The sequence below is a fragment of the Cinclus cinclus genome, chromosome 14 (genome assembly GCF_963662255.1).
Source record: "Cinclus cinclus chromosome 14, bCinCin1.1, whole genome shotgun sequence".
Classification (NCBI taxonomy): domain Eukaryota; kingdom Metazoa; phylum Chordata; class Aves; order Passeriformes; family Cinclidae; genus Cinclus; species Cinclus cinclus.
Genome location: NC_085059.1, coordinates 1720998 through 2852105, shown reverse-complemented (window position 1 = coordinate 2852105; position 1131108 = coordinate 1720998). Strand labels below are relative to the sequence as shown.

The following is a 1131108-nucleotide window of genomic DNA, read 5'->3' as shown; positions in this document are numbered from 1 at the left end:
ATAATATATAATGTAATGTAATGTAATATAATATTATATAGTATAGTATAATATATTATAACATATACTATATGGTTATATATAATATATAATATAGTATATATTATTCATTATTTATTATATATTATACATTTATTATATATTATATATGGTGTCGTGTATATATTGTATAATATATAATATATATAAAAACAAAATTTATATATAAATATATATAAAACAAAAATTTCCTTCTTTTTTACCTTCTTCTTCATAAATCTAAGTAAAATTTTGTAATGAAATAAAAAAATCCACTTTACAAACTACAAATAATTAGTTATTAAATTACAAATAAAAATCATGTATCATATCTTATTTAAACAATTAGACCTTAAAAACCTTATATAAAAAACTTGTTAACTAAAAATACTATAAAACTCAATATAATATCTATAAAAATTAATAAACATCTAAATCCAAACAAAATATACCATTTCATACAACTAATCCCAACAGAAACAACAAAACAGTAGTACCTATATTATTTATATTTTTAACCCTATAAGCAAATTTCCAATGACCCTTAGTGTAGCAATAAATGTCCAACCAGAAACTACTGCCTGAAACTACGAAGGAAGATGAGCACCAGAAGAGACACCACGCAAAATCCTCTGTCTTGTCCCATAGCTATTACTATATTATAAAAACCTCACATTTCAAACCCTTCACCATTTGAAATCACACACTTCTACTTAACTGCACACCCGTGATTTTAACTTCAGCACTCAAATTTGGAAGTCTTCTCAAAGGCCTTAGGTCAAAAGCAGTGTTCTCCAGGGGGTCAGTGCCAGAAAGCACAGAAAGCTCAAAAACCCCCAGGTTTGTGGGATCCAACACTTCCCTTCTCCAAGTGAACACCCCCAGGCTGTCTCCAGAGCAGAGGGGCTCCAGCCCTGGAGCATCCCCATGGCCTCTCTGGATTTGCTCCAAGAGCTCCACATTGTCCTTCCTGGGTACATCCAGCAGCACCCTGAGCTGGTGCTGGTGACACGGTGTCACCCAGACACCAAGGGGTGGCATGAGATGATCTTTAAGGTCCTTCTAGCCCAGGCCATTCCATTACTCCAGGAGGAACACAAGCTGGCTCTGTCACCCCTGAGTCACCTCCCCTGCCAGCAGCACGTCCTTGGCCGGGCCCAGCTCTGGTGTCTGAGCAGCACAGAGACAATGTCCTCCCCTAACTGGGTTAGAGGAGATTGGATTAGCAATTTCTGAGTTAGTAAAAGTCTAAGGATGGCAGATAAAACAAAGTGTGACAGCCTAAGCAGCCCCTGTCAGCGGGGATTGATCACAGCGCTAATGGCCAACGACAGGCACACATTAATAACACAATAACCCAGCTTGGGATATTGGCACTATCACAACCCTTTAACCTGGCAATAACTCATGGGGAAAGTGTTCCCCATGGCAGAGCCAACGTGGCCGTGCTGCTGCTGCTTCCCCCTCCCACCTAATGGGCAGCTGGAATTCCAGGGCGTCAGTGGTTCTCCAGACAGCTGGAATTCCAGGGGTCATGGGCTCTGCCAGGCAGCTGGAATTCCAGGGGTCACCAGTTCTTCCAGGCAGCTGGAATTCCAGGGGTCACCAGCTCTGCCAGGCAGGTGCCAGGTCCCATCCCAAGACCCCAGTGTCCAATGTCCAGGCAGGAATTTCCACCAGGATGCCCCTTTGGGGTGTGGGCACCGCTCAGGGAGGGGCCAGGAGATGTGCAGGGATGATTGCAAAGTGGTGGCAGGGAAGGACAGGGAATTGGGAATATCAGGAGTCGAGGAAAGTGGGAGTTCAAGCTCAGAGCACTCAGTGAAGGTGTCTAAGAGAACTGGATAGCAGGTGGTCATGGGGAAATTTTGGGATTCTTGTTCAAGATATTCTGAATTTCAGTAACACAAACCATTCCCAGTTTGCCTGGAAGCCTCCTGCTTCTACTCCAAGCAATGGTGGGAGAAGAGACACCAGGGAAATAACAATAAAAAATAAAATCAGGACTGTTTAGAAAATTAAAAACTGAATTAGAGACTAAATGTTTTGAAAAATGCAATTAAAATTTGGGGGAGGGGTGAAAAAAATTAAAGTCTGTCTTAAGGGAGAGAGCAGCCCCTGGTTTCCAAAGGCTTTTCCAGAGCCTGCTCAGTGTTACGGAGCACAGAGAGGAGGAGAGATGGAGCAATATCCCTGCTGTCTCTCCACCCCGAATGGGAGTAGGCTCTGCTCTGGCTTCCTCCCAGCACTTCCATCTCTTGGCTGAGCTCGTCAGAGCAACGCTGAGAGCAATCCCAGGGATTCAAAGGGCAGCAAATCCCAAGCGAGAGCAGGGCTGCAGCACCGGGATCTGCAGAGGAGCCCTTTCCCTTTCCCTTTCCCTTTCCCTTTCCCTTTCCCTTTCCCTTTCCCTTTCCCTTTCCCTTTCCTCCTTCCCCCTTTCCCCTTTTCTCTTCCACCCCTCCCCTTTTCCCTTCCATTCTTCCACCACTTCCCCAGGGCTTGATCTCCCAACACCTCCAAGCCCCAGGCAGGTGGAATTCCTGGAAGTGTTGCTGCCCCAGTTTGGCCGTGTCAGGGATTTGGGATGCCCATGGCAGGTCACACCCATGCACGGTGTTTTCTCCATGTCAGCCTTTCCAGTGGGCCCAGCTGTCCTGGGTTTGTCTCAGACAATCCTGGGATTGTCCATGTGTGCCAGCCATAGAGCAGGAGGTGCTGGGGAAGGAGTGGGACCTGTGCAGAGATCAGTGTCCTGCCCTCTTCCCAGTGCTCCCTGCAGCCCCTCATCCATCCCTTCCAGGGAAAAGGGGGATTAACCCACTCCTGCCATGCCTAAAAATTCAATTTAAGGGCACAGAACACCCCCAGGTGTTATAGAGTATATTAATTCCAGCATGGAATCCTCTGCCCTACCTCCCAGTCCACGGCTGAGGTGCTGGTCCCACCTTTTTTTGGAGTGGTGACCACTTGTTGCCCAAAACATTGAGCTAGGGACTATCAAGAGGAAAATTTGGGAGGCTGGGGATGTTATTTAGGGATGTAGGGACGTGGCAGTGTCCCAGAAAAATACAACCCCCTCCTCAGCAGGAGGAGAGAGGCAAACCCCTTCTTTCCCAAGGAGTTCCTGCCACCTGCCCCTCTCTCTTTGGGACAGAAGGAAAAGCCTAAAACAAATATTAAAAAAAAAAAGTGGAAATGCAATGTAGCTTTTAAGGATCCCCTGACTAATTTGCCTGCAAATCAGACCCCTGAAAGATTTGCTGCCAAACGGGCATTTCCCTGGGTAAGGAGAGAGACCATCCCGATTATCCAGCACTTTTGCCACCAAAGCTGCCCCAGCCAGGGCTTTACTGCAGCATTGCATGCGAGGGCCATGCATCACCAGCGCAAAAGGGAGGGCTCCGCTTGTTGGGCTTAATTAGAATAATGAAGCTGTGAGTTTAATAGGAGGAGGATGGGAATGCTGCGGCTGTAATTGGCAGGGCTCGGGAAGCGGGAGCTGGCGGCTGGCAGCCATATGGAAGCAGCAAAGTGAGGGGAGTGAGTGACAGCCCGGACCTGTGGCGCTCTCATTAATTCCAACAGCAGAGCCGTGATGGATGTGGCAGCTCCCTGCTGCTCCTGCCTCGTTCCAGCGAGCTGCTGCCGCTCCTGCTGCATCCAGGGCCGGGCACGGAGCGGGGAATGCAGGAAGAGAGGGAGAGGAGGAATAGGAAAAGGTTTTGGGGTGAGATAGGTGTGTTCTTATCCATCTAATCCTGGTTTGGTTGAGGCTTTCTTTCCAGAGTCACATTTTCCACCCAGGATTCACTTGCTGTTGGAGTCAGAAGTGGTTCAGAACCCCCAGGACCTGGCTCTGGTCCTGCTGGTGTCCCCACCCCAGGCTGGCACTGGTGTGTCCAAGCTGTGGGATCTACGGAACCACCAGGAGTGTGCTGCTGGAATCCCAAATCTGAGCAGGAGAGACTCTCCCCCTCTCCCACCTTCCAGGATTCACACTGGGATATGACCCACAGCTCCAATCCCTTTCTTGTGCTATCCCAAAGCTTCTGCCAGGATCCCATGGGAATTACAGCATTCCCAGTGCTCCAACTGAGCACATTTAGCTTGACCTTCCTGCAGGGCTTCCACCTTTCCTTGAGCTCCAGCCACATCCAAACAGGGCGTGTCCACGTGGGATTCCAACCAGAGGCAGCTCCCTCATGGATAAGAGGTGGATAATGGGCATTCCACATTCCAAGTGCTCCTTGGAGCAGGGGTGCCATTCTTGTGCTCAGGTAGAGGTGTCTGCAGGATCCAACCTGTGGCAGGGAGCTGTGGGAGCAGGGAGCACGGCTGGGAAGAGTTTGGGTCCCATTTCTGAGCTCCATTCCCAGGGAAGTGTTGGCTGGAGCAACCACCTCTGGATGGGCAGGGATGGACAAACCCTGTGTAATTTCTGCTCTGGCTGGCCCAGGAATTTGGAATATTTTCATTTGGAACAGCCAGTGATTGTGGTTTTCCAGGAGCCAGATTTAATGGTCTGAATTGTCCTTTACCCTCTCTTGAGGGAAGGGAAAAGATCTGGGCAGCTCCACCTCAGAGCTGGGCCTCAATGGGTGTCTGGGAAGAGCATCCAAGCAGTTTTCCTTCATGGAAATTTTGTGGCTCTGGGAAGTTGTGGGGCAGACTGGGAGAGCCCTGCCTGTGCCACTATGAACTGCTGCTTCGCCCAGCACTGACTTAATCCAGATTTTCTTCCCTCCCTCTGAGGCAAGCAGCTTCCCACCAAGGGGAGCGGGGAAAAAGTGCCAGGATGAGAACTGTCCTGGTTTGAAAGACAGGTATTGGCTAAGAAAGGCAGAAACCTCTCTTGAAATGGAAAATGTAAACCCCCTCCCTCCAAATTATTATCATTTTGTAATTATGGTGCTCTCAGGCAAAAATATGGGAAGAGGAATAACAGTTCAAAGTACAAAAAAATTAAAATAAAAATACAGTCATACAAAAGAAAAAAAAAAAGAAAAACAAACCCCAACCCCTGACAGAGTCAGAATCCAAGCTGACACCCCATCAGTCACTCAGGGTGTTGGAGCAGTCCCATTAAATGGTGGCTGCCTCCTCCTGCAGTGACACACGTGGTTCTGTTGGAGCAGTGCTCCTGGAAAAGGTGCAGTTTTCCTCTGAAGCTCCAGTGATGATGTAGAAGGGTCTGCTTTTCCTCTGGGATCCAGTGGGAAAAGGCTGCTCTGATGTTCCAAATCTCAGTTTTTATCCAGGTAGGAAATGCTTGTCTCCTCCCCCTGGGTGGAGCATCTCCCAATGGGATGATGGAATTTTATCCCCATGCAGTGGGACTCAGTGTCCCATGAACAGGAGACATCTCCTGGAGGAAGGATGGGTTGTGGGAAAGATCAAGAGCACTGCCCCAGCTGGTTTAACAGCTGGCCCATGAACAGGAGATGTCTCCCCTGGAGATAGGGATCACTGCCACACCTGGTTTAACAGCTGGTGATAGAATTCATACTTTTGGACACATCCTATATTGCAAATCAAGACAAGAACTCAGTGAGGTTATCAAGCCTCGATTGTTTTGCCCTGTTGCCAATGTGAAGGAGCATGCAAAATGAATGATTTGAGTGTGTGCAGAGAGCAGAACTCCAGTTTCCCCCTGTTCAGAACATTCCCAGTGGGGAGAAGCTGAGGTGATGCCTCACTCCAGGGCTGGCCCCACACACTGCAAAAATAAGGGGGAAAATAGGGAGTCTCTTTCTTTGGGTTGCCCAGAGAAAGCATGAGGCTGCTCCACTCATTGGAAGAAGCAGGAAAAGCAAAATGAAGAAAGAAAAATTGGGTTTTATTGCAGAATTCCAGGTGCAGAACAAGGAGCATATAGAGCAGGCGGGAGTTTTGTAGCCTGTACAGTCACTTTTCAGTAGGTTTTTTTTCTTACAGTCATCATTTTCAGTGGGTATTCATGCTGGAGACCATCAGGTAAAGGATCCCAGAATAACAAATCTCCTTTGCAGGCTCCATGGTGAGGAGGAGGTCTCTCAGCAACTGGTGCCTCCCACACTGCAGCTCTTCCCAGAGTGGGACGAGGCTTTTGCTCCTCGGGATGCTGAGGTGTGCCCCATGCTCCTTCCTCAGAGTCCCTGTCCCATCTGGGCATGCCAAAGGCCACCATAAACCTCAGGGAAGCACAGAGGAGGTGCCAGGCTGGCCTTGCTGTCCCAGTGTGTGGGGGGGACCCACAAAGCCACAGCAAGGGACTCCAATTCCCACTGAGCTTGGGTGCAGCATCAATCTTCTCCAGTTTGTTCCCCAATAAATTGGTGACCCAGCAGCTTCTGCCACCTGTGAGCTGGGGACAGCTCAGGCTACCCTTGGTGCAGCTGTGTCAGGGCAGCTCCAACCCTGCTCCTCTCAGACCTGGCACTGCAGCAAGGGATACTGAGCCAGCCAGTTTTCCCTGCCTACAAGCCTGGATCCCACAGGGATCCTGTGGGATTTCAGGGTCCCTTTGGAGCTCAGATCCAGCTCTGTGCCCCATGGAGCCCCACAGAGCCATCAGCATCAGGGATGGGTTGCAGGATGCAGAGCAGCTTTGCTCCTGCTGTTTCCAACATTCCTGGAATATCTGAGTTCCCTGAAGCTCCTCCAGGGCTGGCCTGGAGATCCCACCCCTCAAATTGTGTTGGTCAATATTTCTCCTGGAGTATCCATGTCACCATCCCTGGGGAGTGACTTGGGGTGGCTCCTCCACCCGAAAGTGCCATTCCCAAATCACCCTGGGCTGTCTGGGGAAGGTGATTCCTATTTCTCAGTGCTGCTGTGTGGATTTGCCTTTTCCCAAAGCATCCTGGTGACACCTTGGGTTTATCTTTTATATTTTTCAGAATCTCTGCTGCTTAGTGTGGAACTCTGAAACTTCATATCAGGTGTTGGTGAGTTCTCTTCACAGGGGAATCAGACAAAACAGTTCCTTCCCAGCTGGAGAATCAAGGACAACTGGTACCCAAAGAGCAGAAACAACAGCGAGGGAAAGGGGGCAAGGCAGGGGGCTGAGACTTCACAGCCTGGGGCTGTGCTTGGATAATGGACCCCAATATGGAGATGAACCAAAACTTATAAAAGTGTAAAACTCGTGACCAGGATCCACCTTGGATTTGATTTGGGTGTAGCCCCGGCCGGGCTCTTGCACTGCCCAAGGTGGATCCTTTCAATAAATACTGATTTTATTCCTTTTGCTCTGCCTGGTCTCTGTTCCAGCTCAGCTTTTCCAGGCAACAATGTGCCGTGTCCAGCCTGGCCTTGGTGACCCCTGCGGGGTCTGAGCAGGGCCATGAGCCCCAGCTGGCTCTGCTGTGACCTGTGGGAGGCCAGGCTGTCTCTTTGGTGGCCCCAGTTTGTCAGCACACAGGCCTGGTTCATCAGAGCCCTTTCAGATCCCTCTGGGAGCTCCAGGTTAGAGGTGCAGGAGGTGCTGGAGCCAAGGGAAAGCATGGCACAAATCCCAGGGCTGAGCAGCTCTAGCAGAAAGCAGCTCTGATCCTGGACAGGAGCTTTGCTTTGGAAGAACAGCAAAGAAATTAATTAGAAGGATGTGCCAGCAGTCAAACACAGCCACCCTGTCAGCTTTTCCCACACATTTCCCTTCCTAAAGGTGTTTCCAGGGGCTGAAATGCAGAATTAAGCTGGCTGAAGGCTGTGCTGCTGTTTCCAAGGCTCTGGCTCAGCAGCTCTGCCGAGCCAACCTGTCTGTGAGCTGCTGGAGCTGAGCAGATGAGAGGAGTGCTGCTGCCTCGCTCTCTGGAGCTTCACGGGTCCTGCATGGGTGGTAGACAGCAGAAGGCAGCATTTGTTGAGTAGTCAGGAGAGGAGAAGTGATGATGTGACTGCCCGTGATTTGTCCTCTGTGGCCATCCCAGCATTTCCAGCCCTCCCAAGCGAGCAGCAGAGTGATGGGGAGCAGGGATGTGCAAGGAAAGGCTGGCTGGTGATGGCTGGGATGCTCTGAGCTCCCTCTGAGCTGCAGGGGATCTGAGGACTCGTGGGCAGGGGGCAAAGAGTCCATCACTCATGGTGGCCACCAGAATTAAGAGACAGAGCACGGTGAGGGTGTCTCAGCATGGCAGGTGCTGGGCCAGTGACAAAACCCTGGGGTCTGGGGGTGTCTCCCAAGGGGCTGCAAGCTTGGAATGTGCCTAAGGGGGAGAGGGAATGGCTCAGGGGAGCTCAGGGTAGACAGCAGCAGGAATTTCTCCATGGAAAGGGTGCTCAGGGTTGGAACTGCCCAGGTAGGTTTGGAGTGCCCATCCCTGGAGGTGTCCAAGGAATTCCTGCAGGTGGCACTGAGTGCTCTGGGCTGGGGACAAGGTGGGGACCTGATGGTCCTGGAAGTGTTTTCCACCCTCAGTGACCCTGGGATTCTGTGACCCTCTAGGGGGGGTCAGATATGGTGGCCAAGCTCAGCCCACTCTGTTTGGGGGTGGGGATGGGCAGGGGGAGGCAGCAGCTCCTCCAAAGCCTCACTGGAGCTGCTGGGTTCCAGTGCTGAGCTGAGCTGGGGGTTTGACTCCTCCCTCACATTTTCCATCCTGCTTTGCCACCAGATGGATGAAGAAGCAGCTCCTGTGCTGCACAGCAAAAGAGAGCAGCTCATGAAGGGCTGCTGGAATTCCCAGATGAATTCTCTGCTCCCATCCCCGTGCATCCAGGCAGTGAAACCCTTCCCTGGAAATCCACGGCCCTGGATGGATCCTGCTCCAAAGTGTCTCATGGCAGAGGTGGCAGAGCACACACACCCTGCAGGCAGGGGACAGGCAGGGGACGCAGCACATGAGAATTCAACCTGCACAGGGTTGGGATACCAGGAGTAGGCTTGGCATGGCTGAAGCACCCAGGGATCCAGGAAGTCCTGGATTCGTGGGAATTCTTCACAAGGACACCTTCCTCTGCCAAAATGTTATCACCTGAGCAATGTGGCCAGGAGACAGCCTGCATCTCCTGTCACAGCGGGGTCATTTTCCATTTTCTGCTGTGCTGCTGAACATTGTCCTCTTTCTCCCCATCATTCCTGCCCAGAATTGTACCATTTTTCCTGCTCTGAGGGCTTCCACGCCCGGATGTTCAGAGCTGGTGCTGCCTCTGCTGCAGCATAGCTGAGAAAAGCTCCAAGAAGGGTCGTGCTGGGCTCCAGAGCTCATCAGGGAGCTTGGATCAGAGTTTTCAGGGTGGGCCAGGCCAAAAAAATCTTCATCCTACTAAATCCAAGCAGGGAAGCCATCACCACCTGCCTGAGCCTCTCCCAGCAATTCCCCCAGGCTCAGCATCCCACGGTGCTGTGATCATCTCTTCTGCAGGCAGTGAAGGGTTTTTTGGGTTTTTTTTTCACTTTAAAGCTTTTCTCTCCTCAGTCTGGGGCTTTATGAACCTCCCTCACTGTGCTGGATAACTCTGTGCTGCCAGCATCGTCCTGGTGGCCCTGCTGGGTGGGTGGATTAACGCCAGGGTGAATTTGGGAATGAGGACACTCCCCTCAGCCAGGAGCTGCTGGATGATCCCTCTGGGGCTTCATGATGTTCCTGATTCCAACCTGGGAATGTTTTGACTGCAAAGAAGCCAGGTGACGTGGATCTGCTTCTTAATCACATCAGACTCCTCAGGTTTCTGAGGTGAGCGCTCCTAAGTTCAAAATTCCTGTCTGAAACACACGCTGCTGCATCTTTGTGTGGAAAACATTCCTGTTGGCAGGCTCTGCAGGAGTGCTTGCAGAGAACAAATATCAAAGTGTGACAAGCAGGGCTGATTACAAATAGCAGGAACATTTGCAGAGCACTGCAGAGCCAGGCCCACGCAAGAGGCTCCTCGGGAGCAGAGCCCGGCTGCTCCCCAGGGATTGTCCAGATCCTGGAGCTGACTTCCATGAGCTGCCTCTCCAAAGGCAGGGAAAATCACCTCAGAGGGTGGCAGGAAGAGATGGGGTGGAAATATGCACCAGCAAACATTAGCGGGGAAGTGGGATTTGGGTTTTGCTGCAGCTTCACAGAGGGAGGGATGGATGTGCAGGAGTTGTTCTTGTGCTGCCTTTTTAAAGCTGGAACAGGTTCAGCAACCCTTTCCCATCAGGGCTGCAGAACCTGCTCCAGCACTGCAAATCCCACCTCAAAACACCACAACTTGTTCCTACAACAAAACAACCCCTCTTTTGGTCGTGTTTCTGGCCACGTTTGTGTGCTGAGGTTTGATATCTCTACTAAGGATTTTGCCTTGGGTGTTCTGTTTGCATCCATGACAGGATATTTGTTGGGATCTTGGTCTTCCCTGCATCATTTACAGGATGTTTTTTTGGGAATGGTGAGGTAGTCCAGAGAATTTCTCCCTGGAAGTCAGGGAGGGACTGGGTGGTGGTGCAGTCCCAGCACCCCAGCCTGCTGGCAGTCAGCATTCTCAGATATCAAATAAATGTTCACGGACAATTTTCAGGGTCTGCATTGTGCCATCTGTCAGAGCATCACTGGGAGCTTTTAATTATGGTTTACACTCTGTCTTCAAGCACCTGGATTCGTTTTCTCCTCCTGTCAATTATTGATAAGGATTTGCTAAAAAGTGCCTTAATTCCACTTTGTGCCCTTCCCCTGCAGCAGGAACAGAGATGGGAAGAGGTCAAAGTGTGCAGGAGGTGAGGACGCTTCTTGCTCAGCCAATTCTCAGCATGGGGGCCAATTCCATGACCATTCACAGGTTTATCTTCAGAATAATTTTCTGAGGGACTTATTTGGGTGAATGATTTGTGAGGGAAATGTGATCAGAGCAAGTTCCCAAGCAGGAGGGAGATCCAGATGGGGAATTCTGCCCTTGTGCCCCTGTGCTTAGGTGAGACCCCACCTGCAGAGCTGCCCCAGCCCTAGGCCAGCACAGGAAGGAGCAGGAGCTGATGGAGCCAGAGGAGGCTCCAGGATGAGCAGAGGATGGAGCAGCTCTACTGGGAGGAAAGGCTGGGAGAGCTGGGGTTGTTCACCTGGACAGGAGAAGCTTTGGGATGAGCTCAGTGTGGGCTGAAGGAGCTGCAGGAGAGCTGGAGAGGGAGTTGAGATGAAAGGATGGAGGGACAGGACACAGGGAATGGCACGATTGGATGGGATATGGGGCAGGAATTGTTCCCTGGCAGGGTGGGCAGGGCTGGCACAGGGTGCCCAGAGCAGCTGTGGCTGCCCCTGGATCCCTGGCAGTGCCCAAGGCCAGGTTGGACACTGGGGCTTGGAGCAGCCTGGGACAGTGGGAGGTGTCCCTGCCATGGCAGGGGGTGGAATGGGATGAGCTTTAAGATCCCTCCAACCGAAACCATTCTGGGATTCCATGAAATCCCCTGTGAGCTGGTGACTGGAGGAGTACGGAAATCTCAGAGTGGGGCTGGCAGGGCTCATACAGAACCTTCTGTCTGCACTTTCCTGTGACTTCTCCAACCCCAAAACACAGCTCTGGAATTCTGCACTCCATGCCCAGCACCCTGCAAGGCTCCCAGGGAGAAGGTGTGGCCTCCAACACTCCCAGAAAAAAAATCCAATCTATCATATTTTGCAAAGCAGCCACTCTCTCCAATCCAAACATGCCCATGGAACAATGAGGGCACAGCCCCAAAAAGGGTGGGAGCAGGGAGCTGCCAGCTCTTCCTGCATCCACGAGCCCGCAGTTTCCAGGAGGAAGCACTTGCCAATACATATGGTGTTGTGTGGATGAGAAATGTCACGGAACATAACGTCCTGATATGTTTAAAAATAAATCGCTGGGATGGCTGAAAAAATAAATGACTGAAGGGAGGGGATTTGTGGTGGCTTCTGCCGGGGATTAATTCTGTCATTGGGTTTGGGGAGAGCTCGTTCAGGTGTCAGAGTCGGTGTTGGTTTGATAAACTGGGGGGTTTGGCTCCTTCTCCGAGGAGTGCTGGGGAACGAGGTCAGTTTCTTAATTAATTTATGCAAATTGCTGCTTCCTTCTCCTCTGTCTGAGCTTTAGTGACACCTGTCTTATCTCCTCACAGCTAATTGCAGGGAACAAACAGGGAAGCACGGACAGGACTTTGGCAACGGCACCAGCAGCAGCGATGGAACTTCCAAAATCAACCTGGAAAGCTGCAAAATCATCCTAATGCTTATTGATTACTGATTATGATTTTTCATTGTTATTTACACATTCTGTAAAGTATTGATCAGGGGTTACTGGGCTCCCACTCCGTGCATGGTGCAGGAATATCCACACAGGAGCATCAGGATGAGCTCCTGGCTTGGAAAATCCACCCCAAATCCCCTTCCTGGGTTTCCTCCATGTCCCTCCTCCTCTCCCTACCTGCTTTGGATGATACTCCCAAATCCAGAATTTGCCTTCCAAAGGAGTTAAGTCCTTAAGGTCCCTTCCAAGCCAGAATTCCCTGGTTCTGTGATCCCAAGGGCACCTTCCCTGAGCCCACCCTGGTGTGGTGGGAGATGTCCCTACTCACTGGTATTGGACTGGAGGGCTTTCAAGGTTCCTCCCAACCAAATTATCCTGGGATTTTTTAGATCTGGGCTGTAAATCAATGGATTTCTAATAATAATAATTCAAAAATAGTGCAAATTCCTGCCTCAAAGGGATGGGAATAGGGAAAACGGGCTGGGAAAAACTGCAGTTACTGCAACGGGAAAGGTGCACCCCGAAGTTTCTCCCATCCTTCTCCCCTCCTCTGTTTATGTTTTATTTGGGGAAGAGAAAGTCTTCAAGATTTCCAGAAAATCCCCCTGAGTTCATTTTGTAGTTAACACTCCACGTAGCTTTATTTAGTTTTATTTTTTGAGGAATTTTACACTGGTTTTGATGAAGCACAAGAAAGAAACCAAAGTTGGGACATCAGGAGAAGATCCCAGCAGAGGGAAGGGAGCTGGGGAATGTTGGTGCATCAAGGCACCAGCTTGGTCTGAATGCCAGTTTTGGGGTTTTTGTGATAATTTCATCACCCAGACAGGACAAACTGGACTAGCTCAAGCTGGGCCCATGCAGATATCTCAGGAAAATTCTGATTTCCGGGTGGAAGATGCCCCAGAACCAGTCAGAACATGACAAATGCCTATCTCCATATTTCCAGGGATGCTTTGTTTCTTTTGTGAAACATTTAAAAAAAAACAAACAAACAAAAAAAAAAAAAAAAAAAAAAAAAAAAACAAAAAAAAACAGGCTTAATTTAATTTAAAAAAATAAACATAAAAACATTATTTGGATCCAACATTGCAGGGTTCTGCAGAAAAAAAAAAAAAGGTCCAGATTTTAAAACATTTCTAGGATAGTCATGTGGGTTTTTGTGGTGATTTTTCAGACGAAAACCTGATTTGTTTAAAACCCCAAAGCCTCCAGCATCATATCCAAGAGGTTCTTCATGTTTTATTCCCTTCTTCTTTCATATTATTTTAGGAGAAGTATTTGAAAATTTAGCAGGGGATGGGGATGGGGATGGGGATGGGGATGGGGATGGGGATGGGGATGGGGATGGGGATGGGGATGGGGATGGATGGGGATGAAGACGAGGATGAGGACGAGGACGAGGACGAGGATGAGGATGAGGATGGATGGGGATGGGGACAGGGACGAGGATGGTTATGAGGATGAAGATGAGGAGAGAGGACACAGGATGCAGCTTAGGGAGGCGTCCTTGGCACTTTGGGCTCCATGCTGGCTGCAGAACCCCCAGTGTCACGGTCCCCACTGCCAGTTTGGGGACAGGGCTGTCCTGAGTGCCAGCAGTGCCCAGGTGCTCCCGCAGGGGGTTAGAACTCCCGGAGGTGTCCCGGTGTCCAGCTGCAGCTCGGGGAGCCAGCATCCCGTTTGTCTCCTCCATCCAAACATCCCAGGGCTTTTGCTCAGGCTCTGCACCTCCAGCCAGGGGACAGCCACCTGAGCTGGCTGTACCATGCAGGTGCCTCATCCCTGAGCGATTCCAGCCGGGATGAGCCCGACTGGCGCTGCTCAAGCACCGGAGAGAAGCGGCTTCTCCCGAAATAACTCCCAGCGCCGAGCCGCTGGCGGATCCTCCCTCCTGGGATGTGTGTGGAGGGGCTCAGCACCTCAAACCCGGCGAGGAATCGGGTGCTCGAGCAAAGTGTGAGACTGTGGGAAGCGTCTGGAGCGGCAGCGGCTCCGCTGTGCCAGCCTGGCAGCAGCTGCCACCGCCCGTATGGCTCTGCCCACATGCACCCCCTCTGCAGAGCCTCCCGAATGTGCAATATCAACACTGCGGTAGCAGAGCATTTCTGCATGTCGTTATCCCGGGCTTTATTTGAATAAAAGGCTGGCGGGGGGAGGCAGAGCCGGAGTCTCGCAGCTCGGCTCGGAGATGCCGATAGACAGCGGGAGCACAGACGCAGCCAGGGCTGTGTTTGCTTTGCGGAGTGCTGCTAAAACATGTTGCCATCGAGATTCCCAAGCCCCACGTTTCTAAAATATTCATCGCCACAGCCCAGATTCCCTCCCAAGGAGCAGAAATCCGGGCGGAGATGAGAATCTATCTGGCATCCCCTTGTGGCTTTGCTTCCCCCTGCTGCCATGGGAGAGCGAAGAGCTCTACCAAAGGAGAGCCCAGACCTCGGTGATTGCTGCCAGGCCTCGTGGCAGGCACGAGAGCGTCCTCACAAAGTTATCCCCTCAATATCTGCACCACGGAGTCTGGGATGAGGAATCAGGAATGAGGGATTCATAAGAAGGGATAAGGAACCAGTGATGAGGGATCCATAACAAGGAGATGGAGAATCATTAATAAGGAATCCATAAAAAGGGGATGAAGAATCAGTGATAAGGGATCCATAACAAGGGGACTGTAAGGAATCAGTGATGAGGATCCACAAAAAGGAGAGGAGGAATCATTGATGAGGAAACCATAAAAGGGGGAGAAGGAATCAGTGATGAGGGGTCCATAACAAGGGGTCTGTAAGGAGCAGCCACACAAGCTGCAATGAAGAACAAGAGCCAGCAGCATGGGCAGAGGCCCTTAGTGACATCTCAGAGTCACCTGGGCACCTTCAGAGGGGTCTGAGCTGTGTCCAGGGGCAGGATGGATTCTCAGGAGAAGCTCTCCAGCATGGATCTGCTGTTCCTGAGGTCAGGAGTTCCATCCCCTGCATGCTCTGCTGCTCTTTGGGATCTCTTCCAGCACCCCACTGCTGTCCCATGGAGATGTCACCATCATGGTGGCTTTAAGTAAGGAAAATATACACTCTCTCTCCTGACCTAGTCAAGTTTTATTGTCCCTGCGATTCCTGAAAGTCCTGGTAACAAAGGCCATGTTTTGGAGTGACTCCACAAGCAGAGCATTGCCCCGAGGCAGCAGCAGCTGCTCCAAAATGACCTGCTTTGGGGCAGGGCTCCCGTTTCAAAGGGGGATGTTTGGGCACCAGCTCAGCTACTCCAAATTGCCAAGTGCAGATGTTCTGCTCACCCCGCAGCACCCCAAACCACCTCGTTTGTGGGTCAGATTTCATTAAGGAGGGCCGGATGCTTGGACGACATGGAGCAGTTTGTCTCTGGTTATTGTCCGGGTGATTTCCATAATGGATTAACACAGATTAGCCCGGCGCTGGGAGAGGGACCGGCTCGCTTTGCATGCTCCACAGGCGAAGGATTCCGGCTGGAAATGGGATGATCTAATAACAGGGATAATTGCTGCTTTATGGACTCTAAGTGCTGCCATGTCAGGAGCTCGTCTGCCTCGACAGTGAGGCCATTGTACAAATAGAAATCCCCCGGTCACCCCGCAGCTCACAGTGACAGCGAGTGGCCCCGCAGTGACTTCCACGGGGACACTGAACACCTGCACCACGAGATACCAGCAGCGAATTAATTGATCCAAGCCCTTAAAGCTGCTTTAAGGGCTTCCCCTGGTGCTAATATTGCCGCTTTCCCACCCCGCAGAGCAATGCTGGAGGAGGGGAAACTGAGGCAGGAGCAGGGTGGAGGGTGGGGTTCCCTCATCCCCCCCCCCCAGTCTCAGCGCTTTTATCTCTGATTCCCTCAGGGTAAATTCAGGGCTCGACAATTAATTTCTGCCGGGTGTTTTGAACCGCTCAGGAGCCAGCCAAGCCCATACTGTGAATATTACAAAGCTTTTTAGAACAGGAGAGCTTGGCAATTGCGACAGCACTTTTGAATCATTCATAATTTTGCACAGGGGCAACTTCTGTAGGTGTCTCGTTTCCTCTATGTTCATAATGTTTTAGGACTAAAAATAACAAGGAATTGCTGTTGGAAATGTGAACGAGGAATTAGAATTGCCAAGGAACTCGGGAGTCAAACTGTACTGGAGGACATCAGAGCCTTCCCACAGCCACAGCTCCAAACCCAATTAATCCCAGGTTAGGCAAAAGGAAAACGTGGCTGGAAAGATTGGGATGAAAAGCAATATTCAGATGAGCGAGGAGAAGGGGATTTTTGGGATAGTTGCAGCCCCTTTGTGTCCACAAACACCACAATGCTGAGCTGAGCACCTTTGTGGCATCCCTCTCAAATTCTGGGGAGGAAAGCAACGCTTTGGGACAGCAGAGCTGCACTCCTGCTCCTGATGGGAATTTCCTGCCTTGTGCTTCCTGTGCTTCCCCTGTGAGGCTGCTCCCATGGCTTGGGGCAAAATCCTGGAGAGGTTTAAATATCTCCTGTGGATATTGGATCCCTTCCTGCAGAGGGGCTTTGCTGGAGCTGCCCGGGACATTCAGTGGTGACAGTCCTGGAGCTGGGGTGGGGCTGTGTGATGAGCAGGGACACTGCAGGCATGGAGGCACCAAAGTTTTGGGACAGCACAGGCAGGGTAGGGAGAGCTGGGAGTGAGGAAAATCCTTGTGGTGGCACAGGAAAACCAACCCTGTTCTGGGCTGATCCCACAGCAGGGGAGGGGATTCTGCCCCTGTGCTGAGGTGAGACCCCACCTGCAGAGCTGTCCCAGCACAGGGAGGAGCTGGAGCTGATGGAGCCAGAGGAGGCTCCAGGATGAGCAGAGGATGGAGCAGCTCTGCTGGGAGGAAAGGCTGGGAGAGCTGGGATTGTTCACCTGGACAGGAGAAGCTTTGGGGTGACCTCACTGTGGCCTTGAAGGAGCTGCAGCAGAGCTGGAGAGGGAGTTGGGACAAAGGGATGGAGGGACAGGACACAGGGAATGGCTTCCCACTGCCAGAGGGCAGGGCTGGATGGAATATGGGGTAAGAATTGTTCCCTGGCAGGGTGGGCAGGGCTGGCACAGGGTGCCCAGAGCAGCTGTGGCTGCCCCTGGATCCCTGGCAGTGCCCAAGGCCAGGCTGGAGCAGCGTGGGACAGTGGGAGGTGTCCCTGCCGTGGGATTGGAATGGGATGAGGTTTAAGTTCCCTTCCAACCCAAACCATACTGGGATTCTCTCGGATTCAGAGCTGCCCTCAGACTCCTCACACTGTCCTAGCTGGCTCATATGGAGCAGATGACCCCCCAAACTTGTGGGGTTTTTGTCCTAAAGCAAAGGCTCCCCTCTGACCCCCTTGGGTTTGGGATCCCCTCAAATTCCTTTCCAAGAGATCACTGCTTGGATCCTTCCCTGCCTTGCCCAGCTCCCTGAGCTCTCCTCCATGGCAGGGCTCTGCTCCCAGCCCTTGCCTGATGATTTCTGTGCTGAGCTCTCCTCTGAGCCGAGGGAATGAGGAGAATTCACGTCCTGAAAGTTTCAGCCTCTTCTTTCCGAATTAATTTTGCAAGCTCCTCCTTGGCCCGAGCTCTCTGTGGGCTCAGGCAGAACAGGGCCAGCAAGAGGGGAAAGTCATGTTGCTGGTTAAATCTCCAAAGCAAAAATAATCCATTTTAATGAAGGTTCACAATCTGCAATGAATGTGAAACAATGTTGTCAGCTAAGCTGTTGCATTATTCACTTTTATTTGTACAAGGTCCTTCCATTAATATTTGACTACAAGAGAATGCAATTAAAAATTTTCTACTTGAATAAACCTCTCACCACGGTGTTGGTTAAAGGATAAAACCCTTTTACGGTGGTGGAGAGGGGAATTTAGCACGCTGGCACGTGGGTCACACACCGACTCATCCTCCTGCACCCCAGGTTTTGTTCCCTGCTCTCATTTTTTGTGTCTTCCCTTCAATCCTCGCCCCACATCGGCTCCTCTGGGCTCCCCTGCTCCCTTCCCTGGCATCCCAAGGATCCCAACACAATCATTTCCTTCAGAGCAGAGCCAAGACAGGCAGGGAAGGGAAGGGGGATTTGCAGGCAGGTGGGAAGCACCCCCAACCCCCAATTCCCAGAATTTTCAGGCTGAGGCAGAGCCCCATTTTCCCAGGAAGGATTTGGGGTTTTGCCTTCATGTTCAGGGGTGTTTGCTGGCAGGGAGAGATGATTTATTATTTAAATTTTGGCATGCATGGCTGGGCACTGAATTAGTTGTAATCTCCCAGGATGGGAGGAAAAAACCTTCTAGGATCAGGGAAGAGAGTTCAGACACGAGCTCAGCTCATCACAAAAGGGAAGATGTTGGGGACAAGGGACACGAGGATGATATGCAAAGCATGGAGTCACACATAGAAGGATTAGGCACTAATTCCCATTCCAGAGCATCCAGGAACAAAGAGCCTGTGGTGAAATTAAAGCCACAGAGTTTAGGTGGGAGCAGAAGGTTGAAATACCAGGCCAGGCTTGTATGGATCGGAGGCAGGGAAGAGGACAGTCCACGAGCTTGGAACTGTTTGGGAGATCCCTTGGTGCTCCCAGGTTCCTTCAGGGAGCTGGGAAGTGCCACCAGGAGATCGACATTCTATCCTGGACTGCTTCACCTCCTGGAGAATCCCACACTCCCTCCGGGGCTGCTGGGAAAAGCACAAGGGAGTTTTGGGAGCCTGGAGGGCTGAACTGGGTGGGAGAGAAGGAGAAAATCTGTGGGATATCATGGATATGTGGAAAAGGAACCTCTGGCCTCTAAAAATGAACTCTAGGAGGGGTTTGGAGCCTCTTTTGGAGGAGGAATTTGGGGTGGAGAAGGCCAACCTTGGGGGCAGGAGTGTCTCCAGGAGCAGGGGAATAAACTTGGAAAGTGATTTCTAGAGGAAAAGAACCCTCAGGAGAATTTCCACCTCCCCAGGGACCTCCACATAAGCAGAGGAGAAATCAGAGAGGATTTGGGGGAATAAATGCTCTGGCTCAGCTGATCCAGGTCCAGCATCCTGTAGATTTTTGGGTTTTTGTGAGAAGGTCTGCCAGGGCACACAGTGGGCCGAGATCCAACCCCAACCCTGGCAAAACCTGGCTGATCCCTGTGGGAATTCCACACCCTCACCATTAAACCCCACGGAGATGTGGAACATTTGCACATCTACATCTCTCTAGTGGTTGGATTTGATGACCCTAAAAGTCTTTTCCAACCTAAACCATCAGAATCTCTCTCCTTTCAGGACCAAGCAGGACCTGCTGCTGCATCATAAAATTCAGAAAACTACTAGCACTGTCCTCCTCTTCCTGGGATGAACATTTTCCCAGTTCGGGGACAACCACAGCTCTTCAGGAGATCTCCTACCCTGGGATCATGGCTGAGGATGGAGCAGCCCATCCACAGGATCCCAGGGAACACAGCAATCAACCAGCAGCAACTGCAAGGAGGATCCAGGGAATATTCTGGGGATTATTCTGCTCATCCCTTCTCTCCTGCTGGGCTCTTCCCTGGCTGTTTGTGGGGAAGTTGGGAGTGACATCCAGAGCCCCAGGGAAGATGCTGGCACCATCTCCAGGCTCTCCTGAGGGGCTCTGGCTTCACCCCTGGACATTTCACATCCCACAGCTGCCACTGCAAGGGGGGATCAGTTCATCCAAGTCCCTGGGATCTGCCCATGGAATGCTGAGCAGCATGTCAAGCAAGGCCTGGGAGTGCACAGAGAGGAATTTTCAGACCTTCACTTCACTACACTTCAACTCTTCCCAGATAAAATAAGGATTAAGAAGGCCATTGATCTTTGGGAGTGCTGTGGAAAATCAGTCTATTATTTGTGCCCCATTCATGTTATCTGGGCCAGGGAGATGAATAATTCCATCCCCAGCAGCAGATTTGTACAGTGAGGAGTACAGAAGACAAGGGCCCATCCCAAACAATCAGGATACAGAGGGATGGTTCTTGGAATGTGTGCCAGGATTCCAGGCCAGGTCAGGCTGGGGCTCCCATGAGCTCTCCCAGGAGGAGCGGAGTGCACCTGCATCCCAATCCCAAAGCATTCCCAGTGAACCATGGACTGGCTTGGGTTGGAATTGTCCTTAAAAATCACCCAGTGCCACCCCTGCCATGGCAGGGACACCTCCCACTGTCCCACGCTGCTCCAGCCTGGCCTTGGGCACTGCCAGGGATCCAGGGGCAGCCACAGCTGCTCTGGGCACCCTGTGCCAGCCCTGCCCATCCTGCCAGGGAACAATTCCTGCCCAATATCCCATTCATCCCTGCCCTCTGGCACTGGGAGCCATTCCCTGTATCCTGTCCCTCCATCCCTTGTCCCCAGTCCCTCTCCAGCTCTCCTGGAGCCCCTTTAGGCTCTGGAAGGGGCTCTGAGCTCTCCCTGGATCCTTCCCTCCTCCAGGTGAGCACCCTCAGCTCTCCCAGGTTGAATCCAGAGCAGAGGGGCTGGGAAGGGGCTGTAGCCCCAGGAGAGGCTGAGGGAGCTGGAAAGGGGCTCAGCCTGGAGAAAAGGAGGCTCAGGGGGGACCTTGTGGCTCTGCACAACTCTCTGACAGGAGAGGGGATTTGGGATCTGCTCCAGGGAACAGGGACAGGGGGAGAGGGAAGGGCCTCAGGCTGGGCCAGGGGAGCTCAGGGTGGACAGCAGCAGGAATTTCTCCATGGAAAGGGTGCTCAGGGATTGGAACTGCCCAGGGAGGTTTGGGGTGCCCATCCCTGGAGGTGTCCCAGGAACTCCTGGAGGTGGCTCTGAGTGCTCTGGGCTGGGGACAGGGTGGGGATCCGGCACAGTTTGGGCTCGATAATCCTGGAGGTCTTTTCCAGTCTCAACAATTCTGGAATTCTGTGAAATATTTTCCTTTCATCTAAACCTCTCTTCTCATCACAGACCCACCCTTTGAGCAGAGAAGACCTCAGAGGCAGAGCCTGGAAAATTCCAAGCAGCTGGAAAAGGCAGGGGCTGGACAGGAGCTCCTGTCCCACCCTCAGAGCTTCTGGGAAGGCCCAAAGATGCTAAAATCTGATTATTGAAGGATCTGGGAGTGCTGCACTGCTGCTCAGGGAGATTTATCCCCCATCTGTGCTTATTTTCACTCCACCGGCACACCTCATAAATATCCCCTTTTAAACCAAAGCACCTCCATTTACAAACCTGTTAGCAGAGCTCTGGCATTTCCCAAGGATTTTGCCTCCAACATCCCCGCCTGGAAGGCCACGTGTTAATCCCCAGAACTCGCTGGGATTTCTCAGGCTCGAGTTTTCTCCTCTGCTAAAAAACAGATAGTCCAAAATCTTCCAGATGCCCACGCAGGTGAGAGCCAATAATCCTGGGAATCTGAGAGAGCGATTACAAACTGAAATTCCCATTTGAGATGAGCACATCAAGGCTCAGAAACCTTTGCTGTGCATGTAGGGAAGGGGGAAAAAAAAAACTTAAAAAATTAAAATTCACCAAATCCCAAAGCCCTGCGAGGCAGTAAGTAAAGTTTGGCAAGTTCCAAACGCATTCCCTGTTGTTCCAAGCTGTTCCCTGTGGCTCCCCAGAGGGCTGGTCCATAAAGGATAACAACCTTTGCCTGCTGGGAGCTATTAGCTTAAATGGGAGCGGGTTGCTGCAGCATTTAAGACTGATTAGAATGGTGTCATTGGATTTGTATGCACTGGGATCCATGCAGATGGATTTCACAAAAATTCTGAGAAATTACATCCAGGAAAGGGAGTTAAAGGGATGTCTCAATGCGTGGCAAGCGCTCGCTTGCTAGGCTGACTGAAATTGCAACTAGAGGAGCTGGGAAAAAAAAAAAAAAAGAAAAAGAAAACTACAAGGAAGTTAAAATGAAGCTGGGGAATTTGGGAATAGAATTCCAGGCTCTGGAATCCACTGGAATGGGTTGATGGATTAGGGATGAAAACGGCCACGCATCTCTTCCTCATCTTTGCATTAAATTAAAATTATTTTCATTAGATATGTGGGCATGTGAAATCGTGGAATTGCACAAAATCCAGGATGTGTGGTTATCCTCCATGCAGGTTTCACCCCTGGATTAAAACTTCTCCCATCCCAGCATTTCCAGGCATTCCCAGGCCCACACTTCCAGCCTGGAAACTTCATCAGCTCTGGTAGCAACCCCCAGATTTCCACATCCTGGGTAAAAGCAGGGAATTTGTTGCTGGATAAAGCCCCTGACCCAGAAAAGCAGCATCAACCACTTACAACTCATTTGTCTCTCCTTGACTTGCAAATCTCAAGAATTTTCCACCCCAATCAACTCAGCTCTCACCTCCCCCTGAGAGGGCAAAGCAGCTCCTACAGCTTCTCCTCGAAGGTTTTTGGTTTCTCTCAAGGCTTTAGTGGCTCCTTTTGGGGGTTTTCTCAGCCATGCAGCTGCTGGAACATTCCCGGACACAGGGAATGGAGCTGGGCTTCCCCAGGCACCCCAGGGATGCCACCAAGTGTCACTCAGCCAGCCCCAGAGTGTCCAGCATGGTGCAGCCAAAGTTTTCCAGCAGCTTCTTGGTTTCCAGAGCCACTGATGAGCTTTCATTTCATTAAAATGATTGCTAATGAGCCTGGTATTCTTCAGGCAGGCTCAGTCTGCTCCCTGTGCCCAAAGCCGTGGCCTTGGCCTGGTGGGAATGGACCAGGGATGTTGGAATGAGGGAAAGGACAAGCAAGAGTCTTTAAACTGCCTGAAACAACCTGATGATCGTGGTCGTCTTCATCCCACCACCTTCATCTTCATCCCATAATGTTTGTCTTCATCCCATCATGTTCACCTTCATCCCATCATGTTCACCTTCATCCCATCATGTTCATCTTCATCCCATCACATTCACTTTCATCCCACCATGTTCATCTTCATCCCATTGTGTTCATCTTCATCTCATCACCTTCATCTTCATCCCACCACGTTCATCTTCATCCCACCATGTTCATCTTCATCCAACCACATTCATCTTCATTCCACCATGTTCATCTTTGTCCCCTCACCTTCATCTTCATCCCACCACGTTCATCTTCATCCCACCATGTTCACCTTCATCCAACCACATTCATCTTCATTCCATCATGTTCATCTTTGTCCCCTCACCTTCATCTTCATCCCGTCCTTGGGAAGAGCTGGGGTAAAAAGGGGCACTGAAAACATCCCACTATTTCCACTACCAGGGCAATATTCCTTGATTTTCCAGCCCCACCCAGGCTCACTTCCCCAGCTCCAAAAGGTTTAACCCTTCCTTCCCTCTCCAAACCCTCCCTGCTTGGATAAACAGTGCCTCAACCCCCAGTAATCCTTTTCCAACATTTAACAAAATCTTTCTCTCCTTCTTAAGGCTTAAGGAGAAAAAAAAAAGGAAAAGAAAAAAAAAGCACTTTCCCTATTTAGCAACATTCTTGTGATGTTTATTGGAACGGGCTGAAAGAGCTGAGGTTTGAAAATTAGGATCTGGCAAGGAAACAGTGTCCTCAGGGGCCAGAGAACAAACCTCTCTGGGAGGAAAGTGATGGGACCAGCCTTTAAAGGCTGGAAAATTGCAAACCAATGTGCTCAGCAGTATTTTCCTTTATGCAGTTCTTTTATTCTTAAGATGAAAATTGCTCGGGACAAAGGCATTGGTCTCATACCTGGGACAGTGTGCTCCTTCCTCTCCTTTTCCCTGTGAAAATGTGTGCTGCTTTGAAGAGCAATGATGTTCAGCACGAAGCAAATGCCAATGTGACCATTTTTAATGCAAATTCGCTGCCATCTCTCCTCTGATGCTGCCTGGGAATGTGTGAGAGTGCCTTGGCAGGGCTGTCACTCGGGGAGGAACTGGGGCCTGCGGTGCTTTGCCAGGATGAGAAGGTGCCTTGTTGGGTTTCCAGCCTCTGATCCCACCTGGACACCACAGCAAAAGCCTTTTCCAGCCCTCGCTGCTTCATCACCCCCAGGTTTTAATGAGTGGGAAATGCTGGCACTGGTGGCATAACTGTGAGGATGCTCCTGGGGGCAGGGCTGTCAAAATGCCCCTTGCACAGGGAGGGGTGGGCAGAGGTGTCCTCAGTGTTCCTTTCTTGGGTGGGGAAGGATGCCTCAGTGTCCCTTGTTTGGGTAGGGATGGACAGAGACATCCCCAATGCCCTTTGCACAGATAGGGGTGGGCAGAAGTGTCCCCAGTGTCCCTCGTGTGGGTGGGCAGGGATATGCCAGTGCCACTTTCCTGGCCAGGGATGGACAGAGGTGTCCTCAGTGCCCCTTGTTTGGGTGGGTAAGGGTGTCCCAGTGTCCCTTGTCTGGGTAGGGATGGACAGAGATGTCCCCAGCGTCCCTTTCTTGGCCAGGGGTGGACAGAGGCATCCCCAGTGCCCCTTGTGGGGGTGGGCAGGGAAATCCCAGTGCCACTTGCCTGGCCAGGGGTGGCCAGAGGTTCCCCCAGTACCCCCTTGCACAAGTAGGAGCAGGCAAAGGTGTCCCCCGTGCCCCCCGTTTGTGTCGGGGCAGGCACCGAGTCACATCCCGCACCCCCAACGCCATCCTGCCCGGCCCACGCAGGGTTAAACCCTCTCTGCTATTCCCGGGGCTGGGAATTGCGCTGGAGTCGCTGCCCTGGCGCGGGGCCGTGCCTTTCCCAGCCCTTCTTCCCACACTTTCCCCGAGCTCGGCTCCACCGGAGCATCCCCCGCCCAAGGAGCGGCCGGGCCGGAGGTTCCCACAGCCCCCAGGGCCAGCTCTGGGAGCCACAGCTAGCCACAGCCCCCTGCTGCCACCCCTGTCCCTGGCTGGGGATGCTGTGCCCGCTGCCCGAGCACACACAGAGTGTCCGTGGTGTCCGTGTGCCTTTTCCATGGAATTCCATCCTCCATCCTCCCCCTGGGACAGCGGCACTGCTCATGTGTGCGTACCCCGGGGGGAGCAGCGCCTCTCCTGATCACTGCTCTGGCACACAGATCGTGGAATCCTGGGATCCTAGAATCACGGAAGGCAATGGAAGGGGCAGCTAAATCCACCACATGCCATGGTAGGGACACCTTCTATCATTCCGGGTTGCTCCAAGACCTGGCCAACCCAGCCTTGGACGCTGCCAGGGATGGAGTGGCCACAGCTGCTGTGGGCACCCTGTGCCAGTGTCACAGCTGGTCCCTGTGCACATAAAGACACCTGGATGCCAGTCCTGTCCTGCACATCACCCCTCCCATGGGTGACACCATCCCTACAGGAGCTGGAGGAGCCCAGGAGCTCCTGCCCCCACCTTCGGGGCTCCAGACCACTCTCTGCCAGTCCTCATCCAGACCTGCACCCTCCTGCTAGCTGGGGGTGACTCCTGTGCCACAGGGATGCCCATCCTGGCTGCAGCTGCAGAGGGAACGCCGGGTATGAGGGATCAGCCAGTGATGGTTCACCATTCCCCAAGCTTGAGAGGATTAACTCATTCTTACTCGTTAATTAGCCCTGTCTGGGCAGCACGCTTGGAGGGAAGGCCATTTCCTCCAGGTGCCCTTCCACCTGGTCTTTGCTGCAGAAACAACATTCCCAAAGCAGGAGAGGAGAGATCCTGGGAACAGCATCCACTGGTGTCCCCATCCAGGAGAGAGCTCTGCCTGTGGCTTCCAGTGACCCCCGCCCCACCTCAGAGCAGGGCCACCCGAGCTGATTTCCCCACCAGAGGATGGGAGGAGAGCTGCAGGAACCATTCCTGATGCCCAGGAAGGCCACGGGAAGCGGCTGGGAGAGAGCAGCAGGGCGGGGAGCAGCCGAGCTGGAATCCCACACTCTTGCCTATTTAATGCTGCTTATTGCAGCCCTCAATTCTCCCTCTCCCTGCAAGACAAATGTGCTCAGCTCTCCGTGAGCTCACCCAGCCCTCCCCAGCCCCGCCGCAGCCAGCAGGGAGTTTTGCTGGGGGGCAGGATAAGATTGTGCAGATATAATAACTCCATTCATCACCGGCGAGCGGCGCCTTGTAAATGGCTGGGGAAGTTTGGCAGCTCAGATGCCACCAATCTCCCTGACAGGCAATACCAGGGTGCCCTGGAGCCCTGGGGCAGCACAGGCAGGGCAGGCAGAGCTAGGGGCACTGTGCCAGCAGGGACTCTGCTGCCCCATAGGGAGAGGATGGAGGGGAAGGCTCTCCCTGCCTGGAGAATCCTGGGAAAATGCTCAGAGAAACACCAGAACAAGTCTGGAGGGGCTCATTCCCCAGGAGTGAGTGATGGTCTGAGGCCAGAGTGCCCACAGCTCCCACCAGACCCATCCTCAGCCTCCCACAGATTCTGGGAGCTTTGCAATTAGGATCACAAAATCACATAAAACTTGGGTTGGGAGAGATCTTAAATATCCCATCCCACCCCTGCCATGGCATGTCCCAGGCTGCTCCAAACCCCAGTGTCCAACCTGGCCTTGGGCACTGCCAGGGATCCAGGGGCAGCCACAGCTGCTCTGGAAAATCCATTCCAGCCCCTCCCCACCCTGCCAGGGAACAATTCCTAATTCCCAATATCCCATCCAGCCCTGCCCTCTAGCAGTGGGAAGCCATTCCCTGTGTCCTGTCCCTCCATCCCTTGTAAATTCTCTTTCCATTTTCCTTTGTAGTCTTCCTCCAGATACTTGGACCCTGTGGATGTGTTGTCTATGGAAAACCTGGATATCCAAGGATTTGGTGCTTTCCCAGCTCACTCACACACACAAACACAGCTCGGTGCATCCCTCCTGTTCCCTCCATCAGCCAAACTCTGAAAGGAATGATGGATATTTTTAAAGGAAAAGGTTCTCCAGCTACATCCCACATTCCTCACCCTGGGAAGTGCAATCCTGCTGCTGACATGTGCCTTGGATTCAAGGACTTTATTAATCCAAATTCCCTGTCCTGATTCCCTCTGCTGACTCCCATTCTCACCCCACAACCTCCTCCGCATCCCACCCTGGAAATTCCAGGTTTGCTGAGACACCAGTGGGTGACAAAACACCCAGGGGCTGGGGTCATTGTCCATTCCCAACTCAATTTTTTCTTTTCTACGTCCATTTTTAGGGTTTTAGATTCTTTTTCCCAATTTTTAATTACCAAGTTGGTACAGAAGGAATATTGAACCCCACTAGTTTTGCTCCTATCTGCATTTTTCATTAGAAGCCTGGCATCTCTGGAAGAAAATCCAAGAAAGACTTTGAAAGACTTTGAAAGTCTTGACACAAAACAGCTTTCTCAGAGCTTAATAGAAATTTGAGTGAGGCTCTTGCCGCAAAGGATGCAAAAAAAAAAAAAATTGATTTTGTGTGTTTCAAATTCACGCCTTATTTTTTGCAAAAATATTTTCTGAGGGTGAAATTTCCCGTGCTTGCTTTCAGCAGAGTTTGCAGGAATGTGTTGAGCTGCTTCTCCGTAAAACAGTGATTACCAATGTTCATTTCCAGGATTAAAATAAAAACAACAAACAAATGATTCTTGTCATGCCACAAAGAATTAAGGAACTGTTGCAGCTTCCTACACACACACACACACACACACACACACACACACACACAGAGAGAGTGTGAGGATTTCTCCACAAAATCCTTGGCACACCTAGGCTGGGCTAAAGGGAAAATAAATAAATAAGTGTATGACACAAATAATTATCAAAATGCCTCGGAGCAGCCCATATTTCAGGAGAGTAATGAAGGCAGGTACTCATTGTGCTCTGTCAAACCAAACAACTCACTTTTAGTATTCCTGCAGTGCTTTCTTCCAGGTAAGCACTACATTTACTTCCAGAATGCTAGGGAGGCACTATATTTACTTCTATATTCCCCTTGCTTTTTATATTTTAGGGGAATGGCTTTCCAGCTGTATTAAATATGGGGATGGAGGAGCATTATTTGGAATATTCAAAGTTTTTTCTCATGCAGGGAGCACAAGGTGGAGGTCTCCTGCCCAAGGAGGGGCTTCAGTCAGGAAAATCTGACTGAAATCCAAGGGTTTGGATCAACTCCCCCACCTGAACATGTGGGAAGAGTCAGAGGGAGAAGGGAGGAGAGGTTTTCAGACCAAGGAGAAGGAATTGGGTGAGTTTTTACAAACACTGAGAGGTCACAGAATCCCAGAATGAATGAAGTTGGAGGGACCACAGGAGCTCACCTGGTGCCACCTCCCTGCTCCAGCAGGGCCATCCCAGAGCTCAGGGCACAGGAATATCTGGAATATCCCCATGGAGGGACACTCCACAGCCTCTCTGCACACTCTGCTCAGGGCTGGGCACTGCCCAGGGCACCAGTTCTGCCTCCTGTGCAGGGACAATTCCTGGGCTCAGCCCCTGCCCCTTCCTCTGGTGCCATTGCTGGGTCCTGGAGCAGAGCCTGGGACTGCTCTGCCCCTCCCTGAACACAGGGACACCCAGGGACAGACTGGGACAGACAGGGACACCCAGGAACAGACAGGGACACCCAGGGACACCCAGGGCTCAGGCCCCTCTCAGCTGGGGCTCCTCCCCAGGCTGAGCCCCCCCAGCTCCCTCAGCCTTTCCTGGGCATGGAGATGCTCCAGCCCTTGCTCAGCTCCAGGATCTCCTGTCCCTGCTGTGCTGAGGATCCAGAGCTGGGCACAGCACCCCAGAGGTGTCCCCAGGGCTGGGCACAGGGGCAGGATTCCTCCCTGACCTGCTGGAAAAGCACCCCAGGATCCCACTGGCCTCCTTGGCCAGAATTTATTATTCCTGTCCATTTTCCTTCCCTGGAATGGGAGGGAACAACTCATCCTATGCTCCTTCTGAGTAAAACCCTCCATGCCAGGAAGTGCTGGATATTCTTCTCAATCCCACATGGGTTGGAGTGCAAATGTCCTGGACAAAGGTTGAGGGAAGAAATCTCATGAGATAGAAGGTGACCAGCTGAAGGGGAGCAGGGTAAGGACACAGCACATGCAGATGAGGGTGGTTTGGACTGGGCAGACTGGGAGAAAGAGCTCCAGAGCAGGCAGGGAAGGAGCTGAGCTCTGGGAAACCCATATGGGAATGGCCACAGAGACAGCATATAATAGCAGCTCCAGAAATGATGGGCACTACCATAAAAACAGAACATGAGCCTAAACCCCCCATCCTGTGAGCATCTATGGAAATCCGCAATGCTCAGCAGGACATGGGGTCATCAAAGCAAAATCCAAGGACTTTTGGCAGAGAAACTTCATTTTTAAGAAAATTGTTATTGCTGCACAGTGTCCTGTGTGCATTTGTTGTTTGAAAAATGAGCCCTCTCCCAGGGGCTCTGATCCTGCTGGGAACAGCATTCTCATCCCTGTCCTGGAGCAAACCATGAGCATGGGGACAAAAGGAAGAGTCTGAGGGTGTGTGATCCCTAGGATCAGCCTGGCCTTGTCTCCATTCACAGAATCACAGAACCACCAGGTTGGAAGAGATCTCCAAAATCAAGTCCAACCCAGCCCAACACCTCAACTAAACCAAGTGCCACATCCAGCCTTTTTTAAAATACATCCAGGGATGGTGACTCCACCACCTCCCCAGGCAAAGTATTCAAATACTTTATTATTGTTTCCATAAAAAGCTTCTTCCATACATCCTTTGCAATTATTTTTCCTCTCTTCTCTTCCAGTGCAGCTCCACTTGAGGTGTGGATGAGGTAAACACCTCACATGGAGATCTGGGCATCCTCAGCAGCAGGGACAAGCCCTTTTCCTAAAAAACCCTAAAAAACCTCCTGAAACAAAACAGGCATGAGCTGGCAATCAGCCTCTGATGGGAAGGACGCAAACGTTCTGACGTTCTCTGCCAGTGACCTAATGAAGCAGGAGAAGCCTGAGCGAGGCTGTGGAGCAGACATTTACATAATGTTTGTCTGCAGCTCGGGCTGTTCCTCTGGCATGGCTCTGCAGGAAGGACAGGCTGTCCTACTGGAGGTGGCACTGAAAAATGGGCTTCCCTCCCAGGCTGAGGGACAGCATTTTGTATTCCTTGTTCCCAGGGAAATAGGCAGCCTGGGGAGATATCGGGCAGGTCACCGTGCCTGGGGTCAGCAGGAAGCACCCAGCACCTTCCCAGGCACATTCCAGCCTGGCATGAGTGGGATCACTGTGCCAGGGGACAAGTGGCAGCAGCCAGGGTGGCAATCAGGAGCCACCAGCACAGGCAGCTAAATGGGGACATGGAGAATGAATGGGTATTTCCAAACTAACCCAGTTTGGGAAGGTATTTTCCAGTGGAAGCAGGGAGACAGGCAGGAGGTGTCAGGGAATTTTTTCAAAGCTTCACAGCTCACCAAGGATGGCCAACCCTGGCACAATGCTAGTTTTGTAGCAAATGATCTTTTGATCCAGTTTTACTTAATAAAACTGGAGAGAAGAAGCCAGAATGTCTCAGTTTGATTGAGGAGTGTAACAGAGGGAGTTAATTACTTACTGCAACCTGAGGCTCAAAAACCAGCCAGAAATCAGGGTTTGAAATGCTGCTCTCACCAGCAAAGCATGGGAAAAGCCACGGGAACGGCACCAGCCCCATCCTTGGGAAAGGGGCACGTCCATCCCTGAGCTCCACGGAGCTGGAGCTGTGCCCAGACCCCACTCCCATCTGCTGGACCTGCAGGGGGCTCAGATTGACAAAACTTTAGCTTCCCCATGGATTGGAGCAACAGAAATCCAGGAGCTGAGAGAGGACACCAAAATGGACTCTGATTTTAATTTTTCAAAGGCTTCTATACTTAGAAGTCTCTTGTTGGCCCTCAAAGTGGACCTGTTACTCTCTGCTCTTCAGATGATTTATTAATTACAGGCAGAGTTATGGAAGAGCTGCAGCTCCCCCAGTCCTGGTGATTTGTGTGAGATTGGGGAAAAAAAAAAACAAACCAAAAAACCTCACCCTCTGCAGAAATGAACCCCACATGCCCAGGCAAAAAAATATATATAATCCTTAAAAACTACACCCAAACACACGAAAATATCTATTCATATATATATGTATTTATATATAGCTTTTGGTGACATGTCTCATGCTTCAGGATTGAAGTTATTTTTATGCTTTTCATAAATGACCATGGAAGTGCATTTCAAATGAAGCTCAAAGAATAACATCCTTTTGTTCCCAGGAACAGATACAGCCAGAATGGACTTGGCTGAGAAATAAAATCAGGCTTTGAAAGGAGGAGACAGAGCAAAGTTACCTGAATAGCTGCAGACTCAGAACTTCTCCTGTCACTGCGTGAGAGATCTGTAGAGTTTGGAGAGAGCTCTGGGCTCCCATCTTAGGAGGGACACAAAGAACAATATCAAGTCTCCTTTAAATTCCCAAAAGAGGCATTTGATGCTCTTTTGGAAGTGGTTAAATGCTGGGAAGTGGTTAAATGCCTCTGGAGATGTGTTAATTATGGACAACCCAATTCTGGCCCCATGGTTGTTCAGCCATGGAAGATATTTCAGTTACAACAAGGCAGACACATCAGAACTCCAATCAATAAGTGGATCCTTTATTAAACTTAGAGAGCCAGGATTGGAGGGAAAAGATCGTATTGGTTTGTCCTGGATACACCAAACTGCAGAGCTCAACTTTATTTCTGCAGGAGAGAAGGTTCAGAGAATCCCAGACAGGTTTGGGTTGGAAAGGAACCTCGAATCCCACCCAGTGCCACCCCTACCATGGCAGGGACACCTCCCACTGTCCCAGGCTGCTCCAAGCCCCAATGTCCAACCTGGCCTTGGGCACTGCCAGGGATCCAGGGACAGCCACAGCTGCTCTGGGAATTCCATCCCAGCCCTCCTGGGGAACAATTCCTGCCCAATATCCCATCCAGCCCTGACCTCTGGCAGTGGGAAGCCATTCCCTGTGTCCTGTCCCTTTGTCCCAACTCCCTCTCCAGCTCTCCTGCAGCTCCTTCAAGGCCACACTGATGTCACCCCAAAGCTTCTCCTGTCCAGGTGAACAATCCCAGCTCTCCCAGCCTTTCCTCCCAGCAGAGCTGCTCCATCCTCTGCTCATCCTGGAGCCTCCTCTGGCCCCAGCAGTGGGATGGACACAGGGATTGTGGTCAGGACAAGCATTTAGGATGCTCTTGGTGTGAACATGAGCATCGAACAGGCTGAAGAAAGGAAAAAGTTGGGATATGGAATTGTTTGGGGTGGCTGTTCCACATTGTTAACCCCCAGTGGGGTCTGTACCCCCGACACCTCTTCCCTGCTCCATGTGGGGCTCCTGCAGCCTCAGGGCCCCTCTGCACATTCCTGGGCTCAGGACCTGCTGCTTCAGCTTCATCTGAAGAAACCAGTGCAGATAATGCATCTTGATTTGTTTTGGAGGAATTAGATTTAAATTCCCCCAGAAATTCAATGAAACTCCTCTGTAATAGACAGCACAAAGCCCACGAGCCCACGCGCCTTCGGAGCAGAACATCCATCTTCGCAGCACTCAGGTAATTCCAAACTCAGAAGTTTTTGGGAGAGGGGGCCTGGATTAGAGCCAGGTCTTGAACCAACAAGGACACAGCCTGACCTGTGGCTCCTAAATCAGGCTTTAGAAAATGCAGGATTTAGAAAATCCTCACAGAGAAAGCTGTGGAATCCAAAAGGTTTCAACGTGAGAGCCGAAGTTAGGATGTGAAATTCCTTTTCAAGAACATCAGCAGGAGGAGGACCAAATAAAAGCTGTCACTGTTATTTTTCTTGTTGTCATGATATGGTTACAAGTGAAAGCAGAATGGGGTTTTTGCATCAGAGGATATAATACAGTCTGTAGGTGTTGGGGAAGAAAGGGAAAGGAATCAGCACCAGGGGAGGAGGGGAAGATGAAGGGAAAGTTACATAAAACTACAAAGATGAAGCCATTTTGGGCAAGAAGGTTCTCAGGAAACTGAAAAGCCACGAAGGGGGAAGGTTTGAGCTGCTGTGCTTGGGGATGTCCACGTGGGGCTGTCCTGGTGTGGGAATCCTCAGAGCTCCACAGGCATCGTGTCCAAATTTCTGACTTCCTGAAGGGGATGAGGAAGAATTTCTGTTTCCTATACAGAATGAGGAAAAGGATGTATTTATATTTCCTACAAGGATGAGGAAGAGGATGAATTTCTGCCTTCCTACAGGGATGAAGATAAATGATTTCTCTTTCCCACAGAGAATGAGGAAGAGGATGAATTTTTGACTCCCTTCTGGGGATGATGAAGAGGATGAGATCCCTCTCAGCTGCCTCCTGGAGCTCCACAGCCACTGGATCCAGCACAGGGTTTTCAATGCAGCCCCAAAGCCAAAGGGAAAGGGAAGGGCTCCCTTACCTCCAAGGGAAAATTTCTTGCTGATTCCATCCCCACTGCCAGCTACAGCATGGGACAAATCCTGCTGCCCCTGTGGTGTCCTTCAGCAAAAATTCCTGCCCTGGGGACACCAGGCCATGGGACAATTGTCCCTCTCAGGCAGGACAGGGATGTTCACCCTGGGTCCGGCGTTAAGGCAGAAGCAGAGATAAAAACCCAAGTAAAACCACAGAAGTGCAGAGCGAGGCTGAGCCGTGGGGCAGAAGGGAAAAGCACCACACAAGAAATTGATTCCATTAAAAAGTAATCTCAAATTTAATAAAAGTTATGATTTGATTATAGCCGTAGAACCGCAGGGCAGGGGAGGGAGAGCAGGGAGAGCTGGGGGGAGGCACCGGGGAGGGGAGAGCAGCTCTCAGGGCTCTGAAGGGCTCTCCCAGCCTGCCTGGGCACGCTGGCTACCTCCTGGCTACCTCCTGGCTACCTCCTGGCTACCTCCTGGCTACCTCCTGGCCTGTCCTGAGCACCTCTCCAACCCCCTCCACGCCCTGCACTCGTCTGTCCCCATTTTGGGGTCAGGCTCAGGGGGGCACAGCAGCAGGGAGGATGGAGAGCTTCACGAGGGAGCTCCTCCAAATAAAGCAGCGTTTATGAAATCGATGTCTCAATGTACCAGCACGGATGCAGGGAAGGCTTTCATCATGCCAGGAAATGCTGCTGCTGCTGCTTTTCTGGAGGCTGCTGGCATGGGCAAAGCCACTGCTCTGCTCCAGCCTGGCTCCTCCAGCAGCCCCACATCCCCCGAGGGTCAGCTCCACATCCCCCTGAGGGTCAGCCCCACATCCCCCTGAGGGTCAGCCCCACATCCCCCTAAGGGTCAGCCCCACATCCCCCTGAGGGTGAGCCCCACATCCCCCGAGGGTCAGCCCCACATCCCCCTGAGGGTGAGCCCCACATCCCCCGAGGGTCAGCTCCACATCCCCCTGAGGGTCAGCCCCACATCCCCCTGAGGGTCAGCCCCACATCCCCCTAAGGGTCAGCCCCACATCCCCCTGAGGGTGAGCCCCACATCCCCCGAGGGTCAGCTCCACATCCCCCTGAGGGTGAGCCCCACATCCCCCTAAGGGTCAGCCCCACATCCCCCTGAGGGTCAGCCCCACATCCCCCTGAGGGTGAGCCCCACATCCCCCTGAGGGTGAGCCCCACATCCCCCGAGGGTCAGCTCCACATCCCCCTAAGGGTCAGCCCCACATCCCCCTGAGGGTCAGCCCCACATCCCCTCTGAGTGCTGGGACTGCAGCAGGCTCAGGGCTTGGGGCAGGACAGACCCCAGGGGGATCTGCCCACCCCAGCAGCAGCAGATGTTGAGCTGAACCTTGGGACTGTTGATGGAGCCCAAATGTTGGAGGAGCTGCCAAGGATGAGACCTTCAGTGAGAGCTGTGACACCTCTGCAGCCTCTGAATTATCTCCTTGCTTGGTGCAGGAGCATTCCCTTCCTCCAGTGGGGACACAATTCCTGGTCCTCTTCATCATCCCCTGTAGGAAATCAGAAATTCATTCTCTTCCTCATTCCCTGTAGGAAATAGAAATTCATTCTCTTCATCATCCCCTGTAGGAAGTCAGAAATTCTTCCTCTTCCTCATTCTCTGTAGGAAATAGAAATTAATTCTCTTCATTCCTGTAGGAAGTCAGAAATTCATCCTCTTTATCATTCTCTGTAGGAGATAAAAAATCATCCTCTTCATCATTCCTGTAGGAAATATAAATTCATTTTCTTCATCCCTGTAGGAAGTCAGAAATTCTTCCTCATTCTCTGTAGGAAATAGAAGTTAATTATCATAATTCCTGTAGGAAATAGAAATCCATTCTCTTCATCACCCCTGCAGGTCAATGTGGCTGGAGCCTCCCTGGGGGCACCAATAAAAGGCTGATGGGGATGTGGGGAGGGCTTGGTCCCAGCCGGGTGCTGATCCAGACCCCACATTCTCCTGGGGAATGCAAGGGGTTCCACTCATTTTTTTCTGGGAGAGGGATGGAGATGACCTGGGAGGGACAGGGGAGGACCAGGATGGGGAGATGGCTTTGCCACTTGAACCCAACTTGAGAACTTGCTGGTTCCCGGGAGGGTTTTCCTTGCCTGGTCAATCAGAAACCAAAACTCCCAGTTCTGCTGTGCAAAACAGAGAAATAAACACAGATTATTGGCCTTGCTGGAGTAATGCAAACTCGACATTTTAAAAAAAGGAATGAACTGCTCTGTGAGTCGCCATCACACTGGAACTTGTCCCCTCTCCAGTTCCTCTGTTCTCATGGATAAATTTGGCAGCTGGATGGATGCCAGTGTCCTGGCAGTAAATGCCCATGACATCTCTGTGTTTCTACAGCATTGCTCAAAGTGAAGATATTCCTTTAAATGCAGGTGGCAGGCAGCGGCTGTGAGTGCAGACACCTCTGGAAAGGAAGGAAGAGAAATTAATTAATCCAGCCCCAATTATCTGGGCTTTACTTTTTAAGCTGAGCTATTACATTATTTGAAAGTCTAGTTAAGGAAATAAAGAACAAAAGAAGAAAACAGCCAAGTGTTAGGACTCAAAGAAATCTGATAATAGGAATTAAAAGGGACCTAATGCTGGTGTAAAGCCCGCTGCTAAATGGGAGTGATAAAATTGATGGGAGTGTTGCTGAAAAGTTAAATATGTTCTAAAAATATTTCTGCTTAGTAATTAAAAGAAGCCAAAAGGATGGAATATTGCAAGTTTAAGGAGCTAAGGAGTTCTTTTTCATTCTAAACTTTAACTTTGGTAGTTATTAAATTGTATTATTGAGGCAAATGCATTTAAATTAGAGATGCTGTGCACTGGGCTTTGGAGAAACTCCTGGGGAACTTGGGGTTTAATGACACATCCCGTGATAATGTAGAATACTGGGAAAGCTTCAGCAAGAGGGGAACACTGGGCTAAAAGAAAGACCAGAACGACAGTGCTGAAGTGATTTTGCTCCTCCATAAAATAGCAGGACAGCTGCTAAAAAGATAGAGCTGATAATTAATTGAGAACATTATTAGAGGAGTTTATTAGGGCCACTCAGCAGGATTTTCTGAGCATTTTTGTTGAATTATTGAGGATCAGGCAGGATAACCCTGGGAGGGACTTTTCCTGGGTGCCTCCCTGGATCACACACGGGGCTGGAGGGTGGACAACGGCAGCTCTGACACAGGAATTAAATCCAGGGGTTCAGAGGAACATCCTGGAGCTTCACAAGCCACAGATAATCCTTCAAGATGCTTTAAAGCTCTTAATTCCAAGTCTAAAATATCAAAGGCTTCAAAAACAAGGAGAGGGAGATTGTGAATCTGTCACTGCTGTGGGCTCCTGCAACAGGAGGGGCTTGGCCCAATAAAAACCGCCAGGAGGCCTTTGAGAGTGCAATTCCATGGCATAAAGAAGGTGGGAAATAGAAAGGCATCCCTATGATCCTCAGTTTAAGGAAAATCAACTTCTTGATCCCAAATCTGGTGATCGGGTCAAGATGCATCTTCCCAAACCAAATCTGTCTTTTCCTGCTGCTTGTGGGGATTGCAGAAAAAAAAAAAAAAGTGACCCCAACCCCCCAGTTATACATCCAGTGTCAGAAATAGGAATCCTTCCTGAGCCCTCAGAACTATACAGAGCCTACTATGGGATAATAAATCCATGTCCTTGTGTCCCCTTTAGATAGACCCAGATGTCCCCTCAAGCCCTCGTATTCAATCCAGAGGTTCAGAGGAACACCCAGGGGCTTCACAAGCCACAGATAATCCTCTGAGGTACTTTAAAGCTCTTAATTCCAACTCAAAAATGCCAAATTCTACAAACCCCAGTGAGTCAGAGGAAGGAAGGAGAGCCTGTGAATGTGTCACTGCAGCAGGAGGGTATCAGCCCAGTCACAGCACCAGGTGACAATTCCTCACTGTTTCCTGTCAGGAGGAGGAGAAGGGCTGGTGTGGGATGCCCTGAGGTGTCTGGAGCAAGGTGTCATGGATTTGGGGGCTGCCTGTCCTGGGGAAGGGCAGCTGAGAGGGAGCTGGGCTGACTCAGATGGAGCCAAGGCTGCTTTCAGCAGGAAACCAGAGACAGGGACTTGAAAAGCTTCGTGCTCTGTGCTGGGAGAGGAGCAGCTGCTTCTTCCTGCTGCTTTCCTTCCTTCCCTGATCTGCTGCTCTCAGGGTGCTCTGACTCAGCCTGGGAGGGGGAAAGTGGAGCACTTTAATCACAGAAGCCTGAGCTGGAAGGGATCCACAAGGTTCACCATCCTGCTCCTGATCATGCCTTGAGTTTTAGCTTTTATATTTTTCACACTCTCTATTGCTTGGTGGGACAATTAACCCCAATATGTTGATGAACCAAAAATTATAAAAGTGTAAAACTCGTGACCAGGATCTGTCTTGGATTTGACTTGGGTGTACCCTCAGCCAAGGGTGAATCCTTTCAATAAATACTGATTTTATTCCTTTTGCTCTGTCTAGTCTCTGTTCCAGGTCAGATTTTGGCATCATGGCAGCTGTTCTTGAGACAGCTCCCAATTCTCCCCCTCTTCTTTTTTTAAAAACGTGTTGTTTTTTTCTCGGATACATGAGGCACAGGAGTTCTCAGCTCTGTGCAGTGGGTCCTTACGAGGTTTTTAAGGAAATCCTCATCCGGATGGATTTGCACTTTTTCCTCCTGCTCAGAGCTGAGTCACTGGAGCTGCAAACTGTGGTCAACACAGACATTTGCGTCTGAGATTCTGTTTTTATCTGTGAAGCTGATGCCTGGTTTAGAGTTGGGGATAGCACTCTTAAGTAAAGACCGTAGTAACTGGGGATTCTGGCGTTACCTGAGCCCTGGCAGAACTCAGAGATGAGCAGGACAGAGAGGTCTCAGCTCATGGATGTGGCTGGTCCAGGAACTGAGCTCCATGTTCCTATTGGCCAGAATTAGGTTAGGCCTAAGATTGTCCTCAGAAAATCACAGGAATTTTCTAACGAAGGAACATCCCCTGCAGGATCACTCTGTGTTGATGGCTCCAGAGAGATCTGGAGCAGCTCTGCTGGGAGGAAAGGCTGGGAGAAAAGGCTGGGAGAGCTGGGATTGTTCTACTGGACAGGAGAAGCTTTGGGGTGAGCACTGGGTGGCCTTGCAGGACCTGAAGGATAAGAAAGATGGAGAGGGAATATTTCCAAGGGATGGAGGGACAGGACACAGGGAATGCTCCCCCAGAGGGCAGGGATGGATGGGATTTTGGGCAGGAATTGTTCCCTGGGAGGGTGGAGAGTGGCTGGGATGGAATTCCCAGAGCAGCTGTGGCTGCCCCTGGATCCCTGGCAGTGCCCAAGGCCAGGCTGGAGCAGCCTGGGACAGTGGGAGGTGTCCCTGCCACGACAGGGGTGGAATAAGATCAGCTTTAATCTCCCTTCCAACCCAAACGTTTCTGGGATTCCATGATCTTTTTCGATCCCCTGAAGATTTTTTTCACAGCTCATCCAGGTCTAAACTGGAGCAGCTCCTCCCCATGCCACAACCCTTTTATCCCATGTGTTCCACAGAAATTTCTGGACTCCCATTTCCCATCACACCTCTTCTCCTCACCTATTTCATAAATAAACATTATGGGTTGCTGGACAGAGACCTCTCAGGACGGGTGGAGGAGTTGAAATTCAGAAGTGCAGGAGTTGAAATTGCCTTTAGGAATGTCAATTAAACCTTGGAATGTCCCCAAAATGCAGAGAGAGGAGGAGGGGCTGAGATGGTGAGGGGTCAGGGTACCAGGACATCTCATCTCAGCCCCAAATTCTGCATGTTGTGAGCAGGAGTCCCACACTTCACGAACACTGAGCTGAGGCTGCTTCCAGAGGCTCTGGGATCAGGAAGGAACATTTTCCTGGCCTTGCATCCTCATCCCAGAAGCTTTTGTGCCCAGATGGAGCTGCCCTGGCCCTCAGGACACAGTTTACCCCACCCACCCCTATTTGTGCAGAGCTCTGTGCAGGAGAAGGCTTTTTATTCCAAATGTGTTGCCAGGCTCTTTGGAGGGGGTGGAACATGAGTTTCTCTCCCTGTTTTCCAGTATCTTTGGAGTCCTGGGGAAATGTGATGTTTTATCAGGCCCTGATTTTGCTGCTGAAGCAAAATCCTGGCTGCCACTCACTTCTGTGCGGGGCTGTCACAACACCGCTTTGGACCTGACTTTTTTTTTATTCATTATTGATCATGGGAAATTGTTTCGAGAAGAGGGATGTAATTTATTTATCACCGAGGCTTCCAGTGGAATGTGATTTGCGCTGGAGTCCTGTTCCCTGAATTGTGCTCTGGCAAATATGATAAGGCTGGGGAAGTAGGACAGCTTTGATGCTGAGGAGTCACTCTTAACATCCCAAACACTGCTGGGAAAGGGCTGCACTCTCCAGTCCTGCTGTGCCAGAGGCTCCTCTGGAAATCTCCGCTCCCCCTCCGCCTTTGGTAGCAATAGGGAGAGCCTAGAGCACCCCAAACCCTCTCTTATCACATCCCATCAACATTACCACCCTTGAGAAGTTCATGGGAAGTGTTTTAGGCAGAATAAACTTTTTCTTTATGGCAGGAAGTGAGCGAATGGAATGATCTCTGTCGTAAAGGTTATTTGCTAGCCAATAAATAGATATTTTTAGGGGCAGAGTCTGGTGTTATTCCATCTGTCAGACCTATCCTTGACTTTAGGATCCAGTATTTTTATATGGCAGTGCATTTATCCTCGCTGTGAAGTGAGGGTTGAGGGGAAATATGGGATTTGAGTACCCCCAGCTGAGCAATATTCACCGGCATCCACTGCTTTGAGGTATCCACAGGAGCCTATTCCATCCACAGCTGATGTGAGGAAGGGGGAAAATCCTAGAACTGCTCTTATCATCTGTAATAATCGCAGCCTGGCATTGATCCTGTACTTTTTTACCCAGGGCAATGCCATCCTTTCATTTCCTCTGTTCTCCCTTCACTCATGATTTACTTTTTTCCCCCAATAAAAGTCTGGAGTGTCCTTCTGCATTCCTGCTGCTGTTGTCCCCAGGATTTTAGTGGGAACATTTGAAAAATAAATACGAGCCAAGGAGCACATTCCCTTTTATTACAGCTGTTCTCTCTGCATATGCAATGCTGAATTAACTCCATTTCCACGAGTCTCTCCATTTTTATGTAGCAGTGGAGAGGAGCTCAGGCCATAAAACTTGTTTGGTCCTGTCCACATTCGTGTTCTTAAATATCTCAGGACACCCCAGTGGAGCCCATGCTGCTCCTCTCTTTTTGTGCAGCTCCCTTTCAGTGCATTTCCATCTCGTTTAATTTCCTTTAAAAGCCAGAAAATCTCCCCCAATCTGTTTCTTTGCCTCTTTCTGAGCCTGCCTGTTATTGTTGGGGAGTTCTAGCATGACACTGCCTCAATAAAGGCAATTTTCTCCTGCAAACACGTTATCATCACTGCTCCAATCCATTTACTGCTTGAGAACCTCTGGGGCAGTGCCTGCTCTGCTCCACTGAGCACCACAGATAGACCCTGGCTGCTCCTAAAGCTCTCAAATTGGTGCCCTGCTCCACTGGCTGGGGCATTTTGGCCAAACCTGTGGCTGCTAAAGAAACATTTTCCTCTTCCTGGAGCTTTTGTGACCTGATCCCGTTGTATCCCTGGGTTTATGCTCGTGGATGTGCAGGCTCGAGCTCGGCGCCTCGTTTATTGAGTTACTTTTATGGCAGCAGCCTCTATCCTTCTGTCTTAATCTCATTTTATGTCTTCCCCCCCCCCCCCAGCCTTCACGGCAGTAACTATCTCTGATATTTAAATGCCCACATACATGATCAGTAGATCTTTAGAACAATATTTTTATTTAGTTAATGCCGGGCCTGGCTTCCTTTCTGAGGAAATCTCACGCTCACATCGCACGAGTTCTTCTGCAGTGGCCACAATAGCAATAAATGGGTTTATTGCTCTTGTCAGAGACATATGTTTCAAGGCCAGCAGGGCCTTTATGATTATTTGGTTGGAGATTATGGATTGCTCAGAGCAGAACTCAAAGCACTGAGTCAAAATTAATAACGTGGAGGGGACTTGGCGTGATCCGAATGCTTCACGCGGGGACACACGGCCCTGACGGAGGTGCCGCTTGAGCCTGGCTTGGCTGCACTCCTGAGAGCCCGCAGAGCTTTCCCAAAGCTCCCCGAATGCTGGGGATGAGCAGCCACGTGCTCACAGTTTGCTTTGCACTGTGGAAATGTCAGGGATAATTTGCAGTTTGTGTTCCTGCAGCAGCAGGACCCGGGCAGGACGGGGGCTGCCAGCAAGCTGGCGAAAAGTCTCCCAAGCATTCCCTGAATCTCTGCGTCCTTCTGGTCCTGCAGACTTGATATTTTTGCTGGGAACTGCTGTTCCCAGAGATGCCATCACCAAATGACATGGCTCCCCCAAAAGCGCTTTGCTCAGGGGGTCTTTAAAGCCTTTCTGCTGCACTCAGGCCCCGCTGAGCTGTGCTGCTGATTATGATGCTCTGCAAAGAGTTGTTTCACAACTATGATTTTCCAATTACTTAAATCACCTGGAACTGAGGAATAAACCAGAGCTCCCTGTTATTTCTCTCTCTCTTTTTTTTTTTTTTTCCTGCTCACTTTGAGGGGAGCTTTCAGTCCTGTTTTTGGTCCCTGCAGAGAGCACTGGCTGATTCCTGGGTGCTACCTGGATGCAGGTGTGCATCCCACCCCCTCTCCCATTGCAGGTGGGTTCCAATCCAGATTCAGGACATTCCTGCAGGGTTCCATGTGTCTGGAGGGCTGCTGTAATGTTTCACAGGCCACAAGGACACATCAGGAAGCTGAATTTCAGTGCCCTCATCTCCAGCTCAAACAGAGCTGGCTTTGTCTTGTGGGGAGAGGGGGATGTACCAGCAGCTGTCAGACCAATTTCTGGGGGGAGGTCACAGCCAGAGGTTTACAAAAATAACCCAAAATGGTAAAAAAGTGGTAAAAACACAGATCCAGAGCTGTCCAGAGCTTTGGGATGGGTGTGCCCAGGCTCCCACCATATTGAAAAGATCCACCCTAAATATTAGATGGAAAACACACCAAGAGAGATGGAAATGGAGCAGATTGGACAAAAGGGAATATTCCAAAGGGTTATTTACAGCTCCTCCCATGCCCAGCGTGTCCCTGCAGGCAGATCCTTGATTCCAGACTTGGTTTAGGCAAGTGATTAAAGGATTTTGGGATTGCAGAAGCCACTTCTCATCCCAGATCTTCCCCCTTTCTCCCAGGCCTGGCTCCTCGATCCCTGTCCCTCGCTGTGGGATCTCTGACAGGTTTGCAGGTCCCCAGCCCCAGAATTCCAGCCCTGATCCCACCCATCCTGTCCCCTCCAGCTCCTTCTGCCTGCAGCAGTGATTTGCCCTTTTTCCAGGGTATCCCACTTGATCCAAACTCCTTTTAGGAAAAGGAGACACCTGGGAATGTGTCTTTTCCACATGAGGTGCTTCCCACAGGTCCTGGTGACACAGCAGAGCGTGGGTAGGTGTGCAGTGGGTAAATTCCCATGACAACTATAAATTGTCTTTAGTGGATGGGGAGAGAAAACTGGAACCAGATTTAACATAAAGCCACTTAAATGTGCTTGGAAAGGGGAGCCTGGTTATCCAGATTTCATCACTCCCAGCCCTTTTACAGGATACACTCACTAAAGGCAGCTGGAAGTTGGAATTACCTATGCAAAGCAGTTCACCAGATTGTTGCTTCTGTGAGAACAATATGTTATAAGCCACATACCAGGGAAGTTGTTTTAATTAACCAATTATCTATTCCAAGTTCCTCGTAGCTCTCTTTATCTCTGTTCTTTAGCTACAGTACAATATGGAAATGAAGGTAAATGAAAGCACTTTATTAGGCAAAATAGAATGAACCAAGAAAATAAGCAGTTACAATGAATAAAACACAGGCCACCCAAACATGCTTGGAACATGTGAAATTGGGAGGTTTAGCTGTGGTTGTTGAAACATGGATATGAGGAATTAAATCAGTTAATCCACATTATCCTACAGCTCCACGGGCAGGGTGAGCTGTACCTGCAGTGCTGGATGAGCCTCTGGGAGGGTTCAGATCCCTCACATCACCCCAGGAATTTATTTCTGGCAGCAGCACTCCAGCTGTACCTGCCCTGTCCCACATCCCCAGCCCTGGAGGTGGGAGCAGCACTGAGGGCTCAGGGCTGGCATCCCAGTGCCCTCCAAGCCTCATTCCCAGTGAGATCAACCTCATTCCAGTGGGATCAATCCAGTCCTGCAGAGCACAGCTCAGGGGAGACTCCATCCCAGACCCTTGGGATTGGAGAATGCCTCACATCTTCACACTTCCTGAAATAGCCCTGGGGGCACTTAGGGAGCAAATCCCACGAGCTCCAGGCAGTTCCTCATTCCCTGGATGAGCTTTTGACCAGCAAGCTCCCAGGCTGTGCCCAACAAAGCCCCCACACCCAGTACTGAAGACTTGCCTCTCTCCAGGGCTTTTTTTCCTGGAGTGGGATCCATGTGGGATAATCTTGTGCAGGCTGTGGTGGCTCAGCACAGTCACAGCACCACCTCTGTGTGTCCTGGGATGCAATACAGGATGTGATCAAAAGTATGAATTCTATCACCAGCTGTTAAACCAGGTGTGGCAGTGATCCCTATCTCCAGGGGAGACATCTCCTGTTCATGGGCCAGCTGTTAAACCAGCTGGGGCAGTGCTCTTGATCTTTCCCACAACCCATCCTTCCTCCAGGAGATGTCTCCTGTTCATGGGACACTGAGTCCCACTGCATGGCTGATAAAATTCCATCATCCCATTGGGAGATGCTCCACCCAGGGGGAGGAGACAAGCATTTCCTACCTGGATAAAAACTGAGATTTGGAACATCAGAGCAGCCTTTTCCCACTGGATCCCAGAGGAAAAGCCAGACCCTTCTACATCATCACTGGAGCTTCAGAGGAAAACTGCACCTTCTCCAGGAGCACTGCTCCAACAGAACCACGTGTGTCACTGCAGGAGGATGCAGCCACCATTTAATGGGACTGCTCCAACACCCTGAGTGACTGATGGGGTGTCAGCTTGGATTCTGACTCTGTCAGGGGTTGGGGTTTGCATTTCTTTTTTTTTATTACTATATTTTTATTTTAATTTTTCCTACTTTGAACCGTTATTCCTCTTCCCATATCTTTACCTGAGAGCTCCTTAGTTTCAAAATGATAATAATTCAGAGGAAGGGTGTCTACATTGTCTGTTTCAAGAGAGGCTCCTGCCTTTCTTTACAAACACCTGTCTTTCAAAACAAGACGCCGTGACCACAGGCTGGGGCTTTTATTCTTTATACCCTTTTAAATTTTAGACATGCCTTGGTTTTACTCCTAATTATATTTCACAACAAAAAATTAATATATTACAACTGGTAAACCTAAACTATGACATTGTGCCAGCAGGGTTCTGTCACTGAGAACAGATATTCTGAACAACCATTAACAGGGTAATTCAGGAGAACTGAGGACGGATTCCAGGCTGTTCTCCAGTTCAGAATTCCTCCCACCGCACAGCAACTCCTCTCCTTGTAAATTCAGGACAATGCTAAACCCCCAAGTCCCTCACAAGCCTCTCACTCAGGTGAAAATCACTCAGGTAGGAGCTTCCAGATGAGAATTTGGACTTCAAGAAGCGCCTTGTCACTTGGGAAAGGGAGACATCACGATGGGGCTCCGTGTGGGGCTTATCACCTGGAACCAGCAGGGGAAGGAGAGCTCCAGCTCCAGCTGCAGTACCAGGGACTGCTTTCCCAAGATAAACCAGGAGTGCATCCAAGTATTTTCTCTCCAAGTGATACGAAAGTCACGTTGCTGTTACTCCACATCTTAAGAGGCTGCTCCCTAAATAGGATTGCAGAGGAAGTTAATGGGATGCTGGTTGTGGATGTGATTTAAGGATGGATGGCTGCTCCTCCAGCTTGCGTTTGGATGTTTGGTGCTCCAGGGAGAGGAGAGCAGAACAAGGGGTGTGGGAACTGCCTGTGGCTCCTGGCACTCGCCGATCAGAGGGGTTAAAGTGAGGAGATTCCCTCCTGCTCCATCCCAGGCGGGAGCAAAGCCCGTGCTGCCTCTGGGAATGCAAAAGGAGGAGCATCCTCAGTTTGGGTGAGACAGCTCCAGCTCTCTCTGACCTCTAATTAATTGTGCAGCTGGAAATTCTGCTGGAATGGCTCTTAATTGAGGCCCTGGCCAGTAATGATTGCTGGGAGGGGCAGCCTCCATGCCCTGCTGACTGGAGGCCACCCCAGGCTGTCCTCAGCCATCCTTCCCTGCCATGGTCACACATTGTCCCGGCCTGGATTCTCCATTTCAAAGCCACAACAAGGTCCCTGAGTATTTTCTTTCTCCCTGTCTGCAGGGAGCCAGGAGCTGTGGCTGCCCCTTCCCCCTGCCTGTCAGACCCCAGTTGTTATTAGGGCTGGAATGAGAATGTTTCTGTGGAGCCAGGGATTTACTGTTGGTCTGATTAGAGCCTGAACAGTCTAATCAAATGTAACAAATTGTTATTATCCCAGTTCCAATAATACCAGGGCTGGGAATTAATATGGAAAAGGATCATCAATAAAAGAGCCATAAAATCTCCGGGATTCATTCCCTGGGATTCAGTCCCTGAGATCTGTCTCACCCTTGTGCTGTTCCCAATCTTGGAGCAGAAAACACCTCTGGGTGTCCCAAGGCACGATGGCAGCTCCAGAATTTCACCAGGATGTGCTCGAGGTGGCTGCAAGGGACCCATCCCTGGTGTCACCACCAACCCTCAGGGATAAACGACTGGGAAGGGTTGGTTAGGATGGAATTTGATTTGGCAAAGAGCTTGGAACAAGCTGGGATGGTGGAAGGTGTCCCTGCCCATGGAACTGGATGAGATTTAAGGTCCCTCCCAAGTCAAACCAGTCTGGGATTCCCCTTTCCTGAATATCCAGAACTGCTTTGAATGTTCTTTCTTATTCTAATAATAATAAGAATATAATGTTTTATTTCTCTTTAACATTTTATTGCTTCTATTTAATAGGTTATATATTAAAATTAATACCAGCACTTTATTTTCCTGTACTTTTATGGGTTCTCCAACATTCGAGCCAGCTGCTTTTTAGAAGATATTTTTCCCTATCAAAGTGCTATTTGGTCAAAAATTAAGCCTTAAACTGGAGTAGGGCTCCTGCAAGAATTTAATCAAGGAAACCCATAATGATAATTTTGCTTTCAAAATAACCTTTCCTCCCGTAACTTTTTATTCACGGCCAACAATGTCACAAGGATTTTTTTTAACACTGAAATTCCATCAGGATGATTTGTTGCAGGTGGTTTAATCCAGTCACAGTCACAGCTTTGAAATGTGGCAGGTTCTGATGCTTGAAAGGTGCGAGGACATGGAGGGAGCTGCCTTTATTTTCTGAAGTTCTTCTGCCTTTGGGCTTTGAGTTTGCTGATGCTCCACAGGGACAGAGCTCGAGCGATTTGAGATAATTGTGAAATCTGAAAGGGCTCCCTGATGCCTCTGCTCTTCCCCTCCTGCTCCAAATGGTTGCAAGAGGGATTAACTCTGCTCTGGAATTGTCCCCAGCTCCCTGATTTTAGTGCTGGAAAATTACAGAGTCTGGTGTTCCTCAGGCTCGGGGCTGGGATTACAAAACTTCCAGAAATTGGTGCAGACAGCCCCGTTTGCAGCTCCCTCAGAGCTCAGAGGAGAGAGCTTGTTTTAATGACATATTGCAAGTGTTCACATTACCCAAGCAGCTGCAAACTGCCCTCCATTTTAGGGAAAAATAATGGACTTTTTTTCCAGGGAGAAGTGCATGTTTATATCTGCAGGCAGTAATTAGAGCCTGGTGAGTCAAGGCACTGCAGAAGGAACAGGGAACAAACCAAACCTGTAGGGAAAAGGAGCTGAAAACTGCTCGAGTGCTTGTTCTGGGATAAATTTAACCTTCCTGAAACCGATCCAGCAGAGCTTTCCCCACTCTGGAGAGGGCACCACAGGGCTGGCTTTGGCCAGGGTCTGTTCTCCGTGACTTTGCCAGCCCCTGGATGCAGCTGGAGCTGCTGGATGAAGGATCCTGGTGGGCAGCAGTTCCCGTGGGATGGAATTGTCCTCGTCTCCTGAAAACAGGACCCCCAACCCCTCTCAGAGCTCTACGGAAGGGCTGGGTCACATCCAAGTGCCTTTGAAATGTGGGAGACTCCTGGGATGAAGACTCTGAGACCTTGTTGGGTGGATCCATCTCCCTGTTTTCTCTCCCACAGCAGTTCCAGTTCCTGAGGGTGCATTCAGGCTGTTCCAGGCATTCCCATCCTTCCCTCCTCTCCTTAATATCCCTAGGTTTCACACCAACTTTTAATAGCTGATCCAGAGGGGCTGGCAGGAGGCTCCAGAAGGAGCAGCCAGGCTTGACCAGCACTATTAAATAGTGATTTTATCCATGTTCACACAGGTGCAGGAGGAGGGAACGGGGAGTACATAACATAAATCGGATTTTTTCTCGAGTTTAACAGGAGTTTGAGATTAAGGAAGTTTGTGGAAGCTGGTAGGATAAATGAGATGGGAGCTGCTGAGAGATAACAGGGAGGATTAGTGGGAGCTCAGTAATAATGAAGAGCAGGTCTGGGGTGGGAATTGTCACCCTGGAAGTTGGGGGGACCTTGGCTCCAAGAGGCCAGACTTGACCCTGGCATTGGGGAAAGACCAGTCTAAAAATTCTCTCTTTTCTCCATGAGCACTGATGGCCACTGTGGTATGCATATCAAAGTGTGATGGTTACAACCACTGCTCCACTCTGCCACTGGAAATTCGCTTTAATTTCTCTCAGAGGTGTGGAGCAATCCAGCCAAAACTTGCATGATAAATTTGTGGAGAAATCCAGGCGAGAACATTAAATCTGCATTTCTCCTCTTCATCAGATCACTGCCCTTTAAGCACCCTCATAAACTCATCCTGCTCTTGCATTTCTCTGCAGTATCTACAGAGAGAGGCACTTACACTAAACTATTTCCTTTTCCTGAGCACTTCCCTTCTGCTCTGCGATCATCTGCACATTAAAAAAGGCTTTGTCCCCCTCTCTCCTTGTATTTCACCTTCCTGGATTTCTCCAGCCCTCTCTTTGCTCCGGAATATTCTTTTCTTGGGGGACAGAGTTCTCACTGATCCCACCGAAGTGCAGCCCCTTGGCTGTTCCCATCCTTCTCCTGCTGCCCCCAGACCACTCTGGGGTTGGCTACTAACAGCCCCAACCTCATCTGGGGCTGATTAAAGAGAGCTCTGAACAGCTCTTCCCCAGGAAATATGTGCCTTTCCCAAAGTGTTTCCCCCCTGATTGTAAGATCTGTGACAAGCAGAGCCATTTCCTGAGGAGCCCCCGATGCCTCCAGGCTTGCTCGTGGCCTTGAGCACAGGGACCTACTTATCTGCTGCTGTAGCTGCTTTTAAAAGCACTAAAACACACCAGGAAAATGCAGAGTGCTTGTGTGGACAATTAATTTGAGCTTTACAGTGCCTAAAAGTTCTTCTGGGTGCTGGCAGAATGACTCAGAGCTGGGCTGGATGGTGACAATTCTGTCACTGCTGTGATGGAGCATCTCACCAGGGTTAGGCCAGCCTTTGATCCTGCCCAGGTTTCTCTCCTTGGAAGTTCAGGGTTTTTTTTAAAGATTTGTTGTATCCAAAGAGCTCAGCACAAGCTCAGAGCAAGGCTGGGGCTGGAGCCAGGTCCTGCTGGTCAGTGGGTGACCCAAGGGCCTGTGGCCATCTGTGGTCATCAGCTGAGAGAAGGTGACAATGCTGCTCCACCCCAGCAACCTTCCCAGGCAGCTGCCTGCTCATGGTTCACCTGCCCTGTGTTCCCCAGGGCTCTCCACTCCGTAATTCCCAGAATTCGCAATCCTGCAAGGACCTGTCCCCATGATTCAGCTTTGGGAATTATCTGCACAAGGATGAAAGCAGCTTCACCTCTCTGTGTTCCTGTGGTGGAGCCTCTCACTCCCAGTCTGCCTGGGATGTGACCACAGAGCAGATGGGACACAGAGGAGACAGGACACAGAGGTGACAGGACACAGAGGTGACAAGACACACAGGTGATGGGACACAGAGGAGATGGGACACAGAGGAGACAGGACACACAGGTGATGGGACACACAGGTGATGGGACACAGAGGAGACAGGACACAGAGGAGACAGGACACACAGGTGACGGGACACAGAGGAGATGGGACACAGAGGAGATGGGACACAGAGGTGACAGGACACACAGGTGATGGGACACACAGGTGATGGGACGCAGAGGAGACAGGACACAGAGGAGACAGGACACACAGGTGATGGGACACAGAGGAGATGGGACACAGAGGAGACAGGACACAGAGGTGACAGGACAAGGTCCCCTGTCAGGGTCTGAACTCAGAGACTCTGCTGGGGCAATTTTCAGTGCAAGCTGGAAAATTGGATTTAGCCAAGGGCCTGGTTTGGGCATCCATTATGACCAGAGAGTGGTGACGTTCCTGTCCTGGATTCCCCCTTGCCTCTGGTAGAGGATTTCCCTTTGCTGAAGGGCTGGGAGGGCAAAAAGCCCCTGACAACAGAGCAGTGGGCTTTGTAGGAGCTCCACAGCCATGCCTGCATCTCAAACCTCGAGTTTTCCACCTCAGACCTGTCCATGTCTGGGAATTAAGTGGGATTCCCAAAATGTCACCTCCTGGGGCACCACAGGCACGGCACCACCTTTTCCTTAGCCTGGCACTGGCGTCTGCAGGCTGCCCTGAGGAGCTGCAGGACAGGAGCTATTTTGGGTGCCTTGACACATCCCTGCAGGGAGCATCCCCCAGCACCCCTGCAAGTCAGAGCCGTGGCAGAGGAGCTGTTAATTAGCCAAAATCCCGGGAGCAGCAAGGGTGGCTCAGTGCAGCTCTGCTGCCAGCAGTGACAGCTCCAGCTTTGCTCTTCTGTCCTGCCTTGTTTTCATTGAGACTTCCCGGAGCCATGGAAAACTGAACAATTAGAGGCTGTTAGGTGATGGATTCCTGGGCGAAGGGGCCTTTCCTCCTTGCCTGGAAGGTCTGGCAGGTATTATTTAAAGAGCTAATGAATCTTAATGGGCACATTATTTGCAAATCTTGAAGTGGAATATTAGATCAGGGCTCCTGTGTGTCATGGTAATCAGCTTTCCCTCACTCCGGGCTCGTGGGGGGAAACACCCTGCAGTTGCTTTGTTGTGTGCTTTTCAGATTAATATCCTTTTTCCAATCCAGCAGCTTTTCTCGGGGTGTTGGAGTCGAAGGAGCAGATGGTTCACATGCTGCTGTTTGATGCCTGACCAAGGGCTCGTCCTGCTCAAATCGCCCTGCTGCGAGCACAGAGCGAGCTCCCTGCTTTGCTCTCTGCTGAGGGGGGGGGGAAGTGTTTGGGAGGAGGCAGGGCTGGGCTGGAGCGCCCCAGCAGCGTCCCTGGGATGGAGAGAAGCGTCCGAGCTGCTCAGAGCCCACCTGGATCCTCCTTGGCTTTGGCACCGAGGGGCAGCTCACACCAAGAGCAGCTGCTCCAAGCTGCCCTTTCTCCAAATTTCACTTGGCTGCTTCCTCCTGCACTTCTATCCATGTCCTCCTCCAACCAGGCCAGTCCAGACCTCTGGTGGCTCCCCCAGCCCACATCCCCCTGGACACCTGGCTGATCCCGAGGTTTGAGTCGTGTTTTCCACAAGAATGCACTGAGAGGTTCCTCTCCCAACCTTCCTGGGCACATCTGGATCAGGGAGCACAGCCTCTGCCAGCTGTGACCCAAAATGCCTGGCACACCTCTGGATAGCCAGGTGGTGTCCCTCAGGAGGCCAAATGAAAGGAAAGAAGAGATAACAGAGGATTTTCCAAATGCTTTTGCTGGAGCCTCTCCTGAGCATCAGACAAAGAAGCGAAGCTGCTTCACAAGGAGCAGCACAGACCTGGCTCAGGAGGTGCCAGGGGTCCTCCTGGGAGCCCAAAATGAGGAGTTGGGAGGCTGGGAAACCTGTGGGTGACAGGAAATTGTGATTCAGGAGTTCCACCTGCTGAGTGCTGCTCCCAGGTAGAGGATCCCAGAGGGAAGAGCAGCACCAGGAACTGTGTGGGAAAATTCCCCCAGGTGCAGCACGGGTGAGGGATGGCTCAATTCTGCCAAAATAAACCAGCAAATTGATGATGAAAAAAGATCCATCATCTACTTTTGTATTTCCACTCTCCTCCTGGATGAATCCAGGGGATTTCTGCCTCGGGAGGGGAAGATTCCTGCTCTGCAGCACACGTGCTCTACTGCTCCAAACTCCTGAGCATCCACCCATCCTCCACAGCTCATTGGTGCCAACCTACTTTGTATTAACAGCAATTCAAATGTTAACAGCTGCTGTCCATGTTCGTCAAAAAGAAGCTTAATACAAATATATGATTATTGTATGAGCATTGTATAAAAGATACTTGGTTGTGTCTTAAGCTAAAACAACAATATACACTTTTATCCAATCCTGATACGTTTATAAATATATTTAAATGGGTATAAATATTTATAAATAGTTTCTGTAATCTTCTGTAATTAGGCTCTAAGCTCTGTGACAGACAGCATCTGTTTGATCTGCGGGTGCTCTCTGTGTGTGTGTGGCAGGTCTCTCCAATAAAAGTGTTGGAATCAGGAGATGCCTCTGAAGGGAGCCAGCTCCTTCCCTGGGGAGGAGGAAACCCAGACCTGGAGCAGGCTTCAGGTGCAGGAAAAGCTGAGCAGAGCAGGGGGATGGAAGGATGAGCAGCCCTGGGCTGATGCTGGAAATGCTCAGTGAGTTATCGGCAGCTGGAAGCTAGGCTGGGAGGACATGGTGGGTGGGAAAAGTGATCATAAACCCTTTTTTATTTCTCCTCATAACTCTCTTTATTTCCTCTCTGTTTGACTGTCGCTTTGAGCTATCTTTGTTCCAGAAGGAGAGGAAGTAACCTAACACAGAGTCAAACAAAACGGGCCCTTTTTGCTCTAAAAGCCTTTTGGGAACGCTCCTGCAACAGAGGAAATGGGGTGGATTTTCTCAGGGCTATGGGAGCAGCTGATGAGCTTGGTGGCAGCAGGACAGGACAATCCATAGTGATACAAAGCCACCAGGAGCTCCCACGAGTTGGGATCCAGGTCCCAGAGCAGCTGCTGGACCAGCAGGACTGCCCCACGCTTGTCCTTTTCCAGCTCAGCACAGACTGATGTGGCTCAGGTGGCTCCTGGATGTCCCTGAGCATCCCCGACAAAGGGGGATCCTCCAACCATCCCAGGGTGTGGCAGGACCCTTGTGCCGAGGGCTGGCTGGGTGTGTTTGGTGACAGAAACAGAAACCGGGCACTGCAGAAGATTTATGGTGATTTTGTGCTGGAAAATGTTTTTTGGGATTATGACCCAGGTCACACTCAGTGGGCACAGGTGAGATGGGGGGAGGAGGAGGCAGAGTTTGCCTGCTCCAGTGGTGGATCCTGATCCAGTTCAGCTGTGTGCAGGCTGTGTCCCTGGCACTGCAGAGATGTCCTGGCTCCCACAGGCACCGCTCTGTGCCTACCCTGGGGGTGGTGGATGTGTCCCCTGCCCTCTGTCCCACCAGCCCCGCTGTGCTCCTGGTTCAGGGGTATGAGAAGAGCCTGTTCTGCCCCTGGGACGGGGGTGAAATCCTGCTGGGTGAGATGGAGGCACCTCTGCTTCATCCAGGCTGAGGGAGAGGATGTGGGGAGTGATGGAGAGAGGTTTGTCTGAGTGGGATGGAGACGACTGCTGGCAGGGAAAGAAGTGGAGCAGCGCAGAACAAAGCCAGACTGAAGCAGGAGCCTGGGGCTGTGTAGGGAGTGGGAGAGAATCCAGCAGAGCTGGACTGGCTGTGCCAAAACCCTGGGAATTGTTCTGACTCCACTCTGGCTCTCCACATCGAGCCCTGCTCCTGAGCTGGGCACTGTGCTGCTCTGTGGCAGATGATTGCCATTCCCAAATTCTGTGTTTAAAAATGCAGGAGAACAGAGCGAAAGAAAAAGAATCAAACTGCCAAGTGCGAAGTTGCAGGGTGATCTTTGTTTTGCAGCTTTGACTTGGGCCCCGGCTGTGTATCTTTAATCTTACAGAAGTCTTTAATCAGAAGAAAATCTGGTTTATCCCTAAAGCCCAGGGTCTGAGCCTGTGCAGTGCAAACAGAATCCTCGGGAGCCTCCAGGAGGGGATGGAGCAGAGACAAGTGGAGATGTGGCTGTGGCTGCCCAGTGACCCCAGCAGCTCCAGAGATGGGGCAGGAGAGGAGAAGCTTGAGGCAAGAACTGGGGGGGGGAAATGAAGCTGTGACAGCTGTGAATGAATAAACAGGCTGGGGGTTTAACAGGGAAAAGGGAAATGGTGGGAAATGTTGTCTGCACTCACCTGGACTGAAACTTGCTGGGTTTTGTATCACGGAATCACAGGTGGATTAATGTTCATCCCATTCCACACCTTCCACTACCTCAGGGTGCTCCAGCCTGGCCTTGGACACTTCCAGGGATCCAGGGGCAGCCACAGCTGCTCTGGGCAAGCAGAGACCTCCCCTGATTTAGGAGTGATGATGAGGATTTGGGGTGTTTTAGAAATGGGGCAGTGACTTGCTACCAGTTTCCAACAGATTATAAAGAACAAAGTAGAAATGGGAGAATCCTGGGACAGAAGCAAAGCCAGCCCTGCCTTTCTTTCAGACCTCAAACCTCGGGACACTTTTTTTTTTTTTTTTCCCCATGGACAAGGCTTTTCCCACTGTCTTTAAGGAGAGCAGAATCACTTTCCAAAGGTTTTCAGGCAGAGCCAGCCAGGCAAGGTGGCTGCTCCTGGGTTTCCCTTTCCTCCTCTCCTGCCTTGTTAAGGTTTCCTGGCAGTTTTCAGCCATAATAAAAACCTGGAAAATGATGGGAGATGAGGAAATGATGGGAACAACCCTGCTCTCAGCCTAAAACATGGCAGAGGGGAAGGTGCTTGGGTTGTCACCACCTTCCTCTGTGTGGTCACACATTCCTGGCTCCCCCGGGGGAAAATGTGGAATAATCCTTGGAGGTGCAGTGAGGAAGGTTGGGAGCTCTCTTTACTCTTTGTAATTGTCAGTATAAACTTTTCATTGCTGAAATGAGTTGTTTGGTGTTGTTTTCTCATGTTGGTTTATTTGGGACCACATAAAAATCCAGGTAGAGCTCATTTTCAGGAGCAGAAATCCCAGCTGGAGTGGGAAGCTGTCCAGGGAAAGGGATATCCTGGATGACCCTTTTGAGGTTTTATCCCAGCTTTTGGGTTTTCTGTGGAAATCAGAGGGACAAGACCTCAACCCATGAGAACCAGGACAGAAAGCAGCAAAGGAGCAAATGCAGGAGAGAACTGGGTATTAATTAGAGCAATGAACAATTAAAGAATAATTTATATTAGAAAATAACCCACTCTGTGAGTTTAAATTCAAAACCAAAGCAAAAAGTTGAGGTTACATCAGCACCCACCTGACCAGGTAACACTTAGCCATAAAAATCATCAAGAATCTGGGGCCCAGGGGGTGCAAAACTGGGGAGAATTCCAAAAACTCCATGGAAAAAACCAGAGACAACACAGGAGAGAATTCCTCCTTGGGACAGCCAGGGGAAGCAGTGCCATATTTAATCCTGAGCATTTGAAATGCTGTTATTGAAGGGCTGCTCTGTAAAAGTGCCTCGATGTACTTAAACTCGTAACATTGTAGGAATTTAAAAATAAACCAGCAAAAGTTCATCACAACTTCATTTCAAAAAGGCTCTCTACATAAAAGGGGAGAGGCTTGTTAAAAAGAAATTAAAAGCAGCCACCGAAAGGGTGACATTTTTCCAGGGGACACAGACATTGTTTAAAGATCTTCTATTAGAGGATGAGAGCAAACCTATACAATTATCAAAAGAGACCTTAAAAGGGCAAAAAATTAGCAGTTCTCATTAAAGAGCAGACCAAAGGAGGCTGTCAGAGGTAAAACAGTATCCTTCAAAAAGTGGAAGTCATGTTCAAAGGAGAAAAATGACAAAAGGAGTGTGAGAAGACAAAGCTGTGACAGCAGAGACAAACCCTTTTTTTTTGAGGAGGTGTAAAAATCTAATAATAAACCTTAATAAATACAAAAATATATCTAATAATAAACCCTTTTTGCCAAACCCCTTAGCAGCTGTGGAGCCCCCACAGTGGAGGATCCATCCTAAAATCAGCTGTCTTTGAGGAGATGAGGGAGCAAAATGGGGAAATTAAAAATATTCCAAGCAGCAGCTGGAATTCACCCTAGAGCCCAAAGGATGTGGAACAGGAAAGAGCCATTTAGTGGTGGTGAACAAGGAATAAAATAAAACAAAAATAAGTAAAAATAAGGTGGTTCCAGGGAAATGCAGGGATGCTTCCAGCAGCAATCCAGGGATGGCCTAGCCCGTGGATTAAACACTCAGGAAAATATAACAGAGAGCTCAGGAAGCACAGGAATAAATATAGACTAGTGGGGAAGAGTTCTTGCAGCCCGTGAGCTTCCAGAGCATGTGGGAAAAGCTTTGGGAAAGTCCTCATCAGAGTTTCTGAAAGAAGTAAAGAGTGCAGTGTAAAACTGTAATGTTAGAGAGAAAATTCTAGTTTTAACATTCTAGAAAATTCCGTCTCATACCTGTGCAAGAAACACAATCCAGGAATAAATCAGAAGAACAAAAGTGCAAAGAGAGGCACCCAGGGACTTGTGGTGGAGCAGCACCTCCACACCAGGAGCAGGAAAGGGAAACACTCAAACCTTGAAGCTGCTGCTGATTATTATTCAATATTCCAAGTTCCTGGTGCAAAACCATGGCAGGAGGACCCAACAGGAGCAAAATGTGCAAAATCCCACGGGAGGGTGGAATAGTCCTGTAGGAAGAGCTGGGATTGTCCAGCCTGGAGAAGAGAAGGGAATGTGGAGACCTCAGAGCCCTTACAGGGTCCGCATGGGTTAAAGGGAAACTGGGGAAGGATTTGTGTCAGGAACTGGAGTGCCAGGAGAAGGGGTTAAAACTGAAAGAGGGGAAATTTAGATGGGATTTTGGGAAGGAATTGTTCCCTGGGAGGGTGGGCAGGCCCTGGAATGGATTTCCCAGAAGCTGTGGCTGCCCCTGGAGTCCAGGTTGGACAGGGCTTGGAGCAATCTGGGGTGGTGGAAGATGTCCCAGAATTGGTGGAATTAAATAATCTTTTAGGTCCTTTCCAACCCAAACCATCCTGGGATTCTGGGATTTGAGCTGAACCAGTCAGAAGCCTTAACCAAGCTCTAAATGCTCAGGAAATGTGACTTTTTCCTTCCATGCCCACATTGCAGGTACAGTTAAGGAAAGAAAAAAATCACATCAGTGATCTGTGATAACTTAAAAGTAAATTGAGTGTGGAAATTTTTCAGGGGAAAAAATGTTAAACAAAACAGAAGAGATCAATTTGTCATTGCACAGATCAATATTTCACCTGTTCCTTAACTACTGTTCGCAGATCTGTTCCCTCCACTGAGGAGGAGAAAAAAAAAAAAAGATAGGAAAAAAAGAAAAAAAACGCTAGGAAGGAGAAAAGATGGAGAGAGAAGTGGGAAAGATAAGGGTTGAGGAATGTCTCAGACTCCTGACTCTGAGCAAAGTGTGAGTGATGGGCAGGGGCAGCACAGGGGAGATAATTCACATTTCCTGCAGCCCAGAAACTGGGATATCACACAGATCAGGACAGGATGAACCTGCTTTGTTCGGATTTTGTGCCACCAAAATTCTTCCCCCAAGGATCAGGTCAGGACCACGTGGGCTGCAGGATAACCAAAATTTCCAAGGGGATGCAGAGAGGGGGTCTGGGACACCTTGGCCAGGTTTGCTTCCCTTAATTCTCCTTCTTGTTTGGAAGTTTCATCTGGGAATTCTTCAGGAATCTCCTGGAATGGGCTGGGCTGGGCCAAGCTGTCCCTTGAGGATGAGGACGGGTCTCGTGCACAGGTTTGTGTTTATTTAATCCTAACTGGAAACTGAGAGCCTGCCTCAATTCGAGGTGGAAAAATCAGGATTTTCCTCATGGAGCAGAAATTCAGCTGCTTTTCCAAGAGCATTCCCCACTGGACATCTCACCTTCCACCACTGTGAGGGGAGAATCAAGCTCATGGTTTAAATTCTGCAACAGCCTTGGAGGAAAATGATTTAAAATTCACCTCATGCTCCAGGAGAGCTGCAGGCCAAGAGCTGCACCCAAGGAGGCATCTCTGGGATCACACTTCCATGGGATCCTGAGTGGAGCAGGAGGCCATCAAAAACAGCCAGGGAAAGCAAACAACAGGCCACAGCTTCAAAGAAAAATTCTAAACCCCAGCAGGACTCAAAGCACATCTCCACTGCAGCACCGACGGGGAAAAAAAAATAAATAAACACATTTTGTATTTTGCTTTCAATTCTGCCACGTTGAGGTTTAAAGCACGGAGCAGCAGTGCAGAAAGGCAGAGGCAGAATTTGTCATTCTGCTGTCCTGAAAATGGTTAAAGCAGCATTTGTTCAAGGTTAAACAACCCAGCGAAAGTTCCTCCTGTGCTGAGTAGAAATAGGCAGATTTTCTGCATGAAAAGGGAAATACATGAAGTTGTGAATGCCTCGCATTGCAATGGAAATGCTGAGATGCCAATGAGGTGCTGGGAATGGGGAATCAGCACCCGGGAGCAGCCCAGACCCGAAAATAATTCCTTTTCTCCATTAAAATTTATTTCATGAGAAGTCATTATTTGAAAACCTGTGTAAGCAAAGCAAGGGGCAGGCAGGAGCAGCACTGAGCACTCAATTCCAAGGAAAAGCTCTGCCTGGGGTACACAAAATATCACAACTATTCCCAGATGCCACCCCTTGTTTTGTTTTGTTTGTTTTTGGATTTTTACTATTTAAACTTAGGGGATTATTGTTATTTTAATATTTGCTTATTTTAATACTAATGGTTTTGTTTATAGTTATTTATAGTTAGAACAGTAACATTTATTTTATAATATTTGTATGTGTTATAAGGAAACAGGAGTTTCTTTTTTATAGCTTAAAAAATGAGAAATTGTAGTTTACAACTTTTTTTGGGGGGGGGGAACGACTTGATTTTTTTGTTTGTTTGATTTTGGTGCTTTTATGTTGGTTTTGTGTGTATTATTATTTTGGGGTTTTTTTGGATATTGGGAGGAATTCCTTCCCAATATCCCATCTGAGTTTCTCTTTTTCCATCTTAAAGCCATTGAAGATGTGCAGTCCTGTCATGCATCCACCTCTGCAGGGCAATTTTAATTCAGATTTATGGATTTCTAACCACTGCAAATCATGATGGAGGAAATTGAGGGGATTTTGGGGGCTGAGACCCAGCCAGGTCACAGAGCAGCTCTTGCCATGTGCCACAGAGATCCCAAAAATTAAAAATCCTGTTTGGATTCAGGAATTAGGCAAAATCTGCAGGGCCACCCGCGCACACACAGCAATTTTTGAAGCTCTCTCCACTGCTTCACTGGAAAGCAGAAATTTCTCAGATTCTGCCTGAAATAAATGGCTTTTGTTTCCCTTCCTTCTTGACAGGATTATTTATGGTGATCACAAAGGAAAGATCACAACACATCCTGGTAAACAAAAAAAAAATAGATATACATATATATTAAAAAAGAAGCCAGAGGAACGAGCCGGCCTACAGATAATAAGTAACAAATCAGGAAAGGGAGGAAGATAATGGCTATGATTAAAAATTAGACACTGGGAAATAAAGAACAATGGATGTGAGAAGTAGAAGTATCAATTTAAAAAAATCCATATCCAAATGTGTTATGGACAACACGAAAATATTTTAGATTAGGCTGGTACAAAAGAAATTCCAGCAACATTGCCATGTTATAGATCCAGGTTTTGATAGGGGCAGGAATGCCATCAATAATGATGCAGATGATGCAGAAGAGCCCAGAAATCTGCTCTGGGAAACAATGGAGGGAACAGATTTCCAGCTCTCATCCCCCAGCATTTTCCACCCCAATGGCAGCAGCTCCCAAATTGTTCGCAGCTTAAAAAAAAAACTGTGAGGCTGCAAGCTTAATTAAGCGAAATAATTATTAATTTTTAAAAGCTTGCAATTAATTTTTAAACCAGTTTTCACCTGCAAGATCAGCCAAGTTTTTTGGAAATTTGTGGAGGGAAACCATTAAATATTTTACAAGAATAAAGTTGGTGTTGAGGTGGTGATAAGAGGGTGAAAAATGGGGTTGGGGTTTGTCACCCCAGCTGGAAGTGCCACTGTCCCCTAAAGCTTCTCCTCCCTCCTCCCCTCTTTAACTTAGGCTGGTCCTATCCTATAAACCCCCCTCCTTTTTCCCCTTGGCATCAAACATATTTTCTTATAAGCTGGGGAATAAAAATTGTCTCCAAAAGCATCTTGTGATTCCTGGGCTTTCTCTCTGCTGCTGAAGTTGATTGTCCTTGTTATTCCAGGAAAAGTTTGGAGCTGTTTAATTTGTTGGCTCTCAGCAGGTGGAAGGTTTCATGCAGGATTTGTGGGATTAAGGGTGATTTGGGACGTTCAGGGGTTTGCTCTGAGTGAAAAAAAAAAAACACAGCTCCAGCAGAATATCAGTAAAATAAAGTTGCAGGGTCCTTAATTAAGTGCCCTTAATTTTATTATAAATCTTGAGGCCTTACAAGTGATTTGATATTGAATCAGGGAAATGATGATTCTGCCTCTGCCTGTGAAACCAGAGGGAGTCCAAAGGGAAATCCACAGGATTTGGGTTCAAAACCACTGTTTTTAAGGAATAACTCCCTCGAGCCTTCATGGAACCCCAGAATGGTTTGGGTTGGAGGGGACCATAAAAATCATGGAATTCCAACCCCTGCCACGGCAGGGACACCTGCCACTGTCCCAGGCTGCTCCAACCTGGCCTTGGGCACTGCCAGGGATCCAGGGGCAGCCACAGCTGCTCTGGGCACCCTGTGCCAGGGCATCACCACCCTCACAGGGAGGAATTTCATCCCAATATCCCACCTAACCCTGCCCTCTGGCCGTGGAAGCCATTCCCTGTGTGCTGTCCCTCCATCCCTTGTCCCCAGTTACTCTCCAGCTCTCCTGGAGCCCCTTTAGGCACTGGAAGGGGCTCTGAGCTCTCTCTGGAGCCTTCTCCTCTCCAGGTGAGCACCCCCAGCTCTCCCAGCCTGGCTCCAGAGCAGAGGGGCTCCATCACTGGAGCATCTCGTGGCTTCTCTAGATTTGCTCCAGCAGCTCCAGGTCCCTCCTGTGCTGGGACCTTCAGAGCAAGAAGCAGGAATCCAGGTGGGATCTCTTTTCCAAGCATGCCCTTCTTCCATCAGTCCTTGACCAGACTGGGAATGTTTTGCTCCAAGTGAGGGATGAGAAATTGCTGTCAGGATTTGCTTTGTTAGGATCTTATTTGGGTGGGAAGGAACATTTTGCAGTCCTGGACCTTCCTGTGGCACCCTCCACTGTGATCAGCTGGAGTCCAGCTCCCAGAAATTATTTAGGCTTTGCTTAATCTCAGCCTAATTGTGCAGTGAGCTGGCCTGGAAGGTCCCTGCTCTGCTGGAGGAGGGATTGACCCTGCTGGCATCACAGCCTGGAGCTGGAGGGGTTTGGCATTGTTGTCCTGTGTTCACAGGGACTTGAACAACAGTGGCCTGACAGGAATGGGGTGGGATGGAATGGAATGGAATGGAATGGAATGGAATGGAATGGAATGGAATGGAATGGAATGGAATGGAATGGAATGGAATGGAACCGTGTGGGATGGTGGGAATGACCAGCGGGACATCAAACACCCCCAGGATAAAGCCAGGGCTGCAGGAAGGAGCTTTAATCTGGGAACTCTGTGCCCTCTGCTCCTGCTGCTCAGGAACCACATGAAATTCTGTGATTTTCCAGGTGTTTGGCAGTGGGGATTGTTGTGGGCTGCTTTCAGATTTTTGGGGAAAGTGCAGTGCCTGATCCAGCCCTGAAGCACCTCTGTCTGTGCTACCCCTTGCTGGATTTGAAGCACCCAAAGGAAGCAGATGTCAGGTTGTGGAATTGGGGTGGGAAAGTTCAGCTTCTGCCACCGGTCTGGATAAACCCCACGGCAACAGGAGCTCTGCTCCAGGCTCACATTTGGGCAGAAGAAATTTCAGTCCAGTGTAACCCACAGCACCTCACAGCCCGTGGGTTTGGGGTGCAGGTGGAGCCAGGGAGAATCTGGAATTGCTGACAGCACTCCTGGGTGGAGAAGTTTTATCCCCTCCATTCCCAGGTGCTGCAGCTGTATTTCCCACCCCAAGGCTCCAGGGCACTCAAGGACAGGACAAGGGATAAATCCCAAAAAAAAAATGTCAGTAACACCTTGCCGGGGAGAGGAAAAGCAAAAGGTAAATTTGCTGTAGAAGGGACTCAAGTTAGAGGCAGGTATAAAGAAATACAAGGAATCAATTTTTAAATGGATTTGCCTGTGCTTTAGACTGGCTCCAAAAAGCTTGGAGTAATCCAGGGAACAAGGTAATAAATTGTTGATATATTTGTAGTTAAATTGTTGATATATTTGTAGTGCTGAACAGGGTTGAGCTCTGGTGAAATCCTTTGCTTGGGAGGTGAGGAATTCTGCAGAGAAGCTTCCATTTCTTCCTTCGTGGTTATCATCAACCTCAGATTATTTTTTCCCCGAAGGTTTCCCATTATTTCTAACTCGGTGTTTATTCCCTGGGGTATCTGCCCTGCTCCAGTGGCAGGGAAGGGGGATTTTTCTGGAGGCTTTTCCTCAGGGAGTTCCAAGATTGAAAACCAACCTGATGGAAAGGATCATCCTGCTGGGAAAGATCATTTCTTTCTGTCTCACTCTGGATTTTCTGTACTTGACAAAGTTCAGGTGCTCTGACAACCCCAAATCCACAGTCTTGGGGTTTGCAGTTGGGAACAGGCACAGAAATCCTGGGAATGAAACATCTCCGGCACCTCCAGGCTTTGCTGCTCCTCCAGCCCTCCAAGGGGAACGATTGCAGTGCCAATATTGAGTAGGGGCTGTTTGAGAGCCTGCAGTTCATCAGAGGTCAGGTTTGATTGGGTTTTGAGCAGCTGGAAGTTTCCTGTGTTTGTATTTCCCTGTGGAAATCAACATTTTCCTTGTTTCTGTGCCAGTGCCAGCAGAAATTCCCAGTATTTTGGCTGTTTGAGGGGGATCTTTCCAACCCCCGCTCCAGGAGCTGGAAACAGGAGACTCTGAACCCTCACCCAAGCCTTTTCCAGGCTGGAGAAACCTGGATCCAAACCCCAGACAGAGTAAAACTCTTTAAAACAAGCAGGAAAACCCCACTTTATGGACAGACCCCTGGGGACAGCAGGAATTTCTCCCATCTCTCTTCCGTAGTCCCTGGCTGGTTGTGCAGGTGCAGCCAAAGCTCCCAGGCACCTGGAGAAGGGAATTTTCAGCATCCACCATGGTCTTGCATGTTCCCAGCATGTTTCCTGCCCTGGGAAATGCTGGATTTGTTCCTGAAAACAGCAGGTTTAGGTCCTGCCATGGAAGTCAGTGCTCTGGATGGCAGGAGAACACCACAAGGTAATTTTCCATGTCCTTGGGAACAAATAGCAGAGCTAAACCAAATGGATCAGGAATGTTCCCAGATGAAGAGTTTGGTTTCCATGCTTTGGATTTCAGATTTATTTTAAAAATCCCTGTCTGACAGGAGGCAGGAGTATTCCACAACCAGTTCAGTACTGTCCAAAACAGGAATTCTCCATTTAAAACCACCAATGACCCTCTGGAGCGGCCCTGCCGTGCTCCCTCCTCTCAGGAATTACCAGGACACCTGGGAATCCAAACACTGGGTTGGGAAACCACCTCTCCATCTCCACTGAGGCTCTTTTCCCAGCTCAGATTCTTGTCAGGCCCTGTTTGCATCCCTTCTTTTCTGCCCAGTGATTGTTGCTGTCAGCTTGCTCTTATCCCATTTCTTATATAGGTTGCTTTATTTGGTTTTATAGCTTCTTTCACCTCTTATCTCATCAAGGTGCATTTCTTCATTGCTTTTGTGATCAGCGTGGCTTTTTGGAACACACTTAGGACATCTTTTAAAAGTGTCTTTGACAACTCCAAATTAATCACCCCAATCATTCTGATCATTTTCCTGCCAGTCCCTAAATGTTTTCAGCAGGGCCTTTCCCCACAGGTATCCAAACCCAAGCAGGGATTGTGTTTGGGCAGAGCAACAAAATCAGGGCCTGGTAGATGAAAAAAGGTTTTGTTTGGTGATCAATGTGTTGGAAAAGGGGCTGAACCAGCAAGACTGGGATGGTAAGGAATATTTTGAGCTGGAAAATAATCAGGGCATGTTTATAAAGTTTTGAGGGTTGTGGTGGGGAGCCACCCACGATGTCCCAGGAGCTGCCACGGTGCTCCTGGGAGTGTCTGGAGCCTGGGACTGCTGGCTCTGGATTCCAGGGTGACCCTGCAGGGCTCTGTTGTTGTTCTCCTGCCAGTACATTGTGTTCCCAGAGCATCATCATGAACAGAATCAGGAAAGCAGGCAATTTTTAATGATAAAAATAAATAAAAGGCATAATAATGTAAATTATGCACATCATTAACCCCAACTGTTGCTCTGAAATAGACAGAAAATCTGCAGGAAAATCATATTGAGGTTGTGCTGTGACAATATTCCCTGAAGGACAGGAATTGATGGTGGCCATGGATCTGTGGTGGACACAGACCTGTGGTGGCCTTGGACCTGTAGTGGACAGGAACCCATGGTGGACACAGATCTGTGGTGGCCAGGAACCAGTGGTGGCCATGGATCTGGAGTGGCCATGGACCTGTGGTGGCCATGGACCTGTGGTGGCCATGGAGCTGTGGTGGCCATGGACCTGTGGTGGCCATGGAGCTGCGGTGGCCATGGACCTGTGGTGGCCATGGAGCTGTGGTGGCCATGGAGCTGCAGTGGCCATGGACCTGTGGTGGCCATGGAGCTGTGGTGGCCATGGAGCTGCGGTGGCCATGGAGCCACCACCCTCAGCTTATCAGTTCGAGGCAGGTGAACTCCTTGCCCACCTCATCTCCTGCAGCTGAGGGCAGGGGAGCTCCACAGCTCCCCAGAGTGCCCCTTGTCCCCTCTGGCCACAGAGGAACCCCACGAGCCCAGCTCAGGTCCCTCACTTTGCAGTCCAAAGGGGCACCCTTGGCGCCACATGGAATTTTTATTCTCAATTTCAGAGGAATAGAAAGGAGGGGATCGGGAGGGAACTGCTGTTGGATGTCTCCTCCCTTCCAATTCCTCCCCTTTCCTCCTGCTCACTCTTTTCCCTTTTCAAAGAAGAAAGAGGCACTTTAAACTCTTTCATCAGCTCACCCTCATCAAAGGCAAGTGGGCTCAGCCTGAGTGGGATTTCCCAGCCCCCTTCCATCTCCCAGATTCCTAAAGCTGCTTTAAAGCGCCTTAAACCCTTCCTGCATAGAATTTTTCCTTGCAAAAATTAGACCTCGTGAAAATAAATAATTCCCAGAGGAAATTTCAATTTGATTACAAATATTGACTTGCTTGAGGAAAGCTTTTTTTAAACAAAAATCCATTTGGAATCAACATTTTCAAATTAAACATGTATGTTCGCTCTGTCAGAGTACTTAACTTGGAAAAACACCAATTTTCTTTCCAGTGGTTGGGGATTTTAGGAGTTTCACCCACCCATAGCTTTTTGGGTTTTTTTCCTTTTTTTTTGGGTGAGAGCCGAACAAAAGTAAGGCCTTGAAAACAGGCAAAGTAGGGAAAAGATTTGTTTTCATTTTGCGGGATTAAAAAATACGCAATGTGAAATGTTGCAAATCATTTTCATGCTTCTAAAAAATAAAATAAAGGAAAAATACCTAAAACCCTACAAATGCAGAAATATGGGGATTAAAGCTGGAAATGCCTGAGCTGGAGGAGCACCAGGCTGAGCTGGCACAGCGGGTTCTGCATCTCTGATGGTCCCCATGACCCCACTGCTCCCAGTTCCAGCAGTTTGGGAAGGATTTTGCAGCCAAGTAATGTGGGAGAGGAGCAGACAGGTGAGAAAAACTCGGTGAGTGGTGACATCAAGCTGTGCATGGGCTCTCCATCATTTCTGGATGAATCCAGAGGGTCCCACAGAGGTTTGTGCAGAATCAGGGAATCTCAGAATGGTTTGGGTGGGAAGGGATCTTAAAAATCATCCCATCCCAGCCCTGCCACGGCAGGGACACCTCCCACTGTCCCAGGCTGCTCCAGCCTGGCCTTGGGCACTGCCAGGGATCCAGGGGCAGCCACAGCTGCTCTGGGCACCCTGTGCCAGCCCTGCCCACCCTGCCAGGGAACAAGTCTTGCCCAATATCCCACCTCATTTTCCCTTTCAATCTCAAATTCCCAGTTCAGTGACCAGTATGACCAGTATGAGTTACTGAAGCAAGCTTAGGCTCCACACCCCACCAAAGCTGCTCCTTCTGGTGTCCAGCCCCACTTAACAAAGCTAAACCCAGCTCCTCATAATGGGAATCTTTGTTGTGTTTTCCCCCAGACTCTTCCTGTGCTTTCTGTCATCCCTCTGCTCCTGGAAACAGTGGAGTTGAGCTGAAATAATTGGGAAACCTCCCCCGGTTCAGGTCAGGTGTGAATGTGCTGCTTTTGCCACTTTATGTATTTAAAAATGCAGGAATAAAACAACTTAGCTTCATGCAATGTAGGAGCTGTGTCAGGGGAGAGGGTAAATTGTTCCTTAGTGCAAAAAGAATTCAGTGTCCTGCTGATTTTGGGAAGGGAAGGAAGAAGAAGGAGCTGGAGGGGCAGCAACTTTCTGATGCAGACAAGATTTTCACACACTTGTCCTGGGAGAGGTACTGAGGGAACCCAGCTTTCAGCCATTGCCTCTGCCAAAATAAAACACATCCATTAATTAAAATCAATCCATTAATTAAAATAAATCAATGCTAGCATCATAAGTGGCCCTGGCAAGAGCTGGGAGGCTCTCCTGGAGCCTGAATCAGGAGGCAGAGAGGTTGAGGGGGTGCCCTGCAGCTGGGGTGAGGCAGACTCTGCTCACAGGGATCAGCCAGGAATGACTCCAGACACTGGAAGAGCTTTTAAGGAGCACTTTGTTAATGAATTCACACGAGAAAAGGCTGGTGACAAATGCAGCCAGCCCTGCCCAGGCAGTGTCCCCACAGCCATTAGTCCCAGCAGGAGAGCCACGCTCCTACATGAAAGCTGGAAAACAAATGCTGGATGTTTTTCTGAGCAATTCCAGCACCTTCCCAGCCAATTCCAGCAGTGCCTGAGCCTGGTTTAACCCACAGGGGCCCAGCAAAGCCTGAGGAGCTGCTGTGACCCCCATGGCTGATGCTGGCCCCTCTCCGTTTGCCCTGAGATTCCTCGATCCTTTTCCCAAATAATTGTGTTTCAACGGCCCATGTAGACATGATGAAGCTGTTCAGGACAAGGGATGTTGCCAACGAGGACACCTTCTCTTAAGGTTAATTAATCATTTGTAACCTGACCTTTGGGGGGATGAATTATTCATCAGCGCTCCTCAACCAGCACAACATGGAATTTTCATCCAGCGCTTTTTGGTCCAAGTTTTCCCTTTTTCCATAACTGAGGGACAGGGAGAGCCATGCCCCTGGCTGTCACCTCTGTGTGGGATGCTCCTGCATTCCCAGTGTTTAAACCACAGCCAGGCTTAGGCTGGACCAAAGCTCCTTCCACCTGTATTTCTCCCTTAAAGCCTGACTGACCTTAAACTCTCTCTCAGACTCCTCTCCAGGAGCTTGACATTTAAAAGTGCACTGACAGAAAATAACTTCTTCTAAAAATACGTGTAACTTATTTACCAGCAACCAGGAGAGGAGGAGAGGAATTCAAATGAAGACACTCATTGACATCACACTGCTGGTTGTGACTTCTCCTGGGGGCACAGCTGCTCCCTGTGCATTCCAGGCCTTTCTCCCACATCCCCGACCTGGGAATGGCTGAGGAGGGACCAGGAGGAAAGGGATGCATCCCCATTTGCTTTTTCCCTGCATCCAAACCTGGGAATGGCTGGGCAGGAGCCAGGGATATATTAAAAAAAAAAAAAAAAAAAAAAAAAAAAAGAGATCCAACCCCATATCCATCCTATATCCAAACCTGGGAATGTCTGGGCAGGAGCTGGGATAAAGAAAAAAGGGATCCATCCCCATTTGCTTTTCCCCTATATCCATATCTGGGAATGGCTGAGGAGAGACAAGGATAAAGAAAAAGGGGATGCATCCCCATATCCATCCCATATCCAAACCTGGGAATGGCTGGGCAGGAGCTGGGATAAAGAAGAAAGGGATCCAACCCCATATCCATCTCATATCCAAACCTGGAAGTGCTTGAGCAGGAACAGGGATAAGGAGAAAAGGGATCCATTCCCAGGTACTTTTCCCCCATATCACAACCTGGGCATGGCTGAGGAGGGACCAAGAGGAAAGGGATGCATCCCCATTTGCTTTTCCCTGCATTCAAACCTGGGAATGGCTGGGCAGGAGCCAGGGATAAAGAAAAAAAGAGATCCAACCCCATATCCATCCCATATCCAAACCTAGGAATGGCTGGGGAGGCTCCAGGAGGAAAGGGATCCATCCCTATTTGCCTGTTCCCCCATATCCAAACCTGAAAGTTTTGAGCAGGAACAAGGATAAAGAGAAAAGGGATTCCTCTGCACGTTCCCAGGCTGCAGGGAGGGGCAAGGCTCCAGTTCTGGGGGAGACAAGGAGCTGATTTGAGATCCCACAGACTCCAAAAGTGGGAGGCAGGAAAAGACAAGTCACTGTTTATTGGGAAAACATCCCATGCATCATTCTTTGTCAGGTTACAGAAATGAAGGAATAGAAAAGAAATCAAAGACAAAACACAGCACAAATCTGGGAGCTCAATACTTGGAAAACTGCTTGTTTCCATAGGGAAAAGCCTTCTCCACCCCATGTCCCCCAGGAGAGAGCAGCTCCTGCCCAAACAGGCTCCTCACTCCCTTCCCCACCCAAAAAACTCCAGCACAACCCTGGGGGATTCTCCTGAACGTGAGGCGTTCATGTATCTTTAATTATTGTTTCAGCCACATAAATCCATGCAGAATTAAAATTCATGATGGTTCTAGGGTACAAGTGCAAACAATTTGTTCGGTAAACTTTGCTCTAATTGGCATTCTGAAAATTTCCTGTTAATCAAGCCCCCTGGGCTCGGTTTACCAGTGTAGCTGTGCCTGGGAACGTCGGTGCTCGGAGGGTGCACGCGCCAGCGCCGCTTTCAAGGGTCTTTAGACGATATTAACTCACACACTTTGTCCTCCTGTTAATTTGCAAGTAATTTTTTAACAACCTTCCGTGGCCCTGTCTTTCATCTCGCTGCTTCGTTACCGGAGGCGAGCGAGCGAGAGGGAGAGGGTTTGTTAAAGCCGAGACTAAATCACAGCCAGCACGTCCCCGAGGGCACCTGGAATTCCTCCCTCTGGGATTTGTCTTTCCAGTGGCTCTTGACTCCAAGTGGCTGCAGGAGACACAAAAAAGATGTTCAGGCCAGTGTGGGAACCTCCCCAAAAATGGGGATATGGAGGTTTGGATGCCTTGAGCTGGGGATATGAAGATCCCAAAGAGCCAAGGAAGGGGCAGAGCTGCTTTTCCATCCCATCCCATCCCATCCCATCCCATCCCATCCCATCCCATCCCATCCCATCCCATCCCATCCCATCCCATCCCATCCCATCCCATCCCATGTGCATGGAGAACAGGAGATGCCAGGGTCTGGGCTTTCTACACACAACCCAACATGATAAAATTGGCCAGTTCTGGATCTCTTTCCCCCAAGGAGCTCCTCCCCCACTCAGGGTTGTAACAGGGTGGTGTTTGCACCACTTCATTAGTGGCTTGTCTGAAGTGTCTTCTGTCTTCACTCAGGGCCACGATTAAAAAACACATTAAGGAAATGGATTTTCTCTTGTTTGGGCTTGGTTGTTTAATAAATATTATCTAAAGTACAGAAAGTTCAGCAACACTTCTAGCCACCAGCTAAAAGTCAGCAAAATGGAGACAGATCCAGCTGCTACAAGGTCTCTTAAAGATAAACAGTCCAATAGAGTATTAACACCTGTATTATTTATACTTTTAACCCAATAACCAAATTTCCATGACCCTCAGTGCAGCATTGACTGTTCAACCAGAAACTACTGCCTGAAATCATGAAGAAGAAGGAAGAAAGACAGAAAGAAACAACACCCAAAATCCTCCATCTTGTCCCATACCTATTAGTACATTATAAAAACCCCAATTTCCAAACCCTTCACCATGTGAACTCACACACTTCTATTCCAACTACACACCAGTGATTTTATTTCCATCACTCAAATTTCTCCAAGGCCTAAAGTGAAAAGCAGTGTTCTCCAGGGGGTCAGTGCCAGAAAGCACAGAAAGCTCAAAAAAATTCCAGATTTCTGGGATCCAACACAGGGTCACCACCAGGAGGATTTCAGGAGCTCTCAGCCAACCCCTCCTTCAGTTCTGCAGTGTTATCAGGCCAGCCCTAAACTTGCATCCCAAGGGATTTGGGAACAAGAAAGCTTTGGATCACCTGAGCGTCTCTTCCCAGAGGCACAGCGAGGAGGGATGATAGAAATAACAAAATAATGAGCAGCTGACAGGGATCAGGGCTGTGCTGGAGGAGCCCTCCTGGATGGGAATGTGCAAGAAGGAAATGCAGGAGAGCTGGCAGCTCCCAGAAGACAGCAAAGATGGTGAACAGCAACAAATTACTTCTCAGGAAAGCTGGTAGGGAGCATAATTATATGGAATTACGGCATCAGCGAGGTCTGGGAACTGGAAAAAATCATGTGGAGAGTGGGAGCAGGCACATTCCTGGGGGGAAAAAAAGAGGGGTAACACAGGCTCACACACTGGGAGCTGCTCACGAGGTTTTGGAGGCAACCAGAAGTGCCCACAAATAAATCAGACATAAAACAAGAACAGGAAGATGTGGAGGGGCCTGAATGTCTGGGGAGGGAGAACAGACTGAGCATTGCAAGCAGGGATTTGTCCCATCTCCATTGCTTCAGTCTTTATCCAAAGGTTAATTGTGGATGAAAGGTAATGAAACTACTTTGAAGGGAACTGTGGGGAAGGCCAGAGGAAGAGAAGGAGTTTGGAGCCATTTGGATATGTCAGATGTATTCAAAAATGAGAGGATCTGATAAAAAAACACCCTGGAACATTGAACCGTTGGTGGTTATCTTAAAACTGATGAAGGTGCAGAGGTCCCTGGAGATGAGAGAGGCACCTCTCTTTGAAGAGGATACTTAAAATTAAAAAAAAAAAAGTCAGAAGAAAACCTGAATAATCATCTTAATCTAAATTCCCTGAAAGAGGCTGGAGGAAAGGCTTAAATAGCAACTTGTAAAAGGATGAATAAAATCAAAGAACATGGGTTTGTCAAGAGCCAGTCATGTCAACCCCATTTAATTTCCTTCTCTGAAAAGGGAGCAGGACCTGATGATGAGGAGCAGCAAACACATGAGTGAGGAGGACTTGGGCATTTTCCCACTAAAAAACCACCCCCTAAATCAAATCAGAGCTCAACTGGCAGAGAAACCACTCCTGAAGAGGAGAGGTCAGGGGACAAGGAGATTCTCCAGCCCCCATCTTGGCTCGAGAGCAGGGGCTGTCACCCTCCCTCTCCATCCTGCCTTTCTCCAGCCTGGCAATCCCCAGCTTTGCCCAGGAAAACTGAGACTAAACCTTTGTTGTGCTGATTTTTAGCTTCTGGTGTTGGTTTATCCTTCATTTCCCCCCTACATCGGCATCCCCAGGAGCGTTCCTGCAGAACCACCTCACTGTCCGTTGTCCCATAATAACCTGGGATGCTGGCATGGAGCTTTTGGTGCAGCTTCAGTGACTCCAACCCCTTTGGAAAAGGCACAAATCCCTACAAAACCAGCCTGGGGAAGCTGAGTGGGAGCTCCACTCCTGCAGGGACAGATGGACTGAGGGATGGGGACTCCAGCCAGGGACTTTGGGAGCTGCAGGAATGGCTGCTGCAGGATGGCAGGAGTGGAAGCTTTTGATATAGTTTCAAACAATGTGTAATTATCAGGTAGCTGAAAATTAGCCCATCTGTGCCTCGGGAGAAGACAATGGGAAGTTGTGTGTTACTAATAGCTGAAAAGAACTGGCAGCACAAGACAGAAAATTCTCAGGCAACTTTTTTCTGCAGGTAATGTAATTACACGGCATAATCCCCAAATCTCCTGACTTTTTGGTGGGGTTTGATAAAGCTTAGGAGGTCTTCATCTCCCTTTCTGCTTCATCTCCTCCTTTGCTGCAGCAGCACAGCTCGGGGGATTGCGGGCTCGCCTGGGCAGCAGCAGATGTGGGTGACATAAAACTGCCTTGAAACACCCAGCTAAAGACAATCTCAGGTTTTGCTAAAGCAGATTGTAAATTCCCACCTGCCTCTGTCACAGCCTCGTTGTCTGAATGCAAAGCACAGAGCTCGTAACATTATTTTGGATAAGATTTTCTTGCCTGATCCAGGTCAGTGCACACACAAGCAGTAGCTTAGGTCAGATTTAGGACCCCTTTTGTTTTCTCTGCTTTTGGGCCCTGCTTTTGCAAAAAAAAAAAAAAAAAAAAAAAAAAAAAAAAAAAAAAAAAAAAATTAAAAAAATTAAAAAAATAAAATAATCCCCCAAGCCCCCTGATTTCTTTAAATGTCTCGAGGATCCAGTGATGAGGTCTTTGAGGGTCGGTGAAGCAAAGCTGGAGTGGCACAAATCTGATGCAAAGAGTCCAGGCAGGGTAAAGGGTAAAGAGCCGATGATTTTTTATATTCATACTTTTGTCTGAGGAATAACTAGGAGCAAATGGCTTTTCCTTTGCCTAGTTGGAATTATTCAGGGTGAGTTTTTTCTGCTGATTTTTGCTATTCTCCCTTTCCAGAGGTTCTCTCCCAAAGATGGCTCAGCCCTGAATGGAAAGCAAAGGTTGTCTTCACCTTCAGTGAACTTTGAAGCGATTGATTTTCACCAGGAAGGAAAGAAAAGCAGGGAAATGACATCTCGTGGGGTTTTGGGAGGGTGAACGTGGTCATTCCACGCCTGCTGCTGCAGGAGGACTCGGGGCATCCCAGCACAAGTTTGACAGATGCTCCTTGTGCTCATCCTCTGCCACGCGGTGGGTCTTGGCCCGGCCCAGAACAGGGAGGAAAACGATTCTTGCTGGTTTTTGTCTGGTAATCCGAGGTCAGGAAAACAAAGTGCTTCCTCTCAGCTCTCCCCAGCGCCGTGGTGGGAAATGCAGCCAAGCTCCAGCACCGAGAACAAAGCCAGAGCTGGCACAAACACAGCAGCTCCTTAAATGAGTTTGCCATTAGCCGGAAGGGCTGCAAATTGAAGCGAAGATAAGCCCCTTAGCATTTCCCTTCTTTAATCCCAGCCTCATAAAAGCAGAGATGTGTTCCTATTCAGTGGGCTTTATACAGAGGCAGGTATTTCATTTACCCAAAAAACCCCTGGATCGGATAAATTATTAATGTTATTTATAAAGGCAATTCTGCCATTCAGCAACTTCTTTTGGATCCCTCCGCTTAATCTCGCTGCTTAGCATAAGATACACTCCAGTTAAAAGGCAAAATCACATTCCCTTACAAGGCCTGCAAAATAAGGGAGCGCTGAGGTTCCTGGAAAAGGGTTGTAGTTGAAATTCTGCTCTAAAGATTAATACATTTATCAGTGGCAAACATAAGCCCTGATTTCCACTTGCTCGTGCCCTCCCTGTGCGGGGATGGCGCTTCACTCACACAGCAAGAGCTGGTTAAGCTGCTCAGAGACACGCTGGTGCTTCCAGAGCCTCTGGGAAGCTTCCTGGGGGCTGGGTGGAGCCCTAGGGGGGAATTTTGGGATGTCTGAGGTTGGAAAAGCTCTCCCAGCCCATGGAACCCAAGTGTCCCCAGTCCAGAGCACTCAGTGCCACCTCCAGCAGTTCCTGGGACACCCCCAGGGATGGGCACCCCAAACCTCCCTGGGCAGTTCCAATCCCTGAGCACCCTTTCCATGGAGAAATTCCTGCTGCTGTCCACCCTGAGCTCCCCTGGCCCAGCCTGAGGCCGTTCCCTCTCCTCCTGTCCCTGTTCCCTGGAGCAGATCCTAAATCCCCCCCAGCTGTCCCCTCCTGTCAGGGAGTTGTGCAGAGCCACAAGGTCCCCCCTGAGCCTCCTTTTCTCCAGGCTGAGCCCCTTTCCAGCTCCCTCAGCCTCTCCTGGGGCTCCAGACCCTTCCCATGCTCCATTCCCTGCCCTGGACACGCTCCAGCCCCTCCAGGTCTTTCCTGAGGTGCTCAGAACTGGACACAGCCCTTGAGGGACCTCACATTTGCCCAGCAATATTTCCCTGGTCCTATCCCCAACCCCTTTGCCCCAGCCTGGAGCAGTCCTGGGGTTGTGTGACCCAAGAGTAGGAGCCAGGAAAACACCCCCACCCCCTCCTGTGACATATCCTGCAGCCCTGGCACACCCAGAGCCACAAACTCAGCTCTGCAGGCTCAGCCCTGCACCCACCCCATGGTCAGGAGGTGCCAAGGGCAGCCAGGCACCAGAAGAGCCATCCAGAAGGTGTGGGGGTGGAGCTGGGATGCTCAGAGTTCTAAAACAGGTCCTGGGATGCTCCAGGAGAGCTGCCACCACAGTGGCACTGGGGATCTCAGCCCCAACAGCAGCAGCCTGGCACAGACCCACGAGGAAAAATGGAATAAACACAGCAAAATGGGAAATTCTTCTCACCATTTCTTTTCCAGCTCCAACAGTGGCGCGTGATGGAGCAGCTCCCACATCCTCCTCCCACCAGCAGGCCAGCAGTGGCTGTTTTGGGGTTAAACACCCAGCAATGGCTGTTTTGGGGTTAAACTCCTGCAGTGGCTTTTTGGGGGTTAGATCTCCATCAATGGCTGTTTTGGGGTTAAACAACATCAATGGCTTTTTTGGGGTTAAACACCCAGCAATGGTTGTTTTGGGGTTAAACACCCAGCAGCGGCTGTTTTGGGGTTAAATCCCCACACTTGGGAAGAGCAGAGGCATCAGCTGCTGTGGGAGATGTGCTCCAGCCTCTGGCAGGGGAACAGCAGCTCCTTGCTCCCACGTGAGGACTTCACTGGGAATTACCTCCATGGCACCCCACAATCACAGGAACGTCCTGGGAGTTGCCATTAGTCACCCCTCAAATCTGAGGGCAGCACTCATGGGGATTGCAGAGAGCTTTGGAAAATTCCCCGTGGAATCCCCCTGAAATCCTTTTCCCAGCTTTTCCCTCTCCCAAGTCTGCACAAGGAGTGGAGCAGCCACCTCTGGCTGAGGTTTTGTTGCAGCGCAATTTGAACCCAGGCAGAACATTTCTGTTTGCTGAACTTGCCCAACCTTTCCACAGGAACAGCAGTGTGTGTTTTCCATGTGTTTTCCATGGATTTCCTCAGCCCTGGGGATGTTCAGGATGTGTTTTTCCTCCTGGGCTGGATGTAGGGACAAGCAGGGGCTCAGGGGTGGCACCTTTGATCATTCCCTGGCACCAAGGGCTCCTGCAGCTGCACTTGGAGCTGGAGATGTCTCAGCTCTGGGCACCACAGAGAAGCTCACTTTTATGTCAAAAATACCTCCTAATAAGATTTTAAGTTTGTTCAGGGAGCTGGAATGAAATATTTAATCACGGCATCACAGCAGCATTTTATTCTCATGAAAATGCTGAGATGCCATTTGCAAATCAGAAATGTTTTCAAATTTTGCTTTGAAATCGCAGTGTCTTTGTGCAACTATTTTGTGGGTGTTTTTTTATTTTATTTTATTTTTCTTTCCAGGAAGAAACAAATCATGGGGAAAAATAGCTGAGATCTTGGGCATTTCCTCACAAATCAGGTGTCTGCTCTTGAGTCTGTCCTGGTGAGGCTCTTTAGAGCCATCATTCTCACTTGGAGCAAGGAGAAGCAGCCCCTGTTGTTGCATCCAGCATTCAAATTCCATTATCTTTGTTTCTTGCACTGACAACGAGACATTTGAGTTGGAGAACTCCACTGGGCATTAGTGCTGCTCTGAAGGGTTTGCATGATTTGAGATAAATGTCATAAAAGGAATAGCAAGTTCTGCTAGAAAAGCACAGCTGTCCTACTTTTTTATTATTATTGGGGCAGTTTTCCCTTTTTTTTTGGTGTTTTTTTTTTTTTTCGGGTACAGATTATTCCCTTGCAGCTCTTCATCTGCATATATACAAATTATATCTTGTTAAACATAAGAATCCAGCTTGATTCAATCCCTCTTCAACACTTGGATACTTTCTTATCCCACTCCTTTCCCTGCTCCAGAGCCATCCAAAATCTCTGGGTCTGGGAGTGGCTGAATTTTGAGACATGAATTAAACTATTTCCAAAAGGAAAATCAGGAGGTTTTTTAGGCAGTTCTGGCCACATGCAGTATTTGAGATTCAAATTGTTCTTTAAAAAGGGTTATTCTATAATAGTGACCAAAATATTCTTGAATTCAGCATCTTAGGATCAAAAAGTCCCAAATCCCTTAAGATGTTGCCTGACTTAAAAAAAAATAAAATAAAATAAGAAAAAAGACCTTGTGATTTGTACACAGTTTATTCACGGGGGTTTTTAATACAAAATTCAAAGAACTGCAAGGAGAAAATGTTGGCAAGCAGCATAAAAAAACTGCTTAAAAATAACATATGAAAGTGTCAGAAGGAATGTGTATCATTTATCCAAAACACTGAGGATCCAAAATAGCTGAGAGAGAAGGGGAATCAGAAAAATCCTTCCCAACCCAAGGCAGGTCTGAACACAGAGAGGAGACAGGGCTTGTCCTGGCCAGTTAATGCTCAGTGAGGATGTCAGAATGCTACAAAGATTTTTAAGGCACAAAAGGCAGGGCAAGGACAGAGCTGGGAATTTTGTGGTGCTGGGAGAAGCTGCTGTGGGCCTGCAGGGTTCTCCTTGGATTGAGCTGCTCCTTGCAGAACCAACTTTTTAGGAAGGCAGCAAATCTGCAAACACTGCTCTTCTAAATTCTGCCTGAGATTTGGGCCAAACGAGGCACTGGGAAGGCTGTCTGGAGTTGGAAATGTGCTGGAAAATCAGGAAATCAGCTCCTTTCAGCAGTGCCATAACCAGGAGCTCATGCTGGCTCCAGCTGATCTAAATTTCCCCCTGTCCCCTGATGTTCCAGGTGCTGCTTTGCTGCTGCTCAAGCTCACACAGCCCCTTCCAGCACCCAAAGCTGCCCCAGATCATGGGGAAGGAGAAGGTGAAGGAGAAGGAGAAGGAGAAGGAGAAGGAGAAGGAGAAGGAGAAGGAGAAGGAGAAGGAGAAGGAGAAGGAGAAGGAGAAGGAGAAGGAGAAGGAGAAGGAGAAGGAGAAGGAGAAGGAGAAGGGAAGAAACTTTGGGGAGACCTTGTAGCAGCATTTCAGTCCCTATAGGGAGCTTCCCAAAAAGATGGAGGGCCTGGAGGGACAGGACAGAGGGAATGGCTTCCCACTGCCAGAGAGCAGGCCTGGATGGGATTTTGGGCAGGAATTGTTCCCTGGGAGGGGGTGAGGCCCTGGAATGGATTTCCCAGAGAAGATGTGGCTGGATCCCTGGCAGTGTCCCAGGCCAGGGCTGGAAAGGGCTTGGAGCAGCCTGGGATGGTGGAAGGTGTCCCTGCCAGTGGGACTAATCTTTAATGTCCCTTCCAACCCAGACCATTCCATGATTCCATGAAATCTGGCTGTGATTTCTTCCCCCCCTAAAAGCAGATCCTGCTCAGGGATGTTCCCACCATCCACTTCCAAGGCAGGCAATGCCTGGAAAGCTGCACCCAGCTGGTGCTTCCTCCCCTCACCTGAGTCCTGCTGCTCCAAACTGGGAGGCCAAATGTGATTTTTGATTTCGATTCCCACTGCAGAGGGAATTGCAGTGCTGATGCTGCAGCTCCTGCCTGGCTCCTGGGAAGCTGCCAGGGAGAGGGAAGCACAGGCAGAAAATGAATAGCAGAAGAGATTGCAGGTAATTATGTTTCTTAAGCTGTTAACAGGATTGGCCATTTGATAAATGAGAGGATTTGGGAATGTTTTGTCACTGACAAGGCATTGTAAGATCCGGGTGGAAATGGGAACGTTTCTCTTCCACAAGCAGGAAATTCTCCCGGGATGCTCACGCTCCGTGAAATACATCTGAAACCTGGACGCCAACACGTGGAGGAGACAGGACAGATTCAGGACTCGGGCTGAGAAAACCCCACCAGCTCTCTCACATGTGGAATTCACTTGGGTTTGGTGCCCCTTCCCTGTCCTCAGAGGTTTCTGCTCTTTCATGGCGAGCCCCCATGTGCATCCATGTGGATTTTGGTGCCACCAGGGCCCCTCAAATCCCTCCATCTGCTTTCCAGAGCTCTGAATCCCTCTGCTTCCCATAGCTCTTGGTTTGCTTTTGTGCTCCCTTGATAGAAAGGGAAGAGGAGAGGCAGGAGGGAAAGCCAAGAGGGACCCCAACCCTGCTCCATCTGTGCCCCTCTCAAGGATTTGGGTACCCCTGCAGCCCCTCTGTTTCTTTTGCAGCACCCTCAGAGGCCTTGATGTGATTTCCAGGGTGTCCCAGTGCTCTCAAGATGATTTTCCCTGGAAATCTGGGCTTTGGTGCCCTTGGGAGTCTCAGTCCCCGCCCACAGCAGAGGCTGGGGCAGCACTGAAAATTGCAAAGTTTGTGTGCAAAAGCAAAGGAAACAGGGAAAGCTCTCCCAAAGCTCCCCCACAGCTTTTCATTTATTTGCTTTGGATGTTTTTTAGCAGCCAGGCTGATGCAGGAGCTGTTGGACAGGCTAAGGACGAGGAGCAGGAGGGCAAAACCTGCTCCAGAGGTCTGTTACAAATGAGCAATGCATTAAATAAACCAAAAAAATCATCTTGTCTCCGCTTGTGGCTCGCTCCACTTTTAATTTCCAAGAGGAAAACCTATCCCAGCATGATGGTGGACTCCTGCTTGGACTTCCCTGAGTGTGACTCCCCAGCCAGGAGCAGTTCACAGCTCTCCTGGGGCAGCTCCTCAAGGGCTAAATGAAGGCAAAATCCAGTTCCTGCTCCTTTGAGCAAGGTCTCTGGAGAACAAGGTCACTCACTCTGTGCAGCTCCAGCTGAAGTTTAAAATTCTGGCCCCAAGCAGCTTGGAGGGTGGGCAGGAGGTGAAGGAGCAGTTTATTCTTAGCAGTAAACACCCAGGAAAAGGGAAATAACAGCAAAGACACTCCAGGCACTTTTCCTTTATGAACAGCAGGACTGCAAGCTCTGGTTTGACCCAGCCAGGGGCAGGTGTGAACACGGGATTTGTGCATTTGTGCCACAGCACCCCCAGCCCAGTTCAGACAGAGCTCCAGGCCCAGTTGGGCAAAGCAAAATCTCTGCCAAAGCTCAGCCCAAAGCCCAGGGCAGGCACAGGGGCACTGTGGCCACCTTCAATGCTTCAAATACAGAGGTTTGATCCTGCCAGCAGCACTGGAAAAGGAAGATGGATTTCCAGCCATCTTCCCAAAGCCCTGACCCACAGAGGCAGCTTTGGCCATTCATTAACACCTTGCTCCTAATTAATTGTCTGTCTTAGGAACTGGGCACCAGGTGCTGGGGCAGCTCTGAGTGATGGGCAAAATGAGACAGCAGAGAATTACAATTTCATGGAGCCACGGAATGGTTTGGGTTGGAAGGGACCTTAAAGCCCATCCATGGCAGGGACACCTCCTACTGTCCCACGCTGCTCCAGCCTGGCCTTGGGCACTGCCAGGGATCCAGGGACAGCCACAGCTGCTCTGGGCACCCTGTGCCAGCCCTGCCCATCCTGCCAGGGAACATTTCCTGACCCATATCCCATCCAACCGTGCCATTTCCTGTGTCCTGTCCCTCCATCCCTTGTCCCCAGTCCATCTCCAGCTCTCCTGGAGCCCCTTGAAACCCTGCAAGAGGCTCTGAGCTCTACATGAATCCTTCTTCTCTCCAGGTGAACATTCCCAGCTCTCCCGGCCTGGCTCCAAAGCAAAACTCTCCGAACAGCAGCCCCACTCTCCAGCCAAGGCTGGGAAGGACAGGACCATCCTTTGGCACCACAGCACTTGACAGAACAACTGAAAATTCCTCGTTAATTTACCGGAAAGAATTTTGGAACAAGAGGAAGGAAGGCACATGAATATGCAGCAAATCCAGTGGGAAGCTGCTGGCTGCTGCAATGGCTCATTAGAGCTGCACAGCCCCAGCCCAGCAGCGCTGCAGCTCCCTCTGAACGTGGCAGGATGTGTCACCCCAGATGGGCTTGCCTGGAGAGGCTGTTTCACAGGACGGTCCTCACGTTTCTGTGGAATTTCCATGGAATTTCCATATTCCCCAGCAGACAGCTTGTGTGAAGCAGCACAATGCAGGGGACTCACAATTAGAAGTGGATTACAGGGAAATAATTTTCATGTTACAATTGGAGAAGAAGGATGTTCTGAAATGTTCTCACTGGGGTCAGGTTAGAGCACCTTAACTTTTCACAGGAATTTTTAATGGTGAGTGTCACTCACAAAATAATTTTATGTACCTGAATAAAATTAATCAAAACCAGTGGAAGAAAAGCAGCATGAGATTAAATATCCAGAAAATAAACCCAGAGCCCTCTTGGCAGGAAGGATGGGAGGGAAGGACTGGGACTCACACTAATAATGAAAATGAAGAGACACAGTGGTGGGAGAACAAGGAGAGGTTCACTAAGGAAAAGTCCTGCAGATTGGAAGGCCTGCAAGGGGAGCTGGAAGAAAAGAAAGCCGAGAATTTTCAGGTGCAAAGAACACAAAAATCATCCTGGGCTCTCCCTGTTCACATCTTGTGGCCTGCAGTGAGTGCTGTGGGAAAGCCCGACGGAGAGGACAAATAAACACACTTCTCCTGGTTAATTGTCTGATGATCAGTTCCTGGCCTGTGGCCACCAACATTTCCAGTCCAAAGCAAACAGCAGTGAAGAGAGGGAGAGGACGCAGGGCTGGAGGAGCACACATGGATCTCTCCAGGCAGGAATTCTGCTCATCCACACCCAGGGATGAGCCAGGCCAGGGGGGACGGGGCTTGGAGCAGGCTGGGCTAGGGAAGGTGTCCTGCCCATGGCAGAGGGTGGGAATGGATGAGCTTTAAGGTCCCTCCAATCCAAACCAGTCTGGGATTCTGTGACTCCCTGAGGAGGCTGCTGAGAAGAGGAGATAACAGCTCTGATAAAGGAATGAGATTTGATAAAGGATCTCTGCCAGCTGGGGATGGAGCACGAGGCACAGGAGAACCTGGGAAGGGTTTGGAAAGGGATCACCTGAACTTCAGGGATGATCTCCTGTCCCTGCAGCCCTGCTGGGGATGGATCAGGATACCAGGGGCTGAGCACAGGTAGCCCTGAGCTCTTCCCCACACACTGCTGAGGAGGAAAACAGCACTGCAGTGTCTCTCAGCACCTTCTGTTCCCTGGGATCTACAAATAAAGGGGGCACTGAGATCAACAGGATGTTGTCACCCTTGATAAAGGCTTGAATTTGGCCAAATCCGGAGGCACCACAGGGTGGTGCTGGGCTCCATCCTACCCTCCCAGCAGGCATCACACATGGAAAAGCACCAACTTTCCACCTCTGCTCTGCAGATTTTCCCAGTCCCACCTGTGCCTCTCCAGCTATTTCTGTTTTTCTCTTCCTACCTTACATCTGTTTGTCATCTGAATCCTCCCTCCTGCCTTGGCTGTGGGCTCTGCTGGCACATCCCAGCTCCTCTGCTCTGCCCTGCAGGGCAATCCTGCTCCTGCCTCCAGCCAGGAACGGGGCTGGTGTTGCACAAAGGCTCTGTGGATCAAGAGCTCAACATCACAGACTGAATGGAGAGAGCCTCAGAACACGGCAGATTTCAGAGGAAAAGGGAAAAAACAAAACAAAACAAAAAAAAAAAAACCTCAGCTTTTTCACTGAAGTTATTCCTTTCCTAAATTTCAAGCCTTCAATTCAAATGTTAAGACTCTGACTTGGCCAATTTAGCATTGCTGTTGGGGGGGTTTATTTACATAATAAAGATAAATAAATGTATTAAAATGGAATCAGAGAATCTTAGAATGGAATCAGAGAATCCTAGAATGGTTTGGGGTGGAAGGGACCTTAAAGCCCTTCCAGTGCCACCCTGCCATAGGCAGGGACACCTCCCACTGCCCCAGGGTGCTCCAAGCCCTATCCAACCTGGCTTGGACACTTCCAGGGATGGGACAGCCACAGCTCCTCTGTGTCAGGGCCTGCCCACCCTCTCAGGGAACAATTTCTTCCCTATATCCAACCTAAACTTCCCCTCTTTTATGCTGAACCCTTCTCCTATCACTGCAGTTCCTGGTGGATAACACATAATAGCACATTATACAGAGATAGATATGTATCAAAAACCCTGAAAAAATTGTGTCTTTTCCCTAATCCTCTTGCCATTTCACCTGACACTTAAAAAAATATCACAGAGTCAAACACTCGGCGTGAAACCTTAAAAAAATTGACTGGCGTGGTCAAAGTTTGGTGGTGACATCAGCAAAGAAAAACAAAGCCCCAAAATGTCAACCGCTGCTATGACATGGAGCTGTTGGTAAATCAATCGCCAGGAAAAACTCCTGACCTACATGAACAGAAGCAGGAAACAAAGAAACCTCAGAAGAAAATCCATGGCTGACAGAGCTTAGCACAGGGAAGTAATGTTTGCAGAAGAAATCCTAGCAACAGTACGGGGTCACTGCTCGGTGCAGACAAGAGAATTGGGGAGGATTATGCAGAAAATGCAGAAGGGTTCAAACAGACTTTTAGTCAGTGTTCGGGAAGAAGGATGATTTGCTTTCATTGCTGGAAGATGATGAGATGCTTTCCAGTCTATTAGGAGCTGAGAGGGATGTTAGGATGTCTCAGCATTGAGGAGTCTGAAATCAGCTTTGGGAGGAGCTCTGGGCCCTGCTGATGCTGAATGTTCATAGCAGCAGATCTGGAAATGCCCAGCTTCTCAAAATCTGTTCAAGCAGAGGGGAATCAATGAACCACGGGAGGGAAGAGCAGCTCTGGGTCTCAGCAAGGGAGGGTTTTTTTTTTCCACCTATCTACATTTGCAAGTGGAACTTAGAGTCAGATTGAACCAGGGAGTCACAGAGTGGGGATGATTCCTGAGGAGGATGACCTGGAACAGAGGCTGGGCAGAGTTAAAGGAATAAAACAGGGATTTATTTAAAAACCCTTCAAAGGATTCACCCTGGGTAGAGCAAGAGCCTGGCCAATGCTACAGCTACACCCAAGATGGACCCAGAGTCAGGAGTTTTCACACTTTTATGAGTTTTGGTCCATTTCCATGTTGGGGTTAATTGTCCAACTCCAGCTCCAGGTTCTGCGGTCCCATCCTCCCAGATTCTCTCCTCAGTTCTCTGCTGTTTGCAGTTATTGGGGCTGAAGCTGCAGCAGTGTCCTTGGCTGTGGGGCTGGAAAAGGATTGTTTTGTGTGACTGTGCTGTGAGGAGAACTTGTGACACTTTGTATGAAGTTCAGGGTCCCACACCAAGTCAGCACAGACTGTGAGAAATAGAAAAGCTAAAAATGAAGGCATCAGGGAAGGCAGGGAGTGACCACAGGGCTGATCTCCCTGCTCCAGCAGGACCATCCTGGAGCACAGGCACAGGACTGAGCTCAGAAGGTTCTGCAAAGGTTCTCCAGTGAGGGTCCTGCTCTCCTGACAAACTGGAGCCACCCTCTTTCCCAGGCTGGTGGCTCTGAGGTACAAGGATGTCACCTGGCACTCACCCAGAACAAAGTTTTCTTCTCCATAACAAAGCTTTGACTTCTTGGTCAGCTCAAAGCATTCTGCTGAAGGTAAGGGTTGAACAGGAAAAGCTCTGGGCTGTAGCTGTGCTCTGCTCTCACCCACATGCAGGAGCAGGAGTTTCTAACCAGGATTTTTGTGAAGCTGTTCCTTGGCTGCCCACTGGTGCAAAGCTGGTTTGTGGCCATGAAATGTCCCAAAATGGGCACACAGAAAGCCAGGAGCCCTCCCTCTCCCAAACCCACACCTCTGCTGGCTCCACCTGCCAGCTCCAGAGCTGCTCTGAACAAGCTTCACTCCCTGTTTGCTCCAGCAAGAAGTGAATTAAATCACTGCTCACTTTACAACCCTGTGGAAGCTCCGAAGATCTGAGAGGGCTGGGAAACTTTAAGAGATACCAGAAACATTTTCTGCTTCAGGGTAACACCAAAGGCCACCCCAAACTCAAAAGTTTTGTGCACAAAATTTCCCCTTTGCAGCTCCCTGGTGTTCTCCACCCCCCCAAAAGCGTTGCCCTAAACAAGGCAGCGCAGAGTGGAAGTAGTAAAACACTGCTGGATCTCCCATTAACGCAATGAGGCTTCACCAGAAAACAGAGGAGCAGAAAGAAAAAGATTAATCAAAACCCTACGTGAATTTATTTATGGATCACAAAAAATGTTTCCAGAATATCCAAGACATGGTCGAGGGATAAAGTTAGATAAAGTTTGGATTTATCTCGATTACCTAACCTGGCATTAAAATCCTTTCCACTGATCAGCAAACAGAGGGATAAAAAGATTTTAGAGACATTATGTAGGTCTGGAATAATTCCCAGTACGAGTTCCTATAAGAAGAGGAATTGTGGGAGGAATACAAATATTAATCAGAAGAAAAGGTTCTAAATTGGGAAACTGCTCTGGCAATGAGACAAAAGTCTAAGTCATTAGTGTAACAACCTCTAATCCCTATCAGAGCAGCCAGTCTCATGACAGAGATGGACGTGAAATGGTTTTCGCCATAAATATTTCAGGTTTGATTAATTCTAATTTTCTATGTCTGGACGTAACAAATATGTTGTGAAACATATCATGAAAAAGCAGAGACATTTGGCTGAACAATCCAAAAGCGTGTAGAAACCTCATTTTCTAGGAAATAGAGAAACACATTTTAAAGCTGTTTTCCTCTTAACTCCATGCAGAAAATTCCCCAGTGTCCAACTCTTTAAAATAACTTCTTCCCAAAAGCAGCAGCCTATCTAATTAAGTCCAGAACCATGCTACCAGCTTGACCCCGATTTCAATTGGCAAGTCCCTGGCAGGCACCAAAATACCTTATTAATTTTTTTTCCTAGGGATAGCAGTTGTGATTTATAGGAAAATAAAATAAAATAAATTTTTAAAGGTAATATTTTCTAGGTGAGAAAAGGCGAGGAATGCCAGGAAGGGTCCTGAAGTGCCAGGATTCACAGGGAGCATCAGGCAGTGAGCTCAGAGTCCTGTTTTGGTGACAAGTCCTCATGTAAAGCAGATCATCCCTACCCAGAGACTGAAGCACATCCATATGCATAGCAAAGCTCTGAGATTACTCCCAGCACTCCCTTTTTTCCCCTGTAATTACAAATCTTCTCCTTTCAGAGGCTGTAGGAGAAATATTCTTCAGCCTAAGAAGCTCCACGACACCCCCAGGGTTGTGACAGTTCAGCTGTGTTGGGGCTACACCAGATCAGGGTGGATCCCACTCATTTTTTTGGGGGAAAAGGACTCTTTTGGGCAGCTCCATCTGTGCCAGGCTCCTGGGCAGCCTTGTTGTGGTCAAAGGGGATTGGACACAGAGTGAAAACTGCTTAATCTCATCCTGCAGTGGGAGAAAGGGTCCTGTAATGGTGATCTTTGGCTGATAAATAAAATAGAAATAAATAAATAAATATTCCTTAATAAAGCAGGAAATTCCTGTGGGACAGGGAAGCTGCAGTGTTTTCCTGCCAGGCTCGTGGCCTTGGGTTGTTCTGGGAGATGTTGGTATTTCCTCCATCAGCACCAGCACAATGTACAGGAACTTTAACTTGGAGCTGATGGATAGGATCCCAGAATCCCAGAATATCCTGAGCCAGAAAGGAACCAAAAGGATCATCAAAGCCCAGCTCCTGGCCCTGCACAGGACAACCCCAAGAATCCCACCATGAATAGTTTCTGACTTTAAAAAAAAAAATAAAAAGATCCTCAGAGTACTGAAGGATTTTGGAAAAGCGGAGGGGCAGCTCCGAGCTCTGCTCCCTGAGACAGGGACAGCAGCCAGGGAATGACTGGAGCTGGGTCAGGGCAGGCTCAGGCTGGATTTTGGGAGAAGTTTCTTCCCCCAGAGGGTGCTGGGTACTGCCCAGGCTCCCCAGGGAGTGCCAGAGCTCCAGGAGGGTTCGGACAGCGCTCCAGGGATGCCCGGGGGGATTGCTGGGCAGAGCCATGGCTTGGACTGGATGCTCCTTGGGGTCACTTCCAGCTGAGGATATTCCCTGATCCTGTGGTTTTAGCATGTTGCATGACCTACTTTACAATGAAGTTGCCATCCAATTTCCCCTCATTTAAAGGTTTCCACTTCTGATGTTATAATGGGCTCCTTATGTAACGCTGGAGTGCAGTTTAAAGGCAGCTGCATTCGATCCCAATTTTGCTTTTAAGTAGCGCTCCCAATCTAATTAAATCATCATTCCCTGAGTTTGCACCCAGCAGATGAGGAATCCTGCTTCCCAGAGCTCTCTGTGTCCTTCCCAGCTTCCTGAGCCAAACCCAAGCATGCAGCAAATACCTGCAACCATTTCAGAGCAGGTGGAAACACCCTGGGGACAGCTGGCACAGCTACTCCCCACAGGAACAAGTGTTCCTCTAAAGCATGAAATGAAGGATGAAAACACAGCTGAACAACACGGGAAATGGAAGCAGGATGGAAAGAGGGAAGTTTGGGATCACTAAACAGTTTTAGGCTGAACCAAGTGAGCTGCAGTAGCAGCCACATCCATAATTCAGTTCTCCCCCATGTGGACGAGCTGGAGATGTTCTCCAGCCTTACTCTCCACAGCCCTGCACGATTTGTCAGCTGCTCCTGTGAGCCAATCCATCTAAAATCTCCGTGTTTGGATCATTCTGGATTGTACTCGGGTTCCCTTCAGTTACAGGAACTTTGGGACAGGGATCAAAGAATGAGGAGATGTGGCACGTGGTGATGTGGGCATGGGGGAGTTCAACCAAAGGCTGGGCTTGATGACCCTGGACGTCTTTTCTGACCTTAATGATTTTGGGATTCTCTGCTGATGAAACACCTCTCACCAGAGAAATCAGGGAGTTTGGAGAGAGCCACACAAACTGGGCTGAACGGGGGTTTGAGCAATCTCAGACTTCAAAAAGCATCTGGCAAAGCCCAGAGTTAGCAGCTGAATTCCAGGGCCTGCATTTCCAGCTGCAGGCTGGCAGAATCCATCCCTGGGAGGAGCTGCACTGCTCACAGGTGATCTCAGCCCAGCCAGCCCCCAAGGGGCTGAGGGTCCTGGCTGCAAAATCTCCTGATTCCACATTCTGGACATTCCCTCTGCAGGAAATGTTGGATTATGGCTGTCGTTGTTCTTCCCTCTTTGTCTAAAACATCTCCACAGGATTCCTCTCTCTGCTTTTCCCTCTCCTTCCTCAAAGTCCATGCTGGAGCACCCCACACCTCCTGCTCCCGAGATCCCAGCTGAGCTTCTCTCATCCTGTGAGTTCCTCACTCCCAGTGTCCGTTCCATCCCAAAAATTGCTTTTATTGTTCTCCTCACCTGCTCCAGGTCCTTCCCGGGTCCCTCTCCCTGGCTTTTGACAGCTGAAGGAGCCTCCCTAATTCTATTTGGCAGGACAGTGAGTCCACATCAGCCTCCCAGGAATTCTTAATTCATTTCTACTTTTGACCTACCCACCAGCCTGAGGCAGTACAATTCAGTAATCAGTTATATGAGAACATCTGACTTTCTGATTTAGACCTGATGCCTCATAATTACATGTGGTAACCTGAACATTTCCTATTCTTTTCTTAACTTTTCCTATTTACTTTTATTTTTTCCCAGCTAGGAGATCTCAAGGTTTCTGTCCCATGCCTGAATAGTTCCGGTCCTCTTCCCAAACCCATTCTGTCCTCACCTATTTTCTGTGGGTGGAATTCAAATTAAAAAGCTTTCATTTCCTCTTGGAGTTGCTCTACCTCAGAGATTGACACCTCCAGGTAGAAACCTAAATTTAGGAGTCTCAATCCCTGAGCTAAAGAACTCCCACCTATCCTTTTTAGCTCTGTTTTATTCTTTATGAAGACAGGATGAACAGAACTGCAGATATTAATCAATAGGTGGGTTTGCCCAACATTTATACAGTGACATGATCACATAATCGTGTTTTCCCTTTTTTTCGCCTTTGCTAAAATTTTCTTTCTCATTCAGCTGGAATACTTTCGTGCTGGGACCACTGCTCCAATGTTTACATGGAGTTTTCCTACAGCAGCTCCATTTCTGAGTGATAATGATGCTCTTAAATTAAGCATAATATAGAATTGGATATGGATATTCCCAGACAAACCCACTCTGCATTTCTTAGCTCTGACTTCCACCTGCTGCTCCCGACAGCCAGAGGAACCACCAGCTTCTCTTCCCAGGGTCACACTGGACTATCCCAGCTGATTTTGTGTCACCCCAAAACCTTGCCTGCACCACCTTCACCCCTCCTCCCAAACCACTGATGAGCTCCCAGTCACGGCTGAGCTGCAGAGCTCCTTTCTCTGGGAAAACCCAGCTTTCCTCCCATTTTTTTGTCCCATTTTATCTCAATCTTATTTCCTTACTGAGGACATCTGATCACCTCAGCTTAACCACTTGAGGAGTCTTTAGAGGAAGACTTATTGGCATTTGTTTGGGAGCCCATGTGCACTTTATCAGCTGCATCAGCCTCACCTACGAGCTGGGTGACATCTCCAAAGAGCTCCAGGAGATTTATGAGACATGGCCTCCTTCAGCAAGAACTGTAATGACTTCTTCCAAATAAATCACATTTATGAAATTGCCTCCTGGTTCTCTTCTTTATTATTGTAGTTTTTACCCACTTATTCAGGCTGAAGGGAGATTTACTGATCCCTGCTTTTCCCCATTTGTCCTGGAGACCTTTTCCTCAAGGCTCAAGACACATTTGCCACTGTCCATCCTTCTTGCAGCATGGTCAACTCGAGTGACACTTTCCATGCTACATTTAGCTTTCTCTTAATCTACTGTTTGAGGTCTTTCAGAGCTCCTGATCAAGTATCATCTTATCTTGTTGCTTTCTGACTGCTCCTTTTATTGATTTGTTCCCAAATGTCCTCTGCTGGAACTTCATTTAGGGACAATTCCTCATGCCCTCCACTGCTTCACCACTAATGCACCCCTTCCCTGCCTTCCTCTGTAATTTCTTCCCTATTATTACAGTTTCCTGCCCTTCTGCCAAGTTTCTGAGGCATTTATTATGTCAATAATTTCCTTTAAAATCAGTCTAGTTCACCTCTTTGGGGCTCCAGAGTTGGATCATTTGTATAGATATATTTTTACATTTTTTTATTGATCTCATTGCCCATTTTTCACGAGACCTGCTTAGCTGGGACTTTAATTGCCGAGCCCATTCTTTGCCATTTCCTTCCTCGATGTTATTGATCTCAGCTCCTTCCATTTTTCTAAATCACATGAATTTTCTTCTTTCTCTTGAAAGAGATCCAGAGCCATGTGCAGTTGTTTATTTGGTGAGTTTCCACAACTGCCAGCTATAAAACTCCCTCCTTGCTTTGGAATGTTAAAACCTGGTTTGCAATGTTGATTTATATAGCTTATCTCCCCTGCAAAAACTACCTTGCCAACGACTCAGAATCTGCCTGTCTGCTGCTGTGACAATTTATAACTCAGTGATTTCACTTCCAAGTCTCTTTTCTGCTCACTGCTGACGTTGCTACCCACATCACTCACACCACCAGCTCCCTCTAGCACCAAGTGTGGACACAAAAGTCCAGCAGAGCTCAAAGCACTGCAAAAAATGAACCTTTTTCCTCTCCCCCCTTCTCCATGTTTCAGCAATACATTTCATTAACACCTCCTGGTTTGAGATTTCGGTGATTGCTCACTCTTGTTAAATTTTTTATTTTCTCTAATTCCCATGTCTCTTCCTGGCACGCTTCAGGCAGGCAGTTGGGTCCTTTTTTTATATATATATATATATTTTGGTATCTGTTTCCTCTTTCATAAATGTGGTATGAAGCACTTGTTTCTATTTATCTGTTGATTTTTGGGGTCGCTTTCTTCTCCAGCTTAGAAAATCAGGTCCTGACTTTCCCAGTGCATCCTGGTTTTAGCACAGACTTTGAGCGAGCCCTTTGTTAAATCACACCGATGATTAATGAAACAATTGAACAGAACACCGGGACACAGCAGCAGGATGCCAGCCCAAACTCCAGCCTGACAGGGCACCCACAGGACAATAAAAACCTCTGCATGAGGAACTGCCAGCTCTGAGCTGCCAGGACGAGGAATTTGACTGAATCCAGAGGGGCAAGCACAGCCCAGCCTTGCTGAGAGCCCACCCAGTGCCTCTGCTCATGGACCTGCCCTCCCAAAAACCAATACATTTCTGCCCCAGGCCATTTCTGTGCCTGCACAAGGCAGTGCCATCCGTCAGAGCAGGGGCTGCAGCAGATGGGCTCTGCCTCACACAGCAACAAGGTAAGTGCTGGGCCCAGCCAGAAATGCTGGGCACACTGATCCACACCATATTTCTTTAGTCTGCTTCTCAGAGAATCATGTGGAACAGTTTCAAAAGCTTTCCTAAAGCAAAATATGTCCCATCTGCTGCCTCCTCTTATTTTCTCGAGGAAAGAGAAAAAATTACGGTGAGCTCGCATGATTAGCTGTGCTAAATCTATGCCTTTGCCTTTTTGCCTTTCTACCTCCTATTTGTTTTCAGTTCATCATGTAATATATATATATATATATATATTTTTTTTTTTTACTCAGGGAAGAGTGGTCCCTCATTCCTTGCTTTGTCTTTTTCAAAGGAATGAACTGTGTTTGCCTTTGGACAGAGCTCAGTGGTCCCACCTGCCTTGCAGGAGCTTCCAGGGCAGCCACTAATGCTTCAGTAATTGCTTCAGCTCCTGCCTGCACTGCCCACATGGCTCTGCCAGCACAGCCCCAGAGCAGTTTGAGGCCAGAGCTGCTAATCTGGGAAGACAAAGAGAGAACAAATCTGAAGCACAAACCCAGAGTAGAAGGACGTGAGGGACGAGGCCTCGCTCGCCCTCTGCTCTCCTCTCACAATAAATAGTTTAGCCCAGTGCACAATCATGCAGTGGGTTGGGTTGGGAGGACCTGAAAGTTCATCTTGTTCCACTCCCTGCCACGGTTCCGACCCTTCCAGGCTGCTCCAAGCCTTGGACACTGCCAGGGATGGGGCAGCCACGGAACACTGAGTTAAATTAGCAGGGAGCTGCCAGCTCCAGGAAGGCTCTGGCTGGAAATCCATTCTGAATTGAGAATTTTTTGGTCGGCTGTGCTGCTGGGGATTCAAGCACCAGGAGCACGGAGCAGCTGCACGAGTGCTGACAGATTTGCTGACTTCCAGGGAGAGCACAAAGGGACCTCTCCTGAGACACCTGGGTGGGAAATGCAGGGGAGGAGCAGCAGGTCCCGCTGCATGTCACCCATCCTAAAGGGAAATGCAAGCGAAGGACCCTGGAAGGCAAAGTCAGGCTGCTGGTTGAAGATTTAGCCCCAGGGTGCTGTTGGCAGATTCTCTGAAACGCTCCCAGCTCCACACACTGCTCCAATTAGGCACAAGGGGAGGAGATGCTCTCCGGAGGTGATGGGCTCCATCAGAACTCCACAGAAATCAGACTCTGGGAAATCAGGCTCAGGAAAACATATAGGATGTGTTTAATTAAGTGGGAGCTGGGGGAAATCTGTCATGAGCTAAGGGTAAACAGATTGCTGAGGGTTGGTACCACACAAATACTCTGTGCATCGAGCCAGCACAGAGAAAGAGCTTAGTACAGAAAATAGGTGAAATTTTATATGTCACATTGGACTGAGAAGCTAAACAGAGCTGCCCTCCTAATTAAGAGCTAGAAATACGTGTATATAAAAATGGGGCAGTGTTAAATTAAAAAAAAAAAAGCTAGATGAAATAAAACCCATGTAATAAAATCAGCAGCAAACAGCAAATCCCGGTGACAAACCCAACAGAGTGCTAAAATAGATGGCCATAAACTACAGGAAAGTGAGTGTAAGTCATAAAAGTGAAAGATTCTTTTTTTATATCAAAGAGAATGTTTTAAGGAATCTAGTCAGACTGAAATTCTTACTGGAAAAGACCATACACTGAAAGTGTCTGGCAGTGAGAATGTAAATCTATGAGCAGAGTTACCCCATCAGTCACCAGAGAAAGGAGACTGAGTGCTTAATGCTGAGAGGTGAAATACCAAACGTGGGCCCCTCTATTATTCATAAAATAAATGGATATAATGGCACAAAGGGGAAAAGAAGGTGAGAGAAGCAATTTCCAGGAGCAGGGGCTGCCTTGCAGAGCTGAGAGACCCCGAGCAGGCACCCAGAGGCTGCTCCTGCTTCATCTCCTGCCAGCTACAGGAGGAGAGAGCTCCAGAAGAGGCAGGGGATGGAGCAGCAGAGAATTTGGGCTGCTCTTGGAGCACAAAACTCCTCTTGGAGTGCAGATCCCAGAGGTCTCAGAGTTCCCCACAATTCAAGGTGAGATGAAATGGGAGGAATGGTCAGAAATAAGGAATTCACTGAAATAGAATCTTACAGAATCAGAGAATTCACTGGGCTGGGAAAAAAAAATCTTAGAGATCATCGAGCCCAGCAATGAAAGCCCCAGTACATCCAGTTCTGGTGTTCCCACTGAACACTGCGGGAAGATTGGATTGGGGGCAGAAAAGAGTCATAAAAAAAGGATATGAGGAGAGGAGAATGTGTAGCTGGGAAGCTTAAACAGCTCAATTGTAGGGCAATTCCATAAGAACTTTCACAAGGGGGAAATATCAACCAAGGCTTTTTAATCTCGCCGAGACAGAAGAAAGACTGAGGACTGAAAAATGAAAGTCATTCAAAGCAGAAATGAAACCCACATTTTTTAACAGCAGTGATGATTAAATTTGGGAACAAACTACCACCTGAAGTGATGGATTTTTGCAACTCTTGACATCTGGAACATATGTTCCTGTGAAAAGTTCAAGTTTTGATAAATAAGGATTTTTTTTTCTTCCCTGAAAAATAATTTTGTCAGAAAATTGTTCGCCACTGTTCGGGTTTCTTGTCTACTTAAAAAAGATAAAAGATGAGACGGAGAAACAGCTTTGTATGTTGAAAGTTGGTCAAAATGATAATAAAAGCAGAATAATGGAATTCCTAGATAAGGAGTATGATACGGCAGGAGTTAATTATTGCAGTGACTGTAATGAAAATTCTGCATCACTAATATTCCAGAGCTATTTGAACATTTCTTTATAATAATGATCAAAAGTGAACTGCTTGACATAATCTACTTGAGCACTCGAGAGCCTTCTGATAGTGTTTTTCAGTCAGGGCTAATCCCGAGGAATCCTGAAATCGTGGATGCTCCCAAATGCAAAGCACAGCCAGGGCACCTGATGTCACAAAAATCAGGAATTTCCTCCCAGCTCGGGCTCCTCTGCGAAGGTGTTAAGTGGCATCGTTCCAAGGATCATTTTTAATTGCAATCAAGACACCAAGAACTCTTGCACAAGTGCTTTTAATACACCACAGGAATGAAAAATGACACACGAGGTGCTGACAAGTTGTGGAGCATCATTAACCACACCAAGGCCATTAACAAATGTGCCAAGAAAGGCTGGGTGGGATTCAGGGGCTGGGGCTCCACATCCTTGGTGGGTTTTTTTTGGTTTTTTTTTTGTTTGTTGTTGGGTTTTTTGAAGTCAAATAAAGTCAAATACTTGAGAAGAGTGAAGCTCATCCTGAATGAATAGGATGTGAAGCATCACTGAAAAAAAATAAAAATTAAAAAAAAAAAAAAAAAGAACAAAAAAAACCCACATCCTCTGGGGATTTTTTTTATTGTCCTGAGAATTGTGGCACTCCTCAGTAAATGTCAGGCTTATCAGTGCTGTGAGTAAGCATCAGTTAGCTCTCAAACAAGCTGACTCTGTTCATTTTTCTCAGAACTGTGTGTAATATTCTCCTGGCAAGGAACAGCTCTTTTAGTAGACTGCAGCACAAATTTGTAAAAGGAGCTTGTCTCAGCTCTGATCCAAAAACCAAAAGAGATCCAGATTAGATGCCTGTCGAAAAAGCTGCTTTTTGACTACAAAGCCCAGATCATTTGGAGTTAAAGCGATGCAAGAAGTACAAATTTCTCCTTTTCAGATCACAACAGATGCACCAATTGTAAGAAAACTTTCTTCCCTAGACTTGTTTACCTACTTCAAATTACATCAGTAGCTTCAAGTGTATTTTTGACCCGTGAGTGGTTAATGACATCAATCTCTTCAATACATATTCATCCCTTTCTAAAGACTCTCTCGTTATTTCTCCCATGTAGCATTCCTCTTTCTAGTGCTCGCTGAGCCCCAGCAGCCTCGTGGTGAGATCTTCATTAGCATTCAAATAAAAATTCATTGTTTGCCTGTGTAGTGGGGAGAGGAGCCATCACAAGTGTTTACATTGCGAGCCGCGTTTCATTTGCTCCTGACAGAACATAACAAAGCACAGCAAAGGCTGCACTGGGTCAGGTGAAGCTTCCCCTGCTCCAGCAGCAGCTTTCCAATCCAGATGCTCAGGGAAGGGGTTTAAGAACACACCAGGAATGCGGCAGAGCTTTCCTGGAATGTTATTCTGTTTCCCAACAATGTGTGCCTTGGGACCTGGCGAGTCACAATCCTTGGGTTTTACTGTTGAACAGGTTCTGCTTTAACTTCCCTCCATTAACTTCTCCCGCTACCCCCGGAGCACAGGTAAACCTGGAGCATCCGTAATATCCCGTGGCAAGGGATTTTACAGCTCAATCACAAGGTTTGTCAAGAACCATCAGCCACATTATGCTGATTTGCAGTTGTTGCTGTGGAAGAGACGCTAAAGGGGCTCCTCAGTTTGGAGAGAGCAGGGAGGATGTGAGTGAGACTCGTAAAAAAATTATGGTGAGACAACCACTCCTGTCCTGGGGCCAGGTCTGGGCACCAAACTGTGAGAGAAGGGCTGGGATGTGTCCAGGGAAGAGAACAGAGCTGGGAAGGGCTGGAGAAGGAGCTGGAAAGGGGCTCAGCCTGGAGAAAATGAGGCTCAGGGGGGACCCTGTGGCTCTGCACAACTCCCTGAGAGGAGGGGACAGCCAGGTGAGGCTCAGTCTCTTCTCCCAGGTAATGAGGAAGGGCCTCAGGCTGGGCCAGGGGAGCTCAGGGTGGACAGCAGCAGGAATTTCTCCATGGAAAGGGTGCTCAGGGATTGGAACTGCCCAGGGAGGTTTGGGGTGCCCATCCCTGGGGGTGTCCCAGGAACTCCTGGAGGTGGCTCTGAGTGCTCTGGGCTGGGGACAGGGTGGGGATGAGGCACAGTTGGGACTCCATGGGCTGGGATCTCTTCCAGCCTCAACAATTCTGGGATTCTCTGGTCATATCTAGGACAGGGGGACAGTGCAGGCAGAGGAACCATGGTCTCACCACCCATGAAATCATTTCTTGTAGTTCTTCAGTGCCTTTTCAGGACCCTTTCACAAGCTCCAAACGTGTGAATTGCGGCTTCTCACTAGGAAAAAAAAAAAAAACAAATACATTGGGGTTTATCCATTTATTCTGTTTTTTTTCCTTATCATTTCTCCTCCCTTGCTCAGCACAGTCTCCACCGTGCCCATCTGCAGTTCTGCACTTCACTCCTGGGGACCTTCTCCAGGAATGTTGTGACATCTCCCAACTTCCATCCCTCCTGCAGGGAAACTGATTTAAGTGACAGGTTACACACTATTGTAGCTCCATAATTGCATATTTGTTTTCCTCCAGAGCTCTTGAGTGATTACCAGATGGTCTTGGTAATTTCTGACTCTTCATCTTATCAATTAGTCCTAAAATGAATTTTATTGTCATTTAATTTGAGACGGTTCCTTACACTTGTCCCCATAAGTTTGGTTCTCATGGGAGAACAACCTCCCTCAACTACAGACAGCACCATCACGAAGCTCACTTTACTTTCCTCCCCTACAGGAAAATCCTATTAGAGCCTGGTTATCTGTTTACCAAACCTCTAGAAAAAATAGGATTCTGACCATTTTTACAATATTTTTATGATTCCTTTAGTGAGTTTGCACCTAAACATTTTCCCTTGCCTGCCCTACAGGTTTAGCTTCACAGTTAATGGGTTTTTGATTTTTTTTTTCCCATAGTTTCTTTATTTGTTCAGAAACCCCTGATTTTGAATACTCTCTTCCACTCTGCAGTTAGAATATTGCCTTTTTGGTCCCTTGTAGAATTATTTCACTTAGTGATATATTGCTCTGAGCTTCAGATAGGGTGGGTTTATCTCCCTTCTCATCTCCTGCATCCTTAGAGCAGCTCCTTTTAATTTCCTTTTAGGAAGCTCCTGCACTTTTTGAATAGGTCTCGTTTTTAAGTTAGGTGGTACTGGGAGAGAGCTGGCGGGGGGGAAATCAAATATTCCTTAGATAATGTCACAAATCCCTTAGAAAAAGAGAGGGGAATTCACCAAGATTTCCAAAGCAGGGAGGAAAGGATGGGCAGCACCTCCAGCTGGAAAGGGAAGCATGGGGAGGAGCAGGGACCTGGATGTTGGGAGAGGTGGGCAGAGGAACTTCCAGCACCAAGCATCCAAAAGGTCTTGGTAAAAGACAGGCAGGAAATTCAGAGAAGAGATTCCCAAAGGAAATATTCTGTTCAAAAGCAGGAATGCACCCGTGTCAGCAGAATGGTGGGAACGCCAGGTTCAGCTGGAAGGAGCTCCTGTAATCCCAGGCTCCCTGCACTCACACACAGAGGGTGTCTGGGGGTCACACGTGGCCTTTCCCCAGCATTCCAGGTCTGGCTTTAACAGCAGGATATGGAGGGGGGGGCTGTGGGAAGCTTGGGGTGAGATCCTGTGTGCACCCCCCCACCACAGCTCCCAGTGCCCAGGAATTCAGGATTACAGGAACTCATGGCTCAGGGGTGCTGCAAAAGCACCCCCGGCTCTTTTCTAGGTGATGTGCATCCATTTTTTTTCCTGGAAAAAAACAATCTTACAGCAACAAAAGAGGGGGTGCAGCGTGCTCTCCTAGTGCCTTGTCCCTGCCTGGATGTGACAGCAGCTGGCCACTCTCAGAGCACTTGGGCTACTGGCACTTCTGGAGTGTTTGCTACTGTGTGGATAGGAATCGTGTGTCTATTTAAATGAAAATACAATAAAAAGATGTGCCCAGTCCCTGGGGACAGGCTCCCTCCTCCTGCAGACGAAATTCCAAGCTGCAGTGACCATGGAATAGCAGCAGGCAGCTGGCAGATCCCACAAAGAAATCTGCCAGATGTTCAGCCCCACAAGGGAGCCACTCTCCTGTCCTGCTGCAGGGACTGTGCTGTGCCTCCTGGTGGGCTGGCTCCTTGCAAAGAGAGCTGGAAAACAGGGCTGGCTTGACAGCTCCTCAAAATTGGTGCTACCACAGGTTTGTGGAACGAGCAAACATCAACAAGGAATAAATCAGAGCTGGGAGAAAGGCTGCTCTCCACTCTCCCTCCAGCGTGGCTTGTTTACACTCCGCACTGCAATCTGAAAAATGCCATCTCTAATGAATACTAAATAGTGGGAGGCTTCTCCTCAGCAGCCTGGTACTGGGCCTGATTGCTGTGCAGGAGAAAGTGCTGCTGAGAGCAGGGGCTTGGCTGTGCCTCTGTTTTGTGCAGTCATAGAAACTGTCAAGCTCAGGTGCCTCTGTGATCTGCAGGCAGCCTCTCTGCCTGCACCCTTTCCTGGCTACCCATTTATTTTTAAAACGTTCCATTGTTGCTGTCGCTCAGGTCTTGCAGTCAATTTTCATGTCATTATTATTTCTGTTGCTTTAAAATTTATCTACTTATGCAATTTTAATATTTTTTTTTTTCCTTAAACCAATTCACAGTAAAATGTTAACAGCTGCCTTGTAGTGGAAGTCACTGGGAGTTAATACTCCCAAGCCCTCTCTGGTAAGAACTGACTCACCTCAGTGTTATAAATCTGCTCTACATTGCCTTGTACCCCTCTCCTCAGAACATTCACACGGATCTGCTTCGTCACCAGGAACATTCCCAACCCTGCCTGTGCAGGGGACATTACAAAACAAAAGGAATACCAGCAAGCAAGAACACTTCTCCACTCACAAATGACATCCAAAATCCTCCTACAGCTCCTTAAAATGTAAGGACGAGGAAGCAGAAGGGGATCTCTATTGCAAAAGATGGGGGATAAAAAAGGAAGAATCATAACAGAGCCCCTGCTCACATTTCATAGATCTGCCTCTGTTTTGGGACTTTGATGGATTTTTGGTTTTTCTTCTCCACCAGCAGTTTCATCTTCCCTATGACAGTGGGAGGCCCTGAGGATGCCCAGAGCAGCTGTGGCTGCCCCTGGATCACTGGAAGTGCCCAAGGCCAGGCTGGACACTGGGGCTTGGAGCACCTGGGACAATGGAAGGTGTCCCTGGCATGGCAGGGGTGGCACTGGATGAGGTCCCTTCCCCCCCAAACCAGTCTGGAATTCTGGGGTTTTTCCAAACAATTCAAGGCATTCCCATGGTGATAATTCTACATTAAAAAAAAAAAATAGCACAGCAGAAAAGGCACAAGACCCAAATGGGTTGTTAATGCACACATAGCTAAGAGTTTGTTGGGTGATTTTTTTTTTCTTTGTAAAATACCAAATTCAGGCAAAATCAGTGTTTCTGAACAAGAGCAAATCGTTCATCCCAACTGCAATGGTTACTCTTTCTTCCTCCACTCATTCTCTGGAGTGCTCACATAAATATGCATGCACTTCCCACCCACACAGTATCAAACACTCCACAAGTGCTACAGAGCCCAGGATAATCCCTTGTTTTGGAGGGATCAAACCTGCAGCCCCGTGTGTGCAGTGAGCAGGAGGTTCCAAAGCCCAGCACAGGGGCACTCCTCACTGAGCTGTGCAAAGGTCACCCTGTGCTGTGATTAAGCTCCTGTCAACACTGAGCCTGGAGGAGAGTTCAGAAAACATTCTGCAAACAAGAGCCAGGCTCTCTGGGTTAAAAGGTTATGAAATTTAGTCTAATCTCTAGTTCTGTTTTCTTAGACGTTCACTACCGATCTATTACAGCAACAAAAAAAGTCAGTGAGCCCCAAAATCGGGTTTCCCAACTTCTTCTTTCACAACTTCTTATTTTACATTATTCTGGCCGTATTTGTTGTAGAATCCCAGATTGGTTTGGGTTAAAAGGACCTTAAAAATCACCTCGTTCACCTCACCACCATCCACCATCCCAAGCTGCTCCAGGCCCCAGTGTCCAACCTGGTTTTGGACACTTCCAGGGATCCAGGAGCAGCCCCAGCTGCTCTGGGCATCCTGTGCCAGGGCCTGCCCACCCTCCCAGGGAACAATTTCTTCTCAATTTCTCTTCTACCAGACAATTTCTACAAGGCTGCTCAGACTTGCAGTTCAAACTGTTCAGAATTCTCTCAAGACTCCCTGAAATCTCTTTTTTTAAGTCGTGCTGATTTGCATCATCATTTCTCAGACTGAAATGAAATAATTTCTTTGTGTCAAAACATTCCTTCCACCACTCTCTTGAAAACCACTTGTGACTCTGTGAATTATCACAGGAATTTCACATTTGGCACAGCGTTTCTCCCAGTGAGAGCTTTGGATCTGTTGCCTACCCAACTGTCCACAAAGCTCTCACACTTTCAAACCCTGGGAGTTGTCCACAAATCAAAGTAAGATATCAAAAGATTTAACACCCAGGAAAAGTAAAAGAGCAGAATAATCAGAATATTTTCTAAGTGTATAGAAACTAACAGGGAGATGAGTCCTTGTCTACATGAATCCCTCAGGAACAAAACAAGCTGATGCAATCCAATTCTGCTCTCCAATGGATGAGACTCTGTGGATAAGGAAGAAGCAGCAGATCCCACACACCTGAGGCTCCTGACATTGTCCCAGGTGACATCCATAAGTGAAGAATGCCTTGGCTGAAGTCCTGGCACAAATCTGGCTGGAATCTGCAGTCTGAGAGCAGTTTCCAATGGCTCACTGTGAAATGCAGAGGACAAACAGGGTGGTTACTCAGCTGCTCAGAAGATCCATTCAATATTTTATTGATAGCCTGGATGAAGGAATGGGCTGCGTGTTTATTAAATCTGCCAAGATTAAATCTGTGAAGAGCGGCTGCAAATACATGGGGGAGAGCAGTATGAAAAACTTTTGACAACTTGGACAAGTCTATAAATGCAGAAGGCATCTCGCTGGTAAAAATCAGAGTGGTTTCACTCGGGCAGGAGTAAAGTGCACAAGTACAGCACAGACACCAGCTGGCAGAAAGCAGTCTGGAAAAACAAACAATCTGAAGATTCTGCTGGATCACAGGCTCTCCAGGGGTTATTATCCTGAGCACAGACAGAGGTTATTATCCTCAGCAGGTCTATTAGCAGAATTACCTTCCAGACATCTCACAGGTCCTCTGAAACACCTGAGTGCAGAGGCACGTCCAGGTTTGGGTGCTGCTCCTCAGAAAAGGCTGACAGGAAAAACAAGACAAGGAGAACATGAGCTGAATGAAGAGACTGAGAACAGGAGGTGCTCAACAGAGAGCAGAGCATGGAGAGGTACAGGAACAGCCCTGACAGTGCAGGCCTGGGGCAGGAACAGCCCAGTGCCAAGTCAAAGTCTGCTAAAAATGCAAGGGGAACAACTCTGCACACAGCAGGAGCATCACAAGCAGTTCTGATTCTGCTGTGGAAGGAGGAGATGGACTGAGTGGTTAGCTGAGAGTTAATCCAGCTTCATTTTTCAAGGGAGGCTGATTAGAGTTTGTCTGTGCCCAGTTTGCCCTGATGTACCCCAGCAGCTTCACACAGCATTTGTATCACTTCTGCATTAACATCATCATTAAGGTTAGTGCTTTATGTTCATGTTACCATCTTAGTAAGTCCTGTGAGACTTCCTGTCTCACAAAACACCTTATCAAAATGCTGTTTGCCAGACCAACATGACTCACAGCTCATCCATCAGAAGCCATTTTAATAATTAGTCCTCAAATACTAATTCAATAAAATCTCTGTACCTTGATTTTCCTTCCCAACCAGCAACGGGCAAAGGGTTTGTAATCCTTTGGCACTGCTTCTCTCAGATTCACAGGATCCAGATCAGAGCTGCTGGTGCCAGTCTACCATCCCACTGACAGAATTTTAGAAACAACTACAATTTTAGAATAACACTGTAGACATCTTGGGCCTCTCTCTTAGCTGCAGATTATCACAGAGACACCAGGTCACTGCTGCTGCCTCCAATCCCTGGCACAAAGGCAGGACCAGCTCTCCCTGTGTGAAAGACATCAGAAAAAAAAACCAAAAAAACAAAAAAACCACTTCAAATACTTTAATCTTCCCCAGATTACCCATTTCCGTGATTCTACATCCTACATCAACCACGTATTCCTGTTGTTAGTGCAGTTCAGCCTGTTTTTCTCCAGCCATTTTCCCATGGAAAGCAGTTTAAGCTGCAGTGGCCAGCATGGCTAACACAACACCTTCTGAGCCAGATGAATTCTCAGGGTGTCAGGGAAAGCAGTCCTGCTTTATCAAACAATTATAATCAATTACCAATATTGATCAGAAGCAGCTACAGCCCAGCTTCCTGCAGGATCCACTGAATTAAATGGCTGTGCTGGAAGAAGAGCAAAGATCCCCACAAAACTGTGCAGGTTCTGAGATTTATGGAAGCACAGCTCGATTTCATTGGCATTCCATCGGTTAAATCAACATTATATAAACACTTATATATAGGGGCTCTTATATAAAAGAAATCATGCAAGTCACAGACCTCGTTAGCTCTGTGTATCCTTCTACCACTGCTAAATTGAGTTGATATGTCAGAGAGTAGAAACCCAAAAGATTCCTGATTTATCATCTTAATTCTTTACATCTCCTCTCAAGATTTCACAGCGCTGTCGTTCTCTCCTCCATTCCCATTACCTTCTTTGTAACATATTGGCCTTCTTACTTTTACTGAATAATTCCTGGTCTATTATATCTATAATTATACTAATAATTAAGCATGCCTTTTCATCAGCTAGCAGCTAATTACTTCTGTTCCTACCCAGCTTGCTCAGAAAACAGTTAATTCATCTGTATCCCCATCACTCTCGCCGTTGCTAAGCGCTCAGTGCCACTCAGCAGTGCCACTGTCACGGTGTGGGGTGGCTCAAGGTGCTCTGCAGCCCCCAAAAGCTGCTGCTTTTCACCCTCAAAGGGGTTTCTCACCTGAGACAAGGCTTCACTCCTCCTCACTGAGCCCAAGCAGCTCTGGAGCTGTCCACCAGCAGCTCCTGCTTTCCTCAAGGAAAAGCAGAAACAAAATTGCAAAGACAAAAAGAATCGGATTCCAAATCATCCTGTGTCAGCTTGGGAGTCGGAGCACACCCAAGGTTGTGTTCGATGGGAACTGAAGTCATGAGGGCTAAAATCTTGATTATTTGGATTTCTGGGAAGCTTTGGGCACAGGCAGAGGAACGGAGCACATCTCTCATGAGGAAAGGATGGGAGAGCTGTGATTGTTCACCTGGACAGGAGAAGCTTTGGGGTGAGTTCAGAGTGGCCTTGAAGGAGCTGCAGGAAACGTGGAGAGAGATGATTTACAGGGGCTGGATAGACAGGACACAGGGAATGGCTTCCCACTGCCAGAGGGCAGGGCTGGATGGGATATGGGTCAGGAAGTGTTCCCTGGCAGGATGGGCAGGGCTGGCACAGGGTGCCCAGAGCAGCTGTGGCTGCCCCTGGATCCCTGGCAGTGCCCAAGGCCAGGCTGGAGCAGCGTGGGACAGTGGCAGGTGTCCCTGCCATGGCAGGGCTGGCACTGGATGGGATTGAAGGTCCTTTCAACCCAAAGCAGTCTGGGATTCCGTGGTTCTGTGATTCCCTGGTGTGAAGAATCTCTCACTCTCACACCTTGTGCCTCGCTCTGGATCATTCCTGATCTGCTGATGTGACAGCTGGACATTGTCCAATTGTCACTGTGCCTCTGCTCCCTACTCTGCTTCCCACCAACACCCTGCCCCAAATCGCTCCCACCAGGGAGTAGCAAACTTGAGTGACGTGGTGGTAAATCAGCTCAGACTGTTTTTATTTCCCCAGTTTTCATTGTAGGCTGCAGACAGAAGTGTATGGTCCAGGGCAGGAATTTCCACCATCGCCAGCTTTGGCAAAGCTGCTTCCTTGCCTGTTCCTCAGGTAATGAAATCAGGGAAATTACCATTAGTGAAATGTTAATGGCTGGTGCTTCCAGCCTTCCCAGAGACTGGGTTAGGCTAAACCCTTAATCCTTTTATCTGACTCATGACTGCATCCTCTGAAATGAAGCAATGCTGGCAAATGAAGTGGTTGTGCCCGATTCCAGCGAATGGAAAATTGGAAAATGAGGGAATTTGTTACAGAAAACACTTAGAGTGGCAGCTAGAAAGGTAAAATGTTTTCAGATGGCAGGTAGACTATTTTAGGATTTTATATTGGAGGCTCAAAGCAAATGCATATAACCTGTCAAAAAAAAAAAGACTTGAGAGGAAAACAAAAAGCTTGCATCATAAAACAGCAGGATCAGGGAGGCTCTTGGAAGTTAAAAGGTATCCTGCAAAAAGCTGAAGTTGTGTCTGAAAAAGGAAATCTAAAAAGAACATAAATTCTGGCAGACTAAATGTAAAAGCACAATAACATAGAAGGAAGAAAGAGTTTAGAAGCAGTTTGCTAAAGAAATAGAAAATAATGTTATAAATCCTTCTTGAACACATCAAGAGCAGGGAGCTTGCAAGAGCCACGCAGGTGTGGAAGGAGCACTCAGAAAACACGATGCTCTCACAAAAAATCCCAAATTCTTGGGGTTTTTTTCCAAACCTCTGTTCACCTGGAGAATCCTGGAAACTAGAACTTGTTTGTAAGGCCTTCATAGAAGGCTTGTCTTAATTTAAGGGTGTTAAGTGGAGATTACAAAGCAGATAAAAGGAATAATAACGTTTCGCTGGGCGCCGGATGGAATTCACACAAGGTTTTTAAAGAATGTTAAATATGAATCATCACTCAGCTAATACCCTGAGTACGTAACCTTTTGCTAAAAATTGCTGTGATTATCAAAGGACTGGAAGGTAACTAATAAGAAATCAGGTTTTTAAAATAAATCCAGTGGCGATTCAAGAAGTCTCAGACCACTAAGCCCAAGGTCCATATGGGTCATGTTGGCTGAAGCTCCAGTAAAGAACAGAATTAGTGAATACATGAATAAAAGTAACATGTTAAGGAAAAGTAAACATGACTTTTGTAAAAGGAATCCAAGCCTTCTAAATCTGCTGGAATTCTTTGAAAGAGTCAAAAGCATGTAAATAGCAGAGCTCCAGCTGAGAATTTTTCCCTGCATTTCCAACTCACCCCAAGCTTCCAGAAACCTCATGCATAGAAGGTCTCATCAAAGGCTTTTAAATAAACTAAAACAGCCAGGGACTACAGGTAAGGACCTCCCAGAGTTACAGTTTAGTATTGGAAAAAGAAGATTATCCTAAAGGATGAGTTTTCACAGTGGAAGATGATCAGCAGTGGAGTCCCATGGGGATTAAGGTCCACAGTGTTCAATGTGCTCAGAAATGATTTGAAAAGTTGGGGGGAAAGTGTAGAAGTTTTCTGGTAAAAATAAAATTAATTAGGATAATATTTACTGCAGAAAGTTCAAGATGCCATGACACTGAGCAAGCCTCATGATGAAGTGGAAGACAAATTTCAGCCCTGACAACTATAATCTGCTCATCCACAAAAAGCAACACTTTACACACAGAGTGGTGGGCTCCGAGCTAGTTTGCACAATTTAGGAAATGCACCTCAACATTATAACAGCTTGTTCTATGAATATATGACCCCGTTGCTCATGAGAAGGCAAAACAAAAATTTTAAAAAAAATCACAAAGTTTCAAATTCTTAGGAGAGAAAAGTACAGCCCAGCCCCTGTTTACATTCAAGGTGGCTCTGCTCCTCCAACAGCATCCCTGGTTACCCTCACCTGAGACAAAAAGAAACTGTTAACAGCAAGAAGAAAAGCGACATGGCAGGATGACAAACATGGGGAGTACAAAACTGCTTTCATGTGAGAAGCAGAGTTAGCATGAATGAGAGGAAGGGAAGGAAGGGATCACTTGGCATTTGTCGCTGCCAATTGTGCCGAGCAGGCCAGGTGCCAGCGAGGGGAGATGGACACCGAACACGAGCTCTGTCGTGTGCCTCTTTGTTCAGCTGCTGAAGCCTTCATCTCCTGTCACACAACAACTCCAAGGGCTCTGGGAGCACGGTGACAGCTCCGTTTCCTACATAATTCCAGCGTGCTTTCAGGAAGATGGAAAGGGGAAGGAGGAATGCAAGGCTTGCAGTGCTTTTTGTGCCCATCACCTCAAAATCGCCACTCATTAGAGGTCTCCACTTCCTTTACCAGCTGTCCTCCTCCACCACAATTTCAGAATTAAAATAAATAAAGTAATAACCCCCACACACGCACACTTAGGCTGTGTTTAATAACATCTGCCTATGGTGACCCAGCTGTTTCTTGCCAGCCCCTTCAGGGATGTGTTTTCACACAGCTTCTCTCACCTTTTCACACTTCTCTCATTTCCCAGCTCCTCTGAGCACTGTGGGTTCAGACTGTTAACTCTGCTCTGCCTTTCAGTCACTTGTGCACTGACTGGTACCAGTTGGTCCCAAACCTGGTAACAGCCTCAAACTCCTGGCGAGCTATTAATAATACACCAGCAATCATTTTAATTGCAATCGGGTATCTGGAATTTTTGGAGCTGCATGCAGACTTCCTTCTCCCCACAACATTATCGTCCCATTGTGCATTTTGGAGTTTAGCTCTCATTAAAAGTAATAGAGGGAAATAGTCTGTGGCAAAGTGAATGCGTTTGTTTTCACAGTTCACCTCCTGCTCCTCTGCACTCCAATACTCTCTCTCTCAGTGACAAGACCACAGCTGCTGCCATGGTTTACTTACCTGAGGAGTGCAATATTTAGCTGGAGGGACACTGGAGTTTTCTGTTTGTTAGTTATCAGGTCAACAGCTCTCACCTTATCACTTCAGTTTCCATTCTGTTGATAAAACCTGTCAGCCTTCCTTGAGTGGTTCCAGGCCCTCAGAAGAAATCACATTAAATTGGCACAACCAAGTAAATCTGTAAGGGATGTGCTCCTGCCTAACCAAAGGGAAGGGGGGAGGGTTTGGATTTCTTTCCCTCTTCCTCCTTGCACAGTTCCAATGTCCGAGTGCTTGGAGCTGTGTTGAAATCCTCCCTGAGGATTCAGCAGTTCAAGTCAGATCAGGTCTTTGACTGTGGCCCAGAGGAGATGTCTGCGGAGCCGAAACTGATATGTTTAAGTGCAAGAGACAATAATCATTTCTTCAAGTAGAAACTAAAAATACCCACAAGAAAGTGGAATTCATAATGGAGATTTTAAAGATCTGTGACACACCAGAGCCTGCACAGGGGTTTTAATGAGAGAGAGAGGCCAATTTAATTGGTCAGGGCCAGCAGCGCTTGGCCGGGTGAGGGGCTCTGAGGTCTCACACTCGCGGTGAACGCCCGGAGCATCCCTGGACCAGCCGGTGTCACAGCGTGGCCGTGTCACAGCCCTGACAACCTCCGTCACCAACATCACACGGCCCAGCACGAGGACAAGGCACTAAAAAGAGGAGGCAGAAGCTGTCGGAGGAACGTTCCTAAAGGTAATGGCAGGACTGGCCATCTCCACGTGCTGCTCGTTTCGTTATAGCTCTGGGCATGCAGTTAAGTTTTAAAGTCTGTTAGGGCTGACTTAACAAGGACTTGCTGAACACCTCGGTCTGAATTCACAACCTTCCCCTGTGAAAAGTCTCCTGGAGTGTTTGTGGAAGCCCAGAAATAACTTCCATGGACCATTCAATTACAGACAATCACCAGGCAGAGCTCCCTGGCCTCGTGGCACGGCTCATCAATCAGGTTTGCTGTCACCGTGTCTCTTCTCATAGCAGTCACCAGAAGGCTCTGAGCTCCCTCCCAGTCCATGTGACATTTACTGTCAGGGGCTGTCAACACCAAGAGATTCTCCCAGGGCCTCTGAGTTCATCACAAAGCAACGAGATCTATCCCCAAAGCTGCTCCCAGTTCCAGCTCTGCATTACAGAGACTGACTGAGGGGCTTTGCAGCTCTCAGGGAACAGGCAAGCATCAGCTTGTGCCCAAATATCTTTGTTCTCTTTTCTTATAGTACAATTGCTCCAAGAGAGGTCTCAGGCGTGTGATTAATTAGCCTTCCTCAAAAATATACCATATAAACTTATTAAGAGAAAGCTGAGATTGTTTACTTGGAAATTTCCCATTTTAGCATTGATCCTGCCTCCACTCTCTGTTTAACAACATAGTGACCTAGTGGAAAAAATTTATAAAACTTAATAAATTGCAGTTGGCAGTATTGACGGAGTGTGTATATGCACATTTGGGTTTGTATGAATGTATTATAAGAAATCTAATAAAGTAAAACAAACACATTTGCTTTGTCTGTGAGCTGTGAAACGAGATATCCCCTGTAATTACACTGTTTGAAGTATATCTGGTCAAAGGGGGATGGAGAGATTTTTGGCCGTAAATTTCTGGGTTTAGATTAAAAAAACAACTATCATCAATCAAAGTTTACGTGGTCCAGTAAGGAACTTTGCTCAAGATGCAGAAAAACAAAAATGCAGATGAAACTTTAAGTTAGCAGGAGACCACTACAAGACAAGAGGAACCAGCTCCAGAGAATAAAGTTCCAATGCCAAATGTGCCTCAAAAAATAATCAAAACCTTAGAAATACATTCATTTTTATCTGCACTTTGATGGGGGATGGGCATTAATTAGTGTCCAAACCAGTGACTGAAAAAGTGATTTCAGCTACAAAGGTTTTTCAAAGAACTCACAATGTGTATAACCTTCTAGAACTTCCGTGTCTATTTTTAGCTTGCTTTCCACAACCAGCCTGGTTCCCTCTTCCAACCAAAATAAATATATTTCTTAAGGAGCGCAGTATTTATTTCCCTTAGGAGCAAAGTATTTACTTTCCTACAATTATCATGATAACAAGCAGAGTTTTCTCAGCCCCTTCTGGTGCACTCTGTGTGCTGCAAACCTGCTGCTGACCAGCAGCTGAGCCCAGCAATCCAGGCTGGCTTCCATCCAATTTACAGGTCATTTACCCCATGGTAAATGCCCCAGTGTGGCAGAGCCCAGTAAACAACACCCACTGCTCTCCCCTTGTGCTCTGAGCCAGTCTCATCACAGAGGCAATCAGGTTCCTTTGGTGTAATTGTCCTTAAAATCCATCCTGGCTGTTCCAAATCACCATCTTGCTTAAAACAGTGTGCAGAGAAAGCTCCCCATCACCCTCCAGATAGTCAGGTTAAATCGAATGTTTTAGAATTGTCCAATCCTTCTTACACTTCTTATAAAATCCCAGAATGGTTTGGGTTGGAAGGGACTTCAAAGCTCATCCCGTGCCACCCCTAGCATGGCAGGGACACCTTCCACCATCCCAGGCTGCTCCAAGCCCTAGTGTCCAGCCTGGCCTTGGACACTGCCAGGGGTCTAGGGGCAGCCCCAGCTTCTCCAGAGCTTCACCCCCCTCCCAGGGAAGAATTCTTCACTGAGCAGATGCTGTTTGCCCTTCCTCAGTCAGCAGAATCCTCTCCTGATTGCTGTGACCCTGCAGTGACATTGGCCACTTCCCCCACCGCCCCTGGGTGCACAGAGCAAAATCCCAGCACCAGCAGGCAGGGAAGCTGCAGCAAGACACTGCACCTGCAGCAACCCCTCAGAGCTGGTCACCTCCTCCTCAGTGTCCTTTCCACTCTGCCTTCAAGCTGCAAGGACACAAACTGGCTGAGCTGGGCAAGCCCAGCAGCAGAACCTCAGGTGGAACACTCAACATTCTCCTGTCTCAGCCTGAGCCACTCTCTATTCAACATTCCCTCCTTCAGCCACGTTCCTGCACAGCAGCCCCCAGCTCAGAGCTTTGCCAGCTCAGCTTTGTCTTGCTCAGGACAGGCCCCTTCATGGAATGCCAGGATGGGTCAGGCTGGAAATGCCCCGCAGAGCTCACCTGGTGCCACCTCCCTGCTCCAGCAGGGCCATCCCAGAGCTCAGGGCACAGGAATATCTGGAATATCCCCAGGGAGGGACACTCCACAGCCTCTCTGCACACTCTGCTCAGGGCTGGGCACTGCCCAGGGCACCAGTTCTGCCTCCTGTGCAGGGACAATTCCTGGGCTCAGCCCCTGCCCCTTCCTCTGGTGCCATTGCTGGGTCCTGGAGCAGAGCCTGGGACTGCTCTGCCCCTCCCTGAACACAGGGACACCCAGGGACAGACTGGGACAGACAGGGACACCCAGGAACAGACAGGGACACCCAGGGACACCCAGGGCTCAGGCCCCTCTCAGCTGGGGCTCCTCCCCAGGCTGAGCCCCCCCAGCTCCCTCAGCCTTTCCTGGGCATGGAGATGCTCCAGCCCTTGCTCAGCTCCAGGATCTCCTGTCCCTGCTGTGCTGAGGATCCAGAGCTGGGCACAGCACCCCAGAGGTGTCCCCAGAGCTGGGCACAGCACCCCAGAGGTGTCCCCCGGGCTGGGCACAGGGGCAGGATCCCTCTCTGACCTGCTGGAAAAGCACCCAGGATCCCACTGGCCTCCTTGGCCACTTGATTCTGCCCTGCAGAGCTGCTTCCTCATCTCTCAGCATCCCCTCACCATCCATCCATCCTTGATTTTCCTTCTCCAGTGTCACAGACACAACCACACAACTGCACCATGAGCACTGCAGCTCCTGGGGAATCCTCTCAACAGGAATCCAAACAGAGCAGCTCTGCTCATGCCTTGCCAGGCACAGAAAAGACAGAGAGTATCCCTCACCACCTGGCTGGGGACTTGAAAGCAAACCAGGACCAAAACATTAAAAATTCAGTGATCAGCTGAGAAGATCGTGGATGAACCAATACCAACAAATGCAGGTTCCGTTTTTGGAGCATTAATTAGTGGTATCAACCTGATGAGCGAGAAAATTAAGGCAAGATTATAGAGTGGAGATACTGATATTTCTATTTTGCATGTAATTTTCATCCCCAAACAAACTGTAGTAGCTTAGCAAACACCAGTCTACTAACATGAGACAATTACAGACACATTTAGTGAAACAGGCAACTAAATGACTTTGTAATTACGCTATTAAACCAAATCTGGGGTGAAAAGGATAAAGGATTTGTGTCCCATATGACACTACAAAAACAAAACAAAACAAAAACAAAAACAAAAACAAAAACAAAATAAAAAGCTGTGGAACACCAAGAGAAATTTGGTAGTTTAATGCAGGTGGTTAGGCTGATGAAGGAGAGCTGGAATTAAACCTGCAGCCATTCAAGCATAAACCACAGCTAATACTGAACAAGAATTCTGAGCTCATAACAGGAATTACCAGCACAGAAAACACCACATTCCAGAAAGAGAGACAACTGCTGGAATTACCAAGAATTTCTGCGCCTATGGAACAAAGAAATAAATGAGAGTGTTCAGCTGGAATGAGCAGGGCAATATTCCTACTCCTGGTGGAAAACCAGGGTGAGGAGGACATGAAGCTGGTTTTTTCTCAGGCTGGCATGGCATGGTCTCTGTTGGGTGCAGCTCTGGGTAAGGAAAAGGTACTTTATTCAGTTTATAATGCAATAACAGGAATCCTTCAGCACTCCCCACTATTAAGGTGTGGATAATAGATAACACTCCTATATTTTGTCACCCCAGGGCTCAGGGAGCACTCACAGATTCCCCAAAGCTGCAGGAACAACCTGGGTATGACGCCTGGAGTGTGTCAGTGTGTCCCTATCCATGTTTTCTAAGGAGGAGTTATCCCCCACCCCAAACACCAGCAGATCCCCAGGGACCCTCCTTTTATCCCAAAACAGGTTCTTTCCCCCCACCCCGTGTGCAAGAGGCTGATACAGAGTCGAGGGATTTGATTTATTTACATTTCCCACTTTAGCAAACAAAGGCATCAGTGTTCACTGGCTACATGTCACTTAGTTCTCATATTAATTAGTATTCTATCTTCTGTTGGTTAATGAGTCTCTCGCTTCTGGTGCTAATTAGTCCCAGGCTCAGTCTTTCTCTTCTTTTGGGTCAGTGGTTTCTTGGGACATGGGTCAGTGGCTGTGACCTGCTCCTGCTGGAATTACCTTCTACCCACTCTGAGCTGATTTCAGCCCCATTGCTGAGTTGGCTTTATCAGTTTCATCCTTATCCTGTGGTCTGTAAATTCTGCCATGTGCCTACCATCAGTGGTACATCCCTCTTGCCAAGCTTTCTCAATCTCCCTGGGGTCTGAGATCACTGAAAATTGTCCAGCCCTTGACGCCTTGGGTTTTAGCTTTTATATTTTTCAGAATCTCTGCTGCTTAGCGTGGAACTCTGAAAATTCATGTTAGGTGTTGGTGAGTTCTCTTCACAGGGGAGTCAGAGAAAACAATTCCTTCCTAGCTGGAGAATCAAGGACAACTGGTACCCAAAGAGCAGAAACAACAGCGAGGGAAAGGGGGCAAGGCAGGGGGCTGAGACTTCACAGCCTGGGGCTGTGCTTGGATAATGGACCCCAATATGGAGATGAACCAAAACTTATAAAAGTGTAAAACTCGTGACCGGGATCCACCTTGGATTTGATTTGGGTGTAGCCCCGGCCGGGCTCTTGCACTGCCCAAGGTGGATCCTTTCAATAAATACTGATTTTATTCCTTTTGCTCTGCCTGGTCTCTGTTCCAGCTCAGCCTTTCCAGGCAACACCCTAAACCTCAGCAATTCCAAGTAATTTGTCTGTCTAACACTTGGACATCACTTAGAGCTTGTTAGGTGCTATTTGTTCCAGCAATTAAATCTCCTTTCTTGTTGATATGGCTTGAAAGCATACAAAGATCAAGCACCAAAGAACATCCTTCCTTAATTTTTATTTATTCCACATTCTGCAACAATAAGGCAGCACCCTGTTTCATTCTTACTCCCTATTACACTCTGGACACATTGCTAACTATGGAATGTCAGCATCATTAGCAAGGTGACTCCACCAACAAGTCCTTTGAACACCTGGACATCAGGTAGAGCTTGTGAGCCGCTGTTTCACAGATAAAATCACCCTTCCTGTCGATTAGGAAAATAAATACTTTGCTCCTGAGGGAAGTAAATACTGTGTTCCTTAAGAAATGTATTTATTTTGGTTGGAAGAGGGAACCAGGCTGGTTGTGGAAAGCAACTAAAAACAGACATGGAAATTCTAGGTGTGATAATTGATGGAAAAGATTTGTGTTAATCAAAAAAGTATTGGGGTTTGTATAAACCAGAGTACTAAGGTCTGAAGTGAAGCATGGACACTAGATAGAGGAAAATACATGACTAAATCATTCTGGTTTAAATCCCCCTGTTATGAAATGTTTTCTACATAAGTTGTACCTACTACCAGTTTGCAAAATCAGACTTCCTGCCTTTGTTTGATCAATGCTGCCTATCTACAAAGACCAGAATTTCCAATTTTTGCCAGTTTTTATCTACCAAGACCAGATGATTATCTATGGGACTGACTATCACCCAGAGACTTTACAGATGTTTTTTCGACCACCAGTGCTAAGCTGGCAAAGTTAAAAATGACGAGAGCCCATACTGTAAGTATAGGCGGCAAACCAAGGTTTGATCACGTTTCCCAGCACTGCTTGTTTGCTTATATCCAATAAATCAATCTAAATTTTGCTGAATATCAGACTTTCCGTCTCTCATTTATAACAAAGGTTACACACATTGTGAGTTCCTTTAAAACCCTTTGTAGTTGAAATCGCTTTTTCTTTGAGGGAGAGTGTTGCAGGCCCTCAGGCCCGGCCTTGCCCTCACGGGACCTCCCGCGCGGGCGGCGCTGTGCGCGCGCTCCATGGCGGCGGGGCCGCTCTACCCGCGCTCTGTGGTGCTGCTGCCGCTCTGTCCCCGCTCCATATCGCCCGTGCCGCTCTATCCCTGCTCCATACCGCCCGTGCCGCTCTTTCCCCGCTCCGCAGCGGTGCTGCCGCTCCGCCCGCCCTCCCTTTAGCCACCCTAATCCCCGCTGTCCCCTGTGTGCCCGCCCGTCTCTATGCCCCGCGCGTTGCCGGCGGGGCGGGCGGAATGTGGCGACTGCTGCTTCTGCTGGGCCGGGGCCGCTGCGCGCCCGCTCCCGCCCGCCCCGCCTGTGCCCCGGGGCTGGGCGGCGGCCGGGGGCACAGCCCCGAGCGGTGAGTGCGGCTCGGCTCGGGTGTTCATCCCTCGGGTGTTCATCCCTCGGGTGTTCCCCGGGCCGGCGGCGCGGCCTCACGGCTCCCGTGTGCGTGCGGTTGTTATTGCAGGGCGCCCGCGTGTCAGGATGGCCCGGAGCGAGGAGGAGGACGGCGGCAGGCGCTGCCCGGCCTGGTGCCCCGCTATTCCGTGCGGGACGCCGTCACCTGGGTGAGGAGCAGCGCCGGGGCGATCCCCGAGCGGGGCCGGGGGGAGCGGGGCATTCCCCTCACGGTGTCCGCTCTCCTCAGGGCGCTGTGGGCGCGCTGCTGCTGCAGCTGCTCAGGCAGATCGCGTGGCTCCGGTCGCTGCCGGACTCCCGGACAGAGCGAAGGCTTCCCTGGCGATCCTCGCTGCCCTCCCGGCCCGCAGGTCAGAGGCTGTGATCCGGGGAGGGCGGCGGGGACTGCCGAGTGGGATTTGTGCCTGGTGGTGTGTGGCGAGTGAGGCTGGGAGAGGCCGACAGCCGCTCTGGGGCCTGGGAGAGTGTCAGGAGAATCTCTGCATCTTAACGAGTTGGTGCAATGCCCGCTCTGTGTGCCCTTACCTTTGTTTTCCGTTCTGGATTCTGCCGCACGAACTTTCCCCCCTGCTTGTCGGTGTGCTCAGAGGGCGCTGAGAACACGCACCGACCGCTGTTGTCGCCTGGAGCGGACACACTCTTTGTGCTCTGTGTTACAGTGGCTGAAACCTCAACCAGCTCTCCTGGCGAGCAGCTGGGCTCCCAGATCCTGCAGAAAGCAAGTCCAGAGGCTGTAGCAGAGAATTCCTCCTCAGGCATACCCTCGGGGCGAGGAGAGAGCCAGCCCTGGGCAGAAGCAGGTACGTGCCATGTGCTGCGGGGCAGGATCCTTGTGGCACAAGGACCTGGCAGCTACTCCAAGGCAAGCTCGGAGCCAAGGAGTGTGTGTAGCCATTTATTGACACTTGGGGAGCCAGGTGAGAGTGGAAGGGCAGAATTTCAGAGAGATGAATCAGAGTCCAGACACAAGAGGAAAAAACCTCCTGGAGGCAGAGGCAAGGCTGTGCTCTAACTGCAGGTAACAATAGTTTTGCCAACACTGCTCTGCCTTAGCAGACTGATTGCAGCACCCAGTCCTGTTCTTTTATTGTGGACAGATGTTTGCAGCCAGAAGGATTCAGGAGGATGCTGCACCATTGATCTGGTGTACATGGTGTGAAACTGAAGGAATTATTCCCTTCCTGCAAGATGAGGATGCGTTTCTGAGCTCTTCTGCCATAGATAAGACAGTGGAAGGAGGTATCAAAGACATTATTAAAATGAGTTTTATAAAAATAGAAAGATAGACTCCAACAAAATTGAAGTCTTGCCCAGGAAAACTTGTCCTACATAGGGAATTTAAAGTCACACCAGGGAAGATCACATGAGGCCTACAGCTCAAGAGATACAGAAGCACTGATAATGGCCTCAGGGAAGTTGTTGGGAGCTGGAGGCCTGCTGAAACAGGTAGCAAGGGGACAGCATTCAGTAGTGGTAGAAGAGGCACATCAGGAAACCAGCCCCGGCTTTTGGCTAAATCACAGGATCACAGCCTGGTTTGGGTTGGAAGGGAACTTGAATCTCTTCTTGTTCCCTGCCATGGCAGGAATACCTTCTGCTGTCCCAGGCTGCTCCAGGCCCTGTCCAACCTGGCCTTGGACACTTCCAGGGGTTCAGAGGCAGCCACAGCTTCTCTGTGCCACAGCCTCAGCACCTTCACAGGGAGGAATTTACATAATGAAGGTGCTGCAAAAAAGGTCAGAGCTGCTGGCCATTTTTTGCTTTCTTCAGAATTTTGGCTTCCTTCTGTGCTGATTTCAGCTACTGCCTATCACTGTTTATCAAACCTTCTCCTGCCAGAGGTTACCATTCCCATCAGTTGGCAAATGGAGCATTTTGTTTCCATGTCTCCTAATTAACTCCAGGAAAACAGCCAGGTTAATTTACCTAAACTGCCAATTAGACTGTTTAACCCATCTGCTTTAGCCTGGAGCATATTAAGAAGCACTCGAGCACTGGCAGGTGACTGGACATGGACCTCTGGGAGGAGTGGTGGGAAGAAGGGGAGACAGTAATGCCTGCAGTTGGCACAGCTGAACATCCTGGAGTGAATGTGTGTCTGACAAACAACTCCTGCTGAGAGTCAACAGGAAGAGCTTTTGGGCAAACTGATAAATTGAACAGTGACAAGTCACTAAGGCCATGTGGTCTTTGTTCAGCTGTTCTTCAGAAGCTGGGAGATCACTGAGCCTCCAAGGATCATCTGTAATCCCATGCTCAAACCTGCTCTGTGGCCAGGGGGGTGAGCACTGACAGATTGCACAGCTTGGCTTTTAAAAAGGGGTGGGTGGGTGTTGGCTTGAGGCACAGAACTGCAAAAAAAGGTGATTCTACTTTGATAGAAACTGCTACAGGACAGAGGTGTCAGATGCTGGGATGAGTGGGCTGTATCAAAGGTCTTGGAAGGATTTAGGAAGCCATTTCTCAGGCCAGCTTGCTCCCTTGCAGAGACTTGAGAGAGTTGCAAATCTATTAAGACTTCTTTGGAGAAGCCAACGGGCATGTGGAGCAAGATAATCCAGCTTTTAGCTTTCCGAAAATCATCCAGACAGGACCCTGAGCCAAAGCTATCTAAAGAATTAAAGCTGATGTGAGGGTACATGGAGAGGGCTCCTCTTGGGCTGGTAACTTCTTAAAGCACAAGAAAGTTTTCACAGTGGAGAGCCATTACTGTAGGATTCCCCCATCCTTTGTTAAACCTGTCCTGTTCAGCACAGTCAGCAGTGATTTGGGGAAAACAAAAAAGATGATGGACAAGGCAGCAGAAGCAGCAAATGGTACAAAATTCCTCAGGACAGTTAAATCTGAAAGTCTCAGGCAAAGATTGCATAAGAACTAAAGCCAGGGTAATCCCCAGGTGGGTTAAAGGAGTGTGCACAGGGGAGTGTGGCTGTAAATACACAGGCAGAGTGAGGAGTGTCAAATTAATAATTGTCTTGCAGAGGGAACATTTAAAGTCACTGTGGATGTGCTTTTGATAAGGTTAAGTCAGTGCTCGGCAGCAGTGAGGCCAATTAAATGTTAATTATGGTGAAGGAAGGAGCTGAGGACAAGGCAGTGCTGTGGGTTCATGTGAGTCTGGGATGCAGCCACGTCTTGAACACTTAAGGAAAAGACAGTGCCTGAAAAACAGGGACAAAAATGCAGAGAAAATATGACAAGGAGACAGTTACATCCAAACACAGGCTGACTCTTCAGCTAAAAAAAAAAAAAAAAAAAAAAGAAGTGGCAGAGAATGTGCTGGTGCTCTGTGAAACTAAAAGTGTTGAGTGAAACAGAATAGGGACAGCTTTTTTCATAATCCTAATATCAGAAGGAAGCACAGAAGGGTCAGGTAGCAAGTTTGGAAAAAAGCAAAAGGCATTTTGTGTTTGGCCAGTGCCCAGGTAAATTGTGGAACTCGCTGCTATGGGCCAGAAGTACAAATGGGTTCCAAGAAGTGATTAGGTAAAATTACACTTTGAAATGAGACTTAATTGGTCCAGCCAAGCCTCCTGCTCAGATCACAGAACAGCTGATTGCTGGAAAGTTCTGCCAGGGAGAGCGTGACTTTATAATCCCTGCTCCTCACCCTTTCTTCCCAAGCATCTCCAACTGTCACTTGTCAGAGATAATATATGTCAGAAATAATTTGATTTTGCTCCAGTATGTAAGTCCTCGGGTTACATTCCACATTATGTTGTGCATCCATTTTGTGGGAATTTATGGAGGAAAGTCAGGGAAGAAGAGGTTTAGTAATCTGCACTGAAGAGCCTGAAAAAATGCAGGGTTTTGTCATGTGAGAAGTCCTGGGAATCTTCCCGTGGAAAGCAAAGCTTGATGATCCCTTTCTTTCACTACATTTTGCTTTCTACAGAAAAACCTGCCTGAGGTACAGGATTTTCTTTTTTCCCCTGGTGTTTAGCTACTGAAAGAGGGTGAGGCTGGCAAAATGAGGATGCAACAGGAAGCTGGGGAGAACAGATGGAAGGGAAGGACACACGCCTGGCAGATGATGGAGGGGAATCTGGTAGCAGAGCCTTGCCATGAGAGAGCAGAGCTCAGGGTGCAGCAGAATGTACATCCAGCAATGGCAAGGGATCTTCTGGAGAGAATTCCATGTCCTTCCCCTTTCTCTGGGTGCTTCAGTTCATTTCCACACTTGCTGGTGCTGGTCTCCCTGTGCAGTGACAATCTGCTGTTGTTGTGGCAAAGATCTGTGGGGTGGATCCAAACATCTCAGCTTTCCACAAGAGCCATTCCAGTTTTATTGGATCAAAATCCTTGTTTAAAAAGAAAACATCAGGAAATCAACTTAAAACTTGCTTTAAATAGCATTCTGGATATTGCTACAGCAGGTCCTCAGCTCTGTGTTCACATCTTGTTTTTTCCATGCAATTCCTGCCTCACTTAGAGGCTTTTTGCTGGAAGTTAAAGGCACAGAGTGAGCAAGCAGGTGATTACAGCCAGTCTCAGTGTTACAGCAGCTGAATGATGCCCTGGGGAGTTGTATTTTACCCCTGGCAGAACTGTAAAATTCGTTATTTCAATTCTGAGATTACAGACATTGCAAAAGTGTGTTTTCATTTCAAAGCACAATGAAACCAATTGGAAACAGTGAAATTTTCCACGAGGCAGAAATGCTGGATTTTGTCCAGCTCTTGTTGTGACTTCGTTCTCGTGGATGTTTTGGGATGAGCAATCTAGGCTGTCTAGGAGAAGATTATTAATTCCTCATTTGGAGCTAGCTGTGAGCAACACTTGATTAGTCCAGGATGAACAGTGAAGAGAGACAAAAAATATTTATTAACTGCTGGAGATGTGAGCATTGGGCACCCAGAGCACTGAAAGCTTCAAGACTGCCTGGAAAAAAAGGACGTGCAGTCATGTTTGCATTGTAGCTTGGGTTTGAAGAAGTAGAAATAAAGTTGTACAGAAAATTCCAGCTGTGATAGTTCCATCTTTTAAACATAAGCTGAAGAATAATTTAGCTTGCCCAGCCTCAAAGGTGATTCTGAGGGAATTCCCGGAGAAGCTGGGGCTGCCCCTGGATCCCTGGAAATGTCCAAAGCCAGGTTGGATGGGGCTTGGAGCAGCCTGGGATGGTGGAAGGTGTCCCTGCCATGGCAGGGGTTGCACTAGGTGAGTTCCCTTCCAACCCAAACCATGCTGGGGCTCTCTGATCCTTCAGGAGCTGGGACTGGATGTCAGGATCTGTTGGTCCCTGTGCTTTTTTCCAGCTCTTCTCTGGGATTGGGATCCCTGATCTGTGGAGATTTGAGTGAGGAGGGGTTTCCTATGGTAGAAGGGCACAAGGTGCTTTGCAGGTTGAGAGAATTCAGAATCAGTGGTTGTTTATTTTTCGTGGTTCAGTGGTTTGTCCAAATTACAACATTTTCACAGTAAACAAGGAGTCTCTGATTTAGGAGTAGACATCTATGCAAAATGTACAGTTTCTTGAAAGTGTGGATGTACTAATGCTGTTTAAACAAGTAGTGGGAAAATTCTTAATACAGACCATTTTTTCTTCCATGGGATTTGCAGTTGTTTGTGTGGCAAAATCCCAAATTACATCACAAGGGAGATACACGATAGAGCCTTACAGTGAGAAATACCAGATAATTTGATGCCTGCTCTGCAAAGAAACAGAAAACAGCTAATAAATTCACAGATTACACCACTTTTGGTGGAATGCTGCATAGGAATCATGTTTGCCACAGTGATCTTGCTTGTTGGGTGAGTGGGGCCTGTCCAGATAACACATTTGAATACAGCTGGGGGGGAGGGAGGGATTGTTTGTCTGGGCATGCTGTGGCACAGTGCAAGGAGCTGCACTCCTGCTTCTCATGGAGCCAAACAGTGCCAGGAGTTGAGGAATCAGGCCCTAAAATGATATTTTTTCACTTGTGTTGGCTCTCACACAGCTTGAGAAGGAACACAGGGAGGGCACAGCTCTGGCTCAAAGTGATCCAGGCTCCAGCACCTGGAGTAAAATGTTCACTGGGATCCAGCTGCTTGTGGTGATCCAGGTTAAAAAATCCTTGGCCTCAGGCTGTCATCTTTGTGGAGGTCATTGTCCTCTCACAGTAAATGCCACTGTAAGCACTGCCAGCACAATCCTGCTCTGAGCAAGGTGGCTGGAGATGCTCTGTCAGATAATTCTGAATGAAACTGGTCACAGAGTGGCTGTCCCAGTGGACCTGAGAGGGCTGATCATGCCCTGGCAGAAGCAGAGCTGTACCCTGCCAAGAAATGACCTGGAGAAGGAGCTGGAGAGGAGCAGCAGCTCAGCTGAGGGCTGGGTGGGATGCCCTGGGCAAGCTGGGAGCTGCAGCAGTTCTGATCCAGGCATGAGGGGGCAATGTCACCCCTCCTGTGACACTGCTGAGAGGGACTGCACCTCAGTAACCCTTGTTGGAAATTCAGGAATAGTAGCAAAATGTCATAAAACTAACCAAGGCTGGCAGAAAAGTGCTGCAGTTGAAAGACATGAATGGTGCAGTCTTTTTAGAATCACAGACAGGAATCAAGAGGGGCTGATTAGTGGTGTCAGGACTTTCAAAAGGAGGAATTGGCTTTTTAGTAAAGAAGAAAAAAACCTAGAAGAACCAGTGCCTGGGAGCAGGAACCCAGAGTAGAAGTACTTTAATTTGAAATGAAGCACAGGGGTTTAAAGCAGTGATTACAAGTTACTGGAACATTTAGGAGAAGCAGGAGATCCTCTACTTCTGGGGTCTTCAGAATAATGCCAGGGGCCTGTCTGGAGGAGCTGCAGCCACACAGGGCTGGATTCCAGAGCTTGCTTTTTTGCTCCAGAGGTCAGATTGATTGGGATTCCTCCTGTTCCTAATGTCCCTGACTGGATGAGAGATCAGAACTTTAGGAAAAAGCTATGCAGTAGAGAGGATGAGAAGAGGCAAAGATGCAGCACTGCTAAACATCACTTTTTTGTTGGATTTTTTTTCATGCAGGTGAATTCCAAATCCCTGTGAGCTCCAGGGTGGGGCCACTTCTTCACAATGCAAAGGTAAGGTTTCATTTTCCACCCCTCTGTCTGCAGCTTCCCTGCAGGAACACATCCCAGAGCTACCCCAAGCACAGCCTAAGTAACCCTCACACACAAGGAAAAAAAAAAAAAAAAAAAAGGAGATAGAATATACTGACCTCTGCTTTAGCCAGAAAATTCCAAAATTTATAAACTGCCTTCCACATCCTTTGAGGTATCTGTGTAACAGCACTTCTGGCAGGGAAGCACTGAATGAAAATGGTGAGAAACACCAAACCAAGCAACCAAACAAAAAAATAAATTCAGCAGCACCCATGTGTTGCTGTGGATTTGCATTTTGATGCAATCTTTCACTAGGTGATTACATGCTGTTGCTATTTTGGTGTTTACCAGACAACCCATGACTGGAGAAGGTGGTGTCACTCCAAATGCTGCAAATCAGGGCTGGCTCTTGTCTGGTAAAGAGGGAAGCACTTGGGGCTTGAAGAGAGTGCATCAGCTCAAGAGTCACAAGGCCATAAATTATATTATTGTTCTTGTTGTGATTAAACCTGCCTATTTTTTGCAATTCACATCTTAGATGCAGATAATTCCCTTTTTAAAAAAATTGCTTGGCTGAGCAATCGCTCAAGGACACTGTGAGCAGAGAGGAGGTAAATTCAGCTTTTAGCAGAGTGAAGTAAATTCAGTTTTTAGCAGAGTGAGTTCCTGCAAAAGGCACCAAGGAGGAATTTGCTTGATCTGCTGTGGGGGTGAGCGTGGATCTCCCCATCCTGGGAGGTGCAGGGCTGGAGGAAGAGCCTGGAGCTGGGTCATGGAGCAGCTTGGGGGTCTCTTGGGAGTAGCCCCAGCTCAGCAGTGGAGCTGTGGGTGCCAAGGAGCATTCTCCCCATTCCCTGTGTGCTGCCACTCATGGTGTGGAGCTGGGCAGGGCTTAGCCCCTTCCCATAACCTCCCACAACCCTGTGCCCTGCAGGGTTTCAGCAGCACTGGGCAGTGCTCAGTCCAGCTGGGAGGGAGCTCAGCTGGAATTGGGTCAAGCAGGTACAAAGGTTGTGAGGATGTTTTGGCAGGGACTCTGCTCTGGGCAATATGTGAGGGAGGGAACAAGGGGTAATGTTAATTTTGGAGAGGGGAGTTATCTTAGAATCATGGAATATCCTCGTTTGGAGGGGATCCACAAGGACCATGAGTCCAGCTCCATTGATACCCCAGCAATCCCTCCCTGTTCATCCCTGGCAGCAGTGTTGAAATGCTGCTCCTGGAACTCTGGCAGCTTTGGGGAGCCTGTTCAGTGCCCCAGCACCATCTAGAGGAAGAAACTTCTTCCAAAATCCAGTCTGAGCCTGCTGGCCCAGCTCTAGCCATTCCCTGGGTGCTGCCCCTGGGGAGGACCTGCAGACTGCTCTGAGTAGGATCAGGTTATTTGCTGAATTCTGAAAGGTCTGCTGATGCCTGTCCATGCAGCTTCCCCAGCGAGGTGGCTGTGGAGGACAGGGAGGTTTTTGTGTGGGCACATGACCTCACCCTCCTGATGACTGAACTACCGTACAAACTGGTCTCACTGCTTGGTTTCCAAGCAAGAATCTCTTCTAGGCTTGATACGATTTAGCTGTCTTTAATAGCTTTTTTTCTCTGACTCCTCAGGGTGACCCAGCTCAGCGAGGGCACTTAGAGGAAGCCGCTTTCCAATTGCAGCAGATTTTCCGAATTGATATTTCCATTGCCTTGAATATCCTTGGTAATGTGGAGTTGGTTTTGTTTTGCCCTTAAACCACAGGTTTCTCATTTTGGAGGACCTCCAAATGGTTGCAGGTCTTGTGAGAAGGCAGGGATGGCAAATACCCAAGCTGAAGCCTCCTTTCAGCAATTTTAACTGTGCTTGGATAGATTTATTGCCCTTTGTCCCATCGTGCCACCTGATTTATTCTCAGCATATTTCAATCCAGGCTTGCTTGAAGCCTTCACGGTTGTCCTGACATCTGTAGTTGGAAATTAAGCCATCTTTGTCTTTTTTGCAACACAAGATGTCATATCCTCGTATCCTTCTTTTGTTGTCTGAGCTCACAGTTTTCCTGGCAAGCTGAAAAAGCAATTGCAGGATTGCAACTCTAAGAAAAGCAGAAGGAAGATGCAATGAGCTAAGAAAAGTCCCTGCCCTATATACACCACTAGTTGCAGCACTGAAAAGCAAGTTGTTTCTGAGCCATACATTGTGTTAGCCTGTGATCCCTCTCTGCCATGAGCCCAGAAAAAATCCCTAAAATGCAGCGTTGCCATTTTTCTTTGGGAAACTGTGGAGTGAGGGTTGGTGAGCCAGCTGGAAGTGGCCCAGAGCACTTGGCATGAGCCAAGGAAGGCCCAGTGGCTGTGGGGGAGGTTGCTGCATTGGAGGCTGGGTTGTGGCCAGGTGCTTTTCCCTTTTTTCCGTGGTTTTAGGCTGTGTTTTCCTCAGGCATCGAGAGCATGAGGGCGGGGCACTGCCGGGTGGCCTTCACCTGCTTCAAACTGGCAGCAGATCGAGGCTACAGCAAAGCCCAGTTCAACGTGGGGCTGTGCTACGAGCATGGCAGGGGCACAGAAAAGGACTTGGAAAAGGTATCCAGGACCTGGGAGTTGGGTGTGGGCAGCACACATCAGCAGAGGGATCTGTGCTGGGTGCTTGGAGCTTCGTTCCTTTTGTGTGGGTGGGAAAGTCATGGGATATCCTGAGCTGGAGGGAAGCCACAGGGATCTTTGATCCAGCTCCTGGACCTGCACACCATCCCAACAATCCCACCCTGCATCCCTGGGGGTGTTGTCCAAACACTCCTGGCAGCCTTGGGGCCGTGCCTGTTCCCTGGGGAGCCTGTTCCCTGGCAGTGCCCAGGCTCTGAAGACTCAGAGAAAATCCTGGAAATAATAAAAATTGCAACTTTGCAGAGCTGCTTTCAGTGTCATCAGTCGCCTCAGAGAGGTGCTCTGAGATCCCTTTCCCTCAGCTTCTGAGGGTTCTCCGGGTGCTCAAGACTGTGCTACCAGCACCCAGCAGGGTTCCAAGGAGAAACCTGTCATGTTGCTGTATTTAAAACACCACTGCACATCTCAGAGCTTCTCAGATCTCCAGTTTGGCTCCTGCAACTGCAGCCTGCCACCTAGTGCAAGCTGGCCAGCAGCTGCTGGAGCTGGGAAGAGCTGCAAAGGCAGCTTGGTTTGAGTCATGGCTGGCCCAGTGCCACCCCCTTCAGCTTGGGGAGTTTGAGTGGAGCAAGGCAGGGTGGTTCCAGAGCTCTGGGCTGGTCACAGTCCACTGTCACCTAACCCAGTTCTGGTGTGGGAGGGCTCTGGGAAGGGATGCAGCTTCTGATGGGTCTAGACAGAGAGGTTAAGCTTGAAGGGAGCCATGTTACATTCAGGGCATGCATTACCTGAGTTTGTCTCTTTCTCTCAGGCAGGTTTTTATTATTCCCAGGCAGCCAGCAGCCATCACCCCATGGCCCAGTACCGCTACGCCAGGTTCCTGCTCCAGCACGGCCCTGGCAGCCCCTGGGACAGGCAGCACAAGGCTGTGACACTCCTGGAGCAAGCAGCAGGGGCTGGGATCACAGAGGTTGGTGTGCACAGGTCAGAGGAGAGAGCTCTGAAGGGTTGGAGCCACATCCCAGCAAACAGCGTCTGTGGCACTGGAAGGAAAAACCTTCCGATGTCTTTGTGTTTGCTCACAGCAGAGGGGTTGGAACTAGAGGAGCTTTAAGGTCCCTTCTGACCCAAACCATTCTCTGATTCTCTGTTGGTATTCCTGGCAGTGTTTGGGAGACAGTCCCGCCTGCAGACAGGGCCACTGTGCCACATGTTGGTTGTCTGTTGTTAATGGGGCTCCTACATTAAACCTTCGGCTTGGGAGAGCTGTGAAAACACAGTTTTCATCTCCTCTCAATTCCAAGAGTACAAGTCGCTTGCTGGAGGAACTTGCAGTGCTTGAAGCAAGAACAGATCCTCATTTTGTATCTGTGACTTTCTGAGATGACTCATCTGTGTCTCCTGCCCTCCTTTCCCACTGCAGGAGATGCATTTAGGCATGTGCCATCTCATCCTGGGAATGCCAGGCTGGCAGTGCCTCTGCCTCCTGGAGCTCAGGGGGTGCCTCTGCTGGATCTTGGGGACAGCACACAGGTGGGAGCCATTCCCTGGCTCTGACTCCCACAGCCAGTTTGAAATGATACTTTAGGTCTCAAATGCAATTTCTTTGTGGTTACCATGTCATGCTGATTTTTCTTAGGGCAGCCCTGCCTCTCTAGAGAGCCCCTGTCCAGGCAGGGTCCTCACCACACTGCCACAGTAACCCCAGCATTTGAGCAGCTTGAAAAACCAGTCAAAAAAAAAACAAATAATTCAAATCCTGGCTGATCTGGACCGTGTGGTTTTGTTGCAGGCACAGGCTTATCTTGGAGTGTTCTACATGAGGGGGCTGCAGCCCCAGGAGAAGAGAGGTCTGAAGTACCTGCTGCAGGCAGCAAACAGTGGGGTAAGTGATCCTGCCAGGATTGTCCTCAGCTTGGGATCTGCAGGTGCAGGATTTCAGGTTTTCCTGGAAATGGGAGTGTCAGGATTTTACTGCCTAGTGTGAGCCTTGGTGCCTCTTGGAGAGGACATGGGCCCTGGGCACAGAGCCTGCAGATACAGCCCTGTTGGGCTGGAGGAGTTCCTACAGCACCAGTGCCTGTATCCAGCTTCCAGGATTGTTCAGCTTTCCCATTATGGAGCACCTACACCCTCTTCAGTCAAAAGCTTTCACTACTGCATCACTGGGAGAACATTATGTTTATCTCAAATCTGTTCTTCAGAATTGGCCCATTGTTTCTCTCCTTTTATAGAGAGCATGAAAAGACTATTTCTGGATTTATTTTTTAATTCAGGCACCTGTAACATACTTAAATACTTGAATCTCTGTTCAGTCTTCCCCCATTGTTGCTGTTTCTCTTCTCAGACCATATTAGATCCCCAAGAATCTTCTTGCTTTCACTTTCCCTGAGTGGTCCAGGCTTCTCTTTCTTGAAGGGAAGTGCCACAGTGTACAGCATGAACCTGAACCCCCACCAACCTTTAGAGGAGCAGGACTGTGGATCCCATGTCTTGCAGCCAGGTTTCTTCATCCCACAGTTCTGTTTCTTTCCATTGTCCCCTTGTTTTCAGCTGCATTGTAATGGCCAGGGTTTGTTGTTTTTTTTTTTTTTTTTCTGAAGATCTTGTTCATTTTAACTTCAGTTCCCACAGCTTTTGTGCAATGGAAAATAATGAATAGCTATTGCCTGTTCTGCTGGCTAATAGTTGTGGTTGTGGTGCCCTTTAGTGTGTCCTTTCTGAGTCATTCCTTTTGCAGGCTGCAGAGTGCTGGTTTAGTTTGTGTCTCCATGTAGTTAAGCTGTTCCACTTTGCTTGTCAGTCTTCTGCCTATTTTTCTAATTCTCCTTTGACCATTTTAAGATGCTCAGACTAAAAGTGGGCTCAGGATGGAGGTATGCTATGGATCTCACATAATGAGCTCCTCTGCTTTGTTCGGCATTCCCTTCCAATAATTCTTAGCCCTGCTTGCCCTTTGCCTGGCACTGAGCAGTGATGAGATGGTCTCAGGGAGCTGTCTCAGTGTGATTCCCACATTTCTTGCTGTCAGCACTACGTTGCATTATTAACAATACTGTTTCCTTTTTGTGTTGCCCACTCCTTAGTTGTGTGAGATCTTCTTTAATTAACTCTTCATAGTAAGTTTGGCCATTTTGGATGGAATAACATCATTGTAAACTTTCCCACTTGGGTTTTCACCCTAATTGCAGCATGGAGACACTCTCAGTCTGGTGGGACAAGGCCTGGCTTGCCACAGTAGCCCAGACATCACAGTACACTGTATTTAGTTCTAACTCTGCTAAAGATCTCTCCTAAGCTTCATCCTTAGCTTGTTTTTTCCAGCCTGGAGTCAGAGGTTTATGCTGAACAGTATCACACTGAGTTATCCCATTAAATAGATGACTGGCATTTACTGGTTAATAACACCAAATCTGTCAGGTAACTGCAGGTCCTCAGGTGCACCCCTGGCATGTTTTGGTCAGAGTTCTCAGACCCCAAGCATCCTTCCCCATTTGTGCTGCTCAGTGGATGCCCCAGAGCCTCAGTCTTGAGGGCAGGCTGATCCTGGGCTCCCTGGCATGTCCCCATTCTCCTGGGAGAAGAGCTCCATGGGCAGGTTAACTTCCCATCACCCTGGAGCTGGAATTTATGTTTAGTTGGCTGAAGGAACTCTGGGTATGGATGAAGCAAGTACAGAAAAAGGAAAAGAACACAAAAAGTCATGGATTCAGCATTTCTGTGGTTGTTCTCTCTGCTAGAGCCAAGCTGGGAACTCTGACAAGTGTTTTTCCAACACCAGAACCGTGCTCTACTTTGTTTCCCACTTTTTATCCTCCTGATTTCCTACATGCAGCCACACAATATAAACCCCTATAAACCCCTAAAGAGTTCTGTTTCTCATTTCCAGAGGTGTCTCAGTCACTTCTGCCCTGTTAATTTGGGGATCTTCCCTGGCTGCAGGCTTGCTCTGAGATGTTCATCCTGGCAGAGATGGTGCTGCATCTCTCCTGATTGAACCCTATCTCTTGTCACAGTTGAAGTGCCAATCCTTCAACGTGTTTATCTCATCTCCAATGGAGTTTATTGCTGTCATAAACTGAGACTTGCAACATTTTGCAAAGCACCCACTCACTTGAGTTCTTCACTTGCCTCTACCAGCTACATCCCAGACAGCAATACTTGCAATATGTTCCTTTCTGGTGGCTTTATTAAAACTTGCTACTTACTTGGGGGTTTTTTTTGGTTTTTTTTTTTTCTTTATCTTCCTACTTTTTTTTTTCCTTTTTGCAAAGCCTCGTTTAGATCATGCTTCTGGCAGTCACAGTCTTCAGGTTGTGCTGCTGATTTTGTTTCTGGAAAGGTCTGTGTGACCATCCATGAATCTGTGCAGTCTTTTTCATGTCTTCAGGAGTGTCATCTTGCTTTCCTGATCCCTGAGACCCTTTGCCTCCCATTGGATCTCAAAGTGCGCAGCTGACACATAAACATGTCCTGGGTTTGGATTTGGCTTCACTGCAGTGCCAACCTTTGCTTTCCAGTTCATTCCCAGAAGTTACATAAGTCTGAGTGGTTCAGGTGCTTTTTCTCTAGTGCATATTTGCTTCATTTACTTCATTTCTGCTGCCTGACATTTCTTCTGGACTAGAATGAGGTGGGGCTGAGCAGGAGAGTGCTGCACTCCTGTGTTAAAGGGGAATTTCCCAACCCTTGGCAGCAAGTTCCTCTGTGCCACTTGTGATGTTTTTCCAAGACTTGGGCTTGACCTCTCTTAAGGCAGTCTCCGGGTGTGCTCAGAGTTTGGGTGGGATCAGGATGTGATGCTGCCCAGGACACCTCAGCTCTGACCTCTGAGACAACTGGGATGCTCTGCAGAGCCAGCTGCTCCTTTGTTGCCCTGCCATAGCCCTGGGTGTTGAAGGGAAATCAGTGAATTTAATTGGAAAGGGATTGGAAGGAGCAGAGCCAGAGATTCTGCTTCTCTCCAGGGGACTAAGAGCCAGACTGGGGGACGGAGCAGTAAACTTAACAAAGCAACCAAAGACAGAGCAGTAAACTCTGAAGAAGGTGCTAAAGACTCTGTGTTTGCTCTCCTGTGCTGGTGGCTGTGCCAGGATGCCCAGAGCAGGTTCCACGTGGGCGTTTGCTACGAGCAGGGCCTGGGAGTGCAGCAGAGCCTGGCAGAAGCACTGAGGCACTACCGGCAGTCGGCAGCCGCTGGGAACAGGCAGGCCCAGGAGAGACTGCAGGCTTGGGAGCAGGAGCTGCAAGGTACCAGGGCCAGCAGGGCACCAGGGGCTGGGGGACTGCATGGGGAGGTGACCCTGGCAAAGCGAGGCCTGTGGCAGAGGAGGCCACGGCACAAAGGAGTTCTTTGTGCTGGAGGGAAGGCACCACTTCTCCTCAGCTCTTTCCAGTCCAGCTGGAGAAGCTGTTGGCACAGTGTGATGTGTCACAGAATCATTTCTGTTAGAGAGACCAACTGTGTCCTGGGGATACCAGGTCCAGCATCCTCAGCTGGGCCAGGAGGGGATTGTCCTGCTCTGCTCTGCCTCATCTCTAGTCCTGCAGGCAGCTTTGGGCACCACAGTATAAAACAGACATTAAACCATTAGAGAGTGTCCAGAGGAGGTCACGAGGATGGGGAAGGGTCTGGAGGGGAAGCCGTGTGAGGAGGAGCAGCTGAGGGCACTTGGTTCAGCTGGAAAAGAGGAGACTGAGGGCAGAGCTCTCTTGGTTTTCAACATCCTCCTAAAGGGGCAGCACAGGGCCAGCTCCAGTACCTGCTCCGTGTGACCAGGGACAGGAGCTGAGGGAATGGCTGGAGCTGTGTCATGGGAAGTTCAGGTTGGACTCCAGGAAAAGGTTTTTCACCCGGAGCATGGTTGAACAGTGGAACAAGGTCCCAGGGGACAGTGGCTACAGGACCAAATGTGTCTGAGTTCAGGAAGCATTTACACAACAGTCCCAGGCACAGGGTGGGATTGTTGGGGTGTCTGTGCAGGGACAGGAGTTGTACTTGATGGTCCTTAGGGGTCCCTCCCAGCTCAGGGTATTCTGTGATTCTGTGGTTGTATGATTATGTCCAGCCTTTGCCAGTGTCACTAACACCTTGTTTTTACTTTCAGATGTGCACACAAAGCATCCATTCCCTTCAGGATTAAGAGCTTCCTCCTCCAGCCCCAGTTTCTGGACTATTGAGCCTGTATCTGCAGGTCTTCACAACAGGCAGCCAGGACAGTGTGGCCTCAGCCTGCCCCAGTCCTGGAGCACAGGCAGGCTGCACATGATGCTACTCAGCAGTGCAGGGTGGAGCCATGCCCTTGGAACCAGGACTGTGCCACTGGAGCTGCAGGGCTGGGAGCCCCAGCAGTGCTGGCAGTAGAGCAGGCAGCACGAGGGCAAGGAACCAGGCTGGCAGTGAATGGAAAGAGAAAGCTCTCTGTTCATGCAACAGGAGGTATTTTTAAATACCTGGGTTTTGAGAATAAACCTTGTGGTATCTCCTACACCACCAAGTCCTCTTACCTCCCACACAGGGATGTTGCTTCTGCACCTGCATTTCTGTGTTAGAGCCAAGCTGTGGCTGCCCCTGGATCCCTGGAAGTTTCCCAGGCCAGGTTGGACAGGGCTTGGGGAAATCTGGGATAGTGGAAGGTGTCCCTGCCATGGCAGGGGCTGGGACAAGATGAGCTCTAAGGTTCTTTCAGCCCAAACCATTCTGTGGTTCTGCACACAATTCCAATAACCCTACATGTCCTGCTCATGGTCCCCCAGGGAGGTTTACAAGCCACTATAGGGGGACATTGGCAACTAACCCTGGGATTGTCCTGGCCCACACTCTCTGAGGCAATTTTCTCTGTCTACAAGGCAAGTCCCCACAGTGGCCCTGCTACCAGCACGGTGTAGGCTGGCTCTGGGTTGCCATTATGGCAGTTTAATCTGCTTTCAATTCTGGGCAAGCAAGAGAGTGAAATCTCATCATTAGGGCCCAGGTTTTTTATGGGATGTGACAGATCCACCTGTTGTAGCAATGAGGTGACATCTGTCCAGGGCCATCCTGCACCATGTTGGTGTGCTCCTGTCCCTGCTCCTGCTCCTGCTGCTCAGGCAGGGAGCTGCTCCCATGGGCACTCTTCTCTGAGACACAAAGACCAAGGTTTGCTTCACAATCCATCCTGTCCCTATTTGCTGAGCACTTTGCCAGCTCATTTTCAGCAGAGTGGATAAGGGATGCTCCCAGTGGGGAGGCACCACTGGCAGCAGCAGCAGCGGGCAGCTGGTGTGATAATTTCTTCCACTGGGGCAGCTAAATCCGGAAAAAGGCATTTGTTCACACCAGTTTGAACTGGTTCAAGGGCATCTGTGCAAACTGCCCAGCTTCCTGTAGCCCTGGTGCTCTGTGTAGATCAGGCTCTGCAAAACAAAGGCAATGGCCCCATCCTGAACTTCTCCATGCAGTAAGGGAGGGGCGCAGCCAGCTCTCAACACATCTGATTGTTCTCCTGGTCTGCTCTCTCCTTCTGCTCAGACCAAACTTTCTTAGACCATTTCCTTTATCAAGCAGGATACAAGGAGCAGGAAATTCCTGGGGTGGATTTCCTATGCTGTGGTAATCCAGAGCGTGTTTACGCATCGCTCAGGATGGGAGAGGGGCTGGGGGGGCTGGAAGCAGTTTGTAGAATCAGGAAATTGAACCAAGAGGCAGGAATTTTGTCTCCTTTTAAACCTGCTTGTTATGAGGTACTTTTGTTGTAAGGATTGTCCTCTAACAGGGACATCAAAGCAACTTTGCAGAGGGAGATGGGAGGTTGTGCTGGTGTTTGTCCCTCTACCTGTGCTCCCAAGGTGCTGAGGAATCCCACAGGGCTCAGCCACAAATGCTTCCTTCATGGTTTGTACAGCTGCATCTCAGTTAGAATCTGGCTCCCTCACATTGTTTTGGTTTAAGAACCTGTTTTGTTTGTAAAACAAACCAGCTAGAGATTTGTGTTAGCAGAGCAGCAGCACGAACAGGCCAGGCCAAACCCATCCATGGATGGATGCCAGACATGGGCTCATCTGTACAAGCATTTTTGAGACTCGAAATAAAACACAACATTTTGGATATTAAAAAAGTCCACCTGGGGAAATCTCACTCTATTCCTCTTGTCATTTAGTCCCAAGAGCAACAAAAAAGGGGGAACTTTCTCATTTACTCTGCTTTAAATGATCTGTGTTTGTCAGGTGCTGTGACTCATGGGTACACACCTAAAGCTGGCAGCTGTCACCTCCCGCTCCATGGGGAAGAACAGGGGTAGGATCTGAGATGGTCCAGGAGGGCCCAGAAGCCCTTCGCTGCCATCCCCACACTGCTGCATGAGCCTGTGGGGTCACTGCCCTTCCCTTCTCCAGGAACGCAGAGGCACAAACACCTGTGTGCTTCTTCCTTTGTCACTAATATCTTGGTTTTCCCACCCATGCTATTATCCCAAGACTGTCTTACAGCTCCCAGACAGACAGATCAAAGTGAAAACCCATAAAAAGGGTGAAGCTTGTGACTGAATATTTCAAAACAGTGTTTTCACACTTCCCTTTTCCCAGGTTACCTTTGGCAGACTCCAGCCATCTGGTGTCTGCTTTTGGATAAGAACCGTGCTCCAAAATCCAATGGCCTCAAAGGAGGGAACAGACTAGAATGGAATCATTAAGGTTGGAAAAGACCTCTGAGATCATTAAGTCCAGCCTGTGATTGATCCCCACCTTGTCATCCAGCCCAGAGCACTGAGTGCCACATCCAGTCCTTACGGAGAAGGAAGTTGTGGGCACGTGGAGCAGCCATAGGAGAGATGCCAGTGCTGATTTTGGGGGCTTTTACAAAGTGCCAAGTTCCCAGTGGCAAAACCACAGAAGCTGGAAGAACCCATGGGAGACAACAGACACATCTTCCCTAACTGCCACTTCAAACTTTCTGCACATATATTATGTCAGCTACACTGCTGACAGAGAGAGTAGTGTTAGAAAAAAAAGGGTTTTATTTAAATAACCCCTGGAGCCCAGCTGCAGCCGTGTCCATGACAGGTATTTTCACAGTCTGTGATCACATGGATGTATCTCACTGGGCTGTGGTTGTTCTCACAACCCCCTTGCCTGGGCCTGTCCTGGCAGGAAAGGGTTCTCCTGCTGCTGGCTGGGGTGGGAGAGGAGGAAGGCAAGGCTAGGCAGGTGGAGAGCAGCTAAAAGTGAAATCACTTGTGGAGTAATTCCATAGGGCAAGGCGCAGGAAGAAACACACCTGTCTAGGCATGGGTCATGCAGTGACCCTGCTGGGGCTGGGGAGAGGGTTGGGCACCCCAAATCTCTGTCTGTTCTCTCCCTGCTACAGCCCTGGAGCAGCATCCCCCAGGTCCAGGCTGTGCCCACGGGCCGAGAGCTGCCGTAGCAGCCCCGTGCCCACCTCGCCGTGCACCTGCACCTTCTGGGACAGGATCATCTCAAACAGGCTGCTCATCTCTGACAGGAATGTGCTGGCCAGCCTCGTCCCACTGCCACCAGGGTCAGCCCCAGCACCTTTGCCAAAGGTCTCAAAGGTCCTCGGTTTCTCCTGCCTTGCAGCTTCCTCGTCCTCGGGGGAGCAGGGTGAGTCAGGGCAGAAGATGTTGTCCTTGTAGCTGCTGGTGAGGGGCAGGGACAGACGAGCCACCCACTCTGGGTCTGCAGATGTCAGCCTCTTGAGGGCCAGCTCTGGGGAGGGACAGCACACCAGGGAAAAAGGGGGGAGAGGGAAATAAATTAATAAAAAACATTGATAAATGAAAATATCTAAATTCAGCTGGTTGTAAACAGATCACCAGTGACCCAGCAGCTCAAAAAACCCAAATAAAATAGAACTGGTTTGAAACTATTGGGGGTTTAGTTTTGTTTTGTTTTTAATGTAATAACCATTAGAATCGCAGTGCGTTCTCATTTGTTGCAGTCTCAATTGGCACTTCACTAAATTGTTAGCAAAGCCTGAGAGAGAGAGGGTTTAGGACTGGCTGAAGGGGAGCAGACAATGAAAAGCTTTCCAGGAGGAAATGTTGGACACAAAGATAGTGGACTTCCCTTCAGGGTCACTCCAGGGTGGGAATTTGCTGCTAAGGAGGCAGATTGAGAACGAGAAGAAATGGGTTATTGTGAAAACAATAATACCAGAATGAAATTCTGGATTTTAAAACGCACAGCTGTATGATTGGAGACTGGGACCGAACAATTGAGCTCTAAAGTCATTGTTGCTTGATTGGAAACAGCTGAGGAGCAGGGGGAGCCTGGGCTGGGGGCTGGGGCAGGCTCCTTAGTGCACCAATAATTCGATTCTGGCCCAAAATGGGCAATTGGAATCACACAGAGGATTGGTCAGGGTATTCCCTGCTGGCAGGGAGGCACAGCCAGGGTGGATTGTTCCTGGGTCTGATTAGGGGAATTACACACAAATCTTATTATCCATCTGTGGGAGAGGGAGCTGAAATGACACCAGCAGGGAAAACTCTGAAGATGAAACCAGGAGTGATCCAGGCTGACAAAATGGAGACCCCAAGAGCTGGGGGTTGCTGCTCCTAAGGAAGCAAATGCTCTCCAGGGATCTGACTGCAACCTGTCATTATTTTGAGGAGATAAGCGCCAGCAGAGGAAATCTTTGTGCTTAAAATAGTGCTGGCAAGAGAAGAAGTGATTATAGCTGTCCATGAATAAACATCTCCTGGAAAATAAAGGAAGGACCCCATAGCAGGGAGAGCCTGGAATAGCTTCCTCGTCAGACAGCAGGAAGGGGAACAGGGATTCTTGTTGTTTGAGGCAGCTGGTAAACAAGAGTCCGTGCTGTGGTGCACAGAGGCTGCAGTCCAGCCCTTCATTGTTCCTTCCCAAAGCACATCCCAGAACCTCAGAGGGGTTCAGAGCAACCACCCCATTTAGGAAAGGTGTTGGGAGCAGCAGAACCTCACTGGGAACAAAACCCAGCAGTCCCAGGGTGGCAAGGGCTGGTGTCATTGTAATAATAATTGTGTGGGTGTGACTCAAAAGTGGCATTTGGAAGGAGGGCCCCCATTCCAATGGTCTTATCCTGCTGATTCCAGAGGGTGAACAGTACCCTGGGATGCAGTCAGTGACTTAGACAAGGCTCCTTCCTCAGCCAGCCAAGCAATTGCTCCTTTTTATCCACAAAACAGCTGCCCTAGGGTGGGCTGGGGATGAGAGCTGGGACTCCATCCTGGCAAGGAGAGAAGGGCAGGTACATCCCTTAGGTTTTTGTTTCAGCTGGAGCCCCGAAGTTCTTTTGTGTCACTTCACACCTCAGTATTTGAGTCTCAGTGACTGCTCCTGGAGATATCACCCGAGTGTGCTGCAGGTTTTGCTGTAAAATGTGAAGTTCTCTCCTCCCCAGACTGCAAGAAGCCACTTCATTCTGGGAATATTTGTCTACCTCATCTCTGGAGCAGGGCACAACTCATCTGCTCTCTGCAGGGAGAGCTGGGCCACAAAAACCTCATAATTAGGTATGTTTAATTTGACCAATAACTCTTTACTGCCTTGTTTTAATGGTGTTTGGGGAGCAGGGGTTGTTTTTATCATCCATAAAGTTCTATCTCTCATCTGCTGCTGGGGGATCAGAGCTAACAGACGGTACTGGGCGTTCATCCCGCAGCATCAACAATCCCAGAGCTGCCTGGGACTGCAGTCCCCCTGCTGGGAGCAGCACAAAGGCCCAGCCAGCCTCTGCCAGCTGTTAGGATGCTCCTGAGCACCAGCAGAGCTTCCTTCCTCCTTCTCAGGATGCAAGGCCACAGCTCTGTTTGTGTTTGGGAGAGGAGGAAGGAGCCTGGGAGCTCTGGCTCAGCCACCTTTGTGGGAAGGTCTGGGCTCCTGGGGAAGGTTTGGCAGGTCTGGGTTCCTGGAGAAGGTTTGAGGAAGGTTTGGCAGGTCTGGGTTCCTGGAGAAGGTTTGAGGAAGGTTTGGCAGGTCTGGGCTCCTGGGGGAAGTTTGGGGAAGGTTTGGGAAAGGTTTGGCAGGTCTGGGCTCCTGGGGAAGGTTTGGCACCCTTGGAACAGGGCAGCCCCTGGGCATGGCCAGCAGGAATCCACGCAGCCTCAGCATTCCCTGCTGGCATGGAGCAGGCTGCCCAGGGGAGCAGTGGAATCATCATGCCAGGAATGGGGATGTGGCACTGGGGACACGGGTCACTGGTGGACGTGGCAGTGCTAGGGTGCAATGATCTGGGAGGGCTTTTCCAGCCCTAAAGATCCTATGGAATTCCAGACTTTGGCCAAAAGGGTACTTTTTCCTGTCAGATCCAAGAATCCCGTTCATGGATCAGCCTCACCATAGCCCAGATTTTCTATCCTTTTGTGGGCAGGACTGGATCCAGAGCTGCTGGGTAGCACCAGCAGTCCCTTTTCTAGGATCAGGGTGTGTCAATGCACCTGGGATGAAGCTGGGCTCCCTGCTCCCTGCTCTTGGCTGCAGGACCTTGGAATCTGAAGAAACTTTTAGGTCTCAGCCTTTCCTTCATTTGCTCCTTACTGGAATAAAAGAGCAGGGAGACAAAGGGGGAGAAGCAGCAGGTTCTGTCCGTAAGGAAGAGCACCAAAAATGCCCAGCTCTGGAATTCAAACCACCCCAGCAGCAAAGCTCAATGAGTTTCTCTTCTGTGGAGGAGCACAGAGGCTCCACAATGAAATTTCTGCTACAGGACGTGAGTCAGCCCAACTCTTTCAAATTGAAATGCCAGGAGAGGAGATTTTTAGAACAAATCAATAAAAGGAACATGTAGAAAATGTCAGGCCCAGATGGTATTCACCCCGGAATGCCAGAGGAACTCAGATATGAAATTGCCTGGTTTATTAGCTGCTGTTCATTAACTACTGCTTCAAATGAATGCAGGATCAGAGGGAGGGGAGGTGGAAATGGTGACAGGAGTTTTTAAGTGCATGAAGGTGAATCCAGCCCAAGCAGATTCAGAGAAATCCTTCTGTGCAAGGCTCAGCAGAGAGAGCCGTGGAGCTGCTGCTGCCAGAGGAGGCACCTGACATTGTCACATGGGGAACTGTGGTCTGGAGATTTGGAAGGGCTGGATGGAGAGTCCTGGATGACTCTGGACAAGGGTCTGGAGTGCCAGGTCACAGGGAATGGCTTCCCACTACCTGAGACCAGGGCTGGATGGGATATTGGGCAGGACTTGTTCCCTGGCAGGGTGGCCAGGGCTGGCACAGGGTGCCCAGAGCAGCTGTGGCTGCCCCTGGATCCCTGGCAATGCCCAAGGCCAGGTTGGACATTGGGGCTTGGAGCAACCTGGGATGATGGAAAATGTCTCTGCCATGGCAGGGGTGGAATAGGATTATTTTTAAGGTCCCTTTCAACCCAAACCATTCCAGAATTCAATTCTGTGAAGGCAGAGGTCACCTGAGCTGGTGGAACAGCACCAGCCAGGCTTGCAGGAGACCTGAGCCGTGCCTGAATTTACAGCCAGGTTCTGTAGGTATTAATATGTGTTAAAAGCCGGGAAGTGAGGGTAGGAATAATTAATCTTCCTCACCAAGGGAGGTCATTAGCAGAGTCCCAGAGTATCTGCTCAACCAAGTGATAAATGACATGGAAAGGGGACAATGTTGGTGTTGACTCCACTAAAACACCCAAGAGCAGAGTGGTGTTGGAGGACCTGATAATGTTGAGTGCCATGAGCAAAACATGGCTGGTGAATTTCTGTCACCCACTCTCAGATAATTGTCCCAGGGAACAAGAAGTTGTCAGGTGTTGATGGCTCTCCCTCCATGCAGAGGGGGGATTTGGGACTCACAACAAACAGGGCTCAGCGTGGAGCTTGGGCAGGACAAGAATGAGGAAAAAATCGGAAAACCTCCTTGTACCCCCAGTGGATCCTAAACACTGTGCAAAATTCTGGTCACACCTCCCAAAGAAAAGATCAAATTAGCAGCAGGTTGGTCACAGGAGATGAAGAGGAAAGAGGAGCCAGGGGCTCTGAGGGTAGATAACATCTTGAGGGCTTTGACAAGGACAAGTGTCCACCTTTCTCACTCTGCATCGACCAGGACACCACGAAGGGAGGGCTCAGGCCAGCGTGGGAAGGTGAAACTGGACTTACAGACACCAAGCCCACACATCACTAAACCCTAAACCACAGCAGCCACATCCATGGAAGGGAAGAGCAGCCATAAACACATGGGAAAATCCAACGTGAAGCTCACCAAATCCCTTGCCCTGGTACCAAAAGCCTGGGATGTTCCAGACATGCTGCCCCAAGCACTGCCCCTGCCAGAGCCTCTCTGGGAGTGCCACGTATCCTGGCCAGCTGCACCCCCTGCATGGGGTTAGCCTGGGTTACCTGAGCCCCACCCCATCCCAGCAGCGAGGTCAGCTCACCTGCCTGTGGCTCCAGGAGGGTCTCCAGCTCCTCTCCCACCAGCTGCTGCACCGAGAGCTCAAAGGCGCTGTCACAGTCGTGGTCGCCGACCTCGCTCTCGCCGTGCCCGCTGTCCTTGGTGCTCAGGCAGTCTGTGTCCAGCCCCGTGTCCAGCCCTGTGTCCAGCCCTGCAGCCCTGCCAGGGGTCACAACACCCAGGTCACTGCAGCCCCCTGCCCCAGTGAGCCCTTGGAAGGGGCTCTATCTGCCAAAAATGCCCCAGGCACCCTCTCCGTGCATCACTCCCAGAACCGAGGGTGTTTTTAGTGGCCATCAGTTAACGAGTTTTGGGGGTTTGCTCCACATTTCTTGCCCAAAAAGGGTTTTTATCCTTCTGCAGCAAGATCATAGAAGCACAGGAGGGTTGGGAGAGACCTTAAAGCCCATCCAGTGTCACCCCCTGCCATGGGCAGGGACACCCTCCACAACCCCAGGTTGCTCCAAGCCCTGTCCAACCTGGTCTGGAATACTTCCAGGGATCCAGGGGCATATCCTGAGCAAACAGGGACCTGCTGGCTCCTCCCCATGAATTCAGAGGAGCTTCCCTCCTACAGGACCAGGTGAGTGACTCTGGAGCTGCTCTCCCTCCCTCTCCATCCTCTGCAGCTGCAGGTGACAAAGGTGGAGAAAGCTGTCTGCCCATGGCCTGGCCAGCTGGGGACAGGGGGATGTGGCAAGCCAGTGGTGGAGACTCAGCATCCTCAGGAGTGTGTACCCAGAGCACACAGCATGATTTATTGGGAACACCATGAAGTTTGGGGCTGTCTTTGGCACACAGCCGGGATATCTCAGTGTTTCCAGCTCTGCTGCAATTCTTCACTCATCTGCCCCCCGGCACAGGGTCAGGGGTCCCAAACTCATGTTGGCAGGCACTAAGAAAATGTCCAGAGCCATGAGAATACTCATCCTTGTGCTGCTGCCTCCAGAGCTGGGCCCCTCTGTGCTCCTGAGCACCCAGGAGGGTTCATGGCTCAGGTGAGGATGGAGGGACCTCCCAAAGGTGCCCCAGGAAGGAGGCAAAGAGCAGCTGGATACCACTGGGAGCCAGGACCAGAGGAGCACCACCAGCCCCTGTAGGGAGAACCTCCAGTCTCAGGGGATGAGGCTTTTCCTTGTGTGTCTCTGCCCCACTGTCTCCTGCGCTCGAAATTTTGGACTGGTTGGGCTGGAGCACGGAAGGGAAGGGAAGTGATGGGAGCCAGCCTTACCTGCTGCCGTTCTTGGCCGTGTACTTGTTTCCCCTGTAGTTTGTTTTGGGCTGGAACTGGCCCTGGTGCAGCAGGGAGAGCAGCTGGGAGATTTGCTGCAAGGCAGGAAAAGCCTGTTGAGTCCCGAGCTGGCCACTCAAGCTGCTTCCTGCCAGGACGTCCCTCCGATCCCCCCCGGCCTTTTAATAGCACTTCCTCCTCCTGCAGATGGCTCAGCATCCCCACACTGGGGGAAAAACAAGCCCTGGGCAGCCCACCTGGGCCTGAGCTTCCCCTGAACCCCTCCTGCTGTTCCCTGCTGCCCATGGGATTGTCCCCTCTCCCCGTGCCATCCCCAGTCCTGTGTGTCCTGGTGGAGCGACCCTGCCTGGATGGGGTGGGGAGGGTTGTTCATCCTACCCAGGTTATTGAGCCTGGGGGAAGAGACCAACCAGAGAGCATCAGGCTGCACATTCCCACCACAAGGAAGGGCTGGGGGTGCCACACTCCGGGAATGCCCGGAGCAGCTCCTACCTGCACTGGGGGTGACTCCATCGCAAACTCCCCGGTCGGGCTCTGCTCCGCCAGGGCCACCAGCGACAGCCGGACCAGGCTCCTGAGGATCTGCTGGTGGGGCTGGGGCTGCCCTGGTCCCCCCGCACCCACGGGTGGCTCAGGTGGCACTTGGGGCTCTCCCATGGGTGGCTTCACCAAGCTCTTGCCATGCAGCGGCGCCTCGGGGGGGGTCACAGCCTCCTTCACCAGGTGTTTGGGTCGGTGGGGCTGGCACGGCCGGCGCTGCAGGATGGGCAGCTCGAAGGTGCCCTGCTGCTCCTCGGAGCCTTTTTGTGTCCTCTGGTTTCTCAGGGTCCTGTAGAGAGTGGGCGTGAGGTGGAGAGGAGCCTGTGGTGATGTGGGGGTGGCCGTGCCAGGCTGCTCCTCCTGGCAAGGCTGGGGGGGCTCAGCCTCCCGGGGGCGTCCCCAGAGCAGAGGGACCAGGTGGATGTCAGCCTTCTGGATCTGCCTGTGGGGCTTCTTGAGCTGCTGCTGCCTGCGGGCGTCCTCTGCCTCCCGGCAGTTGTAGGCCATGCCATCCTTCTTGTCCTTCTTGCGCAGGGACAGGGTGAGTGCCAGCAGCAGTAGGCACCCGCCCAGGAGAGCAGCCAGGCAGATCAGCAGCACCACGGGGAGACTGGGCCAGCCAGGATCCTGTGCTGACATCTTGGAGAAGGCCCCGTGACGCCGGAAGAGCAAGCAGAGCCGGGCCAGGGTGTGCAGGGGGGTGTCCCCCTGGTCACTCACCTGGACCAGCAGCTCCCACTGGCTGCCGGCCAGGCTGCTGGCATTGCTGGTGTTGAGGGACACCTGGCCCAGGAGGGGGTCCAGGATGAAGAGCCCAGCATCACCCCCACCCACCAGATCATAGCGGAGAGCCCCATTGATGCCGGAGTCCACATCCCTGGCCACGATGCTGAAGAGGAGGGGGCTGCCAGGGCATGACATGAGAGTGGAATTGGTCGCAGCCCCCTGGGTGCTCCCATTCCCAGGGACCACCCAGCAGCACCCTGTGTCCACATTGACCAGCACAGAGAGCGTGGCCACCCCTCCCACCACCGCTGGCGTGGTGATTATGGGTGCGTTGTCGTTCTGGTCGAGCACAGCCAGCCTGATGGAAATGTTGGATGCCAGCTTGGGATGCCCTCCATCCTCCGCTGTCACCAGGAACTCCAGGCTCCTCACCTGCTCATAATCAAAAGCTTGGAGGGCAAAAACATCCCCGGTGACGGGGTCAACTGAGACCAGCCCCAAAACAGAGGGGTCTAGGATCCTGTAGGTGACCTTGCCATTGAAGCCCAGGTCGGGGTCAGTGGCACAGACGGTGAGCAGGAAGACAGGCGCTTCACTGTTCTCAGCCACGGCAGCCTCGTAGGCGACCTTCTCGAAGGTGGGGGCGTTGTCATTGACGTCGCTGATGCAGATGGTGAGGTGTTTCAGTACGGCCAGGGACAGGTCCCCCAAGTCCCTCACCACCAACGTCAGGTTGTACTCGGCGTGCTGCTCGCGGTCCAGCGAGGCGTTGGTCAGCAGCGCGAAGCTGTGGCTGTTGGTCCTCTTAAGCCTGAAGTGCTCGTAGCCCTGGCTGAGGGAGCAGAGCACCTGCCCGTTGCTTCCCGAGTCGGGGTCACTGGCTGTCACTAGGGCCACGAAGCTGTCCTTGGGGAGGGCCTCGGACAGCACAGGCACGCGCGCGGCCCAGGTGACGTGGACGTCGGGAGCGTTGTCGTTGACGTCCAGGACCTTGACCAGGACCTTGCAGTGCGCCGGGATGGGGTTGGCGCCCAGGTCCCGCGCCTGCACGTCCAGCTCGTAGGCGTGGGTCTCCTCGTAGTCCAGAGGGAGCCTCAGGAGGACGCTGCCCGTGCGGGCATCAATGCTGAAGGTGCTCAGCACCTCGGGGGGTGCGTGCCTGCTCAGGCTGTACTCGATCTCCCCATTGGGACCCTGGTCGGGGTCAGTGGCCGTGACTGTCACCAGGAGGGTCCCAGGCTGGGCGTCCTCCCGAACCTCCACTGTCAGGGAGCTCTCTGCAAACACGGGGCTGTTGTCGTTGGAGTCGAGGACGATGACTTTGATCAAAGCACTGCCTGATTTTGGCGGCTCCCCGTGATCAGTGGCCGTTAGCACGAGGTCGAAGGAGGAGTGCAGCTCCCTGTCCACCTCCTTCACCACCACGAGCTCCGCGTGCCTCATCCCGTCGGAGCCGGAGACGACCTCCAGAGCAAAGTGCTCGCTGGGGGAAAGGGTGTAGGAGCAGCGGGCGTTGGGGCCGGCGTCGGCATCCAGGGCTCGATCCAGCGGGATCCGCGTCCGCAGGGACGCGCTCTCCGAGATCTCCAGCTCCAGCTCGGCCGTGGGGAAGCGCGGTGCGTTGTCGTTGATGTCCATCACCTGAACCTCCACGTGGATCAGGGCCGGGTTCTGGGCGGCCAGCACGTCGAAGGACACCCAGCAGGGATCACTGTGGCGGCACAGCTGCTCCCTGTCCACCCGCCCGGCCGTGCTGAGCACCCCATCCCCGCTGCCCACATGCAGCGGGAACCTCCCGGGGGTCTCCATCAGCTGGAAGGTCTCGGCCACCTCGCCGCTCTCACCGCCCTCGAAGTGCTCGGCCAGGCTCCCTAGGACGGTCCCCGGGGGCACCTCCTCCAGCACCCGGTACTGCACCGTGAACGTGGCCACCTCCTGAGCATCGGCGCTCAGGAACAGGTACCACCACCAGAGCGCCGGCAGCTGCAGCGCCGAGCGGCTCAGCCCCAGCACGCTGCTGGCAGAGCCCCCGCGGCCCCGCCGCCCTGCCATGGGCTGTCCCGCCGGCCACCGCATCCCCACAGCGTCCTCAGGGCCACCGCAGCGCCTCGGCATCCTCTCCCATGTCCGGGTGAAGCGGACTCCAGATAGAGCGTGCGAAGGGGATGTCACAGGCAGGGCTGGTGGTTGTCCCCCGCGCTGCCATCACCGCAGCGGAGCGGAGGGACCGTCCCCGGAGCAGCCAGCGGCCGGCTGGCCGGGCTGGGGATGGACATCCTATGGAAACCCCACCTACAGGAAAAGGGAGGACCGGGCTGGTACAATGCCGGGGCGGGGTGGGGGATCGTGGTGGGGAGGGTGTGGAAGTGCCCCCCGGTGCCAGCCCGGTGGGGACCGTCACTGCTGTCACCTGCGGAGCACAAAAGCTGCGATTCCTGCAGTCCATGACCCACCACAAACCTGTTCTGCTTCAGGAAGAGGTGATGGATTCCTGCTCCAGCATTTACCCAAAGCCTTCTTCCCCACGCTTTTACATCTCTGACGGATTCTCATTTTGCCTAAATCCAAGGGCAATCCCTGCTCCTTCTGCTCCTTGCTCTACTTTATTGTGCCCATGTCACCTTTCCCAGCACAAAGGTGAAGATGTCACCAGCTCCCAGCTGGACACACCAAAAATGAGCTGATGAATCAGCAGGAGCGTGGCCACTCCAAACACAGCCGGGAGGGCACGAGGGAAGGAGGGAGGTGCTGGCAGACACGACCTGTGTCCGTCCAGGCCTCTCCCCGTCCCTGCTTCCGTCTGTCCTGGCTGCTCCCTGTCTTGGCACGTGCTCCATCCCAGCTTGGCTCAGCACCGATTTCCCTGGCGTCACTCCTGCACCATCCTGCTTGGCCTTATTTCAGCACCTCACCCCGGGCCCCCGCCTTCAGGCTGCCCAGCTGTTGCACCGCTATCACCACAGCTGGCCAGCTGTGCACACACAGCTAGCACAGCCTGAAGGTGTTCCCTGTGATCCTCCTGAGCTTGTGGAGCCCCCAGACCCCGGGCTGGGTTTGCTTTGGTCTCGAGGTGGCTGAAGCCATTCAGCACAGGGAATTTTCCTTATGGAGCATCCCCAAGGACGTCATCTTTGTGTCCCCACACCTCCCAGGCAACTTCCAGCAGCCTTTGGTGTCCTGAGCCCACCTCACCCTCTCCTCCTGCTTTTCCAGCCTTGACAGGCACCCCTTGTCTCTCCAACCTGTTCTCATCCCTCCCAGCTCCCCTCACCGCTCTGGTTTTCCCAGGTGAGGATCCTGCATCTCTGCTGCCATCACTTTTCTTTCTCACGCTGAATTTCGATGCCCCAAAGAGCACCAAATCCAAACCCACCGCAGTGCCAGGAGCTGGTGGGAGGAAGGGACGGTGCCGCGGGGGGTGGCCGGAGCCCCGGCGCTATTCCTTGGCTCGGCCCCAGCTCCAGGTGACCTTTGCCAAGTCATTTCCCTGCTTTGTGCTCGCTCTTCCTCCTGCGCAGCTCGAGGCTCTCCCGGAGCCGTGATGCCGCTCGCTCCCGCTGCCCGCGGAGCTCCCGGTGGAGAAGCTGGATATCTCCCAGCCGGTGCCCGAGTTTGGGAGGGGAGGTGGGAAGGTCACTTCCTTCTGCTGGGACTGTTATCCCTGCAGCTCGCGGTTTTTTTAATTCTTTTCCTTTTCAGGGATGGAGCGGAACAGAAGAACCTCGCTGGAACATCACAAAAGGGAAGGAAATAAATAAAAACCCCAGGATTGTGGGGGTTCCCTGAGGAGCCCTGCGTGGGGTTTCCTTTTCCCATCACCTCCCAGTCCAACTGCAGAACAAGCCAATCTCCCCCAGTGCCCCGTATTTAAACCATCACTGACCACAGGAGATAAATTCTTCCCGACCCCAGCACCCACCCCTCAGCTGGGAGGATTCCAAACCTCCAAACGACCCTTTTTTCTCCCCAAAGACATGGACCAGGTGGGGTTTTGAGCACCAGTTTACTCAGGGAAAGGCTGGGAGGAGAAGTCACTGTCACCAGGCTGTGACCCCCTGAGCATTGTCCCACAGCCAGGCTGTGCAGATCCCAGCACTGGTGACAGGTCTGGCCTGCCCAGGAGGAGCTGGAGGAGCTCCTGCATGAATTATTTATGATTCTTCAGGAATAAATCCCTCCAGACCCGGCCTGTGACCCCCAGCCATCAGAACACTCCCAGCTGGCAGGAGGATGTTGCAGAGGCATCACAGAGCTGCAAATCAGTGCCGTGGAGAGAGATGGACAAAATAACACTGCAGGAAAACAGGAAGGAAAAACGGTCTCGAGCTGAGACTTGCCAGAAGCACAGGCAGGGAAATGAGATCTGGTGCTAAAAACAAAACGTGTCTCCTCCTGTTTCCTGTTCACACCCCGGCAGGCTCCCGACGTGCTTCAGGACCTCCATGGTGGCTATGAGCACAAAATTCCCCCTCTGAGGTTTGGACTGCACCCGAACCCTTTCACTGAAAGCTCAGAAAGAGCCCCAGCTACATTGAATTCTTACAGCACTTCATGCATTCGCTGTGTGCAGTGTTTCCTCCAGCTCCTGCCCATGCTGGCAGTGCCCAGAGCAGGTGGAAATGCCATTTTCAGGAGGGCAAAGCTGGCTCCTCTGCAGCTCAGCTTCTGTCCAGGCTGCAGAGCAGGACACGGGCACACCCTGAGCTCCCAGGGGTGCAGAGGCACCACTCCCCCTGCCCATCACCTGGCAGACAGCAGCGCCACCAGGTTATTTCGAGCTCCACTGCACAGCTGGAGCTCTCCAAAGGTTGTCATTTTGGGCTGACACCGTGCTAGCCTGGGACCAGGAGCTGTGCCGTAACACAGCAGGGAGCAGAGGGCAGCTTGAAATAAGAGTGAAGAGGCTTTTGCAAATCCAATCATTTACTCTGATGGAGACAGGCTGAGAGCTGGGGGTGTTTGCCTGGGCAAGAGGAGGCTCCAGGCAGACCCTAAAGCCTCTTCCAGTGCCCAAAGCTGCCAGAGCTCCAGGAGGGTTTGGACATTGTTCCCAGGGATGCTCAGGGTGGGATTCTCGGGGATTATCCGTGCGGGGCCAGGAGCTGCATCGATGATCCTTCCAACTGTGGGTATTCAGTGATTCCAGGACTTTTCAGCCCTTCAAAGACAGCCTCTGCTCCTCTGGAAGCGTCACTCCCTTTTCAGCAGCACAGCAAACCCTCCCTGAGCATGAGGAGTGTGAGGTGCAGCTGCACGAGGGAGGTCCAGAGCTGAGCCTTCCTCATCCTCAGCTGCCTGCAGGGCCCTGGGGGGCTCCTTGGGTGCCGTTTCTCGGGAGGAAGGACGTGATTTCCCCTCCCACAGCAGGTACAGAGCTCTGCAAGTGGTGGAGGAACCTTCCCTCGGGGCTCTCCTGAGCTCCATAAAACCAGCAAGTGACCCCGGCTGAAGGAGACATCCCGGTGTCACCCTCCGCAGCCCGGGCTGGGCTGTTCATCCTCCACCACCATCACCGACCACCCGGGTGGGTCCTGGGTGTCCTCCAGCGGTGCCTTCCCGGAGCTCCCGACTCCTCCATCCCCGGCGGTGCCCGCGCTCTGCAGTTGGATCTCTCCACCACGAGAGCCCACTGCTGCTCCGCGCTGCGCTCCGCCGCTGTCCCCGCCGCAGCCCGAGGGGCTGGGGGGTGCTGAGTTCCCCAAAATCTCCCCACGGAGGGGCTCCCACCTCCCTTCCCCCCTCGCGCGGTGCCGGGGGCTCCGCCGCCCCCAGCCCTGCAGGTGATGCTGCGCTGCCTCCCCTCCATCCTCAGCGCCTGCTGGGGTGCCTCCCTCAGCCTGCCACGATTTCAGGGTGTTTCCCCCAATTTTGCATAATTTCAGGATGTTACCCTGGGGTTTACACGATTATAGGGTGTTTACCCCGTTTTGCACAGTTTCAGGGTGTTTCCCTGGGATTTACACGATTTTAGGGTGTTTCCCCCGGTTTTACACCCTTTTAGGGTGTTTACTCCCGTTTTACACACTTTTAGGGTATTTCCCTGGGTTTCAGGCACTTTTAGGGTGTTTCCCTGGGTTTTACACGATTTTAGAGTGTTTTCCCCACTTTTACACACATTCAGGGTGTTTCCCTGGGTTTCACACGGTTTTAAGCAGCTCTGCATCATCACGAGCAGACTCACCCCCAAACTCCACTGTAACCCCGTTAAACCCTCCTCCGGGGGGAACATAAATGTTCCTCCCCTCCTGCAGGGCAACACCTTAATCAGGAGGGAAATATAAGGGGGTGCAGGACATCCCTGATGAGGACAGAGTTAATTATTGATTAAAGCAGCAGCTCCTGAAAGCTTCCTCAGGAAAAAAAAAAAAAAAAAAAACTGGCTTTGAGCAAAGCAGCTCCTGCCCTGTGCCCAGGGGATGATAAGGAGAGTTATTGTTGCTCCATGCTCATGAAAAGATTATTATTAAGGAGGGGAAGAAAGTTATAAGTGAAGTAAATTGGGCCAGGCTGGGTGTTTGAATAGACAGGAATAATGTTATGGTAATTTCATGCACGGCTCTGCTGCTCCAGGACCCTGACGTGTTTTATAAAGCCCAGTGCTACAAAAAGCAATTCTGTGAGCAGACAGAAGGAGAGCTGGCCAAAGAGAAACGAGGAGAAGCTGTAAAAAATGATGTTTTATTGTGTGGGAGAAAGCAATGAGTTGAGATCTAACCCTTGATGTCCTTCTGGAGGAGAAAGCTGGCAGCACATTGTATGATTTAATTGGCTATTCTAAGTCTTACAGTAATTTCTTTCCTGTGCTCCAAAAGCCTGGATCGAAATTTCTGTTTGCAAATGGAAGAACTCCCCAAGGCTGGGGCTTCAGAGCTGGATCTTTCCAGAGTGCAGAAGGTGCTGCTGACAGGATGGGGCATGGGGCACCCAGCAGCAGCAGTTTTCACTGCCACTTTGATTTGATTTTGGTTTGACAGCCAAAAACACCTGAACAACAACCCCTGTGCTGCACAGGGTAAGTGATGGATCCAGGCCATGGCACACTGTGACATAAATCAGAGCTTTACGAGGACCCAGCGGCCACAAATCAATATGTGCCAGTAATAATTACCCATTTTGTCCTTCTCTTTATTAATATTTAGACATTTTTTTAATCTTTTCTCTCTAAGCACAGTGTTTCCCTGCTGTGGGTGTCCTTCAGAGGGAGCTTCCAGGAAAGTTCCCATTCCTCCAATTAAAGGTTTTGTGCTGGACAGAGCTGCTCCCTGGGCAGGAATGACACAGCCACCAAAGCTGGGGATGGCTCAGCCTGGCCAGGTGACACTGGCTGATGTCCCCTCTCTGGGTGCCACTGTGCACATCTTGCATGGTCACAAGGGGGTTTCTCCAGCTCAGATGTCATTTAAAGAGATCGTGGAATGGGTTGGGTTGGAAAGGACCTTAAATCCCATCCACTGCCTGCCCTGCCATGGCAGGGACACCTCCCACCCTCCCATGCTGCTCCAAACCCCAATGTCCAACCTGGCCTTGGGCACTGCCAGGGATCCCATCCTCACAAAGAGGATTTCTTAATTAGGAGAAGTCCCTAGTGGTGATTATCTCCTCAGGGATGCTATTAGGGATGTACACATTGCAGATGAAGCCCTCTTTTGACATGGAAAGGGGAGCATGACTCCACGATTTTCATTGGAAATGACAGCCCTTATCTCCTCTACCACGGGTGTAGGAGAGCTGATAATGCCCTATCAGCCCTGGGAAACAAATGGGAACAAATTCAAAACAGAAAACAACCCTTCCAAAAAAGTCATATAAATTATATTTGTTGTGGACACAAAAAGTTTCCAGCAAATCCAAGCACGATCCCCGCTTTAAAGTACGAAGAGGGCTGGAAATAAGTGAGAGGAGGGATCCTGGAGCATCTGCCATGTCGGGAACACCTCCAGCAGCTGGAGGAACAGGAAAAGCCCATCTCTCATCCAGCTGTGCCCACAGGGATCTGTGCCAGGGGTCTGAAGGCAGACACAGACCTGGCTTTTCCAGAGTGGGAGAGATGGGAGCTGGATCCTGATTTCTGGGGCTGTCCAGCAGAATAAATCCTCATGGGGGATCTCAGAAGCTGCTCCCTCCCCAGGGACTGCAGACACGGAGGTCCTGCATCCACCACGGGAGGAGAAACTGGAACTGAAGAGATCCCAGTGCCTCCAGCAACAGAGAGCCCAGGGAGGGACAGGGACCATGCTCTGACATCCGAATACTGAACTGGGACCATGTTCTGATATCCCCAGGGCTGAACTGGGACCATGCTCTGAAACCCCAGGGCTCAACTGGGACCATGTTCTGATATCCCCAGGGCTGAACTGGGACCATGCTCTGAAACCCCAGGGCTCAACTGGGACCATGTTCTGATATCCCCAGGGCTGAAATGGGACCATGCTCTGAAACCCCAGGGCTCAATTGGGACCATGCTCTGACACCCTAGGAGCCTGCAGGGCTCAGGTTTCACCTCCCCTGGTCCCTCTGTGCCACCCCACCCAACAAGGTTCTCCCCAAGGTGACAGAGCCACCTCAACACCACCCCAGTGAGGGTGCCAACCCCACCTTGGGACAGCAGCCAGGGACGGGGACAGAGAGATGACCACAGTGAGGGTGACCTCAGGTCCCCCCATCCCTTTGCACAGAGATGCTGCAGGCTCCACCCAGAGCTTCCCCTCTGGTGTCAACACCTCCAGATGTTCAGCCAGCTGTGACGTGCCATTATCACCCCTCTTGCCTCTGCTGTGTCACTGCTCCTGTCTCACCCACCTCTTCCAACCCACACGTTGTCCCCTGGCACTGCCCCCACCCAACACGGACTCAGGAGCTTCATCTTCTCCCCTCCTCTCCTCTGGCTGTTTGCCCGAGGGGCTGGGGAGGCTGGCAGGGGCAGGACGATGTTCCAGCCCCCCAGTGTGGGAATAGGGGCTGTGGCATGAGGTAAAGAGGGGCTGGAAGTTTGTCTGTGCCATATAAACAGTGCAACGAGGACACTGTGAGTGTGGAAATATCTTTCACTGGAAAGCAATTCCAGATGATGCAACTTCCAGCAACTGCCAAGGGCCAAGCACAGCCCCAAAGCTCCCCAGCTGGGTCAAGGACCAAGGCAGCTCTGCTGACTACTCCCAGGCAGCGTGGGACAGGTAAAACCAGGACAGGTAAAACCAGAAGAGAGGTTTAAGCTGTCCCACGTAGGCTGAGCTGGCTCCAGAGCCCAGGCTGGGACCCAGCTCCTGCCTGGGGAGAGTGGCACCCCTGGGCTGGACTTTTGGGGGCCAGTGATGGGTCACTGAACCTCCTGGCTGAGCATTCCTGGGGCCAGACACAGCTCTGGGGTGATGCAGCCTCCGTGTGTGGGCAACGGTGAGTCCCGGGACACACAAACATCCCATCCCAGCTTTTCCAGCGGGACGCATCCCTTGAGCCCCGCCCAGGTGGCCCAGGACCGTGTCACAGGTAGGTGATCTCGATGACATTGGGCTCAGCGCTGCCATGGGGAAGGTGATGACTGCAGGAGCAGTGGCAGGTGACTCCAGCCGAGGGCAGATCCCAACCCGGCAGCTTCCCACGGGAATCCAGCTGCCTCCAGTGCGTGAGGAGCACGCTGTCCATGTGCTGGGCCATGGGCTCGTGGTACAGCGTGATCTGCACCGTGCGCAGCTGGGGCCCGTAGTGCACGGCCAGGATGATGAGCACGGCCAGCAGCACGAACACCACCACGATCACCGAGATCACGGGCAGCGCGTCCGACCTCTTGCTCACGCTCCTGACGACGGACACGGGAGTGAAGGCGGCCACGTCCTGGGGCTCGGGGTGTCGCAGCTGGCTGCCGGCCACCGAGGCGTTCATGGCTCACAGGGGTGACCTGCTGCAGGGACACGGGGGTGACCACCGAGCAGAGCCCGTCCCTGTCCTCGCCTCCCGCCCTCTTCCAGCTGCCTGGGAACGGGATGATCCCTGAGCGTCCCCTCCCTCGGGCTCGCAGCACAGGGGAAATTTCGGTGCTGGAGTTTGGGGTTTGTAGGACGAGGCGATGCCCTGCATCCCCTCATCCTGAGCGCCTTTGGGGAGCCCCCTGCCCTTCCCTCTCCACCCCCCAGCCCCACGGTGCTGATCCAGGAGCAAACCCCAGGGGGACCCAACCCCCTCACTCGTCCCTGGCTACAGACAAGATGCCGCGGTAGCCAGCACGGGTGAGGGCAGGGGGCGATGGGAACGAGAGCAAGGAGAGCCCTCCCGGCCCCGAGGGGTACCTGGGCGTCCCTGCTGCTCGGGAATCATCGTCTCCGGCGGCGGGCTTGGGAAGCTGCCGGCGGGGCGAGCAGGACGAGCCGCGGGCTGGTTCTCCGATGGAGGTGTAGCCGGACTCACCTCGGAAGTTGCCACGTCACGGCCCGGCCCCGCCGGGACTCCCCGGGCACACGCACGGGCAGCGCCCGCTCATCCCGTCCCTGCCCGCTGCCACATCAGCGCTGCGACCCTCCCGTCCCCGCTGCGGGACAAGGGCTCCTTGTCTGGGGACGAGCAGTCTCCCTCCCTCCCCCTTCGGCTGCAGGAAACCTCCCGGCGAGGCGTGAAATTTGAATGTGGTGAAGGCACGGGTGTAAAAAATCGCCTTGTGCGTGCGAGCTGCTTGGACAGCCCGGCACGGTGTCCCCAGGCTCTGTCCCCGGGGATGGCACAGCCCCGGGGATGATGGTCCCTGCCGAGGGTCCCACCACTGCAGAAAGAGCATTTGCCAGCACGGCTGTGGGGTGAGTCCCTGGGGAGCTCTGATGCTCTGAGCCTCCGGTTCCGTGGTTGGACTCAAGGATTTTGGAGGTTTTTCCATTCTAAAGGATTGTGTGAGCTGCTGGGGGTCACAGGCAGGAGCCAGTGCCAGGTCAGGGCTGGCACATCCCTCCCCCTCACACAGGTACATCCCCCTGGCCCAGGGGTGCTGTGTAGCACACCCTCTGCCCCAGGAGTGACCTTGAGCACATCACAGAGCAGAAAACACGGATCCCTCAGAGTTCCAGCCATTACAAATCACATCTTCCCATCCTTCCACCCCAAAACACCACTGCCCTTACCTGCAGGCTCTCAGCAGACAGGCTGGGGTGAATATTTGGGCTCTGTCCTTCCTGCACGTGGGGAGGACAGGGTAGGAAATGTCTTTTCCACCATCCAGCCGAGCATCCAGAAGAGATTTAACTGCATGTGAGCTTCTGAGTATTTGCATTCATTTCAGGATTCAGTAAAACCTTAATCTACAGCATAATCTCTGAGCATCGCATCTGTGCAAGGGACAAAAGGATGGGGGAGCTGCTGGCAGGGGCTTTGTCCCAGAAAAGGCTGCTGTGGATGCTGCCAGCCTTGGGCCTGGTGGCTTTCCTGGGGGCTTGGAGGGGTTGGAAGAGACCCAGGAAATGTGAGGATCTGTTCCATGCACAGGGGATCATTCCCTCCAGTCCTGCTGCTGTCTGCCAGCTGTGGGAATGAGGATCCTGCTGGCAGCACATGCAGTGAAGGAGAATCTCCTTTGCCTTTGGCTGAGGCTCTGTGGCTTTTGGGGGGAACTCTGGGAGGGGGCTGGAGCAGCCCTTCAGACCAGGAGACAGAGTCCTCTGGCTTTGCATCCTGAGCACCCACACAGAGCCCCTGAGAAGGACACAGGAGCCTTTCCTAAGGGGGGACACTACAATGCTTCTGCGAACACCCACTGACGTCCAGCACAGTTAAATCAGAACCTCTGGAGTTCCCAGTGGCACAGGCAGGACCTACACAACACAAGGTCAGGGCCAAGAAACCAAATTCCTGAACCCCTCGGGATGGATGGGGGCAGAACCAGCCCCGTTTTCCAGTTCCTGCCCAGCATGTACTGTGTGTCCTGCAGGGAGGGAGGCTGTGCAGCCTGAAGAGGAGTATCCCAAAGCCACCATCCCAAAGCCACCGTCCCAAAGCCACCGCCCCAAAGCCACCACCCCAAAGCCACCACCCCAAAGCTGGAATGTCTCCAGAGTCACTGGAGCTGCCCAGGGAGGCACAGGGAACAGGGCAGGGCCAGCTGCTGGGCTCTCCTGGCCCCACAAGGAGCAGTTATTCCTAAATTCCTCAAGGATGTGTAAGAAACACCCTCTCAGGTGGCAGGGAGGCTCCTCCAGCAGCTCTCACCCTAGGGAGGCTGATAATGGAGGAATGGGACCTGAGGCACACCCTACCACACACTAAACACATCCCAAAAAAACCCCAGCACCGCAAGGAAGCCGCTGAGGCCCGGAGCAGGGCATCCCTCCGTGCCGGGAGCCGAATCCCCGGCAAAACCCGGCGAGGTTTCCTCTGCCGCCGGTGAGCGATGTCTCACATCCTCCCCGGCCATAATGGGCTGAAAAACACAGTTCCCTTGTGGATTCAGCCCGTTTCCTCCAATTCTTTCACAGGAAGCCGTGTGAGAGTCAGCCCAGGCAGGCGGATCGCTGCTCGCGGTCCCTCCCGGCATGGCCAGAGGCTCGGACCAGCGCGGAGATGCTGCTCCCATCCATCCATCCTCTGCTCGGGCTCCTCCTGCTGCTCCCAGGTGAGCTGCTCCGCACTCCCCGAGGGGGATTTGGGCAGTTCGGCTTCACGGGGGGCTCCAAAATTAATTTATCCAAAGGGAAGCTGGCAGAGGTTGGAAGGTGTGGGAGATGCCACTGGGAATTAATTCAGCCTTGCAGTTTAGCAGTGGTAGAAATCAGACTTGCTGGGGAAAATGTGGCTTTGTTAGGTTCGCAGTGCTTAAAGATTTGCTCCCTGGTTAACGAGAGGAGTGTTTCTGCTGAGACGTTTGGAGTAAGTGGCTTTTGTCAAATAAGAGTAAAGGTGGAATGTTTCAATGTACAGGGCATTTTTTCTCCTCAAAAATACTTTTTATTTGCACTTTTCCTCTCGTTAATATAAATACAAAGCCCACGTGCAAGAGTACAGCTTATCCTTGCTGTAATAATTCTGCTGCTTTGGGGTAATTCTGCTTTAACTTCTCTTTCCCATGTGAGTCAAGGTGTGGGATGAAGGAGCTGGTTTCCTGCTCCAAAGGATGACAGGTTGCTTTTCCCTGCATTGTCAGTCCCCTCTTGCCTTGCTGACAGCTGTAGTAGCTGGGAGCTGGAATACATTCAAAGGAATATAAAATAATGTGTCTCCAACTCCGAGGTTTTATCATTAAACCATAGAAGTTGCCTCGGGTTGCAACCACTGTGCTGGTAATAATGGGATTTTTAAAAGGCAGAGAATCATAGAATGGTTTGTGTTGGAAAGGAAAGATCATCTCATTCTGTAGAATATAGAAAGCAATTCGGTTTGTAGCTGTATAATTCCAAGAAATCAGAGCACGTGGATTGGAAATTTTCTCTCTTCATTAGAGGGCAACACTGCTGCCTTCAGCAGAGGGGGGATTTGTGCCTGGGATCAGAGCAAAGATCACATCAAGGAGCTTTGAGAACCTTGGCCACCCTGGGACACTCTTTAATGCCCATCCAGAATACTGCTTTCCCTCTTAAAACTGCTTGGAAGGGCTTTTATGGGCCAGGAACAGCACAGAGGAGGTCAGGACCCTTCCCACACCGAGATCCATGGAGTGGGAATCCCAGAGGCACTGGCCAGAATTCCAGTTCCCAGGAGCACTGGGTGGAAGGGATACCACTCTCCATCCTTCAGTCCCCACAACATCACTCTGTCCTGTCAAAGCCACCTTTGAGTCTGAAATCGGGGCAGGGATTGTCCCCTCCATGGTCACAGCACTGCCACCAAACCACATGCCCTGGAATGTGTCCTGCCACCCTCTTCTGAGCTGGCCAACAGCCCAAAAATGGCTTTTCAATTTCATTTGTAATTTTACAGCCAGTCCCTAAGGTGGTGCAGCCCCTGGGGGAAGCTTCTGCACAAGGCAAAGCAGCAGCTCAGTGAGAGGAGCAGTGGGGCTCTGTGATTTCCCAGCACACCAGCAGCTAAAAAAGGGGATTAGGGGCTCTGGAACAAGGCTCCCCACCCTGGGGGAGATGGAGGTGACCTGGAAGAGACCAAGAATCAGCACTAACACCTGCCTGGTCCCACACAGGCCTTCCTCGCTTTTTCTTGGTGCAAATTCAGTGTTTTATTAATTTATCATTTCCTAAATTAAACTTTTCCCTCCATTCTCATGGTTATTTCTGAAGGGACGTTCAGATAAAGGAGGTTCAGACTGCTATTTCAAAATTGCTGAAGTGAGAAGTTCTGGCACATTTCCAATTTGTTTTTCCTCCCCCCAGAAACACTTAGCAGAAAATTTTTCCAAACAAACCTCTTCCTATGGACCCTTTCCATTACAATGGGCAGGCATTTTCCAGACAAAAGATTTCGACTGCAAAAATTCCTCCTCAGTGCTGGTGAAAACCCAGCAGGATTTCCCACTGTTGTTGTTCCATCCACCGCTCTCCTTATCTCCTTATGCCACAGCCTGTGGATGGATAATGCCATGAGAAATGCGATATTTCAGAAGCAGACAGGTATTTTGAGATACATTTTTGATATAATCAAAAAGATAGGGTGCAGCTAAAGGACGGGCACCCGGATTCCAGACTTGCATCCTCAAACCAGGGCATCCTAAAGCAAATTTCTCAGCCAAGGGTGAGGCCAGCCCAGCCCTGACGTGGTGAACAAGGAAGAGAAAGCAGGAGGTGGTTTGGAGAAATGTTTGTTCACACAACAAACTGCTCCCTTCGGTAACCTGAAACCCCTCGGTGACTCTGCAGATCCGACTGCAGCAGCTTCCAGGAATTCTGTCCCTTTTACAATAGGTGAGTCAACAGCAGGTGTCCTTGCAGGAGGTGGTGCTGGTGTCCCAAAGCCAGGAACACTCCTGCTGGGAATCCAGGCTGGAGAGGGGAGTTGGGGCTCCTGCAGCACCAGCAAAGCCCCAGCTGGGAGCTCTTCTGGCTCCAGTTCCCAGAGGAGCCCACCCAGCACAACCCAACCACTTCAAAAAGGGAGAAGTTCCCACCTTGAGCCCAGAGCAGGCGCCAGGATGGTCAGAGGGATGGAGCAGCTCTGCTCTGGATCCAGGCTGGGAGGGCTGGGGGTGCTCACTGGAGAAGGGAAAGATCCAGGTAGAGCTCAGAGCCTCTTCTAGTTCCCAAAGGGGCTCCAGGAGAGCTGGAGAGGGACTGGGAACAAGGGATGGAGTGACAGGACACAGGGAATGGCCTTAAGCTGCAGGTGGGGTTCTCACCTGAGTGGGGCAGAACTCCCCCCTGCCCTGCTGCCCACACTGTGGGGATATGAGATATGGGGGGGGGGGGGGGGGTAGGGGTACATGAAGAGTTAGGAAATGTGGGAATAAAATTTGGGTCATTCACCCAAAATCTGCACTCAGTTGAATTGTCAGGCCAAAATGCTTTACCTGGCCTGTAGCTGTTGATTCTGTGAGACAGGAACCTGTTCCAAGCAGGGTTATCCTTCAACTGCTCCCCTGGCACTGGAGCCAGGACACTCGAGAAAAGCAGGTGGAAAGAACAGGAATTACGAGAAATTAGTCACCAGCCCCTTTCACACCTTAGCTCCTGAGTCAGTGCCAGCAGATCACATTCCTGCTTAGTGGTTCAAAAACACCACAGACAAGCACTCAAATAAACCTGGGGAATCTCAGAATTACTAGAAAGAGTAATGAGTTTGGGAAGAAACTTGGAAAGTCTTCTCTGTAAAGTGCTTTGAGCTCTGCTAATAAATAATATTATTTAAAAACTGTAGGTAGGATGGGCTCCGGGTCCCATCAAGCCTGGATTGGTAGTACCCCATTTTTTCATCTGCACTAGGCATGGAGTGATTTCCCCTCCAAAATCCCAGACCCAGCTCCAAACCTGAGAAGCAGCCCAGGAGAAGGACAGGACCCACATCACCAGGAGCAAACACAGAACTCTAAAATCAGCAGGTCAGGAGGAGAATGGAACCAGGGAGCAGCAGCTTGGTGGAGCAGTGCTGGTGCAGCCAGGAGAAAAGCCAGGCTGCTTCTCCTTCCAGGAACAAGCCCTTTACATGGAAATTCCAGCCCTGGGCAGCACAGGGATGCAGCAGAGCCGCTCTGTGCTCGCTCCTTCCCCACACTGTTTGTCTCCCAGGTTGTTTTCTACATCCAAGTGGGTTTTAATTGCCTCCCACTAAGATCTGCTCCCAGACTGGCTCAGCAGAGAGGAGCATGGAATGTGGTGCTTGGAGAGGATGCTCAGGCCCAGCCCTTGAGGATGGGCAGAGGAAGGCAACAATTAATTTTAATTGCTGATGAGATCCGGGATTAATTCCTGGCTCTCTAAACTTTCCGTAACACTTTGACTGAGTCATTACAATTCAGAACAGCTTGGCAGCCAGTTGCCAAACCACCTCTCCATGCCATTTGGGAATGAGGCACTTGAACACTTCTGTGGATCTGGCCCTGATTTGGGCTGTCAGTTTTCCACCCTGCAGAACAACACTTTTCTTCTCTCCCCACAACTCCTACCCCACCTGCTCTGCTGTGACACCCTCAAGGCAGAGACACTTTATTTAGGCATCTAATTAAGCAGGACCTAGGTTTTGGGAGAACTCTCTGCTTTCCAGGTTTCCCAAAAGAGGATTTTTTTTCCCCATGTGGAAGTCCTAAGAACTGGGTGTTGATCATTGCTGCTGTGTTTCACTCAGGAAACAGCTGCACTTGTGTTAAGTGGTTGGGGCTTTTGGTTGGGTTTTGGCTTTTTTTGTTCTTTTTTTGTGTTGGGTCATCTGACAGAAGTGCCAATATCTGAGTTGCAAAGCCTCTTTTTAGCTCGCTGGATCTCTTTTCTGAAAGCATTTTCAAGCACAGAGGTACAGCCCTGCCCCGTGGGCTCTCCCCAAAGCTGCCAGGGGAGGGACGACCCCAGGCTCCTTGTCACTGGGAAGAGATGCTCCCTCCCCATCAGTACTTCTGAGTGGACAGGAGCAGTCCCTGTAACCCCACACCAGTGCCAGAGGTCGTCCCCAGTGACTCCAGTTCCTCTGTGAACACAGGCTGGACACCTGGAGCCTGATCTAGAAACCTTTCCATTGTGTCTCTATAAGAGACCCTCACAAAGTTTAGGGGTTTAAAGTACTCCCTCTCTTTGGTCAGCAGCTCGAAAAAAAACATGCTTTAAATATCTACAATTGCTAAAAATAATACCAAAGCAGAAATACCTAAAATTCACCTGTCTTTTTGTTGGCATCACCCTCTTTGTGCTGAGGAGTGAGCGGGTTGAGCTGCTGGCTTTGGGAATATCTCAGCTGCCATGAGAGAAGGCTCCAGATCAGTCTGGACACACCTAAACCCACAGAAAAACAACTGCCAAAACCAGAAATCCAAAATTCTCCTGTTTACCCTTAGGAAAAAATTAACCGGGCAGCAGCGAGCACTGGCTGAGAAATGCAGCTGCAGTCCCCACAGGCTCCTCTGCAGCCCTGCAGCTCCCAGGCTAGCTGGGACTTTCCCATGACAGCACAAAGCCACATTTCCCATCATAAATCCCTCAGCCAGCTCCCAGCCTCCACCCAGGACTGCACAATCCAGCTGTAAATCCTTTGCACCCAAACACGCAACGAACTCCTTGGCAGTGCTTGCCCTCGTGGCAGGGCTTTGATGTTAATTGCAATTCCAGCTGCGCCAGTCCGATTATTGCTGGGAGCTGTTTATACAGCCAGGGCTCTTCATGCTGGCAGTAGCACTGGGAGGGGATGGTTTCCAGCTCCAGGATCCCCCGGGATATCTGCAGGGAGCAGCGACACGTGGCTTTGTTCATTCCCATCCTGCTGCCCGGCCTCACAATGGGAGTTTGGTCTCATCCTGCTTTGATCAGATCCATCCTGCTCCTGGTGATGCTGAGCACCCTCCCCAAAAGAAAACAGCCAGTGGAACAGGACTTTTGCTTATTTGAGTTGGCAGGGAATGCATAACAAGCAGCAGCGGCCAGAAGTCAGAGCCAGGACTGCTCTGCTTTGGAATGAAGTGTGGATGTGTTTAGAGAAGCCAGGGCCGTTTATTCCGGAGCAGAATGCCAGAAGGGGATTGTTGGAACCTTGATTGGAACTCTGGGATCTCCATCCCTCAGCCTCTCCACAGCAAGAACAGGGCAAGCATCAGCCCAGCCACAGGAACTCTGGGAACTGAGCACTGGAAAAAAAAAAACATTCTTTTTTATCTTTTTTTTTTACAATAACCACAAGGTTTAGGTTTGCAAACAGAGAATTTTAGTGTGAACCCCAGTGACAGGACAAGCTGCAGTGAAGAAAGCGTTGAGTACAATCATTTCCTCCTGTCCAAGGGATGCTGGAGCTGGCCCGTGGATGGTCCTATCAGGGATGGTAGAACGGAGCAATGTCACCTCCCTCGCCCTCAGCTCCCTCCCACCCCCATCAAAGCTCTCAGATTTCTCCTCATCTGCACCAAAAAAAGGTGGAATAAATGCCCAGCTCAGCACCTTCATTCCCCTTTTCCTTTGGCAAAGGCTAAGTGCAGACAGCAGCTCTTTCTCCAGTGCTTCTGGGTGCTTCCACCCATGACCATGAAGAAGTACCTAGGAGCATTTCCATAAATGTGCCACAGCTACTTCTCCCCACAGGAAAACAAGACAATTGGTCCTGCAAGGGAATTTTGGAGAAACAGGAGCTGTTTGAGTCTGGAAGCTGCTGGAGGATATTGATCCCCCCCCCCCCCCCCCCCCGCCCATGATGATCTCAGCATTTCATTTCTTATGCTGAATGTAGAGAGTATCTAAAGGCATTTGCAAACCCATGTCCAGAACCATCCCCCTTCCTCAAAAGAAGCATCTCCACCTCTTTAGGAAGGGCAAACACATGCCTAAACCTTTTTGTTTTTCCCATTTTATTAATTGATTTAGTAGGTGATGTTACAGCTGCCTATAACCCTGTCTCTTTTAAGTTGCTCTTCAAAACCTCCAGGGAAGGATATCACATAAATTCTCCAACACAATCACCCCTGGCACCTCACTAGCTCTGTGCTAAGGCAGGTTCCTATTTCCCAGCCTCCTTTTTCCTTGCAGCACATAAAGGTCCTTGTTTCCTGATCCTGCTGCAAACAGAGTTAGAAAATCAACCAGTCCCTTCCTCTCTGTGTGATTAAAGATCTGATCGTGTCTCCCCTTCCATGGATTTTTCATGAAAAGGACACTTTTCCCAGCCTGCTGCCCAGTAAATTAGAAGAGAAAAACATGGAAAAGGTCTGAAAAGTCCAGCCTGATTTTCACAGCCAAGCCGTGTCTGGGAATAAACCACATTTAGTTATGTATTCACCATGGTTTATATACTTCCTGTCTGGCTGGGATCGTTGTCATGAAGCCTCAGAAACAAAAACAATTATGGCTCTAAAGCAATTCCATGAGGAAAATGAGATCAGTCAGATCTCAGTGCACCCAGAGGGAGTTGGGGGTGAGCTCTGAGCCAGGACCACCCTCAGTGCTCAGGGTGCTCAGTGCTCCAGACACCCCTCCCTGCCAGGACCCTCAGCCTCCCCCAGCACCAGCAGCTCATGGACCTACCCCAAAGCTCGTCAGCATCACCCCTACAGCTCCTGGCATCAAATCCTGGAATCACAGAGTGCTTTGGACACAGAGGGAACCTTAAAGCTCATCCCATCCCACCCCTGCCATGGCAGAGACACCTCCCACTGTCCCAGGGTGCTCCCAGCCCCAATGTCCAACCTGGCCTTGGGCACTGCCAGGGATCCAGGGGCAGCCACAGCTGCTCTGGGCACCCTGTGCCAGCCCTGCCCATCCTGCCAGGGAGAATTTCTTCTCTATATCCAAACTAACCCTGCTCTCTTTTGCTTTGGAGCCATTGTGGGGTGTTGTGGGCTGGAGATTTGAGACAGGTCTGAACTACAGGGTTTTAAAAATTTCTGGCCCCCTCTTTGGAGAGAAAGGGGTCCTGGGAAGGAGCTCTGGCAGCTGATCTCAGCTCAGGAGAGATGAGAAGCAGCATCCTCAGGGGAGGGCAGGTTGTGGCTGAAAAGGAGCCCTGCTGTGCCCTGGCTGGATCCTCCCCTGCACCCCCTCCAAAGGCACTGCTCCTACCCAGAGCCCCGAGGCATGATGAGGGAACCGTGTGCTGGAAGGATTCCACCTTCCCTGCTGCCCCTTTCTGCCCAAATCCTTTTTCTCCCGTGGGACTCTGGGCAGATGGATCACCAGGGGAGTCAGATTCAGCTGCTCTCTGTACCTGTAGTGTCATTTCTTTCATTAAACTTAACCACAGAGAGCACCAGGGTCACCAGCAATAGCCATTTTAAAATCCCAATTAGGATGTGCATTCCAGCAATGACAGGCTCAAAGTCACCTTCCCAAAGTTAAACTAGCTGAGTTGGATTTGTGCATTTAAAGTGTATTTACGTTTTCGAGTGTGGGACATTCCTTTCTCCCATTTTCAAGGGCAGCATTTTTAATTGGCATCTCATCTAATCCTTGGTGTTGGACTAGATGCTTGAAAGTTCCCTTCGAAGCCAAAATACTCTTCCCTGTCACTCGGTGAGCACAGGACTCCAGAGCTGGGTCTTAAAGGAAAACATCATAGATGCTGAGAGTAGGAAATGTGATTGAGGCAGGGAATGAATCCAAAAGAATGGATGAATCCATTTGTCATGAATCCAAAAGAAAAGCAAATAGATAAACCAAACAAAACCACCTTTCAGATGAGGAACTGGGGACCCAGTGAAACTCCTACAACCTTGTATGGACCTCCAGGACTACCCAGCCCTGCAGGGAAGGCAGCTCCTGAGGGCTGCAGCTCCCTCCAGACTCACAACCCCAGGCTTCAGCTTCCCAGGATAGGAAGGAGAACAGTCCCACGGGCTCCTGGAAGCCTTTACAAACCTCACCTATCCATTCCTTAAGGTCTCACGGGAATAAAGTGCTCATATGTGTGTCTTACTTCTGAACATCTCCAGAACAAAGGTTACACACCCTTCTGTGCCAGGGCTGAGCTGAGGCAAACAGCTTACAGGGAGGGAATGACCCCATGGGCTACTGTGCCCTGCAAAGGGGAGGAGGACATTTAATCTGACTGGATAAACTCCACTACTAATTTACTCAGAGCCTGGTAGTTTTACACTCAGTAAAACTTCTTTGCTGCTACTTCTTTTGGGGGAAGCCTATATTTCAAAGTCATCCCGACAGAAGATGAGGAAAACCCAAACCACACAAGGAACAAGAACATCAGAGACCACCACAAATCAGCAGCACCCACACTCTGCTCTTTCCTTTCAGGTTCTACAGCTCCCACAATATCCTCCACCCCTGCTGGAACAGGTACCTCTGCCTTGTGATGTGCTTTATGTGTCTGTTTGGATGTGGATGCACATGGAAATGGGGGGATGCAAATGGAGAGAACCCAGATGGGATCCTGACCCCAAACTCCCATCCTTTGAGGGATCTTCTCCCAGGATCCTGCTTCTGCCTGCCCCATCTGTCACCATTCATCCCCAGATCACCAGGGCACATGGAGGGCACTGTGCCTCAGCCTGGAAAGGCTGAGCTGGAACAGAGACCAGGCAGAGCAAAAGGAATAAAATCAGTTTTTATTGAAAGGATCCACCTTGGGCAGTGCAAGAGCCCAGCCGGGGCTACACCCAAATCAAATCCAAGGTGGATCCTGGTCACGAGTTTTACACTTTTATAAGTTTTGGTTCATCTCCATATTGGGGTCCATTATCCAAGCACAGCCCCAGGCTGTGAAGTCTCAGCCCCCTGCCTTGCCCCCTTTCCCTCGCTGTTGTTTCTGCTCTTTGGGTACCAGCTGTCCTTGATTCTCCAGCTGGGAAGGAACTGTTTTCTCTGACTCCCCTGTGAAGAGAACTCACCAACACCTAACATGAATTTTCAGAGTTCCACACTAAATAGCAGAGATTTTGAAAAATATAAAAGCTAAAACCCAAGGCATTAAGAGGGTGACCTGGCTTGGCTCCCTTTTGTACAGAAGGAAAAAGGCTGTGTTCCAGGAAACGTGGGGAAAGCAGAGGGATCCTCTACTCCCTGATTTTCCCCAGCTGTTTCCTAGCAGCAATGCATCCATGGAGCTGGTCCCTACAGCCACACCAGTGACAAACCCCCTCCTTAGCATCTCTTGTTCCCCTCACCCTTTCTGCTCTGGTTGTCTCCAATGGCCCCTTTCTGGCCCAACCCTCCCTGTGGGATCCCAGCAGCCTGGAAATGTCACCTCTGTGCCTCTGCTTGTGTTCCAGGTCAATCCCAACCTGCAGCATCCAGCCCTGAAGCAAAGAACCACAGCTCAGGTAATGCTCAGCTGGAGACTCAGGAGAGCAGACTGGGGACCCCAGTGTTGAACTGGTCTGACCCCAGTCTACCCCGCTGTAACTGGGGCTGTGCAGAGGACAGTGGTGGGGAGGAAGGAAATCCCACAGGGATCAAGGTACAGGTGTGAGTAAAGCCGGGGGGGGCGGGGGGGGAAAATCTTCAGATTGAATAGGGAGAATGAGATGATCGTAGAGTGGAATCCCAGAATGGTTTGGGTTGGAAGAGACCTTAAAGCTCATCCCATTCCCCAAGGGCAGGGGCACCTCCCATTATCCCAGGTTTCTCCAAGCCCTGTCCAACCTGGCTGATCTTTAAGATCCCTTCCAACCCAAGCATTCCTATGATTTTGTGACATGTACAGAAAACAAATTACACAAGAAATTATCTCTCCAGCTCCAGATCCACATCTGTCCGGTTGGATCTTTGGGTCAGATCTCTTCCTGCAGTGTTTCAGGGAAAAAAAATAAAAATCTAAGCATAGCTATGCTTCCAACAGATCCCAAAAATATCAAGGAATAAGATCTCAAAAAGATTTCTGCTTCCAAGCCTTGCAGAAAAAAAAGGAAGTTAATCCTAAATTCTAATATTTCAGTGAAGCATTTGGATATAAGGGAAAAAAATCTATCACACTAACCTTGAAACCATTTCACCATTTTCTCAATTTATTAGAAAGCCAGGAGCAGTCTAGACAAGGAATTTACCTGTAAACTCCCAGCTGGTGATCCACTCCTCCTTGCACAGGGATTATTGAAAGCTTTTCCCCTCACATTTTGCTCTGGATCAGGTGCAGTTTGGAGCAGGTCAAGGCAGGGGATGGAGCCTCCAGACCACTTCAAGAGCTGAATTATTTGTGCTTGGAGACTCTCACTGCAATGAAAGGTGAAAGTTGGCATTTCAGAACACAAGGAAATGATCACGTGGGTGCCAGGCAGCTCCAGGAAGGTCAAGCATTCAGTGACAAAAACTTCAAGTTTTTCACCTTCGCTTTTCAAGGCAGGGAAAGAAGCAGTGGCAAATCCTGACTTTCTCCACGTGTTTGCTGAGCTCTGCTAGCTCAGCATCTCCTCACAGTGAAAAGAGCAAAAGGAAATTCCAAAGTACAAGAGCTCCTTGACTCTGATCAGGATGAAAGCTATTTCCATGCTTTCCCTAGTAGATTATTCCTAACTCTCGAGGAATTTGAGGGCTCTGCAGCAGCTGTGTCCTCTCCAAGCAGATTCTGAGCTGAATTTTCTGAAGTAACACCACAATTTCCCTACAGAGCCATCAGTAAAATCAACACCACCGACCAACCTCAGCCTCCCCTCTGTGGGTCAAATTACAACAGCCAAAACCTCCCCCACCACTACAACAACCCTGACAACAACCACTGAGAGAGGTAAGGATGGAAAACTCAAATATTTGCCAGGCAGAACCTGTTTGTGCCTCCCTCCTTATCCAAGTCAAACTGCAGGGATCAGAATATTGGGCTAGTCCACACTGTGCTGGTTATTCAGCAATTCTGCAAATATTGAAATTTTTGCTGAAAGAGCAGCTCATTCCAGTTCCCCAGATGGACACAGCCAGGCCAAGCCCATATCAGAAAATCCAGATCATGCTTTATCAAATATTGGAGTAGCTCCAAGCTCCCCAGGCTCCCTGTCCCAAGCTCACCTGTCAGGTACACTCTGAGCTGTCTGCACACCTGGCTAACTGGGAATCCTGATGTCTGTCTGGAGGGAAAAATTTTCATTTTATCATGAAAATAAAGATTTTTACTCCGTGGACACCCAACAGCCCTCCACAGTGGAATTTGTAGTGGCTTCCCAAGTTAATTGTCCTTTCTCATGTTTTCTTTATCTAGATGATAAGTCCAGTGGAAACAGAAGCACAGCAGCTCCTCCTCCAACACCCCAAGGTACTTTGTTCTTTTAGAGACTAGCAATAAGATCAGGTAATTTGATGGCAATCAGTGGCACAGGTTCACTAAACAGGAGTCTTTTGGGGAGGGGGGGGATTAAGCCATCCAAAATCACATCTGGTGTCTTTATAAGCAGTGATAAAACACGAGATAAATGCTCTTAACATCTGTTGGGATGAACTTGAGCAGCTGAACAATGGATCTATGTTTAGGAGAGGGGAGCCCTTTTAAAATCTTTTCAAATAAACAGAATTTTGCTTTTGACAGTTTGTTTAACTCAACCTGTAAGCACAAATTGGAGGATTCAGTAAAAGTTTTCTCAGAATAAGGGCAGAATGCAAGTGACTGGAAGACTGAAATCTGACAACTGAACTGATTCTCCATTAAAAATTCAGCCTCAAAAAACTGCAATGGTCAAGAAACTGCTCTGCCTCTCCAAGTACCTCTCAGATATTTAACACAAGCAAGGTGAGGAAGTTGTGGTCAGCTGTGCCCACACAGATGCCCACCCAGCCAGGAGCCAGCCAAGCCAGGAGCCCTTTGCTCAGAGCAGATTGCTGTTCATTCCAAGCTTGATTTACCACTGAGAAGCTCCACACATATTTGACTAAAGATGCTGATGCCTCCAAAAGTCAGGTCTCCCATTGTGTGAGACCCAACATTTCCCAGGGATGAGGTATCCATGCCAGGCTTGGCAAACCACAGCTTCTGCCTGTGGCTAGAGGAACAATTTCAGAATGAAACAAAGAATTTGATGAGTAGGGGAAAATTGTACAGCAGCAGATCCTACTTCTCCAGACTGTTCTGCTCCTTGTGGCTTATGAATCAGCTAGATTTATTTTTTCATGCCTTTTTCTTCTGGCTTTTGGCAAAATCTCATCCCAAATCGGGGATGTTTGTTGTGGGACAGGACCTGGGTTCAGTGACAGGAGCAGTGCACACCTCTCCAGGCACCACATCCCCTCGGCCAGTGCTGCCGCTGGGAACGTGGGGATGGAAAAGCAGGCAAGAAGATCCTACCTGACCTCCAGATGATCTTCTGAAGCTCTGAAATATCACTTTGAGTCTCCCGGCAGGGGCTGTAGCTGCTCATTAAGGTCGATGCAGACACTCTGAATGTTCAAACACAGCCTGGAGGCAGCAAAGGATGTTTTTTCTCTGTACAAGTGAAACACTCAGGCTGGTTTACATTTCCTTGCACATGCACTGAAAGCACCTGTCACAAACCAAGCAGCTTCACACAAGCCAGTTTATCCCACTGAGGACTGGAGTCCTTGCTTGGACAAACCTCTGTGCTGCCACAGCTAGACTACCTATGGTGTACAAGTTAGTTTATTGGTTGGTTTAATTACTTCTAGATTATCCAGCACAGCAAATCCACTCATTTCAAGCCAAGCACTCAATCCACATCCACATTCTGCAATATTTTTCCCCCTAATCAGACTTATCTTAAAGCCTCCATTTTTATGACCTACAGCACATCTTCCCAGCTCAGTCTTTCAGCCTTGTTTTGCTTGTTTCTGCCTCAAACCTGGGACTGCAGACCCTAAAGAGTTTACAGAAGGGTATTTGAATTTTGGTTCTCTAGGTTTCCATGGAAAACAGTACAAAGAATGTTTGGTGGGAGTATTAATTCCATGTTTGCCCAGATATTGCCAGCACTACTGTGAATCCATTCTCCTGTCCACTAATTCCTTTGGTTGCTGGATGTCACTGGAGGTCAAGACTCATATTCTGTGTCTCTCTGTGCAGGTCAGGATCCCACGAGGAATGAGAGCACCACAACAGCAGCAACTCAAGGTGCTCACAGAGAGGCGATTCCTGCTCCACATTTTACATTCCTCTGCAAGGCCATCACACAGCTGTCTTCAAGGCAGCAGTGGACACCAAAGATTTCCTGAGGGGTGATGAACATCCCATCCAGCCCTTGAAAGGCCTGTAAAGCTCTGCAGAAACAGCACTTCAGGGCAACCTCTTGAGCCTGGGAACAGCAGGAAAGGTGCCATTATGGCAAAAGGTTGTAAAAGGAGGGAGGCTGGACAAATTCCCTCTTCAGATGCAGTGCCAGTGCTGACTTTGACCTTTCCTCTCTAGGGTCCCAGAAGGAAACCCTATGGGTGCTCTCAGCTTGTCCATAAAAGGGCCCCTACCAAGGCAATTATTCTACACAGCTCTCGCTCATTTTGCTGTTAAGATTGATGAGCCTGGCCAGGATCCAAACTTGGATCTTCAGTGAAGTGCAAGTGCAAGTTAGGGCCCCTAGCATTGCTAGGAATGCTCTTCCCAGCCGTGGAAGAATGACTTTTATGCCAAAATCTACCTTTCTCCCCTCTGTAGGCACCTCAGAACCCATCACCCCAACACCCAGCTCCTCCAGCCACTTGCCTGAGCCCACCCCGACAGATGAGAAATCACCACTGACTGTGGCAGCTTTTGGTAAGCTCTTGTGGCAGCTTTTGGTAAGCTCTTGTCCAGCTGGGGAGAGGAGGGGGCTCTCTTTCACCATGCCATGCTGCTTTGGACACCCCAATTCATGACACCCTGGCACAGGGTGCCCAGAGAAGCTGTGGCTGCCTCTGGATCCCTGGGAGTGCCCAAGGCTAGGTTTTATGGGGCTTGGAACAGCCTGGGACAGTGGGAGGTGTCCCTGCCATGGCAGGGGTGGGATGGGATGATCATTAAGGTCCCTCCCAACCCAAATCATTCCATGATTCCAGGATTCTAAGTCTGAGGGATTCTTAGCAGGACAAATTTCCTGTGCAAAGAATTGCTTGATTGATTGAGGCCTGATGTCAGTATCAAATCCACACTTGATTTAAAGTGTCTAAAAGTGGTTTATGGGACAGATAACATCACCCACAGCTCCAGCTTACATTACTTATTTATCTGGCTTTACACTCTTTTGGGATAAGATTTACCAACTGTAGCAGGAACATACGGACTCTTATCAATCCCCAGTGTAATCAGCTGACTTCTGCCTTCCTGGAACTGCCTTACCAATTAATTATTTATTGATTAGGTATTCATAGAAGCCCTTTGAGGTTAAAACACAGGAGGATAAAGCTATTTGTTCTAACAACTATTTGCTTCTCCACCTATTACGAGCCCTGCTCACATTAATGAAAATATTGACTTCCTAGCCAAGTTTTGATGTCTCTCTGTTACTCAGACAGTTCTTCCCTGCATCCCCAGGTGTCATCAGCTTTGTTGTTATCCTGATTGTGGTGGTCATCATCCTGGTCAGCGTGGTCAGCCTGAGGTTCAAGTGCAACCACCCCAAGGACTCAGAAGGTATTTGTCTGGGGGAATCTCTGCTTCCCTAATCAACAAGTCACCAGTTTCCATGTGGATCTGGCAGTTCTTAAAAGATGCATTTGAAAAGCTTACACGGTGGTGGGGAGGTTTGGAAGCCAGACTGGAACATGGATTGAGCAGTCAGGAATGCAGCATGACCTGAGCCCCAGCCCAGCCTCATCTGGATGTGCTCTCAAATTTCCTGCAGCTCAAATTCCAGAAGGTGGGCAGCTCTTCCAGAAAAAATCGTGGAGTTTGAGAGTCCTTTTCCTTAGGAATCCCATTTCCCATGAAGCAGTGCCCAGCACAGGGCAAGGCTGCTCTGCAGCAAGGCAGAATCCTTCCTAAAGCCCAGCAGGTCCTGCCTGTACGTCCCCTTAGCTGAAGGGTTTTCTCTAATCAGCTCCCAAGTTTCCCCCACAGCATCTCCAATCTCATTCAGATTTCATTTATACCCTTGCATGAAGTAATTCAGAATAGAGCTGACTGATTTTATGACTTCTCACCTTTACATCACCACCTGCTTTTCTCCCCCCAGACAAACAGAAACCAGGAAGCTCCATGGTATCAGAGAGGTAAGGCTGCTCACACCACCCACATCTGATTGAGAGTGCCTGTTTTATCTCAGAGCTAATTTTAGCAAGGAAAAGAGGCTGCTTTGGTTATTTCAGGTGGAAGGAAGCTTGTCAAGACATCTTTGAGAGAGTTAGGAAAGCAAAGTCAGCATTGATAACACCTCATCCTCTGATAGAGACATAGATAGAAGATCAATATTTAGGGGGCTCATTTCAAAGCTGCACTGAGAGAAGACTCATCACCTTCCCAAAGCAGCTTGGTTGTCTTCCTTGCCTAGAAAGACCCTTGAGATCCAAACTCAGGTTTATGGATCTCAGAGCAGTCTTAGATCTCTCCCAAGATGCCCATTACTGTTTCCAGTGAGAGCAGGCCAAAGGAGCCCCAGTTCAGAGACTTTTGGAAGAGGAGCATGAAGCAGAGAATGGTCCATTAGAACCCCATGGTCCATCACTGCTATTCCAGAGGAGAGGCTGAATGTGGGAAAACAGCAGGAAACAAGAGCTGGAAAGGACCAAAACATATTGCTTCTCTTTTCCCATCTCATAGTTTCCTAAATACTGCTTTGGAAAGGGACAAGGGACACAGGGAGCAAAGTCTGTACGTATCTGTGCCAGATTTGTATCAGCATCAGTGGTCATTAAATGCCCTTAACCTGAAGCCACTGAGGCAGAAAGCGCCAAAAAATGGGACAGTCCTTAAGGTTCCCCCAAAGTCATCCAGCATCCACTGGCAAGGAATGCACATCCCATCCCTCAGGGTAGGAAAAAAGGGGAATTCCACCTTCCAAAGCCTTCTAACTCAGTGTAGATGGCCCCAAATCAGGACAGCAGCTCAGCAGGCAGTGGAAACCAAATTTGGTCCCCCATACCAGCCCCGACCTTGCCTGTTTGCCTCCAGCTCTGTGCAAAGAAATTTTGTCCCTGGAGGTGTCCAAGGAGCACCTGGACATGACACTCAGTGCTCTGGTCTGCTTGACCAGGTGGTGATTGCTCAAAGGTTGGACTCAATCTTGGAGGTTTTTTCCAACCTCAGTGATTCTGTGATTCTGTCATTCCCTCTCCTGCTCCCCAGAGTAATTAATTATCTCCTTCTCTCCTTGGCAGCTGCTCTGCAGACACGAGCCAGAAGGGGAACAGCATCACTCTGATCTCCATGAAGAACATCAACACCAACAACAGCATGAGCTACCCCCCATCAGAAAAGGTTTCCCTTTTCAGCCTTGCTTTTTAGGGAATCAGCTGGGGATCATTTCTCTGGCTGGATAAGAGCGTGCCTTGAGGTATTTCTTTGCTCTTTGATTCCTTCAGAAATACAACAAAAAACAGCTGCCACCAAACTTCTAAAGGTCCAAACTGCTTCCAGTGACCCTGGTGAAAAGTTTGAGTGCCCATCTCAGGTTTACCTGGGCTGGCTGAACTTGAGGGGCCAAGTTTACCTCATGTATCCAGGTGACATCACCTGTGGCCAGCTGCAAAGCTGGAGGGGTTTGCCATTAAATGAAGAGGTCTCTGAGAAATTAAGGTCTCATCCTCCAGCCCAGCTTATCCACTCCAGCCCCACAGGTGGTTGAAGCACATCCCATCAGTGCTCTCAGGTTCATCCCACATGAGGAATTGATGTAATTTTCGCTTGTTTTGGAGCTGGGACTGAGTTTGGGAGAACACATTACTCTACTCCCTTTGTCAGCCCAACCAGGCTGCTGATGAACCATGTTTTGTTCTTTTGACAGGTGCTATGAAGCCAAGAGCCCGGGGCTTGAAGCTGACACGTGACAACCAGCAGTGGCTTTCTAGGTTCTTTCTTTTATTTTGTCCTTCAGGGAAAGAGCAAGAGTGGACTTTATATATAAATTATTATGTCCTTTCTGATCAGTACATTTACAGTAGTGTCCTACATAGCTTCCCCACCTGGGGCCTAAGGGCTTTGTCCAGTTACAGCCTGCCACGCTCGGTGCTTGATACCTAACTCTATTTCTGATATGCCTTCAAACACTCCGATAATTCCAGCAGCAAGAAGCACCAAGGCACCATCATCCACTCTGCTAATAAACCTCTACCTTAGATAAATGGCCTTTATAGTCTGTGCCAGGCACTCATGGGCTCGTTAATCAGCATAGCCCCATGTGGAGCCAGACCCGTGTGCTGGGAAAGCCTGATCCAAAGCTGAAGGCCTTAAACGCCCAAGTTCTAGGTCAAACCCCAGCATGACTGCTCCAAACCCCTTACCCCTGGTGCCCTCATTGTCCTCACAGCAGTGGGATGCTCACATCCACCTACCTCACAGGGTTGTTGTGAGGCTTTGTTAATCCCTGTGTGTAAAGCATTTGGAGAGCCGTGTATTAAAGGTGCTGCTGAAATGCAAATTGCCATCTTAAACACTTTTTTTATTATTAATAACAACGGAGCTTCAGGAAGGCAGATTGTTATCTCCCCACATGCTCAGAGACTCAGCTGAAGTGTAAGGAACAAAGTCCCAGCTTAGATCAGGGGTTTATCTCTGTGTAAAATGAATGGTCACAAGCAAAATGCTGTGCTTCTTCAGCTCCTGGAGTGTAGCAGCCCAAGTTTGCCAGGAGAGCTTCCATCATCTTCCACCACTGCTTTCCCAAAGCTTCCTGGCACAAGGAAGAGCAGCATCCCTTTGTGCAATGCAAGAGGAAGCTGTACTTTGCAGCTGGCAAGGAAAAAATTTCAGCAGAGAAAAAAAAAAAAAATGCAACATTTTCAAAGCTCCTGGTAAGAGCCAACACACTTTTAACCTCTGACATCCGCACCGGGTAGTTCGATAGGTCGTTTCTTAATAAATGAAGTTTTTCTGGTAGTATGCATGAAGAGTAAAATGTTGTCATTCACCCAGGCTCTGTCTGACTGGTGAATTTGCTTAACACAGAATTCCAGATAATTCCCAGTTGGATGGAGCCAGACAGCTCCAGTTCCCAGAGACCTGTGACTCCACACATGGAGCACAACAAGTAGATTTTGAGTGAAAGTAAAGCTTTAACAAATCTCCCCGGACCTCTGAGATTCCATAGGATCTCACCACTGCTTTAGTTTTCCTTCCTTTGACCTCCTTCTTCCCACAGACCTTTTTGAGGCTCTATAAATAAGGGTGGGAAGCCCTGGCACAGAGGGGATCCCTGGCAGTGTCCAAGGCCAGGCTGGACACTAGGGCTTGGAGCAGCCTGGGATGGTGGAAGGTGTCCCTGCCATGCTAGGGGTGGCACGGGATGAGCTTTGAAGTCCCTTCCAACCCATACCATTCTGGGATTTTATAAGAAGTGTAAGAAGAAGGATTGGACAATTCTAAAACATTCGATTTAACCTGACTCTCTGGAGGGTGATGGGGAGCTTTCTCTGCACACTGTTTTAAGCAAGATGGTGATTTGGAACAGCCAGGATGGATTTTAAGGACAATTACACCAAAGGAACCTGATTGCCTCTGTGATGAGACTGGCTCAGAGCACAAGGGGAGAGCAGTGGGTGTTGTTTACTGGGCTCTGCCACACTGGGGCATTTACCATGGGGTAAATGAGCTGTAAATTGGATGGAAGGTGTCCCTGCCTCTGGCAGGGGTGGGATGAGGGGAAACCACCAGCAGTAGCAGTGATGAAGAAAACAGGGAAATGTTTTGTAGTGTGGGGCCAGAACAGGACACAGCCCTCTAGGTCCGCCGGCAGTGGGGACAGGCCCTGCCCTGCTCCTGCTGCCAGCCCAGGGCTAGCCCAGCCATTGGGCCCCTTGCCCACCTTGGGCTCGTGTTCAGCCGCAGTCACCAGCGCTCCCAAGGCCCTTCTAAAGCTGCTCCAGAGTGTCCAGAGGAGGAGCTGGGGCTGGGGAAGGCTCTGCAGAGGCCACCCGAGAAGCGGCTGAGGGCACTGGGCTGGTTCAGCTGCAGCACAGGAGCTGAGGGCACAGCTCAGGGAAGGAGGGAACGGCTCCAGGGAAGCTTTGGGATGGAGAGCAGGGAAAGGTTCTTCCCTCACCCAGAGGGTGCTGGGCATTGCCCAGGCTCTCCAGGGAATGGGCACGGCCCGAGGCTGCCAGAGCTCCAGGAGTGTTTGGACAGCGCTCCAGGGATGCACAGCGGGGATTGTTGGGGAGTCTGGGCAGGGCCAGGAGCTGAATCCATGATCCTGGTGGGTCCTTTCCTGCTCGGGACATTCCATAATTCCATGACACTCCACAGTTCCACAACTCCACAGTTCCACGATTCCTTCACTTCCCTCTCCCCTCAGAACCCCTCATGACGTCACAGCCCTTCGCCGTGACGTCACGGGCCCGCTCCCAGCAGCCCCCGCGCACAAGATGGCGGCGCGGGGCGGCGGGCGGTGAGCGAGGGGCGGCAGCGGCCGCGGGCCGCCATGACCTACACGGCCGAGCAGCTGGACGGGGTGCAGCGGTGAGCGGCAATGGGGAGCCAGCGGGGACACGGGGGGCGGCGGGTGGAGCCCGGGGAGAGGCGGGGACAGGGCCCGGGCTGACCCCCCGTGTGCGCCCTCAGGATCAAGCGGTGCCGGGATTACTACGAGATCCTGGGGGTGAGCCGGGACGCCGGCGAGGAGGAGCTGAAGCGGGCGTACCGCAGGCTGGCCCTCAAGTTCCACCCCGATAAGAACCGTGCGCCCGGAGCCACCGAGGCCTTCAAAGGTGAGGGGGCCCTGGGGAAGCGTGAGGGGCAGCGCCGGTGAGGAGGTGCCTAAGGAGCCGGGCGGGGTTCCGGACACAGCAGCGTCCTCACAGAACCCTGCTGCGGATCGTGCTGCAAAATACACGTTTCCCTTAGAAACGATGGGAAATGCATCCCAGGTCTCATGCCCAGATACTTCTGAGGAGCTGTACAAGGGGCTGGAGGGACTGGAGAAGGGGAGTGGCCTCTACACTGTTAGAAAGGATAGATGGGATATTAGGAAGAAATTTTTCCCTGTGAGGGTGCTGACGTCCTGGCAGAGGGTGCCCAGAGAAACTGTGGCTGCCCCTGGATCCCTGAAGTGTCCAAGGCCAGGCTGGATGGGGCTTGGAACAACCTCGTCAAGTGGGAGCTGTCCCTGTTGATGGCAGGGGATTGGAATGAGGTGATGATCTTCGTGGTTCCTTCCAACCCAAACCATTCTGGGATTCCATGATATTGAAGAAGGTTCGGAACTTGGAACTGACACTGCCCATGCAGGAGAATTAGGTGTTTGTCGTCAGCTACTGCTCCTTATCATGAATAAATTGTTATTTTTATATATATGTATGGGAGTATGAAATTGAATGCCATGTGCTGTATCTGGAGTTCTCAGTTATGCTGCAGTGTTACTGTCTGAACTCATCCATATTTCCCCTTCCCATGCAGCCCAGCAGGAGGAAAGCAAGTGATTCATTCACAGTCTGTTAAAACAAGGAGCTTCTGGAGGGATGTTCTTTATTTGTTTGGGTTTGGGTTTGTATTTCTGTATGAACTTGTTCTGTCAAAGATCAAAGAAGAAGATGAACCAAACAAGCACTTCTGAGTGGTTGGATGTCAGGTGTGAAATAGAAGTGCCACAGGGCTTCAGGAACATCTCTGCCAGCAGGAAAAACTTGGGAGAGCCCTGGGCATTTTAATTGGTCCCTGCAGTTATTAACTTTGTGTTAATTGTATGTGGGACATGGAGGTTCACTCGGACCAAACTTGCATTTGGCTTGAGCTGATAAAATGTTCTATTCTCACCCAATTTCTTGGCCTAAGTGAACTCCCATGTCAGTTTTACAAATACTTCAAGTCTCTCCATATTCTTGAACTCTTTCTCCTGACATCAGTGACAGCAGGAAGTGGTCTCCATCACAGGTAATGCCAGAGCTGTTACACATCTTTTGCAAAAGTAGCTCAATCTTTGATCAAACACAAGTTCCCTAGGCTTGTTTTTTGCTTCTCCACCTAGAAAAGCATGAGCTCTGGGGATGTAACACTGATTTTAATTCCCTCTCCAGCAATAGGCAACGCTTTTGCAGTTCTGAGCAACCCTGAGAAACGGCTCCGCTACGATGAACTGGGGAGTGACCACGAGCACGTCAGCACTGGCCAGGCCAGGCACTACAATTACTACACAGAATTCGAGGCAGACATCACACCAGAAGAAATATTCAATGTGTTTTTTGGTGGGCACTTCCCTACAGGTCAGTACCTGTCTGCAGTGGTTTCGAAGGGCACTGGACTGACTAACCCTGAGGGAACAGCTGGAGCTGGGAGAAGGCAGGGCCAGGCTGGATTTTGGGAGAAGTTTCTTCCCCCAGAGGGTGCTGGGCACTGCCCAGGCTCCCCAGGGAATGGGCATGGCCCCGAGGCTGCCAGAGCTCCAGGGGTGTTTGGACAACACCCCCAGGGATGCTCAGGGGGGAATCGTTGGGGTGTCTGATCCTCTTCCAACTCAGCATATTCTGTGATTCCATAAACCATGGTGATGCATCTTTTCACATTTGATTTCTGCCTTTCTTTTATTCCCTCCATCATCTGAAGCCAGTAATAGTATGGGAGGTAAAATAGAGTGTGAATGAAAAGGGATGAGAGTTGATGATGGTTGGACTCAGTGACCTCAGAGGTCTTTTCCAACATGAACAATTCCATGACTGGGTTGTAGTTGAGGCACCTGACAGCATTCCAGGCCAGCAGGAAACAGGAGAAACAGGAGCTTCTGTGCCTCACAGCAGCCTGTGCTGTAATGAATTTACAGCCTGCCAGGATGCAGAGGATGTGCAGGATGCAGGGGATGTGCAGTGGGAGCTGCACATGGAGTAGCTCCATGCATGTCTCAGCCCAGCCTTGGTGTTTGGATTTGTAGGAAAAATAGATCCTGCAAGATCAGTGGATTAAAAGGAAATCTGAAAGGTGTGAAGACTTCAAGGACCTTCCTGGCAGCATCTAAGGAGTTGCTCTAGCACTCCTGGGAACTTTACACCTCCAAGGTGTTGTCACAAAATGTGAGGTACACCCCAGTTACTACAGCCTGCAGACACAAAGACGAGTAGTTATTCACTAAACCTTGCTGTGAATGGTGCATTTGCAGCTAAGGGGACCTCAGATCCCAGACTGGTACCAGTGGATATGCAAAGCCAAGCCCAGCATAGTGTAATTCCAGCTGTACTCTGCAAGTTTTCCATCTCTGACAGTGCAAGGAATTGCACCTGGATGTGCCTTTTGTGGGATATCACCCTCATGGAATGGGCCTGTGGGGAACAGGGATGCTTGGAGTTGAGGGTTTAGGTTAGGGTTAGGACTACGGCTAGGTTAGGGCTAGGGCTAAAGTTGGGGTTAGGGTTTGGGTTAGATTTAGAGCTAGGGCTAGGGTTAGCATTAGTTTTGGGTTTGACCTAGGGTTAGGGCTAGGGCTAAGGTTAGGTTTATTGTTGACGTTTTGACAGGGTTAGTGTTAGGTTTATTGGTTAGGGGTTTTGTTAGGGTTGTTGTCTGGCCTGTAGATTCTCATGGAACCACCTAAGAGGTCTTTGCAGTAATTCATCCCTATGTTTGTGTGTGAAGCCAGGGGCAAGGAAGACTGTAAGTGTTAGGGTTAGGGTTAGGGTTAGGGTTAGGATTAGGTTTTTGTTTAAGGGTTAGGGTTTTGATTAGGGTAATGTCAGGTTTATGGTTTATGTTGGGTTTAAGCTAGGGTTATGATCTGAGCTATTTTAAAGGTTGCTGTTAGGTTTAGTGTTAGGGCTAAGGCTAAGGTTAGGGTTAGGGCTAAGGCTAGGGTTAGTGTTAGTTTTGAGTTAGGGTTTTGGCTAGGGTTATTGTGTTAGGGTTTATGTTTGTTTTATTGTCTGGCCGGTAGATTCTGGTAGAACCACCTCTTTCTAAGAGGACTTTTCAGTAATTTATCCCCACGTTTGTGTGTGCAGCCAAGGGGGAGACAGAAGGTTAGGTTAGGGTTAGGGCTAGGGTTAGCCCTTAGGGTTAGGGTTGGGGTAGGGGTAGTGTTAGGGTTAAGGTTGGGGTTGGGGTTTGGTTGGGGTTATTTTCAGGCCAGTAGAATATGGAGGAACCTTCTCTATCTCCAACGGCTTTGTAGTTATTTATCCCCAGGTTTGGTTCTGGAGCCAGGGGGGAGGTAGAGGGTTTAGGGTTAGGGTAGGGATAGGGCTAGGTCTGGGGTTAGGGTTTGGGTTTGAGTTAGGAAATTGAGCTATGGTTTAGGGTTTGTTTAAAGGCTAGGCTTAGGAAATTGAGCTGTGGGTTAGGCTAAGGGTTAGGGTTAGTGTTGCATTTGGGTTAGGGTTAGAGCTGGTGTTAAGGTTTGGGTCAGGGCTAGGGTTGTGGTTGGGGTTAGGGTTATTGGTTTAGGTCTGTTTGGTTAGGGTTAGGTTTGGTTTTAGTGTTGGGGTTATTGGGCTAGGGTTAGGGTTAGAGCTAGAGCTAGAGGTAGTGTTAGAGTTACTGGATTAGGGTTACGTTAGGGTTATTTTCAGCCCTGTAGATTCTGGTGGAACCACCTCTTTCTAAGAGGGCTTTGCAGTAATTTATCCCCAGGTTTTTGTGTGGAGCGAAGGGGGAGGTAGAGGGTTAGGGTTAATGTTGGGTTTGGGTTAGGGTTGGGAAATTGAAGAGCTCTGGGAGGGTTTAGGGTTAGGGCTAGGGTTCAGCTTAGGCTTAAGGCTAGGGCTAGGCTGTGGCTAAGGTTAAGGTCAGGTTTTGGGTTAGGTTTAGGGCTTGGACTAGGGTTAGCATTAGTTTTAGGTTAGCATTTATGTTTTTTTAATTAGTTTTAGTTTGACCTAGGGTTAGGGTTAGGTTAAGGGCTAGGGTTGGGGTTAGGGCGAGGGTTAGGTTTATTGTTTGGTTTTCGACAGGGTTAGAGTTAGTGGCATTGGATTAGGGTTTATGTTTGGATTATTTTCAGCCCAGTAGAGTCTGGTGGAGCCACCTGTTTCTAAGAGGGCTTTGAAGTAATTTATCCCCAGATTTGTGTGTGGAGCCAAAGGGGAGGCAGCCTGTAAGGGTTGGGTTTAGCATTAGGGTTAGGGCTAGGTCTGGGGTTAGACCTTAGGTTTAGGGTTAGGAGTAGGGTTAATGTTTGGGTTAGGGTTAGGAGATTGAGAAGCTGGGCAAAGTGTTACATTACTGGGTTTATCACGGAGACTGGTGTGAATGAGAAAATGGGGATTTTTATCAAAGCAGGAAAGAGGCAGGACATAAAAAGAAAATTTTGTTTTAGTAGTTGTTCTAGTAAACAGGAGTTTGCTCACTGGGCTTTTGATGCTTCATTTGTGGCTTTGTTTTTACTGGGCATTTTTCCTCTATGGATATTCCATGGAAAAATAATTAAATTTAAAGTGTTACATGTGATTAAATTCAAAGGAAGACTCCATGTGGCAGAGTGTTGCAGTTGTAGTAAGAGAGGCTACAAGTTCTTCTCATTAAAAATAAATGAGAAAGAAAAGAAATAAAAGAAAAAAAAAGAAATAAAAGAAACTGCTGCCAGAAATTCTTGGAGAAATTTAAAATTTGGGAAAACTTTTTTTCTAGGCACCCCTATAAAAGCCGTTCTTCTTTTCCCACACTGGCTGCTTCTTTTCACAGCTTGGTAAAATCCTGTCTGGGCAATGTTGAAGGATAGAAATAAAGTTTCTTTTTTCCCAAAAGAAACTTTCTTCCTTGGAGCAAGCCTGTCTTGGCTGCTGTTGGAGCTCTGACTGTACACATGCCTAGAGCTTGGAAAATCTTTGAGCAAGATTTTGACAGAGGTTTTGACACAATAGCAGGGGTCACCTTTGTCCAGGTTTATTGCAGGATTCTTTGGGAAACGCAAAAAAAAAAAAGGGGGACAGGATAGGAGTATAAAATAATGTGATATCTTCTCCAGGACTTAAAAATAGTTTTGCATTTCTGTTGTGCTGATAAGCCACAGATTTCAATTCTCTAACACAAAGACATTCTGAATTTCAAAAGAGGAGAGCACAGCTATTATTAAGATATTCATATGGTGATAAAATCAGTTCCTGAGCTTCAAATTGAAGCAGCAAATGCAATTCTTCCTTCATTTTAGATTTTTTTAAAAATAAATCTACCACATTCCATGTGCAAGAAAGAAAATTCTGAATTGTTCTCCTTTTTTACTCTTTTTTTAAATCTCCTTCTTTATTATAAAATAATTAAGTGACATTATTAATGGCTTGAAGGCAGAGGAATTCGAAATAAGGGTAGAAGACCACATTCAGTAATTATGGGAGACCATAGTTCACAGCCTGAGCCTGGTGAGGCAAATTCATTGTCCTGCCACAGCCCTGCAAGTGAATGCGACAAGAGCAGCCTTAAAATATGAGATACAATCATAGAAATCAGAACATGTTTCTGCATCTTGATTTAAATTAAGATGGATTGGAGCACACTACAATTTCTCTGGTAGGCTTTTTGGAATAACATTGTGGTGATGTTTAATTCTCAGGTGGTCTGTGTTTTTTACTCTGAGATGTCCTAGCTGTAATTCAGGCTGTGGAGTATAAACCTGGATAATTCAGCAGAAGCTGAGGAATGCAGGTGAGTCCCAGATGGGTGAAACATGTGTGTGGCTGGTTTGTTTTGCAGGGAATATCCACATGTTCTCCAATGTAGCCAGAGATGCTCACTATTACCCACGGAGGCACCGGGCTGAGAGGGCGTGGACACAGGAGCCAGAGGAGGAGGAGCACAGGCCACAGGTAGCCAGGAAGAGAGATTCCTCAGCTTTAATATTTAAATATTTCAGCAGGGTCAGGGATCCTCCAAAAATCCTTCCAAAGCCAGGACAAACCCTCTCATGCTTGAGTGCTCAGTGTTTGTCCTCAAGGGCCACAGCCACAGTGATGTTTTCTTTGTCACTATGTGGTTTTTGTTAATCACTGCTGTAAAGATCCATTGTGTTTGCAGCTCTCAGGCCCTCCAGTTTCTTCCTCTGAGGGTTTTGCTGCTTGCTTGCTTTTTGCAAGCTCCAGTGCTTGATAATACAACAACAATTTAGTCCAAATGAGGATTGGTGATGGATATGGATGTAGTGGTTTGTCCTCAAGGTGGATTTAATCCTTCAGTAAATGAGCACCCAGGGGCTGCACAGGCCTCTTCCAGCTGGGGACAGGATGGGCCTGGGGCATATTTCTGCCAGCTGAGACTTCCAGAGGAGACACAAGGTGTGCTTTGTTGGCAGTGCACACACCTGCCACCTGCCTTGGCAAGCTCTTCCTCTGGAGACAGTCAGTTAACCTCCAGGGATCATTCTCTGTGGAAAATGAGTTTTTCCTTGTGAGTCTCAGGCTCAGGGAAAAAAAAAAAAAATCCTGGTACAGCTGACAGACAGCTAAGCTGGGGGAAGTGAATCCAGCCCCCCACTTCAGGAAGGAACTGAGGGGCTGGAGCATGTCCCGGGAAGGGAACAGAGTTTGGGAAGGGTCTGGAGCCCCAGGAGAGGCTGAGGGAGCTGGAAAGGGGCTCAGCCTGGAGAAAAGGAGGCTCAGGGGGGACCTTGTGGCTCTGCACAACTCTCTGACAGGAGAGGGGATTTGGGATCTGCTCCAGGGAACAGGGACAGGAGGAGAGGGAAGGGCCTCAGGCTGGGCCAGGGGAGCTCAGGGTGGACAGCAGCAGGAATTTCTCCATGGAAAGGGTGCTCAGGGATTGGAACTGCCCAGGGAGGTTTGGGGTGCCCATCCCTGGAGGTGTCCCAGGAACTGCTGGAGGTGGCACTGAGTGCTCTGGGCTGGGGACAGGGTGGGGATCAGGCACAGCTGGGACTGGATGGGCTGCAAGAGCTTTTCCAACCTCGGTGATCCTGGGATTCTGTGAATCCCACATCAGGAATCCTTGTTGGTATCCCAGGGCAGAGGGCAAAGCCTGAATAGCTGAATATTGTATTTTCCTGTGGATGAGAAAAGGCATTTAAAAATCAGTTTAGAAAGAAATGGAAGAGCAGAGGGAAAGATCAGTGTTTTTTCTTTGATAGTGTTTCCACTCTTTTGTTCTGCTAAATTAATCTAGTCAAAAGCCCCAGTGCTTGCATCCTGTCTGAAGTTATACTGCATGGGAGCTCTTAACCCTTTAGTGCTCAGCCATTAAATGCAGGACTTGAGCAAAGGCTGATATCTTTAGGGAATTGCACATGGGAATTGCAGGGTGTTCCTGCAGGCTGGAGTGGCCACTGACAGGTACAATAGTGCTCTGGGCACTGTGAAGAAAGGGGCAGAGGAAAAGATAATGGAAAGAAGATGTTCATGAGTGTTTTGATGTTATTAATCAGGGGTTTTAGAAATTACAATGTCTTCCCTTCCAAAATCCCAGAGAACTTCCTCTTTTTCCTTACAAGTTTGCACATTGTTGAGCTGTGATTGATAGCCTGGTTTCTGTGAACAGATGCCTTTTTCCCTCTCTGTATTTTCTTGACTGCTAGTCCTTGTACTTTTCAGAATTCATACTCTGCATTTATCCAGTTGATGCCAGTTTTCATCATCATAATAGTGTCAGTTATAACCCAGCTGATGGCCACCAACCCACCCTACAGCTTATTCTACAAATCGTAAGTCCTTTAAAACCACATTTTTCTGCTGTTGCTGTTTGCTATATGGAGGCAGATGAAAGCTGGGTTTGATAGCAAAATGCATCTTAATGTACTGCTCTTTAGAGAAAATGTTTCCAGTTTGTAAATAAGGAAATAGCAATAGCCTGCACTGGTGAGTTCTGAGCACTGTCAAGTTACCTGTGGAGAGCTTTAGTGCACAGGGTGTTGAACTGAGAGGGTCAGAAACTTTCCTCAACTGTCCTGGAATGGTTTTGCACAGTGATACAGGGTGGGGAGTGTGGCTGTCAGTCAGCCTCTGATCTGACCAACGCCCCAAATCTGTGGGCCATCCCTGAGGTTCCTCGAGAAAGCAGCTTAAAAATGAAAGCTGTGGTTTACAGTGTAAATCCACATCTTTTCCAGAGCACAAATTCCACTGGAAGTTCAACAAATCATTAAAGCCTTGAAACGTCCTGGTTTTAACCTGTCCAGAGGAGTAGAGCCCTGGGGCTGGTGGGCTCTGGGAGCAGAAGGACCCCACCAGAGCTGCAGTACTGGGAGCCTGGGGAGCTTGTGGGGCAGAGGAAAACTCACGTGCTGCTCTCAGCATCGAGGGCTGGAGAAGGGAAGGAGCTGTCCTGGGCTGGCCTTTATTGAGAGAGAAGAGGGATTGGCAGGTTTGGGGCAAGCAGCAGAGTGCTCCAGGGAACACAGTCTCCTTGTTCCCTTGTAGGAGTAAAGCTGCTCAGGGCCAGCCTTCCCCTCCTCTCCTCTGCCAGAGCAGCCCAACACCCCTCATCATTTTACCACACGATGTCAGTGTGAGGCTCTCAGAAAAGAACAGGAGGTTGGATGTTTTTAGGGTGGTTTTTTTTTCCAGGGAGTGTTTTTGCTATCTGCCAGTCCCATGTGAAACCTCCCACGCTGCCCCCACAGCAGCTGAGCTGCTTTTCTTCACTCCCTCCCCTTCTACTGGTGGTGGGATCCTGGTTCAGAGTTAGGCTGTTTATCTAAATCATAGCCTTAAAACAACTGAACAACCTGAAGACTAAAAGAAAGTGGGGACACCTCTGAGACACAGGGAGAGAGAAGGAGGAGTCCAGGCAAAAGGGGCAAAACAGGATTCCTTTGAGTAGAGTGTAACCTTTGTGTTTTGGCTGCCTGCCTCTCTCTGTGGGCAGTGATTCGAGCAGAGGCCTGGGTATCTTTGCTCAGATAAGGACTTTTAACTCCAGGAGTGTGGTTTAACCCAGTGACTGTGTCAGAGGGGCTGGTTCTTCCTACAGGGTATTTTCCAGCCTGTTCCATCCCTCTCTTTGCTTATGGGTGATTATAAAACCCTGAAGAAAAGTGTAACTAGAATCTCCCCTGCTAAATTTTATTTCTACTAAAGGATCCAAAGAATTGGAAAATCCAGATGCAGCTGCATTGTGCCCTAAGTTTTTATAAACTGTGGGATATTTTCCTATGGTTGGATTCTGTTTGTACTGCACAGCTTGCTGTCCATGAGATTGTAATTTCCTGACTGGATGGTTGAGGGAGCCATAATCCTGCAGAAATGAACTGTACAAGCATTGCTGTAAATATTTTCCTCTGGAAATGCTAATATGGAGAAATAGCTCTTGATTTCTTGAGGTCTGAACTGCTGAAACATCTGATTTCTCTCTGCTGCTCCCTCAGGTCCATAGGCCACGTTGTCAGCAGAGAAACAGAGAACTTGCAGGTGCCTTACTATGTTGATAAAAACTTTGAAAAGAATTATCAAGGAGCAGAACTTCAAGAGCTTGAGAAAACAGTTGAGAAAGATTACATAGACTACATTCAGACCAGCTGCTGGAAGGAGAAACAGCAAAGTAAGTTATTTCTGTCCCAAGGGTGTTTCAGGGGTGGGGGGTGGTTGTGCCTCACAAAGCTCTGCTGTTTTTAGCCTCAGTTTCCAATCCTTGTAACATCTCAGCCTTGCACTGGTTTAAGGTGTCTCACATCTGCTCTTAACACTGAACTTGCTATTTTTGAGATCTGTCAAAACCCGTTTTAAGTGATTCTGAGAGATGAGTGGAAAGGTGACTTCACCATTTGAGATGCTTTTTTCCACTCAGGTTTTAATGGTTGAATAACCCTTAGTGATGTTTTAAACATACAACCCACCACATTTATCTAGCCCTGACAGATTTCTAGGCTGGAAAAGATCTTGAAACATCACCTATTCCATGTTTCCTTTGCTGGAGCAGGATCAGTTTTGTTTTGACTGGCTCCACGAGAAGTTTCTGTAACTTTTTCCTTCAGATTTCTCCAGGAGAGTCCAGAGCATGTCCAGGTGCTCTGGGCTCCCTGGGCTGTGTTCCTGGTGTCAGTTTTCAGAGCATGCTTCTGTGGTTTGGGGTGTTATTTGCATTTTCTATCTTTAGCTGAGTTGGAGATCATGTTTTTCATCATTTTCAAGTCTTAAAAAAATGAGAATTGAATGCAGAAAGGAAGAACAGAGATGTGAGCATTGAAAATCAAAATTCAAAATTCTTACTCAGCCCTGAGTGGATCAGTGGCACAAATAAATGCATGTTAACCCCATATTTCATTGCTTGTTAATTGCTACTAATCTAGTTCATTGAAGAGACAGCAAATTCCTGCTGCTTGCAGGATGGTAAGAAATAACAGAAATCACAAGGAGGAGCTTAAGCTGGGATGTTGTGACTGGTTTTATTCACTGATTTTATTCACCTAAAGAGCTCATCACCCTCAAATGAGTCAACACTGAGTAGTGCTGTGTGTAAAGGAAGCTGGATCAAGTTGTGTCTGTGTGACTGCTCAGGAGCAGCAGGCAAGCTGCTTTCACACGCTGGTGGGGGTTTTAAATTGCTCTGTGCAGAGCAGTCCTCAGCACACTGCTGAAAAATGCCTTTGCACTTGTTTTCAGTTTCTTCACCAATTTATCTAAAGAAGACTCATTTAATCCTAAAGAAGAGGTAAAATAGTGTTGCTGATTCCTGGTTCTTTACAAGTATTTGATGGGAAGGCTTGCTTTGGCTTATTTTACATAAAAGTTACGAATCCTGCTTTTAAAGAGAAATAAAAAGATGTAGGCTCTGAAGTTAAGAAAGAAAATAACGTACAATATAAGAACATAAAAGGCTTGAAGTTTTTGATGTGTTTGATTGGTGAACTTTGAGTATCTGTGGCTAGCAGGAGCAGCCTCCAGGGATAATGTGGATGTTCATACGAATAAATGTACACTTGCTAAAGGGGAGAGTTTATTTCTTACAGAAAAATCCCTTGAGTTGACTTGGTGCATCTGAAAGTCACTACATTATCTCTTTCACAGAGAGCTGGAGCTGAGGAGAGCCCAGCCCCAAAGAGGGGACAGGGTTTGTGAGTCTGAGAGAGCCCAGGAGAGGGGCATGATCCTGGAGTGCCAAGCCCTGCTTCTCCAGAGCTTTGTGCACTCAGGGACTGTGTTAGTCACCAGCTGCAAATACATTTACAGCAGCCACAGTTAGCACAGCCTGAGGCCACGCTGTCATTCAAAACTCACCTTTTCAGAGTGCTTCCCATCCAGGCCATCATAGCTGAGACTGGGCTGACCTTAGGACAGTCATGTTTGTAAAAATAAACTCTGAATGGAGTGCTGGGGAAGAGTTCTGCAGATGCTGAGGCAGTTCTTAGTCAGCTGTTGCTGCACAGTGTCAGTCCCTTAATCCTTGCTGAAGTGTTGGACTCGGTGGGGTGAGCTTTTTGTCAGTTGAATGTCTATTTATAGTACATTTGTTGTGTTTACTGAGGGCACGTTTCCCCTGAGCACCAGCAAAACAGACAGAGGTGAGTAGTTCAGGAACAGTTTGGGTTTTAAAGTCCTTGATTTGAAGATCTGAAGTGCATTACCTGGTGTCCAACAACCTTAAGGAAAACCTTTGAAATACTGGATTGGTTGTACCTTGTTCAGCCAGTCAGTTTTACAGTGCTGCACCACACTGCTCAGCAGAGCAGGCTGTGAAAGTTGGGTGTGCTGTGGGTTTGGATCTTCTGAAATCTGTGGCACAGTTAAGTTAAAAAAGCACATCCCAGGTTTTACAGGAGATGGTTCAGCTGGGATGGCTCAGTTGTAAAGTGAGGTTGCAGGGAGGTCACAAAGAGGCAACTGGAAAGAGAATCAGGGTAAGTATCACAGAATCATGGAATGGTTTGGGTTGGAAAGGGCCTTAAAGCTCATCCAGTGCCAGCCCTGCCATGACAGGGACACCTCCCACTGTCCCACGCTGCTCCAGCCTGGCCTTGGGCGCTTCCAGGGATCCAGGGGCAGCCACAGCTGCTCTGGGCACCTTGTGCCAGCCCTGCCCACCCTGCCAGGGAGGAATTTCTTGTGTATATCCAATGTAAATATAGTTGGAATTCAGAACCTCCTTGAAGAAAACGCTTCAAAGGAACTATTCTGTAAACCCACAAGGAGCAAATGTGATGGAGTGAACGCTGTCAAAAATGCAGGGAACAATTTTCGCCAATTGGATAAATATAAACTGAGATTCTCTACTGCACAGCTCCAGGGACTCTGGGCTCAGGGACAATTACCTGAGACTGGTTTTTACTGGAGGCTTGACAAGGCTGTGCCCAGCACTGTGTGAGTGGTATTTTAGTTACAAACCTTTAAATGGATTCCTGCTCTAAAATGAGCTCTTCCTGCTTGTCAATTTGTGAAGCTTTTTCAGGGAGTAGGAGGGTTAAATGGCTTTAAATTTCAGTGGGACAGGGACAGAGGACATAAGGCATGAAAGGATCTATTGAAGTTCTTTCCACTCTGAATAATTTTGTAAAATGAGGGGCTTGTAAGGTGTATAAAAGCTCTTTGAAAAATTAAGTGTCATCAGGTAGCCTGTGCTTACGGAGATGTTGACCTTTTCAGAAGTAAATTACTGTTGCTCTCCTTGGTGCATCTAATCCTGCAGCCAAATTATTCTGCAGGGAGAAACCTGTATTAAGACTTACTCGGCTAATCAGCAAAAGAAACTTCTCTGAATTACTGGGAGGAAATAATTTAAACAATGGGATTATTTCAGTTTTATGTGGCTTTTGAGAAGAAGGGGAGCAAAATGCAAAGCACATTTGAGATTGTTCGTGAAAGGGCAGGGAGCCCTTACAGACGAGTCCCTTGGGTAGCTGTTCACCTCCCTTGCTTCAGTACCCACAGAAATTAAAATTTAAAAGTGCCACAAGGATAACAAAGCACTTAAATCAGTTATTTAAAGGAGGCTCAGGGCTTCACCCTAATACATCTTTTTCTTTCATCTTCCAGAGTCTGATTTGTCCAATTTGGCCAAGCTCTACAGAGATGAGCGGTTAAAACAGAAAGCAGAGTCCCTGAAACTTGAGCACTGTGAGAAGCTCTCCAGTCTGATTGGGATGCACAAAGGGGGGTGACCAGGACGCACACCTTCCGTACTTTTATTTATTGCTGTTTTAACTTAGGTTTTTCTTTTCCTCCATGTGAAAAGAAGGAGTCTGTTGTAAAGAGTCTGGATACCGGAATCCCTCTGCAGGCAGTGCAGAGAGGGGCCAGCACAAGCTGCAGGGCTGCTGTTTGCTGTAATATATCCTGTACATTAGATTTGGTTCCAAGGACCAGTGGCACTTTGTAAATTCATTCCCCAGGACACGCTCTGAGCTCGGACCCCGTCTGCCTGGGTGCTTTGGCTGCCCTCCAGGCTGTGTGTGTTTCCCAGGAGAGCTGGCTCCTCACTGCTTCCCACCTTTCCTGTGGATCTGCAGCTCCCTGGATCTCCCGACAGCGCCTGCTGGGGCTGGGTGTCACCTTCCCCTGTCCCTCGGGGCTATGCCGCAGAGCTGGGGTGGTTCCAGTGCAGGAGGGACAGTCCCTGCCCCAGGAGAGGCACATTCCCAGCTCTCCGAGGGAGGGCTGTGCCCGTCCTGACCACCAGCATGGGAGTCTGGGAATTGCACCCATTCCAGTGTCTGCCAGATTGTTGGGAAAGCAGAACTGTGGTCATTCCCTCCTCTGTTTCCAGTGGCATATTATGAAGCTGGCTACTCCATTCTGGTTTTTATCTGCACACTCCCCCAGCTTTCCCCAGGGCCCTGCTTTTTTCCAGTACAGTTCTCATGTAGCATATTTTTACTCTGTTGAGCAGCTATGAATGTTTCACTGTAGACATGATACTGCAAAGAAAAAGATCCATGTGGCAATGTCCTGGTTTTTCTTGATCCTCCTTCACGCAGCCAGGCCTTGAAGGGCAGGTTGATGCTGGGTTGTCCTTTTGAGCAGCAGAGAGACCAGAGTTAGGCCAGTGTTAGACCAGAGTTAAGCCAGTGTTGCTCCAGCTGAGCACCATGAAGCCCCCGAGGCAGGCTGGTGTGTGCCCTGCATGGAATGAGCTGCTCTTCCAGGGAATTCCTGCCCGGGGTGGGGGCTCACAGAACAAGACTGCTCCCCTCTGGCCCTGGGAATGGCAGTCAGGGACACCTCAGCAAGGCTCTGCTGTTACCACATGCCTGAAACTTGAGTCACACAGGATGCACAGGTGGCCTTGGCTGAAACCTAGGGAGTAGATGTTCAAAAGCTTGGGAAATGCCAGGATTAAACCTGCCTTTAAAGCTCAGACTGTCCCTGTACTGGGCACTGGTGCAGTGCTGTAGAAGTCCCAGTGGATGGAACTGGGGGTACCACATTGTGTCCCGTCCATGTCCCTGTCCCATCCATCAACATTGGGAGGTTTGGCAGGAAAGGATGCTGGAAAAAAAGAAACAAACTTTTCTGGGGTCTGCATGAAGATGAGGGGTTGATTTGAGGCCTGGTGCTTCTGCACATAAGCTCTAAACATCCCAGCTGGGAGGAGAAGATTCCAGGCACAGCAACAGTGCTGTAGTGGGATGTCATAAAAGGGAAAAAAGCCCCAACATAGTGACTCTCTAAATTGCATTTTTACGCCCCATTTGTAGGAAACCTTGTAGGAATGGGGGGAAGTTGAGTTGAATTTTTGGGACACCTGGAACAAGAGAAGGACCAGTGAAAAGGGCATTTAGAGACTGGTGTGGAGCATTCTTGGTGCAAGATTTTAAGGGCAACATTTGGTGATGATTCCAGTTTGGTGTCTGGCAAAGCAGGCAGCCTTAATTCTAGTATTTCCCACTTTGGAGCACGTGAGTGTACAAAAAGTGAAAAGAATGTTGCTTTTTGTATATTAAATAGCTTGTAGAATATATTAGAAATCTATTAAAGTGGTTGGACTTCGTTGCAGGGTTGGGATCTTCCCTGTCATTCCTGTGAGGCTGTAGAGGGATGCAGGTAAGGAGATGAAATCCAGTGACTTCCTGGACTCACAATGTCCTGCACGGAGCTCAAACTCCTCCATAGCGTTTTGCACTGAAGCCAGATTGTTCCTTTCATCCAAAGATCTCGAGGACTTGATGGAGACCTCCTGTGGGAAGCACAATCAGTTAGGAAATCCAGGAGGGAGGTAAAAGCATCCCCAGAAGCAATAAGTGTTTTGTTCCTAACCAGGGGCAGAGTGCTGTGAGGCGTGGGACCTGTGCGGTGACAAACAGGACAAGTAGTGTTTGTTCAGTGCTCCACAGGAGAAAGGAGAATCCCCTCTGGAACCCCTGATGTGGAAATGCATCGCTAAAATAATCCAAAGGGTACTTGGGATTCTGTCTGTGGGGCTGTTCCTGGCTGCGCCAAGCGCTCGAACACGGGTTGTGTGTGTATATATATTTATTTATTTTTAAATTAAAGACGTGACATGGCTTTGCCTGTCCTGTGCTCCCAGCCTGGCGCCGGGAGGGGGAGGCGACCATTTACCAGGGGGTGTGGGATGTGGGTATGGGACATGGGACATGGCTGAGGCCTTGGGATCGGGATCAGGGATGGGATTGGGATTGGGACTGGGATTGGAATTGGGGCTGAGATCAGGATTTGGGCTGGGATTGGGCCTGGAAGTGGGCCTAGAATTTGGGCTGGGATTGGAATTGGGGCTGCGGTTGGGATTGGGATTGGAATTGGGGCTGGGATTGGGATCGGGACTGGGATTGGAATTGGGGCTGAGATCAGGATTGGGGCTGGGACTTGGATAGGAATTGGGATCAGGACTGGGATCGGGATTGGGATTGGGACTGGGATCAGGGCTGGGTTCAGGACTGGGATTGTGGTTGGGATTGGAACTGGGGCTGGGATCAGGATTTGGATTGAGGCTGGGATTGGAATTGGGCCTGAGATCAGGATTGGGGCTGGGACTGGGATTGAAATTGGGATTGGGATCGGGGCTGGGATCAGGATTGGGACTGGGATTGTGATTGTGGCTGGGATTGGGGTCAAGGACTGAGCCCCCCCTGGGGGGGTGGGGCCTCTGGGTGGGTGGGGCCTGTGTTCCCACCTTCCCTGTAGGGGTGGGGTCTGTGCAGGCCCCACCCCACATCTTGCATCTGACGTGGGACCCTTAGGGAATGGGAATGGGAATGGGAATGGGTCTGAGGGCTGGGACTGGGACTGGGACTGGGACTGGGAATGGGATCAAGGTCTGGGAATGGGGTACAGGACTGGGAACAGGACTGAAGTCTTGGAATGGGGCACCAGAGTGGGAACGGGACGGAGGGCTGGGAGCAGAACAGGGAATGAGGCAGCGGACTGCCAACCCAGTTTGGAACAGGACAGGGGGCTGGGACAGCCCTGTGACACCCTGGCACGGGTGGGTCCCTGTGTCACACAGCACTGCAGGTGTCCCAGTGCCTGAGCTCTCAGGGGCTGCTGCCCAGACCCAGATCCTCAGATCCCTCCTGAACCCAGAGGCGGCTCTGGAAGCCCTTGCCAAGCTGGGCCGGTGGTTCCTGTTCCTCCAGAGTTGCAAAAAGTAGCTCCAATGGGGGAGAGGCACATCCTGCTTTCGGCAGCTACCAGCAGCCTTTCTCCTCCTCCTCCTCCTCACTACCTGTGCCAGGCTTGCCAGCACTGAGGTGAGCACGTACCGAGCTGGCACGAAATCCAGGTTAATAAGCAAATGCAGTGGTGAGGCCACAGGCAGTATCACATTGGCTTAAACATAAATCGGTGTTTAATTAGCAAGTCTGGCTCAGCCGGGGTCCACCCGTTGTTCTGTAACATGTTTGTGCCCCACAGGGTGCTCCCACACACAGCCCAACCTGCTCTGAGTGCTGGGAGCTGCTGGTTGAGATTCACCTGGCAGGAGGAGCCCAGGGATCTCTCCATGGCCTCCAGATCGAGGGACAAACCCAGGAGCAGCAGGAGGAGGTGCAGGTGCTGCGGCGTGGTCTGGCTTGGTGGACTGGTCCTGCTGCCATCCCACAGCACCCCCAGAGGGGTTGTTCATGGCATCCTTGGGATCACAGAATCACAGACTGGTGTGGGCTGGAAAGAACCTCAAAGACCACCTCCTACCCCTCTGCCACGGGCAGGGACACCTTCCACTATCCCAGGATGTTCCAGCCTCCCTGGGACAGCCAGGGATCCAGGGGCAGCCACAGCTTCTCTGGGCACCCTGTGGAACAATTCCTTCCCAGTATCTCACCTAATTCTGCCCTCTTACCAGTATGAAGCCATTCCCTGTGTGCTGTCTCTCCACCTCTTGTCCCCAGACCCTCTCCAGCTCTCCTGGAGCCCCTTCAGGCACTGGAGAAGCTCTGAGCTCTCCCTGGGGTGAGCACCCCCAGCTCTCTCAGCCTCACTCCAACACTCATGATCAGAACAGCGCTTGCTGCTGCTGCTGCTCCTCTGACACACAGGTCCTGCTAAAACCACAATGGTCACAGTGACAACAGCTGTGACCGGAGGCTGCGAGGGTGGCAGGAGAGCAGCACCGGACACCCGGTTGTCCGTCCGGTGTCCATCCCCCATGCATCCCCTGTCCATCCCCTGTCCACCCCCCATCCATCCCACATCCATCCCCTGTCCATCCACTTCCCAGCACCCGCTGTGGGTGCTGAGGGAGGTGGGATGGCCCAGACATGCCCTGGAGCTCCATGGAGAAGCCAGGGCTGGCAACTCCACCACTGCCCTGGGCAGTCTGTGCCAGTGCCTGACCACTCTTTCCATGAAGAAAGATTTGGGGCTTTGAAACCCCACATACACTCTTCCTTGCACAGGGCCACCACACCAGCGAGTGCTGTCCGTGGCAGGTCCCCTGTAGGCACAAATGCCACCTGCAAGCCCAGCCCAGCTGAGCAGTGAAGGGTTAAGTGCCAGCCCAGCTCTTGCGGGAAGTTTTCCTCTCCTCCTTGCCAAGGTTTAAATTTAGTCCCTACATGAACCCAGAGGACTTGGGCATCAGGTTGCTCCGGGGCTGGCAGTGCTGGGGAGCACCTGCTGCTGCTGTTTCACAGCAAAAATTCCCCCAAAAGGTGGGACTGGGCTGCACCAGCAGCACTTGGGGTGGGCAAGCTGCAGAGACCCTCATGTCACCATCCCACCACTGGCTTGGGGTCTCCTCAAAAAAAGCCACATGGTTGCAGTCCTTTGGTCAGCTCCTGTGAATCCCGGAGGTGCTTCATACTCGGCTTTGCTCATCCCAAACCTCGAGTTCACTCCTGGATTAGCTGTGAGGGAGCTCCTGCTCGGGGTAGGGGGGTTTTGGGGAAAGCCCAGTGTGGACACACCATTTCTGTGACGAGGTGGCATCGGGAGAGGAGCCGTGGTGAGGACGGAGCTGCAGCTCCGGGTCCCGCCGTGGATGGGACATCCCCAGAGGGCTCTGCAGATCCCCCCCAACCCCGAGGTAGCCCAGGCCGTTCCATGGGATCACACACCCGGGGAGCTGTATGGGGTGCGGGGATGCCCTGTGAGACCCTGGTTTGGGGCGGGATGAGGGGCAGGGATGTCGTCCACGGCAGATGCCCGAGGTTGGGGGCGGCGGTGGCATCCCTGCAATGCGCTTGGCACCGGCTGCCCCGGCTGGCGCTCGCCGAGTCCATGTGATCCGGGGCTCGCTCTCTGCCACCGCCGGTCCCGCCGCCGGCACAGCGAGGGAGCCACAAGGTCGAGCCAGCGGCCCCGGCAGAGCTGCCCCAGCCCCGGGCAGGGCTCCCCGGCACCGGCTGAGCTCCCCGGCCTCCTCCGTGACACCATGCCCCGCGGGAAAAGGGACCCGGTGCTGCTGTCCCCCGCCGAGGGCGAGGGTCCCCGCGCGGCTGGGGACGGCCGGCGGTCCGCGGAGGAGGAGGAGGAGGAAGAAGAAGAAGACGGACACCTCCTGGGGCTGCCCCGCGACGATCTCACCAAGAGCGTGTCCAGCTCCTCCGTGTCCTCCTACCACTCCGCCCTGTGCTCGGACGGCACGGAGACCTTCAAGGACTGCCTGGAGTTCCTGGACGAGGAGGGATCGCCCGGCCGGGCTGCCCCGGGGCGCTGGGCTCCGGCGGGGGCCCCCGGCGTGGCCCCGCCGCCCGGCCCCCTCGCCCGCCCGCAGCGGGCTCAGCTGTCCAGCGCGGCTAAGAATAGCCCAGCTCCGGGCCAGGGGGGCAGGATGGTTCCCCTCGGTGGGGACCGGCAGCCCGTGCCGGCCGCGGCCGCCGCCGGGGAGCCGGCCGTGCCCCGGCAGCCCGGGGCGATGCTCGTCGCAGTTCCCAGCGACTCGGACGAGGTGGATGGCGAGGTGCAGGCGCTGACGGCCAGGGCTTTCCGCAGCCTCTCGGGGCTCCCCGGAGCTCGCCTCGACATGTGCAGCTCCCACACCTCCTCCAGCCTTTCCAACTCGCTGTCGGAGGACGGCGGGCGGCCGCGGCGGTGGCCGGTGGGCGCCGGGGAGCCCCGGGGAGGGCCGACAGCTCTGCACGGCAGGGTGGGCTGGCCTTTCCCCGCCGGCGTGGACGGGGAGCTGCTGGGCAAGGAGCAGTTCGAGTGCGTGGACGTGGAGCTGGAGAGCGGGGAGGCCAGGAAGGGCCACGGCAAGAAGAGGACGGTGCCCAAGCGGCAGATCCTGCTGAAGAGGAAGGAGAGGAAGGAGACGGGCTTTGGCCCGCGGGGGGATGGCCCAGCGCCGCAGCCTCCTGCCAGGAAGGAGCCCCCCAGCAAGGGCAGAGCCGTGGGCGAGGACTTCAGGCTCAACTACCAGCAGTTCATGAAGGCGGCGTCCCTGGGCACCGACAGGACGAGGGCGGCCTCGTGCCTGGTGAAAAACGTCCTGGCCAAGAAGATGCAGTACGAGCAGCGGATCAAGATGGAGCAGAAGGGGCTGCGGGGCAGCTCGACCTCCTCGGGGCCGTCTTCCGCCGGCACCGACCTGCCGGGGGATGGTCTGGAGGGCAAGTCCAGCTCGCTGTCCCGCTCCGACTGCAGTTTCTCGGCCGAGGACCTGCGGGGCGGAGGGATGCCGGTGGCCACGGCGGCCGCGGGGAACGCCACCACCACCACCAGCCACCCCACCAAGGGCGTGGTGCTCAGCGAGGCGACTAGGGAGACTGTCTGCAACCTGAGGAAGACGTTCAACGAGCTCAACCAGAGGATGAAGTACCAGGAGGTGCTGGAGGGCCGCTGGCTGCCCGCGGCGGCGGAGGAGCACACGTCGGAGAGGATCTGCTACCAGCGAGCCCGCGCCTTGTTCGAAGCCCAGCCTGGGGTGGGGAAGGTGCTGGATGTCGCCCCCCGGTTTGCCAGGGCGCCGAGGCCGTGGCCCAGCTTGAAGGAGCGAGCCATCGGTCCCATCCATTCCCAAGCCCTGCCCTTCAAGGCCGAGAGCCGGGCGGTCGCCTCCGCCCCGCCGCGCCGCCCCTTCGCCTCCTCCCGGGCGCAGGAGGCGAGGACGCTGCCGCAGAGCCAGCCGGAGAAGCCACCAGCAGCGCCCCGCCGGCCACCCAGCCCCGGCATCCCGGCACCCCGGGGGTCCCCGCCAGCCGCGCCCCCCAGGCCAGAAGATAAGGGGAAGGCGCGCGTCCCGCAGCCCCGGGACGTGCGCAAGCTGGTCAAGAGCAGCTATAGCCTCAAGTTCGGGACTGCCGGCTCCTCCCGCGGCACCGCGGCACCGGCGAGCAGCGGAGAGCCGCCCCCGGCCACCCCTCTGGTCATCCACTGCACCTCGGTGCGCCGGGAGCCAGCCCCCGAGCCAGCGGCTGAGGAGGTGCTGGCAGCCCCGGCGTGTACCGAGGGGTCCACAAAGCCCCCCGGCAGCCGGGCCGCGCCCTCCCACAGCTCCCCCATCAACATCACGAGGGTCCAGGCCACGCGGAGGGGAGCGGTCCCCACGGAGGAGCCGCCGGCATCGCCCCCTCGCCGGGAGCGCAGCGAGCTCCGGGTGCCCCCGCGGGCAGAGCGGGTGCCACACGTGGAAACCCATCTGCACGTCCTGGTGGGCCGGCCGGGCCTGGCGGCCAGGGAGAGCTCCCCTGGAGCTCTCCTGCGGGCAGAGAAGACCGTTCTGCTGCCTCCGCCACCGAGCAGTCCCGCGGAAGGGAAGGAGCAGCGCGGCCGGGGCAGCCCCGGAGCGCTCCGCGCTGCCGAGGGGCCGGAGCCGCTGGGACAGCGGCGCCGCAGCGGGGACAGCCGGGACCCCCGAGCCGGAGCTGCGGCCGAGCCCGGCGGCCGGAGGGTGTCGGTGGGAAGTGCTGGGGGCTCTGCCGGTGGCACCGGCCCCGCAGCCCCGCTCCGAGCCGCCGACCGCAGCGAAGGCTCCCCTGGGCGGCTGCCGGAGCAGAGGGAGGCCTGGGAGCATTCGCCGCAGCGGCCAGCGGCTACAGAGCCCTACCCGCCCGCTGGCCTGGCAGAGAACTCCAACTACTTGGCAATCCCCGAGAGAGGCCTCAGACCCACGCTGATGCCAAAGCTGTCCTTGGTGCCCAACCCGGCCAGTGCATCCGTTGGGACCCCCTTTGTCCCCAGCCCAGCCAGTGCCTCTTTTGGGGCTCCCTCAGCCCCCAACCTAGCCAGTGCATCCTTTGGGACCTCTATGGTCACCAACGTGACCAGTTCATCCTTTGGCTTCCCTTCAGCCTCCAGCCTGGCCTCCACATCATTTGGGAGCCCCTTGGTTTCAAGTTCCAACAAGTCTTTTGGGGCCCCTCTGGTCCCCAACCTGTGCAGCACATCCTTTGGGAGCCCCTTAGTACCCAATCCAACCAGCATATCCTTTGGGAACCCCTTGGTCCCCAATTCATCCAGCATATCCTTTGGGCCTCCATTAGTCCCAAATGCATCCAGTGCATCCTTTGGGAGCCCCTTGATCCCCAATTCATCCAGTGCATCCTTTGGGAGCCCCTTGATCCCAAATCCATCCAGCACATCCTTTGGGAACCCCCCGGTCCCCAATCCAACCAGTGTGTCCTTTGGGAACCCCTTGGTCCCCAATTCATCCAGCACATCCTTTGGGCCTCCATTAGTCCCAAATGCATCCAGTGCATCCTTTGGGAGCCCCTTGATCCCCAATTCATCCAGTGCATCCTTTGGGAGCCCCTTGATCCCAAATCCATCCAGCACATCCTTTGGGCCTCCATTAGTCCCAAATGCATCCAGTGCATCTTTTGGGGGCCCCTTGATCCCCAATCCATCCAATGCATCCTTTGGGTCCCCACTGGTGCCCAATCCTTCCAGTGCACCCTTTGGGTCCCCCTTGGTACCCAATCCATCCAGCACATCCTTTGGGCCTCCATCGGTCCCAAATGCATGCAGTGCATCCTTTGGGAACCCCTTGATCCCCAACCCAGGTTCATCCTTTGGGTCCCCCTTGGTCAGTAACCCAGTCCCCACTTCCCTTGGGCACCCATCCATCTCCAACATGTCCAGCTCTTTCTTTGGATCCCCTTTTGTCCTCAACCCAGCCAGCACTCTGCTGGGAACTGGTTCCTATCCCCTTCCTAGTGGGGAGGTGCCCTGGAGCAAGCGCAGCCCTGAGCCCCTGCTGCCCCGAGCCCCCGAGGGCCCAGCTGCTGTGGAGCCCCCAGCCCAGCCCCACCTGGAGGATGCTCCTCATTTCCTCAGGAGGACCGATGGCCCCTCGCCGAGTGGGAGGAGCAGACAAAGCCCCCCCAAGCCCTTCTCCGCCCCCCAGCCCGCCCAGCGGAGGATGCTCGTGGATCCCAGCAGCGGGAAGTGCTACTACATGGAACCGCCGCGGCAGCCCCAGATGAAAACGCTCTACGACCCCGAGACCGGGCAGTACCTGGAGGTGCTGGTTCCACCGGTGGCATCACACACCGGGCTCTACCAGGCAGATTTCAACCCCCTTCTCATGGCCCCGGGGGTCTGTGGCCCACCCTACGCACCCTACGGCGGCTTCCCGGGGCTCCCAGCACCGCCGCCCGCCGCCCCCTCCCCGCCGCGCCCCTCGCTGCCGGCTACCGACACCCCCGGGACCCCCGGCTCGGCTCCCAAGGGCGAGGGGCCGTCCCCTGCCGGGGCTCCCGACTGCGGCTACCTGGAGAGCCTGTACTACATCCCCACGGGGATGCGGGCCAGCCCCGGTCCCGAGCAGCCCCCGGGCCGCTCCAGCCCCGCCGCGCCCGAGGGGTCGCTGCTCCGGATGTGACGGGAGGGACCTGCGGGGATGTCCCTTCCCATGGCCGGGTTTAGCCCAAAATCGGCATCGCCCCCTGCCCACGGCTCAGCTGGCCAAACGCCCAGGGGTAGCGGGCACTGGTTGGACTTCACTGGCTTCTCATGGAAATGGGGACAACAAGGATATTTTCCGGTGTGAGCACCTGGCAGTCCTAGGGGGACATGGAGGAGTGGGACCACACAGGCCCTGCTTTCCCCTGTCCTGCCAGGCCCATCCCGAGGATGACCCTGGCTGGTTGGCACGGGGCAGGGGGATGGCCTGGCCACCCCCAGCCCCCCCAGCCCCGGCTGCAGCACAGAAATAGTAATAAAAATGCTCAAACAGCTTTAAATCTGTTTATTCATTCGGTGCTTGTGTGGTCTGTAAAGGGAGGCGAGGGGCTGACACACTTGGAACCTGCAGTCCCTCTGTCTGTCCCGGAGTGTCCACCAGAAAAATCCCAGGCCCTGGGAGCAGGAGGGGGCCCCAAAACCCAGACCAAACCCCAGCGCTGAGCGCCAAACCACAACCACGAGACCCAAACCACAACCACGAGCCTCAAAGCCCAATCCTTAACCCCAAATCCCAGCTCTGAACCACAAACCCCAGCCCTGAACCCCAAACCCCAGCCCTGAACCCCAACCCTGACCGCCAAACCCCCATCCAGCCCCAGCCCCTGTCGGTCCACAGCATCCCATCAAGGACTGAAGTTGAGGAGTTGGGATCAGGCATGACAGGACTGAGTTACTGCAAAAACCTCCCGAAGTGGGGGCACTCGGTCGGGGACATGCACACCCCTCCTTCCTGTCGCGATGCCCCAGCCGGATGCAGGTGTGTGCTGGCCGCGCCTCAGCTCCACTCGCCAGCCCCGGGGGGGTTTATAGCCCGCCCAGGGGGGGTTTAGCCACAGCCCCGCACTTTCGGAGCGCGGCAGGATGCGGGCGGCGCTGGCAGCGTGGCTGGTGCTGAGCCTGCTGGGGAGCTCAGGGACCCAGGGCATGTGCGGGGACCCCCCCGCAGCCCAGTCCCACTCCATCCCCGCGCCCCAGCTGAGCCCCGAGGAGCGGCTCTCGCCCCACATGCCCCAATCCCTGCGCTGCGACGCCTGCCATGCCATCGCCTTCCAGGTAGGGACCGGGAGTGGGGGACAGGGCACCCCGAAAGCCGCAGTGAGAACCTTTGTGGGGAGGCTTCAGCCTGGGGAGCTGCTGCTGCTGCTGCTGTGGGGCACGCCGCTGATGGATGTTCCCCGTTTGCACCTTCAAAAAGCTTTTTGGGGATCCTCAAGGATCCTCTAAGCCATGCAGATGTGCTCCTGCTGCCGGGGCCGTGCAGAACGGGGTGCAGACCCCAGTCCCGCTCGGGAGCAGGCTCACGGACAGGCTGCCACCCTCACTGCCCGGATTGTGCCTTTTTTCACCCCAGATCGAGGAGCAGCTGAGCAAGGCAGAAGGGAAGGTGGGCAAGAAGGCTCTGAAGGAGTCGGACTACATAGAGGTGCTGGAGAGGAGCTGCTCACAGGACTGGGAGAGGTGAGCGGGGTGTCCCTGAGATCAGGGTGTCCCCAGGTACGAGCGAGTCCCCAGGGCTCAGAATGTCCCCAAGGACGGCGGTACCCCAGGGATCAGAGCGCCCCAGGGGCGTCCCCAGGGACAATTTTGTCTCAACCCCCCCTCTCCCCGCAGTTACGGCGTGCTGGAGCTGGATGGGGAGAAGCGGCTGTCGGGCCCGGGGCTGCCGAGCCAGCATCCCCTGAGCGTGCTGGTGTCGGGGGGACCTTGGCCGGCCAGGTAAGTCGGGGTTTGGGGGGGTACAGGTGAATCGGGCACTGTCCCGTCGCCTCCAGGTGACCAGCTCGGCTCCTCGCAGGCTCTCCAAGCTGTGCCACGGCTACGTGGGCGAGCAGGGCGAGGCTCAGATCTACGGAGCGCACCGGCGGGGCCCGGGCGCGCTGCGACAGCTGCTGTGCCACGGGGACAAGGGACCTTGCGGCGGCCAAAAGGAGCGCCCCGACACTCCCAAGGCGCCGCAGAACGAGCTCTAGCCCGGCGCGGTTAATGCTTAATGCCCCGGTGACCTTCGGAGCCGACTTCGTCCCCAGCCGACACGCGTGCCGGGAGGGAGGTGGGCGCCTTGCCGCTGTCTCCTGTCACCGATGTCGCCGCTGTCGCTCGACGCCCGGTTCGGCCGTGCCGGCAGCGGCGCGGGCTCGCTCCGGACGAGCTGGGAATTACTCTGTAACCCGCGGGCTCTAATGTTTCACCACGGCGCTGCTCCGCTCGGCTGCGGCCCCAATTAAAGGAGTTAATGGCTGATCCGTGCCGGGGCTGCCCTCGCCGGTTTCACAACCCCCAGCCAATGGTCGCCCTCCCGCACGCCGCCCTTGCCACCGCCACCGCCCGGCCTTTGGGTGACTAAAGTCCTTCCCACGGCCATAAAACCGCCCCGAGCGGGGACATCGCCGCCGGGGACGCGTCGCCCGAGGATGGGGACCCGCTCAGGAGATCTGGCTCAGCCCCAGGTGAATGCAGGCGCCGTCGTCACTATCCCCATTCCTTCCCTTCCTCGGTGTCATCCCAGGGCGGTGGAGAGGGAGGTGGTGGCCGGGCAGGGACACTGATCCCAGCGATGGCCAGCACAGGGTCAGGATGCCCCTCTGGGGCTGGAAAAGGCCAGGGTGAGCCTGGGGACTGCGGAGAATCCCGGGAACAAGGGGACACGCTGGGACCGGCTGTGCCACCTTCCCCATCACCTGCAGGGGGGATCCCCCTCCTCACTTTCCAGGAACAAAACGCCACGTGGGGATCGGTGGGTTTGGGAGCCCGGACCCTTCTCGGGGGTCAGAGCGAGCACGGGCTGAGACTGAAGGGAAACACGCCGGGCCGTGGCCGGGTGTCACCCGCACCCCTCAGAGCAGAGCCCAGCCCCTTTCCCGTGGGACACCTGGGTCCACACTGACCCAGCCCCCTCCTCAACCTCACTGCCAGAATGGGAACTTGGCTCTGGCTCCCGCGGGCTCCCCGCACACCCCTGAGAAGGAGCTGCCTGCGGCGGGCAGGGTGAGTACCGGGACAGCCCGCGGGCAGCCCCCACCCCAAATCCATCCTGCGGATGGAGACCGGCCAGCCGGGACCCCTCCCATCCCTGCGGGCCCGGGGGCTCCCATGGGACAGGGCGGGGTGCCCGCCCCCGCAAGCAGCCCCAGGGTGAGACAGGTTGAGCTGTGCCCCCACAGCAGGACCCCGGGGCGGGCACCAGGCCCCCCCGGCCGGAGGTGGACATGCTCTACAAGATCGAGGACGTGCCCCCCTGGTACCTCTGCATCCTTCTCGGCTTCCAGGTACAGCCTGGAAAGTGGCAGGCCCCAAATCCCCGTTCCCAGCGGTGTGGGGGCACCCCCCAGCCCCTCTGAGCCCCTCCTCACCCCCAGCACTACCTGACCTGCTTCAGCGGCACCATCGCCGTCCCCTTCCTGCTGGCCGAGAGCCTGTGCGTGGGCAAGGACCAGCTCACCGTCAGCTACCTCATCGGCACCATCTTCACCTGCGTGGGCATCACCACCCTCATCCAGACCACCGTGGGCATCAGGTAGAGCCGCGGCCCCGGCGGGGCCCCCCTGGCCAGCCCCGGCCCCGGGTGCAGGCGTCCCTCTGTCCCCCCAGGCTGCCCCTCTTCCAGGCGAGCGCGCTGGCCTTCCTCGTCCCTGCCAAGTCCATCCTGGCCCTGGAGAAGTGGCGATGCCCGCCTGAAGGTGAGGGCAGGAGGGTGCAGGGGGTGTCCGGCTGTTCCCCGCCCGCCGGGACCACCTGACGGCTTTTCATCCCCAGAGCAGATCTACGGCAACTGGTCACTGCCCCTCAACACGTCCCACATCTGGCAGCCCCGCATGCGAGAGGTACATCCTGCCACCACCCTGCCACCCTCCTGCCACCGCCCTCGCGGCACCCAGCTTCCCTGACAGGCTGCTGACGCCCTCTCCTGCTCCTCTCCCTGCCCTGCAGATCCAGGGGGCCATCATGGTCTCCAGCCTGGTGGAGGTGGTCATCGGCCTGCTGGGGCTCCCCGGGGCACTGCTCAGCTATATCGGGCCGCTGACCGTCACCCCCACGGTGTCCCTCATCGGACTCTCCGTTTTCCAGGCTGCTGGTGACCGGGCTGGCTCCCACTGGGGCATCTCTGTGCTGTATGGCATGGGGACACGGGGGACAGGAGGGCAGGGCTGTCCAACACGGAGCCAGGAGGATGTCAGGGGCACGAGGGATCCCGTCTGTCTCTCCCCCCAGGACCATCTTCCTGATTGTCCTCTTTGCCCAGTACCTGCGGCAGGTCGCCATCTGCGTGCCCGGCTACCGGCGGGGCCACGGCTTTGTCCTGCTCCGCGTCCAGATCTTCAAGATGTTCCCGGTAGGAACCGGCTGACAGCATCCCGGGGCGCCCGCAAATTCCTCCCTGCAGCCACGCGTGGGCTCGGGAGAGGTGCGGGAGGGAGCCGGTGTGTGTCCCGCAGATCATCCTGGCCATCATGCTGGTGTGGCTCATCTGCTACGTGCTGACCCGCACAGGAGTGCTCCCCAGCCGGCCCGAGGAGTACGGGTACAAAGCCAGGACTGATGCCCGCGGGGAGATCCTGTCCGTGGCACCCTGGTTCCGCGTACCCTACCCCTGTGAGTGTCCGGCAGCCCTGGGCCCCCCGATACCCCTTTGCCCTGGGGCATGTGTGGACCTGGTGCAGCATCACCGGGACTGGGGAACACCTGGGGGGTGGGCCAAAATGGTGTGTGGGGGGAGGACACTGGAGTGTCCCCAACCCTGACCCGCTCTGACCCCGGGCAGGCCAGTGGGGGCTGCCCACGGTGACCTCAGCAGCCGTGCTGGGCATGTTCAGCGCCACGCTGGCGGGCATCATCGAGTCCATCGGGGACTACTACTCATGTGCCCGACTGGCAGGAGCCCCGCCGCCCCCTGTGCACGCCATTAACAGGTACACCCAGCTGTTCCCCCCTCCCACGGTACCTCCCTCGCACCGCGGCATCCCTGGAGACCGCTCAGGGATGCTGCAGGAGAGTGGGATGGGCATCAGCCCGACCGTGTTGTTCCACAGGGGCATTTTCATCGAGGGCATCTCCTGCATCATCGCGGGGCTCCTGGGAACCGGCAACGGCTCCACGTCCTCCAGCCCCAACATCGGCGTCCTGGGCATCACCAAGGTACCGGGGCCGGGGAGGGGTCCCGGCTCGGCCCGGGCCACGGGCACCGTCACCTGCTGCCGGTGTCTCTGCGCAGGTGGGGAGCAGGAGAGTGATCCAGTACGGCGCCGGGATCATGCTCCTGCTGGGGACCATCGGCAAATTCACGGCGCTTTTCGCCTCCCTGCCCGACCCGGTGCTCGGAGGGATGTTCTGCACCTTATTCGGTAACCGCGTCACCCAAACCCGGAGCGCTGAAGCCTCGGGGCCTGGCGAGCCCAAGGATGCAGGGAGGGTTTTGGGGGAAACGGGGGCTCCTCGCAGCCCCCCACGCCCGGCCCAGCGCGGGCATCTCCGCCTGCATCGCCGCGTCTCTGCCGGCAGGAATGATCACCGCCGTCGGCCTCTCCAACCTGCAGTTCGTCGACATGAACTCCTCCCGAAACCTTTTCGTGCTGGGCTTTGCCATGTTTTTCGGGCTGACGCTGCCAAACTACCTGGATTCCCACCCCGGGGCCATTAGCACAGGTACTGCCTGTAACTGTGTACCGGTGTAGGAGAGATTTGGGGAATCTGGGGAGAGAGGAGGGCAGCTCTGCCCCACCCTGGGGGAGCAGAGGGGAAATCGCAGCACACCCGCAGGTGTCCCCGAGCTGGACCAGATCCTGACGGTGCTCCTGACCACGGAGATGTTCGTCGGGGGGACCATTGCCTTCGTCCTGGACAACACCATCCCGGGTAACTGCAGCGGGGCAGGGGCAGATCCCTGTTGGTTTGGAGCTGCCAGAGGGGATGGCAGGACCGGGGGGTGACACCGGACATCCCCGCAGGGACACAGGAGGAGCGAGGGCTGGTTCAGTGGAAGGCAGGAGCGCACTCGGACAGCACGAGCAGCGCCAGCCTGAGGAGCTACGACTTCCCCTTCGGCATGGGAGCGGTGCGGAGGAGCCGCTGGCTGAGGATCGTGCCCATCTGCCCGGTGTTCACCGGGTTCAGGGCCCGGGCCACGGGCGGGGGCGCGGCGGCCACAGAGGGCACGGACGGCACGGACGGGGGCTCGGTGTGCACCAAGGTCTGAGCCAGGGGAGGGTCCCGGGAGGTGCCGGGAGGAGCCGAGCCGAGCTCCCGGGGGGGCTGTCGGGGTTCGGTAGCGCCCACCAAGGTCAAAGCCAAGGCTGCTGGAACGCGGGGCTAGGGAAACGCAACGCTGCTCTTGGGGGACACCCCGAGCTCCGGGGTACAGCCACGCCGTGCCGTGCTCCACGTGAAGCTACAGCTGGCTGAGACTCACAGTCAGCCACATCGGAGCCAGCCAGAGCCCCGGGCCACCAACTCCCACCCGGGGCCACGGATTTTTCACCGGCACGGTGACCCAGCGGCTGGCACGGGCTCTGCGTGGGGCAGTGTCCAGACCAGCGTTAGGAAGCCTAATTTAAGATGATACATTAAAAAAGATAAAATATTCAAGGGCACGTGCCCTGCCGGTCGTCCTTTGTGCACCTCGTCCTTTGTACACCTTTGCCCGTGCTCCTCCCGGGCTGCCAGACACGGAGACACGCTGGATTTCTTCCAGGTGGGCTCTGCCTGAACCCTGTGCTGTGGGAGAGGCAGCTCAGCACAAGCCCTCGGCAAACCCTCCCTGCTCGGGGAGCTCTGGAGTGCTGGCTCTGTCCCAGCCGTGCTGGTGCCACTGTCCCGTGTCACCGGGGTGCTCTCAGCTGCAGGCACAGAGGTGGCTGACCCCCAAAGCAGAGGGACAGGCCAGTCCTGGGCCTGGATTTAGCATCAAAGTTGAGCTGAGGCAACATTGCACAAGGCTGTCACAGCCCGGGGTGGCACCGTCACACACCAGCCTGAGCAGGGAGAGAAGTGAGAAAATCTGTTAGAAGTGAAGATATGAGGAAAAAAAACCACCCCACCCCAACTTAAAATAAACCCCAAGGGACACAAATACAACCAGTCCCCACCTCCCACGAGCACCAGCCAGGCTGATCCCCCTCTTTGGTTGCTGCCCCAGCTGGTGCCCAGCATAGTGTCACAGTGGGGGACACCTCCCTGGCCATCTGGATCCCCTCGTATTTCCTTGTCCCCCCAGCCCACCCAGCACCCAGCTGGGGCAGGACTGGGAGGAGGCCTGGGGGCAGCGCCAGTGCTGCTCAGCCCTGGGTGCCACCAGCCTTGCTGCAGTCACAGCCCAAAGCCAGCGGGGCAGCCACGGACAGTGGCAGCTCCTCCCCAGTGAACATCCCAGGGCTGTGGGAGGCAGGACAAGGACAAATCCAGCACCAGGAGAGCAGCCATGGCCAGGCTGGCACTCCACATGCTGGCTCCTGGCTGCTGCACTCAGCTGCCACTGGCCCCAGGGGACGATGGCCAAGCCAAAGCTCCTGGACAAACTGCAGCTAGGCAGGACTGGCTGGTGGAACTCCCACTGCAGACAGAAATCGGCTGTGTGCTATTTGCTGACCTTTTTCTTTAGCTGCTCGAGTCTAAACTCTCCCCAGGTCAGTGGAAATCCGGGAGTTTTCCAGCTGCCTGCATGGGAAGGGAAAGAGGTGGGGTAGCTCCATTTTCATTTGGCAGAGCAGCAGCAGAAGGGGCTGCTGCAGCTGAGCTCCCCCAGCAGGGAAGGAGAGCAGCACCTCACCCTGCCCGTCCTGCAGAGCTGCAGCTCCGGCTGTGCCACTTCAGTTTAATCCCACCTTAAAAAGGAGACATTAACAGCCAGGTCCAGCTGTCCTGAGTAGGAGCTGGGCTTGATCCTTGTCGTCCAACTCAGGATATTCCACGAAGCAAGAGTGGATGGGGCTGGAGAAACTTCAGCCAGCACTGGACCCCAGCTCTCGGGCTCCAGCGCCAAGCACCAGGCAGCAGCTCCCGAGTGCCCTCAGCCTGGAAACAGCCACAGGGAAAATTATGGGAGAGCACAGAGTATGAGAGAAATAAATTCCCATCCCTGGAATGGATGGACAGGACTTGGAGCAGTCTGGGACAGTGGAAGGTGTCCCTGCCCAATGGAGCTGGAACTCTGAAGTCTCTTCCAAGCCTGTGGCTCCATGAAGAGTCCAGCCTCAGCCAGGATCCATGGGGTTGGGTTCCACAGTGCCAGCCCTGGGTCTCCACCTGCTGCCAAGGGAGCTCCCGTGCCAGATGCCCAGTTATGAGACAGCCACCACATCAGTTCTACTATTATTTATTTTTTTAAATATTTTTGAAAAAATATAATTTTTTTACAATATTTTCAACTTAAACACTATTCACACTGAACACGTATGGCAGCTTAACCTACCCAAATATGAAGTTTAAGAAGCCAAAACTGTTCTAGCTTTATTAAAAAAAAAAAGAAAAAAAAAAAAACAACCAACAAAAACCCCCAAAAAAGTCGTTGTGCTGTAGACTATTGTGTAGTGATGATTAAACAAAGCAAGGGAAAAGCACCACTCAAATCACTAATGCTGGGGGTTTGCCTGGTTAAATCCAGCTGTGGGAAGTCAGATGCTATGGGTTCCACAGGCAGTGCTAGTGTAGGGCAGCTGTTCTTGGCAGGGAACTGTGCTGGATCTCACAGCTCCCTGAACAGCACGGGGAAGGAAGGTTTCTAACATGATCACACACTGCAAAGGACAGGAAATTGCTTCCTCCAAATTGCCTGCATGTTAGTACAGGAGCTGAGATCTAGGACTCTGTACAGGTCTGTGAGATTTGGGTTAAGCTCACGCTGCTTCCCAGGATCATGATGTTTTGTAAGGGGGGAAATTAACATTAGTAACAACACTGATACCTCAAAGGAAAGTTAGCTGATTTGCATAACAATCAGATCTCCTCACTTTCACTTGGAAGTTAAGGCATTATCAGGTGCAAGCTAGCACCAGTTAACACATCTTTAGTTAAAAACAGACCATCCACCGCAAATTCCAAGTCCTGTTTAAAGAGTCAGAGTCTGCAGAAGGTTTTATTAAGGTGGTACTTTGTCTCAACTTGACTGGTGCTTCTTACCTCACTGCCTCCTTCGCACAGAGCCAGGGCCCAATTATGTTTCCATTAAACTTTTGACAGATTTACTTAATAACAGTCTCAGCACTTTTATTGAGCATGCAAGACTAACAAAACTTTGGCAATGCATAAGTGTAACACAGTGACAAGAAGAGAAAGCTTTTACAATTAAATCTTCTAATACTGGCTTCACAGTGTGGAAATTGTGCTACATCCACCAAAAGAGGGCCCAGTCTACTCAAATGTTTAAGTACTTCACCCCAGGAACAAACTCCTTTGCGTTTGGATTCAGATTACTCTTGACCTGAGGAAAGGAAGAACAGAAATGGAGGTGAATCGTTATTTTCAGCTTCCATTTTCAAGCTGAAGACAATTAGAGGCAAAGGTTTAAGGACTTAGAGTAACAACCGGGTGTGCAACAGGCTTCTTACACTTAGCAGCAAGTCTATAATCCCCAGGAAAGTCCAATCCTCTGTGCTACTCCCTGAGTTATCCAACCTTCCCTAGTTCCACCTGAAGTTTCAGCAGGATGAGGGCTCAGGGAATAAGCAGCAAACCACAGGCATGCACCAAACACAGCAGCTTCCCCTCATGCTGAAATAGGCTTTTCTCAAGTTGAGCTGTTAAAACGTGCCATGAGGTTTTTAAGCTTTGCTTATTTAAGCAAGAGGTGACTTATTCCAGTAACTTCAGCCACTTCTGGGAATTTCGTGTGTATGAGTAGTGTATTGATTTTTTACATGTCTCTGTCTGTGACTCCCCTGTCCTCCCCCTTGGCAAGCTGCTGCTGCTGCTCCATGTCCTGCACTTCGAGGTGGGCACCAGCACCTTCAAAAGGAGCTCTTCATCACAAAGAAATAGAGGATTGGGCTTTCCTGATCTTCACTGAGGCTGAAAACTGCTGCCTGCAGCTGCTTCAGCTTGGAAAAGTCAGGCTCTGCATCTGAATCTCAGAGCAGGATGGTGTGGGGTCTGTGCTCTGGATTCTGTGAGGGAACAAAAGCACATGCTGCCCTTTCCTTGGAATTCAGCTCTGCACAGAAGTCAGATGGCAAAAAGAGGGAAGTAATCACAATTTGGCTGCTTTCCCTTCTCTAGAATTGCTACAGGGATCTGCTGTGGTTCTCCCAGTCCCAACCAGACCCTGGGACAAGGCTTAGACCAGCCCAACGTGCTGGCAGGTCCCCAGTGACCCTTTTGCAGTCAGGGCCCTTCTTTCATAACATTCCACCCACTCCTGGAGCTGTGCCATGGGCTGGGAAAGGCTGCATGGGGGTATGAAGAAAGCCACCAAATAGGTCACATCCCATGAGGACACATCCTACCCTGCACAGCCAGGCAGGGTTTAACAGGCTCCTTCCTGCTGGAAAGGACTTTCTCTTGCCATAAGCATTGCACAGAGACTCTAGCTTTAGAAATAGGATGAGAAGCTGAGCTTACCACCAGATCCTCCAGCGATGAGCTGTCACTGATAACAAGGTCATTGAACTGGTCCTGGATTTGATCCATTGTTTGTGGGAGATCACGGGCTGGAATAAACCATTCATGCTCCTCCTCCTCTTCCAGCATCTCCTGGAAACAGCGCTCGATAAATTCTTCTTCCCACAACTCCTCTTCGATCTGTGCAACAAAAAGAAACTGCTTCAACACTAGATCTATTGTGAACTTTCTTGTGGGGGTTTTTATTCCCAGGTGTGTGCACCCAGCTGACCTTCCCAGCTATCCAGCAGCACCCCAGCCATGCAGCAGGAAGGAGATCAGAGCTTTGTCCCAGGGATTGGGGCTGCAGCTGAAAGGGAGAGGCGGGAGAACCCTCTCAGCCCCAGCTGCTTTGTTTGCAGCTTGTTATGACCCAAAGGAGAAGGAAAATGTAGGTCCTAAGCAAAAATTTCAGCTGTACCAACTAGTCTGGACTGAGCTCACTGCAAGTACGAGGAAGGGAGCTGTGCCAACACACTGAGCCAGGAAACACTCCCCAGGAAAGTGTCCTGTGGGACTCCTGGGGAATAATAAAAAATAAACCCTGCCTGTCACCTGGAACAAGCAGCCTCTCCTCAGCCACAGTGCTCTCCTTGAGAACCCCACCTGCTCTCAGCAGCTATCAGGAATGCAGCCCTGCTGTCCTGGGAGCAGGACAAACCAACCCACGCAGAACTGACACGCAGTGCAGACATTAAAGCAGTTTTCCTTGGTTGTTCAGTAAAGGAGCTTTGGAAGGAGTTCATCCTACAAATTTTCCATGTCCTGCATCAGAGTATTTAAGAGTAGAAAGCAGGGAAGCAGAAGCTGGTGTGAAGGACTTGCCCAGACACAAGGGAATGGAAAAATTATTCAGGACAGATTTAGAAGTTCACTCAGCTTCACTGGAAGCTTGAACAAGTTTTCCCATCTATCTGCTCTGAAATCAAACACCTCTTCAAACCTGGAGTGGAAATTCAGCTACCACAAACACCAACTCAAAAACATGAACACCAGATTATCAGGACAGCTGTGCAATCTGGGTCTTTGCCCTTGGGGCAAACACACCCACGAGCTCACCTGGTGCTCTCGGGAACAGGGACTCATCCCCACATGCTCTGAGCCACCGCCCAGGCACTCCGAGGCAGGGAAGGCTGACTCAGTGATTCCCCAGAGCAGCACACCAGCCTGGGTGGCAGCTCCAGGAGGCACTGCCTCCCTCCTGCTGTGGGCACAGCCACAGGCTCCTGTTACACAGGGCTTGCCCAGCTTCAGGGGCTTGGTTACAGGCCTATATTCCTAAGGTGCCTCCACGGCAGCTCCAGCAGTACTAAATAATACTTAATTCCCCAAACAGCTGGAAATCAGGACTGCCTGTCTTTGTTTTCCAGCTCCAGTTTAACTTGCCGAGGCTCCCAGAGGGCTGTGTCTGCAGCAGCAGGTGACCACATTGCCCCAGGTGTCTGTCTGTCTGAGCATGACCCTCCTCCCCTCACACTTCCACCTTTCCTCTGCTGACAACGGAACCTGTGCCTGAAAAATCACGGCACAACTCAGCTCCTTCCCAGAGAACTACACCCCCAGTAAGCTAACTGTGAGACAGCTCCCAGGGGGAAAAGGTCACCCAAACAATGCAATGCGAGAAGGGAGGTTTTGTGAGCAAACCTGACTCTGAATGAGCTCAGTGCTGCTGGAACCCTGAGAATCCCATGCTGGTGGCTCAGCACAGGCAGCAGCTATGGAGAGCACAGAGCAAGCTGGGAATGGTGCTGGGAATGGGAAAGGGGTGTGGAAAGAGGTGGGCTGCTCCCAGTCTCCAGAGCAGGAGAGAAAAGGCTGACAGAGGAAGGTAAGGCTTCCTTCCCAGCTGGAGAAGGGAGCTGCAAGACTTAAGTATTAAAACGAGCAGCTCTGTCACCCAGCAGTACTGTTGCCAAGGCAGGTGTGCAGCTGGAATTCCCCAGCTCAGCACTGGGACACTCAGCATGTCTGCACACGAACACCTCCAGGCCATGCCTTCCCAAGTGCCTCGTACTTCTGTCAACTCTTTTTCCTTCCCTCCCTCCTGCAGGAGCAGGGAATTAATGGATGCATTAGAATGTGCTGCACTTCCTGTATTTTCCACCAGAGGATCAGCACTTACTGCCAGAGATAGGGAGACCCATTTGTTCCCCAGCATCACTCAGAGAGCCGATCTGAAACTTCCCTTCCAAAGAAATGCCAGTGGTGGACCCAGCCCTGTCCCTTCAGAGAAGGGACAAAGGACAGATGGGCCACTGAAAGCAGAGAATGACTTGCCTGCCTGTTGAACTCCTCCTCGTTCTCCATCCACATGTACTCAGCAAAGGGGTTGTCATCCTCGTGGGAGTGCCCGTTGATGATCACATCCTCGCTGATGATGCTGGGGCTGGTACTGCTGCGACTTGGGTCCTTCATGGCTGCCAAGCCGATCCCAAACCTGCAACTGAGGAGGGCACCAATTCAACACCTGCACATCCCTCATCCCCTGCCTCTGCACAAGCCCAGCCCAAAGGAAGGGAGCCTGCACCTGCATTTGGAGGCTCCAGGCAGCCTCTGAGATCACAGCATGGAACGGCATCACAGGCACTGTTCCCACTGTGTGCGGATTCCAGGGACAAATTAATTCCCCAAAGTGAACCTCACCAAAGCCAAGCAGCATGACCAATGAAAAGTGACAGGAAAAAACAGGAAGCACACATACTCACTGGTAGGAAAATATTTAAACATTCAAAAGGAGAATTTGTTTTCCAAAGCACTTTTACGTGTTGTGTGTGATGGCACGAGCCAGGTTTCACAGCCGTTTCCCGCTGGGAAAGCTTGCAGGGAGCAGAGACCACAAGGAACTGACCTTGCACAGGGCCACCTGGAAACCTGTGTGTTCTGAGGTGACACAGCACTGCTGCCCTTCCTGTACCATGCCCAAATACACAGATGAACACAGGAAAAGCCCAGTATTTGTTGGATAACAATACTGGTAGTATCAACTTTCTATACACAGTATGCAAAATGAGGTAGTGTCTTCAAAAAAAACCCCTAAACCTGACCAAAAAAACCCCATGACCCAAGTCAAATTTGAATGTTTTTCTCATGTTAAAATTAACAATGAAAGTTGCAGCAGTGAGTGAAAATATTTTAATTTCATTATCAAAACAACACTTTAACCTGTTGTCTGCATATCAAAGGGTCACTTCTTTGGAGAAGAGAGTATCAAAATCCAGCTGTGTTGTTACTAGAGCACAAGGGCTTATCACCCAGCACCTCACATTATCTCTTTGCATTCCAGTTGGTGCTGTTATCTAGGAAATTAATGCAAGTTCTTGTTCAAAACGGTTGGTAATACCAGCTAAAACCCTGCCACATCCAAGTGACCAATGAAGAAAAGCACAACGAAGAAGGAACCTGCCTGGCTTGCTCTGTCCCATGTTTTTCCAATGAAAGGCAAAGCCCAGCACGGAAGTCACTGCAGTTCCCTAGGAAGTGCCACAAATGGGAGTAGATCCTGAGTATTCCACTGAGGGAAAGCAGGTTCTTTTTGATGTTCTTTCAAAACAAACTTGCTGAGGATTACTGGCAGCATTTACATAAAACAGGGAAGGACGCTGAGTTTAACACCCCAATTCAAGCTTGAAATTGCTTTAAGCCACTTCAGCTGTTCCCAAGCCAACACAGAGGATGGAGTACAGGAAATAAAGTCTAAAATACCTAATTTATTTTTTTCCCCCGCCTTTTTCCTGGCATGTGTTTTCACCTTCTCTTCTGTGGAGCTAGTCTTGATATTACAGTTTTCCTGAAAGTAACTGCCTCAGCAGTGAAGAACTCCGGCAGCTCCTACACAAAGGTGACTGTAACCAGACAAGTCCAGAATAGTAAAAATAATTTAAAAAAACCAACCCAAACCCAGCAAACCAACCCTACTTGTTTGTGTAAAAGCTTGGTAATTTGTTGAATCACAGGCCAGCTTTGCCATTTCTGAAGCGTTCCCACCAGACAGGAGCTCCAGCTTTAGGAGGGAGGGAAGGAATTCCAGCTTGGATCAAACCAGCTTTGTCCACTGCTGCCCAAGGATGTGTGGGATGATCTTCAAGAAGCCAGGCTCAGCCTAAATATTTGAAGTTTATCTGATGCAGTCCTCAGTCCATTCCTGCCTTTCCCACAGGAAAACATGCCCACATTCACATATCCTGCAGAACACTGAGGAAGCTCCAGGCTGATCCCTCACTTGTACCACTCCTGATTTAATTCACTGCAGCTTCCAACAGAACAAATGAACCTTCCAGAACAAATAAACCTCCCCCTTTCTCTACTTCAAGATACAGAGCAGGTCTCTGTGCTCACGTGTGGGGACAAGCTCAGTCTCGTTTTCCCAGTGCTGGGTACATGCTTTTTAGTCAGGGAATTCTGAGGGGGAGAGCCAAATGCCACTTCAGCCTTGCAAAAAGTCCCAATCTAAGCAGGAAACAAGCCCCAGTGCCAGGCTACACTGCTGCTGGGAATAAAAATAACCCATTTTCCATCTAGGAGTAGGTGGGAAACAAGAGGACCTCAAAGCTCCTCACTCTAGAAGAGGAAATGTAACACTAGCAATGCTAAGGAACAGAAAACAGAGAATTCTGCCACGGTGACAGACTGTGAGGTTCTGACCCAAGTTCCTCTGGGATTCTGCTGTGGAATCGCGGTGGTGGAGCAAGCACACTGTAAGTGCATAAGAAAACACTAATATAAAACAGAATTTTTATCTTAGGAATGAAGACAGAACTTAAAAATCCTGCAACAACAGGCTTTCACTTAACCTCGTTTTCTGTATGCAGTGTGGAGCTTGTTACTCCAGAACATCACTAAAGCCCATTAATTCACCCATTTCCCTGAATTTTGCTGCAGTTACAACCATGAATAACCCCTGACCGACCATCATTAAAATTCAGAGCTTTGTGACTTAACAGTCTGCATTTAAAACGCAGTCACGAAAGAAGATTATCCACTGCCTTCTCCGGAGGTGAGGTCAGGTCTAACTCCATGCAGCAACCCCAGGTCCTTACCCGCCACAGGAAAAAAAAAAAAAAAAAAGAAAAAAAACCCACAAAAAACCCCCCAAAAAACCAAACAAAAACAAAACAAAACAAAAATAAGGAAAAAAAATACGGTATTTGTTTTAAGCGCCCAAAATATAACACGAGAATGGTTATAGTGGGGGCTGAAGATTAAAGGAAGGTGTTGTAGAGCAGGAGTCAGTGACTTGTTTATCACCCGGTGATTCCTCCTAAGAGTAGGCAGCGCCGCATTCCTCTTTATCTATCGAGATTAGCACACGGCTCTTATCAACCGAGCTGATTATAACCGTCTAAATAATTATACTCGCCTAATAAACAGATTTCTTAATCAAATTCACGCGGGACGCCAGCGCTATCTGATCTAAACGCTTCCAAGTGCTGCGCTGGAGGTTACCGAACGCAGCCGCCTCCCCCGCGCGGGGCTGAGGTTCTGGGAGCAGCGCCCCGATAGGGACAGCTCCGGCCGGGGCCCTGTTTCGGTACCAGCGGAGCCGCCGCCGCGAGCCGGTGTTGTCGGTAACCGCGGGTGTCGGGAACCCCGGACCGGACCAGGCCGCGCCGCTCGCTGCCCCCAGCCCCGCGCTCGGTGATTAACGCCTCCCCCGCCCCCGCTTTGTTCGGAACCAGCAGCCCCCGCAGGCCCCGGATGGCGCCGCAGACAATACCGAGGGGCGGCCCCGCCGCGGGGGGTGGAGGCCGCGGTCCGGCACCGCCTCAGGGGAGGGGGCGGCGCCCTCGAACCCCCCGCGGCGGTACCCGCGGTGCGTGGCCGGGATCGCCCCCTATCCTCTCACCTGCGGTGCGCAGAGGAGCCGCCGCTCCGCCGTGACCCGCCCGGACCCCACCGGACCCACCGGTCCCGCTCCGCTCCGCCCGCTTCGCGCTCGGCCCGGCCCGCCCCACTCCGCACCACACCGCCGGACCTGACGTCACTTCCGCCAACGCCTGACCACCACCACCCCCCCCCCCGGAAGCGGCGGCGGCAGGCGCGCGCCAGGCCGCAGCGCCGGCGGGGGGGCGGCGCCCTGCACGCCGGGACGCGTAGTCTTTTCCCGCCTCCGGCGCGAGGCGTGCTGGGAACTATAGTCCAGCGCGGCAGCGAGCGGCCATTTCGCGCGGCGGCGCGAAGCACGCCGGGAAGCGCAGTCCGGTGGGGCGGCCGCCATCTTGTGGCCCTGGCGGGGAGGGGGCGGAGGCCGAACGCCTCCGGTGCTCACGGAGCGATCGCTGAACACCCCCGGTCCCCTCAGAGGGGGCGCTAACACTCTCCGTTACCGGGCAACCCCAGCCTCCCTCCCCTCTGATCAGCAGGAGGCGCAGATCCCTCGCCTCACTGAGGAAGGGGACAATGGAACACTCCGAACACCACTCCTGTTCAGGAAGCGCTGTTTCTACACGGGGCTCGTGCGTTTTAAAGGCTCTCTATCAGGGAATGGGACGTAATAAATACTCCTTTCTAGTTCGTGCCGAGGCTTCAGCCGCATTTAGAAGACGGGTTCAAAAACCGTTTTTACTCTGTTTTGCTTATCCTCTCCATTTTCCTGAGGGGAAGGCGGGGATGCCCTCACTGTGCCCATTCACAGCCTCACAGAGGCACAGAAACCAGACACATCAAAGCCCTTTCATCCATCTGAGGAACAAGATGTGGAGCCACAAACCCTCCTCGGGCCGCATGGCACACAAGCAGTTGGCACTACAAAGACCCAAGCGTCTGTTAATTTATACCCGTTTTATAAGTCACCATTACCAACTTGTGCTCACAGGGCCCAAGGGTTTCCCCCCAGTCCATCAAACACTGCAAAATACATAATCCTTAAAAAAACAACACTGTGCTCTTGCTATTCTTATTTTAACAATTTCCAACTCGACAAATCCAAGCAGGATGTGATTTTCTCATCTTTAAGAGGGTTTCCATTCTACTCCCCACAGCAATGGGACAGCAGCTTCCAGGTTACTCCTTAGAGCTGAAATTCATGTCCAAAGTGCATTTCACACTCAACCTTGTGCTCTGGGATTTCCCTCACCCTTCACAGTGCAGTTGTTCCCAAATAAGCAGCCCATGACGCCAACACATGGGTCTCAAAATTCTCCTCAAGATCAGGTTCTTCTGGCACTTTCTCCACAGAACTTACACATTCTCCCTAACTTCTGCATGGGAGCAGAAGACATTCAACAGAAGCAGTGGGTTTAATTTAATTTCTGATGTGTAAAGACAGCCTTACACCTGGGAATGCTTTTTTTGTTTAGACACTAAACATGATGTACGTATTTACCCGTACACAGATCAGCACTCACACAAGCTACAAGATCAGCACAGGTATTAGCTGACAAAAGGCTACTTTAAAATCTGAATGCGGTATTTCAATAAATCAATCTTAAATGACCTTTGAAATAAATTATCTGCCACCCTTGCAGCCAAGGCAGAGGGACCCAACAGTCTCTCAGTGACAGAGGAGTGACAAAATGCCACTCCAGCTGGGGCTCCAAGCCTCTCCTTATGTCTTAGTTCTGCTCTAAGTGCAGGGCTTCTGGTGCCTGTGATTTCTTTCAGGGACCTCAGAAAGCTTTAAGATTCTGTCAGTGCCTGACATTTAATCCATTTCCTACAAACCCAAACAGCACTTTGCATACTAACGAGTGTTGTGCACAGAGCAGTAACTGCTCTCTGCACAAGGATGAGTCACTGCACGGTTAAGACTTTAATTTGGATGTGCTATTTAAACAAACCTGCACTGGAGCTGCTCCTCTGCACTTCTCCCCCAGGTCCATCAGAACCTGCTGCCCTCACCAGAGGTAGCTCAAGTTCTGTGAAGGTCTGCACCCCCTTGGGTGAGGGTGCAATACAGTCACAGCTGGAAAAACAAGTGCTCGAGGCTTGACTTGCACATAATGCACTGTCCTGTGTCTGCGTCTGCTGGGTGTGTCTGTGTAATGAACAGCATTATAACTTCATCAACACTCAGTCTCCTGCATCCCAAACCCATTCCAAGCCCCAAAGTCTCCCTGGTGCAGGCTCAGGCTAGAAGAACTGGCCCCAGTCTGCTTTATCTGCATGAATGGGATGTGGCTTCAGCTTTGATGACAACACCCCAAAACTCCAGAAATAAAACTGTCAGCAGAATATACCTACCAGGGTTTTAACAAGTGATATTTAATTTGTTCAGAAATGCAAGAGGGTTTAGGGAAGAGAAAGAAGAGTTATGCAGGAAGCTGCTGAAGCACAGGTGTTAAAAACATGCACATTTTAAAAAGAGAGCTCAAGTTTTGGTGTGGTGGCATGACACAGGATAAAGAGTTCAGCAGACACACTGGTTAACATGCCAAACATCTATAACAAATCACTGTGGTCTAACTTTGTTTATTGGGAATCACTTTAGTAACCTGAAGTCACAAATAAGCAGTAAATAACAAAAACTACAGATAAACACAGGTTACACATGCAAATCCTGTTCACATCTCACATGAGCAGGTACATTAAGTGCACAGTTCTAAAGAGTCTTGACAAAAACAGGTTTTAACAAAAAAATGGTGTTAAAATGCAGGTATGAAAACTTCCATGTGAAGAAAATAAAGATACCTTTGTCCCTTTCAGGACTCCAATGCTGCTTTTGATATATCAGAGATGTACAACAGTGACGAGATTCAAGTAAAAGCAGGAAGAGCTCGAGGAAATAATACTGGTCAGAGAATGGGCATTTACTTTTCACTAAAAATACACGGAATAGCTGAATAGGAAAGTCTAGCAAGAGCTCAGGAAAAAAAAAAATCACGAAGTTGTAAAGCTGACTAATCACTAATTTTCCTATTTGCTATAGATAACAGCAGTGACATTAAAAGAAACTGCAATTCAACATTTAAAAATGCAACTTACATTTAAAGACTTTTCCAAAGTGAAATGCAATGACAGCCTTACACTCAAAATTAAATAGCTGCTAGGCTCAGACCAAAATACGGAATGTTCTAGATAAAATAAAAATACAGTATTACTTTTCATTTTTTATTCAGAATGGAACTGAAAGACAATTTCTGAAGCTTGAAAGTAGTAAGTTTCATTTAAATGCAGTTTTCTTCTCATAGATTAGCTTTCCACAAGGGTGCAAGATTTTTTTTTTTGTAATAGCTTGAAGTGTCAAAACAAAAAGTTGTTGCCATTCTCACATTAAGAACAAATTGTTGTCATTAACTTAACTGCATATGCTTTTTGCTACAACATTTAACACATGAACAGACCTATAATGCCTACTGTATCTCACTAAAACAAAAAAGAATACAGTATTTCCATCTACTACTTGTACTGCTTTTAAAAAAGATTAACATTAAAAACAAAGCCACGTTTTTCCTTACATCCTTCCTTCTTCTTAAGCTTCTTTCTTTTGTCTGTAGTCTTCTGCCATTTTATCCAGAATTTTCTGTTGACAGAAAGCAGTTATACTGAGGATATATTTAAAGAGTTTCTCACAGGCACAACATAAAGAACATAAATCGAATTTCCAAGTTTCAAGTCTGTGAACACTGACTGCAGTTGCATAGGTCTTAACTAACAAGGCTGGCACTCCTCCCTGCCCTGGATTGGAGCTCTGCTTGGCAAGCCAAGGGAATTCCTTCCCTTTTTGACATGGACTTGTGACATGATTGTGCCACTTACCTGGGTGGAATGTGCTCTCTACAGAGGCAGGGACACAACATCCCCCTCCCTGGAAAAGGGTTAATTTGGAAGTCTGAGGAATTTGGTATAACTTAGATGACATTTGGTAGCCACATCAATTCACCTATTTAATTTCTCCTGCTCTCCAATCAAAGGAAACTCTCAGCTCCACAAGTGCCACTGTGAAACAGAAGCTGTATTTCCCCCTTCCCTCCCCAATTCCAAACCCCACCACTGTCACACAATCACCCACCTCACTGATCATTTCTGCCATGGAAAAAGCAAAGCAAATCATGTTTCATTCAAGTAACTAAGCTCCCAAATTGGCATCATTCCCCCATCCCCCTTCCCTTTTTACATCAAGGATTTAATGTCCCATAAGCAGGTACTTCAATGGAAAGAAAAAAAACAAAGAAAAAAAATGCTATGGTGATGGATGAGGTGGATATTCTTCCTACAAGACCCTGCATGGGAACTGATTTTCTGATCTACTCCTTCACAGTGTTGCTTGTTTGGTGACAATTTTTGTGCCATTTGCCTTCCTGGGCTCTCTGCTACTGCAAGAAGGCAAGTATTTGAATTATGAGGTGCCATATTCTCCTTCTCTGTGGAGCTCCTGGGTTTTTTTGCTTTCAGCTCAGGGACCAACTGCCCTGAAATGCATTAATGTGACACTGCAGGACTATCAGAATTCCTCTGGGATTGCCCTTTCCTGGAGGTCATGTTTGCAGCTCACAGTATGAGGTTATAGCAGCAGCATTGTCACTCATGCCATGCAATCATGTGATACCTCATCCAGTTAGAAAATGGAAGAAGTGCTCACAAAATCAGAAGTTGCAAAGATTTTTTTTAAACATATAAAAACTTCACCTTCATCTTTATTGACTGGTTGAAAACACTCTCACAGAAGGACAACTGGAAGGGATCTGGGCCATCTGTATTTACTCCGCATTGCTACTTCTAAGCCTGGCCTTATTCCAGTTGGAATTCCCTCTTTAATCCAAATTTACAAGATAAAAAAATGCTGGAGCCCCTCTTTCAACTTTGTATTCTGCATATTATTTTCACAAGATGACGTTTTGGAGAGGTCTACCTGGATTTAAAAGTTATAGAGTAAGCCAATTTCCACTGCCTCAAAGGTTATTTATTATTCTCAGTCCGGTCTTGTTGAGCTCTACTCCCCAGAAAGAATCAAGCCATTTAAAATGAACAAGTTTTTGCCTTACCTTCAACTTTTGATAATGAGGAAGGCTGCTGCAATGGGTCTTTTTTGCAACATCTTCATTTGTGTAGAACAGGGAACACAATTTGCAATAAAACCCTGTTTTGGGTACCACATAATTCACACCTAGAGGAGTAAACACCACAAAATAAACTAAGAGATCTACTCTACATCATTTCTTTTAATGTCATATGTCATTTCAGCTAAATCTTAAAACCATAATTCACTTTACATTAAAAGCTGCTTTAATCTTTAAAAGTCTCTGTTTTGGTTTAGTCAAGCAGGGGCCTAGTAGTAACTAAATATGTGCAGGCTTCTTGGTTTTTCAATTTAAAAATCAACCTTTCAGATTAAGGGTCCATTTTTTTGGTTCCTTCAAGAACTCACAAGGTTTTGTCATCAGTTTTGGAGTATTTAATATGACTCTGAACTATTATCACTGTTGTGCTTTGCGCTAGCAATTGAATTTGTGCTGCTGAAAGATACCTCTTTCAATTTGTGCCTAAGGAAAGGGTTATGAAAAACACTATGAAAATAAGAAAAAAAAGGAAGAAAATACTCAGTTTAGGGCAGGAGTGAAGGAAGGGGAGGAAGGGGAAGCACTAAAATGAAAAGGCTATGGGGTAATGTATTGCCAAAAATAAAAGTCAGATGAAATGAGAAATGCTACTGCGATGCACAGAGAGATTTTGGAAAAGAAATGGAAACAGCCTTACCCACAGGAACGTTCGGCTGGTACGGCCCAATCCTGAACTCATCTGGGACAAGAGGTTTCTCCAGGACGCTCTTAGTTTCCTGCTCACCCTGGGGCTCTGTGCTTTCCTGGGTGTTTTTCTCAGCATCCTGTGCTGTCACAGCATCAGAAGCTTCGACATTCTCAGCCTTGACGTTCTCTTCGCTTTTCGTCCCGTTTTCTAACGTTTCACTCTCCTGCTCTGCCTCCTCCACCTTGTCCACCTTGATCTCTGCCAGGCTGTCCTCGTTCTTGCCCGCAGCCTTGGCCACCAGCCCCGACTTGCGGAGTTTCTGGTGGTCCGAGTCCTCCTCGTCGCCCACCTCGTCCAGGGTGACGAACCCCTCCATGCTGCGCGGGAATCCGCCCACGTAGCGCTGCGGGGACAACGGCGCTGGGGTCAGCTCGGCCTGCACCGCTCCCTGAACCCTCCCGAGCTGCCATCACTGACATCTCCAAACTCCTCCTGTAAGACCTGCCTCACTCACCCAAATCACTCCAGGCTGAACCTGCTCTTTTGTCCCCTGCTGCCAGAGTTGAGGATTCCCTTTCGTAGCGATATTTTTTTTTTTAATCGCTGTTGCACCATAGCAATGTGATGTCAACTTAAGAACAGAGCCTAAACCACTTAAATTCTCAAGCTGAAAGTTCTTTAACGTGAGTACCTTCAGTGATAGTAATTCTGGAGCCCACGAATTTTGTTTCTATTTGAGAGTCCCATAAGGTCCTTGAATTCATGGCCTGAATAGAAGGTAAAACCTTACCAGAACTATTCTGTCCCAACTAATGGTATGAAAGTTCATGAAAAAGATTTAAAAGCTCTTTTCAACCAGTCGAAAGCTTAGAGCATCCACATTAAAACAACCACTAAAACACAAACAAAACCCAACCCAAACCCACCAACCACCCCAACTTTGAAGGCCTCTGAAAATCCAGGTTTTATTAGAAGAGGAACTGTCTAAATTCTGAATTTTTGGAAATATTCCTGCTGATATGATCACTATTTCCACATACTCAACAATAACTGTGAGTAGGAGTGAGGCAGCGTTAGCTTTGTGAATGTGGGTCTTCAAGGAATGCACTTTGGGTCTGAAGCAGTTTATCACATTCCACAAACTAGTAAGGAACACTAAGAAAACTGGGAAATGCCATTTGTGTGGCCAGTATCCATCTCAGCACCATTAACCAGGCTCTTGAGGAGGATCCCCCAAAACTGAGATCCATGCACATCTCATTAATAAGGAACATGCCTTTCTTGCAAAACAACAACATTCCAAGCCAACAAATTACTAAAACTTTGCACACTACTCCACAGAACTGAGTGTGATTAACAAAGCAGGTAGGACATAAAACCCACTAGAGCATGAGATGATGTGGTGAGAAAAAGGGAATTCCCATCAACTATCCTGTGCCTGGAAACACCTTGAAACCAATTCTTTTCTTTTTCAAGTGGCAAAGGGGCCCTGGCTAACTGCAGATGGCCCTACCCCCTCTCAGTGTAAGGTGTAGCTGTACATGCAATTCTGCCCAGATTTGCCTCAAGTCCCCAGTACATTATTTTTTGAACATAATTTTAGGGATAACTACAGACAGTTCTCTGAGAAACTACTCAGGAGAACACAGTTCCTGGCTACGTATTAGCCAAGAATAGGGTGAGGAGAAAAGCAAGCAAATCCCAGCAAACAATAAGGATGGGAGCCCACAGGATAAAGGTTTCTGTCAGAACCAGGGACTTAGAACTAAATCCATGTGCAAGTTACATCCAGTGAGATCTTCCACTTTCTTCACAGGAGCTTTAACTCCTGTTCCTCTCCAGACAGGTGATTAGAAGACCCACAGGGCAAGGTCTGCAACAGAATGTACATGGTGTGCTAATTAAATTAGACTGGGCTTACCCCACTCAGCACCTCACTGTGTGAGTTACCTTTTTAAGCTTTTTCTTGGCTGCTGGAGTAGCTGCAACATTCCCCTCAGTTTTTACAGTCGCATCATCAGGTGTGTCCTTTTTCTCCTCAGTAGCCACATCACCTAAATTGGCAACATCTGCATCCTCTCCTGCTGAGCTACCACTTTCTAACAGTGCTGCTGCCTCCTCCTCATCCACCAGCAGTTCATCTTCAGACTCCAGGAGTAAACTGGGCTCGTCTTGCTCTGCCTGTTCCCCACTTTTGGCACCTGAAGTCTCAGCAGCATCCTCCTGCTTCTCCTCTTTTACTTTTTCTTCTGCATTGCTACTTTCAGGTTTCTGAGCAGGTTCTGTTTTGGACTTCTTATCACTGGGAGAATCTTTGCTGTCTGGGGAATATGTTCTCTTTCTGTGAAGAACAAAGAACATTGCTGCTTGTAAACCTGAAGAGCCCAAAAATTATTAAAGAAGATGATCATATTTCTTTAGACAAGCCTGGAAACTGCTGTGTTTCAGTTCAGAAAATGGAAGGCTGAGGGAAACCCTGAAGGACATCATTCATTCTTCAAACACACAAAAGGCTGCTCCGAGGAGAAATTATCCTTACAAGACAGGACAAGTGCTTGTGGGTTTAAATTGCAGGAAGGCAAGGCTAATTAGGGACTGCAAAGGATTTCCTGAGGAGCCTGAAGAGGCAGTGAAATCTCCATCATTAGAGGAAGAGGGTGGGTAGCATATTTGAAACAGTTCATCTCTGGGCACAACCACCAACCATTTGATCTCAAAGCTTGCCTGATTCTCTGTATTGTTTCTATACTCTGAATAAGGTATTTTCATATTTCTTTTAAACAACATCATGCTTTAACAATAGCAAATTACCTAGTTTTATCCTTTTTCAGCAGTTCAACTCCTTTGTTGGGAATCTAAAATAAAATTAAAAAAAAAAAAAAAAAAAAAAGAATTTGTGAGTCACAGCAGACTATGACTTACACAACTGCTGCAGCATTAATTCAGACCAGAATCTAATCCAGCCAAGTGCTTCCAGCTATGTTAACCCCCAGAACTCTGCCCATGCCACCCACCAACTGATCAGTAAACCTTTTATTTCATGCCAGACGGGATCTGACCAACCTAGAAATCCCCTGCCTTTATTCACAGTAAGGATTCAATACAAACAAATGGGATATCCTGCTCCAGAAAATTCGTGCACAATTCCTGGCTTGTTTGTGAACCAACAGCACGTAGTACAGGCACTGGCACAGATCAGTCCTAAGCTGTACTTTTCTCCCTGTCATTGGTGGAAAACCTTTAGCAGACTCCCACCACTTCATCTGTTTCTAAATTACTGACCAGGAAATGTCACCTGCAGGCAGAAACAAAGAAATCTATTCAAACTGCCACCAAGTGCTCATTTTGATGTGCTACCACGTGAAACAGTAAGATTTCTTCATGCTCCACAACAAAGCTGATGTTTCTAGGAGACAGCCTGACAGTTCAGATTTCTCCTGCTTTTATTATCCCAGAACTTTATCACTGAATATGCTGAGTTGGAAGGGACCCATAAGGATCAGCAAGTCCAGCTCTTCAGTGAAGGGCCCAAAAGGCTTGAACCCATAACCTTGGCATTATCAGCACCATGATCTGACCAGCTGAGCTTGTATCAGTTTTCTACCTACTGTCCCAGTCTGATGAATAAAGACCTATAACTGCATGAATATTACCCTGGTGTTATGTAAAAAACTCCCTTCAGTCAACCTTTCCCTCCCTTTATATGAGCTGCACAGGCAGAGGTGCAGTTCTGGTAAGTTTTCACAAACCTTCATTTTCAAAGAGGAAGAAAAAAAAAGTAGGATCCCACATTAGAGTGTTCTAAATGGAGCAGTTTTAATTAAAAGCTACATAACTTACCCTGAAATCTGAATTATAGTAACTGTTTGGGTTTTGTTTAATCTGAAAGGAATATCCTTTAACTTGTCCTCATAACACTACACATGTGCCAAGTAAGGGCACTTGAGGAGCCAGGAAAGATGAAAGCCAACTGTTCATTTTACATTCAACACTGAGTCTTCAATAAGCAATGGCTGGCACCTACTTCCCTTTACATCTTCAACTACAATTTAAAAAGTGCAAACATTGCTTACCCTTAACACCAGCTTCTTGTACTTTTCAGATAAATCCACTTTCACACATCTGCCTTGGAACCAAAGAGCTTTGTTGGCACAATGCTCAACCATGGCCAAAGCATCTTCTCTGGTCTCCATCTCAATAAAGGCCTAGAAAGATTAAAACACACATTAAAAAGCAACACTTTTCCAGGCTAAGTTAAATAAACTTAAAACACAAATATACTGAAACAGAACTATGAGGTTCAGCTACATTCATCTTCATCAAACACTTTAAAGTTTATTTACCCAAGTGCTCTACAAACCCCAGGTTTTCAATTCAGAACACCCCAGAGCCAGTTCTGAAATTCAACAGCCATTTAAATAATCTACCAAAAAAGTCACCATAAAGTGAAATATGATTTGAATCAAAAAGTACCAGTACAGTGAAACTTATTTAGTGCTGATGTACCTGGGAATTTCAGGGAAGCTCAGAGACTACCTCTGTATTTTATTTTTGTTTTTTGAAAGAGGCCTGAAACAGAAAGGCAGCAACTGCTGCTCCTCCAGCTTTGTGAGGAGATCCTCTTGGGAACAAGCCTATGGCACACTAAGGTTGCTGAAGGAGCTTTAAACAAACACATCTGGGTTGGAGTATCCTTGCCCAAAAACTGAAAGCTGTTTCAGCAGCCAACTTAGACAGCAAAGGGATTTTGTTTTTCCAGTGAAATAAGGTCAGGGAGGACTTCCTAGGGGTCACACAATAGTCTAGTAATTTTTCACTTCTCAAGTATGGCATTAGGGGATTCAGGCACCCATCTCTTTAAAAAGCAGTGAAACTTCCTATTTTACTTAAGGGAGCAATGAACTGGGACAGCAAAGCTTAAAAAAAATAGAGCTGAATATCTTAAACTCCTGTATATTTATAGAAATCATGTCCATGCACATCCAAAGCATTTCATTATACACGTGAAATGGTCAGCCTTCAAACCTTTCTTTTCCAAGCTGGAAAACACAGCAGGACTGCTTTTGCTTAGTTTTAAAGAATGAAAAATCAAGGGTAAATAAAAGAAACATGTAACAGTGGATTTTATTTATGTTTCAGAGGTAATGGTATTCAAGCCTAAAAAAACAGTCCCAAGGGTCCACAAATTCTGCACCATCAAATAATTAAGCCCCCACACTAAAATACGGGTTTTTTTTCCTGTTTATAAAGCAGCTCATACGCCAGGGATGTTTCACAGGAAGCCCCACCTAGACAGACCCCAGGTTATTTCCAAACCTATGCCAGAGCAGCAAGTCCGCACAGGCCCCACATGAAGGGGTCGTTTCCCAATTAAACCCTCTTCAAACCCTGCCCCAAGGGGTTCCCCTGCAGTCACCTGGCTTTTCATTCTCATGAGGATGTAGTTCTTGATCTTCCCATAGGGCTCAGCCAGTTTGAGCACGGCATTGTCAGAGTAGCCCGAGTGGGGCAAGTTGCTCAGGTGGATCACACGACCAAGTTCTGGCTTTGGTGGCTCAGTCTTTTGGTCAGGTTTACCCTCAGGTTTCTAAGATTAACAGGGAAAGACATATTTTAAGACTCATATATGAAATATATATGGGTGACTGCCCCTTGATTCATTTGATGCACTGAAAAGAAATTAAGAACTTAAATGCAGCAGCCTCATAACACTGAGTAACCCAGATTAAAAAAGGCAATGTTTAAAAAAGCAGAAATGTTTTACCTTTATTCTCTTGTATTTCTGTGACAAGTGGACTCTGACTGGTTTACCAAACACCAGGGCAGGTATTGTTGAATAATATTCCACAGCAGCCTGGGCATCTTCAGTGGTTGACATTTCAATAAATGCCTGAAATCATACAAAATCTAATTAAGTGCTGCTCTTTCAGGAATCAAATTTTGTTTCAAATTTCCAAGCTCTTCCATGTTTCCTTTTAAAAATAATTGCATCAGAAATGAAAACTGCTTTTTGGTTACAACGTGAACTAGTCTGCAGAACTTGGCACAAATTTCAGATACTTTATTTTGGTGCACAAACAGAACCATTTCATTTGTTTACATTTCACCTAGATTAGGATTCAGAACATTAGACTGCTTCCTGCTTTTTCCACTTCTATAGTACTGCTTTTTTTTCCACACTTCAAAATAAGACTAAGTAGATTTTCAGATAGTTTTAAAACAAGAACAGAATGTGGTGCTGTTGAGAAAGTAATGAACAACCAACCAGGAGGATTTTTCAATATTCAAGGGAAAATGCAGTAGTGCAGCATTTCTAGAAACACAGTCCTCCTGTCCCACATGCCCCTGACAACAGATGTGGCATCTCACCGGTAGCTGAGCAAGTCCTTTTCCAAAAAAAAAAAAGCTCAGACAGTGACAGGAAGCCCAGCAGAGACACCAGCAGTGCCCAGGGACCTAACCTTACCTCATTGATTTTGTTTAGGATCAGGTGATTCGTGATTATCCCAAAGGGTTCAACCAGCTGAAGCAGCTGATATCTCAGGTTCTTTCCTCTCTGGAAATCCATGATGTGCACAACTCTGCTTGTTTCCTGTTGAAGACAAAGCAAGAGCACACAGCATGAAAAACCTGTGCACTAGCAAAGCTAAAGTCTGCCAAGGCTCTGCTCTACTGCTCTGTTTAAATTTTTAAAAATATTGTTATCTATCTTCACCAGTGACCAAAACAAGACGCATCCAGAAAAGGCACAGAATTTCTAGGGATTTCCAGGGCAAGATGCCTGCCATGCCAAAGCTGCCTTTCCTTAAGTTCACTTTCCACGGCATCATGAAGAGAATGTCTAAAGAAGTTTTGTACAGTTTTGGAATAAGTATTTTGTAGAGTACTCAACACAACAAACTCCCAATCTCATGCCAAAGCTTTGGTACTTCCACACAAATTCTGAAGTATCACTTCCAAAGACAATCAATTCACTTCAAAAAAACCAAAAAACATCCAAACAAAACCAACACCTTAAGAACGCACAGAAAAATTATACAACAAAAATTGAGTTAAAAGAACAAGAATTTCAATACTAACCACTCTGCCCTTCTGCATGTGCCTGGGTCCTTGCATATTTCCATTTCCAGCTCCTTTAAGAAATTAGAAGAATGAACAAGCTTAGTTCAGCCTGTAAGACTGGGATTAACATGTCTCATCACAAGTTCTTAAAAGATATGTCACTTGTAATACCAGAGTGAGATCAAGTTCTAAAAAGTAATTATTTCATTGCACTCTAAAAAGGCTTTTATTTATTTCAGAGCTCTTGAAACTTGGGATCCTCATTCCTACTCTTTCTTTTCACTCTAAGATTAAAAAAAGAGCTGCATTTATTGCTGTTCAAGAACTGCAGAAAGCAAATACAGCCCATTGGAAAAAAAAATAAAAAAATCTCCTGTTTTAAATAAAATTTGCCAGAGGAAAACTTCTCTGTACACAAAGGATGTGAGATTTCTTTATCTAAGACACAGTTCTTACAAGTGAGGGTTTAGGTTCTAAAACATGACCAATTCAATCACAATACCTATTAAAAAGAAAAAAAAAAAAAAACAAAACCAAAACACACATGAGCAAAATCCCCTTTTCAAATAGTTTGCCCTACAGTTAAATCTGAGATATTTTGAAAAATTAACAGTGTTATTTTAGTGCAATTAAGTATGAATGCATCTATCCAAAAAGTGTCTAGAATACCTGTACTCTGTCAGGATATCCAGGTAAATGAATTAGTTTTGCTCTTTTAGTCATTTAAGCTACCTAAAAGGTAGGAAGTAAGAGCAGCAGGCAAGAATCTGATTCTGATTGAATGAATTCTGAATTAAATGAATTCTGATCTGATTCAGCCTCCTTTCCTGAGAGGAAGAAGCTTGCATCATCCATCTTCCCACTTCTCACTTGCTACTCCAATTTATTTCTCAAATTTACTTGAAAATAGAGGGGGAAAGACACTTAGGACACTGATTTCTTACCAGAAAACTCCACCAACATGTAGCTACTCAGAAGACAAAAACTACCTACACAGGAAAAAAAAAATCCAAGTGCTCAACACGTGTAGATTAATCCCAGTTAAAAAATCACCAGCCACGGGGAGTGGGCAGCTGGTAGAAAGGTGAAGTGTGGGAACTCGGCACCAGTCTTTAGTTCCCTGGCCAAAGTATTTCAGCTCTACTGCTGAGAAAAGCATTCTCTTTTGTTGTTTTAAAACACTGGTAAGAAATTAAAACAGGAGTTAAAAAAAAAAAAGAAAAAAACAACTAGCAAAGTGGTGAAGGTAGGTGCCTGCTGAGGTTACCTCTGGGCCCAACAGGAGGTCCTCCAAGGTGGAATGGAGGTGGTGGTGGTCCCAAAATTCCTGGTGCAGGGTTTGTAGACTGCTGCAACATAAAGGGATCACCCCTAGAAAGAGGAGAAAACACACTGTCATTTTAAACCAGGAAATTGTGAAGCTTTCATTCACAGAACACCTGAATTTCTGCAGAGTTTCTATGCAGACAGCTCAGGCTACTTTTACTGCTGCCTTTCAGTCAGAAAACAAAGGGAGGAATCCATCTGAACCAAAGGAAGTGTGCCATTTCACATAAAATGTTAGGAACGTCCTCAGCTTCAAATAAACAATTATAAATACTTCAAAACGAATTACTACTTACATTCCATGTCCTGAATCACTGTCAGGATTCCATTCTGGGTATCTTAAAAGAAACAAAATTAAAAGAGAATATAAGAAAGGTGCAATCTCCTCCAGCTGTGTAACACAAGCAGCAATACCTGGAGGTGTAACACAGCTGTAGCACAGGCAACACTGCAGGCCCACTGCCAGAAATGCTGCTCTTCAGGACAAACTCCCTAGTGTTTGCAGAACTGCTGGTTTTACAACAAAAATGCTCAAGTTGGTATCAGTAACTGCAATTACAACAGATTCTCAACTGCTAAATTCCAGCTGTAACATATACACATCAGTAGGACTGCAAAGCTATGAACCAGGGTCCCTTTTTGTCCTGAAGATGCTCCAAGTGGTTTTTACTCCCTCCAGGTCACAGTATGTTGTCTAAACCTGCTTTGTTCAACAGTTATTTTCAATCAGGGAACCTCTTGGGCTGGAAAAGACCCACAAGGATCATGCAGCCCAAGTGCTGGCCCTGCAGAGGACACCCAAGAATGGCAGGCTGAGCCCTCCTCCCCAGTTACTGTACTTCCAGTTCATACATTTCGAGCAGCAGCTGACAGCGGCGGCTGTGAGTCGCTCCATTGATGTGATGGTTCCACTCCTGCAGCAAAGTAAACAAGGCACAATTAGCAGCCACACACAGAGTCCTTCCCACAAAGCCCTGGCCTACAGCACAATGTCTTTGCTAAGCTGGAGTTTTGCAGATCCGTAGAGAATGGAATTTGTGGTGCTTGGAGGAGACACTGACACTGAACCTGCCTTTTCCCTGCTAATCGGGCTGAAAAGGTGTCTGATGGGAACAGGGCTGCACCAGCCTCAGAGTGCAAAGCTCCCTGGAAAACTCCAGCCCAGGCACACAGGGCCTCGGAAGCCTTTGGAACTGAAGGCATTTCAGATTTTCCTCTACTCTGCTTTATTCCTCAGACTTCTACAGATTAATATGAAATAAACACTCCAATTTTTGGAACCGTAAAGAGGCCAAGAAATTGCACGGAATTCAGAAAGGAAAGACTAAAAGAAATCTAAGTGCATAGCTAGGACAAACTAAAAGTATGCAGGTGAAATATAAAACATATGACCACTCAAAAGGAGTAATAAAAGAAAAAAGCAAATCTAAATTTAAGATGGCATAAAGGAGAAATAATGAAATTAAACCAAATCATCCAGGTAAAACTCCTCCTGGCTCTGGTTTTAGCACTAGAAAGGAATGAGGGATTTCTACTTTTTCTCTGCAGACTGTTTTAACTACAGAGGGAGTTACTTATTTTAGTGCCTGACCTCTGTATCTTTATACTCTTGCACAAATCTGTGCTTTATTCACATCTGTGAAGTGACAGAAGCTCTGGAGTTCCCCTGCTGCACACCAGGGAGCCACAGCCTGACCTTCACTCTGCTGCTGCTGCTCAGGGGGAAAGGGACTAGCAGAGATAAATGGGGGAGAATCATTCAAGAACCTTGGGGCTTGAAGGTTTTCTCCAACTAAAGGTTTTTTCTTATCAGCCACGATTTCAACTATGAACACGAAGTGCACTGCCAACTACTTTATGTGGGTTTTTTTACACATCTGTTTCTGCTTAGCACCCACAAAGGATTTCTGCCCAATCCCTCATCTTTCCAGGTTTTTGGTCTCTGCCACATACAGCAATCCTGGATACAATGAGACATTGCCAAGGCTCACTGTAGTGTTTCCATATGTTAAATGCCTATCCTGCACTTCCTATAAAGGAGAAAAATCTGGATTTAAAGTCTCTCATAAAGTACTACAATATTACTCCATGATGCTCCTGACACGGAGCAAGATGAAGTCATCCCTTTTATCAAGACGTAAAATGAGAGCACCACTTTTTCTTGTCAACTGCACAAGAGGTAGGCTCTGCAACTATAAATAGGCTGGCAATTCGGATGAAAAACACCCACCAAAAAACAAAAACAAACCCTATGAACCATTCAATAGGAAGCTTCTTCAGTTCAACACTTGCTAGCAAGTGTTAGCACTGCACTCTAGAGAAGAGTCTTTTAAACCCCAAACCCCTCTACATTTGGGGGCACAGTCAGACAAGCCTCAGTGGCTGGTTCTGCCAGACATAACATGCTTTGAATCCGTCTCCACACAAAACTGATGTGGAAGTTACCTGCAAACTACAGGCCAAGTCTGGGAGACTTAATTCTCATTGAAATGTTTTTAAATTGGCAAAAAAAGGGGGATGTGATTATAACTTCAGATTTTTCTTGTCCCCTGCAAACAACAGTAGCTCATCTACGTGAACTTTTTTGTTACACAATTCCAATTCTGGATTCCCTTTGGTGCCTGCACCCATTTGGAAGCATCCCTTCCCCAGGGTTTTGGGGCACCAGGTTATTTGTATTTACAGGAACTCATTTACACAAAGGCCCCAAGTTAAGAGAGAAGCTGAGCTGAGTTTCTGCAAACCCAGCTTCCCCTTTGGCTCGGTCGATGCCAGGCAGAGGACACGCTGTTCCTCAGAAAATGAGGCCACACTCCAGCTCCTAATTTTAGCCAGCCCTCCCCCAGGGCCACAGCCAGGTTCTCCATCAGAGATGAACCAGGTTCAAGTGTTTCACCTCCAAATTCATCTGCTCGGGTTGCCTCAGCCTTTGTCTCTGGCAGGAAAACAATCCCTCCACGTCTAACACCTCATTTCCTAATAAAGGGATCAGGATTGACTAAATGCCTGAAGTAACTGGGGCACAATTTACTTCTCAGACAGAAAATAAACTCAGTCTTAAAATATACGCACACTGAATTAGAGAAGCAATTAAGAACATCACTAAAATAAAACAAAAAAACCTCCAGAAGATTAATCTGCCAATTTAAGTTACACTAAGGATGTTTAACACCTTGCTTGCACTTAAAATACACATGGCTTCATCAAACACTTTTTAAAATTGCTGATGTTTTTATTTGGAGGTGGGGAAAATGTAGTTTTGTTACTACAGTAATGAATTTACGTAGTCCCAGCTATGAAAAGCATTCCCTTTCTGCTTTCCATAAATTTCTGTCCAAACCAGGTTACTTTAACAGTTATGTTTTACTTGATTGAATTTTGTGGGAGCCACAAAACGAGGAGCTCTGTAATAGCTGGGTATGCAAAGCAGAGGAAAGAAGGAGAGAAAGAGAATAATTCTTGTGCTGACATGATTTCTGAAATCAGAAAAAAAGCCCCAACTTGGGTCATAAGAACCAGATGATCCAACCACAAATATTTTATTGTGTGCTACGAGTTTTTAAGTCAAAGTATTATATTCCTAAAAAAAAAGTTGTACATGTTACAGAAGAGGTCAGCCACTTGGTAATGCTGTTAAAAGATTGGTATTAATAATTTGGTATTTCTCATATCCGGAAAGGTATTTCCATGTGGATATCCTTTCATTAGATCTGCACTCCAAAGCACACTAAGAGCCACGAGCCTTTAAAATAAAGGGCTAAAAAGACCCCTACTTACAGGATTTATTGGTTGCCATCTTCAAGGGCCTCAGAAGTTAATGTTTTCAATCTAACCAAATGAAATCCTTTTACAAAACTGAGCATGGCAGCTAAACTGTTAACACTTAAAACTTCAGTGAAAATAAACATCAAACACAGGAGACAAGAAACCTGGATTACTGTATCTTATATAAAAAGTAATTAAAGCAACACAAGTTCATAAACTGTCAGATCAGGTGGAGCCATACAGCGTGTGCTCTAGAAGTGGTTTGATCCTTTCCTTGCAGGGACAGAGTAATTCTTGTGTTTCAAAAAGATCAGATGTACAGAACAGCACTTTTTGAGAGGTAACTGTAAAGAAATGGTTAGTAACAGCAATTCCACATCGTATCAATTTTACAGTAATAGCACGGTATTACGTTTTCAATTGAAGGCCTTCCAGCTAATTAGCCACTAATTGTGACAAGAGGGGCACCGTATTAGCCAATTAAATTGCCTGGTATCCTGGAAATCAGCAAGATGAGTACATTGGAAAAGGTGAAAGTGAGAAGGCTCTGAAAACACCATCTGAACATGTTGAGTAACCTGCTCCCTTCGCAGAGCTGCACTAGGCGTGGATAACTAAGAGGGAAGTCTCAGCATCACCGAACACACCCGAAGATCCACTCTACTGGGAGCCAAGTAAAGAACACTACTAGGAACACAGAGCAGGATACTGCAACAGCAGATTGATTGCTCGGAGAGTCTACAGGGATAGATGCAACATGTGACAATAAAAAGTGAGTCTGAAGTGTTCTAAGAGAGTTGTGAAAAAAGGAGAAAAATGACGACAAATTTCAGCCATAGTATGAGATAGAGCGTTAAAGTGAAATTAAAAAGGCAAGAATGAGATAATCTAAAATGTGGTTTTTACTTTTGCAAATAAGTTCCAGGGCTCTACATTAACTCTTTCCCTCTGGACAGGGAAAAAGCAGAACTATGCAAGAATGCATCTTAACTACATATAAATCAGCAATCAAGACAGATGTGGAGGAGAGCTGAAACTAGCTTCCAGAATGGCATAGCAGATACACTGCAAAAAAACCCCAAACCAACAAAAAAAATACCAAAACCCACCCCAAAACTGCTTGAATGCCAGATGTTTGTGGTTAAGAGAACATGTAGATGTAAAATATAAACAAGATATCCCAGTAGATGATAGCTGTTTGACTTGAAGTTAAGCAATCTGGACAAATAAAATACATTAATGTAAAGCCCTGGTTTACAATGTTTTTCAACAATTAACCTTGCAAATATACCAAGTGCCTTTTTCACTCTCAAACCAACTTTCAGATCATTTCAAAAGCAACCAGACCATAGAAATAATTAAAGAAATAGGTAAAAACAGAACAGATACTACAACGTAAAGGAAAATAGAAGTATCTGGTGCATAACTCACCTTATTAGAATGAACTGGCATATCACATATAGAGCACAGATGGGGATAACCCTTCGGTAAGAATCCATGGAAGTCTTCAATATTGCTATTTGGAGGAGCACCTCTCTTTTTCTCAAAGAGAGATCTCTCGGGACCAGGACCACGACCCATTCTGTCATACTCACTGTCAAATTTATGATAGTTATGCGAAGTCTCACCATAAAAAGATTCATCCCTACACCTTTCTCCATCTCTCAATCTGTCATCTTCATAATCCATTCTGTCATAATAACCAGATTCTTGAGAACGACTTCCATGGTCATAGTCAACCACTGGGTTGAGACTAGGACCACGATCATCAAAGCTATCTCTTCTAAAATGCCTTTTTTCTTCCCAATCATCCCTAGGTACTCTGTATGGTGGTTCCCGTGTGGATGATCTGCCATCTCTACCATAACCTTCTTCAGCTCTCCTCCTTTTAAGTTGTAGAAGGATCTGAGGCAAGTTTTCAGGAGTGATCTTGTCCTCTGGATAGCGACTCAGTTCATCTAAGTCTCTAGCAGACAGACCAAAGCTGGCCAAAATGTTTGTGGCCTGGTCTGCATCTCCACGGTGCTGAGAAGACAAAGGGAGCGGACCTCTACTTCCAATGTTAAATATAGACTGCAAATTATGGGAAGAGGTACTACCAGAAGACAGTGCACTATGAGATCCTTGTTGGTTCAATGAAGAACTCATTCCAAGATTCATTAAGCTAGCAAGGCGTGCAGTACCCTGGTTCATCCTTCCAAGAGATGCTGGCATATTTAAAGACTGGGTAGCAGCAGCAAGAAGGCCTATTCCTGCAGAGAGGTCACGCCCATGACCTTGTGAATCCCTACTCAGAGATGACTGCTGGAATGACTTGGACATTGTAGAACTAGAGCTTGTCTACTTTATGGATCAAAAAAAATTCTTTTGGCTTAGTTTTTTTTTTTTAAGATGGCTGCAAAGAGAGCTCACACTAGAAAGCTAGGCAAACTTCACTTCAAAAACGGTAACGCCAAGAAAGAGGATCAATAATGACTGCAGATCTTCTTCAAGCTGAGAAACACCAGACAATTCTGTAGAAAAACAAGCAGTTTTAGTCATAAATCCCTTTAAAACAGATGCAGTTTTAAACTTATGCATCATGTTGATCTAAAAAAACATTAAAGCTCTCAATCTTACAAGGCTTTTATCACATAACAGATTCAAGAGGTACCCAGAACCTACATATATTATTGCAGATAAAAATACAGTAGTGTTTCCTATACATGCTACTCTTCTTCCACAAAAAGCTACTTTCACACTGAAGAAAAGTGAATTTCAGAAGTTTGCGATGTCTGAAAGCATCTATAAAGTTTACTGACATGTAAGCCTTGATCTCTGGTTAATGGCTTTGTTCATACCCTACATTACTGTACTGTGCCTGTGAGAAGAACACAAAAAACTTAGGCCCATAGAATCCAAGATGACTTTGGCACATAACACATATTTGAAAATGAAACCTGTACCACCACAGAACAGGACGAAAGGAAGTTAAAAGTAACTGAAGTCTGGGCAAAAAGTTTCTGCTATAAGATCTGTAAATAAGATCCAAACATAATATTCAATCTTTATGCAGTCAAATTCCAATTACTGATGTGAAGACAGATGTGAACAAGAAAAACAAGTTTTACATTTAGCAGGAAGTAAACAAGACCTCTTGTTCCAATTGCAGTTACTCTGCTAACAGCATTTCTGAAAGGAGTCTTTACTCTGTTACATGGCAGCTGTGACATCAGCCTGTACTCTCAGACCTCAAACTAAACAAGGTCAGGCTTAGTGCTGGGATGGGAGACCCAAGGAAAACCCTGCTCCTGCAGGAAGAGACCCCAGTGAGTCAGGAGATGGCACCACATCCCAGTGGCACTGCCTGGCTGGGGCTGGCACTGACACCATGACCACCTGTGGGAGTTAAAGCTCCTAAAACACTGCTCACAAGAGAGAGGTGACTCTTTAGTGTCCCACTAAAAATACTAACCTAGCACTCCAGTATTTGGTTCAACTGCGCTTACGTGAAGTTTAAACTAAGCAGTCAATCAATATCCACAGCACGCTGCAATGAATGTATTTCATAATATGTTCTTCTAGGGCAGAGCAGAAATAACAGTAATACTTCACCCCATCCTCCTCCAGCCTTGGGACACATACACAAAGTTTAAAGCAATTCCACACGTGTGAAAATATTCCAGCAGGAATAATCAGTTCTTGGCTCCCCGATACCACAGAGCCCTTCCCAGTGTGGGCAGAGCAGTCATGCTTCTCCAGCACTGCCACTGAGGAGCACATCAAACACAGAATCACTTGGAAAAGAAACAGGCACAGACTGCACAGCTGCAAATGAAGTCAGCTCCCAAGAGAACAGGTAGTTTGGGGAGGAATGGAAAAGACAAAATGAAAGCAAGGACTTTTCCTTGAAGAGACCAGCTCTGCAGAAGGCAATGGCTCTCGTACTGGAAACAGAAGGAAAAAGGTCAAGGTTAGAGCTCTCTATCCCCATTGCCTGCTCAATCCACAGCCTGTTCCAACAGTGCATGAGGCTGAAGAGCACCTGGGTTTTCTTTCTCAGTAGCAGCATGTTACAAAATTATACATTTATATAACAAAAAAACCCCCAGGGGATTCCCTGAAAAATACACAAAATACATGTAACCCACACAACTCCACCTCTATACAATTTGCTCTGTACTCTGTCATCAATGCATCCCAAATCACTTCAGCTGGGTTTTTAAAGTACACATATGCTGGAGTCACTTAAAGAAAGCTTAACTGTGTGACATTTGTTAAGAATAAAAGATTGAGAAACATGGGGATGAAGATAAGTTTGAAAGTTCTGAGGCAAAAGAGAGAAAAACACTGCAGAAAGCTTCAGAAGAAAACAGTAACACAAGAACACAGGGGGAGCATATCAAGTGAGTTGGTTCAATGTCCTAGGGAGATGGGACAGAGAAGGGGGCCACATTGGAGAACACCTGAACAGAAAGCATTGAAGTCTATTGTAAAAATCAATACTTTTTAAAGTTCAAACAGAGAGAAACTCTAACATTCACCAGGGTACCACGCTTTTATTTTCTATTCATTCAGTATTCCTCAAAGTACTTTCAGGACAATTTTACAAGTTATTCCTTACTCATTCCATTTTTACACCTAAATTTCCTCCTAGTTTATTCACACACTTTCAGAAGTATTTGAAGTTGAACTTACTGGGTTCTTCATAAAAATCAGGTATTCCAGAGGGCTTTGTGAGCCTGACCATGCAGTGATTCCACAGATCCCCCTGTGGTCAGGAGAGGCTCGCTGTGTCCTGCTGTTAGTGCAAGAACCCACACTATTCAAGTTTCCACTAAATCAGGAAAGTTCTCCACTTTTCAAAAACATGCTTTATTTGAACAAATGCTCCCTAATCCTCCTGTCACAGCTGTCAACTGGCAGTTCATTGTGTGCTGCTGCAGAGATTAGCAGGGAACAAACCCCACAGCACCCCGGGAACGGGGCTGCAGGACCCCGTGGACCCCACAACAGAGCTTTACAGAACCACACCCAGCTCCTGCAGCTGCAAACCCAGGGGAGGGCAAAGGGAAAAATAAAAATAGGAAAGATGGGAGAAAAACCAAGACAAAGACACAGACAATCTTATGGAAAAGCATGCAGTGGGACAGTAAGACAAGTGTATGATGGAGACAGAGCACATGTTGGCAGTTGGTGCCAGTCAGGAAGTGCCCTACACCCAAATTAGGTACTGAGCACTTTAATTAACAAGTTTGGATAGCCTCAAAAAAAAACATTAATTGTCACACCACTCATGCTGCACTCCACTCCTAACCAAGCCCTTCCTTTAAGACAAAGGAAAGAGGTGGGGGAAGAGCTCTACCCTCACACCAAAGGATGTTTAACTTCCACAGGGTCAGGTTTAAGGCGATCCTAAAGCAGCATTCGTGAGCTGCTGATTCCGTGCCAGGATCTGACAGGGACAGGTTCCCACGGAGCAGGGCCAGTTTTGGAGAGAGGTGCCATCAACTGAGTCACAGCAACAAGATGGGCAGGACTGAACAGAGCTGCCTGAGAGCCAGACACGAGTTAGTTCAAAGTGTTATGCTAAGTGTTCTCCACTTAATTTCAGCTACACTGGGAACAGACAGGCTTTCAGATAAACCTTTTTTTAAGATCTGTGCACAGAAATTTGGCCATATTAAGATTTGAAAATATATAATATCAAGCAATCTCGAAATAAGTTGAAAGTCAAAATGTTATTAGATTTCCAGACAAATGCAGACAATGAAAACAAATTGTATCTACAAGTTGCAAAAGAGTTCTCTTTCTATAAAGGCAGACAACAAAAATAAGGAGTTTGAATCCTACAGAGTACACTGTTATCAGAGCCCAAAATGAGGCTGATTTTCAAACACTATAGAAGGTTTTTCTCTTAGTGTAAAACTGAACATATCTCTTCAGTAAAGCTTACAGAATTCTTGCTCCAGTATTAAGTTTGACCTGAGTACAGTTTAATTCAGTGAATTACTGGAATATATTGATTATGTTGAACACAATAACCTCAGCTTGTCACCTTTTATGGAACACAGGCTGAAAATAAGTCCCCAGCTCCCTATTCCTTCTGCCACTCTCAGGGGGTTTTAACCTATGCATAGTCACTGTCATTTTCATGTTCATCTCGTTCTTAGAGCGACTCATCTTTTACCCATTCCTCTTCCACTATTTACAGAAAAAAGGTCTTAAAAATGAAAAATAACTTTTCACTTTCTAGTCAGTTTCACTTTCACTTCAAAACACACTGAATTAGAACAAATAAATTCAATTATGGTAAGAACATGAACTTATTGTGTGAAAAGCACACCCTCATTTAGTAAGAACACAAGGATTTTGCAGAGGTACACCCTTGGGAAAAAAGTATCACAGAAGTTTTTGGAAGTCTGCTCTTCGCAAAAACAATTACAGGTCTTCCTCCTCCCCTCTTACACATTGTACTCAGCATGGCAATCCCTTCTGCCACGGGAGATTTCTGTTTCTTGCCAAAACTGGCTGCAGCACATCATGCTGAAAAGTGTTATTGAGGAAAGAGATCTGGAATTTGGACAGGCAGCCCTTCGTGCTGCTCTGAGAATTAATGGTAGCAAAACCAAGAACTTGCAAGGAAATTAGAAGCAGATGTTATCTAGCTGCTGAATGACCAAGTACAATGGATTTCAAATCCAAGGGATTAACTTTTGGGCAATACAGAAAAGGCCACCGTCTTTGTAAAGGCAAAGGAGGAATTGCCCAGCAGCCTTAAAAAAAATACAGATTCTGACTCATTTTGGCTCCCAGTGTTCAGAGTGGTTATTTAATATTGCCCTTTCACACCAAGAAAAGCACTCATCTTCTTCAAGCACCTCGAAGGCCATGCCCTCAGAAACTTCAGGAGCACCTGGCACAGGGGACTCGCTTTTTCTGGGCACAGATTAACCAGTCTGTTTCAGGCACAACTACTGGAGGAGTTTCAGATCTTAGGATTATGTTTAGCTTCATCCCAGGGACTTCCTTGATCAGAGGAATACAAAATAATCTGAGAGCTGAAGTGACTGTAACAGAGGATTGTTTCAGAACAGGGAAGTGTGACACCTGAACAGGCATATTTAGAAATGTGAATTAAAAGGACTCGTTTAGCAGTAAAGAATCTTAAAAGGACTTACAGTTCTCAATATTTGAATGCAAAAAAAGAACACGAAATTAGTTGGTTTCCTATTTCTGCTCATTACATAATTTAGTATATTCAACCAGCCCTCTTTTGTAAGGAGTGTATTTTAGAAGTGCATTTATTCCTTTGTAGAAACAGAAGTGGGGGGGGGGGGGGAATAATTCAAAGAACAGTAGAGAAAGAAGGTAAAACCCATGTATTTTTGGAAAGGGAAAGAAGTAACGCCCAGAAACAACAGGTAATTGCTGTCACTGCGGTGATCACAACACAAACATCTCTATGGCTTCCAGCCATTCCCTTCTACTGCTTTCAATCCCACTGACACCTTTCGAGTCCCTACTCTCCAGTACGACAGATGCATTCAGGTTCCTGCAGCCCCAAAAAGCTCCATGGAGCCACTAACAGAGAAGCTCTGCCAAAAGCAGAGTGTCTGTGGAATGCTGTGGGATTTCACTGGGAAACTCTGGTAACGCAACAAGGACATGATCCCCTCCATCCCCAGCAGATGTGGGGACAAACAGTCCCTCAGACACCAAAATTTTGTCACCAATTCCAGAACAAGCCACAACAATTTCATTAACAGGACCCACAGAAAGCGATCCAAACACAGACCAAATTTTACTACTTAAAAAAGAAAAAAAAAAGGCAGCCCAAACCAAAACCCCACACAGAAGTTGTGTGTTCTGATTTGGTAAACTGAATTTCTGTCTGCCACCAGGCATGTCCAGGGCTGGGATAAAATCCTGGTATTTGCCAGCTGAAATCCTGCTTGAGGTTGCAAGTAGTATTCTAGCTGCAGAGAAAAATCAAGGAACTGTTTCATTGGTTCAGTGCTCAAAATAACCCTTTTGTTGAAATTATGACTGCACAATATGGTACTTAAGCACTCACAAACTAATTTAGTTCAGAAATATGGTGAAGTATTTGCTTTTGTTTTCAAGACTTGTTGACTCAGAGAGCTGATGAAGAAAGGAAGCAGCGCTGAGGCTACAAAAGAACACTCATAAATTAACAAACTGAATGGAAATAATTTCATTGCAGCTCTGCTTGCAACAGCTTCTCTCCTAGATTTGCTGAGCCACCCAGAAGTCTGTTGAGTATTACATTATAAAATACCTTTGTATTCACCAAATCTCTCAGCAGAGACATATGCAAGTCACAGCCAAGGGCAGCACACAGCTTTTCCTAATTCCTCACCAAACTAATGAGTGCTTTTATTTAAGTGCAGTCCTGAATAAACCAAGTGGCTATAACATAACAGCTAAATGGAATTTCATTCTGGAGTCCCAAACACTGACTCTTTTTTCCCCTCTTTAATTGATTTTCAGTTTTTATCTTTTCAAACATGGATATCCAGATTTTAAGGACCCATTCAGGAAATCCTCTGGGGTCCTTTTTCCATCATTTACTTCCAGGATGTATGTAACACCAAGTGCTCAATGCAGAAGTACAAACACTGGTTTATCACTTCATAAACACATCCAAAGGCCTCAGTGACAGTATCCTCACTCAGAATTCAGTAATGAATCATTCTGGGAAGTGCTTCTGATAAAATTCAAGACAGAAGTTCACTAATTTCTTGGAAACAGAATAAAAATGTTAGTATGTTCCACTACACTTTTATAAAAACAATTTACCATTTTAGCACATTGAAAACTTAAATTTTAACACGTTTCAAAATATGAGATTAAACCACTGGGTCAATAGATTCTTTGTAATGAAGCTTCTGGAAACACACCCTTTTCTTCACCCCACGAAAACTACACAAACTGCTTTAAGAAACTTACATTTTTGACCAGAGCTGCCCCCTACTTCTCTGACTCCAGGAAGTCAAGATCATCTACAGTTCAAAAAATCTGAAAAATTTAATGCTGAGTAAAAAGAATAAAGATCGTTCTGCAGTTTGAACCGCTATCAGATCCTTTTTTCCCAAAGCTCTGCATCGTGGAAAGAAAAACAGCCACACATTTGGAATCTGAGGGATGGTTCAGCTTTCTTTCAACACCGTAAATGCCTCATTTATCATTTAACAAAGCGGTTTTTCAGGCTCCCAGAAAGTTCTTTTCAACTTCTGCTTGTTTTCAGAATAGGTGAACTTTGTATCGCATTACTCTGACTCTGGAAGCAGAGTACTTACATTAAAGAAACGGAACGTTATCAATCCACCACAGGAGGAGAAATAAAAAAAAACATCCCCGAAGCTTAACTTGTAAGCACAGCCTGAATTATATGAAAGTGAAACTGAGTAGAAAGAGGGGTCAAACGGCTGCCTGCACTGCCAGGATTCGTATCGCTCAGTTCATTAATTCTTAAAGCCAGATGGGCATCAAAACCAGCAGTTTTATACTCTAGCGGCCTTCAGAGAGTTAAAGAAGGAGGGAGGAACAAGGCCGCCTGCAAGGCCCCGGCTGGCGCCAGCAGGGGAGAGCTCCAGGCATGGGGAAGCGTGGTGGAGCTGGGTCACGGCCGCAGCACCGAGCGGCAGCCGCGCTTCCCGGGCCCGCGGGGGCGGCCGGGGCTTTGTTCGGGCCCGGCGCGCCCGCAGTTCCTGCCGGCGGCGGGCGGGGGCGCCCCGGGGGCCGCGGCACCGGCCGGGCCGGGCCTGCGCTTGACCGCCGAGCGCTCCCGCCTCGCCCCCCCCCACCTCCACCCGTCACGGCGGGGCGGCCGCCGCTGGACCCCGAAATGGCGGCGGGCCGGGGGCGCGGCGCCGCTCCTACCTGCGGGCCGGCGGGGACTGAGCGCGGCGGCGGCGGCGCCTCCCGCTCGATGCGACGGGGGAATGGGAACGGACGGACGGACGGCGGGGCTGAGAGAGGGGAGGGATGGAGGGGGAGAGAAGAGAGACTGAGGCGGCTGCGCGAGCCCCGCGCGCGCCTTGCCGCGCTCGCGAGAGCACGCCCGCCCGCTGCCCGCCCGCTCACGTGCCCGGCCGCGGCCGCCCCGCTCAGCTCCGGTATCGCCGGTGAGTCCGCGCCGCTCCCGCCGCTGGCCGGGACCGCCCGCCCCGCCCGCCGTGAGGGATGTGGGGTGTGAGATGGGGACGGGGAGGAGGAGGCGCTGCCGGTACGGCTCTCGCGAGAGGTGGGGACCGCTTACCCTGCTCTCGCGAGAGCACCGCCGCACCGCGCGCCTCCAGCCCGCCGCCCGCGCCCCGCTCATTGTCCGCGCTCCCGCGGGGCAGCATGGGAAGGCGCGGGGGGCGGGGCGCGGCGGGGGCCACGCCCTCCCCCGGCGGGAGGAGCGCCGGGCTGAGGGTTCGCGGCTCCCGTCAGCCGCTTCCGGGGAGCGACACCGGCGGCAGCGCCGCTGCGGGGTGTGCCCGGGGAATCCGTGGTGTGTGAGGGGTAGCCAGAGTGTCCTCTGGTCCTCACGCTGCTCTCTGTGTCCCAGAGCACGCCCACAGGCACCCAGCCCAAGGCCGCTCGCCTCAGCACGACGCGAGTGTCACCATCGCTAAAATATTCCAAACTGGGCTCTCGCTGGCTGTGAGGCTTGTTCGAAGATTCTGGTAAAAAGGCTCTGCAGTCGATGTGCGAGGCTGTGGTGTTCCTCTGATCCAACATTGCCACCTTGTGCTGGATGAGGAGAGGTCCCTGTGCTGCTGCTGCCCTCCTGAAACCCTTGAGTTGAAACCAAAGTACTCCTACAACCCCTCAAGTACTATTCATTATTTGGATTTCTTTCGTAGTCACCACATTTCTTCCCTATTTAATTTTGTGGTTAAAGAACCAGTCTCTCCATTAGCCTGGAAACCGCTGGGTTCCAGCAGTTCTACGAAGGTCAGGGTGTGTGTGTGAATTCAGGGAAAGTTCCAGGGCAAAGGAAAAATCTGCCTCTTCAATTCAGCACAGGCTGATTTTTCTTCTCTCTAAGTGGCTGGAGAGCACAATGAAACAATAACACATAGGGTATTTTAGAAAAATGGAAGTGGTACAACATACGTGTTAAAATAATATGGAAATGCTCAGAGAACAATCACAAGAAATCCAGCTCTTAACAAGCTCAGGGTAAAAAAACAATTAAGTGCTCAAAAACAAGCCCATCAATCTGAGTTAACAATCCTCCTGTGCTGTGGTGCTGCAGAGCAGTAAAAGCAGAGCAAATGTAAAGCAATGCAGCCATTTTTGCCTGCTAGAAGTCATATATAGATTTCAAAATGTATGGTGCTCCTAAACAGAACCATAAATCACACTGGCATTTCCCAAGCACAAAGGCAGGTCCTGCTCCCTTTCCTGGCTTTATTTCACGGCCAGTCTTGAACGACATAGGTTCTTTCCAAATTTCCTTTGCTGTCCTTCGCTCAAAGCACCAGAACAGGGCTGAGGTGAATCATTCTGACCTTTACCAGTTGTCTTTGTGCTGCAGAATGAACTTCACAGTGCTGACTGTCCCCTTCCTGCTGGAGGTGTCACCCTGAGCTCCCTGCATGTGCTGACCACGGGAGAACCTTCAGGACATCCCTATTTTTTACTTTCCAGTTGTGCACAAAGCTGGAAGCTGCACATGCCCCAGTCCAGAACCGCCCATGCCCCTGTGCTGAGGTGAGACCCCACCTGCAGAGCTGCCCCAGCCCAGGAAGGAGCTGGAGCTGCTGGAGCCAAAGGAGGCTCCAGGATGAGCAGAGGATGGAGCAGCTCTGCTGGGAGGAAAGGCTGGGATTGTTCACCTGGACAGGAGAAGCTTTGGGGTTACCTCATTGTAGCCTTGAAGGAGCTGCAGGAAACTTGGAGAGAAATGGCTTACAGGACACAGGGAATGGCTTCCCACTGCCAGAGGGCAGGGATGAATGGGATATTGTGAAAAAAACATATTCCCCATTTTTTGCCACTTTTGGGAACACCTGATCCAGCAGCAGAGCCCCCACTGACATAGTGAGTGTTCCTTGACTGCCAGCAGGCAGGACCGCACACCGTAAGGGCAGCAGGCACCAAGCCCCATGGCACCCACCTGGGAAAGAGGAAAATTGCTGGGCACAGCAGACATCCATGGGAAACCCTTGATTAGTGTTGCAGGTAGGATTTGTTCCTACAGGAACAGAACTCAGGCTTCAGCCAGGAGAAAACCTCTCTCTAATGCTGAGTATTTTAACAAGTATTCCCATGTGCAGTGTAAAAACTGCGTTCAAAGCTCCGGGTATTCAGGTGGCAGAAGGGCATGTGGCTAAATACCTAAGAGTCTGAAGAGATTTAAGGATTATTTCACAAACCCAGGTTTTCCCAGACGACTGCATGGAATCCACAAAAGGTTCCAAATCTCATCTTGGGGAGAGCAAAACACTCCTTTGGTTCCAACTTTTGCATTTAAACACCGCTTTTGTCTGAATGCCTGTCAGTCATCTTGCCCCTTCCCAGCAGTTCTGATGTATTTACATTTTCATCAGCCTTTTCCAACCTTCCTTGGTGGGCTCACTTCCCCCCCAGGCCTAGGGATGAGAGCCTCACTACAGCCTCTCCAGTCTCCCGCAGGAATTCACCACCACTCTCAAATCCTGCTGCACCAACAGCCTTGTAAGATAATGAAAAACAAACTGAGCAAGCTTAAATATAAGTAAATTTAATTGAGGTCATATAAAATATATTTTCAACAAGCAGCAAGAGATTAACAATAAACTGTGCGCATAATTCTTGTTATACCTTGTCCCAAACCCCCTTTGATGTTTCCAATTCCTACATCCACATCGTGAAAACAAATTCTTCTCCAGGTGCCCCGTTTAAGCTGTGAGCTCAAGGCTTCCATTTTCTCAACACCTTTCAAAGCAGCATTGACAGCTTTTCTTCTGACCACTCCTGCTGGTCCAGCATGCCCCACACCAATTTACCTGTAATGAAAACCCAATTAAGACAGTTGAAAGGAGGAGCCCTATTCAACCGTTAGCACAGAGCAGTTAATTAGGTGATACTAATTTTTATATAAAAGAGACACATTAAAATATCTGCAACAGAATTTTCCATTTTCTGTGTTGTCTGCATCCAATCTAGGCTCTTAACTCCACGGGCAGGAGTTACTCCACTCTCAGGCATGCAGAGTGCTGCCAAAACCCAGCACCACCGAGCACCAGGACAGCCCCGCTGGTGCCAGGGGAGCTCGGCAGCACCTTTCTCTCCCAGCAGCATAACACTGGCACAGGCACTGAGCAGCCACGGGCAGCTGACTACTGCTGGGAGAAAAAACCCCCAAAACTGGGGTCAGAGAAAAGGAGGCACACCTCTCCGGTGATGCCTCCTCTCATCAAAGCTTCATCCATCAAGAGCAACAGGTAAGCTAAACCTACTGCTGGATAAACCATGTTATTTCCACCCTGAGGCTAGCACAGGAGCCAGCAGAGGCCTTTTAGACAATTTGAGACAGCAAAACACTTTTGCCCATTTCTGCTCATTGGCTCATGGTCACACCTCACCCACGTTGCTCCAGAGCTCTCCCTGTACCCCACAGGCAGGTTATCCCTTCTCATCTCCTCTCTGCAGGCTCTAGTGCCCTCCTGGTGAGGCCTCCTTGGCTATCCCAGCACAGTTCGGGGCTTTCACACACGATGGGGTTGGGTCACCTCAGGGCTGCTCCTTGCCACCCACAGCTCCGGGTCACCACGATCCCCAGCATCAGCTGAAGACCTGAAGAGACAGAACAGCAGAAGCATCGTAAATAACCCATTAATTCCATATGTATTCATACAGCTCAACAGCAGCGGCCTGGCTTGTGGCAGAGGACAAAAGCCAGCAAACCAAGCAACACCCCCAGTCTCGGCATACCGCGGGCTGCAGAGCGGGCCGGTCGGCAGAAACAGCTAATTTTAAAAAATGTATTTCAGGTGGTGCCTTCCATCCCCAGAATCCCGTTGTCTAGCCCCGCTGCCCTCGCCATCCCGCCCCCTATCCACCCTTCACCTCATGGCGGCGGCGGCCGCTCATGGAGGTCCGGGCCCGCGCAGCGTCGCTCCATCCCCTCATGGCGGTGATGGCAGAGAAGGGCCATGCCCCGGCTGAGAGAAGGGGCCGTGCCCGCCCAGAGCCGCTCCCTCCCCTCACGGTGCCGGAGCAGAGAGGCCATGGCTGCCCACAGCCGCTCCTTCCCCTCACGGTGCCGGAGCACAGAGGCCATGGCTGCCCACAGCCGCTCCTTCCCCTCACGGTGCCGGAGCACAGAGGCCATGGCTGCCCAGAGCCGCTCCCTCCCCTCACGGTGCCGGAGCAGAGAGAGGCCATGGCTGCCCAGAGCCGCTCCCTCCCCTCACGGTGCCGGAGCAGAGAGAGGCCATGGCTGCCCAGAGCCGCTCCCTCCCCTCACGGTGCCGGAGCAGAGAGAGGCCATGGCTGCCTAGAGCCGCTCCCTCCCCTCACGGTGCCGGAGCAGAGAGAGGCCATGGCTGCCCAGAGCCGCTCCCTCCCCTCACGGTGCCGGAGCAGAGAGAGGCCATGGCTGCCCCGAGCCGCTCCATTCCCCTCACGGTGCCGGAGCAGAAAGAGTGCGAGCCTCCCCGCGCTGCCGAGGTGATTGCACAGGCACCGCCCCGCGGCTTCAGCCTCTCCCCCTGGGGCGGGGAAAAACCCTCCATCATCAGTTACAGAGCGATTTGGGTTGGGAGGGTTTTTAAAGATCATCTCATCCCACCCTCTGCTCTGGGCAGGGACATAATCCAGTATCCCAGTTTGCTCCCAGCCCCGTCCAGTCTAGCCTTGGACATTTGCAGCATCCCTGGCAGAGCCTGAGCACAGGAAACACAAGATTTGTGGAGCTGAGAGTACTGAACTCAAGCACCAGCTCATGGGAAGCAGGGGGTTAGTGAACTGTCTCTCTGCTTGCCCTTGATGTGTCCCACTTCAGGCACAGGAGATACAACTGTTAGCTAAGAAGCAGCTGCCAGCAGCAAAAAACAAAAGAAAACAGCCCAGCCCTGAAATAAGCAGAGAAAAAGTTGTGCTGCTGCCAAGTGCCTCGCTGGGAAAAGCACAATTCCACACCTTCCCTGGCCACCACTGGATGCCTTCACATCAGCCCGGTGCTCTGTGTATCCATGTCTGGGCACGGCAGTGTAACTCGCTAGGTATTCAATCAAAGGAAGTTTTTCTCTGGGCTTTGTGCTCCAGTGAGACACTTCAAGGCCTTTCCAGAAAGCCTGGCATCCCTCCCCCATGCTCCTCATGTGCTTACGCTCTCAGAGCTCAGCAGTGAACTCAGCTGGAGCTGTGCCTTGCCTCAGGCAATCATCCACTCCAGCTCTGTCTTCTTCAAATGTTTCATGGTCTTATTTTCAGCCCAAGGCAGGCAGCTATTCTTCCTGGATGTGGGGTGCTCCTCCCTGGCTCAGCCTGATCCTGCTTTGTCCTGGGAAGCCCTGGGCTTGTTGTGCCCAGGACATGGCTGCGTGCAGGGAGAGAGGCTGGTGCTGAGCAGAAGGACTTCGGTGCTTCCCCTGCCACTGATGAAGCTGGTGAGGAACAGGGATGCCCAGGGCAGCACAGCAAAAGCTGTCTGGTGAAGGGACAGGTAAAAGCAGACACAGAACACTTCATGCTCTTGTTCCTGGCAGTCTTGCTGCTTGTGGCCGAGGGCATGTGTCCACACAGGGGTGGATGATAACTCTGCTGAGACCCTAAGCCACAGCTTCAGCTTGGAAGCTGTTTAATTAATTAGTGCAGCATTAATAGGCTTTGTCTCTTTTAACATGACATTTTCAGCAGGATCGGGGAGATATTTCAAAAGCTTCCTGAATGCCAAATACCAGAACTCAGCAACTCTCAGTGCGAGGACCAGCCTCCCGTGTCCCAGTATAACCCCCTCTGTGTGCACAGCTTTTCCTCTGCTTGCTGGCCTCGGAGGGGAGCTCAAACAAAGGCCTGCACATAATTTGTGAAGTTAGGGTGAAAAGCATCAAACCACATGAAACACAGCAGCTCTGCCATGGGAGTGAAGCCCCCTTCTGTCACAGGAATGTGCTCTCTGCATCAGTTGCAGCCAGTCCCTGTTGTTCATCTTGGCTTGGTGACAACTAAACAGATCCTCCTTTTCTCCTGCAAGTGTTGTGGTAGGGCCTGAAGAGACTGAGATGCTTTGTTCCAAACCAGATTAGAGATATGAGTTACTACAAAACAAAAGCCCAGCTAGCCTTCAGGAGAGTTCCTCTAGTCTAGACACAGCCTCCCCTGAGCTCCCTGAATTCCAGCACAGCCCTGCAGCTTGTGTTCAAAGTGACTCAACAGGTTCCAGAAGCCTGAGTAACCCCTGTCGAGTGAATGCTCAGTTACAGCATAAAGGAGAAATCACATCTGAGTGATTTGCTCCCATAAATTAGCAGGATGGGTCAAACCAGGACATGAGCACTGTCTGCTGGCACAGTACATCCACTCAAGAAATCTGCACTGGCATGGAGCTGTAATGCTTCAAAATATGTGTGCTCCAAGCCTGGGGTGGGACATGCCCCCTGTAACTGATGTCTGCAGCTTCTATGGCAACAAGAGAGATTCTTTACTGTCCCCTCAGCCCCAAACAAAGCTGTGCCTAGTACTCAGCAGTGCCTGCCCCATGGCACTACTCATATCCAGTTCTGGCACTGCAGGGTTGGTACTAGGATCCTTCTGTACTGATCAAATTTTGGCTCAGATTTGGCCACATTGTCAGTCACTGGAGAAAAAGACAGAGTAGTACTGTGGGAAGAGGAAGAAAATTCAGCAAACCTATGGAAGAAAAGGTTTGTGGATTTGCATCGTCATTTAGCATGGTGGTCACCTCCAGAACTTGTGTCCCCTTGGTGCCTGTCACAGCTGGGGACCGTGACAAACACTGCTGTGGGTATTTGTGCTCACACTGCACTGTGAGTGACACCAGCCTTGTTCAGCTCCCACACAGCAGAGCTGGTGGGGCAGCCATGGCCTCGATGCTGCCTTTTCCTCTTTGGGGAGATTCAGTACTCCTTGAGCTGCTGCACCCCGGTCAGAACAATCCCAGGCACGAGCACAGACTGGGAGAACTCATTTACCAGCAGAGAAGAACTTGGAGGATATGATGGATGCAAAGCTGGACACGGGCCAACAAACCCCCCTGTGCTGGGCTGCACCCACAGAGGAGTGGGCAGCATGTGAGGGAAGGGATTGTCCCCCTCTCCTCTGCCCTTGTGAGGTCCCCCTGCAGAGCTGCTCCAGCATCAGAAGGACGTGGAGCTGTTGGAGCAAGTCCAGAGGAGGCCACAGAGATACTCCCTCTGCCATGGAGCCGGGCTGGGAGAGCTGGAGGTGCTCACCTGCACAAGAGAAGGCTCCAGGGAGAGCTCAGAGCCCCTTCCAGGGCCTAAAGGGGCTCCAGGAGAGCTGAAGAAGGAGCTGGGACAAGAGGTGGAGTGACAGGACACAGGGAATGGCTCCCAGTGCCAGAGGGCAGGGCTGGATGGGATTTTGGGCAGGAATTGTTCCCTGGCAGGGTGGGCAGGGCTGGCACAGGGTGCCCAGAGCAGCTGTGGCTGCCCCTGGATCCCTGGAAGTATTCAAGGCCAGGCTGGACAGGTCTTAGAGCACCCTGGGATAGTGGAAGATGTCCCCAGGGAGGAATAAAATTATTTTTATGGTCTCTTCTGACCCAACCCATTCTGTAATTCCATCATCTCCTCTGACTCCACAGAGGGGCCATTTCCACTTCCCCAGTGCCATCACAAGATGGCATTCCAGACCTAAAAGCTGAGCTGGCTCAGCTGATACTTAGAGATCTTTCCCAGGCCCTGGGGTGTCCAACCTGAGAAGAAGATGTGGATTTAACCCTGCCTGCTGAGCTCCTCTGCCAGGTCTCACCCCGACACTGCCTTTTAATCACATCCCTAATGCCAGGGCTGTGCTTTAATCACTTGCACTGAAACACTGCTGCTCTTACTCCAGAACCTCTGAGCCATCTAATTGCACTGCTTTAAGCCAGTTACACTTTTGACAGTGAATGGCATGCAGAGCACTTTAATCTTGACCTGCAACACCTCCAGCTCTTGCAGGGCCTCCTCTGCCCCCGAGGAAACACTGCTAATCAGACCAAGCCAGGAAGTATTTAAGACATGGACAAAGGGATCCAAGGGCAAATCATGAGTGAAATGAATCTGACTCATTTTGTTACAAAGCACTGTCGAAAGGTAGAACTGCCTTTTCTTCCTTTTCTTTGCCTGAGAATGATTTGGGAGAGTAGTGAGAAGCCTTTCAATAATTTATAACTTCACAATAATAACAAAAAAAAAAAAAAAAAAGGAGAGAGAGAGAGAGAGAGAGAGAGAGAGAGAGAGAGAAATCATTTATCGTAAATATGTTTTGTAAAAAAGAAAGCTTATTTTGAGTTAGGTGCATAAAGTCCTGGTGCAGTTTGTTATCCCCTGTGTCTGCTCCCACGTGTGAGTGGGTGCTCCAGGCTTCATCTACCAGTTGCTCCCTGCAAGAAGAACCCATGATCCAACCATCTCCTTCCCTGGCTGGCCAAGCTGCAGCCTCCCCCCAGGCCTTGGTGCCATGTGCTGGGTGCCAGCTCTGCCAGCACAGCTTCCCGGGGGTGGCAGTGGGGCAGGACGTGCTGCTCAGCTGTCCTGGAGGCTGAGGCTGGCTGGATCCCTCTGGGTAATTTGGAGAAAGGCTACTCAGGCTGTTCCCTTACTGTGGAGCTGGGGAGCAACCTCTCTTGGTCTTGTCAGAAAAATTAATCTACAAACACCAGAGGTTAATGTCAAAAAAGGAGACAGAGGAGTCCTTTTGCTTTATCCAAATAAAGGGAGAGGCCATGGGGTATTCCCCTGTGATCGCTCAAGATCTGTGGAGGATGCAGTCTCTTTTTTATCCCAATTTCCCTCTCTCTTTCCCCGTTGGCTGAGATACTTGAGAGGCACAGACTTCCCAGAACATCTGATACCTGAGATTCCCCTCTAATGTACAACCTTCCCTTTTAATTTTTAATTCTTATGGAATTCATGGGTTTTCCTCATTGTTCTTTTATCTTTCAATATCCAGTTCCATTTATCAGCAAACCTACAGTTTGTTTGTAAAGGCAAGTATCTTTTTTCCATTCATCAATCAGGGGAATCCTTCCCATTGTTTCTTTTATCTCTCAGTGCTAGTCCTGTCTACCAGCAGACCCACAGCTCCTTTGTAAAGACAAATCCCTCATTCCTCTCAATTTGGAGAAAAGAGGAGTTGGGAAAGGTGATATAACCCCCAGTCAAGTTGGCAGAGGGGTGTGTGCACCAGTAAGGGCAGTGCCACTCTGGATGTGGCTGGGCAGGAGCGTGCCCTGCCTTTGGGACCCTGCCTCCCCCGGGCTTGCACCCCTCTTCCCATTCCTCCCCCTCCATGCCCCCCTGGGTGTCCTGGCCCTGTCAAACCCTGGTGTTTTTGTTGTTCAAAATGCACTCAGGCAGCTCAAGGAGCCTGTGCAGCACTCTCTATTCTGGGCTGAAACTGCTGCACAGCAATTTCTTTTTCCATTTAATCTCTGGCAGAGCCCTTCAGCTTTGCTCCCTTCCTCTTCCACCCTCCTCCTGCTGAGATTCTCCCTGGCCCAGTCTCCTTCCCTGGTGTCCTCTTCTGCTCCCAGCTCCTATTTAATCCCCATTTTTTCTGTCCTCTCTCTCCTTCAGTGCTCCTACCCCCAAGACAGATCACAAACCACATGTTCTGCTATTCATCTAACCGCTCCTAAACAACTTTCTCAGCGTGATAAATGTCATCTGCTAATCCTGTGGGGAGGATCCCCAAGGATGCAAACCCCTGCTGGGGTCTGTGGCAATCCCATGGCATCAGCCACAGGGTCAAACATGCAAAGGGGGGTTGCAGCTGCCTTGCCCCGAGCGTGGGTACCATCAGCTCCCCTTAGGAATTCAGGCCTGCTACAAGGCCCACCACACACACCTGTGTGCTTCCAGTGCCCCACCAGGTGTCTTGGCAGCAAGGAATTTGCTTTAATTCTGTGAGTTTTATAAAGCTTGACTTAAATCCCAGGGATTTCAGGCAGTGCTGACACCCAGAACACTGGGGGCAGCTGCTGGGGACAGATGGGTGGGTACAACAACCCAGCGGTTTTAGAGCAGAGCTAACCAGAAACAGCTTATTCCATTAAGAAATAATAATAAAAAAAAAAACCCAACCATTCTTAATTAGGACAGAAACCCCCAGATAGGCTTTTTTAAAGAAATTGCCTAAATATAGCATTTTTGCTTTGATTTGAAAACTATTTTTTGTTCTTCAGACTGTAAGATAAAACACATTTGAATTGATGATGTGTTTCACAGCAAAAATACATCCCTTTTCATCTTGAAAATGCTGAAACGAGTTGTTACAAAATTTTCAAGATTTACCCCCTTTTTTAAAAAACAAATTTTTTAATTTAGATGAAATGTCTTTTTTTTTTTTTTTATTTTTCCCTAATGAAAACTCTTGATTACATTTTTACCCAACAGCTCTAATTAGAACTAACAATTACAGCTGATTCTTGGTGGGGTAATAAACAGCTAGACTGTGCAGCACTCCGCACTCTGGGACTTCAAAACAAGCCCCAGCCCTGGCAGTTTAGCCTTCTGCAACATTTTTAGCCTTGTCTAGTCACTGGAATTTATTTTTCTTTCTTTTTTTCCCCTACCCCTTCTCCTCTGAGGGTTAGTTTTTACCAGTGCAGCATCTCTAACAGTCAGGGAACTTCACAGTGACTTGAGATCCCATTGATTTCTCGAGGAAGAAGCTGCATACTAAATTTTTTTCTGTTTTTCTCCCTTGAGGAATGCAGGTAACAGCTCCAGGAAGGGTTTGTAGATATTATGTTCACCTGCTGGCTGACAGGGAAGTCTGAGGTCTGTGGGGCCATCATGGGACACGAGGAGACTTTGGCTGGTCTGGTGCAATGCTGGTGTTGCTGGGTGTCCTAGTTTGAAAGACAGGTGTTTGCTAAGGAAAGCAGAAGCCTCCCTTTGAACTGAAAAATGGGATCCTTCCTTCCTACAGATTATTATGATTTTGAAATTAAGGGAGCTCTCAGGCAAAGATATGGGGATAGCAATAACAGTTCTTTACTCGTACATCTAACAAGACAAACAAGAACAACAACAGCTATGAAATTACCCACAAACAGAACAGTAACTCAGTCCCAGTCCCTTTCTGGCTGCAGGCACCTTTTCCCTGAGCTGCAGTTCCCGGTGCTGGGGGCGGGCAGGTCCCGCAGAGCTGCAGGAGGGCTGGGGGTGATGGCAGCGCTGTCCCAGGGGGAGAGAGAGATGGAGAGAGAGCTCTCCGCTCACGGTGTGGGTCCTGGTGCTCAGCAGAGTGCTGGATGATGGCAGGTTACAGCGAGAAGGCAGCAGGGCAGGGTCTGACAGCAGTGAGGATGGCTCCTGGAGCTGGGATGGCAGGGATGCACGGGCGGTGATTGTCCTTCTCATCCGAACTCCGCGGGGGAAATGGGCCGAGCCAGAGCCTTCCTTCTCCTCTTCTGGCTGTTTGAACCTCACGGGGTTTCCCTTCTCTCTCCCCTCCCCCTTGTCACCAGAGCCCAGTCAACAGGTATCTTAGCATGACAATGGGGAAAATTCCACAGAGGGAGAAGGGAAAGAACCAACCCCCAACACTGGGAAAGCACGTGGGATTAAAGCAGAACAGGTTAAGCCTGGGAGAAGTATCAGGTGAGGATCAGGGGATGGATCAGTCCATGGTATGCTGCCAGAGCTTCCCTCTGCGTCCAGGATGATCCTCACCTCCCCCAGCTCTTGGGGCAGGGGAAGGAACACTGGAGCAGGGTGAATAGAGAGGAAGGGATTGTGGTGGAAGGGAAGATGTCAATCTGCTCTTAAACCCCCAAACCCTCTGTTCCAGGCACTCAGACAAGTTTGTCCAGCCTTTGCAGGCAACCTCCAGAGAGCCAAGAGGCATTGGGGCATCCTACTTCATGGAACCAGTGTCCCCAGTGCCACTGTGACTCCTGGGCTGCTGTGTCCGGTGCTTTCCATCACTGCTCATCCCTGTGCTGGCTCCAAGCTGTTAAGGGCTGATTTTCTCTCCTTGGAAACAAGCCCATGGCTTCAGCCTGTCCCACCTCACCCCTCCCACTCCCCTGCCAACCAGTTATTACCTTCTTGGACAAACCTGAGATAGTATTAAACGAGAGGGAGGTTTTCATACATAAATGTCCCTGTGATTAATGGATTAAGAGATTCTGTGCAAATTAAAGCTTTTCTTCACACTTCACACATCCAGCTCTTCAGCTGTTGCTCTTTCCCTTTTAGTCCTTTACAGAAGTCCCTGTGGGCCTTGCTTGCCCCATCCCTTTTGCTGCAGTTTTCTCCCCACAGTGACCCAGGGATGTGGCTGGCACTCCTTTTCCCCAAAGCCTTCACCCCACTGAGTCCTGGGCAGACCCTGCTGCTCCTGAACCAACACTGTGGAGAGAAGGATGCTGTAAGCACAGCTTGTTTATACACAAAATCAACCCAGGAGAAGGGCTGTAAATGCCTCTTTATTTCCATATTTATCATTGCAGCTCAGACACATGAAGAACCCAATGGAAAGTTGAGATGAAACAGAGAAGAAATGAAAAAGTGTTGGCAAGCAGCGGCTCAGCTGAGACTGGCAGCCTCAAGGGCTTCCAGAAGAAAAAAGACTTTCAATTACTGCACTGCTGCTCCATAACATCCCAATTCCCCTGGAATTCAGCTGGGGAGCCTGCCCTCTGTGATCCCACCCCAGGGAGATCCCTGAGACCGTAAAGCAGCACCTTTGGTCTTGTTGATGTTTTACAGGGCTGATTTCTTCCTGGAGCAGCAGCAGCAGTGTGGGTGTGGAGGCTCCGTAAGGATCCCCACATGATGGGCACTGTGGTCACAGTGCCATGGTGGAAAGGAGCCACAAAGGCTTTGCTGGACATCTTTGGAACATCCAGAACTGGGTGTTGGTGATGGATGATGATTTAAAGCCCATTTGTGCAGGGAATGAATCCACACACATCTTCCTGAAGAAAATGTGAATTCTTTAAAGGAAGGGATTTAAACAGAAGAGATCAATTCCATGAGAAAAATCTGAATCCTTAAAGGAAGGGGTTTAACCAGGAGGGATCAATTCCATGAGGAAAAACTGAATTCCTTAAAGGAAGGGGTGTAACCAGGAGGGATCAATTCCATGAGGAAAAACTGAATTCCTTAAAGGAAGGGGTGTAACCAGGAAGGATCAATTCCATGGAGTGCAGTTGGCCCTGTTGCTTCTGTGGTCCAGGACAGTGATGCTGTGGGACCGGAGCTCTGTGCTCGTTAATGCCCTGGGCACTAATGAAACCCAGGAGCAGCTGCAAACAGAGCCAGCTGAGGAATTCCTGCTGCCTCCCACCAATTCATCAATTACCTATCTTCTTAGTCCTTTTCGCCATCCTTTTACAATCTAAATAGCACATTTTATAGTCGCTGCTAAGTGATGTGATCAACATCAATTACCTACTAAAAGAGAATCAAGTCTTGATTTAAAATTAAGTGCTGCATTTTCCCATGTTCTTTATATGTAGCCAACAGAATAATTGCAGTGACATAAAAACTAATTACACAACTCCACAATTAGGACTCCCTCCTAGTGCTGTGACTGTCTTTAAGTATACTGATGAAAAATTACTCCCAGTCCCAAATTACTCTCACACCCATCTTCTATAATACCGTTGAAAAAGCCCTCCACCCTATCAGACCAAAGAGAGGAACTAGAGATACAGAAGGTAATACGTGCAGAATGTATTTTCTTATCTCTTTGATATGGTTTCAGATGTGGGATTTAGTTGGGATTGCCCAGGGATGCAGCAGTGCTCCTCTCTGGATAGACTGAGTATCTCAGCGAGGCTTCTCAAACTGCCTGGTGGCTGGTGTGCCCCGAGAAACCCTGAGACAAACAAGGAGAAAATCCTCTTCGCAGTGCCCTAGCTGACATTTGGCTCCTGGGCTGCAAGCAGAGAGCCCAGTCCTACCTGGCTGCCAGCCTTGGGCTTGGTGTCTGGAGCCCAAAAGGAGAAGGAATAGGCTGGAGTACAGCAGTGCTTCCACCTATCCAAAGGCCAGAAGTTAAACCCAGGCAGCAATCACGTAGCTGACTGAGAAACCATAAACCCCAACAAAAATCATAAGCATCAATAAAGCTCTGGTGCAATCCTGACAGGCTTTGAGGGATTTGATTCCAGATTATGTTTTTGAGATGTTTACAACCATCCTGGAAAGACTGAAAATATTCAATTACTGGCAAGGAGAGCTGAGATTTGCTTACAGTCAATCTCCTGTCTCCAGGAGGAGGGTGGCACCACTGGGTGCCAGCAGTGAAACACAGCACGGGTGAGCAGAGCCATGGGGACAGTGGCCCAGGGACAGGTCCCACAATGTTGCAATGTTGCACATCTTTCACTGGATAATTAAGCATTGCAGGTTTAATTTTGGGGCTGGCAGGTTGGTTTTGGCTGCTATGCAGTGGATTCCATGGCCTGTTCCTCAGCCACAGCCCAGCCCTTGCCAGGAAGGGTTGCACAGTTGTGGCTGTCAATTTTCCGTAATTTCTGCTATGCCATCACAGTCACAGTTGGGAGAGGGGTGGGAAATGCTTTGGCATGGTTTTAATCAGCAGAGTGCTTTGAGTGAATGAGGTGAGGGGACCAGTGAGCTCCCTGTGCCTTCTCTGACTTTCTCACCTCATTTCAGCATCAGCCAGGGGTGCCAAGGCTGAGAATTTACACCCTTGTATTTATCTGAAATCTCACTACCTTCCTCAAAACCTGTGAAAAAAAACAGGGTGAAGTAGTCTGTGGCAGGGATGATGTGATGTGCAAGGCGAACATCTCCTGATCATTGTGAATATTTCCTCCTGATCCCCAGCACTCATCTCAGATATCCCTACATTGTCCCCAGCCCAGAGCACCGAGTGCCACGTCCAGCTCTTCCTTGGACACCTCCAGGGATGGACACTCCCTGGGCAGCCCCTGCCAAGGCCTGACCACCCTTTCCATGGAGAAATTCATCTGGAATTTCTCCTAACACGATGCAGAGAGGTGCCCCCAGCCAGGCAGTCCCATCAGTCCCTTCCTGAGAGAAAGATGCTCCAGGCCAGGGCTGCCGCCCACAGCCAGGACAGGCTGTTCCTACAGCCAGGGAGGCTCCTGCCTGCACAGCGCAGCCCAGGGCCCAACACGGGACATGGGACACTGGACACAGCCCAGCCCAGCCCGGCCCGGCCCGGGACACAGGACATGGGACACAACTCAGCCCGACGTGGGACACAGGACACAGCGCAGCCCAGCCTGGCTAACCCAGGCCGGGACACGGCCGGGCCGAGCCGCCGCCACCGCCTCACGGGGCACGGGCGGGGTCAGGGGCGGGGCGGCCGGGGCCGGGCGGAGCGTGCGCAGTGCGGAGCGGTGAGTCGGGGTGGGGGGGGCTGAGGTGGGAGGTGGTGCTGGCGCCCTGTGAGAGCTGGGCTCTATCGCCGTGTCGGGGGCCTGCGGTCCGGGACGGAGCCTTGGTCCCGGCCCTGGGGGCGGCAGTCGCTGCCTTCTCTACGCTGCCCCCGTGCGAGCGGAGCCGGCGGTGAGGCCTTGCCGGGCTGAGGGCGGTCCGCAGGCCGGTTCCCCTCAGAGCAGCCGGGGTCGGGCCGGTAGGACACGTCCCTGCCGGAGTGCTGCTGCAGGGACGCCAACGCAGGCCCTGTGACGGGCACTGAGGCACATACTGGGTGCAGGACAGGAATCCCTTACCCCGAGGGAGTTAAAACATAAATATTTACACGTAAGTTTCCCCCAAAGGGCACAGTTTGGATCCTGCCTGGAGCGCGAGGCTGGGCTGGGTGACCTCCGGCCTACTGTGTGCCCAGGCTGTTGTGGAATAAAAACGTGCTGGAACCACAGAAGTAGCTCTGGGATATTAAGATGGGTGTTTTTTTCAGGGTGTGCGCTCTGTAACACGAGGTCTGAATTTTAAAACCTAATTGTTTTGGTGCAAGCCTGCATATGGCTCTCTGGCTGGAGAACTGGTAAAATGACACGTTGCACAAGGCCAGGAAGGGAACGCTGAGCAAATGGGATTTCGTATATAAACACTGTTTAAGTTTAGTGGTTGACTAACACTTGCTAGGACAGATCTTAGACAGAGCTCTGCTGCCGCCCACCTTCGGGAGGGTATGGGTTTACACCAAGTTCTGTAGACACAATTTGTTCGGGCCAAGTTATTTATTCTGCAGTGTTTTTCTGCTAGAACTAACCCAGTCCAAGTGCGGCACAGAGGCAGAGCTGCGTGCTCCGGTGCTGCTCAGTTTACCTGCCAAAGGAGGATAATCTGCAGGGGCATTTCTGTGCTGGAGCTGTCTGTGGAAGAGGCTGCTCCGTGCACAGCCCGGCAGGAACCTTTTAAGTGCAGATAAATCTCCCGAGGACTTAGAAGACGATGACACACCCTGTCATTTACCGAACGTGCTGCCGCAGTGTTCCTGTGATCGTTGAATTCATTTGTTCTCTGGGAGTAGCATTGTTAAGGGATGGACTTCTAATTTTCTCTTTTCTTTCTCCCCAGCCCTGCCTTTAAATGACAGGGTCTGGTCCACTTTGTTTTCCAGCAGCCTCTAGGGCATTTCTATGGTGGAAATATCCAAAATAGTGTTCCGGAAGCTTCAGTGTAGGAGTCCAGCTACCAGAGGTTAGAGAGCAATGTTGCAAGTTCCTGGAGGCTGCTGTCCATGTGACCGTGTATGTACTAAATGTGAAGGGATACAAATACAATTCTTTGGAAGAAATCAGCTGGAAACAATTCCTGGTGAACTGTCAGAACAGCCTTTGAACCCAGTGTTGTCCCTGTATCCTGAAGCAGCACAAGAGCAGGGCTGGTGCTAACTGCCCCCATCGTCTTCATTTTTACAATGGAGAATTCCTTTAGTCTGAGCAATGAAACACCTGGAAAACTCCAGCACCCCCAAACCTGTCTGCTTCTGCTTGGGTTGGTCAGGTGGGGTTGAAAGCACAGCAGCCATACCTTGAGAATTCATGAGGCGGTGGATTATTGTGATAAATTTAGGGATAATAGTCAGCCTTTCTATGTGCTAATCCTCTGTGCTTCTGACTCCCTCCATGGCTTTTATAACCCACCTCGGCTCTTCCACTCAGCATTCTCCTCTGAGAAATAATGCTTGACTCGTGAGGGAGGTGAATCAGCTTTAATTAAGATTTGTTGAGCTCTTTGTTGATACGTTCTCAATAGTTGGTTGCTGGTTTTTTTTATGAACATGCAGATATTCTTAGCACCTGAAGTGGGAAGTGACACAAGGCTGGGGATCTCTGGGAAGCAGCCCTGTGAAGGGAGACAGTGCCTGAAAACTGAGGCTTTGTTCAAATCCATTCTGGCTGCGGTTCATGAGGCAGCTCAGCAAAACCCCAAATCCCTCTGAGTCTTTGGGAAATCTGAAATGTTCCTGAGAGCTAAGCCCTGCTTTTGCATGAGATTTGCAGCTTTTGCACCCTTGCTGGATTTCTGCCAAGCTGCTGGTTGGGTTTGGTGCAGCTGTGCTCTGGTGTCACCTGCTTTGTAACACCTTGTGGCAATGGCTTCAATGGCTTTCAACAACTGACCCCTCAAATTAAGGTGTCATGGCTGGGTGATGGCCCTTGCGGGCTTCAGAGAGTTGCAGAGGTCAGTGGGGCTGTGTGGGGTGGGAGAGGAGGAGGGAAACTGGGCAGCCATGCCCTTCCACAGGGCAGCATCCCATTCCCTGCTGGCTTCTCTGCTGCAGCAGCGAACTGCAAATGAAGCTTGACAAGCTTTGAGCTTTGTTAGTGAGGGATAGTGGAAATGGTCATGCTGGTGCTGGGTCTGTGTTTGTGTGGGTGCCCCTCAGCAGGATGAGGAGCTCTTTTGTATTTTGGGGAAGAGAAGGCTGTTCATTTGGCTTTGTCACTGCTAGGAGTAGCCAGATGGAGGATGCTAAAATGAAATGCAGGGCTGGAACGGCCTCCTTGTCCGTGGCCCTGTCTGAGCCAGGTGAGAGATCCTCAGCTCCAGGCTGGGCAGTGGTGGATGGTAGTGCAGATCTGGACAGGGCCCAATTCCCTCTGGGCCTTGATGGAATCCCAAGATTCCCAAGATGATGGAATGTCCTCAGAGAACCTGGCAGCTCATCTAACTTGCCCTTGCAGCAAACTGAGCAGCCAGTTTGTCTCTTGCCTTCATAAAATGGGGATCCCCATGGCTGGTTGTTAAAATCTGAGAGCTTGTACCAGCCCTGGAGGGAGCAGGGATGGAGAAACCCCTCCCCAGCTGCTGTGGGGCAGCATGTTCTGCACTGCTGACTGCTCTGCTGGCTGCCCAGACCTTCTGGTTAGTCTGTGACTCACAGGTGACACCTAGCACGGGGCCCAGAACTGGATATTTTGTTGTGGATCACAGAGCGATGTTCAGCTCTTTGGAGCTGTGGTATCACAGCACTGGCACATTTAGTCTGGTCCCCAGTTTTCCCCTGTCTCCCTCTGTTCCTCCCCTGGACTGTTTGTGTGCTTGATCTCTGTTTGTGCTGTTTCCAAGTACATTTCTTTGCATTGTTTTCCTTGATTTTCTTTCTATTGATTTGTGGATGTTTTGGGAACTTCTCTTCAGTTTATCAATTCCGATCATGACCTCTGGAGTGCTTCCAGCTCTTAACTCCTGGGCATCCTTTCAGGTTTTATAACAGTGCGTTCTCTTTCGTTGTTCAAACCATTAATGGAAAGGATGAACAGAAGCAGACCTGGGCTGAGCTCCCAGGGCCCGTACAGAAGGATTTCTCCTGTGGTGACAGGGAATTGCTGATAGCTACCCCTCAAGTGCATAGGGTGGAGTTGCTTTGGTTGGTCTTTTTTTCTTAGTTAATAATGAGCACTGGGCCTCATTAAGGTGAGCTCACCCAGCCCCAGCTCCTCTGGCTTCTGAAAGCATCAGAGGGATAGAGAGAAAAGCCTGCTCTGTGCTGGTCAGAGGTGTGATGGGCAGGTCTCTGTAGTGGGGGATTGTGCTCTCCTTCTGAAGGCTTAGGTCATTTTTAAGAGCTTTCATGAACTTCCTTTACCTGGGGCTTCTTGCTGGGACTGGGACAGCTCCGGGGCAATCCTCACCCTGCTTCCCACTCAGAGCTGCCTCAGCAGTGGGCTGTGCATAGGGGAAGTTGTGTGCAGCATCTCCTGCTCCCCTTTGTTTCTCTCTCAGTGAGAGCTGATCTTGTCTGTACTTGACGAAGGTAGCGAAAATTACATTTTTCTCCTCAAGCAATTCCAAGTTTCTTGTGTGGTTGCTCTTCTCCGGAAAAGATAAAACTACTTGCTCTGGGGAAATTAATGATACTCGTTTTTATTCCTAGCTAGCGTGTCACGGTGGGAGTGGTTGCAGGATACCTCACAGCACCAGGGCTCTGCTGACACCCCAGTGATGCTTCAGGAAGAGGAGTTACTTGAGCTGAAATAGATTTCAGTGGAGCAAACAGCACTGCCCAAGCAGGACCAGCTCTGCCCTCCCTGAGCTCTGTGAGTACTGGGCTGCTGGGCTCAGCTGCCTGAAGTTTAAAAACTGAACTTTCTGAAGTGTTCTACCTGCTATTCCATCTTTCTTAGCACATGGGTGTAACTGTGCCGTGAAATTTGGGCCCTACCCAATTTGAGGACAACACAGGATTCCCCTGTGGTGTTCATATCTTCCTTCTCTCCAGGCTGGTAACTTGTGGTACCCAGCTGTTCACTCCAGCTGTGCTTCAGGGACACCACCACCAGGATGGAAACACTGGGCCCTCTTTGTTCTCCTGTACTGGTCCATGGCTGATGGTGGAGTCATAGAATCATGGAGTATTCTGAGTTGGAAGGCACCCACAAGCATCACTGAGTCCAACTCAGTGGGTGCCCTGACCTGACTTCAGTTCCAGGGGAAAAAAATCCAGTCTCCCTAAAACATTCCTATGGCTTTTGTTGGATTCTTCCTCGCTTTTCTCCAGGGGCCTGTGTGCTGTAGTTAAATATGGATGGAAAGGTTGTGTTCCACTCTGGATTACAGCTGAATCTCAGTGGTGGATAAATTGCATCCCAAGTCTAGTTTGCAAAGCCCTTTGGGCTTCATGGGCTGCAGGAAGCTGTATTTTATTCTAGAATGTGTGTTTGCTGATAATTCTATAGGATTTGCAGACAGCAGGTTGTAAGAGCCCTGATTATACTGGTTCCCTCTGCAGTCAGACTCGGCCCAAATAATTCAAGTGCCTGCTGCAGAAAGAGGGAAAGGAAGATGGAAGGATGGTTTAGAAATCTCTGGAGTAGATGGGAAGAAGATGCATGTGTTGATCTGGAGGTACCAAGCCACCCATATGCCTTTAAACATCTAAATAAAAGTCAGGATTTTTTTAATGGTTGCCTACTTTAAGCCCAAATAATTCCTTTAACGAGAGGTATTAAAGGTTTAACTTAATTTTAGAATTTTTATTTCAAGTGTACTTCCATAAAACTGACTTTTTGAATGCAGAATGCTTTAACGTCTTCTGTGTGCCGCTCATTTGCAAGAAATCTCTGCACAGTTATTTCTTATGTACCAGTTAAATCTATCAGCCAACAGATGTCAAGTGTAGCAAAAATGCTATAATAATATTATGGTCTAATAATAGTTCTAATGATTCTAATTACCTGGTGCAGCTTTAGAGAGAGGCAGATTCAGGAATGAGTGCAAAGGAGGTGTTTAACCTTGAACTGCAGAAGCAGGGCACGTCCAGAGGTGCTTGTGCTGTTCCCCCTCCTCCCTGTGGGACATCCCACTCCCTTTATTTCCTCCAGCAAACCAGGAGCAGCACTCTGGTGTGTTTTAAATGCTCAGAGCTCATCCTGGCTGTGTTCAGAAGAGTGCTGGCGAGCTGGGGATGAGCACCTTTCCTGCAATACCTGGGAGTGTGAAGCCTGCTCCTTTTTAACCTCTGTGTGCCCTGCTCTTGTCGTGCTCCCACTGCCTGGTGATGGTGGCACTGGCAGATTGCTCCCCCCTCTCAGCAATCTCCATCCTCTGTGCAAGCTGCTGGTGCTGCTTTTGAGTGTCAGGGGAGGCTTTGCCACAGCACAAAGCCAGAATCTCCTGATGGGAGAGATTTGGGGGTGTGCAGGTGAGGGGCTGGGAGTTGATCCCTCTAGTGGCTTTGGTGTAGGGGTAGGAGAGCACTGGGCTGGTGCCTGAGTGCTGTGCTTGCCTTGCCTTTGACAGTCTGGCCCCACAGAGCCTTGTCAGAGTCTCCTTCCCCAGCTGCTCCACATGCCAGCTCTGTTACATCACTCCCAGTGCCCTTTTACGCCATATTTTTCCTTTAGGAAGGATCCTAGGCTGCATTTGCTGTATCCCTGTGGTTGTTGCTGTGTGCTCTTAGTGCCTTGGGCTCCCGGTGCTCGTTGTTGCTGTGCTGTAATGAATCCCCTTGTGCCACAGCTGCTGATTTTAATCCTGTGCCATGCAGGGGTGAGGAGTCCCTGGTTCACAGAGCAGCAAGCTATGCATGGACTGCAAGTTGACAGCTTTCCATGATTCTATGCTGAACCTTCTTCCTATAAATAATTAATTCACAGGCTGATGAGAACTACAAGATCTTGTCTCTCAGTTGCTGCTCCCTGGCACGGGCAGCAGCTGGAAATCTGCTGTTTTCCTACAAAATGGATCCAGAGGTGCCCTTGCAAGGTTTTCTCTATTTCCAGCTGCTCCTAGACATGCTCTGCTGCTCAGGAAAGCCCTGTCTGCCAACCCCTGCAGCACACCTGGTGAGGGGACAGCTCTGCCACCTGCAGCCTTTGTCCTGGGGATGTTCAGCCTTTCCTTTGGTGATGTTCAGCCTCTCCCTTGGGGAGGTTCAGCCTCTCCTTTGGCGATGTTCAGCCTCTCCTGTGGGGAGGTTTGCCTTCTTGCTGGAGTCAGTGTGTGTGTGTGTGTGTGTGTGTGTGTATGTGTGTGTGTGTTGGTGCATCACCATGGAGATGAGGCCACAGGAGCTGCAGGTTCAGCCTTTTCCAGGCTCACGTGAAGAAGGATCCACTAACGGGCTCCTCTTATTTAGGGAAGATGGTTTCTTGGAGTAAATAAATTGTCAAAGAGCACTTGGCATCAGACCAGGTGCTCTTGAGATCTCTTGAAGCCAGAGCTGTGAGGCTTATGCAATATTCACTGGCTGTGCTGTGCTCCACATCAGGCATTGCTGCTGTGGTCAGCACTGACTCACTGACCCACTTGTGCTTTTGCTTACCTCTAGATAACAAAGCTCCTGTTGCTTTTCTCCTCCCTGTGCATGTGTTTCTCATCCTGCCACCACAGCACCTTCCTGCATCCCTTTCCTTGGCCACTGGGTGTCCACGATTTCAGTGCTTCCAGTGGGTACAAGGCTTCATTCCGTGGCTGCTGCTGCTGCTTTGGCCAGGTTTGCAGAGGATGTGGAGGGTGTGTGGCTGCAGTGAGCTCTGCCCCATGCACAAACACCTCTCTGGGTTGTGCCAGCACACCCCAAAACCCTGTCTGGTAATGCTGACATTCTTAGAGGGTTGCGGACACTGCCCTTTCCACATACCTGGCCCTGGCACACTCCTTCCTTGTCCAGTTTCTAGTGCACAAAACCCTCCCAATAAGATCTGGAGGAGCCCTGGGGCACCTCTGTGCTTCATTGCCTCCAGGAATATTCATTCCAGACTTCATCTGTAAACATCTCTTTGCCCTGGCTAAAAACACTGTCCCTTAATTCCTCTCTGCAGGAGTATTATTTAATTTGTAACAGTTTTAGGCCGTTATTTGAAAAATCCGATATGAAGCTGTATTTCATTTGCTGTAATGATCCACTAATGCAGGCATATTTCAAAGGCAGGCGATGCAGTACTGTGGGGTTTAATTAAATTTTGTTTTTCAAGTAAGCATCAATAGACAGACAATAACAAATGGTGGACAATATGCATACAGAACAAAGTCTCTTCATTTTCCTTTTCAAGACTGTGGAAGAGAAAATGTATAGCCCTTAAAATGGACTTGGCCTGCTCACAACTTCTGCTTTAGTGTAGTTAACTCACTTCAGGAGGAGTATTTTCTTCTTACTCTGCTGTAATTAATTTTTTTTTGCTTTCTTCCTGCCCACAGAATAAACTGTTACACTGTGGAAAATTTCCAGTGGGAGCTGTGGGTGATCCAAGTGCTTCAGCAAGTTCTGGACGTAGTTTAGAATGCTGTGTTGGTACCTAGTGTGTGATGTCTCCTCCAGATGGGTGACAGAACAGAAGGGCTGGGTGTGAGGTTCCTGTTGCCAACTGGACATGGCATGTGCCAGCCTTGGAAAGGGAGGGGAAAATGGTGATGCTGCCATGCTTGTACTCCAATCAGGAATCAGCAAGTGGCTCTGGAGTGCATTTTGTTCCTTTTCTCCCAGCAAGCATGGGGTAATCAAGTACAGAGTGTGTGTGGGGAAGAGTTCCACATCAGCCAGGAGCCTTCTGGGAGCCATCCTTGTACTCAGAGCGTGGCACTTGGACACCTGTTCCTGGGTAAAGAAATTTGTCAGTGGTGCTGTGAGTGGGCTCCTTTGTTCAGATTTGAGGAGCAGGCTGAGATGGGGTGCCTGAGGCAGGTTTGGTTTCTTCCAGGTGTCTGGAGAATTTATCACTCTTCAGGAACAGAACCAGGGTTTGCTGAGGAACCCGATGCGAGTGTGACTCCCACTGCACTTTGATTCTCTGAAATCTCTCAAAGGCAGAGAGCTGAAAAAAATGAATTTTTCAGAGGAAGAGTGTCTCCATTCAGAGATGTGAGTTCAAGCCATGTCCTGGGTTGATGCCCAAAGCTTTGCCTGCTTAACCTGCCTTCAAAGGCTGGGGGCAAAGGCTGTGCCTGGAGCTGGCTGTGCTTTCCACCACTGAGCTGGATCACAGTCCAGAGAGCTGCTGGCTGGAAACTGGAGCCTGCAAAGGCTGGGATTCTGTGGGACTGCTGATGTCTGTGCAGCTGTGAAAGCATGGCTGTAGATGACAGACTCCAGTGTGTACCCTCCTCCTCCTCCTCACCAGGATCTTGGTGTAACACTCCCCGTGTACCAGGCACAGCCTGTGTTTGCTCCTTGCTGGAAGCAGTGCTGGGGGCCCTTCACAGCTCTCCTGGTGTCTGGGCTGGCTGAGTGTTCTGTTCTGAGCTGGCTGAGAGGCTCCTGGAACAATGGATGGGGTCCTGTGCTCCATGCCAGTCCTTGTGGCTGGACAGGAATCCTGCTACAGATAAAAGAGGTCTAAATAGAGCTCATCATCAGGCACCAGATGCTCTTTAAATAAACTGAAAAAAACCCACACAGCTGAGGTTTGTACTGGCCCTGCTAATGCTGGGGGGATGCCCTGTGCCTGATTCCTTGTTCTTCCCTTGTTCTTTGCTTCAGGCTGCCAGATTTCCCATTTTGTCACTTCTTTTTGTTGATAGGCAGTGCTGGGGTTCAGGGCAGGAGGTTGCTTTCTGGTGACTTGAAGCAGCACTCCAGCTTCTGCTGTCCTTCCTTTGCCTCTCCTGCCTTTCTCCCTGTGGCTGCTCTCAACTTTGCCATAAAATAATCTCTGTCCAGCCAGGAACCTCTTGCAGACTCACTTTTATGGGGCCGTTTTCCATCACCTATGGGAGGAGTGGCTTTCCTGGCTATGGCAGGGCTCAGGTGGCTGCTCCCAGATGGAGCCCACATCTGGAACATCTGGAGCCAGCAGCTGGGCCCTGGGCTAAGGGATGTGCCCTCTGTGCAGACCAGGGAGTGCTTGAACCTGGTCATTGCAGGAGCAGGTGAGCTATTTGAGATCCTCACAGTACTTCTGGCATGGTTTATTCTTGCAGGAATGCCCCCAGCAGTTTCTGGGGGTTTGTTCTGCCCAGCAGGATCACAGACTAGGATATGCCTGGGCCCTGTGCTTCAGTGGTTCTTGCAGGACTGGGCAGCAAACAGGACCTGTGAGGAACCTCGAGGCAAAGGCGCAAACCCAGTGCATGGGAAGCTGCAATGGTGTTGGGAATGAACAAAAAAAAAAGTCTCTGGGACTATTTAAAAGGAAAAATTAATAATCTGTAGTTCAGTTTGAGGGAATTCTTGCAGCAGGAGAGCATGTGCTGGCTGGGAGGGGAGAAGCACTTGCTCAGACAAGTGATAATCCACTGCAGCCCATTCCACTGCAGCCTTCCTCGGGCCTCCCTGGCATCAGCGAGATGCTGTGGAGTTTCTGGGCTATGTGGAGTGATAACTGATACCCCAAACACTTGCTCCTGCTGGGGGTGCTGCATGGAGCTGATGTCTCACAAGGAGAAGTGTGCTAGGCTCCACCAGTGCTGGCGGCTGATAGCAGCCACTCAATTTTCTTGGATTCCTCCTTTGGAGTTTGGCAGCCCTCTGCTTCAGGGAGCACCAGTGGTCTCACAAGAGTTTATTTGATCTGACACATGACAAATTGTTTCTGCTGGCGGCTACTCCAGGCACAAGCTGTTTGCTGGCAGCTGTGGCTCTGTGGGTGCTGGGACAGGGAGGAAGGCAGGAGGATGTGCCTTTTCCTCCTAGGGAACGTCAGAACAGGGAGTGTGGCTTTGACCCCCCTGCCATCCCAGCCTCCCTTCTGCTGAGTGGTAATGGTGCTGTTTGCTGGGTTATTAATGATGTTTGTGTGCTGGGTGTGTCTGCAGGTGCTGGTTGTGGTTTTGTGGGGCAGAAGAGAACCTGTGTTCTGGAACCAGACACAGCTGCCATTAAAAACGCTTTGTTAAGTTCCTTTTTTTAGGACACCCTTTTAGCTCTGCAATGAGGAGCAGAATATTACATTCCTCAGCAGAATAAAAAGTACATGTCCCCTGTGAGATAGTGTAAATACATTTTATCTGTTCTATTACCTGCAGTTTTCAGAATATGTCCCCTAAGCATTTTAATCTTGTTTTCCAGGGTTGTCTCAGAGTGAGGAATTGCTCCTATTTTCAACTTTGGGAATGATTACTTGTTCATTAATTTCTTCCCTTTCCTGCTGTCCATCTATTATTGCTTCCAAGAGGAAAAAAAAAAAAACCAAAAACCCTCTCTCTGTAAATCTCCACCAAAGCAGGGCTGAGTGCCTGACGAGACACAGAATTATGTGTGCTGGGAGGTGTTCCTGGGAGATCACCCTGGCTGTGGATGTCAATATTCAATGCCCTTGTGCATGCAGAGTGCCCAAGTGATACTTTTTCCTTGCTCTTAAAATTAAGAGCCAGACACAGTTAGGGGATGAAGGGTTTTTATCTCGGTATTTAATAAGGATCTTTATGGTGCCACACTTCACCAAGGTGGAACGTGCCAAAATGCACACACACATGGTGAATTACATATACAATTTACAGACCTTGCAAATTAGCATATTTAACATAGATACCTCAATGAGAGGCTTGAATGAGTAGCATGATATCTTCCTATTTCAAAGTATTCCTCTCTAGATGGGCTTAATTTTAGTTTGCAGGTTGTATTTTAGAGGGGACCTTGGTTTCTCAGGATAGTGTGGGGCTTTCCAACTGTGAAGCCTTAAGGATGTTTGCTTTTCTGGCCTAACAGAATGCAAGGTTTATGCTAAGTTATCAGACTTCAGGAATTACAAATATGCATGTTAAGGGCACTAGGAATACATAAAAAGGTGTGTAAAAGAAAAGGCAAAAAATCATCGTGGCATTACAGGTGCCCAGGCTGGCTCCCAGCTCCTTGCTCTGGGATGAACAAGCAGGTGCCAGGGCAGCCAGGCACACCTGGAGCACACCTGGAGCACGATGCTGAGGTCAGGGCAGCTCCAGCACCCGAGCTTTGCTCCTGCCGTGCTTTGCCTGCAGGGCTGTTATGAAACAGGATCGAGACAATGCAGAGCAGTTCCTGCTGCCATGCTTTTGTCCAGCAGCTAAAAGCCAGTTCAGAGGGTTTTGTGGAAGCCTTGTTTGCTTTGGTCTTTTTTTGCTCTTTCTTTAAGTGGAGACTTAAAAGAGCTGGAGACTGGAGGCCAGTGTAATTATTATTTCTTCCTGAATAGCACAATAAATGTACCACTTGTTCCATAAATGACAGGGTCCTTGCCTCAGAAAACATATGCAGCCTGTTCCCACTGCTGCTCCCTTTGACATATGAGGAACTGCCCCTGCCTGCTTCTGGGTGCGTGGAGATTTCTCACTCTCTCCCTGGGGTCGGTGCCAAAACTTGTCTTGATGTGTGATGTGTGTGGTCACTGTGGAGGTTGGCACTGCAACAGTCTGGGTTCACACAGCAGCTTCATTTAGCTGGCAGCTGATGGATGGAGTATAGCTGGGGATCAAATCTGTGTGCAGGAGGGGACAGCTGAGGTCTGTGACCATCCTGGCAGAAGCTTAGGCATTCACAGATGTGGTCTGGCAGAGCTGTGGTGGGTGTGCCATGTCCCCACCTGCTGTGGCACCACCAGGATGCCCAGGCTCGGGACTTGCTGGTGTCTCACAGCAGAGGGGAAGGTGCTGCAGGTGCAGCTTTGATCAGAGTTGAAGGTGTGTGTGGGAACAGCCTGCTGATCACTCTGACAACAGATTTCGAGCTCTTGGCTTTACCAATCACCTTACAGCAAACACCAAGATATGGAGAGTGAAAGTCCCTGTGTCTTTTGGCTGCTGCTTGGGTGTTTGCAGAGCCACAGATGCAGTGACAGCCAGGACTTTCAAAGGAAGAACCCTCTGTGGACCAGTGCTGCTCAGCTGGTTGAGATTGAGAGATGCCAGTCCATGAAATGGCTCTTTGTAGGGTATCTCACCAAAAGGATTTTCCTTTTGAGTGCCTGGATCTCCAGCTGTTGCCCTGAGCTCCAGATGAGAAACACTGCATTGACTGGAAGGTACTGAAGTTACAGAGTTAATTGTCCCTTGGAAGGGAAAGTTGTGGAAGAAACTTACTCACTTCTGGTCCCATCTCTGTTCTCCTCCTTCCTCAGCACAGGTTTTGGAGTGCTGTGGCCAAGGGGCAATGGGATGGAGCTAAATTACTGCTCCTGAGTGAGCCCCACAGCTCTGAGGAGGAGGGAGCCTGGTCATGGAGGGACCTGTGGACTGGGAGCTTTACTGACTCTTCCGTTGTGTGTCCATAACCCATCAGTTCAGTTGTCCATGGGGGAGCAGAGCATTCCTGCCAGAGGGACCCCGTGGCAGTGCAGGCATTCACAGAAAAACTGTTTCGTAACCTCTGCTGGGATTCAAGAGACCTTCAGAGACAGGTTCTCCACTCAGCCAGAGTTTTATCCGGATTTAAGGCTGAGGAGCTCTTTGAAGCCCTGATGCAGCTTGTTGTACCATGACAAGGTAGAGATGAGCACTGGAATGGCTTCCGTTCCCCAAGGAAAATGCTCTTTTGCACGGATCACAAGCTGTGGCTCTGCTGCTGTTTGAAGAGACCAGAGGGATCTCAGATCCAGGCACTCAGTGCCACATCAAAGCCTTCCCTCTGAGGTGCTGGGGAGCTCCAGCTCCATGTCCTTCGTGTTTGGGCAGCAGAAGGAAAGAAGGCCCCTGATCCAGGTGTGGCTTGAGGGATCAAAGCTCTGCTTAGAGGCTGATGAGGCAAAAATCTGGGATAGCAGCAGGAAGGACACAAACCCTGCAGAAGATCTGGGCCATCTGATATAACAGACCTCCAGAGGGGCCTGGGAGCCCTTCTGCTCTGCTGGAGGAGTGGGGCCAGCATCTCCCCCCGAGGAGACAGACCTGCAGTATCCTGGGCTTGGCTAGAGCCATTCTGTTGTGCCTGAGGGATTGTTTAATTAAAAAGAATGCTGCACCATCACATTTCAACCATTTTCTCCATACATTGCTGCAAGTAACATCTAAAATAGCTCTAAAAGGCAACAAACCATTCCCCCAAAGTAGGGGTGGCAGATGAAAAACAGGAGAGGGAAGGAATTATGTTCTCTTTCAGCTTTCTGTGTCTGTGCATTTGCTTCTGCATTTGCAGCCCTTGGGGCTGATTTTAATTTAAATTTCCTTAGGAAAAACCCTGCTGAAGGAATGCTGCCTGCAGTGGCTGTGCTGTTTTGGCTTTGTCCTAGGGAAGCTTTGATGTCTGGGGAGCAAGAGTTGCTTTTCAGTCTTAGTGGGAAATGCCTGGATAGAGGAATGGCAACCACCCAGGAGTCACTTCTGGATGACGGGACTGGCAGTCTCTCAGCTCTCCCTTTGTGATCATTCCTGTCCCAGGGCTAATTGAATTGCTTAACAAAGTCATCCTCTGCAACCCCTGTGAAAAGACCAGTGCAGGGAGGAAAAAAAGCAAACTTGCATCAAGGCTTTCATCCAAGCACAGGAGGATGATGCTGCTGAACTCAGCGGAAGCAGCCTTGGTTGTAACTGTGGTGTCTGTGTTGGGAATGGAGCAGCTGAGCCCCAGTGTGGGCACTGATGTGTCTGGATTGATGCAGGGACTGGGGACAAAGCCAGGACTGGTCCTGACGGAACCTGTGTGCCAGCAGGTTGTATTCATCCCCAGAGAGCTCCTTATTCCCCTTCAGGGGACACTTTCAGATTGGCTTGCTAGGGCTTCATTCCAGGTTTTGGTGCCAGTCTGGCAGCTCCTCACTGGGTTTAACCCACGAGGTGCATCCCAGTGACCCTTGCCTTTTCAACTGGGAGCTTGCCACAAAACTGGAAGCGTGTGGGAGCCAAGCCAGGGCTGGACATGCAATCAATCCACAAGCTGCTATGTCCTGTTATTCCTGGCCACGTGTCCAGAGCTGGGTGTGTGCCATCCTGCTCTATGTCTCCTGGGTTGTCACAGGGACTCAGAGCTGTCACCACAGCCTGGCGCCCTGTGGAGAGGTGAGAAAATGCATTTTTCATACAGCTCCCAGCTCATGGTTCCTGGTGGATCAGCAGGGCAGCTGGAGGAGTCCTTTGTGTTCCCACTGTTGGGGCACCTCTGTGCCACGTGCTCTGCAGGGAGTACAGGGGGTTCCTTGGCTTGAAAATCCCCATGGGAAACCTCCAGGCTGAGCTGGGGCTGGCAGGGAAGGTCCTGGCTGGGAGATACAGCTACAGGGAGGGATGGTTGTACTGGGCAGGCAGAGTGGTGCGGGTGCTGCTGTGGGACTCGTGTGCTGGATCCATCACTGCTGGATTTCTATAACACTGAGCAGGAATTTTGCATGGTTTCTTAACCTCTTAATTGAGTTTCTTTACGGGGAAGCCAGCATCTGACAGGGGAAGGAGGTTGTTATTCCCTGTGAGTGCCACGGGTGAACAGCAGGAACTTGGAAAATACGAAAAGCTGTTTCCAGAGAGGCTGGGAATAAGCCAGTTAAATCTTTGGCCCAGCTGCAGTGGGACATGAGGGTTCTCTGGGACCTTGTTAGTACAGCTTGTGCTTTCTTGCCTGTTAGATTCTCCAAGCTTGGGAAAGCAGAGGGGGAAAAAAACACACGGAATGCTGGCAGACTCCTGGGATAATGTGAGGCAAGGTTCCTTGCAAATAGGAACTGCTGGAAAGGACAGATCTGAGTGGGGGCAGAAAACATCATTTACTGTATGTGCTGTGCATGGGAAATTGCAGCCAGGAGTGGGAGGAGGGAATAGGTACAGGCAGGACGAGAGGTGTTTTTGGCTGGGGTTTGGGGTGGTGGGGAGGTGAAGAGGAAGGGGAAAGCTGTTTCAGGTCAGGCATTGTGACAGCTTCGAGAAAGATGTTTGTACATCTCTCATCTCCAGACAACTCCTAAAGCCCTAAATTGGTTAAAAAATCAGCACCAGTGCTCTGGCGTGGGCTCAGAGGTGCCTGGCAGCCCCGGAGCTCTGAGGAACAGCAGTGTCATGTGGTGTGCAGGCAGTGCAGAGCCCTGAGAGAGCGGCTGCCAGAAATTCAGATAGATGTGCTGCTTATAAATAATAAATGATAAATTCAGCCTCTGATCTCCGAGGCACACTCTGTGCTGGCAGAGAAGATCCCCCACCCTGGAGTCAGCAGTCTGTCTCATGGAGGGTGTGAGGGATGCTGGGGAGGCAGCTGGTGGGATTGGGGTCATGCTGAGCCCCACTGGAGTGTGGCCCCTTGTGCCAGGGCTGCTAATGAGGGGTGGGCAGGGCCCTGCTCAGCCTTCAAACCACCCAGGCACAAAGCTGTGCTCCTGCCCTCTGGAGAGTGGCGTTTTTTGTGGATGCAGCTTGCTGAATGAATTAATTAAGTCAATTTAAATGATAGACTAAAGGATTCTCGGTACAAGCAGCAGGGTCAGGGTTGCTGTTGCTGGGTAGAGGGGATGATTCGGGCTTTGTCCAAGTGATGGGCACAACAACCCCCTCCTCTGCTCTTGGGGGAGCTGTGGCAGTGCTGGTGAAGCTGCTGGTGCCAGGAGCTGTGCCCTGGCACTGCTGGGCTGTCTCCTGCTTCTGGGGACATCCTTGTCCTGCTCCTGGCACCTAGGTGGTGTCATGGCCAAGCTGCTGCTCCGGGGGCTAATGTGAGCTGATGGCTGCACAGGTAGCTCGGAGGGGTTTTTAATATTTATTGTGATTATTTGTTAGCAGCAAAGTTAGTTACAAAGGTTGCGTGAGTGTTAGGTGGATGCCAAGCTCTGTAAACACGTGTTTGTGCCATGGTTATCCTGCCCCTTCACCCTGTGCCCATGTCACAATTCCCTCTTGTGGGCTGGATCCAGTTTGGAAGGAGGATTCTGCTGCAGGTGGGAGCAGGAGCTGCTGCCTGTGCTCAGGCTTAGCCCAGTTTATTCCTGAAAACCTCAAAGCCTGCCTTCCTTGCTGTGTGGGTTCTCAGTAGGCAGCAAGAAGGTGTTCCCACAACTTTTCCCTTTGTGTGGGAGTGTTTTTAACACACCAGAGCAGAGTCCTAGTAGGAGTAAATGGTGAGGAGCAAGCAAGAAGAATAATTTTTTTTTAAAATCAATTTCATAAGCGACATGAATGGAATGGTCTGTATGACAGCTACACCCTCTCCACCGAGATCCTGGAGGTGTGAGGGTGCTGGCAGACCCCTGCTGCTCCCTGGGCTGCCTTACCTGGCTGGGGCTTGGTGCCCGGGTGGGACCCTCTGGCAGGGCTTGGGGCTCTCACTGCAGTGGGCTCCTGTGGAGCTGGGGATACCCACTGGAGACATGGGGGTTCCTGGAGGTGCTTTCCTGAGAACAGGATGTTGGGATGCCTTGAGAGGCTCCCTGGAACAGAGGCTGGGCAGAGTTAAAGGAGTAAAGTAGGGATTTAGTAAAAGGGTTTCAAAGGATTCACTCTGTGCAAGAGCCCGGCTGTGGCTACACCCAAGATGGACCCAGAGTCACAAGTTTTCAAGCTTTTATGAGTTTTGGTCCATTTCCATGTTGGGGTTAATTGTCCAACTCCAGCTCCAGGTTCTGCGGTCCCATCCTCCCAGATTCTCTCCTCAGTTCTCTGCTGTTTGCAGTTATTTGGGCTGAAGCTGCAGTAGTGTCCTCGGTTGTGGGGCTGGAAAAGGATTGTTTTGTGTGACTGTGCTGTGAGGAGAACTTATGACACTTTGTATGAAGTTGAGTTATATACTAATGCAGTACAGAATCTGGGAAATATGAGAGCTAAAACTTAAGGCATCACTTGGAGGAGCAGAGCTGCTGAGACCATCCCTGGCTTTGACCTCATGTGATGGTGTGTGCAGGTTGTCCTGCTTGAAAGCAGCACGGGACTGTACAGACCCAGCTAGTGACTGTGGCCTCCCAGTAATCCTCTGTGGCCTCCCAGTAATCCTCTCTTTGTCCAACAGCTGTTTCCTCTCCTAGGCACAGGCTGGATTTCATCTCCAAACCTCCTTTTTCTCCTGTTGGTGCAGCTGTACAGTGATGGAGCAGGGACAGCTGACAGGGAGCTCCCAAGGTGTCTGTAGCACACCAGCAAACATGAATGCCACTCTCAGACCTGGGCACCCTCTTGCTCAGACGAGGAAGATTGCAGCTCAGGCCAGCTAAATTTCCTTCTCTTTCTCTGTGGTGCTGCCCCATCGCTCAGCCTGTCACTCTGGATGCCACCATCAGAAGGACACTGTGTGTGTGAAGGGGATCTCAGCTTGCTGTGATTGTCCTGAGAGCCTCTCCAGTTCCTCAGCCCTGTGCATGGCTGGCTGGAGATCACTCCCTGAGCTGCTGTTGCCCAGCAAACTTCCCCTTGAGCCACAGAGGCTGCACAGTGCCAGCGTGGTTCGTGCCATGGTTCAGCTGGAGGTGCTTCACCGTGCTCCTCGAGGGTTCCCATCCCTGCCCTGCCCTCATGCTGTGCTGCTGGTGCTCCCATTGCCATCTTAGCCAGCGGTGGCTGCATAGAAACCTGGCCTGAATTAATTAATCTTTTGAATTAAAGGCAGTTTTGCAAGGCTGCAGTACTGATCCTGCTCCCTCGGGTCGTGCCTAAATGAAAACAAGGAGTAGATTATTGTTGTTGTTTATTTTTAGAGATAATTGGTATTTTTGTATCAGTACTGGGGTAGCAGCAGGGCCAGGACAGTGATTGTCTCCAATCCTGTGTCCAGTTCTGAGCTGTCATCGCAAGAAAATCATGGAGGGGCTGGAGCATGTCCAGGGAAGGAGCTGGGAAGGGGCTGGAGAGTCAGTGCTGTGAGGAGCAGCTGGGAAAGGGGCTCAGCCTGGAGAAGAGGAGGCTCAGGGGGGACCTTGTGGCTCTGCACAACTCTCTGACAGGAGAGGGGATTTGGGATCTGCTCCAGGGAACAGGGACAGGGGGAGAGGGAACCGCCTCAGGCTGGGTCAGGGGAGCTCAGGGTGGACAGCAGCAGGAATTTCTCCATGGAAAGGGTGCTCAGGGATTGGAACTGCCCAGGGAGGTTTGGGGTGCCCATCCCTGGCGGTGTCCCAGGAACTCCTGGAGGTGGCACTGAGTGCTCTGGGCTGGGCACAGGGTGGGGATCAGGCTCAGCTGGGACCGGATGGGCTGGGAATTCTCTTCCAACCTCAATGATTCAGTCATTCTGCTTCCAGCTGGCTGCAAAGCCAGAGGCTGATGCTGGGGCTGAGGAGCCCTGGGATGTCTGTGTGCTGTCCTGGAGCAGCAGCTCAGAATTCAGATGAGGCTTCAGCGGATGTGCCCGAGTGGCACAGGACAGGCAGCGTGGGCTCTGTGCCAGGACATGAAAGCACAGAGCCCTGCCAGCAGCAGGGGGCATTAATGAAATGTGCTCTTCTCTCTGGCTTCCTTTGAGCTGTCACCTGTGACTGTGCAGCTCCCTGGTGCACAGCTCTGCCATCACTGGAAATGTCCCTGCTAATGGGGAGCACAACTCTGGACTGTTCTTTCCAGCAGGGATTTCTGGAGCTGTGGAGCAGAACCTCCCAGCCAGCAGCATCTCCTGCTCTGACAGGAGGGTTACTGCCAGAAATGGACACTTCTCGGGGCCTGACCCTTTGCTCTTTCCTAGTACGTGATTTTGTTTGACAAAAAAGGATTATTAAGAAATAAAGTTGGCCCCTCCACTCTGTGCAAGGGGAATTTGTGGCTTTCCCAGCCCAGGGCTTTGCTGCTGTACGTGGGTGCTGCTGGATCCCCAAAGGTACCCTCAAATCCAAACAAAATTCCCTGTGCAGGTGGGGGCACCACGAGCACCCTTTTCTGCTTTGCAGGCTGCAAGGGTTGTTTCTGAAAATCCATTGTGTGCACAGAACATTCCGTGTGGAAATCCTCTCATGCCCTCTGCATGTCTGACTGTAAGGAGATGTCAGCCTGTGCAGGCTGCTCTCCAGGAGCTCCAGAGCCCTGTGCTGCACATGTTGGCTCCTCCTGCCTACCTGGGACCCAGGCAAAGTGCTAATTGTTGTGCAGATGTCATCTGCCAGGCAGGCAGGAGGCTGGAGGCTTGAAAGAGGCTGTGCAGTCATTTGCTACCAGCCTCCTCGGTACACGTGAGCTCTATTTTTATTGGGAGTGTGCGTTTGCTTTCAGCCACTGCTTTGTTGAATTTCTTTTTCTTTTTTTCCCCCCTTCTTTTTATTTCCAGGCAGATAAAGTTTGAGGGATACATCTATTTTTCATTATTCCAGTTTTGCTGCTTGTTTTATGACAGAAAAAAACCCAACAACCTCAACCAAAGCTGAAAACCTGTTTCCTGTGTAAAAAGAAGCAGTTTGTTCTGACATGAGAAGGAACTGTGTGATGTGGTCACCCTGGACTGAGGTCATGACTGTGGCACTGTCCCAAAGGATGTGAAGATCAAGATCATCTGGGAGCAGAGGGAGTTTGAGCTGTGCACTGTGCTCTGGGTGCTGGTTCTAGCCTGGGTTTGCTTGGCCATGTCCCAGGAGAGAGATGGAAGTTCTGGCCACGGGTTAATTTATGAAAATAGGGAGCTCTTCTTCTACTCCAGCTGTGGTTTAATAAAGGCTTGTGGGTCCTTGAGGTGGTTCTTTGACCCTTTGGAAAAGAGGAGACACTGAAAGAGGAAATGGGAGGTGATGCAGGGGAGCTCATTGGTCAGGGATGCTGTGGGTAGCAGAAATCCAGACCTGTTCCAAAACCAATTAATGGAAAAAAATCCATTAATGTTGTAGAGGTGGCTCAGGGACAGAGGCTGCTGTTCAGGAAGGCCCTGGCTCAGGAGTTTTTGGAAGATGCTGAGCTCCATCAGATGTGCTCTGTCCCTCTTGTTTCCATCCTGACCAAGGTGATGTGGTGGGTTGCTTTTTCTTTTTCCGTCAAAAAAAAAAAAAAAACAAGAAGGGAGAGGAAGAAGGAAGAAAATGGAGTGGAGAGACCAGGCACCAGTGAAAGGGTGGAAGGAGAGGAGGCTTCCCTCCATGTCCCTGAAAGCTTCTGGGGGCAGAGGCTCTTTGGTGGCAGGAGCTGGTGATGGGTGCTGCTGTGAGCAGGTTTTCTGCTGTGTGGCACACAGAGTGGTTGCTTCAAGGAGGGAGAACTCTTCTATCTGATGTGCTATCCTGATGGACAGCAGAGCAAGATATTTTGGACTGTGTGTAGGGGAGGAAATTCTTCAAAACCTGATAGGAGTAGGAGCAGACTTGATGGAGGGATGAGTAATGAAGGAGTGTTTGAACGGAACTAATCAGTCCCATCTTCTTTCAAAAGACCTCATTTGGTTTAATTTAGCAGCAGTGTAAATTTAGAGCCAATCAGAGGAAACACTTGTGCAGCCTGTGTGCTGGCAGGCTGCTGCTCTGCCGAGCCCAGCAGCCAAGCTGGAGGCTGTGGGTGGATTCCTGAGCCTCGTGTGGCACTGGGGGCACACGTGTGCATGGTCACACATCCAGGGTGGGCACAGAACCCTTGGTTTGCCCCTTCTTTGGTCCTCTTTGTGGTGGGTCAGAGTGGCTCTGTGCCATGGCTCTGCTCCCCAAGAGACTCCTCTCTGAGCAGCAGGGAAAGCCTTGTGCTGTAGGAACCACCAAGGAAACCTTGTTGACCTCTGCAAAATGTTGTTTTCCTCAAGAAAAGCCTGCATATGGATTAGGTAGACCCCTGATCCTTGGACAGCTGGTCGTTTTGTTTAATTTGAATTATCACAGCTACTGCTCTCAAAACGAGGCACAGGCAGAAAAAGCCTTCACAGGATTGCAATTGCACTGCTTTTTATTTTCCCCTGTAGTTGTCATCCATGGTACTGACATGGTGATTTTAAACAAGTCTTGCAGGTCTCCTCATCTTTTCCAGGAGAAATTATTATCCCCTGTGGGTTCAGAATCAGGTGCTTGGCATTACCTGTCACAAACCCCATTAGCAGTGAGCCTGGCTGCCCCCCACCAGCCCCGTGTCGCACCTCGAGGTGTTGTGCTGCCTGCCACCTCACACCCCTGAGCCCATGCTGTGTGGCAAAGTGTTGTGTAAAGAGTCCTGAAACCCGTGAAAATGGGTAAAAAAAATTACTGTTGGGTTTGTTTTGCTTTACATTTCAGGCTGGTGGCAATGTCTGGCTGGGCTGGGCTCCTCTCCACCATGTCCAGGGTCAGCCTGCTGGTGCTGCTGGGTTCCCTGCTCTTCTCCTGCTCCAGCCTGAGCCACAGAGTTCCCGTAAGTTTTGGCTGCTCCTGCTTAATGAACATAAATTTATTAAAAACATGCATGCTTTTTGCCTTTAAGGAAATGCCCATTGTTCTTTAGGAAGCCTCTTTCTCCTGCTTGAGTGATGAAAACAAACCAAAAAGGGTTCAGCTGATTTTTTGTGTGAATGAAGAATTGCTTGTGTGGTGCTAGAAATGCTAATGAAAATGGGGCATTGCAAAGCAACTATGGCCAGGCAATGACAGCAACACTTAAATGAACCAAGTCGCATCCTTTTATCCTTACTGAGCATTTAAACCCCAGCTCTTTTCCTGAGCAGAGCCAGTAAACATCAGCTGTCTCCATTATGTGTTTGAACAGATCCAGCACTGGGAGGCCTGGTGGTAAATTTACAATAGCCTGTATCACTAACTCCCTCTTGGATAATCACAGAGCCCTGGAAATCAGCTAAGTAATAACTGCTCCACTCACTCCTCTTTAGTCCTGTTGAGTCTTGGCTGGGAAAATGTTAACATTGATTTTCATCTGCAGAACCTGGGCTTTTATGGCTGTGATTGTTCCTGAGCTTTAACCATTTGTTACAATTTGAACAATCCCAAGCCCCTGATGCACTCAGCAAAAACCAGGAGTTAAGATCTAGTTTCTCGTGCATTTTCTGAAATTGCACTCCCTTTTCACAGCCGAAATAAAAACATTCTGTAGCTTTGTCAGCCACCTTTGTGTGTTACCACAGTCATGGAATCGTAGATTTTTTTAGGCTAGGAGAGACCTTTATGACCTTTATGACCAGTACAACCTTTACCCCAGCCCTGCCAGGGCCACCACCAGCCCATGTCCCCAGGTACCACATCCACGCTGTCATTGCTACCGCCCATGTTTTGCTCAGGTTGACATTTCTGCTGCTCAAAAAGACTCTTCTAGGCTGGAAACAGATATTTATATGCAGAGCATCCAAATTCTGACAGAAAATGTGCATGTATTTTTTCCCAAAGAGTGGAAGAACTGAAGGCAGAACATGTCCCAGAATTTCCAGTTAACCTCTGAATTTACTCATGGTTTTGCCTGTGAAAACATCCTAAGGATTAATATCCAAACACTTCATGAAGTGAGCTGTAACTCTATTCTAATTGCCAACAATTAGGACTAGTCATTCCCTGTAGGGTGGTTCTCTCAAATTCTTCAGTGGTGACTGAATTGGTGATCTCAGAAGCTGAAAATATTCCCTTCAGTAGGCACTGAGCTGTGGGGATGATGAGCCTAGACCAGTTCCTCTGTTCCTGTTGGAAGCAGACAGCCCAGAGCCAGGAGTCAGAGCCTGGTGTGACAGTACAGGTCATAACTGTGCACTCTCCAGAGTTTTATGTGACTCCCAGCAGCTCCCTGGGGAGGATTTCCATTGAAAAGCAAGGTTTCCCTCACAGCAAGGATATATTTTTCTTCCCCCCTGCTGTTCTCCCCTGTTCTTCCCTTGGTGGAACATCAAACCACTCGTGCTGGCTGCTCTATCCCACACCTCTGCCAGCCTCGTGCTGCACTTGCCATGGAGGTGGTGAATAAGTCCCAAGTGATTGTTTTGAAAGATTTGGAGAACACTGGGAGCAGGTGGAGAAGAGGATCCTCACATTTATATCATGCGGCTAACTCAGTGTGTTTTTTCCCCGTGTCCTATTTTGGAAATAGCTGAACTATTTTAGCTGAAATCTTCTCCAAGCCTGAAATAAGTGCATTTAAGAAAAAAAAAAACAAAAAAAAACAAACCAGCAAAAAACCCCCAAAAGCCAACACAAAAAAAACAACAAAAAAATCCAACAAAAAAAACCCCAAACCAACCAACAAGCCTTGAGGCATTCCACTCGTGTGGAAAATTTCAGCTGAAAAAGTTAAACGTTTGACATATTTTTAGGCAAAGTAAAATGGGGTCTTACAATGTTACACAACCCTAATAATAGCCAGGGCTTCTGCCTCTGACTGAAATACAGGTGAGGCTCTGTGAGAGCTGGTTTGAAACCTGCAACCTGCTCTGGAATAGGAAATAAGCTGCCTTACTTTGTTCAGCACAAATGTCATGCTAGTTATGCATGTTTAACCTTTAATATACTTTAAATCTAAATTTAACCATGTGGAAAGAATCTCGGATGTCAAAAAAATAATAATAAAAAAAATCTGCTGGCGAGGGAAAAAATTTTGTATTCTCAGCCAGCACTAAATTACCCAGATGCAATCGCTAATGAGCTGAATCTCTTCTCTCCAAAAGGAGTTTGCCCTTACAAAAATAGAAGAGAGCGACATAAAAGATGCCAGTGGGAAGGAGGCAGTGACAGAGGATGACGCTGATCCTGAGGACCTGGAAGTGTTTCACCCCACGGATCAGTGGCAAACCCTGCGTGCAGGTAACTGGTCTGGCTAATTTTAGCATCCCTCTGGAAGCCCACCTGGCAGTGCTGACAGGAGCCTTGCAGACACTCCAACCTGTTTGTTCCCATGACGATTTGTGGTGTTCACTGGTTTTTTTTGTTCTGTTTTTTTGCTGGTTTGCTGGTGTTCACTTAAAGAGAAGCACTCTGTGACCCAGGGCAGGGGATGGAGTCTGTGAGGAACCGTGCAATGAGGGGAGTACTGGCTCTGGGGCAGGAGGAGTGGGCTGTCAGCCCCTTGTGGGTGGGGTGCTGTGTCTGTCACTGCCTCCACAGCCCTTTGTCCCTTCATTTGTCCAGAGCCAGGTTTTATCACATTTGCTGGCATGTGGATTCCCAGGTGTGCTGTGCTGTGGTGTGGAGCTGCTCAGTGGCAAGCTGATTAGGAGCTGTCACTGGAGCACTGCACAGCCTTTTAACAATGGCTTTTCTGTTCTTCAACTGTTTGAAAGCTAGCTTTTATTTCCGTCCGTGCAAACCACAAAAAACCCCCTCTTTCCTTTCTTTGGGTTGGTGTCATTCATTAGATGTGCCTGGGACTCTGTGGTGAGAGGAGCCCAGCAGAGCAGCTTGGCCTCCGTGTGCTGGGAAGGCTCTGGAAGGGCCATAGCCATTCCAGCAAACACAGATGCACGTGTGCATGCATATTTCAACAATTAGCCTGGCTTTGGGGTCCTGAACGAGCTGTTTAATCCACTTGTGCTTTGGTGTTCTCATGTATATGCAGGTGTAATACCTTCCCACCTCACAAGGGTGAACTAAGTAGTAATTAATTTTTATAAAGTGCTCTGAATTTAAGAGCTTTATCCTGTGCTCAGTGTTATCTTTGAATGGTTAAGTATGGGTTCCATTTGTCTTGGAATTTCTGCCAGATACAGCAGAATGACTTTTCCAAATGTAAATCTTTGTATAACATGAATGGCTACAAAAGCCCCTGTGTTCCACAGAGCTGCAGTGTATGCTTCTATTCCATTTCTGTACCATTATGCATGGAAGGCATGTGGTGTCCCTGCTCATTATTCAGCCTGGCAGATCCCCACCAGCTTTGCTGGAGCAGAGCATGAACATACTTGCAATCATCAGAAACCTCATTGCAGGGTTTGTTCACAAGCACCTTCTCCACTGCTCAGGTGCCTTATTCCACTTCGTTTTTGTAGTTATTCCATGTTGGGCACATGCAGTGAAGGGCTTGTGGAAGTGGGCAGCTTGTCACTATTCACAGAGGAGAGTAATTTTGGTTACTCCTGTGAAGATTTAAATGGTGTCCTGCCTCATGCTCTGACCGCTGCAGATCCCAGCACTGGGGACATGGCGCAAAGAACAGCCTGCCTTGGTCTCCTGCTGCCAGCCTGGATTTCTGTCTCCTGGGGGGGTTCCTCTGGAGTGAAATATCGGTGAGGATTGGCACTCACACCTTCAGCATGTGCGAGCCAAGGCTGGGGACCCTGGTGCCAGCATGAGCCCTGTAGGATCATCGGTGGGCAGGATGGATGGACATGAGAGATCTCTGAAGCCAGGTCTTGGAATTTGTGGTTTATTGCAAAGGGCCTGGGTGCCAGGGCCCTGCTTGGAGCTGCCAGCTGCACCTCGGAGTAGACACCAAAGTGCAAGAGAGCAAGAGTAAGAGCAAAAGAAAAAGAAGGGTAAGAGATTAAGAAGTAAGGGGTAAGAGCAAGAAGAAGAGTAAAAACAAGAGTAAGAGAGTAAGAGAGCGAGGTTCCCATTACAGTACAATAAATCTTCTTCGGTGCTGAATATTCTAATTTTCACTAACCAATCTAATACAAGATACAAATCCAATAGCATTTACATACAGCCTATAAGAATCATGACATTACCATACTGTGTTACATTTTATACCTTAAAAACTCCTCTTTGGACCCTTCTGCCAAGTTGGTAGGGTCTGCTCTGACCTTTGGAGCTGTCTGCAAGCGGAGGGAATTGTTCAATCCAGAGGGGATTACTTTCAGCCTGCCATACTATTGTTTTTCAGTTGTTCAGTAACTAAGTTTTGTTATCTCAAAGATGGCTTTCATTTCAATCTCACTTATAGTTTCCATATTCTCAAAATCTTTTGCCAGGCAATCATATTTATAAAGTTTTCCTGTTTCATCTTCCCCAATCTTTCCCTGCCCATCCCTTGCAGTCCTGGCCCCGAGACTTTCCCAGCTCTGTGCTGGACAGGAGCTGCCCTGGCACAAGGATGCTCCTTTTGGTCCTGCAGCAGAGCCAGCACCTTGGCTCTGTGCTCATCCACTGGCTCTGCATCTTGCCACGTTCTCCGTGTGGCTGCACTCCCTGGCAGCTGAGCAGAGCCTGGCTGGGCTGGCTCAGGAGTTTGCCTTCTGCTGCCCATCACTCCAGGACACCCCACTCCCCTTCCTGCTGTCTCCCCCGTGCCAAACTGGGCCAACCTCTCTGGGGGAAGTAAATGTTTGAGTTTAAAATCTGGATCTGCAGTTCTGAACACCGGGAGGGAGCTTGGAGCTTCGTTTTCTCCATCTCACTCCTGTTTCAACTTGTTCTGAGCTCATGCAGGACTTTTGTGCTTCTCTACAATGGTGCAGCAGCTCATCTTTTATAGATGTATCCCCACTTTTCCTCTGCTGGGTTTCTAGCTCCCTGTTGCTAATTGCATCAAATCCACATTTCCTCCGAGGCTGCAGCAGTGTCATCAACCTGTAACCTGTCAAATCCCCCCCAAAACTTATTGTATCTGTAACACTTTGGGCTCTTGTTCCTCACTGTTTGCAGTGTGAGCTGGATTTTGATCAAGTGCTTCCATGCACTTGGAGCACACTTCAAGCTGCTGGAGGTGACTAGATGCAAACACAGAGAGACAGTTGTCCTAAGAGCTGTGGTGCCTGTAATCTGGAAGCAAGATCAGTTGTCTCTTCTGCCAGGCAGCAGGAGCTGATGGCTCTGGAAAGGTTGGTGGAACTTCCCAAAGCCCTTTAACGCTTCATTAGGCATTGCTTCTTTCTCACTTGGCACTAAATAATGCACCAGGTGCAGGGCTCAGACTGGAAGGTGTCTCTGAGAGGCTTCCACCACCTCTGCTCTTGGATTTTTTGGCATCATCTGTGGGGCTTTTCCCTCTGTCCGTGGTTGGAGTCCACAGGAGCCTGCAGGTGTTTTGGGGTTTAGTGAGTGGGATAGCAGTGTCCTCTGAAGGAAGGTTCACAGCCCTGCTCAGACTCCTCATGGGCAGGGAACTGCTCCACCACAGACACAGAGTTTGTTTGAAGTTGTGCTTCCTCTGCTCTCCTTCTCCTTTCACAATATGCCTTCTCTCACCCTTGGCAGCTGGAACCTCTTTTTACTTTTGTTATCTGGGCATCAAATTTCCCAATATTTTGTTCAGCATTCTTGATGATGACTGGAAGTTGGACTGCTCTGACCGTCTAGTTTTATCACTGAGCAGCAAATTTCCCACCCAGCATTAGGGTGGAAAATTTGCCACCCAGCAGTGGCTCCTCTGGGAAGACTTTACTGTGAAGATTCAGAAAAAGGATATAAGAGCCAGGGGTTTAATTGGGAAAGGAAAAGGGAATTAATCACCCACTCCCCCTCCTCACCCCCCCCGCCCCAGCAGTGATGAGTGGAGAGCTGGGGCTGCTCAGGGCCTCTGCTCTGCCCATCTCTGTGGCAGCAGCACTTTGCTGATTCTCCCTGATGTGGCAGAAACCCTCTGGCAGATTTTCCAGCTGACAGTTGGGAGTTAACGAGTCCAGTTTCCAATCCAGATGGACAAGTGAGAACCTCCTCTGCCCAAAAATATCCAAATATTTACAGATTGCTCTGCAGTGGGCCAGGCTGGAGGGATGGAGCAGAGCCTGGCACTGGGACTGCCATGGTGTAGCCTGGATCTCCCTGGGGTTTGCATGGATGTCTCAGGGCAGAGCTGGGAGCTTGGCTGTACTTTCAGCTGTGGTTAAAGCTCTGCCTTGCAGAGCTGAACCTGCAGTGACTCCCCAGCGTTTGTGCTGCCCAGAATAATTTCCTGGAGTGCCTGATTCTATCACAGTTAAAAACCAAGGAGCCATAGCTGCTGCTGCTGATCAGGCTGCCAGAGTGAAGCTGATGTGAACATGCAAAGATGAAACCATCTTATGTTCAGCAGGGAGCCAGTGATACATTGCTTGGCATTTAAATATCCATGGCTGCAGCTCCCAAGCATCCTCAGGCTATCTTTGCTGCTTCTGCTTGTCACGGGTCTTCTCCTGTCTCATTTGCTGCTCAAACAAGGTTTTACACCTGTGAGAACACAGTTCTCCAGGCAGCCACGCTGGGAAGGTGTTTTCAGAGCCTGCTTTGGACGACTTGCTGTGGAAAAAACAGGACTGAGGATGGGGAATAACTCGGTCTAGTTTCATTGCCCAGGAAATTTTGGTGGCCAGATGAGCCAGCGCTGCTTTAAGCTGAGAAGAGGTTCTTAAAGCTGGGGAAAGAAGGAGACAGGAGAGATGCCTTGGGCTCAGGAGTCCTGTCCCACAGCTCTTGGTGGCTGCTGAGGGTCCCCTTACAGCTGGTCTGGGGGTCCTGCTGCTCGCTGGGATGCCCTGAGCTGCAGCAGCTCTTGCTAATTGCTTTGCTGAATTAATCACTGTCCAAACCATTGGCTTTTCACTGACCTGGACTTAACTCAGACAGTGGTGGGCAGGTCTCTGAAATATTTATGGCAGCACAGTCGAGAGAGGGCTGTGAAATGCAGAGTGAAGCCACCAGGGTATGCTCATTTTTGCAAAGTTTGAGGTGTCTAATCCAGGAAATAGGAGTCTCATTAGATCAGCACAGATTTGCATATAGAGGGAGGGCAAATGGAATTTTTAAAACCTCATCTATACTAGATGGAATGCTTCTTCTCCAGGTTTCTTTATAAAATGACTTGTTAGTGATGTGCAGAGGGGAAAAATCTCGACTCTGCAGTTGTTATCATCGTGTCTGACCAGTGACAGGAGAGCTGGAGGATGATTCCAGCAGGTAGGAAAGGCCAAGCTGACTTGAGAGCAAATGTTCAGTGCTTGGAAGCTGAGTTATGGTCCCTGGTAGCTCTCCTTCTGCCTGTTTTCAATCTGACCTCTTGCACAGGAGGCTTTTCATCTCCTAAGTTTATCTTGTGCCTGTCCTTTTTATTGCCATCTGCCTTCAAGGGCTCCTCTCTCAGCTTCCTACTCTCACTCAGGGGCTTTCTCTTGCCTCTCACCTTCACATCCCAGGATGCTTGTGCCTAATTCCACATCCTTGGCACAAGTGGCAGGGCTGAAGCTGCAGGTGCTGCTCCTGCCTTGGCTGTGGGGCAGTGCCAGGCACACCAAGCACATCCTCCATGCCCTGCTCTGGTCTGGGTAAGAGGGTGGTGGTGTTTCCCTTGGGGAGAGGACAGGATTGAGGCTCAGGAGATTCTGGGACAGTTAGCAGACAGGGGGTTCCCAGCCCTCTGCTCCAGCAGGGAGTGTTTGGAGGATGTAGGGAGACATGGCACGAGTGTCCCTCCCTGAAGCTTGGTTCCAGCATTTCTATAATGAGTTGGGAGCCAGTCTTTGCTGCCCCAAATGCAGGTAAAAGTTCTCTTCTGTCGTTTCCAGAAGTGGCAGTGTCCTGGCAGCACTGGTGTGGTGAGAAGAAGCCCTACATGTGCTGCTTGGGTTGCTCAGGTTTAGGAGCAAAGTGGGCTTGGGGTGGGTTTTTGCTGTCCCTTACTGGCTGTGATGTTACTGGTTTCATTAAACAAACTGGTTACAAAAGGCTTTTGCAGTGATGCTGCTTCTGCCAAAAACTACCTGTGCTTCTGAGCAGCCAGAATAAATTCTGCAGCTTCTCTGACACACAGCTATAGGCTAGGCTGTGTGGCACTGCCAAAACAAGGGAGCAGTGCTGCATTTTCACGAGCCAAGCTGTGACCCCTGCTAGTGGTTTGTGGAATTCTGAGCCCTGCAGGGTATTCCAGGTGATCTGGAGTGGTCACAAACCAGGGGATGAGGTGCTGAGAGTCAAGCAGTGGCTTTAGTGCAACAGGAGGAGGCTAAGCTGCAGCTTTCAGAATAATTTCAAACTTCACTTTAATGATGCTCAGGCTGCCAGTGGTGTAATAGCAGTAGACATCAGCAGTGGGAATCATTCCCGTGGTTAAATTTACATTGTTTGGTGGGGGAGAAGTGCTTTGAAAGAAGAGAGACTGTTTCCCAGAGAAAACATCTCTCATTCCTTTCTTTTATCTCCTCCCTGCCAAGCTGGGGGTGCTGTGAGCTGCTGAGAGGTGCTTAAATGAGTGCTGGGTGATGAGGAATACCTTGCTCTGGTTTTTATGTGCAAGCAGGCTGTATTTTCTGCAATAACTCTTAATAACCTTCGCGTGGCTGTTTAGAAGGATGAACCTCATTAAAGAAGAGGTATTTAATAACAGGCCTATTTTTATCTCTGTCTTTATCTAACAGTCTGCACATTTATTTCAAGCTTGTAACAGTGCTTTGGAAGAAAAATGTTTTGCCTTCTCTAAAGTATTTTGGCAGTGCCTCCAGCCTGGGTTATCTTGAATTTCCAGTTTGGCTATCATCCCTCCTCCTTTCAAAGCCAGCAAGGCACACACCAGGCTCCAACATTTTCCTTGAGTATTGTGGGAACGTGGTTTCAAAATGTGGGACTTGGGGCCTAGGATCCCTGAAACAGTTCTGGAAGTTTGATCAAACATAATCACAGCAACTCCCTCAGGTTTCAAATGTGTGATCTTGTGTGGGACAAGCACTGCAGGCATTGCAGTGTTTGCTGCAGGGTGTGATTGACCACATGCTCTGGGGCTCAGGCATTCCTGCAGAAATTATTTTTTTTTCCCCAAAATTTGTCAACTTTATTCTGTAATTTCATAAATTAAACCCTGACCTATAGATATCTTGCAGACATTGTGTTCTCAGCCCACTCTCCTGTATTTGCTGTCATTTGCTGGATCATTTACATCCCTAAACCACAGTTTTGCAGCATGATCTTTTTCCATAATTGGGGAGTATTTTGGATGGTTTTGCTCAGGCCCTTCCTCCCTGCAGTTTCCCCCATGGGCTAAGGCCTTACTTAACTGAAACTTCCCCAGAACTGATTCTTAGTGGGCAAGGACAAGGTCAGAGGGTTTCCAGGCAGTCAACACAGATTGCTCCTGTGAGGAGTGTTTCACTTGCTCCTTCACAGTTCTTGCCTGCAAATTGTGCTTTTGCTCAGATGGGGCTACAGCTTTTTTTTTTCTTTTCTTTTTCTTTCTTAGGTTATTCAATTTTCCATTTATCTATAGGGTCACACAAGCAACAAGTCTGCTTTTTCCACAGATCTTTCCAGCGCCACGTGCTGTGCCTGCTCCATTCTGGTGTAAAAGCACCTTGCTCCTCTGAGGAAAACTCAGAATATCCATCCAGCTGTCTTGACTGAGCGAGGCATTTTCTCTGAACTCTGCCCTCTGTTCATTTCAGAATCCGCAGGGAATTTGGGACATAAATTAAAAAGCTATTTGATGTTCCTTGAGGTCTGGAAGTTGGTTTTGCATTTGTTCTTACTTGAACGCACACTGAAACAAATGGCTCTGCTTTACTGAAGCTGCTTCCTTTAAGCATCCTGAGGAAGCCTCTGAGTTAAAAAATAAATATGGCTCTGTTTTTCCAGCAAAAAGCTGGGGAAAGAAATGCAGTCTCCTTGGGTCTGTCCTGATGTTTTGTAGAACTAATTCCCATTTATTGGAAGAGCTCTTCCACGCTAGATTCACCTTTAATTTTTTATTATGTGTTTACATTTTGGAAAGAGTAAGGGTGGTGGTAGAAATTCTAATGAGAGGGACAACATTTCTGATTCAAAAGATCTTTCTTCAGTCCAAAGATTCCTTTTTCCCTCTCCTGATTTTTCTGCCTGCTCCTTAAGACTGCAGGAAGTTTTGCTTGGGTCATTCACTTGCAACAGGATGTTATCTGAATACAGAATTAATGTATGCAGCCTGTCACTTGGAATTGCTGCTGTTCTGATGCTGGAGAGCTCCCAGGGTTGCAGAGTCCTTGCAAGAGGCAGTAACAGGAATTTGCCTGTGATCCTGCAAAGCCAGAGGAGGAAAGTGGAGCTGTGAGCCTCGCCCATCACTGCAGGATGTGAATTAATAGATCTAATCAACAATTTACATGTTAGCCCCAGACCAGGTGTTATTTTTAGAATGTGTCATTCAGCCTTAGAGAAACATCTAGGGCTGATGGTGTTTCTAAAAGCACCTCTGAGTGCTCACCCAGGCTGGATTTTAAGCTGCATTTGCATTCTGATAGAATCTGCTGCTTTTCTTATCTGAAACAAAGCCCACCTGATCTTCATTAATTACACTATTATTTCACCTGCTAACCAGGGTGCTGCTAATTACAGTTATCTCCCTGTTCTCCACCAGATAATGCACAGGAATTGTTATCCCTGCCTGTATCTGGATTATCTGGAGCTGTAAGGAGGTGGCACATGGTGATGGGTTTTACAGGTGGAGTGAAGGTATTTATAGCCTGAATGAGGGGAGGCTGGAGGAGTGGCTGCTGTCCCCTTGGCTGTGCTGTCATTCCAAGACACCCCCATGGCAAAATGTGCAGAAAACACTGTTTAAACCTAGAGAAATCTGGTTACTGCAGGGTGGCTGGAGCTCCAAAAGAGAGCTGGTGGAGTCCTGGCACATCCCAGAGCCTCCTGAACACAGGGCTGGAGGTTGGGCAGGGGGTGATCTCAGAGGTGTTTCCAGCCTCAGCCATCAGGGACTGTGTTGCAGTGCCTTTTTTAGGACAGAACATCTCATGGTGGCTTCACAGAGAGCTGCAAGTCTTGGTGGTGGTGCTGGCTGCTCCACTGATAGCAGCTGCAGTCTGAATGGGGCAAGCACACAAAGATCTTCTCTGAAAAGAGGCAGCAGAAAATGTCTGAGCTGCTGGAGAGCTGTGGGTCCAGAGGCTTCGGGGAAGGTGCCCCATGAGGGCAGAGCCTTTGCTGGAAGACAAGTCAGAAAGTTTTTCACTTGACTCCTGTTTCATCATCGTTCCATGCAGCCATCTCCTCAGATGCTCTCTGAACCTTTGGATTACGCTCTGAAGGGGAAAGGACTTGTCCTGGAGGAGGAGCAGAGCTGGGGGAGATGGAGGCTCCTGCAGCCCAGGCTGTGTTCAGAGGTGTGGACTCTGGATGAGATGTACATGCTCTCCTCCATCCACTTTGAGTGTTCCCAGGTCAAACACACCTGCTGGTACTGTTTGCTGTACTTGGTCAACTGACAGATGTGATTTTGGGGTCTTTTGCTGCCTTTTTTTTTTTTATTTTTATTCTAAAGATGGTTCACATGATTTCTTTTGTGCCTTCTGCAGTGCGGGTGATGCAGGCAGGGATGGAACAATGGCACCTTTGCACTTGTCAAGTCTCCATCCATACCCAGGGCACTGCCTGAAGCTCAAAGGTGATTTTCTTGCAGCTCTAGAACACTACACCAGCAGGGAGAACCAGAACTCAGTGGAGACCATGCTCCAGAAAACCTGTGTCCATGGTCCAAAAGCAAAATATGGAACTGTGGAGGTGCACACTGCAGTAGTAGCAGAGCTGGGAATGCTGAATGGGGAGATTTCCAGCTGTTCTGGCATGAGGAAATGGTTCTCCATAAAAAGCTCTGGTTCTCCATGTGGATCTGATTGTCCCTGAGGATCTCAGGTTCTCCCTGTTATCCACAAGGCCTTGCTGATGCCTTGCCCAGCCCTTGCTGTGACAGCAGGCAGTAGTTTCTGCTGGGCTGCTCTGCTGGCAGGGCCATGGTGCTCCCAGGAGGGTAGGGCAGGGATGTTCCTGTCCCAGCAGGTCACTGATACCACCAGTGGTGGTACCCAGCAGGTACCACCCTACAGCAGCTGCTCCTCCTCTGTATCACTTCCAGGGACAAGACTCCTGCCCTGCAGAGCCAGCATGGAGGGGGCAGCACCTGGGCAGCACTGGTTTAATCATGTATTCATGTTTATTAATATTATTAATTGATAATGGCCTGTTGTGCCACCAAAGCTGTGTGCTGGCTGAAGATGTGTGTGTTTGGGGAAGGGCTGGTCTCACCATTAGCTTGTCAGGGTTTGCAACACTGGCAGCTGGGGAGAAAACTGTTATTAAGTGTAACGTGGCACCTTGGAGATGGAAGCATGGGGAGACAATAAATACAGCCTTCAATAATGCCATTTCATGGTGTCACTCTTCAGCATTTATTAGGACTTAGTTGCAGCCATGCCTGCAGCCTCCTGTGCTGGAATCTGTAGATTGTGTTCATTATCTCCAGCACTCGCTCTGACCTGCTGTGTTTTACAAGGGAGGAGACACTGGAGGTGTGGGGACACAAAAAGCAAATCCAGCTTTTCTGGGCAGTGCTGGGCTGTGTGGATGGACCCCAAGTGTGATTTGGGGGACTGAGAACCTGCCCAAATCACCAGAGTCCCACGGGGAACAGGGAAGGAGCTGTGTGAGGAGGGATGCCATGGGCACCTTGGAACACCCTGGCACATTTGTCACTCCACTGTGGGACTGCTCTAGCAGCCTTGGATGTGCTGAGGATCCTGGAGGTGGAAAAAGGTTCACAGGAGCTCCCTGAACAGCAGACAAGGAGGTGCTGCACCCCTGTTTGGTGTCCCCTTGCAGCAGCATTTTCAAATGAAAACACAGATGAAATTCTGCTCTTTTCTCACATTTTTTGTCAGGAAAAATCCCAGCAGCAGTATGTTTGTGTAGCTTCATCCTTATCCTCAGCATTTAGGTCCAGGATGGAGGAAAACAAGTTCAAGCCCAACCTCCTGATAATTTATTATGTTCCTTGTGCTTAAGGGCAAAATTTAAGTTGCCAAAAGCAGATGTTTGCATGCTCTTTTTTTAGCTCCCAAAGTACTTTCTGTGTGCTTGATTGATGGACGTCCCTGTTACATTAATAGCTGGGCTTTGCAGAAAGCTGTTATTACCAGGAGAATCTGGTGTGGGTTTCAGTTTTTCTTCTTGCATTGAAAATCCATTATTAATGTCTTTTTGAGGGGGAAAAAAAAAAGGTTTCAATTCAGGCATTTTGCTTTGCTTTCTCAGGTTTCTTCTCAACTGTCTTCACTGAGGTGCTTTTAAAATCAATATTACAAGTGTTCTTTATATTTTACTTGGTGGTTGAAGGTTTCTGCGTCTTGCTATTGATTTCTGATTGTGCTGCAGGACATTTAAGTGCACACAAGTTGCTCTGTGATGGATAACTTCATATGTGTCTTCCTAATCATCACTGAGTTGCCTTCTGCATGTTCCCTGGATGCTGCTGCTGAGCCTGGAAGGCAGCAGGCGAGCTCTGAGTGCAGTCCTGAGACACCAAACTTGTGACCATTCATTTAATTTGGGTTTGGTTTTTAATCAGGCACAGGGGTTACGCGAGGCTTGGGGGGAGTCTCCTCTTTTGTGTTTTGTGATCTTGACAGAGTTCTTCTGCCCTGGCTTCTCAGGCAGTTTTGTGTTCTGTGTTGGAGGAGCATCACAAGTCGTTGCCCTGGCTTTGTGTGGGGTGGTCATAATTCACCTTCAACTTCAAGCACTGATCTTGTCCCTTGGGGCAGCTCTGCTGGCAGAGCTCAGCATTTCAGAGGTGCAGAATCGTTGGATGCCAGAATGGTTTGGGTTGAAAGGGACCTTAAAGCTCATCCAGTGCCACCCCTGCCATGGCAGGGACACCTCCCACTGTCCCACGCTGCTCCAGCCTGGCCTTGGGTGCTTCCAGGGATCCAAGCACAGCCACAGCTGCTCTGGGCACCCTGTGCCAGCCCTGCCCACCCTGCCAGGGAACAATTCCTGCCCAATATCACATCTAGCCCTGCCCTCTGGCAGTGGGAAACCATTCCCTGTGTCCTGTCCCTCCATCTCTTGTAAAAGTGCAAGTCTCCATGAAGTAATACAGAAGCACAGACTGCATTTGAAACAGCGTAAAGCTGGATTTACAGCCAGAGGCTCTTGGAGCACATCAGCACTGATGGCACAATCTGTGTGGGAGCTTGTTGGCACCAAAGGAGCCTGTGAGGAGTGACATGCGTGTGGCCAGCACAGGTGCTCCAAAACGTTTCCATGGCTCTGGGTGGGCTGTACGAGGGGAAGAGCTCTGTGTGTGTGGGCACAGCCCTTCCCAGCCCTCCACGCCTGCCAGGGGCTGTGGCTGTGCCAGCAGGCAGTCTGGAATGGGCTGGTGTACAGGAACCTCTGCTGCTGGATTGGGCTGTTTGCTTCTCAGGCCGACCCTCAACAGGCTCCTGGATCTTCAGACATGGAGGCTGCACTTGGCTTCTAAGGAATTGGTTGTTACAGTTTGTCCATGCTGGGGATCAGGACAAACACCAGCAGAGGAGCTGGTCCTGTGTCCCAGGGTCAGTTTGCCTGTCCATGCTGGGGACCAGGACAAACACCAGCAGAGGAGCTGGTCCTGTGTCCCCAGGAGCAGCAGGGCTCAGTGGTGGCAGTGCTGGCAGGGGACAGGCCAGCCCTGCCTGGCCTGGCTGGGGAAGGACAGGGCTGGCATGCATAACAATGGACAGGCTCTGACCTTGCCGCTGGAACTCGCTTAGCAATTCTGTTGATGTTCTGGAAACGAAAATATAATTCAAGCTGCCTTCTCCTCCAAGCTGACCCTGAGAATCTAGGAGAAGAGCTACTGAATAATTAGGGGCTTTTTTTTTCTTTTCTGTCTTCCCCCCCCCCCCCCCCCTTTTTTTTTTTGCTGGAGTTACTGCTCAGTGTTGAACTGTGCTCTAAAGTGTCATTAGGTCCCTTGAACTTACTGGTCCAAGTGTATTTAGCATTAATATAATTACGTAAATTGCAGTGTCATTAATCACTGGGGGCTGTGGCACATCCCTGTCCTGCTGTTTTGTGGGTGGCTTGGCTGGTGGCCACCCCCTGACCAGGGGTGGAGGCTGTGTTTGGAGCAGTCCCTCTCTGCTCCTGTGCCTGCTTTAGCTGTGCTCTGTGTGTGTCTCACCCTGCAGGATCTGGAGCATTTGCCAGCACGTCCATGATTGCAGAGAGCAGCCTTGCTGCCAGAGAGGACAAAAGGGAAGGGTGGGTTTGTCCCAAGGGACAAGGCTGGACCACATCCCTGCTGCTGTCACTCTGATTTGGGTCTGTGGGCTCCCAAAATGCAGAGCCCAGACTCGTGGCTTTGCAGTGAACACTCTTGCTGCAGGGCTGTTTTATGATGCTATGGCTCTGTCTCTGTGGCAGGGCTGTCTGCCTTCCTGGCAATGTAAATTCTCCTGGCTGCATGCTAAAATTACACTGAGTTATTGATTTATCTTTGAGAGGATTTCCTTCCCGAGGGACATTTCTGGCTGTTGTAGTGATTTAGTTCTTCTGCAAGTGCAGGATCCGTGGCAGAGCAGAGCCACCCTCCTGCCCTCCTGCCTTCCCTCAGGCTTACTCTGCAAGCTGATTTCTGTTCCAAGGCTGGGACAAGGTTACGTGGCTGTTATTTCCCTGTAACAACTGCAAATAAAAGGACATTTTCAGCTCTCCACTGCAGAAGCTGCAAGGCTGGGACAAGCCTTTGTGTCCTGGCACCAGCGTTATCTTGGGACTGTCTCAAACCCAGCTCCAAGGCTGGCACGTGGGATGTGTGGAGCCATGCCAGCTCCTGGGAATGTTTTAGTTCCTCAGGGTGGGAAGCACGGATCATGCTAACACTTCTTCCCTAAAGCTGCAGGGTCCAGCTTCTCTTTTCTTTGCTTTCTATTGACTCTCCATGGAGCATCTCTAAAAACCAGACCAGGCAAGCTCCTGCTGGTGGTCCTGAGGAAGAAAAGCCGGTTGTCCCCTTGGCCCTGAAATCACACCCCACAGCTGGTGAGCACCATCAGTAGAAGGACCTGACCCTTCAGGACACAGCCAAATTTCAAATTTCAGTTTCAGCTCCTCTGTGGCTGGAAAATGCTCAGCTCTGTGTCTTTGGGTGAAGTACTGTGGGTTCCTGTATCCAGACCCACAGTAGAGTTGGCAGGGATCTCAGCTGCACACTGATAAAATGTGAGGCTGCTCGTTTGTGTGGTGTTATAAAACAGCATCCACCAATTAGGCCCAGGGAGAACATCAATTTATTTTCCTGTGAACCAAGTGTGGCACAGCTCCTTCCTCTCTCAGTGATCTGTCTGTGAGATAAAACACATCTTTAGTGTCTATCTTAAATACTGCAGTGTTGACAAGTTCTCTTGACAGAAATTAGGCTAATGTCCCTTACGACTGCCTTAGCTGGAGAAACAAGGCTTTAAATTGCAGCTTCTCAAAGCGCAATTCCAGCACGCTCACTGAGGCATCTTCTCATTCCAGCTTTTATGATCCAAATTAGTTCTCACTCTGGCTTGGCAGCAGGCTGGCTCCTTCCCATCCATCCTGCTGGTCTGGCAGCCAGGCAGGTGGGATTGGGCACCTTGCAGTGCTGACCTGGGCAGTGTTGGCTCCCTTGGCTCCGGGGGATGCTCCGGGCTCGCGGGGATGCTGGTGGTGGGATGTGGGTGAGAGGAGCCAGCTCTCACGTGGAGCAGAGATGGAATCCAAGGAAATCAGCTGCACGTAGTGTCCTGAAACGCTCCCGCTGGGAGCTGGAGCTGGGAGGAGGGAATTTGTCTCGTACGTGTCTTGTCTTTGCAATTCCAGCTCTGAGTTACAGGTTCGGAAGCTGAGGACAGGAACAGACAGTGCTGAGGTCTGGTCATGGACATCCCTGCTTGAGCTTCCCAGACTTCCCCTGGAAAACAGTTTCCTTTTATTGCTCCTTTACCTTCCTCAAGTTGTGCACCTTTAGTTTTCAACTCTTCATTTGCAGCCACAGATTAACCATGGCTACTTTAAACCTCCTGATTCTCACTCTGATGTTTGTCCTGATGGATTATACCTCCCTGTCGTGTCCTTTCTGTGCCTCCACATTACCAGGTTCTTTGGTGGTCATCTCATGAGTCCCTGAGAGAGGAGGAGAGGCTCTCTGAGAGTGACAGATGTGGGAGACACGATGGTTGATGATGTTTCGGAGAGGCTAATCTCCATCATAGTGAAGAAGCCAGTGGTGCCTCTCTCAAAAAGATATTAGATGCCTAAAATTCCACAAAATTAATGTCATCCTCAGTTCCTTTTTTCAGGTTGTCAATTCTCCTGGTCAGCTGCCTTGTCCTTCTCTGCCTCTGTCCTGCATTGATCTTCTCTGAATGTAGCCAAGCCTTCAGCATGCCAGATGGGCTTTCTGGAGTAAAAAATGCACCTGAGGGATGGCACTTACTGAATGGATTGTAGCAATGGGTTGGGGATAAATAATGTAGTGCGTTGGAGAGGGATTAAAACTGGCTTTTTAAAATAAGCTTCTCATGGATGTTGACTTGCGGACATGGTGAGACAGAGGTCACTGCAGGGTCTCTGCAGCCTGGTGTGTTTGAGAGATGAAGTATCAGAGTGTGGCTGGATACCTTTGGTCTCTGTGTTTCTTCTGCTCGGACCTTTGTGGGATTAAACTCTCTATACTGCTGCAGTTCACAGACTTCAAGCCCAGTATCAAAGAAAAAAATAAAGCAAGTGCCTCGTATTGAGTCCTGAGCACATGGCTCGTGCTGCACCCAGGGCTGTGGTAACTCATTGCAGTGCCTGGCTTAAAGCAGAAGGGTTTGCTGAGAAGGTGAAAAGAAACATGTTGTGCCCACTCTACAAAGGGACAACCCTTTTTCCTCCTGTCCTGTGGTTATTTTTTTTCCTTGCTGTTTCAAGGCAGAGCAGCCCTCCCAGGAGGGAGGTGGGAGAGCAGAGCACTTGTTGGAGCTCTTTGCCACAGAAGCAGCAGATCCATCAGCAGATGTCTCTGATGGAGGCACTGCCTTTCCCTCTGAGCCCTCCTGTCACCCCTTCCCTCCCTGAGATCCTTCCTCCCCAGGCACCTCACTGCCTCCTCCTTCTCTTCCACCACTTCCAGACTTCCCAGGGAGCCCAGGCACCCCATGGCACCCATGCTGTGCCTTGTGCGTGACAGCCACCCCTCCTGTCCTGTCCACCAGAGGGGAGAGGTTTGGGGTGTGTTCAGTAGGTATCATCATCATCACGATCATCACCACCATCATCATCATCATCATCATCATCATCATCGCCTTGGCTGTCATCCAGGGTGGGTGGCAGTCACAGGGATCCTCCCTGGCACTGCCAACCAGGTCCTGGCCTGTCCCCATTGTCCCTGCCTGTCCCCAGTGTCCTGCCTGTCCCCATTGTCCTGCCTGTCCCCAGGGTCTCCCCTGCCCTTCCCTCCCTGTTGCTGCAGGAGAAGCCAGGTGGGTTTGGCAGGTGTTGTGAGGGGTGAGCCCAGCCCTCATGGGTTGCTCTGATTTGAACAGCAGCTTTCGGAGCTGGGAGAACATCAACCCCAGTGCCACAGGAGAGCCCTGGCTCAGGGAAAATGGGCAGCTGTGAGCACTGACCAGCCCAGTGTCCAAATGGAATGGTGCTTTCACATCTCTAATCAAGGGTTACTTAGTGGAGAGCCCCTTCCTTGTGAGGTTTTGTTCTCTGCTAGCTGTGGATTGAATCACGGGAGGAGGGATTGGATTCTGGCGTCGTTTTAAAAACGTTTTCATTCTATTTGCTGAAGGGAACAAATTACAGAGGAGACATCTCAGTGCTGGGACAGAAGAGTGGCTCTAAAACCCTTTTCAGCCAAACAAGTGTTTGAGCTGAAGGCCTGATGGATGGTGCTTAAAGACTTGGTTATTGCAGCAAGGTTAGCATTAAAAATCACAGTGTGCGAGAAAGTACTCCCAAGGGTTTCTGTGGGGGTGTGTCTCCCTGTAACCCTGCTTGTGAAGAGCCCTTAACAGCAAGCACCAGTGGGTCACTTCTCTAAATGAGAAACTGGAATGGGGTCAGCCATTCTGGGGTGGCATCACTGCCCATGACAGGAGGGCTGGAACTGGATGATCTTTAAGGTCTTTTCCAACCCAAACCATTCCATAATTCTTTCCCTGCCCCCTGTTCAAGTGAGGTTCAAGTCCAGCAGAAAGCAGTGCTGCTGCTTTGGGACCTGGGCAGGAGCACACTTGGTGTTGGGATGTGTCAGAGCAGGGTGGCTTTGGGGCTGTCCCAGGAATGGCTTTGCTGCCAGGAGCAGTGCTGGGTGTGTTTTTGCAAGGGGGAATGGTTCTGTTATCAGAATAGATTGTTGTGCTAACTGACTTTCATTCTTATGATTTCTTCACATGGGAAGTTACAAGTTAACTTAGCTGGAGTAGCAGGGTTAAAACATATTTTATAAGGCCTTTCTTTTATATTATCTCCACCTGTGTGCAACAGGGAGCGGTGGCACGATGGCACTGGGCATGGTGCATCACCCCAGGGCTTCATCCTGCACCCCATCCCCTGCACAGCTCATGCTTAAGGGACGGTTTATGGACATGGACAGCATGCAGTGATTTTATAAAAGAGTTTTGTCTTTAATTAACTGTAGTAGTTCACAGAGCCCCTGCTGTCACTGGTTACTTGAGAGACCCAGAGGCAGGGAGCAGGCTGGTGCTTCTCTGAGGAGATTCTGTGCTCAACAGGCAACTGTGGCTGCCCAGCAGTGCAGTGGGAGTAAGAGCTGCACAGGGAATGGATTTCTAAAGCATTTCCTCCAGTGTCACAGGAGTTTTTACTTGGGATGTGCACACAGGTGTCTGAGCTTCCTCCCTGCCCAGGTGGGGAATGCTGGGGGTGCTGGGGGAACTTCCAGGCTGTGAAACCACTCCACCAGCTATCAGGAGGAGGTGACATACAGCATTTAATGGCATTTTCCAGTGGCACTTAATTGGGAGGAGCAGTAAGTGCCAGACAGTGAACTAAAAGGCTGTAGCTGAGTGAAAGAGGGACAGAAGGAAATAAAATGAGATTCAGGCTCTGGGCCTCTTCTTCCCATCAGTAATCCATCTCTTCCATCCACCTGTGTCTGTTACATATCTTCCTTTTGTGTGTAAAAATGTTCTGTTTTGAAGTAACAAACAATCTGGAGAGTGGTAGGACTTGCCTTTGTAGGAGAGACAGCAAAAGAAAAAAAAACCCAAAAAACTAGAGCCGGGGATTTCTGCTTCCTTGCTCAGCAGCTGTAACCAGAGTCAGGGGTCAGGGTGTGAGCTGAGCCCCCCACACTGGGCCTGGCTCCTCTGTTTTCCTCTGAGCACCATGGTGTGGGAAATCCCATCCAGTCAGGCACAGCTGGGGTCAGGCACAGTGTCCCCTGTGGGTCACCAGCCTCAGCCAGTTCCCTGTTCCTGGTGGCTCCTGGAGCTGGAGATGCATCTCTGGGGAGCTCTGCTGCTCCACGGATTTGTCTGCTGGTAGGTTTTAGTCATTATTTCATTAACAGACAAGGTGTGATGCCATCAGATAACTTATTGTGGATGCTCTGTCAGTGTGATCATTTCAACACTGCAGCACTACCGATGTGTTTTGCTGGAACATTCACATATTGATTCCAGATTCCTTTGTTGCCTGCACTAGAAAGAAAGTCTCTTTTCCCTCACTCCCTGCCTGGAGAGAAACAAAGAGTAAAGGAAGGTAGATGTTATCTGAGGCTTGTTCACATAGCGAGGTAAATTTTGAGAGCTGCAGAGCCACGTACTGACTCATAACTGGGGCTTGTTTTCAAACCCTTGATAATTTTTGAATTCTCTTACAATGGCAAACAAGGATGCTCACTTGGAGACAAACCTGGGATCTGCCTCAGCAGGCTGGATCACCTTTGTTCTGCTTGCTCCAGCCTTCCCAGGGGACATTCCTGTGCCACGGGGGACAGAGGTGCTGCAGGGGGACAGTCTCCTGACCCTGCTGGGCTCCTCTTGCTGGGAAATCTTTGTAAGGAGTGAGGATGGCATGGGATGGGATGGGATGGGATGGGATGGGATGGGATGGGATGGGATGGGATGGGATGGGATGGGATCCATGGAATGGGATAATGGGATGGGGTGGGATCCATGAGATAAGATGGGATCCATGGAATGGGGTAGGATCCATAGCATGGGATCCATGGCATGAGATTCATGGCATGGGATGGAGTGCGATGGGATAGTGGGATGGGATAATGGGATGGGACAGGATGGGACAGGATGGGACGGGATGGAATGGGGAAGGCACTGCCAGGAGTTCAGTGAGTGACTGCACAGCATTGGTGGGAGGTCTGCAGGTCAGTGTATGATGTACAACTTCCCTGCCTGTAGCTCTGCAGAGCTGGGGCTCAGCCCTGTCCCCATGCTGGAACACAAACCTACTTGTGGCAAGCAGCATGTGGAATGACATGCTGGAAAGGAGCTGGGCAGGATGAAACCTCTCTCCTTTAGTGACAAAACACAGCTGGTCATTGGTTGGTCTAGAAAAAGAGAGATGGGGTTCTCTGGATACCACTGTGTGCTGCATATTCAACACAGCAGCCCTCTGCTTATAGTAATGTGGCACACAACGTGCCTGATCCTCACTCAGTTGTGAGCCTGGAAGAAGCATGTACTCTTTCCCATTTTGTTTATTTATTTATTTATCATCTTGTTTTCAGCCTCTGCAAAGCGTGATACTGGTAGAGAGCCTGGGAAACGTGCACACAGCAGAGTAACAAATAGTTGTGATTTGGTTACAAGGCAATAATTTAAATGGACAGGTTTAGCTGATAACATAAAGCACAGGAGACAAATCACTTGAGTTTATAAATGTCAGCAGCGCCCCTGCCAGTGAGCTGCTGCCTGGTACTGCTGCTCCATCCAATGTATTATAAGGAGATATAAACAGATGTCTGAAAAAATCTGGCTGGCCAAGATTAAAAGAATGGGGCTATAAATTAAACTCTTCTTCATCATCTCTTTAGGCAACTTTGTGGACAGAGAACATCCCAATAAACGAGTTCTGATGCTCAGGGGAATCTCCAGGTGCTTTGGGCAGCAGAGGCTCGGGCATGTGGCAGCACCCAGGGCTGGGGACAGCTGGTGGGGACAGCAGTGTCCCTCAGCGCTGGCCTGGGAGACCAAAGCCTGTCCTGGTGGCCCTGCAGCTGATAAAGGGATGAATTGAGGACCAGCAATAACAGCATGCCTGCGGTGCCGCACCAGGATCAGCGTCTCCTGCTTGGAAAAGAAATGTCGCTGTGCTTTGACATTTCTTCCCAATAAAGACCTTGTCATTGGTGCAGTGACCAGGGCTTGATCCTCTGGGAGTACTTTGCCTGTTGGACACTCCTTTTGGCTGCGAGGCAGCTGAGTGCTTGCGGGGCAGGTGGGTGGCACGTCCCCAGCACAGGCACTGGGGGCTCTGCTCAAAGCCTGGGGCTTTCTCTTGATCCATCATCCCAAGGCCATGCAGTGACACCTCTTTGCACTGGGAGCAGCTTCAGATGGGATATGGGGCAGGACTTGTTCCCTGGCAGGGTGGGCAGGGCTGGCACAGGGTGCCCAGAGCAGCTGTGGCTGCCCCTGGATCCCTGGCAGTGCCCAAGGCCAGGCTGGAGCAGCGTGGGACAGTGGGAGGTGTCCCTGCCGTGGCAGAGCTTGCACTGGGTGGCACTGAAGGTTCCTTTGCACCCAGCCCATTCTGTGATCTTGTGTTTAATTGATTCCAATAGATTGTAGCTGTGGTTAAAAGAAATAATCGCAGGAATGGGATATATTTTAGCTGGTAAGGAGTCCAAAGCAGTGGTGGGGGTGGGAGTTTGCTGCTTCCCCCTCCGCAGCTGTAGCTCTTGTGGCAGGTTGGTGGAGGGGATTTCACAGCTATTTCTACTGACTGGGTAGTTGACTTAGAGCTGGACAATGAATTAGAATGGAAAGTCTTCTCTCCCTTTGTGGGAGCAAGGGATGAGGTCTGGCAGCGGTAGGATTTGCAGCTGTCGGGGAAGAAGGGACAATTCTGTAAGACATCTATGCAGTGGCTACGTGAGGATGCACATCTTTTATTTGTCTGAGAGGCCAAGCTCCCGGTCAGAGAGAACGGGCAAAGTGACAGCAGAGAAGAGAGAAGGAGGAGAAGGTACAGACATGCAGGCCGTTGGCTTGGGTGGGCCGTGGGATTGATGCCTTTTCTTGGAGGCCAGCTTCCCTGGTGCACTCAATTCTTGTCTCTTCCTGAGATTTAAATGCTGGGTGAGGAGCTCAGCAGTGCTGAAAGAAGAGCCCTGTCCTTTGTGATCCCTTTGGGATGGCACTGGAAGTGCCCTGAGTGCACATGCAGAGGCCCCGTCATGGCTTCTCATGCCAGGACACCGACACTGAATTGGCACCTACATGGCACCTAAATGGCTCCTGTGAATGACATTTAGGCCTTTGAAATAGCTGCAGCAAGTGGTGTGAAACTGCTTTGTGAGCTGGGCCCTTGGCATGAGCTGTGAGGGGCCGAGGGCTGGCCTGAGCCAGTGCTGTGTCCCCACAGCCTCAGCTGCACAGCAGGCACTGCCAGAGTGCCTGAACCCACTTTTGAAAGCACGCTTTAAACGGCAGCTGGTGCTGAGCTTCCCCTTGGCACCCTCTGACCAAAGAGTGGTTTGGTTACTGTGGGGGAGTTTGTTTTGTGAAGCGTGTGGGATTTGCCAGTGCCCCCTGTGATGGGGATGCTCAGGGAGTGGGGAACACGGTCAGGGTGAGGATCCTGGGCACAGGGCAATGGAAAGCAGCGGGGGAAGCAAAGCCCAGAGGCTTTGGAGGCTGCAAGCCTTAAACATCAGCCCCTGCAGCAGCCCAGGTGCAGGTCCCAGAGTTGCCAAGGCTGTCGTGACCTTCAGAGCATGGAGGTGGATGTTGCATCCCTGTGCCTGATGCTGGCTCCTGCCCAGGAGTCCCAGTGGCTGCAGCAGGAAGGGTGGCAGGAGGTTTCCTTTGCTTTGTTGGCGTGGCTGCAGGGGCTGCTGCTGTCACAGCTCCCTCTCTGCTGGTGACAGCTTTGCCCTCGGGGACACTGCTGGGCCCCAGGAACAGCAGTGCTGGGTCAGTGGGACCTCCCTGCACAGGGACCCCCAGCCAGGGCTGGCTGTGCCAGCACCCCCCGGGACCTCCAGCCCCAGGAACCATGAGCAAGTGGAAACCACCACTGTGCAAAGGTTGCCCAAAGGAATTGCAAAGAGAGGCGGGGTTTTAATAAGAAATTGTATTTATTGAACAAAGGTGATCCAAACATTTCCACAACATGTATCCTTCTAACAACAATGGATAGAACTTATTTACATGGAAGACTATACTTTTAACAATCTGGAACCAGTTCTCCAACAACCTGGGACCTATACAGTACCAATCTGGGACCTATACAGGAACAATCTAGAACCTAGAGATGAACAATCTAGGAGCTTGAGGCTAACAGTTCCTATAAAAACCCTCTAACATGTCGAACATATTTACAGCGGGGCCCTATCAATGCCCATTATCCCTGTCAATCTGGGAAGGAAGGAAGGAAGGAAGGAAAGAAGCAGCAGAGCAGGACTTCCTTGAGCACCATGTCCCTGAGGAGAGCCAGCCAGCCCCGCCCCAGGCTGGGCACTGCCTGTGGGCAGGGCAGGGGAGCATCAGGTTGTCCTGTTCCTGGGGCTCCATCCTCACCCCAGGATCACGGGCTCTTCCTTGTCCTTCTCATCGACGTCCATGGGCTCGGTGTCATCCTGCTCATCAACTTCCATGGGCTCAGTCTCATCATTTTCATCCACTTCCATGGGCTCGGTGTCATCCTGCTCATCAACTTCCATGGGCTCAGTCTCATCATTTTCATCCACTTCCATGGGCTCGGTGTCATCTTGCTCATCAACTTCCATGGGCTCGGTGTCGTCCTTCTCATCCACTTCCATATCCTCAATGGTGTCTCTGGCAGTCTGCATGAGACAGCACAATCTCCCTTGGGGTCCCTGTCCCCAGCATCCATCCCCACAGGGCTGCAGCCTGCCCAGGCAGTCAGGGCTGCCCCCCTCCCTGGTATGGCACTGTACCTCCGCTGGGACAGGAGCGCTCATCCTACTGGCGTTGATGGTCCAGTAGAAGTGCTGGAAAAGTCCAGGCAGCAGGAGCAGCTCAGCACCAAGGCACAGAACGAAGAGCGAGGGACAACCGAGTGCTGGCAGCGGGAACATCTTGGCACCGTGGCAGAGAGCAAAGAGTGGGGGAGAACTGAGTGCTGGCAGCAGGTGAACTGTCTGTTGTGCTGGTCTCCAGGCCCTGGACCTTCCACCTGGAGCACTCCAGGCTCCGTGATGTCACAGAAGCTTCAGGGCCACTCCTCTCTTGGAGATGGACGTCATGGAACCATCAAATCCTTGAGTGGTTTGGCTTGGAAGGGACCCTAAAAATCATCTGGTTCCAACCTGAGCAAGCTCCCAGCACTTCAACCCTGTCCAACGTGGCCTTGGATGTTGCTGGGGATGGGGCACCCACATGTGCACAGGTCCCTGTGTCAGGGACAAGCAGCCTCACATTAAAGAACTTCTTTCCAGCATCAAATCTCTTCCAACTCTCTTTCCGTTTGATCCCATTCCCCCTTGTCCCATCAGTACACTTCCTGAGGAAGAGTCACGCTCCTTCTTCCACCTTTCATTCACTGTGAATGTGCTCTGAGCTTGCCACACAAGCTTCAGCTCTCGTTCCTCAGCAGCCCCAACTTTTTCAGCTTTTACTCTTGGGGAGGTGTTCTAGTAGGCTCAGTAACTTGGTGGCTTGCTGTGGTTCTCAACAGCTTCTCTGAAACACCACAGGGATGTCAGTCCACAGTCCACAGCCCCGGGGGTGTCCAACAAGCCATGCACAGCACTGGCCTTGGGAATTGCCAAAGCCTGGGAGCTCTGTGGCTCCCAAAGTGATGGAGAGAGGAGGAGAAAATGAACAGGAGCAGCGCAGGGAGCCTGAATGGCAGAGATGGAAAGCCCATGGTCCTGGGTGCCTGTGCAGTGTTTGTGGAGGGTATCCTGATGGCCCTGGGATCTCTTCTGGGCATGCGGGGGTGTTTTTGGTGGAGGAAGTGCAGAAGAACATTTCTGAGCAGCCATGTGTGGGAAATGGTCTTTGGCTGAGGTAGAGGTTGAATTTTCCTGCGATGGCAAAGGAAGGAGATGGTTGCGTGTCCGGAAAGAGCAGCGGAGCAAAGTGCTGCCAGATCTTGGTGTTTCTGGGGGTGCTGGCACAGCCACGGGGCTGGGAGTCCCTGTGCACAGGGGGGTCCCCCTGACCCAGCCCTGGGCCCTGCTGGTGTTCCTGGGCTGGTGTCGCCAAGAGCAAAGGCGTCAGCAGCAGAGAGGGGGCTCTGACAGGAGCGGCCCTGCAGCAAAGGCACCAAAACCTGCTGAGGGCATGGAGATGTTCCTCAGCAGCTGCACTTCCTTTCTTTCTTTCTGTGCAAGCGTGGCCCACGGAAACAGCCCTTGAGCCAACAAGAAAGGCGTCAAGACCAACATGATGTGTGTTTTGGAATTTCTGTGTCATTTCTGTGTGGATTTACCCTTGCCCTCACTGTGTGTGCAACACTGAAATCTGCGGGTTGAGGCTTGCAAGCCCTTAGCAATGATTTGGTGGCATAGGGGTGCTTCCTGTCCTTGCATTGAGACTTGTAATTCCAAGGTATCGATGAATCAGCTGCTTTTCTTGTGGCAGGACTTGGGATTTTGGGTCAGCAGGCTGATTGCAGCGGCCCTGATCGCTGATGCTCAGGGGGATCTCCAGGTGCTTTGGGCTGCAGAGGCTCGGGCACACAGGGCTGGGGACAGCCCTGGCGGGGACAGCACCCAGGGCTGGGGACAGCTGGTGGGGACAGCAGTGTCCCTCAGCGCTGGCCTGGGAGACCAAAGCCTGTCCTGGTGGCCCTGCAGCTGATAAAGGGATGAATTGAGGACCAGCAATAACAGCATGCCTGCGGTGCCGCACCAGGATCAGCGTCTCCTGCTTGGAAAAGAAATGTCGCTGTGCTTTGACATTTCTTCCCAATAAAGACCTTGTCATTGGTGCAGTGACCAGGGCTTGATCCTCTGGGAGTACTTTGCCTGTTGGACACTCCTTTTGGCTGCGAGGCAGCTGAGTGCTTGCGGGGCAGGTGGGTGGCACGTCCCCAGCACAGGCACTGGGGGCTCTGCTCAAAGCCTGGGGCTTTCTCTTGATCCATCATCCCAAGGCCATGCAGTGACACCTCTTTGCACTGGGAGCAGCTTCAGATGGGATACGGGGCAGGACTTGTTCCCTGGCAGGGTGGGCAGGGCTGGCACAGGGTGCCCAGAGCAGCTGTGGCTGCCCCTGGATCCCTGGCAGTGCCCAAGGCCAGGCTGGAGCAGCGTGGGACAGTGGGAGGTGTCCCTGCCGTGGCAGAGCTTGCACTGGGTGGCACTGAAGGTTCCTTTGCACCCAGCCCATTCTGTGATCTTGTGTTTAATTGATTCCAATAGATTGTAGCTGTGGTTAAAAGAAATAATCGCAGGAGTGGGATATATTTTAGCTGGTAAGGAGTCCAAAGCAGTGGTGGGGGTGGGAGTTTGCTGCTTCCCCCTCTGCAGCTGTAGCTCTTGTGGCAGGTTGGTGGAGGGGATTTCACAGCTATTTCTACTGACTGGGTAGTTGACTTAGAGCTGGACAATGAATTAGAATGGAAAGTCTTCTCTCCCTTTGTGGGAGCAAGGGATGAGGTCTGGCAGCGGTAGGATTTGCAGCTGTCGGAGAAGAAGGGACAATTCTGTAAGACATCTATGCAGTGGCTACGTGAGGATGCACATCTTTTATTTGTCTGAGAGGCCAAGCTCCCGGACAGAGAGAAGGGGCAAAGTGACAGCAGAGAAGAGAGAAGGAGGAGAAGGTACAGACATGCAGGCCGTTGGCTTGGGTGGGCCGTGGGATTGATGCCTTTTCTTGGAGGCCAGCTTCCCTGGTGCACTCAATTCTTGTCTCTTCCTGAGATTTAAATGCTGGGTGAGGAGCTCAGCAGTGCTGAAAGAAGAGCCCTGTCCTTTGTGATCCCTTTGGGATGGCACTGGAAGTGCCCTGAGTGCACATGCAGAGGCCCCGTCATGGCTTCTCATGCCAGGACACCGACACTGAATTGGCACCTACATGGCACCTAAATGGCTCCTGTGAATGACATTTAGGCCTTTGAAATAGCTGCTGCAAGTGGTATGAAACTGCTTTGTGAGCTGGGCCCTTGGCATGAGCTGTGAGGGGCTGAGGGCTGGCCTGAGCCAGTGCTGTGTCCCCACAGCCTCAGCTGCACAGCAGGCACTGCCAGAGTGCCTGAACCCACTTTTGAAAGCATGCTTTAAACGGCAGCTGGTGCTGAGCTTCCCCTTGGCACCCTCTGACCAAAGAGTGGTTTGGTTACTGTGGGGGAGTTTGTTTCGTGAAGCGTGCGGGATTTGCCAGTGCCCCCTGTGATGGGGATGCTCAGGGAGTGGGGAACACGGTCAGGGTGAGGATCCTGGGCACAGGGCAATGGAAAGCAGCGGGGGAAGCAAAGCCCAGAGGTTTTTGAGGCTGCAAGCCTTAAACATCAGCCCCTGCAGCAGCCCAGGTGCAGGTCCCAGAGTTGCCAAGGCTGTCGTGACCTTCAGAGCATGGAGGTGGATGTTGCATCCCTGTGCCTGATGCTGGCTCCTGCCCAGGAGTCCCAGTGGCTGCAGCAGGAAGGGTGGCAGGAGGTTTCCTTTGCTTTGTTGGCGTGGCTGCAGGGGCTGCTGCTGTCACAGCTCCCTCTCTGCTGGTGACAGCTTTGCCCTCGGGGACACTGCTGGGCCCCAGGAACAGCAGTGCTGGGTCAGTGGGACCTCCCTGCACAGGGACCCCCAGCCAGGGCTGGCTGTGCCAGCACCCCCAGGGACCTCCAGCCCCAGGAACCATGAGCAAGTGGAAACCACCACTGTGCAAAGGTTGCCCAAAGGAATTGCAAAGAGAGGCGGGGTTTTAATAAGAAATTGTATTTATTGAACAAAGGTGATCCAAACATTTCCAGAACATGTATCCTTCTAACAACAATGGATAGAACTTATTTACATGGAAGACTATACTTTTAACAATCTGGAACCAGTACTCCAACAACCTGGGACCTATACAGTAACAATCTGGGACCTATACGGGAACAATCTAGAACCTAGAGATGAACAATCTAGGAGCTTTAGGCTAACAGCTCCTATAAAAACCCTCTAACATGTAGAACATATTTACAGCGGGGCCCTATCAATGCCCATTATCCCTGTCAATCGGGGAAGGAAGGAAGGAAGGAAGGAAAGAAGCAGCAGAGCAGGACTTCCTTGAGCACCATGTCCCTGAGGAGAGCCAGCCAGCCCCGCCCCAGGCTGGGCACTGCCTGTGGGCAGGGCAGGGCAGGGGAGCATCAGGTTGTCCTGCTCCTGGGGCTCCATCCTCACCCCAGGACCAGGGGCTCTTCCTTGTCCTTCTCATCAACGTCCATGGGCTCGGTGTCATCCTGCTCATCAACTTCCATGGGCGCAGTCTCATCATTTTCATCCACTTCCATGGGCTCGGTGTCATCCTGCTCATCAACTTCCATGGGCTCGGTGTCGTCCTTCTCATCAACTTCCATGGGCTCGGTGTCGTCTTGCTCATCAACTTCCATGGGCTCGGTGTCGTCCTTCTCATCCACTTCCATATCCTCAATGGTGGCTCTGGCAGTCTGCATGAGACAGCACAATCTCCCTTGGGGTCCCTGTCCCCACCATCCATCCCCACAGGGCTGCAGCCTGCCCAGGCAGTCAGGGCTGCCCCCCTCCCTGGTATGGCACTGTACCTCCGCTGGGACAGGAGCGCTCATCCTACTGGCGTTGATGGTCCAGTAGAAGTGCTGGAAAAGTCCAGGCAGCAGGAGCAGCTCAGCACCAAGGCACAGAACGAAGAGCGAGGGACAACTGAGTGCTGGCAGCGGGAACATCTTGGCACCGTGGCAGAGAGCAAAGAGTGGGGGAGAACTGAGTGCTGGCAGCAGGTGAACTGTCTGTTGTGCTGGTCTCCAGGCCCTGGACCTTCCACCTGGAGCACTCCAGGCTCCGTGATGTCACAGAAGCTTCAGGGCCACTCCTCTCTTGGAGATGGACGTCATGGAACCATCAAATCCTTGAGTGGTTTGGCTTGGAAGGGACCCTAAAAATCATCTGGTTCCAACCTGAGCAAGCTCCCAGCACTTCAACCCTGTCCAACGTGGCCTTGGATGTTGCTGGGGATGGGGCACCCACATGTGCACAGGTCCCTGTGTCAGGGACAAGCAGCCTCACATTAAAGAACTTCTTTCCAGCATCAAATCTCTTCCAACTCTCTTTCCGTTTGATCCCATTCCCCCTTGTCCCATCAGTACACTTCCTGAGGAAGAGTCACGCTCCTTCTTCCACCTTTCATTCACTGTGAATGTGCTCTGAGCTTGCCACACAAGCTTCAGCTCTCGTTCCTCAGCAGCCCCAACTTTTTCAGCTTTTACTCTTGGGGAGGTGTTCTAGTAGGCTCAGTAACTTGGTGGCTTGCTGTGGTTCTCAACAGCTTCTCTGAAACACCACAGGGATGTCAGTCCACAGTCCACAGCCCCGGGGGTGTCCAACAAGCCATGCACAGCACTGGCCTTGGGAATTGCCAAAGCCTGGGAGCTCTGTGGCTCCCAAAGTGATGGAGAGAGGAGGAGAAAATGAACAGGAGCAGCGCAGGGAGCCTGAATGGCAGAGATGGAAAGCCCATGGTCCTGGGTGCCTGTGCAGTGTTTGTGGAGGGTATCCTGATGGCCCTGGGATCTCTTCTGGGCATGCGGGGGTGTTTTTGGTGGAGGAAGTGCAGAAGAACATTTCTGAGCAGCCATGTGTGGGAAATGGTCTTTGGCTGAGGTAGAGGTTGAATTTTCCTGCGATGGCAAAGGAAGGAGATGGTTGCGTGTCCGGAAAGAGCAGCGGAGCAAAGTGCTGCCAGATCTTGGTGTTTCTGGGGGTGCTGGCACAGCCACGGGGCTGGGAGTCCCTGTGCACAGGGGGGTCCCCCTGACCCAGCCCTGGGCCCTGCTGGTGTTCCTGGGCTGGTGTCGCCAAGAGCAAAGGCGTCAGCAGCAGAGAGGGGGCTCTGACAGGAGCGGCCCTGCAGCAAAGGCACCAAAACCTGCTGAGGGCATGGAGATGTTCCTCAGCAGCTGCACTTCCTTTCTTTCTTTCTGTGCAAGCGTGGCCCACAGAAACAGCCCTTGAGCCAACAAGAAAGGCGTCAAGACCAACATGATGTGTGTTTTGGAATTTCTGTGTCATTTCTGTGTGGATTTACCCTTGCCCTGACTGTGTGTGCAACGCTGAAATCTGCGGGTTGAGGCTTGCAAGCCCTTAGCAATGATTTGGTGGCATAGGGGTGCTTCCTGTCCTTGCATTGAGACTTGTAATTCCAAGGTATCGATGCATCAGCTGCTTTTCTTGTGGCAGGACTTGGGATTTTGGGTCAGCAGGCTGATTGCAGCGGCCCTGATCGCTGATGCTCAGGGGGATCTCCAGGTGCTTTGGGCTGCAGAGGCTCGGGCGCACAGGGCTGGGGACAGCCCTGGCGGGGACAGCACCCAGGGCTGGGGACAGCTGGTGAGGACAGCAGTGTCCCTCAGCGCTGGCCTGGGAGACCAAAGCCTGTCCTGGTGGCCCTGCAGCTGATAAAGGGATGAATTGAGGACCAGCAATAACAGCATGCCTGCGGTGCCGCACCAGGATCAGCGTCTCCTGCTTGGAAAAGAAATGTCGCTGTGCTTTGACATTTCTTCCCAATAAAGACCTTGTCATTGGTGCAGTGACCAGGGCTTGATCCTCTGGGAGTACTTTGCCTGTTGGACACTCCTTTTGGCTGCGAGGCAGCTGAGTGCTTGCGGGGCAGGTGGGTGGCACGTCCCCAGCACAGGCACTGGGGGCTCTGCTCAAAGCCTGGGGCTTTCTCTTGATCCATCATCCCAAGGCCATGCAGTGACACCTCTTTGCACTGGGAGCAGCTTCAGATGGGATATGGGGCAGGACTTGTTCCCTGGCAGGGTGGGCAGGGCTGGCACAGGGTGCCCAGAGCAGCTGTGGCTGCCCCTGGATCCCTGGCAGTGCCCAAGGCCAGGCTGGAGCAGCGTGGGACAGTGGGAGGTGTCCCTGCCGTGGCAGAGCTTGCACTGGGTGGCACTGAAGGTTCCTTTGCACCCAGCCCATTCTGTGATCTAGTGTTTAATTGATTCCAATTGATTGTAGCTGTGGTTAAAAGAAATAATCGCAGGAGTGGGATATATTTTAGCTGGTAAGGAGTCCAAAGCAGTGGTGGGGGTGGGAGTTTGCTGTTTCCCCCTCCGCAGCTGTAGCTCTTGTGGCAGGTTGGTGGAGGGGATTTCACAGCTATTTCTACTGACTGGGTAGTTGACTTAGAGCTGGACAATGAATTAGAATGGAAAGTCTTCTCTCCCTTTGTGGGAGCAAGGGATGAGGTCTGGCAGCGGTAGGATTTGCAGCTGTCGGGGAAGAAGGGACAATTCTGTAAGACATCTATGCAGTGGCTACGTGAGGATGCACATCTTTTATTTGTCTGAGAGGCCAAGCTCCCGGACAGAGAGAAGGGGCAAAGTGACAGCAGAGAAGAGAGAAGGAGGAGAAGGTACAGACATGCAGGCCGTTGGCTTGGGTGGGCCGTGGGATTGATGCCTTTTCTTGGAGGCCAGCTTCCCTGGTGCACTCAATTCTTGTCTCTTCCTGAGATTTAAATGCTGGCTGAGGAGCTCAGCAGTGCTGAAAGAAGAGCCCTGTCCTTTGTGATCCCTTTGGGATGGCACTGGAAGTGCCCTGAGTGCACATGCAGAGGCCCCGTCATGGCTTCTCATGCCAGGACACCGACACTGAATTGGCACCTACATGGCACCTAAATGGCTCCTGTGAATGACATTTAGGCCTTTGAAATAGCTGCTGCAAGTGGTATGAAACTGCTTTGTGAGCTGGGCCCTTGGCATGAGCTGTGAGGGGCTGAGGGCTGGCCTGAGCCAGTGCTGTGTCCCCACAGCCTCAGCTGCACAGCAGGCACTGCCAGAGTGCCTGAACCCACTTTTGAAAGCATGCTTTAAACGGCAGCTGGTGCTGAGCTTCCCCTTGGCACCCTCTGACCAAAGAGTGGTTTGGTTACTGTGGGGGAGTTTGTTTTGTGAAGCGTGCGGGATTTGCCAGTGCCCCCTGTGATGGGGATGCTCAGGGAGTGGGGAACACGGTCAGGGTGAGGATCCTGGGCACAGGGCAATGGAAAGCAGCGGGGGAAGCAAAGCCCAGAGGTTTTTGAGGCTGCAAGCCTTAAACATCAGCCCCTGCAGCAGCCCAGGTGCAGGTCCCAGAGTTGCCAAGGCTGTCGTGACCTTCAGAGCATGGAGGTGGATGTTGCATCCCTGTGCCTGATGCTGGCTCCTGCCCAGGAGTCCCAGTGGCTGCAGCAGGAAGGGTGGCAGGAGGTTTCCTTTGCTTTGTTGGCGTGGCTGCAGGGGCTGCTGCTGTCACAGCTCCCTCTCTGCTGGTGACAGCTTTGCCCTCGGGGACACTGCTGGGCCCCAGGAACAGCAGTGCTGGCTCAGTGGGACCTCCCTGCACAGGGACCCCCAGCCAGGGCTGGCTGTGCCAGCACCCCCAGGGACCTCCAGCCCCAGGAACCATGAGCAAGTGGAAACCACCACTGTGCAAAGGTTGCCCAAAGGAATTGCAAAGAGAGGCGGGGTTTTAATAAGAAATTGTATTTATTGAACAAAGGTGATCCAAACATTTCCAGAACATGTATCCTTCTAACAACAATGGATAGAACTTATTTACATGGAAGACTATACTTTTAACAATCTGGAACCAGTACTCCAACAACCTGGGACCTATACAGTAACAATCTGGGACCTATACGGGAACAATCTAGAACCTAGAGATGAACAATCTAGGAGCTTTAGGCTAACAGCTCCTATAAAAACCCTCTAACATGTAGAACATATTTACAGCGGGGCCCTATCAATGCCCATTATCCCTGTCAATCGGGGAAGGAAGGAAGGAAGGAAGGAAGGAAAGAAGCAGCAGAGCAGGACTTCCTTGAGCACCATGTCCCTGAGGAGAGCCAGCCAGCCCCGCCCCAGGCTGGGCACTGCCTGTGGGCAGGGCAGGGCAGGGGAGCATCAGGTTGTCCTGCTCCTGGGGCTCCATCCTCACCCCAGGACCAGGGGCTCTTCCTTGTCCTTCTCATCAACGTCCATGGGCTCGGTGTCATCCTGCTCATCAACTTCCATGGGCTCAGTCTCATCATTTTCATCCACTTCCATGGGCTCGGTGTCATCCTGCTCATCAACTTCCATGGGCTCGGTGTCGTCCTTCTCATCAACTTCCATGGGCTCGGTGTCGTCTTGCTCATCAACTTCCATGGGCTCGGTGTCGTCCTTCTCATCCACTTCCATATCCTCAATGGTGTCTCTGGCAGTCTGCATGAGACAGCACAATCTCCCTTGGGGTCCCTGTCCCCAGCATCCATCCCCACAGGGCTGCAGCCTGCCCAGGCAGTCAGGGCTGCCCCCCTCCCTGGTATGGCACTGTACCTCTGCTGGGACAGGAGCGCTCATCCTACTGGCGTTGATGGTCCAGTAGAAGTGCTGGAAAAGTCCAGGCAGCAGGAGCAGCTCAGCACCAAGGCACAGAACGAAGAGCGAGGGACAACCGAGTGCTGGCAGCGGGAACATCTTGGCACCGTGGCAGAGAGCAAAGAGTGGGGGAGAACTGAGTGCTGGCAGCAGGTGAACTGTCTGTTGTGCTGGTCTCCAGGCCCTGGACCTTCCACCTGGAGCACTCCAGGCTCCGTGATGTCACAGAAGCTTCAGGGCCACTCCTCTCTTGGAGATGGACGTCATGGAACCATCAAATCCTTGAGTGGTTTGGCTTGGAAGGGACCCTAAAAATCATCTGGTTCCAACCTGAGCAAGCTCCCAGCACTTCAACCCTGTCCAACGTGGCCTTGGATGTTGCTGGGGATGGGGCACCCACATGTGCACAGGTCCCTGTGTCAGGGACAAGCAGCCTCACATTAAAGAACTTCTTTCCAGCATCAAATCTCTTCCAACTCTCTTTCCGTTTGATCCCATTCCCCCTTGTCCCATCAGTACACTTCCTGAGGAAGAGTCACGCTCCTTCTTCCACCTTTCATTCACTGTGAATGTGCTCTGAGCTTGCCACACAAGCTTCAGCTCTCGTTCCTCAGCAGCCCCAACTTTTTCAGCTTTTACTCTTGGGGAGGTGTTCTAGTAGGCTCAGTAACTTGGTGGCTTGCTGTGGTTCTCAACAGCTTCTCTGAAACACCACAGGGATGTCAGTCCACAGTCCACAGCCCCGGGGGTGTCCAACAAGCCATGCACAGCACTGGCCTTGGGAATTGCCAAAGCCTGGGAGCTCTGTGGCTCCCAAAGTGATGGAGAGAGGAGGAGAAAATGAACAGGAGCAGCGCAAGGAGCCTGAATGGCAGAGATGGGAAGCCCATGGTCCTGGGTGCCTGTGCAGTGTTTGTGGAGGGTATCCTGATGGCCCTGGGATCTCTTCTGGGCATGCGGGGGTGTTTTTGGTGGAGGAAGTGCAGAAGAACATTTCTGAGCAGCCATGTGTGGGAAATGGTCTTTGGCTGAGGTAGAGGTTGAATTTTCCTGCGATGGCAAAGGAAGGAGATGGTTGCGTGTCCGGAAAGAGCAGCGGAGCAAAGTGCTGCCAGATCTTGGTGTTTCTGGGGGTGCTGGCACAGCCACGGGGCTGGGAGTCCCTGTGCACAGGGGGGTCCCCCTGACCCAGCCCTGGGCCCTGCTGGTGTTCCTGGGCTGGTGTCGCCAAGAGCAAAGGCGTCAGCAGCAGAGAGGGGGCTCTGACAGGAGCGGCCCTGCAGCAAAGGCACCAAAACCTGCTGAGGGCATGGAGATGTTCCTCAGCAGCTGCACTTCCTTTCTTTCTTTCTGTGCAAGCGTGGCCCACAGAAACAGCCCTTGAGCCAACAAGAAAGGCGTCAAGACCAACATGATGTGTGTTTTGGAATTTCTGTGTCATTTCTGTGTGGATTTACCCTTGCCCTGACTGTGGGTGCAACGCTGAAATCTGCGGGTTGAGGCTTGCAAGCCCTTAGCAATGATTTGGTGGCATAGGGGTGCTTCCTGTCCTTGCATTGAGACTTGTAATTCCAAGGTATCGATGCATCAGCTGCTTTTCTTGTGGCAGGACTTGGGATTTTGGGTCAGCAGGCTGATTGCAGCGGCCCTGATCGCTGATGCTCAGGGGGATCTCCAGGTGCTTTGGGCTGCAGAGGCTCGGGCGCACAGGGCTGGGGACAGCCCTGGCGGGGACAGCACCCAGGGCTGGGGACAGCTGGTGGGGACAGCAGTGTCCCTCAGCGCTGGCCTGGGAGACCAAAGCCTGTCCTGGTGGCCCTGCAGCTGATAAAGGGATGAATTGAGGACCAGCAATAACAGCATGCCTGCGGTGCCGCACCAGGATCAGCGTCTCCTGCTTGGAAAAGAAATGTCGCTGTGCTTTGACATTTCTTCCCAATAAAGACCTTGTCATTGGTGCAGTGACCAGGGCTTGATCCTCTGGGAGTACTTTGCCTGTTGGACACTCCTTTTGGCTGCGAGGCAGCTGAGTGCTTGCGGGGCAGGTGGGTGGCACGTCCCCAGCACAGGCACTGGGGGCTCTGCTCAAAGCCTGGGGCTTTCTCTTGATCCATCATCCCAAGGCCATGCAGTGACACCTCTTTGCACTGGGAGCAGCTTCAGATGGGATATGGGGCAGGACTTGTTCCCTGGCAGGGTGGGCAGGGCTGGCACAGGGTGCCCAGAGCAGCTGTGGCTGCCCCTGGATCCCTGGCAGTGCCCAAGGCCAGGCTGGAGCAGCGTGGGACAGTGGGAGGTGTCCCTGCCGTGGCAGAGCTTGCACTGGGTGGCACTGAAGGTTCCTTTGCACCCAGCCCATTCTGTGATCTAGTGTTTAATTGATTCCAATTGATTGTAGCTGTGGTTAAAAGAAATAATCGCAGGAGTGGGATATATTTTAGCTGGTAAGGAGTCCAAAGCAGTGGTGGGGGTGGGAGTTTGCTGTTTCCCCCTCCGCAGCTGTAGCTCTTGTGGCAGGTTGGTGGAGGGGATTTCACAGCTATTTCTACTGACTGGGTAGTTGACTTAGAGCTGGACAATGAATTAGAATGGAAAGTCTTCTCTCCCTTTGTGGGAGCAAGGGATGAGGTCTGGCAGCGGTAGGATTTGCAGCTGTCGGGGAAGAAGGGACAATTCTGTAAGACATCTATGCAGTGGCTACGTGAGGATGCACATCTTTTATTTGTCTGAGAGGCCAAGCTCCCGGACAGAGAGAAGGGGCAAAGTGACAGCAGAGAAGAGAGAAGGAGGAGAAGGTACAGACATGCAGGCCGTTGGCTTGGGTGGGCCGTGGGATTGATGCCTTTTCTTGGAGGCCAGCTTCCCTGGTGCACTCAATTCTTGTCTCTTCCTGAGATTTAAATGCTGGCTGAGGAGCTCAGCAGTGCTGAAAGAAGAGCCCTGTCCTTTGTGATCCCTTTGGGATGGCACTGGAAGTGCCCTGAGTGCACATGCAGAGGCCCCGTCATGGCTTCTCATGCCAGGACACCGACACTGAATTGGCACCTACATGGCACCTAAATGGCTCCTGTGAATGACATTTAGGCCTTTGAAATAGCTGCTGCAAGTGGTATGAAACTGCTTTGTGAGCTGGGCCCTTGGCATGAGCTGTGAGGGGCTGAGGGCTGGCCTGAGCCAGTGCTGTGTCCCCACAGCCTCAGCTGCACAGCAGGCACTGCCAGAGTGCCTGAACCCACTTTTGAAAGCATGCTTTAAACGGCAGCTGGTGCTGAGCTTCCCCTTGGCACCCTCTGACCAAAGAGTGGTTTGGTTACTGTGGGGGAGTTTGTTTTGTGAAGCGTGCGGGATTTGCCAGTGCCCCCTGTGATGGGGATGCTCAGGGAGTGGGGAACACGGTCAGGGTGAGGATCCTGGGCACAGGGCAATGGAAAGCAGCGGGGGAAGCAAAGCCCAGAGGTTTTTGAGGCTGCAAGCCTTAAACATCAGCCCCTGCAGCAGCCCAGGTGCAGGTCCCAGAGTTGCCAAGGCTGTCGTGACCTTCAGAGCATGGAGGTGGATGTTGCATCCCTGTGCCTGATGCTGGCTCCTGCCCAGGAGTCCCAGTGGCTGCAGCAGGAAGGGTGGCAGGAGGTTTCCTTTGCTTTGTTGGCGTGGCTGCAGGGGCTGCTGCTGTCACAGCTCCCTCTCTGCTGGTGACAGCTTTGCCCTCGGGGACACTGCTGGGCCCCAGGAACAGCAGTGCTGGGTCAGTGGGACCTCCCTGCACAGGGACCCCCAGCCAGGGCTGGCTGTGCCAGCACCCCCAGGGACCTCCAGCCCCAGGAACCATGAGCAAGTGGAAACCACCACTGTGCAAAGGTTGCCCAAAGGAATTGCAAAGAGAGGCGGGGTTTTAATAAGAAATTGTATTTATTGAACAAAGGTGATCCAAACATTTCCAGAACATGTATCCTTCTAACAACAATGGATAGAACTTATTTACATGGAAGACTATACTTTTAACAATCTGGAACCAGTACTCCAACAACCTGGGACCTATACAGTAACAATCTGGGACCTATACGGGAACAATCTAGAACCTAGAGATGAACAATCTAGGAGCTTTAGGCTAACAGCTCCTATAAAAACCCTCTAACATGTAGAACATATTTACAGCGGGGCCCTATCAATGCCCATTATCCCTGTCAATCGGGGAAGGAAGGAAGGAAGGAAGGAAGGAAAGAAGCAGCAGAGCAGGACTTCCTTGAGCACCATGTCCCTGAGGAGAGCCAGCCAGCCCCGCCCCAGGCTGGGCACTGCCTGTGGGCAGGGCAGGGCAGGGGAGCATCAGGTTGTCCTGCTCCTGGGGCTCCATCCTCACCCCAGGACCAGGGGCTCTTCCTTGTCCTTCTCATCAACGTCCATGGGCTCGGTGTCATCCTGCTCATCAACTTCCATGGGCTCAGTCTCATCATTTTCATCCACTTCCATGGGCTCGGTGTCATCCTGCTCATCAACTTCCATGGGCTCGGTGTCGTCCTTCTCATCAACTTCCATGGGCTCGGTGTCGTCTTGCTCATCAACTTCCATGGGCTCGGTGTCGTCCTTCTCATCCACTTCCATATCCTCAATGGTGTCTCTGGCAGTCTGCATGAGACAGCACAATCTCCCTTGGGGTCCCTGTCCCCAGCATCCATCCCCACAGGGCTGCAGCCTGCCCAGGCAGTCAGGGCTGCCCCCCTCCCTGGTATGGCACTGTACCTCTGCTGGGACAGGAGCGCTCATCCTACTGGCGTTGATGGTCCAGTAGAAGTGCTGGAAAAGTCCAGGCAGCAGGAGCAGCTCAGCACCAAGGCACAGAACGAAGAGCGAGGGACAACCGAGTGCTGGCAGCGGGAACATCTTGGCACCGTGGCAGAGAGCAAAGAGTGGGGGAGAACTGAGTGCTGGCAGCAGGTGAACTGTCTGTTGTGCTGGTCTCCAGGCCCTGGACCTTCCACCTGGAGCACTCCAGGCTCCGTGATGTCACAGAAGCTTCAGGGCCACTCCTCTCTTGGAGATGGACGTCATGGAACCATCAAATCCTTGAGTGGTTTGGCTTGGAAGGGACCCTAAAAATCATCTGGTTCCAACCTGAGCAAGCTCCCAGCACTTCAACCCTGTCCAACGTGGCCTTGGATGTTGCTGGGGATGGGGCACCCACATGTGCACAGGTCCCTGTGTCAGGGACAAGCAGCCTCACATTAAAGAACTTCTTTCCAGCATCAAATCTCTTCCAACTCTCTTTCCGTTTGATCCCATTCCCCCTTGTCCCATCAGTACACTTCCTGAGGAAGAGTCACGCTCCTTCTTCCACCTTTCATTCACTGTGAATGTGCTCTGAGCTTGCCACACAAGCTTCAGCTCTCGTTCCTCAGCAGCCCCAACTTTTTCAGCTTTTACTCTTGGGGAGGTGTTCTAGTAGGCTCAGTAACTTGGTGGCTTGCTGTGGTTCTCAACAGCTTCTCTGAAACACCACAGGGATGTCAGTCCACAGTCCACAGCCCCGGGGGTGTCCAACAAGCCATGCACAGCACTGGCCTTGGGAATTGCCAAAGCCTGGGAGCTCTGTGGCTCCCAAAGTGATGGAGAGAGGAGGAGAAAATGAACAGGAGCAGCGCAGGGAGCCTGAATGGCAGAGATGGAAAGCCCATGGTCCTGGGTGCCTGTGCAGTGTTTGTGGAGGGTATCCTGATGGCCCTGGGATCTCTTCTGGGCATGCGGGGGTGTTTTTGGTGGAGGAAGTGCAGAAGAACATTTCTGAGCAGCCATGTGTGGGAAATGGTCTTTGGCTGAGGTAGAGGTTGAATTTTCCTGCGATGGCAAAGGAAGGAGATGGTTGCGTGTCCGGAAAGAGCAGCGGAGCAAAGTGCTGCCAGATCTTGGTGTTTCTGGGGGTGCTGGCACAGCCACGGGGCTGGGAGTCCCTGTGCACAGGGGGGTCCCCCTGACCCAGCCCTGGGCCCTGCTGGTGTTCCTGGGCTGGTGTCGCCAAGAGCAAAGGCGTCAGCAGCAGAGAGGGGGCTCTGACAGGAGCGGCCCTGCAGCAAAGGCACCAAAACCTGCTGAGGGCATGGAGATGTTCCTCAGCAGCTGCACTTCCTTTCTTTCTTTCTGTGCAAGCGTGGCCCACAGAAACAGCCCTTGAGCCAACAAGAAAGGCGTCAAGACCAACATGATGTGTGTTTTGGAATTTCTGTGTCATTTCTGTGTGGATTTACCCTTGCCCTGACTGTGGGTGCAACGCTGAAATCTGCGGGTTGAGGCTTGCAAGCCCTTAGCAATGATTTGGTGGCATAGGGGTGCTTCCTGTCCTTGCATTGAGACTTGTAATTCCAAGGTATCGATGCATCAGCTGCTTTTCTTGTGGCAGGACTTGGGATTTTGGGTCAGCAGGCTGATTGCAGCGGCCCTGATCGCTGATGCTCAGGGGGATCTCCAGGTGCTTTGGGCTGCAGAGGCTCGGGCACACAGGGCTGGGGACAGCCCTGGCGGGGACAGCACCCAGGGCTGGGGACAGCTGGTGAGGACAGCAGTGTCCCTCAGCGCTGGCCTGGGAGACCAAAGCCTGTCCTGGTGGCCCTGCAGCTGATAAAGGGATGAATTGAGGACCAGCAATAACAGCATGCCTGCGGTGCCGCACCAGGATCAGCGTCTCCTGCTTGGAAAAGAAATGTCGCTGTGCTTTGACATTTCTTCCCAATAAAGACCTTGTCATTGGTGCAGTGACCAGGGCTTGATCCTCTGGGAGTACTTTGCCTGTTGGACACTCCTTTTGGCTGCGAGGCAGCTGAGTGCTTGCGGGGCAGGTGGGTGGCACGTCCCCAGCACAGGCACTGGGGGCTCTGCTCAAAGCCTGGGGCTTTCTCTTGATCCATCATCCCAAGGCCATGCAGTGACACCTCTTTGCACTGGGAGCAGCTTCAGATGGGATATGGGGCAGGACTTGTTCCCTGGCAGGGTGGGCAGGGCTGGCACAGGGTGCCCAGAGCAGCTGTGGCTGCCCCTGGATCCCTGGCAGTGCCCAAGGCCAGGCTGGAGCAGCGTGGGACAGTGGGAGGTGTCCCTGCCGTGGCAGAGCTTGCACTGGGTGGCACTGAAGGTTCCTTTGCACCCAGCCCATTCTGTGATCTAGTGTTTAATTGATTCCAATAGATTGTAGCTGTGGTTAAAAGAAATAATCGCAGGAGTGGGATATATTTTAGCTGGTAAGGAGTCCAAAGCAGTGGTGGGGGTGGGAGTTTGCTGTTTCCCCCTCCGCAGCTGTAGCTCTTGTGGCAGGTTGGTGGAGGGGATTTCACAGCTATTTCTACTGACTGGGTAGTTGACTTAGAGCTGGACAATGAATTAGAATGGAAAGTCTTCTCTCCCTTTGTGGGAGCAAGGGATGAGGTCTGGCAGCGGTAGGATTTGCAGCTGTCGGGGAAGAAGGGACAATTCTGTAAGACATCTATGCAGTGGCTACGTGAGGATGCACATCTTTTATTTGTCTGAGAGGCCAAGCTCCCGGACAGAGAGAAGGGGCAAAGTGACAGCAGAGAAGAGAGAAGGAGGAGAAGGTACAGACATGCAGGCCGTTGGCTTGGGTGGGCCGTGGGATTGATGCCTTTTCTTGGAGGCCAGCTTCCCTGGTGCACTCAATTCTTGTCTCTTCCTGAGATTTAAATGCTGGGTGAGGAGCTCAGCAGTGCTGAAAGAAGAGCCCTGTCCTTTGTGATCCCTTTGGGATGGCACTGGAAGTGCCCTGAGTGCACATGCAGAGGCCCCGTCATGGCTTCTCATGCCAGGACACCGACACTGAATTGGCACCTACATGGCACCTAAATGGCTCCTGTGAATGACATTTAGGCCTTTGAAATAGCTGCTGCAAGTGGTATGAAACTGCTTTGTGAGCTGGGCCCTTGGCATGAGCTGTGAGGGGCTGAGGGCTGGCCTGAGCCAGTGCTGTGTCCCCACAGCCTCAGCTGCACAGCAGGCACTGCCAGAGTGCCTGAACCCACTTTTGAAAGCATGCTTTAAACGGCAGCTGGTGCTGAGCTTCCCCTTGGCACCCTCTGACCAAAGAGTGGTTTGGTTACTGTGGGGGAGTTTGTTTCGTGAAGCGTGCGGGATTTGCCAGTGCCCCCTGTGATGGGGATGCTCAGGGAGTGGGGAACACGGTCAGGGTGAGGATCCTGGGCACAGGGCAATGGAAAGCAGCGGGGGAAGCAAAGCCCAGAGGTTTTTGAGGCTGCAAGCCTTAAACATCAGCCCCTGCAGCAGCCCAGGTGCAGGTCCCAGAGTTGCCAAGGCTGTCGTGACCTTCAGAGCATGGAGGTGGATGTTGCATCCCTGTGCCTGATGCTGGCTCCTGCCCAGGAGTCCCAGTGGCTGCAGCAGGAAGGGTGGCAGGAGGTTTCCTTTGCTTTGTTGGCGTGGCTGCAGGGGCTGCTGCTGTCACAGCTCCCTCTCTGCTGGTGACAGCTTTGCCCTCGGGGACACTGCTGGGCCCCAGGAACAGCAGTGCTGGGTCAGTGGGACCTCCCTGCACAGGGACCCCCAGCCAGGGCTGGCTGTGCCAGCACCCCCAGGGACCTCCAGCCCCAGGAACCATGAGCAAGTGGAAACCACCACTGTGCAAAGGTTGCCCAAAGGAATTGCAAAGAGAGGCGGGGTTTTAATAAGAAATTGTGTTTATTGAACAAAGGTGATCCAAACATTTCCAGAACATGTATCCTTCTAACAACAATGGATAGAACTTATTTACATGGAAGACTATACTTTTAACAATCTGGAACCAGTACTCCAACAACCTGGGACCTATACAGTAACAATCTGGGACCTATACGGGAACAATCTAGAACCTAGAGATGAACAATCTAGGAGCTTTAGGCTAACAGCTCCTATAAAAACCCTCTAACATGTAGAACATATTTACAGCGGGGCCCTATCAATGCCCATTATCCCTGTCAATCGGGGAAGGAAGGAAGGAAGGAAGGAAGGAAAGAAGCAGCAGAGCAGGACTTCCTTGAGCACCATGTCCCTGAGGAGAGCCAGCCAGCCCCGCCCCAGGCTGGGCACTGCCTGTGGGCAGGGCAGGGCAGGGGAGCATCAGGTTGTCCTGCTCCTGGGGCTCCATCCTCACCCCAGGACCAGGGGCTCTTCCTTGTCCTTCTCATCAACGTCCATGGGCTCGGTGTCATCCTGCTCATCAACTTCCATGGGCTCAGTCTCATCATTTTCATCCACTTCCATGGGCTCGGTGTCATCCTGCTCATCAACTTCCATGGGCTCGGTGTCGTCCTTCTCATCAACTTCCATGGGCTCGGTGTCGTCTTGCTCATCAACTTCCATGGGCTCGGTGTCGTCCTTCTCATCCACTTCCATATCCTCAATGGTGTCTCTGGCAGTCTGCATGAGACAGCACAATCTCCCTTGGGGTCCCTGTCCCCAGCATCCATCCCCACAGGGCTGCAGCCTGCCCAGGCAGTCAGGGCTGCCCCCCTCCCTGGTATGGCACTGTACCTCTGCTGGGACAGGAGCGCTCATCCTACTGGCGTTGATGGTCCAGTAGAAGTGCTGGAAAAGTCCAGGCAGCAGGAGCAGCTCAGCACCAAGGCACAGAACGAAGAGCGAGGGACAACCGAGTGCTGGCAGCGGGAACATCTTGGCACCGTGGCAGAGAGCAAAGAGTGGGGGAGAACTGAGTGCTGGCAGCAGGTGAACTGTCTGTTGTGCTGGTCTCCAGGCCCTGGACCTTCCACCTGGAGCACTCCAGGCTCCGTGATGTCACAGAAGCTTCAGGGCCACTCCTCTCTTGGAGATGGACGTCATGGAACCATCAAATCCTTGAGTGGTTTGGCTTGGAAGGGACCCTAAAAATCATCTGGTTCCAACCTGAGCAAGCTCCCAGCACTTCAACCCTGTCCAACGTGGCCTTGGATGTTGCTGGGGATGGGGCACCCACATGTGCACAGGTCCCTGTGTCAGGGACAAGCAGCCTCACATTAAAGAACTTCTTTCCAGCATCAAATCTCTTCCAACTCTCTTTCCGTTTGATCCCATTCCCCCTTGTCCCATCAGTACACTTCCTGAGGAAGAGTCACGCTCCTTCTTCCACCTTTCATTCACTGTGAATGTGCTCTGAGCTTGCCACACAAGCTTCAGCTCTCGTTCCTCAGCAGCCCCAACTTTTTCAGCTTTTACTCTTGGGGAGGTGTTCTAGTAGGCTCAGTAACTTGGTGGCTTGCTGTGGTTCTCAACAGCTTCTCTGAAACACCACAGGGATGTCAGTCCACAGTCCACAGCCCCGGGGGTGTCCAACAAGCCATGCACAGCACTGGCCTTGGGAATTGCCAAAGCCTGGGAGCTCTGTGGCTCCCAAAGTGATGGAGAGAGGAGGAGAAAATGAACAGGAGCAGCGCAGGGAGCCTGAATGGCAGAGATGGAAAGCCCATGGTCCTGGGTGCCTGTGCAGTGTTTGTGGAGGGTATCCTGATGGCCCTGGGATCTCTTCTGGGCATGCGGGGGTGTTTTTGGTGGAGGAAGTGCAGAAGAACATTTCTGAGCAGCCATGTGTGGGAAATGGTCTTTGGCTGAGGTAGAGGTTGAATTTTCCTGCGATGGCAAAGGAAGGAGATGGTTGCGTGTCCGGAAAGAGCAGCGGAGCAAAGTGCTGCCAGATCTTGGTGTTTCTGGGGGTGCTGGCACAGCCACGGGGCTGGGAGTCCCTGTGCACAGGGGGGTCCCCCTGACCCAGCCCTGGGCCCTGCTGGTGTTCCTGGGCTGGTGTCGCCAAGAGCAAAGGCGTCAGCAGCAGAGAGGGGGCTCTGACAGGAGCGGCCCTGCAGCAAAGGCACCAAAACCTGCTGAGGGCATGGAGATGTTCCTCAGCAGCTGCACTTCCTTTCTTTCTTTCTGTGCAAGCGTGGCCCACAGAAACAGCCCTTGAGCCAACAAGAAAGGCGTCAAGACCAACATGATGTGTGTTTTGGAATTTCTGTGTCATTTCTGTGTGGATTTACCCTTGCCCTGACTGTGGGTGCAACGCTGAAATCTGCGGGTTGAGGCTTGCAAGCCCTTAGCAATGATTTGGTGGCATAGGGGTGCTTCCTGTCCTTGCATTGAGACTTGTAATTCCAAGGTATCGATGCATCAGCTGCTTTTCTTGTGGCAGGACTTGGGATTTTGGGTCAGCAGGCTGATTGCAGCGGCCCTGATCGCTGATGCTCAGGGGGATCTCCAGGTGCTTTGGGCTGCAGAGGCTCGGGCGCACAGGGCTGGGGACAGCCCTGGCGGGGACAGCACCCAGGGCTGGGGACAGCTGGTGGGGACAGCAGTGTCCCTCAGCGCTGGCCTGGGAGACCAAAGCCTGTCCTGGTGGCCCTGCAGCTGATAAAGGGATGAATTGAGGACCAGCAATAACAGCATGCCTGCGGTGCCGCACCAGGATCAGCGTCTCCTGCTTGGAAAAGAAATGTCGCTGTGCTTTGACATTTCTTCCCAATAAAGACCTTGTCATTGGTGCAGTGACCAGGGCTTGATCCTCTGGGAGTACTTTGCCTGTTGGACACTCCTTTTGGCTGCGAGGCAGCTGAGTGCTTGCGGGGCAGGTGGGTGGCACGTCCCCAGCACAGGCACTGGGGGCTCTGCTCAAAGCCTGGGGCTTTCTCTTGATCCATCATCCCAAGGCCATGCAGTGACACCTCTTTGCACTGGGAGCAGCTTCAGATGGGATATGGGGCAGGACTTGTTCCCTGGCAGGGTGGGCAGGGCTGGCACAGGGTGCCCAGAGCAGCTGTGGCTGCCCCTGGATCCCTGGCAGTGCCCAAGGCCAGGCTGGAGCAGCGTGGGACAGTGGGAGGTGTCCCTGCCGTGGCAGAGCTTGCACTGGGTGGCACTGAAGGTTCCTTTGCACCCAGCCCATTCTGTGATCTAGTGTTTAATTGATTCCAATTGATTGTAGCTGTGGTTAAAAGAAATAATCGCAGGAGTGGGATATATTTTAGCTGGTAAGGAGTCCAAAGCAGTGGTGGGGGTGGGAGTTTGCTGTTTCCCCCTCCGCAGCTGTAGCTCTTGTGGCAGGTTGGTGGAGGGGATTTCACAGCTATTTCTACTGACTGGGTAGTTGACTTAGAGCTGGACAATGAATTAGAATGGAAAGTCTTCTCTCCCTTTGTGGGAGCAAGGGATGAGGTCTGGCAGCGGTAGGATTTGCAGCTGTCGGGGAAGAAGGGACAATTCTGTAAGACATCTATGCAGTGGCTACGTGAGGATGCACATCTTTTATTTGTCTGAGAGGCCAAGCTCCCGGACAGAGAGAAGGGGCAAAGTGACAGCAGAGAAGAGAGAAGGAGGAGAAGGTACAGACATGCAGGCCGTTGGCTTGGGTGGGCCGTGGGATTGATGCCTTTTCTTGGAGGCCAGCTTCCCTGGTGCACTCAATTCTTGTCTCTTCCTGAGATTTAAATGCTGGCTGAGGAGCTCAGCAGTGCTGAAAGAAGAGCCCTGTCCTTTGTGATCCCTTTGGGATGGCACTGGAAGTGCCCTGAGTGCACATGCAGAGGCCCCGTCATGGCTTCTCATGCCAGGACACCGACACTGAATTGGCACCTACATGGCACCTAAATGGCTCCTGTGAATGACATTTAGGCCTTTGAAATAGCTGCTGCAAGTGGTATGAAACTGCTTTGTGAGCTGGGCCCTTGGCATGAGCTGTGAGGGGCTGAGGGCTGGCCTGAGCCAGTGCTGTGTCCCCACAGCCTCAGCTGCACAGCAGGCACTGCCAGAGTGCCTGAACCCACTTTTGAAAGCATGCTTTAAACGGCAGCTGGTGCTGAGCTTCCCCTTGGCACCCTCTGACCAAAGAGTGGTTTGGTTACTGTGGGGGAGTTTGTTTTGTGAAGCGTGCGGGATTTGCCAGTGCCCCCTGTGATGGGGATGCTCAGGGAGTGGGGAACACGGTCAGGGTGAGGATCCTGGGCACAGGGCAATGGAAAGCAGCGGGGGAAGCAAAGCCCAGAGGTTTTTGAGGCTGCAAGCCTTAAACATCAGCCCCTGCAGCAGCCCAGGTGCAGGTCCCAGAGTTGCCAAGGCTGTCGTGACCTTCAGAGCATGGAGGTGGATGTTGCATCCCTGTGCCTGATGCTGGCTCCTGCCCAGGAGTCCCAGTGGCTGCAGCAGGAAGGGTGGCAGGAGGTTTCCTTTGCTTTGTTGGCGTGGCTGCAGGGGCTGCTGCTGTCACAGCTCCCTCTCTGCTGGTGACAGCTTTGCCCTCGGGGACACTGCTGGGCCCCAGGAACAGCAGTGCTGGGTCAGTGGGACCTCCCTGCACAGGGACCCCCAGCCAGGGCTGGCTGTGCCAGCACCCCCAGGGACCTCCAGCCCCAGGAACCATGAGCAAGTGGAAACCACCACTGTGCAAAGGTTGCCCAAAGGAATTGCAAAGAGAGGCGGGGTTTTAATAAGAAATTGTATTTATTGAACAAAGGTGATCCAAACATTTCCAGAACATGTATCCTTCTAACAACAATGGATAGAACTTATTTACATGGAAGACTATACTTTTAACAATCTGGAACCAGTACTCCAACAACCTGGGACCTATACAGTAACAATCTGGGACCTATACGGGAACAATCTAGAACCTAGAGATGAACAATCTAGGAGCTTTAGGCTAACAGCTCCTATAAAAACCCTCTAACATGTAGAACATATTTACAGCGGGGCCCTATCAATGCCCATTATCCCTGTCAATCGGGGAAGGAAGGAAGGAAGGAAGGAAGGAAAGAAGCAGCAGAGCAGGACTTCCTTGAGCACCATGTCCCTGAGGAGAGCCAGCCAGCCCCGCCCCAGGCTGGGCACTGCCTGTGGGCAGGGCAGGGCAGGGGAGCATCAGGTTGTCCTGCTCCTGGGGCTCCATCCTCACCCCAGGACCAGGGGCTCTTCCTTGTCCTTCTCATCAACGTCCATGGGCTCGGTGTCATCCTGCTCATCAACTTCCATGGGCTCAGTCTCATCATTTTCATCCACTTCCATGGGCTCGGTGTCATCCTGCTCATCAACTTCCATGGGCTCGGTGTCGTCCTTCTCATCAACTTCCATGGGCTCGGTGTCGTCTTGCTCATCAACTTCCATGGGCTCGGTGTCGTCCTTCTCATCCACTTCCATATCCTCAATGGTGTCTCTGGCAGTCTGCATGAGACAGCACAATCTCCCTTGGGGTCCCTGTCCCCAGCATCCATCCCCACAGGGCTGCAGCCTGCCCAGGCAGTCAGGGCTGCCCCCCTCCCTGGTATGGCACTGTACCTCTGCTGGGACAGGAGCGCTCATCCTACTGGCGTTGATGGTCCAGTAGAAGTGCTGGAAAAGTCCAGGCAGCAGGAGCAGCTCAGCACCAAGGCACAGAACGAAGAGCGAGGGACAACCGAGTGCTGGCAGCGGGAACATCTTGGCACCGTGGCAGAGAGCAAAGAGTGGGGGAGAACTGAGTGCTGGCAGCAGGTGAACTGTCTGTTGTGCTGGTCTCCAGGCCCTGGACCTTCCACCTGGAGCACTCCAGGCTCCGTGATGTCACAGAAGCTTCAGGGCCACTCCTCTCTTGGAGATGGACGTCATGGAACCATCAAATCCTTGAGTGGTTTGGCTTGGAAGGGACCCTAAAAATCATCTGGTTCCAACCTGAGCAAGCTCCCAGCACTTCAACCCTGTCCAACGTGGCCTTGGATGTTGCTGGGGATGGGGCACCCACATGTGCACAGGTCCCTGTGTCAGGGACAAGCAGCCTCACATTAAAGAACTTCTTTCCAGCATCAAATCTCTTCCAACTCTCTTTCCGTTTGATCCCATTCCCCCTTGTCCCATCAGTACACTTCCTGAGGAAGAGTCACGCTCCTTCTTCCACCTTTCATTCACTGTGAATGTGCTCTGAGCTTGCCACACAAGCTTCAGCTCTCGTTCCTCAGCAGCCCCAACTTTTTCAGCTTTTACTCTTGGGGAGGTGTTCTAGTAGGCTCAGTAACTTGGTGGCTTGCTGTGGTTCTCAACAGCTTCTCTGAAACACCACAGGGATGTCAGTCCACAGTCCACAGCCCCGGGGGTGTCCAACAAGCCATGCACAGCACTGGCCTTGGGAATTGCCAAAGCCTGGGAGCTCTGTGGCTCCCAAAGTGATGGAGAGAGGAGGAGAAAATGAACAGGAGCAGCGCAAGGAGCCTGAATGGCAGAGATGGGAAGCCCATGGTCCTGGGTGCCTGTGCAGTGTTTGTGGAGGGTATCCTGATGGCCCTGGGATCTCTTCTGGGCATGCGGGGGTGTTTTTGGTGGAGGAAGTGCAGAAGAACATTTCTGAGCAGCCATGTGTGGGAAATGGTCTTTGGCTGAGGTAGAGGTTGAATTTTCCTGCGATGGCAAAGGAAGGAGATGGTTGCGTGTCCGGAAAGAGCAGCGGAGCAAAGTGCTGCCAGATCTTGGTGTTTCTGGGGGTGCTGGCACAGCCACGGGGCTGGGAGTCCCTGTGCACAGGGGGGTCCCCCTGACCCAGCCCTGGGCCCTGCTGGTGTTCCTGGGCTGGTGTCGCCAAGAGCAAAGGCGTCAGCAGCAGAGAGGGGGCTCTGACAGGAGCGGCCCTGCAGCAAAGGCACCAAAACCTGCTGAGGGCATGGAGATGTTCCTCAGCAGCTGCACTTCCTTTCTTTCTTTCTGTGCAAGCGTGGCCCACAGAAACAGCCCTTGAGCCAACAAGAAAGGCGTCAAGACCAACATGATGTGTGTTTTGGAATTTCTGTGTCATTTCTGTGTGGATTTACCCTTGCCCTGACTGTGTGTGCAACGCTGAAGTCTGCGGGTTGAGGCTTGCAAGCCCTTAGCAATGATTTGGTGGCATAGGGGTGCTTCCTGTCCTTGCATTGAGACATGTAATTCCAAGGTATCGATGCATCAGCTGCTTTTCTTGTGGCAGGACTTGGGATTTTGGGTCAGCAGGCTGATTGCAGCGGCCCTGATCGCTGATGCTCAGGGGGATCTCCAGGTGCTTTGGGCTGCAGAGGCTCGGGCACACAGGGCTGGGGACAGCCCTGGCGGGGACAGCACCCAGGGCTGGGGACAGCTGGTGGGGGCAGCAGTGTCCCTCAGCGCTGGCCTGGGAGACCAAAGCCTGTCCTGGTGGCCCTGCAGCTGATAAAGGGATGAATTGAGGACCAGCAATAACAGCATGCCTGCGGTGCCGCACCAGGATCAGCGTCTCCTGCTTGGAAAAGAAATGTCGCTGTGCTTTGACATTTCTTCCCAATAAAGACCTTGTCATTGGTGCAGTGACCAGGGCTTGATCCTCTGGGAGTACTTTGCCTGTTGGACACTCCTTTTGGCTGCGAGGCAGCTGAGTGCTTGCGGGGCAGGTGGGTGGCACGTCCCCAGCACAGGCACTGGGGGCTCTGCTCAAAGCCTGGGGCTTTCTCTTGATCCATCATCCCAAGGCCATGCAGTGACACCTCTTTGCACTGGGAGCAGCTTCAGATGGGATATGGGGCAGGACTTGTTCCCTGGCAGGGTGGGCAGGGCTGGCACAGGGTGCCCAGAGCAGCTGTGGCTGCCCCTGGATCCCTGGCAGTGCCCAAGGCCAGGCTGGAGCAGCGTGGGACAGTGGGAGGTGTCCCTGCCGTGGCAGAGCTTGCACTGGGTGGCACTGAAGGTTCCTTTGCACCCAGCCCATTCTGTGATCTAGTGTTTAATTGATTCCAATTGATTGTAGCTGTGGTTAAAAGAAATAATCGCAGGAGTGGGATATATTTTAGCTGGTAAGGAGTCCAAAGCAGTGGTGGGGGTGGGAGTTTGCTGTTTCCCCCTCCGCAGCTGTAGCTCTTGTGGCAGGTTGGTGGAGGGGATTTCACAGCTATTTCTACTGACTGGGTAGTTGACTTAGAGCTGGACAATGAATTAGAATGGAAAGTCTTCTCTCCCTTTGTGGGAGCAAGGGATGAGGTCTGGCAGCGGTAGGATTTGCAGCTGTCGGGGAAGAAGGGACAATTCTGTAAGACATCTATGCAGTGGCTACGTGAGGATGCACATCTTTTATTTGTCTGAGAGGCCAAGCTCCCGGACAGAGAGAAGGGGCAAAGTGACAGCAGAGAAGAGAGAAGGAGGAGAAGGTACAGACATGCAGGCCGTTGGCTTGGGTGGGCCGTGGGATTGATGCCTTTTCTTGGAGGCCAGCTTCCCTGGTGCACTCAATTCTTGTCTCTTCCTGAGATTTAAATGCTGGCTGAGGAGCTCAGCAGTGCTGAAAGAAGAGCCCTGTCCTTTGTGATCCCTTTGGGATGGCACTGGAAGTGCCCTGAGTGCACATGCAGAGGCCCCGTCATGGCTTCTCATGCCAGGACACCGACACTGAATTGGCACCTACATGGCACCTAAATGGCTCCTGTGAATGACATTTAGGCCTTTGAAATAGCTGCTGCAAGTGGTATGAAACTGCTTTGTGAGCTGGGCCCTTGGCATGAGCTGTGAGGGGCTGAGGGCTGGCCTGAGCCAGTGCTGTGTCCCCACAGCCTCAGCTGCACAGCAGGCACTGCCAGAGTGCCTGAACCCACTTTTGAAAGCATGCTTTAAACGGCAGCTGGTGCTGAGCTTCCCCTTGGCACCCTCTGACCAAAGAGTGGTTTGGTTACTGTGGGGGAGTTTGTTTTGTGAAGTGTGCGGGATTTGCCAGTGCCCCCTGTGATGGGGATGCTCAGGGAGTGGGGAACACGGTCAGGGTGAGGATCCTGGGCACAGGGCAATGGAAAGCAGCGGGGGAAGCAAAGCCCAGAGGTTTTTGAGGCTGCAAGCCTTAAACATCAGCCCCTGCAGCAGCCCAGGTGCAGGTCCCAGAGTTGCCAAGGCTGTCGTGACCTTCAGAGCATGGAGGTGGATGTTGCATCCCTGTGCCTGATGCTGGCTCCTGCCCAGGAGTCCCAGTGGCTGCAGCAGGAAGGGTGGCAGGAGGTTTCCTTTGCTTTGTTGGCGTGGCTGCAGGGGCTGCTGCTGTCACAGCTCCCTCTCTGCTGGTGACAGCTTTGCCCTCGGGGACACTGCTGGGCCCCAGGAACAGCAGTGCTGGGTCAGTGGGACCTCCCTGCACAGGGACCCCCAGCCAGGGCTGGCTGTGCCAGCACCCCCAGGGACCTCCAGCCCCAGGAACCATGAGCAAGTGGAAACCACCACTGTGCAAAGGTTGCCCAAAGGAATTGCAAAGAGAGGCGGGGTTTTAATAAGAAATTGTGTTTATTGAACAAAGGTGATCCAAACATTTCCAGAACATGTATCCTTCTAACAACAATGGATAGAACTTATTTACATGGAAGACTATACTTTTAACAATCTGGAACCAGTACTCCAACAACCTGGGACCTATACAGTAACAATCTGGGACCTATACGGGAACAATCTAGAACCTAGAGATGAACAATCTAGGAGCTTTAGGCTAACAGCTCCTATAAAAACCCTCTAACATGTAGAACATATTTACAGCGGGGCCCTATCAATGCCCATTATCCCTGTCAATCGGGGAAGGAAGGAAGGAAGGAAGGAAGGAAAGAAGCAGCAGAGCAGGACTTCCTTGAGCACCATGTCCCTGAGGAGAGCCAGCCAGCCCCGCCCCAGGCTGGGCACTGCCTGTGGGCAGGGCAGGGCAGGGGAGCATCAGGTTGTCCTGCTCCTGGGGCTCCATCCTCACCCCAGGACCAGGGGCTCTTCCTTGTCCTTCTCATCAACGTCCATGGGCTCGGTGTCATCCTGCTCATCAACTTCCATGGGCTCAGTCTCATCATTTTCATCCACTTCCATGGGCTCGGTGTCATCCTGCTCATCAACTTCCATGGGCTCGGTGTCGTCCTTCTCATCAACTTCCATGGGCTCGGTGTCGTCTTGCTCATCAACTTCCATGGGCTCGGTGTCGTCCTTCTCATCCACTTCCATATCCTCAATGGTGTCTCTGGCAGTCTGCATGAGACAGCACAATCTCCCTTGGGGTCCCTGTCCCCAGCATCCATCCCCACAGGGCTGCAGCCTGCCCAGGCAGTCAGGGCTGCCCCCCTCCCTGGTATGGCACTGTACCTCTGCTGGGACAGGAGCGCTCATCCTACTGGCGTTGATGCTCCAGTAGAAGTGCTGGAAAAGTCCAGGCAGCAGGAGCAGCTCAGCACCAAGGCACAGAACGAAGAGCGAGGGACAACCGAGTGCTGGCAGCGGGAACATCTTGGCACCGTGGCAGAGAGCAAAGAGTGGGGGAGAACTGAGTGCTGGCAGCAGGTGAACTGTCTGTTGTGCTGGTCTCCAGGCCCTGGACCTTCCACCTGGAGCACTCCAGGCTCCGTGATGTCACAGAAGCTTCAGGGCCACTCCTCTCTTGGAGATGGACGTCATGGAACCATCAAATCCTTGAGTGGTTTGGCTTGGAAGGGACCCTAAAAATCATCTGGTTCCAACCTGAGCAAGCTCCCAGCACTTCAACCCTGTCCAACGTGGCCTTGGATGTTGCTGGGGATGGGGCACCCACATGTGCACAGGTCCCTGTGTCAGGGACAAGCAGCCTCACATTAAAGAACTTCTTTCCAGCATCAAATCTCTTCCAACTCTCTTTCCGTTTGATCCCATTCCCCCTTGTCCCATCAGTACACTTCCTGAGGAAGAGTCACGCTCCTTCTTCCACCTTTCATTCACTGTGAATGTGCTCTGAGCTTGCCACACAAGCTTCAGCTCTCGTTCCTCAGCAGCCCCAACTTTTTCAGCTTTTACTCTTGGGGAGGTGTTCTAGTAGGCTCAGTAACTTGGTGGCTTGCTGTGGTTCTCAACAGCTTCTCTGAAACACCACAGGGATGTCAGTCCACAGTCCACAGCCCCGGGGGTGTCCAACAAGCCATGCACAGCACTGGCCTTGGGAATTGCCAAAGCCTGGGAGCTCTGTGGCTCCCAAAGTGATGGAGAGAGGAGGAGAAAATGAACAGGAGCAGCGCAGGGAGCCTGAATGGCAGAGATGGAAAGCCCATGGTCCTGGGTGCCTGTGCAGTGTTTGTGGAGGGTATCCTGATGGCCCTGGGATCTCTTCTGGGCATGCGGGGGTGTTTTTGGTGGAGGAAGTGCAGAAGAACATTTCTGAGCAGCCATGTGTGGGAAATGGTCTTTGGCTGAGGTAGAGGTTGAATTTTCCTGCGATGGCAAAGGAAGGAGATGGTTGCGTGTCCGGAAAGAGCAGCGGAGCAAAGTGCTGCCAGATCTTGGTGTTTCTGGGGGTGCTGGCACAGCCACGGGGCTGGGAGTCCCTGTGCACAGGGGGGTCCCCCTGACCCAGCCCTGGGCCCTGCTGGTGTTCCTGGGCTGGTGTCGCCAAGAGCAAAGGCGTCAGCAGCAGAGAGGGGGCTCTGACAGGAGCGGCCCTGCAGCAAAGGCACCAAAACCTGCTGAGGGCATGGAGATGTTCCTCAGCAGCTGCACTTCCTTTCTTTCTTTCTGTGCAAGCGTGGCCCACAGAAACAGCCCTTGAGCCAACAAGAAAGGCGTCAAGACCAACATGATGTGTGTTTTGGAATTTCTGTGTCATTTCTGTGTGGATTTACCCTTGCCCTGACTGTGTGTGCAACGCTGAAATCTGCGGGTTGAGGCTTGCAAGCCCTTAGCAATGATTTGGTGGCATAGGGGGGCTTCCTGTCCTTGCATTGAGACACGTAATTCCAAGGTATCGATGCATCAGCTGCTTTTCTTGTGGCAGGACTTGGGATTTTGGGTCAGCAGGCTGATTGCAGCGGCCCTGATCGCTGATGCTCAGGGGGATCTCCAGGTGCTTTGGGCTGCAGAGGCTCGGGCACACAGGGCTGGGGACAGCCCTGGCGGGGACAGCACCCAGGGCTGGGGACAGCTGGTGGGGGCAGCAGTGTCCCTCAGCGCTGGCCTGGGAGACCAAAGCCTGTCCTGGTGGCCCTGCAGCTGATAAAGGGATGAATTGAGGACCAGCAATAACAGCATGCCTGCGGTGCCGCACCAGGATCAGCGTCTCCTGCTTGGAAAAGAAATGTCGCTGTGCTTTGACATTTCTTCCCAATAAAGACCTTGTCATTGGTGCAGTGACCAGGGCTTGATCCTCTGGGAGTACTTTGCCTGTTGGACACTCCTTTTGGCTGCGAGGCAGCTGAGTGCTTGCGGGGCAGGTGGGTGGCACGTCCCCAGCACAGGCACTGGGGGCTCTGCTCAAAGCCTGGGGCTTTCTCTTGATCCATCATCCCAAGGCCATGCAGTGACACCTCTTTGCACTGGGAGCAGCTTCAGATGGGATATGGGGCAGGACTTGTTCCCTGGCAGGGTGGGCAGGGCTGGCACAGGGTGCCCAGAGCAGCTGTGGCTGCCCCTGGATCCCTGGCAGTGCCCAAGGCCAGGCTGGAGCAGCGTGGGACAGTGGGAGGTGTCCCTGCCGTGGCAGAGCTTGCACTGGGTGGCACTGAAGGTTCCTTTGCACCCAGCCCATTCTGTGATCTTGTGTTTAATTGATTCCAATAGATTGTAGCTGTGGTTAAAAGAAATAATCGCAGGAGTGGGATATATTTTAGCTGGTAAGGAGTCCAAAGCAGTGGTGGGGGTGGGAGTTTGCTGTTTCCCCCTCCGCAGCTGTAGCTCTTGTGGCAGGTTGGTGGAGGGGATTTCACAGCTATTTCTACTGACTGGGTAGTTGACTTAGAGCTGGACAATGAATTAGAATGGAAAGTCTTCTCTCCCTTTGTGGGAGCAAGGGATGAGGTCTGGCAGCGGTAGGATTTGCAGCTGTCGGGGAAGAAGGGACAATTCTGTAAGACATCTATGCAGTGGCTACGTGAGGATGCACATCTTTTATTTGTCTGAGAGGCCAAGCTCCCGGACAGAGAGAAGGGGCAAAGTGACAGCAGAGAAGAGAGAAGGAGGAGAAGGTACAGACATGCAGGCCGTTGGCTTGGGTGGGCCGTGGGATTGATGCCTTTTCTTGGAGGCCAGCTTCCCTGGTGCACTCAATTCTTGTCTCTTCCTGAGATTTAAATGCTGGGTGAGGAGCTCAGCAGTGCTGAAAGAAGAGCCCTGTCCTTTGTGATCCCTTTGGGATGGCACTGGAAGTGCCCTGAGTGCACATGCAGAGGCCCCGTCATGGCTTCTCATGCCAGGACACCGACACTGAATTGGCACCTACATGGCACCTAAATGGCTCCTGTGAATGACATTTAGGCCTTTGAAATAGCTGCTGCAAGTGGTATGAAACTGCTTTGTGAGCTGGGCCCTTGGCATGAGCTGTGAGGGGCTGAGGGCTGGCCTGAGCCAGTGCTGTGTCCCCACAGCCTCAGCTGCACAGCAGGCACTGCCAGAGTGCCTGAACCCACTTTTGAAAGCATGCTTTAAACGGCAGCTGGTGCTGAGCTTCCCCTTGGCACCCTCTGACCAAAGAGTGGTTTGGTTACTGTGGGGGAGTTTGTTTTGTGAAGCGTGCGGGATTTGCCAGTGCCCCCTGTGATGGGGATGCTCAGGGAGTGGGGAACACGGTCAGGGTGAGGATCCTGGGCACAGGGCAATGGAAAGCAGCGGGGGAAGCAAAGCCCAGAGGTTTTTGAGGCTGCAAGCCTTAAACATCAGCCCCTGCAGCAGCCCAGGTGCAGGTCCCAGAGTTGCCAAGGCTGTCGTGACCTTCAGAGCATGGAGGTGGATGTTGCATCCCTGTGCCTGATGCTGGCTCCTGCCCAGGAGTCCCAGTGGCTGCAGCAGGAAGGGTGGCAGGAGGTTTCCTTTGCTTTGTTGGCGTGGCTGCAGGGGCTGCTGCTGTCACAGCTCCCTCTCTGCTGGTGACAGCTTTGCCCTCGGGGACACTGCTGGGCCCCAGGAACAGCAGTGCTGGGTCAGTGGGACCTCCCTGCACAGGGACCCCCAGCCAGGGCTGGCTGTGCCAGCACCCCCAGGGACCTCCAGCCCCAGGAACCATGAGCAAGTGGAAACCACCACTGTGCAAAGGTTGCCCAAAGGAATTGCAAAGAGAGGCGGGGTTTTAATAAGAAATTGTATTTATTGAACAAAGGTGATCCAAACATTTCCAGAACATGTATCCTTCTAACAACAATGGATAGAACTTATTTACATGGAAGACTATACTTTTAACAATCTGGAACCAGTACTCCAACAACCTGGGACCTATACAGTAACAATCTGGGACCTATACGGGAACAATCTAGAACCTAGAGATGAACAATCTAGGAGCTTTAGGCTAACAGCTCCTATAAAAACCCTCTAACATGTAGAACATATTTACAGCGGGGCCCTATCAATGCCCATTATCCCTGTCAATCGGGGAAGGAAGGAAGGAAGGAAGGAAGGAAAGAAGCAGCAGAGCAGGACTTCCTTGAGCACCATGTCCCTGAGGAGAGCCAGCCAGCCCCGCCCCAGGCTGGGCACTGCCTGTGGGCAGGGCAGGGCAGGGGAGCATCAGGTTGTCCTGCTCCTGGGGCTCCATCCTCACCCCAGGACCAGGGGCTCTTCCTTGTCCTTCTCATCAACGTCCATGGGCTCGGTGTCATCCTGCTCATCAACTTCCATGGGCTCAGTCTCATCATTTTCATCCACTTCCATGGGCTCGGTGTCATCCTGCTCATCAACTTCCATGGGCTCGGTGTCGTCCTTCTCATCAACTTCCATGGGCTCGGTGTCGTCTTGCTCATCAACTTCCATGGGCTCGGTGTCGTCCTTCTCATCAACTTCCATGGGCTCGGTGTCGTCTTGCTCATCAACTTCCATGGGCTCGGTGTCGTCCTTCTCATCCACTTCCATATCCTCAATGGTGTCTCTGGCAGTCTGCGTGAGACAGCACAATCTCCCTTGGGGTCCCTGTCCCCAGCATCCATCCCCACAGGGCTGCAGCCTGCCCAGGCAGTCAGGGCTGCCCCCCTCCCTGGTATGGCACTGTACCTCTGCTGGGACAGGAGCGCTCATCCTACTGGCGTTGATGCTCCAGTAGAAGTGCTGGAAAAGTCCAGGCAGCAGGAGCAGCTCAGCACCAAGGCACAGAACGAAGAGCGAGGGACAACCGAGTGCTGGCAGCGGGAACATCTTGGCACCGTGGCAGAGAGCAAAGAGTGGGGGAGAACTGAGTGCTGGCAGCAGGTGAACTGTCTGTTGTGCTGGTCTCCAGGCCCTGGACCTTCCACCTGGAGCACTCCAGGCTCCGTGATGTCACAGAAGCTTCAGGGCCACTCCTCTCTTGGAGATGGACGTCATGGAACCATCAAATCCTTGAGTGGTTTGGCTTGGAAGGGACCCTAAAAATCATCTGGTTCCAACCTGAGCAAGCTCCCAGCACTTCAACCCTGTCCAACGTGGCCTTGGATGTTGCTGGGGATGGGGCACCCACATGTGCACAGGTCCCTGTGTCAGGGACAAGCAGCCTCACATTAAAGAACTTCTTTCCAGCATCAAATCTCTTCCAACTCTCTTTCCGTTTGATCCCATTCCCCCTTGTCCCATCAGTACACTTCCTGAGGAAGAGTCACGCTCCTTCTTCCACCTTTCATTCACTGTGAATGTGCTCTGAGCTTGCCACACAAGCTTCAGCTCTCGTTCCTCAGCAGCCCCAACTTTTTCAGCTTTTACTCTTGGGGAGGTGTTCTAGTAGGCTCAGTAACTCGGTGGCTTGCTGTGGTTCTCAACAGCTTCTCTGAAACACCACAGGGATGTCAGTCCACAGTCCACAGCCCCGGGGGTGTCCAACAAGCCATGCACAGCACTGGCCTTGGGAATTGCCAAAGCCTGGGAGCTCTGTGGCTCCCAAAGTGATGGAGAGAGGAGGAGAAAATGAACAGGAGCAGCGCAGGGAGCCTGAATGGCAGAGATGGAAAGCCCATGGTCCCGGGTGCCTGTGCAGTGTTTGTGGAGGGTATCCTGATGGCCCTGGGATCTCTTCTGGGCATGCGGGGGTGTTTTTGGTGGAGGAAGTGCAGAAGAACATTTCTGAGCAGCCATGTGTGGGAAATGGTCTTTGGCTGAGGTAGAGGTTGAATTTTCCTGCGATGGCAAAGGAAGGAGATGGTTGCGTGTCCGGAAAGAGCAGCGGAGCAAAGTGCTGCCAGATCTTGGTGTTTCTGGGGGTGCTGGCACAGCCACGGGGCTGGGAGTCCCTGTGCACAGGGGGGTCCCCCTGACCCAGCCCTGGGCCCTGCTGGTGTTCCTGGGCTGGTGTCGCCAAGAGCAAAGGCGTCAGCAGCAGAGAGGGGGCTCTGACAGGAGCGGCCCTGCAGCAAAGGCACCAAAACCTGCTGAGGGCATGGAGATGTTCCTCAGCAGCTGCACTTCCTTTCTTTCTTTCTGTGCAAGCGTGGCCCACAGAAACAGCCCTTGAGCCAACAAGAAAGGCGTCAAGACCAACATGATGTGTGTTTTGGAATTTCTGTGTCATTTCTGTGTGGATTTACCCTTGCCCTCACTGTGTGTGCAACGCTGAAATCTGCGGGTTGAGGCTTGCAAGCCCTTAGCAATGATTTGGTGGCATAGGGGGGCTTCCTGTCCTTGCATTGAGACATGTAATTCCAAGGTATCGATGCATCAGCTGCTTTTCTTGTGGCAGGACTTGGGATTTTGGGTCAGCAGGCTGATTGCAGCGGCCCTGATCGCTGATGCTCAGGGGGATCTCCAGGTGCTTTGGGCTGCAGAGGCTCGGGCACACAGGGCTGGGGACAGCCCTGGCGGGGACAGCACCCAGGGCTGGGGACAGCTGGTGGGGGCAGCAGTGTCCCTCAGCGCTGGCCTGGGAGACCAAAGCCTGTCCTGGTGGCCCTGCAGCTGATAAAGGGATGAATTGAGGACCAGCAATAACAGCATGCCTGCGGTGCCGCACCAGGATCAGCGTCTCCTGCTTGGAAAAGAAATGTCGCTGTGCTTTGACATTTCTTCCCAATAAAGACCTTGTCATTGGTGCAGTGACCAGGGCTTGATCCTCTGGGAGTACTTTGCCTGTTGGACACTCCTTTTGGCTGCGAGGCAGCTGAGTGCTTGCGGGGCAGGTGGGTGGCACGTCCCCAGCACAGGCACTGGGGGCTCTGCTCAAAGCCTGGGGCTTTCTCTTGATCCATCATCCCAAGGCCATGCAGTGACACCTCTTTGCACTGGGAGCAGCTTCAGATGGGATATGGGGCAGGACTTGTTCCCTGGCAGGGTGGGCAGGGCTGGCACAGGGTGCCCAGAGCAGCTGTGGCTGCCCCTGGATCCCTGGCAGTGCCCAAGGCCAGGCTGGAGCAGCGTGGGACAGTGGGAGGTGTCCCTGCCGTGGCAGAGCTTGCACTGGGTGGCACTGAAGGTTCCTTTGCACCCAGCCCATTCTGTGATCTTGTGTTTAATTGATTCCAATTGATTGTAGCTGTGGTTAAAAGAAATAATCGCAGGAGTGGGATATATTTTAGCTGGTAAGGAGTCCAAAGCAGTGGTGGGGGTGGGAGTTTGCTGTTTCCCCCTCCGCAGCTGTAGCTCTTGTGGCAGGTTGGTGGAGGGGATTTCACAGCTATTTCTACTGACTGGGTAGTTGACTTAGAGCTGGACAATGAATTAGAATGGAAAGTCTTCTCTCCCTTTGTGGGAGCAAGGGATGAGGTCTGGCAGCGGTAGGATTTGCAGCTGTCGGGGAAGAAGGGACAATTCTGTAAGACATCTATGCAGTGGCTACGTGAGGATGCACATCTTTTATTTGTCTGAGAGGCCAAGCTCCCGGACAGAGAGAAGGGGCAAAGTGACAGCAGAGAAGAGAGAAGGAGGAGAAGGTACAGACATGCAGGCCGTTGGCTTGGGTGGGCCGTGGGATTGATGCCTTTTCTTGGAGGCCAGCTTCCCTGGTGCACTCAATTCTTGTCTCTTCCTGAGATTTAAATGCTGGCTGAGGAGCTCAGCAGTGCTGAAAGAAGAGCCCTGTCCTTTGTGATCCCTTTGGGATGGCACTGGAAGTGCCCTGAGTGCACATGCAGAGGCCCCGTCATGGCTTCTCATGCCAGGACACCGACACTGAATTGGCACCTACATGGCACCTAAATGGCTCCTGTGAATGACATTTAGGCCTTTGAAATAGCTGCTGCAAGTGGTATGAAACTGCTTTGTGAGCTGGGCCCTTGGCATGAGCTGTGAGGGGCTGAGGGCTGGCCAGAGCCAGTGCTGTGTCCCCACAGCCTCAGCTGCACAGCAGGCACTGCCAGAGTGCCTGAACCCACTTTTGAAAGCATGCTTTAAACGGCAGCTGGTGCTGAGCTTCCCCTTGGCACCCTCTGACCAAAGAGTGGTTTGGTTACTGTGGGGGAGTTTGTTTTGTGAAGCGTGCGGGATTTGCCAGTGCCCCCTGTGATGGGGATGCTCAGGGAGTGGGGAACACGGTCAGGGTGAGGATCCTGGGCACAGGGCAATGGAAAGCAGCGGGGGAAGCAAAGCCCAGAGGTTTTTGAGGCTGCAAGCCTTAAACATCAGCCCCTGCAGCAGCCCAGGTGCAGGTCCCAGAGTTGCCAAGGCTGTCGTGACCTTCAGAGCATGGAGGTGGATGTTGCATCCCTGTGCCTGATGCTGGCTCCTGCCCAGGAGTCCCAGTGGCTGCAGCAGGAAGGGTGGCAGGAGGTTTCCTTTGCTTTGTTGGCGTGGCTGCAGGGGCTGCTGCTGTCACAGCTCCCTCTCTGCTGGTGACAGCTTTGCCCTCGGGGACACTGCTGTGCCCCAGGAACAGCAGTGCTGGGTCAGTGGGACCTCCCTGCACAGGGACCCCCAGCCAGGGCTGGCTGTGCCAGCACCCCCAGGGACCTCCAGCCCCAGGAACCATGAGCAAGTGGAAACCACCACTGTGCAAAGGTTGCCCAAAGGAATTGCAAAGAGAGGCGGGGTTTTAATAAGAAATTGTATTTATTGAACAAAGGTGATCCAAACATTTCCAGAACATGTATCCTTCTAACAACAATGGATAGAACTTATTTACATGGAAGACTATACTTTTAACAATCTGGAACCAGTACTCCAACAACCTGGGTCCTATACAGTAACAATCTGGGACCTATACGGGAACAATCTAGAACCTAGAGATGAACAATCTAGGAGCTTTAGGCTAACAGCTCCTATAAAAACCCTCTAACATGTAGAACATATTTACAGCGGGGCCCTATCAATGCCCATTATCCCTGTCAATCGGGGAAGGAAGGAAGGAAGGAAGGAAAGAAGCAGCAGAGCAGGACTTCCTTGAGCACCATGTCCCTGAGGAGAGCCAGCCAGCCCCGCCCCAGGCTGGGCACTGCCTGTGGGCAGGGCAGGGCAGGGGAGCATCAGGTTGTCCTGCTCCTGGGGCTCCATCCTCACCCCAGGACCAGGGGCTCTTCCTTGTCCTTCTCATCAACGTCCATGGGCTCGGTGTCATCCTGCTCATCAACTTCCATGGGCTCAGTCTCATCATTTTCATCCACTTCCATGGGCTCGGTGTCATCCTGCTCATCAACTTCCATGGGCTCGGTGTCGTCCTTCTCATCAACTTCCATGGGCTCGGTGTCGTCTTGCTCATCAACTTCCATGGGCTCGGTGTCGTCCTTCTCATCCACTTCCATATCCTCAATGGTGTCTCTGGCAGTCTGCATGAGACAGCACAATTTCCCTTGGGGTCCCTGTCCCCAGCATCCATCCCCACAGGGCTGCAGCCTGCCCAGGCAGTCAGGGCTGCCCCCCTCCCTGGTATGGCACTGTACCTCCGCTGGGACAGGAGCGCTCATCCTACTGGCGTTGATGGTCCAGTTGAAGTGCTGGAAAAGTCCAGGCAGCAGGAGCAGCTCAGCACCAAGGCACAGAACGAAGAGCGAGGGACAACCGAGTGCTGGCAGCGGGAACATCTTGGCACCGTGGCAGAGAGCAAAGAGTGGGGGAGAACTGAGTGCTGGCAGCAGGTGAACTGTCTGTTGTGCTGGTCTCCAGGCCCTGGACCTTCCACCTGGAGCACTCCAGGCTCCGTGATGTCACAGAAGCTTCAGGGCCACTCCTCTCTTGGAGATGGACGTCATGGAACCATCAAATCCTTGAGTGGTTTGGCTTGGAAGGGACCCTAAAAATCATCTGGTTCCAACCTGAGCAAGCTCCCAGCACTTCAACCCTGTCCAACGTGGCCTTGGATGTTGCTGGGGATGGGGCACCCACATGTGCACAGGTCCCTGTGTCAGGGACAAGCAGCCTCACATTAAAGAACTTCTTTCCAGCATCAAATCTCTTCCAACTCTCTTTCCGTTTGATCCCATTCCCCCTTGTCCCATCAGTACACTTCCTGAGGAAGAGTCACGCTCCTTCTTCCACCTTTCATTCACTGTGAATGTGCTCTGAGCTTGCCACACAAGCTTCAGCTCTCGTTCCTCAGCAGCCCCAACTTTTTCAGCTTTTACTCTTGGGGAGGTGTTCTAGTAGGCTCAGTAACTTGGTGGCTTGCTGTGGTTCTCAACAGCTTCTCTGAAACACCACAGGGATGTCAGTCCACAGTCCACAGCCCCGGGGGTGTCCAACAAGCCATGCACAGCACTGGCCTTGGGAATTGCCAAAGCCTGGGAGCTCTGTGGCTCCCAAAGTGATGGAGAGAGGAGGAGAAAATGAACAGGAGCAGCGCAGGGAGCCTGAATGGCAGAGATGGAAAGCCCATGGTCCTGGGTGCCTGTGCAGTGTTTGTGGAGGGTATCCTGATGGCCCTGGGATCTCTTCTGGGCATGCGGGGGTGTTTTTGGTGGAGGAAGTGCAGAAGAACATTTCTGAGCAGCCATGTGTGGGAAATGGTCTTTGGCTGAGGTAGAGGTTGAATTTTCCTGCGATGGTAAAGGAAGGAGATGGTTGCGTGTCCGGAAAGAGCAGCGGAGCAAAGTGCTGCCAGATCTTGGTGTTTCTGGGGGTGCTGGCACAGCCACGGGGCTGGGAGTCCCTGTGCACAGGGGGGTCCCCCTGACCCAGCCCTGGGCCCTGCTGGTGTTCCTGGGCTGGTGTCGCCAAGAGCAAAGGCGTCAGCAGCAGAGAGGGGGCTCTGACAGGAGCGGCCCTGCAGCAAAGGCACCAAAACCTGCTGAGGGCATGGAGATGTTCCTCAGCAGCTGCACTTCCTTTCTTTCTTTCTGTGCAAGCGTGGCCCACAGAAACAGCCCTTGAGCCAACAAGAAAGGCGTCAAGACCAACATGATGTGTGTTTTGGAATTTCTGTGTCATTTCTGTGTGGATTTACCCTTGCCCTGACTGTGTGTGCAACGCTGAAATCTGCGGGTTGAGGCTTGCAAGCCCTTAGCAATGATTTGGTGGCATAGGGGGGCTTCCTGTCCTTGCATTGAGACATGTAATTCCAAGGTATCGATGCATCAGCTGCTTTTCTTGTGGCAGGACTTGGGATTTTGGGTCAGCAGGCTGATTGCAGCGGCCCTGATCGCTGATGCTCAGGGGGATCTCCAGGTGCTTTGGGCTGCAGAGGCTCGGGCACACAGGGCTGGGGACAGCCCTGGCGGGGACAGCACCCAGGGCTGGGGACAGCTGGTGGGGACAGCAGTGTCCCTCAGCGCTGGCCTGGGAGACCAAAGCCTGTCCTGGTGGCCCTGCAGCTGATAAAGGGATGAATTGAGGACCAGCAATAACAGCATGCCTGCGGTGCCGCACCAGGATCAGCGTCTCCTGCTTGGAAAAGAAATGTCGCTGTGCTTTGACATTTCTTCCCAATAAAGACCTTGTCATTGGTGCAGTGACCAGGGCTTGATCCTCTGGGAGTACTTTGCCTGTTGGACACTCCTTTTGGCTGCGAGGCAGCTGAGTGCTTGCGGGGCAGGTGGGTGGCACGTCCCCAGCACAGGCACTGGGGGCTCTGCTCAAAGCCTGGGGCTTTCTCTTGATCCATCATCCCAAGGCCATGCAGTGACACCTCTTTGCACTGGGAGCAGCTTCAGATGGGATATGGGGCAGGACTTGTTCCCTGGCAGGGTGGGCAGGCCTGGCACAGGGTGCCCAGAGCAGCTGTGGCTGCCCCTGGATCCCTGGCAGTGCCCAAGGCCAGGCTGGAGCAGCGTGGGACAGTGGGAGGTGTCCCTGCCGTGGCAGAGCTTGCACTGGGTGGCACTGAAGGTTCCTTTGCACCCAGCCCATTCTGTGATCTTGTGTTTAATTGATTCCAATAGATTGTAGCTGTGGTTAAAAGAAATAATCGCAGGAGTGGGATATATTTTAGCTGGTAAGGAGTCCAAAGCAGTGGTGGGGGTGGGAGTTTGCTGTTTCCCCCTCCGCAGCTGTAGCTCTTGTGGCAGGTTGGTGGAGGGGATTTCACAGCTATTTCTACTGACTGGGTAGTTGACTTAGAGCTGGACAATGAATTAGAATGGAAAGTCTTCTCTCCCTTTGTGGGAGCAAGGGATGAGGTCTGGCAGCGGTAGGATTTGCAGCTGTCGGGGAAGAAGGGACAATTCTGTAAGACATCTATGCAGTGGCTACGTGAGGATGCACATCTTTTATTTGTCTGAGAGGCCAAGCTCCCGGACAGAGAGAAGGGGCAAAGTGACAGCAGAGAAGAGAGAAGGAGGAGAAGGTACAGACATGCAGGCCGTTGGCTTGGGTGGGCCGTGGGATTGATGCCTTTTCTTGGAGGCCAGCTTCCCTGGTGCACTCAATTCTTGTCTCTTCCTGAGATTTAAATGCTGGGTGAGGAGCTCAGCAGTGCTGAAAGAAGAGCCCTGTCCTTTGTGATCCCTTTGGGATGGCACTGGAAGTGCCCTGAGTGCACATGCAGAGGCCCCGTCATGGCTTCTCATGCCAGGACACCGACACTGAATTGGCACCTACATGGCACCTAAATGGCTCCTGTGAATGACATTTAGGCCTTTGAAATAGCTGCTGCAAGTGGTATGAAACTGCTTTGTGAGCTGGGCCCTTGGCATGAGCTGTGAGGGGCTGAGGGCTGGCCTGAGCCAGTGCTGTGTCCCCACAGCCTCAGCTGCACAGCAGGCACTGCCAGAGTGCCTGAACCCACTTTTGAAAGCATGCTTTAAACGGCAGCTGGTGCTGAGCTTCCCCTTGGCACCCTCTGACCAAAGAGTGGTTTGGTTACTGTGGGGGAGTTTGTTTTGTGAAGCGTGCGGGATTTGCCAGTGCCCCCTGTGATGGGGATGCTCAGGGAGTGGGGAACACGGTCAGGGTGAGGATCCTGGGCACAGGGCAATGGAAAGCAGCGGGGGAAGCAAAGCCCAGAGGTTTTTGAGGCTGCAAGCCTTAAACATCAGCCCCTGCAGCAGCCCAGGTGCAGGTCCCAGAGTTGCCAAGGCTGTCGTGACCTTCAGAGCATGGAGGTGGATGTTGCATCCCTGTGCCTGATGCTGGCTCCTGCCCAGGAGTCCCAGTGGCTGCAGCAGGAAGGGTGGCAGGAGGTTTCCTTTGCTTTGTTGGCGTGGCTGCAGGGGCTGCTGCTGTCACAGCTCCCTCTCTGCTGGTGACAGCTTTGCCCTCGGGGACACTGCTGGGCCCCAGGAACAGCAGTGCTGGGTCAGTGGGACCTCCCTGCACAGGGACCCCCAGCCAGGGCTGGCTGTGCCAGCACCCCCCGGGACCTCCAGCCCCAGGAACCATGAGCAAGTTGAAACCATGACTGTGCAAAGGTTGCCCAAAGGAATTGCAAAGAGCGGCGGGGTTTTAATAAGAAATTGTATTTATTGAACAGAGGTGATCCAAACATTTCCAGAACATCTATCCTTCTAACAACAATGGATAGAACTTATTTACATGGAAGACTATACTTTTAACAATCTGGAACCAGTACTCCAACAACCTGGGACCTATACAGTAACAATCTGGGACCTATACGGGAACAATCTAGAACCTAGAGATGAACAGTCTAGGAGCTTTAGGCTAACAGCTCCTATAAAAACCCTCTAACATGTAGAACATATTTACAGCGGGGCCCTATCAATGCCCATTATCCCTGTCAATCGGGGAAGGAAGGAAGGAAGGAAGGAAGGAAAGAAGCAGCAGAGCAGGACTTCCTTGAGCACCATGTCCCTGAATAGAGCCAGCCAGCCCCGCCCCAGGCTGGGCACTGCCTGTGGGCAGGGCAGGGGAGCATCAGGTTGTCCTGCTCCTGGGGCTCCATCCTCACCCCAGGACCAGGGGCTCTTCCTTGTCCTTCTCATCAACGTCCATGGGCTCGGTGTCATCCTGCTCATCAACTTCCATGGGCTCAGTCTCATCATTTTCATCCACTTCCATGGGCTCGGTGTCATCCTGCTCATCAACTTCCATGGGCTCGGTGTCGTCCTTCTCATCAACTTCCATGGGCTCGGTGTCGTCTTGCTCATCAACTTCCATGGGCTCGGTGTCGTCCTTCTCATCCACTTCCATATCCTCAATGGTGTCTCTGGCAGTCTGCGTGAGACAGCACAATCTCCCTTGGGGTCCCTGTCCCCAGCATCCATCCCCACAGGGCTGCAGCCTGCCCAGGCAGTCAGGGCTGCCCCCCTCCCTGGTATGGCACTGTACCTCCGCTGGGACAGGAGCGCTCATCCTACTGGCGTTGATGCTCCAGTAGAAGTGCTGGAAAAGTCCAGGCAGCAGGAGCAGCTCAGCACCAAGGCACAGAACGAAGAGCGAGGGACAACCGAGTGCTGGCAGCGGGAACATCTTGGCACCGTGGCAGAGAGCAAAGAGTGGGGGAGAACTGAGTGCTGGCAGCAGGTGAACTGTCTGTTGTGCTGGTCTCCAGGCCCTGGACCTTCCACCTGGAGCACTCCAGGCTCCGTGATGTCACAGAAGCTTCAGGGCCACTTCTCTCTTGGAGATGGACGTCATGGAACCATCAAATCCTTGAGTGGTTTGGCTTGGAAGGGACCCTAAAAATCATCTGGTTCCAACCTGAGCAAGCTCCCAGCACTTCAACCCTGTCCAACGTGGCCTTGGATGTTGCTGGGGATGGGGCACCCACATGTGCACAGGTCCCTGTGTCAGGGACAAGCAGCCTCACATTAAAGAACTTCTTTCCAGCATCAAATCTCTTCCAACTCTCTTTCCGTTTGATCCCATTCCCCCTTGTCCCATCAGTAGACTTCCTGAGGAAGAGTCACGCTCCTTCTTCCACCTTTCATTCACTGTGAATGTGCTCTGAGCTTGCCACACAAGCTTCAGCTCTCGTTCCTCAGCAGCCCCAACTTTTTCAGCTTTTACTCTTGGGGAGGTGTTCTAGTAGGCTCAGTAACTCGGTGGCTTGCTGTGGTTCTCAACAGCTTCTCTGAAACACCACAGGGATGTCAGTCCACAGTCCACAGCCCCGGGGGTGTCCAACAAGCCATGCACAGCACTGGCCTTGGGAATTGCCAAAGCCTGGGAGCTCTGTGGCTCCCAAAGTGATGGAGAGAGGAGGAGAAAATGAACAGGAGCAGCGCAGGGAGCCTGAATGGCAGAGATGGAAAGCCCATGGTCCCGGGTGCCTGTGCAGTGTTTGTGGAGGGTATCCTGATGGCCCTGGGATCTCTTCTGGGCATGCGGGGGTGTTTTTGGTGGAGGAAGTGCAGAAGAACATTTCTGAGCAGCCATGTGTGGGAAATGGTCTTTGGCTGAGGTAGAGGTTGAATTTTCCTGCGATGGCAAAGGAAGGAGATGGTTGCGTGTCCGGAAAGAGCAGCGGAGCAAAGTGCTGCCAGATCTTGGTGTTTCTGGGGGTGCTGGCACAGCCACGGGGCTGGGAGTCCCTGTGCACAGGGGGGTCCCCCTGACCCAGCCCTGGGCCCTGCTGGTGTTCCTGGGCTGGTGTCGCCAAGAGCAAAGGCGTCAGCAGCAGAGAGGGGGCTCTGACAGGAGCGGCCCTGCAGCAAAGGCACCAAAACCTGCTGAGGGCATGGAGATGTTCCTCAGCAGCTGCACTTCCTTTCTTTCTTTCTGTGCAAGCGTGGCCCACAGAAACAGCCCTTGAGCCAACAAGAAAGGCGTCAAGACCAACAAGATGTGTGTTTTGGAATTTCTGTGTCATTTCTGTGTGGATTTACCCTTGCCCTGACTGTGTGTGCAACGCTGAAGTCTGCGGGTTGAGGCTTGCAAGCCCTTAGCAATGATTTGGTGGCATAGGGGGGCTTCCTGTCCTTGCATTGAGACATGTAATTCCAAGGTATCGATGCATCAGCTGCTTTTCTTGTGGCAGGACTTGGGATTTTGGGTCAGCAGGCTGATTGCAGCGGCCCTGATCGCTGATGCTCAGGGGGATCTCCAGGTGCTTTGGGCTGCAGAGGCTCGGGCACACAGGGCTGGGGACAGCCCTGGCGGGGACAGCACCCAGGGCTGGGGACAGCTGGTGGGGGCAGCAGTGTCCCTCAGCGCTGGCCTGGGAGACCAAAGCCTGTCCTGGTGGCCCTGCAGCTGATAAAGGGATGAATTGAGGACCAGCAATAACAGCATGCCTGCGGTGCCGTACCAGGATCAGCGTCTCCTGCTTGGAAAAGAAATGTCGCTGTGCTTTGACATTTCTTCCCAATAAAGACCTTGTCATTGGTGCAGTGACCAGGGCTTGATCCTCTGGGAGTACTTTGCCTGTTGGACACTCCTTTTGGCTGCGAGGCAGCTGAGTGCTTGCGGGGCAGGTGGGTGGCACGTCCCCAGCACAGGCACTGGGGGCTCTGCTCAAAGCCTGGGGCTTTCTCTTGATCCATCATCCCAAGGCCATGCAGTGACACCTCTTTGCACTGGGAGCAGCTTCAGATGGGATACGGGGCAGGACTTGTTCCCTGGCAGGGTGGGCAGGGCTGGCACAGGGTGCCCAGAGCAGCTGTGGCTGCCCCTGGATCCCTGGCAGTGCCCAAGGCCAGGCTGGAGCAGCGTGGGACAGTGGGAGGTGTCCCTGCCGTGGCAGAGCTTGCACTGGGTGGCACTGAAGGTTCCTTTGCACCCAGCCCATTCTGTGATCTTGTGTTTAATTGATTCCAATTGATTGTAGCTGTGGTTAAAAGAAATAATCGCAGGAGTGGGATATATTTTAGCTGGTAAGGAGTCCAAAGCAGTGGTGGGGGTGGGAGTTTGCTGTTTCCCCCTCCGCAGCTGTAGCTCTTGTGGCAGGTTGGTGGAGGGGATTTCACAGCTATTTCTACTGACTGGGTAGTTGACTTAGAGCTGGACAATGAATTAGAATGGAAAGTCTTCTCTCCCTTTGTGGGAGCAAGGGATGAGGTCTGGCAGCGGTAGGATTTGCAGCTGTCGGGGAAGAAGGGACAATTCTGTAAGACATCTATGCAGTGGCTACGTGAGGATGCACATCTTTTATTTGTCTGAGAGGCCAAGCTCCCGGACAGAGAGAAGGGGCAAAGTGACAGCAGAGAAGAGAGAAGGAGGAGAAGGTACAGACATGCAGGCCGTTGGCTTGGGTGGGCCGTGGGATTGATGCCTTTTCTTGGAGGCCAGCTTCCCTGGTGCACTCAATTCTTGTCTCTTCCTGAGATTTAAATGCTGGGTGAGGAGCTCAGCAGTGCTGAAAGAAGAGCCCTGTCCTTTGTGATCCCTTTGGGATGGCACTGGAAGTGCCCTGAGTGCACATGCAGAGGCCCCGTCATGGCTTCTCATGCCAGGACACCGACACTGAATTGGCACCTACATGGCACCTAAATGGCTCCTGTGAATGACATTTAGGCCTTTGAAATAGCTGCTGCAAGTGGTATGAAACTGCTTTGTGAGCTGGGCCCTTGGCATGAGCTGTGAGGGGCTGAGGGCTGGCCTGAGCCAGTGCTGTGTCCCCACAGCCTCAGCTGCACAGCAGGCACTGCCAGAGTGCCTGAACCCACTTTTGAAAGCATGCTTTAAACGGCAGCTGGTGCTGAGCTTCCCCTTGGCACCCTCTGACCAAAGAGTGGTTTGGTTACTGTGGGGGAGTTTGTTTTGTGAAGCGTGCGGGATTTGCCAGTGCCCCCTGTGATGGGGATGCTCAGGGAGTGGGGAACACGGTCAGGGTGAGGATCCTGGGCACAGGGCAATGGAAAGCAGCGGGGGAAGCAAAGCCCAGAGGTTTTTGAGGCTGCAAGCCTTAAACATCAGCCCCTGCAGCAGCCCAGGTGCAGGTCCCAGAGTTGCCAAGGCTGTCGTGACCTTCAGAGCATGGAGGTGGATGTTGCATCCCTGTGCCTGATGCTGGCTCCTGCCCAGGAGTCCCAGTGGCTGCAGCAGGAAGGGTGGCAGGAGGTTTCCTTTGCTTTGTTGGCGTGGCTGCAGGGGCTGCTGCTGTCACAGCTCCCTCTCTGCTGGTGACAGCTTTGCCCTCGGGGACACTGCTGGGCCCCAGGAACAGCAGTGCTGGGTCAGTGGGACCTCCCTGCACAGGGACCCCCAGCCAGGGCTGGCTGTGCCAGCACCCCCCGGGACCTCCAGCCCCAGGAACCATGAGCAAGTTGAAACCATGACTGTGCAAAGGTTGCCCAAAGGAATTGCAAAGAGCGGCGGGGTTTTAATAAGAAATTGTATTTATTGAACAGAGGTGATCCAAACATTTCCAGAACATCTATCCTTCTAACAACAATGGATAGAACTTATTTACATGGAAGACTATACTTTTAACAATCTGGAACCAGTACTCCAACAACCTGGGACCTATACAGTAACAATCTGGGACCTATACGGGAACAATCTAGAACCTAGAGATGAACAATCTAGGAGCTTTAGGCTAACAGCTCCTATAAAAACCCTCTAACATGTAGAACATATTTACAGCGGGGCCCTATCAATGCCCATTATCCCTGTCAATCGGGGAAGGAAGGAAGGAAGGAAGGAAGGAAAGAAGCAGCAGAGCAGGACTTCCTTGAGCACCATGTCCCTGAATAGAGCCAGCCAGCCCCGCCCCAGGCTGGGCACTGCCTGTGGGCAGGGCAGGGGAGCATCAGGTTGTCCTGCTCCTGGGGCTCCATCCTCACCCCAGGACCAGGGGCTCTTCCTTGTCCTTCTCATCAACGTCCATGGGCTCGGTGTCATCCTGCTCATCAACTTCCATGGGCTCAGTCTCATCATTTTCATCCACTTCCATGGGCTCGGTGTCATCCTGCTCATCAACTTCCATGGGCTCGGTGTCGTCCTTCTCATCAACTTCCATGGGCTCGGTGTCGTCTTGCTCATCAACTTCCATGGGCTCGGTGTCGTCCTTCTCATCCACTTCCATATCCTCAATGGTGTCTCTGGCAGTCTGCGTGAGACAGCACAATCTCCCTTGGGGTCCCTGTCCCCAGCATCCATCCCCACAGGGCTGCAGCCTGCCCAGGCAGTCAGGGCTGCCCCCCTCCCTGGTATGGCACTGTACCTCCGCTGGGACAGGAGCGCTCATCCTACTGGCGTTGATGCTCCAGTAGAAGTGCTGGAAAAGTCCAGGCAGCAGGAGCAGCTCAGCACCAAGGCACAGAACGAAGAGCGAGGGACAACCGAGTGCTGGCAGCGGGAACATCTTGGCACCGTGGCAGAGAGCAAAGAGTGGGGGAGAACTGAGTGCTGGCAGCAGGTGAACTGTCTGTTGTGCTGGTCTCCAGGCCCTGGACCTTCCACCTGGAGCACTCCAGGCTCCGTGATGTCACAGAAGCTTCAGGGCCACTTCTCTCTTGGAGATGGACGTCATGGAACCATCAAATCCTTGAGTGGTTTGGCTTGGAAGGGACCCTAAAAATCATCTGGTTCCAACCTGAGCAAGCTCCCAGCACTTCAACCCTGTCCAACGTGGCCTTGGATGTTGCTGGGGATGGGGCACCCACATGTGCACAGGTCCCTGTGTCAGGGACAAGCAGCCTCACATTAAAGAACTTCTTTCCAGCATCAAATCTCTTCCAACTCTCTTTCCGTTTGATCCCATTCCCCCTTGTCCCATCAGTAGACTTCCTGAGGAAGAGTCACGCTCCTTCTTCCACCTTTCATTCACTGTGAATGTGCTCTGAGCTTGCCACACAAGCTTCAGCTCTCGTTCCTCAGCAGCCCCAACTTTTTCAGCTTTTACTCTTGGGGAGGTGTTCTAGTAGGCTCAGTAACTCGGTGGCTTGCTGTGGTTCTCAACAGCTTCTCTGAAACACCACAGGGATGTCAGTCCACAGTCCACAGCCCCGGGGGTGTCCAACAAGCCATGCACAGCACTGGCCTTGGGAATTGCCAAAGCCTGGGAGCTCTGTGGCTCCCAAAGTGATGGAGAGAGGAGGAGAAAATGAACAGGAGCAGCGCAGGGAGCCTGAATGGCAGAGATGGAAAGCCCATGGTCCCGGGTGCCTGTGCAGTGTTTGTGGAGGGTATCCTGATGGCCCTGGGATCTCTTCTGGGCATGCGGGGGTGTTTTTGGTGGAGGAAGTGCAGAAGAACATTTCTGAGCAGCCATGTGTGGGAAATGGTCTTTGGCTGAGGTAGAGGTTGAATTTTCCTGCGATGGCAAAGGAAGGAGATGGTTGCGTGTCCGGAAAGAGCAGCGGAGCAAAGTGCTGCCAGATCTTGGTGTTTCTGGGGGTGCTGGCACAGCCACGGGGCTGGGAGTCCCTGTGCACAGGGGGGTCCCCCTGACCCAGCCCTGGGCCCTGCTGGTGTTCCTGGGCTGGTGTCGCCAAGAGCAAAGGCGTCAGCAGCAGAGAGGGGGCTCTGACAGGAGCGGCCCTGCAGCAAAGGCACCAAAACCTGCTGAGGGCATGGAGATGTTCCTCAGCAGCTGCACTTCCTTTCTTTCTTTCTGTGCAAGCGTGGCCCACAGAAACAGCCCTTGAGCCAACAAGAAAGGCGTCAAGACCAACAAGATGTGTGTTTTGGAATTTCTGTGTCATTTCTGTGTGGATTTACCCTTGCCCTGACTGTGTGTGCAACGCTGAAGTCTGCGGGTTGAGGCTTGCAAGCCCTTAGCAATGATTTGGTGGCATAGGGGGGCTTCCTGTCCTTGCATTGAGACATGTAATTCCAAGGTATCGATGCATCAGCTGCTTTTCTTGTGGCAGGACTTGGGATTTTGGGTCAGCAGGCTGATTGCAGCGGCCCTGATCGCTGATGCTCAGGGGGATCTCCAGGTGCTTTGGGCTGCAGAGGCTCGGGCACACAGGGCTGGGGACAGCCCTGGCGGGGACAGCACCCAGGGCTGGGGACAGCTGGTGGGGGCAGCAGTGTCCCTCAGCGCTGGCCTGGGAGACCAAAGCCTGTCCTGGTGGCCCTGCAGCTGATAAAGGGATGAATTGAGGACCAGCAATAACAGCATGCCTGCGGTGCCGTACCAGGATCAGCGTCTCCTGCTTGGAAAAGAAATGTCGCTGTGCTTTGACATTTCTTCCCAATAAAGACCTTGTCATTGGTGCAGTGACCAGGGCTTGATCCTCTGGGAGTACTTTGCCTGTTGGACACTCCTTTTGGCTGCGAGGCAGCTGAGTGCTTGCGGGGCAGGTGGGTGGCACGTCCCCAGCACAGGCACTGGGGGCTCTGCTCAAAGCCTGGGGCTTTCTCTTGATCCATCATCCCAAGGCCATGCAGTGACACCTCTTTGCACTGGGAGCAGCTTCAGATGGGATACGGGGCAGGACTTGTTCCCTGGCAGGGTGGGCAGGGCTGGCACAGGGTGCCCAGAGCAGCTGTGGCTGCCCCTGGATCCCTGGCAGTGCCCAAGGCCAGGCTGGAGCAGCGTGGGACAGTGGGAGGTGTCCCTGCCGTGGCAGAGCTTGCACTGGGTGGCACTGAAGGTTCCTTTGCACCCAGCCCATTCTGTGATCTTGTGTTTAATTGATTCCAATTGATTGTAGCTGTGGTTAAAAGAAATAATCGCAGGAGTGGGATATATTTTAGCTGGTAAGGAGTCCAAAGCAGTGGTGGGGGTGGGAGTTTGCTGTTTCCCCCTCCGCAGCTGTAGCTCTTGTGGCAGGTTGGTGGAGGGGATTTCACAGCTATTTCTACTGACTGGGTAGTTGACTTAGAGCTGGACAATGAATTAGAATGGAAAGTCTTCTCTCCCTTTGTGGGAGCAAGGGATGAGGTCTGGCAGCGGTAGGATTTGCAGCTGTCGGGGAAGAAGGGACAATTCTGTAAGACATCTATGCAGTGGCTACGTGAGGATGCACATCTTTTATTTGTCTGAGAGGCCAAGCTCCCGGACAGAGAGAAGGGGCAAAGTGACAGCAGAGAAGAGAGAAGGAGGAGAAGGTACAGACATGCAGGCCGTTGGCTTGGGTGGGCCGTGGGATTGATGCCTTTTCTTGGAGGCCAGCTTCCCTGGTGCACTCAATTCTTGTCTCTTCCTGAGATTTAAATGCTGGGTGAGGAGCTCAGCAGTGCTGAAAGAAGAGCCCTGTCCTTTGTGATCCCTTTGGGATGGCACTGGAAGTGCCCTGAGTGCACATGCAGAGGCCCCGTCATGGCTTCTCATGCCAGGACACCGACACTGAATTGGCACCTACATGGCACCTAAATGGCTCCTGTGAATGACATTTAGGCCTTTGAAATAGCTGCTGCAAGTGGTATGAAACTGCTTTGTGAGCTGGGCCCTTGGCATGAGCTGTGAGGGGCTGAGGGCTGGCCTGAGCCAGTGCTGTGTCCCCACAGCCTCAGCTGCACAGCAGGCACTGCCAGAGTGCCTGAAGCCACTTTTGAAAGCATGCTTTAAACGGCAGCTGGTGCTGAGCTTCCCCTTGGCACCCTCTGACCAAAGAGTGGTTTGGTTACTGTGGGGGAGTTTGTTTTGTGAAGCGTGCGGGATTTGCCAGTGCCCCCTGTGATGGGGATGCTCAGGGAGTGGGGAACACGGTCAGGGTGAGGATCCTGGGCACAGGGCAATGGAAAGCAGCGGGGGAAGCAAAGCCCAGAGGTTTTTGAGGCTGCAAGCCTTAAACATCAGCCCCTGCAGCAGCCCAGGTGCAGGTCCCAGAGTTGCCAAGGCTGTCGTGACCTTCAGAGCATGGAGGTGGATGTTGCATCCCTGTGCCTGATGCTGGCTCCTGCCCAGGAGTCCCAGTGGCTGCAGCAGGAAGGGTGGCAGGAGGTTTCCTTTGCTTTGTTGGCGTGGCTGCAGGGGCTGCTGCTGTCACAGCTCCCTCTCTGCTGGTGACAGCTTTGCCCTCGGGGACACTGCTGGGCCCCAGGAACAGCAGTGCTGGGTCAGTGGGACCTCCCTGCACAGGGACCCCCAGCCAGGGCTGGCTGTGCCAGCACCCCCAGGGACCTCCAGCCCCAGGAACCATGAGCAAGTGGAAACCACCACTGTGCAAAGGTTGCCCAAAGGAATTGCAAAGAGAGGCGGGGTTTTAATAAGAAATTGTATTTATTGAACAAAGGTGATCCAAACATTTCCAGAACATCTATCCTTCTAACAACAATGGATAGAACTTATTTACATGGAAGACTATGCTTTTAACAATCTGGAACCAGTACTCCAACAACCTGGGTCCTATACAGTAACAATCTGGGACCTATACGGGAACAATCTAGAACCTAGAGATGAACAATCTAGGAGCTTTAGGCTAACAGCTCCTATAAAAACCCTCTAACATGTAGAACATATTTACAGCGGGGCCCTATCAATGCCCATTATCCCTGTCAATCGGGGAAGGAAGGAAGGAAGGAAGGAAAGAAGCAGCAGAGCAGGACTTCCTTGAGCACCATGTCCCTGAGGAGAGCCAGCCAGCCCCGCCCCAGGCTGGGCACTGCCTGTGGGCAGGGCAGGGCAGGGGAGCATCAGGTTGTCCTGCTCCTGGGGCTCCATCCTCACCCCAGGACCAGGGGCTCTTCCTTGTCCTTCTCATCAACGTCCATGGGCTCGGTGTCATCCTGCTCATCAACTTCCATGGGCTCAGTCTCATCATTTTCATCCACTTCCATGGGCTCGGTGTCATCCTGCTCATCAACTTCCATGGGCTCGGTGTCGTCCTTCTCATCAACTTCCATGGGCTCGGTGTCGTCTTGCTCATCAACTTCCATGGGCTCGGTGTCGTCCTTCTCATCCACTTCCATATCCTCAATGGTGTCTCTGGCAGTCTGCATGAGACAGCACAATTTCCCTTGGGGTCCCTGTCCCCAGCATCCATCCCCACAGGGCTGCAGCCTGCCCAGGCAGTCAGGGCTGCCCCCCTCCCTGGTATGGCACTGTACCTCCGCTGGGACAGGAGCGCTCATCCTACTGGCGTTGATGCTCCAGTAGAAGTGCTGGAAAAGTCCAGGCAGCAGGAGCAGCTCAGCACCAAGGCACAGAACGAAGAGCGAGGGACAACCGAGTGCTGGCAGCGGGAACATCTTGGCACCGTGGCAGAGAGCAAAGAGTGGGGGAGAACTGAGTGCTGGCAGCAGGTGAACTGTCTGTTGTGCTGGTCTCCAGGCCCTGGACCTTCCACCTGGAGCACTCCAGGCTCCGTGATGTCACAGAAGCTTCAGGGCCACTCCTCTCTTGGAGATGGACGTCATGGAACCATCAAATCCTTGAGTGGTTTGGCTTGGAAGGGACCCTAAAAATCATCTGGTTCCAACCTGAGCAAGCTCCCAGCACTTCAACCCTGTCCAACGTGGCCTTGGATGTTGCTGGGGATGGGGCACCCACATGTGCACAGGTCCCTGTGTCAGGGACAAGCAGCCTCACATTAAAGAACTTCTTTCCAGCATCAAATCTCTTCCAACTCTCTTTCCGTTTGATCCCATTCCCCCTTGTCCCATCAGTACACTTCCTGAGGAAGAGTCACGCTCCTTCTTCCACCTTTCATTCACTGTGAATGTGCTCTGAGCTTGCCACACAAGCTTCAGCTCTCGTTCCTCAGCAGCCCCAACTTTTTCAGCTTTTACTCTTGGGGAGGTGTTCTAGTAGGCTCAGTAACTTGGTGGCTTGCTGTGGTTCTCAACAGCTTCTCTGAAACACCACAGGGATGTCAGTCCACAGTCCACAGCCCCGGGGGTGTCCAACAAGCCATGCACAGCACTGGCCTTGGGAATTGCCAAAGCCTGGGAGCTCTGTGGCTCCCAAAGTGATGGAGAGAGGAGGAGAAAATGAACAGGAGCAGCGCAGGGAGCCTGAATGGCAGAGATGGAAAGCCCATGGTCCTGGGTGCCTGTGCAGTGTTTGTGGAGGGTATCCTGATGGCCCTGGGATCTCTTCTGGGCATGCGGGGGTGTTTTTGGTGGAGGAAGTGCAGAAGAACATTTCTGAGCAGCCATGTGTGGGAAATGGTCTTTGGCTGAGGTAGAGGTTGAATTTTCCTGCGATGGTAAAGGAAGGAGATGGTTGCGTGTCCGGAAAGAGCAGCGGAGCAAAGTGCTGCCAGATCTTGGTGTTTCTGGGGGTGCTGGCACAGCCACGGGGCTGGGAGTCCCTGTGCACAGGGGGGTCCCCCTGACCCAGCCCTGGGCCCTGCTGGTGTTCCTGGGCTGGTGTCGCCAAGAGCAAAGGCGTCAGCAGCAGAGAGGGGGCTCTGACAGGAGCGGCCCTGCAGCAAAGGCACCAAAACCTGCTGAGGGCATGGAGATGTTCCTCAGCAGCTGCACTTCCTTTCTTTCTTTCTGTGCAAGCGTGGCCCACAGAAACAGCCCTTGAGCCAACAAGAAAGGCGTCAAGACCAACATGATGTGTGTTTTGGAATTTCTGTGTCATTTCTGTGTGGATTTACCCTTGCCCTGACTGTGTGTGCAACGCTGAAATCTGCGGGTTGAGGCTTGCAAGCCCTTAGCAATGATTTGGTGGCATAGGGGGGCTTCCTGTCCTTGCATTGAGACATGTAATTCCAAGGTATCGATGCATCAGCTGCTTTTCTTGTGGCAGGACTTGGGATTTTGGGTCAGCAGGCTGATTGCAGCGGCCCTGATCGCTGATGCTCAGGGGGATCTCCAGGTGCTTTGGGCTGCAGAGGCTCGGGCACACAGGGCTGGGGACAGCCCTGGCGGGGACAGCACCCAGGGCTGGGGACAGCTGGTGGGGGCAGCAGTGTCCCTCAGTGCTGGCCTGGGAGACCAAAGCCTGTCCTGGTGGCCCTGCAGCTGATAAAGGGATGAATTGAGGACCAGCAATAACAGCATGCCTGCGGTGCCGCACCAGGATCAGCGTCTCCTGCTTGGAAAAGAAATGTCGCTGTGCTTTGACATTTCTTCCCAATAAAGACCTTGTCATTGGTGCAGTGACCAGGGCTTGATCCTCTGGGAGTACTTTGCCTGTTGGACACTCCTTTTGGCTGCGAGGCAGCTGAGTGCTTGCGGGGCAGGTGGGTGGCACGTCCCCAGCACAGGCACTGGGGGCTCTGCTCAAAGCCTGGGGCTTTCTCTTGATCCATCATCCCAAGGCCATGCAGTGACACCTCTTTGCACTGGGAGCAGCTTCAGATGGGATATGGGGCAGGACTTGTTCCCTGGCAGGGTGGGCAGGGCTGGCACAGGGTGCCCAGAGCAGCTGTGGCTGCCCCTGGATCCCTGGCAGTGCCCAAGGCCAGGCTGGAGCAGCGTGGGACAGTGGGAGGTGTCCCTGCCGTGGCAGAGCTTGCACTGGGTGGCACTGAAGGTTCCTTTGCACCCAGCCCATTCTGTGATCTTGTGTTTAATTGATTCCAATTGATTGTAGCTGTGGTTAAAAGAAATAATCGCAGGAGTGGGATATATTTTAGCTGGTAAGGAGTCCAAAGCAGTGGTGGGGGTGGGAGTTTGCTGTTTCCCCCTCCGCAGCTGTAGCTCTTGTGGCAGGTTGGTGGAGGGGATTTCACAGCTATTTCTACTGACTGGGTAGTTGACTTAGAGCTGGACAATGAATTAGAATGGAAAGTCTTCTCTCCCTTTGTGGGAGCAAGGGATGAGGTCTGGCAGCGGTAGGATTTGCAGCTGTCGGGGAAGAAGGGACAATTCTGTAAGACATCTATGCAGTGGCTACGTGAGGATGCACATCTTTTATTTGTCTGAGAGGCCAAGCTCCCGGACAGAGAGAAGGGGCAAAGTGACAGCAGAGAAGAGAGAAGGAGGAGAAGGTACAGACATGCAGGCCGTTGGCTTGGGTGGGCCGTGGGATTGATGCCTTTTCTTGGAGGCCAGCTTCCCTGGTGCACTCAATTCTTGTCTCTTCCTGAGATTTAAATGCTGGGTGAGGAGCTCAGCAGTGCTGAAAGAAGAGCCCTGTCCTTTGTGATCCCTTTGGGATGGCACTGGAAGTGCCCTGAGTGCACATGCAGAGGCCCCGTCATGGCTTCTCATGCCAGGACACCGACACTGAATTGGCACCTACATGGCACCTAAATGGCTCCTGTGAATGACATTTAGGCCTTTGAAATAGCTGCTGCAAGTGGTATGAAACTGCTTTGTGAGCTGGGCCCTTGGCATGAGCTGTGAGGGGCTGAGGGCTGGCCTGAGCCAGTGCTGTGTCCCCACAGCCTCAGCTGCACAGCAGGCACTGCCAGAGTGCCTGAAGCCACTTTTGAAAGCATGCTTTAAACGGCAGCTGGTGCTGAGCTTCCCCTTGGCACCCTCTGACCAAAGAGTGGTTTGGTTACTGTGGGGGAGTTTGTTTTGTGAAGCGTGCGGGATTTGCCAGTGCCCCCTGTGATGGGGATGCTCAGGGAGTGGGGAACACGGTCAGGGTGAGGATCCTGGGCACAGGGCAATGGAAAGCAGCGGGGGAAGCAAAGCCCAGAGGTTTTTGAGGCTGCAAGCCTTAAACATCAGCCCCTGCAGCAGCCCAGGTGCAGGTCCCAGAGTTGCCAAGGCTGTCGTGACCTTCAGAGCATGGAGGTGGATGTTGCATCCCTGTGCCTGATGCTGGCTCCTGCCCAGGAGTCCCAGTGGCTGCAGCAGGAAGGGTGGCAGGAGGTTTCCTTTGCTTTGTTGGCGTGGCTGCAGGGGCTGCTGCTGTCACAGCTCCCTCTCTGCTGGTGACAGCTTTGCCCTCGGGGACACTGCTGGGCCCCAGGAACAGCAGTGCTGGGTCAGTGGGACCTCCCTGCACAGGGACCCCCAGCCAGGGCTGGCTGTGCCAGCACCCCCCGGGACCTCCAGCCCCAGGAACCATGAGCAAGTTGAAACCATGACTGTGCAAAGGTTGCCCAAAGGAATTGCAAAGAGCGGCGGGGTTTTAATAAGAAATTGTATTTATTGAACAGAGGTGATCCAAACATTTCCAGAACATCTATCCTTCTAACAACAATGGATAGAACTTATTTACATGGAAGACTATACTTTTAACAATCTGGAACCAGTACTCCAACAACCTGGGACCTATACAGTAACAATCTGGGACCTATACGGGAACAATCTAGAACCTAGAGATGAACAATCTAGGAGCTTTAGGCTAACAGCTCCTATAAAAACCCTCTAACATGTAGAACATATTTACAGCGGGGCCCTATCAATGCCCATTATCCCTGTCAATCGGGGAAGGAAGGAAGGAAGGAAGGAAGGAAAGAAGCAGCAGAGCAGGACTTCCTTGAGCACCATGTCCCTGAATAGAGCCAGCCAGCCCCGCCCCAGGCTGGGCACTGCCTGTGGGCAGGGCAGGGGAGCATCAGGTTGTCCTGCTCCTGGGGCTCCATCCTCACCCCAGGACCAGGGGCTCTTCCTTGTCCTTCTCATCAACGTCCATGGGCTCGGTGTCATCCTGCTCATCAACTTCCATGGGCTCAGTCTCATCATTTTCATCCACTTCCATGGGCTCGGTGTCATCCTGCTCATCAACTTCCATGGGCTCGGTGTCGTCCTTCTCATCAACTTCCATGGGCTCGGTGTCGTCTTGCTCATCAACTTCCATGGGCTCGGTGTCGTCCTTCTCATCCACTTCCATATCCTCAATGGTGTCTCTGGCAGTCTGCATGAGACAGCACAATCTCCCTTGGGGTCCATGTCCCCAGCATCCATCCCCACAGGGCTGCAGCCTGCCCAGGCAGTCAGGGCTGCCCCCCTCCCTGGTATGGCACTGTACCTCCGCTGGGACAGGAGCGCTCATCCTACTGGCGTTGATGGTCCAGTAGAAGTGCTGGAAAAGTCCAGGCAGCAGGAGCAGCTCAGCACCAAGGCACAGAACGAAGAGCGAGGGACAACCGAGTGCTGGCAGCGGGAACATCTTGGCACCGTGGCAGAGAGCAAAGAGTGGGGGAGAACTGAGTGCTGGCAGCAGGTGAACTGTCTGTTGTGCTGGTCTCCAGGCCCTGGACCTTCCACCTGGAGCACTCCAGGCTCCGTGATGTCACAGAAGCTTCAGGGCCACTCCTCTCTTGGAGATGGACGTCATGGAACCATCAAATCCTTGAGTGGTTTGGCTTGGAAGGGACCCTAAAAATCATCTGGTTCCAACCTGAGCAAGCTCCCAGCACTTCAACCCTGTCCAACGTGGCCTTGGATGTTGCTGGGGATGGGGCACCCACATGTGCACAGGTCCCTGTGTCAGGGACAAGCAGCCTCACATTAAAGAACTTCTTTCCAGCATCAAATCTCTTCCAACTCTCTTTCCGTTTGATCCCATTCCCCCTTGTCCCATCAGTACACTTCCTGAGGAAGAGTCACGCTCCTTCTTCTACCTTTCATTCACTGTGAATGTGCTCTGAGCTTGCCACACAAGCTTCAGCTCTCGTTCCTCAGCAGCCCCAACTTTTTCAGCTTTTACTCTTGGGGAGGTGTTCTAGTAGGCTCAGTAACTTGGTGGCTTGCTGTGGTTCTCAACAGCTTCTCTGAAACACCACAGGGATGTCAGTCCACAGTCCACAGCCCCGGGGGTGTCCAACAAGCCATGCACAGCACTGGCCTTGGGAATTGCCAAAGCCTGGGAGCTCTGTGGCTCCCAAAGTGATGGAGAGAGGAGGAGAAAATGAACAGGAGCAGCGCAGGGAGCCTGAATGGCAGAGATGGAAAGCCCATGGTCCTGGGTGCCTGTGCAGTGTTTGTGGAGGGTATCCTGATGGCCCTGGGATCTCTTCTGGGCATGCGGGGGTGTTTTTGGTGGAGGAAGTGCAGAAGAACATTTCTGAGCAGCCATGTGTGGGAAATGGTCTTTGGCTGAGGTAGAGGTTGAATTTTCCTGCGATGGTAAAGGAAGGAGATGGTTGCGTGTCCGGAAAGAGCAGCGGAGCAAAGTGCTGCCAGATCTTGGTGTTTCTGGGGGTGCTGGCACAGCCACGGGGCTGGGAGTCCCTGTGCACAGGGGGGTCCCCCTGACCCAGCCCTGGGCCCTGCTGGTGTTCCTGGGCTGGTGTCGCCAAGAGCAAAGGCGTCAGCAGCAGAGAGGGGGCTCTGACAGGAGCGGCCCTGCAGCAAAGGCACCAAAACCTGCTGAGGGCATGGAGATGTTCCTCAGCAGCTGCACTTCCTTTCTTTCTTTCTGTGCAAGCGTGGCCCACAGAAACAGCCCTTGAGCCAACAAGAAAGGCGTCAAGACCAACATGATGTGTGTTTTGGAATTTCTGTGTCATTTCTGTGTGGATTTACCCTTGCCCTGACTGTGTGTGCAACGCTGAAATCTGCGGGTTGAGGCTTGCAAGCCCTTAGCAATGATTTGGTGGCATAGGGGGGCTTCCTGTCCTTGCATTGAGACATGTAATTCCAAGGTATCGATGCATCAGCTGCTTTTCTTGTGGCAGGACTTGGGATTTTGGGTCAGCAGGCTGATTGCAGCGGCCCTGATCGCTGATGCTCAGGGGGATCTCCAGGTGCTTTGGGCTGCAGAGGCTCGGGCACACAGGGCTGGGGACAGCCCTGGCGGGGACAGCACCCAGGGCTGGGGACAGCTGGTGGGGACAGCAGTGTCCCTCAGCGCTGGCCTGGGAGACCAAAGCCTGTCCTGGTGGCCCTGCAGCTGATAAAGGGATGAATTGAGGACCAGCAATAACAGCATGCCTGCGGTGCCGCACCAGGATCAGCGTCTCCTGCTTGGAAAAGAAATGTCGCTGTGCTTTGACATTTCTTCCCAATAAAGACCTTGTCATTGGTGCAGTGACCAGGCTTTGATCCTCTGGGAGTACTTTGCCTGTTGGACACTCCTTTTGGCTGCGAGGCAGCTGAGTGCTTGCGGGGCAGGTGGGTGGCACGTCCCCAGCACAGGCACTGGGGGCTCTGCTCAAAGCCTGGGGCTTTCTCTTGATCCATCATCCCAAGGCCATGCAGTGACACCTCTTTGCACTGGGAGCAGCTTCAGATGGGATATGGGGCAGGACTTGTTCCCTGGCAGGGTGGGCAGGGCTGGCACAGGGTGCCCAGAGCAGCTGTGGCTGCCCCTGGATCCCTGGCAGTGCCCAAGGCCAGGCTGGAGCAGCGTGGGACAGTGGGAGGTGTCCCTGCCGTGGCAGAGCTTGCACTGGGTGGCACTGAAGGTTCCTTTGCACCCAGCCCATTCTGTGATCTTGTGTTTAATTGATTCCAATAGATTGTAGCTGTGGTTAAAAGAAATAATCGCAGGAGTGGGATATATTTTAGCTGGTAAGGAGTCCAAAGCAGTGGTGGGGGTGGGAGTTTGCTGCTTCCCCCTCCGCAGCTGTAGCTCTTGTGGCAGGTTGGTGGAGGGGATTTCACAGCTATTTCTACTGACTGGGTAGTTGACTTAGAGCTGGACAATGAATTAGAATGGAAAGTCTTCTCTCCCTTTGTGGGAGCAAGGGATGAGGTCTGGCAGTGGTAGGATTTGCAGCTGTCGGGGAAGAAGGGACAATTCTGTAAGACATCTATGCAGTGGCTACGTGAGGATGCACATCTTTTATTTGTCTGAGAGGCCAAGCTCCCGGACAGAGAGAAGGGGCAAAGTGACAGCAGAGAAGAGAGAAGGAGGAGAAGGTACAGACATGCAGGCCGTTGGCTTGGGTGGGCCGTGGGATTGATGCCTTTTCTTGGAGGCCAGCTTCCCTGGTGCACTCAATTCTTGTCTCTTCCTGAGATTTAAATGCTGGGTGAGGAGCTCAGCAGTGCTGAAAGAAGAGCCCTGTCCTTTGTGATCCCTTTGGGATGGCACTGGAAGTGCCCTGAGTGCACATGCAGAGGCCCCGTCATGGCTTCTCATGCCAGGACACCGACACTGAATTGGCACCTACATGGCACCTAAATGGCTCCTGTGAATGACATTTAGGCCTTTGAAATAGCTGCTGCAAGTGGTATGAAACTGCTTTGTGAGCTGGGCCCTTGGCATGAGCTGTGAGGGGCTGAGGGCTGGCCTGAGCCAGTGCTGTGTCCCCACAGCCTCAGCTGCACAGCAGGCACTGCCAGAGTGCCTGAAGCCACTTTTGAAAGCATGCTTTAAACGGCAGCTGGTGCTGAGCTTCCCCTTGGCACCCTCTGACCAAAGAGTGGTTTGGTTACTGTGGGGGAGTTTGTTTTGTGAAGTGTGCGGGATTTGCCAGTGCCCCCTGTGATGGGGATGCTCAGGGAGTGGGGAACACGGTCAGGGTGAGGATCCTGGGCACAGGGCAATGGAAAGCAGCGGGGGAAGCAAAGCCCAGAGGTTTTTGAGGCTGCAAGCCTTAAACATCAGCCCCTGCAGCAGCCCAGGTGCAGGTCCCAGAGTTGCCAAGGCTGTCGTGACCTTCAGAGCATGGAGGTGGATGTTGCATCCCTGTGCCTGATGCTGGCTCCTGCCCAGGAGTCCCAGTGGCTGCAGCAGGAAGGGTGGCAGGAGGTTTCCTTTGCTTTGTTGGCGTGGCTGCAGGGGCTGCTGCTGTCACAGCTCCCTCTCTGCTGGTGACAGCTTTGCCCTCGGGGACACTGCTGGGCCCCAGGAACAGCAGTGCTGGGTCAGTGGGACCTCCCTGCACAGGGACCCCCAGCCAGGGCTGGCTGTGCCAGCACCCCCCGGGACCTCCAGCCCCAGGAACCATGAGCAAGTTGAAACCATGACTGTGCAAAGGTTGCCCAAAGGAATTGCAAAGAGCGGCGGGGTTTTAATAAGAAATTGTATTTATTGAACAGAGGTGATCCAAACATTTCCAGAACATCTATCCTTCTAACAACAATGGATAGAACTTATTTACATGGAAGACTATACTTTTAACAATCTGGAACCAGTACTCCAACAACCTGGGACCTATACAGTAACAATCTGGGACCTATACGGGAACAATCTAGAACCTAGAGATGAACAATCTAGGAGCTTTAGGCTAACAGCTCCTATAAAAACCCTCTAACATGTAGAACATATTTACAGCGGGGCCCTATCAATGCCCATTATCCCTGTCAATCGGGGAAGGAAGGAAGGAAGGAAGGAAGGAAAGAAGCAGCAGAGCAGGACTTCCTTGAGCACCATGTCCCTGAATAGAGCCAGCCAGCCCCGCCCCAGGCTGGGCACTGCCTGTGGGCAGGGCAGGGGAGCATCAGGTTGTCCTGCTCCTGGGGCTCCATCCTCACCCCAGGACCAGGGGCTCTTCCTTGTCCTTCTCATCAACGTCCATGGGCTCGGTGTCATCCTGCTCATCAACTTCCATGGGCTCAGTCTCATCATTTTCATCCACTTCCATGGGCTCGGTGTCATCCTGCTCATCAACTTCCATGGGCTCGGTGTCGTCCTTCTCATCAACTTCCATGGGCTCGGTGTCGTCTTGCTCATCAACTTCCATGGGCTCGGTGTCGTCCTTCTCATCCACTTCCATATCCTCAATGGTGTCTCTGGCAGTCTGCGTGAGACAGCACAATCTCCCTTGGGGTCCCTGTCCCCACCATCCATCCCCACAGGGCTGCAGCCTGCCCAGGCAGTCAGGGCTGCCCCCCTCCCTGGTATGGCACTGTACCTCCGCTGGGACAGGAGCGCTCATCCTACTGGCGTTGATGCTCCAGTAGAAGTGCTGGAAAAGTCCAGGCAGCAGGAGCAGCTCAGCACCAAGGCACAGAACGAAGAGCGAGGGACAACCGAGTGCTGGCAGCGGGAACATCTTGGCACCGTGGCAGAGAGCAAAGAGTGGGGGAGAACTGAGTGCTGGCAGCAGGTGAACTGTCTGTTGTGCTGGTCTCCAGGCCCTGGACCTTCCACCTGGAGCACTCCAGGCTCCGTGATGTCACAGAAGCTTCAGGGCCACTCCTCTCTTGGAGATGGACGTCATGGAACCATCAAATCCTTGAGTGGTTTGGCTTGGAAGGGACCCTAAAAATCATCTGGTTCCAACCTGAGCAAGCTCCCAGCACTTCAACCCTGTCCAACGTGGCCTTGGATGTTGCTGGGGATGGGGCACCCACATGTGCACAGGTCCCTGTGTCAGGGACAAGCAGCCTCACATTAAAGAACTTCTTTCCAGCATCAAATCTCTTCCAACTCTCTTTCCGTTTGATCCCATTCCCCCTTGTCCCATCAGTAGACTTCCTGAGGAAGAGTCACGCTCCTTCTTCCACCTTTCATTCACTGTGAATGTGCTCTGAGCTTGCCACACAAGCTTCAGCTCTCGTTCCTCAGCAGCCCCAACTTTTTCAGCTTTTACTCTTGGGGAGGTGTTCTAGTAGGCTCAGTAACTTGGTGGCTTGCTGTGGTTCTCAACAGCTTCTCTGAAACACCACAGGGATGTCAGTCCACAGTCCACAGCCCCGGGGGTGTCCAACAAGCCATGCACAGCACTGGCCTTGGGAATTGCCAAAGCCTGGGAGCTCTGTGGCTCCCAAAGTGATGGAGAGAGGAGGAGAAAATGAACAGGAGCAGCGCAGGGAGCCTGAATGGCAGAGATGGAAAGCCCATGGTCCTGGGTGCCTGTGCAGTGTTTGTGGAGGGTATCCTGATGGCCCTGGGATCTCTTCTGGGCATGCGGGGGTGTTTTTGGTGGAGGAAGTGCAGAAGAACATTTCTGAGCAGCCATGTGTGGGAAATGGTCTTTGGCTGAGGTAGAGGTTGAATTTTCCTGCGATGGCAAAGGAAGGAGATGGTTGCGTGTCCGGAAAGAGCAGCGGAGCAAAGTGCTGCCAGATCTTGGTGTTTCTGGGGGTGCTGGCACAGCCACGGGGCTGGGAGTCCCTGTGCACAGGGGGGTCCCCCTGACCCAGCCCTGGGCCCTGCTGGTGTTCCTGGGCTGGTGTCGCCAAGAGCAAAGGCGTCAGCAGCAGAGAGGGGGCTCTGACAGGAGCGGCCCTGCAGCAAAGGCACCAAAACCTGCTGAGGGCATGGAGATGTTCTTCAGCAGCTGCACTTCCTTTCTTTCTTTCTGTGCAAGCGTGGCCCACAGAAACAGCCCTTGAGCCAACAAGAAAGGCGTCAAGACCAACAAGATGTGTGTTTTGGAATTTCTGTGTCATTTCTGTGTGGATTTACCCTTGCCCTGACTGTGTGTGCAACGCTGAAATCTGCGGGTTGAGGCTTGCAAGCCCTTAGCAATGATTTGGTGGCATAGGGGTGCTTCCTGTCCATGCATTGAGACATGTAATTTCAAGGTATCGATGCATCAGCTGCTTTTCTTGTGGCAGGACTTGGGATTTTGGGTCAGCAGGCTGATTGCAGCGGCCCTGATCGCTGATGCTCAGGGGGATCTCCAGGTGCTTTGGGCTGCAGAGGCTCAGGCACACAGGGCTGGGGACAGCCCTGGCGGGGACAGCACCCAGGGCTGGGGACAGCTGGTGGGGACAGCAGTGTCCCTCAGCGCTGGCCTGGGAGACCAAAGCCTGTCCTGGTGGCCCTGCAGCTGATAAAGGGATGAATTGAGGACCAGCAATAACAGCATGCCTGCGGTGCCGCACCAGGATCAGCGTCTCCTGCTTGGAAAAGAAATGTCGCTGTGCTTTGACATTTCTTCCCAATAAAGACCTTGTCATTGGTGCAGTGACCAGGGCTTGATCCTCTGGGAGTACTTTGCCTGTTGGACACTCCTTTTGGCTGCGAGGCAGCTGAGTGCTTGCGGGGCAGGTGGGTGGCACGTCCCCAGCACAGGCACTGGGGGCTCTGCTCAAAGCCTGGGGCTTTCTCTTGATCCATCATCCCAAGGCCATGCAGTGACACCTCTTTGCACTGGGAGCAGCTTCAGATGGGATATGGGGCAGGACTTGTTCCCTGGCAGGGTGGGCAGGGCTGGCACAGGGTGCCCAGAGCAGCTGTGGCTGCCCCTGGATCCCTGGCAGTGCCCAAGGCCAGGCTGGAGCAGCGTGGGACAGTGGGAGGTGTCCCTGCCGTGGCAGAGCTTGCACTGGGTGGCACTGAAGGTTCCTTTGCACCCAGCCCATTCTGTGATCTTGTGTTTAATTGATTCCAATAGATTGTAGCTGTGGTTAAAAGAAATAATCGCAGGAGTGGGATATATTTTAGCTGGTAAGGAGTCCAAAGCAGTGGTGGGGGTGGGAGTTTGCTGTTTCCCCCTCCGCAGCTGTAGCTCTTGTGGCAGGTTGGTGGAGGGGATTTCACAGCTATTTCTACTGACTGGGTAGTTGACTTAGAGCTGGACAATGAATTAGAATGGAAAGTCTTCTCTCCCTTTGTGGGAGCAAGGGATGAGGTCTGGCAGCAGTAGGATTTGCAGCTGTCGGGGAAGAAGGGACAATTCTGTAAGACATCTATGCAGTGGCTACGTGAGGATGCACATCTTTTATTTGTCTGAGAGGCCAAGCTCCCGGTCAGAGAGAACGGGCAAAGTGACAGCAGAGAAGAGAGAAGGAGGAGAAGGTACAGACATGCAGGCCGTTGGCTTGGGTGGGCCGTGGGATTGATGCCTTTTCTTGGAGGCCAGCTTCCCTGGTGCACTCAATTCTTGTCTCTTCCTGAGATTTAAATGCTGGGTGAGGAGCTCAGCAGTGCTGAAAGAAGAGCCCTGTCCTTTGTGATCCCTTTGGGATGGCACTGGAAGTGCCCTGAGTGCACATGCAGAGGCCCCGTCATGGCTTCTCATGCCAGGACACCGACACTGAATTGGCACCTACATGGCACCTAAATGGCTCCTGTGAATGACATTTAGGCCTTTGAAATAGCTGCTGCAAGTGGTATGAAACTGCTTTGTGAGCTGGGCCCTTGGCATGAGCTGTGAGGGGCTGAGGGCTGGCCTGAGCCAGTGCTGTGTCCCCACAGCCTCAGCTGCACAGCAGGCACTGCCAGAGTGCCTGAACCCACTTTTGAAAGCATGCTTTAAACAGCAGCTGGTGCTGAGCTTCCCCTTGGCACCCTCTGACCAAAGAGTGGTTTGGTTACTGTGGGGGAGTTTGTTTTGTGAAGCGTGTGGGATTTGCCAGTGCCCCCTGTGATGGGGATGCTCAGGGAGTGGGGAACACGGTCAGGGTGAGGATCCTGGGCACAGGGCAATGGAAAGCAGCGGGGGAAGCAAAGCCCAGAGGTTTTTGAGGCTGCAAGCCTTAAACATCAGCCCCTGCAGCAGCCCAGGTGCAGGTCCCAGAGTTGCCAAGGCTGTCGTGACCTTCAGAGCATGGAGGTGGATGTTGCATCCCTGTGCCTGATGCTGGCTCCTGCCCAGGAGTCCCAGTGGCTGCAGCAGGAAGGGTGGCAGGAGGTTTCCTTTGCTTTGTTGGCGTGGCTGCAGGGGCTGCTGCTGTCACAGCTCCCTCTCTGCTGGTGACAGCTTTGCCCTCGGGGACACTGCTGGGCCCCAGGAACAGCAGTGCTGGGTCAGTGGGACCTCCCTGCACAGGGACCCCCAGCCAGGGCTGGCTGTGCCAGCACCCCCAGGGACCTCCAGCCCCAGGAACCATGAGCAAGTGGAAACCACCACTGTGCAAAGGTTGCCCAAAGGAATTGCAAAGAGAGGCGGGGTTTTAATAAGAAATTGTATTTATTGAACAAAGGTGATCCAAACATTTCCAGAACATGTATCCTTCTAACAACAATGGATAGAACTTATTTACATGGAAGACTATACTTTTAACAATCTGGAACCAGTACTCCAACAACCTGGGACCTATACAGTAACAATCTGGGACCTATACGGGAACAATCTAGAACCTAGAGATGAACAATCTAGGAGCTTTAGGCTAACAGCTCCTATAAAAACCCTCTAACATGTAGAACATATTTACAGCGGGGCCCTATCAATGCCCATTATCCCTGTCAATCGGGGAAGGAAGGAAGGAAGGAAGGAAGGAAAGAAGCAGCAGAGCAGGACTTCCTTGAGCACCATGTCCCTGAGGAGAGCCAGCCAGCCCCGCCCCAGGCTGGGCACTGCCTGTGGGCAGGGCAGGGCAGGGGAGCATCAGGTTGTCCTGCTCCTGGGGCTCCATCCTCACCCCAGGACCAGGGGCTCTTCCTTGTCCTTCTCATCAACGTCCATGGGCTCGGTGTCATCCTGCTCATCAACTTCCATGGGCTCAGTCTCATCATTTTCATCCACTTCCATGGGCTCGGTGTCATCCTGCTCATCAACTTCCATGGGCTCGGTGTCGTCCTTCTCATCAACTTCCATGGGCTCGGTGTCGTCTTGCTCATCAACTTCCATGGGCTCGGTGTCGTCCTTCTCATCCACTTCCATATCCTCAATGGTGTCTCTGGCAGTCTGCATGAGACAGCACAATCTCCCTTGGGGTCCCTGTCCCCAGCATCCATCCCCACAGGGCTGCAGCCTGCCCAGGCAGTCAGGGCTGCCCCCCTCCCTGGGATGGCACTGTACCTCCGCTGGGACAGGAGCGCTCATCCTACTGGCGTTGATGGTCCAGTAGAAGTGCTGGAAAAGTCCAGGCAGCAGGAGCAGCTCAGCACCAAGGCACAGAACGAAGAGCGAGGGACAACCGAGTGCTGGCAGCGGGAACATCTTGGCACCGTGGCAGAGAGCAAAGAGTGGGGGAGAACTGAGTGCTGGCAGCAGGTGAACTGTCTGTTGTGCTGGTCTCCAGGCCCTGGACCTTCCACCTGGAGCACTCCAGGCTCCGTGATGTCACAGAAGCTTCAGGGCCACTCCTCTCTTGGAGATGGACGTCATGGAACCATCAAATCCTTGAGTGGTTTGGCTTGGAAGGGACCCTAAAAATCATCTGGTTCCAACCTGAGCAAGCTCCCAGCACTTCAACCCTGTCCAACGTGGCCTTGGATGTTGCTGGGGATGGGGCACCCACATGTGCACAGGTCCCTGTGTCAGGGACAAGCAGCCTCACATTAAAGAACTTCTTTCCAGCATCAAATCTCTTCCAACTCTCTTTCCGTTTGATCCCATTCCCCCTTGTCCCATCAGTACACTTCCTGAGGAAGAGTCACGCTCCTTCTTCCACCTTTCATTCACTGTGAATGTGCTCTGAGCTTGCCACACAAGCTTCAGCTCTCGTTCCTCAGCAGCCCCAACTTTTTCAGCTTTTACTCTTGGGGAGGTGTTCTAGTAGGCTCAGTAACTTGGTGGCTTGCTGTGGTTCTCAACAGCTTCTCTGAAACACCACAGGGATGTCAGTCCACAGTCCACAGCCCCGGGGGTGTCCAACAAGCCATGCACAGCACTGGCCTTGGGAATTGCCAAAGCCTGGGAGCTCTGTGGCTCCCAAAGTGATGGAGAGAGGAGGAGAAAATGAACAGGAGCAGCGCAGGGAGCCTGAATGGCAGAGATGGAAAGCCCATGGTCCTGGGTGCCTGTGCAGTGTTTGTGGAGGGTATCCTGATGGCCCTGGGATCTCTTCTGGGCATGCGGGGGTGTTTTTGGTGGAGGAAGTGCAGAAGAACATTTCTGAGCAGCCATGTGTGGGAAATGGTCTTTGGCTGAGGTAGAGGTTGAATTTTCCTGCGATGGCAAAGGAAGGAGATGGTTGCGTGTCCGGAAAGAGCAGCGGAGCAAAGTGCTGCCAGATCTTGGTGTTTCTGGGGGTGCTGGCACAGCCACGGGGCTGGGAGTCCCTGTGCACAGGGGGGTCCCCCTGACCCAGCCCTGGGCCCTGCTGGTGTTCCTGGGCTGGTGTCGCCAAGAGCAAAGGCGTCAGCAGCAGAGAGGGGGCTCTGACAGGAGCGGCCCTGCAGCAAAGGCACCAAAACCTGCTGAGGGCATGGAGATGTTCTTCAGCAGCTGCACTTCCTTTCTTTCTTTCTGTGCAAGCGTGGCCCACAGAAACAGCCCTTGAGCCAACAAGAAAGGCGTCAAGACCAACAAGATGTGTGTTTTGGAATTTCTGTGTCATTTCTGTGTGGATTTACCCTTGCCCTGACTGTGTGTGCAACGCTGAAATCTGCGGGTTGAGGCTTGCAAGCCCTTAGCAATGATTTGGTGGCATAGGGGTGCTTCCTGTCCATGCATTGAGACATGTAATTTCAAGGTATCGATGCATCAGCTGCTTTTCTTGTGGCAGGACTTGGGATTTTGGGTCAGCAGGCTGATTGCAGCGGCCCTGATCGCTGATGCTCAGGGGGATCTCCAGGTGCTTTGGGCTGCAGAGGCTCGGGCACACAGGGCTGGGGACAGCCCTGGCGGGGACAGCACCCAGGGCTGGGGACAGCTGGTGGGGACAGCAGTGTCCCTCAGCGCTGGCCTGGGAGACCAAAGCCTGTCCTGGTGGCCCTGCAGCTGATAAAGGGATGAATTGAGGACCAGCAATAACAGCATGCCTGCGGTGCCGCACCAGGATCAGCGTCTCCTGCTTGGAAAAGAAATGTCGCTGTGCTTTGACATTTCTTCCCAATAAAGACCTTGTCATTGGTGCAGTGACCAGGGCTTGATCCTCTGGGAGTACTTTGCCTGTTGGACACTCCTTTTGGCTGCGAGGCAGCTGAGTGCTTGCGGGGCAGGTGGGTGGCACGTCCCCAGCACAGGCACTGGGGGCTCTGCTCAAAGCCTGGGGCTTTCTCTTGATCCATCATCCCAAGGCCATGCAGTGACACCTCTTTGCACTGGGAGCAGCTTCAGATGGGATATGGGGCAGGACTTGTTCCCTGGCAGGGTGGGCAGGGCTGGCACAGGGTGCCCAGAGCAGCTGTGGCTGCCCCTGGATCCCTGGCAGTGCCCAAGGCCAGGCTGGAGCAGCGTGGGACAGTGGGAGGTGTCCCTGCCGTGGCAGAGCTTGCACTGGGTGGCACTGAAGGTTCCTTTGCACCCAGCCCATTCTGTGATCTTGTGTTTAATTGATTCCAATAGATTGTAGCTGTGGTTAAAAGAAATAATCGCAGGAGTGGGATATATTTTAGCTGGTAAGGAGTCCAAAGCAGTGGTGGGGGTGGGAGTTTGCTGTTTCCCCCTCCGCAGCTGTAGCTCTTGTGGCAGGTTGGTGGAGGGGATTTCACAGCTATTTCTACTGACTGGGTAGTTGACTTAGAGCTGGACAATGAATTAGAATGGAAAGTCTTCTCTCCCTTTGTGGGAGCAAGGGATGAGGTCTGGCAGCGGTAGGATTTGCAGCTGTCGGGGAAGAAGGGACAATTCTGTAAGACATCTATGCAGTGGCTACGTGAGGATGCACATCTTTTATTTGTCTGAGAGGCCAAGCTCCCGGACAGAGAGAAGGGGCAAAGTGACAGCAGAGAAGAGAGAAGGAGGAGAAGGTACAGACATGCAGGCCGTTGGCTTGGGTGGGCCGTGGGATTGATGCCTTTTCTTGGAGGCCAGCTTCCCTGGTGCACTCAATTCTTGTCTCTTCCTGAGATTTAAATGCTGGGTGAGGAGCTCAGCAGTGCTGAAAGAAGAGCCCTGTCCTTTGTGATCCCTTTGGGATGGCACTGGAAGTGCCCTGAGTGCACATGCAGAGGCCCCGTCATGGCTTCTCATGCCAGGACACCGACACTGAATTGGCACCTACATGGCACCTAAATGGCTCCTGTGAATGACATTTAGGCCTTTGAAATAGCTGCTGCAAGTGGTATGAAACTGCTTTGTGAGCTGGGCCCTTGGCATGAGCTGTGAGGGGCTGAGGGCTGGCCTGAGCCAGTGCTGTGTCCCCACAGCCTCAGCTGCACAGCAGGCACTGCCAGAGTGCCTGAACCCACTTTTGAAAGCATGCTTTAAACGGCAGCTGGTGCTGAGCTTCCCCTTGGCACCCTCTGACCAAAGAGTGGTTTGGTTACTGTGGGGGAGTTTGTTTTGTGAAGCGTGCGGGATTTGCCAGTGCCCCCTGTGATGGGGATGCTCAGGGAGTGGGGAACACGGTCAGGGTGAGGATCCTGGGCACAGGGCAATGGAAAGCAGCGGGGGAAGCAAAGCCCAGAGGTTTTTGAGGCTGCAAGCCTTAAACATCAGCCCCTGCAGCAGCCCAGGTGCAGGTCCCAGAGTTGCCAAGGCTGTCGTGACCTTCAGAGCATGGAGGTGGATGTTGCATCCCTGTGCCTGATGCTGGCTCCTGCCCAGGAGTCCCAGTGGCTGCAGCAGGAAGGGTGGCAGGAGGTTTCCTTTGCTTTGTTGGCGTGGCTGCAGGGGCTGCTGCTGTCACAGCTCCCTCTCTGCTGGTGACAGCTTTGCCCTCGGGGACACTGCTGGGCCCCAGGAACAGCAGTGCTGGCTCAGTGGGACCTCCCTGCACAGGGACCCCCAGCCAGGGCTGGCTGTGCCAGCACCCCCAGGGACCTCCAGCCCCAGGAACCATGAGCAAGTTGAAACCATGACTGTGCAAAGGTTGCCCAAAGGAATTGCAAAGAGCGGCGGGGTTTTAATAAGAAATTGTATTTATTGAACAAAGGTGATCCAAACATTTCCAGAACATCTATCCTTCTAACAACAATGGATAGAACTTATTTACATGGAAGACTATACTTTTAACAATCTGGAACCAGTACTCCAACAACCTGGGACCTATACAGTAACAATCTGGGACCTATACGGGAACAATCTAGAACCTAGAGATGAACAATCTAGGAGCTTTAGGCTAACAGCTCCTATAAAAACCCTCTAACATGTAGAACATATTTACAGCGGGGCCCTATCAATGCCCATTATCCCTGTCAATCGGGGAAGGAAGGAAGGAAGGAAGGAAGGAAAGAAGCAGCAGAGCAGGACTTCCTTGAGCACCATGTCCCTGAATAGAGCCAGCCAGCCCCGCCCCAGGCTGGGCACTGCCTGTGGGCAGGGCAGGGCAGGGGAGCATCAGGTTGTCCTGCTCCTGGGGCTCCATCCTCACCCCAGGACCAGGGGCTCTTCCTTGTCCTTCTCATCAACGTCCATGGGCTCGGTGTCATCCTGCTCATCAACTTCCATGGGCTCAGTCTCATCATTTTCATCCACTTCCATGGGCTCGGTGTCATCCTGCTCATCAACTTCCATGGGCTCGGTGTCGTCCTTCTCATCAACTTCCATGGGCTCGGTGTCGTCTTGCTCATCAACTTCCATGGGCTCGGTGTCGTCCTTCTCATCCACTTCCATATCCTCAATGGTGTCTCTGGCAGTCTGCATGAGACAGCACAATCTCCCTTGGGGTCCCTGTCCCCAGCATCCATCCCCACAGGGCTGCAGCCTGCCCAGGCAGTCAGGGCTGCCCCCCTCCCTGGTATGGCACTGTACCTCCGCTGGGACAGGAGCGCTCATCCTACTGGCGTTGATGCTCCAGTAGAAGTGCTGGAAAAGTCCAGGCAGCAGGAGCAGCTCAGCACCAAGGCACAGAACGAAGAGCGAGGGACAACCGAGTGCTGGCAGCGGGAACATCTTGGCACCGTGGCAGAGAGCAAAGAGTGGGGGAGAACTGAGTGCTGGCAGCAGGTGAACTGTCTGTTGTGCTGGTCTCCAGGCCCTGGACCTTCCACCTGGAGCACTCCAGGCTCCGTGATGTCACAGAAGCTTCAGGGCCACTCCTCTCTTGGAGATGGACGTCATGGAACCATCAAATCCTTGAGTGGTTTGGCTTGGAAGGGACCCTAAAAATCATCTGGTTCCAACCTGAGCAAGCTCCCAGCACTTCAACCCTGTCCAACGTGGCCTTGGATGTTGCTGGGGATGGGGCACCCACATGTGCACAGCTCCCTGTGTCAGGGACAAGCAGCCTCACATTAAAGAACTTCTTTCCAGCATCAAATCTCTTCCAACTCTCTTTCCGTTTGATCCCATTCCCCCTTGTCCCATCAGTACACTTCCTGAGGAAGAGTCACGCTCCTTCTTCCACCTTTCATTCACTGTGAATGTGCTCTGAGCTTGCCACACAAGCTTCAGCTCTCGTTCCTCAGCAGCCCCAACTTTTTCAGCTTTTACTCTTGGGGAGGTGTTCTAGTAGGCTCAGTAACTTGGTGGCTTGCTGTGGTTCTCAACAGCTTCTCTGAAACACCACAGGGATGTCAGTCCACAGTCCACAGCCCCGGGGGTGTCCAACAAGCCATGCACAGCACTGGCCTTGGGAATTGCCAAAGCCTGGGAGCTCTGTGGCTCCCAAAGTGATGGAGAGAGGAGGAGAAAATGAACAGGAGCAGCGCAGGGAGCCTGAATGGCAGAGATGGAAAGCCCATGGTCCTGGGTGCCTGTGCAGTGTTTGTGGAGGGTATCCTGATGGCCCTGGGATCTCTTCTGGGCATGCGGGGGTGTTTTTGGTGGAGGAAGTGCAGAAGAACATTTCTGAGCAGCCATGTGTGGGAAATGGTCTTTGGCTGAGGTAGAGGTTGAATTTTCCTGCGATGGCAAAGGAAGGAGATGGTTGCGTGTCCGGAAAGAGCAGCGGAGCAAAGTGCTGCCAGATCTTGGTGTTTCTGGGGGTGCTGGCACAGCCACGGGGCTGGGAGTCCCTGTGCACAGGGGGGTCCCCCTGACCCAGCCCTGGGCCCTGCTGGTGTTCCTGGGCTGGTGTCGCCAAGAGCAAAGGCGTCAGCAGCAGAGAGGGGGCTCTGACAGGAGCGGCCCTGCAGCAAAGGCACCAAAACCTGCTGAGGGCATGGAGATGTTCCTCAGCAGCTGCACTTCCTTTCTTTCTTTCTGTGCAAGCGTGGCCCACAGAAACAGCCCTTGAGCCAACAAGAAAGGCGTCAAGACCAACAAGATGTGTGTTTTGGAATTTCTGTGTCATTTCTGTGTGGATTTACCCTTGCCCTGACTGTGTGTGCAACGCTGAAATCTGCGGGTTGAGGCTTGCAAGCCCTTAGCAATGATTTGGTGGCATAGGGGTGCTTCCTGTCCATGCATTGAGACATGTAATTTCAAGGTATCGATGCATCAGCTGCTTTTCTTGTGGCAGGACTTGGGATTTTGGGTCAGCAGGCTGATTGCAGCGGCCCTGATCGCTGATGCTCAGGGGGATCTCCAGGTGCTTTGGGCTGCAGAGGCTCGGGCACACAGGGCTGGGGACAGCCCTGGCGGGGACAGCACCCAGGGCTGGGGACAGCTGGTGGGGACAGCAGTGTCCCTCAGCGCTGGCCTGGGAGACCAAAGCCTGTCCTGGTGGCCCTGCAGCTGATAAAGGGATGAATTGAGGACCAGCAATAACAGCATGCCTGCGGTGCCGCACCAGGATCAGCGTCTCCTGCTTGGAAAAGAAATGTCGCTGTGCTTTGACATTTCTTCCCAATAAAGACCTTGTCATTGGTGCAGTGACCAGGGCTTGATCCTCTGGGAGTACTTTGCCTGTTGGACACTCCTTTTGGCTGCGAGGCAGCTGAGTGCTTGCGGGGCAGGTGGGTGGCACGTCCCCAGCACAGGCACTGGGGGCTCTGCTCAAAGCCTGGGGCTTTCTCTTGATCCATCATCCCAAGGCCATGCAGTGACACCTCTTTGCACTGGGAGCAGCTTCAGATGGGATATGGGGCAGGACTTGTTCCCTGGCAGGGTGGGCAGGGCTGGCACAGGGTGCCCAGAGCAGCTGTGGCTGCCCCTGGATCCCTGGCAGTGCCCAAGGCCAGGCTGGAGCAGCGTGGGACAGTGGGAGGTGTCCCTGCCGTGGCAGAGCTTGCACTGGGTGGCACTGAAGGTTCCTTTGCACCCAGCCCATTCTGTGATCTTGTGTTTAATTGATTCCAATAGATTGTAGCTGTGGTTAAAAGAAATAATCGCAGGAGTGGGATATATTTTAGCTGGTAAGGAGTCCAAAGCAGTGGTGGGGGTGGGAGTTTGCTGTTTCCCCCTCCGCAGCTGTAGCTCTTGTGGCAGGTTGGTGGAGGGGATTTCACAGCTATTTCTACTGACTGGGTAGTTGACTTAGAGCTGGACAATGAATTAGAATGGAAAGTCTTCTCTCCCTTTGTGGGAGCAAGGGATGAGGTCTGGCAGCGGTAGGATTTGCAGCTGTCGGGGAAGAAGGGACAATTCTGTAAGACATCTATGCAGTGGCTACGTGAGGATGCACATCTTTTATTTGTCTGAGAGGCCAAGCTCCCGGACAGAGAGAACGGGCAAAGTGACAGCAGAGAAGAGAGAAGGAGGAGAAGGTACAGACATGCAGGCCGTTGGCTTGGGTGGGCTGTGGGATTGATGCCTTTTCTTGGAGGCCAGCTTCCCTGGTGCACTCAATTCTTGTCTCTTCCTGAGATTTAAATGCTGGGTGAGGAGCTCAGCAGTGCTGAAAGAAGAGCCCTGTCCTTTGTGATCCCTTTGGGATGGCAGTGGAAGTGCCCTGAGTGCACATGCAGAGGCCCCGTCATGGCTTCTCATGCCAGAACACCCACACTGAATTGGCACCTACATGGCACCTAAATGGCTCCTGTGAATGACATTTAGGCCTTTGAAATAGCTGCTGCAAGTGGTATGAAACTGCTTTGTGAGCTGGGCCCTTTGGCATGAGCTGTGAGGGGCCGAGGGCTGGCCTGAGCCAGTGCTGTGTCCCCACAGCCTCAGCTGCACAGCAGGCACTGCCAGAGTGCCTGAACCCACTTTTGAAAGCATGCTTTAAACGGCAGCTGGTGCTGAGCTTCCCCTTGGCACCCTCTGAGCAAAGAGTGGTTTGGTTACTGTGGGGGAGTTTGTTTTGTGAAGCGTGCGGGATTTGCCAGTGCCCCCTGTGATGGGGATGCTCAGGGAGTGGGGAACACGGTCAGGGTGAGGATCCTGGGCACAGGGCAATGGAAAGCAGCGGGGGAAGCAAAGCCCAGAGGTTTTTGAGGCTGCAAGCCTTAAACATCAGCCCCTGCAGCAGCCCAGGTGCAGGTCCCAGAGTTGCCAAGGCTGTCGTGACCTTCAGAGCATGGAGGTGGATGTTGCATCCCTGTGCCTGATGCTGGCTCCTGCCCAGGAGTCCCAGTGGCTGCAGCAGGAAGGGTGGCAGGAGGTTTCCTTTGCTTTGTTGGCGTGGCTGCAGGGGCTGCTGCTGTCACAGCTCCCTCTCTGCTGGTGACAGCTTTGCCCTCGGGGACACTGCTGGGCCCCAGGAACAGCAGTGCTGGCTCAGTGGGACCTCCCTGCACAGGGACCCCCAGCCAGGGCTGGCTGTGCCAGCACCCCCAGGGACCTCCAGCCCCAGGAACCATGAGCAAGTTGAAACCATGACTGTGCAAAGGTTGCCCAAAGGAATTGCAAAGAGCGGCGGGGTTTTAATAAGAAATTGTATTTATTGAACAAAGGTGATCCAAACATTTCCAGAACATCTATCCTTCTAACAACAATGGATAGAACTTATTTACATGGAAGACTATACTTTTAACAATCTGGAACCAGTACTCCAACAACCTGGGACCTATACAGTAACAATCTGGGACCTATACGGGAACAATCTAGAACCTAGAGATGAACAATCTAGGAGCTTTAGGCTAACAGCTCCTATAAAAACCCTCTAACATGTAGAACATATTTACAGCGGGGCCCTATCAATGCCCATTATCCCTGTCAATCGGGGAAGGAAGGAAGGAAGGAAGGAAGGAAAGAAGCAGCAGAGCAGGACTTCCTTGAGCACCATGTCCCTGAATAGAGCCAGCCAGCCCCGCCCCAGGCTGGGCACTGCCTGTGGGCAGGGCAGGGCAGGGGAGCATCAGGTTGTCCTGCTCCTGGGGCTCCATCCTCACCCCAGGACCAGGGGCTCTTCCTTGTCCTTCTCATCAACGTCCATGGGCTCGGTGTCATCCTGCTCATCAACTTCCATGGGCTCAGTCTCATCATTTTCATCCACTTCCATGGGCTCGGTGTCATCCTGCTCATCAACTTCCATGGGCTCGGTGTCGTCCTTCTCATCAACTTCCATGGGCTCGGTGTCGTCTTGCTCATCAACTTCCATGGGCTCGGTGTCGTCCTTCTCATCCACTTCCATATCCTCAATGGTGTCTCTGGCAGTCTGCATGAGACAGCACAATCTCCCTTGGGGTCCCTGTCCCCAGCATCCATCCCCACAGGGCTGCAGCCTGCCCAGGCAGTCAGGGCTGCCCCCCTCCCTGGTATGGCACTGTACCTCCGCTGGGACAGGAGCGCTCATCCTACTGGCGTTGATGCTCCAGTAGAAGTGCTGGAAAAGTCCAGGCAGCAGGAGCAGCTCAGCACCAAGGCACAGAACGAAGAGCGAGGGACAACCGAGTGCTGGCAGCGGGAACATCTTGGCACCGTGGCAGAGAGCAAAGAGTGGGGGAGAACTGAGTGCTGGCAGCAGGTGAACTGTCTGTTGTGCTGGTCTCCAGGCCCTGGACCTTCCACCTGGAGCACTCCAGGCTCCGTGATGTCACAGAAGCTTCAGGGCCACTCCTCTCTTGGAGATGGACGTCATGGAACCATCAAATCCTTGAGTGGTTTGGCTTGGAAGGGACCCTAAAAATCATCTGGTTCCAACCTGAGCAAGCTCCCAGCACTTCAACCCTGTCCAACGTGGCCTTGGATGTTGCTGGGGATGGGGCACCCACATGTGCACAGCTCCCTGTGTCAGGGACAAGCAGCCTCACATTAAAGAACTTCTTTCCAGCATCAAATCTCTTCCAACTCTCTTTCCGTTTGATCCCATTCCCCCTTGTCCCATCAGTACACTTCCTGAGGAAGAGTCACGCTCCTTCTTCCACCTTTCATTCACTGTGAATGTGCTCTGAGCTTGCCACACAAGCTTCAGCTCTCGTTCCTCAGCAGCCCCAACTTTTTCAGCTTTTACTCTTGGGGAGGTGTTCTAGTAGGCTCAGTAACTTGGTGGCTTGCTGTGGTTCTCAACAGCTTCTCTGAAACACCACAGGGATGTCAGTCCACAGTCCACAGCCCCGGGGGTGTCCAACAAGCCATGCACAGCACTGGCCTTGGGAATTGCCAAAGCCTGGGAGCTCTGTGGCTCCCAAAGTGATGGAGAGAGGAGGAGAAAATGAACAGGAGCAGCGCAGGGAGCCTGAATGGCAGAGATGGAAAGCCCATGGTCCTGGGTGCCTGTGCAGTGTTTGTGGAGGGTATCCTGATGGCCCTGGGATCTCTTCTGGGCATGCGGGGGTGTTTTTGGTGGAGGAAGTGCAGAAGAACATTTCTGAGCAGCCATGTGTGGGAAATGGTCTTTGGCTGAGGTAGAGGTTGAATTTTCCTGGGATGGCAAAGGAAGGAGATGGTTGCGTGTCCGGAAAGAGCAGCGGAGCAAAGTGCTGCCAGATCTTGGTGTTTCTGGGGGTGCTGGCACAGCCACGGGGCTGGGAGTCCCTGTGCACAGGGGGGTCCCCCTGACCCAGCCCTGGGCCCTGCTGGTGTTCCTGGGCTGGTGTCGCCAAGAGCAAAGGCGTCAGCAGCAGAGAGGGGGCTCTGACAGGAGCGGCCCTGCAGCAAAGGCACCAAAACCTGCTGAGGGCATGGAGATGTTCTTCAGCAGCTGCACTTCCTTTCTTTCTTTCTGTGCAAGCGTGGCCCACAGAAACAGCCCTTGAGCCAACAAGAAAGGCGTCAAGACCAACAAGATGTGTGTTTTGGAATTTCTGTGTCATTTCTGTGTGGATTTACCCTTGCCCTGACTGTGTGTGCAACGCTGAAATCTGCGGGTTGAGGCTTGCAAGCCCTTAGCAATGATTTGGTGGCATAGGGGTGCTTCCTGTCCTTGCATTGAGACATGTAATTCCAAGATATCGATGAATCAGCTGCTTTTCTTGTGGCAGGACTTGGGATTTTGGGTCAGCAGGCTGATTGCAGCGGCCCTGATCGCTGATGCTCAGGGGGATCTCCAGGTGCTTTGGGCTGCAGAGGCTCGGGCACACAGGGCTGGGGACAGCCCTGGCGGGGACAGCACCCAGGGCTGGGGACACCACTGGCGGGGACAGCAGTGTCCCTCAGCGCTGGCCTGGGAGACCAAAGCCTGTCCTGGTGGCCCTGCAGCTGATAAAGGGATGAATTGAGGACCAGCAATAACAGCATGCCTGCGGTGCCGCACCAGGATCAGCGTCTCCTGCTTGGAAAAGAAATGTCGCTGTGCTTTGACATTTCTTCCCAATAAAGACCTTGTCATTGGTGCAGTGACCAGGGCTTGATCCTCTGGGAGTACTTTGCCTGTTGGACACTCCTTTTGGCTGCGAGGCAGCTGAGTGCTTGCGGGGCAGGTGGGTGGCACGTCCCCAGCACAGGCACTGGGGGCTCTGCTCAAAGCCTGGGGCTTTCTCTTGATCCATCATCCCAAGGCCATGCAGTGACACCTCTTTGCACTGGGAGCAGCTTCAGATGGGATATGGGGCAGGACTTGTTCCCTGGCAGGGTGGGCAGGGCTGGCACAGGGTGCCCAGAGCAGCTGTGGCTGCCCCTGGATCCCTGGCAGTGCCCAAGGCCAGGCTGGAGCAGCGTGGGACAGTGGGAGGTGTCCCTGCCGTGGCAGAGCTTGCACTGGGTGGCACTGAAGGTTCCTTTGCACCCAGCCCATTCTGTGATCTTGTGTTTAATTGATTCCAATAGATTGTAGCTGTGGTTAAAAGAAATAATCGCAGGAGTGGGATATATTTTAGCTGGTAAGGAGTCCAAAGCAGTGGTGGGGGTGGGAGTTTGCTGTTTCCCCCTCCGCAGCTGTAGCTCTTGTGGCAGGTTGGTGGAGGGGATTTCACAGCTATTTCTACTGACTGGGTAGTTGACTTAGAGCTGGACAATGAATTAGAATGGAAAGTCTTCTCTCCCTTTGTGGGAGCAAGGGATGAGGTCTGGCAGCGGTAGGATTTGCAGCTGTCGGGGAAGAAGGGACAATTCTGTAAGACATCTATGCAGTGGCTACGTGAGGATGCACATCTTTTATTTGTCTGAGAGGCCAAGCTCCCGGTCAGAGAGAACGGGCAAAGTGACAGCAGAGAAGAGAGAAGGAGGAGAAGGTACAGACATGCAGGCCGTTGGCTTGGGTGGGCCGTGGGATTGATGCCTTTTCTTGGAGGCCAGCTTCCCTGGTGCACTCAATTCTTGTCTCTTCCTGAGATTTAAATGCTGGGTGAGGAGCTCAGCAGTGCTGAAAGAAGAGCCCTGTCCTTTGTGATCCCTTTGGGATGGCACTGGAAGTGCCCTGAGTGCACATGCAGAGGCCCCGTCATGGCTTCTCATGCCAGGACACCGACACTGAATTGGCACCTACATGGCACCTAAATGGCTCCTGTGAATGACATTTAGGCCTTTGAAATAGCTGCTGCAAGTGGTATGAAACTGCTTTGTGAGCTGGGCCCTTGGCATGAGCTGTGAGGGGCTGAGGGCTGGCCTGAGCCAGTGCTGTGTCCCCACAGCCTCAGCTGCACAGCAGGCACTGCCAGAGTGCCTGAAGCCACTTTTGAAAGCATGCTTTAAACGGCAGCTGGTGCTGAGCTTCCCCTTGGCACCCTCTGACCAAAGAGTGGTTTGGTTACTGTGGGGGAGTTTGTTTTGTGAAGCGTGCGGGATTTGCCAGTGCCCCCTGTGATGGGGATGCTCAGGGAGTGGGGAACACGGTCAGGGTGAGGATCCTGGGCACAGGGCAATGGAAAGCAGCGGGGGAAGCAAAGCCCAGAGGTTTTTGAGGCTGCAAGCCTTAAACATCAGCCCCTGCAGCAGCCCAGGTGCAGGTCCCAGAGTTGCCAAGGCTGTCGTGACCTTCAGAGCATGGAGGTGGATGTTGCATCCCTGTGCCTGATGCTGGCTCCTGCCCAGGAGTCCCAGTGGCTGCAGCAGGAAGGGTGACAGGAGGTTTCCTTTGCTTTGTTGGCGTGGCTGCAGGGGCTGCTGCTGTCACAGCTCCCTCTCTGCTGGTGACAGCTTTGCCCTCGGGGACACTGCTGGGCCCCAGGAACAGCAGTGCTGGCTCAGTGGGACCTCCCTGCACAGGGACCCCCAGCCAGGGCTGGCTGTGCCAGCACCCCCAGGGACCTCCAGCCCCAGGAACCATGAGCAAGTTGAAACCATGACTGTGCAAAGGTTGCCCAAAGGAATTGCAAAGAGAGGCGGGGTTTTAATAAGAAATTGTATTTATTGAACAAAGGTGATCCAAACATTTCCAGAACATCTATCCTTCTAACAACAATGGATAGAACTTATTTACATGGAAGACTATACTTTTAACAATCTGGAACCAGTACTCCAACAACCTGGGACCTATACAGTAACAATCTGGGACCTATACGGGAACAATCTAGAACCTAGAGATGAACAATCTAGGAGCTTTAGGCTAACAGCTCCTATAAAAACCCTCTAACATGTAGAACATATTTACAGCGGGGCCCTATCAATGCCCATTATCCCTGTCAATCGGGGAAGGAAGGAAGGAAGGAAGGAAAGAAGCAGCAGAGCAGGACTTCCTTGAGCACCATGTCCCTGAGGAGAGCCAGCCAGCCCCGCCCCAGGCTGGGCACTGCCTGTGGGCAGGGCAGGGCAGGGGAGCATCAGGTTGTCCTGCTCCTGGGGCTCCATCCTCACCCCAGGACCAGGGGCTCTTCCTTGTCCTTCTCATCAACGTCCATGGGCTCGGTGTCATCCTGCTCATCAACTTCCATGGGCTCAGTCTCATCATTTTCATCCACTTCCATGGGCTCGGTGTCATCCTGCTCATCAACTTCCATGGGCTCGGTGTCGTCCTTCTCATCAACTTCCATGGGCTCGGTGTCGTCTTGCTCATCAACTTCCATGGGCTCGGTGTCGTCCTTCTCATCCACTTCCATATCCTCAATGGTGTCTCTGGCAGTCTGCATGAGACAGCACAATCTCCCTTGGGGTCCCTGTCCCCAGCATCCATCCCCACAGGGCTGCAGCCTGCCCAGGCAGTCAGGGCTGCCCCCCTCCCTGGTATGGCACTGTACCTCCGCTGGGACAGGAGCGCTCATCCTACTGGCGTTGATGCTCCAGTAGAAGTGCTGGAAAAGTCCAGGCAGCAGGAGCAGCTCAGCACCAAGGCACAGAACGAAGAGCGAGGGACAACCGAGTGCTGGCAGCGGGAACATCTTGGCACCGTGGCAGAGAGCAAAGAGTGGGGGAGAACTGAGTGCTGGCAGCAGGTGAACTGTCTGTTGTGCTGGTCTCCAGGCCCTGGACCTTCCACCTGGAGCACTCCAGGCTCCGTGATGTCACAGAAGCTTCAGGGCCACTCCTCCCTTGGAGATGGACGTCATGGAACCATCAAATCCTTGAGTGGTTTGGCTTGGAAGGGACCCTAAAAATCATCTGGTTCCAACCTGAGCAACCTCCCAGCACTTCAACCCTGTCCAACGTGGCCTTGGATGTTGCTGGGGATGGGGCACCCACATGTGCACAGGTCCCTGTGTCAGGGACAAGCAGCCTCACATTAAAGAACTTCTTTCCAGCATCAAATCTCTTCCAACTCTCTTTCCGTTTGATCCCATTCCCCCTTGTCCCATCAGTACACTTCCTGAGGAAGAGTCACGCTCCTTCTTCCACCTTTCATTCACTGTGAATGTGCTCTGAGCTTGCCACACAAGCTTCAGCTCTCGTTCCTCAGCAGCCCCAACTTTTTCAGCTTTTACTCTTGGGGAGGTGTTCTAGTAGGCTCAGTAACTTGGTGGCTTGCTGTGGTTCTCAACAGCTTCTCTGAAACACCACAGGGATGTCAGTCCACAGTCCACAGCCCCGGGGGTGTCCAACAAGCCATGCACAGCACTGGCCTTGGGAATTGCCAAAGCCTGGGAGCTCTGTGGCTCCCAAAGTGATGGAGAGAGGAGGAGAAAATGAACAGGAGCAGCGCAGGGAGCCTGAATGGCAGAGATGGAAAGCCCATGGTCCTGGGTGCCTGTGCAGTGTTTGTGGAGGGTATCCTGATGGCCCTGGGATCTCTTCTGGGCATGCGGGGGTGTTTTTGGTGGAGGAAGTGCAGAAGAACATTTCTGAGCAGCCATGTGTGGGAAATGGTCTTTGGCTGAGGTAGAGGTTGAATTTTCCTGCGATGGCAAAGGAAGGAGATGGTTGCGTGTCCGGAAAGAGCAGCGGAGCAAAGTGCTGCCAGATCTTGGTGTTTCTGGGGGTGCTGGCACAGCCACGGGGCTGGGAGTCCCTGTGCACAGGGGGGTCCCCCTGACCCAGCCCTGGGCCCTGCTGGTGTTCCTGGGCTGGTGTCGCCAAGAGCAAAGGCGTCAGCAGCAGAGAGGGGGCTCTGACAGGAGCGGCCCTGCAGCAAAGGCACCAAAACCTGCTGAGGGCATGGAGATGTTCTTCAGCAGCTGCACTTCCTTTCTTTCTTTCTGTGCAAGCGTGGCCCACAGAAACAGCCCTTGAGCCAACAAGAAAGGCGTCAAGACCAACAAGATGTGTGTTTTGGAATTTCTGTGTCATTTCTGTGTGGATTTACCCTTGCCCTGACTGTGTGTGCAACGCTGAAATCTGCGGGTTGAGGCTTGCAAGCCCTTAGCAATGATTTGGTGGCATAGGGGTGCTTCCTGTCCTTGCATTGAGACATGTAATTCCAAGGTATCGATGCATCAGCTGCTTTTCTTGTGGCAGGACTTGGGATTTTGGGTCAGCAGGCTGATTGCAGCGGCCCTGATCGCTGATGCTCAGGGGGATCTCCAGGTGCTTTGGGCTGCAGAGGCTCGGGCACACAGGGCTGGGGACAGCCCTGGCGGGGACAGCACCCAGGGCTGGGGACAGCTGGTGGGGACAGCAGTGTCCCTCAGCGCTGGCCTGGGAGACCAAAGCCTGTCCTGGTGGCCCTGCAGCTGATAAAGGGATGAATTGAGGACCAGCAATAACAGCATGCCTGCGGTGCCGCACCAGGATCAGCGTCTCCTGCTTGGAAAAGAAATGTCGCTGTGCTTTGACATTTCTTCCCAATAAAGACCTTGTCATTGGTGCAGTGACCAGGGCTTGATCCTCTGGGAGTACTTTGCCTGTTGGACACTCCTTTTGGCTGCGAGGCAGCTGAGTGCTTGCGGGGCAGGTGGGTGGCACGTCCCCAGCACAGGCACTGGGGGCTCTGCTCAAAGCCTGGGGCTTTCTCTTGATCCATCATCCCAAGGCCATGCAGTGACACCTCTTTGCACTGGGAGCAGCTTCAGATGGGATATGGGGCAGGACTTGTTCCCTGGCAGGGTGGGCAGGGCTGGCACAGGGTGCCCAGAGCAGCTGTGGCTGCCCCTGGATCCCTGGCAGTGCCCAAGGCCAGGCTGGAGCAGCGTGGGACAGTGGGAGGTGTCCCTGCCGTGGCAGAGCTTGCACTGGGTGGCACTGAAGGTTCCTTTGCACCCAGCCCATTCTGTGATCTTGTGTTTAATTGATTCCAATAGATTGTAGCTGTGGTTAAAAGAAATAATCGCAGGAGTGGGATATATTTTAGCTGGTAAGGAGTCCAAAGCAGTGGTGGGGGTGGGAGTTTGCTGTTTCCCCCTCCGCAGCTGTAGCTCTTGTGGCAGGTTGGTGGAGGGGATTTCACAGCTATTTCTACTGACTGGGTAGTTGACTTAGAGCTGGACAATGAATTAGAATGGAAAGTCTTCTCTCCCTTAGTGGGAGCAAGGGATGAGGTCTGGCAGCGGTAGGATTTGCAGCTGTCGGGGAAGAAGGGACAATTCTGTAAGACATCTATGCAGTGGCTACGTGAGGATGCACATCTTTTATTTGTCTGAGAGGCCAAGCTCCCGGACAGAGAGAACGGGCAAAGTGACAGCAGAGAAGAGAGAAGGAGGAGAAGGTACAGACATGCAGGCCGTTGGCTTGGGTGGGCCGTGGGATTGATGCCTTTTCTTGGAGGCCAGCTTCCCTGGTGCACTCAATTCTTGTCTCTTCCTGAGATTTAAATGCTGGGTGAGGAGCTCAGCAGTGCTGAAAGAAGAGCCCTGTCCTTTGTGATCCCTTTGGGATGGCAGTGGAAGTGCCCTGAGTGCACATGCAGAGGCCCCGTCATGGCTTCTCATGCCAGGACACCGACACTGAATTGGCACCTACATGGCACCTAAATGGCTCCTGTGAATGACATTTAGGCCTTTGAAATAGCTGCTGCAAGTGGTATGAAACTGCTTTGTGAGCTGGGCCCTTGGCATGAGCTGTGAGGGGCTGAGGGCTGGCCTGAGCCAGTGCTGTGTCCCCACAGCCTCAGCTGCACAGCAGGCACTGCCAGAGTGCCTGAAGCCACTTTTGAAAGCATGCTTTAAACGGCAGCTGGTGCTGAGCTTCCCCTTGGCACCCTCTGACCAAAGAGTGGTTTGGTTACTGTGGGGGAGTTTGTTTTGTGAAGCGTGCGGGATTTGCCAGTGCCCCCTGTGATGGGGATGCTCAGGGAGTGGGGAACACGGTCAGGGTGAGGATCCTGGGCACAGGGCAATGGAAAGCAGCGGGGGAAGCAAAGCCCAGAGGTTTTTGAGGCTGCAAGCCTTAAACATCAGCCCCTGCAGCAGCCCAGGTGCAGGTCCCAGAGTTGCCAAGGCTGTCGTGACCTTCAGAGCATGGAGGTGGATGTTGCATCCCTGTGCCTGATGCTGGCTCCTGCCCAGGAGTCCCAGTGGCTGCAGCAGGAAGGGTGGCAGGAGGTTTCCTTTGCTTTGTTGGCGTGGCTGCAGGGGCTGCTGCTGTCACAGCTCCCTCTCTGCTGGTGACAGCTTTGCCCTCGGGGACACTGCTGGGCCCCAGGAACAGCAGTGCTGGGTCAGTGGGACCTCCCTGCACAGGGACCCCCAGCCAGGGCTGGCTGTGCCAGCACCCCCAGGGACCTCCAGCCCCAGGAACCATGAGCAAGTTGAAACCATGACTGTGCAAAGGTTGCCCAAAGGAATTGCAAAGAGCGGCGGGGTTTTAATAAGAAATTGTATTTATTGAACAAAGGTGATCCAAACATTTCCAGAACATGTATCCTTCTAACAACAATGGATAGAACTTATTTACATGGAAGACTATACTTTTAACAATCTGGAACCAGTACTCCAACAACCTGGGACCTATACAGTAACAATCTGGGACCTATACGGGAACAATCTAGAACCTAGAGATGAACAATCTAGGAGCTTTAGGCTAACAGCTCCTATAAAAACCCTCTAACATGTAGAACATATTTACAGCGGGGCCCTATCAATGCCCATTATCCCTGTCAATCGGGGAAGGAAGGAAGGAAGGAAGGAAAGAAGCAGCAGAGCAGGACTTCCTTGAGCACCATGTCCCTGAGGAGAGCCAGCCAGCCCCGCCCCAGGCTGGGCACTGCCTGTGGGCAGGGCAGGGCAGGGGAGCATCAGGTTGTCCTGCTCCTGGGGCTCCATCCTCACCCCAGGACCAGGGGCTCTTCCTTGTCCTTCTCATCAACGTCCATGGGCTCGGTGTCATCCTGCTCATCAACTTCCATGGGCTCAGTCTCATCATTTTCATCCACTTCCATGGGCTCGGTGTCATCCTGCTCATCAACTTCCATGGGCTCGGTGTCGTCCTTCTCATCAACTTCCATGGGCTCGGTGTCGTCTTGCTCATCAACTTCCATGGGCTCGGTGTCGTCCTTCTCATCCACTTCCATATCCTCAATGGTGTCTCTGGCAGTCTGCATGAGACAGCACAATCTCCCTTGGGGTCCCTGTCCCCAGCATCCATCCCCACAGGGCTGCAGCCTGCCCAGGCAGTCAGGGCTGCCCCCCTCCCTGGTATGGCACTGTACCTCCGCTGGGACAGGAGCGCTCATCCTACTGGCGTTGATGCTCCAGTAGAAGTGCTGGAAAAGTCCAGGCAGCAGGAGCAGCTCAGCACCAAGGCACAGAACGAAGAGCGAGGGACAACCGAGTGCTGGCAGCGGGAACATCTTGGCACCGTGGCAGAGAGCAAAGAGTGGGGGAGAACTGAGTGCTGGCAGCAGGTGAACTGTCTGTTGTGCTGGTCTCCAGGCCCTGGACCTTCCACCTGGAGCACTCCAGGCTCCGTGATGTCACAGAAGCTTCAGGGCCACTCCTCTCTTGGAGATGGACGTCATGGAACCATCAAATCCTTGAGTGGTTTGGCTTGGAAGGGACCCTAAAAATCATCTGGTTCCAACCTGAGCAAGCTCCCAGCACTTCAACCCTGTCCAACGTGGCCTTGGATGTTGCTGGGGATGGGGCACCCACATGTGCACAGGTCCCTGTGTCAGGGACAAGCAGCCTCACATTAAAGAACTTCTTTCCAGCATCAAATCTCTTCCAACTCTCTTTCTGTTTGATCCCATTCCCCCTTGTCCCATCAGTACACTTCCTGAGGAAGAGTCACGCTCCTTCTTCCACCTTTCATTCACTGTGAATGTGCTCTGAGCTTGCCACACAAGCTTCAGCTCTCGTTCCTCAGCAGCCCCAACTTTTTCAGCTTTTACTCTTGGGGAGGTGTTCTAGTAGGCTCAGTAACTTGGTGGCTTGCTGTGGTTCTCAACAGCTTCTCTGAAACACCACAGGGATGTCAGTCCACAGTCCACAGCCCCGGGGGTGTCCAACAAGCCATGCACAGCACTGGCCTTGGGAATTGCCAAAGCCTGGGAGCTCTGTGGCTCCCAAAGTGATGGAGAGAGGAGGAGAAAATGAACAGGAGCAGCGCAGGGAGCCTGAATGGCAGAGATGGAAAGCCCATGGTCCTGGGTGCCTGTGCAGTGTTTGTGGAGGGTATCCTGATGGCCCTGGGATCTCTTCTGGGCATGCGGGGGTGTTTTTGGTGGAGGAAGTGCAGAAGAACATTTCTGAGCAGCCATGTGTGGGAAATGGTCTTTGGCTGAGGTAGAGGTTGAATTTTCCTGCGATGGCAAAGGAAGGAGATGGTTGCGTGTCCGGAAAGAGCAGCGGAGCAAAGTGCTGCCAGATCTTGGTGTTTCTGGGGGTGCTGGCACAGCCACGGGGCTGGGAGTCCCTGTGCACAGGGGGGTCCCCCTGACCCAGCCCTGGGCCCTGCTGGTGTTCCTGGGCTGGTGTCGCCAAGAGCAAAGGCGTCAGCAGCAGAGAGGGGGCTCTGACAGGAGCGGCCCTGCAGCAAAGGCACCAAAACCTGCTGAGGGCATGGAGATGTTCCTCAGCAGCTGCACTTCCTTTCTTTCTTTCTGTGCAAGCGTGGCCCACAGAAACAGCCCTTGAGCCAACAAGAAAGGCGTCAAGACCAACAAGATGTGTGTTTTGGAATTTCTGTGTCATTTCTGTGTGGATTTACCCTTGCCCTGACTGTGGGTGCAACGCTGAAATCTGCGGGTTGAGGCTTGCAAGCCCTTAGCAATGATTTGGTGGCATAGGGGTGCTTCCTGTCCATGCATTGAGACATGTAATTCCAAGGTATTGATGCATCAGCTGCTTTTCTTGTGGCAGGACTTGGGATTTTGGGTCAGCAGGCTGATTGCAGCGGCCCTGATCGCTGATGCTCAGGGGGATCTCCAGGTGCTTTGGGCTGCAGAGGCTCGGGCACACAGGGCTGGGGACAGCCCTGGCGGGGACAGCACCCAGGGCTGGGGACAGCTGGTGGGGACAGCAGTGTCCCTCAGCGCTGGCCTGGGAGACCAAAGCCTGTCCTGGTGGCCCTGCAGCTGATAAAGGGATGAATTGAGGACCAGCAATAACAGCATGCCTGCGGTGCCGCACCAGGATCAGCGTCTCCTGCTTGGAAAAGAAATGTCGCTGTGCTTTGACATTTCTTCCCAATAAAGACCTTGTCATTGGTGCAGTGACCAGGGCTTGATCCTCTGGGAGTACTTTGCCTGTTGGACACTCCTTTTGGCTGCGAGGCAGCTGAGTGCTTGCGGGGCAGGTGGGTGGCACGTCCCCAGCACAGGCACTGGGGGCTCTGCTCAAAGCCTGGGGCTTTCTCTTGATCCATCATCCCAAGGCCATGCAGTGACACCTCTTTGCACTGGGAGCAGCTTCAGATGGGATATGGGGCAGGACTTGTTCCCTGGCAGGGTGGGCAGGGCTGGCACAGGGTGCCCAGAGCAGCTGTGGCTGCCCCTGGATCCCTGGCAGTGCCCAAGGCCAGGCTGGAGCAGCGTGGGACAGTGGGAGGTGTCCCTGCCGTGGCAGAGCTTGCACTGGGTGGCACTGAAGGTTCCTTTGCACCCAGCCCATTCTGTGATCTTGTGTTTAATTGATTCCAATAGATTGTAGCTGTGGTTAAAAGAAATAATCGCAGGAGTGGGATATATTTTAGCTGGTAAGGAGTCCAAAGCAGTGGTGGGGGTGGGAGTTTGCTGTTTCCCCCTCCGCAGCTGTAGCTCTTGTGGCAGGTTGGTGGAGGGGATTTCACAGCTATTTCTACTGACTGGGTAGTTGACTTAGAGCTGGACAATGAATTAGAATGGAAAGTCTTCTCTCCCTTTGTGGGAGCAAGGGATGAGGTCTGGCAGCGGTAGGATTTGCAGCTGTCGGGGAAGAAGGGACAATTCTGTAAGACATCTATGCAGTGGCTACGTGAGGATGCACATCTTTTATTTGTCTGAGAGGCCAAGCTCCCGGACAGAGAGAACGGGCAAAGTGACAGCAGAGAAGAGAGAAGGAGGAGAAGGTACAGACATGCAGGCCGTTGGCTTGGGTGGGCCGTGGGATTGATGCCTTTTCTTGGAGGCCAGCTTCCCTGGTGCACTCAATTCTTGTCTCTTCCTGAGATTTAAATGCTGGGTGAGGAGCTCAGCAGTGCTGAAAGAAGAGCCCTGTCCTTTGTGATCCCTTTGGGATGGCACTGGAAGTGCCCTGAGTGCACATGCAGAGGCCCCGTCATGGCTTCTCATGCCAGGACACCGACACTGAATTGGCACCTACATGGCACCTAAATGGCTCCTGTGAATGACATTTAGGCCTTTGAAATAGCTGCTGCAAGTGGTATGAAACTGCTTTGTGAGCTGGGCCCTTGGCATGAGCTGTGAGGGGCCGAGGGCTGGCCTGAGCCAGTGCTGTGTCCCCACAGCCTCAGCTGCACAGCAGGCACTGCCAGAGTGCCTGAACCCACTTTTGAAAGCATGCTTTAAACGGCAGCTGGTGCTGAGCTTCCCCTTGGCACCCTCTGACCAAAGAGTGGTTTGGTTACTGTGGGGGAGTTTGTTTTGTGAAGCGTGTGGGATTTGCCAGTGCCCCCTGTGATGGGGATGCTCAGGGAGTGGGGAACACGGTCAGGGTGAGGATCCTGGGCACAGGGCAATGGAAAGCAGCGGGGGAAGCAAAGCCCAGAGGTTTTTGAGGCTGCAAGCCTTAAACATCAGCCCCTGCAGCAGCCCAGGTGCAGGTCCCAGAGTTGCCAAGGCTGTCGTGACCTTCAGAGCATGGAGGTGGATGTTGCATCCCTGTGCCTGATGCTGGCTCCTGCCCAGGAGTCCCAGTGGCTGCAGCAGGAAGGGTGGCAGGAGGTTTCCTTTGCTTTGTTGGCGTGGCTGCAGGGGCTGCTGCTGTCACAGCTCCCTCTCTGCTGGTGACAGCTTTGCCCTCGGGGACACTGCTGGGCCCCAGGAACAGCAGTGCTGGGTCAGTGGGACCTCCCTGCACAGGGACCCCCAGCCAGGGCTGGCTGTGCCAGCACCCCCAGGGACCTCCAGCCCCAGGAACCATGAGCAAGTTGAAACCATGACTGTGCAAAGGTTGCCCAAAGGAATTGCAAAGAGCGGCGGGGTTTTAATAAGAAATTGTATTTATTGAACAAAGGTGATCCAAACATTTCCAGAACATGTATCCTTCTAACAACAATGGATAGAACTTATTTACATGGAAGACTATACTTTTAACAATCTGGAACCAGTACTCCAACAACCTGGGACCTATACAGTAACAATCTGGGACCTATACGGGAACAATCTAGAACCTAGAGATGAACAATCTAGGAGCTTTAGGCTAACAGCTCCTATAAAAACCCTCTAACATGTAGAACATATTTACAGCGGGGCCCTATCAATGCCCATTATCCCTGTCAATCGGGGAAGGAAGGAAGGAAGGAAGGAAGGAAAGAAGCAGCAGAGCAGGACTTCCTTGAGCACCATGTCCCTGAGGAGAGCCAGCCAGCCCCGCCCCAGGCTGGGCACTGCCTGTGGGCAGGGCAGGGCAGGGGAGCATCAGGTTGTCCTGCTCCTGGGGCTCCATCCTCACCCCAGGACCAGGGGCTCTTCCTTGTCCTTCTCATCAACGTCCATGGGCTCGGTGTCATCCTGCTCATCAACTTCCATGGGCTCAGTCTCATCATTTTCATCCACTTCCATGGGCTCGGTGTCATCCTGCTCATCAACTTCCATGGGCTCGGTGTCGTCCTTCTCATCAACTTCCATGGGCTCGGTGTCGTCTTGCTCATCAACTTCCATGGGCTCGGTGTCGTCCTTCTCATCCACTTCCATATCCTCAATGGTGTCTCTGGCAGTCTGCATGAGACAGCACAATCTCCCTTGGGGTCCCTGTCCCCAGCATCCATCCCCACAGGGCTGCAGCCTGCCCAGGCAGTCAGGGCTGCCCCCCTCCCTGGTATGGCACTGTACCTCCGCTGGGACAGGAGCGCTCATCCTACTGGCGTTGATGCTCCAGTAGAAGTGCTGGAAAAGTCCAGGCAGCAGGAGCAGCTCAGCACCAAGGCACAGAACGAAGAGCGAGGGACAACCGAGTGCTGGCAGCGGGAACATCTTGGCACCGTGGCAGAGAGCAAAGAGTGGGGGAGAACTGAGTGCTGGCAGCAGGTGAACTGTCTGTTGTGCTGGTCTCCAGGCCCTGGACCTTCCACCTGGAGCACTCCAGGCTCCGTGATGTCACAGAAGCTTCAGGGCCACTCCTCTCTTGGAGATGGACGTCATGGAACCATCAAATCCTTGAGTGGTTTGGCTTGGAAGGGACCCTAAAAATCATCTGGTTCCAACCTGAGCAAGCTCCCAGCACTTCAACCCTGTCCAACGTGGCCTTGGATGTTGCTGGGGATGGGGCACCCACATGTGCACAGGTCCCTGTGTCAGGGACAAGCAGCCTCACATTAAAGAACTTCTTTCCAGCATCAAATCTCTTCCAACTCTCTTTCCGTTTGATCCCATTCCCCCTTGTCCCATCAGTACACTTCCTGAGGAAGAGTCACGCTCCTTCTTCCACCTTTCATTCACTGTGAATGTGCTCTGAGCTTGCCACACAAGCTTCAGCTCTCGTTCCTCAGCAGCCCCAACTTTTTCAGCTTTTACTCTTAGGGAGGTGTTCTAGTAGGCTCAGTAACTTGGTGGCTTGCTGTGGTTCTCAACAGCTTCTCTGAAACACCACAGGGATGTCAGTCCACAGTCCACAGCCCCGGGGGTGTCCAACAAGCCATGCACAGCACTGGCCTTGGGAATTGCCAAAGCCTGGGAGCTCTGTGGCTCCCAAAGTGATGGAGAGAGGAGGAGAAAATGAACAGGAGCAGCGCAGGGAGCCTGAATGGCAGAGATGGAAAGCCCATGGTCCTGGGTGCCTGTGCAGTGTTTGTGGAGGGTATCCTGATGGCCCTGGGATCTCTTCTGGGCATGCGGGGGTGTTTTTGGTGGAGGAAGTGCAGAAGAACATTTCTGAGCAGCCATGTGTGGGAAATGGTCTTTGGCTGAGGTAGAGGTTGAATTTTCCTGCGATGGCAAAGGAAGGAGATGGTTGCGTGTCCGGAAAGAGCAGCGGAGCAAAGTGCTGCCAGATCTTGGTGTTTCTGGGGGTGCTGGCACAGCCACGGGGCTGGGAGTCCCTGTGCACAGGGGGGTCCCCCTGACCCAGCCCTGGGCCCTGCTGGTGTTCCTGGGCTGGTGTCGCCAAGAGCAAAGGCGTCAGCAGCAGAGAGGGGGCTCTGACAGGAGCGGCCCTGCAGCAAAGGCACCAAAACCTGCTGAGGGCATGGAGATGTTCTTCAGCAGCTGCACTTCCTTTCTTTCTTTCTGTGCAAGCGTGGCCCACAGAAACAGCCCTTGAGCCAACAAGAAAGGCGTCAAGACCAACAAGATGTGTGTTTTGGAATTTCTGTGTCATTTCTGTGTGGATTTACCCTTGCCCTGACTGTGTGTGCAACGCTGAAATCTGCGGGTTGAGGCTTGCAAGCCCTTAGCAATGATTTGGTGGCATAGGGGTGCTTCCTGTCCATGCATTGAGACATGTAATTCCAAGGTATTGATGCATCAGCTGCTTTTCTTGTGGCAGGACTTGGGATTTTGGGTCAGCAGGCTGATTGCAGCGGCCCTGATCGCTGATGCTCAGGGGGATCTCCAGGTGCTTTGGGCTGCAGAGGCTCGGGCACACAGGGCTGGGGACAGCCCTGGCGGGGACAGCACCCAGGGCTGGGGACAGCTGGTGGGGACAGCAGTGTCCCTCAGCGCTGGCCTGGGAGACCAAAGCCTGTCCTGGTGGCCCTGCAGCTGATAAAGGGATGAATTGAGGACCAGCAATAACAGCATGCCTGCGGTGCCGCACCAGGATCAGCGTCTCCTGCTTGGAAAAGAAATGTCGCTGTGCTTTGACATTTCTTCCCAATAAAGACCTTGTCATTGGTGCAGTGACCAGGGCTTGATCCTCTGGGAGTACTTTGCCTGTTGGACACTCCTTTTGGCTGCGAGGCAGCTGAGTGCTTGCGGGGCAGGTGGGTGGCACGTCCCCAGCACAGGCACTGGGGGCTCTGCTCAAAGCCTGGGGCTTTCTCTTGATCCATCATCCCAAGGCCATGCAGTGACACCTCTTTGCACTGGGAGCAGCTTCAGATGGGATATGGGGCAGGACTTGTTCCCTGGCAGGGTGGGCAGGGCTGGCACAGGGTGCCCAGAGCAGCTGTGGCTGCCCCTGGATCCCTGGCAGTGCCCAAGGCCAGGCTGGAGCAGCGTGGGACAGTGGGAGGTGTCCCTGCCGTGGCAGAGCTTGCACTGGGTGGCACTGAAGGTTCCTTTGCACCCAGCCCATTCTGTGATCTTGTGTTTAATTGATTCCAATAGATTGTAGCTGTGGTTAAAAGAAATAATCGCAGGAGTGGGATATATTTTAGCTGGTAAGGAGTCCAAAGCAGTGGTGGGGGTGGGAGTTTGCTGTTTCCCCCTCCGCAGCTGTAGCTCTTGTGGCAGGTTGGTGGAGGGGATTTCACAGCTATTTCTACTGACTGGGTAGTTGACTTAGAGCTGGACAATGAATTAGAATGGAAAGTCTTCTCTCCCTTAGTGGGAGCAAGGGATGAGGTCTGGCAGCGGTAGGATTTGCAGCTGTCGGGGAAGAAGGGACAATTCTGTAAGACATCTATGCAGTGGCTACGTGAGGATGCACATCTTTTATTTGTCTGAGAGGCCAAGCTCCCGGTCAGAGAGAACGGGCAAAGTGACAGCAGAGAAGAGAGAAGGAGGAGAAGGTACAGACATGCAGGCCGTTGGCTTGGGTGGGCCGTGGGATTGATGCCTTTTCTTGGAGGCCAGCTTCCCTGGTGCACTCAATTCTTGTCTCTTCCTGAGATTTAAATGCTGGCTGAGGAGCTCAGCAGTGCTGAAAGAAGAGCCCTGTCCTTTGTGATCCCTTTGGGATGGCAGTGGAAGTGCCCTGAGTGCACATGCAGAGGCCCCGTCATGGCTTCTCATGCCAGGACACCGACACTGAATTGGCACCTACATGGCACCTAAATGGCTCCTGTGAATGACATTTAGGCCTTTGAAATAGCTGCTGCAAGTGGTATGAAACTGCTTTGTGAGCTGGGCCCTTGGCATGAGCTGTGAGGGGCCGAGGGCTGGCCTGAGCCAGTGCTGTGTCCCCACAGCCTCAGCTGCACAGCAGGCACTGCCAGAGTGCCTGAACCCACTTTTGAAAGCATGCTTTAAACGGCAGCTGGTGCTGAGCTTCCCCTTGGCACCCTCTGACCAAAGAGTGGTTTGGTTACTGTGGGGGAGTTTGTTTTGTGAAGCGTGCGGGATTTGCCAGTGCCCCCTGTGATGGGGATGCTCAGGGAGTGGGGAACACGGTCAGGGTGAGGATCCTGGGCACAGGGCAATGGAAAGCAGCAGGGGAAGCAAAGCCCAGAGGTTTTTGAGGCTGCAAGCCTTAAACATCAGCCCCTGCAGCAGCCCAGGTGCAGGTCCCAGAGTTGCCAAGGCTGTCGTGACCTTCAGAGCATGGAGGTGGATGTTGCATCCCTGTGCCTGATGCTGGCTCCTGCCCAGGAGTCCCAGTGGCTGCAGCAGGAAGGGTGGCAGGAGGTTTCCTTTGCTTTGTTGGCGTGGCTGCAGGGGCTGCTGCTGTCACAGCTCCCTCTCTGCTGGTGACAGCTTTGCCCTCGGGGACACTGCTGGGCCCCAGGAACAGCAGTGCTGGGTCAGTGGGACCTCCCTGCACAGGGACCCCCAGCCAGGGCTGGCTGTGCCAGCACCCCCCGGGACCTCCAGCCCCAGGAACCATGAGCAAGTTGAAACCATGACTGTGCAAAGGTTGCCCAAAGGAATTGCAAAGAGCGGCGGGGTTTTAATAAGAAATTGTATTTATTGAACAAAGGTGATCCAAACATTTCCAGAACATCTATCCTTCTAACAACAATGGATAGAACTTATTTACATGGAAGACTATACTTTTAACAATCTGGAACCAGTACTCCAACAACCTGGGACCTATACAGTAACAATCTGGGACCTATACGGGAACAATCTAGAACCTAGAGATGAACAATCTAGGAGCTTTAGGCTAACAGCTCCTATAAAAACCCTCTAACATGTAGACCATATTTACAGCGGGGCCCTATCAATGCCCATTATCCCTGTCAATCGGGGAAGGAAGGAAGGAAGGAAGGAAGGAAAGAAGCAGCAGAGCAGGACTTCCTTGAGCACCATGTCCCTGAATAGAGCCAGCCAGCCCCGCCCCAGGCTGGGCACTGCCTGTGGGCAGGGCAGGGGAGCATCAGGTTGTCCTGCTCCTGGGGCTCCATCCTCACCCCAGGACCAGGGGCTCTTCCTTGTCCTTCTCATCAACGTCCATGGGCTCGGTGTCATCCTGCTCATCAACTTCCATGGGCTCAGTCTCATCATTTTCATCCACTTCCATGGGCTCGGTGTCATCCTGCTCATCAACTTCCATGGGCTCGGTGTCGTCCTTCTCATCAACTTCCATGGGCTCGGTGTCGTCTTGCTCATCAACTTCCATGGGCTCGGTGTCGTCCTTCTCATCCACTTCCATATCCTCAATGGTGTCTCTGGCAGTCTGCATGAGACAGCACAATCTCCCTTGGGGTCCCTGTCCCCAGCATCCATCCCCACAGGGCTGCAGCCTGCCCAGGCAGTCAGGGCTGCCCCCCTCCCTGGTATGGCACTGTACCTCCGCTGGGACAGGAGCGCTCATCCTACTGGCGTTGATGCTCCAGTAGAAGTGCTGGAAAAGTCCAGGCAGCAGGAGCAGCTCAGCACCAAGGCACAGAACGAAGAGCGAGGGACAACCGAGTGCTGGCAGCGGGAACATCTTGGCACCGTGGCAGAGAGCAAAGAGTGGGGGAGAACTGAGTGCTGGCAGCAGGTGAACTGTCTGTTGTGCTGGTCTCCAGGCCCTGGACCTTCCACCTGGAGCACTCCAGGCTCCGTGATGTCACAGAAGCTTCAGGGCCACTCCTCTCTTGGAGATGGACGTCATGGAACCATCAAATCCTTGAGTGGTTTGGCTTGGAAGGGACCCTAAAAATCATCTGGTTCCAACCTGAGCAAGCTCCCAGCACTTCAACCCTGTCCAACGTGGCCTTGGATGTTGCTGGGGATGGGGCACCCACATGTGCACAGGTCCCTGTGTCAGGGACAAGCAGCCTCACATTAAAGAACTTCTTTCCAGCATCAAATCTCTTCCAACTCTCTTTCCGTTTGATCCCATTCCCCCTTGTCCCATCAGTACACTTCCTGAGGAAGAGTCACGCTCCTTCTTCCACCTTTCATTCACTGTGAATGTGCTCTGAGCTTGCCACACAAGCTTCAGCTCTCGTTCCTCAGCAGCCCCAACTTTTTCAGCTTTTACTCTTGGGGAGGTGTTCTAGTAGGCTCAGTAACTTGGTGGCTTGCTGTGGTTCTCAACAGCTTCTCTGAAACACCACAGGGATGTCAGTCCACAGTCCACAGCCCCGGGGGTGTCCAACAAGCCATGCACAGCACTGGCCTTGGGAATTGCCAAAGCCTGGGAGCTCTGTGGCTCCCAAAGTGATGGAGAGAGGAGGAGAAAATGAACAGGAGCAGCGCAGGGAGCCTGAATGGCAGAGATGGAAAGCCCATGGTCCTGGGTGCCTGTGCAGTGTTTGTGGAGGGTATCCTGATGGCCCTGGGATCTCTTCTGGGCATGCGGGGGTGTTTTTGGTGGAGGAAGTGCAGAAGAACATTTCTGAGCAGCCATGTGTGGGAAATGGTCTTTGGCTGAGGTAGAGGTTGAATTTTCCTGCGATGGCAAAGGAAGGAGATGGTTGCGTGTCCGGAAAGAGCAGCGGAGCAAAGTGCTGCCAGATCTTGGTGTTTCTGGGGGTGCTGGCACAGCCACGGGGCTGGGAGTCCCTGTGCACAGGGGGGTCCCCCTGACCCAGCCCTGGGCCCTGCTGGTGTTCCTGGGCTGGTGTCGCCAAGAGCAAAGGCGTCAGCAGCAGAGAGGGGGCTCTGACAGGAGCGGCCCTGCAGCAAAGGCACCAAAACCTGCTGAGGGCATGGAGATGTTCCTCAGCAGCTGCACTTCCTTTCTTTCTTTCTGTGCAAGCGTGGCCCACGGAAAAAGCCCTTGAGCCAACAAGAAAGGCGTCAAGACCAACAAGATGTGTGTTTTGGAATTTCTGTGTCATTTCTGTGTGGATTTACCCTTGCCCTGACTGTGTGTGCAACGCTGAAATCTGCGGGTTGAGGCTTGCAAGCCCTTAGCAATGATTTGGTGGCATAGGGGTGCTTCCTGTCCATGCATTGAGACATGTAATTTCAAGGTATCGATGCATCAGCTGCTTTTCTTGTGGCAGGACTTGGGATTTTGGGTCAGCAGGCTGATTGCAGCGGCCCTGATCGCTGATGCTCAGGGGGATCTCCAGGTGCTTTGGGCTGCAGAGGCTCGGGCACACAGGGCTGGGGACAGCCCTGGCGGGGACAGCACCCAGGGCTGGGGACAGCTGGTGGGGACAGCAGTGTCCCTCAGCGCTGGCCTGGGAGACCAAAGCCTGTCCTGGTGGCCCTGCAGCTGATAAAGGGATGAATTGAGGACCAGCAATAACAGCATGCCTGCGGTGCCGCACCAGGATCAGCGTCTCCTGCTTGGAAAAGAAATGTCGCTGTGCTTTGACATTTCTTCCCAATAAAGACCTTGTCATTGGTGCAGTGACCAGGGCTTGATCCTCTGGGAGTACTTTGCCTGTTGGACACTCCTTTTGGCTGCGAGGCAGCTGAGTGCTTGCGGGGCAGGTGGGTGGCACGTCCCCAGCACAGGCACTGGGGGCTCTGCTCAAAGCCTGGGGCTTTCTCTTGATCCATCATCCCAAGGCCATGCAGTGACACCTCTTTGCACTGGGAGCAGCTTCAGATGGGATATGGGGCAGGACTTGTTCCCTGGCAGGGTGGGCAGGGCTGGCACAGGGTGCCCAGAGCAGCTGTGGCTGCCCCTGGATCCCTGGCAGTGCCCAAGGCCAGGCTGGAGCAGCGTGGGACAGTGGGAGGTGTCCCTGCCGTGGCAGAGCTTGCACTGGGTGGCACTGAAGGTTCCTTTGCACCCAGCCCATTCTGTGATCTTGTGTTTAATTGATTCCAATAGATTGTAGCTGTGGTTAAAAGAAATAATCGCAGGAGTGGGATCTATTTTAGCTGGTAAGGAGTCCAAAGCAGTGGTGGGGGTGGGAGTTTGCTGTTTCCCCCTCCGCAGCTGTAGCTCTTGTGGCAGGTTGGTGGAGGGGATTTCACAGCTATTTCTACTGACTGGGTAGTTGACTTAGAGCTGGACAATGAATTAGAATGGAAAGTCTTCTCTCCCTTTGTGGGAGCAAGGGATGAGGTCTGGCAGCGGTAGGATTTGCAGGTGTCGGGGAAGAAGGGACAATTCTGTAAGACATCTATGCAGTGGCTACGTGAGGATGCACATCTTTTATTTGTCTGAGAGGCCAAGCTCCCGGACAGAGAGAACGGGCAAAGTGACAGCAGAGAAGAGAGAAGGAGGAGAAGGTACAGACATGCAGGCCGTTGGCTTGGGTGGGCCGTGGGATTGATGCCTTTTCTTGGAGGCCAGCTTCCCTGGTGCACTCAATTCTTGTCTCTTCCTGAGATTTAAATGCTGGGTGAGGAGCTCAGCAGTGCTGAAAGAAGAGCCCTGTCCTTTGTGATCCCTTTGGGATGGCACTGGAAGTGCCCTGAGTGCACATGCAGAGGCCCCGTCATGGCTTCTCATGCCAGGACACCGACACTGAATTGGCACCTACATGGCACCTAAATGGCTCCTGTGAATGACATTTAGGCCTTTGAAATAGCTGCTGCAAGTGGTATGAAACTGCTTTGTGAGCTGGGCCCTTGGCATGAGCTGTGAGGGGCCGAGGGCTGGCCTGAGCCAGTGCTGTGTCCCCACAGCCTCAGCTGCACAGCAGGCACTGCCAGAGTGCCTGAAGCCACTTTTGAAAGCATGCTTTAAACGGCAGCTGGTGCTGAGCTTCCCCTTGGCACCCTCTGACCAAAGAGTGGTTTGGTTACTGTGGGGGAGTTTGTTTTGTGAAGCGTGTGGGATTTGCCAGTGCCCCCTGTGATGGGGATGCTCAGGGAGTGGGGAACACGGTCAGGGTGAGGATCCTGGGCACAGGGCAATGGAAAGCAGCAGGGGAAGCAAAGCCCAGAGGTTTTTGAGGCTGCAAGCCTTAAACATCAGCCCCTGCAGCAGCCCAGGTGCAGGTCCCAGAGTTGCCAAGGCTGTCGTGACCTTCAGAGCATGGAGGTGGATGTTGCATCCCTGTGCCTGATGCTGGCTCCTGCCCAGGAGTCCCAGTGGCTGCAGCAGGAAGGGTGGCAGGAGGTTTCCTTTGCTTTGTTGGCGTGGCTGCAGGGGCTGCTGCTGTCACAGCTCCCTCTCTGCTGGTGACAGCTTTGCCCTCGGGGACACTGCTGGGCCCCAGGAACAGCAGTGCTGGGTCAGTGGGACCTCCCTGCACAGGGACCCCCAGCCAGGGCTGGCTGTGCCAGCACCCCCCGGGACCTCCAGCCCCAGGAACCATGAGCAAGTTGAAACCATGACTGTGCAAAGGTTCCCCAAAGGAATTGCACAGAGCGGCGGGGTTTTAATAAGAAATTGTATTTATTGAACAAAGGTGATCCAAACATTTCCAGAACATCTATCCTTCTAACAACAATGGATAGAACTTATTTACATGGAAGACTATACTTTTAACAATCTGGAACCAGTACTCCAACAACCTGGGACCTATACAGTAACAATCTGGGACCTATACGGGAACAATCTAGAACCTAGAGATGAACAATCTAGGAGCTTTAGGCTAACAGCTCCTATAAAAACCCTCTAACATGTAGACCATATTTACAGCGGGGCCCTATCAATGCCCATTATCCCTGTCAATCGGGGAAGGAAGGAAGGAAGGAAGGAAGGAAGGAAAGAAGCAGCAGAGCAGGACTTCCTTGAGCACCATGTCCCTGAGGAGAGCCAGCCAGCCCCGCCCCAGGCTGGGCACTGCCTGTGGGCAGGGCAGGGGAGCATCAGGTTGTCCTGCTCCTGGGGCTCCATCCTCACCCCAGGACCAGGGGCTCTTCCTTGTCCTTCTCATCAACGTCCATGGGCTCGGTGTCATCCTGCTCATCAACTTCCATGGGCTCAGTCTCATCATTTTCATCCACTTCCATGGGCTCGGTGTCATCCTGCTCATCAACTTCCATGGGCTCGGTGTCGTCCTTCTCATCAACTTCCATGGGCTCGGTGTCGTCTTGCTCATCAACTTCCATGGGCTCGGTGTCGTCCTTCTCATCCACTTCCATATCCTCAATGGTGTCTCTGGCAGTCTGCATGAGACAGCACAATCTCCCTTGGGGTCCCTGTCCCCAGCATCCATCCCCACAGGGCTGCAGCCTGCCCAGGCAGTCAGGGCTGCCCCCCTCCCTGGTATGGCACTGTACCTCCGCTGGGACAGGAGCGCTCATCCTACTGGCGTTGATGCTCCAGTAGAAGTGCTGGAAAAGTCCAGGCAGCAGGAGCAGCTCAGCACCAAGGCACAGAACGAAGAGCGAGGGACAACCGAGTGCTGGCAGCGGGAACATCTTGGCACCGTGGCAGAGAGCAAAGAGTGGGGGAGAACTGAGTGCTGGCAGCAGGTGAACTGTCTGTTGTGCTGGTCTCCAGGCCCTGGACCTTCCACCTGGAGCACTCCAGGCTCCGTGATGTCACAGAAGCTTCAGGGCCACTCCTCTCTTGGAGATGGACGTCATGGAACCATCAAATCCTTGAGTGGTTTGGCTTGGAAGGGACCCTAAAAATCATCTGGTTCCAACCTGAGCAAGCTCCCAGCACTTCAACCCTGTCCAACGTGGCCTTGGATGTTGCTGGGGATGGGGCACCCACATGTGCACAGGTCCCTGTGTCAGGGACAAGCAGCCTCACATTAAAGAACTTCTTTCCAGCATCAAATCTCTTCCAACTCTCTTTCCGTTTGATCCCATTCCCCCTTGTCCCATCAGTACACTTCCTGAGGAAGAGTCACGCTCCTTCTTCCACCTTTCATTCACTGTGAATGTGCTCTGAGCTTGCCACACAAGCTTCAGCTCTCGTTCCTCAGCAGCCCCAACTTTTTCAGCTTTTACTCTTGGGGAGGTGTTCTAGTAGGCTCAGTAACTTGGTGGCTTGCTGTGGTTCTCAACAGCTTCTCTGAAACACCACAGGGATGTCAGTCCACAGTCCACAGCCCCGGGGGTGTCCAACAAGCCATGCACAGCACTGGCCTTGGGAATTGCCAAAGCCTGGGAGCTCTGTGGCTCCCAAAGTGATGGAGAGAGGAGGAGAAAATGAACAGGAGCAGCGCAAGGAGCCTGAATGGCAGAGATGGAAAGCCCATGGTCCTGGGTGCCTGTGCAGTGTTTGTGGAGGGTATCCTGATGGCCCTGGGATCTCTTCTGGGCATGCGGGGGTGTTTTTGGTGGAGGAAGTGCAGAAGAACATTTCTGAGCAGCCATGTGTGGGAAATGGTCTTTGGCTGAGGTAGAGGTTGAATTTTCCTGCGATGGCAAAGGAAGGAGATGGTTGCGTGTCCGGAAAGAGCAGCGGAGCAAAGTGCTGCCAGATCTTGGTGTTTCTGGGGGTGCTGGCACAGCCACGGGGCTGGGAGTCCCTGTGCACAGGGGGGTCCCCCTGACCCAGCCCTGGGCCCTGCTGGTGTTCCTGGGCTGGTGTCGCCAAGAGCAAAGGCGTCAGCAGCAGAGAGGGGGCTCTGACAGGAGCGGCCCTGCAGCAAAGGCACCAAAACCTGCTGAGGGCATGGAGATGTTCCTCAGCAGCTGCACTTCCTTTCTTTCTTTCTGTGCAAGCGTGGCCCACGGAAAAAGCCCTTGAGCCAACAAGAAAGGCGTCAAGACCAACATGATGTGTGTTTTGGAATTTCTGTGTCATTTCTGTGTGGATTTACCCTTGCCCTGACTGTGTGTGCAACGCTGAAATCTGCGGGTTGAGGCTTGCAAGCCCTTAGCAATGATTTGGTGGCATAGGGGTGCTTCCTGTCCATGCATTGAGACATGTAATTTCAAGGTATCGATGCATCAGCTGCTTTTCTTGTGGCAGGACTTGGGATTTTGGGTCAGCAGGCTGATTGCAGCGGCCCTGATCGCTGATGCTCAGGGGGATCTCCAGGTGCTTTGGGCTGCAGAGGCTCGGGCACACAGGGCTGGGGACAGCCCTGGCGGGGACAGCACCCAGGGCTGGGGACAGCTGGTGGGGACAGCAGTGTCCCTCAGCGCTGGCCTGGGAGACCAAAGCCTGTCCTGGTGGCCCTGCAGCTGATAAAGGGATGAATTGAGGACCAGCAATAACAGCATGCCTGCGGTGCCGCACCAGGATCAGCGTCTCCTGCTTGGAAAAGAAATGTCGCTGTGCTTTGACATTTCTTCCCAATAAAGACCTTGTCATTGGTGCAGTGACCAGGGCTTGATCCTCTGGGAGTACTTTGCCTGTTGGACACTCCTTTTGGCTGCGAGGCAGCTGAGTGCTTGCGGGGCAGGTGGGTGGCACGTCCCCAGCACAGGCACTGGGGGCTCTGCTCAAAGCCTGGGGCTTTCTCTTGATCCATCATCCCAAGGCCATGCAGTGACACCTCTTTGCACTGGGAGCAGCTTCAGATGGGATATGGGGCAGGACTTGTTCCCTGGCAGGGTGGGCAGGGCTGGCACAGGGTGCCCAGAGCAGCTGTGGCTGCCCCTGGATCCCTGGCAGTGCCCAAGGCCAGGCTGGAGCAGCGTGGGACAGTGGGAGGTGTCCCTGCCGTGGCAGAGCTTGCACTGGGTGGCACTGAAGGTTCCTTTGCACCCAGCCCATTCTGTGATCTTGTGTTTAATTGATTCCAATAGATTGTAGCTGTGGTTAAAAGAAATAATCGCAGGAGTGGGATATATTTTAGCTGGTAAGGAGTCCAAAGCAGTGGTGGGGGTGGGAGTTTGCTGTTTCCCCCTCCGCAGCTGTAGCTCTTGTGGCAGGTTGGTGGAGGGGATTTCACAGCTATTTCTACTGACTGGGTAGTTGACTTAGAGCTGGACAATGAATTAGAATGGAAAGTCTTCTCTCCCTTTGTGGGAGCAAGGAATGAGGTCTGGCAGCGGTAGGATTTGCAGCTGTCGGGGAAGAAGGGACAATTCTGTAAGACATCTATGCAGTGGCTACGTGAGGATGCACATCTTTTATTTGTCTGAGAGGCCAAGCTCCCGGACAGAGAGAACGGGCAAAGTGACAGCAGAGAAGAGAGAAGGAGGAGAAGGTACAGACATGCAGGCCGTTGGCTTGGGTGGGCCGTGGGATTGATGCCTTTTCTTGGAGGCCAGCTTCCCTGGTGCACTCAATTCTTGTCTCTTCCTGAGATTTAAATGCTGGGTGAGGAGCTCAGCAGTGCTGAAAGAAGAGCCCTGTCCTTTGTGATCCCTTTGGGATGGCACTGGAAGTGCCCTGAGTGCACATGCAGAGGCCCCGTCATGGCTTCTCATGCCAGGACACCGACACTGAATTGGCACCTACATGGCACCTAAATGGCTCCTGTGAATGACATTTAGGCCTTTGAAATAGCTGCTGCAAGTGGTATGAAACTGCTTTGTGAGCTGGGCCCTTGGCATGAGCTGTGAGGGGCCGAGGGCTGGCCTGAGCCAGTGCTGTGTCCCCACAGCCTCAGCTGCACAGCAGGCACTGCCAGAGTGCCTGAACCCACTTTTGAAAGCATGCTTTAAACGGCAGCTGGTGCTGAGCTTCCCCTTGGCACCCTCTGACCAAAGAGTGGTTTGGTTACTGTGGGGGAGTTTGTTTTGTGAAGCGTGTGGGATTTGCCAGTGCCCCCTGTGATGGGGATGCTCAGGGAGTGGGGAACACGGTCAGGGTGAGGATCCTGGGCACAGGGCAATGGAAAGCAGCGGGGGAAGCAAAGCCCAGAGGTTTTTGAGGCTGCAAGCCTTAAACATCAGCCCCTGCAGCAGCCCAGGTGCAGGTCCCAGAGTTGCCAAGGCTGTCGTGACCTTCAGAGCATGGAGGTGGATGTTGCATCCCTGTGCCTGATGCTGGCTCCTGCCCAGGAGTCCCAGTGGCTGCAGCAGGAAGGGTGGCAGGAGGTTTCCTTTGCTTTGTTGGCGTGGCTGCAGGGGCTGCTGCTGTCACAGCTCCCTCTCTGCTGGTGACAGCTTTGCCCTCGGGGACACTGCTGGGCCCCAGGAACAGCAGTGCTGGCTCAGTGGGACCTCCCTGCACAGGGACCCCCAGCCAGGGCTGGCTGTGCCAGCACCCCCCGGGACCTCCAGCCCCAGGAACCATGAGCAAGTTGAAACCATGACTGTGCAAAGGTTGCCCAAAGGAATTGCAAAGAGCGGCGGGGTTTTAATAAGAAATTGTATTTATTGAACAAAGGTGATCCAAACATTTCCAGAACATCTATCCTTCTAAAAACAATGGATAGAACTTATTTACATGGAAGACTATACTTTTAACAATCTGGAACCAGTACTCCAACAACCTGGGTCCTATACAGTCACAATCTGGGACCTATACGGGAACAATCTAGAACCTAGAGATGAACAATCTAGGAGCTTTAGGCTAACAGTTCCTATAAAAACCCTCTAACATGTAGAACATATTTACAGCGGGGCCCTATCAATGCCCATTATCCCTGTCAATCGGGGAAGGAAGGAAGGAAGGAAGGAAGGAAGGAAGGAAAGAAGCAGCAGAGCAGGACTTCCTTGAGCACCATGTCCCTGAGGAGAGCCAGCCAGCCCCGCCCCAGGCTGGGCACTGCCTGTGGGCAGGGCAGGGCAGGGGAGCATCAGGTTGTCCTGCTCCTGGGGCTCCATCCTCACCCCAGGATCACGGGCTCTTCCTTGTCCTTCTCATCAACGTCCATGGGCTCGGTGTCATCCTGCTCATCAACTTCCATGGGCTCAGTCTCATCATTTTCATCCACTTCCATGGGCTCGGTGTCATCCTGCTCATCAACTTCCATGGGCTCGGTGTCGTCCTTCTCATCAACTTCCATGGGCTCGGTGTCGTCCTTCTCATCCACTTCCATATCCTCAATGGTGTCTCTGGCAGTCTGCATGAGACAGCACAATCTCCCTTGGGGTCCCTGTCCCCAGCATCCATCCCCACAGGGCTGCAGCCTGCCCAGGCAGTCAGGGCTGCCCCCCTCCCTGGTATGGCACTGTACCTCCGCTGGGACAGGAGCGCTCATCCTACTGGCGTTGATGCTCCAGTAGAAGTGCTGGAAAAGTCCAGGCAGCAGGAGCAGCTCAGCACCAAGGCACAGAACGAAGAGCGAGGGACAACCGAGTGCTGGCAGCGGGAACATCTTGGCACCGTGGCAGAGAGCAAAGAGTGGGGGAGAACTGAGTGCTGGCAGCAGGTGAACTGTCTGTTGTGCTGGTCTCCAGGCCCTGGACCTTCCACCTGGAGCACTCCAGGCTCCGTGATGTCACAGAAGCTTCAGGGCCACTCCTCTCTTGGAGATGGACGTCATGGAACCATCAAATCCTTGAGTGGTTTGGCTTGGAAGGGACCCTAAAAATCATCTGGTTCCAACCTGAGCAAGCTCCCAGCACTTCAACCCTGTCCAACGTGGCCTTGGATGTTGCTGGGGATGGGGCACCCACATGTGCACAGGTCCCTGTGTCAGGGACAAGCAGCCTCACATTAAAGAACTTCTTTCCAGCATCAAATCTCTTCCAACTCTCTTTCCGTTTGATCCCATTCCCCCTTGTCCCATCAGTACACTTCCTGAGGAAGAGTCACGCTCCTTCTTCCACCTTTCATTCACTGTGAATGTGCTCTGAGCTTGCCACACAAGCTTCAGCTCTCGTTCCTCAGCAGCCCCAACTTTTTCAGCTTTTACTCTTGGGGAGGTGTTCTAGTAGGCTCAGTAACTTGGTGGCTTGCTGTGGTTCTCAACAGCTTCTCTGAAACACCACAGGGATGTCAGTCCACAGTCCACAGCCCCGGGGGTGTCCAACAAGCCATGCACAGCACTGGCCTTGGGAATTGCCAAAGCCTGGGAGCTCTGTGGCTCCCAAAGTGATGGAGAGAGGAGGAGAAAATGAACAGGAGCAGCGCAGGGAGCCTGAATGGCAGAGATGGAAAGCCCATGGTCCTGGGTGCCTGTGCAGTGTTTGTGGAGGGTATCCTGATGGCCCTGGGATCTCTTCTGGGCATGCGGGGGTGTTTTTGGTGGAGGAAGTGCAGAAGAACATTTCTGAGCAGCCATGTGTGGGAAATGGTCTTTGGCTGAGGTAGAGGTTGAATTTTCCTGCGATGGCAAAGGAAGGAGATGGTTGCGTGTCCGGAAAGAGCAGCGGAGCAAAGTGCTGCCAGATCTTGGTGTTTCTGGGGGTGCTGGCACAGCCACGGGGCTGGGAGTCCCTGTGCACAGGGGGGTCCCCCTGACCCAGCCCTGGGCCCTGCTGGTGTTCCTGGGCTGGTGTCGCCAAGAGCAAAGGCGTCAGCAGCAGAGAGGGGGCTCTGACAGGAGCGGCCCTGCAGCAAAGGCACCAAAACCTGCTGAGGGCATGGAGATGTTCTTCAGCAGCTGCACTTCCTTTCTTTCTTTCTGTGCAAGCGTGGCCCACAGAAACAGCCCTTGAGCCAACAAGAAAGGCGTCAAGACCAACAAGATGTGTGTTTTGGAATTTCTGTGTCATTTCTGTGTGGATTTACCCTTGCCCTGACTGTGTGTGCAACGCTGAAATCTGCGGGTTGAGGCTTGCAAGCCCTTAGCAATGATTTGGTGGCATAGGGGTGCTTCCTGTCCATGCATTGAGACATGTAATTTCAAGGTATCGATGCATCAGCTGCTTTTCTTGTGGCAGGACTTGGGATTTTGGGTCAGCAGGCTGATTGCAGCGGCCCTGATCGCTGATGCTCAGGGGGATCTCCAGGTGCTTTGGGCTGCAGAGGCTCGGGCACACAGGGCTGGGGACAGCCCTGGCGGGGACAGCACCCAGGGCTGGGGACAGCTGGTGGGGACAGCAGTGTCCCTCAGCGCTGGCCTGGGAGACCAAAGCCTGTCCTGGTGGCCCTGCAGCTGATAAAGGGATGAATTGAGGACCAGCAATAACAGCATGCCTGCGGTGCCGCACCAGGATCAGCGTCTCCTGCTTGGAAAAGAAATGTCGCTGTGCTTTGACATTTCTTCCCAATAAAGACCTTGTCATTGGTGCAGTGACCAGGGCTTGATCCTCTGGGAGTACTTTGCCTGTTGGACACTCCTTTTGGCTGCGAGGCAGCTGAGTGCTTGCGGGGCAGGTGGGTGGCACGTCCCCAGCACAGGCACTGGGGGCTCTGCTCAAAGCCTGGGGCTTTCTCTTGATCCATCATCCCAAGGCCATGCAGTGACACCTCTTTGCACTGGGAGCAGCTTCAGATGGGATATGGGGCAGGACTTGTTCCCTGGCAGGGTGGGCAGGGCTGGCACAGGGTGCCCAGAGCAGCTGTGGCTGCCCCTGGATCCCTGGCAGTGCCCAAGGCCAGGCTGGAGCAGCGTGGGACAGTGGGAGGTGTCCCTGCCGTGGCAGAGCTTGCACTGGGTGGCACTGAAGGTTCCTTTGCACCCAGCCCATTCTGTGATCTTGTGTTTAATTGATTCCAATAGATTGTAGCTGTGGTTAAAAGAAATAATCGCAGGAGTGGGATATATTTTAGCTGGTAAGGAGTCCAAAGCAGTGGTGGGGGTGGGAGTTTGCTGTTTCCCCCTCCGCAGCTGTAGCTCTTGTGGCAGGTTGGTGGAGGGGATTTCACAGCTATTTCTACTGACTGGGTAGTTGACTTAGAGCTGGACAATGAATTAGAATGGAAAGTCTTCTCTCCCTTTGTGGGAGCAAGGGATGAGGTCTGGCAGCGGTAGGATTTGCAGCTCTTGGGGAAGAAGGGACAATTCTGTAAGACATCTATGCAGTGCCTACGTGAGGATGCACATCTTTTATTTGTCTGAGAGGACAAGCTCCCGGACAGAGAGAACGGGCAAAGTGACAGCAGAGAAGAGAGAAGGAGGAGAAGGTACAGACATGCAGGCCGTTGGCTTGGGTGGGCCGTGGGATTGATGCCTTTTCTTGGAGGCCAGCTTCCCTGGTGCACTCAATTCTTGTCTCTTCCTGAGATTTAAATGCTGGCTGAGGAGCTCAGCAGTGCTGAAAGAAGAGCCCTGTCCTTTGTGATCCCTTTGGGATGGCACTGGAAGTGCCCTGAGTGCACATGCAGAGGCCCCGTCATGGCTTCTCATGCCAGGACACCGACACTGAATTGGCACCTACATGGCACCTAAATGGCTCCTGTGAATGACATTTAGGCCTTTGAAATAGCTGCTGCAAGTGGTATGAAACTGCTTTGTGAGCTGGGCCCTTGGCATGAGCTGTGAGGGGCCGAGGGCTGGCCTGAGCCAGTGCTGTGTCCCCACAGCCTCAGCTGCACAGCAGGCACTGCCAGAGTGCCTGAAGCCACTTTTGAAAGCATGCTTTAAACGGCAGCTGGTGCTGAGCTTCCCCTTGGCACCCTCTGACCAAAGAGTGGTTTGGTTACTGTGGGGGAGTTTGTTTTGTGAAGCGTGTGGGATTTGCCAGTGCCCCCTGTGATGGGGATGCTCAGGGAGTGGGGAACACGGTCAGGGTGAGGATCCTGGGCACAGGGCAATGGAAAGCAGCGGGGGAAGCAAAGCCCAGAGGTTTTTGAGGCTGCAAGCCTTAAACATCAGCCCCTGCAGCAGCCCAGGTGCAGGTCCCAGAGTTGCCAAGGCTGTCGTGACCTTCAGAGCATGGAGGTGGATGTTGCATCCCTGTGCCTGATGCTGGCTCCTGCCCAGGAGTCCCAGTGGCTGCAGCAGGAAGGGTGGCAGGAGGTTTCCTTTGCTTTGTTGGCGTGGCTGCAGGGGCTGCTGCTGTCACAGCTCCCTCTCTGCTGGTGACAGCTTTGCCCTCGGGGACACTGCTGGGCCCCAGGAACAGCAGTGCTGGCTCAGTGGGACCTCCCTGCACAGGGACCCCCAGCCAGGGCTGGCTGTGCCAGCACCCCCCGGGACCTCCAGCCCCAGGAACCATGAGCAAGTTGAAACCATGACTGTGCAAAGGTTGCCCAAAGGAATTGCAAAGAGCGGCGGGGTTTTAATAAGAAATTGTATTTATTGAACAAAGGTGATCCAAACATTTCCAGAACATCTATCCTTCTAAAAACAATGGATAGAACTTATTTACATGGAAGACTATACTTTTAACAATCTGGAACCAGTACTCCAACAACCTGGGTCCTATACAGTAACAATCTGGGACCTATACGGGAACAATCTAGAACCTAGAGATGAACAATCTAGGAGCTTTAGGCTAACAGTTCCTATAAAAACCCTCTAACATGTAGAACATATTTACAGCGGGGCCCTATCAATGCCCATTATCCCTGTCAATTGGGGAAGGAAGGAAGGAAGGAAGGAAGGAAGGAAAGAAGCAGCAGAGCAGGACTTCCTTGAGCACCATGTCCCTGAGGAGAGCCAGCCAGCCCCGCCCCAGGCTGGGCACTGCCTGTGGGCAGGGCAGGGCAGGGGAGCATCAGGTTGTCCTGCTCCTGGGGCTCCATCCTCACCCCAGGATCACGGGCTCTTCCTTGTCCTTCTCATCAACGTCCATGGGCTCGGTGTCATCCTGCTCATCAACTTCCATGGGCTCAGTCTCATCATTTTCATCCACTTCCATGGGCTCGGTGTCATCCTGCTCATCAACTTCCATGGGCTCGGTGTCGTCCTTCTCATCAACTTCCATGGGCTCGGTGTCGTCCTTCTCATCCACTTCCATATCCTCAATGGTGTCTCTGGCAGTCTGCATGAGACAGCACAATCTCCCTTGGGGTCCCTGTCCCCAGCATCCATCCCCACAGGGCTGCAGCCTGCCCAGGCAGTCAGGGCTGCCCCCCTCCCTGGTATGGCACTGTACCTCCGCTGGGACAGGAGCGCTCATCCTACTGGCGTTGATGCTCCAGTAGAAGTGCTGGAAAAGTCCAGGCAGCAGGAGCAGCTCAGCACCAAGGCACAGAACGAAGAGCGAGGGACAACCGAGTGCTGGCAGCGGGAACATCTTGGCACCGTGGCAGAGAGCAAAGAGTGGGGGAGAACTGAGTGCTGGCAGCAGGTGAACTGTCTGTTGTGCTGGTCTCCAGGCCCTGGACCTTCCACCTGGAGCACTCCAGGCTCCGTGATGTCACAGAAGCTTCAGGGCCACTCCTCTCTTGGAGATGGACGTCATGGAACCATCAAATCCTTGAGTGGTTTGGCTTGGAAGGGACCCTAAAAATCATCTGGTTCCAACCTGAGCAAGCTCCCAGCACTTCAACCCTGTCCAACGTGGCCTTGGATGTTGCTGGGGATGGGGCACCCACATGTGCACAGGTCCCTGTGTCAGGGACAAGCAGCCTCACATTAAAGAACTTCTTTCCAGCATCAAATCTCTTCCAACTCTCTTTCCGTTTGATCCCATTCCCCCTTGTCCCATCAGTACACTTCCTGAGGAAGAGTCACGCTCCTTCTTCCACCTTTCATTCACTGTGAATGTGCTCTGAGCTTGCCACACAAGCTTCAGCTCTCGTTCCTCAGCAGCCCCAACTTTTTCAGCTTTTACTCTTGGGGAGGTGTTCTAGTAGGCTCAGTAACTTGGTGGCTTGCTGTGGTTCTCAACAGCTTCTCTGAAACACCACAGGGATGTCAGTCCACAGTCCACAGCCCCGGGGGTGTCCAACAAGCCATGCACAGCACTGGCCTTGGGAATTGCCAAAGCCTGGGAGCTCTGTGGCTCCCAAAGTGATGGAGAGAGGAGGAGAAAATGAACAGGAGCAGCGCAGGGAGCCTGAATGGCAGAGATGGAAAGCCCATGGTCCTGGGTGCCTGTGCAGTGTTTGTGGAGGGTATCCTGATGGCCCTGGGATCTCTTCTGGGCATGCGGGGGTGTTTTTGGTGGAGGAAGTGCAGAAGAACATTTCTGAGCAGCCATGTGTGGGAAATGGTCTTTGGCTGAGGTAGAGGTTGAATTTTCCTGCGATGGCAAAGGAAGGAGATGGTTGCGTGTCCGGAAAGAGCAGCGGAGCAAAGTGCTGCCAGATCTTGGTGTTTCTGGGGGTGCTGGCACAGCCACGGGGCTGGGAGTCCCTGTGCACAGGGGGGTCCCCCTGACCCAGCCCTGGGCCCTGCTGGTGTTCCTGGGCTGGTGTCGCCAAGAGCAAAGGCGTCAGCAGCAGAGAGGGGGCTCTGACAGGAGCGGCCCTGCAGCAAAGGCACCAAAACCTGCTGAGGGCATGGAGATGTTCTTCAGCAGCTGCACTTCCTTTCTTTCTTTCTGTGCAAGCGTGGCCCACAGAAACAGCCCTTGAGCCAACAAGAAAGGCGTCAAGACCAACAAGATGTGTGTTTTGGAATTTCTGTGTCATTTCTGTGTGGATTTACCCTTGCCCTGACTGTGTGTGCAACGCTGAAATCTGCGGGTTGAGGCTTGCAAGCCCTTAGCAATGATTTGGTGGCATAGGGGTGCTTCCTGTCCATGCATTGAGACATGTAATTTCAAGGTATCGATGCATCAGCTGCTTTTCTTGTGGCAGGACTTGGGATTTTGGGTCAGCAGGCTGATTGCAGCGGCCCTGATCGCTGATGCTCAGGGGGATCTCCAGGTGCTTTGGGCTGCAGAGGCTCGGGCACACAGGGCTGGGGACAGCAGTGTCCCTCAGCGCTGGCCTGGGAGACCAAAGCCTGTCCTGGTGGCCCTGCAGCTGATAAAGGGATGAATTGAGGACCAGCAATAACAGCATGCCTGCGGTGCCGCACCAGGATCAGCGTCTCCTGCTTGGAAAAGAAATGTCGCTGTGCTTTGACATTTCTTCCCAATAAAGACCTTGTCATTGGTGCAGTGACCAGGGCTTGATCCTCTGGGAGTACTTTGCCTGTTGGACACTCCTTTTGGCTGCGAGGCAGCTGAGTGCTTGCGGGGCAGGTGGGTGGCACGTCCCCAGCACAGGCACTGGGGGCTCTGCTCAAAGCCTGGGGCTTTCTCTTGATCCATCATCCCAAGGCCATGCAGTGACACCTCTTTGCACTGGGAGCAGCTTCAGATGGGATATGGGGCAGGACTTGTTCCCTGGCAGGGTGGGCAGGGCTGGCACAGGGTGCCCAGAGCAGCTGTGGCTGCCCCTGGATCCCTGGCAGTGCCCAAGGCCAGGCTGGAGCAGCGTGGGACAGTGGGAGGTGTCCCTGCCGTGGCAGAGCTTGCACTGGGTGGCACTGAAGGTTCCTTTGCACCCAGCCCATTCTGTGATCTTGTGTTTAATTGATTCCAATTGATTGTAGCTGTGGTTAAAAGAAATAATCGCAGGAGTGGGATATATTTTAGCTGGTAAGGAGTCCAAAGCAGTGGTGGGGGTGGGAGTTTGCTGTTTCCCCCTCCGCAGCTGTAGCTCTTGTGGCAGGTTGGTGGAGGGGATTTCACAGCTATTTCTACTGACTGGGTAGTTGACTTAGAGCTGGACAATGAATTAGAATGGAAAGTCTTCTCTCCCTTTGTGGGAGCAAGGGATGAGGTCTGGCAGCGGTAGGATTTGCAGCTGTCGGGGAAGAAGGGACAATTCTGTAAGACATCTATGCAGTGGCTACGTGAGGATGCACATCTTTTATTTGTCTGAGAGGCCAAGCTCCCGGACAGAGAGAACGGGCAAAGTGACAGCAGAGAAGAGAGAAGGAGGAGAAGGTACAGACATGCAGGCCGTTGGCTTGGGTGGGCCGTGGGATTGATGCCTTTTCTTGGAGGCCAGCTTCCCTGGTGCACTCAATTCTTGTCTCTTCCTGAGATTTAAATGCTGGGTGAGGAGCTCAGCAGTGCTGAAAGAAGAGCCCTGTCCTTTGTGATCCCTTTGGGATGGCACTGGAAGTGCCCTGAGTGCACATGCAGAGGCCCCGTCATGGCTTCTCATGCCAGGACACCGACACTGAATTGGCACCTACATGGCACCTAAATGGCTCCTGTGAATGACATTTAGGCCTTTGAAATAGCTGCTGCAAGTGGTATGAAACTGCTTTGTGAGCTGGGCCCTTGGCATGAGCTGTGAGGGGCCGAGGGCTGGCCTGAGCCAGTGCTGTGTCCCCACAGCCTCAGCTGCACAGCAGGCACTGCCAGAGTGCCTGAACCCACTTTTGAAAGCATGCTTTAAACGGCAGCTGGTGCTGAGCTTCCCCTTGGCACCCTCTGACCAAAGAGTGGTTTGGTTACTGTGGGGGAGTTTGTTTTGTGAAGCGTGTGGGATTTGCCAGTGCCCCCTGTGATGGGGATGCTCAGGGAGTGGGGAACACGGTCAGGGTGAGGATCCTGGGCACAGGGCAATGGAAAGCAGCGGGGGAAGCAAAGCCCAGAGGTTTTTGAGGCTGCAAGCCTTAAACATCAGCCCCTGCAGCAGCCCAGGTGCAGGTCCCAGAGTTGCCAAGGCTGTCGTGACCTTCAGAGCATGGAGGTGGATGTTGCATCCCTGTGCCTGATGCTGGCTCCTGCCCAGGAGTCCCAGTGGCTGCAGCAGGAAGGGTGGCAGGAGGTTTCCTTTGCTTTGTTGGCGTGGCTGCAGGGGCTGCTGCTGTCACAGCTCCCTCTCTGCTGGTGACAGCTTTGCCCTCGGGGACACTGCTGGGCCCCAGGAACAGCAGTGCTGGGTCAGTGGGACCTCCCTGCACAGGGACCCCCAGCCAGGGCTGGCTGTGCCAGCACCCCCCGGGACCTCCAGCCCCAGGAACCATGAGCAAGTTGAAACCATGACTGTGCAAAGGTTGCCCAAAGGAATTGCAAAGAGCGGCGGGGTTTTAATAAGAAATTGTATTTATTGAACAAAGGTGATCCAAACATTTCCAGAACATCTATCCTTCTAAAAACAATGGATAGAACTTATTTACATGGAAGACTATACTTTTAACAATCTGGAACCAGTACTCCAACAACCTGGGACCTATACAGTAACAATCTGGGACCTATACGGGAACAATCTAGAACCTAGAGATGAACAATCTAGGAGCTTTAGGCTAACAGCTCCTATAAAAACCCTCTAACATGTAGACCATATTTACAGCGGGGCCCTATCAATGCCCATTATCCCTGTCAATCGGGGAAGGAAGGAAGGAAGGAAGGAAGGAAGGAAGGAAGGAAGGAAAGAAGCAGCAGAGCAGGACTTCCTTGAGCACCATGTCCCTGAGGAGAGCCAGCCAGCCCCGCCCCAGGCTGGGCACTGCCTGTGGGCAGGGCAGGGCAGGGGAGCATCAGGTTGTCCTGCTCCTGGGGCTCCATCCTCACCCCAGGACCAGGGGCTCTTCCTTGTCCTTCTCATCAACGTCCATGGGCTCGGTGTCATCCTGCTCATCAACTTCCATGGGCTCAGTCTCATCATTTTCATCCACTTCCATGGGCTCGGTGTCATCCTGCTCATCAACTTCCATGGGCTCGGTGTCGTCCTTCTCATCAACTTCCATGGGCTCGGTGTCGTCTTGCTCATCAACTTCCATGGGCTCGGTGTCGTCCTTCTCATCCACTTCCATATCCTCAATGGTGTCTCTGGCAGTCTGCATGAGACAGCACAATCTCCCTTGGGGTCCCTGTCCCCAGCATCCATCCCCACAGGGCTGCAGCCTGCCCAGGCAGTCAGGGCTGCCCCCCTCCCTGGTATGGCACTGTACCTCCGCTGGGACAGGAGCGCTCATCCTACTGGCGTTGATGCTCCAGTAGAAGTGCTGGAAAAGTCCAGGCAGCAGGAGCAGCTCAGCACCAAGGCACAGAACGAAGAGCGAGGGACAACCGAGTGCTGGCAGCGGGAACATCTTGGCACCGTGGCAGAGAGCAAAGAGTGGGGGAGAACTGAGTGCTGGCAGCAGGTGAACTGTCTGTTGTGCTGGTCTCCAGGCCCTGGACCTTCCACCTGGAGCACTCCAGGCTCCGTGATGTCACAGAAGCTTCAGGGCCACTCCTCTCTTGGAGATGGACGTCATGGAACCATCAAATTCTTGAGTGGTTTGGCTTGGAAGGGACCCTAAAAATCATCTGGTTCCAACCTGAGCAACCTCCCAGCACTTCAACCCTGTCCAACGTGGCCTTGGATGTTGCTGGGGATGGGGCACCCACATGTGCACAGGTCCCTGTGTCAGGGACAAGCAGCCTCACATTAAAGAACTTCTTTCCAGCATCAAATCTCTTCCAACTCTCTTTCCGTTTGATCCCATTCCCCCTTGTCCCATCAGTACACTTCCTGAGGAAGAGTCACGCTCCTTCTTCCACCTTTCATTCACTGTGAATGTGCTCTGAGCTTGCCACACAAGCTTCAGCTCTCGTTCCTCAGCAGCCCCAACTTTTTCAGCTTTTACTCTTGGGGAGGTGTTCTAGTAGGCTCAGTAACTTGGTGGCTTGCTGTGGTTCTCAACAGCTTCTCTGAAACACCACAGGGATGTCAGTCCACAGTCCACAGCCCCGGGGGTGTCCAACAAGCCATGCACAGCACTGGCCTTGGGAATTGCCAAAGCCTGGGAGCTCTGTGGCTCCCAAAGTGATGGAGAGAGGAGGAGAAAATGAACAGGAGCAGCGCAGGGAGCCTGAATGGCAGAGATGGAAAGCCCATGGTCCTGGGTGCCTGTGCAGTGTTTGTGGAGGGTATCCTGATGGCCCTGGGATCTCTTCTGGGCATGCGGGGGTGTTTTTGGTGGAGGAAGTGCAGAAGAACATTTCTGAGCAGCCATGTGTGGGAAATGGTCTTTGGCTGAGGTAGAGGTTGAATTTTCCTGCGATGGCAAAGGAAGGAGATGGTTGCGTGTCCGGAAAGAGCAGCGGAGCAAAGTGCTGCCAGATCTTGGTGTTTCTGGGGGTGCTGGCACAGCCACGGGGCTGGGAGTCCCTGTGCACAGGGGGGTCCCCCTGACCCAGCCCTGGGCCCTGCTGGTGTTCCTGGGCTGGTGTCGCCAAGAGCAAAGGCGTCAGCAGCAGAGAGGGGGCTCTGACAGGAGCGGCCCTGCAGCAAAGGCACCAAAACCTGCTGAGGGCATGGAGATGTTCTTCAGCAGCTGCACTTCCTTTCTTTCTTTCTGTGCAAGCGTGGCCCACAGAAACAGCCCTTGAGCCAACAAGAAAGGCGTCAAGACCAACAAGATGTGTGTTTTGGAATTTCTGTGTCATTTCTGTGTGGATTTACCCTTGCCCTGACTGTGTGTGCAACGCTGAAATCTGCGGGTTGAGGCTTGCAAGCCCTTAGCAATGATTTGGTGGCATAGGGGTGCTTCCTGTCCATGCATTGAGACATGTAATTTCAAGGTATCGATGCATCAGCTGCTTTTCTTGTGGCAGGACTTGGGATTTTGGGTCAGCAGGCTGATTGCAGCGGCCCTGATCGCTGATGCTCAGGGGGATCTCCAGGTGCTTTGGGCTGCAGAGGCTCGGGCACACAGGGCTGGGGACAGCCCTGGCGGGGACAGCACCCAGGGCTGGGGACAGCTGGTGGGGACAGCAGTGTCCCTCAGCGCTGGCCTGGGAGACCAAAGCCTGTCCTGGTGGCCCTGCAGCTGATAAAGGGATGAATTGAGGACCAGCAATAACAGCATGCCTGCGGTGCCGCACCAGGATCAGCGTCTCCTGCTTGGAAAAGAAATGTCGCTGTGCTTTGACATTTCTTCCCAATAAAGACCTTGTCATTGGTGCAGTGACCAGGGCTTGATCCTCTGGGAGTACTTTGCCTGTTGGACACTCCTTTTGGCTGCGAGGCAGCTGAGTGCTTGCGGGGCAGGTGGGTGGCACGTCCCCAGCACAGGCACTGGGGGCTCTGCTCAAAGCCTGGGGCTTTCTCTTGATCCATCATCCCAAGGCCATGCAGTGACACCTCTTTGCACTGGGAGCAGCTTCAGATGGGATATGGGGCAGGACTTGTTCCCTGGCAGGGTGGGCAGGGCTGGCACAGGGTGCCCAGAGCAGCTGTGGCTGCCCCTGGATCCCTGGCAGTGCCCAAGGCCAGGCTGGAGCAGCGTGGGACAGTGGGAGGTGTCCCTGCCGTGGCAGAGCTTGCACTGGGTGGCACTGAAGGTTCCTTTGCACCCAGCCCATTCTGTGATCTTGTGTTTAATTGATTCCAATAGATTGTAGCTGTGGTTAAAAGAAATAATCGCAGGAGTGGGATATATTTTAGCTGGTAAGGAGTCCAAAGCAGTGGTGGGGGTGGGAGTTTGCTGTTTCCCCCTCCGCAGCTGTAGCTCTTGTGGCAGGTTGGTGGAGGGGATTTCACAGCTATTTCTACTGACTGGGTAGTTGACTTAGAGCTGGACAATGAATTAGAATGGAAAGTCTTCTCTCCCTTTGTGGGAGCAAGGGATGAGGTCTGGCAGCGGTAGGATTTGCAGCTGTCGGGGAAGAAGGGACAATTCTGTAAGACATCTATGCAGTGGCTACGTGAGGATGCACATCTTTTATTTGTCTGAGAGGCCAAGCTCCCGGACAGAGAGAACGGGCAAAGTGACAGCAGAGAAGAGAGAAGGAGGAGAAGGTACAGACATGCAGGCCGTTGGCTTGGGTGGGCCGTGGGATTGATGCCTTTTCTTGGAGGCCAGCTTCCCTGGTGCACTCAATTCTTGTCTCTTCCTGAGATTTAAATGCTGGGTGAGGAGCTCAGCAGTGCTGAAAGAAGAGCCCTGTCCTTTGTGATCCCTTTGGGATGGCACTGGAAGTGCCCTGAGTGCACATGCAGAGGCCCCGTCATGGCTTCTCATGCCAGGACACCGACACTGAATTGGCACCTACATGGCACCTAAATGGCTCCTGTGAATGACATTTAGGCCTTTGAAATAGCTGCTGCAAGTGGTATGAAACTGCTTTGTGAGCTGGGCCCTTGGCATGAGCTGTGAGGGGCCGAGGGCTGGCCTGAGCCAGTGCTGTGTCCCCACAGCCTCAGCTGCACAGCAGGCACTGCCAGAGTGCCTGAAGCCACTTTTGAAAGCATGCTTTAAACGGCAGCTGGTGCTGAGCTTCCCCTTGGCACCCTCTGACCAAAGAGTGGTTTGGTTACTGTGGGGGAGTTTGTTTTGTGAAGCGTGTGGGATTTGCCAGTGCCCCCTGTGATGGGGATGCTCAGGGAGTGGGGAACACGGTCAGGGTGAGGATCCTGGGCACAGGGCAATGGAAAGCAGCGGGGGAAGCAAAGCCCAGAGGTTTTTGAGGCTGCAAGCCTTAAACATCAGCCCCTGCAGCAGCCCAGGTGCAGGTCCCAGAGTTGCCAAGGCTGTCGTGACCTTCAGAGCATGGAGGTGGATGTTGCATCCCTGTGCCTGATGCTGGCTCCTGCCCAGGAGTCCCAGTGGCTGCAGCAGGAAGGGTGGCAGGAGGTTTCCTTTGCTTTGTTGGCGTGGCTGCAGGGGCTGCTGCTGTCACAGCTCCCTCTCTGCTGGTGACAGCTTTGCCCTCGGGGACACTGCTGGGCCCCAGGAACAGCAGTGCTGGGTCAGTGGGACCTCCCTGCACAGGGACCCCCAGCCAGGGCTGGCTGTGCCAGCACCCCCCGGGACCTCCAGCCCCAGGAACCATGAGCAAGTTGAAACCATGACTGTGCAAAGGTTGCCCAAAGGAATTGCAAAGAGCGGCGGGGTTTTAATAAGAAATTGTATTTATTGAACAAAGGTGATCCAAACATTTCCAGAACATCTATCCTTCTAACAACAATGGATAGAACTTATTTACATGGAATACTATACTTTTAACAATCTGGAACCAGTACTCCAACAACCTGGGTCCTATACAGTAACAATCTGGGACCTATACGGGAACAATCTAGAACCTAGAGATGAACAATCTAGGAGCTTTAGGCTAACAGTTCCTATAAAAACCCTCTAACATGTAGAACATATTTACAGCGGGGCCCTATCAATGCCCATTATCCCTGTCAATCGGGGAAGGAAGGAAGGAAGGAAGGAAGGAAGGAAGGAAGGAAGGAAGGAAGGAAAGAAGCAGCAGAGCAGGACTTCCTTGAGCACCATGTCCCTGAGGAGAGCCAGCCAGCCCCGCCCCAGGCTGGGCACTGCCTGTGGGCAGGGCAGGGCAGGGGAGCATCAGGTTGTCCTGCTCCTGGGGCTCCATCCTCACCCCAGGATCACGGGCTCTTCCTTGTCCTTCTCATCAACGTCCATGGGCTCGGTGTCATCCTGCTCATCAACTTCCATGGGCTCAGTCTCATCATTTTCATCCACTTCCATGGGCTCGGTGTCATCCTGCTCATCAACTTCCATGGGCTCGGTGTCGTCCTTCTCATCAACTTCCATGGGCTCGGTGTCGTCCTTCTCATCCACTTCCATATCCTCAATGGTGTCTCTGGCAGTCTGCATGAGACAGCACAATCTCCCTTGGGGTCCCTGTCCCCACCATCCATCCCCACAGGGCTGCAGCCTGCCCAGGCAGTCAGGGCTGCCCCCCTCCCTGGTATGGCACTGTACCTCCGCTGGGACAGGAGCGCTCATCCTACTGGCGTTGATGCTCCAGTAGAAGTGCTGGAAAAGTCCAGGCAGCAGGAGCAGCTCAGCACCAAGGCACAGAACGAAGAGCGAGGGACAACCGAGTGCTGGCAGCGGGAACATCTTGGCACCGTGGCAGAGAGCAAAGAGTGGGGGAGAACTGAGTGCTGGCAGCAGGTGAACTGTCTGTTGTGCTGGTCTCCAGGCCCTGGACCTTCCACCTGGAGCACTCCAGGCTCCGTGATGTCACAGAAGCTTCAGGGCCACTCCTCTCTTGGAGATGGACGTCATGGAACCATCAAATCCTTGAGTGGTTTGGCTTGGAAGGGACCCTAAAAATCATCTGGTTCCAACCTGAGCAAGCTCCCAGCACTTCAACCCTGTCCAACGTGGCCTTGGATGTTGCTGGGGATGGGGCACCCACATGTGCACAGGTCCCTGTGTCAGGGACAAGCAGCCTCACATTAAAGAACTTCTTTCCAGCATCAAATCTCTTCCAACTCTCTTTCCGTTTGATCCCATTCCCCCTTGTCCCATCAGTACACTTCCTGAGGAAGAGTCACGCTCCTTCTTCCACCTTTCATTCACTGTGAATGTGCTCTGAGCTTGCCACACAAGCTTCAGCTCTCGTTCCTCAGCAGCCCCAACTTTTTCAGCTTTTACTCTTGGGGAGGTGTTCTAGTAGGCTCAGTAACTTGGTGGCTTGCTGTGGTTCTCAACAGCTTCTCTGAAACACCACAGGGATGTCAGTCCACAGTCCACAGCCCCGGGGGTGTCCAACAAGCCATGCACAGCACTGGCCTTGGGAATTGCCAAAGCCTGGGAGCTCTGTGGCTCCCAAAGTGATGGAGAGAGGAGGAGAAAATGAACAGGAGCAGCGCAGGGAGCCTGAATGGCAGAGATGGAAAGCCCATGGTCCTGGGTGCCTGTGCAGTGTTTGTGGAGGGTATCCTGATGGCCCTGGGATCTCTTCTGGGCATGCGGGGGTGTTTTTGGTGGAGGAAGTGCAGAAGAACATTTCTGAGCAGCCATGTGTGGGAAATGGTCTTTGGCGGAGGTAGAGGTTGAATTTTCCTGCGATGGCAAAGGAAGGAGATGGTTGCGTGTCCGGAAAGAGCAGCGGAGCAAAGTGCTGCCAGATCTTGGTGTTTCTGGGGGTGCTGGCACAGCCACGGGGCTGGGAGTCCCTGTGCACAGGGGGGTCCCCCTGACCCAGCCCTGGGCCCTGCTGGTGTTCCTGGGCTGGTGTCGCCAAGAGCAAAGGCGTCAGCAGCAGAGAGGGGGCTCTGACAGGAGCGGCCCTGCAGCAAAGGCACCAAAACCTGCTGAGGGCATGGAGATGTTCTTCAGCAGCTGCACTTCCTTTCTTTCTTTCTGTGCAAGCGTGGCCCACAGAAACAGCCCTTGAGCCAACAAGAAAGGCGTCAAGACCAACAAGATGTGTGTTTTGGAATTTCTGTGTCATTTCTGTGTGGATTTACCCTTGCCCTGACTGTGTGTGCAACGCTGAAATCTGCGGGTTGAGGCTTGCAAGCCCTTAGCAATGATTTGGTGGCATAGGGGTGCTTCCTGTCCATGCATTGAGACATGTAATTTCAAGGTATCGATGCATCAGCTGCTTTTCTTGTGGCAGGACTTGGGATTTTGGGTCAGCAGGCTGATTGCAGCGGCCCTGATCGCTGATGCTCAGGGGGATCTCCAGGTGCTTTGGGCTGCAGAGGCTCGGGCACACAGGGCTGGGGACAGCCCTGGCGGGGACAGCACCCAGGGCTGGGGACAGCTGGTGGGGACAGCAGTGTCCCTCAGCGCTGGCCTGGGAGACCAAAGCCTGTCCTGGTGGCCCTGCAGCTGATAAAGGGATGAATTGAGGACCAGCAATAACAGCATGCCTGCGGTGCCGCACCAGGATCAGCGTCTCCTGCTTGGAAAAGAAATGTCGCTGTGCTTTGACATTTCTTCCCAATAAAGACCTTGTCATTGGTGCAGTGACCAGGGCTTGATCCTCTGGGAGTACTTTGCCTGTTGGACACTCCTTTTGGCTGCGAGGCAGCTGAGTGCTTGCGGGGCAGGTGGGTGGCACGTCCCCAGCACAGGCACTGGGGGCTCTGCTCAAAGCCTGGGGCTTTCTCTTGATCCATCATCCCAAGGCCATGCAGTGACACCTCTTTGCACTGGGAGCAGCTTCAGATGGGATATGGGGCAGGACTTGTTCCCTGGCAGGGTGGGCAGGGCTGGCACAGGGTGCCCAGAGCAGCTGTGGCTGCCCCTGGATCCCTGGCAGTGCCCAAGGCCAGGCTGGAGCAGCGTGGGACAGTGGGAGGTGTCCCTGCCGTGGCAGAGCTTGCACTGGGTGGCACTGAAGGTTCCTTTGCACCCAGCCCATTCTGTGATCTTGTGTTTAATTGATTCCAATAGATTGTAGCTGTGGTTAAAAGAAATAATCGCAGGAGTGGGATATATTTTAGCTGGTAAGGAGTCCAAAGCAGTGGTGGGGGTGGGAGTTTGCTGTTTCCCCCTCCGCAGCTGTAGCTCTTGTGGCAGGTTGGTGGAGGGGATTTCACAGCTATTTCTACTGACTGGGTAGTTGACTTAGAGCTGGACAATGAATTAGAATGGAAAGTCTTCTCTCCCTTTGTGGGAGCAAGGGATGAGGTCTGGCAGCGGTAGGATTTGCAGCTGTCGGGGAAGAAGGGACAATTCTGTAAGACATCTATGCAGTGGCTACGTGAGGATGCACATCTTTTATTTGTCTGAGAGGCCAAGCTCCCGGACAGAGAGAACGGGCAAAGTGACAGCAGAGAAGAGAGAAGGAGGAGAAGGTACAGACATGCAGGCCGTTGGCTTGGGTGGGCCGTGGGATTGATGCCTTTTCTTGGAGGCCAGCTTCCCTGGTGCACTCAATTCTTGTCTCTTCCTGAGATTTAAATGCTGGGTGAGGAGCTCAGCAGTGCTGAAAGAAGAGCCCTGTCCTTTGTGATCCCTTTGGGATGGCACTGGAAGTGCCCTGAGTGCACATGCAGAGGCCCCGTCATGGCTTCTCATGCCAGGACACCGACACTGAATTGGCACCTACATGGCACCTAAATGGCTCCTGTGAATGACATTTAGGCCTTTGAAATAGCTGCTGCAAGTGGTATGAAACTGCTTTGTGAGCTGGGCCCTTGGCATGAGCTGTGAGGGGCCGAGGGCTGGCCTGAGCCAGTGCTGTGTCCCCACAGCCTCAGCTGCACAGCAGGCACTGCCAGAGTGCCTGAACCCACTTTTGAAAGCATGCTTTAAACGGCAGCTGGTGCTGAGCTTCCCCTTGGCACCCTCTGACCAAAGAGTGGTTTGGTTACTGTGGGGGAGTTTGTTTTGTGAAGCGTGTGGGATTTGCCAGTGCCCCCTGTGATGGGGATGCTCAGGGAGTGGGGAACACGGTCAGGGTGAGGATCCTGGGCACAGGGCAATGGAAAGCAGCGGGGGAAGCAAAGCCCAGAGGTTTTTGAGGCTGCAAGCCTTAAACATCAGCCCCTGCAGCAGCCCAGGTGCAGGTCCCAGAGTTGCCAAGGCTGTCGTGACCTTCAGAGCATGGAGGTGGATGTTGCATCCCTGTGCCTGATGCTGGCTCCTGCCCAGGAGTCCCAGTGGCTGCAGCAGGAAGGGTGGCAGGAGGTTTCCTTTGCTTTGTTGGCGTGGCTGCAGGGGCTGCTGCTGTCACAGCTCCCTCTCTGCTGGTGACAGCTTTGCCCTCGGGGACACTGCTGTGCCCCAGGAACAGCAGTGCTGGGTCAGTGGGACCTCCCTGCACAGGGACCCCCAGCCAGGGCTGGCTGTGCCAGCACCCCCCGGGACCTCCAGCCCCAGGAACCATGAGCAAGTTGAAACCATGACTGTGCAAAGGTTGCCCAAAGGAATTGCAAAGAGCGGCGGGGTTTTAATAAGAAATTGTATTTATTGAACAAAGGTGATCCAAACATTTCCAGAACATCTATCCTTCTAACAACAATGGATAGAACTTATTTACATGGAATACTATACTTTTAACAATCTGGAACCAGTACTCCAACAACCTGGGTCCTATACAGTAACAATCTGGGACCTATACGGGAACAATCTAGAACCTAGAGATGAACAATCTAGGAGCTTTAGGCTAACAGTTCCTATAAAAACCCTCTAACATGTAGAACATATTTACAGCGGGGCCCTATCAATGCCCATTATCCCTGTCAATCGGGGAAGGAAGGAAGGAAGGAAGGAAGGAAGGAAGGAAGGAAGGAAGGAAAGAAGCAGCAGAGCAGGACTTCCTTGAGCACCATGTCCCTGAGGAGAGCCAGCCAGCCCCGCCCCAGGCTGGGCACTGCCTGTGGGCAGGGCAGGGCAGGGGAGCATCAGGTTGTCCTGCTCCTGGGGCTCCATCCTCACCCCAGGATCACGGGCTCTTCCTTGTCCTTCTCATCAACGTCCATGGGCTCGGTGTCATCCTGCTCATCAACTTCCATGGGCTCAGTCTCATCATTTTCATCCACTTCCATGGGCTCGGTGTCATCCTGCTCATCAACTTCCATGGGCTCGGTGTCGTCCTTCTCATCAACTTCCATGGGCTCGGTGTCGTCCTTCTCATCCACTTCCATATCCTCAATGGTGTCTCTGGCAGTCTGCATGAGACAGCACAATCTCCCTTGGGGTCCCTGTCCCCAGCATCCATCCCCACAGGGCTGCAGCCTGCCCAGGCAGTCAGGGCTGCCCCCCTCCCTGGTATGGCACTGTACCTCCGCTGGGACAGGAGCGCTCATCCTACTGGCGTTGATGCTCCAGTAGAAGTGCTGGAAAAGTCCAGGCAGCAGGAGCAGCTCAGCACCAAGGCACAGAACGAAGAGCGAGGGACAACCGAGTGCTGGCAGCGGGAACATCTTGGCACCGTGGCAGAGAGCAAAGAGTGGGGGAGAACTGAGTGCTGGCAGCAGGTGAACTGTCTGTTGTGCTGGTCTCCAGGCCCTGGACCTTCCACCTGGAGCACTCCAGGCTCCGTGATGTCACAGAAGCTTCAGGGCCACTCCTCTCTTGGAGATGGACGTCATGGAACCATCAAATTCTTGAGTGGTTTGGCTTGGAAGGGACCCTAAAAATCATCTGGTTCCAACCTGAGCAACCTCCCAGCACTTCAACCCTGTCCAACGTGGCCTTGGATGTTGCTGGGGATGGGGCACCCACATGTGCACAGGTCCCTGTGTCAGGGACAAGCAGCCTCACATTAAAGAACTTCTTTCCAGCATCAAATCTCTTCCAACTCTCTTTCCGTTTGATCCCATTCCCCCTTGTCCCATCAGTACACTTCCTGAGGAAGAGTCACGCTCCTTCTTCCACCTTTCATTCACTGTGAATGTGCTCTGAGCTTGCCACACAAGCTTCAGCTCTCGTTCCTCAGCAGCCCCAACTTTTTCAGCTTTTACTCTTGGGGAGGTGTTCTAGTAGGCTCAGTAACTTGGTGGCTTGCTGTGGTTCTCAACAGCTTCTCTGAAACACCACAGGGATGTCAGTCCACAGTCCACAGCCCCGGGGGTGTCCAACAAGCCATGCACAGCACTGGCCTTGGGAATTGCCAAAGCCTGGGAGCTCTGTGGCTCCCAAAGTGATGGAGAGAGGAGGAGAAAATGAACAGGAGCAGCGCAGGGAGCCTGAATGGCAGAGATGGAAAGCCCATGGTCCTGGGTGCCTGTGCAGTGTTTGTGGAGGGTATCCTGATGGCCCTGGGATCTCTTCTGGGCATGCGGGGGTGTTTTTGGTGGAGGAAGTGCAGAAGAACATTTCTGAGCAGCCATGTGTGGGAAATGGTCTTTGGCGGAGGTAGAGGTTGAATTTTCCTGCGATGGCAAAGGAAGGAGATGGTTGCGTGTCCGGAAAGAGCAGCGGAGCAAAGTGCTGCCAGATCTTGGTGTTTCTGGGGGTGCTGGCACAGCCACGGGGCTGGGAGTCCCTGTGCACAGGGGGGTCCCCCTGACCCAGCCCTGGGCCCTGCTGGTGTTCCTGGGCTGGTGTCGCCAAGAGCAAAGGCGTCAGCAGCAGAGAGGGGGCTCTGACAGGAGCGGCCCTGCAGCAAAGGCACCAAAACCTGCTGAGGGCATGGAGATGTTCTTCAGCAGCTGCACTTCCTTTCTTTCTTTCTGTGCAAGCGTGGCCCACAGAAACAGCCCTTGAGCCAACAAGAAAGGCGTCAAGACCAACAAGATGTGTGTTTTGGAATTTCTGTGTCATTTCTGTGTGGATTTACCCTTGCCCTGACTGTGTGTGCAACGCTGAAATCTGCGGGTTGAGGCTTGCAAGCCCTTAGCAATGATTTGGTGGCATAGGGGTGCTTCCTGTCCATGCATTGAGACATGTAATTTCAAGGTATCGATGCATCAGCTGCTTTTCTTGTGGCAGGACTTGGGATTTTGGGTCAGCAGGCTGATTGCAGCGGCCCTGATCGCTGATGCTCAGGGGGATCTCCAGGTGCTTTGGGCTGCAGAGGCTCGGGCACACAGGGCTGGGGACAGCCCTGGCGGGGACAGCACCCAGGGCTGGGGACAGCTGGTGGGGACAGCAGTGTCCCTCAGCGCTGGCCTGGGAGACCAAAGCCTGTCCTGGTGGCCCTGCAGCTGATAAAGGGATGAATTGAGGACCAGCAATAACAGCATGCCTGCGGTGCCGCACCAGGATCAGCGTCTCCTGCTTGGAAAAGAAATGTCGCTGTGCTTTGACATTTCTTCCCAATAAAGACCTTGTCATTGGTGCAGTGACCAGGGCTTGATCCTCTGGGAGTACTTTGCCTGTTGGACACTCCTTTTGGCTGCGAGGCAGCTGAGTGCTTGCGGGGCAGGTGGGTGGCACGTCCCCAGCACAGGCACTGGGGGCTCTGCTCAAAGCCTGGGGCTTTCTCTTGATCCATCATCCCAAGGCCATGCAGTGACACCTCTTTGCACTGGGAGCAGCTTCAGATGGGATATGGGGCAGGACTTGTTCCCTGGCAGGGTGGGCAGGCCTGGCACAGGGTGCCCAGAGCAGCTGTGGCTGCCCCTGGATCCCTGGCAGTGCCCAAGGCCAGGCTGGAGCAGCGTGGGACAGTGGGAGGTGTCCCTGCCGTGGCAGAGCTTGCACTGGGTGGCACTGAAGGTTCCTTTGCACCCAGCCCATTCTGTGATCTTGTGTTTAATTGATTCCAATAGATTGTAGCTGTGGTTAAAAGAAATAATCGCAGGAGTGGGATATATTTTAGCTGGTAAGGAGTCCAAAGCAGTGGTGGGGGTGGGAGTTTGCTGTTTCCCCCTCCGCAGCTGTAGCTCTTGTGGCAGGTTGGTGGAGGGGATTTCACAGCTATTTCTACTGACTGGGTAGTTGACTTAGAGCTGGACAATGAATTAGAATGGAAAGTCTTCTCTCCCTTTGTGGGAGCAAGGGATGAGGTCTGGCAGCGGTAGGATTTGCAGCTGTCGGGGAAGAAGGGACAATTCTGTAAGACATCTATGCAGTGGCTACGTGAGGATGCACATCTTTTATTTGTCTGAGAGGCCAAGCTCCCGGACAGAGAGAACGGGCAAAGTGACAGCAGAGAAGAGAGAAGGAGGAGAAGGTACAGACATGCAGGCCGTTGGCTTGGGTGGGCCGTGGGATTGATGCCTTTTCTTGGAGGCCAGCTTCCCTGGTGCACTCAATTCTTGTCTCTTCCTGAGATTTAAATGCTGGCTGAGGAGCTCAGCAGTGCTGAAAGAAGAGCCCTGTCCTTTGTGATCCCTTTGGGATGGCACTGGAAGTGCCCTGAGTGCACATGCAGAGGCCCCGTCATGGCTTCTCATGCCAGGACACCGACACTGAATTGGCACCTACATGGCACCTAAATGGCTCCTGTGAATGACATTTAGGCCTTTGAAATAGCTGCTGCAAGTGGTATGAAACTGCTTTGTGAGCTGGGCCCTTGGCATGAGCTGTGAGGGGCCGAGGGCTGGCCTGAGCCAGTGCTGTGTCCCCACAGCCTCAGCTGCACAGCAGGCACTGCCAGAGTGCCTGAACCCACTTTTGAAAGCATGCTTTAAACGGCAGCTGGTGCTGAGCTTCCCCTTGGCACCCTCTGACCAAAGAGTGGTTTGGTTACTGTGGGGGAGTTTGTTTTGTGAAGCGTGTGGGATTTGCCAGTGCCCCCTGTGATGGGGATGCTCAGGGAGTGGGGAACACGGTCAGGGTGAGGATCCTGGGCACAGGGCAATGGAAAGCAGCGGGGGAAGCAAAGCCCAGAGGTTTTTGAGGCTGCAAGCCTTAAACATCAGCCCCTGCAGCAGCCCAGGTGCAGGTCCCAGAGTTGCCAAGGCTGTCGTGACCTTCAGAGCATGGAGGTGGATGTTGCATCCCTGTGCCTGATGCTGGCTCCTGCCCAGGAGTCCCAGTGGCTGCAGCAGGAAGGGTGGCAGGAGGTTTACTTTGCTTTGTTGGCGTGGCTGCAGGGGCTGCTGCTGTCACAGCTCCCTCTCTGCTGGTGACAGCTTTGCCCTCGGGGACACTGCTGGGCCCCAGGAACAGCAGTGCTGGGTCAGTGGGACCTCCCTGCACAGGGACCCCCAGCCAGGGCTGGCTGTGCCAGCACCCCCAGGGACCTCCAGCCCCAGGAACCATGAGCAAGTTGAAACCTTGACTGTGCAAAGGTTGCCCAAAGGAATTGCAAAGAGCGGCGGGGTTTTAATAAGAAATTGTATTTATTGAACAAAGGTGATCCAAACATTTCCAGAACATCTATCCTTCTAAAAACAATGGATAGAACTTATTTACATGGAAGACTATACTTTTAACAATCTGGAACCAGTACTCCAACAACCTGGGACCTATACAGTAACAATCTGGGACCTATACGGGAACAATCTAGAACCTAGAGATGAACAATCTAGGAGCTTTAGGCTAACAGCTCCTATAAAAACCCTCTAACATGTAGAACATATTTACAGCGGGGCCCTATCAATGCCCATTATCCCTGTCAATCGGGGAAGGAAGGAAGGAAGGAAGGAAGGAAGGAAGGAAGGAAGGAAGGAAGGAAAGAAGCAGCAGAGCAGGACTTCCTTGAGCACCATGTCCCTGAGGAGAGCCAGCCAGCCCCGCCCCAGGCTGGGCACTGCCTGTGGGCAGGGCAGGGCAGGGGAGCATCAGGTTGTCCTGCTCCTGGGGCTCCATCCTCACCCCAGGACCAGGGGCTCTTCCTTGTCCTTCTCATCAACGTCCATGGGCTCGGTGTCATCCTGCTCATCAACTTCCATGGGCTCAGTCTCATCATTTTCATCCACTTCCATGGGCTCGGTGTCATCCTGCTCATCAACTTCCATGGGCTCGGTGTCGTCCTTCTCATCAACTTCCATGGGCTCGGTGTCGTCTTGCTCATCAACTTCCATGGGCTCGGTGTCGTCCTTCTCATCCACTTCCATATCCTCAATGGTGTCTCTGGCAGTCTGCATGAGACAGCACAATCTCCCTTGGGGTCCCTGTCCCCACCATCCATCCCCACAGGGCTGCAGCCTGCCCAGGCAGTCAGGGCTGCCCCCCTCCCTGGTATGGCACTGTACCTCCGCTGGGACAGGAGCGCTCATCCTACTGGCGTTGATGCTCCAGTAGAAGTGCTGGAAAAGTCCAGGCAGCAGGAGCAGCTCAGCACCAAGGCACAGAACGAAGAGCGAGGGACAACCGAGTGCTGGCAGCGGGAACATCTTGGCACCGTGGCAGAGAGCAAAGAGTGGGGGAGAACTGAGTGCTGGAAGCAGGTGAACTGTCTGTTGTGCTGGTCTCCAGGCCCTGGACCTTCCACCTGGAGCACTCCAGGCTCCGTGATGTCACAGAAGCTTCAGGGCCACTCCTCTCTTGGAGATGGACGTCATGGAACCATCAAATCCTTGAGTGGTTTGGCTTGGAAGGGACCCTAAAAATCATCTGGTTCCAACCTGAGCAAGCTCCCAGCACTTCAACCCTGTCCAACGTGGCCTTGGATGTTGCTGGGGATGGGGCACCCACATGTGCACAGGTCCCTGTGTCAGGGACAAGCAGCCTCACATTAAAGAACTTCTTTCCAGCATCAAATCTCTTCCAACTCTCTTTCCGTTTGATCCCATTCCCCCTTGTCCCATCAGTACACTTCCTGAGGAAGAGTCACGCTCCTTCTTCCACCTTTCATTCACTGTGAATGTGCTCTGAGCTTGCCACACAAGCTTCAGCTCTCGTTCCTCAGCAGCCCCAACTTTTTCAGCTTTTACTCTTGGGGAGGTGTTCTAGTAGGCTCAGTAACTTGGTGGCTTGCTGTGGTTCTCAACAGCTTCTCTGAAACACCACAGGGATGTCAGTCCACAGTCCACAGCCCCGGGGGTGTCCAACAAGCCATGCACAGCACTGGCCTTGGGAATTGCCAAAGCCTGGGAGCTCTGTGGCTCCCAAAGTGATGGAGAGAGGAGGAGAAAATGAACAGGAGCAGCGCAGGGAGCCTGAATGGCAGAGATGGAAAGCCCATGGTCCTGGGTGCCTGTGCAGTGTTTGTGGAGGGTATCCTGATGGCCCTGGGATCTCTTCTGGGCATGCGGGGGTGTTTTTGGTGGAGGAAGTGCAGAAGAACATTTCTGAGCAGCCATGTGTGGGAAATGGTCTTTGGCGGAGGTAGAGGTTGAATTTTCCTGCGATGGCAAAGGAAGGAGATGGTTGCGTGTCCGGAAAGAGCAGCGGAGCAAAGTGCTGCCAGATCTTGGTGTTTCTGGGGGTGCTGGCACAGCCACGGGGCTGGGAGTCCCTGTGCACAGGGGGGTCCCCCTGACCCAGCCCTGGGCCCTGCTGGTGTTCCTGGGCTGGTGTCGCCAAGAGCAAAGGCGTCAGCAGCAGAGAGGGGGCTCTGACAGGAGCGGCCCTGCAGCAAAGGCACCAAAACCTGCTGAGGGCATGGAGATGTTCTTCAGCAGCTGCACTTCCTTTCTTTCTTTCTGTGCAAGCGTGGCCCACAGAAACAGCCCTTGAGCCAACAAGAAAGGCGTCAAGACCAACAAGATGTGTGTTTTGGAATTTCTGTGTCATTTCTGTGTGGATTTACCCTTGCCCTGACTGTGTGTGCAACGCTGAAATCTGCGGGTTGAGGCTTGCAAGCCCTTAGCAATGATTTGGTGGCATAGGGGTGCTTCCTGTCCTTGCATTGAGACATGTAATTCCAAGGTATCGATGCATCAGCTGCTTTTCTTGTGGCAGGACTTGGGATTTTGGGTCAGCAGGCTGATTGCAGCGGCCCTGATCGCTGATGCTCAGGGGGATCTCCAGGTGCTTTGGGCTGCAGAGGCTCGGGCACACAGGGCTGGGGACAGCCCTGGCGGGGACAGCACCCAGGGCTGGGGACAGCCCTGGCGGGGACAGCAGTGTCCCTCAGCGCTGGCCTGGGAGACCAAAGCCTGTCCTGGTGGCCCTGCAGCTGATAAAGGGATGAATTGAGGACCAGCAATAACAGCATGCCTGCGGTGCCGCACCAGGATCAGCGTCTCCTGCTTGGAAAAGAAATGTCGCTGTGCTTTGACATTTCTTCCCAATAAAGACCTTGTCATTGGTGCAGTGACCAGGGCTTGATCCTCTGGGAGTACTTTGCCTGTTGGACACTCCTTTTGGCTGCGAGGCAGCTGAGTGCTTGCGGGGCAGGTGGGTGGCACGTCCCCAGCACAGGCACTGGGGGCTCTGCTCAAAGCCTGGGGCTTTCTCTTGATCCATCATCCCAAGGCCATGCAGTGACACCTCTTTGCACTGGGAGCAGCTTCAGATGGGATATGGGGCAGGACTTGTTCCCTGGCAGGGTGGGCAGGGCTGGCACAGGGTGCCCAGAGCAGCTGTGGCTGCCCCTGGATCCCTGGCAGTGCCCAAGGCCAGGCTGGAGCAGCGTGGGACAGTGGGAGGTGTCCCTGCCGTGGCAGAGCTTGCACTGGGTGGCACTGAAGGTTCCTTTGCACCCAGCCCATTCTGTGATCTTGTGTTTAATTGATTCCAATAGATTGTAGCTGTGGTTAAAAGAAATAATCGCAGGAGTGGGATATATTTTAGCTGGTAAGGAGTCCAAAGCAGTGGTGGGGGTGGGAGTTTGCTGTTTCCCCCTCCGCAGCTGTAGCTCTTGTGGCAGGTTGGTGGAGGGGATTTCACAGCTATTTCTACTGACTGGGTAGTTGACTTAGAGCTGGACAATGAATTAGAATGGAAAGTCTTCTCTCCCTTTGTGGGAGCAAGGGATGAGGTCTGGCAGCGGTAGGATTTGCAGCTGTCGGGGAAGAAGGGACAATTCTGTAAGACATCTATGCAGTGGCTACGTGAGGATGCACATCTTTTATTTGTCTGAGAGGCCAAGCTCCCGGACAGAGAGAACGGGCAAAGTGACAGCAGAGAAGAGAGAAGGAGGAGAAGGTACAGACATGCAGGCCGTTGGCTTGGGTGGGCCGTGGGATTGATGCCTTTTCTTGGAGGCCAGCTTCCCTGGTGCACTCAATTCTTGTCTCTTCCTGAGATTTAAATGCTGGCTGAGGAGCTCAGCAGTGCTGAAAGAAGAGCCCTGTCCTTTGTGATCCCTTTGGGATGGCACTGGAAGTGCCCTGAGTGGACATGCAGAGGCCCCGTCATGGCTTCTCATGCCAGGACACCGACACTGAATTGGCACCTACATGGCACCTAAATGGCTCCTGTGAATGACATTTAGGCCTTTGAAATAGCTGCTGCAAGTGGTATGAAACTGCTTTGTGAGCTGGGCCCTTGGCATGAGCTGTGAGGGGCCGAGGGCTGGCCTGAGCCAGTGCTGTGTCCCCACAGCCTCAGCTGCACAGCAGGCACTGCCAGAGTGCCTGAACCCACTTTTGAAAGCATGCTTTAAACGGCAGCTGGTGCTGAGCTTCCCCTTGGCACCCTCTGACCAAAGAGTGGTTTGGTTACTGTGGGGGAGTTTGTTTTGTGAAGCGTGTGGGATTTGCCAGTGCCCCCTGTGATGGGGATGCTCAGGGAGTGGGGAACACGGTCAGGGTGAGGATCCTGGGCACAGGGCAATGGAAAGCAGCGGGGGAAGCAAAGCCCAGAGGTTTTTGAGGCTGCAAGCCTTAAACATCAGCCCCTGCAGCAGCCCAGGTGCAGGTCCCAGAGTTGCCAAGGCTGTCGTGACCTTCAGAGCATGGAGGTGGATGTTGCATCCCTGTGCCTGATGCTGGCTCCTGCCCAGGAGTCCCAGTGGCTGCAGCAGGAAGGGTGGCAGGAGGTTTCCTTTGCTTTGTTGGCGTGGCTGCAGGGGCTGCTGCTGTCACAGCTCCCTCTCTGCTGGTGACAGCTTTGCCCTCGGGGACACTGCTGGGCCCCAGGAACAGCAGTGCTGGGTCAGTGGGACCTCCCTGCACAGGGACCCCCAGCCAGGGCTGGCTGTGCCAGCACCCCCAGGGACCTCCAGCCCCAGGAACCATGAGCAAGTTGAAACCATGACTGTGCAAAGGTTGCCCAAAGGAATTGCAAAGAGCGGCGGGGTTTTAATAAGAAATTGTATTTATTGAACAAAGGTGATCCAAACATTTCCAGAACATCTATCCTTCTAACAACAATGGATAGAACTTATTTACATGGAAGACTATACTTTTAACAATCTGGAACCAGTACTCCAACAACCTGGGTCCTATACAGTAACAATCTGGGACCTATACGGGAACAATCTAGAACCTAGAGATGAACAATCTAGGAGCTTTAGGCTAACAGCTCCTATAAAAACCCTCTAACATGTAGACCATATTTACAGCGGGGCCCTATCAATGCCCATTATCCCTGTCAATCGGGGAAGGAAGGAAGGAAGGAAGGAAGGAAGGAAGGAAGGAAGGAAGGAAGGAAGGAAAGAAGCAGCAGAGCAGGACTTCCTTGAGCACCATGTCCCTGAGGAGAGCCAGCCAGCCCCGCCCCAGGCTGGGCACTGCCTGTGGGCAGGGCAGGGCAGGGGAGCATCAGGTTGTCCTGCTCCTGGGGCTCCATCCTCACCCCAGGACCAGGGGCTCTTCCTTGTCCTTCTCATCAACGTCCATGGGCTCGGTGTCATCCTGCTCATCAACTTCCATGGGCTCAGTCTCATCATTTTCATCCACTTCCATGGGCTCGGTGTCATCCTGCTCATCAACTTCCATGGGCTCGGTGTCGTCCTTCTCATCAACTTCCATGGGCTCGGTGTCGTCTTGCTCATCAACTTCCATGGGCTCGGTGTCGTCCTTCTCATCCACTTCCATATCCTCAATGGTGTCTCTGGCAGTCTGCATGAGACAGCACAATTTCCCTTGGGGTCCCTGTCCCCAGCATCCATCCCCACAGGGCTGCAGCCTGCCCAGGCAGTCAGGGCTGCCCCCCTCCCTGGTATGGCACTGTACCTCCGCTGGGACAGGAGCGCTCATCCTACTGGCGTTGATGCTCCAGTAGAAGTGCTGGAAAAGTCCAGGCAGCAGGAGCAGCTCAGCACCAAGGCACAGAACGAAGAGCGAGGGACAACCGAGTGCTGGCAGCGGGAACATCTTGGCACCGTGGCAGAGAGCAAAGAGTGGGGGAGAACTGAGTGCTGGCAGCAGGTGAACTGTCTGTTGTGCTGGTCTCCAGGCCCTGGACCTTCCACCTGGAGCACTCCAGGCTCCGTGATGTCACAGAAGCTTCAGGGCCACTCCTCTCTTGGAGATGGACGTCATGGAACCATCAAATCCTTGAGTGGTTTGGCTTGGAAGGGACCCTAAAAATCATCTGGTTCCAACCTGAGCAAGCTCCCAGCACTTCAACCCTGTCCAACGTGGCCTTGGATGTTGCTGGGGATGGGGCACCCACATGTGCACAGGTCCCTGTGTCAGGGACAAGCAGCCTCACATTAAAGAACTTCTTTCCAGCATCAAATCTCTTCCAACTCTCTTTCCGTTTGATCCCATTCCCCCTTGTCCCATCAGTACACTTCCTGAGGAAGAGTCACGCTCCTTCTTCCACCTTTCATTCACTGTGAATGTGCTCTGAGCTTGCCACACAAGCTTCAGCTCTCGTTCCTCAGCAGCCCCAACTTTTTCAGCTTTTACTCTTGGGGAGGTGTTCTAGTAGGCTCAGTAACTTGGTGGCTTGCTGTGGTTCTCAACAGCTTCTCTGAAACACCACAGGGATGTCAGTCCACAGTCCACAGCCCCGGGGGTGTCCAACAAGCCATGCACAGCACTGGCCTTGGGAATTGCCAAAGCCTGGGAGCTCTGTGGCTCCCAAAGTGATGGAGAGAGGAGGAGAAAATGAACAGGAGCAGCGCAGGGAGCCTGAATGGCAGAGATGGAAAGCCCATGGTCCTGGGTGCCTGTGCAGTGTTTGTGGAGGGTATCCTGATGGCCCTGGGATCTCTTCTGGGCATGCGGGGGTGTTTTTGGTGGAGGAAGTGCAGAAGAACATTTCTGAGCAGCCATGTGTGGGAAATGGTCTTTGGCGGAGGTAGAGGTTGAATTTTCCTGCGATGGCAAAGGAAGGAGATGGTTGCGTGTCCGGAAAGAGCAGCGGAGCAAAGTGCTGCCAGATCTTGGTGTTTCTGGGGGTGCTGGCACAGCCACGGGGCTGGGAGTCCCTGTGCACAGGGGGGTCCCCCTGACCCAGCCCTGGGCCCTGCTGGTGTTCCTGGGCTGGTGTCGCCAAGAGCAAAGGCGTCAGCAGCAGAGAGGGGGCTCTGACAGGAGCGGCCCTGCAGCAAAGGCACCAAAACCTGCTGAGGGCATGGAGATGTTCCTCAGCAGCTGCACTTCCTTTCTTTCTTTCTGTGCAAGCGTGGCCCACAGAAACAGCCCTTGAGCCAACAAGAAAGGCGTCAAGACCAACATGATGTGTGTTTTGGAATTTCTGTGTCATTTCTGTGTGGATTTACCCTTGCCCTGACTGTGTGTGCAACGCTGAAATCTGCGGGTTGAGGCTTGCAAGCCCTTAGCAATGATTTGGTGGCATAGGGGTGCTTCCTGTCCTTGCATTGAGACTTGTAATTCCAAGGTATCGATGCATCAGCTGCTTTTCTTGTGGCAGGACTTGGGATTTTGGGTCAGCAGGCTGATTGCAGCGGCCCTGATCGCTGATGCTCAGGGGGATCTCCAGGTGCTTTGGGCTGCAGAGGCTCGGGCACACAGGGCTGGGGACAGCCCTGGCGGGGACAGCACCCAGGGCTGGGGACAGCCCTGGCGGGGACAGCAGTGTCCCTCAGCGCTGGCCTGGGAGACCAAAGCCTGTCCTGGTGGCCCTGCAGCTGATAAAGGGATGAATTGAGGACCAGCAATAACAGCATGCCTGCGGTGCCGCACCAGGATCAGCGTCTCCTGCTTGGAAAAGAAATGTCGCTGTGCTTTGACATTTCTTCCCAATAAAGACCTTGTCATTGGTGCAGTGACCAGGGCTTGATCCTCTGGGAGTACTTTGCCTGTTGGACACTCCTTTTGGCTGCGAGGCAGCTGAGTGCTTGCGGGGCAGGTGGGTGGCACGTCCCCAGCACAGGCACTGGGGGCTCTGCTCAAAGCCTGGGGCTTTCTCTTGATCCATCATCCCAAGGCCATGCAGTGACACCTCTTTGCACTGGGAGCAGCTTCAGATGGGATATGGGGCAGGACTTGTTCCCTGGCAGGGTGGGCAGGGCTGGCACAGGGTGCCCAGAGCAGCTGTGGCTGCCCCTGGATCCCTGGCAGTGCCCAAGGCCAGGCTGGAGCAGCGTGGGACAGTGGGAGGTGTCCCTGCCGTGGCAGAGCTTGCACTGGGTGGCACTGAAGGTTCCTTTGCACCCAGCCCATTCTGTGATCTTGTGTTTAATTGATTCCAATAGATTGTAGCTGTGGTTAAAAGAAATAATCGCAGGAGTGGGATATATTTTAGCTGGTAAGGAGTCCAAAGCAGTGGTGGGGGTGGGAGTTTGCTGTTTCCCCCTCCGCAGCTGTAGCTCTTGTGGCAGGTTGGTGGAGGGGATTTCACAGCTATTTCTACTGACTGGGTAGTTGACTTAGAGCTGGACAATGAATTAGAATGGAAAGTCTTCTCTCCCTTAGTGGGAGCAAGGGATGAGGTCTGGCAGCGGTAGGATTTGCAGCTGTCGGGGAAGAAGGGACAATTCTGTAAGACATCTATGCAGTGGCTACGTGAGGATGCACATCTTTTATTTGTCTGAGAGGCCAAGCTCCCGGACAGAGAGAACGGGCAAAGTGACAGCAGAGAAGAGAGAAGGAGGAGAAGGTACAGACATGCAGGCCGTGGGCTTGGGTGGGCCGTGGGATTGATGCCTTTTCTTGGAGGCCAGCTTCCCTGGTGCACTCAATTCTTGTCTCTTCCTGAGATTTAAATGCTGGGTGAGGAGCTCAGCAGTGCTGAAAGAAGAGCCCTGTCCTTTGTGATCCCTTTGGGATGGCAGTGGAAGTGCCCTGAGTGCACATGCAGAGGCCCCGTCATGGCTTCTCATGCCAGGACACCGACACTGAATTGGCACCTACATGGCACCTAAATGGCTCCTGTGAATGACATTTAGGCCTTTGAAATAGCTGCTGCAAGTGGTATGAAACTGCTTTGTGAGCTGGGCCCTTGGCATGAGCTGTGAGGGGCCGAGGGCTGGCCTGAGCCAGTGCTGTGTCCCCACAGCCTCAGCTGCACAGCAGGCACTGCCAGAGTGCCTGAAGCCACTTTTGAAAGCATGCTTTAAACGGCAGCTGGTGCTGAGCTTCCCCTTGGCACCCTCTGACCAAAGAGTGTTTTGGTTACTGTGGGGGAGTTTGTTTTGTGAAGCGTGCGGGATTTGCCAGTGCCCCCTGTGATGGGGATGCTCAGGGAGTGGGGAACACGGTCAGGGTGAGGATCCTGGGCACAGGGCAATGGAAAGCAGCAGGGGAAGCAAAGCCCAGAGGTTTTTGAGGCTGCAAGCCTTAAACATCAGCCCCTGCAGCAGCCCAGGTGCAGGTCCCAGAGTTGCCAAGGCTGTCGTGACCTTCAGAGCATGGAGGTGGATGTTGCATCCCTGTGCCTGATGCTGGCTCCTGCCCAGGAGTCCCAGTGGCTGCAGCAGGAAGGGTGGCAGGAGGTTTCCTTTGCTTTGTTGGCGTGGCTGCAGGGGCTGCTGCTGTCACAGCTCCCTCTCTGCTGGTGACAGCTTTGCCCTCGGGGACACTGCTGGGCCCCAGGAACAGCAGTGCTGGGTCAGTGGGACCTCCCTGCACAGGGACCCCCAGCCAGGGCTGGCTGTGCCAGCACCCCCCGGGACCTCCAGCCCCAGGAACCATGAGCAAGTTGAAACCATGACTGTGCAAAGGTTGCCCAAAGGAATTGCAAAGAGCGGCGGGGTTTTAATAAGAAATTGTATTTATTGAACAAAGGTGATCCAAACATTTCCAGAACATCTATCCTTCTAACAACAATGGATAGAACTTATTTACATGGAAGACTATACTTTTAACAATCTGGAACCAGTACTCCAACAACCTGGGACCTATACAGTAACAATCTGGGACCTATACGGGAACAATCTAGAACCTAGAGATGAACAATCTAGGAGCTTTAGGCTAACAGCTCCTATAAAAACCCTCTAACATGTAGACCATATTTACAGCGGGGCCCTATCAATGCCCATTATCCCTGTCAATCGGGGAAGGAAGGAAGGAAGGAAGGAAGGAAAGAAGCAGCAGAGCAGGACTTCCTTGAGCACCATGTCCCTGAGGAGAGCCAGCCAGCCCCGCCCCAGGCTGGGCACTGCCTGTGGGCAGGGCAGGGCAGGGGAGCATCAGGTTGTCCTGCTCCTGGGGCTCCATCCTCACCCCAGGACCAGGGGCTCTTCCTTGTCCTTCTCATCAACGTCCATGGGCTCGGTGTCATCCTGCTCATCAACTTCCATGGGCTCAGTCTCATCATTTTCATCCACTTCCATGGGCTCGGTGTCATCCTGCTCATCAACTTCCATGGGCTCGGTGTCGTCCTTCTCATCAACTTCCATGGGCTCGGTGTCGTCTTGCTCATCAACTTCCATGGGCTCGGTGTCGTCCTTCTCATCCACTTCCATATCCTCAATGGTGTCTCTGGCAGTCTGCATGAGACAGCACAATCTCCCTTGGGGTCCCTGTCCCCACCATCCATCCCCACAGGGCTGCAGCCTGCCCAGGCAGTCAGGGCTGCCCCCCTCCCTGGTATGGCACTGTACCTCCGCTGGGACAGGAGCGCTCATCCTACTGGCGTTGATGCTCCAGTAGAAGTGCTGGAAAAGTCCAGGCAGCAGGAGCAGCTCAGCACCAAGGCACAGAACGAAGAGCGAGGGACAACCGAGTGCTGGCAGCGGGAACATCTTGGCACCGTGGCAGAGAGCAAAGAGTGGGGGAGAACTGAGTGCTGGCAGCAGGTGAACTGTCTGTTGTGCTGGTCTCCAGGCCCTGGACCTTCCACCTGGAGCACTCCAGGCTCCGTGATGTCACAGAAGCTTCAGGGCCACTCCTCTCTTGGAGATGGACGTCATGGAACCATCAAATCCTTGAGTGGTTTGGCTTGGAAGGGACCCTAAAATTCATCTGGTTCCAACCTGAGCAAGCTCCCAGCACTTCAACCCTGTCCAACGTGGCCTTGGATGTTGCTGGGGATGGGGCACCCACATGTGCACAGGTCCCTGTGTCAGGGACAAGCAGCCTCACATTAAAGAACTTCTTTCCAGCATCAAATCTCTTCCAACTCTCTTTCCGTTTGATCCCATTCCCCCTTGTCCCATCAGTACACTTCCTGAGGAAGAGTCACGCTCCTTCTTCCACCTTTCATTCACTGTGAATGTGCTCTGAGCTTGCCACACAAGCTTCAGCTCTCGTTCCTCAGCAGCCCCAACTTTTTCAGCTTTTACTCTTGGGGAGGTGTTCTAGTAGGCTCAGTAACTTGGTGGCTTGCTGTGGTTCTCAACAGCTTCTCTGAAACACCACAGGGATGTCAGTCCACAGTCCACAGCCCCGGGGGTGTCCAACAAGCCATGCACAGCACTGGCCTTGGGAATTGCCAAAGCCTGGGAGCTCTGTGGCTCCCAAAGTGATGGAGAGAGGAGGAGAAAATGAACAGGAGCAGCGCAGGGAGCCTGAATGGCAGAGATGGAAAGCCCATGGTCCTGGGTGCCTGTGCAGTGTTTGTGGAGGGTATCCTGATGGCCCTGGGATCTCTTCTGGGCATGCGGGGGTGTTTTTGGTGGAGGAAGTGCAGAAGAACATTTCTGAGCAGCCATGTGTGGGAAATGGTCTTTGGCTGAGGTAGAGGTTGAATTTTCCTGCGATGGCAAAGGAAGGAGATGGTTGCGTGTCCGGAAAGAGCAGCGGAGCAAAGTGCTGCCAGATCTTGGTGTTTCTGGGGGTGCTGGCACAGCCACGGGGCTGGGAGTCCCTGTGCACAGGGGGGTCCCCCTGACCCAGCCCTGGGCCCTGCTGGTGTTCCTGGGCTGGTGTCGCCAAGAGCAAAGGCGTCAGCAGCAGAGAGGGGGCTCTGACAGGAGCGGCCCTGCAGCAAAGGCACCAAAACCTGCTGAGGGCATGGAGATGTTCTTCAGCAGCTGCACTTCCTTTCTTTCTTTCTGTGCAAGCGTGGCCCACAGAAACAGCCCTTGAGCCAACAAGAAAGGCGTCAAGACCAACAAGATGTGTGTTTTGGAATTTCTGTGTCATTTCTGTGTGGATTTACCCTTGCCCTGACTGTGTGTGCAACGCTGAAATCTGCGGGTTGAGGCTTGCAAGCCCTTAGCAATGATTTGGTGGCATAGGGGTGCTTCCTGTCCATGCATTGAGACATGTAATTTCAAGGTATCGATGCATCAGCTGCTTTTCTTGTGGCAGGACTTGGGATTTTGGGTCAGCAGGCTGATTGCAGCGGCCCTGATCGCTGATGCTCAGGGGGATCTCCAGGTGCTTTGGGCTGCAGAGGCTCGGGCACACAGGGCTGGGGACAGCCCTGGCGGGGACAGCACCCAGGGCTGGGGACAGCCCTGGCGGGGACAGCAGTGTCCCTCAGCGCTGGCCTGGGAGACCAAAGCCTGTCCTGGTGGCCCTGCAGCTGATAAAGGGATGAATTGAGGACCAGCAATAACAGCATGCCTGCGGTGCCGCACCAGGATCAGCGTCTCCTGCTTGGAAAAGAAATGTCGCTGTGCTTTGACATTTCTTCCCAATAAAGACCTTGTCATTGGTGCAGTGACCAGGGCTTGATCCTCTGGGAGTACTTTGCCTGTTGGACACTCCTTTTGGCTGCGAGGCAGCTGAGTGCTTGCGGGGCAGGTGGGTGGCACGTCCCCAGCACAGGCACTGGGGGCTCTGCTCAAAGCCTGGGGCTTTCTCTTGATCCATCATCCCAAGGCCATGCAGTGACACCTCTTTGCACTGGGAGCAGCTTCAGATGGGATATGGGGCAGGACTTGTTCCCTGGCAGGGTGGGCAGGGCTGGCACAGGGTGCCCAGAGCAGCTGTGGCTGCCCCTGGATCCCTGGCAGTGCCCAAGGCCAGGCTGGAGCAGCGTGGGACAGTGGGAGGTGTCCCTGCCGTGGCAGAGCTTGCACTGGGTGGCACTGAAGGTTCCTTTGCACCCAGCCCATTCTGTGATCTTGTGTTTAATTGATTCCAATAGATTGTAGCTGTGGTTAAAAGAAATAATCGCAGGAGTGGGATATATTTTAGCTGGTAAGGAGTCCAAAGCAGTGGTGGGGGTGGGAGTTTGCTGTTTCCCCCTCCGCAGCTGTAGCTCTTGTGGCAGGTTGGTGGAGGGGATTTCACAGCTATTTCTACTGACTGGGTAGTTGACTTAGAGCTGGACAATGAATTAGAATGGAAAGTCTTCTCTCCCTTTGTGGGAGCAAGGGATGAGGTCTGGCAGCGGTAGGATTTGCAGCTGTCGGGGAAGAAGGGACAATTCTGTAAGACATCTATGCAGTGGCTACGTGAGGATGCACATCTTTTATTTGTCTGAGAGGCCAAGCTCCCGGACAGAGAGAAGGGGCAAAGTGACAGCAGAGAAGAGAGAAGGAGGAGAAGGTACAGACATGCAGGCCGTTGGCTTGGGTGGGCCGTGGGATTGATGCCTTTTCTTGGAGGCCAGCTTCCCTGGTGCACTCAATTCTTGTCTCTTCCTGAGACTTCAATGCTGCGTGAGGAGCTCAGCAGTGCTGAAAGAAGAGCCCTGTCCTTTGCGATCCCTTTGGGATGGCAGTGGAAGTGCCCTGAGTGCACATGCAGAGGCCCCTTGGTGGCTTCTCCTGCCAGGACACGGACACTGAGTTGGCAACTAAATGGCTCCTGCCAATGACATTTAGGCCTTTGAAATAGCTGCTGCAAGTGGTATGAAACTGCTTTGTGAGCTGGGCCCTTGGCATGAGCTGTGAGGGGCCGAGGGCTGGCCTGAGCCAGTGCTGTGTCCCCACAGCCTCAGCTGCACAGCAGGCACTGCCAGAGTGCCTGAAGCCACTTTTGAAAGCATGCTTTAAACGGCAGCTGGTGCTGAGCTTCCCCTTGGCACCCTCTGACCAAAGAGTGGTTTGGTTACTGTGGGGGAGTTTGTTTTGTGAAGCGTGTGGGATTTGCCAGTGCCCCCTGTGATGGGGATGCTCAGGGAGTGGGGAACACGGTCAGGGTGAGGATCCTGGGCACAGGGCAATGGAAAGCAGCGGGGGAAGCAAAGCCCAGAGGTTTTTGAGGCTGCAAGCCTTAAACATCAGCCCCTGCAGCAGCCCAGGTGCAGGTCCCAGAGTTGCCAAGGCTGTCGTGACCTTCAGAGCATGGAGGTGGATGTTGCATCCCTGTGCCTGATGCTGGCTCCTGCCCAGGAGTCCCAGTGGCTGCAGCAGGAAGGGTGGCAGGAGGTTTCCTTTGCTTTGTTGGCGTGGCTGCAGGGGCTGCTGCTGTCACAGCTCCCTCTCTGCTGGTGACAGCTTTGCCCTCGGGGACACTGCTGGGCCCCAGGAACAGCAGTGCTGGCTCAGTGGGACCTCCCTGCACAGGGACCCCCAGCCAGGGCTGGCTGTGCCAGCACCCCCAGGGACCTCCAGCCCCAGGAACCATGAGCAAGTGGAAACCACCACTGTGCAAAGGTTGCCCAAAGGAATTGCAAAGAGAGGCGGGGTTTTAATAAGAAATTGTATTTATTGAACAAAGGTGATCCAAACATTTCCAGAACATCTATCCTTCTAACAACAATGGATAGAACTTATTTACATGGAAGACTATACTTTTAACAATCTGGAACCAGTACTCCAACAACCTGGGACCTATACAGTAACAATCTGGGACCTATACGGGAACAATCTAGAACCTAGAGATGAACAATCTAGGAGCTTTAGGCTAACAGCTCCTATAAAAACCCTCTAACATGTAGAACATATTTACAGCGGGGCCCTATCAATGCCCATTATCCCTGTCAATCGGGGAAGGAAGGAAGGAAGGAAGGAAAGAAGCAGCAGAGCAGGACTTCCTTGAGCACCATGTCCCTGAGGAGAGCCAGCCAGCCCCGCCCCAGGCTGGGCACTGCCTGTGGGCAGGGCAGGGCAGGGGAGCATCAGGTTGTCCTGCTCCTGGGGCTCCATCCTCACCCCAGGACCAGGGGCTCTTCCTTGTCCTTCTCATCAACGTCCATGGGCTCGGTGTCATCCTGCTCATCAACTTCCATGGGCTCAGTCTCATCATTTTCATCCACTTCCATGGGCTCGGTGTCATCCTGCTCATCAACTTCCATGGGCTCGGTGTCGTCCTTCTCATCAACTTCCATGGGCTCGGTGTCGTCTTGCTCATCAACTTCCATGGGCTCGGTGTCGTCCTTCTCATCCACTTCCATATCCTCAGTGGTGTCTCTGGCAGTCTGCATGAGACAGCACAATCTCCCTTGGGGTCCCTGTCCCCAGCATCCATCCCCACAGGGCTGCAGCCTTCCCAGGCAGTCAGGGCTGCCCCTCTCCCTGGTATGGCACTGTACCTCTGCTGGGACAGGAGCGCTCATCCTACTGGCATTGGTGCTCCAGTAGAAGTGCTGGAAAAGTCCAGGCAGCAGGAGCAGCTCAGCACCAAGGCACAGAACGAAGAGCGAGGGACAACCGAGTGCTGGCAGCGGGAACATCTTGGCACCGTGGCAGAGAGCAAAGAGTGGGGGAGAACTGAGTGCTGGCAGCAGGTGAACTGTCTGTTGTGCTGGTCTCCAGGCCCTGGACCTTCCACCTGGAGCACTCCAGGCTCCGTGATGTCACAGAAGCTTCAGGGCCACTCCTCTCTTGGAGATGGACGTCATGGAACCATCAAATCCTTGAGTGGTTTGGCTTGGAAGGGACCCTAAAAATCATCTGGTTCCAACCTGAGCAAGCTCCCAGCACTTCAACCCTGTCCAACGTGGCCTTGGATGTTGCTGGGGATGGGGCACCCACATGTGCACAGGTCCCTGTGTCAGGGACAAGCAGCCTCACATTAAAGAACTTCTTTCCAGCATCAAATCTCTTCCAACTCTCTTTCCGTTTGATCCCATTCCCCCTTGTCCCATCAGTACACTTCCTGAGGAAGAGTCACGCTCCTTCTTCCACCTTTCATTCACTGTGAATGTGCTCTGAGCTTGCCACACAAGCTTCAGCTCTCGTTCCTCAGCAGCCCCAACTTTTTCAGCTTTTACTCTTGGGGAGGTGTTCTAGTAGGCTCAGTAACTTGGTGGCTTGCTGTGGTTCTCAACAGCTTCTCTGAAACACCACAGGGATGTCAGTCCACAGTCCACAGCCCCGGGGGTGTCCAACAAGCCATGCACAGCACTGGCCTTGGGAATTGCCAAAGCCTGGGAGCTCTGTGGCTCCCAAAGTGATGGAGAGAGGAGGAGAAAATGAACAGGAGCAGCGCAGGGAGCCTGAATGGCAGAGATGGAAAGCCCATGGTCCTGGGTGCCTGTGCAGTGTTTGTGGAGGGTATCCTGATGGCCCTGGGATCTCTTCTGGGCATGCGGGGGTGTTTTTGGTGGAGGAAGTGCAGAAGAACATTTCTGAGCAGCCATGTGTGGGAAATGGTCTTTGGCGGAGGTAGAGGTTGAATTTTCCTGCGATGGCAAAGGAAGGAGATGGTTGCGTGTCCGGAAAGAGCAGCGGAGCAAAGTGCTGCCAGATCTTGGTGTTTCTGGGGGTGCTGGCACAGCCACGGGGCTGGGAGTCCCTGTGCACAGGGGGGTCCCCCTGACCCAGCCCTGGGCCCTGCTGGTGTTCCTGGGCTGGTGTCGCCAAGAGCAAAGGCGTCAGCAGCAGAGAGGGGGCTCTGACAGGAGCGGCCCTGCAGCAAAGGCACCAAAACCTGCTGAGGGCATGGAGATGTTCCTCAGCAGCTGCACTTCCTTTCTTTCTTTCTGTGCAAGCGTGGCCCACAGAAACAGCCCTTGAGCCAACAAGAAAGGCGTCAAGACCAACATGATGTGTGTTTTGGAATTTCTGTGTCATTTCTGTGTGGATTTACCCTTGCCCTGACTGTGTGTGCAACGCTGAAATCTGCGGGTTGAGGCTTGCAAGCCCTTAGCAATGATTTGGTGGCATAGGGGTGCTTCCTGTCCTTGCATTGAGACTTGTAATTCCAAGGTATCGATGCATCAGCTGCTTTTCTTGTGGCAGGACTTGGGATTTTGGGTCAGCAGGCTGATTGCAGCGGCCCTGATCGCTGATGCTCAGGGGGATCTCCAGGTGCTTTGGGCTGCAGAGGCTCGGGCACACAGGGCTGGGGACAGCCCTGGCGGGGACAGCACCCAGGGCTGGGGACAGCTGGTGGGGACAGCAGTGTCCCTCAGCGCTGGCCTGGGAGACCAAAGCCTGTCCTGGTGGCCCTGCAGCTGATAAAGGGATGTATTGAGGACCAGCAATAACAGCATGCCTGCGGTGCCGCACCAGGATCAGCGTCTCCTGCTTGGAAAAGAAATGTCACTGTGCTTTGACATTTCTTCCCAATAAAGACCTTGTCATTGGTGCAGTGACCAGGGCTTGATCCTCTGGGAGTACTTTGCCTGTTGGACACTCCTTTTGGCTGCGAGGCAGCTGAGTGCTTGCGGGGCAGGTGGGTGGCACGTCCCCAGCACAGGCACTGGGGGCTCTGCTCAAAGCCTGGGGCTTTCTCTTGATCCATCATCCCAAGGCCATGCAGTGACACCTCTTTGCACTGGGAGCAGCTTCAGATGGGATATGGGGCAGGACTTGTTCCCTGGCAGGGTGGGCAGGGCTGGCACAGGGTGCCCAGAGCAGCTGTGGCTGCCCCTGGATCCCTGGCAGTGCCCAAGGCCAGGCTGGAGCAGCGTGGGACAGTGGGAGGTGTCCCTGCCGTGGCAGAGCTTGCACTGGGTGGCACTGAAGGTTCCTTTGCACCCAGCCCATTCTGTGATCTTGTGTTTAATTGATTCCAATAGATTGTAGCTGTGGTTAAAAGAAATAATCGCAGGAGTGGGATATATTTTAGCTGGTAAGGAGTCCAAAGCAGTGGTGGGGGTGGGAGTTTGCTGTTTCCCCCTCCGCAGCTGTAGCTCTTGTGGCAGGTTGGTGGAGGGGATTTCACAGCTATTTCTACTGACTGGGTAGTTGACTTAGAGCTGGACAATGAATTAGAATGGAAAGTCTTCTCTCCCTTTGTGGGAGCAAGGGATGAGGTCTGGCAGCGGTAGGATTTGCAGCTGTCGGGGAAGAAGGGACAATTCTGTAAGACATCTATGCAGTGGCTACGTGAGGATGCACATCTTTTATTTGTCTGAGAGGCCAAGCTCCCGGTCAGAGAGAACGGGCAAAGTGACAGCAGAGAAGAGAGAAGGAGGAGAAGGTACAGACATGCAGGCCGTTGGCTTGGGTGGGCCGTGGGATTGATGCCTTTTCTTGGAGGCCAGCTTCCCTGGTGCACTCAATTCTTGTCTCTTCCTGAGATTTAAATGCTGGGTGAGGAGCTCAGCAGTGCTGAAAGAAGAGCCCTGTCCTTTGTGATCCCTTTGGGATGGCACTGGAAGTGCCCTGAGTGCACATGCAGAGGCCCCGTCATGGCTTCTCATGCCAGGACACCGACACTGAATTGGCACCTACATGGCACCTAAATGGCTCCTGTGAATGACATTTAGGCCTTTGAAATAGCTGCTGCAAGTGGTATGAAACTGCTTTGTGAGCTGGGCCCTTGGCATGAGCTGTGAGGGGCTGAGGGCTGGCCTGAGCCAGTGCTGTGTCCCCACAGCCTCAGCTGCACAGCAGGCACTGCCAGAGTGCCTGAACCCACTTTTGAAAGCATGCTTTAAACGGCAGCTGGTGCTGAGCTTCCCCTTGGCACCCTCTGACCAAAGAGTGGTTTGGTTACTGTGGGGGAGTTTGTTTTGTGAAGCGTGCGGGATTTGCCAGTGCCCCCTGTGATGGGGATGCTCAGGGAGTGGGGAACACGGTCAGGGTGAGGATCCTGGGCACAGGGCAATGGAAAGCAGCGGGGGAAGCAAAGCCCAGAGGTTTTTGAGGCTGCAAGCCTTAAACATCAGCCCCTGCAGCAGCCCAGGTGCAGGTCCCAGAGTTGCCAAGGCTGTCGTGACCTTCAGAGCATGGAGGTGGATGTTGCATCCCTGTGCCTGATGCTGGCTCCTGCCCAGGAGTCCCAGTGGCTGCAGCAGGAAGGGTGGCAGGAGGTTTCCTTTGCTTTGTTGGCGTGGCTGCAGGGGCTGCTGCTGTCACAGCTCCCTCTCTGCTGGTGACAGCTTTGCCCTCGGGGACACTGCTGGGCCCCAGGAACAGCAGTGCTGGCTCAGTGGGACCTCCCTGCACAGGGACCCCCAGCCAGGGCTGGCTGTGCCAGCACCCCCAGGGACCTCCAGCCCCAGGAACCATGAGCAAGTGGAAACCACCACTGTGCAAAGGTTGCCCAAAGGAATTGCAAAGAGAGGCGGGGTTTTAATAAGAAATTGTATTTATTGAACAAAGGTGATCCAAACATTTCCAGAACATCTATCCTTCTAACAACAATGGATAGAACTTATTTACATGGAAGACTATACTTTTAACAATCTGGAACCAGTACTCCAACAACCTGGGACCTATACAGTAACAATCTGGGACCTATACGGGAACAATCTAGAACCTAGAGATGAACAATCTAGGAGCTTTAGGCTAACAGCTCCTATAAAAACCCTCTAACATGTAGAACATATTTACAGCGGGGCCCTATCAATGCCCATTATCCCTGTCAATCGGGGAAGGAAGGAAGGAAGGAAGGAAGGAAAGAAGCAGCAGAGCAGGACTTCCTTGAGCACCATGTCCCTGAGGAGAGCCAGCCAGCCCCGCCCCAGGCTGGGCACTGCCTGTGGGCAGGGCAGGGCAGGGGAGCATCAGGTTGTCCTGCTCCTGGGGCTCCATCCTCACCCCAGGACCAGGGGCTCTTCCTTGTCCTTCTCATCAACGTCCATGGGCTCGGTGTCATCCTGCTCATCAACTTCCATGGGCTCAGTCTCATCATTTTCATCCACTTCCATGGGCTCGGTGTCATCCTGCTCATCAACTTCCATGGGCTCGGTGTCGTCCTTCTCATCAACTTCCATGGGCTCGGTGTCGTCTTGCTCATCAACTTCCATGGGCTCGGTGTCGTCCTTCTCATCCACTTCCATATCCTCAATGGTGTCTCTGGCAGTCTGCATGAGACAGCACAATCTCCCTTGGGGTCCCTGTCCCCACCATCCATCCCCACAGGGCTGCAGCCTGCCCAGGCAGTCAGGGCTGCCCCCCTCCCTGGTATGGCACTGTACCTCCGCTGGGACAGGAGCGCTCATCCTACTGGCGTTGATGCTCCAGTAGAAGTGCTGGAAAAGTCCAGGCAGCAGGAGCAGCTCAGCACCAAGGCACAGAACGAAGAGCGAGGGACAACCGAGTGCTGGCAGCGGGAACATCTTGGCACCGTGGCAGAGAGCAAAGAGTGGGGGAGAACTGAGTGCTGGCAGCAGGTGAACTGTCTGTTGTGCTGGTCTCCAGGCCCTGGACCTTCCACCTGGAGCACTCCAGGCTCCGTGATGTCACAGAAGCTTCAGGGCCACTCCTCTCTTGGAGATGGACGTCATGGAACCATCAAATCCTTGAGTGGTTTGGCTTGGAAGGGACCCTAAAAATCATCTGGTTCCAACCTGAGCAAGCTCCCAGCACTTCAACCCTGTCCAACGTGGCCTTGGATGTTGCTGGGGATGGGGCACCCACATGTGCACAGGTCCCTGTGTCAGGGACAAGCAGCCTCACATTAAAGAACTTCTTTCCAGCATCAAATCTCTTCCAACTCTCTTTCCGTTTGATCCCATTCCCCCTTGTCCCATCAGTACACTTCCTGAGGAAGAGTCACGCTCCTTCTTCCACCTTTCATTCACTGTGAATGTGCTCTGAGCTTGCCACACAAGCTTCAGCTCTCGTTCCTCAGCAGCCCCAACTTTTTCAGCTTTTACTCTTGGGGAGGTGTTCTAGTAGGCTCAGTAACTTGGTGGCTTGCTGTGGTTCTCAACAGCTTCTCTGAAACACCACAGGGATGTCAGTCCACAGTCCACAGCCCCGGGGGTGTCCAACAAGCCATGCACAGCACTGGCCTTGGGAATTGCCAAAGCCTGGGAGCTCTGTGGCTCCCAAAGTGATGGAGAGAGGAGGAGAAAATGAACAGGAGCAGCGCAGGGAGCCTGAATGGCAGAGATGGAAAGCCCATGGTCCTGGGTGCCTGTGCAGTGTTTGTGGAGGGTATCCTGATGGCCCTGGGATCTCTTCTGGGCATGCGGGGGTGTTTTTGGTGGAGGAAGTGCAGAAGAACATTTCTGAGCAGCCATGTGTGGGAAATGGTCTTTGGCTGAGGTAGAGGTTGAATTTTCCTGCGATGGCAAAGGAAGGAGATGGTTGCGTGTCCGGAAAGAGCAGCGGAGCAAAGTGCTGCCAGATCTTGGTGTTTCTGGGGGTGCTGGCACAGCCACGGGGCTGGGAGTCCCTGTGCACAGGGGGGTCCCCCTGACCCAGCCCTGGGCCCTGCTGGTGTTCCTGGGCTGGTGTCGCCAAGAGCAAAGGCGTCAGCAGCAGAGAGGGGGCTCTGACAGGAGCGGCCCTGCAGCAAAGGCACCAAAACCTGCTGAGGGCATGGAGATGTTCTTCAGCAGCTGCACTTCCTTTCTTTCTTTCTGTGCAAGCGTGGCCCACAGAAACAGCCCTTGAGCCAACAAGAAAGGCGTCAAGACCAACAAGATGTGTGTTTTGGAATTTCTGTGTCATTTCTGTGTGGATTTACCCTTGCCCTGACTGTGTGTGCAACGCTGAAATCTGCGGGTTGAGGCTTGCAAGCCCTTAGCAATGATTTGGTGGCATAGGGGTGCTTCCTGTCCATGCATTGAGACATGTAATTTCAAGGTATCGATGCATCAGCTGCTTTTCTTGTGGCAGGACTTGGGATTTTGGGTCAGCAGGCTGATTGCAGCGGCCCTGATCGCTGATGCTCAGGGGGATCTCCAGGTGCTTTGGGCTGCAGAGGCTCGGGCACACAGGGCTGGGGACAGCCCTGGCGGGGACAGCACCCAGGGCTGGGGACAGCTGGTGGGGACAGCAGTGTCCCTCAGCGCTGGCCTGGGAGACCAAAGCCTGTCCTGGTGGCCCTGCAGCTGATAAAGGGATGAATTGAGGACCAGCAATAACAGCATGCCTGCGGTGCCGCACCAGGATCAGCGTCTCCTGCTTGGAAAAGAAATGTCGCTGTGCTTTGACATTTCTTCCCAATAAAGACCTTGTCATTGGTGCAGTGACCAGGGCTTGATCCTCTGGGAGTACTTTGCCTGTTGGACACTCCTTTTGGCTGCGAGGCAGCTGAGTGCTTGCGGGGCAGGTGGGTGGCACGTCCCCAGCACAGGCACTGGGGGCTCTGCTCAAAGCCTGGGGCTTTCTCTTGATCCATCATCCCAAGGCCATGCAGTGACACCTCTTTGCACTGGGAGCAGCTTCAGATGGGATATGGGGCAGGACTTGTTCCCTGGCAGGGTGGGCAGGGCTGGCACAGGGTGCCCAGAGCAGCTGTGGCTGCCCCTGGATCCCTGGCAGTGCCCAAGGCCAGGCTGGAGCAGCGTGGGACAGTGGGAGGTGTCCCTGCCGTGGCAGAGCTTGCACTGGGTGGCACTGAAGGTTCCTTTGCACCCAGCCCATTCTGTGATCTTGTGTTTAATTGATTCCAATAGATTGTAGCTGTGGTTAAAAGAAATAATCGCAGGAGTGGGATATATTTTAGCTGGTAAGGAGTCCAAAGCAGTGGTGGGGGTGGGAGTTTGCTGTTTCCCCCTCCGCAGCTGTAGCTCTTGTGGCAGGTTGGTGGAGGGGATTTCACAGCTATTTCTACTGACTGGGTAGTTGACTTAGAGCTGGACAATGAATTAGAATGGAAAGTCTTCTCTCCCTTTGTGGGAGCAAGGGATGAGGTCTGGCAGCGGTAGGATTTGCAGCTGTCGGGGAAGAAGGGACAATTCTGTAAGACATCTATGCAGTGGCTACGTGAGGATGCACATCTTTTATTTGTCTGAGAGGCCAAGCTCCCGGACAGAGAGAACGGGCAAAGTGACAGCAGAGAAGAGAGAAGGAGGAGAAGGTACAGACATGCAGGCCGTTGGCTTGGGTGGGCCGTGGGATTGATGCCTTTTCTTGGAGGCCAGCTTCCCTGGTGCACTCAATTCTTGTCTCTTCCTGAGATTTAAATGCTGGCTGAGGAGCTCAGCAGTGCTGAAAGAAGAGCCCTGTCCTTTGTGATCCCTTTGGGATGGCACTGGAAGTGCCCTGAGTGCACATGCAGAGGCCCCGTCATGGCTTCTCATGCCAGGACACCGACACTGAATTGGCACCTACATGGCACCTAAATGGCTCCTGTGAATGACATTTAGGCCTTTGAAATAGCTGCTGCAAGTGGTATGAAACTGCTTTGTGAGCTGGGCCCTTGGCATGAGCTGTGAGGGGCCGAGGGCTGGCCTGAGCCAGTGCTGTGTCCCCACAGCCTCAGCTGCACAGCAGGCACTGCCAGAGTGCCTGAAGCCACTTTTGAAAGCATGCTTTAAACGGCAGCTGGTGCTGAGCTTCCCCTTGGCACCCTCTGACCAAAGAGTGGTTTGGTTACTGTGGGGGAGTTTGTTTTGTGAAGCGTGTGGGATTTGCCAGTGCCCCCTGTGATGGGGATGCTCAGGGAGTGGGGAACACGGTCAGGGTGAGGATCCTGGGCACAGGGCAATGGAAAGCAGCGGGGGAAGCAAAGCCCAGAGGTTTTTGAGGCTGCAAGCCTTAAACATCAGCCCCTGCAGCAGCCCAGGTGCAGGTCCCAGAGTTGCCAAGGCTGTCGTGACCTTCAGAGCATGGAGGTGGATGTTGCATCCCTGTGCCTGATGCTGGCTCCTGCCCAGGAGTCCCAGTGGCTGCAGCAGGAAGGGTGGCAGGAGGTTTCCTTTGCTTTGTTGGCGTGGCTGCAGGGGCTGCTGCTGTCACAGCTCCCTCTCTGCTGGTGACAGCTTTGCCCTCGGGGACACTGCTGGGCCCCAGGAACAGCAGTGCTGGCTCAGTGGGACCTCCCTGCACAGGGACCCCCAGCCAGGGCTGGCTGTGCCAGCACCCCCAGGGACCTCCAGCCCCAGGAACCATGAGCAAGTGGAAACCACCACTGTGCAAAGGTTGCCCAAAGGAATTGCAAAGAGAGGCGGGGTTTTAATAAGAAATTGTATTTATTGAACAAAGGTGATCCAAACATTTCCAGAACATCTATCCTTCTAACAACAATGGATAGAACTTATTTACATGGAAGACTATACTTTTAACAATCTGGAACCAGTACTCCAACAACCTGGGACCTATACAGTAACAATCTGGGACCTATACGGGAACAATCTAGAACCTAGAGATGAACAATCTAGGAGCTTTAGGCTAACAGCTCCTATAAAAACCCTCTAACATGTAGAACATATTTACAGCGGGGCCCTATCAATGCCCATTATCCCTGTCAATCGGGGAAGGAAGGAAGGAAGGAAGGAAAGAAGCAGCAGAGCAGGACTTCCTTGAGCACCATGTCCCTGAGGAGAGCCAGCCAGCCCCGCCCCAGGCTGGGCACTGCCTGTGGGCAGGGCAGGGCAGGGGAGCATCAGGTTGTCCTGCTCCTGGGGCTCCATCCTCACCCCAGGACCAGGGGCTCTTCCTTGTCCTTCTCATCAACGTCCATGGGCTCGGTGTCATCCTGCTCATCAACTTCCATGGGCTCAGTCTCATCATTTTCATCCACTTCCATGGGCTCGGTGTCATCCTGCTCATCAACTTCCATGGGCTCGGTGTCGTCCTTCTCATCAACTTCCATGGGCTCGGTGTCGTCTTGCTCATCAACTTCCATGGGCTCGGTGTCGTCCTTCTCATCCACTTCCATATCCTCAATGGTGTCTCTGGCAGTCTGCATGAGACAGCACAATCTCCCTTGGGGTCCCTGTCCCCAGCATCCATCCCCACAGGGCTGCAGCCTTCCCAGGCAGTCAGGGCTGCCCCTCTCCCTGGTATGGCACTGTACCTCTGCTGGGACAGGAGCGCTCATCCTACTGGCATTGATGCTCCAGTAGAAGTGCTGGAAAAGTCCAGGCAGCAGGAGCAGCTCAGCACCAAGGCACAGAACGAAGAGCGAGGGACAACCGAGTGCTGGCAGCGGGAACATCTTGGCACCGTGGCAGAGAGCAAAGAGTGGGGGAGAACTGAGTGCTGGCAGCAGGTGAACTGTCTGTTGTGCTGGTCTCCAGGCCCTGGACCTTCCACCTGGAGCACTCCAGGCTCCGTGATGTCACAGAAGCTTCAGGGCCACTCCTCTCTTGGAGATGGACGTCATGGAACCATCAAATCCTTGAGTGGTTTGGCTTGGAAGGGACCCTAAAAATCATCTGGTTCCAACCTGAGCAAGCTCCCAGCACTTCAACCCTGTCCAACGTGGCCTTGGATGTTGCTGGGGATGGGGCACCCACATGTGCACAGGTCCCTGTGTCAGGGACAAGCAGCCTCACATTAAAGAACTTCTTTCCAGCATCAAATCTCTTCCAACTCTCTTTCCGTTTGATCCCATTCCCCCTTGTCCCATCAGTACACTTCCTGAGGAAGAGTCACGCTCCTTCTTCCACCTTTCATTCACTGTGAATGTGCTCTGAGCTTGCCACACAAGCTTCAGCTCTCGTTCCTCAGCAGCCCCAACTTTTTCAGCTTTTACTCTTGGGGAGGTGTTCTAGTAGGCTCAGTAACTTGGTGGCTTGCTGTGGTTCTCAACAGCTTCTCTGAAACACCACAGGGATGTCAGTCCACAGTCCACAGCCCCGGGGGTGTCCAACAAGCCATGCACAGCACTGGCCTTGGGAATTGCCAAAGCCTGGGAGCTCTGTGGCTCCCAAAGTGATGGAGAGAGGAGGAGAAAATGAACAGGAGCAGCGCAGGGAGCCTGAATGGCAGAGATGGAAAGCCCATGGTCCTGGGTGCCTGTGCAGTGTTTGTGGAGGGTATCCTGATGGCCCTGGGATCTCTTCTGGGCATGCGGGGGTGTTTTTGGTGGAGGAAGTGCAGAAGAACATTTCTGAGCAGCCATGTGTGGGAAATGGTCTTTGGCGGAGGTAGAGGTTGAATTTTCCTGGGATGGCAAAGGAAGGAGATGGTTGCGTGTCCGGAAAGAGCAGCGGAGCAAAGTGCTGCCAGATCTTGGTGTTTCTGGGGGTGCTGGCACAGCCACGGGGCTGGGAGTCCCTGTGCACAGGGGGGTCCCCCTGACCCAGCCCTGGGCCCTGCTGGTGTTCCTGGGCTGGTGTCCCCAAGAGCAAAGGCGTCAGCAGCAGAGAGGGGGCTCTGACAGGAGCGGCCCTGCAGCAAAGGCACCAAAACCTGCTGAGGGCATGGAGATGTTCTTCAGCAGCTGCACTTCCTTTCTTTCTTTCTGTGCAAGCGTGGCCCACAGAAACAGCCCTTGAGCCAACAAGAAAGGCGTCAAGACCAACAAGATGTGTGTTTTGGAATTTCTGTGTCATTTCTGTGTGGATTTACCCTTGCCCTGACTGTGTGTGCAACGCTGAAATCTGCGGGTTGAGGCTTGCAAGCCCTTAGCAATGATTTGGTGGCATAGGGGTGCTTCCTGTCCATGCATTGAGACATGTAATTTCAAGGTATCGATGCATCAGCTGCTTTTCTTGTGGCAGGACTTGGGATTTTGGGTCAGCAGGCTGATTGCAGCGGCCCTGATCGCTGATGCTCAGGGGGATCTCCAGGTGCTTTGGGCTGCAGAGGCTCGGGCACACAGGGCTGGGGACAGCCCTGGCGGGGACAGCACCCAGGGCTGGGGACAGCTGGTGGGGACAGCAGTGTCCCTCAGCGCTGGCCTGGGAGACCAAAGCCTGTCCTGGTGGCCCTGCAGCTGATAAAGGGATGAATTGAGGACCAGCAATAACAGCATGCCTGCGGTGCCGCACCAGGATCAGCGTCTCCTGCTTGGAAAAGAAATGTCACTGTGCTTTGACATTTCTTCCCAATAAAGACCTTGTCATTGGTGCAGTGACCAGGGCTTGATCCTCTGGGAGTACTTTGCCTGTTGGACACTCCTTTTGGCTGCGAGGCAGCTGAGTGCTTGCGGGGCAGGTGGGTGGCACGTCCCCAGCACAGGCACTGGGGGCTCTGCTCAAAGCCTGGGGCTTTCTCTTGATCCATCATCCCAAGGCCATGCAGTGACACCTCTTTGCACTGGGAGCAGCTTCAGATGGGATATGGGGCAGGACTTGTTCCCTGGCAGGGTGGGCAGGGCTGGCACAGGGTGCCCAGAGCAGCTGTGGCTGCCCCTGGATCCCTGGCAGTGCCCAAGGCCAGGCTGGAGCAGCGTGGGACAGTGGGAGGTGTCCCTGCCGTGGCAGAGCTTGCACTGGGTGGCACTGAAGGTTCCTTTGCACCCAGCCCATTCTGTGATCTTGTGTTTAATTGATTCCAATAGATTGTAGCTGTGGTTAAAAGAAATAATCGCAGGAGTGGGATATATTTTAGCTGGTAAGGAGTCCAAAGCAGTGGTGGGGGTGGGAGTTTGCTGTTTCCCCCTCCGCAGCTGTAGCTCTTGTGGCAGGTTGGTGGAGGGGATTTCACAGCTATTTCTACTGACTGGGTAGTTGACTTAGAGCTGGACAATGAATTAGAATGGAAAGTCTTCTCTCCCTTTGTGGGAGCAAGGGATGAGGTCTGGCAGCGGTAGGATTTGCAGCTGTCGGGGAAGAAGGGACAATTCTGTAAGACATCTATGCAGTGGCTACGTGAGGATGCACATCTTTTATTTGTCTGAGAGGCCAAGCTCCCGGACAGAGAGAACGGGCAAAGTGACAGCAGAGAAGAGAGAAGGAGGAGAAGGTACAGACATGCAGGCCGTTGGCTTGGGTGGGCCGTGGGATTGATGCCTTTTCTTGGAGGCCAGCTTCCGTGGTGCACTCAATTCTTGTCTCTTCCTGAGATTTAAATGCTGGGTGAGGAGCTCAGCAGTGCTGAAAGAAGAGCCCTGTCCTTTGTGATCCCTTTGGGATGGCACTGGAAGTGCCCTGAGTGCACATGCAGAGGCCCCGTCATGGCTTCTCATGCCAGGACACCGACACTGAATTGGCACCTACATGGCACCTAAATGGCTCCTGTGAATGACATTTAGGCCTTTGAAATAGCTGCTGCAAGTGGTATGAAACTGCTTTGTGAGCTGGGCCCTTGGCATGAGCTGTGAGGGGCTGAGGGCTGGCCTGAGCCAGTGCTGTGTCCCCACAGCCTCAGCTGCACAGCAGGCACTGCCAGAGTGCCTGAAGCCACTTTTGAAAGCATGCTTTAAACGGCAGCTGGTGCTGAGCTTCCCCTTGGCACCCTCTGACCAAAGAGTGGTTTGGTTACTGTGGGGGAGTTTGTTTTGTGAAGCGTGCGGGATTTGCCAGTGCCCCCTGTGATGGGGATGCTCAGGGAGTGGGGAACACGGTCAGGGTGAGGATCCTGGGCACAGGGCAATGGAAAGCAGCGGGGGAAGCAAAGCCCAGAGGTTTTTGAGGCTGCAAGCCTTAAACATCAGCCCCTGCAGCAGCCCAGGTGCAGGTCCCAGAGTTGCCAAGGCTGTCGTGACCTTCAGAGCATGGAGGTGGATGTTGCATCCCTGTGCCTGATGCTGGCTCCTGCCCAGGAGTCCCAGTGGCTGCAGCAGGAAGGGTGGCAGGAGGTTTCCTTTGCTTTGTTGGCGTGGCTGCAGGGGCTGCTGCTGTCACAGCTCCCTCTCTGCTGGTGACAGCTTTGCCCTCGGGGACACTGCTGGGCCCCAGGAACAGCAGTGCTGGGTCAGTGGGACCTCCCTGCACAGGGACCCCCAGCCAGGGCTGGCTGTGCCAGCACCCCCAGGGACCTCCAGCCCCAGGAACCATGAGCAAGTGGAAACCACCACTGTGCAAAGGTTGCCCAAAGGAATTGCAAAGAGAGGCGGGGTTTTAATAAGAAATTGTATTTATTGAACAAAGGTGATCCAAACATTTCCAGAACATCTATCCTTCTAACAACAATGGATAGAACTTATTTACATGGAAGACTATACTTTTAACAATCTGGAACCAGTACTCCAACAACCTGGGACCTATACAGTAACAATCTGGGACCTATACGGGAACAATCTAGAACCTAGAGATGAACAATCTAGGAGCTTTAGGCTAACAGCTCCTATAAAAACCCTCTAACATGTAGAACATATTTACAGCGGGGCCCTATCAATGCCCATTATCCCTGTCAATCGGGGAAGGAAGGAAGGAAGGAAGGAAGGAAAGAAGCAGCAGAGCAGGACTTCCTTGAGCACCATGTCCCTGAGGAGAGCCAGCCAGCCCCGCCCCAGGCTGGGCACTGCCTGTGGGCAGGGCAGGGCAGGGGAGCATCAGGTTGTCCTGCTCCTGGGGCTCCATCCTCACCCCAGGACCAGGGGCTCTTCCTTGTCCTTCTCATCAACGTCCATGGGCTCGGTGTCATCCTGCTCATCAACTTCCATGGGCTCAGTCTCATCATTTTCATCCACTTCCATGGGCTCGGTGTCATCCTGCTCATCAACTTCCATGGGCTCGGTGTCGTCCTTCTCATCAACTTCCATGGGCTCGGTGTCGTCTTGCTCATCAACTTCCATGGGCTCGGTGTCGTCCTTCTCATCCACTTCCATATCCTCAATGGTGTCTCTGGCAGTCTGCATGAGACAGCACAATCTCCCTTGGGGTCCCTGTCCCCACCATCCATCCCCACAGGGCTGCAGCCTGCCCAGGCAGTCAGGGCTGCCCCTCTCCCTGGTATGGCACTGTACCTCTGCTGGGACAGGAGCGCTCATCCTACTGGCGTTGATGCTCCAGTAGAAGTGCTGGAAAAGTCCAGGCAGCAGGAGCAGCTCAGCACCAAGGCACAGAACGAAGAGCGAGGGACAACCGAGTGCTGGCAGCGGGAACATCTTGGCACCGTGGCAGAGAGCAAAGAGTGGGGGAGAACTGAGTGCTGGCAGCAGGTGAACTGTCTGTTGTGCTGGTCTCCAGGCCCTGGACCTTCCACCTGGAGCACTCCAGGCTCCGTGATGTCACAGAAGCTTCAGGGCCACTCCTCTCTTGGAGATGGACGTCATGGAACCATCAAATCCTTGAGTGGTTTGGCTTGGAAGGGACCCTAAAAATCATCTGGTTCCAACCTGAGCAACCTCCCAGCACTTCAACCCTGTCCAACGTGGCCTTGGATGTTGCTGGGGATGGGGCACCCACATGTGCACAGGTCCCTGTGTCAGGGACAAGCAGCCTCACATTAAAGAACTTCTTTCCAGCATCAAATCTCTTCCAACTCTCTTTCCGTTTGATCCCATTCCCCCTTGTCCCATCAGTACACTTCCTGAAGAAGAGTCACGCTCCTTCTTCCACCTTTCATTCACTGTGAATGTGCTCTGAGCTTGCCACACAAGCTTCAGCTCTCGTTCCTCAGCAGCCCCAACTTTTTCAGCTTTTACTCTTGGGGAGGTGTTCTAGTAGGCTCAGTAACTTGGTGGCTTGCTGTGGTTCTCAACAGCTTCTCTGAAACACCACAGGGATGTCAGTCCACAGTCCACAGCCCCGGGGGTGTCCAACAAGCCATGCACAGCACTGGCCTTGGGAATTGCCAAAGCCTGGGAGCTCTGTGGCTCCCAAAGTGATGGAGAGAGGAGGAGAAAATGAACAGGAGCAGCGCAGGGAGCCTGAATGGCAGAGATGGAAAGCCCATGGTCCTGGGTGCCTGTGCAGTGTTTGTGGAGGGTATCCTGATGGCCCTGGGATCTCTTCTGGGCATGCGGGGGTGTTTTTGGTGGAGGAAGTGCAGAAGAACATTTCTGAGCAGCCATGTGTGGGAAATGGTCTTTGGCGGAGGTAGAGGTTGAATTTTCCTGCGATGGCAAAGGAAGGAGATGGTTGCGTGTCCGGAAAGAGCAGCGGAGCAAAGTGCTGCCAGATCTTGGTGTTTCTGGGGGTGCTGGCACAGCCACGGGGCTGGGAGTCCCTGTGCACAGGGGGGTCCCCCTGACCCAGCCCTGGGCCCTGCTGGTGTTCCTGGGCTGGTGTCGCCAAGAGCAAAGGCGTCAGCAGCAGAGAGGGGGCTCTGACAGGAGCGGCCCTGCAGCAAAGGCACCAAAACCTGCTGAGGGCATGGAGATGTTCTTCAGCAGCTGCACTTCCTTTCTTTCTTTCTGTGCAAGCGTGGCTCACGGAAACAGCCCTTGAGCCAACAAGAAAGGCGTCAAGACCAACATGATGTGTGTTTTGGAATTTCTGTGTCATTTCTGTGTGGATTTACCCTTGCCCTGACTGTGTGTGCAACGCTGAAATCTGCGGGTTGAGGCTTGCAAGCCCTTAGCAATGATTTGGTGGCATAGGGGTGCTTCCTGTCCATGCATTGAGACATGTAATTTCAAGGTATCGATGCATCAGCTGCTTTTCTTGTGGCAGGACTTGGGATTTTGGGTCAGCAGGCTGATTGCAGCGGCCCTGATCGCTGATGCTCAGGGGGATCTCCAGGTGCTTTGGGCTGCAGAGGCTCGGGCACACAGGGCTGGGGACAGCCCTGGCGGGGACAGCACCCAGGGCTGGGGACAGCTGGTGGGGACAGCAGTGTCCCTCAGCGCTGGCCTGGGAGACCAAAGCCTGTCCTGGTGGCCCTGCAGCTGATAAAGGGATGAATTGAGGACCAGCAATAACAGCATGCCTGCGGTGCCGCACCAGGATCAGCGTCTCCTGCTTGGAAAAGAAATGTCGCTGTGCTTTGACATTTCTTCCCAATAAAGACCTTGTCATTGGTGCAGTGACCAGGGCTTGATCCTCTGGGAGTACTTTGCCTGTTGGACACTCCTTTTGGCTGCGAGGCAGCTGAGTGCTTGCGGGGCAGGTGGGTGGCACGTCCCCAGCACAGGCACTGGGGGCTCTGCTCAAAGCCTGGGGCTTTCTCTTGATCCATCATCCCAAGGCCATGCAGTGACACCTCTTTGCACTGGGAGCAGCTTCAGATGGGATATGGGGCAGGACTTGTTCCCTGGCAGGGTGGGCAGGCCTGGCACAGGGTGCCCAGAGCAGCTGTGGCTGCCCCTGGATCCCTGGCAGTGCCCAAGGCCAGGCTGGAGCAGCGTGGGACAGTGGGAGGTGTCCCTGCCGTGGCAGAGCTTGCACTGGGTGGCACTGAAGGTTCCTTTGCACCCAGCCCATTCTGTGATCTTGTGTTTAATTGATTCCAATAGATTGTAGCTGTGGTTAAAAGAAATAATCGCAGGAGTGGGATATATTTTAGCTGGTAAGGAGTCCAAAGCAGTGGTGGGGGTGGGAGTTTGCTGTTTCCCCCTCCGCAGCTGTAGCTCTTGTGGCAGGTTGGTGGAGGGGATTTCACAGCTATTTCTACTGACTGGGTAGTTGACTTAGAGCTGGACAATGAATTAGAATGGAAAGTCTTCTCTCCCTTTGTGGGAGCAAGGGATGAGGTCTGGCAGCGGTAGGATTTGCAGCTGTCGGGGAAGAAGGGACAATTCTGTAAGACATCTATGCAGTGGCTACGTGAGGATGCACATCTTTTATTTGTCTGAGAGGCCAAGCTCCCGGACAGAGAGAACGGGCAAAGTGACAGCAGAGAAGAGAGAAGGAGGAGAAGGTACAGACATGCAGGCCGTTGGCTTGGGTGGGCCGTGGGATTGATGCCTTTTCTTGGAGGCCAGCTTCCCTGGTGCACTCAATTCTTGTCTCTTCCTGAGATTTAAATGCTGGGTGAGGAGCTCAGCAGTGCTGAAAGAAGAGCCCTGTCCTTTGTGATCCCTTTGGGATGGCACTGGAAGTGCCCTGAGTGCACATGCAGAGGCCCCGTCATGGCTTCTCATGCCAGGACACCGACACTGAATTGGCACCTACATGGCACCTAAATGGCTCCTGTGAATGACATTTAGGCCTTTGAAATAGCTGCTGCAAGTGGTATGAAACTGCTTTGTGAGCTGGGCCCTTGGCATGAGCTGTGAGGGGCTGAGGGCTGGCCTGAGCCAGTGCTGTGTCCCCACAGCCTCAGCTGCACAGCAGGCACTGCCAGAGTGCCTGAAGCCACTTTTGAAAGCATGCTTTAAACGGCAGCTGGTGCTGAGCTTCCCCTTGGCACCCTCTGACCAAAGAGTGGTTTGGTTACTGTGGGGGAGTTTGTTTTGTGAAGCGTGCGGGATTTGCCAGTGCCCCCTGTGATGGGGATGCTCAGGGAGTGGGGAACACGGTCAGGGTGAGGATCCTGGGCACAGGGCAATGGAAAGCAGCGGGGGAAGCAAAGCCCAGAGGTTTTTGAGGCTGCAAGCCTTAAACATCAGCCCCTGCAGCAGCCCAGGTGCAGGTCCCAGAGTTGCCAAGGCTGTCGTGACCTTCAGAGCATGGAGGTGGATGTTGCATCCCTGTGCCTGATGCTGGCTCCTGCCCAGGAGTCCCAGTGGCTGCAGCAGGAAGGGTGGCAGGAGGTTTCCTTTGCTTTGTTGGCGTGGCTGCAGGGGCTGCTGCTGTCACAGCTCCCTCTCTGCTGGTGACAGCTTTGCCCTCGGGGACACTGCTGGGCCCCAGGAACAGCAGTGCTGGGTCAGTGGGACCTCCCTGCACAGGGACCCCCAGCCAGGGCTGGCTGTGCCAGCACCCCCAGGGACCTCCAGCCCCAGGAACCATGAGCAAGTGGAAACCACCACTGTGCAAAGGTTGCCCAAAGGAATTGCAAAGAGAGGCGGGGTTTTAATAAGAAATTGTATTTATTGAACAAAGGTGATCCAAACATTTCCAGAACATCTATCCTTCTAACAACAATGGATAGAACTTATTTACATGGAAGACTATACTTTTAACAATCTGGAACCAGTACTCCAACAACCTGGGACCTATACAGTAACAATCTGGGACCTATACGGGAACAATCTAGAACCTAGAGATGAACAATCTAGGAGCTTTAGGCTAACAGCTCCTATAAAAACCCTCTAACATGTAGAACATATTTACAGCGGGGCCCTATCAATGCCCATTATCCCTGTCAATCGGGGAAGGAAGGAAGGAAGGAAGGAAGGAAGGAAAGAAGCAGCAGAGCAGGACTTCCTTGAGCACCATGTCCCTGAGGAGAGCCAGCCAGCCCCGCCCCAGGCTGGGCACTGCCTGTGGGCAGGGCAGGGCAGGGGAGCATCAGGTTGTCCTGCTCCTGGGGCTCCATCCTCACCCCAGGACCAGGGGCTCTTCCTTGTCCTTCTCATCAACGTCCATGGGCTCGGTGTCATCCTGCTCATCAACTTCCATGGGCTCAGTCTCATCATTTTCATCCACTTCCATGGGCTCGGTGTCATCCTGCTCATCAACTTCCATGGGCTCGGTGTCGTCCTTCTCATCAACTTCCATGGGCTCGGTGTCGTCTTGCTCATCAACTTCCATGGGCTCGGTGTCGTCCTTCTCATCCACTTCCATATCCTCAATGGTGTCTCTGGCAGTCTGCATGAGACAGCACAATCTCCCTTGGGGTCCCTGTCCCCACCATCCATCCCCACAGGGCTGCAGCCTGCCCAGGCAGTCAGGGCTGCCCCTCTCCCTGGTATGGCACTGTACCTCTGCTGGGACAGGAGCGCTCATCCTACTGGCGTTGATGCTCCAGTAGAAGTGCTGGAAAAGTCCAGGCAGCAGGAGCAGCTCAGCACCAAGGCACAGAACGAAGAGCGAGGGACAACCGAGTGCTGGCAGCGGGAACATCTTGGCACCGTGGCAGAGAGCAAAGAGTGGGGGAGAACTGAGTGCTGGCAGCAGGTGAACTGTCTGTTGTGCTGGTCTCCAGGCCCTGGACCTTCCACCTGGAGCACTCCAGGCTCCGTGATGTCACAGAAGCTTCAGGGCCACTCCTCTCTTGGAGATGGACGTCATGGAACCATCAAATCCTTGAGTGGTTTGGCTTGGAAGGGACCCTAAAAATCATCTGGTTCCAACCTGAGCAACCTCCCAGCACTTCAACCCTGTCCAACGTGGCCTTGGATGTTGCTGGGGATGGGGCACCCACATGTGCACAGGTCCCTGTGTCAGGGACAAGCAGCCTCACATTAAAGAACTTCTTTCCAGCATCAAATCTCTTCCAACTCTCTTTCCGTTTGATCCCATTCCCCCTTGTCCCATCAGTACACTTCCTGAAGAAGAGTCACGCTCCTTCTTCCACCTTTCATTCACTGTGAATGTGCTCTGAGCTTGCCACACAAGCTTCAGCTCTCGTTCCTCAGCAGCCCCAACTTTTTCAGCTTTTACTCTTGGGGAGGTGTTCTAGTAGGCTCAGTAACTTGGTGGCTTGCTGTGGTTCTCAACAGCTTCTCTGAAACACCACAGGGATGTCAGTCCACAGTCCACAGCCCCGGGGGTGTCCAACAAGCCATGCACAGCACTGGCCTTGGGAATTGCCAAAGCCTGGGAGCTCTGTGGCTCCCAAAGTGATGGAGAGAGGAGGAGAAAATGAACAGGAGCAGCGCAGGGAGCCTGAATGGCAGAGATGGAAAGCCCATGGTCCTGGGTGCCTGTGCAGTGTTTGTGGAGGGTATCCTGATGGCCCTGGGATCTCTTCTGGGCATGCGGGGGTGTTTTTGGTGGAGGAAGTGCAGAAGAACATTTCTGAGCAGCCATGTGTGGGAAATGGTCTTTGGCGGAGGTAGAGGTTGAATTTTCCTGCGATGGCAAAGGAAGGAGATGGTTGCGTGTCCGGAAAGAGCAGCGGAGCAAAGTGCTGCCAGATCTTGGTGTTTCTGGGGGTGCTGGCACAGCCACGGGGCTGGGAGTCCCTGTGCACAGGGGGGTCCCCCTGACCCAGCCCTGGGCCCTGCTGGTGTTCCTGGGCTGGTGTCGCCAAGAGCAAAGGCGTCAGCAGCAGAGAGGGGGCTCTGACAGGAGCGGCCCTGCAGCAAAGGCACCAAAACCTGCTGAGGGCATGGAGATGTTCTTCAGCAGCTGCACTTCCTTTCTTTCTTTCTGTGCAAGCGTGGCTCACGGAAACAGCCCTTGAGCCAACAAGAAAGGCGTCAAGACCAACATGATGTGTGTTTTGGAATTTCTGTGTCATTTCTGTGTGGATTTACCCTTGCCCTGACTGTGTGTGCAACGCTGAAATCTGCGGGTTGAGGCTTGCAAGCCCTTAGCAATGATTTGGTGGCATAGGGGTGCTTCCTGTCCATGCATTGAGACATGTAATTTCAAGGTATCGATGCATCAGCTGCTTTTCTTGTGGCAGGACTTGGGATTTTGGGTCAGCAGGCTGATTGCAGCGGCCCTGATCGCTGATGCTCAGGGGGATCTCCAGGTGCTTTGGGCTGCAGAGGCTCGGGCACACAGGGCTGGGGACAGCCCTGGCGGGGACAGCACCCAGGGCTGGGGACAGCTGGTGGGGACAGCAGTGTCCCTCAGCGCTGGCCTGGGAGACCAAAGCCTGTCCTGGTGGCCCTGCAGCTGATAAAGGGATGAATTGAGGACCAGCAATAACAGCATGCCTGCGGTGCCGCACCAGGATCAGCGTCTCCTGCTTGGAAAAGAAATGTCGCTGTGCTTTGACATTTCTTCCCAATAAAGACCTTGTCATTGGTGCAGTGACCAGGGCTTGATCCTCTGGGAGTACTTTGCCTGTTGGACACTCCTTTTGGCTGCGAGGCAGCTGAGTGCTTGCGGGGCAGGTGGGTGGCACGTCCCCAGCACAGGCACTGGGGGCTCTGCTCAAAGCCTGGGGCTTTCTCTTGATCCATCATCCCAAGGCCATGCAGTGACACCTCTTTGCACTGGGAGCAGCTTCAGATGGGATATGGGGCAGGACTTGTTCCCTGGCAGGGTGGGCAGGCCTGGCACAGGGTGCCCAGAGCAGCTGTGGCTGCCCCTGGATCCCTGGCAGTGCCCAAGGCCAGGCTGGAGCAGCGTGGGACAGTGGGAGGTGTCCCTGCCGTGGCAGAGCTTGCACTGGGTGGCACTGAAGGTTCCTTTGCACCCAGCCCATTCTGTGATCTTGTGTTTAATTGATTCCAATAGATTGTAGCTGTGGTTAAAAGAAATAATCGCAGGAGTGGGATATATTTTAGCTGGTAAGGAGTCCAAAGCAGTGGTGGGGGTGGGAGTTTGCTGTTTCCCCCTCCGCAGCTGTAGCTCTTGTGGCAGGTTGGTGGAGGGGATTTCACAGCTATTTCTACTGACTGGGTAGTTGACTTAGAGCTGGACAATGAATTAGAATGGAAAGTCTTCTCTCCCTTTGTGGGAGCAAGGGATGAGGTCTGGCAGCGGTAGGATTTGCAGCTGTCGGGGAAGAAGGGACAATTCTGTAAGACATCTATGCAGTGGCTACGTGAGGATGCACATCTTTTATTTGTCTGAGAGGCCAAGCTCCCGGACAGAGAGAACGGGCAAAGTGACAGCAGAGAAGAGAGAAGGAGGAGAAGGTACAGACATGCAGGCCGTTGGCTTGGGTGGGCCGTGGGATTGATGCCTTTTCTTGGAGGCCAGCTTCCCTGGTGCACTCAATTCTTGTCTCTTCCTGAGATTTAAATGCTGGGTGAGGAGCTCAGCAGTGCTGAAAGAAGAGCCCTGTCCTTTGTGATCCCTTTGGGATGGCACTGGAAGTGCCCTGAGTGCACATGCAGAGGCCCCGTCATGGCTTCTCATGCCAGGACACCGACACTGAATTGGCACCTACATGGCACCTAAATGGCTCCTGTGAATGACATTTAGGCCTTTGAAATAGCTGCTGCAAGTGGTATGAAACTGCTTTGTGAGCTGGGCCCTTGGCATGAGCTGTGAGGGGCTGAGGGCTGGCCTGAGCCAGTGCTGTGTCCCCACAGCCTCAGCTGCACAGCAGGCACTGCCAGAGTGCCTGAAGCCACTTTTGAAAGCATGCTTTAAACGGCAGCTGGTGCTGAGCTTCCCCTTGGCACCCTCTGACCAAAGAGTGGTTTGGTTACTGTGGGGGAGTTTGTTTTGTGAAGCGTGCGGGATTTGCCAGTGCCCCCTGTGATGGGGATGCTCAGGGAGTGGGGAACACGGTCAGGGTGAGGATCCTGGGCACAGGGCAATGGAAAGCAGCGGGGGAAGCAAAGCCCAGAGGTTTTTGAGGCTGCAAGCCTTAAACATCAGCCCCTGCAGCAGCCCAGGTGCAGGTCCCAGAGTTGCCAAGGCTGTCGTGACCTTCAGAGCATGGAGGTGGATGTTGCATCCCTGTGCCTGATGCTGGCTCCTGCCCAGGAGTCCCAGTGGCTGCAGCAGGAAGGGTGGCAGGAGGTTTCCTTTGCTTTGTTGGCGTGGCTGCAGGGGCTGCTGCTGTCACAGCTCCCTCTCTGCTGGTGACAGCTTTGCCCTCGGGGACACTGCTGGGCCCCAGGAACAGCAGTGCTGGGTCAGTGGGACCTCCCTGCACAGGGACCCCCAGCCAGGGCTGGCTGTGCCAGCACCCCCAGGGACCTCCAGCCCCAGGAACCATGAGCAAGTGGAAACCACCACTGTGCAAAGGTTGCCCAAAGGAATTGCAAAGAGAGGCGGGGTTTTAATAAGAAATTGTATTTATTGAACAAAGGTGATCCAAACATTTCCAGAACATCTATCCTTCTAACAACAATGGATAGAACTTATTTACATGGAAGACTATACTTTTAACAATCTGGAACCAGTACTCCAACAACCTGGGACCTATACAGTAACAATCTGGGACCTATACGGGAACAATCTAGAACCTAGAGATGAACAATCTAGGAGCTTTAGGCTAACAGCTCCTATAAAAACCCTCTAACATGTAGAACATATTTACAGCGGGGCCCTATCAATGCCCATTATCCCTGTCAATCGGGGAAGGAAGGAAGGAAGGAAGGAAGGAAAGAAGCAGCAGAGCAGGACTTCCTTGAGCACCATGTCCCTGAGGAGAGCCAGCCAGCCCCGCCCCAGGCTGGGCACTGCCTGTGGGCAGGGCAGGGCAGGGGAGCATCAGGTTGTCCTGCTCCTGGGGCTCCATCCTCACCCCAGGACCAGGGGCTCTTCCTTGTCCTTCTCATCAACGTCCATGGGCTCGGTGTCATCCTGCTCATCAACTTCCATGGGCTCAGTCTCATCATTTTCATCCACTTCCATGGGCTCGGTGTCATCCTGCTCATCAACTTCCATGGGCTCGGTGTCGTCCTTCTCATCAACTTCCATGGGCTCGGTGTCGTCTTGCTCATCAACTTCCATGGGCTCGGTGTCGTCCTTCTCATCCACTTCCATATCCTCAATGGTGTCTCTGGCAGTCTGCATGAGACAGCACAATCTCCCTTGGGGTCCCTGTCCCCACCATCCATCCCCACAGGGCTGCAGCCTGCCCAGGCAGTCAGGGCTGCCCCTCTCCCTGGTATGGCACTGTACCTCTGCTGGGACAGGAGCGCTCATCCTACTGGCGTTGATGCTCCAGTAGAAGTGCTGGAAAAGTCCAGGCAGCAGGAGCAGCTCAGCACCAAGGCACAGAACGAAGAGCGAGGGACAACCGAGTGCTGGCAGCGGGAACATCTTGGCACCGTGGCAGAGAGCAAAGAGTGGGGGAGAACTGAGTGCTGGCAGCAGGTGAACTGTCTGTTGTGCTGGTCTCCAGGCCCTGGACCTTCCACCTGGAGCACTCCAGGCTCCGTGATGTCACAGAAGCTTCAGGGCCACTCCTCTCTTGGAGATGGACGTCATGGAACCATCAAATCCTTGAGTGGTTTGGCTTGGAAGGGACCCTAAAAATCATCTGGTTCCAACCTGAGCAACCTCCCAGCACTTCAACCCTGTCCAACGTGGCCTTGGATGTTGCTGGGGATGGGGCACCCACATGTGCACAGGTCCCTGTGTCAGGGACAAGCAGCCTCACATTAAAGAACTTCTTTCCAGCATCAAATCTCTTCCAACTCTCTTTCCGTTTGATCCCATTCCCCCTTGTCCCATCAGTACACTTCCTGAAGAAGAGTCACGCTCCTTCTTCCACCTTTCATTCACTGTGAATGTGCTCTGAGCTTGCCACACAAGCTTCAGCTCTCGTTCCTCAGCAGCCCCAACTTTTTCAGCTTTTACTCTTGGGGAGGTGTTCTAGTAGGCTCAGTAACTTGGTGGCTTGCTGTGGTTCTCAACAGCTTCTCTGAAACACCACAGGGATGTCAGTCCACAGTCCACAGCCCCGGGGGTGTCCAACAAGCCATGCACAGCACTGGCCTTGGGAATTGCCAAAGCCTGGGAGCTCTGTGGCTCCCAAAGTGATGGAGAGAGGAGGAGAAAATGAACAGGAGCAGCGCAGGGAGCCTGAATGGCAGAGATGGAAAGCCCATGGTCCTGGGTGCCTGTGCAGTGTTTGTGGAGGGTATCCTGATGGCCCTGGGATCTCTTCTGGGCATGCGGGGGTGTTTTTGGTGGAGGAAGTGCAGAAGAACATTTCTGAGCAGCCATGTGTGGGAAATGGTCTTTGGCGGAGGTAGAGGTTGAATTTTCCTGCGATGGCAAAGGAAGGAGATGGTTGCGTGTCCGGAAAGAGCAGCGGAGCAAAGTGCTGCCAGATCTTGGTGTTTCTGGGGGTGCTGGCACAGCCACGGGGCTGGGAGTCCCTGTGCACAGGGGGGTCCCCCTGACCCAGCCCTGGGCCCTGCTGGTGTTCCTGGGCTGGTGTCGCCAAGAGCAAAGGCGTCAGCAGCAGAGAGGGGGCTCTGACAGGAGCGGCCCTGCAGCAAAGGCACCAAAACCTGCTGAGGGCATGGAGATGTTCTTCAGCAGCTGCACTTCCTTTCTTTCTTTCTGTGCAAGCGTGGCTCACGGAAACAGCCCTTGAGCCAACAAGAAAGGCGTCAAGACCAACATGATGTGTGTTTTGGAATTTCTGTGTCATTTCTGTGTGGATTTACCCTTGCCCTGACTGTGTGTGCAACGCTGAAATCTCCGGGTTGAGGCTTGCAAGCCCTTAGCAATGATTTGGTGGCATAGGGGTGCTTCCTGTCCATGCATTGAGACATGTAATTTCAAGGTATCGATGCATCAGCTGCTTTTCTTGTGGCAGGACTTGGGATTTTGGGTCAGCAGGCTGATTGCAGCGGCCCTGATCGCTGATGCTCAGGGGGATCTCCAGGTGCTTTGGGCTGCAGAGGCTCGGGCACACAGGGCTGGGGACAGCCCTGGCGGGGACAGCACCCAGGGCTGGGGACAGCTGGTGGGGACAGCAGTGTCCCTCAGCGCTGGCCTGGGAGACCAAAGCCTGTCCTGGTGGCCCTGCAGCTGATAAAGGGATGAATTGAGGACCAGCAATAACAGCATGCCTGCAGTGCCGCACCAGGATCAGCGTCTCCTGCTTGGAAAAGAAATGTCGCTGTGCTTTGACATTTCTTCCCAATAAAGACCTTGTCATTGGTGCAGTGACCAGGGCTTGATCCTCTGGGAGTACTTTGCCTGTTGGACACTCCTTTTGGCTGCGAGGCAGCTGAGTGCTTGCGGGGCAGGTGGGTGGCACGTCCCCAGCACAGGCACTGGGGGCTCTGCTCAAAGCCTGGGGCTTTCTCTTGATCCATCATCCCAAGGCCATGCAGTGACACCTCTTTGCACTGGGAGCAGCTTCAGATGGGATATGGGGCAGGACTTGTTCCCTGGCAGGGTGGGCAGGCCTGGCACAGGGTGCCCAGAGCAGCTGTGGCTGCCCCTGGATCCCTGGCAGTGCCCAAGGCCAGGCTGGAGCAGCGTGGGACAGTGGGAGGTGTCCCTGCCGTGGCAGAGCTTGCACTGGGTGGCACTGAAGGTTCCTTTGCACCCAGCCCATTCTGTGATCTTGTGTTTAATTGATTCCAATAGATTGTAGCTGTGGTTAAAAGAAATAATCGCAGGAGTGGGATATATTTTAGCTGGTAAGGAGTCCAAAGCAGTGGTGGGGGTGGGAGTTTGCTGTTTCCCCCTCCGCAGCTGTAGCTCTTGTGGCAGGTTGGTGGAGGGGATTTCACAGCTATTTCTACTGACTGGGTAGTTGACTTAGAGCTGGACAATGAATTAGAATGGAAAGTCTTCTCTCCCTTTGTGGGAGCAAGGGATGAGGTCTGGCAGCGGTAGGATTTGCAGCTGTCGGAGAAGAAGGGACAATTCTGTAAGACATCTATGCAGTGGCTACGTGAGGATGCACATCTTTTTTTTGTCTGAGAGGACAAGCTCCCGGTCAGAGAGAACGGGCAAAGTGACAGCAGAGAAGAGAGAAGGAGGAGAAGGTACAGACATGCAGGCCGTTGGCTTGGGTGGGCCGTGGGATTGATGCCTTTTCTTGGAGGCCAGCTTCCCTGGTGCACTCAATTCTTGTCTCTTCCTGAGATTTAAATGCTGGGTGAGGAGCTCAGCAGTGCTGAAAGAAGAGCCCTGTCCTTTGTGATCCCTTTGGGATGGCACTGGAAGTGCCCTGAGTGCACATGCAGAGGCCCCGTCATGGCTTCTCATGCCAGGACACCGACACTGAATTGGCACCTACATGGCACCTAAATGGCTCCTGTGAATGACATTTAGGCCTTTGAAATAGCTGCTGCAAGTGGTATGAAACTGCTTTGTGAGCTGGGCCCTTGGCATGAGCTGTGAGGGGCTGAGGGCTGGCCTGAGCCAGTGCTGTGTCCCCACAGCCTCAGCTGCACAGCAGGCACTGCCAGAGTGCCTGAACGCACTTTTGAAAGCATGCTTTAAACGGCAGCTGGTGCTGAGCTTCCCCTTGGCACCCTCTGACCAAAGAGTGGTTTGGTTACTGTGGGGGAGTTTGTTTTGTGAAGCGTGCGGGATTTGCCAGTGCCCCCTGTGATGGGGATGCTCAGGGAGTGGGGAACACGGTCAGGGTGAGGATCCTGGGCACAGGGCAATGGAAAGCAGCAGGGGAAGCAAAGCCCAGAGGTTTTTGAGGCTGCAAGCCTTAAACATCAGCCCCTGCAGCAGCCCAGGTGCAGGTCCCAGAGTTGCCAAGGCTGTCGTGACCTTCAGAGCATGGAGGTGGATGTTGCATCCCTGTGCCTGATGCTGGCTCCTGCCCAGGAGTCCCAGTGGCTGCAGCAGGAAGGGTGGCAGGAGGTTTCCTTTGCTTTGTTGGCGTGGCTGCAGGGGCTGCTGCTGTCACAGCTCCCTCTCTGCTGGTGACAGCTTTGCCCTCGGGGACACTGCTGTGCCCCAGGAACAGCAGTGCTGGGTCAGTGGGACCTCCCTGCACAGGGACCCCCAGCCAGGGCTGGCTGTGCCAGCACCCCCCGGGACCTCCACCCCCAGGAACCATGAGCAAGTTGAAACCATGACTGTGCAAAGGTTGCCCAAAGGAATTGCAAAGAGCAGCGGGGTTTTAATAAGAAATTGTATTTATTGAACAAAGGTGATCCAAACATTTCCAGAACATCTATCCTTCTAACAACAATGGATAGAACTTATTTACATGGAAGACTATACTTTTAACAATCTGGAACCAGTACTCCAACAACCTGGGTCCTATACAGTAACAATCTGGGACCTATACGGGAACAATCTAGAACCTAGAGATGAACAATCTAGGAGCTTTAGGCTAACAGCTCCTATAAAAACCCTCTAACATGTAGAACATATTTACAGCGGGGCCCTATCAATGCCCATTATCCCTGTCAATCGGGGAAGGAAGGAAGGAAGGAAGGAAGGAAGGAAAGAAGCAGCAGAGCAGGACTTCCTTGAGCACCATGTCCCTGAGGAGAGCCAGCCAGCCCCGCCCCAGGCTGGGCACTGCCTGTGGGCAGGGCAGGGCAGGGGAGCATCAGGTTGTCCTGCTCCTGGGGCTCCATCCTCACCCCAGGACCAGGGGCTCTTCCTTGTCCTTCTCATCAACGTCCATGGGCTCGGTGTCATCCTGCTCATCAACTTCCATGGGCTCAGTCTCATCATTTTCATCCACTTCCATGGGCTCGGTGTCATCCTGCTCATCAACTTCCATGGGCTCGGTGTCGTCCTTCTCATCAACTTCCATGGGCTCGGTGTCGTCTTGCTCATCAACTTCCATGGGCTCGGTGTCGTCCTTCTCATCCACTTCCATATCCTCAATGGTGTCTCTGGCAGTCTGCATGAGACAGCACAATCTCCCTTGGGGTCCCTGTCCCCAGCATCCATCCCCACAGGGCTGCAGCCTGCCCAGGCAGTCAGGGCTGCCCCCCTCCCTGGTATGGCACTGTACCTCCGCTGGGACAGGAGCGCTCATCCTACTGGCGTTGATGCTCCAGTAGAAGTGCTGGAAAAGTCCAGGCAGCAGGAGCAGCTCAGCACCAAGGCACAGAACGAAGAGCGAGGGACAACCGAGTGCTGGCAGCGGGAACATCTTGGCACCGTGGCAGAGAGCAAAGAGTGGGGGAGAACTGAGTGCTGGCAGCAGGTGAACTGTCTGTTGTGCTGGTCTCCAGGCCCTGGACCTTCCACCTGGAGCACTCCAGGCTCCGTGATGTCACAGAAGCTTCAGGGCCACTCCTCTCTTGGAGATGGACGTCATGGAACCATCAAATCCTTGAGTGGTTTGGCTTGGAAGGGACCCTAAAAATCATCTGGTTCCAACCTGAGCAAGCTCCCAGCACTTCAACCCTGTCCAACGTGGCCTTGGATGTTGCTGGGGATGGGGCACCCACATGTGCACAGGTCCCTGTGTCAGGGACAAGCAGCCTCACATTAAAGAACTTCTTTCCAGCATCAAATCTCTTCCAACTCTCTTTCTGTTTGATCCCATTCCCCCTTGTCCCATCAGTACACTTCCTGAGGAAGAGTCACGCTCCTTCTTCCACCTTTCATTCACTGTGAATGTGCTCTGAGCTTGCCACACAAGCTTCAGCTCTCGTTCCTCAGCAGCCCCAACTTTTTCAGCTTTTACTCTTGGGGAGGTGTTCTAGTAGGCTCAGTAACTTGGTGGCTTGCTGTGGTTCTCAACAGCTTCTCTGAAACACCACAGGGATGTCAGTCCACAGTCCACAGCCCCGGGGGTGTCCAACAAGCCATGCACAGCACTGGCCTTGGGAATTGCCAAAGCCTGGGAGCTCTGTGGCTCCCAAAGTGATGGAGAGAGGAGGAGAAAATGAACAGGAGCAGCGCAGGGAGCCTGAATGGCAGAGATGGAAAGCCCATGGTCCTGGGTGCCTGTGCAGTGTTTGTGGAGGGTATCCTGATGGCCCTGGGATCTCTTCTGGGCATGCGGGGGTGTTTTTGGTGGAGGAAGTGCAGAAGAACATTTCTGAGCAGCCATGTGTGGGAAATGGTCTTTGGCTGAGGTAGAGGTTGAATTTTCCTGCGATGGCAAAGGAAGGAGATGGTTGCGTGTCCGGAAAGAGCAGCGGAGCAAAGTGCTGCCAGATCTTGGTGTTTCTGGGGGTGCTGGCACAGCCACGGGGCTGGGAGTCCCTGTGCACAGGGGGGTCCCCCTGACCCAGCCCTGGGCCCTGCTGGTGTTCCTGGGCTGGTGTCGCCAAGAGCAAAGGCGTCAGCAGCAGAGAGGGGGCTCTGACAGGAGCGGCCCTGCAGCAAAGGCACCAAAACCTGCTGAGGGCATGGAGATGTTCCTCAGCAGCTGCACTTCCTTTCTTTCTTTCTGTGCAAGCGTGGCCCACGGAAACAGCCCTTGAGCCAACAAGAAAGGCGTCAAGACCAACAAGATGTGTGTTTTGGAATTTCTGTGTCATTTCTGTGTGGATTTACCCTTGCCCTGACTGTGTGTGCAACGCTGAAATCTGCGGGTTGAGGCTTGCAAGCCCTTAGCAATGATTTGGTGGCATAGGGGTGCTTCCTGTCCTTGCATTGAGACATGTAATTCCAAGGTATCGATGCATCAGCTGCTTTTCTTGTGGCAGGACTTGGGATTTTGGGTCAGCAGGCTGATTGCAGCGGCCCTGATCGCTGATGCTCAGGGGGATCTCCAGGTGCTTTGGGCTGCAGAGGCTCGGGCACACAGGGCTGGGGACAGCCCTGGCGGGGACAGCACCCAGGGCTGGGGACAGCTGGTGGGGACAGCAGTGTCCCTCAGCGCTGGCCTGGGAGACCAAAGCCTGTCCTGGTGGCCCTGCAGCTGATAAAGGGATGAATTGAGGACCAGCAATAACAGCATGCCTGCGGTGCCGCACCAGGATCAGCGTCTCCTGCTTGGAAAAGAAATGTCGCTGTGCTTTGACATTTCTTCCCAATAAAGACCTTGTCATTGGTGCAGTGACCAGGGCTTGATCCTCTGGGAGTACTTTGCCTGTTGGACACTCCTTTTGGCTGCGAGGCAGCTGAGTGCTTGCGGGGCAGGTGGGTGGCACGTCCCCAGCACAGGCACTGGGGGCTCTGCTCAAAGCCTGGGGCTTTCTCTTGATCCATCATCCCAAGGCCATGCAGTGACACCTCTTTGCACTGGGAGCAGCTTCAGATGGGATATGGGGCAGGACTTGTTCCCTGGCAGGGTGGGCAGGGCTGGCACAGGGTGCCCAGAGCAGCTGTGGCTGCCCCTGGATCCCTGGCAGTGCCCAAGGCCAGGCTGGAGCAGCGTGGGACAGTGGGAGGTGTCCCTGCCGTGGCAGAGCTTGCACTGGGTGGCACTGAAGGTTCCTTTGCACCCAGCCCATTCTGTGATCTTGTGTTTAATTGATTCCAATAGATTGTAGCTGTGGTTAAAAGAAATAATCGCAGGAGTGGGATATATTTTAGCTGGTAAGGAGTCCAAAGCAGTGGTGGGGGTGGGAGTTTGCTGTTTCCCCCTCCGCAGCTGTAGCTCTTGTGGCAGGTTGGTGGAGGGGATTTCACAGCTATTTCTACTGACTGGGTAGTTGACTTAGAGCTGGACAATGAATTAGAATGGAAAGTCTTCTCTCCCTTTGTGGGAGCAAGGGATGAGGTCTGGCAGCGGTAGGATTTGCAGCTCTCGGGGAAGAAGGGACAATTCTGTAAGACATCTATGCAGTGGCTACGTGAGGATGCACATCTTTTATTTGTCTGAGAGGCCAAGCTCCCGGTCAGAGAGAACGGGCAAAGTGACAGCAGAGAAGAGAGAAGGAGGAGAAGGTACAGACATGCAGGCCGTTGGCTTGGGTGGGCCGTGGGATTGATGCCTTTTCTTGGAGGCCAGCTTCCCTGGTGCACTCAATTCTTGTCTCTTCCTGAGATTTAAATGCTGGGTGAGGAGCTCAGCAGTGCTGAAAGAAGAGCCCTGTCCTTTGTGATCCCTTTGGGATGGCACTGGAAGTGCCCTGAGTGCACATGCAGAGGCCCCGTCATGGCTTCTCATGCCAGGACACCGACACTGAATTGGCACCTACATGGCACCTAAATGGCTCCTGTGAATGACATTTAGGCCTTTGAAATAGCTGCTGCAAGTGGTATGAAACTGCTTTGTGAGCTGGGCCCTTGGCATGAGCTGTGAGGGGCCGAGGGCTGGCCTGAGCCAGTGCTGTGTCCCCACAGCCTCAGCTGCACAGCAGGCACTGCCAGAGTGCCTGAACCCACTTTTGAAAGCATGCTTTAAACGGCAGCTGGTGCTGAGCTTCCCCTTGGCACCCTCTGACCAAAGAGTGGTTTGGTTACTGTGGGGGAGTTTGTTTTGTGAAGCGTGTGGGATTTGCCAGTGCCCCCTGTGATGGGGATGCTCAGGGAGTGGGGAACACGGTCAGGGTGAGGATCCTGGGCACAGGGCAATGGAAAGCAGCGGGGGAAGCAAAGCCCAGAGGTTTTTGAGGCTGCAAGCCTTAAACATCAGCCCCTGCAGCAGCCCAGGTGCAGGTCCCAGAGTTGCCAAGGCTGTCGTGACCTTCAGAGCATGGAGGTGGATGTTGCATCCCTGTGCCTGATGCTGGCTCCTGCCCAGGAGTCCCAGTGGCTGCAGCAGGAAGGGTGGCAGGAGGTTTCCTTTGCTTTGTTGGCGTGGCTGCAGGGGCTGCTGCTGTCACAGCTCCCTCTCTGCTGGTGACAGCTTTGCCCTCGGGGACACTGCTGGGCCCCAGGAACAGCAGTGCTGGGTCAGTGGGACCTCCCTGCACAGGGACCCCCAGCCAGGGCTGGCTGTGCCAGCACCCCCAGGGACCTCCAGCCCCAGGAACCATGAGCAAGTGGAAACCACCACTGTGCAAAGGTTGCCCAAAGGAATTGCAAAGAGAGGCGGGGTTTTAATAAGAAATTGTATTTATTGAACAAAGGTGATCCAAACATTTCCAGAACATCTATCCTTCTAACAACAATGGATAGAACTTATTTACATGGAAGACTATACTTTTAACAATCTGGAACCAGTACTCCAACAACCTGGGTCCTATACAGTAACAATCTGGGACCTATACGGGAACAATCTAGAACCTAGAGATGAACAATCTAGGAGCTTTAGGCTAACAGCTCCTATAAAAACCCTCTAACATGTAGAACATATTTACAGCGGGGCCCTATCAATGCCCATTATCCCTGTCAATCGGGGAAGGAAGGAAGGAAGGAAGGAAGGAAAGAAGCAGCAGAGCAGGACTTCCTTGAGCACCATGTCCCTGAGGAGAGCCAGCCAGCCCCGCCCCAGGCTGGGCACTGCCTGTGGGCAGGGCAGGGCAGGGGAGCATCAGGTTGTCCTGCTCCTGGGGCTCCATCCTCACCCCAGGACCAGGGGCTCTTCCTTGTCCTTCTCATCAACGTCCATGGGCTCGGTGTCATCCTGCTCATCAACTTCCATGGGCTCAGTCTCATCATTTTCATCCACTTCCATGGGCTCGGTGTCATCCTGCTCATCAACTTCCATGGGCTCGGTGTCGTCCTTCTCATCAACTTCCATGGGCTCGGTGTCGTCTTGCTCATCAACTTCCATGGGCTCGGTGTCGTCCTTCTCATCCACTTCCATATCCTCAATGGTGTCTCTGGCAGTCTGCATGAGACAGCACAATCTCCCTTGGGGTCCCTGTCCCCAGCATCCATCCCCACAGGGCTGCAGCCTGCCCAGGCAGTCAGGGCTGCCCCCCTCCCTGGTATGGCACTGTACCTCCGCTGGGACAGGAGCGCTCATCCTACTGGCGTTGATGCTCCAGTAGAAGTGCTGGAAAAGTCCAGGCAGCAGGAGCAGCTCAGCACCAAGGCACAGAACGAAGAGCGAGGGACAACCGAGTGCTGGCAGCGGGAACATCTTGGCACCGTGGCAGAGAGCAAAGAGTGGGGGAGAACTGAGTGCTGGCAGCAGGTGAACTGTCTGTTGTGCTGGTCTCCAGGCCCTGGACCTTCCACCTGGAGCACTCCAGGCTCCGTGATGTCACAGAAGCTTCAGGGCCACTCCTCTCTTGGAGATGGACGTCATGGAACCATCAAATCCTTGAGTGGTTTGGCTTGGAAGGGACCCTAAAAATCATCTGGTTCCAACCTGAGCAAGCTCCCAGCACTTCAACCCTGTCCAACGTGGCCTTGGATGTTGCTGGGGATGGGGCACCCACATGTGCACAGGTCCCTGTGTCAGGGACAAGCAGCCTCACATTAAAGAACTTCTTTCCAGCATCAAATCTCTTCCAACTCTCTTTCTGTTTGATCCCATTCCCCCTTGTCCCATCAGTACACTTCCTGAGGAAGAGTCACGCTCCTTCTTCCACCTTTCATTCACTGTGAATGTGCTCTGAGCTTGCCACACAAGCTTCAGCTCTCGTTCCTCAGCAGCCCCAACTTTTTCAGCTTTTACTCTTGGGGAGGTGTTCTAGTAGGCTCAGTAACTTGGTGGCTTGCTGTGGTTCTCAACAGCTTCTCTGAAACACCACAGGGATGTCAGTCCACAGTCCACAGCCCCGGGGGTGTCCAACAAGCCATGCACAGCACTGGCCTTGGGAATTGCCAAAGCCTGGGAGCTCTGTGGCTCCCAAAGTGATGGAGAGAGGAGGAGAAAATGAACAGGAGCAGCGCAGGGAGCCTGAATGGCAGAGATGGAAAGCCCATGGTCCTGGGTGCCTGTGCAGTGTTTGTGGAGGGTATCCTGATGGCCCTGGGATCTCTTCTGGGCATGCGGGGGTGTTTTTGGTGGAGGAAGTGCAGAAGAACATTTCTGAGCAGCCATGTGTGGGAAATGGTCTTTGGCTGAGGTAGAGGTTGAATTTTCCTGCGATGGCAAAGGAAGGAGATGGTTGCGTGTCCGGAAAGAGCAGCGGAGCAAAGTGCTGCCAGATCTTGGTGTTTCTGGGGGTGCTGGCACAGCCACGGGGCTGGGAGTCCCTGTGCACAGGGGGGTCCCCCTGACCCAGCCCTGGGCCCTGCTGGTGTTCCTGGGCTGGTGTCGCCAAGAGCAAAGGCGTCAGCAGCAGAGAGGGGGCTCTGACAGGAGCGGCCCTGCAGCAAAGGCACCAAAACCTGCTGAGGGCATGGAGATGTTCCTCAGCAGCTGCACTTCCTTTCTTTCTTTCTGTGCAAGCGTGGCCCACAGAAACAGCCCTTGAGCCAACAAGAAAGGCGTCAAGACCAACATGATGTGTGTTTTGGAATTTCTGTGTCATTTCTGTGTGGATTTACCCTTGCCCTGACTGTGTGTGCAACGCTGAAATCTGCGGGTTGAGGCTTGCAAGCCCTTAGCAATGATTTGGTGGCATAGGGGTGCTTCCTGTCCTTGCATTGAGACATGTAATTCCAAGGTATCGATGCATCAGCTGCTTTTCTTGTGGCAGGACTTGGGATTTTGGGTCAGCAGGCTGATTGCAGCGGCCCTGATCGCTGATGCTCAGGGGGATCTCCAGGTGCTTTGGGCTGCAGAGGCTCGGGCACACAGGGCTGGGGACAGCCCTGGCGGGGACAGCACCCAGGGCTGGGGACAGCTGGTGGGGACAGCAGTGTCCCTCAGCGCTGGCCTGGGAGACCAAAGCCTGTCCTGGTGGCCCTGCAGCTGATAAAGGGATGAATTGAGGACCAGCAATAACAGCATGCCTGCGGTGCCACACCAGGATCAGCGTCTCCTGCTTGGAAAAGAAATGTCGCTGTGCTTTGACATTTCTTCCCAATAAAGACCTTGTCATTGGTGCAGTGACCAGGGCTTGATCCTCTGGGAGTACTTTGCCTGTTGGACACTCCTTTTGGCTGCGAGGCAGCTGAGTGCTTGCGGGGCAGGTGGGTGGCACGTCCCCAGCACAGGCACTGGGGGCTCTGCTCAAAGCCTGGGGCTTTCTCTTGATCCATCATCCCAAGGCCATGCAGTGACACCTCTTTGCACTGGGAGCAGCTTCAGATGGGATATGGGGCAGGACTTGTTCCCTGGCAGGGTGGGCAGGGCTGGCACAGGGTGCCCAGAGCAGCTGTGGCTGCCCCTGGATCCCTGGCAGTGCCCAAGGCCAGGCTGGAGCAGCGTGGGACAGTGGGAGGTGTCCCTGCCGTGGCAGAGCTTGCACTGGGTGGCACTGAAGGTTCCTTTGCACCCAGCCCATTCTGTGATCTTGTGTTTAATTGATTCCAATAGATTGTAGCTGTGGTTAAAAGAAATAATCGCAGGAGTGGGATATATTTTAGCTGGTAAGGAGTCCAAAGCAGTGGTGGGGGTGGGAGTTTGCTGTTTCCCCCTCCGCAGCTGTAGCTCTTGTGGCAGGTTGGTGGAGGGGATTTCACAGCTATTTCTACTGACTGGGTAGTTGACTTAGAGCTGGACAATGAATTAGAATGGAAAGTCTTCTCTCCCTTTGTGGGAGCAAGGGATGAGGTCTGGCAGCGGTAGGATTTGCAGCTCTCGGGGAAGAAGGGACAATTCTGTAAGACATCTATGCAGTGGCTACGTGAGGATGCACATCTTTTATTTGTCTGAGAGGCCAAGCTCCCGGTCAGAGAGAACGGGCAAAGTGACAGCAGAGAAGAGAGAAGGAGGAGAAGGTACAGACATGCAGGCCGTTGGCTTGGGTGGGCCGTGGGATTGATGCCTTTTCTTGGAGGCCAGCTTCCCTGGTGCACTCAATTCTTGTCTCTTCCTGAGATTTAAATGCTGGGTGAGGAGCTCAGCAGTGCTGAAAGAAGAGCCCTGTCCTTTGTGATCCCTTTGGGATGGCACTGGAAGTGCCCTGAGTGCACATGCAGAGGCCCCGTCATGGCTTCTCATGCCAGGACACCGACACTGAATTGGCACCTACATGGCACCTAAATGGCTCCTGTGAATGACATTTAGGCCTTTGAAATAGCTGCTGCAAGTGGTATGAAACTGCTTTGTGAGCTGGGCCCTTGGCATGAGCTGTGAGGGGCCGAGGGCTGGCCTGAGCCAGTGCTGTGTCCCCACAGCCTCAGCTGCACAGCAGGCACTGCCAGAGTGCCTGAACCCACTTTTGAAAGCATGCTTTAAACGGCAGCTGGTGCTGAGCTTCCCCTTGGCACCCTCTGACCAAAGAGTGGTTTGGTTACTGTGGGGGAGTTTGTTTTGTGAAGCGTGTGGGATTTGCCAGTGCCCCCTGTGATGGGGATGCTCAGGGAGTGGGGAACACGGTCAGGGTGAGGATCCTGGGCACAGGGCAATGGAAAGCAGCGGGGGAAGCAAAGCCCAGAGGTTTTTGAGGCTGCAAGCCTTAAACATCAGCCCCTGCAGCAGCCCAGGTGCAGGTCCCAGAGTTGCCAAGGCTGTCGTGACCTTCAGAGCATGGAGGTGGATGTTGCATCCCTGTGCCTGATGCTGGCTCCTGCCCAGGAGTCCCAGTGGCTGCAGCAGGAAGGGTGGCAGGAGGTTTCCTTTGCTTTGTTGGCGTGGCTGCAGGGGCTGCTGCTGTCACAGCTCCCTCTCTGCTGGTGACAGCTTTGCCCTCGGGGACACTGCTGGGCCCCAGGAACAGCAGTGCTGGGTCAGTGGGACCTCCCTGCACAGGGACCCCCAGCCAGGGCTGGCTGTGCCAGCACCCCCAGGGACCTCCAGCCCCAGGAACCATGAGCAAGTGGAAACCACCACTGTGCAAAGGTTGCCCAAAGGAATTGCAAAGAGAGGCGGGGTTTTAATAAGAAATTGTATTTATTGAACAAAGGTGATCCAAACATTTCCAGAACATCTATCCTTCTAACAACAATGGATAGAACTTATTTACATGGAAGACTATACTTTTAACAATCTGGAACCAGTACTCCAACAACCTGGGTCCTATACAGTAACAATCTGGGACCTATACGGGAACAATCTAGAACCTAGAGATGAACAATCTAGGAGCTTTAGGCTAACAGCTCCTATAAAAACCCTCTAACATGTAGAACATATTTACAGCGGGGCCCTATCAATGCCCATTATCCCTGTCAATCGGGGAAGGAAGGAAGGAAGGAAGGAAGGAAGGAAAGAAGCAGCAGAGCAGGACTTCCTTGAGCACCATGTCCCTGAGGAGAGCCAGCCAGCCCCGCCCCAGGCTGGGCACTGCCTGTGGGCAGGGCAGGGCAGGGGAGCATCAGGTTGTCCTGCTCCTGGGGCTCCATCCTCACCCCAGGACCAGGGGCTCTTCCTTGTCCTTCTCATCAACGTCCATGGGCTCGGTGTCATCCTGCTCATCAACTTCCATGGGCTCAGTCTCATCATTTTCATCCACTTCCATGGGCTCGGTGTCATCCTGCTCATCAACTTCCATGGGCTCGGTGTCGTCCTTCTCATCAACTTCCATGGGCTCGGTGTCGTCTTGCTCATCAACTTCCATGGGCTCGGTGTCGTCCTTCTCATCCACTTCCATATCCTCAATGGTGTCTCTGGCAGTCTGCATGAGACAGCACAATCTCCCTTGGGGTCCCTGTCCCCAGCATCCATCCCCACAGGGCTGCAGCCTGCCCAGGCAGTCAGGGCTGCCCCCCTCCCTGGTATGGCACTGTACCTCCGCTGGGACAGGAGCGCTCATCCTACTGGCGTTGATGCTCCAGTAGAAGTGCTGGAAAAGTCCAGGCAGCAGGAGCAGCTCAGCACCAAGGCACAGAACGAAGAGCGAGGGACAACCGAGTGCTGGCAGCGGGAACATCTTGGCACCGTGGCAGAGAGCAAAGAGTGGGGGAGAACTGAGTGCTGGCAGCAGGTGAACTGTCTGTTGTGCTGGTCTCCAGGCCCTGGACCTTCCACCTGGAGCACTCCAGGCTCCGTGATGTCACAGAAGCTTCAGGGCCACTCCTCTCTTGGAGATGGACGTCATGGAACCATCAAATCCTTGAGTGGTTTGGCTTGGAAGGGACCCTAAAAATCATCTGGTTCCAACCTGAGCAACCTCCCAGCACTTCAACCCTGTCCAACGTGGCCTTGGATGTTGCTGGGGATGGGGCACCCACATGTGCACAGGTCCCTGTGTCAGGGACAAGCAGCCTCACATTAAAGAACTTCTTTCCAGCATCAAATCTCTTCCAACTCTCTTTCTGTTTGATCCCATTCCCCCTTGTCCCATCAGTACACTTCCTGAGGAAGAGTCACGCTCCTTCTTCCACCTTTCATTCACTGTGAATGTGCTCTGAGCTTGCCACACAAGCTTCAGCTCTCGTTCCTCAGCAGCCCCAACTTTTTCAGCTTTTACTCTTGGGGAGGTGTTCTAGTAGGCTCAGTAACTTGGTGGCTTGCTGTGGTTCTCAACAGCTTCTCTGAAACACCACAGGGATGTCAGTCCACAGTCCACAGCCCCGGGGGTGTCCAACAAGCCATGCACAGCACTGGCCTTGGGAATTGCCAAAGCCTGGGAGCTCTGTGGCTCCCAAAGTGATGGAGAGAGGAGGAGAAAATGAACAGGAGCAGCGCAGGGAGCCTGAATGGCAGAGATGGAAAGCCCATGGTCCTGGGTGCCTGTGCAGTGTTTGTGGAGGGTATCCTGATGGCCCTGGGATCTCTTCTGGGCATGCGGGGGTGTTTTTGGTGGAGGAAGTGCAGAAGAACATTTCTGAGCAGCCATGTGTGGGAAATGGTCTTTGGCTGAGGTAGAGGTTGAATTTTCCTGCGATGGCAAAGGAAGGAGATGGTTGCGTGTCCGGAAAGAGCAGCGGAGCAAAGTGCTGCCAGATCTTGGTGTTTCTGGGGGTGCTGGCACAGCCACGGGGCTGGGAGTCCCTGTGCACAGGGGGGTCCCCCTGACCCAGCCCTGGGCCCTGCTGGTGTTCCTGGGCTGGTGTCGCCAAGAGCAAAGGCGTCAGCAGCAGAGAGGGGGCTCTGACAGGAGCGGCCCTGCAGCAAAGGCACCAAAACCTGCTGAGGGCATGGAGATGTTCCTCAGCAGCTGCACTTCCTTTCTTTCTTTCTGTGCAAGCGTGGCCCACAGAAACAGCCCTTGAGCCAACAAGAAAGGCGTCAAGACCAACATGATGTGTGTTTTGGAATTTCTGTGTCATTTCTGTGTGGATTTACCCTTGCCCTGACTGTGTGTGCAACGCTGAAATCTGCGGGTTGAGGCTTGCAAGCCCTTAGCAATGATTTGGTGGCATAGGGGTGCTTCCTGTCCTTGCATTGAGACATGTAATTCCAAGGTATCGATGCATCAGCTGCTTTTCTTGTGGCAGGACTTGGGATTTTGGGTCAGCAGGCTGATTGCAGCGGCCCTGATCGCTGATGCTCAGGGGGATCTCCAGGTGCTTTGGGCTGCAGAGGCTCGGGCACACAGGGCTGGGGACAGCCCTGGCGGGGACAGCACCCAGGGCTGGGGACAGCTGGTGGGGACAGCAGTGTCCCTCAGCGCTGGCCTGGGAGACCAAAGCCTGTCCTGGTGGCCCTGCAGCTGATAAAGGGATGAATTGAGGACCAGCAATAACAGCATGCCTGCGGTGCCACACCAGGATCAGCGTCTCCTGCTTGGAAAAGAAATGTCGCTGTGCTTTGACATTTCTTCCCAATAAAGACCTTGTCATTGGTGCAGTGACCAGGGCTTGATCCTCTGGGAGTACTTTGCCTGTTGGACACTCCTTTTGGCTGCGAGGCAGCTGAGTGCTTGCGGGGCAGGTGGGTGGCACGTCCCCAGCACAGGCACTGGGGGCTCTGCTCAAAGCCTGGGGCTTTCTCTTGATCCATCATCCCAAGGCCATGCAGTGACACCTCTTTGCACTGGGAGCAGCTTCAGATGGGATATGGGGCAGGACTTGTTCCCTGGCAGGGTGGGCAGGGCTGGCACAGGGTGCCCAGAGCAGCTGTGGCTGCCCCTGGATCCCTGGCAGTGCCCAAGGCCAGGCTGGAGCAGCGTGGGACAGTGGGAGGTGTCCCTGCCGTGGCAGAGCTTGCACTGGGTGGCACTGAAGGTTCCTTTGCACCCAGCCCATTCTGTGATCTTGTGTTTAATTGATTCCAATAGATTGTAGCTGTGGTTAAAAGAAATAATCGCAGGAGTGGGATATATTTTAGCTGGTAAGGGGTCCAAAGCAGTGGTGGGGGTGGGAGTTTGCTGTTTCCCCCTCCGCAGCTGTAGCTCTTGTGGCAGGTTGGTGGAGGGGATTTCACAGCTATTTCTACTGACTGGGTAGTTGACTTAGAGCTGGACAATGAATTAGAATGGAAAGTCTTCTCTCCCTTTGTGGGAGCAAGGGATGAGGTCTGGCAGCGGTAGGATTTGCAGCTGTCGGGGAAGAAGGGACAATTCTGTAAGACATCTATGCCGTGGCTACGTGAGGATGCACATCTTTTATTTGTCTGAGAGGACAAGCTCCCGGTCAGAGAGAATGGGCAAAGTGACAGCAGAGAAGAGAGAAGGAGGAGAAGGTACAGACATGCAGGCCGTTGGCTTGGGTGGGCCGTGGGATTGATGCCTTTTCTTGGAGGCCAGCTTCCCTGGTGCACTCAATTCTTGTCTCTTCCTGAGATTTAAATGCTGGCTGAGGAGCTCAGCAGTGCTGAAAGAAGAGCCCTGTCCTTTGTGATCCCTTTGGGATGGCACTGGAAGTGCCCTGAGTGCACATGCAGAGGCCCCGTCATGGCTTCTCATGCCAGGACACCGACACTGAATTGGCACCTACATGGCACCTAAATGGCTCCTGTGAATGACATTTAGGCCTTTGAAATAGCTGCTGCAAGTGGTATGAAACTGCTTTGTGAGCTGGGCCCTTGGCATGAGCTGTGAGGGGCCGAGGGCTGGCCTGAGCCAGTGCTGTGTCCCCACAGCCTCAGCTGCACAGCAGGCACTGCCAGAGTGCCTGAACCCACTTTTGAAAGCATGCTTTAAACGGCAGCTGGTGCTGAGCTTCCCCTTGGCACCCTCTGACCAAAGAGTGGTTTGGTTACTGTGGGGGAGTTTGTTTTGTGAAGCGTGTGGGATTTGCTAGTGCCCCCTGTGATGGGGATGCTCAGGGAGTGGGGAACACGGTCAGGGTGAGGATCCTGGGCACAGGGCAATGGAAAGCAGCAGGGGGAGCAAAGCCCAGAGGTTTTTGAGGCTGCAAGCCTTAAACATCAGCCCCTGCAGCAGCCCAGGTGCAGGTCCCAGAGTTGCCAAGGCTGTCGTGACCTTCAGAGCATGGAGGTGGATGTTGCATCCCTGTGCCTGATGCTGGCTCCTGCCCAGGAGTCCCAGTGGCTGCAGCAGGAAGGGTGTCAGGAGGTTTCCTTTGCTTTGTTGGCGTGGCTGCAGGGGCTGCTGCTGTCACAGCTCCCTCTCTGCTGGTGACAGCTTTGCCCTCGGGGACACTGCTGGGCCCCAGGAACAGCAGTGCTGGGTCAGTGGGACCTCCCTGCACAGGGACCCCCAGCCAGGGCTGGCTGTGCCAGCACCCCCAGGGACCTCCAGCCCCAGGAACCATGAGCAAGTGGAAACCACCACTGTGCAAAGGTTGCCCAAAGGAATTGCAAAGAGAGGCGGGGTTTTAATAAGAAATTGTATTTATTGAACAAAGGTGATCCAAACATTTCCAGAACATCTATCCTTCTAACAACAATGGATAGAACTTATTTACATGGAAGACTATACTTTTAACAATCTGGAACCAGTACTCCAACAACCTGGGTCCTATACAGTAACAATCTGGGACCTATACGGGAACAATCTAGAACCTAGAGATGAACAATCTAGGAGCTTTAGGCTAACAGCTCCTATAAAAACCCTCTAACATGTAGAACATATTTACAGCGGGGCCCTATCAATGCCCATTATCCCTGTCAATCGGGGAAGGAAGGAAGGAAGGAAGGAAGGAAGGAAAGAAGCAGCAGAGCAGGACTTCCTTGAGCACCATGTCCCTGAGGAGAGCCAGCCAGCCCCGCCCCAGGCTGGGCACTGCCTGTGGGCAGGGCAGGGCAGGGGAGCATCAGGTTGTCCTGCTCCTGGGGCTCCATCCTCACCCCAGGACCAGGGGCTCTTCCTTGTCCTTCTCATCAACGTCCATGGGCTCGGTGTCATCCTGCTCATCAACTTCCATGGGCTCAGTCTCATCATTTTCATCCACTTCCATGGGCTCGGTGTCATCCTGCTCATCAACTTCCATGGGCTCGGTGTCGTCCTTCTCATCAACTTCCATGGGCTCGGTGTCGTCTTGCTCATCAACTTCCATGGGCTCGGTGTCGTCCTTCTCATCCACTTCCATATCCTCAATGGTGTCTCTGGCAGTCTGCATGAGACAGCACAATCTCCCTTGGGGTCCCTGTCCCCACCATCCATCCCCACAGGGCTGCAGCCTGCCCAGGCAGTCAGGGCTGCCCCCCTCCCTGGTATGGCACTGTACCTCCGCTGGGACAGGAGCGCTCATCCTACTGGCGTTGATGCTCCAGTAGAAGTGCTGGAAAAGTCCAGGCAGCAGGAGCAGCTCAGCACCAAGGCACAGAACGAAGAGCGAGGGACAACCGAGTGCTGGCAGCGGGAACATCTTGGCACCGTGGCAGAGAGCAAAGAGTGGGGGAGAACTGAGTGCTGGCAGCAGGTGAACTGTCTGTTGTGCTGGTCTCCAGGCCCTGGACCTTCCACCTGGAGCACTCCAGGCTCCGTGATGTCACAGAAGCTTCAGGGCCACTCCTCTCTTGGAGATGGACGTCATGGAACCATCAAATCCTTGAGTGGTTTGGCTTGGAAGGGACCCTAAAAATCATCTGGTTCCAACCTGAGCAACCTCCCAGCACTTCAACCCTGTCCAACGTGGCCTTGGATGTTGCTGGGGATGGGGCACCCACATGTGCACAGGTCCCTGTGTCAGGGACAAGCAGCCTCACATTAAAGAACTTCTTTCCAGCATCAAATCTCTTCCAACTCTCTTTCCGTTTGATCCCATTCCCCCTTGTCCCATCAGTACACTTCCTGAGGAAGAGTCACGCTCCTTCTTCCACCTTTCATTCACTGTGAATGTGCTCTGAGCTTGCCACACAAGCTTCAGCTCTCGTTCCTCAGCAGCCCCAACTTTTTCAGCTTTTACTCTTGGGGAGGTGTTCTAGTAGGCTCAGTAACTTGGTGGCTTGCTGTGGTTCTCAACAGCTTCTCTGAAACACCACAGGGATGTCAGTCCACAGTCCACAGCCCCGGGGGTGTCCAACAAGCCATGCACAGCACTGGCCTTGGGAATTGCCAAAGCCTGGGAGCTCTGTGGCTCCCAAAGTGATGGAGAGAGGAGGAGAAAATGAACAGGAGCAGCGCAGGGAGCCTGAATGGCAGAGATGGAAAGCCCATGGTCCTGGGTGCCTGTGCAGTGTTTGTGGAGGGTATCCTGATGGCCCTGGGATCTCTTCTGGGCATGCGGGGGTGTTTTTGGTGGAGGAAGTGCAGAAGAACATTTCTGAGCAGCCATGTGTGGGAAATGGTCTTTGGCTGAGGTAGAGGTTGAATTTTCCTGCGATGGCAAAGGAAGGAGATGGTTGCGTGTCCGGAAAGAGCAGCGGAGCAAAGTGCTGCCAGATCTTGGTGTTTCTGGGGGTGCTGGCACAGCCACGGGGCTGGGAGTCCCTGTGCACAGGGGGGTCCCCCTGACCCAGCCCTGGGCCCTGCTGGTGTTCCTGGGCTGGTGTCGCCAAGAGCAAAGGCGTCAGCAGCAGAGAGGGGGCTCTGACAGGAGCGGCCCTGCAGCAAAGGCACCAAACCTGCTGAGGGCATGGAGATGTTCTTCAGCAGCTGCACTTCCTTTCTTTCTTTCTGTGCAAGCGTGGCCCACGGAAACAGCCCTTGAGCCAACAAGAAAGGCGTCAAGACCAACATGATGTGTGTTTTGGAATTTCTGTGTCATTTCTGTGTGGATTTACCCTTGCCCTGACTGTGTGTGCAACGCTGAAATCTGCGGGTTGAGGCTTGCAAGCCCTTAGCAATGATTTGGTGGCATAGGGGTGCTTCCTGTCCTTGCATTGAGACATGTAATTCCAAGGTATCGATGCATCAGCTGCTTTTCTTGTGGCAGGACTTGGGATTTTGGGTCAGCAGGCTGATTGCAGCGGCCCTGATCGCTGATGCTCAGGGGGATCTCCAGGTGCTTTGGGCTGCAGAGGCTCGGGCACACAGGGCTGGGGACAGCCCTGGCGGGGACAGCACCCAGGGCTGGGGACAGCTGGTGGGGACAGCAGTGTCCCTCAGCGCTGGCCTGGGAGACCAAAGCCTGTCCTGGTGGCCCTGCAGCTGATAAAGGGATGAATTGAGGACCAGCAATAACAGCATGCCTGCGGTGCAGCACCAGGATCAGCGTCTCCTGCTTGGAAAAGAAATGTCGCTGTGCTTTGACATTTCTTCCCAATAAAGACCTTGTCATTGGTGCAGTGACCAGGGCTTGATCCTCTGGGAGTACTTTGCCTGTTGGACACTCCTTTTGGCTGCGAGGCAGCTGAGTGCTTGCGGGGCAGGTGGGTGGCACGTCCCCAGCACAGGCACTGGGGGCTCTGCTCAAAGCCTGGGGCTTTCTCTTGATCCATCATCCCAAGGCCATGCAGTGACACCTCTTTGCACTGGGAGCAGCTTCAGATGGGATATGGGGCAGGACTTGTTCCCTGGCAGGGTGGGCAGGGCTGGCACAGGGTGCCCAGAGCAGCTGTGGCTGCCCCTGGATCCCTGGCAGTGCCCAAGGCCAGGCTGGAGCAGCGTGGGACAGTGGGAGGTGTCCCTGCCGTGGCAGAGCTTGCACTGGGTGGCACTGAAGGTTCCTTTGCACCCAGCCCATTCTGTGATCTTGTGTTTAATTGATTCCAATAGATTGTAGCTGTGGTTAAAAGAAATAATCGCAGGAGTGGGATATATTTTAGCTGGTAAGGAGTCCAAAGCAGTGGTGGGGGTGGGAGTTTGCTGTTTCCCCCTCCGCAGCTGTAGCTCTTGTGGCAGGTTGGTGGAGGGGATTTCACAGCTATTTCTACTGACTGGGTAGTTGACTTAGAGCTGGACAATGAATTAGAATGGAAAGTCTTCTCTCCCTTTGTGGGAGCAAGGGATGAGGTCTGGCAGCTGTAGGATTTGCAGCTGTCGGGGAAGAAGGGACAATTCTGTAAGACATCTATGCAGTGGCTACGTGAGGATGCACATCTTTTATTTGTCTGAGAGGCCAAGCTCCCGGACAGAAAGAACGGGCAAAGTGACAGCAGAGAAGAGAGAAGGAGGAGAAGGTACAGACATGCAGGCCGTTGGCTTGGGTGGGCCGTGGGATTGATGCCTTTTCTTGGAGGCCAGCTTCCCTGGTGCACTCAATTCTTGTCTCTTCCTGAGATTTAAATGCTGGGTGAGGAGCTCAGCAGTGCTGAAAGAAGAGCCCTGTCCTTTGTGATCCCTTTGGGATGGCACTGGAAGTGCCCTGAGTGCACATGCAGAGGCCCCGTCATGGCTTCTCATGCCAGGACACCGACACTGAATTGGCACCTACATGGCACCTAAATGGCTCCTGTGAATGACATTTAGGCCTTTGAAATAGCTGCTGCAAGTGGTATGAAACTGCTTTGTGAGCTGGGCCCTTGGCATGAGCTGTGAGGGGCCGAGGGCTGGCCTGAGCCAGTGCTGTGTCCCCACAGCCTCAGCTGCACAGCAGGCACTGCCAGAGTGCCTGAACCCACTTTTGAAAGCATGCTTTAAACGGCAGCTGGTGCTGAGCTTCCCCTTGGCACCCTCTGACCAAAGAGTGGTTTGGTTACTGTGGGGGAGTTTGTTTTGTGAAGCGTGCGGGATTTGCCAGTGCCCCCTGTGATGGGGATGCTCAGGGAGTGGGGAACACGGTCAGGGTGAGGATCCTGGGCACAGGGCAATGGAAAGCAGCGGGGGAAGCAAAGCCCAGAGGTTTTTGAGGCTGCAAGCCTTAAACATCAGCCCCTGCAGCAGCCCAGGTGCAGGTCCCAGAGTTGCCAAGGCTGTCGTGACCTTCAGAGCATGGAGGTGGATGTTGCATCCCTGTGCCTGATGCTGGCTCCTGCCCAGGAGTCCCAGTGGCTGCAGCAGGAAGGGTGGCAGGAGGTTTCCTTTGCTTTGTTGGCGTGGCTGCAGGGGCTGCTGCTGTCACAGCTCCCTCTCTGCTGGTGACAGCTTTGCCCTCGGGGACACTGCTGGGCCCCAGGAACAGCAGTGCTGGGTCAGTGGGACCTCCCTGCACAGGGACCCCCAGCCAGGGCTGGCTGTGCCAGCACCCCCCGGGACCTCCAGCCCCAGGAACCATGAGCAAGTTGAAACCATGACTGTGCAAAGGTTGCCCAAAGGAATTGCAAAGAGCGGCGGGGTTTTAATAAGAAATTGTATTTATTGAACAAAGGTGATCCAAACATTTCCAGAACATCTATCCTTCTAACAACAATGGATAGAACTTATTTACATGGAAGACTATACTTTTAACAATCTGGAACCAGTACTCCAACAACCTGGGACCTATACAGTAACAATCTGGGACCTATACGGGAACAATCTAGAACCTAGAGATGAACAATCTAGGAGCTTTAGGCTAACAGCTCCTATAAAAACCCTCTAACATGTAGAACATATTTACAGCGGGGCCCTATCAATGCCCATTATCCCTGTCAATCGGGGAAGGAAGGAAGGAAGGAAGGAAGGAAGGAAAGAAGCAGCAGAGCAGGACTTCCTTGAGCACCATGTCCCTGAGGAGAGCCAGCCAGCCCCGCCCCAGGCTGGGCACTGCCTGTGGGCAGGGCAGGGCAGGGGAGCATCAGGTTGTCCTGCTCCTGGGGCTCCATCCTCACCCCAGGACCAGGGGCTCTTCCTTGTCCTTCTCATCAACGTCCATGGGCTCGGTGTCATCCTGCTCATCAACTTCCATGGGCTCAGTCTCATCATTTTCATCCACTTCCATGGGCTCGGTGTCATCCTGCTCATCAACTTCCATGGGCTCGGTGTCGTCCTTCTCATCAACTTCCATGGGCTCGGTGTCGTCTTGCTCATCAACTTCCATGGGCTCGGTGTCGTCCTTCTCATCCACTTCCATATCCTCAATGGTGTCTCTGGCAGTCTGCATGAGACAGCACAATCTCCCTTGGGGTCCCTGTCCCCACCATCCATCCCCACAGGGCTGCAGCCTGCCCAGGCAGTCAGGGCTGCCCCCCTCCCTGGTATGGCACTGTACCTCCGCTGGGACAGGAGCGCTCATCCTACTGGCGTTGATGGTCCAGTAGAAGTGCTGGAAAAGTCCAGGCAGCAGGAGCAGCTCAGCACCAAGGCACAGAACGAAGAGCGAGGGACAACCGAGTGCTGGCAGCGGGAACATCTTGGCACCGTGGCAGAGAGCAAAGAGTGGGGGAGAACTGAGTGCTGGCAGCAGGTGAACTGTCTGTTGTGCTGGTCTCCAGGCCCTGGACCTTCCACCTGGAGCACTCCAGGCTCCGTGATGTCACAGAAGCTTCAGGGCCACTCCTCTCTTGGAGATGGACGTCATGGAACCATCAAATCCTTGAGTGGTTTGGCTTGGAAGGGACCCTAAAAATCATCTGGTTCCAACCTGAGCAACCTCCCAGCACTTCAACCCTGTCCAACGTGGCCTTGGATGTTGCTGGGGATGGGGCACCCACATGTGCACAGGTCCCTGTGTCAGGGACAAGCAGCCTCACATTAAAGAACTTCTTTCCAGCATCAAATCTCTTCCAACTCTCTTTCCGTTTGATCCCATTCCCCCTTGTCCCATCAGTACACTTCCTGAGGAAGAGTCACGCTCCTTCTTCCACCTTTCATTCACTGTGAATGTGCTCTGAGCTTGCCACACAAGCTTCAGCTCTCGTTCCTCAGCAGCCCCAACTTTTTCAGCTTTTACTCTTGGGGAGGTGTTCTAGTAGGCTCAGTAACTTGGTGGCTTGCTGTGGTTCTCAACAGCTTCTCTGAAACACCACAGGGATGTCAGTCCACAGTCCACAGCCCCGGGGGTGTCCAACAAGCCATGCACAGCACTGGCCTTGGGAATTGCCAAAGCCTGGGAGCTCTGTGGCTCCCAAAGTGATGGAGAGAGGAGGAGAAAATGAACAGGAGCAGCGCAGGGAGCCTGAATGGCAGAGATGGAAAGCCCATGGTCCTGGGTGCCTGTGCAGTGTTTGTGGAGGGTATCCTGATGGCCCTGGGATCTCTTCTGGGCATGCGGGGGTGTTTTTGGTGGAGGAAGTGCAGAAGAACATTTCTGAGCAGCCGTGTGTGGGAAATGGTCTTTGGCTGAGGTAGAGGTTGAATTTTCCTGCGATGGCAAAGGAAGGAGATGGTTGCGTGTCCGGAAAGAGCAGCGGAGCAAAGTGCTGCCAGATCTTGGTGTTTCTGGGGGTGCTGGCACAGCCACGGGGCTGGGAGTCCCTGTGCACAGGGGGGTCCCCCTGACCCAGCCCTGGGCCCTGCTGGTGTTCCTGGGCTGGTGTCGCCAAGAGCAAAGGCGTCAGCAGCAGAGAGGGGGCTCTGACAGGAGCGGCCCTGCAGCAAAGGCACCAAAACCTGCTGAGGGCATGGAGATGTTCCTCAGCAGCTGCACTTCCTTTCTTTCTTTCTGTGCAAGCGTGGCCCACGGAAACAGCCCTTGAGCCAACAAGAAAGGCGTCAAGACCAACAAGATGTGTGTTTTGGAATTTCTGTGTCATTTCTGTGTGGATTTACCCTTGCCCTGACTGTGTGTGCAACGCTGAAATCTGCGGGTTGAGGCTTGCAAGCCCTTAGCAATGATTTGGTGGCATAGGGGTGCTTCCTGTCCTTGCATTGAGACATGTAATTCCAAGGTATCGATGCATCAGCTGCTTTTCTTGTGGCAGGACTTGGGATTTTGGGTCAGCAGGCTGATTGCAGCGGCCCTGATCGCTGATGCTCAGGGGGATCTCCAGGTGCTTTGGGCTGCAGAGGCTCGGGCACACAGGGCTGGGGACAGCCCTGGCGGGGACAGCACCCAGGGCTGGGGACAGCTGGTGGGGACAGCAGTGTCCCTCAGCGCTGGCCTGGGAGACCAAAGCCTGTCCTGGTGGCCCTGCAGCTGATAAAGGGATGAATTGAGGACCAGCAATAACAGCATGCCTGCGGTGCCGCACCAGGATCAGCGTCTCCTGCTTGGAAAAGAAATGTCGCTGTGCTTTGACATTTCTTCCCAATAAAGACCTTGTCATTGGTGCAGTGACCAGGCTTTGATCCTCTGGGAGTACTTTGCCTGTTGGACACTCCTTTTGGCTGCGAGGCAGCTGAGTGCTTGCGGGGCAGGTGGGTGGCACGTCCCCAGCACAGGCACTGGGGGCTCTGCTCAAAGCCTGGGGCTTTCTCTTGATCCATCATCCCAAGGCCATGCAGTGACACCTCTTTGCACTGGGAGCAGCTTCAGATGGGATATGGGGCAGGACTTGTTCCCTGGCAGGGTGGGCAGGGCTGGCACAGGGTGCCCAGAGCAGCTGTGGCTGCCCCTGGATCCCTGGCAGTGCCCAAGGCCAGGCTGGAGCAGCGTGGGACAGTGGGAGGTGTCCCTGCCGTGGCAGAGCTTGCACTGGGTGGCACTGAAGGTTCCTTTGCACCCAGCCCATTCTGTGATCTTGTGTTTAATTGATTCCAATTGATTGCAGCTGTGGTTAAAAGAAATAATCGCAGGAGTGGGATATATTTTAGCTGGTAAGGAGTCCAAAGCAGTGGTGGGGGTGGGAGTTTGCTGTTTCCCCCTCCGCAGCTGTAGCTCTTGTGGCAGGTTGGTGGAGGGGATTTCACAGCTATTTCTACTGACTGGGTAGTTGACTTAGAGCTGGACAATGAATTAGAATGGAAAGTCTTCTCTCCCTTTGTGGGAGCAAGGGATGAGGTCTGGCAGCGGTAGGATTTGCAGCTGTCGGGGAAGAAGGGACAATTCTGTAAGACATCTATGCCGTGCCTACGTGAGGATGCACATCTTTTATTTGTCTGAGAGGACAAGCTCCCGGTCAGAGAGAACGGGCAAAGTGACAGCAGAGAAGAGAGAAGGAGGAGAAGGTACAGACATGCAGGCCGTTGGCTTGGGTGGGCCGTGGGATTGATGCCTTTTCTTGGAGGCCAGCTTCCCTGGTGCACTCAATTCTTGTCTCTTCCTGAGATTTAAATGCTGGGTGAGGAGCTCAGCAGTGCTGAAAGAAGAGCCCTGTCCTTTGTGATCCCTTTGGGATGGCACTGGAAGTGCCCTGAGTGCACATGCAGAGGCCCCGTCATGGCTTCTCATGCCAGGACACCGACACTGAATTGGCACCTACATGGCACCTAAATGGCTCCTGTGAATGACATTTAGGCCTTTGAAATAGCTGCTGCAAGTGGTATGAAACTGCTTTGTGAGCTGGGCCCTTGGCATGAGCTGTGAGGGGCTGAGGGCTGGCCTGAGCCAGTGCTGTGTCCCCACAGCCTCAGCTGCACAGCAGGCACTGCCAGAGTGCCTGAACCCACTTTTGAAAGCATGCTTTAAACGGCAGCTGGTGCTGAGCTTCCCCTTGGCACCCTCTGACCAAAGAGTGGTTTGGTTACTGTGGGGGAGTTTGTTTTGTGAAGCGTGCGGGATTTGCCAGTGCCCCCTGTGATGGGGATGCTCAGGGAGTGGGGAACACGGTCAGGGTGAGGATCCTGGGCACAGGGCAATGGAAAGCAGCGGGGGAAGCAAAGCCCAGAGGTTTTTGAGGCTGCAAGCCTTAAACATCAGCCCCTGCAGCAGCCCAGGTGCAGGTCCCAGAGTTGCCAAGGCTGTCGTGACCTTCAGAGCATGGAGGTGGATGTTGCATCCCTGTGCCTGATGCTGGCTCCTGCCCAGGAGTCCCAGTGGCTGCAGCAGGAAGGGTGGCAGGAGGTTTCCTTTGCTTTGTTGGCGTGGCTGCAGGGGCTGCTGCTGTCACAGCTCCCTCTCTGCTGGTGACAGCTTTGCCCTCGGGGACACTGCTGGGCCCCAGGAACAGCAGTGCTGGGTCAGTGGGACCTCCCTGCACAGGGACCCCCAGCCAGGGCTGGCTGTGCCAGCACCCCCCGGGACCTCCAGCCCCAGGAACCATGAGCAAGTTGAAACCATGACTGTGCAAAGGTTGCCCAAAGGAATTGCAAAGAGCGGCGGGGTTTTAATAAGAAATTGTATTTATTGAACAAAGGTGATCCAAACATTTCCAGAACATCTATCCTTCTAACAACAATGGATAGAACTTATTTACATGGAAGACTATACTTTTAACAATCTGGAACCAGTACTCCAACAACCTGGGACCTATACAGTAACAATCTGGGACCTATACGGGAACAATCTAGAACCTAGAGATGAACAATCTAGGAGCTTTAGGCTAACAGCTCCTATAAAAACCCTCTAACATGTAGAACATATTTACAGCGGGGCCCTATCAATGCCCATTATCCCTGTCAATCGGGGAAGGAAGGAAGGAAGGAAGGAAGGAAGGAAAGAAGCAGCAGAGCAGGACTTCCTTGAGCACCATGTCCCTGAGGAGAGCCAGCCAGCCCCGCCCCAGGCTGGGCACTGCCTGTGGGCAGGGCAGGGCAGGGGAGCATCAGGTTGTCCTGCTCCTGGGGCTCCATCCTCACCCCAGGACCAGGGGCTCTTCCTTGTCCTTCTCATCAACGTCCATGGGCTCGGTGTCATCCTGCTCATCAACTTCCATGGGCTCAGTCTCATCATTTTCATCCACTTCCATGGGCTCGGTGTCATCCTGCTCATCAACTTCCATGGGCTCGGTGTCGTCCTTCTCATCAACTTCCATGGGCTCGGTGTCGTCTTGCTCATCAACTTCCATGGGCTCGGTGTCGTCCTTCTCATCCACTTCCATATCCTCAATGGTGTCTCTGGCAGTCTGCATGAGACAGCACAATCTCCCTTGGGGTCCCTGTCCCCAGCATCCATCCCCACAGGGCTGCAGCCTGCCCAGGCAGTCAGGGCTGCCCCCCTCCCTGGTATGGCACTGTACCTCCGCTGGGACAGGAGCGCTCATCCTACTGGCGTTGATGGTCCAGTAGAAGTGCTGGAAAAGTCCAGGCAGCAGGAGCAGCTCAGCACCAAGGCACAGAACGAAGAGCGAGGGACAACCGAGTGCTGGCAGCGGGAACATCTTGGCACCGTGGCAGAGAGCAAAGAGTGGGGGAGAACTGAGTGCTGGCAGCAGGTGAACTGTCTGTTGTGCTGGTCTCCAGGCCCTGGACCTTCCACCTGGAGCACTCCAGGCTCCGTGATGTCACAGAAGCTTCAGGGCCACTCCTCTCTTGGAGATGGACGTCATGGAACCATCAAATCCTTGAGTGGTTTGGCTTGGAAGGGACCCTAAAAATCATCTGGTTCCAACCTGAGCAACCTCCCAGCACTTCAACCCTGTCCAACGTGGCCTTGGATGTTGCTGGGGATGGGGCACCCACATGTGCACAGGTCCCTGTGTCAGGGACAAGCAGCCTCACATTAAAGAACTTCTTTCCAGCATCAAATCTCTTCCAACTCTCTTTCCGTTTGATCCCATTCCCCCTTGTCCCATCAGTACACTTCCTGAGGAAGAGTCACGCTCCTTCTTCCACCTTTCATTCACTGTGAATGTGCTCTGAGCTTGCCACACAAGCTTCAGCTCTCGTTCCTCAGCAGCCCCAACTTTTTCAGCTTTTACTCTTGGGGAGGTGTTCTAGTAGGCTCAGTAACTTGGTGGCTTGCTGTGGTTCTCAACAGCTTCTCTGAAACACCACAGGGATGTCAGTCCACAGTCCACAGCCCCGGGGGTGTCCAACAAGCCATGCACAGCACTGGCCTTGGGAATTGCCAAAGCCTGGGAGCTCTGTGGCTCCCAAAGTGATGGAGAGAGGAGGAGAAAATGAACAGGAGCAGCGCAGGGAGCCTGAATGGCAGAGATGGAAAGCCCATGGTCCTGGGTGCCTGTGCAGTGTTTGTGGAGGGTATCCTGATGGCCCTGGGATCTCTTCTGGGCATGCGGGGGTGTTTTTGGTGGAGGAAGTGCAGAAGAACATTTCTGAGCAGCCGTGTGTGGGAAATGGTCTTTGGCTGAGGTAGAGGTTGAATTTTCCTGCGATGGCAAAGGAAGGAGATGGTTGCGTGTCCGGAAAGAGCAGCGGAGCAAAGTGCTGCCAGATCTTGGTGTTTCTGGGGGTGCTGGCACAGCCACGGGGCTGGGAGTCCCTGTGCACAGGGGGGTCCCCCTGACCCAGCCCTGGGCCCTGCTGGTGTTCCTGGGCTGGTGTCGCCAAGAGCAAAGGCGTCAGCAGCAGAGAGGGGGCTCTGACAGGAGCGGCCCTGCAGCAAAGGCACCAAAACCTGCTGAGGGCATGGAGATGTTCCTCAGCAGCTGCACTTCCTTTCTTTCTTTCTGTGCAAGCGTGGCCCACGGAAACAGCCCTTGAGCCAACAAGAAAGGCGTCAAGACCAACAAGATGTGTGTTTTGGAATTTCTGTGTCATTTCTGTGTGGATTTACCCTTGCCCTGACTGTGTGTGCAACGCTGAAATCTGCGGGTTGAGGCTTGCAAGCCCTTAGCAATGATTTGGTGGCATAGGGGTGCTTCCTGTCCTTGCATTGAGACATGTAATTCCAAGGTATCGATGCATCAGCTGCTTTTCTTGTGGCAGGACTTGGGATTTTGGGTCAGCAGGCTGATTGCAGCGGCCCTGATCGCTGATGCTCAGGGGGATCTCCAGGTGCTTTGGGCTGCAGAGGCTCGGGCACACAGGGCTGGGGACAGCCCTGGCGGGGACAGCACCCAGGGCTGGGGACAGCTGGTGGGGACAGCAGTGTCCCTCAGCGCTGGCCTGGGAGACCAAAGCCTGTCCTGGTGGCCCTGCAGCTGATAAAGGGATGAATTGAGGACCAGCAATAACAGCATGCCTGCGGTGCCGCACCAGGATCAGCGTCTCCTGCTTGGAAAAGAAATGTCGCTGTGCTTTGACATTTCTTCCCAATAAAGACCTTGTCATTGGTGCAGTGACCAGGCTTTGATCCTCTGGGAGTACTTTGCCTGTTGGACACTCCTTTTGGCTGCGAGGCAGCTGAGTGCTTGCGGGGCAGGTGGGTGGCACGTCCCCAGCACAGGCACTGGGGGCTCTGCTCAAAGCCTGGGGCTTTCTCTTGATCCATCATCCCAAGGCCATGCAGTGACACCTCTTTGCACTGGGAGCAGCTTCAGATGGGATATGGGGCAGGACTTGTTCCCTGGCAGGGTGGGCAGGGCTGGCACAGGGTGCCCAGAGCAGCTGTGGCTGCCCCTGGATCCCTGGCAGTGCCCAAGGCCAGGCTGGAGCAGCGTGGGACAGTGGGAGGTGTCCCTGCCGTGGCAGAGCTTGCACTGGGTGGCACTGAAGGTTCCTTTGCACCCAGCCCATTCTGTGATCTTGTGTTTAATTGATTCCAATTGATTGCAGCTGTGGTTAAAAGAAATAATCGCAGGAGTGGGATATATTTTAGCTGGTAAGGAGTCCAAAGCAGTGGTGGGGGTGGGAGTTTGCTGTTTCCCCCTCCGCAGCTGTAGCTCTTGTGGCAGGTTGGTGGAGGGGATTTCACAGCTATTTCTACTGACTGGGTAGTTGACTTAGAGCTGGACAATGAATTAGAATGGAAAGTCTTCTCTCCCTTTGTGGGAGCAAGGGATGAGGTCTGGCAGCGGTAGGATTTGCAGCTCTCGGGGAAGAAGGGACAATTCTGTAAGACATCTATGCCGTGCCTACGTGAGGATGCACATCTTTTATTTGTCTGAGAGGACAAGCTCCCGGTCAGAGAGAACGGGCAAAGTGACAGCAGAGAAGAGAGAAGGAGGAGAAGGTACAGACATGCAGGCCGTTGGCTTGGGTGGGCCGTGGGATTGATGCCTTTTCTTGGAGGCCAGCTTCCCTGGTGCACTCAATTCTTGTCTCTTCCTGAGATTTAAATGCTGGGTGAGGAGCTCAGCAGTGCTGAAAGAAGAGCCCTGTCCTTTGTGATCCCTTTGGGATGGCACTGGAAGTGCCCTGAGTGCACATGCAGAGGCCCCGTCATGGCTTCTCATGCCAGGACACCGACACTGAATTGGCACCTACATGGCACCTAAATGGCTCCTGTGAATGACATTTAGGCCTTTGAAATAGCTGCTGCAAGTGGTATGAAACTGCTTTGTGAGCTGGGCCCTTGGCATGAGCTGTGAGGGGCCGAGGGCTGGCCTGAGCCAGTGCTGTGTCCCCACAGCCTCAGCTGCACAGCAGGCACTGCCAGAGTGCCTGAACCCACTTTTGAAAGCATGCTTTAAACGGCAGCTGGTGCTGAGCTTCCCCTTGGCACCCTCTGACCAAAGAGTGGTTTGGTTACTGTGGGGGAGTTTGTTTTGTGAAGCGTGCGGGATTTGCCAGTGCCCCCTGTGATGGGGATGCTCAGGGAGTGGGGAACACGGTCAGGGTGAGGATCCTGGGCACAGGGCAATGGAAAGCAGCGGGGGAAGCAAAGCCCAGAGGTTTTTGAGGCTGCAAGCCTTAAACATCAGCCCCTGCAGCAGCCCAGGTGCAGGTCCCAGAGTTGCCAAGGCTGTCGTGACCTTCAGAGCATGGAGGTGGATGTTGCATCCCTGTGCCTGATGCTGGCTCCTGCCCAGGAGTCCCAGTGGCTGCAGCAGGAAGGGTGGCAGGAGGTTTCCTTTGCTTTGTTGGCGTGGCTGCAGGGGCTGCTGCTGTCACAGCTCCCTCTCTGCTGGTGACAGCTTTGCCCTCGGGGACACTGCTGGGCCCCAGGAACAGCAGTGCTGGGTCAGTGGGACCTCCCTGCACAGGGACCCCCAGCCAGGGCTGGCTGTGCCAGCACCCCCCGGGACCTCCACCCCCAGGAACCATGAGCAAGTTGAAACCATGACTGTGCAAAGGTTGCCCAAAGGAATTGCAAAGAGAGGCGGGGTTTTAATAAGAAATTGTATTTATTGAACAAAGGTGATCCAAACATTTCCAGAACATCTATCCTTCTAACAACAATGGATAGAACTTATTTACATGGAAGACTATACTTTTAACAATCTGGAACCAGTACTCCAACAACCTGGGACCTATACAGTAACAATCTGGGACCTATACGGGAACAATCTAGAACCTAGAGATGAACAATCTAGGAGCTTTAGGCTAACAGCTCCTATAAAAACCCTCTAACATGTAGAACATATTTACAGCGGGGCCCTATCAATGCCCATTATCCCTGTCAATCGGGGAAGGAAGGAAGGAAGGAAGGAAGGAAGGAAAGAAGCAGCAGAGCAGGACTTCCTTGAGCACCATGTCCCTGAGGAGAGCCAGCCAGCCCCGCCCCAGGCTGGGCACTGCCTGTGGGCAGGGCAGGGCAGGGGAGCATCAGGTTGTCCTGCTCCTGGGGCTCCATCCTCACCCCAGGACCAGGGGCTCTTCCTTGTCCTTCTCATCAACGTCCATGGGCTCGGTGTCATCCTGCTCATCAACTTCCATGGGCTCAGTCTCATCATTTTCATCCACTTCCATGGGCTCGGTGTCATCCTGCTCATCAACTTCCATGGGCTCGGTGTCGTCCTTCTCATCAACTTCCATGGGCTCGGTGTCGTCTTGCTCATCAACTTCCATGGGCTCGGTGTCGTCCTTCTCATCCACTTCCATATCCTCAATGGTGTCTCTGGCAGTCTGCATGAGACAGCACAATCTCCCTTGGGGTCCCTGTCCCCAGCATCCATCCCCACAGGGCTGCAGCCTGCCCAGGCAGTCAGGGCTGCCCCCCTCCCTGGTATGGCACTGTACCTCCGCTGGGACAGGAGCGCTCATCCTACTGGCGTTGATGGTCCAGTAGAAGTGCTGGAAAAGTCCAGGCAGCAGGAGCAGCTCAGCACCAAGGCACAGAACGAAGAGCGAGGGACAACCGAGTGCTGGCAGCGGGAACATCTTGGCACCGTGGCAGAGAGCAAAGAGTGGGGGAGAACTGAGTGCTGGCAGCAGGTGAACTGTCTGTTGTGCTGGTCTCCAGGCCCTGGACCTTCCACCTGGAGCACTCCAGGCTCCGTGATGTCACAGAAGCTTCAGGGCCACTCCTCTCTTGGAGATGGACGTCATGGAACCATCAAATCCTTGAGTGGTTTGGCTTGGAAGGGACCCTAAAAATCATCTGGTTCCAACCTGAGCAACCTCCCAGCACTTCAACCCTGTCCAACGTGGCCTTGGATGTTGCTGGGGATGGGGCACCCACATGTGCACAGGTCCCTGTGTCAGGGACAAGCAGCCTCACATTAAAGAACTTCTTTCCAGCATCAAATCTCTTCCAACTCTCTTTCCGTTTGATCCCATTCCCCCTTGTCCCATCAGTACACTTCCTGAGGAAGAGTCACGCTCCTTCTTCCACCTTTCATTCACTGTGAATGTGCTCTGAGCTTGCCACACAAGCTTCAGCTCTCGTTCCTCAGCAGCCCCAACTTTTTCAGCTTTTACTCTTGGGGAGGTGTTCTAGTAGGCTCAGTAACTTGGTGGCTTGCTGTGGTTCTCAACAGCTTCTCTGAAACACCACAGGGATGTCAGTCCACAGTCCACAGCCCCGGGGGTGTCCAACAAGCCATGCACAGCACTGGCCTTGGGAATTGCCAAAGCCTGGGAGCTCTGTGGCTCCCAAAGTGATGGAGAGAGGAGGAGAAAATGAACAGGAGCAGCGCAGGGAGCCTGAATGGCAGAGATGGAAAGCCCATGGTCCTGGGTGCCTGTGCAGTGTTTGTGGAGGGTATCCTGATGGCCCTGGGATCTCTTCTGGGCATGCGGGGGTGTTTTTGGTGGAGGAAGTGCAGAAGAACATTTCTGAGCAGCCATGTGTGGGAAATGGTCTTTGGCTGAGGTAGAGGTTGAATTTTCCTGCGATGGCAAAGGAAGGAGATGGTTGCGTGTCCGGAAAGAGCAGCGGAGCAAAGTGCTGCCAGATCTTGGTGTTTCTGGGGGTGCTGGCACAGCCACGGGGCTGGGAGTCCCTGTGCACAGGGGGGTCCCCCTGACCCAGCCCTGGGCCCTGCTGGTGTTCCTGGGCTGGTGTCGCCAAGAGCAAAGGCGTCAGCAGCAGAGAGGGGGCTCTGACAGGAGCGGCCCTGCAGCAAAGGCACCAAAACCTGCTGAGGGCATGGAGATGTTCCTCAGCAGCTGCACTTCCTTTCTTTCTTTCTGTGCAAGCGTGGCCCACAGAAACAGCCCTTGAGCCAACAAGAAAGGCGTCAAGACCAACAAGATGTGTGTTTTGGAATTTCTGTGTCATTTCTGTGTGGATTTACCCTTGCCCTGACTGTGTGTGCAACGCTGAAATCTGCGGGTTGAGGCTTGCAAGCCCTTAGCAATGATTTGGTGGCATAGGGGTGCTTCCTGTCCTTGCATTGAGACATGTAATTCCAAGGTATCGATGCATCAGCTGCTTTTCTTGTGGCAGGACTTGGGATTTTGGGTCAGCAGGCTGATTGCAGCGGCCCTGATCGCTGATGCTCAGGGGGATCTCCAGGTGCTTTGGGCTGCAGAGGCTCGGGCACACAGGGCTGGGGACAGCCCTGGCGGGGACAGCACCCAGGGCTGGGGACAGCTGGTGGGGACAGCAGTGTCCCTCAGCGCTGGCCTGGGAGACCAAAGCCTGTCCTGGTGGCCCTGCAGCTGATAAAGGGATGAATTGAGGACCAGCAATAACAGCATGCCTGCGGTGCCGCACCAGGATCAGCGTCTCCTGCTTGGAAAAGAAATGTCGCTGTGCTTTGACATTTCTTCCCAATAAAGACCTTGTCATTGGTGCAGTGACCAGGCTTTGATCCTCTGGGAGTACTTTGCCTGTTGGACACTCCTTTTGGCTGCGAGGCAGCTGAGTGCTTGCGGGGCAGGTGGGTGGCACGTCCCCAGCACAGGCACTGGGGGCTCTGCTCAAAGCCTGGGGCTTTCTCTTGATCCATCATCCCAAGGCCATGCAGTGACACCTCTTTGCACTGGGAGCAGCTTCAGATGGGATATGGGGCAGGACTTGTTCCCTGGCAGGGTGGGCAGGCCTGGCACAGGGTGCCCAGAGCAGCTGTGGCTGCCCCTGGATCCCTGGCAGTGCCCAAGGCCAGGCTGGAGCAGCGTGGGACAGTGGGAGGTGTCCCTGCCGTGGCAGAGCTTGCACTGGGTGGCACTGAAGGTTCCTTTGCACCCAGCCCATTCTGTGATCTTGTGTTTAATTGATTCCAATTGATTGCAGCTGTGGTTAAAAGAAATAATCGCAGGAGTGGGATATATTTTAGCTGGTAAGGAGTCCAAAGCAGTGGTGGGGGTGGGAGTTTGCTGTTTCCCCCTCCGCAGCTGTAGCTCTTGTGGCAGGTTGGTGGAGGGGATTTCACAGCTATTTCTACTGACTGGGTAGTTGACTTAGAGCTGGACAATGAATTAGAATGGAAAGTCTTCTCTCCCTTTGTGGGAGCAAGGGATGAGGTCTGGCAGCGGTAGGATTTGCAGCTCTCGGGGAAGAAGGGACAATTCTGTAAGACATCTATGCCGTGCCTACGTGAGGATGCACATCTTTTATTTGTCTGAGAGGACAAGCTCCCGGTCAGAGAGAACGGGCAAAGTGACAGCAGAGAAGAGAGAAGGAGGAGAAGGTACAGACATGCAGGCCGTTGGCTTGGGTGGGCCGTGGGATTGATGCCTTTTCTTGGAGGCCAGCTTCCCTGGTGCACTCAATTCTTGTCTCTTCCTGAGATTTAAATGCTGGGTGAGGAGCTCAGCAGTGCTGAAAGAAGAGCCCTGTCCTTTGTGATCCCTTTGGGATGGCACTGGAAGTGCCCTGAGTGCACATGCAGAGGCCCCGTCATGGCTTCTCATGCCAGGACACCGACACTGAATTGGCACCTACATGGCACCTAAATGGCTCCTGTGAATGACATTTAGGCCTTTGAAATAGCTGCTGCAAGTGGTATGAAACTGCTTTGTGAGCTGGGCCCTTGGCATGAGCTGTGAGGGGCCGAGGGCTGGCCTGAGCCAGTGCTGTGTCCCCACAGCCTCAGCTGCACAGCAGGCACTGCCAGAGTGCCTGAACCCACTTTTGAAAGCATGCTTTAAACGGCAGCTGGTGCTGAGCTTCCCCTTGGCACCCTCTGACCAAAGAGTGGTTTGGTTACTGTGGGGGAGTTTGTTTTGTGAAGCGTGCGGGATTTGCCAGTGCCCCCTGTGATGGGGATGCTCAGGGAGTGGGGAACACGGTCAGGGTGAGGATCCTGGGCACAGGGCAATGGAAAGCAGCGGGGGAAGCAAAGCCCAGAGGTTTTTGAGGCTGCAAGCCTTAAACATCAGCCCCTGCAGCAGCCCAGGTGCAGGTCCCAGAGTTGCCAAGGCTGTCGTGACCTTCAGAGCATGGAGGTGGATGTTGCATCCCTGTGCCTGATGCTGGCTCCTGCCCAGGAGTCCCAGTGGCTGCAGCAGGAAGGGTGGCAGGAGGTTTCCTTTGCTTTGTTGGCGTGGCTGCAGGGGCTGCTGCTGTCACAGCTCCCTCTCTGCTGGTGACAGCTTTGCCCTCGGGGACACTGCTGGGCCCCAGGAACAGCAGTGCTGGGTCAGTGGGACCTCCCTGCACAGGGACCCCCAGCCAGGGCTGGCTGTGCCAGCACCCCCCGGGACCTCCAGCCCCAGGAACCATGAGCAAGTTGAAACCATGACTGTGCAAAGGTTGCCCAAAGGAATTGCAAAGAGCGGCGGGGTTTTAATAAGAAATTGTATTTATTGAACAAAGGTGATCCAAACATTTCCAGAACATCTATCCTTCTAACAACAATGGATAGAACTTATTTACATGGAAGACTATACTTTTAACAATCTGGAACCAGTACTCCAACAACCTGGGACCTATACAGTAACAATCTGGGACCTATACGGGAACAATCTAGAACCTAGAGATGAACAATCTAGGAGCTTTAGGCTAACAGCTCCTATAAAAACCCTCTAACATGTAGAACATATTTACAGCGGGGCCCTATCAATGCCCATTATCCCTGTCAATCGGGGAAGGAAGGAAGGAAGGAAGGAAGGAAAGAAGCAGCAGAGCAGGACTTCCTTGAGCACCATGTCCCTGAGGAGAGCCAGCCAGCCCCGCCCCAGGCTGGGCACTGCCTGTGGGCTGGGCAGGGCAGGGGAGCATCAGGTTGTCCTGCTCCTGGGGCTCCATCCTCACCCCAGGACCAGGGGCTCTTCCTTGTCCTTCTCATCAACGTCCATGGGCTCGGTGTCATCCTGCTCATCAACTTCCATGGGCTCAGTCTCATCATTTTCATCCACTTCCATGGGCTCGGTGTCATCCTGCTCATCAACTTCCATGGGCTCGGTGTCGTCCTTCTCATCAACTTCCATGGGCTCGGTGTCGTCTTGCTCATCAACTTCCATGGGCTCGGTGTCGTCCTTCTCATCCACTTCCATATCCTCAATGGTGTCTCTGGCAGTCTGCATGAGACAGCACAATCTCCCTTGGGGTCCCTGTCCCCAGCATCCATCCCCACAGGGCTGCAGCCTGCCCAGGCAGTCAGGGCTGCCCCCCTCCCTGGTATGGCACTGTACCTCCGCTGGGACAGGAGCGCTCATCCTACTGGCGTTGATGCTCCAGTAGAAGTGCTGGAAAAGTCCAGGCAGCAGGAGCAGCTCAGCACCAAGGCACAGAACGAAGAGCGAGGGACAACCGAGTGCTGGCAGCGGGAACATCTTGGCACCGTGGCAGAGAGCAAAGAGTGGGGGACAACTGAGTGCTGGCAGCAGGTGAACTGTCTGTTGTGCTGGTCTCCAGGCCCTGGACCTTCCACCTGGAGCACTCCAGGCTCCGTGATGTCACAGAAGCTTCAGGGCCACTCCTCTCTTGGAGATGGACGTCATGGAACCATCAAATCCTTGAGTGGTTTGGCTTGGAAGGGACCCTAAAAATCATCTGGTTCCAACCTGAGCAAGCTCCCAGCACTTCAACCCTGTCCAACGTGGCCTTGGATGTTGCTGGGGATGGGGCACCCACATGTGCACAGGTCCCTGTGTCAGGGACAAGCAGCCTCACATTAAAGAACTTCTTTCCAGCATCAAATCTCTTCCAACTCTCTTTCCGTTTGATCCCATTCCCCCTTGTCCCATCAGTACACTTCCTGAGGAAGAGTCACGCTCCTTCTTCCACCTTTCATTCACTGTGAATGTGCTCTGAGCTTGCCACACAAGCTTCAGCTCTCGTTCCTCAGCAGCCCCAACTTTTTCAGCTTTTACTCTTGGGGAGGTGTTCTAGTAGGCTCAGTAACTTGGTGGCTTGCTGTGGTTCTCAACAGCTTCTCTGAAACACCACAGGGATGTCAGTCCACAGTCCACAGCCCCGGGGGTGTCCAACAAGCCATGCACAGCACTGGCCTTGGGAATTGCCAAAGCCTGGGAGCTCTGTGGCTCCCAAAGTGATGGAGAGAGGAGGAGAAAATGAACAGGAGCAGCGCAGGGAGCCTGAATGGCAGAGATGGAAAGCCCATGGTCCTGGGTGCCTGTGCAGTGTTTGTGGAGGGTATCCTGATGGCCCTGGGATCTCTTCTGGGCATGCGGGGGTGTTTTTGGTGGAGGAAGTGCAGAAGAACATTTCTGAGCAGCCATGTGTGGGAAATGGTCTTTGGCTGAGGTAGAGGTTGAATTTTCCTGCGATGGCAAAGGAAGGAGATGGTTGCGTGTCCGGAAAGAGCAGCGGAGCAAAGTGCTGCCAGATCTTGGTGTTTCTGGGGGTGCTGGCACAGCCACGGGGCTGGGAGTCCCTGTGCACAGGGGGGTCCCCCTGACCCAGCCCTGGGCCCTGCTGGTGTTCCTGGGCTGGTGTCGCCAAGAGCAAAGGCGTCAGCAGCAGAGAGGGGGCTCTGACAGGAGCGGCCCTGCAGCAAAGGCACCAAAACCTGCTGAGGGCATGGAGATGTTCCTCAGCAGCTGCACTTCCTTTCTTTCTTTCTGTGCAAGCGTGGCCCACAGAAACAGCCCTTGAGCCAACAAGAAAGGCGTCAAGACCAACATGATGTGTGTTTTGGAATTTCTGTGTCATTTCTGTGTGGATTTACCCTTGCCCTGACTGTGTGTGCAACGCTGAAATCTGCGGGTTGAGGCTTGCAAGCCCTTAGCAATGATTTGGTGGCATAGGGGTGCTTCCTGTCCTTGCATTGAGACATGTAATTCCAAGGTATCGATGCATCAGCTGCTTTTCTTGTGGCAGGACTTGGGATTTTGGGTCAGCAGGCTGATTGCAGCGGCCCTGATCGCTGATGCTCAGGGGGATCTCCAGGTGCTTTGGGCTGCAGAGGCTCGGGCACACAGGGCTGGGGACAGCCCTGGCGGGGACAGCACCCAGGGCTGGGGACAGCTGGTGGGGACAGCAGTGTCCCTCAGCGCTGGCCTGGGAGACCAAAGCCTGTCCTGGTGGCCCTGCAGCTGATAAAGGGATGAATTGAGGACCAGCAATAACAGCATGCCTGCGGTGCCGCACCAGGATCAGCGTCTCCTGCTTGGAAAAGAAATGTCGCTGTGTTTTGACATTTCTTCCCAATAAAGACCTTGTCATTGGTGCAGTGACCAGGCTTTGATCCTCTGGGAGTACTTTGCCTGTTGGACACTCCTTTTGGCTGCGAGGCAGCTGAGTGCTTGCGGGGCAGGTGGGTGGCACGTCCCCAGCACAGGCACTGGGGGCTCTGCTCAAAGCCTGGGGCTTTCTCTTGATCCATCATCCCAAGGCCATGCAGTGACACCTCTTTGCACTGGGAGCAGCTTCAGATGGGATATGGGGCAGGACTTGTTCCCTGGCAGGGTGGGCAGGCCTGGCACAGGGTGCCCAGAGCAGCTGTGGCTGCCCCTGGATCCCTGGCAGTGCCCAAGGCCAGGCTGGAGCAGCGTGGGACAGTGGGAGGTGTCCCTGCCGTGGCAGAGCTTGCACTGGGTGGCACTGAAGGTTCCTTTGCACCCAGCCCATTCTGTGATCTTGTGTTTAATTGATTCCAATTGATTGCAGCTGTGGTTAAAAGAAATAATCGCAGGAGTGGGATATATTTTAGCTGGTAAGGAGTCCAAAGCAGTGGTGGGGGTGGGAGTTTGCTGTTTCCCCCTCCGCAGCTGTAGCTCTTGTGGCAGGTTGGTGGAGGGGATTTCACAGCTATTTCTACTGACTGGGTAGTTGACTTAGAGCTGGACAATGAATTAGAATGGAAAGTCTTCTCTCCCTTTGTGGGAGCAAGGGATGAGGTCTGGCAGCGGTAGGATTTGCAGCTGTCGGGGAAGAAGGGACAATTCTGTAAGACATCTATGCCGTGCCTACGTGAGGATGCACATCTTTTATTTGTCTGAGAGGACAAGCTCCCGGTCAGAGAGAACGGGCAAAGTGACAGCAGAGAAGAGAGAAGGAGGAGAAGGTACAGACATGCAGGCCGTTGGCTTGGGTGGGCCGTGGGATTGATGCCTTTTCTTGGAGGCCAGCTTCCCTGGTGCACTCAATTCTTGTCTCTTCCTGAGATTTAAATGCTGGCTGAGGAGCTCAGCAGTGCTGAAAGAAGAGCCCTGTCCTTTGTGATCCCTTTGGGATGGCACTGGAAGTGCCCTGAGTGCACATGCAGAGGCCCCGTCATGGCTTCTCATGCCAGGACACCGACACTGAATTGGCACCTACATGGCACCTAAATGGCTCCTGTGAATGACATTTAGGCCTTTGAAATAGCTGCTGCAAGTGGTATGAAACTGCTTTGTGAGCTGGGCCCTTGGCATGAGCTGTGAGGGGCCGAGGGCTGGCCTGAGCCAGTGCTGTGTCCCCACAGCCTCAGCTGCACAGCAGGCACTGCCAGAGTGCCTGAACCCACTTTTGAAAGCATGCTTTAAACGGCAGCTGGTGCTGAGCTTCCCCTTGGCACCCTCTGACCAAAGAGTGGTTTGGTTACTGTGGGGGAGTTTGTTTTGTGAAGCGTGCGGGATTTGCCAGTGCCCCCTGTGATGGGGATGCTCAGGGAGTGGGGAACACGGTCAGGGTGAGGATCCTGGGCACAGGGCAATGGAAAGCAGCGGGGGAAGCAAAGCCCAGAGGTTTTTGAGGCTGCAAGCCTTAAACATCAGCCCCTGCAGCAGCCCAGGTGCAGGTCCCAGAGCTGCCAAGGCTGTCGTGACCTTCAGAGCATGGAGGTGGATGTTGCATCCCTGTGCCTGATGCTGGCTCCTGCCCAGGAGTCCCAGTGGCTGCAGCAGGAAGGGTGGCAGGAGGTTTCCTTTGCTTTGTTGGCGTGGCTGCAGGGGCTGCTGCTGTCACAGCTCCCTCTCTGCTGGTGACAGCTTTGCCCTCGGGGACACTGCTGGGCCCCAGGAACAGCAGTGCTGGGTCAGTGGGACCTCCCTGCACAGGGACCCCCAGCCAGGGCTGGCTGTGCCAGCACCCCCCGGGACCTCCAGCCCCAGGAACCATGAGCAAGTGGAAACCACCACTGTGCAAAGGTTGCCCAAAGGAATTGCAAAGAGAGGCGGGGTTTTAATAAGAAATTGTATTTATTGAACAAAGGTGATCCAAACATTTCCAGAACATCTATCCTTCTAACAACAATGGATAGAACTTATTTACATGGAAGACTATACTTTTAACAATCTGGAACCAGTACTCCAACAACCTGGGACCTATACAGTAACAATCTGGGACCTATACGGGAACAATCTAGAACCTAGAGATGAACAATCTAGGAGCTTTAGGCTAACAGTTCCTATAAAAACCCTCTAACATGTAGAACATATTTACAGCGGGGCCCTATCAATGCCCATTATCCCTGTCAATCGGGGAAGGAAGGAAGGAAGGAAGGAAGGAAGGAAGGAAAGAAGCAGCAGAGCAGGACTTCCTTGAGCACCATGTCCCTGAGGAGAGCCAGCCAGCCCCGCCCCAGGCTGGGCACTGCCTGTGGGCAGGGCAGGGCAGGGGAGCATCAGGTTGTCCTGCTCCTGGGGCTCCATCCTCACCCCAGGACCAGGGGCTCTTCCTTGTCCTTCTCATCAACGTCCATGGGCTCGGTGTCATCCTGCTCATCAACTTCCATGGGCTCAGTCTCATCATTTTCATCCACTTCCATGGGCTCGGTGTCATCGTGCTCATCAACTTCCATGGGCTCAGTCTCATCATTTTCATCCACTTCCATGGGCTCGGTGTCATCCTGCTCATCAACTTCCATGGGCTCGGTGTCGTCCTTCTCATCAACTTCCATGGGCTCGGTGTCGTCTTGCTCATCAACTTCCATGGGCTCGGTGTCGTCCTTCTCATCCACTTCCATATCCTCAATGGTGTCTCTGGCAGTCTGCATGAGACAGCACAATCTCCCTTGGGGTCCCTGTCCCCAGCATCCATCCCCACAGGGCTGCAGCCTGCCCAGGCAGTCAGGGCTGCCCCCCTCCCTGGTATGGCACTGTACCTCCGCTGGGACAGGAGCGCTCATCCTACTGGCGTTGATGCTCCAGTAGAAGTGCTGGAAAAGTCCAGGCAGCAGGAGCAGCTCAGCACCAAGGCACAGAACGAAGAGCGAGGGACAACCGAGTGCTGGCAGCGGGAACATCTTGGCACCGTGGCAGAGAGCAAAGAGTGGGGGAGAACTGAGTGCTGGCAGCAGGTGAACTGTCTGTTGTGCTGGTCTCCAGGCCCTGGACCTTCCACCTGGAGCACTCCAGGCTCCGTGATGTCACAGAAGCTTCAGGGCCACTCCTCTCTTGGAGATGGACGCCATGGAACCATCAAATCCTTGAGTGGTTTGGCTTGGAAGGGACCCTAAAAATCATCTGGTTCCAACCTGAGCAACCTCCCAGCACTTCAACCCTGTCCAACGTGGCCTTGGATGTTGCTGGGGACGGGGCACCCACATGTGCACAGGTCCCTGTGTCAGGGACAAGCAGCCTCACATTAAAGAACTTCTTTCCAGCATCAAATCTCTTCCAACTCTCTTTCCGTTTGATCCCATTCCCCCTTGTCCCATCAGTACACTTCCTGAGGAAGAGTCACGCTCCTTCTTCCACCTTTCATTCACTGTGAATGTGCTCTGAGCTTGCCACACAAGCTTCAGCTCTCGTTCCTCAGCAGCCCCAACTTTTTCAGCTTTTACTCTTGGGGAGGTGTTCTAGTAGGCTCAGTAACTTGGTGGCTTGCTGTGGTTCTCAACAGCTTCTCTGAAACACCACAGGGATGTCAGTCCACAGTCCACAGCCCCGGGGGTGTCCAACAAGCCATGCACAGCACTGGCCTTGGGAATTGCCAAAGCCTGGGAGCTCTGTGGCTCCCAAAGTGATGGAGAGAGGAGGAGAAAATGAACAGGAGCAGCGCAGGGAGCCTGAATGGCAGAGATGGAAAGCCCATGGTCCTGGGTGCCTGTGCAGTGTTTGTGGAGGGTATCCTGATGGCCCTGGGATCTCTTCTGGGCATGCGGGGGTGTTTTTGGTGGAGGAAGTGCAGAAGAACATTTCTGAGCAGCCATGTGTGGGAAATGGTCTTTGGCTGAGGTAGAGGTTGAATTTTCCTGCGATGGCAAAGGAAGGAGATGGTTGCGTGTCCGGAAAGAGCAGCGGAGCAAAGTGCTGCCAGATCTTGGTGTTTCTGGGGGTGCTGGCACAGCCACGGGGCTGGGAGTCCCTGTGCACAGGGGGGTCCCCCTGACCCAGCCCTGGGCCCTGCTGGTGTTCCTGGGCTGGTGTCGCCAAGAGCAAAGGCGTCAGCAGCAGAGAGGGGGCTCTGACAGGAGCGGCCCTGCAGCAAAGGCACCAAAACCTGCTGAGGGCATGGAGATGTTCCTCAGCAGCTGCACTTCCTTTCTTTCTTTCTGTGCAAGCGTGGCCCACAGAAACAGCCCTTGAGCCAACAAGAAAGGCGTCAAGACCAACATGATGTGTGTTTTGGAATTTCTGTGTCATTTCTATGTGGATTTACCCTTGCCCTGACTGTGTGTGCAATGCTGAAATCTGCGGGTTGAGGCTTGCAAGCCCTTAGCAATGATTTGGTGGCATAGGGGTGCTTCCTGTCCTTGCATTGAGACATGTAATTCCAAGGTATCGATGCATCAGCTGCTTTTCTTGTGGCAGGACTTGGGATTTTGGGTCAGCAGGCTGATTGCAGCGGCCCTGATCGCTGATGCTCAGGGGGATCTCCAGGTGCTTTGGGCTGCAGAGGCTCGGGCACACAGGGCTGGGGACAGCCCTGGCGGGGACAGCACCCAGGGCTGGGGACAGCTGGTGGGGACAGCAGTGTCCCTCAGCGCTGGCCTGGGAGACCAAAGCCTGTCCTGGTGGCCCTGCAGCTGATAAAGGGATGAATTGAGGACCAGCAATAACAGCATGCCTGCGGTGCCGCACCAGGATCAGCGTCTCCTGCTTGGAAAAGAAATGTCGCTGTGCTTTGACATTTCTTCCCAATAAAGACCTTGTCATTGGTGCAGTGACCAGGCTTTGATCCTCTGGGAGTACTTTGCCTGTTGGACACTCCTTTTGGCTGCGAGGCAGCTGAGTGCTTGCGGGGCAGGTGGGTGGCACGTCCCCAGCACAGGCACTGGGGGCTCTGCTCAAAGCCTGGGGCTTTCTCTTGATCCATCATCCCAAGGCCATGCAGTGACACCTCTTTGCACTGGGAGCAGCTTCAGATGGGATATGGTGCAGGACTTGTTCCCTGGCAGGGTGGGCAGGGCTGGCACAGGGTGCCCAGAGCAGCTGTGGCTGCCCCTGGATCCCTGGCAGTGCCCAAGGCCAGGCTGGAGCAGCGTGGGACAGTGGGAGGTGTCCCTGCCGTGGCAGAGCTTGCACTGGGTGGCACTGAAGGTTCCTTTGCACCCAGCCCATTCTGTGATCTTGTGTTTAATTGATTCCAATAGATTGTAGCTGTGGTTAAAAGAAATAATCGCAGGAGTGGGATATATTTTAGCTGGTAAGGAGTCCAAAGCAGTGGTGGGGGTGGGAGTTTGCTGTTTCCCCCTCCGCAGCTGTAGCTCTTGTGGCAGGTTGGTGGAGGGGATTTCACAGCTATTTCTACTGACTGGGTAGTTGACTTAGAGCTGGACAATGAATTAGAATGGAAAGTCTTCTCTCCCTTTGTGGGAGCAAGGGATGAGGTCTGGCAGCGGTAGGATTTGCAGCTGTCGGGGAAGAAGGGACAATTCTGTAAGACATCTATGCAGTGCCCACGTGAGGATGCACATCTTTTATTTGTCTGAGAGGACAAGCTCCCGGTCAGAGAGAACGGGCAAAGTGACAGCAGAGAAGAGAGAAGGAGGAGAAGGTACAGACATGCAGGCCGTTGGCTTTGGTGGGCCGTGGGATTGATGCCTTTTCTTGGAGGCCAGCTTCCCTGGTGCACTCAATTCTTGTCTCTTCCTGAGATTTAAATGCTGGGTGAGGAGCTCAGCAGTGCTGAAAGAAGAGCCCTGTCCTTTGTGATCCCTTTGGGATGGCACTGGAAGTGCCCTGAGTGCACATGCAGAGGCCCCGTCATGGCTTCTCATGCCAGGACACCGACACTGAATTGGCACCTACATGGCACCTAAATGGCTCCTGTGAATGACATTTAGGCCTTTGAAATAGCTGCTGCAAGTGGTATGAAACTGCTTTGTGAGCTGGGCCCTTGGCATGAGCTGTGAGGGGCCGAGGGCTGGCCTGAGCCAGTGCTGTGTCCCCACAGCCTCAGCTGCACAGCAGGCACTGCCAGAGTGCCTGAACCCACTTTTGAAAGCATGCTTTAAACGGCAGCTGGTGCTGAGCTTCCCCTTGGCACCCTCTGACCAAAGAGTGGTTTGGTTACTGTGGGGGAGTTTGTTTTGTGAAGCGTGCGGGATTTGCCAGTGCCCCCTGTGATGGGGATGCTCAGGGAGTGGGGAACACGGTCAGGGTGAGGATCCTGGGCACAGGGCAATGGAAAGCAGCGGGGGAAGCAAAGCCCAGAGGTTTTTGAGGCTGCAAGCCTTAAACATCAGCCCCTGCAGCAGCCCAGGTGCAGGTCCCAGAGTTGCCAAGGCTGTCGTGACCTTCAGAGCATGGAGGTGGATGTTGCATCCCTGTGCCTGATGCTGGCTCCTGCCCAGGAGTCCCAGTGGCTGCAGCAGGAAGGGTGGCAGGAGGTTTCCTTTGCTTTGTTGGCGTGGCTGCAGGGGCTGCTGCTGTCACAGCTCCCTCTCTGCTGGTGACAGCTTTGCCCTCGGGGACACTGCTGGGCCCCAGGAACAGCAGTGCTGGGTCAGTGGGACCTCCCTGCACAGGGACCCCCAGCCAGGGCTGGCTGTGCCAGCACCCCCCGGGACCTCCAGCCCCAGGAACCATGAGCAAGTTGAAACCATGACTGTGCAAAGGTTGCCCAAAGGAATTGCAAAGAGCGGCGGGGTTTTAATAAGAAATTGTATTTATTGAACAAAGGTGATCCAAACATTTCCAGAACATCTATCCTTCTAACAACAATGGATAGAACTTATTTACATGGAAGACTATACTTTTAACAATCTGGAACCAGTACTCCAACAACCTGGGACCTATACAGTAACAATCTGGGACCTATACGGGAACAATCTAGAACCTAGAGATGAACAATCTAGGAGCTTTAGGCTAACAGCTCCTATAAAAACCCTCTAACATGTCGAACATATTTACAGCGGGGCCCTATCAATGCCCATTATCCCTGTCAATCGGGGAAGGAAGGAAGGAAGGAAGGAAGGAAAGAAGCAGCAGAGCAGGACTTCCTTGAGCACCATGTCCCTGAGGAGAGCCAGCCAGCCCCGCCCCAGGCTGGGCACTGCCTGTGGGCAGGGCAGGGCAGGGGAGCATCAGGTTGTCCTGCTCCTGGGGCTCCATCCTCACCCCAGGACCAGGGGCTCTTCCTTGTCCTTCTCATCAACGTCCATGGGCTCGGTGTCATCCTGCTCATCAACTTCCATGGGCTCAGTCTCATCATTTTCATCCACTTCCATGGGCTCGGTGTCATCCTGCTCATCAACTTCCATGGGCTCGGTGTCGTCCTTCTCATCAACTTCCATGGGCTCGGTGTCGTCTTGCTCATCAACTTCCATGGGCTCGGTGTCGTCCTTCTCATCCACTTCCATATCCTCAATGGTGTCTCTGGCAGTCTGCATGAGACAGCACAATCTCCCTTGGGGTCCCTGTCCCCAGCATCCATCCCCACAGGGCTGCAGCCTGCCCAGGCAGTCAGGGCTGCCCCCCTCCCTGGTATGGCACTGTACCTCCGCTGGGACAGGAGCGCTCATCCTACTGGCGTTGATGCTCCAGTAGAAGTGCTGGAAAAGTCCAGGCAGCAGGAGCAGCTCAGCACCAAGGCACAGAACGAAGAGCGAGGGACAACCGAGTGCTGGCAGCGGGAACATCTTGGCACCGTGGCAGAGAGCAAAGAGTGGGGGAGAACTGAGTGCTGGCAGCAGGTGAACTGTCTGTTGTGCTGGTCTCCAGGCCCTGGACCTTCCACCTGGAGCACTCCAGGCTCCGTGATGTCACAGAAGCTTCAGGGCCACTCCTCTCTTGGAGATGGACGTCATGGAACCATCAAATCCTTGAGTGGTTTGGCTTGGAAGGGACCCTAAAAATCATCTGGTTCCAACCTGAGCAACCTCCCAGCACTTCAACCCTGTCCAACGTGGCCTTGGATGTTGCTGGGGATGGGGCACCCACATGTGCACAGGTCCCTGTGTCAGGGACAAGCAGCCTCACATTAAAGAACTTCTTTCCAGCATCAAATCTCTTCCAACTCTCTTTCCGTTTGATCCCATTCCCCCTTGTCCCATCAGTACACTTCCTGAGGAAGAGTCACGCTCCTTCTTCCACCTTTCATTCACTGTGAATGTGCTCTGAGCTTGCCACACAAGCTTCAGCTCTCGTTCCTCAGCAGCCCCAACTTTTTCAGCTTTTACTCTTGGGGAGGTGTTCTAGTAGGCTCAGTAACTTGGTGGCTTGCTGTGGTTCTCAACAGCTTCTCTGAAACACCACAGGGATGTCAGTCCACAGTCCACAGCCCCGGGGGTGTCCAACAAGCCATGCACAGCACTGGCCTTGGGAATTGCCAAAGCCTGGGAGCTCTGTGGCTCCCAAAGTGATGGAGAGAGGAGGAGAAAATGAACAGGAGCAGCGCAGGGAGCCTGAATGGCAGAGATGGAAAGCCCATGGTCCTGGGTGCCTGTGCAGTGTTTGTGGAGGGTATCCTGATGGCCCTGGGATCTCTTCTGGGCATGCGGGGGTGTTTTTGGTGGAGGAAGTGCAGAAGAACATTTCTGAGCAGCCATGTGTGGGAAATGGTCTTTGGCTGAGGTAGAGGTTGAATTTTCCTGCGATGGCAAAGGAAGGAGATGGTTGCGTGTCCGGAAAGAGCAGCGGAGCAAAGTGCTGCCAGATCTTGGTGTTTCTGGGGGTGCTGGCACAGCCACGGGGCTGGGAGTCCCTGTGCACAGGGGGGTCCCCCTGACCCAGCCCTGGGCCCTGCTGGTGTTCCTGCGCTGGTGTCGCCAAGAGCAAAGGCGTCAGCAGCAGAGAGGGGGCTCTGACAGGAGCGGCCCTGCAGCAAAGGCACCAAAACCTGCTGAGGGCATGGAGATGTTCCTCAGCAGCTGCACTTCCTTTCTTTCTTTCTGTGCAAGCGTGGCCCACAGAAACAGCCCTTGAGCCAACAAGAAAGGCGTCAAGACCAACATGATGTGTGTTTTGGAATTTCTGTGTCATTTCTGTGTGGATTTACCCTTGCCCTGACTGTGTGTGCAACGCTGAAATCTGCGGGTTGAGGCTTGCAAGCCCTTAGCAATGATTTGGTGGCATAGGGGTGCTTCCTGTCCTTGCATTGAGACATGTAATTCCAAGGTATCGATGCATCAGCTGCTTTTCTTGTGGCAGGACTTGGGATTTTGGGTCAGCAGGCTGATTGCAGCGGCCCTGATCGCTGATGCTCAGGGGGATCTCCAGGTGCTTTGGGCTGCAGAGGCTCGGGCACACAGGGCTGGGGACAGCCCTGGCGGGGACAGCACCCAGGGCTGGGGACAGCTGGTGGGGACAGCAGTGTCCCTCAGCGCTGGCCTGGGAGACCAAAGCCTGTCCTGGTGGCCCTGCAGCTGATAAAGGGATGAATTGAGGACCAGCAATAACAGCATGCCTGCGGTGCCGCACCAGGATCAGCGTCTCCTGCTTGGAAAAGAAATGTCGCTGTGCTTTGACATTTCTTCCCAATAAAGACCTTGTCATTGGTGCAGTGACCAGGCTTTGATCCTCTGGGAGTACTTTGCCTGTTGGACACTCCTTTTGGCTGCGAGGCAGCTGAGTGCTTGCGGGGCAGGTGGGTGGCACGTCCCCAGCACAGGCACTGGGGGCTCTGCTCAAAGCCTGGGGCTTTCTCTTGATCCATCATCCCAAGGCCATGCAGTGACACCTCTTTGCACTGGGAGCAGCTTCAGATGGGATATGGGGCAGGACTTGTTCCCTGGCAGGGTGGGCAGGGCTGGCACAGGGTGCCCAGAGCAGCTGTGGCTGCCCCTGGATCCCTGGCAGTGCCCAAGGCCAGGCTGGAGCAGCGTGGGACAGTGGGAGGTGTCCCTGCCGTGGCAGAGCTTGCACTGGGTGGCACTGAAGGTTCCTTTGCACCCAGCCCATTCTGTGATCTTGTGTTTAATTGATTCCAATTGATTGCAGCTGTGGTTAAAAGAAATAATCGCAGGAGTGGGATATATTTTAGCTGGTAAGGAGTCCAAAGCAGTGGTGGGGGTGGGAGTTTGCTGTTTCCCCCTCCGCAGCTGTAGCTCTTGTGGCAGGTTGGTGGAGGGGATTTCACAGCTATTTCTACTGACTGGGTAGTTGACTTAGAGCTGGACAATGAATTAGAATGGAAAGTCTTCTCTCCCTTTGTGGGAGCAAGGGATGAGGTCTGGCAGCGGTAGGATTTGCAGCTGTCGGGGAAGAAGGGACAATTCTGTAAGACATCTATGCAGTGGCTACGTGAGGATGCACATCTTTTATTTGTCTGAGAGGCCAAGCTCCCGGACAGAGAGAACGGGCAAAGTGACAGCAGGGAAGAGAGAAGGAGGAGAAGGTACAGACATGCAGGCCGTTGGCTTGGGTGGGCCGTGGGATTGATGCCTTTTCTTGGAGGCCAGCTTCCCTGGTGCACTCAATTCTTGTCTCTTCCTGAGATTTAAATGCTGGGTGAGGAGCTCAGCAGTGCTGAAAGAAGAGCCCTGTCCTTTGTGATCCCTTTGGGATGGCACTGGAAGTGCCCTGAGTGCACATGCAGAGGCCCCGTCATGGCTTCTCATGCCAGGACACCGACACTGAATTGGCACCTACATGGCACCTAAATGGCTCCTGTGAATGACATTTAGGCCTTTGAAATAGCTGCTGCAAGTGGTATGAAACTGCTTTGTGAGCTGGGCCCTTGGCATGAGCTGTGAGGGGCCGAGGGCTGGCCTGAGCCAGTGCTGTGTCCCCACAGCCTCAGCTGCACAGCAGGCACTGCCAGAGTGCCTGAACCCACTTTTGAAAGCATGCTTTAAACGGCAGCTGGTGCTGAGCTTCCCCTTGGCACCCTCTGACCAAAGAGTGGTTTGGTTACTGTGGGGGAGTTTGTTTTGTGAAGCGTGCGGGATTTGCCAGTGCCCCCTGTGATGGGGATGCTCAGGGAGTGGGGAACACGGTCAGGGTGAGGATCCTGGGCACAGGGCAATGGAAAGCAGCAGGGGAAGCAAAGCCCAGAGGTTTTTGAGGCTGCAAGCCTTAAACATCAGCCCCTGCAGCAGCCCAGGTGCAGGTCCCAGAGTTGCCAAGGCTGTCGTGACCTTCAGAGCATGGAGGTGGATGTTGCATCCCTGTGCCTGATGCTGGCTCCTGCCCAGGAGTCCCAGTGGCTGCAGCAGGAAGGGTGGCAGGAGGTTTCCTTTGCTTTGTTGGCGTGGCTGCAGGGGCTGCTGCTGTCACAGCTCCCTCTCTGCTGGTGACAGCTTTGCCCTCGGGGACACTGCTGTGCCCCAGGAACAGCAGTGCTGGGTCAGTGGGACCTCCCTGCACAGGGACCCCCAGCCAGGGCTGGCTGTGCCAGCACCCCCCGGGACCTCCACCCCCAGGAACCATGAGCAAGTTGAAACCATGACTGTGCAAAGGTTGCCCAAAGGAATTGCAAAGAGTGGCGGGGTTTTAATAAGAAATTGTATTTATTGAACAAAGGTGATCCAAACATTTCCAGAACATCTATCCTTCTAACAACAATGGATAGAACTTATTTACATGGAAGACTATACTTTTAACAATCTGGAACCAGTACTCCAACAACCTGGGTCCTATACAGTAACAATCTGGGACCTATACGGGAACAATCTAGAACCTAGAGATGAACAATCTAGGAGCTTTAGGCTAACAGTTCCTATAAAAACCCTCTAACATGTAGAACATATTTACAGCGGGGCCCTATCAATGCCCATTATCCCTGTCAATCGGGGAAGGAAGGAAGGAAGGAAGGAAAGAAGCAGCAGAACAGGACTTCCTTGAGCACCATGTCCCTGAGGAGAGCCAGCCAGCCCCGCCCCAGGCTGGGCACTGCCTGTGGGCAGGGCAGGGGAGCATCAGGTTGTCCTGCTCCTGGGGCTCCATCCTCACCCCAGGACCAGGGGCTCTTCCTTGTCCTTCTCATCAACGTCCATGGGCTCGGTGTCATCCTGCTCATCAACTTCCATGGGCTCAGTCTCATCATTTTCATCCACTTCCATGGGCTCGGTGTCGTCCTTCTCATCAACTTCCATGGGCTCGGTGTCGTCCTTCTCATCAACTTCCATGGGCTCGGTGTCGTCCTTCTCATCCACTTCCATATCCTCAATGGTGTCTCTGGCAGTCTGCATGAGACAGCACAATCTCCCTTGGGGTCCCTGTCCCCAGCATCCATCCCCACAGGGCTGCAGCCTGCCCAGGCAGTCAGGGCTGCCCCCCTCCCTGGTATGGCACTGTACCTCCGCTGGGACAGGAGCGCTCATCCTACTGGCGTTGATGCTCCAGTAGAAGTGCTGGAAAAGTCCAGGCAGCAGGAGCAGCTCAGCACCAAGGCACAGAACGAAGAGCGAGGGACAACCGAGTGCTGGCAGCGGGAACATCTTGGCACCGTGGCAGAGAGCAAAGAGTGGGGGAGAACTGAGTGCTGGCAGCAGGTGAACTGTCTGTTGTGCTGGTCTCCAGGCCCTGGACCTTCCACCTGGAGCACTCCAGGCTCCGTGATGTCACAGAAGCTTCAGGGCCACTCCTCTCTTGGAGATGGACGTCATGGAACCATCAAATCCTTGAGTGGTTTGGCTTGGAAGGGACCCTAAAAATCATCTGGTTCCAACCTGAGCAACCTCCCAGCACTTCAACCCTGTCCAACGTGGCCTTGGATGTTGCTGGGGATGGGGCACCCACATGTGCACAGGTCCCTGTGTCAGGGACAAGCAGCCTCACATTAAAGAACTTCTTTCCAGCATCAAATCTCTTCCAACTCTCTTTCTGTTTGATCCCATTCCCCCTTGTCCCATCAGTACACTTCCTGAGGAAGAGTCACGCTCCTTCTTCCACCTTTCATTCACTGTGAATGTGCTCTGAGCTTGCCACACAAGCTTCAGCTCTCGTTCCTCAGCAGCCCCAACTTTTTCAGCTTTTACTCTTGGGGAGGTGTTCTAGTAGGCTCAGTAACTTGGTGGCTTGCTGTGGTTCTCAACAGCTTCTCTGAAACACCACAGGGATGTCAGTCCACAGTCCACAGCCCCGGGGGTGTCCAACAAGCCATGCACAGCACTGGCCTTGGGAATTGCCAAAGCCTGGGAGCTCTGTGGCTCCCAAAGTGATGGAGAGAGGAGGAGAAAATGAACAGGAGCAGCGCAGGGAGCCTGAATGGCAGAGATGGAAAGCCCATGGTCCTGGGTGCCTGTGCAGTGTTTGTGGAGGGTATCCTGATGGCCCTGGGATCTCTTCTGGGCATGCGGGGGTGTTTTTGGTGGAGGAAGTGCAGAAGAACATTTCTGAGCAGCCATGTGTGGGAAATGGTCTTTGGCTGAGGTAGAGGTTGAATTTTCCTGCGATGGCAAAGGAAGGAGATGGTTGCGTGTCCGGAAAGAGCAGCGGAGCAAAGTGCTGCCAGATCTTGGTGTTTCTGGGGGTGCTGGCACAGCCACGGGGCTGGGAGTCCCTGTGCACAGGGGGGTCCCCCTGACCCAGCCCTGGGCCCTGCTGGTGTTCCTGGGCTGGTGTCGCCAAGAGCAAAGGCGTCAGCAGCAGAGAGGGGGCTCTGACAGGAGCGGCCCTGCAGCAAAGGCACCAAAACCTGCTGAGGGCATGGAGATGTTCCTCAGCAGCTGCACTTCCTTTCTTTCTTTCTGTGCAAGCGTGGCCCACAGAAACAGCCCTTGAGCCAACAAGAAAGGCGTCAAGACCAACATGATGTGTGTTTTGGAATTTCTGTGTCATTTCTGTGTGGATTTACCCTTGCCCTGACTGTGTGTGCAACGCTGAAATCTGCGGGTTGAGGCTTGCAAGCCCTTAGCAATGATTTGGTGGCATAGGGGTGCTTCCTGTCCTTGCATTGAGACATGTAATTCCAAGGTATCGATGCATCAGCTGCTTTTCTTGTGGCAGGACTTGGGATTTTGGGTCAGCAGGCTGATTGCAGCGGCCCTGATCGCTGATGCTCAGGGGGATCTCCAGGTGCTTTGGGCTGCAGAGGCTCGGGCACACAGGGCTGGGGACAGCCCTGGCGGGGACAGCACCCAGGGCTGGGGACAGCTGGTGGGGACAGCAGTGTCCCTCAGCGCTGGCCTGGGAGACCAAAGCCTGTCCTGGTGGCCCTGCAGCTGATAAAGGGATGAATTGAGGACCAGCAATAACAGCATGCCTGCGGTGCCGCACCAGGATCAGCGTCTCCTGCTTGGAAAAGAAATGTCGCTGTGCTTTGACATTTCTTCCCAATAAAGACCTTGTCATTGGTGCAGTGACCAGGCTTTGATCCTCTGGGAGTACTTTGCCTGTTGGACACTCCTTTTGGCTGCGAGGCAGCTGAGTGCTTGCGGGGCAGGTGGGTGGCACGTCCCCAGCACAGGCACTGGGGGCTCTGCTCAAAGCCTGGGGCTTTCTCTTGATCCATCATCCCAAGGCCATGCAGTGACACCTCTTTGCACTGGGAGCAGCTTCAGATGGGATATGGGGCAGGACTTGTTCCCTGGCAGGGTGGGCAGGGCTGGCACAGGGTGCCCAGAGCAGCTGTGGCTGCCCCTGGATCCCTGGCAGTGCCCAAGGCCAGGCTGGAGCAGCGTGGGACAGTGGGAGGTGTCCCTGCCGTGGCAGAGCTTGCACTGGGTGGCACTGAAGGTTCCTTTGCACCCAGCCCATTCTGTGATCTTGTGTTTAATTGATTCCAATTGATTGCAGCTGTGGTTAAAAGAAATAATCGCAGGAGTGGGATATATTTTAGCTGGTAAGGAGTCCAAAGCAGTGGTGGGGGTGGGAGTTTGCTGTTTCCCCCTCCGCAGCTGTAGCTCTTGTGGCAGGTTGGTGGAGGGGATTTCACAGCTATTTCTACTGACTGGGTAGTTGACTTAGAGCTGGACAATGAATTAGAATGGAAAGTCTTCTCTCCCTTTGTGGGAGCAAGGGATGAGGTCTGGCAGCGGTAGGATTTGCAGCTGTCGGGGAAGAAGGGACAATTCTGTAAGACATCTATGCAGTGGCTACGTGAGGATGCACATCTTTTATTTGTCTGAGAGGCCAAGCTCCCGGACAGAGAGAACGGGCAAAGTGACAGCAGGGAAGAGAGAAGGAGGAGAAGGTACAGACATGCAGGCCGTTGGCTTGGGTGGGCCGTGGGATTGATGCCTTTTCTTGGAGGCCAGCTTCCCTGGTGCACTCAATTCTTGTCTCTTCCTGAGATTTAAATGCTGGGTGAGGAGCTCAGCAGTGCTGAAAGAAGAGCCCTGTCCTTTGTGATCCCTTTGGGATGGCACTGGAAGTGCCCTGAGTGCACATGCAGAGGCCCCGTCATGGCTTCTCATGCCAGGACACCGACACTGAATTGGCACCTACATGGCACCTAAATGGCTCCTGTGAATGACATTTAGGCCTTTGAAATAGCTGCTGCAAGTGGTATGAAACTGCTTTGTGAGCTGGGCCCTTGGCATGAGCTGTGAGGGGCCGAGGGCTGGCCTGAGCCAGTGCTGTGTCCCCACAGCCTCAGCTGCACAGCAGGCACTGCCAGAGTGCCTGAACCCACTTTTGAAAGCATGCTTTAAACGGCAGCTGGTGCTGAGCTTCCCCTTGGCACCCTCTGACCAAAGAGTGGTTTGGTTACTGTGGGGGAGTTTGTTTTGTGAAGCGTGCGGGATTTGCCAGTGCCCCCTGTGATGGGGATGCTCAGGGAGTGGGGAACACGGTCAGGGTGAGGATCCTGGGCACAGGGCAATGGAAAGCAGCAGGGGAAGCAAAGCCCAGAGGTTTTTGAGGCTGCAAGCCTTAAACATCAGCCCCTGCAGCAGCCCAGGTGCAGGTCCCAGAGTTGCCAAGGCTGTCGTGACCTTCAGAGCATGGAGGTGGATGTTGCATCCCTGTGCCTGATGCTGGCTCCTGCCCAGGAGTCCCAGTGGCTGCAGCAGGAAGGGTGGCAGGAGGTTTCCTTTGCTTTGTTGGCGTGGCTGCAGGGGCTGCTGCTGTCACAGCTCCCTCTCTGCTGGTGACAGCTTTGCCCTCGGGGACACTGCTGTGCCCCAGGAACAGCAGTGCTGGGTCAGTGGGACCTCCCTGCACAGGGACCCCCAGCCAGGGCTGGCTGTGCCAGCACCCCCCGGGACCTCCACCCCCAGGAACCATGAGCAAGTTGAAACCATGACTGTGCAAAGGTTGCCCAAAGGAATTGCAAAGAGTGGCGGGGTTTTAATAAGAAATTGTATTTATTGAACAAAGGTGATCCAAACATTTCCAGAACATCTATCCTTCTAACAACAATGGATAGAACTTATTTACATGGAAGACTATACTTTTAACAATCTGGAACCAGTACTCCAACAACCTGGGTCCTATACAGTAACAATCTGGGACCTATACGGGAACAATCTAGAACCTAGAGATGAACAATCTAGGAGCTTTAGGCTAACAGTTCCTATAAAAACCCTCTAACATGTAGAACATATTTACAGCGGGGCCCTATCAATGCCCATTATCCCTGTCAATCGGGGAAGGAAGGAAGGAAGGAAGGAAAGAAGCAGCAGAACAGGACTTCCTTGAGCACCATGTCCCTGAGGAGAGCCAGCCAGCCCCGCCCCAGGCTGGGCACTGCCTGTGGGCAGGGCAGGGGAGCATCAGGTTGTCCTGCTCCTGGGGCTCCATCCTCACCCCAGGACCAGGGGCTCTTCCTTGTCCTTCTCATCCACTTCCATGGGCTCGGTGTCATCCTGCTCATCAACTTCCATGGGCTCGGTGTCGTCCTTCTCATCAACTTCCATGGGCTCGGTGTCGTCCTTCTCATCCACTTCCATATCCTCAATGGTGTCTCTGGCAGTCTGCATGAGACAGCACAATCTCCCTTGGGGTCCCTGTCCCCAGCATCCATCCCCACAGGGCTGCAGCCTGCCCAGGCAGTCAGGGCTGCCCCCCTCCCTGGTATGGCACTGTACCTCCGCTGGGACAGGAGCGCTCATCCTACTGGCGTTGATGCTCCAGTAGAAGTGCTGGAAAAGTCCAGGCAGCAGGAGCAGCTCAGCACCAAGGCACAGAACGAAGAGCGAGGGACAACCGAGTGCTGGCAGCGGGAACATCTTGGCACCGTGGCAGAGAGCAAAGAGTGGGGGAGAACTGAGTGCTGGCAGCAGGTGAACTGTCTGTTGTGCTGGTCTCCAGGCCCTGGACCTTCCACCTGGAGCACTCCAGGCTCCGTGATGTCACAGAAGCTTCAGGGCCACTCCTCTCTTGGAGATGGACGTCATGGAACCATCAAATCCTTGAGTGGTTTGGCTTGGAAGGGACCCTAAAAATCATCTGGTTCCAACCTGAGCAACCTCCCAGCACTTCAACCCTGTCCAACGTGGCCTTGGATGTTGCTGGGGATGGGGCACCCACATGTGCACAGGTCCCTGTGTCAGGGACAAGCAGCCTCACATTAAAGAACTTCTTTCCAGCATCAAATCTCTTCCAACTCTCTTTCTGTTTGATCCCATTCCCCCTTGTCCCATCAGTACACTTCCTGAGGAAGAGTCACGCTCCTTCTTCCACCTTTCATTCACTGTGAATGTGCTCTGAGCTTGCCACACAAGCTTCAGCTCTCGTTCCTCAGCAGCCCCAACTTTTTCAGCTTTTACTCTTGGGGAGGTGTTCTAGTAGGCTCAGTAACTTGGTGGCTTGCTGTGGTTCTCAACAGCTTCTCTGAAACACCACAGGGATGTCAGTCCACAGTCCACAGCCCCGGGGGTGTCCAACAAGCCATGCACAGCACTGGCCTTGGGAATTGCCAAAGCCTGGGAGCTCTGTGGCTCCCAAAGTGATGGAGAGAGGAGGAGAAAATGAACAGGAGCAGCGCAGGGAGCCTGAATGGCAGAGATGGAAAGCCCATGGTCCTGGGTGCCTGTGCAGTGTTTGTGGAGGGTATCCTGATGGCCCTGGGATCTCTTCTGGGCATGCGGGGGTGTTTTTGGTGGAGGAAGTGCAGAAGAACATTTCTGAGCAGCCATGTGTGGGAAATGGTCTTTGGCTGAGGTAGAGGTTGAATTTTCCTGCGATGGCAAAGGAAGGAGATGGTTGCGTGTCCGGAAAGAGCAGCGGAGCAAAGTGCTGCCAGATCTTGGTGTTTCTGGGGGTGCTGGCACAGCCACGGGGCTGGGAGTCCCTGTGCACAGGGGGGTCCCCCTGACCCAGCCCTGGGCCCTGCTGGTGTTCCTGGGCTGGTGTCGCCAAGAGCAAAGGCGTCAGCAGCAGAGAGGGGGCTCTGACAGGAGCGGCCCTGCAGCAAAGGCACCAAAACCTGCTGAGGGCATGGAGATGTTCCTCAGCAGCTGCACTTCCTTTCTTTCTTTCTGTGCAAGCGTGGCCCACGGAAAAAGCCCTTGAGCCAACAAGAAAGGCGTCAAGACCAACATGATGTGTGTTTTGGAATTTCTGTGTCATTTCTGTGTGGATTTACCCTTGCCCTGACTGTGGGTGCAACGCTGAAATCTGCGGGTTGAGGCTTGCAAGCCCTTAGCAATGATTTGGTGGCATAGGGGTGCTTCCTGTCCTTGCATTGAGACTTGTAATTCCAAGGTATCGATGCATCAGCTGCTTTTCTTGTGGCAGGACTTGGGATTTTGGGTCAGCAGGCTGATTGCAGCGGCCCTGATCGCTGATGCTCAGGGGGATCTCCAGGTGCTTTGGGCTGCAGAGGCTCGGGCACACAGGGCTGGGGACAGCCCTGGCGGGGACAGCACCCAGGGCTGGGGACAGCTGGTGGGGACAGCAGTGTCCCTCAGCGCTGGCCTGGGAGACCAAAGCCTGTCCTGGTGGCCCTGCAGCTGATAAAGGGATGAATTGAGGACCAGCAATAACAGCATGCCTGCGGTGCCGCACCAGGATCAGCGTCTCCTGCTTGGAAAAGAAATGTCGCTGTGCTTTGACATTTCTTCCCAATAAAGACCTTGTCATTGGTGCAGTGACCAGGGCTTGATCCTCTGGGAGTACTTTGCCTGTTGGACACTCCTTTTGGCTGCGAGGCAGCTGAGTGCTTGCGGGGCAGGTGGGTGGCACGTCCCCAGCACAGGCACTGGGGGCTCTGCTCAAAGCCTGGGGCTTTCTCTTGATCCATCATCCCAAGGCCATGCAGTGACACCTCTTTGCACTGGGAGCAGCTTCAGATGGGATATGGGGCAGGACTTGTTCCCTGGCAGGGTGGGCAGGGCTGGCACAGGGTGCCCAGAGCAGCTGTGGCTGCCCCTGGATCCCTGGCAGTGCCCAAGGCCAGGCTGGAGCAGCGTGGGACAGTGGGAGGTGTCCCTGCCGTGGCAGAGCTTGCACTGGGTGGCACTGAAGGTTCCTTTGCACCCAGCCCATTCTGTGATCTTGTGTTTAATTGATTCCAATTGATTGCAGCTGTGGTTAAAAGAAATAATCGCAGGAGTGGGATATATTTTAGCTGGTAAGGAGTCCAAAGCAGTGGTGGGGGTGGGAGTTTGCTGTTTCCCCCTCCGCAGCTGTAGCTCTTGTGGCAGGTTGGTGGAGGGGATTTCACAGCTATTTCTACTGACTGGGTAGTTGACTTAGAGCTGGACAATGAATTAGAATGGAAAGTCTTCTCTCCCTTTGTGGGAGCAAGGGATGAGGTCTGGCAGCGGTAGGATTTGCAGCTCTCGGGGAAGAAGGGACAATTCTGTAAGACATCTATGCAGTGGCTACGTGAGGATGCACATCTTTTATTTGTCTGAGAGGCCAAGCTCCCGGACAGAGAGAACGGGCAAAGTGACAGCAGGGAAGAGAGAAGGAGGAGAAGGTACAGACATGCAGGCCGTTGGCTTGGGTGGGCCGTGGGATTGATGCCTTTTCTTGGAGGCCAGCTTCCCTGGTGCACTCAATTCTTGTCTCTTCCTGAGATTTAAATGCTGGGTGAGGAGCTCAGCAGTGCTGAAAGAAGAGCCCTGTCCTTTGTGATCCCTTTGGGATGGCACTGGAAGTGCCCTGAGTGCACATGCAGAGGCCCCGTCATGGCTTCTCATGCCAGGACACCGACACTGAATTGGCACCTACATGGCACCTAAATGGCTCCTGTGAATGACATTTAGGCCTTTGAAATAGCTGCTGCAAGTGGTATGAAACTGCTTTGTGAGCTGGGCCCTTGGCATGAGCTGTGAGGGGCCGAGGGCTGGCCTGAGCCAGTGCTGTGTCCCCACAGCCTCAGCTGCACAGCAGGCACTGCCAGAGTGCCTGAACCCACTTTTGAAAGCATGCTTTAAACGGCAGCTGGTGCTGAGCTTCCCCTTGGCACCCTCTGACCAAAGAGTGGTTTGGTTACTGTGGGGGAGTTTGTTTTGTGAAGCGTGCGGGATTTGCCAGTGCCCCCTGTGATGGGGATGCTCAGGGAGTGGGGAACACGGTCAGGGTGAGGATCCTGGGCACAGGGCAATGGAAAGCAGCAGGGGAAGCAAAGCCCAGAGGTTTTTGAGGCTGCAAGCCTTAAACATCAGCCCCTGCAGCAGCCCAGGTGCAGGTCCCAGAGTTGCCAAGGCTGTCGTGACCTTCAGAGCATGGAGGTGGATGTTGCATCCCTGTGCCTGATGCTGGCTCCTGCCCAGGAGTCCCAGTGGCTGCAGCAGGAAGGGTGGCAGGAGGTTTCCTTTGCTTTGTTGGCGTGGCTGCAGGGGCTGCTGCTGTCACAGCTCCCTCTCTGCTGGTGACAGCTTTGCCCTCGGGGACACTGCTGGGCCCCAGGAACAGCAGTGCTGGGTCAGTGGGACCTCCCTGCACAGGGACCCCCAGCCAGGGCTGGCTGTGCCAGCACCCCCAGGGACCTCCAGCCCCAGGAACCATGAGCAAGTGGAAACCACCACTGTGCAAAGGTTGCCCAAAGGAATTGCAAAGAGAGGCGGGGTTTTAATAAGAAATTGTATTTATTGAACAAAGGTGATCCAAACATTTCCAGAACATGTATCCTTCTAACAACAATGGATAGAACTTATTTACATGGAAGACTATACTTTTAACAATCTGGAACCAGTACTCCAACAACCTGGGTCCTATACAGTAACAATCTGGGACCTATACGGGAACAATCTAGAACCTAGAGATGAACAATCTAGGAGCTTTAGGCTAACAGTTCCTATAAAAACCCTCTAACATGTAGAACATATTTACAGCGGGGCCCTATCAATGCCCATTATCCCTGTCAATCGGGGAAGGAAGGAAGGAAGGAAGGAAGGAAGGAAAGAAGCAGCAGAGCAGGACTTCCTTGAGCACCATGTCCCTGAGGAGAGCCAGCCAGCCCCGCCCCAGGCTGGGCACTGCCTGTGGGCAGGGCAGGGCAGGGGAGCATCAGGTTGTCCTGCTCCTGGGGCTCCATCCTCACCCCAGGACCAGGGGCTCTTCCTTGTCCTTCTCATCAACGTCCATGGGCTCGGTGTCATCCTGCTCATCAACTTCCATGGGCTCAGTCTCATCATTTTCATCCACTTCCATGGGCTCGGTGTCATCCTGCTCATCAACTTCCATGGGCTCGGTGTCGTCCTTCTCATCAACTTCCATGGGCTCGGTGTCGTCTTGCTCATCAACTTCCATGGGCTCGGTGTCGTCCTTCTCATCCACTTCCATATCCTCAATGGTGTCTCTGGCAGTCTGCATGAGACAGCACAATCTCCCTTGGGGTCCCTGTCCCCAGCATCCATCCCCACAGGGCTGCAGCCTGCCCAGGCAGTCAGGGCTGCCCCCCTCCCTGGTATGGCACTGTACCTCCGCTGGGACAGGAGCGCTCATCCTACTGGCGTTGATGCTCCAGTAGAAGTGCTGGAAAAGTCCAGGCAGCAGGAGCAGCTCAGCACCAAGGCACAGAACGAAGAGCGAGGGACAACCGAGTGCTGGCAGCGGGAACATCTTGGCACCGTGGCAGAGAGCAAAGAGTGGGGGAGAACTGAGTGCTGGCAGCAGGTGAACTGTCTGTTGTGCTGGTCTCCAGGCCCTGGACCTTCCACCTGGAGCACTCCAGGCTCCGTGATGTCACAGAAGCTTCAGGGCCACTCCTCTCTTGGAGATGGACGTCATGGAACCATCAAATCCTTGAGTGGTTTGGCTTGGAAGGGACCCTAAAAATCATCTGGTTCCAACCTGAGCAAGCTCCCAGCACTTCAACCCTGTCCAACGTGGCCTTGGATGTTGCTGGGGGTGGGGCACCCACATGTGCACAGGTCCCTGTGTCAGGGACAAGCAGCCTCACATTAAAGAACTTCTTTCCAGCATCAAATCTCTTCCAACTCTCTTTCCGTTTGATCCCATTCCCCCTTGTCCCATTAGTACACTTCCTGAGGAAGAGTCACGCTCCTTCTTCCACCTTTCATTCACTGTGAATGTGCTCTGAGCTTGCCACACAAGCTTCAGCTCTCGTTCCTCAGCAGCCCCAACTTTTTCAGCTTTTACTCTTGGGGAGGTGTTCTAGTAGGCTCAGTAACTTGGTGGCTTGCTGTGGTTCTCAACAGCTTCTCTGAAACACCACAGGGATGTCAGTCCACAGTCCACAGCCCCGGGGGTGTCCAACAAGCCATGCACAGCACTGGCCTTGGGAATTGCCAAAGCCTGGGAGCTCTGTGGCTCCCAAAGTGATGGAGAGAGGAGGAGAAAATGAACAGGAGCAGCGCAGGGAGCCTGAATGGCAGAGATGGAAAGCCCATGGTCCTGGGTGCCTGTGCAGTGTTTGTGGAGGGTATCCTGATGGCCCTGGGATCTCTTCTGGGCATGCGGGGGTGTTTTTGGTGGAGGAAGTGCAGAAGAACATTTCTGAGCAGCCATGTGTGGGAAATGGTCTTTGGCTGAGGTAGAGGTTGAATTTTCCTGCGATGGCAAAGGAAGGAGATGGTTGCGTGTCCGGAAAGAGCAGCGGAGCAAAGTGCTGCCAGATCTTGGTGTTTCTGGGGGTGCTGGCACAGCCACGGGGCTGGGAGTCCCTGTGCACAGGGGGGTCCCCCTGACCCAGCCCTGGGCCCTGCTGGTGTTCCTGGGCTGGTGTCGCCAAGAGCAAAGGCGTCAGCAGCAGAGAGGGGGCTCTGACAGGAGCGGCCCTGCAGCAAAGGCACCAAAACCTGCTGAGGGCATGGAGATGTTCCTCAGCAGCTGCACTTCCTTTCTTTCTTTCTGTGCAAGCGTGGCCCACGGAAACAGCCCTTGAGCCAACAAGAAAGGCGTCAAGACCAACATGATGTGTGTTTTGGAATTTCTGTGTCATTTCTGTGTGGATTTACCCTTGCCCTGACTGTGTGTGCAATGCTGAAATCTGCGGGTTGAGGCTTGCAAGCCCTTAGCAATGATTTGGTGGCATAGGGGTGCTTCCTGTCCTTGCATTGAGACATGTAATTCCAAGGTATCGATGCATCAGCTGCTTTTCTTGTGGCAGGACTTGGGATTTTGGGTCAGCAGGCTGATTGCAGCGGCCCTGATCGCTGATGCTCAGGGGGATCTCCAGGTGCTTTGGGCTGCAGAGGCTCAGGCACACAGGGCTGGGGACAGCCCTGGCGGGGACAGCACCCAGGGCTGGGGACAGCTGGTGGGGACAGCAGTGTCCCTCAGCGCTGGCCTGGGAGACCAAAGCCTGTCCTGGTGGCCCTGCAGCTGATAAAGGGATGAATTGAGGACCAGCAATAACAGCATGCCTGCGGTGCCGCACCAGGATCAGCGTCTCCTGCTTGGAAAAGAAATGTCGCTGTGCTTTGACATTTCTTCCCAATAAAGACCTTGTCATTGGTGCAGTGACCAGGGCTTGATCCTCTGGGAGTACTTTGCCTGTTGGACACTCCTTTTGGCTGCGAGGCAGCTGAGTGCTTGCGGGGCAGGTGGGTGGCACGTCCCCAGCACAGGCACTGGGGGCTCTGCTCAAAGCCTGGGGCTTTCTCTTGATCCATCATCCCAAGGCCATGCAGTGACACCTCTTTGCACTGGGAGCAGCTTCAGATGGGATATGGGGCAGGACTTGTTCCCTGGCAGGGTGGGCAGGCCTGGCACAGGGTGCCCAGAGCAGCTGTGGCTGCCCCTGGATCCCTGGCAGTGCCCAAGGCCAGGCTGGAGCAGCGTGGGACAGTGGGAGGTGTCCCTGCCGTGGCAGAGCTTGCACTGGGTGGAACTGAAGGTCACTTTGCACCCAGCCCATTCTGTGATCTTGTGTTTAATTGATTCCAATAGATTGTAGCTGTGGTTAAAAGAAATAATCGCAGGAGTGGGATATATTTTAGCTGGTAAGGAGTCCAAAGCAGTGGTGGGGGTGGGAGTTTGCTGTTTCCCCCTCCGCAGCTGTAGCTCTTGTGGCAGGTTGGTGGAGGGGATTTCACAGCTATTTCTACTGACTGGGTAGTTGACTTAGAGCTGGACAATGAATTAGAATGGAAAGTCTTCTCTCCCTTTGTGGGAGCAAGGGATGAGGTCTGGCAGCGGTAGGATTTGCAGCTGTCGGGGAAGAAGGGACAATTCTGTAAGACATCTATGCAGTGGCTACGTGAGGATGCACATCTTTTATTTGTCTGAGAGGCCAAGCTCCCGGACAGAGAGAACGGGCAAAGTGACAGCAGGGAAGAGAGAAGGAGGAGAAGGTACAGACATGCAGGCCGTTGGCTTGGGTGGGCCGTGGGATTGATGCCTTTTCTTGGAGGCCAGCTTCCCTGGTGCACTCAATTCTTGTCTCTTCCTGAGATTTAAATGCTGGGTGAGGAGCTCAGCAGTGCTGAAAGAAGAGCCCTGTCCTTTGTGATCCCTTTGGGATGGCACTGGAAGTGCCCTGAGTGCACATGCAGAGGCCCCGTCATGGCTTCTCATGCCAGGACACCGACACTGAATTGGCACCTACATGGCACCTAAATGGCTCCTGTGAATGACATTTAGGCCTTTGAAATAGCTGCTGCAAGTGGTATGAAACTGCTTTGTGAGCTGGGCCCTTGGCATGAGCTGTGAGGGGCTGAGGGCTGGCCTGAGCCAGTGCTGTGTCCCCACAGCCTCAGCTGCACAGCAGGCACTGCCAGAGTGTGCCTGAACCCACTTTTGAAAGCATGCTTTAAACGGCAGCTGGTGCTGAGCTTCCCCTTGGCACCCTCTGACCAAAGAGTGGTTTGGTTACTGTGGGGGAGTTTGTTTTGTGAAGCGTGTGGGATTTGCCAGTGCCCCCTGTGATGGGGATGCTCAGGGAGTGGGGAACACGGTCAGGGTGAGGATCCTGGGCACAGGGCAATGGAAAGCAGCGGGGGAAGCAAAGCCCAGAGGTTTTTGAGGCTGCAAGCCTTAAACATCAGCCCCTGCAGCAGCCCAGGTGCAGGTCCCAGAGTTGCCAAGGCTGTCGTGACCTTCAGAGCATGGAGGTGGATGTTGCATCCCTGTGCCTGATGCTGGCTCCTGCCCAGGAGTCCCAGTGGCTGCAGCAGGAAGGGTGGCAGGAGGTTTCCTTTGCTTTGTTGGCGTGGCTGCAGGGGCTGCTGCTGTCACAGCTCCCTCTCTGCTGGTGACAGCTTTGCCCTCGGGGACACTGCTGTGCCCCAGGAACAGCAGTGCTGGGTCAGTGGGACCTCCCTGCACAGGGACCCCCAGCCAGGGCTGGCTGTGCCAGCACCCCCCGGGACCTCCACCCCCAGGAACCATGAGCAAGTGGAAACCACCACTGTGCAAAGGTTGCCCAAAGGAATTGCAAAGAGAGGCGGGGTTTTAATAAGAAATTGTATTTATTGAACAAAGGTGATCCAAACATTTCCAGAACATCTATCCTTCTAACAACAATGGATAGAACTTATTTACATGGAAGACTATACTTTTAACAATCTGGAACCAGTACTCCAACAACCTGGGTCCTATACAGTAACAATCTGGGACCTATACGGGAACAATCTAGAACCTAGAGATGAACAATCTAGGAGCTTTAGGCTAACAGCTCCTATAAAAACCCTCTAACATGTAGAACATATTTACAGCGGGGCCCTATCAATGCCCATTATCCCTGTCAATCGGGGAAGGAAGGAAGGAAGGAAGGAAGGAAGGAAAGAAGCAGCAGAGCAGGACTTCCTTGAGCACCATGTCCCTGAGGAGAGCCAGCCAGCCCCGCCCCAGGCTGGGCACTGCCTGTGGGCAGGGCAGGGCAGGGGAGCATCAGGTTGTCCTGCTCCTGGGGCTCCATCCTCACCCCAGGACCAGGGGCTCTTCCTTGTCCTTCTCATCAACGTCCATGGGCTCGGTGTCATCCTGCTCATCAACTTCCATGGGCTCAGTCTCATCATTTTCATCCACTTCCATGGGCTCGGTGTCATCCTGCTCATCAACTTCCATGGGCTCGGTGTCGTCCTTCTCATCAACTTCCATGGGCTCGGTGTCGTCTTGCTCATCAACTTCCATGGGCTCGGTGTCGTCCTTCTCATCCACTTCCATATCCTCAATGGTGTCTCTGGCAGTCTGCATGAGACAGCACAATCTCCCTTGGGGTCCCTGTCCCCAGCATCCATCCCCACAGGGCTGCAGCCTGCCCAGGCAGTCAGGGCTGCCCCCCTCCCTGGTATGGCACTGTACCTCCGCTGGGACAGGAGCGCTCATCCTACTGGCGTTGATGCTCCAGTAGAAGTGCTGGAAAAGTCCAGGCAGCAGGAGCAGCTCAGCACCAAGGCACAGAACGAAGAGCGAGGGACAACCGAGTGCTGGCAGCGGGAACATCTTGGCACCGTGGCAGAGAGCAAAGAGTGGGGGAGAACTGAGTGCTGGCAGCAGGTGAACTGTCTGTTGTGCTGGTCTCCAGGCCCTGGACCTTCCACCTGGAGCACTCCAGGCTCCGTGATGTCACAGAAGCTTCAGGGCCACTCCTCTCTTGGAGATGGACGCCATGGAACCATCAAATCCTTGAGTGGTTTGGCTTGGAAGGGACCCTAAAAATCATCTGGTTCCAACCTGAGCAACCTCCCAGCACTTCAACCCTGTCCAACGTGGCCTTGGATGTTGCTGGGGATGGGGCACCCACATGTGCACAGGTCCCTGTGTCAGGGACAAGCAGCCTCACATTAAAGAACTTCTTTCCAGCATCAAATCTCTTCCAACTCTCTTTCCGTTTGATCCCATTCCCCCTTGTCCCATCAGTACACTTCCTGAGGAAGAGTCACGCTCCTTCTTCCACCTTTCATTCACTGTGAATGTGCTCTGAGCTTGCCACACAAGCTTCAGCTCTCGTTCCTCAGCAGCCCCAACTTTTTCAGCTTTTACTCTTGGGGAGGTGTTCTAGTAGGCTCAGTAACTTGGTGGCTTGCTGTGGTTCTCAACAGCTTCTCTGAAACACCACAGGGATGTCAGTCCACAGTCCACAGCCCCGGGGGTGTCCAACAAGCCATGCACAGCACTGGCCTTGGGAATTGCCAAAGCCTGGGAGCTCTGTGGCTCCCAAAGTGATGGAGAGAGGAGGAGAAAATGAACAGGAGCAGCGCAGGGAGCCTGAATGGCAGAGATGGAAAGCCCATGGTCCTGGGTGCCTGTGCAGTGTTTGTGGAGGGTATCCTGATGGCCCTGGGATCTCTTCTGGGCATGCGGGGGTGTTTTTGGTGGAGGAAGTGCAGAAGAACATTTCTGAGCAGCCATGTGTGGGAAATGGTCTTTGGCTGAGGTAGAGGTTGAATTTTCCTGCGATGGCAAAGGAAGGAGATGGTTGCGTGTCCGGAAAGAGCAGCGGAGCAAAGTGCTGCCAGATCTTGGTGTTTCTGGGGGTGCTGGCACAGCCACGGGGCTGGGAGTCCCTGTGCACAGGGGGGTCCCCCTGACCCAGCCCTGGGCCCTGCTGGTGTTCCTGGGCTGGTGTCGCCAAGAGCAAAGGCGTCAGCAGCAGAGAGGGGGCTCTGACAGGAGCGGCCCTGCAGCAAAGGCACCAAAACCTGCTGAGGGCATGGAGATGTTCCTCAGCAGCTGCACTTCCTTTCTTTCTTTCTGTGCAAGCGTGGCCCACAGAAACAGCCCTTGAGCCAACAAGAAAGGCGTCAAGACCAACATGATGTGTGTTTTGGAATTTCTGTGTCATTTCTGTGTGGATTTACCCTTGCCCTGACTGTGTGTGCAATGCTGAAATCTGCGGGTTGAGGCTTGCAAGCCCTTAGCAATGATTTGGTGGCATAGGGGTGCTTCCTGTCCTTGCATTGAGACATGTAATTCCAAGGTATCGATGCATCAGCTGCTTTTCTTGTGGCAGGACTTGGGATTTTGGGTCAGCAGGCTGATTGCAGCGGCCCTGATCGCTGATGCTCAGGGGGATCTCCAGGTGCTTTGGGCTGCAGAGGCTCAGGCACACAGGGCTGGGGACAGCCCTGGCGGGGACAGCACCCAGGGCTGGGGACAGCTGGTGGGGACAGCAGTGTCCCTCAGCGCTGGCCTGGGAGACCAAAGCCTGTCCTGGTGGCCCTGCAGCTGATAAAGGGATGAATTGAGGACCAGCAATAACAGCATGCCTGCAGTGCCGCACCAGGATCAGCGTCTCCTGCTTGGAAAAGAAATGTCGCTGTGCTTTGACATTTCTTCCCAATAAAGACCTTGTCATTGGTGCAGTGACCAGGGCTTGATCCTCTGGGAGTACTTTGCCTGTTGGACACTCCTTTTGGCTGCGAGGCAGCTGAGTGCTTGCGGGGCAGGTGGGTGGCACGTCCCCAGCACAGGCACTGGGGGCTCTGCTCAAAGCCTGGGGCTTTCTCTTGATCCATCATCCCAAGGCCATGCAGTGACACCTCTTTGCACTGGGAGCAGCTTCAGATGGGATATGGGGCAGGACTTGTTCCCTGGCAGGGTGGGCAGGGCTGGCACAGGGTGCCCAGAGCAGCTGTGGCTGCCCCTGGATCCCTGGCAGTGCCCAAGGCCAGGCTGGAGCAGCGTGGGACAGTGGGAGGTGTCCCTGCCGTGGCAGAGCTTGCACTGGGTGGAACTGAAGGTCACTTTGCACCCAGCCCATTCTGTGATCTTGTGTTTAATTGATTCCAATTGATTGCAGCTGTGGTTAAAAGAAATAATCGCAGGAGTGGGATATATTTTAGCTGGTAAGGAGTCCAAAGCAGTGGTGGGGGTGGGAGTTTGCTGTTTCCCCCTCCGCAGCTGTAGCTCTTGTGGCAGGTTGGTGGAGGGGATTTCACAGCTATTTCTACTGACTGGGTAGTTGACTTAGAGCTGGACAATGAATTAGAATGGAAAGTCTTCTCTCCCTTTGTGGGAGCAAGGGATGAGGTCTGGCAGCGGTAGGATTTGCAGCTGTCGGGGAAGAAGGGACAATTCTGTAAGACATCTATGCAGTGGCTACGTGAGGATGCACATCTTTTATTTGTCTGAGAGGCCAAGCTCCCGGACAGAGAGAACGGGCAAAGTGACAGCAGGGAAGAGAGAAGGAGGAGAAGGTACAGACATGCAGGCCGTTGGCTTGGGTGGGCCGTGGGATTGATGCCTTTTCTTGGAGGCCAGCTTCCCTGGTGCACTCAATTCTTGTCTCTTCCTGAGATTTAAATGCTGGGTGAGGAGCTCAGCAGTGCTGAAAGAAGAGCCCTGTCCTTTGTGATCCCTTTGGGATGGCACTGGAAGTGCCCTGAGTGCACATGCAGAGGCCCCGTCATGGCTTCTCATGCCAGGACACCGACACTGAATTGGCACCTACATGGCACCTAAATGGCTCCTGTGAATGACATTTAGGCCTTTGAAATAGCTGCTGCAAGTGGTATGAAACTGCTTTGTGAGCTGGGCCCTTGGCATGAGCTGTGAGGGGCCGAGGGCTGGCCTGAGCCAGTGCTGTGTCCCCACAGCCTCAGCTGCACAGCAGGCACTGCCAGAGTGCCTGAACCCACTTTTGAAAGCATGCTTTAAACGGCAGCTGGTGCTGAGCTTCCCCTTGGCACCCTCTGACCAAAGAGTGGTTTGGTTACTGTGGGGGAGTTTGTTTTGTGAAGCGTGCGGGATTTGCCAGTGCCCCCTGTGATGGGGATGCTCAGGGAGTGGGGAACACGGTCAGGGTGAGGATCCTGGGCACAGGGCAATGGAAAGCAGCGGGGGAAGCAAAGCCCAGAGGTTTTTGAGGCTGCAAGCCTTAAACATCAGCCCCTGCAGCAGCCCAGGTGCAGGTCCCAGAGTTGCCAAGGCTGTCGTGACCTTCAGAGCATGGAGGTGGATGTTGCATCCCTGTGCCTGATGCTGGCTCCTGCCCAGGAGTCCCAGTGGCTGCAGCAGGAAGGGTGGCAGGAGGTTTCCTTTGCTTTGTTGGCGTGGCTGCAGGGGCTGCTGCTGTCACAGCTCCCTCTCTGCTGGTGACAGCTTTGCCCTCGGGGACACTGCTGTGCCCCAGGAACAGCAGTGCTGGGTCAGTGGGACCTCCCTGCACAGGGACCCCCAGCCAGGGCTGGCTGTGCCAGCACCCCCCGGGACCTCCAGCCCCAGGAACCATGAGCAAGTGGAAACCACCACTGTGCAAAGGTTGCCCAAAGGAATTGCAAAGAGAGGTGGGGTTTTAATAAGAAATTGTATTTATTGAACAAAGGTGATCCAAACATTTCCAGAACATCTATCCTTCTAACAACAATGGATAGAACTTATTTACATGGAAGACTATACTTTTAACAATCTGGAACCAGTACTCCAACAACCTGGGTCCTATACAGTAACAATCTGGGACCTATACGGGAACAATCTAGAACCTAGAGATGAACAATCTAGGAGCTTTAGGCTAACAGCTCCTATAAAAACCCTCTAACATGTAGAACATATTTACAGCGGGGCCCTATCAATGCCCATTATCCCTGTCAATCGGGGAAGGAAGGAAGGAAGGAAGGAAGGAAGGAAGGAAGGAAAGAAGCAGCAGAGCAGGACTTCCTTGAGCACCATGTCCCTGAGGAGAGCCAGCCAGCCCCGCCCCAGGCTGGGCACTGCCTGTGGGCAGGGCAGGGCAGGGGAGCATCAGGTTGTCCTGCTCCTGGGGCTCCATCCTCACCCCAGGACCAGGGGCTCTTCCTTGTCCTTCTCATCAACGTCCATGGGCTCGGTGTCATCCTGCTCATCAACTTCCATGGGCTCAGTCTCATCATTTTCATCCACTTCCATGGGCTCGGTGTCATCCTGCTCATCAACTTCCATGGGCTCGGTGTCGTCCTTCTCATCAACTTCCATGGGCTCGGTGTCGTCTTGCTCATCAACTTCCATGGGCTCGGTGTCGTCCTTCTCATCCACTTCCATATCCTCAATGGTGTCTCTGGCAGTCTGCATGAGACAGCACAATCTCCCTTGGGGTCCCTGTCCCCAGCATCCATCCCCACAGGGCTGCAGCCTGCCCAGGCAGTCAGGGCTGCCCCCCTCCCTGGTATGGCACTGTACCTCCGCTGGGACAGGAGCGCTCATCCTACTGGCGTTGATGCTCCAGTAGAAGTGCTGGAAAAGTCCAGGCAGCAGGAGCAGCTCAGCACCAAGGCACAGAACGAAGAGCGAGGGACAACCGAGTGCTGGCAGCGGGAACATCTTGGCACCGTGGCAGAGAGCAAAGAGTGGGGGAGAACTGAGTGCTGGCAGCAGGTGAACTGTCTGTTGTGCTGGTCTCCAGGCCCTGGACCTTCCACCTGGAGCACTCCAGGCTCCGTGATGTCACAGAAGCTTCAGGGCCACTCCTCTCTTGGAGATGGACGCCATGGAACCATCAAATCCTTGAGTGGTTTGGCTTGGAAGGGACCCTAAAAATCATCTGGTTCCAACCTGAGCAACCTCCCAGCACTTCAACCCTGTCCAACGTGGCCTTGGATGTTGCTGGGGATGGGGCACCCACATGTGCACAGGTCCCTGTGTCAGGGACAAGCAGCCTCACATTAAAGAACTTCTTTCCAGCATCAAATCTCTTCCAACTCTCTTTCCGTTTGATCCCATTCCCCCTTGTCCCATCAGTACACTTCCTGAGGAAGAGTCACGCTCCTTCTTCCACCTTTCATTCACTGTGAATGTGCTCTGAGCTTGCCACACAAGCTTCAGCTCTCGTTCCTCAGCAGCCCCAACTTTTTCAGCTTTTACTCTTGGGGAGGTGTTCTAGTAGGCTCAGTAACTTGGTGGCTTGCTGTGGTTCTCAACAGCTTCTCTGAAACACCACAGGGATGTCAGTCCACAGTCCACAGCCCCGGGGGTGTCCAACAAGCCATGCACAGCACTGGCCTTGGGAATTGCCAAAGCCTGGGAGCTCTGTGGCTCCCAAAGTGATGGAGAGAGGAGGAGAAAATGAACAGGAGCAGCGCAGGGAGCCTGAATGGCAGAGATGGAAAGCCCATGGTCCTGGGTGCCTGTGCAGTGTTTGTGGAGGGTATCCTGATGGCCCTGGGATCTCTTCTGGGCATGCGGGGGTGTTTTTGGTGGAGGAAGTGCAGAAGAACATTTCTGAGCAGCCATGTGTGGGAAATGGTCTTTGGCTGAGGTAGAGGTTGAATTTTCCTGCGATGGCAAAGGAAGGAGATGGTTGCGTGTCCGGAAAGAGCAGCGGAGCAAAGTGCTGCCAGATCTTGGTGTTTCTGGGGGTGCTGGCACAGCCACGGGGCTGGGAGTCCCTGTGCACAGGGGGGTCCCCCTGACCCAGCCCTGGGCCCTGCTGGTGTTCCTGGGCTGGTGTCGCCAAGAGCAAAGGCGTCAGCAGCAGAGAGGGGGCTCTGACAGGAGCGGCCCTGCAGCAAAGGCACCAAAACCTGCTGAGGGCATGGAGATGTTCCTCAGCAGCTGCACTTCCTTTCTTTCTTTCTGTGCAAGCGTGGCCCACGGAAACAGCCCTTGAGCCAACAAGAAAGGCGTCAAGACCAACATGATGTGTGTTTTGGAATTTCTGTGTCATTTCTGTGTGGATTTACCCTTGCCCTGACTGTGTGTGCAACGCTGAAATCTGCGGGTTGAGGCTTGCAAGCCCTTAGCAATGATTTGGTGGCATAGGGGTGCTTCCTGTCCTTGCATTGAGACATGTAATTCCAAGGTATCGATGCATCAGCTGCTTTTCTTGTGGCAGGACTTGGGATTTTGGGTCAGCAGGCTGATTGCAGCGGCCCTGATCGCTGATGCTCAGGGGGATCTCCAGGTGCTTTGGGCTGCAGAGGCTCGGGCACACAGGGCTGGGGACAGCCCTGGCGGGGACAGCACCCAGGGCTGGGGACAGCTGGTGGGGACAGCAGTGTCCCTCAGCGCTGGCCTGGGAGACCAAAGCCTGTCCTGGTGGCCCTGCAGCTGATAAAGGGATGAATTGAGGACCAGCAATAACAGCATGCCTGCGGTGCCGCACCAGGATCAGCGTCTCCTGCTTGGAAAAGAAATGTCGCTGTGCTTTGACATTTCTTCCCAATAAAGACCTTGTCATTGGTGCAGTGACCAGGCTTTGATCCTCTGGGAGTACTTTGCCTGTTGGACACTCCTTTTGGCTGCGAGGCAGCTGAGTGCTTGCGGGGCAGGTGGGTGGCACGTCCCCAGCACAGGCACTGGGGGCTCTGCTCAAAGCCTGGGGCTTTCTCTTGATCCATCATCCCAAGGCCATGCAGTGACACCTCTTTGCACTGGGAGCAGCTTCAGATGGGATATGGGGCAGGACTTGTTCCCTGGCAGGGTGGGCAGGGCTGGCACAGGGTGCCCAGAGCAGCTGTGGCTGCCCCTGGATCCCTGGCAGTGCCCAAGGCCAGGCTGGAGCAGCGTGGGACAGTGGGAGGTGTCCCTGCCGTGGCAGAGCTTGCACTGGGTGGCACTGAAGGTTCCTTTGCACCCAGCCCATTCTGTGATCTTGTGTTTAATTGATTCCAATTGATTGCAGCTGTGGTTAAAAGAAATAATCGCAGGAGTGGGATATATTTTAGCTGGTAAGGAGTCCAAAGCAGTGGTGGGGGTGGGAGTTTGCTGTTTCCCCCTCCGCAGCTGTAGCTCTTGTGGCAGGTTGGTGGAGGGGATTTCACAGCTATTTCTACTGACTGGGTAGTTGACTTAGAGCTGGACAATGAATTAGAATGGAAAGTCTTCTCTCCCTTTGTGGGAGCAAGGGATGAGGTCTGGCAGCGGTAGGATTTGCAGCTCTCGGGGAAGAAGGGACAATTCTGTAAGACATCTATGCCGTGCCTACGTGAGGATGCACATCTTTTATTTGTCTGAGAGGACAAGCTCCCGGTCAGAGAGAACGGGCAAAGTGACAGCAGAGAAGAGAGAAGGAGGAGAAGGTACAGACATGCAGGCCGTTGGCTTGGGTGGGCCGTGGGATTGATGCCTTTTCTTGGAGGCCAGCTTCCCTGGTGCACTCAATTCTTGTCTCTTCCTGAGATTTAAATGCTGGGTGAGGAGCTCAGCAGTGCTGAAAGAAGAGCCCTGTCCTTTGTGATCCCTTTGGGATGGCACTGGAAGTGCCCTGAGTGCACATGCAGAGGCCCCGTCATGGCTTCTCATGCCAGGACACCGACACTGAATTGGCACCTACATGGCACCTAAATGGCTCCTGTGAATGACATTTAGGCCTTTGAAATAGCTGCTGCAAGTGGTATGAAACTGCTTTGTGAGCTGGGCCCTTGGCATGAGCTGTGAGGGGCCGAGGGCTGGCCTGAGCCAGTGCTGTGTCCCCACAGCCTCAGCTGCACAGCAGGCACTGCCAGAGTGCCTGAACCCACTTTTGAAAGCATGCTTTAAACGGCAGCTGGTGCTGAGCTTCCCCTTGGCACCCTCTGACCAAAGAGTGGTTTGGTTACTGTGGGGGAGTTTGTTTTGTGAAGCGTGCGGGATTTGCCAGTGCCCCCTGTGATGGGGATGCTCAGGGAGTGGGGAACACGGTCAGGGTGAGGATCCTGGGCACAGGGCAATGGAAAGCAGCGGGGGAAGCAAAGCCCAGAGGTTTTTGAGGCTGCAAGCCTTAAACATCAGCCCCTGCAGCAGCCCAGGTGCAGGTCCCAGAGTTGCCAAGGCTGTCGTGACCTTCAGAGCATGGAGGTGGATGTTGCATCCCTGTGCCTGATGCTGGCTCCTGCCCAGGAGTCCCAGTGGCTGCAGCAGGAAGGGTGGCAGGAGGTTTCCTTTGCTTTGTTGGCGTGGCTGCAGGGGCTGCTGCTGTCACAGCTCCCTCTCTGCTGGTGACAGCTTTGCCCTCGGGGACACTGCTGTGCCCCAGGAACAGCAGTGCTGGGTCAGTGGGACCTCCCTGCACAGGGACCCCCAGCCAGGGCTGGCTGTGCCAGCACCCCCCGGGACCTCCAGCCCCAGGAACCATGAGCAAGTGGAAACCACCACTGTGCAAAGGTTGCCCAAAGGAATTGCAAAGAGAGGTGGGGTTTTAATAAGAAATTGTATTTATTGAACAAAGGTGATCCAAACATTTCCAGAACATCTATCCTTCTAACAACAATGGATAGAACTTATTTACATGGAAGACTATACTTTTAACAATCTGGAACCAGTACTCCAACAACCTGGGTCCTATACAGTAACAATCTGGGACCTATACGGGAACAATCTAGAACCTAGAGATGAACAATCTAGGAGCTTTAGGCTAACAGCTCCTATAAAAACCCTCTAACATGTAGAACATATTTACAGCGGGGCCCTATCAATGCCCATTATCCCTGTCAATCGGGGAAGGAAGGAAGGAAGGAAGGAAGGAAGGAAGGAAAGAAGCAGCAGAGCAGGACTTCCTTGAGCACCATGTCCCTGAGGAGAGCCAGCCAGCCCCGCCCCAGGCTGGGCACTGCCTGTGGGCAGGGCAGGGCAGGGGAGCATCAGGTTGTCCTGCTCCTGGGGCTCCATCCTCACCCCAGGACCAGGGGCTCTTCCTTGTCCTTCTCATCAACGTCCATGGGCTCGGTGTCATCCTGCTCATCAACTTCCATGGGCTCAGTCTCATCATTTTCATCCACTTCCATGGGCTCGGTGTCATCCTGCTCATCAACTTCCATGGGCTCGGTGTCGTCCTTCTCATCAACTTCCATGGGCTCGGTGTCGTCTTGCTCATCAACTTCCATGGGCTCGGTGTCGTCCTTCTCATCCACTTCCATATCCTCAATGGTGTCTCTGGCAGTCTGCATGAGACAGCACAATCTCCCTTGGGGTCCCTGTCCCCAGCATCCATCCCCATAGGGCTGCAGCCTGCCCAGGCAGTCAGGGCTGCCCCCCTCCCTGGTATGGCACTGTACCTCCGCTGGGACAGGAGCGCTCATCCTACTGGCGTTGATGCTCCAGTAGAAGTGCTGGAAAAGTCCAGGCAGCAGGAGCAGCTCAGCACCAAGGCACAGAACGAAGAGCGAGGGACAACCGAGTGCTGGCAGCGGGAACATCTTGGCACCGTGGCAGAGAGCAAAGAGTGGGGGAGAACTGAGTGCTGGCAGCAGGTGAACTGTCTGTTGTGCTGGTCTCCAGGCCCTGGACCTTCCACCTGGAGCACTCCAGGCTCCGTGATGTCACAGAAGCTTCAGGGCCACTCCTCTCTTGGAGATGGACGTCATGGAACCATCAAATCCTTGAGTGGTTTGGCTTGGAAGGGACCCTAAAAATCATCTGGTTCCAACCTGAGCAACCTCCCAGCACTTCAACCCTGTCCAACGTGGCCTTGGATGTTGCTGGGGATGGGGCACCCACATGTGCACAGGTCCCTGTGTCAGGGACAAGCAGCCTCATATTAAAGAACTTCTTTCCAGCATCAAATCTCTTCCAACTCTCTTTCCGTTTGATCCCATTCCCCCTTGTCCCATCAGTACACTTCCTGAGGAAGAGTCACGCTCCTTCTTCCACCTTTCATTCACTGTGAATGTGCTCTGAGCTTGCCACACAAGCTTCAGCTCTCGTTCCTCAGCAGCCCCAACTTTTTCAGCTTTTACTCTTGGGGAGGTGTTCTAGTAGGCTCAGTAACTTGGTGGCTTGCTGTGGTTCTCAACAGCTTCTCTGAAACACCACAGGGATGTCAGTCCACAGTCCACAGCCCCGGGGGTGTCCAACAAGCCATGCACAGCACTGGCCTTGGGAATTGCCAAAGCCTGGGAGCTCTGTGGCTCCCAAAGTGATGGAGAGAGGAGGAGAAAATGAACAGGAGCAGCGCAGGGAGCCTGAATGGCAGAGATGGAAAGCCCATGGTCCTGGGTGCCTGTGCAGTGTTTGTGGAGGGTATCCTGATGGCCCTGGGATCTCTTCTGGGCATGCGGGGGTGTTTTTGGTGGAGGAAGTGCAGAAGAACATTTCTGAGCAGCCATGTGTGGGAAATGGTCTTTGGCTGAGGTAGAGGTTGAATTTTCCTGCGATGGCAAAGGAAGGAGATGGTTGCGTGTCCGGAAAGAGCAGCGGAGCAAAGTGCTGCCAGATCTTGGTGTTTCTGGGGGTGCTGGCACAGCCACGGGGCTGGGAGTCCCTGTGCACAGGGGGGTCCCCCTGACCCAGCCCTGGGCCCTGCTGGTGTTCCTGGGCTGGTGTCGCCAAGAGCAAAGGCGTCAGCAGCAGAGAGGGGGCTGTGACAGGAGCGGCCCTGCAGCAAAGGCACCAAAACCTGCTGAGGGCATGGAGATGTTCCTCAGCAGCTGCACTTCCTTTCTTTCTTTCTGTGCAAGCGTGGCCCACAGAAACAGCCCTTGAGCCAACAAGAAAGGCGTCAAGACCAACAAGATGTGTGTTTTGGAATTTCTGTGTCATTTCTGTGTGGATTTACCCTTGCCCTGACTGTGTGTGCAACGCTGAAATCTGCGGGTTGAGGCTTGCAAGCCCTTAGCAATGATTTGGTGGCATAGGGGTGCTTCCTGTCCTTGCATTGAGACATGTAATTCCAAGGTATCGATGCATCAGCTGCTTTTCTTGTGGCAGGACTTGGGATTTTGGGTCAGCAGGCTGATTGCAGCGGCCCTGATCGCTGATGCTCAGGGGGATCTCCAGGTGCTTTGGGCTGCAGAGGCTCGGGCACACAGGGCTGGGGACAGCCCTGGCGGGGACAGCACCCAGGGCTGGGGACAGCTGGTGGGGACAGCAGTGTCCCTCAGCGCTGGCCTGGGAGACCAAAGCCTGTCCTGGTGGCCCTGCAGCTGATAAAGGGATGAATTGAGGACCAGCAATAACAGCATGCCTGCGGTGCCGCACCAGGATCAGCGTCTCCTGCTTGGAAAAGAAATGTCGCTGTGCTTTGACATTTCTTCCCAATAAAGACCTTGTCATTGGTGCAGTGACCAGGCTTTGATCCTCTGGGAGTACTTTGCCTGTTGGACACTCCTTTTGGCTGCGAGGCAGCTGAGTGCTTGCGGGGCAGGTGGGTGGCACGTCCCCAGCACAGGCACTGGGGGCTCTGCTCAAAGCCTGGGGCTTTCTCTTGATCCATCATCCCAAGGCCATGCAGTGACACCTCTTTGCACTGGGAGCAGCTTCAGATGGGATATGGGGCAGGACTTGTTCCCTGGCAGGGTGGGCAGGGCTGGCACAGGGTGCCCAGAGCAGCTGTGGCTGCCCCTGGATCCCTGGCAGTGCCCAAGGCCAGGCTGGAGCAGCGTGGGACAGTGGGAGGTGTCCCTGCCGTGGCAGAGCTTGCACTGGGTGGCACTGAAGGTTCCTTTGCACCCAGCCCATTCTGTGATCTTGTGTTTAATTGATTCCAATAGATTGTAGCTGTGGTTAAAAGAAATAATCGCAGGAGTGGGATATATTTTAGCTGGTAAGGAGTCCAAAGCAGTGGTGGGGGTGGGAGTTTGCTGTTTCCCCCTCCGCAGCTGTAGCTCTTGTGGCAGGTTGGTGGAGGGGATTTCACAGCTATTTCTACTGACTGGGTAGTTGACTTAGAGCTGGACAATGAATTAGAATGGAAAGTCTTCTCTCCCTTTGTGGGAGCAAGGGATGAGGTCTGGCAGCGGTAGGATTTGCAGCTCTCGGGGAAGAAGGGACAATTCTGTAAGACATCTATGCAGTGCCTACGTGAGGATGCACATCTTTTATTTGTCTGAGAGGACAAGCTCCCGGTCAGAGAGAACGGGCAAAGTGACAGCAGAGAAGAGAGAAGGAGGAGAAGGTACAGACATGCAGGCCGTTGGCTTGGGTGGGCCGTGGGATTGATGCCTTTTCTTGGAGGCCAGCTTCCCTGGTGCACTCAATTCTTGTCTCTTCCTGAGATTTAAATGCTGGGTGAGGAGCTCAGCAGTGCTGAAAGAAGAGCCCTGTCCTTTGTGATCCCTTTGGGATGGCACTGGAAGTGCCCTGAGTGCACATGCAGAGGCCCCGTCATGGCTTCTCATGCCAGGACACCGACACTGAATTGGCACCTACATGGCACCTAAATGGCTCCTGTGAATGACATTTAGGCCTTTGAAATAGCTGCTGCAAGTGGTATGAAACTGCTTTGTGAGCTGGGCCCTTGGCATGAGCTGTGAGGGGCCGAGGGCTGGCCTGAGCCAGTGCTGTGTCCCCACAGCCTCAGCTGCACAGCAGGCACTGCCAGAGTGCCTGAACCCACTTTTGAAAGCATGCTTTAAACGGCAGCTGGTGCTGAGCTTCCCCTTGGCACCCTCTGACCAAAGAGTGGTTTGGTTACTGTGGGGGAGTTTGTTTTGTGAAGCGTGCGGGATTTGCCAGTGCCCCCTGTGATGGGGATGCTCAGGGAGTGGGGAACACGGTCAGGGTGAGGATCCTGGGCACAGGGCAATGGAAAGCAGCGGGGGAAGCAAAGCCCAGAGGTTTTTGAGGCTGCAAGCCTTAAACATCAGCCCCTGCAGCAGCCCAGGTGCAGGTCCCAGAGTTGCCAAGGCTGTCGTGACCTTCAGAGCATGGAGGTGGATGTTGCATCCCTGTGCCTGATGCTGGCTCCTGCCCAGGAGTCCCAGTGGCTGCAGCAGGAAGGGTGGCAGGAGGTTTCCTTTGCTTTGTTGGCGTGGCTGCAGGGGCTGCTGCTGTCACAGCTCCCTCTCTGCTGGTGACAGCTTTGCCCTCGGGGACACTGCTGGGCCCCAGGAACAGCAGTGCTGGGTCAGTGGGACCTCCCTGCACAGGGACCCCCAGCCAGGGCTGGCTGTGCCAGCACCCCCCGGGACCTCCAGCCCCAGGAACCATGAGCAAGTTGAAACCATGACTGTGCAAAGGTTGCCCAAAGGAATTGCAAAGAGCGGCGGGGTTTTAATAAGAAATTGTATTTATTGAACAAAGGTGATCCAAACATTTCCAGAACATCTATCCTTCTAACAACAATGGATAGAACTTATTTACATGGAAGACTATACTTTTAACAATCTGGAACCAGTACTCCAACAACCTGGGTCCTATACAGTAACAATCTGGGACCTATACGGGAACAATCTAGAACCTAGAGATGAACAATCTAGGAGCTTTAGGCTAACAGCTCCTATAAAAACCCTCTAACATGTAGAACATATTTACAGCGGGGCCCTATCAATGCCCATTATCCCTGTCAATCGGGGAAGGAAGGAAGGAAGGAAGGAAAGAAGCAGCAGAGCAGGACTTCCTTGAGCACCATGTCCCTGAGGAGAGCCAGCCAGCCCCGCCCCAGGCTGGGCACTGCCTGTGGGCAGGGCAGGGCAGGGGAGCATCAGGTTGTCCTGCTCCTGGGGCTCCATCCTCACCCCAGGACCAGGGGCTCTTCCTTGTCCTTCTCATCAACGTCCATGGGCTCGGTGTCATCCTGCTCATCAACTTCCATGGGCTCAGTCTCATCATTTTCATCCACTTCCATGGGCTCGGTGTCATCCTGCTCATCAACTTCCATGGGCTCGGTGTCGTCCTTCTCATCAACTTCCATGGGCTCGGTGTCGTCTTGCTCATCAACTTCCATGGGCTCGGTGTCGTCCTTCTCATCCACTTCCATATCCTCAATGGTGTCTCTGGCAGTCTGCATGAGACAGCACAATCTCCCTTGGGGTCCCTGTCCCCAGCATCCATCCCCACAGGGCTGCAGCCTGCCCAGGCAGTCAGGGCTGCCCCCCTCCCTGGTATGGCACTGTACCTCCGCTGGGACAGGAGCGCTCATCCTACTGGCGTTGATGCTCCAGTAGAAGTGCTGGAAAAGTCCAGGCAGCAGGAGCAGCTCAGCACCAAGGCACAGAACGAAGAGCGAGGGACAACCGAGTGCTGGCAGCGGGAACATCTTGGCACCGTGGCAGAGAGCAAAGAGTGGGGGAGAACTGAGTGCTGGCAGCAGGTGAACTGTCTGTTGTGCTGGTCTCCAGGCCCTGGACCTTCCACCTGGAGCACTCCAGGCTCCGTGATGTCACAGAAGCTTCAGGGCCACTCCTCTCTTGGAGATGGACGTCATGGAACCATCAAATCCTTGAGTGGTTTGGCTTGGAAGGGACCCTAAAAATCATCTGGTTCCAACCTGAGCAACCTCCCAGCACTTCAACCCTGTCCAACGTGGCCTTGGATGTTGCTGGGGATGGGGCACCCACATGTGCACAGGTCCCTGTGTCAGGGACAAGCAGCCTCACATTAAAGAACTTCTTTCCAGCATCAAATCTCTTCCAACTCTCTTTCCGTTTGATCCCATTCCCCCTTGTCCCATCAGTACACTTCCTGAGGTAGAGTCACGCTCCTTCTTCCACCTTTCATTCACTGTGAATGTGCTCTGAGCTTGCCACACAAGCTTCAGCTCTCGTTCCTCAGCAGCCCCAACTTTTTCAGCTTTTACTCTTGGGGAGGTGTTCTAGTAGGCTCAGTAACTTGGTGGCTTGCTGTGGTTCTCAACAGCTTCTCTGAAACACCACAGGGATGTCAGTCCACAGTCCACAGCCCCGGGGGTGTCCAACAAGCCATGCACAGCACTGGCCTTGGGAATTGCCAAAGCCTGGGAGCTCTGTGGCTCCCAAAGTGATGGAGAGAGGAGGAGAAAATGAACAGGAGCAGCGCAGGGAGCCTGAATGGCAGAGATGGAAAGCCCATGGTCCTGGGTGCCTGTGCAGTGTTTGTGGAGGGTATCCTGATGGCCCTGGGATCTCTTCTGGGCATGCGGGGGTGTTTTTGGTGGAGGAAGTGCAGAAGAACATTTCTGAGCAGCCATGTGTGGGAAATGGTCTTTGGCTGAGGTAGAGGTTGAATTTTCCTGCGATGGCAAAGGAAGGAGATGGTTGCGTGTCCGGAAAGAGCAGCGGAGCAAAGTGCTGCCAGATCTTGGTGTTTCTGGGGGTGCTGGCACAGCCACGGGGCTGGGAGTCCCTGTGCACAGGGGGGTCCCCCTGACCCAGCCCTGGGCCCTGCTGGTGTTCCTGGGCTGGTGTCGCCAAGAGCAAAAGCGTCAGCAGCAGAGAGGGGGCTCTGACAGGAGCAGCCCTGCAGCAAAGGCACCAAAACCTGCTGAGGGCATGGAGATGTTCCTCAGCAGCTGCACTTCCTTTCTTTCTTTCTGTGCAAGCGTGGCCCACGGAAACAGCCCTTGAGCCAACAAGAAAGGCGTCAAGACCAACATGATGTGTGTTTTGGAATTTCTGTGTCATTTCTGTGTGGATTTACCCTTGCCCTCACTGTGTGTGCAACGCTGAAATCTGCGGGTTTAGGCTTGCAAGCCCTTAGCAATGATTTGGTGGCATAGGGGTGCTTCCTGTCCTTGCATTGAGACATGTAATTCCAAGGTATCGATGAATCAGCTGCTTTTGTTGTGGCAGGACTTGAGATTTTGTGTCAGCAGGCTGATTGCAGCGGCCCTGATCGCTGATGCTCAGGGGGATCTCCAGGTGCTTTGGGCTGCAGAGGCTCGGGCACACAGGGCTGGGGACAGCCCTGGCGGGGACAGCACCCAGGGCTGGGGACAGCTGGTGGGGACAGCAGTGTCCCTCAGCGCTGGCCTGGGAGACCAAAGCCTGTCCTGGTGGCCCTGCAGCTGATAAAGGGATGAATTGAGGACCAGCAATAACAGCATGCCTGCGGTGCCACACCAGGATCAGCGTCTTCTGCTTGGAAAAGAAATGTCGCTGTGCTTTGACATTTCTTCCCAATAAAGACCTTGTCATTGGTGCAGTGACCAGGCTTTGATCCTCTGGGAGTACTTTGCCTGTTGGACACTCCTTTTGGCTGCGAGGCAGCTGAGTGCTTGCGGGGCAGGTGGGTGGCACGTCCCCAGCACAGGCACTTGGGGCTCTGCTCAAAGCCTGGGGCTTTCTCTTGATCCATCATCCCAAGGCCATGCAGTGACACCTCTTTGCACTGGGAGCAGCTTCAGATGGGATATGGGGCAGGACTTGTTCCCTGGCAGGGTGGGCAGGGCTGGCACAGGGTGCCCAGAGCAGCTGTGGCTGCCCCTGGATCCCTGGCAGTGCCCAAGGCCAGGCTGGAGCAGCGTGGGACAGTGGGAGGTGTCCCTGCCGTGGCAGAGCTTGCACTGGGTGGCACTGAAGGTTCCTTTGCACCCAGCCCATTCTGTGATCTTGTGTTTAATTGATTCCAATAGATTGTAGCTGTGGTTAAAAGAAATAATCGCAGGAGTGGGATATATTTTAGCTGGTAAGGAGTCCAAAGCAGTGGTGGGGGTGGGAGTTTGCTGTTTCCCCCTCCGCAGCTGTAGCTCTTGTGGCAGGTTGGTGGAGGGGATTTCACAGCTATTTCTACTGACTGGGTAGTTGACTTAGAGCTGGACAATGAATTAGAATGGAAAGTCTTCTCTCCCTTTGTGGGAGCAAGGGATGAGGTCTGGCAGCGGTAGGATTTGCAGCTCTCGGGGAAGAAGGGACAATTCTGTAAGACATCTATGCAGTGCCTACGTGAGGATGCACATCTTTTATTTGTCTGAGAGGACAAGCTCCCGGACAGAGAGAACGGGCAAAGTGACAGCAGAGAAGAGAGAAGGAGGAGAAGGTACAGACATGCAGGCCGTTGGCTTGGGTGGGCCGTGGGATTGATGCCTTTTCTTGGAGGCCAGCTTCCCTGGTGCACTCAATTCTTGTCTCTTCCTGAGATTTAAATGCTGGGTGAGGAGCTCAGCAGTGCTGAAAGAAGAGCCCTGTCCTTTGTGATCCCTTTGGGATGGCACTGGAAGTGCCCTGAGTGCACATGCAGAGGCCCCGTCATGGCTTCTCATGCCAGGACACCGACACTGAATTGGCACCTACATGGCACCTAAATGGCTCCTGTGAATGACATTTAGGCCTTTGAAATAGCTGCTGCAAGTGGTATGAAACTGCTTTGTGAGCTGGGCCCTTGGCATGAGCTGTGAGGGGCCGAGGGCTGGCCTGAGCCAGTGCTGTGTCCCCACAGCCTCAGCTGCACAGCAGGCACTGCCAGAGTGCCTGAACCCACTTTTGAAAGCATGCTTTAAACGGCAGCTGGTGCTGAGCTTCCCCTTGGCACCCTTTGACCAAAGAGTGGTTTGGTTACTGTGGGGGAGTTTGTTTTGTGAAGCGTGCGGGATTTGCCAGTGCCCCCTGTGATGGGGATGCTCAGGGAGTGGGGAACACGGTCAGGGTGAGGATCCTGGGCACAGGGCAATGGAAAGCAGCAGGGGAAGCAAAGCCCAGAGGTTTTTGAGGCTGCAAGCCTTAAACATCAGCCCCTGCAGCAGCCCAGGTGCAGGTCCCAGAGTTGCCAAGGCTGTCGTGACCTTCAGAGCATGGAGGTGGATGTTGCATCCCTGTGCCTGATGCTGGCTCCTGCCCAGGAGTCCCAGTGGCTGCAGCAGGAAGGGTGGCAGGAGGTTTCCTTTGCTTTGTTGGCGTGGCTGCAGGGGCTGCTGCTGTCACAGCTCCCTCTCTGCTGGTGACAGCTTTGCCCTCGGGGACACTGCTGGGCCCCAGGAACAGCAGTGCTGGGTCAGTGGGACCTCCCTGCACAGGGACCCCCAGCCAGGGCTGGCTGTGCCAGCACCCCCAGGGACCTGCAGCCCCAGGAACCATGAGCAAGTGGAAACCATGACTGTGCAAAGGTTGCCCAAAGGAATTGCAAAGAGAGGCGGGGTTTTAATAAGAAATTGTATTTATTGAACAAAGGTGATCCAAACATTTCCAGAACATGTATCCTTCTAACAACAATGGATAGAACTTATTTACATGGAAGACTATACTTTTAACAATCTGGAACCAGTACTCCAACAACCTGGGACCTATACAGTAACAATCTGGGACCTATACGGGAACAATCTAGAACCTAGAGATGAACAATCTAGGAGCTTTAGGCTAACAGCTCCTATAAAAACCCTCTAACATGTAGAACATATTTACAGCGGGGCCCTATCAATGCCCATTATCCCTGTCAATCGGGGAAGGAAGGAAGGAAGGAAGGAAAGAAGCAGCAGAGCAGGACTTCCTTGAGCACCATGTCCCTGAGGAGAGCCAGCCAGCCCCGCCCCAGGCTGGGCACTGCCTGTGGGCAGGGCAGGGGAGCATCAGGTTGTCCTGCTCCTGGGGCTCCATCCTCACCCCAGGACCAGGGGCTCTTCCTTGTCCTTCTCATCAACGTCCATGGGCTCGGTGTCATCCTGCTCATCAACTTCCATGGGCTCAGTCTCATCATTTTCATCCACTTCCATGGGCTCGGTGTCATCCTGCTCATCAACTTCCATGGGCTCGGTGTCGTCCTTCTCATCAACTTCCATGGGCTCGGTGTCGTCTTGCTCATCAACTTCCATGGGCTCGGTGTCGTCCTTCTCATCCACTTCCATATCCTCAATGGTGTCTCTGGCAGTCTGCATGAGACAGCACAATCTCCCTTGGGGTCCCTGTCCCCAGCATCCATCCCCACAGGGCTGCAGCCTGCCCAGGCAGTCAGGGCTGCCCCCCTCCCTGGTATGGCACTGTACCTCCGCTGGGACAGGAGCGCTCATCCTACTGGCGTTGATGGTCCAGTAGAAGTGCTGGAAAAGTCCAGGCAGCAGGAGCAGCTCAGCACCAAGGCACAGAACGAAGAGCGAGGGACAACCGAGTGCTGGCAGCGGGAACATCTTGGCACCGTGGCAGAGAGCAAAGAGTGGGGGAGAACTGAGTGCTGGCAGCAGGTGAACTGTCTGTTGTGCTGGTCTCCAGGCCCTGGACCTTCCACCTGGAGCACTCCAGGCTCCGTGATGTCACAGAAGCTTCAGGGCCACTCCTCTCTTGGAGATGGACGTCATGGAACCATCAAATCCTTGAGTGGTTTGGCTTGGAAGGGACCCTAAAAATCATCTGGTTCCAACCTGAGCAAGCTCCCAGCACTTCAACCCTGTCCAACGTGGCCTTGGATGTTGCTGGGGATGGGGCACCCACATGTGCACAGGTCCCTGTGTCAGGGACAAGCAGCCTCACATTAAAGAACTTCTTTCCAGCATCAAATCTCTTCCAACTCTCTTTCCGTTTGATCCCATTCCCCCTTGTCCCATCAGTACACTTCCTGAGGAAGAGTCACGCTCCTTCTTCCACCTTTCATTCACTGTGAATGTGCTCTGAGCTTGCCACACAAGCTTCAGCTCTCGTTCCTCAGCAGCCCCAACTTTTTCAGCTTTTACTCTTGGGGAGGTGTTCTAGTAGGCTCAGTAACTTGGTGGCTTGCTGTGGTTCTCAACAGCTTCTCTGAAACACCACAGGGATGTCAGTCCACAGTCCACAGCCCCGGGGGTGTCCAACAAGCCATGCACAGCACTGGCCTTGGGAATTGCCAAAGCCCGGGAGCTCTGTGGCTCCCAAAGTGATGGAGAGAGGAGGAGAAAATGAACAGGAGCAGCGCAGGGAGCCTGAATGGCAGAGATGGAAAGCCCATGGTCCTGGGTGCCTGTGCAGAGTTTGTGGAGGGTATCCTGATGGCCCTGGGATCTCTTCTGGGCATGCGGGGGTGTTTTTGGTGGAGGAAGTGCAGAAGAACATTTCTGAGCAGCCATGTGTGGGAAATGGTCTTTGGCTGAGGTAGAGGTTGAATTTTCCTGCGATGGCAAAGGAAGGAGATGGTTGCGTGTCCGGAAAGAGCAGCGGAGCAAAGTGCTGCCAGATCTTGGTGTTTCTGGGGGTGCTGGCACAGCCACGGGGCTGGGAGTCCCTGTGCACAGGGGGGTCCCCCTGACCCAGCCCTGGGCCCTGCTGGTGTTCCTGGGCTGGTGTCCCCAAGAGCAAAGGCGTCAGCAGCAGAGAGGGGGCTCTGACAGGAGCGGCCCTGCAGCAAAGGCACCAAAACCTGCTGAGGGCATGGAGATGTTCCTCAGCAGCTGCACTTCCTTTCTTTCTTTCTGTGCAAGCGTGGCTCACGGAAAAAGCCCTTGAGCCAACAAGAAAGGCGTCAAGACCAACATGATGTGTGTTTTGGAATTTCTGTGTCATTTCTGTGTGGATTTACCCTTGCCCTCACTGTGTGTGCAACGCTGAAATCTGCGGGTTGAGGCTTGCAAGCCCTTAGCAATGATTTGGTGGCATAGGGGTGCTTCCTGTCCTTGCATTGAGACTTGTAATTCCAAGGTATCGATGAATCAGCTGCTTTTGTTGTGGCAGGACTTGAGATTTTGGGTCAGCAGGCTGATTGCAGCGGCCCTGATCGCTGATGCTCAGGGGGATCTCCAGGTGCTTTGGGCTGCAGAGGCTCGGGGGCACAGGGCTGGGGACAGCCCTGGCGGGGACAGCACCCAGGGCTGGGGACAGCTGGTGGGGACAGCAGTGTCCCTCAGCGCTGGCCTGGGAGACCAAAGCCTGTCCTGGTGGCCCTGCAGCTGATAAAGGGATGAATTGAGGACCAGCAATAACAGCATGCCTGCGGTGCCGCACCAGAATCAGCGTCTCCTGCTTGGAAAAGAAATGTCGCTGTGCTTTGACATTTCTTCCCAATAAAGACCTTGTCATTGGTGCAGTGACCAGGCTTTGATCCTCTGGGAGTACTTTGCCTGTTGGACACTCCTTTTGGCTGCGAGGCAGCTGAGTGCTTGCGGGGCAGGTGGGTGGCACGTCCCCAGCACAGGCACTGGGGGCTCTGCTCAAAGCCTGGGGCTTTCTCTTGATCCATCATCCCAAGGCCATGCAGTGACACCTCTTTGCACTGGGAGCAGCTTCAGATGGGATATGGGGCAGGACTTGTTCCCTGGCAGGGTGGGCAGGCCTGGCACAGGGTGCCCAGAGCAGCTGTGGCTGCCCCTGGATCCCTGGCAGTGCCCAAGGCCAGGCTGGAGCAGCGTGGGACAGTGGGAGGTGTCCCTGCCGTGGCAGAGCTTGCACTGGGTGGCACTGAAGGTTCCTTTGCACCCAGCCCATTCTGTGATCTTGTGTTTAATTGATTCCAATTGATTGTAGCTGTGGTTAAAAGAAATAATCGCAGGAGTGGGATATATTTTAGCTGGTAAGGAGTCCAAAGCAGTGGTGGGGGTGGGAGTTTGCTGCTTCCCCCTCCGCAGCTGTAGCTCTTGTGGCAGGTTGGTGGAGGGGATTTCACAGCTATTTCTACTGACTGGGTAGTTGACTTAGAGCTGGACAATGAATTAGAATGGAAAGTCTTCTCTCCCTTTGTGGGAGCAAGGGATGAGGTCTGGCAGCGGTAGGATTTGCAGCTGTCGGGGAAGAAGGGACAATTCTGTAAGACATCTATGCAGTGCCTACGTGAGGATGCACATCTTTTATTTGTCTGAGAGGCCAAGCTCCCGGACAGAGAGAACGGGCAAAGTGACAGCAGGGAAGAGAGAAGGAGGAGAAGGTACAGACATGCAGGCCGTTGGCTTGGGTGGGCCGTGGGATTGATGCCTTTTCTTGGAGGCCAGCTTCCCTGGTGCACTCAATTCTTGTCTCTTCCTGAGATTTAAATGCTGGGTGAGGAGCTCAGCAGTGCTGAAAGAAGAGCCCTGTCCTTTGTGATCCCTTTGGGATGGCACTGGAAGTGCCCTGAGTGCACATGCAGAGGCCCCGTCATGGCTTCTCATGCCAGGACACCGACACTGAATTGGCACCTACATGGCACCTAAATGGCTCCTGTGAATGACATTTAGGCCTTTGAAATAGCTGCAGCAAGTGGTGTGAAACTGCTTTGTGAGCTGGGCCCTTGGTTTGACCTGTGAGGGGCTGAGGGCTGGCCTGAGCCAGTGCTGTGTCCCCACAGCCTCAGCTGCACAGCAGGCACTGCCAGAGTGCCTGAACCCACTTTTGAAAGCATGCTTTAAACGGCAGCTGGTGCTGAGCTTCCCCTTGGCACCCTCTGACCAAAGAGTGGTTTGGTTACTGTGGGGGAGTTTGTTTTGTGAAGCGTGCGGGATTTGCCAGTGCCCCCTGTGATGGGGATGCTCAGGGAGTGGGGAACACGGTCAGGGTGAGGATCCTGGGCACAGGGCAATGGAAAGCAGCGGGGGAAGCAAAGCCCAGAGGTTTTTGAGGCTGCAAGCCTTAAACATCAGCCCCTGCAGCAGCCCAGGTGCAGGTCCCAGAGTTGCCAAGGCTGTCGTGACCTTCAGAGCATGGAGGTGGATGTTGCATCCCTGTGCCTGATGCTGGCTCCTGCCCAGGAGTCCCAGTGGCTGCAGCAGGAAGGGTGGCAGGAGGTTTCCTTTGCTTTGTTGGCGTGGCTGCAGGGGCTGCTGCTGTCACAGCTCCCTCTCTGCTGGTGACAGCTTTGCCCTCGGGGACACTGCTGTGCCCCAGGAACAGCAGTGCTGGGTCAGTGGGACCTCCCTGCACAGGGACCCCCAGCCAGGGCTGGCTGTGCCAACACCCCCCGGGACCTCCAGCCCCAGGAAACATGAGCAAGTGGAAACCACCACTGTGCAAAGGTTGCCCCAAGGAATTGCAAAGAGAGGCAGGGTTTTAATAAGAAATTGTATTTATTGAACAAAGGTGATCCAAACATTTCCAGAACATCTATCCTTCTAACAACAATGGATAGAACTTATTTACATGGAAGACTATACTTTTAACAATCTGGAACCAGTACTCCAACAACCTGGGTCCTATACAGTAACAATCTGGGACCTATACGGGAACAATCTAGAACCTAGAGATGAACAATCTAGGAGCTTTAGGCTAACAGCTCCTATAAAAACCCTCTAACATGTAGAACATATTTACAGCGGGGCCCTATCAATGCCCATTATCCCTGTCAATCTGGGAAGGAAGGAAGGAAGGAAGGAAAGAAGCAGCAGAGCAGGACTTCCTTGAGCACCATGTCCCTGAATAGAGCCAGCCAGCCCCGCCCCAGGCTGGGCACTGCCTGTGGGCAGGGCAGGGGAGCATCAGGTTGTCCTGCTCCTGGGGCTCCATCCTCACCCCAGGACCAGGGGCTCTTCCTTGTCCTTCTCATCAACGTCCATGGGCTCGGTGTCATCCTGCTCATCAACTTCCATGGGCTCAGTCTCATCATTTTCATCCACTTCCATGGGCTCGGTGTCATCCTGCTCATCAACTTCCATGGGCTCGGTGTCGTCCTTCTCATCAACTTCCATGGGCTCGGTGTCGTCTTGCTCATCAACTTCCATGGGCTCGGTGTCGTCCTTCTCATCCACTTCCATATCCTCAATGGTGTCTCTGGCAGTCTGCATGAGACAGCACAATCTCCCTTGGGGTCCCTGTCCCCAGCATCCATCCCCACAGGGCTGCAGCCTGCCCAGGCAGTCAGGGCTGCCCCCCTCCCTGGTATGGCACTGTACCTCCGCTGGGACAGGAGCGCTCATCCTACTGGCGTTGATGCTCCAGTAGAAGTGCTGGAAAAGTCCAGGCAGCAGGAGCAGCTCAGCACCAAGGCACAGAACGAAGAGCGAGGGACAACCGAGTGCTGGCAGCGGGAACATCTTGGCACCGTGGCAGAGAGCAAAGAGTGGGGGAGAACTGAGTGCTGGCAGCAGGTGAACTGTCTGTTGTGCTGGTCTCCAGGCCCTGGACCTTCCACCTGGAGCACTCCAGGCTCCGTGATGTCACAGAAGCTTCAGGGCCACTCCTCTCTTGGAGATGGACGTCATGGAACCATCAAATCCTTGAGTGGTTTGGCTTGGAAGGGACCCTAAAAATCATCTGGTTCCAACCTGAGCAACCTCCCAGCACTTCAACCCTGTCCAACGTGGCCTTGGATGTTGCTGGGGATGGGGCACCCACATGTGCACAGGTCCCTGTGTCAGGGACAAGCAGCCTCACATTAAAGAACTTCTTTCCAGCATCAAATCTCTTCCAACTCTCTTTCCGTTTGATCCCATTCCCCCTTGTCCCATCAGTACACTTCCTGAGGAAGAGTCACGCTCCTTCTTCCACCTTTCATTCACTGTGAATGTGCTCTGAGCTTGCCACACAAGCTTCAGCTCTCGTTCCTCAGCAGCCCCAACTTTTTCAGCTTTTACTCTTGGGGAGGTGTTCTAGTAGGCTCAGTAACTTGGTGGCTTGCTGTGGTTCTCAACAGCTTCTCTGAAACACCACAGGGATGTCAGTCCACAGTCCACAGCCCCGGGGGTGTCCAACAAGCCATGCACAGCACTGGCCTTGGGAATTGCCAAAGCCTGGGAGCTCTGTGGCTCCCAAAGTGATGGAGAGAGGAGGAGAAAATGAACAGGAGCAGCGCAGGGAGCCTGAATGGCAGAGATGGAAAGCCCATGGTCCTGGGTGCCTGTGCAGTGTTTGTGGAGGGTATCCTGATGGCCCTGGGATCTCTTCTGGGCATGCGGGGGTGTTTTTGGTGGAGGAAGTGCAGAAGAACATTTCTGAGCAGCCATGTGTGGGAAATGGTCTTTGGCTGAGGTAGAGGTTGAATTTTCCTGCGATGGCAAAGGAAGGAGATGGTTGCGTGTCCGGAAAGAGCAGCGGAGCAAAGTGCTGCCAGATCTTGGTGTTTCTGGGGGTGCTGGCACAGCCACGGGGCTGGGAGTCCCTGTGCACAGGGGGGTCCCCCTGACCCAGCCCTGGGCCCTGCTGGTGTTCCTGGGCTGGTGTCGCCAAGAGCAAAGGCGTCAGCAGCAGAGAGGGGGCTCTGACAGGAGCGGCCCTGCAGCAAAGGCACCAAAACCTGCTGAGGGCATGGAGATGTTCCTCAGCAGCTGCACTTCCTTTCTTTCTTTCTGTGCAAGCGTGGCCCACGGAAACAGCCCTTGAGCCAACAAGAAAGGCGTCAAGACCAACATGATGTGTGTTTTGGAATTTCTGTGTCATTTCTGTGTGGATTTACCCTTGCCCTGACTGTGTGTGCAACGCTGAAATCTGCGGGTTGAGGCTTGCAAGCCCTTAGCAATGATTTGGTGGCATAGGGGGGCTTCCTGTCCTTGCATTGAGACATGTAATTCCAAGGTATCGATGAATCAGCTGCTTTTCTTGTGGCAGGACTTGAGATTTTGGGTCAGCAGGCTGATTGCAGCGGCCCTGATCGCTGATGCTCAGGGGGATCTCCAGGTGCTTTGGGCTGCAGAGGCTCGGGCACACAGGGCTGGGGACAGCCCTGGCGGGGACAGCACCCAGGGCTGGGGACAGCTGGTGGGGACAGCAGTGTCCCTCAGCGCTGGCCTGGGAGACCAAAGCCTGTCCTGGTGGCCCTGCAGCTGATAAAGGGATGAATTGAGGACCAGCAATAACAGCATGCCTGCGGTGCCGCACCAGGATCAGCGTCTCCTGCTTGGAAAAGAAATTTCGCTGTGCTTTGACATTTCTTCCCAATAAAGACCTTGTCATTGGTGCAGTGACCAGGCTTTGATCCTCTGGGAGTACTTTGCCTGTTGGACACTCCTTTTGGCTGCGAGGCAGCTGAGTGCTTGCGGGGCAGGTGGGTGGCACGTCCCCAGCACAGGCACTGGGGGCTCTGCTCAAAGCCTGGGGCTTTCTCTTGATCCATCATCCCAAGGCCATGCAGTGACACCTCTTTGCACTGGGAGCAGCTTCAGATGGGATATGGGGCAGGTCTTGTTCCCTGGCAGGGTGGGCAGGGCTGGCACAGGGTGCCCAGAGCAGCTGTGGCTGCCCCTGGATCCCTGGCAGTGCCCAAGGCCAGGCTGGAGCAGCGTGGGACAGTGGGAGGTGTCCCTGCCGTGGCAGAGCTTGCACTGGGTGGCACTGAAGGTTCCTTTGCACCCAGCCCATTCTGTGATCTTGTGTTTAATTGATTCCAATTGATTGTAGCTGTGGTTAAAAGAAATAATCGCAGGAGTGGGATATATTTTAGCTGGTAAGGAGTCCAAAGCAGTGGTGGGGGTGGGAGTTTGCTGTTTCCCCCTCCGCAGCTGTAGCTCTTGTGGCAGGTTGGTGGAGGGGATTTCACAGCTATTTCTACTGACTGGGTAGTTGACTTAGAGCTGGACAATGAATTAGAATGGAAAGTCTTCTCTCCCTTTGTGGGAGCAAGGGATGAGGTCTGGCAGCGGTAGGATTTGCAGCTGTCGGGGAAGAAGGGACAATTCTGTAAGACATCTATGCAGTGCCTACGTGAGGATGCACATCTTTTATTTGTCTGAGAGGCCAAGCTCCCGGACAGAGAGAACGGGCAAAGTGACAGCAGGGAAGAGAGAAGGAGGAGAAGGTACAGACATGCAGGCCGTTGGCTTGGGTGGGCCGTGGGATTGATGCCTTTTCTTGGAGGCCAGCTTCCCTGGTGCACTCAATTCTTGTCTCTTCCTGAGATTTAAATGCTGGGTGAGGAGCTCAGCAGTGCTGAAAGAAGAGCCCTGTCCTTTGTGATCCCTTTGGGATGGCACTGGAAGTGCCCTGAGTGCACATGCAGAGGCCCCGTCATGGCTTCTCATGCCAGGACACCGACACTGAATTGGCACCTACATGGCACCTAAATGGCTCCTGTGAATGACATTTAGGCCTTTGAAATAGCTGCAGCAAGTGGTGTGAAACTGCTTTGTGAGCTGGGCCCTTGGTTTGACCTGTGAGGGGCTGAGGGCTGGCCTGAGCCAGTGCTGTGTCCCCACAGCCTCAGCTGCACAGCAGGCACTGCCAGAGTGCCTGAACCCACTTTTGAAAGCATGCTTTAAACGGCAGCTGGTGCTGAGCTTCCCCTTGGCACCCTCTGACCAAAGACTGGTTTGGTTACTGTGGGGGAGTTTGTTTTGTGAAGCGTGTGGGATTTGCCAGTGCCCCCAGTGATGGGGATGCTCAGGGAGTGGGGAACACGGTCAGGGTGAGGATCCTGGGCACAGGGCAATGGAAAGCAGCGGGGGAAGCAAAGCCCAGAGGCTTTGGAGGCTGCAAGCCTTAAACATCAGCCCCTGCAGCAGCCCAGGTGCAGGTCCCAGAGTTGCCAAGGCTGTCGTGACCTTCAGAGCATGGAGGTGGATGTTGCATCCCTGTGCCTGATGCTGGCTCCTGCCCAGGAGTCCCAGTGGCTGCAGCAGGAAGGGTGGCAGGAGGTTTCCTTTGCTTTGTTGGCGTGGCTGCAGGGGCTGCTGCTGTCACAGCTCCCTCTCTGCTGGTGACAGCTTTGCCCTCGGGGACACTGCTGTGCCCCAGGAACAGCAGTGCTGGGTCAGTGGGACCTCCCTGCACAGGGACCCCCAGCCAGGGCTGGCTGTGCCAACACCCCCCGGGACCTCCAGCCCCAGGAAACATGAGCAAGTGGAAACCACCACTGTGCAAAGGTTGCCCCAAGGAATTGCAAAGAGAGGCAGGGTTTTAATAAGAAATTGTATTTATTGAACAAAGGTGATCCAAACATTTCCAGAACATCTATCCTTCTAACAACAATGGATAGAACTTATTTACATGGAAGACTATACTTTTAACAATCTGGAACCAGTACTCCAACAACCTGGGACCTATACAGTAACAATCTGGGACCTATACGGGAACAATCTAGAACCTAGAGATGAACAATCTAGGAGCTTTAGGCTAACAGCTCCTATAAAAACCCTCTAACATGTAGAACATATTTACAGCGGGGCCCTATCAATGCCCATTATCCCTGTCAATCGGGGAAGGAAGGAAGGAAGGAAGGAAAGAAGCAGCAGAGCAGGACTTCCTTGAGCACCATGTCCCTGAATAGAGCCAGCCAGCCCCGCCCCAGGCTGGGCACTGCCTGTGGGCAGGGCAGGGGAGCATCAGGTTGTCCTGCTCCTGGGGCTCCATCCTCACCCCAGGACCAGGGGCTCTTCCTTGTCCTTCTCATCAACGTCCATGGGCTCGGTGTCATCGTGCTCATCAACTTCCATGGGCTCAGTCTCATCATTTTCATCCACTTCCATGGGCTCGGTGTCATCCTGCTCATCAACTTCCATGGGCTCGGTGTCGTCCTTCTCATCAACTTCCATGGGCTCGGTGTCGTCTTGCTCATCAACTTCCATGGGCTCGGTGTCGTCCTTCTCATCCACTTCCATATCCTCAATGGTGTCTCTGGCAGTCTGCATGAGACAGCACAATCTCCCTTGGGGTCCCTGTCCCCAGCATCCATCCCCACAGGGCTGCAGCCTGCCCAGGCAGTCAGGGCTGCCCCCCTCCCTGGTATGGCACTGTACCTCCGCTGGGACAGGAGCGCTCATCCTACTGGCGTTGATGCTCCAGTAGAAGTGCTGGAAAAGTCCAGGCAGCAGGAGCAGCTCAGCACCAAGGCACAGAACGAAGAGCGAGGGACAACCGAGTGCTGGCAGCGGGAACATCTTGGCACCGTGGCAGAGAGCAAAGAGTGGGGGAGAACTGAGTGCTGGCAGCAGGTGAACTGTCTGTTGTGCTGGTCTCCAGGCCCTGGACCTTCCACCTGGAGCACTCCAGGCTCCGTGATGTCACAGAAGCTTCAGGGCCACTCCTCTCTTGGAGATGGACGCCATGGAACCATCAAATCCTTGAGTGGTTTGGCTTGGAAGGGACCCTAAAAATCATCTGGTTCCAACCTGAGCAACCTCCCAGCACTTCAACCCTGTCCAACGTGGCCTTGGATGTTGCTGGGGATGGGGCACCCACATGTGCACAGGTCCCTGTGTCAGGGACAAGCAGCCTCACATTAAAGAACTTCTTTCCAGCATCAAATCTCTTCCAACTCTCTTTCCGTTTGATCCCATTCCCCCTTGTCCCATCAGTACACTTCCTGAGGAAGAGTCACGCTCCTTCTTCCACCTTTCATTCACTGTGAATGTGCTCTGAGCTTGCCACACAAGCTTCAGCTCTCGTTCCTCAGCAGCCCCAACTTTTTCAGCTTTTACTCTTGGGGAGGTGTTCTAGTAGGCTCAGTAACTTGGTGGCTTGCTGTGGTTCTCAACAGCTTCTCTGAAACACCACAGGGATGTCAGTCCACAGTCCACAGCCCCGGGGGTGTCCAACAAGCCATGCACAGCACTGGCCTTGGGAATTGCCAAAGCCTGGGAGCTCTGTGGCTCCCAAAGTGATGGAGAGAGGAGGAGAAAATGAACAGGAGCAGCGCAGGGAGCCTGAATGGCAGAGATGGAAAGCCCATGGTCCTGGGTGCCTGTGCAGTGTTTGTGGAGGGTATCCTGATGGCCCTGGGATCTCTTCTGGGCATGCGGGGGTGTTTTTGGTGGAGGAAGTGCAGAAGAACATTTCTGAGCAGCCATGTGTGGGAAATGGTCTTTGGCTGAGGTAGAGGTTGAATTTTCCTGCGATGGCAAAGGAAGGAGATGGTTGCGTGTCCGGAAAGAGCAGCGGAGCAAAGTGCTGCCAGATCTTGGTGTTTCTGGGGGTGCTGGCACAGCCACGGGGCTGGGAGTCCCTGTGCACAGGGGGGTCCCCCTGACCCAGCCCTGGGCCCTGCTGGTGTTCCTGGGCTGGTGTCGCCAAGAGCAAAGGCGTCAGCAGCAGAGAGGGGGCTCTGACAGGAGCGGCCCTGCAGCAAAGGCACCAAAACCTGCTGAGGGCATGGAGATGTTCCTCAGCAGCTGCACTTCCTTTCTTTCTTTCTGTGCAAGCGTGGCCCACAGAAACAGCCCTTGAGCCAACAAGAAAGGCGTCAAGACCAACATGATGTGTGTTTTGGAATTTCTGTGTCATTTCTGTGTGGATTTACCCTTGCCCTGACTGTGTGTGCAACGCTGAAATCTGCGGGTTGAGGCTTGCAAGCCCTTAGCAATGATTTGGTGGCATAGGGGTGCTTCCTGTCCTTGCATTGAGACATGTAATTCCAAGGTATCGATGCATCAGCTGCTTTTCTTGTGGCAGGACTTGGGATTTTGGGTCAGCAGGCTGATTGCAGCGGCCCTGATCGCTGATGCTCAGGGGGATCTCCAGGTGCTTTGGGCTGCAGAGGCTCGGGCACACAGGGCTGGGGACAGCCCTGGCGGGGACAGCACCCAGGGCTGGGGACAGCCCTGGCGGGGACAGCAGTGTCCCTCAGCGCTGGCCTGGGAGACCAAAGCCTGTCCTGGTGGCCCTGCAGCTGATAAAGGGATGAATTGAGGACCAGCAATAACAGCATGCCTGCGGTGCCGCACCAGGATCAGCGTCTCCTGCTTGGAAAAGAAATGTCGCTGTGCTTTGACATTTCTTCCCAATAAAGACCTTGTCATTGGTGCAGTGACCAGGGCTTGATCCTCTGGGAGTACTTTGCCTGTTGGACACTCCTTTTGGCTGCGAGGCAGCTGAGTGCTGGCGGGGCAGGTGGGTGGCACGTCCCCAGCACAGGCACTGGGGGCTCTGCTCAAAGCCTGGGGCTTTCTCTTGATCCATCATCCCAAGGCCATGCAGTGACACCTCTTTGCACTGGGAGCAGCTTCAGATGGGATATGGGGCAGGACTTGTTCCCTGGCAGGGTGGGCAGGGCTGGCACAGGGTGCCCAGAGCAGCTGTGGCTGCCCCTGGATCCCTGGCAGTGCCCAAGGCCAGGCTGGAGCAGCGTGGGACAGTGGGAGGTGTCCCTGCCGTGGCAGAGCTTGCACTGGGTGGCACTGAAGGTTCCTTTGCACCCAGCCCATTCTGTGATCTTGTGTTTAATTGATTCCAATAGATTGTAGCTGTGGTTAAAAGAAATAATCGCAGGAGTGGGATATATTTTAGCTGGTAAGGAGTCCAAAGCAGTGGTGGGGGTGGGAGTTTGCTGTTTCCCCCTCCGCAGCTGTAGCTCTTGTGGCAGGTTGGTGGAGGGGATTTCACAGCTATTTCTACTGACTGGGTAGTTGACTTAGAGCTGGACAATGAATTAGAATGGAAAGTCTTCTCTCCCTTTGTGGGAGCAAGGGATGAGGTCTGGCAGCTGTAGGATTTGCAGCTGTCGGGGAAGAAGGGACAATTCTGTAAGACATCTATGCAGTGGCTACGTGAGGATGCACATCTTTTATTTGTCTGAGAGGCCAAGCTCCCGGACAGAGAGAACGGGCAAAGTGACAGCAGAGAAGAGAGAAGGAGGAGAAGGTACAGACATGCAGGCCGTTGGCTTGGGTGGGCCGTGGGATTGATGCCTTTTCTTGGAGGCCAGCTTCCCTGGTGCACTCAATTCTTGTCTCTTCCTGAGATTTAAATGCTGGGTGAGGAGCTCAGCAGTGCTGAAAGAAGAGCCCTGTCCTTTGTGATCCCTTTGGGATGGCACTGGAAGTGCCCTGAGTGCACATGCAGAGGCCCCGTCATGGCTTCTCATGCCAGGACACCGACACTGAATTGGCACCTACATGGCACCTAAATGGCTCCTGTGAATGACATTTAGGCCTTTGAAATAGCTGCTGCAAGTGGTATGAAACTGCTTTGTGAGCTGGGCCCTTGGCATGAGCTGTGAGGGGCTGAGGGCTGGCCTGAGCCAGTGCTGTGTCCCCACAGCCTCAGCTGCACAGCAGGCACTGCCAGAGTGCCTGAACCCACTTTTGAAAGCATGCTTTAAACGGCAGCTGGTGCTGAGCTTCCCCTTGGCACCCTCTGACCAAAGAGTGGTTTGGTTACTGTGGGGGAGTTTGTTTTGTGAAGCGTGCGGGATTTGCCAGTGCCCCCTGTGATGGGGATGCTCAGGGAGTGGGGAACACGGTCAGGGTGAGGATCCTGGGCACAGGGCAATGGAAAGCAGCGGGGGAAGCAAAGCCCAGAGGTTTTTGAGGCTGCAAGCCTTAAACATCAGCCCCTGCAGCAGCCCAGGTGCAGGTCCCAGAGTTGCCAAGGCTGTCGTGACCTTCAGAGCATGGAGGTGGATGTTGCATCCCTGTGCCTGATGCTGGCTCCTGCCCAGGAGTCCCAGTGGCTGCAGCAGGAAGGGTGGCAGGAGGTTTCCTTTGCTTTGTTGGCGTGGCTGCAGGGGCTGCTGCTGTCACAGCTCCCTCTCTGCTGGTGACAGCTTTGCCCTCGGGGACACTGCTGGGCCCCAGGAACAGCAGTGCTGGGTCAGTGGGACCTCCCTGCACAGGGACCCCCAGCCAGGGCTGGCTGTGCCAGCACCCCCAGGGACCTCCAGCCCCAGGAACCATGAGCAAGTGGAAACCACCACTGTGCAAAGGTTGCCCAAAGGAATTGCAAAGAGAGGCGGGGTTTTAATAAGAAATTGTATTTATTGAACAAAGGTGATCCAAACATTTCCAGAACATCTATCCTTCTAACAACAATGGATAGAACTTATTTACATGGAAGACTATACTTTTAACAATCTGGAACCAGTACTCCAACAACCTGGGACCTATACAGTAACAATCTGGGACCTATACGGGAACAATCTAGAACCTAGAGATGAACAATCTAGGAGCTTTAGGCTAACAGCTCCTATAAAAACCCTCTAACATGTAGAACATATTTACAGCGGGGCCCTATCAATGCCCATTATCCCTGTCAATCGGGGAAGGAAGGAAGGAAGGAAGGAAAGAAGCAGCAGAGCAGGACTTCCTTGAGCACCATGTCCCTGAGGAGAGCCAGCCAGCCCCGCCCCAGGCTGGGCACTGCCTGTGGGCAGGGCAGGGCAGGGGAGCATCAGGTTGTCCTGCTCCTGGGGCTCCATCCTCACCCCAGGACCAGGGGCTCTTCCTTGTCCTTCTCATCAACGTCCATGGGCTCGGTGTCATCCTGCTCATCAACTTCCATGGGCTCAGTCTCATCATTTTCATCCACTTCCATGGGCTCGGTGTCATCCTGCTCATCAACTTCCATGGGCTCGGTGTCGTCCTTCTCATCAACTTCCATGGGCTCGGTGTCGTCTTGCTCATCAACTTCCATGGGCTCGGTGTCGTCCTTCTCATCCACTTCCATATCCTCAATGGTGTCTCTGGCAGTCTGCATGAGACAGCACAATCTCCCTTGGGGTCCCTGTCCCCAGCATCCATCCCCACAGGGCTGCAGCCTGCCCAGGCAGTCAGGGCTGCCCCCCTCCCTGGTATGGCACTGTACCTCCGCTGGGACAGGAGCGCTCATCCTACTGGCGTTGATGCTCCAGTAGAAGTGCTGGAAAAGTCCAGGCAGCAGGAGCAGCTCAGCACCAAGGCACAGAACGAAGAGCGAGGGACAACCGAGTGCTGGCAGCGGGAACATCTTGGCACCGTGGCAGAGAGCAAAGAGTGGGGGACAACTGAGTGCTGGCAGCAGGTGAACTGTCTGTTGTGCTGGTCTCCAGGCCCTGGACCTTCCACCTGGAGCACTCCAGGCTCCGTGATGTCACAGAAGCTTCAGGGCCACTCCTCTCTTGGAGATGGACGTCATGGAACCATCAAATCCTTGAGTGGTTTGGCTTGGAAGGGACCCTAAAAATCATCTGGTTCCAACCTGAGCAACCTCCCAGCACTTCAACCCTGTCCAACGTGGCCTTGGATGTTGCTGGGGATGGGGCACCCACATGTGCACAGGTCCCTGTGTCAGGGACAAGCAGCCTCACATTAAAGAACTTCTTTCCAGCATCAAATCTCTTCCAACTCTCTTTCCGTTTGATCCCATTCCCCCTTGTCCCATCAGTACACTTCCTGAGGAAGAGTCACGCTCCTTCTTCCACCTTTCATTCACTGTGAATGTGCTCTGAGCTTGCCACACAAGCTTCAGCTCTCGTTCCTCAGCAGCCCCAACTTTTTCAGCTTTTACTCTTGGGGAGGTGTTCTAGTAGGCTCAGTAACTTGGTGGCTTGCTGTGGTTCTCAACAGCTTCTCTGAAACACCACAGGGATGTCAGTCCACAGTCCACAGCCCCGGGGGTGTCCAACAAGCCATGCACAGCACTGGCCTTGGGAATTGCCAAAGCCTGGGAGCTCTGTGGCTCCCAAAGTGATGGAGAGAGGAGGAGAAAATGAACAGGAGCAGCGCAGGGAGCCTGAATGGCAGAGATGGAAAGCCCATGGTCCTGGGTGCCTGTGCAGTGTTTGTGGAGGGTATCCTGATGGCCCTGGGATCTCTTCTGGGCATGCGGGGGTGTTTTTGGTGGAGGAAGTGCAGAAGAACATTTCTGAGCAGCCATGTGTGGGAAATGGTCTTTGGCTGAGGTAGAGTTTGAATTTTCCTGCAATGGCAAAGGAAGGAGATGGTTGCGTGTCCGGAAAGAGCAGCGGAGCAAAGTGCTGCCAGATCTTGGTGTTTCTGGGGGTGCTGGCACAGCCACGGGGCTGGGAGTCCCTGTGCACAGGGGGGTCCCCCTGACCCAGCCCTGGGCCCTGCTGGTGTTCCTGGGCTGGTGTCGCCAAGAGCAAAGGCGTCAGCAGCAGAGAGGGGGCTCTGACAGGAGCGGCCCTGCAGCAAAGGCACCAAAACCTGCTGAGGGCATGGAGATGTTCCTCAGCAGCTGCACTTCCTTTCTTTCTTTCTGTGCAAGCGTGGCCCACAGAAACAGCCCTTGAGCCAACAAGAAAGGCGTCAAGACCAACAAGATGTGTGTTTTGGAATTTCTGTGTCATTTCTGTGTGGATTTACCCTTGCCCTGACTGTGTGTGCAACGCTGAAATCTGCGGGTTGAGGCTTGCAAGCCCTTAGCAATGATTTGGTGGCATAGGGGTGCTTCCTGTCCTTGCATTGAGACATGTAATTCCAAGGTATCGATGCATCAGCTGCTTTTCTTGTGGCAGGACTTGGGATTTTGGGTCAGCAGGCTGATTGCAGCGGCCCTGATCGCTGATGCTCAGGGGGATCTCCAGGTGCTTTGGGCTGCAGAGGCTCGGGCACACAGGGCTGGGGACAGCCCTGGCGGGGACAGCACCCAGGGCTGGGGACAGCTGGTGGGGACAGCAGTGTCCCTCAGCGCTGGCCTGGGAGACCAAAGCCTGTCCTGGTGGCCCTGCAGCTGATAAAGGGATGAATTGAGGACCAGCAATAACAGCATGCCTGCGGTGCCGCACCAGGATCAGCGTCTCCTGCTTGGAAAAGAAATGTCGCTGTGCTTTGACATTTCTTCCCAATAAAGACCTTGTCATTGGTGCAGTGACCAGGGCTTGATCCTCTGGGAGTACTTTGCCTGTTGGACACTCCTTTTGGCTGCGAGGCAGCTGAGTGCTTGCGGGGCAGGTGGGTGGCACGTCCCCAGCACAGGCACTGGGGGCTCTGCTCAAAGCCTGGGGCTTTCTCTTGATCCATCATCCCAAGGCCATGCAGTGACACCTCTTTGCACTGGGAGCAGCTTCAGATGGGATATGGGGCAGGACTTGTTCCCTGGCAGGGTGGGCAGGGCTGGCACAGGGTGCCCAGAGCAGCTGTGGCTGCCCCTGGATCCCTGGCAGTGCCCAAGGCCAGGCTGGAGCAGCGTGGGACAGTGGGAGGTGTCCCTGCCGTGGCAGAGCTTGCACTGGGTGGCACTGAAGGTTCCTTTGCACCCAGCCCATTCTGTGATCTTGTGTTTAATTGATTCCAATAGATTGTAGCTGTGGTTAAAAGAAATAATCGCAGGAGTGGGATATATTTTAGCTGGTAAGGAGTCCAAAGCAGTGGTGGGGGTGGGAGTTTGCTGTTTCCCCCTCCGCAGCTGTAGCTCTTGTGGCAGGTTGGTGGAGGGGATTTCACAGCTATTTCTACTGACTGGGTAGTTGACTTAGAGCTGGACAATGAATTAGAATGGAAAGTCTTCTCTCCCTTTGTGGGAGCAAGGGATGAGGTCTGGCAGCGGTAGGATTTGCAGCTGTCGGGGAAGAAGGGACAATTCTGTAAGACATCTATGCAGTGGCTACGTGAGGATGCACATCTTTTATTTGTCTGAGAGGCCAAGCTCCCGGACAGAGAGAACCGGCAAAGTGACAGCAGAGAAGAGAGAAGGAGGAGAAGGTACAGACATGCAGGCCGTTGGCTTGGGTGGGCCGTGGGATTGATGCCTTTTCTTGGAGGCCAGCTTCCCTGGTGCACTCAATTCTTGTCTCTTCCTGAGATTTAAATGCTGGGTGAGGAGCTCAGCAGTGCTGAAAGAAGAGCCCTGTCCTTTGTGATCCCTTTGGGATGGCACTGGAAGTGCCCTGAGTGCACATGCAGAGGCCCCGTCATGGCTTCTCATGCCAGGACACCGACACTGAATTGGCACCTACATGGCACCTAAATGGCTCCTGTGAATGACATTTAGGCCTTTGAAATAGCTGCTGCAAGTGGTATGAAACTGCTTTGTGAGCTGGGCCCTTGGCATGAGCTGTGAGGGGCCGAGGGCTGGCCTGAGCCAGTGCTGTGTCCCCACAGCCTCAGCTGCACAGCAGGCACTGCCAGAGTGCCTGAACCCACTTTTGAAAGCATGCTTTAAACGGCAGCTGGTGCTGAGCTTCCCCTTGGCACCCTCTGACCAAAGAGTGGTTTGGTTACTGTGGGGGAGTTTGTTTTGTGAAGCGTGCGGGATTTGCCAGTGCCCCCTGTGATGGGGATGCTCAGGGAGTGGGGAACACGGTCAGGGTGAGGATCCTGGGCACAGGGCAATGGAAAGCAGCGGGGGAAGCAAAGCCCAGAGGTTTTTGAGGCTGCAAGCCTTAAACATCAGCCCCTGCAGCAGCCCAGGTGCAGGTCCCAGAGTTGCCAAGGCTGTCGTGACCTTCAGAGCATGGAGGTGGATGTTGCATCCCTGTGCCTGATGCTGGCTCCTGCCCAGGAGTCCCAGTGGCTGCAGCAGGAAGGGTGGCAGGAGGTTTCCTTTGCTTTGTTGGCGTGGCTGCAGGGGCTGCTGCTGTCACAGCTCCCTCTCTGCTGGTGACAGCTTTGCCCTCGGGGACACTGCTGGGCCCCAGGAACAGCAGTGCTGGGTCAGTGGGACCTCCCTGCACAGGGACCCCCAGCCAGGGCTGGCTGTGCCAGCACCCCCAGGGACCTCCAGCCCCAGGAACCATGAGCAAGTGGAAACCACCACTGTGCAAAGGTTGCCCAAAGGAATTGCAAAGAGAGGCGGGGTTTTAATAAGAAATTGTATTTATTGAACAAAGGTGATCCAAACATTTCCAGAACATCTATCCTTCTAACAACAATGGATAGAACTTATTTACATGGAAGACTATACTTTTAACAATCTGGAACCAGTACTCCAACAACCTGGGACCTATACAGTAACAATCTGGGACCTATACGGGAACAATCTAGAACCTAGAGATGAACAATCTAGGAGCTTTAGGCTAACAGCTCCTATAAAAACCCTCTAACATGTAGAACATATTTACAGCGGGGCCCTATCAATGCCCATTATCCCTGTCAATCGGGGAAGGAAGGAAGGAAGGAAGGAAAGAAGCAGCAGAGCAGGACTTCCTTGAGCACCATGTCCCTGAGGAGAGCCAGCCAGCCCCGCCCCAGGCTGGGCACTGCCTGTGGGCAGGGCAGGGCAGGGGAGCATCAGGTTGTCCTGCTCCTGGGGCTCCATCCTCACCCCAGGACCAGGGGCTCTTCCTTGTCCTTCTCATCAACGTCCATGGGCTCGGTGTCATCCTGCTCATCAACTTCCATGGGCTCAGTCTCATCATTTTCATCCACTTCCATGGGCTCGGTGTCATCCTGCTCATCAACTTCCATGGGCTCGGTGTCGTCCTTCTCATCAACTTCCATGGGCTCGGTGTCGTCTTGCTCATCAACTTCCATGGGCTCGGTGTCGTCCTTCTCATCCACTTCCATATCCTCAATGGTGTCTCTGGCAGTCTGCATGAGACAGCACAATCTCCCTTGGGGTCCCTGTCCCCAGCATCCATCCCCACAGGGCTGCAGCCTGCCCAGGCAGTCAGGGCTGCCCCCCTCCCTGGTATGGCACTGTACCTCTGCTGGGACAGGAGCGCTCATCCTACTGGCGTTGATGCTCCAGTAGAAGTGCTGGAAAAGTCCAGGCAGCAGGAGCAGCTCAGCACCAAGGCACAGAACGAAGAGCGAGGGACAACCGAGTGCTGGCAGCGGGAACATCTTGGCACCGTGGCAGAGAGCAAAGAGTGGGGGAGAACTGAGTGCTGGCAGCAGGTGAACTGTCTGTTGTGCTGGTCTCCAGGCCCTGGACCTTCCACCTGGAGCACTCCAGGCTCCGTGATGTCACAGAAGCTTCAGGGCCACTCCTCTCTTGGAGATGGACGTCATGGAACCATCAAATCCTTGAGTGGTTTGGCTTGGAAGGGACCCTAAAAATCATCTGGTTCCAACCTGAGCAACCTCCCAGCACTTCAACCCTGTCCAACGTGGCCTTGGATGTTGCTGGGGATGGGGCACCCACATGTGCACAGGTCCCTGTGTCAGGGACAAGCAGCCTCACATTAAAGAACTTCTTTCCAGCATCAAATCTCTTCCAACTCTCTTTCCGTTTGATCCCATTCCCCCTTGTCCCATCAGTACACTTCCTGAGGAAGAGTCACGCTCCTTCTTCCACCTTTCATTCACTGTGAATGTGCTCTGAGCTTGCCACACAAGCTTCAGCTCTTGTTCCTCAGCAGCCCCAACTTTTTCAGCTTTTACTCTTGGGGAGGTGTTCTAGTAGGCTCAGTAACTTGGTGGCTTGCTGTGGTTCTCAACAGCTTCTCTGAAACACCACAGGGATGTCAGTCCACAGTCCACAGCCCCGGGGGTGTCCAACAAGCCATGCACAGCACTGGCCTTGGGAATTGCCAAAGCCTGGGAGCTCTGTGGCTCCCAAAGTGATGGAGAGAGGAGGAGAAAATGAACAGGAGCAGCGCAGGGAGCCTGAATGGCAGAGATGGAAAGCCCATGGTCCTGGGTGCCTGTGCAGTGTTTGTGGAGGGTATCCTGATGGCCCTGGGATCTCTTCTGGGCATGCGGGGGTGTTTTTGGTGGAGGAAGTGCAGAAGAACATTTCTGAGCAGCCATGTGTGGGAAATGGTCTTTGGCTGAGGTAGAGGTTGAATTTTCCTGCGATGGCAAAGGAAGGAGATGGTTGCGTGTCCGGAAAGAGCAGCGGAGCAAAGTGCTGCCAGATCTTGGTGTTTCTGGGGGTGCTGGCACAGCCACGGGGCTGGGAGTCCCTGTGCACAGGGGGGTCCCCCTGACCCAGCCCTGGGCCCTGCTGGTGTTCCTGGGCTGGTGTCGCCAAGAGCAAAGGCGTCAGCAGCAGAGAGGGGGCTCTGACAGGAGCGGCCCTGCAGCAAAGGCACCAAAACCTGCTGAGGGCATGGAGATGTTCCTCAGCAGCTGCACTTCCTTTCTTTCTTTCTGTGCAAGCGTGGCCCACAGAAACAGCCCTTGAGCCAACAAGAAAGGCGTCAAGACCAACATGATGTGTGTTTTGGAATTTCTGTGTCATTTCTGTGTGGATTTACCCTTGCCCTGACTGTGTGTGCAACGCTGAAATCTGCGGGTTGAGGCTTGCAAGCCCTTAGCAATGATTTGGTGGCATAGGGGTGCTTCCTGTCCTTGCATTGAGACATGTAATTCCAAGGTATCGATGCATCAGCTGCTTTTCTTGTGGCAGGACTTGGGATTTTGGGTCAGCAGGCTGATTGCAGCGGCCCTGATCGCTGATGCTCAGGGGGATCTCCAGGTGCTTTGGGCTGCAGAGGCTCGGGCACACAGGGCTGGGGACAGCCCTGGCGGGGACAGCACCCAGGGCTGGGGACAGCTGGTGGGGACAGCAGTGTCCCTCAGCGCTGGCCTGGGAGACCAAAGCCTGTCCTGGTGGCCCTGCAGCTGATAAAGGGATGAATTGAGGACCAGCAATAACAGCATGCCTGCGGTGCCGCACCAGGATCAGCGTCTCCTGCTTGGAAAAGAAATGTCGCTGTGCTTTGACATTTCTTCCCAATAAAGACCTTGTCATTGGTGCAGTGACCAGGGCTTGATCCTCTGGGAGTACTTTGCCTGTTGGACACTCCTTTTGGCTGCGAGGCAGCTGAGTGCTTGCGGGGCAGGTGGGTGGCACGTCCCCAGCACAGGCACTGGGGGCTCTGCTCAAAGCCTGGGGCTTTCTCTTGATCCATCATCCCAAGGCCATGCAGTGACACCTCTTTGCACTGGGAGCAGCTTCAGATGGGATATGGGGCAGGACTTGTTCCCTGGCAGGGTGGGCAGGGCTGGCACAGGGTGCCCAGAGCAGCTGTGGCTGCCCCTGGATCCCTGGCAGTGCCCAAGGCCAGGCTGGAGCAGCGTGGGACAGTGGGAGGTGTCCCTGCCGTGGCAGAGCTTGCACTGGGTGGCACTGAAGGTTCCTTTGCACCCAGCCCATTCTGTGATCTTGTGTTTAATTGATTCCAATAGATTGTAGCTGTGGTTAAAAGAAATAATCGCAGGAGTGGGATATATTTTAGCTGGTAAGGAGTCCAAAGCAGTGGTGGGGGTGGGAGTTTGCTGTTTCCCCCTCCGCAGCTGTAGCTCTTGTGGCAGGTTGGTGGAGGGGATTTCACAGCTATTTCTACTGACTGGGTAGTTGACTTAGAGCTGGACAATGAATTAGAATGGAAAGTCTTCTCTCCCTTTGTGGGAGCAAGGGATGAGGTCTGGCAGCGGTAGGATTTGCAGCTGTCGGGGAAGAAGGGACAATTCTGTAAGACATCTATGCAGTGGCTACGTGAGGATGCACATCTTTTATTTGTCTGAGAGGCCAAGCTCCCGGACAGAGAGAACGGGCAAAGTGACAGCAGAGAAGAGAGAAGGAGGAGAAGGTACAGACATGCAGGCCGTTGGCTTGGGTGGGCCGTGGGATTGATGCCTTTTCTTGGAGGCCAGCTTCCCTGGTGCACTCAATTCTTGTCTCTTCCTGAGATTTAAATGCTGGGTGAGGAGCTCAGCAGTGCTGAAAGAAGAGCCCTGTCCTTTGTGATCCCTTTGGGATGGCACTGGAAGTGCCCTGAGTGCACATGCAGAGGCCCCGTCATGGCTTCTCATGCCAGGACACCGACACTGAATTGGCACCTACATGGCACCTAAATGGCTCCTGTGAATGACATTTAGGCCTTTGAAATAGCTGCTGCAAGTGGTATGAAACTGCTTTGTGAGCTGGGCCCTTGGCATGAGCTGTGAGGGGCTGAGGGCTGGCCTGAGCCAGTGCTGTGTCCCCACAGCCTCAGCTGCACAGCAGGCACTGCCAGAGTGCCTGAACCCACTTTTGAAAGCATGCTTTAAACGGCAGCTGGTGCTGAGCTTCCCCTTGGCACCCTCTGACCAAAGAGTGGTTTGGTTACTGTGGGGGAGTTTGTTTTGTGAAGCGTGCGGGATTTGCCAGTGCCCCCTGTGATGGGGATGCTCAGGGAGTGGGGAACACGGTCAGGGTGAGGATCCTGGGCACAGGGCAATGGAAAGCAGCGGGGGAAGCAAAGCCCAGAGGTTTTTGAGGCTGCAAGCCTTAAACATCAGCCCCTGCAGCAGCCCAGGTGCAGGTCCCAGAGTTGCCAAGGCTGTCGTGACCTTCAGAGCATGGAGGTGGATGTTGCATCCCTGTGCCTGATGCTGGCTCCTGCCCAGGAGTCCCAGTGGCTGCAGCAGGAAGGGTGGCAGGAGGTTTCCTTTGCTTTGTTGGCGTGGCTGCAGGGGCTGCTGCTGTCACAGCTCCCTCTCTGCTGGTGACAGCTTTGCCCTCGGGGACACTGCTGGGCCCCAGGAACAGCAGTGCTGGGTCAGTGGGACCTCCCTGCACAGGGACCCCCAGCCAGGGCTGGCTGTGCCAGCACCCCCAGGGACCTCCAGCCCCAGGAACCATGAGCAAGTGGAAACCACCACTGTGCAAAGGTTGCCCAAAGGAATTGCAAAGAGAGGCGGGGTTTTAATAAGAAATTGTATTTATTGAACAAAGGTGATCCAAACATTTCCAGAACATCTATCCTTCTAACAACAATGGATAGAACTTATTTACATGGAAGACTATACTTTTAACAATCTGGAACCAGTACTCCAACAACCTGGGACCTATACAGTAACAATCTGGGACCTATACGGGAACAATCTAGAACCTAGAGATGAACAATCTAGGAGCTTTAGGCTAACAGCTCCTATAAAAACCCTCTAACATGTAGAACATATTTACAGCGGGGCCCTATCAATGCCCATTATCCCTGTCAATCGGGGAAGGAAGGAAGGAAGGAAGGAAAGAAGCAGCAGAGCAGGACTTCCTTGAGCACCATGTCCCTGAGGAGAGCCAGCCAGCCCCGCCCCAGGCTGGGCACTGCCTGTGGGCAGGGCAGGGCAGGGGAGCATCAGGTTGTCCTGCTCCTGGGGCTCCATCCTCACCCCAGGACCAGGGGCTCTTCCTTGTCCTTCTCATCAACGTCCATGGGCTCGGTGTCATCCTGCTCATCAACTTCCATGGGCTCAGTCTCATCATTTTCATCCACTTCCATGGGCTCGGTGTCATCCTGCTCATCAACTTCCATGGGCTCGGTGTCGTCCTTCTCATCAACTTCCATGGGCTCGGTGTCGTCTTGCTCATCAACTTCCATGGGCTCGGTGTCGTCCTTCTCATCCACTTCCATATCCTCAATGGTGTCTCTGGCAGTCTGCATGAGACAGCACAATCTCCCTTGGGGTCCCTGTCCCCAGCATCCATCCCCACAGGGCTGCAGCCTGCCCAGGCAGTCAGGGCTGCCCCCCTCCCTGGTATGGCACTGTACCTCCGCTGGGACAGGAGCGCTCATCCTACTGGCGTTGATGCTCCAGTAGAAGTGCTGGAAAAGTCCAGGCAGCAGGAGCAGCTCAGCACCAAGGCACAGAACGAAGAGCGAGGGACAACCGAGTGCTGGCAGCGGGAACATCTTGGCACCGTGGCAGAGAGCAAAGAGTGGGGGACAACTGAGTGCTGGCAGCAGGTGAACTGTCTGTTGTGCTGGTCTCCAGGCCCTGGACCTTCCACCTGGAGCACTCCAGGCTCCGTGATGTCACAGAAGCTTCAGGGCCACTCCTCTCTTGGAGATGGACGTCATGGAACCATCAAATCCTTGAGTGGTTTGGCTTGGAAGGGACCCTAAAAATCATCTGGTTCCAACCTGAGCAAGCTCCCAGCACTTCAACCCTGTCCAACGTGGCCTTGGATGTTGCTGGGGATGGGGCACCCACATGTGCACAGGTCCCTGTGTCAGGGACAAGCAGCCTCACATTAAAGAACTTCTTTCCAGCATCAAATCTCTTCCAACTCTCTTTCCGTTTGATCCCATTCCCCCTTGTCCCATCAGTACACTTCCTGAGGAAGAGTCACGCTCCTTCTTCCACCTTTCATTCACTGTGAATGTGCTCTGAGCTTGCCACACAAGCTTCAGCTCTCGTTCCTCAGCAGCCCCAACTTTTTCAGCTTTTACTCTTGGGGAGGTGTTCTAGTAGGCTCAGTAACTTGGTGGCTTGCTGTGGTTCTCAACAGCTTCTCTGAAACACCACAGGGATGTCAGTCCACAGTCCACAGCCCCGGGGGTGTCCAACAAGCCATGCACAGCACTGGCCTTGGGAATTGCCAAAGCCTGGGAGCTCTGTGGCTCCCAAAGTGATGGAGAGAGGAGGAGAAAATGAACAGGAGCAGCGCAGGGAGCCTGAATGGCAGAGATGGAAAGCCCATGGTCCTGGGTGCCTGTGCAGTGTTTGTGGAGGGTATCCTGATGGCCCTGGGATCTCTTCTGGGCATGCGGGGGTGTTTTTGGTGGAGGAAGTGCAGAAGAACATTTCTGAGCAGCCATGTGTGGGAAATGGTCTTTGGCTGAGGTAGAGGTTGAATTTTCCTGCGATGGCAAAGGAAGGAGATGGTTGCGTGTCCGGAAAGAGCAGCGGAGCAAAGTGCTGCCAGATCTTGGTGTTTCTGGGGGTGCTGGCACAGCCACGGGGCTGGGAGTCCCTGTGCACAGGGGGGTCCCCCTGACCCAGCCCTGGGCCCTGCTGGTGTTCCTGGGCTGGTGTCGCCAAGAGCAAAGGCGTCAGCAGCAGAGAGGGGGCTCTGACAGGAGCGGCCCTGCAGCAAAGGCACCAAAACCTGCTGAGGGCATGGAGATGTTCCTCAGCAGCTGCACTTCCTTTCTTTCTTTCTGTGCAAGCGTGGCCCACAGAAACAGCCCTTGAGCCAACAAGAAAGGCGTCAAGACCAACATGATGTGTGTTTTGGAATTTCTGTGTCATTTCTGTGTGGATTTACCCTTGCCCTGACTGTGTGTGCAACGCTGAAATCTGCGGGTTGAGGCTTGCAAGCCCTTAGCAATGATTTGGTGGCATAGGGGTGCTTCCTGTCCTTGCATTGAGACATGTAATTCCAAGGTATCGATGCATCAGCTGCTTTTCTTGTGGCAGGACTTGGGATTTTGGGTCAGCAGGCTGATTGCAGCGGCCCTGATCGCTGATGCTCAGGGGGATCTCCAGGTGCTTTGGGCTGCAGAGGCTCGGGCACACAGGGCTGGGGACAGCCCTGGCGGGGACAGCACCCAGGGCTGGGGACAGCTGGTGGGGACAGCAGTGTCCCTCAGCGCTGGCCTGGGAGACCAAAGCCTGTCCTGGTGGCCCTGCAGCTGATAAAGGGATGAATTGAGGACCAGCAATAACAGCATGCCTGCGGTGCCGCACCAGGATCAGCGTCTCCTGCTTGGAAAAGAAATGTCGCTGTGCTTTGACATTTCTTCCCAATAAAGACCTTGTCATTGGTGCAGTGACCAGGGCTTGATCCTCTGGGAGTACTTTGCCTGTTGGACACTCCTTTTGGCTGCGAGGCAGCTGAGTGCTTGCGGGGCAGGTGGGTGGCACGTCCCCAGCACAGGCACTGGGGGCTCTGCTCAAAGCCTGGGGCTTTCTCTTGATCCATCATCCCAAGGCCATGCAGTGACACCTCTTTGCACTGGGAGCAGCTTCAGATGGGATATGGGGCAGGACTTGTTCCCTGGCAGGGTGGGCAGGGCTGGCACAGGGTGCCCAGAGCAGCTGTGGCTGCCCCTGGATCCCTGGCAGTGCCCAAGGCCAGGCTGGAGCAGCGTGGGACAGTGGGAGGTGTCCCTGCCGTGGCAGAGCTTGCACTGGGTGGCACTGAAGGTTCCTTTGCACCCAGCCCATTCTGTGATCTTGTGTTTAATTGATTCCAATAGATTGTAGCTGTGGTTAAAAGAAATAATCGCAGGAGTGGGATATATTTTAGCTGGTAAGGAGTCCAAAGCAGTGGTGGGGGTGGGAGTTTGCTGTTTCCCCCTCCGCAGCTGTAGCTCTTGTGGCAGGTTGGTGGAGGGGATTTCACAGCTATTTCTACTGACTGGGTAGTTGACTTAGAGCTGGACAATGAATTAGAATGGAAAGTCTTCTCTCCCTTTGTGGGAGCAAGGGATGAGGTCTGGCAGCGGTAGGATTTGCAGCTGTCGGGGAAGAAGGGACAATTCTGTAAGACATCTATGCAGTGGCTACGTGAGGATGCACATCTTTTATTTGTCTGAGAGGCCAAGCTCCCGGACAGAGAGAAGGGGCAAAGTGACAGCAGAGAAGAGAGAAGGAGGAGAAGGTACAGACATGCAGGCCGTTGGCTTGGGTGGGCCGTGGGATTGATGCCTTTTCTTGGAGGCCAGCTTCCCTGGTGCACTCAATTCTTGTCTCTTCCTGAGATTTAAATGCTGGCTGAGGAGCTCAGCAGTGCTGAAAGAAGAGCCCTGTCCTTTGTGATCCCTTTGGGATGGCACTGGAAGTGCCCTGAGTGCACATGCAGAGGCCCCGTCATGGCTTCTCATGCCAGGACACCGACACTGAATTGGCACCTACATGGCACCTAAATGGCTCCTGTGAATGACATTTAGGCCTTTGAAATAGCTGCTGCAAGTGGTATGAAACTGCTTTGTGAGCTGGGCCCTTGGCATGAGCTGTGAGGGGCTGAGGGCTGGCCTGAGCCAGTGCTGTGTCCCCACAGCCTCAGCTGCACAGCAGGCACTGCCAGAGTGCCTGAACCCACTTTTGAAAGCATGCTTTAAACGGCAGCTGGTGCTGAGCTTCCCCTTGGCACCCTCTGACCAAAGAGTGGTTTGGTTACTGTGGGGGAGTTTGTTTTGTGAAGCGTGCGGGATTTGCCAGTGCCCCCTGTGATGGGGATGCTCAGGGAGTGGGGAACACGGTCAGGGTGAGGATCCTGGGCACAGGGCAATGGAAAGCAGCGGGGGAAGCAAAGCCCAGAGGTTTTTGAGGCTGCAAGCCTTAAACATCAGCCCCTGCAGCAGCCCAGGTGCAGGTCCCAGAGTTGCCAAGGCTGTCGTGACCTTCAGAGCATGGAGGTGGATGTTGCATCCCTGTGCCTGATGCTGGCTCCTGCCCAGGAGTCCCAGTGGCTGCAGCAGGAAGGGTGGCAGGAGGTTTCCTTTGCTTTGTTGGCGTGGCTGCAGGGGCTGCTGCTGTCACAGCTCCCTCTCTGCTGGTGACAGCTTTGCCCTCGGGGACACTGCTGTGCCCCAGGAACAGCAGTGCTGGCTCAGTGGGACCTCCCTGCACAGGGACCCCCAGCCAGGGCTGGCTGTGCCAGCACCCCCAGGGACCTCCAGCCCCAGGAACCATGAGCAAGTTGAAACCATGACTGTGCAAAGGTTGCCCAAAGGAATTGCAAAGAGCGGCGGGGTTTTAATAAGAAATTGTATTTATTGAACAAAGGTGATCCCAACATTTCCAGAACATCTATCCTTCTAACAACAATGGATAGAACTTATTTACATGGAAGACTATACTTTTAACAATCTGGAACCAGTACTCCAACAACCTGGGACCTATACAGTAACAATCTGGGACCTATACGGGAACAATCTAGAACCTAGAGATGAACAATCTAGGAGCTTTAGGCTAACAGCTCCTATAAAAACCCTCTAACATGTCGAACATATTTACAGCGGGGCCCTATCAATGCCCATTATCCCTGTCAATCGGGGAAGGAAGGAAGGAAGGAAGGAAGGAAAGAAGCAGCAGAGCAGGACTTCCTTGAGCACCATGTCCCTGAGGAGAGCCAGCCAGCCCCGCCCCAGGCTGGGCACTGCCTGTGGGCAGGGCAGGGCAGGGGAGCATCAGGTTGTCCTGCTCCTGGGGCTCCATCCTCACCCCAGGACCAGGGGCTCTTCCTTGTCCTTCTCATCAACGTCCATGGGCTCGGTGTCATCCTGCTCATCAACTTCCATGGGCTCAGTCTCATCATTTTCATCCACTTCCATGGGCTCGGTGTCATCCTGCTCATCAACTTCCATGGGCTCGGTGTCGTCCTTCTCATCAACTTCCATGGGCTCGGTGTCGTCTTGCTCATCAACTTCCATGGGCTCGGTGTCGTCCTTCTCATCCACTTCCATATCCTCAATGGTGTCTCTGGCAGTCTGCATGAGACAGCACAATCTCCCTTGGGGTCCCTGTCCCCAGCATCCATCCCCACAGGGCTGCAGCCTGCCCAGGCAGTCAGGGCTGCCCCCCTCCCTGGTATGGCACTGTACCTCCGCTGGGACAGGAGCGCTCATCCTACTGGCGTTGATGCTCCAGTAGAAGTGCTGGAAAAGTCCAGGCAGCAGGAGCAGCTCAGCACCAAGGCACAGAACGAAGAGCGAGGGACAACCGAGTGCTGGCAGCGGGAACATCTTGGCACCGTGGCAGAGAGCAAAGAGTGGGGGAGAACTGAGTGCTGGCAGCAGGTGAACTGTCTGTTGTGCTGGTCTCCAGGCCCTGGACCTTCCACCTGGAGCACTCCAGGCTCCGTGATGTCACAGAAGCTTCAGGGCCACTCCTCTCTTGGAGATGGACGCCATGGAACCATCAAATCCTTGAGTGGTTTGGCTTGGAAGGGACCCTAAAAATCATCTGGTTCCAACCTGAGCAACCTCCCAGCACTTCAACCCTGTCCAACGTGGCCTTGGATGTTGCTGGGGATGGGGCACCCACATGTGCACAGGTCCCTGTGTCAGGGACAAGCAGCCTCACATTAAAGAACTTCTTTCCAGCATCAAATCTCTTCCAACTCTCTTTCCGTTTGATCCCATTCCCCCTTGTCCCATCAGTACACTTCCTGAGGAAGAGTCACGCTCCTTCTTCCACCTTTCATTCACTGTGAATGTGCTCTGAGCTTGCCACACAAGCTTCAGCTCTCGTTCCTCAGCAGCCCCAACTTTTTCAGCTTTTACTCTTGGGGAGGTGTTCTAGTAGGCTCAGTAACTTGGTGGCTTGCTGTGGTTCTCAACAGCTTCTCTGAAACACCACAGGGATGTCAGTCCACAGTCCACAGCCCCGGGGGTGTCCAACAAGCCATGCACAGCACTGGCCTTGGGAATTGCCAAAGCCTGGGAGCTCTGTGGCTCCCAAAGTGATGGAGAGAGGAGGAGAAAATGAACAGGAGCAGCGCAGGGAGCCTGAATGGCAGAGATGGAAAGCCCATGGTCCTGGGTGCCTGTGCAGTGTTTGTGGAGGGTATCCTGATGGCCCTGGGATCTCTTCTGGGCATGCGGGGGTGTTTTTGGTGGAGGAAGTGCAGAAGAACATTTCTGAGCAGCCATGTGTGGGAAATGGTCTTTGGCTGAGGTAGAGGTTGAATTTTCCTGCGATGGCAAAGGAAGGAGATGGTTGCGTGTCCGGAAAGAGCAGCGGAGCAAAGTGCTGCCAGATCTTGGTGTTTCTGGGGGTGCTGGCACAGCCACGGGGCTGGGAGTCCCTGTGCACAGGGGGGTCCCCCTGACCCAGCCCTGGGCCCTGCTGGTGTTCCTGGGCTGGTGTCGCCAAGAGCAAAGGCGTCAGCAGCAGAGAGGGGACTCTGACAGGAGCGGCCCTGCAGCAAAGGCACCAAAACCTGCTGAGGGCATGGAGATGTTCCTCAGCAGCTGCACTTCCTTTCTTTCTTTCTGTGCAAGCGTGGCCCACGGAAACAGCCCTTGAGCCAACAAGAAAGGCGTCAAGACCAACATGATGTGTGTTTTGGAATTTCTGTGTCATTTCTGTGTGGATTTACCCTTGCCCTGACTGTGTGTGCAACGCTGAAATCTGCGGGTTGAGGCTTGCAAGCCCTTAGCAATGATTTGGTGGCATAGGGGTGCTTCCTGTCCTTGCATTGAGACATGTAATTCCAAGGTATCGATGCATCAGCTGCTTTTCTTGTGGCAGGACTTGGGATTTTGGGTCAGCAGGCTGATTGCAGCGGCCCTGATCGCTGATGCTCAGGGGGATCTCCAGGTGCTTTGGGCTGCAGAGGCTCGGGCACACAGGGCTGGGGACAGCCCTGGCGGGGACAGCACCCAGGGCTGGGGACAGCTGGTGGGGACAGCAGTGTCCCTCAGCGCTGGCCTGGGAGACCAAAGCCTGTCCTGGTGGCCCTGCAGCTGATAAAGGGATGAATTGAGGACCAGCAATAACAGCATGCCTGCGGTGCCGCACCAGGATCAGCGTCTCCTGCTTGGAAAAGAAATGTCGCTGTGCTTTGACATTTCTTCCCAATAAAGACCTTGTCATTGGTGCAGTGACCAGGGCTTGATCCTCTGGGAGTACTTTGCCTGTTGGACACTCCTTTTGGCTGCGAGGCAGCTGAGTGCTTGCGGGGCAGGTGGGTGGCACGTCCCCAGCACAGGCACTGGGGGCTCTGCTCAAAGCCTGGGGCTTTCTCTTGATCCATCATCCCAAGGCCATGCAGTGACACCTCTTTGCACTGGGAGCAGCTTCAGATGGGATATGGGGCAGGACTTGTTCCCTGGCAGGGTGGGCAGGGCTGGCACAGGGTGCCCAGAGCAGCTGTGGCTGCCCCTGGATCCCTGGCAGTGCCCAAGGCCAGGCTGGAGCAGCGTGGGACAGTGGGAGGTGTCCCTGCCGTGGCAGAGCTTGCACTGGGTGGCACTGAAGGTTCCTTTGCACCCAGCCCATTCTGTGATCTTGTGTTTAATTGATTCCAATAGATTGTAGCTGTGGTTAAAAGAAATAATCGCAGGAGTGGGATATATTTTAGCTGGTAAGGAGTCCAAAGCAGTGGTGGGGGTGGGAGTTTGCTGTTTCCCCCTCCGCAGCTGTAGCTCTTGTGGCAGGTTGGTGGAGGGGATTTCACAGCTATTTCTACTGACTGGGTAGTTGACTTAGAGCTGGACAATGAATTAGAATGGAAAGTCTTCTCTCCCTTTGTGGGAGCAAGGGATGAGGTCTGGCAGCGGTAGGATTTGCAGCTGTCGGGGAAGAAGGGACAATTCTGTAAGACATCTATGCAGTGGCTACGTGAGGATGCACATCTTTTATTTGTCTGAGAGGCCAAGCTCCCGGACAGAGAGAACGGGCAAAGTGACAGCAGAGAAGAGAGAAGGAGGAGAAGGTACAGACATGCAGGCCGTTGGCTTGGGTGGGCCGTGGGATTGATGCCTTTTCTTGGAGGCCAGCTTCCCTGGTGCACTCAATTCTTGTCTCTTCCTGAGATTTAAATGCTGGGTGAGGAGCTCAGCAGTGCTGAAAGAAGAGCCCTGTCCTTTGTGATCCCTTTGGGATGGCACTGGAAGTGCCCTGAGTGCACATGCAGAGGCCCCGTCATGGCTTCTCATGCCAGGACACCGACACTGAATTGGCACCTACATGGCACCTAAATGGCTCCTGTGAATGACATTTAGGCCTTTGAAATAGCTGCTGCAAGTGGTATGAAACTGCTTTGTGAGCTGGGCCCTTGGCATGAGCTGTGAGGGGCTGAGGGCTGGCCTGAGCCAGTGCTGTGTCCCCACAGCCTCAGCTGCACAGCAGGCACTGCCAGAGTGCCTGAACCCACTTTTGAAAGCATGCTTTAAACGGCAGCTGGTGCTGAGCTTCCCCTTGGCACCCTCTGACCAAAGAGTGGTTTGGTTACTGTGGGGGAGTTTGTTTTGTGAAGCGTGCGGGATTTGCCAGTGCCCCCTGTGATGGGGATGCTCAGGGAGTGGGGAACACGGTCAGGGTGAGGATCCTGGGCACAGGGCAATGGAAAGCAGCGGGGGAAGCAAAGCCCAGAGGTTTTTGAGGCTGCAAGCCTTAAACATCAGCCCCTGCAGCAGCCCAGGTGCAGGTCCCAGAGTTGCCAAGGCTGTCGTGACCTTCAGAGCATGGAGGTGGATGTTGCATCCCTGTGCCTGATGCTGGCTCCTGCCCAGGAGTCCCAGTGGCTGCAGCAGGAAGGGTGGCAGGAGGTTTCCTTTGCTTTGTTGGCGTGGCTGCAGGGGCTGCTGCTGTCACAGCTCCCTCTCTGCTGGTGACAGCTTTGCCCTCGGGGACACTGCTGGGCCCCAGGAACAGCAGTGCTGGCTCAGTGGGACCTCCCTGCACAGGGACCCCCAGCCAGGGCTGGCTGTGCCAGCACCCCCAGGGACCTCCAGCCCCAGGAACCATGAGCAAGTGGAAACCACCACTGTGCAAAGGTTGCCCAAAGGAATTGCAAAGAGAGGCGGGGTTTTAATAAGAAATTGTATTTATTGAACAAAGGTGATCCAAACATTTCCAGAACATCTATCCTTCTAACAACAATGGATAGAACTTATTTACATGGAAGACTATACTTTTAACAATCTGGAACCAGTACTCCAACAACCTGGGTCCTATACAGTAACAATCTGGGACCTATACGGGAACAATCTAGAACCTAGAGATGAACAATCTAGGAGCTTTAGGCTAACAGCTCCTATAAAAACCCTCTAACATGTCGAACATATTTACAGCGGGGCCCTATCAATGCCCATTATCCCTGTCAATCGGGGAAGGAAGGAAGGAAGGAAGGAAAGAAGCAGCAGAGCAGGACTTCCTTGAGCACCATGTCCCTGAGGAGAGCCAGCCAGCCCCGCCCCAGGCTGGGCACTGCCTGTGGGCAGGGCAGGGCAGGGGAGCATCAGGTTGTCCTGCTCCTGGGGCTCCATCCTCACCCCAGGACCAGGGGCTCTTCCTTGTCCTTCTCATCAACGTCCATGGGCTCGGTGTCATCCTGCTCATCAACTTCCATGGGCTCAGTCTCATCATTTTCATCCACTTCCATGGGCTCGGTGTCATCCTGCTCATCAACTTCCATGGGCTCGGTGTCGTCCTTCTCATCAACTTCCATGGGCTCGGTGTCGTCTTGCTCATCAACTTCCATGGGCTCGGTGTCGTCCTTCTCATCCACTTCCATATCCTCAATGGTGTCTCTGGCAGTCTGCATGAGACAGCACAATCTCCCTTGGGGTCCCTGTCCCCAGCATCCATCCCCACAGGGCTGCAGCCTGCCCAGGCAGTCAGGGCTGCCCCCCTCCCTGGTATGGCACTGTACCTCCGCTGGGACAGGAGCGCTCATCCTACTGGCGTTGATGCTCCAGTAGAAGTGCTGGAAAAGTCCAGGCAGCAGGAGCAGCTCAGCACCAAGGCACAGAACGAAGAGCGAGGGACAACCGAGTGCTGGCAGCGGGAACATCTTGGCACCGTGGCAGAGAGCAAAGAGTGGGGGAGAACTGAGTGCTGGCAGCAGGTGAACTGTCTGTTGTGCTGGTCTCCAGGCCCTGGACCTTCCACCTGGAGCACTCCAGGCTCCGTGATGTCACAGAAGCTTCAGGGCCACTCCTCTCTTGGAGATGGACGTCATGGAACCATCAAATCCTTGAGTGGTTTGGCTTGGAAGGGACCCTAAAAATCATCTGGTTCCAACCTGAGCAAGCTCCCAGCACTTCAACCCTGTCCAACGTGGCCTTGGATGTTGCTGGGGATGGGGCACCCACATGTGCACAGGTCCCTGTGTCAGGGACAAGCAGCCTCACATTAAAGAACTTCTTTCCAGCATCAAATCTCTTCCAACTCTCTTTCTGTTTGATCCCATTCCCCCTTGTCCCATCAGTACACTTCCTGAGGAAGAGTCACGCTCCTTCTTCCACCTTTCATTCACTGTGAATGTGCTCTGAGCTTGCCACACAAGCTTCAGCTCTCGTTCCTCAGCAGCCCCAACTTTTTCAGCTTTTACTCTTGGGGAGGTGTTCTAGTAGGCTCAGTAACTTGGTGGCTTGCTGTGGTTCTCAACAGCTTCTCTGAAACACCACAGGGATGTCAGTCCACAGTCCACAGCCCCGGGGGTGTCCAACAAGCCATGCACAGCACTGGCCTTGGGAATTGCCAAAGCCTGGGAGCTCTGTGGCTCCCAAAGTGATGGAGAGAGGAGGAGAAAATGAACAGGAGCAGCGCAGGGAGCCTGAATGGCAGAGATGGAAAGCCCATGGTCCTGGGTGCCTGTGCAGTGTTTGTGGAGGGTATCCTGATGGCCCTGGGATCTCTTCTGGGCATGCGGGGGTGTTTTTGGTGGAGGAAGTGCAGAAGAACATTTCTGAGCAGCCATGTGTGGGAAATGGTCTTTGGCTGAGGTAGAGGTTGAATTTTCCTGCGATGGCAAAGGAAGGAGATGGTTGCGTGTCCGGAAAGAGCAGCGGAGCAAAGTGCTGCCAGATCTTGGTGTTTCTGGGGGTGCTGGCACAGCCACGGGGCTGGGAGTCCCTGTGCACAGGGGGGGTCCCCCTGACCCAGCCCTGGGCCCTGCTGGTGTTCCTGGGCTGGTGTCGCCAAGAGCAAAGGCGTCAGCAGCAGAGAGGGGGCTCTGACAGGAGCGGCCCTGCAGCAAAGGCACCAAAACCTGCTGAGGGCATGGAGATGTTCCTCAGCAGCTGCACTTCCTTTCTTTCTTTCTGTGCAAGCGTGGCCCACAGAAACAGCCCTTGAGCCAACAAGAAAGGCGTCAAGACCAACATGATGTGTGTTTTGGAATTTCTGTGTCATTTCTGTGTGGATTTACCCTTGCCCTGACTGTGTGTGCAACGCTGAAATCTGCGGGTTGAGGCTTGCAAGCCCTTAGCAATGATTTGGTGGCATAGGGGTGCTTCCTGTCCTTGCATTGAGACATGTAATTCCAAGGTATCGATGCATCAGCTGCTTTTCTTGTGGCAGGACTTGGGATTTTGGGTCAGCAGGCTGATTGCAGCGGCCCTGATCGCTGATGCTCAGGGGGATCTCCAGGTGCTTTGGGCTGCAGAGGCTCGGGCACACAGGGCTGGGGACAGCCCTGGCGGGGACAGCACCCAGGGCTGGGGACAGCTGGTGGGGGCAGCAGTGTCCCTCAGCGCTGGCCTGGGAGACCAAAGCCTGTCCTGGTGGCCCTGCAGCTGATAAAGGGATGAATTGAGGACCAGCAATAACAGCATGCCTGCGGTGCCGCACCAGGATCAGCGTCTCCTGCTTGGAAAAGAAATGTCGCTGTGCTTTGACATTTCTTCCCAATAAAGACCTTGTCATTGGTGCAGTGACCAGGGCTTGATCCTCTGGGAGTACTTTGCCTGTTGGACACTCCTTTTGGCTGCGAGGCAGCTGAGTGCTTGCGGGGCAGGTGGGTGGCACGTCCCCAGCACAGGCACTGGGGGCTCTGCTCAAAGCCTGGGGCTTTCTCTTGATCCATCATCCCAAGGCCATGCAGTGACACCTCTTTGCACTGGGAGCAGCTTCAGATGGGATATGGGGCAGGACTTGTTCCCTGGCAGGGTGGGCAGGGCTGGCACAGGGTGCCCAGAGCAGCTGTGGCTGCCCCTGGATCCCTGGCAGTGCCCAAGGCCAGGCTGGAGCAGCGTGGGACAGTGGGAGGTGTCCCTGCCGTGGCAGAGCTTGCACTGGGTGGCACTGAAGGTTCCTTTGCACCCAGCCCATTCTGTGATCTTGTGTTTAATTGATTCCAATAGATTGTAGCTGTGGTTAAAAGAAATAATCGCAGGAGTGGGATATATTTTAGCTGGTAAGGAGTCCAAAGCAGTGGTGGGGGTGGGAGTTTGCTGCTTCCCCCTCCGCAGCTGTAGCTCTTGTGGCAGGTTGGTGGAGGGGATTTCACAGCTATTTCTACTGACTGGGTAGTTGACTTAGAGCTGGACAATGAATTAGAATGGAAAGTCTTCTCTCCCTTTGTGGGAGCAAGGGATGAGGTCTGGCAGCGGTAGGATTTGCAGCTGTCGGGGAAGAAGGGACAATTCTGTAAGACATCTATGCAGTGCCTACGTGAGGATGCACATCTTTTATTTGTCTGAGAGGCCAAGCTCCCGGTCAGAGAGAACGGGCAAAGTGACAGCAGAGAAGAGAGAAGGAGGAGAAGGTACAGACATGCAGGCCGTTGGCTTGGGTGGGCCGTGGGATTGATGCCTTTTCTTGGAGGCCAGCTTCCCTGGTGCACTCAATTCTTGTCTCTTCCTGAGATTTAAATGCTGGGTGAGGAGCTCAGCAGTGCTGAAAGAAGAGCCCTGTCCTTTGTGATCCCTTTGGGATGGCACTGGAAGTGCCCTGAGTGCACATGCAGAGGCCCCGTCATGGCTTCTCATGCCAGGACACCGACACTGAATTGGCACCTACATGGCACCTAAATGGCTCCTGTGAATGACATTTAGGCCTTTGAAATAGCTGCTGCAAGTGGTATGAAACTGCTTTGTGAGCTGGGCCCTTGGCATGAGCTGTGAGGGGCCGAGGGCTGGCCTGAGCCAGTGCTGTGTCCCCACAGCCTCAGCTGCACAGCAGGCACTGCCAGAGTGCCTGAACCCACTTTTGAAAGCATGCTTTAAACGGCAGCTGGTGCTGAGCTTCCCCTTGGCACCCTCTGACCAAAGAGTGGTTTGGTTACTGTGGGGGAGTTTGTTTTGTGAAGCGTGCGGGATTTGCCAGTGCCCCCTGTGATGGGGATGCTCAGGGAGTGGGGAACACGGTCAGGGTGAGGATCCTGGGCACAGGGCAATGGAAAGCAGCGGGGGAAGCAAAGCCCAGAGGTTTTTGAGGCTGCAAGCCTTAAACATCAGCCCCTGCAGCAGCCCAGGTGCAGGTCCCAGAGTTGCCAAGGCTGTCGTGACCTTCAGAGCATGGAGGTGGATGTTGCATCCCTGTGCCTGATGCTGGCTCCTGCCCAGGAGTCCCAGTGGCTGCAGCAGGAAGGGTGGCAGGAGGTTTCCTTTGCTTTGTTGGCGTGGCTGCAGGGGCTGCTGCTGTCACAGCTCCCTCTCTGCTGGTGACAGCTTTGCCCTCGGGGACACTGCTGGGCCCCAGGAACAGCAGTGCTGGCTCAGTGGGACCTCCCTGCACAGGGACCCCCAGCCAGGGCTGGCTGTGCCAGCACCCCCAGGGACCTCCAGCCCCAGGAACCATGAGCAAGTGGAAACCACCACTGTGCAAAGGTTGCCCAAAGGAATTGCAAAGAGAGGCGGGGTTTTAATAAGAAATTGTATTTATTGAACAAAGGTGATCCAAACATTTCCAGAACATCTATCCTTCTAACAACAATGGATAGAACTTATTTACATGGAAGACTATACTTTTAACAATCTGGAACCAGTACTCCAACAACCTGGGACCTATACAGTAACAATCTGGGACCTATACGGGAACAATCTAGAACCTAGAGATGAACAATCTAGGAGCTTTAGGCTAACAGCTCCTATAAAAACCCTCTAACATGTAGAACATATTTACAGCGGGGCCCTATCAATGCCCATTATCCCTGTCAATCGGGGAAGGAAGGAAGGAAGGAAGGAAGGAAGGAAGGAAAGAAGCAGCAGAGCAGGACTTCCTTGAGCACCATGTCCCTGAGGAGAGCCAGCCAGCCCCGCCCCAGGCTGGGCACTGCCTGTGGGCAGGGCAGGGCAGGGGAGCATCAGGTTGTCCTGCTCCTGGGGCTCCATCCTCACCCCAGGACCAGGGGCTCTTCCTTGTCCTTCTCATCAACGTCCATGGGCTCGGTGTCATCCTGCTCATCAACTTCCATGGGCTCAGTCTCATCATTTTCATCCACTTCCATGGGCTCGGTGTCATCCTGCTCATCAACTTCCATGGGCTCGGTGTCGTCCTTCTCATCAACTTCCATGGGCTCAGTGTCGTCTTGCTCATCAACTTCCATGGGCTCGGTGTCGTCCTTCTCATCCACTTCCATATCCTCAATGGTGTCTCTGGCAGTCTGCATGAGACAGCACAATCTCCCTTGGGGTCCCTGTCCCCAGCATCCATCCCCACAGGGCTGCAGCCTGCCCAGGCAGTCAGGGCTGCCCCCCTCCCTGGTATGGCACTGTACCTCCGCTGGGACAGAAGCGCTCATCCTACTGGCGTTGATGGTCCAGTAGAAGTGCTGGAAAAGTCCAGGCAGCAGGAGCAGCTCAGCACCAAGGCACAGAACGAAGAGCGAGGGACAACCGAGTGCTGGCAGCGGGAACATCTTGGCACCGTGGCAGAGAGCAAAGAGTGGGGGAGAACTGAGTGCTGGCAGCAGGTGAACTGTCTGTTGTGCTGGTCTCCAGGCCCTGGACCTTCCACCTGGAGCACTCCAGGCTCCGTGATGTCACAGAAGCTTCAGGGCCACTCCTCTCTTGGAGATGGACGTCATGGAACCATCAAATCCTTGAGTGGTTTGGCTTGGAAGGGACCCTAAAAATCATCTGGTTCCAACCTGAGCAACCTCCCAGCACTTCAACCCTGTCCAACGTGGCCTTGGATGTTGCTGGGGATGGGGCACCCACATGTGCACAGGTCCCTGTGTCAGGGACAAGCAGCCTCACATTAAAGAACTTCTTTCCAGCATCAAATCTCTTCCAACTCTCTTTCTGTTTGATCCCATTCCCCCTTGTCCCATCAGTACACTTCCTGAGGAAGAGTCACGCTCCTTCTTCCACCTTTCATTCACTGTGAATGTGCTCTGAGCTTGCCACACAAGCTTCAGCTCTCGTTCCTCAGCAGCCCCAACTTTTTCAGCTTTTACTCTTGGGGAGGTGTTCTAGTAGGCTCAGTAACTTGGTGGCTTGCTGTGGTTCTCAACAGCTTCTCTGAAACACCACAGGGATGTCAGTCCACAGTCCACAGCCCCGGGGGTGTCCAACAAGCCATGCACAGCACTGGCCTTGGGAATTGCCAAAGCCTGGGAGCTCTGTGGCTCCCAAAGTGATGGAGAGAGGAGGAGAAAATGAACAGGAGCAGCGCAGGGAGCCTGAATGGCAGAGATGGAAAGCCCATGGTCCTGGGTGCCTGTGCAGTGTTTGTGGAGGGTATCCTGATGGCCCTGGGATCTCTTCTGGGCATGCGGGGGTGTTTTTGGTGGAGGAAGTGCAGAAGAACATTTCTGAGCAGCCATGTGTGGGAAATGGTCTTTGGCTGAGGTAGAGGTTGAATTTTCCTGCGATGGCAAAGGAAGGAGATGGTTGCGTGTCCGGAAAGAGCAGCGGAGCAAAGTGCTGCCAGATCTTGGTGTTTCTGGGGGTGCTGGCACAGCCACGGGGCTGGGAGTCCCTGTGCACAGGGGGGTCCCCCTGACCCAGCCCTGGGCCCTGCTGGTGTTCCTGGGCTGGTGTCGCCAAGAGCAAAGGCGTCAGCAGCAGAGAGGGGGCTCTGACAGGAGCGGCCCTGCAGCAAAGGCACCAAAACCTGCTGAGGGCATGGAGATGTTCCTCAGCAGCTGCACTTCCTTTCTTTCTTTCTGTGCAAGCGTGGCCCACAGAAACAGCCCTTGAGCCAACAAGAAAGGCGTCAAGACCAACATGATGTGTGTTTTGGAATTTCTGTGTCATTTCTGTGTGGATTTACCCTTGCCCTGACTGTGTGTGCAACGCTGAAATCTGCGGGTTGAGGCTTGCAAGCCCTTAGCAATGATTTGGTGGCATAGGGGTGCTTCCTGTCCTTGCATTGAGACATGTAATTCCAAGGTATCGATGCATCAGCTGCTTTTCTTGTGGCAGGACTTGGGATTTTGGGTCAGCAGGCTGATTGCAGCGGCCCTGATCGCTGATGCTCAGGGGGATCTCCAGGTGCTTTGGGCTGCAGAGGCTCGGGCACACAGGGCTGGGGACAGCCCTGGCGGGGACAGCACCCAGGGCTGGGGACAGCTGGTGGGGACAGCAGTGTCCCTCAGCGCTGGCCTGGGAGACCAAAGCCTGTCCTGGTGGCCCTGCAGCTGATAAAGGGATGAATTGAGGACCAGCAATAACAGCATGCCTGCGGTGCAGCACCAGGATCAGCGTCTCCTGCTTGGAAAAGAAATGTCGCTGTGCTTTGACATTTCTTCCCAATAAAGACCTTGTCATTGGTGCAGTGACCAGGGCTTGATCCTCTGGGAGTACTTTGCCTGTTGGACACTCCTTTTGGCTGCGAGGCAGCTGAGTGCTTGCGGGGCAGGTGGGTGGCACGTCCCCAGCACAGGCACTGGGGGCTCTGCTCAAAGCCTGGGGCTTTCTCTTGATCCATCATCCCAAGGCCATGCAGTGACACCTCTTTGCACTGGGAGCAGCTTCAGATGGGATATGGGGCAGGACTTGTTCCCTGGCAGGGTGGGCAGGCCTGGCACAGGGTGCCCAGAGCAGCTGTGGCTGCCCCTGGATCCCTGGCAGTGCCCAAGGCCAGGCTGGAGCAGCGTGGGACAGTGGGAGGTGTCCCTGCCGTGGCAGAGCTTGCACTGGGTGGCACTGAAGGTTCCTTTGCACCCAGCCCATTCTGTGATCTTGTGTTTAATTGATTCCAATAGATTGTAGCTGTGGTTAAAAGAAATAATCGCAGGAGTGGGATATATTTTAGCTGGTAAGGAGTCCAAAGCAGTGGTGGGGGTGGGAGTTTGCTGTTTCCCCCTCCGCAGCTGTAGCTCTTGTGGCAGGTTGGTGGAGGGGATTTCACAGCTATTTCTACTGACTGGGTAGTTGACTTAGAGCTGGACAATGAATTAGAATGGAAAGTCTTCTCTCCCTTTGTGGGAGCAAGGGATGAGGTCTGGCAGCTGTAGGATTTGCAGCTGTCGGGGAAGAAGGGACAATTCTGTAAGACATCTATGCAGTGGCTACGTGAGGATGCACATCTTTTATTTGTCTGAGAGGCCAAGCTCCCGGACAGAAAGAACGGGCAAAGTGACAGCAGAGAAGAGAGAAGGAGGAGAAGGTACAGACATGCAGGCCGTTGGCTTGGGTGGGCCGTGGGATTGATGCCTTTTCTTGGAGGCCAGCTTCCCTGGTGCACTCAATTCTTGTCTCTTCCTGAGATTTAAATGCTGGGTGAGGAGCTCAGCAGTGCTGAAAGAAGAGCCCTGTCCTTTGTGATCCCTTTGGGATGGCACTGGAAGTGCCCTGAGTGCACATGCAGAGGCCCCTTCATGGCTTCTCATGCCAGGACACCGACACTGAATTGGCACCTACATGGCACCTAAATGGCTCCTGTGAATGACATTTAGGCCTTTGAAATAGCTGCTGCAAGTGGTATGAAACTGCTTTGTGAGCTGGGCCCTTGGCATGAGCTGTGAGGGGCCGAGGGCTGGCCTGAGCCAGTGCTGTGTCCCCACAGCCTCAGCTGCACAGCAGGCACTGCCAGAGTGCCTGAACCCACTTTTGAAAGCATGCTTTAAACGGCAGCTGGTGCTGAGCTTCCCCTTGGCACCCTCTGACCAAAGAGTGGTTTGGTTACTGTGGGGGAGTTTGTTTTGTGAAGCGTGCGGGATTTGCCAGTGCCCCCTGTGATGGGGATGCTCAGGGAGTGGGGAACACGGTCAGGGTGAGGATCCTGGGCACAGGGCAATGGAAAGCAGCAGGGGAAGCAAAGCCCAGAGGTTTTTGAGGCTGCAAGCCTTAAACATCAGCCCCTGCAGCAGCCCAGGTGCAGGTCCCAGAGTTGCCAAGGCTGTCGTGACCTTCAGAGCATGGAGGTGGATGTTGCATCCCTGTGCCTGATGCTGGCTCCTGCCCAGGAGTCCCAGTGGCTGCAGCAGGAAGGGTGGCAGGAGGTTTCCTTTGCTTTGTTGGCGTGGCTGCAGGGGCTGCTGCTGTCACAGCTCCCTCTCTGCTGGTGACAGCTTTGCCCTCGGGGACACTGCTGGGCCCCAGGAACAGCAGTGCTGGGTCAGTGGGACCTCCCTGCACAGGGACCCCCAGCCAGGGCTGGCTGTGCCAGCACCCCCCGGGACCTCCAGCCCCAGGAACCATGAGCAAGTTGAAACCATGACTGTGCAAAGGTTGCCCAAAGGAATTGCAAAGAGCGGCGGGGTTTTAATAAGAAATTGTATTTATTGAACAAAGGTGATCCAAACATTTCCAGAACATCTATCCTTCTAACAACAATGGATAGAACTTATTTACATGGAAGACTATACTTTTAACAATCTGGAACCAGTACTCCAACAACCTGGGACCTATACAGTAACAATCTGGGACCTATACGGGAACAATCTAGAACCTAGAGATGAACAATCTAGGAGCTTTAGGCTAACAGCTCCTATAAAAACCCTCTAACATGTAGAACATATTTACAGCGGGGCCCTATCAATGCCCATTATCCCTGTCAATCGGGGAAGGAAGGAAGGAAGGAAGGAAGGAAGGAAGGAAAGAAGCAGCAGAGCAGGACTTCCTTGAGCACCATGTCCCTGAGGAGAGCCAGCCAGCCCCGCCCCAGGCTGGGCACTGCCTGTGGGCAGGGCAGGGCAGGGGAGCATCAGGTTGTCCTGCTCCTGGGGCTCCATCCTCACCCCAGGACCAGGGGCTCTTCCTTGTCCTTCTCATCAACGTCCATGGGCTCGGTGTCATCGTGCTCATCAACTTCCATGGGCTCAGTCTCATCATTTTCATCCACTTCCATGGGCTCGGTGTCATCCTGCTCATCAACTTCCATGGGCTCGGTGTCGTCCTTCTCATCAACTTCCATGGGCTCGGTGTCGTCTTGCTCATCAACTTCCATGGGCTCGGTGTCGTCCTTCTCATCCACTTCCATATCCTCAATGGTGTCTCTGGCAGTCTGCATGAGACAGCACAATCTCCCTTGGGGTCCCTGTCCCCAGCATCCATCCCCACAGGGCTGCAGCCTGCCCAGGCAGTCAGGGCTGCCCCCCTCCCTGGTATGGCACTGTACCTCCGCTGGGACAGGAGCGCTCATCCTACTGGCGTTGATGCTCCAGTAGAAGTGCTGGAAAAGTCCAGGCAGCAGGAGCAGCTCAGCACCAAGGCACAGAACGAAGAGCGAGGGACAACCGAGTGCTGGCAGCGGGAACATCTTGGCACCGTGGCAGAGAGCAAAGAGTGGGGGAGAACTGAGTGCTGGCAGCAGGTGAACTGTCTGTTGTGCTGGTCTCCAGGCCCTGGACCTTCCACCTGGAGCACTCCAGGCTCCGTGATGTCACAGAAGCTTCAGGGCCACTCCTCTCTTGGAGATGGACGTCATGGAACCATCAAATCCTTGAGTGGTTTGGCTTGGAAGGGACCCTAAAAATCATCTGGTTCCAACCTGAGCAACCTCCCAGCACTTCAACCCTGTCCAACGTGGCCTTGGATGTTGCTGGGGATGGGGCACCCACATGTGCACAGGTCCCTGTGTCAGGGACAAGCAGCCTCACATTAAAGAACTTCTTTCCAGCATCAAATCTCTTCCAACTCTCTTTCTGTTTGATCCCATTCCCCCTTGTCCCATCAGTACACTTCCTGAGGAAGAGTCACGCTCCTTCTTCCACCTTTCATTCACTGTGAATGTGCTCTGAGCTTGCCACACAAGCTTCAGCTCTCGTTCCTCAGCAGCCCCAACTTTTTCAGCTTTTACTCTTGGGGAGGTGTTCTAGTAGGCTCAGTAACTTGGTGGCTTGCTGTGGTTCTCAACAGCTTCTCTGAAACACCACAGGGATGTCAGTCCACAGTCCACAGCCCCGGGGGTGTCCAACAAGCCATGCACAGCACTGGCCTTGGGAATTGCCAAAGCCTGGGAGCTCTGTGGCTCCCAAAGTGATGGAGAGAGGAGGAGAAAATGAACAGGAGCAGCGCAGGGAGCCTGAATGGCAGAGATGGAAAGCCCATGGTCCTGGGTGCCTGTGCAGTGTTTGTGGAGGGTATCCTGATGGCCCTGGGATCTCTTCTGGGCATGCGGGGGTGTTTTTGGTGGAGGAAGTGCAGAAGAACATTTCTGAGCAGCCATGTGTGGGAAATGGTCTTTGGCTGAGGTAGAGGTTGAATTTTCCTGCGATGGCAAAGGAAGGAGATGGTTGCGTGTCCGGAAAGAGCAGCGGAGCAAAGTGCTGCCAGATCTTGGTGTTTCTGGGGGTGCTGGCACAGCCACGGGGCTGGGAGTCCCTGTGCACAGGGGGGTCCCCCTGACCCAGCCCTGGGCCCTGCTGGTGTTCCTGGGCTGGTGTCGCCAAGAGCAAAGGCGTCAGCAGCAGAGAGGGGGCTCTGACAGGAGCGGCCCTGCAGCAAAGGCACCAAAACCTGCTGAGGGCATGGAGATGTTCCTCAGCAGCTGCACTTCCTTTCTTTCTTTCTGTGCAAGCGTGGCCCACGGAAACAGCCCTTGAGCCAACAAGAAAGGCGTCAAGACCAACAAGATGTGTGTTTTGGAATTTCTGTGTCATTTCTGTGTGGATTTACCCTTGCCCTGACTGTGTGTGCAACGCTGAAATCTGCGGGTTGAGGCTTGCAAGCCCTTAGCAATGATTTGGTGGCATAGGGGTGCTTCCTGTCCTTGCATTGAGACATGTAATTCCAAGGTATCGATGCATCAGCTGCTTTTCTTGTGGCAGGACTTGGGATTTTGGGTCAGCAGGCTGATTGCAGCGGCCCTGATCGCTGATGCTCAGGGGGATCTCCAGGTGCTTTGGGCTGCAGAGGCTCGGGCACACAGGGCTGGGGACAGCCCTGGCGGGGACAGCACCCAGGGCTGGGGACAGCTGGTGGGGACAGCAGTGTCCCTCAGCGCTGGCCTGGGAGACCAAAGCCTGTCCTGGTGGCCCTGCAGCTGATAAAGGGATGAATTGAGGACCAGCAATAACAGCATGCCTGCGGTGCCGCACCAGGATCAGCGTCTCCTGCTTGGAAAAGAAATGTCGCTGTGCTTTGACATTTCTTCCCAATAAAGACCTTGTCATTGGTGCAGTGACCAGGCTTTGATCCTCTGGGAGTACTTTGCCTGTTGGACACTCCTTTTGGCTGCGAGGCAGCTGAGTGCTTGCGGGGCAGGTGGGTGGCACGTCCCCAGCACAGGCACTGGGGGCTCTGCTCAAAGCCTGGGGCTTTCTCTTGATCCATCATCCCAAGGCCATGCAGTGACACCTCTTTGCACTGGGAGCAGCTTCAGATGGGATATGGGGCAGGACTTGTTCCCTGGCAGGGTGGGCAGGCCTGGCACAGGGTGCCCAGAGCAGCTGTGGCTGCCCCTGGATCCCTGGCAGTGCCCAAGGCCAGGCTGGAGCAGCGTGGGACAGTGGGAGGTGTCCCTGCCGTGGCAGAGCTTGCACTGGGTGGCACTGAAGGTTCCTTTGCACCCAGCCCATTCTGTGATCTTGTGTTTAATTGATTCCAATTGATTGCAGCTGTGGTTAAAAGAAATAATCGCAGGAGTGGGATATATTTTAGCTGGTAAGGAGTCCAAAGCAGTGGTGGGGGTGGGAGTTTGCTGTTTCCCCCTCCGCAGCTGTAGCTCTTGTGGCAGGTTGGTGGAGGGGATTTCACAGCTATTTCTACTGACTGGGTAGTTGACTTAGAGCTGGACAATGAATTAGAATGGAAAGTCTTCTCTCCCTTTGTGGGAGCAAGGGATGAGGTCTGGCAGCGGTAGGATTTGCAGCTGTCGGGGAAGAAGGGACAATTCTGTAAGACATCTATGCCGTGCCTACGTGAGGATGCACATCTTTTATTTGTCTGAGAGGACAAGCTCCCGGTCAGAGAGAACGGGCAAAGTGACAGCAGAGAAGAGAGAAGGAGGAGAAGGTACAGACATGCAGGCCGTTGGCTTGGGTGGGCCGTGGGATTGATGCCTTTTCTTGGAGGCCAGCTTCCCTGGTGCACTCAATTCTTGTCTCTTCCTGAGATTTAAATGCTGGCTGAGGAGCTCAGCAGTGCTGAAAGAAGAGCCCTGTCCTTTGTGATCCCTTTGGGATGGCACTGGAAGTGCCCTGAGTGCACATGCAGAGGCCCCGTCATGGCTTCTCATGCCAGGACACCGACACTGAATTGGCACCTACATGGCACCTAAATGGCTCCTGTGAATGACATTTAGGCCTTTGAAATAGCTGCTGCAAGTGGTATGAAACTGCTTTGTGAGCTGGGCCCTTGGCATGAGCTGTGAGGGGCCGAGGGCTGGCCTGAGCCAGTGCTGTGTCCCCACAGCCTCAGCTGCACAGCAGGCACTGCCAGAGTGCCTGAACCCACTTTTGAAAGCATGCTTTAAACGGCAGCTGGTGCTGAGCTTCCCCTTGGCACCCTCTGACCAAAGAGTGGTTTGGTTACTGTGGGGGAGTTTGTTTTGTGAAGCGTGCGGGATTTGCCAGTGCCCCCTGTGATGGGGATGCTCAGGGAGTGGGGAACACGGTCAGGGTGAGGATCCTGGGCACAGGGCAATGGAAAGCAGCGGGGGAAGCAAAGCCCAGAGGTTTTTGAGGCTGCAAGCCTTAAACATCAGCCCCTGCAGCAGCCCAGGTGCAGGTCCCAGAGTTGCCAAGGCTGTCGTGACCTTCAGAGCATGGAGGTGGATGTTGCATCCCTGTGCCTGATGCTGGCTCCTGCCCAGGAGTCCCAGTGGCTGCAGCAGGAAGGGTGGCAGGAGGTTTCCTTTGCTTTGTTGGCGTGGCTGCAGGGGCTGCTGCTGTCACAGCTCCCTCTCTGCTGGTGACAGCTTTGCCCTCGGGGACACTGCTGTGCCCCAGGAACAGCAGTGCTGGGTCAGTGGGACCTCCCTGCACAGGGACCCCCAGCCAGGGCTGGCTGTGCCAGCACCCCCAGGGACCTCCAGCCCCAGGAACCATGAGCAAGTTGAAACCATGACTGTGCAAAGGTTGCCCAAAGGAATTGCAAAGAGCGGCGGGGTTTTAATAAGAAATTGTATTTATTGAACAAAGGTGATCCAAACATTTCCAGAACATCTATCCTTCTAACAACAATGGATAGAACTTATTTACATGGAAGACTATACTTTTAACAATCTGGAACCAGTACTCCAACAACCTGGGACCTATACAGTAACAATCTGGGACCTATACGGGAACAATCTAGAACCTAGAGATGAACAATCTAGGAGCTTTAGGCTAACAGCTCCTATAAAAACCCTCTAACATGTAGAACATATTTACAGCGGGGCCCTATCAATGCCCATTATCCCTGTCAATCGGGGAAGGAAGGAAGGAAGGAAGGAAGGAAGGAAAGAAGCAGCAGAGCAGGACTTCCTTGAGCACCATGTCCCTGAGGAGAGCCAGCCAGCCCCGCCCCAGGCTGGGCACTGCCTGTGGGCAGGGCAGGGCAGGGGAGCATCAGGTTGTCCTGCTCCTGGGGCTCCATCCTCACCCCAGGACCAGGGGCTCTTCCTTGTCCTTCTCATCAACGTCCATGGGCTCGGTGTCATCCTGCTCATCAACTTCCATGGGCTCAGTCTCATCATTTTCATCCACTTCCATGGGCTCGGTGTCATCCTGCTCATCAACTTCCATGGGCTCGGTGTCGTCCTTCTCATCAACTTCCATGGGCTCGGTGTCGTCTTGCTCATCAACTTCCATGGGCTCGGTGTCGTCCTTCTCATCCACTTCCATATCCTCAATGGTGTCTCTGGCAGTCTGCATGAGACAGCACAATCTCCCTTGGGGTCCCTGTCCCCAGCATCCATCCCCACAGGGCTGCAGCCTGCCCAGGCAGTCAGGGCTGCCCCCCTCCCTGGTATGGCACTGTACCTCCGCTGGGACAGGAGCGCTCATCCTACTGGCGTTGATGCTCCAGTAGAAGTGCTGGAAAAGTCCAGGCAGCAGGAGCAGCTCAGCACCAAGGCACAGAACGAAGAGCGAGGGACAACCGAGTGCTGGCAGCGGGAACATCTTGGCACCGTGGCAGAGAGCAAAGAGTGGGGGACAACTGAGTGCTGGCAGCAGGTGAACTGTCTGTTGTGCTGGTCTCCAGGCCCTGGACCTTCCACCTGGAGCACTCCAGGCTCCGTGATGTCACAGAAGCTTCAGGGCCACTCCTCTCTTGGAGATGGACGTCATGGAACCATCAAATCCTTGAGTGGTTTGGCTTGGAAGGGACCCTAAAAATCATCTGGTTCCAACCTGAGCAACCTCCCAGCACTTCAACCCTGTCCAACGTGGCCTTGGATGTTGCTGGGGATGGGGCACCCACATGTGCACAGGTCCCTGTGTCAGGGACAAGCAGCCTCACATTAAAGAACTTCTTTCCAGCATCAAATCTCTTCCAACTCTCTTTCCGTTTGATCCCATTCCCCCTTGTCCCATCAGTACACTTCCTGAGGAAGAGTCACGCTCCTTCTTCCACCTTTCATTCACTGTGAATGTGCTCTGAGCTTGCCACACAAGCTTCAGCTCTCGTTCCTCAGCAGCCCCAACTTTTTCAGCTTTTACTCTTGGGGAGGTGTTCTAGTAGGCTCAGTAACTTGGTGGCTTGCTGTGGTTCTCAACAGCTTCTCTGAAACACCACAGGGATGTCAGTCCACAGTCCACAGCCCCGGGGGTGTCCAACAAGCCATGCACAGCACTGGCCTTGGGAATTGCCAAAGCCTGGGAGCTCTGTGGCTCCCAAAGTGATGGAGAGAGGAGGAGAAAATGAACAGGAGCAGCGCAGGGAGCCTGAATGGCAGAGATGGGAAGCCCATGGTCCTGGGTGCCTGTGCAGTGTTTGTGGAGGGTATCCTGATGGCCCTGGGATCTCTTCTGGGCATGCGGGGGTGTTTTTGGTGGAGGAAGTGCAGAAGAACATTTCTGAGCAGCCATGTGTGGGAAATGGTCTTTGGCTGAGGTAGAGGTTGAATTTTCCTGCGATGGCAAAGGAAGGAGATGGTTGCGTGTCCGGAAAGAGCAGCGGAGCAAAGTGCTGCCAGATCTTGGTGTTTCTGGGGGTGCTGGCACAGCCACGGGGCTGGGAGTCCCTGTGCACAGGGGGGTCCCCCTGACCCAGCCCTGGGCCCTGCTGGTGTTCCTGGGCTGGTGTCGCCAAGAGCAAAGGCGTCAGCAGCAGAGAGGGGGCTCTGACAGGAGCGGCCCTGCAGCAAAGGCACCAAAACCTGCTGAGGGCATGGAGATGTTCCTCAGCAGCTGCACTTCCTTTCTTTCTTTCTGTGCAAGCGTGGCCCACAGAAACAGCCCTTGAGCCAACAAGAAAGGCGTCAAGACCAACAAGATGTGTGTTTTGGAATTTCTGTGTCATTTCTGTGTGGATTTACCCTTGCCCTGACTGTGTGTGCAACGCTGAAATCTGCGGGTTGAGGCTTGCAAGCCCTTAGCAATGATTTGGTGGCATAGGGGTGCTTCCTGTCCTTGCATTGAGACATGTAATTCCAAGGTATCGATGCATCAGCTGCTTTTCTTGTGGCAGGACTTGGGATTTTGGGTCAGCAGGCTGATTGCAGCGGCCCTGATCGCTGATGCTCAGGGGGATCTCCAGGTGCTTTGGGCTGCAGAGGCTCGGGCACACAGGGCTGGGGACAGCCCTGGCGGGGACAGCACCCAGGGCTGGGGACAGCTGGTGGGGACAGCAGTGTCCCTCAGCGCTGGCCTGGGAGACCAAAGCCTGTCCTGGTGGCCCTGCAGCTGATAAAGGGATGAATTGAGGACCAGCAATAACAGCATGCCTGCGGTGCCGCACCAGGATCAGCGTCTCCTGCTTGGAAAAGAAATGTCGCTGTGCTTTGACATTTCTTCCCAATAAACACCTTGTCATTGGTGCAGTGACCAGGCTTTGATCCTCTGGGAGTACTTTGCCTGTTGGACACTCCTTTTGGCTGCGAGGCAGCTGAGTGCTTGCGGGGCAGGTGGGTGGCACGTCCCCAGCACAGGCACTGGGGGCTCTGCTCAAAGCCTGGGGCTTTCTCTTGATCCATCATCCCAAGGCCATGCAGTGACACCTCTTTGCACTGGGAGCAGCTTCAGATGGGATATGGGGCAGGACTTGTTCCCTGGCAGGGTGGGCAGGCCTGGCACAGGGTGCCCAGAGCAGCTGTGGCTGCCCCTGGATCCCTGGCAGTGCCCAAGGCCAGGCTGGAGCAGCGTGGGACAGTGGGAGGTGTCCCTGCCGTGGCAGAGCTTGCACTGGGTGGCACTGAAGGTTCCTTTGCACCCAGCCCATTCTGTGATCTTGTGTTTAATTGATTCCAATTGATTGCAGCTGTGGTTAAAAGAAATAATCGCAGGAGTGGGATATATTTTAGCTGGTAAGGAGTCCAAAGCAGTGGTGGGGGTGGGAGTTTGCTGTTTCCCCCTCCGCAGCTGTAGCTCTTGTGGCAGGTTGGTGGAGGGGATTTCACAGCTATTTCTACTGACTGGGTAGTTGACTTAGAGCTGGACAATGAATTAGAATGGAAAGTCTTCTCTCCCTTTGTGGGAGCAAGGGATGAGGTCTGGCAGCGGTAGGATTTGCAGCTGTCGGGGAAGAAGGGACAATTCTGTAAGACATCTATGCCGTGCCTACGTGAGGATGCACATCTTTTATTTGTCTGAGAGGACAAGCTCCCGGTCAGAGAGAACGGGCAAAGTGACAGCAGAGAAGAGAGAAGGAGGAGAAGGTACAGACATGCAGGCCGTTGGCTTGGGTGGGCCGTGGGATTGATGCCTTTTCTTGGAGGCCAGCTTCCCTGGTGCACTCAATTCTTGTCTCTTCCTGAGATTTAAATGCTGGGTGAGGAGCTCAGCAGTGCTGAAAGAAGAGCCCTGTCCTTTGTGATCCCTTTGGGATGGCACTGGAAGTGCCCTGAGTGCACATGCAGAGGCCCCGTCATGGCTTCTCATGCCAGGACACCGACACTGAATTGGCACCTACATGGCACCTAAATGGCTCCTGTGAATGACATTTAGGCCTTTGAAATAGCTGCTGCAAGTGGTATGAAACTGCTTTGTGAGCTGGGCCCTCGGCATGAGCTGTGAGGGGCCGAGGGCTGGCCTGAGCCAGTGCTGTGTCCCCACAGCCTCAGCTGCACAGCAGGCACTGCCAGAGTGCCTGAACCCACTTTTGAAAGCATGCTTTAAACGGCAGCTGGTGCTGAGCTTCCCCTTGGCACCCTCTGACCAAAGAGTGGTTTGGTTACTGTGGGGGAGTTTGTTTTGTGAAGCGTGCGGGATTTGCCAGTGCCCCCTGTGATGGGGATGCTCAGGGAGTGGGGAACACGGTCAGGGTGAGGATCCTGGGCACAGGGCAATGGAAAGCAGCGGGGGAAGCAAAGCCCAGAGGTTTTTGAGGCTGCAAGCCTTAAACATCAGCCCCTGCAGCAGCCCAGGTGCAGGTCCCAGAGTTGCCAAGGCTGTCGTGACCTTCAGAGCATGGAGGTGGATGTTGCATCCCTGTGCCTGATGCTGGCTCCTGCCCAGGAGTCCCAGTGGCTGCAGCAGGAAGGGTGGCAGGAGGTTTCCTTTGCTTTGTTGGCGTGGCTGCAGGGGCTGCTGCTGTCACAGCTCCCTCTCTGCTGGTGACAGCTTTGCCCTCGGGGACACTGCTGGGCCCCAGGAACAGCAGTGCTGGGTCAGTGGGACCTCCCTGCACAGGGACCCCCAGCCAGGGCTGGCTGTGCCAGCACCCCCCGGGACCTCCAGCCCCAGGAACCATGAGCAAGTTGAAACCATGACTGTGCAAAGGTTGCCCAAAGGAATTGCAAAGAGCGGCGGGGTTTTAATAAGAAATTGTATTTATTGAACAAAGGTGATCCAAACATTTCCAGAACATCTATCCTTCTAACAACAATGGATAGAACTTATTTACATGGAAGACTATACTTTTAACAATCTGGAACCAGTACTCCAACAACCTGGGACCTATACAGTAACAATCTGGGACCTATACGGGAACAATCTAGAACCTAGAGATGAACAATCTAGGAGCTTGAGGCTAACAGCTCCTATAAAAACCCTCTAACATGTAGAACATATTTACAGCGGGGCCCTATCAATGCCCATTATCCCTGTCAATCGGGGAAGGAAGGAAGGAAGGAAGGAAGGAAAGAAGCAGCAGAGCAGGACTTCCTTGAGCACCATGTCCCTGAGGAGAGCCAGCCAGCCCCGCCCCAGGCTGGGCACTGCCTGTGGGCAGGGCAGGGCAGGGGAGCATCAGGTTGTCCTGCTCCTGGGGCTCCATCCTCACCCCAGGACCAGGGGCTCTTCCTTGTCCTTCTCATCAACGTCCATGGGCTCGGTGTCATCCTGCTCATCAACTTCCATGGGCTCAGTCTCATCATTTTCATCCACTTCCATGGGCTCGGTGTCATCCTGCTCATCAACTTCCATGGGCTCGGTGTCGTCCTTCTCATCAACTTCCATGGGCTCGGTGTCGTCTTGCTCATCAACTTCCATGGGCTCGGTGTCGTCCTTCTCATCCACTTCCATATCCTCAATGGTGTCTCTGGCAGTCTGCATGAGACAGCACAATCTCCCTTGGGGTCCCTGTCCCCAGCATCCATCCCCACAGGGCTGCAGCCTGCCCAGGCAGTCAGGGCTGCCCCCCTCCCTGGTATGGCACTGTACCTCCGCTGGGACAGGAGCGCTCATCCTACTGGCGTTGATGCTCCAGTAGAAGTGCTGGAAAAGTCCAGGCAGCAGGAGCAGCTCAGCACCAAGGCACAGAACGAAGAGCGAGGGACAACCGAGTGCTGGCAGCGGGAACATCTTGGCACCGTGGCAGAGAGCAAAGAGTGGGGGACAACTGAGTGCTGGCAGCAGGTGAACTGTCTGTTGTGCTGGTCTCCAGGCCCTGGACCTTCCACCTGGAGCACTCCAGGCTCCGTGATGTCACAGAAGCTTCAGGGCCACTCCTCTCTTGGAGATGGACGTCATGGAACCATCAAATCCTTGAGTGGTTTGGCTTGGAAGGGACCCTAAAAATCATCTGGTTCCAACCTGAGCAACCTCCCAGCACTTCAACCCTGTCCAACGTGGCCTTGGATGTTGCTGGGGATGGGGCACCCACATGTGCACAGGTCCCTGTGTCAGGGACAAGCAGCCTCACATTAAAGAACTTCTTTCCAGCATCAAATCTCTTCCAACTCTCTTTCCGTTTGATCCCATTCCCCCTTGTCCCATCAGTACACTTCCTGAGGAAGAGTCACGCTCCTTCTTCCACCTTTCATTCACTGTGAATGTGCTCTGAGCTTGCCACACAAGCTTCAGCTCTCGTTCCTCAGCAGCCCCAACTTTTTCAGCTTTTACTCTTGGGGAGGTGTTCTAGTAGGCTCAGTAACTTGGTGGCTTGCTGTGGTTCTCAACAGCTTCTCTGAAACACCACAGGGATGTCAGTCCACAGTCCACAGCCCCGGGGGTGTCCAACAAGCCATGCACAGCACTGGCCTTGGGAATTGCCAAAGCCTGGGAGCTCTGTGGCTCCCAAAGTGATGGAGAGAGGAGGAGAAAATGAACAGGAGCAGCGCAGGGAGCCTGAATGGCAGAGATGGAAAGCCCATGGTCCTGGGTGCCTGTGCAGTGTTTGTGGAGGGTATCCTGATGGCCCTGGGATCTCTTCTGGGCATGCGGGGGTGTTTTTGGTGGAGGAAGTGCAGAAGAACATTTCTGAGCAGCCATGTGTGGGAAATGGTCTTTGGCTGAGGTAGAGGTTGAATTTTCCTGCGATGGCAAAAGAAGGAGATGGTTGCGTGTCCGGAAAGAGCAGCGGAGCAAAGTGCTGCCAGATCTTGGTGTTTCTGGGGGTGCTGGCACAGCCACGGGGCTGGGAGTCCCTGTGCACAGGGGGGTCCCCCTGACCCAGCCCTGGGCCCTGCTGGTGTTCCTGCGCTGGTGTCGCCAAGAGCAAAGGCGTCAGCAGCAGAGAGGGGGCTCTGACAGGAGCGGCCCTGCAGCAAAGGCACCAAAACCTGCTGAGGGCATGGAGATGTTCCTCAGCAGCTGCACTTCCTTTCTTTCTTTCTGTGCAAGCGTGGCCCACAGAAACAGCCCTTGAGCCAACAAGAAAGGCGTCAAGACCAACATGATGTGTGTTTTGGAATTTCTGTGTCATTTCTGTGTGGATTTACCCTTGCCCTGACTGTGTGTGCAACGCTGAAATCTGCGGGTTGAGGCTTGCAAGCCCTTAGCAATGATTTGGTGGCATAGGGGTGCTTCCTGTCCTTGCATTGAGACATGTAATTCCAAGGTATCGATGCATCAGCTGCTTTTCTTGTGGCAGGACTTGGGATTTTGGGTCAGCAGGCTGATTGCAGCGGCCCTGATCGCTGATGCTCAGGGGGATCTCCAGGTGCTTTGGGCTGCAGAGGCTCGGGCACACAGGGCTGGGGACAGCCCTGGCGGGGACAGCACCCAGGGCTGGGGACAGCTGGTGGGGACAGCAGTGTCCCTCAGCGCTGGCCTGGGAGACCAAAGCCTGTCCTGGTGGCCCTGCAGCTGATAAAGGGATGAATTGAGGACCAGCAATAACAGCATGCCTGCGGTGCCGCACCAGGATCAGCGTCTCCTGCTTGGAAAAGAAATGTCGCTGTGCTTTGACATTTCTTCCCAATAAAGACCTTGTCATTGGTGCAGTGACCAGGCTTTGATCCTCTGGGAGTACTTTGCCTGTTGGACACTCCTTTTGGCTGCGAGGCAGCTGAGTGCTTGCGGGGCAGGTGGGTGGCACGTCCCCAGCACAGGCACTGGGGGCTCTGCTCAAAGCCTGGGGCTTTCTCTTGATCCATCATCCCAAGGCCATGCAGTGACACCTCTTTGCACTGGGAGCAGCTTCAGATGGGATATGGGGCAGGACTTGTTCCCTGGCAGGGTGGGCAGGCCTGGCACAGGGTGCCCAGAGCAGCTGTGGCTGCCCCTGGATCCCTGGCAGTGCCCAAGGCCAGGCTGGAGCAGCGTGGGACAGTGGGAGGTGTCCCTGCCGTGGCAGAGCTTGCACTGGGTGGCACTGAAGGTTCCTTTGCACCCAGCCCATTCTGTGATCTTGTGTTTAATTGATTCCAATTGATTGCAGCTGTGGTTAAAAGAAATAATCGCAGGAGTGGGATATATTTTAGCTGGTAAGGAGTCCAAAGCAGTGGTGGGGGTGGGAGTTTGCTGTTTCCCCCTCCGCAGCTGTAGCTCTTGTGGCAGGTTGGTGGAGGGGATTTCACAGCTATTTCTACTGACTGGGTAGTTGACTTAGAGCTGGACAATGAATTAGAATGGAAAGTCTTCTCTCCCTTTGTGGGAGCAAGGGATGAGGTCTGGCAGCGGTAGGATTTGCAGCTCTCGGGGAAGAAGGGACAATTCTGTAAGACATCTATGCCGTGCCTACGTGAGGATGCACATCTTTTATTTGTCTGAGAGGACAAGCTCCCGGACAGAGAGAACGGGCAAAGTGACAGCAGAGAAGAGAGAAGGAGGAGAAGGTACAGACATGCAGGCCGTTGGCTTGGGTGGGCCGTGGGATTGATGCCTTTTCTTGGAGGCCAGCTTCCCTGGTGCACTCAATTCTTGTCTCTTCCTGAGATTTAAATGCTGGCTGAGGAGCTCAGCAGTGCTGAAAGAAGAGCCCTGTCCTTTGTGATCCCTTTGGGATGGCACTGGAAGTGCCCTGAGTGCACATGCAGAGGCCCCGTCATGGCTTCTCATGCCAGGACACCGACACTGAATTGGCACCTACATGGCACCTAAATGGCTCCTGTGAATGACATTTAGGCCTTTGAAATAGCTGCTGCAAGTGGTATGAAACTGCTTTGTGAGCTGGGCCCTTGGCATGAGCTGTGAGGGGCCGAGGGCTGGCCTGAGCCAGTGCTGTGTCCCCACAGCCTCAGCTGCACAGCAGGCACTGCCAGAGTGCCTGAACCCACTTTTGAAAGCATGCTTTAAACGGCAGCTGGTGCTGAGCTTCCCCTTGGCACCCTCTGACCAAAGAGTGGTTTGGTTACTGTGGGGGAGTTTGTTTTGTGAAGCGTGCGGGATTTGCCAGTGCCCCCTGTGATGGGGATGCTCAGGGAGTGGGGAACACGGTCAGGGTGAGGATCCTGGGCACAGGGCAATGGAAAGCAGCGGGGGAAGCAAAGCCCAGAGGTTTTTGAGGCTGCAAGCCTTAAACATCAGCCCCTGCAGCAGCCCAGGTGCAGGTCCCAGAGTTGCCAAGGCTGTCGTGACCTTCAGAGCATGGAGGTGGATGTTGCATCCCTGTGCCTGATGCTGGCTCCTGCCCAGGAGTCCCAGTGGCTGCAGCAGGAAGGGTGGCAGGAGGTTTCCTTTGCTTTGTTGGCGTGGCTGCAGGGGCTGCTGCTGTCACAGCTCCCTCTCTGCTGGTGACAGCTTTGCCCTTGGGGACACTGCTGGGCCCCAGGAACAGCAGTGCTGGGTCAGTGGGACCTCCCTGCACAGGGACCCCCAGCCAGGGCTGGCTGTGCCAGCACCCCCCGGGACCTCCAGCCCCAGGAACCATGAGCAAGTTGAAACCATGACTGTGCAAAGGTTGCCCAAAGGAATTGCAAAGAGCGGCGGGGTTTTAATAGGAAATTGTATTTATTGAACAAAGGTGATCCAAACATTTCCAGAACATCTATCCTTCTAACAACAATGGATAGAACTTATTTACATGGAAGACTATACTTTTAACAATCTGGAACCAGTACTCCAACAACCTGGGACCTATACAGTAACAATCTGGGACCTATACGGGAACAATCTAGAACCTAGAGATGAACAATCTAGGAGCTTGAGGCTAACAGCTCCTATAAAAACCCTCTAACATGTAGAACATATTTACAGCGGGGCCCTATCAATGCCCATTATCCCTGTCAATCGGGGAAGGAAGGAAGGAAGGAAGGAAGGAAGGAAAGAAGCAGCAGAGCAGGACTTCCTTGAGCACCATGTCCCTGAGGAGAGCCAGCCAGCCCCGCCCCAGGCTGGGCACTGCCTGTGGGCTGGGCAGGGCAGGGGAGCATCAGGTTGTCCTGCTCCTGGGGCTCCATCCTCACCCCAGGACCAGGGGCTCTTCCTTGTCCTTCTCATCAACGTCCATGGGCTCGGTGTCATCCTGCTCATCAACTTCCATGGGCTCAGTCTCATCATTTTCATCCACTTCCATGGGCTCGGTGTCATCCTGCTCATCAACTTCCATGGGCTCAGTCTCATCATTTTCATCCACTTCCATGGGCTCGGTGTCATCCTGCTCATCAACTTCCATGGGCTCGGTGTCGTCCTTCTCATCAACTTCCATGGGCTCGGTGTCGTCTTGCTCATCAACTTCCATGGGCTCGGTGTCGTCCTTCTCATCCACTTCCATATCCTCAATGGTGTCTCTGGCAGTCTGCATGAGACAGCACAATCTCCCTTGGGGTCCCTGTCCCCACCATCCATCCCCACAGGGCTGCAGCCTTCCCAGGCAGTCAGGGCTGCCCCCCTCCCTGGTATGGCACTGTACCTCCGCTGGGACAGGAGCGCTCATCCTACTGGCGTTGATGGTCCAGTAGAAGTGCTGGAAAAGTCCAGGCAGCAGGAGCAGCTCAGCACCAAGGCACAGAACGAAGAGCGAGGGACAACCGAGTGCTGGCAGCGGGAACATCTTGGCACCGTGGCAGAGAGCAAAGAGTGGGGGAGAACTGAGTGCTGGCAGCAGGTGAACTGTCTGTTGTGCTGGTCTCCAGGCCCTGGACCTTCCACCTGGAGCACTCCAGGCTCCGTGATGTCACAGAAGCTTCAGGGCCACTCCTCTCTTGGAGATGGACGCCATGGAACCATCAAATCCTTGAGTGGTTTGGCTTGGAAGGGACCCTAAAAATCATCTGGTTCCAACCTGAGCAACCTCCCAGCACTTCAACCCTGTCCAACGTGGCCTTGGATGTTGCTGGGGACGGGGCACCCACATGTGCACAGGTCCCTGTGTCAGGGACAAGCAGCCTCACATTAAAGAACTTCTTTCCAGCATCAAATCTCTTCCAACTCTCTTTCCGTTTGATCCCATTCCCCCTTGTCCCATCAGTACACTTCCTGAGGAAGAGTCACGCTCCTTCTTCCACCTTTCATTCACTGTGAATGTGCTCTGAGCTTGCCACACAAGCTTCAGCTCTCGTTCCTCAGCAGCCCCAACTTTTTCAGCTTTTACTCTTGGGGAGGTGTTCTAGTAGGCTCAGTAACTTGGTGGCTTGCTGTGGTTCTCAACAGCTTCTCTGAAACACCACAGGGATGTCAGTCCACAGTCCACAGCCCCGGGGGTGTCCAACAAGCCATGCACAGCACTGGCCTTGGGAATTGCCAAAGCCTGGGAGCTCTGTGGCTCCCAAAGTGATGGAGAGAGGAGGAGAAAATGAACAGGAGCAGCGCAGGGAGCCTGAATGGCAGAGATGGAAAGCCCATGGTCCTGGGTGCCTGTGCAGTGTTTGTGGAGGGTATCCTGATGGCCCTGGGATCTCTTCTGGGCATGCGGGGGTGTTTTTGGTGGAGGAAGTGCAGAAGAACATTTCTGAGCAGCCATGTGTGGGAAATGGTCTTTGGCTGAGGTAGAGGTTGAATTTTCCTGCGATGGCAAAGGAAGGAGATGGTTGCGTGTCCGGAAAGAGCAGCGGAGCAAAGTGCTGCCAGATCTTGGTGTTTCTGGGGGTGCTGGCACAGCCACGGGGCTGGGAGTCCCTGTGCACAGGGGGGTCCCCCTGACCCAGCCCTGGGCCCTGCTGGTGTTCCTGGGCTGGTGTCGCCAAGAGCAAAGGCGTCAGCAGCAGAGAGGGGGCTCTGACAGGAGCGGCCCTGCAGCAAAGGCACCAAAACCTGCTGAGGGCATGGAGATGTTCCTCAGCAGCTGCACTTCCTTTCTTTCTTTCTGTGCAAGCGTGGCCCACAGAAACAGCCCTTGAGCCAACAAGAAAGGCGTCAAGACCAACATGATGTGTGTTTTGGAATTTCTGTGTCATTTCTGTGTGGATTTACCCTTGCCCTGACTGTGTGTGCAACGCTGAAATCTGTGGGTTGAGGCTTGCAAGCCCTTAGCAATGATTTGGTGGCATAGGGGTGCTTCCTGTCCTTGCATTGAGACATGTAATTCCAAGGTATCGATGCATCAGCTGCTTTTCTTGTGGCAGGACTTGGGATTTTGGGTCAGCAGGCTGATTGCAGCGGCCCTGATCGCTGATGCTCAGGGGGATCTCCAGGTGCTTTGGGCTGCAGAGGCTCAGGCACACAGGGCTGGGGACAGCCCTGGCGGGGACAGCACCCAGGGCTGGGGACAGCTGGTGGGGACAGCAGTGTCCCTCAGCGCTGGCCTGGGAGACCAAAGCCTGTCCTGGTGGCCCTGCAGCTGATAAAGGGATGAATTGAGGACCAGCAATAACAGCATGCCTGCGGTGCCGCACCAGGATCAGCGTCTCCTGCTTGGAAAAGAAATGTCGCTGTGCTTTGACATTTCTTCCCAATAAAGACCTTGTCATTGGTGCAGTGACCAGGCTTTGATCCTCTGGGAGTACTTTGCCTGTTGGACACTCCTTTTGGCTGCGAGGCAGCTGAGTGCTTGCGGGGCAGGTGGGTGGCACGTCCCCAGCACAGGCACTGGGGGCTCTGCTCAAAGCCTGGGGCTTTCTCTTGATCCATCATCCCAAGGCCATGCAGTGACACCTCTTTGCACTGGGAGCAGCTTCAGATGGGATATGGGGCAGGACTTGTTCCCTGGCAGGGTGGGCAGGGCTGGCACAGGGTGCCCAGAGCAGCTGTGGCTGCCCCTGGATCCCTGGCAGTGCCCAAGGCCAGGCTGGAGCAGCGTGGGACAGTGGGAGGTGTCCCTGCCGTGGCAGAGCTTGCACTGGGTGGCACTGAAGGTTCCTTTGCACCCAGCCCATTCTGTGATCTTGTGTTTAATTGATTCCAATAGATTGTAGCTGTGGTTAAAAGAAATAATCGCAGGAGTGGGATATATTTTAGCTGGTAAGGAGTCCAAAGCAGTGGTGGGGGTGGGAGTTTGCTGTTTCCCCCTCCGCAGCTGTAGCTCTTGTGGCAGGTTGGTGGAGGGGATTTCACAGCTATTTCTACTGACTGGGTAGTTGACTTAGAGCTGGACAATGAATTAGAATGGAAAGTCTTCTCTCCCTTTGTGGGAGCAAGGGATGAGGTCTGGCAGCGGTAGGATTTGCAGCTGTCGGGGAAGAAGGGACAATTCTGTAAGACATCTATGCAGTGCCTACGTGAGGATGCACATCTTTTATTTGTCTGAGAGGACAAGCTCCCGGTCAGAGAGAACGGGCAAAGTGACAGCAGAGAAGAGAGAAGGAGGAGAAGGTACAGACATGCAGGCCGTTGGCTTGGGTGGGCCGTGGGATTGATGCCTTTTCTTGGAGGCCAGCTTCCCTGGTGCACTCAATTCTTGTCTCTTCCTGAGATTTAAATGCTGGGTGAGGAGCTCAGCAGTGCTGAAAGAAGAGCCCTGTCCTTTGTGATCCCTTTGGGATGGCACTGGAAGTGCCCTGAGTGCACATGCAGAGGCCCCGTCATGGCTTCTCATGCCAGGACACCGACACTGAATTGGCACCTACATGGCACCTAAATGGCTCCTGTGAATGACATTTAGGCCTTTGAAATAGCTGCTGCAAGTGGTATGAAACTGCTTTGTGAGCTGGGCCCTTGGCATGAGCTGTGAGGGGCCGAGGGCTGGCCTGAGCCAGTGCTGTGTCCCCACAGCCTCAGCTGCACAGCAGGCACTGCCAGAGTGCCTGAACCCACTTTTGAAAGCATGCTTTAAACGGCAGCTGGTGCTGAGCTTCCCCTTGGCACCCTCTGACCAAAGAGTGGTTTGGTTACTGTGGGGGAGTTTGTTTTGTGAAGCGTGCGGGATTTGCCAGTGCCCCCTGTGATGGGGATGCTCAGGGAGTGGGGAACACGGTCAGGGTGAGGATCCTGGGCACAGGGCAATGGAAAGCAGCAGGGGAAGCAAAGCCCAGAGGTTTTTGAGGCTGCAAGCCTTAAACATCAGCCCCTGCAGCAGCCCAGGTGCAGGTCCCAGAGTTGCCAAGGCTGTCGTGACCTTCAGAGCATGGAGGTGGATGTTGCATCCCTGTGCCTGATGCTGGCTCCTGCCCAGGAGTCCCAGTGGCTGCAGCAGGAAGGGTGGCAGGAGGTTTCCTTTGCTTTGTTGGCGTGGCTGCAGGGGCTGCTGCTGTCACAGCTCCCTCTCTGCTGGTGACAGCTTTGCCCTCGGGGACACTGCTGTGCCCCAGGAACAGCAGTGCTGGGTCAGTGGGACCTCCCTGCACAGGGACCCCCAGCCAGGGCTGGCTGTGCCAGCACCCCCCGGGACCTCCACCCCCAGGAACCATGAGCAAGTTGAAACCATGACTGTGCAAAGGTTGCCCAAAGGAATTGCAAAGAGTGGCGGGGTTTTAATAAGAAATTGTATTTATTGAACAAAGGTGATCCAAACATTTCCAGAACATCTATCCTTCTAACAACAATGGATAGAACTTATTTACATGGAAGACTATACTTTTAACAATCTGGAACCAGTACTCCAACAACCTGGGTCCTATGCAGTAACAATCTGGGACCTATACGGGAACAATCTAGAACCTAGAGATGAACAATCTAGGAGCTTTAGGCTAACAGCTCCTATAAAAACCCTCTAACATGTAGAACATATTTACAGCGGGGCCCTATCAATGCCCATTATCCCTGTCAATCGGGGAAGGAAGGAAGGAAGGAAGGAAAGAAGCAGCAGAACAGGACTTCCTTGAGCACCATGTCCCTGAGGAGAGCCAGCCAGCCCCGCCCCAGGCTGGGCACTGCCTGTGGGCAGGGCAGGGGAGCATCAGGTTGTCCTGCTCCTGGGGCTCCATCCTCACCCCAGGACCAGGGGCTCTTCCTTGTCCTTCTCATCAACGTCCATGGGCTCGGTGTCATCCTGCTCATCAACTTCCATGGGCTCAGTCTCATCATTTTCATCCACTTCCATGGGCTCGGTGTCATCCTGCTCATCAACTTCCATGGGCTCGGTGTCGTCCTTCTCATCAACTTCCATGGGCTCGGTGTCGTCCTTCTCATCCACTTCCATATCCTCAATGGTGTCTCTGGCAGTCTGCATGAGACAGCACAATCTCCCTTGGGGTCCCTGTCCCCAGCATCCATCCCCACAGGGCTGCAGCCTGCCCAGGCAGTCAGGGCTGCCCCCCTCCCTGGTATGGCACTGTACCTCCGCTGGGACAGGAGCGCTCATCCTACTGGCGTTGATGCTCCAGTAGAAGTGCTGGAAAAGTCCAGGCAGCAGGAGCAGCTCAGCACCAAGGCACAGAACGAAGAGCGAGGGACAACCGAGTGCTGGCAGCGGGAACATCTTGGCACCGTGGCAGAGAGCAAAGAGTGGGGGAGAACTGAGTGCTGGCAGCAGGTGAACTGTCTGTTGTGCTGGTCTCCAGGCCCTGGACCTTCCACCTGGAGCACTCCAGGCTCCGTGATGTCACAGAAGCTTCAGGGCCACTCCTCTCTTGGAGATGGACGTCATGGAACCATCAAATCCTTGAGTGGTTTGGCTTGGAAGGGACCCTAAAAATCATCTGGTTCCAACCTGAGCAACCTCCCAGCACTTCAACCCTGTCCAACGTGGCCTTGGATGTTGCTGGGGATGGGGCACCCACATGTGCACAGGTCCCTGTGTCAGGGACAAGCAGCCTCACATTAAAGAACTTCTTTCCAGCATCAAATCTCTTCCAACTCTCTTTCTGTTTGATCCCATTCCCCCTTGTCCCATCAGTACACTTCCTGAGGAAGAGTCACGCTCCTTCTTCCACCTTTCATTCACTGTGAATGTGCTCTGAGCTTGCCACACAAGCTTCAGCTCTCGTTCCTCAGCAGCCCCAACTTTTTCAGCTTTTACTCTTGGGGAGGTGTTCTAGTAGGCTCAGTAACTTGGTGGCTTGCTGTGGTTCTCAACAGCTTCTCTGAAACACCACAGGGATGTCAGTCCACAGTCCACAGCCCCGGGGGTGTCCAACAAGCCATGCACAGCACTGGCCTTGGGAATTGCCAAAGCCTGGGAGCTCTGTGGCTCCCAAAGTGATGGAGAGAGGAGGAGAAAATGAACAGGAGCAGCGCAGGGAGCCTGAATGGCAGAGATGGAAAGCCCATGGTCCTGGGTGCCTGTGCAGTGTTTGTGGAGGGTATCCTGATGGCCCTGGGATCTCTTCTGGGCATGCGGGGGTGTTTTTGGTGGAGGAAGTGCAGAAGAACATTTCTGAGCAGCCATGTGTGGGAAATGGTCTTTGGCTGAGGTAGAGGTTGAATTTTCCTGCGATGGCAAAGGAAGGAGATGGTTGCGTGTCCGGAAAGAGCAGCGGAGCAAAGTGCTGCCAGATCTTGGTGTTTCTGGGGGTGCTGGCACAGCCACGGGGCTGGGAGTCCCTGTGCACAGGGGGGTCCCCCTGACCCAGCCCTGGGCCCTGCTGGTGTTCCTGGGCTGGTGTCGCCAAGAGCAAAGGCGTCAGCAGCAGAGAGGGGGCTCTGACAGGAGCGGCCCTGCAGCAAAGGCACCAAAACCTGCTGAGGGCATGGAGATGTTCCTCAGCAGCTGCACTTCCTTTCTTTCTTTCTGTGCAAGCGTGGCCCACGGAAACAGCCCTTGAGCCAACAAGAAAGGCGTCAAGACCAACATGATGTGTGTTTTGGAATTTCTGTGTCATTTCTGTGTGGATTTACCCTTGCCCTGACTGTGTGTGCAACGCTGAAATCTGCGGGTTGAGGCTTGCAAGCCCTTAGCAATGATTTGGTGGCATAGGGGTGCTTCCTGTCCTTGCATTGAGACATGTAATTCCAAGGTATCGATGCATCAGCTGCTTTTCTTGTGGCAGGACTTGGGATTTTGGGTCAGCAGGCTGATTGCAGCGGCCCTGATCGCTGATGCTCAGGGGGATCTCCAGGTGCTTTGGGCTGCAGAGGCTCGGGCACACAGGGCTGGGGACAGCCCTGGCGGGGACAGCACCCAGGGCTGGGGACAGCTGGTGGGGACAGCAGTGTCCCTCAGCGCTGGCCTGGGAGACCAAAGCCTGTCCTGGTGGCCCTGCAGCTGATAAAGGGATGAATTGAGGACCAGCAATAACAGCATGCCTGCGGTGCCGCACCAGGATCAGCGTCTCCTGCTTGGAAAAGAAATGTCGCTGTGCTTTGACATTTCTTCCCAATAAAGACCTTGTCATTGGTGCAGTGACCAGGGCTTGATCCTCTGGGAGTACTTTGCCTGTTGGACACTCCTTTTGGCTGCGAGGCAGCTGAGTGCTTGCGGGGCAGGTGGGTGGCACGTCCCCAGCACAGGCACTGGGGGCTCTGCTCAAAGCCTGGGGCTTTCTCTTGATCCATCATCCCAAGGCCATGCAGTGACACCTCTTTGCACTGGGAGCAGCTTCAGATGGGATATGGGGCAGGACTTGTTCCCTGGCAGGGTGGGCAGGGCTGGCACAGGGTGCCCAGAGCAGCTGTGGCTGCCCCTGGATCCCTGGCAGTGCCCAAGGCCAGGCTGGAGCAGCGTGGGACAGTGGGAGGTGTCCCTGCCGTGGCAGAGCTTGCACTGGGTGGCACTGAAGGTTCCTTTGCACCCAGCCCATTCTGTGATCTTGTGTTTAATTGATTCCAATAGATTGTAGCTGTGGTTAAAAGAAATAATCGCAGGAGTGGGATATATTTTAGCTGGTAAGGAGTCCAAAGCAGTGGTGGGGGTGGGAGTTTGCTGTTTCCCCCTCCGCAGCTGTAGCTCTTGTGGCAGGTTGGTGGAGGGGATTTCACAGCTATTTCTACTGACTGGGTAGTTGACTTAGAGCTGGACAATGAATTAGAATGGAAAGTCTTCTCTCCCTTTGTGGGAGCAAGGGATGAGGTCTGGCAGCGGTAGGATTTGCAGCTGTCGGGGAAGAAGGGACAATTCTGTAAGACATCTATGCAGTGGCTACGTGAGGATGCACATCTTTTATTTGTCTGAGAGGCCAAGCTCCCGGACAGAGAGAACGGGCAAAGTGACAGCAGGGAAGAGAGAAGGAGGAGAAGGTACAGACATGCAGGCCGTTGGCTTGGGTGGGCCGTGGGATTGATGCCTTTTCTTGGAGGCCAGCTTCCCTGGTGCACTCAATTCTTGTCTCTTCCTGAGATTTAAATGCTGGCTGAGGAGCTCAGCAGTGCTGAAAGAAGAGCCCTGTCCTTTGTGATCCCTTTGGGATGGCACTGGAAGTGCCCTGAGTGCACATGCAGAGGCCCCGTCATGGCTTCTCATGCCAGGACACCGACACTGAATTGGCACCTACATGGCACCTAAATGGCTCCTGTGAATGACATTTAGGCCTTTGAAATAGCTGCTGCAAGTGGTATGAAACTGCTTTGTGAGCTGGGCCCTTGGCATGAGCTGTGAGGGGCCGAGGGCTGGCCTGAGCCAGTGCTGTGTCCCCACAGCCTCAGCTGCACAGCAGGCACTGCCAGAGTGCCTGAACCCACTTTTGAAAGCATGCTTTAAACGGCAGCTGGTGCTGAGCTTCCCCTTGGCACCCTCTGACCAAAGAGTGGTTTGGTTACTGTGGGGGAGTTTGTTTTGTGAAGCGTGCGGGATTTGCCAGTGCCCCCTGTGATGGGGATGCTCAGGGAGTGGGGAACACGGTCAGGGTGAGGATCCTGGGCACAGGGCAATGGAAAGCAGCAGGGGAAGCAAAGCCCAGAGGTTTTTGAGGCTGCAAGCCTTAAACATCAGCCCCTGCAGCAGCCCAGGTGCAGGTCCCAGAGTTGCCAAGGCTGTCGTGACCTTCAGAGCATGGAGGTGGATGTTGCATCCCTGTGCCTGATGCTGGCTCCTGCCCAGGAGTCCCAGTGGCTGCAGCAGGAAGGGTGGCAGGAGGTTTCCTTTGCTTTGTTGGCGTGGCTGCAGGGGCTGCTGCTGTCACAGCTCCCTCTCTGCTGGTGACAGCTTTGCCCTCGGGGACACTGCTGTGCCCCAGGAACAGCAGTGCTGGGTCAGTGGGACCTCCCTGCACAGGGACCCCCAGCCAGGGCTGGCTGTGCCAGCACCCCCCGGGACCTCCAGCCCCAGGAACCATGAGCAAGTTGAAACCATGACTGTGCAAAGGTTGCCCAAAGGAATTGCAAAGAGTGGCGGGGTTTTAATAAGAAATTGTATTTATTGAACAAAGGTGATCCAAACATTTCCAGAACATGTATCCTTCTAACAACAATGGATAGAACTTATTTACATGGAAGACTATACTTTTAACAATCTGGAACCAGTACTCCAACAACCTGGGTCCTATACAGTAACAATCTGGGACCTATACGGGAACAATCTAGAACCTAGAGATGAACAATCTAGGAGCTTTAGGCTAACAGTTCCTATAAAAACCCTCTAACATGTAGAACATATTTACAGCGGGGCCCTATCAATGCCCATTATCCCTGTCAATCGGGGAAGGAAGGAAGGAAGGAAGGAAAGAAGCAGCAGAACAGGACTTCCTTGAGCACCATGTCCCTGAGGAGAGCCAGCCAGCCCCGCCCCAGGCTGGGCACTGCCTGTGGGCAGGGCAGGGCAGGGGAGCATCAGGTTGTCCTGCTCCTGGGGCTCCATCCTCACCCCAGGACCAGGGGCTCTTCCTTGTCCTTCTCATCAACGTCCATGGGCTCGGTGTCATCCTGCTCATCAACTTCCATGGGCTCAGTCTCATCATTTTCATCCACTTCCATGGGCTCGGTGTCATCCTGCTCATCAACTTCCATGGGCTCGGTGTCGTCCTTCTCATCCACTTCCATATCCTCAATGGTGTCTCTGGCAGTCTGCATGAGACAGCACAATCTCCCTTGGGGTCCCTGTCCCCAGCATCCATCCCCACAGGGCTGCAGCCTGCCCAGGCAGTCAGGGCTGCCCCCCTCCCTGGTATGGCACTGTACCTCCGCTGGGACAGGAGCGCTCATCCTACTGGCGTTGATGCTCCAGTAGAAGTGCTGGAAAAGTCCAGGCAGCAGGAGCAGCTCAGCACCAAGGCACAGAACGAAGAGCGAGGGACAACCGAGTGCTGGCAGCGGGAACATCTTGGCACCGTGGCAGAGAGCAAAGAGTGGGGGAGAACTGAGTGCTGGCAGCAGGTGAACTGTCTGTTGTGCTGGTCTCCAGGCCCTGGACCTTCCACCTGGAGCACTCCAGGCTCCGTGATGTCACAGAAGCTTCAGGGCCACTCCTCTCTTGGAGATGGACGTCATGGAACCATCAAATCCTTGAGTGGTTTGGCTTGGAAGGGACCCTAAAAATCATCTGGTTCCAACCTGAGCAACCTCCCAGCACTTCAACCCTGTCCAACGTGGCCTTGGATGTTGCTGGGGATGGGGCACCCACATGTGCACAGGTCCCTGTGTCAGGGACAAGCAGCCTCACATTAAAGAACTTCTTTCCAGCATCAAATCTCTTCCAACTCTCTTTCTGTTTGATCCCATTCCCCCTTGTCCCATCAGTACACTTCCTGAGGAAGAGTCACGCTCCTTCTTCCACCTTTCATTCACTGTGAATGTGCTCTGAGCTTGCCACACAAGCTTCAGCTCTCGTTCCTCAGCAGCCCCAACTTTTTCAGCTTTTACTCTTGGGGAGGTGTTCTAGTAGGCTCAGTAACTTGGTGGCTTGCTGTGGTTCTCAACAGCTTCTCTGAAACACCACAGGGATGTCAGTCCACAGTCCACAGCCCCGGGGGTGTCCAACAAGCCATGCACAGCACTGGCCTTGGGAATTGCCAAAGCCTGGGAGCTCTGTGGCTCCCAAAGTGATGGAGAGAGGAGGAGAAAATGAACAGGAGCAGCGCAGGGAGCCTGAATGGCAGAGATGGAAAGCCCATGGTCCTGGGTGCCTGTGCAGTGTTTGTGGAGGGTATCCTGATGGCCCTGGGATCTCTTCTGGGCATGCGGGGGTGTTTTTGGTGGAGGAAGTGCAGAAGAACATTTCTGAGCAGCCATGTGTGGGAAATGGTCTTTGGCTGAGGTAGAGGTTGAATTTTCCTGCGATGGCAAAGGAAGGAGATGGTTGCGTGTCCGGAAAGAGCAGCGGAGCAAAGTGCTGCCAGATCTTGGTGTTTCTGGGGGTGCTGGCACAGCCACGGGGCTGGGAGTCCCTGTGCACAGGGGGGTCCCCCTGACCCAGCCCTGGGCCCTGCTGGTGTTCCTGGGCTGGTGTCGCCAAGAGCAAAGGCGTCAGCAGCAGAGAGGGGGCTCTGACAGGAGCGGCCCTGCAGCAAAGGCACCAAAACCTGCTGAGGGCATGGAGATGTTCCTCAGCAGCTGCACTTCCTTTCTTTCTTTCTGTGCAAGCGTGGCCCACGGAAAAAGCCCTTGAGCCAACAAGAAAGGCGTCAAGACCAACATGATGTGTGTTTTGGAATTTCTGTGTCATTTCTGTGTGGATTTACCCTTGCCCTGACTGTGTGTGCAACGCTGAAATCTGCGGGTTGAGGCTTGCAAGCCCTTAGCAATGATTTGGTGGCATAGGGGTGCTTCCTGTCCTTGCATTGAGACATGTAATTCCAAGGTATCGATGCATCAGCTGCTTTTCTTGTGGCAGGACTTGGGATTTTGGGTCAGCAGGCTGATTGCAGCGGCCCTGATCGCTGATGCTCAGGGGGATCTCCAGGTGCTTTGGGCTGCAGAGGCTCGGGCACACAGGGCTGGGGACAGCCCTGGCGGGGACAGCACCCAGGGCTGGGGACAGCTGGTGGGGACAGCAGTGTCCCTCAGCGCTGGCCTGGGAGACCAAAGCCTGTCCTGGTGGCCCTGCAGCTGATAAAGGGATGAATTGAGGACCAGCAATAACAGCATGCCTGCGGTGCCGCACCAGGATCAGCGTCTCCTGCTTGGAAAAGAAATGTCGCTGTGCTTTGACATTTCTTCCCAATAAAGACCTTGTCATTGGTGCAGTGACCAGGGCTTGATCCTCTGGGAGTACTTTGCCTGTTGGACACTCCTTTTGGCTGCGAGGCAGCTGAGTGCTTGCGGGGCAGGTGGGTGGCACGTCCCCAGCACAGGCACTGGGGGCTCTGCTCAAAGCCTGGGGCTTTCTCTTGATCCATCATCCCAAGGCCATGCAGTGACACCTCTTTGCACTGGGAGCAGCTTCAGATGGGATATGGGGCAGGACTTGTTCCCTGGCAGGGTGGGCAGGGCTGGCACAGGGTGCCCAGAGCAGCTGTGGCTGCCCCTGGATCCCTGGCAGTGCCCAAGGCCAGGCTGGAGCAGCGTGGGACAGTGGGAGGTGTCCCTGCCGTGGCAGAGCTTGCACTGGGTGGCACTGAAGGTCCCTTTGCACCCAGCCCATTCTGTGATCTTGTGTTTAATTGATTCCAATAGATTGTAGCTGTGGTTAAAAGAAATAATCGCAGGAGTGGGATATATTTTAGCTGGTAAGGAGTCCAAAGCAGTGGTGGGGGTGGGAGTTTGCTGTTTCCCCCTCCGCAGCTGTAGCTCTTGTGGCAGGTTGGTGGAGGGGATTTCACAGCTATTTCTACTGACTGGGTAGTTGACTTAGAGCTGGACAATGAATTAGAATGGAAAGTCTTCTCTCCCTTTGTGGGAGCAAGGGATGAGGTCTGGCAGCGGTAGGATTTGCAGCTGTCGGGGAAGAAGGGACAATTCTGTAAGACATCTATGCAGTGGCTACGTGAGGATGCACATCTTTTATTTGTCTGAGAGGCCAAGCTCCCGGACAGAGAGAACGGGCAAAGTGACAGCAGGGAAGAGAGAAGGAGGAGAAGGTACAGACATGCAGGCCGTTGGCTTGGGTGGGCCGTGGGATTGATGCCTTTTCTTGGAGGCCAGCTTCCCTGGTGCACTCAATTCTTGTCTCTTCCTGAGATTTAAATGCTGGCTGAGGAGCTCAGCAGTGCTGAAAGAAGAGCCCTGTCCTTTGTGATCCCTTTGGGATGGCACTGGAAGTGCCCTGAGTGCACATGCAGAGGCCCCGTCATGGCTTCTCATGCCAGGACACCGACACTGAATTGGCACTTACATGGCACCTAAATGGCTCCTGTGAATGACATTTAGGCCTTTGAAATAGCTGCTGCAAGTGGTATGAAACTGCTTTGTGAGCTGGGCCCTTGGCATGAGCTGTGAGGGGCCGAGGGCTGGCCTGAGCCAGTGCTGTGTCCCCACAGCCTCAGCTGCACAGCAGGCACTGCCAGAGTGCCTGAACCCACTTTTGAAAGCATGCTTTAAACGGCAGCTGGTGCTGAGCTTCCCCTTGGCACCCTCTGACCAAAGAGTGGTTTGGTTACTGTGGGGGAGTTTGTTTTGTGAAGCGTGCGGGATTTGCCAGTGCCCCCTGTGATGGGGATGCTCAGGGAGTGGGGAACACGGTCAGGGTGAGGATCCTGGGCACAGGGCAATGGAAAGCAGCAGGGGAAGCAAAGCCCAGAGGTTTTTGAGGCTGCAAGCCTTAAACATCAGCCCCTGCAGCAGCCCAGGTGCAGGTCCCAGAGTTGCCAAGGCTGTCGTGACCTTCAGAGCATGGAGGTGGATGTTGCATCCCTGTGCCTGATGCTGGCTCCTGCCCAGGAGTCCCAGTGGCTGCAGCAGGAAGGGTGGCAGGAGGTTTCCTTTGCTTTGTTGGCGTGGCTGCAGGGGCTGCTGCTGTCACAGCTCCCTCTCTGCTGGTGACAGCTTTGCCCTCGGGGACACTGCTGGGCCCCAGGAACAGCAGTGCTGGCTCAGTGGGACCTCCCTGCACAGGGACCCCCAGCCAGGGCTGGCTGTGCCAGCACCCCCAGGGACCTCCAGCCCCAGGAACCATGAGCAAGTGGAAACCACCACTGTGCAAAGGTTGCCCAAAGGAATTGCAAAGAGAGGCGGGGTTTTAATAAGAAATTGTATTTATTGAACAAAGGTGATCCAAACATTTCCAGAACATGTATCCTTCTAACAACAATGGATAGAACTTATTTACATGGAAGACTATACTTTTAACAATCTGGAACCAGTACTCCAACAACCTGGGTCCTATACAGTAACAATCTGGGACCTATACGGGAACAATCTAGAACCTAGAGATGAACAATCTAGGAGCTTTAGGCTAACAGTTCCTATAAAAACCCTCTAACATGTAGAACATATTTACAGCGGGGCCCTATCAATGCCCATTATCCCTGTCAATCGGGGAAGGAAGGAAGGAAGGAAGGAAGGAAGGAAAGAAGCAGCAGAGCAGGACTTCCTTGAGCACCATGTCCCTGAGGAGAGCCAGCCAGCCCCGCCCCAGGCTGGGCACTGCCTGTGGGCAGGGCAGGGCAGGGGAGCATCAGGTTGTCCTGCTCCTGGGGCTCCATCCTCACCCCAGGACCAGGGGCTCTTCCTTGTCCTTCTCATCAACGTCCATGGGCTCGGTGTCATCCTGCTCATCAACTTCCATGGGCTCAGTCTCATCATTTTCATCCACTTCCATGGGCTCGGTGTCATCCTGCTCATCAACTTCCATGGGCTCGGTGTCGTCCTTCTCATCAACTTCCATGGGCTCGGTGTCGTCTTGCTCATCAACTTCCATGGGCTCGGTGTCGTCCTTCTCATCCACTTCCATATCCTCAGTGGTGTCTCTGGCAGTCTGCATGAGACAGCACAATCTCCCTTGGGGTCCCTGTCCCCAGCATCCATCCCCACAGGGCTGCAGCCTGCCCAGGCAGTCAGGGCTGCCCCCCTCCCTGGTATGGCACTGTACCTCCGCTGGGACAGGAGCGCTCATCCTACTGGCGTTGATGCTCCAGTAGAAGTGCTGGAAAAGTCCAGGCAGCAGGAGCAGCTCAGCACCAAGGCACAGAACGAAGAGCGAGGGACAACCGAGTGCTGGCAGCGGGAACATCTTGGCACCGTGGCAGAGAGCAAAGAGTGGGGGAGAACTGAGTGCTGGCAGCAGGTGAACTGTCTGTTGTGCTGGTCTCCAGGCCCTGGACCTTCCACCTGGAGCACTCCAGGCTCCGTGATGTCACAGAAGCTTCAGGGCCACTCCTCTCTTGGAGATGGACGTCATGGAACCATCAAATCCTTGAGTGGTTTGGCTTGGAAGGGACCCTAAAAATCATCTGGTTCCAACCTGAGCAAGCTCCCAGCACTTCAACCCTGTCCAACGTGGCCTTGGATGTTGCTGGGGATGGGGCACCCACATGTGCACAGGTCCCTGTGTCAGGGACAAGCAGCCTCACATTAAAGAACTTCTTTCCAGCATCAAATCTCTTCCAACTCTCTTTCTGTTTGATCCCATTCCCCCTTGTCCCATCAGTACACTTCCTGAGGAAGAGTCACGCTCCTTCTTCCACCTTTCATTCACTGTGAATGTGCTCTGAGCTTGCCACACAAGCTTCAGCTCTCGTTCCTCAGCAGCCCCAACTTTTTCAGCTTTTACTCTTGGGGAGGTGTTCTAGTAGGCTCAGTAACTTGGTGGCTTGCTGTGGTTCTCAACAGCTTCTCTGAAACACCACAGGGATGTCAGTCCACAGTCCACAGCCCCGGGGGTGTCCAACAAGCCATGCACAGCACTGGCCTTGGGAATTGCCAAAGCCTGGGAGCTCTGTGGCTCCCAAAGTGATGGAGAGAGGAGGAGAAAATGAACAGGAGCAGCGCAGGGAGCCTGAATGGCAGAGATGGAAAGCCCATGGTCCTGGGTGCCTGTGCAGTGTTTGTGGAGGGTATCCTGATGGCCCTGGGATCTCTTCTGGGCATGCGGGGGTGTTTTTGGTGGAGGAAGTGCAGAAGAACATTTCTGAGCAGCCATGTGTGGGAAATGGTCTTTGGCTGAGGTAGAGGTTGAATTTTCCTGCGATGGCAAAGGAAGGAGATGGTTGCGTGTCCGGAAAGAGCAGCGGAGCAAAGTGCTGCCAGATCTTGGTGTTTCTGGGGGTGCTGGCACAGCCACGGGGCTGGGAGTCCCTGTGCACAGGGGGGTCCCCCTGACCCAGCCCTGGGCCCTGCTGGTGTTCCTGGGCTGGTGTCGCCAAGAGCAAAGGCGTCAGCAGCAGAGAGGGGGCTCTGACAGGAGCGGCCCTGCAGCAAAGGCACCAAAACCTGCTGAGGGCATGGAGATGTTCCTCAGCAGCTGCACTTCCTTTCTTTCTTTCTGTGCAAGCGTGGCCCACGGAAACAGCCCTTGAGCCAACAAGAAAGGCGTCAAGACCAACATGATGTGTGTTTTGGAATTTCTGTGTCATTTCTGTGTGGATTTACCCTTGCCCTGACTGTGTGTGCAATGCTGAAATCTGCGGGTTGAGGCTTGCAAGCCCTTAGCAATGATTTGGTGGCATAGGGGTGCTTCCTGTCCTTGCATTGAGACATGTAATTCCAAGGTATCGATGCATCAGCTGCTTTTCTTGTGGCAGGACTTGGGATTTTGGGTCAGCAGGCTGATTGCAGCGGCCCTGATCGCTGATGCTCAGGGGGATCTCCAGGTGCTTTGGGCTGCAGAGGCTCAGGCACACAGGGCTGGGGACAGCCCTGGCGGGGACAGCACCCAGGGCTGGGGACAGCTGGTGGGGACAGCAGTGTCCCTCAGCGCTGGCCTGGGAGACCAAAGCCTGTCCTGGTGGCCCTGCAGCTGATAAAGGGATGAATTGAGGACCAGCAATAACAGCATGCCTGCGGTGCCGCACCAGGATCAGCGTCTCCTGCTTGGAAAAGAAATGTCGCTGTGCTTTGACATTTCTTCCCAATAAAGACCTTGTCATTGGTGCAGTGACCAGGTCTTGATCCTCTGGGAGTACTTTGCCTGTTGGACACTCCTTTTGGCTGCGAGGCAGCTGAGTGCTTGCGGGGCAGGTGGGTGGCACGTCCCCAGCACAGGCACTGGGGGCTCTGCTCAAAGCCTGGGGCTTTCTCTTGATCCATCATCCCAAGGCCATGCAGTGACACCTCTTTGCACTGGGAGCAGCTTCAGATGGGATATGGGGCAGGACTTGTTCCCTGGCAGGGTGGGCAGGGCTGGCACAGGGTGCCCAGAGCAGCTGTGGCTGCCCCTGGATCCCTGGCAGTGCCCAAGGCCAGGCTGGAGCAGCGTGGGACAGTGGGAGGTGTCCCTGCCGTGGCAGAGCTTGCACTGGGTGGCACTGAAGGTTCCTTTGCACCCAGCCCATTCTGTGATCTTGTGTTTAATTGATTCCAATAGATTGTAGCTGTGGTTAAAAGAAATAATCGCAGGAGTGGGATATATTTTAGCTGGTAAGGAGTCCAAAGCAGTGGTGGGGGTGGGAGTTTGCTGTTTCCCCCTCCGCAGCTGTAGCTCTTGTGGCAGGTTGGTGGAGGGGATTTCACAGCTATTTCTACTGACTGGGTAGTTGACTTAGAGCTGGACAATGAATTAGAATGGAAAGTCTTCTCTCCCTTTGTGGGAGCAAGGGATGAGGTCTGGCAGCGGTAGGATTTGCAGCTGTCGGGGAAGAAGGGACAATTCTGTAAGACATCTATGCAGTGGCTACGTGAGGATGCACATCTTTTATTTGTCTGAGAGGCCAAGCTCCCGGTCAGAGAGAACGGGCAAAGTGACAGCAGAGAAGAGAGAAGGAGGAGAAGGTACAGACATGCAGGCCGTTGGCTTGGGTGGGCCGTGGGATTGATGCCTTTTCTTGGAGGCCAGCTTCCCTGGTGCACTCAATTCTTGTCTCTTCCTGAGATTTAAATGCTGGCTGAGGAGCTCAGCAGTGCTGAAAGAAGAGCCCTGTCCTTTGTGATCCCTTTGGGATGGCACTGGAAGTGCCCTGAGTGCACATGCAGAGGCCCCGTCATGGCTTCTCATGCCAGGACACCGACACTGAATTGGCACCTACATGGCACCTAAATGGCTCCTGTGAATGACATTTAGGCCTTTGAAATAGCTGCTGCAAGTGGTATGAAACTGCTTTGTGAGCTGGGCCCTTGGCATGAGCTGTGAGGGGCTGAGGGCTGGCCTGAGCCAGTGCTGTGTCCCCACAGCCTCAGCTGCACAGCAGGCACTGCCAGAGTGCCTGAACCCACTTTTGAAAGCATGCTTTAAACGGCAGCTGGTGCTGAGCTTCCCCTTGGCACCCTCTGACCAAAGAGTGGTTTGGTTACTGTGGGGGAGTTTGTTTTGTGAAGCGTGTGGGATTTGCCAGTGCCCCCTGTGATGGGGATGCTCAGGGAGTGGGGAACACGGTCAGGGTGAGGATCCTGGGCACAGGGCAATGGAAAGCAGCGGGGGAAGCAAAGCCCAGAGGTTTTTGAGGCTGCAAGCCTTAAACATCAGCCCCTGCAGCAGCCCAGGTGCAGGTCCCAGAGTTGCCAAGGCTGTCGTGACCTTCAGAGCATGGAGGTGGATGTTGCATCCCTGTGCCTGATGCTGGCTCCTGCCCAGGAGTCCCAGTGGCTGCAGCAGGAAGGGTGGCAGGAGGTTTCCTTTGCTTTGTTGGCGTGGCTGCAGGGGCTGCTGCTGTCACAGCTCCCTCTCTGCTGGTGACAGCTTTGCCCTCGGGGACACTGCTGTGCCCCAGGAACAGCAGTGCTGGGTCAGTGGGACCTCCCTGCACAGGGACCCCCAGCCAGGGCTGGCTGTGCCAGCACCCCCCGGGACCTCCACCCCCAGGAACCATGAGCAAGTTGAAACCATGACTGTGCAAAGGTTGCCCAAAGGAATTGCAAAGAGCGGCGGGGTTTTAATAAGAAATTGTATTTATTGAACAAAGGTGATCCAAACATTTCCAGAACATGTATCCTTCTAACAACAATGGATAGAACTTATTTACATGGAAGACTATACTTTTAACAATCTGGAACCAGTACTCCAACAACCTGGGTCCTATACAGTAACAATCTGGGACCTATACGGGAACAATCTAGAACCTAGAGATGAACAATCTAGGAGCTTTAGGCTAACAGCTCCTATAAAAACCCTCTAACATGTAGAACATATTTACAGCGGGGCCCTATCAATGCCCATTATCCCTGTCAATCGGGGAAGGAAGGAAGGAAGGAAGGAAGGAAGGAAGGAAGGAAAGAAGCAGCAGAGCAGGACTTCCTTGAGCACCATGTCCCTGAGGAGAGCCAGCCAGCCCCGCCCCAGGCTGGGCACTGCCTGTGGGCAGGGCAGGGCAGGGGAGCATCAGGTTGTCCTGCTCCTGGGGCTCCATCCTCACCCCAGGACCAGGGGCTCTTCCTTGTCCTTCTCATCAACGTCCATGGGCTCGGTGTCATCCTGCTCATCAACTTCCATGGGCTCAGTCTCATCATTTTCATCCACTTCCATGGGCTCGGTGTCATCCTGCTCATCAACTTCCATGGGCTCGGTGTCGTCCTTCTCATCAACTTCCATGGGCTCGGTGTCGTCTTGCTCATCAACTTCCATGGGCTCGGTGTCGTCCTTCTCATCCACTTCCATATCCTCAATGGTGTCTCTGGCAGTCTGCATGAGACAGCACAATCTCCCTTGGGGTCCCTGTCCCCAGCATCCATCCCCACAGGGCTGCAGCCTGCCCAGGCAGTCAGGGCTGCCCCCCTCCCTGGTATGGCACTGTACCTCCGCTGGGACAGGAGCGCTCATCCTACTGGCGTTGATGCTCCAGTAGAAGTGCTGGAAAAGTCCAGGCAGCAGGAGCAGCTCAGCACCAAGGCACAGAACGAAGAGCGAGGGACAACCGAGTGCTGGCAGCGGGAACATCTTGGCACCGTGGCAGAGAGCAAAGAGTGGGGGAGAACTGAGTGCTGGCAGCAGGTGAACTGTCTGTTGTGCTGGTCTCCAGGCCCTGGACCTTCCACCTGGAGCACTCCAGGCTCCGTGATGTCACAGAAGCTTCAGGGCCACTCCTCTCTTGGAGATGGACGTCATGGAACCATCAAATCCTTGAGTGGTTTGGCTTGGAAGGGACCCTAAAAATCATCTGGTTCCAACCTGAGCAACCTCCCAGCACTTCAACCCTGTCCAACGTGGCCTTGGATGTTGCTGGGGATGGGGCACCCACATGTGCACAGGTCCCTGTGTCAGGGACAAGCAGCCTCACATTAAAGAACTTCTTTCCAGCATCAAATCTCTTCCAACTCTCTTTCTGTTTGATCCCATTCCCCCTTGTCCCATCAGTACACTTCCTGAGGAAGAGTCACGCTCCTTCTTCCACCTTTCATTCACTGTGAATGTGCTCTGAGCTTGCCACACAAGCTTCAGCTCTCGTTCCTCAGCAGCCCCAACTTTTTCAGCTTTTACTCTTGGGGAGGTGTTCTAGTAGGCTCAGTAACTTGGTGGCTTGCTGTGGTTCTCAACAGCTTCTCTGAAACACCACAGGGATGTCAGTCCACAGTCCACAGCCCCGGGGGTGTCCAACAAGCCATGCACAGCACTGGCCTTGGGAATTGCCAAAGCCTGGGAGCTCTGTGGCTCCCAAAGTGATGGAGAGAGGAGGAGAAAATGAACAGGAGCAGCGCAGGGAGCCTGAATGGCAGAGATGGAAAGCCCATGGTCCTGGGTGCCTGTGCAGTGTTTGTGGAGGGTATCCTGATGGCCCTGGGATCTCTTCTGGGCATGCGGGGGTGTTTTTGGTGGAGGAAGTGCAGAAGAACATTTCTGAGCAGCCATGTGTGGGAAATGGTCTTTGGCTGAGGTAGAGGTTGAATTTTCCTGCGATGGCAAAGGAAGGAGATGGTTGCGTGTCCGGAAAGAGCAGCGGAGCAAAGTGCTGCCAGATCTTGGTGTTTCTGGGGGTGCTGGCACAGCCACGGGGCTGGGAGTCCCTGTGCACAGGGGGGTCCCCCTGACCCAGCCCTGGGCCCTGCTGGTGTTCCTGGGCTGGTGTCGCCAAGAGCAAAGGCGTCAGCAGCAGAGAGGGGGCTCTGACAGGAGCGGCCCTGCAGCAAAGGCACCAAAACCTGCTGAGGGCATGGAGATGTTCCTCAGCAGCTGCACTTCCTTTCTTTCTTTCTGTGCAAGCGTGGCCCACGGAAACAGCCCTTGAGCCAACAAGAAAGGCGTCAAGACCAACATGATGTGTGTTTTGGAATTTCTGTGTCATTTCTGTGTGGATTTACCCTTGCCCTGACTGTGTGTGCAATGCTGAAATCTGCGGGTTGAGGCTTGCAAGCCCTTAGCAATGATTTGGTGGCATAGGGGTGCTTCCTGTCCTTGCATTGAGACATGTAATTCCAAGGTATCGATGCATCAGCTGCTTTTCTTGTGGCAGGACTTGGGATTTTGGGTCAGCAGGCTGATTGCAGCGGCCCTGATCGCTGATGCTCAGGGGGATCTCCAGGTGCTTTGGGCTGCAGAGGCTCAGGCACACAGGGCTGGGGACAGCCCTGGCGGGGACAGCACCCAGGGCTGGGGACAGCTGGTGGGGACAGCAGTGTCCCTCAGCGCTGGCCTGGGAGACCAAAGCCTGTCCTGGTGGCCCTGCAGCTGATAAAGGGATGAATTGAGGACCAGCAATAACAGCATGCCTGCAGTGCCGCACCAGGATCAGCGTCTCCTGCTTGGAAAAGAAATGTCGCTGTGCTTTGACATTTCTTCCCAATAAAGACCTTGTCATTGGTGCAGTGACCAGGGCTTGATCCTCTGGGAGTACTTTGCCTGTTGGACACTCCTTTTGGCTGCGAGGCAGCTGAGTGCTTGCGGGGCAGGTGGGTGGCACGTCCCCAGCACAGGCACTGGGGGCTCTGCTCAAAGCCTGGGGCTTTCTCTTGATCCATCATCCCAAGGCCATGCAGTGACACCTCTTTGCACTGGGAGCAGCTTCAGATGGGATATGGGGCAGGACTTGTTCCCTGGCAGGGTGGGCAGGGCTGGCACAGGGTGCCCAGAGCAGCTGTGGCTGCCCCTGGATCCCTGGCAGTGCCCAAGGCCAGGCTGGAGCAGCGTGGGACAGTGGGAGGTGTCCCTGCCGTGGCAGAGCTTGCACTGGGTGGCACTGAAGGTCACTTTGCACCCAGCCCATTCTGTGATCTTGTGTTTAATTGATTCCAATAGATTGTAGCTGTGGTTAAAAGAAATAATCGCAGGAGTGGGATATATTTTAGCTGGTAAGGAGTCCAAAGCAGTGGTGGGGGTGGGAGTTTGCTGTTTCCCCCTCCGCAGCTGTAGCTCTTGTGGCAGGTTGGTGGAGGGGATTTCACAGCTATTTCTACTGACTGGGTAGTTGACTTAGAGCTGGACAATGAATTAGAATGGAAAGTCTTCTCTCCCTTTGTGGGAGCAAGGGATGAGGTCTGGCAGCGGTAGGATTTGCAGCTGTCGGGGAAGAAGGGACAATTCTGTAAGACATCTATGCAGTGGCTACGTGAGGATGCACATCTTTTATTTGTCTGAGAGGCCAAGCTCCCGGACAGAGAGAACGGGCAAAGTGACAGCAGGGAAGAGAGAAGGAGGAGAAGGTACAGACATGCAGGCCGTTGGCTTGGGTGGGCCGTGGGATTGATGCCTTTTCTTGGAGGCCAGCTTCCCTGGTGCACTCAATTCTTGTCTCTTCCTGAGATTTAAATGCTGGGTGAGGAGCTCAGCAGTGCTGAAAGAAGAGCCCTGTCCTTTGTGATCCCTTTGGGATGGCACTGGAAGTGCCCTGAGTGCACATGCAGAGGCCCCGTCATGGCTTCTCATGCCAGGACACCGACACTGAATTGGCACCTACATGGCACCTAAATGGCTCCTGTGAATGACATTTAGGCCTTTGAAATAGCTGCTGCAAGTGGTATGAAACTGCTTTGTGAGCTGGGCCCTTGGCATGAGCTGTGAGGGGCCGAGGGCTGGCCTGAGCCAGTGCTGTGTCCCCACAGCCTCAGCTGCACAGCAGGCACTGCCAGAGTGCCTGAACCCACTTTTGAAAGCATGCTTTAAACGGCAGCTGGTGCTGAGCTTCCCCTTGGCACCCTCTGACCAAAGAGTGGTTTGGTTACTGTGGGGGAGTTTGTTTTGTGAAGCGTGTGGGATTTGCCAGTGCCCCCTGTGATGGGGATGCTCAGGGAGTGGGGAACACGGTCAGGGTGAGGATCCTGGGCACAGGGCAATGGAAAGCAGCGGGGGAAGCAAAGCCCAGAGGTTTTTGAGGCTGCAAGCCTTAAACATCAGCCCCTGCAGCAGCCCAGGTGCAGGTCCCAGAGTTGCCAAGGCTGTCGTGACCTTCAGAGCATGGAGGTGGATGTTGCATCCCTGTGCCTGATGCTGGCTCCTGCCCAGGAGTCCCAGTGGCTGCAGCAGGAAGGGTGGCAGGAGGTTTCCTTTGCTTTGTTGGCGTGGCTGCAGGGGCTGCTGCTGTCACAGCTCCCTCTCTGCTGGTGACAGCTTTGCCCTCGGGGACACTGCTGTGCCCCAGGAACAGCAGTGCTGGGTCAGTGGGACCTCCCTGCACAGGGACCCCCAGCCAGGGCTGGCTGTGCCAGCACCCCCCGGGACCTCCAGCCCCAGGAACCATGAGCAAGTTGAAACCATGACTGTGCAAAGGTTGCCCAAAGGAATTGCAAAGAGCGGCGGGGTTTTAATAAGAAATTGTATTTATTGAACAAAGGTGATCCAAACATTTCCAGAACATCTATCCTTCTAACAACAATGGATAGAACTTATTTACATGGAAGACTATACTTTTAACAATCTGGAACCAGTACTCCAACAACCTGGGTCCTATACAGTAACAATCTGGGACCTATACGGGAACAATCTAGAACCTAGAGATGAACAATCTAGGAGCTTTAGGCTAACAGCTCCTATAAAAACCCTCTAACATGTAGAACATATTTACAGCGGGGCCCTATCAATGCCCATTATCCCTGTCAATTGGGGAAGGAAGGAAGGAAGGAAGGAAGGAAAGAAGCAGCAGAGCAGGACTTCCTTGAGCACCATGTCCCTGAGGAGAGCCAGCCAGCCCCGCCCCAGGCTGGGCACTGCCTGTGGGCAGGGCAGGGCAGGGGAGCATCAGGTTGTCCTGCTCCTGGGGCTCCATCCTCACCCCAGGACCAGGGGCTCTTCCTTGTCCTTCTCATCAACGTCCATGGGCTCGGTGTCATCCTGCTCATCAACTTCCACGGGCTCAGTCTCATCATTTTCATCCACTTCCATGGGCTCGGTGTCATCCTGCTCATCAACTTCCATGGGCTCGGTGTCGTCCTTCTCATCAACTTCCATGGGCTCGGTGTCGTCTTGCTCATCAACTTCCATGGGCTCGGTGTCGTCCTTCTCATCCACTTCCATATCCTCAATGGTGTCTCTGGCAGTCTGCATGAGACAGCACAATCTCCCTTGGGGTCCCTGTCCCCAGCATCCATCCCCACAGGGCTGCAGCCTGCCCAGGCAGTCAGGGCTGCCCCCCTCCCTGGTATGGCACTGTACCTCCGCTGGGACAGGAGCGCTCATCCTACTGGCGTTGATGCTCCAGTAGAAGTGCTGGAAAAGTCCAGGCAGCAGGAGCAGCTCAGCACCAAGGCACAGAACGAAGAGCGAGGGACAACCGAGTGCTGGCAGCGGGAACATCTTGGCACCGTGGCAGAGAGCAAAGAGTGGGGGACAACTGAGTGCTGGCAGCAGGTGAACTGTCTGTTGTGCTGGTCTCCAGGCCCTGGACCTTCCACCTGGAGCACTCCAGGCTCCGTGATGTCACAGAAGCTTCAGGGCCACTCCTCTCTTGGAGATGGACGCCATGGAACCATCAAATCCTTGAGTGGTTTGGCTTGGAAGGGACCCTAAAAATCATCTGGTTCCAACCTGAGCAACCTCCCAGCACTTCAACCCTGTCCAACGTGGCCTTGGATGTTGCTGGGGATGGGGCACCCACATGTGCACAGGTCCCTGTGTCAGGGACAAGCAGCCTCACATTAAAGAACTTCTTTCCAGCATCAAATCTCTTCCAACTCTCTTTCCGTTTGATCCCATTCCCCCTTGTCCCATCAGTACACTTCCTGAGGAAGAGTCACGCTCCTTCTTCCACCTTTCATTCACTGTGAATGTGCTCTGAGCTTGCCACACAAGCTTCAGCTCTCGTTCCTCAGCAGCCCCAACTTTTTCAGCTTTTACTCTTGGGGAGGTGTTCTAGTAGGCTCAGTAACTTGGTGGCTTGCTGTGGTTCTCAACAGCTTCTCTGAAACACCACAGGGATGTCAGTCCACAGTCCACAGCCCCGGGGGTGTCCAACAAGCCATGCACAGCACTGGCCTTGGGAATTGCCAAAGCCTGGGAGCTCTGTGGCTCCCAAAGTGATGGAGAGAGGAGGAGAAAATGAACAGGAGCAGCGCAGGGAGCCTGAATGGCAGAGATGGAAAGCCCATGGTCCTGGGTGCCTGTGCAGTGTTTGTGGAGGGTATCCTGATGGCCCTGGGATCTCTTCTGGGCATGCGGGGGTGTTTTTGGTGGAGGAAGTGCAGAAGAACATTTCTGAGCAGCCATGTGTGGGAAATGGTCTTTGGCTGAGGTAGAGGTTGAATTTTCCTGCGATGGCAAAGGAAGGAGATGGTTGCGTGTCCGGAAAGAGCAGCGGAGCAAAGTGCTGCCAGATCTTGGTGTTTCTGGGGGTGCTGGCACAGCCACGGGGCTGGGAGTCCCTGTGCACAGGGGGGTCCCCCTGACCCAGCCCTGGGCCCTGCTGGTGTTCCTGGGCTGGTGTCGCCAAGAGCAAAGGCGTCAGCAGCAGAGAGGGGGCTCTGACAGGAGCGGCCCTGCAGCAAAGGCACCAAAACCTGCTGAGGGCATGGAGATGTTCCTCAGCAGCTGCACTTCCTTTCTTTCTTTCTGTGCAAGCGTGGCCCACGGAAACAGCCCTTGAGCCAACAAGAAAGGCGTCAAGACCAACATGATGTGTGTTTTGGAATTTCTGTGTCATTTCTGTGTGGATTTACCCTTGCCCTGACTGTGTGTGCAATGCTGAAATCTGCGGGTTGAGGCTTGCAAGCCCTTAGCAATGATTTGGTGGCATAGGGGTGCTTCCTGTCCTTGCATTGAGACATGTAATTCCAAGGTATCGATGCATCAGCTGCTTTTCTTGTGGCAGGACTTGGGATTTTGGGTCAGCAGGCTGATTGCAGCGGCCCTGATCGCTGATGCTCAGGGGGATCTCCAGGTGCTTTGGGCTGCAGAGGCTCGGGCACACAGGGCTGGGGACAGCCCTGGCGGGGACAGCACCCAGGGCTGGGGACAGCTGGTGGGGACAGCAGTGTCCCTCAGCGCTGGCCTGGGAGACCAAAGCCTGTCCTGGTGGCCCTGCAGCTGATAAAGGGATGAATTGAGGACCAGCAATAACAGCATGCCTGCAGTGCCGCACCAGGATCAGCGTCTCCTGCTTGGAAAAGAAATGTCGCTGTGCTTTGACATTTCTTCCCAATAAAGACCTTGTCATTGGTGCAGTGACCAGGGCTTGATCCTCTGGGAGTACTTTGCCTGTTGGACACTCCTTTTGGCTGCGAGGCAGCTGAGTGCTTGCGGGGCAGGTGGGTGGCACGTCCCCAGCACAGGCACTGGGGGCTCTGCTCAAAGCCTGGGGCTTTCTCTTGATCCATCATCCCAAGGCCATGCAGTGACACCTCTTTGCACTGGGAGCAGCTTCAGATGGGATATGGGGCAGGACTTGTTCCCTGGCAGGGTGGGCAGGCCTGGCACAGGGTGCCCAGAGCAGCTGTGGCTGCCCCTGGATCCCTGGCAGTGCCCAAGGCCAGGCTGGAGCAGCGTGGGACAGTGGGAGGTGTCCCTGCCGTGGCAGAGCTTGCACTGGGTGGAACTGAAGGTCACTTTGCACCCAGCCCATTCTGTGATCTTGTGTTTAATTGATTCCAATAGATTGTAGCTGTGGTTAAAAGAAATAATCGCAGGAGTGGGATATATTTTAGCTGGTAAGGAGTCCAAAGCAGTGGTGGGGGTGGGAGTTTGCTGTTTCCCCCTCCGCAGCTGTAGCTCTTGTGGCAGGTTGGTGGAGGGGATTTCACAGCTATTTCTACTGACTGGGTAGTTGACTTAGAGCTGGACAATGAATTAGAATGGAAAGTCTTCTCTCCCTTTGTGGGAGCAAGGGATGAGGTCTGGCAGCGGTAGGATTTGCAGCTGTCGGGGAAGAAGGGACAATTCTGTAAGACATCTATGCCGTGCCTACGTGAGGATGCACATCTTTTATTTGTCTGAGAGGCCAAGCTCCCGGACAGAGAGAACGGGCAAAGTGACAGCAGGGAAGAGAGAAGGAGGAGAAGGTACAGACATGCAGGCCGTTGGCTTGGGTGGGCCGTGGGATTGATGCCTTTTCTTGGAGGCCAGCTTCCCTGGTGCACTCAATTCTTGTCTCTTCCTGAGATTTAAATGCTGGGTGAGGAGCTCAGCAGTGCTGAAAGAAGAGCCCTGTCCTTTGTGATCCCTTTGGGATGGCACTGGAAGTGCCCTGAGTGCACATGCAGAGGCCCCGTCATGGCTTCTCATGCCAGGACACCGACACTGAATTGGCACCTACATGGCACCTAAATGGCTCCTGTGAATGACATTTAGGCCTTTGAAATAGCTGCTGCAAGTGGTATGAAACTGCTTTGTGAGCTGGGCCCTTGGCATGAGCTGTGAGGGGCTGAGGGCTGGCCTGAGCCAGTGCTGTGTCCCCACAGCCTCAGCTGCACAGCAGGCACTGCCAGAGTGTGCCTGAACCCACTTTTGAAAGCATGCTTTAAACGGCAGCTGGTGCTGAGCTTCCCCTTGGCACCCTCTGACCAAAGAGTGGTTTGGTTACTGTGGGGGAGTTTGTTTTGTGAAGCGTGTGGGATTTGCCAGTGCCCCCTGTGATGGGGATGCTCAGGGAGTGGGGAACACGGTCAGGGTGAGGATCCTGGGCACAGGGCAATGGAAAGCAGCGGGGGAAGCAAAGCCCAGAGGTTTTTGAGGCTGCAAGCCTTAAACATCAGCCCCTGCAGCAGCCCAGGTGCAGGTCCCAGAGTTGCCAAGGCTGTCGTGACCTTCAGAGCATGGAGGTGGATGTTGCATCCCTGTGCCTGATGCTGGCTCCTGCCCAGGAGTCCCAGTGGCTGCAGCAGGAAGGGTGGCAGGAGGTTTCCTTTGCTTTGTTGGCGTGGCTGCAGGGGCTGCTGCTGTCACAGCTCCCTCTCTGCTGGTGACAGCTTTGCCCTCGGGGACACTGCTGTGCCCCAGGAACAGCAGTGCTGGGTCAGTGGGACCTCCCTGCACAGGGACCCCCAGCCAGGGCTGGCTGTGCCAGCACCCCCCGGGACCTCCACCCCCAGGAACCATGAGCAAGTTGAAACCATGACTGTGCAAAGGTTGCCCAAAGGAATTGCAAAGAGCGGCGGGGTTTTAATAAGAAATTGTATTTATTGAACAAAGGTGATCCAAACATTTCCAGAACATCTATCCTTCTAACAACAATGGATAGAACTTATTTACATGGAAGACTATACTTTTAACAATCTGGAACCAGTACTCCAACAACCTGGGTCCTATACAGTAACAATCTGGGACCTATACGGGAACAATCTAGAACCTAGAGATGAACAATCTAGGAGCTTTAGGCTAACAGCTCCTATAAAAACCCTCTAACATGTAGAACATATTTACAGCGGGGCCCTATCAATGCCCATTATCCCTGTCAATCGGGGAAGGAAGGAAGGAAGGAAGGAAGGAAGGAAAGAAGCAGCAGAGCAGGACTTCCTTGAGCACCATGTCCCTGAGGAGAGCCAGCCAGCCCCGCCCCAGGCTGGGCACTGCCTGTGGGCAGGGCAGGGCAGGGGAGCATCAGGTTGTCCTGCTCCTGGGGCTCCATCCTCACCCCAGGACCAGGGGCTCTTCCTTGTCCTTCTCATCAACGTCCATGGGCTCGGTGTCATCCTGCTCATCAACTTCCATGGGCTCAGTCTCATCATTTTCATCCACTTCCATGGGCTCGGTGTCATCCTGCTCATCAACTTCCATGGGCTCGGTGTCGTCCTTCTCATCAACTTCCATGGGCTCGGTGTCGTCTTGCTCATCAACTTCCATGGGCTCGGTGTCGTCCTTCTCATCCACTTCCATATCCTCAATGGTGTCTCTGGCAGTCTGCATGAGACAGCACAATCTCCCTTGGGGTCCCTGTCCCCAGCATCCATCCCCACAGGGCTGCAGCCTGCCCAGGCAGTCAGGGCTGCCCCCCTCCCTGGTATGGCACTGTACCTCCGCTGGGACAGGAGCGCTCATCCTACTGGCGTTGATGCTCCAGTAGAAGTGCTGGAAAAGTCCAGGCAGCAGGAGCAGCTCAGCACCAAGGCACAGAACGAAGAGCGAGGGACAACCGAGTGCTGGCAGCGGGAACATCTTGGCACCGTGGCAGAGAGCAAAGAGTGGGGGAGAACTGAGTGCTGGCAGCAGGTGAACTGTCTGTTGTGCTGGTCTCCAGGCCCTGGACCTTCCACCTGGAGCACTCCAGGCTCCGTGATGTCACAGAAGCTTCAGGGCCACTCCTCTCTTGGAGATGGACGCCATGGAACCATCAAATCCTTGAGTGGTTTGGCTTGGAAGGGACCCTAAAAATCATCTGGTTCCAACCTGAGCAACCTCCCAGCACTTCAACCCTGTCCAACGTGGCCTTGGATGTTGCTGGGGATGGGGCACCCACATGTGCACAGGTCCCTGTGTCAGGGACAAGCAGCCTCACATTAAAGAACTTCTTTCCAGCATCAAATCTCTTCCAACTCTCTTTCCGTTTGATCCCATTCCCCCTTGTCCCATCAGTACACTTCCTGAGGAAGAGTCACGCTCCTTCTTCCACCTTTCATTCACTGTGAATGTGCTCTGAGCTTGCCACACAAGCTTCAGCTCTCGTTCCTCAGCAGCCCCAACTTTTTCAGCTTTTACTCTTGGGGAGGTGTTCTAGTAGGCTCAGTAACTTGGTGGCTTGCTGTGGTTCTCAACAGCTTCTCTGAAACACCACAGGGATGTCAGTCCACAGTCCACAGCCCCGGGGGTGTCCAACAAGCCATGCACAGCACTGGCCTTGGGAATTGCCAAAGCCTGGGAGCTCTGTGGCTCCCAAAGTGATGGAGAGAGGAGGAGAAAATGAACAGGAGCAGCGCAGGGAGCCTGAATGGCAGAGATGGAAAGCCCATGGTCCTGGGTGCCTGTGCAGTGTTTGTGGAGGGTATCCTGATGGCCCTGGGATCTCTTCTGGGCATGCGGGGGTGTTTTTGGTGGAGGAAGTGCAGAAGAACATTTCTGAGCAGCCATGTGTGGGAAATGGTCTTTGGCTGAGGTAGAGGTTGAATTTTCCTGCGATGGCAAAGGAAGGAGATGGTTGCGTGTCCGGAAAGAGCAGCGGAGCAAAGTGCTGCCAGATCTTGGTGTTTCTGGGGGTGCTGGCACAGCCACGGGGCTGGGAGTCCCTGTGCACAGGGGGGTCCCCCTGACCCAGCCCTGGGCCCTGCTGGTGTTCCTGGGCTGGTGTCGCCAAGAGCAAAGGCGTCAGCAGCAGAGAGGGGGCTCTGACAGGAGCGGCCCTGCAGCAAAGGCACCAAAACCTGCTGAGGGCATGGAGATGTTCCTCAGCAGCTGCACTTCCTTTCTTTCTTTCTGTGCAAGCGTGGCCCACGGAAACAGCCCTTGAGCCAACAAGAAAGGCGTCAAGACCAACAAGATGTGTGTTTTGGAATTTCTGTGTCATTTCTGTGTGGATTTACCCTTGCCCTGACTGTGTGTGCAATGCTGAAATCTGCGGGTTGAGGCTTGCAAGCCCTTAGCAATGATTTGGTGGCATAGGGGTGCTTCCTGTCCTTGCATTGAGACATGTAATTCCAAGGTATCGATGCATCAGCTGCTTTTCTTGTGGCAGGACTTGGGATTTTGGGTCAGCAGGCTGATTGCAGCGGCCCTGATCGCTGATGCTCAGGGGGATCTCCAGGTGCTTTGGGCTGCAGAGGCTCGGGCACACAGGGCTGGGGACAGCCCTGGCGGGGACAGCACCCAGGGCTGGGGACAGCTGGTGGGGACAGCAGTGTCCCTCAGCGCTGGCCTGGGAGACCAAAGCCTGTCCTGGTGGCCCTGCAGCTGATAAAGGGATGAATTGAGGACCAGCAATAACAGCATGCCTGCAGTGCCGCACCAGGATCAGCGTCTCCTGCTTGGAAAAGAAATGTCGCTGTGCTTTGACATTTCTTCCCAATAAAGACCTTGTCATTGGTGCAGTGACCAGGGCTTGATCCTCTGGGAGTACTTTGCCTGTTGGACACTCCTTTTGGCTGCGAGGCAGCTGAGTGCTTGCGGGGCAGGTGGGTGGCACGTCCCCAGCACAGGCACTGGGGGCTCTGCTCAAAGCCTGGGGCTTTCTCTTGATCCATCATCCCAAGGCCATGCAGTGACACCTCTTTGCACTGGGAGCAGCTTCAGATGGGATATGGGGCAGGACTTGTTCCCTGGCAGGGTGGGCAGGCCTGGCACAGGGTGCCCAGAGCAGCTGTGGCTGCCCCTGGATCCCTGGCAGTGCCCAAGGCCAGGCTGGAGCAGCGTGGGACAGTGGGAGGTGTCCCTGCCGTGGCAGAGCTTGCACTGGGTGGAACTGAAGGTCACTTTGCACCCAGCCCATTCTGTGATCTTGTGTTTAATTGATTCCAATAGATTGTAGCTGTGGTTAAAAGAAATAATCACAGGAGTGGGATATATTTTAGCTGGTAAGGAGTCCAAAGCAGTGGTGGGGGTGGGAGTTTGCTGTTTCCCCCTCCGCAGCTGTAGCTCTTGTGGCAGGTTGGTGGAGGGGATTTCACAGCTATTTCTACTGACTGGGTAGTTGACTTAGAGCTGGACAATGAATTAGAATGGAAAGTCTTCTCTCCCTTTGTGGGAGCAAGGGATGAGGTCTGGCAGCGGTAGGATTTGCAGCTGTCGGGGAAGAAGGGACAATTCTGTAAGACATCTATGCCGTGCCTACGTGAGGATGCACATCTTTTATTTGTCTGAGAGGCCAAGCTCCCGGACAGAGAGAACGGGCAAAGTGACAGCAGGGAAGAGAGAAGGAGGAGAAGGTACAGACATGCAGGCCGTTGGCTTGGGTGGGCCGTGGGATTGATGCCTTTTCTTGGAGGCCAGCTTCCCTGGTGCACTCAATTCTTGTCTCTTCCTGAGATTTAAATGCTGGGTGAGGAGCTCAGCAGTGCTGAAAGAAGAGCCCTGTCCTTTGTGATCCCTTTGGGATGGCACTGGAAGTGCCCTGAGTGCACATGCAGAGGCCCCGTCATGGCTTCTCATGCCAGGACACCGACACTGAATTGGCACCTACATGGCACCTAAATGGCTCCTGTGAATGACATTTAGGCCTTTGAAATAGCTGCTGCAAGTGGTATGAAACTGCTTTGTGAGCTGGGCCCTTGGCATGAGCTGTGAGGGGCTGAGGGCTGGCCTGAGCCAGTGCTGTGTCCCCACAGCCTCAGCTGCACAGCAGGCACTGCCAGAGTGTGCCTGAACCCACTTTTGAAAGCATGCTTTAAACGGCAGCTGGTGCTGAGCTTCCCCTTGGCACCCTCTGACCAAAGAGTGGTTTGGTTACTGTGGGGGAGTTTGTTTTGTGAAGCGTGTGGGATTTGCCAGTGCCCCCTGTGATGGGGATGCTCAGGGAGTGGGGAACACGGTCAGGGTGAGGATCCTGGGCACAGGGCAATGGAAAGCAGCGGGGGAAGCAAAGCCCAGAGGTTTTTGAGGCTGCAAGCCTTAAACATCAGCCCCTGCAGCAGCCCAGGTGCAGGTCCCAGAGTTGCCAAGGCTGTCGTGACCTTCAGAGCATGGAGGTGGATGTTGCATCCCTGTGCCTGATGCTGGCTCCTGCCCAGGAGTCCCAGTGGCTGCAGCAGGAAGGGTGGCAGGAGGTTTCCTTTGCTTTGTTGGCGTGGCTGCAGGGGCTGCTGCTGTCACAGCTCCCTCTCTGCTGGTGACAGCTTTGCCCTCGGGGACACTGCTGTGCCCCAGGAACAGCAGTGCTGGGTCAGTGGGACCTCCCTGCACAGGGACCCCCAGCCAGGGCTGGCTGTGCCAGCACCCCCCGGGACCTCCAGCCCCAGGAACCATGAGCAAGTTGAAACCATGACTGTGCAAAGGTTGCCCAAAGGAATTGCAAAGAGCGGCGGGGTTTTAATAAGAAATTGTATTTATTGAACAAAGGTGATCCAAACATTTCCAGAACATCTATCCTTCTAACAACAATGGATAGAACTTATTTACATGGAAGACTATACTTTTAACAATCTGGAACCAGTACTCCAACAACCTGGGTCCTATACAGTAACAATCTGGGACCTATACGGGAACAATCTAGAACCTAGAGATGAACAATCTAGGAGCTTTAGGCTAACAGCTCCTATAAAAACCCTCTAACATGTAGAACATATTTACAGCGGGGCCCTATCAATGCCCATTATCCCTGTCAATCGGGGAAGGAAGGAAGGAAGGAAGGAAGGAAGGAAAGAAGCAGCAGAGCAGGACTTCCTTGAGCACCATGTCCCTGAGGAGAGCCAGCCAGCCCCGCCCCAGGCTGGGCACTGCCTGTGGGCAGGGCAGGGCAGGGGAGCATCAGGTTGTCCTGCTCCTGGGGCTCCATCCTCACCCCAGGACCAGGGGCTCTTCCTTGTCCTTCTCATCAACGTCCATGGGCTCGGTGTCATCCTGCTCATCAACTTCCATGGGCTCAGTCTCATCATTTTCATCCACTTCCATGGGCTCGGTGTCATCCTGCTCATCAACTTCCATGGGCTCGGTGTCGTCCTTCTCATCAACTTCCATGGGCTCGGTGTCGTCTTGCTCATCAACTTCCATGGGCTCGGTGTCGTCCTTCTCATCCACTTCCATATCCTCAATGGTGTCTCTGGCAGTCTGCATGAGACAGCACAATCTCCCTTGGGGTCCCTGTCCCCAGCATCCATCCCCACAGGGCTGCAGCCTGCCCAGGCAGTCAGGGCTGCCCCCCTCCCTGGTATGGCACTGTACCTCCGCTGGGACAGGAGCGCTCATCCTACTGGCGTTGATGCTCCAGTAGAAGTGCTGGAAAAGTCCAGGCAGCAGGAGCAGCTCAGCACCAAGGCACAGAACGAAGAGCGAGGGACAACCGAGTGCTGGCAGCGGGAACATCTTGGCACCGTGGCAGAGAGCAAAGAGTGGGGGAGAACTGAGTGCTGGCAGCAGGTGAACTGTCTGTTGTGCTGGTCTCCAGGCCCTGGACCTTCCACCTGGAGCACTCCAGGCTCCGTGATGTCACAGAAGCTTCAGGGCCACTCCTCTCTTGGAGATGGACGCCATGGAACCATCAAATCCTTGAGTGGTTTGGCTTGGAAGGGACCCTAAAAATCATCTGGTTCCAACCTGAGCAACCTCCCAGCACTTCAACCCTGTCCAACGTGGCCTTGGATGTTGCTGGGGATGGGGCACCCACATGTGCACAGGTCCCTGTGTCAGGGACAAGCAGCCTCACATTAAAGAACTTCTTTCCAGCATCAAATCTCTTCCAACTCTCTTTCCGTTTGATCCCATTCCCCCTTGTCCCATCAGTACACTTCCTGAGGAAGAGTCACGCTCCTTCTTCCACCTTTCATTCACTGTGAATGTGCTCTGAGCTTGCCACACAAGCTTCAGCTCTCGTTCCTCAGCAGCCCCAACTTTTTCAGCTTTTACTCTTGGGGAGGTGTTCTAGTAGGCTCAGTAACTTGGTGGCTTGCTGTGGTTCTCAACAGCTTCTCTGAAACACCACAGGGATGTCAGTCCACAGTCCACAGCCCCGGGGGTGTCCAACAAGCCATGCACAGCACTGGCCTTGGGAATTGCCAAAGCCTGGGAGCTCTGTGGCTCCCAAAGTGATGGAGAGAGGAGGAGAAAATGAACAGGAGCAGCGCAGGGAGCCTGAATGGCAGAGATGGAAAGCCCATGGTCCTGGGTGCCTGTGCAGTGTTTGTGGAGGGTATCCTGATGGCCCTGGGATCTCTTCTGGGCATGCGGGGGTGTTTTTGGTGGAGGAAGTGCAGAAGAACATTTCTGAGCAGCCATGTGTGGGAAATGGTCTTTGGCTGAGGTAGAGGTTGAATTTTCCTGCGATGGCAAAGGAAGGAGATGGTTGCGTGTCCGGAAAGAGCAGCGGAGCAAAGTGCTGCCAGATCTTGGTGTTTCTGGGGGTGCTGGCACAGCCACGGGGCTGGGAGTCCCTGTGCACAGGGGGGTCCCCCTGACCCAGCCCTGGGCCCTGCTGGTGTTCCTGGGCTGGTGTCGCCAAGAGCAAAGGCGTCAGCAGCAGAGAGGGGGCTCTGACAGGAGCGGCCCTGCAGCAAAGGCACCAAAACCTGCTGAGGGCATGGAGATGTTCCTCAGCAGCTGCACTTCCTTTCTTTCTTTCTGTGCAAGCGTGGCCCACGGAAACAGCCCTTGAGCCAACAAGAAAGGCGTCAAGACCAACAAGATGTGTGTTTTGGAATTTCTGTGTCATTTCTGTGTGGATTTACCCTTGCCCTGACTGTGTGTGCAACGCTGAAATCTGCGGGTTGAGGCTTGCAAGCCCTTAGCAATGATTTGGTGGCATAGGGGTGCTTCCTGTCCTTGCATTGAGACATGTAATTCCAAGGTATCGATGCATCAGCTGCTTTTCTTGTGGCAGGACTTGGGATTTTGGGTCAGCAGGCTGATTGCAGCGGCCCTGATCGCTGATGCTCAGGGGGATCTCCAGGTGCTTTGGGCTGCAGAGGCTCGGGCACACAGGGCTGGGGACAGCCCTGGCGGGGACAGCACCCAGGGCTGGGGACAGCTGGTGGGGACAGCAGTGTCCCTCAGCGCTGGCCTGGGAGACCAAAGCCTGTCCTGGTGGCCCTGCAGCTGATAAAGGGATGAATTGAGGACCAGCAATAACAGCATGCCTGCAGTGCCGCACCAGGATCAGCGTCTCCTGCTTGGAAAAGAAATGTCGCTGTGCTTTGACATTTCTTCCCAATAAAGACCTTGTCATTGGTGCAGTGACCAGGCTTTGATCCTCTGGGAGTACTTTGCCTGTTGGACACTCCTTTTGGCTGCGAGGCAGCTGAGTGCTTGCGGGGCAGGTGGGTGGCACGTCCCCAGCACAGGCACTGGGGGCTCTGCTCAAAGCCTGGGGCTTTCTCTTGATCCATCATCCCAAGGCCATGCAGTGACACCTCTTTGCACTGGGAGCAGCTTCAGATGGGATATGGGGCAGGACTTGTTCCCTGGCAGGGTGGGCAGGGCTGGCACAGGGTGCCCAGAGCAGCTGTGGCTGCCCCTGGATCCCTGGCAGTGCCCAAGGCCAGGCTGGAGCAGCGTGGGACAGTGGGAGGTGTCCCTGCCGTGGCAGAGCTTGCACTGGGTGGAACTGAAGGTCACTTTGCACCCAGCCCATTCTGTGATCTTGTGTTTAATTGATTCCAATTGATTGCAGCTGTGGTTAAAAGAAATAATCGCAGGAGTGGGATATATTTTAGCTGGTAAGGAGTCCAAAGCAGTGGTGGGGGTGGGAGTTTGCTGTTTCCCCCTCCGCAGCTGTAGCTCTTGTGGCAGGTTGGTGGAGGGGATTTCACAGCTATTTCTACTGACTGGGTAGTTGACTTAGAGCTGGACAATGAATTAGAATGGAAAGTCTTCTCTCCCTTTGTGGGAGCAAGGGATGAGGTCTGGCAGCGGTAGGATTTGCAGCTGTCGGGGAAGAAGGGACAATTCTGTAAGACATCTATGCCGTGCCTACGTGAGGATGCACATCTTTTATTTGTCTGAGAGGCCAAGCTCCCGGACAGAGAGAACGGGCAAAGTGACAGCAGGGAAGAGAGAAGGAGGAGAAGGTACAGACATGCAGGCCGTTGGCTTGGGTGGGCCGTGGGATTGATGCCTTTTCTTGGAGGCCAGCTTCCCTGGTGCACTCAATTCTTGTCTCTTCCTGAGATTTAAATGCTGGGTGAGGAGCTCAGCAGTGCTGAAAGAAGAGCCCTGTCCTTTGTGATCCCTTTGGGATGGCACTGGAAGTGCCCTGAGTGCACATGCAGAGGCCCCGTCATGGCTTCTCATGCCAGGACACCGACACTGAATTGGCACCTACATGGCACCTAAATGGCTCCTGTGAATGACATTTAGGCCTTTGAAATAGCTGCTGCAAGTGGTATGAAACTGCTTTGTGAGCTGGGCCCTTGGCATGAGCTGTGAGGGGCCGAGGGCTGGCCTGAGCCAGTGCTGTGTCCCCACAGCCTCAGCTGCACAGCAGGCACTGCCAGAGTGCCTGAACCCACTTTTGAAAGCATGCTTTAAACGGCAGCTGGTGCTGAGCTTCCCCTTGGCACCCTCTGACCAAAGAGTGGTTTGGTTACTGTGGGGGAGTTTGTTTTGTGAAGCGTGTGGGATTTGCCAGTGCCCCCTGTGATGGGGATGCTCAGGGAGTGGGGAACACGGTCAGGGTGAGGATCCTGGGCACAGGGCAATGGAAAGCAGCGGGGGAAGCAAAGCCCAGAGGTTTTTGAGGCTGCAAGCCTTAAACATCAGCCCCTGCAGCAGCCCAGGTGCAGGTCCCAGAGTTGCCAAGGCTGTCGTGACCTTCAGAGCATGGAGGTGGATATTGCATCCCTGTGCCTGATGCTGGCTCCTGCCCAGGAGTCCCAGTGGCTGCAGCAGGAAGGGTGGCAGGAGGTTTCCTTTGCTTTGTTGGCGTGGCTGCAGGGGCTGCTGCTGTCACAGCTCCCTCTCTGCTGGTGACAGCTTTGCCCTCGGGGACACTGCTGTGCCCCAGGAACAGCAGTGCTGGGTCAGTGGGACCTCCCTGCACAGGGACCCCCAGCCAGGGCTGGCTGTGCCAGCACCCCCCGGGACCTCCAGCCCCAGGAACCATGAGCAAGTGGAAACCACCACTGTGCAAAGGTTGCCCAAAGGAATTGCAAAGAGAGGCGGGGTTTTAATAAGAAATTGTATTTATTGAACAAAGGTGATCCAAACATTTCCAGAACATCTATCCTTCTAACAACAATGGATAGAACTTATTTACATGGAAGACTATACTTTTAACAATCTGGAACCAGTACTCCAACAACCTGGGTCCTATACAGTAACAATCTGGGACCTATACGGGAACAATCTAGAACCTAGAGATGAACAATCTAGGAGCTTTAGGCTAACAGCTCCTATAAAAACCCTCTAACATGTAGAACATATTTACAGCGGGGCCCTATCAATGCCCATTATCCCTGTCAATCGGGGAAGGAAGGAAGGAAGGAAGGAAGGAAGGAAAGAAGCAGCAGAGCAGGACTTCCTTGAGCACCATGTCCCTGAGGAGAGCCAGCCAGCCCCGCCCCAGGCTGGGCACTGCCTGTGGGCAGGGCAGGGCAGGGGAGCATCAGGTTGTCCTGCTCCTGGGGCTCCATCCTCACCCCAGGACCAGGGGCTCTTCCTTGTCCTTCTCATCAACGTCCATGGGCTCGGTGTCATCCTGCTCATCAACTTCCATGGGCTCAGTCTCATCATTTTCATCCACTTCCATGGGCTCGGTGTCATCCTGCTCATCAACTTCCATGGGCTCGGTGTCGTCCTTCTCATCAACTTCCATGGGCTCGGTGTCGTCTTGCTCATCAACTTCCATGGGCTCGGTGTCGTCCTTCTCATCCACTTCCATATCCTCAATGGTGTCTCTGGCAGTCTGCATGAGACAGCACAATCTCCCTTGGGGTCCCTGTCCCCAGCATCCATCCCCACAGGGCTGCAGCCTGCCCAGGCAGTCAGGGCTGCCCCCCTCCCTGGTATGGCACTGTACCTCCGCTGGGACAGGAGCGCTCATCCTACTGGCGTTGATGCTCCAGTAGAAGTGCTGGAAAAGTCCAGGCAGCAGGAGCAGCTCAGCACCAAGGCACAGAACGAAGAGCGAGGGACAACCGAGTGCTGGCAGCGGGAACATCTTGGCACCGTGGCAGAGAGCAAAGAGTGGGGGAGAACTGAGTGCTGGCAGCAGGTGAACTGTCTGTTGTGCTGGTCTCCAGGCCCTGGACCTTCCACCTGGAGCACTCCAGGCTCCGTGATGTCACAGAAGCTTCAGGGCCACTCCTCTCTTGGAGATGGACGCCATGGAACCATCAAATCCTTGAGTGGTTTGGCTTGGAAGGGACCCTAAAAATCATCTGGTTCCAACCTGAGCAACCTCCCAGCACTTCAACCCTGTCCAACGTGGCCTTGGATGTTGCTGGGGATGGGGCACCCACATGTGCACAGGTCCCTGTGTCAGGGACAAGCAGCCTCACATTAAAGAACTTCTTTCCAGCATCAAATCTCTTCCAACTCTCTTTCCGTTTGATCCCATTCCCCCTTGTCCCATCAGTACACTTCCTGAGGAAGAGTCACGCTCCTTCTTCCACCTTTCATTCACTGTGAATGTGCTCTGAGCTTGCCACACAAGCTTCAGCTCTCGTTCCTCAGCAGCCCCAACTTTTTCAGCTTTTACTCTTGGGGAGGTGTTCTAGTAGGCTCAGTAACTTGGTGGCTTGCTGTGGTTCTCAACAGCTTCTCTGAAACACCACAGGGATGTCAGTCCACAGTCCACAGCCCCGGGGGTGTCCAACAAGCCATGCACAGCACTGGCCTTGGGAATTGCCAAAGCCTGGGAGCTCTGTGGCTCCCAAAGTGATGGAGAGAGGAGGAGAAAATGAACAGGAGCAGCGCAGGGAGCCTGAATGGCAGAGATGGAAAGCCCATGGTCCTGGGTGCCTGTGCAGTGTTTGTGGAGGGTATCCTGATGGCCCTGGGATCTCTTCTGGGCATGCGGGGGTGTTTTTGGTGGAGGAAGTGCAGAAGAACATTTCTGAGCAGCCATGTGTGGGAAATGGTCTTTGGCTGAGGTAGAGGTTGAATTTTCCTGCGATGGCAAAGGAAGGAGATGGTTGCGTGTCCGGAAAGAGCAGCGGAGCAAAGTGCTGCCAGATCTTGGTGTTTCTGGGGGTGCTGGCACAGCCACGGGGCTGGGAGTCCCTGTGCACAGGGGGGTCCCCCTGACCCAGCCCTGGGCCCTGCTGGTGTTCCTGGGCTGGTGTCGCCAAGAGCAAAGGCGTCAGCAGCAGAGAGGGGGCTCTGACAGGAGCGGCCCTGCAGCAAAGGCACCAAAACCTGCTGAGGGCATGGAGATGTTCCTCAGCAGCTGCACTTCCTTTCTTTCTTTCTGTGCAAGCGTGGCCCACGGAAACAGCCCTTGAGCCAACAAGAAAGGCGTCAAGACCAACAAGATGTGTGTTTTGGAATTTCTGTGTCATTTCTGTGTGGATTTACCCTTGCCCTGACTGTGTGTGCAACGCTGAAATCTGCGGGTTGAGGCTTGCAAGCCCTTAGCAATGATTTGGTGGCATAGGGGTGCTTCCTGTCCTTGCATTGAGACATGTAATTCCAAGGTATCGATGCATCAGCTGCTTTTCTTGTGGCAGGACTTGGGATTTTGGGTCAGCAGGCTGATTGCAGCGGCCCTGATCGCTGATGCTCAGGGGGATCTCCAGGTGCTTTGGGCTGCAGAGGCTCGGGCACACAGGGCTGGGGACAGCCCTGGCGGGGACAGCACCCAGGGCTGGGGACAGCTGGTGGGGACAGCAGTGTCCCTCAGCGCTGGCCTGGGAGACCAAAGCCTGTCCTGGTGGCCCTGCAGCTGATAAAGGGATGAATTGAGGACCAGCAATAACAGCATGCCTGCGGTGCCGCACCAGGATCAGCGTCTCCTGCTTGGAAAAGAAATGTCGCTGTGCTTTGACATTTCTTCCCAATAAAGACCTTGTCATTGGTGCAGTGACCAGGCTTTGATCCTCTGGGAGTACTTTGCCTGTTGGACACTCCTTTTGGCTGCGAGGCAGCTGAGTGCTTGCGGGGCAGGTGGGTGGCACGTCCCCAGCACAGGCACTGGGGGCTCTGCTCAAAGCCTGGGGCTTTCTCTTGATCCATCATCCCAAGGCCATGCAGTGACACCTCTTTGCACTGGGAGCAGCTTCAGATGGGATATGGGGCAGGACTTGTTCCCTGGCAGGGTGGGCAGGGCTGGCACAGGGTGCCCAGAGCAGCTGTGGCTGCCCCTGGATCCCTGGCAGTGCCCAAGGCCAGGCTGGAGCAGCGTGGGACAGTGGGAGGTGTCCCTGCCGTGGCAGAGCTTGCACTGGGTGGCACTGAAGGTTCCTTTGCACCCAGCCCATTCTGTGATCTTGTGTTTAATTGATTCCAATTGATTGCAGCTGTGGTTAAAAGAAATAATCGCAGGAGTGGGATATATTTTAGCTGGTAAGGAGTCCAAAGCAGTGGTGGGGGTGGGAGTTTGCTGTTTCCCCCTCCGCAGCTGTAGCTCTTGTGGCAGGTTGGTGGAGGGGATTTCACAGCTATTTCTACTGACTGGGTAGTTGACTTAGAGCTGGACAATGAATTAGAATGGAAAGTCTTCTCTCCCTTTGTGGGAGCAAGGGATGAGGTCTGGCAGCGGTAGGATTTGCAGCTCTCGGGGAAGAAGGGACAATTCTGTAAGACATCTATGCCGTGCCTACGTGAGGATGCACATCTTTTATTTGTCTGAGAGGACAAGCTCCCGGTCAGAGAGAACGGGCAAAGTGACAGCAGAGAAGAGAGAAGGAGGAGAAGGTACAGACATGCAGGCCGTTGGCTTGGGTGGGCCGTGGGATTGATGCCTTTTCTTGGAGGCCAGCTTCCCTGGTGCACTCAATTCTTGTCTCTTCCTGAGATTTAAATGCTGGGTGAGGAGCTCAGCAGTGCTGAAAGAAGAGCCCTGTCCTTTGTGATCCCTTTGGGATGGCACTGGAAGTGCCCTGAGTGCACATGCAGAGGCCCCGTCATGGCTTCTCATGCCAGGACACCGACACTGAATTGGCACCTACATGGCACCTAAATGGCTCCTGTGAATGACATTTAGGCCTTTGAAATAGCTGCTGCAAGTGGTATGAAACTGCTTTGTGAGCTGGGCCCTTGGCATGAGCTGTGAGGGGCCGAGGGCTGGCCTGAGCCAGTGCTGTGTCCCCACAGCCTCAGCTGCACAGCAGGCACTGCCAGAGTGCCTGAACCCACTTTTGAAAGCATGCTTTAAACGGCAACTGGTGCTGAGCTTCCCCTTGGCACCCTCTGACCAAAGAGTGGTTTGGTTACTGTGGGGGAGTTTGTTTTGTGAAGCGTGCGGGATTTGCCAGTGCCCCCTGTGATGGGGATGCTCAGGGAGTGGGGAACACGGTCAGGGTGAGGATCCTGGGCACAGGGCAATGGAAAGCAGCGGGGGAAGCAAAGCCCAGAGGTTTTTGAGGCTGCAAGCCTTAAACATCAGCCCCTGCAGCAGCCCAGGTGCAGGTCCCAGAGTTGCCAAGGCTGTCGTGACCTTCAGAGCATGGAGGTGGATGTTGCATCCCTGTGCCTGATGCTGGCTCCTGCCCAGGAGTCCCAGTGGCTGCAGCAGGAAGGGTGGCAGGAGGTTTCCTTTGCTTTGTTGGCGTGGCTGCAGGGGCTGCTGCTGTCACAGCTCCCTCTCTGCTGGTGACAGCTTTGCCCTCGGGGACACTGCTGTGCCCCAGGAACAGCAGTGCTGGGTCAGTGGGACCTCCCTGCACAGGGACCCCCAGCCAGGGCTGGCTGTGCCAGCACCCCCCGGGACCTCCAGCCCCAGGAACCATGAGCGAGTGGAAACCACCACTGTGCAAAGGTTGCCCAAAGGAATTGCAAAGAGAGGCGGGGTTTTAATAAGAAATTGTATTTATTGAACAAAGGTGATCCAAACATTTCCAGAACATCTATCCTTCTAACAACAATGGATAGAACTTATTTACATGGAAGACTATACTTTTAACAATCTGGAACCAGTACTCCAACAACCTGGGTCCTATACAGTAACAATCTGGGACCTATACGGGAACAATCTAGAACCTAGAGATGAACAATCTAGGAGCTTTAGGCTAACAGCTCCTATAAAAACCCTCTAACATGTAGAACATATTTACAGCGGGGCCCTATCAATGCCCATTATCCCTGTCAATCGGGGAAGGAAGGAAGGAAGGAAGGAAGGAAGGAAGGAAGGAAAGAAGCAGCAGAGCAGGACTTCCTTGAGCACCATGTCCCTGAGGAGAGCCAGCCAGCCCCGCCCCAGGCTGGGCACTGCCTGTGGGCAGGGCAGGGCAGGGGAGCATCAGGTTGTCCTGCTCCTGGGGCTCCATCCTCACCCCAGGACCAGGGGCTCTTCCTTGTCCTTCTCATCAACGTCCATGGGCTCGGTGTCATCCTGCTCATCAACTTCCATGGGCTCAGTCTCATCATTTTCATCCACTTCCATGGGCTCGGTGTCATCCTGCTCATCAACTTCCATGGGCTCGGTGTCGTCCTTCTCATCAACTTCCATGGGCTCGGTGTCGTCTTGCTCATCAACTTCCATGGGCTCGGTGTCGTCCTTCTCATCCACTTCCATATCCTCAATGGTGTCTCTGGCAGTCTGCATGAGACAGCACAATCTCCCTTGGGGTCCCTGTCCCCAGCATCCATCCCCATAGGGCTGCAGCCTGCCCAGGCAGTCAGGGCTGCCCCCCTCCCTGGTATGGCACTGTACCTCCGCTGGGACAGGAGCGCTCATCCTACTGGCGTTGATGCTCCAGTAGAAGTGCTGGAAAAGTCCAGGCAGCAGGAGCAGCTCAGCACCAAGGCACAGAACGAAGAGCGAGGGACAACCGAGTGCTGGCAGCGGGAACATCTTGGCACCGTGGCAGAGAGCAAAGAGTGGGGGAGAACTGAGTGCTGGCAGCAGGTGAACTGTCTGTTGTGCTGGTCTCCAGGCCCTGGACCTTCCACCTGGAGCACTCCAGGCTCCGTGATGTCACAGAAGCTTCAGGGCCACTCCTCTCTTGGAGATGGACGTCATGGAACCATCAAATCCTTGAGTGGTTTGGCTTGGAAGGGACCCTAAAAATCATCTGGTTCCAACCTGAGCAACCTCCCAGCACTTCAACCCTGTCCAACGTGGCCTTGGATGTTGCTGGGGATGGGGCACCCACATGTGCACAGGTCCCTGTGTCAGGGACAAGCAGCCTCACATTAAAGAACTTCTTTCCAGCATCAAATCTCTTCCAACTCTCTTTCCGTTTGATCCCATTCCCCCTTGTCCCATCAGTACACTTCCTGAGGAAGAGTCACGCTCCTTCTTCCACCTTTCATTCACTGTGAATGTGCTCTGAGCTTGCCACACAAGCTTCAGCTCTCGTTCCTCAGCAGCCCCAACTTTTTCAGCTTTTACTCTTGGGGAGGTGTTCTAGTAGGCTCAGTAACTTGGTGGCTTGCTGTGGTTCTCAACAGCTTCTCTGAAACACCACAGGGATGTCAGTCCACAGTCCACAGCCCCGGGGGTGTCCAACAAGCCATGCACAGCACTGGCCTTGGGAATTGCCAAAGCCTGGGAGCTCTGTGGCTCCCAAAGTGATGGAGAGAGGAGGAGAAAATGAACAGGAGCAGCGCAGGGAGCCTGAATGGCAGAGATGGAAAGCCCATGGTCCTGGGTGCCTGTGCAGTGTTTGTGGAGGGTATCCTGATGGCCCTGGGATCTCTTCTGGGCATGCGGGGGTGTTTTTGGTGGAGGAAGTGCAGAAGAACATTTCTGAGCAGCCATGTGTGGGAAATGGTCTTTGGCTGAGGTAGAGGTTGAATTTTCCTGCGATGGCAAAGGAAGGAGATGGTTGCGTGTCCGGAAAGAGCAGCGGAGCAAAGTGCTGCCAGATCTTGGTGTTTCTGGGGGTGCTGGCACAGCCACGGGGCTGGGAGTCCCTGTGCACAGGGGGGTCCCCCTGACCCAGCCCTGGGCCCTGCTGGTGTTCCTGGGCTGGTGTCGCCAAGAGCAAAGGCGTCAGCAGCAGAGAGGGGGCTCTGACAGGAGCGGCCCTGCAGCAAAGGCACCAAAACCTGCTGAGGGCATGGAGATGTTCCTCAGCAGCTGCACTTCCTTTCTTTCTTTCTGTGCAAGCGTGGCCCACAGAAACAGCCCTTGAGCCAACAAGAAAGGCGTCAAGACCAACAAGATGTGTGTTTTGGAATTTCTGTGTCATTTCTGTGTGGATTTACCCTTGCCCTGACTGTGTGTGCAACGCTGAAATCTGCGGGTTGAGGCTTGCAAGCCCTTAGCAATGATTTGGTGGCATAGGGGTGCTTCCTGTCCTTGCATTGAGACATGTAATTCCAAGGTATCGATGCATCAGCTGCTTTTCTTGTGGCAGGACTTGGGATTTTGGGTCAGCAGGCTGATTGCAGCGGCCCTGATCGCTGATGCTCAGGGGGATCTCCAGGTGCTTTGGGCTGCAGAGGCTCGGGCACACAGGGCTGGGGACAGCCCTGGCGGGGACAGCACCCAGGGCTGGGGACAGCTGGTGGGGACAGCAGTGTCCCTCAGCGCTGGCCTGGGAGACCAAAGCCTGTCCTGGTGGCCCTGCAGCTGATAAAGGGATGAATTGAGGACCAGCAATAACAGCATGCCTGCGGTGCCGCACCAGGATCAGCGTCTCCTGCTTGGAAAAGAAATGTCGCTGTGCTTTGACATTTCTTCCCAATAAAGACCTTGTCATTGGTGCAGTGACCAGGCTTTGATCCTCTGGGAGTACTTTGCCTGTTGGACACTCCTTTTGGCTGCGAGGCAGCTGAGTGCTTGCGGGGCAGGTGGGTGGCACGTCCCCAGCACAGGCACTGGGGGCTCTGCTCAAAGCCTGGGGCTTTCTCTTGATCCATCATCCCAAGGCCATGCAGTGACACCTCTTTGCACTGGGAGCAGCTTCAGATGGGATATGGGGCAGGACTTGTTCCCTGGCAGGGTGGGCAGGCCTGGCACAGGGTGCCCAGAGCAGCTGTGGCTGCCCCTGGATCCCTGGCAGTGCCCAAGGCCAGGCTGGAGCAGCGTGGGACAGTGGGAGGTGTCCCTGCCGTGGCAGAGCTTGCACTGGGTGGCACTGAAGGTTCCTTTGCACCCAGCCCATTCTGTGATCTTGTGTTTAATTGATTCCAATTGATTGCAGCTGTGGTTAAAAGAAATAATCACAGGAGTGGGATATATTTTAGCTGGTAAGGAGTCCAAAGCAGTGGTGGGGGTGGGAGTTTGCTGTTTCCCCCTCCGCAGCTGTAGCTCTTGTGGCAGGTTGGTGGAGGGGATTTCACAGCTATTTCTACTGACTGGGTAGTTGACTTAGAGCTGGACAATGAATTAGAATGGAAAGTCTTCTCTCCCTTTGTGGGAGCAAGGGATGAGGTCTGGCAGCGGTAGGATTTGCAGCTCTCGGGGAAGAAGGGACAATTCTGTAAGACATCTATGCCGTGCCTACGTGAGGATGCACATCTTTTATTTGTCTGAGAGGACAAGCTCCCGGTCAGAGAGAACGGGCAAAGTGACAGCAGAGAAGAGAGAAGGAGGAGAAGGTACAGACATGCAGGCCGTTGGCTTGGGTGGGCCGTGGGATTGATGCCTTTTCTTGGAGGCCAGCTTCCCTGGTGCACTCAATTCTTGTCTCTTCCTGAGATTTAAATGCTGGGTGAGGAGCTCAGCAGTGCTGAAAGAAGAGCCCTGTCCTTTGTGATCCCTTTGGGATGGCACTGGAAGTGCCCTGAGTGCACATGCAGAGGCCCCGTCATGGCTTCTCATGCCAGGACACCGACACTGAATTGGCACCTACATGGCACCTAAATGGCTCCTGTGAATGACATTTAGGCCTTTGAAATAGCTGCTGCAAGTGGTATGAAACTGCTTTGTGAGCTGGGCCCTTGGCATGAGCTGTGAGGGGCCGAGGGCTGGCCTGAGCCAGTGCTGTGTCCCCACAGCCTCAGCTGCACAGCAGGCACTGCCAGAGTGCCTGAACCCACTTTTGAAAGCATGCTTTAAACGGCAGCTGGTGCTGAGCTTCCCCTTGGCACCCTCTGACCAAAGAGTGGTTTGGTTACTGTGGGGGAGTTTGTTTTGTGAAGCGTGCGGGATTTGCCAGTGCCCCCTGTGATGGGGATGCTCAGGGAGTGGGGAACACGGTCAGGGTGAGGATCCTGGGCACAGGGCAATGGAAAGCAGCGGGGGAAGCAAAGCCCAGAGGTTTTTGAGGCTGCAAGCCTTAAACATCAGCCCCTGCAGCAGCCCAGGTGCAGGTCCCAGAGTTGCCAAGGCTGTCGTGACCTTCAGAGCATGGAGGTGGATGTTGCATCCCTGTGCCTGATGCTGGCTCCTGCCCAGGAGTCCCAGTGGCTGCAGCAGGAAGGGTGGCAGGAGGTTTCCTTTGCTTTGTTGGCGTGGCTGCAGGGGCTGCTGCTGTCACAGCTCCCTCTCTGCTGGTGACAGCTTTGCCCTCGGGGACACTGCTGGGCCCCAGGAACAGCAGTGCTGGGTCAGTGGGACCTCCCTGCACAGGGACCCCCAGCCAGGGCTGGCTGTGCCAGCACCCCCCGGGACCTCCAGCCCCAGGAACCATGAGCAAGTTGAAACCATGACTGTGCAAAGGTTGCCCAAAGGAATTGCAAAGAGCGGCGGGGTTTTAATAAGAAATTGTATTTATTGAACAAAGGTGATCCAAACATTTCCAGAACATCTATCCTTCTAACAACAATGGATAGAACTTATTTACATGGAAGACTATACTTTTAACAATCTGGAACCAGTACTCCAACAACCTGGGACCTATACAGTAACAATCTGGGACCTATACGGGAACAATCTAGAACCTAGAGATGAACAATCTAGGAGCTTTAGGCTAACAGCTCCTATAAAAACCCTCTAACATGTCGAACATATTTACAGCGGGGCCCTATCAATGCCCATTATCCCTGTCAATCGGGGAAGGAAGGAAGGAAGGAAGGAAGGAAAGAAGCAGCAGAGCAGGACTTCCTTGAGCACCATGTCCCTGAGGAGAGCCAGCCAGCCCCGCCCCAGGCTGGGCACTGCCTGTGGGCAGGGCAGGGGAGCATCAGGTTGTCCTGCTCCTGGGGCTCCATCCTCACCCCAGGACCAGGGGCTCTTCCTTGTCCTTCTCATCAACGTCCATGGGCTCGGTGTCATCCTGCTCATCAACTTCCATGGGCTCAGTCTCATCATTTTCATCCACTTCCATGGGCTCGGTGTCATCCTGCTCATCAACTTCCATGGGCTCGGTGTCGTCCTTCTCATCAACTTCCATGGGCTCGGTGTCGTCTTGCTCATCAACTTCCATGGGCTCGGTGTCGTCCTTCTCATCCACTTCCATATCCTCAATGGTGTCTCTGGCAGTCTGCATGAGACAGCACAATCTCCCTTGGGGTCCCTGTCCCCAGCATCCATCCCCACAGGGCTGCAGCCTGCCCAGGCAGTCAGGGCTGCCCCCCTCCCTGGTATGGCACTGTACCTCCGCTGGGACAGGAGCGCTCATCCTACTGGCGTTGATGGTCCAGTAGAAGTGCTGGAAAAGTCCAGGCAGCAGGAGCAGCTCAGCACCAAGGCACAGAACGAAGAGCGAGGGACAACCGAGTGCTGGCAGCGGGAACATCTTGGCACCGTGGCAGAGAGCAAAGAGTGGGGGACAACTGAGTGCTGGCAGCAGGTGAACTGTCTGTTGTGCTGGTCTCCAGGCCCTGGACCTTCCACCTGGAGCACTCCAGGCTCCGTGATGTCACAGAAGCTTCAGGGCCACTCCTCTCTTGGAGATGGACGTCATGGAACCATCAAATCCTTGAGTGGTTTGGCTTGGAAGGGACCCTAAAAATCATCTGGTTCCAACCTGAGCAAGCTCCCAGCACTTCAACCCTGTCCAACGTGGCCTTGGATGTTGCTGGGGATGGGGCACCCACATGTGCACAGGTCCCTGTGTCAGGGACAAGCAGCCTCACATTAAAGAACTTCTTTCCAGCATCAAATCTCTTCCAACTCTCTTTCCGTTTGATCCCATTCCCCCTTGTCCCATCAGTACACTTCCTGAGGTAGAGTCACGCTCCTTCTTCCACCTTTCATTCACTGTGAATGTGCTCTGAGCTTGCCACACAAGCTTCAGCTCTCGTTCCTCAGCAGCCCCAACTTTTTCAGCTTTTACTCTTGGGGAGGTGTTCTAGTAGGCTCAGTAACTTGGTGGCTTGCTGTGGTTCTCAACAGCTTCTCTGAAACACCACAGGGATGTCAGTCCACAGTCCACAGCCCCGGGGGTGTCCAACAAGCCATGCACAGCACTGGCCTTGGGAATTGCCAAAGCCTGGGAGCTCTGTGGCTCCCAAAGTGATGGAGAGAGGAGGAGAAAATGAACAGGAGCAGCGCAGGGAGCCTGAATGGCAGAGATGGAAAGCCCATGGTCCTGGGTGCCTGTGCAGTGTTTGTGGAGGGTATCCTGATGGCCCTGGGATCTCTTCTGGGCATGCGGGGGTGTTTTTGGTGGAGGAAGTGCAGAAGAACATTTCTGAGCAGCCATGTGTGGGAAATGGTCTTTGGCGGAGGTAGAGGTTGAATTTTCCTGCGATGGCAAAGGAAGGAGATGGTTGCGTGTCCGGAAAGAGCAGCGGAGCAAAGTGCTGCCAGATCTTGGTGTTTCTGGGGGTGCTGGCACAGCCACGGGGCTGGGAGTCCCTGTGCACAGGGGGGTCCCCCTGACCCAGCCCTGGGCCCTGCTGGTGTTCCTGGGCTGGTGTCGCCAAGAGCAAAAGCGTCAGCAGCAGAGAGGGGGCTCTGACAGGAGCAGCCCTGCAGCAAAGGCACCAAAACCTGCTGAGGGCATGGAGATGTTCCTCAGCAGCTGCACTTCCTTTCTTTCTTTCTGTGCAAGCGTGGCCCACGGAAACATCCCTTGAGCCAACAAGAAAGGCGTCAAGACCAACATGATGTGTGTTTTGGAATTTCTGTGTCATTTCTGTGTGGATTTACCCTTGCCCTCACTGTGTGTGCAACGCTGAAATCTGCGGGTTTAGGCTTGCAAGCCCTTAGCAATGATTTGGTGGCATAGGGGTGCTTCCTGTCCTTGCATTGAGACATGTAATTCCAAGGTATCGATGAATCAGCTGCTTTTGTTGTGGCAGGACTTGAGATTTTGTGTCAGCAGGCTGATTGCAGCGGCCCTGATCGCTGATGCTCAGGGGGATCTCCAGGTGCTTTGGGCTGCAGAGGCTCGGGCACACAGGGCTGGGGACAGCCCTGGCGGGGACAGCACCCAGGGCTGGGGACAGCTGGTGGGGACAGCAGTGTCCCTCAGCGCTGGCCTGGGAGACCAAAGCCTGTCCTGGTGGCCCTGCAGCTGATAAAGGGATGAATTGAGGACCAGCAATAACAGCATGCCTGCGGTGCCACACCAGGATCAGCGTCTTCTGCTTGGAAAAGAAATGTCGCTGTGCTTTGACATTTCTTCCCAATAAAGACCTTGTCATTGGTGCAGTGACCAGGCTTTGATCCTCTGGGAGTACTTTGCCTGTTGGACACTCCTTTTGGCTGCGAGGCAGCTGAGTGCTTGCGGGGCAGGTGGGTGGCACGTCCCCAGCACAGGCACTTGGGGCTCTGCTCAAAGCCTGGGGCTTTCTCTTGATCCATCATCCCAAGGCCATGCAGTGACACCTCTTTGCACTGGGAGCAGCTTCAGATGGGATATGGGGCAGGACTTGTTCCCTGGCAGGGTGGGCAGGGCTGGCACAGGGTGCCCAGAGCAGCTGTGGCTGCCCCTGGATCCCTGGCAGTGCCCAAGGCCAGGCTGGAGCAGCGTGGGACAGTGGGAGGTGTCCCTGCCGTGGCAGAGCTTGCACTGGGTGGCACTGAAGGTTCCTTTGCACCCAGCCCATTCTGTGATCTTGTGTTTAATTGATTCCAATAGATTGTAGCTGTGGTTAAAAGAAATAATCGCAGGAGTGGGATATATTTTAGCTGGTAAGGAGTCCAAAGCAGTGGTGGGGGTGGGAGTTTGCTGTTTCCCCCTCCGCAGCTGTAGCTCTTGTGGCAGGTTGGTGGAGGGGATTTCACAGCTATTTCTACTGACTGGGTAGTTGACTTAGAGCTGGACAATGAATTAGAATGGAAAGTCTTCTCTCCCTTTGTGGGAGCAAGGGATGAGGTCTGGCAGCGGTAGGATTTGCAGCTGTCGGGGAAGAAGGGACAATTCTGTAAGACATCTATGCAGTGGCTACGTGAGGATGCACATCTTTTATTTGTCTGAGAGGCCAAGCTCCCGGACAGAGAGAACGGGCAAAGTGACAGCAGGGAAGAGAGAAGGAGGAGAAGGTACAGACATGCAGGCCGTTGGCTTGGGTGGGCCGTGGGATTGATGCCTTTTCTTGGAGGCCAGCTTCCCTGGTGCACTCAATTCTTGTCTCTTCCTGAGATTTAAATGCTGGGTGAGGAGCTCAGCAGTGCTGAAAGAAGAGCCCTGTCCTTTGTGATCCCTTTGGGATGGCACTGGAAGTGCCCTGAGTGCACATGCAGAGGCCCCGTCATGGCTTCTCATGCCAGGACACCGACACTGAATTGGCACCTACATGGCACCTAAATGGCTCCTGTGAATGACATTTAGGCCTTTGAAATAGCTGCTGCAAGTGGTATGAAACTGCTTTGTGAGCTGGGCCCTTGGCATGAGCTGTGAGGGGCCGAGGGCTGGCCTGAGCCAGTGCTGTGTCCCCACAGCCTCAGCTGCACAGCAGGCACTGCCAGAGTGCCTGAACCCACTTTTGAAAGCATGCTTTAAACGGCAGCTGGTGCTGAGCTTCCCCTTGGCACCCTCTGACCAAAGAGTGGTTTGGTTACTGTGGGGGAGTTTGTTTTGTGAAGCGTGTGGGATTTGCCAGTGCCCCCTGTGATGGGGATGCTCAGGGAGTGGGGAACACGGTCAGGGTGAGGATCCTGGGCACAGGGCAATGGAAAGCAGCGGGGGAAGCAAAGCCCAGAGGTTTTTGAGGCTGCAAGCCTTAAACATCAGCCCCTGCAGCAGCCCAGGTGCAGGTCCCAGAGTTGCCAAGGCTGTCGTGACCTTCAGAGCATGGAGGTGGATATTGCATCCCTGTGCCTGATGCTGGCTCCTGCCCAGGAGTCCCAGTGGCTGCAGCAGGAAGGGTGGCAGGAGGTTTCCTTTGCTTTGTTGGCGTGGCTGCAGGGGCTGCTGCTGTCACAGCTCCCTCTCTGCTGGTGACAGCTTTGCCCTCGGGGACACTGCTGTGCCCCAGGAACAGCAGTGCTGGGTCAGTGGGACCTCCCTGCACAGGGACCCCCAGCCAGGGCTGGCTGTGCCAGCACCCCCCGGGACCTCCAGCCCCAGGAACCATGAGCAAGTGGAAACCACCACTGTGCAAAGGTTGCCCAAAGGAATTGCAAAGAGAGGCGGGGTTTTAATAAGAAATTGTATTTATTGAACAAAGGTGATCCAAACATTTCCAGAACATCTATCCTTCTAACAACAATGGATAGAACTTATTTACATGGAAGACTATACTTTTAACAATCTGGAACCAGTACTCCAACAACCTGGGTCCTATACAGTAACAATCTGGGACCTATACGGGAACAATCTAGAACCTAGAGATGAACAATCTAGGAGCTTTAGGCTAACAGCTCCTATAAAAACCCTCTAACATGTAGAACATATTTACAGCGGGGCCCTATCAATGCCCATTATCCCTGTCAATCGGGGAAGGAAGGAAGGAAGGAAGGAAGGAAGGAAAGAAGCAGCAGAGCAGGACTTCCTTGAGCACCATGTCCCTGAGGAGAGCCAGCCAGCCCCGCCCCAGGCTGGGCACTGCCTGTGGGCAGGGCAGGGCAGGGGAGCATCAGGTTGTCCTGCTCCTGGGGCTCCATCCTCACCCCAGGACCAGGGGCTCTTCCTTGTCCTTCTCATCAACGTCCATGGGCTCGGTGTCATCCTGCTCATCAACTTCCATGGGCTCAGTCTCATCATTTTCATCCACTTCCATGGGCTCGGTGTCATCCTGCTCATCAACTTCCATGGGCTCGGTGTCGTCCTTCTCATCAACTTCCATGGGCTCGGTGTCGTCTTGCTCATCAACTTCCATGGGCTCGGTGTCGTCCTTCTCATCCACTTCCATATCCTCAATGGTGTCTCTGGCAGTCTGCATGAGACAGCACAATCTCCCTTGGGGTCCCTGTCCCCAGCATCCATCCCCACAGGGCTGCAGCCTGCCCAGGCAGTCAGGGCTGCCCCCCTCCCTGGTATGGCACTGTACCTCCGCTGGGACAGGAGCGCTCATCCTACTGGCGTTGATGCTCCAGTAGAAGTGCTGGAAAAGTCCAGGCAGCAGGAGCAGCTCAGCACCAAGGCACAGAACGAAGAGCGAGGGACAACCGAGTGCTGGCAGCGGGAACATCTTGGCACCGTGGCAGAGAGCAAAGAGTGGGGGAGAACTGAGTGCTGGCAGCAGGTGAACTGTCTGTTGTGCTGGTCTCCAGGCCCTGGACCTTCCACCTGGAGCACTCCAGGCTCCGTGATGTCACAGAAGCTTCAGGGCCACTCCTCTCTTGGAGATGGACGCCATGGAACCATCAAATCCTTGAGTGGTTTGGCTTGGAAGGGACCCTAAAAATCATCTGGTTCCAACCTGAGCAACCTCCCAGCACTTCAACCCTGTCCAACGTGGCCTTGGATGTTGCTGGGGATGGGGCACCCACATGTGCACAGGTCCCTGTGTCAGGGACAAGCAGCCTCACATTAAAGAACTTCTTTCCAGCATCAAATCTCTTCCAACTCTCTTTCCGTTTGATCCCATTCCCCCTTGTCCCATCAGTACACTTCCTGAGGAAGAGTCACGCTCCTTCTTCCACCTTTCATTCACTGTGAATGTGCTCTGAGCTTGCCACACAAGCTTCAGCTCTCGTTCCTCAGCAGCCCCAACTTTTTCAGCTTTTACTCTTGGGGAGGTGTTCTAGTAGGCTCAGTAACTTGGTGGCTTGCTGTGGTTCTCAACAGCTTCTCTGAAACACCACAGGGATGTCAGTCCACAGTCCACAGCCCCGGGGGTGTCCAACAAGCCATGCACAGCACTGGCCTTGGGAATTGCCAAAGCCTGGGAGCTCTGTGGCTCCCAAAGTGATGGAGAGAGGAGGAGAAAATGAACAGGAGCAGCGCAGGGAGCCTGAATGGCAGAGATGGAAAGCCCATGGTCCTGGGTGCCTGTGCAGTGTTTGTGGAGGGTATCCTGATGGCCCTGGGATCTCTTCTGGGCATGCGGGGGTGTTTTTGGTGGAGGAAGTGCAGAAGAACATTTCTGAGCAGCCATGTGTGGGAAATGGTCTTTGGCTGAGGTAGAGGTTGAATTTTCCTGCGATGGCAAAGGAAGGAGATGGTTGCGTGTCCGGAAAGAGCAGCGGAGCAAAGTGCTGCCAGATCTTGGTGTTTCTGGGGGTGCTGGCACAGCCACGGGGCTGGGAGTCCCTGTGCACAGGGGGGTCCCCCTGACCCAGCCCTGGGCCCTGCTGGTGTTCCTGGGCTGGTGTCGCCAAGAGCAAAGGCGTCAGCAGCAGAGAGGGGGCTCTGACAGGAGCGGCCCTGCAGCAAAGGCACCAAAACCTGCTGAGGGCATGGAGATGTTCCTCAGCAGCTGCACTTCCTTTCTTTCTTTCTGTGCAAGCGTGGCCCACGGAAACAGCCCTTGAGCCAACAAGAAAGGCGTCAAGACCAACAAGATGTGTGTTTTGGAATTTCTGTGTCATTTCTGTGTGGATTTACCCTTGCCCTGACTGTGTGTGCAACGCTGAAATCTGCGGGTTGAGGCTTGCAAGCCCTTAGCAATGATTTGGTGGCATAGGGGTGCTTCCTGTCCTTGCATTGAGACATGTAATTCCAAGGTATCGATGCATCAGCTGCTTTTCTTGTGGCAGGACTTGGGATTTTGGGTCAGCAGGCTGATTGCAGCGGCCCTGATCGCTGATGCTCAGGGGGATCTCCAGGTGCTTTGGGCTGCAGAGGCTCGGGCACACAGGGCTGGGGACAGCCCTGGCGGGGACAGCACCCAGGGCTGGGGACAGCTGGTGGGGACAGCAGTGTCCCTCAGCGCTGGCCTGGGAGACCAAAGCCTGTCCTGGTGGCCCTGCAGCTGATAAAGGGATGAATTGAGGACCAGCAATAACAGCATGCCTGCGGTGCCGCACCAGGATCAGCGTCTCCTGCTTGGAAAAGAAATGTCGCTGTGCTTTGACATTTCTTCCCAATAAAGACCTTGTCATTGGTGCAGTGACCAGGCTTTGATCCTCTGGGAGTACTTTGCCTGTTGGACACTCCTTTTGGCTGCGAGGCAGCTGAGTGCTTGCGGGGCAGGTGGGTGGCACGTCCCCAGCACAGGCACTGGGGGCTCTGCTCAAAGCCTGGGGCTTTCTCTTGATCCATCATCCCAAGGCCATGCAGTGACACCTCTTTGCACTGGGAGCAGCTTCAGATGGGATATGGGGCAGGACTTGTTCCCTGGCAGGGTGGGCAGGCCTGGCACAGGGTGCCCAGAGCAGCTGTGGCTGCCCCTGGATCCCTGGCAGTGCCCAAGGCCAGGCTGGAGCAGCGTGGGACAGTGGGAGGTGTCCCTGCCGTGGCAGAGCTTGCACTGGGTGGCACTGAAGGTTCCTTTGCACCCAGCCCATTCTGTGATCTTGTGTTTAATTGATTCCAATTGATTGCAGCTGTGGTTAAAAGAAATAATCGCAGGAGTGGGATATATTTTAGCTGGTAAGGAGTCCAAAGCAGTGGTGGGGGTGGGAGTTTGCTGTTTCCCCCTCCGCAGCTGTAGCTCTTGTGGCAGGTTGGTGGAGGGGATTTCACAGCTATTTCTACTGACTGGGTAGTTGACTTAGAGCTGGACAATGAATTAGAATGGAAAGTCTTCTCTCCCTTTGTGGGAGCAAGGGATGAGGTCTGGCAGCGGTAGGATTTGCAGCTCTCGGGGAAGAAGGGACAATTCTGTAAGACATCTATGCCGTGCCTACGTGAGGATGCACATCTTTTATTTGTCTGAGAGGACAAGCTCCCGGTCAGAGAGAACGGGCAAAGTGACAGCAGAGAAGAGAGAAGGAGGAGAAGGTACAGACATGCAGGCCGTTGGCTTGGGTGGGCCGTGGGATTGATGCCTTTTCTTGGAGGCCAGCTTCCCTGGTGCACTCAATTCTTGTCTCTTCCTGAGATTTAAATGCTGGGTGAGGAGCTCAGCAGTGCTGAAAGAAGAGCCCTGTCCTTTGTGATCCCTTTGGGATGGCACTGGAAGTGCCCTGAGTGCACATGCAGAGGCCCCGTCATGGCTTCTCATGCCAGGACACCGACACTGAATTGGCACCTACATGGCACCTAAATGGCTCCTGTGAATGACATTTAGGCCTTTGAAATAGCTGCTGCAAGTGGTATGAAACTGCTTTGTGAGCTGGGCCCTTGGCATGAGCTGTGAGGGGCCGAGGGCTGGCCTGAGCCAGTGCTGTGTCCCCACAGCCTCAGCTGCACAGCAGGCACTGCCAGAGTGCCTGAACCCACTTTTGAAAGCATGCTTTAAACGGCAGCTGGTGCTGAGCTTCCCCTTGGCACCCTCTGACCAAAGAGTGGTTTGGTTACTGTGGGGGAGTTTGTTTTGTGAAGCGTGCGGGATTTGCCAGTGCCCCCTGTGATGGGGATGCTCAGGGAGTGGGGAACACGGTCAGGGTGAGGATCCTGGGCACAGGGCAATGGAAAGCAGCGGGGGAAGCAAAGCCCAGAGGTTTTTGAGGCTGCAAGCCTTAAACATCAGCCCCTGCAGCAGCCCAGGTGCAGGTCCCAGAGTTGCCAAGGCTGTCGTGACCTTCAGAGCATGGAGGTGGATGTTGCATCCCTGTGCCTGATGCTGGCTCCTGCCCAGGAGTCCCAGTGGCTGCAGCAGGAAGGGTGGCAGGAGGTTTCCTTTGCTTTGTTGGCGTGGCTGCAGGGGCTGCTGCTGTCACAGCTCCCTCTCTGCTGGTGACAGCTTTGCCCTCGGGGACACTGCTGTGCCCCAGGAACAGCAGTGCTGGGTCAGTGGGACCTCCCTGCACAGGGACCCCCAGCCAGGGCTGGCTGTGCCAGCACCCCCCGGGACCTCCAGCCCCAGGAACCATGAGCGAGTGGAAACCACCACTGTGCAAAGGTTGCCCAAAGGAATTGCAAAGAGAGGCGGGGTTTTAATAAGAAATTGTATTTATTGAACAAAGGTGATCCAAACATTTCCAGAACATCTATCCTTCTAACAACAATGGATAGAACTTATTTACATGGAAGACTATACTTTTAACAATCTGGAACCAGTACTCCAACAACCTGGGTCCTATACAGTAACAATCTGGGACCTATACGGGAACAATCTAGAACCTAGAGATGAACAATCTAGGAGCTTTAGGCTAACAGCTCCTATAAAAACCCTCTAACATGTAGAACATATTTACAGCGGGGCCCTATCAATGCCCATTATCCCTGTCAATCGGGGAAGGAAGGAAGGAAGGAAGGAAGGAAGGAAGGAAGGAAAGAAGCAGCAGAGCAGGACTTCCTTGAGCACCATGTCCCTGAGGAGAGCCAGCCAGCCCCGCCCCAGGCTGGGCACTGCCTGTGGGCAGGGCAGGGCAGGGGAGCATCAGGTTGTCCTGCTCCTGGGGCTCCATCCTCACCCCAGGACCAGGGGCTCTTCCTTGTCCTTCTCATCAACGTCCATGGGCTCGGTGTCATCCTGCTCATCAACTTCCATGGGCTCAGTCTCATCATTTTCATCCACTTCCATGGGCTCGGTGTCATCCTGCTCATCAACTTCCATGGGCTCGGTGTCGTCCTTCTCATCAACTTCCATGGGCTCGGTGTCGTCTTGCTCATCAACTTCCATGGGCTCGGTGTCGTCCTTCTCATCCACTTCCATATCCTCAATGGTGTCTCTGGCAGTCTGCATGAGACAGCACAATCTCCCTTGGGGTCCCTGTCCCCAGCATCCATCCCCATAGGGCTGCAGCCTGCCCGGGCAGTCAGGGCTGCCCCCCTCCCTGGTATGGCACTGTACCTCCGCTGGGACAGGAGCGCTCATCCTACTGGCGTTGATGCTCCAGTAGAAGTGCTGGAAAAGTCCAGGCAGCAGGAGCAGCTCAGCACCAAGGCACAGAACGAAGAGCGAGGGACAACCGAGTGCTGGCAGCGGGAACATCTTGGCACCGTGGCAGAGAGCAAAGAGTGGGGGAGAACTGAGTGCTGGCAGCAGGTGAACTGTCTGTTGTGCTGGTCTCCAGGCCCTGGACCTTCCACCTGGAGCACTCCAGGCTCCGTGATGTCACAGAAGCTTCAGGGCCACTCCTCTCTTGGAGATGGACGTCATGGAACCATCAAATCCTTGAGTGGTTTGGCTTGGAAGGGACCCTAAAAATCATCTGGTTCCAACCTGAGCAACCTCCCAGCACTTCAACCCTGTCCAACGTGGCCTTGGATGTTGCTGGGGATGGGGCACCCACATGTGCACAGGTCCCTGTGTCAGGGACAAGCAGCCTCACATTAAAGAACTTCTTTCCAGCATCAAATCTCTTCCAACTCTCTTTCCGTTTGATCCCATTCCCCCTTGTCCCATCAGTACACTTCCTGAGGAAGAGTCACGCTCCTTCTTCCACCTTTCATTCACTGTGAATGTGCTCTGAGCTTGCCACACAAGCTTCAGCTCTCGTTCCTCAGCAGCCCCAACTTTTTCAGCTTTTACTCTTGGGGAGGTGTTCTAGTAGGCTCAGTAACTTGGTGGCTTGCTGTGGTTCTCAACAGCTTCTCTGAAACACCACAGGGATGTCAGTCCACAGTCCACAGCCCCGGGGGTGTCCAACAAGCCATGCACAGCACTGGCCTTGGGAATTGCCAAAGCCTGGGAGCTCTGTGGCTCCCAAAGTGATGGAGAGAGGAGGAGAAAATGAACAGGAGCAGCGCAGGGAGCCTGAATGGCAGAGATGGAAAGCCCATGGTCCTGGGTGCCTGTGCAGTGTTTGTGGAGGGTATCCTGATGGCCCTGGGATCTCTTCTGGGCATGCGGGGGTGTTTTTGGTGGAGGAAGTGCAGAAGAACATTTCTGAGCAGCCATGTGTGGGAAATGGTCTTTGGCTGAGGTAGAGGTTGAATTTTCCTGCGATGGCAAAGGAAGGAGATGGTTGCGTGTCCGGAAAGAGCAGCGGAGCAAAGTGCTGCCAGATCTTGGTGTTTCTGGGGGTGCTGGCACAGCCACGGGGCTGGGAGTCCCTGTGCACAGGGGGGTCCCCCTGACCCAGCCCTGGGCCCTGCTGGTGTTCCTGGGCTGGTGTCGCCAAGAGCAAAGGCGTCAGCAGCAGAGAGGGGGCTCTGACAGGAGCGGCCCTGCAGCAAAGGCACCAAAACCTGCTGAGGGCATGGAGATGTTCCTCAGCAGCTGCACTTCCTTTCTTTCTTTCTGTGCAAGCGTGGCCCACAGAAACAGCCCTTGAGCCAACAAGAAAGGCGTCAAGACCAACAAGATGTGTGTTTTGGAATTTCTGTGTCATTTCTGTGTGGATTTACCCTTGCCCTGACTGTGTGTGCAACGCTGAAATCTGCGGGTTGAGGCTTGCAAGCCCTTAGCAATGATTTGGTGGCATAGGGGTGCTTCCTGTCCTTGCATTGAGACATGTAATTCCAAGGTATCGATGCATCAGCTGCTTTTCTTGTGGCAGGACTTGGGATTTTGGGTCAGCAGGCTGATTGCAGCGGCCCTGATCGCTGATGCTCAGGGGGATCTCCAGGTGCTTTGGGCTGCAGAGGCTCGGGCACACAGGGCTGGGGACAGCCCTGGCGGGGACAGCACCCAGGGCTGGGGACAGCTGGTGGGGACAGCAGTGTCCCTCAGCGCTGGCCTGGGAGACCAAAGCCTGTCCTGGTGGCCCTGCAGCTGATAAAGGGATGAATTGAGGACCAGCAATAACAGCATGCCTGCGGTGCCGCACCAGGATCAGCGTCTCCTGCTTGGAAAAGAAATGTCGCTGTGCTTTGACATTTCTTCCCAATAAAGACCTTGTCATTGGTGCAGTGACCAGGCTTTGATCCTCTGGGAGTACTTTGCCTGTTGGACACTCCTTTTGGCTGCGAGGCAGCTGAGTGCTTGCGGGGCAGGTGGGTGGCACGTCCCCAGCACAGGCACTGGGGGCTCTGTTCAAAGCCTGGGGCTTTCTCTTGATCCATCATCCCAAGGCCATGCAGTGACACCTCTTTGCACTGGGAGCAGCTTCAGATGGGATATGGGGCAGGACTTGTTCCCTGGCAGGGTGGGCAGGCCTGGCACAGGGTGCCCAGAGCAGCTGTGGCTGCCCCTGGATCCCTGGCAGTGCCCAAGGCCAGGCTGGAGCAGCGTGGGACAGTGGGAGGTGTCCCTGCCGTGGCAGAGCTTGCACTGGGTGGCACTGAAGGTTCCTTTGCACCCAGCCCATTCTGTGATCTTGTGTTTAATTGATTCCAATTGATTGCAGCTGTGGTTAAAAGAAATAATCACAGGAGTGGGATATATTTTAGCTGGTAAGGAGTCCAAAGCAGTGGTGGGGGTGGGAGTTTGCTGTTTCCCCCTCCGCAGCTGTAGCTCTTGTGGCAGGTTGGTGGAGGGGATTTCACAGCTATTTCTACTGACTGGGTAGTTGACTTAGAGCTGGACAATGAATTAGAATGGAAAGTCTTCTCTCCCTTTGTGGGAGCAAGGGATGAGGTCTGGCAGCGGTAGGATTTGCAGCTCTCGGGGAAGAAGGGACAATTCTGTAAGACATCTATGCCGTGCCTACGTGAGGATGCACATCTTTTATTTGTCTGAGAGGACAAGCTCCCGGTCAGAGAGAACGGGCAAAGTGACAGCAGAGAAGAGAGAAGGAGGAGAAGGTACAGACATGCAGGCCGTTGGCTTGGGTGGGCCGTGGGATTGATGCCTTTTCTTGGAGGCCAGCTTCCCTGGTGCACTCAATTCTTGTCTCTTCCTGAGATTTAAATGCTGGGTGAGGAGCTCAGCAGTGCTGAAAGAAGAGCCCTGTCCTTTGTGATCCCTTTGGGATGGCACTGGAAGTGCCCTGAGTGCACATGCAGAGGCCCCGTCATGGCTTCTCATGCCAGGACACCGACACTGAATTGGCACCTACATGGCACCTAAATGGCTCCTGTGAATGACATTTAGGCCTTTGAAATAGCTGCTGCAAGTGGTATGAAACTGCTTTGTGAGCTGGGCCCTTGGCATGAGCTGTGAGGGGCCGAGGGCTGGCCTGAGCCAGTGCTGTGTCCCCACAGCCTCAGCTGCACAGCAGGCACTGCCAGAGTGCCTGAACCCACTTTTGAAAGCATGCTTTAAACGGCAGCTGGTGCTGAGCTTCCCCTTGGCACCCTCTGACCAAAGAGTGGTTTGGTTACTGTGGGGGAGTTTGTTTTGTGAAGCGTGCGGGATTTGCCAGTGCCCCCTGTGATGGGGATGCTCAGGGAGTGGGGAACACGGTCAGGGTGAGGATCCTGGGCACAGGGCAATGGAAAGCAGCGGGGGAAGCAAAGCCCAGAGGTTTTTGAGGCTGCAAGCCTTAAACATCAGCCCCTGCAGCAGCCCAGGTGCAGGTCCCAGAGTTGCCAAGGCTGTCGTGACCTTCAGAGCATGGAGGTGGATGTTGCATCCCTGTGCCTGATGCTGGCTCCTGCCCAGGAGTCCCAGTGGCTGCAGCAGGAAGGGTGGCAGGAGGTTTCCTTTGCTTTGTTGGCGTGGCTGCAGGGGCTGCTGCTGTCACAGCTCCCTCTCTGCTGGTGACAGCTTTGCCCTCGGGGACACTGCTGGGCCCCAGGAACAGCAGTGCTGGGTCAGTGGGACCTCCCTGCACAGGGACCCCCAGCCAGGGCTGGCTGTGCCAGCACCCCCCGGGACCTCCAGCCCCAGGAACCATGAGCAAGTTGAAACCATGACTGTGCAAAGGTTGCCCAAAGGAATTGCAAAGAGCGGCGGGGTTTTAATAAGAAATTGTATTTATTGAACAAAGGTGATCCAAACATTTCCAGAACATCTATCCTTCTAACAACAATGGATAGAACTTATTTACATGGAAGACTATACTTTTAACAATCTGGAACCAGTACTCCAACAACCTGGGACCTATACAGTAACAATCTGGGACCTATACGGGAACAATCTAGAACCTAGAGATGAACAATCTAGGAGCTTTAGGCTAACAGCTCCTATAAAAACCCTCTAACATGTCGAACATATTTACAGCGGGGCCCTATCAATGCCCATTATCCCTGTCAATCGGGGAAGGAAGGAAGGAAGGAAGGAAGGAAAGAAGCAGCAGAGCAGGACTTCCTTGAGCACCATGTCCCTGAGGAGAGCCAGCCAGCCCCGCCCCAGGCTGGGCACTGCCTGTGGGCAGGGCAGGGGAGCATCAGGTTGTCCTGCTCCTGGGGCTCCATCCTCACCCCAGGACCAGGGGCTCTTCCTTGTCCTTCTCATCAACGTCCATGGGCTCGGTGTCATCCTGCTCATCAACTTCCATGGGCTCAGTCTCATCATTTTCATCCACTTCCATGGGCTCGGTGTCATCCTGCTCATCAACTTCCATGGGCTCGGTGTCGTCCTTCTCATCAACTTCCATGGGCTCGGTGTCGTCTTGCTCATCAACTTCCATGGGCTCGGTGTCGTCCTTCTCATCCACTTCCATATCCTCAATGGTGTCTCTGGCAGTCTGCATGAGACAGCACAATCTCCCTTGGGGTCCCTGTCCCCAGCATCCATCCCCACAGGGCTGCAGCCTGCCCAGGCAGTCAGGGCTGCCCCCCTCCCTGGTATGGCACTGTACCTCCGCTGGGACAGGAGCGCTCATCCTACTGGCGTTGATGCTCCAGTAGAAGTGCTGGAAAAGTCCAGGCAGCAGGAGCAGCTCAGCACCAAGGCACAGAACGAAGAGCGAGGGACAACCGAGTGCTGGCAGCGGGAACATCTTGGCACCGTGGCAGAGAGCAAAGAGTGGGGGAGAACTGAGTGCTGGCAGCAGGTGAACTGTCTGTTGTGCTGGTCTCCAGGCCCTGGACCTTCCACCTGGAGCACTCCAGGCTCCGTGATGTCACAGAAGCTTCAGGGCCACTCCTCTCTTGGAGATGGACGTCATGGAACCATCAAATCCTTGAGTGGTTTGGCTTGGAAGGGACCCTAAAAATCATCTGGTTCCAACCTGAGCAAGCTCCCAGCACTTCAACCCTGTCCAACGTGGCCTTGGATGTTGCTGGGGATGGGGCACCCACATGTGCACAGGTCCCTGTGTCAGGGACAAGCAGCCTCACATTAAAGAACTTCTTTCCAGCATCAAATCTCTTCCAACTCTCTTTCCGTTTGATCCCATTCCCCCTTGTCCCATCAGTACACTTCCTGAGGAAGAGTCACGCTCCTTCTTCCACCTTTCATTCACTGTGAATGTGCTCTGAGCTTGCCACACAAGCTTCAGCTCTCGTTCCTCAGCAGCCCCAACTTTTTCAGCTTTTACTCTTGGGGAGGTGTTCTAGTAGGCTCAGTAACTTGGTGGCTTGCTGTGGTTCTCAACAGCTTCTCTGAAACACCACAGGGATGTCAGTCCACAGTCCACAGCCCCGGGGGTGTCCAACAAGCCATGCACAGCACTGGCCTTGGGAATTGCCAAAGCCTGGGAGCTCTGTGGCTCCCAAAGTGATGGAGAGAGGAGGAGAAAATGAACAGGAGCAGCGCAGGGAGCCTGAATGGCAGAGATGGAAAGCCCATGGTCCTGGGTGCCTGTGCAGTGTTTGTGGAGGGTATCCTGATGGCCCTGGGATCTCTTCTGGGCATGCGGGGGTGTTTTTGGTGGAGGAAGTGCAGAAGAACATTTCTGAGCAGCCATGTGTGGGAAATGGTCTTTGGCGGAGGTAGAGATTGAATTTTCCTGCGATGGCAAAGGAAGGAGATGGTTGCGTGTCCGGAAAGAGCAGCGGAGCAAAGTGCTGCCAGATCTTGGTGTTTCTGGGGGTGCTGGCACAGCCACGGGGCTGGGAGTCCCTGTGCACAGGGGGGTCCCCCTGACCCAGCCCTGGGCCCTGCTGGTGTTCCTGGGCTGGTGTCGCCAAGAGCAAAAGCGTCAGCAGCAGAGAGGGGGCTCTGACAGGAGCAGCCCTGCAGCAAAGGCACCAAAACCTGCTGAGGGCATGGAGATGTTCCTCAGCAGCTGCACTTCCTTTCTTTCTTTCTGTGCAAGCGTGGCCCACGGAAACATCCCTTGAGCCAACAAGAAAAGCGTCAAGACCAACATGATGTGTGTTTTGGAATTTCTGTGTCATTTCTGTGTGGATTTACCCTTGCCCTCACTGTGTGTGCAACGCTGAAATCTGCGGGTTTAGGCTTGCAAGCCCTTAGCAATGATTTGGTGGCATAGGGGTGCTTCCTGTCCTTGCATTGAGACATGTAATTCCAAGGTATCGATGAATCAGCTGCTTTTGTTGTGGCAGGACTTGAGATTTTGTGTCAGCAGGCTGATTGCAGCGGCCCTGATCGCTGATGCTCAGGGGGATCTCCAGGTGCTTTGGGCTGCAGAGGCTCGGGCACACAGGGCTGGGGACAGCCCTGGCGGGGACAGCACCCAGGGCTGGGGACAGCTGGTGGGGACAGCAGTGTCCCTCAGCGCTGGCCTGGGAGACCAAAGCCTGTCCTGGTGGCCCTGCAGCTGATAAAGGGATGAATTGAGGACCAGCAATAACAGCATGCCTGCGGTGCCACACCAGGATCAGCGTCTTCTGCTTGGAAAAGAAATGTCGCTGTGCTTTGACATTTCTTCCCAATAAAGACCTTGTCATTGGTGCAGTGACCAGGCTTTGATCCTCTGGGAGTACTTTGCCTGTTGGACACTCCTTTTGGCTGCGAGGCAGCTGAGTGCTTGCGGGGCAGGTGGGTGGCACGTCCCCAGCACAGGCACTTGGGGCTCTGCTCAAAGCCTGGGGCTTTCTCTTGATCCATCATCCCAAGGCCATGCAGTGACACCTCTTTGCACTGGGAGCAGCTTCAGATGGGATATGGGGCAGGACTTGTTCCCTGGCAGGGTGGGCAGGGCTGGCACAGGGTGCCCAGAGCAGCTGTGGCTGCCCCTGGATCCCTGGCAGTGCCCAAGGCCAGGCTGGAGCAGCGTGGGACAGTGGGAGGTGTCCCTGCCGTGGCAGAGCTTGCACTGGGTGGCACTGAAGGTTCCTTTGCACCCAGCCCATTCTGTGATCTTGTGTTTAATTGATTCCAATAGATTGTAGCTGTGGTTAAAAGAAATAATCGCAGGAGTGGGATATATTTTAGCTGGTAAGGAGTCCAAAGCAGTGGTGGGGGTGGGAGTTTGCTGTTTCCCCCTCCGCAGCTGTAGCTCTTGTGGCAGGTTGGTGGAGGGGATTTCACAGCTATTTCTACTGACTGGGTAGTTGACTTAGAGCTGGACAATGAATTAGAATGGAAAGTCTTCTCTCCCTTTGTGGGAGCAAGGGATGAGGTCTGGCAGCGGTAGGATTTGCAGCTCTCGGGGAAGAAGGGACAATTCTGTAAGACATCTATGCAGTGCCTACGTGAGGATGCACATCTTTTATTTGTCTGAGAGGACAAGCTCCCGGACAGAGAGAACGGGCAAAGTGACAGCAGAGAAGAGAGAAGGAGGAGAAGGTACAGACATGCAGGCCGTTGGCTTGGGTGGGCCGTGGGATTGATGCCTTTTCTTGGAGGCCAGCTTCCCTGGTGCACTCAATTCTTGTCTCTTCCTGAGATTTAAATGCTGGCTGAGGAGCTCAGCAGTGCTGAAAGAAGAGCCCTGTCCTTTGTGATCCCTTTGGGATGGCACTGGAAGTGCCCTGAGTGCACATGCAGAGGCCCCGTCATGGCTTCTCATGCCAGGACACCGACACTGAATTGGCACCTACATGGCACCTAAATGGCTCCTGTGAATGACATTTAGGCCTTTGAAATAGCTGCTGCAAGTGGTATGAAACTGCTTTGTGAGCTGGGCCCTTGGCATGAGCTGTGAGGGGCCGAGGGCTGGCCTGAGCCAGTGCTGTGTCCCCACAGCCTCAGCTGCACAGCAGGCACTGCCAGAGTGCCTGAACCCACTTTTGAAAGCATGCTTTAAACGGCAGCTGGTGCTGAGCTTCCCCTTGGCACCCTCTGACCAAAGAGTGGTTTGGTTACTGTGGGGGAGTTTGTTTTGTGAAGCGTGCGGGATTTGCCAGTGCCCCCTGTGATGGGGATGCTCAGGGAGTGGGGAACACGGTCAGGGTGAGGATCCTGGGCACAGGGCAATGGAAAGCAGCAGGGGAAGCAAAGCCCAGAGGTTTTTGAGGCTGCAAGCCTTAAACATCAGCCCCTGCAGCAGCCCAGGTGCAGGTCCCAGAGTTGCCAAGGCTGTCGTGACCTTCAGAGCATGGAGGTGGATGTTGCATCCCTGTGCCTGATGCTGGCTCCTGCCCAGGAGTCCCAGTGGCTGCAGCAGGAAGGGTGGCAGGAGGTTTCCTTTGCTTTGTTGGCGTGGCTGCAGGGGCTGCTGCTGTCACAGCTCCCTCTCTGCTGGTGACAGCTTTGCCCTCGGGGACACTGCTGGGCCCCAGGAACAGCAGTGCTGGGTCAGTGGGACCTCCCTGCACAGGGACCCCCAGCCAGGGCTGGCTGTGCCAGCACCCCCAGGGACCTGCAGCCCCAGGAACCATGAGCAAGTGGAAACCATGACTGTGCAAAGGTTGCCCAAAGGAATTGCAAAGAGAGGCGGGGTTTTAATAAGAAATTGTATTTATTGAACAAAGGTGATCCAAACATTTCCAGAACATCTATCCTTCTAACAACAATGGATAGAACTTATTTACATGGAAGACTATACTTTTAACAATCTGGAACCAGTACTCCAACAACCTGGGACCTATACAGTAACAATCTGGGACCTATACGGGAACAATCTAGAACCTAGAGATGAACAATCTAGGAGCTTTAGGCTAACAGCTCCTATAAAAACCCTCTAACATGTAGAACATATTTACAGCGGGGCCCTATCAATGCCCATTATCCCTGTCAATCGGGGAAGGAAGGAAGGAAGGAAGGAAAGAAGCAGCAGAGCAGGACTTCCTTGAGCACCATGTCCCTGAGGAGAGCCAGCCAGCCCCGCCCCAGGCTGGGCACTGCCTGTGGGCAGGGCAGGGGAGCATCAGGTTGTCCTGCTCCTGGGGCTCCATCCTCACCCCAGGACCAGGGGCTCTTCCTTGTCCTTCTCATCAACGTCCATGGGCTCGGTGTCATCCTGCTCATCAACTTCCATGGGCTCAGTCTCATCATTTTCATCCACTTCCATGGGCTCGGTGTCATCCTGCTCATCAACTTCCATGGGCTCGGTGTCGTCCTTCTCATCAACTTCCATGGGCTCGGTGTCGTCTTGCTCATCAACTTCCATGGGCTCGGTGTCGTCCTTCTCATCCACTTCCATATCCTCAATGGTGTCTCTGGCAGTCTGCATGAGACAGCACAATCTCCCTTGGGGTCCCTGTCCCCAGCATCCATCCCCACAGGGCTGCAGCCTGCCCAGGCAGTCAGGGCTGCCCCCCTCCCTGGTATGGCACTGTACCTCTGCTGGGACAGGAGCGCTCATCCTACTGGCGTTGATGCTCCAGTAGAAGTGCTGGAAAAGTCCAGGCAGCAGGAGCAGCTCAGCACCAAGGCACAGAACGAAGAGCGAGGGACAACCGAGTGCTGGCAGCGGGAACATCTTGGCACCGTGGCAGAGAGCAAAGAGTGGGGGAGAACTGAGTGCTGGCAGCAGGTGAACTGTCTGTTGTGCTGGTCTCCAGGCCCTGGACCTTCCACCTGGAGCACTCCAGGCTCCGTGATGTCACAGAAGCTTCAGGGCCACTCCTCTCTTGGAGATGGACGTCATGGAACCATCAAATCCTTGAGTGGTTTGGCTTGGAAGGGACCCTAAAAATCATCTGGTTCCAACCTGAGCAAGCTCCCAGCACTTCAACCCTGTCCAACGTGGCCTTGGATGTTGCTGGGGATGGGGCACCCACATGTGCACAGGTCCCTGTGTCAGGGACAAGCAGCCTCACATTAAAGAACTTCTTTCCAGCATCAAATCTCTTCCAACTCTCTTTCCGTTTGATCCCATTCCCCCTTGTCCCATCAGTACACTTCCTGAGGAAGAGTCACGCTCCTTCTTCCACCTTTCATTCACTGTGAATGTGCTCTGAGCTTGCCACACAAGCTTCAGCTCTCGTTCCTCAGCAGCCCCAACTTTTTCAGCTTTTACTCTTGGGGAGGTGTTCTAGTAGGCTCAGTAACTTGGTGGCTTGCTGTGGTTCTCAACAGCTTCTCTGAAACACCACAGGGATGTCAGTCCACAGTCCACAGCCCCGGGGGTGTCCAACAAGCCATGCACAGCACTGGCCTTGGGAATTGCCAAAGCCTGGGAGCTCTGTGGCTCCCAAAGTGATGGAGAGAGGAGGAGAAAATGAACAGGAGCAGCGCAGGGAGCCTGAATGGCAGAGATGGAAAGCCCATGGTCCTGGGTGCCTGTGCAGAGTTTGTGGAGGGTATCCTGATGGCCCTGGGATCTCTTCTGGGCATGCGGGGGTGTTTTTGGTGGAGGAAGTGCAGAAGAACATTTCTGAGCAGCCATGTGTGGGAAATGGTCTTTGGCTGAGGTAGAGGTTGAATTTTCCTGCGATGGCAAAGGAAGGAGATGGTTGCGTGTCCGGAAAGAGCAGCGGAGCAAAGTGCTGCCAGATCTTGGTGTTTCTGGGGGTGCTGGCACAGCCACGGGGCTGGGAGTCCCTGTGCACAGGGGGGTCCCCCTGACCCAGCCCTGGGCCCTGCTGGTGTTCCTGGGCTGGTGTCGCCAAGAGCAAAGGCGTCAGCAGCAGAGAGGGGGCTCTGACAGGAGCGGCCCTGCAGCAAAGGCACCAAAACCTGCTGAGGGCATGGAGATGTTCCTCAGCAGCTGCACTTCCTTTCTTTCTTTCTGTGCAAGCGTGGCCCACAGAAACAGCCCTTGAGCCAACAAGAAAGGCGTCAAGACCAACATGATGTGTGTTTTGGAATTTCTGTGTCATTTCTGTGTGGATTTACCCTTGCCCTGACTGTGTGTGCAACGCTGAAATCTGCGGGTTGAGGCTTGCAAGCCCTTAGCAATGATTTGGTGGCATAGGGGTGCTTCCTGTCCTTGCATTGAGACATGTAATTCCAAGGTATCGATGCATCAGCTGCTTTTCTTGTGGCAGGACTTGGGATTTTGGGTCAGCAGGCTGATTGCAGCGGCCCTGATCGCTGATGCTCAGGGGGATCTCCAGGTGCTTTGGGCTGCAGAGGCTCGGGCACACAGGGCTGGGGACAGCCCTGGCGGGGACAGCACCCAGGGCTGGGGACAGCTGGTGGGGACAGCAGTGTCCCTCAGCGCTGGCCTGGGAGACCAAAGCCTGTCCTGGTGGCCCTGCAGCTGATAAAGGGATGAATTGAGGACCAGCAATAACAGCATGCCTGCGGTGCCGCACCAGGATCAGCGTCTCCTGCTTGGAAAAGAAATGTCGCTGTGCTTTGACATTTCTTCCCAATAAAGACCTTGTCATTGGTGCAGTGACCAGGCTTTGATCCTCTGGGAGTACTTTGCCTGTTGGACACTCCTTTTGGCTGCGAGGCAGCTGAGTGCTTGCGGGGCAGGTGGGTGGCACGTCCCCAGCACAGGCACTGGGGGCTCTGCTCAAAGCCTGGGGCTTTCTCTTGATCCATCATCCCAAGGCCATGCAGTGACACCTCTTTGCACTGGGAGCAGCTTCAGATGGGATATGGGGCAGGACTTGTTCCCTGGCAGGGTGGGCAGGCCTGGCACAGGGTGCCCAGAGCAGCTGTGGCTGCCCCTGGATCCCTGGCAGTGCCCAAGGCCAGGCTGGAGCAGCGTGGGACAGTGGGAGGTGTCCCTGCCGTGGCAGAGCTTGCACTGGGTGGCACTGAAGGTTCCTTTGCACCCAGCCCATTCTGTGATCTTGTGTTTAATTGATTCCAATAGATTGTAGCTGTGGTTAAAAGAAATAATCGCAGGAGTGGGATATATTTTAGCTGGTAAGGAGTCCAAAGCAGTGGTGGGGGTGGGAGTTTGCTGTTTCCCCCTCCGCAGCTGTATCTCTTGTGGCAGGTTGGTGGAGGGGATTTCACAGCTATTTCTACTGACTGGGTAGTTGACTTAGAGCTGGACAATGAATTAGAATGGAAAGTCTTCTCTCCCTTTGTGGGAGCAAGGGATGAGGTCTGGCAGTGGTAGGATTTGCAGCTGTCGGGGAAGAAGGGACAATTCTGTAAGACATCTATGCAGTGCCTACGTGAGGATGCACATCTTTTATTTGTCTGAGAGGCCAAGCTCCCGGACAGAGAGAACGGGCAAAGTGACAGCAGGGAAGAGAGAAGGAGGAGAAGGTACAGACATGCAGGCCGTTGGCTTGGGTGGGCCGTGGGATTGATGCCTTTTCTTGGAGGCCAGCTTCCCTGGTGCACTCAATTCTTGTCTCTTCCTGAGATTTAAATGCTGGGTGAGGAGCTCAGCAGTGCTGAAAGAAGAGCCCTGTCCTTTGTGATCCCTTTGGGATGGCACTGGAAGTGCCCTGAGTGCACATGCAGAGGCCCCGTCATGGCTTCTCATGCCAGGACACCGACACTGAATTGGCACCTACATGGCACCTAAATGGCTCCTGTGAATGACATTTAGGCCTTTGAAATAGCTGCAGCAAGTGGTGTGAAACTGCTTTGTGAGCTGGGCCCTTGGTTTGACCTGTGAGGGGCTGAGGGCTGGCCTGAGCCAGTGCTGTGTCCCCACAGCCTCAGCTGCACAGCAGGCACTGCCAGAGTGCCTGAACCCACTTTTGAAAGCATGCTTTAAACGGCAGCTGGTGCTGAGCTTCCCCTTGGCACCCTCTGACCAAAGACTGGTTTGGTTACTGTGGGGGAGTTTGTTTTGTGAAGCGTGTGGGATTTGCCAGTGCCCCCAGTGATGGGGATGCTCAGGGAGTGGGGAACATGGTCAGGGTGAGGATCCTGGGCACAGGGCAATGGAAAGCAGCGGGGGAAGCAAAGCCCAGAGGCTTTGGAGGCTGCAAGCCTTAAACATCAGCCCCTGCAGCAGCCCAGGTGCAGGTCCCAGAGTTGCCAAGGCTGTCGTGACCTTCAGAGCATGGAGGTGGATGTTGCATCCCTGTGCCTGATGCTGGCTCCTGCCCAGGAGTCCCAGTGGCTGCAGCAGGAAGGGTGGCAGGAGGTTTCCTTTGCTTTGTTGGCGTGGCTGCAGGGGCTGCTGCTGTCACAGCTCCCTCTCTGCTGGTGACAGCTTTGCCCTCGGGGACACTGCTGTGCCCCAGGAACAGCAGTGCTGGGTCAGTGGGACCTCCCTGCACAGGGACCCCCAGCCAGGGCTGGCTGTGCCAACACCCCCCGGGACCTCCAGCCCCAGGAACCATGAGCAAGTGGAAACCACCACTGTGCAAAGGTTGCCCCAAGGAATTGCAAAGAGAGGCAGGGTTTTAATAAGAAATTGTATTTATTGAACAAAGGTGATCCAAACATTTCCAGAACATCTATCCTTCTAACAACAATGGATAGAACTTATTTACATGGAAGACTATACTTTTAACAATCTGGAACCAGTACTCCAACAACCTGGGTCCTATACAGTAACAATCTGGGACCTATACGGGAACAATCTAGAACCTAGAGATGAACAATCTAGGAGCTTTAGGCTAACAGCTCCTATAAAAACCCTCTAACATGTAGAACATATTTACAGCGGGGCCCTATCAATGCCCATTATCCCTGTCAATCTGGGAAGGAAGGAAGGAAGGAAGGAAAGAAGCAGCAGAGCAGGACTTCCTTGAGCACCATGTCCCTGAATAGAGCCAGCCAGCCCCGCCCCAGGCTGGGCACTGCCTGTGGGCAGGGCAGGGGAGCATCAGGTTGTCCTGCTCCTGGGGCTCCATCCTCACCCCAGGACCAGGGGCTCTTCCTTGTCCTTCTCATCAACGTCCATGGGCTCGGTGTCATCCTGCTCATCAACTTCCATGGGCTCAGTCTCATCATTTTCATCCACTTCCATGGGCTCGGTGTCATCCTGCTCATCAACTTCCATGGGCTCGGTGTCGTCCTTCTCATCAACTTCCATGGGCTCGGTGTCGTCTTGCTCATCAACTTCCATGGGCTCGGTGTCGTCCTTCTCATCCACTTCCATATCCTCAATGGTGTCTCTGGCAGTCTGCATGAGACAGCACAATCTCCCTTGGGGTCTCTGTCCCCAGCATCCATCCCCACAGGGCTGCAGCCTGCCCAGGCAGTCAGGGCTGCCCCCCTCCCTGGTATGGCACTGTACCTCCGCTGGGACAGGAGCGCTCATCCTACTGGCGTTGATGCTCCAGTAGAAGTGCTGGAAAAGTCCAGGCAGCAGGAGCAGCTCAGCACCAAGGCACAGAACGAAGAGCGAGGGACAACCGAGTGCTGGCAGCGGGAACATCTTGGCACCGTGGCAGAGAGCAAAGAGTGGGGGAGAACTGAGTGCTGGCAGCAGGTGAACTGTCTGTTGTGCTGGTCTCCAGGCCCTGGACCTTCCACCTGGAGCACTCCAGGCTCCGTGATGTCACAGAAGCTTCAGGGCCACTCCTCTCTTGGAGATGGACGCCATGGAACCATCAAATCCTTGAGTGGTTTGGCTTGGAAGGGACCCTAAAAATCATCTGGTTCCAACCTGAGCAAGCTCCCAGCACTTCAACCCTGTCCAACGTGGCCTTGGATGTTGCTGGGGATGGGGCACCCACATGTGCACAGGTCCCTGTGTCAGGGACAAGCAGCCTCACATTAAAGAACTTCTTTCCAGCATCAAATCTCTTCCAACTCTCTTTCCGTTTGATCCCATTCCCCCTTGTCCCATCAGTACACTTCCTGAGGAAGAGTCACGCTCCTTCTTCCACCTTTCATTCACTGTGAATGTGCTCTGAGCTTGCCACACAAGCTTCAGCTCTCGTTCCTCAGCAGCCCCAACTTTTTCAGCTTTTACTCTTGGGGAGGTGTTCTAGTAGGCTCAGTAACTTGGTGGCTTGCTGTGGTTCTCAACAGCTTCTCTGAAACACCACAGGGATGTCAGTCCACAGTCCACAGCCCCGGGGGTGTCCAACAAGCCATGCACAGCACTGGCCTTGGGAATTGCCAAAGCCTGGGAGCTCTGTGGCTCCCAAAGTGATGGAGAGAGGAGGAGAAAATGAACAGGAGCAGCGCAGGGAGCCTGAATGGCAGAGATGGAAAGCCCATGGTCCTGGGTGCCTGTGCAGTGTTTGTGGAGGGTATCCTGATGGCCCTGGGATCTCTTCTGGGCATGCGGGGGTGTTTTTGGTGGAGGAAGTGCAGAAGAACATTTCTGAGCAGCCATGTGTGGGAAATGGTCTTTGGCTGAGGTAGAGGTTGAATTTTCCTGCGATGGCAAAGGAAGGAGATGGTTGCGTGTCCGGAAAGAGCAGCGGAGCAAAGTGCTGCCAGATCTTGGTGTTTCTGGGGGTGCTGGCACAGCCACGGGGCTGGGAGTCCCTGTGCACAGGGGGGTCCCCCTGACCCAGCCCTGGGCCCTGCTGGTGTTCCTGGGCTGGTGTCGCCAAGAGCAAAGGCGTCAGCAGCAGAGAGGGGGCTCTGACAGGAGCGGCCCTGCAGCAAAGGCACCAAAACCTGCTGAGGGCATGGAGATGTTCCTCAGCAGCTGCACTTCCTTTCTTTCTTTCTGTGCAAGCGTGGCCCACGGAAACAGCCCTTGAGCCAACAAGAAAGGCGTCAAGACCAACATGATGTGTGTTTTGGAATTTCTGTGTCATTTCTGTGTGGATTTACCCTTGCCCTGACTGTGTGTGCAACGCTGAAATCTGCGGGTTGAGGCTTGCAAGCCCTTAGCAATGATTTGGTGGCATAGGGGGGCTTTCTGTCCTTGCATTGAGACATGTAATTCCAAGGTATCGATGAATCAGCTGCTTTTCTTGTGGCAGGACTTGAGATTTTGGGTCAGCAGGCTGATTGCAGCGGCCCTGATCGCTGATGCTCAGGGGGATCTCCAGGTGCTTTGGGCTGCAGAGGCTCGGGCACACAGGGCTGGGGACAGCCCTGGCGGGGACAGCACCCAGGGCTGGGGACAGCTGGTGGGGACAGCAGTGTCCCTCAGCGCTGGCCTGGGAGACCAAAGCCTGTCCTGGTGGCCCTGCAGCTGATAAAGGGATGAATTGAGGACCAGCAATAACAGCATGCCTGCGGTGCCGCACCAGGATCAGCGTCTCCTGCTTGGAAAAGAAATTTCGCTGTGCTTTGACATTTCTTCCCAATAAAGACCTTGTCATTGCTGCAGTGACCAGGCTTTGATCCTCTGGGAGTACTTTGCCTGTTGGACACTCCTTTTGGCTGCGAGGCAGCTGAGTGCTTGCGGGGCAGGTGGGTGGCACGTCCCCAGCACAGGCACTGGGGGCTCTGCTCAAAGCCTGGGGCTTTCTCTTGATCCATCATCCCAAGGCCATGCAGTGACACCTCTTTGCACTGGGAGCAGCTTCAGATGGGATATGGGGCAGGTCTTGTTCCCTGGCAGGGTGGGCAGGCCTGGCACAGTGTGCCCAGAGCAGCTGTGGCTGCCCCTGGATCCCTGGCAGTGCCCAAGGCCAGGCTGGAGCAGCGTGGGACAGTGGGAGGTGTCCCTGCCGTGGCAGAGCTTGCACTGGGTGGCACTGAAGGTTCCTTTGCACCCAGCCCATTCTGTGATCTTGTGTTTAATTGATTCCAATTGATTGTAGCTGTGGTTAAAAGAAATAATCGCAGGAGTGGGATATATTTTAGCTGGTAAGGAGTCCAAAGCAGTGGTGGGGGTGGGAGTTTGCTGCTTCCCCCTCCGCAGCTGTATCTCTTGTGGCAGGTTGGTGGAGGGGATTTCACAGCTATTTCTACTGACTGGGTAGTTGACTTAGAGCTGGACAATGAATTAGAATGGAAAGTCTTCTCTCCCTTTGTGGGAGCAAGGGATGAGGTCTGGCAGCGGTAGGATTTGCAGCTCTCGGGGAAGAAGGGACAATTCTGTAAGACATCTATGCAGTGCCTACGTGAGGATGCACATCTTTTATTTGTCTGAGAGGCCAAGCTCCCGGACAGAGAGAACGGGCAAAGTGACAGCAGGGAAGAGAGAAGGAGGAGAAGGTACAGACATGCAGGCCGTTGGCTTGGGTGGGCCGTGGGATTGATGCCTTTTCTTGGAGGCCAGCTTCCCTGGTGCACTCAATTCTTGTCTCTTCCTGAGATTTAAATGCTGGGTGAGGCGCTCAGCAGTGCTGAAAGAAGAGCCCTGTCCTTTGTGATCCCTTTGGGATGGCACTGGAAGTGCCCTGAGTGCACATGCAGAGGCCCCGTCATGGCTTCTCATGCCAGGACACCGACACTGAATTGGCACTTACATGGCACCTAAATGGCTCCTGTGAATGACATTTAGGCCTTTGAAATAGCTGCTGCAAGTGGTATGAAACTGCTTTGTGAGCTGGGCCCTTGGCATGAGCTGTGAGGGGCTGAGGGCTGGCCTGAGCCAGTGCTGTGTCCCCACAGCCTCAGCTGCACAGCAGGCACTGCCAGAGTGCCTGAACCCACTTTTGAAAGCATGCTTTAAACGGCAGCTGGTGCTGAGCTTCCCCTTGGCACCCTCTGACCAAAGACTGGTTTGGTTACTGTGGGGGAGTTTGTTTTGTGAAGCGTGTGGGATTTGCCAGTGCCCCCAGTGATGGGGATGCTCAGGGAGTGGGGAACATGGTCAGGGTGAGGATCCTGGGCACAGGGCAATGGAAAGCAGCGGGGGAAGCAAAGCCCAGAGGCTTTGGAGGCTGCAAGCCTTAAACATCAGCCCCTGCAGCAGCCCAGGTGCAGGTCCCAGAGTTGCCAAGGCTGTCGTGACCTTCAGAGCATGGAGGTGGATGTTGCATCCCTGTGCCTGATGCTGGCTCCTGCCCAGGAGTCCCAGTGGCTGCAGCAGGAAGGGTGGCAGGAGGTTTCCTTTGCTTTGTTGGCGTGGCTGCAGGGGCTGCTGCTGTCACAGCTCCCTCTCTGCTGGTGACAGCTTTGCCCTCGGGGACACTGCTGTGCCCCAGGAACAGCAGTGCTGGGTCAGTGGGACCTCCCTGCACAGGGACCCCCAGCCAGGGCTGGCTGTGCCAACACCCCCAGGGACCTCCAGCCCCAGGAACCATGAGCAAGTGGAAACCACCACTGTGCAAAGGTTGCCCAAAGGAATTGCAAAGAGAGGCGGGGTTTTAATAAGAAATTGTATTTATTGAACAAAGGTGATCCAAACATTTCCAGAACATCTATCCTTCTAACAACAATGGATAGAACTTATTTACATGGAAGACTATACTTTTAACAATCTGGAACCAGTACTCCAACAACCTGGGACCTATACAGTAACAATCTGGGACCTATACGGGAACAATCTAGAACCTAGAGATGAACAATCTAGGAGCTTTAGGCTAACAGCTCCTATAAAAACCCTCTAACATGTAGAACATATTTACAGCGGGGCCCTATCAATGCCCATTATCCCTGTCAATCGGGGAAGGAAGGAAGGAAGGAAGGAAGGAAGGAAAGAAGCAGCAGAGCAGGACTTCCTTGAGCACCATGTCCCTGAGGAGAGCCAGCCAGCCCCGCCCCAGGCTGGGCACTGCCTGTGGGCAGGGCAGGGCAGGGGAGCATCAGGTTGTCCTGCTCCTGGGGCTCCATCCTCACCCCAGGACCAGGGGCTCTTCCTTGTCCTTCTCATCAACATCCATGGGCTCGGTGTCATCCTGCTCATCAACTTCCATGGGCTCAGTCTCATCATTTTCATCCACTTCCATGGGCTCGGTGTCATCCTGCTCATCAACTTCCATGGGCTCGGTGTCATCCTGCTCATCAACTTCCATGGGCTCGGTGTCGTCTTGCTCATCAACTTCCATGGGCTCGGTGTCGTCCTTCTCATCCACTTCCATATCCTCAATGGTGTCTCTGGCAGTCTGCATGAGACAGCACAATCTCCCTTGGGGTCCCTGTCCCCAGCATCCATCCCCACAGGGCTGCAGCCTGCCCAGGCAGTCAGGGCTGCCCCCCTCCCTGGTATGGCACTGTACCTCCGCTGGGACAGGAGCGCTCATCCTACTGGCGTTGATGGTCCAGTAGAAGTGCTGGAAAAGTCCAGGCAGCAGGAGCAGCTCAGCACCAAGGCACAGAACGAAGAGCGAGGGACAACCGAGTGCTGGCAGCGGGAACATCTTGGCACCGTGGCAGAGAGCAAAGAGTGGGGGAGAACTGAGTGCTGGCAGCAGGTGAACTGTCTGTTGTGCTGGTCTCCAGGCCCTGGACCTTCCACCTGGAGCACTCCAGGCTCCGTGATGTCACAGAAGCTTCAGGGCCACTCCTCTCTTGGAGATGGACGCCATGGAACCATCAAATCCTTGAGTGGTTTGGCTTGGAAGGGACCCTAAAAATCATCTGGTTCCAACCTGAGCAAGCTCCCAGCACTTCAACCCTGTCCAACGTGGCCTTGGATGTTGCTGGGGATGGGGCACCCACATGTGCACAGGTCCCTGTGTCAGGGACAAGCAGCCTCACATTAAAGAACTTCTTTCCAGCATCAAATCTCTTCCAACTCTCTTTCCGTTTGATCCCATTCCCCCTTGTCCCATCAGTACACTTCCTGAGGAAGAGTCACGCTCCTTCTTCCACCTTTCATTCACTGTGAATGTGCTCTGAGCTTGCCACACAAGCTTCAGCTCTCGTTCCTCAGCAGCCCCAACTTTTTCAGCTTTTACTCTTGGGGAGGTGTTCTAGTAGGCTCAGTAACTTGGTGGCTTGCTGTGGTTCTCAACAGCTTCTCTGAAACACCACAGGGATGTCAGTCCACAGTCCACAGCCCCGGGGGTGTCCAACAAGCCATGCACAGCACTGGCCTTGGGAATTGCCAAAGCCTGGGAGCTCTGTGGCTCCCAAAGTGATGGAGAGAGGAGGAGAAAATGAACAGGAGCAGCGCAGGGAGCCTGAATGGCAGAGATGGAAAGCCCATGGTCCTGGGTGCCTGTGCAGTGTTTGTGGAGGGTATCCTGATGGCCCTGGGATCTCTTCTGGGCATGCGGGGGTGTTTTTGGTGGAGGAAGTGCAGAAGAACATTTCTGAGCAGCCATGTGTGGGAAATGGTCTTTGGCTGAGGTAGAGGTTGAATTTTCCTGCGATGGCAAAGGAAGGAGATGGTTGCGTGTCCGGAAAGAGCAGCGGAGCAAAGTGCTGCCAGATCTTGGTGTTTCTGGGGGTGCTGGCACAGCCACGGGGCTGGGAGTCCCTGTGCACAGGGGGGTCCCCCTGACCCAGCCCTGGGCCCTGCTGGTGTTCCTGGGCTGGTGTCGCCAAGAGCAAAGGCGTCAGCAGCAGAGAGGGGGCTCTGACAGGAGCGGCCCTGCAGCAAAGGCACCAAAACCTGCTGAGGGCATGGAGATGTTCCTCAGCAGCTGCACTTCCTTTCTTTCTTTCTGTGCAAGCGTGGCCCACGGAAACAGCCCTTGAGCCAACAAGAAAGGCGTCAAGACCAACATGATGTGTGTTTTGGAATTTCTGTGTCATTTCTGTGTGGATTTACCCTTGCCCTGACTGTGTGTGCAACGCTGAAATCTGCGGGTTGAGGCTTGCAAGCCCTTAGCAATGATTTGGTGGCATAGGGGGGCTTCCTGTCCTTGCATTGAGACATGTAATTCCAAGGTATCGATGCATCAGCTGCTTTTCTTGTGGCAGGACTTGAGATTTTGGGTCAGCAGGCTGATTGCAGCGGCCCTGATCGCTGATGCTCAGGGGGATCTCCAGGTGCTTTGGGCTGCAGAGGCTCGGGCACACAGGGCTGGGGACAGCCCTGGCGGGGACAGCACCCAGGGCTGGGGACAGCTGGTGGGGACAGCAGTGTCCCTCAGCGCTGGCCTGGGAGACCAAAGCCTGTCCTGGTGGCCCTGCAGCTGATAAAGGGATGAATTGAGGACCAGCAATAACAGCATGCCTGCGGTGCCGCACCAGGATCAGCGTCTCCTGCTTGGAAAAGAAATTTCGCTGTGCTTTGACATTTCTTCCCAATAAAGACCTTGTCATTGCTGCAGTGACCAGGCTTTGATCCTCTGGGAGTACTTTGCCTGTTGGACACTCCTTTTGGCTGCGAGGCAGCTGAGTGCTTGCGGGGCAGGTGGGTGGCACGTCCCCAGCACAGGCACTGGGGGCTCTGCTCAAAGCCTGGGGCTTTCTCTTGATCCATCATCCCAAGGCCATGCAGTGACACCTCTTTGCACTGGGAGCAGCTTCAGATGGGATATGGGGCAGGTCTTGTTCCCTGGCAGGGTGGGCAGGGCTGGCACAGGGTGCCCAGAGCAGCTGTGGCTGCCCCTGGATCCCTGGCAGTGCCCAAGGCCAGGCTGGAGCAGCGTGGGACAGTGGGAGGTGTCCCTGCCGTGGCAGAGCTTGCACTGGGTGGCACTGAAGGTTCCTTTGCACCCAGCCCATTCTGTGATCTTGTGTTTAATTGATTCCAATTGATTGTAGCTGTGGTTAAAAGAAATAATCGCAGGAGTGGGATATATTTTAGCTGGTAAGGAGTCCAAAGCAGTGGTGGGGGTGGGAGTTTGCTGCTTCCCCCTCCGCAGCTGTAGCTCTTGTGGCAGGTTGGTGGAGGGGATTTCACAGCTATTTCTACTGACTGGGTAGTTGACTTAGAGCTGGACAATGAATTAGAATGGAAAGTCTTCTCTCCCTTTGTGGGAGCAAGGGATGAGGTCTGGCAGCGGTAGGATTTGCAGCTCTCGGGGAAGAAGGGACAATTCTGTAAGACATCTATGCAGTGCCTACGTGAGGATGCACATCTTTTATTTGTCTGAGAGGCCAAGCTCCCGGACAGAGAGAACGGGCAAAGTGACAGCAGGGAAGAGAGAAGGAGGAGAAGGTACAGACATGCAGGCCGTTGGCTTGGGTGGGCCGTGGGATTGATGCCTTTTCTTGGAGGCCAGCTTCCCTGGTGCACTCAATTCTTGTCTCTTCCTGAGATTTAAATGCTGGGTGAGGAGCTCAGCAGTGCTGAAAGAAGAGCCCTGTCCTTTGTGATCCCTTTGGGATGGCACTGGAAGTGCCCTGAGTGCACATGCAGAGGCCCCGTCATGGCTTCTCATGCCAGGACACCGACACTGAATTGGCACCTACATGGCACCTAAATGGCTCCTGTGAATGACATTTAGGCCTTTGAAATAGCTGCTGCAAGTGGTATGAAACTGCTTTGTGAGCTGGGCCCTTGGTTTGACCTGTGAGGGGCTGAGGGCTGGCCTGAGCCAGTGCTGTGTCCCCACAGCCTCAGCTGCACAGCAGGCACTGCCAGAGTGCCTGAACCCACTTTTGAAAGCATGCTTTAAACGGCAGCTGGTGCTGAGCTTCCCCTTGGCACCCTCTGACCAAAGAGTGGTTTGGTTACTGTGGGGGAGTTTGTTTTGTGAAGCGTGCGGGATTTGCCAGTGCCCCCAGTGATGGGGATGCTCAGGGAGTGGGGAACACGGTCAGGGTGAGGATCCTGGGCACAGGGCAATGGAAAGCAGCGGGGGAAGCAAAGCCCAGAGGCTTTGGAGGCTGCAAGCCTTAAACATCAGCCCCTGCAGCAGCCCAGGTGCAGGTCCCAGAGTTGCCAAGGCTGTCGTGACCTTCAGAGCATGGAGGTGGATGTTGCATCCCTGTGCCTGATGCTGGCTCCTGCCCAGGAGTCCCAGTGGCTGCAGCAGGAAGGGTGGCAGGAGGTTTCCTTTGCTTTGTTGGCGTGGCTGCAGGGGCTGCTGCTGTCACAGCTCCCTCTCTGCTGGTGACAGCTTTGCCCTCGGGGACACTGCTGTGCCCCAGGAACAGCAGTGCTGGGTCAGTGGGACCTCCCTGCACAGGGACCCCCAGCCAGGGCTGGCTGTGCCAACACCCCCCGGGACCTCCAGCCCCAGGAACCATGAGCAAGTGGAAACCACCACTGTGCAAAGGTTGCCCCAAGGAATTGCAAAGAGAGGCAGGGTTTTAATAAGAAATTGTATTTATTGAACAAAGGTGATCCAAACATTTCCAGAACATCTATCCTTCTAACAACAATGGATAGAACTTATTTACATGGAAGACTATACTTTTAACAATCTGGAACCAGTACTCCAACAACCTGGGTCCTATACAGTAACAATCTGGGACCTATACGGGAACAATCTAGAACCTAGAGATGAACAATCTAGGAGCTTTAGGCTAACAGCTCCTATAAAAACCCTCTAACATGTAGAACATATTTACAGCGGGGCCCTATCAATGCCCATTATCCCTGTCAATCGGGGAAGGAAGGAAGGAAGGAAGGAAGGAAAGAAGCAGCAGAGCAGGACTTCCTTGAGCACCATGTCCCTGAATAGAGCCAGCCAGCCCCGCCCCAGGCTGGGCACTGCCTGTGGGCAGGGCAGGGGAGCATCAGGTTGTCCTGCTCCTGGGGCTCCATCCTCACCCCAGGACCAGGGGCTCTTCCTTGTCCTTCTCATCAACGTCCATGGGCTCGGTGTCATCCTGCTCATCAACTTCCATGGGCTCAGTCTCATCATTTTCATCCACTTCCATGGGCTCGGTGTCATCCTGCTCATCAACTTCCATGGGCTCAGTCTCATCATTTTCATCCACTTCCATGGGCTCGGTGTCGTCCTTCTCATCCACTTCCATGGGCTCGGTGTCGTCCTTCTCATCCACTTCCATATCCTCAATGGTGTCTCTGGCAGTCTGCATGAGACAGCACAATCTCCCTTGGGGTCCCTGTCCCCAGCATCCATCCCCACAGGGCTGCAGCCTGCCCAGGCAGTCAGGGCTGCCCCCCTCCCTGGTATGGCACTGTACCTCCGCTGGGACAGGAGCGCTCATCCTACTGGCGTTGATGCTCCAGTAGAAGTGCTGGAAAAGTCCAGGCAGCAGGAGCAGCTCAGCACCAAGGCACAGAACGAAGAGCGAGGGACAACCGAGTGCTGGCAGCGGGAACATCTTGGCACCGTGGCAGAGAGCAAAGAGTGGGGGAGAACTGAGTGCTGGCAGCAGGTGAACTGTCTGTTGTGCTGGTCTCCAGGCCCTGGACCTTCCACCTGGAGCACTCCAGGCTCCGTGATGTCACAGAAGCTTCAGGGCCACTCCTCTCTTGGAGATGGACGTCATGGAACCATCAAATCCTTGAGTGGTTTGGCTTGGAAGGGACCCTAAAAATCATCTGGTTCCAACCTGAGCAAGCTCCCAGCACTTCAACCCTGTCCAACGTGGCCTTGGATGTTGCTGGGGATGGGGCACCCACATGTGCACAGGTCCCTGTGTCAGGGACAAGCAGCCTCACATTAAAGAACTTCTTTCCAGCATCAAATCTCTTCCAACTCTCTTTCCGTTTGATCCCATTCCCCCTTGTCCCATCAGTACACTTCCTGAGGAAGAGTCACACTCCTTCTTCCACCTTTCATTCACTGTGAATGTGCTCTGAGCTTGCCACACAAGCTTCAGCTCTCGTTCCTCAGCAGCCCCAACTTTTTCAGCTTTTACTCTTGGGGAGGTGTTCTAGTAGGCTCAGTAACTTGGTGGCTTGCTGTGGTTCTCAACAGCTTCTCTGAAACACCACAGGGATGTCAGTCCACAGTCCACAGCCCCGGGGGTGTCCAACAAGCCATGCACAGCACTGGCCTTGGGAATTGACAAAGCCTGGGAGCTCTGTGGCTCCCAAAGTGATGGAGAGAGGAGGAGAAAATGAACAGGAGCAGCACAGGGAGCCTGAATGGCAGAGATGGAAAGCCCATGGTCCTGGGTGCCTGTGCAGTGTTTGTGGAGGGTATCCTGATGGCCCTGGGATCTCTTCTGGGCATGCGGGGGTGTTTTTGGTGGAGGAAGTGCAGAAGAACATTTCTGAGCAGCCATGTGTGGGAAATGGTCTTTGGCGGAGGTAGAGGTTGAATTTTCCTGCGATGGCAAAGGAAGGAGATGGTTGCGTGTCCGGAAAGAGCAGCGGAGCAAAGTGCTGCCAGATCTTGGTGTTTCTGGGGGTGCTGGCACAGCCACGGGGCTGGGAGTCCCTGTGCACAGGGGGGTCCCCCTGACCCAGCCCTGGGCCCTGCTGGTGTTCCTGGGCTGGTGTCGCCAAGAGCAAAGGCGTCAGCAGCAGAGAGGGGGCTCTGACAGGAGCGGCCCTGCAGCAAAGGCACCAAAACCTGCTGAGGGCATGGAGATGTTCCTCAGCAGCTGCACTTCCTTTCTTTCTTTCTGTGCAAGCGTGGCCCACGGAAACAGCCCTTGAGCCAACAAGAAAGGCGTCAAGACCAACAAGATGTGTGTTTTGGAATTTCTGTGTCATTTCTGTGTGGATTTACCCTTGCCCTCACTGTGTGTGCAACGCTGAAATCTGCGGGTTTAGGCTTGCAAGCCCTTAGCAATGATTTGGTGGCATAGGGGTGCTTCCTGTCCTTGCATTGAGACATGTAATTCCAAGGTATCGATGAATCAGCTGCTTTTCTTGTGGCAGGACTTGAGATTTTGTGTCAGCAGGCTGATTGCAGCGGCCCTGATCGCTGATGCTCAGGGGGATCTCCAGGTGCTTTGGGCTGCAGAGGCTCGGGCACACAGGGCTGGGGACAGCCCTGGCGGGGACAGCACCCAGGGCTGGGGACAGCTGGTGGGGACAGCAGTGTCCCTCAGCGCTGGCCTGGGAGACCAAAGCCTGTCCTGGTGGCCCTGCAGCTGATAAAGGGATGAATTGAGGACCAGCAATAACAGCATGCCTGCGGTGCCGCACCAGGATCAGCGTCTCCTGCTTGGAAAAGAAATGTCGCTGTGCTTTGACATTTCTTCCCAATAAAGACCTTGTCATTGGTGCAGTGACCAGGGCTTGATCCTCTGGGAGTACTTTGCCTGTTGGACACTCCTTTTGGCTGCGAGGCAGCTGAGTGCTTGCGGGGCAGGTGGGTGGCACGTCCCCAGCACAGGCACTGGGGGCTCTGCTCAAAGCCTGGGGCTTTCTCTTGATCCATCATCCCAAGGCCATGCAGTGACACCTCTTTGCACTGGGAGCAGCTTCAGATGGGATACGGGCCAGGACTTGTTCCCTGGCAGGGTGGGCAGGCCTGGCACAGGGTGCCCAGAGCAGCTGTGGCTGCCCCTGGATCCCTGGCAGTGCCCAAGGCCAGGCTGGAGCAGCGTGGGACAGTGGGAGGTGTCCCTGCCGTGGCAGAGCTTGCACTGGGTGGCACTGAAGGTTCCTTTGCACCCAGCCCATTCTGTGATCTTGTGTTTAATTGATTCCAATAGATTGTAGCTGTGGTTAAAAGAAATAATCGCAGGAGTGGGATATATTTTAGCTGGTAAGGAGTCCAAAGCAGTGGTGGGGGTGGGAGTTTGCTGCTTCCCCCTCCGCAGCTGTAGCTCTTGTGGCAGGTTGGTGGAGTGGATTTCACAGCTATTTCTACTGACTGGGTAGTTGACTTAGAGCTGGACAATGAATTAGAATGGAAAGTCTTCTCTCCCTTTGTGGGAGCAAGGGATGAGGTCTGGCAGCGGTAGGATTTGCAGCTGTCGGGGAAGAAGGGACAATTCTATAAGACATCTATGCAGTGGCTACGTGAGGATGCACATCTTTTATTTGTCTGAGAGGCCAAGCTCCCGGACAGAGAGAACGGGCAAAGTGACAGCAGAGAAGAGAGAAGGAGGAGAAGGTACAGACATGCAGGCCGTTGGCTTGGGTGGGCCGTGGGATTGATGCCTTTTCTTGGAGGCCAGCTTCCCTGGTGCACTCAATTCTTGCTTCTTCCTGAGATTTAAATGCTGGGTGAGGAGCTCAGCAGTGCTGAAAGAAGAGCCCTGTCCTTTGTGATCCCTTTGGGATGGCACTGGAAGTGCCCTGAGTGCACATGCAGAGGACCCGTCATGGCTTCTCATGCCAGGACACCGACACTGAATTGGCACCTACATGGCACCTAAATGGCTCCTGTGAATGACATTTAGGCCTTTGAAATAGCTGCTGCAAGTGGTATGAAACTGCTTTGTGAGCTGGGCCCTTGGCATGAGCTGTGAGGGGCTGAGGGCTGGCCTGAGCCAGTGCTGTGTCCCCACAGCCTCAGCTGCACAGCAGGCACTGCCAGAGTGCCTGAACCCACTTTTGAAAGCATGCTTTAAACGGCAGCTGGTGCTGAGCTTCCCCTTGGCACCCTCTGACCAAAGACTGGTTTGGTTATTGTGGGGGAGTTTGTTTTGTGAAGCGTGTGGGATTTGCCAGTGCCCCCAGTGATGGGGATGCTCAGGGAGTGGGGAACACGGTCAGGGTGAGGATCCTGGGCACAGGGCAATGGAAAGCAGCGGGGGAAGCAAAGCCCAGAGGCTTTGGAGGCTGCAAGCCTTAAACATCAGCCCCTGCAGCAGCCCAGGTGCAGGTCCCAGAGTTGCCAAGGCTGTCGTGACCTTCAGAGCATGGAGGTGGATGTTGCATCCCTGTGCCTGATGCTGGCTCCTGCCCAGGAGTCCCAGTGGCTGCAGCAGGAAGGGTGTCAGGAGGTTTCCTTTGCTTTGTTGGCGTGGCTGCAGGGGCTGCTGCTGTCACAGCTCCCTCTCTGCTGGTGACAGCTTTGCCCTCGGGGACACTGCTGGGCCCCAGGAACAGCAGTGCTGGGTCAGTGGGACCTCCCTGCACAGGGACCCCCAGCCAGGGCTGGCTGTGCCAGCACCCCCCGGGACCTCCAGCCCCAGGAACCATGAGCAAGTTGAAACCATGACTGTGCAAAGGTTGCCCAAAGGAATTGCAAAGAGCGGCGGGGTTTTAATAAGAAATTGTATTTATTGAACAAAGGTGATCCAAACATTTCCAGAACATCTATCCTTCTAACAACAATGGATAGAACTTATTTACATGGAAGACTATACTTTTAACAATCTGGAACCAGTACTCCAACAACCTGGGTCCTATACAGTAACAATCTGGGACCTATACGGGAACAATCTAGAACCTAGAGATGAACAATCTAGGAGCTTTAGGCTAACAGCTCCTATAAAAACCCTCTAACATGTCGAACATATTTACAGCGGGGCCCTATCAATGCCCATTATCCCTGTCAATCGGGGAAGGAAGGAAGGAAGGAAGGAAAGAAGCAGCAGAGCAGGACTTCCTTGAGCACCATGTCCCTGAATAGAGCCAGCCAGCCCCGCCACAGGCTGGGCACTGCCTGTGGGCTGGGCAGGGCAGGGGAGCATCAGGTTGTCCTGCTCCTGGGGCTCCATCCTCACCCCAGGACCAGGGGCTCTTCCTTGTCCTTCTCATCAACGTCCATGGGCTCGGTGTCATCCTGCTCATCAACTTCCATGGGCTCAGTCTCATCATTTTCATCCACTTCCATGGGCTCGGTGTCATCCTGCTCATCAACTTCCATGGGCTCGGTGTCGTCTTGCTCATCCACTTCCATGGGCTCGGTGTCGTCCTTCTCATCCACTTCCATATCCTCAATGGTGTCTCTGGCAGTCTGCATGAGACAGCACAATCTCCCTTGGGGTCCCTGTCCCCAGCATCCATCCCCACAGGGCTGCAGCCTGCCCAGGCAGTCAGGGCTGCCCCCCTCCCTGGTATGGCACTGTACCTCCGCTGGGACAGGAGCGCTCATCCTACTGGCGTTGATGCTCCAGTAGAAGTGCTGGAAAAGTCCAGGCAGCAGGAGCAGCTCAGCACCAAGGCACAGAACGAAGAGCGAGGGACAACCGAGTGCTGGCAGCGGGAACATCTTGGCACTGTGGCAGAGAGCAAAGAGTGGGGGAGAACTGAGTGCTGGCAGCAGGTGAACTGTCTGTTGTGCTGGTCTCCAGGCCCTGGACCTTCCACCTGGAGCACTCCAGGCTCCGTGATGTCACAGAAGCTTCAGGGCCACTCCTCTCTTGGAGATGGACGTCATGGAACCATCAAATCCTTGAGTGGTTTGGCTTGGAAGGGACCCTAAAAATCATCTGGTTCCAACCTGAGCAAGCTCCCAGCACTTCAACCCTGTCCAACGTGGCCTTGGATGTTGCTGGGGATGGGGCACCCACATGTGCACAGGTCCCTGTGTCAGGGACAAGCAGCCTCACATTAAAGAACTTCTTTCCAGCATCAAATCTCTTCCAACTCTCTTTCCGTTTGATCCCATTCCCCCTTGTCCCATCAGTACACTTCCTGAGGAAGAGTCACGCTCCTTCTTCCACCTTTCATTCACTGTGAATGTGCTCTGAGCTTGCCACACAAGCTTCAGCTCTCGTTCCTCAGCAGCCCCAACTTTTTCAGCTTTTACTCTTGGGGAGGTGTTCTAGTAGGCTCAGTAACTTGGTGGCTTGCTGTGGTTCTCAACAGCTTCTCTGAAACACCACAGGGATGTCAGTCCACAGTCCACAGCCCCGGGGGTGTCCAACAAGCCATGCACAGCACTGGCCTTGGGAATTGCCAAAGCCTGGGAGCTCTGTGGCTCCCAAAGTGATGGAGAGAGGAGGAGAAAATGAACAGGAGCAGCGCAGGGAGCCTGAATGGCAGAGATGGAAAGCCCATGGTCCTGGGTGCCTGTGCAGTGTTTGTGGAGGGTATCCTGATGGCCCTGGGATCTCTTCTGGGCATGCGGGGGTGTTTTTGGTGGAGGAAGTGCAGAAGAACATTTCTGAGCAGCCATGTGTGGGAAATGGTCTTTGGCTGAGGTAGAGGTTGAATTTTCCTGCGATGGCAAAGGAAGGAGATGGTTGCGTGTCCGGAAAGAGCAGCGGAGCAAAGTGCTGCCAGATCTTGGTGTTTCTGGGGGTGCTGGCACAGCCACGGGGCTGGGAGTCCCTGTGCACAGGGGGGTCCCCCTGACCCAGCCCTGGGCCCTGCTGGTGTTCCTGGGCTGGTGTCGCCAAGAGCAAAGGCGTCAGCAGCAGAGAGGGGGCTCTGACAGGAGCGGCCCTGCAGCAAAGGCACCAAAACCTGCTGAGGGCATGGAGATGTTCTTCAGCAGCTGCACTTCCTTTCTTTCTTTCTGTGCAAGCGTGGCTCACGGAAACAGCCCTTGAGCCAACAAGAAAGGCGTCAAGACCAACATGATGTGTGTTTTGGAATTTCTGTGTCATTTCTGTGTGGATTTACCCTTGCCCTGACTGTGTGTGCAACGCTGAAATCTGCGGGTTGAGGCTTGCAAGCCCTTAGCAATGATTTGGTGGCATAGGGGTGCTTCCTGTCCTTGCATTGAGACATGTAATTCCAAGGTATCGATGCATCAGCTGCTTTTCTTGTGGCAGGACTTGGGATTTTGGGTCAGCAGGCTGATTGCAGCGGCCCTGATCGCTGATGCTCAGGGGGATCTCCAGGTGCTTTGGGCTGCAGAGGCTCGGGCACACAGGGCTGGGGACAGCCCTGGCGGGGACAGCACCCAGGGCTGGGGACAGCTGGTGGGGACAGCAGTGTCCCTCAGCGCTGGCCTGGGAGACCAAAGCCTGTCCTGGTGGCCCTGCAGCTGATAAAGGGATGAATTGAGGACCAGCAATAACAGCATGCCTGCGGTGCCGCACCAGGATCAGCGTCTCCTGCTTGGAAAAGAAATGTCGCTGTGCTTTGACATTTCTTCCCAATAAAGACCTTGTCATTGGTGCAGTGACCAGGCTTTGATCCTCTGGGAGTACTTTGCCTGTTGGACACTCCTTTTGGCTGCGAGGCAGCTGAGTGCTTGCGGGGCAGGTGGGTGGCACGTCCCCAGCACAGGCACTGGGGGCTCTGCTCAAAGCCTGGGGCTTTCTCTTGATCCATCATCCCAAGGCCATGCAGTGACACCTCTTTGCACTGGGAGCAGCTTCAGATGGGATATGGGGCAGGACTTGTTCCCTGGCAGGGTGGGCAGGGCTGGCACAGGGTGCCCAGAGCAGCTGTGGCTGCCCCTGGATCCCTGGCAGTGCCCAAGGCCAGGCTGGAGCAGCGTGGGACAGTGGGAGGTGTCCCTGCCGTGGCAGAGCTTGCACTGGGTGGCACTGAAGGTTCCTTTGCACCCAGGCCATTCTGTGATCTTGTGTTTAATTGATTCCAATAGATTGTAGCTGTGGTTAAAAGAAATAATCGCAGGAGTGGGATATATTTTAGCTGGTAAGGAGTCCAAAGCAGTGGTGGGGGTGGGAGTTTGCTGTTTCCCCCTCCGCAGCTGTAGCTCTTGTGGCAGGTTGGTGGAGTGGATTTCACAGCTATTTCTACTGACTGGGTAGTTGACTTAGAGCTGGACAATGAATTAGAATGGAAAGTCTTCTCTCCCTTTGTGGGAGCAAGGGATGAGGTCTGGCAGCGGTAGGATTTGCAGCTGTCGGGGAAGAAGGGACAATTCTATAAGACATCTATGCAGTGGCTACGTGAGGATGCACATCTTTTATTTGTCTGAGAGGCCAAGCTCCCGGACAGAGAGAACGGGCAAAGTGACAGCAGGGAAGAGAGAAGGAGGAGAAGGTACAGACATGCAGGCCGTTGGCTTGGGTGGGCCGTGGGATTGATGCCTTTTCTTGGAGGCCAGCTTCCCTGGTGCACTCAATTCTTGTCTCTTCCTGAGATTTAAATGCTGGGTGAGGAGCTCAGCAGTGCTGAAAGAAGAGCCCTGTCCTTTGTGATCCCTTTGGGATGGCACTGGAAGTGCCCTGAGTGCACATGCAGAGGACCCGTCATGGCTTCTCATGCCAGGACACCGACACTGAATTGGCACCTACATGGCACCTAAATGGCTCCTGTGAATGACATTTAGGCCTTTGAAATAGCTGCTGCAAGTGGTATGAAACTGCTTTTTGAGCTGGGCCCTTGGCATGAGCTGTGAGGGGCCGAGGGCTGGCCTGAGCCAGTGCTGTGTCCCCACAGCCTCAGCTGCACAGCAGGCACTGCCAGAGTGCCTGAACCCACTTTTGAAAGCATGCTTTAAACGGCAGCTGGTGCTGAGCTTCCCCTTGGCACCCTCTGACCAAAGAGTCGTTTGGTTAGTGTGGGGGAGTTTGTTTTGTGAAGCGTGCGGGATTTGCCAGTGCCCCCTGTGATGGGGATGCTCAGGGAGTGGGGAACACGGTCAGGGTGAGGATCCTGGGCACAGGGCAATGGAAAGCAGTGGGGGAAGCAAAGCCCAGAGGCTTTGGAGGCTGCAAGCCTTAAACATCAGCCCCTGCAGCAGCCCAGGTGCAGGTCCCAGAGTTGCCAAGGCTGTCGTGACCTTCAGAGCATGGAGGTGGATGTTGCATCCCTGTGCCTGATGCTGGCTCCTGCCCAGGAGTCCCAGTGGCTGCAGCAGGAAGGGTGGCAGGAGGTTTCCTTTGCTTTGTTGGCGTGGCTGCAGGGGCTGCTGCTGTCACAGCTCCCTCTCTGCTGGTGACAGCTTTGCCCTCGGGGACACTGCTGTGCCCCAGGAACAGCAGTGCTGGGTCAGTGGGACCTCCCTGCACAGGGACCCCCAGCCAGGGCTGGCTGTGCCAGCACCCCCCGGGACCTCCAGCCCCAGGAACCATGAGCAAGTTGAAACCATGACTGTGCAAAGGTTGCCCAAAGGAATTGCAAAGAGCGGCGGGGTTTTAATAAGAAATTGTATTTATTGAACAAAGGTGATCCAAACATTTCCAGAACATCTATCCTTCTAACAACAATGGATAGAACTTATTTACATGGAAGACTATACTTTTAACAATCTGGAACCAGTACTCCAACAACCTGGGTCCTATACAGTAACAATCTGGGACCTATACGGGAACAATCTAGAACCTAGAGATGAACAATCTAGGAGCTTTAGGCTAACAGCTCCTATAAAAACCCTCTAACATGTAGAACATATTTACAGCGGGGCCCTATCAATGCCCATTATCCCTGTCAATCGGGGAAGGAAGGAAGGAAGGAAGGAAGGAAAGAAGCAGCAGAGCAGGACTTCCTTGAGCACCATGTCCCTGAGGAGAGCCAGCCAGCCCCGCCCCAGGCTGGGCACTGCCTGTGGGCAGGGCAGGGCAGGGGAGCATCAGGTTGTCCTGCTCCTGGGGCTCCATCCTCACCCCAGGACCAGGGGCTCTTCCTTGTCCTTCTCATCAACGTCCATGGGCTCGGTGTCATCCTGCTCATCAACTTCCATGGGCTCAGTCTCATCATTTTCATCCACTTCCATGGGCTCGGTGTCATCCTGCTCATCAACTTCCATGGGCTCGGTGTCGTCCTTCTCATCAACTTCCATGGGCTCGGTGTCGTCTTGCTCATCAACTTCCATGGGCTCGGTGTCGTCCTTCTCATCCACTTCCATATCCTCAATGGTGTCTCTGGCAGTCTGCATGAGACAGCACAATCTCCCTTGGGGTCCCTGTCCCCAGCATCCATCCCCACAGGGCTGCAGCCTGCCCAGGCAGTCAGGGCTGCCCCCCTCCCTGGTATGGCACTGTACCTCCGCTGGGACAGGAGCGCTCATCCTACTGGCGTTGATGGTCCAGTAGAAGTGCTGGAAAAGTCCAGGCAGCAGGAGCAGCTCAGCACCAAGGCACAGAACGAAGAGCGAGGGACAACCGAGTGCTGGCAGCGGGAACATCTTGGCACCGTGGCAGAGAGCGAAGAGTGGGGGAGAACTGAGTGCTGGCAGCAGGTGAACTGTCTGTTGTGCTGGTCTCCAGGCCCTGGACCTTCCACCTGGAGCACTCCAGGCTCCGTGATGTCACAGAAGCTTCAGGGCCACTCCTCTCTTGGAGATGGACGTCATGGAACCATCAAATCCTTGAGTGGTTTGGCTTGGAAGGGACCCTAAAAATCATCTGGTTCCAACCTGAGCAAGCTCCCAGCACTTCAACCCTGTCCAACGTGGCCTTGGATGTTGCTGGGGATGGGGCACCCACATGTGCACAGGTCCCTGTGTCAGGGACAAGCAGCCTCACATTAAAGAACTTCTTTCCAGCATCAAATCTCTTCCAACTCTCTTTCCGTTTGATCCCATTCCCCCTTGTCCCATCAGTACACTTCCTGAGGAAGAGTCACGCTCCTTCTTCCACCTTTCATTCACTGTGAATGTGCTCTGAGCTTGCCACACAAGCTTCAGCTCTCGTTCCTCAGCAGCCCCAACTTTTTCAGCTTTTACTCTTGGGGAGGTGTTCTAGTAGGCTCAGTAACTTGGTGGCTTGCTGTGGTTCTCAACAGCTTCTCTGAAACACCACAGGGATGTCAGTCCACAGTCCACAGCCCCGGGGGTGTCCAACAAGCCATGCACAGCACTGGCCTTGGGAATTGCCAAAGCCTGGGAGCTCTGTGGCTCCCAAAGTGATGGAGAGAGGAGGAGAAAATGAACAGGAGCAGCGCAGGGAGCCTGAATGGCAGAGATGGAAAGCCCATGGTCCTGGGTGCCTGTGCAGTGTTTGTGGAGGGTATCCTGATGGCCCTGGGATCTCTTCTGGGCATGCGGGGGTGTTTTTGGTGGAGGAAGTGCAGAAGAACATTTCTGAGCAGCCATGTGTGGGAAATGGTCTTTGGCGGAGGTAGAGGTTGAATTTTCCTGCGATGGCAAAGGAAGGAGATGGTTGCGTGTCCGGAAAGAGCAGCGGAGCAAAGTGCTGCCAGATCTTGGTGTTTCTGGGGGTGCTGGCACAGCCACGGGGCTGGGAGTCCCTGTGCACCGGGGGATCCCCCTGACCCAGCCCTGGGCCCTGCTGGTGTTCCTGGGCTGGTGTCGCCAAGAGCAAAGGCGTCAGCAGCAGAGAGGGGGCTCTGACAGGAGCGGCCCTGCAGCAAAGGCACCAAAACCTGCTGAGGGCATGGAGATGTTCCTCAGCAGCTGCACTTCCTTTCTTTCTTTCTGTGCAAGCGTGGCCCACAGAAACAGCCCTTGAGCCAACAAGAAAGGCGTCAAGACCAACATGATGTGTGTTTTGGAATTTCTGTGTCATTTCTGTGTGGATTTACCCTTGCCCTGACTGTGTGTGCAACGCTGAAATCTGCGGGTTGAGGCTTGCAAGCCCTTAGCAATGATTTGGTGGCATAGGGGTGCTTCCTGTCCTTGCATTGAGACATGTAATTCCAAGGTATCGATGAATCAGCTGCTTTTCTTGTGGCAGGACTTGGGTTTTTGGGTCAGCAGGCTGATTGCAGCGGCCCTGATCGCTGATGCTCAGGGGGATCTCCAGGTGCTTTGGGCTGCAGAGGCTCGGGCACACAGGGCTGGGGACAGCCCTGGCGGGGACAGCACCCAGGGCTGGGGACAGCTGGTGGGGACAGCAGTGTCCCTCAGCGCTGGCCTGGGAGACCAAAGCCTGTCCTGGTGGCCCTGCAGCTGATAAAGGGATGAATTGAGGACCAGCAATAACAGCATGCCTGCAGTGCCGCACCAGGGTCAGCGTCTCCTGCTTGGAAAAGAAATGTCGCTGTGCTTTGACATTTCTTCCCAATAAAGACCTTGTCATTGGTGCAGTGACCAGGGCTTGATCCTCTGGGAGTACTTTGCCTGTTGGACACTCCTTTTGGCTGCGAGGCAGCTGAGTGCTTGCGGGGCAGGTGGGTGGCACGTCCCCAGCACAGGCACTGGGGGCTCTGCTCAAAGCCTGGGGCTTTCTCTTGATCCATCATCCCAAGGCCATGCAGTGACACCTCTTTGCACTGGGAGCAGCTTCAGATGGGATACGGGCCAGGACTTGTTCCCTGGCAGGGTGGGCAGGCCTGGCACAGGGTGCCCAGAGCAGCTGTGGCTGCCCCTGGATCCCTGGCAGTGCCCAAGGCCAGGCTGGAGCAGCGTGGGACAGTGGGAGGTGTCCCTGCCGTGGCAGAGCTTGCACTGGGTGGCACTGAAGGTTCCTTTGCACCCAGCCCATTCTGTGATCTTGTGTTTAATTGATTCCAATAGATTGTAGCTGTGGTTAAAAGAAATAATCGCAGGAGTGGGATATATTTTAGCTGGTAAGGAGTCCAAAGCAGTGGTGGGGGTGGGAGTTTGCTGCTTCCCCCTCCGCAGCTGTAGCTCTTGTGGCAGGTTGGTGGAGTGGATTTCACAGCTATTTCTACTGACTGGGTAGTTGACTTAGAGCTGGACAATGAATTAGAATGGAAAGTCTTCTCTCCCTTTGTGGGAGCAAGGGATGAGGTCTGGCAGCGGTAGGATTTGCAGCTGTCGGGGAAGAAGGGACAATTCTATAAGACATCTATGCAGTGGCTACGTGAGGATGCACATCTTTTATTTGTCTGAGAGGCCAAGCTCCCGGACAGAGAGAACGGGCAAAGTGACAGCAGAGAAGAGAGAAGGAGGAGAAGGTACAGACATGCAGGCCGTTGGCTTGGGTGGGCCGTGGGATTGATGCCTTTTCTTGGAGGCCAGCTTCCCTGGTGCACTCAATTCTTGTCTCTTCCTGAGATTTAAATGCTGGGTGAGGAGCTCAGCAGTGCTGAAAGAAGAGCCCTGTCCTTTGTGATCCCTTTGGGATGGCACTGGAAGTGCCCTGAGTGCACATGCAGAGGACCCGTCATGGCTTCTCATGCCAGGACACCGACACTGAATTGGCACCTACATGGCACCTAAATGGCTCCTGTGAATGACATTTAGGCCTTTGAAATAGCTGCTGCAAGTGGTATGAAACTGCTTTTTGAGCTGGGCCCTTGGCATGAGCTGTGAGGGGCCGAGGGCTGGCCTGAGCCAATGCTGTGTCCCCACAGCCTCAGCTGCACAGCAGGCACTGCCAGAGTGCCTGAACCCACTTTTGAAAGCATGCTTTAAACGGCAGCTGGTGCTGAGCTTCCCCTTGGCACCCTCTGACCAAAGAGTGGTTTGGTTACTGTGGGGGAGTTTGTTTTGTGAAGCGTGCGGGATTTGCCAGTGCCCCCTGTGATGGGGATGCTCAGGGAGTGGGGAACACGGTCAGGGTGAGGATCCTGGGCACAGGGCAATGGAAAGCAGCAGGGGAAGCAAAGCCCAGAGGCTTTGGAGGCTGCAAGCCTTAAACATCAGCCCCTGCAGCAGCCCAGGTGCAGGTCCCAGAGTTGCCAAGGCTGTCGTGACCTTCAGAGCATGGAGGTGGATGTTGCATCCCTGTGCCTGATGCTGGCTCCTGCCCAGGAGTCCCAGTGGCTGCAGCAGGAAGGGTGGCAGGAGGTTTCCTTTGCTTTGTTGGCGTGGCTGCAGGGGCTGCTGCTGTCACAGCTCCCTCTCTGCTGGTGACAGCTTTGCCCTCGGGGACACTGCTGTGCCCCAGGAACAGCAGTGCTGGGTCAGTGGGACCTCCCTGCACAGGGACCCCCAGCCAGGGCTGGCTGTGCCAGCACCCCCCGGGACCTCCAGCCCCAGGAACCATGAGCAAGTTGAAACCATGACTGTGCAAAGGTTGCCCAAAGGAATTGCAAAGAGCGGCGGGGTTTTAATAAGAAATTGTATTTATTGAACAAAGGTGATCCAAACATTTCCAGAACATCTATCCTTCTAACAACAATGGATAGAACTTATTTACATGGAAGACTATACTTTTAACAATCTGGAACCAGTACTCCAACAACCTGGGACCTATACAGTAACAATCTGGGACCTATACGGGAACAATCTAGAACCTAGAGATGAACAATCTAGGAGCTTTAGGCTAACAGCTCCTATAAAAACCCTCTAACATGTAGAACATATTTACAGCGGGGCCCTATCAATGCCCATTATCCCTGTCAATCGGGGAAGGAAGGAAGGAAGGAAGGAAAGAAGCAGCAGAGCAGGACTTCCTTGAGCACCATGTCCCTGAGGAGAGCCAGCCAGCCCCGCCCCAGGCTGGGCACTGCCTGTGGGCAGGGCAGGGCAGGGGAGCATCAGGTTGTCCTGCTCCTGGGGCTCCATCCTCACCCCAGGACCAGGGGCTCTTCCTTGTCCTTCTCATCAACGTCCATGGGCTCGGTGTCATCCTGCTCATCAACTTCCATGGGCTCAGTCTCATCATTTTCATCCACTTCCATGGGCTCGGTGTCATCCTGCTCATCAACTTCCATGGGCTCGGTGTCGTCCTTCTCATCAACTTCCATGGGCTCGGTGTCGTCTTGCTCATCAACTTCCATGGGCTCGGTGTCGTCCTTCTCATCCACTTCCATATCCTCAATGGTGTCTCTGGCAGTCTGCATGAGACAGCACAATCTCCCTTGGGGTCCCTGTCCCCAGCATCCATCCCCACAGGGCTGCAGCCTGCCCAGGCAGTCAGGGCTGCCCCCCTCCCTGGTATGGCACTGTACCTCCGCTGGGACAGGAGCGCTCATCCTACTGGCGTTGATGGTCCAGTAGAAGTGCTGGAAAAGTCCAGGCAGCAGGAGCAGCTCAGCACCAAGGCACAGAACGAAGAGCGAGGGACAACCGAGTGCTGGCAGCGGGAACATCTTGGCACCGTGGCAGAGAGCAAAGAGTGGGGGAGAACTGAGTGCTGGCAGCAGGTGAACTGTCTGTTGTGCTGGTCTCCAGGCCCTGGACCTTCCACCTGGAGCACTCCAGGCTCCGTGATGTCACAGAAGCTTCAGGGCCACTCCTCTCTTGGAGATGGACGTCATGGAACCATCAAATCCTTGAGTGGTTTGGCTTGGAAGGGACCCTAAAAATCATCTGGTTCCAACCTGAGCAACCTCCCAGCACTTCAACCCTGTCCAACGTGGCCTTGGATGTTGCTGGGGATGGGGCACCCACATGTGCACAGGTCCCTGTGTCAGGGACAAGCAGCCTCACATTAAAGAACTTCTTTCCAGCATCAAATCTCTTCCAACTCTCTTTCCGTTTGATCCCATTCCCCCTTGTCCCATCAGTACACTTCCTGAGGAAGAGTCACGCTCCTTCTTCCACCTTTCATTCACTGTGAATGTGCTCTGAGCTTGCCACACAAGCTTCAGCTCTCGTTCCTCAGCAGCCCCAACTTTTTCAGCTTTTACTCTTGGGGAGGTGTTCTAGTAGGCTCAGTAACTTGGTGGCTTGCTGTGGTTCTCAACAGCTTCTCTGAAACACCACAGGGATGTCAGTCCACAGTCCACAGCCCCGGGGGTGTCCAACAAGCCATGCACAGCACTGGCCTTGGGAATTGCCAAAGCCTGGGAGCTCTGTGGCTCCCAAAGTGATGGAGAGAGGAGGAGAAAATGAACAGGAGCAGCGCAGGGAGCCTGAATGGCAGAGATGGAAAGCCCATGGTCCTGGGTGCCTGTGCAGTGTTTGTGGAGGGTATCCTGATGGCCCTGGGATCTCTTCTGGGCATGCGGGGGTGTTTTTGGTGGAGGAAGTGCAGAAGAACATTTCTGAGCAGCCATGTGTGGGAAATGGTCTTTGGCTGAGGTAGAGGTTGAATTTTCCTGCGATGGCAAAGGAAGGAGATGGTTGCGTGTCCGGAAAGAGCAGCGGAGCAAAGTGCTGCCAGATCTTGGTGTTTCTGGGGGTGCTGGCACAGCCACGGGGCTGGGAGTCCCTGTGCACAGGGGGGTCCCCCTGACCCAGCCCTGGGCCCTGCTGGTGTTCCTGGGCTGGTGTCGCCAAGAGCAAAGGCGTCAGCAGCAGAGAGGGGGCTCTGACAGGAGCGGCCCTGCAGCAAAGGCACCAAAACCTGCTGAGGGCATGGAGATGTTCCTCAGCAGCTGCACTTCCTTTCTTTCTTTCTGTGCAAGCGTGGCCCACAGAAACAGCCCTTGAGCCAACAAGAAAGGCGTCAAGACCAACAAGATGTGTGTTTTGGAATTTCTGTGTCATTTCTGTGTGGATTTACCCTTGCCCTGACTGTGTGTGCAACGCTGAAATCTGCGGGTTGAGGCTTGCAAGCCCTTAGCAATGATTTGGTGGCATAGGGGTGCTTCCTGTCCTTGCATTGAGACTTGTAATTCCAAGGTATCGATGAATCAGCTGCTTTTCTTGTGGCAGGACTTGGGATTTTGGGTCAGCAGGCTGATTGCAGCGGCCCTGATCGCTGATGCTCAGGGGGATCTCCAGGTGCTTTGGGCTGCAGAGGCTCGGGCACACAGGGCTGGGGACAGCCCTGGCGGGGACAGCACCCAGGGCTGGGGACAGCCCTGGCGGGGACAGCAGTGTCCCTCAGCGCTGGCCTGGGAGACCAAAGCCTGTCCTGGTGGCCCTGCAGCTGATAAAGGGATGAATTGAGGACCAGCAATAACAGCATGCCTGCGGTGCCACACCAGGATCAGCGTCTCCTGCTTGGAAAAGAAATGTCGCTGTGCTTTGACATTTCTTCCCAATAAAGACCTTGTCATTGGTGCAGTGACCAGGGCTTGATCCTCTGGGAGTACTTTGCCTGTTGGACACTCCTTTTGGCTGCGAGGCAGCTGAGTGCTTGCGGGGCAGGTGGGTGGCACGTCCCCAGCACAGGCACTGGGGGCTCTGCTCAAAGCCTGGGGCTTTCTCTTGATCCATCATCCCAAGGCCATGCAGTGACACCTCTTTGCACTGGGAGCAGCTTCAGATGGGATACGGGCCAGGACTTGTTCCCTGGCAGGGTGGGCAGGCCTGGCACAGGGTGCCCAGAGCAGCTGTGGCTGCCCCTGGATCCCTGGCAGTGCCCAAGGCCAGGCTGGAGCAGCGTGGGACAGTGGGAGGTGTCCCTGCCGTGGCAGAGCTTGCACTGGGTGGCACTGAAGGTTCCTTTGCACCCAGCCCATTCTGTGATCTTGTGTTTAATTGATTCCAATAGATTGTAGCTGTGGTTAAAAGAAATAATCGCAGGAGTGGGATATATTTTAGCTGGTAAGGAGTCCAAAGCAGTGGTGGGGGTGGGAGTTTGCTGCTTCCCCCTCCGCAGCTGTAGCTCTTGTGGCAGGTTGGTGGAGTGGATTTCACAGCTATTTCTACTGACTGGGTAGTTGACTTAGAGCTGGACAATGAATTAGAATGGAAAGTCTTCTCTCCCTTTGTGGGAGCAAGGGATGAGGTCTGGCAGCGGTAGGATTTGCAGCTGTCGGGGAAGAAGGGACAATTCTGTAAGACATCTATGCAGTGGCTACGTGAGGATGCACATCTTTTATTTGTCTGAGAGGCCAAGCTCCCGGACAGAGAGAACGGGCAAAGTGACAGCAGAGAAGAGAGAAGGAGGAGAAGGTACAGACATGCAGGCCGTTGGCTTGGGTGGGCCGTGGGATTGATGCCTTTTCTTGGAGGCCAGCTTCCCTGGTGCACTCAATTCTTGTCTCTTCCTGAGATTTAAATGCTGGCTGAGGAGCTCAGCAGTGCTGAAAGAAGAGCCCTGTCCTTTGTGATCCCTTTGGGATGGCACTGGAAGTGCCCTGAGTGCACATGCAGAGGACCCGTCATGGCTTCTCATGCCAGGACACCGACACTGAATTGGCACCTACATGGCACCTAAATGGCTCCTGTGAATGACATTTAGGCCTTTGAAATAGCTGCTGCAAGTGGTATGAAACTGCTTTGTGAGCTGGGCCCTTGGCATGAGCTGTGAGGGGCCGAGGGCTGGCCTGAGCCAATGCTGTGTCCCCACAGCCTCAGCTGCACAGCAGGCACTGCCAGAGTGCCTGAACCCACTTTTGAAAGCATGCTTTAAACGGCAGCTGGTGCTGAGCTTCCCCTTGGCACCCTCTGACCAAAGAGTGGTTTGGTTACTGTGGGGGAGTTTGTTTTGTGAAGCGTGCGGGATTTGCCAGTGCCCCCTGTGATGGGGATGCTCAGGGAGTGGGGAACACGGTCAGGGTGAGGATCCTGGGCACAGGGCAATGGAAAGCAGCAGGGGAAGCAAAGCCCAGAGGTTTTTGAGGCTGCAAGCCTTAAACATCAGCCCCTGCAGCAGCCCAGGTGCAGGTCCCAGAGTTGCCAAGGCTGTCGTGACCTTCAGAGCATGGAGGTGGATGTTGCATCCCTGTGCCTGATGCTGGCTCCTGCCCAGGAGTCCCAGTGGCTGCAGCAGGAAGGGTGGCAGGAGGTTTCCTTTGCTTTGTTGGCGTGGCTGCAGGGGCTGCTGCTGTCACAGCTCCCTCTCTGCTGGTGACAGCTTTGCCCTCGGGGACACTGCTGGGCCCCAGGAACAGCAGTGCTGGGTCAGTGGGACCTCCCTGCACAGGGACCCCCAGCCAGGGCTGGCTGTGCCAGCACCCCCCGGGACCTCCAGCCCCAGGAACCATGAGCAAGTTGAAACCATGACTGTGCAAAGGTTGCCCAAAGGAATTGCAAAGAGCGGCGGGGTTTTAATAAGAAATTGTATTTATTGAACAAAGGTGATCCAAACATTTCCAGAACATCTATCCTTCTAACAACAATGGATAGAACTTATTTACATGGAAGACTATACTTTTAACAATCTGGAACCAGTACTCCAACAACCTGGGTCCTATACAGTAACAATCTGGGACCTATACGGGAACAATCTAGAACCTAGAGATGAACAATCTAGGAGCTTGAGGCTAACAGCTCCTATAAAAACCCTCTAACATGTAGAACATATTTACAGCGGGGCCCTATCAATGCCCATTATCCCTGTCAATCGGGGAAGGAAGGAAGGAAGGAAGGAAGGAAAGAAGCAGCAGAGCAGGACTTCCTTGAGCACCATGTCCCTGAATAGAGCCAGCCAGCCCCGCCCCAGGCTGGGCACTGCCTGTGGGCAGGGCAGGGCAGGGGAGCATCAGGTTGTCCTGCTCCTGGGGCTCCATCCTCACCCCAGGACCAGGGGCTCTTCCTTGTCCTTCTCATCAACGTCCATGGGCTCGGTGTCATCCTGCTCATCAACTTCCATGGGCTCAGTCTCATCATTTTCATCCACTTCCATGGGCTCGGTGTCGTCCTGCTCATCCACTTCCATGGGCTCGGTGTCGTCCTTCTCATCAACTTCCATGGGCTCGGTGTCGTCTTGCTCATCAACTTCCATGGGCTCGGTGTCGTCCTTCTCATCCACTTCCATATCCTCAATGGTGTCTCTGGCAGTCTGCATGAGACAGCACAATCTCCCTTGGGGTCCCTGTCCCCAGCATCCATCCCCACAGGGCTGCAGCCTGCCCAGGCAGTCAGGGCTGCCCCCCTCCCTGGTATGGCACTGTACCTCCGCTGGGACAGGAGCGCTCATCCTACTGGCGTTGATGCTCCAGTAGAAGTGCTGGAAAAGTCCAGGCAGCAGGAGCAGCTCAGCACCAAGGCACAGAACGAAGAGCGAGGGACAACCGAGTGCTGGCAGCGGGAACATCTTGGCACCGTGGCAGAGAGCAAAGAGTGGGGGAGAACTGAGTGCTGGCAGCAGGTGAACTGTCTGTTGTGCTGGTCTCCAGGCCCTGGACCTTCCACCTGGAGCACTCCAGGCTCCGTGATGTCACAGAAGCTTCAGGGCCACTCCTCTCTTGGAGATGGACGTCATGGAACCATCAAATCCTTGAGTGGTTTGGCTTGGAAGGGACCCTAAAAATCATCTGGTTCCAACCTGAGCAAGCTCCCAGCACTTCAACCCTGTCCAACGTGGCCTTGGATGTTGCTGGGGATGGGGCACCCACATGTGCACAGGTCCCTGTGTCAGGGACAAGCAGCCTCACATTAAAGAACTTCTTTCCAGCATCAAATCTCTTCCAACTCTCTTTCCGTTTGATCCCATTCCCCCTTGTCCCATCAGTACACTTCCTGAGGAAGAGTCACGCTCCTTCTTCCACCTTTCATTCACTGTGAATGTGCTCTGAGCTTGCCACACAAGCTTCAGCTCTCGTTCCTCAGCAGCCCCAACTTTTTCAGCTTTTACTCTTGGGGAGGTGTTCTAGTAGGCTCAGTAACTTGGTGGCTTGCTGTGGTTCTCAACAGCTTCTCTGAAACACCACAGGGATGTCAGTCCACAGTCCACAGCCCCGGGGGTGTCCAACAAGCCATGCACAGCACTGGCCTTGGGAATTGCCAAAGCCTGGGAGCTCTGTGGCTCCCAAAGTGATGGAGAGAGGAGGAGAAAATGAACAGGAGCAGCGCAGGGAGCCTGAATGGCAGAGATGGAAAGCCCATGGTCCTGGGTGCCTGTGCAGTGTTTGTGGAGGGTATCCTGATGGCCCTGGGATCTCTTCTGGGCATGCGGGGGTGTTTTTGGTGGAGGAAGTGCAGAAGAACATTTCTGAGCAGCCATGTGTGGGAAATGGTCTTTGGCGGAGGTAGAGGTTGAATTTTCCTGCGATGGCAAAGGAAGGAGATGGTTGCGTGTCCGGAAAGAGCAGCGGAGCAAAGTGCTGCCAGATCTTGGTGTTTCTGGGGGTGCTGGCACAGCCACGGGGCTGGGAGTCCCTGTGCACAGGGGGGTCCCCCTGACCCAGCCCTGGGCCCTGCTGGTGTTCCTGGGCTGGTGTCGCCAAGAGCAAAGGCGTCAGCAGCAGAGAGGGGGCTCTGACAGGAGCGGCCCTGCAGCAAAGGCACCAAAACCTGCTGAGGGCATGGAGATGTTCCTCAGCAGCTGCACTTCCTTTCTTTCTTTCTGTGCAAGCGTGGCTCACGGAAACAGCCCTTGAGCCAACAAGAAAGGCGTCAAGACCAACATGATGTGTGTTTTGGAATTTCTGTGTCATTTCTGTGTGGATTTACCCTTGCCCTGACTGTGTGTGCAACGCTGAAATCTGCGGGTTGAGGCTTGCAAGCCCTTAGCAATGATTTGGTGGCATAGGGGTGCTTCCTGTCCTTGCATTGAGACATGTAATTCCAAGGTATCGATGCATCAGCTGCTTTTCTTGTGGCAGGACTTGGGATTTTGGGTCAGCAGGCTGATTGCAGCGGCCCTGATCGCTGATGCTCAGGGGGATCTCCAGGTGCTTTGGGCTGCAGAGGCTCGGGCACACAGGGCTGGGGACAGCCCTGGCGGGGACAGCACCCAGGGCTGGGGACAGCTGGTGGGGACAGCAGTGTCCCTCAGCGCTGGCCTGGGAGACCAAAGCCTGTCCTGGTGGCCCTGCAGCTGATAAAGGGATGAATTGAGGACCAGCAATAACAGCATGCCTGCGGTGCCGCACCAGGATCAGCGTCTCCTGCTTGGAAAAGAAATGTCGCTGTGCTTTGACATTTCTTCCCAATAAAGACCTTGTCATTGGTGCAGTGACCAGGCTTTGATCCTCTCGAGTACTTTGCCTGTTGGACACTCCTTTTGGCTGCGAGGCAGCTGAGTGCTTGCGGGGCAGGTGGGTGGCACGTCCCCAGCACAGGCACTGGGGGCTCTGCTCAAAGCCTGGGGCTTTCTCTTGATCCATCATCCCAAGGCCATGCAGTGACACCTCTTTGCACTGGGAGCAGCTTCAGATGGGATATGGGGCAGGACTTGTTCCCTGGCAGGGTGGGCAGGCCTGGCACAGGGTGCCCAGAGCAGCTGTGGCTGCCCCTGGATCCCTGGCAGTGCCCAAGGCCAGGCTGGAGCAGCGTGGGACAGTGGGAGGTGTCCCTGCCGTGGCAGAGCTTGCACTGGGTGGCACTGAAGGTTCCTTTGCACCCAGCCCATTCTGTGATCTTGTGTTTAATTGATTCCAATAGATTGTAGCTGTGGTTAAAAGAAATAATCGCAGGAGTGGGATATATTTTAGCTGGTAAGGAGTCCAAAGCAGTGGTGGGGGTGGGAGTTTGCTGTTTCCCCCTCCGTAGCTGTAGCTCTTGTGGCAGGTTGGTGGAGTGAATTTCACAGCTATTTCTACTGACTGGGTAGTTGACTTAGAGCTGGACAATGAATTAGAATGGAAAGTCTTCTCTCCCTTTGTGGGAGCAAGGGATGAGGTCTGGCAGCGGTAGGATTTGCAGCTGTCGGGGAAGAAGGGACAATTCTATAAGACATCTATGCAGTGGCTACGTGAGGATGCACATCTTTTATTTGTCTGAGAGGCCAAGCTCCCGGTCAGAGAGAACGGGCAAAGTGACAGCAGAGAAGAGAGAAGGAGGAGAAGGTACAGACATGCAGGCCGTTGGCTTGGGTGGGCCGTGGGATTGATGCCTTTTCTTGGAGGCCAGCTTCCCTGGTGCACTCAATTCTTGTCTCTTCCTGAGATTTAAATGCTGGGTGAGGAGCTCAGCAGTGCTGAAAGAAGAGCCCTGTCCTTTGTGATCCCTTTGGGATGGCACTGGAAGTGCCCTGAGTGCACATGCAGAGGACCCGTCATGGCTTCTCATGCCAGGACACCGACACTGAATTGGCACCTACATGGCACCTAAATGGCTCCTGTGAATGACATTTAGGCCTTTGAAATAGCTGCTGCAAGTGGTATGAAACTGCTTTTTGAGCTGGGCCCTTGGCATGAGCTGTGAGGGGCCGAGGGCTGGCCTGAGCCAGTGCTGTGTCCCCACAGCCTCAGCTGCACAGCAGGCACTGCCAGAGTGCCTGAACCCACTTTTGAAAGCATGCTTTAAACGGCAGCTGGTGCTGAGCTTCCCCTTGGCACCCTCTGACCAAAGAGTCGTTTGGTTAGTGTGGGGGAGTTTGTTTTGTGAAGCGTGCGGGATTTGCCAGTGCCCCCTGTGATGGGGATGCTCAGGGAGTGGGGAACACGGTCAGGGTGAGGATCCTGGGCACAGGGCAATGGAAAGCAGTGGGGGAAGCAAAGCCCAGAGGCTTTGGAGGCTGCAAGCCTTAAACATCAGCCCCTGCAGCAGCCCAGGTGCAGGTCCCAGAGTTGCCAAGGCTGTCGTGACCTTCAGAGCATGGAGGTGGATGTTGCATCCCTGTGCCTGATGCTGGCTCCTGCCCAGGAGTCCCAGTGGCTGCAGCAGGAAGGGTGGCAGGAGGTTTCCTTTGCTTTGTTGGCGTGGCTGCAGGGGCTGCTGCTGTCACAGCTCCCTCTCTGCTGGTGACAGCTTTGCCCTCGGGGACACTGCTGTGCCCCAGGAACAGCAGTGCTGGGTCAGTGGGACCTCCCTGCACAGGGACCCCCAGCCAGGGCTGGCTGTGCCAGCACCCCCCGGGACCTCCAGCCCCAGGAACCATGAGCAAGTTGAAACCATGACTGTGCAAAGGTTGCCCAAAGGAATTGCAAAGAGCGGCGGGGTTTTAATAAGAAATTGTATTTATTGAACAAAGGTGATCCAAACATTTCCAGAACATCTATCCTTCTAACAACAATGGATAGAACTTATTTACATGGAAGACTATACTTTTAACAATCTGGAACCAGTACTCCAACAACCTGGGTCCTATACAGTAACAATCTGGGACCTATACGGGAACAATCTAGAACCTAGAGATGAACAATCTAGGAGCTTTAGGCTAACAGCTCCTATAAAAACCCTCTAACATGTAGAACATATTTACAGCGGGGCCCTATCAATGCCCATTATCCCTGTCAATCGGGGAAGGAAGGAAGGAAGGAAGGAAAGAAGCAGCAGAGCAGGACTTCCTTGAGCACCATGTCCCTGAGGGGAGCCAGCCAGCCCCGCCCCAGGCTGGGCACTGCCTGTGGGCAGGGCAGGGCAGGGGAGCATCAGGTTGTCCTGCTCCTGGGGCTCCATCCTCACCCCAGGACCAGGGGCTCTTCCTTGTCCTTCTCATCAACGTCCATGGGCTCGGTGTCATCCTGCTCATCAACTTCCATGGGCTCAGTCTCATCATTTTCATCCACTTCCATGGGCTCGGTGTCATCCTGCTCATCAACTTCCATGGGCTCGGTGTCGTCTTGCTCATCAACTTCCATGGGCTCGGTGTCGTCCTTCTCATCCACTTCCATATCCTCAATGGTGTCTCTGGCAGTCTGCATGAGACAGCACAATCTCCCTTGGGGTCCCTGTCCCCAGCATCCATCCCCACAGGGCTGCAGCCTGCCCAGGCAGTCAGGGCTGCCCCCCTCCCTGGTATGGCACTGTACCTCCGCTGGGACAGGAGCGCTCATCCTACTGGCGTTGATGCTCCAGTAGAAGTGCTGGAAAAGTCCAGGCAGCAGGAGCAGCTCAGCACCAAGGCACAGAACGAAGAGCGAGGGACAACCGAGTGCTGGCAGCGGGAACATCTTGGCACCGTGGCAGAGAGCAAAGAGTGGGGGAGAACTGAGTGCTGGCAGCAGGTGAACTGTCTGTTGTGCTGGTCTCCAGGCCCTGGACCTTCCACCTGGAGCACTCCAGGCTCCGTGATGTCACAGAAGCTTCAGGGCCACTCCTCTCTTGGAGATGGACGTCATGGAACCATCAAATCCTTGAGTGGTTTGGCTTGGAAGGGACCCTAAAAATCATCTGGTTCCAACCTGAGCAAGCTCCCAGCACTTCAACCCTGTCCAACGTGGCCTTGGATGTTGCTGGGGATGGGGCACCCACATGTGCACAGGTCCCTGTGTCAGGGACAAGCAGCCTCACATTAAAGAACTTCTTTCCAGCATCAAATCTCTTCCAACTCTCTTTCCGTTTGATCCCATTCCCCCTTGTCCCATCAGTACACTTCCTGAGGAAGAGTCACGCTCCTTCTTCCACCTTTCATTCACTGTGAATGTGCTCTGAGCTTGCCACACAAGCTTCAGCTCTCGTTCCTCAGCAGCCCCAACTTTTTCAGCTTTTACTCTTGGGGAGGTGTTCTAGTAGGCTCAGTAACTTGGTGGCTTGCTGTGGTTCTCAACAGCTTCTCTGAAACACCACAGGGATGTCAGTCCACAGTCCACAGCCCCGGGGGTGTCCAACAAGCCATGCACAGCACTGGCCTTGGGAATTGCCAAAGCCTGGGAGCTCTGTGGCTCCCAAAGTGATGGAGAGAGGAGGAGAAAATGAACAGGAGCAGCGCAGGGAGCCTGAATGGCAGAGATGGAAAGCCCATGGTCCTGGGTGCCTGTGCAGTGTTTGTGGAGGGTATCCTGATGGCCCTGGGATCTCTTCTGGGCATGCAGGGGTGTTTTTGGTGGAGGAAGTGCAGAAGAACATTTCTGAGCAGCCATGTGTGGGAAATGGTCTTTGGCTGAGGTAGAGGTTGAATTTTCCTGCGATGGCAAAGGAAGGAGATGGTTGCGTGTCCGGAAAGAGCAGCGGAGCAAAGTGCTGCCAGATCTTGGTGTTTCTGGGGGTGCTGGCACAGCCACGGGGCTGGGAGTCCCTGTGCACAGGGGGGTCCCCCTGACCCAGCCCTGGGCCCTGCTGGTGTTCCTGGGCTGGTGTCGCCAAGAGCAAAGGCGTCAGCAGCAGAGAGGGGGCTCTGACAGGAGCGGCCCTGCAGCAAAGGCACCAAAACCTGCTGAGGGCATGGAGATGTTCCTCAGCAGCTGCACTTCCTTTCTTTCTTTCTGTGCAAGCGTGGCCCACGGAAACAGCCCTTGAGCCAACAAGAAAGGCGTCAAGACCAACATGATGTGTGTTTTGGAATTTCTGTGTCATTTCTGTGTGGATTTACCCTTGCCCTCACTGTGTGTGCAACGCTGAAATCTGCGGGTTGAGGCTTGCAAGCCCTTAGCAATGATTTGGTGGCATAGGGGTGCTTCCTGTCCTTGCATTGAGACATGTAATTCCAAGGTATCGATGCATCAGCTGCTTTTCTTGTGGCAGGACTTGGGATTTTGGGTCAGCAGGCTGATTGCAGCGGCCCTGATCGCTGATGCTCAGGGGGATCTCCAGGTGCTTTGGGCTGCAGAGGCTCGGGCACACAGGGCTGGGGACAGCCCTGGCGGGGACAGCACCCAGGGCTGGGGACAGCTGGTGGGGACAGCAGTGTCCCTCAGCGCTGGCCTGGGAGACCAAAGCCTGTCCTGGTGGCCCTGCAGCTGATAAAGGGATGAATTGAGGACCAGCAATAACAGCATACCTGCGGTGCCGCACCAGGATCAGCGTCTCCTGCTTGGAAAAGAAATGTCGCTGTGCTTTGACATTTCTTCCCAATAAAGACCTTGTCATTGGTGCAGTGACCAGGGCTTGATCCTCTGGGAGTACTTTGCCTGTTGGACACTCCTTTTGGCTGCGAGGCAGCTGAGTGCTTGCGGGGCAGGTGGGTGGCACGTCCCCAGCACAGGCACTGGGGGCTCTGCTCAAAGCCTGGGGCTTTCTCTTGATCCATCATCCCAAGGCCATGCAGTGACACCTCTTTGCACTGGGAGCAGCTTCAGATGGGATACGGGCCAGGACTTGTTCCCTGGCAGGGTGGGCAGGCCTGGCACAGGGTGCCCAGAGCAGCTGTGGCTGCCCCTGGATCCCTGGCAGTGCCCAAGGCCAGGCTGGAGCAGCGTGGGACAGTGGGAGGTGTCCCTGCCGTGGCAGAGCTTGCACTGGGTGGCACTGAAGGCTCCTTTGCACCCAGCCCATTCTGTGATCTTGTGTTTAATTGATTCCAATAGATTGTAGCTGTGGTTAAAAGAAATAATCGCAGGAGTGGGATATATTTTAGCTGGTAAGGAGTCCAAAGCAGTGGTGGGGGTGGGAGTTTGCTGTTTCCCCCTCCGCAGCTGTAGCTCTTGTGGCAGGTTGGTGGAGGGGATTTCACAGCTATTTCTACTGACTGGGTAGTTGACTTAGAGCTGGACAATGAATTAGAATGGAAAGTCTTCTCTCCCTTTGTGGGAGCAAGGGATGAGGTCTGGCAGCGGTAGGATTTGCAGCTGTCGGGGAAGAAGGGACAATTCTGTAAGACATCTATGCAGTGGCTACGTGAGGATGCACATCTTTTATTTGTCTGAGAGGACAAGCTCCCGGTCAGAGAGAACGGGCAAAGTGACAGCAGAGAAGAGAGAAGGAGGAGAAGGTACAGACATGCAGGCCGTTGGCTTGGGTGGGCCGTGGGATTGATGCCTTTTCTTGGAGGCCAGCTTCCCTGGTGCACTCAATTCTTGTCTCTTCCTGAGATTTAAATGCTGGGTGAGGAGCTCAGCAGTGCTGAAAGAAGAGCCCTGTCCTTTGTGATCCCTTTGGGATGGCACTGGAAGTGCCCTGAGTGCACATGCAGAGGCCCCTTCATGGCTTCTCATGCCAGGACACCGACACTGAATTGGCACCTACATGGCACCTAAATGGCTCCTGTGAATGACATTTAGGCCTTTGAAATAGCTGCAGCAAGTGGTGTGAAACTGCTTTGTGAGCTGGGCCCTTGGCATGAGCTGTGAGGGGCTGAGGGCTGGCCTGAGCCAGTGCTGTGTCCCTACAGCCTCAGCTGCACAGCAGGCACTGCCAGAGTGCCTGAACCCACTTTTGAAAGCATGCTTTAAACGGCAGCTGGTGCTGAGCTTCCCCTTGGCACCCTCTGACCAAAGAGTGGTTTGGTTACTGTGGGGGAGTTTGTTTTGTGAAGCGTGTGGGATTTGCCAATGGCCCCTGTGATGGGGATGCTCAGGGAGTGGGGAACACGGTCAGGGTGAGGATCCTGGGCACAGAGCAAAGGAAGGCAGCGGGGGAAGCAAAGCCCAGAGGCTTTGGAGGCTGCAAGCCTTAAACATCAGCCCCTGCAGCAGCCCAGGTGCAGGTCCCAGAGTTGCCAAGGCTGTCGTGACCTTCAGAGCATGGAGGTGGATGTTGCATCTCTGTGCCTGATGCTGGCTCCTGCCCAGGAGTCCCAGTGGCTGCAGCAGGAAGGGTGGCAGGAGGTTTCCTTTGCTTTGTTGGCGTGGCTGCAGGGGCTGCTGCTGTCACAGCTCCCTCTCTGCTGGTGACAGCTTTGCCCTCGGGGACACTGCTGGGCCCCAGGAACAGCAGTGCTGGGTCAGTGGGACCTCCCTGCACAGGGACCCCCAGCCAGGGCTGGCTGTGCCAGCACCCCCAGGGACCTCCAGCCCCAGGAACCATGAGCAAGTGGAAACCACCACTGTGCAAATGTTGCCCAAAGGAATTGCAAAGAGAGGCGGGGTTTTAATAAGAAATTGTATTTATTGAACAAAGGTGATCCAAACATTTCCAGAACATGTATCCTTCTAACAACAATGGATAGAACTTATTTACATGGAAGACTATACTTTTAACAATCTGGAACCAGTACTCCAACAACCTGGGACCTATACAGTAACGATCTGGGACCTATACGGGAACAATCTAGAACCTAGAGATGAACAATCTAGGAGCTTGAGGCTAACAGTTCCTATAAAAACCCTCTAACATGTCGAACATATTTACAGCGGGGCCCTATCAATGCCCATTATCCCTGTCAATCGGGGAAGGAAGGAAGGAAGGAAGGAAGGAAGGAAGGAAAGAAGCAGCAGAGCAGGACTTCCTTGAGCACCATGTCCCTGAGGAGAGCCAGCCAGCCCCGCCCCAGGCTGGGCACTGCCTGTGGGCAGGGCAGGGCAGGGGAGCATCAGGTTGTCCTGCTCCTGGGGCTCCATCCTCACCCCAGGACCAGGGGCTCTTCCTTGTCCTTCTCATCAACGTCCATGGGCTCGGTGTCATCCTGCTCATCAACTTCCATGGGCTCAGTCTCATCATTTTCATCCACTTCCATGGGCTCGGTGTCATCCTGCTCATCAACTTCCATGGGCTCGGTGTCGTCCTTCTCATCAACTTCCATGGGCTCGGTGTCGTCTTGCTCATCAACTTCCATGGGCTCGGTGTCTTCCTTCTCATCCACTTCCATATCCTCAATGGTGTCTCTGGCAGTCTGCATGAGACAGCACAATCTCCCTTGGGGTCCCTGTCCCCAGCATCCATCCCCACAGGGCTGCAGCCTGCCCAGGCAGTCAGGGCTGCCCCCCTCCCTGGCATGGCACTGTACCTCCGCTGGGACAGGAGCGCTCATCCTACTGGCGTTGATGCTCCAGTAGAAGTGCTGGAAAAGTCCAGGCAGCAGGAGCAGCTCAGCACCAAGGCACAGAACGAAGAGCGAGGGACAACCGAGTGCTGGCAGCGGGAACATCTTGGCACCGTGGCAGAGAGCAAAGAGTGGGGGAGAACTGAGTGCTGGCAGCAGGTGAACTGTCTGTTGTGCTGGTCTCCAGGCCCTGGACCTTCCACCTGGAGCACTCCAGGCTCCGTGATGTCACAGAAGCTTCAGGGCCACTCCTCTCTTGGAGATGGACGTCATGGAACCATCAAATCCTTGAGTGGTTTGGCTTGGAAGGGACCCTAAAAATCATCTGGTTCCAACCTGAGCAAGCTCCCAGCACTTCAACCCTGTCCAACGTGGCCTTGGATGTTGCTGGGGATGGGGCACCCACATGTGCACAGGTCCCTGTGTCAGGGACAAGCAGCCTCACATTAAAGAACTTCTTTCCAGCATCAAATCTCTTCCAACTCTCTTTCCGTTTGATCCCATTCCCCCTTGTCCCATCAGTACACTTCCTGAGGAAGAGTCACGCTCCTTCTTCCACCTTTCATTCACTGTGAATGTGCTCTGAGCTTGCCACACAAGCTTCAGCTCTCGTTCCTCAGCAGCCCCAACTTTTTCAGCTTTTACTCTTGGGGAGGTGTTCTAGTAGGCTCAGTAACTTGGTGGCTTGCTGTGGTTCTCAACAGCTTCTCTGAAACACCACAGGGATGTCAGTCCACAGTCCACAGCCCCGGGGGTGTCCAACAAGCCATGCACAGCACTGGCCTTGGGAATTGCCAAAGCCTGGGAGCTCTGTGGCTCCCAAAGTGATGGAGAGAGGAGGAGAAAATGAACAGGAGCAGCGCAGGGAGCCTGAATGGCAGAGATGGAAAGCCCATGGTCCTGGGTGCCTGTGCAGTGTTTGTGGAGGGTATCCTGATGGCCCTGGGATCTCTTCTGGGCATGCGGGGGTGTTTTTGGTGGAGGAAGTGCAGAAGAACATTTCTGAGCAGCCATGTGTGGGAAATGGTCTTTGGCTGAGGTAGAGGTTGAATTTTCCTGCGATGGCAAAGGAAGGAGATGGTTGCGTGTCCGGAAAGAGCAGCGGAGCAAAGTGCTGCCAGATCTTGGTGTTTCTGGGGGTGCTGGCACAGCCACGGGGCTGGGAGTCCCTGTGCACAGGGGGGTCCCCCTGACCCAGCCCTGGGCCCTGCTGGTGTTCCTGGGCTGGTGTCGCCAAGAGCAAAGGCGTCAGCAGCAGAGAGGGGGCTCTGACAGGAGCGGCCCTGCAGCAAAGGCACCAAAACCTGCTGAGGGCATGGAGATGTTCCTCAGCAGCTGCACTTCCTTTCTTTCTTTCTGTGCAAGCGTGGCCCACGGAAACAGCCCTTGAGGCAACAAGAAAGGCGTCAAGACCAACATGATGTGTGTTTTGGAATTTCTGTGTCATTTCTGTGTGGATTTACCCTTGCCCTGACTGTGTGTGCAACGCTGAAATCTGCGGGTTGAGGCTTGCAAGCCCTTAGCAATGATTTGGTGGCATAGGGGGGCTTCCTGTCCTTGCATTGAGACATGTAATTCCAAGGTATCGATGAATCAGCTGCTTTTCTTGTGGCAGGACTTGAGATTTTGGGTCAGCAGGCTGATTGCAGCGGCCCTGATCGCTGATGCTCAGGGGGATCTCCAGGTGCTTTGGGCTGCAGAGGCTCGGGCACACAGGGCTGGGGACAGCCCTGGCGGGGACAGCACCCAGGGCTGGGGACAGCTGGTGGGGACAGCAGTGTCCCTCAGCGCTGGCCTGGGAGACCAAAGCCTGTCCTGGTGGCCCTGCAGCTGATAAAGGGATGAATTGAGGACCAGCAATAACAGCATGCCTGCGGTGCCGCACCAGGATCAGCGTCTCCTGCTTGGAAAAGAAATTTCGCTGTGCTTTGACATTTCTTCCCAATAAAGACCTTGTCATTGGTGCAGTGACCAGGCTTTGATCCTCTGGGAGTACTTTGCCTGTTGGACACTCCTTTTGGCTGCGAGGCAGCTGAGTGCTTGCGGGGCAGGTGGGTGGCACGTCCCCAGCACAGGCACTGGGGGCTCTGCTCAAAGCCTGGGGCTTTCTCTTGATCCATCATCCCAAGGCCATGCAGTGACACCTCTTTGCACTGGGAGCAGCTTCAGATGGGATATGGGGCAGGTCTTGTTCCCTGGCAGGGTGGGCAGGGCTGGCACAGGGTGCCCAGAGCAGCTGTGGCTGCCCCTGGATCCCTGGCAGTGCCCAAGGCCAGGCTGGAGCAGCGTGGGACAGTGGGAGGTGTCCCTGCCGTGGCAGAGCTTGCACTGGGTGGCACTGAAGGTTCCTTTGCACCCAGCCCATTCTGTGATCTTGTGTTTAATTGATTCCAATAGATTGTAGCTGTGGTTAAAAGAAATAATCGCAGGAGTGGGATATATTTTAGCTGGTAAGGAGTCCAAAGCAGTGGTGGGGGTGGGAGTTTGCTGCTTCCCCCTCCGCAGCTGTAGCTCTTGTGGCAGGTTGGTGGAGGGGATTTCACAGCTATTTCTACTGACTGGGTAGTTGACTTAGAGCTGGACAATGAATTAGAATGGAAAGTCTTCTCTCCCTTTGTGGGAGCAAGGGATGAGGTCTGGCAGCGGTAGGATTTGCAGCTCTCGGGGAAGAAGGGACAATTCTGTAAGACATCTATGCAGTGGCTACGTGAGGATGCACATCTTTTATTTGTCTGAGAGGCCAAGCTCCCGGACAGAGAGAACGGGCAAAGTGACAGCAGAGAAGAGAGAAGGAGGAGAAGGTACAGACATGCAGGCCGTTGGCTTGGGTGGGCCGTGGGATTGATGCCTTTTCTTGGAGGCCAGCTTCCCTGGTGCACTCAATTCTTGTCTCTTCCTGAGATTTAAATGCTGGGTGAGGAGCTCAGCAGTGCTGAAAGAAGAGCCCTGTCCTTTGTGATCCCTTTGGGATGGCACTGGAAGTGCCCTGAGTGCACATGCAGAGGCCCCGTCATGGCTTCTCATGCCAGGACACCGACACTGAATTGGCACTTACATGGCACCTAAATGGCTCCTGTGAATGACATTTAGGCCTTTGAAATAGCTGCAGCAAGTGGTGTGAAACTGCTTTGTGAGCTGGGCCCTTGGCATGAGCTGTGAGGGGCTGAGGGCTGGCCTGAGCCAGTGCTGTGTCCCCACAGCCTCAGCTGCACAGCAGGCACTGCCAGAGTGCCTGAACCCACTTTTGAAAGCATGCTTTAAACGGCAGCTGGTGCTGAGCTTCCCCTTGGCACCCTCTGACCAAAGACTGGTTTGGTTACTGTGGGGCAGTTTGTTTTGTGAAGCGTGTGGGATTTGCCAGTGCCCCCTGTGATGGGGATGCTCAGGGAGTGGGGAACATGGTCAGGGTGAGGATCCTGGGCACAGGGCAATGGAAAGCAGCGGGGGAAGCAAAGCCCAGAGGCTTTGGAGGCTGCAAGCCTTAAACATCAGCCCCTGCAGCAGCCCAGGTGCAGGTCCCAGAGTTGCCAAGGCTGTCGTGACCTTCAGAGCATGGAGGTGGATGTTGCATCCCTGTGCCTGATGCTGGCTCCTGCCCAGGAGTCCCAGTGGCTGCAGCAGGAAGGGTGGCAGGAGGTTTCCTTTGCTTTGTTGGCGTGGCTGCAGGGGCTGCTGCTGTCACAGCTCCCTCTCTGCTGGTGACAGCTTTGCCCTCGGGGACACTGCTGTGCCCCAGGAACAGCAGTGCTGGGTCAGTGGGACCTCCCTGCACAGGGACCCCCAGCCAGGGCTGGCTGTGCCAACACCCCCAGGGACCTCCAGCCCCAGGAACCATGAGCAAGTGGAAACCACCACTGTGCAAAGGTTGCCCAAAGGAATTGCAAAGAGAGGCGGGGTTTTAATAAGAAATTGTATTTATTGAACAAAGGTGATCCAAACATTTCCAGAACATCTATCCTTCTAACAACAATGGATAGAACTTATTTACATGGAAGACTATACTTTTAACAATCTGGAACCAGTACTCCAACAACCTGGGACCTATACAGTAACAATCTGGGACCTATACGGGAACAATCTAGAACCTAGAGATGAACAATCTAGGAGCTTTAGGCTAACAGTTCCTATAAAAACCCTCTAACATGTAGAACATATTTACAGCGGGGCCCTATCAATGCCCATTATCCCTGTCAATCGGGGAAGGAAGGAAGGAAGGAAGGAAGGAAGGAAAGAAGCAGCAGAGCAGGACTTCCTTGAGCACCATGTCCCTGAGGAGAGCCAGCCAGCCCCGCCCCAGGCTGGGCACTGCCTGTGGGCAGGGCAGGGCAGGGGAGCATCAGGTTGTCCTGCTCCTGGGGCTCCATCCTCACCCCAGGACCAGGGGCTCTTCCTTGTCCTTCTCATCAACGTCCATGGGCTGGGTGTCATCCTGCTCATCAACTTCCATGGGCTCAGTCTCATCATTTTCATCCACTTCCATGGGCTCGGTGTCGTCTTGCTCATCAACTTCCATGGGCTCGGTGTCGTCCTTCTCATCCACTTCCATATCCTCAATGGTGTCTCTGGAAGTCTGCATGAGACAGCACAATCTCCCTTGGGGTCCCTGTCCCCAGCATCCATCCCCACAGGGCTGCAGCCTGCCCAGGCAGTCAGGGCTGCCCCCCTCCCTGGTATGGCACTGTACCTCCGCTGGGACAGGAGCGCTCATCCTACTGGCGTTGATGGTCCAGTAGAAGTGCTGGAAAAGTCCAGGCAGCAGGAGCAGCTCAGCACCAAGGCACAGAACGAAGAGCGAGGGACAACCGAGTGCTGGCAGCGGGAACATCTTGGCACCGTGGCAGAGAGCAAAGAGTGGGGGAGAACTGAGTGCTGGCAGCAGGTGAACTGTCTGTTGTGCTGGTCTCCAGGCCCTGGACCTTCCACCTGGAGCACTCCAGGCTCCGTGATGTCACAGAAGCTTCAGGGCCACTCCTCTCTTGGAGATGGACGCCATGGAACCATCAAATCCTTGAGTGGTTTGGCTTGGAAGGGACCCTAAAAATCATCTGGTTCCAACCTGAGCAAGCTCCCAGCACTTCAACCCTGTCCAACGTGGCCTTGGATGTTGCTGGGGATGGGGCACCCACATGTGCACAGGTCCCTGTGTCAGGGACAAGCAGCCTCACATTAAAGAACTTCTTTCCAGCATCAAATCTCTTCCAACTCTCTTTCCGTTTGATCCCATTCCCCCTTGTCCCATCAGTACACTTCCTGAGGAAGAGTCACGCTCCTTCTTCCACCTTTCATTCACTGTGAATGTGCTCTGAGCTTGCCACACAAGCTTCAGCTCTCGTTCCTCAGCAGCCCCAACTTTTTCAGCTTTTACTCTTGGGGAGGTGTTCTAGTAGGCTCAGTAACTTGGTGGCTTGCTGTGGTTCTCAACAGCTTCTCTGAAACACCACAGGGATGTCAGTCCACAGTCCACAGCCCCGGGGGTGTCCAACAAGCCATGCACAGCACTGGCCTTGGGAATTGCCAAAGCCTGGGAGCTCTGTGGCTCCCAAAGTGATGGAGAGAGGAGGAGAAAATGAACAGGAGCAGCGCAGGGAGCCTGAATGGCAGAGATGGAAAGCCCATGGTCCTGGGTGCCTGTGCAGTGTTTGTGGAGGGTATCCTGATGGCCCTGGGATCTCTTCTGGGCATGCGGGGGTGTTTTTGGTGGAGGAAGTGCAGAAGAACATTTCTGAGCAGCCATGTGTGGGAAATGGTCTTTGGCTGAGGTAGAGGTTGAATTTTCCTGCGATGGCAAAGGAAGGAGATGGTTGCGTGTCCGGAAAGAGCAGCGGAGCAAAGTGCTGCCAGATCTTGGTGTTTCTGGGGGTGCTGGCACAGCCACGGGGCTGGGAGTCCCTGTGCACAGGGGGGTCCCCCTGACCCAGCCCTGGGCCCTGCTGGTGTTCCTGGGCTGGTGTCGCCAAGAGCAAAGGCGTCAGCAGCAGAGAGGGGGCTCTGACAGGAGCGGCCCTGCAGCAAAGGCACCAAAACCTGCTGAGGGCATGGAGATGTTCCTCAGCAGCTGCACTTCCTTTCTTTCTTTCTGTGCAAGCGTGGCCCACGGAAACAGCCCTTGAGCCAACAAGAAAGGCGTCAAGACCAACATGATGTGTGTTTTGGAATTTCTGTGTCATTTCTGTGTGGATTTACCCTTGCCCTGACTGTGTGTGCAACGCTGAAATCTGCGGGTTGAGGCTTGCAAGCCCTTAGCAATGATTTGGTGGCATAGGGGGGCTTCCTGTCCTTGCATTGAGACATGTAATTCCAAGGTATCGATGAATCAGCTGCTTTTCTTGTGGCAGGACTTGAGATTTTGGGTCAGCAGGCTGATTGCAGCGGCCCTGATCGCTGATGCTCAGGGGGATCTCCAGGTGCTTTGGGCTGCAGAGGCTCGGGCACACAGGGCTGGGGACAGCCCTGGCGGGGACAGCACCCAGGGCTGGGGACAGCTGGTGGGGACAGCAGTGTCCCTCAGCGCTGGCCTGGGAGACCAAAGCCTGTCCTGGTGGCCCTGCAGCTGATAAAGGGATGAATTGAGGACCAGCAATAACAGCATGCCTGCGGTGCCGCACCAGGATCAGCGTCTCCTGCTTGGAAAAGAAATTTCGCTGTGCTTTGACATTTCTTCCCAATAAAGACCTTGTCATTGGTGCAGTGACCAGGCTTTGATCCTCTGGGAGTACTTTGCCTGTTGGACACTCCTTTTGGCTGCGAGGCAGCTGAGTGCTTGCGGGGCAGGTGGGTGGCACGTCCCCAGCACAGGCACTGGGGGCTCTGCTCAAAGCCTGGGGCTTTCTCTTGATCCATCATCCCAAGGCCATGCAGTGACACCTCTTTGCACTGGGAGCAGCTTCAGATGGGATATGGGGCAGGACTTGTTCCCTGGCAGGGTGGGCAGGGCTGGCACAGGGTGCCCAGAGCAGCTGTGGCTGCCCCTGGATCCCTGGCAGTGCCCAAGGCCAGGCTGGAGCAGCGTGGGACAGTGGGAGGTGTCCCTGCCGTGGCAGAGCTTGCACTGGGTGGCACTGAAGGTTCCTTTGCACCCAGCCCATTCTGTGATCTTGTGTTTAATTGATTCCAATTGATTGTAGCTGTGGTTAAAAGAAATAATCGCAGGAGTGGGATATATTTTAGCTGGTAAGGAGTCCAAAGCAGTGGTGGGGGTGGGAGTTTGCTGCTTCCCCCTCCGCAGCTGTAGCTCTTGTGGCAGGTTGGTGGAGGGGATTTCACAGCTATTTCTACTGACTGGGTAGTTGACTTAGAGCTGGACAATGAATTAGAATGGAAAGTCTTCTCTCCCTTTGTGGGAGCAAGGGATGAGGTCTGGCAGCGGTAGGATTTGCAGCTGTCGGGGAAGAAGGGACAATTCTGTAAGACATCTATGCAGTGGCTACGTGAGGATGCACATCTTTTATTTGTCTGAGAGGCCAAGCTCCCGGACAGAGAGAACGGGCAAAGTGACAGCAGAGAAGAGAGAAGGAGGAGAAGGTACAGACATGCAGGCCGTTGGCTTGGGTGGGCCGTGGGATTGATGCCTTTTCTTGGAGGCCAGCTTCCCTGGTGCACTCAATTCTTGTCTCTTCCTGAGATTTAAATGCTGGGTGAGGAGCTCAGCAGTGCTGAAAGAAGAGCCCTGTCCTTTGTGATCCCTTTGGGATGGCACTGGAAGTGCCCTGAGTGCACATGCAGAGGCCCCGTCATGGCTTCTCATGCCAGGACACCGACACTGAATTGGCACTTACATGGCACCTAAATGGCTCCTGTGAATGACATTTAGGCCTTTGAAATAGCTGCAGCAAGTGGTGTGAAACTGCTTTGTGAGCTGGGCCCTTGGCATGAGCTGTGAGGGGCTGAGGGCTGGCCTGAGCCAGTGCTGTGTCCCCACAGCCTCAGCTGCACAGCAGGCACTGCCAGAGTGCCTGAACCCACTTTTGAAAGCATGCTTTAAACGGCAGCTGGTGCTGAGCTTCCCCTTGGCACCCTCTGACCAAAGACTGGTTTGGTTACTGTGGGGCAGTTTGTTTTGTGAAGCGTGTGGGATTTGCCAGTGCCCCCTGTGATGGGGATGCTCAGGGAGTGGGGAACATGGTCAGGGTGAGGATCCTGGGCACAGGGCAATGGAAAGCAGCGGGGGAAGCAAAGCCCAGAGGCTTTGGAGGCTGCAAGCCTTAAACATCAGCCCCTGCAGCAGCCCAGGTGCAGGTCCCAGAGTTGCCAAGGCTGTCGTGACCTTCAGAGCATGGAGGTGGATGTTGCATCCCTGTGCCTGATGCTGGCTCCTGCCCAGGAGTCCCAGTGGCTGCAGCAGGAAGGGTGTCAGGAGGTTTCCTTTGCTTTGTTGGCGTGGCTGCAGGGGCTGCTGCTGTCACAGCTCCCTCTCTGCTGGTGACAGCTTTGCCCTCGGGGACACTGCTGTGCCCCAGGAACAGCAGTGCTGGGTCAGTGGGACCTCCCTGCACAGGGACCCCCAGCCAGGGCTGGCTGTGCCAACACCCCCAGGGACCTCCAGCCCCAGGAACCATGAGCAAGTGGAAACCACCACTGTGCAAAGGTTGCCCAAAGGAATTGCAAAGAGAGGCGGGGTTTTAATAAGAAATTGTATTTATTGAACAAAGGTGATCCAAACATTTCCAGAACATCTATCCTTCTAACAACAATGGATAGAACTTATTTACATGGAAGACTATACTTTTAACAATCTGGAACCAGTACTCCAACAACCTGGGACCTATACAGTAACAATCTGGGACCTATACGGGAACAATCTAGAACCTAGAGATGAACAATCTAGGAGCTTGAGGCTAACAGTTCCTATAAAAACCCTCTAACATGTAGAACATATTTACAGCGGGGCCCTATCAATGCCCATTATCCCTGTCAATCTGGGTAGGAAGGAAGGAAGGAAGGAAGGAAAGAAGCAGCAGAGCAGGACTTCCTTGAGCACCATGTCCCTGAATAGAGCCAGCCAGCCCCGCCCCAGGCTGGGCACTGCCTGTGGGCAGGGCAGGGCAGGGGAGCATCAGGTTGTCCTGCTCCTGGGGCTCCATCCTCACCCCAGGACCAGGGGCTCTTCCTTGTCCTTCTCATCAACATCCATGGGCTGGGTGTCATCCTGCTCATCAACTTCCATGGGCTCAGTCTCATCATTTTCATCCACTTCCATGGGCTCGGTGTCATCCTGCTCATCAACTTCCATGGGCTCGGTGTCGTCCTTCTCATCAACTTCCATGGGCTCGGTGTCGTCTTGCTCATCAACTTCCATGGGCTCGGTGTCGTCCTTCTCATCCACTTCCATATCCTCAATGGTGTCTCTGGCAGTCTGCATGAGACAGCACAATCTCCCTTGGGGTCCCTGTCCCCAGCATCCATCCCCACAGGGCTGCAGCCTGCCCAGGCAGTCAGGGCTGCCCCCCTCCCTGGTATGGCACTGTACCTCCGCTGGGACAGGAGCGCTCATCCTACTGGCGTTGATGCTCCAGTAGAAGTGCTGGAAAAGTCCAGGCAGCAGGAGCAGCTCAGCACCAAGGCACAGAACGAAGAGCGAGGGACAACCGAGTGCTGGCAGCGGGAACATCTTGGCACCGTGGCAGAGAGCAAAGAGTGGGGGAGAACTGAGTGCTGGCAGCAGGTGAACTGTCTGTTGTGCTGGTCTCCAGGCCCTGGACCTTCCACCTGGAGCACTCCAGGCTCCGTGATGTCACAGAAGCTTCAGGGCCACTCCTCTCTTGGAGATGGACGCCATGGAACCATCAAATCCTTGAGTGGTTTGGCTTGGAAGGGACCCTAAAAATCATCTGGTTCCAACCTGAGCAAGCTCCCAGCACTTCAACCCTGTCCAACGTGGCCTTGGATGTTGCTGGGGATGGGGCACCCACATGTGCACAGGTCCCTGTGTCAGGGACAAGCAGCCTCACATTAAAGAACTTCTTTCCAGCATCAAATCTCTTCCAACTCTCTTTCCGTTTGATCCCATTCCCCCTTGTCCCATCAGTACACTTCCTGAGGAAGAGTCACGCTCCTTCTTCCACCTTTCATTCACTGTGAATGTGCTCTGAGCTTGCCACACAAGCTTCAGCTCTCGTTCCTCAGCAGCCCCAACTTTTTCAGCTTTTACTCTTGGGGAGGTGTTCTAGTAGGCTCAGTAACTTGGTGGCTTGCTGTGGTTCTCAACAGCTTCTCTGAAACACCACAGGGATGTCAGTCCACAGTCCACAGCCCCGGGGGTGTCCAACAAGCCATGCACAGCACTGGCCTTGGGAATTGCCAAAGCCTGGGAGCTCTGTGGCTCCCAAAGTGATGGAGAGAGGAGGAGAAAATGAACAGGAGCAGCGCAGGGAGCCTGAATGGCAGAGATGGAAAGCCCATGGTCCTGGGTGCCTGTGCAGTGTTTGTGGAGGGTATCCTGATGGCCCTGGGATCTCTTCTGGGCATGCGGGGTTGTTTTTGGTGGAGGAAGTGCAGAAGAACATTTCTGAGCAGCCATGTGTGGGAAATGGTCTTTGGCTGAGGTAGAGGTTGAATTTTCCTGCGATGGCAAAGGAAGGAGATGGTTGCGTGTCCGGAAAGAGCAGCGGAGCAAAGTGCTGCCAGATCTTGGTGTTTCTGGGGGTGCTGGCACAGCCACGGGGCTGGGAGTCCCTGTGCACAGGGGGGTCCCCCTGACCCAGCCCTGGGCCCTGCTGGTGTTCCTGGGCTGGTGTCGCCAAGAGCAAAGGCGTCAGCAGCAGAGAGGGGGCTCTGACAGGAGCGGCCCTGCAGCAAAGGCACCAAAACCTGCTGAGGGCATGGAGATGTTCCTCAGCAGCTGCACTTCCTTTCTTTCTTTCTGTGCAAGCGTGGCCCACGGAAACAGCCCTTGAGGCAACAAGAAAGGCGTCAAGACCAACATGATGTGTGTTTTGGAATTTCTGTGTCATTTCTGTGTGGATTTACCCTTGCCCTGACTGTGTGTGCAACGCTGAAATCTGCGGGTTGAGGCTTGCAAGCCCTTAGCAATGATTTGGTGGCATAGGGGGGCTTCCTGTCCTTGCATTGAGACATGTAATTCCAAGGTATCGATGAATCAGCTGCTTTTGTTGTGGCAGGACTTGAGATTTTGGGTCAGCAGGCTGATTGCAGCGGCCCTGATCGCTGATGCTCAGGGGGATCTCCAGGTGCTTTGGGCTGCAGAGGCTCGGGCACACAGGGCTGGGGACAGCCCTGGCGGGGACAGCACCCAGGGCTGGGGACAGCTGGTGGGGACAGCAGTGTCCCTCAGCGCTGGCCTGGGAGACCAAAGCCTGTCCTGGTGGCCCTGCAGCTGATAAAGGGATGAATTGAGGACCAGCAATAACAGCATGCCTGCGGTGCCGCACCAGGATCAGCGTCTCCTGCTTGGAAAAGAAATTTCGCTGTGCTTTGACATTTCTTCCCAATAAAGACCTTGTCATTGGTGCAGTGACCAGGCTTTGATCCTCTGGGAGTACTTTGCCTGTTGGACACTCCTTTTGGCTGCGAGGCAGCTGAGTGCTTGCGGGGCAGGTGGGTGGCACGTCCCCAGCACAGGCACTGGGGGCTCTGCTCAAAGCCTGGGGCTTTCTCTTGATCCATCATCCCAAGGCCATGCAGTGACACCTCTTTGCACTGGGAGCAGCTTCAGATGGGATATGGGGCAGGACTTGTTCCCTGGCAGGGTGGGCAGGGCTGGCACAGGGTGCCCAGAGCAGCTGTGGCTGCCCCTGGATCCCTGGCAGTGCCCAAGGCCAGGCTGGAGCAGCGTGGGACAGTGGGAGGTGTCCCTGCCGTGGCAGAGCTTGCACTGGGTGGCACTGAAGGTTCCTTTGCACCCAGCCCATTCTGTGATCTTGTGTTTAATTGATTCCAATAGATTGTAGCTGTGGTTAAAAGAAATAATCGCAGGAGTGGGATATATTTTAGCTGGTAAGGAGTCCAAAGCAGTGGTGGGGGTGGGAGTTTGCTGCTTCCCCCTCCGCAGCTGTAGCTCTTGTGGCAGGTTGGTGGAGGGGATTTCACAGCTATTTCTACTGACTGGGTAGTTGACTTAGAGCTGGACAATGAATTAGAATGGAAAGTCTTCTCTCCCTTTGTGGGAGCAAGGGATGAGGTCTGGCAGCGGTAGGATTTGCAGCTGTCGGGGAAGAAGGGACAATTCTGTAAGACATCTATGCAGTGGCTACGTGAGGATGCACATCTTTTATTTGTCTGAGAGGCCAAGCTCCCGGACAGAGAGAACGGGCAAAGTGACAGCAGAGAAGAGAGAAGGAGGAGAAGGTACAGACATGCAGGCCGTTGGCTTGGGTGGGCCGTGGGATTGATGCCTTTTCTTGGAGGCCAGCTTCCCTGGTGCACTCAATTCTTGTCTCTTCCTGAGATTTAAATGCTGGGTGAGGAGCTCAGCAGTGCTGAAAGAAGAGCCCTGTCCTTTGTGATCCCTTTGGGATGGCACTGGAAGTGCCCTGAGTGCACATGCAGAGGCCCCGTCATGGCTTCTCATGCCAGGACACCGACACTGAATTGGCACTTACATGGCACCTAAATGGCTCCTGTGAATGACATTTAGGCCTTTGAAATAGCTGCAGCAAGTGGTGTGAAACTGCTTTGTGAGCTGGGCCCTTGGCATGAGCTGTGAGGGGCTGAGGGCTGGCCTGAGCCAGTGCTGTGTCCCCACAGCCTCAGCTGCACAGCAGGCACTGCCAGAGTGCCTGAACCCACTTTTGAAAGCATGCTTTAAACGGCAGCTGGTGCTGAGCTTCCCCTTGGCACCCTCTGACCAAAGACTGGTTTGGTTACTGTGGGGCAGTTTGTTTTGTGAAGCGTGTGGGATTTGCCAGTGCCCCCTGTGATGGGGATGCTCAGGGAGTGGGGAACATGGTCAGGGTGAGGATCCTGGGCACAGGGCAATGGAAAGCAGCGGGGGAAGCAAAGCCCAGAGGCTTTGGAGGCTGCAAGCCTTAAACATCAGCCCCTGCAGCAGCCCAGGTGCAGGTCCCAGAGTTGCCAAGGCTGTCGTGACCTTCAGAGCATGGAGGTGGATGTTGCATCCCTGTGCCTGATGCTGGCTCCTGCCCAGGAGTCCCAGTGGCTGCAGCAGGAAGGGTGGCAGGAGGTTTCCTTTGCTTTGTTGGCGTGGCTGCAGGGGCTGCTGCTGTCACAGCTCCCTCTCTGCTGGTGACAGCTTTGCCCTCGGGGACACTGCTGTGCCCCAGGAACAGCAGTGCTGGGTCAGTGGGACCTCCCTGCACAGGGACCCCCAGCCAGGGCTGGCTGTGCCAACACCCCCAGGGACCTCCAGCCCCAGGAACCATGAGCAAGTGGAAACCACCACTGTGCAAAGGTTGCCCAAAGGAATTGCAAAGAGAGGCGGGGTTTTAATAAGAAATTGTATTTATTGAACAAAGGTGATCCAAACATTTCCAGAACATCTATCCTTCTAACAACAATGGATAGAACTTATTTACATGGAAGACTATACTTTTAACAATCTGGAACCAGTACTCCAACAACCTGGGACCTATACAGTAACAATCTGGGACCTATACGGGAACAATCTAGAACCTAGAGATGAACAATCTAGGAGCTTGAGGCTAACAGTTCCTATAAAAACCCTCTAACATGTAGAACATATTTACAGCGGGGCCCTATCAATGCCCATTATCCCTGTCAATCTGGGTAGGAAGGAAGGAAGGAAGGAAGGAAAGAAGCAGCAGAGCAGGACTTCCTTGAGCACCATGTCCCTGAATAGAGCCAGCCAGCCCCGCCCCAGGCTGGGCACTGCCTGTGGGCAGGGCAGGGCAGGGGAGCATCAGGTTGTCCTGCTCCTGGGGCTCCATCCTCACCCCAGGACCAGGGGCTCTTCCTTGTCCTTCTCATCAACGTCCATGGGCTGGGTGTCATCCTGCTCATCAACTTCCATGGGCTCAGTCTCATCATTTTCATCCACTTCCATGGGCTCGGTGTCATCCTGCTCATCAACTTCCATGGGCTCGGTGTCGTCCTTCTCATCAACTTCCATGGGCTCGGTGTCGTCTTGCTCATCAACTTCCATGGGCTCGGTGTCGTCCTTCTCATCCACTTCCATATCCTCAATGGTGTCTCTGGCAGTCTGCATGAGACAGCACAATCTCCCTTGGGGTCCCTGTCCCCAGCATCCATCCCCACAGGGCTGCAGCCTGCCCAGGCAGTCAGGGCTGCCCCCCTCCCTGGTATGGCACTGTACCTCCGCTGGGACAGGAGCGCTCATCCTACTGGCGTTGATGCTCCAGTAGAAGTGCTGGAAAAGTCCAGGCAGCAGGAGCAGCTCAGCACCAAGGCACAGAACGAAGAGCGAGGGACAACCGAGTGCTGGCAGCGGGAACATCTTGGCACCGTGGCAGAGAGCAAAGAGTGGGGGAGAACTGAGTGCTGGCAGCAGGTGAACTGTCTGTTGTGCTGGTCTCCAGGCCCTGGACCTTCCACCTGGAGCACTCCAGGCTCCGTGATGTCACAGAAGCTTCAGGGCCACTCCTCTCTTGGAGATGGACGCCATGGAACCATCAAATCCTTGAGTGGTTTGGCTTGGAAGGGACCCTAAAAATCATCTGGTTCCAACCTGAGCAAGCTCCCAGCACTTCAACCCTGTCCAACGTGGCCTTGGATGTTGCTGGGGATGGGGCACCCACATGTGCACAGGTCCCTGTGTCAGGGACAAGCAGCCTCACATTAAAGAACTTCTTTCCAGCATCAAATCTCTTCCAACTCTCTTTCCGTTTGATCCCATTCCCCCTTGTCCCATCAGTACACTTCCTGAGGAAGAGTCACGCTCCTTCTTCCACCTTTCATTCACTGTGAATGTGCTCTGAGCTTGCCACACAAGCTTCAGCTCTCGTTCCTCAGCAGCCCCAACTTTTTCAGCTTTTACTCTTGGGGAGGTGTTCTAGTAGGCTCAGTAACTTGGTGGCTTGCTGTGGTTCTCAACAGCTTCTCTGAAACACCACAGGGATGTCAGTCCACAGTCCACAGCCCCGGGGGTGTCCAACAAGCCATGCACAGCACTGGCCTTGGGAATTGCCAAAGCCTGGGAGCTCTGTGGCTCCCAAAGTGATGGAGAGAGGAGGAGAAAATGAACAGGAGCAGCGCAGGGAGCCTGAATGGCAGAGATGGAAAGCCCATGGTCCTGGGTGCCTGTGCAGTGTTTGTGGAGGGTATCCTGATGGCCCTGGGATCTCTTCTGGGCATGCGGGGGTGTTTTTGGTGGAGGAAGTGCAGAAGAACATTTCTGAGCAGCCATGTGTGGGAAATGGTCTTTGGCTGAGGTAGAGGTTGAATTTTCCTGCGATGGCAAAGGAAGGAGATGGTTGCGTGTCCGGAAAGAGCAGCGGAGCAAAGTGCTGCCAGATCTTGGTGTTTCTGGGGGTGCTGGCACAGCCACGGGGCTGGGAGTCCCTGTGCACAGGGGGGTCCCCCTGACCCAGCCCTGGGCCCTGCTGGTGTTCCTGGGCTGGTGTCGCCAAGAGCAAAGGCGTCAGCAGCAGAGAGGGGGCTCTGACAGGAGCGGCCCTGCAGCAAAGGCACCAAAACCTGCTGAGGGCATGGAGATGTTCCTCAGCAGCTGCACTTCCTTTCTTTCTTTCTGTGCAAGCGTGGCCCACAGAAACAGCCCTTGAGCCAACAAGAAAGGCGTCAAGACCAACATGATGTGTGTTTTGGAATTTCTGTGTCATTTCTGTGTGGATTTACCCTTGCCCTGACTGTGTGTGCAACGCTGAAATCTGCGGGTTGAGGCTTGCAAGCCCTTAGCAATGATTTGGTGGCATAGGGGTGCTTCCTGTCCTTGCATTGAGACATGTAATTCCAAGGTATCGATGCATCAGCTGCTTTTCTTGTGGCAGGACTTGAGATTTTGGGTCAGCAGGCTGATTGCAGCGGCCCTGATCGCTGATGCTCGGGGGGATCTCCAGGTGCTTTGGGCTGCAGAGGCTCGGGCACACAGGGCTGGGGACAGCCCTGGCGGGGACAGCACCCAGGGCTGGGGACAGCTGGTGGGGACAGCAGTGTCCCTCAGCGCTGGCCTGGGAGACCAAAGCCTGTCCTGGTGGCCCTGCAGCTGATAAAGGGATGAATTGAGGACCAGCAATAACAGCATGCCTGCGGTGCCGCACCAGGATCAGCGTCTCCTGCTTGGAAAAGAAATGTCGCTGTGCTTTGACATTTCTTCCCAATAAAGACCTTGTCATTGGTGCAGTGACCAGGCTTTGATCCTCTGGGAGTACTTTGCCTGTTGGACACTCCTTTTGGCTGCGAGGCAGCTGAGTGCTTGCGGGGCAGGTGGGTGGCACGTCCCCAGCACAGGCACTGGGGGCTCTGCTCAAAGCCTGGGGCTTTCTCTTGATCCATCATCCCAAGGCCATGCAGTGACACCTCTTTGCACTGGGAGCAGCTTCAGATGGGATATGGGGCAGGACTTGTTCCCTGGCAGGGTGGGCAGGGCTGGCACAGGGTGCCCAGAGCAGCTGTGGCTGCCCCTGGATCCCTGGCAGTGCCCAAGGCCAGGCTGGAGCAGCGTGGGACAGTGGGAGGTGTCCCTGCCGTGGCAGAGCTTGCACTGGGTGGCACTGAAGGTTCCTTTGCACCCAGCCCATTCTGTGATCTTGTGTTTAATTGATTCCAATTGATTGTAGCTGTGGTTAAAAGAAATAATCGCAGGAGTGGGATATATTTTAGCTGGTAAGGAGTCCAAAGCAGTGGTGGGGGTGGGAGTTTGCTGCTTCCCCCTCCGCAGCTGTAGCTCTTGTGGCAGGTTGGTGGAGGGGATTTCACAGCTATTTCTACTGACTGGGTAGTTGACTTAGAGCTGGACAATGAATTAGAATGGAAAGTCTTCTCTCCCTTTGTGGGAGCAAGGGATGAGGTCTGGCAGCGGTAGGATTTGCAGCTGTCGGGGAAGAAGGGACAATTCTGTAAGACATCTATGCAGTGGCTACGTGAGGATGCACATCTTTTATTTGTCTGAGAGGCCAAGCTCCCGGACAGAGAGAACGGGCAAAGTGACAGCAGGGAAGAGAGAAGGAGGAGAAGGTACAGACATGCAGGCCGTTGGCTTGGGTGGGCCGTGGGATTGATGCCTTTTCTTGGAGGCCAGCTTCCCTGGTGCACTCAATTCTTGTCTCTTCCTGAGATTTAAATGCTGGGTGAGGAGCTCAGCAGTGCTGAAAGAAGAGCCCTGTCCTTTGTGATCCCTTTGGGATGGCACTGGAAGTGCCCTGAGTGCACATGCAGAGGCCCCGTCATGGCTTCTCATGCCAGGACACCGACACTGAATTGGCACCTACATGGCACCTAAATGGCTCCTGTGAATGACATTTAGGCCTTTGAAATAGCTGCTGCAAGTGGTATGAAACTGCTTTGTGAGCTGGGCCCTTGGTTTGACCTGTGAGGGGCTGAGGGCTGGCCTGAGCCAGTGCTGTGTCCCCACAGCCTCAGCTGCACAGCAGGCACTGCCAGAGTGCCTGAACCCACTTTTGAAAGCATGCTTTAAACGGCAGCTGGTGCTGAGCTTCCCCTTGGCACCCTCTGACCAAAGAGTGGTTTGGTTACTGTGGGGGAGTTTGTTTTGTGAAGCGTGCGGGATTTGCCAGTGCCCCCAGTGATGGGGATGCTCAGGGAGTGGGGAACATGGTCAGGGTGAGGATCCTGGGCACAGGGCAATGGAAAGCAGCGGGGGAAGCAAAGCCCAGAGGCTTTGGAGGCTGCAAGCCTTAAACATCAGCCCCTGCAGCAGCCCAGGTGCAGGTCCCAGAGTTGCCAAGGCTGTCGTGACCTTCAGAGCATGGAGGTGGATGTTGCATCCCTGTGCCTGATGCTGGCTCCTGCCCAGGAGTCCCAGTGGCTGCAGCAGGAAGGGTGGCAGGAGGTTTCCTTTGCTTTGTTGGCGTGGCTGCAGGGGCTGCTGCTGTCACAGCTCCCTCTCTGCTGGTGACAGCTTTGCCCTCGGGGACACTGCTGTGCCCCAGGAACAGCAGTGCTGGGTCAGTGGGACCTCCCTGCACAGGGACCCCCAGCCAGGGCTGGCTGTGCCAACACCCCCCGGGACCTCCAGCCCCAGGAACCATGAGCAAGTGGAAACCACCACTGTGCAAAGGTTGCCCCAAGGAATTGCAAAGAGAGGCAGGGTTTTAATAAGAAATTGTATTTATTGAACAAAGGTGATCCAAACATTTCCAGAACATCTATCCTTCTAACAACAATGGATAGAACTTATTTACATGGAAGACTATACTTTTAACAATCTGGAACCAGTACTCCAACAACCTGGGTCCTATACAGTAACAATCTGGGACCTATACGGGAACAATCTAGAACCTAGAGATGAACAATCTAGGAGCTTGAGGCTAACAGTTCCTATAAAAACCCTCTAACATGTAGAACATATTTACAGCGGGGCCCTATCAATGCCCATTATCCCTGTCAATCGGGGAAGGAAGGAAGGAAGGAAGGAAGGAAAGAAGCAGCAGAGCAGGACTTCCTTGAGCACCATGTCCCTGAGGAGAGCCAGCCAGCCCCGCCCCAGGCTGGGCACTGCCTGTGGGCAGGGCAGGGGAGCATCAGGTTGTCCTGCTCCTGGGGCTCCATCCTCACCCCAGGACCAGGGGCTCTTCCTTGTCCTTCTCATCAACGTCCATGGGCTCGGTGTCATCCTGCTCATCAACTTCCATGGGCTCAGTCTCATCATTTTCATCCACTTCCATGGGCTCGGTGTCATCCTGCTCATCAACTTCCATGGGCTCGGTGTCGTCCTTCTCATCAACTTCCATGGGCTCGGTGTCGTCTTGCTCATCAACTTCCATGGGCTCGGTGTCGTCCTTCTCATCCACTTCCATATCCTCAATGGTGTCTCTGGCAGTCTGCATGAGACAGCACAATCTCCCTTGGGGTCCCTGTCCCCAGCATCCATCCCCACAGGGCTGCAGCCTGCCCAGGCAGTCAGGGCTGCCCCCCTCCCTGGTATGGCACTGTACCTCCGCTGGGACAGGAGCGCTCATCCTACTGGCGTTGATGCTCCAGTAGAAGTGCTGGAAAAGTCCAGGCAGCAGGAGCAGCTCAGCACCAAGGCACAGAACGAAGAGCGAGGGACAACCGAGTGCTGGCAGCGGGAACATCTTGGCACCGTGGCAGAGAGCAAAGAGTGGGGGAGAACTGAGTGCTGGCAGCAGGTGAACTGTCTGTTGTGCTGGTCTCCAGGCCCTGGACCTTCCACCTGGAGCACTCCAGGCTCCGTGATGTCACAGAAGCTTCAGGGCCACTCCTCTCTTGGAGATGGACGTCATGGAACCATCAAATCCTTGAGTGGTTTGGCTTGGAAGGGACCCTAAAAATCATCTGGTTCCAACCTGAGCAAGCTCCCAGCACTTCAACCCTGTCCAACGTGGCCTTGGATGTTGCTGGGGATGGGGCACCCACATGTGCACAGGTCCCTGTGTCAGAGACAAGCAGCCTCACATTAAAGAACTTCTTTCCAGCATCAAATCTCTTCCAACTCTCTTTCCGTTTGATCCCATTCCCCCTTGTCCCATCAGTACACTTCCTGAGGAAGAGTCACGCTCCTTCTTCCACCTTTCATTCACTGTGAATGTGCTCTGAGCTTGCCACACAAGCTTCAGCTCTCGTTCCTCAGCAGCCCCAACTTTTTCAGCTTTTACTCTTGGGGAGGTGTTCTAGTAGGCTCAGTAACTTGGTGGCTTGCTGTGGTTCTCAACAGCTTCTCTGAAACACCACAGGGATGTCAGTCCACAGTCCACAGCCCCGGGGGTGTCCAACAAGCCATGCACAGCACTGGCCTTGGGAATTGCCAAAGCCTGGGAGCTCTGTGGCTCCCAAAGTGATGGAGAGAGGAGGAGAAAATGAACAGGAGCAGCGCAGGGAGCCTGAATGGCAGAGATGGAAAGCCCATGGTCCTGGGTGCCTGTGCAGTGTTTGTGGAGGGTATCCTGATGGCCCTGGGATCTCTTCTGGGCATGCGGGGGTGTTTTTGGTGGAGGAAGTGCAGAAGAACATTTCTGAGCAGCCATGTGTGGGAAATGGTCTTTGGCTGAGGTAGAGGTTGAATTTTCCTGCGATGGCAAAGGAAGGAGATGGTTGCGTGTCCGGAAAGAGCAGCGGAGCAAAGTGCTGCCAGATCTTGGTGTTTCTGGGGGTGCTGGCACAGCCACGGGGCTGGGAGTCCCTGTGCACAGGGGGGTCCCCCTGACCCAGCCCTGGGCCCTGCTGGTGTTCCTGGGCTGGTGTCGCCAAGAGCAAAGGCGTCAGCAGCAGAGAGGGGGCTCTGACAGGAGCGGCCCTGCAGCAAAGGCACCAAAACCTGCTGAGGGCATGGAGATGTTCCTCAGCAGCTGCACTTCCTTTCTTTCTTTCTGTGCAAGCGTGGCCCACAGAAACAGCCCTTGAGCCAACAAGAAAGGCGTCAAGACCAACATGATGTGTGTTTTGGAATTTCTGTGTCATTTCTGTGTGGATTTACCCTTGCCCTGACTGTGTGTGCAACGCTGAAATCTGCGGGTTGAGGCTTGCAAGCCCTTAGCAATGATTTGGTGGCATAGGGGTGCTTCCTGTCCTTGCATTGAGACATGTAATTCCAAGGTATCGATGCATCAGCTGCTTTTCTTGTGGCAGGACTTGGGATTTTGGGTCAGCAGGCTGATTGCAGCGGCCCTGATCGCTGATGCTCAGGGGGATCTCCAGGTGCTTTGGGCTGCAGAGGCTCGGGCACACAGGGCTGGGGACAGCCCTGGCGGGGACAGCACCCAGGGCTGGGGACAGCTGGTGGGGACAGCAGTGTCCCTCAGCGCTGGCCTGGGAGACCAAAGCCTGTCCTGGTGGCCCTGCAGCTGATAAAGGGATGAATTGAGGACCAGCAATAACAGCATGCCTGCGGTGCCGCACCAGGATCAGCGTCTCCTGCTTGGAAAAGAAATGTCGCTGTGCTTTGACATTTCTTCCCAATAAAGACCTTGTCATTGGTGCAGTGACCAGGGCTTGATCCTCTGGGAGTACTTTGCCTGTTGGACACTCCTTTTGGCTGCGAGGCAGCTGAGTGCTTGCGGGGCAGGTGGGTGGCACGTCCCCAGCACAGGCACTGGGGGCTCTGCTCAAAGCCTGGGGCTTTCTCTTGATCCATCATCCCAAGGCCATGCAGTGACACCTCTTTGCACTGGGAGCAGCTTCAGATGGGATATGGGGCAGGACTTGTTCCCTGGCAGGGTGGGCAGGGCTGGCACAGGGTGCCCAGAGCAGCTGTGGCTGCCCCTGGATCCCTGGCAGTGCCCAAGGCCAGGCTGGAGCAGCGTGGGACAGTGGGAGGTGTCCCTGCCGTGGCAGAGCTTGCACTGGGTGGCACTGAAGGTTCCTTTGCACCCAGCCCATTCTGTGATCTTGTGTTTAATTGATTCCAATTGATTGTAGCTGTGGTTAAAAGAAATAATCGCAGGAGTGGGATATATTTTAGCTGGTAAGGAGTCCAAAGCAGTGGTGGGGGTGGGAGTTTGCTGTTTCCCCCTCCGCAGCTGTAGCTCTTGTGGCAGGTTGGTGGAGGGGATTTCACAGCTATTTCTACTGACTGGGTAGTTGACTTAGAGCTGGACAATGAATTAGAATGGAAAGTCTTCTCTCCCTTTGTGGGAGCAAGGGATGAGGTCTGGCAGCGGTAGGATTTGCAGCTGTCGGGGAAGAAGGGACAATTCTGTAAGACATCTATGCAGTGGCTACGTGAGGATGCACATCTTTTATTTGTCTGAGAGGCCAAGCTCCCGGACAGAGAGAAGGGGAAAGTGACAGCAGAGAAGAGAGAAGGAGGAGAAGGTACAGACATGCAGGCCGTTGGCTTGGGTGGGCCGTGGGATTGATGCCTTTTCTTGGAGGCCAGCTTCCCTGGTGCACTCAATTCTTGTCTCTTCCTGAGATTTAAATGCTGGGTGAGGAGCTCAGCAGTGCTGAAAGAAGAGCCCTGTCCTTTGTGATCCCTTTGGGATGGCACTGGAAGTGCCCTGAGTGCACATGCAGAGGCCCCGTCATGGCTTCTCATGCCAGGACACCGACACTGAATTGGCACCTACATGGCACCTAAATGGCTCCTGTGAATGACATTTAGGCCTTTGAAATAGCTGCTGCAAGTGGTATGAAACTGCTTTGTGAGCTGGGCCCTTGGCATGAGCTGTGAGGGGCCGAGGGCTGGCCTGAACCAGTGCTGTGTCCCCACAGCCTCAGCTGCACAGCAGGCACTGCCAGAGTGCCTGAACCCACTTTTGAAAGCATGCTTTAAACGGCAGCTGGTGCTGAGCTTCCCCTTGGCACCCTCTGACCAAAGACTGGTTTGGTTACTGTGGGGGAGTTTGCTTTGTGAAGCGTGTGGGATTTGCCAGTGCCCCCTGTGATGGGGATGCTCAGGGAGTGGGGAACATGGTCAGGGTGAGGATCCTGGGCACAGGGCAATGGAAAGCAGCGGGGGAAGCAAAGCCCAGAGGCTTTGGAGGCTGCAAGCCTTAAACATCAGCCCCTGCAGCAGCCCAGGTGCAGGTCCCAGAGTTGCCAAGGCTGTCGTGACCTTCAGAGCATGGAGGTGGATGTTGCATCCCTGTGCCTGATGCTGGCTCCTGCCCAGGAGTCCCAGTGGCTGCAGCAGGAAGGGTGGCAGGAGGTTTCCTTTGCTTTGTTGGCGTGGCTGCAGGGGCTGCTGCTGTCACAGCTCCCTCTCTGCTGGTGACAGCTTTGCCCTCGGGGACACTGCTGGGCCCCAGGAACAGCAGTGCTGGGTCAGTGGGACCTCCCTGCACAGGGACCCCCAGCCAGGGCTGGCTGTGCCAACACCCCCCGGGACCTCCAGCCCCAGGAACCATGAGCAAGTGGAAACCACCACTGTGCAAAGGTTGCCCCAAGGAATTGCAAAGAGAGGCAGGGTTTTAATAAGAAATTGTATTTATTGAACAAAGGTGATCCAAACATTTCCAGAACATCTATCCTTCTAACAACAATGGATAGAACTTATTTACATGGAAGACTATACTTTTAACAATCTGGAACCAGTACTCCAACAACCTGGGTCCTATACAGTAACAATCTGGGACCTATACGGGAACAATCTAGAACCTAGAGATGAACAATCTAGGAGCTTGAGGCTAACAGTTCCTATAAAAACCCTCTAACATGTAGAACATATTTACAGCGGGGCCCTATCAATGCCCATTATCCCTGTCAATCGGGGAAGGAAGGAAGGAAGGAAGGAAAGAAGCAGCAGAGCAGGACTTCCTTGAGCACCATGTCCCTGAATAGAGCCAGCCAGCCCCGCCCCAGGCTGGGCACTGCCTGTGGGCAGGGCAGGGGAGCATCAGGTTGTCCTGCTCCTGGGGCTCCATCCTCACCCCAGGACCAGGGGCTCTTCCTTGTCCTTCTCATCAACGTCCATGGGCTCGGTGTCATCCTGCTCATCAACTTCCATGGGCTCAGTCTCATCATTTTCATCCACTTCCATGGGCTCGGTGTCATCCTGCTCATCAACTTCCATGGGCTCGGTGTCGTCCTTCTCATCAACTTCCATGGGCTCGGTGTCGTCTTGCTCATCAACTTCCATGGGCTCGGTGTCGTCCTTCTCATCCACTTCCATATCCTCAATGGTGTCTCTGGCAGTCTGCATGAGACAGCACAATCTCCCTTGGGGTCCCTGTCCCCAGCATCCATCCCCACAGGGCTGCAGCCTGCCCAGGCAGTCAGGGCTGCCCCCCTCCCTGGTATGGCACTGTACCTCCGCTGGGACAGGAGCGCTCATCCTACTGGCGTTGATGCTCCAGTAGAAGTGCTGGAAAAGTCCAGGCAGCAGGAGCAGCTCAGCACCAAGGCACAGAACGAAGAGCGAGGGACAACCGAGTGCTGGCAGCGGGAACATCTTGGCACCGTGGCAGAGAGCAAAGAGTGGGGGAGAACTGAGTGCTGGCAGCAGGTGAACTGTCTGTTGTGCTGGTCTCCAGGCCCTGGACCTTCCACCTGGAGCACTCCAGGCTCCGTGATGTCACAGAAGCTTCAGGGCCACTCCTCTCTTGGAGATGGACGTCATGGAACCATCAAATCCTTGAGTGGTTTGGCTTGGAAGGGACCCTAAAAATCATCTGGTTCCAACCTGAGCAACCTCCCAGCACTTCAACCCTGTCCAACGTGGCCTTGGATGTTGCTGGGGATGGGGCACCCACATGTGCACAGGTCCCTGTGTCAGGGACAAGCAGCCTCACATTAAAGAACTTCTTTCCAGCATCAAATCTCTTCCAACTCTCTTTCCGTTTGATCCCATTCCCCCTTGTCCCATCAGTACACTTCCTGAGGAAGAGTCACACTCCTTCTTCCACCTTTCATTCACTGTGAATGTGCTCTGAGCTTGCCACACAAGCTTCAGCTCTCGTTCCTCAGCAGCCCCAACTTTTTCAGCTTTTACTCTTGGGGAGGTGTTCTAGTAGGCTCAGTAACTTGGTGGCTTGCTGTGGTTCTCAACAGCTTCTCTGAAACACCACAGGGATGTCAGTCCACAGTCCACAGCCCCGGGGGTGTCCAACAAGCCATGCACAGCACTGGCCTTGGGAATTGCCAAAGCCTGGGAGCTCTGTGGCTCCCAAAGTGATGGAGAGAGGAGGAGAAAATGAACAGGAGCAGCGCAGGGAGCCTGAATGGCAGAGATGGAAAGCCCATGGTCCTGGGTGCCTGTGCAGTGTTTGTGGAGGGTATCCTGATGGCCCTGGGATCTCTTCTGGGCATGCGGGGGTGTTTTTGGTGGAGGAAGTGCAGAAGAACATTTCTGAGCAGCCATGTGTGGGAAATGGTCTTTGGCGGAGGTAGAGGTTGAATTTTCCTGCGATGGCAAAGGAAGGAGATGGTTGCGTGTCCGGAAAGAGCAGCGGAGCAAAGTGCTGCCAGATCTTGGTGTTTCTGGGGGTGCTGGCACAGCCACGGGGCTGGGAGTCCCTGTGCACAGGGGGGTCCCCCTGACCCAGCCCTGGGCCCTGCTGGTGTTCCTGGGCTGGTGTCGCCAAGAGCAAAGGCGTCAGCAGCAGAGAGGGGGCTCTGACAGGAGCGGCCCTGCAGCAAAGGCACCAAAACCTGCTGAGGGCATGGAGATGTTCCTCAGCAGCTGCACTTCCTTTCTTTCTTTCTGTGCAAGCGTGGCCCACGGAAACAGCCCTTGAGCCAACAAGAAAGGCGTCAAGACCAACAAGATGTGTGTTTTGGAATTTCTGTGTCATTTCTGTGTGGATTTACCCTTGCCCTGACTGTGTGTGCAACGCTGAAATCTGCGGGTTGAGGCTTGCAAGCCCTTAGCAATGATTTGGTGGCATAGGGGTGCTTCCTGTCCTTGCATTGAGACATGTAATTCCAAGGTATCGATGCATCAGCTGCTTTTCTTGTGGCAGGACTTGGGATTTTGGGTCAGCAGGCTGATTGCAGCGGCCCTGATCGCTGATGCTCAGGGGGATCTCCAGGTGCTTTGGGCTGCAGAGGCTCGGGCACACAGGGCTGGGGACAGCCCTGGCGGGGACAGCACCCAGGGCTGGGGACAGCTGGTGGGGACAGCAGTGTCCCTCAGCGCTGGCCTGGGAGACCAAAGCCTGTCCTGGTGGCCCTGCAGCTGATAAAGGGATGAATTGAGGACCAGCAATAAGAGCATGCCTGCGGTGCCACACCAGGATCAGCGTCTTCTGCTTGGAAAAGAAATGTCGCTGTGCTTTGACATTTCTTCCCAATAAAGACCTTGTCATTGGTGCAGTGACCAGGCTTTGATCCTCTGGGAGTACTTTGCCTGTTGGACACTCCTTTTGGCTGCGAGGCAGCTGAGTGCTTGCGGGGCAGGTGGGTGGCACGTCCCCAGCACAGGCACTGGGGGCTCTGCTCAAAGCCTGGGGCTTTCTCTTGATCCATCATCCCAAGGCCATGCAGTGACACCTCTTTGCACTGGGAGCAGCTTCAGATGGGATATGGGGCAGGTCTTGTTCCCTGGCAGGGTGGGCAGGGCTGGCACAGGGTGCCCAGAGCAGCTGTGGCTGCCCCTGGATCCCTGGCAGTGCCCAAGGCCAGGCTGGAGCAGCGTGGGACAGTGGGAGGTGTCCCTGCCGTGGCAGAGCTTGCACTGGGTGGCACTGAAGGTTCCTTTGCACCCAGCCCATTCTGTGATCTTGTGTTTAATTGATTCCAATTGATTGTAGCTGTGGTTAAAAGAAATAATCGCAGGAGTGGGATATATTTTAGCTGGTAAGGAGTCCAAAGCAGTGGTGGGGGTGGGAGTTTGCTGTTTCCCCCTCCGCAGCTGTAGCTCTTGTGGCAGGTTGGTGGAGGGGATTTCACAGCTATTTCTACTGACTGGGTAGTTGACTTAGAGCTGGACAATGAATTAGAATGGAAAGTCTTCTCTCCCTTTGTGGGAGCAAGGGATGAGGTCTGGCAGCGGTAGGATTTGCAGCTGTCGGGGAAGAAGGGACAATTCTGTAAGACATCTATGCAGTGCCTACGTGAGGATGCACATCTTTTATTTGTCTGAGAGGCCAAGCTCCCGGACAGAGAGAACGGGCAAAGTGACAGCAGGGAAGAGAGAAGGAGGAGAAGGTACAGACATGCAGGCCGTTGGCTTGGGTGGGCCGTGGGATTGATGCCTTTTCTTGGAGGCCAGCTTCCCTGGTGCACTCAATTCTTGCTTCTTCCTGAGATTTAAATGCTGGCTGAGGAGCTCAGCAGTGCTGAAAGAAGAGCCCTGTCCTTTGTGATCCCTTTGGGATGGCACTGGAAGTGCCCTGAGTGCACATGCAGAGGCCCCGTCATGGCTTCTCATGCCAGGACACCGACACTGAATTGGCACCTACATGGCACCTAAATGGCTCCTGTGAATGACATTTAGGCCTTTGAAATAGCTGCTGCAAGTGGTGTGAAACTGCTTTGTGAGCTGGGCCCTTGGCATGAGCTGTGAGGGGCTGAGGGCTGGCCTGAGCCAGTGCTGTGTCCCCACAGCCTCAGCTGCACAGCAGGCACTGCCAGAGTGCCTGAACCCACTTTTGAAAGCATGCTTTAAACGGCAGCTGGTGCTGAGCTTCCCCTTGGCACCCTCTGACCAAAGAGTGGTTTGGTTACTGTGGGGGAGTTTGTTTTGTGAAGCGTGTGGGATTTGCCAGTGCCCACAGTGATGGGGATGCTCAGGGAGTGGGGAACATGGTCAGGGTGAGGATCCTGGGCACAGGGCAATGGAAAGCAGCGGGGGAAGCAAAGCCCAGAGGCTTTGGAGGCTGCAAGCCTTAAACATCAGCCCCTGCAGCAGCCCAGGTGCAGGTCCCAGAGTTGCCAAGGCTGTCGTGACCTTCAGAGCATGGAGGTGGATGTTGCATCCCTGTGCCTGATGCTGGCTCCTGCCCAGGAGTCCCAGTGGCTGCAGCAGGAAGGGTGGCAGGAGGTTTCCTTTGCTTTGTTGGCGTGGCTGCAGGGGCTGCTGCTGTCACAGCTCCCTCTCTGCTGGTGACAGCTTTGCCCTCGGGGACACTGCTGGGCCCCAGGAACAGCAGTGCTGGGTCAGTGGGACCTCCCTGCACAGGGACCCCCAGCCAGGGCTGGCTGTGCCAACACCCCCCGGGACCTCCAGCCCCAGGAACCATGAGCAAGTGGAAACCACCACTGTGCAAAGGTTGCCCCAAGGAATTGCAAAGAGAGGCAGGGTTTTAATAAGAAATTGTATTTATTGAACAAAGGTGATCCAAACATTTCCAGAACATCTATCCTTCTAACAACAATGGATAGAACTTATTTACATGGAAGACTATACTTTTAACAATCTGGAACCAGTACTCCAACAACCTGGGTCCTATACAGTAACAATCTGGGACCTATACGGGAACAATCTAGAACCTAGAGATGAACAATCTAGGAGCTTGAGGCTAACAGTTCCTATAAAAACCCTCTAACATGTAGAACATATTTACAGCGGGGCCCTATCAATGCCCATTATCCCTGTCAATCGGGGAAGGAAGGAAGGAAGGAAGGAAGGAAAGAAGCAGCAGAGCAGGACTTCCTTGAGCACCATGTCCCTGAATAGAGCCAGCCAGCCCCGCCCCAGGCTGGGCACTGCCTGTGGGCAGGGCAGGGGAGCATCAGGTTGTCCTGCTCCTGGGGCTCCATCCTCACCCCAGGACCAGGGGCTCTTCCTTGTCCTTCTCATCAACGTCCATGGGCTCGGTGTCATCCTGCTCATCAACTTCCATGGGCTCAGTCTCATCATTTTCATCCACTTCCATGGGCTCGGTGTCATCCTGCTCATCAACTTCCATGGGCTCGGTGTCGTCTTGCTCATCAACTTCCATGGGCTCGGTGTCGTCCTTCTCATCCACTTCCATATCCTCAATGGTGTCTCTGGCAGTCTGCATGAGACAGCACAATCTCCCTTGGGGTCCCTGTCCCCAGCATCCATCCCCACAGGGCTGCAGCCTGCCCAGGCAGTCAGGGCTGCCCCCCTCCCTGGTATGGCACTGTACCTCCGCTGGGACAGGAGCGCTCATCCTACTGGCGTTGATGCTCCAGTAGAAGTGCTGGAAAAGTCCAGGCAGCAGGAGCAGCTCAGCACCAAGGCACAGAACGAAGAGCGAGGGACAACCGAGTGCTGGCAGCGGGAACATCTTGGCACCGTGGCAGAGAGCAAAGAGTGGGGGAGAACTGAGTGCTGGCAGCAGGTGAACTGTCTGTTGTGCTGGTCTCCAGGCCCTGGACCTTCCACCTGGAGCACTCCAGGCTCCGTGATGTCACAGAAGCTTCAGGGCCACTCCTCTCTTGGAGATGGACGTCATGGAACCATCAAATCCTTGAGTGGTTTGGCTTGGAAGGGACCCTAAAAATCATCTGGTTCCAACCTGAGCAACCTCCCAGCACTTCAACCCTGTCCAACGTGGCCTTGGATGTTGCTGGGGATGGGGCACCCACATGTGCACAGGTCCCTGTGTCAGGGACAAGCAGCCTCACATTAAAGAACTTCTTTCCAGCATCAAATCTCTTCCAACTCTCTTTCCGTTTGATCCCATTCCCCCTTGTCCCATCAGTACACTTCCTGAGGAAGAGTCACACTCCTTCTTCCACCTTTCATTCACTGTGAATGTGCTCTGAGCTTGCCACACAAGCTTCAGCTCTCATTCCTCAGCAGCCCCAACTTTTTCAGCTTTTACTCTTGGGGAGGTGTTCTAGTAGGCTCAGTAACTTGGTGGCTTGCTGTGGTTCTCAACAGCTTCTCTGAAACACCACAGGGATGTCAGTCCACAGTCCACAGCCCCGGGGGTGTCCAACAAGCCATGCACAGCACTGGCCTTGGGAATTGACAAAGCCTGGGAGCTCTGTGGCTCCCAAAGTGATGGAGAGAGGAGGAGAAAATGAACAGGAGCAGCACAGGGAGCCTGAATGGCAGAGATGGAAAGCCCATGGTCCTGGGTGCCTGTGCAGTGTTTGTGGAGGGTATCCTGATGGCCCTGGGATCTCTTCTGGGCATGCGGGGGTGTTTTTGGTGGAGGAAGTGCAGAAGAACATTTCTGAGCAGCCATGTGTGGGAAATGGTCTTTGGCGGAGGTAGAGGTTGAATTTTCCTGCGATGGCAAAGGAAGGAGATGGTTGCGTGTCCGGAAAGAGCAGCGGAGCAAAGTGCTGCCAGATCTTGGTGTTTCTGGGGGTGCTGGCACAGCCACGGGGCTGGGAGTCCCTGTGCACAGGGGGGTCCCCCTGACCCAGCCCTGGGCCCTGCTGGTGTTCCTGGGCTGGTGTCGCCAAGAGCAAAGGCGTCAGCAGCAGAGAGGGGGCTCTGACAGGAGCGGCCCTGCAGCAAAGGCACCAAAACCTGCTGAGGGCATGGAGATGTTCCTCAGCAGCTGCACTTCCTTTCTTTCTTTCTGTGCAAGCGTGGCCCACGGAAACAGCCCTTGAGCCAACAAGAAAGGCGTCAAGACCAACAAGATGTGTGTTTTGGAATTTCTGTGTCATTTCTGTGTGGATTTACCCTTGCCCTGACTGTGTGTGCAACGCTGAAATCTGCGGGTTGAGGCTTGCAAGCCCTTAGCAATGATTTGGTGGCATAGGGGTGCTTCCTGTCCTTGCATTGAGACATGTAATTCCAAGGTATCGATGAATCAGCTGCTTTTCTTGTGGCAGGACTTGGGATTTTGGGTCAGCAGGCTGATTGCAGCGGCCCTGATCGCTGATGCTCAGGGGGATCTCCAGGTGCTTTGGGCTGCAGAGGCTCGGGCACACAGGGCTGGGGACAGCCCTGGCGGGGACAGCACCCAGGGCTGGGGACAGCTGGTGGGGACAGCAGTGTCCCTCAGCGCTGGCCTGGGAGACCAAAGCCTGTCCTGGTGGCCCTGCAGCTGATAAAGGGATGAATTGAGGACCAGCAATAACAGCATGCCTGCGGTGCCGCACCAGGATCAGCGTCTCCTGCTTGGAAAAGAAATGTCGCTGTGCTTTGACATTTCTTCCCAATAAAGACCTTGTCATTGGTGCAGTGACCAGGGCTTGATCCTCTGGGAGTACTTTGCCTGTTGGACACTCCTTTTGGCTGCGAGGCAGCTGAGTGCTTGCGGGGCAGGTGGGTGGCACGTCCCCAGCACAGGCACTGGGGGCTCTGCTCAAAGCCTGGGGCTTTCTCTTGATCCATCATCCCAAGGCCATGCAGTGACACCTCTTTGCACTGGGAGCAGCTTCAGATGGGATACGGGCCAGGACTTGTTCCCTGGCAGGGTGGGCAGGCCTGGCACAGGGTGCCCAGAGCAGCTGTGGCTGCCCCTGGATCCCTGGCAGTGCCCAAGGCCAGGCTGGAGCAGCGTGGGACAGTGGGAGGTGTCCCTGCCGTGGCAGAGCTTGCACTGGGTGGCACTGAAGGTTCCTTTGCACCCAGCCCATTCTGTGATCTTGTGTTTAATTGATTCCAATTGATTGTAGCTGTGGTTAAAAGAAATAATCGCAGGAGTGGGATATATTTTAGCTGGTAAGGAGTCCAAAGCAGTGGTGGGGGTGGGAGTTTGCTGCTTCCCCCTCCGCAGCTGTAGCTCTTGTGGCAGGTTGGTGGAGTGGATTTCACAGCTATTTCTACTGACTGGGTAGTTGACTTAGAGCTGGACAATGAATTAGAATGGAAAGTCTTCTCTCCCTTTGTGGGAGCAAGGGATGAGGTCTGGCAGCGGTAGGATTTGCAGCTGTCGGGGAAGAAGGGACAATTCTGTAAGACATCTATGCAGTGGCTACGTGAGGATGCACATCTTTTATTTGTCTGAGAGGCCAAGCTCCCGGACAGAGAGAAGGGGCAAAGTGACAGCAGAGAAGAGAGAAGGAGGAGAAGGTACAGACATGCAGGCCGTTGGCTTGGGTGGGCCGTGGGATTGATGCCTTTTCTTGGAGGCCAGCTTCCCTGGTGCACTCAATTCTTGCTTCTTCCTGAGATTTAAATGCTGGGTGAGGAGCTCAGCAGTGCTGAAAGAAGAGCCCTGTCCTTTGTGATCCCTTTGGGATGGCACTGGAAGTGCCCTGAGTGCACATGCAGAGGCCCCGTCATGGCTTCTCATGCCAGGACACCGACACTGAATTGGCACCTACATGGCACCTAAATGGCTCCTGTGAATGACATTTAGGCCTTTGAAATAGCTGCTGCAAGTGGTATGAAACTGCTTTGTGAGCTGGGCCCTTGGCATGAGCTGTGAGGGGCTGAGGGCTGGCCTGAGCCAGTGCTGTGTCCCCACAGCCTCAGCTGCACAGCAGGCACTGCCAGAGTGCCTGAACCCACTTTTGAAAGCATGCTTTAAACGGCAGCTGGTGCTGAGCTTCCCCTTGGCACCCTCTGACCAAAGACTGGTTTGGTTACTGTGGGGGAGTTTGTTTTGTGAAGCGTGCGGGATTTGCCAGTGCCCCCTGTGATGGGGATGCTCAGGGAGTGGGGAACACGGTCAGGGTGAGGATCCTGGGCACAGGGCAATGGAAAGCAGCGGGGGAAGCAAAGCCCAGAGGCTTTGGAGGCTGCAAGCCTTAAACATCAGCCCCTGCAGCAGCCCAGGTGCAGGTCCCAGAGTTGCCAAGGCTGTCGTGACCTTCAGAGCATGGAGGTGGATGTTGCATCCCTGTGCCTGATGCTGGCTCCTGCCCAGGAGTCCCAGTGGCTGCAGCAGGAAGGGTGGCAGGAGGTTTCCTTTGCTTTGTTGGCGTGGCTGCAGGGGCTGCTGCTGTCACAGCTCCCTCTCTGCTGGTGACAGCTTTGCCCTCGGGGACACTGCTGTGCCCCAGGAACAGCAGTGCTGGGTCAGTGGGACCTCCCTGCACAGGGACCCCCAGCCAGGGCTGGCTGTGCCAACACCCCCTGGGACCTCCAGCCCCAGGAACCATGAGCAAGTGGAAACCACCACTGTGCAAAGGTTGCCCCAAGGAATTGCAAAGAGAGGCAGGGTTTTAATAAGAAATTGTATTTATTGAACAAAGGTGATCCAAACATTTCCAGAACATCTATCCTTCTAACAACAATGGATAGAACTTATTTACATGGAAGACTATACTTTTAACAATCTGGAACCAGTACTCCAACAACCTGGGTCCTATACAGTAACAATCTGGGACCTATACGGGAACAATCTAGAACCTAGAGATGAACAATCTAGGAGCTTTAGGCTAACAGCTCCTATAAAAACCCTCTAACATGTAGAACATATTTACAGCGGGGCCCTATCAATGCCCATTATCCCTGTCAATCGGGGAAGGAAGGAAGGAAGGAAGGAAAGAAGCAGCAGAGCAGGACTTCCTTGAGCACCATGTCCCTGAGGAGAGCCAGCCAGCCCCGCCCCAGGCTGGGCACTGCCTGTGGGCAGGGCAGGGCAGGGGAGCATCAGGTTGTCCTGCTCCTGGGGCTCCATCCTCACCCCAGGACCAGGGGCTCTTCCTTGTCCTTCTCATCAACGTCCATGGGCTCGGTGTCATCCTGCTCATCAACTTCCATGGGCTCAGTCTCATCATTTTCATCCACTTCCATGGGCTCGGTGTCATCCTGCTCATCAACTTCCATGGGCTCGGTGTCGTCCTTCTCATCCACTTCCATGGGCTCGGTGTCGTCCTTCTCATCCACTTCCATATCCTCAATGGTGTCTCTGGCAGTCTGCATGAGACAGCACAATCTCCCTTGGGGTCCCTGTCCCCACCATCCATCCCCACAGGGCTGCAGCCTGCCCAGGCAGTCAGGGCTGCCCCCCTCCCTGGTATGGCACTGTACCTCCGCTGGGACAGGAGCGCTCATCCTACTGGCGTTGATGCTCCAGTAGAAGTGCTGGAAAAGTCCAGGCAGCAGGAGCAGCTCAGCACCAAGGCACAGAACGAAGAGCGAGGGACAACCGAGTGCTGGCAGCGGGAACATCTTGGCACCGTGGCAGAGAGCAAAGAGTGGGGGAGAACTGAGTGCTGGCAGCAGGTGAACTGTCTGTTGTGCTGGTCTCCAGGCCCTGGACCTTCCACCTGGAGCACTCCAGGCTCCGTGATGTCACAGAAGCTTCAGGGCCACTCCTCTCTTGGAGATGGACGTCATGGAACCATCAAATCCTTGAGTGGTTTGGCTTGGAAGGGACCCTAAAAATCATCTGGTTCCAACCTGAGCAAGCTCCCAGCACTTCAACCCTGTCCAACGTGGCCTTGGATGTTGCTGGGGATGGGGCACCCACATGTGCACAGCTCCCTGTGTCAGGGACAAGCAGCCTCACATTAAAGAACTTCTTTCCAGCATCAAATCTCTTCCAACTCTCTTTCCGTTTGATCCCATTCCCCCTTGTCCCATCAGTACACTTCCTGAGGAAGAGTCACGCTCCTTCTTCCACCTTTCATTCACTGTGAATGTGCTCTGAGCTTGCCACACAAGCTTCAGCTCTCGTTCCTCAGCAGCCCCAACTTTTTCAGCTTTTACTCTTGGGGAGGTGTTCTAGTAGGCTCAGTAACTTGGTGGCTTGCTGTGGTTCTCAACAGCTTCTCTGAAACACCACAGGGATGTCAGTCCACAGTCCACAGCCCCGGGGGTGTCCAACAAGCCATGCACAGCACTGGCCTTGGGAATTGCCAAAGCCTGGGAGCTCTGTGGCTCCCAAAGTGATGGAGAGAGGAGGAGAAAATGAACAGGAGCAGCGCAGGGAGCCTGAATGGCAGAGATGGAAAGCCCATGGTCCTGGGTGCCTGTGCAGTGTTTGTGGAGGGTATCCTGATGGCCCTGGGATCTCTTCTGGGCATGCGGGGGTGTTTTTGGTGGAGGAAGTGCAGAAGAACATTTCTGAGCAGCCATGTGTGGGAAATGGTCTTTGGCTGAGGTAGAGGTTGAATTTTCCTGCGATGGCAAAGGAAGGAGATGGTTGCGTGTCCGGAAAGAGCAGCGGAGCAAAGTGCTGCCAGATCTTGGTGTTTCTGGGGGTGCTGGCACAGCCACGGGGCTGGGAGTCCCTGTGCACAGGGGGGTCCCCCTGACCCAGCCCTGGGCCCTGCTGGTGTTCCTGGGCTGGTGTCGCCAAGAGCAAAGGCGTCAGCAGCAGAGAGGGGGCTCTGACAGGAGCGGCCCTGCAGCAAAGGCACCAAAACCTGCTGAGGGCATGGAGATGTTCCTCAGCAGCTGCACTTCCTTTCTTTCTTTCTGTGCAAGCGTGGCCCACAGAAACAGCCCTTGAGCCAACAAGAAAGGCGTCAAGACCAACATGATGTGTGTTTTGGAATTTCTGTGTCATTTCTGTGTGGATTTACCCTTGCCCTGACTGTGTGTGCAACGCTGAAATCTGCGGGTTGAGGCTTGCAAGCCCTTAGCAATGATTTGGTGGCATAGGGGTGCTTCCTGTCCTTGCATTGAGACATGTAATTCCAAGGTATCGATGAATCAGCTGCTTTTCTTGTGGCAGGACTTGGGATTTTGGGTCAGCAGGCTGATTGCAGCGGCCCTGATCGCTGATGCTCAGGGGGATCTCCAGGTGCTTTGGGCTGCAGAGGCTCGGGCACACAGGGCTGGGGACAGCCCTGGCGGGGACAGCACCCAGGGCTGGGGACAGCTGGTGGGGACAGCAGTGTCCCTCAGCGCTGGCCTGGGAGACCAAAGCCTGTCCTGGTGGCCCTGCAGCTGATAAAGGGATGAATTGAGGACCAGCAATAACAGCATGCCTGCGGTGCCGCACCAGGATCAGCGTCTCCTGCTTGGAAAAGAAATGTCGCTGTGCTTTGACATTTCTTCCCAATAAAGACCTTGTCATTGGTGCAGTGACCAGGGCTTGATCCTCTGGGAGTACTTTGCCTGTTGGACACTCCTTTTGGCTGCGAGGCAGCTGAGTGCTTGCGGGGCAGGTGGGTGGCACGTCCCCAGCACAGGCACTGGGGGCTCTGCTCAAAGCCTGGGGCTTTCTCTTGATCCATCATCCCAAGGCCATGCAGTGACACCTCTTTGCACTGGGAGCAGCTTCAGATGGGATACGGGCCAGGACTTGTTCCCTGGCAGGGTGGGCAGGCCTGGCACAGGGTGCCCAGAGCAGCTGTGGCTGCCCCTGGATCCCTGGCAGTGCCCAAGGCCAGGCTGGAGCAGCGTGGGACAGTGGGAGGTGTCCCTGCCGTGGCAGAGCTTGCACTGGGTGGCACTGAAGGTTCCTTTGCACCCAGCCCATTCTGTGATCTTGTGTTTAATTGATTCCAATAGATTGTAGCTGTGGTTAAAAGAAATAATCGCAGGAGTGGGATATATTTTAGCTGGTAAGGAGTCCAAAGCAGTGGTGGGGGTGGGAGTTTGCTGCTTCCCCCTCCGCAGCTGTAGCTCTTGTGGCAGGTTGGTGGAGTGGATTTCACAGCTATTTCTACTGACTGGGTAGTTGACTTAGAGCTGGACAATGAATTAGAATGGAAAGTCTTCTCTCCCTTTGTGGGAGCAAGGGATGAGGTCTGGCAGCGGTAGGATTTGCAGCTGTCGGGGAAGAAGGGACAATTCTGTAAGACATCTATGCAGTGGCTACGTGAGGATGCACATCTTTTATTTGTCTGAGAGGCCAAGCTCCCGGACAGAGAGAACGGGCAAAGTGACAGCAGAGAAGAGAGAAGGAGGAGAAGGTACAGACATGCAGGCCGTTGGCTTGGGTGGGCCGTGGGATTGATGCCTTTTCTTGGAGGCCAGCTTCCCTGGTGCACTCAATTCTTGCTTCTTCCTGAGATTTAAATGCTGGGTGAGGAGCTCAGCAGTGCTGAAAGAAGAGCCCTGTCCTTTGTGATCCCTTTGGGATGGCACTGGAAGTGCCCTGAGTGCACATGCAGAGGCCCCGTCATGGCTTCTCATGCCAGGACACCGACACTGAATTGGCACCTACATGGCACCTAAATGGCTCCTGTGAATGACATTTAGGCCTTTGAAATAGCTGCTGCAAGTGGTATGAAACTGCTTTGTGAGCTGGGCCCTTGGCATGAGCTGTGAGGGGCTGAGGGCTGGCCTGAGCCAGTGCTGTGTCCCCACAGCCTCAGCTGCACAGCAGGCACTGCCAGAGTGCCTGAACCCACTTTTGAAAGCATGCTTTAAACGGCAGCTGGTGCTGAGCTTCCCCTTGGCACCCTCTGACCAAAGAGTGGTTTGGTTACTGTGGGGGAGTTTGTTTTGTGAAGCGTGCGGGATTTGCCAGTGCCCCCTGTGATGGGGATGCTCAGGGAGTGGGGAACACGGTCAGGGTGAGGATCCTGGGCACAGGGCAATGGAAAGCAGCGGGGGAAGCAAAGCCCAGAGGCTTTGGAGGCTGCAAGCCTTAAACATCAGCCCCTGCAGCAGCCCAGGTGCAGGTCCCAGAGTTGCCAAGGCTGTCGTGACCTTCAGAGCATGGAGGTGGATGTTGCATCCCTGTGCCTGATGCTGGCTCCTGCCCAGGAGTCCCAGTGGCTGCAGCAGGAAGGGTGGCAGGAGGTTTCCTTTGCTTTGTTGGCGTGGCTGCAGGGGCTGCTGCTGTCACAGCTCCCTCTCTGCTGGTGACAGCTTTGCCCTCGGGGACACTGCTGGGCCCCAGGAACAGCAGTGCTGGGTCAGTGGGACCTCCCTGCACAGGGACCCCCAGCCAGGGCTGGCTGTGCCAGCACCCCCTGGGACCTCCAGCCCCAGGAACCATGAGCAAGTTGAAACCATGACTGTGCAAAGGTTGCCCAAAGGAATTGCAAAGAGCGGCGGGGTTTTAATAAGAAATTGTATTTATTGAACAAAGGTGATCCAAACATTTCCAGAACATCTATCCTTCTAACAACAATGGATAGAACTTATTTACATGGAAGACTATACTTTTAACAATCTGGAACCAGTACTCCAACAACCTGGGTCCTATACAGTAACAATCTGGGACCTATACGGGAACAATCTAGAACCTAGAGATGAACAATCTAGGAGCTTTAGGCTAACAGCTCCTATAAAAACCCTCTAACATGTAGAACATATTTACAGCGGGGCCCTATCAATGCCCATTATCCCTGTCAATCGGGGAAGGAAGGAAGGAAGGAAGGAAAGAAGCAGCAGAGCAGGACTTCCTTGAGCACCATGTCCCTGAGGAGAGCCAGCCAGCCCCGCCCCAGGCTGGGCACTGCCTGTGGGCAGGGCAGGGCAGGGGAGCATCAGGTTGTCCTGCTCCTGGGGCTCCATCCTCACCCCAGGACCAGGGGCTCTTCCTTGTCCTTCTCATCAACGTCCATGGGCTCGGTGTCATCCTGCTCATCAACTTCCATGGGCTCAGTCTCATCATTTTCATCCACTTCCATGGGCTCGGTGTCATCCTGCTCATCAACTTCCATGGGCTCGGTGTCGTCTTGCTCATCCACTTCCATGGGCTCGGTGTCGTCCTTCTCATCCACTTCCATATCCTCAATGGTGTCTCTGGCAGTCTGCATGAGACAGCACAATCTCCCTTGGGGTCCCTGTCCCCAGCATCCATCCCCACAGGGCTGCAGCCTGCCCAGGCAGTCAGGGCTGCCCCCCTCCCTGGTATGGCACTGTACCTCCGCTGGGACAGGAGCGCTCATCCTACTGGCGTTGATGCTCCAGTAGAAGTGCTGGAAAAGTCCAGGCAGCAGGAGCAGCTCAGCACCAAGGCACAGAACGAAGAGCGAGGGACAACCGAGTGCTGGCAGCGGGAACATCTTGGCACCGTGGCAGAGAGCAAAGAGTGGGGGAGAACTGAGTGCTGGCAGCAGGTGAACTGTCTGTTGTGCTGGTCTCCAGGCCCTGGACCTTCCACCTGGAGCACTCCAGGCTCCGTGATGTCACAGAAGCTTCAGGGCCACTCCTCTCTTGGAGATGGACGTCATGGAACCATCAAATCCTTGAGTGGTTTGGCTTGGAAGGGACCCTAAAAATCATCTGGTTCCAACCTGAGCAAGCTCCCAGCACTTCAACCCTGTCCAACGTGGCCTTGGATGTTGCTGGGGATGGGGCACCCACATGTGCACAGCTCCCTGTGTCAGGGACAAGCAGCCTCACATTAAAGAACTTCTTTCCAGCATCAAATCTCTTCCAACTCTCTTTCCGTTTGATCCCATTCCCCCTTGTCCCATCAGTACACTTCCTGAGGAAGAGTCACGCTCCTTCTTCCACCTTTCATTCACTGTGAATGTGCTCTGAGCTTGCCACACAAGCTTCAGCTCTCGTTCCTCAGCAGCCCCAACTTTTTCAGCTTTTACTCTTGGGGAGGTGTTCTAGTAGGCTCAGTAACTTGGTGGCTTGCTGTGGTTCTCAACAGCTTCTCTGAAACACCACAGGGATGTCAGTCCACAGTCCACAGCCCCGGGGGTGTCCAACAAGCCATGCACAGCACTGGCCTTGGGAATTGCCAAAGCCTGGGAGCTCTGTGGCTCCCAAAGTGATGGAGAGAGGAGGAGAAAATGAACAGGAGCAGCGCAGGGAGCCTGAATGGCAGAGATGGAAAGCCCATGGTCCTGGGTGCCTGTGCAGTGTTTGTGGAGGGTATCCTGATGGCCCTGGGATCTCTTCTGGGCATGCGGGGGTGTTTTTGGTGGAGGAAGTGCAGAAGAACATTTCTGAGCAGCCATGTGTGGGAAATGGTCTTTGGCTGAGGTAGAGGTTGAATTTTCCTGCGATGGCAAAGGAAGGAGATGGTTGCGTGTCCGGAAAGAGCAGCGGAGCAAAGTGCTGCCAGATCTTGGTGTTTCTGGGGGTGCTGGCACAGCCACGGGGCTGGGAGTCCCTGTGCACAGGGGGGTCCCCCTGACCCAGCCCTGGGCCCTGCTGGTGTTCCTGGGCTGGTGTCGCCAAGAGCAAAGGCGTCAGCAGCAGAGAGGGGGCTCTGACAGGAGCGGCCCTGCAGCAAAGGCACCAAAACCTGCTGAGGGCATGGAGATGTTCCTCAGCAGCTGCACTTCCTTTCTTTCTTTCTGTGCAAGCGTGGCTCACGGAAACAGCCCTTGAGCCAACAAGAAAGGCGTCAAGACCAACATGATGTGTGTTTTGGAATTTCTGTGTCATTTCTGTGTGGATTTACCCTTGCCCTGACTGTGTGTGCAACGCTGAAATCTGCGGGTTGAGGCTTGCAAGCCCTTAGCAATGATTTGGTGGCATAGGGGTGCTTCCTGTCCTTGCATTGAGACATGTAATTCCAAGGTATCGATGCATCAGCTGCTTTTCTTGTGGCAGGACTTGGGATTTTGGGTCAGCAGGCTGATTGCAGCGGCCCTGATCGCTGATGCTCAGGGGGATCTCCAGGTGCTTTGGGCTGCAGAGGCTCGGGCACACAGGGCTGGGGACAGCCCTGGCGGGGACAGCACCCAGGGCTGGGGACAGCTGGTGGGGACAGCAGTGTCCCTCAGCGCTGGCCTGGGAGACCAAAGCCTGTCCTGGTGGCCCTGCAGCTGATAAAGGGATGAATTGAGGACCAGCAATAACAGCATGCCTGCGGTGCCGCACCAGGATCAGCGTCTCCTGCTTGGAAAAGAAATGTCGCTGTGCTTTGACATTTCTTCCCAATAAAGACCTTGTCATTGGTGCAGTGACCAGGGCTTGATCCTCTGGGAGTACTTTGCCTGTTGGACACTCCTTTTGGCTGCGAGGCAGCTGAGTGCTTGCGGGGCAGGTGGGTGGCACGTCCCCAGCACAGGCACTGGGGGCTCTGCTCAAAGCCTGGGGCTTTCTCTTGATCCATCATCCCAAGGCCATGCAGTGACACCTCTTTGCACTGGGAGCAGCTTCAGATGGGATACGGGCCAGGACTTGTTCCCTGGCAGGGTGGGCAGGCCTGGCACAGGTTGCCCAGAGCAGCTGTGGCTGCCCCTGGATCCCTGGCAGTGCCCAAGGCCAGGCTGGAGCAGCGTGGGACAGTGGGAGGTGTCCCTGCCGTGGCAGAGCTTGCACTGGGTGGCACTGAAGGTTCCTTTGCACCCAGCCCATTCTGTGATCTTGTGTTTAATTGATTCCAATAGATTGTAGCTGTGGTTAAAAGAAATAATCGCAGGAGTGGGATATATTTTAGCTGGTAAGGAGTCCAAAGCAGTGGTGGGGGTGGGAGTTTGCTGCTTCCCCCTCCGCAGCTGTAGCTCTTGTGGCAGGTTGGTGGAGGGGATTTCACAGCTATTTCTACTGACTGGGTAGTTGACTTAGAGCTGGACAATGAATTAGAATGGAAAGTCTTCTCTCCCTTTGTGGGAGCAAGGGATGAGGTCTGGCAGCGGTAGGATTTGCAGCTCTTGGGGAAGAAGGGACAATTCTGTAAGACATCTATGCAGTGGCTACGTGAGGATGCACATCTTTTATTTGTCTGAGAGGCCAAGCTCCCGGACAGAGAGAACGGGCAAAGTGACAGCAGAGAAGAGAGAAGGAGGAGAAGGTACAGACATGCAGGCCGTTGGCTTGGGTGGGCCGTGGGATTGATGCCTTTTCTTGGAGGCCAGCTTCCCTGGTGCACTCAATTCTTGTCTCTTCCTGAGATTTAAATGCTGGGTGAGGAGCTCAGCAGTGCTGAAAGAAGAGCCCTGTCCTTTGTGATCCCTTTGGGATGGCACTGGAAGTGCCCTGAGTGCACATGCAGAGGCCCCGTCATGGCTTCTCATGCCAGGACACCGACACTGAATTGGCACCTACATGGCACCTAAACGGCTCCTGTGAATGACATTTAGGCCTTTGAAATAGCTGCTGCAAGTGGTATGAAACTGCTTTGTGAGCTGGGCCCTTGGCATGAGCTGTGAGGGGCCGAGGGCTGGCCTGAGCCAATGCTGTGTCCCCACAGCCTCAGCTGCACAGCAGGCACTGCCAGAGTGCCTGAACCCACTTTTGAAAGCATGCTTTAAACGGCAGCTGGTGCTGAGCTTCCCCTTGGCACCCTCTGACCAAAGAGTGGTTTGGTTACTGTGGGGGAGTTTGTTTTGTGAAGCATGCGGGATTTGCCAGTGCCCCCTGTGATGGGGATGCTCAGGGAGTGGGGAACACGGTCAGGGTGAGGATCCTGGGCACAGGGCAATGGAAAGCAGCAGGGGAAGCAAAGCCCAGAGGTTTTTGAGGCTGCAAGCCTTAAACATCAGCCCCTGCAGCAGCCCAGGTGCAGGTCCCAGAGTTGCCAAGGCTGTCGTGACCTTCAGAGCATGGAGGTGGATGTTGCATCCCTGTGCCTGATGCTGGCTCCTGCCCAGGAGTCCCAGTGGCTGCAGCAGGAAGGGTGGCAGGAGGTTTCCTTTGCTTTGTTGGCGTGGCTGCAGGGGCTGCTGCTGTCACAGCTCCCTCTCTGCTGGTGACAGCTTTGCCCTCGGGGACACTGCTGGGCCCCAGGAACAGCAGTGCTGGGTCAGTGGGACCTCCCTGCACAGGGACCCCCAGCCAGGGCTGGCTGTGCCAGCACCCCCCGGGACCTCCAGCCCCAGGAACCATGAGCAAGTGGAAACCACCACTGTGCAAAGGTTGCCCAAAGGAATTGCAAAGAGAGGCGGGGTTTTAATAAGAAATTGTATTTATTGAACAAAGGTGATCCAAACATTTCCAGAACATCTATCCTTCTAACAACAATGGATAGAACTTATTTACATGGAAGACTATACTTTTAACAATCTGGAACCAGTACTCCAACAACCTGGGTCCTATACAGTAACAATCTGGGACCTATACGGGAACAATCTAGAACCTAGAGATGAACAATCTAGGAGCTTTAGGCTAACAGCTCCTATAAAAACCCTCTAACATGTAGAACATATTTACAGCGGGGCCCTATCAATGCCCATTATCCCTGTCAATCGGGGAAGGAAGGAAGGAAGGAAGGAAGGAAGGAAGGAAAGAAGCAGCAGAGCAGGACTTCCTTGAGCACCATGTCCCTGAGGAGAGCCAGCCAGCCCCGCCCCAGGCTGGGCACTGCCTGTGGGCAGGGCAGGGCAGGGGAGCATCAGGTTGTCCTGCTCCTGGGGCTCCATCCTCACCCCAGGACCAGGGGCTCTTCCTTGTCCTTCTCATCAACGTCCATGGGCTCGGTGTCATCCTGCTCATCAACTTCCATGGGCTCAGTCTCATCATTTTCATCCACTTCCATGGGCTCGGTGTCATCCTGCTCATCAACTTCCATGGGCTCGGTGTCGTCTTTCTCATCAACTTCCATGGGCTCGGTGTCGTCTTGCTCATCAACTTCCATGGGCTCGGTGTCATCCTTCTCATCCACTTCCATATCCTCAATGGTGTCTCTGGCAGTCTGCATGAGACAGCACAATCTCCCTTGGGGTCCCTGTCCCCAGCATCCATCCCCACAGGGCTGCAGCCTGCCCAGGCAGTCAGGGCTGCCCCCCTCCCTGGTATGGCACTGTACCTCCGCTGGGACAGGAGCGCTCATCCTACTGGCGTTGATGCTCCAGTAGAAGTGCTGGAAAAGTCCAGGCAGCAGGAGCAGCTCAGCACCAAGGCACAGAACGAAGAGCGAGGGACAACCGAGTGCTGGCAGCGGGAACATCTTGGCACCGTGGCAGAGAGCAAAGAGTGGGGGAGAACTGAGTGCTGGCAGCAGGTGAACTGTCTGTTGTGCTGGTCTCCAGGCCCTGGACCTTCCACCTGGAGCACTCCAGGCTCCGTGATGTCACAGAAGCTTCAGGGCCACTCCTCTCTTGGAGATGGACGTCATGGAACCATCAAATCCTTGAGTGGTTTGGCTTGGAAGGGACCCTAAAAATCATCTGGTTCCAACCTGAGCAACCTCCCAGCACTTCAACCCTGTCCAACGTGGCCTTGGATGTTGCTGGGGATGGGGCACCCACATGTGCACAGGTCCCTGTGTCAGGGACAAGCAGCCTCACATTAAAGAACTTCTTTCCAGCATCAAATCTCTTCCAACTCTCTTTCCGTTTGATCCCATTCCCCCTTGTCCCATCAGTACACTTCCTGAGGAAGAGTCACGCTCCTTCTTCCACCTTTCATTCACTGTGAATGTGCTCTGAGCTTGCCACACAAGCTTCAGCTCTCGTTCCTCAGCAGCCCCAACTTTTTCAGCTTTTACTCTTGGGGAGGTGTTCTAGTAGGCTCAGTAACTTGGTGGCTTGCTGTGGTTCTCAACAGCTTCTCTGAAACACCACAGGGATGTCAGTCCACAGTCCACAGCCCCGGGGGTGTCCAACAAGCCATGCACAGCACTGGCCTTGGGAATTGCCAAAGCCTGGGAGCTCTGTGGCTCCCAAAGTGATGGAGAGAGGAGGAGAAAATGAACAGGAGCAGCGCAGGGAGCCTGAATGGCAGAGATGGAAAGCCCATGGTCCTGGGTGCCTGTGCAGTGTTTGTGGAGGGTATCCTGATGGCCCTGGGATCTCTTCTGGGCATGCGGGGGTGTTTTTGGTGGAGGAAGTGCAGAAGAACATTTCTGAGCAGCCATGTGTGGGAAATGGTCTTTGGCTGAGGTAGAGGTTGAATTTTCCTGCGATGGCAAAGGAAGGAGATGGTTGCGTGTCCGGAAAGAGCAGCGGAGCAAAGTGCTGCCAGATCTTGGTGTTTCTGGGGGTGCTGGCACAGCCACGGGGCTGGGAGTCCCTGTGCACAGGGGGGTCCCCCTGACCCAGCCCTGGGCCCTGCTGGTGTTCCTGGGCTGGTGTCGCCAAGAGCAAAGGCGTCAGCAGCAGAGAGGGGGCTCTGACAGGAGCGGCCCTGCAGCAAAGGCACCAAAACCTGCTGAGGGCATGGAGATGTTCCTCAGCAGCTGCACTTCCTTTCTTTCTTTCTGTGCAAGCGTGGCTCACGGAAACAGCCCTTGAGCCAACAAGAAAGGCGTCAAGACCAACATGATGTGTGTTTTGGAATTTCTGTGTCATTTCTGTGTGGATTTACCCTTGCCCTGACTGTGTGTGCAACGCTGAAATCTGCGGGTTGAGGCTTGCAAGCCCTTAGCAATGATTTGGTGGCATAGGGGTGCTTCCTGTCCTTGCATTGAGACATGTAATTCCAAGGTATCGATGCATCAGCTGCTTTTCTTGTGGCAGGACTTGGGATTTTGGGTCAGCAGGCTGATTGCAGCGGCCCTGATCGCTGATGCTCAGGGGGATCTCCAGGTGCTTTGGGCTGCAGAGGCTCGGGCACACAGGGCTGGGGACAGCCCTGGCGGGGACAGCACCCAGGGCTGGGGACAGCTGGTGGGGACAGCAGTGTCCCTCAGCGCTGGCCTGGGAGACCAAAGCCTGTCCTGGTGGCCCTGCAGCTGATAAAGGGATGAATTGAGGACCAGCAATAACAGCATGCCTGCGGTGCCGCACCAGGATCAGCGTCTCCTGCTTGGAAAAGAAATGTCGCTGTGCTTTGACATTTCTTCCCAATAAAGACCTTGTCATTGGTGCAGTGACCAGGCTTTGATCCTCTGGGAGTACTTTGCCTGTTGGACACTCCTTTTGGCTGCGAGGCAGCTGAGTGCTTGCGGGGCAGGTGGGTGGCACGTCCCCAGCACAGGCACTGGGGGCTCTGCTCAAAGCCTGGGGCTTTCTCTTGATCCATCATCCCAAGGCCATGCAGTGACACCTCTTTGCACTGGGAGCAGCTTCAGATGGGATACGGGCCAGGACTTGTTCCCTGGCAGGGTGGGCAGGCCTGGCACAGGTTGCCCAGAGCAGCTGTGGCTGCCCCTGGATCCCTGGCAGTGCCCAAGGCCAGGCTGGAGCAGCGTGGGACAGTGGGAGGTGTCCCTGCCGTGGCAGAGCTTGCACTGGGTGGCACTGAAGGTTCCTTTGCACCCAGCCCATTCTGTGATCTTGTGTTTAATTGATTCCAATAGATTGTAGCTGTGGTTAAAAGAAATAATCGCAGGAGTGGGATATATTTTAGCTGGTAAGGAGTCCAAAGCAGTGGTGGGGGTGGGAGTTTGCTGCTTCCCCCTCCGCAGCTGTAGCTCTTGTGGCAGGTTGGTGGAGGGGATTTCACAGCTATTTCTACTGACTGGGTAGTTGACTTAGAGCTGGACAATGAATTAGAATGGAAAGTCTTCTCTCCCTTTGTGGGAGCAAGGGATGAGGTCTGGCAGCGGTAGGATTTGCAGCTGTCGGGGAAGAAGGGACAATTCTGTAAGACATCTATGCAGTGGCTACGTGAGGATGCACATCTTTTATTTGTCTGAGAGGCCAAGCTCCCGGACAGAGAGAACGGGCAAAGTGACAGCAGAGAAGAGAGAAGGAGGAGAAGGTACAGACATGCAGGCCGTTGGCTTGGGTGGGCCGTGGGATTGATGCCTTTTCTTGGAGGCCAGCTTCCCTGGTGCACTCAATTCTTGTCTCTTCCTGAGATTTAAATGCTGGGTGAGGAGCTCAGCAGTGCTGAAAGAAGAGCCCTGTCCTTTGTGATCCCTTTGGGATGGCACTGGAAGTGCCCTGAGTGCACATGCAGAGGCCCCGTCATGGCTTCTCATGCCAGGACACCGACACTGAATTGGCACCTACATGGCACCTAAACGGCTCCTGTGAATGACATTTAGGCCTTTGAAATAGCTGCTGCAAGTGGTATGAAACTGCTTTGTGAGCTGGGCCCTTGGCATGAGCTGTGAGGGGCCGAGGGCTGGCCTGAGCCAATGCTGTGTCCCCACAGCCTCAGCTGCACAGCAGGCACTGCCAGAGTGCCTGAACCCACTTTTGAAAGCATGCTTTAAACGGCAGCTGGTGCTGAGCTTCCCCTTGGCACCCTCTGACCAAAGAGTGGTTTGGTTACTGTGGGGGAGTTTGTTTTGTGAAGCATGCGGGATTTGCCAGTGCCCCCTGTGATGGGGATGCTCAGGGAGTGGGGAACACGGTCAGGGTGAGGATCCTGGGCACAGGGCAATGGAAAGCAGCAGGGGAAGCAAAGCCCAGAGGTTTTTGAGGCTGCAAGCCTTAAACATCAGCCCCTGCAGCAGCCCAGGTGCAGGTCCCAGAGTTGCCAAGGCTGTCGTGACCTTCAGAGCATGGAGGTGGATGTTGCATCCCTGTGCCTGATGCTGGCTCCTGCCCAGGAGTCCCAGTGGCTGCAGCAGGAAGGGTGTCAGGAGGTTTCCTTTGCTTTGTTGGCGTGGCTGCAGGGGCTGCTGCTGTCACAGCTCCCTCTCTGCTGGTGACAGCTTTGCCCTCGGGGACACTGCTGGGCCCCAGGAACAGCAGTGCTGGGTCAGTGGGACCTCCCTGCACAGGGACCCCCAGCCAGGGCTGGCTGTGCCAGCACCCCCCGGGACCTCCAGCCCCAGGAACCATGAGCAAGTGGAAACCACCACTGTGCAAAGGTTGCCCAAAGGAATTGCAAAGAGAGGCGGGGTTTTAATAAGAAATTGTATTTATTGAACAAAGGTGATCCAAACATTTCCAGAACATCTATCCTTCTAACAACAATGGATAGAACTTATTTACATGGAAGACTATACTTTTAACAATCTGGAACCAGTACTCCAACAACCTGGGACCTATACAGTAACAATCTGGGACCTATACGGGAACAATCTAGAACCTAGAGATGAACAATCTAGGAGCTTTAGGCTAACAGCTCCTATAAAAACCCTCTAACATGTAGAACATATTTACAGCGGGGCCCTATCAATGCCCATTATCCCTGTCAATCGGGGAAGGAAGGAAGGAAGGAAGGAAGGAAGGAAGGAAAGAAGCAGCAGAGCAGGACTTCCTTGAGCACCATGTCCCTGAGGAGAGCCAGCCAGCCCCGCCCCAGGCTGGGCACTGCCTGTGGGCAGGGCAGGGCAGGGGAGCATCAGGTTGTCCTGCTCCTGGGGCTCCATCCTCACCCCAGGACCAGGGGCTCTTCCTTGTCCTTCTCATCAACGTCCATGGGCTCGGTGTCATCCTGCTCATCAACTTCCATGGGCTCAGTCTCATCATTTTCATCCACTTCCATGGGCTCGGTGTCATCCTGCTCATCAACTTCCATGGGCTCGGTGTCGTCTTTCTCATCAACTTCCATGGGCTCGGTGTCGTCTTGCTCATCAACTTCCATGGGCTCGGTGTCATCCTTCTCATCCACTTCCATATCCTCAATGGTGTCTCTGGCAGTCTGCATGAGACAGCACAATCTCCCTTGGGGTCCCTGTCCCCAGCATCCATCCCCACAGGGCTGCAGCCTGCCCAGGCAGTCAGGGCTGCCCCCCTCCCTGGTATGGCACTGTACCTCCGCTGGGACAGGAGCGCTCATCCTACTGGCGTTGATGCTCCAGTAGAAGTGCTGGAAAAGTCCAGGCAGCAGGAGCAGCTCAGCACCAAGGCACAGAACGAAGAGCGAGGGACAACCGAGTGCTGGCAGCGGGAACATCTTGGCACCGTGGCAGAGAGCAAAGAGTGGGGGAGAACTGAGTGCTGGCAGCAGGTGAACTGTCTGTTGTGCTGGTCTCCAGGCCCTGGACCTTCCACCTGGAGCACTCCAGGCTCCGTGATGTCACAGAAGCTTCAGGGCCACTCCTCTCTTGGAGATGGACGTCATGGAACCATCAAATCCTTGAGTGGTTTGGCTTGGAAGGGACCCTAAAAATCATCTGGTTCCAACCTGAGCAAGCTCCCAGCACTTCAACCCTGTCCAACGTGGCCTTGGATGTTGCTGGGGATGGGGCACCCACATGTGCACAGGTCCCTGTGTCAGGGACAAGCAGCCTCACATTAAAGAACTTCTTTCCAGCATCAAATCTCTTCCAACTCTCTTTCCGTTTGATCCCATTCCCCCTTGTCCCATCAGTACACTTCCTGAGGAAGAGTCACGCTCCTTCTTCCACCTTTCATTCACTGTGAATGTGCTCTGAGCTTGCCACACAAGCTTCAGCTCTCGTTCCTCAGCAGCCCCAACTTTTTCAGCTTTTACTCTTGGGGAGGTGTTCTAGTAGGCTCAGTAACTTGGTGGCTTGCTGTGGTTCTCAACAGCTTCTCTGAAACACCACAGGGATGTCAGTCCACAGTCCACAGCCCCGGGGGTGTCCAACAAGCCATGCACAGCACTGGCCTTGGGAATTGCCAAAGCCTGGGAGCTCTGTGGCTCCCAAAGTGATGGAGAGAGGAGGAGAAAATGAACAGGAGCAGCGCAGGGAGCCTGAATGGCAGAGATGGAAAGCCCATGGTCCTGGGTGCCTGTGCAGTGTTTGTGGAGGGTATCCTGATGGCCCTGGGATCTCTTCTGGGCATGCGGGGGTGTTTTTGGTGGAGGAAGTGCAGAAGAACATTTCTGAGCAGCCATGTGTGGGAAATGGTCTTTGGCTGAGGTAGAGGTTGAATTTTCCTGCGATGGCAAAGGAAGGAGATGGTTGCGTGTCCGGAAAGAGCAGCGGAGCAAAGTGCTGCCAGATCTTGGTGTTTCTGGGGGTGCTGGCACAGCCACGGGGCTGGGAGTCCCTGTGCACAGGGGGGTCCCCCTGACCCAGCCCTGGGCCCTGCTGGTGTTCCTGGGCTGGTGTCGCCAAGAGCAAAGGCGTCAGCAGCAGAGAGGGGGCTCTGACAGGAGCGGCCCTGCAGCAAAGGCACCAAAACCTGCTGAGGGCATGGAGATGTTCCTCAGCAGCTGCACTTCCTTTCTTTCTTTCTGTGCAAGCGTGGCTCACGGAAACAGCCCTTGAGCCAACAAGAAAGGCGTCAAGACCAACATGATGTGTGTTTTGGAATTTCTGTGTCATTTCTGTGTGGATTTACCCTTGCCCTGACTGTGTGTGCAACGCTGAAATCTGCGGGTTGAGGCTTGCAAGCCCTTAGCAATGATTTGGTGGCATAGGGGTGCTTCCTGTCCTTGCATTGAGACATGTAATTCCAAGGTATCGATGCATCAGCTGCTTTTCTTGTGGCAGGACTTGGGATTTTGGGTCAGCAGGCTGATTGCAGCGGCCCTGATCGCTGATGCTCAGGGGGATCTCCAGGTGCTTTGGGCTGCAGAGGCTCGGGCACACAGGGCTGGGGACAGCCCTGGCGGGGACAGCACCCAGGGCTGGGGACAGCTGGTGGGGACAGCAGTGTCCCTCAGCGCTGGCCTGGGAGACCAAAGCCTGTCCTGGTGGCCCTGCAGCTGATAAAGGGATGAATTGAGGACCAGCAATAACAGCATGCCTGCGGTGCCGCACCAGGATCAGCGTCTCCTGCTTGGAAAAGAAATGTCGCTGTGCTTTGACATTTCTTCCCAATAAAGACCTTGTCATTGGTGCAGTGACCAGGGCTTGATCCTCTGGGAGTACTTTGCCTGTTGGACACTCCTTTTGGCTGCGAGGCAGCTGAGTGCTTGCGGGGCAGGTGGGTGGCACGTCCCCAGCACAGGCACTGGGGGCTCTGCTCAAAGCCTGGGGCTTTCTCTTGATCCATCATCCCAAGGCCATGCAGTGACACCTCTTTGCACTGGGAGCAGCTTCAGATGGGATACGGGCCAGGACTTGTTCCCTGGCAGGGTGGGCAGGCCTGGCACAGGGTGCCCAGAGCAGCTGTGGCTGCCCCTGGATCCCTGGCAGTGCCCAAGGCCAGGCTGGAGCAGCGTGGGACAGTGGGAGGTGTCCCTGCCGTGGCAGAGCTTGCACTGGGTGGCACTGAAGGTTCCTTTGCACCCAGCCCATTCTGTGATCTTGTGTTTAATTGATTCCAATAGATTGTAGCTGTGGTTAAAAGAAATAATCGCAGGAGTGGGATATATTTTAGCTGGTAAGGAGTCCAAAGCAGTGGTGGGGGTGGGAGTTTGCTGTTTCCCCCTCCGCAGCTGTAGCTCTTGTGGCAGGTTGGTGGAGGGGATTTCACAGCTATTTCTACTGACTGGGTAGTTGACTTAGAGCTGGACAATGAATTAGAATGGAAAGTCTTCTCTCCCTTTGTGGGAGCAAGGGATGAGGTCTGGCAGCGGTAGGATTTGCAGCTGTCGGGGAAGAAGGGACAATTCTGTAAGACATCTATGCAGTGGCTACGTGAGGATGCACATCTTTTATTTGTCTGAGAGGACAAGCTCCCGGTCAGAGAGAACGGGCAAAGTGACAGCAGAGAAGAGAGAAGGAGGAGAAGGTACAGACATGCAGGCCGTTGGCTTGGGTGGGCCGTGGGATTGATGCCTTTTCTTGGAGGCCAGCTTCCCTGGTGCACTCAATTCTTGCTTCTTCCTGAGATTTAAATGCTGGGTGAGGAGCTCAGCAGTGCTGAAAGAAGAGCCCTGTCCTTTGTGATCCCTTTGGGATGGCACTGGAAGTGCCCTGAGTGCACATGCAGAGGCCCCTTCATGGCTTCTCATGCCAGGACACCGACACTGAATTGGCACCTACATGGCACCTAAATGGCTCCTGTGAATGACATTTAGGCCTTTGAAATAGCTGCAGCAAGTGGTGTGAAACTGCTTTGTGAGCTGGGCCCTTGGCATGAGCTGTGAGGGGCTGAGGGCTGGCCTGAGCCAGTGCTGTGTCCCCACAGCCTCAGCTGCACAGCAGGCACTGCCAGAGTGCCTGAACCCACTTTTGAAAGCATGCTTTAAACGGCAGCTGGTGCTGAGCTTCCCCTTGGCACCCTCTGACCAAAGAGTGGTTTGGTTACTGTGGGGGAGTTTGTTTTGTGAAGCGTGTGGGATTTGCCAATGGCCCCTGTGATGGGGATGCTCAGGGAGTGGGGAACACGGTCAGGGTGAGGATCCTGGGCACAGAGCAAAGGAAGGCAGCGGGGGAAGCAAAGCCCAGAGGCTTTGGAGGCTGCAAGCCTTAAACATCAGCCCCTGCAGCAGCCCAGGTGCAGGTCCCAGAGTTGCCAAGGCTGTCGTGACCTTCAGAGCATGGAGGTGGATGTTGCATCTCTGTGCCTGATGCTGGCTCCTGCCCAGGAGTCCCAGTGGCTGCAGCAGGAAGGGTGGCAGGAGGTTTCCTTTGCTTTGTTGGCGTGGCTGCAGGGGCTGCTGCTGTCACAGCTCCCTCTCTGCTGGTGACAGCTTTGCCCTCGGGGACACTGCTGGGCCCCAGGAACAGCAGTGCTGGGTCAGTGGGACCTCCCTGCACAGGGACCCCCAGCCAGGGCTGGCTGTGCCAGCACCCCCAGGGACCTCCAGCCCCAGGAACCATGAGCAAGTGGAAACCACCACTGTGCAAATGTTGCCCAAAGGAATTGCAAAGAGAGGCGGGGTTTTAATAAGAAATTGTATTTATTGAACAAAGGTGATCCAAACATTTCCAGAACATGTATCCTTCTAACAACAATGGATAGAACTTATTTACATGGAAGACTATACTTTTAACAATCTGGAACCAGTACTCCAACAACCTGGGACCTATACAGTAACGATCTGGGACCTATACGGGAACAATCTAGAACCTAGAGATGAACAATCTAGGAGCTTGAGGCTAACAGTTCCTATAAAAACCCTCTAACATGTCGAACATATTTACAGCGGGGCCCTATCAATGCCCATTATCCCTGTCAATCGGGGAAGGAAGGAAGGAAGGAAGGAAGGAAGGAAGGAAAGAAGCAGCAGAGCAGGACTTCCTTGAGCACCATGTCCCTGAGGAGAGCCAGCCAGCCCCGCCCCAGGCTGGGCACTGCCTGTGGGCAGGGCAGGGCAGGGGAGCATCAGGTTGTCCTGCTCCTGGGGCTCCATCCTCACCCCAGGACCAGGGGCTCTTCCTTGTCCTTCTCATCAACGTCCATGGGCTCGGTGTCATCCTGCTCATCAACTTCCATGGGCTCAGTCTCATCATTTTCATCCACTTCCATGGGCTCGGTGTCATCCTGCTCATCAACTTCCATGGGCTCGGTGTCGTCCTTCTCATCAACTTCCATGGGCTCGGTGTCGTCTTGCTCATCAACTTCCATGGGCTCGGTGTCGTCCTTCTCATCCACTTCCATATCCTCAATGGTGTCTCTGGCAGTCTGCATGAGACAGCACAATCTCCCTTGGGGTCCCTGTCCCCAGCATCCATCCCCACAGGGCTGCAGCCTGCCCAGGCAGTCAGGGCTGCCCCCCTCCCTGGTATGGCACTGTACCTCCGCTGGGACAGGAGCGCTCATCCTACTGGCGTTGATGCTCCAGTAGAAGTGCTGGAAAAGTCCAGGCAGCAGGAGCAGCTCAGCACCAAGGCACAGAACGAAGAGCGAGGGACAACCGAGTGCTGGCAGCGGGAACATCTTGGCACCGTGGCAGAGAGCAAAGAGTGGGGGAGAACTGAGTGCTGGCAGCAGGTGAACTGTCTGTTGTGCTGGTCTCCAGGCCCTGGACCTTCCACCTGGAGCACTCCAGGCTCCGTGATGTCACAGAAGCTTCAGGGCCACTCCTCTCTTGGAGATGGACGTCATGGAACCATCAAATCCTTGAGTGGTTTGGCTTGGAAGGGACCCTAAAAATCATCTGGTTCCAACCTGAGCAAGCTCCCAGCACTTCAACCCTGTCCAACGTGGCCTTGGATGTTGCTGGGGATGGGGCACCCACATGTGCACAGGTCCCTGTGTCAGGGACAAGCAGCCTCACATTAAAGAACTTCTTTCCAGCATCAAATCTCTTCCAACTCTCTTTCCGTTTGATCCCATTCCCCCTTGTCCCATCAGTACACTTCCTGAGGAAGAGTCACGCTCCTTCTTCCACCTTTCATTCACTGTGAATGTGCTCTGAGCTTGCCACACAAGCTTCAGCTCTCGTTCCTCAGCAGCCCCAACTTTTTCAGCTTTTACTCTTGGGGAGGTGTTCTAGTAGGCTCAGTAACTTGGTGGCTTGCTGTGGTTCTCAACAGCTTCTCTGAAACACCACAGGGATGTCAGTCCACAGTCCACAGCCCCGGGGGTGTCCAACAAGCCATGCACAGCACTGGCCTTGGGAATTGACAAAGCCTGGGAGCTCTGTGGCTCCCAAAGTGATGGAGAGAGGAGGAGAAAATGAACAGGAGCAGCGCAGGGAGCCTGAATGGCAGAGATGGGAAGCCCATGGTCCTGGGTGCCTGTGCAGTGTTTGTGGAGGATATCCTGATGGCCCTGGGATCTCTTCTGGGCCTGCAGGGGTGTTTTTGGTGGAGGAAGTGCAGAAGAACATTTCTGAGCAGCCATGTGTGGGAAATGGTCTTTGGCTGAGGTAGAGGTTGAATTTTCCTGCGATGGCAAAGGAAGGAGATGGTTGCGTGTCCGGAAAGAGCAGCGGAGCAAAGCGCTGCCAGATCTTGGTGTTTCTGGGGGTGCTGGCACAGCCACGGGGCTGGGGGTCCCTGTGCACAGGGGGGTCCCCCTGACCCAGCCCTGGGCCCTGCTGGTGTTCCTGGGCTGGTGTTGCCAAGAGCAAAGGTGTCAGCAGCAGAGAGGGGGCTCTGACAGGAGCGGCCCTGCAGCAAAGGCACCAAAACCTGCTGAGGGCATGGAGATGTTCCTCAGCAGCTGCACTTCCTTTCTTTCTTTCTGTGCAAGCGTGGCCCACGGAAACAGCCCTTGAGCCAACAAGAAAGGCGTCAAGACCAACATGATGTGTGTTTTGGAATTTCTGTGTCATTTCTGTGTGGATTTACCCTTGCCCTGACTGTGTGTGCAACGCTGAAATCTCCAGGTTGAGGCTTGCAAGCCCTTAGCAATGATTTGGTGGCATAGGGGTGCTTCCTGTCCTTGCATTGAGACATGTAATTCCAAGGTATCGATGAATCAGCTGCTTTTCTTGTGGCAGGACTTGGGATTTTGGGTCAGCAGGCTGATTGCAGCGGCCCTGATCGCTGATGCTCAGGGGGATCTCCAGGTGCTTTGGGCTGCAGAGGCTCGGGCACACAGGGCTGGGGACAGCCCTGGCGGGGACAGCACCCAGGGCTGGGGACAGCTGGTGGGGACAGCAGTGTCCCTCAGCGCTGGCCTGGGAGACCAAAGCCTGTCCTGGTGGCCCTGCAGCTGATAAAGGGATGAATTGAGGACCAGCAATAACAGCATACCTGCGGTGCCGCACCAGGATCAGCGTCTCCTGCTTGGAAAAGAAATGTCGCTGTGCTTTGACATTTCTTCCCAATAAAGACCTTGTCATTGGTGCAGTGACCAGGGCTTGATCCTCTGGGAGTACTTTGCCTGTTGGACACTCCTTTTGGCTGCGAGGCAGCTGAGTGCTTGCGGGGCAGGTGGGTGGCACGTCCCCAGCACAGGCACTGGGGGCTCTGCTCAAAGCCTGGGGCTTTCTCTTGATCCATCATCCCAAGGCCATGCAGTGACACCTCTTTGCACTGGGAGCAGCTTCAGATGGGATACGGGCCAGGACTTGTTCCCTGGCAGGGTGGGCAGGCCTGGCACAGGGTGCCCAGAGCAGCTGTGGCTGCCCCTGGATCCCTGGCAGTGCCCAAGGCCAGGCTGGAGCAGCGTGGGACAGTGGGAGGTGTCCCTGCCGTGGCAGAGCTTGCACTGGGTGGCACTGAAGGTTCCTTTGCACCCAGCCCATTCTGTGATCTTGTGTTTAATTGATTCCAATAGATTGTAGCTGTGGTTAAAAGAAATAATCGCAGGAGTGGGATATATTTTAGCTGGTAAGGAGTCCAAAGCAGTGGTGGGGGTGGGAGTTTGCTGTTTCCCCCTCCGCAGCTGTAGCTCTTGTGGCAGGTTGGTGGAGGGGATTTCACAGCTATTTCTACTGACTGGGTAGTTGACTTAGAGCTGGACAATGAATTAGAATGGAAAGTCTTCTCTCCCTTTGTGGGAGCAAGGGATGAGGTCTGGCAGCGGTAGGATTTGCAGCTGTCGGGGAAGAAGGGACAATTCTGTAAGACATCTATGCAGTGCCTACGTGAGGATGCACATCTTTTATTTGTCTGAGAGGACAAGCTCCCGGTCAGAGAGAAGGGGCAAAGTGACAGCAGAGAAGAGAGAAGGAGGAGAAGGTACAGACATGCAGGCCGTTGGCTTGGGTGGGCCGTGGGATTGATGCCTTTTCTTGGAGGCCAGCTTCCCTGGTGCACTCAATTCTTGTCTCTTCCTGAGATTTAAATGCTGGGTGAGGAGCTCAGCAGTGCTGAAAGAAGAGCCCTGTCCTTTGTGATCCCTTTGGGATGGCACTGGAAGTGCCCTGAGTGCACATGCAGGGGCCCCTTCATGGCTTCTCATGCCAGGACACCGACACTGAATTGGCACCTACATGGCACCTAAATGGCTCCTGTGAATGACATTTAGGCCTTTGAAATAGCTGCAGCAAGTGGTGTGAAACTGCTTTGTGAGCTGGGCCCTTGGCATGAGCTGTGAGGGGCTGAGGGCTGGCCTGAGCCAGTGCTGTGTCCCCACAGCCTCAGCTGCACAGCAGGCACTGCCAGAGTGCCTGAACCCACTTTTGAAAGCATGCTTTAAACGGCAGCTGGTGCTGAGCTTCCCCTTGGCACCCTCTGACCAAAGAGTGGTTTGGTTACTGTGGGGGAGTTTGTTTTGTGAAGCGTGTGGGATTTGCCAATGGCCCCTGTGATGGGGATGCTCAGGGAGTGGGGAACACGGTCAGGGTGAGGATCCTGGGCACAGAGCAAAGGAAGGCAGCGGGGGAAGCAAAGCCCAGAGGCTTTGGAGGCTGCAAGCCTTAAACATCAGCCCCTGCAGCAGCCCAGGTGCAGGTCCCAGAGTTGCCAAGGCTGTCGTGACCTTCAGAGCATGGAGGTGGATGTTGCATCTCTGTGCCTGATGCTGGCTCCTGCCCAGGAGTCCCAGTGGCTGCAGCAGGAAGGGTGGCAGGAGGTTTCCTTTGCTTTGTTGGCGTGGCTGCAGGGGCTGCTGCTGTCACAGCTCCCTCTCTGCTGGTGACAGCTTTGCCCTCGGGGACACTGCTGGGCCCCAGGAACAGCAGTGCTGGGTCAGTGGGACCTCCCTGCACAGGGACCCCCAGCCAGGGCTGGCTGTGCCAGCACCCCCCGGGACCTCCAGCCCCAGGAACCATGAGCAAGTGGAAACCACCACTGTGCAAATGTTGCCCAAAGGAATTGCAAAGAGAGGCGGGGTTTTAATAAGAAATTGTATTTATTGAACAAAGGTGATCCAAACATTTCCAGAACATGTATCCTTCTAACAACAATGGATAGAACTTATTTACATGGAAGACTATACTTTTAACAATCTGGAACCAGTACTCCAACAACCTGGGTCCTATACAGTAACGATCTGGGACCTATACGGGAACAATCTAGAACCTAGAGATGAACAATCTAGGAGCTTGAGGCTAACAGTTCCTATAAAAACCCTCTAACATGTCGAACATATTTACAGCGGGGCCCTATCAATGCCCATTATCCCTGTCAATCTGGGAAGGAAGGAAGGAAGGAAGGAAGGAAGGAAGGAAGGAAGGAAGGAAGGAAGGAAAGAAGCAGCAGAGCAGGACTTCCTTGAGCACCATGTCCCTGAGGAGAGCCAGCCAGCCCCGCCCCAGGCTGGGCACTGCCTGTGGGCAGGGCAGGGCAGGGGAGCATCAGGTTGTCCTGCTCCTGGGGCTCCATCCTCACCCCAGGACCAGGGGCTCTTCCTTGTCCTTCTCATCAACGTCCATGGGCTCGGTGTCATCCTGCTCATCAACTTCCATGGGCTCAGTCTCATCATTTTCATCCACTTCCATGGGCTCGGTGTCATCCTGCTCATCAACTTCCATGGGCTCGGTGTCGTCCTTCTCATCAACTTCCATGGGCTCGGTGTCGTCTTGCTCATCAACTTCCATGGGCTCGGTGTCATCCTTCTCATCCACTTCCATATCCTCAATGGTGTCTCTGGCAGTCTGCATGAGACAGCACAATCTCCCTTGGGGTCCCTGTCCCCAGCATCCATCCCCACAGGGCTGCAGCCTGCCCAGGCAGTCAGGGCTGCCCCCCTCCCTGGTATGGCACTGTACCTCCGCTGGGACAGGAGCGCTCATCCTACTGGCGTTGATGCTCCAGTAGAAGTGCTGGAAAAGTCCAGGCAGCAGGAGCAGCTCAGCACCAAGGCACAGAACGAAGAGCGAGGGACAACCGAGTGCTGGCAGCGGGAACATCTTGGCACCGTGGCAGAGAGCAAAGAGTGGGGGAGAACTGAGTGCTGGCAGCAGGTGAACTGTCTGTTGTGCTGGTCTCCAGGCCCTGGACCTTCCACCTGGAGCACTCCAGGCTCCGTGATGTCACAGAAGCTTCAGGGCCACTCCTCTCTTGGAGATGGACGTCATGGAACCATCAAATCCTTGAGTGGTTTGGCTTGGAAGGGACCCTAAAAATCATCTGGTTCCAACCTGAGCAAGCTCCCAGCACTTCAACCCTGTCCAACGTGGCCTTGGATGTTGCTGGGGATGGGGCACCCACATGTGCACAGGTCCCTGTGTCAGGGACAAGCAGCCTCACATTAAAGAACTTCTTTCCAGCATCAAATCTCTTCCAACTCTCTTTCCGTTTGATCCCATTCCCCCTTGTCCCATCAGTACACTTCCTGAGGAAGAGTCACGCTCCTTCTTCCACCTTTCATTCACTGTGAATGTGCTCTGAGCTTGCCACACAAGCTTCAGCTCTCGTTCCTCAGCAGCCCCAACTTTTTCAGCTTTTACTCTTGGGGAGGTGTTCTAGTAGGCTCAGTAACTTGGTGGCTTGCTGTGGTTCTCAACAGCTTCTCTGAAACACCACAGGGATGTCAGTCCACAGTCCACAGCCCCGGGGGTGTCCAACAAGCCATGCACAGCACTGGCCTTGGGAATTGCCAAAGCCTGGGAGCTCTGTGGCTCCCAAAGTGATGGAGAGAGGAGGAGAAAATGAACAGGAGCAGCGCAGGGAGCCTGAATGGCAGAGATGGAAAGCCCATGGTCCTGGGTGCCTGTGCAGTGTTTGTGGAGGGTATCCTGATGGCCCTGGGATCTCTTCTGGGCATGCGGGGGTGTTTTTGGTGGAGGAAGTGCAGAAGAACATTTCTGAGCAGCCATGTGTGGGAAATGGTCTTTGGCTGAGGTAGAGGTTGAATTTTCCTGCGATGGCAAAGGAAGGAGATGGTTGCGTGTCCGGAAAGAGCAGCGGAGCAAAGTGCTGCCAGATCTTGGTGTTTCTGGGGGTGCTGGCACAGCCACGGGGCTGGGAGTCCCTGTGCACAGGGGGGTCCCCCTGACCCAGCCCTGGGCCCTGCTGGTGTTCCTGGGCTGGTGTCGCCAAGAGCAAAGGCGTCAGCAGCAGAGAGGGGGCTCTGACAGGAGCGGCCCTGCAGCAAAGGCACCAAAACCTGCTGAGGGCATGGAGATGTTCCTCAGCAGCTGCACTTCCTTTCTTTCTTTCTGTGCAAGCGTGGCTCACGGAAACAGCCCTTGAGCCAACAAGAAAGGCGTCAAGACCAACATGATGTGTGTTTTGGAATTTCTGTGTCATTTCTGTGTGGATTTACCCTTGCCCTGACTGTGTGTGCAACGCTGAAATCTGCGGGTTGAGGCTTGCAAGCCCTTAGCAATGATTTGGTGGCATAGGGGTGCTTCCTGTCCTTGCATTGAGACATGTAATTCCAAGGTATCGATGCATCAGCTGCTTTTCTTGTGGCAGGACTTGGGATTTTGGGTCAGCAGGCTGATTGCAGCGGCCCTGATCGCTGATGCTCAGGGGGATCTCCAGGTGCTTTGGGCTGCAGAGGCTCGGGCACACAGGGCTGGGGACAGCCCTGGCGGGGACAGCACCCAGGGCTGGGGACAGCTGGTGGGGACAGCAGTGTCCCTCAGCGCTGGCCTGGGAGACCAAAGCCTGTCCTGGTGGCCCTGCAGCTGATAAAGGGATGAATTGAGGACCAGCAATAACAGCATACCTGCGGTGCCGCACCAGGATCAGCGTCTCCTGCTTGGAAAAGAAATGTCGCTGTGCTTTGACATTTCTTCCCAATAAAGACCTTGTCATTGGTGCAGTGACCAGGGCTTGATCCTCTGGGAGTACTTTGCCTGTTGGACACTCCTTTTGGCTGCGAGGCAGCTGAGTGCTTGCGGGGCAGGTGGGTGGCACGTCCCCAGCACAGGCACTGGGGGCTCTGCTCAAAGCCTGGGGCTTTCTCTTGATCCATCATCCCAAGGCCATGCAGTGACACCTCTTTGCACTGGGAGCAGCTTCAGATGGGATACGGGCCAGGACTTGTTCCCTGGCAGGGTGGGCAGGCCTGGCACAGGGTGCCCAGAGCAGCTGTGGCTGCCCCTGGATCCCTGGCAGTGCCCAAGGCCAGGCTGGAGCAGCGTGGGACAGTGGGAGGTGTCCCTGCCGTGGCAGAGCTTGCACTGGGTGGCACTAAAGGTTCCTTTGCACCCAGCCCATTCTGTGATCTTGTGTTTAATTGATTCCAATAGATTGTAGCTGTGGTTAAAAGAAATAATCGCAGGAGTGGGATATATTTTAGCTGGTAAGGAGTCCAAAGCAGTGGTGGGGGTGGGAGTTTGCTGTTTCCCCCTCCGCAGCTGTAGCTCTTGTGGCAGGTTGGTGGAGGGGATTTCACAGCTATTTCTACTGACTGGGTAGTTGACTTAGAGCTGGACAATGAATTAGAATGGAAAGTCTTCTCTCCCTTTGTGGGAGCAAGGGATGAGGTCTGGCAGCGGTAGGATTTGCAGCTGTCGGGGAAGAAGGGACAATTCTGTAAGACATCTATGCAGTGCCTACGTGAGGATGCACATCTTTTATTTGTCTGAGAGGACAAGCTCCCGGTCAGAGAGAACGGGCAAAGTGACAGCAGAGAAGAGAGAAGGAGGAGAAGGTACAGACATGCAGGCCGTTGGCTTGGGTGGGCCGTGGGATTGATGCCTTTTCTTGGAGGCCAGCTTCCCTGGTGCACTCAATTCTTGTCTCTTCCTGAGATTTAAATGCTGGGTGAGGAGCTCAGCAGTGCTGAAAGAAGAGCCCTGTCCTTTGTGATCCCTTTGGGATGGCACTGGAAGTGCCCTGAGTGCACATGCAGAGGCCCCGTCATGGCTTCTCATGCCAGGACACCGACACTGAATTGGCACCTACATGGCACCTAAATGGCTCCTGTGAATGACATTTAGGCCTTTGAAATAGCTGCTGCAAGTGGTATGAAACTGCTTTGTGAGCTGGGCCCTTGGCATGAGCTGTGAGGGGCCGAGGGCTGGCCTGAGCCAGTGCTGTGTCCCCACAGCCTCAGCTGCACAGCAGGCACTGCCAGAGTGCCTGAACCCACTTTTGAAAGCATGCTTTAAACGGCAGCTGGTGCTGAGCTTCCCCTTGGCACCCTCTGACCAAAGAGTGGTTTGGTTACTGTGGGGGAGTTTGTTTTGTGAAGCGTGCGGGATTTGCCAGTGCCCCCTGTGATGGGGATGCTCAGGGAGTGGGGAACACGGTCAGGGTGAGGATCCTGGGCACAGGGCAATGGAAAGCAGCAGGGGAAGCAAAGCCCAGAGGTTTTTGAGGCTGCAAGCCTTAAACATCAGCCCCTGCAGCAGCCCAGGTGCAGGTCCCAGAGTTGCCAAGGCTGTCGTGACCTTCAGAGCATGGAGGTGGATGTTGCATCCCTGTGCCTGATGCTGGCTCCTGCCCAGGAGTCCCAGTGGCTGCAGCAGGAAGGGTGGCAGGAGGTTTCCTTTGCTTTGTTGGCGTGGCTGCAGGGGCTGCTGCTGTCACAGCTCCCTCTCTGCTGGTGACAGCTTTGCCCTCGGGGACACTGCTGTGCCCCAGGAACAGCAGTGCTGGGTCAGTGGGACCTCCCTGCACAGCGACCCCCAGCCAGGGCTGGCTGTGCCAGCACCCCCAGGGACCTCCAGCCCCAGGAACCATGAGCAAGTGGAAACCACCACTGTGCAAAGGTTGCCCAAAGGAATTGCAAAGAGAGGCGGGGTTTTAATAAGAAATTGTATTTATTGAACAAAGGTGATCCAAACATTTCCAGAACATGTATCCTTCTAACAACAATGGATAGAACTTATTTACATGGAAGACTATACTTTTAACAATCTGGAACCAGTACTCCAACAACCTGGGACCTATACAGTAACAATCTGGGACCTATACGGGAACAATCTAGAACCTAGAGATGAACAATCTAGGAGCTTTAGGCTAACAGCTCCTATAAAAACCCTCTAACATGTAGAACATATTTACAGCGGGGCCCTATCAATGCCCATTATCCCTGTCAATCGGGGAAGGAAGGAAGGAAGGAAGGAAGGAAGGAAGGAAAGAAGCAGCAGAGCAGGACTTCCTTGAGCACCATGTCCCTGAATAGAGCCAGCCAGCCCCGCCCCAGGCTGGGCACTGCCTGTGGGCAGGGCAGGGCAGGGGAGCATCAGGTTGTCCTGCTCCTGGGGCTCCATCCTCACCCCAGGACCAGGGGCTCTTCCTTGTCCTTCTCATCAACGTCCATGGGCTCGGTGTCATCCTGCTCATCAACTTCCATGGGCTCAGTCTCATCATTTTCATCCACTTCCATGGGCTCGGTGTCATCCTGCTCATCAACTTCCATGGGCTCGGTGTCGTCCTTCTCATCAACTTCCATGGGCTCGGTGTCGTCTTGCTCATCAACTTCCATGGGCTCGGTGTCGTCCTTCTCATCCACTTCCATATCCTCAATGGTGTCTCTGGCAGTCTGCATGAGACAGCACAATCTCCCTTGGGGTCCCTGTCCCCAGCATCCATCCCCACAGGGCTGCAGCCTGCCCAGGCAGTCAGGGCTGCCCCCCTCCCTGGTATGGCACTGTACCTCCGCTGGGACAGGAGCGCTCATCCTACTGGCGTTGATGCTCCAGTAGAAGTGCTGGAAAAGTCCAGGCAGCAGGAGCAGCTCAGCACCAAGGCACAGAACGAAGAGCGAGGGACAACCGAGTGCTGGCAGCGGGAACATCTTGGCACCGTGGCAGAGAGCAAAGAGTGGGGGAGAACTGAGTGCTGGCAGCAGGTGAACTGTCTGTTGTGCTGGTCTCCAGGCCCTGGACCTTCCACCTGGAGCACTCCAGGCTCCGTGATGTCACAGAAGCTTCAGGGCCACTCCTCTCTTGGAGATGGACGTCATGGAACCATCAAATCCTTGAGTGGTTTGGCTTGGAAGGGACCCTAAAAATCATCTGGTTCCAACCTGAGCAAGCTCCCAGCACTTCAACCCTGTCCAACGTGGCCTTGGATGTTGCTGGGGATGGGGCACCCACATGTGCACAGCTCCCTGTGTCAGGGACAAGCAGCCTCACATTAAAGAACTTCTTTCCAGCATCAAATCTCTTCCAACTCTCTTTCCGTTTGATCCCATTCCCCCTTGTCCCATCAGTACACTTCCTGAGGAAGAGTCACGCTCCTTCTTCCACCTTTCATTCACTGTGAATGTGCTCTGAGCTTGCCACACAAGCTTCAGCTCTCGTTCCTCAGCAGCCCCAACTTTTTCAGCTTTTACTCTTGGGGAGGTGTTCTAGTAGGCTCAGTAACTTGGTGGCTTGCTGTGGTTCTCAACAGCTTCTCTGAAACACCACAGGGATGTCAGTCCACAGTCCACAGCCCCGGGGGTGTCCAACAAGCCATGCACAGCACTGGCCTTGGGAATTGCCAAAGCCTGGGAGCTCTGTGGCTCCCAAAGTGATGGAGAGAGGAGGAGAAAATGAACAGGAGCAGCGCAGGGAGCCTGAATGGCAGAGATGGGAAGCCCATGGTCCTGGGTGCCTGTGCAGTGTTTGTGGAGGGTATCCTGATGGCCCTGGGATCTCTTCTGGGCATGCGGGGGTGTTTTTGGTGGAGGAAGTGCAGAAGAACATTTCTGAGCAGCCATGTGTGGGAAATGGTCTTTGGCTGAGGTAGAGGTTGAATTTTCCTGCGATGGCAAAGGAAGGAGATGGTTGCGTGTCCGGAAAGAGCAGCGGAGCAAAGTGCTGCCAGATCTTGGTGTTTCTGGGGGTGCTGGCACAGCCACGGGGCTGGGAGTCCCTGTGCACAGGGGGGTCCCCCTGACCCAGCCCTGGGCCCTGCTGGTGTTCCTGGGCTGGTGTCGCCAAGAGCAAAGGCGTCAGCAGCAGAGAGGGGGCTCTGACAGGAGCGGCCCTGCAGCAAAGGCACCAAAACCTGCTGAGGGCATGGAGATGTTCTTCAGCAGCTGCACTTCCTTTCTTTCTTTCTGTGCAAGCGTGGCTCACGGAAACAGCCCTTGAGCCAACAAGAAAGGCGTCAAGACCAACAAGATGTGTGTTTTGGAATTTCTGTGTCATTTCTGTGTGGATTTACCCTTGCCCTGACTGTGTGTGCAACGCTGAAATCTGCGGGTTGAGGCTTGCAAGCCCTTAGCAATGATTTGGTGGCATAGGGGTGCTTCCTGTCCTTGCATTGAGACATGTAATTCCAAGGTATCGATGCATCAGCTGCTTTTCTTGTGGCAGGACTTGGGATTTTGGGTCAGCAGGCTGATTGCAGCGGCCCTGATCGCTGATGCTCAGGGGGATCTCCAGGTGCTTTGGGCTGCAGAGGCTCGGGCACACAGGGCTGGGGACAGCCCTGGCGGGGACAGCACCCAGGGCTGGGGACAGCTGGTGGGGACAGCAGTGTCCCTCAGCGCTGGCCTGGGAGACCAAAGCCTGTCCTGGTGGCCCTGCAGCTGATAAAGGGATGAATTGAGGACCAGCAATAACAGCATGCCTGCGGTGCCGCACCAGGATCAGCGTCTCCTGCTTGGAAAAGAAATGTCGCTGTGCTTTGACATTTCTTCCCAATAAAGACCTTGTCATTGGTGCAGTGACCAGGCTTTGATCCTCTGGGAGTACTTTGCCTGTTGGACACTCCTTTTGGCTGCGAGGCAGCTGAGTGCTTGCGGGGCAGGTGGGTGGCACGTCCCCAGCACAGGCACTGGGGGCTCTGCTCAAAGCCTGGGGCTTTCTCTTGATCCATCATCCCAAGGCCATGCAGTGACTCCTCTTTGCACTGGGAGCAGCTTCAGATGGGATATGGGGCAGGACTTGTTCCCTGGCAGGGTGGGCAGGGCTGGCACAGGGTGCCCAGAGCAGCTGTGGCTGCCCCTGGATCCCTGGCAGTGCCCAAGGCCAGGCTGGAGCAGCGTGGGACAGTGGGAGGTGTCCCTGCCGTGGCAGAGCTTGCACTGGGTGGCACTGAAGGTTCCTTTGCACCCAGCCCATTCTGTGATCTTGTGTTTAATTGATTCCAATAGATTGTAGCTGTGGTTAAAAGAAATAATCGCAGGAGTGGGATATATTTTAGCTGGTAAGGAGTCCAAAGCAGTGGTGGGGGTGGGAGTTTGCTGTTTCCCCCTCCGCAGCTGTAGCTCTTGTGGCAGGTTGGTGGAGGGGATTTCACAGCTATTTCTACTGACTGGGTAGTTGACTTAGAGCTGGACAATGAATTAGAATGGAAAGTCTTCTCTCCCTTTGTGGGAGCAAGGGATGAGGTCTGGCAGCGGTAGGATTTGCAGCTGTCGGGGAAGAAGGGACAATTCTGTAAGACATCTATGCAGTGGCTACGTGAGGATGCACATCTTTTATTTGTCTGAGAGGCCAAGCTCCCGGACAGAGAGAACGGGCAAAGTGACAGCAGAGAAGAGAGAAGGAGGAGAAGGTACAGACATGCAGGCCGTTGGCTTGGGTGGGCCGTGGGATTGATGCCTTTTCTTGGAGGCCAGCTTCCCTGGTGCACTCAATTCTTGTCTCTTCCTGAGATTTAAATGCTGGGTGAGGAGCTCAGCAGTGCTGAAAGAAGAGCCCTGTCCTTTGTGATCCCTTTGGGATGGCACTGGAAGTGCCCTGAGTGCACATGCAGAGGCCCCGTCATGGCTTCTCATGCCAGGACACCGACACTGAATTGGCACCTACATGGCACCTAAATGGCTCCTGTGAATGACATTTAGGCCTTTGAAATAGCTGCTGCAAGTGGTATGAAACTGCTTTGTGAGCTGGGCCCTTGGCATGAGCTGTGAGGGGCCGAGGGCTGGCCTGAGCCAGTGCTGTGTCCCCACAGCCTCAGCTGCACAGCAGGCACTGCCAGAGTGCCTGAACCCACTTTTGAAAGCATGCTTTAAACGGCAGCTGGTGCTGAGCTTCCCCTTGGCACCCTCTGACCAAAGAGTGGTTTGGTTACTGTGGGGGAGTTTGTTTTGTGAAGCGTGCGGGATTTGCCAGTGCCCCCTGTGATGGGGATGCTCAGGGAGTGGGGAACATGGTCAGGGTGAGGATCCTGGGCACAGGGCAATGGAAAGCAGCGGGGGAAGCAAAGCCCAGAGGCTTTGGAGGCTGCAAGCCTTAAACATCAGCCCCTGCAGCAGCCCAGGTGCAGGTCCCAGAGTTGCCAAGGCTGTCGTGACCTTCAGAGCATGGAGGTGGATGTAGCATCCCTGTGCCTGATGCTGGCTCCTGCCCAGGAGTCCCAGTGGCTGCAGCAGGAAGGGTGGCAGGAGGTTTCCTTTGCTTTGTTGGCGTGGCTGCAGGGGCTGCTGCTGTCACAGCTCCCTCTCTGCTGGTGACAGCTTTGCCCTCGGGGACACTGCTGGGCCCCAGGAACAGCAGTGCTGGGTCAGTGGGACCTCCCTGCACAGGGACCCCCAGCCAGGGCTGGCTGTGCCAGCACCCCCAGGGACCTCCAGCCCCAGGAACCATGAGCAAGTTGAAACCACCACTGTGCAAAGGTTGCCCAAAGGAATTGCAAAGAGAGGCGGGGTTTTAATAAGAAATTGTATTTATTGAACAAAGGTGATCCAAACATTTCCAGAACATCTATCCTTCTAACAACAATGGATAGAACTTATTTACATGGAAGACTATACTTTTAACAATCTGGAACCAGTACTCCAACAACCTGGGACCTATACAGTAACAATCTGGGACCTATACGGGAACAATCTAGAACCTAGAGATGAACAATCTAGGAGCTTTAGGCTAACAGCTCCTATAAAAACCCTCTAACATGTAGAACATATTTACAGCGGGGCCCTATCAATGCCCATTATCCCTGTCAATCGGGGAAGGAAGGAAGGAAGGAAGGAAGGAAAGAAGCAGCAGAGCAGGACTTCCTTGAGCACCATGTCCCTGAATAGAGCCAGCCAGCCCCGCCCCAGGCTGGGCACTGCCTGTGGGCAGGGCAGGGGAGCATCAGGTTGTCCTGCTCCTGGGGCTCCATCCTCACCCCAGGACCAGGGGCTCTTCCTTGTCCTTCTCATCAACGTCCATGGGCTCGGTGTCATCCTGCTCATCAACTTCCATGGGCTCAGTCTCATCATTTTCATCCACTTCCATGGGCTCGGTGTCATCCTGCTCATCAACTTCCATGGGCTCGGTGTCGTCCTTCTCATCAACTTCCATGGGCTCGGTGTCGTCTTGCTCATCAACTTCCATGGGCTCGGTGTCGTCCTTCTCATCCACTTCCATATCCTCAATGGTGTCTCTGGCAGTCTGCATGAGACAGCACAATCTCCCTTGGGGTCCCTGTCCCCACCATCCATCCCCACAGGGCTGCAGCCTGCCCAGGCAGTCAGGGCAGCCCCCCTCCCTGGTATGGCACTGTACCTCCGCTGGGACAGGAGCGCTCATCCTACTGGCGTTGATGCTCCAGTAGAAGTGCTGGAAAAGTCCAGGCAGCAGGAGCAGCTCAGCACCAAGGCACAGAACGAAGAGCGAGGGACAACCGAGTGCTGGCAGCGGGAACATCTTGGCACCGTGGCAGAGAGCAAAGAGTGGGGGAGAACTGAGTGCTGGCAGCAGGTGAACTGTCTGTTGTGCTGGTCTCCAGGCCCTGGACCTTCCACCTGGAGCACTCCAGGCTCCGTGATGTCACAGAAGCTTCAGGGCAACTCCTCTCTTGGAGATGGACGTCATGGAACCATCAAATCCTTGAGTGGTTTGGCTTGGAAGGGACCCTAAAAATCATCTGGTTCCAACCTGAGCAACCTCCCAGCACTTCAACCCTGTCCAACGTGGCCTTGGATGTTGCTGGGGATGGGGCACCCACATGTGCACAGCTCCCTGTGTCAGGGACAAGCAGCCTCACATTAAAGAACTTCTTTCCAGCATCAAATCTCTTCCAACTCTCTTTCCGTTTGATCCCATTCCCCCTTGTCCCATCAGTACACTTCCTGAGGAAGAGTCACGCTCCTTCTTCCACCTTTCATTCACTGTGAATGTGCTCTGAGCTTGCCACACAAGCTTCAGCTCTCGTTCCTCAGCAGCCCCAACTTTTTCAGCTTTTACTCTTGGGGAGGTGTTCTAGTAGGCTCAGTAACTTGGTGGCTTGCTGTGGTTCTCAACAGCTTCTCTGAAACACCACAGGGATGTCAGTCCACAGTCCACAGCCCCGGGGGTGTCCAACAAGCCATGCACAGCACTGGCCTTGGGAATTGCCAAAGCCTGGGAGCTCTGTGGCTCCCAAAGTGATGGAGAGAGGAGGAGAAAATGAACAGGAGCAGCGCAGGGAGCCTGAATGGCAGAGATGGAAAGCCCATGGTCCTGGGTGCCTGTGCAGTGTTTGTGGAGGGTATCCTGATGGCCCTGGGATCTCTTCTGGGCATGCGGGGGTGTTTTTGGTGGAGGAAGTGCAGAAGAACATTTCTGAGCAGCCATGTGTGGGAAATGGTCTTTGGCTGAGGTAGAGGTTGAATTGTCCTGCGATGGCAAAGGAAGGAGATGGTTGCGTGTCCGGAAAGAGCAGCGGAGCAAAGTGCTGCCAGATCTTGGTGTTTCTGGGGGTGCTGGCACAGCCACGGGGCTGGGAGTCCCTGTGCACAGGGGGGTCCCCCTGACCCAGCCCTGGGCCCTGCTGGTGTTCCTGGGCTGGTGTCGCCAAGAGCAAAGGCGTCAGCAGCAGAGAGGGGGCTCTGACAGGAGCGGCCCTGCAGCAAAGGCACCAAAACCTGCTGAGGGCATGGAGATGTTCCTCAGCAGCTGCACTTCCTTTCTTTCTTTCTGTGCAAGCGTGGCTCACGGAAACAGCCCTTGAGCCAACAAGAAAGGCGTCAAGACCAACATGATGTGTGTTTTGGAATTTCTGTGTCATTTCTGTGTGGATTTACCCTTGCCCTGACTGTGTGTGCAACGCTGAAATCTGCGGGTTGAGGCTTGCAAGCCCTTAGCAATGATTTGGTGGCATAGGGGTGCTTCCTGTCCTTGCATTGAGACATGTAATTCCAAGGTATCGATGCATCAGCTGCTTTTCTTGTGGCAGGACTTGGGATTTTGGGTCAGCAGGCTGATTGCAGCGGCCCTGATCGCTGATGCTCAGGGGGATTTCCAGGTGCTTTGGGCTGCAGAGGCTCGGGCACACAGGGCTGGGGACAGCCCTGGCGGGGACAGCACCCAGGGCTGGGGACAGCTGGTGGGGACAGCAGTGTCCCTCAGCGCTGGCCTGGGAGACCAAAGCCTGTCCTGGTGGCCCTGCAGCTGATAAAGGGATGAATTGAGGACCAGCAATAACAGCATGCCTGCAGTGCCGCACCAGGATCAGCGTCTCCTGCTTGGAAAAGAAATGTCGCTGTGCTTTGACATTTCTTCCCAATAAAGACCTTGTCATTGGTGCAGTGACCAGGGCTTGATCCTCTGGGAGTACTTTGCCTGTTGGACACTCCTTTTGGCTGCGAGGCAGCTGAGTGCTTGCGGGGCAGGTGGGTGGCACGTCCCCAGCACAGGCACTGGGGGCTCTGCTCAAAGCCTGGGGCTTTCTCTTGATCCATCATCCCAAGGCCATGCAGTGACACCTCTTTGCACTGGGAGCAGCTTCAGATGGGATACGGGCCAGGACTTGTTCCCTGGCAGGGTGGGCAGGCCTGGCACAGGGTGCCCAGAGCAGCTGTGGCTGCCCCTGGATCCCTGGCAGTGCCCAAGGCCAGGCTGGAGCAGCGTGGGACAGTGGGAGGTGTCCCTGCCGTGGCAGAGCTTGCACTGGGTGGCACTGAAGGTTCCTTTGCACCCAGCCCATTCTGTGATCTTGTGTTTAATTGATTCCAATAGATTGTAGCTGTGGTTAAAAGAAATAATCGCAGGAGTGGGATATATTTTAGCTGGTAAGGAGTCCAAAGCAGTGGTGGGGGTGGGAGTTTGCTGTTTCCCCCTCCGCAGCTGTAGCTCTTGTGGCAGGTTGGTGGAGGGGATTTCACAGCTATTTCTACTGACTGGGTAGTTGACTTAGAGCTGGACAATGAATTAGAATGGAAAGTCTTCTCTCCCTTTGTGGGAGCAAGGGATGAGGTCTGGCAGCGGTAGGATTTGCAGCTGTCGGGGAAGAAGGGACAATTCTGTAAGACATCTATGCAGTGGCTACGTGAGGATGCACATCTTTTATTTGTCTGAGAGGCCAAGCTCCCGGACAGAGAGAACGGGCAAAGTGACAGCAGAGAAGAGAGAAGGAGGAGAAGGTACAGACATGCAGGCCGTTGGCTTGGGTGGGCCGTAGGATTGATGCCTTTTCTTGGAGGCCAGCTTCCCTGGTGCACTCAATTCTTGTCTCTTCCTGAGACTTAAATGCTGGGTGAGGAGCTCAGCAGTGCTGAAAGAAGAGCCCTGTCCTTTGTGATCCCTTTGGGATGGCACTGGAAGTGCCCTGAGTGCACATGCAGAGGCCCCGTCATGGCTTCTCATGCCAGGACACCGACACTGAATTGGCACCTACATGGCACCTAAATGGCTCCTGTGAATGACATTTAGGCCTTTGAAATAGCTGCTGCAAGTGGTATGAAACTGCTTTGTGAGCTGGGCCCTTGGCATGAGCTGTGAGGGGCTGAGGGCTGGCCTGAGCCAGTGCTGTGTCCCCACAGCCTCAGCTGCACAGCAGGCACTGCCAGAGTGCCTGAACCCACTTTTGAAAGCATGCTTTAAACGGCAGCTGGTGCTGAGCTTCCCCTTGGCACCCTCTGACCAAAGAGTGGTTTGGTTACTGTGGGGGAGTTTGTTTTGTGAAGCGTGTGGGATTTGCCAGTGCCCCCTGTGATGGGGATGCTCAGGGAGTGGGGAACACGGTCAGGGTGAGGATCCTGGGCACAGGGCAATGGAAAGCAGCGGGGGAAGCAAAGCCCAGAGGTTTTTGAGGCTGCAAGCCTTAAACATCAGCCCCTGCAGCAGCCCAGGTGCAGGTCCCAGAGTTGCCAAGGCTGTCGTGACCTTCAGAGCATGGAGGTGGATGTTGCATCCCTGTGCCTGATGCTGGCTCCTGCCCTGGAGTCCCAGTGGCTGCAGCAGGAAGGGTGGCAGGAGGTTTCCTTTGCTTTGTTGGCGTGGCTGCAGGGGCTGCTGCTGTCACAGCTCCCTCTCTGCTGGTGACAGCTTTGCCCTCGGGGACACTGCTGGGCCCCAGGAACAGCAGTGCTGGGTCAGTGGGACCTCCCTGCACAGGGACCCCCAGCCAGGGCTGGCTGTGCCAGCACCCCCAGGGACCTCCAGCCCCAGGAACCATGAGCAAGTGGAAACCACCACTGTGCAAAGGTTGCCCAAAGGAATTGCAAAGAGAGGCGGGGTTTTAATAAGAAATTGTATTTATTGAACAAAGGTGATCCAAACATTTCCAGAACATCTATCCTTCTAACAACAATGGATAGAACTTATTTACATGGAAGACTATACTTTTAACAATCTGGAACCAGTACTCCAACAACCTGGGTCCTATACAGTAACAATCTGGGACCTATAGGGGAACAATCTAGAACCTAGAAATGAACAATCTAGGAGCTTTAGGCTAACAGCTCCTATAAAAACCCTCTAACATGTAGAACATATTTACAGCGGGGCCCTATCAATGCCCATTATCCCTGTCAATCTGGGAAGGAAGGAAGGAAGGAAGGAAGGAAAGAAGCAGCAGAGCAGGACTTCCTTGAGCACCATGTCCCTGAGGAGAGCCAGCCAGCCCCGCCCCAGGCTGGGCACTGCCTGTGGGCAGGGCAGGGCAGGGGAGCATCAGGTTGTCCGGCTCCTGGGGCTCCATCCTCACCCCAGGACCAGGGGCTCTTCCTTGTCCTTCTCATCAACGTCCATGGGCTCGGTGTCATCCTGCTCATCAACTTCCATGGGCTCAGTCTCATCATTTTCATCCACTTCCATGGGCTCGGTGTCATCCTGCTCATCAACTTCCATGGGCTCGGTGTCGTCCTTCTCATCAACTTCCATGGGCTCGGTGTCGTCTTGCTCATCAACTTCCATGGGCTCGGTGTCGTCCTTCTCATCCACTTCCATATCCTCAATGGTGTCTCTGGCAGTCTGCATGAGACAGCACAATCTCCCTTGGGGTCCCTGTCCCCAGCATCCATCCCCACAGGGCTGCAGCCTGCCCAGGCAGTCAGGGCTGCCCCCCTCCCTGGTATGGCACTGTACCTCCGCTGGGACAGGAGCGCTCATCCTACTGGCGTTGATGCTCCAGTAGAAGTGCTGGAAAAGTCCAGGCAGCAGGAGCAGCTCAGCACCAAGGCACAGAACGAAGAGCGAGGGACAACCGAGTGCTGGCAGCGGGAACATCTTGGCACCGTGGCAGAGAGCAAAGAGTGGGGGAGAACTGAGTGCTGGCAGCAGGTGAACTGTCTGTTGTGCTGGTCTCCAGGCCCTGGACCTTCCACCTGGAGCACTCCAGGCTCCGTGATGTCACAGAAGCTTCAGGGCCACTCCTCTCTTGGAGATGGACGTCATGGAACCATCAAATCCTTGAGTGGTTTGGCTTGGAAGGGACCCTAAAAATCATCTGGTTCCAACCTGAGCAAGCTCCCAGCACTTCAACCCTGTCCAACGTGGCCTTGGATGTTGCTGGGGATGGGGCACCCACATGTGCACAGCTCCCTGTGTCAGGGACAAGCAGCCTCACATTAAAGAACTTCTTTCCAGCATCAAATCTCTTCCAACTCTCTTTCCGTTTGATCCCATTCCCCCTTGTCCCATCAGTACACTTCCTGAGGAAGAGTCACGCTCCTTCTTCCACCTTTCATTCACTGTGAATGTGCTCTGAGCTTGCCACACAAGCTTCAGCTCTCGTTCCTCAGCAGCCCCAACTTTTTCAGCTTTTACTCTTGGGGAGGTGTTCTAGTAGGCTCAGTAACTTGGTGGCTTGCTGTGGTTCTCAACAGCTTCTCTGAAACACCACAGGGATGTCAGTCCACAGTCCACAGCCCCGGGGGTGTCCAACAAGCCATGCACAGCACTGGCCTTGGGAATTGCCAAAGCCTGGGAGCTCTGTGGCTCCCAAAGTGATGGAGAGAGGAGGAGAAAATGAACAGGAGCAGCACAGGGAGCCTGAATGGCAGAGATGGAAAGCCCATGGTCCTGGGTGCCTGTGCAGTGTTTGTGGAGGGTATCCTGATGGCCCTGGGATCTCTTCTGGGCATGCGGGGGTGTTTTTGGTGGAGGAAGTGCAGAAGAACATTTCTGAGCAGCCATGTGTGGGAAATGGTCTTTGGCTGAGGTAGAGGTTGAATTTTCCTGCGATGGCAAAGGAAGGAGATGGTTGCGTGTCCGGAAAGAGCAGCGGAGCAAAGTGCTGCCAGATCTTGGTGTTTCTGGGGGTGCTGGCACAGCCACGGGGCTGGGAGTCCCTGTGCACAGGGGGGTCCCCCTGACCCAGCCCTGGGCCCTGCTGGTGTTCCTGGGCTGGTGTCGCCAAGAGCAAAGGCGTCAGCAGCAGAGAGGGGGCTCTGACAGGAGCGGCCCTGCAGCAAAGGCACCAAAACCTGCTGAGGGCATGGAGATGTTCCTCAGCAGCTGCACTTCCTTTCTTTCTTTCTGTGCAAGCGTGGCCCACAGAAACAGCCCTTGAGCCAACAAGAAAGGCGTCAAGACCAACATGATGTGTGTTTTGGAATTTCTGTGTCATTTCTGTGTGGATTTACCCTTGCCCTGACTGTGTGTGCAACGCTGAAATCTGCGGGTTGAGGCTTGCAAGCCCTTAGCAATGATTTGGTGGCATAGGGGTGCTTCCTGTCCTTGCATTGAGACATGTAATTCCAAGGTATCGATGCATCAGCTGCTTTTCTTGTGGCAGGACTTGGGATTTTGGGTCAGCAGGCTGATTGCAGCGGCCCTGATCGCTGATGCTCAGGGGGATCTCCAGGTGCTTTGGGCTGCAGAGGCTCGGGCACACAGGGCTGGGGACAGCCCTGGCGGGGACAGCACCCAGGGCTGGGGACAGCTGGTGGGGACAGCAGTGTCCCTCAGCGCTGGCCTGGGAGACCAAAGCCTGTCCTGGTGGCCCTGCAGCTGATAAAGGGATGAATTGAGGACCAGCAATAACAGCATGCCTGCAGTGCCGCACCAGGATCAGCGTCTCCTGCTTGGAAAAGAAATGTCGCTGTGCTTTGACATTTCTTCCCAATAAAGACCTTGTCATTGGTGCAGTGACCAGGGCTTGATCCTCTGGGAGTACTTTGCCTGTTGGACACTCCTTTTGGCTGCGAGGCAGCTGAGTGCTTGCGGGGCAGGTGGGTGGCACGTCCCCAGCACAGGCACTGGGGGCTCTGCTCAAAGCCTGGGGCTTTCTCTTGATCCATCATCCCAAGGCCATGCAGTGACACCTCTTTGCACTGGGAGCAGCTTCAGATGGGATATGGGGCAGGACTTGTTCCCTGGCAGGGTGGGCAGGGCTGGCACAGGGTGCCCAGAGCAGCTGTGGCTGCCCCTGGATCCCTGGCAGTGCCCAAGGCCAGGCTGGAGCAGCGTGGGACAGTGGGAGGTGTCCCTGCCGTGGCAGAGCTTGCACTGGGTGGCACTGAAGGTTCCTTTGCACCCAGCCCATTCTGTGATCTTGTGTTTAATTGATTCCAATAGATTGTAGCTGTGGTTAAAAGAAATAATCGCAGGAGTGGGATATATTTTAGCTGGTAAGGAGTCCAAAGCAGTGGTGGGGGTGGGAGTTTGCTGCTTCCCCCTCCGCAGCTGTAGCTCTTGTGGCAGGTTGGTGGAGGGGATTTCACAGCTATTTCTACTGACTGGGTAGTTGACTTAGAGCTGGACAATGAATTAGAATGGAAAGTCTTCTCTCCCTTTGTGGGAGCAAGGGATGAGGTCTGGCAGCGGTAGGATTTGCAGCTGTCGGGGAAGAAGGGACAATTCTGTAAGACATCTATGCAGTGGCTACGTGAGGATGCACATCTTTTATTTGTCTGAGAGGCCAAGCTCCCGGACAGAGAGAACGGGCAAAGTGACAGCAGAGAAAAGAGAAGGAGGAGAAGGTACAGACATGCAGGCCGTTGGCTTGGGTGGGCCGTGGGATTGATGCCTTTTCTTGGAGGCCAGCTTCCCTGGTGCACTCAATTCTTGTCCCTTCCTGAGATTTGAATGCTGGGTGAGGAGCTCAGCAGTGCTGAAAGAAGAGCCCTGTCCTTTGTGATCCCTTTGGGATGGCACTGGAAGTGCCCTGAGTGCACATGCAGAGGCCCCGTCATGGCTTCTCATGCCAGGACACCGACACTGAATTGGCACCTACATGGCACCTAAATGGCTCCTGTGAATGACATTTAGGCCTTTGAAATAGCTGCTGCAAGTGGTATGAAACTGCTTTGTGAGCTGGGCCCTTGGCATGAGCTGTGAGGGGCCGAGGGCTGGCCTGAGCCAGTGCTGTGTCCCCACAGCCTCAGCTGCACAGCAGGCACTGCCAGAGTGCCTGAACCCACTTTTGAAAGCATGCTTTAAACGGCAGCTGGTGCTGAGCTTCCCCTTGGCACCCTCTGACCAAAGAGTGGTTTGGTTACTGTGGGGGAGTTTGTTTTGTGAAGCGTGCGGGATTTGCCAGTGCCCCCTGTGATGGGGATGCTCAGGGAGTGGGGAACACGGTCAGGGTGAGGATCCTGGGCACAGGGCAATGGAAAGCAGCGGGGGAAGCAAAGCCCAGAGGTTTTTGAGGCTGCAAGCCTTAAACATCAGCCCCTGCAGCAGCCCAGGTGCAGGTCCCAGAGTTGCCAAGGCTGTCGTGACCTTCAGAGCATGGAGGTGGATGTTGCATCCCTGTGCCTGATGCTGGCTCCTGCCCAGGAGTCCCAGTGGCTGCAGCAGGAAGGGTGGCAGGAGGTTTCCTTTGCTTTGTTGGCGTGGCTGCAGGGGCTGCTGCTGTCACAGCTCCCTCTCTGCTGGTGACAGCTTTGCCCTCGGGGACACTGCTGTGCCCCAGGAACAGCAGTGCTGGGTCAGTGGGACCTCCCTGCACAGGGACCCCCAGCCAGGGCTGGCTGTGCCAGCACCCCCAGGGACCTCCAGCCCCAGGAACCATGAGCAAGTGGAAACCACCACTGTGCAAAGGTTGCCCAAAGGAATTGCAAAGAGAGGCGGGGTTTTAATAAGAAATTGTATTTATTGAACAAAGGTGATCCAAACATTTCCAGAACATGTATCCTTCTAACAACAATGGATAGAACTTATTTACATGGAAGACTATACTTTTAACAATCTGGAACCAGTACTCCAACAACCTGGGTCCTATACAGTAACAATCTGGGACCTATACGGGAACAATCTAGAACCTAGAGATGAACAATCTAGGAGCTTTAGGCTAACAGCTCCTATAAAAACCCTCTAACATGTAGAACATATTTACAGCGGGGCCCTATCAATGCCCATTATCCCTGTCAATCGGGGAAGGAAGGAAGGAAGGAAGGAAGGAAGGAAGGAAAGAAGCAGCAGAGCAGGACTTCCTTGAGCACCATGTCCCTGAGGAGTGCCAGCCAGCCCCGCCCCAGGCTGGGCACTGCCTGTGGGCAGGGCAGGGCAGGGGAGCATCAGGTTGTCCTGCTCCTGGGGCTCCATCCTCACCCCAGGACCAGGGGCTCTTCCTTGTCCTTCTCATCAACGTCCATGGGCTCGGTGTCATCCTGCTCATCAACTTCCATGGGCTCAGTCTCATCATTTTCATCCACTTCCATGGGCTCGGTGTCATCCTGCTCATCAACTTCCATGGGCTCGGTGTCGTCCTTCTCATCAACTTCCATGGGCTCGGTGTCGTCTTGCTCATCAACTTCCATGGGCTCGGTGTCGTCCTTCTCATCCACTTCCATATCCTCAATGGTGTCTCTGGCAGTCTGCATGAGACAGCACAATCTCCCTTGGGGTCCCTGTCCCCAGCATCCATCCCCACAGGGCTGCAGCCTGCCCAGGCAGTCAGGGCTGCCCCCCTCCCTGGTATGGCACTGTACCTCCGCTGGGACAGGAGCGCTCATCCTACTGGCGTTGATGCTCCAGTAGAAGTGCTGGAAAAGTCCAGGCAGCAGGAGCAGCTCAGCACCAAGGCACAGAACGAAGAGCGAGGGACAACCGAGTGCTGGCAGCGGGAACATCTTGGCACCGTGGCAGAGAGCAAAGAGTGGGGGAGAACTGAGTGCTGGCAGCAGGTGAACTGTCTGTTGTGCTGGTCTCCAGGCCCTGGACCTTCCACCTGGAGCACTCCAGGCTCCGTGATGTCACAGAAGCTTCAGGGCCACTCCTCTCTTGGAGATGGACGTCATGGAACCATCAAATCCTTGAGTGGTTTGGCTTGGAAGGGACCCTAAAAATCATCTGGTTCCAACCTGAGCAAGCTCCCAGCACTTCAACCCTGTCCAACGTGGCCTTGGATGTTGCTGGGGATGGGGCACCCACATGTGCACAGGTCCCTGTGTCAGGGACAAGCAGCCTCACATTAAAGAACTTCTTTCCAGCATCAAATCTCTTCCAACTCTCTTTCCGTTTGATCCCATTCCCCCTTGTCCCATCAGTACACTTCCTGAGGAAGAGTCACGCTCCTTCTTCCACCTTTCATTCACTGTGAATGTGCTCTGAGCTTGCCACACAAGCTTCAGCTCTCGTTCCTCAGCAGCCCCAACTTTTTCAGCTTTTACTCTTGGGGAGGTGTTCTAGTAGGCTCAGTAACTTGGTGGCTTGCTGTGGTTCTCAACAGCTTCTCTGAAACACCACAGGGATGTCAGTCCACAGTCCACAGCCCCGGGGGTGTCCAACAAGCCATGCACAGCACTGGCCTTGGGAATTGCCAAAGCCTGGGAGCTCTGTGGCTCCCAAAGTGATGGAGAGAGGAGGAGAAAATGAACAGGAGCAGCGCAGGGAGCCTGAATGGCAGAGATGGGAAGCCCATGGTCCTGGGTGCCTGTGCAGTGTTTGTGGAGGGTATCCTGATGGCCCTGGGATCTCTTCTGGGCATGCGGGGGTGTTTTTGGTGGAGGAAGTGCAGAAGAACATTTCTGAGCAGCCATGTGTGGGAAATGGTCTTTGGCTGAGGTAGAGGTTGAATTTTCCTGCGATGGCAAAGGAAGGAGATGGTTGCGTGTCCGGAAAGAGCAGCGGAGCAAAGTGCTGCCAGATCTTGGTGTTTCTGGGGGTGCTGGCACAGCCACGGGGCTGGGAGTCCCTGTGCACAGGGGGGTCCCCCTGACCCAGCCCTGGGCCCTGCTGGTGTTCCTGGGCTGGTGTCGCCAAGAGCAAAGGCGTCAGCAGCAGAGAGGGGGCTCTGACAGGAGCGGCCCTGCAGCAAAGGCACCAAAACCTGCTGAGGGCATGGAGATGTTCCTCAGCAGCTGCACTTCCTTTCTTTCTTTCTGTGCAAGCGTGGCCCACGGAAACAGCCCTTGAGCCAACAAGAAAGGCGTCAAGACCAACATGATGTGTGTTTTGGCAATTTCTGTGTCATTTCTGTGTGGATTTACCCTTGCCCTGACTGTGTGTGCAACGCTGAAATCTGCGGGTTGAGGCTTGCAAGCCCTTAGCAATGATTTGGTGGCATAGGGGTGCTTCCTGTCCTTGCATTGAGACTTGTAATTCCAAGGTATCGATGCATCAGCTGCTTTTCTTGTGGCAGGACTTGGGATTTTGGGTCAGCAGGCTGATTGCAGCGGCCCTGATCGCTGATGCTCAGGGGGATCTCCAGGTGCTTTGGGCTGCAGAGGCTCGGGCACACAGGGCTGGGGACAGCCCTGGCGGGGATAGCACCCAGGGCTGGGGACAGCTGGTGGGGACAGCAGTGTCCCTCAGCGCTGGCCTGGGAGACCAAAGCCTGTCCTGGTGGCCCTGCAGCTGATAAAGGGATGAATTGAGGACCAGCAATAACAGCATGCCTGCGGTGCCGCACCAGGATCAGCGTCTCCTGCTTGGAAAAGAAATGTCGCTGTGCTTTGACATTTCTTCCCAATAAAGACCTTGTCATTGGTGCAGTGACCAGGGCTTGATCCTCTGGGAGTACTTTGCCTGTTGGACACTCCTTTTGGCTGCGAGGCAGCTGAGTGCTTGCGGGGCAGGTGGGTGGCACGTCCCCAGCACAGGCACTGGGGGCTCTGCTCAAAGCCTGGGGCTTTCTCTTGATCCATCATCCCAAGGCCATGCAGTGACACCTCTTTGCACTGGGAGCAGCTTCAGATGGGATATGGGGCAGGACTTGTTCCCTGGCAGGGTGGGCAGGGCTGGCACAGGGTGCCCAGAGCAGCTGTGGCTGCCCCTGGATCCCTGGCAGTGCCCAAGGCCAGGCTGGAGCAGCGTGGGACAGTGGGAGATGTCCCTGCCGTGGCAGAGCTTGCACTGGGTGGCACTGAAGGTTCCTTTGCACCCAGCCCATTCTGTGATCTTGTGTTTAATTGATTCCAATAGATTGTAGCTGTGGTTAAAAGAAATAATCGCAGGAGTGGGATATATTTTAGCTGGTAAGGAGTCCAAAGCAGTGGTGGGGGTGGGAGTTTGCTGTTTCCCCCTCCGCAGCTGTAGCTCTTGTGGCAGGTTGGTGGAGGGGATTTCACAGCTATTTCTACTGACTGGGTAGTTGACTTAGAGCTGGACAATGAATTAGAATGGAAAGTCTTCTCTCCCTTTGTGGGAGCAAGGGATGAGGTCTGGCAGCGGTAGGATTTGCAGCTGTCGGGGAAGAAGGGACAATTCTGTAAGACATCTATGCAGTGCCTACGTGAGGATGCACATCTTTTATTTGTCTGAGAGGACAAGCTCCCGGTCAGAGAGAACGGGCAAAGTGACAGCAGAGAAGAGAGAAGGAGGAGAAGGTACAGACATGCAGGCCGTTGGCTTGGGTGGGCCGTGGGATTGATGCCTTTTCTTGGAGGCCAGCTTCCCTGGTGCACTCAATTCTTGTCTCTTCCTGAGATTTAAATGCTGGGTGAGGAGCTCAGCAGTGCTGAAAGAAGAGCCCTGTCCTTTGTGATCCCTTTGGGATGGCACTGGAAGTGCCCTGAGTGCACATGCAGAGGCCCCGTCATGGCTTCTCATGCCAGGACACCGACACTGAATTGGCACCTACATGGCACCTAAATGGCTCCTGTGAATGACATTTAGGCCTTTGAAATAGCTGCTGCAAGTGGTATGAAACTGCTTTGTGAGCTGGGCCCTTGGCATGAGCTGTGAGGGGCCGAGGGCTGGCCTGAGCCAGTGCTGTGTCCCCACAGCCTCAGCTGCACAGCAGGCACTGCCAGAGTGCCTGAACCCACTTTTGAAAGCATGCTTTAAACGGCAGCTGGTGCTGAGCTTCCCCTTGGCACCCTCTGACCAAAGAGTGGTTTGGTTACTGTGGGGGAGTTTGTTTTGTGAAGCGTGCGGGATTTGCCAGTGCCCCCTGTGATGGGGATGCTCAGGGAGTGGGGAACACGGTCAGGGTGAGGATCCTGGGCACAGGGCAATGGAAAGCAGCAGGGGAAGCAAAGCCCAGAGGTTTTTGAGGCTGCAAGCCTTAAACATCAGCCCCTGCAGCAGCCCAGGTGCAGGTCCCAGAGTTGCCAAGGCTGTCATGACCTTCAGAGCATGGAGGTGGATGTTGCATCCCTGTGCCTGATGCTGGCTCCTGCCCAGGAGTCCCAGTGGCTGCAGCAGGAAGGGTGGCAGGAGGTTTCCTTTGCTTTGTTGGCGTGGCTGCAGGGGCTGCTGCTGTCACAGCTCCCTCTCTGCTGGTGACAGCTTTGCCCTCGGGGACACTGCTGGGCCCCAGGAACAGCAGTGCTGGGTCAGTGGGACCTCCCTGCACAGGGACCCCCAGCCAGGGCTGGCTGTGCCAGCACCCCCAGGGACCTCCAGCCCCAGGAACCATGAGCAAGTGGAAACCACCACTGTGCAAAGGTTGCCCAAAGGAATTGCAAAGAGAGGCGGGGTTTTAATAAGAAATTGTATTTATTGAACAAAGGTGATCCAAACATTTCCAGAACATCTATCCTTCTAACAACAATGGATAGAACTTATTTACATGGAAGACTCTACTTTTAACAATCTGGAACCAGTACTCCAACAACCTGGGACCTATACAGTAACAATCTGGGACCTATACGGGAACAATCTAGAACCTAGAGATGAACAATCTAGGAGCTTTAGGCTAACAGTTCCTATAAAAACCCTCTAACATGTAGAACATATTTACAGCGGGGCCCTATCAATGCCCATTATCCCTGTCAATCGGGGAAGGAAGGAAGGAAGGAAGGAAAGAAGCAGCAGAGCAGGACTTCCTTGAGCACCATGTCCCTGAGGAGAGCCAGCCAGCCCCGCCCCAGGCTGGGCACTGCCTGTGGGCAGGGCAGGGCAGGGGAGCATCAGGTTGTCCTGCTCCTGGGGCTCCATCCTCACCCCAGGACCAGGGGCTCTTCCTTGTCCTTCTCATCAACATCCATGGGCTCGGTGTCATCCTGCTCATCAACTTCCATGGGCTCAGTCTCATCATTTTCATCCACTTCCATGGGCTCGGTGTCATCCTGCTCATCAACTTCCATGGGCTCGGTGTCGTCCTTCTCATCAACTTCCATGGGCTCGGTGTCGTCTTGCTCATCAACTTCCATGGGCTCGGTGTCGTCCTTCTCATCCACTTCCATATCCTCAATGGTGTCTCTGGCAGTCTGCATGAGACAGCACAATCTCCCTTGGGGTCCCTGTCCCCAGCATCCATCCCCACAGGGCTGCAGCCTGCCCAGGCAGTCAGGGCTGCCCCCCTCCCTGGTATGGCACTGTACCTCCGCTGGGACAGGAGCGCTCATCCTACTGGCGTTGATGCTCCAGTAGAAGTGCTGGAAAAGTCCAGGCAGCAGGAGCAGCTCAGCACCAAGGCACAGAACGAAGAGCGAGGGACAACCGAGTGCTGGCAGCGGGAACATCTTGGCACCGTGGCAGAGAGCAAAGAGTGGGGGAGAACTGAGTGCTGGCAGCAGGTGAACTGTCTGTTGTGCTGGTCTCCAGGCCCTGGACCTTCCACCTGGAGCACTCCAGGCTCCGTGATGTCACAGAAGCTTCAGGGCCACTCCTCTCTTGGAGATGGACGTCATGGAACCATCAAATCCTTGAGTGGTTTGGCTTGGAAGGGACCCTAAAAATCATCTGGTTCCAACCTGAGCAACCTCCCAGCACTTCAACCCTGTCCAACGTGGCCTTGGATGTTGCTGGGGATGGGGCACCCACATGTGCACAGGTCCCTGTGTCAGGGACAAGCAGCCTCACATTAAAGAACTTCTTTCCAGCATCAAATCTCTTCCAACTCTCTTTCCGTTTGATCCCATTCCCCCTTGTCCCATCAGTACACTTCCTGAGGAAGAGTCACGCTCCTTCTTCCACCTTTCATTCACTGTGAATGTGCTCTGAGCTTGCCACACAAGCTTCAGCTCTCGTTCCTCAGCAGCCCCAACTTTTTCAGCTTTTACTCTTGGGGAGGTGTTCTAGTAGGCTCAGTAACTTGGTGGCTTGCTGTGGTTCTCAACAGCTTCTCTGAAACACCACAGGGATGTCAGTCCACAGTCCACAGCCCCGGGGGTGTCCAACAAGCCATGCACAGCACTGGCCTTGGGAATTGCCAAAGCCTGGGAGCTCTGTGGCTCCCAAAGTGATGGAGAGAGGAGGAGAAAATGAACAGGAGCAGCGCAGGGAGCCTGAATGGCAGAGATGGAAAGCCCATGGTCCTGGGTGCCTGTGCAGTGTTTGTGGAGGGTATCCTGATGGCCCTGGGATCTCTTCTGGGCATGCGGGGGTGTTTTTGGTGGAGGAAGTGCAGAAGAACATTTCTGAGCAGCCATGTGTGGGAAATGGTCTTTGGCTGAGGTAGAGGTTGAATTTTCCTGCGATGGCAAAGGAAGGAGATGGTTGCGTGTCCGGAAAGAGCAGCGGAGCAAAGTGCTGCCAGATCTTGGTGTTTCTGGGGGTGCTGGCACAGCCACGGGGCTGGGAGTCCCTGTGCACAGGGGGGTCCCCCTGACCCAGCCCTGGGCCCTGCTGGTGTTCCTGGGCTGGTGTCGCCAAGAGCAAAGGCGTCAGCAGCAGAGAGGGGGCTCTGACAGGAGCGGCCCTGCAGCAAAGGCACCAAAACCTGCTGAGGGCATGGAGATGTTCCTCAGCAGCTGCACTTCCTTTCTTTCTTTCTGTGCAAGCGTGGCCCACGGAAACAGCCCTTGAGCCAACAAGAAAGGCGTCAAGACCAACATGATGTGTGTTTTGGAATTTCTGTGTCATTTCTGTGTGGATTTACCCTTGCCCTGACTGTGTGTGCAACGCTGAAATCTGCGGGTTGAGGCTTGCAAGCCCTTAGCAATGATTTGGTGGCATAGGGGTGCTTCCTGTCCTTGCATTGAGACATGTAATTCCAAGGTATCGATGCATCAGCTGCTTTTCTTGTGGCAGGACTTGGGATTTTGGGTCAGCAGGCTGATTGCAGCGGCCCTGATCGCTGATGCTCAGGGGGATCTCCAGGTGCTTTGGGCTGCAGAGGCTCGGGCACACAGGGCTGGGGACAGCCCTGGCGGGGACAGCACCCAGGGCTGGGGACAGCTGGTGGGGACAGCAGTGTCCCTCAGCGCTGGCCTGGGAGACCAAAGCCTGTCCTGGTGGCCCTGCAGCTGATAAAGGGATGAATTGAGGACCAGCAATAACAGCATGCCTGCGGTGCCGCACCAGGATCAGCGTCTCCTGCTTGGAAAAGAAATGTCGCTGTGCTTTGACATTTCTTCCCAATAAAGACCTTGTCATTGGTGCAGTGACCAGGGCTTGATCCTCTGGGAGTACTTTGCCTGTTGGACACTCCTTTTGGCTGCGAGGCAGCTGAGTGCTTGCGGGGCAGGTGGGTGGCACGTCCCCAGCACAGGCACTGGGGGCTCTGCTCAAAGCCTGGGGCTTTCTCTTGATCCATCATCCCAAGGCCATGCAGTGACACCTCTTTGCACTGGGAGCAGCTTCAGATGGGATATGGGGCAGGACTTGTTCCCTGGCAGGGTGGGCAGGGCTGGCACAGGGTGCCCAGAGCAGCTGTGGCTGCCCCTGGATCCCTGGCAGTGCCCAAGGCCAGGCTGGAGCAGCGTGGGACAGTGGGAGGTGTCCCTGCCGTGGCAGAGCTTGCACTGGGTGGCACTGAAGGTTCCTTTGCACCCAGCCCATTCTGTGATCTTGTGTTTAATTGATTCCAATAGATTGTAGCTGTGGTTAAAAGAAATAATCGCAGGAGTGGGATATATTTTAGCTGGTAAGGGGTCCAAAGCAGTGGTGGGGGTGGGAGTTTGCTGTTTCCCCCTCCGCAGCTGTAGCTCTTGTGGCAGGTTGGTGGAGGGGATTTCACAGCTATTTCTACTGACTGGGTAGTTGACTTAGAGCTGGACAATGAATTAGAATGGAAAGTCTTCTCTCCCTTTGTGGGAGCAAGGGATGAGGTCTGGCAGCGGTAGGATTTGCAGCTGTCGGGGAAGAAGGGACAATTCTGTAAGACATCTATGCAGTGACTACGTGAGGATGCACATCTTTTATTTGTCTGAGAGGACAAGCTCCCGGTCAGAGAGAACGGGCAAAGTGACAGCAGAGAAGAGAGAAGGAGGAGAAGGTACAGACATGCAGGCCGTTGGCTTGGGTGGGCCGTGGGATTGATGCCTTTTCTTGGAGGCCAGCTTCCCTGGTGCACTCAATTCTTGTCTCTTCCTGAGATTTAAATGCTGGGTGAGGAGCTCAGCAGTGCTGAAAGAAGAGCCCTGTCCTTTGTGATCCCTTTGGGATGGCACTGGAAGTGCCCTGAGTGCACATGCAGAGGCCCCGTCATGGCTTCTCATGCCAGGACACCGACACTGAATTGGCACCTACATGGCACCTAAATGGCTCCTGTGAATGACATTTAGGCCTTTGAAATAGCTGCTGCAAGTGGTATGAAACTGCTTTGTGAGCTGGGCCCTTGGCATGAGCTGTGAGGGGCTGAGGGCTGGCCTGAGCCAGTGCTGTGTCCCCACAGCCTCAGCTGCACAGCAGGCACTGCCAGAGTGCCTGAACCCACTTTTGAAAGCATGCTTTAAACGGCAGCTGGTGCTGAGCTTCCCCTTGGCACCCTCTGACCAAAGAGTGGTTTGGTTACTGTGGGGGAGTTTGTTTTGTGAAGCGTGCGGGATTTGCCAGTGCCCCCTGTGATGGGGATGCTCAGGGAGTGGGGAACACGGTCAGGGTGAGGATCCTGGGCACAGGGCAATGGAAAGCAGCAGGGGAAGCAAAGCCCAGAGGTTTTTGAGGCTGCAAGCCTTAAACATCAGCCCCTGCAGCAGCCCAGGTGCAGGTCCCAGAGTTGCCAAGGCTGTCGTGACCTTCAGAGCATGGAGGTGGATGTTGCATCCCTGTGCCTGATGCTGGCTCCTGCCCAGGAGTCCCAGTGGCTGCAGCAGGAAGGGTGGCAGGAGGTTTCCTTTGCTTTGTTGGCGTGGCTGCAGGGGCTGCTGCTGTCACAGCTCCCTCTCTGCTGGTGACAGCTTTGCCCTCGGGGACACTGCTGTGCCCCAGGAACAGCAGTGCTGGGTCAGTGGGACCTCCCTGCACAGGGACCCCCAGCCAGGGCTGGCTGTGCCAGCACCCCCAGGGACCTCCAGCCCCAGGAACCATGAGCAAGTGGAAACCACCACTGTGCAAAGGTTGCCCAAAGGAATTGCAAAGAGAGGCGGGGTTTTAATAAGAAATTGTATTTATTGAACAAAGGTGATCCAAACATTTCCAGAACATCTATCCTTCTAACAACAATGGATAGAACTTATTTACATGGAAGACTCTACTTTTAACAATCTGGAACCAGTACTCCAACAACCTGGGACCTATACAGTAACAATCTGGGACCTATACGGGAACAATCTAGAACCTAGAGATGAACAATCTAGGAGCTTTAGGCTAACAGCTCCTATAAAAACCCTCTAACATGTAGAACATATTTACAGCGGGGCCCTATCAATGCCCATTATCCCTGTCAATCGGGGAAGGAAGGAAGGAAGGAAGGAAGGAAAGAAGCAGCAGAGCAGGACTTCCTTGAGCACCATGTCCCTGAGGAGAGCCAGCCAGCCCCGCCCCAGGCTGGGCACTGCCTGTGGGCAGGGCAGGGGAGCATCAGGTTGTCCTGCTCCTGGGGCTCCATCCTCACCCCAGGACCAGGGGCTCTTCCTTGTCCTTCTCATCAACGTCCATGGGCTCGGTGTCATCCTGCTCATCAACTTCCATGGGCTCAGTCTCATCATTTTCATCCACTTCCATGGGCTCGGTGTCATCCTGCTCATCAACTTCCATGGGCTCGGTGTCGTCCTTCTCATCAACTTCCATGGGCTCGGTGTCGTCTTGCTCATCAACTTCCATGGGCTCGGTGTCGTCCTTCTCATCCACTTCCATATCCTCAATGGTGTCTCTGGCAGTCTGCATGAGACAGCACAATCTCCCTTGGGGTCCCTGTCCCCAGCATCCATCCCCACAGGGCTGCAGCCTGCCCAGGCAGTCAGGGCTGCCCCCCTCCCTGGTATGGCACTGTACCTCCGCTGGGACAGGAGCGCTCATCCTACTGGCGTTGATGCTCCAGTAGAAGTGCTGGAAAAGTCCAGGCAGCAGGAGCAGCTCAGCACCAAGGCACAGAACGAAGAGCGAGGGACAACCGAGTGCTGGCAGCGGGAACATCTTGGCACCGTGGCAGAGAGCAAAGAGTGGGGGAGAACTGAGTGCTGGCAGCAGGTGAACTGTCTGTTGTGCTGGTCTCCAGGCCCTGGACCTTCCACCTGGAGCACTCCAGGCTCCGTGATGTCACAGAAGCTTCAGGGCCACTCCTCTCTTGGAGATGGACGTCATGGAACCATCAAATCCTTGAGTGGTTTGGCTTGGAAGGGACCCTAAAAATCATCTGGTTCCAACCTGAGCAAGCTCCCAGCACTTCAACCCTGTCCAACGTGGCCTTGGATGTTGCTGGGGATGGGGCACCCACATGTGCACAGCTCCCTGTGTCAGGGACAAGCAGCCTCACATTAAAGAACTTCTTTCCAGCATCAAATCTCTTCCAACTCTCTTTCCGTTTGATCCCATTCCCCCTTGTCCCATCAGTACACTTCCTGAGGAAGAGTCACGCTCCTTCTTCCACCTTTCATTCACTGTGAATGTGCTCTGAGCTTGCCACACAAGCTTCAGCTCTCGTTCCTCAGCAGCCCCAACTTTTTCAGCTTTTACTCTTGGGGAGGTGTTCTAGTAGGCTCAGTAACTTGGTGGCTTGCTGTGGTTCTCAACAGCTTCTCTGAAACACCACAGGGATGTCAGTCCACAGTCCACAGCCCCGGGGGTGTCCAACAAGCCATGCACAGCACTGGCCTTGGGAATTGACAAAGCCTGGGAGCTCTGTGGCTCCCAAAGTGATGGAGAGAGGAGGAGAAAATGAACAGGAGCAGCGCAGGGAGCCTGAATGGCAGAGATGGAAAGCCCATGGTCCTGGGTGCCTGTGCAGTGTTTGTGGAGGGTATCCTGATGGCCCTGGGATCTCTTCTGGGCATGCGGGGGTGTTTTTGGTGGAGGAAGTGCAGAAGAACATTTCTGAGCAGCCATGTGTGGGAAATGGTCTTTGGCTGAGGTAGAGGTTGAATTTTCCTGCGATGGCAAAGGAAGGAGATGGTTGCGTGTCCGGAAAGAGCAGCGGAGCAAAGTGCTGCCAGATCTTGGTGTTTCTGGGGGTGCTGGCACAGCCACGGGGCTGGGAGTCCCTGTGCACAGGGGGGTCCCCCTGACCCAGCCCTGGGCCCTGCTGGTGTTCCTGGGCTGGTGTCGCCAAGAGCAAAGGCGTCAGCAGCAGAGAGGGGGCTCTGACAGGAGCGGCCCTGCAGCAAAGGCACCAAAACCTGCTGAGGGCATGGAGATGTTCCTCAGCAGCTGCACTTCCTTTCTTTCTTTCTGTGCAAGCGTGGCCCACGGAAACAGCCCTTGAGCCAACAAGAAAGGCGTCAAGACCAACATGATGTGTGTTTTGGCAATTTCTGTGTCATTTCTGTGTGGATTTACCCTTGCCCTGACTGTGTGTGCAACGCTGAAATCTGCGGGTTGAGGCTTGCAAGCCCTTAGCAATGATTTGGTGGCATAGGGGTGCTTCCTGTCCTTGCATTGAGACTTGTAATTCCAAGGTATCGATGCATCAGCTGCTTTTCTTGTGGCAGGACTTGGGATTTTGGGTCAGCAGGCTGATTGCAGCGGCCCTGATCGCTGATGCTCAGGGGGATCTCCAGGTGCTTTGGGCTGCAGAGGCTCGGGCACACAGGGCTGGGGACAGCCCTGGCGGGGATAGCACCCAGGGCTGGGGACAGCTGGTGGGGACAGCAGTGTCCCTCAGCGCTGGCCTGGGAGACCAAAGCCTGTCCTGGTGGCCCTGCAGCTGATAAAGGGATGAATTGAGGACCAGCAATAACAGCATGCCTGCGGTGCCGCACCAGGATCAGCGTCTCCTGCTTGGAAAAGAAATGTCGCTGTGCTTTGACATTTCTTCCCAATAAAGACCTTGTCATTGGTGCAGTGACCAGGGCTTGATCCTCTGGGAGTACTTTGCCTGTTGGACACTCCTTTTGGCTGCGAGGCAGCTGAGTGCTTGCGGGGCAGGTGGGTGGCACGTCCCCAGCACAGGCACTGGGGGCTCTGCTCAAAGCCTGGGGCTTTCTCTTGATCCATCATCCCAAGGCCATGCAGTGACACCTCTTTGCACTGGGAGCAGCTTCAGATGGGATATGGGGCAGGACTTGTTCCCTGGCAGGGTGGGCAGGGCTGGCACAGGGTGCCCAGAGCAGCTGTGGCTGCCCCTGGATCCCTGGCAGTGCCCAAGGCCAGGCTGGAGCAGCGTGGGACAGTGGGAGATGTCCCTGCCGTGGCAGAGCTTGCACTGGGTGGCACTGAAGGTTCCTTTGCACCCAGCCCATTCTGTGATCTTGTGTTTAATTGATTCCAATAGATTGTAGCTGTGGTTAAAAGAAATAATCGCAGGAGTGGGATATATTTTAGCTGGTAAGGAGTCCAAAGCAGTGGTGGGGGTGGGAGTTTGCTGTTTCCCCCTCCGCAGCTGTAGCTCTTGTGGCAGGTTGGTGGAGGGGATTTCACAGCTATTTCTACTGACTGGGTAGTTGACTTAGAGCTGGACAATGAATTAGAATGGAAAGTCTTCTCTCCCTTTGTGGGAGCAAGGGATGAGGTCTGGCAGCGGTAGGATTTGCAGCTGTCGGGGAAGAAGGGACAATTCTGTAAGACATCTATGCAGTGCCTACGTGAGGATGCACATCTTTTATTTGTCTGAGAGGACAAGCTCCCGGTCAGAGAGAACGGGCAAAGTGACAGCAGAGAAGAGAGAAGGAGGAGAAGGTACAGACATGCAGGCCGTTGGCTTGGGTGGGCCGTGGGATTGATGCCTTTTCTTGGAGGCCAGCTTCCCTGGTGCACTCAATTCTTGTCTCTTCCTGAGATTTAAATGCTGGGTGAGGAGCTCAGCAGTGCTGAAAGAAGAGCCCTGTCCTTTGTGATCCCTTTGGGATGGCACTGGAAGTGCCCTGAGTGCACATGCAGAGGCCCCGTCATGGCTTCTCATGCCAGGACACCGACACTGAATTGGCACCTACATGGCACCTAAATGGCTCCTGTGAATGACATTTAGGCCTTTGAAATAGCTGCTGCAAGTGGTATGAAACTGCTTTGTGAGCTGGGCCCTTGGCATGAGCTGTGAGGGGCCGAGGGCTGGCCTGAGCCAGTGCTGTGTCCCCACAGCCTCAGCTGCACAGCAGGCACTGCCAGAGTGCCTGAACCCACTTTTGAAAGCATGCTTTAAACGGCAGCTGGTGCTGAGCTTCCCCTTGGCACCCTCTGACCAAAGAGTGGTTTGGTTACTGTGGGGGAGTTTGTTTTGTGAAGCGTGCGGGATTTGCCAGTGCCCCCTGTGATGGGGATGCTCAGGGAGTGGGGAACACGGTCAGGGTGAGGATCCTGGGCACAGGGCAATGGAAAGCAGCAGGGGAAGCAAAGCCCAGAGGTTTTTGAGGCTGCAAGCCTTAAACATCAGCCCCTGCAGCAGCCCAGGTGCAGGTCCCAGAGTTGCCAAGGCTGTCATGACCTTCAGAGCATGGAGGTGGATGTTGCATCCCTGTGCCTGATGCTGGCTCCTGCCCAGGAGTCCCAGTGGCTGCAGCAGGAAGGGTGGCAGGAGGTTTCCTTTGCTTTGTTGGCGTGGCTGCAGGGGCTGCTGCTGTCACAGCTCCCTCTCTGCTGGTGACAGCTTTGCCCTCGGGGACACTGCTGGGCCCCAGGAACAGCAGTGCTGGGTCAGTGGGACCTCCCTGCACAGGGACCCCCAGCCAGGGCTGGCTGTGCCAGCACCCCCAGGGACCTCCAGCCCCAGGAACCATGAGCAAGTGGAAACCACCACTGTGCAAAGGTTGCCCAAAGGAATTGCAAAGAGAGGCGGGGTTTTAATAAGAAATTGTATTTATTGAACAAAGGTGATCCAAACATTTCCAGAACATCTATCCTTCTAACAACAATGGATAGAACTTATTTACATGGAAGACTCTACTTTTAACAATCTGGAACCAGTACTCCAACAACCTGGGACCTATACAGTAACAATCTGGGACCTATACGGGAACAATCTAGAACCTAGAGATGAACAATCTAGGAGCTTTAGGCTAACAGTTCCTATAAAAACCCTCTAACATGTAGAACATATTTACAGCGGGGCCCTATCAATGCCCATTATCCCTGTCAATCGGGGAAGGAAGGAAGGAAGGAAGGAAAGAAGCAGCAGAGCAGGACTTCCTTGAGCACCATGTCCCTGAGGAGAGCCAGCCAGCCCCGCCCCAGGCTGGGCACTGCCTGTGGGCAGGGCAGGGCAGGGGAGCATCAGGTTGTCCTGCTCCTGGGGCTCCATCCTCACCCCAGGACCAGGGGCTCTTCCTTGTCCTTCTCATCAACATCCATGGGCTCGGTGTCATCCTGCTCATCAACTTCCATGGGCTCAGTCTCATCATTTTCATCCACTTCCATGGGCTCGGTGTCATCCTGCTCATCAACTTCCATGGGCTCGGTGTCGTCCTTCTCATCAACTTCCATGGGCTCGGTGTCGTCTTGCTCATCAACTTCCATGGGCTCGGTGTCGTCCTTCTCATCCACTTCCATATCCTCAATGGTGTCTCTGGCAGTCTGCATGAGACAGCACAATCTCCCTTGGGGTCCCTGTCCCCAGCATCCATCCCCACAGGGCTGCAGCCTGCCCAGGCAGTCAGGGCTGCCCCCCTCCCTGGTATGGCACTGTACCTCCGCTGGGACAGGAGCGCTCATCCTACTGGCGTTGATGCTCCAGTAGAAGTGCTGGAAAAGTCCAGGCAGCAGGAGCAGCTCAGCACCAAGGCACAGAACGAAGAGCGAGGGACAACCGAGTGCTGGCAGCGGGAACATCTTGGCACCGTGGCAGAGAGCAAAGAGTGGGGGAGAACTGAGTGCTGGCAGCAGGTGAACTGTCTGTTGTGCTGGTCTCCAGGCCCTGGACCTTCCACCTGGAGCACTCCAGGCTCCGTGATGTCACAGAAGCTTCAGGGCCACTCCTCTCTTGGAGATGGACGCCATGGAACCATCAAATCCTTGAGTGGTTTGGCTTGGAAGGGACCCTAAAAATCATCTGGTTCCAACCTGAGCAAGCTCCCAGCACTTCAACCCTGTCCAACGTGGCCTTGGATGTTGCTGGGGATGGGGCACCCACATGTGCACAGCTCCCTGTGTCAGGGACAAGCAGCCTCACATTAAAGAACTTCTTTCCAGCATCAAATCTCTTCCAACTCTCTTTCCGTTTGATCCCATTCCCCCTTGTCCCATCAGTACACTTCCTGAGGAAGAGTCACGCTCCTTCTTCCACCTTTCATTCACTGTGAATGTGCTCTGAGCTTGCCACACAAGCTTCAGCTCTCGTTCCTCAGCAGCCCCAACTTTTTCAGCTTTTACTCTTGGGGAGGTGTTCTAGTAGGCTCAGTAACTTGGTGGCTTGCTGTGGTTCTCAACAGCTTCTCTGAAACACCACAGGGATGTCAGTCCACAGTCCACAGCCCCGGGGGTGTCCAACAAGCCATGCACAGCACTGGCCTTGGGAATTGCCAAAGCCTGGGAGCTCTGTGGCTCCCAAAGTGATGGAGAGAGGAGGAGAAAATGAACAGGAGCAGCGCAGGGAGCCTGAATGGCAGAGATGGAAAGCCCATGGTCCTGGGTGCCTGTGCAGTGTTTGTGGAGGGTATCCTGATGGCCCTGGGATCTCTTCTGGGCATGCGGGGGTGTTTTTGGTGGAGGAAGTGCAGAAGAACATTTCTGAGCAGCCATGTGTGGGAAATGGTCTTTGGCTGAGGTAGAGGTTGAATTTTCCTGCGATGGCAAAGGAAGGAGATGGTTGCGTGTCCGGAAAGAGCAGCGGAGCAAAGTGCTGCCAGATCTTGGTGTTTCTGGGGGTGCTGGCACAGCCACGGGGCTGGGAGTCCCTGTGCACAGGGGGGTCCCCCTGACCCAGCCCTGGGCCCTGCTGGTGTTCCTGGGCTGGTGTCGCCAAGAGCAAAGGCGTCAGCAGCAGAGAGGGGGCTCTGACAGGAGCGGCCCTGCAGCAAAGGCACCAAAACCTGCTGAGGGCATGGAGATGTTCCTCAGCAGCTGCACTTCCTTTCTTTCTTTCTGTGCAAGCGTGGCCCACAGAAACAGCCCTTGAGCCAACAAGAAAGGCGTCAAGACCAACATGATGTGTGTTTTGGAATTTCTGTGTCATTTCTGTGTGGATTTACCCTTGCCCTGACTGTGTGTGCAACGCTGAAATCTGCGGGTTGAGGCTTGCAAGCCCTTAGCAATGATTTGGTGGCATAGGGGTGCTTCCTGTCCTTGCATTGAGACATGTAATTCCAAGGTATCGATGCATCAGCTGCTTTTCTTGTGGCAGGACTTGGGATTTTGGGTCAGCAGGCTGATTGCAGCGGCCCTGATCGCTGATGCTCAGGGGGATCTCCAGGTGCTTTGGGCTGCAGAGGCTCGGGCACACAGGGCTGGGGACAGCCCTGGCGGGGACAGCACCCAGGGCTGGGGACAGCTGGTGGGGACAGCAGTGTCCCTCAGCGCTGGCCTGGGAGACCAAAGCCTGTCCTGGTGGCCCTGCAGCTGATAAAGGGATGAATTGAGGACCAGCAATAACAGCATGCCTGCGGTGCCGCACCAGGATCAGCGTCTCCTGCTTGGAAAAGAAATGTCGCTGTGCTTTGACATTTCTTCCCAATAAAGACCTTGTCATTGGTGCAGTGACCAGGGCTTGATCCTCTGGGAGTACTTTGCCTGTTGGACACTCCTTTTGGCTGCGAGGCAGCTGAGTGCTTGCGGGGCAGGTGGGTGGCACGTCCCCAGCACAGGCACTGGGGGCTCTGCTCAAAGCCTGGGGCTTTCTCTTGATCCATCATCCCAAGGCCATGCAGTGACACCTCTTTGCACTGGGAGCAGCTTCAGATGGGATATGGGGCAGGACTTGTTCCCTGGCAGGGTGGGCAGGGCTGGCACAGGGTGCCCAGAGCAGCTGTGGCTGCCCCTGGATCCCTGGCAGTGCCCAAGGCCAGGCTGGAGCAGCGTGGGACAGTGGGAGGTGTCCCTGCCGTGGCAGAGCTTGCACTGGGTGGCACTGAAGGTTCCTTTGCACCCAGCCCATTCTGTGATCTTGTGTTTAATTGATTCCAATAGATTGTAGCTGTGGTTAAAAGAAATAATCGCAGGAGTGGGATATATTTTAGCTGGTAAGGGGTCCAAAGCAGTGGTGGGGGTGGGAGTTTGCTGTTTCCCCCTCCGCAGCTGTAGCTCTTGTGGCAGGTTGGTGGAGGGGATTTCACAGCTATTTCTACTGACTGGGTAGTTGACTTAGAGCTGGACAATGAATTAGAATGGAAAGTCTTCTCTCCCTTTGTGGGAGCAAGGGATGAGGTCTGGCAGCGGTAGGATTTGCAGCTGTCGGGGAAGAAGGGACAATTCTGTAAGACATCTATGCAGTGACTACGTGAGGATGCACATCTTTTATTTGTCTGAGAGGACAAGCTCCCGGTCAGAGAGAACGGGCAAAGTGACAGCAGAGAAGAGAGAAGGAGGAGAAGGTACAGACATGCAGGCCGTTGGCTTGGGTGGGCCGTGGGATTGATGCCTTTTCTTGGAGGCCAGCTTCCCTGGTGCACTCAATTCTTGTCTCTTCCTGAGATTTAAATGCTGGGTGAGGAGCTCAGCAGTGCTGAAAGAAGAGCCCTGTCCTTTGTGATCCCTTTGGGATGGCACTGGAAGTGCCCTGAGTGCACATGCAGAGGCCCCGTCATGGCTTCTCATGCCAGGACACCGACACTGAATTGGCACCTACATGGCACCTAAATGGCTCCTGTGAATGACATTTAGGCCTTTGAAATAGCTGCTGCAAGTGGTATGAAACTGCTTTGTGAGCTGGGCCCTTGGCATGAGCTGTGAGGGGCCGAGGGCTGGCCTGAGCCAGTGCTGTGTCCCCACAGCCTCAGCTGCACAGCAGGCACTGCCAGAGTGCCTGAACCCACTTTTGAAAGCATGCTTTAAACGGCAGCTGGTGCTGAGCTTCCCCTTGGCACCCTCTGACCAAAGAGTGGTTTGGTTACTGTGGGGGAGTTTGTTTTGTGAAGCGTGCGGGATTTGCCAGTGCCCCCTGTGATGGGGATGCTCAGGGAGTGGGGAACACGGTCAGGGTGAGGATCCTGGGCACAGGGCAATGGAAAGCAGCAGGGGAAGCAAAGCCCAGAGGTTTTTGAGGCTGCAAGCCTTAAACATCAGCCCCTGCAGCAGCCCAGGTGCAGGTCCCAGAGTTGCCAAGGCTGTCGTGACCTTCAGAGCATGGAGGTGGATGTTGCATCCCTGTGCCTGATGCTGGCTCCTGCCCAGGAGTCCCAGTGGCTGCAGCAGGAAGGGTGGCAGGAGGTTTCCTTTGCTTTGTTGGCGTGGCTGCAGGGGCTGCTGCTGTCACAGCTCCCTCTCTGCTGGTGACAGCTTTGCCCTCGGGGACACTGCTGTGCCCCAGGAACAGCAGTGCTGGGTCAGTGGGACCTCCCTGCACAGGGACCCCCAGCCAGGGCTGGCTGTGCCAGCACCCCCAGGGACCTCCAGCCCCAGGAACCATGAGCAAGTGGAAACCACCACTGTGCAAAGGTTGCCCAAAGGAATTGCAAAGAGAGGCGGGGTTTTAATAAGAAATTGTATTTATTGAACAAAGGTGATCCAAACATTTCCAGAACATCTATCCTTCTAACAACAATGGATAGAACTTATTTACATGGAAGACTCTACTTTTAACAATCTGGAACCAGTACTCCAACAACCTGGGACCTATACAGTAACAATCTGGGACCTATACGGGAACAATCTAGAACCTAGAGATGAACAATCTAGGAGCTTTAGGCTAACAGCTCCTATAAAAACCCTCTAACATGTAGAACATATTTACAGCGGGGCCCTATCAATGCCCATTATCCCTGTCAATCGGGGAAGGAAGGAAGGAAGGAAGGAAGGAAGGAAAGAAGCAGCAGAGCAGGACTTCCTTGAGCACCATGTCCCTGAGGAGAGCCAGCCAGCCCCGCCCCAGGCTGGGCACTGCCTGTGGGCAGGGCAGGGGAGCATCAGGTTGTCCTGCTCCTGGGGCTCCATCCTCACCCCAGGACCAGGGGCTCTTCCTTGTCCTTCTCATCAACGTCCATGGGCTCGGTGTCATCCTGCTCATCAACTTCCATGGGCTCAGTCTCATCATTTTCATCCACTTCCATGGGCTCGGTGTCATCCTGCTCATCAACTTCCATGGGCTCGGTGTCGTCCTTCTCATCAACTTCCATGGGCTCGGTGTCGTCTTGCTCATCAACTTCCATGGGCTCGGTGTCGTCCTTCTCATCCACTTCCATATCCTCAATGGTGTCTCTGGCAGTCTGCATGAGACAGCACAATCTCCCTTGGGGTCCCTGTCCCCAGCATCCATCCCCACAGGGCTGCAGCCTGCCCAGGCAGTCAGGGCTGCCCCCCTCCCTGGTATGGCACTGTACCTCCGCTGGGACAGGAGCGCTCATCCTACTGGCGTTGATGCTCCAGTAGAAGTGCTGGAAAAGTCCAGGCAGCAGGAGCAGCTCAGCACCAAGGCACAGAACGAAGAGCGAGGGACAACCGAGTGCTGGCAGCGGGAACATCTTGGCACCGTGGCAGAGAGCAAAGAGTGGGGGAGAACTGAGTGCTGGCAGCAGGTGAACTGTCTGTTGTGCTGGTCTCCAGGCCCTGGACCTTCCACCTGGAGCACTCCAGGCTCCGTGATGTCACAGAAGCTTCAGGGCCACTCCTCTCTTGGAGATGGACGCCATGGAACCATCAAATCCTTGAGTGGTTTGGCTTGGAAGGGACCCTAAAAATCATCTGGTTCCAACCTGAGCAAGCTCCCAGCACTTCAACCCTGTCCAACGTGGCCTTGGATGTTGCTGGGGATGGGGCACCCACATGTGCACAGCTCCCTGTGTCAGGGACAAGCAGCCTCACATTAAAGAACTTCTTTCCAGCATCAAATCTCTTCCAACTCTCTTTCCGTTTGATCCCATTCCCCCTTGTCCCATCAGTACACTTCCTGAGGAAGAGTCACGCTCCTTCTTCCACCTTTCATTCACTGTGAATGTGCTCTGAGCTTGCCACACAAGCTTCAGCTCTCGTTCCTCAGCAGCCCCAACTTTTTCAGCTTTTACTCTTGGGGAGGTGTTCTAGTAGGCTCAGTAACTTGGTGGCTTGCTGTGGTTCTCAACAGCTTCTCTGAAACACCACAGGGATGTCAGTCCACAGTCCACAGCCCCGGGGGTGTCCAACAAGCCATGCACAGCACTGGCCTTGGGAATTGCCAAAGCCTGGGAGCTCTGTGGCTCCCAAAGTGATGGAGAGAGGAGGAGAAAATGAACAGGAGCAGCGCAGGGAGCCTGAATGGCAGAGATGGAAAGCCCATGGTCCTGGGTGCCTGTGCAGTGTTTGTGGAGGGTATCCTGATGGCCCTGGGATCTCTTCTGGGCATGCGGGGGTGTTTTTGGTGGAGGAAGTGCAGAAGAACATTTCTGAGCAGCCATGTGTGGGAAATGGTCTTTGGCTGAGGTAGAGGTTGAATTGTCCTGCGATGGCAAAGGAAGGAGATGGTTGCGTGTCCGGAAAGAGCAGCGGAGCAAAGTGCTGCCAGATCTTGGTGTTTCTGGGGGTGCTGGCACAGCCACGGGGCTGGGAGTCCCTGTGCACAGGGGGGTCCCCCTGACCCAGCCCTGGGCCCTGCTGGTGTTCCTGGGCTGGTGTCGCCAAGAGCAAAGGCGTCAGCAGCAGAGAGGGGGCTCTGACAGGAGCGGCCCTGCAGCAAAGGCACCAAAACCTGCTGAGGGCATGGAGATGTTCCTCAGCAGCTGCACTTCCTTTCTTTCTTTCTGTGCAAGCGTGGCCCACAGAAACAGCCCTTGAGCCAACAAGAAAGGCGTCAAGACCAACATGATGTGTGTTTTGGAATTTCTGTGTCATTTCTGTGTGGATTTACCCTTGCCCTGACTGTGTGTGCAACGCTGAAATCTGCGGGTTGAGGCTTGCAAGCCCTTAGCAATGATTTGGTGGCATAGGGGTGCTTCCTGTCCTTGCATTGAGACATGTAATTCCAAGGTATCGATGCATCAGCTGCTTTTCTTGTGGCAGGACTTGGGATTTTGGGTCAGCAGGCTGATTGCAGCGGCCCTGATCGCTGATGCTCAGGGGGATCTCCAGGTGCTTTGGGCTGCAGAGGCTCGGGCACACAGGGCTGGGGACAGCCCTGGCGGGGACAGCACCCAGGGCTGGGGACAGCTGGTGGGGACAGCAGTGTCCCTCAGCGCTGGCCTGGGAGACCAAAGCCTGTCCTGGTGGCCCTGCAGCTGATAAAGGGATGAATTGAGGACCAGCAATAACAGCATGCCTGCGGTGCCGCACCAGGATCAGCGTCTCCTGCTTGGAAAAGAAATGTCGCTGTGCTTTGACATTTCTTCCCAATAAAGACCTTGTCATTGGTGCAGTGACCAGGGCTTGATCCTCTGGGAGTACTTTGCCTGTTGGACACTCCTTTTGGCTGCGAGGCAGCTGAGTGCTTGCGGGGCAGGTGGGTGGCACGTCCCCAGCACAGGCACTGGGGGCTCTGCTCAAAGCCTGGGGCTTTCTCTTGATCCATCATCCCAAGGCCATGCAGTGACACCTCTTTGCACTGGGAGCAGCTTCAGATGGGATATGGGGCAGGACTTGTTCCCTGGCAGGGTGGGCAGGCCTGGCACAGGGTGCCCAGAGCAGCTGTGGCTGCCCCTGGATCCCTGGCAGTGCCCAAGGCCAGGCTGGAGCAGCGTGGGACAGTGGGAGGTGTCCCTGCCGTGGCAGAGCTTGCACTGGGTGGCACTGAAGGTTCCTTTGCACCCAGCCCATTCTGTGATCTTGTGTTTAATTGATTCCAATAGATTGTAGCTGTGGTTAAAAGAAATAATCGCAGGAGTGGGATATATTTTAGCTGGTAAGGAGTCCAAAGCAGTGGTGGGGGTGGGAGTTTGCTGCTTCCCCCTCCGCAGCTGTAGCTCTTGTGGCAGGTTGGTGGAGGGGATTTCACAGCTATTTCTACTGACTGGGTAGTTGACTTAGAGCTGGACAATGAATTAGAATGGAAAGTCTTCTCTCCCTTTGTGGGAGCAAGGGATGAGGTCTGGCAGCGGTAGGATTTGCAGCTGTCGGGGAAGAAGGGACAATTCTGTAAGACATCTATGCAGTGCCTACGTGAGGATGCACATCTTTTATTTGTCTGAGAGGACAAGCTCCCGGTCAGAGAGAACGGGCAAAGTGACAGCAGAGAAGAGAGAAGGAGGAGAAGGTACAGACATGCAGGCCGTTGGCTTGGGTGGGCCGTGGGATTGATGCCTTTTCTTGGAGGCCAGCTTCCCTGGTGCACTCAATTCTTGTCTCTTCCTGAGATTTAAATGCTGGGTGAGGAGCTCAGCAGTGCTGAAAGAAGAGCCCTGTCCTTTGTGATCCCTTTGGGATGGCACTGGAAGTGCCCTGAGTGCACATGCAGAGGCCCCGTCATGGCTTCTCATGCCAGGACACCGACACTGAATTGGCACCTACATGGCACCTAAATGGCTCCTGTGAATGACATTTAGGCCTTTGAAATAGCTGCTGCAAGTGGTATGAAACTGCTTTGTGAGCTGGGCCCTTGGCATGAGCTGTGAGGGGCCGAGGGCTGGCCTGAGCCAGTGCTGTGTCCCCACAGCCTCAGCTGCACAGCAGGCACTGCCAGAGTGCCTGAACCCACTTTTGAAAGCATGCTTTAAACGGCAGCTGGTGCTGAGCTTCCCCTTGGCACCCTCTGACCAAAGAGTGGTTTGGTTACTGTGGGGGAGTTTGTTTTGTGAAGCGTGCGGGATTTGCTAGTGCCCCCTGTGATGGGGATGCTCAGGGAGTGGGGAACACGGTCAGGGTGAGGATCCTGGGCACAGGGCAATGGAAAGCAGCAGGGGAAGCAAAGCCCAGAGGTTTTTGAGGCTGCAAGCCTTAAACATCAGCCCCTGCAGCAGCCCAGGTGCAGGTCCCAGAGTTGCCAAGGCTGTCATGACCTTCAGAGCATGGAGGTGGATGTTGCATCCCTGTGCCTGATGCTGGCTCCTGCCCAGGAGTCCCAGTGGCTGCAGCAGGAAGGGTGGCAGGAGGTTTCCTTTGCTTTGTTGGCGTGGCTGCAGGGGCTGCTGCTGTCACAGCTCCCTCTCTGCTGGTGACAGCTTTGCCCTCGGGGACACTGCTGGGCCCCAGGAACAGCAGTGCTGGGTCAGTGGGACCTCCCTGCACAGGGACCCCCAGCCAGGGCTGGCTGTGCCAGCACCCCCCGGGACCTCCACCCCCAGGAACCATGAGCAAGTTGAAACCATGACTGTGCAAAGGTTGCCCAAAGGAATTGCAAAGAGCGGCGGGGTTTTAATAAGAAATTGTATTTATTGAACAAAGGTGATCCAAACATTTCCAGAACATCTATCCTTCTAACAACAATGGATAGAACTTATTTACATGGAAGACTATACTTTTAACAATCTGGAACCAGTACTCCAACAACCTGGGTCCTATACAGTAACAATCTGGGACCTATACGGGAACAATCTAGAACCTAGAGATGAACAATCTAGGAGCTTTAGGCTAACAGCTCCTATAAAAACCCTCTAACATGTAGAACATATTTACAGCGGGGCCCTATCAATGCCCATTATCCCTGTCAATCGGGGAAGGAAGGAAGGAAGGAAGGAAGGAAAGAAGCAGCAGAGCAGGACTTCCTTGAGCACCATGTCCCTGAGGAGAGCCAGCCAGCCCCGCCCCAGGCTGGGCACTGCCTGTGGGCAGGGCAGGGCAGGGGAGCATCAGGTTGTCCTGCTCCTGGGGCTCCATCCTCACCCCAGGACCAGGGGCTCTTCCTTGTCCTTCTCATCAACGTCCATGGGCTCGGTGTCATCCTGCTCATCAACTTCCATGGGCTCAGTCTCATCATTTTCATCCACTTCCATGGGCTCGGTGTCATCCTGCTCATCAACTTCCATGGGCTCGGTGTCGTCCTTCTCATCAACTTCCATGGGCTCGGTGTCGTCTTGCTCATCAACTTCCATGGGCTCGGTGTCGTCCTTCTCATCCACTTCCATATCCTCAATGGTGTCTCTGGCAGTCTGCATGAGACAGCACAATCTCCCTTGGGGTCCCTGTCCCCAGCATCCATCCCCACAGGGCTGCAGCCTGCCCAGGCAGTCAGGGCTGCCCCCCTCCCTGGTATGGCACTGTACCTCCGCTGGGACAGGAGCGCTCATCCTACTGGCGTTGATGCTCCAGTAGAAGTGCTGGAAAAGTCCAGGCAGCAGGAGCAGCTCAGCACCAAGGCACAGAACGAAGAGCGAGGGACAACCGAGTGCTGGCAGCGGGAACATCTTGGCACCGTGGCAGAGAGCAAAGAGTGGGGGAGAACTGAGTGCTGGCAGCAGGTGAACTGTCTGTTGTGCTGGTCTCCAGGCCCTGGACCTTCCACCTGGAGCACTCCAGGCTCCGTGATGTCACAGAAGCTTCAGGGCCACTCCTCTCTTGGAGATGGACGTCATGGAACCATCAAATCCTTGAGTGGTTTGGCTTGGAAGGGACCCTAAAAATCATCTGGTTCCAACCTGAGCAAGCTCCCAGCACTTCAACCCTGTCCAACGTGGCCTTGGATGTTGCTGGGGATGGGGCACCCACATGTGCACAGCTCCCTGTGTCAGGGACAAGCAGCCTCACATTAAAGAACTTCTTTCCAGCATCAAATCTCTTCCAACTCTCTTTCCGTTTGATCCCATTCCCCCTTGTCCCATCAGTACACTTCCTGAGGAAGAGTCACGCTCCTTCTTCCACCTTTCATTCACTGTGAATGTGCTCTGAGCTTGCCACACAAGCTTCAGCTCTCGTTCCTCAGCAGCCCCAACTTTTTCAGCTTTTACTCTTGGGGAGGTGTTCTAGTAGGCTCAGTAACTTGGTGGCTTGCTGTGGTTCTCAACAGCTTCTCTGAAACACCACAGGGATGTCAGTCCACAGTCCACAGCCCCGGGGGTGTCCAACAAGCCATGCACAGCACTGGCCTTGGGAATTGCCAAAGCCTGGGAGCTCTGTGGCTCCCAAAGTGATGGAGAGAGGAGGAGAAAATGAACAGGAGCAGCGCAGGGAGCCTGAATGGCAGAGATGGGAAGCCCATGGTCCTGGGTGCCTGTGCAGTGTTTGTGGAGGGTATCCTGATGGCCCTGGGATCTCTTCTGGGCATGCGGGGGTGTTTTTGGTGGAGGAAGTGCAGAAGAACATTTCTGAGCAGCCATGTGTGGGAAATGGTCTTTGGCTGAGGTAGAGGTTGAATTTTCCTGCGATGGCAAAGGAAGGAGATGGTTGCGTGTCCGGAAAGAGCAGCGGAGCAAAGTGCTGCCAGATCTTGGTGTTTCTGGGGGTGCTGGCACAGCCACGGGGCTGGGAGTCCCTGTGCACAGGGGGGTCCCCCTGACCCAGCCCTGGGCCCTGCTGGTGTTCCTGGGCTGGTGTCGCCAAGAGCAAAGGCGTCAGCAGCAGAGAGGGGGCTCTGACAGGAGCGGCCCTGCAGCAAAGGCACCAAAACCTGCTGAGGGCATGGAGATGTTCCTCAGCAGCTGCACTTCCTTTCTTTCTTTCTGTGCAAGCGTGGCCCACAGAAACAGCCCTTGAGCCAACAAGAAAGGCGTCAAGACCAACATGATGTGTGTTTTGGAATTTCTGTGTCATTTCTGTGTGGATTTACCCTTGCCCTGACTGTGTGTGCAACGCTGAAATCTGCGGGTTGAGGCTTGCAAGCCCTTAGCAATGATTTGGTGGCATAGGGGTGCTTCCTGTCCTTGCATTGAGACTTGTAATTCCAAGGTATCGATGCATCAGCTGCTTTTCTTGTGGCAGGACTTGGGATTTTGGGTCAGCAGGCTGATTGCAGCGGCCCTGATCGCTGATGCTCAGGGGGATCTCCAGGTGCTTTGGGCTGCAGAGGCTCGGGCACACAGGGCTGGGGACAGCCCTGGCGGGGACAGCACCCAGGGCTGGGGACAGCTGGTGGGGACAGCAGTGTCCCTCAGCGCTGGCCTGGGAGACCAAAGCCTGTCCTGGTGGCCCTGCAGCTGATAAAGGGATGAATTGAGGACCAGCAATAACAGCATGCCTGCGGTGCCACACCAGGATCAGCGTCTCCTGCTTGGAAAAGAAATGTCGCTGTGCTTTGACATTTCTTCCCAATAAAGACCTTGTCATTGGTGCAGTGACCAGGGCTTGATCCTCTGGGAGTACTTTGCCTGTTGGACACTCCTTTTGGCTGCGAGGCAGCTGAGTGCTTGCGGGGCAGGTGGGTGGCACGTCCCCAGCACAGGCACTGGGGGCTCTGCTCAAAGCCTGGGGCTTTCTCTTGATCCATCATCCCAAGGCCATGCAGTGACACCTCTTTGCACTGGGAGCAGCTTCAGATGGGATATGGGGCAGGACTTGTTCCCTGGCAGGGTGGGCAGGCCTGGCACAGGGTGCCCAGAGCAGCTGTGGCTGCCCCTGGATCCCTGGCAGTGCCCAAGGCCAGGCTGGAGCAGCGTGGGACAGTGGGAGATGTCCCTGCCGTGGCAGAGCTTGCACTGGGTGGCACTGAAGGTTCCTTTGCACCCAGCCCATTCTGTGATCTTGTGTTTAATTGATTCCAATAGATTGTAGCTGTGGTTAAAAGAAATAATCGCAGGAGTGGGATATATTTTAGCTGGTAAGGAGTCCAAAGCAGTGGTGGGGGTGGGAGTTTGCTGCTTCCCCCTCCGCAGCTGTAGCTCTTGTGGCAGGTTGGTGGAGGGGATTTCACAGCTATTTCTACTGACTGGGTAGTTGACTTAGAGCTGGACAATGAATTAGAATGGAAAGTCTTCTCTCCCTTTGTGGGAGCAAGGGATGAGGTCTGGCAGCGGTAGGATTTGCAGCTCTCGGGGAAGAAGGGACAATTCTGTAAGACATCTATGCAGTGCCTACGTGAGGATGCACATCTTTTATTTGTCTGAGAGGACAAGCTCCCGGTCAGAGAGAACGGGCAAAGTGACAGCAGAGAAGAGAGAAGGAGGAGAAGGTACAGACATGCAGGCCGTTGGCTTGGGTGGGCCGTGGGATTGATGCCTTTTCTTGGAGGCCAGCTTCCCTGGTGCACTCAATTCTTGTCTCTTCCTGAGATTTAAATGCTGGGTGAGGAGCTCAGCAGTGCTGAAAGAAGAGCCCTGTCCTTTGTGATCCCTTTGGGATGGCACTGGAAGTGCCCTGAGTGCACATGCAGAGGCCCCGTCATGGCTTCTCATGCCAGGACACCGACACTGAATTGGCACCTACATGGCACCTAAATGGCTCCTGTGAATGACATTTAGGCCTTTGAAATAGCTGCTGCAAGTGGTATGAAACTGCTTTGTGAGCTGGGCCCTTGGCATGAGCTGTGAGGGGCCGAGGGCTGGCCTGAGCCAGTGCTGTGTCCCCACAGCCTCAGCTGCACAGCAGGCACTGCCAGAGTGCCTGAACCCACTTTTGAAAGCATGCTTTAAACGGCAGCTGGTGCTGAGCTTCCCCTTGGCACCCTCTGACCAAAGAGTGGTTTGGTTACTCTGGGGGAGTTTGTTTTGTGAAGCATGCGGGATTTGCCAGTGCCCCCTGTGATGGGGATGCTCAGGGAGTGGGGAACACGGTCAGGGTGAGGATCCTGGGCACAGGACAATGGAAAGCAGCAGGGGGAGCAAAGCCCAGAGGTTTTTGAGGCTGCAAGCCTTAAACATCAGCCCCTGCAGCAGCCCAGGTGCAGGTCCCAGAGTTGCCAAGGCTGTCATGACCTTCAGAGCATGGAGGTGGATGTTGCATCCCTGTGCCTGATGCTGGCTCCTGCCCAGGAGTCCCAGTGGCTGCAGCAGGAAGGGTGGCAGGAGGTTTCCTTTGCTTTGTTGGCGTGGCTGCAGGGGCTGCTGCTGTCACAGCTCCCTCTCTGCTGGTGACAGCTTTGCCCTCGGGGACACTGCTGGGCCCCAGGAACAGCAGTGCTGGGTCAGTGGGACCTCCCTGCACAGGGACCCCCAGCCAGGGCTGGCTGTGCCAGCACCCCCAGGGACCTCCAGCCCCAGGAACCATGAGCAAGTGGAAACCACCACTGTGCAAAGGTTGCCCAAAGGAATTGCAAAGAGAGGCGGGGTTTTAATAAGAAATTGTATTTATTGAACAAAGGTGATCCAAACATTTCCAGAACATCTATCCTTCTAACAACAATGGATAGAACTTATTTACATGGAAGACTCTACTTTTAACAATCTGGAACCAGTACTCCAACAACCTGGGACCTATACAGTAACAATCTGGGACCTATACGGGAACAATCTAGAACCTAGAGATGAACAATCTAGGAGCTTTAGGCTAACAGCTCCTATAAAAACCCTCTAACATGTAGAACATATTTACAGCGGGGCCCTATCAATGCCCATTATCCCTGTCAATCGGGGAAGGAAGGAAGGAAGGAAGGAAGGAAGGAAGGAAAGAAGCAGCAGAGCAGGACTTCCTTGAGCACCATGTCCCTGAGGAGAGCCAGCCAGCCCCGCCCCAGGCTGGGCACTGCCTGTGGGCAGGGCAGGGCAGGGGAGCATCAGGTTGTCCTGCTCCTGGGGCTCCATCCTCACCCCAGGACCAGGGGCTCTTCCTTGTCCTTCTCATCAACGTCCATGGGCTCGGTGTCATCCTGCTCATCAACTTCCATGGGCTCAGTCTCATCATTTTCATCCACTTCCATGGGCTCGGTGTCATCCTGCTCATCAACTTCCATGGGCTCGGTGTCGTCCTTCTCATCAACTTCCATGGGCTCGGTGTCGTCTTGCTCATCAACTTCCATGGGCTCGGTGTCGTCCTTCTCATCCACTTCCATATCCTCAATGGTGTCTCTGGCAGTCTGCATGAGACAGCACAATCTCCCTTGGGGTCCCTGTCCCCAGCATCCATCCCCACAGGGCTGCAGCCTGCCCAGGCAGTCAGGGCTGCCCCCCTCCCTGGTATGGCACTGTACCTCCGCTGGGACAGGAGCGCTCATCCTACTGGCGTTGATGCTCCAGTAGAAGTGCTGGAAAAGTCCAGGCAGCAGGAGCAGCTCAGCACCAAGGCACAGAACGAAGAGCGAGGGACAACCGAGTGCTGGCAGCGGGAACATCTTGGCACCGTGGCAGAGAGCAAAGAGTGGGGAAGAACTGAGTGCTGGCAGCAGGTGAACTGTCTGTTGTGCTGGTCTCCAGGCCCTGGACCTTCCACCTGGAGCACTCCAGGCTCCGTGATGTCACAGAAGCTTCAGGGCCACTCCTCTCTTGGAGATGGACGTCATGGAACCATCAAATCCTTGAGTGGTTTGGCTTGGAAGGGACCCTAAAAATCATCTGGTTCCAACCTGAGCAAGCTCCCAGCACTTCAACCCTGTCCAACGTGGCCTTGGATGTTGCTGGGGATGGGGCACCCACATGTGCACAGCTCCCTGTGTCAGGGACAAGCAGCCTCACATTAAAGAACTTCTTTCCAGCATCAAATCTCTTCCAACTCTCTTTCCGTTTGATCCCATTCCCCCTTGTCCCATCAGTACACTTCCTGAGGAAGAGTCACGCTCCTTCTTCCACCTTTCATTCACTGTGAATGTGCTCTGAGCTTGCCACACAAGCTTCAGCTCTCGTTCCTCAGCAGCCCCAACTTTTTCAGCTTTTACTCTTGGGGAGGTGTTCTAGTAGGCTCAGTAACTTGGTGGCTTGCTGTGGTTCTCAACAGCTTCTCTGAAACACCACAGGGATGTCAGTCCACAGTCCACAGCCCCGGGGGTGTCCAACAAGCCATGCACAGCACTGGCCTTGGGAATTGACAAAGCCTGGGAGCTCTGTGGCTCCCAAAGTGATGGAGAGAGGAGGAGAAAATGAACAGGAGCAGCGCAGGGAGCCTGAATGGCAGAGATGGAAAGCCCATGGTCCTGGGTGCCTGTGCAGTGTTTGTGGAGGGTATCCTGATGGCCCTGGGATCTCTTCTGGGCATGCGGGGGTGTTTTTGGTGGAGGAAGTGCAGAAGAACATTTCTGAGCAGCCATGTGTGGGAAATGGTCTTTGGCTGAGGTAGAGGTTGAATTTTCCTGCGATGGCAAAGGAAGGAGATGGTTGCGTGTCCGGAAAGAGCAGCGGAGCAAAGTGCTGCCAGATCTTGGTGTTTCTGGGGGTGCTGGCACAGCCACGGGGCTGGGAGTCCCTGTGCACAGGGGGGTCCCCCTGACCCAGCCCTGGGCCCTGCTGGTGTTCCTGGGCTGGTGTCGCCAAGAGCAAAGGCGTCAGCAGCAGAGAGGGGGCTCTGACAGGAGCGGCCCTGCAGCAAAGGCACCAAAACCTGCTGAGGGCATGGAGATGTTCCTCAGCAGCTGCACTTCCTTTCTTTCTTTCTGTGCAAGCGTGGCCCACAGAAACAGCCCTTGAGCCAACAAGAAAGGCGTCAAGACCAACAAGATGTGTGTTTTGGAATTTCTGTGTCATTTCTGTGTGGATTTACCCTTGCCCTGACTGTGTGTGCAACGCTGAAATCTCCAGGTTGAGGCTTGCAAGCCCTTAGCAATGATTTGGTGGCATAGGGGTGCTTCCTGTCCTTGCATTGAGACATGTAATTCCAAGGTATCGATGCATCAGCTGCTTTTCTTGTGGCAGGACTTGGGATTTTGGGTCAGCAGGCTGATTGCAGCGGCCCTGATCGCTGATGCTCAGGGGGATCTCCAGGTGCTTTGGGCTGCAGAGGCTCGGGCACACAGGGCTGGGGACAGCCCTGGCGGGGACAGCACCCAGGGCTGGGGACAGCTGGTGGGGACAGCAGTGTCCCTCAGCGCTGGCCTGGGAGACCAAAGCCTGTCCTGGTGGCCCTGCAGCTGATAAAGGGATGAATTGAGGACCAGCAATAACAGCATGCCTGCGGTGCCGCACCAGGATCAGCGTCTCCTGCTTGGAAAAGAAATGTCGCTGTGCTTTGACATTTCTTCCCAATAAAGACCTTGTCATTGGTGCAGTGACCAGGGCTTGATCCTCTGGGAGTACTTTGCCTGTTGGACACTCCTTTTGGCTGCGAGGCAGCTGAGTGCTTGCGGGGCAGGTGGGTGGCACGTCCCCAGCACAGGCACTGGGGGCTCTGCTCAAAGCCTGGGGCTTTCTCTTGATCCATCATCCCAAGGCCATGCAGTGACACCTATTTGCACTGGGAGCAGCTTCAGATGGGATACGGGGCAGGACTTGTTCCCTGGCAGGGTGGGCAGGCCTGGCACAGGGTGCCCAGAGCAGCTGTGGCTGCCCCTGGATCCCTGGCAGTGCCCAAGGCCAGGCTGGAGCAGCGTGGGACAGTGGGAGGTGTCCCTGCCGTGGCAGAGCTTGCACTGGGTGGCACTGAAGGTTCCTTTGCACCCAGCCCATTCTGTGATCTTGTGTTTAATTGATTCCAATAGATTGTAGCTGTGGTTAAAAGAAATAATCGCAGGAGTGGGATATATTTTAGCTGGTAAGGAGTCCAAAGCAGTGGTGGGGGTGGGAGTTTGCTGTTTCCCCCTCCGCAGCTGTAGCTCTTGTGGCAGGTTGGTGGAGGGGATTTCACAGCTATTTCTACTGACTGGGTAGTTGACTTAGAGCTGGACAATGAATTAGAATGGAAAGTCTTCTCTCCCTTTGTGGGAGCAAGGGATGAGGTCTGGCAGCGGTAGGATTTGCAGCTGTCGGGGAAGAAGGGACAATTCTGTAAGACATCTATGCAGTGCCTACGTGAGGATGCACATCTTTTATTTGTCTGAGAGGACAAGCTCCCGGTCAGAGAGAACGGGCAAAGTGACAGCAGAGAAGAGAGAAGGAGGAGAAGGTACAGACATGCAGGCCGTTGGCTTGGGTGGGCCGTGGGATTGATGCCTTTTCTTGGAGGCCAGCTTCCCTGGTGCACTCAATTCTTGTCTCTTCCTGAGATTTAAATGCTGGGTGAGGAGCTCAGCAGTGCTGAAAGAAGAGCCCTGTCCTTTGTGATCCCTTTGGGATGGCACTGGAAGTGCCCTGAGTGCACATGCAGAGGCCCCGTCATGGCTTCTCATGCCAGGACACCGACACTGAATTGGCACCTACATGGCACCTAAATGGCTCCTGTGAATGACATTTAGGCCTTTGAAATAGCTGCAGCAAGTGGTATGAAACTGCTTTGTGAGCTGGGCCCTTGGCATGAGCTGTGAGGGGCTGAGGGCTGGCCTGAGCCAGTGCTGTGTCCCCACAGCCTCAGCTGCACAGCAGGCACTGCCAGAGTGCCTGAACCCACTTTTGAAAGCATGCTTTAAACGGCAGCTGGTGCTGAGCTTCCCCTTGGCACCCTCTGACCAAAGAGTGGTTTGGTTACTGTGGGGGAGTTTGTTTTGTGAAGCGTGCGGGATTTGCCAGTGCCCCCTGTGATGGGGCTGCTCAGGGAGTGGGGAACACGGTCAGGGTGAGGATCCTGGGCACAGGGCAATGGAAAGCAGCAGGGGAAGCAAAGCCCAGAGGTTTTTGAGGCTGCAAGCCTTAAACATCAGCCCCTGCAGCAGCCCAGGTGCAGGTCCCAGAGTTGCCAAGGCTGTCGTGACCTTCAGAGCATGGAGGTGGATGTTGCATCCCTGTGCCTGATGCTGGCTCCTGCCCAGGAGTCCCAGTGGCTGCAGCAGGAAGGGTGGCAGGAGGTTTCCTTTGCTTTGTTGGCGTGGCTGCAGGGGCTGCTGCTGTCACAGCTCCCTCTCTGCTGGTGACAGCTTTGCCCTCGGGGACACTGCTGTGCCCCAGGAACAGCAGTGCTGGGTCAGTGGGACCTCCCTGCACAGCGACCCCCAGCCAGGGCTGGCTGTGCCAGCACCCCCAGGGACCTCCAGCCCCAGGAACCATGAGCAAGTGGAAACCACCACTGTGCAAAGGTTGCCCAAAGGAATTGCAAAGAGAGGCGGGGTTTTAATAAGAAATTGTATTTATTGAACAAAGGTGATCCAAACATTTCCAGAACATCTATCCTTCTAACAACAATGGATAGAACTTATTTACATGGAAGACTATACTTTTAACAATCTGGAACCAGTACTCCAACAACCTGGGACCTATACAGTAACAATCTGGGACCTATACGGGAACAATCTAGAACCTAGAGATGAACAATCTAGGAGCTTTAGGCTAACAGCTCCTATAAAAACCCTCTAACATGTCGAACATATTTACAGCGGGGCCCTATCAATGCCCATTATCCCTGTCAATCGGGGAAGGAAGGAAGGAAGGAAGGAAGGAAGGAAGGAAGGAAGGAAGGAAGGAAGGAAAGAAGCAGCAGAGCAGGACTTCCTTGAGCACCATGTCCCTGAGGAGAGCCAGCCAGCCCCGCCCCAGGCTGGGCACTGCCTGTGGGCAGGGCAGGGCAGGGGAGCATCAGGTTGTCCTGCTCCTGGGGCTCCATCCTCACCCCAGGACCAGGGGCTCTTCCTTGTCCTTCTCATCAACGTCCATGGGCTCGGTGTCATCCTGCTCATCAACTTCCATGGGCTCAGTCTCATCATTTTCATCCACTTCCATGGGCTCGGTGTCATCCTGCTCATCAACTTCCATGGGCTCGGTGTCGTCCTTCTCATCAACTTCCATGGGCTCGGTGTCGTCTTGCTCATCAACTTCCATGGGCTCGGTGTCGTCCTTCTCATCCACTTCCATATCCTCAATGGTGTCTCTGGCAGTCTGCATGAGACAGCACAATCTCCCTTGGGGTCCCTGTCCCCAGCATCCATCCCCACAGGGCTGCAGCCTGCCCAGGCAGTCAGGGCTGCCCCCCTCCCTGGTATGGCACTGTACCTCCGCTGGGACAGGAGCGCTCATCCTACTGGCGTTGATGCTCCAGTAGAAGTGCTGGAAAAGTCCAGGCAGCAGGAGCAGCTCAGCACCAAGGCACAGAACGAAGAGCGAGGGACAACCGAGTGCTGGCAGCGGGAACATCTTGGCACCGTGGCAGAGAGCAAAGAGTGGGGGAGAACTGAGTGCTGGCAGCAGGTGAACTGTCTGTTGTGCTGGTCTCCAGGCCCTGGACCTTCCACCTGGAGCACTCCAGGCTCCGTGATGTCACAGAAGCTTCAGGGCCACTCCTCTCTTGGAGATGGACGTCATGGAACCATCAAATCCTTGAGTGGTTTGGCTTGGAAGGGACCCTAAAAATCATCTGGTTCCAACCTGAGCAAGCTCCCAGCACTTCAACCCTGTCCAACGTGGCCTTGGATGTTGCTGGGGATGGGGCACCCACATGTGCACAGCTCCCTGTGTCAGGGACAAGCAGCCTCACATTAAAGAACTTCTTTCCAGCATCAAATCTCTTCCAACTCTCTTTCCGTTTGATCCCATTCCCCCTTGTCCCATCAGTACACTTCCTGAGGAAGAGTCACGCTCCTTCTTCCACCTTTCATTCACTGTGAATGTGCTCTGAGCTTGCCACACAAGCTTCAGCTCTCGTTCCTCAGCAGCCCCAACTTTTTCAGCTTTTACTCTTGGGGAGGTGTTCTAGTAGGCTCAGTAACTTGGTGGCTTGCTGTGGTTCTCAACAGCTTCTCTGAAACACCACAGGGATGTCAGTCCACAGTCCACAGCCCCGGGGGTGTCCAACAAGCCATGCACAGCACTGGCCTTGGGAATTGCCAAAGCCTGGGAGCTCTGTGGCTCCCAAAGTGATGGAGAGAGGAGGAGAAAATGAACAGGAGCAGCGCAGGGAGCCTGAATGGCAGAGATGGAAAGCCCATGGTCCTGGGTGCCTGTGCAGTGTTTGTGGAGGGTATCCTGATGGCCCTGGGATCTCTTCTGGGCATGCGGGGGTGTTTTTGGTGGAGGAAGTGCAGAAGAACATTTCTGAGCAGCCATGTGTGGGAAATGGTCTTTGGCTGAGGTAGAGGTTGAATTTTCCTGCGATGGCAAAGGAAGGAGATGGTTGCGTGTCCGGAAAGAGCAGCGGAGCAAAGTGCTGCCAGATCTTGGTGTTTCTGGGGGTGCTGGCACAGCCACGGGGCTGGGAGTCCCTGTGCACAGGGGGGTCCCCCTGACCCAGCCCTGGGCCCTGCTGGTGTTCCTGGGCTGGTGTCGCCAAGAGCAAAGGCGTCAGCAGCAGAGAGGGGGCTCTGACAGGAGCGGCCCTGCAGCAAAGGCACCAAAACCTGCTGAGGGCATGGAGATGTTCCTCAGCAGCTGCACTTCCTTTCTTTCTTTCTGTGCAAGCGTGGCCCACAGAAACAGCCCTTGAGCCAACAAGAAAGGCGTCAAGACCAACATGATGTGTGTTTTGGAATTTCTGTGTCATTTCTGTGTGGATTTACCCTTGCCCTGACTGTGTGTGCAACGCTGAAATCTGCGGGTTGAGGCTTGCAAGCCCTTAGCAATGATTTGGTGGCATAGGGGTGCTTCCTGTCCTTGCATTGAGACATGTAATTCCAAGGTATCGATGCATCAGCTGCTTTTCTTGTGGCAGGACTTGGGATTTTGGGTCAGCAGGCTGATTGCAGCGGCCCTGATCGCTGATGCTCAGGGGGATCTCCAGGTGCTTTGGGCTGCAGAGGCTCGGGCACACAGGGCTGGGGACAGCCCTGGCGGGGACAGCACCCAGGGCTGGGGACAGCTGGTGGGGACAGCAGTGTCCCTCAGCGCTGGCCTGGGAGACCAAAGCCTGTCCTGGTGGCCCTGCAGCTGATAAAGGGATGAATTGAGGACCAGCAATAACAGCATGCCTGCGGTGCCGCACCAGGATCAGCGTCTCCTGCTTGGAAAAGAAATGTCGCTGTGCTTTGACATTTCTTCCCAATAAAGACCTTGTCATTGGTGCAGTGACCAGGGCTTGATCCTCTGGGAGTACTTTGCCTGTTGGACACTCCTTTTGGCTGCGAGGCAGCTGAGTGCTTGCGGGGCAGGTGGGTGGCACGTCCCCAGCACAGGCACTGGGGGCTCTGCTCAAAGCCTGGGGCTTTCTCTTGATCCATCATCCCAAGGCCATGCAGTGACACCTATTTGCACTGGGAGCAGCTTCAGATGGGATACGGGGCAGGACTTGTTCCCTGGCAGGGTGGGCAGGCCTGGCACAGGGTGCCCAGAGCAGCTGTGGCTGCCCCTGGATCCCTGGCAGTGCCCAAGGCCAGGCTGGAGCAGCGTGGGACAGTGGGAGGTGTCCCTGCCGTGGCAGAGCTTGCACTGGGTGGCACTGAAGGTTCCTTTGCACCCAGCCCATTCTGTGATCTTGTGTTTAATTGATTCCAATAGATTGTAGCTGTGGTTAAAAGAAATAATCGCAGGAGTGGGATATATTTTAGCTGGTAAGGAGTCCAAAGCAGTGGTGGGGGTGGGAGTTTGCTGTTTCCCCCTCCGCAGCTGTAGCTCTTGTGGCAGGTTGGTGGAGGGGATTTCACAGCTATTTCTACTGACTGGGTAGTTGACTTAGAGCTGGACAATGAATTAGAATGGAAAGTCTTCTCTCCCTTTGTGGGAGCAAGGGATGAGGTCTGGCAGCGGTAGGATTTGCAGCTGTCGGGGAAGAAGGGACAATTCTGTAAGACATCTATGCAGTGCCTACGTGAGGATGCACATCTTTTATTTGTCTGAGAGGACAAGCTCCCGGTCAGAGAGAACGGGCAAAGTGACAGCAGAGAAGAGAGAAGGAGGAGAAGGTACAGACATGCAGGCCGTTGGCTTGGGTGGGCCGTGGGATTGATGCCTTTTCTTGGAGGCCAGCTTCCCTGGTGCACTCAATTCTTGTCTCTTCCTGAGATTTAAATGCTGGGTGAGGAGCTCAGCAGTGCTGAAAGAAGAGCCCTGTCCTTTGTGATCCCTTTGGGATGGCACTGGAAGTGCCCTGAGTGCACATGCAGAGGCCCCGTCATGGCTTCTCATGCCAGGACACCGACACTGAATTGGCACCTACATGGCACCTAAATGGCTCCTGTGAATGACATTTAGGCCTTTGAAATAGCTGCAGCAAGTGGTATGAAACTGCTTTGTGAGCTGGGCCCTTGGCATGAGCTGTGAGGGGCTGAGGGCTGGCCTGAGCCAGTGCTGTGTCCCCACAGCCTCAGCTGCACAGCAGGCACTGCCAGAGTGCCTGAACCCACTTTTGAAAGCATGCTTTAAACGGCAGCTGGTGCTGAGCTTCCCCTTGGCACCCTCTGACCAAAGAGTGGTTTGGTTACTGTGGGGGAGTTTGTTTTGTGAAGCGTGCGGGATTTGCCAGTGCCCCCTGTGATGGGGCTGCTCAGGGAGTGGGGAACACGGTCAGGGTGAGGATCCTGGGCACAGGGCAATGGAAAGCAGCAGGGGAAGCAAAGCCCAGAGGTTTTTGAGGCTGCAAGCCTTAAACATCAGCCCCTGCAGCAGCCCAGGTGCAGGTCCCAGAGTTGCCAAGGCTGTCGTGACCTTCAGAGCATGGAGGTGGATGTTGCATCCCTGTGCCTGATGCTGGCTCCTGCCCAGGAGTCCCAGTGGCTGCAGCAGGAAGGGTGGCAGGAGGTTTCCTTTGCTTTGTTGGCGTGGCTGCAGGGGCTGCTGCTGTCACAGCTCCCTCTCTGCTGGTGACAGCTTTGCCCTCGGGGACACTGCTGTGCCCCAGGAACAGCAGTGCTGGGTCAGTGGGACCTCCCTGCACAGCGACCCCCAGCCAGGGCTGGCTGTGCCAGCACCCCCAGGGACCTCCAGCCCCAGGAACCATGAGCAAGTGGAAACCACCACTGTGCAAAGGTTGCCCAAAGGAATTGCAAAGAGAGGCGGGGTTTTAATAAGAAATTGTATTTATTGAACAAAGGTGATCCAAACATTTCCAGAACATCTATCCTTCTAACAACAATGGATAGAACTTATTTACATGGAAGACTATACTTTTAACAATCTGGAACCAGTACTCCAACAACCTGGGACCTATACAGTAACAATCTGGGACCTATACGGGAACAATCTAGAACCTAGAGATGAACAATCTAGGAGCTTTAGGCTAACAGCTCCTATAAAAACCCTCTAACATGTCGAACATATTTACAGCGGGGCCCTATCAATGCCCATTATCCCTGTCAATCGGGGAAGGAAGGAAGGAAGGAAGGAAGGAAGGAAGGAAGGAAGGAAGGAAGGAAAGAAGCAGCAGAGCAGGACTTCCTTGAGCACCATGTCCCTGAGGAGAGCCAGCCAGCCCCGCCCCAGGCTGGGCACTGCCTGTGGGCAGGGCAGGGCAGGGGAGCATCAGGTTGTCCTGCTCCTGGGGCTCCATCCTCACCCCAGGACCAGGGGCTCTTCCTTGTCCTTCTCATCAACGTCCATGGGCTCGGTGTCATCCTGCTCATCAACTTCCATGGGCTCAGTCTCATCATTTTCATCCACTTCCATGGGCTCGGTGTCATCCTGCTCATCAACTTCCATGGGCTCGGTGTCGTCCTTCTCATCAACTTCCATGGGCTCGGTGTCGTCTTGCTCATCAACTTCCATGGGCTCGGTGTCGTCCTTCTCATCCACTTCCATATCCTCAATGGTGTCTCTGGCAGTCTGCATGAGACAGCACAATCTCCCTTGGGGTCCCTGTCCCCAGCATCCATCCCCACAGGGCTGCAGCCTGCCCAGGCAGTCAGGGCTGCCCCCCTCCCTGGTATGGCACTGTACCTCCGCTGGGACAGGAGCGCTCATCCTACTGGCGTTGATGCTCCAGTAGAAGTGCTGGAAAAGTCCAGGCAGCAGGAGCAGCTCAGCACCAAGGCACAGAACGAAGAGCGAGGGACAACCGAGTGCTGGCAGCGGGAACATCTTGGCACCGTGGCAGAGAGCAAAGAGTGGGGGAGAACTGAGTGCTGGCAGCAGGTGAACTGTCTGTTGTGCTGGTCTCCAGGCCCTGGACCTTCCACCTGGAGCACTCCAGGCTCCGTGATGTCACAGAAGCTTCAGGGCCACTCCTCTCTTGGAGATGGACGTCATGGAACCATCAAATCCTTGAGTGGTTTGGCTTGGAAGGGACCCTAAAAATCATCTGGTTCCAACCTGAGCAAGCTCCCAGCACTTCAACCCTGTCCAACGTGGCCTTGGATGTTGCTGGGGATGGGGCACCCACATGTGCACAGCTCCCTGTGTCAGGGACAAGCAGCCTCACATTAAAGAACTTCTTTCCAGCATCAAATCTCTTCCAACTCTCTTTCCGTTTGATCCCATTCCCCCTTGTCCCATCAGTACACTTCCTGAGGAAGAGTCACGCTCCTTCTTCCACCTTTCATTCACTGTGAATGTGCTCTGAGCTTGCCACACAAGCTTCAGCTCTCGTTCCTCAGCAGCCCCAACTTTTTCAGCTTTTACTCTTGGGGAGGTGTTCTAGTAGGCTCAGTAACTTGGTGGCTTGCTGTGGTTCTCAACAGCTTCTCTGAAACACCACAGGGATGTCAGTCCACAGTCCACAGCCCCGGGGGTGTCCAACAAGCCATGCACAGCACTGGCCTTGGGAATTGCCAAAGCCTGGGAGCTCTGTGGCTCCCAAAGTGATGGAGAGAGGAGGAGAAAATGAACAGGAGCAGCGCAGGGAGCCTGAATGGCAGAGATGGAAAGCCCATGGTCCTGGGTGCCTGTGCAGTGTTTGTGGAGGGTATCCTGATGGCCCTGGGATCTCTTCTGGGCATGCGGGGGTGTTTTTGGTGGAGGAAGTGCAGAAGAACATTTCTGAGCAGCCATGTGTGGGAAATGGTCTTTGGCTGAGGTAGAGGTTGAATTTTCCTGCGATGGCAAAGGAAGGAGATGGTTGCGTGTCCGGAAAGAGCAGCGGAGCAAAGTGCTGCCAGATCTTGGTGTTTCTGGGGGTGCTGGCACAGCCACGGGGCTGGGAGTCCCTGTGCACAGGGGGGTCCCCCTGACCCAGCCCTGGGCCCTGCTGGTGTTCCTGGGCTGGTGTCGCCAAGAGCAAAGGCGTCAGCAGCAGAGAGGGGGCTCTGACAGGAGCGGCCCTGCAGCAAAGGCACCAAAACCTGCTGAGGGCATGGAGATGTTCCTCAGCAGCTGCACTTCCTTTCTTTCTTTCTGTGCAAGCGTGGCCCACAGAAACAGCCCTTGAGCCAACAAGAAAGGCGTCAAGACCAACATGATGTGTGTTTTGGAATTTCTGTGTCATTTCTGTGTGGATTTACCCTTGCCCTGACTGTGTGTGCAACGCTGAAATCTGCGGGTTGAGGCTTGCAAGCCCTTAGCAATGATTTGGTGGCATAGGGGTGCTTCCTGTCCTTGCATTGAGACATGTAATTCCAAGGTATCGATGCATCAGCTGCTTTTCTTGTGGCAGGACTTGGGATTTTGGGTCAGCAGGCTGATTGCAGCGGCCCTGATCGCTGATGCTCAGGGGGATCTCCAGGTGCTTTGGGCTGCAGAGGCTCGGGCACACAGGGCTGGGGACAGCCCTGGCGGGGACAGCACCCAGGGCTGGGGACAGCTGGTGGGGACAGCAGTGTCCCTCAGCGCTGGCCTGGGAGACCAAAGCCTGTCCTGGTGGCCCTGCAGCTGATAAAGGGATGAATTGAGGACCAGCAATAACAGCATGCCTGCGGTGCCGCACCAGGATCAGCGTCTCCTGCTTGGAAAAGAAATGTCGCTGTGCTTTGACATTTCTTCCCAATAAAGACCTTGTCATTGGTGCAGTGACCAGGGCTTGATCCTCTGGGAGTACTTTGCCTGTTGGACACTCCTTTTGGCTGCGAGGCAGCTGAGTGCTTGCGGGGCAGGTGGGTGGCACGTCCCCAGCACAGGCACTGGGGGCTCTGCTCAAAGCCTGGGGCTTTCTCTTGATCCATCATCCCAAGGCCATGCAGTGACACCTATTTGCACTGGGAGCAGCTTCAGATGGGATACGGGGAAGGACTTGTTCCCTGGCAGGGTGGGCAGGCCTGGCACAGGGTGCCCAGAGCAGCTGTGGCTGCCCCTGGATCCCTGGCAGTGCCCAAGGCCAGGCTGGAGCAGCGTGGGACAGTGGGAGGTGTCCCTGCCGTGGCAGAGCTTGCACTGGGTGGCACTGAAGGTTCCTTTGCACCCAGCCCATTCTGTGATCTTGTGTTTAATTGATTCCAATAGATTGTAGCTGTGGTTAAAAGAAATAATCGCAGGAGTGGGATATATTTTAGCTGGTAAGGAGTCCAAAGCAGTGGTGGGGGTGGGAGTTTGCTGTTTCCCCCTCCGCAGCTGTAGCTCTTGTGGCAGGTTGGTGGAGGGGATTTCACAGCTATTTCTACTGACTGGGTAGTTGACTTAGAGCTGGACAATGAATTAGAATGGAAAGTCTTCTCTCCCTTTGTGGGAGCAAGGGATGAGGTCTGGCAGCGGTAGGATTTGCAGCTGTCGGGGAAGAAGGGACAATTCTGTAAGACATCTATGCAGTGCCTACGTGAGGATGCACATCTTTTATTTGTCTGAGAGGACAAGCTCCCGGTCAGAGAGAACGGGCAAAGTGACAGCAGAGAAGAGAGAAGGAGGAGAAGGTACAGACATGCAGGCCGTTGGCTTGGGTGGGCCGTGGGATTGATGCCTTTTCTTGGAGGCCAGCTTCCCTGGTGCACTCAATTCTTGTCTCTTCCTGAGATTTAAATGCTGGGTGAGGAGCTCAGCAGTGCTGAAAGAAGAGCCCTGTCCTTTGTGATCCCTTTGGGATGGCACTGGAAGTGCCCTGAGTGCACATGCAGAGGCCCCGTCATGGCTTCTCATGCCAGGACACCGACACTGAATTGGCACCTACATGGCACCTAAATGGCTCCTGTGAATGACATTTAGGCCTTTGAAATAGCTGCTGCAAGTGGTATGAAACTGCTTTGTGAGCTGGGCCCTTGGCATGAGCTGTGAGGGGCTGAGGGCTGGCCTGAGCCAGTGCTGTGTCCCCACAGCCTCAGCTGCACAGCAGGCACTGCCAGAGTGCCTGAACCCACTTTTGAAAGCATGCTTTAAACGGCAGCTGGTGCTGAGCTTCCCCTTGGCACCCTCTGACCAAAGAGTGGTTTGGTTACTGTGGGGGAGTTTGTTTTGTGAAGCGTGCGGGATTTGCTAGTGCCCCCTGTGATGGGGATGCTCAGGGAGTGGGGAACACGGTCAGGGTGAGGATCCTGGGCACAGGGCAATGGAAAGCAGCAGGGGAAGCAAAGCCCAGAGGTTTTTGAGGCTGCAAGCCTTAAACATCAGCCCCTGCAGCAGCCCAGGTGCAGGTCCCAGAGTTGCCAAGGCTGTCATGACCTTCAGAGCATGGAGGTGGATGTTGCATCCCTGTGCCTGATGCTGGCTCCTGCCCAGGAGTCCCAGTGGCTGCAGCAGGAAGGGTGGCAGGAGGTTTCCTTTGCTTTGTTGGCGTGGCTGCAGGGGCTGCTGCTGTCACAGCTCCCTCTCTGCTGGTGACAGCTTTGCCCTCGGGGACACTGCTGTGCCCCAGGAACAGCAGTGCTGGGTCAGTGGGACCTCCCTGCACAGCGACCCCCAGCCAGGGCTGGCTGTGCCAGCACCCCCAGGGACCTCCAGCCCCAGGAACCATGAGCAAGTGGAAACCACCACTGTGCAAAGGTTGCCCAAAGGAATTGCAAAGAGAGGCGGGGTTTTAATAAGAAATTGTATTTATTGAACAAAGGTGATCCAAACATTTCCAGAACATCTATCCTTCTAACAACAATGGATAGAACTTATTTACATGGAAGACTATACTTTTAACAATCTGGAACCAGTACTCCAACAACCTGGGACCTATACAGTAACAATCTGGGACCTATACGGGAACAATCTAGAACCTAGAGATGAACAATCTAGGAGCTTTAGGCTAACAGCTCCTATAAAAACCCTCTAACATGTAGAACATATTTACAGCGGGGCCCTATCAATGCCCATTATCCCTGTCAATCGGGGAAGGAAGGAAGGAAGGAAGGAAGGAAGGAAGGAAAGAAGCAGCAGAGCAGGACTTCCTTGAGCACCATGTCCCTGAGGAGAGCCAGCCAGCCCCGCCCCAGGCTGGGCACTGCCTGTGGGCAGGGCAGGGCAGGGGAGCATCAGGTTGTCCTGCTCCTGGGGCTCCATCCTCACCCCAGGACCAGGGGCTCTTCCTTGTCCTTCTCATCAACGTCCATGGGCTCGGTGTCATCCTGCTCATCAACTTCCATGGGCTCAGTCTCATCATTTTCATCCACTTCCATGGGCTCGGTGTCATCCTGCTCATCAACTTCCATGGGCTCGGTGTCGTCCTTCTCATCAACTTCCATGGGCTCGGTGTCGTCTTGCTCATCAACTTCCATGGGCTCGGTGTCGTCCTTCTCATCCACTTCCATATCCTCAATGGTGTCTCTGGCAGTCTGCATGAGACAGCACAATCTCCCTTGGGGTCCCTGTCCCCAGCATCCATCCCCACAGGGCTGCAGCCTGCCCAGGCAGTCAGGGCTGCCCCCCTCCCTGGTATGGCACTGTACCTCCGCTGGGACAGGAGCGCTCATCCTACTGGCGTTGATGCTCCAGTAGAAGTGCTGGAAAAGTCCAGGCAGCAGGAGCAGCTCAGCACCAAGGCACAGAACGAAGAGCGAGGGACAACCGAGTGCTGGCAGCGGGAACATCTTGGCACCGTGGCAGAGAGCAAAGAGTGGGGGAGAACTGAGTGCTGGCAGCAGGTGAACTGTCTGTTGTGCTGGTCTCCAGGCCCTGGACCTTCCACCTGGAGCACTCCAGGCTCCGTGATGTCACAGAAGCTTCAGGGCCACTCCTCTCTTGGAGATGGACGTCATGGAACCATCAAATCCTTGAGTGGTTTGGCTTGGAAGGGACCCTAAAAATCATCTGGTTCCAACCTGAGCAAGCTCCCAGCACTTCAACCCTGTCCAACGTGGCCTTGGATGTTGCTGGGGATGGGGCACCCACATGTGCACAGGTCCCTGTGTCAGGGACAAGCAGCCTCACATTAAAGAACTTCTTTCCAGCATCAAATCTCTTCCAACTCTCTTTCCGTTTGATCCCATTCCCCCTTGTCCCATCAGTACACTTCCTGAGGAAGAGTCACGCTCCTTCTTCCACCTTTCATTCACTGTGAATGTGCTCTGAGCTTGCCACACAAGCTTCAGCTCTCGTTCCTCAGCAGCCCCAACTTTTTCAGCTTTTACTCTTGGGGAGGTGTTCTAGTAGGCTCAGTAACTTGGTGGCTTGCTGTGGTTCTCAACAGCTTCTCTGAAACACCACAGGGATGTCAGTCCACAGTCCACAGCCCCGGGGGTGTCCAACAAGCCATGCACAGCACTGGCCTTGGGAATTGCCAAAGCCTGGGAGCTCTGTGGCTCCCAAAGTGATGGAGAGAGGAGGAGAAAATGAACAGGAGCAGCGCAGGGAGCCTGAATGGCAGAGATGGAAAGCCCATGGTCCTGGGTGCCTGTGCAGTGTTTGTGGAGGGTATCCTGATGGCCCTGGGATCTCTTCTGGGCATGCGGGGGTGTTTTTGGTGGAGGAAGTGCAGAAGAACATTTCTGAGCAGCCATGTGTGGGAAATGGTCTTTGGCTGAGGTAGAGGTTGAATTTTCCTGCGATGGCAAAGGAAGGAGATGGTTGCGTGTCCGGAAAGAGCAGCGGAGCAAAGTGCTGCCAGATCTTGGTGTTTCTGGGGGTGCTGGCACAGCCACGGGGCTGGGAGTCCCTGTGCACAGGGGGGTCCCCCTGACCCAGCCCTGGGCCCTGCTGGTGTTCCTGGGCTGGTGTCGCCAAGAGCAAAGGCGTCAGCAGCAGAGAGGGGGCTCTGACAGGAGCGGCCCTGCAGCAAAGGCACCAAAACCTGCTGAGGGCATGGAGATGTTCCTCAGCAGCTGCACTTCCTTTCTTTCTTTCTGTGCAAGCGTGGCCCACAGAAACAGCCCTTGAGCCAACAAGAAAGGCGTCAAGACCAACATGATGTGTGTTTTGGAATTTCTGTGTCATTTCTGTGTGGATTTACCCTTGCCCTGACTGTGTGTGCAACGCTGAAATCTGCGGGTTGAGGCTTGCAAGCCCTTAGCAATGATTTGGTGGCATAGGGGTGCTTCCTGTCCTTGCATTGAGACATGTAATTCCAAGGTATCGATGCATCAGCTGCTTTTCTTGTGGCAGGACTTGGGATTTTGGGTCAGCAGGCTGATTGCAGCGGCCCTGATCGCTGATGCTCAGGGGGATCTCCAGGTGCTTTGGGCTGCAGAGGCTCGGGCACACAGGGCTGGGGACAGCCCTGGCGGGGACAGCACCCAGGGCTGGGGACAGCTGGTGGGGACAGCAGTGTCCCTCAGCGCTGGCCTGGGAGACCAAAGCCTGTCCTGGTGGCCCTGCAGCTGATAAAGGGATGAATTGAGGACCAGCAATAACAGCATGCCTGCGGTGCCGCACCAGGATCAGCGTCTCCTGCTTGGAAAAGAAATGTCGCTGTGCTTTGACATTTCTTCCCAATAAAGACCTTGTCATTGGTGCAGTGACCAGGGCTTGATCCTCTGGGAGTACTTTGCCTGTTGGACACTCCTTTTGGCTGCGAGGCAGCTGAGTGCTTGCGGGGCAGGTGGGTGGCACGTCCCCAGCACAGGCACTGGGGGCTCTGCTCAAAGCCTGGGGCTTTCTCTTGATCCATCATCCCAAGGCCATGCAGTGACACCTATTTGCACTGGGAGCAGCTTCAGATGGGATACGGGGCAGGACTTGTTCCCTGGCAGGGTGGGCAGGCCTGGCACAGGGTGCCCAGAGCAGCTGTGGCTGCCCCTGGATCCCTGGCAGTGCCCAAGGCCAGGCTGGAGCAGCGTGGGACAGTGGGAGGTGTCCCTGCCGTGGCAGAGCTTGCACTGGGTGGCACTGAAGGTTCCTTTGCACCCAGCCCATTCTGTGATCTTGTGTTTAATTGATTCCAATAGATTGTAGCTGTGGTTAAAAGAAATAATCGCAGGAGTGGGATATATTTTAGCTGGTAAGGAGTCCAAAGCAGTGGTGGGGGTGGGAGTTTGCTGTTTCCCCCTCCGCAGCTGTAGCTCTTGTGGCAGGTTGGTGGAGGGGATTTCACAGCTATTTCTACTGACTGGGTAGTTGACTTAGAGCTGGACAATGAATTAGAATGGAAAGTCTTCTCTCCCTTTGTGGGAGCAAGGGATGAGGTCTGGCAGCGGTAGGATTTGCAGCTGTCGGGGAAGAAGGGACAATTCTGTAAGACATCTATGCAGTGCCTACGTGAGGATGCACATCTTTTATTTGTCTGAGAGGACAAGCTCCCGGTCAGAGAGAACGGGCAAAGTGACAGCAGAGAAGAGAGAAGGAGGAGAAGGTACAGACATGCAGGCCGTTGGCTTGGGTGGGCCGTGGGATTGATGCCTTTTCTTGGAGGCCAGCTTCCCTGGTGCACTCAATTCTTGTCTCTTCCTGAGATTTAAATGCTGGGTGAGGAGCTCAGCAGTGCTGAAAGAAGAGCCCTGTCCTTTGTGATCCCTTTGGGATGGCACTGGAAGTGCCCTGAGTGCACATGCAGAGGCCCCGTCATGGCTTCTCATGCCAGGACACCGACACTGAATTGGCACCTACATGGCACCTAAATGGCTCCTGTGAATGACATTTAGGCCTTTGAAATAGCTGCTGCAAGTGGTATGAAACTGCTTTGTGAGCTGGGCCCTTGGCATGAGCTGTGAGGGGCTGAGGGCTGGCCTGAGCCAGTGCTGTGTCCCCACAGCCTCAGCTGCACAGCAGGCACTGCCAGAGTGCCTGAACCCACTTTTGAAAGCATGCTTTAAACGGCAGCTGGTGCTGAGCTTCCCCTTGGCACCCTCTGACCAAAGAGTGGTTTGGTTACTGTGGGGGAGTTTGTTTTGTGAAGCGTGCGGGATTTGCTAGTGCCCCCTGTGATGGGGATGCTCAGGGAGTGGGGAACACGGTCAGGGTGAGGATCCTGGGCACAGGGCAATGGAAAGCAGCAGGGGAAGCAAAGCCCAGAGGTTTTTGAGGCTGCAAGCCTTAAACATCAGCCCCTGCAGCAGCCCAGGTGCAGGTCCCAGAGTTGCCAAGGCTGTCATGACCTTCAGAGCATGGAGGTGGATGTTGCATCCCTGTGCCTGATGCTGGCTCCTGCCCAGGAGTCCCAGTGGCTGCAGCAGGAAGGGTGGCAGGAGGTTTCCTTTGCTTTGTTGGCGTGGCTGCAGGGGCTGCTGCTGTCACAGCTCCCTCTCTGCTGGTGACAGCTTTGCCCTCGGGGACACTGCTGTGCCCCAGGAACAGCAGTGCTGGGTCAGTGGGACCTCCCTGCACAGCGACCCCCAGCCAGGGCTGGCTGTGCCAGCACCCCCAGGGACCTCCAGCCCCAGGAACCATGAGCAAGTGGAAACCACCACTGTGCAAAGGTTGCCCAAAGGAATTGCAAAGAGAGGCGGGGTTTTAATAAGAAATTGTATTTATTGAACAAAGGTGATCCAAACATTTCCAGAACATCTATCCTTCTAACAACAATGGATAGAACTTATTTACATGGAAGACTCTACTTTTAACAATCTGGAACCAGTACTCCAACAACCTGGGACCTATACAGTAACAATCTGGGACCTATACGGGAACAATCTAGAACCTAGAGATGAACAATCTAGGAGCTTTAGGCTAACAGCTCCTATAAAAACCCTCTAACATGTAGAACATATTTACAGCGGGGCCCTATCAATGCCCATTATCCCTGTCAATCGGGGAAGGAAGGAAGGAAGGAAGGAAGGAAAGAAGCAGCAGAGCAGGACTTCCTTGAGCACCATGTCCCTGAGGAGAGCCAGCCAGCCCCGCCCCAGGCTGGGCACTGCCTGTGGGCAGGGCAGGGCAGGGGAGCATCAGGTTGTCCGGCTCCTGGGGCTCCATCCTCACCCCAGGACCAGGGGCTCTTCCTTGTCCTTCTCATCAACGTCCATGGGCTCGGTGTCATCCTGCTCATCAACTTCCATGGGCTCAGTCTCATCATTTTCATCCACTTCCATGGGCTCGGTGTCATCCTGCTCATCAACTTCCATGGGCTCGGTGTCGTCCTTCTCATCAACTTCCATGGGCTCGGTGTCGTCTTGCTCATCAACTTCCATGGGCTCGGTGTCGTCCTTCTCATCCACTTCCATATCCTCAATGGTGTCTCTGGCAGTCTGCATGAGACAGCACAATCTCCCTTGGGGTCCCTGTCCCCAGCATCCATCCCCACAGGGCTGCAGCCTGCCCAGGCAGTCAGGGCTGCCCCCCTCCCTGGTATGGCACTGTACCTCCGCTGGGACAGGAGCGCTCATCCTACTGGCGTTGATGCTCCAGTAGAAGTGCTGGAAAAGTCCAGGCAGCAGGAGCAGCTCAGCACCAAGGCACAGAACGAAGAGCGAGGGACAACCGAGTGCTGGCAGCGGGAACATCTTGGCACCGTGGCAGAGAGCAAAGAGTGGGGGAGAACTGAGTGCTGGCAGCAGGTGAACTGTCTGTTGTGCTGGTCTCCAGGCCCTGGACCTTCCACCTGGAGCACTCCAGGCTCCGTGATGTCACAGAAGCTTCAGGGCCACTCCTCTCTTGGAGATGGACGTCACGGAACCATCAAATCCTTGAGTGGTTTGGCTTGGAAGGGACCCTAAAAATCATCTGGTTCCAACCTGAGCAAGCTCCCAGCACTTCAACCCTGTCCAACGTGGCCTTGGATGTTGCTGGGGATGGGGCACCCACATGTGCACAGCTCCCTGTGTCAGGGACAAGCAGCCTCACATTAAAGAACTTCTTTCCAGCATCAAATCTCTTCCAACTCTCTTTCCGTTTGATCCCATTCCCCCTTGTCCCATCAGTACACTTCCTGAGGAAGAGTCACGCTCCTTCTTCCACCTTTCATTCACTGTGAATGTGCTCTGAGCTTGCCACACAAGCTTCAGCTCTCGTTCCTCAGCAGCCCCAACTTTTTCAGCTTTTACTCTTGGGGAGGTGTTCTAGTAGGCTCAGTAACTTGGTGGCTTGCTGTGGTTCTCAACAGCTTCTCTGAAACACCACAGGGATGTCAGTCCACAGTCCACAGCCCCGGGGGTGTCCAACAAGCCATGCACAGCACTGGCCTTGGGAATTGCCAAAGCCTGGGAGCTCTGTGGCTCCCAAAGTGATGGAGAGAGGAGGAGAAAATGAACAGGAGCAGCGCAGGGAGCCTGAATGGCAGAGATGGAAAGCCCATGGTCCTGGGTGCCTGTGCAGTGTTTGTGGAGGGTATCCTGATGGCCCTGGGATCTCTTCTGGGCATGCGGGGGTGTTTTTGGTGGAGGAAGTGCAGAAGAACATTTCTGAGCAGCCATGTGTGGGAAATGGTCTTTGGCTGAGGTAGAGGTTGAATTTTCCTGCGATGGCAAAGGAAGGAGATGGTTGCGTGTCCGGAAAGAGCAGCGGAGCAAAGTGCTGCCAGATCTTGGTGTTTCTGGGGGTGCTGGCACAGCCACGGGGCTGGGAGTCCCTGTGCACAGGGGGGTCCCCCTGACCCAGCCCTGGGCCCTGCTGGTGTTCCTGGGCTGGTGTCACCAAGAGCAAAGGCGTCAGCAGCAGAGAGGGGGCTCTGACAGGAGCGGCCCTGCAGCAAAGGCACCAAAACCTGCTGAGGGCATGGAGATGTTCCTCAGCAGCTGCACTTCCTTTCTTTCTTTCTGTGCAAGCGTGGCCCACGGAAAAAGCCCTTGAGCCAACAAGAAAGGCGTCAAGACCAACATGATGTGTGTTTTGGAATTTCTGTGTCATTTCTGTGTGGATTTACCCTTGCCCTGACTGTGTGTGCAACGCTGAAATCTGCGGGTTGAGGCTTGCAAGCCCTTAGCAATGATTTGGTGGCATAGGGGTGCTTCCTGTCCTTGCATTGAGACTTGTAATTCCAAGGTATCGATGAATCAGCTGCTTTTCTTGTGGCAGGACTTGGGATTTTGGGTCAGCAGGCTGATTGCAGCGGCCCTGATCGCTGATGCTCAGGGGGATCTCCAGGTGCTTTGGGCTGCAGAGGCTCGGGCACACAGGGCTGGGGACAGCCCTGGCGGGGACAGCACCCAGGGCTGGGGACAGCTGGTGGGGACAGCAGTGTCCCTCAGCGCTGGCCTGGGAGACCAAAGCCTGTCCTGGTGGCCCTGCAGCTGATAAAGGGATGAATTGAGGACCAGCAATAACAGCATGCCTGCGGTGCCGCACCAGAATCAGCGTCTCCTGCTTGGAAAAGAAATGTCGCTGTGCTTTGACATTTCTTCCCAATAAAGACCTTGTCATTGGTGCAGTGACCAGGCTTTGATCCTCTGGGAGTACTTTGCCTGTTGGACACTCCTTTTGGCTGCGAGGCAGCTGAGTGCTTGCGGGGCAGGTGGGTGGCACGTCCCCAGCACAGGCACTGGGGGCTCTGCTCAAAGCCTGGGGCTTTCTCTTGATCCATCATCCCAAGGCCATGCAGTGACACCTCTTTGCACTGGGAGCAGCTTCAGATGGGATATGGGGCAGGACTTGTTCCCTGGCAGGGTGGGCAGGGCTGGCACAGGGTGCCCAGAGCAGCTGTGGCTGCCCCTGGATCCCTGGCAGTGCCCAAGGCCAGGCTGGAGCAGCGTGGGACAGTGGGAGGTGTCCCTGCCGTGGCAGAGCTTGCACTGGGTGGCACTGAAGGTTCCTTTGCACCCAGCCCATTCTGTGATCTTGTGTTTAATTGATTCCAATAGATTGTAGCTGTGGTTAAAAGAAATAATCGCAGGAGTGGGATATATTTTAGCTGGTAAGGAGTCCAAAGCAGTGGTGGGGGTGGGAGTTTGCTGTTTCCCCCTCCGCAGCTGTAGCTCTTGTGGCAGGTTGGTGGAGGGGATTTCACAGCTATTTCTACTGACTGGGTAGTTGACTTAGAGCTGGACAATGAATTAGAATGGAAAGTCTTCTCTCCCTTTGTGGGAGCAAGGGATGAGGTCTGGCAGCGGTAGGATTTGCAGCTGTCGGGGAAGAAGGGACAATTCTGTAAGACATCTATGCAGTGGCTACGTGAGGATGCACATCTTTTATTTGTCTGAGAGGACAAGCTCCCGGTCAGAGAGAACGGGCAAAGTGACAGCAGAGAAGAGAGAAGGAGGAGAAGGTACAGACATGCAGGCCGTTGGCTTGGGTGGGCCGTGGGATTGATGCCTTTTCTTGGAGGCCAGCTTCCCTGGTGCACTCAATTCTTGTCTCTTCCTGAGATTTAAATGCTGGGTGAGGAGCTCAGCAGTGCTGAAAGAAGAGCCCTGTCCTTTGTGATCCCTTTGGGATGGCACTGGAAGTGCCCTGAGTGCACATGCAGAGGCCCCGTCATGGCTTCTCATGCCAGGACACCGACACTGAATTGGCACCTACATGGCACCTAAATGGCTCCTGTGAATGACATTTAGGCCTTTGAAATAGCTGCTGCAAGTGGTATGAAACTGCTTTGTGAGCTGGGCCCTTGGCATGAGCTGTGAGGGGCCGAGGGCTGGCCTGAGCCAGTGCTGTGTCCCCACAGCCTCAGCTGCACAGCAGGCACTGCCAGAGTGCCTGAACCCACTTTTGAAAGCATGCTTTAAACGGCAGCTGGTGCTGAGCTTCCCCTTGGCACCCTCTGACCAAAGAGTGGTTTGGTTACTGTGGGGGAGTTTGTTTTGTGAAGCGTGCGGGATTTGCTAGTGCCCCCTGTGATGGGGATGCTCAGGGAGTGGGGAACACGGTCAGGGTGAGGATCCTGGGCACAGGGCAATGGAAAGCAGCAGGGGGAGCAAAGCCCAGAGGTTTTTGAGGCTGCAAGCCTTAAACATCAGCCTCTGCAGCAGCCCAGGTGCAGGTCCCAGAGTTGCCAAGGCTGTCGTGACCTTCAGAGCATGGAGGTGGATGTTGCATCCCTGTGCCTGATGCTGGCTCCTGCCCAGGAGTCCCAGTGGCTGCAGCAGGAAGGGTGGCAGGAGGTTTCCTTTGCTTTGTTGGCGTGGCTGCAGGGGCTGCTGCTGTCACAGCTCCCTCTCTGCTGGTGACAGCTTTGCCCTCGGGGACACTGCTGTGCCCCAGGAACAACAGTGCTGGGTCAGTGGGACCTCCCTGCACAGGGACCCCCAGCCAGGGCTGGCTGTGCCAGCACCTCCCGGGACCTCCAGCCCCAGGAACCATGAGCAAGTTGAAACCATGACTGTGCAAAGGTTGCCCAAAGGAATTGCAAAGAGCGGCGGGGTTTTAATAAGAAATTGTATTTATTGAACAAAGGTGATCCAAACATTTCCAGAACATGTATCCTTCTAACAACAATGGATAGAACTTATTTACATGGAAGACTCTACTTTTAACAATCTGGAACCAGTACTCCAACAACCTGGGACCTATACAGTAACAATCTGGGACCTATACGGGAACAATCTAGAACCTAGAGATGAACAATCTAGGAGCTTTAGGCTAACAGCTCCTATAAAAACCCTCTAACATGTAGAACATATTTACAGCGGGGCCCTATCAATGCCCATTATCCCTGTCAATCGGGGAAGGATGGAAGGAAGGAAGGAAGGAAGGAAAGAAGCAGCAGAGCAGGACTTCCTTGAGCACCATGTCCCTGAATAGAGCCAGCCAGCCCCGCCCCAGGCTGGGCACTGCCTGTGGGCAGGGCAGGGCAGGGGAGCATCAGGTTGTCCTGCTCCTGGGGCTCCATCCTCACCCCAGGACCAGGGGCTCTTCCTTGTCCTTCTCATCAACGTCCATGGGCTCGGTGTCATCCTGCTCATCAACTTCCATGGGCTCAGTCTCATCATTTTCATCCACTTCCATGGGCTCGGTGTCATCCTGCTCATCAACTTCCATGGGCTCGGTGTCGTCCTTCTCATCAACTTCCATGGGCTCGGTGTCGTCTTGCTCATCAACTTCCATGGGCTCGGTGTCGTCCTTCTCATCCACTTCCATATCCTCAATGGTGTCTGTGGCAGTCTGCATGAGACAGCACAATCTCCCTTGGGGTCCCTGTCCCCAGCATCCATCCCCACAGGGCTGCAGCCTGCCCAGGCAGTCAGGGCTGCCCCCCTCCCTGGTATGGCACTGTACCTCCGCTGGGACAGGAGCGCTCATCCTACTGGCGTTGATGCTCCAGTAGAAGTGCTGGAAAAGTCCAGGCAGCAGGAGCAGCTCAGCACCAAGGCACAGAACGAAGAGCGAGGGACAACCGAGTGCTGGCAGCGGGAACATCTTGGCACCGTGGCAGAGAGCAAAGAGTGGGGGAGAACTGAGTGCTGGCAGCAGGTGAACTGTCTGTTGTGCTGGTCTCCAGGCCCTGGACCTTCCACCTGGAGCACTCCAGGCTCCGTGATGTCACAGAAGCTTCAGGGCCACTCCTCTCTTGGAGATGGACGTCATGGAACCATCAAATCCTTGAGTGGTTTGGCTTGGAAGGGACCCTAAAAATCATCTGGTTCCAACCTGAGCAACCTCCCAGCACTTCAACCCTGTCCAACGTGGCCTTGGATGTTGCTGGGGATGGGGCACCCACATGTGCACAGCTCCCTGTGTCAGGGACAAGCAGCCTCACATTAAAGAACTTCTTTCCAGCATCAAATCTCTTCCAACTCTCTTTCCGTTTGATCCCATTCCCCCTTGTCCCATCAGTACACTTCCTGAGGAAGAGTCACGCTCCTTCTTCCACCTTTCATTCACTGTGAATGTGCTCTGAGCTTGCCACACAAGCTTCAGCTCTCGTTCCTCAGCAGCCCCAACTTTTTCAGCTTTTACTCTTGGGGAGGTGTTCTAGTAGGCTCAGTAACTTGGTGGCTTGCTGTGGTTCTCAACAGCTTCTCTGAAACACCACAGGGATGTCAGTCCACAGTCCACAGCCCCGGGGGTGTCCAACAAGCCATGCACAGCACTGGCCTTGGGAATTGCCAAAGCCTGGGAGCTCTGTGGCTCCCAAAGTGATGGAGAGAGGAGGAGAAAATGAACAGGAGCAGCGCAGGGAGCCTGAATGGCAGAGATGGAAAGCCCATGGTCCTGGGTGCCTGTGCAGTGTTTGTGGAGGGTATCCTGATGGCCCTGGGATCTCTTCTGGGCATGCGGGGGTGTTTTTGGTGGAGGAAGTGCAGAAGAACATTTCTGAGCAGCCATGTGTGGGAAATGGTCTTTGGCTGAGGTAGAGGTTGAATTTTCCTGCGATGGCAAAGGAAGGAGATGGTTGCGTGTCCGGAAAGAGCAGCGGAGCAAAGTGCTGCCAGATCTTGGTGTTTCTGGGGGTGCTGGCACAGCCACGGGGCTGGGAGTCCCTGTGCACAGGGGGGTCCCCCTGACCCAGCCCTGGGCCCTGCTGGTGTTCCTGGGCTGGTGTCGCCAAGAGCAAAGGCGTCAGCAGCAGAGAGGGGGCTCTGACAGGAGCGGCCCTGCAGCAAAGGCACCAAAACCTGCTGAGGGCATGGAGATGTTCCTCAGCAGCTGCACTTCCTTTCTTTCTTTCTGTGCAAGCGTGGCCCACAGAAACAGCCCTTGAGCCAACAAGAAAGGCGTCAAGACCAACATGATGTGTGTTTTGGAATTTCTGTGTCATTTCTGTGTGGATTTACCCTTGCCCTGACTGTGTGTGCAACGCTGAAATCTGCGGGTTGAGGCTTGCAAGCCCTTAGCAATGATTTGGTGGCATAGGGGTGCTTCCTGTCCTTGCATTGAGACATGTAATTCCAAGGTATTGATGAATCAGCTGCTTTTCTTGTGGCAGGACTTGGGATTTTGGGTCAGCAGGCTGATTGCAGCGGCCCTGATCGCTGATGCTCGGGGGGATCTCCAGGTGCTTTGGGCTGCAGAGGCTCGGGCACACAGGGCTGGGGACAGCCCTGGCGGGGACAGCACCCAGGGCTGGGGACAGCTGGTGGGGACAGCAGTGTCCCTCAGCGCTGGCCTGGGAGACCAAAGCCTGTCCTGGTGGCCCTGCAGCTGATAAAGGGATGAATTGAGGACCAGCAATAACAGCATGCCTGCGGTGCCGCACCAGGATCAGCGTCTCCTGCTTGGAAAAGAAATGTCGCTGTGCTTTGACATTTCTTCCCAATAAAGACCTTGTCATTGGTGCAGTGACCAGGGCTTGATCCTCTGGGAGTACTTTGCCTGTTGGACACTCCTTTTGGCTGCGAGGCAGCTGAGTGCTTGCGGGGCAGGTGGGTGGCACGTCCCCAGCACAGGCACTGGGGGCTCTGCTCAAAGCCTGGGGCTTTCTCTTGATCCATCATCCCAAGGCCATGCAGTGACACCTCTTTGCACTGGGAGCAGCTTCAGATGGGATATGGGGCAGGTCTTGTTCCCTGGCAGGGTGGGCAGGGCTGGCACAGGGTGCCCAGAGCAGCTGTGGCTGCCCCTGGATCCCTGGCAGTGCCCAAGGCCAGGCTGGAGCAGCGTGGGACAGTGGGAGGTGTCCCTGCCGTGGCAGAGCTTGCACTGGGTGGCACTGAAGGTTCCTTTGCACCCAGCCCATTCTGTGATCTTGTGTTTAATTGATTCCAATAGATTGTAGCTGTGGTTAAAAGAAATAATCGCAGGAGTGGGATATATTTTAGCTGGTAAGGAGTCCAAAGCAGTGGTGGGGGTGGGAGTTTGCTGTTTCCCCCTCCGCAGCTGTAGCTCTTGTGGCAGGTTGGTGGAGGGGATTTCACAGCTATTTCTACTGACTGGGTAGTTGACTTAGAGCTGGACAATGAATTAGAATGGAAAGTCTTCTCTCCCTTTGTGGGAGCAAGGGATGAGGTCTGGCAGCGGTAGGATTTGCAGCTGTCGGGGAAGAAGGGACAATTCTGTAAGACATCTATGCAGTGGCTACGTGAGGATGCACATCTTTTATTTGTCTGAGAGGACAAGCTCCCGGTCAGAGAGAACGGGCAAAGTGACAGCAGAGAAGAGAGAAGGAGGAGAAGGTACAGACATGCAGGCCGTTGGCTTGGGTGGGCCGTGGGATTGATGCCTTTTCTTGGAGGCCAGCTTCCCTGGTGCACTCAATTCTTGTCTCTTCCTGAGATTTAAATGCTGGGTGAGGAGCTCAGCAGTGCTGAAAGAAGAGCCCTGTCCTTTGTGATCCCTTTGGGATGGCATTGGAAGTGCCCTGAGTGCACATGCAGAGGCCCCGTCATGGCTTCTCATGCCAGGACACCGACACTGAATTGGCACCTACATGGCACCTAAATGGCTCCTGTGAATGACATTTAGGCCTTTGAAATAGCTGCTGCAAGTGGTATGAAACTGCTTTGTGAGCTGGGCCCTTGGCATGAGCTGTGAGGGGCTGAGGGCTGGCCTGAGCCAGTGCTGTGTCCCCACAGCCTCAGCTGCACAGCAGGCACTGCCAGAGTGCCTGAACCCACTTTTGAAAGCATGCTTTAAACGGCAGCTGGTGCTGAGCTTCCCCTTGGCACCCTCTGACCAAAGAGTGGTTTGGTTACTGTGGGGGAGTTTGTTTTGTGAAGCGTGCGGGATTTGCTAGTGCCCCCTGTGATGGGGATGCTCAGGGAGTGGGGAACACGGTCAGGGTGAGGATCCTGGGCACAGGGCAATGGAAAGCAGCAGGGGAAGCAAAGCCCAGAGGTTTTTGAGGCTGCAAGCCTTAAACATCAGCCCCTGCAGCAGCCCAGGTGCAGGTCCCAGAGTTGCCAAGGCTGTCGTGACCTTCAGAGCATGGAGGTGGATGTTGCATCCCTGTGCCTGATGCTGGCTCCTGCCCAGGAGTCCCAGTGGCTGCAGCAGGAAGGGTGGCAGGAGGTTTCCTTTGCTTTGTTGGCGTGGCTGCAGGGGCTGCTGCTGTCACAGCTCCCTCTCTGCTGGTGACAGCTTTGCCCTCGGGGACACTGCTGTGCCCCAGGAACAGCAGTGCTGGGTCAGTGGGACCTCCCTGCACAGGGACCCCCAGCCAGGGCTGGCTGTGCCAGCACCCCCAGGGACCTCCAGCCCCAGGAACCCTGAGCAAGTGGAAACCACCACTGTGCAAATGTTGCCCAAAGGAATTGCAAAGAGAGGCGGGGTTTTAATAAGAAATTGTATTTATTGAACAAAGGTGATCCAAACATTTCCAGAACATCTATCCTTCTAACAACAATGGATAGAACTTATTTACATGGAAGACTATACTTTTAACAATCTGGAACCAGTACTCCAACAACCTGGGTCCTATACAGTAACAATCTGGGACCTATACGGGAACAATCTAGAACCTAGAGATGAACAATCTAGGAGCTTTAGGCTAACAGCTCCTATAAAAACCCTCTAACATGTCGAACATATTTACAGCGGGGCCCTATCAATGCCCATTATCCCTGTCAATCGGGGAAGGAAGGAAGGAAGGAAGGAAGGAAAGAAGCAGCAGAGCAGGACTTCCTTGAGCACCATGTCCCTGAGGAGAGCCAGCCAGCCCCGCCCCAGGCTGGGCACTGCCTGTGGGCAGGGCAGGGGAGCATCAGGTTGTCCTGCTCCTGGGGCTCCATCCTCACCCCAGGACCAGGGGCTCTTCCTTGTCCTTCTCATCAACGTCCATGGGCTCGGTGTCATCCTGCTCATCAACTTCCATGGGCTCAGTCTCATCATTTTCATCCACTTCCATGGGCTCGGTGTCATCCTGCTCATCAACTTCCATGGGCTCGGTGTCGTCCTTCTCATCAACTTCCATGGGCTCGGTGTCGTCTTGCTCATCAACTTCCATGGGCTCGGTGTCGTCCTTCTCATCCACTTCCATATCCTCAATGGTGTCTCTGGCAGTCTGCATGAGACAGCACAATCTCCCTTGGGGTCCCTGTCCCCAGCATCCATCCCCACAGGGCTGCAGCCTGCCCAGGCAGTCAGGGCTGCCCCCCTCCCTGGTATGGCACTGTACCTCCGCTGGGACAGGAGCGCTCATCCTACTGGCGTTGATGCTCCAGTAGAAGTGCTGGAAAAGTCCAGGCAGCAGGAGCAGCTCAGCACCAAGGCACAGAACGAAGAGCGAGGGACAACCGAGTGCTGGCAGCGGGAACATCTTGGCACCGTGGCAGAGAGCAAAGAGTGGGGGAGAACTGAGTGCTGGCAGCAGGTGAACTGTCTGTTGTGCTGGTCTCCAGGCCCTGGACCTTCCACCTGGAGCACTCCAGGCTCCGTGATGTCACAGAAGCTTCAGGGCCACTCCTCTCTTGGAGATGGACGTCATGGAACCATCAAATCCTTGAGTGGTTTGGCTTGGAAGGGACCCTAAAAATCATCTGGTTCCAACCTGAGCAACCTCCCAGCACTTCAACCCTGTCCAACGTGGCCTTGGATGTTGCTGGGGATGGGGCACCCACATGTGCACAGCTCCCTGTGTCAGGGACAAGCAGCCTCACATTAAAGAACTTCTTTCCAGCATCAAATCTCTTCCAACTCTCTTTCCGTTTGATCCCATTCCCCCTTGTCCCATCAGTACACTTCCTGAGGAAGAGTCACGCTCCTTCTTCCACCTTTCATTCACTGTGAATGTGCTCTGAGCTTGCCACACAAGCTTCAGCTCTCGTTCCTCAGCAGCCCCAACTTTTTCAGCTTTTACTCTTGGGGAGGTGTTCTAGTAGGCTCAGTAACTTGGTGGCTTGCTGTGGTTCTCAACAGCTTCTCTGAAACACCACAGGGATGTCAGTCCACAGTCCACAGCCCCGGGGGTGTCCAACAAGCCATGCACAGCACTGGCCTTGGGAATTGCCAAAGCCTGGGAGCTCTGTGGCTCCCAAAGTGATGGAGAGAGGAGGAGAAAATGAACAGGAGCAGCGCAGGGAGCCTGAATGGCAGAGATGGAAAGCCCATGGTCCTGGGTGCCTGTGCAGTGTTTGTGGAGGGTATCCTGATGGCCCTGGGATCTCTTCTGGGCATGCGGGGGTGTTTTTGGTGGAGGAAGTGCAGAAGAACATTTCTGAGCAGCCATGTGTGGGAAATGGTCTTTGGCTGAGGTAGAGGTTGAATTTTCCTGCGATGGCAAAGGAAGGAGATGGTTGCGTGTCCGGAAAGAGCAGCGGAGCAAAGTGCTGCCAGATCTTGGTGTTTCTGGGGGTGCTGGCACAGCCACGGGGCTGGGAGTCCCTGTGCACAGGGGGGTCCCCCTGACCCAGCCCTGGGCCCTGCTGGTGTTCCTGGGCTGGTGTCGCCAAGAGCAAAGGCGTCAGCAGCAGAGAGGGGGCTCTGACAGGAGCGGCCCTGCAGCAAAGGCACCAAAACCTGCTGAGGGCATGGAGATGTTCCTCAGCAGCTGCACTTCCTTTCTTTCTTTCTGTGCAAGCGTGGCCCACAGAAACAGCCCTTGAGCCAACAAGAAAGGCGTCAAGACCAACATGATGTGTGTTTTGGAATTTCTGTGTCATTTCTGTGTGGATTTACCCTTGCCCTGACTGTGTGTGCAACGCTGAAATCTGCGGGTTGAGGCTTGCAAGCCCTTAGCAATGATTTGGTGGCATAGGGGTGCTTCCTGTCCTTGCATTGAGACATGTAATTCCAAGGTATTGATGCATCAGCTGCTTTTCTTGTGGCAGGACTTGGGATTTTGGGTCAGCAGGCTGATTGCAGCGGCCCTGATCGCTGATGCTCAGGGGGATCTCCAGGTGCTTTGGGCTGCAGAGGCTCGGGCACACAGGGCTGGGGACAGCCCTGGCGGGGACAGCACCCAGGGCTGGGGACAGCTGGTGGGGACAGCAGTGTCCCTCAGCGCTGGCCTGGGAGACCAAAGCCTGTCCTGGTGGCCCTGCAGCTGATAAAGGGATGAATTGAGGACCAGCAATAACAGCATGCCTGCGGTGCCGCACCAGGATCAGCGTCTCCTGCTTGGAAAAGAAATGTCGCTGTGCTTTGACATTTCTTCCCAATAAAGACCTTGTCATTGGTGCAGTGACCAGGGCTTGATCCTCTGGGAGTACTTTGCCTGTTGGACACTCCTTTTGGCTGCGAGGCAGCTGAGTGCTTGCGGGGCAGGTGGGTGGCACGTCCCCAGCACAGGCACTGGGGGCTCTGCTCAAAGCCTGGGGCTTTCTCTTGATCCATCATCCCAAGGCCATGCAGTGACACCTCTTTGCACTGGGAGCAGCTTCAGATGGGATATGGGGCAGGACTTGTTCCCTGGCAGGGTGGGCAGGCCTGGCACAGGGTGCCCAGAGCAGCTGTGGCTGCCCCTGGATCTCTGGCAGTGCCCAAGGCCAGGCTGGAGCAGCGTGGGACAGTGGGAGGTGTCCCTGCCGTGGCAGAGCTTGCACTGGGTGGCACTGAAGGTTCCTTTGCACCCAGCCCATTCTGTGATCTTGTGTTTAATTGATTCCAATAGATTGTAGCTGTGGTTAAAAGAAATAATCGCAGGAGTGGGATATATTTTAGCTGGTAAGGAGTCCAAAGCAGTGGTGGGGGTGGGAGTTTGCTGTTTCCCCCTCCGCAGCTGTAGCTCTTGTGGCAGGTTGGTGGAGGGGATTTCACAGCTATTTCTACTGACTGGGTAGTTGACTTAGAGCTGGACAATGAATTAGAATGGAAAGTCTTCTCTCCCTTTGTGGGAGCAAGGGATGAGGTCTGGCAGCGGTAGGATTTGCAGCTCTCGGGGAAGAAGGGACAATTCTGTAAGACATCTATGCAGTGACTACGTGAGGATGCACATCTTTTATTTGTCTGAGAGGACAAGCTCCCGGTCAGAGAGAACGGGCAAAGTGACAGCAGAGAAGAGAGAAGGAGGAGAAGGTACAGACATGCAGGCCGTTGGCTTGGGTGGGCCGTGGGATTGATGCCTTTTCTTGGAGGCCAGCTTCCCTGGTGCACTCAATTCTTGTCTCTTCCTGAGATTTAAATGCTGGGTGAGGAGCTCAGCAGTGCTGAAAGAAGAGCCCTGTCCTTTGTGATCCCTTTGGGATGGCACTGGAAGTGCCCTGAGTGCACATGCAGAGGCCCCGTCATGGCTTCTCATGCCAGGACACCGACACTGAATTGGCACCTACATGGCACCTAAATGGCTCCTGTGAATGACATTTAGGCCTTTGAAATAGCTGCTGCAAGTGGTATGAAACTGCTTTGTGAGCTGGGCCCTTGGCATGAGCTGTGAGGGGCTGAGGGCTGGCCTGAGCCAGTGCTGTGTCCCCACAGCCTCAGCTGCACAGCAGGCACTGCCAGAGTGCCTGAACCCACTTTTGAAAGCATGCTTTAAACGGCAGCTGGTGCTGAGCTTCCCCTTGGCACCCTCTGACCAAAGAGTGGTTTGGTTACTGTGGGGGAGTTTGTTTTGTGAAGCGTGCGGGATTTGCCAGTGCCCCCTGTGATGGGGATGCTCAGGGAGTGGGGAACACGGTCAGGGTGAGGATCCTGGGCACAGGGCAATGGAAAGCAGCAGGGGAAGCAAAGCCCAGAGGTTTTTGAGGCTGCAAGCCTTAAACATCAGCCCCTGCAGCAGCCCAGGTGCAGGTCCCAGAGTTGCCAAGGCTGTCGTGACCTTCAGAGCATGGAGGTGGATGTTGCATCCCTGTGCCTGATGCTGGCTCCTGCCCAGGAGTCCCAGTGGCTGCAGCAGGAAGGGTGGCAGGAGGTTTCCTTTGCTTTGTTGGCGTGGCTGCAGGGGCTGCTGCTGTCACAGCTCCCTCTCTGCTGGTGACAGCTTTGCCCTCGGGGACACTGCTGGGCCCCAGGAACAGCAGTGCTGGGTCAGTGGGACCTCCCTGCACAGGGACCCCCAGCCAGGGCTGGCTGTGCCAGCACCCCCAGGGACCTCCAGCCCCAGGAACCATGAGCAAGTGGAAACCACCACTGTGCAAAGGTTGCCCAAAGGAATTGCAAAGAGAGGCGGGGTTTTAATAAGAAATTGTATTTATTGAACAAAGGTGATCCAAACATTTCCAGAACATCTATCCTTCTAACAACAATGGATAGAACTTATTTACATGGAAGACTATACTTTTAACAATCTGGAACCAGTACTCCAACAACCTGGGACCTATACAGTAACAATCTGGGACCTATACGGGAACAATCTAGAACCTAGAGATGAACAATCTAGGAGCTTTAGGCTAACAGCTCCTATAAAAACCCTCTAACATGTAGAACATATTTACAGCGGGGCCCTATCAATGCCCATTATCCCTGTCAATCGGGGAAGGAAGGAAGGAAGGAAGGAAGGAAGGAAGGAAGGAAGGAAGGAAGGAAAGAAGCAGCAGAGCAGGACTTCCTTGAGCACCATGTCCCTGAATAGAGCCAGCCAGCCCCGCCCCAGGCTGGGCACTGCCTGTGGGCAGGGCAGGGCAGGGGAGCATCAGGTTGTCCTGCTCCTGGGGCTCCATCCTCACCCCAGGACCAGGGGCTCTTCCTTGTCCTTCTCATCAACGTCCATGGGCTCGGTGTCATCCTGCTCATCAACTTCCATGGGCTCAGTCTCATCATTTTCATCCACTTCCATGGGCTCGGTGTCATCCTGCTCATCCACTTCCATGGGCTCGGTGTCGTCCTTCTCATCAACTTCCATGGGCTCGGTGTCGTCTTGCTCATCAACTTCCATGGGCTCGGTGTCGTCCTTCTCATCCACTTCCATATCCTCAATGGTGTCTCTGGCAGTCTGCATGAGACAGCACAATCTCCCTTGGGGTCCCTGTCCCCAGCATCCATCCCCACAGGGCTGCAGCCTGCCCAGGCAGTCAGGGCTGCCCCCCTCCCTGGTATGGCACTGTACCTCCGCTGGGACAGGAGCGCTCATCCTACTGGCGTTGATGCTCCAGTAGAAGTGCTGGAAAAGTCCAGGCAGCAGGAGCAGCTCAGCACCAAGGCACAGAACGAAGAGCGAGGGACAACCGAGTGCTGGCAGCGGGAACATCTTGGCACCGTGGCAGAGAGCAAAGAGTGGGGGAGAACTGAGTGCTGGCAGCAGGTGAACTGTCTGTTGTGCTGGTCTCCAGGCCCTGGACCTTCCACCTGGAGCACTCCAGGCTCCGTGATGTCACAGAAGCTTCAGGGCCACTCCTCTCTTGGAGATGGACGTCATGGAACCATCAAATCCTTGAGTGGTTTGGCTTGGAAGGGACCCTAAAAATCATCTGGTTCCAACCTGAGCAACCTCCCAGCACTTCAACCCTGTCCAACGTGGCCTTGGATGTTGCTGGGGATGGGGCACCCACATGTGCACAGGTCCCTGTGTCAGGGACAAGCAGCCTCACATTAAAGAACTTCTTTCCAGCATCAAATCTCTTCCAACTCTCTTTCCGTTTGATCCCATTCCCCCTTGTCCCATCAGTACACTTCCTGAGGAAGAGTCACGCTCCTTCTTCCACCTTTCATTCACTGTGAATGTGCTCTGAGCTTGCCACACAAGCTTCAGCTCTCGTTCCTCAGCAGCCCCAACTTTTTCAGCTTTTACTCTTGGGGAGGTGTTCTAGTAGGCTCAGTAACTTGGTGGCTTGCTGTGGTTCTCAACAGCTTCTCTGAAACACCACAGGGATGTCAGTCCACAGTCCACAGCCCCGGGGGTGTCCAACAAGCCATGCACAGCACTGGCCTTGGGAATTGCCAAAGCCTGGGAGCTCTGTGGCTCCCAAAGTGATGGAGAGAGGAGGAGAAAATGAACAGGAGCAGCGCAGGGAGCCTGAATGGCAGAGATGGAAAGCCCATGGTCCTGGGTGCCTGTGCAGTGTTTGTGGAGGGTATCCTGATGGCCCTGGGATCTCTTCTGGGCATGCGGGGGTGTTTTTGGTGGAGGAAGTGCAGAAGAACATTTCTGAGCAGCCATGTGTGGGAAATGGTCTTTGGCTGAGGTAGAGGTTGAATTTTCCTGCAATGGCAAAGGAAGGAGATGGTTGCGTGTCCGGAAAGAGCAGCGGAGCAAAGTGCTGCCAGATCTTGGTGTTTCTGGGGGTGCTGGCACAGCCACGGGGCTGGGAGTCCCTGTGCACAGGGGGGTCCCCCTGACCCAGCCCTGGGCCCTGCTGGTGTTCCTGGGCTGGTGTCGCCAAGAGCAAAGGCGTCAGCAGCAGAGAGGGGGCTCTGACAGGAGCGGCCCTGCAGCAAAGGCACCAAAACCTGCTGAGGGCATGGAGATGTTCCTCAGCAGCTGCACTTCCTTTCTTTCTTTCTGTGCAAGCGTGGCCCACAGAAACAGCCCTTGAGCCAACAAGAAAGGCGTCAAGACCAACATGATGTGTGTTTTGGAATTTCTGTGTCATTTCTGTGTGGATTTACCCTTGCCCTGACTGTGTGTGCAACGCTGAAATCTGCGGGTTGAGGCTTGCAAGCCCTTAGCAATGATTTGGTGGCATAGGGGTGCTTCCTGTCCTTGCATTGAGACATGTAATTCCAAGGTATCGATGCATCAGCTGCTTTTCTTGTGGCAGGACTTGGGATTTTGGGTCAGCAGGCTGATTGCAGCGGCCCTGATCGCTGATGCTCAGGGGGATCTCCAGGTGCTTTGGGCTGCAGAGGCTCGGGCACACAGGGCTGGGGACAGCCCTGGCGGGGACAGCACCCAGGGCTGGGGACAGCTGGTGGGGACAGCAGTGTCCCTCAGCGCTGGCCTGGGAGACCAAAGCCTGTCCTGGTGGCCCTGCAGCTGATAAAGGGATGAATTGAGGACCAGCAATAACAGCATGCCTGCGGTGCCGCACCAGGATCAGCGTCTCCTGCTTGGAAAAGAAATGTCGCTGTGCTTTGACATTTCTTCCCAATAAAGACCTTGTCATTGGTGCAGTGACCAGGGCTTGATCCTCTGGGAGTACTTTGCCTGTTGGACACTCCTTTTGGCTGCGAGGCAGCTGAGTGCTTGCGGGGCAGGTGGGTGGCACGTCCCCAGCACAGGCACTGGGGGCTCTGCTCAAAGCCTGGGGCTTTCTCTTGATCCATCATCCCAAGGCCATGCAGTGACACCTCTTTGCACTGGGAGCAGCTTCAGATGGGATATGGGGCAGGACTTGTTCCCTGGCAGGGTGGGCAGGCCTGGCACAGGGTGCCCAGAGCAGCTGTGGCTGCCCCTGGATCCCTGGCAGTGCCCAAGGCCAGGCTGGAGCAGCGTGGGACAGTGGGAGGTGTCCCTGCCGTGGCAGAGCTTGCACTGGGTGGCACTGAAGGTTCCTTTGCACCCAGCCCATTCTGTGATCTTGTGTTTAATTGATTCCAATAGATTGTAGCTGTGGTTAAAAGAAATAATCGCAGGAGTGGGATATATTTTAGCTGGTAAGGGGTCCAAAGCAGTGGTGGGGGTGGGAGTTTGCTGTTTCCCCCTCCGCAGCTGTAGCTCTTGTGGCAGGTTGGTGGAGGGGATTTCACAGCTATTTCTACTGACTGGGTAGTTGACTTAGAGCTGGACAATGAATTAGAATGGAAAGTCTTCTCTCCCTTTGTGGGAGCAAGGGATGAGGTCTGGCAGCGGTAGGATTTGCAGCTCTTGGGGAAGAAGGGACAATTCTGTAAGACATCTATGCAGTGCCTACGTGAGGATGCACATCTTTTATTTGTCTGAGAGGCCAAGCTCCCGGACAGAGAGAACGGGCAAAGTGACAGCAGAGAAGAGAGAAGGAGGAGAAGGTACAGACATGCAGGCCGTTGGCTTGGGTGGGCCGTGGGATTGATGCCTTTTCTTGGAGGCCAGCTTCCCTGGTGCACTCAATTCTTGTCTCTTCCTGAGATTTAAATGCTGGGTGAGGAGCTCAGCAGTGCTGAAAGAAGAGCCCTGTCCTTTGTGATCCCTTTGGGATGGCACTGGAAGTGCCCTGAGTGCACATGCAGAGGCCCCGTCATGGCTTCTCATGCCAGGACACCGACACTGAATTGGCACCTACATGGCACCTAAATGGCTCCTGTGAATGACATTTAGGCCTTTGAAATAGCTGCTGCAAGTGGTATGAAACTGCTTTGTGAGCTGGGCCCTTGGCATGAGCTGTGAGGGGCCGAGGGCTGGCCTGAGCCAGTGCTGTGTCCCCACAGCCTCAGCTGCACAGCAGGCACTGCCAGAGTGCCTGAACCCACTTTTGAAAGCATGCTTTAAACGGCAGCTGGTGCTGAGCTTCCCCTTGGCACCCTCTGACCAAAGAGTGGTTAGGTTACTGTGGGGGAGTTTGTTTTGTGAAGCGTGCGGGATTTGCCAGTGCCCCCTGTGATGGGGATGCTCAGGGAGTGGGGAACACGGTCAGGGTGAGGATCCTGGGCACAGGGCAATGGAAAGCAGCGGGGGAAGCAAAGCCCAGAGGTTTTTGAGGCTGCAAGCCTTAAACATCAGCCCCTGCAGCAGCCCAGGTGCAGGTCCCAGAGTTGCCAAGGCTGTCGTGACCTTCAGAGCATGGAGGTGGATGTTGCATCCCTGTGCCTGATGCTGGCTCCTGCCCAGGAGTCCCAGTGGCTGCAGCAGGAAGGGTGGCAGGAGGTTTCCTTTGCTTTGTTGGCGTGGCTGCAGGGGCTGCTGCTGTCACAGCTCCCTCTCTGCTGGTGACAGCTTTGCCCTCGGGGACACTGCTGGGCCCCAGGAACAGCAGTGCTGGGTCAGTGGGACCTCCCTGCACAGGGACCCCCAGCCAGGGCTGGCTGTGCCAGCACCCCCAGGGACCTCCAGCCCCAGGAACCATGAGCAAGTGGAAACCACCACTGTGCAAAGGTTGCCCAAAGGAATTGCAAAGAGAGGCGGGGTTTTAATAAGAAATTGTATTTATTGAACAAAGGTGATCCAAACATTTCCAGAACATCTATCCTTCTAACAACAATGGATAGAACTTATTTACATGGAAGACTATACTTTTAACAATCTGGAACCAGTACTCCAACAACCTGGGACCTATACAGTAACAATCTGGGACCTATACGGGAACAATCTAGAACCTAGAGATGAACAATCTAGGAGCTTTAGGCTAACAGCTCCTATAAAAACCCTCTAACATGTAGAACATATTTACAGCGGGGCCCTATCAATGCCCATTATCCCTGTCAATCGGGGAAGGAAGGAAGGAAGGAAGGAAGGAAGGAAGGAAAGAAGCAGCAGAGCAGGACTTCCTTGAGCACCATGTCCCTGAGGAGAGCCAGCCAGCCCCGCCCCAGGCTGGGCACTGCCTGTGGGCAGGGCAGGGCAGGGGAGCATCAGGTTGTCCGGCTCCTGGGGCTCCATCCTCACCCCAGGACCAGGGGCTCTTCCTTGTCCTTCTCATCAACGTCCATGGGCTCGGTGTCATCCTGCTCATCAACTTCCATGGGCTCAGTCTCATCATTTTCATCCACTTCCATGGGCTCGGTGTCATCCTGCTCATCAACTTCCATGGGCTCGGTGTCGTCCTTCTCATCAACTTCCATGGGCTCGGTGTCGTCCTGCTCATCAACTTCCATGGGCTCGGTGTCGTCCTTCTCATCCACTTCCATATCCTCAATGGTGTCTCTGGCAGTCTGCATGAGACAGCACAATCTCCCTTGGGGTCCCTGTCCCCAGCATCCATCCCCACAGGGCTGCAGCCTGCCCAGGCAGTCAGGGCTGCCCCCCTCCCTGGTATGGCACTGTACCTCCGCTGGGACAGGAGCGCTCATCCTACTGGCGTTGATGCTCCAGTAGAAGTGCTGGAAAAGTCCAGGCAGCAGGAGCAGCTCAGCACCAAGGCACAGAACGAAGAGCGAGGGACAACCGAGTGCTGGCAGCGGGAACATCTTGGCACCGTGGCAGAGAGCAAAGAGTGGGGGAGAACTGAGTGCTGGCAGCAGGTGAACTGTCTGTTGTGCTGGTCTCCAGGCCCTGGACCTTCCACCTGGAGCACTCCAGGCTCCGTGATGTCACAGAAGCTTCAGGGCCACTCCTCTCTTGGAGATGGACGCCATGGAACCATCAAATCCTTGAGTGGTTTGGCTTGGAAGGGACCCTAAAAATCATCTGGTTCCAACCTGAGCAACCTCCCAGCACTTCAACCCTGTCCAACGTGGCCTTGGATGTTGCTGGGGATGGGGCACCCACATGTGCACAGCTCCCTGTGTCAGGGACAAGCAGCCTCACATTAAAGAACTTCTTTCCAGCATCAAATCTCTTCCAACTCTCTTTCCGTTTGATCCCATTCCCCCTTGTCCCATCAGTACACTTCCTGAGGAAGAGTCACGCTCCTTCTTCCACCTTTCATTCACTGTGAATGTGCTCTGAGCTTGCCACACAAGCTTCAGCTCTCGTTCCTCAGCAGCCCCAACTTTTTCAGCTTTTACTCTTGGGGAGGTGTTCTAGTAGGCTCAGTAACTTGGTGGCTTGCTGTGGTTCTCAACAGCTTCTCTGAAACACCACAGGGATGTCAGTCCACAGTCCACAGCCCCGGGGGTGTCCAACAAGCCATGCACAGCACTGGCCTTGGGAATTGACAAAGCCTGGGAGCTCTGTGGCTCCCAAAGTGATGGAGAGAGGAGGAGAAAATGAACAGGAGCAGCGCAGGGAGCCTGAATGGCAGAGATGGAAAGCCCATGGTCCTGGGTGCCTGTGCAGTGTTTGTGGAGGGTATCCTGATGGCCCTGGGATCTCTTCTGGGCATGCGGGGGTGTTTTTGGTGGAGGAAGTGCAGAAGAACATTTCTGAGCAGCCATGTGTGGGAAATGGTCTTTGGCTGAGGTAGAGGTTGAATTTTCCTGCGATGGCAAAGGAAGGAGATGGTTGCGTGTCCGGAAAGAGCAGCGGAGCAAAGTGCTGCCAGATCTTGGTGTTTCTGGGGGTGCTGGCACAGCCACGGGGCTGGGAGTCCCTGTGCACAGGGGGGTCCCCCTGACCCAGCCCTGGGCCCTGCTGGTGTTCCTGGGCTGGTGTCGCCAAGAGCAAAGGCGTCAGCAGCAGAGAGGGGGCTCTGACAGGAGCGGCCCTGCAGCAAAGGCACCAAAACCTGCTGAGGGCATGGAGATGTTCCTCAGCAGCTGCACTTCCTTTCTTTCTTTCTGTGCAAGCGTGGCCCACAGAAACAGCCCTTGAGCCAACAAGAAAGGCGTCAAGACCAACAAGATGTGTGTTTTGGAATTTCTGTGTCATTTCTGTGTGGATTTACCCTTGCCCTGACTGTGTGTGCAACGCTGAAATCTCCAGGTTGAGGCTTGCAAGCCCTTAGCAATGATTTGGTGGCATAGGGGTGCTTCCTGTCCTTGCATTGAGACTTGTAATTCCAAGGTATCGATGAATCAGCTGCTTTTCTTGTGGCAGGACTTGAGATTTTGGGTCAGCAGGCTGATTGCAGCGGCCCTGATCGCTGATGCTCAGGGGGATCTCCAGGTGCTTTGGGCTGCAGAGGCTCGGGCACACAGGGCTGGGGACAGCCCTGGCGGGGACAGCACCCAGGGCTGGGGACAGCTGGTGGGGACAGCAGTGTCCCTCAGCGCTGGCCTGGGAGACCAAAGCCTGTCCTGGTGGCCCTGCAGCTGATAAAGGGATGAATTGAGGACCAGCAATAACAGCATGCCTGCAGTGCCGCACCAGGATCAGCGTCTCCTGCTTGGAAAAGAAATGTCGCTGTGCTTTGACATTTCTTCCCAATAAAGACCTTGTCATTGGTGCAGTGACCAGGCTTTGATCCTCTGGGAGTACTTTGCCTGTTGGACACTCCTTTTGGCTGCGAGGCAGCTGAGTGCTTGCGGGGCAGGTGGGTGGCACGTCCCCAGCACAGGCACTGGGGGCTCTGCTCAAAGCCTGGGGCTTTCTCTTGATCCATCATCCCAAGGCCATGCAGTGACACCTCTTTGCACTGGGAGCAGCTTCAGATGGGATATGGGGCAGGACTTGTTCCCTGGCAGGGTGGGCAGGGCTGGCACAGGGTGCCCAGAGCAGCTGTGGCTGCCCCTGGATCCCTGGCAGTGCCCAAGGCCAGGCTGGAGCAGCGTGGGACAGTGGGAGGTGTCCCTGCCGTGGCAGAGCTTGCACTGGGTGGCACTGAAGGTTCCTTTGCACCCAGCCCATTCTGTGATCTTGTGTTTAATTGATTCCAATAGATTGTAGCTGTGGTTAAAAGAAATAATCGCAGGAGTGGGATATATTTTAGCTGGTAAGGAGTCCAAAGCAGTGGTGGGGGTGGGAGTTTGCTGTTTCCCCCTCCGCAGCTGTAGCTCTTGTGGCAGGTTGGTGGAGGGGATTTCACAGCTATTTCTACTGACTGGGTAGTTGACTTAGAGCTGGACAATGAATTAGAATGGAAAGTCTTCTCTCCCTTTGTGGGAGCAAGGGATGAGGTCTGGCAGCGGTAGGATTTGCAGCTCTTGGGGAAGAAGGGACAATTCTGTAAGACATCTATGCAGTGGCTACGTGAGGATGCACATCTTTTATTTGTCTGAGAGGCCAAGCTCCCGGTCAGAGAGAACGGGCAAAGTGACAGCAGAGAAGAGAGAAGGAGGAGAAGGTACAGACATGCAGGCCGTTGGCTTGGGTGGGCCGTGGGATTGATGCCTTTTCTTGGAGGCCAGCTTCCCTGGTGCACTCAATTCTTGTCTCTTCCTGAGATTTAAATGCTGGGTGAGGAGCTCAGCAGTGCTGAAAGAAGAGCCCTGTCCTTTGTGATCCCTTTGGGATGGCACTGGAAGTGCCCTGAGTGCACATGCAGAGGCCCCGTCATGGCTTCTCATGCCAGGACACCGACACTGAATTGGCACCTACATGGCACCTAAATGGCTCCTGTGAATGACATTTAGGCCTTTGAAATAGCTGCTGCAAGTGGTATGAAACTGCTTTGTGAGCTGGGCCCTTGGCATGAGCTGTGAGGGGCTGAGGGCTGGCCTGAGCCAGTGCTGTGTCCCCACAGCCTCAGCTGCACAGCAGGCACTGCCAGAGTGCCTGAACCCACTTTTGAAAGCATGCTTTAAACGGCAGCTGGTGCTGAGCTTCCCCTTGGCACCCTCTGACCAAAGAGTGGTTAGGTTACTGTGGGGGAGTTTGTTTTGTGAAGCGTGCGGGATTTGCCAGTGCCCCCTGTGATGGGGATGCTCAGGGAGTGGGGAACACGGTCAGGGTGAGGATCCTGGGCACAGGGCAATGGAAAGCAGCGGGGGAAGCAAAGCCCAGAGGTTTTTGAGGCTGCAAGCCTTAAACATCAGCCCCTGCAGCAGCCCAGGTGCAGGTCCCAGAGTTGCCAAGGCTGTCGTGACCTTCAGAGCATGGAGGTGGATGTTGCATCCCTGTGCCTGATGCTGGCTCCTGCCCAGGAGTCCCAGTGGCTGCAGCAGGAAGGGTGGCAGGAGGTTTCCTTTGCTTTGTTGGCGTGGCTGCAGGGGCTGCTGCTGTCACAGCTCCCTCTCTGCTGGTGACAGCTTTGCCCTCGGGGACACTGCTGGGCCCCAGGAACAGCAGTGCTGGGTCAGTGGGACCTCCCTGCACAGGGACCCCCAGCCAGGGCTGGCTGTGCCAGCACCCCCAGGGACCTCCAGCCCCAGGAACCATGAGCAAGTGGAAACCAGCACTGTGCAAAGGTTGCCCAAAGGAATTGCAAAGAGAGGCGGGGTTTTAATAAGAAATTGTATTTATTGAACAAAGGTGATCCAAACATTTCCAGAACATGTATCCTTCTAACAACAATGGATAGAACTTATTTACATGGAAGACTATACTTTTAACAATCTGGAACCAGTACTCCAACAACCTGGGACCTATACAGTAACAATCTGGGACCTATACGGGAACAATCTAGAACCTAGAGATGAACAATCTAGGAGCTTTAGGCTAACAGCTCCTATAAAAACCCTCTAACATGTAGAACATATTTACAGCGGGGCCCTATCAATGCCCATTATCCCTGTCAATCGGGGAAGGAAGGAAGGAAGGAAGGAAGGAAGGAAAGAAGCAGCAGAGCAGGACTTCCTTGAGCACCATGTCCCTGAGGAGAGCCAGCCAGCCCCGCCCCAGGCTGGGCACTGCCTGTGGGCAGGGCAGGGCAGGGGAGCATCAGGTTGTCCGGCTCCTGGGGCTCCATCCTCACCCCAGGACCAGGGGCTCTTCCTTGTCCTTCTCATCAACGTCCATGGGCTCGGTGTCATCCTGCTCATCAACTTCCATGGGCTCAGTCTCATCATTTTCATCCACTTCCATGGGCTCGGTGTCATCCTGCTCATCAACTTCCATGGGCTCGGTGTCGTCCTTCTCATCAACTTCCATGGGCTCGGTGTCGTCTTGCTCATCAACTTCCATGGGCTCGGTGTCGTCCTTCTCATCCACTTCCATATCCTCAATGGTGTCTCTGGCAGTCTGCATGAGACAGCACAATCTCCCTTGGGGTCCCTGTCCCCAGCATCCATCCCCACAGGGCTGCAGCCTGCCCAGGCAGTCAGGGCTGCCCCCCTCCCTGGTATGGCACTGTACCTCCGCTGGGACAGGAGCGCTCATCCTACTGGCGTTGATGCTCCAGTAGAAGTGCTGGAAAAGTCCAGGCAGCAGGAGCAGCTCAGCACCAAGGCACAGAACGAAGAGCGAGGGACAACCGAGTGCTGGCAGCGGGAACATCTTGGCACCGTGGCAGAGAGCAAAGAGTGGGGGAGAACTGAGTGCTGGCAGCAGGTGAACTGTCTGTTGTGCTGGTCTCCAGGCCCTGGACCTTCCACCTGGAGCACTCCAGGCTCCGTGATGTCACAGAAGCTTCAGGGCCACTCCTCTCTTGGAGATGGACGCCATGGAACCATCAAATCCTTGAGTGGTTTGGCTTGGAAGGGACCCTAAAAATCATCTGGTTCCAACCTGAGCAACCTCCCAGCACTTCAACCCTGTCCAACGTGGCCTTGGATGTTGCTGGGGATGGGGCACCCACATGTGCACAGCTCCCTGTGTCAGGGACAAGCAGCCTCACATTAAAGAACTTCTTTCCAGCATCAAATCTCTTCCAACTCTCTTTCCGTTTGATCCCATTCCCCCTTGTCCCATCAGTACACTTCCTGAGGAAGAGTCACGCTCCTTCTTCCACCTTTCATTCACTGTGAATGTGCTCTGAGCTTGCCACACAAGCTTCAGCTCTCGTTCCTCAGCAGCCCCAACTTTTTCAGCTTTTACTCTTGGGGAGGTGTTCTAGTAGGCTCAGTAACTTGGTGGCTTGCTGTGGTTCTCAACAGCTTCTCTGAAACACCACAGGGATGTCAGTCCACAGTCCACAGCCCCGGGGGTGTCCAACAAGCCATGCACAGCACTGGCCTTGGGAATTGCCAAAGCCTGGGAGCTCTGTGGCTCCCAAAGTGATGGAGAGAGGAGGAGAAAATGAACAGGAGCAGCGCAGGGAGCCTGAATGGCAGAGATGGAAAGCCCATGGTCCTGGGTGCCTGTGCAGTGTTTGTGGAGGGTATCCTGATGGCCCTGGGATCTCTTCTGGGCATGCGGGGGTGTTTTTGGTGGAGGAAGTGCAGAAGAACATTTCTGAGCAGCCATGTGTGGGAAATGGTCTTTGGCTGAGGTAGAGGTTGAATTTTCCTGCGATGGCAAAGGAAGGAGATGGTTGCGTGTCCGGAAAGAGCAGCGGAGCAAAGTGCTGCCAGATCTTGGTGTTTCTGGGGGTGCTGGCACAGCCACGGGGCTGGGAGTCCCTGTGCACAGGGGGGTCCCCCTGACCCAGCCCTGGGCCCTGCTGGTGTTCCTGGGCTGGTGTCGCCAAGAGCAAAGGTGTCAGCAGCAGAGAGGGGGCTCTGACAGGAGCGGCCCTGCAGCAAAGGCACCAAAACCTGCTGAGGGCATGGAGATGTTCCTCAGCAGCTGCACTTCCTTTCTTTCTTTCTGTGCAAGCGTGGCCCACAGAAACAGCCCTTGAGCCAACAAGAAAGGCGTCAAGACCAACAAGATGTGTGTTTTGGAATTTCTGTGTCATTTCTGTGTGGATTTACCCTTGCCCTGACTGTGTGTGCAACGCTGAAATCTCCAGGTTGAGGCTTGCAAGCCCTTAGCAATGATTTGGTGGCATAGGGGTGCTTCCTGTCCTTGCATTGAGACTTGTAATTCCAAGGTATCGATGAATCAGCTGCTTTTCTTGTGGCAGGACTTGGGATTTTGGGTCAGCAGGCTGATTGCAGCGGCCCTGATCGCTGATGCTCAGGGGGATCTCCAGGTGCTTTGGGCTGCAGAGGCTCGGGCACACAGGGCTGGGGACAGCCCTGGCGGGGACAGCACCCAGGGCTGGGGACAGCTGGTGGGGACAGCAGTGTCCCTCAGCGCTGGCCTGGGAGACCAAAGCCTGTCCTGGTGGCCCTGCAGCTGATAAAGGGATGAATTGAGGACCAGCAATAACAGCATGCCTGCGGTGCCGCACCAGGATCAGCATCTCCTGCTTGGAAAAGAAATGTCGCTGTGCTTTGACATTTCTTCCCAATAAAGACCTTGTCATTGGTGCAGTGACCAGGCTTTGATCCTCTGGGAGTACTTTGCCTGTTGGACACTCCTTTTGGCTGCGAGGCAGCTGAGTGCTTGCGGGGCAGGTGGGTGGCACGTCCCCAGCACAGGCACTGGGGGCTCTGCTCAAAGCCTGGGGCTTTCTCTTGATCCATCATCCCAAGGCCATGCAGTGACACCTCTTTGCACTGGGAGCAGCTTCAGATGGGATATGGGGCAGGACTTGTTCCCTGGCAGGGTGGGCAGGGCTGGCACAGGGTGCCCAGAGCAGCTGTGGCTGCCCCTGGATCCCTGGCAGTGCCCAAGGCCAGGCTGGAGCAGCGTGGGACAGTGGGAGGTGTCCCTGCCGTGGCAGAGCTTGCACTGGGTGGCACTGAAGGTTCCTTTGCACCCAGCCCATTCTGTGATCTTGTGTTTAATTGATTCCAATAGATTGTAGCTGTGGTTAAAAGAAATAATCGCAGGAGTGGGATATATTTTAGCTGGTAAGGGGTCCAAAGCAGTGGTGGGGGTGGGAGTTTGCTGTTTCCCCCTCCGCAGCTGTAGCTCTTGTGGCAGGTTGGTGGAGGGGATTTCACAGCTATTTCTACTGACTGGGTAGTTGACTTAGAGCTGGACAATGAATTAGAATGGAAAGTCTTCTCTCCCTTTGTGGGAGCAAGGGATGAGGTCTGGCAGCGGTAGGATTTGCAGCTCTTGGGGAAGAAGGGACAATTCTGTAAGACATCTATGCAGTGGCTACGTGAGGATGCACATCTTTTATTTGTCTGAGAGGCCAAGCTCCCGGACAGAGAGAAGGGGCAAAGTGACAGCAGAGAAGAGAGAAGGAGGAGAAGGTACAGACATGCAGGCCGTTGGCTTGGGTGGGCCGTGGGATTGATGCCTTTTCTTGGAGGCCAGCTTCCCTGGTGCACTCAATTCTTGTCTCTTCCTGAGACTTAAATGCTGGGTGAGGAGCTCAGCAGTGCTGAAAGAAGAGCCCTGTCCTTTGTGATCCCTTTGGGATGGCACTGGAAGTGCCCTGAGTGCACATGCAGAGGCCCCGTCATGGCTTCTCATGCCAGGACACCGACACTGAATTGGCACCTACATGGCACCTAAATGGCTCCTGTGAATGACATTTAGGCCTTTGAAATAGCTGCTGCAAGTGGTATGAAACTGCTTTGTGAGCTGGGCCCTTGGCATGAGCTGTGAGGGGCTGAGGGCTGGCCTGAGCCAGTGCTGTGTCCCCACAGCCTCAGCTGCACAGCAGGCACTGCCAGAGTGCCTGAACCCACTTTTGAAAGCATGCTTTAAACGGCAGCTGGTGCTGAGCTTCCCCTTGGCACCCTCTGACCAAAGACTGGTTAGGTTACTGTGGGGGAGTTTGTTTTGTGAAGCGTGCGGGATTTGCCAGTGCCCCCTGTGATGGGGATGCTCAGGGAGTGGGGAACACGGTCAGGGTGAGGATCCTGGGCACAGGGCAATGGAAAGCAGCGGGGGAAGCAAAGCCCAGAGGTTTTTGAGGCTGCAAGCCTTAAACATCAGCCCCTGCAGCAGCCCAGGTGCAGGTCCCAGAGTTGCCAAGGCTGTCGTGACCTTCAGAGCATGGAGGTGGATGTTGCATCCCTGTGCCTGATGCTGGCTCCTGCCCAGGAGTCCCAGTGGCTGCAGCAGGAAGGGTGGCAGGAGGTTTCCTTTGCTTTGTTGGCGTGGCTGCAGGGGCTGCTGCTGTCACAGCTCCCTCTCTGCTGGTGACAGCTTTGCCCTCGGGGACACTGCTGGGCCCCAGGAACAGCAGTGCTGGGTCAGTGGGACCTCCCTGCACAGGGACCCCCAGCCAGGGCTGGCTGTGCCAGCACCCCCAGGGACCTCCAGCCCCAGGAACCATGAGCAAGTGGAAACCACCACTGTGCAAAGGTTGCCCAAAGGAATTGCAAAGAGAGGCGGGGTTTTAATAAGAAATTGTATTTATTGAACAAAGGTGATCCAAACATTTCCAGAACATCTATCCTTCTAACAACAATGGATAGAACTTATTTACATGGAAGACTATACTTTTAACAATCTGGAACCAGTACTCCAACAACCTGGGACCTATACAGTAACAATCTGGGACCTATACGGGAACAATCTAGAACCTAGAGATGAACAATCTAGGAGCTTTAGGCTAACAGCTCCTATAAAAACCCTCTAACATGTAGAACATATTTACAGCGGGGCCCTATCAATGCCCATTATCCCTGTCAATCGGGGAAGGAAGGAAGGAAGGAAGGAAGGAAGGAAAGAAGCAGCAGAGCAGGACTTCCTTGAGCACCATGTCCCTGAGGAGAGCCAGCCAGCCCCGCCCCAGGCTGGGCACTGCCTGTGGGCAGGGCAGGGCAGGGGAGCATCAGGTTGTCCGGCTCCTGGGGCTCCATCCTCACCCCAGGACCAGGGGCTCTTCCTTGTCCTTCTCATCAACGTCCATGGGCTCGGTGTCATCCTGCTCATCAACTTCCATGGGCTCAGTCTCATCATTTTCATCCACTTCCATGGGCTCGGTGTCATCCTGCTCATCAACTTCCATGGGCTCGGTGTCGTCCTTCTCATCAACTTCCATGGGCTCGGTGTCGTCTTGCTCATCAACTTCCATGGGCTTGGTGTCGTCCTTCTCATCCACTTCCATATCCTCAATGGTGTCTCTGGCAGTCTGCATGAGACAGCGCAATCTCCCTTGGGGTCCCTGTCCCCACCATCCATCCCCACAGGGCTGCAGCCTGCCCAGGCAGTCAGGGCTGCCCCCCTCCCTGGTATGGCACTGTACCTCCGCTGGGACAGGAGCGCTCATCCTACTGGCGTTGATGCTCCAGTAGAAGTGCTGGAAAAGTCCAGGCAGCAGGAGCAGCTCAGCACCAAGGCACAGAACGAAGAGCGAGGGACAACCGAGTGCTGGCAGCGGGAACATCTTGGCACCGTGGCAGAGAGCAAAGAGTGGGGGAGAACTGAGTGCTGGCAGCAGGTGAACTGTCTGTTGTGCTGGTCTCCAGGCCCTGGACCTTCCACCTGGAGCACTCCAGGCTCCGTGATGTCACAGAAGCTTCAGGGCCACTCCTCTCTTGGAGATGGACGCCATGGAACCATCAAATCCTTGAGTGGTTTGGCTTGGAAGGGACCCTAAAAATCATCTGGTTCCAACCTGAGCAACCTCCCAGCACTTCAACCCTGTCCAACGTGGCCTTGGATGTTGCTGGGGATGGGGCACCCACATGTGCACAGGTCCCTGTGTCAGGGACAAGCAGCCTCACATTAAAGAACTTCTTTCCAGCATCAAATCTCTTCCAACTCTCTTTCCGTTTGATCCCATTCCCCCTTGTCCCATCAGTACACTTCCTGAGGAAGAGTCACGCTCCTTCTTCCACCTTTCATTCACTGTGAATGTGCTCTGAGCTTGCCACACAAGCTTCAGCTCTCGTTCCTCAGCAGCCCCAACTTTTTCAGCTTTTACTCTTGGGGAGGTGTTCTAGTAGGCTCAGTAACTTGGTGGCTTGCTGTGGTTCTCAACAGCTTCTCTGAAACACCACAGGGATGTCAGTCCACAGTCCACAGCCCCGGGGGTGTCCAACAAGCCATGCACAGCACTGGCCTTGGGAATTGCCAAAGCCTGGGAGCTCTGTGGCTCCCAAAGTGATGGAGAGAGGAGGAGAAAATGAACAGGAGCAGCGCAGGGAGCCTGAATGGCAGAGATGGAAAGCCCATGGTCCTGGGTGCCTGTGCAGTGTTTGTGGAGGGTATCCTGATGGCCCTGGGATCTCTTCTGGGCATGCGGGGGTGTTTTTGGTGGAGGAAGTGCAGAAGAACATTTCTGAGCAGCCATGTGTGGGAAATGGTCTTTGGCTGAGGTAGAGGTTGAATTTTCCTGCGATGGCAAAGGAAGGAGATGGTTGCGTGTCCGGAAAGAGCAGCGGAGCAAAGTGCTGCCAGATCTTGGTGTTTCTGGGGGTGCTGGCACAGCCACGGGGCTGGGAGTCCCTGTGCACAGGGGGGTCCCCCTGACCCAGCCCTGGGCCCTGCTGGTGTTCCTGGGCTGGTGTCGCCAAGAGCAAAGGCGTCAGCAGCAGAGAGGGGGCTCTGACAGGAGCGGCCCTGCAGCAAAGGCACCAAAACCTGCTGAGGGCATGGAGATGTTCCTCAGCAGCTGCACTTCCTTTCTTTCTTTCTGTGCAAGCGTGGCCCACAGAAACAGCCCTTGAGCCAACAAGAAAGGCGTCAAGACCAACAAGATGTGTGTTTTGGAATTTCTGTGTCATTTCTGTGTGGATTTACCCTTGCCCTGACTGTGTGTGCAACGCTGAAATCTCCAGGTTGAGGCTTGCAAGCCCTTAGCAATGATTTGGTGGCATAGGTGTGCTTCCTGTCCTTGCATTGAGACTTGTAATTCCAAGGTATCGATGAATCAGCTGCTTTTCTTGTGGCAGGACTTGGGATTTTGGGTCAGCAGGCTGATTGCAGCGGCCCTGATCGCTGATGCTCAGGGGGATCTCCAGGTGCTTTGGGCTGCAGAGGCTCGGGCACACAGGGCTGGGGACAGCCCTGGCGGGGACAGCACCCAGGGCTGGGGACAGCTGGTGGGGACAGCAGTGTCCCTCAGCGCTGGCCTGGGAGACCAAAGCCTGTCCTGGTGGCCCTGCAGCTGATAAAGGGATGAATTGAGGACCAGCAATAACAGCATGCCTGCGGTGCCGCACCAGGATCAGCATCTCCTGCTTGGAAAAGAAATGTCGCTGTGCTTTGACATTTCTTCCCAATAAAGACCTTGTCATTGGTGCAGTGACCAGGCTTTGATCCTCTGGGAGTACTTTGCCTGTTGGACACTCCTTTTGGCTGCGAGGCAGCTGAGTGCTTGCGGGGCAGGTGGGTGGCACGTCCCCAGCACAGGCACTGGGGGCTCTGCTCAAAGCCTGGGGCTTTCTCTTGATCCATCATCCCAAGGCCATGCAGTGACACCTCTTTGCACTGGGAGCAGCTTCAGATGGGATATGGGGCAGGACTTGTTCCCTGGCAGGGTGGGCAGGGCTGGCACAGGGTGCCCAGAGCAGCTGTGGCTGCCCCTGGATCCCTGGCAGTGCCCAAGGCCAGGCTGGAGCAGCGTGGGACAGTGGGAGGTGTCCCTGCCGTGGCAGAGCTTGCACTGGGTGGCACTGAAGGTTCCTTTGCACCCAGCCCATTCTGTGATCTTGTGTTTAATTGATTCCAATAGATTGTAGCTGTGGTTAAAAGAAATAATCGCAGGAGTGGGATATATTTTAGCTGGTAAGGGGTCCAAAGCAGTGGTGGGGGTGGGAGTTTGCTGTTTCCCCCTCCGCAGCTGTAGCTCTTGTGGCAGGTTGGTGGAGGGGATTTCACAGCTATTTCTACTGACTGGGTAGTTGACTTAGAGCTGGACAATGAATTAGAATGGAAAGTCTTCTCTCCCTTTGTGGGAGCAAGGGATGAGGTCTGGCAGCGGTAGGATTTGCAGCTCTTGGGGAAGAAGGGACAATTCTGTAAGACATCTATGCAGTGGCTACGTGAGGATGCACATCTTTTATTTGTCTGAGAGGCCAAGCTCCCGGACAGAGAGAAGGGGCAAAGTGACAGCAGAGAAGAGAGAAGGAGGAGAAGGTACAGACATGCAGGCCGTTGGCTTGGGTGGGCCGTGGGATTGATGCCTTTTCTTGGAGGCCAGCTTCCCTGGTGCACTCAATTCTTGTCTCTTCCTGAGACTTAAATGCTGGGTGAGGAGCTCAGCAGTGCTGAAAGAAGAGCCCTGTCCTTTGTGATCCCTTTGGGATGGCACTGGAAGTGCCCTGAGTGCACATGCAGAGGCCCCGTCATGGCTTCTCATGCCAGGACACCGACACTGAATTGGCACCTACATGGCACCTAAATGGCTCCTGTGAATGACATTTAGGCCTTTGAAATAGCTGCTGCAAGTGGTATGAAACTGCTTTGTGAGCTGGGCCCTTGGCATGAGCTGTGAGGGGCTGAGGGCTGGCCTGAGCCAGTGCTGTGTCCCCACAGCCTCAGCTGCACAGCAGGCACTGCCAGAGTGCCTGAACCCACTTTTGAAAGCATGCTTTAAACGGCAGCTGGTGCTGAGCTTCCCCTTGGCACCCTCTGACCAAAGACTGGTTAGGTTACTGTGGGGGAGTTTGTTTTGTGAAGCGTGCGGGATTTGCCAGTGCCCCCTGTGATGGGGATGCTCAGGGAGTGGGGAACACGGTCAGGGTGAGGATCCTGGGCACAGGGCAATGGAAAGCAGCGGGGGAAGCAAAGCCCAGAGGTTTTTGAGGCTGCAAGCCTTAAACATCAGCCCCTGCAGCAGCCCAGGTGCAGGTCCCAGAGTTGCCAAGGCTGTCGTGACCTTCAGAGCATGGAGGTGGATGTTGCATCCCTGTGCCTGATGCTGGCTCCTGCCCAGGAGTCCCAGTGGCTGCAGCAGGAAGGGTGGCAGGAGGTTTCCTTTGCTTTGTTGGCGTGGCTGCAGGGGCTGCTGCTGTCACAGCTCCCTCTCTGCTGGTGACAGCTTTGCCCTCGGGGACACTGCTGGGCCCCAGGAACAGCAGTGCTGGGTCAGTGGGACCTCCCTGCACAGGGACCCCCAGCCAGGGCTGGCTGTGCCAGCACCCCCAGGGACCTCCAGCCCCAGGAACCATGAGCAAGTGGAAACCACCACTGTGCAAAGGTTGCCCAAAGGAATTGCAAAGAGAGGCGGGGTTTTAATAAGAAATTGTATTTATTGAACAAAGGTGATCCAAACATTTCCAGAACATCTATCCTTCTAACAACAATGGATAGAACTTATTTACATGGAAGACTATACTTTTAACAATCTGGAACCAGTACTCCAACAACCTGGGACCTATACAGTAACAATCTGGGACCTATACGGGAACAATCTAGAACCTAGAGATGAACAATCTAGGAGCTTTAGGCTAACAGCTCCTATAAAAACCCTCTAACATGTAGAACATATTTACAGCGGGGCCCTATCAATGCCCATTATCCCTGTCAATCGGGGAAGGAAGGAAGGAAGGAAGGAAGGAAGGAAAGAAGCAGCAGAGCAGGACTTCCTTGAGCACCATGTCCCTGAGGAGAGCCAGCCAGCCCCGCCCCAGGCTGGGCACTGCCTGTGGGCAGGGCAGGGCAGGGGAGCATCAGGTTGTCCGGCTCCTGGGGCTCCATCCTCACCCCAGGACCAGGGGCTCTTCCTTGTCCTTCTCATCAACGTCCATGGGCTCGGTGTCATCCTGCTCATCAACTTCCATGGGCTCAGTCTCATCATTTTCATCCACTTCCATGGGCTCGGTGTCATCCTGCTCATCAACTTCCATGGGCTCGGTGTCGTCCTTCTCATCAACTTCCATGGGCTCGGTGTCGTCTTGCTCATCAACTTCCATGGGCTTGGTGTCGTCCTTCTCATCCACTTCCATATCCTCAATGGTGTCTCTGGCAGTCTGCATGAGACAGCGCAATCTCCCTTGGGGTCCCTGTCCCCACCATCCATCCCCACAGGGCTGCAGCCTGCCCAGGCAGTCAGGGCTGCCCCCCTCCCTGGTATGGCACTGTACCTCCGCTGGGACAGGAGCGCTCATCCTACTGGCGTTGATGCTCCAGTAGAAGTGCTGGAAAAGTCCAGGCAGCAGGAGCAGCTCAGCACCAAGGCACAGAACGAAGAGCGAGGGACAACCGAGTGCTGGCAGCGGGAACATCTTGGCACCGTGGCAGAGAGCAAAGAGTGGGGGAGAACTGAGTGCTGGCAGCAGGTGAACTGTCTGTTGTGCTGGTCTCCAGGCCCTGGACCTTCCACCTGGAGCACTCCAGGCTCCGTGATGTCACAGAAGCTTCAGGGCCACTCCTCTCTTGGAGATGGACGCCATGGAACCATCAAATCCTTGAGTGGTTTGGCTTGGAAGGGACCCTAAAAATCATCTGGTTCCAACCTGAGCAACCTCCCAGCACTTCAACCCTGTCCAACGTGGCCTTGGATGTTGCTGGGGATGGGGCACCCACATGTGCACAGCTCCCTGTGTCAGGGACAAGCAGCCTCACATTAAAGAACTTCTTTCCAGCATCAAATCTCTTCCAACTCTCTTTCCGTTTGATCCCATTCCCCCTTGTCCCATCAGTACACTTCCTGAGGAAGAGTCACGCTCCTTCTTCCACCTTTCATTCACTGTGAATGTGCTCTGAGCTTGCCACACAAGCTTCAGCTCTCGTTCCTCAGCAGCCCCAACTTTTTCAGCTTTTACTCTTGGGGAGGTGTTCTAGTAGGCTCAGTAACTTGGTGGCTTGCTGTGGTTCTCAACAGCTTCTCTGAAACACCACAGGGATGTCAGTCCACAGTCCACAGCCCCGGGGGTGTCCAACAAGCCATGCACAGCACTGGCCTTGGGAATTGACAAAGCCTGGGAGCTCTGTGGCTCCCAAAGTGATGGAGAGAGGAGGAGAAAATGAACAGGAGCAGCGCAGGGAGCCTGAATGGCAGAGATGGAAAGCCCATGGTCCTGGGTGCCTGTGCAGTGTTTGTGGAGGGTATCCTGATGGCCCTGGGATCTCTTCTGGGCATGCGGGGGTGTTTTTGGTGGAGGAAGTGCAGAAGAACATTTCTGAGCAGCCATGTGTGGGAAATGGTCTTTGGCTGAGGTAGAGGTTGAATTTTCCTGCGATGGCAAAGGAAGGAGATGGTTGCATGTCCGGAAAGAGCAGCGGAGCAAAGTGCTGCCAGATCTTGGTGTTTCTGGGGGTGCTGGCACAGCCACGGGGCTGGGAGTCCCTGTGCACAGGGGGGTCCCCCTGACCCAGCCCTGGGCCCTGCTGGTGTTCCTGGGCTGGTGTCGCCAAGAGCAAAGGCGTCAGCAGCAGAGAGGGGGCTCTGACAGGAGCGGCCCTGCAGCAAAGGCACCAAAACCTGCTGAGGGCATGGAGATGTTCCTCAGCAGCTGCACTTCCTTTCTTTCTTTCTGTGCAAGCGTGGCCCACAGAAACAGCCCTTGAGCCAACAAGAAAGGCGTCAAGACCAACAAGATGTGTGTTTTGGAATTTCTGTGTCATTTCTGTGTGGATTTACCCTTGCCCTGACTGTGTGTGCAACGCTGAAATCTCCAGGTTGAGGCTTGCAAGCCCTTAGCAATGATTTGGTGGCATAGGGGTGCTTCCTGTCCTTGCATTGAGACTTGTAATTCCAAGGTATCGATGAATCAGCTGCTTTTCTTGTGGCAGGACTTGGGATTTTGGGTCAGCAGGCTGATTGCAGCGGCCCTGATCGCTGATGCTCAGGGGGATCTCCAGGTGCTTTGGGCTGCAGAGGCTCGGGCACACAGGGCTGGGGACAGCCCTGGCGGGGACAGCACCCAGGGCTGGGGACAGCTGGTGGGGACAGCAGTGTCCCTCAGCGCTGGCCTGGGAGACCAAAGCCTGTCCTGGTGGCCCTGCAGCTGATAAAGGGATGAATTGAGGACCAGCAATAACAGCATGCCTGCGGTGCCGCACCAGGATCAGCGTCTCCTGCTTGGAAAAGAAATGTCGCTGTGCTTTGACATTTCTTCCCAATAAAGACCTTGTCATTGGTGCAGTGACCAGGCTTTGATCCTCTGGGAGTACTTTGCCTGTTGGACACTCCTTTTGGCTGCGAGGCAGCTGAGTGCTTGCGGGGCAGGTGGGTGGCACGTCCCCAGCACAGGCACTGGGGGCTCTGCTCAAAGCCTGGGGCTTTCTCTTGATCCATCATCCCAAGGCCATGCAGTGACACCTCTTTGCACTGGGAGCAGCTTCAGATGGGATATGGGGCAGGACTTGTTCCCTGGCAGGGTGGGCAGGCCTGGCACAGGGTGCCCAGAGCAGCTGTGGCTGCCCCTGGATCCCTGGCAGTGCCCAAGGCCAGGCTGGAGCAGCGTGGGACAGTGGGAGGTGTCCCTGCCGTGGCAGAGCTTGCACTGGGTGGCACTGAAGGTTCCTTTGCACCCAGCCCATTCTGTGATCTTGTGTTTAATTGATTCCAATAGATTGTAGCTGTGGTTAAAAGAAATAATCGCAGGAGTGGGATATATTTTAGCTGGTAAGGAGTCCAAAGCAGTGGTGGGGGTGGGAGTTTGCTGTTTCCCCCTCCGCAGCTGTAGCTCTTGTGGCAGGTTGGTGGAGGGGATTTCACAGCTATTTCTACTGACTGGGTAGTTGACTTAGAGCTGGACAATGAATTAGAATGGAAAGTCTTCTCTCCCTTTGTGGGAGCAAGGGATGAGGTCTGGCAGCGGTAGGATTTGCAGCTGTCGGGGAAGAAGGGACAATTCTGTAAGACATCTATGCAGTGGCTACGTGAGGATGCACATCTTTTATTTGTCTGAGAGGCCAAGCTCCCGGACAGAGAGAAGGGGCAAAGTGACAGCAGAGAAGAGAGAAGGAGGAGAAGGTACAGACATGCAGGCCGTTGGCTTGGGTGGGCCGTGGGATTGATGCCTTTTCTTGGAGGCCAGCTTCCCTGGTGCACTCAATTCTTGTCTCTTCCTGAGATTTAAATGCTGGGTGAGGAGCTCAGCAGTGCTGAAAGAAGAGCCCTGTCCTTTGTGATCCCTTTGGGATGGCACTGGAAGTGCCCTGAGTGCACATGCAGAGGCCCCGTCATGGCTTCTCATGCCAGGACACCGACACTGAATTGGCACCTACATGGCACCTAAATGGCTCCTGTGAATGACATTTAGGCCTTTGAAATAGCTGCTGCAAGTGGTATGAAACTGCTTTGTGAGCTGGGCCCTTGGCATGAGCTGTGAGGGGCCGAGGGCTGGCCTGAGCCAGTGCTGTGTCCCCACAGCCTCAGCTGCACAGCAGGCACTGCCAGAGTGCCTGAACCCACTTTTGAAAGCATGCTTTAAACGGCAGCTGGTGCTGAGCTTCCCCTTGGCACCCTCTGACCAAAGAGTGGTTTGGTTACTGTGGGGGAGTTTGTTTTGTGAAGCGTGTGGGATTTGCCAGTGCCCCCTGTGATGGGGATGCTCAGGGAGTGGGGAACACGGTCAGGGTGAGGATCCTGGGCACAGGGCAATGGAAAGCAGCAGGGGAAGCAAAGCCCAGAGGTTTTTGAGGCTGCAAGCCTTAAACATCAGCCCCTGCAGCAGCCCAGGTGCAGGTCCCAGAGTTGCCAAGGCTGTCGTGACCTTCAGAGCATGGAGGTGGATGTTGCATCCCTGTGCCTGATGCTGGCTCCTGCCCAGGAGTCCCAGTGGCTGCAGCAGGAAGGGTGGCAGGAGGTTTCCTTTGCTTTGTTGGCGTGGCTGCAGGGGCTGCTGCTGTCACAGCTCCCTCTCTGCTGGTGACAGCTTTGCCCTCGGGGACACTGCTGTGCCCCAGGAACAGCAGTGCTGGGTCAGTGGGACCTCCCTGCACAGGGACCCCCAGCCAGGGCTGGCTGTGCCAGCACCTCCCGGGACCTCCAGCCCCAGGAACCATGAGCAAGTGGAAACCACCACTGTGCAAAGGTTGCCCAAAGGAATTGCAAAGAGAGGCGGGGTTTTAATAAGAAATTGTATTTATTGAACAAAGGTGATCCAAACATTTCCAGAACATCTATCCTTCTAACAACAATGGATAGAACTTATTTACATGGAAGACTATACTTTTAACAATCTGGAACCAGTACTCCAACAACCTGGGACCTATACAGTAACAATCTGGGACCTATACGGGAACAATCTAGAACCTAGAGATGAACAATCTAGGAGCTTTAGGCTAACAGCTCCTATAAAAACCCTCTAACATGTAGAACATATTTACAGCGGGGCCCTATCAATGCCCATTATCCCTGTCAATCGGGGAGGGAAGGAAGGAAGGAAGGAAGGAAAGAAGCAGCAGAGCAGGACTTCCTTGAGCACCATGTCCCTGAATAGAGCCAGCCAGCCCCGCCCCAGGCTGGGCACTGCCTGTGGGCAGGGCAGGGCAGGGGAGCATCAGGTTGTCCTGCTCCTGGGGCTCCATCCTCACCCCAGGACCAGGGGCTCTTCCTTGTCCTTCTCATCAACGTCCATGGGCTCGGTGTCATCCTGCTCATCAACTTCCATGGGCTCAGTCTCATCATTTTCATCCACTTCCATGGGCTCGGTGTCATCCTGCTCATCAACTTCCATGGGCTCGGTGTCGTCCTTCTCATCAACTTCCATGGGCTCGGTGTCGTCTTGCTCATCAACTTCCATGGGCTCGGTGTCGTCCTTCTCATCCACTTCCATATCCTCAATGATGTCTCTGGCAGTCTGCATGAGACAGCACAATCTCCCTTGGGGTCCCTGTCCCCAGCATCCATCCCCACAGGGCTGCAGCCTGCCCAGGCAGTCAGGGCTGCCCCCCTCCCTGGTATGGCACTGTACCTCCGCTGGGACAGGAGCGCTCATCCTACTGGCGTTGATGCTCCAGTAGAAGTGCTGGAAAAGTCCAGGCAGCAGGAGCAGCTCAGCACCAAGGCACAGAACGAAGAGCGAGGGACAACCGAGTGCTGGCAGCGGGAACATCTTGGCACCGTGGCAGAGAGCAAAGAGTGGGGGAGAACTGAGTGCTGGCAGCAGGTGAACTGTCTGTTGTGCTGGTCTCCAGGCCCTGGACCTTCCACCTGGAGCACTCCAGGCTCCGTGATGTCACAGAAGCTTCAGGGCCACTCCTCTCTTGGAGATGGACGCCATGGAACCATCAAATCCTTGAGTGGTTTGGCTTGGAAGGGACCCTAAAAATCATCTGGTTCCAACCTGAGCAACCTCCCAGCACTTCAACCCTGTCCAACGTGGCCTTGGATGTTGCTGGGGATGGGGCACCCACATGTGCACAGCTCCCTGTGTCAGGGACAAGCAGCCTCACATTAAAGAACTTCTTTCCAGCATCAAATCTCTTCCAACTCTCTTTCCGTTTGATCCCATTCCCCCTTGTCCCATCAGTACACTTCCTGAGGAAGAGTCACGCTCCTTCTTCCACCTTTCATTCACTGTGAATGTGCTCTGAGCTTGCCACACAAGCTTCAGCTCTCGTTCCTCAGCAGCCCCAACTTTTTCAGCTTTTACTCTTGGGGAGGTGTTCTAGTAGGCTCAGTAACTTGGTGGCTTGCTGTGGTTCTCAACAGCTTCTCTGAAACACCACAGGGATGTCAGTCCACAGTCCACAGCCCCGGGGGTGTCCAACAAGCCATGCACAGCACTGGCCTTGGGAATTGCCAAAGCCTGGGAGCTCTGTGGCTCCCAAAGTGATGGAGAGAGGAGGAGAAAATGAACAGGAGCAGCGCAGGGAGCCTGAATGGCAGAGATGGAAAGCCCATGGTCCTGGGTGCCTGTGCAGTGTTTGTGGAGGGTATCCTGATGGCCCTGGGATCTCTTCTGGGCATGCGGGGGTGTTTTTGGTGGAGGAAGTGCAGAAGAACATTTCTGAGCAGCCATGTGTGGGAAATGGTCTTTGGCTGAGGTAGAGGTTGAATTTTCCTGCGATGGCAAAGGAAGGAGATGGTTGCGTGTCCGGAAAGAGCAGCAGAGCAAAGTGCTGCCAGATCTTGGTGTTTCTGGGGGTGCTGGCACAGCCACGGGGCTGGGAGTCCCTGTGCACAGGGGGGTCCCCCTGACCCAGCCCTGGGCCCTGCTGGTGTTCCTGGGCTGGTGTCGCCAAGAGCAAAGGTGTCAGCAGCAGAGAGGGGGCTCTGACAGGAGCGGCCCTGCAGCAAAGGCACCAAAACCTGCTGAGGGCATGGAGATGTTCCTCAGCAGCTGCACTTCCTTTCTTTCTTTCTGTGCAAGCGTGGCCCACAGAAACAGCCCTTGAGCCAACAAGAAAGGCGTCAAGACCAACAAGATGTGTGTTTTGGAATTTCTGTGTCATTTCTGTGTGGATTTACCCTTGCCCTGACTGTGTGTGCAACGCTGAAATCTCCAGGTTGAGGCTTGCAAGCCCTTAGCAATGATTTGGTGGCATAGGGGTGCTTCCTGTCCTTGCATTGAGACTTGTAATTCCAAGGTATCGATGAATCAGCTGCTTTTCTTGTGGCAGGACTTGGGATTTTGGGTCAGCAGGCTGATTGCAGCGGCCCTGATCGCTGATGCTCAGGGGGATCTCCAGGTGCTTTGGGCTGCAGAGGCTCGGGCACACAGGGCTGGGGACAGCCCTGGCGGGGACAGCACCCAGGGCTGGGGACAGCTGGTGGGGACAGCAGTGTCCCTCAGCGCTGGCCTGGGAGACCAAAGCCTGTCCTGGTGGCCCTGCAGCTGATAAAGGGATGAATTGAGGACCAGCAATAACAGCATGCCTGCGGTGCCGCACCAGGATCAGCGTCTCCTGCTTGGAAAAGAAATGTCGCTGTGCTTTGACATTTCTTCCCAATAAAGACCTTGTCATTGGTGCAGTGACCAGGCTTTGATCCTCTGGGAGTACTTTGCCTGTTGGACACTCCTTTTGGCTGCGAGGCAGCTGAGTGCTTGCGGGGCAGGTGGGTGGCACGTCCCCAGCACAGGCACTGGGGGCTCTGCTCAAAGCCTGGGGCTTTCTCTTGATCCATCATCCCAAGGCCATGCAGTGACACCTCTTTGCACTGGGAGCAGCTTCAGATGGGATATGGGGCAGGACTTGTTCCCTGGCAGGGTGGGCAGGCCTGGCACAGGGTGCCCAGAGCAGCTGTGGCTGCCCCTGGATCCCTGGCAGTGCCCAAGGCCAGGCTGGAGCAGCGTGGGACAGTGGGAGGTGTCCCTGCCGTGGCAGAGCTTGCACTGGGTGGCACTGAAGGTTCCTTTGCACCCAGCCCATTCTGTGATCTTGTGTTTAATTGATTCCAATAGATTGTAGCTGTGGTTAAAAGAAATAATCGCAGGAGTGGGATATATTTTAGCTGGTAAGGGGTCCAAAGCAGTGGTGGGGGTGGGAGTTTGCTGTTTCCCCCTCCGCAGCTGTAGCTCTTGTGGCAGGTTGGTGGAGGGGATTTCACAGCTATTTCTACTGACTGGGTAGTTGACTTAGAGCTGGACAATGAATTAGAATGGAAAGTCTTCTCTCCCTTTGTGGGAGCAAGGGATGAGGTCTGGCAGCGGTAGGATTTGCAGCTCTTGGGGAAGAAGGGACAATTCTGTAAGACATCTATGCAGTGGCTACGTGAGGATGCACATCTTTTATTTGTCTGAGAGGCCAAGCTCCCGGACAGAGAGAAGGGGCAAAGTGACAGCAGAGAAGAGAGAAGGAGGAGAAGGTACAGACATGCAGGCCGTTGGCTTGGGTGGGCCGTGGGATTGATGCCTTTTCTTGGAGGCCAGCTTCCCTGGTGCACTCAATTCTTGTCTCTTCCTGAGATTTAAATGCTGGGTGAGGAGCTCAGCAGTGCTGAAAGAAGAGCCCTGTCCTTTGTGATCCCTTTGGGATGGCACTGGAAGTGCCCTGAGTGCACATGCAGAGGCCCCGTCATGGCTTCTCATGCCAGGACACCGACACTGAATTGGCACCTACATGGCACCTAAATGGCTCCTGTGAATGACATTTAGGCCTTTGAAATAGCTGCTGCAAGTGGTATGAAACTGCTTTGTGAGCTGGGCCCTTGGCATGAGCTGTGAGGGGCTGAGGGCTGGCCTGAGCCAGTGCTGTGTCCCCACAGCCTCAGCTGCACAGCAGGCACTGCCAGAGTGCCTGAACCCACTTTTGAAAGCATGCTTTAAACGGCAGCTGGTGCTGAGCTTCCCCTTGGCACCCTCTGACCAAAGACTGGTTAGGTTACTGTGGGGGAGTTTGTTTTGTGAAGCGTGCGGGATTTGCCAGTGCCCCCTGTGATGGGGATGCTCAGGGAGTGGGGAACACGGTCAGGGTGAGGATCCTGGGCACAGGGCAATGGAAAGCAGCGGGGGAAGCAAAGCCCAGAGGTTTTTGAGGCTGCAAGCCTTAAACATCAGCCCCTGCAGCAGCCCAGGTGCAGGTCCCAGAGTTGCCAAGGCTGTCGTGACCTTCAGAGCATGGAGGTGGATGTTGCATCCCTGTGCCTGATGCTGGCTCCTGCCCAGGAGTCCCAGTGGCTGCAGCAGGAAGGGTGGCAGGAGGTTTCCTTTGCTTTGTTGGCGTGGCTGCAGGGGCTGCTGCTGTCACAGCTCCCTCTCTGCTGGTGACAGCTTTGCCCTCGGGGACACTGCTGGGCCCCAGGAACAGCAGTGCTGGGTCAGTGGGACCTCCCTGCACAGGGACCCCCAGCCAGGGCTGGCTGTGCCAGCACCCCCAGGGACCTCCAGCCCCAGGAACCATGAGCAAGTGGAAACCACCACTGTGCAAAGGTTGCCCAAAGGAATTGCAAAGAGAGGCGGGGTTTTAATAAGAAATTGTATTTATTGAACAAAGGTGATCCAAACATTTCCAGAACATCTATCCTTCTAACAACAATGGATAGAACTTATTTACATGGAAGACTATACTTTTAACAATCTGGAACCAGTACTCCAACAACCTGGGACCTATACAGTAACAATCTGGGACCTATACGGGAACAATCTAGAACCTAGAGATGAACAATCTAGGAGCTTTAGGCTAACAGCTCCTATAAAAACCCTCTAACATGTAGAACATATTTACAGCGGGGCCCTATCAATGCCCATTATCCCTGTCAATCGGGGAAGGAAGGAAGGAAGGAAGGAAGGAAGGAAAGAAGCAGCAGAGCAGGACTTCCTTGAGCACCATGTCCCTGAGGAGAGCCAGCCAGCCCCGCCCCAGGCTGGGCACTGCCTGTGGGCAGGGCAGGGCAGGGGAGCATCAGGTTGTCCGGCTCCTGGGGCTCCATCCTCACCCCAGGACCAGGGGCTCTTCCTTGTCCTTCTCATCAACGTCCATGGGCTCGGTGTCATCCTGCTCATCAACTTCCATGGGCTCAGTCTCATCATTTTCATCCACTTCCATGGGCTCGGTGTCATCCTGCTCATCAACTTCCATGGGCTCGGTGTCGTCCTTCTCATCAACTTCCATGGGCTCGGTGTCGTCTTGCTCATCAACTTCCATGGGCTCGGTGTCGTCCTTCTCATCCACTTCCATATCCTCAATGATGTCTCTGGCAGTCTGCATGAGACAGCACAATCTCCCTTGGGGTCCCTGTCCCCAGCATCCATCCCCACAGGGCTGCAGCCTGCCCAGGCAGTCAGGGCTGCCCCCCTCCCTGGTATGGCACTGTACCTCCGCTGGGACAGGAGCGCTCATCCTACTGGCGTTGATGCTCCAGTAGAAGTGCTGGAAAAGTCCAGGCAGCAGGAGCAGCTCAGCACCAAGGCACAGAACGAAGAGCGAGGGACAACCGAGTGCTGGCAGCGGGAACATCTTGGCACCGTGGCAGAGAGCAAAGAGTGGGGGAGAACTGAGTGCTGGCAGCAGGTGAACTGTCTGTTGTGCTGGTCTCCAGGCCCTGGACCTTCCACCTGGAGCACTCCAGGCTCCGTGATGTCACAGAAGCTTCAGGGCCACTCCTCTCTTGGAGATGGACGCCATGGAACCATCAAATCCTTGAGTGGTTTGGCTTGGAAGGGACCCTAAAAATCATCTGGTTCCAACCTGAGCAACCTCCCAGCACTTCAACCCTGTCCAACGTGGCCTTGGATGTTGCTGGGGATGGGGCACCCACATGTGCACAGCTCCCTGTGTCAGGGACAAGCAGCCTCACATTAAAGAACTTCTTTCCAGCATCAAATCTCTTCCAACTCTCTTTCCGTTTGATCCCATTCCCCCTTGTCCCATCAGTACACTTCCTGAGGAAGAGTCACGCTCCTTCTTCCACCTTTCATTCACTGTGAATGTGCTCTGAGCTTGCCACACAAGCTTCAGCTCTCGTTCCTCAGCAGCCCCAACTTTTTCAGCTTTTACTCTTGGGGAGGTGTTCTAGTAGGCTCAGTAACTTGGTGGCTTGCTGTGGTTCTCAACAGCTTCTCTGAAACACCACAGGGATGTCAGTCCACAGTCCACAGCCCCGGGGGTGTCCAACAAGCCATGCACAGCACTGGCCTTGGGAATTGCCAAAGCCTGGGAGCTCTGTGGCTCCCAAAGTGATGGAGAGAGGAGGAGAAAATGAACAGGAGCAGCGCAGGGAGCCTGAATGGCAGAGATGGAAAGCCCATGGTCCTGGGTGCCTGTGCAGTGTTTGTGGAGGGTATCCTGATGGCCCTGGGATCTCTTCTGGGCATGCGGGGGTGTTTTTGGTGGAGGAAGTGCAGAAGAACATTTCTGAGCAGCCATGTGTGGGAAATGGTCTTTGGCTGAGGTAGAGGTTGAATTTTCCTGCGATGGCAAAGGAAGGAGATGGTTGCGTGTCCGGAAAGAGCAGCGGAGCAAAGTGCTGCCAGATCTTGGTGTTTCTGGGGGTGCTGGCACAGCCACGGGGCTGGGAGTCCCTGTGCACAGGGGGGTCCCCCTGACCCAGCCCTGGGCCCTGCTGGTGTTCCTGGGCTGGTGTCGCCAAGAGCAAAGGTGTCAGCAGCAGAGAGGGGGCTCTGACAGGAGCGGCCCTGCAGCAAAGGCACCAAAACCTGCTGAGGGCATGGAGATGTTCCTCAGCAGCTGCACTTCCTTTCTTTCTTTCTGTGCAAGCGTGGCCCACAGAAACAGCCCTTGAGCCAACAAGAAAGGCGTCAAGACCAACAAGATGTGTGTTTTGGAATTTCTGTGTCATTTCTGTGTGGATTTACCCTTGCCCTGACTGTGTGTGCAACGCTGAAATCTCCAGGTTGAGGCTTGCAAGCCCTTAGCAATGATTTGGTGGCATAGGGGTGCTTCCTGTCCTTGCATTGAGACTTGTAATTCCAAGGTATCGATGAATCAGCTGCTTTTCTTGTGGCAGGACTTGGGATTTTGGGTCAGCAGGCTGATTGCAGCGGCCCTGATCGCTGATGCTCAGGGGGATCTCCAGGTGCTTTGGGCTGCAGAGGCTCGGGCACACAGGGCTGGGGACAGCCCTGGCGGGGACAGCACCCAGGGCTGGGGACAGCTGGTGGGGACAGCAGTGTCCCTCAGCGCTGGCCTGGGAGACCAAAGCCTGTCCTGGTGGCCCTGCAGCTGATAAAGGGATGAATTGAGGACCAGCAATAACAGCATGCCTGCGGTGCCGCACCAGGATCAGCGTCTCCTGCTTGGAAAAGAAATGTCGCTGTGCTTTGACATTTCTTCCCAATAAAGACCTTGTCATTGGTGCAGTGACCAGGCTTTGATCCTCTGGGAGTACTTTGCCTGTTGGACACTCCTTTTGGCTGCGAGGCAGCTGAGTGCTTGCGGGGCAGGTGGGTGGCACGTCCCCAGCACAGGCACTGGGGGCTCTGCTCAAAGCCTGGGGCTTTCTCTTGATCCATCATCCCAAGGCCATGCAGTGACACCTCTTTGCACTGGGAGCAGCTTCAGATGGGATATGGGGCAGGACTTGTTCCCTGGCAGGGTGGGCAGGCCTGGCACAGGGTGCCCAGAGCAGCTGTGGCTGCCCCTGGATCCCTGGCAGTGCCCAAGGCCAGGCTGGAGCAGCGTGGGACAGTGGGAGGTGTCCCTGCCGTGGCAGAGCTTGCACTGGGTGGCACTGAAGGTTCCTTTGCACCCAGCCCATTCTGTGATCTTGTGTTTAATTGATTCCAATAGATTGTAGCTGTGGTTAAAAGAAATAATCGCAGGAGTGGGATATATTTTAGCTGGTAAGGGGTCCAAAGCAGTGGTGGGGGTGGGAGTTTGCTGTTTCCCCCTCCGCAGCTGTAGCTCTTGTGGCAGGTTGGTGGAGGGGATTTCACAGCTATTTCTACTGACTGGGTAGTTGACTTAGAGCTGGACAATGAATTAGAATGGAAAGTCTTCTCTCCCTTTGTGGGAGCAAGGGATGAGGTCTGGCAGCGGTAGGATTTGCAGCTCTTGGGGAAGAAGGGACAATTCTGTAAGACATCTATGCAGTGGCTACGTGAGGATGCACATCTTTTATTTGTCTGAGAGGCCAAGCTCCCGGACAGAGAGAAGGGGCAAAGTGACAGCAGAGAAGAGAGAAGGAGGAGAAGGTACAGACATGCAGGCCGTTGGCTTGGGTGGGCCGTGGGATTGATGCCTTTTCTTGGAGGCCAGCTTCCCTGGTGCACTCAATTCTTGTCTCTTCCTGAGATTTAAATGCTGGGTGAGGAGCTCAGCAGTGCTGAAAGAAGAGCCCTGTCCTTTGTGATCCCTTTGGGATGGCACTGGAAGTGCCCTGAGTGCACATGCAGAGGCCCCGTCATGGCTTCTCATGCCAGGACACTGACACTGAATTGGCACCTACATGGCACCTAAATGGCTCCTGTGAATGACATTTAGGCCTTTGAAATAGCTGCTGCAAGTGGTATGAAACTGCTTTGTGAGCTGGGCCCTTGGCATGAGCTGTGAGGGGCTGAGGGCTGGCCTGAGCCAGTGCTGTGTCCCCACAGCCTCAGCTGCACAGCAGGCACTGCCAGAGTGCCTGAACCCACTTTTGAAAGCATGCTTTAAACGGCAGCTGGTGCTGAGCTTCCCCTTGGCACCCTCTGACCAAAGACTGGTTAGGTTACTGTGGGGGAGTTTGTTTTGTGAAGCGTGCGGGATTTGCCAGTGCCCCCTGTGATGGGGATGCTCAGGGAGTGGGGAACACGGTCAGGGTGAGGATCCTGGGCACAGGGCAATGGAAAGCAGCGGGGGAAGCAAAGCCCAGAGGTTTTTGAGGCTGCAAGCCTTAAACATCAGCCCCTGCAGCAGCCCAGGTGCAGGTCCCAGAGTTGCCAAGGCTGTCGTGACCTTCAGAGCATGGAGGTGGATGTTGCATCCCTGTGCCTGATGCTGGCTCCTGCCCAGGAGTCCCAGTGGCTGCAGCAGGAAGGGTGGCAGGAGGTTTCCTTTGCTTTGTTGGCGTGGCTGCAGGGGCTGCTGCTGTCACAGCTCCCTCTCTGCTGGTGACAGCTTTGCCCTCGGGGACACTGCTGGGCCCCAGGAACAGCAGTGCTGGGTCAGTGGGACCTCCCTGCACAGGGACCCCCAGCCAGGGCTGGCTGTGCCAGCACCCCCAGGGACCTCCAGCCCCAGGAACCATGAGCAAGTGGAAACCACCACTGTGCAAAGGTTGCCCAAAGGAATTGCAAAGAGAGGCGGGGTTTTAATAAGAAATTGTATTTATTGAACAAAGGTGATCCAAACATTTCCAGAACATCTATCCTTCTAACAACAATGGATAGAACTTATTTACATGGAAGACTATACTTTTAACAATCTGGAACCAGTACTCCAACAACCTGGGACCTATACAGTAACAATCTGGGACCTATACGGGAACAATCTAGAACCTAGAGATGAACAATCTAGGAGCTTTAGGCTAACAGCTCCTATAAAAACCCTCTAACATGTAGAACATATTTACAGCGGGGCCCTATCAATGCCCATTATCCCTGTCAATCGGGGAAGGAAGGAAGGAAGGAAGGAAGGAAGGAAAGAAGCAGCAGAGCAGGACTTCCTTGAGCACCATGTCCCTGAGGAGAGCCAGCCAGCCCCGCCCCAGGCTGGGCACTGCCTGTGGGCAGGGCAGGGCAGGGGAGCATCAGGTTGTCCGGCTCCTGGGGCTCCATCCTCACCCCAGGACCAGGGGCTCTTCCTTGTCCTTCTCATCAACGTCCATGGGCTCGGTGTCATCCTGCTCATCAACTTCCATGGGCTCAGTCTCATCATTTTCATCCACTTCCATGGGCTCGGTGTCATCCTGCTCATCAACTTCCATGGGCTCGGTGTCGTCCTTCTCATCAACTTCCATGGGCTCGGTGTCGTCTTGCTCATCAACTTCCATGGGCTTGGTGTCGTCCTTCTCATCCACTTCCATATCCTCAATGGTGTCTCTGGCAGTCTGCATGAGACAGCGCAATCTCCCTTGGGGTCCCTGTCCCCACCATCCATCCCCACAGGGCTGCAGCCTGCCCAGGCAGTCAGGGCTGCCCCCCTCCCTGGTATGGCACTGTACCTCCGCTGGGACAGGAGCGCTCATCCTACTGGCGTTGATGCTCCAGTAGAAGTGCTGGAAAAGTCCAGGCAGCAGGAGCAGCTCAGCACCAAGGCACAGAACGAAGAGCGAGGGACAACCGAGTGCTGGCAGCGGGAACATCTTGGCACCGTGGCAGAGAGCAAAGAGTGGGGGAGAACTGAGTGCTGGCAGCAGGTGAACTGTCTGTTGTGCTGGTCTCCAGGCCCTGGACCTTCCACCTGGAGCACTCCAGGCTCCGTGATGTCACAGAAGCTTCAGGGCCACTCCTCTCTTGGAGATGGACGCCATGGAACCATCAAATCCTTGAGTGGTTTGGCTTGGAAGGGACCCTAAAAATCATCTGGTTCCAACCTGAGCAACCTCCCAGCACTTCAACCCTGTCCAACGTGGCCTTGGATGTTGCTGGGGATGGGGCACCCACATGTGCACAGGTCCCTGTGTCAGGGACAAGCAGCCTCACATTAAAGAACTTCTTTCCAGCATCAAATCTCTTCCAACTCTCTTTCCGTTTGATCCCATTCCCCCTTGTCCCATCAGTACACTTCCTGAGGAAGAGTCACGCTCCTTCTTCCACCTTTCATTCACTGTGAATGTGCTCTGAGCTTGCCACACAAGCTTCAGCTCTCGTTCCTCAGCAGCCCCAACTTTTTCAGCTTTTACTCTTGGGGAGGTGTTCTAGTAGGCTCAGTAACTTGGTGGCTTGCTGTGGTTCTCAACAGCTTCTCTGAAACACCACAGGGATGTCAGTCCACAGTCCACAGCCCCGGGGGTGTCCAACAAGCCATGCACAGCACTGGCCTTGGGAATTGCCAAAGCCTGGGAGCTCTGTGGCTCCCAAAGTGATGGAGAGAGGAGGAGAAAATGAACAGGAGCAGCGCAGGGAGCCTGAATGGCAGAGATGGAAAGCCCATGGTCCTGGGTGCCTGTGCAGTGTTTGTGGAGGGTATCCTGATGGCCCTGGGATCTCTTCTGGGCATGCGGGGGTGTTTTTGGTGGAGGAAGTGCAGAAGAACATTTCTGAGCAGCCATGTGTGGGAAATGGTCTTTGGCTGAGGTAGAGGTTGAATTTTCCTGCGATGGCAAAGGAAGGAGATGGTTGCGTGTCCGGAAAGAGCAGCGGAGCAAAGTGCTGCCAGATCTTGGTGTTTCTGGGGGTGCTGGCACAGCCACGGGGCTGGGAGTCCCTGTGCACAGGGGGGTCCCCCTGACCCAGCCCTGGGCCCTGCTGGTGTTCCTGGGCTGGTGTCGCCAAGAGCAAAGGTGTCAGCAGCAGAGAGGGGGCTCTGACAGGAGCGGCCCTGCAGCAAAGGCACCAAAACCTGCTGAGGGCATGGAGATGTTCCTCAGCAGCTGCACTTCCTTTCTTTCTTTCTGTGCAAGCGTGGCCCACAGAAACAGCCCTTGAGCCAACAAGAAAGGCGTCAAGACCAACAAGATGTGTGTTTTGGAATTTCTGTGTCATTTCTGTGTGGATTTACCCTTGCCCTGACTGTGTGTGCAACGCTGAAATCTCCAGGTTGAGGCTTGCAAGCCCTTAGCAATGATTTGGTGGCATAGGGGTGCTTCCTGTCCTTGCATTGAGACTTGTAATTCCAAGGTATCGATGAATCAGCTGCTTTTCTTGTGGCAGGACTTGAGATTTTGGGTCAGCAGGCTGATTGCAGCGGCCCTGATCGCTGATGCTCAGGGGGATCTCCAGGTGCTTTGGGCTGCAGAGGCTCGGGCACACAGGGCTGGGGACAGCCCTGGCGGGGACAGCACCCAGGGCTGGGGACAGCTGGTGGGGACAGCAGTGTCCCTCAGCGCTGGCCTGGGAGACCAAAGCCTGTCCTGGTGGCCCTGCAGCTGATAAAGGGATGAATTGAGGACCAGCAATAACAGCATGCCTGCAGTGCCGCACCAGGATCAGCGTCTCCTGCTTGGAAAAGAAATGTCGCTGTGCTTTGACATTTCTTCCCAATAAAGACCTTGTCATTGGTGCAGTGACCAGGCTTTGATCCTCTGGGAGTACTTTGCCTGTTGGACACTCCTTTTGGCTGCGAGGCAGCTGAGTGCTTGCGGGGCAGGTGGGTGGCACGTCCCCAGCACAGGCACTGGGGGCTCTGCTCAAAGCCTGGGGCTTTCTCTTGATCCATCATCCCAAGGCCATGCAGTGACACCTCTTTGCACTGGGAGCAGCTTCAGATGGGATATGGGGCAGGACTTGTTCCCTGGCAGGGTGGGCAGGGCTGGCACAGGGTGCCCAGAGCAGCTGTGGCTGCCCCTGGATCCCTGGCAGTGCCCAAGGCCAGGCTGGAGCAGCGTGGGACAGTGGGAGGTGTCCCTGCCGTGGCAGAGCTTGCACTGGGTGGCACTGAAGGTTCCTTTGCACCCAGCCCATTCTGTGATCTTGTGTTTAATTGATTCCAATAGATTGTAGCTGTGGTTAAAAGAAATAATCGCAGGAGTGGGATATATTTTAGCTGGTAAGGGGTCCAAAGCAGTGGTGGGGGTGGGAGTTTGCTGTTTCCCCCTCCGCAGCTGTAGCTCTTGTGGCAGGTTGGTGGAGGGGATTTCACAGCTATTTCTACTGACTGGGTAGTTGACTTAGAGCTGGACAATGAATTAGAATGGAAAGTCTTCTCTCCCTTTGTGGGAGCAAGGGATGAGGTCTGGCAGCGGTAGGATTTGCAGCTCTTGGGGAAGAAGGGACAATTCTGTAAGACATCTATGCAGTGGCTACGTGAGGATGCACATCTTTTATTTGTCTGAGAGGCCAAGCTCCCGGACAGAGAGAAGGGGCAAAGTGACAGCAGAGAAGAGAGAAGGAGGAGAAGGTACAGACATGCAGGCCGTTGGCTTGGGTGGGCCGTGGGATTGATGCCTTTTCTTGGAGGCCAGCTTCCCTGGTGCACTCAATTCTTGTCTCTTCCTGAGACTTAAATGCTGGGTGAGGAGCTCAGCAGTGCTGAAAGAAGAGCCCTGTCCTTTGTGATCCCTTTGGGATGGCACTGGAAGTGCCCTGAGTGCACATGCAGAGGCCCCGTCATGGCTTCTCATGCCAGGACACCGACACTGAATTGGCACCTACATGGCACCTAAATGGCTCCTGTGAATGACATTTAGGCCTTTGAAATAGCTGCTGCAAGTGGTATGAAACTGCTTTGTGAGCTGGGCCCTTGGCATGAGCTGTGAGGGGCTGAGGGCTGGCCTGAGCCAGTGCTGTGTCCCCACAGCCTCAGCTGCACAGCAGGCACTGCCAGAGTGCCTGAACCCACTTTTGAAAGCATGCTTTAAACGGCAGCTGGTGCTGAGCTTCCCCTTGGCACCCTCTGACCAAAGACTGGTTAGGTTACTGTGGGGGAGTTTGTTTTGTGAAGCGTGCGGGATTTGCCAGTGCCCCCTGTGATGGGGATGCTCAGGGAGTGGGGAACACGGTCAGGGTGAGGATCCTGGGCACAGGGCAATGGAAAGCAGCGGGGGAAGCAAAGCCCAGAGGTTTTTGAGGCTGCAAGCCTTAAACATCAGCCCCTGCAGCAGCCCAGGTGCAGGTCCCAGAGTTGCCAAGGCTGTCGTGACCTTCAGAGCATGGAGGTGGATGTTGCATCCCTGTGCCTGATGCTGGCTCCTGCCTAGGAGTCCCAGTGGCTGCAGCAGGAAGGGTGGCAGGAGGTTTCCTTTGCTTTGTTGGCGTGGCTGCAGGGGCTGCTGCTGTCACAGCTCCCTCTCTGCTGGTGACAGCTTTGCCCTCGGGGACACTGCTGGGCCCCAGGAACAGCAGTGCTGGGTCAGTGGGACCTCCCTGCACAGGGACCCCCAGCCAGGGCTGGCTGTGCCAGCACCCCCAGGGACCTCCAGCCCCAGGAACCATGAGCAAGTGGAAACCACCACTGTGCAAAGGTTGCCCAAAGGAATTGCAAAGAGAGGCGGGGTTTTAATAAGAAATTGTATTTATTGAACAAAGGTGATCCAAACATTTCCAGAACATCTATCCTTCTAACAACAATGGATAGAACTTATTTACATGGAAGACTATACTTTTAACAATCTGGAACCAGTACTCCAACAACCTGGGACCTATACAGTAACAATCTGGGACCTATACGGGAACAATCTAGAACCTAGAGATGAACAATCTAGGAGCTTTAGGCTAACAGCTCCTATAAAAACCCTCTAACATGTAGAACATATTTACAGCGGGGCCCTATCAATGCCCATTATCCCTGTCAATCGGGGAAGGAAGGAAGGAAGGAAGGAAGGAAGGAAAGAAGCAGCAGAGCAGGACTTCCTTGAGCACCATGTCCCTGAGGAGAGCCAGCCAGCCCCGCCCCAGGCTGGGCACTGCCTGTGGGCAGGGCAGGGCAGGGGAGCATCAGGTTGTCCGGCTCCTGGGGCTCCATCCTCACCCCAGGACCAGGGGCTCTTCCTTGTCCTTCTCATCAACGTCCATGGGCTCGGTGTCATCCTGCTCATCAACTTCCATGGGCTCAGTCTCATCATTTTCATCCACTTCCATGGGCTCGGTGTCATCCTGCTCATCAACTTCCATGGGCTCGGTGTCGTCCTTCTCATCAACTTCCATGGGCTCGGTGTCGTCTTGCTCATCAACTTCCATGGGCTTGGTGTCGTCCTTCTCATCCACTTCCATATCCTCAATGGTGTCTCTGGCAGTCTGCATGAGACAGCGCAATCTCCCTTGGGGTCCCTGTCCCCACCATCCATCCCCACAGGGCTGCAGCCTGCCCAGGCAGTCAGGGCTGCCCCCCTCCCTGGTATGGCACTGTATCTCCGCTGGGACAGGAGCGCTCATCCTACTGGCGTTGATGCTCCAGTAGAAGTGCTGGAAAAGTCCAGGCAGCAGGAGCAGCTCAGCACCAAGGCACAGAACGAAGAGCGAGGGACAACCGAGTGCTGGCAGCGGGAACATCTTGGCACCGTGGCAGAGAGCAAAGAGTGGGGGAGAACTGAGTGCTGGCAGCAGGTGAACTGTCTGTTGTGCTGGTCTCCAGGCCCTGGACCTTCCACCTGGAGCACTCCAGGCTCCGTGATGTCACAGAAGCTTCAGGGCCACTCCTCTCTTGGAGATGGACGCCATGGAACCATCAAATCCTTGAGTGGTTTGGCTTGGAAGGGACCCTAAAAATCATCTGGTTCCAACCTGAGCAACCTCCCAGCACTTCAACCCTGTCCAACGTGGCCTTGGATGTTGCTGGGGATGGGGCACCCACATGTGCACAGCTCCCTGTGTCAGGGACAAGCAGCCTCACATTAAAGAACTTCTTTCCAGCATCAAATCTCTTCCAACTCTCTTTCCGTTTGATCCCATTCCCCCTTGTCCCATCAGTACACTTCCTGAGGAAGAGTCACGCTCCTTCTTCCACCTTTCATTCACTGTGAATGTGCTCTGAGCTTGCCACACAAGCTTCAGCTCTCGTTCCTCAGCAGCCCCAACTTTTTCAGCTTTTACTCTTGGGGAGGTGTTCTAGTAGGCTCAGTAACTTGGTGGCTTGCTGTGGTTCTCAACAGCTTCTCTGAAACACCACAGGGATGTCAGTCCACAGTCCACAGCCCCGGGGGTGTCCAACAAGCCATGCACAGCACTGGCCTTGGGAATTGCCAAAGCCTGGGAGCTCTGTGGCTCCCAAAGTGATGGAGAGAGGAGGAGAAAATGAACAGGAGCAGCGCAGGGAGCCTGAATGGCAGAGATGGAAAGCCCATGGTCCTGGGTGCCTGTGCAGTGTTTGTGGAGGGTATCCTGATGGCCCTGGGATCTCTTCTGGGCATGCGGGGGTGTTTTTGGTGGAGGAAGTGCAGAAGAACATTTCTGAGCAGCCATGTGTGGGAAATGGTCTTTGGCTGAGGTAGAGGTTGAATTTTCCTGCGATGGCAAAGGAAGGAGATGGTTGCGTGTCCGGAAAGAGCAGCGGAGCAAAGTGCTGCCAGATCTTGGTGTTTCTGGGGGTGCTGGCACAGCCACGGGGCTGGGAGTCCCTGTGCACAGGGGGGTCCCCCTGACCCAGCCCTGGGCCCTGCTGGTGTTCCTGGGCTGGTGTCGCCAAGAGCAAAGGCGTCAGCAGCAGAGAGGGGGCTCTGACAGGAGCGGCCCTGCAGCAAAGGCACCAAAACCTGCTGAGGGCATGGAGATGTTCCTCAGCAGCTGCACTTCCTTTCTTTCTTTCTGTGCAAGCGTGGCCCACAGAAACAGCCCTTGAGCCAACAAGAAAGGCGTCAAGACCAACAAGATGTGTGTTTTGGAATTTCTGTGTCATTTCTGTGTGGATTTACCCTTGCCCTGACTGTGTGTGCAACGCTGAAATCTCCAGGTTGAGGCTTGCAAGCCCTTAGCAATGATTTGGTGGCATAGGGGTGCTTCCTGTCCTTGCATTGAGACTTGTAATTCCAAGGTATCGATGAATCAGCTGCTTTTCTTGTGGCAGGACTTGGGATTTTGGGTCAGCAGGCTGATTGCAGCGGCCCTGATCGCTGATGCTCAGGGGGATCTCCAGGTGCTTTGGGCTGCAGAGGCTCGGGCACACAGGGCTGGGGACAGCCCTGGCGGGGACAGCACCCAGGGCTGGGGACAGCTGGTGGGGACAGCAGTGTCCCTCAGCGCTGGCCTGGGAGACCAAAGCCTGTCCTGGTGGCCCTGCAGCTGATAAAGGGATGAATTGAGGACCAGCAATAACAGCATGCCTGCGGTGCCGCACCAGGATCAGCGTCTCCTGCTTGGAAAAGAAATGTCGCTGTGCTTTGACATTTCTTCCCAATAAAGACCTTGTCATTGGTGCAGTGACCAGGCTTTGATCCTCTGGGAGTACTTTGCCTGTTGGACACTCCTTTTGGCTGCGAGGCAGCTGAGTGCTTGCGGGGCAGGTGGGTGGCACGTCCCCAGCACAGGCACTGGGGGCTCTGCTCAAAGCCTGGGGCTTTCTCTTGATCCATCATCCCAAGGCCATGCAGTGACACCTCTTTGCACTGGGAGCAGCTTCAGATGGGATATGGGGCAGGACTTGTTCCCTGGCAGGGTGGGCAGGCCTGGCACAGGGTGCCCAGAGCAGCTGTGGCTGCCCCTGGATCCCTGGCAGTGCCCAAGGCCAGGCTGGAGCAGCGTGGGACAGTGGGAGGTGTCCCTGCCGTGGCAGAGCTTGCACTGGGTGGCACTGAAGGTTCCTTTGCACCCAGCCCATTCTGTGATCTTGTGTTTAATTGATTCCAATAGATTGTAGCTGTGGTTAAAAGAAATAATCGCAGGAGTGGGATATATTTTAGCTGGTAAGGAGTCCAAAGCAGTGGTGGGGGTGGGAGTTTGCTGTTTCCCCCTCCGCAGCTGTAGCTCTTGTGGCAGGTTGGTGGAGGGGATTTCACAGCTATTTCTACTGACTGGGTAGTTGACTTAGAGCTGGACAATGAATTAGAATGGAAAGTCTTCTCTCCCTTTGTGGGAGCAAGGGATGAGGTCTGGCAGCGGTAGGATTTGCAGCTGTCGGGGAAGAAGGGACAATTCTGTAAGACATCTATGCAGTGGCTACGTGAGGATGCACATCTTTTATTTGTCTGAGAGGCCAAGCTCCCGGACAGAGAGAAGGGGCAAAGTGACAGCAGAGAAGAGAGAAGGAGGAGAAGGTACAGACATGCAGGCCGTTGGCTTGGGTGGGCCGTGGGATTGATGCCTTTTCTTGGAGGCCAGCTTCCCTGGTGCACTCAATTCTTGTCTCTTCCTGAGATTTAAATGCTGGGTGAGGAGCTCAGCAGTGCTGAAAGAAGAGCCCTGTCCTTTGTGATCCCTTTGGGATGGCACTGGAAGTGCCCTGAGTGCACATGCAGAGGCCCCGTCATGGCTTCTCATGCCAGGACACCGACACTGAATTGGCACCTACATGGCACCTAAATGGCTCCTGTGAATGACATTTAGGCCTTTGAAATAGCTGCTGCAAGTGGTATGAAACTGCTTTGTGAGCTGGGCCCTTGGCATGAGCTGTGAGGGGCCGAGGGCTGGCCTGAGCCAGTGCTGTGTCCCCACAGCCTCAGCTGCACAGCAGGCACTGCCAGAGTGCCTGAACCCACTTTTGAAAGCATGCTTTAAACGGCAGCTGGTGCTGAGCTTCCCCTTGGCACCCTCTGACCAAAGAGTGGTTTGGTTACTGTGGGGGAGTTTGTTTTGTGAAGCGTGTGGGATTTGCCAGTGCCCCCTGTGATGGGGATGCTCAGGGAGTGGGGAACACGGTCAGGGTGAGGATCCTGGGCACAGGGCAATGGAAAGCAGCAGGGGAAGCAAAGCCCAGAGGTTTTTGAGGCTGCAAGCCTTAAACATCAGCCCCTGCAGCAGCCCAGGTGCAGGTCCCAGAGTTGCCAAGGCTGTCGTGACCTTCAGAGCATGGAGGTGGATGTTGCATCCCTGTGCCTGATGCTGGCTCCTGCCCAGGAGTCCCAGTGGCTGCAGCAGGAAGGGTGGCAGGAGGTTTCCTTTGCTTTGTTGGCGTGGCTGCAGGGGCTGCTGCTGTCACAGCTCCCTCTCTGCTGGTGACAGCTTTGCCCTCGGGGACACTGCTGTGCCCCAGGAACAGCAGTGCTGGGTCAGTGGGACCTCCCTGCACAGGGACCCCCAGCCAGGGCTGGCTGTGCCAGCACCTCCCGGGACCTCCAGCCCCAGGAACCATGAGCAAGTGGAAACCACCACTGTGCAAAGGTTGCCCAAAGGAATTGCAAAGAGAGGCGGGGTTTTAATAAGAAATTGTATTTATTGAACAAAGGTGATCCAAACATTTCCAGAACATCTATCCTTCTAACAACAATGGATAGAACTTATTTACATGGAAGACTATACTTTTAACAATCTGGAACCAGTACTCCAACAACCTGGGACCTATACAGTAACAATCTGGGACCTATACGGGAACAATCTAGAACCTAGAGATGAACAATCTAGGAGCTTTAGTCTAACAGCTCCTATAAAAACCCTCTAACATGTAGAACATATTTACAGCGGGGCCCTATCAATGCCCATTATCCCTGTCAATCGGGGAGGGAAGGAAGGAAGGAAGGAAGGAAAGAAGCAGCAGAGCAGGACTTCCTTGAGCACCATGTCCCTGAATAGAGCCAGCCAGCCCCGCCCCAGGCTGGGCACTGCCTGTGGGCAGGGCAGGGCAGGGGAGCATCAGGTTGTCCTGCTCCTGGGGCTCCATCCTCACCCCAGGACCAGGGGCTCTTCCTTGTCCTTCTCATCAACGTCCATGGGCTCGGTGTCATCCTGCTCATCAACTTCCATGGGCTCAGTCTCATCATTTTCATCCACTTCCATGGGCTCGGTGTCATCCTGCTCATCAACTTCCATGGGCTCGGTGTCGTCCTTCTCATCAACTTCCATGGGCTCGGTGTCGTCTTGCTCATCAACTTCCATGGGCTCGGTGTCGTCCTTCTCATCCACTTCCATATCCTCAATGATGTCTCTGGCAGTCTGCATGAGACAGCACAATCTCCCTTGGGGTCCCTGTCCCCAGCATCCATCCCCACAGGGCTGCAGCCTGCCCAGGCAGTCAGGGCTGCCCCCCTCCCTGGTATGGCACTGTACCTCCGCTGGGACAGGAGCGCTCATCCTACTGGCGTTGATGCTCCAGTAGAAGTGCTGGAAAAGTCCAGGCAGCAGGAGCAGCTCAGCACCAAGGCACAGAACGAAGAGCGAGGGACAACCGAGTGCTGGCAGCGGGAACATCTTGGCACCGTGGCAGAGAGCAAAGAGTGGGGGAGAACTGAGTGCTGGCAGCAGGTGAACTGTCTGTTGTGCTGGTCTCCAGGCCCTGGACCTTCCACCTGGAGCACTCCAGGCTCCGTGATGTCACAGAAGCTTCAGGGCCACTCCTCTCTTGGAGATGGACGCCATGGAACCATCAAATCCTTGAGTGGTTTGGCTTGGAAGGGACCCTAAAAATCATCTGGTTCCAACCTGAGCAACCTCCCAGCACTTCAACCCTGTCCAACGTGGCCTTGGATGTTGCTGGGGATGGGGCACCCACATGTGCACAGCTCCCTGTGTCAGGGACAAGCAGCCTCACATTAAAGAACTTCTTTCCAGCATCAAATCTCTTCCAACTCTCTTTCCGTTTGATCCCATTCCCCCTTGTCCCATCAGTACACTTCCTGAGGAAGAGTCACGCTCCTTCTTCCACCTTTCATTCACTGTGAATGTGCTCTGAGCTTGCCACACAAGCTTCAGCTCTCGTTCCTCAGCAGCCCCAACTTTTTCAGCTTTTACTCTTGGGGAGGTGTTCTAGTAGGCTCAGTAACTTGGTGGCTTGCTGTGGTTCTCAACAGCTTCTCTGAAACACCACAGGGATGTCAGTCCACAGTCCACAGCCCCGGGGGTGTCCAACAAGCCATGCACAGCACTGGCCTTGGGAATTGCCAAAGCCTGGGAGCTCTGTGGCTCCCAAAGTGATGGAGAGAGGAGGAGAAAATGAACAGGAGCAGCGCAGGGAGCCTGAATGGCAGAGATGGAAAGCCCATGGTCCTGGGTGCCTGTGCAGTGTTTGTGGAGGGTATCCTGATGGCCCTGGGATCTCTTCTGGGCATGCGGGGGTGTTTTTGGTGGAGGAAGTGCAGAAGAACATTTCTGAGCAGCCATGTGTGGGAAATGGTCTTTGGCTGAGGTAGAGGTTGAATTTTCCTGCGATGGCAAAGGAAGGAGATGGTTGCGTGTCCGGAAAGAGCAGCGGAGCAAAGTGCTGCCAGATCTTGGTGTTTCTGGGGGTGCTGGCACAGCCACGGGGCTGGGAGTCCCTGTGCACAGGGGGGTCCCCCTGACCCAGCCCTGGGCCCTGCTGGTGTTCCTGGGCTGGTGTCGCCAAGAGCAAAGGCGTCAGCAGCAGAGAGGGGGCTCTGACAGGAGCGGCCCTGCAGCAAAGGCACCAAAACCTGCTGAGGGCATGGAGATGTTCCTCAGCAGCTGCACTTCCTTTCTTTCTTTCTGTGCAAGCGTGGCCCACAGAAACAGCCCTTGAGCCAACAAGAAAGGCGTCAAGACCAACAAGATGTGTGTTTTGGAATTTCTGTGTCATTTCTGTGTGGATTTACCCTTGCCCTGACTGTGTGTGCAACGCTGAAATCTCCAGGTTGAGGCTTGCAAGCCCTTAGCAATGATTTGGTGGCATAGGGGTGCTTCCTGTCCTTGCATTGAGACTTGTAATTCCAAGGTATCGATGAATCAGCTGCTTTTCTTGTGGCAGGACTTGGGATTTTGGGTCAGCAGGCTGATTGCAGCGGCCCTGATCGCTGATGCTCAGGGGGATCTCCAGGTGCTTTGGGCTGCAGAGGCTCGGGCACACAGGGCTGGGGACAGCCCTGGCGGGGACAGCACCCAGGGCTGGGGACAGCTGGTGGGGACAGCAGTGTCCCTCAGCGCTGGCCTGGGAGACCAAAGCCTGTCCTGGTGGCCCTGCAGCTGATAAAGGGATGAATTGAGGACCAGCAATAACAGCATGCCTGCGGTGCCGCACCAGGATCAGCGTCTCCTGCTTGGAAAAGAAATGTCGCTGTGCTTTGACATTTCTTCCCAATAAAGACCTTGTCATTGGTGCAGTGACCAGGCTTTGATCCTCTGGGAGTACTTTGCCTGTTGGACACTCCTTTTGGCTGCGAGGCAGCTGAGTGCTTGCGGGGCAGGTGGGTGGCACGTCCCCAGCACAGGCACTGGGGGCTCTGCTCAAAGCCTGGGGCTTTCTCTTGATCCATCATCCCAAGGCCATGCAGTGACACCTCTTTGCACTGGGAGCAGCTTCAGATGGGATATGGGGCAGGACTTGTTCCCTGGCAGGGTGGGCAGGCCTGGCACAGGGTGCCCAGAGCAGCTGTGGCTGCCCCTGGATCCCTGGCAGTGCCCAAGGCCAGGCTGGAGCAGCGTGGGACAGTGGGAGGTGTCCCTGCCGTGGCAGAGCTTGCACTGGGTGGCACTGAAGGTTCCTTTGCACCCAGCCCATTCTGTGATCTTGTGTTTAATTGATTCCAATAGATTGTAGCTGTGGTTAAAAGAAATAATCGCAGGAGTGGGATATATTTTAGCTGGTAAGGGGTCCAAAGCAGTGGTGGGGGTGGGAGTTTGCTGTTTCCCCCTCCGCAGCTGTAGCTCTTGTGGCAGGTTGGTGGAGGGGATTTCACAGCTATTTCTACTGACTGGGTAGTTGACTTAGAGCTGGACAATGAATTAGAATGGAAAGTCTTCTCTCCCTTTGTGGGAGCAAGGGATGAGGTCTGGCAGCGGTAGGATTTGCAGCTCTTGGGGAAGAAGGGACAATTCTGTAAGACATCTATGCAGTGGCTACGTGAGGATGCACATCTTTTATTTGTCTGAGAGGCCAAGCTCCCGGACAGAGAGAAGGGGCAAAGTGACAGCAGAGAAGAGAGAAGGAGGAGAAGGTACAGACATGCAGGCCGTTGGCTTGGGTGGGCCGTGGGATTGATGCCTTTTCTTGGAGGCCAGCTTCCCTGGTGCACTCAATTCTTGTCTCTTCCTGAGATTTAAATGCTGGGTGAGGAGCTCAGCAGTGCTGAAAGAAGAGCCCTGTCCTTTGTGATCCCTTTGGGATGGCACTGGAAGTGCCCTGAGTGCACATGCAGAGGCCCCGTCATGGCTTCTCATGCCAGGACACTGACACTGAATTGGCACCTACATGGCACCTAAATGGCTCCTGTGAATGACATTTAGGCCTTTGAAATAGCTGCTGCAAGTGGTATGAAACTGCTTTGTGAGCTGGGCCCTTGGCATGAGCTGTGAGGGGCTGAGGGCTGGCCTGAGCCAGTGCTGTGTCCCCACAGCCTCAGCTGCACAGCAGGCACTGCCAGAGTGCCTGAACCCACTTTTGAAAGCATGCTTTAAACGGCAGCTGGTGCTGAGCTTCCCCTTGGCACCCTCTGACCAAAGACTGGTTAGGTTACTGTGGGGGAGTTTGTTTTGTGAAGCGTGCGGGATTTGCCAGTGCCCCCTGTGATGGGGATGCTCAGGGAGTGGGGAACACGGTCAGGGTGAGGATCCTGGGCACAGGGCAATGGAAAGCAGCGGGGGAAGCAAAGCCCAGAGGTTTTTGAGGCTGCAAGCCTTAAACATCAGCCCCTGCAGCAGCCCAGGTGCAGGTCCCAGAGTTGCCAAGGCTGTCGTGACCTTCAGAGCATGGAGGTGGATGTTGCATCCCTGTGCCTGATGCTGGCTCCTGCCCAGGAGTCCCAGTGGCTGCAGCAGGAAGGGTGGCAGGAGGTTTCCTTTGCTTTGTTGGCGTGGCTGCAGGGGCTGCTGCTGTCACAGCTCCCTCTCTGCTGGTGACAGCTTTGCCCTCGGGGACACTGCTGGGCCCCAGGAACAGCAGTGCTGGGTCAGTGGGACCTCCCTGCACAGGGACCCCCAGCCAGGGCTGGCTGTGCCAGCACCCCCAGGGACCTCCAGCCCCAGGAACCATGAGCAAGTGGAAACCACCACTGTGCAAAGGTTGCCCAAAGGAATTGCAAAGAGAGGCGGGGTTTTAATAAGAAATTGTATTTATTGAACAAAGGTGATCCAAACATTTCCAGAACATCTATCCTTCTAACAACAATGGATAGAACTTATTTACATGGAAGACTATACTTTTAACAATCTGGAACCAGTACTCCAACAACCTGGGACCTATACAGTAACAATCTGGGACCTATACGGGAACAATCTAGAACCTAGAGATGAACAATCTAGGAGCTTTAGGCTAACAGCTCCTATAAAAACCCTCTAACATGTAGAACATATTTACAGCGGGGCCCTATCAATGCCCATTATCCCTGTCAATCGGGGAAGGAAGGAAGGAAGGAAGGAAGGAAGGAAAGAAGCAGCAGAGCAGGACTTCCTTGAGCACCATGTCCCTGAGGAGAGCCAGCCAGCCCCGCCCCAGGCTGGGCACTGCCTGTGGGCAGGGCAGGGCAGGGGAGCATCAGGTTGTCCGGCTCCTGGGGCTCCATCCTCACCCCAGGACCAGGGGCTCTTCCTTGTCCTTCTCATCAACGTCCATGGGCTCGGTGTCATCCTGCTCATCAACTTCCATGGGCTCAGTCTCATCATTTTCATCCACTTCCATGGGCTCGGTGTCATCCTGCTCATCAACTTCCATGGGCTCGGTGTCGTCCTTCTCATCAACTTCCATGGGCTCGGTGTCGTCTTGCTCATCAACTTCCATGGGCTTGGTGTCGTCCTTCTCATCCACTTCCATATCCTCAATGGTGTCTCTGGCAGTCTGCATGAGACAGCGCAATCTCCCTTGGGGTCCCTGTCCCCAGCATCCATCCCCACAGGGCTGCAGCCTGCCCAGGCAGTCAGGGCTGCCCCCCTCCCTGGTATGGCACTGTACCTCCGCTGGGACAGGAGCGCTCATCCTACTGGCGTTGATGCTCCAGTAGAAGTGCTGGAAAAGTCCAGGCAGCAGGAGCAGCTCAGCACCAAGGCACAGAACGAAGAGCGAGGGACAACCGAGTGCTGGCAGCGGGAACATCTTGGCACCGTGGCAGAGAGCAAAGAGTGGGGGAGAACTGAGTGCTGGCAGCAGGTGAACTGTCTGTTGTGCTGGTCTCCAGGCCCTGGACCTTCCACCTGGAGCACTCCAGGCTCCGTGATGTCACAGAAGCTTCAGGGCCACTCCTCTCTTGGAGATGGACGCCATGGAACCATCAAATCCTTGAGTGGTTTGGCTTGGAAGGGACCCTAAAAATCATCTGGTTCCAACCTGAGCAAGCTCCCAGCACTTCAACCCTGTCCAACGTGGCCTTGGATGTTGCTGGGGATGGGGCACCCACATGTGCACAGGTCCCTGTGTCAGGGACAAGCAGCCTCACATTAAAGAACTTCTTTCCAGCATCAAATCTCTTCCAACTCTCTTTCCGTTTGATCCCATTCCCCCTTGTCCCATCAGTACACTTCCTGAGGAAGAGTCACGCTCCTTCTTCCACCTTTCATTCACTGTGAATGTGCTCTGAGCTTGCCACACAAGCTTCAGCTCTCGTTCCTCAGCAGCCCCAACTTTTTCAGCTTTTACTCTTGGGGAGGTGTTCTAGTAGGCTCAGTAACTTGGTGGCTTGCTGTGGTTCTCAACAGCTTCTCTGAAACACCACAGGGATGTCAGTCCACAGTCCACAGCCCCGGGGGTGTCCAACAAGCCATGCACAGCACTGGCCTTGGGAATTGCCAAAGCCTGGGAGCTCTGTGGCTCCCAAAGTGATGGAGAGAGGAGGAGAAAATGAACAGGAGCAGCGCAGGGAGCCTGAATGGCAGAGATGGAAAGCCCATGGTCCTGGGTGCCTGTGCAGTGTTTGTGGAGGGTATCCTGATGGCCCTGGGATCTCTTCTGGGCATGCGGGGGTGTTTTTGGTGGAGGAAGTGCAGAAGAACATTTCTGAGCAGCCATGTGTGGGAAATGGTCTTTGGCTGAGGTAGAGGTTGAATTTTCCTGCGATGGCAAAGGAAGGAGATGGTTGCGTGTCCGGAAAGAGCAGCGGAGCAAAGTGCTGCCAGATCTTGGTGTTTCTGGGGGTGCTGGCACAGCCACGGGGCTGGGAGTCCCTGTGCACAGGGGGGTCCCCCTGACCCAGCCCTGGGCCCTGCTGGTGTTCCTGGGCTGGTGTCGCCAAGAGCAAAGGTGTCAGCAGCAGAGAGGGGGCTCTGACAGGAGCGGCCCTGCAGCAAAGGCACCAAAACCTGCTGAGGGCATGGAGATGTTCCTCAGCAGCTGCACTTCCTTTCTTTCTTTCTGTGCAAGCGTGGCCCACAGAAACAGCCCTTGAGCCAACAAGAAAGGCGTCAAGACCAACAAGATGTGTGTTTTGGAATTTCTGTGTCATTTCTGTGTGGATTTACCCTTGCCCTGACTGTGTGTGCAACGCTGAAATCTCCAGGTTGAGGCTTGCAAGCCCTTAGCAATGATTTGGTGGCATAGGGGTGCTTCCTGTCCTTGCATTGAGACTTGTAATTCCAAGGTATCGATGAATCAGCTGCTTTTCTTGTGGCAGGACTTGAGATTTTGGGTCAGCAGGCTGATTGCAGCGGCCCTGATCGCTGATGCTCAGGGGGATCTCCAGGTGCTTTGGGCTGCAGAGGCTCGGGCACACAGGGCTGGGGACAGCCCTGGCGGGGACAGCACCCAGGGCTGGGGACAGCTGGTGGGGACAGCAGTGTCCCTCAGCGCTGGCCTGGGAGACCAAAGCCTGTCCTGGTGGCCCTGCAGCTGATAAAGGGATGAATTGAGGACCAGCAATAACAGCATGCCTGCAGTGCCGCACCAGGATCAGCGTCTCCTGCTTGGAAAAGAAATGTCGCTGTGCTTTGACATTTCTTCCCAATAAAGACCTTGTCATTGGTGCAGTGACCAGGCTTTGATCCTCTGGGAGTACTTTGCCTGTTGGACACTCCTTTTGGCTGCGAGGCAGCTGAGTGCTTGCGGGGCAGGTGGGTGGCACGTCCCCAGCACAGGCACTGGGGGCTCTGCTCAAAGCCTGGGGCTTTCTCTTGATCCATCATCCCAAGGCCATGCAGTGACACCTCTTTGCACTGGGAGCAGCTTCAGATGGGATATGGGGCAGGACTTGTTCCCTGGCAGGGTGGGCAGGGCTGGCACAGGGTGCCCAGAGCAGCTGTGGCTGCCCCTGGATCCCTGGCAGTGCCCAAGGCCAGGCTGGAGCAGCGTGGGACAGTGGGAGGTGTCCCTGCCGTGGCAGAGCTTGCACTGGGTGGCACTGAAGGTTCCTTTGCACCCAGCCCATTCTGTGATCTTGTGTTTAATTGATTCCAATAGATTGTAGCTGTGGTTAAAAGAAATAATCGCAGGAGTGGGATATATTTTAGCTGGTAAGGAGTCCAAAGCAGTGGTGGGGGTGGGAGTTTGCTGTTTCCCCCTCCGCAGCTGTAGCTCTTGTGGCAGGTTGGTGGAGGGGATTTCACAGCTATTTCTACTGACTGGGTAGTTGACTTAGAGCTGGACAATGAATTAGAATGGAAAGTCTTCTCTCCCTTTGTGGGAGCAAGGGATGAGGTCTGGCAGCGGTAGGATTTGCAGCTCTTGGGGAAGAAGGGACAATTCTGTAAGACATCTATGCAGTGGCTACGTGAGGATGCACATCTTTTATTTGTCTGAGAGGCCAAGCTCCCGGACAGAGAGAAGGGGCAAAGTGACAGCAGAGAAGAGAGAAGGAGGAGAAGGTACAGACATGCAGGCCGTTGGCTTGGGTGGGCCGTGGGATTGATGCCTTTTCTTGGAGGCCAGCTTCCCTGGTGCACTCAATTCTTGTCTCTTCCTGAGACTTAAATGCTGGGTGAGGAGCTCAGCAGTGCTGAAAGAAGAGCCCTGTCCTTTGTGATCCCTTTGGGATGGCACTGGAAGTGCCCTGAGTGCACATGCAGAGGCCCCGTCATGGCTTCTCATGCCAGGACACCGACACTGAATTGGCACCTACATGGCACCTAAATGGCTCCTGTGAATGACATTTAGGCCTTTGAAATAGCTGCTGCAAGTGGTATGAAACTGCTTTGTGAGCTGGGCCCTTGGCATGAGCTGTGAGGGGCTGAGGGCTGGCCTGAGCCAGTGCTGTGTCCCCACAGCCTCAGCTGCACAGCAGGCACTGCCAGAGTGCCTGAACCCACTTTTGAAAGCATGCTTTAAACGGCAGCTGGTGCTGAGCTTCCCCTTGGCACCCTCTGACCAAAGACTGGTTAGGTTACTGTGGGGGAGTTTGTTTTGTGAAGCGTGCGGGATTTGCCAGTGCCCCCTGTGATGGGGATGCTCAGGGAGTGGGGAACACGGTCAGGGTGAGGATCCTGGGCACAGGGCAATGGAAAGCAGCGGGGGAAGCAAAGCCCAGAGGTTTTTGAGGCTGCAAGCCTTAAACATCAGCCCCTGCAGCAGCCCAGGTGCAGGTCCCAGAGTTGCCAAGGCTGTCGTGACCTTCAGAGCATGGAGGTGGATGTTGCATCCCTGTGCCTGATGCTGGCTCCTGCCTAGGAGTCCCAGTGGCTGCAGCAGGAAGGGTGGCAGGAGGTTTCCTTTGCTTTGTTGGCGTGGCTGCAGGGGCTGCTGCTGTCACAGCTCCCTCTCTGCTGGTGACAGCTTTGCCCTCGGGGACACTGCTGGGCCCCAGGAACAGCAGTGCTGGGTCAGTGGGACCTCCCTGCACAGGGACCCCCAGCCAGGGCTGGCTGTGCCAGCACCCCCAGGGACCTCCAGCCCCAGGAACCATGAGCAAGTGGAAACCACCACTGTGCAAAGGTTGCCCAAAGGAATTGCAAAGAGAGGCGGGGTTTTAATAAGAAATTGTATTTATTGAACAAAGGTGATCCAAACATTTCCAGAACATCTATCCTTCTAACAACAATGGATAGAACTTATTTACATGGAAGACTATACTTTTAACAATCTGGAACCAGTACTCCAACAACCTGGGACCTATACAGTAACAATCTGGGACCTATACGGGAACAATCTAGAACCTAGAGATGAACAATCTAGGAGCTTTAGGCTAACAGCTCCTATAAAAACCCTCTAACATGTAGAACATATTTACAGCGGGGCCCTATCAATGCCCATTATCCCTGTCAATCGGGGAAGGAAGGAAGGAAGGAAGGAAGGAAGGAAAGAAGCAGCAGAGCAGGACTTCCTTGAGCACCATGTCCCTGAGGAGAGCCAGCCAGCCCCGCCCCAGGCTGGGCACTGCCTGTGGGCAGGGCAGGGCAGGGGAGCATCAGGTTGTCCGGCTCCTGGGGCTCCATCCTCACCCCAGGACCAGGGGCTCTTCCTTGTCCTTCTCATCAACGTCCATGGGCTCGGTGTCATCCTGCTCATCAACTTCCATGGGCTCAGTCTCATCATTTTCATCCACTTCCATGGGCTCGGTGTCATCCTGCTCATCAACTTCCATGGGCTCGGTGTCGTCCTTCTCATCAACTTCCATGGGCTCGGTGTCGTCTTGCTCATCAACTTCCATGGGCTTGGTGTCGTCCTTCTCATCCACTTCCATATCCTCAATGGTGTCTCTGGCAGTCTGCATGAGACAGCGCAATCTCCCTTGGGGTCCCTGTCCCCACCATCCATCCCCACAGGGCTGCAGCCTGCCCAGGCAGTCAGGGCTGCCCCCCTCCCTGGTATGGCACTGTATCTCCGCTGGGACAGGAGCGCTCATCCTACTGGCGTTGATGCTCCAGTAGAAGTGCTGGAAAAGTCCAGGCAGCAGGAGCAGCTCAGCACCAAGGCACAGAACGAAGAGCGAGGGACAACCGAGTGCTGGCAGCGGGAACATCTTGGCACCGTGGCAGAGAGCAAAGAGTGGGGGAGAACTGAGTGCTGGCAGCAGGTGAACTGTCTGTTGTGCTGGTCTCCAGGCCCTGGACCTTCCACCTGGAGCACTCCAGGCTCCGTGATGTCACAGAAGCTTCAGGGCCACTCCTCTCTTGGAGATGGACGCCATGGAACCATCAAATCCTTGAGTGGTTTGGCTTGGAAGGGACCCTAAAAATCATCTGGTTCCAACCTGAGCAACCTCCCAGCACTTCAACCCTGTCCAACGTGGCCTTGGATGTTGCTGGGGATGGGGCACCCACATGTGCACAGCTCCCTGTGTCAGGGACAAGCAGCCTCACATTAAAGAACTTCTTTCCAGCATCAAATCTCTTCCAACTCTCTTTCCGTTTGATCCCATTCCCCCTTGTCCCATCAGTACACTTCCTGAGGAAGAGTCACGCTCCTTCTTCCACCTTTCATTCACTGTGAATGTGCTCTGAGCTTGCCACACAAGCTTCAGCTCTCGTTCCTCAGCAGCCCCAACTTTTTCAGCTTTTACTCTTGGGGAGGTGTTCTAGTAGGCTCAGTAACTTGGTGGCTTGCTGTGGTTCTCAACAGCTTCTCTGAAACACCACAGGGATGTCAGTCCACAGTCCACAGCCCCGGGGGTGTCCAACAAGCCATGCACAGCACTGGCCTTGGGAATTGCCAAAGCCTGGGAGCTCTGTGGCTCCCAAAGTGATGGAGAGAGGAGGAGAAAATGAACAGGAGCAGCGCAGGGAGCCTGAATGGCAGAGATGGAAAGCCCATGGTCCTGGGTGCCTGTGCAGTGTTTGTGGAGGGTATCCTGATGGCCCTGGGATCTCTTCTGGGCATGCGGGGGTGTTTTTGGTGGAGGAAGTGCAGAAGAACATTTCTGAGCAGCCATGTGTGGGAAATGGTCTTTGGCTGAGGTAGAGGTTGAATTTTCCTGCGATGGCAAAGGAAGGAGATGGTTGCGTGTCCGGAAAGAGCAGCGGAGCAAAGTGCTGCCAGATCTTGGTGTTTCTGGGGGTGCTGGCACAGCCACGGGGCTGGGAGTCCCTGTGCACAGGGGGGTCCCCCTGACCCAGCCCTGGGCCCTGCTGGTGTTCCTGGGCTGGTGTCGCCAAGAGCAAAGGCGTCAGCAGCAGAGAGGGGGCTCTGACAGGAGCGGCCCTGCAGCAAAGGCACCAAAACCTGCTGAGGGCATGGAGATGTTCCTCAGCAGCTGCACTTCCTTTCTTTCTTTCTGTGCAAGCGTGGCCCACAGAAACAGCCCTTGAGCCAACAAGAAAGGCGTCAAGACCAACAAGATGTGTGTTTTGGAATTTCTGTGTCATTTCTGTGTGGATTTACCCTTGCCCTGACTGTGTGTGCAACGCTGAAATCTCCAGGTTGAGGCTTGCAAGCCCTTAGCAATGATTTGGTGGCATAGGGGTGCTTCCTGTCCTTGCATTGAGACTTGTAATTCCAAGGTATCGATGAATCAGCTGCTTTTCTTGTGGCAGGACTTGGGATTTTGGGTCAGCAGGCTGATTGCAGCGGCCCTGATCGCTGATGCTCAGGGGGATCTCCAGGTGCTTTGGGCTGCAGAGGCTCGGGCACACAGGGCTGGGGACAGCCCTGGCGGGGACAGCACCCAGGGCTGGGGACAGCTGGTGGGGACAGCAGTGTCCCTCAGCGCTGGCCTGGGAGACCAAAGCCTGTCCTGGTGGCCCTGCAGCTGATAAAGGGATGAATTGAGGACCAGCAATAACAGCATGCCTGCGGTGCCGCACCAGGATCAGCATCTCCTGCTTGGAAAAGAAATGTCGCTGTGCTTTGACATTTCTTCCCAATAAAGACCTTGTCATTGGTGCAGTGACCAGGGCTTGATCCTCTGGGAGTACTTTGCCTGTTGGACACTCCTTTTGGCTGCGAGGCAGCTGAGTGCTTGCGGGGCAGGTGGGTGGCACGTCCCCAGCACAGGCACTGGGGGCTCTGCTCAAAGCCTGGGGCTTTCTCTTGATCCATCATCCCAAGGCCATGCAGTGACACCTCTTTGCACTGGGAGCAGCTTCAGATGGGATATGGGGCAGGACTTGTTCCCTGGCAGGGTGGGCAGGCCTGGCACAGGGTGCCCAGAGCAGCTGTGGCTGCCCCTGGATCCCTGGCAGTGCCCAAGGCCAGGCTGGAGCAGCGTGGGACAGTGGGAGGTGTCCCTGCCGTGGCAGAGCTTGCACTGGGTGGCACTGAAGGTTCCTTTGCACCCAGCCCATTCTGTGATCTTGTGTTTAATTGATTCCAATAGATTGTAGCTGTGGTTAAAAGAAATAATCGCAGGAGTGGGATATATTTTAGCTGGTAAGGAGTCCAAAGCAGTGGTGGGGGTGGGAGTTTGCTGTTTCCCCCTCCGCAGCTGTAGCTCTTGTGGCAGGTTGGTGGAGGGGATTTCACAGCTATTTCTACTGACTGGGTAGTTGACTTAGAGCTGGACAATGAATTAGAATGGAAAGTCTTCTCTCCCTTTGTGGGAGCAAGGGATGAGGTCTGGCAGCGGTAGGATTTGCAGCTGTCGGGGAAGAAGGGACAATTCTGTAAGACATCTATGCAGTGGCTACGTGAGGATGCACATCTTTTATTTGTCTGAGAGGCCAAGCTCCCGGACAGAGAGAAGGGGCAAAGTGACAGCAGAGAAGAGAGAAGGAGGAGAAGGTACAGACATGCAGGCCGTTGGCTTGGGTGGGCCGTGGGATTGATGCCTTTTCTTGGAGGCCAGCTTCCCTGGTGCACTCAATTCTTGTCTCTTCCTGAGATTTAAATGCTGGGTGAGGAGCTCAGCAGTGCTGAAAGAAGAGCCCTGTCCTTTGTGATCCCTTTGGGATGGCACTGGAAGTGCCCTGAGTGCACATGCAGAGGCCCCGTCATGGCTTCTCATGCCAGGACACCGACACTGAATTGGCACCTACATGGCACCTAAATGGCTCCTGTGAATGACATTTAGGCCTTTGAAATAGCTGCTGCAAGTGGTATGAAACTGCTTTGTGAGCTGGGCCCTTGGCATGAGCTGTGAGGGGCCGAGGGCTGGCCTGAGCCAGTGCTGTGTCCCCACAGCCTCAGCTGCACAGCAGGCACTGCCAGAGTGCCTGAACCCACTTTTGAAAGCATGCTTTAAACGGCAGCTGGTGCTGAGCTTCCCCTTGGCACCCTCTGACCAAAGAGTGGTTTGGTTACTGTGGGGGAGTTTGTTTTGTGAAGCGTGTGGGATTTGCCAGTGCCCCCTGTGATGGGGATGCTCAGGGAGTGGGGAACACGGTCAGGGTGAGGATCCTGGGCACAGGGCAATGGAAAGCAGCAGGGGAAGCAAAGCCCAGAGGTTTTTGAGGCTGCAAGCCTTAAACATCAGCCCCTGCAGCAGCCCAGGTGCAGGTCCCAGAGTTGCCAAGGCTGTCGTGACCTTCAGAGCATGGAGGTGGATGTTGCATCCCTGTGCCTGATGCTGGCTCCTGCCCAGGAGTCCCAGTGGCTGCAGCAGGAAGGGTGGCAGGAGGTTTCCTTTGCTTTGTTGGCGTGGCTGCAGGGGCTGCTGCTGTCACAGCTCCCTCTCTGCTGGTGACAGCTTTGCCCTCGGGGACACTGCTGTGCCCCAGGAACAGCAGTGCTGGGTCAGTGGGACCTCCCTGCACAGGGACCCCCAGCCAGGGCTGGCTGTGCCAGCACCTCCCGGGACCTCCAGCCCCAGGAACCATGAGCAAGTGGAAACCACCACTGTGCAAAGGTTGCCCAAAGGAATTGCAAAGAGCGGCGGGGTTTTAATAAGAAATTGTATTTATTGAACAAAGGTGATCCAAACATTTCCAGAACATCTATCCTTCTAACAACAATGGATAGAACTTATTTACATGGAAGACTATACTTTTAACAATCTGGAACCAGTACTCCAACAACCTGGGACCTATACAGTAACAATCTGGGACCTATACGGGAACAATCTAGAACCTAGAGATGAACAATCTAGGAGCTTTAGGCTAACAGCTCCTATAAAAACCCTCTAACATGTAGAACATATTTACAGCGGGGCCCTATCAATGCCCATTATCCCTGTCAATCGGGGAGGGAAGGAAGGAAGGAAGGAAGGAAAGAAGCAGCAGAGCAGGACTTCCTTGAGCACCATGTCCCTGAATAGAGCCAGCCAGCCCCGCCCCAGGCTGGGCACTGCCTGTGGGCAGGGCAGGGCAGGGGAGCATCAGGTTGTCCTGCTCCTGGGGCTCCATCCTCACCCCAGGACCAGGGGCTCTTCCTTGTCCTTCTCATCAACGTCCATGGGCTCGGTGTCATCCTGCTCATCAACTTCCATGGGCTCAGTCTCATCATTTTCATCCACTTCCATGGGCTCGGTGTCATCCTGCTCATCAACTTCCATGGGCTCGGTGTCGTCCTTCTCATCAACTTCCATGGGCTCGGTGTCGTCTTGCTCATCAACTTCCATGGGCTCGGTGTCGTCCTTCTCATCCACTTCCATATCCTCAATGATGTCTCTGGCAGTCTGCATGAGACAGCACAATCTCCCTTGGGGTCCCTGTCCCCAGCATCCATCCCCACAGGGCTGCAGCCTGCCCAGGCAGTCAGGGCTGCCCCCCTCCCTGGTATGGCACTGTACCTCCGCTGGGACAGGAGCGCTCATCCTACTGGCGTTGATGCTCCAGTAGAAGTGCTGGAAAAGTCCAGGCAGCAGGAGCAGCTCAGCACCAAGGCACAGAACGAAGAGCGAGGGACAACCGAGTGCTGGCAGCGGGAACATCTTGGCACCGTGGCAGAGAGCAAAGAGTGGGGGAGAACTGAGTGCTGGCAGCAGGTGAACTGTCTGTTGTGCTGGTCTCCAGGCCCTGGACCTTCCACCTGGAGCACTCCAGGCTCCGTGATGTCACAGAAGCTTCAGGGCCACTCCTCTCTTGGAGATGGACGCCATGGAACCATCAAATCCTTGAGTGGTTTGGCTTGGAAGGGACCCTAAAAATCATCTGGTTCCAACCTGAGCAACCTCCCAGCACTTCAACCCTGTCCAACGTGGCCTTGGATGTTGCTGGGGATGGGGCACCCACATGTGCACAGCTCCCTGTGTCAGGGACAAGCAGCCTCACATTAAAGAACTTCTTTCCAGCATCAAATCTCTTCCAACTCTCTTTCCGTTTGATCCCATTCCCCCTTGTCCCATCAGTACACTTCCTGAGGAAGAGTCACGCTCCTTCTTCCACCTTTCATTCACTGTGAATGTGCTCTGAGCTTGCCACACAAGCTTCAGCTCTCGTTCCTCAGCAGCCCCAACTTTTTCAGCTTTTACTCTTGGGGAGGTGTTCTAGTAGGCTCAGTAACTTGGTGGCTTGCTGTGGTTCTCAACAGCTTCTCTGAAACACCACAGGGATGTCAGTCCACAGTCCACAGCCCCGGGGGTGTCCAACAAGCCATGCACAGCACTGGCCTTGGGAATTGCCAAAGCCTGGGAGCTCTGTGGCTCCCAAAGTGATGGAGAGAGGAGGAGAAAATGAACAGGAGCAGCGCAGGGAGCCTGAATGGCAGAGATGGAAAGCCCATGGTCCTGGGTGCCTGTGCAGTGTTTGTGGAGGGTATCCTGATGGCCCTGGGATCTCTTCTGGGCATGCGGGGGTGTTTTTGGTGGAGGAAGTGCAGAAGAACATTTCTGAGCAGCCATGTGTGGGAAATGGTCTTTGGCTGAGGTAGAGGTTGAATTTTCCTGCGATGGCAAAGGAAGGAGATGGTTGCGTGTCCGGAAAGAGCAGCGGAGCAAAGTGCTGCCAGATCTTGGTGTTTCTGGGGGTGCTGGCACAGCCACGGGGCTGGGAGTCCCTGTGCACAGGGGGGTCCCCCTGACCCAGCCCTGGGCCCTGCTGGTGTTCCTGGGCTGGTGTCGCCAAGAGCAAAGGCGTCAGCAGCAGAGAGGGGGCTCTGACAGGAGCGGCCCTGCAGCAAAGGCACCAAAACCTGCTGAGGGCATGGAGATGTTCCTCAGCAGCTGCACTTCCTTTCTTTCTTTCTGTGCAAGCGTGGCCCACAGAAACAGCCCTTGAGCCAACAAGAAAGGCGTCAAGACCAACATGATGTGTGTTTTGGAATTTCTGTGTCATTTCTGTGTGGATTTACCCTTGCCCTGACTGTGTGTGCAACGCTGAAATCTCCAGGTTGAGGCTTGCAAGCCCTTAGCAATGATTTGGTGGCATAGGGGTGCTTCCTGTCCTTGCATTGAGACTTGTAATTCCAAGGTATCGATGAATCAGCTGCTTTTCTTGTGGCAGGACTTGGGATTTTGGGTCAGCAGGCTGATTGCAGCGGCCCTGATCGCTGATGCTCAGGGGGATCTCCAGGTGCTTTGGGCTGCAGAGGCTCGGGCACACAGGGCTGGGGACAGCCCTGGCGGGGACAGCACCCAGGGCTGGGGACAGCTGGTGGGGACAGCAGTGTCCCTCAGCGCTGGCCTGGGAGACCAAAGCCTGTCCTGGTGGCCCTGCAGCTGATAAAGGGATGAATTGAGGACCAGCAATAACAGCATGCCTGCGGTGCCGCACCAGGATCAGCATCTCCTGCTTGGAAAAGAAATGTCGCTGTGCTTTGACATTTCTTCCCAATAAAGACCTTGTCATTGGTGCAGTGACCAGGGCTTGATCCTCTGGGAGTACTTTGCCTGTTGGACACTCCTTTTGGCTGCGAGGCAGCTGAGTGCTTGCGGGGCAGGTGGGTGGCACGTCCCCAGCACAGGCACTGGGGGCTCTGCTCAAAGCCTGGGGCTTTCTCTTGATCCATCATCCCAAGGCCATGCAGTGACACCTCTTTGCACTGGGAGCAGCTTCAGATGGGATATGGGGCAGGACTTGTTCCCTGGCAGGGTGGGCAGGCCTGGCACAGGGTGCCCAGAGCAGCTGTGGCTGCCCCTGGATCCCTGGCAGTGCCCAAGGCCAGGCTGGAGCAGCGTGGGACAGTGGGAGGTGTCCCTGCCGTGGCAGAGCTTGCACTGGGTGGCACTGAAGGTTCCTTTGCACCCAGCCCATTCTGTGATCTTGTGTTTAATTGATTCCAATAGATTGTAGCTGTGGTTAAAAGAAATAATCGCAGGAGTGGGATATATTTTAGCTGGTAAGGGGTCCAAAGCAGTGGTGGGGGTGGGAGTTTGCTGTTTCCCCCTCCGCAGCTGTAGCTCTTGTGGCAGGTTGGTGGAGGGGATTTCACAGCTATTTCTACTGACTGGGTAGTTGACTTAGAGCTGGACAATGAATTAGAATGGAAAGTCTTCTCTCCCTTTGTGGGAGCAAGGGATGAGGTCTGGCAGCGGTAGGATTTGCAGCTCTCGGGGAAGAAGGGACAATTCTGTAAGACATCTATGCAGTGGCTACGTGAGGATGCACATCTTTTATTTGTCTGAGAGGCCAAGCTCCCGGACAGAGAGAAGGGGCAAAGTGACAGCAGAGAAGAGAGAAGGAGGAGAAGGTACAGACATGCAGGCCGTTGGCTTGGGTGGGCCGTGGGATTGATGCCTTTTCTTGGAGGCCAGCTTCCCTGGTGCACTCAATTCTTGTCTCTTCCTGAGATTTAAATGCTGGGTGAGGAGCTCAGCAGTGCTGAAAGAAGAGCCCTGTCCTTTGTGATCCCTTTGGGATGGCACTGGAAGTGCCCTGAGTGCACATGCAGAGGCCCCGTCATGGCTTCTCATGCCAGGACACCGACACTGAATTGGCACCTACATGGCACCTAAATGGCTCCTGTGAATGACATTTAGGCCTTTGAAATAGCTGCTGCAAGTGGTATGAAACTGCTTTGTGAGCTGGGCCCTTGGCATGAGCTGTGAGGGGCTGAGGGCTGGCCTGAGCCAGTGCTGTGTCCCCACAGCCTCAGCTGCACAGCAGGCACTGCCAGAGTGCCTGAACCCACTTTTGAAAGCATGCTTTAAACGGCAGCTGGTGCTGAGCTTCCCCTTGGCACCCTCTGACCAAAGAGTGGTTTGGTTACTGTGGGGGAGTTTGTTTTGTGAAGCGTGTGGGATTTGCCAGTGCCCCCAGTGATGGGGATGCTCAGGGAGTGGGGAACACGGTCAGGGTGAGGATCCTGGGCACAGGGCAATGGAAAGCAGCGGGGGAAGCAAAGCCCAGAGGTTTTTGAGGCTGCAAGCCTTAAACATCAGCCCCTGCAGCAGCCCAGGTGCAGGTCCCAGAGTTGCCAAGGCTGTCGTGACCTTCAGAGCATGGAGGTGGATGTTGCATCCCTGTGCCTGATGCTGGCTCCTGCCCAGGAGTCCCAGTGGCTGCAGCAGGAAGGGTGGCAGGAGGTTTCCTTTGCTTTGTTGGCGTGGCTGCAGGGGCTGCTGCTGTCACAGCTCCCTCTCTGCTGGTGACAGCTTTGCCCTCGGGGACACTGCTGGGCCCCAGGAACAGCAGTGCTGGGTCAGTGGGACCTCCCTGCACAGGGACCCCCAGCCAGGGCTGGCTGTGCCAGCACCCCCAGGGACCTCCAGCCCCAGGAACCATGAGCAAGTGGAAACCACCACTGTGCAAAGGTTGCCCAAAGGAATTGCAAAGAGAGGCGGGGTTTTAATAAGAAATTGTATTTATTGAACAAAGGTGATCCAAACATTTCCAGAACATCTATCCTTCTAACAACAATGGATAGAACTTATTTACATGGAAGACTATACTTTTAACAATCTGGAACCAGTACTCCAACAACCTGGGACCTATACAGTAACAATCTGGGACCTATACGGGAACAATCTAGAACCTAGAGATGAACAATCTAGGAGCTTTAGGCTAACAGCTCCTATAAAAACCCTCTAACATGTAGAACATATTTACAGCGGGGCCCTATCAATGCCCATTATCCCTGTCAATCGGGGAGGGAAGGAAGGAAGGAAGGAAGGAAAGAAGCAGCAGAGCAGGACTTCCTTGAGCACCATGTCCCTGAATAGAGCCAGCCAGCCCCGCCCCAGGCTGGGCACTGCCTGTGGGCAGGGCAGGGCAGGGGAGCATCAGGTTGTCCTGCTCCTGGGGCTCCATCCTCACCCCAGGACCAGGGGCTCTTCCTTGTCCTTCTCATCAACGTCCATGGGCTCGGTGTCATCCTGCTCATCAACTTCCATGGGCTCAGTCTCATCATTTTCATCCACTTCCATGGGCTCGGTGTCATCCTGCTCATCAACTTCCATGGGCTCGGTGTCGTCTTGCTCATCAACTTCCATGGGCTCGGTGTCGTCCTTCTCATCCACTTCCATATCCTCAATGGTGTCTCTGGCAGTCTGCATGAGACAGCACAATCTCCCTTGGGGTCCCTGTCCCCAGCATCCATCCCCACAGGGCTGCAGCCTGCCCAGGCAGTCAGGGCTGCCCCCCTCCCTGGTATGGCACTGTACCTCCGCTGGGACAGGAGCGCTCATCCTACTGGCGTTGATGCTCCAGTAGAAATGCTGGAAAAGTCCAGGCAGCAGGAGCAGCTCAGCACCAAGGCACAGAACGAAGAGCGAGGGACAACCGAGTGCTGGCAGCGGGAACATCTTGGCACCGTGGCAGAGAGCAAAGAGTGGGGGAGAACTGAGTGCTGGCAGCAGGTGAACTGTCTGTTGTGCTGGTCTCCAGGCCCTGGACCTTCCACCTGGAGCACTCCAGGCTCCGTGATGTCACAGAAGCTTCAGGGCCACTCCTCTCTTGGAGATGGACGCCATGGAACCATCAAATCCTTGAGTGGTTTGGCTTGGAAGGGACCCTAAAAATCATCTGGTTCCAACCTGAGCAACCTCCCAGCACTTCAACCCTGTCCAACGTGGCCTTGGATGTTGCTGGGGATGGGGCACCCACATGTGCACAGCTCCCTGTGTCAGGGACAAGCAGCCTCACATTAAAGAACTTCTTTCCAGCATCAAATCTCTTCCAACTCTCTTTCCGTTTGATCCCATTCCCCCTTGTCCCATCAGTACACTTCCTGAGGAAGAGTCACGCTCCTTCTTCCACCTTTCATTCACTGTGAATGTGCTCTGAGCTTGCCACACAAGCTTCAGCTCTCGTTCCTCAGCAGCCCCAACTTTTTCAGCTTTTACTCTTGGGGAGGTGTTCTAGTAGGCTCAGTAACTTGGTGGCTTGCTGTGGTTCTCAACAGCTTCTCTGAAACACCACAGGGATGTCAGTCCACAGTCCACAGCCCCGGGGGTGTCCAACAAGCCATGCACAGCACTGGCCTTGGGAATTGCCAAAGCCTGGGAGCTCTGTGGCTCCCAAAGTGATGGAGAGAGGAGGAGAAAATGAACAGGAGCAGCGCAGGGAGCCTGAATGGCAGAGATGGAAAGCCCATGGTCCTGGGTGCCTGTGCAGTGTTTGTGGAGGGTATCCTGATGGCCCTGGGATCTCTTCTGGGCATGCGGGGGTGTTTTTGGTGGAGGAAGTGCAGAAGAACATTTCTGAGCAGCCATGTGTGGGAAATGGTCTTTGGCTGAGGTAGAGGTTGAATTTTCCTGCGATGGCAAAGGAAGGAGATGGTTGCGTGTCCGGAAAGAGCAGCGGAGCAAAGTGCTGCCAGATCTTGGTGTTTCTGGGGGTGCTGGCACAGCCACGGGGCTGGGAGTCCCTGTGCACAGGGGGGTCCCCCTGACCCAGCCCTGGGCCCTGCTGGTGTTCCTGGGCTGGTGTCGCCAAGAGCAAAGGCGTCAGCAGCAGAGAGGGGGCTCTGACAGGAGCGGCCCTGCAGCAAAGGCACCAAAACCTGCTGAGGGCATGGAGATGTTCCTCAGCAGCTGCACTTCCTTTCTTTCTTTCTGTGCAAGCGTGGCCCACAGAAACAGCCCTTGAGCCAACAAGAAAGGCGTCAAGACCAACATGATGTGTGTTTTGGAATTTCTGTGTCATTTCTGTGTGGATTTACCCTTGCCCTGACTGTGTGTGCAACGCTGAAATCTCCAGGTTGAGGCTTGCAAGCCCTTAGCAATGATTTGGTGGCATAGGGGTGCTTCCTGTCCTTGCATTGAGACTTGTAATTCCAAGGTATCGATGAATCAGCTGCTTTTCTTGTGGCAGGACTTGGGATTTTGGGTCAGCAGGCTGATTGCAGCGGCCCTGATCGCTGATGCTCAGGGGGATCTCCAGGTGCTTTGGGCTGCAGAGGCTCGGGCACACAGGGCTGGGGACAGCCCTGGCGGGGACAGCACCCAGGGCTGGGGACAGCTGGTGGGGACAGCAGTGTCCCTCAGCGCTGGCCTGGGAGACCAAAGCCTGTCCTGGTGGCCCTGCAGCTGATAAAGGGATGAATTGAGGACCAGCAATAACAGCATGCCTGCGGTGCCGCACCAGGATCAGCATCTCCTGCTTGGAAAAGAAATGTCGCTGTGCTTTGACATTTCTTCCCAATAAAGACCTTGTCATTGGTGCAGTGACCAGGGCTTGATCCTCTGGGAGTACTTTGCCTGTTGGACACTCCTTTTGGCTGCGAGGCAGCTGAGTGCTTGCGGGGCAGGTGGGTGGCACGTCCCCAGCACAGGCACTGGGGGCTCTGCTCAAAGCCTGGGGCTTTCTCTTGATCCATCATCCCAAGGCCATGCAGTGACACCTCTTTGCACTGGGAGCAGCTTCAGATGGGATATGGGGCAGGACTTGTTCCCTGGCAGGGTGGGCAGGCCTGGCACAGGGTGCCCAGAGCAGCTGTGGCTGCCCCTGGATCCCTGGCAGTGCCCAAGGCCAGGCTGGAGCAGCGTGGGACAGTGGGAGGTGTCCCTGCCGTGGCAGAGCTTGCACTGGGTGGCACTGAAGGTTCCTTTGCACCCAGCCCATTCTGTGATCTTGTGTTTAATTGATTCCAATAGATTGTAGCTGTGGTTAAAAGAAATAATCGCAGGAGTGGGATATATTTTAGCTGGTAAGGGGTCCAAAGCAGTGGTGGGGGTGGGAGTTTGCTGTTTCCCCCTCCGCAGCTGTAGCTCTTGTGGCAGGTTGGTGGAGGGGATTTCACAGCTATTTCTACTGACTGGGTAGTTGACTTAGAGCTGGACAATGAATTAGAATGGAAAGTCTTCTCTCCCTTTGTGGGAGCAAGGGATGAGGTCTGGCAGCGGTAGGATTTGCAGCTCTCGGGGAAGAAGGGACAATTCTGTAAGACATCTATGCAGTGGCTACGTGAGGATGCACATCTTTTATTTGTCTGAGAGGCCAAGCTCCCGGACAGAGAGAAGGGGCAAAGTGACAGCAGAGAAGAGAGAAGGAGGAGAAGGTACAGACATGCAGGCCGTTGGCTTGGGTGGGCCGTGGGATTGATGCCTTTTCTTGGAGGCCAGCTTCCCTGGTGCACTCAATTCTTGTCTCTTCCTGAGATTTAAATGCTGGGTGAGGAGCTCAGCAGTGCTGAAAGAAGAGCCCTGTCCTTTGTGATCCCTTTGGGATGGCACTGGAAGTGCCCTGAGTGCACATGCAGAGGCCCCGTCATGGCTTCTCATGCCAGGACACCGACACTGAATTGGCACCTACATGGCACCTAAATGGCTCCTGTGAATGACATTTAGGCCTTTGAAATAGCTGCTGCAAGTGGTATGAAACTGCTTTGTGAGCTGGGCCCTTGGCATGAGCTGTGAGGGGCTGAGGGCTGGCCTGAGCCAGTGCTGTGTCCCCACAGCCTCAGCTGCACAGCAGGCACTGCCAGAGTGCCTGAACCCACTTTTGAAAGCATGCTTTAAACGGCAGCTGGTGCTGAGCTTCCCCTTGGCACCCTCTGACCAAAGAGTGGTTTGGTTACTGTGGGGGAGTTTGTTTTGTGAAGCGTGTGGGATTTGCCAGTGCCCCCAGTGATGGGGATGCTCAGGGAGTGGGGAACACGGTCAGGGTGAGGATCCTGGGCACAGGGCAATGGAAAGCAGCGGGGGAAGCAAAGCCCAGAGGTTTTTGAGGCTGCAAGCCTTAAACATCAGCCCCTGCAGCAGCCCAGGTGCAGGTCCCAGAGTTGCCAAGGCTGTCGTGACCTTCAGAGCATGGAGGTGGATGTTGCATCCCTGTGCCTGATGCTGGCTCCTGCCCAGGAGTCCCAGTGGCTGCAGCAGGAAGGGTGGCAGGAGGTTTCCTTTGCTTTGTTGGCGTGGCTGCAGGGGCTGCTGCTGTCACAGCTCCCTCTCTGCTGGTGACAGCTTTGCCCTCGGGGACACTGCTGGGCCCCAGGAACAGCAGTGCTGGGTCAGTGGGACCTCCCTGCACAGGGACCCCCAGCCAGGGCTGGCTGTGCCAGCACCCCCAGGGACCTCCAGCCCCAGGAACCATGAGCAAGTGGAAACCACCACTGTGCAAAGGTTGCCCAAAGGAATTGCAAAGAGAGGCGGGGTTTTAATAAGAAATTGTATTTATTGAACAAAGGTGATCCAAACATTTCCAGAACATCTATCCTTCTAACAACAATGGATAGAACTTATTTACATGGAAGACTATACTTTTAACAATCTGGAACCAGTACTCCAACAACCTGGGACCTATACAGTAACAATCTGGGACCTATACGGGAACAATCTAGAACCTAGAGATGAACAATCTAGGAGCTTTAGGCTAACAGCTCCTATAAAAACCCTCTAACATGTAGAACATATTTACAGCGGGGCCCTATCAATGCCCATTATCCCTGTCAATCGGGGAGGGAAGGAAGGAAGGAAGGAAGGAAAGAAGCAGCAGAGCAGGACTTCCTTGAGCACCATGTCCCTGAATAGAGCCAGCCAGCCCCGCCCCAGGCTGGGCACTGCCTGTGGGCAGGGCAGGGCAGGGGAGCATCAGGTTGTCCTGCTCCTGGGGCTCCATCCTCACCCCAGGACCAGGGGCTCTTCCTTGTCCTTCTCATCAACGTCCATGGGCTCGGTGTCATCCTGCTCATCAACTTCCATGGGCTCAGTCTCATCATTTTCATCCACTTCCATGGGCTCGGTGTCATCCTGCTCATCAACTTCCATGGGCTCGGTGTCGTCTTGCTCATCAACTTCCATGGGCTCGGTGTCGTCCTTCTCATCCACTTCCATATCCTCAATGGTGTCTCTGGCAGTCTGCATGAGACAGCACAATCTCCCTTGGGGTCCCTGTCCCCAGCATCCATCCCCACAGGGCTGCAGCCTGCCCAGGCAGTCAGGGCTGCCCCCCTCCCTGGTATGGCACTGTACCTCCGCTGGGACAGGAGCGCTCATCCTACTGGCGTTGATGCTCCAGTAGAAATGCTGGAAAAGTCCAGGCAGCAGGAGCAGCTCAGCACCAAGGCACAGAACGAAGAGCGAGGGACAACCGAGTGCTGGCAGCGGGAACATCTTGGCACCGTGGCAGAGAGCAAAGAGTGGGGGAGAACTGAGTGCTGGCAGCAGGTGAACTGTCTGTTGTGCTGGTCTCCAGGCCCTGGACCTTCCACCTGGAGCACTCCAGGCTCCGTGATGTCACAGAAGCTTCAGGGCCACTCCTCTCTTGGAGATGGACGCCATGGAACCATCAAATCCTTGAGTGGTTTGGCTTGGAAGGGACCCTAAAAATCATCTGGTTCCAACCTGAGCAACCTCCCAGCACTTCAACCCTGTCCAACGTGGCCTTGGATGTTGCTGGGGATGGGGCACCCACATGTGCACAGGTCCCTGTGTCAGGGACAAGCAGCCTCACATTAAAGAACTTCTTTCCAGCATCAAATCTCTTCCAACTCTCTTTCCGTTTGATCCCATTCCCCCTTGTCCCATCAGTACACTTCCTGAGGAAGAGTCACGCTCCTTCTTCCACCTTTCATTCACTGTGAATGTGCTCTGAGCTTGCCACACAAGCTTCAGCTCTCGTTCCTCAGCAGCCCCAACTTTTTCAGCTTTTACTCTTGGGGAGGTGTTCTAGTAGGCTCAGTAACTTGGTGGCTTGCTGTGGTTCTCAACAGCTTCTCTGAAACACCACAGGGATGTCAGTCCACAGTCCACAGCCCTGGGGGTGTCCAACAAGCCATGCACAGCACTGGCCTTGGGAATTGACAAAGCCTGGGAGCTCTGTGGCTCCCAAAGTGATGGAGAGAGGAGGAGAAAATGAACAGGAGCAGCGCAGGGAGCCTGAATGGCAGAGATGGAAAGCCCATGGTCCTGGGTGCCTGTGCAGTGTTTGTGGAGGGTATCCTGATGGCCCTGGGATCTCTTCTGGGCATGCGGGGGTGTTTTTGGTGGAGGAAGTGCAGAAGAACATTTCTGAGCAGCCATGTGTGGGAAATGGTCTTTGGCTGAGGTAGAGGTTGAATTTTCCTGCGATGGCAAAGGAAGGAGATGGTTGCGTGTCCGGAAAGAGCAGCGGAGCAAAGTGCTGCCAGATCTTGGTGTTTCTGGGGGTGCTGGCACAGCCACGGGGCTGGGAGTCCCTGTGCACAGGGGGGTCCCCCTGACCCAGCCCTGGGCCCTGCTGGTGTTCCTGGGCTGGTGTCGCCAAGAGCAAAGGCGTCAGCAGCAGAGAGGGGGCTCTGACAGGAGCGGCCCTGCAGCAAAGGCACCAAAACCTGCTGAGGGCATGGAGATGTTCCTCAGCAGCTGCACTTCCTTTCTTTCTTTCTGTGCAAGCGTGGCCCACAGAAACAGCCCTTGAGCCAACAAGAAAGGCGTCAAGACCAACAAGATGTGTGTTTTGGAATTTCTGTGTCATTTCTGTGTGGATTTACCCTTGCCCTGACTGTGTGTGCAACGCTGAAATCTGCGGGTTTAGGCTTGCAAGCCCTTAGCAATGATTTGGTGGCATAGGGGTGCTTCCTGTCCTTGCATTGAGACTTGTAATTCCAAGGTATCGATGAATCAGCTGCTTTTCTTGTGGCAGGACTTGGGATTTTGGGTCAGCAGGCTGATTGCAGCGGCCCTGATCGCTGATGCTCAGGGGGATCTCCAGGTGCTTTGGGCTGCAGAGGCTCGGGCACACAGGGCTGGGGACAGCCCTGGCGGGGACAGCACCCAGGGCTGGGGACAGCTGGTGGGGACAGCAGTGTCCCTCAGCGCTGGCCTGGGAGACCAAAGCCTGTCCTGGTGGCCCTGCAGCTGATAAAGGGATGAACTGAGGACCAGCAATAACAGCATGCCTGCAGTGCCGCACCAGGATCAGCATCTCCTGCTTGGAAAAGAAATGTCGCTGTGCTTTGACATTTCTTCCCAATAAAGACCTTGTCATTGGTGCAGTGACCAGGGCTTGATCCTCTGGGAGTACTTTGCCTGTTGGACACTCCTTTTGGCTGCGAGGCAGCTGAGTGCTTGCGGGGCAGGTGGGTGGCACGTCCCCAGCACAGGCACTGGGGGCTCTGCTCAAAGCCTGGGGCTTTCTCTTGATCCATCATCCCAAGGCCATGCAGTGACACCTCTTTGCACTGGGAGCAGCTTCAGATGGGATATGGGGCAGGACTTGTTCCCTGGCAGGGTGGGCAGGCCTGGCACAGGGTGCCCAGAGCAGCTGTGGCTGCCCCTGGATCCCTGGCAGTGCCCAAGGCCAGGCTGGAGCAGCGTGGGACAGTGGGAGGTGTCCCTGCCGTGGCAGAGCTTGCACTGGGTGGCACTGAAGGTTCCTTTGCACCCAGGCCATTCTGTGATCTTGTGTTTAATTGATTCCAATAGATTGTAGCTGTGGTTAAAAGAAATAATCGCAGGAGTGGGATATATTTTAGCTGGTAAGGGGTCCAAAGCAGTGGTGGGGGTGGGAGTTTGCTGTTTCCCCCTCCGCAGCTGTAGCTCTTGTGGCAGGTTGGTGGAGGGGATTTCACAGCTATTTCTACTGACTGGGTAGTTGACTTAGAGCTGGACAATGAATTAGAATGGAAAGTCTTCTCTCCCTTTGTGGGAGCAAGGGATGAGGTCTGGCAGTGGTAGGATTTGCAGCTCTCGGGGAAGAAGGGACAATTCTGTAAGACATCTATGCAGTGGCTACGTGAGGATGCACATCTTTTATTTGTCTGAGAGGCCAAGCTCCCGGACAGAGAGAAGGGGCAAAGTGACAGCAGAGAAGAGAGAAGGAGGAGAAGGTACAGACATGCAGGCCGTTGGCTTGGGTGGGCCGTGGGATTGATGCCTTTTCTTGGAGGCCAGCTTCCCTGGTGCACTCAATTCTTGTCTCTTCCTGAGATTTAAATGCTGGGTGAGGAGCTCAGCAGTGCTGAAAGAAGAGCCCTGTCCTTTGTGATCCCTTTGGGATGGCACTGGAAGTGCCCTGAGTGCACATGCAGAGGCCCCTTCATGGCTTCTCATGCCAGGACACCGACACTGAATTGGCACCTACATGGCACCTAAATGGCTCCTGTGAATGACATTTAGGCCTTTGAAATAGCTGCTGCAAGTGGTATGAAACTGCTTTGTGAGCTGGGCCCTTGGCATGAGCTGTGAGGGGCTGAGGGCTGGCCTGAGCCAGTGCTGTGTCCCCACAGCCTCAGCTGCACAGCAGGCACTGCCAGAGTGCCTGAACCCACTTTTGAAAGCATGCTTTAAACGGCAGCTGGTGCTGAGCTTCCCCTTGGCACCCTCTGACCAAAGACTGGTTAGGTTACTGTGGGGGAGTTTGTTTTGTGAAGCGTGTGGGATTTGCCAGTGCCCCCAGTGATGGGGATGCTCAGGGAGTGGGGAACATGGTCAGGGTGAGGATCCTGGGCACAGGGCAATGGAAAGCAGCGGGGGAAGCAAAGCCCAGAGGTTTTTGAGGCTGCAAGCCTTAAACATCAGCCCCTGCAGCAGCCCAGGTGCAGGTCCCAGAGTTGCCAAGGCTGTCGTGACCTTCAGAGCATGGAGGTGGATGTTGCATCCCTGTGCCTGATGCTGGCTCCTGCCCAGGAGTCCCAGTGGCTGCAGCAGGAAGGGTGGCAGGAGGTTTCCTTTGCTTTGTTGGCGTGGCTGCAGGGGCTGCTGCTGTCACAGCTCCCTCTCTGCTGGTGACAGCTTTGCCCTCGGGGACACTGCTGGGCCCCAGGAACAGCAGTGCTGGGTCAGTGGGACCTCCCTGCACAGGGACCCCCAGCCAGGGCTGGCTGTGCCAGCACCTCCCGGGACCTCCAGCCCCAGGAACCATGAGCAAGTGGAAACCACCACTGTGCAAAGGTTGCCCAAAGGAATTGCAAAGAGCGGCGGGGTTTTAATAAGAAATTGTATTTATTGAACAAAGGTGATCCAAACATTTCCAGAACATCTATCCTTCTAACAACAATGGATAGAACTTATTTACATGGAAGACTATACTTTTAACAATCTGGAACCAGTACTCCAACAACCTGGGACCTATACAGTAACAATCTGGGACCTATACGGGAACAATCTAGAACCTAGAGATGAACAATCTAGGAGCTTTAGGCTAACAGCTCCTATAAAAACCCTCTAACATGTAGAACATATTTACAGCGGGGCCCTATCAATGCCCATTATCCCTGTCAATCGGGGAGGGAAGGAAGGAAGGAAGGAAGGAAAGAAGCAGCAGAGCAGGACTTCCTTGAGCACCATGTCCCTGAATAGAGCCAGCCAGCCCCGCCCCAGGCTGGGCACTGCCTGTGGGCAGGGCAGGGCAGGGGAGCATCAGGTTGTCCTGCTCCTGGGGCTCCATCCTCACCCCAGGACCAGGGGCTCTTCCTTGTCCTTCTCATCAACGTCCATGGGCTCGGTGTCATCCTGCTCATCAACTTCCATGGGCTCAGTCTCATCATTTTCATCCACTTCCATGGGCTCGGTGTCATCCTGCTCATCAACTTCCATGGGCTCGGTGTCGTCCTTCTCATCAACTTCCATGGGCTCGGTGTCGTCTTGCTCATCAACTTCCATGGGCTCGGTGTCGTCCTTCTCATCCACTTCCATATCCTCAATGATGTCTCTGGCAGTCTGCATGAGACAGCACAATCTCCCTTGGGGTCCCTGTCCCCAGCATCCATCCCCACAGGGCTGCAGCCTGCCCAGGCAGTCAGGGCTGCCCCCCTCCCTGGTATGGCACTGTACCTCCGCTGGGACAGGAGCGCTCATCCTACTGGCGTTGATGCTCCAGTAGAAGTGCTGGAAAAGTCCAGGCAGCAGGAGCAGCTCAGCACCAAGGCACAGAACGAAGAGCGAGGGACAACCGAGTGCTGGCAGCGGGAACATCTTGGCACCGTGGCAGAGAGCAAAGAGTGGGGGAGAACTGAGTGCTGGCAGCAGGTGAACTGTCTGTTGTGCTGGTCTCCAGGCCCTGGACCTTCCACCTGGAGCACTCCAGGCTCCGTGATGTCACAGAAGCTTCAGGGCCACTCCTCTCTTGGAGATGGACGCCATGGAACCATCAAATCCTTGAGTGGTTTGGCTTGGAAGGGACCCTAAAAATCATCTGGTTCCAACCTGAGCAACCTCCCAGCACTTCAACCCTGTCCAACGTGGCCTTGGATGTTGCTGGGGATGGGGCACCCACATGTGCACAGCTCCCTGTGTCAGGGACAAGCAGCCTCACATTAAAGAACTTCTTTCCAGCATCAAATCTCTTCCAACTCTCTTTCCGTTTGATCCCATTCCCCCTTGTCCCATCAGTACACTTCCTGAGGAAGAGTCACGCTCCTTCTTCCACCTTTCATTCACTGTGAATGTGCTCTGAGCTTGCCACACAAGCTTCAGCTCTCGTTCCTCAGCAGCCCCAACTTTTTCAGCTTTTACTCTTGGGGAGGTGTTCTAGTAGGCTCAGTAACTTGGTGGCTTGCTGTGGTTCTCAACAGCTTCTCTGAAACACCACAGGGATGTCAGTCCACAGTCCACAGCCCCGGGGGTGTCCAACAAGCCATGCACAGCACTGGCCTTGGGAATTGCCAAAGCCTGGGAGCTCTGTGGCTCCCAAAGTGATGGAGAGAGGAGGAGAAAATGAACAGGAGCAGCGCAGGGAGCCTGAATGGCAGAGATGGAAAGCCCATGGTCCTGGGTGCCTGTGCAGTGTTTGTGGAGGGTATCCTGATGGCCCTGGGATCTCTTCTGGGCATGCGGGGGTGTTTTTGGTGGAGGAAGTGCAGAAGAACATTTCTGAGCAGCCATGTGTGGGAAATGGTCTTTGGCTGAGGTAGAGGTTGAATTTTCCTGCGATGGCAAAGGAAGGAGATGGTTGCGTGTCCGGAAAGAGCAGCGGAGCAAAGTGCTGCCAGATCTTGGTGTTTCTGGGGGTGCTGGCACAGCCACGGGGCTGGGAGTCCCTGTGCACAGGGGGGTCCCCCTGACCCAGCCCTGGGCCCTGCTGGTGTTCCTGGGCTGGTGTCGCCAAGAGCAAAGGCGTCAGCAGCAGAGAGGGGGCTCTGACAGGAGCGGCCCTGCAGCAAAGGCACCAAAACCTGCTGAGGGCATGGAGATGTTCCTCAGCAGCTGCACTTCCTTTCTTTCTTTCTGTGCAAGCGTGGCCCACAGAAACAGCCCTTGAGCCAACAAGAAAGGCGTCAAGACCAACAAGATGTGTGTTTTGGAATTTCTGTGTCATTTCTGTGTGGATTTACCCTTGCCCTGACTGTGTGTGCAACGCTGAAATCTCCAGGTTGAGGCTTGCAAGCCCTTAGCAATGATTTGGTGGCATAGGGGTGCTTCCTGTCCTTGCATTGAGACTTGTAATTCCAAGGTATCGATGAATCAGCTGCTTTTCTTGTGGCAGGACTTGGGATTTTGGGTCAGCAGGCTGATTGCAGCGGCCCTGATCGCTGATGCTCAGGGGGATCTCCAGGTGCTTTGGGCTGCAGAGGCTCGGGCACACAGGGCTGGGGACAGCCCTGGCGGGGACAGCACCCAGGGCTGGGGACAGCTGGTGGGGACAGCAGTGTCCCTCAGCGCTGGCCTGGGAGACCAAAGCCTGTCCTGGTGGCCCTGCAGCTGATAAAGGGATGAATTGAGGACCAGCAATAACAGCATGCCTGCGGTGCCGCACCAGGATCAGCATCTCCTGCTTGGAAAAGAAATGTCGCTGTGCTTTGACATTTCTTCCCAATAAAGACCTTGTCATTGGTGCAGTGACCAGGGCTTGATCCTCTGGGAGTACTTTGCCTGTTGGACACTCCTTTTGGCTGCGAGGCAGCTGAGTGCTTGCGGGGCAGGTGGGTGGCACGTCCCCAGCACAGGCACTGGGGGCTCTGCTCAAAGCCTGGGGCTTTCTCTTGATCCATCATCCCAAGGCCATGCAGTGACACCTCTTTGCACTGGGAGCAGCTTCAGATGGGATATGGGGCAGGACTTGTTCCCTGGCAGGGTGGGCAGGCCTGGCACAGGGTGCCCAGAGCAGCTGTGGCTGCCCCTGGATCCCTGGCAGTGCCCAAGGCCAGGCTGGAGCAGCGTGGGACAGTGGGAGGTGTCCCTGCCGTGGCAGAGCTTGCACTGGGTGGCACTGAAGGTTCCTTTGCACCCAGGCCATTCTGTGATCTTGTGTTTAATTGATTCCAATAGATTGTAGCTGTGGTTAAAAGAAATAATCGCAGGAGTGGGATATATTTTAGCTGGTAAGGGGTCCAAAGCAGTGGTGGGGGTGGGAGTTTGCTGTTTCCCCCTCCGCAGCTGTAGCTCTTGTGGCAGGTTGGTGGAGGGGATTTCACAGCTATTTCTACTGACTGGGTAGTTGACTTAGAGCTGGACAATGAATTAGAATGGAAAGTCTTCTCTCCCTTTGTGGGAGCAAGGGATGAGGTCTGGCAGCGGTAGGATTTGCAGCTCTCGGGGAAGAAGGGACAATTCTGTAAGACATCTATGCAGTGGCTACGTGAGGATGTACATCTTTTATTTGTCTGAGAGGCCAAGCTCCCGGACAGAGAGAAGGGGCAAAGTGACAGCAGAGAAGAGAGAAGGAGGAGAAGGTACAGACATGCAGGCCGTTGGCTTGGGTGGGCCGTGGGATTGATGCCTTTTCTTGGAGGCCAGCTTCCCTGGTGCACTCAATTCTTGTCTCTTCCTGAGATTTAAATGCTGGGTGAGGAGCTCAGCAGTGCTGAAAGAAGAGCCCTGTCCTTTGTGATCCCTTTGGGATGGCACTGGAAGTGCCCTGAGTGCACATGCAGAGGCCCCGTCATGGCTTCTCATGCCAGGACACCGACACTGAATTGGCACCTACATGGCACCTAAATGGCTCCTGTGAATGACATTTAGGCCTTTGAAATAGCTGCTGCAAGTGGTATGAAACTGCTTTGTGAGCTGGGCCCTTGGCATGAGCTGTGAGGGGCTGAGGGCTGGCCTGAGCCAGTGCTGTGTCCCCACAGCCTCAGCTGCACAGCAGGCACTGCCAGAGTGCCTGAACCCACTTTTGAAAGCATGCTTTAAACGGCAGCTGGTGCTGAGCTTCCCCTTGGCACCCTCTGACCAAAGAGTGGTTTGGTTACTGTGGGGGAGTTTGTTTTGTGAAGCGTGTGGGATTTGCCAGTGCCCCCAGTGATGGGGATGCTCAGGGAGTGGGGAACACGGTCAGGGTGAGGATCCTGGGCACAGGGCAATGGAAAGCAGCGGGGGAAGCAAAGCCCAGAGGTTTTTGAGGCTGCAAGCCTTAAACATCAGCCCCTGCAGCAGCCCAGGTGCAGGTCCCAGAGTTGCCAAGGCTGTCGTGACCTTCAGAGCATGGAGGTGGATGTTGCATCCCTGTGCCTGATGCTGGCTCCTGCCCAGGAGTCCCAGTGGCTGCAGCAGGAAGGGTGGCAGGAGGTTTCCTTTGCTTTGTTGGCGTGGCTGCAGGGGCTGCTGCTGTCACAGCTCCCTCTCTGCTGGTGACAGCTTTGCACTCGGGGACACTGCTGGGCCCCAGGAACAGCAGTGCTGGGTCAGTGGGACCTCCCTGCACAGGGACCCCCAGCCAGGGCTGGCTTTGCCAGCACCCCCAGGGACCTCCAGCCCCAGGAACCATGAGCAAGTGGAAACCACCACTGTGCAAAGGTTGCCCAAAGGAATTGCAAAGAGAGGCGGGGTTTTAATAAGAAATTGTATTTATTGAACAAAGGTGATCCAAACATTTCCAGAACATCTATCCTTCTAACAACAATGGATAGAACTTATTTACATGGAAGACTATACTTTTAACAATCTGGAACCAGTACTCCAACAACCTGGGACCTATACAGTAACAATCTGGGACCTATACGGGAACAATCTAGAACCTAGAGATGAACAATCTAGGAGCTTTAGGCTAACAGCTCCTATAAAAACCCTCTAACATGTAGAACATATTTACAGCGGGGCCCTATCAATGCCCATTATCCCTGTCAATCGGGGAGGGAAGGAAGGAAGGAAGGAAGGAAAGAAGCAGCAGAGCAGGACTTCCTTGAGCACCATGTCCCTGAATAGAGCCAGCCAGCCCCGCCCCAGGCTGGGCACTGCCTGTGGGCAGGGCAGGGCAGGGGAGCATCAGGTTGTCCTGCTCCTGGGGCTCCATCCTCACCCCAGGACCAGGGGCTCTTCCTTGTCCTTCTCATCAACGTCCATGGGCTCGGTGTCATCCTGCTCATCAACTTCCATGGGCTCAGTCTCATCATTTTCATCCACTTCCATGGGCTCGGTGTCATCCTGCTCATCAACTTCCATGGGCTCGGTGTCGTCTTGCTCATCAACTTCCATGGGCTCGGTGTCGTCCTTCTCATCCACTTCCATATCCTCAATGGTGTCTCTGGCAGTCTGCATGAGACAGCACAATCTCCCTTGGGGTCCCTGTCCCCAGCATCCATCCCCACAGGGCTGCAGCCTGCCCAGGCAGTCAGGGCTGCCCCCCTCCCTGGTATGGCACTGTACCTCCGCTGGGACAGGAGCGCTCATCCTACTGGCGTTGATGCTCCAGTAGAAATGCTGGAAAAGTCCAGGCAGCAGGAGCAGCTCAGCACCAAGGCACAGAACGAAGAGCGAGGGACAACCGAGTGCTGGCAGCGGGAACATCTTGGCACCGTGGCAGAGAGCAAAGAGTGGGGGAGAACTGAGTGCTGGCAGCAGGTGAACTGTCTGTTGTGCTGGTCTCCAGGCCCTGGACCTTCCACCTGGAGCGCTCCAGGCTCCGTGATGTCACAGAAGCTTCAGGGCCACTCCTCTCTTGGAGATGGACGCCATGGAACCATCAAATCCTTGAGTGGTTTGGCTTGGAAGGGACCCTAAAAATCATCTGGTTCCAACCTGAGCAACCTCCCAGCACTTCAACCCTGTCCAACGTGGCCTTGGATGTTGCTGGGGATGGGGCACCCACATGTGCACAGCTCCCTGTGTCAGGGACAAGCAGCCTCACATTAAAGAACTTCTTTCCAGCATCAAATCTCTTCCAACTCTCTTTCCGTTTGATCCCATTCCCCCTTGTCCCATCAGTACACTTCCTGAGGAAGAGTCACGCTCCTTCTTCCACCTTTCATTCACTGTGAATGTGCTCTGAGCTTGCCACACAAGCTTCAGCTCTCGTTCCTCAGCAGCCCCAACTTTTTCAGCTTTTACTCTTGGGGAGGTGTTCTAGTAGGCTCAGTAACTTGGTGGCTTGCTGTGGTTCTCAACAGCTTCTCTGAAACACCACAGGGATGTCAGTCCACAGTCCACAGCCCCGGGGGTGTCCAACAAGCCATGCACAGCACTGGCCTTGGGAATTGCCAAAGCCTGGGAGCTCTGTGGCTCCCAAAGTGATGGAGAGAGGAGGAGAAAATGAACAGGAGCAGCGCAGGGAGCCTGAATGGCAGAGATGGAAAGCCCATGGTCCTGGGTGCCTGTGCAGTGTTTGTGGAGGGTATCCTGATGGCCCTGGGATCTCTTCTGGGCATGCGGGGGTGTTTTTGGTGGAGGAAGTGCAGAAGAACATTTCTGAGCAGCCATGTGTGGGAAATGGTCTTTGGCTGAGGTAGAGGTTGAATTTTCCTGCGATGGCAAAGGAAGGAGATGGTTGCGTGTCCGGAAAGAGCAGCGGAGCAAAGTGCTGCCAGATCTTGGTGTTTCTGGGGGTGCTGGCACAGCCACGGGGCTGGGAGTCCCTGTGCACAGGGGGGTCCCCCTGACCCAGCCCTGGGCCCTGCTGGTGTTCCTGGGCTGGTGTCGCCAAGAGCAAAGGCGTCAGCAGCAGAGAGGGGGCTCTGACAGGAGCGGCCCTGCAGCAAAGGCACCAAAACCTGCTGAGGGCATGGAGATGTTCCTCAGCAGCTGCACTTCCTTTCTTTCTTTCTGTGCAAGCGTGGCTCACGGAAACAGCCCTTGAGCCAACAAGAAAGGCGTCAAGACCAACAAGATGTGTGTTTTGGAATTTCTGTGTCATTTCTGTGTGGATTTACCCTTGCCCTGACTGTGTGTGCAACGCTGAAATCTCCAGGTTGAGGCTTGCAAGCCCTTAGCAATGATTTGGTGGCATAGGGGTGCTTCCTGTCCTTGCATTGAGACTTGTAATTCCAAGGTATCGATGAATCAGCTGCTTTTCTTGTGGCAGGACTTGGGATTTTGGGTCAGCAGGCTGATTGCAGCGGCCCTGATCGCTGATGCTCAGGGGGATCTCCAGGTGCTTTGGGCTGCAGAGGCTCGGGCACACAGGGCTGGGGACAGCCCTGGCGGGGACAGTACCCAGGGCTGGGGACAGCTGGTGGGGACAGCAGTGTCCCTCAGCGCTGGCCTGGGAGACCAAAGCCTGTCCTGGTGGCCCTGCAGCTGATAAAGGGATGAACTGAGGACCAGCAATAACAGCATGCCTGCGGTGCCGCACCAGGATCAGCATCTCCTGCTTGGAAAAGAAATGTCGCTGTGCTTTGACATTTCTTCCCAATAAAGACCTTGTCATTGGTGCAGTGACCAGGGCTTGATCCTCTGGGAGTACTTTGCCTGTTGGACACTCCTTTTGGCTGCGAGGCAGCTGAGTGCTTGCGGGGCAGGTGGGTGGCACGTCCCCAGCACAGGCACTGGGGGCTCTGCTCAAAGCCTGGGGCTTTCTCTTGATCCATCATCCCAAGGCCATGCAGTGACACCTCTTTGCACTGGGAGCAGCTTCAGATGGGATATGGGGCAGGACTTGTTCCCTGGCAGGGTGGGCAGGCCTGGCACAGGGTGCCCAGAGCAGCTGTGGCTGCCCCTGGATCCCTGGCAGTGCCCAAGGCCAGGCTGGAGCAGCGTGGGACAGTGGGAGGTGTCCCTGCCGTGGCAGAGCTTGCACTGGGTGGCACTGAAGGTTCCTTTGCACCCAGCCCATTCTGTGATCTTGTGTTTAATTGATTCCAATAGATTGTAGCTGTGGTTAAAAGAAATAATCGCAGGAGTGGGATATATTTTAGCTGGTAAGGAGTCCAAAGCAGTGGTGGGGGTGGGAGTTTGCTGTTTCCCCCTCCGCAGCTGTAGCTCTTGTGGCAGGTTGGTGGAGGGGATTTCACAGCTATTTCTACTGACTGGGTAGTTGACTTAGAGCTGGACAATGAATTAGAATGGAAAGTCTTCTCTCCCTTTGTGGGAGCAAGGGATGAGGTCTGGCAGCGGTAGGATTTGCAGCTCTCGGGGAAGAAGGGACAATTCTGTAAGACATCTATGCAGTGGCTACGTGAGGATGCACATCTTTTATTTGTCTGAGAGGCCAAGCTCCCGGACAGAGAGAAGGGGCAAAGTGACAGCAGAGAAGAGAGAAGGAGGAGAAGGTACAGACATGCAGGCCGTTGGCTTGGGTGGGCCGTGGGATTGATGCCTTTTCTTGGAGGCCAGCTTCCCTGGTGCACTCAATTCTTGTCTCTTCCTGAGATTTAAATGCTGGGTGAGGAGCTCAGCAGTGCTGAAAGAAGAGCCCTGTCCTTTGTGATCCCTTTGGGATGGCACTGGAAGTGCCCTGAGTGCACATGCAGAGGCCCCGTCATGGCTTCTCATGCCAGGACACCGACACTGAATTGGCACCTACATGGCACCTAAATGGCTCCTGTGAATGACATTTAGGCCTTTGAAATAGCTGCTGCAAGTGGTATGAAACTGCTTTGTGAGCTGGGCCCTTGGCATGAGCTGTGAGGGGCCGAGGGCTGGCCTGAGCCAGTGCTGTGTCCCCACAGCCTCAGCTGCACAGCAGGCACTGCCAGAGTGCCTGAACCCACTTTTGAAAGCATGCTTTAAACGGCAGCTGGTGCTGAGCTTCCCCTTGGCACCCTCTGACCAAAGAGTGGTTTGGTTACTGTGGGGGAGTTTGTTTTGTGAAGCGTGTGGGATTTGCCAGTGCCCCCTGTGATGGGGATGCTCAGGGAGTGGGGAACACGGTCAGGGTGAGGATCCTGGGCACAGGGCAATGGAAAGCAGCGGGGGAAGCAAAGCCCAGAGGTTTTTGAGGCTGCAAGCCTTAAACATCAGCCCCTGCAGCAGCCCAGGTGCAGGTCCCAGAGTTGCCAAGGCTGTCGTGACCTTCAGAGCATGGAGGTGGATGTTGCATCCCTGTGCCTGATGCTGGCTCCTGCCCAGGAGTCCCAGTGGCTGCAGCAGGAAGGGTGGCAGGAGGTTTCCTTTGCTTTGTTGGCGTGGCTGCAGGGGCTGCTGCTGTCACAGCTCCCTCTCTGCTGGTGACAGCTTTGCCCTCGGGGACACTGCTGGGCCCCAGGAACAGCAGTGCTGGGTCAGTGGGACCTCCCTGCACAGGGACCCCCAGCCAGGGCTGGCTGTGCCAGCACCCCCAGGGACCTCCAGCCCCAGGAACCATGAGCAAGTGGAAACCACCACTGTGCAAAGGTTGCCCAAAGGAATTGCAAAGAGAGGCGGGGTTTTAATAAGAAATTGTATTTATTGAACAAAGGTGATCCAAACATTTCCAGAACATCTATCCTTCTAACAACAATGGATAGAACTTATTTACATGGAAGACTATACTTTTAACAATCTGGAACCAGTACTCCAACAACCTGGGACCTATACGGGAACAATCTGGGACCTATACGGGAACAATCTAGAACCTAGAGATGAACAATCTAGGAGCTTTAGGCTAACAGTTCCTATAAAAACCCTCTAACATGTAGAACATATTTACAGCGGGGCCCTATCAATGCCCATTATCCCCGTCATTCAGGGAAGGAAGGAAGGAAGGAAGGAAGGAAGGAAGGAAGGAAGGAAGGAAGGAAGGAAAGAAGCAGCAGAGCAGGACTTCCTTGAGCACCATGTCCCTGAATAGAGCCAGCCAGCCCTGCCCCAGGCTGGGCACTGCCTGTGGGCAGGGCAGGGCAGGGGAGCATCAGGTTGTCCTGCTCCTGGGGCTCCATCCTCACCCCAGGACCAGGGGCTCTTCCTTGTCCTTCTCATCAACGTCCATGGGCTCGGGGTCATCCTGCTCATCAACTTCCATGGGCTCAGTCTCATCATTTTCATCCACTTCCATGGGCTCGGTGTCATCCTGCTCATCAACTTCCATGGGCTCGGTGTCGTCCTTCTCATCAACTTCCATGGGCTCGGTGTCGTCCTGCTCATCAACTTCCATGGGCTCGGTGTCGTCCTTCTCATCCACTTCCATATCCTCAATGGTGTCTCTGGCAGTCTGCATGAGACAGCACAATCTCCCTTGGGGTCCCTGTCCCCAGCATCCATCCCCACAGGGCTGCAGCCTGCCCAGGCAGTCAGGGCTGCCCCCCTCCCTGGTATGGCACTGTACCTCCGCTGGGACAGGAGCGCTCATCCTACTGGCGTTGATGCTCCAGTAGAAGTGCTGGAAAAGTCCAGGCAGCAGGAGCAGCTCAGCACCAAGGCACAGAACGAAGAGCGAGGGACAACCGAGTGCTGGCAGCGGGAACATCTTGGCACCGTGGCAGAGAGCAAAGAGTGGGGGAGAACTGAGTGCTGGCAGCAGGTGAACTGTCTGTTGTGCTGGTCTCCAGGCCCTGGACCTTCCACCTGGAGCACTCCAGGCTCCGTGATGTCACAGAAGCTTCAGGGCCACTCCTCTCTTGGAGATGGACGCCATGGAACCATCAAATCCTTGAGCGGTTTGGCTTGGAAGGGACCCTAAAAATCATCTGGTTCCAACCTGAGCAACCTCCCAGCACTTCAACCCTGTCCAACGTGGCCTTGGATGTTGCTGGGGATGGGGCACCCACATGTGCACAGCTCCCTGTGTCAGGGACAAGCAGCCTCACATTAAAGAACTTCTTTCCAGCATCAAATCTCTTCCAACTCTCTTTCCGTTTGATCCCATTCCCCCTTGTCCCATCAGTACACTTCCTGAGGAAGAGTCACGCTCCTTCTTCCACCTTTCATTCACTGTGAATGTGCTCTGAGCTTGCCACACAAGCTTCAGCTCTCGTTCCTCAGCAGCCCCAACTTTTTCAGCTTTTACTCTTGGGGAGGTGTTCTAGTAGGCTCAGTAACTTGGTGGCTTGCTGTGGTTCTCAACAGCTTCTCTGAAACACCACAGGGATGTCAGTCCACAGTCCACAGCCCCGGGGGTGTCCAACAAGCCATGCACAGCACTGGCCTTGGGAATTGCCAAAGCCTGGGAGCTCTGTGGCTCCCAAAGTGATGGAGAGAGGAGGAGAAAATGAACAGGAGCAGCGCAGGGAGCCTGAATGGCAGAGATGGAAAGCCCATGGTCCTGGGTGCCTGTGCAGTGTTTGTGGAGGGTATCCTGATGGCCCTGGGATCTCTTCTGGGCATGCGGGGGTGTTTTTGGTGGAGGAAGTGCAGAAGAACATTTCTGAGCAGCCATGTGTGGGAAATGGTCTTTGGCTGAGGTAGAGGTTGAATTTTCCTGCGATGGCAAAGGAAGGAGATGGTTGCGTGTCCGGAAAGAGCAGCGGAGCAAAGTGCTGCCAGATCTTGGTGTTTCTGGGGGTGCTGGCACAGCCACGGGGCTGGGAGTCCCTGTGCACAGGGGGGTCCCCCTGACCCAGCCCTGGGCCCTGCTGGTGTTCCTGGGCTGGTGTCGCCAAGAGCAAAGGCGTCAGCAGCAGAGAGGGGGCTCTGACAGGAGCGGCCCTGCAGCAAAGGCACCAAAACCTGCTGAGGGCATGGAGATGTTCCTCAGCAGCTGCACTTCCTTTCTTTCTTTCTGTGCAAGCGTGGCCCACGGAAACAGCCCTTGAGCCAACAAGAAAGGCGTCAAGACCAACAAGATGTGTGTTTTGGAATTTCTGTGTCATTTCTGTGTGGATTTACCCTTGCCCTGACTGTGTGTGCAACGCTGAAATCTGCGGGTTTAGGCTTGCAAGCCCTTAGCAATGATTTGGTGGCATAGGGGTGCTTCCTGTCCTTGCATTGAGACTTGTAATTCCAAGGTATCGATGAATCAGCTGCTTTTCTTGTGGCAGGACTTGGGATTTTGGGTCAGCAGGCTGATTGCAGCGGCCCTGATCGCTGATGCTCAGGAGGATCTCCAGGTGCTTTGGGCTGCAGAGGCTCGGGCACACAGGGCTGGGGACAGCCCTGGCGGGGACAGCACCCAGGGCTGGGGACAGCTGGTGGGGACAGCAGTGTCCCTCAGCGCTGGCCTGGGAGACCAAAGCCTGTCCTGGTGGCCCTGCAGCTGATAAAGGGATGAATTGAGGACCAGCAATAACAGCATGCCTGCGGTGCCGCACCAGGATCAGCGTCTCCTGCTTGGAAAAGAAATGTCGCTGTGCTTTGACATTTCTTCCCAATAAAGACCTTGTCATTGGTGCAGTGACCAGGCTTTGATCCTCTGGGAGTACTTTGCCTGTTGGACACTCCTTTTGGCTGCGAGGCAGCTGAGTGCTTGCGGGGCAGGTGGGTGGCACGTCCCCAGCACAGGCACTGGGGGCTCTGCTCAAAGCCTGGGGCTTTCTCTTGATCCATCATCCCAAGGCCATGCAGTGACACCTCTTTGCACTGGGAGCAGCTTCAGATGGGATATGGGGCAGGACTTGTTCCCTGGCAGGGTGGGCAGGCCTGGCACAGGGTGCCCAGAGCAGCTGTGGCTGCCCCTGGATCCCTGGCAGTGCCCAAGGCCAGGCTGGAGCAGCGTGGGACAGTGGGAGGTGTCCCTGCCGTGGCAGAGCTTGCACTGGGTGGCACTGAAGGTTCCTTTGCACCCAGCCCATTCTGTGATCTTGTGTTTAATTGATTCCAATAGATTGTAGCTGTGGTTAAAAGAAATAATCGCAGGAGTGGGATATATTTTAGCTGGTAAGGAGTCCAAAGCAGTGGTGGGGGTGGGAGTTTGCTGTTTCCCCCTCCGCAGCTGTAGCTCTTGTGGCAGGTTGGTGGAGGGGATTTCACAGCTATTTCTACTGACTGGGTAGTTGACTTAGAGCTGGACAATGAATTAGAATGGAAAGTCTTCTCTCCCTTTGTGGGAGCAAGGATGAGGTCTGGCAGCGGTAGGATTTGCAGCTGTCGGGGAAGAAGGGACAATTCTGTAAGACATCTATGCAGTGGCTACGTGAGGATGCACATCTTTTATTTGTCTGAGAGGCCAAGCTCCCGGACAGAGAGAAGGGGCAAAGTGACAGCAGAGAAGAGAGAAGGAGGAGAAGGTACAGACATGCAGGCCGTTGGCTTGGGTGGGCCGTGGGATTGATGCCTTTTCTTGGAGGCCAGCTTCCCTGGTGCACTCAATTCTTGTCTCTTCCTGAGATTTAAATGCTGGGTGAGGAGCTCAGCAGTGCTGAAAGAAGAGCCCTGTCCTTTGTGATCCCTTTGGGATGGCACTGGAAGTGCCCTGAGTGCACATGCAGAGGCCCCGTCATGGCTTCTCATGCCAGGACACCGACACTGAATTGGCACCTACATGGCACCTAAATGGCTCCTGTGAATGACATTTAGGCCTTTGAAATAGCTGCTGCAAGTGGTATGAAACTGCTTTGTGAGCTGGGCCCTTGGCATGAGCTGTGAGAGGCCGAGGGCTGGCCTGAGCCAGTGCTGTGTCCCCACAGCCTCAGCTGCACAGCAGGCACTGCCAGAGTGCCTGAACCCACTTTTGAAAGCATGCTTTAAACGGCAGCTGGTGCTGAGCTTCCCCTTGGCACCCTCTGACCAAAGAGTGGTTTGGTTACTGTGGGGGAGTTTGTTTTGTGAAGCGTGTGGGATTTGCCAGTGCCCCCTGTGATGGGGATGCTCAGGGAGTGGGGAACACGGTCAGGGTGAGGATCCTGGGCACAGGGCAATGGAAAGCAGCAGGGGAAGCAAAGCCCAGAGGTTTTTGAGGCTGCAAGCCTTAAACATCAGCCCCTGCAGCAGCCCAGGTGCAGGTCCCAGAGTTGCCAAGGCTGTCGTGACCTTCAGAGCATGGAGGTGGATGTTGCATCCCTGTGCCTGATGCTGGCTCCTGCCCAGGAGTCCCAGTGGCTGCAGCAGGAAGGGTGGCAGGAGGTTTCCTTTGCTTTGTTGGCGTGGCTGCAGGGGCTGCTGCTGTCACAGCTCCCTCTCTGCTGGTGACAGCTTTGCCCTCGGGGACACTGCTGGGCCCCAGGAACAGCAGTGCTGGGTCAGTGGGACCTCCCTGCACAGGGACCCCCAGCCAGGGCTGGCTGTGCCAGCACCCCCAGGGACCTCCAGCCCCAGGAACCATGAGCAAGTGGAAACCACCACTGTGCAAAGGTTGCCCAAAGGAATTGCAAAGAGAGGCGGGGTTTTAATAAGAAATTGTATTTATTGAACAAAGGTGATCCAAACATTTCCAGAACATCTATCCTTCTAACAACAATGGATAGAACTTATTTACATGGAAGACTATACTTTTAACAATCTGGAACCAGTACTCCAACAACCTGGGACCTATACAGTAACAATCTGGGACCTATACGGGAACAATCTAGAACCTAGAGATGAACAATCTAGGAGCTTTAGGCTAACAGTTCCTATAAAAACCCTCTAACATGTAGAACATATTTACAGCGGGGCCCTATCAATGCCCATTATCCCTGTCATTCAGGGAAGGAAGGAAGGAAGGAAGGAAGGAAGGAAGGAAGGAAGGAAGGAAGGAAGGAAGGAAAGAAGCAGCAGAGCAGGACTTCCTTGAGCACCATGTCCCTGAATAGAGCCAGCCAGCCCTGCCCCAGGCTGGGCACTGCCTGTGGGCAGGGCAGGGCAGGGGAGCATCAGGTTGTCCTGCTCCTGGGGCTCCATCCTCACCCCAGGACCAGGGGCTCTTCCTTGTCCTTCTCATCAACGTCCATGGGCTCGGGGTCATCCTGCTCATCAACTTCCATGGGCTCAGTCTCATCATTTTCATCCACTTCCATGGGCTCGGTGTCATCCTGCTCATCAACTTCCATGGGCTCGGTGTCGTCCTTCTCATCAACTTCCATGGGCTCGGTGTCGTCTTGCTCATCAACTTCCATGGGCTCGGTGTCGTCCTTCTCATCCACTTCCATATCCTCAATGGTGTCTCTGGCAGTCTGCATGAGACAGCACAATCTCCCTTGGGGTCCCTGTCCCCAGCATCCATCCCCACAGGGCTGCAGCCTGCCCAGGCAGTCAGGGCTGCCCCCCTCCCTGGTATGGCACTGTACCTCCGCTGGGACAGGAGCGCTCATCCTACTGGCGTTGATGCTCCAGTAGAAATGCCGGAAAAGTCCAGGCAGCAGGAGCAGCTCAGCACCAAGGCACAGAACGAAGAGCGAGGGACAACCGAGTGCTGGCAGCGGGAACATCTTGGCACCCGTGGCAGAGAGCAAAGAGTGGGGGAGAACTGAGTGCTGGCAGCAGGTGAACTGTCTGTTGTGCTGGTCTCCAGGCCCTGGACCTTCCACCTGGAGCACTCCAGGCTCCGTGATGTCACAGAAGCTTCAGGGCCACTCCTCTCTTGGAGATGGACGCCATGGAACCATCAAATCCTTGAGTGGTTTGGCTTGGAAGGGACCCTAAAAATCATCTGGTTCCAACCTGAGCAAGCTCCCAGCACTTCAACCCTGTCCAACGTGGCCTTGGATGTTGCTGGGGATGGGGCACCCACATGTGCACAGCTCCCTGTGTCAGGGACAAGCAGCCTCACATTAAAGAACTTCTTTCCAGCATCAAATCTCTTCCAACTCTCTTTCCGTTTGATCCCATTCCCCCTTGTCCCATCAGTACACTTCCTGAGGAAGAGTCACGCTCCTTCTTCCACCTTTCATTCACTGTGAATGTGCTCTGAGCTTGCCACACAAGCTTCAGCTCTCGTTCCTCAGCAGCCCCAACTTTTTCAGCTTTTACTCTTGGGGAGGTGTTCTAGTAGGCTCAGTAACTTGGTGGCTTGCTGTGGTTCTCAACAGCTTCTCTGAAACACCACAGGGATGTCAGTCCACAGTCCACAGCCCCGGGGGTGTCCAACAAGCCATGCACAGCACTGGCCTTGGGAATTGCCAAAGCCTGGGAGCTCTGTGGCTCCCAAAGTGATGGAGAGAGGAGGAGAAAATGAACAGGAGCAGCGCAGGGAGCCTGAATGGCAGAGATGGAAAGCCCATGGTCCTGGGTGCCTGTGCAGTGTTTGTGGAGGGTATCCTGATGGCCCTGGGATCTCTTCTGGGCATGCGGGGGTGTTTTTGGTGGAGGAAGTGCAGAAGAACATTTCTGAGCAGCCATGTGTGGGAAATGGTCTTTGGCTGAGGTAGAGGTTGAATTTTCCTGCGATGGCAAAGGAAGGAGATGGTTGCGTGTCCGGAAAGAGCAGCGGAGCAAAGTGCTGCCAGATCTTGGTGTTTCTGGGGGTGCTGGCACAGCCACGGGGCTGGGAGTCCCTGTGCACAGGGGGGTCCCCCTGACCCAGCCCTGGGCCCTGCTGGTGTTCCTGGGCTGGTGTCGCCAAGAGCAAAGGCGTCAGCAGCAGAGAGGGGGCTCTGACAGGAGCGGCCCTGCAGCAAAGGCACCAAAACCTGCTGAGGGCATGGAGATGTTCCTCAGCAGCTGCACTTCCTTTCTTTCTTTCTGTGCAAGCGTGGCCCACAGAAACAGCCCTTGAGCCAACAAGAAAGGCGTCAAGACCAACAAGATGTGTGTTTTGGAATTTCTGTGTCATTTCTGTGTGGATTTACCCTTGCCCTGACTGTGTGTGCAACGCTGAAATCTGCGGGTTTAGGCTTGCAAGCCCTTAGCAATGATTTGGTGGCATAGGGGTGCTTCCTGTCCTTGCATTGAGACTTGTAATTCCAAGGTATCGATGAATCAGCTGCTTTTCTTGTGGCAGGACTTGGGATTTTGGGTCAGCAGGCTGATTGCAGCGGCCCTGATCGCTGATGCTCAGGGGGATCTCCAGGTGCTTTGGGCTGCAGAGGCTCGGGCACACAGGGCTGGGGACAGCCCTGGCGGGGACAGCACCCAGGGCTGGGGACAGCTGGTGGGGACAGCAGTGTCCCTCAGCGCTGGCCTGGGAGACCAAAGCCTGTCCTGGTGGCCCTGCAGCTGATAAAGGGATGAATTGAGGACCAGCAATAACAGCATGCCTGCGGTGCCGCACCAGGATCAGCGTCTCCTGCTTGGAAAAGAAATGTCGCTGTGCTTTGACATTTCTTCCCAATAAAGACCTTGTCATTGGTGCAGTGACCAGGCTTTGATCCTCTGGGAGTACTTTGCCTGTTGGACACTCCTTTTGGCTGCGAGGCAGCTGAGTGCTTGCGGGGCAGGTGGGTGGCACGTCCCCAGCACAGGCACTGGGGGCTCTGCTCAAAGCCTGGGGCTTTCTCTTGATCCATCATCCCAAGGCCATGCAGTGACACCTCTTTGCACTGGGAGCAGCTTCAGATGGGATATGGGGCAGGACTTGTTCCCTGGCAGGGTGGGCAGGCCTGGCACAGGGTGCCCAGAGCAGCTGTGGCTGCCCCTGGATCCCTGGCAGTGCCCAAGGCCAGGCTGGAGCAGCGTGGGACAGTGGGAGGTGTCCCTGCCGTGGCAGAGCTTGCACTGGGTGGCACTGAAGGTTCCTTTGCACCCAGCCCATTCTGTGATCTTGTGTTTAATTGATTCCAATAGATTGTAGCTGTGGTTAAAAGAAATAATCGCAGGAGTGGGATATATTTTAGCTGGTAAGGAGTCCAAAGCAGTGGTGGGGGTGGGAGTTTGCTGTTTCCCCCTCCGCAGCTGTAGCTCTTGTGGCAGGTTGGTGGAGGGGATTTCACAGCTATTTCTACTGACTGGGTAGTTGACTTAGAGCTGGACAATGAATTAGAATGGAAAGTCTTCTCTCCCTTTGTGGGAGCAAGGATGAGGTCTGGCAGCGGTAGGATTTGCAGCTGTCGGGGAAGAAGGGACAATTCTGTAAGACATCTATGCAGTGGCTACGTGAGGATGCACATCTTTTATTTGTCTGAGAGGCCAAGCTCCCGGTCAGAGAGAACGGGCAAAGTGACAGCAGAGAAGAGAGAAGGAGGAGAAGGTACAGACATGCAGGCCGTTGGCTTGGGTGGGCCGTGGGATTGATGCCTTTTCTTGGAGGCCAGCTTCCCTGGTGCACTCAATTCTTGCTTCTTCCTGAGATTTAAATGCTGGGTGAGGAGCTCAGCAGTGCTGAAAGAAGAGCCCTGTCCTTTGTGATCCCTTTGGGATGGCAGTGGAAGTGCCCTGAGTGCACATGCAGAGGCCCCTTCATGGCTTCTCATGCCAGGACACCGACACTGAATTGGCACCTACATGGCACCTAAATGGCTCCTGTGAATGACATTTAGGCCTTTGAAATAGCTGCTGCAAGTGGTATGAAACTGCTTTGTGAGCTGGGCCCTTGGCATGAGCTGTGAGGGGCCGAGGGCTGGCCTGAGCCAGTGCTGTGTCCCCACAGCCTCAGCTGCACAGCAGGCACTGCCAGAGTGCCTGAACCCACTTTTGAAAGCATGCTTTAAACGGCAGCTGGTGCTGAGCTTCCCCTTGGCACCCTCTGACCAAAGAGTGGTTTGGTTACTGTGGGGGAGTTTGTTTTGTGAAGCGTGTGGGATTTGCCAGTGCCCCCTGTGATGGGGATGCTCAGGGAGTGGGGAACACGGTCAGGGTGAGGATCCTGGGCACAGGGCAATGGAAAGCAGCAGGGGAAGCAAAGCCCAGAGGTTTTTGAGGCTGCAAGCCTTAAACATCAGCCCCTGCAGCAGCCCAGGTGCAGGTCCCAGAGTTGCCAAGGCTGTCGTGACCTTCAGAGCATGGAGGTGGATGTTGCATCCCTGTGCCTGATGCTGGCTCCTGCCCAGGAGTCCCAGTGGCTGCAGCAGGAAGGGTGGCAGGAGGTTTCCTTTGCTTTGTTGGCGTGGCTGCAGGGGCTGCTGCTGTCACAGCTCCCTCTCTGCTGGTGACAGCTTTGCCCTCGGGGACACTGCTGGGCCCCAGGAACAGCAGTGCTGGGTCAGTGGGACCTCCCTGCACAGGGACCCCCAGCCAGGGCTGGCTGTGCCAGCACCCCCCGGGACCTCCAGCCCCAGGAACCATGAGCAAGTGGAAACCACCACTGTGCAAAGGTTGCCCAAAGGAATTGCAAAGAGAGGCGGGGTTTTAATAAGAAATTGTATTTATTGAACAAAGGTGATCCAAACATTTCCAGAACATCTATCCTTCTAACAACAATGGATAGAACTTATTTACATGGAAGACTATACTTTTAACAATCTGGAACCAGTACTCCAACAACCTGGGACCTCTACAGTAACAATCTGGGACCTATACGGGAACAATCTAGAACCTAGAGATGAACAATCTAGGAGCTTTAGGCTAACAGCTCCTATAAAAACCCTCTAACATTTAGAACATATTTACAGCGGGGCCCTATCAATGCCCATTATCCCTGTCAATCGGGGAAGGAAGGAAGGAAGGAAGGAAGGAAGGAAAGAAGCAGCAGAGCAGGACTTCCTTGAGCACCATGTCCCTGAATAGAGCCAGCCAGCCCCGCCCCAGGCTGGGCACTGCCTGTGGGCAGGGCAGGGCAGGGGAGCATCAGGTTGTCCTGCTCCTGGGGCTCCATCCTCACCCCAGGACCAGGGGCTCTTCCTTGTCCTTCTCATCAACGTCCATGGGCTCGGTGTCATCCTGCTCATCAACTTCCATGGGCTCAGTCTCATCATTTTCATCCACTTCCATGGGCTCGGTGTCATCCTGCTCATCAACTTCCATGGGCTCGGTGTCGTCCTTCTCATCAACTTCCATGGGCTCGGTGTCGTCCTTCTCATCCACTTCCATATCCTCAATGGTGTCTCTGGCAGTCTGCATGAGACAGCACAATCTCCCTTGGGGTCCCTGTCCCCAGCATCCATCCCCACAGGGCTGCAGCCTGCCCAGGCAGTCAGGGCTGCCCCCCTCCCTGGTATGGCACTGTACCTCCGCTGGGACAGGAGCGCTCATCCTACTGGCGTTGATGCTCCAGTAGAAGTGCTGGAAAAGTCCAGGCAGCAGGAGCAGCTCAGCACCAAGGCACAGAACGAAGAGCGAGGGACAACCGAGTGCTGGCAGCGGGAACATCTTGGCACCGTGGCAGAGAGCAAAGAGTGGGGGAGAACTGAGTGCTGGCAGCAGGTGAACTGTCTGTTGTGCTGGTCTCCAGGCCCTGGACCTTCCACCTGGAGCACTCCAGGCTCCGTGATGTCACAGAAGCTTCAGGGCCACTCCTCTCTTGGAGATGGACGTCACGGAACCATCAAATCCTTGAGTGGTTTGGCTTGGAAGGGACCCTAAAAATCATCTGGTTCCAACCTGAGCAACCTCCCAGCACTTCAACCCTGTCCAACGTGGCCTTGGATGTTGCTGGGGATGGGGCACCCACATGTGCACAGGTCCCTGTGTCAGGGACAAGCAGCCTCACATTAAAGAACTTCTTTCCAGCATCAAATCTCTTCCAACTCTCTTTCCGTTTGATCCCATTCCCCCTTGTCCCATCAGTACACTTCCTGAGGAAGTCACGCTCCTTCTTCCACCTTTCATTCACTGTGAATGTGCTCTGAGCTTGCCACACAAGCTTCAGCTCTCGTTCCTCAGCAGCCCCAACTTTTTCAGCTTTTACTCTTGGGGAGGTGTTCTAGTAGGCTCAGTAACTTGGTGGCTTGCTGTGGTTCTCAACAGCTTCTCTGAAACACCACAGGGATGTCAGTCCACAGTCCACAGCCCCGGGGGTGTCCAACAAGCCATGCACAGCACTGGCCTTGGGAATTGACAAAGCCTGGGAGCTCTGTGGCTCCCAAAGTGATGGAGAGAGGAGGAGAAAATGAACAGGAGCAGCGCAGGGAGCCTGAATGGCAGAGATGGAAAGCCCATGGTCCTGGGTGCCTGTGCAGTGTTTGTGGAGGGTATCCTGATGGCCCTGGGATCTCTTCTGGGCATGCGGGGGTGTTTTTGGTGGAGGAAGTGCAGAAGAACATTTCTGAGCAGCCATGTGTGGGAAATGGTCTTTGGCTGAGGTAGAGGTTGAATTTTCCTGCGATGGCAAAGGAAGGAGATGGTTGCGTGTCCGGAAAGAGCAGCGGAGCAAAGTGCTGCCAGATCTTGGTGTTTCTGGGGGTGCTGGCACAGCCACGGGGCTGGGGGTCCCTGTGCACAGGGGGGTCCCCCTGACCCAGCCCTGGGCCCTGCTGGTGTTCCTGGGCTGGTGTCGCCAAGAGCAAAGGCGTCAGCAGCAGAGAGGGGGCTCTGACAGGAGCGGCCCTGCAGCAAAGGCACCAAAACCTGCTGAGGGCATGGAGATGTTCCTCAGCAGCTGCACTTCCTTTCTTTCTTTCTGTGCAAGCGTGGCCCACGGAAACAGCCCTTGAGCCAACAAGAAAGGCGTCAAGACCAACAAGATGTGTGTTTTGGAATTTCTGTGTCATTTCTGTGTGGATTTACCCTTGCCCTGACTGTGTGTGCAACGCTGAAATCTGCGGGTTGAGGCTTGCAAGCCCTTAGCAATGATTTGGTGGCATAGGGGTGCTTCCTGTCCTTGCATTGAGACATGTAATTCCAAGGTATCGATGAATCAGCTGCTTTTCTTGTGGCAGGACTTGAGATTTTGGGTCAGCAGGCTGATTGCAGCGGCCCTGATCGCTGATGCTCACGGGGATCTCCAGGTGCTTTGGGCTGCAGAGGCTCGGGCACACAGGGCTGGGGACAGCCCTGGCGGGGACAGCACCCAGGGCTGGGGACAGCTGGTGGGGACAGCAGTGTCCCTCAGCGCTGGCCTGGGAGACCAAAGCCTGTCCTGGTGGCCCTGCAGCTGATAAAGGGATGAATTGAGGACCAGCAATAACAGCATGCCTGCGGTGCCGCACCAGGATCAGCGTCTCCTGCTTGGAAAAGAAATGTCGCTGTGCTTTGACATTTCTTCCCAATAAAGACCTTGTCATTGGTGCAGTGACCAGGCTTTGATCCTCTGGGAGTACTTTGCCTGTTGGACACTCCTTTTGGCTGCGAGGCAGCTGAGTGCTTGCGGGGCAGGTGGGTGGCACGTCCCCAGCACAGGCACTGGGGGCTCTGCTCAAAGCCTGGGGCTTTCTCTTGATCCATCATCCCAAGGCCATGCAGTGACACCTCTTTGCACTGGGAGCAGCTTCAGATGGGATATGGGGCAGGACTTGTTCCCTGGCAGGGTGGGCAGGCCTGGCACAGGGTGCCCAGAGCAGCTGTGGCTGCCCCTGGATCCCTGGCAGTGCCCAAGGCCAGGCTGGAGCAGCGTGGGACAGTGGGAGGTGTCCCTGCCGTGGCAGAGCTTGCACTGGGTGGCACTGAAGGTTCCTTTGCACCCAGCCCATTCTGTGATCTTGTGTTTAATTGATTCCAATAGATTGTAGCTGTGGTTAAAAGAAATAATCGCAGGAGTGGGATATATTTTAGCTGGTAAGGAGTCCAAAGCAGTGGTGGGGGTGGGAGTTTGCTGCTTCCCCCTCCGCAGCTGTAGCTCTTGTGGCAGGTTGGTGGAGGGGATTTCACAGCTATTTCTACTGACTGGGTAGTTGACTTAGAGCTGGACAATGAATTAGAATGGAAAGTCTTCTCTCCCTTTGTGGGAGCAAGGGATGAGGTCTGGCAGCGGTAGGATTTGCAGCTGTCGGGGAAGAAGGGACAATTCTGTAAGACATCTATGCAGTGGCTACGTGAGGATGCACATCTTTTATTTGTCTGAGAGGCCAAGCTCCCGGACAGAGAGAACGGGCAAAGTGACAGCAGGGAAGAGAGAAGGAGGAGAAGGTACAGACATGCAGGCCGTTGGCTTGGGTGGGCCGTGGGATTGATGCTTTTTCTTGGAGGCCAGCTTCCCTGGTGCACTCAATTCTTGTCTCTTCCTGAGATTTAAATGCTGGGTGAGGAGCTCAGCAGTGCTGAAAGAAGAGCCCTGTCCTTTGTGATCCCTTTGGGATGGCACTGGAAGTGCCCTGAGTGCACATGCAGAGGCCCCTTCATGGCTTCTCATGCCAGGACACCGACACTGAATTGGCACCTACATGGCACCTAAATGGCTCCTGTGAATGACATTTAGGCCTTTGAAATAGCTGCAGCATGTGGTGTGAAACTGCTTTGTGAGCTGGGCCCTTGGCATGAGCTGTGAGGGGCTGAGGGCTGGCCTGAGCCAGTGCTGTGTCCCCACAGCCTCAGCTGCACAGCAGGCACTGCCAGAGTGCCTGAACCCACTTTTGAAAGCATGCTTTAAACGGCAGCTGGTGCTGAGCTTCCCCTTGGCACCCTCTGACCAAAGAGTGGTTTGGTTACTGTGGGGGAGTTTGTTTTGTGAAGCGTGTGGGATTTGCCAGTGCCCCCTGTGATGGGGATGCTCAGGGAGTGGGGAACACGGTCAGGGTGAAGATCCTGGGCACAGGGCAATGGAAAGCAGCGGGGGAAGCAAAGCCCAGAGGCTTTGGAGGCTGCAAGCCTTAAACATCAGCCCCTGCAGCAGCCCAGGTGCAGGTCCCAGAGTTGCCAAGGCTGTAGTGACCTTCAGAGCATGGAGGTGGATGTTGCATCCCTGTGCCTGATGCTGGCTCCTGCCCAGGAGTCCCAGTGGCTGCAGCAGGAAGGGTGGCAGGAGGTTTCCTTTGCTTTGTTGGCGTGGCTGCAGGGGCTGCTGCTGTCACAGCTCCCTCTCTGCTGGTGACAGCTTTGCCCTCGGGGACACTGCTGGGCCCCAGGAACAGCAGTGCTGGGTCAGTGGGACCTCCCTGCACAGGGTTCCCCAGCCAGGGCTGGCTGTGCCAGCACCCCCAGGGACCACCAGCCCCAGGAACCATGAGCAAGTGGAAACCACCACTGTGCAAAGGTTGCCCAAAGGAATTGCAAAGAGAGGCAGGGTTTTAATAAGAAATTGTATTTATTGAACAAAGGTGATCCAAACATTTCCAGAACATCTATCCTTCTAACAACAATGGATAGAACTTATTTACATGGAAGACTATACTTTTAACAATCTGGAACCAGTACTCCAACAACCTGGGACCTATACAGTAACAATCTGGGACCTATACGGGAACAATCTAGAACCTAGAGATGAACAATCTAGGAGCTTTAGGCTAACAGCTCCTATAAAAACCCTCTAACATGTAGAACATATTTACAGCGGGGCCCTATCAATGCCCATTATCCCTGTCAATCGGGGAAGGAAGGAAGGAAAGAAGCACAGAGCAGGACTTCCTTGAGCACCATGTCCCTGAGGAGAGCCAGCCAGCCCCGCCCCAGGCTGGGCACTGCCTGTGGGCAGGGCAGGGCAGGGGAGCATCAGGTTGTCCTGCTCCTGGGGCTCCATCCTCACCCCAGGATCACGGGCTCTTCCTTGTCCTTCTCATCGACGTCCATGGGCTCGGTGTCATCCTGCTCATCAACTTCCATGGGCTCAGTCTCATCATTTTCATCCACTTCCATGGGCTCGGTGTCATCCTGCTCATCAACTTCCATGGGCTCGGTGTCGTCCTTCTCATCAACTTCCATGGGCTCGGTGTCGTCTTGCTCATCAACTTCCATGGGCTCGGTGTCGTCCTTCTCATCCACTTCCATATCCTCAATGGTGTCTCTGGCAGTCTGCATGAGACAGCACAATCTCCCTTGGGGTCCCTGTCCCCAGCATCCATCCCCACAGGGCTGCAGCCTGCCCAGGCAGTCAGGGCTGCCCCCCTCCCTGGTATGGCACTGTACCTCCGCTGGGACAGGAGCGCTCATCCTACTGGCGTTGATGCTCCAGTAGAAGTGCTGGAAAAGTCCAGGCAGCAGGAGCAGCTCAGCACCAAGGCACAGAACGAAGAGCGAGGGACAACCGAGTGCTGGCAGCGGGAACATCTTGGCACTGTGGCAGACAGCGAAGAGTGGGGGAGAACTGAGTGCTGGCAGCAGGTGAACTGTCTGTTGTGCTGGTCTCCAGGCCCTGGACCTTCCACCTGGAGCACTCCAGGCTCCGTGATGTCACAGAAGCTTCAGGGCCACTCCTCTCTTGGAGATGGACGTCACGGAACCATCAAATCCTTGAGTGGTTTGGCTTGGAAGGGACCCTAAAAATCATCTGGTTCCAACCTGAGCAACCTCCCAGCACTTCAACCCTGTCCAACGTGGCCTTGGATGTTGCTGGGGATGGGGCACCCACATGTGCACAGGTCCCTGTGTCAGGGACAAGCAGCCTCACATTAAAGAACTTCTTTCCAGCATCAAATCTCTTCCAACTCTCTTTCCGTTTGATCCCATTCCCCCTTGTCCCATCAGTACACTTCCTGAGGAAGTCACCCTCCTTCTTCCACCTTTCATTCACTGTGAATATGCTCTGAGCTTGCCACACAAGCTTCAGCTCTCGTTCCTCAGCAGCCCCAACTTTTTCAGCTTTTACTCTTGGGGAGGTGTTCTAGTAGGCTCAGTAACTTGGTGGCTTGCTGTGGTTCTCAACAGCTTCTCTGAAACACCACAGGGATGTCAGTCCACAGTCCACAGCCCCGGGGGTGTCCAACAAGCCATGCACAGCACTGGCCTTGGGAATTGCCAAAGCCTGGGAGCTCTGTGGCTCCCAAAGTGATGGAGAGAGGAGGAGAAAATGAACAGGAGCAGCGCAGGGAGCCTGAATGGCAGAGATGGAAAGCCCATGGTCCTGGGTGCCTGTGCAGTGTTTGTGGAGGGTATCCTGATGGCCCTGGGATCTCTTCTGGGCATGCGGGGGTGTTTTTGGTGGAGGAAGTGCAGAAGAACATTTCTGAGCAGCCATGTGTGGGAAATGGTCTTTGGCTGAGGTAGAGGTTGAATTTTCCTGCGATGGCAAAGGAAGGAGATGGTTGCGTGTCCGGAAAGAGCAGCGGAGCAAAGTGCTGCCAGATCTTGGTGTTTCTGGGGGTGCTGGCACAGCCACGGGGCTGGGGGTCCCTGTGCACAGGGGGGTCCCCCTGACCCAGCCCTGGGCCCTGCTGGTGTTCCTGGGCTGGTGTCGCCAAGAGCAAAGGCGTCAGCAGCAGAGAGGGGGCTCTGACAGGAGCGGCCCTGCAGCAAAGGCACCAAAACCTGCTGAGGGCATGGAGATGTTCCTCAGCAGCTGCACTTCCTTTCTTTCTTTCTGTGCAAGCGTGGCCCACAGAAACAGCCCTTGAGCCAACAAGAAAGGCGTCAAGACCAACATGATGTGTGTTTTGGAATTTCTGTGTCATTTCTGTGTGGATTTACCCTTGCCCTGACTGTGTGTGCAACGCTGAAATCTGCGGGTTGAGGCTTGCAAGCCCTTAGCAATGATTTGGTGGCATAGGGGTGCTTCCTGTCCATGCATTGAGACATGTAATTCCAAGGTATCGATGCATCAGCTGCTTTTCTTGTGGCCGGACTTGAGATTCTGGGTCAGCAGGCTGATTGCAGCGGCCCTGATCGCTGATGCTCAGGGGGATCTCCAGGTGCTTTGGGCTGCAGAGGCTCGGGCACACAGGGCTGGGGACAGCCCTGGCGGGGACAGCACCCAGGGCTGGGGACAGCTGGTGGGGACAGCAGTGTCCCTCAGCGCTGGCCTGGGAGACCAAAGCCTGTCCTGGTGGCCCTGCAGCTGATAAAGGGATGAATTGAGGACCAGCAATAACAGCATGCCTGCGGTGCCGCACCAGGATCAGCGTCTCCTGCTTGGAAAAGAAATGTCTCTGTGCTTTGACATTTCTTCCCAATAAAGACCTTGTCATTGGTGCAGTGACCAGGCTTTGATCCTCTGGGAGTACTTTGCCTGTTGGACACTCCTTTTGGCTGCGAGGCAGCTGAGTGCTTGCGGGGCAGGTGGGTGGCACGTCCCCAGCACAGGCACTGGGGGCTCTGCTCAAAGCCTGGGGCTTTCTCTTGATCCATCATCCCAAGGCCATGCAGTGACACCTCTTTGCACTGGGAGCAGCTTCAGATGGGATATGGGGCAGGACTTGTTCCCTGGCAGGGTGGGCAGGCCTGGCACAGGGTGCCCAGAGCAGCTGTGGCTGCCCCTGGATCCCTGGCAGTGCCCAAGGCCAGGCTGGAGCAGCGTGGGACAGTGGGAGGTGTCCCTGCCGTGGCAGAGCTTGCACTGGGTGGCACTGAAGGTTCCTTTGCACCCAGCCCATTCTGTGATCTTGTGTTTAATTGATTCCAATAGATTGTAGCTGTGGTTAAAAGAAATAATCGCAGGAGTGGGATATATTTTAGCTGGTAAGGAGTCCAAAGCAGTGGTGGGGGTGGGAGTTTGCTGTTTCCCCCTCCGCAGCTGTAGCTCTTGTGGCAGGTTGGTGGAGGGGATTTCACAGCTATTTCTACTGACTGGGTAGTTGACTTAGAGCTGGACAATGAATTAGAATGGAAAGTCTTCTCTCCCTTTGTGGGAGCAAGGGATGAGGTCTGGCAGCGGTAGGATTTGCAGCTGTCGGGGAAGAAGGGACAATTCTGTAAGACATCTATGCAGTGCCTACGTGAGGATCCACATATTGTATTTGTCTCAGCTGTCTAGGAGTTTAAATTGTACAAAATGGCTTAAATATAGGCTTGTTTTCCTATATTTGTAATTGAATTTTATTTCCCAAACACATCTTAATGTATACAATAAATAAAAAATCAGTTTCTCTCTCGGAAATAGCTATTAAGCAAATGATTCTGTTTTAGCAGTATGTGAAGCTGTATAATTATTTACATATGTATTGCTCCTGTGTGTGCTCCCAGTTGTTGAATAGTGTCTAAGTATAGGAATCAAAGAGACTCCACTATTTTTAGGGGATATTTCTCAAAGTTGCATACTGAAACATAATTAATATTCAGGATTTCCAGCTTACTCATCTAAATCCACAATTTTAATCACATTATTCAACTCAACCCACCTTCAAACACACTTTTGGCTTCAAAATACCACAAACTAAATAAGACAGAAGACCTTCCTTGAACAGGTGTAAGGTTTTTAAGTGGCAGTGTCAATCTTTTTGTTGAAAATTGAGGTGTTTTCCATCGTTTATTTCTTAAAGCAGTGTGTTTTTCCTGCTGTGCCTGAACCTGGGCTGCCATGCAGAGCAGTGAGGAGAAATCCCTGGAGCACCAAGAGCTGCTTAAATCCATCAGAGTTTTGCTCTGTGGTTGGGATCCTCTGGGTTAAGTCTTGTTTAGTGTGCAGAGCAGGATCAAGAAGTGTTTGTTTTGGCTGATGCAGCCTCTGCAGTTTGGCTTTGCTGGCTATGGAGCTCCTGAGCCCCAAGTTTGGTTTGGTTTGGTTTGATTTCCTTCTTGCAGAGGATAGAAACAGGAGGACTGAGCCACTCTGCCCTGCTGGAGCCTGCTGCTGAGCTTTCCCTTTGGATGATTGTCTTGAAATCTATCTGAAAATCTATCTGGAATTCTCTTGAAATGAGCAGAGCCCATCCATCCCCTGGCAGGCTGCTGTGGCTGGATGCAGCAGGAGCAGGGATTGGGCTGGGCTGAGCTGGGCTGATCTGGGCTAGTCTGCCCTGACAGGGGCTATTCCTGGCTGTATGACAGCCCAGAGCTGCTGCAACCCCTGCTGGGGCTGTCATCTGGGTGACCCAGCGCTGGTAACAAAGCCAGGAGAGCCACTGGTTGTTGGGGGAGGCACCAGCTCAGCCCACACTTCACCCTGAGTGCATTCCTGGCTGTGCAGGAGGGAATTGTCCTCCCCCAGCACACCATGGCATTTGATCCTAGGGCAGCTGGGGCTGGAAGGGACCTTAGAGCTCATCTCCTTCCACCTCCCTGCCGTGGGCAGGGACATCTCCTGCTACACCAGGTCATCACTGCTGTGTCTTCCCTGCTGGCAGAGCCCTGTCTGAGCCAGGGACAGGAGATGTGGTGTTGCCCTTTTCATGGACCTCCTATAAGCTCCTTCCTGAGCAGCATGACGCAGCTCCACCAGCAGTGATAGGCACAGGTTGGTGACGGCACCAAACTCCTGCAGAGCCCAACTCCTCAGCGTGGGAGGATGCTCCCATGGATAGACAGAGATGAAAGGTCCTGTGTATCACAAGCTAGAGGAGCAGGAGGAGGGTGAGATCTGTCCACGGAAAGCATTCCAAGGGTGGAGGGGGCACATCTAGCCTGTCTAGCCATTGTTCAAGATGGGAAGATAACCACACCTGTGCTCTCACCTACCCAACCAATGCAGCTTCCAGTGCACAGGACTGATGATGAGAAAGAGGGTCTACCAGAAATGCAAACCTTGCTTTCATAGGAAATCCTCCCAGATGGATTTTCCTGCTTTTTCTAAATGCATTTATACCTCCTGGATGACTACAGGGTTTGAAATGTTTCTGTCTGAATTGTGACAAACATCCCAGTCTTCTGTAGGAAGTACCAGGTCCTTTGATCAGGGAAATGTCTCTTTGGTCTTGAACAGGAAGGGATCAATCCAGAGCTTTTTGTCTGTGTCTACATGTATTTATTGTACAAAACAATTACCCTTGCCTTCACTTCCCTTGGGCAGGAGATGCTCCCTGTCTCCTGCAAGCTGTTACTCTCTCCCAGGTATCTTTTTAGGGAAAAGGAAGAGAGAAAGGAAAGGCTGAATAGGGATTTCTCCTCAGGAGGGAGGAGGGAGGAGGGTGAGCAGCTGTGGTCTGTCTGTCCATCTGTGAGCAGCTCTGTGGCTGTTCAGCTGCAGCCTGGGCAGGCAGAGTTCCTGCCTGTCTTGGTTTAGTTTTTCCTTTCCCAGCTAATGCACCAAAAAATGTTATGGTTTGGGTTTGCCAATTTTAATATACTTAACTTTTGTTGTGAAATAGAATTGGGAGCAAAACCAAAGCAGGCCTAAAACTTAACAGGGGATAAAGGAAAACTTTATTAACAACACACACAAAAAAAATAATAAATTCAGTATAGATCTTCAGACCACTCCCTCCTTCCCCTTTTCACACTTTTAACAACATACAGAGACACTTCAGTCAATTCCTTACTTAAATAATCTTTTTCAGTTCACTTTAGGGAGAGGAGGTTCTTGTTCAGCTATAGGGATCTTTTTAACAGAGGAAAAAAACCCAGTTCTCTCCTGACTTCACTTTTTTCACAAACATGAGCTACCCGGGATCTGCAATCCTGAAACTCCTCCCACCTTCGCAGCCTTCCCAGAGCTGTGCTTGTGGGCCACGTCAAACTCACGGACTATTATTTTTAAGGATGACCTACTCAAAGGCAGAAGTTCTCTTTAGCTCTCTTCTCTCTGTTTGTACTTCATTCCCCTTTTTTTTCGCTTGGGGCAAAGGATCTTCCAAACACTTCACACCACATAAGCCCTCCCATGTCTTTCTCCATGGTTTAAAGAATTTTTTAGCGTAGTACAGTCCATCCTTATAACTTGCAGAAAGATTTTTCAGCCAACCTTCATGGCGTCTCCTCATTCTCCTTCCATGTAGAAACTTAGCTTTTACTTCATTGACTTTGGTGTATCCTCTCTGTTCTTCTCCCTCTCACTTAAGGAAAGATCCAAGTCTGTAAGTCTTACCTGAGCATTGGAAAACCAATTAAAGTCTCACACAGAGGTTGCAGGGGCCGGGCCAAGCCATGCCGGAGCTGTGTCAGGATCTCAGGCCGCGCTGAAAGGGCCGGATGAAAACCGCAAAGTTCAGCCAGAGGAGAAATGGGTGCCAAGGCTGTGTCTCCACGGTTCCCCCGGCGCTGCCCGCCCCCAGCTCCAGCCGCAGCCCGGGGGTTCTCCCTCTGCCCTGCCCAGCACACAAAGCCCTGGGGGCTCTCCCGAACCGGGCCCGGCTGCCTCCCCCCAGCCCGTGAGGGCGGCCGGGCGGGCTCGGCCACCCCAGGGCTGCTCCGAGCCGGGGCAGGGCAGGGCCCCCCGAGCCACGGCCACAGCGGGAAAAGGCGAGAATCCAGCAATGGGCTCTGCTCCCCTTGGCCACTGGGGCCCCTGGTTAAAACGGGGCCCGGCAGCCTCCGGAGCCCAACCTTGCCTGGCCCGGCCCGCATTGCAAGCGGGCCCAGGACACGTCAGTGTCACATTGCAAAAGGCTGGAAATGCACGAGAGCTTTCCCGGGGTTTACGTGCTTCAAAAGTGATTCACGAGCGAACCGGCTTCTCCAATTGTTTTATCAAGCTGTCAACAACTAAAGCAGCCTCCAATTGGTCCCATCAATCCACAGAGGAAGTTCCCATGGAGAAAAACTTCCTAGTGTGCGCTCCCCCTCGGTGCTTTTAAGGTAAAACCGGCAGGCTGCATTAACACAAGAAATGCCATCAACAAGTAGCAACCAAATATTGGCTGCTCTTCAGCCCAGTGCTGGGCTGGGCCTTGAGATGTATTTGTGGTGAATGGTGAATTTCCTATCTTTTCTTCATTTAAAACCCACGCTTAATGTATTGTGTGTATTTTTGTTGGCACATAGTAATGATCATAAATTCCTTTGAATGCAGTATTTCCACAGGAGCACAGCCTTGAGGTGCAGCATACCTGGCTGCACTCTGTGGGATACTTTGATTTCCCTTTGGCAGGTGCATTTTATTCTGTCTGCCCCAATCAGCAACAATTCCCCTTTCTCCATTCAGCCTCCAAATCCACTCCTGGTGTGAAGTTTTAGTGCTGTCGTAGGACGTGGGCTGGAAAGGAGGAAGAAACTGGGCTCAGGTTCCACCTCCACTGGGGATGAGAGCCAGCCTGGCAGCACAGGAACACCTCTGGTGGCATTTCTGGGAGGGAAGCGCAACACTTGAGGGATGCTGCTGGATGGGAGGGTGCCAGTGGTAGATATCCCACTCCTCACTGTGTGGGGTGTACCTATTCTCTGTTTCTCCCAGGGAGCAGCATGTGCCTTCAGCCCCCAATCGCTCACAAAGCTGTTCAATGATGTGACCTTTGCTTGTAGGTCAAGCTGTTCCGGCAGGCTCACACGTGAGGCTGAACCTGCAGACAGGAGAGAGAGAAGCCAAGCTCCCGGACAGAGAGAACGGGCAAAGTGACAGCAGAGAAGAGAGAAGGAGGAGAAGGTACAGACATGCAGGCCGTTGGCTTGGGTGGGCCGTGGGATTGATGCCTTTTCTTGGAGGCCAGCTTCCCTGGTGCACTCAATTCTTGTCTCTTCCTGAGATTTAAATGCTGGGTGAGGAGCTCAGCAGTGCTGAAAGAAGAGCCCTGTCCTTTGTGATCCCTTTGGGATGGCACTGGAAGTGCCCTGAGTGCACATGCAGAGGCCCCTTCATGGCTTCTCATGCCAGGACACCGACACTGAATTGGCACCTACATGGCACCTAAATGGCTCCTGTGAATGACATTTAGGCCTTTGAAATAGCTGCAGCAAGTGGTGTGAAACTGCTTTGTGAGCTGGGCCCTTGGCATGAGCTGTGAGGGGCTGAGGGCTGGCCTGAGCCAGTGCTGTGTCCCCACAGCCTCAGCTGCACAGCAGGCACTGCCAGAGTGCCTGAACCCACTTTTGAAAGCATGCTTTAAACGGCAGCTGGTGCTGAGCTTCCCCTTGGCACCCTCTGACCAAAGAGTGGTTTGGTTACTGTGGGGGAGTTTGTTTTGTGAAGCGTGTGGGATTTGCCAGTGCCCCCTGTGATGGGGATGCTCAGGGAGTGGGGAACACGGTCAGGGTGAGGATCCTGGGCACAGGGCAATGGAAAGCAGCGGGGGAAGCAAAGCCCAGAGGCTTTGGAGGCTGCAAGCCTTAAACATCAGCCCCTGCAGCAGCCCAGGTGCAGGTCCCAGAGTTGCCAAGGCTGTCGTGACCTTCAGAGCATGGAGGTGGATGTTGCATCCCTGTGCCTGATGCTGGCTCCTGCCCAGGAGTCCCAGTGGCTGCAGCAGGAAGGGTGGCAGGAGGTTTCCTTTGCTTTGTTGGCGTGGCTGCAGGGGCTGCTGCTGTCACAGCTCCCTCTCTGCTGGTGACAGCTTTGCCCTCGGGGACACTGCTGGGCCCCAGGAACAGCAGTGCTGGGTCAGTGGGACCTCCCTGCACAGGGTTCCCCAGCCAGGGCTGGCTGTGCCAGCACCCCCAGGGACCTCCAGCCCCAGGAACCATGAGCAAGTGGAAACCACCACTGTGCAAAGGTTGCCCAAAGGAATTGCAAAGAGAGGCGGGGTTTTAATAAGAAATTGTATTTATTGAACAAAGGTGATCCAAACATTTCCAGAACATCTATCCTTCTAACAACAATGGATAGAACTTATTTACATGGAAGACTATACTTTTAACAATCTGGAACCAGTACTCCAACAACCTGGGACCTCTACAGTAACAATCTGGGACCTATACGGGAACAATCTAGAACCTATAGATTAATAATCTAGGACCTTTTGCCTAACAGTCTTGAAATTGTTAAAATAAAAACCCTCTAACATGTAGAACATATTTACAGCGGGGCCCTATGAATGCCCATTATCCCTGTCAATCTGGGAAGGAAGGAAGGAAGGAATGAAGCAGCAGAGCAGGACTTCCTTGAGCACCATGTCCCTGAGGAGAGCCAGCCAGCCCCGCCCCAGGCTGGGCACTGCCTGTGGGCAGGGCAGGGGAGCATCAGGTTGTCCTGCTCCTGGGGCTCCATCCTCACCCCAGGATCACGGGCTCTTCCTTGTCCTTCTCATCGACGTCCATGGGCTCGGTGTCATCCTGCTCATCAACTTCCATGGGCTCGGTGTCATCCTTCTCATCCACTTCCATGGGCTCGGTGTCGTCCTTTTCATCCACCTCCATATCCTCAATGGTGTCTCTGGCAGTCTGCATGAAACAGCACAATCTCCCTTGGGGTCCCTGTCCCCACCATCCATCCCCACAGGGCTGCAGCCTGCCCAGGCAGTCAGGGCTGCCCCCCTCCCTGGTATGGCACTGTACCTCCGCTGGGACAGGAGCACTCATCCTACTGGCGTTGATGGTCCAGTAGAAGTGCTGGAAAAGTCCAGGTAGCAGGAGCAGCTCAGCACCAAGGCACAGAATGAAGAGCGAGGGACAACCGAGTGCTGGCAGCGGGAACATCTTGGCACCGGGGCAGAGAGCGAAGAGTGGGGGAGAACTGGGTGCTGGCAGCAGGTGAACTGTCTGTTGTGCTGGTCTCCAGGCCCTGGACCTTCCACCTGGAGCACTCCAGGCTCCGTGATGTCACAGAAACTTCAGGGCCACTCCTCTCTTGGAGATGGACGTCACGGAACCATCAAATCCTTGAGTGGTTTGGCTTGGAAGGGACCCTAAAAATCATCTGGTTCCAACCTGAGCAAGCTCCCAGCACTTCAACCCTGTCCAACGTGGCCTTGGATGTTGCTGGGGATGGGGCACCCACATGTGCACAGGTCCCTGTGTCAGGGACAAGCAGCCTCACATTAAAGAACTTCTTTCCAGCATCAAATCTCTTCCAACTCTCTTTCCGTTTGATCCCATTCCCCCTTGTCCCATCAGTACACTTCCTGAGGAAGTCACCCTCCTTCTTCCACCTTTCATTCACTGTGAATGTGCTCTGAGCTTGCCACACAAGCTTCAGCTCTCGTTCCTCAGCAGCCCCAACTTTTTCAGCTTTTACTCTTGGGGAGGTGTTCTAGTAGGCTCAGTAACTTGGTGGCTTGCTGTGGTTCTCAACAGCTTCTCTGAAACACCACAGGGATGTCAGTCCACAGTCCACAGCCCCGGGGGTGTCCAACAAGCCATGCACAGCACTGGCCTTGGGAATTGCCAAAGCCTGGGAGCTCTGTGGCTCCCAAAGTGATGGAGAGAGGAGGAGAAAATGAACAGGAGCAGCGCAGGGAGCCTGAATGGCAGAGATGGAAAGCCCATGGTCCTGGGTGCCTGTGCAGTGTTTGTGGAGGGTATCCTGATGGCCCTGGGATCTCTTCTGGGCATGCGGGGGTGTTTTTGGTGGAGGAAGTGCAGAAGAACATTTCTGAGCAGCCATGTGTGGGAAATGGTCTTTGGCGGAGGTAGAGGTTGAATTTTCCTGCGATGGCAAAGGAAGGAGATGGTTGCGTGTCCGGAAAGAGCAGCGGAGCAAAGTGCTGCCAGATCTTGGTGTTTCTGGGGGTGCTGGCACAGCCACGGGGCTGGGAGTCCCTGTGCACAGGGGGGTCCCCCTGACCCAGCCCTGGGCCCTGCTGGTGTTCCTGGGCTGGTGTCGCCAAGAGCAAAGGCGTCAGCAGCAGAGAGGGGGCTCTGACAGGAGCGGCCCTGCAGCAAAGGCACCAAAACCTGCTGAGGGCATGGAGATGTTCCTCAGCAGCTGCACTTCCTTTCTTTCTTTCTGTGCAAGCGTGGCCCACGGAAACAGCCCTTGAGCCAACAAGAAAGGCGTCAAGACCAACATGATGTGTGTTTTGGAATTTCTGTGTCATTTCTGTGTGGATTTACCCTTGCCCTGACTGTGTGTGCAACGCTGAAATCTGCGGGTTGAGGCTTGCAAGCCCTTAGCAATGATTTGGTGGCATAGGGGTGCTTCCTGTCCTTGCATTGAGACTTGTAATTCCAAGGTATCAATGAATCAGCTGCTTTTCTTGTGGCAGCACTTGAGATGTTGGGTCAGCAGACTTATGGCAGTGCCCTTGATTTCCAAGGTGAGGTGTCTGCAAACCCCACACGGGACCCAGCAGTCCGACCAGTCTTTTCTTTTTCAGTGCTTTCCTCCTGACCTTAGCCTTTGCTAGAATGTCACAGTGAAAATAGAAGAGAGTTAAGTTCACCCTTAACATCTTCTTGTTTGGTTTTGTTTCTTTTTCAAGGCTGGGCAAGATCGTCGTCGATGCAAATTCATTCACATCTGAGGAGCTTAAAAAGGCCTTGTCTAAAATGAAGTCAAGTGAGAAGGCAGAAAGGAAGGTGAGTTTCCTGTTTTTAAAAGAATGCACAGTGCAGAGTTGTTAACACAAGCTGTTAGATGCTGCAGACAGTCAATGGTTTAAATGATTGCTTGGAAAACATTTTGCACACTAATCTTGTTCTGAATATGGACCTAAAATACCTTTGCTAACCCACCAGTGACATTGTTCCTGGCTTTTCTGTATGAGTCTATCATTCTGTGAATGGTTTGGGTTGGAAAGGACCTTAAAGCTGATCCAGTGCCACCCCCTGCCATGGGCAGGGACATCTTCCGCCATGCCAGGTTGCTCCAAGCCCCATTCAAGCTGGCCTTGGACACTTCCAGGGATCCCGAGGCAGCCACAGCTTTTCTACCAACATAATTTATCTGTTTCACTGCTGCTTCATTCACAAAAATGTCTGTAGGCCCCAAATGGGACTGGATTGCAGCTGATGGCATATACAAAGGGAGTTACTTTCCCTTTCACTGCCCTCCTTGCTTTCTGTTTCGAGCCTCATACCCTGGATAGCAAAACCCAAATGGCTGTGTTGAGGCAGGGGCTGAAGTTTCCTTACACAAGCTCCAAGTTACCATTTAGTTCCAGACAATGCCCAACCCGAAGTAAATAGGTGGGATGATGTGTGACTCTTCGTCACAGCCTCTTCCCGGTCAGCTGCATTTCCTTAACCCTTGCTCCTCCTGCTTCCTTGGTGTTGGCTCACTCAAATGAAAACTGAACGAGGAGTCAAGGCTCTGAAGTTTTGGTGTCACAGAAAGGCTTTTTCTACCCTTTTGTGGCAGCAGGGCATGATTTTTTTTTGCTGGGTGCAAAGTTCCATAGCAGCGTTGCTGATTGATTGCAGGGCTGCTGGAAATGAAGATCATTGAAATGCAAAAATTAGTGATAGTGTATTAGGTGAAAATAAGCCATATTTTAAACCCCCCTGTTAGAATAGCTTTTGTCCCATCAACTGGGCTAAAAGCAGCTACATCTAATGGACCTAAAGTATTCCATTTGCAGTCACTCCTTCAAAGAGCAAATCCATCCTTGAAGGCTCTATCAAGGAAATGGAGTTCCACTGAGCCCCTCTGTGCTCCGGGGTGGGGATGGGCTGGCCGTAGTACCTGTGCTAATTAATTAACATTCCACTGACACAGCTTTCACCTCCCTTGGCTCTCCTCTGATGGTTACAGCCCTGGACTTCTGTTCCCTCGTGGGGAGCAGGATGTGCAAACCCTCCAGCTGGGGCTCACTCTGCAGATAAGCACATCTTGGTATTTGTGACAAATCCCTTTTAAAGGTTTTTTGGTTTTTTTTGCCTTTCTCCTATCCTTGGGGCAGCCCAGCTCCAGCCTGGCCTCTCTGCTGCTTCAGGCTCTGTCTCCAGTGCCACCAGTGCTGATGTTCCTACACCTCTGGGGCTCTCTGGTATCTATGACAAATCCTTTCCTCCTCACCACATGTTTTGTGGCAGCTCTCTTTGTTCAGGGCAGCCCTTGGGGTGCTGTTACTGGCAGGGAGATGAGCTGTGCTCAGAAAAGGCTGGCCAAGCCCCATGGCACAGCACCTCAGCTGCCCCCAGATTATATCACTGCTCCTCCTGCTTCCCTTTCTGACAGCTTCTGTCCCCACACCTCTTCCTGGGAGATAGAGCCTTCCTGGAATGTGTTCAAAGCTTGGAATGGTGAAAGCATCTTTGTCTGTGTCTGAGATCTCTTTGGAATCACTGGGCACTTTGGGCTGGATGGGACCTCTGGAGCTCTCCAGCCTCATGTCCAGTTCCAGAGAGGCTCAACTGTAGGATGAGGGAGGTGGCTCAGGGCTTTTTGCAGCCAGGTTTTGAGAACATCCACTTGCAGGCAAACAGAGAACAGCAGTGCTGTTGCCTGTGGGCTTGGTGTTGACCTGGAAGGAAATGGGATGTAAAAATGGTGTACAAATGGTGTAGAGATATAGAAGTAGTGCACAAATGGTCTATAGATGTATAGAAATAGTGCTCAAATGATCTATAGGTGTATAGAAACAGTGCACAAATGGTCTATAGATGGAGAACTGGTGTATAAATGGTATAGAGATGTAGAAATAGTGCACAAATGGTCTATAGGTGTATAGAAACAGTGCACAAATGGTCTGTAGATGGAGAACTGGTGTATAAATGGTGTAGAGATGTAGCAGTGGTGCACAAAGCCCTACTGCTCAGTCACACTGTGGCTATCTCACAGGTAACTGAGTTCCTGGGTGTCTCACAAGGAGCCTCCAACCCTGCCCCTGCACCTCTGATGCACAGCAATAAATCCATATTTATTGGATTTTCAGGTTTCCTCTGCAAATTTGGGGCTGGCTTTCCTTTCTGTGTCTGTCTTGTCTCTCTCCTATCTCCTATCTCACGTCTGGTTTCCTCCTTCTGTTTCCAAGGCCCGGGAGGAAGAGGTGAGGAAGAAGTTCCGACCCATAGAGCAGCTGAAGGAGGAGTTTGAAAAGCTGAACATGAAGATGGAAACAGATTATGAAATTATGGTTAAATTAATCAGCAAATTCAACAGCTCTGCCTCCACGCTGGATGAAAAAGTAGCAGCACTTTATGATCTCGAATATTATGTTCACCAGGTAACAAGAATGCCTCAGTAACTACCGTGTAAAATCCAGGGGATACGGTGTCATAAACAGGGTTTTATTTTTCTTATCGGTATCAGGTAATACAAATTGCTTAATTACCATAATCCTGGGACAATAACAGACAGCAGAGGACTAGTGCAGGCTTATTTTATATCCAGGTTGGAATTAATCATCACTTGTGCCAGGAGCCAGCAGTATCCTAGTGGTTGCCTTATTTGTTGTCTGTTCTCAGGCTGGTTTTCTTATCCTCTATTTTTCCTCTTTTATCTGCTTAATGTTACAAAATGGGGTTTCAGCTGCCATTTTTGGGTAAGTAGAGTGGTGGCTGCTAAGGAAATAATTATTTTCTCTCTGCTTCCATGAAAAGCTGCTGTGGTTGAGGGTAGGTGCACTTACATCAGTTCACAGAGGATGTCTTTGTACCAGGGAAGGCAGCAGCCACCCAAAAACTCCTATTTTGTCATGGTATGAGTAAGCAGTGGCATGCAGAGCCTCGCTGTGCTAATCAGCTCTGTGTGAGGGTGAACATATTCCTTGGCATCTCTCTTCCTTGGGTTTGTGCTCACACTTTTACCCCCCTTCCCTCTGATCTCCCTTGCTCTGCTTTCAGCTCACACATTCCTACCTCCCCTTGGATGCAGCTGCAGGCTCAGAGCTCTGCTCCCCTGGGCTTGGTGCCTTCCGTGGTGCCACCCCTGGGAGGGTGTCATCCATTTGGGCATCCAAACTCTGCTCTGCAGTGTGGGAAGGGACTTTGCTTCTCCCTGCCCAGTGACTGGGACAACCTGGAGTGCACTGGGAGAATTTCCAGTGGCACTTTGTCATTTCAGAGGGTGAATGGGACAACTCTTGAGAGGTGCCAGTGCAAGCCCTTCCACTGGAACAGCACTTGTTGAAACAAATGTAGCATTTTGGAGGCAGGTAGCTGACGTGTTGCTGCTGTGAGAGAGGGAGTCTGTGTGCCAGCTGACAGAAGTGTTATTTCCAGGGCTCTTTGTCTTTAATTCCCACCCTGAATCGCTGTTGTGGGCATGCACAGCCTTCCTTGCTGTTTGTTCTCCCTGCTTTTGTGTCGCTGCCGCTGCCGGAATCTGTGTGACTCACAGAATAACTGTGAACAATGGGAGCCCAAAGAGTTTCGGATTTGTACTCGGGGCTAATCTTGCCTGATTAAGGGTGCCAGAGCATCAGGCCAGCATGCTAAAAAGCAACCCCCAAAAACCCTGGGATGCTCTGGATTACAGCTGAAAAGCAACCCCCAAAAGCCCTGGGATGCTTTGGATTCCAGCATAAGTGGTCTGGACTATTCCAGCAGAAAATCCCTGCAGTACAGGATGGGGCAAACAGTTTCAGAATGGCAGAGGAGCAGGGACTGGAGCATCAGAGGGGTCAGAGAGGGGGAATGGCAGGAGCTGGCAGGGCACAGAGGCTCTTTGTGTGCCCAATCACAGCGCTGCTCTGTGCCCACACTCTCGGGGCAGATGGCTGGGCAGCACCTTCTCGTCAGGCAGGAAGCTGATAAGAAATATGACTTGTCTCTAAGCCAGCATGCCTTTTCCTCCTCTTTCTTCTTCCAGTCAGTTGAATGCATCCAGAGCATTATCTCTGCTTGGGACTGACTTCAGCAGCACTGGCTTAATGTAATTACTGAACAGCAGCCAAAGGACGCTTGTGGCGCATAACCCTGGAAGGGCTGAGCTGTCAGGACTCTTCTGCAGAGTCACAGCCATGCCCTGGGAGCAGCGAACCCTTGCAGGTGTGGGTGGCCCACATGTGGTGCCACTTTGCTGGTCCCACCTTGCCCAGCCTCCATCAGAGCAGAACCGCGTGCCATGTATTTTTCAAAACTGTTCAGCTCCCACCATCCTGCTGCTGCCTCCGGGCCTCGGGATGCCCTGTAGAGTGAAAGATGCCATGCCCTGGAGGGTGTGGAAGCTCTGTGGCATGGCCAGGAGCCCCCCTGGAGCATTGGGGTGCCCTGGCAGCCAGTGGTGGCCAGTGGCCAGCCCGGGGAGATGCTCTCTGCTCTGCTTCTGAAGAGTCAGCCCAAGGGCTCTGCCTTTGCTCAGCTTTTGGTTGCCAGCTCTGCTTTGCTTCTCCTCAGCCAGGATTCAGCTTGGCATGTTGGGTAGCCTGTCTTGCAGAAGGAACAGAAGAGTTTGGCCCGCTGGGTTATCTGGAATGCATAAAACCCAAATGCAAATGTGAAGAGGGCAGAGCGTAGCTCATAAACAGCATTCACGGTGCTTGCACAGCAGTGTGCAGAGCCAAGACCCTTCTCAGGCATCTCAGGCTCTTTCTCTCAATTATTTACTTTGCTTATCTTCCTCTCTCCTCTCTCTGAAATGCTACACCATCTCTCTGCTAATTTCCTCTCCATCACATGCGGCTTTCCCTTGCTCTTGTTTTCTAACATTTCCTCTCTCACCTTCCCTCCCTGTTTTCTTCTCCAATTCAAACCTGCTCCCTGAATAACTGCTGTCATATTTGCTCTTCTCCCATCGCTCCCCTCGTCTGCTTTGCCTGTGTACTTTAGTCAAGAGCTCTTTTGATCTTTGGTTTTTCTTTTGTGCCAATTTTAGTGGACTGAAGTGAGGTAGGAGCTGCTGCCTCACAGCATCTGCTGCTCCCCAGAGAGGTTAATACCTTCAAGTTGTTAAGTTTGGGGATTCTGTTGGTTTTAAAACAGTGAGTGAAGGAAGGAGCTCTCATGACAGACTCTGGTTAAAAAAAGATAAACACATCTTCAGCACGAGCTTTACAGCACAATTTCTATTCTACAGTTGTGGTGTCTCACTGATGCTGGGGCAGCATGAAAGACTCTGGTGCTGCTGAGGTTACAGCAGTGGCTGCTTTTACCACACCAGGTCCTGGATGCAAATTTCTGCCTGTCCACACATTCCCTCTCATGCAGAAGTCAGTGCTGATTCCAGCACTAAACCAGTTTTTACAGAGGCTGAGTAATAAAAGGACCCAATGGCAGCCGAAATTGGGTTGCTGCACAGATTTCTTTGCAGACAAAGAAGGGTCTGCAGAAAAGTGAGAGATCTGGCAGGCCTGGTTTATAGGGACAGTTAAAAGAGCAGCATCTGAAAGGGTACAAAAGCTGCTGCAAATCCTGAATCAGCCCCAGCAGACCTGCAGAGAGCAGCTTTGCAGAGAGACAGGTGGGTATTGTCCTGCTGGGGAGCAGAGATGAGCTGGAGCTCCCCAGGTCCTGCTTTGGTTGGTAACAACAGACCTGTAGGACACAAAGCTTCTTCCTTCTCCTGGCTACCTGAAATACCTCACTTGGGGCCAATTTTGATAAAGGTACATGGTTGAGATAAATATAACATTGAGCATGAAGTCATTGACGAGGAGAGCGTCCCACATGCCCTGCATGGCTCGTAGTGTTTGTCCTGTCCCACCCCATCAGGGGGTCAGCTTGCCCTGCTGATAATTCATTTCTATATTCTGTTTCCATCTGCCAGTGATTGCTGTTGTCTCCCTGTCTTTCAGGGAGGAGAAATGTTGAATTTCCTAACCTGATTTTTCTGTGCAGGCAGTTCTGAGCATTCATCAGATCCCCTCTTAAAAAAAAAAAAAATCATTGAATACCAAAACACATCGATTTGACTTTGGACTGAATTTTGTCACTGAAGTACTTTGTGCTGTTTCTATAAATTTTGTCTGTGAGCACTCAGAGCCTTTTCTGATCTCCTCTCCACAAGCTGATGCCCGCTGGGACTGTGCCTGGCTAGCCCCTGATCCACTTAGAGCCAGAGGCTGATGAATCCCCACTAATGTGTAAACTTTTCCCTCCTGGCAGTTAATCCATTATTATTTTCTTAGAGAAGTCATTGTGGGGCTGCTGCCTGGGGAAGCTCCTGGATGACCCCTCCAAACAGGGACTGTTTTTTTTTCTTTCCTTATCCATGAAGTTGAAGTTGTTGATGGAACTCATGGAGAAATCCCAGAACTGTCCATGCTCCTCACTTTGATGCCCCCTGTGCACCCTGTTGGTGCTGACAGGGCTCCTAAACATCCCTGACTCCTGGCGCTACAATTACAGCACCATTAATTAACTGCATTTGCAAAACATGCAATTCCCTGGGTCCCCAGTAAAGGGCTGCTCAGTGGACAGCAAAGGAGTTTTTTGACATCAGCAGATGCACCAAGTTTTTGGCACCATCTGAGTTACCAAAACAAGTGTCAAGAGCAGTTTTGAAAGCTATAATTGAAGTAATTTGGATTTCCAGGGATGCCTCCTGTGTGTGCCAATGTCCTCCCACGAGGACACTGTGCCTGTGCAGCCGTGACATTGCTGCTTGTGGGCGGGACTTCAGAGTTCAGCCATTCCCTAGGGATGTTTAATTCGTTTAAAACTTCGTGCTGGTTCAATGCCTGGGGTTTTAGCTTTTGTATTTTTCAGAATCTCTGCTGTTTAGCCTGGAACTCCGAAAATTCATATTAGGTGTTAGTGAGTTCTCTTCACAGGGGAGTCAGACAAAACAGTTCCTTCCCAGCTGGAGAATCAAGGACAACTGGTACCCAAAGAGCAGAAACAACAGCGAGGGAAAGGGGGCAAGGCAGGGGGCTGAGACTTCACAGCCTGGGGCTGTGCTTGGATAATGGACCCCAATATGGAGATGAACCAAAACTTATAAAAGTGTAAAACTCGTGACCAGGATCCACCTTGGATTTGATTTGGGTGTAGCCCCGGCCGGGCTCTTGCACTGCCCAAGGTGGATCCTTTCAATAAATACTGATTTTATTCCTTTTGTTCTGCCTGGTCTCTGTTCCAGCTTAGCCTTTCCAGGCAACAGGTTAGAGCAGGAGGGAAGGGATGCTGTGGGTGTGAAGGGAGGTGTTCTCCAAGGGCTGGAGGTTTGTGCTGAGAGGACTTGCTCTCTCCCAGGTGGACAATGCCAAGGATTTCCTGTCCATGGGTGGGCTCCAGCTGGTGATCGAGGGGCTGAACAGCAGCGAGGCCTCGCTCAAGGAACACGCTGCCTTCGTCCTGGGAGCTGCCCTGTCCAGGTGAGACCTGCCCTGTCCAGGTGAGACCTGCCCTCAGCTGCCCTCCATGCCTCTGTTCACCTCTCTTGGTTTATTTCTGATGGTAGAGACTGAAAGCTGTGCTGTGACATGCCACAAAATTGTCTTGTCCCCTGCCCAGCCCTTGCAACACCCCTTAACCCCTTCTCCTCAGTGTGTCCTCATGGACATGTCCACAAGTAATGTGTTGTCATCCATGATTGTTTCTTGATATTTCCCTGAGCTCCCTGTTTGTACAAAGTCCAGAGGGGAAATAATTCTCCTTCTCTCCCCTTGACAGCCCTCTCTGGGGGAAGATGTGAAGGAGGGTACAATTACAAGCACCCCAGAGAACACTTTGTCCTTCCTCTTCCTTGCTTCTGGGCTGCTTCAGGATGGCAAAGTGCTGGTTTGAGCAGCTCCTGTGGTCTTTAGAGCAGGGTTTGGGCTGTGACATCAAAGGGGTGTTGATTAGACATGGGGTCAGGAATATGGTCAGCAGGCAGAAGCCAGAGGAGACTGACCTGCAGGATGTTTGGGGTTCACATGAAGGATCTGCTCTGCCTCATGCTGGGGTATCATGTGCACTGCTGCAGGAGGTATCCTGGGGGCTCCAGGGGTTTTCCTTTTTGATTTATGGGTTTTGAGGCTTTGCAGGGCATGTGTGTGTGAATTTGCACATTCAGAAGTACAGAGGCTTTACAAATGCATTGGATGGACTCAAACTTCAGAATCAGAAGTGCAGAGTGAAAATTGAAGGTCAGGACTGTTTTATCTGCATATTTCTACACCTAAAAATACAGTCACCTTCTCCAGCATCATGAATTATTTATGGCTTGTTCTAACACATGGTCCACAGACCTGCATTTATTTGGCAATCTGGTATGCAATACAGTTGGCCCTCAGCATTTGGGGCCTCGTGGACAGGAGCAGGAACCCAGATTTACAGCAAGAAAGGATCCAGCTCCTAGTCTGAGACAGAGCCTGACTTAGTGATGACAGGAAGAGACATCAGAAACAAGACCTGCTCTTCATGTTCTGGTGTATCTCAATCTCTGAAACAATACTGGAGTGGATTGCTCAGGTTCTTTATATAGACTCTTTATACATACAGAGAACATGGTGCAGAGGGCGTGGAAACATTTGCAGGTTAACTTGTGAAATTACAGGGGCTGTTAAAGAGCTTCTCTCCAGATGTACCTGACACGACATAGCCAAGACTCCAAAAATTCATTGTCTCATGGTACTTGACAGTGTAGCAGAAGCAACAAGAGTCACACTTTTGTGTAGTATTTCTCACTCAAGTGCAAAAATTTTCTTTGGAGAGAACCTCTCCTCTGCTATGACAACATTAAACTGCTGCTTTGTAAACTTGTGGACCTTTTTTCTTTCAAGGACATTCTGGCAGATGGTAATTTGGAGTGGTTTGGGTGATACATTGTCTGAGAGCTGTTCCAAAATGTGATGGTTATTATGCCTTGGTTTGAGTTTGCTTTTTCTCCCCTTGCTGTGCTTAAGCTTTCTCAGTAGACACCTACATGCCAACTTGTCTGCTGTGTGCTCACTGCTTAATTCGTTTGTTCATACATTTTCTCAGCTTACTCCATGCTCTAGTTAAACTGTTGGAGGCATTTCAGGTACTTCACACAGCATTTTGTGTTTTTCTGAGGGCTTGTTGTTTACTGCCTTCCCTCCTGGTTGTTCATGGGAGCCTTGGAGAGCTGGTTGGGCTTTCCAGTGAATTCCCAGAGGTGTCACAGCTCGCTGGGCTGCAGGGACATGATCTGCTCTGTGCCTGTGTGCCTGGGGCTACTCTCAGGTCCAGTGCTGGATGCTGAGTCTGGCAAGAGACAATGCTCTGCTGCTCACCACATGGCTCTGTGGCCACCTCCCAGCTCTCTTCAGCCAGCCTGGCTCAGGCCAGTGGTTTCAAGCCAGGCAAACATTCCCAGAGAGAAATCAGGGCATGATGACAGCAGCTCCAGAGCCCGGCATGGGAGGTCAGTAACTCCTGGCACAGCTCAGTCTGGAAGAGGGAGTTTGGTGTTGTCTGTAGGCAAGTGTTTAACTCAGGAGGAAACCACAGGACACAGAGCGACTCCAGACGTGCTTGGATCACATCCAGAACTTTTCAGTTCTCAGAAATGCACAGATCTTCCCCAGATTTGCATTGTCCTTAGCTCTGCTCAGCTAGTAAAGCAGGTAAGGGATGGAACGAGCAGCTGCAGCACCCAGGTCCTGCCTGCACATGGTCCTGCCAGGACCTGGCTCAGAGCTCTGGAAGCCCATTGGAATAAAAGAGTTTTCCAGGGGGCCGGGGGGTGGCCAAGATTTGGATCAGTAAAGGCAGGAGGAGGAGAAGGCACAACAGGACCAGCTCCGGGTTTCTCCTCCCTGATATTGCTCCTATTTATATGGCTTAAAGCAGAGTTGAAAAGCAGCCTTAGCTCAGCAATGTTTTGGACCTCGTGGCACAGAATCCTGGGGTCCAGCTGCCAGGACCTGACCTCCTGGTGTCCATCTGTGACCCTCTGCCACAGGACAGGCAGATTTCTTCACCTGAGAGGGAGGAAATCAAGGTTTCATCTCATGTTTCTCTTACATGTCCTTCACTTGAGGCATTTGGGTTTTAATTTCTGAGTCTGTGACCAAATCAAACATTGTTCCATCTGGCGGAGTTCTATGAGCAGTGCCCTTATTGCAAGTCTAAAACCTCATCACATTCTTACTGGTTTTAAGCCTTTAACAAAATGCTTTTCCATTCAGCAGTTTGCAAAAGTAAACTTCATTTGAACAATCCTCAAGTGCTCTGATTGCAAATAAAAGTTAAATGCACTAACAAAAATAATTGCTAGGCATGTGTGGTTGTGCATTTAGGTATCCATAATTCACTAACAGTATATGCCAATACACAGCATTATCTGGATTTCCAGTGATTGCATTAGCATAAAAGCATGTTAGCATTTATCCTGTGGTACTAACATTTAAATATATATAAGTATGAAATATTAAGATCCAGCATTTTGGAGGCAAGTGAAACTACTGTCTGTAAAATGTTCCTGCATATTTTGAAGGTACACTCCAGTATGTTGTATGACAATCAGCATTTGCACCATCAGGCCCAAACATTACAAAAATGTCAATGTTTTATGCAAAGAGGAGCTATATAAAGCTAAAAAAGATTGCTGATGAGAGAAGTGTCTTCTGATGTCCTCTGAGCTATTTACAGGCAGCTCTAGCTCCCTTTTGTTCGTGGCACAGCCAGGCCTCTGTGCAGTCTGGATCTCCATGTTTCACAAGACTGGAAATGTTAGCCAGAAAGGATTATGCTTGTGATTAAAACCTCCATTTTTGAAAACTTTACCTACAGGAAACGTTTTTCCACACCAATAATTTGAATATTTTAGTATTTTGTAATAAAAGAATTTTTGTAATCCGTTTAGAAGGGGAATAATTTATGTTGAATGCCTTCTAGAAGCTTTATCCCAAATGCTCCCTGTGCTCTTAGGGGTGAATTGGAGGTGAGGATGGAGAGAAGTTTAGCTGTGGGACCTTTGAGGCAAAGGCAAGCAGTTTATATTTCATGGGGACAAGGCAGAAGGCTCAGAAGGTGAGATTTTGGCCTGGGCAAAGTGGGGAACTGGGAGGGCAGCCACTTGTGCAGCTGCAGTAAGAGACTAGTGGAATTTTGGCCAGACCTTTAAAAACGCACCCAAAGGGGTGGCCAGGGACAAGGATGTCCCACTGCTGGTCCCAGCTGACATTTACTACGTGTCCTACAAGGCCATGGGGCAGTCCCAGCACAGCCTCTGCCCACAAGCCCAGCATTGCTGGGCTCTCACTGTCCCCTTTTGGCCCTGAGTGCTAAAATAATGTCACAGGACTTGACGAAGGCTTGCTGATAACTGAGGCACAGTGCTGTCGTAACACATGAGAGTTTTCCATGGATTGTCCCAGCTGTTTCCCAGAGATCCCTTAAAGGATCCTGAATATACCATTCACCATGATTTGTGTTACCCAGCTCTGAGGCTTGTTCAGAGCTTGCCCCACTTTGGTAAAGACCAGAGAGACACAAAAAATGTGCTTGCTTCTCAAGATAAGCCTCAGAGAAGCTCCCTGAGTGATGGGCTTTGTTTCCTCCTGCTGTGCTGGCGTGTCCAGCAGAGCTCAGCATCGTGGGGCTCCACCTGGTTTTGGTTCTGCTTTTCCATTGTCTTTCCTGAGGGAGGAGGGATGTGGGAATGTTGTCTCCTTGCTCTGTCCATCAGTCCCTTGGTGATGTCCGTTCTCCCAGAGCACAGGAATTCCCTGCTCTGCTGGAGAAGCAGCGGCTCCTCCAGGACACCTCTGTCAAAAGAGCTTCCACCAGGTTTAAGGGGTTTGAGTCAGGTCCAGCTGTGCACTGAAACTGGTTGGTGCTCACTGGTGTTAAATAACACAGAGGCCCAAGCAATAAACCTGGGAAAAATAAAATTAAAGACCTTGCTTCAGTGCTAACTTGTAAGGACATAAGAACTTCTGTGCAGAGAAATAAATCTGGTTAGCTTAACAAGCAGTGTCCCTACCCATTTATTTCCAATCCATCTTCATCTCTTCCTCCTCCAGCTTCTTCTCCTTTTTACATCCTGCAGTATTTGCCCTTCTCTTTATCCACTTTCCCTGATTTTTTCAGTGGCCCTGTTTGCCCACACCATGTGTTTGCCATCTCCCAGTTGCAGAAATTTTAGCTCCACTCCTTGACTGCTTATAATTTCTTGCTTTGAAGATTGTCTTCTCTATTTTTATTTGAATCTCCTGACTTGTGTGAAGTTATCAGCCTCACTGCACTTAATTTCAAATTAATTTGATTGGGTCACCTCAGGTTTTTTTCTGTAATGATAATGAACTCAACCTATTTAGCCTTTCCCCATTATGAATAACCTTAACAAAAACTGCAATGCAGTATAAATGGGTGTTTCATCATTGTGGTTAATTACACAGAAGAATAAATCCCTAAACATTTTTCAGCCTCTGAAATCTAATATGGAAGTGTAATTAACAATTAAAGAGTAAACTTTCATCCTTGTGCTCTCAGGAAGACAAGGAGGGAAAAAGTCTAGAATCCAAGGTTTGCTCCTGGGTTTTGGGGGAGAAATTTTTGGGGCAATGCTGATGGCTGGAAGTGGCAGAGGGTGGGGTCAGCTCTTTGTCTCATGCCAGGTGTGTTTTCCCAGGTGCTGGAGAGGGGACAAGGTGGGATGGACCTCCTGACCTCAGCCCCAAGGACTGGGCTCAGGCTGAGGACCTTGTCCTGTCTGAGAAACATGGGAATTCTGGAGAGAGCTCTCAGGGATGGGATGGGATGGGATGGGATGGGATGGGATGGGATGGGATGGGATGGGATGGGATGGGATGGGATGGGATGGGATGGGAGTGTTTGGCCTCACATCCCTCATGAGCTCCCCCATGGAGCTGGGTTCTGCCCCTTACCTGGGCTCAGGCAGGTGACCTTATCCCCCTATGTCCCTCCCACAGTCCCCAGAGCCTGCAGGGCCTCCTCAGTGCACTGATGATGTTCTGAGAGCTGTGGGAGGTGTCCTGCCCTATAAATGCAGCCCCAGAGAACAACCCAGGGCTGTGACAGGTGTGGGGATCACCTGGAAGCTGCTCCAGCAGAACTTCAGCAGGAAGGGAAAGACTCATCACAGCCAGCTCATGCATTATATAAAACATGTTGTTTCTGTCTCATCGTGTTTAGTAAATGCTCTCTGCTAAAGCCTTTGAGTTATTGTGCTGGTTTCCATTTCAAACACATGTTCAGGCTGGTTACCTAATCACTTTCTGCCAAAAAAAACAGCCCAAAATTGCTGTTTCCCAGTGCAGACGTGGTTCTGTAGCTGGACACAACATGCATTCCTGTCTCTTCAGCCATTATTTATTCATCCTTCTTGCTCTCTACAGCACCCTGCCAGGAGGCCGGAGCCAGCTTCTCCCAAGTAACAAGGACATGAGAAAACAGCCTCGAGTTCTGCCAGGGGAGGTTTAGATTAGGGATATTTTTTCACTGAAAGGGTTGTGAAGTACTGGAGCAAGCCTGGAGGGGTTGAAAAGCTGTGCAGATTTGGCACTTAGGGACATGGTGTATCAGTGAACACGGTGTGTGAGATTAGTGGTTGGACTTGATGATCTTGGATGTCTTTTGCAGCCTAAATGACTCTTTGGTCCTGTTTTCTATTTGTCCTTTTTACTACAGCCTGTACACTCTGCTAATGGCTTCACGGGATTTTCCTCCCTAACCACCTACATTATTTTCCTGATCTGCTGTGACTTTCCCAGGCCTTGGCATGTTCTCCGCATTCCCTCCAAGCAAAAAGTGAAAATATTCACCAAGAGGAGGCCTCTGCATCTGTCCTTGGCTCAGGGTGTGCAGGAGGCTGTGGCAGCCCATGGTCATGTTTCAGAGGGGAGGTGGACAAAGTGCATTGAGTGGATCAAAGAAGGGAAGGATGGGAGAGTGGGAGATGACCAACAGGAGTGGGAAATGCAGGGTCCAGCCTCAGTGAGTGCTCCCAGCAGAGTTTGGGGGGGGGGACCCTTATGATTGCAGCCATTGTCTGAGCCCCTATGGGAGGATGCAGATCCAATCTCTTCCTTTGTAGGTCCTTCTGTCTGCACCCTCCTGCCCCTTCCTGATGGTGCCTTTTGTTGGATTTCATTGCCAGCTGGCAGAACTGGGTTGTCAGAGGGATATTGGGCTGCCCTTGCCTCTTGTGGCCTCTCTTCTGAATTCAGCCATATTTTCTCCCCCACTCCTCTCCTTGTGCTGAGGAGAGGGCAGCAGAGCTTTCATAGGAGGTAAAATCACACAAACCAGCAACTGCAGGCTCCCATGGCACCCAAGAATAGCCCTTGGCTGTCCTGACTGAAGAGGGATCAACCTCGTTTCCAGGCTGGCATCTTCCAGCCTACCTGTTCTCTTCACACAGTGCTTTGATAAGTTTTCTCTTATCTGTTCATGTGCTTAAAGATTCATTGAAACAGGTGATTATTCATCCATGCAGACAGTTCCTCAGGCCTTCCACCAGATTGCTGCCAACCTCAGCTGCTTCCAGGCTCTCCAGGTGTTGGAGAGAAAACAACAGCTTACTGGAAATTACCTCTTTTTGAAGAAACTCCTCATCACTGTTAACTACTTGCTCTTCCCTCAGGAGCTGACATTCTTCTTGTGAGCTGGGTTTTGATGTCCATTTGTTTCAGATGATCTTTTTCCTGCTTGGAAGGAGATGTCCAGCAGAAGCCCTGGGAACAGCCTGGCATGTTTTGGGAGGGCAGCCCTGCAGCCCTCTGAGCTCTCATGCTCAGGGCAGCTGTCTGTGGCCACCCTGATGTCCCTGGGGAGCTGGGCCAGTGGCAGCCCCTTCCTAAGGGCAGCTGGGAGTCCCCACAGGAGCTGGAGAAAGCTTCCCACCAAGGCTGAGCCCCACTGAGCCGTGCCACTGCGGGAGCCCTGAATAGATTTGAAAACTAATTTGCTGCTCAGAGCATCAATAGATGTACGTCACTTGTCCTTTCTGCAGCATTTAATGAGTTTCCAAGGTACTGCAGCCAGTTCCAGAAGGCTGCCATCAAAGGATCTTGGCTTCCATCAGAAGCCTTGTGTCCCTCAGCACTCTGCTCTTCTCACATCTCACATGTCTCTTATGAATTCAAGACAGAGCACATTGTATAATTTCTTGCAACCATCCTTTCCAGTCTGTCTCTCCTTTTTTTTCTCTGAATGTCTTGAGCACAGGGGAAGGGCTTTTCCTGCAGTGAGGTGGTGTCAGCTGGAGCCCGGGAGAAATGTGGGTCATGCAGAACTTCCTGTCACTGCTCTCCACAGGCACAACTCCCTCAGTTATTCCCTCCTGGTGCTCACCATAACTGTTCCCTTCTGTTAATCATCCTAAAGCTGGCTTTGGGCATCCCAGCCTTGGCTGTCACCACCTCCATGTGGGTGAGGAGGGAGGGGATGATTCCAGACTGACAGCCAGGGGTCAATGGGCACAGCCCTGCAGTGGCAGCTCTAAGGGACAGGTCATTAATCCTTAGCTGCATCTGCCGAGATCAATAATTAGGGCTGCTGTTTTGTATAACCCATCAGATCAACATGGGAATTGCCTTATTGGAGTGGACAGGATTGCAGAGGAAGGAACACAAAACCCAGGTGCTGACATGTAAATGAGGTTTCTCTAAGCCTTAAGTGGCTCCAGCCTGCCATACCCGATGAACCACAAGGGTTCTTGGGTTTTATCTGTTTCTGTCAGTGCAACAGGGAGGGCTGGAGAGGGTTTCTGGATTCTGAAGCCACAGGTTGCATCTCTGTGCTCAGAGGCTGCCCACGGGAGCCTGTGTGAGCTGCTCTGCACGTTCCTCCTCTCCTTGTGGAAGCAGCTTGTGTCATATTTCCATACATTCTCTCTCATAAAAGCCCCTAAATATGATTTTAGCTTGTTTGTGTGTCTTGCAACGAGCAGGAACTCACACGAGTTGTTTTCCAAATTAATACCCCGCTGGTTTTTCTCAACAAGATGTTTTTCCAAGCTGAGAACAGTAACGACTCTGAGATTTTTTTAAAAATGCACTTTCTTCTCAGGTACTTCATATTGAAATCTGTCTTAATTTCAGTTCATCTAGTGTGTGAAAACACACGGTGAGGCATTATTAGTCCCTGAAGGAATAAAGACAGATGGAGCCCAAAATGGAATTTGCTTTATGATTAATTGAAACCTTCAAGAGTGCACTGGAGTCAGGGCTTGGTCCTACCCTGGCAGCACCTGGGGATCAATTCAACTGGCATGAAGAGCCCAGGGGGACGCACACAGATGTCACCTGGCAGTGCCAGCCCCGAGCTGTGCCCTCTTGGTGGAACCTGTGGCTGGGGTGGCCCAGGTGTGGTTGGGGTGAGGGAGGGATGGTGGCAATGTCAAGGTCCTTGCTGGGATGATGTGTTTGGGTAATGAGCTGCTATTTTGATAACTCTTATGTCCCTGCTCTGAGAGCTGAGCAGGGAGGAGGGGAACACTCTGAAGAATGCTCCAAAAAGCTTGGGAATGTGGAAATGTGGGAATGGTGTGGGGTTTGGGCTCTGCTCTGGGATCCTGCTCCATGTGTGACCTGCACAGTTTGCTCAGGTTTCCTGTCCTTGCCTGTGAGAGGGAAGGGAGTAATGAAGAAACACCAGTGGCGTTATGTGTGGTGGCTTCAGCATCAGTGGGTATTCCTGGGGTCTGCAGCCACCAGCATTTGCAGCATTTTCTGCTGGATAGGAGGAGGAAAAGGTGTTGCAGAAAGGAGAGTTCCCCATCATGTTTTGGGAGCATGTGCAAACTGGCTTTACTGCTCGTGGTGCTTTCATGGTCAGCAAGTCCTGAACAGCTCTGGAGCTGGGGAAATGCAACAAGTGAAGGCAAAGTTGGTTTTGTTATGTTTGTTTTTGTTTTTGTTTTTGTTTTTGTTTTTGTTTTTGTTTTTGATTTTCTTTGAAAAGGCAAATCCAGATCTGTTCTGCAGCTATGTCAGTATTCCTGTTTGGAGAGGGCATGAGGGGGATGGTCAGGGGCAGTTCTGGGAGCCCCAGAGGATTCCCAGTTTCTCAGCTGGTGCTCACTGCTGGTCTGGCCCAGGTTGTGCCTAAGAGAGGGCTGTGGGTGCCTCCCCCTGAGGCAGCTGAGTGGGGCTGAGTGTTGAGAACAATTTAAGAAAGGATCTGGCATGGGAAGTTGAAATTGTGGACATCAAGGTTTAAGGTGTGCACGTGGCCGGGGGCCCACGATTGTGTGTGCTGGGCAGGTGTGTGTGCACTGAACTGGTCTGGCTGGGGCAAATTGGGTAACAAACAGCATCCATGGGTCCCTCAGCTGGGAAAAAGGTACAGATGCAACCAGGGCAGTCTGCTCACAGGCACCAGCACCCCTTCCTGTGGTGCAGTAGCAGCCCTCCCAGTTAGAAAGGTGACTGGGACCTTGCTAATTGTCCTGATGAGTGCAAGCGCTGCTGGAAATGAGCTCACCCTGCAGATCTGAGCTGACTCCTGGGACATCATACCCAGCACCTCCCCAAACATCCAGTGTTCACTCACTCTGCCAAGTGCAGTTTGATTTTTGTTATCCCTGAGCCCCCCTAGGATGGCAGCAGGTTTGCTGAGGTGGATTTTGTACAGGGAGGAAAGCTCCTGTAGCTGAGCTCTCTCTACAGGACCTGGCCACAAGTCGTGGAGAGATGCTGTAGGGCTGCTGTGGATTTTCTTTTCATTCCCTGGGGACTCTGGGAATTGCAGACCAGCGGATTGTGGATTAACGGATCAGGAATTAGAAATGAATTTTTCATTCTTGTGTTGCACACTAATGAACTGACAAATTTAATTTTAAATCCAGCTATTTCAGCTGGAATTGGCAAAGTCATTCTCTATCTCTTCTGGTACCTTGAGAATGGCTGAATGCTGATCTCTCCGGGGTCACACCATCTACAATCACTTCTTTGTCTGTAGCCTGTGGCTGTTGCAGAGGTGCAGAGCGCTCTCCAGGAAGAGCCCATCCCTTGTGGCTATGCCGGTGCAAGGAGGGAAGCTCAGCCCCAGGGAGCAGGGCTGGCAGCAGCCTGGGGGCTCCAGTTTGGGAGTCTGACTCCACTGGTAGCAACTCAGGTGTCTCTACCTGTCCAGCCCAGCACTGTGGCTCTGCCCAGTGCCTCCATGGCACAGCACAGGGTGTTTGCCCAGCTCCAGGTGCGAGGTGTGCTTGGCTTACATCTGCAAAGAGAATATACCGAGTTTAGGGGACTCACTGGCATCATGGATGCAGCTCCTGGCCCTGCCCAGACCCCCCAGCAATTTCCCCTGTGCATCCCTGGAGCGCCGTCCACACACTCTGGAACAGCTCTGGGTCTCTCTGATGTTGTGGCACCCAAAATTGTCTCAGAACTCAAGGTGAGGCTGCCCCAACCCCAAGCAGAGCCGGACAATCCCTCCCTGGCCTGGCTGGTGATGCTGGGCCTGATGCCCCCCAAAAAGGAGGAAAGAAAAATCGAATAGATCTTTATTGCATCCCTCTATGGGCAGGGTCCTGGTTCCTTGGGCATCCCTTCCACTGTCACAGGCTGGCATTTGGGGGATGCTAGTGGCTGTGCAGGCTGCAGTGAGCTCCACGTGTCTCTCCTCCAGCTGCACCATTCTCCAGGTCTGAGGTAGCACCTCCCTACCCAAAAGCTGTGCCAGGGACAGCAGAGAGCAGCAAAAAGCATTTCATTTGTGTGGTTCAAAGCCTGATGGCTGCGCTGTGGGACCCCGGCGGCGGGGGAAGAGCACATCCATCATTACCCAGTCACTCCTCTGAGCTTTCAATGAGGACTAAACAAAACGGCCCTGCCTTTCCAGAGCAGGCTTTATTCCTGCGCTCTGGGATGCTGCAGGTGGGTCTGAAAGGCAGGGATCTCTCAGCAGAACCCCGGCAGAGCCGTGGGCCAGCCCCTGCTGGCAGAGCAGAGCCAGGACATCCATCACTGCCGTGACTGATGGACGGGTTTGGGGCTGTGCCTATAATATCTTGATTAACAATTAACATGATGGAAGCGGGAAATGGGTCTCGTTCCTCGCCCCAAGCCAACAGGTGAGGATGGATATAGATGGATATATGTTGCCTGGTTGATTGCTGAGCCTTGTTAGAGCCTATTTAGGGTTGATTGAAAAGCAGAGGCTTTGTGTGAGGAGAGACCTTTAATCTCCTGGCAGAGCCAAGTGTGTTTCCCATCAGGAAGCGTTCCTTCTCTGCTGCTTATCTCTAACCCCCGCTTTAAACCTGAGCCTGGCGGAGACCAAAAGAAAGGCAGGATGAAAACAAAAATAATTGGGATCGCTGGCTTCCATGGGCAGCCTGAACCCGTTATTCCTACTTATCAGCTAGTTATTCCTATATAACTCTTGCAAGAGACAATTCAGCAGTTGCAGCATCTCCTTGATGAAAAGCACTCCAGTGAAATAACCATGGCAACAGTTGCTGAGGGCTGGCGTGGCAAGGGACGGAGATGTGCTCTCACATCTCCAAAGGACTCGGGCCCAACTTCCCTGACAAATGGCACTGCAGAGCACCAGGAGTGATGTACACACAGCTCTGCATGCTGGCTGTCCTCCTGGTGGGGTCCCAGGCTGCCCCAGTGGACCCAGTTACAAGTGACATTGTGTTAATCGTGGGCATCTTCCCCTCCAGATGGAAGGAGAGCTCGTAACCTGAGAGCTGAAGAGGAATCATGAGGAAGGAAAGGCCAAGGAAGGGACCTCAGGGAGGGACACCACCTGAGATCCCAAAGCCATAGAGGATTTCCCAGGGTTTGGATGCTCTGGGAAAGGCTGTGTGCCTCTGCTGGTGGTGCCAAAGACTGGTATGGATAACAAACACTTGACATGTCTAATTCCAGAGCAGCTTCTTTTTAAACCAACTCTGAGACTGTGTTTGATGTTCTACAGGAGAGGTGACAGAGGCCACAGGGTGGAGTTTGAGCATTTGCCTTGAAGAGTTGGCCCTTGGTGCATGGCAGGAGCCAGCAGAGCCTGGAGTGAGCCTGGAGAGTTGGGTCAAGGGTCCTTCATCCCTGGCTCCTGCTCTCCCCTTGCCTGGGGGTCTTCCAATTGCTCACTGTTAGGACCACCCATGTCCCACTGCTCTCCAAATGCTCTGGTCATCATCTTGGTTTATCTTATATGGGATGAAGGCCTCTCAAGCAGCTTTGTGGGCATGGTGGTGTTTTTGTTAGGCACTATTCTCTCACTGTTGTCTTACTTTATTAGACATTTGTAAGCCTAAAAAGTAAAAAGTTCTGGGGGACTGAAAAATTCCCCAGAAGAAAAGAGGAGCCTTCTGAAAAGCAGCATTTGTACAGATTTCTGAGAAAAGGGCAATAAATACTCCACCTCTGCTTAATAAGAATAAATAATAATAATAATAATAATAATAATAATAATAATGGGCAGACTAAGTATCTCTAAATATATAAAATAACGTGGGCCTGTTTGGAATAGCCAACATCCTTATCAGCCTGCTGCTATCTCTGCAAACAAGTTTTGCTAGAGATTCTGGGCATGATTTTCAATGGCTCAGAGCAGCTGTAGCTTCTTTGACTTCAGTGAAAAGTCTGAGTGCTTGGCACGGTGGCAAACCAAGCCTCTTCCTTTCTGCTTCAAATTGGGGCTTGATTCTAAGTGAGATGAATTTTCTCCTCCTGATAATTCTGTGCATCTGAAGTGATTACAGCTCTGCGTGAGTGCTCTTTTAGGAGATTTCAATGCAGCATTTTCTTCCATCTTACAAAGGTTCCTTCAAGCCTTATGATGCTGGAGAAGGGGAGGGAAGGGAAATAAATCCTGGTGGAAGCCGTTACATCTTCCTATGCAGATAAGAGATTAAAACTTGTATTTTTATAAAACACTCACGGGGGCTAAATCGGAAAAGTTCTGTTGAGGCAAGCAGGTTTTGGCTGGTGGGAACGTGCTGCTAAATTCTTATCTGCCGATAGGGAGTAGTATTATTTGGAGTTCTTAGAGAGTGAGCTTTAATGTTTGCTTAACTCCACCAAAAATAGACGCCACCCTCTTTTCCTAATAGGCAGCATTTGTCACACTTGATTCATTTCCTCTCCCAAACTGAGCTCCTTCATGAATATTCATCTCTACTCCCCAGGAATCTGCCTGTCCTCACAAGTTGTACTAGCAGTCCGTAACAATGCGAGTCAAACCCTCCAGTGCTCCCTAGGAATACCTGGCTGGATCCATGCAGAATGGATTCAACCCATGGATTCCTGCCTCCTCTGAGCAGGGATTGCTCGTTATCCCTCTCCAGGAGACCCTGGACCAGTCTCCCGTTCCTGTTGTCATAGCAGCGCCGCATCGCATCGCCCAGCACAGCCAAGTCTCCGTGGCTGCTAATTGTGAGATGGGAGGATCACTTTGGCAGTTTTTCCAGTAGGGATTAGGCCAAAAGGTCCCTTCTGAACTGTGGTGAATGCGGTTTCCTTCAGAAGATGCTAAAAGTTGGTAGTTAGAGATCTCTGACGAGGGAAGCTTTGCACAGCAGAGGCAGAGCGGTCCTTGCAGAGCTCTTCCATTCATGCTCTGCCACTGCTTAAAGCTGGAGGGAGCCGACCAGAAATGCCAGAGGAGGGTGTAAAATGGTTGATTCCTCGTTAAAGAAGTCTGTCAGTGCCTCTGACCTCCTAAACTCGGGGGTCCAGAGCAGGTGGAAGGTCCCAGCTACTGCCACTTGCTGCTGGAATGGGAGAAATCTGCTCCTGCCTGGTGAGTGCTGAGGAAGCAGGGATCAGTTCCTGCTCATTCCTCTGGTGCCATTGCTTGGAACCATGTGCTAGAAGAGTTTTGCAGGTCTGCTCTGACGTTGTGGGTGGGAAATGTGCAGCAGAAGGAATGATCTCATCACATCTTTTCCCCCTGCGAGCCCAGGAGCGGCTGCCATGTGGCCACGGTTGGTTAAAGAGGGCACAAGAGGCAGAGGGGGGTGCTTGCTGCTCCACCCTGAGGAGTGATCTATCAGCCAGGATAAATAATAACCTCCTGATAACTGGTAGGAGCTGTGCAAGGCTCAGCATCCCTGTCCTGGTGTGGAACAGCAGTGTGGGGTTTGCCTGGGGCGGGATGCTGGTTCATCTGTGGGCTTGCTGCTGGCTCAGTGTGGAGGCAGGAGGGACTGCAGACAATTGGCTGTTTCCCACGTGCCAGGGGATGGGGATCAGCTGTGCCTGTTCCCAGGGCTCTACTCTTGGAATGCAGAGGGCAGATTTGTCCCCTGTGCCTCTCACCGGGTTTATTCCACCGTGCTGAAACACAGCCAGGCTAATCTGTGACGTAAATGTGGGCATGAGTGGTGTTTTCACAGAATGAAAAGAGACAAAATAAATCCTCACCCACCTCAATCTCTCCCCCAGAATTAAAAACTTGCCTGGCAAAGCCTTGCAAATGAGTTTTTGTTGTTTGTGCAGTGAGGAGCCAGATTTTTAAAGGCTGGCTTTCAGTTTTACAGCCATTTATTATAGGCATGAATAATTGCTGGCACAGTGCTACCACTGCTGTTGTTTGCTCTTAAGGTTGGGCCAATTACATATGTAAGCCCTTGATTTACAAGCAAAAGCAGAACCAAAGTAGCTTTTCGGCCTACATTTCAAGAATGAGTGATATGTCCAGGGTCAGCTGGGGGTTCCCAAATTTGTGTGGTGAACACAGAGGTGCACGGCCAGGAATGTGTGGCCCAGATTGTCCAAGGCATGGTGTGACACAGGCTGTCACAGCACGGCGTGAAGGACATAAACAGGGAGCAGTGTGTGAGGCCTGGGAACCTGCCAGATTCTTCCCATGGAATGCTGAAGGACTGTGCTGCATTTGGGGAATTCACAGTCAACACACAGGAAAGAGAGGGAACTGGAACTGAACAGAACGATTCTGCAAGATGGACTTAAACAAAGCCTGTCCAAGTCCTGTTTCCCAACATGAGAACTGGTCTGTGTCCAGCTCCTGCTGTCCAGTCATCCCTCCTGGGAGAGAAGAATCCCAGAATGGACCTTAAATCCCATCCCATCCCATCCCATCCCATCCCATCCCATCCCATCCCATCCCATCCCATCCCATCCCATCCCATCCCATCCCACCCCCTGCCACGGCAGGGACACCTCCCACTGTCCCAGGCTGCTCCAGCCTGGCCTTGGGCACTGCCAGGGATCCAGGGGCAGCCACAGCTGCTCTGGGCACCCTGTGCCAGGGTCTCATTTTCTTCACAATATCCCATCTAACCCTGTCCCTGTCAGTGTGACGCCATTCCCCCTTCTCTTGTCCCTCCATCCCTTGTCCAAAGTCCCTCTCCAGTTCTCCTGGAGCCCTCTAGGTACTGGAATGCAGAATTGTACTCTCCACCCCACCTCTTTCAGCCTATCTCCAGAGCAGAGGTGAATCCACGGAATAGCTGCTATCCATCGTGGAATTCAAAAATGGCTGGTTGAGCTCAAACAGAGGATTTTTTTTCTTGCTTTTACACAACAGGCAGAGGAATGGGAAGGAGGTAGGTCAGTGTGCTGGCCATTCTCCATGGGGTGATGCTTTCCAGACATCACCCACAGCTGCTGTGACCTGGACTCTGCATTGCCAGTGTGGGGAAGGTGTCACTGTGCTGTGCTGGTGCCACTGGGTGCCATCAGCCGTGGGGTGAGGTGGGGAGCCAGCCCAGCATGAGGGAGGGTGAGGAGCTGTGCTCATCCTCCCTGGCCTGGTTGCAGGCTGGTGTTCTTGCTGCTGGGGGAGCAGGAAGGGCAGGATGTGAGTAAGGGCAGGAGCAGGCAGGATGTTTGTGGACACTGATGTCATTGTCACAAATCAGTCGTGGATGTTGTCAGTGGAGGCCAGCGTGTCACACCCCAGGGACTGGCCAGAGGAGCATGATGCACTCATGTCCTCGCTCATCACACAGCAGGTGCCTTCTCAGCCCCCTCCTGCAGGGTTTGCGTAGTCAGCTGGGGGCCACGGCCTACCTGGTGTGCCCAGTCCAGGATCAGTCTGAGTCCTGGGTGGAGCTCAGCCTAGGATTTGAGTCGTGGGTGAAGCTCAGCACAGAGATGCTCTGCCCCAGCCCAGGATCTGAGTCCTGGGTGGAGCTCAGCACAGAGATGCTCTGCCCCAGCCCAGGATCTGAGTCCTGGGTGGAGCTCAGCACAGAGATGCTCTGCCCCAGCCCAGGATCTGAGTCCTGGGTGGAGCTCAGCACAGAGATGCTCTGCCCCAGCCCGGCACAGGCTGCTCCCACTTGCAGTCATCGACATCCATCTGGGCAGGAAGCACTGGTGCATGACCAGTGATTTCTGAAGTGATTTCCTGAAGCTCCTGAGTGTAGAGGCATCACCCAGTGCCCCCAGGGCTGGCAGACCCGTGGTGGGCACCGTGCCCCCGGCAGACCCTGTGGGCAGCAGAGCCATGGGGAGGCACAGCCAGATTTGTTTATGAGGCTGCAGCCGGCCGGGCTTTCACATCCCAGCAATTCCTGGCAAGCCTTGGCTCCTCCTGCGCCTTCGCAGCACATGTGTGAGCTCCTGGTGGTGTCACCTCCCCGTCCTCTCCTCGCAGAGTCTAGCAGTGGGAAGTGATCATCACAACTCACATTTGCCTGGCGTGTGTCTTTCCACAGTTGCAGAGCGTGGAATGAATTGAACCCGCTCCCTCCTTCACCTTCCCATCCAAGCTGTTCCTGGGTGCAGGCAGCTCAGCTCCCACAGCCATGCTCAGCTCTCCAAGCTTCCTTCTGCCCTGGGGATGGAGCCCTCCTTCTTGCCTGCCACAACCTGCCTGCGTGCTCTCCCTTGCGGAGATGTTCATCTCATGCTGTTTTGGGCTTTTCCTAACCCCTTCCTTTCTAGGCTGAGGCTCTCTGTCCACTCCCTCCTCCACTGTGGCAAAAGAGGGTTCTTTGTCTTTGCCTTCAGGGTCATTAAATCTTAATAAGCACCTTGGCTTTCTTTGTCAAGGTATCGCTCTCTCCATCCATCAGTGATGTAGGGCACACTGCTGACATTCTCTTCTTCCTGCATAATTATCTTATTCCACTGCATCTTTTATGCAGAATTTTTCCTTCTGGAAGTGCTCCTCTCCCTGCTCCCATTCTTTCTGAGCACCCAATTAAGCTCTGGTACCTGCCATGGCTTTATTTCTCACACCTGCATATGAATTATTTGTGTTATTCCTGTGTTTTATTAATTACCTTGATCATTTTGATGCTTTGAGAGCTTGATTCAGGCATTTGTAGGCATTTCCTTCACCCTCTCTCTGAGTATGGGATCTGTGTCACCCAGCTTCAGTGCTCCTACATGAGTGTCCACCTGAGCTGGTTTTCCAGGCTTCTCTCTCTGGTTATCCAGGCTCCTTCTCCAGCCAGGGACAGGGAATTCTGCAACTGGCATATCATTCCATCTAAGGCAGGAGTCAAAGGCAGCCCCATCTCCCATGAGACAAAGCATCTTTTCTGCTTGCTGCTGCTGACCTTGAATCCCTCAGATGCTTTTCAGAACAGATGCAGCCCCCTTTAGAGTGACCCTAAAGCTCCAGGCAGTGGATTTGCCTCTCTGGTGAGCCAGGACAAGTCCCAAGGAAAAACAGACACAGGGACATGCAGGCCACAGGTCAGGACATGTTACTGAGGGAGCCCAGGCAGCTTTTATGGGCTGGACATCTTAATTGTAGCTGTCTGATGTTAACAGAGATGAATCTGGCACTTGGAAAGGTTTGGGGAAATGTTTTCTTCTTAATTCATATTTAGGAAATGTAGAGGTATACAGCGAATGTTTAAAAACCAACAGCAACAGTAATAACAGTAATTGTAGGTGGGCACAATTTTCTTTTATCTTTTAACTGAAGTTGCTAGAAAAAATGACTGCTGTGCTGATACTTGGCAGAGACATTGATGTGAGTACCCACTTGTTTCTGAAAAACGTTGTGGGATTTTTAATGACCATCAGCAGCACAACCTTGATTTTTAAATGTCATCCTAAATGTAGCAGTTACAGCCTCCTCTGCCGTGGCATGTGGGTGGGTGAGTAGGGATGAATCAGAAAGTAAAAAGAATTGCTGGTGCTTTCTGTGACTCCCAAGTTTTCCTCGAGGGCTTCCCACCCAGGAACTGGCTGGAGTTGTCCGTGGGTTGTGTTGCAGTCCCTGGTCCCGGTGGCATCTCCTGCTGTTGCTCTCCCCTCTATTAATCCATGATTCAGTCACTTGATGTAGAATTACTTCATCAGGTTTCTTCAGGAGCTGGAATTCCACAGGATATCCTCTCTGTTTATCAAAACAAGATAAATGAAGAAAAAAGGTTTCCTAGCTTTTGCAGATGCAGCTTTTTCCATTCTCTCTCCGGCTGGAAACATTCCCCAGGCTTTGCTGTCAGAGCTGGAATCTGTGCTTGGCATTTGCAAGATGGTGATTTGCTTTTGTAAATGGAGCAAAGTCTTGGTTTTGAGTCATGACTCAGTGAAACAAATCTACTTTTATCGACTAAAACGATTCTAATAGCACCATTAAACCCGCTGGGACCGGGAAAGGACCAGAGTGACACTGCAGTGGGCGGGGGATCCAGCATCCCCCCTGGCCTGCCAAGGACTGGGAAGGTCGGGATGCGGCTCGGGAGGGATGGGTGGGAGTTCAAGGAGCATCCCCTCCCCTCCCGCCGTGGTACCCGGGGCTGCAGCCGGGCGGGTGGCAGCGGATGGAAGGCTCCCGGGGACGGGAGGAGCTGCGAGCAGATGGCAGGGTTAAAATAGGACAGAGCTGCTCCGAGCTGCTGCTGCTGCAAGGGAGAGGAGTGAAATGCCTGTTCTCACACTTCTCTTTGTGTCTCGGGGAAGAGCTGCGGAGTGCCTGCGCTCCGCTGGCATCCCCAGCGGGAACGCGCCAGGCGAAGCCTTCCTCGCCTTTCTGATATTATTAGCACTCGTCTTAAAGAAAAAATCAGCTCAAATGAGCAAGCAAACAAATAAAGCGAGTAACAATGGAAGGGCTCAGCCTCGGGCCCCCTTTAGCATCTCTCAGGATGATTAGTGGGATGTGTCACATCGGCACCGGGGAGCGGGAGCGTTCCGAGCCCAGGCTGCTCTTGTGGTGCTTCCCGACAGCTTTTTGCAGTGTTTTCATCTCACCTAAGGCGTGCGAATGGGTTTTGTTGAAATATCCGAGTGACTTGGCGTGCCTGGAATGATGCCCAGAGTGAATTCAGCAGGCTCCGGGGGAGAATTCTGGGCAAAGCCGCTCCACTGTGGGGTCCGAGGGGCTCCTCGGGGGTTCTTGCAGCAGCAGAAAAGGGCTGGGAAGGACTTTGGCTGTTCTGCCACATCCTGGGCCACCTCACGTCTGGAGCCGGGAGGGTGGAGGCGTGCAGAGATCGAGAATGTGAGGGAAAGGAGGAGCAGGGAGGCAGGAGCCAGCTCTCACACTCGCACCCTGAGTGATGCCGATGATCCTGGGAACACTTCAGTCTTGCTGTCCATAAATCAGGGGCTGCTTTGAAGGCTCTGTGATGAACAACACGGGATGAGCTCGAGGCCATGGTATTAATCCTGCACTATTGTTCTTGTTTCTTGCTGTGTTAGGATTTTTTTTAAAAAAGAAATCAACAGTTTTTGCAGGCTCTGGCTAAAACAGCACAGAAATAAATAAGTTCTGCTCACACTTGGAGAACATCTCCTCGTTTTTATTAATGTAGCCCCTGATGAAACACAGCCCATCCCTCGGCACCGATCCATGTCTGACCTACAGTAAATACCAGGCTTTCAGGAATCCGTGGGGAGTGTTTTGTAAGTGTGGCACACAGAGCCATAAGGTTGATTTACCCTCAGAAACAAAGCATCAGTTTGGGTGATGGAGCACTGGGGGGATTTCCTGGGATGCTTTTCTCAGTGCACGGTGGAGCACTTGCCTGTACGTACCTGGAAAGATCAATCATTCACCAAGCTGAGCTGCAAGAGCTCCTGTGACCACTGCAGGTGGGACACGAGTCACCCAGTCCAGCCCTTGTGTTGCAGAGGGGTGACAAACCCCCAGAGTGACCTGCACAGCTCATCCTTCAGAACAGAGCAATCAGGCTGACCTTGGCGGTGCTGACACGGGGATGGCAATCATCTGAAAATCCCCAAAACTTTGCATTTTATCATAAAATAGTCTGTGGGCTGTTGATTAAACCCACAGAAGCTGAGTTGTCATCTCAGACTCTTGAAGCTGCAGCCCCCACTTGCCCTGGTGTCTGTGGGATCTCCAGGTGCAAATTCCCTCTGGAGCAGTCCAGGGAAGGCTCAGTGCTGTCCTTGGAGCCAGGGGTTTGTGCTGGCGCTGAAATCCAGCTCAAAGCTGGCAAAGCCAAGGGTCAGGAGAAAAGAAGGGCTCTAGGGGTGTCCTTGTCTCCTGTCACTGCTGGGGCAGTGAGATTCCTGCCTGGCCTGGCTTTGGGGCTGTGTGTGATCTGTAGTTGTGGGAGCATTTTTTCCTCCAGCTATAAATAGAACCAGTCAGTTTGTTGTTTGTGTGTGTTCAGCAGAATAATCTTGTGTGATTGGTTTTGTTCTGGCACCTGAGATTTTACTGCCAGAGTCGGTATTCACTCTGCTCTGCTCCCTAGAGAGGTGAGGAAGAGGAAAGGACTCAACTCAGTCCCTGTGTTCCCATTGCTTTCTCTGTGCTCTGGCCAACTCCCGGATTCTGTTGACTCACACAAGTGCCCCAGTTCCTGCATCCCACACCTGGAATTCTGAGTCCCAGTTGCAGGGGCTTTCTGCAGCCCTGCAAGGTGTCTTGCTGCAGCAGATTTGTTATTCTGTATTTTTATTTAATTACTTACTTTTACAGCTCTTTGCATAAATCTAATTATCCATCTGTTAGGCTTCGTTAGGGCACCGCAGCTCCTCGGATTTTATCCTGTTCTAAACACTAAACTTGCCCTGCCTGGGCTCAGGTGAGCTGGGTCTCCTCCATCCAGGGCTCCCAGAGGCTCCAGGGCTCACAGTGGCTCCTGGCCACATCAAGCCCTGCACTTCCAGCTCAGTGTTGTGACTGCAAAGGGCCAGGATGAGGTAATTCCACTTCCATGGTGTGGCTGGGAGCAGTGTTCCCAGTTAAACCCCATGTCACTGTGTCCCCAGGGAGCTTGGGGTTCTCTAATGGGATGTCACAGCCCTCCTGCTTTCAGAGGGGATGCTGGAGGAGCTCTCCTCTCCCTATCTGGGACACAGGTATATGGTTGGAAGCCAAGCCAAGGTTCCCCTAGCTTTTCCCAGGTGCCTTCCATGCTGTTCCTGCCTCTCTGGCATGATTCATGCTCCCAGGTTTCAGTATCACATCAGCCCATCAGAATCACACTCAGCTCCAATTTATTCTCTGCAGTTCTGTTCTCCTCTTAGCAACAAATACTCCATAACCTAATTGCTCATTAGAGGCCATGCTGTGTCCCTGTAATCCAGGATGTCACAGGCAGCCGTGCTGCTCTCCCAGGGACACTGCTGCTCCCCTGCCACGGCGGTGAGCGCCTGGCTTGGTAGAAAGTGAGAAGGCAGCATTGCATTGAAGTGGAGATTTTCATCTTCTGGGGGATTTTTTTTATATCTCTCCTATATTCTGGGCTTTTGAACATCTAACATCTCTTTCATGCTTCACATCTTTCATATGAAATTGTTGTATTGTGTTGCCTATTGAAACCTAGTTTTCCTTTTGTCAGGTTTTCCCCCCTCACCCCTGCTTTCTTCTGCACTGTATTTTGATCGGTGTAACTACTTAGGGCTCCATTTTTCTGGGTGGTTTTTAATCTCCTTAAGTCGTAGCTCTGAAGGCATTTGTCTGTGATAAACTCAGGTCTGAGCTGGTGCTTGGAGAAGAGGATTTTTAGGCCAGTTCTGCTGCATGCAGCCCTTGGGGGAGGTTTTGGGGGTGACTGTGCCTCATCCCTCCTCCTTCTCCCTCCAGTAGTCACAGGCAGCCTTGGTGGCGTTGGGGATATTTTATTATTATCCTGTATCTCATATTGTGCATGCAAATGTCCTTTTCCATGGCTTGGGACTGTGGAAAACCTCAGTTAAATGTGTGTTTTGTAAGGGATTCACCCATCCTGTGCTTAAGTAGCAGAGCCAGGGGGGTAATTTTGGAGCATAAGGAGGCTGCAGAGCTGTTGATATTGAGTTGTCCCAGTTATTCTCCTCTGGAGAAGGAAGACAGGAAGTTTGGGAGGAGATGTGGGTACCTGGGAAGTCACGGATTCAGAGCCATCTGGCTCACTGCAGCTGCTCCATGGTCATTTCCCACAGGGATAGTTCACAGCCAGAGCTTGGAGTGCAGGAGGAAACTGTTCTCCTTATGTGTCGCTTCTCACTTGAACTGCTTTAATGCTTTTATTTTTTTCTTCTTAAACCTGCAATCTGAAATTCTGCCATATTAACAATCTGCTGATCACCCTGCCTCTCTTTTCTGCCCTTGTTCAAAATCTCAGATTTACAGCTCTAGTTCAGGCTGGAATTACTGACACTGTGGTGGTCTGTTTTATCCCTCTATCTATTTGTCAAATAATTTTAATGTGAATGTGCTTACAAGAGCTGTCAGAAATGCTCCAAACACCGAGAAGGATGAAGAAATCATTGGCCTTTCCAAGTGTGACCCTGGTTGTGTTGCTTTGTTTCCAGGGCTCACAAGAATGACCTTTTCCATTGCCTGTCAAATTGTGACCCAGGTGTGAGGGTTTGAGAGCCCCAGGAGCCAGACAAGGCACATTTCAGTCCTGTTGGTTCACTCTTGTTTTCTCCATTAACAGACTTTGGACTGAAAACCAGGGAGGGGAAGAGGGGGAGGCCAAGGTAAAAACGATGCTGCCTGGTTCTGATCCTCAGGTTACAGCACAAGCTAAATAGACTACACTAAATTTTTTAGGCTGCTTCACAGACTTAGAGACTTTGATCCCTGGCTTTGATTTCCCAGGAAGCCCCGCAGAGCTCTGGTTCTGGGCTGAGACCCATTAAGCCCTGTCTAGCCCGGTGATTATCATTCCTTTGCACCAGCACTGGGGCTTTCATCAGAGCTCAGCTCTGCAGCCTCGCTCCCTGTGCCTGGGGAGATGCCAGGGCAGGAGAAGCTTTGCCAGCACCCAGGCCGGAGCAGCCCCTCCATCCTACTCCCTGCTCGGTCCTTCCCCAGCTGGCTTCAGCAGGATGCCCAGGAGAGGAGGTGACCCTTTCTTTCCCAAGGTCTCAAGCAGTTTCTGCGACAAGCAGGCCATGAAATAAATATTCTGTGTGTGTCCTTGTCAGAGCAGTAGAGATGAGGGCATTTGCCTGCCTGCCTGCCCTGCACCTCCAAGTCCCCAGGTCCCTCTGCACCACTTGGTTTGCTTTCTTTTTCTTTTCTTTTTTTTTTTTTAATTTGAATCTAATTTTGCTGCCTTATTGTAAGTTCCCACCTAACTCCAGAGCTGCTGTCGCCTCAGGGCTGTGTTGCTGCTTTTCAGTCTTCCCACATCCTTCTCATGTGCAGGCTGCAAAAACTTCCAGAAGTCTCTCCTAAATTTGTGCACTTGGGGTCAGCCTAGGGGGAGTGGAACAAGGGTATCTCTTAGCAGAGAGCACTCCTCACAAACCCCTTCATCTGCAAAGTGGGAGCTGCTTCCGTGCCAGGAGTTGCCAGTGAAAATGGCACAGAATGTGGGCAGCATGGCTGGGAGGCACCAGGAGCTCAGATGTGCACATCTGGAAGGGCTGAGCTGTGACCCCACAGCCAGGCTGGGCCCCCCCAGGGCAAACTGGGGCTGTTTAGCACACAGGGGTCTCTTTTGGGAAGCTGCATGGGGTTTGTGTTGAGTTCTGCAGCCTGTGGCTGCTCCTCACCCAGGACTGGTTAACCTCATCAGTGCAGCACAGCCGGATCTGTGCCATTATGCCACTGCAGCATTATGGGATGTCACCATAGGCTGGCCCAGGCCTGTCCCAGCCTCAGACTCCCTTTTCAGTGAATTTTGTTGCAGGTGCCACCATCCTGTCTCCATTAGCAGATTAGCACGGTTGAATTTCCCAAGCGAGTGCTCCACAGTCTGCCTCATTGTGTTTATTTTGTTCAGGCTGCTTTTCCCTGGGCTTGACAGTGTAATTTGTACAGATCTCTGCTGAGTTTTCCAAACCTTCAAACAAGCTTTTTTCTTGTTAGCTTGAAGCCAGGACCATTGATAGCAGAGACAGAGCAACAGGAGCATTGAGGAGCGAGCAGCACACCCACCAGACAGGAAGGCTCCCTCACCTCCAGAGGTGCTCCTTGGCAAAAGCTCCACAGTTCAGAGATTTTAATTAGATCAAATCCTCCAGGTGACCAGCCAAGCATTAAAGGCATACCAATTTCTCAGTTGTGTCTCTTGCTGTAAGAGTTTTTATTATTTATTTTAGAGAGAAGTGACAAAAGAGCTCGGATATCCCAAACGTGCCATTCTCCTTGAATGGTACCAGGTGATCTCCAGCCCAGGAAAATCTTTTCAGTGCACTTCTACTTAGCAAAGTGCCTTCCTGCAAGCTGCTTCTGCAGTTGCTCCGGTCTCCATTGCCCAGAGGGACTTCCACAATAAATGGGATTAGATTTTTCAACCACATGCTGTTGGGGGCCACGGCTGTGGCTGCAGGTTTGGCTGGAGATGAATGAGAGCCTCCTTTTCTCCAGGCAGAGCTCCTTTCCCAGCTCCTTCATCCTCTCCTGGGGCTCCAGCCCCTTCCCATCTCCATTCCCTGCCCTGGACACACCCAAGCCCCTCAATGCCCTTCTTGCCATGAGAGCCCAGAACTGGACACGGCCCCCAAGTGTGGCCTCAGCAGTGCCAGCACAGGGGACAGTCACTGTTCTGGTCCTGCTGCCGCACCAGTGCTGGTACAAGCCAGACCAGTGTCCCTCCCACCTTGCCCTGCCCCACTCTATTGGTGACCTGTCTTTTGCTTTCATCCCTGCAGCAACCCCAAAGTGCAGATCGAAGCCATCGAGGGGGGTGCCCTGCAGAAGCTCCTGGTTATCCTGGCCACAGAACAACCCCTGGCTGTCAGGAAGAAGGTGAGGAGTGGGGCTGCACCTCTGGGCACAGCTGGCTTTGTGCTGAGCTCTGTGTAAACACCCTCAGGACATCCCAAACATCTGCACAGTGTGGGACGCCTGCTGCTCCCCACACTGGGTGGGCTTCACTCCCAGAGGTTCAGGAGGGGGGCCCTGGATGCCAGACCACCCCAGCAGCACTGGCTGGTGCCCGCATTCCCCTGGCTCTGTGGGTGTCCCCCCAGTGCCAGCAGTGGCACACGAGTGGCTCTGCCAGCCCATGGGGACAGGGCACAGTGCCGCAGCTGCTGGGGGGCACAGGGGAGGGTGGCCGTGGCAGCACAGCCATCACAAGCTGACAACCATGGCTGCTGACGTTTGCAGGAGCTAATTGCTGCAGCCAGCCCCGTGTCCTGCCTTTGGCAGAGGCTTTGGAGATGGAGCAGCACCAAGAGCCCCCAGCCAAATGTGCAGTGCTGTCCATCGGACAGGAGCTCCCTCGCCCCCTCCCTGGCTCTCTGCCTCCCTCCCTGCTGTATTCCCTGGAGCATGAGATCCCATTACCCTCAGTTCAGCGTGTGATGCCACCTCTGTAACATCACCTGGCTGCTCCCAAACCCCCAGCCCTGTTTCCACAGGGACCTCCTGCAGGAGGGGTCCAGCAGGGTGGGGGACCACTGGCTCTCCCATTTGCCTGTAACGAGCTCCCTAAAATATAATCAGATAATACCCTTTAACCCTGGTTAGAGTCCTCCAGCCAGTGAAAGGCACAGGAGAGGCTGTAGAACCCTGTTGCATTTGGCCATGGAGATGCCACAGGATGCTCCACGCTCAGAAACTCCTGCCAGGAGTGCCTGTGGCTCAACCCAGAGCTCTTTTTGGGGTGGGGAGGGATGGCTGGGCATGCAGGGCTCTCACAGCATCGCTGTGAACCAGAGTAATTCTTCCCAGTGAACCTGAGTTCATGGTGCTGGGATGCACTGGAGAAACGAGAGGGGTGGGCTCAGCATTGTCCACACAGCTGCACAAGACCCTGCAATGCTGAACCCTCTTTCCAGAGGTTTTAATTTCCAGTTCCCGAGCTGTGTGCAGTTCCTGTGTGTCCAGACTGGATCCTAAAGCCAGGCCAGTGCCCCAGCCCTTCCTGCACAGCCCCGGGCTCCAGCTCCGATGGGTTTTCCACCCCGGTGCTCACAGCCCGGCATGGCAGCGAGGCCAAAAGTGCATTTCTTCCTTCCACTGTCCTGCGACTGGAAAGGGAGACAGCAGCATCTCAAATTCACCAGCAGCAAGGCGGAAAATGGGGAATAGAAACAAACGGGGGCGGGCAGGACATGGCTGTCAGCTCGGATCTGTGCGTGCGGAGCGGGCCCAGCGCTGTGTGAGGAGCTGCCCTGGCAGGGCCCCTGATGAGCAGCGTGTCCCCTGCCCCAGGCTGTCCCTGTATCACAGCCAGCCAGTCTGACAGGCAGCAGGGCTGGGCTGGCCCCTCACTGACTCCTCAGATCCATGCCAAGGCCCTGGGGCACCACTGTGTGCTGGGCTCTGGCTGTGGGACTGTGGGGATGCACCCTGACTGGTGCTTGGGCTGGTGGACATCATGGCCTTGTCTTTTGGTTGTGAGGCTGTGGGACATCATGGCCTTGTCCTCTGGCTGTGGGGCTGCACCCCTGGCATCTAAATCACCTCGAAGGGATCAGGCTGTGCTGAGTGGTGCTGGACACTCCTCACCCCATGCCATGGCTGGGCTCTGTGTGCTTCACAGAGAAAAGTGATGGGGTTGGGTCTGTCAGGGGGTGGCCACAGGCCACTCAGTGCCAGCCCAGACTGGAGTTTGGATAGAAGTACCCAAGATTTGGCAGCTTGACAGTGCTGGGGAGGATTGGGATTGCAAACAGAGCTGCTGGAGATGTCCCTCAGCAGGAAGAGACTGGGATGTATTTCCCAGATCGGCTGGAGTGTGTTTCTGCTATCCGAATGGGGTGCCATGAAGAGGGGCCATGACACATGGGGAGGCCGTGGCCATTGTGCTGATTGCCCTCTCTGTTTCCCCCAGGCTCTCTTTGCTCTGTCCTCCATGCTGAGGCACTTCCCTTATGCTCAGCAGCAGTTCCTCAAGCTGGGTGGCCTCCAGGTGCTCAGGAGCCTCTTCCAGCAGAAGGGGATGGAGCTGCTCCGTGTCCGTGTGGTGACACTGCTCTATGACCTCATCATGGAGAAGGTGAGAGCTGGGATGGCACTGGCCAGGCACTTCCCCCCTTGCCCCCCAAACCCAGCCAGGCCTGAACATCCTCCCAGGATGAGGATGAGGAGGAGCCAGCCCAGCATCAGTGGGGATGAGTCCCCTGCAGCCCCTTGGCCAACACCACACCAGTGTCTGGGGGAGCCCAGAGGAGCTGAAACCTTTGTTTGCCTTCAAGCCACTGCCACCATTTCCTCCCAAGGGTGTTTAAACAGCAGGACACCCAGGCCATGAATAGGGAATGCTGGCCCTGGGCTGTGGTGTCCAGCCAAGGCTGGGGACAGGCCAGCACTGCTGTGTCCCTGCCTGTCCCTTTGCCTGCTGCACGTCCCTTGCTGGAGCCCAGCCCGCCACGTTCTGTGTTAGATTTTCAAATACCCTGGATTACTGCTGTAAGTGTCAGTTTAAAGCCTGTCTTTTCCTTGCCATGGGTTGTTGTTCAGTCTGTGCGTTTCCCTGGCTCCAGAGAATGGGAATTAAATCCACTCTGGCTCGGTTTATGGCCAATTTGCCCTGCGGATTATGGCTGCTCTAATACCTGGGTAGCAGACACAGCAGAGCAGCACCTCTCTGTTAAATCAGTTATTTTCCAGGAGACTTTGTAAAGGTGCAAATTATTTTAGCAGATCTGAAATCTTATCAGGTGCTGACTCTAACATGATCCTGTCAGCTCTGTGTGAAAGGAGCAGACAAGGGTATTTTTTGACTCAAACCATTCCCACTTGATCCTGCTTTTCCCACTGCCCCCTCCAGCAGCCCCATCTGTTCCTGCCTCCATGGGTCTGGGGCAGGCACAGCCTGGCAGATTTTCGGGTTTATGTTAAAACAACCATTTTCAGCTGCTCTTTGGATTGGAAATGCTGTAGTCGGGGTGCTGGGCGGTTGCTCTGAGCTGGGGTAGCAGGTTTGGAATGGGCTGGGTGGCTTTCAAATGGGTTGGGTTGGAATCATAAACCACCCTGGCAGCTCTCAATGGGGAACAGGAGTCACTGGAGCTCTGAACTGCTCCTCTGGTCACATTCCTTCCTTTTCACCCCAAATCCTGCCTGCACTTCAGCAGGCAGCTCTCAAGAGGACCAGGAGAGGGGAGATGTCCTTGGTGCTGTCCTTCCATGTCCGTGTCTGGAAATTTCATGCTATCAACAACTTCTCCACGACCTGAGCCCCAGAGGGCTCACAGGGTGATGTGGGGAAGTTTCCCTTCCTCCCCTTGGCCCCGGTGCTGCTCTGGGCTGGTATTTCTCACTGTCAGGGTCCCAGCCCCCTGCAGAATCTCAGTACTGGGCTTTTCTGGACCCGGCTGGGAGGGGAAGGTCTGGCTGTGGCTGGAGGAGACTGAGATTCCCATCTCTGGGAGGAGAAGCACAGAGCCAGGTGATGATGTTCATTAGGTGCTGTAGGCACTGTCAGCAGCAAAAAGCATCAGACCAGAGACTTTACAAGTCCTGCTGGACTTCCTGCCCCTGAGTCCCCTCCCAGGCTGTGTGACACAGAAATCCCCAGTCCCTGGGAGTTTTCCAGGGTGGATGAGCAGCCCCTGTGGCAGGGAGCCAGGACACCACCTCGGTGTGATCTTCTGTGGCAAGTCCCCATCCATGGCAGGTGGTAGAGGACACACATCCTCCTCTACTGTGTCACCTCCTGGGAGCAGTTCCTCTCTGACAGGGACATTAATCTGTGTTCCACCACTTCCCACAGATGCTGCTTGAGGACTCCCAGCACGGAGAGCAGATGGAGGAGAAAGTCCAGCAGTACAGGCAGGTCAGGCTGGTGCCGGCGGTGGTGGAGCAGGGCTGGTGTGCCCTGGTGCCCAACCTGCTGGCCATGCCTGAGCACGACACCCGGGAGAAGGTCCTCAAGCTGGTGGGGGTCCTGGTGGCCTTCTGCAGGGAGCACTACCGGGGGGACCCCGCCCTGGGCACCACCCTCAGCCTCCTGCGCAGCGAGTATGAGGAGCTGGCAGATGAGGAGCAGAGGGAGGGGGACAAGGATGGCTACTTCAGAGAGCTCCTGGGCTCTATAAACACCATCATCCAGGAACTGAGGTGAAGCCGTGGGTGCAATCCAGTTCCAGGGAATTCAGGGTGAAAGCAAGTTTGGATGGCACCAGTGTAGGTGCACTTTGAAATAAACTGCTGGACTAAACGAGAACCCAGCACTGTGTGCCAACAGCTTTGTTATTAAAACACATTGGGGCGTGGTGAGTGTCCTGTTTTCATGGGATACTGCTGGAAAAACAGGCGTACAGTGGAGGGAACAAGCTGGGGGAATTGGGATTTGCAGAAAGGGAACAAGCATTTGTATCACTCCCAGGAGGGGATGTTTGAATCCCTGCACTCCCTCCAGGCCTGCCAGAGCCCAGCTGGTCCCCTTCACCCCTCAGCCCTTGCAGGGCTCTGCCACCACCAGGGTGCTGCAGGTCCACAGCCTGGGGTAATGACAGGGCTTCTGATACTGCCTGGGCCTCCCCCAGCAGGGACAAGGGACAGGGAACAGGGACAGGGCTAGTCCCCGTGCAGAGCCAGCCCTGCTGTGCTGCGAATCTGCCAAATTCCTGCAGCCTCCCCCTGGCACAGAGCAAGGCAGGGCTGGAGGGACCCCAGGGGTTGGGGGTCCTGGGGCAAATGGAAACCTTGGGTAGGGCTCAGCAGAACCCCTCCCAGTGCAGGTCTGGGAGGTGGGATGGGCACTTCCAGTTTCATTTTGGAGCTAACAGGGTCCCCCCCACTCCTCCACCTTCAAGAGGGGGGTCAAGTGTTAAAGGCTGGAGTCACAGAGGTGGCCAGGCCAGGAACAGCTCCTGCTCCTTCCCCTTGCACCCACAAGAGCATCAGGGGGGTCATGTGGCTCCACCTGAGCTCCCCAAATCCTGGCACCTTTTAGACACCGAGGCTGTGTCTCTGGGACACTCCTCATCCTCCAGCACTGGAGCAGCTGATGTCACTTAATGGATTTTTCCTTTTCTCACCCATTTGTTGGGGTTTTGAAGGCACTCGCCCCTCTCCACCCTCTCTGCTCTCTCCTCAATAGTTGTGTGTTTGAGGTTTGGAGCCAGCACCCATGAAAGCAAACAGAGCTCGGGGTGCCTCTCTCCAACACATCCCAAAGGCAGTGGGAGCAGGGACTGCTCAGAAAGGGTGGGAAAGCCGCTCATTAACGAGCATTAAATCGTGGCACGGAAACTTCACACACAATTAAAGCAGCATCAATTCAACGTGGCTCCATTCACCGCGGAATTGAATTAAGAGCACTTGAAATCTGGAATAAGACTTATCTCCTGAGGATTTAATGTAGTTTCACTAATACACTTTAGAAGATAATGGGTTCATCTTCCTGAGATCCCTGCACTGCCAGGTCTGCTGGGCTCTGGCAAGGCCTCAGCAGAGCTGCTGTCCCACTGCACTGCAAGAAAAACCCTCTTCAAAAGTCTCTTCAAATCACTGCAAAAACCCCCAAAGCCCTCCAGCAAGTGGAACTCTGGCGTGTTCCAGGCAGTGCCTGGGGAGCAGCCCTGAGGAAAGGTGGCAGGGAAATCCCAGAGCCCTTCCCTGCCCAAAGCCACCGCGGGTCCCCCGTGCCCAGGGAGGGCTGGGAATGGGGAAAGTGAGGTTTGGTTGGGTTTGGTGGGGGCTGAAGCACCCCCGGAGCTCTCCCGGAGCCCAGCATCGTCCTCCGGCAGCGACAGCGACGGCACCAGCCCTTCCCCAGCGCTTAATTACACAGAGCAGTAATTACTGTAATTCTCTTCAATTGGCTCTCTAATAAAGTCACGGCTTCGCTGGCGGCCGGAGCCCCTCGCTGAGACACTGCTCCAGCAGGGCTGTAATTCCCTGGCACAGCTGGAATTCCCTGTCAGGGCTGGGAGTCCGGGCACAGCTGGAATTCCCTGAAAGGCTGGAATTCCCTGGCACAGCTGGAATTCCCTGGCATGGTTGCAATTCCCTGGCACCACTGGAATTCCCTGGCACAGCTGGAATGCCTTGGCACAGCTGGAATCGCCTGGCAGGGCTGGAATTCCCTGGCACAGCTGGAATTCCTTGCCACAGCTGGAATGTTCTGGCAGGGCTGGATCAGAGCTTGGGGGTTCCTGAACTCCTGCCCCACCTGGGTCTGGGGCTGGTGCAGAACAGCCCCGAGGTGCCAGGAGTGGGGCTGGATTCACTCTGGGATGAGGAACTGCCCTGCCCCAGGACCCCCGCTGTCACCGCCATGTCCCCAAGTGCTGGCATGGCCCTTCCATGACACAAAATCCCCTTTTTCTAAGGGTACAGGAATTTTCTCCCCTCCACCGCTGCTGCTGCACTCCTGAATGGAGCAATTAATGTCACACCAATAATGATTCACCTCGATGTCCTTCTCTGCCCCAAACACAATTCCCAGAAGAGCAGTTCTGGGGTACACGAGAAGTGTGAGTTGAGGTTTTTTGGCCTCATTACCCCATCGTGTTCCTGCTGCTCCTGCACCCCCTGGGGCTGAAGCTCTCACCAGGGGAACCACATTTTAATTTCTTGATGCTCAATGTTCGTAGCATAAATTAAACTAACATCTATTTGAAAGCTAAATATGTGTAAATTCGCCCATACATCTTCATATATGTTGTTTGTTAAAGCTCATTAATAGATTGTATTGGGGAGAGGCACTGGATGTAGTCCCTAAACAACCCAGGGAATGTCACCTTTAAGACAATACCAGGACGGGAAAAAAAAAAAAACATACTGTATAAATTCTGTTAATAATTATCTCCAAAAGAAGAACTACAGCCTGTTAACCCCCAAATGGCAGTGAAGCACAGCTCTCTCTCCGAGCCTGTTTACATGTTAAAGTGTATGAAAATAGCCTATAATTCCATTTTTAATAGCCGTACTCAAGAGGCTAAAATGCTTGAAAACACAATACATTTGGCAAAAATAACTCAAAAACTATTTAGCTTAATTCCGATCAGCATTACAGTAACATGACAACAATAACCTTAATACAGTAAATTATGAGCAGATTGAGATAAATAAAATTACAACATGTCAGTGCCAAGGCTCAGCTCTCCAATGGAGCTGCACTTTAGACACTGAGCTCAGCCCAGGCTTTTCCAGCTCCACAGGAACCAGCACCGCTTCCCTGCACCCGACTTGACTGGGACGTGTGGAACACACTGAAATTCATAAAATTTAAATAAGACAGCGAAATTATACCTTGTAGCTATAGTTATCACAAATAATGTACAGTCTAAATTGCAGCCTGAGCAAACACGATTTCCTGGGTGCCTCTGGAAGCCCAAGGCGGGATGCAGAGCAATTATGAGGAATGAGCACAAAGCTGATTTGCATCTGAATGGTGAAGAGGGGGGGGGCGAGGGGCGGGCTTGGACCGCTCCATTCACAGCATCACAATGCACCAGCTGGGAAAAGCAACTTTATTAGTGTCCCGCAGCAAAATACATTAGTAATTTGTAACCAGGCATTACAATTCCCGTCCGTCGCACGCAGAAGGAAGGATCGGCCGCCCACACCCGGAGGTTTCCGCAGGGATGGGGCTCGGGAGCTCCGCGGGCAGGGCAGCCCCTGGCAGGGAGCAGTGCCGGGAGCACCGGGAAAAGCAGCATCACAGCCCCAGGGCAAGCCCAGCCCAGCTCCAAACACCATCCCCAGCAAAGCCCAGCCCAGACACGGCTGGAGCGTTTTTCCAGCTGTTTTCCAGTTGTGCTCAAACAGCCTGCTGCAATTTCAAACTCCTCTGAGCTTGCTCCCTCTCCACCCCCACTATCACACACAATATTTTCATTAAATTTTTTTGAGCAAAAAAAAAAAAATCTAATTTTTCTCTCTTGATCACCATGATAAACTGAGTCTCTGAGTAGCATGATCCAGTATTAGTGTTAACCATTAGTGTTACTGTAAAATCCTCTTTGGTTATAGGATATTTCATTTAAAGCAAGATTATAAAAAAGTTTTCAACTAGAAATCCACCCCTGTAACCTAAAAGCCATCTAAATTACCACACTTCTGCAGGCTGAAGATATACTGATAGGACTTAGAAATCTGAGTATCTCCCCAGGTAATCTAAACAAAGTTACCAAAATTATATTAAGTAAATACATTTGGAGGAATAGCAATTTTTTGCAAAAATCCTTAGGGTATTAAAAGTACAGTTCTGGAAGTAGCAGTAGTGGGCTAGAGAAAAACACCCCTGAGCCAGAGCTCTCCTCTAGATACTCTCCATGGCCTTGAACTCGCTGAGGGCCTGCACAGGGTTCACGTGCTTCTTCTGGGATGCCCTCTTGATTTTTGTCTGGGTCTCGTCCTGTTTCTCCCTCTTGACCAGGGGTTTCTTCTCTGGAGCCTTCATCTTCCAGGAGACGGCCGGGAGGTTGAGGGAGGCCATGCCCTGGGACTTCTGGTACTTGGTGGATGCCACGTAGGAAGCCTTGACCGTCTGCACCACGGCGTTCATCAGGTTCTTGGCTGCCTGGATCAGGGACATGGCACTGTCCACCTGCCAAGGGACACACAGTTACACGCCATAGAACCCCCAAACACACTGAGAACACCACGGCCCTGTGGGTAAAACCACTTGAAAACTCATCTGTGTTTTTCCTTTGAAACCTGAGGCTCCTGGTTTGAGGCAGAATTTTCCTTTGGATGCTCAGTGGTGACAAACCTGACTTGTGCAGTGTTTGCCCCCTGTCTGCATTTTCCGTATCAATGGCAATGGGAACCATTTGTATTCTGCCCTTTGCTTTTGTGACTAAGCTTTAACAGTTGCTTATTCTCTAATGGAATTAATTAATCTCTACTAATATCTTAATCACCGATAATAAATATTTGAATCGCCCTAGAATACTAAGTTGTACTGGGAAGGAAGGAACGCAACTGCATCACCAGCCAGGCATAGAGCTCTTTCCCAGTTGACTCCTGATTTACAGGAGCACCAAAACAAGGAAAAACATGAATATGTCAAAGCTGTAGGGCACAGAGAGGACAAAGAGCTGAGACCAAGGCTGGGTGGAGGAGAGAGGCAGGAGCACTGTGGTGACCTCAGCTGGGACACCCTTCCCCCAGGGGCCAGTGTCCTGCTCTGGGTGGGATGCCCAGCTTGTCAGGGCCAAATGGGCTGGGACAGGGGTTTGATCCAAGGCGTGTTTAGCTCAGGACAGGGTTTGGTGGAGGGCAAGGTTTGGTTCTAGGCAGGGTTTGGCTCAGGACAGGGTTTGGCTGAGGGCAGGGTTTGGTTCTGGACAGGGTTTGGCTGAGGGCAGGGTTTGGCTGAGGGCAGGGTTTGGTTCTGGGCAAGGTTTGGCTCGGGGCAGGGTTTGGCTCGGGGCAGGGTTTGGCTGAGGGCAGGGTTTGGCTCGGGACAGGGTTTGGTTCTGGGCAGGGTTTGGCTCGGGACAGGGTTTGGCTCTGGGCAGGGTTTGGCTCGGGACAGGGTTTGGATCAGGGCAGGGTTTGGCTCAGGGCAGGGTTTGGCTCTGGTGACTTTCCTGGGGCAGTGTCCCCTCCCTTCTACCCCACTGTGCCCCAGGTGCCACCATGGCACCTGAGATCCCCTGGCAATCCCCTGTGCTCTGCCCTCCTCCTCCTCCTGAGGCTGGAGCCCCTGCCCTGGAGTGTTTCCAGAGCCCTCCCAGCAGGAACAATCATTAAACCAGAAGGGCAGGGAGGCGATTTTCTCAATGAAGTGTCAGACTCAGAAGGTGCCAGCTCTGTCCTCCTGGGTCCTGGCTCTGCTCTCTGCTGCACAGGCAGGGCATCAGCACTGGACAGAATTTTCCTTTCAGAGAGGTGATGCCTCTGCTCTGGCTGAGGTCTTCATCTGATTATCTCGTTGAGCTTAACACTGCTGCTGTCAACCCTGAGCCCCAGTGAACAGGCACGAGGGGAAGGGACCAAAGCAGGAGATCAAACTACAGATGCCAGGAGGTTCCATCACTAATTTATGGCAGAGGGGATGTAAATCCTGGAGGCACTGACTAACTGCACTGAAGCCCTGGAGTAAGTTTTGCTGCACAGTAACACACCTCCTGCTTTGACAGCTTCAGCCTCCCGGCTCCCAGGACATGAAGAGCAGCACATCCCAGCACAGCCCCTGGAGCTGCTCAGGGGGCTGGAAAGGGAGCAGGGAGGGTGGCAGCAGTAGGAGGGGCAGCACAGCCCCATCCTCCCCAGATGGGCTTAGCTCATGAAGGGATATCTATTGCTGTTGCTGCCCCAAAGCTCTCCTTCCACAGTTCTCCCTGGTTTTTGGGGGAAATCTGTTCTACTAAGTTTAAGCAATTGAAATAGCAAACAGGATTTCACTGGAAAATGGCAGTGGCACAGGATTCCCAGAGAAGCTGTGGCTGCCCCTGGATCCCTGGCAGTGTCCAAGGCCAGGCTGAGCTTTTGGGTCCCTTCCAACCCAAACTGTTCTGTGATTCTGTGGTATCAAAATAGCAGAATGTGGGGAGTTTTTTCCCTTTGCTGATCAGGATTCAGGGAGCAATTCTGGACTATCAGCCAGTTCTGTCCCTTCTTCCAACCTCCTTCCTTAGTCCTGACATGGCTGGGCAAAAGCACCAGTGACCAAACGTGCCTGTGCAGGGCAAGGAAGAGTATGCCAGAAGAAATTAAGAATTTAGCTCCACTTCCCTCCCCCCAAAAATCTGTCATACAGAATCCTCTTAGGAGGAAGCATTTCATGAACTACAGTAAAAAAATTATTTGCAAAGTAATGGCTGGAATAAGGAAGCAAGCTGGCCTGGGGCAGCTTCCAGCTGTCAGAAACCAGAGCAGCCACTAAGAATCCCTGCACTCTTCAGGGCACAGCCATCCTGAAATATTAACATCTCTGGAGCACTCCAGGACCCCAGCATGTTCCAAGGCTGTGCAGAGACGTGGGGCAGGTTTAGCTGTGCTGATGAAGTGATTTAACCTCACTAAGGGTGAAAAGCAGTCTGGAAAACAGATTGCACAGAGGTGAAGTGAATGTGTCTACAAACATTGTTGAGTAAGGAAATGTCAAGTCTGTATTTTCCCAGCAAGAGTTCCTCCCCAGAACAACGAGGCAGCAACACAAACTCTGCACGCTCCAGCATCTCCTGTCTGCATTCCGTGGTGTTCAACACAAAGCTCGGCTCGGAATTTCCATTCCCTGTGGGATCAAAGCTGCCTGGGGCAGGCAGGGCTGTGCCATACGTACCCCAGAGACGACGAGCTCCCCGCCCAGGTTCTGCACCTCAGCCTTCACCTTGCTGCAGATGTTGAGCTGGTGGCAGTAGAGCGCGATGCGCTGCAGGTACGCCAGCAGGTCCTGCTTGCACGCTGAGTCCGGGCACTGCAGGGGACACAGGACACGTCTGCTCTGCAGCACCCAGCTGGGCAGGGGCAGGACCCACAGAGCCACAGCCAGAGCCACAGAGCCAGAGCCACAGAGCCAGAGAGCCACAGCCACATAGCCAGAGCTACAGAGCCACAGCCAGAGCCACAGAGCCACAGCCAGAGCCAGAATCACAGAGCCAGACCCAGACTCACAGACCCACAGACTGGGCACCTCCCCTGCGGCAGGGGTGGGCTGGCAGAGCACTGCCCTCCCTGCCCAGTGCTCACTTTCAGACAGCTGAGCAGCAGGAAAGGCACCTGAACTCAGGAGCTATGGGCAGGGGCAGCACTGGACAGGTTCCCTTCCTTCCAGCTGCCCTTCAGCAGCCCTCCCAGGGAGGAGGAAGAGGAAGAGAAGGACTATTCACCCTCCCCAGAGCAGGTCGGTCAGCTGTGAAAAGTCCTTCCTGTACTGCACAGGACACAGAAGCAATGGTCTGACTAGATCTCTAACTAGCAGATGCTACCAATTCCTCCCTCAAATCCTCAATCCTCAGTATTCCCAGCTCGACAATGATAAAGCCAGCAGTGACTCAATGACATGCAGCAAACAGAGATTTTCCTGACTTCTGCTCCCGTTTTGTAGCAGTGGGGAAAGCAGGTTCCTCACCAGGCACAAAATGACATTTTTAAGGTGCTTGCTGCAGCACTCATCCGTAAGAGAAAGTTAGCTTTTCCAGTTTTGCACAAAAGGCTCTGCAGGAGTCCCTCTGTGCAGTTTGGAGAGGTGGCATTTTCTGGGACAGAACTGAAGAATAGAGCCCTGAATGAGCCAGACTCAGGCTGGATTTCAGAGCAGAGGGGAGCCCAGCTGAGGAACAGCCACAGCCCAGACAGACACAAAGGCTTTGGAAAGGTTCTGCTGCCCACACCAGCCCTGCAGCCCCTTTAGGAGCAGCAGCAATGGGGTGCCAGCAGCAGGAGCACCCCACAACACCTACAGCTTCACATCCATGTGATTTACATCTCACTGGGTCACAGCCCTGCTCTGAGCCCCAGAGAAACATCACTTGTACCCCACAGAGAGCTCCTGCTCTTTGTTCCTGGGAAATGGCCACTCATCATCGTATCTTCCCACCCAGCATCCACAGACCTCCTGGACAAAACCACCATCAGACTCCCACCAATCCTTATTTTCTACTCCAAGGCAGGCTGTGCCATGCCCAGCATTATTTCAGCTGTAGCAGTGGAATTCACCTGGTATTACCCAGGGACAGGACTACAGACACACCCTGCAGGGATCTCCAGCCTTCCAGACAGCTGCACCCCATCCAGAGTGATTTAAGAGCTCTTTTTCACACACCCCTGTTCACAGCAAAATCCCATTTCACCTAAGACCCTGATCCTGTGCAATGGACTATCTGATGAAGGTTCAGAATGGACATGGCTTGACATGGCACCCCTCCATTACTTCATGCTTCACTCCAGCTGAGGGTTGTTGCACTGCCATGGAGCCTCTCCTCCCCTTTGAGGGCAAGGTAAAAATCTCCTGTCTTTGAGCAGCAGGCTCTGAGCCCTGATTCTCCTTGCAGACCTTCTCTCTTTAGCTAGGGGATGGAAGCAGAAACTTTTTGTGTAACAGAGGAGCAGACGGTGGTGCACACACAGGGATGTGCAAACAGGGTCCCACTCACACAGAGCATTTCCTTCCCAACAGCACCTGACACCTGATCTGCCAGAACAGGCATTTCCCTCACCTGTGAAGGTGAGTGCAGCAAACACATACATTTGGTTTTTTCCAGGCCCAGAACAAGTGCCTTTTGTAAGGCAAAGAGGTCTCTGTGCTGAGCAGAGGTAACTCAGGAGCTGCAGTGATGTGCACACAGAGCTCTCTCACACACAGGGGCACTGCAGTGGGAGATCTGCATGGCTTTGTGGGAGTCTGACCCCACCAACAAACATAAAACCACCTTCCCAGTCCCAAGAAACATGATGGAACACCCAAAGTAATCGCAACTCTCAACGAGGGCATGTGGCTTCCATCAGTGCAGTGAAGCCCTGCCTAACGAAGCAGCAAAACTTGCAGGTTAATTTTTTAACATAATCAATATTAGTCAGCAGTGTAAGATGTTTTAGAGCAAGTCCACAAATAGCCCTGGCCAAGGAGCTAATGAAAAGCTCAAATTACCATTCTGGAAATTGCTCTCCATCTCCCAAAGAGCTCATCTACCACAGCGAGTGAGTAGCACAGCAGTGAGGGCTTGAGGGCTGACAAATGCCCAGCACAGCACATCAAGGGGATGGCTCAACAATTCCAGCTGCTCTGTGGGGCTGTGAAACCCTACAAGGAAAGGCTCTCAAGGCAGGAGGCTGCTGCACCATCACCAAGAGATGAGGAAAGCAGCAAGACCTTTGTGGAACGGGAATCATTGCTGGGCTGTGCACATCAATAAGGTGTGAGATGGAAACCCACTTCCTCTCCTGTGTGTGCTATTTCTGCAGGCAGGATCGAGGACTCAGCTCAAAGACAGATGAGCTTTAAATGGAGATGTAACATGAGATAAAAAAGAGCATCAACAAAAGGCACTGTAGGTACCTGCAGGAGCCCTGTCCTTTCCTAGGCAGGAGCACACGGATAAAAAAAAAAATCAAAAAACCCAAAAGGCAACGATTTGAACGCTGATAAGAGTGATGACATTATTGGATTAACCCACAGCTACAACCCTCATCTGCAGAGCTGCCATGGGAGGATCCCCACAGCACAGCCCAGCAGGGACAGCAGTGTAGATGGAAATGAAGGTGCTGGGAGACACCCCCCCCTCCCAAACCCCCCAAACTGAGCTGTGCCACACACTCAGGGAAGGTGACTGGCAAAAGCTAAGCTGGTGATCCAGGTCAAATCCAGGCTCTATCCTGGACACAGCAAACACCCCCCACATCCTGCTGCCCCAGCTGAGCCTGCAGAGAAGGAGAATCACCCTTTTGTCTCTTTCTGCAGAGCAAAGGGACAGGGGAAGACAGCAAAGCCCTGGTGGTGTGTGCTGATGGACACAGTCCATCCCCAGTGGCTGCAGGAGAGAGCCAGCAACCCCAGAGCTTCTTCCTTCCACTGCTTCTCCCTTTGGGAATGGGCCCTGTTGCACCAGGAATGCCCAAAAATGTAAATGGATGATCAGAACTGATGTAACTCAATGATCAGAACTGATGTAACTCAGTGATCAGAACTGATGATGTAACCTTGGCCTCCCAGTGCTATGGAAGGAAAGGAACAGAAATTTCCTTTGGCTTTGTAGGTGTTTCAACACTGGAGAAATAAATAATAGAGAGAACCCTTGTCTTGCTGCAAATCATTGTCATCTGTGTTGTGCTCAGAACTGCTTCATATTCCCCTGCTCCCAGCAAGCAGCAGCTGCTTGGATGAGGGATGGAAACCTCAGGAGAACCTGCAGGACTCTTCCCAAGAGCCAGGGAATTCCTGGGATAGCAGCTCTTGGAGTTTCAGAGCAATGTGCTGCACAAGTGCCTGGTGGCAGAGCTGATGGCAGAGGGGGTCACAGCTCTGGTTCCACCCAGCCAGCACACAGGACAGCAGCACCAGTTCCCAGAGCTGTTCCTGCTCTGTAGCTGTCACACTGCTCCACATTAACAAGCTTCTAAAGAGTATGGAAACACACCTAATGAAATATGCAGGCTTAAAGTATTAGCAGAGTATGGAGTCAGGAAAAAAAGCTATATTCTTGTCAAAATGACTAACTGTACAGGGCTGCTCATATTTATCTTCAAACATGTGCTTAATCTGTTACATTTTTAAGGACCTTACTGCTGCTAAAAGTAGTTTTCTTTTGTATTTTGAAATGACTCAGTACAGAAAATCATATACCAACTTTGCATAAAACATGTGAATTAAAACAAAAAAAAAAGCATTGTAAGCCTTCAGCCCAAGCTCCCCTGAGACCCTGAACATAAACTGCTCCTTGCTTCATTTACCTACATCAGCAGCACACCTGGTTCTTGCAGGAACAAGGCTGTCAAAGTGCTGTAGCAAGGAGAGCCATTTGAAAAAACACTTCTCAAATTTATCTCCCCATTGAACATTTCTCACTGCATCATTAATAAAGGAGGGTGTAGACAAGCACCTCTGAATGCAACATTAAGAGAGAGTCCTGCACTGCAAGAATTTACTTTCAACGTGACACTGGTTCAGTTAAAACTTTGCAGTACCAATTTCCATCCTGAGAAAGCCTGGAAAGCAAGAGACAACTGGAGAAAACAAAGTTTAATCCATGATCTCAGACTTCACCTCCCTGCATTTCAGAGTTTCTCTTGAAGGTGGAATATTATTACCAATGTTGATGTTTCCCTGCTATTTGGGTGTGGACTGAGGCCAAAGGTGCTCTTGCTTGGCCCAGTTTCTAAGTGGTCCAGGACAGGCATTGCATAAATAAATCCCTGAGCTGGCCATGCTCCATCCTGTAAGAATTCCTTCCAAACACTGGGACAGAACAGCCACACTCAGGTCACTGCAGGCCTTTCTCCAAGTGTTCATCAGCTCTGACTGGCCAGTGAAAAAACCCCCAGAGAGTTCTGACACCCTCCCACTCAGTCTGTGGGGCACCTGAAAATTGTTCATCCTAAAAAGCTGCCTCAAACCCAATATTAAAGGTTGTGCAATAGGGCCAGGTGCCATTGTGCAGGTGCTGTCCCTGCAGTCTGTGCCTTGGGAAGCACCAGGAGGGCTCTGGGTGTGCCCCAGCCCAGCCTGGGTCCTGCTCAGCACTGGCACTGCCCTGGCTCTACGTGAGCTCAGGCAGGGCTGGCACAGGATGCCAGGAGCCTGAATCCAGCCAAGGAGCTGCTGTGTCACTGCACACACAGAATTTTCTAGCAGCAGATCTGGGAAATCAGTTAAAACATCCCAAAAGCAAACACATTCTCATGTGTCCATCATGGCTGCAGCACTGAAAGAGCTGCTCTTGCTCATAGCATGTGACTTACGTGGTCAGCAATGGTCCTGCCCAGCTTGTCCATCCTGGACCCAGCCTCTGCAATCTTCTTGGCTGCACTGATCACATCTGATGTGTTCTTCAGTGGACCTTTGCCCCTGCAAAACAGATCACAGGTTCCCCCCTAGCACCAGAAAACCAGAGCAGTGAATTCTGTGTCCTTTTCTCATTCTGTTCCACACAGCGCTGGCAGTGACTCCACACCCAAAGGGCAGCAAAAGGCAGGAGCAGCCATTACAGCACCTTCATTTTCCAGAGCTACCCCCCTTCAGCTCTTCCCCACATTTAGCTTAAATCTAGGAATAAAAACATCTTAAATTTTACTGCTTTGAGCAGCTTAATGATGATAAGAGGTAACATTTTAGAAGACGGATTTGCAATTTTTATGGAATGGAACACGAAGTTTAAAAAACAGTGTTATATAAAATCTGGTAAATTAATTTCAAAAGGCATCAAATATCCTCTCTTTCCTCTGCAAATAACTGCACTAGGAACTATTTCTGCAGTATGGCAATATTGAGAAGCCCATAGAATTTAATGCTGCAAAGAACTGAGCAAATATATATACATATATTTATATATTCCTGGGGACAAGAATCACCCTTAAGAAAGAAAGACAGGCAATAACTGCTGTGTATCTGTAGATCAATTTAAGCAGTTATTACCACCCAACCACTGCACAATAATGCATCTCCCCAGTTCATAAGCACCTGGAACATTTAACCATTTAAGGGAAATGGTAAGAAGTGAGATTCTTAGGAGAATTTGCAGCGTGTCTCACTGAAAGTTCAGCAGCCCAGGCAGCTCGGAGCGGGCACAAATTCCAAAGGCTCACCTGGTGAAGTCTGTCATTTCCATCATAATCATACACATCTGTTTGGCCAGGACAATGATGTCATTGCCACTGTCATCCCACTTTGACACCTCAGCATCCAATTTACTCTTCTCCTCCTGGAAGCTGGCGACCTGCTCAGCAATCTTGGCTTTCTGCTCCTGAGGGAGCTGAGCCATGATAGCCTGCAAGAGAAGAGTTTTCTCACATGGCCTCCTGCTGCCTTGTAGAGGCTTTTTGGAACATTTCACTAATAACCAATTTCAGTCATGTAGATGGGGGATAAAACTTTAATAGCAATCCTCTACCTAGAGGCTTTACAGAGCCATTTGCTTCCATTTTGAATCAAAGTTTATACTCTTTTTTTGAAGAAAAAGTGCCCAGAAAGACAAGTTGACACTTAAAATATGGGCCTTTGCATGATAAAGCTGTTAAGACTCCAAACAAATTTGCCACATATTACCATCCCTCAAAATAAAACTGCATGAAGAAGGAGGACTTGTCTTTTCTAGAAAATGTCAACGTTTTATAATTAAGTTCCACTTGGGTATTGAGGATAATAAGAAATATTACCAGTCTCTTCCCTGCAAAAAGCTAGCTGTGCTCATTTGAAACATGCCTGCTGAGGAAAGAGTAAGTGAAAATAGAGAGTATGTGCTTACTCCCAAATAAAATCTCTCAGACTGGGTTTACAGCCTGTGTAAGACTCCATGGCCTTGCCTTCATAAATACTGGGAACACAGACACCTCCAGGAGAAGGCAAAAATGAGCCTTTGGTACTAAAGATCTTCTGGCAGCAGCTGTGCTAAGGGGTAAATGAGCAATGTCTGCATTTAAATAGAAACGGGTGAGGGTCCAGGCACAGAAAGTGCTTGTGCAAGAGAGGGGAGCATAAAAATCCTCCCAGTTAGTGGAATTCCCCAGCCAATGTGGCAGAAGTTTGATAAATAAGGTCTGGCTACTTCTTCCCTGGCAGGAAGAACTTCCACCAAAAAAAAAAAAAAAAAAAAAAAAAAAAAAAAAAAAAAAAAAAAAATCTGCCATGGCACTTTCCCAAGAGTGTAAATTGTTATCGATCCAGAGGGGCCATGTCAAATAAAAGCAATAGGTAAGGCTGCTTTTCCTTCAGTGCACTGATTTTAGGGTTTCACCTCTTAATGATTATATATTGCCTATCAATGCTTTCATTTTTGAGCCACAGGAAATGCAGTGGGTTGAAATGATTTCATTTCTGAGTTCCTTTCAATGTTGTCTTGATAAATGCTCAGTGACCAAACACACACCAGCACATGTTTGAGGAGACATTTTGGGAAGATTTTTTTGCTCATGAAATTAATGTTAATCTGTTGGAAATAACATTAATCCAATGGAGTGATGTGCCCTGTACCTCCCTGCAAAAGCTCACCCAACTGCAATGTCTGTGATATGTAGTTTATTGGTACTAAAAGGATTTTGACCTTTAAGAATACCCAAATAAAACCACAGATGTTTCTCACATCCATCAGACCAACTGCATTTCACTCAACCTCCTTTTCAGAAGAATGCCGGAAACAGAAAATGCTGGAAACAAGCAATGCCACTCTTCTGATCCAGCCACCACCCCCCCAAATTTCACCTGGGCTTTCAAATCGAGCTGAAGTGCTCCTTGAAGGCAAGGTCAGACTTTTTTTGTGCCTTACCCTTGCACTCTGCCCAGCAATGAGCTGATCATCCTCAGTCTGGATACTGGTTCTGCTTCGGACATCGAAATCCTCGGTCTCAAAGTCAGAATCATCCAACTCTTCAGGAGTCTGAGGAAAAAGCATTCAGGCAGAGTCAAACTACAGATTTCATGGCTCTGAAAATCAGCAAGAATATTGTTTTTCAAGCAGAGAGAATGGAAATCAGCAGAGGTAAAAATTATTCCATGTTTTCAACAAAAAGGTAAATACAGGGACTGTATCCAGCTCTGAACACGTGTGATTTTATGTGCTTGACTGCTCCTGTTAAACACCATAGGGATCCCCAGAATCACACAGCAGTAACTAAACAGCTGAGATTTGTCAGGACATTAATGCACTCAGCATCTGAAAGACAGAAAAGAAGTTCTTGCAAAATGAACAGTGCTTTTGCAAGTTGATTAAATGTAAAAGCCTCACTCGAGATTCTGGAGCTGGAATTACACACAGCTCTAAGGGCTGGTTCAGAAGCACAGACAGTGTCTTCAGCACAATTATGAATCAAAGCATTGACTAAATTAACAACAGATAAAATATATCAAAATTTATCCTCATCCCTCCGGAGAAGCTGAAAAATTTCAACTAGTAAGGGCCAGCTTTTATGCTGTAGGCTAAACACATTTGACCTAGTTCCTGCTTGCCTAGGATTTATTTTTGCTACTGCCAGTCTGTAGCTGGCAAACTTTTTATAAAGCCTATCAAGTTTAAACAGCATGTTTGTCAAAATACTACATCTTTGCTAAAGTGCCACTTCATGACGACTCTCCAGAGCTGGGTCAGCAAAGAGCTTCACTGATAAATACAATAAATTGTGATTAACAGATAAGATGCAAATAAAGTCCCTGTTCTTCAGATTTTTTCCTCCTATGATTTGAATTTCCTACTATTTGTCTTCCACCACAGACACTTTGTGATACAGTGAAAACAGAGATGGACATGCAAAATAATTGCCAAAAAGCAAAGGTGAGTTGGGTGACAATCAAAATTTTGGGTATTCCAGCCTCCTCCACAAAATCCACAGAGGGACACACACACTGAGAAGTAGTTCAGTGTATCAATATTTTTTAAAAAATGAAAAAACATGAAGAGAACAGTTCTGCTGTACATGATTCTGTCTGGGACTCTCCTCTTCCCAAAGCCCAGGGACACACGAAGTGTAACTCTGCCCTTCCAGTGCACCAAGGGCAGAAATTTCTCTGGGGTGATGAGCCTGGGCATCAGGGAGGGGGGGGGAAGAGCTTAAATTCAATAAATATAATTACAGTGAGATGGTAGTTTTGAAAATACCCTGCACAAACACAGAAATGAGGTGTGGCAGTGGCTTTTCCTGCTGGTCCCTGTGAAGAGCAAGAACCCCTGGACAGTGCTGAAGTGAATGAGCCCCTGGGAGCAGGGTTACACCAAGCCCTGGAATCCCCATTTGGATGGCTCTTTTTTCCCAAAATAAACTCTCAGGACGACAAGTGCTAATATTTTGAATTCTTTCTAGGTGGCTGCTGTGTGGCCAGGGACAAACCTGGCACTGCCAGCCTGGGTAATTGCTGCCCACTGGGACTGGCAGCAGAGCTCCCTGTGCTGAATAACATAACAAGGGTTTCAGCAGGGGGGAATCACATCTGTTTGCCTGCACAGCAGCAAGGCACTGATATCTTCATCTACTACTGGCTACAAATCCTGAGCTGGTCTGAAAAAAATTCCATGGGGAGCACAGATGTGGCTGTCAGCTTTTCCCCTGGTTTCTCATCTGATCCTTTGCTTTAAGCAGCAGACATGGAAGATGCCATTGCAATGGGTAATCACATATTGTTCTTGATTTACTGACCACCAAGCTGCACCTGCCATGGTCACCACTCTGGAAGACCAGGGCAGTTTCTCAGAGTCAAAGGAATACAAGGAAAAGAAGAAAAAAGGAATAAAACCCCTATTTTATCTTTGCTATGTCTGGCTCCTGCCCATTTTTGCCCCAGTAAGATCCAAGAAACAGGTCCATAGATCAGCTTCAACCAGAACTTCCTTTTCTGCACCCCTTCAACCAACTGCACCCTTCTGTGTCTGGCCTACCAGAAATTTTAGGGCTTCCAAGTCACACCCACTGCAAGCACACAGGAGTCAAAGCCTTGGTGAGCTGCCCCTGTTTACCCAGGTTAGCCAATTAACAAATTACATGCTCTAGGAACTACAGACCAAACTCATCTCAGCTTCCTTTTGACTAACTAACATTAATTATCAAAATTTACTTAATGAAGAGCCATTAGGTTTTATTTCTAAGCTCTCAAAGCATCAACAAGCATCTATAGTTCCAAATTAATTTGCTGTTGTTAACTGAAAGGTCACTGATGCCAGGCACTACCATGAGATTACAAAAGATTCGTGAAGGGTATTTAGCATCACAACTCGGGCCATCATCGATGCTCAGATCTGCTTAATGAATCTCAATTCAAACTCCTGCTCAAGTGCTACTAACACCTTTTAACACTCGGAATGTTAACAGGAGCTAAATGAAAATCTGCCTGCTCCCCATTATCCCAGCAGCTCAGGAGAGGCAGGAGAGATTTTGGGGGGACCGTGCTCACCCGGATCATCAGCACGGCTTTCCTGATGTCCCTGATGCCGTCGTACACCAGGCGGGAGGCGTCGATGAACTCGTTCTCATCCATGGGCTGGGCAGGGTCGGAGCTCAGCGCTTCCACCGCAGCTTCCACTTGCTCCGTGAATCGGGGCATGACTTGAACCCAGAGCACAGAGCCGGTCAGTCCCACCCCAGCCACTCTGCTCCCCATCCTGCTCTTAACTATCCTGGAAGTTGTGCCCTCCTTCCACTGAAATCACATTTGCTATAGGAGGTGATCTTTTAATCCAGCTCCCTTTCTGCTTTCACTGCTGTCCCTTGGAGAGGGAAAGGTTTATCACACCCTGCTAATGGACAAGGAGAAAACACCTGGGGAAGCCCATAGAAACTATGGGACAAAATATTGTTTGATGTTCCCTGCAGATGTACTTTTTTCTTTTTTTTTTTTACTTTTTTTTTTCCTTGGAAAAAAAAGTCATGCTACCATCAGGAAGCTGAAGTGGAAGAGGCACTGGAAGGGGGCAGGTTGCACTGCTGCATTTCAGTGACTCATGGTGCCCCAGGAAGAACATGCCAGAACCAGTTAGAGTCTGCTGTTTCTTCAGTGTCACCCTTGATTCTTCATCAAAGTAATTAAAGCAAAACCAACAACGAGTGGCTGGCAGTGCAGCAGCCAGAATCACCCCTTACCCTTATGGATGTCAGCAGCAGTTCACAGGGAACATCCTGATTTGGTGTTTATGTGTAGGGCACTGCAACCTACAGCAGCTGTAAAGATGCTTCACAAAATTTACGCTAATTATTACCCTAAATTTATTCTGCTGGACCCTGAGCAGCTGCAGAACCTGGTGCAACATTCCAAGATAAACACAGCACAACTTTCAAGCCTTCACTCGCATCTGGGACTCATTTTTACTTTCCACAGCCCAGTCCATGACAGAAGCACACTTAGGGACACCTCGTGCACAGCCAACACATCAAAAATCACACTTCTCACTTTGCAAACAACTCCCACTAATTTGCACTGCAGCAATTTGAGTCTTGACCAGATTTCACTGGTACCCAGCTGGCCACAAGCTCCCGAGCAGCAGCAGCTCAGGGCTGCTGGGTTTAAGTGACCCTTACCTGTGTTGGACAGTAACTTGGTGGCTTCCAGCACCTTCTCAGTGTACACTCCAGGTTCATAGTTGTCCATCTCCGAGGTGACCACGTGGATGACGCGGGCGGCGCGGCCCCGGATGGCTCCGGCCGTGCGGTCTAAGCCATCCACATCCTTTTCTTGGAGAGCAATGACACATTTGTTCACATCTTCTAAAATGTGATTCTCTGGAGGTAAAAGAAGGAGGATTTAGTTGCTGATGTCTTTTCTGTCACCGTCACCAGCATGGTAATTGCTCAGGGTGGGACCTGCTCTACAGAAGCTCCACGGAGATGCTGTCAAGCGTTAACGTGAAGGTCACTACAACCAGCAAAGAGCTGCCCTTTCACAGGAGGTGTCAAAAAAACATCAGCCCATCCACCAACTCGCCTCCACATGTCCTGCCCCTGTTTGTACTCGATTTTACCAACAGGAAAGCTCAGTTCTGCTGAGTTCTCCTCTGGTTTCTTTCCATATTCCTGCCTTATTCCTGGGCTGCCCCAGCCTTTATTTCAAACACCAGCAAACCACTCCCCTGGCAGTGCAGGGGATGGGCACCTCCCCAGCACCACCCCCACTCCCCTCGACACTCCAACAGACACTTGGTGCACATATCCAGCTTCTTCCAGAATGTTTTCCTACAGGCACACACATTCCATCACAGCACATTACACTGTCAGTTGCCCATTCCCATCTGAGACACATAATGTATGCAGTGAATAATGTGGAAAGCATTCCAGCCACACAGCACTCACTGACTGTTCAGAAAACAAACAAAAAACACGTAGGCAAGACCCGAGTTTGCAATTAGCTTCTTAAATCCACATTTTCTGGTTTTGTAAAGAGATATTTTCCCCATTCATCGAGTCCAAGAAGCCCTAAATGGGTAAAACCTCTAAGGGGATTTCTGAAGATGCCTAAAGAAACTGGGATCCTTATCTGGGGGGACCTACCCTAAAGATCTCCCAAGCTGTTATTAGACACTTCCAAACTCTGTTAGAGAACTCTTTAATGTACCAAGACTAATGTTTCAGTATCACCATCCAACACCAGCATTTGGGCTGCTTGGTAAGAAACCAACTTGGAAACATTTCTGCTCTGTCACTTAAAATAGTTTCCAGCGTTAATTACCATTGACTTAATCATTCTACACTGCCAAACCATGCAAGTGACTTTTATTCCCTCTGCAGGTACTAAAAGAGCCATTTTGCAAGAGCTGGTAGAGATGAGAAGCTCACAGTGTTGGCTGGGAGAGGATCTGGAGGAACTGCCTGAAAGAATTGCTGCGGGAAGTTACACCTGATTTACATAAAATTAACACAGCCAGGTGCAATATTGCGAGACTTCTGTACGTAACCTGGACAAAAATGACACTTGTGAAATCCCTCTGAAGCAACTGAGCTTGAGCAGGTTCAGCTGAGGGCAGGATGAGGCCCTGAGAGAACCAAGAGCAGGTTCATTAGTGATTTGACAAGTCAGTGAGCAGGCACAGGAGCCATGGTGAGCACGCAGGGGAATTAAAGGAGAGACAGCCCTGGGAGCTGCAAGAGCCCAAAAAATGCCTTGGCGCCAGGCCAAAACACAGACTGTTTATTGCTTCAATTCCTAAATGAATAAATTAAGCCACAGACCATTTAAAAGACTCTCTGGATTATCTGAACTTTAATAAAAGACATGGAGAAAATGAAGGCGAATATTTAAATGTCTGCTGATCATTTAATGCCTTCTGCAGATGTGAAGTGGCCAGAAAGGCCCTTCTACAGGGAGATAAGCCACAGGGCAGCTTGCAAAGGGAAGTGCAGGACTGTCAGGTCTATCTGCTCTGCTGATACTCTCCAGCTGGATGATAACAGCCAAGATCTGACACTGGGCTGAGCTGCTGTAAATACACCCAGTGCCCCCCATCCTACTGGCACACAGAGCACCTCTGGGGATGGGAGAAGGCTGGGGGAGAACCCACATCCAAACCCCCCTGAGCTGAGCAGGAGAAACATCCCAAAGCAACAGAACACAGCACAGGCAACAGCAAAGGCTTCTTGTCCCACCCAAACAGCTACAGGGAAAATGGTGGGGTTGGGCAACAAGGGAAAAGGAAAGGTATTTTTTCCATAGGAATGGTTTTTAGACCAAACAAGGAAATACATTAAACTGTGAAAAGCTACAGAATAAAAAGTCACCCACGACTGTCAAGCCTCAATCCACGCCCACCAAACACCTTCCACCTCCACCTACCCCCACATTAAAGGGATTAAGCAATGATTTTCCAGACAACCCCAGCAGCCTGTGAGGGACTCTGAGGGCTCCAGATCAAAATCAAAGAGCAACAGTGGGGAGATGAAGGCACAGATTGATAAATACAACTGTGCTTCCCTGCTGCACCTCCTGGGGAAGGGCTCACAACCATCTCTGTGCTGAACCTCTGCTCCAAGGGGCACTGCAGGAGCCAGGACAGGCAGCACGTGGAGCAAACACTGGGGAGCTCACACTCTTGTAAAATACAGGGCTCATCCTGGCAATGTTCACACGGAGGCTCTTCAGAAAAAACAGTTCCACTGAGATGGGCAATCTGTGGCACAAACCTCTGTCAGTAGCAGAGGAACAGAAGGCAGCAAATGGAATGGTTTTTTAAGAGGGTTTCAGAGGAGATCCAGGTAATTTCAGAACATTGAATTTGACAATTACATGGTGCTATCAGCAACTGCTCTGAAGAACAGAGATAGTGGGCACACCAACACACCCAGAGTGCTTCAGGAAGGCATTGATAACAGGGATAAGAATTGCAGAAGGTACAGCAGAGCTTTGAAATGAGGAATAATGAAACAGGCAAAGACTGGGCAGTCAGGGAAGCTCTGACTGACAAAGTGCATGGCAGAATTCTGTTTGCAAACAGCATGAAGAGAGAGAAGGGGAAAAAAACCTCTTCTCCATCTTTAGTACAAGCAGGAGCACCAAATGAAGCAAACAGGTGACAGTGCAGAAGAAGGAGGCTCTTCACACAGAGCACACTTCAGCTGTGAATTTTGCACAGGATGGTGGAGGTGCCAGCACTTTAAAATGGTCCAAAGAACAACTAGCACCAGCTTAAATGAGAAAAATCTGTCAAGGACTGTTCATGAGATAGCACCCCTGATGCTGGAGCTCCCTGAGCTGCACATCACGCATGGATGGAAGCACAGAGACATCTCAAGGCTACAGGGTTCCTTCCTTCCTTCCATCCATCCATCCATCCATCCATCCTTCCATCCATCCATCCATCCATCCATCCATCCATCCATCCATCCATCCATCCATCCGTCCCCTGTCCTGACAGGGAGCCTCCCCCAGCTCACCAGGGCCCTTCTGCTGCTGTACCTGTGAAAATGCTGTCACCTGCAAGCTCACCTGCAGCACTGTGCACGGAAGGATCCTTCTCCTGTGGTGTTCTGCTGTTACCTAAACCCAGCATCCCTTTACTTGTGGATAACTGAAACAATCTGTGGCATGAGCTGAATGGTGAAGCCTTTACTTCAGCACAGCACACAGTGGGGATGTGGGATGGCTTACACACATATTTATATATGCACACACTCATGCACTCACAAGAACTCCTTTCAATTCTGCTTACATCCCAGTTAGTAACTGATACAAACATCCTAATAACCCCAAAAAGCACTTGATATAAATCATACCCACCACGACTCTATCCACAGAGAAGTTCAGACTTCTAGCAGATGAACTGGAGTCGTGGCATTTATATGGAAAATATTTATCGAAGTTCAAACAAATAATATTTAAAGGAGTATTTATTGCTTTAATATTTTCCTACCATCTCTTTGATAACAAACACATATAAATAATTACTGAATGCACTTGAATGTCTGGAATTGTCTCAAACTACATTTCCTTGGCTCCATTTTGGGTGGTGAGCACTCACTTGAGGTGAACTCTCCTGAGTCAACCTGCCCCCACCCCAGGAAAAAACCTTCTCTGCTTACTGCCAAGCTCCTGAGAGCACAGCCATGCAACAGATTTGGTTATTTAACCAAAAATCCCAGCTCTGTTCTAACCTGCATCCCTGCAGAAGATGGGGCAGGTTGTCCTGCCCACAACTCACTTCAATCTTGTGCTGCTAAACCTGGACTGCCACAAGGGAAGGAAAGTGATTTTACTGAGTGATGCTTGTGGTGACTTCAGTCTTAAAAAGCAGCTCAGAGCTCTTGAGAGCAGCCCAACACTGGGCCCAAAGCACGAGCTGAGGAGCAGAGCTCCCAGAGCAGAGCTGCCATTCCCCAATTTTTGTTTGGTTTTTCTTTTCTTCATACTAAAAAAAACCCCATGGTCTCTGAATTCAGGACCTTAATTTTTCATCTACATTTTCTAACTATGTTCACCTGGTTCTGACTGCACACATTCTCCTGTGAAATCTCTCCTTACAACTGGTGGTTTTAGGTCACTTGAGATGCCCAGACCTGCTTGCACCACAGAAATTAGAATCCCAGTTTGCAGTGATTTGTGAACACTACTGCAGACACAATTCACATGGTTATATCTCCATGTCCTCTGAATAGAGCACAATTAAAGGATGTGGAAATAAAAATGCCCCCATTATTTTTAGGTCACAGGAGCTGATAGTGGGTCTTTATCAAGATGCTGATAAAAGGGATTATCTTGGCAAGCACTTTGCCAAATGTAATTATCAATCTATTATAATGATCCAATCTCTTTTAAAACCCCTTATAACGTTACTAAAGCTGACATGGTAAGAACATTTTTATTTTAATTAACTTGTGCAACCACGGTTTGATATTCAGTTTTGTTTACATGGCAGAGTCTAAAGTGACCTGAGGGATCATTTTTCCTGCTAGCTCCTACCTCGGACATAAACATGTTCTATTTCCCCCAGAGTTACTGGTGAGGCTTGTCCACAGCACCTAAATGGTAATTCATCCTTAGCTCAGCCAGCAATTCCAAACTTGGGACATAAAGTGTCTTCTCCTTGAGACATAGCTCCTGCTGCACCTTCCCACCTGGCTGGGCACAGGGTGACCCTACAGGTGAGGTGTGCCAACACCATCCCTCCAAAAGCCCCCTAGACACCAGAACACGTGTTCAAACCACCCCTATGCAGGACCAGGCTCTCGGGAGGATGATTATTCCTCAGCCTGGAGCCCCGATTACCTGACACAGCCAGGAAGTCATCGATGGAGGTGATGTCATCCACGGCATCCGTCAGCACACGGACTTGCCTCTCCCACTGCTCCTTGAACAGATCCATGTTTTCTTGAGCCAGTTTGCTTTGGGGTTTAGCAGCCAGAGCCAGTGCAGCGTTGATGACCTGTAAAACACCTCCTTTAAAACATACCCGATGGAACAATTACCTCCTGTGTGTTTATCCAATGAACTCAGCAGCAGACAAATCAAGTTTAATAAGTTTTGAAGAACTTGATGTTTAAACACAGAAGGGTTTAATTTTGTTGCTCTCACATCCAGCTCATAGCTGCTTCCACAGTTATTATGGATAGTTATTAGAAGTAAAAATCACTTGGCAAGTTTTCACAAGAGCTGGTTTCACCTGTCTTTAGCAGCTCGTGGTAAAAGGTGTTGCTTTCCCAGTGCAGTCTGTGCTAACTATTTTAGACAGGATGACATTTAGTACACTCAAGGCTGCACTTGGTACTTAACGAAACCTCAGGAAAAAGGTCAAAAAAGGATTAATCTTATACAGACTGAAGCAGGAACAATATGCAAACAAAAAATTAAATACATGAAATACAAAGATAAATTCTGACTTTTCACTTTTCCTTGAAGCTTCACTCTGGATTTTGCCAGTAATTGTTGTAATGACTTCAGATTTCTACTGTGGATGTGAATGAGTCACACTAGCCAGGGAACAGGAGATTGTCCTTCTGAATACCCTCTCCTAACTTTCTTCAAACCCCAGTAGCAGAATTTACACCAGATCCTAGTTTTTCTTAGCAGAAAAAAAGCTCCAGGTGCTGCTGGGTCACAGAGCTTATGCGGTGTCCACTAACTGGTCATTTAAACAACCACAAAAGCCTCTTTGAATGTGGGGACAAACCAACCTCAACAGCCTGGTCCTGCTCTTGCTGCAGCAGAGTGACCTGGAAAGGTGCCAGGAGAGAGGAACCATCCCCAGCCAGAGTGTGACAATCCCAGCCCTGTTCCCAAGCCTGGAGAGTCAGAGCTAATTAACTCACAACTCCAAGGTGTCATTTTTCTTCTCTACTTTCGGACTGTATTAATTTCACAAACTTGTCGACCAAAACATGCAAGCACCAGATGTTCCCGTTTTTCCAAAATCTACTTTCTGTACCTGCTTCATTTACGAGTGTCACAAAGCATTTAAAAAAATATCTAACTCACTAAACATGGGAATGATGGTGGTGTTAAATGTTCTGGGACTGCACTGAGTGAATCAGGCAGGAGGAGGGGGCAGCTGCACCCGAGGGGTGCCAGGAGTCAGCAGTGACAGGAAAATCCATGGAAGGGCTGGGTCACAAACCCAGCCCAGCCCCCTGGCATTGGTGACAGTGACCAACTCAAGAAGCAGCACCTGCTCATGGCTCTGTGGGGATGAACACCTCTGAAGGAACAGCACTGTCCCTATCCCCACCACCACCAAGGGCTCCTCTGCTGCTCCCCTTCCCCCAGCCAGCCCAGGCTCACGCCCGTGTGGCACCTACAGGACTTGGGATGTCCCTTTGGAATGTCCCTGCTGCACTCATGGAACTGAAAGTCCTGAAATCCCCAAAAAGCCTTGCAACACCCAAGGAAATGATGTTTTGAATTTTAAAATCAAACAGAATGAGAGGTTTTAGGGAGGCAAACCTGTCCTCTGCTCGAGAGCCCTGATTTGCAGTCCAGCCACTGCCACCTCTCACCCCAGGCTGAGGGGTGTAATGAATTACCCACCTATCAATCAAAATCTAGATATCCAAGGTTTCATGAAGATGAATCTGAACAAACAGGTTCCTGGAAACAAGAGAGATAAACCAGACAATGCTCCAGAAATCTGCTCTCACTTTTATCCTGCCAGGAACTGTCACTACAGAGCCAGAGATGGCGACGAGGTGATACCAAGGGTCAGGACATTTTCTCTGCTTTTCTCAACCTGCCTTGGCCCATCTCAGATATAAAATGTCCTGTAAGCACTGAGACAGGGCAGCATTAATGCTGCAGGAACATATGGCCTGGGTTCCTGGGAGATGTTTGTCTGGACACAGCAGCTGTCTGCACAATTCATCTTGGCCAACAGCGCATGTGAAGCCCAGATGCCCACGTTGAGCACCTCGTCACAGGTAATGGCAGAGCTGTCACACACACAGGGCTCTGCAACTGCTCACAACCTCAGCCTGTGTGTCCTCACCAAACCCAAGCACAGGACGCACAGGCTGAACCACCCTCCTCTGAACAGGCAGCTTGCTCAACTGGGAAAAGTGTGTTTTGTTACACATTACAGCAAAAATGTATGGCCAAAGTGAAATGTATTCTATAAAAATGGTCAAGCAAAAGCAGTGTTGGTCTCCCTTGCAGACATTGCTGCAGTAGGGAAGCAGCCAGCAGTGCTGGAGATAGGGAAACCTGGTGGGGATATCAAAGGTTATCCATGGTGCTACAGCACAGGAGAGCCTCACAGGTGTGAGTGTGCTCAGGGAGAAATTCAGGGCAGCACACAGAGCTCAGCAATCCCTTTTTATAGCACATGCTCCACATCTCCACGTGCAAAGTGGCCACAACAGGCAGCTTTAGCAGGGGTGATAAAAGCCTTCACTCTGAGGAGAGTTTAGCATTCAAGTGGGCAAGTCTCACACCTGTGCCTGAGGAAATGTGATCCCAGGGAACACTGACAACACTCTGCATGTGATCTATCCCAGGGAAAATACTCCGGTATCCAGCACAGAGCCACTGATTTATTTTCCAACAGATGCTCAGGGAGACATGGGAAAATGACAGGGATGCTGCATCTTAAATTAAATAGCAGGACTACAATCCCTTTATTATCTAAAAATAAACACTTTCAGGGGGAGGAGGAAACACTTTTTTGGGGGAAGGGATGGACCACAATACATGTTTACTTCTCTGAAACACGTCAAGCATTTTGGGCAATTACTTTAAAATACCAGTAACTCTCACAGGATGGAGATAGTCGGAGTTAAAACCCCAGGAAGATCATGACCAGTCTATCTGAAACGCAGACACTTCCATGTAAAAAAAAAATAACAAAAAAAATAACAAAACAAAACAAAACCAAAAAAAAAAAACAAAAAAAAACAAAACAAAACAAAAAAAAAAAAAAAAAACCAAAAAACCGTTTGGTGATTTCAGGGAAATATTTTGTATTTCAGAGCTTTTCAAGATGCTGCCAGAGCACTGTGATCACAATGACTCACTGAAGTTGTACAAAGGAAAGAATCAAACAGGGACATTTTGAGCCTATCCAGAAGGAAATGAAGCATGGCAAGAACACACACTATTTTTATCAGCATTTTGTTTCATGTAGCAATTGCAGTGTTGGAGTCAGAACGCTCCACGCTCCCTGTCCTGCTTCCATCCAGCTCCTTGGAGCTCTGCCCTGCACCTCACAGGCTCAGCACTGCAGAGATTGGAATGGATGTCTCCATCTGCACCTCAGAGTCCTCAGCCCTTCCATGGGAAGGAGCTGCTGCTTTTCCTTGTTTCTACATTCTCTGTTGAAAGCAGAGATGTCAGAGCTGGTTGTGCCCTTTCCCCTTTGGAAAGCTCTCCAAGGCTTCCCTGCAGTGACTCCTGCCTGGGTTATAACACTCCAGCAGCCCTCTCAAAAAGCTCAGCTATTCTGGCCAGAAAACACCCAAACCTCAGATAAACCTGTGGGTAGATCACAGCCACTGGGTCAGGCAGAATTAATTCTTTTAGGCTAAATTTAGGATGGCTTCCAGCCTCAGCTTTATAGCAACCCAGCTGAAACCAGAGAGGCCAGAAGAAAGCATTTCTTACAAAGAACAATTTTGAATACTTGGCTGGCATGGCCAAAGGAAGAAACACCACCTGGGAGAGGAAAACTCCCCCTCCAGCTATTTGCACTGCAGTCCCAACCTGTGGTATCTTCCTCAGTGCACACCATGTCTGACCCACACCCATTTCAGTGGCTTTAAGCATTTCTTGATTTTTGCCTCAGTCCTTTTGATAAGAAGCTTTTGCTCCTGCCAGGAGAATGTCCTTCCTGCAGCTGCTTTAGTTTTTCCTTGATTCCTGTAGTATTGATTTTAGGATGTTACTGTGCCCCAACAAGGAGCAGATTTTCAGTTTCAGAAGCTCTGAGGTGAATCCCCAGTCCTCTCCCCTCACTAGACACCAAACATCTGCAGTTCCTAAGTAACTCACTTGGGCTTGGGGTTTATATAAAGATCTTGACTCACCAGATTTCTTGTGGCATTTGGATAATGAGTTGGAAAGTAGCTCTGTGTCCTGCAGATCCAGGACACTTTGCATTTGTAACAAAGAAAAAGCAAATAAAATAAAGCTCACCTATCAGCTCTCATCTCAGGGGCAGGACAGTGCCCCAGTGGGGATGTGAAATCAGTTTTACACAGGAGGATGTGAGAAGCAGCCCACCAAGCCTCCCTGCCCCTGCCCAGGTGGATTTTAATCCCATATTTCCCTGTAATAAAGCAAGCATGGCTTGCTTCCTGGCAGTTCATAAGAGGCTGCTCATAATTTAACTTTACATACACAAGATGCCAGAGCTGCCTTCAGTGCTCACCCTGCTCGTACCCCTTCCCTGCTCCTCAATGCATTTTGCTCTGAGTTTTAAATGTGGTTTATGAGGAGGGCATTGAAGTCACTACCAGTTACATCCCAGGCCAGCTTTGCATGCCCACGAGTGTGTGTGCCAGCCCTCCACGTCCTGCAGTACAGCAAAAAGCACTCTGCAGGCTCTGATGAGCTGAAATGCCTGCAAGCAAAACACACAGCAGATTGTTTTACACTCTCAGAAGCTCTAATGGCAGTGACCAGCAATGAACAGAGGCTGATGCACCCAAAGAGGAAGGAAAAGTTTCCTTTGATTTCCAATACTTTGTTCCCATGTATAAAAGGCACTTTGAGCACTTTGCTTTCCTGGGAGTTACACACAGAGTGACTGCAGGGATCTCTGCAGAGGTGTTTACTCATCTTGTGGCAGTGCTTGTTTACTCATCTTGTGCAGGAACGACCCACAGATCCACACTTGTGCTGAGTGGCTTAGAACCACACAATGGGCTGGGCTGGAAAGGACCCTAAAGCTCATTTCATCCAATGGCAAGGACACCTTTAATTAGACCAGGCTGCTCCCAGCCCCAGTGTCCAACCTGGCCTTGGGCACTGCCAGGGATCCAGGGGCAGCCACAGCTGCTCTGGGAATTCCACCCTGTGCCAGCCCTGCCCACCCTGCCAGGGAACAAGTCCTGCCCAATATCCCATTCAGCCCTGCCCTCTGGCACTGGGGGTCCAGTTCCTGATGCAGAGTCCCTCTCCAGGTCCCTTGCAGCCTCTCCAGACACTGGAGGGGCTCTGAGGTCTCCACACAACTTTCCCTTCTCCAGGTGAGCACCCCCAGCCTGGCTCCACAGGGGAGGTGCTGCAGTCCCCTGAGCACAGAGCCCTTCTCTATCACAGCAGTGTTTGGTATTTGCTATAAACACTATTTGTGTGCTGGGTATAGATAATTATCCTATCAAATTCCCCTTCCATGAAGAAAGCATTTTCTTTTGGAGCTGAGGGGTGATTTTGTAGTCCCCTTTTTCTGGATTTTTCAGTCCACGTAGAAGCTGCAAGAATTTTGGTGACATTTATCTTGCTTCATTTTGCATTTCACTGGCTTCAAATGCTGAAACTTTGGGGGTCTCAGGGACTTTGTGTCTCTCCTGGAAGCTGTTCCACCACTGTGCTCCCCAAATCCTGTGATGAAACAAAGGACCCTTACTCACTGACATGCTTCTTTCTAGAGAACTGAATCCTTTTCCTGCTCTTTGCTTATTTTTATGCACCAGTAACTGTTTGAATTTCTAAAATTGTTGCTTTTCTGGTCAGCCTTGGCCTGTGCTGGCAGCTCTTCCCAGTGAGCTTGGGTGATGCAAATCTGCAACCCAAGTGTTAAGTTTTTAATAGAAGCATTTCTACTCAATGCCAATAAAATGTTTCAAGCACCTGTAATTAAACAGTCTGGAGACAGATCTGCTCGTTAGAACATTCAAAAAATCTGACAGTCTTTCAAAGCGATGAAAAAAGGGGACAATTGTTTGATGTTAAATCTTTACTGCAAGAAAAATGAAGTTCTCTCCTTCTCCAACAGCCACCAGAGAACTGGTGGTGACTGGGGACTCAAGGAGAACTAAGTCTGCTGGTCACACTTGGGTTTGGTTAATTTGAGGGGTGGCCTGCAGGGTTCTTTTATTTCTCTAAGATACTCCAACTTTTAAACAAAAGTTTCTGGAAGTCTCCATGGGATTCCTTCTGCTTTGGTATTTTGTCTCTGTGTCAGTAGGTGTGATCACATATGAGCCATCTGCCTCATCAAAAATCTATAAGCAGCAAATGGCTTTTCAAGCAGCTCAAAATTGGAATAGAAGGATGTGAACAAGCAGTTATTAAAACAAGATGTTAATACGAGAAGAGCCAATTTATTTTTATTAAAAATATAATTTAATCCAAGAATTCTCTGGAGTCAGTTTGATGGGCGAGGCGTGTGCGTGGCAAGCAATTCCCACACTCCAGCAGGTATGGAGGGGTTTGGGAAGGACCTGGTGCTCCCAAAGTTTTGTTGGAGGATGAGATCTTTGGGATGTGGTGGAAAAACACAGCCAGCCCTGCCTTTCATGGGGAACAGGTCCTGTGTGCCCTGGGGCAGGTCTGTCCTCTGTGTTATGGGAATGTGCCAAATAACTGGCCAGCAGTACCCTCTTCCCTCTGAAGAGAGAGGGAGTTTGAAGTTATTTGTCAAATCACCCAGGAATTATCGAACATGAGTCCTTTTAGGTACTTTTAAAATGAAATTTCCTGATCCCAGAAGCTGCTCAGGCTGCAGGGCAGTGGGCTCCAGCTTTGGCTGGCAGAAGCAAAGACCCAAGCTGCTGGGAACTGCACGCCACAGTCCTTCCTTACAGCTCTCAGCCCGACTGCAGTTTGGGTAGGAGTCTACAGATGGACTTCATGGAGGCTGCAAAAACCAAGAAAGTCAATGTACAGCTGGTAAAGGAGCTCCAGTGACAGCAGACTGTCACATCAAAAGGCTGCAGCAATTCCTGCTCTCGAGAGCTGGGCTGGGCCATTCTCACTGTTGGTGTCTAACACCTACAGCTTGCATGAGCAGGAACACTCTGATGGTTCAGCTATCTTCCCAGGCATCTTTAATGCAAAATGCTGTTACAAAACAGCCTTTGCAGGCTCCCAAAGCAAGTCCTTCCTGCAAACAGAGCACAGACACAAGAGCTGGCAGAGAGGATCCAGGTTTCTGAGTCGAGATAAACAAAATCTTTCCCTAATTCACCATTGCAAGCTCTGCGTTCAGTGAGAAGGAAAAGAAAACTTCCCAAAGGCAGGCACAGGCAGCTATTCCAAGCATCTCACAGCTCTCATCTTCCATTTCCATTAACAAAGACAGTTTAAGCATTTTTTTTTAAATTTTAATTTAACTGCATTGATGGAGAACTTTGCTCCTTCACCTTAACCCCCTCCAGCCCAGCCTGTTTCCCAGCACCCGGCAAGGCAGGGCTGAGGGAACTCCTGCCAGGTGCTGGACAAAGCTGCTTCCTTCACACACAGAATTCCAGCAATTCTCCACACAAAGAATTCAGGCAGGCTTGTAAGTCAGGGCTTGAGGAAGAAAACACAGTGACCTACTGAAGCTGCCTTATCTCTGCCCTGCAAAAAGCCAGACTAAAATCACCCAGCTGCTCCAGCATAGCTCATCCCAACAGCTCCTCCTGCACCCTCAAAAGTGAGTTCTAAATACCCCATTAAGGCTTCAACTTCACATTAATTTCTGTGCTAATTGGCTGGGGACCCACAAACAGGAAGGATGATGTTACTCCTGAGGAAGAGCTGATTTCCAGTAACAAAACCACGCTAAATAAATTGACTGCTTGTTTCTGTAGAGACCTTTTGATGAAAAATTCTCTGCATTTTCTTTTCCCTCAACGAAAATTTCAAACCTGATGAGGTCTGAACCCAGAGGTGACAATGGCAAGGACTGCTTGTCAATACCAACAAAACTTCCAGGTTTTCCCCAGCCAGTTTGAAGAGTTGCATGTTCCTTCCTCCTGCTGCCAGTTCAATGGCTCCTGATGGCAAGGGAGTGAATTACAGCTCTATCTGAGCTACAGCTTTTATAATTAACTCTACAGATTGATTTCTACAGAAATCATTCTTTAACCAGGAATTCCCTACTCCCAGAATGGCCTCTACTCAGTTAAACTATTTAAGAGGTTACCTGGGATTCAAGTGCATTAAATTTCAGTTTCATCTTTCAAGCACAGCAATACTTTGAATTACATTTTGTACACTGTATTTCTGTGTGCTACTGATATCTTGAAGTTTCTGACACTATTGTAATTACTGATTGATATGACTCATTCTGAATGCAACATCTTCCTGGAAAAATACCACCTGAGCCCAAAAAAACCCCTCCAAAAGCATATAGGGCATATAATGTTTGGTTTCACCTGTATCTTATGCCTAATTCACACATTTGTTCAGCACAGCCACCCTAGAGGATGGAAGAAGCAGCTGTGAATCTCATCAGGAATAAACTGCAAAATAAATAGGTAATTGTCTAAAAAATGGAAATTAAATCTCACTCTTCTGTTCTTGATACTGAGAATCTTTTAGAGGTTGTGGGGAATACTCAAGGTTTGGGGACAAGCTGAGGGAAGCAGCTGAGGAGGAGGAGGATGCAGAGCTGTGCTGCTTGCACTGGCACAAGATGAGCTATTGTTACCAGAAAACACAGATGCCATTTGTAAAACAGCTTAAGACAAGTGCCCCTAATTATCTCTCAGGATTCACAACATGTTTAAATACTCTTAGAGCATTAAAGAATCAACCGGAGAGCATGTAATGTAATATAAAAGCACTCTTTCAGCTGCTCTGAACATCTACAGTGTCATTTACTAATCTCTTGGTGACGACCCTGAAATTAAGGCAAGACTATGCAGTGGAGCATCTAAACTGTAGGCTTGGAAGTTCAGAGATGTGACCTCTGCAAAGCCAAAATCCATCAGTTAAAGCCCTTGTGCATTTATAGATACTCAGAGGTTCCAACGTGTGTTAAATATATTGTCCACAATCCCTGAAGTCAAAGGTTACCAGCTGCACTTCAGGAGATGTGGCTGCACTGGTGACTACAGCTGGGTCATTACTTCATGCTGACTACCATGGTGCATATTTTATCCAGGAGTAGTTTTATTTAAATATGCAGTTAGTTGTTGGAAAAGCGAAGATAGAAGAGTCTGAAATACAACACAATTTCAGCAATGGGGAGAGGAAAACACCCCCACAGACTTGGACAACCACCAGAAACATTTAGATTCAAAGAGAACCTAACTTTCTTCAGATGATTATTTTCAAAAGCAGGAGCATTTGTTTGGAACACCCTGTGTTAGACACCCATATTCTGGGAGATAACTAAAAAAACACCTTACATCAGCCTAGCTGGCTCCTTCAGGAAAGAGCAAGCCCTTATATCAGGGAAGATGGATTTCTAAAAGCTTTTTCTTCCACCTGCTTTGTTCCAGCTGCAAAACTTGACCTTTGGTTTCAACAAAGCCATGCCCAGGGTGGGGGCAGAGAACTGCTCAGCAAAAGGCAGGAGTGGGAGCACAGAAAGACACCCTGGGAACACAGATACCCTGGGAGCCCAGAGAGGTACCCTGGGAGCACGGAGAGATGTCCTGGGAGCACAGAGAGATACCCTGGGAACACAGAGAGATATCCTGGGATGCCCAAAGGTCTCCTTTAGGATGTAATGCTTTATATTCATGGGCCTGCCTTCACCTGTTTCACAGCACAGTTACCTGCAGGTCACACAAAAGGCAGAACAGTCCTGATCCTCATACTGCCTTCACCTATTCCCTCCAAATCTCTTTCTGCTGGGGTGGGTACAGGTGAATACCTCTCTTCCTTTTGACTGTTTTTAAAAAAGACCAATACAGATGGAAAAACCTGGAGAAACTGCAAGTAATCCTGAGACAATACACTTTATTTTCATGAAATGCTGTTTTGCCAATGTTTCTGACTACCTATTTTCTGTCAGTTCCTCTTTACCAACAACAGCTTATTTAGATGTTTTAGATCTGAATTTCCTGTTGCTTTAAAAAATGTAAATTACACAAACCAACAGCACCCTGCAGTCTTCAGGGGTTCATCCAAGTATCTAGCTGTTGACATTTAAAACACCAGGCTGTCAAAAAGGAAGAGGATAGTCTAGTGCTTATATAAACTTAATTTCCTTGTTTCCATTAAAAAGTTATTAATTAAAAGGTAGTCTGAGCCAGGCTCACACTGTTCACACACAGCCAACTTCCTCTCATCCTACTCCACTGGGAAGATTATTTGGCATATTTATATTCTACTCAGGCAAAAATAGTATTTTATAATTCATCTTACAGCATGCCCAGGAGCAGTGCTAGCACCTTCACAAGGTACCTTCCTGCAGAACAGATGTGCACAAGAAACCACTGAAGTTCCCCACATTTACCAACTGCAGGTTACTGGAATGTCCTGGCCAAATGGAATTGGAGCTATGACACAAAAACGACCCCTTCACATCAGTGATTCCTTTGCCATGGATTTTAAACTTCCTAAATCTTGATGCCTATGCTGCATTTCATCCTCTATGTGTACTAAAGGAAAAAATCAAGTTCTGCAGCAAGTCAGAACCAGCCACTGAGACCAGAGCATATCTTAAGCAGCACCAGGTGCCCATCTGGTTGAGGACTGTCCCCTGTGCCCTAAATTACCTGGGGACACAGCTGGGGATTGTCCCCTGTGCCCTTCCTTACCTGGGGACACAGCTGGGGACTGTTGCCTGTAGTGACACCTTTTCTTACCTGGGGACACAGGGCCTCCAGCTGGCTGGCTGACATACGAACCAATTTCACACCTTCCTCGTTGTTGGAGATGGAGCAGGCCAAGTTGGCAACCTGTGTCAGAGGGGGGAGGAAACAAAACACAACTGTTAGAACTGGGGGTTCTTTCCTTCTGTAGAAAACTTTTGCCTAATCCCAACAGTGACCAGTAACCAGTAACCCATTGTGGAACAAAAAGATTCCACATTGGTTCTGTTCTAACCAGTTTGGAAACAACTAATGGCACCTGTTCCTTCTGTAACACTTTGGATCATGAAATCCCAGAATGGTTGGGTTTGAAGGGACCTGAAAGCTCATCGAGGGACACCTCCCACTGTCCCAGGCTGCTCCAAGCCCCAATCTCCAAGCTGGCCTTGGGCACTGCCAGGGATCCAGGGGCAGCCACAGCTGCTCTGGGCACCCTGTGCCAGCCCTGCCCACCCTGCCAGAGAGGAATTTCATCCCAATATCCCATCCAGCCCTGCCCTCTGGCAGTGGGAAGCCATTCCCTGTGTCCTGTCCCTTTATCCCCTGTAAATCATCTCTCTCCATGTTCCCTGCAGCTCCTTCAAGGTCACCCCAAAGCTTCTCCTGTCCAGGTGAACAATCCCAGCTCTCCCAGCCTTTCCTCCCAGCAATGCTGCTCTATCCTCTGCTCATCCTGGAGCCTCCTCTGGCTCCAGCAGCTCCAGCTCCTCCCTGTGCTGGGGCAGCTCTGCAGGTGGGGTCTCACCTGCAGGGCACAGGGACAGAATCCCCCATCCCCTGGTGTGGGATCAGCTCAGGGCTCAGGAGTTCTGGCTGCTGGGGCAGGTCCAACTCTCAGTTCCTCCAGCTCTCCCTCTGTGCTGCAACTCAGCACATCAAACCAGTACAGATCTTCAAGATGCATCCACAGGCCTCCAAAATTTGAACAGGATCTCTTGTGATGCTAAAATCTTCACAACCTTGACCTGCTGCACAGCATCACCCTTAACTAGGCCAGCCTGACCTCTGTAAACACCTGCCTCGTGAGAGCAGGGAGGATGGGGACAGCACACAATTTTTTGGTAATTGAAGATATTCCTCATCCCAGAGCTACTCTCAGGGGAAGGAAGTCTGAAATAAGTTACATTTCTCAGCTGACAGGTGAATGACAAGCATGTTATTCTGAGCCATTTGAACACAGAAAGCTGTAAAAATAGCAGCAAGTGAACTGAGACGAACACTGAGTACTGTCCTTCCAGAGGATGAACAACCTGCAAAGCCCCCTGTAAATGTGCCATAAAAGCATCACCTCAAGCCTGCAGACACTCACTAACAACACCTGAACCCGATTTCTCCAGATACTTTTCTCTATAAGCTGGGGAATTTCCATTCTGCCTTTAATTATACTATTCTTTGCAGTCATGTAAGTAATTTTGAAGTAGTATCTGCTGCTCTACCACATGCTTTTCCCCCTCCCCAAGCCCTTCCCTCACGGCAGATGTTCCCACACAGAATACATTACTGTCCTGCAAATCATCAAGCACGTGCCATTGCACTTGAACAGCATTTTTCATCAATCCCATGATCAATCTGGGGAGCAAAATCAAGTTCCCACTGCAAAGCACACGGCCGCTTCCTCCCTCCAGCTCCAAGCCAAGTTACAGAGGATGGAAAGCAAGGTGTCAAGAGGAGAGGTGTTTCCAGCACAGAACAAGCAAGCAAACAGATGTGACAGCACAGATTTGGAGGAAAACAAACTGGAGTTGAGAGAAAGACTGTGCAGCATCAACAACACAGAGGAATTCCTGCCAGCTCTCAGCAATATTTGTGTCCTGCTCCTCAAGTTTCTCTTCCACTCGCGTTTGGATTGGAGTCCTACCCAGGCAGGGGTGAATTGCAGGGTGTCCCCAGCTTTGTGCAGTGCTGAGCCAGGGCTCTGTGCTCCTCCTCTCTGCCACCACAGCTCCAGCCCAGCCCCTCTGCAGCCACCCCAGTAAACAGCTGGAACTCCCTCTCACATAGGGCTTGTGTTTGAACATCAGGGATTTGCCATACCTTGAATCTCTGGTTCCCAATGAGCTGCTGGGATGATGCTAAAGTACATCATGCTTTTGTTTAGAGGCTCACAAGAATCAAAAGACAATCACATGTCGTGATTTAAAAGTCAAATAAAGATTTTGCTGTTGGTTTAAGCATGGGTCATATTTTTGAGGAACGCCAGTTTGCCAATATTTTTTTATGGCCCATATTTCCCTGTCATTCCTGCCTCCACAGCAGCATCACAACCTCCAGGAGCGAGGAGAACACAAAGCCCTATTGAGTAGGGGCAGAATAAAAGGGACATTGAAGCACCACAAAATCAGCCTCTCCGCTATCTGGAGATGTTGTGCTGTCTCTCAAGCCAAGTGTGATGAATCAAGCACACAGAAACCCTACTCTGTCTGAGCACAGAGGCAAAGAAGTTCATAATGGAGTGTCCCCACCGTGGTAGAATGAAAATTTGCTTTTTTTGCACAGTCATTTTTGAGCAGTCATTTTTCTCCTGAATACCCAACTGATGGCAATTCTTCTTTAGAAAGCGCCCGCCTGGCACTGCCAACCCTGATGAAAGGAGCGTGTGTGCTGCCCTGACTGAGGCTCTTTGGCAGCTGAAGACAATCCAACTGTTGGCTGCCACATCCCATCCCAGCACTGCAGCTCCAGAGCTCAACACTTCATTTCAGCACGCTCACCCAGCAGCCAGCTCCCTGCTCTGCTGGGCTGGCAGTGCCAGATCAGCACACAAACTTCCCAGCAAACTCTGCTGAACATCCCAGCCAGGCACAGACGTGGCAGCAGCTGAGATGACTTCAGAGTGCTGCAGACAGGGCTGTAAATTCACAGCAGTGCAGCGTTTACTGCACCCGTGGGACTGCTCTGTCAAACTGCTGGAAAACACTCACAAGCCTCTTAAAATTTGGAAATTAAGAAGAGCTGTGTCTACTAATTAATCAAGTTGTAAATGACATAGCAGTGAGGTATTCTAAACTGGCAGCAATTATCAGATGCTCTTAGAACATGAATTTTGAAGTTGCATGTACCAGCTGAGGTGGACAGCTGCAGGATCAAGAAATTTAATTTTAGAAATACCTAAAAGGACCCATCTTCAATAATTTCTGGGTGATCTGACAAATAACTTCAAACTCCCTCTCTCTTCAGAGGGAAGAGGGTACTGCTGGCCAGTTATTTGGCACGTTCCCATAATACACTGGATTTTGTAGCTGAGATGAAGATCAACTCATTCAAAGCCCACAGAGTGCTTGGAAATCATACATTTCCAAAACTTCTAAATTAAATAATGTACCTCAAGGGAACAAAAATTTCCTTTAAATCAAATGTGAATTAAATAGTTTCTCCATGTCTCCAACAAAGCAGCTGACTGACATAGTAAGTGGTCAGACTTGATTTAGAAAGAAGAACACTTGTGCTTGAGAGCAAAATAGCAATTGAATTCCCGCTGCATTTGTTCATTCTTACCATTCAGTATCATCAAGTCCCTTTACATAAGCACTACTGGCACAGGCATCAAAGGAGACAAAACCACTGCAAATAATGTAATCAGCACAACGAGCAATCTCTTGAAAAAAGTTAAAAATACACTGGGAATGAAGACAGCCCTGAGAGCGGCTCAGACACAGCTCTGCTGACACGCTGATTGAAAAGTGCATTTCAAGGCTCTCTCTGCTCAGAGCCCACAGCCATGGCTTCTCAGACCCCAAAAGGCAGGGCAGACCCCAAGCAGCTGCTGGTATTTAGAGGAATGAGCTTCAATTTCCCCCCAGTGACAAGTGCACAGCACAGCCCCAGCCATTCCAGCAGGGAACGGACAGTGCCAAGTGGAACAGCTGGACAGGCTCATCTGGAAAGGGGCTGCCATGCACTGAGCAGGTTTTGAACCTCAAATCTCACTGTTTTTAATGCTGACATCAGCACACTGCTGGTGGAACCCAGGAAAATGAGTGTTTCAGATTTTCTGTACTGACAAGCACTGACCCCCAGGAAAACACAGCTTTTGACCTGAGGCCATGGAGAATGCTTCCAAAATGGAATGACAAAACTAGGATCACGGGTGTGTAGTTTGAATAGAAGTATGTAATATCACACGGTGGAAAACTTACAAGTTTGGGGATGCAGTAATATATGTAAAGCAGGAAAAGAAGATTAAATGTGTTAAGATGACTTGAGGTGAGTGGCTCTGGTGCTGGCACAATCCAGGAGGTGAATGGCCCCACATGAGCTGGAGCAGTTCCCAGTGGGGTTCCCTGTGCCCAGCACTGGGGCCAGCCCTGTTTGATGTCTCTGTTGGTGACTGGGTGAGGGGATGAGGGCACCCTCAGGAACTGCACAGAGAGCACCACACTGGGAAGGAGTGTGGATCTGCTGGAGGGCAGGAGGACTCTGCAGGGGGGTCTGCACAGGCTGGATCCATGGGATGAGACCAGCTGTGTGGGGTTCAACCAGGCCAGGTGCTGGGTCCTGCCCTGGGATCACAATAACCCCATGGATGCTCCGGGCTGGGGAGGAGGGGCTGGGAAGTGTCCAGTGGGAAATGCCTGGGGGTGCTGGAGACAGCAGCTGGACACGAGCCCAGAGGTGCCCAGGGGGGCAAGAGGCCAAAGGCCCCCAGGCTGTGCTTAGCCCTGGGCTGGCTGCAGGAGCAAGGCAGAGCCTGTCCCCTGTGCTGGCACTGCTGGGGGACCTCGAGGGCTGTGTCCCGTTCTGGTCCCTCATGGCCAGAGAGACCTGGAGGGGCTGGGGTGTGTCCAGGGAAGGGAACGGAGGTGGGGAAGGGTCTGGAGCCCCAGGAGAGGCTGAGGGAACTGGGAAGGGGCTCAGACTGGAGAAAAGAAGGCTCAGGGGGGACCTTGTGGCTCTGCACAACTCCCTGACAGGAAGGGACAGCCAGGGGCAATTTGGGATCTGCTCCAGGGAACAGGGACAGGAGGAGAGGGAACAGCCTCAGGCTGGGCCAGGGGAGCTCAGGGTGGAAATTGGGAAAATTTCTTCACTGGAAGTGATGTCAAACCCTGCAAGAGCTGCCCAGAGCAGTGCTGGAGTCACCATTCCTGGAGGGATTTAAAAGCCATGTGGATGGTGACCTCGTGGTGGCCTTGGCAGTGCTGGGGGAACAGCTGGACTTGAGGGTCTCAGAGGCTTTTCCAGCCTCAGTGATTCCAAGGTTCTGTGCCTTTGCAGGAGGCATAACTTAAGTGGCTCCTTTTGAGAGGCAGATGCTCTCAGGGCAAAGGGTCAGCTGGGAAAAGGTTATTAGTAAGAAGATGTACCTCCAATATTAAAAAAAAATTGTACCATCTGTCACAGAGTGATTCCATCTCAAATTCTAGTTAACTTTGACTCTTCAGGATTTACTAATATTTAAATCAAGAAAAACTTGACATTTCTAAAGCTGCTCTTTCTACCATTAGTAACAATTTGTGGCAGAGAACCGCCTCCCTTGACAGGTTGTACCTTTTCCACATGAAATACATTTTTTGGGTTCAGATGGTGACTAAGAAGTTAAATCTTCCAGCAATTAAAAAATTGCAGCAGCCTCAAGTTTGGGGTCGGTGTTAAACTACTTAAATGACACTATTGAACATAACACAGCAATGCCAATAATAACACTGAGGTTGTGGGTCTGACCCCCCATCACTGTAAAGCTGAATTTGATGATCCTTGTGGGTCCCTTGGAGCTCAGAACATTCTGGATTCTGTGGAACAATGCTCCAGCTTTGTCCTTGTTCAACCTTCTCTCTGCCCAGACTCCCTGGCTTAGGCACAGGGGTTACATTACAGGGAACTCTTTATGGGAGGACTGGCCAATTGCTTTTTCAACAAAACATGCAATACTAAAAAAAAATAAAGGAATTATAATCTCTAACACTTGAAACAATCAAGGATTTCAAAGGCTGACAATAAATCTGGTAAAGCCTCTGGACTGACTTCACAGACACAGAAACACCACCCAGGTTTTCCTCCTTGTCTGCAGTGAAGTTTTCAGGACAGCTTCTTCAGGAAGGCCAAATCTCCAAAGTGGAGCTACTGTAACCCAAAAATGGCTATGCAATGTGTTATTTGTTGCATAATTGGATGTTGTCAGAGCAGGCCCTGCCACCCATCCCTGCTACAGCCCAGGATTACACATGGCTCTGCAGGAGCCAAACACTCACTAATTGAATTCTCAGAGTCTGGGCACTCTCGTTTGAACCTGCAGCCGAAAAAACAGCAGTGCAAAAAGAAGTTTTCTGACTGTCCTGCACTGAGAAGCTTTTCATTTTAACATTGAGCAGAATCCTCTTGTAACTGGTGCTCAACAACTCTCACACAAAATTAACAAACCTACATCCATGTGTACACAGATACTTGGGGAATTTCAATGCCACGGAAACCAAGCTTATCAAAGGTGGTGTTCCTGGCGTTTTTATTTCTGATTAAACTTCAAGACTTCAGTAGCTTGTTCTCTTTAGTTTTTTTTTTTTTTTTTGCATTACATTTTACAGTTTCTCTGGGAATGCAAATTCCAACTTTTAAGCAGCTTTTAAAAATCTCCCATTTTAAAAGCAAAAAAATTGAAAGAATGGACAGGCAGCCATTGAACATTTTCATCCTAGGGATTTGCTAAAGAAAAGTGTATCTGATATTCTCACAAAATTCAAACAGAGCACAGCTAATTTCTTCCTTCTCCATCTTAAAAAAAAAAACTTGTCCTGATTCCCTTCATGCTGGTCAAAGCTCAGGAAATTAATTTATCTGCAGAAACAACTGTTCTGGCAAAACTAATGGCAACTGAGGGCTCTCAGAAGAGATGTGTTGATTATGTAATCCCCATCCCTCTCCAGAAAGGCTTTCATTATTCACTAAGTACATACATTTATTTATTCACCTGTACACCACACTCAATATTCAAGATGAATCTGAGCATTTTAACATCCAGCCCTTAGAGGTGCTGCAGGAGGGAGAGGTGTTACAGCTATAGATGTGTTGAGTCTAACCCTACAAACTCCTCATCCTGCAGAGGCAGAGCCAACTGGGAATTCCACAAACCAGCCCCACTTCTTTAATGCAGGAGGACCAGGGATCAAATCCACTGGGACTGTGCAGAGCTACCAGAGTCGTGCTGTCAACTGCTTGGTGATTTTATATGACTTAAGTAGCTGCATGTGGCTGCAGCTCCACAGAAGGTACCTTGCAAGAGCTTGTTGTGGGCAACAGAATCCCAGTGTATTAACTGAAAATAGTAAAAGTCTTTAAATAAAACAAGGCACAGGCAGACAAACTGCAGACATAAAGCACCGGGGAGAAGGAAGGACTGAACTGCTATTTCCAGAGCTCTCACGCAAAGATCGGAGCAGTTTTCATCCCAAGCCTGTTTATAAACACAAGGAGGGAAAGTTTCAGCTGGCTGGAACAAAACTGGCAAGGCAAAGGTTGGTGTTTCAATGAGGAGTGGAGGTTACAGTTTGTTATCTCAACAGGCTGGCAAGTGATGGCAAGAGAAAGGGATCTGAGACAATTTCACAGAATCTCAGAATGGTCTGGGGTGGAAAGGACCTTAAAACTCACCCAGGGCCACCCCCTGCCATGGCAGGGACACCTCCCACTGTCCCACGCTGCTCCAGCCTGGCCTTGGGCACTGCCAGGGATCCAGGGGCAGCCACAGCTGCTCTGGGCACCCTGTGCCAGCCCTGCCCACCCTGCCAGGGAACAAGTCCTGTCCCATATCCCATCCATCCCTGTCCTCTGGCAGTGGGAAGCCATTCTCTATGTCTCTGTCTCTCCATGCTGTTGTAAGTAACACAATAGCATAAAAATAAATGTATTGTGCACCTTCTCCTCCCTGTTACGCTGAAGCAATCAGTATTTCCATGGGTAACCACCCTTTGCTTGGGATTACATCTCATTATTTCCACATTTCAAGCTGCATCCGTGTGTTTAAAATTCTACTTAAGGAATGCAGCTTTGCACTTGCCTCTCACCCTGTCCAGAGCTCTCTCCAAACACCTCTCCCTGCTCCCTGGTGCCATTCCAAGAACAGCTGTCCTGCAAAAGCTCTGCTCCACATTGGTGAGCTCCTTCCATGCCCCGAAGGAAATGTTCTTCCCCAACAGAGAGCCAAGGTTTCATGTGTTGCCAAGGTTTCATAGAGAAGAGAAGTTTTTCACCCAGCTGGGCAATCCCAGAATTTGTGCATCAGGACAAACCAGCCCAGGCTGCATCTACTGTGCACGGAGCCAACTTCCCTCTTGCCAACAGCAAAGGTTTTTAGTCAGACAGAAAGGTGTTTGCAGGCAATCAATATATCTACAGCATAACCCATACCCAGAGCAGGGAAGTGCAGCAGTATCTTTATTTCCAGCCTGGTGGATTTTCCTCTCTGAGGGAAAGCAGGGCTGTTACAGGAACACCAGTGTGTGGCATGGGCACTGTGCCCCTCGTCGTGCAGCTGTGGCAGCAGATGTAACTGCTGGCACAGCAACTATTCCTCCCTCAGACAAACAAGCTAAAGTGTTAAAAAGTTGTTATAATCACAAATCACGTTAGTTACATGAGTCTATCTGAGCTGCCATGACAGCAGTGACACCACTGGTGTGTGATGGAGAGCTCAGCTTCAGCTGCAACCTTCAGAGCAAACCCTCAGCTGAGATGCTCCTTAGCAACACAAATACCTTCCCTTAAAATAAAAGTATTTCTAGTAGTGGTATTTGGACAGGACCCAAATAATTATCCAAAAATGTCTCTGTTTATCAAAGTGGAAATGAAGACAGGCTGCGAGAGCTGAGGGTGTTCACCTGGAGAAGGCTCTGGAGAGACCTCAGAGCCCCTTCCAGGAGCTCCAGGAGAGCTGGAGAGGGACTGGGGACAAGGGGTAGAGGGACAGGACACAGGGAATGGCATGGTTAGATGGGATTTTGGGCAGGAATTGTTCCCTGAGAGGGTGGAGAGGGCTTGGAGCAGCTGTGGCTGCCCCTGGATCCCTGGCAGTGCCCAAGGCCAGCTTGGAGATTGGGGCTTGGAGCAGCCTGGGACAGTGGGAGGTGTCCCTCGATGAGCTTTCAGGTCCCTTCAAACCCAACCATTCTGGGATTCCATGATCCAAAGTGTTACAGAAGGAACAGGTGCCATTAGTTGTTTCCAAACTGGTTAGAACAGAACCAATGTGGAATCTTTTTGTTCCACACTGGGGCTTGGAGCAGCCTGGGAGAGTGGAAGGTGTCCCTGCCATGGCAGGGGTTGGAACTGGATGAGCTTTAAGGTCCCTCCCAGCCCAAACCAGTCTGGGATTTTGTGAAATTGCTCTTCTCTCCCATCTCAGTTTGCTCATCACTGCCTTCTGATCTGACTCAAGGCTTCCAACTTGGTGCCTATTATTAGCTGCTTAAAGCAGTTTTTGGTGATTCAGACAAGTGTTCATGGCAGTGGAGCTGTAATTGTCAGTACACTGTGCTCCTCACCAAGACGACAAAACAGTGTCAGGAACGAGCTCCACACAGATTCCAGGCACCTCCTTGATGACATGACGTGACTAATAATCCAATATTGCTAATGACTAAGGAGATGAAAATCCAGACATACATCAAGGCTTTTACTTAAATATCAAGAATTAAAACGTTTATGCCACATCTATTAAAAAACTTCACCCAAAAAGCCACTTAAAAATGATGTTGGAATTAAGACTTAAATATCTGGAAAATAAAAGAACTCTATTGGCTTTTCAGCTACCTCTGAAGACATCATGCCAACAGCACCTATACCCAACTGTTCTCACACTTCCTGACCTCTTTTACACATTTTCCTTTCCACAAAATCATATGTTTCCAAAGGAGAAAGGAACAGAGTAAACACAGGGCAGTTTCTAGTGGAATAAAGAGCACATTAATATTTTCCAACCCCCAAAACTAATTCACCTCCAAATTCTACCCCCTCCACATGTGCCTTGGCCCAGGTGTGCACAGAGGTGCAAGGTGACTGTCCCTGTGGCTGAAGTGTGGCAGGAATGCCTCTCCTCCAGGAGCAGCAGCAAACCACGAGGATTTCCAAAGAGAAAAATTGTCTCCAGGCAGCCCAGTCCCTGCCAGATCTGTGAGGATTCAACTCCTTCATCTCTTCCATCAGCTTCACTGTTGTGGCCCTGCTTGCCCATGTGCACTCCCAATGAAATCTGGACAGAAAGATTACCCTGAAGTCTCCTATTTCTCTTCCAACATAATTTTTAAACTCTACCAGCACCCTACAGACCCTTTCATACATTATTTGGTGTAGCATTAGAAGATTGGCCTCAAAAAATAACCCTACAAGAACAGAAGTTATCCTATTAAAAGGTCACTTGCCTTTACTTATGTATGATGTATTAAATTTGTATATCCAGTTTTGTTGAAAAATGTAGGAACATTTTTCTGCTGAGGCTTTCCTGCTTTTCTGATTATGAATGTAAGGAAAGCATGTTCTACGAGAAGAATTTCATTTATTTATGAATTAGTTGACTAATAAAATGAACTTACAAGGAAAGTGCATTGGCTGTTGAGGAGTGTCAGACTTCAGAGGGCACATTGGAGTTACACTGGTCATTTATTGGAGTCATTAGTTTTAAATTGCTGCCAAGGCTATCTATAGACAAATTACAGAAAACGTGCTTGTGCTTTGGAAGAGACATTTTGCTCATTTTGGTCTCCATTTTAAACGGGAAATAACTCTGCCTCTCTTCTCCAGACCACACTGCAAGGACATTTCCCTTGTATTACAAAATTACCTTAAAAATAAAAGCAATAAAAGACAAACCTGAGTTGGCAGATATTTTTCCTTCTGCAAATGAGAGTACTGGAAAAATAGGTGCTGAGGTACCTTGGTAATGACCCTAGTCTGGAAAATGCTGGGTTTTGAGATTTAATAAAATTCAGAAAAACACTCCAAGTCAATACCTGAGCTGGGTGCCAAGTGCTTGTCTTGTTCCCCAGGACTCATCCCTGCCTGGCAGCACTGACTGACCCCTGTGCTGGCAGGCAGGAGGGGACAGCACTGCAAGGATGGGCAAAGCTACCCCCAAAGAGGTTTGGAAAACTCTGTGGAAACCCTGGAAATCATGGGGTGCTGATAGACACAAAGGATAATTTTGTCAGAGCAGACTGACTCCTGGATCTGCTGGATTCTTCCATTCCATGCTTTGTTTGCAATAAATGCTACCTGGCCATGCCCAGGTGACAATGAACAGGGGACAGCCAAGCCTCAGCTTTTCAAGACCTTCACTGTGCCTTCAGTCTAAAATCCAGATTTCATCTGAAATCCAAGCTATGTTTTATCCACTTCACGTTTTAAAAATCCTTTCACATGTAAAAAACCTGCAGCTGTTGAGAGTCTCCAAAGAACATACAGGCTGCAAGTCTGAGCAAATCAGGATAATTGCAAGAAAAACATAGCAAGTGTGCAAGGCTTCAGGCTTTGGGAGTGGGGTATTTTTAGATTTTAGACTGAAGAATGACTCCAGGACATTGAGCTGGACAGTGAGGGCAACAGAAGGGGGAAATGTCAGAGCAAGAGGCTACAGAAAGCTTATGGAGCTGCAAGTGCCCAAATGTGATTCTTTCCAAGCAAATAAATTTGCCGTCTGCATCTGTTCATGGGTTTCACTGAAAATGAGAAAATCATCACTCCATATGCAAGATGCAACCCAGTGCATTAAAAAAAGGCACAGAGCAGTCTTTTCAGATAACTTAAGGCAATTAGAAAAAAAATCAATGCTTATGAAACACCACTGAGAGCTTTTGCCTCCTTGGTCTTACCAATATTTCTTGTGGTAAGAAGACAACTTATAAATAAAATTTAAGTTGAGAAAAACATTTGACACAAGGGCAGTGGGTTCCAGAGGAAGAAGAGATCATTTGTTCTTTTTAAGGAATTACAAACTCCAAAATATTCTTCAGCAAGCAAACTGGAGGACTTCGACCTGGACTCTGTCCTTATTCACCTTTTACCTCCTATTTTCTTAAAGTCTGTAAAACTTTTCCATTAAAACCACGCAGAGTTACAGTGTCTCCCAGTGTAACCAGTGACAAATGGACAAGCTGATTTTCACTATTCTAAAGCATTCAGCAGCATGGCAAAGGCTTCTGTTGAACATGTCTGGCTTTTTCCCTTTGCAAGAGCATCCCTGGCGAGCAGCACAAAGGCAGCTCAGCACGAACACTGCTCAAAGCCTGGCAGGCACAAAGAGCCAGCTCAGTGACATTACTGGGATGGGCACCATGCTGCAGGACAGCCCTGGCACTCCTGGGGAGGAACAGCCACTCCAAGGATGCCAGTGCCAAGCGGTCCTTCCCCAAGAGCAAAGTCAGGCTGGACAGCCAAGGCTACCTCACCCAGTGGGACAAAAACCATTGGAATGGAGTCAGCAGTTCACAACCTGCAAATTGGGAAGACTCCCGTAGTTTACAAGTGAATTTCACTTTTTGTTAGGCTGGCTCCCCAAATGCTGTCCTTTCTGTTTCCCTTGTGTGTAACATTGAAATTGGCATCTCAATTCCTGAATTAAACTCCTTTAACCAAATCTAGCCAGAGTTAATGGTCTGTTAGCACAGAGCAATTTTGAAAGCTATCTTTGCAACGTATTATTCAACTGAGACAAGGCTCATTCTACTCTTTTACTGTTACTCAGTTTTCAGAAGGCAGGATAAAAGGGTTAGGATTTTACTACGTGGGAAACAAATTAGATGGGAGCCCTTTGGGATGCTCTTGGTATGGGTTCTCTAGAAGATACAGACCCAGCAGGCAGATCAGCTTTTTGTGGTTATTGCACCTTTTGGTCAAATTTGGCAGCCTGGACATTAGGAACCATAAAAGCAGACAGTGTTGTGCTGCCAAGAAGGGAACACTTCAAAAGGAAATTACCCAAATCATGTGCTTGCATGTCTTTATGGGTGCTTGGAGGGGCCATAAACAGCTCTGCACTGCAGGAGCAAGAACTCCCTGTGCTGAGGCAGGGCAGAACCACCACTGCCACTCCTGTCTGGCCAGCACCCGCCACAGTTTAGTGTGAAAAACAAAATAAACTAAAGATATGTCATTATATATCCATAGGGGGCTGACTCCTCCAGTTCACAGACACAGGGGCATCAACCCATGGAGCAAACCCTGGCAGCAATGCACAGGGGATGTGCTGAGCTCCCAGGGCAGAGCACAACCTCCTGCACATGTCCTGCCCTCACTCAGCATGGGAGGGGAAGGGGAAAGGAGGAGAAGGAGAAGGAGAAGGAGAAGGAGAAGGAGAAGGAGAAGGAGAAGGAGAAGGAGAAGGAGAAGGAGAAGGAGAAGGAGAAGGAGAAGGAGAAGGAGAAGGAGAAGGAGAAGGAGAAGGAGAAGGAGAAGGAGAAGGAGAAGGAGGAGAAGGAGGAGGAGGAGGAGGAGGAGAAGCCAGGCCATGATGCTACAGCACAGCTCCACCCTCTGCTGCAGCTGTTTGGGCACATTTGGTGTCCTGAGTTGCCCAGCAGCATCTGTGATAGTATTAGTTCTGGTAAACTCCCTGCACACTCATTCCCCTGAAGCAATCACTGCCCATCTCACAGGGCAAAACATCTTCAGCTCTGCTCTTACCCAACCTTTTGCTGCTTCTCCTGAGTTTGCTGCCCAAGAGCAGGACCATAAGGGAACTGGCAAACATCCTTCTCCATTCTGGCAGAGGCACAAGACATTCCAAGTGCAACCCACCCCAACCCATCTTCCTGCACAGTGAATCTGACATCCCATACAGCTCTGGTGGCTCTCCTGCCCCTCAGGACAGGACTCTGCAGGAGCACTATTCCTTTCTGTCCAAGCTAAGTGTATACACATGAATCCATCTCCATTCAGGGAAGAGCTTTATACACCATCTACATCATGCTACAACTCTACAACTACAGTTACATTTCAGACAGCAAAAGCAATAACCAAGCCTTCAAAAAGCTGTTGCAGCAGCATATCATTTTAGCAGAACCTCTTGATGTCAGTCAAAAATATTGCTGAATGTCTACTTTCAGGGGAATAGTCCTTGGAAGACAAGAGAGTGTGGCTATACAAAGGCTCTGGAAAACTCCTCTGCAGCCTAGCATTTGCACACCAGGTAGGGCCAGGACCAGTGAGGATGGAACTGTGGCTTCTCTGGTGGGACACAGCTCCTGAAGGGAAAGGAAGGAAAGGGCTCACCTGGCAAGGGCTGGGGAGAAGCTCAGGGACAGAGCAGCACCATTACTTCTTCCTAATTATGCCAATAAATTCCACACATCTGCAGAGGAGGTAGCAGAACTTTGGCAGAAGAGGCACTGCTATTGTTACACGATTCAACTTCTCCTTGTAAACAAGCCCTAAAAATAATTTTCTAGATAAATCAGGCTTGCAACATGAAGAGGGGAGGCTTTAGACCAAACCCACTTCAAAGTGTTCCTAAGGCTGTATCCTGCTGCCAAGGCAGGGCACAGCAGCCCTGCCTTACTTCCACATGCTGCTTTGCATGTGGAACGTCAGTCACTTAAAATTTAGATTAGAATAACTTTGCAGCTCTAGGAGGACAGCACTGATGCTGAAACATGACAAGCCAAGAGAGAAAAATGAATGTCTTCAAGGAATTAAAAGATTTTCATTGCTTAGACAGCAGCTCTAAAGAGCTGGACAAACTTCCTGCACCCTGGACTGTGGAGCAGCTGCAAAGTGCACTCAGAACCCTACGAAAAATACATTGTGCAGGTCAGAAGCTTCCTTTACTGATGTCTGATCAGTCTTATTCTTGAGCAATTTAAATCTGCCCAGCTGTGTGAGTACTCCCCACAAGCCTTGGAGACACCTGGACTCCATTACCAAACACATGAAGTTCCCTGGGAGCTGCTGAGGTCAAACACAACCAGCCAGAGCCTCAAAGCATGGGAGAGCACAGGAGGAGTTTTTAAAGCTTGCTCCTAGTGGAATGTTTCATCAACAACACCTACAGCTGTTTGTTTCTTGCCATTCAGCATCATCTCACAAAGGTGGTGGCAAGGGGCTGAGAATCCCAAGGTGGGTCCATGAACAGGGGCAGGCTCTGGAGCTGCACACACCCCCCATGGAAATCTGCTCCCCTCAGCAGGGCACTAATGATCCTGAAAGCAACTCCCTGACAAGAGGAACAGCCAGGTGAGGCTCAGTCTCTTCTCCCAGGTAACAAGAAACAGCCTCAGGCTGGGTCAGGGGAGCTCAGGGTGGACAGCAGCAGGAATTTCTCCATGGAAAGGGTGCTCAGGGATTGGAACTGCCCAGGGAGGTTTGGGGTGCCCATCCCTGGGGGTGTCCCAGGAACTCCTGGAGGTGGCACTGAGTGCTCTGGGCTGGGACAAGGTGGGGATGAGGCACAGCTGGGACTCCATGGGCTGGGAGGGCTTTTCCAACCTCAGTGATTCCCTGATTCCAGTTCAGACAGGCTGGTCCCAGTTAACCTGGCTGTCCCCCCAGTCAGAGCTCTGCAGTTCACCAGCTGGAGAGCCTTTGTGTTTTCCTTACAGAGGAGTGGCAGGGGTCAATTGTGTTGTCACTCCAAGTGCTCTGTTTGCTCTTTACACACACGAGCAGCTCTTCATCCTGAAAGCCTTCACACAAAATGCCTGTTTGTATTTGTGGGATTTTACTGGAAAGAAAAACCCTCCAGGCCTCAAAGCCATGTGTCAAACTATCCAGCAGGACAATCATGCCCTGGTCTCCCTTACTCCAAGTGACCACCTCCAAGTAACAAAACCTTCATCATATACTCACTTTGTAATATCCACAACTGCATGGGTTATTTAACAGCTCCTTTTGATAAGCTTACATTTTCAATTTTTAAGTATTAAACTGTGTTTAAGTTAATTCAAATAAAAATTTAAAAGGGAATTTATTACAGAATTTGCCTTGTGCTTCAACAGAATTGAAAAACCTGTTTTGCCTAGTCTTGCCTTAATTTAACTAGCAACAATTAAATTTTAATTTGTACCATCTTACCTCAATCAATTTGTTGGCATGTTCACGGAAAACCTGGGCATATTCTTTAACTTCTTTCTCATTCCCATTCTTGGCAGCTTCAATCAATACTAAAAGAGGAACATTTGTTTCCAGAAAAGAGTCTGAAACATGGTCCATAACAGCTTTGCGGAGCTAAAATAAAAATAAAAGAATGAGTTTTTCCTCAGTAGTGTTCCACTGCTGTTTCCCTCTTACTGTATTAATACGTAAAGCTTAAACTACTTTTGTCATTGATCCTTTTTCCTTTGTGTGACCAAGGCTTTCCCTGCACAAAATCTTGTCTACACACTTCTTGCTTCAATTTAAATTAAATCTCCTTAAAAAATGGATTAGTTATAGAAGTGCAAGTCACCAGTTTGGCCACAAATATTGATTTAGCAGCTCATATTGGTTTTGTCTGAGTAAATTTGCTGCTTTCTCTGAGCTGATTAAACAACACACTGATTTAACTGTTTTATTTTTCTGCTAGAATAAAAACATTTTTCAACAAACCTGATCTATATTCTTGCTTACTCAAAAATGGGAATATATTGCTTTAAAACCAAACAGACAAAAGGCTGATGCTACATAAATATAGCTCTCAAATAAAACAGATTGAGATGAACAACACCAGAATTATAAAATATCACTGATTATCTTCAAAGTGAAAGTTGGGTTTTTTGGGAGGGTTTGGTTGAGTTTTTAAATCTCTCTTGCCATGAGGATGATTAAGACTCCAACATCTGTACCACACAGGGAATTAACAGGGAATTACATTCCCACCCCATGCTTCCCACTGGAAGTTCCTGCCTTTTAATTCACTGAAGACAGGCCAGCAAACCCAGTGCCCAGTAGAAACAAATCCCCAGACTGGTTTTTCTGGGGTCTGTCTGTGCCCATTCCTCACCTGCCTGCGCAGGTCTCTGGTCTTCTTGGTCATTTTATCAATGGCAGAGTTCAGGGCATCACTCCTTTCCTTGCGGCCAGCCTGAGAAACAGCACACAAACAGGTCAACAGGGTCTCCACGTTAAACCAGTTGTTATTCATTTCAAGTACATGGTAACTTTCGTTTTTTTTTCCGTTTTTGAGGTTTGTGAAGTCATTCTGCATGCTGGCAGGAGAGTCTCCACCTCCCCAATAATGCAGTCACTGCTCCCACCACACCCCACCCCAGGGATCACATAGCACTTCTCCTGAGCAGGCAGTCAAAAACCCAGAATCAAAAGTCAAATCCTTATAAGCCATTTATTGGATAAGAAAGTCAACATTTCAAGTGAGGCTCCAGGCCCACCCATGGGGAGCTGCCAAGGTTTGATCCAGCACATTTTGCCTGAGCCCTGTTAGAGAGGCCAAAGAGCCAGGCAGCAGGGGCAGCTTCACTTTTCCATCAGGGTTTCCTTTTCCACTGGGTCAAAAATATCCTCCTTCCCATCAAATTAAGAGCCACAGAAAACAGTGGTGGTGGTGGTCTGTTTTTTCTGGGAGATTTTTCTCTTTAATATAGCTTATATTAGGGTTTCAAAAAACACTATTCAACCACAGTCCAATTTCTGAAGTCCTAAGCCACAATCAATATAATTATCCAGTTGAGAAGCAAAACCATTTAGCAGTGCTGCAGTGAGGGTATGCCAGGTATCAATTCTCCAGGTGACAGGCTGGTGTGAAATATCTGGATGAACAGCCTTGAATCTAAAACATCAAGTCCACTCTACAGCAGAAATGAAAAATGGGGAGGAGGGAGTCAGGATGTTGTAATGTCATTAGAGTGTAATGAATTATCGAAGATTTGTCACTGCCATGATCAAGTTATTTGATTCTCATCACAAAAGGTAACTGAAAAGTGACTGAAGCTAGACCCAGGAGCTCGCTGTGACACCACCAAGCCTTCAGCAGCCCTGGCACCAGCCCTTCTTTGCTCTACATTCAAAAATCAAAGCTGAAGGCTCTAAATAAAGTGAAGATTAATGCACTGATTTACCCAAAACTTTGCTGTTGCCTTGCTCAGGGGATGTGACAGACAAGGCTCCCTGAGCAATGGCTCTGTCCCTGGCATGCTGGTGGCAGCGGGCAGGGCTGGCACCTGTGGGGGACGGGGGACTGTGACCCCAGAATCTGCCACCAGGCACTGCCCCAGCCACAAGCTGCTCCCAGACACCAACCTGCAGGGGCAGCTGCTTCCCCTCCTGATGTTTCACCCTTCTTTACCCATGGCAACGTGACCGTTTCCCTGAACCCACAGTACCCTCCCCACACACCAGGGTTTTTTCCCAGGAATATGTTTGGATCTAAGATACGTGCTCATCTATTATGCAGAAAGCCAAACATTCAGCTGTTCCAAGAAGTGCCATTTCACTTCTCCTCGGGTGCTCCCACATTACCATTTTAACAAGAAGCAGGAGCACGGATTTGAGGCGAGGCCACCCATCAATTCCACTTTGCTGTCCCTGCCTTCATAGCCCACAACAACCTCGGTGCACAGCACCAGATGCCTTTTGGATGAAAGGAAAACCAAGAGATGGCTTCCACTAATGGACCACTATGCAAAACACCCCAAAAAGCATATTACAGCCTGAGCAGCACTGATTCCTCACTGATGATCCGTTCCTATGAAACTACACCACGTCCTAGCACAGAAGGAGCTGCAGAACCCAACCCCACTAGATTTTAGGAAGGCATCTCCAGTTTATTTCCACCTTGCTGGCATGCACAACTTGTCAAAAGCATGACCAGAACTGACTTCAGAAGGCTGCAGGATAAAGCACCCTGCTAATTTAGCTCTGGTGATTTAGCACACAGAGTCACTAATTGGGACCCTTCATTAGGGCTGAGTGGGGGCAGAGCAGGACAGACTCAGGACACCTCGGTGGCTACAGACACCCTGCTGCCAGTGACACCTTAAACCATCACAGCCAATTCCAGCTAAGGTCCTGGACACAACTATGTCGAGTTTTGCCCCACTGAAGTTTCCTGACCTTTTTTCCCTGTATAATAAACAGTGTTTCCCTGCCCCACAAACACTGTGGGGCCAAACCAAACCCCACATGAAAACCTGGACAGCCCGTGGCAGCACAAACCCTCCTGGGCACAGAACCATGCTGAGGACACAGAACCACAGCACTGGCACTTTGGCCAGGCTCACACACACCTCAGGAATTTTACCCACTGATCCCAAAGTCCTGTTTGAGCTGGGCTCCCTCTCTCAAGTAACAAATCATGTTTTAAAGGCTCCAAGTGCCAGTTTAGCTCTTCTGGGTAATTTGTTCCACTAACCAATTAGCCTGAGCATTAAAAACTTGTCCTCATGTCTGGTGTGAACCTTCACTGAGGAGCCAGCTAATGACCCAGCAGCACAAGGCAGCCCAGCCAGCAGCTCCTGCATCCACGGGACTGGGAGGACTCACAGGAGTGAAGCCCAAATATTCAGATTTCTAATAGGATTTTTAGATATTCATCACAAAACTCTGCTGAGGGAATCACAAACCCCGCAGCCAGCGAGCAGCTAATAGATTCAGTAGATTTAATAGGGTCATGATGACCATGCCAATCATTCTGCAGCATGATATCCTGACTCTGACCGGTATCATGGATAATAAATTTAGCCACGGTACAAATTTACTTTAAATTAAATCAGATCTTTATCAAAAAGGATAGAATTGATGTCAAAAATCGCTCGTTTCCCCCACCCCCCTCATCTCTGCTCCTCCCCCAGCATTGCTGCCCTGCTTGCAGAGCACCACAAACATTCCCTGTCACGTCCCTGCAGTCCCAGCTCACACCACCATCCCCAGCGGGGCTTTTTTCAATGCTCAAAGCAAAGAAAGGGGATTTGTACGCAGGGAGGGGAACAGAATCCCCATTTCTGTCACAAAGCCTTCCTGCTGTGGGTGTGCTATCTGAATTCTGACAAGCAAAAGACAGACCCAAGCCTTTCCTACAGCTGTGGAGGTTAAAATCAAATCCTGACTGATTTATAGAGGTACAGGAGCATGGTGGTGGTGGTGCATTCCACCAGGATCAGCAGAGCATGTGCTCTAACCAGCCACTCAAAGATATGTTTTTGTAGCTGTATATCCCAAACATCTGCTGTTAATCTTAAAGGTTCATCATCAGTTTGGATTAAGCTGAGCCCACAGAGGTACTGAGAGAGAAGTGCCTCCTGCTCAGCACCAGCTCACACCATCCCTGCAGAGCCCAGCATGCTCCCTCCCAAATCAGCACCCAGATGTGAGCCAGATGTGCCACTGTTGAGAGCCACCCTGTCCCACCTGCCACCCTCCACCACAACCACCCAGAAAGGATGCTTGGCAGAGAGGTTTCTGCTTCAGGTGCCTGTGAATTGACTTCTGGGCTGTCAGTACACCAGGTTAATGACAGGGCTGAGTAAGGGACAGGTGAGTGCTGTGCACGGCTCCCTTGGGCAGGCACTGCTGTCACTGTGCCACCTCTCAGCTCTGCTGCCAGGGCACATGGGACAGCAGTGCTCAGCTGCATTTTGTCCCATGCTTGGCTTTGCTTTGCCACCCAGCCTAATTCCAGAGGACAGCCATGCACAGCCCTCCATCACTGTGACAGCAGGGCTGCCAACAAATTCCAGACAAAGCAGGGCTGATTCCAGGCCAGGCAGTGTGAGCACTGATCCGTGACCCACACCAATTCCAGCAGTGTTCTCACATCCAGGACTGTGCCCTGGCTTGCTGCAGGAAGGAGTGTCCCACAGCCAGCCCACAGATCAGCACAAATGGGCTGCATGGCATGGTGCAGGGCCCAGCAAGAACCTGAATGACAGTGAAGCTGCCTGCACTGTCCCCCGGCCAGCTGGCCGTGCCACAGCACTGCCAGGGGAAGGGTGGCTCTGCACTCACCCTGGTACAAGGAGGAATTACAATGTGCAACCAGTGCCAGGTGCAGAGAGCTGCTGGGCAGGGAGGTGACAGCCACCACGCTGTGCCACCACACGTGCCCTTTGCCCATGAAGACAAGGACACCCAACCTCCAGTGCTCATCCCTCCCACCGCCCTCCCCAAAGCTCCCTGCAGCTGGCCTGAAGCCCTGGCACATCTCTGACGTGCCTCTGGCCCAGGTGTCCCCTCCCAGGGCAGTGACTCCAAGTGACACGGTGACACTCCAGCCACACGTCCCTGCTCACCTCCTGCCTCGCAGCACCAACACAACCTTCCGGCCAAAACCAACAAACCCTCCCGTGGTCCCTGAGGTGCTGACACTTCCCAGTGCCCTTCCTGCAGGCAGAGGGGTGAGCTGGCTGCTGTGCACATGGGCTGCATGTCCCAACTACTGCACTCTCACCTGCAGCTCCAGGGCTTGCACCTTCCAGGACCCCACGTCTCCATCCAGTAAAATTAGCTTGTGTGCTGTTCTTAATACACTAGGAAGGCTTCCACAAGATGTCAGCCTAACTAAATGACAACGCTCGCCTCAGGGTGCAGTTCTACTTTGCCAGCACATGGGTTTAGCAGGAAAACCAGTTGTGCTGCTGCTCCAGGACTGGGGTAGGTGAGAAGCCCCCAAAAGGGTTATCTGGTCCTAGCAAGCTTATTCCTGCCAGTTTCCCTGTCCACGCTGCCTGGGAGGGTTCAGGCTGCCACAAAGCTCCTGCTGGGGCAGAAGTACCCAGGTGCCACCAGACATGGTTTTTCATGCTGGGCAATGAGTTTCCAGCCTCAGAAGAAGCGCATTTCCATGAGTTTTCTGGGGGTTTATTCCCAGCCTGTTGCACCTTGACACCCCAGGCAGCTCCCCAGGAACAATGTGAATGTCACTGCGGCGTTCCAGACTTTGGAGACTGAGATGCACACTTGTGGTAATAACTGTTATTTCACAGCAAGTGCACATAAAAACATGTTTTGCTAAGAAAAGCGCCCATAAAGTTCGTGTTAACAGTTTCCTAAACAGGAAACTCGCTGGCAAGGTGCTAAATAGCCCTTGTTTGGTTAAGGGCCAAAGAATGGAGAGCTTCAGAAAAGGAGCAACTCACCGTGTTTGAACATTAACTCTTAACTCTGTGCCAAATTACACAATCCTAACGTGGGAGGAACCTACCAGCAGATATTGATGCAAAAAAGCAAAATGTTTCCAACAATACCTAATTTCAGTCTCCTGGTAAGAGGGGAAGAGCCCTGGGGAGGGCTAAGAGTTGACCTCAAATTACACCCTTTGGAATGCTGTTGTTAAATGTTATGGTAACATATTGAAACGTTATTAGAATTCAAAGCAACAACTGGGATCAGGGTGATGCACAGAGCTGCTCCAAGAACTTCAGAGCTGTGGTTCCACTGGACAGCTGGAGCTGAGCCTGAGCTCTTCCTACACTGAACATCAAACAAGGAGACTCTCTTTCAATAGGTTTATGTAATTCCCTTGCATCTATTTCTTTCACACTGGAGCAAATGTGAAAACATTTACTATGGCGGAGCAATTTAAGGAATTTATCTAACATTTCCTAATTTGCTTAATCATTAAAGACAGTTAGTCTCCAGATGGGTTCAGGGCAGGGTTAATTTGTTTTGCTTTAGCTTTTTTTGAGATTTTATTCTTGTGTGTTCACCTTCTCTATCCCTTTACTTTCCACTCAGTGCTCCCCTTGAGTCTGCCCATCCCAGAAAGGAAGCACCAGAGGCAGTGTCACCATTCCACCACAGGACAGCCAAGAGAGAAGAAGGCAGAGAATAGCAGGTCTTGGTTTAAGCAAGGACCTCCAAGGAACCAACACTTTTAAAAAAAGATAAACAGCCATTTTATTATAAACCCTTCTTTTGACACAATTCAATTCATCTTGCTCCACCATCATGGGAAATTTGTTATTTTTGGCTCATTCCAGATCTTGCAGGTTAGAGGTGATACCTCACTGCTACACAGCAAACATTTTCAAGTGCCTCCTCTACATTATTGCTTTGTATCTCAAGCTGAAAACAAAACAAAACAAAACAAAAAGCTTATCCAAGTTGCCTGGAGCAGGAAACCAACATCCCCCTGCTGCACCCACATCAAGCTACAACCAGAGCAATGGCTCCTGAGGCTTTACCTGCATCCTGAAAACATATAAAAATGTCAATGAAACCTTTGGTCATTTACGTCTCAGCACCAGCTGTCCCAGAGGAAAGGCTGCTCTGAATAATGGGGCAATGAACCTTTAAAGCAAGCAAACAGCCCAAAGAGCCCACTGTCCTCCTCCTGGCTGTGTGTGCACGCTCTGGCCAGAGCCCAGCGAGGCTGGAGAGCACACCCAGCTCTGCAGGGGCACAGCTCTGCAGCCCTAAACCCACAGAACAGCTGCTACAGACCCAGCCTGCAGCCAGGGGCTCCTGGAGGTGGTGTCCCCCCCCTCTCTGGGGGGAACATTGTGGGTGACCACGAGGAAGCCCTGGCACCGCTCTGAGCCTGACTGGAAATGCCAATCTCACCATTTCCTCCCTGCTCTCCAGTGCCCAGGAAAAAGCAAGTACAAAAGCCACCGTTTAGGAGGAGAAAACAGATTTTCTAGTTTCATAACCGCACGCTGTCAAGCTGGATTCCAATTAAATTTTTCCTGTGCCCCAACGCAAGCTTTGCTTTTTCCAGAAATTTCTCCTGGCTTGAAGCTCTCACTCCTCTGCCCTGCTCCTGGGCTGCACTTTCTGACACTCCAGCTCCAGCACTGCTCTCTGCACTTCTGCAGGGAGCACAGTAGCACACAGCTGGCACACGGAGCTCTGAGCTGCCCAATCCCTCTCACCTCCATAAAGCCGGTGCTGACCAGCATCCTCTATTCAAACTCTGGGCCTTTTGCCTCTGAAAGTTCCTTTGGTGCAGAAAGACTGAGCAGAGAAGTGGGAGCAGGCAGCACTCGGGCTCTTCTACCCGCGGCTCTGTGCTGCTTTTAACCCCAGCCGAGCAGAGCTGGTGCAGATGTGGGGGGAGCAGGGTGCTGCCAGTCCCTCCTGCTGCTTCTGCTGCGGGGACGAGGGACTCCTGCCGCTGATTTTTCCCCCTCTATCAGTGGTCTTTAACTCGATCACAGCATGCAGCACAGTGCTTTAAAACAGCAAAGCTTCTGGAAAACCCAAACAAAAGGAACGTCACCCGGTGACGTCAGCCTATATAGAGCCCTGTGTGGTCGCAGCGCATAAGCAAATCCATTCTTGTGCCGCTTCCCTGAAAAGCTTTTCAGTAAATGCACTCATGCTACTACAGGAGCTTCTCTCAGCAATAAGCCACCCATCTGCCATCAACAAGTTCGGACTAAAGGAAGCCACAGCTGCGGAAAAGGAAAACGTGAGCTTCAATTAACCAGCTGAGCAGCCACGGAGGACGAAAACTTGTCTTAAGATTTAAAAATTGCAGACCTGTCAGAGGAGATCAAGGCAGCAATTTCAAAAGGAATATTCCAAGAGAACATCGTGGATTTTGCACTGATATCAAAGGACACTAAACCCAGTCAATTATTCAAGGCTGTCTCACATTAGAGCCTTTCACAGACTCACGGCGTTGAGTCTCAAACTACGACTGAATGCACCCTCCAATGTACTCAAAAGAATGGGTAAGTTCTGCGTTTCTCTGTTCCTTGTATAATGAATGACGGCTCTGCTTTAAAGGAGCAGTTAAGATGCTAAAGCTGATTGCTCTGCACTGAACCTTATGAAAAAAATGTTTTCCGATAGTGCCGCTGTAACCCCCCGTAATCGAGATAAAGCCTCCTCCTAAGTGTAATGTCCAAGTATTCGCTTTGTCGTAGTAAGTTGTTTCTTGCATTTAGAATTAGCTTGTTGGAAATGCATGGCAATGTTATCTGCAGTGAAATCTTCCACCGTGATGTTCCAAGTGTACTGATAAGGCTATCCTATCTTGTTGTTTTCCTAAATTATATTCTGCAGGCTTACATTTCAAGTGGCCATTAGGGGCTCGTATGCTGGCAGCACTATATGCAATGAGTATGGTTTTAAAAATGCTGCCTGCCTCGGGCATGGCTTGTCCACCAAAATGTCGCTGTGAGAAGCTGCTCTTTTACTGTGACTCTCAGGGGTTTCACTCAGTGCCAAACACCACTGAAAAGGGCTCGCTAGGTTTGTCACTGAGGCACAATTATATTTCTGAACTTGAAAGGGATCAATTTGCAAGCTTCAGTCAACTTACTTGGCTTCACTTAGATCATAATCAAATTGCAACAGTCAGAGAAGATTCTTTTCAAGGACTATATAAACTTAAGGAATTAGTCTTAAGTTCCAACAAAATCTTTCATTTGCCAAACACAACTTTTAGCCAGCTGCTTAACCTGCAGAATTTGGACCTCTCTTTTAATCAGTTATCCTCTCTGCACCCCGAGCTCTTCTACGGCCTTCGCAAGCTACAGACCTTGCACTTGCGATCCAACTCCCTGCGGACCATCCCGGTCCGCCTGTTCTGGGACTGTCGTAGCCTGGAATTCCTGGATCTGAGCACAAACCGCCTGCGAAGTTTGGCTCGCAATGGATTTGCGGGATTAATCAAGCTGAGGGAGCTTCACCTCGAGCACAACCAGCTGACAAAGATTAATTTTGCTCACTTCCTCCGGCTGAGCAGCCTGCACACGCTCTTCTTGCAGTGGAACAAAATTAGCAACTTGACATGTGGGATGGAGTGGACCTGGGGCACCTTAGCAAAGCTCGATTTGACTGGAAACGAAATCAAAGCCATTGACCTCACCGTCTTTGAAACTATGCCTAACCTTAAAATCCTCCTCATGGATAACAACAAGCTCACCACTCTGGATTCCAAGATCCTGAGCTCGCTGACATCCCTCACCACCGTGGGCCTCTCTGGCAATCTGTGGGAATGCAGCCCTAAGATCTGCGCTTTGGCCACATGGTTGAGTGGCTTCCAAGGTCGGTGGGAGCACTCCATCCTCTGCCACAGCCCCGACCACACCCAGGGAGAGGATATTCTGGATGCAGTGTATGGTTTTCAGCTTTGCTGGAATTTATCGACTGTGGTTACCCCCGTGGCTACAACGTCGTCGTACACAGCTCCAACTACTGAGTTCACTAAAAGAATCAGCTCCTCTCATTTCCATGTGGGAGACAAAGAGATTCCAACTACGGCAGGCATGGTCGTTACCACCGAAGAACAGTTCCCAGAGCCAAACAATGCCATCTTCACTCAGAGGGTAATTACAGGAACAATGGCTTTATTGTTTTCTTTCTTTTTTATCATTTTTATAGTGTTCATCTCCAGGAAGTGCTGCCCTCCCACACTCAGAAGAATTAGGCAGTGCTCAATGATTCAAAACCACAGGCAGCTCCGATCCCAAACGCGGCTGCACATGGCCAATATGTCAGACCAAGGACCCTATAACGAGTACGAACCCACCCACGAAGGACCCTTCATCATCATCAATGGCTACGGACAGTGCAAGTGCCAGCAGCTGCCCTATAAAGAATGTGAAGTATAATTCCTACAGCCCACCACAAAGTAAATCAGATAAGTAACCTACTTTAAAATTGTAGGGACCTACATCAGATTCTAATTTTTACAAATGTTGACATAAAGCCTAATTTTCCAATCTACTTAATGGAAACATTGTTTATGGAGTGGTGCAGTATTTTTAAGTTTTTTTTAAGAAAAATAAATCCATAATATTTTCAGTGTTAAAGAAGCAATGATTACATTAAACTTGCACTCCTACTGTTTAAAAGTCTAAAGAGATGCTCACCTCAAGCTATGTAAAATGTTTAATGTTATGTAATTATATGACTGTGTGTAAACATTTATACCCGAGTCTCCATATTCTACTTTTTCTCCTGCAAACAGTCCGAGGGGAAGCAGGCTGGATTTGTGTGCAGGGATCAGTGGGGGACGTGCGCTCTGTTTGTTCCACTGCAGCTGGAGGATCCCAAACACTGCAGCTGGCTCCGGGCACTTTAAGGGCAGCCAGGGAGGAAGGTTTTTCCTCCTCTGAGCATTTCATTCCAGTAAGGGAAGGGAGGGAATACAAAAGAAAAAAAAAAAGAAAGAAAAAAAAAGGAATAAAGAGCAGCAAAGGTGCAGGTGGGAATTTCAGTGCATTGGGTTGAATTTATCTGAAATATAGTTTTGTTCTGTGCATGCTTGTGGCTCGGCTTGCTGAAAGGGACGGCAGGCACGGGAAGGAGCAGTTCACATGGGCACACACACACAGCCCCAAGCAGGATGGGCACACACAGAGACCTGGGCAGGATGGGCACACACTCTCCAGGAGCAGGACGGGCACACACACATGGGCACACACTCACACACATAGGAGCAGGACAGGCACACACACGGGCACACACACACACAGGAGCAGGATGGGCACACATACACGGGCACACACACACACAGGAGCAGGATGGGCACACACACATGGGCACACACACACATAGGAGCAGGATAGGCACACACACGGGCACACACACACACATAGGAGCAGGACAGGCACACACACGGGCACACACACACACAGGAGCAGGATGGGCACACATACACGGGCACACACACACACAGGAGCAGGATGGGCACACATACACGGGCACACACACACACAGGAGCAAGACAGGCACACACACACGGGCACACACACACATAGGAGCAGGATGGGCACACACCCATGGGCACACACACACACATAGGAGCAGGACAGGCACACACGGGCACACACACACATAGGAGCAGGATGGGCACACACACACGGGCACACACACACATAGGAGCAGGATGGGCACACACACGGGCACACACACACAGGAGCAGGACGGGCACACACACGGGCACACACACACATAGGAACAGGATGGGTACACACACATGGGCACACACACAGGAGCAAGATAGGCACACACACACGGGCACACACACGGGCACACACACACATAGGAGCAGGATGGGCACACACACACATAGGAGCAGGACGGGCACACACACATGGGCACACACATTCACACATGGGAACAGAATAGGCACACACACATGGGCACACACACTCACACATGGGAACAGGACAGGCACACACACAGGAGCAGGATGGGCACACACACATGGGCACACACACTCACACATGGGAACAGGACGGGCACACACACAGGAGCAGGATGGGCACACACACATGGGCACACACACTCACACATGGGAACAGGATGGGCAAACACACATGGGCACACACACTCACACATGGGAACAGGATGGGCACACACACGTGGGCACACACTCCCCAGGAGCAGGACAGCCCTCCTTGTGCCCCCAGATTGGCACTGCACCTTCCTTAGGGAGGCTCAGCATGCTGGCATCAATTGGAAATATTAGACTGGAAATATTAGATTGGAAATATTAAGTACGTTCAGTCCTTGGCTCCCTGGTTTCACTTGATGATGCTTTTCATGAATTCAGGCTAATTACTTAATGACGTTGAACAAACAGCATTTCAACACCTTTTCATGTGTAAATACCCTTAATGCAAGGTTCTCTTAATTAAAAGCAAATATCAACAGCGAGGTTAGGGAGAAGAGGGAAGGGAGAAAGGAAGGAAGGAAGGAAGAAGCCTCTCTTTGTCCCCCTGCTGCCCCCCCAGCTGAGGCTTCCTCTCACTGGGAAGCTATTTTCATGCACTAACTCCACTGGTTTCTCTGGAGACAGAATTAGCCCCTGTAATATAAGCTCTCACTTGTCCTCCTCTTCCAAAATTCAAGATAAAAAAAGACCCCTTCTGATAAGTTAGGAGAATATGATTAGTTTATAGAATAGTTCACTGAAAAATGTTTTTTTCTTACTCGATATGGGACAGAATCTAAACTACTATGACTTTTTAAAAAAATCATATATAAATATATACACACACACACCTCATTCTAAGGGGTAATTTGGTTTCTTTAGCCAGAAGTACCATATTGCTATTTATACTCTATTATGGAATTATATGTAAATATTTGCAGATCTATGCAGTGATGGTGGTACTCAGATGCCACGAGGGTGGGGGGGTGGGGGGTCTGCAAAGGATTACATTATTTTTAAATCAACTGCTCAAATATTGTAAACATCTAACCAAAGCTAAAAGATTCAGCGGGATGGAGAATTATTTTATATATATATATACATGTATGTATAACTAAAAAACGTGTTGTGTCCAATGCTGCAGTGTTAAACAATTACCAGCACACCCCAATGAAGAAATGAAATTCCTCACAGTGTTGCCATACCTTGACCAAATCCATAATTATAGTATGCTAATTGTGATGTACTAAACTATCCTGCAAACTTTTTAAACAGAAAAACCACCTCATAAAAATCTGTTTGCTATGTCACTCTGCTTTTCTCTCTGTATTACCACTTAGTGAGGTATTTAGGGTGCAATTATACAACAGTTTGATGTTTTCTTGTGAGATGAATTTGTCCAAGGCAATTATAGCAAGATAAGTAACTTCTGTTAAGATTTTACATAAAGGTTTTTCAATTGCTGGTTTTGAAGATATTAATTTGCATCATTTTACTTTTACATACAGTGCCCTTATTATAAAACCAGTATTTTGTTTACTTCCCTTGACTCTGTACTTTAACGGAAGGAGATCTGCTGAAGCCTAATGGATATCCATAGAGATATATTTGAACTCTTGTTACTGTTAATACTAAGATGAGTCCATTTACACCTGTTCTGGGAAATTAATTACTGCTTTTAACTACAAAAAAGTCCTGTGGGGTAGGTGGACAAAGAGCAGAAATTGTGGATGATTAAATCCCACGTGAGGCAGAAGGCCAGAGCTAAGCTGAGAAATACCAACCCATACTGGTGCCCAGGGGTATTTAGCTAACTGCAGGAAGGTTTGCTTTGCTCCTTCCCATAACTGAGTGTTCACAGCTCTCCCGAGGCCCAGGATGCCGCTCTAGGAGCAGGTGAGTGGGCACTGAGTGGGCATTGTCCCTGCCCGGCTCCCCCTTCAGTGCCTGGCACAGGTCAGCTCTGGGAGTCTGGGGATGACTTCCACCTCCAGCTGCAGGGTACCAGCACAGACAAAGTGATCACTGAGCTCGTTAATTATCCCGGCAGCCAAATAATGTGGCTGTGTTGCCACCCCCATGAGATGTCACCCCTGACAAGTGACAGGAGGCAATCCCACCCTGTCCTGCAGAAACCCTGGCTGTCACACAGCTCAAGGGGTCCCACCTCAGTCTTCCACACGGAACAAGAAGCTGATGAGGAGCTGAGGTTCCTCCAGAGGTGCTTTCCCAAGAGCCCGGCTCTGTCCCACCCCATCTTTATGAGCAAAGACATTCTCCAGCAATGCTGGATTTAACCCTCCTCTCCATCCCTACACTCATGGCCACTTTCCAAGCATTAAAGCTGTTCCGGTGCCTCTCCAAGCACCCAAGTTCTCCCTCCCAGCAGCACTCCCAGTTTCCACTGGTCCTGCAGTACTTAGCTTGCAGACAGCAGAGCAGGAGGGCAGCAGGCACAGCCCAGCACCGTTCCCCTTCCCTCTCTGTGCTCCTCACTAATCCACAGCCAAGCTCCCAAATGCCATGCTTTACATCTGCTATTTCCAAACCCATTTATTGCCAGGTTCCAGGCGTAAGCAAAGCAATTCAGCAAACATTGCATTTAGGGTAACAGGTATCATAAAACTCACAGAATGTCAAACAGTAGCAGGGAAGTCAACCTGAATTCCCTGTGGAGGGACAGCAGGCACCAGGCAGAGCCATCGCTCTGCACAAGGACACGGCCACAGGCTGTTAATATTTTTTATTTTAAAGTTACTGTCTTCCATTCACAATTGCTTGTGACTCTTCCAGGCAAGGAGGGCATAGGAATAATTGTGCTACTCAGCAGTCCCTGATTTATTTTGTTGATGGAACAAGAAGCACGATGATTTGGTTTAAATTAATTGTGTTTCAGCACTGGCTGATGGCTGGAGCTTGTTAACCTGCCCTCCCCAAACAGCATCTCTCGGTTTGTACAGATCCCACACTGCTTTACAGGTGCTTCAACACCTTCACGCACAACCTCAGAGGTCTCTGGGTCTTTTAGAAAGACAATTTCTTGCACTGCTTTTGAGGTCTTCATCCCATCCTCACTGATCTCCAGGCAGCTCCCCCTGCTCCCCCTCCTCGTGTCAGTGAAATGCAGACCCAGCAGCACAAGTTCAGGTTTTGAGTCATTCTCCTGGAACAGGCTGAATTAATGCTCCCAGTTAGTCTCTCTGCATTAGATCAGTGTTTAAATGCACACAAGTAAAAATTACTCGATGAAGGGTGAAATGGGTGAGTGTTCAGGCTGCAGCTGAAGAGTTCCTCTGCTCTGAGCTCCCGTTCCCTATCAGATGGAAACAGAATGAATGCTGCTCCATCAGTGTTTGGTTTTGTTTGCTTCTCCCCCAAGCAGAAATGATCCAATTTTTCAGTGATCAGCCCGATGTAAATCCGAGCTTCTGTCCCATTACCCCCTTACAAGACAGGGCCCTATTGCTACCTTGTAAAATCAGAAACATCCCACAGCTTTCAACCAGAAATCTGCACTACACACTTATTTTTAATGTGTCTAAGATAATTTCTGTACTACTTTAATGGAAATAAAGTTGATTTAATTTTGTGATCTGTGTAGCTATCAAAATCCATCTGTTCAGACCTATGAAACTTACCCAGGAGCTGAATTTCATCTTTCTTATGAAGTTTTCCATTAAAATTATTTAAGTTCAGAGGGGGATACAGTACTTCTACTCCCCCCCAAAAAGGAACAAGCAAGGAAACAACAGAAACCAAAGACAGCAGCTCCTCCTTCCCCACACCTTCCTCCACTGCAAATGTCCCAGATGCTAAAATTGGTGCTGGGCTTAGCTTTTTAAGGCACCACGTTAGCAGGATGCTTAGAGATAATTTCAGAATCAGCTGGAAATTCAGCATTTCACATCTTGTGTAAAAATCTTCTGAGAGGCATCTAGGGAAAGGTACCAGAAGCTTTGAGGGGCATAATCAGGCCTCAGATGGGGTGAAACACTGTTGTACACCAGTGTGTAAGCAGGTTGTACACCAGTGTGTAAGCACTGAGAAGCTACACCTGCCATCTCCTAACCACTCCTTTGTAAAAAGCCAACCAAAACCCACCCCATTTTTCTTTTTACTAATGAAAACACTAATAAGTGAACTATTCTACCAGCTTAGCAACCCAAGATTACAGAGTCCTATATGCATTGTGTTTAAATTACGTTTCAAGAGCCAACTTCTGGTGGGAGGGGGTGTGAGTAATGGAGTAAATCAAGTGCAGTGTACAGAAGCATTTTGTTATTAAAATTATGTATACTGTAAAACTGAATTTGCCTCTTTCTTCCTCCATTTTCAAGCAGAGGTGTCAAAAGCTCACTCTTCCATGGTATGCTAAAAGCAGTCTGCACCCACTGTCCCAAGCAGGAGAGTCAGGTTTGGGCCATTTGCCAGAGTCACAGCAAACCCAGCCCCTCCTGTTGGACCACAGGGAGCAAAATCCAACCTCCTGTTGGACCACAGGGAGCAAAATCCAACCTCCTGTTGGACCACAGGGAGCAAAATCCAACCTCTTCCAATCCACTGTTGGAGCACAGTGAGCAGGGCTGCACAGGCTCTTTCCAAACCAGGTGTGCCCTGACTAACAAAAACAGAATAAGCAGGATCGGAGTGAAAACCAAACCAAAGCCAAGCTCTGCCCCTGGGTGTTCCCTGGGACACCTCCAGGGCCACCTGTGGGTCACTGTGCCAGCCAGGAGCTGTCATTTCCAATGGGAATGTCCTGCCCAGAGTGTGGTAAGGACAAAGAGTTTGAAAGGCTCAGAGGTGTCCCATGGTGAGACATCCCACCAGCTCTGAGCCACAGCCCTTCAGGAAGGGTCCCAAAAACATTCCTGGTACAAGAAGAGTTCTTTACCTGAAGGATTGTTTGAGAGGTGACAGGTTCACAGACACAGCCCAAAAGCTGTGATCGAGAACTGAGCAAAAGAACAAGTTCCAGGATGTTCCAAGATGATTACATGCACTGAACTGCCAGCTAAAATCATTTTAGTAACTAAGCCGTAGCTGCATTTACTTTTTTATCAAAAGGTTTGGCTGGAACAAGTTCTCAAGGGTTTTAAATGTCAGTTGGCAAACTGCCTCTCAAATCCTTCTAATACTTCAAAGCAGCACATGATATATCTATTTTGTTAAACTCTCAGAGACTAATTTTACAAGCAAAAGCATCTCTCAACTACAAACCCAGTTGTTCTCACAAGCAAAGGTAACACACCTAAGAGAGGAACCAGTATTCTTGAATACATTATGCAAAACCTTTAAATCCAATTAGGAACAAGGAAATGTCAACATCACTAGCAACTTACTTTTAAAAGTAGGCTCTGTTAAGACAACTGCAAAAAAATTGAGATTCAAGAATTTGACTGGAGAGGATTGCACAAATGAACTGAAAGCTACAGCACTGGGAAATGCTGGCTCCCTCCTCCAGTGAATGTCCAGGCTAAGGGACAGGCCTCAGTGAGAGTGTTCACCCACCACAAAACCCTGATGTCAGTATTTTCTCTAATCTGTTCCTAAGGAAAAGCTTTACAAAATCATTGTCACCTAATCAACAATTTCACTACCATGAGGATTTTATTATCCTGAGTTAAAGCTCTATTTGCCATATTTGACATAGGATTCACATGCTCTGGGCCTTACTTTGGAAGCAATTTCTTTAGAGTGAGGGTGGTGAAGCCCTGTGACAGTTACCCAGAGAGGTGGTGGATGCCCCTTCCCTGCAAACACTCCAGGCCAAGCTGACCTGATCTATTGAAGCTGTTCCTGCTCATTGCAGGGGGTTGGACTAGGGTGGCTTTTAAAGGTCCCTTCCCATCCAAACCATTCTGTGATTCTGTGAAACAAAAGAAATTCCAAGTGTCTCATGAGCACAGCTCTGTGTTTCCTTCTGTGATGGATAGCTCCAGAGGTTTGGCTGCCAAGGGCACTGAGCAAACCTTTCTGGGCTGACCGGTAACCAAATCCTATTTCAGCTCTTCAGGTTTTAATCCACATTGACTTTTTCTTCTAAGTTTTCTAAAAGGACAGGAGTTAAACACACACAAAAATCATTTGACCATAAAAACCAGGAGCAAGAAGCTGACCCATGACCAGATGGGAACATCCCTTGAGTTAAACCCAATTTTAAACCAATGTAACACAGACACTTCCAGTATGCACACACATGCAAAATGAAAGGGTATTCTCTGCTACCTGATTGTTTAAATGAAGTCATCAATCTTTCTTTTATAAAACCAAAGTATTTCTTTTAAATGCCATGGAAGTAACCTCCCTGTTATCCCCAGCAGACTCTACTCCTTGTACATTGAATATTCAAGCAAACTGGGCACAGAGGAGGTGCTGGTTTTCCCTTCCACCCCTCCCTACCCCAACAGGGTGGGCAGCGCAGCCACTGTTTGACAAGGAGCATCATGCTTTATACCAGTTTAAAAAACCAGCCATATTTCGTGAGAAGTCTTGGAGTAAGTGGAAAAGGTTCATCCATCAAGAAGGTTCTTAAATAATGAATGAGTCATAATTCTTTACAGTCAAAAGCAATTAATTTTCTATATTGTAATCAGGAGAATAAATCTGAAAAATCCATTCTAATGGCTCTGAATCTGAAGGGAGTGTTGCAGCTGAATTTTAAATCTTAAAATACAGGAGCAGTGAGGACTTCTGCTGCTTAAACATACAATCTTCTACCAAACAGAACAGTTTTACTGCATATTTAATAGTTGGAACAGGTTTTGTGAAACCACATGAGATTAAAGACAGCATTAGACACAGGAAATGCACTTCAAGCAGAAAGGTCCTTCCAAGAAACCTCTTAACTGTACAGCCACTAAAATACTTGAAATATCATTTATGAAGTGTACAGAATACTCAGAAAAATCTTGCTGCAAGAAGTAGCTTTACTTATATGTTTGCAAAGAGCTAAAAATATTGAGAAGCGTGTAAATGTGGAATCCAGCTTAACCCTACAGCAACTGTTCCTATTAGGAAGCATTTGCTCTCTTTCCCACTAACTCCTAAATAATCCATCACATATCCAGAACCTCTGCCTCAAAAGCCATGTGCTGTTAGCTGAGAGTATCAATTTCTGCCCTCAAATGGATTGCTTCAACCCTAACATCACTTTAAGTTTGAATTCTTACAGAGAGAAAACCTGTAAAATTAATGGAGCTCTTAGTAAAGCTAATAATGACAGTCTGTTGAGGAGGGAGAACATGGGAAAGGGGACAGGGACAACACTACAAGGGAATTTCCATCTCTGAAGAAAACCACACAGCACTTTACTGGGGGAAAATCATATCCCCCTGCACTGCAGCCACTCTCAACAGCTTTGCTTACAACCTCTGCTCAGAAGAAGGCAAATCCCAGCTTTCAAAAACATTTTTAAAAAATCCAGCAGCCCAGCTGCTGCAGAGGAGGGTCGTGCACTGAACATCCTCAGCACTCACCAGTGGAAGGATGTGAGCCAGGAACAAATCCCCAAGGTGGGAAAACCACCCCAGGTCTAAACACACCTCTCTCTGAGTTAAAGAACAGGAGATATCACAGCACCATCTCTGCTGTCCCTGGGAGAAGACAACACTCTCCAGTAAAAACCTGGAACTCCTTATTGATCCTGCCCAGCCCTGAAGCACCACATCCCCACACAAACAGCACGAGATGCTAGAAATTCTGCCTGGATAACTGAAAGGTTAAAGAACTCCTCTTCAAGCTCTCCTGATAGTCCTGAAGATGGAAACAGCTGGAAACAGCTGGAATTGCTCCCAGGTAGGACAAACACTGAGCTCAGCACCCAGGGGAGCAGCAGGTCACTGCAAGGCTGACCCAGCCAAGCTGGGAACTCCTGATGACAGCTGGAAGCTCTCTGGGTCTCAAGTGTGCACCTGCAGGGTCCAGCCTTCCAGAATTCCCCAGCCACAGGGCAGGCAGGCAGAGAAAGCCATCCCTAGTTGATGTTCTTTTCTGTGGATGAGTGCCTTAGCTCTGGTATGTCCATGAGCACCTGTGAGCTCAGAAGTGAGGGAGCTGTGACTACATGACAGATGCCTGCTGCCTGCAGTTAGCACCCAGAAACTTCCAGAAAGCCTAAGGTCAGGCATCTGATTGGGATGAGCCAGAAAAAAACCTCAAAACTGCCCAACAAAAACCAAAACAAACCAACTCGGTGAGCTTTGGCAGGTACTGCACCTTTAGTGTGACACTGCACTGCTGAACAGAACAAAAATGATAAAACTTCTGACAAGTTCCCAGAGTCTGTGGTGACGAGGAACTTCTAGGAGATGCTTGTTCACCCTCTACTGAACTTTTTGGAGTTGTCTGTTTGCTCTTGTCCTGGGTTTGCCAAACCAGGACAGCTCTTTACTGAAACTCCAAAGCAGCAGCCTCAACGAGCTCTTACCAGGTGACTCCTCCCTGCCAGTGAGTGCAGAGCAAGTCTCTAGACCAGCTAAAACACCAGCCACAGCTGAACTCGGCAAACACCCACAGAGCTCACTTTGCAGCAACACAGTGGCATCAGGACTAAGGAATTCCAGTTATTTACAGACCACTCAGAACACCCTCAGTGCTGGGAGCTGCTGAACAAACTGCAGCACCTTTTCCAAGTTTGTGATTTGTCAGCAGTGGAAATATTTGTTGACAGGTTTGAAACTTGGATAAGCCCACGGCTTTGCTGCACACCCAAGAGGTGATTCTGGAATGAATTGCAAGCCTTTGCTCCCTGCTGGCAGGGCTGTCCCTTCCCAGCAGGTTCCTGAGCAAACAGCACTGGCACAGCAGTGGGATTGTGCTGGAGCTGTGGGATTGTGCTGGAGCTGTGGGATTGCTCCACACGTTCCCCAGCCCCTCCCTGCCTGACAGCACGCCCTGAAACACAGGGACAAATATAAACAGGCACAGAGAGGAGGCAGACTCCAGTGCACCCACAGATAAATCCCAGGGACACTGTCCCATCACACCCACTGCTGTGTGTGGACAGCAATGAACTTGACAAAGGGTGCCAGGAGAGTGTCCAGAGACACATGAAAAAGGTTTATGCCACATTCAAATGAGCTGATGCCACCCAGCTGCAGACTGCTGCTCTCTTCTTAGTGAGCACTCCATCATCTGAATATGCCCCAATGAAGCTGCATCATCAAGAGAGGAACTTTCTGACACCTACTTTTACTGTCCATTGATTCAAAACCGGTAGTTTTTATCAGGCCAATTAATAAGTGATCATCCACTTCAGAAAGCAATTTCAATTGTTCATGCAAACATAGCTCCACTGTAAAAACAGCTCACTGCCACTGCCCCAACCTCAGCCTATGCTGGCACAGCCAACAACAAAACCCAGCCTGTCCTGCCTGGGAGACACCCATGGGAAGCAGCAAAATACCAGGAAACCATTCCAAAAATATGAGTTTATGCAAACAACAAAATGACCCAACCACCCTAATCCCTCTAAAGCATTCATTATGCACACATATTAAATAAATAAATATATATAATAGAGATGTTTCAGGTGGATTTCCTGTGTCACATTATGAAATACATGCCATCAGTGATCCCGGGGAGCTAACTGAAAGCAAGCCAAAAAATATTTAAAAATCAAAAGAAAATCTCAAACCCAATAATGGGAAGTTCACTCATGGAATGAGCTATAAAAGAGGTTTTTCATAATTACTCCATCCTGTTTGCTCCATTTGCTTATGCAAGAGAAGTGTTTTTAACTACTGACAGGACTAGGATTAAATGACAAGTCCACACACTTAATCCAGATTGTTCACAGGCACAAGGTGAAAAATACGATAAATAACATTAACAGGTTTCAGTGAGCTGAGCCAGGGTAAAAAAAAAACAAACCCACACCCCTTCTAAGCAGAAAACAGGACTTTTTTGTAATTATTAAAACAATTTCTATCAAGGCAAGTACACAGGCTGATTTCTACTCTGACAAGTAGTTTGGTCACTTCTTTTTATGCAATGCAGTGATAATCAGGAGAGGCCTGTTTTACCTCTGTTATCAAAACCATTCCACTGCCTTCAAACCAAGTATTTCAAGTTAGGAACATAGTTCCAGTCACTTCACTAACATTAAAAAAAATCTCCAAAACTCTTATTTTCTCACAGGAGAGCTATAATTTGCAACTTCAGCCTTGCAGCCTGTCCCCTAATGAAAAAGCAAAGTCAGGAGAGTACACAGGTCTTCCTCCACATTTCACAGCATCTTTTAACTTCAACGGCAACTGACCGAAAGCTTCAGGACTGCTCCAGGCTAAAAACAATTCCTAACCCCTGGAATCCAGTCTGGAATTCCCACTCAAGGGCAAAACTGGGAGCAGCTAAAAGCACTGGGACTGGTTTGCAAAGAATTCACAGATGAAGAACAATCAAATGTAGCTGCCCCAGCCCTGGAAGTGTCCAAGGGCAGGGTGGAAATAAGGCAGAAAAGGAGGAGTGTCCCCAGTGAAAGCAGCTCAGGTGACATGGGAAGAACACAGAGATGCTGCTCCCCACTGTAGGCAGAAAATCCACATGGACAAAGCTCCGCTGGAGCTGGAGCTGTCAGAGCTGTGGGGGATAATAACAATTTTCAAACATATTAATGGCAAAAGGCTGTGTAGAAATGACTTCGGTGTGTTCCAGAATGAGGACCATCACCTCACAGACAGGGACAGGGAAAGGCAGAAGTGTTCAGTGCATTCTTTGCCCCTGTCTTCAAGCTGGATCATGGACCAAGGGGGTCCCAGTGCCCTGAACTGGAGCACAATGACCCTGAAATCCTGCAGGATCTGCTGCTCCAGCTGTATCCCTACAAACCTATGGGGGCCTGATGGGATTCATCCAAGAATCCTCAAAGAGCTGCTGATATCATCACAAAGCCTCTCAATGATTTTGGAGTGGTGTTGGCAATCTGGAGAGGTCCCAGCTGACTGGAAGCTGGGGAACATTGTCCTGATTTTCAAGAAGGGCAAGGAGGAGGACCCCGGAAACCACAGCCTGCCAGTCTCACTTCAGTGCTGGGTAAAGCCATGGAGATTATTCTGGGATGTGCTGAAAAACACCTGGAGGACAATACAGGACAGTCACAACCAACATGGCTACAGGAGGGGAAAGTCCTGCCTGTCAAACCTGATTTCCTCTTACAACAGGGCACCCCTCCTACCTGATGGAGGAAAAGCACTTGATGTGATTATTTTGGACTTCAGGCTCAGGCTGGATTTTGGAAAAGGTTCCTCCCTCACCCAGAGGGTGCTGGGCACTGCCCAGGCTGCACAGGGAATAGGCACAGCCCTGAGGCTGCCAGAGGTTCAGGAGTGTTTGGACAAACCCCCCAGGGAGGAATTGCTGGGGTGTCTGCACAGGGCATTGGAATCCTTGTGGGTTCTTCCAAGTCAGGATATTCTGTGATTCTGTAAATCCTCTTTTAAGTGATGGTGAAACCAAGCCTTTAAAATTACTATCTAGTACTATCAATGTATTATTCCTTGAGGGAAAGAAAGCATTACTGCAACAGCAAGAAGTAATTTTTTTTTTACTATTATTTGCACCTGTGGTGTGGGGGAGGAAGGGAAGGGATGAGGAGAGGTGTTTGTCAGGTCTGAAAAACACCAGATTCTCAAACATTTTGTACTACTTTTATACCACTTCCAGGTAACAGAGCTAGCTACCAGTGTTCTCTTAAGGCTTATTCCTATATCTAAAAAGCTAATAGCATATGTTTTATGATATATACACAAAGGTTCTACACCTCTGCAGCACATTTCTACCACCGAAACAAAAATATCTATTTCTACAGATCAGTAATGGTAGGAAAGTGCCAAGGTGCCAAAAAAGTCATCCTGGAACACCATCCATCTTTTCCCTAAAAGTGCAAACGAAAACCCAAATTGGCAATAACACATCACATGCTAAAGCTGACTTTTCAGGGAACTGAGTTTCCCCAGTTTCTACTTCATGGTAATGCTGGGGCTCTACAAGGCAGATGAGACACAGCATGAACCAAGTAACCGTACCTGAAACCTTTTATAAAATGGCACTGATTTCTATTTCTTATTGCCCTGCAGATATTTCTTAGCTGAGCTCAGAGGCAGCTGCAGGGCTCTGACTGCCCTGGCTCAGTGTGCCAGACCCCCTCTTCCAGCAGCTCAGATCACAGAATATTCTGAGCTGGAAGGGCTCCACAAGGATCAGAGTGCAACTCTCAAGTAGATGGTCCACACAGGGATGAAGCCCCAAACCTTGGGGTTATTAATGAGCCCACCTCAGGGTCACCCCTCTGTGCCAGGGCAGCTCCTGCCTCCAGACACACACACACAGGAACGGGGGGTCTCTGTCTCAGCCAGGGCAGTTCCCACCTCCAGGACACACAGACACAGGAGTGTGGGGTCTCCACCTCACCCAGCTCCAGATGCAAAGGGGTTATTATGCAGTAGGTCTGCCATCCTGCTCCTGCAGTTTTGCAATCCTGTACTCCTAACTCCTCTCTGCTGTCTGCCAGGGCTTAGTATTCCAGCCCTCCCAGGCACCCTGCTTCTTGTCCTGGACCGCAGTCCCCAGCTGCCACCCAGCCCAGCCAGGAGCAGAAAACCTGTGCTGGAAAAGCAGCAGGACAGCACCTCCAATAGCCCCCACAGGCTCTGGAAAGGATCAGAACTGCTGACCAAAGCTCTGTTTTAAACCTGGAGTGTCCTCATGCAGCACCCAGATCAAAATGATACTGAATCCCCCAGCCAAGAGCAGGCAGGTGAGATGTGACCAGGCTGCTGGGACTGACAGCCAGGAGCTCAAGCGGGGCTGCCCAGTTTTGTCAACACTTCCAGCTGTTTCCTCACAGGGGATTTTGTTGAGTGACGACTGGTTAAGCTTGGCTAAGGTCAATTCATCTCACTTCCAGTATGCCTGCTTAGATGGAGAAGCAGGAGGGATGGGGGAATGTCTCAGAATACAAAATCAGGGGGACAAACCACTTCTGCAGGAGCCACCAGAGAGCTACTGGGGCTAGACAGTCATCTACCACTGGAGCTACCTTTTTAAAGGCCTGGTTTTTCTTTTTATGGGAATTAGCAACCCTGTCTAAGGAATAATCTGAACTTCTCCTTCACAGATTACAGGAATTAATAGATATATCCAGAAGCATGAAAAGCAGGCTGAAGTTTACACCTGCAGTAATTGTAAAAGCCTTGAGATATTGTAGATTCTATCAAATTTTGCATGTATACAAAAGGCTTTAGAAATAAAACTAAAATTGGAACAACAGGGACCCCTGCAAAACTCAAATTAAAAGGAGTGAGCCAAGGCAGCATATGCCCTTTCCAAGAGGAAGAGAATGCATAAATCTGGGAATAAAGCCACCTAACTCCTGGCAAGACAGCCTGGAGAAACAGATAATAAAGCAATCCTACCAATAATGATCACAAGACATTAAAAGTTAGAGTTAACATATCCTTTATTCATTATTAGAAATATAAATAGGTTTAATTTGTAACAGATTTTTAAGTGTTTCCTTGGGGGGGGGGGGGGGGGGGGGGGAAGAGAGGATTCAGCAGCCTTAACCTGCAATACACCAATAGAAAAAGCAGGTATGAAGTTGCCTTTCACAGGAAGCAATCGGCATTAAAAACCAGAACAGCAGGAAAAGCTGACTAATTGTCAAGAACCTCAAGCCTCAGCAGCAGCAAAAGCAGCAGAACCTCCTCTCCATGGCAGAATCCCAGCATGGTTTGGGTGGGAAGGGACCTGAAAGCTCATCCCATCCCACCCCTGCCACAGCAGGGACACCTCCCACTGTCCCACACTGATCCAGCCTGGCCTTGGGCACTGCCAGGGATCCAGGGGCAGCCACAGCTGCTCTGGGCACCCTGTGCCAGCCCTGCCCACCCTGCCAGGGAACAAGTCCTGCCCAATATCCCATCCAGCCCTGCCCTCTGGCAGTGGGAAGCCATTCCCTGTGTCCTGTAAATCATCTCTCTCCATGTTTCCTGCAGCTCCTTCAAGGCCACACTGATGTCACCCCAAAGCTTCTCCTGTCCAGGTGAACAATCCCAGCTCTCCCAGCCTTTCCTCCCAGCAGAGCTGCTCCATCCTCTGCTCATCCTGGAGCCTCCTCTGACTCCAGCAGCTCCAGCTCCTCCCTGGGCTGGGGCAGCTCTGCAGGTTCATCATCTGTGGAGTCAAGTGAAGTCCCTGAGAAGCCAAAAGGGCTCAGAAGCAGCCCTGGCTGCCCAGGAGGGGGATCCCACTGGATCCCAACCCCAAGCCACCCTCACCACATCATCTCCATCCACCCAGAGCTAGTGATTCACCGGGGGGAATTAAAAAGCCCAGAAATGTCCTGTGCATACCTTCATTCTCACAGAGGCACCACCAAGCCATTATTTACTAAGCTAACTAATTAGCCAGCTACCCTTGCAGATAATAAGAATGCATTAAAGTATTTAAAATTCCAGTAGAAGTCTGACACATACGAAGTGGCTGCCCTTCTTCAAAAGAAAATTAATGTCAAAGGAAATAAACCATTTAGAAACACTCAGCACATCTGAGGTGCAGGGGAAAGGTGGCATCACCTCAGCATGCAGGAAAAGAAAGAAAAACAAAGCTGAGTGCTATGGGATGCTGAGGCATTTCATATTTTTATTGTATCAGCTTCTTCTTCTAAAGAGATCATTAGATACACAATTTGAATTAGTATTAGATAGATGATAAAGTAACAGCTACTCAAAAGGAACAGAATTAACACACAGAACTGCAAAAACTGGCACAGAAAAAGCAGGAGATCAAAGGTACTTCAGCTGACAATAATCTAAAAAACCAAGCTGGTAAATTCAGTTTTAGACCAAGAAATAAGTTGTAACTGAATCTACACTTCACTGCAGTCTAGCACTGAAAGAACCCTTCCCTCCACACAGGCACTGCCCCGGGAGTGGGTAATAGAATCAGAGCCATAGAGCAAGTTTACAAAACGCATAAAATAATCAATCTGCTGGAAATAACACCAGGAACACTCCCAGGGGATACAAGTACCCTGTGTATTTGATGCAGTTGCAGAAAGAGTTCCTCAAGTCCAGCTGAGGACATCCATAACTCGGGGGCACAGAGGAAACAGGTTTCCATAGCACTACAAAACTGACTGGGAATAAAAATTTAGAGGAAGTTTGGAGAATTCAGCATCTGCCACCCAAAAGGCAGTTTTACATTCTCTGTGAGGAAGCATACAGGGAGGTATGGGGGGTACAGGACAGGAAGATTTGTATAATTACCACCTTTTTCTCTTCACACACATTCCTGACAGGCTCTCCTCACTCCACAGCTCCCAGAGCAGATCCTTGAGCTCCTGCACCCATGGGAGCACCCCTGGGGTGAACAAAACTGGGACTGACAGCAGTGGGAAGGAGCAGGAGCACACCTCACCCCACCCAGGTGAGCCTGGGCAGCAACTTCACCAAGAGCCACACCTGCAAACCCATCCTCACAAGAGCATCAACCTCTCCATGGCCTGGGGAAGACCCTACCTTCCTCAAGGAAAGGTCCCTGTAGGAAGAAACACACCCAGGCTAATGGCAGAAGGGCTTTCAGCTTCTTCCTCTTCAGTTATTTCTACATTAACTTCCAGTTTTCTTGGCTTTTTGCAGTCCAGTGACCTCTAGAATTTGGATTCTTTGACTCCTGGAGAGATGCCCAAAAAACTCATTCTGCCTCTAAGGAAATTCACAATTTGGCATTTAAGGGGAACAGTATCAAGTGATATGGCTGCAGTCTGATTTTGTACTTGACATCAGAGCTCTCCAGTCACCTTCTTCCCTCAGAATGACTCAGTCCTCAAAGGAGAGGGTCAAAGGCACAGGAGGGAAGAGGAAGCCAGCCCCACATCCCACATTTCTCCCTACACAATCCAGAAGGCTGAGTGGTGGGGAGGTACACACACAAACCCTTTGAAAACAGGGAAATGAAATTGAAGCCACAGATGCAGAAACCACCTGGGCAGTATCACACAGGCAGTTGCTCAACCTCTATGAAAGCAGAATTAATTGCATTAATTCTGGGGTTTAGTCAAGACAATTTGAATAAAAATAATACATACTTAAAAGCAGTGCACAGTATTGGGTTAAAAACCATGGGGACAGTATGTAAATGGAGGGATCTGACTTGGCCACCACTGACATTCACAGCTGCAATCCATCTGCTGGGAAGCCAGAAAGCAAAAACATCCATCAACTTCCAACATCAGATACAGGACAAAATGTGTGTGCTACAAACAAGTCCCAGGGTTATCTTCCTACTCAGCAAACAGGGGCTATTTAAAGCATCATATACCAATGTTGCAGGTAATATCAGAAAACAAAATAAACTCAAAAAATAGCTCATGTCTCAAGCACACAACAAGACTGGCATCGCAAAGAAACTGCTGAAGTATCTCCAGCATTCCTTAATATCTCCCTTTGTATTTTAATTTGGGGAGAAATTATGCAACTAGATTCATATATCCAGACAAGATGAAAAGAAATTTAACAGTATCAGAATTATGTGAAGTCCTGAATAGTTTAGGATAGCCAGTGTTCCAATTCCCACACACTGCCCCTGTGTGCAACCTCATGGCCAAATCTTCATCTGTCACCATATTCAAAAAGCTGCCTGCCACACTTGCAGGTGGGAACCTTACTCAAAAACTCAAAGGCATCAAAAAGTTTTTTTTAAGGAATGCACCCTTTAAATACAAGGTCAAAATAAATTCCCAAAACCCCAGCAGATGATAGGCAAGCCAGGAGGAGGATGCTTTGGAGCAGTCGTGGCACCCAGGACTGACCAGCTGCACCCCACCATGCTCCTGGATCTCTGTCCAGTCACTCCCCCACACTTCACTCTCAAGACACCCCACCTGCAAAGCTGACCAAACCTAAACAAAGAACCTTCTGTTTTCAGAGCTTTTCCCCCTCAGAGAAGTAGCAGGCTTCATTTCCCCTGATCACTCTGCAGGTTTCAGAAAGTAACTGATAACGTCAATTCACGTTATCATATTCAGCAAACCACAGCTGACAGCACCTCAGGCATATCAAAGAGATTCTGAGCTGAGAAGCAATTTTTTTTTCTTCTGGACACATATGGCAGCAGTGGAGCACCCAATGAATGGCAACAGCCTTGTTTCCTGACAGGCAGAGGGTAGCAGGAAGGCAGTGGAATGATGCTCCACGAGTGGCTGCACATCCCACAATATTTGCCTTCACCCTGACACACACAATAAAGAAAAACACCCTCCATTTGTGGAAGGCACAGGTATTTGTGAAAGCCAGCACAGAACCATCTGGGTTTGTTTCTTCACTGCCTACTGTTAATTTTGCACATGCCCTGGTTTTCCCTTTGTGGCTCGATGCCAGTGCTTTCTTTAATTGGTGCTGAGAAAAATGCACCTTTTAGGCCACCTTTGCAAGGCAGCTCCTGGCCTGACAGCCTCTGGCTTTGCTGCTGTTACTAGTAGTAAGAAAACTACTCTTCAAGAATGCCTGTTCAGCAAAAATAATTTGTGAGCACCCAGTCTCCAAAGTCAAAGTGTTTCAGATAGCCTGAGCAGGTTTTTAGCCCTGCCATACACCAGCTGGCTCTGCTGCTTCCCCTCTAACTCCTGCCCCTCCTGCTGAAGGAATGGGTTCCTTTGTAGGCCAGAAGGAAGGTGAAGTTCTCTCCTCTATTTCAACAGCTCTCCAAGATACAGCTTAAGCCTCATCCTTTTCTCAGACATGAGAAGGATTAAGTCACTCTTCTGCCTCTATTTAAATTCCAGAGGGCTGCCACTATTTGGATAAGCCACAAATGCTAATTATTCTGTATTGATTCTGTTGACTTTCTGGGACAAAGGAGGTCTGAAGCTCCAGGACACATTAAGAGCATTACAGAACATCAGCTTTCTTACACAGGATAAAACAGGTTAAGCAAGAGCAGAGTCTGGATAATAAACATCACATCCAGAAGAGAATACCCAGGTTTCCATCAAGCCCTTTAATGCTTGCAGCAGGAGCTGTAAAAAAGATGAGGAGGTATTGGGAAGGAAAAAATTAAGGAGCACAACAGGTTTTGCATGTCATGGGAGCACTGGAGAGGGGACAAGTGGTACCACACAGCCACAGGGACGTGTGTGTACATGGACAGTGATTGTTCCCCTCCCCCTCCATTATCTCCTGAATCCCAGCCTGCAGATGGAACTTCATCCAGAGTTTGCATCAGGTCAAGTCAAAAGGAAAAGAAGCTGGGGACTGGAGATGTAAGCAGTGGCAATACAAGAACTGTGGTATCCCAACTTTGCAGTAATTCCATCATCCCTCTCCTCCAACGAGAGGAACTGAAAAGCCCAGTTGTGTGTGTAATACTTCTGCACACTGAGAGCATGATCCTGCTGGAGGCTAAAAGCCTGTTTATCCACAGATCAGCAGTCACTGTGCAAACTTACATGCTCCAGTCCATCCATACTCCTCGAATTTTACTTTGAGTGACTACTCAAGTATCACCAAATGGAGCTGTATTAGGGGTGACTACATATTTGATCTTATGTAGGCAGCTAAAGTTCAAATATCTTCTTACAAAACACTAGAATTCAAATTAATTAAGCCATAAACCATAATGTTAAAGCAGAATCCATGCACAGCATTAGAATGCATTTATATAAAACCACTAACAGCTCAGGGAAAGTAAAACACTGCAAAATGCCAACCTTCACATCACAAACAAGGGTGTTCACAATATTACTGCAGGTTTTCCCTGCACCAATCTTTCTCTCATGTTGATCAAATAACATTTAAGAGAGGCTGAGATTTATAATGCATTATCAGATTAGAACGTGTTAACATTGGAGATGGCCACATGCCTGAAGAAAGGAAAACCCAGGTGTTTCACCAACACAAAAACAAAGGAGGGACCAGGTGGGATGGGAGCCTTCAGTGCCACTCAACTCCTGCCCAGAGCCAGCACTAGAGCTCAGCTCTGCTCCACAGCTGGCTGTAGTGAGCACTGAAAGTGAGGGCAGCCACCTTCCTTCTTTTACATACATTAAGAGTCTGTAACAAAAATACTGTAAAGCATGGAAGAGCTGCAAGGGTGAGCTCTGCTGTACGAGGCAGTCCAGAACAAGTCCCAGCTGCTGTCAAATCTATTCAATTTAAGAGAGTTCTCACTGGCAGCTCTGCACCAAACAAGCAGCAAACGCTGAAGGCAGTGGATGGAGCTCAGCAGTGATTTAAGACTTCAAGAGACTGCCAGGCTTCTACTGGAACCAGACCTGAGGTGTAAGTGCTGGGCTTTGCTGGGATTCTCTCAGGAGGCACTCAGCCAGCCATATGCTTCTTTAAGAGATGCATCTGCCCAGCACAAAAACTGTCTCGGGTCTGCAAAATCATCCAGGGCTTGCAAGTTGTGCCACCACGGCTGCACTGGTGTGCCCCCACCCAGGGCACACAGCTGGAGCCCAGATGTGCTGCCCTCCCTCCCCTCTAGAGCTAGTTGTTTGGGGTCTCTAAACCAGCAGTTCCACATCAACGCTGGGACAAGCTCAGGGAAACCACTGGAGGTGACAGGGAAGACGCTGAAGAGCTTCAAAACCCAAAGATCACAGGCATACAGAACTTCCCATGAGCTGGACTCTTAAGAACTTCTCTTAAATTCCTTAAGTCCTTGTACTACTCCCTAAGAAACAGAAGGCACTAGAGTATCTCCTGAAAACCCCAGACCAAGTCCCAAAACAGGGTGGTGTTGGGTGAACACCTGAAAGCTTGATTCTGGAGCCCAGAAATGCCTGGACTGACACACTTTGAAGTTCTCACCATCTTCATCTGGCTTCATTCCAATGATGCTGAAATATTTACTCTATGGCAGCCTGTAAGCATTAAACTTAAAACCCTTATCACCTCAGAAATGTTCTGTTTTTAAAAGCAGCATCTTTGTCAAAGCAATAATGTCTATGGAAATTAGGGCCCAGCATAACAGCACAGCTCTGTACTGAGCAGCGAAGTCCATGACAGGAAAACCCATCCAGGCTTTCAAACCACATCCATCACGTCAGCATTCAGGCATCTTAAACTGACAAACAATATTAAAGAAGAAAGTGTAGATTATCTCAAGGCAGAATTTTTATCAGCATCTTTATCATCAACACAGATCAGTATGCCATTTTAATTCACATCTATTCCCACAGAAACAGATGCTTTCATTAAAAGGGCTATGCAAGAGCCCTTTCAGTATATAGATACTTGCTATAAATGAATTCTACAGTCATGTGAAAATTCACGTTCCTTTCCAAGCTTGGATCCTTGATGGGAACACAAAGCTGTGGCTCAACATTATTAATAGGCAAATTCATCATGAAAACACATCTCCATTCTGCAAATTGCAAGCATGTCAGAAGTAGAAATATCCTTTGCTGGTAGTTCTGAAGACAAATGATTTCTCCCAGGAGATATTGAATAGATAAGCCAGGCACTTTCCCTTCCAATCACTTCCAAGCATCAGAGATGCTCAGAGAAGCTCAGGAAAGAAAAGCAAAATAGTGCAATTAAGGTTGAGCAAACAGCATTTGTGAGGAGCATTACATTCCCCTAACTGCACTGAACACAGACACAAAGGTGCAAACCAAGCATTTAGCAAGTGATGGGTCGACCAGGTCAAAGCCCAGCAGGGCTGGGACCTTCTCTGGAGACCCCAAGATCCAAACCACGCTGGCCTGCAAGAGCTCCCTGAGGCAGAGCAGGAACACAGCCTGAGCTCAACCACCTCCCTTCACCTTCAAGTTGTGCCACACCAGCACAGGTTAGGTTAAAATCTAACACAAAAAGAAACAACTCCCACCCCCAAAGAGCCCCTGCTGTGGTGCTCAAGCACTTGAGGCCAAAGAGAAGATGGAAACCAGGGAAAATAAAAAGCCATCCTGAAATGATGTGTGCCTGGAATGCCTGCTCTGAACCAGCTCCCAATGGCTTTTCTCCATTTGCTGCCAAGCACCTCTAATGCAATCCAGACAGTCAAGGACACAGTCAGAATGTTAATATGAAAGCATTAAAATTCCCATTGAAATGGGAGCTGTCAGACTACTTTATGTAACGTGATTTATCGTTTCCAAATGTAGTAACAAGGGATTTTATTGTACAAGAGCATGTGGTACACAATGGGGCTCTGGGTCCGCATTCCGCACTCGCCAAACTACAACTCCTGACAACGTTTCTGCTGGTACATGGCTGAGTTACTGGTGTGTGCATCAAAGGGGAGCTGAATACATTAGAAATTGATGGGGTACAGAATAGACTGAAAATGAGAGCTCTCTGCACCTCCCTGTGCATACTAAACAGAAGCAGACACCTCCGACCACTGCTGCCTTGTGGAAAGGAGCCCAACTGTCCCCAGCCCCCAGGGCTCCTGCACCAGGCAGTAAAAATTGACTGTCAAAAGCTGAAGGAAGCTTTTATTTCCAGTCTTACACATCAGTCACATAACTGATGTCTTGTGCAAGTTCAGGGCACACTGAGAGCACTCTGGAAATCGTTGGTTACGTTTCCAGGGTACGGCCTGTGCTTCCTACCCTGCTAAATCCCAAACCCCTTCAAAGCCCGGCCTCAAAGGCACCAAATCCAGGCTTTGCCATGTGTGACACAGAGCTGCCAGCAAGGCAAGCTGCCCAAGTGCTGTGCTAATGACACCCAGAGGGTTACAGCACAGAGCACCTATCTGTCACAACTAAGTTGGTAGATTCCTGTGTCAGTGACACATTTTCTTACTTCTCAAAAACAGAAATTTTTCAGCTGTCAGCCCAGTGGGGACTTTTTAATGCATTTCAGTAGTTTAGCTATCCACATGGTTTTTATTGGAGATATGTTAACTTTGAGGCAGAGCTGAGTAGCACAGTACAGAAAAGCAGAGATGTTTGCTGTACCTACAGCAGGAGAGGAATCTCACCAGCTGCCAGTGCAAAGGCAACACCAGGATAAACTGGTAGCAGTATCAAAAAATATACAGCTTCATCTTTTTTACTTGGAGCCAACAGCAACAGGTCAAGAGTACCCATGCAGTTAGACCCAAAAGACTGTTTCCATTGTATTTTCTGGTATTTCTTACTTCTTCATTGATTGCACTATTAATCTTAACATCATTCAGTTCCATTCTCTGCTGTGCCCTCTTGCCCTGCCTAAGTCTGGAATCAATGTTCAACTAAACTCAAATATGCTTTGAAATTTCTTTGTTTAATTAATAAAATACACACCAGGAGTGCCTGACTGCCACAGATCATACAGAGATCTGGCACTTGCCATCTGTGTGTTATATTACAAACTGAGCTGCTACTGATGTGGTCTCTTTGCTGCATTCCAGGCAGCTGATGACAGAACCAAGACCTTGGACTACTCTGCTTTTACAAAGCTACTCAGAATCAATAGTGACTTTAGGCCTGCCCCTTCCAGCTCTGCCATTCAGCACCAGCCACAAGAACCAAGCTTACTCCAAGTAACAAAACCCAAAGGCAAATAGGCATCTGTGCTATTTCAATCCAAGAGGGATCTGCAATGCAAGTTTAAAAAGGAAAACTATTTTCTGTTGAAATTGTGAGAAGTGAGCAAAACCCATAATGGAAAACAGCTCTCCCCGGGCAAAACGGAAGAGGAGGGGGAAAGCCAGAGAATCAGATGCTACAATTAAGAGATGAACAGTTGGGATTTCAAAGAATGTAGCTTATAAACCAAGAGGCTGGGTCATGAAGTGGCTGATGAAGTTCAGTGGACACACATAATGAAAGCCCATCTCACTGAACACCCACAGAAACAGACACCTGCCACTAGCACAACTTCTCTTGCCATTTTTAAGAGCAGCCCAGTTCGGTCAGGAGTGCCTGAGCTGCAGACTGCCAGCACTGGGGGGACTCTTGGGGTAAGATAAATGAAACAGGCCCCTTGTTCCTGTGCTTCTGGTTTGCAGGATCCACTACTGAGCACGGTCTCACAGGATGCTGGCCTTGGTGTAAAAGGTTTAGTCTGACCAAGCTGCTCCTGACAACGGCAAGAGAAGTCATGGTAGATGAAAAAGAAATCACACACACACCAAAGGGGGTTCAAACTTCTGTAACCAACTACTGAACAAGCAAATCTTGCCCTTCTTTTAAGGGCACAATCACAGGATTCATCACCATGCCAGCAGATATAGTGGGGGTCAAGAGATCCTACAATTCAGTTTATTGCCAAAAACTGATATTCAACTAAAACCTTCTGCCACACTCCATAACCCAGCCACCAATGCTTCCAGACTTACAGACCTTCAAGGACAGGCACAGAGAAACAATTAAACTCAAAACACTAAACTTAGAGTTATAAACTATCCAGAAAACAGTCTTGCTATTGCCAGAGATCAGAAGGAAAGCCCAAAAGCTAGAGTAAGTCACAGCATTTAAGGCTAAAAAGGAATTTTGCCTCAAGATAGTCCTGTGCTTCAGCTTTTCCAGTTGTATTCCTCATCCAATCTCCTCTGAAATTTTCGACTTGGCCAGTACCTCTTACTCTAGCACTTGGATAGGATTTATGGTGTACTGCAAGTGCTGTGCAATTAACAGATTTAATGCCCAATTCACTTCCTCCTTCAAAGGGAGACTGGAGGAAAGCATCCCAGGAGCTGTGGGTATATCATACATATACATGAAATGACATTTCCTCTGCCACTACTCTAAGTCAGCACATCCCTACTTTTCCTGCAGATGTATCAAACCATTTTCACTGTTTAGATTCCCAGCTATTAGTCATTCTTCAGCTTAATCACAGAGGGGTTTACAGTATGGATTTTTACACACCATCCCACATTTTCACCGTAATTTATCAATTGCTTTTTCCACTCCATTTCACTGAATTTCTAATCTCATTTCCCCAACTACACTGTCTACAATCATAACATAACAGTGACTTTAAAAAATGCAGTATGCTCCACTAATTTCACAATGTGTTAAAGGAGATAAGAGGGAATACATTCTTTCCATCTCAGCATGATTGCTTTACCTTGCCTATCAGAGACAAAAGCACATGGCTGAGGAGAAGGACAGGCACTGCTGTGAGGGGAAGTCCAAGCTCTGCACTCTCACACAGCTACTGACCAACTTTCAGTGAGACAAATGCCACCAACTCCTCCATGCAAGACCAAGCATTTCCCTCTTGCACAGTTTAATTACCCTTTGGTGGCTGCTCCACCAAAGAATCGTGCTGACAGGGCTCCATCCAACCTAGCAGCACACTTGAGGGATTATTGCTGATGCTTCATAGACTCATAAAACACCCAGCTCAAAGGAGTTTTGAGTGGCACAACTCCGTGCTTTGCTTCCCAGCTGCAGTCTGAAGTTCTACAAAATGTCAATGCTGAGCACAAGCTACTTTCACAAGCAATTAAGACAGACTACATGAATACCTAGCTCAGCCCGCAGGCTACATCAGACTTGCTTTTCAGATTTGTTCAATTACTTTGCCCTTCTCTTTGGTAAACAGAAATCCTTGTTTTCCTTTCTCTCTACCACATACTGTATCTGTTCTCCAAATTCCACCACCCTAACCCACACATGGCAGACCCCTGGACCAGTTTTGCTCCATGCTGAAATCACTTTGGCCAAACGATTTGAAGGTAAGGTACCTAAGGCAGCAATGCTCCTAAGTAAGTGTTACAGCCTTTACTAGTCACAGTACTACAAGCTACACAGTTTGCTTAAGTTGTTGTCATTTCTGCAACTTCATTTCCAAAATCAGCTTTAACCATATTGAAGTTGAACACTTGCATATAGTCTTGTCTATAACCTTATGATATCCTGATCTCACCTCTCAACACGGCAAGTTCTTCAGCTTCAAACCCACTGGAAGAAGAGCAAAGGGGCAATGGAGAGGAAGTCCAGCACTGCACCATGATGCCCTCAAATGCAGAATCTCATCTGCATGACATGGCACTTACTCCAACCACAGAAACTCTCAGGCTTCAAACCTGTGTGCACATTCAGTGCCTAAACACTGGAAAAGAACTGCCCAGAGCCCAGTATTTACACCAAACTGCTCTCAGATTTTTTTACCACATATTCAACTTCATACATTGCTTCTACTTAAACCAAGGAGCAACAATAATCAACTTGATTCTGACAATTCATGCTTTCCAGCTACAAAGGTGACAGAGTTAAAGTTTCCAAAGTCAACAGAAGTGAGGCAGAACTTTCTGCATAAGCCCAGTTACCTTATGTAAACCAAGGTTTGAATTTCTCTACAAAATAATATCAACAATCATAAAATAGAAGCAGAAGCAGTGCCAAAGGGTTAACACTTTATGATTGTAACACTTAGAGGGTTAACACTTGTTTGGAAGCCTGGAGATCAATTTTAAGGAAATTATCATTGGTGATTTAAGTAAGTTTGCATCCCGCCTCAAGACAAACTTTTCAGGACCACTTGTTACTATTCAAATTCTGTTTGGGACAGAAAAACCAGCTTTGAGGGACAGGGCTTCAGTTTCTTATTTCAGCTGATCCCACGGAGTGAGAACCCAAAGCGCCCCAGCAGAGCAGGTACTCACACTGCCCACGTACTCAGAACTTGAGTTCTGTATTTTCAATGACCCCATGCAGTTACATCCCAAAGTTCTCCAGCAGAGCAGGTACTCACGCTGCCCACGTACTCAGAACTTGAGTTCTGTATTTTCAATGACCCCATGCAGTTACACCCCAAAGTGCCCCAGCAGAGCAGGTACTCACGTTGCCCATGTACTCGGAGAGCAGGTCCTGCAGCGCCTGGCGCACGGCGTTGCACTCTGCCACGATGCGCTCGCGGCGGTCGTCGCGCGTGCAGGACGAGTCTGCCATGAGCGCTGCCCCGCTGATGATGCTCTCCAGCCTCTCCTCCAGGGACGGCCGGAACCGCTCCTCGCTGAATGTCGATGGGTCCACGATGATTTGTTTCTGGTAAGAGAAGGAGTTCTGCAAATCAGTCACGAGCACAAGCGATGCTTGAGGAATTAGCTTCTGTATTTTTCAAATACTGTAGCGGTTTAGTGTGTAAGTCAAACTCCATACAGAGTGGTAGCTACTGTCTTCACACCTTGGTCAGACAAAACAATTCCTCTCTGGGTCTGGAACTCAAGGGCACTTTACTGGTTTCAGGCCCCAAGAGATGTAAACAACAGTGACCTGGGTGGGGGGAGCAAACGACTTTATTACCTGAAACTAATTGGACGATTAACCCCCAATATGCAAACAGACCAAACTCATAATTGTCTGAAAAACTTGTTACCATCATCCATCTTGGGTGTAGCCTCTGGGAGGCTTTGACCGCCCAAGGTGTACCTATTGAAGGCCTTCAATAAATACCCACTTTTATTCTCCATCTTGTCCAGCCTCTGTTCTAGGCAGCCACTCCAAGGCATCAAAGCAGTGCATTACTGTTTAGTCATGCACACAACCAACACTTAGAGCAACCCCCTGATCAGGCATTAAGAGGCAAACGACACCATTTTGGCACTGAGGAGGATTTTCATGAGTAGTTTTGTAGAATTACTAGGAGGGTTCCCAGCAGATTATGTTGCTACTCATTTCTTGTGCTGCTTTGACAGCTAAACAAAACTTGGCCACAGGAAGCCTCATTACATGAATGACAAAAATCAAATGTGCCAGCAGAAATAAGGTTCAAAGTACAGGACTCTTCCTAATGACATGTCAGTTTGGACGGGCCTTCACTAGTTAACTTGTCAGATATAATTATCCCATCATGAACAAGAAAACAAACATCCAAAATTAGCTTTATGTACTGTGTTCTGTTGCCCTACTTCACAGTCTTTCTTCTCTTCCATGTTAGGCAGGTAAATACAACCGTGTTCTGGAAAATTCTGCAAGTGAAACATCAATAGGAAGGTTTCAAACCACACAGAAATCAATTTCTCCATGGCAGAAAATGACCACAGGTTTCTCTTCTCAGTGTTAGCAAGCACAGCTCATACCAAGAGACTCGGGGCTGAAATAGCAGCACTGATGTATCTGCTCTCCAGAGGCCAACATTACCACCCATGGAAGCCCCCCAGGAAGAAGCTGCACAGTATTTATCACCTTTGAGTACTTCCAGGTGATTTGTTTAAACAGGTCTGCAATTTAATAAAGAAAAGTAATTTGGCCATTTCACGGTTTGGCGGTTTGTTTAGGGTTTGGTTGGGTCAGGGGTAGAATTTATTAATTCTAAAAGAAGCCTCAAAGCTTTTTGAAATGGGAATTTTCTCAGCCAGTTTGTGTTCAAGCTAACCTCAGCAGCCACCTCCTCCTGCCAGCCAGCACATTTCCTATCCCTAAGGAGTAGCCATGCAGCCATCACAGCAGGATGAGAACACGGCACATGCTCTCCAACATTCCCTCCTCATTCCTCCTGAAACCTTTAGCCACTGGCTAATACAATGGCAGTGTGCTACCAATCCAGAACTGCACCATCAAAAAAGAGAGATAACAATCAGCCTGTTATCTTCTGGTAGCCATTTCATATTTCACCATCACTGGAGTATCTGGGGGCATGTGTGCTCAAAGCCTCTATTACACAAGTGTAATAACACTCAAGCAGTAGCAGGAAATGAAGTGCAGGGATAACATCTGCCAAGACCCTCAGCACATTTGTTTTGTCAGCCTCCCTTGGCAGGGATGAGGCAAAGCTATCGTGAAGCTGGCCTGCTGATCAGGCACTGCTGCTATTAGAGAGCCTCACAAAGTGGAATTAAAAGCTCAAAAAGCTTCATGTGAACTGCAACACTTAAAAAGTAGTCTGCAGGTGTATATTGGAGTTTGTATAGTAAAATGGGGTGATTAATCAGAAATACCATTAGCTGCTTTGAGCTGTACAAGCCAATCCACAAACCTGAACTGAATTATTTCTTCACCGCCAGTCCTTGACATGGAGCTGCTGCTGCAGGGCTGCCCTCCCCTCCCACAGGCACCTGTGAGAACCTGCAGCCCCTCAGGGCTGCACTGAGCCTGAGGCACACTCCAAAGCCTTACTGAGCATCTGATGGAATTTTAGGAAGGCAAACTTAAAACTGAAATGGGTCACAAAGATCAAGACAGCCATGACATCCTCTTGTTACCCAAGAGATCACAGGGAAAGGTTTCCTATGAAGCACAGGAAAAGCTCAAACAGAACTTTATCCTGGCAAAATACACGTGGCAGAAAGGGAGGAACGAGAGCAAAATCTGGCAAATCCACAACTAGTAAATGCCTTTTGAGTGATGGCTTTGCAATATTAAATAAAGTTCTAGAGTAAGTTAGTGCTGCAGTGTTGAAAATTCAGAGGCTGAATTAGGTAGACACCAAATCCTGGCTTCAAAAGGAAAGAGATCTCAGTAAAAATGCATGGCTGTCCTCAGCAATGTGCTGCATGCAAGATAAAGAACATGACAGATCAGTACAACTGATCAGTGTGAAATGACTTCATTTCCAACCAAAGATCATATTAAAACTTCCCACCTCATGTTCCTCTCAATAGGTAGCTTCAGCAATTCCAAATACATGATTCACTTTTAATAAATCACTGTCTCCTCCAAGAATACATTATATAAATATATTATGAAATAATCAATTTCAAACAAACCATCTAATGTAGCAGTAGGCTAACTGCTATTTCAGAGCTAGTTTAACTTGACAGCCTTCCATCACCAAGAACCACATATATAGCTTTCTATATTCCATCAACCCTAGTTTGGAAAGTGACTTTTTTAAAAAAAATAAATCCTACTTTGCCTACAACTTGCTCCACTTCTTTAGAAAATAATCTTCCAGGCAACGTGTCTTAGGCAGCAATACAGGATGTGGCCAAAAGTATGAATTCTGTCACCATCTGTTACAACCAGCTGGGGCAGTGTTCTTTCTTTCCCACAACTCACCCTCCCTCCAGGAGATGTCTCCTGTTAATGGGCCATTGAGTCTCACAGCATGACTGATAAAATTCCATCATCCCATTGGGAGATGCTCCATCCAGGGGGAAGAGCCAAGCATCTCCTACCTAGATAAAAACTGAGATTTGGAACACCAAAGTAGCATTTTTTGAACTGGATTCCACAGGAAAACCAGACCTTTCCACATCATCACTGAACCTTCAGAGGAAAACTGCACTGTTCTACAAAACCACTGCTTCAAGAGAACCACATGTGTCACTGCAGGAGGATGCAGACACCATTTAATGGGACTGCTGCCAACACCCTGACTGACTGATGGGGTGTCAGCTTGGATTCTGACTCTGTCAGGGTTTTGGGTTTGCTCTTTTTAATACTGTGCTTCTATTTTAATTTTTCCTTGTAAAGAACTGTTACTCCCATTCCCACATCTTTACCTGAGAGCCCCTTAATTTCAGAATTATAATAATTTAGAGTGAGGGGGTTTACATTTTCCATTTCAAGAGAGGCACCTGCCTTTCTTACCAGACCCCTGTCTTTCAAACAAAGACACAACTTCCACAACAGCAAGCTGTGGCTAACAACCCAGGTGAACAAGGAGGAGAGCCAGGGGTGTTTTCCACAGTAACTCCAACTCACATCGAAGTTGTTGAGGGCATAGGCCAGCTCTCCACCCCCGCCTTGCTGCTGGCCAGCATCGTCCGAGGCCGTGGCCTGGGCGGCGTTGGAGATGCCGTTGACCGCCTGCTGCAGCTGCTTGTAGATCAGGTCCCTGTTGGCTTTGTAGGCAGCCACGTCGGGGTGCTGCAGGCAGGCCTGGGATGCTGTGTACAGGATGGGCACGTTCTTCTGCAGGATCCCTCTGGCTGCTGCCATCTGATCGCGGTGACCCACATCTTTCAGCTCCTGTTAGCGAAGTTAAAGGGGAAATAAAGCATTTGAGAGCATTGCCCACATTCAACGGCCACGCACTGTCTCCCCGCATCTTCAAAGGACAGGCAGGTTCCTTGCCTCAAATCTGCTCAAATCTGTCTGCTGAGTATTCCTATCCTGAAGGGCTCAACTAATTGCAAAACACGACAGCTTCATAAAGCCCAAAAAACAACAGCACTGCAGGGCAATTCACAACACCGCTCTTCACAATCTGACGCTGGATTTTTGTTCCTCTGCAGCAGAGGACCAGCATTTTAAAAGCTGTCCTGTCTTGCACTTACAGATGAGAAGCAAGATCATCTTTAATTTAAACTCCCAGGCTCACAACCAGAATGTTTTCTTTAATCACACCTAGAAGATGGCGTTTACTCTCCTCAGGAGACTCAGGTGCTTAATTTCAGAAGAACAAATATATCATCTCATTCAACTTCTCGTTCACCTCCAATGAGACAAAATTAATCCAATGACTGCAATTACCACTAATTCAAGATTAGTGAGCAAGTCCATAAGTCTTTTCCCAAACACTCTGTGCTGTAATTCTCTAAAGCACCATCACCTGTTTTGGAACAGAGCACCATGATCAGATAAAGCCTCTGAGTCCAGCACAAGCAGGAGGTTTTTAAAAGGAGGAACAACCACAGTTATTAGCAGCAGCAACAGCATTTCAAAGTTACCTCTTACATCTAACAAAGAGGCAGTGAAAATGAAGACAAGGGCTGTCTTACTGAGAAAAGGGGAAAAAATTCTGTCAGACTCTCAAAAATGAATGGGCAATAGGTAACCTCTGTAAGGTACACACTGAGCAGGGAGGGCACTCCAAGCAGGCACAGAGATTTACAGATTTTGTAAAACCACTTCCCATAGTGTGGAACAATCCATCACAAAGCAGTTTTAGAGCATTTATTGCATTGCCATCACAACCCTACTCCCATTTACTGCAATCAGATTTGAGATACATAACCAACTGGCAGTCCCTTTTTGACTGTACCCAGCTTATTTTCTAAGACAAATCTCTGCAAAAAAACACAAGCAGTGTCAGAGGTGCATAAGCAGTTTTGGTTTGTATGTATCTGCAGAACAAAGAGGCAAAAAATGCTCTAAAAGAATTATGCTATTTCTGATAACTTAAACTGCCCACACCTCTGCTTTCTTCTGAAAACTAAACTACACAAGAATGAGTCACACCAGTGCTGTTGAACAAAACAAATTTCACACACAATTTAAGGCTAAGCACAAGTTATCCAAACACAGAACATAACCACAGCAAACAGGAATTTAAACCCCTCCTCCAGTGGACATTTCAGTGCAAAACCAGCGAGCAGCACCACTCACTTCTCAGGAAGTTGTATCTGTGCCTGGCTTTTGTTCCCTGTGCATGTGGACATGTTCAGTCCATCTGTGTGAACCACAACAGCAACAGGGAGAGTGCCCAAGGCCTGGGACACAGCTCCCTGTCCTCACCCACACCTGCACTGCTTCAAAATTAATGCACTAAAACACTGACAAACAAATGCTACTATGAACACATTCCACCCTACAGCCAAGCACACTTTTCTTGCTTAGCAGGCCCTAAACATCACAGAGCTTTTATAACAAAGTACTTAGCAATAAAGTAAGAAAATGAAGTATTAACAGAATAGGTACTGTCAAAGAACAGCAAGGCTGCCTTATTTCAGAAAGGAAAAATAAGAATTAATATACAGAAGAAAGTGGCCACACTGTACCTGTTGTCTTTTGGCTGCCATTATATTAAGCTTGTCCACTTCTGGTTTGAGGGCTTTGTACTGGATACCCAAGTCCTGCTCTGTGCCAGCATTTCTTAGTTTCAAGAGACCATCTTCCACCTAAAAGAATATATATTCACATATTTCTCCAAGCAATACAGTCCACAGGTCAGGAGGTAGTTCAGAATGTATTTCATGGCAGGCAGAGGAAGTAATCTGCTTCTGCCCCCTATTATTTTTTGAAGAGAGACACTTTAAAGGCTAACAGGATACAGTGCTTAGCTACTATTTCACAGTCACCAGCTACCATATGCAGTCAAGTACACATATCTGAAAGAGCTTGAAGGAGTGCAGGGTCCTGGCAGAGCCATAGCAGTGGCCAAAGGGCACAAGGAGAGTCCTTAAAGCTCTTTGCAAAGAAGACCCAGTATCCAGTGTCATTTCACTTCAAATTCAGCACAAGCCACTCACCCACCCTGTTGCTCATGGGAAGGAAACACTCCCTCAAACAGTCCACTTTCATTTTTATTTAGTCTCCCTAAGCTACTCATCCCTGGTAGCTGCAAAGAAGTGCTGGTTATAAGAAATTCTGTAAGATGAGAGGGCTGGCTCTCACCTGCAGCTGCAGACCAGAGCTCAGCTATTTTGTTCTAGAAGTTCAGAACAGAGTGCAGCTCAATGTCAAAAGCTACTGACAGTGAGTATGAAAGTGAGTGACACACACCCACAGCACACATTCTGCTGGGAGGAACAAACCCCCAGACCCTCCCCACATTCTGCTGGGAGGAACAAACCCCCAGACCATCCCCCTCCCCTCACCACTGCAGAAGGGAGCCACTGCCAGCACACTTCCCACAGGGTCACAGACACAGTGGGCACCTGGCAGAGCACTCACAGCGTGCCAGGCACAGCAAAGCCCCACACTTACAACTTTGAGCTGCACAAGCAGCTTGTAGACGTCTGCCATGTCAGCCAGGATGAGCAGGCGGGTGACGGCCGAGAGCAGGGCACGTGCAGCCCGCACCATGTTCCCACGCTTCACCGACGAGCAGGGGTCATCTGCAAACTCCCCCGAGGCACTCTTCATCAGGTCACCTGCATTGGGGGACAGCAGGGGCTGGCCTCAGCATCACCTCAGCCACTGGAAAGGCTCCTAAGCCAACCCGAGGCTCTAAACAAAACGTTTTGTGGAATTTGAATGACAGAGGTAGCCACACGCAGCATTACCTAAGTGCAGCCACCACATGGTATTGGGGCAGAGGGGCTTCTGCAGGGAAGAAAGGTTGGGAAATCACACTTTGGTCCTTATTTCCACCTGTACAGGTGTTTCAGCATGCCTGAATTCTCTAGAGAGGTAAATTCAGCACGCATTTGCAGGGCTACAGTTTTAGTTCCCAAGCTCTGGTGCTTTCAAAGCCTGAGCAAAAGCTTTGATTTGTGTGCGTGTAGGAGTTCAGCAGAAAGCAGCAGAAAAAGCCCTGTAAACACACAGCGAGCTGCCACAGCTCCTGGGACTGTAAACAACTCAGAGCGATGACCTGGCTGGATGTGCCCTGGTTGGAATTCAAAGCCAGGCAGCGCTTCGTAAAACGCTTCAACGTTTCATAGCCTGTGGGGCTGCATCTGGTGCAGGAGCAAAGAATTTGGGTTTCAGATGGTAACAATGCCATTGGTTAACTATGAAAAGCAAAGGCCACTTTGCAAAGCTAGAGCAATTCCTCCAGAAGGCATTCACAAAGCATAAAAGTAATGCCTGCCTATAGTCAGAGGAGTAAATTTTGGATTTCTCCCTCACTTTTTGGGGTAGCTTCCAGTACCACAGTTCCTACACAGCAGTAAGTGTTGGAATCCACACTATTATCCTTGGATATCTTTGCATCTCAGAAACACTGAGAGAACAGCTAGGACTTAGTTTAGAAAACAGTAGGGCCTCAGGGTCATGGATTTGCAGGCAGCAAGAGATGACCAGAAAGCAGATTGCTCTACCTAGCTGCTCTTTCAGAGGCTTCCCAAAAACCTGTATGAAAAAGTGTCCATACAGCCAAATGCCAAAATAAAAATAGCCTGTCTCAGATAAGACTAAAAAACCTCCACCAGAGCTTGACAAGTGACAGCTGACAGTGAATCCCATGGAGCCCCCCACACCAAACAGGGCAAGGACTGCACCGAAATCTCCACATGATGCAGTCCCAGGAGGCTTCTGCTTATTTAACAGATTATTTTTAACTGCTCAGCAATGCCAACAGCTGGAGAGCCTGGGGTTAACCATCCTCATACATAATATCTTGCCCAGGAAGTTCTTCCCACCCAGGCACTCTACACCTTCACAGCTAAATTCAGCCCAAGCACAGCTGCCAGCCTGCCCAAGCAACCACACCAAGATAGTAGATTTTGTTCAAATGCTCCCCCCTATGTAACACCCTTCCATCATCTTGATTAATACAACCAAGAGTGGCAGATAACATTTTAAGATAAAAAATATGTTACTCCTGTACTGGAACACAGCAAAAGAGTTTCTGGCCAGCTCTGAATATCAACCCAAAGTTATACCCTACCCAGCTTTGGGGAACACAACTCATTACTTCAACAAGGGTTAGGAACTCCAGATAGGTGAGAGATGCTGTACCACCAATGCTGAAAACTTCAAATAGCCAGGAAATTACAAAATGCAACACAGCTGACATGACCCTTTGTTTACTCCTTCTGGAACAGGCTAATAATAAAAGCCACCACCACAAGTATGAAATCCATTGACAACCTCAGGATTTAAGGATGCATATTTACAAGAGCATGAAGTAATACAATAAAGGGGAATGGCCTCAGAGTAGGTTTAGATGAGATATTGGGCAGGAATTGTTCCTTGGGAGGGTGGGCAGGGCTGGCACAGCGTGCCCAGAGCAGCTGTGGCTGCCCCTGATCCCTGGAAGAGTCCAAGGCCAGGTTAGACACCGGGGCTTGCAGCAGTGGAAAGCGTCCCTGCCATGGCAGGGGGTGGCCCCAGGTGAGTTTTAAGGTCCCTTCCAATCCAGGCCACTCTGTGATACACCAGAACCAAAACTGAGTACAAATATTTCCTTCCTTATTTACTTATATGTGAAATTCCCACATATTCAACTCCCAGAGTGTTGTTTTCATTTATTTTCTATTTAAAACAACTTATTGAAGGGGCCACTTGCTTCACGTGAATCTCAGAAATTGCTAACAAAGTTAAAAACCAAAATTATCCTCTACCCATCTCTTAAATTGCAACCTTTCAAGCCAGTCCTAAAATAAAATGCTATTCCCTTTCACTTCAACAAGAGATTTTAAAAGATTTAGTGAGTTTCAAACAGCTTGTCAGGGTGTCAAAAGATAACCAGCTTCCCAAAATTAAAAGCAGATTATATTTAAAGTTGTTGCATATATATACATTTCTGCCAATTAAGGGAAGCTGGCTTTCAGATTTCTTTTATAAGGGAAAAGCATCCTGGGGTAGTTCTTTTAGCTGGATTCAGAGGGCAAAAGGGCACTCTGGGCTGGCCTCAATGTGCAGGTACTGCATTGTGTGTGCACATCAGCAGTTCCAAGGGCATCCAGCACCATCTTCCTGTTTCCAACGCTGAACACAGGGATCACAGCCATGTTGGGGGAAGGATTTTAAGAGTTAAAGTAACACAGTGGAGAAGAGTCCAACTATGAGACTCTGGTTATAAAGCTGGTACGAATTCTTACATGACTAGATAGTTTTCCCAGTATAACCTTAGATCTTCATTAGATATCAGAAGGGAAAGAAAATAAAACAGTTGAGAAGAGGCAACAGTAGCCATGCCATGATCTTGTCAATGAAGCACTAAGGATTCAATTAGATCTCATGGAACAAAACCCATTTTAGAAATGGTCACACTCCATTCCATCAAAAGAAAACTGCTATTTTCTAATCCCTTTCCCCCACACCCACGGGGTGTGGCAGCACTTCCAGGCAGCACTACTGACCCTTGGAACACCAGGACCCTGGTCAGAACTTGCTCCACACCAGCACTGCCAGGAGGGCACAGCAGCAGGCAGGACAGCCCAGCCCAGCAGGGACAGCCAGGACACACAGCCACTGCTGCTCCTCTGCCAGGCTGGGGATCCTGATGTACCCTGCAGCACTTCAGCTCCAGGATGCTCTGCCAGCAGTGCCAGGACACACCAGTGCCACCAGGCCATTCCCTCCTGCTCACAGCAGCCCACCACGCTCCCTCAGAGGTTGCCACTCCCCACCAGATGAAGGCAAGCAGGCAATCAAGAGTTTCAAGTCCCTGCTGCTCTGGATACTGAAGTCCTATGTCACCAGTAATGCCACCTTCAACACCCACCAGCAGTGGCACAGAGGGCTGTCCTGCCTTTCTGGTCCTAAAGGATGAGGCCCCACAGCACCTTCTGCCATATCAACACAGGAATTAATACTCATGGCAACAAAGGCATCTGATAATTCCTTAATCTTCAATTAAATCCACACACTGCCTACAACTCTTTTCCAGTTTGCCAAGAGCTACCTCAGAGCTCTCTCAGGTTATGGGTTTTCAAAGCGGCACACTCCTAAAGCTTTGTTGCAGGAAACCAACTGAACTCATTGTACCTTTCTAAAAAATTTAGCTAACTGGTCACAACAGAATTTTCAAGCTGAATTTTCCAAGCAGAATTCAGTATTTAACATCAAGATGTTCTACAACTGGCCTCCTCCTGCTCCTTGGAAATCCTTATGCCAGACATCCTCTGCGATGAACAGTTGAAAAAACTGTTTTCCCCTTTCATAATTCATCTCACTGTTGAGTTTTGAAGTTTCCTTCACTTAGAAGCATGAAGCAGAAAGACACTGAGCTCCATCAGTTGGCTCATTCCCCTGCATTTGCAACTGAGCCATCGAAGTATTCATCCCTCCTCTTACCTCAAACCCTATACACAGGCTTAGGCTTTTTAATGTTAAGCTTTAATTTTGGTTTGTTGCGTAGAGTTGCCATAGAGGACACACAAGAGGGGAGCATGGTGAATTCCCTGGATCCCCACGCTCACATGCAGATACAGAGACAGAGCTGCAGCCACCATCATTCCAGGGAATCAAGAACAGCCTTGACAGTCTGACCCAAAAGAGATTTTCTTTCTAAGCCCAGTTTGGAAGCTGCCTGAGTGCCAAGCACCTGGTTAAGGGATTGGTTCAAGGTTCACAACCCCTCCCAAACAGCACCAGAGGAGCTGAGCACTGCAGCACACAGTGAGACCCACAGGGAGCCTGCAGTGGGGAGCAAGGCTGGGCAGCAGCAGTGCTGCACCTTCTGGCACCCAGCAAACCTCTGCTGGCAGAAACGCCCCTAACAAACACTGTAACAATGCTGAAATTCAAGATGTTCACATCAAATGCTTTCCCAATACCAAGTCTCTTCTATAACCACAGAAGGATCTATTCTGAAAACCACTGATTCCTCATCTCCACTTTTCTGCTCAAAACCTTAAAAAGTTTCATTACTTCATAAGAAATCAAAAGTCCAAAGCTTTAAAGGGCCAGGAATCTTACTGTAGGATATTTCATTAATTTGCCTGCTGTAATTATTCTTCCATTATGAAAAACAAGAAGACTTTGAAGACCCACTTACACTGATTTACCAGGCAGCCATGCTATTACTCATTCAAAAGAGCTCTTTTCAGTTCTTTGTTTTTACCCCCAACAAATGGGATTTTATGAACAAGCATGTTCACTAAAATCATGTACTCTCTCAATCTTCTTGCTAGGCTAAAAAAAAAATTTAATTTTCTTTGATGAGACAAGTTATCTACTGTCCTAATCATCTTCATAATCCCTGTCTGCATTCATTCATCTTTTTTTATTATGGAAACTAAACCACTCCCTACTCTAAATACAAGCATTATTAATGCTATTTTCCTGTCCTCTGCTGAAGATTAATTGTGCCCTGTATCTATAATCCCACTGCTGCTGCCAGCTCATGATCACTCCTGCTGCTGACCACAACACCCAGATTCTCCCCTCCACTCCTGCCCCTGCTGCAAAAGGCAGGTAAAGGCTCCAGCACCAGGAAGATCTGCTGAGTTCATGCACAGGCTTTGTATCACACATTCCTTGTTTCTCCAGTTCATGAACTCAACTGGTCTGACACAATACTGGGAGGTGCATAGAGTGTACATAACCCCATGCACTGGGATGTTGTATCTCCCTGCTGTTATTAGCAATGCTGAGAACTGCAATCCTCCTGGGCACTGGCAGCAATAACCCTTCTTTCTGTTCTAGCTCATTTTTGACCACTTGCTTCTCATTTCCTCAAAGGCTGGTTTGATTTTTAATTCCCTCACCAAGAGCTGCCCTGCTAAACCTGGCCAAACACTGACCCTGTGATGGCGCACAGTTTTGACCCCTGGGTGTGTTTCAGCTGTGTCCTCTCAGAGGATGGTGAGCACCACTTGTGTCCAGGAGATTCACTAAAGTCTGAGCACCCACCAGCCTGAGGAAAGGCACAGCCACCCTTTCCAGACCAGGATCCACACAAGCTGCCAACAGCAAAAAGAGAGGAAGAAGTGAAGCAACTTTAAGGCGGGAAGTTATTTCACTCCAGCACCTCTCAGTTATGAGCTTCACCTCCTCTGTCAAACCAACAGAGCAGGGAGGTTTTGGCACAGAGCCTATGTGTAGTCTCAGAACCAAGAAGGAGCCAAGAAACATGGGAGAGGGTCATCTGGAAGGATTTTTAAATCAGTCTCTCCTTCCCACCAGCTTCTCACTGCAATATTCAGCTACAAATCCAGCTCAGAGAAGTTCTCAGTCCCGAGGGCTGAGCAGAGCTCCCTCTCTCCCCAGCATCACTGAGCCATTTGAAGGCACCTACAGATGAGCTCTGACTCTCCACTGATCAGCAGTCAAGCACCAACAATTAAAGCTTGGAGTCAAAGGGGCTCTCTTGCTGTTTGTTGTTGTTAAATTAAGCCAACTCAATTAGCCCCTTATATTGCAGCCTTCTTACCTTGATCTTTCTTTGGTCTGTCAGCCAGGCTCATCCAGAACTTAGAAGCATTTTCAACTAATATTTCACCACTCTGCAACTTCAGCTACAAACAAGTAATTAATGCTAATGAGTTTTCCCTTTTTTGCAGCAGCAGCCGTCACCATTAATACCAGTTGACTGGGTTTCACTGAAGCATAGAAAAGACTCATGACTGGAAGAATGATAAATGATTTATGAGCAACAGTATTTACTAGTGCATATTTTGGAGTAAGTCAGCTCCATAGGCTATTCTTGCAGGTCTGCTCCAAGAAAGTAAAAAGGAAAATGATAAAAATCAACATTAGATGTGAGGAAGGAAGGCTGGAATATTTAAGCAAGGTCTTCACATTCTGTTTGGTGCTGTTTACATTTTCCATATTCAAGAAACACGTCCCTGTCGAGTCAACACTTGGCTCTTCCTCCTGCAGTGCTAGTCTGTATACAGTCAGGTACTGAAGGAGTTACTGACACTATTTCAGATGTAGTCCCATAAAATTCATAGCTGCAGGGAAGACTTCTACTTTTGAGCCTAAACTGAGTTTTTAAATGCTCTTCAAAGGATCAGCCCTTCTGCTTCTCTCCTTAAATCTCTACTTGGGCCATGCAATTTCCAGACCTGTCCAGTTACATTACTGCTCAGGGATGCCAGCCAGGCAAGCTGAGAACCCACAAACAGAGTCTTTAGAAAGAGCAGCAAAGGGAAATGGGAATGGTTCTACTTGCCCTGCAGAGCCACAGTCTGAGAAGCCACCAGATCCACACTCTTACCTTGCTTGCGAACATCTTCCACAGCTGCCACCAGCTCCTCCTTCAGGAACTGGCTCTCCTTTGCAATTTTGTCTCCTTTGTCCAGGAAATTCTCTGTTGCTTGTTCAACTGAAGCAGCCAAGACATGGGCCTTTTTAGAACGGCCTCGCTTTTTATTGGAGGGGCCCTTGTTGCTGGTGTTAACCAGTGTTGTTACCTAAAGGCACAGGTGGAAGGGGAAAAACCCAACATCAAATTTAATAGTTATTCCTTTGACAGTAAGGCCATGGGTATTTTTTCTTTAGACTGTGTATTGCTAATACCTGCACTATTGCCAGCTCCAAAAGTTAACCTAACGAGTGTTTTTCACATTTAAATACCACCATGCTTCTTGATTCTTTAGATGAGCAAAACTAATGCAGCTAAACAGCTCAAAGATTTCTCTCACCAGCAGCACACCCCAAAAGCTGATTTTAAGAATGGACATCTACTTGTATTTTTTGTAAGCTGCAGTCTCAGTAACAGGTCAGAGCTCTTTGGCACCAATAAAGAAACCAAGGTGGGGATAATTACTTTGGGACAACTCTCCAGTCATAGGACACCCCAGACAAGGTTGAATTCTGTGCCAGTTGCAATGTAGAGACACATTTGTACTCCATTTCAATCCAAAACAGTGCTATATAGCCAAGGGGCTGAATGCAGATCAAAGGACTTGGTAAAGCTCATTATTAAAAAAAAAAAAAAAAACCACAAAGAAAAAAAATAAAAACAACTGAACTCTCACAATCATCCTGCAATCAACAAGTATTTCTGGGCTCTGTGTCTTAGACTGAAACCCTGCTGGGAGCAGTGCCATCACCAGAGGCCAGGAAAGCACTAGGTACTCCCTGAGCTCAGGATCAGGATCCATCCCCTTCCATCCAACACAGGAATGTCACAAAACCCACAATCACTTCTCCACTTGCCTCATTCTTTCCTCTCCTTTTTGAAAAGCCTCAAAAACGCACGCAAAGCTACTTCAGAAGGACACTAAATTACAACACTAAAAAAATTACTGCTCTGGAATGCCCAAGGACTGCTGACATAAAGGTCCTCAGAGCCGAATCCATCTTCCCAGCTGGCTGCTGCAGAGAGGGAAAGCTTTCAGTTGGGAATATCATGGTGGTTAATAGGGAGCATTTGTACTGGGTACTCTCAGTTCATCGTGTTCTACAAATAAAGAACAAGCTGCAACAAGGCAATTTGCTCCAGTTCCCTCTCTGTATTTTGCCACTCACATCATCCAGAAAACTGGGGATTGCCAGTACAGCCTGCTGTGCTTATTCCTTGAGGAGTAAATTACAGACACCGCACTCGGTGCAGAAGGTCCCGTGAACACTGTACTTTGTGAAAGGCCCTTTGCTCAGTTAAGTTTTCCAAATTAGGACAATTTCTCTTAAGTAAAGTCTCCATCAGTAACTTCAGCTAAAAAGCCTCAACATCCTACTGCCCACCTGAGGATCCAGAGGGAACAAGTGGCAGGTACAGACAGCAGATGGTGACTAAAGCGAATAATACTGGAAACAAAACTTGATCATTCCTGTCTGTACTTAGCAGGGATTGTGTCCAGCTCATTCTGTCATTTTAGACATTTCACATTCCAGGAAAACGATGATGACAAGTGAACTGTCTCCTGTGCACCGTCTCTTCCAGACCTACTAGAAAATCTCTTCCAAGAATTTTCAAAACACTCAATACACATAGCTCCCATTTACAAGACTTACTCCAGCCTTCCTGTGCTCTTCAGAGCTTTCCACTGGGGCATATACACCACACAGAAAGAAGCTTTTATTCACAAATCCAGCACAAAGTGTAGGCACAGAACATTATTTCAATCAGAAGTGCAGAAACGCATGTTAGTAACTACTGTGTCTAATCAGGTGCTGGAGCAGCACAGTCTCCCTGGACCCACTGCCTGTGACTGTTCCAATGAAACTGAGCAGAGAAACTGCTTGTAGACTTTTTTATTTTTACTTCATAGTGTTTTACACATAGAATTTAAGCTTTGTGACTTAATTAAAATAAAACACCAAAACAGGCAAGCATGTTTGTTTTGCCCCATCTTTTTCCTACCTGTGTAACAAGAGGTTCAAGCAGCCTTTCCACTGCTAGTGTCCTTATTTCCAGGCTCTTGGGGTCCCATTTGAAGTTCACGTTGGCTGCAGTGACAGCAGTCATTTCTGCCAGAAGAAAAGAGCTACATGAATACAATTTTTTATTGCTAATGCATCTTTAAAAATAAATTAAAATGCAGCCCGTTAAACACAAAACATCCACTTAGTGTAAGTGAAGGTTACAGCATCTCCAGAAGCATCAGCTTTGATTCAAATGGTGAGAGTTTGACAAAATGTTATGACAACATGCAGATACTACCTGTACATTCTGGTTAGAAAATAAAAACCAGATGCAAATAAAACCACACACAAACCTACTGTACTGTTTTATCAGAGCAATGACAAGATCAGCAGTGCCTGGGCTACTCACAGGTGGTCCCTGAGCAATGAAGAAGGACCACAGGTAGTGGGGGGCACCTCACCCATGAAGCTGGGTGCCCCCTGCCCAATTTTACCACCTCCTTTCCACAGCTCTCCTGTGCCCCCACAGCCCTCAGACATAGCCCAAAGTGTGGGGGAGCAGAAGGAAACCCCTGGACTTGAGCAGCTCCAGGATGCTGCCCTGTCCTCAGCTCCACCACCAAAGGCTCTGTCTAAGCAGGAGCCAGGTTTAACCCAACCCTCCCCCTTCACCCAGTTCACCTTTGGGGAGCACAAAGGTAAAGGAGTGAATATGAGCCTCACAAAGCCAGAAAATCCAGCTGGTTCATACTTAACAGCTTACATATCTACTACACTTCTCCTTAACATTTGCATAGGAGGGAAAAGCAGATTTGCATGAAGAGATCTGTTCAAAGCTGTCACTGAGCCGTTCCTTCCCATTACAGTTTTATATCAACATCCCAATGGAACAGCAAACATACTTATGGGAAAAGTTGAGCAGAACTACTAAAATAGATCTGCTGTTGAGACCAGCAGTCAAAAAAACAGAACTAAAAATAAGGAACTACAACAAATCAATGGATTAACACCATGATGCTGCACATTACAACAAAAGAATGAACTGAACAATAATTCCAGTAAAAAATGGATTGAAAGTATTACAGATCCATAAAACCAATCCATATTACTTCAGACATAATAGATTCTAGCTCTTCCTGCTTTGGGCTGACCTCACAATTCAAGATCAGACTAAACCTACATTTGTAACTTTTTAAAAAAGTCGAGGAGAGAAATAGATTTCCTAAACCTCTGTGCACCCATCTTCCTGAAGACCTACTGCTGAGGTAATTTTAAAGCTTATTAGCTGATATTTTTAATCCTTCCCTGGCCAGGGCATTGGCTACACAGCATCTCAGCAGTCACGTTGCTCTGACAGCACCAGATGTCCCCAGGCTGCCAGACGAGCACAACATCCCGTTATTTTTAAAAAGCAGGAGGCAAGGCACTAATTTTGGTAACCAACAATGTTTACAACACGTACCAACAACCAACTGCTCTCTCCTGACCCCAACAGCTAATTGTGCTCAGGAGGGGCTGCTTGTGCCCCAGAGAAGAATAAAAGCTCAGGGGTACTGGAGGAGCTTGGCCAGGGCTCAGCATCCCCAGCCATCCCATGGGCTCTCACACCAGGGGCACCAGAGCAGAGATTAAGAACATCCTCCAGCAGTGCTGACCAAAGCTGAAACACTGAAGTACAACTTGACAAGGTGCAAGGCAGGAATATCCACACAGCTTCATTCAGTCCTCCACTACACCACACTCCAAGTGCCCACACTGCTGGGGGGGAAAAAAATAAAAACTTTAAAAGCTGAAAGCTTAAAAAGAGAGAGACTAGCAAGAGCCCAATAGATGCATACATGTAACCCCTCTGATGGTTTGCACTGAAAAAGCATTTGGTGCAGGTGGAGGCTCCCAGCTCCAGAGCCCCCAGGGAGCCACAGGAGAGTAGAAGGTAGTCACCTCCTGTCCAGCCCTGCTCCTGACAGGGACCACTGAGCACTGGGAACTCACTAATTAAACTTCTGTCTCAATCATCCCCTTTTAATTTCACTCGCCCTCTGGCTTGTGCCACAGCCCAGTCGCTGGCACAGGGCATGCTGTGGAATTCCCTTCACCCCCAGGTAGCTTCCCACCCTCCACAAGGAATTTCACAGGTTTACTCCCTTACTTATAAATGCTTCCTACATAAGAAGCCAAGAAAAATACATTGACTACCTTTGTGGTTTCTGAGAAACAGAGCCAGGGCTCTGGAAAGCCCAGCAGGTTTCTGAAGAAAGGCCTTTTTTATGTAGCTAATATTGTTACACCTCTCGAAAAAACACATGCCGGACAAGGTAACCACGAGAAGATACATTAATTGTATTAGTAGGATAATAAAGGCAATTCATCTGAAAACACGTTAGTATGAGAGTTTATGAATTAGCCAAAAGTAATGGTCTATAAAACTACTTAAGTAGCACTGCTATTGGAATTTATCTAAAAAGCAAAGCTTGATATCAAATAGCCTGTTTGGCAGCAATGGCTGCGATATCATTTGTACATTGCAATAAATATATTTATCCAATTAAATACTTGTGGAGAATACACAAACAGGCTATAGGTTACCAACACAAGAGTGAGATGGGTTTGGGGATAAAAGGACAGCTGCCAGGGCTGTGGTATGGCATGGCTATGATTCCCCCCAGCTCTCTGGAATTTGCCTTTTCCCCATGACTGCTCAAGCTCTCCCTCAGTGAATGCAAATATGGGAACAGGGATAAAACCACATCACGGGATATTGGAGCAGAGTGCTTACTTAATCCATGGCTCTGGAGAGCACACCACAACCCACACTGCAGCCACTCCAACAGCTACAGGTAAAGAGGACATCCTCTGGAAGAGGAACCCACCTGCAGAGCAATGGGGCACTGGGCTGACAGCTGGGACAGCCCCACTGACACAGGGAACAGGTTCTCTGCACCCCTGCCCCAGAAATTTCAAGGACAGAGCAGCACAGACCACACGGCAGAAGAATGAGCGGCGCTGAATCTCAAGTGCAGGAAAATATAGAACACCACCACTGCATAGCGAGTTGTGGTTGCCCAGCCTGTGGTTTCATAAGCAGCAGAAAAGCTGCTTAAAGACCAATGCTCATCCTCCCACACCCCTCCAGGATCTCACTCCCGTTTGCACATCACACCCCCTCCGTACTGGCACAGCTTTCCCCACGCCTGAGCGATTAACCAGATGGGGAAGGACAGATTTGGCTGGAGGGAAAGAAATCCGTTTTTGCAAGGTGGGCTGAGATGCCCATCTGGCTCACCATGCCACAACAGACACCACTATGGCAAGGGGAGATGGCACCATCAGCTGGCACCCTTGGCAAAGCCGCTGCAGTGGGAACACAGGACAAAGCTGGATGCCACAGCCAAGCTGAACCAGGAGCCACTGAAAAGTGAGCATCAAGCAGAGCTCCTGCAGGGAGCAGGAATGCCCTCCCCACACATCTGATGCTCAGACATGTGAAGCCCCAACCTCCAACCACGCTCACCAGCCCAGCACACCAACTCAAACCCCCTGGGTTATTTCCCTGTTTGTGATGGTGCTCGTTATTGCAATAGAGAGTTCAATAGTAATGCAGTGTCTTAATGGGGCTTAGTGCACTGGCAGGGACATGAGGAAGCACAGGAGTTTGAGGAAGCCACTTTCAGAGCTCTATTCCAGCCACTGCTCTGCAAGCAGAATCATCCCTAGACTACTCTCTTGCTTTCTACAACAACTCAAGATCTCATCTACAGCTAAAACCCATTCTGCTTCAACCAGCCACTGTTGGCACCCTACTGCTCCCCTCCCTGCCAGACAGACCTGATGGGCTGAGCCACTGCAGGGCTCAAGCTCAGTGTAACTATAACTTCCCTTCCCAGGTTCCCGTCCTGATGGAGGAGGTGGGACTGCACAGGGAGGGAGCAGCAAGGAGATGAGCTCTGCTTCTGAAGGATCCCCCAGGGCGGGCCCCAGCCCTTCTTAGAGAGAAGGATGAGCAGAGGGATGTCTGAGCTGCTGGGGCTGCCAGGAACATACCAAGAGTGATGTGCCCACAGTGCTCCTTCCAAAAGTCACAACTGAAGGTCTGAGTGCTTTCATAAACAGGTAATTCAAGGTTTTAGGAATCATTTCAGATACCTACTTCCATCATACTGGGATGCAAATCATTTTTAGATATTGGCAAGCAGAGGAATGCAGCTCTGCAGCTACTTTGCACATGTGCCCTGAAGGCACCCAAGGCTTTTCCAAAATCCTGTGGAGCACAATTTGAACAGCAAGCTCTGCACCCCAAAATCACAAAAAAGGCCTAAGTGCTCAGGGTCCTGTTTCTCAAAGCTGCACTCCCACACACACCTGAAGGCACTGCTGGCTGTATCTCAGACACTACTGAGTGAGCCATTCCCCTTGCCCTGTACCAAACCATCTTGCAGCCACCCCACCTCCCAGCAAGGGTAAATCTCTTTAGGTTACACAGCAAAAAACAACTGCCCACCTCCTGTGCTTCAGCCCCAGCACCTTGTGCTACCTGAAAAAGTCTTTAACATGACACCTGCTGTCAGTCTTCACATTTTAACTCTCCTGCCAGGCTGCTTTCTAAAAGCTTTCAGTTGCACTCACTGCTTTCCTGCTTTTCCCAGGGAGGCTGGTATTCAAGGAATGGTCTGACTGGCACAGAGAGGAGCTGACCTGGCCAGGCACAATAGACCACATGCTGAATTCCAGCATTGTGCCAGCCAAAATACCTAACACAGAACGTGGGACAGGAGCATTTTATACCTGGGAGGGCATTCTCCAGCTGAACACCCTTGCTGCTACTCCCCATTCTGTGCCCAGGAGCCATAAGAGGTATTTGACTGCAGCTTCTTTCTCTCATATGTCTTTAAGTAGTCTCACTCATTTTAAATGATAATCTGGTCTCCTACCACACTTCCAGACTGTCTCAAGATACTCTGTACTACCCAATGACTCTATCACCCAGGTCCTGGGGATGGAACACGGTGGGACGCACAGCACAATGAGCCAGCTTTATCTTCCAGACAGAAAAAGAACCATTCCCCTTATTCCCAGTGGAAACCTTTGGCTAGTTACCCAAATACCCAACCCACCTGACAAGCAGCAGGGATCCTTTGACCCCTGCTGAAGGCAGCAGAGAAGAGATCAAAGCTCTTCAGGAGCTGGGTATCTAACACACACCATTAATGCAAACCTTCTGAACAGTTTTGGTTTCAAAGAGATTAAGGCACACTTCAGTAAAACTCAGCTCACATGCTGGGGCTTCATATGGCCCACTGACAATTCAAAAATTAGTTTTCATATAACTAAGAGTATGCATAAAAAGTTTCATTCTTTCCCTTCTCAGTGTCCAAATTAATTTGTCTGCCCTGTTCCACAAATAAAGCAACACTCTGCAGCCAAATAGCTACAAGTCAAGGATGTCTGGTGTATGTGATGCTTTGCAATGAAGATTTAAGCAGGCTTTATTTAAGCTATTTTTATTTAACATTAAGTATACACAACTAAAAACAGAGAGTCATCCTCTTCTAACACAGCCTTCAACCTTCACATTCCATCTGCTCAGCTACCAAATCCTGTCCCCCCACCATAAATGCCACTATCTCATCAGAAATCCTTAATGCTAGGATTTCACAGTCTGCAATATTAACACAAACTCAGGTGTCACGCTGTGGCAAAGCTCCTGTTTGTTTGTACAGGATGAGTTTGAGCTGAAGCTGCCTTATGAGACTCAGGTCTTGGTGGCAAAGGTGGGATGTACTGCCTGTGACTGTGTTATTGAACTCTGGAGTGCCTCCAAGTTCTGAGTGTGAGTCTGGCCATGTCCAGCCTGATGTCAAGGTAAGACCATCTCTACCTCATCCCAAACTCTTGATTTTTACTGAATACAATTTTACTAAACTTTCAAGTGTGGGATTCTATACAAATAATGGAAAAATATGTGGGAAATAACTTCACTGAATAAAACAACCTTCTGCAGAAACCAATGACCGTGTTTTCCTTGATGGAATTTCCTGCCATTCAACTATATTCAACTTTGCTACACCTTTTGTTTTGGGGCTTTTTTCCACCAACTGCAGTAACCATCCAAGAAGAGACAACATTTGGGTTCAGATCAGCCTGTTTCTTACCAGTGCCACCCCAGTTCCAGGTCTCAATCTGCTTTCATAAATTTTTCTCTGCTGCTCTTGCAGAGAAGAGCCACAGAGACATGTGAAACACTCATGACACAGCCAGTGACAAACAAATGCTTCTATATCCTCCACTCATCTAGACCTTGCTACTGAATTGAGAGATGAAACCTAATCCAGCATCCCTACAAAAATCCATGGAATTCCTGACTGTTTTCTCTCCTATGTGGGTGTTGTCTCCCAGCAGAGGAGCAGCCACAGGGAGCCCCTCACCTTCTCCCCGTGGCAGCAGAACCCAGCCCATGGCAGAGCAGTGGGCACAGCACCAGCTGAAGATGCCTCACTCCCCCCCAAGCAGTCTGTGCAATCTTCCAGGAGCTTCCAAACTGTCACAGAGCTGGGGATCTGAGCAATTCACCTCCAGTCAGAATCAGGAACCTGCTCTGTCACTCCAGTTTTCACTTCTGCACTCAGGCCCAGCTGCTGCTTAGGGGATGAAGGTACACTCTGCACAAGCAGCTTCACTGTGCTGCTCCTGGCACCTCAGCAGAGATTTCACAATGGTAAATGAGATGTTTGCTTGGGAGATGCTGGGGCCAACAGCAGCTTCTTGCCTCCAGTTATGCAAGTGTTCAGCTCTGATCGTTTCCTCTCTGACAAAACTGTTGCACTACAAAGGATCCTGAATGGAGGTGCACGGAAGACAAATCACAGGCAGCACGAGCAATTAGTGACTCATTTATGTCACACTGAGGATCCAGTTCATGGATAACAGCCTGAAAGAACACAGGAGCCAAACTCAGGCTTATAACCACTGAACTGTTCAGATGGATAGCCTGGTATGTTCCAACAAACTTCCAATTCATTCCTGCAGTTTTCAGTTTCCAAAACTCATGCACCATCCCAACTCCATACAGAATACTGACAGGATATCAAGAGTGCTTTAGAAGACATGCTCTTCCTAAAAAAAAGGAAAACTCCTCTATAATTAAGATTATTTTTTTATATTCTGGCTGCAAAACTTTGTATTTGGGGGAAAAAAAAGGATGTGTCATGACCAGCAAGCTATTAACATTATGAATAATAACCACTCACTCTGCCTCCACATGATGTTTGTGCATTTTATGCTGCAGACCTGCACTAACAGCATGAAAGAAAACTTCCCAAACCAGAACTAATCACAACCAGCTCTGTAACTGCTGTATTTAGCTGCCCTGTGCATCAGGACTGTGAGGCTCTGGCCAGGCAGGAGGTCAGCACATCTGCATTTCAAGCCAACAACAACATCTCTCATGACCTGCAGTGATGGCAACTTCAACTTCCCAAACGCAGCCCTTACCCAGCCACATCTCTCACACTAAAGCTGTAGGCTCCAGCTGTAGGTTCACACAAACACAACGAGGGGGCTCAGCCTAGACACAGGATGTCAGAGCCCAGGAGGGTCTTGTGCATCTGCTGGACCACCTGAATTCAACTATCAAGAGCCCTTCCAACCTCAGTGCCTCTTTCCACTCTTGAGGCAGAAAACTACATAAAGCTTCACTAAAATCCTTGAGAAGAATTAAAGAACAGCTTTCTGGCACTCTCTGAACCACAGCACACATTTCAGACCCTAGACCCTGACACATAGTCAGTGCGGATATAATAACCAGGCTGTGCTTCAGAGCATGGCTCCTCAAACACCAAACTATGCCAAAACAGGTTCCAATTACCAACCTTCAGTTAACAATGAATGCAAAAAGGGGCAACCTTTTAACAAGATAATTTTTGCCACAACTAAATGTTAAATAAGAAAAAGGTTGTTGTAAATTAGTCCACTTTATCAGTTGGCAGAAGAATTTGCCACAGCTGCAAAACTGATTCTTGCTTAGCCTGCAAAACCTCACTGATGGCTGGCAATAAAGGGAAAAGAAAACCTGGGGATTTTTCTTCTGATCTTCTTCAGCACTCAACCTGCAATAAAAAGTGCTGTTTATGCTAAAGAGTCAGAAATAACCAGAATCTGACCCCACTCAAACTGCATTTTCATTCCTAAATTGATATGTTGTTATGCAATACTCTTCAGTGCTTTTAGCTGACCACATCTTTCAAATCTAGACCTTCATTAGCAATTTGAAACTGTCAGGAGTCCACAAATACTGGAGCTGTTGGAGCCGACACACATGTTTTTGGGAAAAAAAAAAAAAAGAAAAAAAAAAAGAAAAAAAGAACAAACCTCCCTGTAATTAGTGGGTTGATGAAAAATTACTTAAAACATGGAGCAAATTGACAGCCTTGCATTACCAGTGACTAAATACCGTATTCTTTCTCAGTTGCATGCTCAGCATAGCAGTAACTAAAGACTACAGAACAAAAACGTGTGTTTTAAGATTAGAAAAAAAGTTCTCCAGTTTTCTCCTTTTGCAAAACGTACTAGAAGCACCCATTGGAGCAAAAAGAGAATATGAGTGTGAAGACTCTTCAAAGGAAAATGTTTTCTAAGTTTCCCATGAATACTCCTTCAGAAGTCCTTTTGCAGTCCTCCACTTTGATTCAGGAACACTCTGTCAGTCTTAGCTAAAAATTACAAAGCAGATTTTTTAAAAGAAAACAGTAACAAACCTCACAGGTGACAAGGCTGAGATTTTCACTTCGTGCTCAGGGCAACCTTCAGCAACATCTCTCAGCTATAAACAAGGAGCTCCTCTCACAGAAGAATTGCACCATCACCACACACCCTCAAGACAACCCTCAACTTGCAGCTGCACCAACACACACCTGAGTTTGGGAGGGGAAGGGGGGAATTCACTAAAACAAACCCCAGAAGAAGAGGAGTTTGGAGGACTGAAGCACCTCTCAGTGCCTGCACAAAGACAGGATGCTCTGACACCCCAGCTCCTCAAGGCTGCAGACACAGAACACTGGGGCACTGACAACTTCACAGCTCCTCCAGAAGAGTAAAGCAAGGAACAATAAAAACACAGCGGTGTGCTGAATTTTTGGATGCTTCCCAGAGCTCCTGCACAGCCATAAGCACCTTCTGTCAAGTACAAACTTGCTGCGGGTGCACCAGGGTGCATGGGAGTCAGAGCTAACCATGACCTGCCTGGGCAGGAATCCTGTCCAGTCACTGCCTTCACAGATAGATGACCAATAAAAGCAACTTCTGTTAAAAAAAAAAAAAAAGGAAAAAAAGTCACTGTCCCACCCACATTCCACAAAAGCACATGAAGGAACCAGGTTTGAGAAAAAGAAGTCACTGCTTGGATGGTCCTGCTGAGAAAATAAAAAAGGCTTTAACATAGTAACACAGCCATTTAGTAAGTAGAAACCAACTCACATCTGATTAAAGACACATTTTTCTCTCTCCACCCCTTCTTTTCACCCCCAGGAACAGGAAACATGACAAACCTACAGAACAAAAACCAGATGAGCTAAAAAATCCTGTTACATTGGCTTTACACCAGCATTTTGCCTTTGGTTCTGCTGAACACTGCATCTTTCACTAACAGCCATTGACTTTTCCCTAGGCCCACAATAATACTCTGTTAATCAAATAATCATATTCAAATTGTCTTAACCAATTCTGTAAACTAAGTAAACCAGCTTGGAACACCTGATGCTGAAGTACTGATGCATAAAGACCAGAAATTAACTTTCTTCCCCTGAGGTTTTAAGCTTTGAATCCTATATGACTAATCTGAATTATTCTGTTTTGCTACAAACTAACCCTCCAGCTTTTTTATTTTTTGTGCCACTATTATTGGATTTTATGTAATTATTTTTCCCCCTGACCCCAGCTAGGAGAGAGGGGAAAGTCCTCCACTCAAGTCATAGTGCACTTTTCTGTGTACCCATACAAAGTCAGAGGGCTGTGAATGAGGACTCCACCACATGAAGTGTCATGGAGTAACAAACACAGGCTGTGCCCCTCCCCACAACTCCACTTTCACGATGCACTGCTTACTGTTACTGAGGAAATTTATTTCCAGCTGCAAGGGCAGTGGTTTCTAATTAAACACATCTTCCAAAAAGTGGAAGTTGCAGGAACTACAAAGCCATACTTTGTACCAAAATTTAAACCACTCCAGAGCCTGTCATAGAGCCAAACCAGATTTCTGTTTTTCATTAACAAAATATTCCTTATCTTTCATTTTATTTGTAGCTTGTATGAAGTTGTTTGACTCACAAGGTTTCTCAGTTTAAAAGGCATGAAGCCATCAGCTGAACACGATGATGGGAGAGCTGACCTGCACCTGTAGCCACCATTGCCAGAGCCAGTGGCCATGTGGGCTCCTGCCAGCGCTGGCCACTGTGGCCACCAGGCACATCTGCACAACAGCCAGTCCAGGCTCCAACTCCTGCCTCAGCAACTGCTGGAGCTTGGCAGAGAACCTCAGGGAAGCAATGCTGCTTGTTTGCTCTTCTCTCATGGTTTTACTGCTTTTACTGCCTGCCTCTTGCTTTCCCTTTTAGGGATGGCTTTACACATTGCCACCACCCTGGAAAAAGGTGAGGAAGGAGATGAGGGAGGGAAGATTAATAATAAGAAATGATTGTAGGCATCAGTAATTATGACTAGAGAACCAGAAGAACCAAACCCCATCCCAGAGCATCCATCACTCCACAAAGGCATCAAAGAGCCACAGGACACTGCTCAACAGTGCAACAAACAGAGCTCCTGCTTTTTTCCCTCCTTCAGTTGTTAACAGCTCAGCCAAGACCAGGCAAAGGGCTTGTAGCTTAGGGCTTCACACAAGGATTAGACTAATAAAAAGTTGATGGGACCAGTACAACCAAAACCTCCTGATGAGGGTCATGGCAGGACAGACCTCTCAGCTGTAGCAATCAGAACACACCAAGCCTTCTGTGCACCACTTATAGTTCATTGCTCAACTTCTCACCTTGATATGAATGAATAATTGATGTTTCAGGATGCTTAGACTCCAAACCACCTGGACGTCAGGTACTGGTTGGAATGAACTGTATGTTTGTAAGTGAAGTTATTGTAAGACGAGTCACTTGCACACACATCCACAACCTATCATGAATTATCCAGGACCAGGAGCAACTCTTGAGCAGCAAGACTCCATAGGTCTTTAAGTCATGCTAAAAGAGATTAGTTTTACAAGCATACATTACAAGGACATACTTGCAAGAAAGAGGGCAAAAACTGGCAGCTTGTACATCTTGATTAGTTGCACTCACACCCACTTTCACCTTCTTGCCTCTGAGCACACCACAGCTCTGTCCTCTGCTGTTTAACAACGTTGGCTCTGAATTCAATATTCCAGTCAATTAAAAAAAAAACATTTACCCACCTCCAGCTTCAGCTGGAGATCTCAAGAGCACTTTGCTAAGATGAATACTGACCTGCTCAGTGTTACACAGGTTAAACACCATTTTATAGGCGCACAGCTCAGCCCTGTTTACATGAAAAATTCAACTGACCTTTGTGGCTTTGTAAAGCTACATTGCTAGTGCAGCCCTTGTGCAGACCATTTATTTAAGTGGGTCTTCTGTGCTCAGGTTATATCAACCAGAGAAAGACATAGAAAAAGAAACTCCCCCCTCAAGCCTTAGATCAGCATAGGTATCACTTCCATAAGTGCCCAGAATAAAGTGAATGAAAACTTTGAGCCCTTGGGAAAGGTGGAGCACAGAAAACCACAAAAGCCATCAAGGCCCCGTGTTCCTGATACCATTGACCCTCACTGACTTAAATGAAAAGCCACAAACTTTGTATTTACCTAAATGCTCTCCTGACCTTCTGCTGAGCAACAGCAATGACAGAACTGTGGGACCTACAATCTACCCTCAGTTCCTTCAATTAAAAAAAAAAAAAAAAATTTTTTTTTCTTCTGACCCTTCAGCACTTACCCACCTACCAAGCTCATTAGTTTCAGTCTCCTCAAACCAGCTACTGAAAGCTACTTTAGAAGAGAGTGCACCAAGGGTGCCTCTTCTACCCTAATTTGTACCAAAATCTCGTTTGCTCTACATCAACTCCTCATTTGCTCAACATGAGCTCCATACAGAAATTCCACTTAAGCACATACAGTCATATGCAGATCTATTCCATAATAGGGCACTGATTGCTGAGAAACTGGGTGTTCTTTGGGAAAAACAGCATGCCACAAGCTGAGATCTCACTTTATGCCCAGTGCAATCCTATCTGCCACACTGATGCCAGCTCCCTGCCTGCTTTGCTCTCAAGACCCTCACTGCCAGGAGTTTCACTCACTCTTGGGCTGTAATATCAACACTCCTCTGTTCTTGTGCCACTCCATGTACTAAAACAGAGCTGCCAGAGAAGCAACGGGCCTCCAGCTGGGCTTCATGGGCACTGTTCCACTCTGTGCCTCGGTAATGGTTATTGGCAATGGCCAGTCCTATGGCTACAGCTGGCCTCAGGTTTGCTTTTGCCATCCCTGGGTTTATCAGAGAAGAGTTTGGGTTGGTAGAGATGTTAAAGCTCATCCCATTTAACCCCTACCGTGGCAGGGACACCTCCCACTGTACCAGGGTGCTCCCAGCCCCAATGTCCAACCTGGCCTTGGGCACTGCCAGGGGTCCAGGGGCAGCCACAGCTGCTCTGGGCACCCTGTGCCTGCCCTGCCCACCCTCATTGCCAAGAATTTTCCTCAATATCCCATCTAGCCCTTCCCACTGGCAGTGAAACTGTTCCCCCTGTGTCCCGCCCCTCCATCCCTTGCCCAAAGTCCCTCTCCAGCCTTCTTGGAGTCCCTTTAGGCCCTAAAAGGGGCTCTAAGGTCACTCCAAAGCTTCCCCTGTCCAGGTGAACAATCCCAGCTCTCCCAGCCTTTCCTCCCAGCAGAGCTGCTCCATCCTCAAGCCTCCTCTGGCTCCAGCAGCTCCAGCTCCTCCCTCTGCTGGGCCCAGGGCTGGGGGAGCTCTGTAGGTGGGGGTCTCACCTGAGTGGAGGTGGAGAATCCCTGCCCTCGACCTGCTGCCCACAGTACTTGGGATAAACCCAGGATACAGGCATTGATCCCTGAATTTAAAGCCTTACAGAAGAGGCTCTTGGGATCCAGCTAATTAACAAGTAGCTGTCCTGTAAATTAGAGAAATTATAACAGAAGGGAATGTCAGACTGGGGGAGAGTTTTGCTTTGCAAACTGTGTTAGTTTAGATCTGTGTATTGAATAATTTCTATCACTTCACAAAGCATGGGGAGAAAAGATTACTCCTCTAATTCCACCAGAGATATTTATAAGCACATATCAAAGGACTAACAGATGCTTTCTGTAGTACATCTGGGATTAACAAGCAAAAATATGTAATCATATTGAGAGAAAAGGTAGCTAGCTCTTTAAGTCCATCAGTCACAAGGAATTATGAATCATATTTAAGTATCACATTTGCCAACAGAAGAGTCCAGTCTAACCTTCCACACACCAGAAATCACAGTTACACCCATTTCACCCTGACTAGCAGATAAGGAGTCTCAGTCACTCCAAGAGAGCAATCCCACTTCCCGTTGCAGTGACCGCGTTCCTCCTGTGCCTCAATAAATCCACCTGCACCCAGCTCTGCTTCATGACACATCAGGCCACTCTCAGTGCTTGTCTTTCCAGAGGAGCTCATCTAGTCAGGGTGCTAGCATACAATTTTGTGGTAGATCTATTTTAAATCACATTTGCTGGATTAAAATAGTATGGAGTTAAAAGTAGTAATTATCAAACATCTGCACTTTCTCTAAAGCTGCAATGCTGTTTAACCAAGGCACGAGCTACAAACTCAGTGAATGGAGCTATTCCAGATTAGCCGTAGAACAGTTCGGGTGAATTCCCAGAGCAGTCACAGATCCCATTCTCCAAGGTCAGACTCTCAACACTGAAGTTCTGCGAAGTTCTGAGTGATGTCACTCAAAGCAGGAAGCCCCACCCCGGGAAGCATTCCAGGCCAGGGTGGCTGGGGCTCAGAGCAGATCCAGGGTTTGGGCAGGAAGGTGTCTCTGCCCATGGCACCAGAGTGGAGCCAGATGAGCTTTGAGGTCCCTTTCAACCCAAACCTAATTTCTGTGATTCACCATCATGCTGAGTGACTGTCCCAACAAAATGACACTCAATTTTCTTGTATTCATTATGTTTCCTTTAGTGGCCAGCAAAGCTGAGAGGCACCAGTACAAGAGAAGCCAGCAAGTGCTGAACAGAAGCAGCACAGCCATGTGGGCCCTTGCTCCATACCAGTCCCACTGTCCACCTGTGATGAGCAGGCTGGCTTGGCCACTGTGATCATAACTAATTCTCTGTGTAAGAAAGGTCATTTAGAAATCAAACAGTAACAGCAGATGGAAACTTGAGGCAGGCCTGAAGTCCCACTAAAGTGTATTTCCACCTCATAAACACTTCTACTTAATGTGGATTCCTCTGCAAGATCAGTTTTTCGATCTTACAGCTGCAGAAGGAAGATATTCATACTGCTGAAAAAACACAAATTACTTTTCTATTACATCTCCCTGTTAACTTTATCAGACCAACAGAAGCCATATTAAGGAGCTGCACATTAATGTCTGTCCTTACACACGTCAGCACAGAAATGCTGATGTTTCAAAGCCTGAAAATTCATTGTGAGGAAAGTATTTACATTTGTATTTTAAAGCATCGATTTAAGCACAGGATTTCTAATCTCTGCCCAGTGCGCTCCCCCCGGCCACCTTGTATAAACCTTAAATCTCCGATGCACAGGCCTATTATTAGAGCTGGCTGAAACAAAACCCCTAAAGACTGAAGGCACATTTGTTTGTTATGGAAAAGGTTAGGGCAAAGCCTTTTTAAAAACAAAACCTACTAAACCTTCGTCAGTTTCTGCTGAGAAAAGTCAAAACATTCCTGTGATGTTTCAGAAACTGTTTCTTTCAAAATGACAAGCAGTGACTCAACATCAAAGTATGTCCTTTTTAACAACAGGTTTCCATTCAGAAGGATGAAATAAGTACAACGAAACACTTAACGTGGCCTTGGTGCTCCAAGACAGAGCAAGGACTGCACCTATTGTAAAACGAGCTGGGCTTTTCACCTTCATCAACACAATCCCGCCTACAAACCAACCCAGGAACTGAGATAAAACAAACAATCTCAGAGCCCGGTGTAGCCAGCAGGACTGAGGAGTGCAGCCTCTCCCACCTCCCCAGTCCCAGTGCAGGAAAAACACAGGAAACCAGTAATAGAGCACAAGCGACTGAATCACCCAGAAACACCTTCTGCACAACTCCCACCTCAAAAAACAATAGACAAAACCAAAGGGGGAAGGGCAGCAAAGAGCTCCCAGACTAGTTCAATACAGACAGCCAGCCCAGACACACCCGGAGTGACAATTCCGAGCGCTGGGCTGCGGTCATGCGGCTCGCAGCCCAGCTGGGCGAGGGAGCGATCGATGGCCCTCGCCAGGAGACACCTCCCGGGCAGGGCTGGCGAGCCAAGGGCAGGCAGGGAACCGTGCCTCGATCGCATCTGATTCTTCACTCAACATAACTGGAGCACGCACTTTCCTGCAAACTTTCAGCCTGAGTGAGTTTAGGCGTTTTGAACTGGAATGAGCAGTAAGAATAGGAGGGTGACCCCCACTGCCCAGGGACCCCACGGCCACCAGCAGCGGACACAGGGCTCGCACATAACCCAGGAGCGGATGCGCTGTTCCTACGTTTCTCTTGGGAAAAGTAGCACGAAACTTTTCTGTCTGCCAAGGAGAGGCTCTCTCCTTCCAGAACAGGAGAGGATTAGGAGTGGGTGTCAGAAAACGTGGCGGAGCCAGGCGGCGTGCTCCCGGCTGCTCTCCTATGGGATCAGCAGCACGGCCGGGGCTGGAAGAGGGCTCGCAGGTCAACCTGCGGTTCCCGAAGGCACGGAGCGCTACCGGGGATCTCCTGGCCCAACCCGGCCCGGCCCAGGCCGGCTCGCAGCCGGGGAGCGGCGCTGGGGCGGCCCCGGCCGTGCGGGGAGGGGCCTGGACACCGCCCCGCCGCACCGAAACTTCGCCGGGAGCGGCCCGGCCGCGCTGCTCCGCCGGCACAACACAGAGGGCCGGTCCCCAGCAGCGCGGGGCCGGTCCCCAGCAGCGCGGGGCCGGTCCCCAGCAGCGCGGGCCCCGCCGCGGCGCTGCCTCCCTAGCCGGGCCCGGCTCCCTTCCCCTTCCCACGCGCGGCCCGCTCCGCATCCTCCGCCCCAATCCCGCGGCAACACGGCCCGGCGCCTAAAAGTTTTAAAGTGCGCGAATCGTAACTTTACCGGGACAGAGCTGGGCTGTGTCGGCCGCCCTAGCTGCGCTCGGCGCTGGCCCCGCCGCTTTGTCCCGTCCCGCGGAGGAAATGGGATCTTCCGGCGCCTCCCCGCCCGGCCCGGCCGCTCTTCCCGGCACCGCCCGCCGCGCCGCCCCCGCGCCCTGCCAGCGCCGCCCGCCCGCAGGTGAGGGACGGGACGGGGACAGGATACGGCAGGGCAGGGCCGGACCGGACCTCCTCACCCCGGTCAGGGAGGGGATGGGGGCACGGGACAGAACGGGACCCCCCTCACCCCAGGCAGGGACCGGCAGGACCCCCTCACCCGGGCCAGACCCCCTCACCCGGGATAGGGCTGGATCCCCTCAGCCAGGCAGAGAGGGGATGGGGCACAGGACAGAGCGGGCTTCCCTCACCCCGGGCAGGACAGGGTGGGACCCCCCTCACCCCAGACAGGGCACCCTAAAACCCCCCTGCAGCAGAGCCTGTCCCAGCCCCCTGTCCCACTCACGCCCTGGGCCAGCCTCCCTTCTCAGCCCTCCACCAGCTGCCCCTAGCCCAGGCTCTCGGGATGCCACTTTTGAGGTTGAATCAACAACTCCCAAGTCAAAATCTGGCCTTTGAGATTGAATCAACAACTCCCAAGTCAAAATCTGGCCTTGTCCTCCTCAGTGCAGCATACCGAAGGGTTTTGGAGAGAGGGGAGGTAGTGGATGCTGGGATTTGAAGGAGACAGAGGGAAAGTTATAGCTGGGGTCCCCCTGGGTTGGTGAATTGGTGTATTGTTTTGAAAACACAGATATTTTCACCCTCCTGAGAGCTGCTGCTTTTTGGAAAAGTCTTGTTTTCATCCAAATGTCTCTCTTTTCATCCAAATGTAAGATGAAATCCCAGGGTACAAGCAGGAACCCCTCTAAGAAGAGAGGAAGGTTTTGGGAACCCAGCCTTGACCTGTAGAGGCAGGTCTGCAGGTGGAGAAACTTGTCTTTATGCAGTAATTTGTTTCAAAATTTTCTTTGAAAAGTCTCAGTGAGCTTGTTGTGAGAGAGTGATTGTTTTTACCCTGTAACAAATTACTCTGGGACTTTCTGTGGTGTGTTTTGAGATGGTTTTTAATACAGATCTCTCCACAGAACTTACATTTGTACTGGATTGTAAAGACAACTGAATAAATTTAATAAATTTCATGACTCATTTGCCAGCACTGCTGAGATACATGAATCTATGTACTCCATCCTTTGTTATTAAGCAAAAAATAGAGAGATTGAGTGAACTACAAAGAAGATTCATTCAAGGTGTGTGACTGAGTGAGGGGGCTGGCTTGAGGTCAGTGTCACAGCACAGGTGACAACACTGTGGTCAGGACTGGGACTTTCCTGAAGATCCTGGTTCAATGGGATTTGCAGGGCTGTGTTTCCCATCCTTGCCATGTTCCCACAAGCCTTTCCTGAAGGAGCACCATGTCCTGCAGCGAATTAGATTGCATTTTTCCTTCCTGCAGGTTTAATCCAAGAAAGGGATCCATGACAAGGAAGTAAGCAGAGTACTGTTGTTTTATAATCCAGAAAGAAAATAGAGATCAAGAGCCCAACCTTGTCAGTGACTGAAATTAGTCTAAAGAAGGTGAGATCTGTAATTGTGAAACTGACTGAGATACAGGTTATTAAAAAAATACAGGTCTTCAGGCCTCAACAAACAGACTCTCCTATGGAACGACATGAAAAGCAGATTTTTTAACTTCATTGTATTTCCTGCTTATATCAAATCATTAATATTTGGTGCCAATTGCACCAGGGATCCAAACTACTCATTTCTGTCTGTAGCATACTCTCAGTAAAAATGGAGTTTGCACTTCAATAGCTTGCTTTCTTTCATTACTCCTTTTAATATCATGTCTTGGCCTCCTGTGGTGGCTTCCACATTTGGCAGTTCTGTGTGCCTCACATCCTTTCAGGACAAAATGTCAGATTAAAAAAAAAATCCTTTTAAAACCTACAGATTCAAAAGTAGAAGGCCTGGAGTTGTAGAGAATCACATGTTCTGCACTGCACCACTGAAAAGTCAAGGGAGAAGTAGATCAGCTGGCATCTCTGTTGGTTCATGGAGCGAGTTAAAAGGCTCAGCAAACAAAACATAAAATTATGTAAAAATAGAGCCAGCTAGCTTGAGATTGGACTTTGTCTCTTAATTAACAGCTCTCTCTGAATCACAGCACTGGGCGCTGTCAACAAGACTAAAATGCAGGGTGTTCAGACAGGCACCCAGCAACAGTAGCTCCCACCTCCCATCCAGTCCATGTCATTGGCAGCTTGAAATCAAATGCATTTTCTGTAACGAGTTACAAGTCTGCTGCTTGACCTCAAATCTTCCTGTAACAGTGTTTGTGGTTTTGTAATCCCATTTTCCTGGTGTTTTTTTACATGCTTGTCTTGCCCTTTTTCACTGGGCGAAAACGGAGAGTAAGCCAGGGGACAGGACAGGGAGCGGGAGGCGAGGTGGCCGCACTGACACTGTGGGGACGTTGTTTGTGTAAAATCAGCAAAAGCTGCGGTCTTACCCTGCCGGGACGATCCAAGGTGCAGCAGAGCGGGGCTGGTAGCTTCGTGCTTCTGACAGCCTGGCCCTGCTCCTCAGGGCCACCGGCAGGCACCGTGTGGGTGTAGCCACCGCAGGGAGCTGCGTTTTCCTGTAAATCCCGGGCTGGGGCTGTGTAGGAAGAGGCTGTTTTATGTAGCACCTGCTGGAGCTCCACTGTCTGCCAGTGCCAGTGTACACAGGATCTAAATGGTGTGCCTCACCTGGAACTGGATTTTCTATTTCTGTAACAGCGTTGTTGAAGGGAAGTAGTTGCTCTGTGCACCCATTTGTGCTCCATTTCAAAATGTTTGTTTGGTCTCTGTGGTTTTGTGTTTTGTTTTGGTTTGGGGGATTTTTTTTAAGCGGTTTTGTTTAGTTATTTGCGAGAAGCGTTGCACCTCTCACGTCATTTTCAAAGACAGGACTGCTGGGGCAGGACACGGTGAGGGGGTTGAGAGGGGGTGAGAGAAGGAAGGAAATAAAAAAGAATGCAGAAAATATATAGAATGTCGTAATGGCAAGCTGAAGGTCCTGCCGGAGGGGTTTAATGAGCAGCAGGAACCAAGAGAGAGGAAAAACTCCAAAAGAATCTCCAGGTTCAAAGAGCAGGCGGTTGAGGCTCTCTGCAGGCTGATGTCATGCTGGGCGGTGGGGACAGCCCCAGGGCAGCCATGCTGTGCCACCATCTGTGTGCCTGCGAGCACAGTCCCCAGCACAGCCCTGTCCCCTTCTGTCCCTGGGCTGCCAGCGAGGGGCCAGGAGTGGGGCAAGGACTCACAGTGAGCTTTGCTGGAGGGGTCACCCCAAAGTACAGCCTCCCTCGAGAGCTAGGGACTCTCATGAATGTCCAGCATTGTAGCAAAGTGACAAAATAAGAGTCTGGCATCAATATCTCATGTGTGCCGTGGCAGCAGCTCCTCAGGGCTCTCCAGTGCTCATCTCAGCATTCCATGCAGCTGGGAGGCATCACCATTTCTTTTCAGGGCTCAGATACATAAAGAGTTGAGATTGTCTCTCAGTATCCAGCTAGGAATGAGCATGTGCACAGCCAGAAATCAAATTCCAGTGTCTTGGGGCGATGCATGGCTCGGGACTGGAAATGCAGGTGCTTCTTGGGAACTGCAGGTACACAGCTCAGCCGTGACTACAACGCCCACCTTGGTGAAATAAGCCTCAGTTAGGAAGAGAAGGGATTTACCAGCACACCTGGGGCTCCCTGGCACGACTGGCAGCGCAGAAATCAGCCCCAGTTGGTTCTGCGGTGCCTCTGGGGTCAGCACTGGTTCTCTGCAGCCATGGTGCTCCCGGCGCCAGGACTGTGCTGCCCATCACTGCCACCCTCCCCAAGTAAAACTGGCTGCTAGAAACATGCCCCGGTTCAGAATCAAGAAGCCACTGGATCCTAAGTGAAACACTCTCTCCCTGCCCTATCAAGTGCTCCTGGGCCCTCCAGAAAGAGAAGCAATCTGTGACGCCAGCATGGCCAGGAGCAGGGGGCTGCGGCACGGAGCACTACAGCACATGCCTGTGCTGCCTGAAAAATACAGGCAGAAACTGTAATGAGGGGAAATTACGCCATCCCAAAAGGCTCAGCATGAGCTGGGTTCACTGGTTGCTGTTCCTAGCCCGAGTAGTTTTGCATTCACCTCCGGGTTCGCGCAGCCTTTGTGTAATAAACTGTCATAGCCCCGGAGAAGGGAACATTCAAAAAAGCGCCCCGAGGCAATGCATAGCAGAAGCCTGAGAATCCTCCTGCATGAGTCACTGACCTCCAAACACTGCATCTATTTCAGCCTTTAATTAATAAGGGTTTATATTTCTATGGCACTTTCCATCTGGAAAGATCCGAAAATGCTGTAAAGACTAAGGGGTGTGCGGCATCATTGAAATGTGGCTCCTCTAGAGATTGGGGCTGTGAGAGCTTAGCCAAGGGCACAGGGGAAAAAGGTTCTTAATTTTAAATGGGGGGTTCTGTTACATCACTGAGTATTTCGTATCTGTGGAGAACAGACGAAAAGATTTTAGTTTCTAAGACACTGCTTGAATAAATAACATTGTAGATTGCTTTCGTTATCCGGGGGGGGATGCAGTGCAAAACAAGTACTGGGTGATTTTAATTTGGGGTGTTAAAGGGTCACAACTTAAGCTACAAATTTAAACCATCATTGGGTCAAGGCTTTCCTGCCTCCCGGTAATTTAGATGTTAGATCCAAATGTTAGACACAAAGCAGGAACCAGTGGAGGAAACAAGTCCCACGCTGACAGCACCTTTCCCTGCATCCGGAAAACCGAACCCGTGTACGTTCCCTGAAAGCTCAGCAGGATCGTGTGAGGCTTCAGCAAGGTCAA

The 1131108-nt window shown here is 52.8% G+C and overlaps 13 protein-coding genes and 1 non-coding gene across 19 annotated transcripts; 8 read left to right on the top strand and 6 right to left on the bottom strand.

The window, feature by feature from the left end:
* The first annotated feature begins 112751 nt into the window (after window positions 1-112751).
* On the top strand, window positions 112752-128927 carry DELE1 (DAP3 binding cell death enhancer 1). The gene is made up of 11 exons (XM_062502434.1): window positions 112752-112858; window positions 112970-113069; window positions 113150-113270; window positions 113580-113720; window positions 119910-119965; window positions 121592-121685; window positions 122400-122542; window positions 123375-123533; window positions 124356-124448; window positions 127657-127813; window positions 128671-128927. Exons 1-11 carry the CDS (start codon window positions 112752-112754, stop codon window positions 128925-128927), a joined length of 1428 nt encoding a protein of 475 aa, XP_062358418.1.
* Window positions 128928-131900: 2973 nt separating this feature from the next.
* On the bottom strand, window positions 131901-141586 carry PCDH12 (protocadherin 12). The gene is made up of 4 exons (XM_062502267.1): window positions 138698-141586; window positions 138185-138279; window positions 136937-137139; window positions 131901-132265 (listed from the first exon to the last, which is right to left on the bottom strand). Exons 1-4 carry the CDS (start codon window positions 141584-141586, stop codon window positions 131901-131903), a joined length of 3552 nt encoding a protein of 1183 aa, XP_062358251.1.
* Window positions 141587-148951: 7365 nt separating this feature from the next.
* Window positions 148952-149350, bottom strand: SMIM33 (small integral membrane protein 33). Its single transcript, XM_062502304.1, has one exon. It carries the CDS (start codon window positions 149348-149350, stop codon window positions 148952-148954), a length of 399 nt encoding a protein of 132 aa, XP_062358288.1.
* Window positions 149351-159969: 10619 nt separating this feature from the next.
* On the top strand, window positions 159970-168802 carry ECSCR (endothelial cell surface expressed chemotaxis and apoptosis regulator). Its single transcript, XM_062502433.1, has 10 exons — window positions 159970-160072; window positions 160756-160797; window positions 161730-161780; window positions 163064-163180; window positions 163646-163699; window positions 165455-165502; window positions 166040-166138; window positions 166895-166993; window positions 167535-167571; window positions 168676-168802. The coding sequence occupies exons 1-10, from the start codon at window positions 159970-159972 to the stop codon at window positions 168800-168802; spliced, it is 777 nt and encodes a 258-aa protein (XP_062358417.1).
* A 3084-nt stretch (window positions 168803-171886) lies between these two features.
* Window positions 171887-187804, top strand: DNAJC18 (DnaJ heat shock protein family (Hsp40) member C18). The gene is made up of 7 exons (XM_062501919.1): window positions 171887-171970; window positions 172073-172218; window positions 173524-173709; window positions 178115-178227; window positions 179962-180071; window positions 181734-181906; window positions 185335-187804. Exons 1-7 carry the CDS (start codon window positions 171933-171935, stop codon window positions 185457-185459), a joined length of 891 nt encoding a protein of 296 aa, XP_062357903.1. The 5' UTR covers window positions 171887-171932; the 3' UTR covers window positions 185460-187804.
* Window positions 187805-190879: 3075 nt separating this feature from the next.
* PROB1 (proline rich basic protein 1) lies at window positions 190880-195517 on the top strand. Its single transcript, XM_062502432.1, has 2 exons — window positions 190880-194660; window positions 194697-195517. The coding sequence occupies exons 1-2, from the start codon at window positions 190880-190882 to the stop codon at window positions 195515-195517; spliced, it is 4602 nt and encodes a 1533-aa protein (XP_062358416.1).
* Window positions 195518-196461: 944 nt separating this feature from the next.
* On the top strand, window positions 196462-197570 carry MZB1 (marginal zone B and B1 cell specific protein). Its single transcript, XM_062502394.1, has 4 exons — window positions 196462-196653; window positions 196952-197058; window positions 197212-197316; window positions 197396-197570. Exons 1-4 carry the CDS (start codon window positions 196462-196464, stop codon window positions 197568-197570), a joined length of 579 nt encoding a protein of 192 aa, XP_062358378.1.
* A 263-nt stretch (window positions 197571-197833) lies between these two features.
* SLC23A1 (solute carrier family 23 member 1) lies at window positions 197834-201790 on the top strand. The gene is given in 16 exon segments (XM_062502153.1): window positions 197834-197935; window positions 197937-198047; window positions 198514-198585; window positions 198762-198866; window positions 198957-199114; window positions 199189-199277; window positions 199354-199421; window positions 199528-199709; window positions 199810-199930; window positions 200034-200190; window positions 200360-200507; window positions 200628-200733; window positions 200810-200939; window positions 201097-201240; window positions 201355-201450; window positions 201543-201790. Coding segments are annotated over 16 exon segments (2037 nt in total).
* Window positions 201791-203889: 2099 nt separating this feature from the next.
* PAIP2 (poly(A) binding protein interacting protein 2) lies at window positions 203890-212162 on the bottom strand. The gene is made up of 4 exons (XM_062502144.1): window positions 212027-212162; window positions 208462-208627; window positions 206146-206325; window positions 203890-205009 (listed from the first exon to the last, which is right to left on the bottom strand). Exons 2-4 carry the CDS (start codon window positions 208597-208599, stop codon window positions 204944-204946), a joined length of 384 nt encoding a protein of 127 aa, XP_062358128.1. The 5' UTR covers window positions 208600-208627; window positions 212027-212162; the 3' UTR covers window positions 203890-204943.
* Window positions 212163-214362: 2200 nt separating this feature from the next.
* Window positions 214363-240270, bottom strand: MATR3 (matrin 3). 3 transcript variants are annotated; one of them, XM_062502398.1, is made up of 15 exons: window positions 239845-240135; window positions 231391-232472; window positions 227047-227108; window positions 226491-226532; window positions 226136-226239; window positions 224887-224939; window positions 224273-224398; window positions 223571-223696; window positions 223223-223393; window positions 221880-222011; window positions 220618-220661; window positions 219757-220147; window positions 217816-218209; window positions 217104-217225; window positions 214363-215641 (listed from the first exon to the last, which is right to left on the bottom strand). In XM_062502398.1, exons 2-15 carry the CDS (start codon window positions 232279-232281, stop codon window positions 215591-215593), a joined length of 2709 nt encoding a protein of 902 aa, XP_062358382.1. In that variant the 5' UTR covers window positions 232282-232472; window positions 239845-240135; the 3' UTR covers window positions 214363-215590. The 3 variants fall into 3 exon arrangements, with proteins under 3 accessions (XP_062358382.1, XP_062358384.1, XP_062358383.1); XM_062502400.1 differs by lacking the exons at window positions 231391-232472; window positions 239845-240135 and adding an exon at window positions 240224-240270; XM_062502399.1 differs by lacking the exon at window positions 231391-232472.
* A 2815-nt stretch (window positions 240271-243085) lies between these two features.
* LOC134049877 (small nucleolar RNA SNORA74) lies at window positions 243086-243289 on the bottom strand. Its single transcript, XR_009933635.1, has one exon. It is a non-coding gene; the product is annotated as a small nucleolar RNA SNORA74 (small nucleolar RNA).
* Window positions 243290-274886: 31597 nt separating this feature from the next.
* SIL1 (SIL1 nucleotide exchange factor) lies at window positions 274887-1005860 on the top strand. The gene is made up of 10 exons (XM_062502187.1): window positions 274887-274960; window positions 276971-277085; window positions 279331-279466; window positions 964454-964574; window positions 968284-968380; window positions 970777-970968; window positions 975878-975999; window positions 1001494-1001590; window positions 1003626-1003790; window positions 1005510-1005860. Exons 1-10 carry the CDS (start codon window positions 274887-274889, stop codon window positions 1005858-1005860), a joined length of 1470 nt encoding a protein of 489 aa, XP_062358171.1.
* A 3839-nt stretch (window positions 1005861-1009699) lies between these two features.
* On the bottom strand, window positions 1009700-1109917 carry CTNNA1 (catenin alpha 1). 4 transcript variants are annotated; one of them, XM_062501853.1, is made up of 17 exons: window positions 1109813-1109917; window positions 1107722-1107917; window positions 1100872-1101038; window positions 1099944-1100063; window positions 1097926-1098192; window positions 1094122-1094325; window positions 1057326-1057406; window positions 1056419-1056571; window positions 1040426-1040518; window positions 1029519-1029675; window positions 1024349-1024549; window positions 1023228-1023379; window positions 1020616-1020726; window positions 1018940-1019121; window positions 1018097-1018202; window positions 1012983-1013117; window positions 1009700-1010297 (listed from the first exon to the last, which is right to left on the bottom strand). In XM_062501853.1, exons 1-17 carry the CDS (start codon window positions 1109915-1109917, stop codon window positions 1010010-1010012), a joined length of 2718 nt encoding a protein of 905 aa, XP_062357837.1. In that variant the 3' UTR covers window positions 1009700-1010009. The 4 variants fall into 4 exon arrangements, with proteins under 4 accessions (XP_062357837.1, XP_062357838.1, XP_062357840.1 ...); XM_062501854.1 differs by having other exon boundaries at window positions 1009700-1010270; XM_062501856.1 differs by lacking the exon at window positions 1012983-1013117.
* LRRTM2 (leucine rich repeat transmembrane neuronal 2) lies at window positions 1059951-1066839 on the top strand. Its single transcript, XM_062502179.1, has 2 exons — window positions 1059951-1060023; window positions 1065287-1066839. The coding sequence occupies exons 1-2, from the start codon at window positions 1059951-1059953 to the stop codon at window positions 1066837-1066839; spliced, it is 1626 nt and encodes a 541-aa protein (XP_062358163.1).
* Window positions 1109918-1131108: the final 21191 nt, after the last annotated feature.

Excerpts from the sequence above, each read along its gene's own strand:
- DELE1 (XM_062502434.1), top strand. The coding sequence starts at position 112,752 with ATGTGGCGACTGCTGCTTCTGCTGGGCCGGGGCCGCTGCGCGCCCGCT. Across the intron at positions 124,449-127,656 it reads TGCAGGCAGCAAACAGTGGG|GATGCCCAGAGCAGGTTCCA; the intron begins GTAAGTGATCCT and ends TGGCTGTGCCAG. Across the intron at positions 127,814-128,670 it reads TTGGGAGCAGGAGCTGCAAG|ATGTGCACACAAAGCATCCA; the intron begins GTACCAGGGCCA and ends TTTTACTTTCAG.
- PCDH12 (XM_062502267.1), bottom strand. The coding sequence starts at position 141,586 with ATGCCGAGGCGCTGCGGTGGCCCTGAGGACGCTGTGGGGATGCGGTGG. Across the intron at positions 138,280-138,697 it reads TGGAGTCACCCCCAGTGCAG|CAAATCTCCCAGCTGCTCTC; the intron begins GTAGGAGCTGCT and ends CCTGCCTTGCAG. Across the intron at positions 137,140-138,184 it reads ACGGCCAAGAACGGCAGCAG|TGACCTGGGTGTTGTGACCC; the intron begins GTAAGGCTGGCT and ends AGGGGGCTGCAG.
- SMIM33 (XM_062502304.1), bottom strand. The coding sequence starts at position 149,350 with ATGAACGCCTCGGTGGCCGGCAGCCAGCTGCGACACCCCGAGCCCCAG.
- ECSCR (XM_062502433.1), top strand. The coding sequence starts at position 159,970 with ATGCTTGAAAGTTCCCTTCGAAGCCAAAATACTCTTCCCTGTCACTCG. Across the intron at positions 161,781-163,063 it reads AGCAAAGAACCACAGCTCAG|AGCCATCAGTAAAATCAACA; the intron begins GTAATGCTCAGC and ends ATTTCCCTACAG. Across the intron at positions 163,700-165,454 it reads TCCTCCTCCAACACCCCAAG|GTCAGGATCCCACGAGGAAT; the intron begins GTACTTTGTTCT and ends CTCTCTGTGCAG.
- DNAJC18 (XM_062501919.1), top strand. The coding sequence starts at position 171,933 with ATGACCTACACGGCCGAGCAGCTGGACGGGGTGCAGCG. Across the intron at positions 171,971-172,072 it reads CAGCTGGACGGGGTGCAGCG|GATCAAGCGGTGCCGGGATT; the intron begins GTGAGCGGCAAT and ends GTGCGCCCTCAG. Across the intron at positions 180,072-181,733 it reads TACAGCTTATTCTACAAATC|GTCCATAGGCCACGTTGTCA; the intron begins GTAAGTCCTTTA and ends CTGCTCCCTCAG.
- PROB1 (XM_062502432.1), top strand. The coding sequence starts at position 190,880 with ATGTCGTCCACGGCAGATGCCCGAGGTTGGGGGCGGCGGTGGCATCCC. Across the intron at positions 194,661-194,696 it reads ATCGGTCCCAAATGCATGCA|GTTCATCCTTTGGGTCCCCC; the intron begins GTGCATCCTTTG and ends TCCCCAACCCAG.
- MZB1 (XM_062502394.1), top strand. The coding sequence starts at position 196,462 with ATGCGGGCGGCGCTGGCAGCGTGGCTGGTGCTGAGCCTGCTGGGGAGC. Across the intron at positions 196,654-196,951 it reads GCCATGCCATCGCCTTCCAG|ATCGAGGAGCAGCTGAGCAA; the intron begins GTAGGGACCGGG and ends TTTTCACCCCAG. Across the intron at positions 197,059-197,211 it reads TGCTCACAGGACTGGGAGAG|TTACGGCGTGCTGGAGCTGG; the intron begins GTGAGCGGGGTG and ends CTCTCCCCGCAG.
- PAIP2 (XM_062502144.1), bottom strand. The coding sequence starts at position 208,599 with ATGAAGGACCCAAGTCGCAGCAGTACCAGCCCCAGCATCATCAGCGAG. Across the intron at positions 206,326-208,461 it reads AGGAGGAGTTCAACAGGCAG|ATCGAAGAGGAGTTGTGGGA; the intron begins GCAAGTCATTCT and ends TTTGTTGCACAG. Across the intron at positions 205,010-206,145 it reads CATCGCTGGAGGATCTGGTG|GTCAAGAGTAATCTGAATCC; the intron begins GTAAGCTCAGCT and ends TCCTTTCCTCAG.
- MATR3 (XM_062502398.1), bottom strand. The coding sequence starts at position 232,281 with ATGTCCAAGTCATTCCAGCAGTCATCTCTGAGTAGGGATTCACAAGGT. Across the intron at positions 226,240-226,490 it reads AGTGATTCAGGACATGGAAT|GGGTGATCCCTTTATGTTGC; the intron begins GTAAGTAGTAAT and ends TCCTCTTTCTAG. Across the intron at positions 224,399-224,886 it reads ACATGCAGAAGGGCAGAGTG|GAAACAAGCAGAGTTGTGCA; the intron begins GTTAGTATTGAA and ends TGTCTTCAACAG.
- SIL1 (XM_062502187.1), top strand. The coding sequence starts at position 274,887 with ATGTCATCTGCCAGGCAGGCAGGAGGCTGGAGGCTTGAAAGAGGCTGT. Across the intron at positions 970,969-975,877 it reads TCGAATATTATGTTCACCAG|GTGGACAATGCCAAGGATTT; the intron begins GTAACAAGAATG and ends GCTCTCTCCCAG. Across the intron at positions 976,000-1,001,493 it reads CTGGGAGCTGCCCTGTCCAG|CAACCCCAAAGTGCAGATCG; the intron begins GTGAGACCTGCC and ends TCATCCCTGCAG.
- LRRTM2 (XM_062502179.1), top strand. The coding sequence starts at position 1,059,951 with ATGACCATGCCAATCATTCTGCAGCATGATATCCTGACTCTGACCGGT. Across the intron at positions 1,060,024-1,065,286 it reads GGATAATAAATTTAGCCACG|GCTTACATTTCAAGTGGCCA; the intron begins GTACAAATTTAC and ends TATATTCTGCAG.
- CTNNA1 (XM_062501853.1), bottom strand. The coding sequence starts at position 1,109,917 with ATGACTGCTGTCACTGCAGCCAACGTGAACTTCAAATGGGACCCCAAG. Across the intron at positions 1,100,064-1,100,871 it reads TGCTTGTGCAGCTCAAAGTT|GTGGAAGATGGTCTCTTGAA; the intron begins GTAAGTGTGGGG and ends ATATTCTTTTAG. Across the intron at positions 1,057,407-1,094,121 it reads TCTCCGAGTACATGGGCAAC|GCTGGCCGCAAGGAAAGGAG; the intron begins GTGAGTACCTGC and ends GCTGTTTCTCAG.